Here is a 1153433-nt window from a genome sequence, read left to right on the forward strand (position 1 = left end):
ACATGGTTTTCTCAGGAAGAGAGTGCCTTGATCCTCTTTATGGGCTGTAGCTTTGACAACTGAATAAGAGGACGGACATGCATACAGGTGAATGCTGGAAACAAAGCGTGGAAATATCTCTAGTTTATGGTTCCTCTCTGAGTTTGGCATCCTTCCCAGTGTGTGTTCTGTCATCTGTGGATGTCCTCCAGCTCTTATCTTGCCTGGTTTGTGTTGCTTTTTTCTTCCTTATTGTAACTGTTTGTGTGGGAGTTTTTTGTCTTCCGTCAAGGATATTCGGAGCTTGGAAACAAAGTGAAGGAATAAAAGGGGCTTCACCTGTTTTCTGTGATTGTGTTCGTTTTGTATCCCACCCTGGGTCATCACACTTTAAGACTTGTGAACTTCAACTCCCAGAACTCTCCAGCTGGAGTCTTAAAGTTGCCAAGTTTGGGGACCCCTGATGTACAGGATGAGATACTGAGATACTTTGCTATACTCACACAAAGACAAGTCTCCTGACTCTTGCAGTCCAGAAAGTGAAAGAAAGGAGCAAGGAGAGGGCATGGGAACCCCTGCCCATCTGTCATCACCTACTTCCCTCTCTCCAATTTCAGAATTTCTAGTACTAAAGCTTGTTTTAGTCTCTGGTTTGCTTACTTAATTACCGATGACAACCAAAGTGAATGAAAGCTGTGTTGATGCAGTCTGAAAACAGTTGGTTATGAGCCAAATGAGATGAAGCTCTGCAACTTCCTTTTAGTCGCTGTTTGTTCTGTGAAGCAACAAAGAACCTTTGGTGTACTGTACATATGGCAAGCATTAATGAGCACTTAAGAGGATTTTTTGTTGTTCCTTACTCTTATTGTGCTTTTGCCCCGTGTTGTTCCCTCAGAGACACACACTTTTTAATGATAGCTTTAATGATAGTATACCTCAAGTCCTCAATGAGATGACAGAGAAAAAAAATATGGGAATGATTCCAGGAAAGCTGCTTCCAAATTTTCGCTGCCTTAATGTGATGTGTAAAATTATGAAGAGTAAACAGGGCCACCAAATGCTTGAGGGAAGCTTTTATTAAACTCTGGTTGAATGCTGCTACCTGCCGTGTGGCCATTTACATCAGCTCTTCCTTCTATACTTGGTATGCTTTCCCTGGATTGTCCAAAAGCCAAGATTGTAAGACTTTTATCATACTGGGTGCCATTTTGACTTTTCTGACCAAATTTTGCAGACATTTCTGATTCTAACAAACCACAACATTGGAGGCACCATAGAAAGTGTGGCAGCTTGAACTATTTCTATTAGGTATAATATCAGGTAAACTTGATAAGAAAAGTATGTCTTGACAGCAGAGAGGATTGTATTTGCACAATGCTGCAAAAATTAAGAAACACCACGAGATGAAGAAATAATTAAGAAGATATTAGAATGTGCAGAAATGGACAGACTGGCATTAAAAATGAAACAGAAAGAAGATACAAAATATTATCAAACAAGGAATTTATTTTATCAGTGGTTGGAAAAAAAAGGTGTGGAGATTAAGAGTGTAACATATATTGTTAAGCAAATTTAATACCAGATAACATGATGTTTATTAAGCACTAAGAAATGTAACTAATAAAAAATTAATAAAAAGAAGAAAGAAGAAAGAAAGAAAGAAGGAAAGAAAGAAAGAAAGAAAGAAAGAAAGAAAGAAAGAAAGAAAGAAAGAAAGAAAGAAAGAAAGAAAGAAAGAAAGAAAGAAAGTGTGGCAGCCATGTTTTTCTGAATGTTGATGCATTCTGAGGGGACATGATAAAACCAATGTGACCTGTGATAAGATGACTCATGGAAAAGAAACTTCTAAGCTATTATGATCTTATCCTCTTTCTTCCCATCCACCACACACACTTCCCTTGGTCTCAGAGATCAATTCAGTAAAATAAAAATAAAAACCATCTGGAATTATGTACGTGCACCGAAAGTATAACACAGATTATGCACACAAATATGCATATGTACACATGACCAGAAGAAGAAAAAAACTCAGAAATATTTAATATTGGCATATTTAATATTGAGGGAGATGGGCGATTCAGAAACATGAAATATAAATAAAATAAATAAAATATATATTCTGCCACTGGACCTCTAGTGTCTGTCCTCTGGATTCTTATTTTTTTTTTCTTCCAATCCCCCTTCGAAGGCTTAAAATTATTCATTCTGAGGACTGAATGTAAAAGTTTATGAGTTATTTAGATTCTGGAGATTAAATATTTCTACTACATTAGATTTGGAATAGAACAAGCAGCTTGTCTATATCCTCAAGCTACAAAAACTGAAAAGTATCTGTAATAGTATTACTAGACAGTCATTCTGAGTGCATCAATCTTTGACTTCATAAACGTTTTATCCAAGTTGGCATGGGTGCAAAAAAATTTATCTATAAAATACGGCACTAATTACTCACAGTGGGTTCTAAGACTTCCAGTAATTGTCTCTGTTGGTTTATATCTAAAGAATGTTTCTTGTTGCTTAACTAAATACATAAATAGTGTTGCTTTGCATTGCAAAGAAGAAGTATCATAGAAGACAGTTTTCTTCACTGTTAAAGAAAACATTCATTTTTTAAATCACAGAGTGACAATTAATAGAAAACAGAGAAAACACTTTGTTATTTGTGGTAATCCTAACAAAAAAACAGAGACTGGCAAACAAATTGGGACTAAAAACAGATTTCAGAACATTGGTTACACTACATCACTTTTAGTAACTAAAAATGCTGATGCAGTAGATAGCAATGCTTATACCTGCAAGCCACTTATGTGAACCCTATAAATAGTAAATAGACTACCTCAACACAAACTCTGTTCAGTCCTTGGATCTCCCAGGGAACACTGTTGATCTCTGCACAAACTGGATGAAGCAGGTTCTCCTTGCTGTACTACCTACTGCCCATAGTACTGCAAAGAATTTGCCCCATCCTGTTATTTTAAGCTTCTTTGAGTTGCAAGATATAAACCTTAGTATTTTGCTTCTATAAAGCTGAACTTTTGCTACAAAGTTTGCATGGACCTGCAGAGGCCCGCAGGAACAAAAGACCAACCTTTTCTGAATTGCTTAGATTATTATAGTACCAGTATCAAATGAGAAGATATAAGAAGGAAGAAGGAAGGAAATTTGCAAACATATAGGGAAGTTAGAAGAAAGGCAGAGGGGTTGGTAAAGAAGGAACAATCCCTAAAAACAAAAGTAGGAACTTGGAAGATTGGTTCACATGGAAGCCAATCAGCGATTGGCTTTCCTTTCAAGACAAAAAGCAGACTGGGCAATCGAGTGGTGACCATAGTTTGGACTAAGGGAGCAGCATCAAGCTGCCATGCAGAAACGTCCTAAGACACTCAACTTTCCTACCTGGAAAATAGACCAAAGTTATTCATTCAATTAAAAGATTATGAACCACCCCAGAGTCAGTTTTTGATATGGAAAGACACTTTTGATGGTATGTTTCCCACCAGCACTGCCTTCTGTTCTTCATTATCGTAATTGATGTCTCCAAAACAGAAGGTCCTATGTTGGAGATGGCACTGAAACACACATTGCATAGGAAATAGATTTGTACTTCATGGGTACCATCACAGATGTAATGCTCTCCAATCTACAAAAGAAAGAAATTCCTAAGCAAAGAGGCCCAAGTGGAGCTATTTATATTAGGTCTTCCAAAAATGAGAGAACTTCTGAATTAATTATTTTTGTTACCAAAATGGTAGTAATTTTGGTAGTAATCTGGCAACTTTCTTTAATTAATGGGATTGTTATGAGCAAGCTTCAAGGAAGGAGAAATGGACAGGTGGAGTCTCATATGAGTTGACAATTATTGCCCTATCTGACTGCTATAATAGAAATTTGGAAATTCTGGAGGCAAGACACTATTAATGACCATATTGTTCATGATGGATGATGATCACATTAGTAGTGAATCATGTGAAACATTGCCTGCAGGTGTCTCCTACTCTTCCTTTGCCTGTACTGCACAGGACAACATGTTAGAATTGCTTCATAGCAATAGCACTTAGAATTATATACCTGTTCACAGTGCTTTACATCCCTCTCTAAACAATTTACTGTCAGCATATTGCCCCCAACAATCTGGTTCCTCAGGAAGGAAGGCTGGGTCAACCTTGAGCCAGTACGAATTGAACTGCTGAATTGCTGGCAGTTCGCAGTCAGCAGAACTAGCCTGCAGTACTGCATTCTAACCACTGCACCATCACAGCTTGTTAGTGAGATGGGCTTAAATATAAATTGAATGAATGAATGAATCAATCAATCAATCAATCAATCAATCAATCAACTAACCAATCAGTCAATCAACCAATCAAACAACAGTGGATGCCACTGCAGTAAAGACAGCCTCAAGTAGTCAATCTGTGATGACCCGTAGTCTCTGAAAATAACCCCAAACCCAAAACATATATTAAAGTCCGGTAGGGCCTTCAACTTAACTTCACTGTTTTATTAGGCACAGTTTAAAGTCACAAAAGTAAATAAGGAGGCAAACAGAAAACCAAAACAAACCGCATTGATGAGAGTTCTGAAGCAAGCCGAGATAATTAATTATAAACTCCAGGAAAATAACCAAGAAAAGTCTATGGGAAGAACGCCAGCAAAGATAAACCTCTTTCAAGGTGAACACTAATTGACTTCAGCAATTCTAACTGCGCAGTTGCAAACTTATATACATAGCTCCCAGCTGCAAGCCACCAGGAGGATCATGGTAATCTCCTCTTGAGTAGACCTCGCTTTTCCCTGATCCTCTCCTCCCTGCGTGACCTAGGATGGATAGGGGATGGGCCTGGATCGTCCTCTGACTGCTCAGCTGGCCTCTGCCTTTCCCCAGCCTCCTCCACCACCTCTGGAGCCACACTCCCACTCCCTGTTGGCTGTTCCTTCTCTTCCTCAGAGTCAGACTCCACCAGTGGCATGACACAATCAGGAAAATGCATCAGCAGTGAAGTTGTCAGGATTCTGAGTTCCAACAAGACATTCTTGTTTCTATCAACTCCCAAGGTTTACGATTTGGCGGTCCTTTTCTGATTAAAATTTCAGATGTTGTGTCAGAATAACGTTGATGAGAAAAAGTGTATAATTTATGTGTCAACAGAGAATCAGCGCATCCAAATGCTTGTGACAGAACAGGATCAGGCTCTTCCAAGGCAGCATTCTTAAGGTCTCATTATGTGCAGTTTGCATAATATCTGTTGTTTAGTTCATTGAAGTGTCAACAGAGGAATACCATAGTGTTCCCTTAAATCTTATGAGTAAACTAAATCTGTTGCTAAGCCTTTTTTCCAAATTAATTTCTTGTCTCTGCAGCAGCAGCATTCTGCAAAATAAGTGAATTTGATTATATATTATGATTTTTTTAAATATTCTGGGCGGCAAATTTATGTAATTAATTAATTAGACTCTGGGATTTCTTTCTTGTTTTGCAAGAGTCCTGAAACTTAGTCAATGAAGGTTGTTTTCCAATTAAATACTATCAATGTAACAGGGACTATAAGTTATGAATCATTTATTTGAGGAACAAAGACCTGAACTTAGCTATGAATTCATGGATTTCTTTCCTCCTCTTATAAAATAAACACATATAATTCTATCCATTCCTTTTTATAAGGAAAATGATGCTTGGTGAGAACCAAGTCCTTGTTCAGTTTTTACCTCTACACTATGTTGACACTTCAATGAACTAAACAACAGATATTATGCAAACTGCACATAATGAGACCTCTTAGAGGTAGAAACTGAGCAAGGATTCTCACCAAGCAACCAAGAAACCTCAACAGTATGGATGATATCAGGGCCTTAAGTATGGAAATTCTCTTCTGATCTCATCAAATCCTCTTTCCAGAAAACTTTAGCTTGCTTCTTAACATAATAAAGCTGGGCCTCTGTTAGGCCAACCGAAGTCATAACAGAGAGATGACTCCTATAGCTCTGTATTGGTTTGGGTTTCATAATTTCTTTTACTTGAAAGTTGGTGAGAGAGAGAAAGCAAATTATGAAACTTATTTTGAATTATACTTCTGTATCTTTGATATCTTTGACTTTGTTTGCATAAGGTATGTGGCCTATAGCTTTACAAACTAATGGGCACTAGAAGCATAACTTTCAAGTTTTTCTTTATCTGTAATTTTCTTCTATAAATTTTAGTTATTTTTAGTATAAGTCTGTTTTGTCCCACTGGTGGATGTACATCTTTGGATACATCAGAGGAGTGTCCCATTAATGGGAAAAATAGACAATTTAGGCAGAAAGGATTTTCCCTCCTGCCTGCAATCTCTGTGTGCCCCCCATCTTCTCCAGAAGTTTGAGGTTCCTTCTGAATATCCATTTGAGTGATGAAAGGATTCAGAAGAATGGAAAAAACCACTGCATGCAGAAATATCCATTTCTGTAGCACTGGACAGAATGACTAATACTTGGAATCTATGTACAGTCAGATAACAGATAACAGGATAATCAGAGTTGGAAGGGCCTTTTAGGTCATCTAGTCCAACCCCCTGCCCAAGCAGGAGACCCTACACCATTTCTGACAAATGGGAGTCCAATCTCTTCTTGAAAGTCTCAAGTGATGGTGCTCCCACAACTTCCAAGGGCAAGCTGTTCCATTGGTTGATTGTTCTCACTGTCAGAAAGTTTCTCCTTATTTCCAGGTTAAATCTCTCCTTGTTCAGTTTCCATCCATTATTCCTTGTCTGGCCTACAGGCACTTTAGAAAATAGCTTGACCCCTTCCTCTCTGTGGCAGCCCCCCAAATATTGGAAGACTGCTATCATGTCTCCACTGGTCCTTCTCTTCACTAAACTAGCCAAGCCCAGTTCCTGTAACTGTTCTTCATATGTTTTAGTCTCCAGTCCCCTAATCATCCTGGTTGTTCTTCTCTGTACTCTTTCTAGAGTCTCAACATCTTTTTTATAATGTAGTGAACAAAACTGGATGCAGTACTTTAGGTATGGTCTTACTAAGGCTTTAAAGAGCGGTATTAGTACCTCCCTTGATCTTGATTGTATCCCTCTGTTTTGTTTTTTAAACAAATTTTATTAATTTTTAAAAACAATACACAAACAAACAAAATGTAGAATATAATAACATAGGACATCTTTTCTGAAAAACAAATAAAACATCTTATTTAAAGACAGGATAATTCCAAATTATCACATTTCCATACAAGCACAGTTTAATATGTATATTTATCTTATCTGTTCAACTTCATATCTTTTCCCAACTTCTCTTTATTTCTCCCTTTCCTTCTATTCAATTATATTTCTTTTGCCTTGAATTGTATATATTCATTGTATCCATCTGTCTTGTTTACAATTTCGTTATTCTCTTCCAACATTCTTCTAGCGTTTTATTAATTCAAACATAGACAAACAAAACACAAAACATAAATACATAAAACTTCTTTTTGCAAAGCGGCTTACCCCTGGTTACATCTTTTTGTACAGACATAAATCAAATTCATTATCACTTAATATACTATTTCATATCTTATTTAACATTCTATATTTTCTATATATTTTCTCTCTTCATTCACTCTCTTAATTATATTTTATTTATTTCATCTCAGTTTAGATAATTATACTTGCATCTTTTGTCCGTTCTCTTTCAATTATCTATTTATCTTTTCTTTCTAATACAATATTTCTCCTGTAATCACTGGTTGAAGTATGACAACTTTTTATCTTTCCCCTAAATTTAACACTTAAAATAATACATACTTTCCATACTGATTCTGCTTAGTACATTCTAAGTATTACATTTTCGAATTAAAAAAAGAGAGAATTAAGTTTATAAGATAGTAAAAACAATATTCCATAGAAAGTTAAACTCTATTGTTAAATCTTAAACATTTTTATACATTCCCTTTAATACATTATTAACTCATATAATATTTCAGTTTTCTAACTCGATTTCAAATACTAATATCTACAATACAATCTTATGTACTTTTGCAGAATCATTTTTTAAATTGTAATTTACCCTTTGTCTCTGAAAAAAACCCTGTTTTTAACATCTTGTTTTAAACCTTTATGACTTCTCTTTCCTTTTTCCCTTCCTTTCTTATCAATTCTAGCCTTTTTGCCCCCCCCCCCATCTCTCAAACTCCCCTCTCTTAATCTTCCCTCTCTGTTGTATTTCTCTTTTCTGTTGCTTTCTGACATTGTCTCGATTTTTCATCTTATTTTTCCCTTTCTTGGTTGCTTTTTTAAGTTCTGAATTCTCCATTTTCTTTCCCCTCTTTCTCTTTTCTTCCTCAAGTAAGATTGTCTGTCCATTAAAGATGGCTTCTTCTCCTTCCTCCCAGCCTTCTTGTTGTTGTATTTCTTGGTAGGTAGAAATCGCCATTTCTAAAAAGTGAAAAATAGATCCAGAAGAGCCCTTGCCTTCTTGTTCCTCTTCTTTTAGCTTTTGAAATTCCATTTGCAATTCCTCAACAGATAATGCCATTTTTTTCTCTTAAAAACAACCCAAATGTTTTTAATGTTTCAAGAAATAGTTCCCAAAAATCCCAAAGTCACAAAGCAATCCAAATCAGAACAAATTGTTTCATTTAGCACTTTCTTCTTTTTATATTTTCTCTTCCTGGGGTAGAGTTCAATTACACAGTTCCAAAGTAATTTTTTAGAAGTCTTATTGCCATTTATTTCTGGTCTTATAAACTCCAAGCGGTCTCCTTCAGTACAATCTTAAAATAAGTTCTTTACCTCTTCCCTCCCACTTATAGCAAAAAAGGTTTTAGTTTTTAATTCCAATGTTCAGAAATCTTTTATCCCCTTGGCTTTAAATTTCAAGTTTAGTTACCTTCTGTGCCCAAGCAGGTTTTTCCAATTTCCATCAGCTATTTCCATGGGGAGGGAGAGTGAGAGAAAATAACTTTCCCTTTCGGACTTCCTTCCGCTGCTTTGCAGTCTTCTTGGGAAACAATGTATCATTCAAACGATTAAAATTCCAGGGTGTTTAAAAGTTCCTTGTTGTCCTGGTTCAGCCAAAAAACTTCCACTTTCTCCAACTTCCTCCTGCACTATCTTACCCGGCTGCAGGCTTCTTTGTGGTGGCCATTGCTGACCACCGCTCCACTGCCTTGGGAAAAAGGAGTTTAGCCAGCTGAGGAGCGGGTTTGTGATACTCCCAAACCCCCACCTGGATCTCCTCTATCTTCAGTTGCCTCTACGGGGCAACCATATCCTCCAGATCCAGCTGGATCGGAGGCACTTCGGCAGCGAGTGCAGCAGGAACCGCACACAATCATGGATTCCTGCCACCGCCGAAGCCTTGCAAACTGGAAGTCCAATTGTATCCCTCTGTTAATGCAATTTAGGATTGCATTAGCTTTTTTGGCTGCTGCTGCACACTGCTGGCTCATATTTAGCTGGTTGTCCACTAAGACTCCAAGAACCCTCTCACAGTTACTGCTATTAAGCCTGGTATCACCCAGTCTATATGTGTACTTTTGGTTTTTCTTGCCTAAGTGTAGGAGTTTACTTTTCTCTACATTGAATTTCATTTTGTTAGATACGGCCCTAGTCTGTCTGGATCTTGAGCCTATCTTCTTAGGTGTTAGCTATTCCTGCCAGCTTAGTATCATCTGCAAATTTGGTAAGTTCCCCTTCTATTCCCTCATCTAAGTCGTTAATGAAGATATTGAAGAGTATTGGGCCTAAGACGGAACCTTGTGCCACCCCACTGCTTACTTCTCTCCATGTAGACTTAGACCCCTTAAGGACTACTTGTTGAGTACGATTTGTCAGCCAGTTGTGAGTCCATCTAGTCCACTTTTTCCTAGCTTACTAAGAAGTAGGCTGTGGTCTACTTTGTCGAATGCCTTGCTGAAATCTAAATATATCATGTCCACAGTATTTTTTTGGTCTACTAATTTAGTCACTGTGTTGAAGAATGAAATAAGATTGGTTTGGAATGATCTGTTCTTAACAAACCTGTGCTGACTGCTAGTTATTACTTTACTTGTTTCTAGACTTTGGCAGATTTGTTTTTTTATTATCTTTTCCAGTATCTTCCCAGGTATTGATGTTGGGCTGATTGGTCTGTAGTTTCCTGGGTCCGTTTTTTTTCCCTTTTTTGAAGATGGGAACCACATCAACTCTTTTCCAGTCCTCCAGTAGTTCTTCGGTGCTCCAGGGTTTTTGAAAGATATAGTGCAGTGGTTCTGAGATGACCTCTGCCAGCTCCTTTAAAACTCTGGGATGTAATCCATCAGGCCCTGGTTATTTGTTTTCATCAAGATCAGACAGGTGTTCTTTTACTATTTTTTTTTTTTTTTTGCTTATTTTAACTTTTATTTCTGGTCTGTCTTTTACGGTTATGTTTTTGATGGGTTGAGCTATAGTTTCTTTTTGCGTGAAGACCGATGCAAAGAATGAGTTAAGCAGTTCTGCTTTGTCTCTGTTGCCTGTTACTTCCTTGCTGTCTTCTCTCTTTAGTGGACTGACTGTTTCCTTGATTTTTTTCTTGTTATTTATATGTTGGAAGGAACTTTTTTTTATTATCTTTGACTTTTGTTGCAAGTCTTTGTTCATTCTGAGTCTTTGCTGTCCTGACTTTGTCTTTGCAGATTCTGGCTATCTGCTGATATTCTGCCTTAGTTGTATGTCCTTCTTTCCATTTTCTGTACTTGTCCTTTTCTTCTTTCAATTTGCCAGAGAGTTATTTGTGCAGCCATGCTGGTTTCTTCTTGGATTTCTTGTTTTTCTTTCTCAGTGGTATTGTGCTGGTCTGGGCTTCTATGATCATACTTTTCAGAGTTTCCCAAGATTCTTGAGTTGTTTTCCCCTTTAGGATTTTCATCCATGGAATCTTTCCCAAGTTCTCTATGAGTTTATTGAAATCAGCTCTTTTAAAATCCAAGACTCTGGTGTCATTATATTCTGTTGCTTGTGTTTGTGTTATGTTGAATTCTAGTATGACATGGTCACTTTCACCCAAGGTTCCTGCTGTTTCAACTCCCTCTATCACTTCTTCTCTGTTTGTAAGAATTAAGTCCAGTATAGCTGTCCCTCTAGTTTCACTCTCTACCTTTTGGACAACAAAGTTGCCAACTAGGTTGGTTAGGAACTTATTTGATTTTTCACTTGGTGCAGAATTAGTTTTCCAATTGGTATCAGGATAATTGAAGTCTCCCATTACTATTGTTGTGTGTTTCCTGCACATGTTTGTTAGTTGGTTGGCAAAAAGGACATCTATTTTTTTCTGCTTGAATGGGTGGCCTATAATATACACCTATGGCCATGTCATTCTTTTTTTTCTTTTATATTGACCCATATGCATTCTAGGAAGTTTTCATCTTTGGTTTCATGCATTTCTGTAGCAATATAGTGGTCCTTTGCATACAGTGCAACTCCACCTCCTCTTTTATGGGGTCTGGTTTTTTTTAATAGTTTGTATCCTTCTACCAGTATGTTCCAATCATGGGTTTCATCCCACCAAGTTTCTGATATTCCAACTATATCATATCTACCTTCATGTATTCATAGTTCGAGTTCACCCTATTTATTCCCCAGACTTTGTGCATTTGTATATAGGCACTTGAAATCTTTATGTCTGATGCTGTGTTTACTGTCTACATCACCTGTGTTGTGCCTGCCTGCCCCTAATTTCTTGCCACCTGTTTGATTAATGCACATGGTATGGCACGCACTATTAAATGCTTGGTTTTGGTTGACAGCAAGATTGGTAATCTTACCAGCACAAACATCTATTTTGCATGCACTAGTATCCTTATGAATTTTAGGTTTCTGGGGACAGAAATCTTCTGTATCCATTAATTCTCTGTTCCTGCTGTTCAGTTTAAATGTTTATCCGGGAAATCTGTGAATTTAATGCCAAGTAACTCAGTCCCTTTCTTTGATGGATGCAAACCATCTCTTTCGTACAGTTTTTCATTGGACCAGCTGTAGACATCATAACAATAAAACCAAAGCCTTCCCTTTTACACCACTCCTTTAGCCACACATTAAATTGCACTATGTGCTGGCCTTTCCCTTTTTGTTCCTTGTATACTGGTAGAACCTCTGAAAAGATAAGCCTACAGCCCATATTATGAAGTTCATACCCCAAGCTCTGGAAGTCTTTCTGAACAGAAAGTACATCCTTCTGGGACAGATCATTTGTACCAAGATGTATAATAGCATCAACATCACAGTCCTAATGTAATAGTCATGTAATACTGGAGGAATGTAATAGTCATGTAATACTGGGGGAATGCATAATTATGTTCTGCTCTGAACTTAGCATAAGAGAATATTTGTACTTTGCAGATTCCAGTATTTGCAATAAAAAAGTTTAAATAAAGAATTAATCTCAGTGCTTTGCTTTTCACATGGCTGTACATGGCAAACTGCTTCATCAAAACATGGATTTTTTAAAATAGAAAAAAATAGGCCACGACTGTAATTATTCTTTGGGTTTCCTCTATAAATGGGTATAGTATCTAGTAGTAGCTGGGTCCTCAGGTGACAATGCTTTCATCAAAATGACAGAAGCAATGTTGCATTGAAAATTCATTTATTTTGTTGTATGTATACAATGTTGTGATGCAAGTAGAAAAGGAGCAGGTCTTTTATGGCAAAATAACTTGCATTATTCTGACCCCTGCCTTGCAGCCCCATGAATATTCTTAGTCCAATATTCTTGGCCTGGTTAGCTAGAAATTGGAAATGTTGCAGACACACGTTGCTAGAGGGCACCAGGCCAGGGAAAAGTAACATAAATGGATACATAGTTGCCATAACAAACATAATTTTGCTCCACCGCTGAAGTATTAATATTTGACTCTGGAGGTTGAAAACTGGATCTGTATTGCAGTAATTGAGGCCTTTATCAATTACTATTTTCCTCCTTATTCATTATCTCCACCCATAGAAATTATTTTCTTCTGGAGAGAAACCTCTCTCTTTAGTACTCATGGAAATGGAATAGTGAACAATTCATTATCAATTCATTAGTCCTGAGTTGCCTAAGATGGCTGCTTCATGTTGTCTAATGATAGAACCAGCTCTGCCCCTTACTTTTTCATTCCTAGTCCAAATTTCATCCCAGTATTGTAATATTGAGAATTTTCAGAAACTGCAATTAGATTTCAAAGATCTTATCTTACCTTATCTAAAAGAATTACCAATTTGTCACATAGCTTAAAAAAATTATTTACCTCAGGCTATTGGGTTTTGTTCTTCTAGTCTAACTTATTTTTTGTCAAATATTTCATTTCAAGCAAGTTGTTTAAATACAGTTAAGTACAGCACAGCTAAAGTTAAAGTTTACAAAAGGATTCTGTTGTAGAGCGGCGGAGGAACGAGGCTGAACCAGAGTGAAACGTAAAAGGCTTTATTGCAATGAATAAAGGGTTGCCGCGTCTGCCTTCTCGCTAGGCAGACTAGCTGGCGGCAACGGGGCTGGCACTGCTCGACAGCCGCCTTTTATAGCCGGCTGTCAAACGGTGCCAGCCAATGGGAGCGGCTGGTGCTCCCGCTCAAACAGTGGACCTGGTTGGGGACTCCAACCAGTCCCAAAGACATAACACTCCTTTCCCCCAGCTGGGAGCATGCGTAGTCCTTCAGGTAAGTTGGTTGTCTGCGCTGGCGGCCAGAACGTCGCAACCCGGGCAAGCTGCTGGCTGGCGTCAAGTCCTTGCCCCCGGGAATCATCTCGGAGGTTGTTGGGGAGTGGGTTCGGTCAGGTGTGGTGCTCTGTGAATTAGGTAAGTCCCCATGTTCGGGCTGACCTTGGCGAGTTGCTTGGTCCGGCTGGCGGGCAGGTTCGCTTGGCTGTTGATTCGGTGTCCCGTGTTGACAGCTCGGGTCCTCCAGCAAACTCTCCTGGTCGATGGGGTAGATCGGATCCTGCAGGGAGCTCCTGACTGGGCAGGCTGGTATCGGCAGAGAGTCCTCGGTGCTAGGAGGTTGGGCTGGGTTGGTATCAGTTGTGCTTCTCCATCGCCTTCTGAGCTGGTCCACGTGTCTACGCCACAGGCGTCCATCTTCCAGGAGGACCCTGTAGGATCTAGGACCTGTGACTGACACAACTTGACCTGGTACCCACAGAGGATCCCCTGCATAATTCCTGGCGTACACCAGGTCATGCAAGGCAAAGTCCCTGACCAAACTGTCAGATCCTAAAGGGGTGTCTGGGCAGTAGTGGGGGTGCAGCCTGTCCAGGGTGGTCCTAAGGCGTCTCCCCATCAAAAGCTCGGCAGGGGATTTATTTGTAGCGGTGCATGGCGTCGTATGCTGGCTCAGGAGGTAACGTGACAGTTTGGAATGCCAGTTTTCCTGGCCAAACCTGGCAAGTGCCTCTTTTGCTGACCTGACTGCCCTCTCAGCCATCCCGTTGCTAGCAGGGTGAAAGGGGGCTGTAAGGATGTGTCTGATGCCCAAGTTGGCAACGTACATGCTAAACTCACATGACGTGAACTGGGGGCCATTGTCAGACACCAGTGTGTCAGGGAGCCCATGGGTAACAAAGAAGCGGGTCAGAGCCTTAACAATTGCTTGAGTGGTTGTCGAGGGTAGTAGGGCCAAGTCTATCCATTTGGAATAAGAGTCTACTACAACCAAGAAGGTCCTGCCATGTACTGGTCCAGCCAGGTCGATGTGCAGGCGAGACCAAGGACCACTAGCACTCTCCCACTTGGTAGGCGTGGCTGCTGGTGGGGCAGCCCTGGTTTCTCGGCAAGGTTGGCATGAGCTTACACAGTTGGAGATTTGGGCATCCATGCCGGGCCACCAAACGTAGCTGCGGGCCAGAGCCTTCATCCTTACGATGCCCGGGTGGCCCTCGTGAAGTACCTTCAGGATGGGTACACGAAGAGTGGCTGGGATGACTACCCTTGTCCCCCACAACAGACATCCTTGTAGTTTCGACAATTCCTGCTTACGGGTTTTGAAAGGAGCAAAGTCAGTGGTGTATTGTGTTTCCAGCCACCCCCTTCCCACCCAGTCCATAACTTGGGCAATTATTCTGTCTTTTTTTGAGTGCGCAGCAATGTCCTCGGCTGTAACCGGCAATTTAAGTTCGTTAACTTCAAAAATGGCATGAACAGGTGCCGGGTCTTTGACTGGGACTGGTAGGGGGCAGCGACTAAGGGCATCGGCGTGACTCAAGTTTTTTCCAGGGCGATGCACCAACTTGAATGAATAAGCGGCCAGGAACAAAGTCCACCTGGTCATTCTAGGTGATAGTACCTGTGGGGTTTGCTTATCCCCTGATAACAGCCCCAGGAGTGGTTTATGGTCAGTTATAAGTTCAAAATGGTGCCCAAACAAAAATTCATGAAACTTTTTTACTGCAGCTACTGCAGCCAAGGCCTCCTTATCAATTTGGCTGTAGTTCCTTTCTGCAGTAGAGAAGGTCCTAGAGAAGAAAGCGATTGGTGCCTCGGAACCGTTGGGAAGCCTGTGGCTCAGAACAGCCCCAATCCCAAAGGGAGCTAGGACCAGGGGAAGTCGTTGATCAAATTGGATTAAGACTGCATCAGATGTGAGTAAGGATTTGACTGACTTGAAGGCATGGGCTTCTTTGGGTCCCCAATGCCAGGGGGATTCTTTGTCTAACAGTCTGTGTAAGGGTTCAGCAATAGATGCATTGTGCGGGAGAAATGAGGTGTAAAAGTTTAGTAGCCCCAGAAAGGCTTGGAGCTCTGTCTTGTTAGTTGGTGTAGGTGCCTCATGGATAGCCTTTACTTTGGATTCGACTGGGTGAATGCCAGAGGCATCTATCCTATATCCCAGAAAGTCCACTTGCCTAGTGGCGATGGCACACTTCTCCCTTTTAAGTTTGAGGCCATGCTGCCTAAACTTCTCTAGGACTGCTCTGACCCTTTGTATGAGCTGAGGTCTGTCAACTGCTGAGACTAAGATGTCATCGAAATAAGGGACAACCCCTGGGAGACCTTGGAGAATCCTTTCCATGAGTGATTGGAATATACCCGGGGCTACACTCACACCGAATTGGAGGCGTTTGCACTTGAATGCCCCTCTATGTGTGACTATGGTTTGTAATTCAGCTGTCTGATCATCAACAGGGAACTGTTGGTATGCCTGGGACATGTCTAATTTGGCAAAAATGGTGCTGGGTTCGAAGGTGTGTAACAGGTGTTGAATAACAGGAACAGGGTAGGCACTGACCTGCAGATAACGGTTGAGGGTGGTTTTATAGTCTGCGCAGATTCTTAAACTGCCATCTTTCTTGAGTGGGGTGACTATGGGGGTCTCCCATTTGGCAAAATCAGTTGGTTTTAAGACCCCTTGCTTTAGTAATTTATCTAATTCTAAATCTAACTTGGGACGGATGGCGAAAGGCACTCTGCGTGGCTTAAGGAGAAGAGGAATTGCCTGGGGGTCCACAGAGAAGGAGATGGGGGTGCCAGAATAACAGCCCAGCTCGCTGCTAAAAACATCAGAGTAATCTGAGAATAGGGCGTCTACGTCAGAAGTTGAGACAGCATGGATCCCAGTTACACTAAGGCCGAGGGAGGGGAACCAATCTAGTCCCAACAGACTGGGGAGGGCACCATTAACAACCACCAAAGGCAAATGGCCTTTAAAGGCTTGGAAATGAACTAAAAACTTGCCTTTCCCGAGGACAGGGATGTTCTTGCCCTGGTAGTCCCGCAGTGTCAGGTGGCATCTCTGCAGCTTCTTCTTCGAAAATCTGGGATGAATCTTCTTTAGGGTTTCCCAGGAGATGATTGAAAGTGCAGATCCCGTGTCTACCCATCCTGCAGGGCTTACCTTCTAAAGAAACAGAAATACTGATTTTATTAGGAGTTAGGGAAGTTTGGTTAGCGTGGTAGCAGGTATAGCAGTCCTCCACTTGCCTTTGGAGATTAGTAGATGGTGGAGATCTTTGAGGAAAGGTTCGCCCTGCTTGGCAGATTCTAGCGAGGTGGCCTTTCTTTTGACAATTCAGACAGATGGCGTTCTTAAACCTGCAGGATGCCCTAGAGTGGGAGCCCCCGCAAGCTAGGCAAATGGGGGGTTGCTTGGGGGCGAAGTTGTTTCTCTGCCCTGCTCCTACCTGTGCAAGCTTTTGTTGCTTAAGGCGGTTAATATCTGTTGAGTCTGTGGGGTCTTCTTCAAGGGAAACTTCCTCTGAATGAATAGTGGAACTGCTGGGTTTTACAGGAGTTCCTTGAATTTCAGCTGCTGATTGGGCAGAGAGCTCAGCAGCTTGGGCTTCCTCCACGGCTAAGGCTAGGTTTAAGTCCTTTTTTGCTAGCAAACACCTTTGAAGCCTAAGGTCTCTAACCCCACAGATGATCTGGTCTAATAACATGTCTTCTAGGTAGTCTCTGAAACCACACTGTAAGGCAGCTGTCCTCAGAGCTGCCACATACTCATTAATTGACTCTCCCTCAGCCTGTTTTCTGGTTCGGAAAGCATATCTCCTGGCTATCTGGGATGGCTTAGGTGAGTAGTGGTTGGAGAGGATCTCTTGGAGCTCATCCCACGGAATGCTCCTGATAGCGCGAGGGGCGACTAGTGCTGTAGCGGTGTCAAAAACCGCAGCCCCACAGTAGCTGAGGAAGTAGGATTTTTTCCTGTGCTCAGCAGCATCTGCTAAACCGATGGCATCGAGGAAGTAGCTGAAGCGGTTTTTGTATGAGTCCCATGTTTCCTCGGCTGGCTTGAATGGTGGGAATGTCGGATTGGCATTCATTTTGGAAATGGCAGGGCTCGTCCCTTCAGTCTTGATTCAAAATTCGCGCTCTTAGAAGAGCGCTTGCGGCTGCGCTTATCAGGCGGTGTCTGTCTCTCTGGCTACAGAGGCTTTTTGAATTTCGCGCCCTTTGTGAGCGCCGGCGGCTGCGGCTTCAGAGCCCGTGACTTCGCTCTAGTGACTACAGCTCAAAACCCAGAGGCTTTTTTGAATTTCGCGCTCTTTGTGAGCATCGGCGGCTTCAGCGCCCGTGGCTCGCTCTTTGTGGCTTCAGCTCTTCGGAATCGCACTACTGGTAGCCTCTGATCGCATCCCGCCCTTGTCGCCAGTGTTGTAGAGCGGCGGAGGAACGAGGCTGAACCAGAGTGAAATGTAAAAGGCTTTATTGCAATGAATAAAGGGTTGCCGCGTCTGCCTTCTCGCTAGGCAGACTAGCTGGCGGCAACGGGGCTGGCACTGCTCGACAGCCGCCTTTTATAGCCGGCTGTCAAATGGTGCCAGCCAATGGGAGCGGCTGGTGCTCCCGCTCAAACAGCGGACCTGGTTGGGGACTCCAACCAGTCCCAAAGACATAACAGATTCCATGTAGTTAATACCTGAGGATTTACATTAAATATTTGCTTTATATATTTTCTGAGTACCAAGTGACAGAAGATCTAGCTACACACTGATTTCAGGAAAGCACACTGATCACAAAATCTTTTGAGCTCCAACTGACTGAGGATTCCACTAAAAATCTTTTCCAAATGATAGCCGCCAAAATCTATAAACCCAGGGTTTTTCTAAATGCCATTTTAAAGGATATTTACTTGTTCATGAATGTTCTTATTCAAAAGACAAATTCCCTTGAGGTTTTCCTTTAAAAAGAGCTTGTATGTTTGAGAGTTAGAAAGTCAGTCAGTCAGTCAGTCAGTCAGTCAGTCAGTCAGTCAGTCAGTCAGTCTGTCTGTCTGTCTATCTATCTATCTATCTATCTATCTATCTATCTATCTATCTATCTATCTATCTATCTATCTATCTATCTATCTATCTATCTATCTATCTATCTATCTATCTATCTATCTAATCTATCACCTATCTTTCTCTATCACCTATCTATATGCAAGTTTGCATGTGTGTGTGTGAAGGAAGGTTTTGTCAAAGGTGGGGTAGGGTGACTGAAGTGCTTTTCTCTTTCTCAAAAGCTGACTTTTCTTCTGACAATAACCACCTCTTTTTGGCTCCTCATGAATGCTTGTGTTTGCCTTTCCTAGTGGATAGAGAGAAAAGAGAAAGCTTAGTAAGAAAGAGAAAATTTGGTAAGAAATATGTCTTGTGGCAAATGCATAATCCCACCTGCTTTAAATCAATGTAGCTGCTACATTGTTGTGTAGCTGATTTCCTAGCAAAAAATAATAACATGTTGACAATAAATTGAACATTGGGACTGAGAAGCCTACAATGATTTAATATTTGTTTTTGATCATTAATTCTATAGTGTTGTTAGTTCTGGCAGTGGCTATAGGAAGATTTCAGCTAGTAACTGTTCCATTTATGACTTAAATAGACCAGTTTGTACAGTTTCCATGTACTTCCCTGTAGCTATTGCACCTGAACAAATAGCACTCTCCCTCTTTCCCAAATCTTCCTCTCCCAGAGATAAATACTTAAAATGTGTCCAAGTGATTATTTTTTTTCATCCATTGGCACTCACATTGTGGCAGAAAGATGAATCTGACACTGTCAGTCTGGAATAAAAAATCTCTGATTCGTTCTTCTGCAACTAGCTGCTCGTTTCTCAAAGGAACATTTAAAAATTTCTCTGATATGCTTTGAGCATCACTTATAAACTACTTTCACAGTTGATTGATCAAAATTTAAGCTTTTGACTGCAAGAAAGATTGGGTGAGTATAAAGCAGGAATTTCCACACAAATCCTAATTTCAAAACTCTGGAAGTTCATGAATTTAGAACATTGTCACACTGCTAACTTGAATTATTTAAACCACTATCTCTTTGCCTGGAAACCATAGTTTTAAGAGACAAGTATTCCTGCATTCTCACTTGTCATCAAAAAAGTTTCCTGACACCAAGCAGGCTAAAATCATATACACTTTTGTTCCATTGCATTCATTGTTGTTTACTTCATATATATAACTGTACACATTTAGGACAGCTTTCTTTAACTTTCATAATGCATAAACTATGGTGAATTCATGGCATAGGCTTGCATCTGTGACATTAAACTATCCACTAGTCCCATTTTGAGCTAATTAAGGTACTAATAAAAGCTGGAATGACCAACAAATTTGACTGTCTCCATAGAAACCTATACATGAATATGAGTACAGCTTCTAGCAGTTTCTCTTGTGTTGGCACCATACCACTAAGGAAACAGTGCAGTAAATATGAAGAATTGGGGTGGGTTTTTTGCTAGAAATATGGTTATTTATAAAGAATTATGCCTTTTGATTAAACATGAATATGTAAGAACTATTACTTTGGAACAGATGTTTCTCTTCAAATAAAAATGAACTCCTGTTTTTCCTTTATCTAAATGTATCATCTCTTGGCAACCTCTCAATCAGTCTTTACTTACTTGGGGTAAGTAGTACAGGCATGTGGTAAGACCTACCTTCCTCCCAGTTCACCTCGAAGCTGAAGTGTTGTGTTCTTGGTATTCTTTGAGCTAGGTTACAGCCAGTATATAGTAGAAGATTGGCAGAATGCACCCATGAACATTGATGGCAATGAGAAGCCATGATGATGATCATTTCTGATCATTTATCTTCTGAGCACAGAGATAACCATAATTTCAAAGCTACTGACATTTTAAACCAAGTTTAAAAAAAAGTCATAAAATTCTCAAAAACTTGGCATTCTGATCAATCAGTCATCAACACATGTGTAAATCATACCTATATACCCTTAGGAAATCAAAGGTCAAGAGTTTAGTCCAGAGCACATCCTTCCTACCAACCAACATTCAGGTGAACAGAAACAGTATCAGATAAATAATCAGGGAAGAGATTACATTGCCAACCAAGACTGATAAGACAGATTACTATATATACTGTAAGCAATCAGTAAATTCCACTCTCCTGTGCATTGATTATGTTACTTAGCCAGGTAATAAAAAATCTGCAAAAAATAACTAATGTAAAAGAACATCAAGTACTCAGTTTCTGCTATTTCTTAACTAGGGCTTTATTGTGTAATATCCAAACAACACCTTTGTTTTCCTCTCTTCTCCTGTCTCTTCCCATTCTGCCTTCTTATTATTGTTCTTTTCTTGGGGCAGATTTCCAGTTTTGAACATAACATCCAGCACTGTAGGAAACAGCATATACTTTCTCTTTGCATATATCTAAAATTAAAAAAAAAAGATCTGATTCGTCTTATTCTTAGCTGGTCAATGTAGGAAATATACCATAGGGTGTAGAGAAATGTAAGAATTTACAGAGATTTATGACCCACACTGGCACAATGGTTAGGATGCAGTACTGCAGGCTACTTCTGCTGACTGCTGGTTGCCTGCAATTTGGCAGATCAAATCTCACCAGGCTCAATGTTGACTCAGCCTTCCATCCTTCCAAGGTGGGTAAAATGAGAACCCAGGTAATTGGGAGCAATATGCTGACTCTGTAAACCGCTTAGAGAGGGCTGTAAAAGCACTGTGAAGCAGAATATAAGTTTAAGTGCTATTGCTATTTATCAATTGATTGATCAGGGTATCAGAATTATGGATCTAAAAAGCCAGCCCATCCCTGTACACCTGCTTTGGTCCTCAGTTTCAAGCCAGGTAAGTTAACAGAATATACTCTTGGATAACAGAGAGAACTATAACAAGGCTTTGTAATTGTATCAAGGCATTGCATAAATCAATTGTATGAATCCAGCACCAGAATGGCATGGTCCTCTCTCTACTACATTGTCCAAACTATGATCCATTCAGGCACAGATGCTTATTGTTAAACCCTGGTTTGTTTCCCAATAAAATACAGCTGGTCTTTCTGACTGAATATTCCAAAAACCTTCCATCCTTTCATTCAGACTTCTGCCTTCAAACCAATTCTTCAAAAAGGAGAAAGGAAAATATTTTGGATTATTCATCCCAAAGCTCAGAAATAAAGAATTTAAGAAACGTGTTACTAATTCTGAAATATAATGGATAGTTGTGCATATATAGTTGTGCAGTCTTGCATATAGGAAATGTTATAGTAAGTGCAGTGGCTAAATTTTGCTTTCTAATTTCATACCTCATGGAATTATAAATATGCAATCTATATGTGATCTATTTCTATCAATTGTGCCATTGTATACATGGGATTACATGGGATGTGCTTTTTGGAGAACCAAAAACTAAATTCCATCAATCCATGAAGTTGATTTATTAGATGTCTTATGAAGCATCGTCATGAAAAAACAAACACAAACAGAAAGAAAGTATATTCAGGTGCTTTAGAAATGACCATAATCAAAACACAAGTAGAGAACGGACTAATTTCACTTCTCAGTGTTATGCATATGATGAGTGTTAGGAATGTAAGTCACCTAACAGTTGGGCTGGAAATATATAAACCAGGATAGACATTTTAATACTGTCTCTTTAAGGCAGGGGTGGGCAAACTACGGCCCGTGGGCCACATCCCGCCCGTTGGTCTTTTTAATTCGGCCCACCGAAGATTGGTACAGAATTAAGGTTTGATGTGAATGAGTGAATGATTGCATTCATTTGATTTTCACTTGTAATGACAGGCATTTCAACACCAGGTGGTGCATTAGGCGCAGTGACTTGATTTTGCGGAGATTTTGCAGTTTTTTATATGCAGTGTATCTTGTGCTGACCCAGCCCGTCTGTCAAATTTTAAGTCAATGAGGCCCCCGAGCCAAAAAGTTTGCCCACCCCTGCTTTAAGGGAATGCTAAAATTGTAATTGGGTATAGTTTGTCAAATGGCCATAAGATGGAGCCAGGAACCTGGTTTCCCAGAGTGTTGCCATTCCTGCATTTCTCTATTGACTGTTGCTGATCGTCGTTATTCTTGGATTTGATGTGAGTCTTTTACTGAACTGTTTATGATACTGGACTTTGTTATTGGATTATCCCTGGACTGAAAACAGACTGCTGTAACCGTGTATGACTTGGACTGTTTGTTGGACTTTGCTTAACCGTTTACTGGAAGTAAAACCTACAATTTACTATACAGTGTATCTGTGTGCTGTGTGTGTGTGTTATTTTTCACCACTCTCACTATGTTTCTCTGTTTGCACTCATTCTCCTAACAGGGAATTACCTCAACAATGATGCTACTGGAGATATCCATACGTTGAGCATAAATGTAGGAAAGGAGAGGGAATTTGAATGTACAGTTTTGCAGATGGAAGACCTTGTTACTTCATTCTTTCATTAGCTGAAAATATTGCTTTTTCCAGAAGGGATAAGAGGTAAATTACTCATTCCCAAAAGCCAATCCTTAATATTTGGAATAATATCACTTTTCCAATTTCTCAATAGAATTCTATTTTGTCATCTCCCATATCTGGTAGAGTCTTAATTCCCCATAGACCGATGTGGTACTGTTCTCCTATCCCTATCCTGAGCAAAGACTGGAGAGCAACCACCCCTGCTTTAAAGAATGAAACATCAATCCTGGGCTGGAAGGGACCTCAGAGGTCATCTAGTCCAGCCTCCTGGAAACATGACTTCTGATTGCACAAAAATTGATGGACGAAAATGCACACGTGGTTAGGAAAAAAAAGTTAAAACAGCATATAGATTATAAACCAGAATTATTTTTGTTAGGCATAATACCAGAAAAATATGAGAAAGGGAATGTATATTTAATACTATATGTCTTAATAGCAGCAAGGATTGTATTTGCACAGCACTAGAAAAATGAGGAAACACCCACAGAAGAAGCAATAATTGAAAAAATATTAGACTGTGCAAAAATGGACAGAATGACACTGAAGATAAAAGAGAAGACACAGACTATATTTGAACATGAATTTTTTTTACAAATCTAGACAACAGAGGTAGAAACTAGGAACTGGAAAAATAGTATTATGTAAGCAAATTTACAGGCAACACACAAAGCACTTACGTATGTAAAGAGAAAATGTATAAATAAATAATATTTTTTTAAAAAATGATGGGCCCAGGTGTACTGGGTTTAAAAAAAAAAAGACTTTAATTCTGTGTTATTTTTCTCAGTATAATAGAGCTTGTAAAGTTCACTCAGTCTGGATTTTTAGACAACCTTTCAAGACAATTATATTCCACCAGACCTTCAACTCTAATTAGGTTGATTCGGTGGTGGGATTTTTTTTTTTTACTGCTGATTCTGTGGGCATAGCAGGGGAAGGATTCTGCAAAATCTCCATTCAGAGGTGGTATTTGCCGGTTCTCTGAACTACTCAAAATTTCGCTACCGGTTCTCCAGAACTGGTCAGAACTTGCTGAATACCACCTCTGGGTTGATTGCTATCCATCTAAAGAGAAAGTTGATTTATTGTGTATAAATATTGGGTTTGCTAATAATTGATTTATTGCCACTGTTATAATTTATTAGTATTGTTGCACTTAATATGTTGTAAAAATGGCTCTTCAAATCTTTTGATTAGGGAAGGCTATTAAAATTGTTAAATAACTAAATGATTTTTTTTTCTTCATCTCAATCATGACCAGTTCTCAGATATTGCTTCAGCAACTCCTTGCAGTTTTCCTGGCAAAGATTTTCAGAAGTGATTTGCCATTGCTTCCTTTCTAGGACTGAGAAAAAATGATTGGCCCCAGGTCACCAACTGGCTTAGAGCTTAAGATAGCATTAGAACTCACTGGTTCCCAGTTTCTAGCCTAGTGCCTTATCCACTACACAACATGATAAACTTGACCATATAACTATAAATTGGAAAAGTGGATTTTTATTATAATGTATTATCATTGTTTATTATAATTTACTGTAATTACCTTACTACTTAACAGATTTCCAAAGAAAGAAACCATTCATCATCATTCTTAAATTAATTTTAACAAAAAGAGATGAATTCTTAAATATTATGCAGCTGAAAACCTCTTGTTCCAGAAATCTATCTGATCCTATCTCACAGCACAGAGATTATTTTTAATTACTCAGGTTAAGTTTAAATGACAGAATTTCTGACTTGCTTGTTGCAGAAATGTGTTGCAGAAATGTATAGTACAAGAAAACAAATGCTCCTTACAATCTCATTTTATGCAAATAGAACAGAACAAATTCTTATTAATTATCTCATCAATCACTGAAAGAATATATTATTTTCCCAGGGCAATGGAAACTGCAACTTCAATTTTCCATTGTTTTGGAAAACCAAATAATTATTCTGTGGGATAACTGGCCTAACCAGCAGCACACCATCAACATCCTTTGGCAGAAAGCAATGAAATATAATAATATATTACTGTAAATTTCCCATATTATTTCCTATAATTGAGCATCTCTGTCACAGAAAGTGTCCTTAACAAGAAAATGATAACAATGAAAAAGTTGATGAGTTTACAAAGATTTGACTTTGTTATCACTGCCCGCTTTAGAGAGAAAAATAACTTATAAGGACATGAATTATGACAAAGCTTATTAGAATAATTTATGGATGGCTTCAAAGTACTAATTGCCTGCCTAAATTTAGCTTTTCCTTTATTATTAGACATGAGACTAGAGGAGAACTCTATTAAATCATTAAGGAAACAGAAATATTCCTTATTCTGCCCAACATAATGGAATACTATTTTCAATATGAATTGTTTTGATCTTTTTCCTGGATTCAAAAATAGCATCTTCAAAGCCCCAAACCAGGGTTGGGCTGCTCGGTTTTCACAGGGGTTCAGGAGAGCCCCTAGCAGTTTGGAGAACCCCCAAATCCCATTCCTGTCTAGCCCTGCCCACCCCACCCTGCCCTCCCAGAAATCACTACACGGCCCATTTTGGATTCAGGTAAGTGCAGGGCACACACGGAGGCTCAGGGAGGATGAAAAATGGGCCTCCTAGAAGTTTGGGAAGGCCGGAAATGGGCCCGTTTCCAGCTTCCAGAGAGCCTCTGGAGCCTGGGGAGGCAGTTTTCACATTCCTGGAGGCTCGAGGAAAGGCTCGATTCCAGAGGAGGAGCAGGCTGACTAGGCCATGCCCACGACACCCAGCAACCGGACAGAGAACCCTTTGCTAAATTTTTGAAGCCCACCCCTGCCCCAAACCACCTTGTGGCTAAACAGCTTTGTGTGCAGGTGGCTCGTGTCTTTTCTGTAGCCATTGGCTAGTTGATTTGATACAGCAAAATCCTTAAATGTTATGAGAGTTGAGGCTCAAACTGCCTCAATGAAGGGAGGGAGCTGAAGACCTCAGGTTAGAGAGAGTTGCATTGCAGCAACAAAAGTAATCTTGTGGCACTTTAAAATCTAATAAATGCATTGTCATACAAGCATTTGGGACCCATTAGATTCATGTGACTTGTGCTGCCCCAAAATATATGCAGCAATTTGTGGTGTCTACCTTGTTCAGTGATGGTTAGTCCAAAGTAACTAAGCTTAGGACTTCAACCTAATGAATCAAATCTCAGGTATAACCAGTGATGGCAAACTAGGCAGTTCTTGTGAGAATAAGGTGTGCTCTTATGTGGCGGCCAGACTCTCCAGAAGTCTCACAAGAGGGCTATGCTCTCTTGAGCCACACCAAAACAAGGTGTGCTTTTACACACTTTGTGGAAGTACAGAGGTCACAGAAGAGAATTCTCTGAAGCCACTTCAACAAAGAAGGCCTTTTGCAACTTGGAGAAGCCTCAGGTAGACTGCAACAGCCTATCAACAGGAAGAAAAAACTGTCTGAGGATAAGTGGCATGCGGCACATCCTGGGATCACAGACACAATTGGACTGTTATTTTTTTTTAAATAAATGAATGTAATTGTTTCTTTTTTATTCAGGGGATGGGTGATAGCAGTCAACTGAGGCATTTTCTCAATTTTTGACACACCAAGCCTAAAAGTTTCCTCATAACTGCCCTATACGTGTTTCTATTATTTTCATGTTCTACATCAGGGGTGTCAAACTTGCATCATCATGGCATCATCACGTGACATATCACAACTTTTTTCCCGCTAAATCGGGCCGGCCCATGGGCCGCAAGTTTTTCAGTCCTGTTCTACATGTACACAATAAGTGATTTAAAATAACAGTACTTTGATTTACCACTTGGTGTCACCCTAAGTATCAGAAAAATACAATGAGGCTAGCAGCATAAGCTACACTAAAACCAGGTTTGATCATCCTGCTTGCTTTTTGAAACAAAATTGTAATGTAAGAAGTCACAGGTTCGTGGCTGCATCCTTCATAGCAGTATATTTTTAGTTCTTGTAACTCTGGCTGTTAAATTAAAATTTCTACAGCTGACTGCTTAGTAAGAATTTTTGTCTTCCTGAGGTAGGCTATTAATATTGTGAACCCATTGCGTTTAATAGCATTATACTAGATTTGGAGTGGCTAGAACTTTTTACAAAACATGTTATGTTTGGGCTCAGTAAAACAAGTTGTTTTCCTTATTTTATTTTATTTCTCAGAACAGGCAGAGGTCCAAGAATGTTTTAATGCTAGCTAAAAGCAGCAAGTAAAGTTCATGTACATCTCTTATCACAGCTGTTCAATTACATAATAAAAAATAAATATAAAGTAACTTGCATTTCCATTAACTCCATTGATCATTCTATCTATTAGGAATTAAACCCCTTGGACAATAGCGATGGGTGTTGTTTTTTTTGCTCAAAAAGGAAAATCATTCTTTAGTGTTAATTAAAGCTCTTTAGTGTGGATAGAATATTATAACCTATTTGTTCCCTGATTTAATATTTTGTATTTCAGAAGTAAATATAACTTACTTTCGTGCTGATTACAGCCAAAAGGTGTAGGCCTCTGAATCCCCTTTTCCTGTTATGTACATGTTATTGTTTAATTGAACCAGGAAGAAGAGTAACCCTTCAGAGCCCACAGCATAAAAATATAATACAAAACAAAATATATTCTCTTATTTTGATTTTACCAAAGAGCCCCATTAGGATCTTTTTCTATGAAATTGCTTGTCAACTAGCTGCCCCCAGTTTGGAAACATCTCCAGGATGTTACCTTTACTTGGATAACCAACTGCTGAAGAACAAGTGGATATAAACAATTCACGCTTACTCTACAGCATTCAGAGGTATGAGTGAAGGAGATTTAAAACCTAGACAAGGCAATATGGTGGCCATGCTGGATTAACACTGAAGGAGACAATCCATGAAGCTCAGTGGGTGACTTTGGGCTGGTAATCATCTTTTAGCTTAACACATTTTCCAGATATGTGAAACTATAATATAAGAACTATGTATGAACCCTACACTTTTTGTCTAGGTAAAATAAAATTGTATTATAGAACAATTATACTGCTTGTAGGAATGGGGGGGGGGGAGACTGAATTATGTCCAAGCCCAAATTCTTTCCCAATAACCCCCCTGAAATTTGTCTATGTCTAAAGCTATGTCTATGTCTCAGAGTCCTTTTAAATGGAAAACTCGATTCTGTGTTTAGGGTTTCTTAGGATGGTGGATATTTTTCTGTTTGTGCAGAATGCTGTCTTAATGTTGTGTTTTTGGAGGATCTTGCTGATTTTGTCTGTAGTTCCTTTTCTATATGGGAGGAGGGCTTTGCCATTCTCTTGTTCTCTGTCTTGGATTTTGGTTGGGGTTTCTTTTGGGATTAGGTGGGTAATCTTCTTTCTTTGGAACCCATTGGCTGTTAGTACATTAGTGAGAGTGTGTAGTTCGGTTTTTAGGTGTTGTTCGTCAGCTAAGCATTTTGTTCTGGAGATGAGTGTCTCGGCTACGGAATTGATCTGTGCTGGGTGGTGGTGTGAGAGTGCATGTAGATAGTGGTTATTCTGCTGCTCCACAACAGTTTGTATGTGTTTTCTTCTGGTAGATGGTGTGTCCTAGGGAGCCATTGGATTTTTTTGAATACTAAGACATCTAGGAAGGGAAGTTGATTGTTAGCTTCTGTTTCCATGGTGAATTGTATTTTGGGGTGTAGGCTGTTGAGGTGTGTGAGGAAGTTGTTCAATTTTTCGACTCTCCAACCCATACATGAAGTGAATGGATGTCCACCATGAAGATGTGGCACGACCACGAATGTGAAGCCAAACAACAGGATCACAGCTTATCAGCTGAAATCCCCCGGCAACTGAGACTAATCTGAGCACAACCAAGCCCCCACTTGAACAGAACACACCCCCAGCCAATCAGAACACAGCCACCCCCCCAACCAATCAGAACACAGCCAACCCCCCAACCAACGGGAACACACCCCCAGCCAATCAGAACACAGCCAAGCCCCCACCCAATCAAGTCCCACCCCCACTGGCAGTTAAAAGGAGGAAGCAGCTGCAATCTCCATTACTCTGAGAAGCACAAAGCTGAAGACAGAAGCCTGAAGATGATGAATGAGACTTCATGAAACGTTGCCAAGATACTTCAAATTTTATGCAGGAGAAAACCTGAACAACCAAAGATCCATATATAAATATATAACCTCATAAATATATATATATATATATATATATATATATATATATATATATATATATATATATATATATATATATACACACACACACACACACACACACACACACAACACACACACATACATGCACTGTATATGTATGGTATTCAGCTTTGTTCAGGTATTTTCTCTCTCTGCCATTGGCAGATGAGATTCTGCTGAAACGTTGCTACAACTTTAAAAGCACAACTATAATGACATGGGAAAATACCTGAACAAAACTGAATACCATACATGTAAGTACCCGCAAAAACTTAAGAAAACATATACTGTATATGTGTGTGTGTGTGTGTGTGTGTGTGTATGTATGTATTTGTTTTCGTAGATTTTCACAGGTACAGGTATGCAGGTCTTGGTGTGTTTGGGTGTTTTCCCATGTAAGATTGAGAGTAGCTTGGCAACGTTTCGATGAGGTCCCACTCGCCATCTTCAGGCTGGTGCTTTTGGCTTCATGCTTGTGCGAGCAAAGTGTGATCGGAGCTGCTGTCACCCTATATATACTGGTGGGGAGGTTGGCTGTGTTGTCAGTGCTTGATTAGTTGATGGACTTAACGTTTGCAGATTGGCTGGCATGTGTGGCTGAGGTATTGGCTGTGTGTCTATCTGCCTCCTGTGTTGTAAAGATCTGGGTAATGGGCTGTGTGATGACCTTCTGAGTTCTATAGTTTTGGCATCCTGGGTCTTGTGCTGTAATCTCCTGGGTCGTTGGCTGTGTTGTAACATCCTGAGGTTTTGTGGTATAACCTCCTGAGTTCTGTGATGTGATATCCTGAGCAGGTGGCTGTGTTGTGATGTTCCGGATTTTGGTTTGGCTCTGAGTTTGAGGCCTGGCTATGTGTTCATAGTGTGTGTCAGTTTGTTTGGTTTGGGGGTCAGGGTGTGTGGCAGCTGGTGATGCATCTGTGTTCTGGTTTCTGGATGGTGGATTATGGGATGGGTTTGGGTTTGAGTCTGGTGAGGGAGATTGGTGGTGGTGTCATGTGTTGTCTTGGGTCTGGTGTTGGTTTTCGTGGCTGGGACTCATTGGTTGATAAGGGCTAGTTTCCAGATATCTGGTAGGCGGGAGGTATCATCCTGTTTATTCATGTTAGGGGGTGTTTCTCTATTTTGATGGCTTCACTGATTATTCTCTTGTTGAAGTGTTCAGTATTGGATAATTTTGAGGGAACCAAATTAATCTCCAATACTGAACACTTTTTATCACATGTTTTAAATATTAGCTCACTTATGCTTAATTTAGAAAACGACAGGACAAAAGAAATAATGCATGGGCTGCTTTACTAAAACTATGTGTCTCAAGCAAGATATTTAGGGGGGGGGGAAGCAGGTTTAATGATGGCATTTCAAGCAGAAAGTGATGATTTATTGAAGCCTGCTGTAGTTTAACTAAACACATATTTGCAGAGTCAGGTTCTGAGGGCTGTAATTTTTCTCTATTTGTTATAATCTGCCTTCCAGGTGCTTTTTCATACCACTGAAGCACTCCTTTCATGCCCTTTTAGAAAAGAGTGAAGACTATTTTATTTATATCAATCTATATTTAATTAGATGAAGAAAACGGGATCTGGAAACTTGGATATTGCAAATCCATGCTCTGAAACAATAATAAAAAAGCCCAACAACTTCTGGCCTGCCCTGGGTGGGAAAATCCTTTTGTAAGAAAGTGTTTAAGCAAGCACTTAGAAAATCTTTGGATGATTTCCAAATGTCTACCTGATACCATCGATCCAAATAGTAAAGTTTTAGATTGGAAAAGCAAAACAGACAAGTCATTAAAAAGATTTTGTTTTTGTAGAATCTGTTTTTCTTCTCTGTGTAGTTCATCTTGCATGAGCCTGGAGGGATTGCAAAACAAGTTCATAAAAACCTGATAAAATTGCATAAAGACCAGAGCAAGAGTCAGGTTAACTCATTATGACCTGCAACGTGAATAGAGGACAAGTTACAAGTTGTAGATAAATTACTCAAGATTAAACACAGTTTCAAAATATAAGTATCCATAAAATGCCCAAATAAAATACAGTCTCTAGATTCCTGGGAAATAAATTTCCTGCAACAGTTCACAAATGAAATATCCTTCTCTTGTAGGTACTCTATCCTCTGGTCTGAGGTTGATGGCAGAATGTAATAAATATGAAGGAGATGAAAAATTATGTCCTAATTCCACTAAGTGGACCAGACATAGCTTGAATCCTTCGGCAGTAGCCTCAAATCTTAACACATCACCAAAGTCATAATTAATATATTAGTATTTTCAAGGTTGAGACCTACTCATTGTCAAGTTTGCTTTGACATTTTGAAATTCTTCAGAATCTTATGGATTCTTCAGGAACTGTTCTTCCCTTTATCATTTGTTTTATGTTCAAATGTACTGCAAACATCCCTTAATTTAAGGTATGTTGGTATTAGGAAATGGTTTCATGTTCTAATCTGGACTTGTGGATCAAACTATGGTTCTCCTAAAGTACTATGAGATAGAATCAATTTCCTGGGTTCTGGCTTTTAAAAAAATATAAATTATGCAAACATTTGAAGGAATAGCCATTCCTTCAAATTCATTGCGATATGAACCACAAAACGTTATGTAAGGCAAAACAGCACTTGTGGGCAATTCCAGTCTCAGCCCATGTCTCCAGACAGAGAAGAACAGAAGCACCTAAGACAGGGGTGTCAAACTCAAGGCCTGCGGGTGCTTAGATCTGGCCCGCAGGCCACCCTGAAAACAGCGAAGGACTGGTCCGCAGTGCCTCTGCCAGCAAAAACGGAGCTCAGGAGGTCTGTGTGTGGCCATCCCAAGCTCCATTTTTGCTGGCAGAGGATTGCAGGAGGCTGTTGCAGCTGAAAACGCAGCATGCCGCTCTGCCATTTTTACTGGCAGAGTGCTTGGGTCGCCACAGGCGCCCCCGACAAGAGTGACATTAAGTTGGCTAGGCCTCTCTGGCCACCACCCCTGACCTCCTGAGGTCAAATACAACACTGATACGCAACTCAATGAAATAAAGTTTGACACCCCTGACCTAAGACAAGTACTGGCTGAATATTCTTTCATGCTGAAGTTTTTCAAGAATACTGAGTGCAGTTGCTTTTTCAGTCATTTGGGAGCATCACATAACTGATGATAACAAGTGATAAAAAAAGAAAACTATTAAAACAATTTTAAAAGCCTAATGGGACACGCCCCCCCACTTAAAAACCTTCAGGCGAAGGTGCGCAGCCTGAGTCCTCAATTATTTGCCCTCAAAACATTACTACAAAAATTTTTGTTATCATTTTGTTTTGTTGCAATTCTGAATGTGAGGCAAGTATTAAATGTACAATTGAAGAGATTTCTACCACAATATTTTGGAATGTGGCCTTGATTTTGAAGCCAGAAATACACAGCTTTTGCCATAAGTCAAACTGGAATCTGGAGTAAATAAAAGAATCTCTATTTCAATTTGAAGAGATGGTTATGTGTGAGCAAATGTTTGCATGTAAAATTAAAGCTATGAAGGTCAATTCCGTCCAAGACTACTTAATTGTATCACATATGAAAACATTCAATTAGTAATACATTTCAGACAACAGCATCATTCTTGTGTAAGAACAGAAAACCAATCTTCTCCGATATTGTGTCTCCCAGAGGTGCTCAGCAGCGACATCTATGATTTCAAGCCAAAATGGACAAAGAAGTCAATATCAGAAGATCATCTGACTGAGAAACCTTGCAGGATAGAAAATATCATCATCAGAGAAGTGTTCTCACTTTCACATATTAAGTTGCATCAATGTTTCTGAATGTGTTCAAACTATAGTGAATAGGATTTTTTTTAAAACCTAATCTGGGATAATGTGGAAGAAAGATTAGTTTTACAGTCAGCAAGAGTACTATACCAGATCCGCTTAACCCTATGATTTAGAACTTCTTGCACATATGAAGGCATTAATTGGTGAGGATTAAACTTGTCATATTAAATGTTATGCTCTTGAAACCAAATTTATGGCAAAATAAAGAATTCCCCTGAGATGTGAGCATCTCTAATGGAAAATAGATACGAACTTTGACTTTGTGTCAGTATGTCTGCCATCTGAAAATGGTTAAGAGAATCAGATTGTGAAGTGCTGTCACTTTAGGTTAGAGTCAGTGATGAACAGAAATTCAGCTGAGCATTTCAAGATAAATGATGTCACTGAAACCAACAGGAAAAAGCAATACAATATCTTCTTCTCCCTCAGGTTTTTTAAAAATGCCTGAGTAAAAGATGTAGAATGTGTCCATCAGCATATCTGAGACTAATTGGCACAGGTTTTTCTGTACGGATAAAGACTGAAAGCATCTCTCTAGCTGTGCTTTGATCAAACCTCTTGATGAAAAGAGCATCCTTCAGTGGCAGATGCCTTCAGTGTTGTGTTTCTTTTTTATTAAGCACTTATAAACATAAAATGGGTGCTTTTAATTGAGGGAACCTGAAAATGAGACCACACTAATTTTTTGCATGCAGTGGTTTTAACCATAAGAAAAATATCTGATCTAATGCTGTCACAATTATCAGTTTTTAGATTTCAACAGTGACTTATGCTGGAAATAGTCCCCTATATTTCATTGTATTGCAGAGAAATGCAGAGATTCACAGTACTGTGAATATCTTATTGTGCTGTGATTTTCCTGGACTGCTATCAACACAACTGGATTGTCATAAGCGGAATCCTGCTATTTTCATCAGAGTGACAAAAAACAGCATTGGTTTGAAAACTCTGCCTCTTTTGGCACTTGTGAGGTGGCCTAACACACAGTAAAAAGAAGTGGGGATTGTATTGTGATACTACAACACCACTTTTGTCAATCCCACTTGTCCATACACAGGGACACTGATCTTTACATATAAACATGAATGTATAAAAAAAACCATGGTGGGAGTTGCATAAATCAAGGTTTTCATGAAAATATTTGAATAGTTTTTTTGTGTTTATGTGTGCGCACGTGCATACGTGTGTGTGTGTTTGTTGTAGGTATTAATAAAATTGATAAACCACCTTGATCCTGGGGGAAGTAGGATATGTAGAGGAGACAAACTAACAGGGCCATTGCAGCAAGAAACCCAGTCCTCCTCCTTCTTTAAACAACTAAGTTGTGTACTCTATGCATATTTCAGTAAGTTACCAAAACAAGAATACATTTGTTGGAAATTATTCCTAGGGTAATTTCCTTTCTGTGGTTCCATGTCAGAATTCTTCATCTGAGTGACTAGAAGCTTGGAAGCACCAAGTGTCTACACTAAATGGAAGAATCCCTGTGATAAGAAGGTATGTTACCATCCATTTGCCTTTCATCCATATTTAGCAAAGTAAACCTGCAAGAAAAACATGCAGATCAAATCAACATATCCAGATCATAAAGAGAGACGGAAACCACTATCCTTTCCATCTCCATCTTCAGGGAAGCTCTGCAAGGAAACGGAAATCACATTCAGTGAAAAGCCATTGCTTTATTACAAATAGTTTGGATCTATGGAGGGGTATCAAGATGAAGGGGGTAGCCTGAAGAATGCTTACCACTTGATTTTTAAAAAAAATAAAAATCTTAAATTTAGTTGTAAAGTCTGCTAGACAGAGGAAACAAAAAGTTAGAAGCCAATGCAGAAAAACTAGTAAGGCCTCATTTTTTTCACTGGGAATGAAGAATGGTTGGATTTGTAAAAAATAAAGTTCTGTTTTTAAAATAACTTAATTTGTATGGTGCGTATTAAGTCTGAATCAGTTTGTTTTGAAATTATGGGTTTAACTTAGCAACAATGATGCAGCTTCAGTTGTAACTATTTGAAATTATTTCACAGCTGAAACAAGTGTGATAGCAATTTTGAGTCTTTAGCACAGAGGAAGACATGCGTCTGTTTAGTGTTAGTATAACAAAGCTAACTGTAAGGCATGTTAAAAAGACATTGGCATGGGGAATACAACCATCCAAGGAGAATGTTAATTTTAAAAAATGGGGGAAAATTTTCCCCCTGAAAATCTGCTGATCACAGTAATTCACAAGCTTACAACTTATTTAATAAAAAGAAGCCCTTAAAGTCCCTAAAACCTAGTATTGCAAGATGTTTTTTAAATAGTGAAACAATAAAGACACCTAAACAAATCTTTTCCACTGAATTGTTTTATTTGAGCTGGTGAGTCATTAAGCTATGAGATTGCTTTGTTTGGATTTAGTATAATGTATGAGCTGAACCACCGTAATTTTTAAATTATGTTTTTTAGCCTTTGCATCATTTGTGAACCAGATGGCTTGTTCAGTCATCATGGTTACGGCAAACTGTATCCTACCATGATATGTGAAACCAATATGATATTGATGGAATCATTCATGTAATGACTGAATGTTAAGTTTCTCCTGTGGAAGCTCAGGTATGGGTACAAAGACTTGTTCCGAAGCCACTTTAAATGGAGTAAACCCAGTACTATTATGTACCGAATTATTATATGCCACCTCAGCAAATGGCAATAGGTCAGCCCAATTATCTTGCTGATAATTTATATAACATCGAAGATATTGTTCCAATACCAAGTTAGTTCTCTCACAAGCCCCATTGGTTTGTGGGTGGTGGGTGGAGCTTAAGCCCTGGGCAGAGCCCAATAACTTCAGGAACTCCTTCCAAAAGTTTGAGGTAAACTGGACACCCCTGTCTGAGATTATGTGTTCAGGAATCCCATGTAACCTGTAGATATGTAAAATAAGCAGTTTAGCCAACGTTTTCACAGATGGGATTTTCGGACAAGGTATGAAATGTACCTGTTTGGAAAACAAATTGGTTACTACCCAAATAACTGCATTTCCCCAACTTTCAGGTAATTCCACTATAAAATCCACAGAAATTTCCTTCCATGGAGCCGTTGGTCTAGCCACATTTTGTAGTAAGCCTGCTGGTTTACCAGGAGGCCGTTTGGCTGAGGCACAGATAGGACAGCTAGCCACATAAGTCTCAATGTCCTTTTTCAAGGTAGGCCACCAAAATTGCCTTTTAACCAAGTGTAAGGTTTTCACGAATCCAAAATGTCCAGCAGCTTTAGAGTCATGAGCTTGCTGTAATATTTGGTTTCTCCCCTTTGGTTTTTAGGAGGTTTGTGATAGGCATTGCAATCTTTGCAAAAGCAGGGATAAATTGACTGTAAAAATTAGCGAATCCCAAGAAACTTTGGAGATGTTTCCTGGTGCAGGGAGGGGCCCATTCCAAAACAGCACGAACCTTCCCCGGATCCATTTCTATGCCATCATGTGAGATGTGATAGCCTAAATAGTCAATTTTTTCCTGGTGGAATTCACACTTGGACAACTTTGCATACAGCTCAGCAGCTCGAAGTTTTTCCAGAACTGACCGCACTAGTTTCACATGTTCATCACGAGTCTCCGTATAGATAAGAATATCATCAAGATAAACCAAGACCCCTTTGTATAGATGTTCATGCAACACCTGATTGATCATTTGCATGAATACTGCAGGGGCCCCCTGTAGGCCAAATGGAAGAACATTGAATTGGAAACAACCCATGGGTCAGTTAAAAGCAGTTTTCCATTCATCCCCTTCCTTAATTCGAACTCAGTAGTATGCTTCTCTCAAGTTGAGTTTTGTAAAAAATTTCCCTTTGGCCAAGTGGGCCAACATATCCTTCATCAAGGGGAGGGGGTACATGTTCTCCATTGAAATAGCATTGAGGTTTCTGTAGTCAACACATAAACAAAGGGAGCCATCTTTCTTTTCACGGAACAATACTGGGGTTGCTACCCAGGGTCTAGCAAGTTGGATGAAACCACATTCCAAATTCTTATCGATAAATGACCACAGCTCTTCTAGCTCCCACAGTGTCATTGAGTACAGTTTCGGGTTTGGGAGTTCCACCCCAGGTAAAATTTCAATACTGCAATCTGTTGAGCGATGGGGGGGAAGCTCATCCAAGGCCTTTTCACTGAATTCCTCCTTTAAGTCCCAATATTCCTCTGGAATTTTCTTCTCCCCCTTCAGGCTCTCAGTGCCAGTGGAGGCCAGCTCAGTGGGATTCTTGAGTTTCGGTTGAGATTCCCCTCTCCTTCTGGGCGTTGGTCAGTACATATGCACAATGACCCTCTCCTCCAATCGATGTGAGGGTTCCATTTCCGGAGCCAGGGCAAACCCAGTATTAGGGAGTGCTCCATCCCAGGAGCCACAATAAAACACAAAGTCTCTCTATGCTTCCCCATTGTCATTTCTATTGGTTCCATTATGAAATGTGCAAGGCCACCCCCAGCTATCGATCCATCCAGTTGACAAAAGGCAATGGCCGTTTTTAAAGTCTTTAGCCTTAAGCCCATTTTCTCTACTACCTCTGAGCTGATTACGCACCTTGTGCACCCAGAGTCTAACAAGGCCAGCATTTCCCCTTTGGCTCCTGACGTGGGTACCCTTAATCTCACTGGAATGATCATAGGGACCTTGTTTGGACTTACCAGTGAGTCGTCTTCCGATTCGGATTCACTCTCTTCAGAAGAGGTTGGAGTTCCCAGCTCCCCTCCTTTTGGAGGGGCGATCTCTGCTTTAAGCACCGTTTTGTGAGGCTTTGCTGGGGTTTTGTCAAGTTTTCTTCCTCCTCCTAGTGCCCCCTTTGGTTCTAGCTTGGCACGGCAGTCTGCAGCCCAGTGGCCTTCCTTCCCACATCGGAAGCATGCAGTGGTTTTTGGTTTTGCCGCCATTCCTCCCTTTTGAGGTTTTAAGGCTTCTCGAGGGCTGGTGGGGGAGGACTTGCTCCAACCAAGCACCCCCCCCCCGGCATCTGTTTCGGGTCAAATCAATTTCCACCTCTGCTGCCAGCAGGTACCACAGCTGCAGCTCACTGGGGTCTCTTCTGGCAATACAGCTTTGATATACCCCTTCATCCAACCCATCTTTAAAAGCTTCTATCAGGGCTCCCTGGGACCAGCCTTGAATATGACATGCCAGCTCTCTAAATTCCTGGGTGTCAGGCCACTGATCTCTGCCCTGATTTATGGTCTTCATCCTAATCCTGGCCTTGCATTCAGCAAGTGGGTCCTCAAACCTGGCCTGCAGTACAGTCATGAACAGATCATAATTCATCAGCTGAGGGGCATTATCATTATGCAAAGTCACCATCCACTTTGCAGCTGTTCCCTCCAGAGCCCTGGTAACACATCTAACTCTGGCTGCTTCTGAGGAAAAATCCCCTCCATATGGCTCCAGACTTGTGCCAGGAAGAATCCTAAATCCTTGGGATCCCCCCCCCCCCGTATTTTACTTCCAACGGAGGCACCTTTGGAGTTCTATTCTTCTGGCAATTACTCCCCCCCATTGGGGGACCCTGTTGTGCTAGCCCAGGTTGATTTGTGGATGTGGCTGCTCTGATTCTTCTGGCTGGGGCTGCCTCCCCCTCCTCTCCCTCATACTTTTGATCAGTTTGAGGTTCTACAATAGCTTCATTTAGAAGATACAAGGCTTGAGTTAGTAGAAAATTCTTTCTTTCCTTCTCTTGCCATGGCTCCTCTCTTCCACACTGATGGGTAGTGGTCACTCCTGGAGGCGGCTTTTCCTCAGGATCCTTCCAGCTGACTCCCAGGGACCATTTGGGTTTTACAGCTGGTTTTTCGCCAAGAATTCATTCTGCTAACAAGTCAGCTTCCCCTGCTGCCTCTAACAGCAGAGAATCTTGTCCTCCAGCTGCTCCCAGGTCTTCTTGGTTGCTGGCTGGATTTGACATTGTGTTCAGACCCCCTCGGAAGAAAATTTATTAATTCTCCGGGTGGGCTGGTAATGGGAAGATTCAGAATAATGTCAGCTGGTGCTCCATTCAAAATCCAAGAAAGAAATACTTAGACTCCTTTAATCCGAGAAAAGGTATCTTTTACTGTAAATCAAGTGGTAGCAACAAAAGAATTCTGAATCTGAGAAAATGGGCGCGTATATCACCTATACAAAGCAATGGCGATGTTCCCACCCCCAATAGTTCAATCGGCTCATCCAATTAAAAGTTGTGTATATCATCATGTGAGTATCTCCAGGTGGTGATGAGGCCTCTGTCCGTTGACCTTGACATATTTTGATAAAGGGTTGCAGCTGCACATAGCATAGGATAGAAACCTAAGCAAGAATCTATCCCCGCCCCCCCAGCTTATACAGTTCTGGTTTGTAACATCTCCAGCTCACTTCCCATAACTATTCCCCCCTCCTCCCCCTGTTACTTATGACAGCTGAAAGATGCAGAGCAAAGGGAGAAAATCTTGAAGGATGACACATATATTTCTGGACAAAATATATTAATCAGACTCAGAACTGCAAGAAGCATTATCATGGAAATTATAATTATTGTAACAGCTGGATTCCCTTATGATTCTTCAGAGTATTGTTAAATCCAACATGAAAAAGAAAGTCAAAATCTTAACTAATTCAATAAACAGGTATGATCAACAGTAAAATAAAGGAGAATAAAAGGATGAAGCTATTATAGTATCCCTGTGTTTTATTATAGTAAATCAAATAGAATAGAAAGAACAAAAACACATGAAGGAAGCTCTCAGAACCTTTGGATATCTTAACTGGACTTTCATCAGATCCACAAAAGGATTCAGCAGGAACTCCTTCATAACAAAGAAGAGAATGATAAATGGAGCAACATCGTCACTCCATACATTGCAGGAATATCTGAAAAGCTCAGGAGGATTTTCAACCAACATAACATACATGCCCAGTTTAATCCCAAGAATACATTAAGGCAGAAGCTTGTCTACCCCCCAAAACACCCAGACATAAACAAAGTAATGTGGTATATATAGTGTAGACCTGTATACTGGGGAAACAAAACAACCACTTCACAAATGCTTGGCACATTGGCACAACACAGGAGAACAAACTCATCGGGACAGGATTGAGCAGTACACCTGCATTTGAAAGACAAAGGCCACCCTTTTGAAAGCAACAATTTTGGAGATATTTGGGACATTACTGGTTTGAAAGAGGAACCAGAGGTCAGCTATGTCAAAATTGAAAGGCCTTCCTCAACAGAGGGGGAGAGATATGATGCCATCTATTTCCTGTTAACAATGTAGTCCTTTCAAGAGGCCCAAGAAGTTTCCACATGCGTTTGCACTCCGATTCAGGTGACTGCAAGAAAACAAGCGAGCTCAGAGAGCACCAAGGACTCCTCATTTCAACCCTGAGCTACAAATATTCTCCTTTATTAGTCTACTTAATAGTAAATCCTACCGAGTTTCTGTTTCTCCCAGAATCTAATTCTAGAGTTTCAAACTTGAACATTCTAATTATTCAGAATGTGCTACATTATGCAGACAGTGACTTGCTGTATGCGTTTCTGAATCAGGATCATTATAAAGAATCAGAATCAGAAATGAGCTGGAAGGGACCTTGGAGGTCTTCTAGTCCAGCCCCCTGCCCAAGCAAGAGATCCTATACCATACTTAAAGCATAAATAAAAACAAGATAAATATACTAATATATTAAATATATAGGTAGTACTTGACTTAGGATCACAACTGAGCCCAAATTTTAAGTGAGACATTTGATAAATAAGTTTTGCCCCATTTTATGACCTTTCTTGCCACAATTGCTAAGTGAATCACTGCAGTTGTTAAATTAGTAACACAATTACTAAAGTGAATCTGGCTTCCCCATTGATTTTATTTTATTTATTTATTTGATTTGTCAATCGTTTATAAGATAATAGATATAAGTATAAATATGAGCAAGAATACAGGAAATAGGTACAAATAAGTGGGGACAATAGGACAAGGACGGGAAGCATGATTGTGCACTTATGCACACCCCTCTTAGTAATGGGATGAGGTCAATAGTGGATAGTTAAAGGTTAAAGGAGTGGGGGTTAGAGGATGTAATAACAGACTCAGGGAGTGCATTCCAGGCATTGACCACTTTGTTGCTGAAGTCGTACTTTCTGCAATCAAGTTTGGAACAGTTTACATTGAGTTTGTATCTGTTGTGTGCTCTTCTATTGTTGTGGTTGAATATAAAGTAGTCATTGACTGGTAGGACATTGTAGCAGATAATTTTGTGTACTACATTTAAGTCTAACCATAGGCGGCATAGTTCAAGGTTGTCCAAGCCCAAAATTTCAAGCTTGATGATATAGGGTATTCTGTTGTGAACAGAGGAGTGAAATAGTTCTGGACTCGCTCAATTGTATTAATGTCTGGTATACAGTGCAGATTCCAGACAAGATGAACTGTATTCGAGTATTGGTCTAGCAAAGGTTTTGTATGCTCTAATTAGCAGATTTTGCTGGTCACATGACCTCAGGTCATTGCAACCGTCATAAATATGAGTCAATTGCCAAGCATCTGAATTTTGACCATTGAACTATTGGAAGTGGTGCAATGGTCACAAGTGTGAAAAATGGTCATAAGTCACTTTTTTCAGTGCCAATGTAACTTCGAACAGTCACTAAATGAACTATTGCAAGTCATGGACAACCTGGGTTATATTTCTACATTAGAAAATCTGTCACTTTCTCCATCGTTCACATGGCAGAGCCTATCATGACAGACAGACCGGCTAAGGAGGTGTTAAAGCAGAAACAAATAGCTGGCTCATGTTGCTAGTAATTTTTGGCATCAGCTAACAGCCTCCTGCAGCATTTTAGCTCACATCTGGTGTTGGAAGCAAAAAAGCTCATTGCAAGATACAGATCTAATATAAATCAGCACAGAGAGACACAGCCCACAACTGGGCTTGTCAGTTTATATCTGCCTTTAGATTTTAATTATCCCTTCTGTCAGACGTGACAGGTTGTAACCTGGAGAATCAAATAATATACATAAAGCCCTCGAAAGCTTTGAAAATGTCAAAACACAGCGAGTTAAAAAGCTAACCTGGGAGTCAGTTTATGTAATAACAAGAAGGGACGAAAAATGTCTCCATCCCACAGACTGCTGTTCGATTGTATTTTTATGAATAACTTGGGTGGTGAGAGAAGAATGTAAGATTGGGGAGAAAAAGAACAGTTGAAAACAAGGCTGCCCTCTGAAAAGTTCACACCATTGAATGAAGTCACATTGCATCTATAAATTATACTAGGATGCTGCTGTATCTCTAGAAATTTGATTAAACTCAGTGCAAACAATGTGTGAATTATTGAAAAGGGGTTTTGAGGAAATAAGCATGACATTCTTTCTTAAATGCATAGCAGCTCAGTTCTTGTTTCAATCATACATAAGGAAGGAGCCTCTGTGGCGCAGTGGATAGAGTGCAGTACTGCAATCTACTTCTGCAGCCAGCTGCTTACAATTTGGCAATTCAAATCCCACCAGGCTCAAGGTTAACTCAGCCTTCCATCTTCCGAGGTGGGTAAAATAAGGACCCAAATTGTTGGGGGCAATATGCTGACTCTGTAAACCGCTTAGAGAGGGCTCTAAAATACTGTGAAGCGCTATATAAGTCTAAGTGCTATTGCTATATCAGCCAGCCTGGCTCTTCAAGCCATACAGAGGAAATATACTTGGGTGGGTTTTCATGGTTGATATCAATAAAATAGTGATGAGCTTTCAGCTTTCTGAGGTTTCTCTTCAGAGCCATTTTCCAATAGATCATTTGAGAAACCAATCCAGACCCAGTTTTCTGTCACATGGACCAATCAGAGATTAGCTTGTCAGATATAAATGCAAGAGCCCAATTAGTCTCTGTTCAGTTCCATGTCAGGTGCTGAGAAGTACACCAGAAGGGTGTCACTAATTTCTGAAGATGTGAGTCATAGCTGTCATTGAAATGTCAGAACATCAGAAAACCAGACTGTAGCCACTCAGCTTGAAAGCTCATTACTGCTTATACAGAAGATAGATTGGATTTAAGTTTCCTTCAATCTCTGTTATTATCAGCTACCCACTTTAAAAACATATTTCCCATATGGGCAATTAAAATGGCCATTAAGAAGTATCATTACCTTTCCTACTTACACAATTGCATTTTTTTATTTTTTGATTCATGCCATGTTCTGCAAATATTTAACCTAACGGAAAGAATGTGCAACTGATATTCAGACAAAACTAGTTAAATGCCTCTGGAATTATATACTGTAACATATGATCTCCAAGTACCAAAAAGGAGCCTAATACAAGATTCCATTGTATGGTAATGAGACTCTAAAGAATACTGAATGCCAGTATCAGCAGACTGACACTCTCCTGGGATTAAATTAATAGATCAAATAGACCAGAAGTAGCTACCAAAAGCAACTTGGTGTAAAGTGATTACCCAGTGAGTGAATTTGACATGACAGGTAACAAATTCTGCAACTTTGCATCATTACTGTGATGCTAATATTAACTATCTTCAATTCAAATTCCAAAGCGGCACTTTTTAAACAAATGAAAAAAAGTATAATTGACCTTAGCGATACAGATCAGTAGATATTTCAGAGTCAGATTATTTTCATGTGTCTCAGAGAGCACAATACACAGTTCTTTATAGCCTTCTTTCCCACCTCAGGGCAAAAGATTTACAGATTTACATAAGTCTAACCAAAAAAGACATCCAAATCATTATTCCTTTATTTTTCTTCAGATTCAATCTGTTTGCATCAGAGGAAAGAAAATCTTCGTTAGCTTAATTCCCAAAAAGAGTTTGAGACCTGTAAGAGATCTTGATGAGGCCAAAGCTAAGTGAATACAGACCTCCATTGCCCAACACTTCCAAAATGAACACAAGCCACTCCCTTGCATATGTAACATAGAATAACAGGGTTGGAAGGGATGTTGAAAGTGTTCAACCCTCTGCTTGAGCAGGAGAATCCTGTACCATTCTGAACAAACGTTTGTCCAATCTATTCTTAAAAACCTCCAGTGATGAAGCACCCACTATTCCTGGAGGCAAGCTTTTCCAACAGATTAAAATTAGCACATGCTGGAAAACGTTGCTCTGAACTGGGACTGGGTTAGGGACTTCTATCCTCACTGTGAGTTGTGTTGGGGGGAATGCACTAAGGGAGGCTCAGCCAATCTCATTGTACACATGTTGTACTCTGACATAAAGGTAATCATAATGAACGTAGCTCGCAGAATTATTACTGGATGCCTTAAACCTACACTTTACATTGTGTAGTATGCCTTATTTTAACTGTGGTGCTTCTGACACAAATAAACAAAATTGTTCTCACTGTCAGGAAATTTTTCTCCTTAGTTCTAGACTGCATCTCTCTTTAATGATTTTCTACCTGTTACTTCTTGTCCTGCCCTCTGGTGCTTTGGAGAATAGGTTGATCCCTGGTTATCTGTGGCTTCTTAGAAGAAAGTAAAGCCATTAAGTCAAAAACTTGAATCTCTGTTTGCCTTCTCAGAAATGAATTTTGTTGGATTCGTTCCCAGGAAAGCATTTATAGGATCGCGGCCTCCTTATAAAGAATCAAACAATAAACCAGTCACACAGGTAACAAAGAGCAAACTCTTCTACTTGACCCCTTTTATTTCAGGGTCAACTCCAAACTATTTATGCAAGCATAAAGTATCTTTTTTTGGGAAATCGTTTTTAGAATATGGGAATACACTGCTGTTCATGCAGCGCAACCTTATACATATCTATTCAGAAATAAGTCCAAAGGAATTCAGTTTTATTTCCAGGCCAAAGGAATGAACAATGAGCAGAATTAAATCATATGAGCTGAAACAATAAGCACTGATTGTATTGGGGTTTGAATTTTTTCTAGGTCTAAGATTTTGATGGAAGACTATAGTTTGAAAAACAGCAATCTCAGGAGATTTGTGACAGTTGCCTGTCTGTGTAACAGACTCACATATTCTTTGGTGGTTAAGAGAGAATGGGACCAGTATTAAAATTCATTCCCTTGTTTCTTTTACTTTTTAAAAATAACTTTTGCATTGCAGGTAATGTTGTAGACTGTGTGATTTGGCCTGAATTGCACCAATAATTCCAAATTTGGTTGGAGATGTCTGTCTATATAGATATGCCCTACATTATATATTTAATGAAACTAGTAGTGAATTGGACATTCACACATACTACATAATATGGTGGCCTTTCTGAGAATTAATCCTTTATTACATACATTATAGATAGAATTTGTCACCTATTTATAAAATAGGTGGGTCTGTATCAGTTGTTGCTTTTTTAAAAGTTTAAAAGGGATTAGTGCAATTTAGAAACACATAATGTATGTAATGAATGTTTTGTCATTCATAAGTAATCATTATTCATCTGTTTGCTGGGTTAGCATACAGGGGAATTCTAGCAGGAATTTGACAGCAGAATTTTATGGGTTTGTTCAAGAGCAAATCCTAACATATTTTCCATCTATGTCAACAGTAGATTCTTGAAATATGTGAGAGACCAGAAAGGGAGCAAGAAGAAATAAAAGCCTTCTACTATTAGTATATTAACAAACAAAAGGATGAACGGACAGGACTTGATAATAGTGATATATATTCCTTGGGGCATGATTGTTTTCAGACAGGAACACAACCTGGCATACATTTACAAGAACAAGTTTATAGTGATGCTTGAAGAAAAAGTATGAAGATTGGAGCAATGAATAGCTATGCTTCAGCTCCTAAGGGAGGAAATCGTTAATGTATAAATAAAAGAGTTGTTGGATCAAGCAAAAGTGATGCTGCAAATGAATAAAGCAGCAAACCTCCATAAAAAAAAAAGAAAGAAAGATACACAGTAGACAAAAGTGACAATCAGAAACAACAGAAGGTGAGGATTAGTGTTAGAATTCCAGAAAAGACATGAGGTCCTTAGAGAAAAAGAATTTGGGCCTTTTGTTGGTCAAAAGCAGAAAGGTTCAGCTTCTCAGAAGTGTAGCACATATGCAGTGGTATTGTGCAAGAAAACAAAAAGGAAGAGTTGCTCAAAGAGGATACCCTATGCAATTCCAGACAAATGGCTGTCCTATCTCTTCTTAAAACCTCCAGTGATAGAGCACTCACAACTTCTGAATGCAAGCCTCCACTGGTGAAAGAAAAAGAGAGAGAGAGTGAGAGAGGTAGGTAGGTAGGTAGATAGGAAAGAAGGAAGGAAGGAACACAGATCTTGCCTTAGCTCAATGAAATATAAGAAGGAAGAGGAGGTACAACACAATCAGATTTGCACGACTTAATTACTATAGCTAATCTCAATAAAGTTAACTTTAGACATTCCTGGGCATAATTTGCAATCTAAGATCAAATCAACAAGCACTAAAACATATACAGCAGTTTAAAAACCACGCATTAATTATATATAAACCAAAACCAATCTAATTCCTATAGGCTAAACTTGCAAATAAAAAATTTACCACTCCTTTAATACACTTAGATATTAGCCATTAAAAGGAAATAAGTGGTCTTCTAATCATGAGGGAAATTAAACTTGGTAAAAACTGAGCTTATAAGTTTTTCAGCATCATTAGAATTGACTTTTTAATAGATCAGGAGATACAGATTCAATCTCTGCATTCGAAGATACACAAATACTATTTTCATATGGAAGGTTGGAATTGCTTTCAACTGTCATCCTGCTGGATAGTGGATCAATTTGAAGCAGGGAAAACAGCCTCCCTTGCAGAGCATTCATGATCTTGGAACAAGAAATAAAGTCCAGGAAGCTGGGGCAATTCTACTGTAATAGAGATGAAATTTTTTTGTCCCATCTCACTGAATATCTAAATATCTAAGACCTTCTATTTCAGTTCTGGTACAATTTTAGGAGGCATAAAATAAACAAAACTGATATTTACATACACAGTACAGCATATCTTTATTAGTTTATCTTTGCAACAGTAGTGGGATTCCAAAATTTTACTACATGGCTTGGTTGGCATGGCTTGGTGGGCATGGCAGGGGAAGGTTGCTGCAAAATCCCATTCTCTCTCCATCCCGCTAACCTGCTTTCCAGCTCTGTTCTCCTGTGCAGGGCAACAAAAGAAGTCCCAGCCAATTAGCTGGAACTCGGGAGGCAGAGAATAGATGGGGGCGGGACCAGTCAGAGGTGGTATTTGCCAGTTCTCCAAACTACTCAAAATTTCCACTACTGGTTCTCCAGAACTGGTCTGAACCTGCTGAATACCACCTCTGCTTTGCAAGGTGGATACAAATCTATTGTTCAGGTTAGGCTGAACCAAGGAGGTACACAAAAGGATTTGTTAGGATCTTGTTTGCCCAAGACCCTAAGTGTATCCTGCTGTAATGCTGATAGAATTGGATTATTGTTTTTAGAAATGTAGCTTGTATGGAATCATAGACTGAGATCTTGTGGATCCACACTTGGATATCAGAAAGCAACATACACAAAATGGCCTTGAACAGTTTAATGATAGCTAGGACAAAATTATTCCCATGCTGGTTTGCACATTTTGTAATCATAGACTCTGATAGTTAGTTCTCTTACTTGGTTAGTACAATATATTGAACATTGGAAGTAGATACCAAAATATTTGAAAAATCTCACCTATTCAACAGTTCTTTCATTCATTGACCATTTAACCAAGGAGTTAAAGCATTTTCTTCAAAACACCAGAATGTTTGTTTTTGAATGATTTATTTTGAGACATTATTAATTGCAGCAGGCTAATAATGCTCTAAGGGAGAATACCCTTTGATATCCTGTAGAGAAATGGGCTTCATCACCTGCATATTATTTATATTATTAATTTACTTACTTACAGGACTTATATGGTCATTTACTGTATCTAATGATTTTAGATGACTCATACATCCATTCAAATATAGCTAAAAACAAAAATACCATTTCCCTATCAAATAGGGAAATCAAATAATCATCCAGGTCAACTCCTATCCTAGCCCAATGCTTGGAGGAAGAACCACATATTCATGGCCTTCCAGAAGGCTAAAATGCTATGGATCCCTGTGATCTCAGAGGGAGGCTGTTCTAAAGGGCTAGAGTGACCACTAAGAAGATACATCTTTGAGCTCCCATCAAATGTCAACATTTAAGAGAGGGGACCTGGCACACACCTACCTTATCTAAGCAGTAGGATGGGCAGATACCTGCAGGAGAGACAGTTCCACAAATAACTGCCTATGTACCATCATGCCCCTGTCAGAGTCTGGATCCAAGGAAGAAGACGAACAGCTGACAGGGAGTGGGAGTGTGGCTTCGTTGGCTGTGGAGGAAACTGGGGAAGGGCAAAGTCCGGCTGGGCAGAGCAGGAAAGAGTTAGAATAAGGGAGAAGGAGTTCAGAGGAAGACTCAGGCCTACCCCCTCTTCATCCTAGGGTACGCAGGGATGAATGGAGGAGAGAGCAACATGGGTTGCATGGTTTATGGGGGAGGAAAGGGCCCTGATTCCCTTCATTAACCACAGCTGGGAAAAGAGTTTAAAAGAAATGCCTGCTGAGTGCGGCAGCTGCTGGGAGCAAACATGAGTTTATCTTGTGTTGACTTTGTTTATCTGTGTTCCTGGCATCTTCCCAACCCTGTTGAGTTATTGCCGTGCCTTCACATCTGGAATTCTTGCTCCTGCCCTGCCGGACTAATTACCTCATTTTGTCTTGATTGGACTTCTAGTTACAGTTTTTGTTGACCATGTTTTGGACTTGGGTCTCTGCAGCCAAAGGCTGTTCCTTGGAGAGTTTTTCTCCAGCCAGAAGGTAACCAGGACATTGGTGGCAAAGTTGGAGCTAATAAAGGGACTCCTACTGATTATCTGACTGTGTTGCCTTTGTGCCACGCCCCGGGTCATCACATGTGCTATAGGGCTTCAAAGGTGATAACTAGCACCTTCAATTGCCCCCAGAAAGCAACTGGAAGTCAATGCTGCTCACACAGTGGTGGCATTACTTGGGTGATCCATGGGGTGTTCAAAATTGTGCATACAACTGCATTCTAGACCACTTGCACTTCTAAATGTTCTTCAAGATCAGCCCCATCTACAGTATAACACATTGATGTAATCTGAAGGGGAGCTAACTAAGACTTGTATGACTGTGAACAATATAAAATAATAGATATGAGAGGATTGACAAAAGGGGGAGAACAAAAATCTGAACTGACAAAAAAAACTCAACAATATAATTATTGTTGGACAGCAGGATGCAAATCTGCATCCTTATTTATACTTTTTTCAGGTGGAAATAAGTGCCATTCCCATTGTCATTATCCTTGACCCTTGTGTTAATTCCATGGTGTAAATGTGCAATCAATTTAAGGAGACCACAACACCTTCTGAAACAATGACACAGCATGGGGAAAAAATAAGAAATTACCGGACCAGGACCCACATCCTCTCCCCTCTCCCCTACAATTTACCTTAATCTGACTTGTGCCCAATAATGGCAATCACTCAGTGGTGGGATTCAAATTTTTTTACTACCGGTTCTGTGGGTGTGGCTTGGTGGGTGTGGCAGGGGAAGGCTACTGTAAAATCTCCAGTCAGAGGTGGTGTTTGCCAGTTCTCTGAACTACTCAAAATTTCCACTACCGGTTCTCCAGAACTGGTCAGAACCTGCTGAATACCATCTCTACAGTCACTGTCTCCTTGATAGCCACCCACTCAAACTTTTCCTGGTCAGCCTGATGAATTCTGGGCTCAATATTTTTTAATTATGATTCAAGAATGTGGGCATGTTCATAGTCACAGTCTCTAGAATATTCCAGCATCTAACAAGTGTCTAATCTCTCTTTACTCTAGAATTGCTTAAGAATTGTTCGTAGCATTATTTTACAAACATTTAGTTAGTAAATTTACTCAATTTACTTATGCACTGTTTGAATGTTACTTAATTGTAACATTTTAACTTAGTTGGTACTGTTAATCTGGTATATAATAAACTATAATAAAAATAGCCCACATAGATACATACATAGATACATCTCTCTCTCTTTCTCTCTCTCTCTCTCTCTCTCTCTCTCTCTCACACACACACACACACACACACAGAGACAGAGACAGAGACAGACAGACAGACGAACACCGCAACCTGTAATGGATGAAGTCACTGAGAGGTAGAATCAGAATGAATGCTAGGGAGACATTTCCAGTTTGACCACTCAAAAGCTCAAAAGCTGAGAGGTGGTGAGATCCCCTTGACTGACCAGACTAAAGATCTCTTGTGGAGATTTAATTTGGTTTCTTGAATAAACCCAGGGCTTGGACTTAAAGACACCAGTGGCAATTCTGTGAAAATTAAGACATTTATTTTAGATTTTTTTTAAAAAATATAATTACATAGCATTACTTATTGCAAATCCCTTTAGTGAACTTCCTTTAACTTGAACACTTTTTTTTTTGGTGTTTTTATAACTGAAGAGATCAGAGTTCAGACTCCTGTACCTGGTGAGGAAACACTTAATACCCTTATCATTTGAATATATTTTCTTTAAGTATGCTCATGCTAATTTTCACCTTCATTAAGCAGCAATCATTGCCATTTACAGACATGAGAGGGTAAATTCAGGTTTCAGTTCCACTTAAGGGCTCTGTTGATTATATATGTTTTGATTTATGAGAATTTGCACTGTTAGATATGAAGCTTCTCCATCTGCTCTGATCTTCTCTGTATTTGACATGTGACACAAACATTGTTTCTCTAAAGTCTTGATCTTTGAGATGTTGGATCTTATCTGGACTAGAAAATAGATATAAATAGAGTATAGAATAGTCTAGGGAAAAATGTCAAAGTAGGGTTCAAAAACATTACTGCCTTCTTTTCCAATATCTTAGTTGTAGGCCATACTGCCTAAGGGCATTTTTTTTCCCAAACTGGTGAAGGATATGCAGCGAGTGTTTTACAAAATGACAGCTGACCTTTTCTTTTTTCTTTTTTTGCTTGTTCTCATCCATATTCAAAGCAACTGAATTTCTGGAGAAAGAATTCAACAGAGCCATTCTTCTAAATATTTCCACCGTGCCATTTAATATTTGGAGGCAGGGAAATCTGAAAAGTGGCTAACTAAAATTCACTGTATCCAATACTTGTTATGATTTGCACTATCATTGCCAAAGGTAGTAGAACACTTGTCAAGGAAATATAGCTGAAGAAGACGAATGAATGGTAATATATAAAATGACTTTGGAAAGAAAAGCATCTATGGCTTAAACCCAAATGAAGATAATAAACATTTAAGAATAAAGATATTATAGAGACTCACTGCCTTACTATGAACAAAACAGCTTTCTCATCTTCCCTTAATCTTTACAAACCCATATTGAGATATTTTAGGAAAGGATAGACACTGAAGCACTCCACACAACTGCTTTGATTTCAAGATGGCTTCCTTGCTGGTCACTGAGTATATGTCCTGATACCACTGCCTTCATTTTAGAAGCAGCTTAGCTGGATTAATACGGTACAGACCTGACCCACCCATGACGGCAAAGGAGGCATGCTGAAGATCTCATCAGTCAAGGAATTCTAGTTGGCAGGGTCCAGGAGAAAAGCCTTCTCTGCTATGATCCCAAATCTTGCCCCCTGAGGTGAGATTGTCTCCCACCCTCCCGACCTTCCACAAGAGCCTGAAGAACTGGCTCTGCCAGTTGACCTGGGACTCCAACAGGGGAGTACCATGCTGGAGGTAGCTGATGGACTAATAAGAGATCCCACCTCCCCTCCAATCTTTTAATTACAATTTTGTATACTTTTAATTATAATTTTGAATTGTTATTGTTATGGTTTTACTGCTTTTAATGTTGTAAGCCGCCCAGAGTTACCTTGTAGTAAGATGGACAGCAAATAAAGTTAATAAATTAATATGACAGGACATATTTGTGGGAAAGAATACAAACTCTCCCTTATGTGAAAGTGGTGGTTTGCTTTGGAGAAGGAACTTGAGGGAAGTTGATGATGTGCAGGGATCCAATTGGTCAGCTTCAAGTCTATCCCTTATAGCTGCAGAACCAAGCCTAAACCTGTTATAGTCTAGGGGAATGACTTTGGACAAAGGGAAGAGATGCTGCCTAGGGAACAATTATACAAGAGAGGCAGGAGCTGCAATTGTGTTACTGTCAAATAAAGAAACTTAGAATTGACCCACCCTAACTGGTCAGGTTGTAAAAAGAGACAGTGGAAGGTTTGTACTTTCAGACAACATTTTGTTAATGTTCCATATTAGCATACTTGAAATAACCTTTTCTGATTGGTCGACAGATACTGTAACATGATTGGTTCAAATATCCTACTGCTATTGGTTCGCTAAGAATTGCCCGCTATCGGCACAGCTGATCGTGGGAGATTCAAAGAACTGTCATTGGTTGCGAGCTGCGGGAAATCCCTATAAAAGGGCTGCCGCGGCTCCAAGATCTTGTACAGATCTATACATGAAATAAAGAACTGAAAAGTCACACTAGTCTCCCGTCTCTCCTTCCTGCGATCTTAAAGTTAATGTAACTTTACAATAAAATAGAATTAGTCTATCTAGTTGAATTTCCTGTCTGATTTACCTGAGAGGACTGACAAGCCCCAGCATCCAGTTTTATCTATCTCTTTCATGCCTTTGATATGAATACTAATGTGAAAGGCATTTCATAGATTAATACAGACTTCTTCCTAGTAAGATCCAACACTCCCCTCCACTACAATCCCTGGCTAATTCCTGTGCTTGCTGAAGAACACTTCTTCATCAACACAGCAGTCCTGTTTCTACCCTTGTGGGTGTATGGAGTTCTCCAGCAAGTACAAAGGTAAGGGTAAGGATCACTGTGGTACAGGAAACCATGCTTGGTGGGATGGAATGAGATGGACCACACACAGAGCAGAGAAGGAGATCAGTCCCCCCAAAATACCAGCAAAACTCTTCATATCTGCTTTCATGAAGCAACTTCATCATTGTTTTAATGTATTGGAAAATGGTTGGTTTGTTAATGTAGCTGTAGAAGATGCTAGGTCCACAAGTGGCAGCCTAGTTCAAGCTCCAAAGCCATGTGTGAATATAGCAATAGCACTTATATATTGTTTCATAGTGCTTTACAGCCCTCTCTAAGTGGTTTGCAGACTCAGCATATTAGCTCCAATAATCTGGGTCCTCATTTTACCGACCTCGGAAGGATGGAAGAATATAATGTGCTTCTGGCTGTATATGGATTATTTCCTTAACATCTTATGTTAAATTTTGTTTCTATCTCCTATCTATAATGAGCTCATGGGCCAGTGAAATCACATGAACTGAGAAAATGAATTGAATTAACCATGATACATTTACTTAACCATATGTCATTAACACAATCAATATTTCCCTAAAACCATCTGTCTTTATTTTTCTCAAGTGCAGACAATGCAAGGTTTTAAAAGTCTGTTAGGGCACCTGCTGTAAGGGAGTCAAAGTATAAGCCCTCCCCCATTTACAGATAACTAGTGAATAAATATTACATAGCAACAACAATCATTTACTGACTAAGATTCCTGTCAACTATAAAACACACTTAAAGTGAAATTCCTCAGAGAAGTAAGAACCTTAATCAAGAGACATCATCTGGGAATACTGAGTATATTCTGCTTTAATTTCACACATCTCTTCTAACCATCTCTGGATTTTGTGCCAAAAATTTTGGGCTTTTCTACAGTTTCACCATACATGATAATACGATCCATTTTTCTTAACACATTTCCAACATATAGGGGATAAATTTGGGTACATTTTAGCCAATTTTGTTGGGGGGATATGCCATCTATAAAAACATTTTATATAAGTTTTCTTTATACCTGTGGTCGCCAACCAATGGGCCATGGCTCACTGGTGGGCCTCGAGCAAATTTTGGTGGGCCGCAGAGAAATCCCACACCCAGAGCACACCCAAAGCAATTAATCTAGGCTGCGCAGAAACACAAGGCTGCACCGCCCAGATGGACCGCAGGAACCCTCCCTGCCCACTCACTCCTTACCCTGCAAACTTGCCTGCTAAGTTGCTATTTTTCCTTTTTCCGATCATCAGCTGTTCTGCTGTGCCAGGAGATTTAGATTAGCTAGGAAGCAGGAAATGGTTGGATTTCTTGCTTTCTAGCTAGTCTTTAGATCTTCAGCTCTGCTTTTAAGCACAGCCGAACCTCCCTAAGGACTGAAGGTTCTATTATTCAGTGCAGACTCACAGCAAGCAATTTTTATGTGACAGACTCAGGTAGCCGATGGCAGTTAGATAGATCAATGAATGATTCTGTGAGCAACTCAATCTGCCTGCCTGTTTTGCCTGATTTTGGGTAAAAGTTGCTCTTTTTTTATAAAAAATTCAATATTTATATAAATATTTATAATATTTACATACAAGCCATGCCCAGCCAGTCACATGACCACCAAGCCACATCCACAAATTAGGCCACGCCCACAGATCCGTTTAGTGATCCCTGGGATTTAAAATTATGTGTTTGGTGGTCCCTGAGATCCAAAAGGTTGGCGACCCCTGCTTTATATGATGTGGCCAATGTTATTTTTTTATTTCATTCCCATAGAACTTGTTCAGATTTATACTACGCCCAAAATCTTTCATCCATGCCAACATCGTTTCTTTTACTTTTTCTTCCTCTAATTTACATTCCAATAGTATACTATAAATTTTCCTTATCATTTTATCCTCTGTTCCCAATAATATTTCGTCTAATTGTGTTTTTTGCTTACTAATTCCCCAATCTTTCATGTCTTTCCTATAACTTGATTGGATTTGTAGATAAGCCCACCATTCTATACCCACTCCTTGATCTTTCAGTTCTTGCCTCGATTTTAATTCTCCTGTCTCATTTAAGATATCCCCATAAGTAATAATTTTCCCTTGATAAAGTAAATGTGGATACATAAGAGCTTCTAATGTAGATAACCATATTGCTGTTTCTTCATATATTTGTCGTCTAGTTTTATTCCATGTCAGTAACAAAGTCTGCCTGATTTTTGTGTCTTTGGAAGTATCTGAGTATCTGAAGTAGCTCATTTGGTCATTATTTTCTGCCTGGAAAAGCTGACACCAACATCAATCTTGCAAGTCTGAAAGTACAAATCTCCTTCTGAGGGCTATGCCTTCTCTTATCTCACCATTCCATCGGCAGCCTCTCTCCCCTCTCTTCCATAGTCATTCCCACATGCCATTATAATCATCCTCTTTTTCTTTTCTTTTTTTATAAATTTTATTGAATTTACAATTAAAAAATAACATAACAACATTACATATGCAACAGAGAGAAAAAAAGAAGAAAGAAAGAAGAGAAAGAGAGAGGAAAAGAAAAAGAAAAAACGCTCGGTCTTGCGACCGAGAAAGGAGAAAAAGAAGTATAAAAGAGAAAAAAAACAAAGAGACGGAAGAAAAAAGAAAATACGTTAAAACCAAACAGATATTCTTTTTGACAGTCTGCAAGATCCAATTCTCCTACCTTACTTTAAATATACACATCTTATTACTATTTATGCTTAAATTACCCATCCTCTTTTTCAAGGGGACATTTACCACTGCATGCCCCTCCTTGGATGTCCTAACCCACCAAAAGAAAGCAAATAACAGAAGTCCTGTCTGGAAATTCTTAAATTATGGACATCTGAAGGATGTGATTTGGACAATGTTCAGATGAGTCTTTAATTACATCAGTACACTATACTCTGTCTGGGAATTCAGCATTCACTCTCAGCTTCTTTGGAGATAAAAGACTGAAAAATTGCAACTCTCTAAATACTAAGCATGAATAAATATTTTCTCCCCAAAAGAGGCACTAATTTCTTACCGCAATTTTCTTGTGTCCCTCTCTGTAAGCAACCAAATTTTCTTAGTGCCTCCACAGCTTAAATAAAGACTTGCAATTAAAAATATTGTAGACTGCCACGCAGAACCATCTATGAGGAGGAGTTGGGTTAAAAAAAATGAAGAGAGTGGTTTTGATTTCATGGTCATGTCTGCCCTCTTAACTCTTTTGATTACTTCTCATGAACACTATTGACCTGAAGAGATCTCTCTTGGAAGTGTTTATGTTGCGATTATAGTTTTCTATCCCTGTGTATGTATACAGGGAATTTTTCAATAAATAAAAACAGCATTAAAATAGTGAGAAGTTTTCACTACATTTAAAAGCAAATAATTGCAGCAGAATCTTCCTCTGCTCTTTTTACAGGGAAAACTGGGAGCACCAAATTTAGAACAGCAATTGAGCCATTCACAGGAATTTCTTTCAACTATGAGTTATAAGCCAATCCAAGTATACTCTTGGGCCATCCATAGTGGGAATGAGCATTTTAAAAGTTGATAGCATTTATTTATTTAAATAATTATACAACTCACTACTAAAAGGAAAAAAGTGTCCAACACAACACATGAAAACAGAAAAAGACAGAAAGCCTATAATTACAACTAATTCCACATTCCAACAATTTTATAAATATTTAAAAGAGAAAATTAAGCTTTCAATATTCACCAAGCCTGTCTAAGAACTTTTTCCACAGGGAGAGATGTGACATTTTCTGATTGACAGAATACATAATTTTCTCAGAAATTGCAAGATCACACTTCTCTAAAATTTACATCTATAAAATCCTTTATATCTGGAATTATAGTATTTTTTCATTTCCTACGAATTATTCCTTTTGCTGTTCCCAGAATATGAAAAACTTGACTATGTTCAGAACATGTTCAATTCCAAGTAATGGCTATAATATTTAATGCAACATGCATGTTTTTAAAAACCAAAGCTTTCTTGATGATTTTGTCAGCATATTGTGTAACACTAATGGCAAAAAGACTATGACTTTAATATATGATTTAAAGTGCCCTCATTTTTTTTTTTTGCAACACCAGAATAATCACTAATTCATCCCTTACCCAAGAACAATCTGAATGGTATCTGAAAAATAATCTTATGTTGGCTTAATTTCAAATTTAAACTGCAGGACATAAACTTAGTCAAGATGTTTGTATGTACAACTTACATTAAAAGAGGTGGAACTTTAATTGTACTATCTTGATATTTAACACATATACACCTTCTCCCTGTAGACTTCTGGGTATTCAATATGGATATTCTAATGCTGCTGTTTCCAAACCAATACTCTTAAAATGCATTGCAGAACAGTTCTCTCATTAATGACCAACAACATTGCTGCTATGAATGCCTCATAGGAAGCTGGAATCCAAGGAACTCATCTAGATTTTTGGGGGGTGGTTGAGTTGGAACCTTGCTATCCTGAAGACGTTGTTAGGTTCTATACTTGAGCATTTTATATCACTGCAAATTTAAAAAAAAAACCAAAGCAGTTTACAATACAGGTAATTCTCAACTCATAACCACAATTGAGCCCAAAATTTCTTTTGCTAAGTGAGACATTTGTTAAGTGAGCTTTGCCTTATTTTATGATCTTTCTTGCCACAGTTGTTAAGTGCATCACTGGAGTTGTTAAGTTAGCAACATGGCTCTTAAGTAAATCTGGCTTCCCCATTGATTTCGCTTGTCAAAAGATAGGAAAAGATGTTCACATGTGATCCCGGAATACTGCAGCTGTCATAAATATGAGTCAATTGCCAAGCATCTGAGTTTTGATTGTGTGACCATGTGGATTTCACACTTACGACAATGGTCATAAGTGTGAAAAATAGTCATAACAAGTCACTTTTTTCAGTGCTGTTGTAACTTCGAACAGTCCCTGAATGTATTGTTGTAAGTCGAGGACTGCTTGTAATTGCAAAGAAATGCTGGGAAATGTTGAATAATATAAAAATAACTGATTCTATTAGACAAGGGTTTAGTGATGAATGTCCTTCATAGACTGAGCCAAACAAATTGTTAACACCATAATGGATAGCGGTCCTATAACTCTCTTAGTAAAGGGTTAGTACAGGGCTCTAAATTTCCATCATTACCCAAATTCAGCCTTGCAATAGTTCCCTTTCATCATGTTCGAGCGGGTGATTATATTTTGTTAAACATCCACAGTTCATTAGCAAACACTGTAGAATGTTCCTAATGCTAAGGTGTTAATGATTGGGTTAAATAATGCTTTGTGCTAAATTCTCTAGCAGTGGTGCACTTGTGCTCCTTTTGTTGAAAGAAACATATAGTTGGCAACATACACAATAGGAAACCTTTTTTTTTTAAGAAAAAAAAGAACAGAGTTTTCCATTTCTATAGAAAGCATCGGTTTTTCTTCCTGTTTTCAATCAACAGTTCAGTAAGATCCTGAATTTCTGACTGCAGAATGTCCATGGTAAATGAAAGAAAATATTAATTGTTTTCTACTGGCAGATAGGCACATCTGGTAGATAATGAAATGGACAGTATGTCAAAATGTCAGGATGAATTGGGAGATTTTTCTTGTTATGTTAGGCTCCAGTCTCCATCCAAATCCCTTGATAGGAAAGCTAGAGCAATCTGCATCTGTAAAGGCCACCAGATATTTCTTTGTCAGTATGAATCCTTCATCAATGGCTATTTCATTTTAATCAGCCCAGGTAGCTCTGAAGTGTTTGCAGCAGCTATGCCTTGAGAAGTATTAGGAAGGTTACATTCAGTTCGCACCCCCACAGTTTTCTCTTAAGAAAAGCTGCAAAATACTTCATGAGGTGAGGGAATAATGAAATTAGATTCAGATCTACCAGGAAAGAAAATGCTAATTCCAGCTGTTCCCTCCTAAGTCTCTGTTCAAAGTAAACATAGCAATGATGTTTAATCTCCCCCGACGTAGAATTTCTGCCCTTCTCCAAATAAACAGACATCATGTCCAACAGAGGCATACAAAAAGCTCAGGGCTGCTTCTTAAATTTAAAGCATAATTGGATTGGGGGAGAGCACATCTGCTACAAAATGGCATGAAATTTTACAGCTGTTTTTTGCTGGGGTTATTATGTGTGTCAAAAAAGGGTTTAGAGATTCTGGGGCTTCAGATTGACAATCCTAATGTAAGGGCAAAAAAGGAAACGAAGAATAAAGCTAATTTATTCATTTAGATTCCAAAACTAACTTTGGTGTATAGATAGTCCTCGACTTACAATTGAGCCCAAAATTTATGTTGCTAAGTGAGACAATTGTTTAGTGAGTTTTATCCCTTTCTTGCCCCTTTTTTTGCCCCTTTTTGTGATTTTTCTTGCCACAGTTGTTAAGTGAATCCCTGCAGTTGTTAAATTAGTAACACGTTTGTTAAGTGAATCTGCCTTCCCCATTGACTTTATTTGGCAAAACATCGCAAAAGATGGTTCACATGACCATGCAACAGTCAGAAGTGTGAAAAATGGTAAGTCACTTTTTTCAATGTGATTGCAACTTTATACGGTTACTAAATGAACAGTTGTAAGTTGAGGACTACCTATAGTTTCCTCTGACAGAAGTGTTAATTAAGTTTCAGTCTCTTTGTCAGCATGGCTCATCCTATTCAAATGCTCAAATTCAAACTTAGAGATGTTTGACTATTCGTTATATTTTTCAGCACAAACAAAAAATGCCAGTTCCTGTTATTTATTAGAAGACACAGGGGAGGCTTGTAAGATTGTTGGACTGTGAGAGATAGATGTGCAAGTTTTTTATTTTACAAAAACCTAGCAAACCAGCATGCATTTTCTGGTCTTAGGAGACCCTATATCCTGTTAGAAATAACCTGCTGCTTCTGCGGCCTGGTACTGAACAAGCCATGGCCTAGTAGTGAGATGCAGCCTGCGGGTTGAGGACCCTGACTTATTTTTATTAAGAGTGTTCATTTGTTTATTTTTTTCCCTCTTTATTATTTTTATAAATAACTCAAGGCAGTGAACATATGTAATACTCTTTCATCCTTTAATTTTTACCACAACGACGACCCTGTGAGGTGGGTTGGGTTAAGAGAGAGTGACTGGCCCCAAATCATCCAGCCAGGTTTCATGCCTAAGCAGAAGTGTGGTATTCAGCAGGTTCTGATCAGTTCTGGAGAACCGGTAGTGGAAATTTTGAGTAGTTCGGAGAACTGGCAAATGCCACCTGTGACTGGAGATTTTACAGTATCTGTTATGTCCTGAGAACTCTAGGAGTTCTCACTCAGGTCCACTCACTTTGCGTGGGCGTTCTTCCCTTCACTCATTGGTTGGTTCTCCCCAGCAGCCAGCTATAAAAGCAGGCTGCGGGGTCCAACCAGTTGCTGATCGCTGTGAGCCAGTTCCAGGCATGGCAAGCACGGTCAGCCCTTTATTGTTATAATAAAGTATTGTTGCACTCATGCTCTGGTTCAGCCTCTCTTTTCCCAAACTTAACACTGGCGACGAGGGTGGGATGGCTACCAGAAGCACCATGCAACCGCTGAGTCACTAGCCGCCGATCCGCAGCCAGAGAGAGCGATCGGCCGGCGATAAGGGCAACGCTGATCCGCAGCCAGAGAGAGCGGTCAGCGAACAAAAAGAGCAAACAAAAGAGCAAACGCTGACCCGCTGACAGAGAAAGCGGCCAGCAAGCGATAAGAAGCGAACGCTGATCCGCAGCCAGAGAGAGCGGTCAGAATCGAAAGTTAGAAGCGTCTGTAGCCGCTTGTTAGCCCAGCTACAGGGAAAGTGAAGCGCTGCGAGCCGCAGCCGCTCAGTATTAGGCGCGAAATTCAAACGGCTGTCATTTGAATTTCAAACCTAAAAGGTACAGCACAGCACTGTAGTCAAGTCACTGATGCCCACACAGGCGCGAATCCAAACGCCGCCAACGGCTAACAGCCAAACGTGGTTAACCCAGAGAGAAAGAGAGGATTGCGAAAAGCCTCTCCGGAGCTGAAATCACTTGCCTGCCACAGGCACTAAAACATTGTCTGCTGCCCCAGAGAGATTTTTTCCACAGGTAGTTCTCCCGGTCCCAGCACCATGAATGCCAATCCAGTCTTCCCAGCGTTCAAACCAGACGAGGAGAAGTGGGAATCATATAAGAACCGCTTTAATCATTATATCGATGCAATTGGCCTGGCGGATGCTGGAGAGCATCGGAAAAAATCGTATTTCCTGATCTACTGTGGAGCCACCGTTTTCGATACTGCCACGGCCCTCGTGGCTCCTCGTGAGTTGAAAAACGTTCCGTGGTCCGAGTTACTTGAAATCCTCACTAACCACTATTCTCCCAGGCCCTCACAGATTGCCAGGAGATTCACCTTCTGTATGAGGAAGCAATCGGACAAGGAGACCATAAATCAGTATATGGCCGCCCTCAGAACAGCAGCACTGCATTGTGGGTTTGGAACCTACCTGGAGGACATGCTCCTCGATCAATTAGTCTGCGGAGTCAAGGATCTCCACCTGCAAAGGCGCCTTCTCGCAAAAAAAGACCTCAACCTCGCACAAGCAGTCGAGGAGGCCTTGGCAGCTGAGCTGGCAGCGCACTCAGCCACCGAAATCCATGGCCCAAGTGCCAAGCTGACATCACTTCCCATCCACTCCGAGGAGGTGGTAGCAGAGGAAACCATCAATGATGACAACGACGTCCACCGCCTCTTCAACGACAGACGGCCGCAGGTAGGAGCCAAACAAGAAAACATCGGTCCCCCCAAGCACATCATCCTGTGCCTAGCCTGTGGGGGATCTCATCAGAGGGCCACCTGCAAGTTTAAAGGAGCCACCTGCAATAACTGTCATAAAAGGGGACACATCGCGAGAGTCTGCCAAGCCCCTCAAAGCTCAGCACAAAGGCACCCCCTCGCAATCGGGCCCACAGAGGCAAGTATTGAACTGTCGCACGCACCACCATGCCAAGCACACTTGCCACACTGTTAGTAAAATTTCTCTCTCCGTTTCCTTAGAAGGTAAACCGTGCCATATGGAGGTTGACACAGGGTCAGCGCTCTCAATTATCTCGTGGAACACCCTCAAGAGGCTCCAACCAAGCCTATCCACTAGCCGGCTCCAGAGATGCCAGTTTAGCCTGAAGGACTACCAGGGGAAGACCATTCCTGTAATCGGCAGAGGCAAGTTCCTTGTCAGTTTTAAAGCTTTTTAAAGGTCACCTACCTCTAGTGGTAGTTAACGGCAATCTCCCCACCTTATTGGGGCTCGATTGGTTCCCCCATCTCGGCCTAGGGCTAACAGGAGTCCATGCTGTCTCAACCTCAGACACTGACTCCTTATTCGCTGATTACTCAGATGTATTCAGCGAGGAGCTGGGGTGTTATAACGGTACCCCCATCTCATTCTCAGTTGACCCCCAGGCAGTCCCAATCAGGCTAAAACCGCGTAGGGTACCATTCGCTATTCGGCCAAAACTAGATGCGGAATTGGATAAACTGTTAAAACAAGGGGTCATTGAGCCAACAGATTTCGCCAAATGGGAGACGCCCATTGTCACACCCCTCAAAAAAGACGGTAACCTGAGAATTTGCTCGGACTACAAGACGACAATCAATAAATTTCTACAAGTTAGCGCTTATCCTGTGCCCGTCATTCAGCATTTATTACACACATTCGAACCAGGCAGCATTTTTGCTAAATTGGACATGTCTCAAGCATATCAGCAGTTCCCTGTTGATAACCAAACAGCGGAACTCCAGACCATTGTCACTCACAGGGGTGCCTTCCGATGCAAGCGTCTCCAATTTGGCGTAAGTGTTGCCCCAGGTATTTTCAATCCCTCATGGAGCGGATTTTGCAGGGCCTCCCTGGTGTAGTACCCTACTTGACACATCTTAGTCTCGGCCAGGGACAGATCCCAACTCTTCCAGAGAGTTCGAGCAGTGTTAGAGAGGTTCAGACAGCATGGCCTCAAGTTGAAAAAGGAAAAATGTGCCATTGCCACTAGACAGGTGGACTTTCTGGGTTATAAAATTGACGCCTCTGGCATTCACCCCCTGGAGTCCAAGGTTAAGGCAATCCACGAGGCACCCACTCCAACCTCCAAAACTGAACTACAGGCTTTCTTGGGGCTATTGAACTTTTACGCATCCTTCTTGCCCCATAAAGCATCAGTAGCTGAACCCCTACACAGATTACTGGATAAAAAGTCACCGTGGCACTGGGGGCACAAAGAAGACCATGCTTTTCATGCCGTCAAATCACTACTCACGTCAGAGGCGGTACTTATTCAATTCGACCCTAACCTTCCTTTAGTGCTGGCAGCAGACGCATCCCCTTTTGGAATTGGGGCGGTACTAAGTCACAGGCTTCCCAATGGTGCCGAGGCTCCCATCGCCTTTTCTCAAGGACGCTCTCTGCAACGGAGCGCAATTACAGCCAGATCGATAAGGAAGCCCTAGCAGCTGTTGCAGCCATGAAAAATTTCACGAATTTCTTTTTGGCCATTTTTGAGCTGGTCACGGACCACAAGCCCCTCCTGGGCCTACTAGCCGGGGACAAACAGACCCCTCAAGTCCTTTCCCCTAGGATGACAAGGTGGACCCTCTTCCTAGCAGCCTACTCCTACAGACTTATACACTGCCCGGGTAAAACACTGTCCCACGCTGACGCTCTCAGTCGCTGCCCCTTGCCGGCTACGGCTGAAGACCCTGCTCCTGTCCACGCTATTTTCGAGATCACCCAGTTAGACCTACCCATCACTGCCCTTGACATTGCTGCTAAAACCAAGGCAGATCAAACGCTCGCCCAGGTGCTCGACTGGGTGAGGAGGGGGTGGCCGGGTGGCAATGTTGAAAACAAATTCACACCTTTCAAGACTCGCATGCAGGAGTTGTCCAGTTTGCAGGGCTGTCTACTATGGGGCACTCGAGTGGTCATCCCGACCTCACTGCGTACCCGAGTTCTGGAAGCGTTGCACGAGGGACACCCTGGCATCGTGAGAATGAAGGCATTAGCACGCAGCTACGTGTGGTGGCCGGGTCTCGACGAGGACGTTGTCAATTGGGTAAGTTCCTGCAGCATTTGCCAGGAATCCCATCCTGCTCCCCCCATTGCCACCCCTACTAGATGGGAAAGCGCCAGCGCTCCTTGGTCCAGAATTCACATCGACCTGGCCGGCCCCTTGCATGGGAAGATGTTCCTAGTGGTCGTGGACACCTATTCTAAATGGATTGACGTAGCACAGCTATCCACGACCACCACACTAGCAATCACCAACGTGTTAACACGCCTGTTCGTAACGCACGGGCTACCCGACTCCATTGTCTCCGACAATGGCCCACAGTTCGCATCGACCGAGTTCAGCCGTTTCGCTGCCAACCTGGGCATCCGCCACATTTTCACAGCCCCATTTCATCCTGCCAGTAACGGATTGGCTGAAAGGGCCGTCAGGACCACTAAAGAAGCCCTGGCTAGGTTCAGCAAGGATGACTGGCACCACAAACTCTCGCGGTTCCTGATGAGCCAGCACTCAACTCCTTGTTCAGCCACCAATAAGTCCCCAGCTGAGCTCCTGATGGGCAGGCGCCTGAGGACTGTATTGGACAGACTTCACCCACAATACTGCCCTGACTCTCCCCTCGCTTCCACATCGGGGGTTAGACATTTTATCTTACAGGAGCCAGTATTCGCGAGGAACTTCGCTGGAGACCCCCTGTGGATCCCGGGCGAGATCGTAGCCATCACCGGGCATGCGGTCGTATCGGGTCAGACTGGAGGATGGCCGCGTCTGGAGAAGGCACATAGACCAACTGCGTAGGCGCCTCAGCACCCTCGCCAGCAGGGATCCAGAGTCACAAGACGAAGGGAGGCCTCATCTTCAGCCCCACATCCACATCATGCCCGGCGACCAGTTCACACCAACAGCCGATCCCGAAGGCCCGAACACGGACAGCGGCGCCCAGACGGTTGACCAGCCCGATCCAGTCTACGGGAGCACATCCCCAGTGACCAACCCTACGAGCCCCGGGCATGCCCGAACCGAGGGGCACACTGATGACACTTTGCCGGCTCTGCCTTCCCAGGCAGACCCCGAACGGACAGACAACGTTCCAGAGCTGCGCCGTTCCGGGTGCCAACATAAACCTCCTGCCTACCTCAAAGACTATGCGTGTTCGCATCTGGGGGGAAGGGGTGTTATGTCCTGAGAACTCTAGGAGTTCTCACTCAGGTCCACTCACTTTGCGTGGGCGTTCTTCCCTTCACTCATTGGTTGGTTCTCCCCAGCAGCCAGCTATAAAAGCAGGCTGCGGGGTCCAACCAGTTGCTGATCGCTGCGAGCCAGTTCCAGGCGTGGCAAGCACGGTCAGCCCTTTATTGTTATAATAAAGTATTGTTGCACTCATGCTCTGGTTCAGCCTCTCTTTTCCCAAACTTAACAGTATCCTTCCCCTGCCATGCCCACCAAGCCACGCCCACAGAACCGGTAGTAAAAAAAAAATTGAATCCCACCCCTGTGTCTAAGGTATTTGCAACTTATACAAATGGAGCTGTGTGCATGCTCTCACCCACCAGCCATGTGGAACCATTCCCTATGCCCCGCCCATCCGCCCCTACACAAAGCCGGAAAAGTTGGAGACCACTACAATAGGATAGTGGGGAATTTCTGGACATTTCATTCCAAAAAGTTGATTTATGACATTAATGTGACTATTCTGCTAGAGCATAGGTAAGGAAATTTGTCTGACTAATCTAATCTATCATTCAGAGCTCCCCTTTCCTGGTCTGCACCAGTTTGATTCTAGAAAAGTCTTTAGGTTTCTTGGATATCCTGATTCTGCCCCCCCTTCTTTCTAGAATCTCAATATGCAACAGCCATACCAAGGAGAACCTTAGAATTAAAATTTAAATTGGTACAGTCATTGAACCGCATTAATATGTGCTGTGTGAATCTTAAGTGCTTACCTGACAAATACTATGGGGAAGCTGATTAAAATTGCTACATGCAAGATGGATTTTTCCTTGAAAGTGTGGGATTCATTAGAAGTGATATAAATTGCTCCTCTCACTAGTTATCCAACTATAAGGCATGTGTAATCTGTGCTTATTTACACTTCTCTAGGCTGGTCTGGAAACAGTGCAAATAAATCTATACATTGACAGCACACTGCCATATAAATAGTTCTCTCCACTTACAATAAGTATTAAACTGAAATGCAGGCCATCTGGACTTACCTCAGGCTGCTGTGAATTCATACTAAAGCACAAAAATGCCCATCAACATGAGTTGTTAAATCATACATGGACAATCAAGAACACAGAATAATTTCACTGTAAAACAACTCTGCATCATTTAATGCATACATCGTAATGCATTAAAAAATCCAATTATGCAATGTAGCTATAGGTGAAAAGATCACCTATATTCTACATATTTTGTGGAATATTCTTCTGGAAATCTTTCAAATAAAATGCCAGCAGTTTCTTGAAATGGATCCAATGACCTCTTAAAAAAAAGAAAGAAAGTAATATGTCTCGATCTAGTTGCATCCTTTTGCCAGCTGAACAGAGGTTGTTATCTAGTTAATCTGTTGACTGAGATCTTTTTGTTTTCTCAGTTAGGCTCACTACGGGTTAAAGCAATGGTTTTGGAGAAGAAGACACCTATTAAATAGTTGCCTTCTTTGGGTCTGCTGTTGCTTTTCCTGATTCCACCAATTTTCAGTGTGGGGAGACCATAGACAGCACACCACAGGTTCTCCTCTCAGAGTTGTTCCCATCTGGGTGTCATGTGTGGCATCTGCCACAAACCCAAGATCAGATGGAGCTGTGGCAATTGTCATCTGGAAACATTAGGAGCACTATTCCACACATATTGCTGAATGTGAGGCCGTGTTTGTGAAGTGAGCTATAGAAGAAACTATTGCTTGCATACTATCCTCTCTGTTGTATAGCACTCTCTCTACTGGAGCTGTGAAAATCTGTGGCTGAATTGGGAGGGATGGAGTTCTCCAAACTTATGATTTGGGGGGGGGATTTCAACCTCCACCCCCTTAGGCTCAAACACAGACTCTGTTCAAAAGTTCATGGCAACTGTAGACCAAGTCATTTCTGGACTGACATAAAAGAGAAGGTCATATATTAGACCTGTTTCTTTAATCTTGGTGCATTGCAAGGTGAGCTGGTTGGGGAATATTACTATCAGTCCTTGCCATGGACAGATAACTCCCTGCTAGCTCCAGAGTTCTCTGGTATAATATGTCCCTGCAAGAAGAGCAGAGGTGGTCTGTTACTGGTTTGTACCAGTTCGAGTGAACTGGATGTTAATTTTACATCTAGTTCACCGAACCAGTAATTGCAACGACTGGCTGGCCCCGACCACCCACCCCGCCCTTCCCAGGAGTCTCCACGTGGCCTGTTTTGGATCCCAGATAAGTGCAGGCTCATGTGGAGGCTCGGGGAGGGCAAAAAATGGGCCTCCCAGAGGCTCTGAAAGGCCAGAAACGGGCCTCCAGAGAGCCTCCAAAGCCCAGGGAGGCCATTTTCACCCTCCTACAGGCTCGAGAAAGCCTCCATAGCCCAGGGAGGCAAAAAATGCCTCCCCCCGCTGTGGTGCAGGAAGTCGACTAGGCCATGCCCACCATGGCCATGTCCGGCAGAGAACCAGTTGCTAAATTTTTTGAAGCCCACCACTGAAGAAGAGGGCCTCTTTGAATGGTCTGATGGACACTGACATGTTCCAGAGGGAATTAAGAGATGTTCCTGAGGCTTTGGTCCAAAATTCCAACGCCAGATGGAGATTTTGTCTGTTCCACCCTCTGTAGGTTTGCACAGTCTCAAGCCACTGGAACAGAACCTCTATAGCATTATTCAGGTGGCTGGGTATCATCAGCGCACTGGTGCTATCCTATTCTAAACTATCAATGACCTCCTCCACTGAGAGGAGAAAGCACTTCCACCTGAGGCTCTCCACAATGCAGGATATCTAAATTGCCTTGTTGATAAAAAATGTTTAATAAGTCCTTGATCTTTATCTACCGCACTTGTTAAGCAAACAAAAATTATTTTAATTACAGATTCCGGAAATATCAAAAACTATTCAGATATGATTGCAGGGAGTTGATTAACATAGTATTATACACAACTACAAGCTTATAATGAAAAATCTGTTCAGTTTGACAACTTTATCTCTAGATTCTACTTCTCCAGAGGTTTTACACTGTCTCTGTGTATCAGTTCAGACTGTATTTGAACAAGAACTTAAACAGTATTTATGATGTGCTTTATCAGAGTAAAAACAACCATCATAGATACATAAATTAATATAAAGGCAACGAGAAAGCAGGTACACATTCCTACATTCAGTTTGCTCAGAATAGTATAATAATATACAAGAAATGTGTAATGCTTGGAATGTATAACTTGATTTTTATAACTAGCAAACATACACAATTTATTTTGGAATGATAAACAACTGTAGAATTTAATGGATACTGTCAAGAGGGCAGAGATGATTGGATAAGGTCAAATTGTTTTCAACATTTATACCATACAATTCGCTTCCATCCAATTACTTAGTAAATCATTTTTAAAACCCAAGAGAGCATGCAATGGCTGGCATATATATATTGCTACGTACACCATGACTACTTCCTGTGCACTATATATATATTTTTCTAGGCAGCTAAATTAATGCTGTTTTGCCATTTTCCCTGCAAATAGAAGTTTTTGAAATGGAAGTTTTTTTTTTTTTCACATACTCATACTCATGGAGCAGTGGTGGGATTCAAAAATGTTTACTGCCAGTTCTGTGGGCTTGTTGGATGTGATCTGGTGTGATGTGGCTTGGTCGGCGTGGCAGGGGAAGGATACTGCAAAATCTCCATTCCCTCCCCCACTCCGCTAACCTGATTTCCAGCTCCGTTCTCCTGTGCAGGGCAACAAAAGAAGACCCAGCTGATCACCTGGGACTCGAGAGGCAGAGAATAGATGGGGGTGAGGCCAGTCAGAGGTGGTATTTGTTGGTTCTCCAAACTACTCAAAATTTCTGCTACCAGTTCTCCAGAACTGGTCAGAACCTGCTGAATATCACCTCTGTCATGGATATGTATGCTGATTTCTATATTTGAGGTAATTGGTATGAACTTCTTAAGCTAAAAACTGTTGCCATCAACGCCAGAGCAATATCTGCTTTTGCAATTCCAAATATTTTGTGATGAAAGAAGTCTGTGACATATAATTACATCACAATACAAGTCAGGCTGTGATAAAAAGATGTACTTCTAAAGGCCCATACAGTGCCCATAAACAGAGTAAGTTAGGATTCTTTGACATTACAATTAGGAGCTTGCAATATTTAAAATATTGAGGGCCCCGCTGAAGTTTAGTGATGCTGGGATGTTCCCTGCCAGGGATATGGCTGAAACTTCTAAGCCCATTTCATCTTTTCTATGGCTAGCAGGAACATAAAACTACATGCTAAGAATGCCCTTTACAACAAAGCTAATATAGTTTATTCCAGAAGACTGCCATATTTATATTCTGATGATTCACTAATACAATGCAAATCATTTTCTGTGTATATTAATTTATGTAAAAAGTCTATATTTGTATAAAGAATATAATTTTGGTCAAATTTTCATACATTAATTCTGTTCTGAAAATTTGGATTACTAATCTGGAAGGTGGCTGCGTTTTTTCTTGATATTTTAAATATGTGGGATCAAAGCACAGGACCCAAAGTAAATAGTCAAGCTCCCCGCAGTATTTATCCTATAAACAGTATGTACTGCAAAGGACCCCACCAAAAGGATAGGGAGTCACCCCAACAAAGAATGACATGTACTGATATTTATACATTTCAGAAAAATGTAAAATGATGTAGGTATACATATTCATAAGTGATATGCTTATCTCTGAATGTGATAAAGATTTGATCAATTGTAAAGTAGTAGATCTCAGGTTACTTCCTGCCCTTCTGCAGTCTGCTTAACTTCAAATAAATTAGGACAAATTCATAGGTTGCCATGGGGATGTTCTGATAAGAGTTACAACAGGTATGATAACCCGGGGCATGACACAAAGGCAACACAGTCACATAAGTAAGAAAAGTCCCTTTACTACCTCCAGTTTTGTCCCCAATGTCCGGTTTCCTTTGGCTGTAGAAAAAACTCTCCCAAGAACAGTCTTTAAATGAAGGAAATTCAGTCTGAAAACAAAGTACATATAAACTATAAATAAAAATCTACACAAACCACACTGCAGCAATTAACTGGACAGGGCAGGATAAGGAATTGCAGACTTCAAAGGCCAACAAAACACTCACAGTTGGAAAGACGCCAGAACCCAGATAAGCCTCGACCATAACAGATAACTCACGATTTGCTTCCCACAAGTTGTTGTGTGCAAACTCCTTTTTTAAGCACTGTGTTCCCAGCTGCAGCCAATGAAGGGAATCAGGGCCATTTCCGCACCCATAAGCCACACAACTCACATTGCTCCCTTCTCTGATCTTCCCTGCGTGCCCTAGGATGAAGAGGAGGTGGGCCTGGATCTTTCTCTGAATTCCCTCTGCCTTGCTCTACCTCTCCCCTGCTCTGCCCAGCCACACTTTGCCCTTCCCCAGTTTCTTCCACAGCCACCAGAGCCACACTCCCTCCCTGTTAGCTGCTCGGCCTCCCCCTCAGAATCAGATTCCAACAAGGGCATGACAACAGGCATGAATTATATTCATGTTATATTTGTAACGTTTATACTGTTGTCTCAAATTCTTAATATGTTTTCATGTCAGGCCCAGCCCAAGAATGACATAGATAGAACAATCCAACCAATCTTTATTTGCTCATATCAGACAAAATCTTGCCAGATTAAACCTATACTACCCTAATTTTAGCAGAGATACTCAGACAGATTCTAGGGAATCCTAAATCTCTTCCTCTGTCTCCAATCCAGCTCAGGGCTGTATTGTTTCTTGTCTCACTCCCCACCTTGGAATGTGATCATTCCTTCCTAGGAAACTGACACTTCACTTTAGTCCATCACACCACCTGCCCCTTAATAGACATAATCTATTGCATTTCATCACGTTATCTAACATTCTCATGATATCTGACATGTTGAGTGCTTAATTGTTTTTTCATGATATTTTTTCCAGGCCTAGGATAGGATGCTGTGCAATCATAAAGAAGGCCTTCATATACAAGAAATATTGGTTAATATTACATGAGTTGCTGCATTGTCCAAATGAGGCAATATTTTAAATGACCACCCAAAATTTTAATTCTCAGAAAGGGAAACCCATGCATAGAATTATAACTTCACAACATTCTAAATGAAAAAGGTCCAGTTCTTATTAATCCCAATAAATGTAACATAATTAAGCATTTGCTCTTAAATGTTAGGAAACTAACAGCTTTTGTGAATCTAATGTGGCCCCAAAGAAACTATACTCCAATCTGTGCTTCAGATTTATTGATATAACTGGTTTTGGTTAGGGAAAGTATGTTTTTATACAAAACATTTTTATACAAGTGTTCACCTATATTATTTTCCCCCACTGGCCAGAACCAGTAAGTCCCACATGTATTGTGGCTGGATTGCAATATCCCAGCTTTTCAATTCTACTAGTGGTTTTAGCAAACAAAGCAATTACAACTGGAAAGTCCCTTGGCAATGGATATTTGTTGTTGGATATTATTATTTGCATATACATGGACTTAATGGAAATTTAATTTGCTTCCCTGCAATACTGAAAATATATTTCAGAAGGTCAGATCCAGCCTCCATCCGATTCTGCCCTGCTTGAAATATTTGTTCCTCCTCAACTCATTAATTGCTTCCTTTTAAAAAGTGCTCGAGATTGCTTTGCTATTGATCTGAACTCTGATTTACATATCTGGAAATGAGTCTTCTGAATGTGTCTGAAAGGCATATTGGAACAACAATGAGCAATTGTGTTTCTTAGGAACCCTATTTTGGTAGGTATAACAGATTATGAGCCTTTGAGACAGCTTTCTTCATTCTTTTTTCATCCAAATTTTCCTTTTTGTTACTTCACCATCACATTAGCTTGTCCTAGAGATGATAAGGACAAAGTGCAAAGATTACAAAATCTAAAGACTACTCTCTGGCCAAAAGATTATCACCTTTTTTTAAACTGGCTCTGACACAAAGGAATAAAGGAGGGATATTTTTACCACATCTGGATGAATTTTGCATTAGGTTCTCCTAAAGATGCAGGTATAGGGAAGAATAATGGCATCTTTAAACACCCAAAGCATTATTATTATGATGATTTGTCACACAGTCAGCCAGATATTTAGATTAGATTCAGCATTTTTATTTACTCATTGAATCCTTTGTAAGAACCTGGGATAGGCTGTTAATGTGGTTTGATACTGTTAAAGGTATTGTGGTAGAATGTAAACTGGTGTGAAGAAAACTGCTTTTTGCAATTGACATGATGATTTTTGTCAATGTTGATGGTGTTCAAGCATTCAGATGTTTTGAAATTGCATACAGGGTTGTTGTTAGTGTTGTTGTTTTTATTGTTATTATTAATCAATGCACAGTCAGCCAGATGTTCAGACTTGGTTTGGCATTTTTGTCTACCCATTGAATCCTTACCAAGGACCTGGGATAGGCAGATGTGGATATTTGATAGTGCTAAAGATATCATCGAAGGATGAAAGCTGTTCCCTTTTGCAATTGACTGATAGTGAATTTATCAATGCCAATGGTGTTCAAGTGGTGCTCCAATTGTTTTGGGATTATATCCAAAGCCCTTATTATTATTGGTACTACCCTTGATTATTATTATTATTGTTGTTGTTGTCATTGTTGTTGTCTTTGCTTTCTTTGCCACACTCATATTTCTTTTTGCAGGTGTTTGTATTTTGTGATTTCCTGCAGTTCTTTTTCTTCTGTTCTACTGTCTCCAGGTATTGTCAAATTCACTATCTGGTTGACAATTGATAAATCTGATGCTTATCTGTTTGAATCTAAAATCCCAGAGCATTCAGCTCATTCATTCTGTGTTATTTACTCTATTTTGTGATCCCACCACTTTTTTCTTGTAGGCAAATCACAAGTTCTTTTTTTCCCCATTCTTGTGCAGAGAGTCCATAAGAGGCTTCCAGTCATTAATAAATATACATAGCATCTTTTCTCTGACAACTAACTCCAACTATTTAAATACAAAATAGCTACAAAAGGAAGCAATGAGAAACATTCCAATCCTTTGGGAATTATTCATTACTCACAGTCAAAGATTAGTTTTGATTTGATAGAATGCTAAGCACTGTTATTCCTCCTTGGTAAAGCTCCTATCTTTTTTCTTGATGTAGACCCTACATCTTTCTTTTTACCTTTCAAAATATTCAAGGCATTTTGTTGCTCTTGCCACTAACTGCTAAATTTTTGATGGTTATGATGTAGATTTCTCCCAATTTTTTTTAAAAAATACCCATCATTTTCTAGGATAAGCAGAGTTTTCATTTTAGCAGATTCTAGCCACTATGTGCTCTATTTTTTTCAGGACAGCAAATAATAGGGCTGTACAAAGCACTGGGAAGAAATATTTGGTAAAGTAGGCTAATGGCGACAACACAATTTTTCCTTGAAGCCTTCGATTTATCCTGGTAGTGTATACGAGTTGTATGCATGCACATCCCCTTTGGTTTCTGGTGGACTGTACTGTTGTCCATATACAGAGAACCCCAGGATGCTTAAAACCTGATTGGTATATCATCCTGAATTGGCTGTGTGTCTCTCTCACCCTCTCTCCCTCCTTTCATTCATTTGAAGATAGAATTCACCAGACATAGATGAAGAAGTAGCTTCATTAAAATGGAACTGTTAACGCCAACATTTTCTGATCTGAGTCAATGAATTATGCGAGTGTAGCATGCACATCAGGCACCAGCTTTCTAAAGAGCCAGATATACATCAGCTGTAAGTTTCAAACTGTTACTCTCACTCCTGAGGCGAGATCTGACCTTTCCTTCTCCAATTTCATTTTTTTTATAAATATGACCAGTTTTCAATATAAAAAGCTTATGCAGTATTAATTTTTCTGTGAGGGAAAAAACAATGTCTTCCCTGTATGAAATGGGATAAACCCTAATCTCTACCTCAGGCAGAAAATAAGAAATAGTTATATGTATACGAAGTGTGTCCTCATTTACATGTCTGGAGTTCTACAGTAATTATGTTAAAACCAGCACATTTTTTCCTGAAAATTGGCGCCTGAGAGCTTCACATGGAAGAATGGCATGATGTTTTTCTTTGGATTCCAGAGAAAAGCACTGCAAAATCTTGGCCTTTTTTGGAGGTATTTCTGAAATCAGAGATTGACACACATTCTTTGTGGCACTATATTGAAATATTGTCAAGCTATTGAAATATTGTCAAGCTATTGCAAAGCTTCCTTGGTTTAGGAAAAAAAAGCTACATTTCACCAAGATGAATCCAAACATTGACAAGGAGTGTAGAGACTTGGAAAGCAGACTGAGGCACCCACAAACAGGTTTGATGATAAATGCTTTTTAGTCTCCTCCACTTAACTCTTCTATATTTGACTGAAATCAAATGGATTTAAAACATACTTCTAAGTATGGATCCGGATAACTCTGTTTCATTACCAAAGGAAAATTATATAAGTAAAGAGGCATTCTCTTTCCTTTTATGAATATATAAAATAGTTTTCAGAAGATCATTAAGTTAGAATTTTATAAATGTTTAATATAGTTACTTGGAATTTCTTCTAATTTTCATTAAAAATACAATGATAATCTTAATATCAAACTATCATATATTGTACATATTTGTAAATCATTGGTGCATTTAGATGCTATTTTTGCTGTGAGACACTAGGTAGAGGTTAGCCAACACCATTTTTCAAACTGTATTATTTTAGCATGTTCAATTTTCTGTTCACTGAAGCTTAAAGCAATACAAGGTACTATTTTATATGGGTGCCAACAAGATTGTCCCTTGAGGTTGTTTTTACACCAGATGGCTTCTAATGGATATAGCTCAAGATAAAAACAATATTCTAAGAAAACTGAACAAATCACATGGTCTTGTAATTGTTTCTATGTTTCAAACTTTTCCAGATTCCTAAAATAGTATTGTTCAGTATGCTTCATTCCAATACAGATCTGATTAAAGGTTTGAAAAGGTCAACACTACCCTCCTTTTGTCTATCTTGTTCTTCTTAGTATTGCTTGACTCACTGGTGGTATGCTACCAGTCTGGCCCGGTTCTGCCAAGCCAGTAGCGGCGATGAGCAGCGGAGACTGAACCGGTTCTCTCCACCACTCTGCTGTTGGGCCCACGCACCCTCCCGGGCTCCCATACTCACCTCTATCTTCTGCTTTTGAAGCGCAAGCTCTGGTGGCCAGAGGTGGAGCTCTTGCCTCACAATCAGGAGGCTGTGAGTTTGATCCTAGGTAGAGGCTAATATTTGGAATAGACTCTCCTGCTGGAGCAGCTGGTTGGTCTAGATGACCTCCAACTCTGTTAATCTATGAAAGAAGAGTGCCGCACAGCAGCTGCTGAAGCGACCGTGACCGGGAGAGTGCAGGCTTTCAGGAGGTGAGTTGGAATGCCTCTGTCCCTGCGCAAAGCACGCCCACCAAGCCACGCCCACCGAACTGGTGGTAAAAGTTTTTGAATCCCATCACTGGCTTGACTTCTGAAAGAGATTAACCTAACTGCGAATGACAGGAAATCAGGCAAGGCTGCCCAGAATGCTTTTACATCAACCAAGCATGAGAGTAAGAAAAGATGAACTTGATCTTCTTAAAAGCTAAAAGACATTTGATCTCTTAGCTACAGCTCATCGTAAAATTGTGCTGGATTGCACCGATTGCAGGAGCTGAAAAATCATTGTGTTTGTGACTGTACTGTGCAGTACATTTTTACATGGAAATTGTTTAAAGGATTGAGGCTCATCAGGGAACCCTGAGGATGTGGGGTGGGGGGAAAAACCAGACTAATTAACATAGATGCTTTGCTTTCTTCAATTTCAATGGACTTCTTTGTGATAGGGTGAGTGAGTGTCTCATTGCAGGTGATAGTGAGCAAGAGGTGCCCTTCACAATGTCCCTCTCTAGAGCAATCTTTCTTAATTTGGCAGTTTTAAATTGTCTGGATCAATTCCCAGAATTCTGCAACCAGCATAAAGTCCAATGAAACACTGCTCTAAGAGGGTTCAAAATGCCCATTCTGGATTTAGAATTAGCTCTCTTGATATATTATGCTAGACTAGAAATCTGAGCAATGCACACCAGCCAGGGCAAAAGAGCCTAGGTCATGTCAAAAGTTATTTAATAAACTGGGTTGTTAATATAACCTAAAGGAAATAGAAACAGAAGGGGAAAATCATGATGTTACTGTCCTAAATAATCATTTGATTCAGGCTGTACTAAATTAAAATTAAAGCAGAATTTCTTACAGACACAACATACCACTGTGTTTATTATATTTCTGATTGTCTCCTAATCAATACAGATTTATCAATTTGTGAAGCAAGCCAATAAGATATTATCTGAACTATCATATAGTCGATAAGAATGGTATAAAGACCAAGAGTTTACTGCTAAAACATTGGAGCTGCAATTAGGATTCACATATTTCATTTTGCTTGATAAAAATAACTGTTCAGGTAGTCAAGCAAATAATATTTTTTTGCTGGGGGTGGAATATGCAAATGTGATCCATTTGAATTCATTTGGAGCAAGATCAGAAGAGTTTTTTTAAAGTGTTTTTATGTCATGTTTTGGTTTTGGTTAGGAGTTTTTATCGCCTTCTAAAATGATCCCAGGCAAGGCTATAGATTAAATATGATCGAATATAATAACAAAGGGCATCTAATAGGTTTGGTGATTGCCTAACATTGGTGAAGGCAAACGAAGCGCATTTAGACTGAGTTCTGCCATTGCACTGAAAATCTGTTGTGTCAAGCCCAAAACTGACATAAGTGTAGCCATTTTAGTTAGTCTTAGTATATATTCTTTTTCTGACTTTCTCTGTGGTAGTCATGGGGGGAAAGGTTTCGAGCTTGACACATTCCTAAGTGGGGAGGAGTGGAGATAAAGAGAGTTGTTTTGGCTAGATGGTTTTTCTTCCCATGGGAAATGAGCTGTCCTTGCTGGGGCTCCTTGAGGTGGAGATTTATGACATCAAGCAACGTTGAATTACTTCTGTTGGAGAATGTGACTTTGGGGGTTTGTTTCTAACTTGAAATATTGTGGGGTAATTTGGGGTTGCGTCAGATCTGGAATTACCACGGACTTTGCCAATTTGATGCTTTCCTAAATAAAAGAAATCTTTTTGAAAGATGGACTTTTTACTTTTCTTTTTAAATGGATTTCATCACTTGGAAACCTGACAGTTGACCTTGTAAAATCTCTGCTCGGGGACTATGTAGCTAATACAGTTCATTCCACCTTTAATAAGAATTTCTTCCATGCTGCATATTGAATAAAGTTGCTTGCAAAATGAAAAGAAGAAACAAGGCACATGCAATATCAACTCATCGTTTTATACTTATTTATTTACTCTTTCCCACCTTTATTATTATTACAAATAATTCAAGGTAGAGAACATACACACAATACTTCTTGCTCCTATTTTTCCCACAACAACTTTGAGCTGGATCGGGCTGAAAAAGAGTGACTGACCCAAAGTAATACAGCTGACTTTCATGTTTAAGGGGGAACTTAAACTCACAGTCTCCTGCTTTCTAGTCTGGTGCCTTAATCTCTAGACCAAACAGACTGTCACTGTCATCATCACTGCTATCATCATCATCATCATCAATGATGATGATTTTCAATGTTCTGAAAAAGTTATGTCCTGGATGAACCAGTGAAACTTTATTCAGACATAATTCTCATTAAGCTGAATCATATTTGGTCTTAAGTTAATATTCATAACAGGATAGCAGTCTTAGTGTTGTGAAGATATTACAGCATTAAATAATATCCAAGAATGCATATTTAAATTTAATACTTGATATTTAATGGGAAAATGTGACATATAGTAGAACATGCTGCAATCTGCTATTTATACAGAAAATCCATCTTTTCTGGCAAGCTGAAAGAATTGAGGGTTTGGGGTTGGGTTTTTTTTGAGGAACTTTTTTATCTACTGTTACAGAAATTGTCAAAAAGGCTTTTAAAAAAAGAATAAAAACTTTTATTACTCCCCTAAATGAAATCACCCGGTGTTATTTAGATCTGTGACTTATATCAGATTATCCCTATTTCTAATCTGGTCACAAAGCTGTTACAATATTAATAAATCTGCTAGGAAAATCTCTATTACATAAAAAAGCTATTGACAGGCTGTTTCTATTTTCCCTAAGGTTAGTAGGAAATTATTAAAATCACAGTAGCATGCGATGCAACTAAACAACTTGCAGTTTAAAATGATTTAAATATAAAAAGGAAAATTCCATGGGCAGCAGATGGTGTGTACTCAAAATATTTCATCACACCCAGCAAATGTTTCTGAAGCTCCATGAAAATAAGAAAGCTGTCCAACAAAGTCAGCTTGCCAATATGAGCCGTCTTCAAGTCATACTTCACAGGAACTCTGATTATCTTATCCACATTTTCTAAAATAGCAAAAATCAGATTCTTTAAACCAAGTTCATTTTGAAACTTTCTTTTTTCACAAGTAAGCACAGCAGCCTAACTTTCTCCAAGAAAATTGTCTTATAACCCCAGTTGACCAGACACAGGATGGAAGAATATAACACGGAAACATGTTCTTTTTTTAAAAAAAAATAGAATGTCTGGCAGTGGGTTTGGCTCAGTGTCTCAGTTAAATCCAATTGTTCGGAAAGAGCGCTGAATTATAATGAAGCAGATTTCTTAAAATCCATGGGATACAGTCTCTCTTTTCAGCATTCTATTGTTAGGCTTTAAAATTAGAACCTTGTAAGCTAGTTCAAACATTTAGGCCATATTTTATGTCTTTGACAATCTTCTCAGTTTAGTTTTCATTATGTTTTTCTTGTTCCTTTCTTTCAAGGAAGTACTTCTTTGTCTATATTATCAAGTTATGAAAAATGGTATAATTATCTTTTATTTGGCTTAGTCCTGACAGTTATTTAGAGCAGTGTTTCTCAAACTTGGCAACATGTGGCCTTCCTAACCAGTATATAGGAATTGAAGGCCACACATTTTTAATTACCAAAGTTGAGAAATACTGTTCTAGAGCTACCATCTTTATATTTCCTGTGAATACATTTCTATTGTTGTTTCTCAGTAACCCTCCCTTACATTTGATTAGAGTAGGGCTATCAAACTCCTGGTACATGGGCCAGATGCGTCACATGCTGGCCACACCCCCACAGAGTTTAGCAAATGGGAAAAAAGTCCCGATATGCCACATGATGGTGCCGTGACGACGTGAGTTTGACAGCCCTGGACTAGACGATTCAGAAGTCATGATTTCCCTGTAGAATTGAGTAAAAGGAGCTACCAAACATGGGCTTTCTGCTGGAAACATTGTTTAGATATTAAACGGCCTGGATTTCCCCTTCAATGGAAATTTATAAAGCTGAAAGTTTTCTTTAAAAATAGTACAAAAAAAAATTTGGCTTGACAAAGAGGAAGAAGGGAGAAGTTGCTCCTTTGCTGAAAGAACAGAAGGAATTTCTCTCTGCGTCTGTCTTTCACTCTCTCTCTGTGTGTTTTTATGTGTGTGTGTTTAAGAGAGTGAGTGTTGGCAGGAACATTATAGTTCACTCAGTAATTAGATTTGTGCACATTTAAAGATGTTAACTGTTATTAATAGTGGCTGTATAATGGAGTTTCTGCCAGCAATATGAGTCCCCAGAGTTACTGAAATAGAAATAAAAGTGGGTTTGCCATATGGTTTCATACAAATATAAAAATAACAGGAGGGAATGTGTGCAGCTCAACGCTATCTCATCAAAAATTCAGAGATATATGACCTAATTATTCTAATTTCTATTTTTGCTAGGAGGCATTTTTATATTTGTATGAGAATTGCCATACATTTCAAATATAAAATATCCATGATGATTTTTCAACGAACAGAATAGCCATTGTTTCCCAACCTTGGCAAGTTGAAGATATATGAACTTCAACCCCCAGAATTCTCCAGCCAGCAAATCTTCACTTACCTGAAGATGTTGCATGCCGACTTTCTACAGTCAAACTGATAGTTTGCCACTGCACATTGGCTCCTACCAAGTTGCTTTCGTCCAGAAACTCTGAAATATGCTCCCACTGATTTTGTTTAAAAGGGCTGAACATAAAATCAAAAATTTAATAATAATCAAATAGAAATAGAAGTTGAGTTCAGAAATGTTATTGCCTTTGCTTAGAACCATGAATTCAGATGAACAGATCAGAAAACCCAGACATATGCATGGAATATAGCATGGCTGTCAGAATAAACTCACATCTATCTAAGAATCTGAAAAGTCATTTGATGGAGAAATGAATTTGACTGCTGAGTTTTTAAAGAGAGAACTGGTTATGTTGGAGATGAGAGGACTCAGTGAAGAGATAATATTGTAGATAGCAAAATTTGTTTCAATTACATCATTCTCCATGCACTAGTAGATCTTGACAGTAGGAATATAGACAACATACTCAAAAAGAAATTGTCATATTATCTCTATATCTTGTCAGATATATCGGTTTGGATGTATAGGTGTATGTCAATTGACTTGATATCAAAGGGAATGAAAGAAAAAGCTTGCTCAAACATATAATGGGAAAGAATTGAGCAGGCTGTTGCTCTAGGAAACAAATGAATTGGAAATAGCTTTAAAAAAATCATTTTACACAGCTACTCAGATGTAGTGCAAAAATATATGTTTATTCTCCTACTCTCTCCTACTAATCTCTCAGTGTTTCCTTATGATTGTCAGTTAAAAAAGTCTTAAACAGGCATATTGAATTATTTTTAACGCTGGGTGGTATAATCCTTATGTACCATTTGTTTGAATCTGGCTGCAAATGAGGATCCCCTAAAGAGAAGCAATACTGAATGGTGTATTCTCTTTTAATAGTACCACCTTCTGTTTCTATGGAAACAGCACAACTTGTTTGCGACTTGCAAGACACAGATTCGGCCCTTATTAAAATAGATTGTACACTGTTAAACATAACCTTTAAAATTCAGTGCTGCTTCCTGCTTTAGGATACAATTATTATTCCATATATATGAAACCAAATCAAGTCAGATGTGACCCATCATTACTGGTAATGAAAGTTTAAGAAGTTCTTGCGCAGGCTAATGGTCTACCACAAAGCCACTAAATTATTTTATCTATTATCACACTTGGGAGATCTGTGATAATTCAAATGGAAGCAAGAGTTATAACAAAAGTCACAAAGGGCACACATACACAGAGTCTCACATTTCTAAGTGGATTCCTCCACATCATTTCACGTTTTTTTCCTGCAAAATTCTCAGTATTCTGTTTTAGAATTACATACAGGCAAAAAAAAAAATCTGTTGAACTATTTTTAAGCTTGCTAAATAGCAAACATATTTAAACAACTCCTTTCCTGCTATAATACCAAAATACTACACACACACACACACACACACACTTAAAAATCCCATTTATAAAACAAAAATAGAGCATCAATTACATGGGAGAAAAAAATGGAAAAGGAGATGGGGAGGTCAGCTCCCCAATTTAAATTTAATTTAAAATTTAACCAATTTAAAATGCTTGAGTTGAACAAGTAAGTTTGAAACTGTTTCCATACACATTTTACCACTTGGACATCTACAGAGAACCTCTTCTATAGCAAAAGTACTGCTGCAGATTTGGTTCTTTCTTTTCTGTTGACACATTATATAATAGGAATACTTGAAAAACAGTCTCCTCTGAGGCTTGCCAGCATAAAGAGAGCTGGTTCTGGAGATAGTTATGTCTTTCATAAGAAGCACCAATTTGGCCTGTGAGGATATAGGCAACCAGCAGAAGTCTTTTAATTTTGGAATAAAATGATGGTTCCAATTATGACCAAAGCAACTACATTCAACATAAGCTGAACCTTCAAGTTGTCTTCAAGAATAACCCATCAACATAACTGGTGGATAGCTCTCATTTCATTGTCTCTGCTAGGAAGTTTAGTTTATTATACTGAATGGGTTGAAACCAAGAATCAGCCTTCCACTCATATGATACAGTAAAGCAGAGAAGCCGTCACAAAAGAATATTAGCAACTGTTGTATATCAAACACAAACATCGTTTCTAGCAATTAATGCTCAAAGCTCTTGTGTTTATTTCTCCTGCCCACTCTGTGTAAAATGCTAAAAATAAATCTATTTGGGTAAAGAAAGCAAATTAATATCTGCTGATTGTTTTGACAATGGCTAAATTTATTTATTTTTAACCATCACTGTATGAGAACTAATTTTCACCTGTAGAGTCCTACATTAATAGGATGTATACTTTCCCATCATGTGGATTAGTACCATCTTCATAATTCCCAGCCAGAATTGTCTCTCAGTTTCCTATTTGCCTTTCCTTCTTATCCATTAGGGCTCAGATTTTAGTTTGGAATAACAGGGAATAGTTCGATTTTTTCTTTCTTTCACGATTGGGAAAGGAAGTATTAGATTGTGTACAAATTTAACTCAGTTGACTCCTGTTTTTTGTTTAAATAAAGTTTTATTTGGGTTTTCACACACAAAATACAAGTAAAACATCTTTTTTGAAAATAGCACGGTCCCAGGTTGAATTCTTTATACAGACACAAAACTCAATTTCATGCTCCTTTTTGTATTCTATTCCATATCTTACACTATTTTACATTTTCTATTTAGTTTTTAATTATCATTAAAATCTTAACATCTTTAACACTTCTTTTCAATTAAATATCATACTTCCTTAAAAACACATATAATCTCCATAATTATTTTTTCCCTTATTTCTCTTCACATATGTTTTATAAATCATTAAATACACCTTTTGTTACATTTATTTATTGACAAGCATCCCACTGAATTACAATAGCTATTTTATCAGACATTTTAATCATACATTGTTTCATATTTTCTAAAATTATTTCTGCTTCTAATATAAACATACTATCTTATGTACCTTTGCAGAATCCCTTTTTCCATTAAGTTTTCACCCATTATCTCTAAATAGGCCCTGTTTCTCTATATTTTGCTTCTGTCCTTTATAACTTCTTTTCTTTTCTTTCTTTCCTCTCATCTTCTCCCTCCCCCTTTTACCCCCTTCTCTCTATAGTTCTAATTCTCTCTTCTGCATTTCCCTCTTCTGTTGTTTTCTGATTTTATACTTATTTTTCACTCTATTTTGGGGGGGAGTTGTTTTTCCCAATCTTAAACTTTCCATTCTCTTTCCCCTCTTTCCTTCCCCCCCACATCTAAGATTACTTGTTCATTAAAGATGGCTTCTTCTTTGTCACAATCTTCTTGTTCTGCAGGCATTTCTTGTTGTTTCTCATAATTCCAAATCGCTATTTCTAAAAACTGAAATACGAAGCCAAAAGAACCTCTCCCTTCTTGTGCATCTTCCTTGTACTTTTTAAGTTCCATTTTCAGTTCTTCTAAAAGTGGAGCCATTTTAAAAAGTTTTAAACAATGACCCGATTGATTTTAGTCGTTTAAAACAATAACCAAGAATCCAGAAATCATCAAGTAATCCAGATAGTCCCGAGTTATATCTTCTTATTTCTTTTTCGACTTTCTCTTCCTGGGGTTTTTGTTGCAATATTTCAGTTAGAGTGTATCTTTTGGAAATCTTGTTGAGATTTTCTGTAAGTTCTTTTTTTAATTCCAGGCAGTCTCCTCCCTTCCAGATCCTACCCCTTTATTCTTTTTCTCTCTTTTCCTGTTTTCAAAAGCTTTTAATTATCCAGAAATCTTTATTATTCCTTTGACTTTTTATTTTCAGCATTAAATGCCTATTGATGTCAAAGTGGATTTTTTTCCAATTTCTTGCTTAAGTCTCTTAGCTGTCAGCATAGGAAAAGGAGAAAACCAAATCTTTTCCCTTTTCTCTCTCCTTCACAGCTTAAAAATCTTCTTAGGGAACAACGTTATTGTTTTTTAACAGTTTCAATTCTAGTGTACCTTATTTGTTGCTTTTGTTGTTTGACCCAGTCAACCAAAACTTTCTCTTCTTATCTTCCTCCTGCACATTCTTTTCTGGTGGAGTTCTTCTTTGTGGTGGCCATTTCTGACCACCACTGCAACTGCCTTCAGGAAAGGGAGTAATGGCCAGCTGGGGATGAGAGATGTGGCTCTCCTCAACCCTGCTGGCAGTCTCCCCCCTCTTCACCACCTCTATGGGGTGGCTTAGCCCCGAAACCAGCCTGCTCGGGGCGCTCCAGCAGCGAGCACAGATCGAAGTCTTGCAGAGATGAGGTTTTGGTCTGTCACTGAAGAAGCTCAAACCGGAAGTCCCAACTCAATTGACTCCTGTTAATGTAAGACTCTACAGGTGAAAATTAGTTCTCATGTAGTGATGGTTAAAAATAAATAGACTTTAGCCAAATAGATTTATTTTTAGCATTATACACAGAGTGGGCAGGAGAAATAAACACAAGAGCTTTGAGCATTAATTGTTAGAAATGATGTTTAGTTTGATATGCAGCAGTTGCTACTATTCTTTTGTGATGGCTTCTCTGCTTTTCTGTAATAAAATTCCCGGATTCCTGCATGACTGTTTAATTGATTCTAGTATAGCCTGTCAGGCAGAAGCTTGACATGACGTGACTTGTTACATTTGAACATTGAGCTCTGGATGACATGTGGTGATAAGACAGGCAGGGCTCCTCTTGTGCACACACATTTCCATAATGCAATAGAAAAGTTTCATGCATTCACCATCTTTATTGCCATGTCTCTATATATGTGTGCTCTAAGATTACATTTCCTAGCAAAGTAAAATTGATCAGTCGTTTCTCTCATTGTAACACTTGCTAACAAGAAGATGGCTTGTCAAACGATGTTTCCTTTGGCAATTCACTCTCATTTTCTCCAAGACTGTGGATTCATCTGACAGCATTTATTTTATATGCACAATGCTTCCTTTTGAAATTATGCAGCTGAACTTCATGGGTTCGCAGTTAATGCAGAAAACAAAGGACAGCCGCACGTGCTTTTTTTGAAGAAATTGTTTCCCCTGATTATATACACAGAAATGTTCTGTTCTATTTTGTACTCTGTGAAATAGAAAATAAAATAATGGCCCTTTCAAAATAACACAATCTGAAATGCATCCATCTTTCACTAATGTTTGACTTTGCTTGTAAACAAAGAGGTAAAGCACCTTCTGTAAAGGCAAAGACATTGTTTGAGATCCCTTTTAAAAAAATCATCTCACAAAGAAGGATTTTCTTCTACTTTCTTTTTACTGGTGCATGTCTGATTCATCTGATTACCTTTTTCTTCCTCCCTCATCCTCTCCATTTATTCTGATCCTGTTAAAAGTTCATTGTGCAAAGAACAAGATGGTGGTGCCCTTAAATTGGTCATTGTACACCCACACAGTCAGAAGCCACAGAAATGTGTGTCACACGTGGCTGCTTTCCCTTTCAGATGTAAATTCTTCAACTGGGCTTTTATGCGGTTGAAACCTTTCAGCAAGAAAAGGCTTTTGAGTTTTTCCAATGTCAAATTGATCAGCTTCATCACTGTCACTCTTGTTCAAGGTTTTCTTTTGGTGATAGGTCCAGACTTTACATTTATCTGTTTAGCCAGGCTTTCTTTCCATTTAGAGCAACAGAAAGGAGAGGATCTTTCCATAATACGTATACAAAATTTCATTTAAGTCAGAGGTTTCCAAACTTGGTAATTTTAAGCAGGGTGGGATGCAAATATTTTTACTATCTGTTCTGTGGGCATGGCTAGGCGGGAGTGGTTAGGTGGGCATGGCCATGTGGCTGCTGTTGTTGTTTCTTCTTCTTCTTCTTCTTCTTCTTCTTCTTCTTCTTCTTCTTCTTCTTCTCTCTTCTTCTTCTTCTTCTTCTTCTTCTTCTTCTTCTTCTTCTTCTTCTTCTTCTTCTTCTTCTTCTTCTTCTTCTTCTTCTTCTTCTTCTTCTTCTTCTTCTTCTTCTTCTTCTTCTTCTTCTTCTTCTTCTTCTTCTTCTTCTTCTTCTTCTTCTTCTTCTTCTTCTTCTTCTTCTTCTTCTTCTTCTTCTTCTTCTTCTTCTTCTTTTCTTCTTCTTCTGTTGCTGCAGTATCCCCCAGGCTCCGTTTTTGGGCCTCCTGGGCCTCAGGGAAGCCTCCTGGGCAAAACAGTAAAACAGCAAGAGGGATCCCAGCACAGCTGATCATTGGAACAACTAATCGCCGGGAGGAAAAAAAAGAAATACCTTAAGGAGAAACTGGGCGGGAAGAATGCAGTCATGCATGCATGATAAGGACTGACTGGGTGGGTGGAGAAGGGCATGATTTGCCAGGGGCATGATTTGCTGGTTCTCTGAACTGCGCAGAATCATATCTTGGGTTTTTTTTGTGATGGTGCTGGTGTGGAGATGAACAAAAGAGAGTTTCCTGTTCTAGTTGACCGTGTCATCCTAAGCTATTCTGTGTTCCACTATATTTTGGCCCCCAGTTTTCTGATCAATCCCATTTTATTCCTTTATTTGACTTTTGGATTCGACCCACAGGTTATGGCATAACTTTTGATGCTGGTTATTAACTCATCTCAAACTACTTCCTTTGATTAATTCTAACATAGTTATAATCTTATTGACATTACAGTTGATTTCCTTGCCAATTGGCCAGGGGTGGGGGGTGGGGGGGCTGTAAAAAGTATACAGAGCCCACAGACATTTTCTTTCATTAAAAAATAATTAATAACTAGTTGAGGATTTCACCAAAACAGCAATTCAAAGTGAGACTAGATATGTGGATTTCAGGAAATCATTCAGATTCAGAGCAAAGTAAGTGAGATCTTTGTAAAATCTATGAATAAATCCCAGAGAATTGAACTCCATTATTTGTAAAGCAAATATGCTCTAGTAAGTCCCTGGAGAAAACGTTTACATGGAAATACAATTAATGGAATTGAAGCAACATGCTGAAAGAGACTTTTAAAATCTAACACTAATGAAAACCTTCATATTCCATTAAGTACATAATTGTGTGATTGGAGTACCTGACTCAAAACAGCAAGTTGGAATTAAAAGAATAGTTTCCTTGTAGCAAAAGCTTTCTGGAACAGAGTTTCAGGGCAAACAATTTCACAAACAAATGTGGCTTTTGTTAGATATATGGTATCTCAAATTTTGAGCCATGACAGGCAACCTGCAGGCTAAACTGTGTGTAATTTGAAAATGACTTTAAGAGGAAAAAAATAAATGCTTCATTACAAAATAGAGTTGTCCCACATATTTTGACACGTGTAAATCCACTCTTTTTTTTAAGCAACATGGAACCAAAGAGAGTCTCTAGTTCAAAAGCTATTGATAATATGTGCAGATGTTGAAGCTAGGGAGATGAGAAATGAGCCTGGGTTTAGAAAAGACTATTCTATAAACCTAAATCTAGTCAAACCAACAGGTTGCATGAGAAATGGACCACAACCAGCCTGCTATACAAGGCAAGTGAAAGAGGCTAAGGAGCTGAAATGTAGGGTAGTATGTGTTTATGTGTTTGTAGGGAGGGATAGAAACTGCTCTGAATAGGTTTGTGTCTGAAACTGAATAGTTTCCTATTCAGGTTGAGACTCAGCCCCTATTTCTTTAAGCCAGGGCCTACGGATAGTCAAGACCCCCTTTGGGGGCAAGTCTAGGACAACTCACTGTGGCCAACTCACCACGGCCATCTCACCACAACCAACTCACCACACAGAATAACACAACTCCATGCAGAATAACTCAACACAATCAGTGTTATCTGCCACTGTTTCTTTAACATTATTTCCATTTTTGTCAGTGGAAAAAAACAGTGTCAAAGAAACAGTGGCAGATAATATTTATCATGTTGAATTATCCCACATGGAATTGTCCCATGTCGAGTTGTCCCATGGTGACTTGTGAGTTGTCCTGCAGGTCGGTTGCAGTGGCTTGTCCATGCCAAGTTGGCCACGATGAGTTGTCCCATTCCATTGGGGGCAATTGTACCCAAGGGCTGAGATCCTTTCCTCTCCTTCTTTCTTTTTTTCAGGTGTGATTTTTATATTTATTTAATATTTTTACTAGTAGATTTTGATTATGGGATTTGTTAGGATTCTAGATTTCATTTTCCCCTTCTATTTTTGCTATTTTAAATATGATTTTTTTTGCAGACCTTTTAGACCAGTTAATCTTTCAGGGATGGTTATTTGGCCCTGTGTAGCTCAGAAAAACTAAAAACTTCCAGTTTTCTAAGATTAATTTTTATAAGTGTCATATTGTATTTTATGTATTGGTTCTTTTTGTCTTTGAATTAGTTTTCCAGTCTGGGTATTCCTAAATTGATTTGTGTCTTTCTAAATTTCATCCAAAGCTAAAGGAATCTGTTCCTCAAATCTTTGCAATGAATCTAATCATTGCAAAGATTTGAGGAACAGATTCCTTTAGCTTTACTTTTTAAACCATATTTAGAAGGATTTAAATTTATCAAATTGGACTCACCAGTAAGGAGAAGTTTAGAGTCAATTATAAAAAATCAAATTGCTGTTAATACAACTTGTCATAATTTTCTAGAACAAAAATTAAAAGTCAATTAATTGTAATTGCTGCATATTTGTACTTAATTGATGTTTAGGAATGCAATACTCTTTTTCATTTCTCTTACCTGAAATTCACTTGGATATAATATTCTTTAATTTCTTTCCTAATGATTTATTCTATAAAATGATTTTGCCTTTCCCACCTTGAAAGTACCCACTGTTTATCCAGTTTAAAATTTTCAAAATGTTTGGTGAGAACTGATTATGTATCTAGTCCATTGGGGCAGATGGGAAACTTTATTTTAATTTACTGCTAGAAAATGAAACTGGGAAACTGTTCATGAAGCAACATATAAGAGACCCTGTAGAATCATTAAAGGCAAAAGGAAAGACTGTAATCATTAGATACTGGAAGAATAAATAAAACTATGCATTATTTCAGTGTTGCTATGAAGTTGGAAGTAAACAAATCAGGTTATTAGCGATTTGTTTTAAAATTATGGCTGCGGTTTTGCTTTAAGAATGATTTTATTGGCTGGAGATGGTCATGACTACAGACACATGTTGTACATTATAATTACCAAATATGCTATATTAGCACTTAGTACCTTTATGATATTAAAAATGAGATTAATAAATATTGGCCTAAATAGGTTTATGCAATAAAAAGAAAATGTGTTTTGTTTCAGATGTGGAATAAAATACAGTAGCTCTATTTGGAAATTCCATTGGAATAGTCTGAGTTATTTATATTTCGACAGAATAAAACTCAGATTCATTGTTCCATGTTCTGACAGAGCAAAACTCAAGAGGAGGGGATCAACCTATTTTCCAAAGCACCTGAAGGCCAGACAAGGAATAATGGATGGAAACGGATCAAGGAGAGATTTAACCTGGAAATAAGGAGAAATTTTCTGACAGTGAGAACAAACAATCAATGGAACAGCTTGTGTCCAGAAGTTCTGGAAGCTTTCAAGAGACTAGACTGTCATCTGTCAGAAATGATGAAGGGTCTCCTGCTTGGGTGTGGGATTGGACTAGATGACCTATAAGGTCTATTCCAACTCTGTTAATCTGTTCTGTTAAGGGATCTGGTTTACGAAACTACAGAAACTGAGAATAAGTCAACTGGATGTCTTGCTTTTACCCCATTGCCTTCAGGGTGACAAATTATAGCCCATGCTGACTGCCACCAGCTAACAAACATCGGAAAAATTAATGTAACAGATTATTTTGGAATAAATCATTGTGGCGCAGTGGTTAGAATGCAATACTGCTGACTACTTCTGTTGACTGCTGGCTGCCTGCATTTTGACAGGTCAATTCTCACCGGCTCGAGGTTGACTCAGCCTTCCATCCTTCTGGGGTGGTAAAATGAGGACCCAGATTATTGGGTGGCAATATGCTGACCTTATAAATCACTTAGAGAGGGCTGTAAAGCACTCTGAAGCAGTATATAAGTTTAAGTGCTATTGCTATTGCTAAAACATTTTTGAATCCATTAAAATATCCTATAAAAATATGGAAGCAATGCATTGTTTCCTATAGCAGCTTCAGCACCCAGATATTTTTTTTCCATTGGGAGGATAGCAACTAAAAAGAATGTGGACTGGCTTTGATGCTGTTATTTTTAAAGAACATATTAATTTCTGCATTTCTTTCAAGAACCCAGAGAGTACATCACCTAAATTTAGTCCCAGCCAAAGCACTTAAATCAGGTTTCTTTTTAAGTTTAAGTATTTCAGGGTAGGTTGACCATCATCTGCCATCAATGTGTTTATTTTATTTGCTGCTAGACGATAACCCAGTTTTGCCCAGGTATTTATTTATCCCAATCCTGTATTAGACAGGAAAATCCTGTATTCAGGACTCACACTGTTGTACTGTCTGTCGCGCAGCACCACCATTCTTCTATTCCTCCACAAGAGAGAGCCCTGTGAAGCTGTTACCATGGCAAAAGCCATTTTAAGGCACACACACACCCACGGGATGTTAGGAGTGTCTTACCCTCACAGTATTTGTTTCCAGAGGGTAAGTTATCTGCATACCAAGTTTGGTTGGAATTGCTCTAGACTGTCCAGAGTTATGCTGGAACATAAATAAATAAATAAATGATAATAAAAATATAATAGTATATCAAATATGATAATAATTTTAGTCTATACTTGCTTGCCATACAACTCAGGATACCTAAGAAGGAAACAAACAACACTTACTAAACTAAAATATTAAAACAGATCGTGTTGAGGATAGTGCATACATTCAAACAAAACAGATGTCTCCAGAAAAATAACCAGTCTTAAAAGCTTTTTGAATGGCAGGCAACATTGGACCTTAGGAGGAATGCTGTTGGTTGGTGAGGTGGTAGACAAGCGCATTTCCAGTCCCAATAGTTGACACTGCTTGAATAATGGGACCTTAGACATTTCAACCCTATACGTTATTACATGGGCAGAGGAAGTCAGAGACAGGTGGTTTTGCAAATAGCCAGGCCTGTGAAAGGCTATGCAGGGGACAATCATCAGTTTGAATTGCACCCACAAGCTCGCTGAGAAAGTAATAGCAATAGCACTTAGAATTATATACTGCCCCATAATGTTTTACAGCACTCTCTGGGAAGTTTACAATGTCAGCATATTGCCCTCCCCACCCCCGCCAACAATCTGGGTCCACATTTTATCACTCTCAAAAGGCTGAGTCAACCTTGAGCCCCATCAGATCAAATTCAAGTTCCAAATCCCACTAACCAATCTAGAAGGATATTGTGATTGATGATATCAACAATCCCCAAAAGATCATAGAAGATTAGAATGCATGTACAACTCTTATCCTGAGACTGCTTTAGCTTATCAATAAGCATCATCATTGCTGTCTCAGGATTGTCCTCAGTCCTAAAACCTAACTATAAAAGATCTAAGGAGTTCTTTCAGAGGCCTGTGAATGTGCAGCCTGACCACTTTCTCAACATTTTTTTTTGCTGGAATAAGAACATTAGCTAAAGAAGTAACTAACAGCAAGTGTTAGTTCCCTACACTGGAGATCTAGCTGAAAAACCAAAAAGCCTCCATGTCTGACTACGTGCCCTGACATCCTACATTTATAGTTAAGAACAAAACAACAATAATGAATTATGTACTCTTCATTGCTCGGCAACACCCACTCCCCCAAAACTGTTATACTTGAAGTTCCCTAGTGTTAGAAGAATTCTGCAAGCTAAACCAACACATTCAAACATGTCTTTGCAACAACTTTCATTATGGACCACATCAGTAGTGCACAAGAGCATGAACAGTGGATGAAAGAGGCTTCATTTTTAAATGCACTCCAAAATCTCTACAAACAGCATGTCACAAGATAATTCAAAATGCAGTAAACAATAAAAGCTTAGCAAGTCAATCAACACAATATAGGGCATTTTATCTTAGCTTTTTAAAAATGTATTCATGCTCCAGAAGAGCTGACACCCAATCAGTCAAATCTATATGTACTCTTCTACTTTGTTGGTTGTGCAGATTTTAGAATGCTTCTGAAGATGAAGACTACTTCATTTTTAAAGGCATCCTAAATCTCAACATCAACAGAACATAAGAGTATAAATACAGTAGTTCACATGTAAACAACTGAGCTCACGAAGCCCATTAATGGCATGAATAGTATTTGCCTCACATATAACATTAGCAATAGCAATACCAATAGCACTTTGACTTATGTACTGCTTTATAGTGCTTTACAGCCCTCTCTAAGCGGTTTGCAGAGTCAGCCTATTGCCCTAACAATCTGGTTCCTCATCTTACCGACCTCGGAAGGATGGAAGGCTGTGTCAACCTTGAGCCTGGTGAGATTTGAACTGCCAAATTGCAGGCAGCCGGCAGTCAAAAGAAGTAGCCTGCAGTACTGTACTCTAACCACTGTGCCACTGAGGCTTTTAATTCCTAATTAGATAATATCCACTGTTTTAGGCTTATTAGGGCAAACCGTGGATTTATTGGGAATATTCTGTAAAAATCAGAAGGAAAGTTAGCATCTGTTTTTGAAGGTGTATCAACGCTTTTGGGTGTTGGTAATAATAATATAGTTTGGGCCTATTGCAAGATCTATTGGCATAGGTCATGCTGGACTTCATCTCATAGTGCATATTGTTGGCTTCTGGTGGTGTTGAAAGGTTGGGCAAGACATTGATTGATTTCAAGCTGATTCTTGCATCACATTTTGGCCTTTGAATTCTTCCTGCTATTGTCTTGAGGTTCTGATTCAGGGACATTTGGTATATTAAATGAATTATGTATGCAGTTTGCAAGAGTGGGGATGGAGCTAATTAAAAACTGAGTGTTGTAAGTAGGAGATGCGCCTTACATCAAAACATTGGGAGAACCTTGTTTATCTCTCTCATTCACTTTTTAGATGCCTAGAGAGAAAAAGGGCAAGAGATTTGTAAACACACAAGGGATAAAAAAAAATGATAGCAAGGGAAAGAAGAGAGAATGGGTTAGACACAACAGGCATGGAGATATAGAGACAGAGGTGGACTGGCAGAAAAGAGAAAGGGGTGCAATATCTACCCAGTGGTGGGATTCAGCTGGTTTGCATGGGTTCAGGCAAACTGGTTGCTAAATTACCCACCCCCACTATCAAAGTGGATCCTGGGTACTGCATTGCACTGCAATGGAGAAACGGGCAACGGAGCAGCCGCCATGAGGAAAGGAGAAGCCCATTTTCCCTCTTTCTTATCCCTACTCCTCCTCCTTCCCTTGTGCCGGTCACTCCATTTCCTGTTTCTCCATTGAGCACAGCATGTAGGATCCGCTTCGATAGCAGGGGTGGGTAATTTAACAACCAGTTTGCCCAGGTTCAGGTTGGGCCACACCTCCCATGATAGCCAACCTGACCCTGAATGAATCAGCTGTTAAATTATTTCAATCCCACTACTGTATCTACCCATAGGACAAATAGGAAATAGGGACAGGAGAGTAGATGGAGAAGCAAAAAATAGCTAGCCACACATATAATAAGGATAGACAGATATTCTGATACCTAAGGAAGGAAGACCAGGACTGGTATTTATTCAGAAAGTCAGGAAAGGAATGGTTTTGCCTTCCCAGTACAAATCAGTTGAGGGATTCAATGGCCACTCTGACTAAGAATTCTAAAAGCTGCATTTTCAACACAACTAAGACCTATCAAGGTAGGTAAAACAATCTGATTATGCTGCTATTCAAACGTCTTCATGGCCCGATCACCATAATTTCATTGGACAGCTGTGATGGCTGCTTTGAGTTCTTGTAAGCATACATTTAGGTGATAGTATCTACTGTATCTACTTTTTCTTCTATAGGTCTGTATTTTGACTTGACTTCGATTTTTCCAGGCATCAGAATTTCTCCAGTGATTCTTGCCTTTGTACTACTTGTCTATTTTTTTAAATTATTATGAATGCTTCCAGTGAAAAGTCACAAAATATAACAAAGTTTTGAATATAAGGGTTTCCAAGACCACATAGTAATGTATTGTGTGGAATTTCTTAGACCGTGAAAGAGGAATGTTCTTGGCTAAGGTTATTTTTTGTTAACTGGTGCAATTGCCTTTTTGTTATTGTTAAAAGATAAATCAAAATTGTTATTAACAAGGTTGGGAAAGCATGCAAAGCACAGCTTCTGGAATTATTTCCAACCCCATGATATAGTAGCCATAAGAGGATTCTGTATTTTCTTAGGTGTAATTAAGAGGCATGTTGTGCTTTGTAAATGTGGAATTTCTGCTTTTCCCCTTTATTTCATATGTATTTGTATGTGCATATAAGTGTACTGAGAAACACAAGGCAGGCTGTATATGTTGTTTTCTGAATCATGCAACCATTTGAGGATTGTTCACAGCCCCAATCTGATCCAATGTGGCTTTTGGAATTCTTTCCACTCCCTTTAATAGAAAGCCACTGATCTAATGGTTAAGGTTCAGGACTAGAAAGAAGGAGATCCAAGTTCAGTTCTACTCCCTTCCGGAAAATTCACTGGCTAACTTTGGACCACTCTCCCAACCCAACCTTCCTCACCTTCATCTGGGTAAAAATGGGATGAGAAAGCAAATGTATGCACTTCGCTTTGAGATTTGTAGGGCAGTCAAGATTTAAATATAACAATAGAGATGTTCTGGTGACATGACCCAGAAGAAGAAGGGGGATGGAATGGAGCAATCAGCAACATTCTGAGTCTCTCAGAATGAGGAGCAATGAGGATCTTTTTCTGGAATGCTTTTCTCTGTAGCTCCTTTGTATATTTAGATCTACTTTTTGACTCAAGATTTCTTTTCTTGCTTCAGGAGCATTACCCTACTGAGGGACAGCTATGCCAACAGGCATGAGTCCCTTATAATTTCTTTCTAATGGTCTGTTGCATTGAAAAAATTAAAAATTAACAGCAAATTTTCATGCTTACTACTACTACTACTACTACTACTACTACTATTATCATTATATATCACTATATTTGCATGTATAAATAACTAAAATAGTCAGGAGAAAAGTTATGTCTCGCGTGATTGGAAACAGTTGCTATAAACTCTTACAATCTTACTAAACTAAAACACTTAGGATGTCAAATTTCAAAACCATTGCCTTGCACTTTAAAAAAGTAGATAACAAATTCTATAAAATTCCCTGAACAATCATACTACAGACTGCCAATTTCTAATTAGTCCCCATGCTCCTTTGTAAATCTCCCCAGTAGCTCTATCAAATTGTCTCAGTCCTGTCCCTCTCCTTAAGGAAGAAGCAGGAGTTTTGATTGTCAATTTAATTCTTGGATTTTCACTGCAGTTTCTAGCTGGATTGCAAATTAGTTCGGCGGGTGATAAGGTTTCTCTTGACTTGCCCTCACTGTCCACTAAAGCAGCCGTCCTCTTTCCCTGAGAAATTGAATTTCTCTCATTAAGTGAATTGGAATAAACCCAGACATATGGGATTGCATCCTGTAGGACAGAGAAAATGAAACATCATCATCCTCTCACTGGAAAAATGGCAGGTACTTTGTGGAAAATTACCCTAAACTGTTGTTCCTAATCTGCATGCAGCACAACCAACTTTTTCTGTGCATTGAGGCTGTTCTCTGTGTGTGGTTCTCTTTTTAAATGGCACTTGAAGTGCATTTGCACCCTAAGAGCCAATAGTATTCAGAATTAAAAATGTTCCTATTGAAAATGAATGGTTTTGTGTCAATGGATTTCTCTCTTCTTTTCTATCTTCAGGTGGCGTCAAATAAATGTCTTTAAAAAAAAAAAAGAAACAGGAATATTGATTATAAAAAAGAAATGTATGTAGCATCTCTGCTACTTAGGAGCTGTGAAATTGCACAAAGCAACCAATTCATTTCAAAATTGGTCTCTGCTCTTGAGTAGACTTCAAAAAATTGTGATGAGATTCCTGAGCCAAAGCATTCCACCCAGTCTGGTTTTGTTGTATGTTGTATGTTTCACCTACCGGTTTCTTTTGGAGTTATGTTGAATGTTTTCACTCAGGATGCATTCTGAGCTTAAGTACAAATTTATACTTAAATGTAGTCTGAATTATCATTGTGTTAGAACTGAATCATGCACTAGCCAAACCTATTGAGATCTTACTTAAATCGTATTCCATGATCACCCACAGAAGTAATTATAGTTATAGTCAGAAATATTGTGAAGGATATGTTTTATTCTTCCTATTTACAATTGGTTTCACTTTTCATAACTAAATCAGCTTTGCAGAGATCTTCAGAGAGTGCTAAAATATTATTTGGTACAATATATTATGAGCAAAAGATAAGCAACAGAATATAGGACACAAATAATTAATCTGCTGGAATGCTAAAATATCAATTGGTTAAAAAATCCAAAACAGATTTGACTGTATTTGTACACTCTGTTCTTCTAATTTAAATTATTTAAAGTAAACATTATGCTCTTGAAAGTGACTCAGAAATGCTAGCTGACTTACCTCCAAAATCTGGAAACCTAATTTCAATCATGGGTCAGTTGAACAAACTACTCTCATTTATTTTACTTATCATAGCAATCCTACATTTTATTATAAAATCATGTAACATTTCTGTGCCCAGATCTAGTGTTTACTTGTAAGTTCAACAGTTTAGCACAGCTAATATGTTCTCTTTTGACTATGAGGTGGAGACTTCTTTCTTCCCATGCCTGGCAGCTAGAGCTGCAGTATTGATTTAAAATAATATATATATATTTTTTTAAAAATGAGGATGCTGTGATCAGTGTGAAAATATTAAAGTCTCAGGAGACTCTTGTGGAATAGTTGCCCAAGATGAGAAAATATTTCCAAACTCTGATATTTTACCTTTCTCATATTAGCTTTTCAAACCAATATGGTCCTGAGCTTTCTTTTGCCAATTGGGTTGGACCAGAAGTGGTATTCAGCAGGTTCTGACCAGTTGTGGAAAACCCGTAGCAGAAATTTTGAGTAGTTTGGAGAATCAGAAAATACCACCTCTGACTGGAGATTTTACAGTATCCTTTCTCTGCCACAACCACCAAAGCACAGAACCAGTCGTAAAAAAACAGAACCAGTAGTAAAAAAATATTGAATCCCACCACTGGGTTGAACCATATTGGTTGGAAACATGTGGAAGAGGCCTCCATCCTGCAGTGGATAGATAATGGCTAGATATCAAGGATGAAACTTTGGCAGCTACTTGCCTCTGCATTTCAACTTTCCATTGGAATAAAGTGGGGGAGGTGTCGCTTTCTGAATGGGTTAGATGGAGAAATGAAACTTCTATGATTCCACTGAAGATTGTGAGACGGTGGTGGGATTCAAATGTTTTTACTACCGGTTCTGTGAGCATGGCTTGGTGGGCGTGGCAGGGGAAGGATACTGCAAAATCTCCAGTCAGAGGTGGTATTTGCTGGTTCTCTGAACTACTCAAAATTTCCGCTTCCGGTTCTCCAGAACTGGTCAGAACCTGCTGAATACCACCTCAACTGTGAGAGCCTGGAAACTTTTCAAGGACATCCTAAAAGGTGTGGAGTTTGAAGCACATGGTTCCAATAGTATAGAGAGAACTTATCTACATGGTGTGATGACCCAGAGTGTAACATAAACATAACAAAATCCAAAACGTAAATAAATGTCCTTTAATGCCTCCAACTTGGCCCCACTGTTCAATAATACTCAGTTGAAGATAAAACGTACCCAAAAATAGTCTTCAAAAGAAAGCAATACAGTCCAAATTTAATGAGCAGATAGAGATGAAATAAAAAACCAAACAAACTACAATGATGAAATTTTCCACAGTGGAACAGGAGAAGTGTTTGCTAAATTCAAGGAGATAACAAGGCACGACAACCAAGATAACTTCAGACCAAAATAAAACGCACTTTGCTTCTGGTTACCTGTGTTTTAACCATCTCTCTTATATACTAGTCTCCCCAGCTGCAACCAAGGAGGATCATGGCCACTTCCTCTCTCGTAAGCCAAATTTTTGCCTTCTCCATTCCTCCCTGCGTGTCCGAGGATGCAGAGGGGCTGGGCCTGGTTCTTCCTCTGACTGCTCAGCCAGCCTCTGCCCTTCCCCAGCCTCCTCCACAACCTCTGGAGCCACAACTCCACTCCCTGTCAGCTTTTTCTCCTCTCCCTCAGAGTCTAACTCTACCAAGGATATGACACATGGACTATGTGAGAGCCTGGGCAGGGGTGTTGGCTGGGAAAATTGTTGTTTAATTCTATGAACTGGTGTTTCAGAACCTGAACAGTAAGATATTCTGAAATGAAATGATCTTGGATTTGGATTCTCAAGCTGGATGTTGACATGATAATGATATTAGTTTTTAAACAGCATGTATAATAAATGTCCCACCAGTTTTACACCAGTAGTACAGAAGTCAGATGGTAATAGCCTAAATAAGTCATTATGACCAATGCAAGTTTTATAATTCTCGGAGTATTATTGATTGGTTGAAAGAGCTGGCTTCAATTTGATGGCTGAAAATATCTGAGAACCATTGTTGTCTCCTTTTGGCTGGAAAAGTGAAAGTTATCTGATTATGGAAGAACTGCTAGAAAAGAGCTGAAGGGTACTTTGCTGGGAAAGAGTGCAGAAGAAGCTCAGCATGGGGATGCTTTGATGCTATTTTATCCAGGAAAAGAAAGCTAGCTACACCTATCAGGAATAACATCCTTGAATTGTGAAGCAAAGTCTCTGCTTTTGTAAATGGGTTGTTTGTTGTACACCACATTACATTTCAGATGTCGCTTGCAGGCTCTCCCTGTCATTGCTTTCTTGTATATTTTATTTCTTAGAACATCAAAGGCAAGTAGCACCTCTCAATATTAATAAGCAGGATGTCTGTAGGATTTCATACTTATAAATTAGGTTTGCTGGGATTTAAGAAGATTAAAAGAACAGCAGGAGTTGTCTTGAAAGAATTGGGCTTGTATTAGGCAACCTGAAATAGAATTTTCAGTGGAAACATACTTTGAGATAGTGGGAAAAGCACTAAGGATGGAAGTATGAGCTGTGGAAAACCCAGTCAAGGGGAGCCAGCACATATTTTCCAGTACACATAACTATTATTTAGTAGTATTGATTGGTAAATGAAATGCTATTTCAATTGCTTTTGGTGATTAAATATTGTTGGCAGAGCAGTGCATTCTTAGACAAGGCAGTTTTGTGTATGCATCTGCCATCCAGTTTATTTTCCAGGTTAATTCATGTGGATATATTAATCCAAGTGCTGGTTTTATAAACTTATTTCCCACTAATGTGTTCCAATGAAAGCAATTTGTCTGCAGATCTTATAGTGGTTCAGCTCAGGCATTTCAGGAACTAAGGAATAATTCTCTGCCAGACATTTTTTTCTGAATTTTTTTGTAGAGCTAGTGTATTTGGGTTGTACAAATCCAGAAGACCACTAGATAGCAGCAAAGAGCTAGAGTTCATGTGTGCTTGTTGCTGCCATCCAATGGCCATCTGGATTTTGCAATCCAATTCTGGTCATCTTAGTTTTAGGCTCCTTAGATCCTTAGATCAAAGGGAATCTGGTATCCCCTTTTCAGACCAACAAAAATAGCATCTGATGAAGTCTGTCACAAATCAAGAAACCTTATGCCTTTTAATAGAATTTAATTAATTAGAAAAGAATCTATCAGGCTCTTTTTTTTTGCTTCTGTAGACTACAGTAACTCTCCTACAATAATTGATGAAAGAGAACTGCTTTGATTCATGCAATCAGTTAATTATTTATATAATTAATTTAGATATACTTCTAAAATTCTATTCTTTTTATTATTTATTTGTGTAAACTTTAATTGGGCAAAACAGTGTATTGAATGGCAATGAGATTTTTGAACTGAGATACCTTAAATTGGCTAGCTTACAAAGTTGTACCCAAAATCTGGAACCCAGGACTCCCTTGACATTAAATTTTGATAAATTTTACAAAACATTAAATGACATAAAAGTTAGGATAAAATATTTCATGACATAATACCAAATGTCATAGAACTTTCTCTGTAATCAACACCTTACATTTGACTATGCCTTACAGTTCAGTGTGGGCTATTTTCAAAGCAGACATGTCTTTGAATAAGCTGAATTTTTAATAACTTATCTAGCAAAGGCAATATATTAGAAGCTCTGCTATTGTTGAAAGCTTTGAGGAAAATATCTCTGAAACAATGACCTAGTGGGTCACAGGTTGTCTAGAAACTTCTAAAGATTGTTCAACAGGAAGTTGTCGCAGGTTATATAGTCTTCATTAAACCAATAACCACAGGTTATGTATTAAAGAGAATTTGATTCAATGAAAAGAGAGTTGTGATCTTACTGGTATGTGCCATCCTAAGAGCTCAGAAAATACTTTAAATTCCCATGAGCCTTATATATCAATAGTTGTTGCAACTGCTAAAACTGAAATTCTTCCAAGGGACTCGATTTAGCTTCAGAGCAAAGTTTTTTTCTCTCAGTGGTGTTTTCTTTGAAAAATCCCTTTGCAAACTTTTAGTTCATTAGGGTAATAGAAGCAAACTAGGACAAGTAGGATAAATTTAGAAATAATGATGTTTGAAATTCATTTGTTCTGTGGCTCTGCAGTATTAGGGCTAATGGTTTAGGATTAAGTTTACAGCTGGACTACAAAAATCTGGGTCTTCCACTTTATAAGGCTTCGGCGGCGGCAGGAATCCGCGATCGTGCACAGTTTCTGCTGCGCTCGCCACTGGAGTGCCCCCAATCCAGCCGGATTTGGGGGCTAATAGTTACCCCGTAGAGGTACTGAAGATAGGGGAGAACCAGTAGGGGTCCGAGGGAATCGCAACCCCCCTCCTCAGCTGGCTTAACTCCCTTTTCCGAAGGCGGTGGAGCAGCGGTCAGCAATGGCCATCACAAAGAAGCTTGCACCCGGATAAGATTGTGCAGGAGGAAGCTGAAAAAGTGAAAGTTCTGGCTGACCAGGATAATAAGTAGCATTTAAATACCCTGGAATTTTAATTTTGTCAAAGATACATCATTCCCAAAGAAGATTGGGAAAAGCAGCGGATGAAAGTTAAAAGGGAAAGTTTGTTTTTTCTCACTCTCCTTCCTTACGGTGATAGCAGATGGAAATCGGAAAAAACCGTTCTGGCATCAGCAGGTAATTAAATTTGACAGTTAAAGTCAAAGGACATTAAAGATTTCTGAACATTGAAAAAGAAATCTTTTTTTTACTCTTTGCTATAAGTGGGAAGGGAGAGGAAAACAATTAACATTAAGATTTTTGCTGGAGGAGGCTGCTTGGAACTTATAAGACTAGAGTTAAATTGTAACAAGACTTCTAAAAGATACATTTTGGAATTTTACAATTGAACTGTACCCCAGGAAGAGAAAGTATAAAAAGAAGAAAGTGCTTAATGAAACAGACTGTGTGTATTTGGACTGCTTGGTGATTTTGGGACCTTTGGAAATTATTATTTGAAAGACTAAAATTTTTTGGGTTGTTTTAAAAACTTTTTCACTATGGCATTACTTGTTGATGAACTGAAAATGGAATTCAAAAAGCTAAAAGAAGAGGAACAAGAAGGGAAGGGCTCTTCTGGATCTGTTTTTCATTTTTTAGAAATGGCGATTTTTACCTTTTACAAGAGCAAGAATTACAAGAACAAGAAGACTGGGATGATGATGAAGAAGCCATCTTTAATGAACAAATAACTTTAGTTGGGGAAGAAAAGGGAAAGAGGGGAAAGAGAATGGAGAATTTAAGACTTAAAAAAACAACCAAAAAAGGGGAAAATAAGGTGAAAAATTGATATAATGTCAGAAAGCAACAGAAAAGAGGAATACAGAAGGGGGTGGAGATTAAGAGGGTGGAGTTTAAAAGACGGGGGGGTAAAAAGGCTAGACTGGAGAAGAAAGGAGAGGAAAAAAGGAAGAGAAGTTACAAAGGTTTGAGACAAGATGTAAAGAAACAGGATTTATTCAGAGATAATGGGTAAAAATATAATTTTAAAAGAGATTCTGCAAAAGTACATAAGACTGTATTGTTATATTTGTATTTGAAATAATGTTAGAAAACTGGAACACTTATAAAATGGGATAAAATATTAAAAGGAATGTGTATAATGCTTAAGATTTAATGATAGAGTTTAATTTGCTATGGATTATTGTTTTAATTATATTATAAACATTTTCCTATTTTAAAACATAGTATGTAGCTTTAGAATGTACTAAGCAGAATCAGAATGGAAACTATATATTATTTTAAGTGTTAAATTTAGGGGAAAGATATAAAGGTGTCATACTTCAATCAGTGATTACAGGAGAAATTTTGTGTTAATGAGAAAAGATAATAGATAATTGAAATAGAACAGAGAAATGATACAAGCATAATGATTCAAACTGAGATGAAATAAATAAGATAGAATTAAGAGAGTAAAAAGAGGGGAGAAGCTATATAGAAAATGTAGAATGATAAATAAGATATGAAATGATATATAATGTGAGCATCAATTTGATTTGTGTCTGTATAAAAAGATGTAACCCGGGACCAAGCCGCTTTCCAAAAAGAAGTTTTATGTTTTGTGTTTTGTTTGTGTATGTTTGTTCATTGAAAATTAATAAAAATTTTATTTAAAAAAAATCTGGATGACCTCTATGTAGCCACTTTTTTTATTCCATTCAAAAACATGTACAAAAACACTAGATTCCAAGGGAAAGTATCTATAAGTGGCAAACAAAACCTCTTAACAAAACTGTTAGGAATCACAGAATGTGTTTTTCTAGAAGGAGTCTCGTTTGCTATTCTGATTTCTAAAAGGGCACAAGAAAGAAAATGGTCAGAATATTCTTTCTGGAATAGAAAGAACAGACAAACCAAGCCACCCGGAGACACTCTGGAGTTGGGCACCATCTAACTCTAATAAAACAAAATTTTAAAAAACCTTAATTGAATCTGCCTACTTTGTACCAGTGTGTTGCTAAATAGAATTTAGGAATGGTAAATTTAGTGAAATTAATAAACTTAAATTTAGTAAACAGAATTTAAAAAAGAAAGAACCAGGCTAGAACTAAGGAGAAATGTCCTGATAGTGAGAACAATTAATCAATGGGATGGCTTGCCTTCATAAGTTGCGGGTGCCCCATTTCTGGAGGTTTTTAAGAAGAGCCTGGAGAGCCATGTATCTGGTTGGGTATAGGGTCTTCTGTGTGGGCAGATCTCCAAAGACCCTTCAAACTCTGTTATTCTGAATTGTCTGTAAAACACTGCAGTGACATGAAAATGACCTGCATATGATATTATGACAATGCAACAGTTACATGTTTGTATCATGATGTCTGACACAAGTATGTAATTCATGGCATTTGTGCAATGACCTTATAAAATACTTGTTATTTGTCACACTTTACTCCATAGTGGATGCTGCTGTTAGCCAAATGGCTAAGTATGATAGATGCACCTCCTGGCTGACAAGCTTCATCAACACCTCTTCTCCAGTAAAGATTGTACATCCCAGCCAGGATACTTTCTCTAAAAGTAAAAATAAAATAAAAATTAGGAAACATAGGTTTGTTTTGTTTCTATGGTGTATCCTGTAGTAATCCTTCCATCAAGCTATTAAGTTATAAGGTATTGAAGCATGATTCAACTTTTAACATCATGCAAACGGTAGAGTCATCATAGTATTAATCATCTCCAAGGTGACCTCTATTTCCATGGAAACTGTGATGTTTGTATTCTGTATGTTGGCTGGTGTTCAAAGTTTGGAATCTTTCAGGAAGTAAGCCAACCAATTAAAAATGTTAAATCCCCATCACGAATTTTTCAACGCATCTGTAAAACCGAGTCAGTCATTTATTAGAATAATGACTAAAACATAAGGTAAATTAAGTAAGTAGATGGGACAAAAAGTCTCCATATTGAATTTATCCATAAGTAAGCAGATATGCATATGCACTAGCACACAAGGTGAAATTGTCAATTGTAATTGCTATCTCTTAAAATGTTTGGATATCCTTCAGACTTCATAATCACACCAATACGGAGCTATTATTTTTCCCCAAGGAGTTTATATACAGGTAAAGAGGCAATTCTACTTCATCAAGAATTCAGAACCCATATCTATGAAAAAGTTGGGCTACAAAACTTATGCTGGTTTTGATTGGATCCTGCAATATGTTTATTGTCACAACTACACAGATTATTTTACAAACATTTTGATGGGCCTTTAAAACAAAAAAGCAAATATTCTGGCTTAGATCAATATTAAAATTTAAGCAGTGTTTATATATGTGTGTGTGTGTGTGTGTGTAATATGCTGACTACATGGCATTTTTACCTTTCAAAAACAAAATTTTAAAAAGTCAAATTGAACTTTCAGTATGCATACACACATAAATACAAAGATATGTTTTTAATATATGAAAGTTTCAGGAATTTGGCACTCTAATTTTGGAAAAATTGGACCAATTCTTTTAAAGCTGCTTCATACAGAAAAGTCTATGCCTAAAATGTGTTTTAATTTATGAATTAAACTACTTTTTATTGTCAGTAACTCTTTTTTTTGTTGCTTTCTTCTCTCTGTTGCAAGATACAAAATAAACTAATTTGACTGAAGCTTCTATTAGTGAATTAAATAATCTCGAGATGCCTGTTTTTCATCAGACTGGCTGACAGGGAAGCATGTTGCAGCTTACCTCATCTGAGGAGTTGAAGAAAGAGAAAGCCTCTCAAGAAACCTTAGGTCACCTAAGTGCACTTTAGGTAAGTTTGTGGCTTGCAGATGAACGGTGGCCTGCTGTGCAGAAGGTTTAGAACCAGTGACCCAAAATACAGGAGAAAGGAAAGGAATTGAATGTAAGAAATGATATGTATATCAATGGGATCTTTGAGCCCTACATTCATTTCATGCTGCAATTAAGCTGGCCAAAACCTGACCGTTCACCTTGGCTGTCCCAGGATGGGTGCTTCCTATCCATATAATTACCTATCATTCTGGGTGTTTCTAGTAGATAAAGGCAGCGAATTCTCATTTAAACCAGACACCTGCATTTGCTTATCTTTGTTCAATGCAAATAGAAATGCTGTTAGAGGGAAATCACTCCAAATAAGCTGTCACTACTTTTCCAAAAAGGCTTGCCATTTGATGATTTGGTCTGACGCTGACTGGCAGGGTTGAAGTTCCTTCAGGGGCAGCCTAGTTTGGGAGAGGGGTACAAATGCATCCAGATTCTCCCAAGGCTTGGAAACAGAATCACAAAGTCTACTCCAAAAGTCGCCATCCAAGGTCCTTTGTAAGGTGATAGAAAAGGGAAACGAGGAAATGTAAGCCCACATTTCTCTATCCTAGCCCTGTTTGCCTGGGGAAAAAAAAAAATCATGTATTTTTGTCTTAAACCAAAGGGCACATGATATTATTTACACTTTTTTAAAATGCAGGCTTGAAACTGGGTCCCTTTTATTTGGAAGGCAAAACTTTTGTGTTAACCCGCAGCTACAATCTTGGCTCCTGGGCTTTCACCTCCCCTCAGTGCATGGTTTGAGGGAAGTGCCAGAGTCAGGGGAAAGATACTGTAAACAAATGAAGATCAGAAACGGAACTTTCAGCAGAGTCCAGTGTGTCTAGTTTATTTAAAAGTAAAGGGCCAATTGAAACATGTTCATTCATCACCAGTCTTTTCCCTGAATGTAATGGTACTTGTATTTCTATTATACAGAGTTATTGGTACAATGCAGATTAACAGTGCTCTCAAAACAGTGCTAGAAATTTGATGCTCGTTAACGATACCCTCACCTCCACAACCAAAATATCTCACAAAATATAGTTAGTCCTCATTTATTGACCACAATTGAGACCCACAACTCAGTTGTTGGGTGTAGTTGTCGCTATGTGACACTGTGACAGTACTTATGATGTTACTGTAGTTTTCTTTTGCTTTACAGACTTGAGAGGATTGTAATGCAAGGATGGATTGTAAAGTTATTTTTTCACCACCTCTGTAAGTGTGAAAGATTGCTGAATGAACTGTTTGCTACCTGTACTGGAAAAAAAAACCCACCTTTCTATGTAAACTGTTATTGTCTTAAAATCTGCTTTCTGTTTGCTAAAAAAAGATCTAAACCAATATTCCCATGTGAGGCTCTTCATTTGTAATTAAATAATACATGCAGCAATAATTTTTTTTCTCAAATGTCCACAAAAGAAGTGAGCAGATAATTAGACTTGTCACATGTTTAATTAAAGCTCTAATTATATACAATCTTTTCAGCCTAAAACTTCAAAAAACAATCCATGCTGTGTAATGGAAGCAGCTCTCACTTCCAATCAGTAGTCTGATGATTCAGTCATTCATTTCTGTAAAGGTTAATAGCAGCATATTACCCCACTCTCAAACACTGGCTGAGGGTGATCTGGTGGACGTTGTGAACCTTTGACAAAATTGTTTATCAAAAGCTGTTAAGTAGGAAACACGAATTGCCAACTGGATTAAAAAAAAGAAAAGCAGAGGACAGAATTAAACTGACCATTTTCACAGTGGAGAGATGTAAGACTTTTATTCATAAAAGTTTTGAAGATGGAGGAAACTGTGGGACTGCCAAATTAGTTGACACCACAAAATTATTAACAATAATTAATAACACAAAATTATAGATGATAATGATGCTGACGACGATGATGATACAAAGAATTGTGAAATGTGTTTCAAGATTTTTCCAAAATGGCAACAATTGTTTTACAATTGTGATAAGACCCACTTCTGAATTATCATAGGATGCTAAATTAAAATTTAATAAGTTTTATTAAATTTAAATGATTATTAAGTTTTAGCAGATGACCAATTTCTTCTCTTTAAAAATATCACATACAAACTCCCCCCACAATGATGTCATTGTATAGAATCTCCTATAGTCTTTGGAGGTTAAAATATTCCAGGAAAAAAAGGGAGCCTAAACCAGAACAAAAATGTTTTGCTTTCTTGCCTTTTTGGAGTTTTTAGGTTATTACACCAATATAGATAAGCTGTGTTCCTCAGCAGTCAGTACTGACAGGACTGCTTCTACAAGATACAGTGATACTTTGGTACTCAACTGCTTTGAAACTCATTGAATTTGGTACTTTTGTCCCTGTACTCATCATTTGTTTGGTACTCAACACACAAGCTAGAACCTGTCCATGTCAGTTGCCTCATGACTAATGCATTATTTCTTATGTGGGGGAAATTATTTGGTACTCATTGTTTTTGATACTCATCTCACTTCCTGGAACCAATTAATGATGAGTACTGAGAAACCATTGTAGTGAATAATTATAACCACTGATAGAATATCTAACCATAAAATTGACATCTATATGGCCTGATGTTGGTGACCATTATATTTTGAGATAGCAATTTCCATAGTTTAACATTGCACAGAAGACCCACAGTGTGAGGTTGTGATTAGGAGAGAGGAGTTCAATGGGACTGTCTCTGTTTGTAAGTGATCGCTCTCATATACCCCAACCTATTGCACAGCTTATTATGAGAATGAGAGGTGATATTCATATGGACTGCCTTAAGGTTTCTATTAGAAGATGCATATGGAGGTGTGAAGAATTTGATTGAAATAGTGCAAAACATTCCAAGGATTTTTTCCCCAGTTTATTCAAACCACTGATAAAGCTCAGCAAAACAGTTTTCTTGCTTCATCCTGAAGCTGTGAAAATATGGTTTACCAGACATTCCATTGTGAGCATCTCAAATTCAGATAAGAAGTTTTTTTTCCAAATGTACAATTTTTTTTTTCTTTCCGAATGCCAACTTCGAGTTGAACTTACAGAGGCATTCATGGAATTGTTTGTTCTCTTTCTGGATTAAATGGACACGCAGTCTTGATCTAGCTAATGATCTTTTGGCAAATAAAACCATCTTTTTTCTTCCATATTTGTCTAAACTCTTAATTGAACCATTAGGAGGTTCAGTTAGTAGTTTAAGCCTTCATCTTCTCTTCAGCATTGTTCTTCTAGCTTGTGCTTTTGAATGTTTTATGAACTTTGGCCCTCTCATGTACCAATAAGTCTTCAGTAGTATAAACATTGCCTAATCCAACTGAAGTTCAACAATTGGTCAACGTTGCCAACTTCAAAGGCCGATACAAAAATTTATGCCACCAGATAAAGACTGAATGCACCAATTATCACATTAAACAAGAGGAAAACCTTCTACACATCAATTCCACCCACACTTTTTACAATTTTGTAAACAACAAACTAAAAGACTCAAAGTCCATCCCACCTCTGTCAGTGAATGAAACTGAATCCCTACCTAGGTTAATTGTTAGTATGCCAGGTTTATCTCTTTCTGAATACTCCTCTCTGTAATCCAGACCCAGGAAGCAAAAATCTTTGATGGAAGAATTGGAAAGTCTCTTTCCATCCATCATATATAAGACAAGGACAAGCAAATCCCATTGAATATTTAGTAAAGGAAAATACGATGTTCCCAGTACAAGGACAAGGACTCTTTGCAATGATCGATGACCTTTATTTGCCTATACATCCCCCATGTGCAAAGTGGGAGGATGCCTGGTGTATTCTAGGAGTCTATTTGAGAAAACAGCATGTTGTGAGCAAAGAAATCCCTCTGGGTAGCAAAGTTCTGCTGGAAAATACAATCAGTTCCAACTGCAAGTTAAATAGGTCCCTTAATATTTTCATAGCCCTGTGCGGTAGTTTTCTGCATTCATCATGCAAGACACTGTGCTTAGCTCTTCCAGGGTAATAATCTCTAATGTTACACAAAAATGTGTTTTTTATTTGCTTCTGGCCATAACATGGCAAAATAACTGGACAGCTGAAGAATAAAAAGTTTCACATGTGAAGATGTTAAAGCCATATATTTTCCTTTAAGTCACATGACCTGAGATTTTACACATCCAACTCTGGTTGTTTGAGGCCTTGCAGTGATGATGAAATAAAATGGAAAAGTGCAAAAGATTTCACAAACAATGTGTGGAATAATTTTGAAAAAAAAATCAATGCTACAGGAATTTTTTTTAAAAAAAGATTAATTAATGGAAAATAGCAAACACCCAAACCATCTTAATTTTACCCAAATAACTCATAATATGAAGTAAATGACCCATTCTTCTAGCTAAATTGAGACAATCTCTTCCAAATATAAAATATTGTATTATATCAAGTAGAATCCACTGACAACTTATTAAGATTTTTTTTTTATTGAGGAACCTAAATATATATGCTGTATTAAATACAAGGGCATCTTGGAGAATTCTGGGACTTGAAGTGCACATATCCCAAATTTGCCAAGGTTGAGAAACATTTCTCTAAGAGAATAATTGTCTGCATTTGCTTACTTGGCTGCTGAAGTTAAGAAATGATGCAAAACATTTGATGTCAGGGCATGATATAAATTATTTTAAATAATATGGGAAAAGAGAAACTAGATTATTGTACTGTACGTTATCCCCACCCCCACCCCCAGCAACTACACACTTAACCTAAATGCCTTTATTTCTCTATGTTTAGTGTATCTGAATAGTTTGGGGGGAAAAACTCACTTTTAAAGAGCCACCCAAAATAAATGTGCAAATCAAACAAACACAAATTTGCAATGTATTTTAATCACAAAATAAATGACAGGATAGGCTGTGATAGTACCAGAAAAACATATGTTATTTGAACATATCCATATGTATAAATCAAAACAATAATATTTGATGAGGTTGGTTTTTTTCCTGTAAAACAATGTTGACAGTTACCACTAGCTCCATATTTGTTTTTATCAAACTTTGTAAATGAAATATTAAATAAACACTGTTTGTTGTATAATGTAGGGTTTTTTGACTATTGAACAGCAACAAAAATGAAACAGTACCTTTTTCCAGATATATTCTCTTTAGTTTGGAATGCTTTGAATTTTGTATCTGAATTATGCAGATCCAGGATGTTGGAATAGATTGACCTTTAAGATACCTTCCAATCAGTGGTGGGATTCAGAAACTTTTACTACCGGTTCTGTGAGTGTGGTTGGTGGGCGTAGCCTTTTTTGCAGCCCCCACCCATTTTGGGGAGCTTCTTAGTCACAGAGGAGCCTCGGGGGGGGGCGGTTTTGCTCCCCTAAGGCTCCTCTGGGTTTCTGGAAGAAAAGGAACAGAGCATGGGAGGGCCACACAGCACCCCTCCAAGCTCCGTTTTGGGAGCTTCCTAGCCTCAGAAGTGCCTCTGGGGGGGTTGTTTTTCCTTCCCTAAGGCTCCTCTGGGATTCTGGAAGGCAAAAAATGGAGGGGGGGGCTGAGCTCCTCCCTCCATTTTTTGCCTTCCTGGGCCTCAGCAAGGGGAATTCCAGCACAACTGAACTTATCTACAGCTGATTATTGGGAGGGGGAAAAAAAAGAAATACCTTAGGCGAATGTCAGGCAAGTGGGCAGGAGGGCGACCAGGTGGGGGGCGTGGCCAGCCAGAACTTACTAACGGTTTGGCGACCCACGCCAAATTCTTGCTACCGGTTTACCCGATCTGGTGCGAACTGGCTGAATACCACCACTGCTTCCAGTTGTATCTTTCTTTGACCTTATGATATGCAGTGCATAACTTTAGGGCTTTGCTGAACTTTCTGACCTGGATTTATGATCCTTGTCATTTAAATGTACATGTTCCTTAATAATATTAAATGTTAGTGTTTCAAATTCATAATCCAGACTTTTACCAAATAATGTTGACTTGTGTGATTGGAGATTCTTTCAAATATGCACTCAGCTTCTTATTGAAAGGAATGAATACTTCATGATCAGTATTTTTTGCTCCAGGTAAGAGTTTTTCCTTTAAATAGAGGCCACACTGGACCACTTCCATTTGTACCCTTGAATTCCTACAAGTCACCCTTGGAGCAATATCATTCTGTAATCCTTCTTGGTTTATAGCTCTTTCTACACATTTATCACCGGTGTTCCTTCTCACAGACTGCTTAGGACTCAAGAGGCTGCGTGACTGGCAAAAGTGTAACTTAGTGCAGTATATCAGAATGATTTTTTTTAAAATTAAAAAGATAATAAAATATCAGCAGGAACAGGGACAGGGTCATTCCAACCTAGCTCTCAAGGTCAGCCTGTACTTAAAAGGCAGTCAACATTCTTTTCCGATGTGTGTTGACTCAGTGACCGAAGCCCTTGAAAAAGATGCAGTAGGGAGCACTCTAAACTAATAACAAAATCAGATCAAATGCACCAGAAATGCTCCTGTCAACCTAGCGATAGCTCTTTAGAGATGCAATGGATGAAAAGGTAAAAGCAAATACCCATCTGAAGTGGCACAGATGTCTGTTCTTGGTGCATGATGAGTTTCAAGCGAGCAAAAAGTCCTGTGTTCCTGGGGTTTGTGTTTTGAGAGTGGGGAGATTCCTTTTTAAGGCAGTGGCTCTCCCTCTCGAATGGGCAAGTCAAGGATAAGGGTAAAAACAAAATCACAACCATCCCACTGTTCTGCTTACAGGTAGTCCTCGACTTACGACCACAATTTGGCCACAATTGAGCCCAAAATTTCTGTTGCTAAGCAAGACAACGGTTAAGTAAATTTTTGCTCCATTTTACAACCTTTCTTGCCACTGTTGTTTAGTGAATCACCATAGTTGTTAAGTTAATACCATGGCTGTTAAGTGAACCTGGCTTCTCCATTGATTTTGCTTGTCAGAAGGTTTGCAAACGGTGATCACGTGATCTTGGGACACTGCCACCCTCATAAATAGATGCCGGTTGCCAAGCATCTGAACTTTGATCATGTGACCATTCAGATGCTGCAATGGTCGTGTGAAAAAAATCATAAGTCATTTTTTTCAGTGCTGTTATAACTTTGAAAGGTCATTAAGTCAGCTGTTATATGTCAAGACTGCCTGTAATTGTCATTTCTTCACACTTCTTCACTTTCAGTGGAAACCATTGCAAGGAAGGGACAATGTAGAATAGATCCACAATTGTATGTATGTGTGTGTGTGTGTGTATGTATGCATGCATATATGTGTGTGTGTGTGTGTTGCAGAAATTACTACCAACCTGCATTCAATCGAGGACCTATATACTGCATGAGACAAAAAGAGGGCTGTGAAAATATTTACAGACCTCTCACATCCGAGACATAAACTGTTTCAACTCCTGTCCTCAAAACAACGCTATAGAGCACTGCACACCAAAACAATTAGACACAAGGACAGTTTTTTCCCCAAAAGCCATTACCCTGCTAAACAAATAATTCCCTCAACACTGTCCAGCTATTACAAAGTCTGCACTACTATTACTGTTAATAATCTAATCACTCATCACCCATCTCCTCCCACTTGTGACTGTATGACTATAACTTTGTTGCTTGTATCCTTATGATCTATATTGACTGTTTCCTAGTATGATTTGATTGCTTATTGTACCCTATGACTACCATTAAGTGTTGTACCTTATGATTCTTGACTCTTGACGAATGTATCTTCTTTTATGTACATTGAAAGCATTTGCACCAAGACAAATTCCTTGTGTGTCCAATCACACTTGGCAAAAAAAAAGTTCTATTCTATTCTATTCTATTCTATTCTATTCCATTCCATCCCAACAAAAACCACACAATTTATGTACTTTACTATGATCCTGGTGGGCAACTATGAATTGTCCATTTTTTGTGTTGTGACTCATGTTTCAATATTTTCTTATCATTGCTATCTCTGCTTGAGACAGATGCTTCATACTGGGGTCAGAACAGAGCTGGATAGCCTGGTCATATGCGTAAGACAGTCAAGATAACTGGATGTTATTTTGAAACAGTGATTTCATTCTTGCAATTCATGGGCTGATATCTTTCCTTGCACATTCTTCTTTCTACCCGCTTCCCTCTGAAAGATCTCAGCAAAGTTCTAAACATGAAAAAAGGAAAGAAATAAAAAGCATCTATTGCTATTGAAACATTCTAATTTCTGGCAAAGCCATTAATAAACACTGTAATGAAAGTTATGCAAAGCAGTTGCTTTTATCACTGGTTCTTTTGTTAGAAGAATTAATAGGAGTACAAGGAAATTCAAAGGCAGACCACTCACAATTGATTAAAAAGTGCACATTTAACAGGTAAGCTATTGAAAGGGAAATCATTAAGCACTGGCCTCCCCAGGAAGGGAACCAAAAATCAAGATGGCAGCTATGCCTATGTGATCAAAATTCCCACCCCTTTGATTACACAGATACCCCTAGGTGGTGGCCCGTTGTCCCATATAAGGTAAGTACTACAATAGGAGCAATCTGGCTTAGCTCACTAAGTAGTACAGAACACAGTATTCTCCCCATGAGGCGTTTCATGTCATTTTTGAGGCTTCTACTAGCGTGCCCAGTAAAAAAGACTAACAGAGTGCTCCAGGAAGTAACTGGAGTAGAGCAAAATAATGCAATTTTGTTTATTCTTTTTGCAATGAAAAGAGGAGAATGCTTTGCAAGCTAACTTCAGTTAGTACTTTGCTCAAAGCTTTTCATGCTTTCATACTACTAACAAAACACAATTAAAGTCCAATGGTAATTGTAAAAATATTGTTGGCCATGCCAGAATTCTGATCTTAAATTGTTTGAAACTGAACATCAAGAGTAGAAAGTCCATATGTGAATATTACTGTAAGTAGGTTTGCAGAACATCACACTATCTGAATGTAATAATGTTTTCAAAATCACTTGAATCAAAATGGCTTGAATCTAGAGGCTCTAAGAATAAATCTTGGTTCACAACAGGGTGCCACTGGCAGAAGGGCAGAGAGGCAATTTTAGGCAATTTCCTTCTAATTTATCAAAAAATTAAGTCTGAAAGATTGGGAGGATCTTTTCAGAACAGAACACAAAGTGTTATGGAGGGAATCAGCAAAAATCTTCCTTTTTAAAATATCTGCCAGTGGGAGTTCTTGCTTGACTAAAAGCCTTTCCATTTATAGAAAGAACTCAAGATGAAGTCATAGGCAACTCTGAATAGTATACATGTTTTCACTTAAATTCTTGTACTCCAGTGGTGGGATTCAAATTTTTTTACTATCGGTTCTGTGGGCGTGGCTTGGTGGGCATAGCAGGGGAAGGATACTGTAAAATCTCCAGTCAGAGGTGGTATTTGCCAGTTCTCTGAACTACTCAAAATTTCCGTTACTGGTTCTCCAGAACTGATCAGAACCTGCTGAATAATACCTCTGGTATACTCCCCCAAAAGCTGTCTTTGCAGATGTATTGACTCTAGAGGACAAGAAAAACTGAATTGCACACCTGAAACCGACAAGGCTGAATAATACTAGTACCGTATACACTCGAGTATAAGCCGAGTTTTTCAGCACATTTTTTGTGCTGAAAAAAAACCCCTTGGCTTATACTTGAGTCAGATTCCCTCTGAAAAAAAAATGGTGTGGAGCTCCAGAGCTGGGCAGCCGCTTCCCTGCTTCCGTGTTTCCTTTGCAACTTGTAAGCATGGGGGTAATCAGAAGCAGAAAAGTTCTTGCATGAAGATATATTGTTTTTTTCTTTATTTAACTGTTTTTAGGAGGGGAAAGACCCACCGTCATGTGAGAATGCTCAGACACGAAATCTATCTGTCTGAAAATAAGTGTGTGTGTGTGTGTGTGTGTGGATTTTAACAGAGGGAAGACATAGGGAGAAGGCAAAAGCGATGGAAGATCCTTCAGGGGAAACTGAGGGGGAGACTCACCCTTGGTCCAGATGAGCCCCCTTCCCCGCCCCTAAGGAAGCAGAGGCAGCCAGCATGGGCAGACAAGCCCCACTTCGTGGACTCCATCCGTCCTCGCTCCCACCCACCCACCCAAAGCCACGAAGTCCCCCAATCGCGCAGCCCAGAATCGCCCTCCCCTCAGGGGGCAGCAACAATGCCTTCTCCCTATGTCTTCCCTCTGCTCCACACCATTTTTTTTTTCAGAGGGAATCTCACTTGAGTATAAGCCAAGGGTTTTTTTTTCAGCACAAAAAATGTGCTTATACTTGAGTCAATAAGTTTTCCCCGTTTTTTGTGGCAAAATTAGGTGCTTCGGCTTGTATTCGGGTCGACTTATACTTGAGTATATATGGTACATATTTTCAAGCTTTTTGGTAACTTCAGCAACTTTGTGTCCTGTATAAGTGCTGGACTACAATCCCTGTAAGCCACGTCCAATACATTGGCTATGAATTAAACGAATTGTAGTGGTAAATACCAGAAACATGCTAAATTCCAAAGATTGTTTGCCCAGTCCTAATCTTCAAGCACGGGTATTTGAAAGAAACAGTGAAAACTGTTAAACTTCGGGTTAGATTTTTTTCCCTCTCTTCAAAGCAGCAGGAAAACAACCCAATCGCACTTTTAAAATGAATTTAAATGATTTTTGCTGAAAAAGAATAAGGTAGGTACATACTATATATGATATAGTATTCATAATATAGTGACTTGTCACATATCAAGATTGAGCAAAATCTTAATTAGTAGTTATTTCAGTAGCAGGCTATGGTTCTATTCTATTGCCTGTGAACTATTATTCTGTGGTATCATAATCAAGTTGTTGTATTGCGATTCAGTTTCCTGCTGTTATTGAATTGTGTGGCTCACCGCATGATAAATCAGTCTAGACTCAGATTTTTCCCAAGGTAAGTAGTGTGCCATCTTGAACTATTTGAAGTAAGGTGGGATAGAAGTATGTCTTTAAAAATTAAAAGGACTCTCAATCATAGTATCATTATAATAATGATACATAGCAGATACTAATAACCGAATAAATATTTATGAGACTTTACACAACCAAAAACAGAAGCTGCGCCAACTCAGAAAGCTCAAACTGCCCAAGGAACTGCTGATACAGTTGAACAGAGGAATTATTGAGTCTATCATCTGCACCTCTATAACTGTCTAGTTGGGTTCTGCAACCCAACAGGACAGACACAGACTTCCGAGGATAATTAGGACTGCAGAAAAAACAGTTACTACCCACCTGCCTTCCATTGAGGACCTGTATACTGCATAATGTATCTTTTCTTTATGTATACTGAGAGTATTTACACCAAGACAAATTCCTTGTGTGTCCAATCACATCTGGCCAATAAAGAATTCTGTGTTGTGTTGTGTTTTGTTTTGTTCTGTTCTATTCTATTCAAAAATAAAAACTGGTGCTGGGACAATTCAATAAAAATACAATATACTTGGAATGGAATGGGAATAGAACAGAACTGGAAGGGACCTTGGAGGTCTTCTAGTCCAGCCCCTTGCTCAAGCAGGAGAACCTATACTATTTCAGATAAGTAGCTGTGTAGTTTCTTCTTTAAAATCTCCAGTGATGGCACAGCTACAATTTCTGGAGGCAAGTCTTTCCACTGGTTAATTGTCCTCATTGTCAGGAAATTTCTCAGTTCCAGGTTGCTTCTCTCTTGATTAGTTTCCAACCATTTTTCCTTGTCCTGCCCACTGGTGCGTTGTAGAATAACTTGACCCCATCTTCTTCATGGCAGCCCATCAAATACTGGAATACTGCTATCATGTCACCCCTAATTCTTTTTTTTTCTTTAGACTAGCCAAATCCTGCAGCCGTTCTTCATGTTTTAGTTTCCAAGCCTTTGATCATCTTAGTTGCTCTTCTCTGAACTTTTTATGAACTACTTATTGGGCTTTACTTTGTTGGATGTATAATTTTACACTTGGAATATACTTTCAGCAGATTTATCAACTTCTGAGACTAGCCTATAGTCCTGGCTTTGGTTTTCCATTCAAATTCAATTCCATTCAAACCAGTTTTAACTGTTCCTACCTTTTAAGGTACCTTAGGATAGAAATATGCATCTGAGTGGTATGGTGACCTAGAGGTCAAGATGCTCACCTCCTACTCAGAAGGTTGAGAGTTCAATCCTGGGCAGTAACAGATGTTTCTCTATCAGGGCACAAAGAGAAAATATCTGCCGTGAACTCTATGTAGGAGTCACAAAAGGCATCCTGCTGATAAACTGCTCCATTCAGTCGCTCTGACTCCACCCATTAAAAAAGGGATTACAGAGTACTAAAATAAAGGATTGAAATATACATTATAAAGAGCATCTCCTTCTGATCCACATGTTTTTCTTCTTGGGAATTCTCAGAGATATAATCCAACATAGTCAAAGAGTATCAGACTGGAAAAGAAGGTCTAGTTCGTTGAATTAGAAATGAGCACATCAAAAGAATGGGTCAAGCTGAAGAATATGCTATAAGGAAACAGGATACCCTGCCTTGATAGAATTATTTTTAGGAATAAATTTTGCATTATTACTACAAACTACATAGGGAAAGAATAAGCAACAGCAGCATATATCTAAGAGGGAAAAATGAGTCAGTCTTTTCCCTCTATTAATATAACAGTAGAACTACTGAACATTAAGGAAACACACATTTATCATTCATGCAGTGTTATATATTTTGCTTTTATTTAAAAAAATAGTAAATGTAATAAGAACACTGACCAGAAAGTTATTAAAAGCTTCATAGCAAAATATGGAGTCAATTCTGTTACAATATTTAGGCTTGAAATTCTAATAAGTTAACACTATGCCTCAATTCAAAAGCAAATAATGCTTTAGTCACAAAAAGAGTTTATTATTAGAATACAGAGCTGGACAATCATAGAAAAAATATCTGTCATAGTCAATTAAAGTACAACATTTTGACATTATAACTATTTTGGGAGAAGCTAGTAAATCAGTTCCTGAGTTATTTATATTACGTCCAACATCGTTTAACCAATTAATACTGTGATCTTGTAGGCAAAATCACAAACAAGGATGGACTACTGCCTATTAAGCAAGAATAGGCTTCAGGGTAGCCTTAACTTGATGCTATATAATCTTGGGTTTCTAATCTCAGACAGCATGCACTTTAATTGGCTGGCTGAAAAAAAAAAGCAGAACACCAAATTGTGAAAGGCTCCTCAGAGAGGCATATACATTTATTTCTAATGAACATTCACCTTACTAATTTAACAATAATTTTCAGTGTCACTCAGTGTTGCTCTTTCTGGCATTTCACAATCTGATTTATCACTGCAATTAGTTGTGTTACAGTAAAGAAACATGGTTTACAGGAGCTTCATAATGAATGGTGGTAGGTAGGCATGATGGATTTATTTTTCATATTCAGAAAAATTACACTGGGCAGCAAGACACCAATTCTGTTATTTAAAAATTTCATCTGGATTCACTGCCTTATGTTGTTTCTAGGAACACTTGTGTAGGGTGTCTGCATTATAGAAATAATACGTAGGTAGAACCAGTCACACAAATCAGTTGAGGTTCTTATTTAGCTATTTTGAAATTACAAAAACAGACTTAATTTTGGAGTGAGGCAACTGTATTCAGCTTGGAAAAATTGAAAGCATTTTTTTTTTAAATCTGAACGGCAATGACATCCATAGTTTTCCATTGGAAATCATGAAAAGTCAGAGTATACACTTCTCAACACACGAAGCCTACAAAAATTGTAACAATAAAGGAGAATATATGTAGCTCAGGGTTGAAAGGAGGACTCTTGAGCTTGGTTGCTTTCTTACAGACGTTTCATTAGCCAAATTAGGTAACATCATCAGTGCAACCAAACTCAGAGAGCACCAAGGACCTGCCCCCCCCCCAATAAGTATAAAGATATATATGTGGGTATGAGTGAGTCCTATATTACTTTAAACATTGTTTCTGTATTCCAAAAGGAGAAGCTATGTAAACACTTTTAAAATTCCCTTCTCTGGAGTTTAAGCAATATATGGCCCTCATGATAATAAACTCCTATAATATCCAACCAACTTGCTGATCTGAGTTAAAGCTCCATGTCTTCAGTAAACAGACTAATATGGTGGATAGGTGGGATGGGATGGAAAGAGACGAAGCAGCAAGAAGTAGTGATAAAGCAGGAAGGAATAAAAAACGTTTGTGAACACCTCACTTTTGGTTATTTTTACCAGAACAGATAATGCTTCTTGATAAACTGCCAAATAAAGAATACCTTTGTGTCAAACTACATCAGAAATAATTTTGGGAATAAAATTGTTCCAATCTCCTTCCACCCAACCCTGGGTGATGAATAACAGAAATTCTAGTTTTATGTCATTCGATATAATAGATCAGGAATAATGGATCTCCCTCATTCACAAAACAAGAATACGGTATTTTCAGAAAATATACATACTATTATTTTAATTTTCATATTTCCCCTCATATTTTCCAGAAAATCACAAATATCTAATGTTATTTCATTCGTATCAACATTTTTCCTATATATATAAAAGAAAAATGGGTGCAAAATAAATAGAAAGTAACTGAGTAGGTGATATTTTAGCATTCTCCACTCATATGCCTTCCAGATGTGTTAGAACAGCTACTTTCAATGTTGGTTTCACATTCCAATGTATCTAATTGAGAAATGCTATTATTTCAAGTGAATTTCGCAGGACAATAGTTTTGGGTCCTTTGCTTGTAACCTATTTGGCTTAAATCCAATCTGCTATGCAATTCTCCATGCTCAGACTAGATGTGTACTTTTGTTTTTTGAATAGCAGCAACTGAGGCAAATCACAATTCTCTCTGGTAGCAGATGAAAGCTTTTATATATAGAAGAGAGGGCAAAACAAAAAACATCCAGAAATTTGTTCTGACTTCACCTTAAGTACCTTTGTTGATTCTATAAATGATACCAAATATGACCTTGGTACCACAGACTTTATATCCATTTTCATCATGAGCCAAAAACATCATTCTTAAACTTGCAGTCGCTGATGGTTCTGAACACTGAAACGTATTTATTCAGCTACAACTGTACCTTTAACTATGAAAAACAAAGCAAAACGAAACATCCTTATGTAGGAACAAAGAAATGACTAAAAGGCAATCTAGATTTCGATCACTCAGGTATGCTGAACAATGATAAGTGGCACAGTAGCTGTAAATTAAGACATTATCATTTCTTAATCTACCATACAATTACCACCTAATGCAATCACTAACCAAATAACAGTATGTCAGGGCCATGTTTTCATGAACAAGCGACTTAACATTAAAGGTTTGGCATTGCAGTGAATGAAAAAAGTAGTACCGTGTTTCTCTGAAAACATGATCCACCCCAATAATAAGCTCAACCCTAATTTTCAGGGAGTGGGCCTAATATTTCACGCCCCCCCAAAAAAAGCTGGAGGGGATGGGCGTGGCCAGCAGAAGTGGTGGCATGGGTGCAGGGAGGCAACTGTCCGGCTGTAGCTGCAGCCTGCTGGCCCCTTGGGGCAGCACAAATATAGCTTTTGCCCTTCACTTTTTGGGTGCAGCGCTTCTTGTTGAGCCTCTTCTCCGAAGCTGGCAGATCCGCAGCCAGCTGCTTTGCTTTTTCCCTCTTTTGGGGAGGCTCGCGGGAGGCTTTTTGGTGAATGGGAGGAAAATGGGGAGGCAGATTGTGCTGCCTGTCATCCATTCCTCAAGCTCAGCACAGACTGAGGGAAGAATGACAGGTAGCAAAATTCCCCTCTTCCATTCGCCAAAAAGCCTCCAAAAAGGTTTGGAATTGAGGCGACAGTGCATTCACAGTGCATCCAGCTCACTGAGCATGGCCTGCTTCACCTCAAAAAAAGTAAGACCGCCTCGAAAATAAGCCCAAGTGCTTATTTTCAAGTCTAAAAAAAAAAACTCGGTCTTATTTTCTGAGAAACATAGGTATTTGCAAGCACAAGTCAATTTTAATCGGAAAGAAACATTCAATAAAAACAAGGTTGCACTGAAAAGGAATGAAAGGGAAGGTTTAAAATGTTTATTTTATAAAATAAATACTGTCAAATATATTAACCGTCGTCATCTGACCATCAAAATCTTGTTTCTGAAGTTCCACGCTTTAAATTGTTACTCAAAAATTCATCATGCTCAAAACTCAAATTATTGTGAGATCTGGAAATCATCAACAGTTTTTCTTTATTAGTGAAGTCCTTCTTCGCTGTAGTTGGTGGTACGAGAAGTCTGTCCATAGGGTCTTCCTTGTTTTCTAGTTTCATATAACCTTTACTGTTACTCCGGTCCAGTCGTGGCCAACTTGGATGTTTTCTTTGTTCCACTTGGACAGTGAGAGTAGAAGGACCCCTATCCAAGTCTAGGGACTTTGAATGTGCAGACAAGAAATGCAAAGAGGTGTTGGACCCAAACTGTTTTCTGGCTGCACCAGGTGATAAGAGCTGTCCGGTGCTGGCTCCGAGAGTCATTGAAGATTTGAACTGACTGAAGGAAGAGTCTCCATATAAATTGTTGCGTGGTAACAAAGCATTGGCAGATTTGTAGCTATCGCTGGTATTCATTAATGGGAGAGCTAAAGAATCCATGGACAAATTTTTAGGTCTGTCTCTACTCCTTGATGAATCCTCAGTGATGTTGTCAATACTTGGCTCATCAATAACACAGTTATTCAGTTTGATTACAGGTAGTGTGAAAGCATTAATGGAGGATGACACAATTGATTTCGTTTCGCACTTCAGAGAGCCGCTGCTTCTTTCATCCCTGCCTTTCCCAGAGTGAGGGTAAAGGCCAAAGACTGAAGCAGTGTGTTCCATCAGCAAAGGTGACATAAGATTTGGGATTGATTTCTTGGTCTCATTTCCAGCAAATTCATCCTCTTCATCATTGCTAACCATGTGGAAATTGCTTGCAAAGCCCGAGAAAGGAGCAATTGTATTTGCAGCCAGCCGTGATGCACAAGAGCTTCCACCATGCTTGACTTCATTCTCTCCTGCTAAGCCCGTGTAGGCTCCATTCAGCTGCCTTTGCTCACTGATTCTCAGAGCATGGATGTCAATTACAGTGGAATAGATGTCCCTCATGTGTATGATTTTTGTCTCCTTGTCCCGGTTTTCATGGAGCATGGCATTTGCACAAATAAAAATGAATATTCCAATGCCCATGGTGAAAGGCCCCAGCATTTTCATTTTATCAGAATGTAAATGCTGCTCAAGGAAGCGCATAATAAATCTGTCTCCTTTTCCCATTAACTGAGTCTCGTTTAGTGACAAGCTGTCTTCAGGCTCTAGGAATGAGTCTTTTGGGGGCCAGTAACCAAGAATAGCCATAGCAATTCCCAGGAAAGAAATCAGCACTCCCAAGACAAGGAAGAATCCGGATGGGGAATATAGCCGGATTTTGCCTCGGACTACAACCACATCTGTCCTTGGCCGACGCTTGGCTGGCTTCTGTTGCTCAGGAGCTGGTGATGTTGTGCGATTCAGATGGTGTTGGGACCTGGCAGAATCTTGCCTTTTTAAGGCAGCCAGTCCTGTTATGACTCCCCCGGTAGCTATCATAATTTTCTATTTTGATCTGAAATTGAAAGCAAAAACAAAAGACTTCAAAAAAGTTACAACAGGCACTAAATATGAAGCATTCAGTACTTCCAACCCTTCAAAACTGTGTAACTCTAACCCGTAATTTAGTACACTCAGAACTCTTCATAATACAAAGACTGAGTGTTTCACATAATATATGCCAAATATATTACAAAACTGCCTTATGTAATTATAAAAAAAATATTTTAGCCAGTGGTGAGATTCAATTTTTTTTACTACTGGTTCTATGGGTGTGGCTTGGTGGGCATGGCATGGCTTGGTGGGTGTGGCTTGGTGGGTGTGGCAGGGGAAGGTTACTGCAAAATCCCATTCCCTCCCCACCCAACTAACCTGCTTTCCAGCTCCGTTATCCCGTGCAGGGCAACAAAAGAAGACCCAGCCGATCAACTGGGACTCGGGAGGCAGAGAATAGAGGGGAGTGGGGCCAGTCAGAGGTGGTATTTGCCGGTTCTCCGAACTACTCAAAATTTCCGCTACTGGCTCTCCAGAACTGGTCAGAACCTGCTGAATACCACTTCTGATTTTAGCTGTAAATCAATACGGATAATCCTCAGCATACCACCACAACTGAGTCCAAAATGTTTGTTGTTAAGTGAGTTTTGCCCCATTTTATGGCTTTTCTTCCCATATTTGTTAAGTGACTCAATGCAATTGTTGAATTAGTAACATGGTTGTTAAGTGAATCTGGCTTCCCCATTGACTTTGCAGGTCAGAAGGTCACAAAAGGGGATCACGTGACTCTGGGACACGGCAACCATCATAAATGCGAGTCAGTTGTTAAGCACCCAAATGTAAATCATGTAACCATGGGGATGCTACACTGGGCATAACTGAAAAATAGTCATAGGTCACTTTTTTCAGACTCATTGTAACTTTGAATGGTCATTAAACAAATTGTTGTAAGTCAAGGATTGCCTGTACATGGACTTCCAGCAGAGCAAAGAAGCAACTAGAATGTCCATAATAAATGAAATGTTAGGTCAATAGTAAAATAGCTTATCTAGCAAAATCAGTAACAAAGAAGAATATGGTTTGTAGATACCGGTCGTGAAAAGAGTTGTAATACTACTTGGTTATTTCATAAGACTCAAGTCATTAAAATACTGATCCTTATTTGCAGAATCATATAGTGCAGGCATTGCTTCATATAAGTTCCTGATTTACCTAACACAAGGGTCTTCAAACTTGGCAAATTTAAGATTTGTGGACTTCAACTCCCAGAATTCCTGAGCTAACATGACTGGATGAGGAATTCTGCGAGTTGAAGTCCACAAGTCTCAAAGCTGTCAAGTTTGAAGACCCCTGATGTAACAGATGGTTGAAACTGTGACTTCACCAACGCCTGAGATGGAAAAAATAACATCTAGATTCAACATTGCCTTTGAGGCATCAGAATAAATTTATTTTATTTTATTTTACCTTTCAATTTGTATTTTACAATAGCATTTGCATGGTGAATTCCATGAATCTAGGCATTGTGCTATTTAAAGTTAGAAAATAAGTTTTTATGAGCATTGGAAAACCACTAGGGAATCTCTATTTCATATGAGATGACACTGCATAGGTATAATAGTGGTACAAAATCAGTGGATGTTCTTTTCTCTTCAGGGATTATTTGCACAAGTAATTAAAGCCAATCCTTCTCACCCAGCAAGGAACAGGAACTTATTAAGAATTGACTTAGGACTGCCAAGCAATTCCAGTAAACATTAGCTAATTAATCTAATTAAGAACCAGAAGCTGCTTTAAAAAAGCGCAACAAGATATCTCTAATTAAAAGGGCTACTTGGAAGAAAAAGCACAATAGCATTGCGGAAATTCATGTTGGATAACTTGATATTGCATGACATTTAAGAGCAATACTGGCACAAATCAAGCCTGAAGGAAGCAAAAAGCAACACTCCAGAATATGAAGTTATCTGGGTTCTTTGTAAAAAAAATGTTCATTGTGATGAAATGAATAGTGAGAAACTACCATTTTAAATTACACAGCAGTCCAAGCCCAAACTTTTTTGTTTTAAAAAGCAAAGAAGATTTAGTGAAATGAAAGCATGCTTCATTGATTTATACCAAAGAGAGTGAAAAATGAAAACAAGAACAACCCAATTTGCAAGGGAATGTGAGAAATAGAAAAAGACAGTGAGCAACTGGCATGTTTGGGAAAGGATTTCTATGCTGAAACAACTTTTCAAAACTTGAAACTCTTATCTCTTTGCACAGACATTTATTATATGAAGTACAGAAAGCAGCAGACCTAAGAATTAATAAGATGGTCTGGATTCTATGAAGTGAATAGCTCAAAGGTCTTTTAAGAAAAAGCTAATGCTGTCTGGAGCAAGCACTGCAGGTGCTTAGCAACAAGAGAACACCAACACGGAGCCTACAGGCCTCTTGGTAGGCCTGGTGCTACAGCAGGTTGCCATGACCGCAGTAGCACAAGAAGAAGAGGTAAGTATACTAGTGTTGGCCAGCCTCACAGCAGGGGCACAGAATCAGAACTTGGCATATCTGCCCCAGATTTATTGAGACTAAAAACAGAGCTAAGGGTGACACAAATAATCCTAGCACTGCATGGACTCAGGCTAATTCACACTTTAGGTGTGCCACTATACGTCAGGACTGATTACAAGAGAGAGAGAGAAAGAGAGAGTATGAAGGCATCCATCTCTTTTCAGTCCAGTGAGATCACATTATTTCAACTCCAATTTATCTATGCCCAGTATAGAATTTCTTATTCTGTAGCTGAATAAGATGAAAAGGAAGTGATTGCTTGGTTGCCAAAATTCATTAGCAGAAAGATGTTCCTGAAAAGAAACAACTTTCTCTTCCTCCTCCCTCTTTCCTGCATCCAACTGAAAAAGATGAATCTCGGGATAAACAAATCTCAAGATAACTGTTTTCTCTGGGGAAACACATTTGCATTGAAAAACTGTGTAGTATTATTTTACCCTCTCTTTTCCCTGCATGTTAGACTATTACAAAGGATCAGGAGAAGTTGTGGCTCTGTATTTCCCTTGTGCTCAGCCATCAGAGTCAATTGTCCAGAATTATTCTAATATATTCTATGTCCCATGTATGTACGTGTGTGTGTGTGTGTGTGTGTGTGTGTGTGCATGCTATTTCTCCTCAATTTTGATAACTTTAACTTTAAGAGTGAAACAGGGAGACTGAGTTGTATCTACTCTTTGAGCACAAACCACCCTATGTGAATTGCGGCCAATCACTCTTTCAGTCCTAGGAAGAAAATAATGCCAAACCACTTTTGAACACCTTGACAAGGAAATTGAAGAGACTAATTCAGATGGCCTAGAGTCAACACTGACTTGAAGGTACTCACAAAGAGCACAAACTGCAAATAAACTATAATACTCTATCAAAAATACTTTAAGAGGAGGTTAGGAAAGCAAGAAATGTGTGTGACTATGTGTATGCTCTGTATAAATATTGTCATAATAAGGAATCTTAATATGAATGCCTGCCCTGAAAGAATAACCCTTCCTTGCTAGCTAAAGTACTGGATAACTAAAAGGCTTGGGCACCTGTAAGTGGCTGACAGATGATACATCAGATGAGCAAATTTGAGCTGAACATTCTGCTAAGAAGCCCTTCCTTGGCTGCTGCTAGTGACACCATATTACTAGGGCTGATAAAAAATATATTCAAGGAGACCAAACTATAAGCTTGACCCGTGACACCTTCTCTTTTTCAACTGAGGCATGTACAATATAAATCATACAAGCCACTGTTGTTCTTTTTCTATTTCCTAACCCTGCCACCCTCATTTTTGATGTACTTACCCCCACACAGGAACTATTAAAAGACTGTCCTTTCAAACATCATTTCTCTTCAGAACCATCTGTGGTGGCAAGCGCATCTTGTTGCCTGTAGTCACTCACTCATCACCGTCCAGCAGTTATCTGTAAGTGAAACACAAATAAAAAACAAAAGGACAACCATTTGTATGAAGCAAAAGCTCTCCTGTGGATTGCCCTAAGCTTCTTAAATCATGACACTTCTATTTTGAGATAAATCTTCCCCCCGCAATCCTGATTTCCACATCCCAATCTAGTATGCTTTTACCAGCAATACAAATCACAATAAAATAAAAAGGGAAGTGGGGTTTGGAATCAGTACACGAAGGCTGAGAATACTTTTTCATCCATCATGACTTTATAAACTAGTTAGATTAATCAGAACACCACATTTATTTTCCTTAGATAAGTTTAGCAGAAGAATATTCCTTAAGACCCACCTGCCTTTTAATTTGCTTAGAGCATAATTACTTTTTTCTTATTCTAAAAAGCATTTCAAGTTTCAAGAGGTACAGCATTCACATCAAATCAGCTGAGGAGAAGCAAAGAGAATGACACAATACAGTAGCTTAAAGGCAATTATAATTGCTCTCTTCCCAAGCAGGAATGCCAGTGCCAAAAGATATGCACTGTGTATAATACCAAGCCTTTTAGGAATATGGATGTGAATACTATTACAGCAATGTAAATGAAATTAAATGTCAATTAAAGGCTGCTCTTTAACCCTTCCCATCTCAAGATTTTTTCCCTTTTCTTTTTTGTTCTGCACAACATATTTTCTAAGACTGATGTATAATTGAAACCAGAGGCTTTTCTTTTGGGACGGATGAATAAACAGCTGGGAAAAAAAGTCATGGAACTTTGTTTTATATATAGAATAACTGCAGTGAGATTATTAAATTCTCAAAAGCGGAAAGGTCCAGTACTGCCCAAAATGGAGGAATGGATGATGAAGATGATGGGACTTGCAAAGACAGCTAAATTGACTTCTTTGATTAATGAAAAGACAACTTCTTCATTTGTTGCTGACTGAAAACGCCTTAAGGACTTTTGCATGAAAAGGAAAAAAATGAGCTTTTGGTGTGTGGCTTGATGATTAGAAGACATAAATAATAGGAAAAAGGAGAGTTTTTTTTGTAACCACAGAGTAAGAAATAATTTGGTAATCATACTTATAGTACATTTGCTACAGAGGAAATAAGAAACCTTTTCTATTTCTTTTTTCTTGTCCTTTTTGCACTTTTTCTCCCTTTCCCTTTTATTTATTTACCTTGCATTAGTTTTAGTTATTTTTTTAATATTCTTTTAAAAACTTTTAATAAAATTTATAAAAATAAATAACACATTTGCAAAGGCAAATAAATTCTTTACCTTTGATAGACAGGCATAACTGTAGAGCAATAAAAATACTTTTAGGTGGTAGGATAAAGTCAGATCTAGCTCAAGGAAATTATGTTATGCATGGTTATCAAAATCAAATGATGCTCAGCATAACTATTTCTCTTCTAATTCTACTATTATTCACTAAATCCCATTGAATGATTAGTCTGCATAATTAAAACTCATCATTTTCAATGTTTAGTGCTTTACCTCTCTTAGTATCTTCCTTCAACCTCAATTGTTAATCCCATGCACATATCATCTTCTGTATAATAAACTTGTCATCACCAGCTCAACATTTGAATGGAGGAGACATATCTAATGTTAATACCTTATGCACGAATCCTGTATACTAGATAGAGACAGAGATATCAGCCTTCCCAATGTAATATCTTCCAGCTGTTTTGGACAATAGCTACTTTCATTCTGAATCTGAGGACTGCCAAATTATGGATTTATAATATAACACACTTGTAAGTTGAGGAAGAAAATGTGTATGGTTCCAACTACTAAGAAATACAGATGTTCAGGAAGCAAAAGGGTAGAATGGAAAAATGTAGAAATATAAACTGAAACCTATAAGAGGCCCTTAATTACATAAAAATTACATATTTATATTCTTTTTTCTAAAGATTGAACATGTCAGACATATTCTGGTTTTTATTATTTTCAGTTTAATTTTACCAGGTGGCTTATGTTGAAAGTTGATGTTTTTTTAAGGTTACAGAATATGGGTGAATTGAGATACCAGTGAACACTCAAGATTGCAAATATACCAGTATTTTTCCTTTATGAATAAATTAAATAATCCATGAATTTAAACAATAAAAACACATTAGTCAAATTGTGCATTATTACATTGGATTGTTCATTATCTGTCATGAAATCAAGTTTATTTAATCCAGTATTCTGTTTCCACATAGGTGACTAGAAATACACACTTCTACTGTACTAGTATTTCTAAGCAAGCACTGCTAAAAGACATAACCTATTGCCATCAAGACTACTAACTGGTAGTTTTTTCCTCTGTGTTAAGTTCATTACAGAAAAAGCTACACTCTGAATGATAGATATGCCAATATGATTCTTTGGTCTCTTTTTTCCAATCAACTTAATTAGAAGATGGCTATGAGAATCAGGGCCTCCATTGTGATTCCCGAATCACAGGTAGTCTTCAACTTTACAAACACAATTGAGACTAAAAATTATGTCGCTAAGCGAGACAGTTATTAAGTGAATTTTTCTCCATTTTATGACTTTTCATGACACAGAATCACTGCAATTCTTAAATTAGTAACACGGTTTTTAAGTGAATCTGGCTTCTGTGGTGACTTTGCCTGTTGGAAGGTTGCAAAAGGGGATCACATGACCCAGGGACAACGTAACTGTAATAAATAAATGCCAGTTGCCAAGCAACCCAATTCTGATCACGTGACCATATGGATACTGCAAGGGTCGTTAAGTGTGAAAAATGGTGATAAGTCACTTTTTTCAGTGCCGTTGTAACTTTCAACAGTCACTAAATGAACACTTGCAATACTTTTCCAAGTATTTTTTGGAATCCGAGATGTGAAGCATGCAAAACTTGTAGTGTAAAGCTTTGATGATAGGATTAGGTTTAAAAAACATCTCCAGAAAAGGCTAAGGAAAAAAAAAAAACAGCAGTCCTGCTCCCTGCCCCTGCTACTCATGTGGCCCTTAAATCCTCCCAGATGTATTACATGTAGCCATTGAAAGGTTTTACTCTTGAGTTTGAAAACTTCAGTTTGACAGTTTCATTTTCAACAGATCAAAAAGGCTCAAATGATTACCTTATCAAGGAAAATCCAGGAGAAATTCTTGCTTTAATAAATCCCTCCATAAGGATTCTGCTTTGTTCCATAAACAGAAATTATTTCAGCTTTGAATCTACCAAACCAGATATCAGGGAACGCATACTCACAATAAACTATCTGGAGATTATCAAGAGTGCAGATGTGACAAGGGAACAGAATGCTTACTCCCAGGCTACATAGAAGCCCTTGAAAAGCAACAGATGACTTTTGCAATACAAATGATCTATTTCTCATCTAAATTATTTTGAGTCTCGCTGGGGACCTCTTTTGGTAGATGATGGGGACTGGACAATGAACTAAAATTAATTTAATTTCACTTATTAAATGTCATAAAATAAAATTAACCTAATTACTTTCAAGCCAGGTTTGCGTGCGTGAGGATGTATAATTTATTTAGTTATATCCTGCCTTACTAGTTTTACAAATAACTCAAGGGAGCAAACATATCCAACACACCTTCCTTCTTCTATTTTTCCTACAACAACCACCTTGTGAGGTAACTTGAGTTGAGAGAGAAGTCTGACTGACTCAAGGTCACCCAGCTGGTTTTCATGGCCATGGTGGGACCAGAACTCACAGCCTCCCACTTTCTAGCCTGTCTTAACCACTAGACCCATGATGGTGAACCTATGGCATGCGTGCCAAAAGTTGCATGCAGAGCCATCTCTGCAGGCATGCAAGCTGTTACCCCAGCTCAGTTCCTTTGCACATGTGCGCATGCCTGCCTCCAGCCAAGTGATTTTCGGGTATCTGCCGTGCATACATGGGGGGGTGGGGCCCATGGGGAAATGTGTGCGCATGCGCAGGGGGAGCATGGGAAGGGGTCACGCATGCATTGCATTATCGGTGCAGGCATGCGTACACACTGTCACATGCATATGTGCTCACTTTTGGCACGCGACAACACAAAGGTTAGCCATCACTGCACTAGGCTAAACAATTTATCCTCTTTCTTATTAAATACAAAAATTAAAAGCTAATATTCAAAAAGCAACAGCCCCCCAAGGTATCTAGGAGAGTACTCTAACTTTTTTGACTATTTTATACAATCCTGAGACTTCATGTTGTATATATCTAATCCATCCTTTAAATTCTCCACTTAATCTTCCCCTCACAGAAGGGCAGGAGGCTTACAGGATCAACCCTTTTCCCCCCTACAAGCTTCAAGGCATGAAGCCAGAAATAAATCAGCAGATTTGAAATCATGGTTTAAAATGGATCTAAATATAAAGTTAAAAATTAAGGCTGCATACAAGTTGAAGTGAGTTGGATTTTCTTCAAGTAAAACGTACATAGGACAGAACTGTACAACTAATTTTATTTGTAAGTAAATCCTGTTGTACACTTATTTCCGTTGGTTTTCACAAACCACTAGGAAAAGCTTCAAGCCAAATTTATTTATGTTCAGGGAAGAAACATTGAAACAATATTGTGAAATACCAATGGTCTCTTACCCTACACACCATCAGGTCACAGATTCATTTTCAAATGCCCAAAACTGTAATATGCATCAAATAAACAATCCCTCCAAATATAAATATAAATAATATAAATAATATAAATATAAATATATATGGCATTCAGCTTTGTTTGGGGATTTTCCCACGTCATTGTAGTTGTGTTTTTAAAGTTGTAGCAACGTTTCAGCAGAATACAGAAGCCTGATGATGGCAGATGAGATTCTGCCGAAATGTTGCTACAACTTTAAAAGCACAACTACAATGACGTGGGAAAATACCTGAACAAAGCTGAATGCCATACATGTAAGTACCCGTGAAAACTTAAGAATATGAATATGAATATATGAATATATATATATACACACACACACACACACACACACACACACACATACACACACACACACACACACACACACGTTTCTGCAAAGCGCAATATGGTGTTCTGTTTCTTTTTCATTTTCAAAGCAATTTTCTGAGGCGATATTTTCAATAACATAAGTTATGTTTACAGTTGTGATTTTGACTGACTTCAAAGCTGCGAATTGATATGGGCAAGCAGTGCTCATAAGAAAAATGCTGTGGCCAAATTAGACATGCTTTTGCTGATACCATAGATGTTAACCTATATCTCCTGTGCTGTCTGAATAGGCAAGTCCTGTTTCTGGAAATGTAACCAGGCAGGAGAAAAGCTTCCCTGCTGGCTGCTTTGAATACATTCCTCTACTGCTTTTTGCTCTTGAAGAGTTCTATGTGAGAAGCACTGAAGCAGGCATGCACTTTCACATCTCTTTAATCTTCCCTCCCTGCAAATAAGTGAAACTTTTCTCAAAAGGCAGAAAAATAGATCCTTTCAGCTCTTAAACCTTCTTTCTCCATCAAGAGGTCCAAAGTAAAGCATATTGAACTGGATATTGAAAGAATTATACATAAACCCGGCACTCCCCATCTATGCTTTAAATTATATCCGCTTTTTTACTTAAAGTATCCTCATAGAACCTACTGTCCTAGTAGCTTCAGGAGTTTAGTATTATTCAGTATTTTACTGAATCAATATACTGGAAGTAAAAGAGTGGAAAACTCTATCAAGAAGATAGAATGCAACCTTCTGTTGTATTACTAATTTAAAGTTGCAGGATTGACTTCAACTCCCAAAATTTTGGGAGAATGCTGATTGTGGAATTCTGGAAAATGAAGTCCATACTTCTTAAGATTTGAAAACCATTGCATCAGAGGTGGTATTCAGCAGGTTTTGACCAATTCTGGAGAACCAGTAGCGGAAATTTTGAGTAGTTCGGAGAACCAGCAAATACCACCTCTGATTGGCCCCGCCCCCATCTATTCTCTGCTTCCTGAGTCCCAGCTGATTGACTGGGTCTTCTTTTGTTGCCCTGCACAGGAGAACGGAGCTGGAAAGCAGGTTAGTGGTGGGGAGGGAATGGGATTTTGCAGTATCCTTCGCCTGGAGTGGGGTGGGAATGGAGATTTTACAGTATCTTTCCCCACCCATCAAGCCACACCACGCCACACCATGCCCACCAAGCCACGCCCACAGAACCAGTAGTAAAATTTTTTGAATCCTACGACTGTATTACATTATAAGGAACTCATTCCCCTGATATATTTCCCCACCATTTCTACATCTGCATACACTGCATGGTTCTGCATGAATATGGGAGACTTTAAAAATGTTGCCCATTGTGAAATTACCAGCTTCAGAAGTCTTATCTTAGCTTGTAGTAAAAACAATCTGAAAATGTAAACATGATATTTTATGTAAGGACAAGATAGCCTGAGGAAAAGTAAATATTTTGAAAAAGATTTTGCTCTGTGACTAACTGCTTTCATGATGCCACTGTTACGTCTTGAAACACGTGGTTGGATTATCACTGGGCAGCTATTTGCCTGTAACAAGTATATCTAATGTACAAAGAAGAGTTGCCTCAAACTGTAAGAAGGCTGCATGTTAAATAAATAAATAAATAAACGGGCGAATAAATAAATAAATAAGTAAGTAAGTAAGTCAAATGAAGCCTTATTTTACTATTCAATGAAAAGAATCTAGAGCAGTGGCGGCTAACCTTTTTGGGCTCTTGTGCCAAAAATTGCACGCACATTATTGCATGTGTACTCATGTGCCAGCACCCAAAATGCAATGTACGTCTTCTCCATGCCCCCTGCGCATGCACTCGCAATCCCCACCCCACCCCCTTACCTGCACTGTGCCTCACAGCTGATTTTTCGGCTGGTTTGAGGCCTTTTTCAGCCTCTCAGAGGCTTGGAAAAAGCCTCTACAAGCCTTTTCAGGCCGAATAATAGGCCCGTTTCATCACTTCCAGTATTACAGGAAGTGATGAAATGGGCCTATTTGACCTGAAAAGCCTTGCAGAGGTTTTTTCCAAGCCTCTGGGAGGCCAAAAAAGGCCTCAAACTAGCTGAAAAATCAGCTGTGAGGCGCACGTATGCAGAGTGAGGTAAGTTTGCCTACGGCTCACATGCCAACACAAATGGCTCTGCATGCCACTTGTATGCCATAGGTTCGCCATTATGGACCTAGAGCATGGCCAGAAGGTAATAGTAAGGTAGGTTTTTCCTGTCCCTTTGCTGCAATCTAGTAGTTGTCTGGATTTTGGGAGCTTAAAATTAGTAACCATAACTATATAAACAGGATAGAGCCTAGCTTTACTCTGCACCCTTTATAAAAACAACAGCTGAAACAATATGGCAGATCTTTTAATAAGCCTGGTAACCACAGGCCCTTGTTGGACTATTATGGAACATCTAATGCTTTAAAACTGTCAGCCGACTGATGCATTTTCCACTAGGCAAAGGTTAATGTTTGCCATGTATAAATCTGATCTATTTGCGTTATTAATTTTGATGGTTTCTACATTTTCAAGAAAAGTTGTCAGCAGGGCAGGAGGGACGATGAAACTCTACTGTAACATGGCAGCATAGCATGTTCCCCAATCAACCTTCTGAATATTATTCAGCTCTTTATCAAAGTAACAGCATGCAAGGATAAATTTAAATTGAGCACATCTGCAAATAGTTTGGCGTGAAATCCACTGCCTTGTTAAGGTCCATATCTTCTGTCTGAACTTCTGCTCTGGTGGGGAGAATAGCACACCAAATAAGGAGCCTAATATTTTCTTATGAAACACTTGACATAATAAAGATTTTAATAACAGATAAAAGTATGTACAGCTGCACTGCTTTTCTGCAACAGTTGTCAAATAACAATTTTCATCTTGTTTACAGTGATGCCAATACCAGTTTGTGCCAAGGACGCCTCATATTTATTCCCTTTTGGAGTAAGCAAAGATATGCAAAGCAAAGAGAAGAGGCCAGGGAAATTAAATACATGAGATAAGAAAAGAAAAAGAAAAAAGAAATCTGCTTTACATCAAAACAATTTATTATGTCTCTCCATACTTCTCTGTCTTTGCAAAGCATCCACCATATCCAGACTACTTCCCAAATTGTCATTTGTCCTTTTAAACTTCTCACTTATCTCTTTTGAAAATCTCATCAACTCATTGAACTTCAACCTTTTTTGCTCTTCTTATTCTTGGCTGATTGATTCTGTCTTTACATAATGCCACTTTCCATTTAGCAGCTAACTTGTTTAGCAACTGTTCACAAAGGCAATTGCAATTAAAAAAAAATCATTTATAAGCACTTAACATCCAAATTTCTGCACTTAACAATGGCAACAACCACAGACTCCATGGACAATCTGTCTCTCTCTCTCACACATGTTTGCTTAATAATCATTTCATTTAACAACCATTTTGGAATGGACTGTTGGCTACTAAATGAGAAGAGGATGTCATAGTTTTGCAACTCAGATCTCATTCATTCATTCCCTCTCTAGATGACCAAGCTGAACATACTTCTTTCACACTGGTTATTATTTTTCTATTTAATTCACATGCATTTCACAGCCTAAAAAAAAAACTTTTCTTTTTGTCTTACACTTCCTTAATGTCTATGGAGATCTCACTCATCCAGGTCATGGCTGTCCCAAAGATGCTTTTCCAAGAGGCAACTGAACTTTCTTTCTTTCTTTTTTTTTTGAAGATGTTTCGCTTCTAATCCAAGAAACTTTCTCAGCTCAGAACTGAAGAAGCTTCTTGGATGACAAGCGAAGCATCTTCAAAGAAAAATCGGAAAGTCCAGTTGCATCTTGAAAAAGCACCTTTGGTGCACTTCTTTAAGTATCCCCTGCTCACTCCATTCAATTTACTTGTATATTTCTCCTGATATACCTACCACTCACTTCCATCTAATAAGGTACAGACATTTTTTTTTTGGACAAACATTAATTCCTCACAACTGACCACCACATAAGAATGTCTTAAGGATAAATGAGATAAATATTTTTAAGAACCATAACTTATTTATACTATTTAGTATTATATATTTTAATACTGGTAGCACTTGAAAGCTATTCAAGAACAAGGCAAAAGTATACATGATACCCATCATTCACCCAAACCAATCAACTAAATTGCTTGATGACACACCTCTAAAAAGCTTTGATGATTCAATGTAATCAAAGCAGCCAGGTACATATATGGAACAAACAATATCCCTGGATGATTTGCATTTTATAACATTGGTCCATTGTACTTTGTAACAAACTGAATAAATTGCTAAAAACTGAAAAAATAAAACAAGATGGATTAAATTGAATGGTTTTACTATCGTGAATAATGGTGCTCCAAGCAGTTTTTGAACATATAAATTCTTGCAGAATAGATGGAATTCTACTGAAATAAATAGCAGAAATCTACCTGTTGTAAATTATTATAAAGTAATGAATGGAAACTCATCAAAGAGAGATCTAGCCTAGAATTAAGAAGAAATTCCCTGACAGCAAGAACAATTAATCAGTGGGGTGGCTTGACTCCAGAAATTATGGGAACTCCATCATTGCAGGTTTTAAAGAAATTGGATAAATATTTGTGCAGAATGGTATAAGATACCTTGCTTGGGCAGGAGGGTTGAACTAGAAGACTTCAGAACTTTCAAGGTTCCTTCTCACTCTGTTATCCTTATTCTGTAAACAAGGCTTTTATGCAAGTTTGGTAACTTCTGAAGTTCTTATAGTCCTACATAAGTTTAGTTGGTTTGGCTACTTGGAGTTAAGTGTTCTAAGCTGTGTGTTACACGTTAACGAAAATATAATATTGTTTTTACATATCTGTAACACTTGCAGCATTGCTATTTTTTAGCACCCATTGAGCTCTCTCCATTGTGATCCCTGAGGAATCATTTTCTCCATATTCATGATTTTTTGCCTTTTGTCTCTGCTTCTCTAGAATGTCAAGTCTTGCACAATCTTTCATTAAACAAGACAGTGTCTATTTTGCTGTAGGCAGGGCTCTGGACATAGGCAGACAATTTTTGCTCAGAGGAAGATGCACAGCAACAAAATCTAATCATTAATCTTTTCACTGGCCTTTGTGTTCTGCACTGAATAAATCCCTAAAAACAAATGCCAAGTAAACAAACTATAAAGAAGCAGTAATTCTGGTCCTTTATATTTCAGCAAACGGGATTTTCTTACATTTATGTTTAACATGCTCTTAAGGGATTATTGGATAGCTAAAAAAATAAACAGTGTGTGCACAAGATCAAAATACAGTTCAAAATGCAAGATCAAAATACAGTTGCCCTTTCACATTGAGCATGTAGAGCCTTTTACATTTGGCTGCTTGCATTTATGAACTGTGGTTTCAAGAAATCACCAACAACTGGGCAGCTGTGGTAGCAGAGATGGTACAGAAGGTATGTTATAGAGGCAGACCAATCTAACATGGCAGAAGGTTGCTAATTCATAGCAGCTACCCATCCTTACATTACTACCATAATTTCATTCCTAAAACTACCAGCCAGATGCTTGTCATTAAGGGGTTGCCTAGTTACCACAGCTGAGTAGAAAATGCCCCTAGGGTATCCTGATTTAAAGCTAATTGCCCAGCTGTAAAGTTAACCCTTTTCAACAACATCACATTAACCACATTAACAATATCGTAATTTTAAAATTGTCAGTACGGTGTTGTTTGACTTTCAGCAGTTATTCAACTATGAACTATGATGCTAGTACCAGCCTTCTCTGTTATTACTGTCTATTAATCTTACACCTCAGCTTTCCTTTCCGGATCAATAAATTAAGGCAATAATAACCAAAGAATGCAAGTTTTTTTCCCTTTGGGAAGAGTGATTGTACCCTTCTAGTTACCTTTTCCTTGTCCTAAGGCTGTCACAAAGAAAGTAATTAGAGTGAACACTAATAGCTGTTCCCTTTGCTGCACTTGTCTTAAGAGAAAATAACCTGGAAACAGCTTGGTAATGTTTTCTTAGGTTTACCGAAGCCTGAATATTGTTCTTTGTTGAATTAACTGATGTGCAGAGAATAAGTTTTTTCATCTGGTGAGCAGATTATGAAATCTGTCAAAGTCTAATTTAAATGAAATCTCATAGCTACATGCTGAAAAGCAACACCACCCTTAACTGAATCACAAAACAAAGAACCACAAGTCTAAAGGACTGATATCTGTGCTTATATGTTTTGCAGGTTCTTTCTAAAATAAATTCTCACTCTCCCTGTGGCACATTCTGGTCTACAGTAAACAGAAACACAAATGGAACTTTTAGTCATTTTGGAAAAATAAATTAGAGTCCTTGTATTTTTTCCAGAATCCTTGCCAAATCTAAGCAAATGGCCAGACCACATTTAAGCAGGCAAAAGCTTTGAGAGAGCACAAAAAGAATGGCTCCTAGAATTTTTCTCTTTCACAAAATTAAAAGGAAACATAAAAGTTATCTAGTTTAACTCCTGGTTACTACAAGAAATCCACTCTCTAAAAGATAAACCATACATGGACTCCTTGATTCTTCTACTTTATTCTAAAGAAGGTGTTTGCTGTTATAAACTCCCCACCATCACTCAGGTGAGATGGTGGTGTAGTTTAATTTAATTAATTAATGTGTGTGTGTGTGTGTGTGTGTGTGTTTGTGTGTGTAATACCACTCATGCATCATCATAAAATCTCGAGAACAGTAAGCCTACAAACTTGAAATTTGCCATGTATGTTCTTCTTGGCTTCCAAGTGCTCACTAAGAAAGGATTTTTTGAAATGCCCATCAGAGCAGAGGTGGTATTCAGCAGGTTCTGACCAGTTCTGGAGAACCGGTAGCGGACATTTTGAGTAGTTGGGAGAACCAGCAAATACCACCTCTGACTGGCTCCACCCCCATCTATTCTCTGCCTCCCAAGTCCCAGCTGATCGCTGGGTCTTCTCTTGTTGCCCTGCAGAGGAAAACGGAGCTGAAAAGCAGGTTAGTGGAGTGGGGAAGGAATGGGATTTTGCAGTAACCTTCCCCTGCCACACCCACCAAGCCATGCCCGCAGAACTGGTAGTAAAAAATATTTGAATCCCACCACTGCATCAGAGCATTAGTATTTCATATATTAACACGCTCTGATTCTACTTCCCTCCCCACCTAAAAAGAAATCTCCTCCAAATTCAAAACACAAGTAGAGGAGTTTCAGTTTCAGTTTCAGAGCACCAAACAGCTTTAGTACAGAACAGTTGAGCTAAGCCACGCCCAAGCTCCTTGCTGTCTCCTTCCTGCTCACACATCAACTACTGTTTCAGTTTTCAAGCAGCCTTCAACTCTCTCACACACTGACAGGATGCTAGCCAGATGAATACTGATGGATTCTGGTAGGCAGAGGCAGAATTTTTTCCCCTTATTTTCCTCCACAAAAACTAAGCCTGATCACATAGTTTTGTAGCGAAGCATAGGTATGCAGCTAGTAAATAAATAAAGCCTCCTCTCAATATATAAAATATAACATGCAATATATAATGTTTTTGTTGATACATTTTTCTTATGTTTTTTGAAAATTACTACAACAGGTTGCTCCAGACCAAAGATTGTAGAAGACCATAACTACATTATCAGAAGAAGAAAGAGAAGATAACTGGAACAGAATTGGAATGAAAGATATAGCACAGTTGGCTGATGACGATGCGGGGAGGGTTGAGTTTCAAATGCCAAATTCCAGAAGGACTTGAATGATTTACAAAAAACTAAGGTTTGAAACAGCCCCAGTGCACTCAACCACCTGCTCCAATCAACACTTGTCCATCATTGGCAGAAATGTGAAGTGAATGGCTATTATCTGAAAATGTAAATAGTTCATCTCAAGGATTATTTTCCTGTTTCATTTATTAAAGAGTCTTTAAGGTCACTCTATGTTTTCTCTCCTTTTAATGTAGTCATTTCTTGCTCTGCTTGAGCACTGTCTGGTCTGTTGAAAGCCTAAGGAAATGATTTGGAAAACATCACCAGATGCTAATTTTTTTAGTTACCTGGGGAAAAAAATACCCAACTCTTATGTACTTTTTTCCATAAAAGCAACATCAACAAAAAAGAAACCTGTGATTTAGAGTTTTGATGATTAGACAGAATAGATTATAGAAAGAAGAGTACTATAATGTAACTTTAGAGAGAGATGCCAAATACTGTATATTTGTATTTATAACTGCTACAAATATCCAAAGCCACTTCTTTGCATTTTCCTTTTCTATTTTCCTTTATCTTTTTTTCATTTTCCTGCACTTTTTCCTTTTGAGTACTTTTTCTTTTCCTTCCTTACTGTCTATTAATTTATGTTAGCTTTTACCTTGTTTAAAAGTTTAATAAAAATTACAACTTAAAAAAATAGAAGCGGTTCTCTTGTTGGTGATATAGTCATGAAGAGACTCAAAAGTTTTCAATCCAACAATCTGGACTGTAGGGATAAAAGTAATATGATTACTAAAATGTCTGCAAGTTTATCTCTTTCAACAAATCTTGTAAAAGTCAACACTCTGGGAATCTTTTTTTTTTTAAACAAATTTTATTCAATTTTTCACATTAAAAACAAAAATCTCTTTTTAGTGGACAACATATTTCCGGGTCATCACCTTTACATACAAATATGACAGCAATTATATGTTTGTATATGCATACTTAATTATATTATTACCTTTTCCATTCCAAATTTTCAGTAAGGAGAGAAACAAACACATTAATTCTAGCCTCTTTCATTAATCTCAGTCGAAACATCTTTTTGTTTCGTTTCAATTTTTTCAAATATAATCCTTTAATATTTATTTTAAAAATAAAAATAAACAATATGTGTTTGCCTAATAATAATAATGATAATAATAAAAAAATTACCGATGTCTCTCCTTGCTTTTAATCGTCTATATTAACTTATCAATTTAGTTGGTTCTTTAGTCTGTCATATTCCGTTTCCATTACACATTCTTTTTATAAATTCTATATTAATACAAATTTTAACACTAAAAAAAAAAAAGTATAGGTTTCCCCCCTTTTACTGTTTTGAGTGTGACACCTCAATGATTAAAATATAACTTTATTCCCTCATCTTGAATGCCAATAAACCATTATTTTTAAGAAGTTACAATAATAATCATTACATCTTTTCATTTGGATTCCGCAGCATATTTTCCACGCTTGATTTTTAATAAGAGTTATCAGTATCTATATTACCCTATTTTCTAAATGTTTTTAATTGCAGAAATATTCTTATTACCCCTTGTCATCCTGCAGAATCCTCTTTTTAATTCATCAACCATTATCTCTGAAAAAACAATTTTTCAACATTTTACTATTTCTGTATTTTTTTATCTCATGCACCTGTTTCTTACTGCTTCTCCTCCCCCTCTTTCCATCATATCTTTTCTCATTCCAGTTTATATCCCTCTCTTTCTTAATATCTTCCTTTCCCCTTTTCTGCTGGGTCTTTCTGCCTTTCCTGACTTCACACTTTTGATTGCCGTCTTAAATTTCAACTTTTTAACCTTCCTTCTTTCTCCACTTCTTTGTAGTGTTCTTTGTGTTAATTGTCTATTTAAAATGTCTTCTCCTTGAATCGACTCCTCCTCCTCTGAAGCTCTTTCTTCTTGTTCTTCAATCGCCATTTCCATTTTTTCTAACACAGAGCAAAGTGATTCGCCTCTTTTCTGTAGTAATTCTCTCATAGTTTTAAGTTCCATTTTTAATTCCCGAAGAGATATTATCATTACATACTCTTATATTTTATGATTGTTAAAGTCCACAAAAAAACACACACTTTTACTTTCCTTCTTTCTTCTTTTAATTTTCTAAAGTTCTCAGTTATTCCAGCTGAGGGTCTATACCAAAAATATCAATCAATCCCACAGTCAGTCTTTCCTTGCTTTTTTCTTTATTCTGGTTCTGCTTTCACTTTCTAAGATTCTTACTTTGTTTCAATATTTGTTTAATGTTATATCCACACAAGTTCATTCAGAAACAGGATGCTTTCCCTTTTGTTTGAGCTCAAGTTTTTGTCAAAAGGTGGCACTCTCCATTATACAAAGTCTTCACCTTTTCCCCCTATTTTTTTTATTTAGGGTTTTTCGAACCTCAATATTCCAGCACAGTCCAGTCTCCAATTTGTAAACTTTATTATTATTTTTTGACAATCTTAAGTCCAGCTTTATTTTATGCCTGTTTATTCCCAATTTTTTTTAGTCCAATTTAATTAAATCTTTAGTTCCAGCTTCTTCCTTTCCCAGTTCGAAGCCTCGCTTAGCTGTCAAAAATATTTTCTTTTTTTCCCCCTGTCCCTTTGTAATTTCGCTGCTCATTTTTCTTTTCTTAAAAATTCCATGTTACCTTTATCCTGGGGTACTTTTGTTTAGTTGTATTGCCCAGTTGTCCCAGTTCAGATGTTATCCACCTCTTTCTTCCCTCCTGCACAAATCTTAATCCAGCTGAGTCCTCCTCTTCGGGGTGGCCATTTTAAACCACTGCTGCAGTCGTCTTCGGTGGGAAAAAGACCAAGCCCGGGAGGGGGGAGATGCAGCTGCCTTCAACCTGGCTTGCGGCTTCTCCTTACTCCACCGCCCCTCCAAGGCAGCTTCAGCCCCTAATTGTAATGATCAGGGCTCTCCAACGAAAGAACACGGACCATAGCCACAGAGAGTCGCGATCTACGGTCCGTCAGCGAGGAGGCTCTGCCTTCTTCCCAACACTATGGGAATCTTGTCTTTGATGAGTGGGCAAGAATAGCCTGACAGCTACATTCTTTGCAAGTGTCTTTTTCTTTATAAATATGTTATATTATGTCTTTCAATTATCCTCATTTTTTTGATAAATTGTTCCTTTATACATATTTTTTTTCATCTACAACTCTTTTCAACTAAGTCCACCAATGTCCATTTTCATTCTTCCAGTTGCTATAACTCCATATGCTTCTGTGGCACTTTGTAATTTAATTCTTTTCATTCTGTCCCAAATATATCAATTTTTTTAATGTCTGTTTTTTCCATGCTTTTTCTCCCTGAAGAAAAATGTGACAAGAATGGTATAGGGGTCATTTACACAAGCAAATGTATTACAGATTGCCCTTGCTTAGCAGCTGTCTCATTTTGTAACCAGTGCAGTTATGATGGTTATGAAAAAGAAACTTTACAATCAATCCTTCCATTTACAACCCTCCCAGGTCTATAAAGCAAAGGAAAGCTGAAGTAAGATCATAAGCACAATCTCAGTTTCACTTAGCAACCACTTCACTAAATGACTAAATTGCTGGTCCCAATTGTGGTCACTAAATGATAACTGTATTGCTAATTCTTCTGTATCTCCAAAAGCAATGTAAGACCAATGATTAGGCCTTATAGATCTACCAGAAAGGTAAGTGACCAATCTGTGATGGGATGTGGGAAGGATAGTGTGGGACCAGTGATGTGGGAAGCAAACTCAAGGTCTGTGGGGACACAGTGGGGAAGGATTGGAGTATAGATAGATGGAGAGGCACTGTAGCATCCCTGGGAATGATCATAAATACAGGTGGATCGCAAAAGGCTCAGATTTTGTTCACATTACTGCAGGGATGATAACTTTGGGAAAGTTCAGGATTTTTGTAATTTCAAAAGTTGCTGAATGGTCATAAATTGAGGACTACCTATATGTTATCTTCACCCTGTGGCTACAATCTTTACAAATGCATTTGCTTGTCAATTCATCAAGCTGTACTGTGACAAGGATGACCCTTGTCTTCTTTAATCTTTCACTGGATTCTTGAGCCCTGGACTTCATAAGACAGTTTCAAGATTGTAATGGTATGCTGGTATTTGATACTGAATATAAATTATTTCTATATACAGAAACCATCAGTGTGAGCATGGGGTTTGCTCCCTGTGTCTATGCAGCAGCATGCCCTGCCAGTTTTGAGGGGGTGTGATTTGCTCCTTGGTGGTTCTTTGAATAATGCCTTCTGCCTGATGGTTTGTCTGGTGTTTGTTCCTGTTAATTTGTATGTGGGCTGCTGGAGGGAATGAGATAAAGCATAATTGGACACCATTCAAAAGAGACAATAAAAACCCAGGAAGGAAACAAAAAGACTACAATACATCCTCATTCACACTGATGATGTTGCCTAGTTGAGTAATGAAATGTCTGGAAACAAACATCCAACCTCAGAGAGCAGCAAGAACTTCACAGTTCAACCCTGAGCTCAATTGTCTCTTCTGTTGGAACCATATATAGATATATATGCACTTTGGTCCAGTATTCCCCTCTTGCAAGCAAGGAGTATATGATCCCCTTTCTGTGCCTGAAGAAATAAATTTTAAGCATTATGACTAGGACAGCACTCTGGGAAAATGGCAGTTTTTAATTCCAGCTATAAATGCCTGTTTGATTATCTCTGTATTCCCCAGATATTCTTGGGCCCTATTTGTATGTATTTATGAACAATACACATTTATATACATACCAAACCAAACCAAATAACATTGTGAGAGCACAACTTGAAAACCATGTTCTAAATGCTTCTGGAATATGTTAAAATTTTCGGAAGAAACACTGCCCTGCTTCACAAAAACTGCACCAATTCTTCCTTAAGCATTTTAAGATCATATAACCATTATGAACACTCTGCCAGGAAAAAGAGATGTGCTCCATTTAGAAATCTGCACAATCTGAACAAGACAGAGTGAAAAGAGATGAGACCCCAATTATTTCCCTGAAGTAAGTCTGGATGTAGGCACCTCACGCTTTCAGACCCTGGAATAATGAAGCCAACGGTTATCATCACAATACTGTAATATATCACTTTCTTCCCATCTTTAAATACTTCCTGCTGAGATTTTTTTTTTTTTTTTTGCTGAGATCACTTCCATTTTAATTCATCGCCTTACCCTCATTTTTTTCCATTTATTTTTCTTTTGCCAAGTTTCTGCATGATAGGGGCAGATGGGTTGCATGAAGGCATTCTCAAGCATGTTACCTCCAGATGTGTTGAACATCAGCTCCAATACTTCCCAGTCAAAATGATTAAAAACCTATGCAGGAATCATAGCAGTTTAAGTTCCAAAGCCAGCATGGAAAGAGTAAATTAAAACTTTTGCTTGATGAACATCGCTTAAATGAAGGACAAAGGGGAAACACAGTTTATTGAAGTGTCCTATTTTTTTTCCTTTTCTTTTATTTCAATGAGATAGTGCCTTAAAATTGTACACAGGGGAAAAATGCAATATGCTTTTGAATTGTTCTTTTTCCTCATATATTGAATTGTCATTTTTTTCTCCTCCAGTTTTACCAGCAGTTTGCATCTGCATATGTATACTTCAGCTTTAACCATAACAACACAAGAGCAAACAATAGATACAAATGCAAGGTTAATCGCATCAAACTTGATTGCAGGAAATACGACTTCAGCAACAGAGTGGTCAATGTCTGGAGTACTCTACCTGACTCTGTGGTTTCTTCCCCAAACCCCAAAAACTTTAACCTTAGACTGTCTACTATTGACCTCACCCCTTTCCTAAGAGGTCTGTAGGGGGCGTGCATAAGCACACCAATGTGCCTACCATCCCTGTCCTATTGTTTCTTTTATTTTTCTTATATGTATCCATGTATTCCTAACTATGTTTTTACTTATACCTATTATCTTGTAAACAATTGACAAACCAAATAAAATAATAAAATAAATATACAGACTTACTGAGAAATGGGCTGATACTGTGACGCCTAGCACAAGTTATTTCTTTCCTTCCTTCCATAGGCAGTTATTTGTCCCACCATAGTACCCGCCAGGGCTCCCACTAGTTTAACTGGGAACAAAATTCTTTCCTGTTCGGTCCTATTCTTTGAAGATCAAGTGGGCTACAGAATTTGACTCAACAGCTACAACCTGTATCCAATGAGTGGAATAATGCTACTTCCCCCCCCCCCCTTCAGTTACAATTGCTTAACATTTCATTTTTTACCCTGAACATGAATGGTTTTGAAGGTCTTTGTCAATATAATGTGAAATTGAGTCATTTGTTTTACCTACACCATATACAAGCATACAAACACATATAGGGATGAATCATTGCACATTATCAATAACTCAAATGTGAAAAGAAAATCACGTTTATTCAGCAAAAGAAACAATCAAATAGTTATTCTACTGCTACCTGAAAATTGTTGAAAATTGTACTGCTATCTGAAAATTGGTGAGCAAAATAATAAATGCTACACAATCTTTCCATATCAACAAAAAGGGAGATAATGTAGTGATGTTTAGTGAGAACTGAATTTGTATCATCATAAAGACCGTTTTGTTGTAAAATAGGAGATATGCGATGTCTTAGAAATAAATAATTAAATCAAAATAAATTTAATATTTTAATTACCTTCTATATTGTTTTATTGAGTTCAAAATTAATGATCTTTCTAAGATATGCTTAGCTTGAATTGATTTAGCTTTTTTCCTCAACTTCTGTACTTCCTCCAGCATTATTTAATATGGAGGGGGGAGATCCAATCTCTTTTGTTGGGTGGTGAATTCAAAGAATTAAATAATTATAAAGAAATGCATTATTCAGTCTAATATATGGTATTATCCAGCATGGTCTCTCATGAATTATGATAATTTTTAAAGGTTTTTTTATCCACACTTATCCAGATACTTGACAGACTGAAAGGTGTCTCTGAAAGCCCAAAATAAATACAGAAATATGACTTTCCCTCTCCGGACGAATCAAGGGAGGGGCTGGGCTGTCTCGCAGCATAGATAGAAAGGGCGTTCACAGTAACTTCCACCAACCCCCATTCTCCTCCATGCTGCATCGAGAGCCCAGGATGGGACATACCAAAGCTTGCATGTCCACGGGCGGGTCCTCGTCTGGCTCATCACACCGACTGTGGAACCACTCGTTGAAGCACCCGTCTGCCAAAGGCTGCAGTCACCGAGGCAAAAGCATCCAGACGGTAGTGTCTGATGAAAGGAGACGGGGATGTCCATGTGGCCGCACGACAAATCTCCAAGAATGCTTGGGTCGCCCAGGCAGCAGAAGTGGCCGCACTTCTGGTAGAGTGCGCCATCAGACCTCAGGGAACCGGAAGGGCCGCAGCTTTGTAGGCCTGCTCAATGCAAGACCTGACCCACCTGCTAACAGTAGGAGAAGAGGCCTTGTGCTCCAAGTGAGAAGGGAAAAAGGAAAGAAACATGGCTTCCGACTTCCTGAAGGAGGAAGTGCGCTTAATGTATATTCTAAGAGCCCTTCTTATGTCTAGCGTGTGCCACTGCCGCTCTAAGTCATGGTGCGGGAGAGGACAGAAGTCAGGTAAAACAATGTCCTGGGACCTGTGAAACCAGGTGTTAACCTTCAGAATAAATGAGGGTCCAGACAAAGAACAACCCTATCATCGTGAAAGGAACAAAGGTTGTCTGATGGAAAGAGCAGCAAACTCGGAAACCCTCCTGACAGAAGTGATGGCAACAAGGAACACTACCTTCAGAGTCAGGAAATGGAGAGACACTGTTCTAAGGGGTTCAAAGGGGGGCTTTGTAAGGGCATTAAGGACCAAATGAAGGTCCCAGGAAGGATACCTGTGAACCACCGGAGGGTGCAGGTTGGAAGCCCCTTTCAAAAACCTCCTGACTGAAGTGTGATGGGATAAGGAAGGAAGGCTGCTGCTGTTGAAGCCCGAACAGCCAAGTAGCAGCCTGGTGATTGCGCTTGAAGGTCTGTTTGGAACATTTATCATCTGGTTTCAGGATATCTTCTGGTTCCATGGGAGTGCCAGAAGATGAGAATGAGGCCAGAACTGGAATGTCAACAGAAGGCACTGCCAGGGCATTGTCCAGAGCTGCGCTGACATTGTAGAAACGCTTATCTAGAGAAGATGGGCGAGGACTTGCCGAAGGAGAAGTGCACTGTTCCTTGACCATGTCCAGGAACAAAATGGGAGAAGGAAAAACCTCTGTATGCACTACCGGCTTGGAGAAGAGCGAATCCCCTTGGCTAGAGGGATTTCCTTGTGGCTCGGGAGCCACTTCTTCTGGCGACAGCTTGGCAGTGACCAAGGCCTTGCTGAGTAATGATCTGAACAGAGTAGGTTTGAAGACCAATGCAGAGGATGTCTGCCCTGGGCGAGAATCCTCTTCCTCTGAAAGATTTCGGTCAAACATCTCACCCTCTTCACACTCCGAATGAGAGGAGTAACTGTGTTCAGATGGTGAAGGCCTTCCTTCCTCATCAACCTCCTCCCATTCTGGTAGAGAAGAATGGACCCTGAGGTTCTGAGACCTGTGTAAATCAGGATGATGAGGCAAGGAACTTATAGATTGAGAAGGGAGAAGGGCCTGAACCCTTTTCAGAGGTTGAAGAATTTGCTAGAGAGAGAGAGAGAGAGGGAGAGAGAGAGAGCGACCTGCTCTCCTGGGAGTTGCTTGAAGAGAGGAGAAAAGTACTGAAGATCACTGGTGATTGCTCTCTAACAGAATGCTTTCAGAGACACAGCTACTAACTGAAAGGAGCTGAGTCAAAAGCTGGGGTCTCTCCCAGGGGCTGGCTTTTATATCTTAGTACAGACTCAGCTATGACATCATAGGAAGGAGTCAACCCATCCTGGGCTCTCGATGCAGCATGGAGGAGAATGGATTGCCTTCAGAAGTTGTGGATGTTCCATCACTGGAGGTTTTTAAGAAGATATTGGACAGCCATTTGTCTGGAATGGTATAGGGTCTCCTGCTTGAGTGGGGAGTTGGACTAGAAGACCTCCAAGGTTCCTTCCAACTCTGTTATTCTATATTCTGTAAATGAGACCATAATGAAGCTCAAACACTTGTAAAATATACCAACAGCAATATACAAAAGGTGCAGCAAAGAAATAAAACCATTTGGTTCTCATATAAAGTCAAGATTATGTGAACTATTTCTGTTTTAAAAGCTCAGAGCCATGGTGGCACAATGGTTAAAACATAGTACTGCAGGGCTAACTCACTGCTTACTCCAGGAGTTCAACGCTGAGCTGCTCAAGGTTGACTCAGCCGTCCATCATTCTAAAGGCGGTAAAATTAGAACCCAGATTCTTGGGGACAATAAGCTGACTCTATAAATCTCCTAGAGAGAGCTGTAAAGCACTACAAAGCGGTATATAAGTCTAAGTGCTATTGCTTGTATGCCATCATGCTATTTTTTACCTTAAGGTCAGTCTTCTCTACTTTTGAACAAGTTGTTCAAGTTACCACTACAAAAAAGTGTCATCTAAAGGAGGCTCAAGCACTTATAACAATTAACAAACTATGTTTCTGGGACAAAAGCAACCATATTACTACAAATGCTTCTGTATATTACACTAAACTGATTACATTGCTGCCTGAAATAAAAGTCAAATAGTACAATTATTAATAGAAAAAATACCTTTCCATGAGAATAATAGCTATGATTAAATGGAAGTTAAAATTCGGATTCTACAATATGAATAACTAATGAATTTCCTTCTTTGAATAATGGATCAACTCTCACAATTACTTATAGTGAAGTTTGACATTATAAGAGAACTCATCACTTTCTCTAATTCATTTGAGTTGACACACATGAATATAAAACTCACATTACATTTGCTTATATACGTTTAAAGACCTATGATATAAAACAAGCAAGGAAAATTGGTTCTTTAATTAATCTAAACCTCATCAGAGTTGGAATGTGACTTCTCTAGGAATTACTAAATTATGATAATCTCTCTTTTTTTTAGCTAACTCAATATTAACTCAAAAAATTATCTGTCACACACTATGAAATATTCTTGCAGAATATTCTGGCTCATTGACAAACTTTCTTTTCCTTGCATTATTCAAACTGGCTCCAAATCATTCGTTTCTGGTTAGAAGTCCACGGCTCTTGGCAATTTAAATCATGAAACTTTTAAAAAATAATAACATTTCTACCTGGTGTTTCTCAGTTACTTGGAGCTATACTCACTAGATCTAGCCACCAATATTTCAGTGCAAATGAATAATAGACATGACTCTTAATACTACTGGATTAACCATGAATACAGCCAATGATTTCACTCTCTATATTTGCCCCTCAATATTTTAGTTATACCAAATGCCTTAAAATAATATGATATTAGAATATATCCAAGAAGAAAATAGAATAGTCTACTGAATAAACTCACTTGTTTATTAAATATATTTCTTTTGAACTGATCGTTCACTTGTTATTCAATACACATTCACTCAGTATCAAATTATGCTTGATGTTATTGCTTCTTGGGTTAGTACAGTATACATAATTTTAAATAACTTATGCACTGTGCATTCAACTTATTTTTACATTTCCTTGGACATTCTAAGTTATCTTTTCCATATAAAAAGAAGGCAAGTATTGTTTGCTTACAACAGACTTCATACCACCAATTACTTTTCTACTAACATTTGCTTATCTTGGAATTTCTCCAGCCATTTCTCCATCTTTAATAAATACTCTACCAAAATACTTAAGTTGATCTACTTGCCTGCTCCCCCATATATAACTTGCAATTCTATTTTCCGTGTTAAATACAATGGACCTGGTCTTTGATAACTTATTCTTCAGATCCATACTCAAGGCACCATTCTGCTTATATAACATCTGCAACTGATTCATATCCTCAGGTAACAGAGCATCATATGCAAACAATCATTCATACATTCTGATCCCCAACCAATGCATCTCTAATATCACAATTTCTGTAAATACATTTTGAAAAATCAGTGAGGTATCCATACATCTATATCTCACTTCCTGGACAATGTTAAACCATTCATTAAACATACCATATTTTCTCAAAAACATTTTGTTCCCATGATATCCCACTTTTATTGCATTTGATAATCAAGATCCAACTCTACAATTATGAAAACATTCCATAATACAACTGTATTCACTTTATAGTATGCTTTTCTTTTAAATTATCAAATTTTCTTTTACATACTCAATAATTTCTAAGTTATTTCTTGAAGTACAGAACTCTGGTCTATATAGCCCCAATCTGATATAAAGCTGCAAAATATTCCCTAAATTATTAATAATTGTAATTCAGGCAAATATTTCAGTACAACCTATCAAATTCATCGGGAAGTTTTTTGCAACAGAATTGTGATGCAGAACTACCAATGAAGTAGGGCAAATATTTGGTGCATGAAAAATTAATGAGCTCTATCTACCAGAGTTTCAGGAAATTCCTGGTTCTTGTGCAAGGATTTCTCCAGGTCCAAGAACTCAAGAAAAAGATCTACTCATGTACAAATAAACATGAACAGAACTCTTTTCAGATGATTCTCCTCAGAGTGAGGATATTAAAAATTACTAGTCAGTGCGTGTGTAGAAATGATATAAAAATAAGCCAAATTTATACGAATTCTGTAATTTCTTAAATTATTCCTATTATTGATTAAGCATAACTGTGATTCAGTTTGCTGCAGAATTATCAAAGCTGCCTTTAAATGTTTAATTGTTGTGGGCTCACTGAAATTAGTTCTTCTCAAAGAAAGCAGAACAAAAGGAATTTCTGACTAAGTGTGTTTTGTTGATAGTAGAAAAGACACTACTTAAACCCCATTATTTTAACAAATTTAACTTCCATTATAAAATATTTTGTTTTCAAGTAACTGATTCTTTGTATTATTATTATTATTGGGCAGAGAATTAGTACTTTTAATAGTACTTGACTGTAACCAAGTACCATTGTGTGCTGGAGCCAGCTCGTGAGAACTGTTCTCATTTGGGGAAATTGTGTGACACAATTAAGAGTAGAACTGAGCTATGACATCTAGAGCACTGAACAGCTAATTCTCTGGCTACTGGCCACAGTGTAATACCAACAATGGACCTGGCAGAAATGGTTCTTGAACATTTACCACCACGTGACTGACTGTAAGCCTCTAGAAACCCGGTCTTCCTTGGCTCTGTCCAACAAGTTATATCATGGGCATGCTGGCAAAGGCAGAGCATCTGATCAAATGGCTGGCAGATACTATTGAAGATACTAGCCATTTGAGTTTCCTGAGGAACCATAAAGATCTAAGAGATCCTTACTGCAACTGCTTGGCTTTCTTTCTTTGGCAGGTTTACATGCATCTGTTGTCACAAGGCAAAAGAAGATAAATGGAGCTGCTTCCACCTAAATGGGCCTTTTTTCACTTAAGTCACACCGGAAATGCAAGCTTCTGAGGACTCCAGAAACCCGTAAATTATGGATACATTTTTTATAAAACCCTTAACCTACTTTTACTTATTATAAAATTATGATTAGAGGCTTTGGATTATGCTTCCTGGTTTTATTCATGGTCTAGTTATCACCTTCTATTTTAACTAACATAGCAACCAATGGTAATATACATTTATTCTAGAGACATGTGAACTAGAACATTAAAATCTCTCCTGAAATCCATTAATAAATCATTCTAAATTAAATCATTCCAATATCAGCACTCTGAAATTATATTACGGAAGAAAGATATCTGAAATCCTTTCTCAGACTGGCCTTTAACTTTGCTCTTGCAGAGCATGAAATACTGTGGCTTTTGCCTTGGAAACCTGACAATCTACACCACCTTTTTTGCAGTAGTCTGGAGTCCTCTACAAAACACTGTTGCCATTTTGACATAACAAAACACACAAACTGTAACAAAGACCTGAAATAGGTCTAATAATACATAAAATAACAGAAAGTGCTGAAATGAATATGCTAACTTCATATGCATTTAATAGATGGAAAATAGAAGCATGTGTCAATATTGTAAATAATTAGTCTGGAAAATGGAGATTCTGCTTCTAATCATTCGGAGTCCTGGAAGTAGATATTCTTCAGATATAGGCTGAAAAACAGCTTCTATCCCAGAGCAGTAACTATATTGAATTCTACTGTATGGTGCAATATTAATGCAATATCAAGGGTTTTCAATTCAATGTATAGAATGTGAAGGATGTGTGTTTGTGTTTATTTTCATAGTTATAGGTGGTATTGAATTCCGTTGTACGAGGTGCAATGAAATAAAGTAAGCTAAACTAAACTAAACTTCAGCCAAAATTATATGCTCCAAAGATAAACTAGATAAGCCCTTTTATACATTGTGCACAACTTCTTAAAGGCTAACTGTTACATGTGCTCTAGGCAAATTTAGATGAATTCTTTAAAAATAGGCTGCTTGCTAATTCACTTCTATTACTTATAGGGCTAGTATAAGCAAAATTCTGAACAGTAACTTGCAGCAAAGAATTACTTTTCTTGTATCTTTTTGTGCCTAGATTCTTGCATCCCAAATATGGTAGTATTAATTACAAGATCAAAGCCTAAATGAGAAAATGGAAGATCAATATTCGGGTCTGAGAATATGTATCAATACTCTTTTGTGGCTTTCACAAATGAAGGCAAATATACATGCCCCAGGTTAATGTTGCAGGATCCAATCTGGGACGGTCATCAGAAACAGAGGTTTAGTCTTCCAAGCTTTTGGACTTGTGCTGGAGTCCATCCTTAGGGAACTTCTATCTCACCAGATGTGTCTTTCTTTTACCTCTAAGTGTAGTGGTTGTCCAACAGTTCAGCTTATTGTAAAAGTTGTTCTGGCTATGCCATCTGCTCTAAAAGATTTATTTTTCTAAAGAAATCCGTGAGAAATCATTTGCAGTTCCCTAGCTTCAGAAAAATAATCTATTCCCTCAGTTTTGTGCAAAATTCCCTACTTTCCATCTTGAACAAATTCTGTGTGCTTCCTACATTTCCTTCCAATGAGGTCAAACTGTCTAGAGTGACATTCCTTTGCACTTGCATAGCGTTCAAGTAATTGCTTTTATAAACTGACAAACAAGAAAAGGACATTCTTCTTCAGCACAAGACTTTAAAAAAGCAGAGTTGGAAGATAAAAGGACAGGCTGCCAATAAACAGGAAAGTGCAAATCTCTTTTCAAAACAGGAAAGTTCTACTTTAACAGAAAAATAACTTGAGTTTTCACAACATATATAGACAAGCCCTAGTTTGTCTAATCACCACAGAGTGCCTTACATCAATTTACCAGGCTCGGGATGCTTAAATCACGAGATCTTACATTAAGATCAGGCTGAAAATGGATTCTATGCAGCAGCTGCATCTGTGATGTTTTGTTGCCTATTTAAACTGCAAAATATATCTCCTTCTCTTCTCAAACTCATAGAATCTTAAATCAAAACCAGTGGCAACAGCAACCAACTAGCTTCAGGAATGTAGTGCATACACTGCGTTGTCGTTTGTTCTACACACTGTAGTATACACTATTTAGTCCAATGGCAGGAGTGACTTGGTACGTACATCAAGCATCCCAGCCTCCACCAGTCTGAAAAAAGCCAGTTTGGTATAGTGGTTAAGGTGCTGGCCTAAAAGCCAGGAAGCTGTGAGTTCAAGTCCCATCTTAGGCACAAAAGCCAGCTGTGTGATTTTGGGCCAGTCACTTTCTCACACACAACTTACCTCCCAGGGTTATTATTGTGGGGAAAATAGGAGAAGGAAGGAGTATTATATAGGTTTGCTACCCTGAGTTACTAAAAATGTAATAAGAGGTGAAAATGAAAATCTAATAAATAAACCATAACTGTAATGCAATCTTGTTGAAAAATAGACAAGATCTGCTGGGACTGAATTTGATTGGTAGCTTCACCTAAATTTAACTGGCCCATGATTTTCTGAATTAAACTAATTTAATAGTGGGGGTGGGGGGTGGGGGTAGGGGAACATGACAAGGAACTGACTACAAGAGCCAGGTCCAAACAGCACACAAGCGAGAAATGGGGTTGATGAACACTACAGCTTAGTGTAGCATGACAATGTGAACACTGATTCTAGATCTGGGACTAGCCCTCCCAAAAGGAAGAAACTTTCTGCTTTATGGAGTGGCTCTTTCGAGACTACTCAGTGACACCTTCCTTGCCTGACTACTGCAGAGTGCAATCTGAAGTGTCATATGGAAAATGAGGCAGCAGGTGGTTGATTGCTCAGCCAAGCAGGCACCCTGGAAAATTGTGGAAGCAGCTGGCATCTCTGGAGAACTTCCCACTTTCTTATCTCCTTTAAAGCATAATCCCAGCTCCAAATACGTCGCTCTGAGGGCTTCTTCCTCAGAGCACAGTGTTATTAGCAAGGTGGACACACAGGTAGTCTCACGGCGTAAGTTGTTTCCACAGACACTTGAACTACAACTCTCTTTCCGAAAGCAGCAGACAGGGGAGGAATACATACGAACCAGGCACTGGAATACAATCTTTATATTTACCTTTCTCTTCTGCTTATTACTAAGCATTTGGCACACAACGATTATTTTTAAAATAGAAGCACCCTTAGCACCTTGTTTCTCTTTTTAAACAATACCTCATGTCAGTTCTCATTATTAGTTCATAGAAAGAGAGAATTTATAAACTGAAAAGAACTGAAATTATTAGTGCAAGTAGAATTTGTTATAAGAATAAATTTGAATAAACTTGTATTAAATTTCATATAGAATTAAGATGTGTCACTGTATTTTACGTTTGTATGTTAATTTTTCCTCACATACAAAAGGGAAAGCAGAATGTGGATTCATGTCTTCAGAGAACTAAGAATCTCTCATGTAATTAAAGTATGATATACATGGTCAGAGTCTTTTCCTGTAATTTAATCATCATGTCTCAAATGAATAAGGGATGTTCAGATGTGATGCTAAACTCTGGCCTAGCACTACATTTAGAATCGGTGCCAGTCCAGTTCATTACACCCCTCTCAATTCCACCTTCCTAAATAAATAGATGGAGGAATAAACCAGGATTCAGTTTCAATTTCCAGTTTGCAAATGAACCAAGAGCTGTTGTTTAAAATAAGTGGTATTTTCTGAAATAAACCTGCAAACTTGGCTTCTAGAAGAATTCATTGGAATTTATTTTAAACCATGGTTTGTTTTCCTGTAATAAACCAGAAAATATGGTAAGAAGTAATATAGTTCTACTAATCAAGGTTCAGACAAGCTTTAAAACAACTTAACAAGTTAACAGTTCAAAGTTGATTTAAAATACTCTGGTTTGTTCTGTAATTAGGGAGCCCCAATTTCTAATTCTTATATCGATACTTAACAGTGGCATTCATTTAATGACCACCGATTTGCTTAATAACCAGAGTGATTCAATTAACAATTGCCACAAAAAAATGATATAAAATTGTGTCTGGTCAATGGGTGCCTCGACTTATGACAAAATGACTTATAACCAAAAATTCAGTTCCAACTGCAGTCATAAGTTGATCTGTATGTTTTGACAACTGGTTATAAAATATCTCAGCTTAATAAGATGAAATATGTTCAGTTGAATATGGCCACTAAATCTTATTGGATTACACACTGAATACATGCTGAATAGGATTATAGGATTCACATTTTAAAAATGATTAGGAAGAAATACTTTAGACTTTGCATGACATTTCAATAAAGCAGCTCATCTCTTTACTAGCTTCCTCATAAACTTGAAAAAAGGACGAATTGCTTTAATGGTAGAGAGCTGCTGTGCTCATATGTTGCCCAAAGCAGTTCTTCCAAATCATTTATGAACAGCCTTAATATTAGGGTTCTCAAACACCTGTGTATCTATAGTAATGACTGGACAAAACATATCAAGTTACTTTTAACTCAAGAAACAGGATTTACATCAAGGTAATTTTATATTTTATGCTGCAGCATACATTTGCCTCAAGTAAAGCAAAATAATACCATTGTGAGTGCGTGTCCTTTCTCAGCTTGCTTGTTTTCTTGCAGACATTTCATCACTAGCACTGATGGTTCACCTAGTTTGGGTGAAGAAACATCTTCAAGAAAACAAGCAAGCTCAGAGAGTACCAAGGACCCCCCGTTTCAACCCTGAACTACAAACATTCTTTATTGGTAGTATCATTGTGTAAAATATGAATAGCAAATATATGCCCTGAAAACCCCATAAATGCATCTGCCATCTCATTTGGATCAAAATTCCCAGACATATGTAATGAGTATTTGAAAATAAAATACCTCTTTTCCTAGCGATATCCATATATTTGTGAGATTTCTGCACAGACACATGATAGATAGATAGATAGATAGATAGATAGATAGATAGACAGACAGACAGACAGACAAGACAGAGACAGAGACAGACCGACATAGATTATAGACATAGATATATAAATAAAAAGAGAAATACACACATAGTGGTGTGTGTGGGTGTGGGTGTTTATCCTGCAATGTCCACCTTTAGGTCCTGCTATTATGCTTCATAAAGGAAGAGTAGGGATGTCCCTGGGATGAGCAAAGAATACAGGGACCATACATCAAGAGTATTTGATGTGGGAGTCAGAATGCTGCCCTAGACAGGCCTTTGCTCTGCTCCAGTGGGACATGGTTTCTGGTGCCAGTTCTGTGTGTGGAGAATGGAGCTCAGATAGCAGTGGTGGCCTCCAGGAAAGGCCCAGAGAAGCAACAAGGATCCCAAGAGAAAAGGGATAGCAGTGTTCTCCCTCTCCCTTCCTTTTCCTTCCATCTTTTTCTTTTCACTCTCTGCTGGCCTCCTTCCCTCTCCTGCTTTTTTCTGCTCTTACTCTCAAACTCACCACACTTTTGTTTTACATGCACACTCTCACAGACAAACATATACACTCTCCTCTCCATTTTTTGCCTCCACACCCCACATGCACACACACACACTCACATCCATGTCTCCTGGCCTGAGCCACCTTCCCTTAGCTCCTTCTCTTCCTGTCACCCCCTTTTTATCCTTGCCTAGGCACCAGCACATTGATTTGCCTCCTTATCTCCCTCTTTTTTTTGCATCCTCTCTCTTTCTTTTTCTCTCCTCTTTCCCTTTCTTCTCCATCCCACAAAGTGCACCTACTTAGCTTATACCCCTTTCACATCCGCAATGCATCTGAAGTCTGATAAATGGCTGTAGGAGCAGCACCAGACTGGAATGGGACAACTTGGTGCAGCCACCTCTCAGCGGCCAACTCGCCATGACCATTTCACCATGGAATAATTCAACAATTCAATTTAAGTATTTAAAATAATTTTTTAAACATTATTTTTTTTGTCATTCACATTTCATTATGGCCCTCCTTTTGAGTGTTTTCTTTAATGATTCTATTCCATCATTTCTTTGATATTAATGTAACTCTTATCTTGCAGTTAAGTTGTCCAAAGCAAGTTGGCCATAGTGAGTTGGCCATACCGAATTGTCCCTGATCTGCCTCCTTTTTGCTGCCTTTGCACTCCCTTTGCCACTTCTGTTTGGGACACAGTTTCTGTGGTGAATTTACGTGTGTCTAAAGCAGCTTCTTTAGCTACGTGTCTCAGAAATGTTTGGCAGAGATATTGGGTCCAAAAAGGATGCAAAGGAGAACTGAATGTCTTTCTTGAGATATCAGTGAGTTAAGAGACACTTGTGTGTGATCTAGGGTTTCCCTCATCTCTCCAAATGCACCCCATGCTCCTTACCTGGAGCTGTCCGTTTAATGACCATAACTGGGAGTGCTAGGATTGTGGACATTGAGCAAAGCGGTCACATGATTTCTCACTTAACTAAAGCTTTACTCAATGACTGAGATTCTGGTCCAATTGTAGTCATAAATCAAAGACTACCTGGTAATGCAAGGTGGATAGACTTAATTACAGCAGTGGTGTATGCAACACCTTGAAGTCCTGAAGGTGCTAGATCAGTGCTAGATCATCCTGGTGAAGATCCTTCTATTTGTCTTGAAGAGCCAACATCAACTTGATGGTACATAATTAATCAATTAATCCTATTCTGAGTCTTTACAGCCATATGACATCAAAAACTACTGTATACTGGATAAGCTCATCCATAAGCTAACCCTCACATTTTAAACCAACACACCATGAAAAATAGACCACCTAATAAGCCAGACCTTCAAAATTGTCTTATGTTTCTTCAATATATTCTGAAGGACTTCTTTTGTTTTCCTATTTTGCATCAATACATGTTGTTTTCCAGAACAGAGTCCGATTTAAATTTGCACAATTGATTTATCTATAGGAGGCACATTTTAATGGTAGTTTGGTTAAAAATATGAGGGTTGGCAAGCATATACTTTAGAAACGATAAGCCAAACCCATTTTTGGCAGTTTATATTAGAATCTTAAATCCTTGGCTTATCCATGATTTCACATAGTGAAAAGATAAAGTTGCCCATAACACTTCACTTAGACAAGATGTTGACAAAGGTTAAGGAGCAGAAGTCATTGAAAACACCACAACAATATGATGCTCGCATTGCAATATTATTGTTATTCTAATGATATTAGAACCTGGCTGTTGATTATGATAGAGTTCTCTATTAATATTATACTTGTCCCCAACTATTCCACTGATTAATGTGGGAGTTACTCTCATGAATTGCTCTCATGTAAAGATTGCACCTCTTATGCAGCAACCCAACCATATAATTAGTAATCTGATTCAAGAGGAGTTATATTATTTAACATGGATTTCTTCACCAAGTATGGTTGAGCCACCCTCCTTCTTAGGAATTGATTAACTAATGCAAAGATTAATTTATCTGTCAGTTTTTATTTCCCTACTCAGATAATTTCTTAATTAATTCTTCAAAGTTGCCACAAGTTTAATTAAAAAGTTTTGATTGTAGGAAACATATTGAAAAATTATCATACTTCTCATCATATGATATTAACTGTTAAAGTTAATTGTGGTACAAAACAGAACATTGTTAAAGGAATGTGCTCAAGTTCCCATCTCTTTTGCATACATTTTTAACTGTGAAATAAAAGCATTCATTTAATGTGGCCTTTCAAAACTTTTGAGTATTAACAGAATACTCAGCTATCTTTTGAATAATGCAACATATGATTTGCAATTCCTTATGACATTTTTCTGACCATTTTTCAGGAAATTAGAATGATGTAGTTTTGCCAATTATTTCCAGTTTTTCATGGAGAAAAAAGACTTCTGACATTGATTGTGAAGAGGTACTTGGGAATGGTTCTACAATTAAGGCGCCTTTCCATCACAATTATATGATTCACTTTTTATGTAAATTCTGAAGTACATCTTTTAGCCAAGAAATAATATAAACCTTAATTACTATGCTTGCTACATATCATGGCAGTATTAAAACAGTGATGAATTAGAATCACATACAGAAACAACTACCTGACAAAGCTACATTGTATTATATAACTTATTTGAACTAGTGGGTCCTTTTTAAAGACCCTGCAGTTAAACAATACAAAAAGAAATACAAAAGCTGTTCTGTAAATAGCATGACTCATTTTTATTCCATAAAAGATACTTTTGAATTAATAGAAGTTGAACATTTTGTCTTCATAAGTATATATTTCAAGTTTCTTTTTGTATCTTTTAACTACAACACTTTGAAAAAGAAACCACATTTCCAGAATGTGCTGCTTAATACAATAAACCGTCCTTCTGCTCTGTACCTTTACTACACCACAACTTAGTGCATCCCAATCATAAGAGTGCCCATTATTTATATTTAAGAAATCAGTTTTATAAATGTATTCATGAGATAAGAGCACCGTGAGTTACGCTGGGCCAAGACAGAGTGATTGGTCCAGAATCATCCAGTAAATTTCCATATTTTTAAGGTTGACAAGAACCTAGTTTTCCATACTAATACTGTGGTTTTCTGGTTTTCTTTATTTCCTTTAGTGTGTCATTTAAAAGTATTTTAAATTAAAACCAGCAATTTTATAATATACTTAAAATTGCTATTTATAATTCTATGTATTAGAGCGTTCCCTGATGAAAAATTCTCAGGCAACTTTCCAGGCTGACATTCTAGAGAGAGAGTGGGGAGAGAGAGACAGAGGGAGGGAGGGACGGAGAGAGAGAGAGAGAGAGAGAGAGAGAGAGAGAGAGAGAGAGAGAGAGAGAGAAAGTTTCCTGAGGATGGGCTCCAGTACAAGTCCAATAACTCAGAAGATTAAACCTCTGGTCCCAGTGACCAACTCAGATTGAATCCTGCAATATTATCCAGATTAAAGGCTATAACATAACATTGCAAGGTGACATAGTCTAAAACAGTGCTATGCTTCCACATTTCAGGATACAAAATTATAGCATCATCAAAAGTCAAGATGACATGCTACACCAAATTCAGATGGAGATGCTGGGAATCGGCATCATAAATTTAATAAAATATTATTATTGAAATGCTGATGATAATAAGCATGTATTATTATTGTCATCATAACCATCATTGGCTTAACAATCCTGGTTACCAATTTTTAAGGTTGTCTTCATAAAACTCTTCACACTGAATTATGTTCTTGGATATGTATTTACTTCTATCAAGAATTTAAGATAAGAAAGGAGGATGAATCACTTTTGCCAAAGTTGACATGGCATTCAGCCATGTGCAGAAAAAAAAAAGTATTAATTCACTGGCTTTTATGTTGCGTGAACAGTCTTATTTTAATTCCTGATGGTTCCACATTGAACTAGAAAAAACCCTATCCGAAACATGCAATACATATATAATACTAACTGATCTTTTATTCTTCTATGTGTCAATCAATACCTATAATGGAAAAAAGTTCTTTCATAAGAATATCCTTTTTTTTCCTCTTTCAATGCACACATAACAAGAATCATAGATTAGTATGCATATCAATGCGTGGCACTATTCATACTTACAGAGTCCAACGTTTTTCCAACAAGAAATTCATATCCACATCAGAAAGAGTAACTCATGAAGTATCCGATTCTTAATGTCAGCTCTCTCATCTTAGTTCCTACAAAGAGAAAAAGTGACAAGATGACAAAATAGAATACATCAGTGAGGCAGTGAGTAGAACTATATAGACATCCCAGTTTTAAAATCTATAGATAAAACGTTGTCTTCTGCATGGTCCAGTAGAGCTAGTGGACATCAGAACAAACAGACTAATAAAAGGCGAAAAATAGAACTGCACTTACGAAGAAAAGGCTCACATAGGGGAACTGTTGATGTAAATCAGCAATATGCAAGGATGTTCTTATCCGTGTAATTTAAACTATCTTTTTAAGATCTAAAACTGCATTCTTATTTCAGATACACTCCAGAAATCAAAAACCTGTTTATGGAAATGATGAACTGTTTACATGACCCACACTTTCCATAACTGAACGTGTAATGCTAATCGTATCATATTTTTCCATCAGGATCGCACAAATAATCCAACAATGAGCAACAAGTAATATATATTTCAATGTCAGATACAAAAAGTTATTTCTTCTTCAAATTACTGCATATCAACATTTCATTTTCTTCTTTATGAACACTGCTTTTTATTCAGAACAAAAAAACCAATTGTTACTTATGCATTAAATTATCCAAATTGCCTCTTAATTATACTCTTACAAGTATTTTGCTGGAAAAGAAAAGAGTGGCAATATAGACATTAAAATGCTTCTATTTAGGAATAAAATAAAGAAGTATTGCTCAATTATTCAACTATTCACGCTTCTATTTAATTACAATGTAGCTTTTCTTTCTTTTTTTAAGTAGAGCTTCTTCAATTATCAAAGTGGAAACACTTCTATTATTCAATACATTTACATGTTGTCTGCCAAAGCTGGAATATGAGAGCATGTTCCAGTTTCAACGTACAAAATAACATATCAAGTAATAAAATTTTAAGAAGCTTCAAGAAAATTCCAAGCTACCTGAAGTTTTTTTCCTTTGTTTTGTACAGAATAGAATCCTACACATAGGCTGTGTCCATGAATTATTTAATTGTAGAAACTGGGATTTCAATAGCCCCAAGGAAGCAATGGCAAACCACTTCTGAAAAACCTTGCCAAGAAAACTGCAGGAACTTGTTCAGGCAATCTTAAAGAATTGAATAGGATTTAACAGGAAAAAAAAACCCCATTTTCAAATACCCATTACATATGTCTGAAAATTTTGATCCAATGAGATATTTAGTTTTCCAGGGACTTCAATTTGCAAAGACACATATCTATTATCTTCTCCAACTGAGTATCGACTCCTTTGGAAACATTGGATACAACTTCCATCATCTTTAGCCAAATAGAGGTAATCCTTGACTTACAACCACAATTGGGAATGAAACTCCTGTCTCTAAGTGATTTAATTTTTAAATGAGTCATCACACTGCCATGATCTATTTTATGACCTTTCTGCCACAGTTGTTAAGTGAATATCATGGTTATTAAATGAATCCAGCTCTTCCCATTGCCTTTCCTTATCTGAAGCTCACTGGGAAGGTTGCGGATGACAATCACAGGGCCCGAGAACACGGCAACCATTATAAATACTGGATGCCAAATACCCAAATTTGGATCCTGTGATTGCAGAGATCCTGAGAGGGTTGTAAGTGTAAGTCACTTGGGCCAGCACCATCATAACTCTGAACAGTTGCTAAATGAATGGTCGTAAGTCAAGGACTACCTGTATTGGTGGATGGCAGAAGTTTAGATAAACATACGTAGGAGGTACTATATTTTAGAAAAAAATAACTTGTTAAATCATACACCTCCCCCAAATACTACACTTAAGAAACTTGTTTTATGCTCACCTTCACTCCTACAGAACAACTGGGCAGAAATGTGTTCAAATCTACCGACCATTTAAACTCTCATCTGAGCATGAACAATCTATTTTGCAACCGGGCTGGTTTAAAAATCCGCTGAGGCCACCACAACCCTAGTGCCATTTAGGACGATCTGAAACCCCTCACCACGTCTGTCAACCAAGGGGGAAAAAGTACAGCAGGGTTCTTACTCCGATCGCCTTTGGCTGGTAAGGAAAGCCGGAGCCCAACAAACTGTTGGTTGTGTGCATATGCGCTCAAATCACCCGGCGTAAAAGCTAAACGCGAAGAGCAAAAGCCTTTTTAAACGCCCAGAGAAAGAGAGAGAGAGAGAGAGAGAGAGAAACGTTGAAACTACCCAAAGGAGCCATCCCAGCGCCTCTTCTCATATCCATGCCTTTAAGCGGCTTGGCGAAGAATGGACCCCGAAGGGAAGAATTCGCGAACGTTGCCAGTCAAACAAAAGAAGGTGTAGCAGCTGCGGAAGACGGGCGGACCCGAAGGAGACCAAGCGGCTCCCCCGAAAAGGCGGGAGAGCCCTATTTTATTTTGGGGAAACGCAGCCCTCGATCCCTCTGCCCCGCCCCTCCTTCTTCCGCGAACCTTCCGGCTCTCCCCCGGGCACGGATCCCAGGAAGAACAAAAGGAGTTTATTTCTCCAAGCCCCGGGAATCCCTTGGACGCCGCGGCGGCGCCTGCCCTACTTCTCTCTCTCTCTTTCTCGAGGCTCGGGCATTTCCTCAGCCACAGGAGCAACCAGAAAGACAGAGGACCGGAGGGAGGGGCGTCCTTCGTCCGCTCCCCCTCCCTCCCTCTTTCCCTCCCTCCTTCCTTCCCTCGTCTCACCTGGCATTTTTACCTGGCGGGAGACCTCCGCTGTTTCTGCCGCTTTGGGAAAGGGGGAGGTAGCTCTTCGAAGGCTCCTCCGCCTGTCTCGGCTTCACGCAACAAGCGACGGCTCGGAAGCAGCCAGACCCGCAGCGCTTTTCTCGCTTCCTCCCTTCCCCCTCCTCATCCTCGGAATTGCTCAGGCGGGGAGGGAAGGAAGGGGAAGAAGAAAAGGAAGAAAGCCAAAAAAAAGGGGGGGGATGAGGGACACGTGGCGCGAGAGGTGACCGAAACGGCCCCGTCAGGTTCGAACGAACCGGAGCGTTTTTTCCGGACTTCCTTGGAAAGTCCCGCCACGCCGCCCGCCCTTGCCCTCTCTCACCTCAGCCTGCCAGATGTGGCGGTCGCCTGCTCCTCGGTGGGAAAGGCAGAGGTGGCCTTGGTGGGAGTCTCTCTCTTTCCGAGGGGCGGGGCCAGCCGGTCCCTCCTCGGTGACGGCGGGCGATGGGAGGCGTCACTCAAAGGAGCGGCGAGAAGGAGCAGGGGACCGAAACGGTTCCGAAAGTTTTGAGCTTTCCGCTTGGTGGAAGGAAAGCGCGGGCTGACCTGCGCGGCTCCCGCACTCGGAACGCGGGAAAGCCTTTGCCACAGCCCAGGCTAAGCCGGGTCGTGAGGTGGGGGACGCCGGGAGCAGCCCAGGTGTGCAACAACCGAGCCTCCCCGCCTCTGGCTGAAGGAGCCACACTGTCACCTGTGCGTTTAGGCAGGTGTCTGAACTGGGGTGCAGAAAAAGGAAATTGTCTCCAAACTTTAGCTGCTACCTACGTGCACTCTGTGTGTGTGTGTGTGATGATGTTGGCAGCAACACAGAACTTCCGATTTGGTACACACGAACTTTTCCTTTGATGTCGTGCTATTATTGCGGACTAACGCCTACAGTCGATAGCGAATGCTTAACACGATCCTCGCTTTTCTTTTCTAGCATTTGTGTGTGTGTGTGTGTGTGTGTGAGGGAGGGAGAGAGAGAGAGAGAGAGAGAAACCTGTTAGGGAGGAATGTACTCTGGAGACTGACTGACATCTCCCACTGATCTCCCTTAATCGAATGGGAGATGTATCAAAATCAGACTTAAGCTCTGTATCTTTAAGGTAGCTCCAGGGAGGAAACAGCAAAGTAGGAGAATCTAGTAGTTAGTAATTCAAGGGGAGGGAGTAGGAAGAGAAAAAGCAGGTCAGCTCCTCCTCCTGGGGGCAAAGTATATTTACAATGGTGGCAGCTGGTACTTCCAGAACAAAATGACACTTACGTGGAAGGAAGAAAATTCCATTTTGAAAACTTGTTTTTTTATACTCTGCTTCATAGTATGATCTTTTAATTGACTTCTTCTTCTTCTTTCTTCTTTTTCTTCAGCGTTTGTCTCGCGCTCTGGCGAGGTCCGCTAATGTCCTTAATCTTTTAATTGACTGGTTGATTTGATTTGCCAGTTGCTTACAAGATAATAGGTATAAGTATAAATATGAGTAAGAATACAGGAAATAGGTACGAATAAATGGGGACAATAGAACAGGGACGGTAGGCACAATTGCCCTACCTTGGGGTTCAAACTAGAACACATAGTGATAGCTTACAGGCTAACCAACTGAACACAGTACGTCTCTGCTAGGGCGGCTTCATGTTTCCTCAACATGGCATTTGATGACACAGAGGTGGTGTGCAGAGTGTTTCATGACAAAGAACTTCAGCTTGGCCATTCTTTACAAGCTTTTCACACACATAAGAGTCTTCTAGCACAGCATTCCAATAGTTGGGGGGCTGCCACAAAGAAAAGGGGATCCACCTTATCTCCTGAGATACCTGAGTGCAGGATGGGAAATGATGGAGGCTGATCAGGGAGAGAGGTAATCTGGAATCATTGGAGGTTTTTCAGGAACAGATTGGACATCCATTTGTATGAATGGTATGGGGTCTCCTGCTTGATCAAGGGGTTGAGTAGAAGACCTCCAAGGTCCCTTCCAACTCTGTTATTCTATCAGTCAGCTCTTGGGTGGACAGACAGAAACAATTTCTCCAAGCTTTGGGAGTTGTTGGGAGACACTCCAAATGAAAGAACAAGGCCATTTCACTCTCAAGAGACAGAAGGAGAGCATTTTCTGAAGGAGCTTTGAAAGGAAGCCTAGTACAGTTAGTCCTTGACCTACAACATTTTGCTTAATGACCATTTGCCATTTCAATGGCCCTTTAAAAAGTGACTTATGACCACGTTTCATACTTACAACCTTTCCAGCATCCCCATGATCATATGTGATCAAAATTCAGAGGCCTGGGACTTCCGGTTTGAAGGGCTTCGGCGATAGACAGGAATCCGCGATTGTGCGTGGTTTCTGCCTGGGCTCGCCGCTGGAGCACCCTGAGCCGGCTGGTTTCGGGGCTAAGCCACCCCGTAGAGGTGGTGAAGAGTGGGGAGATCACCAGCAGGATCGAGGAGAGCCACATCTCTCCTCCTCAGCTGGCCAAACTCCCTTTCCCGAAGGTGGTAGGAGCAGTGGTCAGAAATGGCCACCTCAAAGAAGAACTCAACCGGAAAAGAACATGTAGGAGGAAGATAAGAAGTGAAAGTTTTGGCTGACCAGGTTAAGTCAAAAAAGCAACAACTAAGGTACCCTGGAATTTAAATTTTACAAAAGATAACATCGCTCCCAAAGAAGAGTCGGAAGCAGCGAAAGAAAGTGAAAAGGGAAAGGTTTGGCTTTTTTTTTCTTCTCTCTCCTTCCTTACACTGATAACTAAGAGACCTAAATAAGAAATTGGAAAAATCTGCTTTGGCATCAATAGGCAATTAAGCTGAAAATATAACTAAATGCCAAAGGGACAATAAAGATTTCTGGACATTGAAACCTTTTTCTTCTATAAGCAGGAAGGGAGAGAAAAAGAATAAGGGCAGGATCTGGAAGAGGGAGGAGACTGCCTGGACTTCAAAAGAATCTAAAGTAAAATTTCAATAAGACTTCTAAAAGATACATCTTAACTGAAACTTTGCAACTAAATAGTAACCCCAGGAAGAGAAAGTTAAAAAAGCAAAAAGAAACAGCTTGTGTATATTTGGATTACTTGGTGATCTTTGGACTCTTGGTTATTGCATTTGAATGACTAAAATTAATCGGGTGGTTGTTTAAAAATTTATACAATGGCATTACTTTTGGATGAATTAAACATGGAACTTAAAAAATACAAAGAAGATGCACAAGAAGGGAAGGGTTCTTTTGGCTTCATTTTTCAATTCTTAGAAATGGAGATTTAGGGGGCTTCTGGTTTTGCAAGGCTTCGGCAGTGGCAGGAATTTGCAATCCTCCACGATTCCTGTGGCGCTCGCTGCTGAGGTGTCTCCGATCCAAACAGGTCTGGAGGATATGGTTGCCCCGTAGAGGCAGCTGAAGAGAGAGGGGATCCGGATTGGGGTTTGGGGGTACCGCAAACCCCCTCCTCAGCTGGCAAACCCCCTTTTTCCCAAGGCGGTGGAGCAGCAGTCAGCAATGGCTGCCACAAAGAAGCCTGCAGCCGGGTAAGATTCATGCTGGAGGAAGTAGGAGAAAGCGAAAGTGTTGGCTGAACCGGGACAACAAGAAACTTCTAAACACCCTGGAAACTAAATCATTTAAAGGATACATTGTCTCCCAAAGAAGATTGTAAAAGCGGCGGAAGAAAGATGGAAAGGGAAAGTTATATTCTTTCACTCTCCCTTCCCGCAGAAACAGCAGACGGAAATCTGAAAAATCTACTTTGGCATAGAAGGTAATCTAACTTGAAATTTAAAACCAAGGGGATAAAGGATTTCTGGACGTTGGAATTAAAAACCTAAATATTTTTTTTTTTATTTGCTATAAGTGGAAGGGAAGAGATAAAGACTTATTTTAAGATTGTACTGAAGGAGACTGCTTTGAGTTTATAAGATCAGAAATAAAAGATATTATGACTTCTAGAAGACTACTTTGGAACTGTATCTGAATTCTATCCTAGGAAGTGAAAATATAGAAAGAAGAAAGTGCTAAATGAAACTGTTTGCTTTGATTTGGATTGCTTTGTGACTTTGGGATTTTTATGAACTATTTTTTGAAAGATTAAAGATATTTGGGTTGTTTTTTAAAAAATGGCATTATCTTTTGAAGAATTACAAATGGAATTTCAAAAACTGAAAGAAGAGGAACAAGAAGACAAGGGCTCTTCTGGGTCTATTTTCCACTTTTTAGAAATTGCGATTTCTACCTATCAAGAAATACAACAATGACAGGAAGGCTGGGATGAAGAAGGAGAAGCCATCTTTAATGGACAAATACTCTTAGTGGAGGAAGAAAAGTGAAAGAGGGGCAAGGAAAAGGTGAACTTAGGACTTAAAAAAGCAACCAAGAAAAAGAAAAATAAGATGAAAAGTCGATATGATGTCAGAAAGCAACAGAAAAGAGAAATACAACAGAGAGGGAAGACTAAGAGAGTGAAATTTGAGAGGTGGGGGGGGTCAAAAAGCTAGAACTGAGGAAAAGGAAGGGGAAAAGGAAAGAGAAGTCATAAAGGTTTTAAACAAGATGTTAAAAAACAGGTTTTTTTCAGAGATAAGGGGTAAGATATAACTTTATAAAAACGATTCTGCAAAAGTACATAAGATTGTATTGTAGATATTAGTATTTGAAACTGAGTTAGAAAATTAAAATATTATATGAGTTAATAATGATTAAAGGGAAGCTATGAAAATGTTTAAGATTCAATAATAGAGTTTAATTTCCTATGAAACATTGTTCTTATTATATTATAAACTCTATATCCCTTGTTCTTGGTTTTATTATTACTTATTAAATTTAATATTATTTGCTTGTTTTATTATTTTGAAATGTAGTACTTAGAATGTACGAAGCAGAATCAGTATGGAAAATATGTATTATTTTAAGTGTTAAATTTAGGGGAAAGATAAAAATTCGTCATACTTCAACCAGTGTTTACAGGAGAAATATTGTATTAGAAAGAAAGGATAAATAGATGATTGAAAGAGAACGGACAAAAGATGCAAGTATAATTATCTAAATTGAGATGAAATAAATAAAATAGACTTAAAAGAGTGAAGAGGAGAAAAATATAGAAGAGGAGAAAATATATAGAAAATATAGAATGTTAAATAAGATATGAAATAGTATATTAAGTGAGCACGAATTTGATTTATGTCTGTATAAAAAGATTTAACCCAGGGTAAGCCGCTTTCCAAAAAGAAGTTTTATGTACCTATGTTTTGTGTAATGTTTGTCTATGTTTGAAAGGATGTGGAAGAGAACTAATGAAACTATATACAATGAACATATATAATTTAAGGTAAAAGAAATACAATTAAATAGAAGGAAAGGGAGCAATAAGAGCAATAAAGAGAAGTTGGGAAAAGATATGAAGTTGATCAGATAAGATAAATATACATATTAAATTGTGTTTGTATAGAAATGTGATCATTTGGAATTATTTTCTTTTTAAATAAGATGTTTTATCTGTTTTTTTAGAAAAGATATTCTATGTTACTACATCCTATGTCTTGTTTGTTTGTGTATTGTTCTTAAAAAATTAATAAAATTTGTTTTTTAAAAAAAAGAAATGGAGATTTGGAACTATGAGAAACAACAAGAAATGTCTGCAAAACAAGAAGACTGGGACAAAGAAGAAGCCATCTTTAATGAACAAGTAACTCTATGTGGGGAAGAAAAAGGAAAGGGGGGAAAGAGAATGGAGAATTTAAGACTTAAAAAACAACCAAAGAAAAGAAAAATAGTTCAAAAAATAAGTGTAATATTGGAAAGCAACAGAAGAGGGGAATACAGAAGAGAGAAATAGAGGTAGAGAGACAAGGGGGTAAAAAGGGGAGAGAGAAGAAGAGAGGGAAGAAGGAAAGGAAAAGAAGTTATAAAGGACAGAAACAAGATATAGAGAAACAGGACCTATTTAGAGATAATGGGTGAAAATCTAACTGAAAAAGGGATTCTGTAAAGGTACATAAGATTGTATTGTTATATTTGTAATAGAAATAACTTTAGAAAATTGGAAACAACATATGATTAAAAAGAGGAATAAAATAGTGTAATTTAGTGAAATGATTGTGAATAAAATAAATGAAATAAAATAAATGAGAAAATTGAATTAGGAAGTAATGGGAACATTTTAATCAGTCAATGTTTTATAAAATATAAGTGAAGGGGGGGAATTAACTATGGAAAGTTCATAATTGTTCCCATAGAAGTATGATATTTATTTGAAAAGTAACGTGCAAAATGTTAAGATTTTAATGAATATTAATATTAATGATAGAATTGAATTGGAATGGATTGCTGTTTTAATTATATTATACATTTATAATTTTGTCTTTTTTTAAGAATACAGTGTGTAGTTTAAGAATGTACCAAGCAGAATCCGAATGAAAGTTATGTATTATATTGAGTGTTATAATTTTAGGGGAAAGATATAAAGGCGTCATACTCCAATCAGTAACTACAGGAGAAATTTTGTTTAATGACAAAAGATAATAGACAATTGAAACAGGACAAAAAATATAAATACAATGATTTGAATTGAGATGAAATAAATAAAATAAAATTAAGAAAATTAAAAGAGGGGAGAAGCTATGTAGAAAATGCAAAATAGTAATAAGATATGGAATAGAATATAAAAATGAGCATGAACCCGAATTTGCATTTGTACGAAGAAATGTAACCCGGAATTATGCTGCTTTCAAAAAAGATGTTTTACTTGTATTTCTTTTCTTTTTGTGAAAACTCAAATAAAACTTACAAAAAAAAAAATTCAGAAGCTTGGCTGCTGATTCATATTTATGGCCATTGCTATGTCCCAAGGCCATGCGCAACATTGCGCAACCTTCTGATAAGCAAAGTTAATGAGGAAGCCAGATTCACTTAACAATCAGGTTACTAACTTATCAACTGCAGTGATTCACTTAACAGCTGAGACAAGCAAGGTCGTAACATGGGGCAAAATTCACTTAACAATAGAAAATTTGGGCTCAATTGTGGGCATAAGTTGAGGACTAGCTGTATATTTTTTCATGGAAGTAAAATGCTCCTTCAAACCTCTGTGCAATCTTTGCACAAAGTCATTGCTACTGATTGCTCTCCAAGAAGTGTGTGTGTGTGTGTCTGTTGAAGATCGGAATTTGATCAGTCAGGAAAAAAAGCATCAAAAGAATCAGATCTGCATTGCTCAACTCTTATTCCAAAACTTTTAATACTGCGTCGTCTAGAGTCTTCATGGAATGTGAGCAGACATTTACGAGAGAATAACCAATCAAACGAGTTGTTAAAACTAAGGAATCAATCCCAGTTAGGCTTGTTATGAAAGAAACACTGTCTGGACAATTTCATGTCAATGGGAATCTTTCCAAATTATTTGAATCATATACATAAAATCATCTAGAAGAAACATTGGCCAATGAAACAAAACAAAAAACAAAAGGGCAACAGAGAGAGAGAGAGAGAGAGAGGGAAATCTGCCTTTCTTATTCCAAATCTTTAAGATTTAGTGAATTTGGAGGAAGGCGGAATCCTACAATGAGGAATCTCAGGGTCATAAAATTCTTATTTCAGATAGGCAAATCTCCAGCAAGTGACAGAAGATATAGATGTTTTTAAAAACTGCAGAGCTATTCTAAATACTGTGTGGGGAATATGATTTATCTACAATTCTACTTCAGAAATACATGCCTTTTTATAGACATTGACATAAAAAATACTTTATGATTTGGGAAAGAAGTTTGTGTTATGTCAAGTTATCTGGGATATGGAAAGAATAACAAGATGTCTGTGTAATGTTGGATCATAGACCAAAAATGGGTAACTTATCAATATATGAAGAACACTGACTTTATTAAGCATAAAGTATAGCAATAAAGATTGAGAGGAGACAGCTTTACTCCCAAGTTAATATCATGGATTGATGTTATGTATTTGCTCTCTGTTTTTCAACTGGATCGGTATGTAGATAATAGAAAGATTGGCCAAATAATCCCCGGGGGTGATCAAAGTTTAATGCAGAGTTAAAAACCCATCTGTTTTCTCTATGCATTAAATGTACTTTTACTTTTTTATATTTTCCCTTTTTTATTGTATTATCTTTCTTTTCTTTCTGTATAACAAAACTTTTTTAAGACCACAGGAAGATCCATTTCAAGAGATTTGAAGGTATACATAAAATACTAGTTAAGTATTTTCAGTAATTATAAAACTAATCACTTAAAACAGATCATGGAGGAGATTTTTGAATGTACATTTTAATTCATGAGTTTCTTAGGCTTCTGGATCTGAATCTTCAGGGGTCATCTTGGAATAGCTCAGAAAGGTCTCAATGTAGAACTGACAAGGATAATTGGTGAATGGATTTCTGGAGCTTACTACATTCTTTTGCAAAAAATAAATTAAAAAAAATTACACTTCCCCCCCACAACAAAGTACCAAAAAAGAGAAAGTAAAAAGACAAAAGTACAGAAAGAATAAAGACAAAGAAATAGAAAGAAGATTCCCATTCCTTTGCAGCAAATTTAAGTACAATTACAAAATTATCTCTTACTCTATGATTACACAAAAAGTTCATTTTCTATTATCCAGTATTTCTAATAAAAACTGCAATTCATAAGTGCATTTCTTTCCATTTTATGCAAAAATTCTCTAAGGGGTTTCCAGTCAGCCACAAATATAGATACAGGTAGTCCTTAACTTACAATCATTATTGAGCCCACGATTTATGTTGTTAAGACATTTGTTAAATGAGTTTTGCCCCATTTTATGCCTTTCTTGCCACAGTTGTTAAGCAAATCGCTGCAGTTGATAAGTTAGTAACAGTTGTTAAGTGAATCTGTCTTCCCCGTTGACTTTGCTTGTCAGAAGTGAGCAAAAGGTGATCACATGACCTTGGGATACAGCAATCATCATAAATATGAACCAGTTGCCAAGCACCTGAATTTTGATCACATGATCATGGAGATACTGCAAAGGTTGTAACTATGAAAAATGGTCATAATGATCAGTAGAGACCTTCAAATTTCTAGGTTCTATTATATCACGACCTAAAATGGACACCTAACATCAAAAACGTCATCAAAAAAAGCACAACAAAAAATGTTCTTTCTGCACCAACTCAGAAAGCTCAAACTGCCCAAGGAGCTGCTGATACAGTTCTACAGAGGAATTATTGAGTCTATCATCTGTACCTCTAAAACTGTCTGGTTTGGTTCTGCAACCCAACAGGACAGACATAGACTTCAGAGAGTAATTAGGACTGCAGAAAAAACAATTACTACCAACCTGCCTTCAAGTGAGGACCTGTATACTGCACAAGTTAAAAAGAGGGCTGTGAAAATATTTATGGACCCCACACATCCAGGACATAAACTGTTTCAACTCCTACACTTAAAACAACGCTATAGAGCACTGGCCACCAGAACAGGTAGACACAAGGACAGTTTTTTTCCTGAAAGCCATCACTCTACTAAACAAATAATTCCCTCAAAACTGTCCAACTATTTACAAAGTCTGCACTACTATTAATCTTCTCATCACTCCTTATCACCGATCCCCACCCACTTGTGACACTATGAATGTAACTTTGTGGCTTGAATCCTTATGATTTATATTGACTGTTTCCTAGTATGATTTGATTGCTTATTGTACCCTATAACTATCATTGTTGTATCTTATGATTCTTGACTCTTGACGAATGTATCTTTTCTTTTACGTACACTGAGAGAATCTGCACCAAGACAAATTCCTTGTGTGTCCAATCATACTTGGCCAATAAAGAATTCTATTCTAATTCTATAAGTAACATTTTCAATGCTGTTGTAACTTTGAATGATCACAAAATGAACTGTTGTAAGTTGAGGACTATATTGTTTTCTTCTAAGCAAAGAAGTTGATCTGACCATCTCTGCGAGTTCAGTCATCTTCACCAGCTATTCCTCCTTGTGTTTGTTATTGAACCTTTCTACTTTTCCCTTTAAGTGAGCCTGGAATTACGGTTATGCCAGTTGTTTAGTGGATCATCACATAATCGATCTGAATTTTACAAGTTTTTTTGTGATGATCGTGCCAATGTAGTCATTAAATGAATCTGTGGCTGTTAAGCAAGTACTGTGGTCATTAAATGAGCCCATTGTCTGCAATGGGTCTTTTTCACTGGAAACCAGAAGTAAATGTGAGAGATGGATGCTTAAGAAATATGAAATATGAATAAATGTCAGTTTTCAGCAAAAAAAACAAACATTTGTATATCACAGTTATACGACTGCAATTCGACATAAATGCGGGCTGGTTTACAAACATTCCAAATGTGGTCATGTGACTGTTGGGTGTGTGTGGAACTCTCTGGCCATTGAATCTGGGTTGTAGCTACCTTTTTTTCTTTGGTCCATCATAACTGAACGCTCATTAAGCCACCAGTCATAAATCAAGGACTACCAGTATATCTCAATCCTTTATTCTGTATATAAACTATTTTAAGGGTTAATGAGTGTGTGTGTGTGTGTGTGTGTGTGTGTGTGTGTGTGTGTGCAAAAAACCAATCTGTGACAGCAACTGCATCTTTGTGTCACTGCGCAGCACACAGGGCGTATTATAAACCATTCATAGTGATCTTATTGCTACTTAACAGCTGCTCTGGGTACATAATCCTTCCCTGCTGTGGTAATAAAAGCCTAACACATATCTTTGTTGACTCAGGAAGCAAATAACTTGTTCAAATAACAGGAAGCAAATGATCATGTTCAAATATCAAGAGCACATGTGGGCTTCTATAATAGGAGATGTTATGCACTTCTTTCTTTTCAGTTACGTCTATTAGTGGGAAAAATATTTATAGTGATCACCATCCATTTAGTAGACATTGAGGTAGAATTCTAATTTTTAAAATTTTCCACTATGAATGACATGGCAATACAGGTCAGTCTCTTCCTCAGGATAGGGAACTCATCTTAATTCAGTCCTTCAACAAATAGTAATTTCTTAAACTTTAATAATAATGAACAATCCTGGCCAGAGGTTGCAATAAACACATAGGAAAAAAGCACTGTGAGAAAAGATTAGAATCTTACAATTTTTAGTTTGGGGTGGGAAAACTGGTAATGATTTCTCATGGGCTCATTGGTTGCTTTTTGGTTATCTATGATTTTGTCTCATGTCTTCTGCAATATGAAAATTCAAATACAATTTCTACTCTTCCTGAAAGACAAACTGGTTTTTATAGGATAGAATGTTATGGGGAAACCACTGAAGATGAAATTGCAGGAGGAAACCTGCATTACTCTAATAACACTATTCTGGTAGCTACAAATAAAACTCATTTGCAATTCTAGTAATCAAGGTTGAGGGCATAATGAAAATATGGCACTAAGCTAAAGCTAAAGAAGCCCAAACTAATGACAACAGGCATTGTATAGCAACCAACTTTAGGACAGTGAGGATTAATTAAACTGGTGGGTAGTACCTGCCTTTTTAAAGATCCACCATCCACAATAAAGGAGTGTTACCTGTCCTACACCATATGATATCTCATTCCATTTTAAGATTCCTTCCATTTACCCAACATAAAGATGGACATTTTCCTCTGAAAGAATTGCTGATAAATTATATGAGTTATTTAGCATTTGCTTCTACTCATTTGAAAACAAGCAAATGGGAAAATGTTCAAACAGCTATAGACCAGGGGTGTCAAACTCAAAGCCTGCAGGCCAGGCCCATGCTTAGATCTGTCCTGTGGGCCTGCCCTAAAAACAACGAAGGACTGGCAGTGCCTCTGCCAGCAAAAACGGAGGTTGGGAGGGCCACGTGCAGCCCTCCCAGGCTCTATTTTCGGCCACAATGGCCTACTGAAGGCAGAGGGCCAGTGGAAATGCAGCTCAGGGTGGCCGTGTCCAGCCTGACTGGGTTCTGTTTTTGCTGGCAGAGAGCTGCAGAAGGCCAGCGGGACCAAAAACGGAGCCTCAACGAGTGACATCGAGGTGGCCATTTTCCACGGCCATGCCCCACAGCCACTCCCCATGGCCCCCAGAGGTCAAATACAACCTTAATACGGCCCTCAATGAAATCGAGTTTGACATCCCTGCTATAGACTAACTCAGAAGATTAAGCTAAAGACTAAGCTATCATCATTGCTTATGATGAGCTGCTTGTCAGTTGAATTTAAACCTTTTAGTAACACCTCAACAGGTCTCTTCTTTTTTCTCTCCCTGTTGAATTTCCTCTTCTTTTCTCATTTCCTTCCCTGAGGCTAGGTTTTTTTTTTTTTAATGCAGCTCTATTATCTACTGTAGATCTTCCCCGACTCTGTCTTTCCTCCATTTATTTCTTCTGCTGGAAGCTTTGTAGGTATTTGTTAGTAGTTGTGTTTCATTGTGTGACAGTGGTTAGTGTGTGAGACAATGATTGGTATATGCAGATAAGGGATGAATTAAATTAAAAATAGATGCTTAATCAATGCCTAGTAATCCAATTACAATACTGTACTATCATGAACCTGTTCTTTTTTGAAATGTAGTTTCTGAGAGACATATATGTTTATCAGAAGCTACATGTGTATAGAGATATCTAGTCACACAAATACATGTATTTTATTTACATATATGTCACATTTTCACATAATTAGTTTCAGCTGAAGGTGGCCACAGCAGCCAGGGGACAGGATATTTTTACTCCGTTGATAATTTAGTTCCATTCCTTTTTAGTGGGTCATCTTAAATTCAAAGTCATCTTCTTTTCTGTCAGGCTCCTTGCCTTGAACTTGGTGGAATTGTCAGGGCACTCAAAGTAATCTTGCTAGATAAGAAAACTACTTTCCACAGTTGATTGCCCTTTGTCAACATACAATGAAGAGACTTCTTATAGCTCCAGTGGTTAATTATGGCTTTTCCGCCCCCGCTTTTCACAAAGTTTGATATTTAGCTCTGCTTTTTCAAACCTTAGATCTAGGCAGCTGACATTTCTGTCCCAAATGCTAACTCCTAACGTAACTCCCACATTTTCAGGTGAATACAGCACTACTTGGTTAGCTATGATTGCTGTACTCTTTTTTTTTTACAAATGTGAATTTCTACTTTATCTGTCAAAGAGATTGGACAGAAGAATGCTATATTAGGAGCTACTAGATATATGTAACATTATTCTAGTACATTGGAAAGTTTTATTTTTATTTATTTTATTCTTTTATTTTGATTTGTCAATCACTTACAAGATAATAGGTATAAGTATAGACATAGTTATGGATACATGAAATGGGTACATATAAGAAAAATAAAAGAAGCAATAGGACAGGGACGGTAGGCACATTGGTGCGCTTATGCACGCCCCCTACAGACCTCTTAGGAAAGGGGTGAGGTCAATAGTAGACAGTCTAAGATTAAAGTTTTGGGGCTTCGGGGAAGAAGTTGACAGGATATTTTAATTTTACTGAGACTTTTGTCCCTTTGTGCCTCCAGTTTGCTCCATAAAGAAGAATATGCATAAAAACAGAGAATCCACTGTCTAAGGGCAGAATTAGAAACTAACAGAAGGTTGAGTACAATATCAAAAGAACCTTTGATTTGAACTTTCCTACTGTCAACAATATCCCTATGGAATAAATATAACATTAAACAAATACTTTATTGAACAGAGTTTTCTGTCTATACCTTTTTCTATAATTTAATAATTTTGGTCAATGACATTAACAACAAAATGTAAAAAAAGTTTGTATATCAGATCAGAGAAAAAAATCACTCCAATTGCTTTAAACTCTTCTTTCTTGTTCATTGGACAAACACACACGTACACACACAAAATTCAATATTAAAACAATCAAACAGTCTTAACTTTTAAGGCAGCCTTCCAAACAATGTACAAAATTGGACACTTAATTGTGTCTTCCTATTTTTAAAGATTGTACTATTGTACTATTGTATGGGACTCACAGTTCACTCTTCCCAGACTGTTAAAAATTTCAGGTTTTCTGTGGCAGAAACAGCATCAGGATTTTAAAAAAAAAGTCCAAATATTTATTTCTTTTAATCACCTTAGAGCAGTGTCAAACTTGCAGCATCACGTGATGTATAGTGACTTTTTTCCTCTTAGCTAAATCAGGTGCGGCCATGGCCAGTGCATGACGCATCTGGCCTGCAGTTCGCGAGTTTGATAGCCCTGTCTTAGAGGCTGCCCAAATCCAAAAACTTGGTCAATTTAAATGGAAGATATAAACATAACACTCCAGAGAAAAACCAACAGGCCCAACAAATTTGGGGACAAAAGCAAGTTTTTTTAAAAAAACTGAAACATAAGGTTTCTGTCTGGACATTATTCCAGAGAACAGGTGCTGTGATAGACAAGGTACATTTTTAAGGTCCTGATGGTTCTCATTGTTTAACTGTAGGTCCTTGACATTTCTTCATTCTGCCTGATTTTATTAGATGCAGAAACGATTTAAGATAGGAAGTCCCTTCAATAATTAGGTTTTGTATCTTGAAGCAAATGTTTCAACTGAAGCATTTTAAATGTTGAAATTGAATAAATTCCCAATATTTCTCTTAGGTGTATCAAACTCAGTTTTAAGTATCAGTTCCCTTTAAATAAAAAAAACATTAAGTACTCACTTGCACTTTTAAAAGAATTAAATTCCTGTGTCATTGGAGAAACTGACCTAAAGAATGATTAATGTTAATATACTGTAATTAATAAGCATGGTAAAGAGAACAATAAATATAAAAAATGCTTTTCAATCTTTAAAAAAATAAAAGGAAAACGAGAGAGAAGACAGAAAGTGGGGGGAGGGAATGTGAACCCAGGCTACATAGAAAACCTCCATTTATGATACTTTCAAGCATTTTGTAAATAAAAAAAGAAGCTTTGTGAACAAATGTAAAACAAGCAGATGTCTAATTAAATGCTGAAGATAAAACAATATTGCATCCCACATTTCTCTCATCTATTAATCTCTACTCCTGACAGCCAAAGACTGTAGCTTGTTGCAGGGTTTTCACAAGCCTATTAAGGACAGAAAGGCCTTGGTGAATGTTTATTGCAAGTCAACATGACAGTATGCCATCAAATACAATTGGAAGAGGGTTTTAGTAATTTAAGAGTTACTATTTGTTTAAGGACTTGACTAACAGATAACAAATCTTAATTTAATTGTTCAAACAATTATTCTTTTTATGAATGAAACTTATGACATCAAGTTGACAATATCCACAGGCAAGTTGCTCCATTTTCTTAAGAACTATAAAAGAGTTTTCCATTTAATAAATCAAAGGCTATTGTGATTATTACCTATAATGTATTCAGAGAGCCTAGATACTGGTTTGAAATTTAAAAAATGATTGATTGTGTTGCTCCATGAGGCAAACTTAGAGAAAAGCATTATATATGCATATTTTTTGGAAAAGTCACTGTGTAAAAAAATGTTTCCTGACATTTTCTTGTGGAATTCCTAAGACTGATGTACTAATGACATTATAATACAATAGTAAAGCATCTATCCTGCAAATAGAAGGTTCCGAAACTATATTCAGTTTCTGAAAGTTCCAGTTAAACATGATCAGTGATAGGAAAACATTTTCCCATCACCTTGCAGAACCTCTGTCAGTTAATAATGCAACTTCTGATTGTTTTTCATAAGGTCTGGCTAACATATTGATTCTGTTCAGAAGAATAAATTGTACCTTTATTAGATCAGACATGAAGGTATACCAAATAAATATTTTAAAAAAACACACAGAGAGAGGTTTAAAGATGGCAATATGAAGAGTTGAGCTATATTATAGTACCTACCTAGAACAGTTTTTGATGCAATTATCATATTTGATATTTCATCATATATACATATATAGTACATCATATATAATACATATGGTACTATTTCCTTTATGTGTAGTAAAATCTAATAGAATAGTTTAAGTGGTGGAGTCATTTCACATTTTATGTAATTAAAGTTAACTAAATTAAACCCCCAGGCCTAAGACTGAGGCTAGCAAAGAGAAAACCAGTACAGTACTCAGACTAGGCAGAATTGTTCTGTAAACATGAACAGAAGGTCCCTAGGAAGCTAGGAAGGGAATGATCTAAAAAAAAAAAACCTGTGATTTAAACTCTGGAGCAGATACAGAAACAGGGTTGGATTTATGTGAGTCTGCAGGAGACTGATCTTTGTGCACATAATTTCTATCTCACATCCAAGGAAACAGTTGTGCGCGGTTTTATCACCTTTGTAGGCTTCTTTGTAAGCAAGTCCTTCAATATGGGATTAAATGTCTACAGACTTGAGATTTATTGCCTTTTGTTGATATGAAGTTTGTCAGCAGCCACCCATAATTTACAAGAAAATAACCTAATATGAATGAAGTTTCAAAAAATATCAGCAGATGATGGCCCAAAGGCTCATTCCATTTCATAAAGGTTGTCCTTTGAGGCTAGTCTGATTCAAAATCTGTGTTTAATTTGCACCTTACTCTGGACATTTATTCTGGACATTCTGAAAAGCAAAACGTTGTAACAATTAATTCCCTCTGTGGTGAGAAAAGCAGCTAATGGTCTGATAAAGTTCTTTCCTTTTGCATCTAGGTTATCAAGGCATACCCAATGCTTAGCTGTGATTCCCTTTACCATGGCTTATTTAATAAACCATATTAGTTCATACAGTACATGTTCATCCACAATGTGGCTTTCTTCTCTGTGACTTTGTGGGATATAAGAACACAAACATTATAGCTTGCAAACCACCATTTATGTCTTAATGCAATGTGTGATGCCAAGCAATTGTGACCTATTTCACAAGTCATGGTCAAAGAATTTTGGCTTTGTGCAATATGTGACAGCACTCTCATAAGAACTATTATAGCAGTGATCATATTGCTTATGAAAATCTTGGCCCCAAACCCATAGCCTTGCTTAATGTAGAAACAAATAATTGCCCCTTTCATGCATTTTTAAATGTGTAAATGCCTACTGGAACATTTTTTTTTATTCACATGCATTTAATGGTTCTAGTCACATATCAAGTTCCTACTGCAGCCTTCCATGGTTAGAGATAGAAGATTGGCGGCTCCATGGCCAATGTAAAATCCAGTAGAATCAATATAGTAAATATATTAATAGCAGATAAAGAACACAGGCAGGTTATCGGTTTCTCAACTTCTTCCTTTTAAGTCAATGGGGCAAATGTTGCAAATAGTGATCATATGAGCTTGGGACATTGCAACTACATGGAATTCACCTAACCATGGCCGCTGGACCTGCCACTATTGCCGTTGTTAGTCAGTGCAATCACATGACTTTGAGCTTTAGAACTACATTACTTAGCAGTGGAGTTCCTGGACCCAATCACCATTATTGAGGACTAACTGTATTCAAAATTGCCAAACAGACAAAGGTGATAAAAGTCTGCCTTCATTTCCCTTTGTTGCACAATTATTACATGAAACATTACATTAATAATACATTAAGTGTAGGGACACGGTGGCTCAGTGGCTAAGACACTGAGCTTGTCAATCAGAAGGTTGGCAGTTCAATGGTTCACATTTCTAGCGCCGCATAACAGAGTGAGCTTCCGTTATTGTCCCAGCTTCTGCCAACCTAGCAGTTCAAAAGCACATAAAAATGCGGGACCACTTTGGTGAGAAGGTAACAGCGCTCCCTGCGCCTTTGGAATTTAGTCATGCTGGCTACATGACCATGGAGATGTCTTCGGACACTGTTGGCTCTTTGGCTAGAAATGGAGATGAGCACCGCCCTCTAGAGCCAGAAACAACTAGCACACATGTGCAGGGGACCTTTACCTTTATCTTTAACTATTATTACTAAATCTCCTAGGTACTGTTCAGTACAATACAGTACAGTTCTTGTTTCATTACAGTAACTGACAACTAACTTTAGAGACACCCTCAACAACAAAATTATTTTATGCTGATGCAGAAAATGAATGCTTCCAGGGGCAGTCGTTATCTAGAGAGGATTGATGTCCCAGATGCATAGTTACTTAGCTATTTTCATCTATTAATTTTTAAGCTGGTTGTTCAGTTAATATTCCAATAATCATTTACTAATTAATTTACTTCCAATTTCATTGGAAGTAAATGATCCCATTAAAACAATCTTAGTATTGTGTTCATTTTTTATTTTTTTTTCCCACTGTGCCAATCCCCATTGTCCGGCTGTCTATGAAAATTTTTGTTTGGCTCCTCTTAAGTTGGGAGGAAATAAGGAATAAAAGCCCACTTCTCACCCCACATTATAATAATAAAGAGCTGAAATAACTATTGGTGGCATATTGCATTTTGAATGATTTTGTTGTTTGCATTTTTTTAAAGTAAAAGTGTAATCATAGCACTGCAACTGATTCATTATACTTATGTGGGATAGCGTCACAATATCTTGAAACAAATGGAATTGCTTTCAACAATGGCAAATGTAATTGTTCTATTTTAACCATTCAATTTTTAAAAAATTATGCAGAGAAAGCTTCAACAACGTCAGCAACATTTGAAAGAAGAATACTTGATGGGCAAAATGATGCAAATGGAAACCAGGGCATTTAGAAAGCAGACTGCGGTTAGGAAGGAAATAAAAGCTGAACAGGCTAAATTGGACATTTGGAAAGAAAGATGAAGCAAAAACTGAAAAGAAAACAGAATGAATAAGACAAAATGAGAAAGCAAAATAAATGAGATAACGGAGATTTACTAACAGTTTATTCTGAATCATATTCCCTTGTTGTTTTTCCATTCTCAGGAAAACACCTGAAAGGGAAATGTTGCATGGAAAATAACAGCAAAGATTAAAGAATTATTCTTTCAACTGCTGTTATATGATTGTTTTGCTTCTGGTGGTAGTACCTCATTGTCTCCTTTCAGTAAATCAGTGAAGTAACGAAGGCTTTGAAGCCATATTTTAAATATTGTTGATTACTTCCATGTAACAGAAGTTTTAATAGATTTTAAAACCATCACAGCATTTCCATGGTCACATGATAAAAATTCAGGCAGTTGGCAACTAGCATGTATTTTTGATGGTTGCAGTGCCTTGGAGTCATGTGATCACCATTTGAGACTTTCCCAGGCAACTTCCGACAAGCAAAGTCAATGGGGAAGGTTGGATTTGGTTAACAATCTCATGATTCCTTTAACAACCATGGCAAAAAAAGTTGCAAAATCAGATTTGATTTACTTTACAACCACATTGCTTTTAATAAAGGGAATTCTGGTCCCACCATGGTTGTTAGTCAAAGGCTACCTGTATATGAAATAGGACTCTAAGTCTTAAGAGAGACACCACTAGTCAGCATGGAAGGCCTCATGGGTTATTACCAACTCATGCAAAAAATTAATCAGCTGAAAGGAAAACTCAGACAGCCTGTTAATGGCCTGACCACAGAAATAGAAGTAGTTTAAGAATAGGTGGTGGAGTCATTTCACATTTTATGTAATTAAAGTTAACTAAATTAAACCCCGGGCCTAAGACTGAGGCTAGCAAAGAGAAAACCAGTACAGTACTCAGACTAGGCAGAATTGTTCTGTAAACTTGAACAGAAGGTCCCTAGGAAGCTAGGAAGGGAATGATCTAAAAAAAAACCCCTGTGATTTAAACTCTGGAGCAGATACAGAAACAGGGTTGGATTTATGTGAGTCTGCAGGAGACTGATCTTTGTGCACATAATTTCTATCTCACATCCAAGGAAACAGTTGTGCATGGTTTTATCACCTTTGTAAGCTTCTTTGTAAGCAAGTCCTTCAATATGGGATTAAATGTCTACAGACTTGAGATTTATTGCCTTTTGTTGATATGAAGTTTGACAGCAGCCACCCATAATTTACAAGAAAATAACCTAATATGAATGAAGTTTCAAAAAGTATCAGCAGATGATGGTCCAAAGGCTCATTCCATTTCATAAAGGTTGTCCTTTGAGGCTAGTCTGATTCAAAATCTGTGTTTAATTTGCACCTTACTCTGGACATTTATTCTGGACATTCTGAAAAGCAAAACGTTGTATCAATTAATTCCCTCTGTGGTGAGAAAAGCAGCTAATGGTCTGATAAAGTTCTTTCCTTTTGCATCTAGGTTATCAAGGTATACCCAATGCTTAGCTGTGATTCCCTTTACCATGGCTTATTTAATAAACCATATTAGTTCATACAGTACATGTTCATCCACAATGTGGCTTTCTTCTCTGTGACTTTGTGGGATATAAGAACGCAAACATTATAGCTTGCAAACCACCATTTATGTCTTAATGCAATGTGTGATGCCAAGCAATTGTGACCTATTTCACAAGTCATGGTCAAAGAATTTTGGCTTTGTGCAATATGTGACAGCACTCTCATAAGAACTATTATAGCAGTGATCATATTGCTTATGAAAATCTTGGCCCCAAACGCATAGCCTTGCTTAATGTAGAAACAAATAATTGCCCCTTTCATGCATTTTTAAATGTGTAAATGCCTACTGGAACATTTTTTTTTATTCACATGCATTTAATGGTTCTAGTCACATATCAAGTTCCTACTGCAGCCTTCCATGGTTAGAGATAGAAGATTGGAGGCTCCATGGCCAATGTAAAATCCAGCAGAATCAATATAGTAAATATATTAATAGCAGATAAAGAACACAAGCAGGTTAACGGTTTCTCAACTTCTCCCTTCAAAGTCAATGGGGCAAATGTTGCAAATAGTGATCATATGAGCTTGGGACATTGCAACTGCATGGAATTCACCTAACCATGGCCGCTGGACCTGCCACTATTGCCGTTGTTAGTCAGTGCAATCACATGACTTTGGGCTTTAGAACTACATTACTTAGCAGTGGAGTTCCTGGACCCAATCACCATTATTGAGGACTAACTGTATTCAAAATTGCCAAACAGACAAAGGTGATAAAAGTCTGCCTTCATTTCCCTTTGTTGCACAATTATTACATGAAACATTACATTAATAATACATTAAGTGTAGGGACACGGTGGCTCAGTGGCTAAGACACTGAGCTTGTCAATCAGAAGCTTGGCAGTTCAATGGTTCACATTTCTAGCACCGCATAATGGAGTGAGCTCCCGTTATTGTCCCAACTTCTGCCAACCTAGCAGTTCAAAAGCACATAAAAATGCGGGACCACTTTGGTGAGAAGGTAACAGCGCTCCCTGCGCCTTTGGAATTTAGTCATGCTGGCTACATGACCATGGAGATGTCTTCGGACACTGTTGGCTCTTTGGCTAGAAATGGAGATGAGCACCGCCCTCTAGAGCCAGAAACAACTAGCACACATGTGCAGGGGGACCTTTACCTTTATCTTTAACTATTATTACTAAATCTCCTAGGTACTGTTCAGTACAATACAGTACAGTTCTTGTTTCATTACAGTAACTGACAACTAACTTTAGAGACACCCTCAACAACAAAATTATTTTATGCTGATGCAGAAAATGAATGCTTCCAGGGGCAGTCGTTATCTAGAGAGGATTGATGTCCCAGATGCATAGTTACTTAGCTATTTTCATCTATTAATTTTTAAGCTGGTTGTTCAGTTAATATTTCAATAATCATTTACTAATTAATTTACTTCCAATTTCATTGGAAGTAAACGATCCCATTAAAACAATCTTAGTATTGTGTTCATTTTTTATTTTTTTTCCCACTGTGCCAATCCCCATTGTCCGTCTGTCTATGAAAATTTTTGTTTGGCTCCTCTTAAGTTGGGAGGAAATAAGGAATAAAAGCCCACTTCTCACCCCACATTATAATAATAAAGAGCTGAAATAACTATTGGTGGCATATTGCATTTTGAATGATTTTGTTGTCTGCATTTTTTTTAAAGTAAAAGTGTAATCATAGCACTGCAACTGATTCATTATACTTATGTGGGATAGCGTCACAATATCTTGAAACAAATGGAATTGCTTTCAACAATGGCAAATGTAATTGTTCTATTTTAACCATTCAATTTTTTAAAAATTATGCAGAGAAAGCTTCAACAACGTCAGCAACATTTGAAAGAAGAATACTTGATGGGTAAAATGATGCAAATGGAAACCAGGGCATTTAGAAAGCAGACTGCGGTTAGGAAGGAAATAAAAGCTGAACAGGCTAAATTGGACATTTGGAAAGGAAGATGAAGCAAAAACTGAAAAGAAAACAGAATGAATAAGACAAAATGAGAAAGCAAAATAAATGAGATAACGGAGATTTACTAACAGTTTATTCTGAATCATATTCCCTTGTTGTCTTTCCATTCTCAGGAAAACACCTGAAAGGGAAATTTTGCATGGAAAATAACAGCAAAGATTAAAGAATTATTCTTTCAACTGCTGTTGCGTGATTGTTTTGCTTCTGGTGGTAGTACCTCATTGTCTCCTTTCAGTAAATCAGTGAAGTAATGAAGGCTTTGAAGCCATATTTTAAATATTGTTGATTACTTCCATGTAACAGAAGTTTTAATAGATTGCAACAGGGTAGAAAGCCCTTTTCAGGTAGTCCTCAACTTATAGCCATTTATATAGTGACTGAAGTTATGATGGCACTGGAAAAAAGTGACTGGCACTTAAAACCATCACAGCATTTCCATGGGCATATGATCAAAATTCAGGCAGTTGGCAACTAGCATGTATTTTTGATGGTTGCAGTGCCTTGGAGTCATGTGATCGCCATTTGAGACTTTCCCAGGCAACTTCCGACAAGCAAAGTCAATGGAGGAAGCTGGATTTGCTTAACAATCTCATGATTCCTTTAACAACCATGGCAAAAAAAGTTGCAAAATCAGATTTGATTTACTTAACAACCACATTGCTTAATAAAGGGAATTCTGGTCCCAATTATGGTTGTTAGTCAAAGACTACCTGTATATGAAATAGGACTCTAAGTCTTATTAGAGACACACCACTAGTCAGCATAGAGGGCCTCACAAGTTATTACCAACTTCTCTTTGATAAAGCCATCAAATATAAAAGACTCAAGCCAGACCCCACACTTTAAGAAAATTAAGAAGCATCAGCTGAAAGGAAAACTCAGAGCAGCCTGTTAATGGCTATTACAAAAATAAGGAAAGCTGACCACAGAAATACTTAAGTAGAGTCATTAAGATAAGGGGAATCAGGCTAAAAATACATTCTCTAAGGTAAACTGAAACTCCCTATTTCCTGTCCCTGACAGGAATTCAGGTTTCAGCTGTGGTGTTCACTCTGTTTTCAAAAAAAAACTAGAACAACAATCTTCAAAATTTAGCAGGAAATTAAGGGAGTTTTTCCTGTACTCATAATGCAAAGTTCCAAGAACTTAGTCACCAATCCTGGGATCTATTCCGAGAAAGAGAAATGGGATTTCAACTGGAACCTCTGCTACAGAACCTGCTAATAAAACGTAACAACCCAAATTATTTAGGATACTTTAATTTTCACTCCCAATGATGCCATACATCAATTCTTAAGATTTCTTTGAATACTCTGAAGGAATACAGACTTGGTCCTCAGAATGGGGAACAAATTATTAGGGGAAGAAATTCTGAAAAGATTACTCAGTTCTAGAAATTCAAAATAACCAGGCCTTGTTTGGTTTGATATAAGTTGTGGAACAAATAAACTGCTAAACTTTCAAGGTTCTATTATTATACCCTCAATAATTAAAAGCCCATCTGAAATCCTTGCTGTTCCTGTTTCTTGGTCTTACCTAGCTTGAAGGAACCTTTATCTGTAGACTTCCGGAGCTCAAGTGACATTAGAATATGAAGAAGTTCAAAACTGACAGAAGAATTCTCATTTGAAACCATCTTGTGAATGATTTCAAAAGGTGAGAGAAGCCAGGGAAAGATTAGAGAAGAATAAAAATCTCCAAAGGTTAAGACAAAACCAACATTTTTGTTCTTGTCTTCACCAAATCAGAAGCAGCATAAATGTCCAAGTCTCTGAAGGATAAAGTGTGTTTGTACTTTCAACATATGCTTTGTGTTTGCATGGAAAATGTCAGCAAGCATCTGGAGCAGGTATGTGACATCCATTTTGACATACTGAGCACTGTCAATGAAAGAAATAAAGATTTATCTTGCTTTTCTAGAAAGGTAGAAAATGCATTGTCTGTTTTTTTTATAACTATCATAACAACAGAATGCACACACATCGAAATGTCATGAGCGGTACAAAGTTGGTCTCTGAGAAGAAAAGAAAATCTATCAGGAGCTTCCAGTTGGACTGATGAATCAAGAAAGAAGTGAAATATTTTCTCTCTGGGAATAGGTATTTCTTCATGAATTTGAGAAGCATGGAAATTATTCTTCCCTTGGTTCTTTATACCTAAATCATGTCATCTTATGGTAATAGTTCCTATTAACTTTTTCCAAGTGCAGTGCAGCAAATTACCTACAAAATTTGCATAACTTGAAATAATTCATATTGTTAGTTTCAAAAAAGTGAGAAATGCTAACTTCAGGCACTGATTTAGAACTGCACTGTGACAGAAAAAGATTATGTTGTTGTTGCTGTCATGAATATTATTTCCACAGCTAAATACTCCTCTTGAAATAAAACACTAAGGCTTGTTGTTTTATAAGGACAAGATACTATTGCCATATGAGCAAGCTCTCAATGCAAACATCTTTGAGAATGACTGTGAATGCAGCTCATTCTACCCAATTCATTCCACTTGGAGTTATCATCTGACTATCACTAAGAAGGCTCAGATTAATTCTAGATCCCACCAAAAAACAAGTTTTTCTGAAAAAGTGGAGACCAACTGATTTGAGCCTTACAAAGTGTACATTGAGAGCTACAAATTAGAGTGAGGTGCCAAAATTAGGAAAACATTTTGAATTAGACATCCATTTGAAATAAGAGAACCAAACACAGTTCACAATCCCTTTACGCAAAAACCATTTCTGATTAATGCAAGCTTTCTGTCATGCCCCTGTTGGAATCTGATTCCGAGTGAGAGGTGAAACTAGCTGACAGGGAATGGGAGTGTGGATCCAGTGGCTGTGGAGGAAATTGGGGAAGGGCACAGTCCATCTGAGCATTCAGAGGAAGACCCAGGCTCACCCCCTTTTCATCCTAGAGCACGCAGGGAGGAACAGATAAGGGAGCAACATCGGTTATGGGGGAGAAAAAGGCCCTGATTCCCTTCATTAGCTGCAGCTGGGAAAACAGGATAAAAAGGGTGAGCCTGGGTCTTCCTCTGAAGAGGCCTTCATCCTGCAGTGGATAGACAATGGCTATGATGATGAAGATGATGATGATGACATAATTGTTTTCAAAAATAAGTGTAACCCAAGTTTGTTTGTTTGTACCCTGCCTTTATTATTTTTACAAACAATCCAAGGCACATCTTCCTTCTCCTATTGTTCCTACAACAACAACCTTGTGAAATGGGTTGGATCGAGAAAGTGACTGGCTCAAAGTCACCCAGCTGGCTTTTGTGGATTGGCTAAGGCAGGACTTGAATTCACAGCCTCTCACTTTCTAGCCTGATGCCTTAACCAATGGACCAAACTGGCTCTGTTTGTTGCTTGATTATCTTGGCTGGTCTGTATATTTTGTAGTTTTTATAGCCACCAGGGAGTTAATTTTAGCAGTTTCAGTAAAACAACAACAAAAAAGCTCCTCCAAATTATAGTGTCTTCTGTTTGATCAGTAGGCAAGACACAACATTTTCAGGCCTCCTGACTCATTATAGAGATTAATCAGGGGGGAACTAGCATGTTGTGATCACAATCATCCCACTGTTCTGTTAATTTTTACATAACAGACTAAAACTTCGTGGTGCTGTTTTATTGGCCAACCTCCTGCTAGCACGATTTTGAAAATACTTTTGTTTACTTCATCTGTGCATATAGACATACCAATTGGGTATATGTGTTTGCTGCTGGCTAAACATTTTAGGATTGGAAATCCAAATACATTTAGGGCAGGCAGGTATAGATACTGTATATGCTATTTGCCATACGTTTAATAGAGCAAAAATGTATAAAATCTGCAGAGATAGATTGTGTACTTCTAAAATCTACTTCTAAAATCAATTGCCATAGTAATAGCAAAACTATTTTAAATGTATTGTCCCTAGTAAAGAGTCCTGATTTTATTTTTTTTAAAAACTAAGACAATGATTAACAATATAAGAGAGAAGCAGAAGAAGCACAGACAGCTTTGCTTCTTCTGATTCTCTATTATATTGTTAAAAAGCTTTGCTCCAGCATCCAAACATACAATATTAATATATCGAAATGCTTCAGAGAGTAGATAGAAGATAACCAGTTGGTGTCAGACTAGGAAAAAGCATTCAAAAACTGAAGCACCAGCTGTTCACCATACTCAGTCTGGGAGTGACAGAACACAGCATTTTAGGGTAGAGTTTTGCAAGTGTGGTTCAAAGCCCCCTGGACTTTGCCAAGTCCCTCTCAAGGACCCACAAAAGCAAAACAATTTGCCAGCATATGTTGAAAAATAATAAAATATTAATAATATCCCTTCAAACAACTGTGATAAGGGGTAGCAGCAGAAGACATGTCATTTTTAATTTTTAATATGGTAAATATTAATAAATATAACCCAAACAACCAAAAGCTCTTTGGGATCCTCCATAATTGTTATAACTGGGGAAAATGGGCCTGGGGGAAAATGTTTAAGAAATACTGTCTTAGAATATAGAGTGGATCATATGGGAGAAAGCATATACAATGGTGGTTGGCTGAGAAGAGCTTTATGTGTTGAACTGGGACAAATAAATGAGATAACTTCAAAAAAAATTAATAACAATTATAACATATTTTTTATATATTATATAAAAGTATAATTCATTTATTGTTTTTGAACTACCTCAAGAGAATCAGAAACTCAGGAAATGTCAGATAACTTGCTGCTGAATATTTAAAACCAAAACACTAGAACATGGGCTGTGCATCTAATTCTATCTGCTACTCACTCTCCTCGGCCTTCCTTCCCCAGACTGGAATTATAGTGCTTCATGAGATTTTTAATAGTGTTGATTTGTTGACAGCCCTAAATATAAGAAGTCACAGCAATTTTCTTCCTTGCAGTGCCAAAGAAAATACTGAAACCCTGCCAGGATGGTCTTCAGTGACACCACACAGTAGCGATGTGGGAGGTGATGCATCACAACTGTCTACTTGTGTGGAATGATTTTGAATTCTTTCTTACAAGGTCTCTCTATAGGTCTCAAGCAAATATCACTGTGCATAGGGATTTGCATAATTAACTGAACCAAACTGGAAATGTTGAACTTCTGTTAACAAACTTTTTGAAAAGTCAACCATTTTTAGAGTTATATTAATGCTCTTTGTCTTCCTGTCAGAAATGGTCATTAAAGCGAATGCAATGGTTAGAAGCAATGGCTGATTCGCCTATGTTATTTACTTCTACGGATAATATGTACTATATTAATATATTGATCTCCTAAGCCTCGGAATTCTCATCAAAACAAATGATAACTTTGGGTTCAGCAATAGTCATAACACCACATTTGAGGATATGAATCAAATGACTTAATTTAATACTTCTTGTACCGAATACCATCCACCGGTACCAGCAACCACACTGAGGTTCCCAGCTATGAAAGGGCTTTATAGAATGAACTAAGACTTCACATTGTATTGAAAGTCTATTGATGATCAGTGTTATGTGACATTGGCAGCTGTTATTTATTTTGTACTAAGGGCAGCTTCTGAGTAGCCTTCAAAGGCAGCTCCGTGACAGTAATCAAGCATGAAACAATGGGGGCATTGGGAACTCTTGTAAGAAGAGCATCAAGGTCCAGAAAGGCCATACATGATGCTATTTATTTATTTATTTATTTAGATTTGTCAATCGCTTACAAGATAATAGGTATATGTATATACATAGTTATGAATACATGAAATGGGTACATATAAGAAAAATAAAAGAAACAATAGGACAGGGACGATCGGCATGTTGGTGCGCTTATGCACGCCCCCTACAGACCTCTTAGGAAACAGGGAATTGAAATTGAAACAGGAAATTTTATCACTCTTCATGTTTCGTTTCCTTTCCCATCCTTAAGCAAAAACAAAACACACCCCAAGATTTCATTTGTTATTATTTGTTATTATTTTTTTGTGGTGGTCTTTTTGGGAGTTTAAGGATAAAAAATAAAACTGAGAGGTAAAATACTCCCATTCTTAAGCCCCCAAACACCTTGGAAAATATCCAAAAGTCAACTTAAAAATTGCAATTTTCAAGACACTTTTAAGGTTTTAAAGTGGAATGAGAGTAGTCTTACTTTTTTACCCACAATTAGGTTCTCACTCTTGTTTTCACCAGAAAGCAAATATTATAATTCCAGCCACAATTCTCACAGTTACATTCACCTGTCAACGTATAGAAGTTTAGAAGGTTGAGATCTTTGCACCAAGACAAATTCCTTGTGTGTCCAATCACACTTGGCCAATAAAGAATTCTATTCTATTCTATTCTATTCTATTCTATTCTATTCTATTCTATTCTATTCTATTCCTCATATTTACGATCCTTTCAAAAGTGATCCAACCCTCATAGGGGAAAGTTACAAAGTTTTTACCGAGACCATATGTTGTGGAAGGGCAGACTTTATTTTTGGCTCCCTGAAACTTTCTTAAGTAGTCTCTCATTTACTCTAATAGCCAGAACTGCAATTCTAGCTGACATTTGTGCCAATTTACCACTCATTATTTTTTTTCCCAAGAAGTGGGAAGTGGAGTGTCAACTCCAAAAAGCACTTATTTTAACTGTCAGAGGAAAATTCCCCCTGCAAATTGATGGATTAGTGACCTCTCACATTCTTCTAATCTTTTGCATCTCACCTGGGCAAATACTGGTGTATTGACATTGGATTGCTGCTTACGCTCTTTGGGTAATTATGTGTCACTCAGCAAGGTTTCATCAGCGATTTTAATTTGCTGGTGCTAACAATTCAGTTCAGCATCTTACATTATTGGAAGAAAAAAAACTTTTTTCTAGTACAGTACCTAGCTTGTTTCATTTGATAGATTGTATAAGTTGTTCTTTTATTGTGTTACAACTGGCACTTTATACAGGAATGGTTTGTTGTCATTGAGGCCTATTGGCCTGCTTCATAATAACTTGGAGACAGGCATATAACATCTAAAATCTTCTAGCATTAGCAATACCAATAGCACTTAGACTTATATACCACTTCACAGTGCTTTACAGCCAAAGGTGGGATTCAAATTTTTTAACAACCAGTTCTCTGGGCATGGCTATGTTGGTGGGTGTGGCTTGGTGGTCATATTATTGGCTGGGTGTGGCCAACTCAATATCACTCACATAGAGGCATCCGTCGCCTGGCCTGGCCTCTCATGAATGTGAGGATGCTGCAAAAGTTGTGTGAAAAATGGTCATAAGTCACTTTTTTCAGTGCCATTGTAACTTTGAATTGTCACTCCACACAAGCAAAGTACCAGCACAGGAGGAGAAAAAAACTCCAGAGAAGTTCCTGAGACAGGAAGTCTAGTCCTGCCAAAAACGTAATAAGGGTTAACAGAGAAGCAGTTTCTGTAAGGAACTCCAGAATGTTTCCTTCCTGCCTTCCTTACAGGATTAGGCCCATAATTTCTTCTAACAACTGGTTGTCCAAACTGCTTATAGTGTTAACAACTGGTTCTAACGAATAGGTGGGAACTGGTAACCACTCCTGTTTACAGCCCTCTCTAAGCAATTTACAGACTCAGCATGTTTTCCCCAGCAATCTGAGTCCTCATTTTTCTGACCTCAGAAGGATGGAAGGTTGAGTCAACCTTGAGCCAGTGAGACCTGAACTGTCAAACTGCTGGCAGCCAGTGATCATCAGAAGTAGCCTGCAGTACAGCATTCTAACCACTGTACCACTACTGCTCAGTGGTATGTTAGAAACATCTTGGGAGACAGAAGGCAGAAATGCAGCCTAGGGAACAATCAGGAAACAGAGGATATCGCCTCTAGCTTCATAATGGGTGGAGAACAGAGGCTTAAAAGAGATCCTCCCTTACTTCTCAGGCTAAAGGAGATGGCAGGAGATTTGTACTTTCAGACTTTCAGCAAGCTTCTGTTAAAGTAGCTTTAACCAGGCATTGTGATAATTTTAATACAGGCAGTCCTCAACATATGCCCACAATCAAATCCAAAATTTCTGTTGCTAAGTGAGACAGATGTTAAATGAATTTTGCCCTATTTTATGACCTTTCTTGTTACAGTTGTGAAGGAATCACTCAGTAGTGGGATCCTACCTGTGCCTCTACTGGTTCGGTGGGCGATCGATCGTGCGCCTGCACCCACACCCCTAATGCACCAATCAGCTGAGAGGTTGAAGAAATGAAAAGGCTGGAGCGACCTTCCCACCCACCCATGTGCTTTTCTCTTCTTTAGGCTTTTTTTTCCTCCTCTCAGCTGATTGGAGGCTTTTTTTTTACTACCAGTTCAGCTGAACCAGTCTGAACCGATAGCATACCACCACTGAAATCATTGCAGTCACTGAATTAGTGACAGGGTTAAAAGTGAATCTGGCTTCCCCATTGACTTTGCTGGTCAGAAGTTTGCAATCCAGGGTCAATGACCCTGGGACAATGCAACCGTAATGAACCAGTTGCCAAGAGTCTGAATTTTAATCACATGACCATGAGGATGCTGTAATGGTCATGTGAAAAACAGTCATAAATCACTATTTTCAGTGCCATTGTAACTTCAAATGACCACTAAATGAACTGTTGTAAGTAGAATACCATCTGTACTCTCCCCCCTCCCCCATTTTAACTGTGTATGTCATCTAAAATGTTCTGAAAGTGGCAACATTTTAAAAACATGTTAAATCAATACCGGAATCCTCAAAACATGACACACAGCTTGCCTTCCTAGACATAAAATGGAATTAAGAAGCTATATAAACAAATAGAGAGCCTGTATCCCTTGCGATTATGAACAGAGCTATTTACAAGGCACTGTTACAGACCTTTTGTTATCCAATTTTGCTTCCTAGCAGGATGAAGGAACATATCATCCCCAAATGAGCAGTACCATAATTTAATCAGGAGATCTGGCTGAAATGATATACAGTGAGAGGAGAGTTCAAGTAATGTGTGACCAGCAGCAAATCCCTATGATTAAATATCAGGACCAGACATCATGTGGGAAAAGAATTTAACCCCCAAATGTTTCTTTAATAATGAAAAGGAGGTACAAGAGAGACAATAAATGCAAACAAAATATTTAAAACCCGTACAACATTGTGGGTTTTTTTTAATTAAAAAAAAAAAGGTCAAGAAGCACATTTGGTGTTTGTGGGAAAAGAAGATGGCTCTGTTCCATGCCTAAAGGACTTCTTATCAAATCAAAGGGCTAACTAATAAGAAACATAGCTGTTAGCTGATTACAGGCCTGGCAGAATAGGCAGCAAGAGCAACCTGGGTTTACAGGCTGACTATTAAATCAGGTAATTACACTGCTGAGTAACAAAAGGGAAGATGGTACTTAAAGACTATTATTAATAATTTAGGATTCAGAAAAATTGCATGGCAAACATGATAGCGCTGCATTTAGTTCTTCTAAGGCCCCCTTTGTGAGACTAAACTGCTTTAGAGTGTTTTGTTGTTGTTGTATTAGAATTATGTTTAATGTAAGTAGGGACAAACTGTGCTTCTGAGAGAGGTAGAAACCCTTTTTTGAGCCTGAAGATTGCTTTCTTTCGGGGATAACCTGAAATGGGGAATACCAACTGCTGATGGAGTCAAACTTAATGTGGGAGGGTTCAAGTGGGAAGGACCAACTCACACTCTTTCCACAGAGCACAGAGGAGGACTCTTTCTATTTCCAGCTCCTGCCATTTCCCTGAATATTTCCTCTTCCATTTACTTCTGTCCTACCTTACCTACATGCTATACTGGAGAGATTGCTTCAGATAATTCTGGGGCACTGAAAAGGAAGGGTGAACTAACTCATCAGATGACTTCTATTCTCCAGAACTATATATGCATACCACAAAACCATCTGGTTTCTTAAGAATCTTCCATTGTTGCCAATGAAGCTTTCAAAATACCCTCAACTGTTAAGGAAACTCAATTGTTAAGAGAGGGTGTGGGGAGGCTTCTAAACCAGACGATCAGATTCTCCTCCTCACCCCAAATCTACAGGAAAACTTGACACTAAATGTGTGTCAAGAGAACCCTTTCTCAAGTGATAAGATCAAACTTTGATCAGTGTTGATATCCAGGTTATTCACAGGCCAGATGTTGATATAAAAGTTGTCTTGGTGGATATCTTTTTTACATATTTTTACATATTTGAGCTCTGGCAAAATCAGATTTTATTTTTGTATTTATAAGATAAGATAATACATAAGATAAGATAAGTATGGAGTAACTCTGGATAGCTAGCAACCATTGAGCAAATAAAACTTTCCCTTTTTATGACTCTGTAATCCCTTAATACAGAGTAGAGTTGGAGCAACTGGATGGAGCTGAGCATTTACCAGCTGGATGACCTTTCTGACACCACATGGAGTTCACAGCAGATATTTTTTCTTTGTGTCCTGGGAGAAAAACATCTGCCAGTACCTAGAATTAAATTCTCAACCTTTCTAGTGGGAGGTAAGCATCTTCACCACTGGGCCACCATGCCATTCAGCAACAATTGAACAATTAACAAATGATAAAACAATTGTCATTTTAAATCATTTGTAAAACAATTGTTTTATCATTTGTTTATCTGTTGATGATGCCTAAATACACCAAAGTGCCATGACAAATAGTATGGGAACAAGCAATTAAGAACTACAGCGCCTTCAGTCCAATCTAAGTATAGTATATAAAATCATACATTGCAATGTCCTACCAGTCAATGAATACTTCAGCTTCAACCATAACAATACAAGAGCACACAATAGATACAAACTCAAGGTGCACCAAACTTGATTGCAGGAAATATGACTTCAGTAACAGAGTGGTCAATGTCTGGAATACTCTACCTGACTCTGTGGTTTCTTCCCCAAACCCCAAAACTTTAACCTTAGACTGTCTACTATTGACCTCACCCCTTTCCTATGAGGTCTGTAGGGGGCATTCCTGTCCTATTGTTTCTTTTTATTTTCTTATATGTATCCATTTCATGTATTCATAACTGTGTTCATATTTATACCTATTATCTTGTAAGCGATTGACAAATCAAATAAATCAAATAAATAAATAAAATAAATACATTTGTGGTTGCAGTTTAGTGTCAATATGTTGGTGCATCATGTGTATGTGCTTGAGTTGGTGCATCCTGTGTGTGTTAAGTTGCATGGGGAAAACAATCTGCAGGATAACTAGATGGCAGCCCAGAGGTTGTAAATCACCAGAAATCAAGATTCTGAAGATTTTGCTTTAAATTACCCCTATGGCTTTAACATTCCATATTAATTGTGTAGCACATACTTCAGTGGTTCTTAAACTGCTTGGCCCTTTCCCCAGTTTTGAATAAGGTCATTATCCCACCAAAAGAAAAAAAAAGTCTCTGTTGTTTTATTGGCATGGCAGTCCTAAACTAGATCTCAAACGAACAATTACAAATTGCTTTATTATCACCAGGATGTACCCAAATTATCTCCTTTGAGAACCACTGACCTAGTTACTTGGGTTCCTGATAAATATATGATTCTTACCACCTAAAAGATAGTACAGAATTAAAGAGACATGTGAAGGATGGTCTGTGTGGAAATGATTTCACAATAATTGATATTTATACCCAGAATATAGCTACATATGTTACATGATGCCATATATAGCTACATATGTTATATGACGCCACAAGTAATATAACAATAGAGTTATCAGTTACATCTGCTTAGTCTTTATTCAGCTCCAAGCTTTGGTTTCATGAGTAAAATTCAAGAATTTCACTTCTGACATAGATAGTAGTAGTGTAAATATAAGCTTCAAAAATGGGGGCGGGGAGGGAGGAATCTTTTTAAAAGACAGCGTCTTTTCCTTAATTTTGTTTTAATTTCTTTAATTTTGCTGACAAGACAACAAAAGTCTAATTAGATTGCCATCTAGTGGAACTTTTGCACCTGAAAGACTGAGCATTCCATGTGGCTGATCTTTCATTCTTTTCTTTAACCAGGAGCAGGAACAGCTTAATTTTTAGATGCACTTAATATCCTACCTTGTGCTAACTATCAATATTTTGCAAAAAGTTTCTTAATACAGAGGCTTCCAAACTTGGCATCTTTAAGACTTATGGACTTCAACTCCCAGAATTCCCCAGCCAGCATGAATTCTGGGACTTGAAATCCACAAATCTTAAAAGTTGCCAAGTTTGGAGAGCTCTGTCTTAATGCACTGGAAGCAAAAGTGGTATTCAGCAGGTTCTGACCAGTTCTGGAGAACCAGTAGTGGAAATTTTGAGTACTTTGGAGAACTGGCAAATACCACCTCTGACTGGCCCTGCCCCCATCTATTCTCTGCCTCCCGAGTCCCAGCTGATCAGCTGGGTCTTCTTTTGTTTCCCTGCAGAGGAGAACAGAGCTGGAAAGCAGGTTAGTGGGATGGGGAGGGAATGGGATTTTACAGTAGCCTTCCCCCAGGAGTGGGGAGAGAATGGGGATTTTGCAGTAAACTTCCCCTACCACACCCACCAAGCCATGCCCACCAAGCCATGTTCACGGAACCAGTAGTAAAAAATTTTGAATTCCACCACTGACTGGAAGAATTTTCTAGTCCCACCTTAAGAGACACTCTTAGCGGTGTTTCAACTATTAAGCCAGAGGGAGCCCAGGTGCAGATCCAGGATCAATGGGAACTCTAAATGCCCATGTGGCAAATTGCAGAGTCTCTCCAAACATTGTCCCCAAGTGTTCAATGAGGAAAGTTATAAATGCATGAGTAACTGAAAAATCTGTTATTAGTTAATAATATTAACTTTTTTCCCCTTTTAGATTCTGACCTATACTCTTTTGGAGTGTAGCCTCCAGTAACTCAATTGAAAAGCCAAGGAACTCTTAGCTTAGAAAAAAAATGTCAGTGCTCCTGTTGATAGCCAATAATGAATTAATACCTGTTTATTTGGATTGAATCAGTGTACCATTAACAAACAAAAACTGGGCTAAGCCATTTTCCCAGAAATAGGTTTATGTAGCAATCTGGGTCAATTCTCAGAACTAAGTTCTGAGCCCAACATATAATGTGTGTGGAAATTTGGTTTTGCTATCTATTGGAAAAGATAATATATATTTTTAAATATGAGGTTTGTAAGATGGATTTTGTGTTTTGTACATGGCTATTTCTACAGAAATTGCAGTCAACAAGGCTTCCAGTCTCTCTAATCATAATAGATGAATTGAATATGGGACATTGCATTATCTGAAAAGCTTTCAGAGAAAATTAAATCAGCATTTAAGGTATTTGGGAGCAGAATGGCTTCTGTTTTTGTAATGATACGTTCTCCTTTTGATTTTATACATACAAAAAGAGCTTCCTGTCACATAGCATCTGTAAATAAATGTAAGGCAAGAACTGTAGTTGCTGCTGAGAGATTAGAAATTGGATGTTGTTCTGACGTTTTTCAGGAAGAATGACAAAAAATACATCACTATATAATTTTATATTCATTTTATATATATTGTATTTTATAGACATATATCTAATTTAGATTGCATTTATTTTTGCATTTTTAGTTTGCCTTAAAAACAAATATCAGTGGCTAATTTAATTTTCTTCAAGATGGGAAAGAGAGAGGGAGTTTCCATGCCACAATCAAAATGTTGATGTTGAAAAGTCTCTCTCATAAAGACAACCATTCATGAAATAGCTGCCATGGGCAACAAAATATTTTATTAACCTGTGAGCTAATTTCCTTGGATGCTCTCTGGTCTTCCAGCAGGGTGTTTGAAGGCTCCACAGGACTTCTTATGGATAATTATTACACAATTTCTCATTTTGCATAATATTGTTTATCCTGAACAGGATTAGTATGATGGATCTGTCTGCCTGTCTGCCTACCTGCTTGCCTTCCTTCCTTCCTAAATGTCTAGCAATAAATATTGCAGTTCCTTTTGCAATCAGAAGATATTATGAAAATATATACCCATAAAGTTTTATCTGAAATTGTATAAACATCTCCATCTTTTCAGGAAATAATGCCTCCATTATGTTTATTTATACACTTGACACTAAGTACTTGTGGCATGCATTTTTTTCATGGTTCAGCAAGAATATGTTGAGAAAAGAAATTAAGTAAAAATTGACGCAATCATGACATTTATCTTCATTAGTTCTAACATATCTACAAAATGTACTGCAAATTGCTTTAGTGCATAATCAATTGAGGCAAATCTATTGATGATGGAGGCTGATAATATTCCAAGGATATGTTAGCATAAATATTTGTAACCCTTCTTTTCAAAATAACAGTTTGGCAGCCACTTGTAATTATTCTCCTTCCATTCAAGAATGTTTTGAACAGATAGACCACAATTCAGTAAAAATTGAACACCATTTAAACTTCAATTTATTTGGGAGACAAATTGCAGAAACATCAAAATTATATTGGATATAAATATTCTTGGCTGAACTGTGTCTTTATAAAGTAGATTTATAGCTAGGAATATGTAAATCACAGCCAAGTTTGAGATTCCGTTTCAGTATTATGTTTGTGGTAATGCATAGAATATGTTTTAATATCTCTTGAATTCCTTTGGATCTATGAAAATGTTTGACCTGAAATTATTAAATGAGTAATTTTTGGGGAGGGAGGGGGTTAAATTCAGACTCTGTGTTAATTCTTTCCTATCCCAAATCAGAACACCCAGTTCTCCTGCACCTACATTCTTTTTGAAAAGTGATTTACAGAAATGCTAACTGCTTACTGTTAGATCTGGGAGGATGGTTCAAGAACAGAGGCAAGACTCAGATAGCAACAACAGCTCTTTATTAGTGACTTCAGATCTGAGCCACTAATCCCAGCCACAGCAGCCCCTTATATAGGGCTGGCTGTGGCTAGGCAGCCAATGAAGGCGATTTGAGTTTGCCGCTCTTGGCAGGGCCAATCGCGGCAGCCCGTTTACTGGCCAATTGCATCAGTCTATGGCGACCAATCACGATCGGCTATCAGCGGGCCAATCAGGTTTGCAGGCTTCGAGCCTGCTAGTCCAGAACACTTACTCTTACCGCCATTTTCTGAATAGATTGAAAAAACATTCTCTTAAAAAGAGTCATGAGTTCCACTAAATCAGAAGCACTTTTCCTGCAGATAAAATAATACATAAGAAGTTGCTTTAATTTCATTCCCAATGAGGCATTTTGACAACAAGCAATGCAGTTCTAAGTACAATATCTTAACAGGTACATCACCTAGTGCACGGGTGACGAACTTGCTGCATCATGTTGCTGTCACATGATGTATGTTTTTTTCTCTTCGCAGAGCTGGGGTGGATGTGGCCTGTGTGTGACGCATCTGGCCTGCAGGCTGCCATTTTGACACCTCTGACTTAGTGACTGTGTCTCATCTCAGAAGTGAAGTAGGCATACACCAGTATCTGGATTTATTTTTATATTTTTATTCCACCTTTATTATTTTTGTAAATAAGTGAAGGTGCCAAACATAACCAATAGTCTTTCCTCCTCCTATTTTCCTCATAACAAAAACCTTGTGAGGTGGATTGGGCTAAGAGAGGGTGACAGGCCCAAAGTCTCCCAGACAATTTTCATGCCAAAGACATGACTAGAAGGCATGACTAGTTTCTAAGCCAGCATCTAACCCACTGCCCCAAACTGGATGTGGTTGATTTAGAAATTTCAGGGCTGTTGGCATAACCAGGAAAATTAAAACTCCTGAGATGAAGACAGTGACAAATCACCTCTATGTGCTCTTCTGAAGAATATTACATGGATGCAATCACCAACAGTTAAATTCAACTTGAGATGTCTTTATTTTAGAACTGCAGGAACTACTGGCCAATTCCATAAACAGAATAAAAAAAACCTAAAAGCAGGTCCCACCAACTTCAGTTATTTCATAAATTTCCTGGAATGGAAAAGGTCAATGGGGGCTGCTATTAAATGCTCTGACTTGTGTGGCAGTTGCATCAAGCAGGCATAAGGCTGTAAAATTATATATGGAGCAGACATCATAGGGAGAAGTAAAAAAAAAAAGGAAGAGAAAATTTGGAGTACTAGGTTAGGACTGATTAGTCAAAATACTTTCTTGAACTTCTTAAATAGTGCATTGATGATCAAACCCATACCAATGATTAGATCTGAGGCTTATGAAATAAAAGCCTTCAGATCAGTGTCGGGGAGTGTAGGACTCAATGTAAAACGTATTTTGCCCCATTTACAGATTGCTCTATTTTGACCAGATATAATTCTTGAGTAAGGAAATTGAGACTGCATTTGTGTCAATGATGGCAGGCAGTAGAATTCCATCATGCTTCTTATCTTTCCTCCCAGCTGTGCATATTAGGCTTCATGCCAAGGAATGTTGAAAGTTTGGGAAGAAGGGAGAGAAGGGGAGCTAGCCACCAGCATAACATGAAAGCAGTTATCTGTGCAATTTAAGCTTCCTTGTTATCTCAATAAAAAAGGAACAGACCTCTCAATTCAGTTTGACTTTTGATTACCATGTTGTATTCTTGGTTAAATGAGGAAGATTGATTGCAAATACTGTCTGTGATTTACTTTCCAACTATCCTGTCCACCCAAATCCCTGTAATTTCTTAGTGGCCTTTCCCATCCAAGAAGTTTCTTCAGCTCTGACTGGATGGTGGGGAATGGAAGGATCCACAACATAGTCCTTTCAACAGTTCCAAGAACTGCTGAATTCCACACTCATTTACATTACTCAGGTGACCCTGATGTCACAGACATACCTCCAGATGGCCTCAACTACTCTCTAAAAGAATGCAGATGACCAGATATCTGCAAGGAATATAAATCCTTCCATTCCCCACCATCCAGTTCGAACTGAAGAAGCTGTTTGAAGTGAAAAATCTTCAAAGAAAAACAAGAAAGTCCAGTTGCTCTTGAAAAAGCATTTTTGGGACTCCCATCTAACTGCTAACCAGATCTTGTCATTATTATTACTATTAAGGAACAGCCAAAAATAGTGGGTACTGACACTTAACTAGGCAGAAGAAGCAATAACCATGTAAGGGTTATTATGTAAAGGGAAAGGCCATTTCTGACCACCGCTGCAACCGCCTTCAGGAAAGGGAGTAATGGCCAACTGGGGAGGAGAGATGCAGCTCTCCTCAACCCTGCAGGCAGTCTCCCCCCACTTCACCACCTCTACGGGGTGGTTTAGCCCCAAAGCCAGCCGGCTCGGGGCGCTCCAGTGGCAAGCATGGATCGAAGCCTCACAGAGACGAGGTTTCGGTCTGTCATTGAAGAAGCTCAAACCGGAAGCTCCCCCTTCTGATTATCTTATTATCTTGGCTGCAGGTGGCAATAAAGACATATTGTCACCCCAGATGCCTTCACGCAGATAAAATAATGCAACACATTTCTCTGCCCACTCTTAAATGTGTTAAGTCCATCAAAATCAATGGAATTTATTTCTAAACAGTAAGCACATATAGCATGTGTTCTATATACGCCAAATGTTGAGATGTATTGCTGATTGAGGACATTTTTCTGATGGCTTTTAAATGCTTAGTATTTTTTTTTCAAAGAGACCAGCTGTTCAGGATCCCAAGATGTAATTATAATTTGATATTCCCAACCACATATTTTTAATAAATGCAGGTTTCCCACTTTTATTTTCCCCAACGATTCCATTTTTCAGTGGGTAGCGTGTGGGTGTTGATTGCCCTACTGGAACCTCTAAGCTTCAGAGAAAAACATTTGCTCTTCTGAAAAGTATCGGGTTTTCATCAGACTACAAAAATTTTCTCAAATCCCAGTAACAGAAAAATGAAAAATAGAGACACTGAGAGCAACTGCTGCAAGAATTATAATAACACAGAACAGCTAATACTCGGAAAGTAACAATTGTTTCTTAATCAGTATCAAGAGTCTTCCTGGTAGACAGATAGGGGCAGGAGGTCATCTTAACATGCTGATTTTCAAATTCTGCCTCTTGAGCCATCAGAGATGATGAGAGGTTTCTTAATGGTAAATTGACTAAAGTGATCTCACTTAGTTTGTCTTCCCCAGTAAAATTTGGCTGTGGAAGATTTCTGAATCTATATCCCTCAAGGAGCTGTAATTAGCTTGCATAGCATTCTTTGTGATACATATTCATCATAGAAAGACCTTTATATGGTTTTTAATATCAATGTGTAGCATGATATGCATTATGGATATATTTCCCATCAAGCTAAGTAGGTGACAGGCTGTGGCGGTACAGGGTAAGTAGGTGGTTTGGCCAAGGTGACAATAATTTTTCACAGCTGTCCTTCCTGCATATTATCCTCCCCACCCTGGCCCTGCTTCCAACATGGATAAGATCAAACTGCAGGCAGAAAGGAAGGGGAAATCCTATTTGCTCTCTTATATTCTGAAGTTTGGATAGGGCAAATTGGATGGTGGAAATCAATATCTATGGACTCATTATCATTGGCTTATTGAAGAGTGTAACTTAGAATGCAAGAGGAATAAATAGTACAGAGAATGAATGATAAATAAATACCTTGTGAATCTGGATAAGTTACACATAATATAAAAAATGAAGTCAGGAGGTTAATTGGTAGGATGTTTACTATAGGGGAAATACTGGAGAAATGTTAACATATTCAACTGCTGGTAGAAGGGTTATGTGTAGCCAGTTGCACATTACAATTAATATTTGCCAAATGATGCAAAAAACCATAGCTTGCTATCCCCATCTTATTATTTGGAAATCAGACTGAATACGTCAAGATAAGTAAAAGTAAGTTGAACACTATCAAAAAGACACAGTTCTGAAAATAACCTATTCCTGTGCCATTTAGGGCTTTCAAGGGGATAACCAACACCTTGAATTGTCTGTAGAAGGAAACTGGGAGCTAGTGCAGCTCATGCAACAGAGATATAACATGGGCAAATCTAGATAAATGGAGTCCTACATGTGTAGCTGCATTCTGGAATGAATTGGAGCATAAAAGAATGTTCTGTATTTAGCAATAGCACTTAGACTTATATACTATTTTATAGTGCTTTGAAGTCCTCTATAAGCGGTTTTACAGAGTCAGCCTATTGCCCCCAACAATCTGGGTCCTCATTTTACCCACCTTAGAAGGCTGAGTCAGCCTTGAACCTGATGGGATTTGAACAGCTGATAGTCAGCAGAAGCGCCCTGCAGTGCAACACTCTAACCACTGCGCCACCGAGGCTCTTTGCACAACAATTAATTGAAACACAATTTATAATGTTCTGAGTTGGCATGATGCTCTAGCCCATAAAGTAATCCCACAGGTTAGGTTTGCAGAAACCATCAGGTAAACCATGATTAACTAGTCCGTTGTCCGGGATGCCATGCAGCTCAGCCAAAGAAACATTAAATGAGACATTCTCCAGAACCATAAGAAAAGATTACTTCCTTGCCAAGAGGTTTTCCCCTTCTCACCATCCTCCTTTTCTCTCTATGGTAACAACTCCTCTGAGCTACAAACCAGATAAGAATCTACTACTACTTTGTTTTGGTCTCTACATCATCAGGCCAAAAAGAATTAGGCTGAGAATACTTCCTCCATACCAAAGACACCACTGTATATTTGTTCACTGTCTTTGGACAACTGATCATAAGAGAGACAAGTGACTCTTTCTCTGACTCCTCTGGACTGTTCCTCCAAGTGGTGGCATGATAAGAACTGGGCCCCAACAGCTCAGTCCTTTAAGGAGCAGAAAGATTACCCACAAAGATCCTTAGCTTTTTGAAATAGATCATGCAGAAGATTTCAGAAAAACTGCATGTGACTCATTGTGTTTTCCTTCTAGACCAAAGAATTGACTTGACTAACTTCTTTATGGAGCAGACAGGGTTACTGTGCTAAGATTGTTATAAATAACTACTGTACTTGAAAGATTTTTGTTTGTGCTCTCTCTCTCTTCTCTCTCTCTCTCTCTCTCCCCCTCCCCCTCCTCTCCCCCTTTTCTGTAAAATGTCAGCCATTTCTTAATGAGTATGGTAGTGGTGGTGAATTTCACATGTTTCTCATTTCTGCATAGAAGCCTGAGTGTTAATGGTGTGGGCTTTGGAAGTTCTCTGCATTGTGAAGTATTATGCTTCCTGTCTGGAACAGACAAAAACCAGAGTGGAACATTAAGAGCAAGTGAAAAAGGCATCATGTAACTAGCTGCTTTCAGTAGGCATGATTGTACTATGTAAATATGAATGGCATGGATTATGTTAATGTTGTGGGATAGAAGCTTTGATTAGCCTTGCAAAAAAAGAGTTCCTATGCAGATCCTTTGGAGAAAGGGGGAACTGAGATACTAAAAATAATATATATTATTCTTCAAGCTACCATGAAACTATCTGAAGATGGAAATTGATTGTCGTTGCCAAGTCTGCAATGAGATAAATTTGGGAGACCTGGTTCCTAATTCTAATGGAAGATTGGTATGCCCTATTTCTTTCTCTTCGTAACTGTGTACTTATTCTGGAATATGTAGACAGTATACATGTTTTTATCCATAAATCAAGGAGTTCAATAAAATAAGTCATATATATTGAATGATCCATTGTATATAACCCTGTTTGAAATTATTCGTTTGGTAAGTAAATATAGCTTTCCTCCTGAGAAAGTTGGTTTTGGAATCTGGGAAAGACATTTATGCTTCCAAATTTGAATGCGGAGAAGTTACCCCGAAAGCCTTTTTTTCTTTGCCAAAGCTCACCCACAAAGTATTCATCATCTTCATATATTTTCACTTTCTTTAGATAAGTGGAGCCTAGTGGTTATGAATTGGAGGAAAGTGTTCTACAAAAACAAAACAGGACCTTTGCCATATTCCTGGCTTATATTGGCCATAATGCTCATTGAGTCTAAAAGCTAATAACTATAAGAACATCGATTAATCCTCTGATGTAATGAAATGGAAACAATATGCCTGTGATGGCGAACCTATGGCATGCCTAATTTTCGGCCTGTTTGAGGCCTTTTTTCAGCCTCCCAGGGACTTGAGGAAGGCCTCTGCAGGCCTTGCGGGCCAAAAAATAGGCCTGTTTTGTCAGTTCCTGTATTTCCGGAAATACTGGAAGTGATGAAATGGGCCAATTTTTCGACCTGCAAAGCCTGCAGAGGCCTTCCTCAAGCCACTGGGAGGCTGAAAAAGGCATCAAACAGGCTGAAAATCAGCTGTGAGGCACAGTGCAGATAAGAGGCCGTGGCAGGGATTGTGCGCGCATGTACAGGGAGTGTGTTGGGTGCTCACGTTGCCTTCTGGGTACTGGCATGTAAGTGCGCAAGCGCAAGCATATCCACAATTTTTGGCACAGGAGCCCAAAAAGGTTAGCCACCACTGCAATATGCTTTCCCAACCAATTGCTTATGGCAAAGTTTTCAGAGCACTGTTTCTGAATTGCTGCAAAAAGACTTTTAATGTCTTTTGGTCTGAAACATCTGCCTACTGGAAGCGAAAGGGAATAGAAGAGTAATTATTACTTGATTCTTTACTCAAGGGAAGATGGGAGCAGAGGTGTTCTCTTGGCATTCAGTGATAGGGTGGTCAAGAAGGCAATGCCAATTGATATGATTAAAACAACAGACAACCTGGGGCGGGGGAGACACTGTGGACTCTTCTCTCTGAGGAAGTTTCTTATAAAAAGTAGTTGAAATAATGGCACACCAGGCAAATCATTCTGGATTGTAATGCTCATTCATTTGCATTCACAGAATCCTCCCAAAGCAGAGGTGGTATTCAGCAGGTTCTGACCAGTTCTGGAGAACTGGTAGTGGAATTTTTGAGTAGTTTGTAATACTTTGTCACTGTTGTGGGAGAATTACTTTATATGAACTCCAGTTTAATTGACTCCCGGAATATTCCTGACCAATTCCTGTACCTAGATCAGAGCAAGCACACAGGCCATTCAATGAAGCTACCCAATTATCTATATATATCTACATCTACTTCTTGATGTTTATTCATTAAATGGCAGCAAAATTAAATATTTACCTTTCTCTGTTGGACGAATCCTAGCATTGTAACGTCCACATACCTTTTAATATGCTCTTTCCTATTGCAGTTTTCTTCATTTGCATTATTCAAAACATGTTGATAGGCCTCCAGCTTGGCAGTTATATTCTTTTTTTTTTTTTGAAAATTAAAAACATTCATATTTATTTTACAGTTTGCAAGATCTTTTTTTTTTTATTATAGCCTTTGATTTATGTCATATATACACCTATTCTATACATATATCACTATCTCATTATTATCAGTTAAAACTTTTCTCTTATGCCTTATGATATATAATTTATCTATGATTAATCCAATTATACCAACAATTCCAACTATCATAATATTGTGAAGTATCTTTGTTTTTTAGTGCCAGAGTCAGTTTGTCCATTTCTGCGCATTTTGAAATTTTATCAATAATCACTTCATCTGGTGGAATTTGATGTTGTTTCCAGTATTGTGCAAAGGCTAATCTGGCCGCAGTTAATATATGTATTGTTATATATTTAGCTTTTTGGGAAATTTGTTTGTCAAAGATCCCTAGTAGGAAGGACTCTGGTTTATACTCGATCTGCTCTTTTGTAATTTCTTCCAACCAAGTTTGGATTTTCTTCCAATAATTTTGGGTTTCTGTGCATGTCCACCACATATGGAAAAAGGTTCCTTCTTTTTTCTTACATTTCCAACAATACGGACTCATGTTGGGGTGCATCTTCGCTAGCCTCGAAGGAGGAAGATGCCATCTATAAAACATTTTATAAAGATTTTCCTTGTATGCTACCGATTTTGTGATCTTATTATTCCTGCCCCAAACTTTTTCCCATTCTGCTAGTGTAATACTACGTCCTACATTCCGACTCCACGCAATCATATTCCCTTTTACAATTTCTTCTTCTAATTCTGTTTCTAGTAAATAATTGTAAAATTTTGTTATGCTTTTTTTGTCCGGTCCTAATAAAATCTTATCTAATTGTTGAAGTTTGTTGTTAATTCCAAATTCTTTCTTATCTTGTTTGTACCTACTTTGAATCTGAAGATAAACCCATTGATCAATTTTTAGTCCCTGGTCCTGAATTTCCTGCCTCGATTTCAAATTTCCTTGTGGGTCGGCAGTTATATTCTTAGGAGAAATTTAATCATAAAATTTAGTTAAACGACATTGGTAGTTTTCTGATAAAAATTTAATAACAATTCCTTGATAAAATTACCGGAAATGTTTGTACTTTGTTTACTAGATTTCAAATAGAAAAATGCCCTGACATATAACAGAACAATAGAATAACAGAATCATTAAACTAAGCTTCCACTTGCTGATAATTTCAGATTCATGAGTTTGCTGAACTTTGAAGTTTTATCTACAAAAATATAAAGTTGGTGTCACGACTCCAATGAGGAACAGACTAGAGCTGAGACAGCTGAGATGCAATACGACCATAGTCTTTTAATTACCTTACATTGACTGTGTTACCATGTTGGCGTTATGATGAAAATTCCTCCAATGACTGACATCAACTTCCTGACAAGGAGTGGTGCAATAATGATGATTCATGGCTGTATGTCAAGAGGGTGATGGTGTAATAATGGTGCGGGGCAAATGGGGGATGGGGTGAATTGTCACTGGAGTGTATGGAATCATCGAGCAGGGGAAAGGTACAGTTACCATGTTTCTTTAATTTAAGGATGTCTGATGTTAGGCAGTGAAGGCAGCCGGAAGGTGGTTATAGTAATTATGTTATTATCTAAGATATAACATGTATAAATACACCTCTGGGTTGCAACGAAAACCAGAGCTGACTTTAAACATAATTTGATCGCTGTTACCTGTTCTTGTGGTTTGGGAGACAAATAAAAACTTCACTGAAGCTACACGAGTGAGTTGGTATCTTATCGTTCACCCCCTCAATATCAGATGAACAGCTGACAGTTGGTTTATTTAATCAAGGCTAGAATAGATATGTTGTTCTCTCTGGCAACACCTAATGAAACTTTTGTTGACATCAAGAATGAAAAGTTGAGGTTTCATGCATTTGTTTACTGATAAAAGATAGGATATGAGAAGAAGAAATTATTTGTTGTGCTTTAAGAGAAGGTGATAAGTTACTGAAATTGTACTTGTGATGAAATTACTAAATTAAAAAAAGGTAAGGCCTTCCTCACCATAAAAAAATTAACATAATTATATCGTTGTGTTTAAACAGAAGTTATAAACAATATTTGATTTTATTATAGGACTCTTGGCATTCAGCGAGCTGTAGAGAAAATAAATACATTCTTATTAATGAAAACAACAAAACACCAAAGAAGCAAAAGTGAATTAATGAGAAAAATCTGCTGAGTCTACATAAAAGTAGGTAAACATATTTGAATATTTGTAATATTGTCAAGAGGATTAACATAAGACCTTATATTTAAACTATTTTAAACTAATATGGTACTGCTGATTATTGAATAGTGACTTTTTGACTCTAAGACATCTTACCCTAAGGCAGGGGTATCACGTGAGGCATTGGGACTTTTTTCCCCTTTGCTAAACAGGGTATGGCCAGCACGTGATACATCCAGCCCATAAATTTGTCAGCCCTGCCCTAAGATATGTCCCAGCAGAATGAAATATTTATATTCATACTTTGGGGATGAGAAAGGTGTTAAAAAGAATCATTATAGCATTGTTCCTTGAATCGAGATACATATAGGTTGTAAGGAACAGGCCTGAAAGAGCATTCATTTAAAATAATACAAATGTTGGAAATTAAGGCCATCTCTACACCTGACTTTAACTCTGGACTAATGGCTTTATTGAATTAGATTATACTGTATATTGACCTTTGTATGCTGAATACTCTGCAGAATCCATAATATGAATGCACAGTGCTTTAATAACTTCGTATCCAAACTGCATGACAGGAAAGCATGATTTCTTATAAAGAACATTAACTTGAAAAAGAAACGCATTGTTGCATTCAGATGACTGAGTAGAATCTGCGGAATATTATTAGATGCACCTTATCTTTCTGCAGAACAAATTATGGTAACATAAAGATCTGGTTTTGTAATCAAGGTTGGTTTGTCCTTGATTATAAAGAAGCAATTGACAGGACTAGTTTTTAAAAATCCACAGGGTGTTAGCATTGAAACAGCTATTAAGAGTTGTGTCCTCTTCCCTTAATAGAAAAATAATCATCATGAAACATGTTTTAGCAAGATAGCAAGTATTACATTGAATCCATTCACATATTCTGCCCGTGTTTCCTTATGATGTCAAATGTATTAGCAGAGGGAAACTATCCTGATCATAATATGGGAATTTGGATAATTGAATTCTTGCTAGCTGACATGGTGAAGTACTGTGATGGATTGCTGTAAGTATGGCTGTTTTTAACATTCTGCCTTACGGGAGAAGCCTGATGTGAGGTGAATTTCTATAAGGATGATAATAAATTGATGTTTGCCTGCTGTGAACTTTATCTTGAAATGCTTGGAGGTAAGAGATAATTAATCATTAAGAGCTACCAAGAAACTGGAATCAAGTAGGGAAGCCTGAAGAAGAGTCCATTTGTTACTTCTGTTCTTTTGCAAAGCCACTTTGGTAAATTCTGGGAATGATGGCCTACGAATGTTTGTTTAATTTCCTACTCATCAATGTACATTGGGAAGGAGAAATAGGATTATATGTCCTGGACTAGAAAGAAGGTAAGAAAAAGATAATGTTTTTCTTTACCTGTAAAGTGGAACTCTAGATAAGAAATAGGTGCCATTCATAGGAAAGTTGAAGGGTATTTGCCCCTAACAATGTGGTGAATAGATTTGACTTGTCTGTGGTATAGATCAGCAAGTTGAAATAAGTGGAGAAAGATTAAGCTGAGAGTTCAGATCACTTTGTTTAGCTTAATTCTAACAAGTAGAATATATACTCCTTCTTTGGAAATGGGAAAATAAATGAGTGCATTGTATTCTTTAAAGTAACGCCATTGTATTAACATATTCAATAATGCTAAATTTTATTTTATTTCCTATTTGTAAGTTTGAAACAGTGATGTCTATGCTGGCTTGGGCATGTGAGGATGGCTTATGGGCGGATTCTGAAAGACCCTCCTGTATGGAGAATTAGTGCAGGGAAAGCGCCCTAGAGGGAGACCACAGCTGCGATATAGGGATATCTGCAAGAGGGATCTAAAGGCCTTGGGAAAGGACATCAACAGCTGGGAAACCTTGACCTCTTATGGTTCAGCTTGGAGGCTAAAGACACAGCATGGCCTTCTCCAATTCAAAGAGGAACTCATTCGGCAGACTGAGGCAAAGAGACAGTTCAGGAACCAGCAAAATCTGGAGACTGGAAAGAGGACAGACTGTTCTCATTGTGGAAGGGATTGCCACTCTCAAATTGGCCTTTTTAGCCACACTAGATGCTGTTTTAGGACCTCTTTTCAGAGCATGATGCCATAGTCTTTTGAGGCTGAAGGATGCCAAGATATTTGTAAGTATAATCTAATTTCTGCAGCTATGGTAGAGCAAGTATGTATAACCTTATAAGTGCCAATTTTTACAGCAGTTGGATTGGACAGGAGCATGATCAAAGGACATGAAGAAAGTTCCCAACTGCTTTGCAGGATGACCAAACAGCAATGATTCTCTTTTAGAAATGCTGAACTTCCAAACATAAAGGGTTTTGTTTGTAGTCCAGAATAGGGACCTGACTGCTAACTCCCCAGTAACTACCACATGAGACAATCATGTTTGTCTGATTTGATCATTTCTGCTTTATGCTTTGAGTAATATAGCATCTAAGGATAACATAGAAATGTAAGGAACATATAAACTCAAATTCTAACAGGGTCCCTTCCTTTAGGGTAAAAATATCGAGCTGATAGCCAGGAAGAATGGAAGAACAACTTAACTATTATCTATCACAGATGTTGAGTTAATTGGCATCCTGCATACAGATGTTGAGATAATTGGCATCCTGCATGTCATTCTGCAAATGTTGCCAGATTTGTTAGATTTTAAATTAACATTAGTAATAAGGCCTGAAGAAGAAAGTTGATGGCTAGTATCCAAAATATTTCTTAAGTAACACCTGGCAAATGTATAATTATTCTAGAAATCACTGAAAGATGTGCAGCATGGTAGTCAATATCTTACTGAAAGTTCAGTGAGAACAAATTTTATTCAGTTGATACTTAGCCCAATGTTTCTCAGGTATGTTTAAGATATGTTGACTTCAAGTCCCAGAATTTCTCAGCCAACAACTTAAAGCAGCTGAGGTTGACAACATTGCCCTACCTAAATTTATCTGGATCTAGAATCTAAGCAGGGTCTGGGATAGTAAGGACTTGGATAGAAGATAAATGCAAGTTGAAATAAATGGAGTTGGATAGAAGATAATTAGGGAATACTGATGTTGCAGATTAGACCAGGAAGTAAAAGAGTCATCTTAAAAGAAGCAATGGCAAACCACTTTTGCCCAGATGCATTCCTGCAGTCACCAGCAGTCAGGTGAATTGAAAGATTCCTGACCACAACAGGGATGGAGATGTTTGGTAGAGGAAATATAATGTATTATTAGAAGTAGTGAGATAATAAGTTTAACATGTAGGAAACATGAGAAGATGGTCTAATCTTGTATCATGATAACTTTTCTATAACTTTTTATTTTTTTATGATAATTTTTACCATCTGCTAGTCTCCAGACCTGCTGGATGGCATGAGTTATAAGAAATGTACTTCAACATGTCTGAAAGCTACCTTGAACAAAGTATTTCAGAAGATTGTATTACAACAGTCCAGGAAAACCTAAAAAGATAAGAGTTTTTTTTAAACTTGCTTCTGATAGATGTAGTCTGGATGCTTAGATAATTTATTCTGACTAGAAGACCCCTCTGAAAGGAGAAGCTAAATCAATGCTTAAGCAATAGATTTTAAAAGAGTCAAATAGTTTGCTTTTCCATATATATATATATATATATATATATATATATATATATATATATATATATATATATATATATATATATATATGTGTGTGTGTGTGTATGTATGTATGTATGTATGTATATACTATATATATTCTTTCTGTTCAATAATGTCACTGAGATTCCCTGCTGTTTTCCTGGCAACTGGTTCAGACAGAAAGACAGACAGACTGAACAAATACTAATTTTACTGCTATTTCTCTTTTTCTTGTTTTCTTTCGCATTTAAGTTAATACATTTAAATAAATTTAAGTTAATAAAATGAAGAATTTTAAACAAGTTGTCTGTGCACACAAGATGAATATATACATCCCATCATTTAGCAGTAGAACAATGTAGTGAGTTGTTTTCTGCAGGCATACTCTTTCCCTGATGACAAAAGTGGATTTCTGAATATTAAAATGAATGCAGTTCTATTTTATGGTTGTTCTCTTGAATTAAATAGGCAATTACATTTTTATGGAAGAGATGCAATAGATTGGGTTCTAATTTATTCATTTATATTCCCCCTCCCCACATACGTTCTACATTAACCTTCAGTTTTAAAATTGGAATACACTAAATGTAGGAAGTAATCTAGCAGTTTGTTCATGGGCTGGAATTAACATTCCTTTAAAACAAGTACTTTAGCCTTTTCCAGATTTTTGTCAACCCATAGCCCGAAGTTGAGTTGAAGCTCTATTGTAGGGCTGTCCAACTCCCGGCCTGCAGGCCAAATGCATCACATGCTGGCCACACCCACGCCTGGTTTAGCAAAGTGGGGAAAAGTCCCAATATGTCACATGACAATGCTGTGACGACATGAGTTTGATACCCTACTCTATTGGAATTGAGTAGAGTAATTGAAGTTAATCTGCTTGGGTTCTGTTGAATGCCCAGAATGGATCCTGAAGATACAGTACTATGTGTGAATGATAAAACTGCTGCATCTATCTTGCTTGCTCATCTTAGTAAGAAGGAGGCTCAGAAGTAAATGAGAAGATAATGGGGGGAATTTAGAAATCTTGCTCTTCTCATTCATTTTATGAGGGGTCAGAAAATAGAAAGTACTAATGGTCAGAGTTAAATTCAACCACCTCACACTACCTTGGGAGAGGTAGTAGGGATGATTTGAATCGGTTTGGAGAGGTGGTAGGGACAATTTGAATCAGTTGGCCCCACTCACGCCTGCCCGCCTTCTTCCTTTTAGAGACTGAGCCCCTCCCCCACCGCCACCCTCCAAGCCACGCCCACAGAGCTGGTAGGGAAAAAAATTGAATATCACCCCTGGGTCAAACCCATTTTTACTGTCTGTGCTGTAGAAGGAAAAGGCTGGATCTTTTTTTATTGAACCAAATAAAAACTACCTCCAACCAAAGCAACTAATTGAGAATGATGAGTCTTCTTTTAATTTCCAAAATGAATTCAAGATTGAATCCTAAAATTCTATTGATTTCAGTGGATCAGCTTTCTAATAATAATTTAAAACTCAGGAAGGAAAGCCTCCTTAAATGAAAAGGAATGGATACAGAGCGACTTCAGAAGTAGGAGGAAAATTGATTACATTTCTTCCATAAATGTCTTTAAACAAAATTACATTTTTATCCATATTTGATTTGGAATCATTATTTCTTCCCACCCAATTCCAGTACCAAATTTTATTTTGTGAGAGAATGCAGGAGAAGGGGGAGGACCTCAAAGCAAAGAGGACATTCTGTCCCATAACAGGTCCTGGACCTGTAGTGTTTTTAACATTCTTAATTAACTCTGCATGGACAGTAATTGAAGATATGTCTCTCGGTTGTTCTGAAGAGTTGAATTTGTCCCTGGTGAATACTCTTATTCCTGTTTCCTTGGTCACAGTGATTTGCCATGGGCCTTTCCCAGCATATTTTTCAACTTTCCACTGTATCCTACATCCTGGTATTTTCTAGAGAATTTCCACTCAAACACCAACAAAGCCAAACTTTTAGCTTCAAGCTCAGATAAGATATAGCAGGTATTGCTACATTCTGGGACTCTTAGACGATTTTCTACTAGATATTTATTTATCAATGGCTGTGTGTAACTTCATTTTATTGGCATATGTGCAAATAAGGGAAGTGTTTGATGAATAGAATACCTCTGAGCTGAGGGATGAGGCAATTGAAGTTTGAATGCTTAGAAATGATAACGTTTTCATAGAAAGATATACTATGGAATAAGATCCTGGAGATAATGAATAGAAAAGAGCCTAGCCTTCCCCTACCTGGTGATTTCCAGGTGTGTTGAAGCCTTAATACAGTGCTTCCCAAACACTTTCCTTTATTTATCCAAATCTGCTTATTAGAAAGTCCTTTTTATTCAATGTAGGTAAAACACTTTATGAATTTAAATATCCCTGTTATGATTGGGTAATGGGTTTGTACAGAATTTTGGATAAATTACCCAGGTTTGGGAAGTACTTCCACAATGGCTAAAATAACAGGGAATTCTGGAAACTCCAATCTTCATCTGGAAGATACCCAGATTCTGCTAAAATATTCCCGATGTATCCTTGATTTTTGCAATTTGATTTCTACAAAAAAAGCTCTAATGAAACTGGGGTTAATCATGTTAGTTTTGAATGAAATGGTGCTCTTAATACCTTTGATTGGTTGCAGTGTACATTAAGAATCTATCTAGTCTTAGCTTATTTTTTTTTAAAAAAACCATAGTTCTCTCTAGTTTTAAGGAACTTAATCCTGTTTTTTTTATGTATGCTAATTCAGTTTTAAAGCTACTCTTGATAATTACTAGTTGTATTATCCTGTAGTTACTGGTGAGATTAGATTTAGTTAGTAACACTATAATAATCTTTTTTTAGTTGCTTTAAAAACTGCTCAAACCAATGTTTAAATTACTTAATTGTGGTGATTATAAGGAGGGATTCTTTTTCCAGATAATTAAATACATAACTAAATAGGCACCAAATTGGCATCAAATAAGGCATTTCTGGTCCAGGAGATAAAGATAAATAAGTAGTTTTTTTAATTCTCTGGAATGTACTTAAGGTTTCCAGTTTTCCAGTGATATTATGGATGGAAATATGCTTACAAAGGGATGCCTTTGTCTGCTAAGCAACTACATTTGGCAGGATCCAGGAGATGTTTTCTGTTGTGATGGTGCCAGCCCTTTGGAAGATCACATTGCCTCCCCAGTGAGACTGGCACCCTTCTTGATGTCCTTCTGGAAGTCTCTTAAAACTTGGTTATGTCAATGGACACAGATAAACCACCAAGTGCATCAATGATCCTCTAAAACAGGGCTGTCAAACTTGCAGCCTGCGGGCTGGATGCGTCATGCGCTAGCAATGCCCACATCTGGTTTAGCGAAGGGGAAAAAAGTCACGATATGTCACATGACAACGTTGTGATGACGCGAGTTTGACACCCTGGCTTTAAAAGGATGCAAATGACCAGCTGTCTGAAAGGAATATAAATCCTTCTATTCCCTATTATTCTGTCAGAGCTGAAGAAGCTTCTTGGATGAGAAACAAAACATCTTCACAGAAAAACAAGAAAGTCCAGCTGCCACCTTAAAAAGCAGCTTTGGGATAACAGACTTGGAGGCTTCACCAAAATGGAGTTTTAATGATGTGGCTACATTTGAGTGTAACATCTATGCTATTTTTACCTTTTAGGTTTTTTTAATTATAATAATTTTTATGTTTTAATATTATTTTTCTAATTATTGCTTTTTATTTTATTGCACATTGCCCAGAGTCAGGTTTCTGTGGGGTGGGCAACATGTAAATATCATAAATACATATCCAAAGAGTAGATTAGAAAGGCAGTTGGTGGTGGCAGGATCCTACTTTGGCACCTATCCATTGCTTGGAGCCACAATAACACTTCATTTCATTTAACAGAGCTGTCTTGGATTTAGGGGTACATTACTATTTTCCCACTTATGACCACTCTCAAAAAATGCATTTTGGTAAAATTAACGAATGCACAGCCCAGCAAATTAACAGTGTTCACAGTGAGGAATCTGACACTGGGATAAATGAAAGCTTGGTTTGAAATTCATGGGATGAAAGAGAGAAGAGTAGGATAATAAAATGGCCATAACTAGGAATAAAATGATAAATCCTCAGAGTATTCCAACTTTAAGAAGTCTGCAGGGGCACTTCTTAATTATTACTGTACAGTTCATGCTTCAGCATGTTCATTAAAAAAAAACCAGCATTTGTGCTTATTAGAATAATGTAGACTCCAACTGTGATTTTTCTAGCAGACGAGTCATATTTATTACCTTGCCATTTTATTGTTGGCAACATAAATGGTTTGCACTAGTGATCATTGCTTCACACTTCCCATTGATTAATGTAGTGCAAAAATAACTGTCTCTACAACGCTACCACTTTCACACGTATTGGCCACACTACTTATGTTTCTGGGTTTTTTAGATAACAAAAAAATGTTGTGCTACACACAGCAAACTTTCATCCCACCTTGCATTTTTTGAACAGTTTTATGTTTTCCTGCCAAGATAGTGATCCTCATATAACTTCTTTTTGTGACCTCTCAGCTGACATTCAGGTTGTGCCTGCTGCTTAAAACAGTAGCCGAAGAGTGAATCTTAACCATGCCTTTTTCTTGAATGGGAAAAGTTTCTTAAAATCCCTTTTCTGAATTATATCCTCTTCCTCCCTCCCTTTAGCTATTTACAGAGTTTCAGTTTCTAATGTACCAGGATATTTATAAGAAAGCCCTTGAGAATTTGGAACTATATGCAGAGAACACCATTAACAACATACTGGGTGAGGAACATTCAAATTGATGTTGTTTATGAAAAAAAAACATATATATACTTGAAATAATATATTTGGAAATGTATGAAAACATTTGGAGATAGTATAACAGTTTGGAATTCAAAACTTTAAATGAACAATATTCAATCATAATTTTAGAAAATCTAAACTAAAATTAGCAAACTTCGCCTCCAAAAGGGCACTGGGAAATAGCTTTTCATCCCAGATTCATTATGTTGTATTCTAAGTAGAATCTAAACCAGTGTTTTTCAAACATGGCATCTTTTAAGATGCGTGGACTTAAAACTCCCAGAATGCTGGCTATGGCATTCTGGGAGTTGAGATCCAGACATCTTAAAGGTTGCTAAATCTGAAAAACCTTGATTCTATAGAATTGGGGGTGATGGTTAATTTTTCATTCTAAAGATACCATCATGTGTCACATTAACAATATATGGAAATTATCTCCCATCTTATTATTATATCAAGCACTAAGGAGAAATTCCAAATTTATTCTGCTATGACATTCTTGAAAATTTTTGACTACTGATATAATCCTGGAATTTCTCCCCCTCCTCCCCCCCAAAATCTTTGCCAGATAGGCATACCTTCACTTCTGTCTAATGTGTTGGGGGGAAAGTAGCTTTTCTTTTCATACCTGGTATTAATTAGGAGATATGTAAAGAGCTGGTGCATAGCCTAGACCAGTGCTTCCAACCTTTTGGGCACTAGGGAGCAGTTTTGTAGAAGACAATTTTTCCACAGACTAGGGAGCAACTTGCAACTTAGATCCCTTGCATATTTGTGCAATTTACAGTAGGCTTTGTGCTTCTAATTTAATCTTACACCTGATGATCTGAGGTGGAGCTGAAGCAGTATTGCTAGTGCTGCGGAAAAGCTGTAAATTTAGATGAAATTTTGCTCACTTGCCACTCACCTTTGTGTGGCCCCGGGGGATTGGGAACCCTTGCCTCAGAGAACAATAAACTATTTTTTTTCCTTAGATAGTATCTTTGGTAAAAGGTGTTGGTCGTTAAAATTACTAAAACTATGTGATTGTTTTCCTTTTATGCTCTTTGACAGTAACCTGAAATTCTAAGCAATAATTAATTGCTTAGTATTAAATACAAGGATCAGCAGTTCAGTCTCCTGTTTGGTAATGATCTTATTACTTAGCCAGCTTTTTCAGTTTGTGCGGTCATTTCTGGGTTAAATGATAAGCACCAAGGAAAGAGATGCTTTCTCTTACATAAAGACTGCATTTACTTCTGACATTTCAGAATGCAATTGTTCTCTGGGGGTGGGTGGGTAGTAATAGTTCATTAAATACAAAGCGCCAAATAATTCTAAAGAGAGCCAGTTGCTGTTAGAATATATGGAATTGTACTGTTAGAAGGCAAAAGCCTCCTTAACACCTTCTAGCCCAATGGTGGGCTGGATAGGGACAGGTATAAGCCTGGTTATGGCCCATGGACCATAAAATGCCTATGTCTGTTCTAGCCAGATAATACTGTAACCTTGGCCATGTCTGACTCCAGGAAAGTCCAGTCACAACATTAAAAAAAACCCACCTGAACTTTTTAGCCAAGCTTGATTTTTTTTTTTTTTGAGGAAACTGATAGGAAGTTGGCAGAAATCAGTAAATCAACCAAACACTACAAAATCCCCTCAAGATATGGAAATCCTTTACAAACATAGCAAGATTCCCCAAACCTGGATCCATCACCCAAGGTCAACACAAAAGATGATAAAATTGGCCAAGGGGACAACCCATTCAGGTAAACATTTCTTTCAGGATACCATAAATTATACCTATTTAAAAACAAAAAATCCTTTCCTCTATGTGACCGCCACCTCCTGCTGCAATGTTAATTAAACAGAAAGCTGGTTGATAGGGTAAATGAGTGGAAAAACCACACAAGCTCAACAGGGTATCTAACCAAGCATCCTCTTTTGTCCATCCAGCTAATTAGTTTCTAATATTTCTCAGATGGGTCTATGGTGCTCTCTGAGCAAGGTCCCCTCATTTCATCCCTGAGCTACAAATATTCTTCTTTATCAATCCCTAGAGGTCAGACTCTATCCTTGGGAGAGGAGCAAAGGAAAGGTTTCTCTATTAAGGTAACTACCTCAAAATTTCAAGTTCCTAGCCTATCTTTTGACTGCTATACTGCACGTTATGCTATTGAAATAATGTCTGCCTCTGTTCCAAGTAACTTATTCCCTGTGTTCTATGGAGGGCCTGGCCTAGATATGAATCCAGAAATTTCTTCTAACAGTGCATAAAGCATGCTAGAAATTGGAAGACTCTTGAGTTTTAGTCTTGCTTTAGACACACAGTCGGGTGACCTTGGGCCACTCTCTCTCAACCCTAGGAAGCAGGCAAGGGCAAACCACTCCTGAGAAACCTCGTCAGGAAAACTGCAGGGGTCAACACTGACTCAAAGGCACCCACTTCCCCCCAAAGGAAAGATTATAAAGAGCCAGTTTAGTGTAATGGTTGATAGTATCAGGCTAGAAATTGGCGGAGTGAATTCTGATGTTGCCTTAAGCATGGGCCAATAATTTTCTCTCAGCCCTGGGAAGAAGTCCAGGGCAAACTCTTTTCTGCCATGAAAAATGCAGGTTGCCAGGAGTTAAAACAGATTCCAGGCACATATACCCATAATTGGTAAATGAATTAGGGGAATAAAGGTAAGATCCTGAATCTGCTTCCCGGTTTTGTAGGTTGAAAATGCAGCATCCTGGCAAAACAGCTATCTTCATGCTATTCTCCTTGCCCTGAATCATCTCATGCCAGGAATTTTCCAAATAGCAGGGCAGGAGAAAGTTATGACCAATTCACATATCTTTGCAGGCAGACTCACAAAGTATATGACATGGGCTAAAGGAGGGGTAGGCGACTATTTCTCTGCTAAGAGAAATGATGCTCTCAAATGATGATTTGAGAGAATGATGATGTTCCTAATTTTTCATTTTTCATCTATGCAAGTCAAGCCAAGATTTGTGTAAACATAGGTTTATGGATACTTTTCTAAACCAGGTGAAAGTGTGAAAAAGTTGCACTAGAAATAAAATCCCATTGAATGTGTGTGTGTGTGTGTGTGTGTGTGTGTGTGTGTAGATGTTCTTTGAGAGAAGGGTAGAAGCTGAGCCATAGCTCTGCTGATCTTCTTGCTTCCAATTGATCTTTGGAATTCCATTTCCCGAAAAACTGTAAAACACACTTAAGCATTTTGGCTTCTCTCATCTTTGAAGGAAACTGTTCACCACAACTTTCAGTGAAAACTAAGACAAATGGAAAAATATGACTGTACTAATATTGATACAAACCAACTGCATGAAAAATGAGTCATACAAAAGTTCTTTCACATTTTGGCAGTTATGAAGCGTAACAATTTTAAATGCAATTTTAAGTGTAAAAAGTCAGAACAAAATATAAAAGATGCAACGTTTATAAAAAAGACTGAACAGAACAATGTAATATAACCCTTAATGATCTTTTTCACATTGCTTTCTATTGCACATGTTAAAGTCAAGTGACCTAACTTTTACAAATTCCTTTTAAATTGGATAGAACTGTTTTAACTTTTCCCTTACTGCTATTTTTAGATTACTGAGTTAATATTCCTGTTCAACCAATTTAATTCTTTATAAAAAGGTGTTTTTTTTACAGTGCAGGATTATTTTTATTCTGCATATGCACATTTAATTTGTATCTCTTTTCATAGAATGAATTAAAGTAATATAATGCAACATGAAATATAATTACATTAACCTTTTGTAGTTCTTATTAATAATTTCATACCAAATATGCTACTGGAAGTATTTCTTTTTCTTTTAACCATGCAAAAATAATTAAAAAAAACAGCACTGATCTTCAGCAATGTTTTCTTAGAATAAACCAACCAGAATCCACAGCAATTTTCAGTGTAGTGCAAAATTAATGAGTTAACCATTTCCATTAACTAACTGCATCCCAAATATTTTTAAATTGTGAACAGTTTCTTATGAAAATGGTCAAATAGGACAAAGAGATTAACTAAGCCCAGTGGGTGAATTCACAAAGTATATATTTTGTGATTCCTTAAAAAAGGCTAATATAACCATGATTCTAATATGTTCCCTTAGTTACTGGTTCCCCAATTAAATTAAGGTGGCTAATTATAGAAAAATTAAAACCACCAGGTTGACAAACTTTACGTACCTGCTCTATTAAATTTTTATCTTGCTAAAAACCTTAAGCACTTCTCAGAAGTGTCCAGTTGCCCTAGTTTTTGGAAAGTATCTTTATTTCATGCACTTAAGACTTTTTCCCTTTGAAATGTTTATCCTAGGTTATCTTTCTATATCTTTGTGCTTTGGCTAAAACATTGGCTGGAGTGCAGATGTTGTCCTGTAGACCTTTTATCAGAGTTCATTATGAGAGTTTTTATCAGCAGCTTTGAACATCAGGATGGAATTGAAGATTTTTAGGGCTGGTCCCAGTTTAATGCTCATTATTTTGACAATGTCTGCTTGAGTCATTAGAAGAAAAGCTTCCCCATCGATTTGCTGAAAGGAAAAACCAAATCTACATGTTAATGACTCCACACAGTTATGAATGTACTTTCAACTCTATAACAATAATTTAAAATGGGATCAATCTATTCACTTCAGATATAGCAAAATGGAATTTGTTAATCTTAAGAGTGAATTGAATTCACCTTGTTCATTGCATAAGAAATATTCCTCAGTGATGCTTATCAACTTTCCCCACAAAGACTGCCATTGCTCCAGCCTTTCTAGTTAGCATAAGTGATTCAGCTATAAGAACAGAGGTCAGGATGGCTTTTGTAAAAGCAAAACAAAAACTATTCCAGAATTCTTTGAGCACTTGTTCAGCTCATGCCAATAAATATCTAGTTAAAAGTTTATTTTAAATTGTATCAAAGGACTAAAGGGATGTGAGGCTAATAGGAATAATTTATCTCCTAAAATACAGAAGCAAGCCAGAAGCACGTTGTTTGCAATATGCAGAAGGTCTATGAAAAAGCTTCAGAAGAAGTGCTCTGGAATATGCTGGAATATGTACAAAGCTCTGCTCCCATTCTTCAAAAAAATTGCATCGCTGAAGCTGTAATTTCTTCTGCCTGTGTAAGCAGGCACAATCACTTCAAGCAAACTCAAGATGAGCTATTTGTGTTGGTTCCAAAGCCTCTTTTCAAAGGATTATCACAGCCTTCATATGCAGCTTCGGAAATCTGTCACATTCCTGCATGCCAATTATAAGTCACTAGTTGAGTTAAAATAGGATCCACAGTAAAGTTATTATACTATATCCCATCCTTCAGAGAAATCTTGGTATTTTAAATTACGGCGTTATAGAAATATTGTTTTCCTAAATGTTCTCTTTATCTTAATCAAGTCAACAATGGCATCAAAGCCCCTGGGTTAGTTTAGTCTTCCCCTTTTTTTCATTTCTTTACAAGTAATAAATATAGATGGAGGACTTCATGTCTTCCTGATAGCATTGAATTACAATTATGAGCACTGCTTACATGCTGGTTGGACTAGAACTAGATTAGCAACATTTTAAAATTCCCACGTCTATTATGTAGGCAATAAATAACATCCCAATATATTGAGTGGGCACAACTGATTAAAAAAGGAGATTAGTATTAATGCCCTATTTCTTTTTTACTGAACGCCTCGCTTTGAAGAATAATTACTCTCTGAAATGTATGTCACGTTGAAACTTTGAACTTGCAAGGCATTTACACATTGCCATATGCATATAACATTGTCACATAATTTAAAGCAATATTTTAGATATTCTAACAAACAATGCCTTTAAAAAATGCATCCTTGATGCAGGAAAGAATAATTCCAATTCCAGTTGAATTTCTAGGGCAAAATTAATTACACATTTTATTTCACTGAAGTCAGTTTTAAGACAATTTGGTGAAACCATGCTGAGAGACTGTCTTCAGAAATGAAATTAAAACAGGGCTGATTTATTGTAGACATATTATCTTTTGCCAGTTAAACATTATATGAAACCCTGTAAGAGTGCTGAACCTTGATCACCCAAAGGACTGATCCACTATACTCACCTCATCTTTGAATACTTTGCCATGCTCCTCACAACCTGGCAAACTCCGAATGAACTCTGAGACCTGCCAAGCAATTTTAACAAAATTAAAAAGTAAGAATAATAGAATAGCTGTTCGTTTAGCTCTTCATCTTGCTTCTAGATGGCAATGGTACTATGGCTTCTTCCAATGTTATAAATAGCAATGGTCAAGCTGTCTAAACTCTATACTCGACTTAATCTTTTTTAGTCTTGTTTAAAGTCCTTGATTTAGAACTATTTTTAGTGACATTTGACATTACAATGGCACTGAAAAAAGTGAATTGTGGCTGGTTTTCTCACTTTTAAGCACTGTATTTCTTCATGGTCATGTGATCAAAATTCAAATGGCAACTGGTATATATTTATGACAGTTGCACACTCCTGTGAGTGATCATGTGCTCACTATGTGTAACCTTCCCAGCCGGCTTCCGCCAAGCCAAGCCAATGGGGAAGCCAGATTCACTTAAAGATTGCATGGTTCACTTAACAACTTCAGTGATCCACTTACTTGTGGCAAAGTTCATAAAATGGGACATAACTACCTTACTTAGTAATAGAAAATTTGGAGCCAATTATAACAGATAACAGATCATCAGAGTTGGAAGGGACCTTGTAGGTCATTTAGTCCAACCCCCGCCCAAGCGGGAGACCCTACACCATTTCTGACAAACGGTAGTCCAATCTCTCCTTGAAAGTCTCAAGTGGTGGTGCTCCCACAACTTCCGAGGGCAAGCTGTTCCATTGGTTGATTGTTCTCACTGTCAGAAAGTTTCTCCCTATTTCCAGGTTAAATCTCTCCTTGTTCAGTTTCCATCCATTATTTCTTGTCTGGCCTACAGGTGCTTTAGAAAATAGCTTGACCCCTTCCTCCCTGTGGCAGTCCCTCAAATATTGGAAGACTGCTATCATGTCTCCCCTGGTCCATCGCTTCACTAGGTTAGCCAAGCCTAGTTCCTGTAACCGTTCTTCATATGTTTTAGTCTCCAGTCCCCTAATCATCCTGGTTGCTCTTCTCTGTACTTTTTCTACAGTCTCAACATCTTTTTTGTAATGTGGTGAACAAAACCGGATGCAGTACTCTAGGTGTGGTCTTACTAAGGCTTTATAGAGTGGTATTAGTATACCTCCCTTGATCTTGATTGTATCCCTCTGTTAATACAACTTAGGATTGCATTAGTTTTTTTGGCGGCGGCTGCACACTGCTGGCTCATATTTAGCTGGTTGTCCACTAAGACTCCAAGATCCCTCTCACAGTTACTGCTATTGAGCCTGGTTTCACCCAGTCTGTATGTGTACTTTTGGTTTTTCTTGCCTAAGTATAGGACTTTACTTTCCTCTACATTGAATTTCATTTTGTTAGATATGGCCCAGTGTTCTAGTCTGTCAAGATCCATGTGGATCTTGAGCCTATTTTCTTGGGTGTTAGCTATTCCTGCCAGCTTAGTGTCATCTGCAAATTTGGTAAGTTCCCCTTTTATTCCCTCATCTAAGTTGTTAATGAAGATATTGAAGAGTACTGGGCCTAAGACAGAACCTTGTGGCACCCCACTGCTTACTTCCCTCCATGTAGACTTAGACCCATTAAGGACTACTTGTTGAGTATGGTTTGCCAGCCAGTTGTGAGTCCATCTAGTGATGGTGCTATCTATTCTACTTTTTTCTAGCTTACTAAGAAGTAGGTTGTGGTCCTCTTTGTTGAATGCCTTGCTGAAATCTAAATATATTATTTCCACAGTATTTTGCTGGTCTACTAATTTAGTCACTGTGTTGAAGAATGAAATAAGATTGGTTTGGCATGATCTGTTCTTAACAAACCCGTGCTGTTCAACCCTAACTGGGGAGCTCTAGAAGTACTACCTGTAACAGCATTTTGTCTACATATCATGCATTCCGCCTCTTCAAATTTACTGATGTAAATAATGTCAATGAAGCAAGATTGCTATTTAGACTCTAAGCCCCACCGCAACTCCATCAATGCTCCTTCCCTGCAGCACGGTCATATTCCTGGGATGAATGATCAAAGAAAAATGGGAGTTATATCCTGAAAGTAAATAGTTCTAGTGGGATCATTCAAGCCATGAAAGTCATCCCTCTGCCCAGCTAAGACAAACAGGCACCTACTGTATATCATGTAACAGCAATATAGGAATGTCTATGGAGATTCTCAGTCATCCAGGTCATGGCTGTCCCAAAGGTGCTTTTTTTCAAGAGGCAACTAGACTTTTCTGGTTTTTCTTTGAAGACGTTTCGCTTCTCACCAAGAAGCTTCTTCAGCTCTAAATGAATGGTGGGGAATGGAAGGATTTATACTCCTTGCCAACAGCTAGTCATTTGCATTCTTCTGCTAAAAGAATGCAAATGACCAGCTGTCTGCAAGGAGTATAAATCTTTCCATTCCCCACCATCCAGTCAAAGAAAAACCAGAAAGTCCAATTGCCTCTTGAAAAAAGCACCGTTGGGGCAGCCATATAGGAAGATGTTGGAGATGAAGGCTCACTTTAGTGACAATAGCAAAGCCATAAAGAATGGGAGAAAGCAATGATAGACCAACTGATATTTTACCAAGAATATTAAACTGATACACAAAATAAAGTGATTGATGAGATAATGCAGGATTATGGCCTCCCAGGTTGGATGGCCTTCAACACACTATTGAGGAAGTGTTGAGGATCTTTTCAAGAATTAATGTTGATCAGTACACAGCTAGAGTAAAGCCTTCAGGACATTCAGGAAAAGAAATTCAAAGTTGCAAAAAACTGTGGTGGAAACATGGAATTTAAGAAGCAAGAACATAAGAAAGCTGAATACAATGAAAGATGAAAGGAATGGATTGTATGTTGACATCTGTAGCACCAGCAAAATGAAATGGATTCTTTCAATCAGAAGAACATACTGTTTACTACTCAAAACATGAAAAAAGAAGGAAAAATGTTGCTTTCATAGGAAGGGAAAACTGAGTAAGTCTGGGAACAGAACATTACAGAGAGTCTAGCAACAAAACAGGCCTGTTTCATCCAAAACACCATGAAAAGAACAATGTGAATTGCTTCCAATTTGCAGGATTAACATTCAGAGTAAAATAGTCTGAAGGAGAAATAGAGCATTCCAAGATTTCCTAAAATATCTCTAGAATGGGGTTAGACATATGTAGAAGGCTGAATCTCCTGAAGAAGATACTTATCTTTGTGACATGTACTAAAATTATCCTGAGCTAAGGTACAAGATGAATATAATCTGCCATTAAACTTGAAATTCAATTTATTGAAATTAGGGTGAGCCGTAAGGAGGCAAATGCAGAGCCAAAGCACTAACACACGTCATCTGTGAGATTGTGCACTCCAGGCAAAGGAATCAGGCATTGGAATCTCTATTCTCTCACTTCTATGGCAGTAACAGAGGGGGAAAAAATGGAAGCAAGCTCTCTTAAAAGCATATTCAGAAAGCGGATGTGATTGCAGAGGTTTTAGGAGCAGAAGGACACCATAAAACAGGGATGTCAAACCAGCAGCGTCATGTAGTCACATGACATATCGTGACCTTTTTTCCTTCACTAAACGGGATGGGTGTGGCCACTGTGACACATCTAGCCCACAGCCCATGAGTCTGACACCCCTGCCATAGAAGGTCAGTAGTGGAGTTGAGTGTGCTCTCACTTTCAGTCAGACCTATTTCACTAGGCTGTACCTGAATAGGGGGAAAGCTACGTACAGTATGCCATCTTGGGTGGTGAATGACCAGTGGGAAGTAAATTTAGCAAATCAATAAAAAGGGCAATACAAAATACCTTTCTCCTGATAAAGGAAGAAAAAAAATAGCCCATAAATAGATCAGTATTCACTTTCACTAGCCTACTTTATTATGATAGATAATAGCATCCCCTCCTAATCACTACTAAAATATAAAAAGGCAAAATAGAAATATGCAATGAATATATCATCACAATGGATTAAGATATATCCTATTCTAATAGAGCTCCATCAAGTAATATTAGCTGATGGTGAATAAAAATTCCATTTTTAAAAATATTTTTATTAAATATATAAAAACATTCAAGAAAAAAAAGAGGAAGGAAGGAAAACAACCAAGGAAATTAAAATAGATGACTTCCGACCTTATTAACAAACCCACTGTCTCCCCTGCCTCTTAAATCTTCCAGAAATCCCTTCATCCTCTTATTTAATTCTTACTCTTCTCAATAATTAAATCCATAAATCATTGTTTCGGTTTTTTTTTTCTTTAGCAAAAAGTCCATTAAAGTTTTTCACTTTTTTAAAGTGAAAATTCCATTTTAAGACATACCTCGTCTGTGCTCCATTTAGAAACTTTACTGGCAGGAATCCCAGCTACTGTAGGAAGGAGCTTACTGTGCTGTTCCCACCGCAATGGAAATGCAGGAATTGTGAGCTTGGAAGATAAAATGACTGGCTGTAGATGGGAACTTCTGCTATTGGTTTCCTTCCTGTCTGCAAGCAATAATAAAACAAGTTTTGTTATTGTACATATGATATGAAGACACTTGTAAAGTATGTTCAGTATAACATACTTGGCCCATTTGACTTATTACTAAATGGCATTAATTAATGAATATATCTATAGAGTATCAGAAATACTCTAATCTGTACTAATTATGTCTGAAATAGATATATAACTACATTTTCTTGAACACAGTTTAAACTACCTTATGTACTTATCTTCTTTGAAAAACAATGGAAACTGCTCAGCCATCATTTCCCCCTGCATTTTGAAAAAACTATACCATTGCTTCAGCTCCCAATGGTAGTTGGGATGTTCCTAGTTCCTTCTCTTAAATATTGCCATCTTATGGGAGCTAGGAAGTGTATCTTTTCGTTCAGTAGCCCCTGCGCTATGGAACACTTTGCCCCCTGAAGATCTACCCTTCTAGTCTTCTGTAAAGCACTGAAAATTTAGGCGGACCTGCAGACACTGGGATGAAGGGATTATACATCAGAAGTTTCACTTGGTGCCAGGATTTTGTTTTTGGTTTTAATAGTTTTAATACAGCTTTTGTGTTGTTTTAATTTTTGCTTCAAAGCCGTCCAGAATTTGTTATATGATGGGCGGTGTATAATGCTGTGATTGTCACTGTTTTTCTTTTTTAAAAATCCTAAGCCTGAAATTTCTCACTGGGCACTCCTGTACAATATTTTGTTCAATTTATCTCCTTTTTATGGTTGTCCATAAATGCCAATTTCACAAACCCACCACACACTAGTCCTGGCTGAACAATTTACTGCAACTTATAACTGGTCACTCACAACCCACCTAACACCTCTACATTCTCCAATGTGAGATTGCTTTTCCTTCCATTTTTACAGATCAAATTCTGCATTCTTTCTTTGTCTACAACTACTAGTTTGATGATAATAAAGATGATGATGATGACATCATCTACTTTGTTAGTATGTTTGTGTTCTGTAAACTGCCTAGCGCCCCGTGGGATTTAAAATAATCCTATGTCTTTAAATAAAAAAATAATTAAGTAAATTCCATCTTTAGTCACTTAGTATTAATCATTATTTGTATGTTTACTTATATCTCTCTTTTTTTTTTAGCCATTATGAACTCCGTAGAATTCAGAGGGACACAGCCTGAATCCATAAAGACAATCTAAAACCAAACAATCTTATGAAGGCAAGCGTGGCTCTGTTTTTTTAATAAAATGTTTCATTGATGAAATTATTCCATAAAGCCAATTGAAAGTATTAATTTGTGTCACTAATTTGTTAAAACTCTTGTACAGCACATATAGCATGAAACAGCAGCTACCTTTGGTTTCATTTATAGATAATACTTCATTTTCCATTTTTCTTTCTTCACAGCCATCTTTCCCAGTGAGTTCTTTGGCGTGCTCTCCCCTAAGTAATACAAAAGCTTCACGTTTAATTATCTGATAATGATAATAATATAGGGCTTTTTTCACCTCTAGCTAAACATTTTATAAGATGTATAATACAAATTATAATGTATCATATATAAAATAAAACATAGAAACTGAAATCAAAGCAAAACAATAACAATTAGTCTGGTTTCATAACCTAATATTACATAATCAATAATAATCAACTTACATAATCAATTTTGCTGGTTACTATATAAAATGGTACAAAACCGAAACCCAATGTATTTCCAACTGCATTGTCTCCCATAAATAAAAAACTCCCCAAAACAATTATATCTTTAGATCTCTAGAAGGCAAGATGATTTCATTAGAGTGGAGCATCATATAAAGTGGGGAGCTGTAGATGTAAGTTTTTTTTTTAAAAAAAAAACCTGTTCCCAGCAGTCAAAAACTAGAAGCATTGTATATTCCTAATCTAGAAATTATAGGAAATTTATCCGTCCATCCAATATATATGACCTCTCATCCATCTAAAAAAAATCAACCTCTGGACAGTGAACAAAGTTAACTGTAGCATTCTATTAAAACTAAAAAGAAACCAACTGGGGTTTCAATAAAAAAAAAAACTTAATTTCCACTTATCACATATATTCACACCAGAAGTCCAGAATTAATATCCCATTCCAATGCCTGGAGAAACAGCCTTCTAAAAGACCAACAGTCACAACCATTCACATATCAGGGGAAGCTGGTTTATAGGGCTGGTGCCATGACAGAGAAAGCACACTTTCTGGGACCCACCAGGGACACTCCTTCACTAGGGGACCCAGAACATACTCATTGTGCCAAATATTGTGAGATGGGTAGAAACCACTAGAACTGGGGAGTCCTGCAAGCAATCTGGTCCCATGCCATGTAGGTCTTTAAAGGAGACCATTAGCCAGAAGCTTACTGGGAACTAATGGAATCTATATAGTAGCAGTGTTACATGGGCATGCCATAGTACACCCAAAATTACATTTGTTGCTATGTCCTGGACCAGCTGAAGCTTCCAAACAGTCTTCAAAGGCAGCCTCACATGGAATACATTACAACAGTTCTTCCAAGAAACATCTAAAACGTGTGTGGCTGCAAGCAATGCCTCTCAATTTAGGAACAGATGCCACAAGTGAACAATGCGTATTTATACAAAAGCTCCTCAAGCTGGAGCCATGAATCCGTTAGAAACTTCTCACTGTGCATCAACTTTGCCCATGGCAGTGTAAACCCATTCAGAGTTAATGATGGAAAACCACTGATTTGAGGGATTGTACAGCCAATTTAGGTTGATCTGAAGCCAAGATTTCTGCAACCAGACCCATACTTTCTCCAGGCATCAGAAAACACCTCATGTGGATGGTCTGGGATAGAGGTGTACAATTAAGTATTATCCTTGTACTGATGACATTTAAGAGGTCAAATTGCTGTGGCCTAGAGGTGAAGCTCTCGCCTCACAATCAGGAGGCTGTGAGTTCGATCCTAGGTAGAGGCAGATATTTCTCTGTGAGCACAATGAGAATATATCTGCTGAACAAAACTCTGCACTGGCGACAGGAAGGGTGTCTGGCCAGTAAATACACAGCTCCATTCAGTTGCACAGACTCCACCCCAAAAGGGATTATGGAGTCATTAAAAGGAGATGATGATTGCACTGATGACATTTATCCCAATGCTGAGGGATGATCTGGATGGATGAGTTTCATGTACATGTTAAAACAGGAACGGGGAGAATCAAGTCCTGTGGCACCCTACAAAGGAGAAAGTTAGGGCTGGATGTCTCTCCATCCTATCACTACTAACTGTAATTGGTTTCAGAAGGAGGAACTACTGAAGACCAGTGACTTAGTGGAAAGTCATTATCATTCTCTGAATGAGTAATTTCATAACGAATGTCAAACATAAAACGTTGGTGTCTGACTACTAAAGATGCAGAGTTGACAACCTTGAAAACAAGCAAGGAAAAACTAGCATTTTTCAGGATAATTTGTACATAATAATTTTCCTGCCACTTTTACACAATATATTCTATACACAGCTGTCAAACGTAAGACATTTCAGATCCTCCAGTTAAATTTACAGTATTCCATTATACTCCAGAAAAATGACTGAACTATTTTCAGGGCTAGGAAATTATGCTAAGCCGTAAAAGCTGTTGCATACTGAAGTGTCATTCCTTTTTAATTAGCCATGCAGATGAAGTAGGAATGTGGGCAAAAGGCAGTTTCTTGCCAGGATTTGCTGGCAGGTGGTACATTTATGTTTATCTGGAAAGAGAAAAATTATCTTCAAACATATCAAGCAAAAAGACAAGTTATATTGGAATTCTGTGTTTGCTATCAATAGATCTGGTGGACACATAAGACTGAGTCATAAAGCAATTTTTATTGTTATAGATTTTAGTTTTTAAGTAAAAATAAAACTGGTTGGCTATATCTCCCTTTGCAACTGCAATCATGTGAAAAAACCAAAAAAGCACAATTAAAGGGCAGATTGACCAACAATTCTATAATTTAACAAATAAAAATGCACTTAAATTTTAATTATTAGATGCTCCATGTTGAAATATAGATGATAATTAACAGTTATCTAATGTCAGTAATAACACAAAGAATTGGGTTCAGTTTTAAAGAAATAACTGCAATAGAAACTAGTCAGTATAAATCCATTATTTAAATTTAGAATCATAAGTATGTTGCAATATTGAAATGTGCAACATTTAAAAAATATGAAGCAGGTAGTCCTAAACAAATGGCTAGTCATTTTATGAAAGTTTGCAGTTACGAAGACCTCAGGATGGGTGCTCTATGCACTTCTGGCCACTGAAATACGTCACGTGCACCTCCCAGTGGACATGTGACTGCACTTTACAAGTTGCAATATCCCAAGGTCATGTGACTAATTTGTGATGTTTTTGTTGGTTTCCAGCATTTTTGCCAGTTTCTGGCAAAAAAATCCCCTGCCCATTCAAAAAAATGGGTTTGCTGAACTTTTTTTAATCACTGTGAAAAGTGTCAGAAAAATTGATCTGGACTGGTGGATGCCTTAATTTATGACCACAATGAGTTGTGACTGAATTTTCTTATGTTGAACAGTATCTACATTCTGGAGCAATGAAAACATTTAAGAGAAACTGGTCAAAACAAAATGCAGATTCACCTACTGTACCTAGACAGTTAAGTATGATGCCCCCTATCATTTGTGGCAATATAAGATCAAATTTATTTTTAATAGTTAATTCAATAACGTTCAGAATATAGTGAAGGAAACTTCAGTATCATTTCACTGACTTCGATTTTTTGGTTAGAATGTGGCGTGAAGTTGGCTACTATGAACTATAAATCACTGTGGCTTAATGTGTTGTGAAGCTACCTAATTCTTAAGCATGGTTTAATATGATCTAATATGATTTAATGTGATCTATGAATGAATGGTATCATTGGTGAACAGCCACTCAACATTTACATGTTCCAGTTTCAGGGAAGCAGTTTCTGGTTACGCATATATGAAGAGGATTAAGCACATTCCATGGGCGGGCTGCTACCAGTTCACCCCAGTTTGGCAAACCGGTAACTAATTTTATCATTTTAATTACCCCATCCCTCCGAGGAGTCCCCATGCGGCCTCTTTTGAATGCCAGGGCCTGCGTGGAGGCTTGGGGAGGGCAAAAACTGGGCCTCCCAGAGGCTCTGGAAGCCTCCTGAGCCCAGGGAAGCCATTTCCCCCCCTCGGAGGCTCAAGGAAAGCCTCCAGAGCTTGGGGAAGGCGAAAAATGGGACTCCTGGGAGTTCTGGAAATGGGCCCATTTCTGGACTTCTGAGGGCCTCTGGAGCCCAGGGAGGCCGTTTCCCGCCCCCCAGAGGCTCGAGGAAAGCCTCCAGAGCTTGGGAAGGGTGAAAAACGGGCTTCCTGGAAGTTCTGGAAACAGGTCCATTTCTGGACTTCTGAGGGCCTCTGAAGCCAAGGGAGGACGTTTTCCCCTCCTGGAGGCTCGAGGAAAGCCTCCAGAGCCCGGGGAGGGTAAAACCTCCCCCACCATAGTACAGGAGGCAGACTAAGCCACACTCACCCAACCGGGCAGAAAACCAGTTGCTGAAATTTTTGAAACCCATCCCTGGCGCATTCCCTTGTGTCTTGGGAAGGGCAAGACAATTTGGAATCACCTGAAAAAATGGTATTACTCAGCCATGAAATAGGACTGAACAGTTGCTTTATTTGCAGCTCTCTGGACTCTGCAGGACAGAGAACTGCAAATAAAGTATCCCTCGTCATCCCTTCAAAATAGCCAACACTGGTTTAAGACTCATGTGTCTGCTTCAGTTTCTGACGCTTCACCTTCGAAGCAGCACATGAACCTGTCAAAAGTTTTGGGCTGGTTCAACTAATAAAGAAATATTTAGGTTGCAGTTGTTGGAAGAAATGTCCATCTGGGTTCAGTCCCAAGTGGGAAGAAAGACATTGGAAACGTAAGGCTCTTTGGAAAGATGATTTAATGGTGGACAGGACCACATGGTTTGAGGTCCTGGGCAACTGAGCACATGGGTGAGAGAGAGAGACAAATTTATACCTTCTCTTGGGCCTTGAATTTGCTTCCTGTTCCTGTGGGAAGGGTATTTATTCTGATTGGTTATGAAACTCTCATGGAGCCATGCAGGGGTAAGTTTGTAGACTGTCTTGAGTCCCAGGCTTGGTTGAATCTTGTTGGGTGATACAATATTCCCAGGTACCATGTGGTGAGATGGGTAGAGGGCTAATCCTATTATGTCCCGAGGGTAAAGGTCTTTTGTTTTGTAGATGAGCTGGCCTAGCCTTTTCTCTTGTAGATAGGTTGACACCAAAATATCTGCTGGGGGCGGGCAGGGAGCTGAGGCTCTGAGTTTATGTCTTTAGAAACATGTTTCTCCTTTAGGGAAAATATTATATTCTGCCTTTTTTAAACATTTCCTAGAATATTTTGTTTTTCTAGGAGAAGGGTGGGTGCTAACTTTCTACATACTTCTTCACATTTGTGAAATGTCTGACTTCTGGAGACTAAGACACATATTCCAGGAAAATGTAGTCATTACTAAGCCATTGGGTTAACCAAGATTCTATTAATTTAAAAAGCGCTACTACTTTAGGTACTAATTAATCTCTAATATTTTTCTTATTTCTAGCTATGTTACAGCTTTCAAAAATATTTGATGCTCATTTAAAAAAAGACTGAACTCAAGAAATAAATGTGACAGGAAGAATGAGATATTGTACCTTCTGAATGCAGAAAATGCAAAACTAAACAAAAGATATAAATAGAATATTAACATTAAAATGGTAAAGACACTTTTATTGAAGTTTTAAAATTGATATAGAATTTCTGTGACAATACTTGCCATTGGTCTGCAGAATTTCCTAATAATTAGGAAAAGACTGAATATTCATTTTTGGTTCCTCTGTTCTCCTTTCTAGGAGGATGCTAATATTGAAAAATAAGCTTCTAGACATTATAATTACTGAAAATAATTTGATCCAGGTTTCAAGGGACTGAACTGCTTTTTAATTAAGTAGGATGCTGCAGTAATCCAGACAGTGCTATGAAATATGAACTACATGCAATTAACTTTCCCAACCTGATGCTTTCTCCCTAGTCATAAGTTGTTATAACTAGTTAATACTATGGATGTTATGAATATAGTACATTTTAATATTAACTCTGGGATATTTCATTATACTATCTGTAGCATAATCCCTACATCAAATTCTCAATCAGTGATTTTACTCTGTCTTTATTGCTATTAGTTCTCTGATGCTATTTTCTTTTTTCTTTCATAAACAAGTAGTAGTAGTAGTATTTTTAATTAAAGCAATAAACCGTTATATCTGCAGAAAAAAAGGCAGAAGAATTTCTATAGGCAAATGAAGGACTACCATACGTTTCTTTGGACCAGCCTCTTGCTCAAGCAAGAGAATCAATACCCATCTCAGACAAGTGACTGTCTAATCTCTTCTTAAAAACCCGCAGTGAGGTTTTCTGAAGGCAAACTGTTCCACTGGTTAATTGTTCTCACTGTTAGGAAATTTCTCCTTAGTTCCAAGTTGCTTCTCTCCTTGATTAATTTCCAACCATTATTTCTTGTCCTGCCCTCTGGTGCTTTGTAGAATAATTTGACCCCCTCTTCTTTGTGGCAGCCCCTCAAATACTGGAATGCTGCTATTAAGTCGCCCCCAATTCTTCTTTTCTTTAGACTAGCCAGAACCCAAACCTGCAGCTGTTCTTTGTATGGTTTAGTCTCTTTATTCTATGCCTCTGTTTATACATGATAATATTGCTCAAACTTAGATCAACTAAGTCAAAGTGACACTCACAATCTGGAAAGTGAAGCCCCACTCTTTTTTTTTTTTTGATGTTGCATAAACATAAAATAGAATGAGGCTTAAATTATAAGGTCACAAACACCAAATTGACTTTTTGCCAATACGATTGATCAAATGTCACAGCTGCACCCTTGGTTTTTATGATCCTCTCTCTGATTGCTCCTGCTATCTAGACTGATGTTAAGGACATTATTAGGAGCCTAATTTTACCTATTTTTAACAAATATTTATTCGCAAAACTTGCTAATGTCTTTATAGGGTTTCCTGTATCACTTCAATGCACTGCACTGCACTCTATCATTACATAATGATTAATATTATGAAAGAGGTTCCCCCCCCACCCCAATATGCTAAATGTCTGACTACATCTGGCACTCTTTATAATGATTAAGGGATTAGGTCATTTGTGGTGCTGACTTTCTACAAGCACACAATTGGAGTTGTTACTAGTTATAATTTATAATTCTAAATGGCAAATGTAAGTATTCTCAATCTTCAAGGTTTCTATTTCACGATCCAATCTGGGTTGGTCATCAAGACCAGAGGTTAGGTTTTCAGAGGCCATCTTTAGGGAACTTCTCTCTAGCAGAGTGTGTGCTTTAGGCTATTCTGTGTGTGGTATTTATATGGTGCCTGTGGGTCTTTAGAATTTGACTGGGGTGTTGATGGCTGGCTATTAAGTAATTAGCTGTTGTTTTCTTGTGCTGCCAAGCCCTTGCTTCCTAAGTACTTGATAAGCACTTGATAGTTATCCTTATACTCATTGATTCATCTATCTGTCCACCCACCTACCCACCAACCTACCTATCCATCCATCACATTTCTAAACCACCCAACTCATCTAAGTGACCCTGGACAGTTTACAATAAAAAAGCTATGATAAAAGCATAAGTAAGAATAAAGTTAAAAACAGAATTAAAAAGGTTAGGGTGAAAATATTAAAAGTTACAGTTAAAAAGGCAGAGAGAACATCCTCATGATACCAACGTCCCCAAGGTTGCAAATCATTGTTTGACTCACATATCAATTGGCAGAGCCAGGTCTTAACACTCTTTTTGAAGGCCTAGAGCAGGGGTGTCGTCGCCGCCGCTGCTTCTGCCCCCGCCCCCGCCCCCGCTGCTGCTTCTGCCCCCGCCGCTTCTTCCCCCTCCACCGCTGCTGCTTCTGCCCCGCCACCGCTTCTGCCCTCGCCGCCGCTTCTTCCCCACCACGCTTCTGCCCCCATCGCGGTGGGGGCAGAAGCGGCAGCGGGGGCAGAAGCAGCAGCGGGGGCAGGGGAAGAAGCGGTGGCGGGGGAAGAAGCGGTGGGGGCAGAAGCGGTGGTGGGGGCAGAAGCAGCAGTGGTGGCGGGGGAGGAAGTGGCAGCGGGGGCAGAAACGGTGGCAGCGGTGGGGGAAGAAGCGGCGGGGGCAGAAGCGGTGGCGGGGGCAGAAGCGGCGGCAGCGGCGGGGGAAGAAGCGGCGGGGGAAGAAGCGGCGGTGGTGGGGACAGCAGCGGCAGCGGCGGGGGCAGAAGCGGCAGCGGCGGGGGCAGAAGCGGCGGCGGTGCCGGCAACAGCAGGAGGTGGCACTCTGACGGCACCCGCCTTTTCTCTTGCTGCTTGGCCTGGCACTCGCCGCCCCGCCTCGCGCCTGCCTCCCTCCTCCTCCTCGCTGGCTCTGGCACGAAGGTTGGGGTAGGCACTGGGCCGCATTACGAGGCGACCTGGGCACGCATGTGGCCCGTAGGCCGCGGGTTGGACAAGCCTAGCCTAGAGAGTGGGGACCCCTCTCACTTCTAGGGAGAAAAGGCAATGGCAGAGAAGGCTCTCTTCTGGGATTCTTCCAGTCAAAATCCTTTAACCTTTTGTACGAACTAGAAAAACTACAATATCTAGTAGTGAATGATAACCAATCTCATTTATAAGCATACAGAAAAATGTTAGGAACGACTTTCAAGAGTTTAGCAAATGGATTGTAGGCTGCATCATTTATATGATGCAATTAAGGGTCTGAGTAAAATATTTTGTTCTGGGAAGCAGCAAATAATGGTATTCAGCTTATATAGATCAGAGCCAAAGTATATAGTATTTTTTAAAAAAACCAGATAGATACCTGTAGTTTTCTTCTTTGACATCACACATTAAAGGCTTTTTGCAAAGAAGTTTCAAATCTGTATCTTCCTCCTTTGAAGGCTGTAAATGAGGTGCAGGCTTTACTCCAATATGACTGGGACTGGGACATTTTCTGCTACTGTTATATATTAAAAAAAGAACAATTATTTAAAATCCTGTATTGATGAAAAACTTAAACTGGAAAATAAAACTGAATATTACTGAGTATCTCTTTTTATTAATTAGCTATTTATTTAAAGCATTTATAAATCTAAGATCTCAGAAACTGACCTACAGCTAATTTTTTCAGCAAGAGCAACTTCAACATATTCATTCATTCATTCATTCAGTTTGTATAGCTACCCATATCAAACCAATGATTCTGGGTGGCAAAGAATCATATAAACAATAATAAGATTAAAAACACAATACAAAACCAGAAATTAAATACATATAGCATCCAGGAGATATTGCAATCCATTCATGGCAATATAAATAGAAAATTGGGTCCTTTACACACTTGGGGCTCCAGGCCCAGCCACCTTGTCAGATTTTTCAAGGCCTGATGTATCATTTTCCGTGTTTTCATTTGCATCTTATTTTATTTAAAAACAAATGCAAGTAATAAAAGAAAATTCAATCATAGTTAAGAAATGACTGTCAACTAAATGTTAAAGCAAATAATAAATGCAAACTGAAATATAGATAACAAAAACAAATTCAGTGAAAAAGGATAAAAGAGAACAAAGCAAAATAGAACCATTTGTCCAATATTCATAAACAGAAAGATGGAGACCGTTTTAGAAAACAGGAGCCACCACTGAGAAGATCTACCCACCAGGAAGCACAATGGCCCACTGAGAATCTTGGAATATGCAGTAAGACTCCTTCTGTTTAATAGCAAAGGAAATACATCAAGTACTCTCTTCAACTGAAAGCGCTTAAATCATAAGTAAAATGTTGTACCTGATGTGATATCTGACTTACAACTAGTGCAGTTACTTCAACAAAGGTTTAACATTGTTTGTCAGATATCCCACTCAGTGATGTGGCAGCCATAACTGTTATCTGCTGCCGCTTTTAGATCAATGGCAAAGTTGGTCTCATAAAAAGTTGGTCTCATATATATTAATAATGCATGCAAACCTCATTTTCAGGTGTTTGATAGGCTAATATACCATTTCACAGTGCTTTATAGCCCTCCCTAAGTAATTTACAGAGTCAGCATATTACCCCCAACAATATGGGTTCTCATTTTACCCACCTCAGAAGGATGGAAGGCTGAGTCAACCTTGAGCCAGTGAGAATCAAACTGCGGGCAGGTAGCAAGCAGCAAAAGCAGCCTGCAGTTCTGCATTCTAACCACTATGCCTCAGCAGCTCTGCTCTACTGATTCTCTATTTTAACACAGTGGTTCTCAATTTGTCACCTGCAGATTCCTGAGGGTCTGCAAAGTCATCATAGGTAGTTCACGAAGACTTGAAATTTTTTTATGATTTAGACCTTGAGTTAAGTCTTGGTGGTCCGTGGCCACGGTCCATGTTCACAAAGGTATTTAAGAAGGGTCTGTGGTGAAGAACCAATGCCTTAACTTATACATTTACTCTCACAAAAAGAGAGAAAATCTGTAACCTAATACCCCAGCTTTGTGTGCCTCTGGTTGAAGGATTTATCTTCAATAAAACCAAGCATTATAAATACAAGAATGTGTATAATCGATATATGCCATCAACAAAAGACATTTATACTTATCAGAATTGAAATCACTGCAATTTGTTTCCAATGCCCAATTGAATTTGGGGTTGTTATTTCTTGAAGAACAATTCCCCATGGGTTTTTTTCCGAATTGTAGAAAGATTCAAACACATGTTCTCATGACATATGGGATTAAGCTGCTCGAGAGGAAGAAAAAAGCCCAAATCCCCTGGGAATAACTAGAGCCTTACAATGGAGACCTAAAGCACTTCTCTAAATTTCAGTCTTAAGAAATACATACTGATGAGTCAAAAAAACTTCCAAGTTCTTTTCACAAGTACAAAATGAACTTACTTAAAAAATTCACATTTTTTAAAAATATCAGTCAGACTTTTGAGTGTATCCTGAAACAAATACCACACAGATAACATATGTGCTTCAGGTTCAGCCAGAATAAAACATATAGTAGAATAAAGTTTGAGCATAATTTAATTGACATAATTACTTGATTATAGGAGAGGCTGATCTTTCATTTATTTCTGATTTTCGATTCCAATGCATAGGTGGATTATTTAGAGGGGTCTCCCCACTTAAACGGTCCGAAAGAGTATGCTCTTTGTTTAGGTTTATTTCAGAATATGGGCAGTTGACCACACTGAAAATTAGAGACAGAGAAGAAAAAACAGAAAATTAGATGCTAAAGCAGTTCCTAGCTGAAACAAACATCATATTGGTTACAATTTCTCTGCAATTACTTGGAATTCATTAACAGACGAAGCATAAATGTCTTGTGTTCCTAATAGCAATTCCTAATAATCACATTCTGCCAAGTATGTTGAAGCACACAATGTTTATTTTCAGGGAAGCTTGTTATGAAGCATATTAATTTGTGATGTATATTTATAATTTAAAGACAAATATTTTGTTTACTATTAGAAATAAGAAAGCCATATTCTCAAGGGTCAATAGATTAAGGGAATGAGCAAAGTAATGTAGTACTCTGACAGGATAGCAAGAATTATGAATAAAAATGAGTTTTTTCTCCTTTTCCACTTTTCCTTTCTTTTTTATTGGAGTATTAATACTACTGAGACAATATACAGTATATATAGTAGCTTGTTATTTTAGCTAAATATTATTGCCCCGTTGTACTATTTGTCAAGAAAAATATATGAAACAGAACCCTTGCATTTTATAAGTTCTCATAAGAGGAAAGAAAAGTAATTATAAATATCAATGTGAGGATCACAGTCTATTTCAGGTTTTTCAAACTTTCAGGTTGTGGAGCTGTTCATTTTTTTAAAAACACTTTAATCTGATCAAGAGGCAAAACTCTTAATAGAAAATTGGCAATGTTCAAGTGAATACATTTTTTAGTCTTTCATGGAACCTCATCAACTGCTCGAGAAATCTGAAGGTGCCCCAAAAGACAGTTTAAAAATCTCAACTCCATCTTATTGTTCCATGAGATACTAATCTTCAGTATCTATTCCTCAATTTAGCTTCTTCAGATAAAAGCAGCCAGCTTTATTTTCTCCAAACTTTTGAAAAGATAACCCTGTTTGTGAAATCAGCAAAGATATCATAATATTACTGAATCCAAAGATTTTACTGTTGCCTACTTGCCTTCCTTCAATATTCTTTTCTGAAGTCAGGAAATTATAAAAATGAGCACAAATTAGTTTATGCTTAATGTCATAAAGTTTGGAAGCCAATTCTTTATTACTGTCTTTATTGTTGTTTTTTCCTTTTCTCCTTTTTTCCTTTTCCTTTTCTTTTTTCTGGACCTTTTCCCAGTTGAGTTTGCATTAGTTTTCACTGGGTTTATTAAAAATTTCAGTTTTTCTTATCAATAAACTGAAGCATCTGACTTCATGAAATATGTTAATTCTTTTCCACCCAAGGCCTTTCTTCATATAAGTTTTTAAAAACCCTAATATTTTATCTGCTGTTTCTTTTTCTCCAAAGCCATTGCCATTTTTCCACATACTGTCTCACATTTCACTCGTTGTAGCAAAATTATCACAAACCTCTTGGGAGTCCTAATCAAATGCCTATTCATTATGAAATGTTACTCATAAAAACAGTCTAGTTTGTGTATTGTTTAGCTCATTTTTAATAGTCCATAACACTAAGCTTTTTGAGCTTTAAATTAAAGCTGTGAATTAAAGAACAACCCTCATTCTCATATTAAATCTATTTTTGTTCATACCCTTTGAAGATTTAAGCATTATGTCTTCTTTTCAAATAAGACACATTTATCATTTCACTGACTTTCACCAGCTAGGGTTATTTTGTCACTTTCTTACAAGTCAGTGGATCCTTTTCATCCTATGCTCAAAACAGATGTGCCTGTTAATTTAAGTTCAATAATATGAATGAGGGCATGGAAATCACTGGTTGATAAATAGTTGCATGCAGAAAGTCAGATATTAAATTGCTAGACTCCTAAGTCAAGCAGGCCTGTGATGCTAAAGACTCAGAAAGTGGTTGCTCCCTCCCTTTGGCACATCATCCTTCAGAAATTGGACTAGCTCCCACTGACACTCTTTCAAAAGGCCTTGAAGACTTGGGAACCCAAAGTGGGGTGGAGCCCATCAAGTGGTTTATTTGACTGTGTATTGTTGTTTGGGGTGGGGGATATATATTTATATGGCTACCTATTCACTAACTATGACTGTGGGTGGCCTACAAGTAGAATATATATATCTCCTGTGTTTTTCTACTTGTAGGCCACCCAGTCATAGTTAGTGAATAGGTAGCCATATAAATTTCAGGAAGGGAGGGAGGGAGGGAGGGAGGGAGGAAGGAAAGTCAGTATTGTATCACAAGTCTGGAAGGGATAAAGACTAGACTTAGGACTTTGGCAACTGCCTTTGTTCTGCTAAGCTAACTTTCTTCATGAGATGTAAAATCGACATGATAAACATGAATACAGCAACTCAGCCCAATGTCTGTATTAGTTACATGGGGTTCACATATCTATATGCACAAACATGTGTGCAGTCTTGAATATACATACCCTGAGACGAGAGTATTATAGAACCTGCTATAATATAATATGCATTATGTGGTGGGCTTCAATTAGCCAACCAATATAAAAGTTCCCAATATCATTAATTCTATTATTTCTTTCTTCCATAGTTCCCTGCTGATCCATGCATGTGCAGTAAGTTTACTACCTCCACTATAATGCTTAGCCTGGGATTTTCTTCACACAATATACTTTTTTTCCAATCCTTTCTATTCAGAGATAGTATTCAGCAGGTTCTGATCAGTTCTGGAGAACCGGTAGCGGAAATTTTGAGTAGTTCAGAGAACTGGCAAATATCACCTCAGACTGGAGATTTTACAGCAAGGGTTTTCAAACTTGGCAAGTTTAAGACTTGTGGACTTCAACTCCCAGAATTCCTGAGCTAACATGACTGCAGGAGGAATTCTGGGAGTTGAAGTCCACAAGTCTTAAAGCTGTCAAGTTTGAAGACCCGTTTTACAGTATCCTTCCCCTGCCATGTCCACTAAGCCACGCCCACAAAACCAGTAGTAAAAAAAAATTGAATCCCACCACTGTTTCTATTGTATTAAGATAAAAGCCTCATTGTGAACAAGAGAATTATGTTCATATTATTATATATAAATTTGCAGCCCTGTAGGATAAAAGCAACATTTGAAAATAAAGACCTTCAGTTTTGACTGCATATACATAGGAGCGTTTTTAATGATTTTCAATGATGCAGAATGGAAAGAAAAGTAGAATTAATTAGTACCATTTACTACTGACTTTGCTTATCTTAATCCCTGGCTATTAGCTCAATCGACTATTAGCCATCAACCACTATTTTCCATTCTGTCTATTCTTTGCAGCCCACAGCTTTTTTAAAACAATGAATAAAGACAGGCTCCAAGCCTCTATATAACAATCCTTTTATTAATGAGTGAATGTTAATTGATTTACTCCATAAATTGAGGTAGAGCCTTTGAACACAAAGGGATCGGATATCCCCTTCAAGTAAAACATGAACATTGGATGTTTGTGAAGAATAAGAAATTATATAATTTGCTTGACAGCAATTTTGCTAAGGAAGGGATTTTTCAGGCTTTTAGGATTTAAATTTAAGTAAGTACTACACAGATTGTAGTACTTAACATGCTTAATAGAATAATAGAGCTCTCAATGTTATCTCCTAGTTTCAATGCAATCCAAAGCAAAAGAAACAGAGTATTTCTATATTAACTCTTTGAGAACTTTATTGCAGTATAAATGCACTGTACATTTCTAAGAGCACTAAGCAAAACTAAGAAACACTAGAAAAATGCGGAATGAATGGATTAATCCTTCCAAATGAAAATAGAGCAACAGGAACAAATGTGAGGAAAAAGCCTCTTACAATTGTATTAGAATTTTGTGGACCAGCCTTTCTTCCATACCTGTTTCTGACCCATCCAACCTCACTGAAATGTACACTTAATTTCTCAAAACAAAATGAAATTTCAACATCTACATGAAATTATTCAAATATATTTTCTAATGGTTATGTTAAGAGGTCACCAATATTTACACTCAGATGGATTGAGGACAAAAGGAAAAGAAATCAACCCACTAGTATTTCAGAGATAGTGATTATGGTCCATTGTCTGTTTGCTTCGGGTTGAATGGCTTTATTCTAAAAGGTTATATTTGCATTTTGAAAGATTCTTGTAACTTGATGCATAGATTTTTATTTACTCATATTAATAGAATGTCTAGAAGTCTATCAAATGAACTCTTGTTATACTGTGTTTCTCTGAAAATAAGACTGGGGTTTTTGCTTCAAAAGACACATTGAAGCTTATTTTTTGGTTAGGTCTTATTTTTAGGGAAACACAATAGCTACTCACTCTCTGCTAGTTTACTGTTGGGGGATTCCCTTAAAACATAATACAGAAATACAACCAAAATGAGAAATTGGAGAGGATAATGAGAAAAATTAAAAATCAATATTATAGCAGGATCCAATATCGGTCAGTCACCATGACCAGAACTTTAATCTTCCAAGCTTTCAGACTCATACTGGAGCCCATCCTCAGGGAATTTCTCTCTAGTAGAGTGTGTGCTTTGGGCTATTCTCTGTGTGCTATTTATATCCACAGACCACAGAATAGCCCAACACAGAGAATAGCCCAAAGCACCCACTCTATTGGGAGAAATTCCCTCAGGATGGGCTCCAATACAAGTCTGAAAACTCAGAAGACAAGTTATATAATTAAGACCTATCTACTGTTAGTCTTGCTGAAGCCTCAATGTTCAGTGAATGTCCTTTTCCCACATGCCCCCATCAAATAAGGTGAGGAAAATGGCAGTTAAAAGGTTTATTAATAAAGCTTTATATGTGAAATGTCCTTCCAAGAAAGGGTAACTTGATATCCATGAGATGGCCTATTTTTTCTTCTAAATATTTTAAATAATACCATACAAGTAATCACTGACTTACAATCAGTTGCTTAACAACTGTTCAAAGTTATGACAGACTCGAAAAAATTTACTTCTGACCTTAAAGTTATTGATTGCTATATGACCCTGTGATCATGTGATTATATCTGAAGCACTTAGCAACTGGCTTGCATTTACAATCAATTGCAGCATCTGCAATAACATTTTATGGGGGATTTTACATGGGGTTTTTTTGGGCAAAAAACAATCATCGGATGAGTTGGATTTGGAGCTACAACCACATGACTGCTTAAGAACCATTGTAAAAATGGTTGTAAAGTCTCGTCACAACGAGAGTAGACCTACAATGCAAATGACTTATGACCAAAATTCTGAGCTCAATACAAGTATTGCCTATATTCCATCTTGCATGTTGGCTCTTGTATATGCTATTGTTAACTACTGGTGGGCCCTTCGTTTTGTCGTTTTGTCTTTGTGAACAATTTACACTTACATATAGTTTAGAGGATCAGCATGAGTGTTTGTAGTTTAATAACTTGGATAATAATTTAACAATAACATATTAAATAACTTTAATAACTTGAGTTACAAAACAGTTGGCAATCCTATTCTACTCCAATACAGCATATAATATGGAGTTCTCATAAAGAAACACAAGATATTGAGTAATTCATTTGTATGCAAACCTGAATCTTTTTTATTACTATAGAACTCTGAGGTCCTTATTAACATTTGCATTTAAAAAGACATTCATTTTAGACCTGTCATACTTTGTCACTGCACATTTTCATCCAACTTAAGCATTGTGCTATCGGAAAATGACTGATTAACCTTGCTTTCAGACACTTACTTGACAACATAAATGCACCTTGTCATGAACATTTCCAAAAGTATATTTAAGTAAAGTTTCAACAGAGATTAAAAAAAACCAGTGGACTGAAGCCAGGTGTGAACAACTACACCCATATTATCCTACCTCTATTAATTCAAATGGAATTTCGATTTGAGAGTTCAGGGACAATATGGATTTGCTCAGGGAGTGATATCAATATTATGTTAGTTCCCTGAGAGCTATTTACACTCTTATACTTCAATGTTTTTTGTATACCAAATTTGTAATCACTTTAAATTACAAACCACTGTAGCAGCAAATACAAGTTATTACGACTATTTTTGTGGTCTAAATAAAAGCATGCTTTTAATAGTTTAGTTCCTCATTCTTAGTCATCTAGCTGCTGACAGGAAGCCCATAAGATAATAGCACCTTTCTGCTCGTTTCCCCGAACTGATAATCAAAAAATACAACAATAAATGTAGTATGTATTTATTGACTCCCTCTACACATGCTATTTTCCACTCCATCTTAAGGAAAATATTTAAGCCCACAATTCATTAAGAGGCAAAAATGAAACCCAGTAAGCCTAATTCCTCAAAACTATTAATTTAGCCAAGTGGGTTAGTTAGAATCAATACAATGCTTAGTCGTTGAATGTACTTTTCTTTGTTATTGGTCTACGGGCATTCATAATTCAAATACAAATAAATATGTGTTTAGGCAAAAGGTAAACTTTGTATTCTAGTCAAGATCCATCCAAGGGGAAGGAAAACCAAATGTAGATGTATTATTTCTAATATCCCATATAGATGAGAGGACCTGAAAAACTGAAGGCTAAAGAAGACAATTAGTTTTCATATTCATTGTAAAATATTGAAACGGATAAATCCTTGAAATATGATTTAGTCAAATGACAAATGCATAATATTTATTGATCAATTTCAATACAACTGAAACATGTTGTTGAACTTTGACTTATAATAACCGATAAGACTTCAAATATTTGGTTTATAACTTAAGAGCAAAATTATGAAAAAAAAACCAATATTGTGGGGCTACAAGATTAAAGCTTTAATGCCAATATAGGCTTAGATTTTCATTAAGGAATCAAACTAACAGCTCCACACAAAATAAGGGCCCTATTCAACAGGCAAATATACCTAGCTGAATGCTAAGGAGAAATCGCTTACGAGGGAGCATCATATTAGTTAAAACATTATTGGTATTGAGAGTAGTAAGCACTCTCTTAATCAGGTGTTATATTCTGGTCACAATGAAGTCATGCAATTGAGTGATGGTCACCAAAACAATCTAAGTAAATGGATACTTGACCGTCCTTTTTCTTTGCAACACCTTGTCTCATGGACAGCAATTAAATCAAATTCACAACCTTATTCTAATGGGTCACCTCTTGCTGAGCTACTGAATCACCAGTTCTTCATAACACATACCTGTGATGGCCCATATGCCTGGCTCTTTTTAAGTGTCCAACTCCCCTGCAGCCTGCTGTAGGGCACCCTCCTTGTTCTAAAGCTTCTACTAATTCCAGTGGACCTAGACAAATAATACAAAAATCAACTTCAACATTAGCTTCATATTTCCTCAAATCACAAGGGTGGCCAATTAATTTTTCCTAAGGTGACACATGAGAAATGGCCTGTTGTGGAGGGCCACTGCCATCCTGTCCATTCCAAACACACACACACACACACACACACACGAAAGGTTGGATGTGAACTATAAAATGACCAAGTCTACACTAAAATATGATGATATCCCCTCTCATGATCTCTTTCTAAATGCTAAATAAGAGGCCAAGTTAATATTTGAATTACATTACGTGTCTCCCTATTCAATCAAATTGTATGACTATAGATAAAACAATGATTTCTCCAACCTTTGAGAAATCCACCTGGAATTCTTATCATGGATTAGTAAACATGTATACATTTTCTCTTCTTGAAAATCAGAATACCCACAATTATAACAGGTTTTAATTATCAGTGTTTCCCAAGCTATCCATTGATTTCTATAGATTTTATAAACATTCACTTTAGGAATGATTTACTACACAACTTGGCTCTGCTACAGCACATTATTTTGCCAAGGCAGAAGAAAATAGACTAGTAAAGATTTATTGTATTTTTGCATTTTTATTATCTTACTAAGAGGGGGCTGAAGAGGATGTCCAGTTTTTCCACACCAGCCTGCAGGATGTATGTCCGGGTTATCTGCATCAATCCAATAGTCATAAATACTATCCCAGCCATCAAAGTGGATCTAAAACACAAAGATATAGAATGCTGAAATCCTTGTAGTCTCAGGCTACTTTCTTTTCTTATAAAAATTAGTAAGTTTTTTTTTTATATTAGAGCTTTATGAAGAAGTGTGACAAATGACACAAAAGCATATCGCGTTTGTACTAATTATGGTAGCTTTATATTTACTTTGCCAAGATAACATTTCCAGTTATATTTTAACAAACCCTTAAAATTTTTAACGTATGATTTTAACGTTTCCAAATTCAATCTTCACATGATGTTTGGTTCCCAATGCTAAATACAGCTCAGCCCATTTTTTTCTGAAGCCTGGCAAATGCTCAGCATTGGAATAGGGTATACCAAATGTCAGAAATGGCTATGGGGGTGTTTTAGCCAAAACCCAGAAGTAAATGTCTATTTTTGACAAAAACATAGTAAACCATGGTTGTATGGCTATAAATATAGATACCCAAACCCCACCCCACCCCCAGACTTCAGAACCGGTCATAAGTACCTTTTGGGTAGTCAGTTGTAATTTTGAACAGTCACTAAGTGACCAATGGCAAGTTGAGGACTACTTGCAATTTTTTCTTAAGTTGTTCCAAATTGTACTCAAACTATTCCAAAGCAAAGCATCAAAACCCTTTATCCTAACTAATCACTGTGATTTGTCATTATGATTTATCCTAATCATAATACTTAGTAATTATGAGCTAAGTATACAACTCAAGAGATTAAATTCCGGTTATCAGAAAGATAAAAGTCATGATGATGTTAATTGACTTCGTAGGTCTGAAATGACAAACCATAGTTAATTTACCAAATTAGCAAACTAAGGTGTCACTTCCTTCATGTTAGTATAACAGTGGAAACATCTGGTAAAAATCACATTTGTATTAACACTGAAAACAGTTGATTCTTTCTTCAACTACTGACAGCACAAATTAACAGTTCAATTAGGAGTGAAGTGTAATATGGTATCTCCACAGGATGCAAACCTCACAATCCACTCAAACTGACGAAGACAGAAAGAAAATGATTTTGTCTTGATTATGTGTTTATTGGAGATTTATAGTGCAAATTTATAGGGTGCCTCGTGAATGTGTGAGAGCACCATGTCTAATCACAGTTTGTAATCATTTCACGTGCTGCTTACTATTATATGATGCAACTCTGTCTTACAAAAAGATTGTCCATAGTACAGATACCTATAAAATTAAACACCAATGTTGACTGAAAGCCCATTAAAATTAAATAGAACTGAAACAAGATCTTAGGTTGGTACTCTTTAGGGATTAATTTTCTGTTAAAACTGGTGGCTAATATATCTGAGATCAGCCTAAATAAAAAATACCACTTTGATATCTAATCATGGAACTTAAAATTGTTATAGACTTTAATTGAAAGGGGACAAATTCAATAAGATGAAGCTGTTGTGATTGGAAGGACCAATCCTGTTAGGAACTTTGAATCTGATGACTGTTAGATTGTGGATTGACGTCAGAACCAGGAAACGTTAATCTGATGGGCAAGCCAGTTAATTAGCACGTTACTGCAAAGAGCTCTGTCTGTTTGAATTTCAAAGGGGAGTCCTAACAGTTTTGCCTGCAGTTTTGAAGGAGGACGTTACTGCAAAGAGCTCTGTCTGTTTGAATTTCAAAGAGGAGTCCTAACAGTTCCTGTCAGCAGTGATAATAAATATTTTGAATGAGGACACATTTGATTTGCAGGACCGGCCTGAACCTTCAACCTCCTCTGCTTCTCAATCAGGTTATCAGCCGGGAACGGCTGACAATGAGGAACTTATGGAGACTTCAGGTGAAGATAATAATTTAGATGATTGCTGGGTGGATGTCAGAAGCAGGCGTCTCCTTACGAGAAGAAACCAACGGGAGCACAGGAGGAGGGCAGATCAGTAATTAGACTAATTAGCTGCTGCTCTATAAAGGGAGAGAGATGACTTGGCACTTTGTCCGGAACAAAGTGTTTGTTTGCAAGGAGAACCGAAGATTTTGGCTTGGAGGATTTAAACCTGAAATATCTTGTTGGGACTTGGATTTATTTCGTTGGAACTATTAACTTGGACTATCTTGTGGAGGCTATCTACAGCTGTTATCAGTGAAGATTCCTGTTTGCTGCCTTTATTTGCGAGGACTGCTGCTTTCAGCCTTATCTGTTTATTTTGGAAGGTGGGACATAACATGAAGCTATGTTCCTCCTCTTCAGTGAAATGAATAGAGAAACCAGAGGAGTATTGTATGTAATATAGTATTATCATTTATAACTGTTCAGCAGTTAATAGATGTTCCTGTTTAAAAAGAATATAAATTACTTTAATTCTGTGATCTTCTGATTCAACCACAGTAGCTACTCTGATAAGTGCAGGATTCCTCTTGTCGACAGCTTCAAGTTTCATATTCTTCTGAAATCCATGAGAAAGTTTCTACAACAGAAAAAAGTACTTTTAGTTTAATTTATATCTATTATTTATACCACAATGTTCTCTGCCAAGGAGAGGATTCATTGGAAGAGGCTTGCTTTTCTATGCAATTCACGCAAAAGGAACCAATGATGATATTCTAGAAAATGTTAACTAATTGTATACAATTATTATTGAGTTGATTAACTATTTAGGATCCCCTGGACTCTTAAAAAATAGGTAGTAACTGTGGCCAAGAGGACCGTGGCACAGTTTAACCTTGTGTCCCAAACTAGGACCTTTTCTGAAATGGGAAGTATTACTCATCAGTAATCACTCATGCGTTAGTGATTTCTTAATTGGACTGTAATATTGGAATACACTCTACATGCCCTTGAAGAGCATTTAGAAGCTACAATTGTTCCAAAATACAGTAAGTCAAGTAATTATACATGCATTTCATGGCAAGCACATAACACCTTTACGTTAGGAGCTACACTAGTTAGCTTGCAGTTGCTACTTGTCATCTTTAAAAATCTGACATGATTCAAGACTTGGGTTTCTGCAGAATCATCTTCTCCTAGTATCAACTGTCTGTTTGATATGATGTAGGAGATTGTGTCCCTCTATCAAAGACTGCCATCTTCAGGGACCATGAAATTATGACTTCTCAGTTGTTGCCCTCTTCCCATCAATAAATATCAGCTCCAACACCAAAGTAGCCACTCCCTCATGGCTTTCAGGAAATTAGTGAAAATTTTGATTGTCTATTAAGCCATCGAGGCTGGTTTATTGTAATTATACCTCTCTAGCAAGAAATTGCTTTATTCTTTTGAATATTTCTCCCGGTTTTATGTTAACATTTATATAGTTATAATATACAGGTTTTTTAAAAAAAAATTTATATTGCTTTTAATCCGGTTAAAAGCCATATAAATCAAGTCAATAAATAAAAATAAAATAAACCATGTATCTAGTAATTAACAAGTCCTCTTTTTTCTTGTGTTGGTTCAGGAAGCAAAGTGGTAGATGTAATCTTCAACTTACAACCATGCATTTAGTGACAAAGTTACTACGACAATGAAAAAAGAGACTTATGACTGTTTCCCACACTTATGACTGTTGCAGAATCCCCATGGTTACAATTGGCAGGTATTTATGACAGTTGCTGTGTCCTAGAGTCATGTGATCATCTTTTGCAACTTTTTGACAAGCAAAGTGAATGGGGAAGCCAGATTCACTTAACCATCATTACTAACTTAACAACTGTAATAGATCACTTCACAACAGTGGCAAGAAAGGTCACAAAGTGGGGCAAACCTCACTTAACAACTGTTTTGTTTAGCAACAAAAATTTGGGGCTTAATTGTGGTCATAATCAAGAACTACCTATACACCGAAAATAAACCATGTTTAGGTAGTGCATTTCCTCCATTCTTCCTTCCCATAAAAAGGGAAGAAAGGAAAGTTAAGCTATTGTCTTAATATCTTAAATATCCAGAGATAGCTAGGGTTTTGGATCTGGCTTGAAGACCAATTATTACTGAATTCCAAAAATGGGGAAAATTTTATCTAAAGTCAAAGCAACAAGATCATAAGGTTAGATATTAATATTGATCACAGCAGCAATAATGGTGGTAGATAATAAGCAGAAAAAGTATGAAAAAATAGATGTTTCTTACCACTTTAAAAGCTCTAGCAGGTGCAGGTAAAGAACTGGTTTCTTCCAAATATTTTTCCCAAGAAAAATGTTTGCCATGAGGATAGTCTAATTGATAAATAATGATACAAGATTTAAATATAAATATCATGCACTGGATGAATTCAAAGCACTGTGCGTCAGACTTCAATTAAAAGGAATAAAGTAAACATGACCTACACTGCCTTGTAGTGGATGATCTACAACTCATCGCAGATTTAGACAACATAGTTAATACACAGGAGTGCCAAGAATTGACATTCACTAACATTGGAGGGATGTTATTCTCACTACAAAGTACGAAGAGTTTTTTAAATTCCAAAAGTTGTTCCTGGAACTCTCACATCTTGAGAGATAAATACCTCTGACTCTTTGATCAATCAGATGGACAAAAAAAAACCTATGTAACGAGATGAGAGCAGTTATAATTATTCACTTAATTTCTGTAAAAACAAGGTTTACCTTTGAGACAGTGTATTAAAGTAAGAATATATTTTCCTTTATCACAGTAGAAACCTACCTAGGGAAGAATATTTTGCTGCTCTCAAACTCATCTCTCTCTCTATATATATATAAATATATATATATATAAGTTTATATATATATATATATATATAAAAATCACACCAAACTTGATTGCAGGTAATACGACCTCAGCAACAGAGTGTTCAATGTCTGGAATACTCTACCTGACTCTGTGGTTTCTTCCCCAAACCCCAAAAACGTTAACCTTAGACTTTCTACTATTGACCTCACCCCTTTCCTAAGAGGTCTGTAGGGGGTGTGCATAAGCGCACCAACGTGCCTACCGTCCCTGTCCTATTGTTTCTTTTATTTTTCTTATATGTATCCATGTATTCATAACTACGTTTTTAGTTATACCTATTATCTTGTAAGCAATTGACAAACCAAATAAAATAAAATAAACATCTCTTTAATTTTTACACCAAGTATACATGATAAATTTCAGCATCATGGCTCTATTTTTCTTTTGATTTATGCTTAGCCTTAGTATTTAAGCAAGTATGAAAACGAGCTTTGGATAGCATGCAAATAGACAGACTTTACGGCAAAGACAGAATGGACAAAATAATCCAGTGTACATCAAACGGAATCCAGCATGACAGAATTTAATGAACAGTAAAGACTCCCCCCAAATTTGCTGCAACTTTTACTTCCTAGGCAACAGAAATTAGGAGTTCTGCACATTTTAGTTCAAGGCTTTATTAGGTCATATACCAATACAAGTACTCCTCACTAACCCACCACTTGTTCAACGATTGTTCAAAGTTACAATGGTGCTGAAAATGGGGACTTGTAGCTGGACCTTGTGGCTGCTGCAAGCATCTTCATAGTTGCAGTTCAGGTGCTTGGCAACCCGTGTGCATTTATGATGGATGCAGCATCCCAGGATCACACAATTACAATTTTTTGAGCTTACCTGCTGACTTCTCATAAGCAAAGTCAATGGGAAAGCTAGCAGGAAGTCAAAAGTCACAGTCATGTGACATTCCACTTAATGACCCATGACGAGTTGCTTAAGGACTTCCATGGAACTGACATCATAAGTTGGTAGGATCACATAATATTGCACCTTACAACGGTATTGCTTAAAACCGAGTTGCAGGTCCCACCTATGGTCCATAGGGGAGGGCTACCTGTATACATACATGTCTTTCAAATATATTCACAGGTAAAGCCATTTTTTAGCAAAGCTCAACTGAACAAAATTTCTGTTAAGACTATATATAAATGTTAATGTAAGTTTTATATTACATAAATGCTATAATGGGAGAAAAGTTGTTAATGCAAGTAGGCCCACAGTTTCCTGTGTAGATTAAATGTCTCCTGTTAATAGGTAACAATCTTCAATGTATCACCTTTCCAAGTGACTCACAGAATGGCAATGAATGACACCATTGATATGTGTGGGCAAAATTACAGAATTTGTTCCTGAGAAACTACAATTAATTCACTTACAGGTTAAATATTTATAGCTTATGTAAAAGTTGTTTGATAAGTGGATTTGCATTCTAATTTTATAGTTACAAAATGTTTTTCATAATTTATACAGTTGATATCTAATCATCAGTGTTTGCCTGGTAACTTTTTCACTTTTTTCATATATCATTTGTCCATATGAACTTCTTATTCATTTAGGTTCTGCATGGAATGAAAATATTTTCCTTTTTACCGAACCATTATCCAAAATGCATGTAAAACTAGCTTGTCCAATCGTAATATCCAATTTTAAATTCTTTTTTGTTTTTACCTAACTCACCCTTAAATTGAAATATTTTAAAATTTTGGCACACTAATAATTTCTAATTAAAAACGTTAAATAAGGGAAATAAATATGTAAACGTATGCGATTATACAGACCTGGAGGAATTACAAGTGTTTTTTTATGTTCTTTACACCATCCAACTGGATGAATATATGGACTAGCTGCTTCACACCTGCAGGAAAAATACTGTATTAATTGTGTACCTTTCCTATAACTATCTTAATTGCAATTAAGATTTTTCTTCTATTATATTTCAAGGCCAATGGGGCACACATGAACATCTGGACTGCTTGTTAAATGTAGACACTGAATAAATTAATTATGGTATTGGAATGCTTTTTCAGAGAGAGAGAGGGAGAGAGAGAGAGAGAGAGAGAGAAAGAAAGAGAGAGAGAAAGGAAGAGAGAGAGGGAGAGAGAGGGGGGGAGAGAGTACATAAACCTATTTAGGAAAGGTGAAATATATATTTGTTACTAAAAACATTTGATTTAAGACAATCAAACATACAAAATTATACTTTCAAAGTTTTTAAACCAGAAAAATGCCCTGTATGGATGCCTCACACATCATTGGATGCAGCTGAATATTTTTATTACTTGAAACTCCCTTATTCTATTGTTACTGAATTTTGTTATTTATTATATTTCAGAAACGTATTTTAGATACTATGAATTACCTTAAGTATACAGAGAGGTGAAAAATGAATATTAAAATTGCATTATGTTATATGTCTTTTTTCTATAAAAAGCTGTGTCCTAGATAGTACAAGTTAAGAGGATAATGAAACATAGAAATAAACACAATAAAATATTATTACAGAATTAGTAAACAAAACATAATGACATTTCTGCCTGTGTTTTTCTATTACCCATGCTACTGATCATTTTTTTAATTGGCATAGTTCATAAATATTATCAACTAAATATTTTTGTTGGTTTTTATTAGGATCAGATATCCATCTTATAATATACAGATCATCTTATAGCCCCATCTTGTGTTCAGATGAGGAACCTTTAGAGCAATACATGTTTTGTGTTAAAGGAAGCTGTTTTGTTAGCAACCTACTTTTTATCTCCCAAAGGTTTTTTAAAAAAACTTGACAAAGGTTTTTCTTTTTCTTTTTGCCTCTCTTTCACTTATGGGAGGTATTGTCTTAGAAGTAAAATGCATATTTGTTGAATGTTCTGTAGGCTGCAATCAAGAGGGAAAGGCTCACTTCACTTGCAGCCAGGAAAGAACAGAGTAAATTGGAACGGGACAAATGACTTTTGACTTTGGAGTTCTATATATTCACAACCAGGAATGTAGTTAAATGCAATATTGAATTAAACTCATACATTAATTACAAATTATGACCAGGCAGGTTTTTTTTTAATTTGTGTCCAAGTCACCAAAAAACAAAGGTTCTTTTCCTCAGTCTGAGGGAGAGGATTGTGGCAAAGTAAAAGGAATTTGAGTGGATACACTGCCGAGAAAGGTTAAATGACCTCTCTTTTGCCTCTTCCTAAATCTGAAGCTCTGAAATCTTTTCCTAAATCTGCAGCTGCTTTCCAGAAGAAAAAGAATTTGTAGATAGGGAGAAAAATGTGAAGGAAGGCTTCAAATATAGGATAGGAAGGTTATTCACAAATAGAAATTTAAGCATTAATGGCACAACACAAATATATTCTGGTGAGTTCATTTCATGGTGCCCTTTGCAGCTTTTAAACGGCCAGCTTATCATAATGGGGTTCTGCTAAAGAAATAAGTTTGGCCCTATTTATCCTAGATTTTAATTGGCTCTTGAAAATAGTTCTATTTCTTTTCTCATTTCATTAAGAGTGCTGGGCTTAGTCTTTAAATTATAGGCTGGTTGTTTGCATTTTTTAAATTACAATATAGTTTTCCATGAGGTCATAGACTTTTTCCCTTTCAAAGCTTTGCATTGGAAGCATCTCAAAAGTTCTCCAGTTATCACAATGTCATATTAAGGACTTGTGAGACTCTGCCACCCATGAGTTACTGTGAGTTACCAGGTGGCTCTTTTATAAATTAAAGCCATTCAATGGGGTGAATCCATGGGAAAGCAATTCCCTTGGCAAATTAATTCAAATCTGGTTTCCGTTCCACTGCAATCCCTGTACAGGTAGTCCTCAACTTACGACTGCAACAAAAAATTATGTTGTTAAGTGAGAAATTTGTTGAGTGAGTGTTGTCCCATTTTACGGCTTTTCTTGCCACTTTTGTTAAGTGAATCACTGCAGTTGATTAAATTAATAACGCAGTTGTTAAGTGAATCTGGTTTCCCCCATTGACTTTGCTTGTCAGAAGGTTGCAAAAGGGTATCACATGACTCCAGGACATTGCAACTGCCATAAATATGAGTCAGTTTTCAAGCATCTGAATGTAAATCACGTGACCATAGGGGTGCCCCAACAATTACAAGTGAGAAAAAAAGTCGTAAGTCACTTTTGTCAGTGATGTTGTAATCTTGAACAGGCACTCAATGAACTGTTGTAAGTTGAGGACTACCTGTAATGTGGTTGGGGTTCCTAAGCAGTTCCTTGTATCCTGAAAAGGCCCTTCCTAGAATTCCTACTAGATAGAGTACGCAGGAGATGGAAGTGAAGAAGGAAATAATCTGAACTGAGGTAGAAACAACTCTCAGCTGTCGTCTACCCATCAACCATGACCTGGATGACTGAGAATCTCAAAGGCTGTCTACTCATCAGGTTCAAGCATTGCCCTGTTTGTCTGAACCCTTTTCGCTTAACAATACACCATGCTTCATTGACAGATTGCAAAAGGTCAGCAGCTTAATTATTTGTGTATTTGCACAAATAATTTGCACATCCAATTCTTAACCCAAGGAGGACCACATAAAAAGTTTTCAATGACTTCGAGTATCTTTTCTTGTATGGTAGCCTGTATTTTTTCCAACTTTCAGATTGTTTTCTTTGACATTCATATTTATTATGCCTTTATTCTTTACACTGTATCAACACCTACGTCTCTTTTAGAGGGTCTGTAACATATAACATTATTCCAGAAGAGAAATGTTTTTTTTTTAAAAAACGATCATCTTAATTAAATAGAAAAATGACAATATAAAACGGGGCGGAAGGGTAGCATCGCTAAAATTCTATCATCAAAACACTCCTACCAGTAGTCATAGCTTTCATCCCAGTTGTCAAAATGAACCAGGAAACGGTTGTCCACAATATCAGTTACTGTAGCAACACATATGAAAGCAGGATTCTTTTTGTCTACTGCTTCAAGCTTCATCCCTACTCGAAATCCTGATGGGATCACAGTCTAATCAAAGAGAGGTTCAAAAATAATGTTGAGTAGAAGGATGGCTATTGAACCACATAAAGCAAGACAGCACAAAACAAACCTAAGACAAAAAGCTGCAGATCAGTAAAAAGATAAACATCAAACACAATGCTGCAGATTAATTTTAAAAAGCCATCTATACTGGGGTCCCCAATCCCTGGACCGTGGCCCACTGTTTGGAAATGCACACATCCCCACTTGCGTGAGTAGCAGGTGAGTGCATAAGTGCTCCATTTGCATGTTTGTCAGCCACCCATGTGTAACCATCCGCTCTTCTCCCCCTCCACTGGTCCACAAAGCTGGAAAGGTTGGGGAACTCTGCTCTACCCCCTCAAATTCTTCTGATTTTCTAAATTATCTTTTATTTTATTATTTTTTGACTGTCTATCTTACTACATGGTATACTGCTGAAATTGTGTAACCTTTCACAGACTTTTCAAATTAAGTTTGACTTTCCTAGTTTGTTATGAAATGAAACATACAGTCATTACATTCCCACAAGGGAGCTAAATCCAGACTCCCATGAATTCTGCTGATCTTAATCTAGCGCCAAATTGGCTTGAGTGTTAGTAGATAAGATTCTTGTGTACAGGTAGAATGAAATTAATTTTTAGTGCTTTGAACTCTATTCCTGTTGCTGGCTTCTTGCGCTTGACAGTGAATTTGTAATCACTCAGACAAATTAGGACTTATGTGAAGTCAATGAGGTGTGTGACCATGTATTAAAGATGTCTGTATCTTATATCTTGCATCACCTTGTCTTGGGAATAAGATAAACTCTTATTTTCTAAATCAAATAGTTGGATTATTTTTTAAAAATTGAATTCAGACTTCTTTTATTTCTGTCTCATCCATCCTGTAATCCCCTACATCATCTTCTTTTATATCTAATTTACTTGGATATTGAAAGAGGGCACAGTGCATGTCATCCTGTCAAAAAAGGATGTCAGAAAAGCCTTTGATAAAGTTTCCTTCATATAAATCTTACATGGTCCCATTAATTCTTACGGAAGACTTGATATAAGTTCAATTATTATTTTAATAATTATTAAATTTATCCACCTAGCCACTTTCATAGCTAAGGCAGGACTAGAACTTGCAGTCTGTTTTCTAGCTTGGAACCTTAGAGCAAACTGGCAAATTCTGGACTTTTTTTTCCCCTTTCTTGTCTTTAACTTTAATAAAATTTATATATATAGTACAAAGGCATGCAAAGCAGAATTTAGTGCCTGCTTTCCTCTACCCATGTAGGAAAATACTACTCCAATGCTTTTTTAAAATGCTTTTACTGAAAATTTAAACCTTTTAATACACACTTTCAAGTAATTAAATTAATAACAAGTGGCAAAGAAAAAAGATGTAGAAAATTTAAAAAAATATCTCCTGAAGATAATACACAGGTAGTATACATGTACACATTTATTTTATAAATTTACTATAAGAAGTTGATTTATTACATTGATAAAATCCATTACATTTTTCAACTAGATTGAGCGTATCAATATATTACATAAATGTTAATGTGAACACAGGGGTAAATAAGGAAAAAACTTACTGTGTTTTGGTTTTCAAACAAGGATTTAGGAGCAGCTTGAGCTTTACATTTCTTCAGATATGCAGGCCAATTAAATTCATCTTCTTTATATCCTGGAAACCATAAAGAAGAATAAAACACATATTCTTTTAGTTTGAGGTGCACTTACTTTAATTGCACCTGCTTCTGTCAGTATCACCATTCAGTGTCTGCCAAACTGTCCATTTTAAGAACAAATGGAAAACATTTAACTTTTAAAAGTCCCTTGAGAATATAATTACAGGCACCATATAATTTAAAAACAAGACCGGTCAGTCATATCTTTTCTCCTGAAAACTCCAAAAGCACCAGCTTGTCTTCAGAAGTCGCACATATATCTTTTCCTACAGAGGTGAGCTTCAAATGCAGTATTTGCAGATAATACACACTGAAAATTCTAATATTTTATCATTGTGTGAAGTGAAAATAGCAAAAGTCTGCAATCGTGGTATAAATATACAATATGAACTATATTTGATAACTATGTTCACAAAGGCAAAAAAGAAAGAAAAAAGAAAAACAGCATGCCAAGAAAACTTAACTATTGCAAGGTTGAATACAGTAACAAAGCATGGCTTAAGTATTACATGTAAAGAAACCTATGCCATCCAAACCATTTTTAAAGATTAAAAACTGTTGCATGTTGTTAACCAAACGCCCCTCTATTTTTCTGGTTTTGATTTTGTGGTCAAAGAGTAAAAACAGCTACAATGTTGTGTGAGAAGTTACTATGAGTACACAAAAAACCAAGACGTGACCAAGAACAATTCAATTCCAACTTCAGTATAGAATAGGAGAGAAAGAGAATAGTTTCCTGAAGCAAAAGTCAGATCCCACTTTAGGGAGCAAGATGAGGTCACAATGCAGACCTACCTTCTTAAGATAAAACTTAGGATCTATAAGAAGAGTGCCACTAAAAATCTCTCTCTGTGTGTGTGTGTGTGTTATATACAGATACACACAAATATTTGTCTGTTAAAATGAAAGCAATACCAAGCAGGAACAGGGGATTATATCAACATTAGTAATACACCTCAGAAAATGTCTCTTGCGATGGCACAAGAAAATAGAATTGCTATCAATGCTAGAATTGGGAGCTAAAAATTGAAGAGCGTCATAGAAGGATAAAGCACTCTTGTATGATCACAGTTTAGATCTGCCATAAGGTGAATGAGAAAAGGAAAAAAATGTTAGGTAATTCTCAAATTGCAAAGCACAACAATTTGCTTGTTGATGTAACACCGTAATGATATTCTTGGACTCAATCTGTAAGATCTGGTTGCAAAGAATTGGATTCAAAAGCTTAGAAGATGTTCAGAATAGTGAAGAAATTTGGGCAGCTAATACAGAGGTGACCCTTGGCAATTCTGTGGCCAAAATATTACAATGACACACTTCACTGACCAATCTGTAGTGACTATTTGGAGGGAAATAAAGGTGAATCCCTGAATGAGGTTAAATATCACATCTTTGAGCTCTATGGAAGCAAAACACTTCTGCTAATGGAATAATGCCAAGATATTTTGTAATGCCACTATCTGGAATTTCTTTACTGGATGCAATTCTTCACTTTTGAAGTGAAGAACTATTTTGAAGATCCAAAATGGACCATATTCCACCATATTTCTCAACATGGAATAACATGGACTTTTACTGGAAGTAAAAGTCTTTTTCTCTTTCCTTTGAAGGGCATTGATTCTACTTAAAGTACCTTCCTGCTAGTTGTCCTGCTGGCTGAGAAGCACATAAATATTTGTAAGGAAAATAATCATTAACCTGGTGATATGACCAGACTTTATTTTGATCAGTGTTCATGTATTTATGATAGTATGTGAATGGGCTCAGAGAAAAGATAAATGTGTTAAAAGTTCCCCTGAATCTCATCAACAGATCAGAAAAATTCCACTCCAGAGAAGTCCCTTATTCTACCTTTTGAGGTTGGCCAGAGACCCTCAGGATCAAAGATTACATAGGAGTAGACAACAGTATTGTAAGACAAAGGATACACTGATCTAATTAACTGGGGGCACTTTGGGCCCAAGAACAGCAGAAGACATTGATAAAGATGATTTCAACCCATTTATCTTTCTGAACAGGAATTATTTTGTGTCCTGGTGTCCTTTAGCTTTTCAGTCTTCTTAACCTGTTTGTAGAAGCTTCTATGGATTCCCTAAGCATAGGTGGACAAAGACTCTTTTTGGTAACTTTTGAATGTTCTGAGATGTTGATACCAGAATTTTGTCTGTAAGCATGTGCAGCATGGAAGACTTTCTCCAAAATCTCTTCAGCTACAAAGAGTTCCAGAAAAGGGTTCAGGGTAGGCACAAACCAGAATATGATGCACATTGACAATGATGAAGATACAATGCTTTCTACTATATATTATTTCTTTTTCTTCTTCCTTCTAAGGAAGAGGAGAAAATATTTAGGTTTATACCTTTTTGAAACCGCTGATATCCCAATCAAGCATCTTGATGTTGAACTGATATAGTTATTAAAACTATCATGAGGCTTTCTTTTGAGAGTACTGTGTAATTCATCTGTTAACTGTTTGATCATTAAAGCATTGGTCAAAGGATAATTTCTGCCTTTGAACATAAAAAATATACAGTAGACATTTTCAGATCCTGGAATTTAAATGTTTCAGAATTCACTTATATTTTATAATGTAAGAAATCATAAAAAGAATGTGTGTACCACTTTTTTTACTACAGCCAGTATAAAATTTTACTTGTAGAGTTTCTCACTATTAGAAGTGTACCTAAGCTGCTTTAATACAAATTTTTTAAAAAGGTCATAAATTGTTTATGTAGTACCTTTTGGGGGATGAAGTTTATGCCCAGTTTTCTCACACCACCCAACAGGATGAATATCTGAAGAATCAGCATTCAGCCAAAAATCGTAACAATCTGGGTACTCATCAAAATGGAGTCTAATTCTGTAGCCACAAATCTAAAATCAAAGTATATAAAAATATATACATATGAGTAGAAGTGTATCTCCTAATGGGCCTTAAGAGTCGATTATTGAATAGGGGAACAATTCTCAAACAAACTTTAGATTGCATAATCATTCAGTGCAGTAGTTCAAATGTATCACATCTTTATTAAGATTCATTCAACACACACACACATATATATGTACGTATGTATAATTTATAAGTAAAAATCCAGTATTTCTTTTCAGCTACAATCCAAGGGAACATTCTAAGTATTTCTTGTAAGATTAGAACCTAGGTCTAATCAGTGAAGTTGAGTCATACAACATTTAATAAAAGATACACTGGTTACAAACTTAGATAAATTTAGAAATTTAGAATAATTAAAAGTACCAGAAAGTATGCCTTTGCATCAAAGCTCTTCTTATATTCTTATTTATAGTTTATAATTCTACGTTACCTGGCTCTAAATGATGGGGTGCAGTTATTTTCTTATTGCCTGGTATAATTTGTTTTCGATACAGATAAATGTATAGATAATATTTGCTAAAATTAAGTTTCTTGTTTTATCATTCTGGCATTTACCTCTGCTACTGTAAGCACACAATACATTGACTGATGCTCAGGATCCACTCCTTCTAATTTCATTCCAACTTTGAATCCATTCTTGTTGTATGGGAATGACTGGTACTAGAAGTAAAAAGTCAAGTTTTATTTAACATAAGCATTTCTAAAATACACTAAAATCAATATCTTACTTTTTTCCATTAAGAAGAAAAACCAGATTTTCCACACTGATGCCAGCTAATGAAACTTTTTTCCCCAGCTCCATTTTTCAAGAAAAAAACTATATGGATATAAACTAGATCAAAATTTTCAGGATGAAGTACATTATACATTTCCTAAGTAATAAATATGTTAATATATTTCTGGATTAACGGTTCTGCCTCTCTCATCTCTCATCATCATTCCTGCTGTGCGAGTTGTATTTTGAACTTAGGTTAAGTAATTATGTCATCATATGCCTCATTATACAATACAATATTGCATATATGTCTGCATGACCTTTAAGAATGGGGTTTTCTTTACTGTGTCAGTTATGCTTTTTAATTTCTAATTGATTCAGTTTATGCCTTAAGCAGAGATAGTAAATACAAGGATGAGTACAGCTGTGCTTCCTTATCTCTCTCTGCAGAAAGCACAGGAATTGCTTGTTAAAAGACCCTGTATAAGTCATATGTATATAAGTAAGCTGCCTTTCAAAAAATGCATTTCTATGTTTTCATACAATGAAGGATACTCATGTCTTTCTTTCTGTTATCGTTTTCCTTAACCATTGTGAAGTAATTCTATTGGCCTCCTATTAACACATACACGTTGTCAAATTGTCTGTGATCAACATTCTCTTTAAGACTTATGTAGCCTAGTAGTTCTTATTTTTGGTTCATCTGGGTACAAAAAAAGGAATAACTGATAATAACCTGCTAGCTTTGAAAAATAAATGACTCTTTGGATCATCTCCAGTGGTTAGTATATATTGCCAAAATGTTTCTACCACAGTGCTAAAATGAATTTTAATATAAAGATTTTGACAAATCTCTTATATGAAGTATTTTGTGAAAAGTATCTGCTTCTTCCACAATGATTTTTCTAGTTATGCCAAGAAGATATTCTTTTTTGTCTACTTAACAACCGTTATTAACCATATTAACTGTGGTTCATTAGGATTACTTCTATAAAATTATTGATGTACTGTTACATCAACTGAAGTTTCTCACCAGAGGTTGCTAGTAATCAAGGCTATAACCACTGATCGTGTCAAAATACACAGAAACCACATTGTACATTGTTGTACAGTCCTCCCTGTAATTCTTACTAAAGTTGCTCCATAATAACTTACTATTTTCACAGAACCAAAATGGTATGTATAACAACAGCATCTATATATGCATTAGAAGAATACCAAAAATGGATACAATATGAAAAAAGAGACAGAAAAATGTTGCATATAAAGAGTATTGTTTTTATATGCCAAAATGATATAATCTAGAATTCTTTAACTGACTGTAAAATTATGAGATTTATGTTTATGTTTCTTTGACACGATTCTTATTTTAGTCTATACAAAAATATTCTACATGTTACTTTTAAAAAGCCATTAACTATTATCTGACTATTGCAAGTATTGAATTTTTTTCTTTTCTATTCAGGATTGTTCACACTAGGTGCTCCAATTTTTTAAATATATAATTAAGATATATAAGCCCCTCCTCCAACTCATTACTTACTATAAGATGCATGCATTAAAAAAAACACCTTACAATTGCTAAAATAAAGCAAAAGGGAATAAACATAATGGGTGAACCAAAAAAACTTATAACCAAAAAGTACTTCCAAATGGACATAGCTAACCTATCCCAGAATTTGGGATAGGGAAAACAGGTTAAAAACTTATTTTCACCTGTGTGTAAAATAAAGCCAAGCACAAATGTACACACCTAGCTCTCCAACTTCAGGCTGCCAGGAGTAATAACACCGATGAATTCTTACTGCAATGTTTTGGAATTGGGCACTTAGTAGCATACAGAAATAATCTTAAATACATCAATCATATAAAAATATAAGGAAGTATGAAATAACAATTCAAAAATTATGCATAGTAGAGTTTTAAACAGAGGCAACAGCATGCTTAGCTAAATCAACATCAACATTTAAAGCCTGCTGGGAAAAAACAGGTTTTCAGCAGCTGTTAAAAAATGTTTAGAAGAGTTAAAAACAATAGAAGTAGAACTCCAGAACTATGTTGTCACTATGAAAACCTGCCCACTTATATTCAGGCTATCTATAACAGAACAACACCCGAGATGATTTCTACATCAGTTATTACATATATAGTCACATCTGTGAACTGTAAGTAAGGGAACATTATCAGCCATGTCAAAATTTTAAATTCACCTTTATTTAAGAGAATTATCTGGCAAAGAATATATTCCTCAAACTAATTAATTAGGATTTTACAGGAGAGCTTACCTCTTTAAAAATCTTAGGAGGTGCTGCTATAGCCTTCTCTTCTTCCAAATATGAAGACCAACTCCACGCTTTCTTTCCCTTTGACATTAAAGCTGAAATTAGAAATCAAAGCAATTAAAAAATTAGAAAATAAAATTTATTCTCAGAAGACTCCCTGTCCCATTCATAAGTAATAATTATCTTGGTGAAAAATCTTGTATTACTATTGGGTAAATATGATATTATCATCATCCCATATACTTCAAATCTAGTAACACAATGTTACTATACAGGGAGTCCTTGACTTACAGCAGTTCATTTAGTGACCATTCAAACTTACAACAGCACTGAAAAAAGTGACTTATGTGGTTTTCACTCATCTTTGTAGCATCCCCACGATCATGTGATCAAAATTCAGACATTTGGCAACTGTCTCACAGTAATGACCTTCATTGTGCCCCAAGCTCATGTGATCACCTTTTGCAACCTTTTGACAAACAAAATCAATGGGGATGCCATATTCACTTAAAAACCGTGTTACTAACTTGTCAACTGTGGTGATTTACTTAACAACAGTGGCAAGAAAGGTCTTAAAATGGGGGGAAACTCACTTAACAAGTGTCAGAAAAACCCAGAAATGTTGGGCTCAATTGTGGTTCTAAGTCCAGAACCTCCTGGATTTGTGTGAACAGCACTGCAACAGATTGCTGTTAATTAAGATAGCAGGGATAGTAGATGATTACCATCAAAGTGAAAATTATAGATTAGCTTACAAGTAACTAATACTGCCTAATCTTATTATTTTCCTTAAGGAAGCATATTCACTCTTTTAGGAAACTAACTCCACAGTGATAGCATTTTATTACTTAGTTAACACTTTGGATTTGTCACTTTTTAAAATATAAAATACTTAATTTTCTACAGGTTCCCAAAAATTAGTTGAACAATTTCACCTATGCAGAATAGAAATCCCCATCAATGTTCAGGAAAGAGAATAATCTTAATTTCATTTATACTTTTTAGTTTAAACTCCCCTATGGAATGGGAAACATTAAATACATTTGAAGCTTTTAATAAAACAATAAAATGTAAGCACTCAAAGGACAATGCTCTTCAATTTTTTCTTTTACAAAATACTGAACATTTTGCTATGTACATCATAGTTATTATAATAAACGGATATCATTGACTAAATATAATAGTATATTATTTTAATTAATTAATTTGATATTTTTATAGCCATCTATCCCACTTAGTGATTCTGGGCAGCATAATAATTAAGAATGTATAAAAGCTGATTGAAACAATCAATTTATATTAAAATAAAAACAAAACAATTTTTAAAAAGTAATGGCATAAAAACAATGTGCATCCATTAACTGTCATATAATATCTAACAGGCTCCACTGTATCATCGCATCACTAAACTAGATAAAGCTAAGTTTGAAGGCAGGGGTGGACAACTAAGGCAAGTTTTACGACTTCTGGACTTCAACTCCCAGAATTCCTAAGCCATCAGGGGACTTGAAGTCTAAGGGTCATAAAGTTGCCCTCCCCTGTTTTAAGAGGTTTCTGGAAAACTGACAGAATTAGGGCATGAGGGGGATGATATTCCAGAGGGTGGAGGGGCGTACATCAATTTTACCAACCAAACATACAGTGGGAATGTTCACCTGTGGCATTATGAAATAATCAGTGACCAGAAGATATTTGCAAACAGTATAAATATGTAAAATTCACAGATTCATGGTTATTCACTTCTGATTGTACACTTAATCAATCCATTTACCTCAAAGCATATTTTAAGTTTTTTGAGGAACTGAAGGAAAACTTTATTCTGCTAAAGTTTGTTTATTTATTTATTTAGCGTATGGCACGTACATGGACTTAAAGTAGCTCAAATGCCAATGTCCATTCCACCCAGCCATTCAAAGACAGGGCAGTCCACGCTAAAAAAAAATCAGACACTGGGCTGGTGCAAGCTCCCAACGGACACCCGGATAAAACATGATAGACACTCTGCTGAAGAGTACCACAGTCACACTGAGGGGCAGAGACAAGATCCCACTCAAAAATACTTCCTGTTAAAATATTATAAATCAACTTACTTTGTTTCAAAATTGCCACATCTCGTTTCCTTTTCCGTGTGGCTCTTTGAGATACTCTCAGTATTCTTCCTTCAGAGTGCTCTTCCTAAATTGCAAAATTAAATATTGCGACTGGCATAGTTTTCATTTATAATTATCAAACAAAGAAGTTCCTGTTCTGAAAGTATTTTGAATATTTAAATATGAATTTAATTCAGTTCATGCAAAAATCAATGGAGAATGAAGTTTCAGCCTGTAGAATGGTATTTGATTAAACTAGAAGATATTATGAACAACTTAAGTACATCTGAAACCAGATGTATGAATAAAATTCAATTCTGATTTGCAATATTAACAGTGAATTACATGACAGGACTTTCCTAATTATTCTCTCAATACAAGAGAGAATAGCAATATGCTCTCTGTAAGACTCTTTCAGAAAATGATTACACTGTAGAGCAGATATATAGTTTACTATTTTCTCATTCTATCTACATGAAAATAAATTCAATAGACAGAAGAGTAGTATATATTTCTTTAACCAGCTCCAACTCCAACTCCAACATCCAGTTGGGTAAGAATTCACAACATCTGTCAATGGCAAAATTAAATGTTTATCTTTCAATCAAATGGTTGGAAGGCCATGATATTGTTGAATTTTACAAATTTCAATATTCTTATATCTTATAAGATTTCTAATAAAAAATCAAGTTCATAAAATTTGGGGAAGGGGTGTGATTTGACACTGCTGAAATATCATGTAGTCCAGAAATCTCATGAGATTGGGGCAAAATCAGTTAAATTTAGATTAAAACATACCATTCCACTGATTCGCAACAGGCTTAAAGTGCACGGATTTCACAAGCAGGGATTACAGAATAGTACTAAAAATACAAGAAACGGTCTAATCTTTCAACTGAAAAGTACTAACTGTTTCTTTATCTTTTTCTTCAATAACCTCTCCTTTGGATGACAGTTTGTTTTTTCTCTTTTGAATGCCCTTAGAATAGTCTTCGTCACTGCATTCTGACACGTCTTTTTCCTCCTTCGATTCCCTAGAATGAGAATTGCATTAATTACCATGAGGAAAAAGTTATGATTCACAAAACAAGACTTTGCATCTTTCAAACCTTTCCTTTCCTCTTTCTCCTCAAAGCGCATAATCTAAAAAGGGATTTTGAAAGAAAAGAAGTAGCAACTTTGAATGCTGTGAAGTGGAATAGAAAGACTGCAATCTGTTGAAAGATTGAAGAGATTATTATGTAAGGCAGTAAAACAAATTTCTCAGATGAACACAGTAAAAGCAACTGTGCAATAATTAATTGCATTAGAGATAAACTGAACTACACGATTACTGACAGAGAAGAAAACAGAAAATATGCAGTCTTTCCCTTTTTAAGTTAATGCATGGTCCTGAACAAAAACACGTCTTTGCTGCCATAAATTCCAATACACTGGATTGCATCTAAATAGAACCTTTATAAAATCAAAGTGAATAATGCAGACATTTTGATCACATGCTCATATGCTAAGTAAAATTCTGTGAATAGATACTGATACTGCAATGTTTAACTAGAAGTCAAACTTACTGGGATTTATTTTTTAATAGATACATATCAGAACTGTTCAAATTCTTATAGCACGCAGGAATGTGAATGAAGCAGCTATCTTTTGACAGCCATGTATTTTTCTTTTGCAGGTTTACTTCAGCTGCTTCTTTGAAGACTGTTTCAGAATATCTTATGCTCCTGTTCTCTTTCAAAGAATAGGACTGCCCTAATACAAGATTGCACCCGAGGCTGAATCCTGTTGAGACTTAGCTATGAATTATACTGAATGATAATCAAACAATGTGACTATTCTGGCAGATTTACATTATGCTCACAAACAAACAGTGGTTTGTTTGTGAGCATTATATGGCTTCTCTGAGATGTGTAAGGTCAATACTGTTTCTTGGGGATTCTTCTATTTATAAACTTAAACTTAAACAGTTGTAGAAAACATTTGCCTTGTTTTGTATAACTGAATAGGGGTCAATAATGCGGTATCAAAAGCTCTACACTTATGTACAGTATCTCCAAGTGGCATTATCAAGTCACAGAGAAGCAATCTTAATAAATACACGTTTGAATTATTGTGAGATCATCTGTGTTCTAGCCCTGGAATTTAAGAGTGGATGGTTTCACCTGCAACTACTATACAGGACTGCATGATGGCACCTAGTACCTATAATATCCCCATACTTTTTCTCTTTTGCTTCACACACACACACACACACACACACACACACACACACACACAAAATCCAGCAGTAATTAGCAATAATAGTATAACTTAGATTCCATTTTTTAAAAATCAACTGACAGCTCAGCAAGTATTTTTATCCAGTGTTCCCTTAGGCGACAACAGAATTTGTACTTGCCATGACATTGTATTGTATTTATTATATTAACTCTTACTTGTTTTTAAACAGATGGGCACATTTTTGGCTGCAAGTTCTTTCTCCATCTACAAACTCCACTGATGTTCCAGACTGAAAACAATTTCCACAAAAATGAAGCCCATCTGCCTTGGCAGTTTCCTTCAGTTTTGGTGGTACTTCTGTTTTTTCTGAGAATGCTACAACAGAAAAAAGAAAGCAGTGAATTCTCAGGATGACATACTGGTGGAGAAAAAAAGATATTAATGAATTGTGTCAAACAAAACCACCAAGACTTTCAGCTGGGAATCACACCGAGCACATGTCTACCATTCCTTAAAGTAGCTGTATCTTTACCTAGTGTTTTGCAACTGTAGAACAATCTATAGACAAAAAACATGTATTACAAAAACATGTATTACAATTGTATTACAATTTGCATGTTGCAAAACATCTTTTTTGCTTTTGAGTTCAACCTTCTGAGCCTCTTTAATTACTGATACACATTTATCCTATTTTGAAAAGTGATTTCGGGCTTCCCACAAGTGATCAGTGCTGACACTTTAGAAAAATCTTACAGGTTTTATCTAAATGATTTACTCAACAACAATCTTATTTCTCCAGGTGAACAGTTCAATGAAGATTTGAATAAAGTGTGCATCTGCTGTGAAAATCAATAGCGTGTCAAGAATAATAAGAATTTGTACTGAAAATAGAGAAGCCAATATTATAAAACCATAGTTTTGGTTTTGTGTAGTTTTAAATATTGAATCTGTATAGTTTTAATAGGTTAATATATTGTAATTATTTTTCTACTTGTTTTATAATCTGTAAACCATCCAGAGTCACATTATAGTGGAGATGGGTGGCATAAAACTTTAATATATAAAGAAACGAATAAATAAATAAAGATTTTATATAAATCTATGTTGTACCACATTTAGAATATAGTGTGTAGTTTTGGTTACCAAATCTTAAAAAGGGTATAATGGAACTACAGAAAGTTCAGAGGAAACTAAGTTGATTAAATGACTGATCTTACAAGGAAATGTTGCAACTTTGGGGGCATTTATTTCAGAAAGGAAGCCAAGAGAGGATATGAATAAGGTGTACAAAGCTGTACATGATATGGATAAGGAGAAGCTGTTTTCCTCTTCCTAAAATACACTGCTCAAAAAAATAAAGGGAACACTTAAACAACACAATGTAACTCCAAGTCAATCACATTTCTGTGAAATCATACTGTCCACTTAGGTAGCAATACTGATTGAAATCAATTTCACATGCTCTTGTGCAAATGAATAGACAACAGGTGAAAAGCATAGGCAGTTAGCAAGACATCCCCAATAAAGGAGTGGTTCTGCAGGTGGTGACCACAGACCACTTCTCAGTTCCTATGCAAAAGGCTGATGGTTTGGTCACTTTTGAATGCTGGCGGTGCTTTCACTCTAGTGATAGCATGAGACGGAGTCTACGACCCACACAAGTGTCTCAGGTAGTGCAGCTCATCCAGGATGGCACATCAATGTGAGCTATGGCAAGAAGGTTTGCTGTGTCTGTCAACGTAGTGTCCAGAGCATGCAGGCGCTACCAGGAGACAGGCCAGTACATCAGGAGATGTGGAGGAGGCCCTAGGAGGGCAACAACCCAGCATCAGGACTGCTACCTCCGCCTTTGTGCAAGAAGGGACAGGAGGAGCACTGCCAGAGACCTGCAAAATGACCTCCAGCGGGCCACAAATGTGCATGTGGCTGCTCAAATGGTCAGAAACAGACTCCATGAGGGCGGTATGAGGGCCCGACATCCGTAAGTGGGGGTTGTGCTTACAGCCCAGCACCATGCAGGACATTTGGCATTTGCCAGAGAACACCAAGATTGGCAAATTTGCCACTGGCGCCCTGTGCTCTTCACAGATGAAAGCAGGTTCACACTGAGCACATGACAGACGTGACAGGGTCTGGAGATGCCGTGGAGAACGTTCTGCTGCCTGCAACATCCTCCAGCATGACTGGTTTGGCAGTGGGTCAGTAATGGTGTGGGGTGGCATTTCTTTAGGGGGCCGCACAGCCCTCCATGTGCTCTCCAGAGGTAGCTTGACTGTCATTAGGTACTGAGATGAGATCCTCAGACTCCCTGTGAGAACATATGCTGGTGTGGTTGACCCTGGGTTCCTCCTAATGCACGACAATGCTAGACCTCATGTGGCTGGAGTGTGTCAGCAGTTCCTGCAAGACGAAGGCATTGATGCTATGGACCGCCCGTTCCCCAGATCTGAATCCAATTGAGCACATCTGGGACATCATGTCTCACTCCACCCACCAACACCATGTTGCACTGCAGACTGTCCAGGAGTTGGGGGATGCTTTTGTCCAGGTGTGGGAGGGGATCCCTCAGGAGACCATCTGCCACCTCATCAGGAGCATGCCCAGACATTGTAGGGAGGTCATGCAGGCACGTGGAGGCCACACACACTACTGAGCCTCATTTTGACTTGTTTTAAGGACATTACATCAAAGTTGGGTCAGCCTGTAGTGGTTTTTTCCACTTTAATTTTGAGTGTAACTCCAAATCCAGACCTCCAAGGGTTGCTAAATTTGATTTCCATTGATAATTTTTGTGTGATTTTGTTGTCAGTACATTCAACTATGTAATGAACAAAGTATTTAATAAGAATATTTCATTCATTCAGATCTAGTATGTCTTATTTTTGTGTTCCCTTTATTTTTTTGAGCAGTATACTAGAAGCAGATATTAATGAAACTGAATCTTGGAAGAATCCAGTGAGACAAAACGAAGTATTTTTACACCATAAATAATTAAACATTGGAATTAGGAGCTATGATATATAATAGTGACTACCAACTTAGCTGGATTAAAAAAAGGGTTGGCCAAATTTGTGAATGAATACTTTCTTGTGTAACTGTTTGGCCACTGCGATGACAGATTAACTAACAGTCCAATCCAGCAAGACACTTCTTAAGTTCTTACTAGCCAACACTTAAATTACTGCTTATATTAAGTGGTTTGCAACAGTGGTGGGATTCAAATTTTTTTACTACCAGTTCTGTGGGCGTGGCTTGGTGGGCGTGGCAGGGGAAAGATACTGTAAAACCTCCAGTCAGAGGTGGTATTTGCCACTTCTCTGAACTACTCAAAATTTCCGCTACCGGTTCTCCAGAACTGGTCAGAACCTGCTGAATACCACCTCTGGTTTGCAAGCTTAAGAACTTTGGAAAAATATTCTATCAAACAGATTTTAATATGTAAAAGCTATTGGACTGGATCCCAGATGAGCAAAATTCTGCTCACTGAAACTCACAAGAGAAATAAGGACACGTGATTTTTGATGAATTTGTCATTTTCCTGCGGAGATGCTCCAGGACTGTGGAGCAGCATGAAGACTGCAAGGCAACAAGAGAATTCACAAATTAAATCTCCTTTAGACTTTTTCTGTTGGTAAGATTTTGCTGAACCTGGTCTCTTTCATAAATGAAAGATAAGCTCCTTTTCCTGGAAGCATAAGTCTGCATATAGCCGGCATTTAGAGCAGGAATGGGCAATCTTATGGTTGTTGGGGAATCAAATATAAAATTTGGGGGAAGGTGAAACCGTAGTGAGCAGGGAAATGAGTGGGCAGAGCTGAAGTAGTTGAAGTAATTTGTCTTTTTTTCCTAAATTGGGTTAAGGCCACTCTGGGGCTTACAAAACAATTTCCAGGGATTCCCACACAGCCTTTATACATCCCTGAGGCCAGCAACTGCATACTTCAGCCCAGAACACAATTTAATTCAGTAGCTCTTTTCTGAAATATTCAGAATCCCATCACCTAGTTCTTAATTGGTTCTTATTAGTTTTCCATGGGCCTAAGAAGATGGTTGTGTTTTAGCCTCACCACAGACAAATATATAGAAATCACAACAACTTTAAACAATCTATGGATTGTTCTTTTCTGATCCTTTGATCTGGTGCCACTTTTATTTTATTTTAGTTCAGTTTTTGTATTATGGCTTAACTATTTCAGGAGACAAATGTGATTCTGTGAGCTAAGAGATGGTGTTGTATATTACAAGAAAGCAGGAACTGCAACCTTCTTCTAAGCAAAATCCAGTAGCAGTGACTTTTTTTTCCTTTTAATATAAATCCTGTTGATTTAGAGCCAACGTTTATGTGAATATTTTAACTGCATTTAAATGACTTAAGATGTTTCCAGGCCAAGAGCGCAAGCACTTGATCAAGATCAAGAGCAAGCACTCATCAAGCAGATAAAGAGGACTAGTTCTTTCTTTCCCTTGTGGCAGTAGCAGGAAGGTAGAACAGCATGTTTTTTTAAGGAAGAATGCTTGGATTATGCCAAATGCATATCTCTGGTCTCAATCTTCACACACACCCCATTACTTGCTGCCACAAACTGTTTAAAAGTGGGAAATTATAACACCACTATTCATTCTTTGGAACAAATTTTAGAGTATTTGTAAAACAATTCATTTCTTCTTATTTAAAATGTACGCACAATAGAAATTATAAGCTTGTCTAGGACAGCTAGACACACTGATATCCATATGAAATTGTAATGCCAAGAAACAAAATTAAAATCATTGCACTGACCTTCTTGGACAGTTGGCACCATCCAAGTTGTGGTAGCCGTAGCCTTCTTAACACTTTCCATTTCTGTGACATCAGTGATTACTTCTAGAGCTCCAAATTCATTCACACAAAACTGATTTTAAAATGTGAAAAAATAATATAAAAAGTTTTAGTATCAGTTATAGTTTGTATATTTTACACAAACACTCGTGCACATACAGTAATATTTATTCTTCATTATATTAGCTCCTTAATTATCTCATAACTTACTTAAATTGCCAATGGATTTGATTTTAGACAATAAAATAAGAAGTAGCTTTTATATTTGCTACATATAGTCAGTCTTTTTTATTTATTTTTATTTATTTGATTTGTAAATCTCTTACAAGATAACAGGTATAAGAATGAACATGAGTATGAATACAGGAAATAAGTACGAATAAATGGGATAGGACAGGGACAGTAGGAAGAATTGTGCACTTATGCACGCCCCTGGCAGACCTCTTGGGAATGGGGTGAAGTCAATAGTAGATAGTTTAAGGGTAAAGGAGTGGGGGTTTGAGGATGTAACAACAGAACCAGGTAGTGAATTCCTGGCATTGACCACTCTGTTGCTGAAGCTGTACTTTCTACAATCAAGTTTGGAGCAGTTTACATTGAGTTTGTATCTGTTGTGTGCTCTTGTATTGTTGCTTTGTAACTTTGATTTATAACCATCATTTACCAACCAGTCAAAGTTGAAAACAACTAGTTCTCACCCTTACTTCTACTGTAGCATCCTCATGGTCACATATTCAAAATTCAGACACTTGGCAATTGGTATATATTTACAATGGTTGCAGCCTCCTCACCAGGTTCCATGGTTCTCATTTGCAACTTCCTAGCATCTTCCGGCAAGCAAACTTAATGGCGGTATTGAACTGATTCATTTATGCTGCTGTATCCCAGTTGGTATCTAATTTATATATCATCTTCTGAATTTTAAAAATAACAGTCTCACCCACATGAACTGAAATAATAGGCAAAGGCTGCTTAGCTTGAGTGCATCTGTCTCAGTGAACATATTCCTAAATTGCAAAAATTAGAGTTTTCTATATATTCTTTAAACATTTGTTCCAATTTTAGGCTGAACAAGGACCAGAATTCTCAGAATAGCACTCATATCAAAGATGAAAATGTTGGGGAAAATTACAGAAAGTGTGAACATAAAATAAACAAAGCAATATAATTAAATGATAGTAAAGTTAAGGAAGGCTATTGAAAGAAAAAATAGTAGATTGCCAGTACCCTCTAGTGGTCACGTACAATTCCATTGAAAATATATTTGAGAATGAACTTTCTGAATGGGACTGAATGGCTTTATGCAGTTGCATTTTTCAACAACAAAAAAAGACAACCTTTTGTCAAAATACCAGCACTTTTTCAAAGACAAGTGCATACAGTAAACTCCTGCCTCTGCTACCCTTTCCTTTCCCTTTTGTTGCTCCTGCAGTGAATTTTTGATTATAAACACTTTAGAGCTAGAAGCTACTATTTTCTGCTCTATACATACTAATACTTTTATGTAGTTCAAGAATGAACAGTATACATAGGAGTTTAGTCTGAAAATCTTTTATGTGTTATTTCTCATGTTACACATAATATCAACATCCTAGGTATAAAAATTGGCTTGGTATTAGTGTCATTTCAGCCAATGCATAAACATCCATAAACATTCTTGATACTGTTTCTTCACTATTGTGGCAAATTTTATTGCTTTCCTGATAAATTTCTACTTGCATTGAGTTTATGCTCGTAAGAGAGGTCCAAATGTAATTAAATGTGGGTTTCTAGGGATATGTTTCATTATGAGAAGCCTTGCTTTGTGAGTTGCAAAGCATGGATACGGGGCTAGTCATTCTCAAACTGGTGCCTTTGCCTTGAAGAAAGTGACTTATTTGCATGTGTAGAAATCACTTTGATCAGTCAAGGAAAAAACACAGCCACTTTGCTCTACCACCCTTTGTCCTGGACAACTTGTTTAACGACCATTTGAAGTTACAACAGCACTGAAAAGAGTGACTTGCAACTGGTCCCTCTCACTTACAATCACCGCAGGTTCCCTTTAGTCACTTGATTAAAATCAGGGTCCTTGGCAGCCGGCATGTATTTACAAAGGTTGTAGCATCTCAGGGTCATGTGATCACCATTTGCGACCTTCCCAGGGAGTTTCCAGCAAGCAAAATCAATGGGGGAAGCCAAATTCACTTAATGACCAATGGTGATTTACTTAATGAGCATGGCAAAAAAAAAGTTGTAAAATTGCTTTGTGACAGAGGTTCTGATCCTGTGTTCGTAAGCCTAGGACTACCTATATTCAACCATCCTAATTTCAATGTGTGCTTTTGCTTCAAAGGATTGCACTCTCAAAGCAAGGCAGGTGGTTAAAAATGGAAATAGCAGCAGCTGGGAGAGTGGATTAGGACAGCTGTAGAAATAGATGGAGAATTTAATTATTTTCCCTCCTGCTGTGATCCTGAAGAGGCTCCTTCCTCCTATATTTGCTTTCAGGGGCAGAATCCTCTGGGGCTCAGCATTCTAAAGGCATGTTTTTTACAGCTGGTTCCTGTTTGCTACCTTAGGTTCTACATATAATCAAAATAGCACCTCCAAGCTTTAAATCTCTGTACCCCTGCATCACACAGTGACAGTGGGAACTGTTTGTAAATGGAATGTACTAATGTAATTTCCAAGTAAAGAAATGGGATAATTTAAGGCACTTTCAGATTTTTGCAAACCAGATTTGATAATATATTTATTTCTGGCTAGCTCTATTGGGCCATTAGGTTCTGGCACATATCCTTTCTGAATGTATTCCCAGGCTCAGCTATATCTATTTTCAGAATGCTTTTCAAAATAGATGCATTCACTTGTTTAGTTAGCAATAGCAATGTGCTAGGCATACTTGTAACATCACTTTAAAAGTAGGGCACTTGAAAACACACAAGTACAATAATAAAAAAGTGTTCCACATTCTGCTACTTTCCCAGGAAGCAATTTTAATTTATTGCAGCTTGTCCAATTTGATTGGAGCACTTGAATCCAAAGGTGATGGTGATTGTATGTACTCATCAGAGTGACTCAGAAAAGCAGGGTCCTTCACTTTTATATATGCTCTTCAGTTTGGAAGGTATCAACTTTTAAGCTCTCTACATAGTTCACAGCAATTGTAATATGAAGTGTTTCTGATTTGAAATCCTTGAAACTCCATAGCTTGAAACTCCAATCCTCGAAACTCCACAGCAGCTGAAAATTACTTATTGCATTAAATGCCAGACTGCTGCAGCATTTTTATTTCATTTTGTCTGAATGTTTTACTAGCAAATTTGATGTTGAAATATTTTGTAACATACAATGTTTGAAACAAATCTGAATAATGAATAAAAGACCAATTTTCTTGCAGGCAGTCTTCACTTGTAAAAAATGGCTCATGTATGAAATTGCTTTCTATAAATAATCCATCCTTTTATACTAAAAATAAGAAAAACAACAGTGCAATATAAATTGTTTTAAATAATTCAAGGGACCTGTATTTTAATGTACTACTAATAAATATTTTTTTCTGGAGTAACCCTCTGTTTGACCTCTCTTCTTTTGAGGTTAGGAAGAAGTTGCCCATACCAACTAAAATTGTTGTTGGTGTGATTCTAAGGCTAAGCCTTCTCATTTAATACAAATCTTAATTCACTATTTGAATTATCAAAAGCAATCAGTCTTGGATCTAGTTAAATATTTAAAGTTCCAAGAGTTGCCTTAAGATCTTCTCCAAACTATTCATTTTCAAAGTTCTACCCTGCAAAACTGCCCTGGCATTTTGCAATGTGGGACAATCCAAATAAAATTGATCCAATTCCTTGAGTATCATAAGTAATGATACCTTTACCGCTAAACAAGGAGCAACCTCTTTCATCTAATACCATTATTAATAAGATTGCCCCACACTACTGTTATTCCAAAGCAGGAGAGTTTCTCCCATGTTTTCCTAGTTAAAGAAACCTGATCTATTATAACAGAGGCATTGTGCATGATTAGTACAGTATGAGTAAATTACCAAGTGTATTTAGGTGGGAAGAACAAGAAGTTGAATATAAGTTCTGGAGCCAGAGAAGAATGACAACCGTACGTGCTGTAGAAAAATCAAAAAATTCTAATGCTTAAGTAAGATACTTTCCATGAATGTGGGGGAGGGATGTTTGAGGAAAAAATGTGCATTTGGCCTACATTTAGACTTAGTCACGTTTTAAAACAACTTGGAGAAATAATAAATTAATAACAAAATCTTCTGGCATTATAGCTTCATTGATCCCTTTTCCAATGGAAACCCCAAGTCATGTTAGCATATAGGAGGAAGCAATCATTTCCTCAGCACAAGGAAGGCAAAGAACAGAAAGCCTCTGTTTAAAAGCCTGTCTTTAAAATGTGCCCTTTCTGAACAGGAGGAAGCTGGTGAGCTCAAGCTTTCTTCTCAAACACACACCTATATCTTATTTAAAAGAATAAAACATAGATGTGAAACATCCTCTCTTTATTTATTCAGAAATTCAAAAGGACTAACTCTAAATTTAGGTTTCAGCCTAGAAAGAAGAGAAAAAGATGGAAGGAGAGAAGATGAAAGCACCGGAGGCAAAACAGCATGATCCTTGAAAACTTAATACGACACATTTCATTTCCCTCAATTAAACATTCTGAATGCTGACCATGGAATTGTTGTACAGCAATCTAGAAGTAGAAATAGAGCTGAGGAGACAATGTGGAATCAAATCTCCATTCAGCCCCTTAGAACCACTCACAGGAATTGTTTTAAGCACTGCACCTTTGCGTATACCCCAAATAAATGTGAAACAACTGTATTTTTTTAATCACTGTTTGTGATCAAATGATACATTTAACAAATTTCTTTGCTATGTTTATTGGAGATGATTCTTTACATCAGCATATAAACTTCTAGGATTTAGCCCTCAGAATTACAGGTAGTCCTCAGTTAATGAACATTTGATCAGCAACCATTAGAAATTATGATGGCATTAAATTAGATTTATGGCAAATCCTCAATGTTGCAGCCCCATGGTTCAATATTGCAGTCATGTGACTGTGATTCAAATACTTGGCAACTGGGTTTCAATTACAAGGGTTGCAGTGTGTCCCACAATCACCTGATCACCATTTGCAACCTTCACTGGCAACAAACAAAATCAATTAGAAAGCTGGCAGGAGATTGCAAATAGCAATCACGTGACATCACATCTGATGACCAGGTAGGATTCACCTAACGACTGCAACTAGTGCTGCCAGAATATCATAAGTTGGCAGTTGTGGGACACTGCATTTTACAACCATGTCATTTTACAACTGAGTTCCCTGTCCCGTTTACCATCATTTTCCCAATGACTATCTGTTCAGTGTTTTCATTCATAGAACAGTTCCTTAATCCACGAAATAACAATGAATGCCTTTATAGTTTGGTTGAAGCTTGCATATAATTGCAATTCAATCTTACAAAGTCATGCTCATATTACTGGGCCAGCAAACTTTCTATGAAGTGGTTCATACATGCATAAATGTACACTTTCCAGTGTATATTTTATTATACGAATATATTAGAAAGATACAATTTGATTTTATTTTAATACACTAGAAATACCTCTAAAGCATAAAACAAAGAAATATTCATTTTTGTATCAGAAGTACTAGCACTAGTACTTATCTAATTAGAGGAAGCAGAAAAAACAACCTGAAGCCAGTACAAAATCAAAATCATCCTCCATCACTGGGGGAGAAAATGCACGCATAAAGAAGCTATCCAAAATTTCAAAATGGTATCTTCCAGATTTTAACCTCCTTCACTGAAGTGCTGACTAATATCACACAAATTTCTATATGATATGATTGAAAGGTGATACTGTTGATGAAAATATCTTAATTAATCCCATGTAATCCTTTCTAAACACAAAGCACTTAAAGCAGCTAAACTGTATAAAATAAATAGCAAGAAGTAAGGGATTGCTCATGGGCAAGTTGCCTCAATTCTACCATTATTCTGAACTAATATGTATAGAAATGTCATAAAAAATTTTTTTTAAAAAAACAATCCATGTTATGTTTCCATATCAGCTGTAAGTGTCAGGAATTGTCAGAGAGCCTTCTTTGTGCACCTTATTATGCAACATCTTAATAAAATTCTAGGAAGCAAACTCAACTATATAAGCTGGAAATCATTCCAGTTGAGAAACGGTGATCATTTGAAGGAATAAGAAATGGTGTTCAATTTGTTTAGAACAAGGTGACATCCTTACCAAGACAGCAAGGAAGTTATTAGATGAGTCACACCCAATTTTATAACTTTTGCCATAATTATTTAGTAAATCACTGCAATTGTTAAGTGAATCAGGTGGTCATTACGCAAATCTAGCTTCCCGCATTTGACTTTGCTTGTCAAAAGCAGACCGGGAAAGTTGCAAATGGTGATCACATGAGTCCAGGATCCTGCAACCATTCTAAACACATGCCAGTTGCCAAGTGCTAGAATTTTGATCATGTGATGTGGAGATGCTGAGATAGTTGTAGCTGTGTAGGGATATTCTAACTCTCAAAGACGTTTCTTTCCAAAGCTCGTTACTTTTAAGATTTTGAAATTGTTTAAGTTAAAATTTAAGTTTAATATGCTGCTCTTGTTTTTACTAGGTAACTTCTTTTATATTATATACTGTTATGTAATATTTTACAATTAAAAATAACATACTTTTTGTTCTTTTGTTTTTTAACTAAAATAATCACACCTTTTAATAAAACATTGTACATCTCTGTGTTTACATCTCTGTAATTACAGTACCTTCAAATCACTTCCAGGCAAGGTACCAATTCCATCCTTCCAGTCCATTACACTAAATACATCAAAGTCTTGCCCATTTCCACTACAAGCTGGTTCATTCATGGCGGCTACCCTGTAAAATAAATGAAGGTGGTTATATCTCTAATTCAATTTCATTTTTTTTTTTCATTTAAAAAACTGCCTTATCAGATAATTTTTTAAAAATTCATCTGTTCAATATTATTTAATAACAAGTTTTACATGATTCCAAAATTCATAAAACCCTTTTCGAAGCAAGGAAAATGTCACGGATTAATGTGAAACTTCTCAGATGACTAGGATTCTTGACCTTCTTGGATATGAATCAAATTGAGAGCTTGGGAAAAAATACAGGGCACAGAAAAGCCTGTATTCAAAGTTGATAGAATATACTTACTCAGGAGTAAGCCCCACTGAATTTAATGGAAATGATCCAAAAGTTAAATTTACCTATCACAGTTAGAATAAAGAATAAAGAAGCTAACATTATCCACATGTATATTTTCAAGATATAAAAAACTACCTTGAGCATTAAGCAAAATGATTCACATACAATTAAAATTAATTCCCATGTTTTGCTAATATAAAAACTGCTAATTTATCAAGGAATCTGAATTTTTTAAAAGCTGGAAACTAAGTAGTAGGAATAGCAATAGTAATAGCAACAGCACTTATATTGCTTCATAGTGCTTTACACACCTCTCTGACCAGTATACAGAGTCAGCATATTGCTCCTAACAATCTGAGTCCTCATTTCACCAACCTTGGAAGGATGGAAGGCTGAGTCAACCTTCAGCCAGTCAGGATCAAACTCCGGGCAGTGAGCAGTTAGCCTGAAATATTGCATTCTAACCACTGCACCACAGTAGCTCATTATAAGAAACAACTTAATAAAACACATAAAGAATTGTAAACAGCCTAGTGGACCAAGCTATTGTTATTATTTTTTTAATTATAATTTTATTAAACATTACAATTAAAAAGAAAAAAATGCAAACTAAGAAAAAGAAAAGAATAAAAAGAAAAATATAGAAAGTGCCAAAAATTAAGAAATAGAAAGAATAGAAAGGAAAATAAAGAAAAAGAAAATATATAAAGAAATAAGTTCTCCCTTCATCGCAAGTATAAACAATTTTAATAACTTATCACTTTATCTTAAAAGGAGGTCTCTTCTTCCTATATTTCATCTCTTATCTATAAAGAAATCCTTAAAACCTGGTTGTTCCGTCCCGGTGAACAAAAGTTCATTACCAGTTACTCTATTTTAAGCTTGATCAAATAAACAACTTTATATTCCTCTGTTTTACTTTAATGTCCTTAAAATTGACTTATTTTTATTTTTTCCATGTCCTTTCTCACAAAATTCTTCAAAACTATAACTAGTTTCTATTGGAAATCCAATGTAGGAAAGTTATCTAGATCACTCTTTAGGTTTGTTATTTGTGTATCCCTTTTAATTTTTAAGATATCACCTGGTTTGTATATCCACTGTAAAATCTTTTTCTATGTTATAGTTATAGCCTGTCATTTATAAATTCACTTTCAAATCAGTTTCAGTCTTGTCCAGTATAACTTTTTCTTCTATAACTTTTTAAAAACACAGTCTGTTTGCAATGGCAGATACTACTGAAATTAACTTCTGGGTCCATTATTTCCAATATCTGACAATACATCCAATATTGAAGTACTTTGTTCCGTTCTATTTTAGAAAGTTCAACTGAAATATTCCTGTCCTTTATTATAATCTTTAGTTATCTTTAGTTCCCCCAAGTGCATTCAACTTGAAAGTTCATCATTTTTTAAGAATTCAAAGCAGTAGCTTTTTTTCCCCATGAGAAGCATTCTTACAATCAATTTCAAATTTTTATTTCAAATCCATGCCAACTTAGTCCAATTGTAGTTTTTCAAAACTGATCATTCTTTTGCAGTTTATTCCAGAAAGAAAGATAATTTTTTGAAATTCTTAAACTTATATTTAAACTTAAATCTTTAAACTTGTATTTAAAGTTTCTTTCTCTAAGAATTAAAGGAAACTTATTCAAAGCTATAACTCTTGTCATTTCAAAGGTTCCTAAAAACTGAAAAGCAGTTAACAAACAATTTCATAAAGTTATTAGCATAGGAAGCAGTGGTGGGATTCAAATATTTTTACTACTGGTTCTGTGGGCGTGGCTTGGTGGGCATGGCAGGGGAAGGATACTGTAAAATCTCCAGTCAGAGATGGTATATGTCATTCTCCGAACTACTCAAAATTTCCGCTACCGGTTCTCCAGAACTGCTCAGAACCTGCTAATTACCACCTCTGATAGGAAGTATGAAAATCCTAGGTCCATAAAGGCAGATGCCTTGGTTTGGACAAAGGTGACCTCCTCTCGTCTCTCAGAGGTCTAAACCTGCTGAAGACCTTTGCCCCATGGACTCCTCATGAGGAGAACTTGTGTGTGATCCCAAGTAATCTCCCTGATTGTAAAAGTATTCTGAAGAGCCAATCTACTCACCGGCTCTTCATTCTGCCATAGTCATTGGTGCCGTTCTGTCTTCAGTTTGCTGTTTCTTCCCCAGAAGTCCTGGACCTACCTAATATTATTTGGGATATTTTTTAAATGATAAAAAAGCATTTACTCTGGCATTTGATCCCTTCTAATAACACTGCTGCAATAATAGCTTTTTTATATACTTTACAAAGTTTAATTTTTTAAATTGCTTTATGGGTTTTACAGCAAACCCAGTATTTTAATGCACGCAGAGCTGGCAGATGCTTAGCATAAGAAGTGCTATAAAAATATTTAAAAGATTCTTTTTAAAAAAACATGATAAATCTTAGCAATATTCTTAATTCCAAAATCTCTATTTTAACTTTTGCCTCATAACTAGAGGATGTTAATTATGCAACTGCTAAATTTATCATTTCAGATCCTGTAAGAACAAGAGAGATAAATATAGATTTAATCTATTTTATTTTTATTTCAATCAGATCCAAAAGATATAGATTTAATATTATTGAAATAATGGAATTGAAATACAATAATCCTTACTTGTAAGAACGATTTCACTAAGAGTTTAACAGGACATATCCTTTAGCTATGAATCCATCATTATGAAATATAGGTTTCAACAGGTACAAAAATATAGGTTTTATTTAAATCTAGGATACAGTTTCAAAATTGAAGATATTTATGATAATTACATAAACCAAATTAAATGTTGATGTTTATTGCTGTTTACAATCCAAATCATAGTCAAATATTTATTCTGTTGTATGATCACGAAAGCAATGATCTTGAGAACTTCAGCATGCCATGATTTCAAACGTTTAAAATTAAATCTGACTCTACAGTACAGAACTTGTCATAATTAATTATATTATTGATCAGATTTACCTCCGTGAAGCGATTTGCAGGGGGTGGGAAGAGCTATCACCCTTCAAAACAATATCAACTGGCTCTTATACTAGGGAAACTAATGACACTTGCAGAAAACCTTAACGTACAGAGTGGGGGGGAAACTGCATCAGATCAAAATATTGTCAGTCTAGGATTCTGTTTTTAAAGTGTTTTACTATCTCACATATAGGTGCATGTATAACACTAGTTTTAGAGTAAAAACTCAAAAGAAACTGACAAGAGTATTCCACATAACATTAACAGCTGTACTATTAAGAGATTATTATTACATAAACCATCTACAATCTCTCTTTCTCACACTCGCACACTCACACACAGACACATGAACTTATCTAATACAGTATTCCTCCCTCCTATTTCCCCCATAATTACTGTATAAACTTATATATACATTCAAATATTGTTCCAAAAAGATATAAATAATTCACAAGAACAAATCATGTAAGTTAAATGACCTCTCACATTTCTTTCATTGCCAACAGACAAAATATGACATCCAGCCAAACTAGTAACACATAAAAGCTCTCTCTCCCAATCACTTATCTGTGATTTGTGTTTTAGGTCTATATCATAATGGCTAATACAGTGTATAGAAACTGTTTGACCTAATAGTCTGGATCAATATCATAAGTGGATGTGAATAATACTTAGTTCCTGCCTTGGAAATCTGTGGTAACCTAGTTCCCTTCTACGTTTTCAAATTGTGGTCCTAGGCTTCTAAGATGAGGAATGCACTTTGTATAATTACAGGTATAAACAGCAGAAGGTGAATCCATATACACAGCATGCATCCAACCCAACTGTGTTCTAACAAATGCTACTGTAAAAATTCTCTTTTAAAAACCATTAATCCTTTAGTTTAGTATCATTTCTGCATACACTGTATATAATAGCAATAGAAGTATCAATAACACTTAGATTTATATACTGCTTCACAGTGCTTTATAGCCCTCTCTAAGCAGTTTACAGAGTCATTATGTTGCCCCCAACAATCTGGGTTCTCATTTTATCAACTCTGGAAGGATGAAAGTCTGAGTCAACCTTGAACCTGTCAGATTGAAACTTCAGGCTGTGGGCAGAGTCAACCTGCAATACTACATTCTAACCACTACACCACCAGGGCTCATAATAACTTTCTGCAACACGAAAAGTCTAGTAGTTCAAAACCAACATACCTTAAAAGCTATGCAAGTTGCTTTCATTGTGAATGAAATCACCATTCCTAGCCATCACAGATGCTCTCTACCACTTACATTTTCCTTTTTAAAGGCACACAGACATATTTTAAATCAAATATGCTTAAATACAATAATGAAAAACATTTACCATATTTATCATCTGACAGTGCCTTTTGATGCTCTTCAAAATTTCCATGTGAAGTAGTAAATACGAAGGGAAGAACGTAATTGAATATACTGGTACCCATGAATGGACCATATGGCCTACCTAAAATATCCATATTGGTTCCATTTTGATTTTTAACTGTACATTCATTTTGTTCTTACACTGTGGTATGGGAGTCATCTCAATTTTGAGAAGTGCTAAATAGTTGCCAACCTTCATTCCAAAAACATATGGACAAAACATTGAATAAATCAAAGAAATATTCTGTAAGGGATACATATTCTAAAATATTACAAGTACAGAAATGTTAAAGATAATAAATTACATAATTTGGCTGTTGTCATATGCTCAGATGAGTATCCAGATACAGTAAATATTATGTATCCCACAAAAAAAAAAATAATGAAATAGATTTGTCAACCGAAGCATTTGCTCTTTAAAGATCATGCACTGAATTGGCATTTCTTGCTCAACTATGCAGTTCCATTAATTATGAATGCAAATGGTTACAGCGAATAAGTTACTTGTGTCCTGAACAGGTGAGCTAAGCATGATTGCAAATGCAGAATTCTGGTGCCGTTTGTTGGAAGTATCCACAGAACAAAGAGAAATTCCGTATCAATTAAAAATGAAGTGGGAATTCTGGAACTCATAGCCCAATGTGTCTTCCCCAATGGGGAAGGTTGTTTTAATATGCCAACTTCAAAAACTCAATTATGAAAGGAATGAGATTCCTAAGTAAGATATAGCAAAATAGTGTTACTATGAAGGAATAGGGCTCCTATTGCTTGGTAATAACACCAATGACTGAAAAGCCATCCTCGTTAGCCAAGGTCTTGTCATTTCAGCCAGTGCTGTCTTACAGAAAAACATTATCATTACGTATTTAAGCTTAAAGAAAAAGACCATCTGAAATAAAAAAAACTCGGTTGTGTGAATCAGAAGACTCCAATTATGGCACACTGGACTTAGCCATATCTTCAAGTTCAAGGCAGGAAAGCGGAGAGACTGTGCCAGCCTTATGTATGAAAGCAAATCTCTCTTACTAGGTAATATGTCTATGATACAGTCAACCATATTATTTGATACTTGCTACATAGAATAGGTGAAGAATTTTGTTAGGACTACCATTTAGGATTCCTTGGCTAAACTGTATTTTATCTATTCCTTAACAGCCTTGGAGGTTCCCAGGCCTGTCAGAGAATAAAAACAGTGTAAGTAAACAATGTAAGTCAATAAAAACATGTACTAATGAAAACATACTCCTAAAATCAAATAAGTAAGCAGCTGAATTAAAGAGTCAAGCCAAAGAACATCCTCCAAAGTGCCAATATAGTGTGGAATCTGGATCTGAGACCTGAACTCATTCCAAGGCCATGAACTGATTGAGATGAAAGCCATTCGCTCACTGCTATTTTATTTTGCCTAGAGATAAGATTGGAAGGTAAGCTTAAGAAGACAAATAAAAGAGTGATAGCTATTCCTGAAAATATTTGAGAACCATATTATGAAAAGCATTACGAGATAGTCCTTGATTTATAACCATTTGTTTGGTGACTGTTCAAAGTTACAAAGTTACAATGGTAGCGAAAACACTGGTTTTCATACTTACGACCACTGCAGCATGATCAAAATTTGGATGCTTGGCAACAGGTATGTATTTATGATGGCTGCAGCATCCCGGGATCTTGTGATCACTATTTGTAACTGTCCCAACTGGCTTCCAACAAGCAAAGTCCATGGGGGAAGCCAGATTCACTTGTGGCAAAAAAGGCCATAAAATGGGGCACAACTCACTTAACAACTATCTTGCTCTGCAGTGGAAATTTTGAGCTTCATTGTGATTGTACATCAAGGACTTACCTGTATAGGGTTGCACCAATAACCTAAATTAAGTCTAGAACTATGTTGGTTGTCTGCCCTGTATAACGAAAATATCTCAAACATATTTGTGAAATTTTACTCCCATAAAGGGATTCATAGCAATATTTGCACTTAGTCACTATTTCACACCGTTTCCCAGTGCAATTCCACATACTAGTATGTATGTGTACGTACACATACAAAAAAAAATATGCATCGCCATGGCACAATATTATCTCCAAGAAATCACTGGGCTTGAACTCAAAACAGAGATATAAAATTAACTAATTGCTCTAGCAACTTGTTCATCAAAAGAACCACTGATTCGCGGAGAGGCAGAGGTAGAAGACCTTGCTCACATCCTACTTGATTGTTGCCTGTATAAGAGGATGAGAGACAGGTACCTCGGACTATATATCAAATGAATTACCCATTGGGATTCCTATATCAAAACAAAACTCACCTTATGTGCAGCCAGAATCTGAAAATAACATTTAACACAGCAGAGTACTTAAGCAAAATGGTTCAGGTGAGATCTGCATATGATTGGAGTAGATCGCAGGGATGACCCAGACATATAATTTTATCATATTTTATCTATATTTTAAATTATTGTATTCTATTCCAATTTCATTTTAGACTGTATTTTATTCCAATTTCATTTTAAATTGTATTTTATCCAATTCCATTTTAAATTGCTTTTATCTAATTTTAGTAATAATTTGTTTCTGGAACTTTGCACTTTGATATGGCCCAAGGGCTAATCAATAAAGAAAAAGAAGAACCACTGAGTTAAAAACAACTTCCATACAGGTAAATTATGTGTTATCCAATCACTGTTCACTGGTGGCTACCACCTAAATACAGGTAATCTTCAACTTACATTTGTTTAGTGACCATTCGAAGTTGCAATGGCACTAAAAAATGTTACTTATGACCGTTTTTCCACACTTCTGACTATTGCAATATCCCCATGGTTACCTTTTGCTACTTTTTGACAAGTCAATGGGGAGTCAGAGTCACTTGACAACGCTGATACTTAACTATAGCGACTCGTTTAATACTGGTGGCAAGAAAGGTTGTAAAATGGGGCAAAGCTCACTTAACAACAAAAATTTGGGCTCCATTGTGGTTATAAGTCGGGGGCTACCCATACTTAGATTTTCTCCATGACAATCCACTAACCTAATTCTTCAGATTTTCAAATGGTGCATCCAACACTATTGTAACTGAGTTCATTTTTTTTATTGCTGATTGTTCTCTTCTCTTTCTTTTCAATTTTCCAACCATTGGAGCCTTATTAGGTCTTAGATCTTAGAATAATGTGTCTGAAGTAGAATAATTTGAGCCTGGTCATTTTTGCCTCAAGTGACAACTGACACATGACAAGTTCATGATCTGTTCCACTATTGGAAGATACAATACAATAATTTAATAATAATTAATAATTAAACATTTGGATAAAAATAATCTGATTTTACAAAAAACATTTTTTGCGTGTTAATGGGCATATTAAGTTGGCCCAATTCAAAATTCAGAATTAGGGGTCTAGATAGCTTTTTAAAAAATCTTTATAACAAAAAGCTGATTGGACATTTAGCGCAATATAGATGTATTCTCATTGTTACAGAAATTCAGCAAAGAACTGCAAGCAACAAGGCTATAGAAATAATATCTTGGTTGCATGCACTCTGATTCTAATGATGCAGAAGCTCAAATCCCCTGTTGTGTTTCTCAGGACTAAAATGGCAATTTACAGGAGGAGCTAACTTTAATCCTCCATGGCCCAATTACCTTCTTTACCTTCTTTAATTTCAAGTCCAATTGCCCATTTCATGGTCATCCTGGCCAGGCTCAAGTCCAGTCTATTAAGGAGATGTAGCTTTTCTGATTGCTCGGTAAAGTTTCCTGGCATAAAGAAAAGCTTGCCAGAAGGACGAAAGATCAGAGCTGCACTCCCAAATACTAGTTTCCCTTCAATGATCTCAGTTTGAGATATAGAAAAAAATCTCAACATCTTTTATTTTTCCTTCCCTTACAGGCTAGTTTAAAAGTCAAGTTTTTATACTGTCTGCCTAGTCCACAGGCAATTATATAAAAGCCCCCCAGTATTGACTGTCTTGTAGATTTCTCGTAGAATTATTTCTTTTTAATTCAAGATAATCAGCAATAAATGGTTTTAATTCAATCAACCTTTCAATCATAGGCCTTTGTCCTTCATTTTATCACTACAGGAGTGGAGAGGGGACCAAAATTTAGAATGGAATGGAATGGAATGGAATGGAATGGAATGGAATGGAATAGAATGGAATAGAATAGAATAGAATAGAATTCTTAATTGGCCAAGTGTGATTGGACACACAAGGAATTTGTCTTTGGTGCATAAGCTATCAGTGTACATAAAGAAAAAATAAAATACATTCATCAAGAATCATACTTGAGTATGATACATTCATCAAGATTCAAACAAGAATCATAAAACAATATAAATCATAAAGATACAAGCAAAACAGTTATAGTTATAAGTTGGAAGAGATAGGTAATAGGAAGGATAAGAAGAAAATAGTAATAGTCTTACTAAATAGTTTGACAGTGTTATGAGAATTAGTTGTTTAGCAGAGTAATCGCATTCAGGAAAAAAACTGTCCTTGTGTCTAGTTGTTCTGATGTGCATTGTCCTATAATGTCGTTTTGAGGGTAGAAGTTGAAATAATTTATGTCCAGGATGTGATGGGTCTGTAGATATTTTCACAGCCCTCTTTTTGACTCGTGCAATATACAGGTCCTCAATGGAAGGCAGGTTTATATCAATTGTTTTTTTCTGCAGACTTCCGTTGAAGTCTGTGTCTGTCTTGCTTGGTTGCAGAGCCAAACCAGACAGTTATAGAGGTGCAGATGACAGACTGAATGAATTTCTTTGATTTGAATGAAATCAAAGAAATTGATAAGGATGGATGTGAAAAAGAGACTGCCAAAGAAAAAGAACAGAAAACTAGATTTCAGGGATAAACCGTAGAAATTGGTAAGAAGAAAAAAGTTAAAACCAAGAAAGACAAAGATATCAGGAAGTTCAGAGAGTTATTGGTATCTAGTATGAGAAAATGAACTTAGCTAGACAACTATTACTATGATAAGACTACAGGAATTGATGGAATAGAAACATGTGGCAAACCACAAAAGAAGAATCTGTAAAATTTCTATTCAAACTACAGAAGCAAATCTGTAGAACAATAAAAGATCTGAAGACATCTGAAGGCACCAATATAAAAAATAGATTTAAAAGTTTGTGCAGATTGTCATACAATATTCCTTAGTGTCACATGTTAGTAAAATAATGCTCAGGATCATTCAATGCAGATTAAAGTCCTAAACAGGAAGGGAAATGCCAGATGTTCAAGCTGGCTTTAGAAAAGGCAAGGAATAAAAGATATGATTGCTGATTCAGACTGGATATCTCAGAAAGCTAAAGAATTCAACAAAAGAAAACGAAAAAATAAGAAGTCAATATGTGCTTCACTAGAAAGGCCTTTGTGTCAACCATGTCAAGCTCTAGAATGTGCATAGGAAAATGGGAATACCAGAACAACTCATTATCATTGGGTAAATCCCTATATGTAGGATAGGGAACCTGATTCCAGATGGAAAATGGCAATACAGCCTGGATCCAGATCAAAATAGGAATGAGACAAGGCTATGAGTTCTCCCTTTATTTATTCAACCTGATGGAGGCTGGACTCGAAAAAGAAGAGCGTGATTTAAAATTGGAGGAAGAAACAGTAAACTGTACTATGCTGATAGTTGTTAAAGATCTGCCAGATCTAACACTGAAAGTCAAGGAGAAGAATGAAAACATGGGACTAAAATCACATAGTAAAAAGATCAAACTAATAGAAAACAGGTATAAGCCCCAGATGATGCATATACCAAACTATAGATAGTTCCTGCTTGTTCACTATCAACAATCAAAGACCCAGCAGTCAAGAAATAAGCCTCGGACGTTCAATAAAAGCCTTGAAAAGGATATTCAGCTACCACAATGATGTAGAAAGTAAAGAAGATGACCTTGATCGGTTCCCAATGCAATGAGGCAAAAAGCTCAGTTCCATAATGATCTGAAGAGAGGAGGAAACAACTCTAACAAAACCTCCTCCGTTTCACAACACTGCAGGGATGGAGAAGGGGGAGGGGTCAGAAATAAAGCACAATCAGAGATTTTGTTACTATTGGCAATATAATCAAGTACTTTTAACTATGCGTTGCACTTACTTTTTTGATGTGATATGCTGTACAAAGTGGAGGTGACCTAGGTCTATATCTATAAAGATTAGAACTGTGCAGGCAGCAGTTTTGCCTGGGACACTCTATGAAAGTAGGACTTTGAAGAAGCAGGGTAGAAACAGTACTGATGTTTTGGAACTGTGGTGAAGTCAACAAAACAAACAGATGAATCATTAAACAAATCAACACAGAGTTCTCACTTGAGGCACAAATGAACAGGCTCAAATTATCATAGTTGGACACATTAGGCAGAGGCCTAACTTTCTTGTCTCTGTCTCTAAAGCTGGGAAAAGCAGAATGAAAATGAACACGAGGGCAAGCAAGAGGATTCAATTACAGCAGCATTGGGTGCACTGTTGGAAGATTAGAAAGACCAGATTGGGAACAATCATCCTGGAGAAAAGCGATCTACAGTACATCATTGCAGAAGTTGATGGCGCATAATTAGTTTCATTATTTTTGGCAATCTATTTTAAGCAAACTCTTACAACTATTTGTTTAGCAATAAGAGGAATGGCATTCAGTGGTAGAGGTAATCCTCGTCTTATGACCATAATTGAGCCCATAATTTCTGTTGTTAATTGAGATATTTGTTAAGTGAGTTGTGTCCCATTTTAAGACCTTTCTTGCCACAGAGAATCATTAAAGTTAATCACTTGGTTGTTAAGAGAATTAGGCTTCCCCATTTGCTTGTCAGAAGGTCGCAAAAGGAGATCACCAGACGCCAGGACACAGCAACAGTCCCAAGTATGAACCAGTTGCCAAGCATCTGAATTTTGATGCTACAAAGGTTGTAACTGTGAAAAATGGCCATAAGTCACTTTTTTCAATGCCATTGTAACCTTGGTCACTAAATGAACGGTTGTAACTGGAGGACTACCTGTATTTACTTTCAAAGCAGTCTGCCCAGAATCACACTGTATGCACAATCCAAAGTTTTTGGTCCTAGATAGCCAACTGAGAAGCTGTCACTCACAGTTGTAACTCTTCCCACCTGAAAACAAGTTAACGGTTCAGGCTGCCCCATTTTAGTCAGGAATACTTCCGGTCCTCAGAGCCTTCAGTATATTTGGCTTTGATGTATTTTATTTCAACCATAAATGCCATTAATTTTCTTTTCACTATATCCTGCATGCCTAAGGCTTGTGATAGGCAATCAAAGAACTCCTCTGGGTTGTAGACAAGAGTATTGGCTAGTCTCATCTCTTTCCTTTGTTTATATATATATTGTTACGGTAAGGGGGCAAAAAGATGAATGGATTTGCTTATAGCACACTATGGGTAACTAACAATAATCAAATCAGTAATTAACTACAGATTCATAAAAACATTTTCATAGCACTTACACTGTAGCGGAAAATTTGTCTCATTCTTAAACTGAATGAAAGTCTCTGCCTGCAATAACAATTTCAGTTCAGCAAGCCAGCTAATACACAATCCAATTCATCCTAGCACAAAAATACAATAACTAGATAGTCCCTCAAGCTATGGACCGGAGTTCAAAACAGTGTGTTACAGCAATCACAAGACTGAAAATTCACATTTGGGGGAGGAGGGGGGAGAACATTCAAGATGTTTTCATAGATCACATATTATGCTGTGGAATCTCGCTGTTATGTATGTTATGTATGGAATCCTCCAGTTAGTTACCCCATTCTGCTACATTGGTCTGACATTCAGTATAAATCTGATAAATTCATTCTAAAGACAGTTTATTTGGAAATAAATTGATAACGTAATTCTAGCATTAATTTATTTTGTTCTTAAACATCTAATTTACTGAATTACTAAGGCACTTACAGATTTGTTCTACAGCCGATTAGCTTGTTCTTCAAGTTTTAAATGAGATAGTATTTCTTAACCTTTCAACATTAATCAATATAGTATGTTTTGCAATAGCACTATTCAGACTATCTATTCTGAGAGGATAAAATAAGCAATGTGTAGAAATACATTCTTATTATCAGTCAGAAAACTGTTTTTGTCAACATACAGCAGAAGCCTGTTCATTTCAACTCAAGAACAGCTCAAGGCCAAGCTCTTAAATAAAACATAATAAACACTATCTTGCATTCAAGTAAACTCGTTTCCAAAACTGATCGCAACTTAATGTATTGAAATGTACTGTTTGAAGCAGAGTGATTCAATGAAACAAATTTTAAAATAACAAATATGCCATAAACTTTCTAATAAATATATCGGACCATGTGAAAAAGCTATCCTAATGTAGTTTATTTAATTGATTTAGTAATGAGCTAAATGGAGAGTAAATGAAGTCACACTACTTGTCAGGGACTAGCAATATTCCCAGCACTGTCAAGAGTTACAATAAGCTAAAATGAATCTCATGGAAATGGAGGAAGAAAATCTCCCTATATTGTATCACTCCCATGAAGATATACGATCCTTAAAATTGAAAGGCTATCTCCTCCAATTATGACTAAATAGGTGAAAAATGAGATTACTAACTCTGAATCATTAGCTGCTGATAGCATTGTTTGGCTTAGAGCAGCATATAAATTTAAATAAATAAATGCATCTGAATAAATTTGTTTAAAAAAGGGCTTCTAAAAACACAATTTGAAATGTTTCAAACTTTTTATATTAATTTATTAGATTATTTATGACTTGTCCTTTTTTTTACCAAAAAGCTCCTAAGACAATATTCAGTTTAAAATGTTTAAAATATCCTCTCAAAAAACAGCAAAAAATCAACTTCTGGTTTGAGCTTCTTCAGCGACAGACCAAAACCACATCTCTGCGAGGCTTCGATCCATGTTTGCCACTGGAGCGCCCAAGCCGGCTGGTTTCAGGGCTAAGCCACCCCGTAGACGTGGTGAAGAGGGGGGAGACTGCTAGAAGGGTTGAGGAGAGCCACATCTCTCCTCCCCAGCTGGCCATTACTCCCTTTCCCGAAGGCAGTTGCAGCAGTGGTCAGAAATGGCCTCCACAAAGAACTCCACCAGAAAAGAATGTGCAGGAGGAAGATAAGAAGAGAAAGTTTTGGCTGACCGGGTCAAACAGCAAAAGCAACAAATAAGGTACCCTGGAATTGAAACTGTTAAAAAACAATAACATTGTTCCCTAAGAAGATTTTTAAGCTGTGAAGGAGAGAGAAAAGGGAAAAGATTTGGTTTTCTCCTTTTCCTATACTGACAGCTAAGAGACTTAAGCAAGAAATTGGAAAAAAAATCCACTTTGACATCATTAGGCATTTAATGCTGAAAATAAAAAGTCAAAGGGATAATAAAGATTTCTGGATAATTAAAAGCTTTTGAAAACAGGAAAGGAGAGAAAAAGAATAAAAGGGTAGGATATGGAAGGGAGGAGACTGCCTGGAACTTAAAAAAAGAACTTACAGCAAAATCTCAACAAGACTTCCAAAAGATACATTCTAACTGAAATATCGCAACAAAAATCCCAGGAAGAGAAAGTCGAAAAAGAAATAAGAAGATATAACTCTGGACTATCTGGATTATTTGATGATTTCTGGATTCTTGGTTACTATTTTGAATGACTAAAATCAATCAGGTGGTTGTTTAAAACTGTTTAAAATGGCTCCACTTTTAGAAGAACTGAAAATGGAACTTAAAAAGTACAAAGAAGATGCACAAGAAGGGAGAGGTTCTTTTGGCTTCGTATTTCAGTTTTTAGAAATGGAGATTTGGAATTATGAGAAACAACAAGAAATGCCTGCAGAACAAGAAGATTACGACAAAGAAGAAGCCATCTTTAATGAACAAGTAATCTTAGATGGGGGGAAAAAAGGAAAGAGGGGAAAGAGAATGGAAAGTTTAAGATTGGGAAAAACAACTCCCCCCCCCCAAATAGAGTGAAAAATAAGTATAAAATCAGAAAGCAACAGAAGAGGGAAATGCAGAAGACAGAATTAGAACTAGAGAGACAAGGGGATAAAAAGGGGAGGGAGAAGATGAGAGGGAAGAAAGAAAGGAAAAGAAGTTATAAAGGACAGAAGCAAAATATAGAGAAACAGGGCCTATTTAGAGATAATGGGTGAAAATTTAATGGAAAAAGGGATTCTGCAAAGATACATAAGATAGTATGGTTATATTAGAAGCAGAAATAATTAAGAAAATATGAAACAATGTATGATTAAAATGTCTGATAAAATAGCTATTGTAATTCAGTGGAATGCTTGTCAATAAATAAATGTAACAAAAGGTATATTTAATGATTTATAAAATATATGTGAAGAGAAATAAGGGAAAAATTAATTATGGAGATTATATGTGTTTTTAAGGAATATGATATTTAATTGAAAAGAAGTGTTAAAGATGTTAAGATTTTAATTATTAATGATAGAACTAACTGGAATGGAATGAGGGTTTATAATTACATATATTTACAATCTTTCTTTTTTTTAAAGAATATAGTGTGTATTATAAGAATGTGCCAAGCAGAATTCGATTGGAAGTTATGTATTATATTGAAGGTCATAAACTTAAGGTATATATTGAAGTTTAAATAAGAGTTGAATGGATGTAATTAAAAGATATAAAGGTGTCATACTCCAATTAGTAACTACAGGAGAAAATTTGTTTAATGAGAAAAGATAATATGAACTTGAAACAGAACAGACAAAAGTATAAATATAATGATTTGAATTGAGATGAGATAATCAAAATAAAATTGAGAAAATTAAAAGAGGGGAAAAACTATATAGAAAACGTAAAATAGTATAAGAGATGGAATAGAATACAAAAAGGAGCATGAAATTGAGTTTTGTGTCTGTATAAAGAAGTTCAACCCGGGACCATGCTATTTTCAAAAAAGATGTTTTACTTGTATTTTGTGTGTGAAAACCCAAATAAAACTTTATTTTTTTTAAAAACAGCAAAAAATTCATTATTAAAGAGTAGAATTAATCATATCTGAAGTCACTGAATACCTAAAAAAAGAGGCACACAAAACTAAACAAAAATTAGGCAACTTGTGCTCTTTACAGACATAATTCCACAAACGAATTGCAGCCTTGAAAAGGCCTTCTTTTATGTCTCCATTGGACTAGATTTCTCAATAGTGAAACATGCAACCAAATTTTAAATTAGTCATGTTCATATAATTGGTTGCAATAGGAATTATATATTGATAGTAGCTGCACTTTATGTAACTCTTCAACCACAGCCTTATAAAAAGATTACAGTATTGCGTCATGGAGCCCTATATTTCTAAAATCCAACCCTTGTCAACTTTTTCTTCTTCAACTTTTGTACCAACCATTGCACTGGTAGATACAACAACCATTCCTTGTTTCCCAAAGCATGAAGTAGAACCTTTCCAACTAGAACAAAATGTTCCTTTAATTTCTATTTGGTCTATCAATGGAAAGAATAGTCTCACTTGAACTCACTCTCAATGGGCCATTTAATATGTTCAAGATTTCAGTGGTCAACCCAGCATTAGTTGGAAGAAGGCTAGACCTAGGTATAATCAACTATAGTGACATTAACCAGGTGACCACCTCAATTAGCTCTAAGATGCTAAAAACATAAAGGCCAAAATCCCATAATGGCCCAGGGGCTGAACAGCAGGTCTGCAGTGCCATCTCCTGGGAGTATTTATTCAGTAGCCCTGTTTTCCACTATCCCATCAGATTTTTCACATGTACAATTACTGAAAATGCCCAAAGAGAATGAAACGAACTCTGTTTAGTAAACTGAACAACTGGAAGGATGGTGAATAATATTATTGGAAGAATAGAGACTAAATGTTTTTATGATTCTGGCTTTTTACAGCAATCTCACATTTTGTTTTGCATTTCAAAACCATCCAAACAGCTAGCTTTAATCAATCAGTTAAGTAAAGTGTCTATCCTCAATATGGAACAAGCTTTATATTATGTCCAAGAGAGCTGAATGGTGCTTGCAGGTACTAAGTAGTTATTAGGGAAAAGGCCTGAGAACAGCTTCTTCGCAGCCATTATATTCATAGAACAGCCTTGAAAAGAGTTACAATCTACACGATTAAGATTTGCCACAAATATTCCATCAATTTTCTACCTTATAGAATTTCATTGCCTAAGCTTTTCGCCAAACCAGCTTTTCATTTCAGCATTTCTACCAATGCCACTTTCAAAGTATACAGAAGACATAACTCTACTTTACTTCAAAATTTTATAAGGAAATCTAAGTTTCAATTCATAAATAACTTTGTGAATTTACAATGAGCATCTCATAATATTGCCTAAATTTATATTAAGGAACAAAACAAAACTGTTTTAGGGTCGTCTCCTATCACCATTAGCATTAGAAGCAAAGGTGAAATTGAGCAGTACTAACAAGAAACCTAACCAGGGAACAGAAGCTCATAACTACCCAGACATATTTATTTATCTGTTAAACCTTTAGCAGTGCAAGTTCTTAAATAACACTCACCCTTCCTTACTTTTAATACTTGAAATACAAAAGAGAAGCAGTGGAAACAACAGTTAAGAAGAGAAGATAAAGACATGCTTTTCAAACTGCCTAGTTCTCTACCGATTCATACCCAGCGAAAAACAGTCTCTGTAAAAACTTGAGGATTAAATTTGAACTTTGCTCCCCAAGGTGAATGCCTACGTCTGACCAGTAGGGGTCCCTCCTTGGCCAGTTTTGAACTACATTTTTGCTGCACTTGAAACTTTCCTGAAGAAATACTGTGATCAGCCCGTCAGATTCCCCCCTCCCCGACTTTTTCTAAAATTAAGAGCGGCGGGGGGAGGGGGAGTGGAAAAAGTGTGGTCTTTTCCCTGCTCCTTCCCCTAGTGTTCCCCCCACCCTCCCCACGCAAGCCTACCTTCAGGCTGCAGCGGGATTTATCTTCCTTCCTTCCCTCCCCACCGAGTCTGCCTCTTTTTCTTTCCTTAGGCATGAAAAAAAGTAGCTCGGATCAGCTCGCCCCGGGACGCCCGAAATAACTTTTTACGACCGGCCTCCCTTCCATCTTCAGGGAAATGCCCGAAAGGGAGGTGCGATTGTTGCACGGCGGGCAAAATAGAAGATGTACGCGAGGCAGGAGCGAGAGGAGAGAAACCGGGCGCTCGACTGAGGAAGTTGCATAATGAAAGACTCTTGTTTGTTAATCGAGTCCCGTTTTTCTTACGGCGGCTGCGACGGAAACCGGGAAGGGGAGGCTGCCGAGAGCGAGCTCAAGAAGCCTTTTGTCCCCTCCTCATTTTGGAAACACCCTTCCACGTTCCCAATTCCTGGGGGGAGGGGGACACCCAGGTCCCTTTTCGACTCGCAAGGAGAAAAAAAGGGGGTCAAGGCTTTTTTCTCCCCCCCACCCCCACTTGATCCAGGCTTCTCCTGGGCGGCCTCCAGATTTCCCCCTCCGAGAGAGGGGAGACGGCTCGCTCTCCCCGGTCTCCTTAGCCCGGCCCCAAACCTGAGGCCGGGAAAAGAGGGCGGGCAGAGAGGTCTTCCCTCTGGGGACCGCTGGCTCCTTTCAAACTTTTCCCCTGTCACCCGACCTCCCCTTTGCTATAGAAGCGACTAGGAAGAAAACAGAAGGGGCCGCAGGAGCGCCCACGCATAAGGACACACGCATTCCTGTTGTTTTCTACCCTGACGCGCCCCAGATCGGGCCTGGGTTCTCACACCCTCGCAGCGAGCTTCAGAAGGAGCCCCCACCCACCCACCCTCACTCCCCGCAACGAGCGGCGAACAAGTGTGCAACGCGAGTCTCCGGCTCCCGTTTCATTCATAGGCTTCCCAGGAAGCGCAGACGCTTTAAAGGAGAGGCGGGCAAGCAAAGTTGAGAGCGCGAGGGGCACCCAGGTGCGAGTGGCAAGCGGAATTCACACGAGGCATCTTCTCGCTGCCTTGAAAATTACGCAGCGATCCACCGTATCTCTTACCGGCCGGATTTTGTGTGTGTGTGTGTGTGTATTTGCTGACAACCTTCAAATTGCACTCTTCTCCCTTGGGAAGAGCCCCACTCCCCACCATACACACACACACACATATGTTTACACTTAGTGAAAGACATGCACAGGAATCAAAAGGGTTTCTCTCTCCCCACCACACACACACACAACACACACACAAGCCCGCTCCGCGCGCGCACGCGCGCGCGCCCTCCCACTACAAACTGCTAAGCGCGTCTCTCTGCGCGTGTGGTGTGTGCGTGCGTGTGCAAAGTTTGCCCAAAATGGCGGAATTGGGGAGCTCGGTATTATATTTCTATAGCCCGAGACACGCGCACACGGGTGCACCGCCACGCGCGCACTCAAACGCCACAAAGTCCATAAGCGGCACAAGGGAGACAAGGAAGCGAAATTACCCCAATTCGCGAACAAATCCTCTCTTCCGAAGCTGCTGGCGGCGGCGGCGGTGGTGGCGGCGGCTGCTGCGCGCTGATCGGAACAGGCCTTTTTTTTTTTTCCCTTCCCTCCCTTCTGCAAAAGGAGACACAACACAACACACGCTACACATTCAACCGGTATATCCCGCTGCAAGCCGAACCTGGCTTCTTCTTTCCCAAGCCATTATCCTCTCTCCCGAGGGATCCCCTGAAACAAAACAGAGTGAGCGCTGGGATGCAGGATCCCCGTCCGCCCCCTCTCGCCCGACACCCCAAATCTTTGTGGCGGCGCCCCCTTTTTTCCTCCCCCTCGCCAGCATTCCTGGGGAAGTGTCAAGAATTCCCTGGCCGCGGCTCACCAGCTGTGGGGCAGGACGCCGCAAATCGTTCACCCCCCACCCCCACCCACCTATCCACATCAATATGTGGGCGAGTGTGGATTGCCCGATTCCTTATTTCCCGGCCACTTCTGCCCCTTTCCGCTCCCGATGCCCGTCAAGAATTCGGGTGGGGGAAAAGCAGAGCCCGGGCGGAGGAAGAGGGGGCGCAGAAGGCGAAGGCACCCTCTTCCTCCGCTCGCTCTTTTGTTCCTCTTTCACTCTCAGGCACTTAGGATTTTAGGAAAGATTTTCCCCCACACACACCCGCGACCCACCCACCCACTTCAGAGTCATCTGGCCACTTTCTCCAGATTACTTATATTTCCTTCGCTGGATATGTTGAAGGGGAAACCTTCCCTCCCAATTCCTTAAATAATAACACCCCCACCACCACCCGTTTGCCCGTTTCATGAGGGAGGTAGAGGAGGTGCGCTTGCCTTCCTTTATCTCCTCTCTCTCTCTCTCAACTTTCATCCCCAGCGAAGGAACGGAAGCAATTTGAAAGCCATCCTGAGCATTGTGCAATTGCAGTTAATGGGTTAGCAATCGTATCCGAACCAGCCGCTTCCTTACCCCCCCAAATCCTCTCTCTCTCTCTCTCTATTTTTTTTCTCCGTCTCTCGAGTAGTCCTGACAAATATGGTCCAGGGCTGCGGGCGCAAGTGAGCATGCGCCCGTAGAGTCAGGGCTGGGGAAAGGGAAACTGCTGCTGCTGCTGCCGCTGCTGTTACTGCCGCCGCCGCCTGAGTGGCTTTTCTTCCCTTCGCTTTTATGTCTCAGACTCTGGGAAAGGCAGGCAGGCAGGCGATAGCCCGTAATCTTGGGTGTTTTGTCTTTTCTTTCCCCGCACCGCGTCGCCGCTCCGATCCACCAAGATCACCATCTTCAAAGGTGCGTCGGGAACAACGTCGATTAGAATGGAAACCCGCGGAAGAGAAATCGAGGGGGAAACGTCTGAGGGGCAGCCTTGAACTCTCTCCTCGTTTTGAGCGGTGGATTGTATTATTTATTTATTTATTTTGCTGGTGTTGATTGGATACAAACAAACAAGCAAAAAAGAGGAAGAAAAACAAACAGTCCACAAAGTTAGGAAGCAAAAACAAGAAAACAAATCAGAGAGATAAAGAAAGGAGCATGTATTCGTGGAGTCATGCATAAAAGTTCTACCCAATTATTTCCATAAATGGGAGCCATATTTTATTAACACCCTTTATTTATTTCTTGGATTTTTTTTAATCCTATCTTTATTACTTTATAATTAACTCAAAGCCCCAAATGAACATAATACTCCCTATTTTCCCCCAAACAACAACTCAAACACCTAATGATGACATTGACTCTGCAGTCCATTGTGTATTGGGGCCATATATTTATCTTTCCTGGGCTGAAAACTAATTATTTTATAGCTATGAATTCAGCATGGAGAATCCACCTTTTTGTCCAGATGTCAGTTTTTATGCAGTAAGATCTAAATGTATGAAAATGCTAAACCTTGTTGCAAAGGTTATATATGTAATAACTCCCTCCCAAAATGGAACTCTAATAGGACATTGTACCAAGATGTTTTAAAGAAACATCAATTTTACTGCATCTTCAAAGAACAATTTTCATGTGTCTTTTCTACATAAATAGGGCCCAATAAATCCAAAACACAATTTTTGTTAAGTACGACACATTCTAAGATCTACTTCAATTCTTGATATTAAAAATAACCCTTCTCATTGTCTACACAAAATAGAATCTTTAACTCTATTCCATTTTATCATTAAATGTTTTGTATGAAAATGATTGGATGCCAACAGAATTTTATAAAGAGTAATTTGTACAAAATGTTGTGCCATTGGATTTCATCAATTGTGGTAGATTAGATGTTTCTGAGGTTGAAAATGAAATGTGTCCAAACTGGGATAGCAATACCAGGTAGCCCTCAACTTATGATCACAAGCCCAGAATATATGTTGCTAAGTGAGAAATTTGTTAAGTGAGTTTGTCCCATTTTAAGACTTTTCTTGCCACATTTGTAAAGTTGTCAAATTACTAACACGGTTGTTAAGTGAATCTGAGTTCCCATTGATTTTGCTTGTCAGAAGGTCGCAAAAGGGGATCTCATGACCCCAGGGCAATGCAACTATCATAAATATGAACCAGTTGTCAAGTGTCTGAATATAAATCACATGATCATGGGGATGCTGCAATGGTCATAAGTATGAAAAATGGTCATATTTCACTTTTTTCAGTGTAGTTGTAACTTCAAACAGTCACTAAATGAACTGTTGTAAGTGGAGGACTAGGTATAGTAGATATACTGCTACTGTACTGTGCCATACCAGGCAAATAATATTTGTCCTTTATAGTAGAAAAGGATAAAAAAAAATCATCACCTATTTGATCCAAAGTATAAATCCTAGTGTCCAGCTAAATTTTCCATGTAGTAAGTTATTTATTAGATCTGAAATCTGAAGTACTCCGTAGCATCAAAGAAAAAAGGATCAAAACACTGTTTCCTAGAAATAATGGGTAGGGTTTTAATAGCATGATTTATTTCTAGACACAGTAGAATCAGAGTTATTATTAATCTTCTCATCAAAAATTATATTGGTGCTGTCTATCACTACTGTAACTGCTATAAAAAGCATAAACAGAAATGCCAGAATGTGTGTATATGTTGAAAGTATAAAAAGCTATCTATATATAATAAACTGTACTTTTAAATGTTTGTTATTAAGAAATATATTTAACGCATTGCTAAATTATGTGAATGTGTCCACACAAAGCTCATATTTAAATTATTATAAAAATTTTTTAACATATTCATTTTAATACATAATGTCTGGCATTAATAACCTTTGCAAAAAGGCACGTAGGAGTCCTTGACTCACAACCATAATTGAGCCCAAAATTTCCATTGCTAAGCAAGACAGTTATTAAATAAATTTTGCCCCATTTTACCAGCTTTCTTGCCACAGTTGTTAAGTGAATCATTGCAGTTAAGTTAGTAATACAGTTATTAAGTGAATCTGGCTTCCCCATTGACTTTGCTTGTCAGAAGATTGCAAAATGTGATCACGTGACCCCTGGACACTGCAACCTTCATAAATACAAGTCAGTTGCCATATTTTGATCTGAATTTTGATCATAGGGATGCTGCAATGGCTGTAAGTGTGAAAAACAGTCATAAGTCACTTTTTTCAGGGCCATTGTAACTTTGGTCACTAAACAAATAGTTGTAAGTTGAGGACTACCTGTACTTAGTATTATATGTAAAAATGCCTAAAACATACATTGCTTCAAATTCATTCCCAAGACTCCTTTAACTGGGTTCACACAAGATAGGATGGACCGGCCCCAGGAGTGGGGGGGGAGAGTGGATGGTTCTGCGTGAGTGGCGGGGGAAGCACGCACACAAGTGCAGCTCCATTTGCATGAACAGCAAAGGTGCTTTAAAACCTCATGCAAATCCAGCCATTTGGACTATGAAGAAACTTGGTCATTCGTGGTCTGCTAATTCTGGACATGTATCCCAGTGGTGGGATTCAAATATTTTTACTACCGGTTCCCTGGGCGTGGCTTGGTGGGCATGACAGGGGAAGGATACTATAAAATATCCAGTCAGAGTTGATATTTGCCGCTTCTCCAAACTACTCAAAATGTCCACTACCAGTTCTCCAGAACTGGTAAGAACCTGCTGAATACCACCTCTGGATGTATCCCAGTCCTTCTCAGTTCTTCCTGGAAGGAAAGGAATAGACCTAAGCAAGAATTTTGTATGTTATATACGTGTTATATGTTCACAAACATGGAATCCACAAATTACTGTTGAGGAACTTCGCTGAATAACAATAACAAACATATTAAACAGAACACCTAGGAAAGATTGCTTTTTTATATAAAATTATATATAATGGAAATAAAGAGAAGTCATAAATGAGCAATTAATCTAGGATATTAGAATTATGAAATTTTGATTACAACAACTGGAATGTTTTTTTCTGAATCTCACTGGACACTCAGTTACCATTCTCATCTAATTCTGAACATCATAACAAGAATTAGCCCTCTGTCTTTAAAGCCACTGAACTCACCCTCTACATTTGTAATCTCTTGGCTACCGTATGGGATAAAACTATTGTTGGACAACCTGATATCCTGCATGCATGAAACACAGAATAATACTTCTGTAAGAAAGATAACCATCATAATTCTTGTTTTTAAAATAAGCTAGTTCTTGTGTAACATGTAATAAAACACAACAATCGTTCTTGCAAAGATATGGTTATAAGACTAGGCAAAAGGCCAAGTTGAAATATGTTCTATCTTTTTAAATTCAAATCTTGAAAAGCATGTACACACTCCATGGTATCTCAAACTCTGGTTATATGGCAATCTGATGAATTAAGTGCTGATCACATGGAGTCAGAGTGGACTGAACTTGTTGCTTTTGTTGTTTCTTCATAAAGTTGGTTCTCCAGCCAGACTAGATAGATAATTTGCTTCAGGCCTTCTCTGCCAGAGAGTTCAGTACAGACGCAAAACACAACTCTGAGGCTATGAATTGAAGTAAATATGCCAGTCAAAATGGATGTTATTTGAGCAAGATAAATAAAAAAGTAGCTTTTAACAATACCAGGGAATATTTTGCTACAGGATTGCAAAACCAATTTCATCATTTATCTCACACATGTACTTGGATATAAATGAAAGTCCTAAAATGCTGACAATATTGAATCTTGGCCAGGTATTGTCTACCTCTTTATAAATGTTTTAAAGTGGCATGGGAACATGCATACATTTTTAGAAATATACATTCATCATTTATTTTATCTCTCCGCTATAGAAAAATTTGATAAAATGTGAAGAATTTGCAAAGGAAAAGAAGAAGAGCAAGGCTGGCAGTGTCAGTGATGTTGGCCACTCAGCAGCCTGAGTTTCCTGCAGAATGGTAATGCTTGTCAGAGGTCTTTGTCTTTTTAGGCTAGGAAAAGTGCTTTTATATGCTGAATGCTGCAGGTGGACTGGGCTTACACCTTATACTACCTCTTTAACCCTGGTTTACTGAACACATTACAATTATTTTTTGCAAGCAACTAAGGTTGTTTTCCAAAAGGGGGTAAAAAAAAATTCTGAAGATGGCAGTCACAACTATGCCACAATTGTCATGCATGTAAAACATGCAGGCCTTCATACACGTGGCTGTGGCTGCCATTTTGAGGGCTTTTTATTTTCTCCATGGACACTGCTATAAGCTTAATAGTTTATATAAATAAAAAGGCAGGATACATATTTAATATGAATAAATATTTTAAATAAATCATTGGCTTCAGACAAAATACTATTTCATAAATCACGTTTTAATAGCTGTTATGTAATGGCAAGCTTTACTTTGCAAGACAGGACAACCAAATTGCATTATGGCATGATATGAATATACATTCCACAGGCCTTAAAGTTAGCTATATCACATTATATGGAATATTTTTTTTTGTCAAGATACAGAATTTGTAGTAAACTGAATAAAATGACCTTCAGAGTATTTTGTTTCTATACTACTAGATTTAACAAAAATGACTTCTATCAATTTACAACCTAAAACATCAAAGCACAGTTAAAATTATAAAAACCAATAAAAACTAAACAGAAAGTAATAAACCACCAGAATTGCCTTCACATAAATGAGACATATAATACTGTTTTATACTGACAGGTTTGTTTAATCAGTTTAGTGAATAAGTCATAATTGATTGTGTTTACTCATAAAAGCAAGCCATAATGAGATAGTGCTTGGTTTGACTTGGGATGTTATATGAACGCTAACCATGTTTTTTTTAAAAAAAACAACAACGATCAAATAAATCTTGACTTAAAAATAATATGTGAGCACAGCTGAAGTTATAAGCCATGGTTTTCTTATCACAAAAGCTAGGATCCAGAGCTGGTATTCAGCAGGTTCTGACCAGTTCTGGAGAACTGGTAGAGGAAATTTTGAGTAGATCGGAGAACCAGCAAATGCCTCCCCTCTCTGGGGATTTTAAAGATTTTAGCCCTGCCTCGCCCACCAAGCCACACTGCTGGGGTCATACAACATACTAAGTCAAAACCAACAAAATCATATTATGACTTATCATATGGGTGAGGGGGCAGTGCGAGTAAGACCATGCATGTTAAAATATCAAGCAAATGATGCCAATTACCAAACTCACATTAATTATACAATAACATAATGGTGTGCAGGACATCCTCATGGCTTGTAAGAGATCCTTATACTTAGCATAGAATGTGAATCCAGTTTCTATTTCAGAAAATGCAGTTTTATGAATACATCTTCATCAAGGTAACAGAATGAAGGCAAATCTACACAATGAATAGCAGGGAGATTTGAAATAAATGTAATGGAAAAGATCAAGAATAGTAGACAAACCTTTCGAAAAAGCATGGCTATCATTTCTTTTTCATCAGGAAACTGCTCAATTGCTTGTGAGGAATGTTATAAAATTTGAAAACTCATAAACAAATGTTCTCCCTGAAATCCACAACCAGTTGCAAACACTGGCACTTCATAACTAAGCAATAACAAAAACTTGACCGGGTTAATAATGAGATGATTTTTTGTTTCTACTGCTTAGCTAACTTGGTTGTGGTTAAATTTAAGAGTCTCTTTATCTAATCTCACCACCCTACATGAACTGCTGAAATAAAGCCCGTTGTTTATTTAAAGAGTTTCAGAGCAGCACAGTTCTAATAAAGGTGAAAAACATGGTTATGCCAATGAAGCACATTTTTCTTTCAGTAAAAGTGACTAATATTTGACAGAGTGGGAGTCATGAATGCCAACAAAAAACAAACTAGAAACTGAACAGAAATGGATAGAAATATATAATACAAATTGTCTGTATGCCTTTATAGAAGCTGTGTTGGCATGACACAACTGATGAAGACATTCCCTTTTTCCCAACATTTTTTATCTCACTTTCATGCACAGGCACTGCACTATCAGATATGTTCCAATTATGTTCAGCCCTATTTAAGGTCCTCCCAACTGCCATAGAGAAGGCTCAGAGACTGGTTCCTTCCTCACATTTTTCTACTAAGAAAAAAACAGGTATGGGGATCAACAACATTACAGAAAGGATTGGGGTCTGTTTCTGTTTGCCCATTTCTACTAATTTCTGCCTCTTTCCCTCCCGCCCGCCCCACAGCCACAGACATGCACAACAACAAAAAACAGCTACAGAAATGAGATGCCTAGAGAGGCTCCATTTTTGTAGGTACTATCTAGGTCATTTTCTCTCTTCCTAGCAGGAAGAGAAGTTAGCACCCTGCGTCCCCCAAGCAATATGACCAATTTAGCTGACCACATGGAATTACTGTAGCTCTCTCTGGTTACTTACCTGAGACCTTTGGCTGGACTGGAGTAAATTCATGATACTAACTCTCCATATCCTCACCTCAATGTCAAATAACTAAAAAGAGCAACCCTTTGAAGAAAGGAACAAATACCTTATGGTGTTTCTTTGTTATTTATAATTAGAGGCTGCTGACTCCAAACATTATACTTATTATTTTAAAAAAATCAAGAAATCATAAAAGAGAAAAACAGGTCATATATAGTAATAAAAAAAATTCTCCCCCTCTCTCTATATAGGAGGAAACCAAGGAGAAAACCACATTCCCACTAACACTGACTGGGAAAACTACAGTGTATGTACATGTGTATATGTATATAGGTATACATTTCTATATAAGTATATAGTGTGGAATCTGGCACTTATTTATGGGAGGGAGGAGCAAAGAGACACATCAGCCTTGAGACATAGAAAGGATCCTCCCTAATTCTTCACATTACTTATCAGATATTTATGCAGAATGTGATTTAGTCTGGCAAGATTCTGTCTATTAAGAAACTACTTTGTACAATTTCTCATGTCATTTTTAGTTTCCCTGCCTAGTATGTACATAAATAGAGAACAAATCCCACTCTCATCAGCACTGATGATGTTATCTAGTTGGGTAATGAATCATCTGCAAGCAAACAAGCTCAGAGACCACCAAGGACTTCACAGTCTAATGTATATGTTTACTATTTCCAATATAGATATTTTATTTAAAATGCAGATTTAAAGTGACCGAATATGTGCTGCTCTGCTGGAAACTGAAGGAAATGGGAAGTATTTTCAGATTCACTCTGTGACAAAAAAAAATAATCCAGGAGGCAGAAAACTGGGCTCAATATCTTCTAAAAAGACAATATTGTAAAAGAGACGTTGTACATACATAGCTTCTCTATACAATTGTGGGCCAGTATGAGGTCACCAACAAACCATTTGATTTTTGCAATCAGTAAATTACACATCAGACCTCCAGACTATACACTTTAAGATGGAAAATCATAATATTCTGAATGATTGGCTTTTATTTGTATAATTATTTGACTATCAAAGCATTTCATTCATTAGAGCAGTGTTTCTCAATCCTGACAACTTTTTAAGATACAAGAATTTCAACTCCCAGAATTCCCCAGCCAGCATTATCCACATATCTTAAAGTAGCCAACTTTGAGAAACACCACATTAGAGGCAGATAGCTGATGTCTGAACAAGATGTGACAAGCAAATTGCTCCATACGCAACTCCTGCAACTCAACTACATTTGCCACCTTCAAATACATACAGTAAAGGATATCTTCCTATCCTCAGGATTGAACTAAGATTCAGCTACCACAGCAATTACTTTTGTGAAATGAGAGAGAAAGCAACATTTTGTTTTTTGTCTCAGTCAGAAATATGTTGAAACAACCTTGAAAATATTTTTTAAAAGCTTAGTTTTTCTGTATAGATTTTGACGCTTTAAGAACAAAGATCCTTAGTAAGTGGGCATTTCACATTTATTTCAAGAGGTTTCCATTCAAAGTTTACACAGTCAAGAGTTGGGAAAAATTTCAGATTTGAAATTGCACTGTATGATAAACACTCTTAAAAATACTGCCATTGTGGCTGGAAAAAAATTGGAAGAACTGTAGCAAATACTTATTCAGTTAACTGTGTAACATCACAATTTCAGATATTGTTCAAGCATTTTGCACTGTGGCTTTCTAACTTCAGTTTTACTAGCAGTCTGTGCAATTTTTCCCACTTAGGTCCAAGTAGAATCTAAATGGATGGCTTATATAGCTCTTAATCTCTTCAATTTTATCCAGCCATGCTTCCCTCTAACCACCTAAGATTCTTAATGTTTTCTCAGTAAATGCCCTTCTCTTCAGTAAACATCCTTTCAAATGCTAAATGAAAGCTTCTTGTTTGTGCCTTTTTTATTTCTTCCCTTGATCAGGTGAGAATTAGAGAATGAATGAGAAATAGCCTCTCGTTTGCCACCTGCAAATTGTCTTATCCAGATTTTCTTCCTAGCAGGGAGGCAAAATTAATCATTTCCTCTCACTGTTTTCCTTTAAGATGGTTATTTACTGTTTTTATGACACTATTTTGCCATTAAAAAGGGGGAAAGGAAAATAAGTTAGTAATTAAAGCAGCTGCCGCCACCACAACCGCCACTGACATTGTGACAATAAAAAGACTTTTCAGGGGCAAATTACCACTAATTCACCTTACTAGGATCAACAGCAAATAATGCATGGGCTGTGAACTTGAAAATAAGAAGTGCTTGATTTGAAATCACAATGACATGAGCCTTGAAAATCTCAGCACAGGTTGCAGCTGCAGCTGTATCTTATCACACAAAGATTGCTACAAATAAAGACAGAAACAACAAAGGAAAAATATGTAGGAAAATGAAACTGCAAGAGAGTAACAATGAGATTGTGTGGGTTCTGCATAAAAGGGAAAGAGAAGATTTTTAAAAAGATTATTTCCAAAGGGGAAAAAAATATAGGGACACTCTAGCATGGAACTGTACGTTAATGTTTTATATGGGGTCTTTTTTAAACATGGTCTGGAAACCACACTAGCTCCAGAACAGGATCACCAGATTAGCCAGAAGTAGATATTTTAGCTATTTTAGCAGATCACCATATCTGATCATTAGATGGTGTGAAAGATATAAGTGAGGAAGGAGTTACCTATCTCTAGTAGTCATCCGGAATTCAACAACTCTAATTGATAATTATAATATTACTCCTGCGCCTTTTCAGATGCACTAGTTCAGAAATCTGGTCAGCTTGAGACCAGATTTCAAGAAACATGTCTTCTGTTCTATCTTAACTTCCTGAATGGTAAGAGTTCTGCCAGGGTTTCTATTCTAGCTGTGTTTGCTAAAGGAACTGAGGTGAGAAACAATTTTGGAGAGAGCTTTTTGGTAGTAGACCAGATATGAGTAAGACTTCCCAAAAACTTTTTGTCTAGATTTTCTAATTTTGTTTCTTCTACAGCTAGGCACAAAAGACCTCTTGAAAATCTCCACCAAATTTGTGGGCAGAATGATTACATGGATACATTCTCCCGGTTTCCAGAGGGAAAGAGCATTCAACAATTTATCAGTGATTGATGACCCAAGCAATAATATTCCTATACATATAATAGTTACCTTGCAAGGAAGTGTCTTATGAATGATCTCTTGGAATTAATTGACATGCAGCAAATCAGGAAGGCTGCAAACTAAGTAGAGATGATTATATAAACATATGCATTTCTTACCAAGTTATAACGAAAAGTGAAAGAATACTATATTCCAGTCATGATATTTCTCCAAATCTCTCTTTCCCTTTGAAACACAATTGCTGAATTTAATAAAATTTAAATTTAATAAAATTTAAATTTAATAAAAATTTAATAAGAATTGAAGATGGAAGGAGGAAGATGCAGGAACATTTTTCTGCCTGATCGAAGCTTTTGTAGGAGGTGACCAGGCTGAGTCTAAGGGAGGGGTCAAATATGTCATAAATCATGAGTGCCTGTGTTCCTGCAACAGATCCAGTCCACCTTGAATATCTTTCTTAGCTCTCATTTATTTCCTTTGATCATTGGTTGGTCAGATTCTTGTAGAGACCTTAAGCTTGCAATAAATCTTTATACTCATTTGAACTGCCTGAATCTCCTGATTTCCCAGGTGCTCGACAGCTTTCTTGAAAACTGGGTGAAGAGTTGACTGTCACTGAAACTTTTTGAATAACTCATATATTCTGGGCCTCTCAGCTTTTTTAAAAAAATTATGTATGGGATTGTTTATGGTTTTGTTTTGGGGCAGGGTATTGGTACTTTTTGTTGGTTTTGACACAGTGTTATAGTCTATTGTAGATTGAATTGAAATCGTCTTTACTAATAAAGTGAATTATCCAGGGAAATTTTCATGTAGTGACATATAAAAATAATATAGTGACATACAAAAAGTATTTGTCCCCCCCTTAAAAATATGCAAGTGGATGACAAGATGTGCCAAACTAATGAAAACCAACCTCTTTTCTAAATGCATCACAACATCTCATGCTTATCCAAAAGTGGTGGATTTTTCAGCATTATACCGTAATGCTGCTTTTATCATCCAGAAGATTTTATATGTAAGTAGCTAATAAATAAAAGATATCACTTGTCTTTTCACATTAGAACTATTGAAGCTCAAGGTTATGGCATTGACTCAAATATAGACAACAAGAGTTGTATGGGGTCATAATAGAATTCTGAGTGACTGCTGCATTGTTTCAAGAACTTATTATCCATTATAAGAAATAGCTACTGTAACTACTAATATATGTTAATAAACATATATTAACTTGAAGCATGTTTCAAAATTGATTATAATTAATATCACAAGTTGGATCTGTCAGAGCATTTGCAGGGTGAGTACTATTATGAGACAACCCAGGAGCAAAACACAGTACACAGAGCCTTAGGCATTTAACAGTGGTTTATCTACAACAGCTATATACAGGCATATACGTGGTAGGCAAAATACCTTACAAGCAATCTTTCTTCTTCTTAACTCTACACGGAGAACTTCTGCAATGAATACCAATGAATACTGGACACAAGGAGAAAGAATATGCCCTCTAATGGCTGCCTTTATAAAAATATATCTTAAAAGGATAGAACCCATCCCCATTCTTAAAGGGAAATAGCCATGCTATGCTGATTCATTCTTATTTCATTAGCCTATATTGCATCAGCTTCACTGCTGGTCAGCTCTTAAATCCCAAGACCTTAACAGGATCCATATATTACTGCAGTTCAAGTTATTCTTGAGCTGTAGTGTTTACATAAATCTATATATTTGGTATCAGAATTGCCTAAAGATGCACATTGTATTCTAAGAGTCTTTTCATAAAAGGTCTGATCATTGCTTGTTCTGTCAGCTGGGATCCTAGTTATTTCCATTCACTTCTTTAAGAAGTGAAGGTTTCTTTTTTTCTTTACCAAAGATTTCTTTGTCCCTATCAGCTAGAAGGGAGAGAACACTCCACTTATGCTTTCAGGATAATTAATTTATATAACCCAACATGGATGGAAATCCAATCATTTGCTTCAAGTAGATCATCACAAGTAACTTTCACAATATATGAATGTGAAGTTTTGCTTTCGCTATTCTGTTCGGCCTCAGTTACGTTCATTTCTCAGCATTCAAAATATCATTGAACTTCTTCTTTGTCATATTCACACACATTTTGTAAAAAAACTTCACAGGCATTTTAATTAGTAAGCATGAGAATGTTCAGAGTCCTGGCAAACATTTTTCTGCAGAACTGCTGATTATGTAGTTTTCTCAGTTTCAGAAATTAGTATGTACATCATGTTTTAATATGCATACAGTCAAGCCTGTTTTATTCAGTATTAATAATTTATTATGAACACGAGTTTACTTCAATAGCTAGTGATAATGTAAGTGTTTTTATACTCTGGATCCTAATTAGTTCAAAGACAACAGCCACAATTTATCATCAAATTAGCATGTATATCTCTCTTATATACTTTTTCTCAATCTTTCTCAAAGCAGTATAATGTTTCTTCCAGTTTAATTTTGTAACAAAAACATTAGGATAGTCTAAAGACAACAAATATTAAAAATTGGGGTAAATTCTGTGTTTTGAACCCCTACAGTTACACTCTAGTACAGGATTTCTCAAAGGTTGTGGGATTATATCTCCTTAAAAGGATAAAAGAATATGTGCAAACTCCTCCACCCTTCTCCAAACTAAACTAATGATTTTATTGGGGTTAGGGTTAAGCAAAATAAAACACACACTTTATTTTTAATAATTACATGTAATCAGTTTCAAATAATAATATAATCTTATTATTTTGGCATGAACATATGGATGGTTTGGGTCTGTTTGGCTTCATATTTTCAATGGACTGTGGTTTGCTGTTGATGTTGTTTTGACAAATGACACACTGAAGTTGTTCTTCTCCTGTGGCAAAAACACTTGTGGAATAAAAAGATAAATGATTTTATTCCTATTGTTTTGACTTAGCTGTAGCTTTATCATCATTATTGATGATACTTGCCCTATTTTTCTTTTACTACCGAACAAAACCTTTTCCATTTAAAACTAGAAATATAAAAAATAATGGATGGAATTACTGAGCTTCAATTATATAGACATTTCTATACTTTTCAAAAGATTATGGATATACTTCTGCATGCCATAGCAGAAGAGATACTTAAAGCACACAAATAACATTGCAATAATGTGAGTAGCTATAGTCATTTTATTAAGAAAGGCTGGTAGGTGGAAAACCAATACTTTAGTTTAGCAATACTTAAAAGTCCAATTTCTATTACCATGCCTGAGGCAAAAAGTACCCTTCCAATCTAACTACCCCCCTGTGGGGTCATAACCTGAAGTTTTAAAACCCCAACTTATTAACAAATAAATGGAGAAGCAAAACACTACTCACTTTCTTCTAACCCAAATGTCACAAAGAAACCATATCACTGAATTAAAAACTCCATACATTTGACTAGATACAGTTGGGATCAGGCCAACTTGAGCAAGGACATGCCTGTATGACGTTAGCTTCCAAATACAGTATATAGTGTTGGAAATAGTAGTCAGGCATTTTGCTTTCTTCCAACGAAACTTTATTTAAGACATTTTAACCCACTTTTCCATAAACCAACCTCAAAGAAGGTAACCATTAACAATAAATTAAATACAATTAAAATATAAATAATTCAATAAAGAGCCTCTAAAATACCATGCTTGAGGCCATGAACTGCTTAAAAGCTGTGTTGCAGGAGAATACTAATCTTTTTCAGAAATACAGTTGGGTAGTATAACTGAATACTTGGGACCAGATAGGTTTTAAGGAGGAATCAAAAAATATCTCACTAGGGAAGAAATGTCTCACATAGGTGGATTAGAGGCTTGCATCAAGAATGTCCACAGCCAAGTTCTTGCATAGCAGTTCGTTGGCAGATGATGCATTCTCAAGAGAAGCATTACCAGTAAATCTTTGCTGATGGACAAGAATGTGCAGAAGAAGGACTCTTTTCATTGTCCTAGTGCTGTGATGGCAAACCTATACCAGAAGTGCCCGTTTTCAGCCTCCTGGGGGCTTGAGGGAAGACGCTGCAGTTTTTGGAGGCCAAAAAATGGGCACTTCCAGTATTTCCTGAAATACCGGAAGTGCCGAAATACTGGAAGGGCCTGTTTTTCAGCCTCCAAAGCCTGCAGAGGCTTCCTTCAAGCCCCCATGAGGATGAAGATGGCTTCCCCAGGGCTCCAGAGACCCTCTGGAGGCTGAAAACGGGCCCTTTTGGTATTTCCAGAAGGCCTGTTTTTCAGCCTCCTGAGGCTGCAGAGGCTTCCCTCAATGTGGGTGCCGGCAGATGCGCTATCGCACACACACCCGCTTCCGGCACACCACAACAAAAAAGGTTCGCCATCACTGTCCTAGTGGTTAATTCTTTACGTTTTGTATGTTATTGTAAGTATTCTGAACAAAACTAGGGAGCAAATCACCAGTCAGGACAAGGTCTTTAGAAAGCTCCTGTATTTGCTTGCAACAGACAGCTCTCTTTAAAACTTCGCATTGCATTTTACATTGGATACAGTTCTCACACTAATCCATATGCACAAGGCAGCAATAAACCAGGATGAAGGCTTCTAGCATATAGATCACAGAGAGCAAGTTATATAGCTGAAGAAGATCCTCACTTGGAAAAAGGCCATTTAAGCTCTCATCAATAGAGTTACTCCAGATAAAACTCGTGGTTTTTCAAGGAGAGTACAATCCTATATAGTTGACCTTCCCAATTATTGGAACAAAGAAGATGGAAAAGTCTAGATGATCAAATCTCAGATTCAATTTATTGTCCCTGTCATAGTGTCCAGGAATGCATAACATTTCCTTATTCAAAGGATATAGAAAAATAGGTGAAGAATCTTAAACATACCACTGAAACCTCCCTCAGCGATGTCCTGCGGATATGACAACTTTGGGAACAAAATGGGATCTAATTGCCATGGGGATCCGGTATCATCACCTTGCATTATTCTCTGAATACTATCATATGGGTAGGAGCAAAAGCACTGTGAAAACCATGGCTTTTGCACAGCTGGTCTAGGAAACTATTGTAGTCACGACCATCAAAAGTCATCAAGAGATTAAGGAAAATCAATACAGTCATATTCTTTCTGCCTTCCTCCCTAAAAAGGTCGTAAGAGTGAATGGTTTTATTCAAAGGCAAGCTTTAACTCAGATTAAATCCAAAGAACTTCTTTTTATGAAAAATGTTTCAGCTGTGCCTTCCTCTTCATTAGGAACCTTCAAAATAAGAGAGACCAGAATTAAGTATTAAAAAATATGGAACTGAACATTGATATCATTCATTCAAGTAAAAAAATGTAATTTTAAAATTGGGAATCCTGATCTACTATCTACACAAACTCAATTGATAATGCAATTTATTGACTATTATTCCAGAAATGAATTGACTGTAGCTGCGATTTTAAATTCAGCGGTGATTCATTCCTGAGCAGACACATATGCAAGCATACTCTATGCCTTTTTAAAAATCGAGCAGTACACAATTTTACAAATTCTGTGACCAGAATACATTTGCAGCAAATTCTAAGAATCAATAATCAGTTTTCTCATTGCCATCACAATAGGGCTTGCAAAAAACATATAGTATTCCACTAATGAATGTTTGTAGATGTATCCCCCATCAGAGCAAAGTAACGATAACCCTATTTATTTCATCAATGTTGATTTAAATAGATTGCACATGCATATAAAGATTGAACATATTTCCTATTAACTGAAGCTATTGCAAAGGGCCATCTTAATACTTGTGCTATCCAGTTTTATTACTCTGAATGAGAATGATTAATATGTTATAAACTGGCCAGGATTCCTAAGTAGCTGATGTTCTGGAACTGCTCTGGAGGTTGGTGTCCATCAGTTAGTAGTATCATCTCCTCCAGATTCCTTTTCTTCAACCCTTTAAGTCAGTTTCTCAGTGAGTCATTCCTGTAATTGTACCTTTTACTGATGCATTGGCTTCTTTCAGGGCTATAGCTATTTTGCTCTCGATTGCTTTTAAAACATCCATTCATGGATGGAAAGCACTAGACTACCCCTGATAAGAATACTAAGGATTTTTCTCACATTGCCAAATGCTGAGCACTTTAAAGGATCACAGTTGAGACCAGAATTCCCACTGCTAACCAAGATGGCTATTAAGTCAACTTTACAACCCTTTTTGCCACAGCCATTAACTACATCATTGCAGTTGTTAAGTGAATCATGCTGCCGTTAAGTGAATCAAGATCCCCCCATCGACTTTGCTTATCAGAAGCCACCTGGGAAGGTCACAAATGGTGATCACATGACCCCAGGATGCTGCAACTATTGGAAATATATGCCGGTTGCCAAGTGCCCAAATGTTGATCACTTTGGAGATGCTTCAATAGTCATGAGGACTATCATAAGTCACTTTTTTTTCCAATGCCATTGTAACTTGAACAGTTGTAAATGAATGGTTGTAAGGTGAGGACTTACCAGTAGTTTATTAAAAAAATTATAACTGTTGGATAATACTTTTATTAGGCTAAAAAATCAGTCAGAGTATGTGCAATCTTTCTGGTTCTCAAGAACTCCTTTTCACATAAATTGTGAGGGAAAGTACAAAACTCATGTACTGAAACAGGCTGGATGATGGGTCATAGGTTCTGAGGTTGTTATTATAAATAATCTCAATAAAAGTAGTTTTAGCTCTCATAGGAGGCTGATTTCTTGACCTGGTCGTCTATCTAGGGGGGCTGATACAAATGAAGGTTGTGTAATCCGCAAGGTAAAGATGAAGAGATTGCAAGCCTTCTTATGTGTGTCAACTCTTGTTCAGGCTGAAATTAAACATGGGCTTAGCCCTCTTTTGGTGTAGCACTAAACCTCTTTTAGAGGGCTGTAGACATTCATCTTGGCCTTCTGCATAGATTTCCTAGATAGGTCTTTTTCCTGCTTTCTGAGTATTTATTTTCAGCTTTACAGAATAAGCCCGTGATGGCGAACCTATGGCATGTGAGCCACAGGTGGCACACAGAGCCATTTGCGCCGGCACGTGAGCTGCAGGCAAACTTACCTCAGTGTGCATGCGCATGCCTCACAGCTGATTTTTGGCCACTTTGAGCCTTTTTCAGCCTCCCAAAGGCTTGAGGAAGCTTCTGCAGGCTAAGGAGGCTGAAAACTAGCCCCATTTCATCACTTCCTGTTTTTCCGAAAATACCAGAAGTAATGAATTGGGGCTAGTTTTCACCCTGCAAAGCCTGCAGAAGCCTTCCTCAGGCCTCTGGGAGGCCGAAAAAGGCCTCAAACCAGCTGAAAATCAGCTGTGAGGTATAGTGCAGGTAAAGGGGGGGGTGGGGGTGGGGATTGCGTGCTTATATGTAGGGGACATGGCGGCACGCACATTGCCTTCTGGGTGCTGGCACGCGAGCATGAGCGCACACATAATTTTTGGCACAGGAGCCCAAACAGGTTAGCCACCACTGGAATAAGCGAAAGGGATAAGTGAAAGTCAGCCTTTAGGGGAAGACTTTATATAGTCAAGTCTAATGATCCATCTATGATGTTCTGGATCAAACCAGCAAGGAGGAAGTTACTAAGAGCTATAGTGAAGACCCTGCTGAAGATAGAAAAGCAAAATCAGGTTTTCACCAGTTTTGCCTTGGTATAAGTGGGTTACATAGGAAAAGCTCTTTTGAGAAATCTGAGTTGCATCTATTCCCATTATCAGCAGAGAGTCATCCTTTCAAATCCTTATAGTGGCATCACATATCTCCACATGAAGTCTTTTTTTTTTAATAGTAATTTTATTAATACTAGTCATTTCCTAACAGAGGTATGATACAAAAATAATTTATCAGTAAGGTAGCTAAACTAAGCATATAGTATGAAATTAGACAGCTCCCTTTGGGAATTAATTTCCCAAAGCTCTATAGTGTAATGAAAGAACATTAGAAACAAGGTGATGGCAGTGAGTGATTAAGGAGTAAAAGTAGCATGGAGAAGAATGCAATATTGCAAAAATAGACAAAACAGTTCCTTAAAATAATAAAAATAAATATGGCCATTGTAAAACATGCTATCGAAAGAACCAACAATATGCTCTTTAGTAACAGAACCAGCTGGCATCACCTAACCATCATTCCTAGTTTAGTCCCAATGGTGCTTTTTCAGGAGGTAATTGGACTTTGTTTTTTATTTTGAAGCTTCTCATCCAAGAAGCTTCTTCTGCTCTGACAGGAAAGTGGGGAATGGAAGGACTAACCTGTCAGAGCGGAAGAAGCTTCTTGGATGAGAAGTGAAAAGTCTTCAAAAGAAAAAAACCAGAAAGTCCAGTTGCCTCCTGAAAAAGCACCTTTGGGACAACTATGACCTGGATGACTGAGAATCTCTACAGATTCCTAATTTAGATTGACTTCTTCTGCTTTGCAGGATAATTCATCTCACAAAAGAGCATAACTCTAATTTTACAAACATAAGTTCAGAGCTTTTTAAAACTACACTAAACACATATTTAAAACCAAATTTAGCACTTGTTCAGAAGGGCACTGCCATTTGAAGCCATACCTACAGGGTCCCTATAAAATGGCTGACCAGCACATTATAATGCTGTCCGAGCTTGACATGGGCTGATACTTCAGAAATCAGGAGTCAGGTGTGGGTCTCTGTTGCAGGTTATATCAAAATGACTACAGAGATAATGGCCAGTGAAGAAAAGGCATGCTCCAGCAACATCAAGTGACCAGATAGCGCTGGTCAGATCCCAGTTCTGAGTTCATCATCACTAGCATCAGCAGTGAAGCATTGCAGATTGACAAGATCTGTCTTGTGGAGGAAAAGGAAAACTGGAACTGCTTTAATGCTGCTTTAAGCTGCTTCTGCAGCTATCCAGGAATGAGACAAAGACAACATCCTGAGACCATGTCCTTTAGAAATATTAGCAGTACACCTTCACGCTGCCGATGGCACAGTGACTTAATGGTTAAGACACCACACTTGTTGGCTAGAAAGCCAGCAACCCAGGTTTGAGACCGGAGTTCCACATGACAGGGTGAGCTCCCATACTTGCTCCAGCTCCAGCCAATCTAGCAGTTTGAAAGCCTACAGATGCAAGAAGATAAATAGGTACCACTTCAGTGGGAAGGTAACCGCTTCTGCTGGCAATGTTGGTCATGCTGGCCACATGACCATAAAAATGTCTTTAGACAGCCCTGGCTCAATGGCCTTGAAATGGAAACGAGCACCACCCCTTTAGAGGGCAACAACTAGCGAAGTAAAATCTGCTTTTCCTTAAAAAGAAAAACCTTCATGTGGCAGTTCGTAGAACATGTGAGTAGGTCTATATTGTAGCAAGTCTTTTTCTTTTATAGCTGAATTGTTCTTTCAATTTCTTTAATCTTTGTGCTCTGTCTTCTTTTTTCTGACCTGCTTTCTTCATTCTTCTTTCATAGTTGCATTTCTAAAGAATATTATATTCCTCTTTTGGTTATATTGGAAGGTGGACCACAGCAGATCCATTTCCCATTTCTATTCTTCCTATTTCCTGCTATGATTAAAACCAATACATACACACACCCTTGCTGCCTATGGGATTGCATTTCTAATTCCCACGTTATTTTGGAAACCTTGTTTTAGTTACCACTACACACTTGGAATTTTTGTAAAATCTTAAAAATATATCTCAGCAGTTCCAGACATTTTTTTAATGAGTTGGAAGAAAGGATAATTTAAAAACTCCCTGTTGTATCTCTTTTTCCTAGAGTTTCCTTGTAAGGGATTATAGGAAGCCGCTGTTCCCTTGAGATGGAGAATTCTTAGCTATTTTAGCCAGAGCTTTCCCCTTGAACCTAACTCTAATTAAAAGGAGGACGGCAACTAGGATCTTTCTGCCCAAATCTTGACAAATTTTGTACTGTACTGATCCTGAAACATAAGTAGCAGTTATGTAATCATGCAGTTTTGCAAGCAAGGAAGTTTTAAATGATAAATTTCCTTTTAAAGCCAATAAAGCAGATCTATAGATATAATAGGAGTTTATTGCAGAAAAGGGGAATATAGGGGAAACAAAGGAAGTCACAAAAATAATATGGTAATAGTCACACAAGCAGGATCTAAATTAAATCAATACATATAATCAGCCTAGCTAAATAAGTTATTTTTTAACTCCTTGAATAACAAGATGCAAGCTTGTGACAAGAGGTTTAAGGCATCAGTAACAGGATAACAGAGAATACAAGAACAACCAAATTAAGCTAGAACAGAAAGCAAGATGGATAGTTAATGGTTTTAATAATCATTCTATAATCAATTTTAATACTGTATTTTAATTATTTTGTAGTCTGTTTTTGTTTCTGTTTAGTGTAGAAAGGAAGGGTATAAATCAAATGAATTAATACATAAACCCAAAGAAGTTAGTTATTTGGGCCTTATCCTGGAAAGAAGCACAACGAACACCAAAATTCACCTAATATGGAAGATATGATAGTCAAAGGTAACAATCATCTCCAAAAAACCAGAGGCAAAGCATGTCATGTCTCACAGTTCTTCAGATTTATAGCTTGTTAGTAGACATTATAATTCTTCTCAGAGATTTGAAGAAAAAAAAATTGTAAATTTGCCCCAAGAACATAATATTATCTAAATATTTGAAGTAAAGAAAATTTCCCTCACGTAAGTAGCAAGGGCAAAATACTCTGATGCAAACAGAGCAATAGTGCTAAAGGTCAATAGCTTCTAGATGGCGAGAAGAGTTGTATTGACAAAAAAAGGGCTTCCTGTGGATTATCTGACTTGAGAACCCACACTGCACAACAAACGTATCCTCAAACCAAGAAAGAAACTTTTACCACTGTTTCTCATTGCTAAGAGTTCAATTACAGATCGGGAAGACTGAGAAAGGGAAAAGAATACAATAAAACAGACTACAGTTAATCCGTGACTTAACAACAGTTTGTTTAATAACTGTTCAAAGTTACAACAGCACTGAAAAAAAGTGACTTATGACCCTTTTTCACAGTTACGACCATTGCAGCATGGTCACATGATCAAAATTCAGATGCTTGGCAACTGACGCGTATTTGTGACGGTTGCAGTGTCCTGAGGTCATGTGATCCCCTTTTGCAAACTTCTGACAAGCAAAGTCAACAGAGAAGCCAGATTCCCTTAACAACTGTTTTACTAACTTAACAACTACAGCGATTCACTTAGCAATTGTAGCAAGGAAGGTCGTAGAATGTGGCAAAATTCACTTTAAAAATGTCTTACGCAGCAAAAGAAATTTTGGGCTCAATTGTGGTCATATATCAGTGGTGGGATTCAAAATTTTTTACTACGGACTCTGTGGGTGTGGCTTGGTGGGCGTGGCATGACTTGGTGGGTGTGGCTTGGTGGGCATGGCAGGGGAAGGTTACTGCAAAATCTCCATTCCCTCCCCATCCCACTAACCTGCTTTCCGGCTCCGTTCTCCTATGCAGGGCAACAAAAGAAGACCCAGCCGATCAACTGGGACTCAGGAGGCAGATAATAGATGGGGGCAGGGCCAGTCTGAGGTAGTATTTTCCAGTTCTCCGAACTACTCAAAAATTCCACTACCAGTTCTCCAGAACTGGTCAGAACCTGCTGTATACCACCTCTGTCATACGTTGAGGAATACCTGTATCACAATCCAAAACAAATTGGTTGATGCAATACAAACCACAGAATATGACAAAACGGTAACTATCCAGCAAAATAGTAGATGGATGGTCTACACACAAAGATCAAGTTCTCCCATAATATTGGATTGTTGGATTCAGAAAGGAGGACTGATGGTTGAACATGGACTGAACATAGAAGATGAAAAGGATAGCCCTTAACAGAATTTCTTGAGCATTTCATAATTGGATGGGTACAAAACAATATAAACCCAGCTTCTCGGTTAAAACCCAATAGCAAAGAGAGCTGGAATATATCATTTTGAAGTAAAAGAAAGTTAGAATGGCCAGATTTATATTATCATCTTCCCAGGCTCATTATTTGAACAATAAACAACTGAGAAAACCTAATTAATTAGATGTAACATAATATGCATATGATTATTAAATTAACTTATTTGACTAAACTGAAACCCTATTAGGATATCAATGTCATACTCAAAAAATAAATTTGTGAGTCTGTGTGATAATGAACGCTTCACATGATATTGTTTCTTCATCCTCACACAGAAGAAACAAGGAACACCACAAGTTAATCAATGCATTCCCACCAGTTGATCAATAAGAAGAATGCAAAACAAAACAGAATTCAATCAGTGCCCTGCTCCAGGCCATTGCAAGTCTTGGAACAACAAAAATCCCTTCCCTTCCTTTCTCTTCCCCACTCCAAAGCAAAAAAATAATAAAAGAAATTACTATCCACCCTATATTTCTAAAAAATATGTACAAAATGCATTCAGTGATTCTAAAGGATGAACGAATACTTCCAGCCTAGGTTTATTTGAATGAAAATAGCTACTGTTTTAAAATGGGACACTTCTATGATCTACTTGTTTGTAAATCTTACATAAACTTTATGATTGGGTGCACTGGTACTTACTAAAAACATAAATAGAATGGAATTTTCAGAAGAAAATTATATTTTGGGGGCAAAGGGTAAAAACCTTCCTTGTGGGTTTGATAAATGCAAAGAAATAATTTTGATTCAAACTGCCTAAGAACAAGGAGATGAGTTCCTTAAAGATTAACAAATGTAAAGTGATTTAAACATTCAAGCACCACTATCTCTTTGGCCTAATAAAGTCATCACTAGTCCTTAAAGCTGTATTTATGCCTCAATATAGCTGTTAGTCTTTAAAATACTAGAGAACAATTTATCGCTTTTCTGCAAAGGATTAATATGGCTTCTTCCACAACTGTATTTCAGCAAGTGATCAGATGCAGAAAGATAATAATCCCAACATGTAAATTTATTGTAAATAAATATTAATGAGAAATGTATGTTATTGAGTTGAACAAATAAGTTGAATTCCTTTTCCCACAAACAGCTTCTCAGGTCTCTCTCTCTCTCTCTCTCTCTCTCTCTCTCTCTCACACACACACACACACACACACACACACACACACACACACAAACCCCAGATTTCTTTCCATGGATATAAGAATCCTTTGAGTTAGATTTGGGGAAAGGATACATGGAAGTTGGAAAAGGAAGCTTCTGCTACCAAAAAGCCAGAATAATATTGAATGTATCCCTCTGGTGAAATATTTTTGATTGTTAAAAAATAAAGCATAGCCATATGCTTTATTTCCATAGTATGTATGTATGTATGTATGTACGTATGTATCTATGTATGTATCTATGTATGTATGTATCTATTTATCATCTATCTATATCTATCTGTCTGTCTGTCTGTCTGTCTGTCTGTCTGTCTGTCTATCTACTTACTTACTTATTAGAATAGATATCAATTCCAGGTTCCCTATAATGAAATTTGTAATTATGTAAAATTTGCTAAATAGGTATCAGCTAGGATCCAGTGCTTTGATTGACCTTATGGTTTAACTGGCCCTAGTTTTATCACATAAAAGAACAGATAGTTTAGTGTTAGACCTCCATGGTGGTGGCATTAAACAGAATAGAGTAGATTTGGCACTATAGTAGATACAATCTACTGTCAAAATAGGTGGGATTTTTTTGGTTGTTTTTTGCTGACAAAATTGTTGTCCTAGGGACACTGGGGGTTCTTAACCTAGTGTTTTCCATGTGTATTGGCTACTTCAAGGTGAGTTACTTTTACACAATTTTACAGCACATCCCCTTAAAGGAATATATAGTCATAAATCATTAGGTTCTGGATCTTTTACTGCCTTTCTGCTTCCACCATTATGGCCCTTTTATTCCCACTACAGGAATTGATAAGGATCTGCAATCATCTTTCTTCCTTTTTACCTTTATCCTATGAAAATTGTCTCTTTATCCTGACAGCCTATAGTCTGGAAGTCAGCCCCTGATGTCTACCAAAGACATTTCCCACAGTGTCTGAATATTTAACTTAATTCTATGACTTTTCTTTTTAAGTGGGTCATTTCTGCTTTAAAACCGTATCGCTGCTGGCTTTTGCTTTTGTCTTTATCAGGCTTATTGATACTGTATTTGCAAGCCTGTGATGAACAATTTTCAGAAAAGTAGGGCATTAATGTTTGACTAACCCCATAAATATAGTTCTAGATGTTTCTCAAAGTATTATTTTGTTAATGATGTGATTTGGGATGGAGTGTATTTGGATTCTCAGAAAAAGCTCTTTGTCTAGTCCAGGGGTGTCCAACCTTGGCAACTTTAAGACTTGTGGACTTCAACTCCCAAAATTCCTCAGCCAGCAAAGCTTAAAGTTGCCAAGGTTGGACACCCCTGGTCTAGTCTGTCACAAACTAAAAGCATATTTGACAAGTCCTGAAGAGAAGGCCTTTTCATCAGTTGCTTTTAGGCTCTGGGTGGCTTTGACTAGGAAGGCATAAGATAGCCCAGAATGGGACAGGTTGCCAAAGCCAACTTGCTGCAGCCAACTCGCTACGGCCCACTTGCTGTGGCCAATTTGCTATGGGACAACTTGCCGTGGCCTACTCACCACTGGACAACTAGCTGCAGAACAATTTAACAATTCAATTTAATTATTCAAAATAAATAAAAAATATTTTAACTTTTGTCTTTATTTCATTCAATCCTTCCTTTCTTTAATGATTCTATTCCACCCTTTTTTTGATATTAGTGTAACTCTTGTCCCACAGCGAATTGCCCCATGGTGAGTTGGTTATGGCGAATTGTCCTGCAGCAAGTTGACTGGGCCATGGCCAGTCGGCTGTTGCAAGTTGGCCATGGTCATAGATCCAAGGTAGACTCATATCTACTAAACTCATTTCCTTAGTAAAAAAAAAAAATTCCCCAGAGACCATCTTTGCTTTTAAGCAGACTTGTAACCATTCCGAAGTTGCTTTTAACTGACTATGTATATTTTTTTGGTAATGTAATCTACTTCCATAGAGAAAATACTGTTGACTAAACTTTCACCTTCCATGATTTTATGCTTTAATTGGATTGCTATAGTTTATAACTCTGTTTTAATTGCATCACTGTTGCCGGATGCTTTATGCAATTTTTACTGGAAAGTTGAAGTAGAAATGTATATTTCAGTTTTACATATGGGTGTATAAACACATGTATGACTAAATCTGCAGTCCTATTCCTACTGAATTATAGTAATTCACATTCAATGTAAAAGGAGTGACTTCTGAGTAGGCATGAATGGGATTATTCTATAAGACTACATTCTTTTACATAATCCAGAGTCACATCATTAACAAAATAATGTTTAATAAGGAGTGAATAACTCTAAAACCCTAGAGCTGGAAACAACACTTATGTGCGAGGGGAACCTTTACCTTTACCTAACTCTGAAAATATCGAGATTATTTCTCCATAAACATTTTTCTCTCCACAGTGTGAACCTGATGGATATAGTTTCATATTCCTACCTGGGTTTTATTCTTCAATGGTCTGCATTACATAGTTTGCTCTGCAGAATTCTAGTTTGTGGTTTGTAGATGCAAACATTAATAAGCACCCCCTCTGGAGGCCATTTTTCACAGTAAAATATGCTGGGCCAGCTCACTCAATACCCATCAAGCTAATCATTTGGAGCCCAGAGATTGGGAATTTTGGAAGCCCAAGGTAGCTGACACAGTTCAGAGAATGGATTGATCCTGGCATTGCTGTGGAAGCATATGTGCTATTGCTATTTTGCAGAATTATAAAAGAAGTGAAGTTGGATGTCATGATGTGTCTATAAAAAACAACCATCTTTATTTCTTTTTTCTTTTTCTTTTGCAATACCTTTGATTATCACTTACTCAAAGAGCAGGTGTCAGTGTTCCCAACCTTGGCAACTTTAAGATATGTGGATTTCATCTCCCAGAATTCCCCAGCCACCCTTGATGTTGAAATCCACATATCTTAAAGTTGCCAAGGTTTTGGAATCCCTTCTCTAGAAAATACTTCCAGTGTCAATTGTTTTTATAGCACTCAGCTCCAAGATCCCTTCTCTGCATCAAAGGTGTGATGTGTGCCATTATTTATTGTCTGTTTCGGGGATACATTTTACCAAATGGTTGACCAAACAACACTGTACCTTATTTTACTCATTTCAACTGTAATAGATTCTATTCCGCTCTAACCACCAATCATTGTATGTGCATTGAGTCCATCCCTGAGCAAGTCAGTGGGAAATTTTTCAAAATCACATAGTGAAAGATAATTCACATGCCTGAAAAATGGGTTTTCTTCCAAATAGTTCTTGAATGTTAACAAATATTCAGCATGATCCATTCAGGTCAGGATTTTTTTTTAAACTAAATGTGTTGAAAGATGTGAATTGGAATGTTAAGGTTATCTATGCATTTATATCAAACCATGGAAATAATGTATTTAAGGCAAAACATCAATGATCTCATTAATAATGATCAGGCGTCTTCTCATCTTCGTATATTGGAGCCTGGCATGGGAAGATACTTCTTAGACTGGCTGCAGAGAGTGGGGTTGCTATTTTGCAGTGGTTTAAAACAGCACACCCAATCTCTACAGCCAGTCTAGTAAGTATCCCTTTTTACTCTGTGGATGGTTTCAGCTTATTGTCATGGGTGAGAAGAAGTCAATCTCATGCTCCCTAACTTATGGGATACAACAGGAGTCAGCTGTATCTCCATGAAATTGGGGAGGTCATCCAACAATTTGGGGTATGCTATCATTACTGTGCTGATGATAACCAACTATAACATCTACCTTGAATTATGAGGGAAGTTCTGTTGATTTTCTGTCCTTTGCCTGAAGTTTTTTTTTCCACTCTCCTTTTCATCTTATTAAGTTCTTGATTGACATGATGGGAGCCCCAAGAGGCCAGGCCAGACCAGAAAATCAACTCCGCAAGGAAGATTAGAACTAGAGGTAGTCCTCATTTAGTGACCATAATTTGAACCAACAATTCAGTCGAGCAAAGTGGTTGCTAAATGTTTATGATCTCCTTTCCTTTCCTTTCCTTTGCTTTACAGATCTGCAAAGGTCGTAAATGCAAATATTGGTCATAAAGTTACTTTTTTCATCACCTTCATAACTGCAAATGGATACTAAATGAGGCAGTTGCTAAATGACGGTAATCTGGACACTTTGAGATACACTATAGTAACAGAATCTTGAAAGTTCGATTGGACTTTACTGCCTGTCCCTCTTACCACCCACTGAATCAGGCAGTAAGTCACTTCTGAATGTTATCTTGCTTCCCATGACATATTTCAGCCCTCTTTCCTTATATAACAGTTCTTGACTTTTCAAGGTGTCTTCCCTTACTCTTTATATAGGGGTTCATCATACAACATGTCCATGGTATGGATAAAATTTGCATTGCCATGAACTGGATTTTTTCTTCCAGAGCCAGTTCTATACATCCTCCTGAGGTAGGGCTGAAACTAAGTGAAGTTCTTTCTTAATCAAGATTTCAGCTGGTTCTGGGTTTATGAGACACTTGAAATTGCACCTGGTTTTAACAGCTTTATTTTAAAGATGAAGAAACATAATTAGTTGTTCTGTGAAGGAAGGATGATAGCTAGCTTCTCTGACAGATGTGATATATATCTGACAATGGCCTAAGAAAGTGACTGAATGAATAGTAGTTTTTGAAGTTAAACCTAGTTTAAAACAAAACTGTAAAATGAAGAAGATTACATATAAATAATGATTACCAAAGAGATAAATTATAGCTTTAGTTTCTAAAGTGAGAGGATGGGGAAAATGTATGACCTTGATTGCGCAGTAGGGGTGGGCGAACTGCAGCCCTCTATATTTAGCTAATCTACAACTCCCAGAATCCTTCAGTATTGGCTAAGGTGGCTGAAACTACTGAGAGCTGTAATTTCATAATACCTGGAAGATTGCAGTTTTCACACCCCTGGCACACTGGTACCTGTGCTGTCACAATTTTGAGAGGTTGATTGTGTTGATAAGGAAAATGGGAGAAAAGGGAGAAAAATTTAAAAGATCAGGCATTTGGAAAATTGTACAATATGATATTGATAATCCTGTTCACAAATCTTCAGTATTATATCTAATTTATCCCTAGGTTACAGATATGTTTCATATCTACTTTCACTAAGTTATCTAAGGATGTTTCCATGCTGGTGCTTCTAAACACTACTCCGTTTCTTTCTTTCTTTCTTTTTTGTTATGAGTTGTGTAGGGAATTGTCATTTATTTTCTACACTTTAAAACTATGTTTTTATTTCATGGGATGCATTTCATATTTTGCACTGAATGATATAATTCATACCTGGGGAATATTTTGGATATGACTCTGCTGCAGGGAATTGTGGCTCTTGCAGAATAAGTTTATTTATTTAAAGAGGTGTTTGCTGATATAGAGAGAAATATATAGACTTTCAGATACATGGAAGAAATGCCCTTTTTCCATGTTAATAGCTTTTCTGCTGTCAAAAAAACTATACGTCTTGTGGAAAATGAGTATAATATAAAATAAGAAACAAGGAAGTGGTTCTTTACAAGGAATATATTCCTTGGACAATGAACAGATGTTGCTAACTTTTCTCCCAATTTGGACACTAAACATAAGAAGTAATTCATGCTAATTAAGGACAGCAAAAGACCATGGGCTGTAGGAATCATACATGCCAAGGACATTTGGCAAGAAATTTTAATCTCATTTCCATTTTGACTTATTTTAAAGTAGAATACTGGAGAGAGGAAGAAAGATTTTAAATAAATGGAAATGTAAAGGACCTCCAGAACCCATCTGGGAACTGGGATAATTGTTGCTTTAAAAAAAAAGACCATGAGCATATCAGAAACATGGACTGCTTTCAGGTGACTAACTTTTAATGTTCATCATTGATGTCCTTCTATCAAAAGCTGTTAGTGCAATTTCATTGAACTATCACCCCTTTTACAGAGATAGATAGATAGATAGATAGATAGATAGATAGATAGATAGATAGATAGATAGATATTGTAGGTATTTATTTATTTATTTGATTTGATTTGTCAATCACTTACAAGATAATAGGTATAAGTAGATACATAGTTATGAATACATGAAATGGGTACATATAAGAAAAATTAAAGAAACAATACGACAGGGACGGTAGACACGTTGGTGCTCTTATGCACGCCCCCTACAGACCTCTTAGGAAAGGGGTGAGGTCAATCTAAGGTTAAAGTTTTGGGGGTTGGGGAAGAAACCACAGAGTCAGGTAGCGTATTCCAGACGTTGACCACTCTGTTGCTGAAGTCATATTTCCTGCAATCAAGTTTGGTGCGGTTAACCTTGAGTTTTTATTTATTGTGTGCTCTTGTGTTGTTATGGTTGAAGCTGAAGTATTCATTGACAGGTAAGTCATTGCAATGTATGATTTTATATACCATACTTAGATCAGACCAAAGATGGCGTAATTCAAGGATTTCTAGGTCTAGAATTTCAAGTCTGGTGGCATAAGGTATTCTACAATGAGTAGAGGAGTGGAGAACACTTCTTGTGAAATATTTCTGGACTTTCTCAACTGCGCTAATATCAGATACGTAATGTGGGCTCCAGACTGATGAGCTGTATTCAAGTATTGGTCTAGCAAATGTTTTGTATGCTCTAGTTAGTAGTGTGATATTACCAGAGATAAAGCTACGTAGGATTAGGTTAACAACTCTTAATGCCTTTTTGGCTATGTAATTACAGTGGGCTCTAGCACATAGATCATTAGAGATGAGTATTCCAAGGTCCTTTACAGAGCTTGGATCATCAACAAGGTCTTGACTATTCAGCTTGTATTTTATTTTCTTATTATTATTTTTGCCAATATGTAAGACAGAGCATTTATTTGTTGAGATTTGAAGTTGCCATTTGTTTGACCATTCTGATACATAGTCAGGATCTTTTTGAAGGGTAGCAGTATTGTCTGTGGTATTGAACAGCTTTACATCATCAGCAAAGAGAACGCAGTTGCTCTTAATATTTATTGATCACAGAGGTCATTTATGTAGAGTATGAAGAGAGTTGGTCCTAGAACACTGCCTTGGGAGACACCACTGTTGACAGGTACAGAATTTGATAGGGCTCTCCCAATTTTGACCATTTGTTGTCTGTTTGACAGGAATGGTTCTATCCAGTTATGCAGTTGTCCAGAGATACCATAAGATTTTAGTTTTAGGAGTAGTTTGTCGTGTACCACTGAATCAAAGGCTTTACAGAAGTCTATGTAGATTGCATCTATTGTTTTGCCCTGATCGGGTTGTGTAGTCCATATGTTTTTGCATTGTAAGAGTTGCAGATTACAGGATAGTTTTTTTCTGAAACCAAATTGTTTATTAGAGAGTAGGTTGTTTGTCTCTAAATGGAGGATAATGGTTAATAATTGATTCCATGACTTTACAGGTGACGCAGCATAAAGAGATTGGTCTGTAATTTTCAACTAGGCTGGGGTCTCCCTTTTTGAAGATGGGGATGGCCATGGCTTGTGACCATAGGTTAGGCAAGGAGCTGGTCCTGAAAGATTTTTCAAAGATTATGCTTAGAGGTTCTGCTATGGCAGTGGATAGCTTTTTTAGGAAGTAGGCACATATTCCATCTGGTCCAATAGATAAAGATGGTTTTAGATTGCGTAGTGCTTTTTCAACATTGTCTTCTGTAAAATTGATATAGATTAGATCATTGTAGTTTTCTGTTGTTTGACTAGGAAATACTGGGCATGATCCATTGCTGTTTACAAATACAGAGCCAAAGAATGTGTTAAAGATGTTGCCTTTAATGGTGTCATCATTGCAGTCTTCACCATTAGGTCCTATCAGGGGTGGGATGGACCTTGAGTCTTTTAGTTTGTTGTTTACAAAATTGTAAAAAGCGTGGTTGGAATTGGTGCATAGGTTTTCCTCTTGTTTAATGTGATAATTGGTGCATTTAGTCTTTATCTGGTGGCATAAATTTTTGTATCGGCTTTTGAAATTGGAAACGTGACCAGATTTATTTTTCCGCCAGAGTGATCTCTTTTTGGATTGAAGTTTCCTTATTGTTATGGGTAATCTGTTTTTTTTGGGGGGTAGGGGGGGAGTTGTTGTTGGTACCTATAGTTTGATGACTCTTTTGATTTCAAATAAAAATATGTTGCAATGGTCTTCAACAGTATTGCATCTAGTGAATAGAGATTGCCAAACAAGGGATGAGAGATCATTGTCTATAAGATCATACTTGCCTTTTTTGAAGTTATAATTGGGGATTACATCATTGTGATGAATTTTGTGTGGGCGTATGTTGAGACAAAAGTCAATCATATTGTTGTCACTGTTGGAAAGGGGTTCTTTAGTTGGTATTCCATAAATTAAATTCAAACTATTGCAGAAGATGAGATCGAGACAGTTGTTTAGTCTAGTATTGTTGATTACTAATTGTTCCAGTCCCAGATTTGTAACAGCATCGTAGGAGGTTGTGTGTATGGGATCAGTTGTACATTTGTTTAGGGTCCAGTCAATATGAGTAGATAGAAGTCACCAAGAAAGATAAAAGCATGTGGGCAGGATCTTGCCCATGTTAGTAGTGAATTTAGCTTGTTTACATGTTCAATGTCATAATCAGGTGTTCTGTAACATAGTAAGAATTGAAATGTGATATTTAAGGATAGTTCACAGATGATGGTCTCAGGAAGAGCAAGCTCCTGGATAACTTGGATGTTTTTTAGATGTAAGGACTTTTTATAGAAGATAGCAACACCACCTCCTCTATGAATTTCACGATCTGATTGGTAAACATGATAGTCTCTTACTGTGGTAATAGAGTCAGGGAGAGATGCATTGAGCCATGTTTCACAGACAAATATGATGTCGAATTTAGCCATATTTAGTAAGAGGAGAAATTCAGGTATTTTATTCACAAGGCTTCTTGCATTGAGTAACTTGCATCTTAGGCCAGCAGTAGTTGGAATTGAGGTAGTTAGGGGCATGTGTGCCTAGTCTTGGGTGATAGTGGATTGGTTGAGGTAGGGTTGTGGTTGAAGGTTAAAGCTGAGTTGCGGGTTGTGTGACTTACTTTTGATACAGTCAGCACGGTAATCAATGTACAGGTCCTTCTCTCCATTGTCTAGACGTTTTTTGAGTTCAGTGCGGAGTACACGGGAGCGGGCACATTGCTGTATGGTTAGGTCAGGGCGAGAACGGCGCTTCTTATGGTTGGTGTTGCTTTTGGCAAGTGAATTTATAGTATAAATGAATTTACATTTGCTTGATTCATTTTTGCAAATGCCCCTGCAGAAGCGTAATATGTAATATGTAGTATGCAGAAGATAGATAGATAGATAGATAGATAGATAGATAGATAGATAGATAGATAGATAGATAGATAGATAGATAGGAGCCACTGTCCCAGCTTAGGAGTCACAGGCCTGTGTGCTCTACCATCACTGGTGCCACTTTGGCCTTTACTTTCCACATCCTCTCTAGTTTCTCCTTCTGCCACTGATCTTCAGCTTCTCATACTGCTTCTTCCTGATGTTGCTATCCTTTGACTTACACCTATCAGCACCACTGTTTTGGGGCTTTGTCTACTACCACAGTGTGTGGTTGCATGGGCAGTACCTGCCTATCCTTCTGAATCTTGAAGCCTCATGGGATCTTAACCCTGTTATTCTCTGCAGCGTTCTGCAACATCTTTCATCTGAATTTAGGGAACTCTAACTCACACACTGGGCAGACACTCCTATGCACAGTGCCAGCTTCTTGTGGTGCCATTCAGTGTATGCTATTCCCACCTGCATCTTACACCCTGGCACTATGTCTTGGGCTGTCTCTAAGGCCTCTCTGCACAGTTGGCACCTTGGGTCTTGTCAAGTGTGGTTAGACCCCTGCTTCTATGGATCTGGTGCTTAGTGTTTATTCTTGTGCTGCTCTGATCAGTGCCTCAGTACTGTCTTTAAATCCAGCCCTTCCAGCCATGGTAGATTTTCCCAATGTCAGCCTCTTCAGCTACCTGTTGCTGGTACGTCCCATACATATTCTTATCTTGTCATAGCAATTCCTCTGCTCGCTCTTCCTCCTATGTCAGCTGTTGCCATAGGCTTTCTTTCAGAAGCTCATTTTTTGGTGCCATCTTGCTGATATATTCCTAAATGTTCTGGGTTTCATCCAAGTCAGTGGCTATGACACTCACTAGACCAGTGATGGTATTCTACTGGTTCCGCCCAGTTCTACCGAGGTGTTAGCACTGATGAGCAGCGGAGACCAAATCGGTTCTCTCCGCTGCTCTGCTGTTGGGCTCACCTGCTTGCCCAGGCTCCCATACTCACCTTTATCCTCTGCTTTTGAAGCACAACTGCTTTGTGTGGCACAGCAGAGTACTGTTCAGCAGCTGCTGAAGCGACCGGGAGAGTGCAGGATTGCGGGAGGTGAGTTGGAATGCTTCTGCAACTGCACAAAATATGCGTTTGCCCACTGAGCCATGCCCACCGAATCAGTGATAGACAATTTTGAAACACACCACAGCACCAGACCCTGCCTGCCCTCTTTCCATCTGGTCTGCAACCTCTAGATCAGAGGTCTCCAAAGTTGGCAATTTTAAGGCTTGTGGACTTCAGCTCCCAGAATTCCTCAGTCAGCTATTCTGGGAATTGAAGTCCACAAGTCTTAAAGCTGCCAAATTTGGGGACCCCTGCTCTAGGTGTTGGATTTGGAGTGAAAACCTCAGTATGTTGTGAGGAGCTTCCAGGTCTTCACATTGGCAGCCTCCATGTCCTCCTTTGGCCAGCTGACTTTACTGTGTATTTGATGACTGGCAGGATATACCTGTTGATGCCTGGACCTTGTTCTTCCCACTGAACTGGCTTTTTAGGGCCTGCCTTATCCTTTGGTGGTATCCTTTGATAGTATTTAGATGTTGTTGTCTTCCTTGCTTCTTCACAGTGTTCCTATGTGACTGTAGAATATCAAGCTGGTAGCTGGTCTGTATGACTGCTATGTTGTTTGTTGGTGGTTCCACCCCATCGATCTTAAATATCTACCCTCTCTTGACTACTATCTAGCTATATTTCTCTGAATTACATCCTAATGCCTCACTGTAGACTTTGTCAGGTGGATCAGCAAGTCAATATCTTGTTTACTTTTAGCATACAGCTTGATATCTTCAAGGTCAAGGAGTTGGCTGATAATAGTTCCAGTCTTGAACTTGTATCCATATTCAGTCCTTGCGATTATCTGATTGATGGGTTGAATCCTTTGCAGAAGAGCAAAGAGAACAATGCATCACCTTGTTATATACCACACTTCCTGCCCACTTGTGTGAACCGTTTTGAGTTGATTTCCAGCGTTGTCTTTCACTTTCACTCTCACTGAGTTCTTGAGAAAGTTCCTTAGTGTCCTGTTGAGTTCGTATACTGCCAGGTATTCAGAATTATCTGTATGTGACACTGAGCCACAAGCTTTCCTGTAATCAGTCCATGTTGTGCTCAGATTGACCTGGCTATACCTTGAGCCCTGGGCAACTATTTCATCTAGGAACAACTGATCTTTTGAGCCTCTGGCATGGCTCCCAATGCCCTTCTGAGCTGTGCTTATGTACTGGTTCATATGGTCCAGCAGCTTGGTGACTAAGCTGCCAGATAGGATTTCCCATGTTGTAGGGAGATAGGTCATTGGCTATGAGTTGGACAGTGCTGTTCCCTTTTGGTTTTTTTCATGATCAGCATTATCCTTCTTTATGCTAGCCAATCTGGGTGGGAGCCTGCTGTTGGTTCACCTGTGCTGTTAGACATTCATGCACAATTATTTGTTTCTTTAGACTCATGTCCAGACCAAGTGCTGCCCAGCTATTCCTGTTCTTGACCCACTGTTTGATTTCTGATACTGCGTTGATGACTAGTTCTTGTTCTGAGGGGTTGCTGTGGTCAGCTTTCAGGCACCCACAGCCACTTTGCACTGGTATTATGTCTTCTCTTTCTTCCAGATGTTCTTCCATGCAGATGTTTCCTGCTTAAATACACACTTTTTTGTTTTAGATTTTTCTAATATGATCGGAAGTCATCTACCAGTAAAATGAGCATGACACACACATCTTCTTTGACATAGTCTTAGCTGTCTTTGATTAAATGTCAACTGTGCTGCTGTGTTACTATTATTGATATGTATTTATTAGCCAGCCTTCCCTTATACTGTTAGAAAAATTGGGACTTTGCTAACTTGAAGATTTTAATGTTTGAGAAGATATTCCAGGTGAATAGCAGATATATTGTCTTTTCCATTTGAGAAGGACAATTACAGTAGTTAATGATGCAGAAAAGATATAAAAATAACAGGACATTGTTTGACATATTTAAAAAGTTAAATATTAAAGTGCTCATAAACTCATTCACTGGCCAATTATGCAGTTCAAGTAATAAATACAGGGCTCATCATCTGGATTTCCATGGATTTAATGTAGTTGATTTATTAAATGTGTAGCAACAACAACCAACTGAGAGTTAGGCTGACTCTGTTGCATGAACTTCAAGTACCATTCCTTATACAGCTGCATGATTCTATCTATCTTGAGTGATGATGAATGAAGCATTTACTGTACAGTACACATGGGTTTCCCTGTTTTGTTTTTTCCTTCCTACACCTGTTGAACTAAATTCTGACTACAGGTAGTCTTTGACTTACAACATTTTGGCCCATTTTTGGCCTGGACAGCCTCCTGCAGCAGTCTGCCAGCCAAAATGCAGTGTGTTGGGGTGCACACGGGGCCCCCGTGGCCCATTCTCAGCCTGGACGGCCTCCTGCAGCACTCTGCTGACCAAAATGGGGCAGAGGCACCACGGGCCGGTCCTTTGCTATTTCCAGGCTAGTCCTGCAAGCCAGATTTAAGCACCCCACAGGCCAGGTCTGTCCCACAGCCTTGAGTTTGATACCCCTGGTCTAAGGAGATAGCTAAAGAAAAATGTATTAAACCAATGGAGTCAAGGGGGACCTAAATGACTGTATTTATAGATAAAAGGTACACATGCAACAAATGACTTTGTATGGATCAGTTAGTAGTGAACCTAAATAGAAAATAGAATGGAAATCACCCTGCCCTTCAGGGACCTTTCAGGATCTTAAAAGGGATATAATCACTGGATATTGTCAAGGCAGAATTAAAAAGAATCTGGTTTTATTGATATGGAAGTGCTGGTTTTTATGTATGTACGCTAAAAATGCATTAATAAAACTTTTGCAAGCTTGTTTTTTGCAGAATAAATGGCTATAACTTTACCACAAGGATCTCTTACAAAAACCATTAAATCTCTCTCTCTGTGTACACATAAATGCACAGACACACACACACACACATATCTGCTGCATTGTATTAGTGAGGTAACAACGCATTTACATTGCGATAATTATAAATTATAATACAATAACCATTATGCTTGTCTAAAATCTACTTTAAATGCTAGACTGTAACTCAGTGTAATAAAAAGCCTCACTTAAAGAGAAACATCATCTGGATCAGCTAAGAGCCCTTCGTATGCTTGAAAACCAAATCCATTTTAGTGGGTCAAATTCTTTCAGAGAATTGACTTCATATTGTAAAAATATTTTGAGGAAAATGGTGATGCAATGTTTCTTTTGCCCTTCCTACACAAACTATCCTTGCTTGGTTGTAGGAGCCTTATATCTGTTAGTGTGCCCTCTCGTGGCAAGCCTTTTAAAGACAAATGTTAATTTGATTGCAGTAGTAATATTTTTCATTTGAATCTGATTCTTAACTCTTTGTGTAACTGCATAACGACGAATTTAACTTGCATTTTCATCTCAGCATTCAAATTTCTTCCAAGATTTCTTTGGATTCAAGCCGTTCTTTTTCTCCTAAAGCCTTCCTCTTTGATCTTTTTATATACTCTCCCTACTACAAAGTTTATCCTGTTACGCTGTTAACTTCTGAAGACTTCATCGAATAATCACAATTCAACATGCAAATTACCGTATATGTTTTTTGGGGGGAAATGCACAAGTGCACAACAGGTAGTTCTCAAGTTACGGCCACAATGGAGCCCAAAATTTCTCTTGCTAAGTGAAACATTTGTCAAACGAGTTTGCCTCATTTTACAACTTTTCCTGCCACAGTTGTTAATCACTGCATTTGTTAAGTTAGTAAACATGGTTGTTAAGTAAATTTGGATTTTCTATGGACTTTGCTTGTCAGAACGTCGCAAAAGCTGATCACGTGACTCTACGACATTGCAGCCATCGTAAGTATGGACCAGTTGCCAAGCATCTGAATTTTGATCATGTGACGATGGGGATGCTGCAATGGTTGTAAGTGTGAAAAATGGTCATAACTTGATTTGTTCAGTGCTGTTGTAACTTTGAATGGTCACCAAATGTTGTAAGTTGAGGACTATCTGCATCCAAATTCATTGGGAAATCAACAGCTACACTATCAAAGCAAGTAATGGGTTTGTAGTAAATCACTCCCAGATTGGATGAATTATCTATATACTTGTATTTACTTCTTCAGACCAATTCAGACTCCCAGGTGGAGCCTTCCTCTATTTGTTGCTGTGTATATTCATTGCAACTACAACTCTCCGGAGTTCAGCCAGCATGTCCCATAGCTGAAGCTGCGCAGGAACATCCTAATACATCTGCAGGGTACAACATCAGAGAAGTCTGTCCTTCTCTCCTTCATTTCATTCCTCAACCTAATTTTATCTTTGATCCTGAAATGGCTCTGAGTTGGCTTTTGATAAATTGTGTGATAGCTTCCAATAAAATATGGATACAGTCTTCAAAGCTACTAATTTCATGGCATCAAATGTGACTTGCTAATTCAGAAATGTCAATGGAAAACAAATAAAACTCTAAACTGAAGTCCAATTTCCCCCAAATTTTATGAGAAGTAGCGTTCTTGCTATTATAATTTCAAGATTGTCCTAATTGTCCTTCTCACCTTCCAATAATAAATCACGTGGCCAAGGTGAAAGCTATCTCTTAGAAGAACATCTGGCCAAGAAATCTATCTGTGGACATCTTAAATTTCAAATATTATTCACAATAGGAAGAAAGTGCAGGAATGTTCTATGTGATGATAACACCACAAAGGAAATTATTTTGGGGGTGTACACCTATTTCTCATACTGACAGCCCACAAGCTACATATGGAAGGCAATCCATATCATTTTCTGCATCCTGTCCTAACATTTTGTAGACAATGAAGATACAACCGATACAAACTCAAGGTAGACCACTCCAAACTCGATTTCAGAAAATACGACTTCAGCAACAGAGTGGTCAGTCCTGGAATGCCGTGCCCGACTCCGTCGTTACAGCCTCAACCCCTCACAGCTTCAACCTCAAACTGTCTACCGTGGACCTCACCCCATTCCTAAGAGGTCCTTTAAGGGATCATGCACAAGCGCACCATCCCTGTCTTACTGCCCCCATTTATCTGAATTTAATGCCTTTGTTCTTGTTTATGTTCACACTTATACTTGTTATCTTGTACATGTTTGACAAATAAATAAATGGAATAAATGGAAAGGCCGGGCTGCTGCATACATTGCGTCAGTGCCCTGCCTGAACCATGGCAAGTATTCTAAGAAGAGAAGGTGGCTTGATGATAGCGGCCTCACAACAAAACTTGACCTGCCAGGTCTTCCAGAAATAGAGGGTTGGCTGGACAGGGCTGGGCTAAGCAGTGGGTCCCTGCATGTCTTCCACCAAGCATCTCTGCTCCAAGAGAACCCCTGTCTGAGACAGTGCTAGATTTTTTAAGCAGTGGCAGCGAATAGGGGAGCCTGAGGAAGATGGGCTGAGAGGCTGGGGTTGACACACTCCCCACCCCCCCAAAAAAAATTCTATTAAGTAAGGAGTGGGAAAGTCAACAAGCAAGCAAATAAATATGTGTGATCTATCTTCAAGGTAAAGGAAGGAAGGTAGGAGTTTGACAAGCAAGGAAAGGGAATGAGAAGGAGATTGAACAAAAGACCAGGTTGTCTGCTCAGCAAGCAGGGTGGGGTGGGGGGGAGAGAGGGAGAGAAAAAGGAAAACAGTTGTACTGGGATAGATTTGCTAGATTAGATCATCCTAGATATGATAGGGGGAAAATGACATGGTTCTTGTTCACAGTTTGTTTCACAAGGAGCTCTAATTCACTTTTTTTTTTTTAATATACTAAGTGTATCTTTAAAAGTACGCTGTGATATTTTTCATTCCTTCCTCTTTGACTTGCTAGAGACTTTTGTTTCAAAGAAGGAAAAGGCTTCAGGGTTGTAGTTGTTTTTCTTGCCCTAATCTTAATCCTCTGAATTTTTGAATTCGAAGTCCCAGGAGAGCAGATAGGCCACAAATACCAAACCTGAAAGTCATCAGAAAGCAACAAAGATAACGGTTTAGGCCAGGGGTGTCCAACCTTGGCAACATTAAGACTTGTGGACTTCAACTCCCAGAATTCCTCAGTCAGCAAAGCTGGCTGAGGAATTCTGGGAGTTGAAGTCCACAAGTCTTAATGTTGCCAAGGTTGGACACCCCTGGTTTAGGCCTTTTAATTCAGTTTCAAAAACAGAAAGACTATATGCTCGTCCTCTTGGAGGATTTTGCACCAAAATCAATAGCATCTTTTCAAAACAGTCAAGTTTTGGATTTTATCCAAACACAGCTGAATTTGTTCTGCCTGTCTAAGCTTTCTTGGGAGTTTGTTGCCTGATTATTCATACTAAAGACTTGAAAGGCAATTGATTTCAATCAATATGGAAAGCATCCCGAATAGCAGGCAGCAGCTAACAAAACTGAACCTTTATTAAGACAATCTGACAAAGTTTAAGAACACAAGATGGGAGGGTGGGGAAACCACACACCTGAAGCATAATTGGGCTGGGGAAAAGGAGGAGGAGGGAAAGGAGGAGGAAGGATGTCTTTTTGTCATGACTGCAAATATCTATATGGCCAGTTGGAAATTATCCCAATAGCTGAGTCAACAGTGGATAGATAATGAGCAAGTACATTAAGTACATGCCGGGAATGGTCATCCCACAAATGCACCAGGAGTACTGTTGGGTTGTAAAACAATTGTCGGATTTAAATTTTATTGAGATTATTGTGATATAAAATACCAATGAAAATAAAGATAGTAAGGAAATGGGAAAGTGGAAGAAATGGGAAAGAAGTGTGGAATAAAGAGGAAGGGGGAAACATGCATGGGCAACTTCTCTCTGTGAAGTAAAATACAAAATAAAATTACAGCCTCAACTTTTTTTTATTTTAAGTACTCAATAAGTATTAGCCATTCCTGTAACAACAAACTAATCTACTCAATAAACCCAGTCATTTCCCCTCTGTCTTGGGCACAAAAACCTAGCAGCAGTTTTCAGGTAGAAATAAAACTAGAGTATATAATTTTCGATCATTAAAACAATTATTTTTGTTACCTCTGCCAGCTCCATCAATTTTTGCATCCATTCTTCCACTCTGTGTAGGGGGAGGGGGGCCGTGAGGAGGAGAGGTTGCAAAAAACCTGGACAAGTAACCCTTCACAACTAAGATGCCCAAAGAACTCTCTTTTTGCTGCCCTCTGGTGGCTGTCTAATTTTGTAGCTCTGATTTGTTGGCCTTGCTCACAGTTGATGAGATTTGTCTTAGAATACGCTACAGGAAGAAGAAAACGACCAATTTTTACCACCGCCTCCAAGAAGGAAAAGAAAAAGAAACTGTAGCAACTTTTGTTTCACATGTTCTTGAGGCCTAACAATGTAAAGAAATTCTTCACCTTTTTTCCAGAACGGCAACAAATAGAATTGAAACTAAGTTGTGAATTTATGGAGTAAACAGGCTCACTAGCCATTGTTAGGTTCTCTCCCTTGTTTTCTCTCTCTCTCTCTCTCTTTTGAAAGTGAAACAATTTGGGCACAAATCGCATCCCATGAAGTAAGCACCAGAGCAAAACATTTACAGTACGAACACAATGCTACAATTAAGATGGAGGGAAAATACATGCTACCACAATGTTGGAGGAATTGCTATTTTAACAAGGGCTCAACGTTGGCAGGCAGGCAGGAAGATCTACAACTAAAAAATAAAATACAGAATGCCTTAAAATAACACATTTGACACACATTCACAACTTGCCTGTAAATTGCACTACTGCCCACTAATGGTTGTCTCCAGGACAATTTGTTTACACCAAATGTCTACATCCCTTTTAAAGCTCATTGGTCAAGAGCTCTTCATTACTAGCATAGCATTCTCTTTCTTTCCTCTCTCTTGCAGCTAACTGCCTGCTTGCTTGGCTGCCAAGTCTTGCTCAATGTTGCAATACCTGCTTTTTTTTTTTTTTAAAGGCATTTACGCCATACAATGGCCAGTGATTGCTTGCATGATATTATAAAATCTAATTCAGGAAATGGGCCAAGTTTCTCCAAATGAAAGCATTGTCGTTTTAGATTAGGTCATACTTTCCAGGTTGCTTCTTAGGATGGTTTCCTTCTTCTTTTTTTTGCCGCATGCTTTGGGAGGAAAAATAGCAGAAATAAAATGGAGAGATCAGCTCAAGTCAGTTGTACTGAATTAAAAGAAATAATTCTATACTTCCCCCCATCAGCCCCACACATGGGGTCTCTGGTTTCATTTCTATTTAGGAAGGAAACCAAAGGGTTAGCCTGACTGCCTGGAAAGTAAAGTAATATTTTATTTACATGGTTAACCCAGGTTTCTGCTGCTTGTTCAGGAATAGGAGGTGAATTAAGCTTATTTAAAACCCTTTGAGGATTATTAATTCAAAGGTATGATGTGTAACCATTTGGTAAAGATGCAATAAAATTGATGGGAGAACAAATGCTGAGAATAGGAGGTGATTGTTTTTGGCTGGGGTTACATCAACCATCTCTTGTTACTCTCTGGTCTACATACTATTAAGCAGTAAAATGCAAGTGCTTTCCCAGCACAATCCCTAAAGATCACAAATGCATACACAGTACTGTCATTCCACCAGGACCAATATCTCTAAAGCTAAGAGCAACTATTAACAACTATTCCTTGGATGTACGACATGTGCTGGATGCACAACGGAATAATAATATGGTGGTGGGGAAAATAAAAGGAAGAGTATTAAATGTGCTTATAAAAGTTGTTTATAAAAATAACAAAGATGGGATATCAATAAATTAAAATAAATAAAAAAGAATGCATTATATATTATATTGAAACCAATCAGATAAGATCCATAAAGAACATTTCCTGGAACCCCTTGCTAAATTACGGTGTTCCTGGACTTCCTGGTTGGACTGAATTCCCCACAAAAATATAATTTCTGTTGGTGAATAGTGCATTGGAAAGGTGTCCTTGAAATATTACATTGGCTTCTGGCCATTCCAAATCCAGTACAGAATTACTGAAGCAAAGATGTCATAACAATGGCTGCAGTTTCCTACTGAACAATAATAATTGTGCTTTTTGGAAAAAAGAAACTAACAATGGTGGGGAGGAATGGGGTAACCATAATTTCCTTCCTTTTCAAACAGCAAAGCACTGTTCTCCATCAGTGCTTCCTGTTTGTTATTTCATATATGTACATGTGTGTGTGTGTGTGCACGTGTGTTCATATACATATACACAGGCAGACACCAATTATTGTATGCTTCAGCTATGGTTTGGTCTTTCCAAATACATGAGAATGCTGAGCTAGTGTGGGAGTTAATTTAATACATCTAGTCTGAGAAAAGCTGATACAGAGGCTATCCGTATTAGCTATCTATCCTCTACTTAAAAGAAAGGTGGCAAAAAATAACTCGCTGAGATTTTGCCAAGGTCTTTCTAGTCAACATATTGTAAATGCTGCCAGAGTGATGAGTCAAAGTCCTTCATATAATACACATAATGCAACTATACATATACATAGACACACACACACATACATGTACACAAACACACACACACACACACACACACACACGTGTGCACGTAGGCATACAGACATCTTTAGTCAGTTTTTCTTTTTTCCTTTTACTTCTGGTGACTGTCTGGGTTTCCTGTAGTTTTCTTGGCAAGATTTTTCAGAAGATGCTTGCTATTGACTGCTTCTTAGGATTGAGAGAGAGGGGTGGAGGCTGTCCCAAAGGCACCCAGCAAGCTTCATGCCCGAGGCAGGAGTATAATTCTCAGACTCCTGGTTTCTAGCCTTAACCACACCACCAAACTGGCTCATATATATTAATATATTCATACACACACATGCACACACACACACACACACACACTTCAGTAGGATTTATTAAATATATTTTATGATTTGAAAAAGCAAATTTAAATAAGCAGTCTACATTCTGTGACCTAATATTGGAGAGAAATGAACAACTGAAAATATAGATTAGCTGCAATTCTTTTTTTAACAGCAAAGTGATTTGAGAACTGTTTTGACTCATCATTTCCAAAAGCCATTGGGCCATTCCATAATGAGTTAAAGGACAGTTAGGTTGAATTTGAGCAGCTTAGAGCCAGCTCGCAGATGGCTTTTGCCCCAGTTCACTTTAATCTGATAATGCCATTTGGCTCATCCAATACTGAGGAAAAAAATATCTTGGCTTCTTTCAGCTAATATTGTAGTTCCAGTTCTTACCTGCCTTGCTGTCCTTTCCTTTTCCTCATTATGTCTACATGGCTTTCAAGTTTAAAACTGCTGAGACAAAGGTAAAGAAAATCAAGCTGGCACTGAACTCAAGGACTCTGCGTAGCATTATTGTCTCTGACATATGGCAGGTATTTGGAAGAACAATAGCCTTAATTCCAATAAGCTTTTTTGTTAGCCTTGTCAGTCTTTCAAAGTAAAAATGAGTTATGCTAGTGAGAACTATTTATGGGTCTGGTCAACCTTTAGTGTTCCATCAAAGAGGATTTTCTTAATATATAAAGTGAGAGCAATGGAAAGGTGATTTAGAAATGTTTTAACTTCCTAGATACACATTTCTGTAGTATCACCAGCTAACGTTTTATTCTGACCAGAATCAGCATAAATCCTTTCAAGTTTCATCCTTTCAGGAGGACATTTCCAGAATAAGAAATCTGAGAACTGCAACCTTCAGATTATAAGCATTCACACGTGTGTGTGTGTGTGTGTGTGTGTGTGTGTGTGTGTGTATGTTTCTGAAAAGGCTGAGGGCTCTTGAAACGTACTCATTCAAAGAGCAGGAACAGAGAAAGAAATGATGTACACAGATTAAAGAGGGCTCTTGGATCACATTCGAACCAGAGCATTTGACACCTGGAGAAACAGATTTTCAACGTACAGTTATAACGAGTTTGTACTTTTAAGCTTCTGTATTTTATAAAACTGGTTTTTTTTTTAAAGCAAACTTCTGCTGCATTTCTGTGCTGAGAATTCCACTTGCTGCAGTCCCCCCAATTCTGAGCTTAAAGGGTTCCCTCCAAGATAATGAGAACCTCCTATGATATTCTCTTATTATTTGATACTATTTTCTACCCAAAGGGGTACAAACTGTGTAAAATAGAAGGAGAGGCAGTGGGTCAGTTCACAGATTGCCTGAAGCCATTGATAGTTTATTGAGTAAAGTGGCATTGGCTGTGTTCCCACAACATGCTAGGCCAAACCAAGCATATCATATGATGTGCTGAGTTATCAAAGTCATAATAACATATTATTAGATGTATAATAATTAATAGAGTGACTTTAGCTGAGTTCTCCAGTCAGTTGTACACTTACACATTCATCCTTTGGTCCAAGCAGTTCATTTATTCACTATAATAAGTGCTCATCTACTACAGTGTTTGTGCAACCTCTTAGTAGGACAACCAGCTTATGTTATCTTGCCAAAAGCTGAGAAGAGTCTCACCCCACTTTTTTTCTTCATCAAAAATTCAGAAAGCAGGATGCTTCCAGTTCTTGAAGCAAGAGGATAGGTTTGATCCCCTGATGTTTTTCCATAGTTCCCTATTGGTCTCTCCACACATCATCCTTAGTGAAGCGTACAAACCAGCACCTGCATTTCCTGCATCAGATGAGGAGACCACATCTTTCTCTGTCTGCCCTGACCACTTTTTACAGAGGCACGATTGAAAGCATCTTAACAAACTGCATCACTGTTTGGTTTGATGCAGCAGTGCCTCAGATAGAAAGTCCATACAGAGAGTGGTAAGGACAGCCGAGAAGATTACAGGAAACTTGCTTCCTGTCATTCGGGATACTGCTTATAAGTGCTATGTGCTTAGAACTCAAAGCATTGTTAGAGACCACACCCACCCACTTCACAGTCTGTTTCTGTTGCTCCCCTCTGGGAGGAGGTTTTGAAGTATTTCTAGCAGGACTACCAGATTCTGTAAAAGCTTTGTTCCCTATGCTATCCATCTGGTAAACTTGCGAGATTCGTTTCTCTCGCCATGTACATGTATAAATCCAATCTAGACTGTGTTGTTTCTCTGTGTCATATAATATAAGTGGGAATATGCATAATTTTGTGTTTATTTATTTAATCTGTCATGGTTATGGTAGTGTATATTGGAGGTGGAGACCCTTTGAAAGCTGCATGCAACAAAATGTCATTTTAATGTGTGCCGGTTAGTGTACATTCAAATGGCTATAAAGTTATTCTAAGTTCTGAGTCCTAATATTATTTCAAAAGGCATTTAAAAAGTGTAAATTTTGCATTAGAACAAAATTCCCAAAGTGTAGCTTGAGACTTCCTTACAGGGGCTCACACTTAAACAAGAACAATAAAACTGAAAGAGGCTAAACTTGTGCGAGTTAAAACTCATTCCTGGCTTTGCTCCCTGCTCTGCTTGCACTAACCAAAATTAAGCGGCATATTTATTCCTTGCTCAATCCCAACCTCAATCAGCTCTTTATTAGTTCTATTTCATGGAGGAGGGGGTGCTATTTCACAAAAATTCACACATTTTTTTTTCATTTTAGAGCCTGCAATAACACAAAGTGAATGAACCCTTGCCTCATGACTTTGGTCTAACTAATATTTCTTTGCTTTTGATATGCTTTCATTTTAGTGGGGTAGTGTTTCTTGTTAGCTGCTATGAATGGAATAAAAGAGCTCAAACAGCATTTTTGTGAAAGAGTAATCAGAAAGCTATAGGTTATTATTGGGGCACCTTTAAATTAAACACTATGTATCTCTTTGGGTCAATATTATAATATAAACTTGATTTAATAGAAAATTTTGGTCACTAGTGCTAACTGCCCATTGACTATATTTATAGCATTTGCATCCATTTATGTCATTTTGTAAATTGATCCAAATAATGTAAATTTTACCATCTTGCATATTTAGATCAGAATAATATATGTATGTATGTATGTATGTATGTATGTATATATGTATGTATGGTATTCAGCTTTGTTCGGGTATTTTCCCAAGTCATTACAGTTGTGCTTTTAAAGTTGTAGCGACATTTCGGCAGAATCTCAGAATCCAGAGCCCTGGCAAATGCCACCCACAAACCCAAACTACGGTTAAAATACATCGATGACACATTTGTTATTTGGCCCCATGGAAAAGAAAACCTAAACAATTTCCTAACACACCTAAACAGCACACACCCCAAAATCAAATTCACCATGGAAACAGAAACAAACAAACAATTACCATTCCTAGATGTACTAATCTCCAAAAACCAGATGGCACACTAAGATACACCATATACCAGGAGAAAACACACACCAACCACTACCTCAACACCCAATCCCACCACCACCCAGCACAGATAAACTCCATTGCCAAAACACTAATTGCCAGAACCAAATGCCTGGCAGACAAGACATACAAAAAGACTGAACTATGCACCCTGACTAAAGTACTGACAGCCAACGGCTTCCACAAAAGCAAAATCACAGGCCTGATCCACAAAAACACACTGAGACATAATAGAGACCTAGAAGATGAACAGACCTATGAAACAGCTGTCCTGCTCTACATAAGAGGTACTACAGACAAAATCAGTAAGATACTAAACAGGCATCACATCAAGACTACCTTCAAAACAGACAGAAAAATAGCAGCCATCCTAAGAAACCCCAAAGATAAAATTGACCAAGAAAACCAAGGCATATATGAAGTCCCCTGCACATCATGCCCTGCCACATACATTGGATAGACCAACAAAAGAATAAGTACCCACCTGGATGAACACAAAAATACAGTAAAAAAAGCTGGAACACACTTCCTCACTAGTCCAACACATGAAAGCCACAGGTTATAGCATCAACTTCAATGGCACCCAAACCCTAGCCACTACACACACACACACACACACACATGTATTTTCACAGGTATTTATATGTATATATTCAGCTTTGTTTGGGTATTTTCCCACATCATTATAGTTGTGCTTTTATAGTTGTAGTAACGTTTTGGCAGAATCTCATCTGCCATCATCAGGCTCGTGTATTGGGTTCGTCTTCGTTGTGTGTTTTCACAGAAACGACTGTGAAAGTCTGACACACATGACAAAAATGAACCCAATACACGAGCCTGATGATGGCAGATGAGATTCTGCCAAAACCTCCCTACAACTTTAAAAGCACAACTATAAAGACGTGGGAAAATACCCAAACAAAGCTGAATACCATACATACATACATACATACATACATACATACATACATACATACATACCATAAATTTAAAAAATCACCTGGACTATTTCAGAGATAACCAATGTAATCTGTTATTTCAGAAGATATACAGGTGCAAATACAGGTAATTCTCACTTATCAACTGCCTTGTTCAGGGACCTTGCCAGGTAATGACTGACAAAACAACATCTTTGCAACCAATCCTCACACTTATGTCCATGGCAGCATTCTCTAGTCTCATAATCACTATTTGCAAGTTTCACAACTGGCTTTCAATAAGCAGAATTATGGCAGTCATGTGATGTCTCACTTAACAACCACAGTGAGGCCTCCATCTTAACAACAGAAATGAAGTGATGTCATAAACACAACACGCTGAGATGATTTCTCACTTAGTGACCATAGTGCTTAGCAACAGCATTGTCAGTCACAGTTGTGGTTGCTAGGCACCTCTGGTTGCTAGCCACCTCTGTTCTCCCTTAAAGCCTGGTTCATAGGCTTTCATTAAACTGAGATTATGGTAAATGCATTTTTTTTCTTTTTACATTCAGCAAATATAAAGTGCAACTTTTTATATTTTTCCACATAGTGAGCAATATAAGACATCCCTCCCCGCCCCCAGCCTTTTGCAGGTATTAGCCTTAACAAACACCTGCTTAGTAGTTCCTTGCTGTCCCCTGATTTTTTTTCTTTTGCTAAAAATCCCATAACTTCCCATTCATGTTTCTTCTTTAATAACAGCCCAGAGTTGTTGGGTGGGTTTTTTTTTTTTTTTGCCTTACATGAATTGCAGCTGTTTCATTTGCCTTCCCAGACCTTGTCATAGGAATATTCCCGGATTCTGTCAATGTCACTTTCCATTTGAACAGCTCTCACTGGGATCTCAGAGCTCAAGAAATGGCAACTGTCTTAAGTGTGGAGCGCCCTGCTCTTGTTTTTGGCAGTTAACGTTTTAAACACCATCCTTTCTTTGTTGTATTTCTATTTTTTTCCTCTTTGGATTTTTTTTTTTTGGGGGGGGGGGGGCGCATTTGAAAAAAACAAAAAAAGGAAGGCCAAAATTAAAAATGGCAGAACCTAGAAGGAACCTGCTCATTTTCGATTATATTTTCAACTCTGAGTTCCCATCAATTTTTCATTACTGCTACATGATCATTTTTACAGAAGTTTCAGTTAATCATTTTGGTGACTGTGTTGTTATTATTATTAAATTTAAGAAGAGGTGCTACATTTGTGAATATATAAGTTCTAATGCCTCTTTTTGCTTATAAATCTGAAATGTAGCCCAGCACTAATATATACAAGAATGTTCTATCCATGTGCTCATAGTTGTCTCTCTATACATATGCATCAACATGCAGGCACACATTTTTATTATTTCTTTTGTTTCTTCTTCCATCGTTTCTTCCTTTCCCTAGTTCGTTTTTATTTTTAAATTGCAATTTGCATTGTTTGTTTTCCCATTTAGAAAGTCAATAAAAGCAAGAGGGGAAAAGAAAAAAAGAGAAAAACTCATGGTTTCTAAGACATGACAAAGATAAAAAGAATTGTTTTTATATTATTTATTTATTTGTCACATTTGTATACCTGCTCATCTCTAAATTTGGTGAGAAACTAAACAAAATAAATGCCACATTCACCACTTCAAAACAGCTCTTTCATAGAAGAAAGTAATATGTTAAAAAAGACATTGTTAATATGGCTTCCAGGTAGCGATTTATGGTGGGTTAAATGTGACACATTTAACTGAGGAGAGCTTTAAACTGCTAAAGGAGACAGTAATTTTTTAAAAAAAGAATATTTCTTTTGTTTGATGAAAGTGCTTTTGAAAATGGTAAAATTAACTAAACAAACAGGCCAAACATTTGGGGGGGGGGGTTGATTGTTTATTATTAAGGGAAATAGGTAATTGATGATTTTTTTTAAAAAAATAAGAAGGTAAGGGTAACATGAGGCAGATTGTACGACTGCAACCACAGAGAGATAATTGGGATGAAAGTATTAAGAACAGAAAAAAGCAAACCAAAGAGAAAAAGAGAAAAGCTTGCCCTTTACTTTCACCCTAGTAATGGATACACTTTCACCTTTGAGCCGAAACTATTACAATGCCAATCACAAGAACAGCAGCAAAAATAGAAGATGGAAGGAGAGGTTCACTGGAATAACTTACAGACAAGGGCATTGTGCCAGACTTATTGCAGAAAATGTTTGAGGAATTTGGCAAGAAGATGACTGAAACAGTTGCCAATAGTTTGGATGCTTTTAAAAGGGGAATGGAGGAAAGATTTAAAGAGATTAAAAAAAAGATATGAAAAAACTATTTAAAAAAAGATGGAAGACTGAAGAATTGAGAAGGTTAAAGGTTCTGTAGGACAAGTGGCTGAAGATATAAAATGAATGACAAAATGGAAATACTGGAAAGCAAGACTGAAATTATATGAAGAAAAATTTGGATAATTTGACCTTACTGGAACTGGAAGAAAAAGTATTTTAAGGATGGAAGGCTAAGCCAATCTTGAGTCCCGTCAGGATCGAACTCCAAGCGTTTGCCTGCAATACTGCCTCCTAACCACTGTGACACCAGGATACCTCAAAAGAGAAAAAAATATTTGAAAAAGTTAGAACAAGATGTGTTTTGCCTAAAAGAAATACATATTAAGAAAGAGATTTAAAATTTCTGAGTCATATAAAATTTGGGTGGAGAATTAATTTCATCAGGATTGGAAAAAAAGAAAGAAATGGAGTTATTTCATATATAAATTGTCAGCTATATCCCAAATTTATATTGACAGATGATTATGGCAGATACATTGGGATAGAAGCTAACTTATAGTGGGCTTGGTGGTATTTTATTTTTTTTACTACCGGTTCTGTGGGTGTGGCTTGGTGGGCATGGCAGGGGAAGGATATACTGCAAAATCTCCATTTCCATCCCATCCAGGGGAAGGATATACTGTAAAATCCCCATTCCTTCCCCACCCCACTAACTTGCTTTTCAGCTCTGTTCTCCTGTGCAGGGCAGCAAAAGAAGACCCAGTTGTTCAGCTGTGACTCAGGAGACAGCGAATAGATAAGGGCAGGGCCAACCAGAGGTGGTATTTACCGGTTCTTCAAGCTACTCAAAATTTCTGCTACTGTTTCTCCAGAACCTGTCAGAACTGGCTGAATACCACCTCTGGCTATGACTTTGACACTGGATATTGATGCTCCAAAATAAGATAAAACAGCATTTTGTAAAGAATTTGTGGATTAAAAATACATAAGGCAAACTATCAGAGGTGTTCTTTTTTAACTTAATAAAGCTTGTTGATGTATGGAGATATAAAAATGTGACTTGAAAGAATGTAATTTTTTTTGAAATACATAGACCTTTTTCAAAAAAAAAAAAAAAGATATTATTTGAATCAGAGTTGGTATTCAGCAGGTTCTGACCAATTCTGGAGAACTGGTAGTGGAAATTTTGAGTAGTTCGGGGAACTGGCAAATACCACCTCTGACTGGAGATTTTACAGTATCCTTCCCCTGCATGCTCACCAAGCCATGTCCACAGAACCGGTAGTAAAAAAAGTTGAATCCCACCATTAATGGAATTATAGAAAGAAATGGATTAAAATATAATCTTAGAGATAGAGATTTTATTAGAATTGTAATGTATAACTCTGGAGAGCCTTTATATTTCTTTATTTTGTGTTTTCTGTTCTTTTATTTTCATTTCTTTTTGTATTTCCATTTTCTTTGTCTCTTCTATTACTTTTCTTTTTTTCTCTTTTACATTTACTTATCTTTTTCTTTTAATGTACTTCTTACATTTGTATTTTTTAAAAAAAATAAAAACTAGTTTTAAAAAAGAAAAAAATATTGTTAAGATAAATAATAAATGGTGACCTGATTTAAATAATCTTATGAGTGACTGTATAAAAACCCATGGTTTATGTTGATTTTATGTTTCAATAGCAATTTCACATTCTTTTAAATACCATAGACTCATTTTTTTTAAAAAAAAGCTGTTTAGTTTTCCTTGTCTTACAGTCACAAACCTGATAGCTAACAATGAGAAACTAATCTAGTTTATATATTACACTACAGTAATATAAATGCATTTGGAAAGTTAGACAAGAAATGATCAGAAAGATTCAGCGGGAAGGATTGTTGGACGATATTTCTCTATTTTTTTAAAAAAATAACTTTTTTATCAAACAGAATTGCAGTACTTTGTGCCCATCTCTTTACAATTTTGCCAACGACATATAATGCAATTTTAATAGGATGGATGGGTTATGGATTATCTTCAGAGTCAATTCAGATGACTTGCTGGAGTAGAGTTCCAATGAGATCTTTCTTGTTTTTCATTTCTTTTTCATTTTCTTAGAATCTTCTATCAATTGATACTTTGCAATTGGGTGATATATTGTTCAGGGCAGTGGTGGGATTCAAATTTTTTTACTACCGGTTCTGTGGGCATGGCTTGGTGGGCATGACAGGGGAAGGATACTATAAAATCTCCAGTCAGAGGTGGTATTTGCCAGTTCTCCGAACTACTCATAATTTCTGCTACCGTTTCTCCAGAACTGGTCAGAACCTGCTGAATACCACCACTGGTTCAGGGGTGTGGTGGCCTAGCAATTTAGGCACTATATTTATCAACTGGAAGGTTGACAGTTTGAGACCCAAACCCCACGGGACAGGATAAGTTCCTGTTCTTTCCCCAGCTCCTGCCAACTTAGCAGTTTGACAGCATGCAAGTAATTAAATAGGTTTCACTTCAGTGGGAAGGTAACAATGTTCCATGTACCTCAGCTTATAGTTATGCTGACCAAAAGACCACAGAAGTGTCTTTGGACAATGCTGGCTCCCTCAGCTAGGAAATGGAGATAAGCACAGGCACACCAGAGTAGGATATAATTGGACAGGAAAATATTTACCTTTACTTTTTAAAGTATATTGTTCAGTTTTCTTTCATTCAGTTTTGTAATATTATTGGCCCTACAGCATTGGGCCAAAGTGTTAAGTGATCCGATCTCTAGGAAACGTAGTAGTATATTGATTAATGTCTTCGCCTGTCCATTTGTCTTGCAATTTTGATATGTATTTTTATGATTGTTTTTTTAATTTCTGCCCAGAGATATCCTGAATTGGGTGATTAGACAAGTTGAAGAAGAATAAAAATGATATAAAAGTTATCCACTAGGCTTAGACTCAGATCGTAACAACAAATAAGTGACATTCCTTTACAATCTACCTCGTATCTATTTCCACCTTTCTCCAGATTATAACCTGATATATTATAGATGATTCAGCTTTGCTGTACATCAGGAAAACTAGTCTCTGATCTGGACGAAGTGGATGCAGCTCTTGTTCCTTGCTTGCCCTTGTCCAAGAATAATATTCTGCTACTGATCTTGTGGGCATGAAATTCATCATCTGCAAAAAGCCCTGGTAGAATATTTATGAGAAATTAGTTCAGCCACTGGGAAAACATTTCAGTCTCCCACAGTGCTCTGGACTAAATCAGATGTACAGACCTTGCTATTCACACATTTTCTATCTTGGCTAAAAAAGAGATAGCTTGATTGCTACTAGTTATTTAAGAGTGAAGTGAAATAGAAGTCCAGTTCCCCTACCTCCATTTTGCCTCCCCACAAGCTTTGACAAATAACTCAAATCCAAGAAAATACAAAGCAATGATATTTTCTCATTTTATTTCCCAGGCTATTTCTCTTCTCCACTAAACCTTTTATAAGGTCCAAAGGTGCTTCTGAAAGATTTGGGATAAGAAGAAAAGGGTGCCTCTCCTGACTATAGGTCACAGGTGTCAAACTCGATCACGTCATGTGACGTATCATGAGGTATCATGACATTTTGTGCCCTTGTAGATTCAGGGTAGGTGTGGCCTGTGCGTGATGTATCCGGCCCATGGGCCACCAGTTTGACAAGCCTGCTATAGGTAGTCATCGACTTACAACACTTCACTTAGTGACTGTTCAAAGTTGCAATGGCACTGAAAAAAGTGACTTATGACCATTTTTACACTTCCCATGGTATCCCATAGTCATGTGATTTACATTCGGATGCTTAGTAATTGGCTCATATTGGTTGCAGTGTCCCTGCGTCATGTGATCACCTGTTGTGACCTTCTGACAAGCAAAGCCAGATGCACTTACAACCACATTACTAATTTAACAACTGCGATGATTCGTTTAACAACGGTGGCAAGAAAAGTCGTAATATGGGGCAAAACTCACTTAACACATTTCTCACTTAGCAACATAAATTTTGGGGTCAGTTGTGGTCGTAAGTTGAGGCTTACCTGTATTTGAGGCAGGACAAGTTGTAAAAGGAAGAGCTGTGAGAGGCTTTACTTCTATTTTCCTTTATTACCTTAGGATCCCAGCTAATAATTCCTTTATAATGTTGACCAGTCCATTTATTTTATTTTATTTATTTGGTTTGTCAATTGCTTACAAGATAATAGGTATAAGTAAAAACATAGTTATGAATACATGGATACATATTAGAAAAATAAAAGAAACAATAGGACAAGGACGGTAGGCACGTTGGTGTGCTTATGCACGCCCCCTACAGACCTTTTAGGAAAGGGGTGAGGTCAATAGCAGAAAGTCTAAGGTTAAAGTTTTTGGGGTTTGGGGAAGAAACTAAACCCAAAGATGACAAAACTTCAATTTTATTTTCTTGGGTAAGCTTTTCTTATTATTCTATGCCTGAAGAGACATCTAATTGCACACTCAGCCATTCTGAAAAAATATATTTAGCAATAAATCATGCCTCTAGGGCAGTCTACTGCAATGATCTTTACATGGGGCTGTCTTTCACAACTATGCAAAAACTGCAACTTGTATAAAATACAGTTACTTGTCTGCTGATGGGGGAGAATTATTGCAGCCAGATGTCACCAGCATTGGCACCCAATAGGCTTTTGAATATTCAAAATGCTACTTGCAACTTTTTTTTCTTCTTTCATTCAATTTTGACCAATTTTCAGAGGCTGCCAGGACCAATCCTTGCAGTTTTGTTAGCACGGTTTTTCAGAAGTCCTAGAATTGAGAAAGAGAGAGAGAGGGAGGGAGGGAGGGAGAGAAAGAGAAAGAGAAAGAGAGAGAGAGAGAGAGAGAGAATATGACTGAGTCCAGATCATCTAGCTGACTTTGTGCTTGAGGCAGGACTAGAATTCACAGTCTCCCAGATTCTAGCCAGATGCATTAACCACTACACCACACTGGCTCTGAGTTAATTTATAATCCCTTTAAGGATTGACTCATGGGGCTTTTTTTAGCTCTATCCCTTTCAAGTAGAAGCAGCCTGTTGATCTGCTAATCTAGGCTTCCCTTCATATGCGAAGTTGCTGAAGGAGACAAAGGAAGCAATTTTTCTTATTGCTGCTCCACTTCTCTAGAATAAACTCCTCCACTCTTGAAGCTTGGGTGGTTTCCTTTCCAACTGCATTTTGGAAAGTTTAGAGACAAGCTTGGAGATAAACTTTAAAGACAGAATTACAGTTTTTGCTCTCTAGAAGGTGTTACCTCTGGATTGGTTTTTGGTTTATTATGTCATTGGTCATTTTTATGATTTGGTGGAGTAAACTATGGGGAGTTGTTCTAAAATATGGCAAATTATAAAAACGGTCAAATACATAAATAAATCCCTTGATGCCAAAATAATGACATACATGCAATTGTATTACCATGCAAATGCTATTATATATTTCAGTCTAATTGTCTAATGCTCTTATGTAAATGGTAGCATTTATATAATTATGTTATGATGCAGGTGTTACAATTTTCCTCCCATGAATGCTCCTGACATACAGCCCTTAGATTTCATGCAAACACTAGACATACCCAGCAAGGAATTGGGTATATCTGGTCTAATGAAAAGAAGGACTGGGGGAGTGTCCCAATATCTCAGGGTCTGCCACAAAGAAGAGGGAGTCAAGCTATTCTCCAAAGCACCTGAAGGCAATGGATGGAAATTAAACAAGGAGAGAAGCAATTTAGAACTAAGAAGAAACTTTCTGACAGTGATTAATCAGTGGAACCACAATTAATCAGTGGAACAACTTGCCTCCAGAACTTATAAATGCTTCAACACTGGAAGTTTTTAAGAAGAGATTGGACAACCATTTGTCTGAAGCTGTTCAGGGTTTTCTGCCTGGGCAGGGGGTTGGACTAGAAGACTTCCAAGGTCCCTTCCAACTCTGTTATTCTATTTCTATTCTAATAAGTAAGTAAATATACCTGAACACACACACACACACACAGAATGCTCTCACACCAGTGGTGGGATTCAATTTTTTTTATTATCGGTTCTGTGGGCGTGGCTTTGTGGGCATGGCAGGGGAAGGATACCGTAAAATCTCCAGTCAGAGGTGGTATTTGACGGTTCTCCAAACTATTCAAAATTTCTGCTACCGGTTCTCCAGAACTGGTCAGAACCTGCTGAATACCATCTCTGTCTCATGCATACTATCATATTTTTCCAGTGGTTTGGAACAAAAGATGGTAAAGAAAGCCTTACATTAATTTAATTTTATTATTTTTTTACAGATTATTTTGCTCAATCTGCTAAAATGTGTGCTAATATTCTACCTTGTGTATTACGTAGTCCTGTGCTTTTGTTTTACAGCATTCAGGTAAGAAGACTTTAAGTACCTTTCTAAATGCAGAAATGCATGAAATTGTGTGAGGCAGGATTGACTTTGGCTTCATTCATTTTGAATAGAACATTTAGACATATATGCATATATGTATATTTATGCTTAGTAATTGAATTCGGTATGAAAAAGCTGTTAAGTAAACTACATTCAATAATGCAATACGACCTTATCTAACATTTGTTAGCATATATGAGACACTCTGTATTTGGGGAGACATTGGTAGAAGAAAAATGTTTTGTTCAGATACTCCCAAAGGACTTCGTTGACATGTTGTATATATTCACAGAATTCAAATGTTGGATGGATTTGCACCTTTTGATTTTCAGACAAAACCTTCATGGTTTAACCCCCATTATTTAGGTAAGTTTGCTTTTTTCTATCTGTGATCTTGAATTAACTAGAAGGCCATTTTCTATCAAAACATTTCAAGCAATTGATTTAAATTTAAATGCAAACACTGTATACAAATTATCCTGCCATTAAATCCTTAAAAATTCTTCCAAGTTTCCATACAACATTCATTCTGTGATGACTGATGTTGTATGGAATCTTGGAAGAATATTTAAGGAGTTAATGGCAAGATAATTTGTATACAGTGTTTGCATTTATGAATATCAAAAGATTAGCTTTACAGATTGAGAAAAGACACATGGTTTCAAGATAAATGCAGGGTGTGAGGGGTAATGTATAAACGAGATGGCTTAATCTGTGGTGGCTATCTCAGGTGAATCTGGAGGAGGCAACAGTATCAGATCTTTTCCTGTTCCTTCTAATTTGGGGAATGTATCATACTAGATAGCTTTATGACATTTTTATTGTTTTTATTTCCCAGTCCTTCCAAATTCTTTTGGAAAACAACCATCTTTATTCATGTTGATCTAAGAACACAGAGAATAGGCCAGGAGTGCCATGATCTCATAACTATTCTCTCTAGTCTAGATGATAATAAAGGAAAGACAAAACTTGTCCTCTGGGAGCTGGTATTTTTTGGATGCTTGATTTTTGCAGGGCAACGTCCAAGGTTGCATTGGACAACTTGGGAATACGAGATCAGTTCACAGAGCTGATCTGTGAATCTTGGTATTTCTAGAAATCAGTGGGAGATTGTAGCATTCAAAATACTTTCCCCCACTTTACCATGGCATCTTCCACTCAAGTGGCCTGGTTAATAATATCATAATGCTAACTATGATGAATGAATTCATATTATGCAAAAAATAAATAAATCTTAACACCATCATGTAGGAACTTCATGTTATATCTGCATCAGTCCAATATTTATTTGCTCTGTTAATACCTAATTGCCAATAGGGTGCTCCGCTGAGGTAAATATATTTCACCAGAAAAAAAAAAAGCCAGAGGCTCGTCTAATAGGAATGAAAGTAATTATCCCAATAGATGAATTATTGAAATGGCATCTCTTCAAGTCACCCATTATGGTAACTCACAGTACATACAAAAATGTTAACATTGGTACAAGGCTTCTATAGATAATCACTAGCCAGACTGAAAGATTTCCCCTATGTGCCTCATGATAAAATCAGTTACAGTGGTTATTGGTTGTGGCCTTGACATGCTCCATCAACATTCATGGAAATGCAACTTTCACTATTGAGAAGTTGCGTTATGCTTAGTCACTGATTTCCCAGTGAATTATCCCTCAGGCCATATTACCCACACTAATAGCCACTCCATCAGACTTCACTTTTGCATTGTTCAGAGTATTCCAGAGCAAAGGTCCTTTCTTAATCACTATACAGATTGCAACAATTTCTACTTTTCCTGTTAGACCTCACATCAGAGCCGGGCAATAAATTACAGCTTTTGTCATACTTAATACCAAATAAAACTGACACAAGACTCTTAAACATGACTTCGGTAGATTAAAACCTTTATTGCAGACAAGAGTAAGCCTTAACATAGTGATTGCCCACTGTGGAGCAAAGAAGTCTTTATGTCAGTACTTCAGAACTTAAACTCATAGCTATTTCCTCACAATTTTCCAAGTGAACGGGCATTTGGCCCTCCTCTAGGGATAACCTTGGGAGGCGGCTAAGATTACTTTACATAACAATTCTGTCTATCCTGAGGACTCCTGGTTCCTGCCTTATCAGCCTTTCGACTTCCAATGAATAAAATTGCATCCTAGTGTTTGTCTCAGATTCCAGATTTGTAAGCCAACAATTCGGTTGATTTATAATTATAGCTGTCAACTAGCTTTAGTTTTTCCAGTCTGGGTATAATGAAAAGAGACTTGACAACTATGTTAGGGAAATGATGATTATAGGCAATCCATGAACAATTCAGCTTCAATCTAATAATAGTTTTAAAAAGATGTTTTCTTACCTTTCATAACTATAGAACAAAATTAATTTAATGTGTCAGTATGATCAGAAGCAAAGAATAATGCCATAAGGTTTATTACTTTTAAATTTCTCATTATTTTAAGCTCTTCAAGAATTTTACTGATTTAAGTAATGTCTCATATATCTTCCTGATATAATTACTATGACATCTTCAGTAAAATGTACATCATGACAATGAAATGGAGAAAAAGGTGTCAAGATGTCATTCCAGGATATGTTTTTAGGGAGAACCATTAATTAATTCTTAATTTGACCTCTCTCTCTTTCTCATGATACCTTTTTGATGTTATTAGTTGGCAACTTTGTTTTTTAATTTGGTAAAATGGAATAACATTTGTTGGTTTTTTTGAATTAAAAAAATAGTGGTATTTGGGGATTGGCAGAGAGAGTTCTCTTCCTTTTCCTTTTTTCTTTCAAATCTTGGAAATTAAAGGAACAAATTATAAGCTGGAATATTGTGCTTCCTACTTCTTCCTTTTTCCTGGCCTCAGAAGTGCTGGGGTTACAGATGTGTGAAAAGAAACCAATTCCCTGGGCTTATCTATAGGATTGCAGTACAGCAATTAGAATAACGACCAGAAGAACTGTTGAAAGTTAGAAGAATAAATTAGAGAGACAATTCTTAGTATCCTACAGAAATCAAAAGTAGTATTGCTCTTCACTCCACGGGTTTTCCTGATTACTGAGAACAGCTATGATTAAATGGATTTGTTTTTTTTTTTAAAAAACCTAGGCTTTCTATTAAAATTCAAAAAATCTGCTTTCACTCTGTTGAACTAAACTGGATATTGGTACTGATTTTGGATGATTCAGGATCATCTCTTTGGAGAAAAAGGTGGATTGTTTCATGTCTCCATGTGAAGAACCAAGCACACTGAGAACCAACCACTCAAGATAGTATTTGAATCTGTGCATTTTTAATTTAATCTTCTTCAACAGCACACTGTTAATCTATGTAACAATGTACCCTTAAATTACTTGAGTATGTAATAGAAGTCTGATCATGATAGCAAGACTAACTATATGCATTAAATGCTTTTGGAAAGCTAGCAGCAGAGTAAAAATTGTGACACTTTTCTACCTTTATAAAAATGAGGATTTTAAAAGTTAATAATGTTTTGACATGTGGCATGTCGTGATGGCAGAGCTGTGATGGTGCAGTGGTTAGAATGCAGTACTTCAGGCTACTTCTGCTGACTGCTGGCTGCCAGCAGTTTGACAGTTTGAGTCTCACTGTCTCAGGGTTGTCTCAGCTTTCCATCCTTCCAAGGTTTGTAAAATGAGGACCCAGATTGTTGGGGGCAATATGCTGACTCTATAAACCACTTAGAGAGAACTGTAAAGACTGTGAAGTGGTATATAAATCTAAGTGATATTGCTATTGCTAGAGGCAAGAAATTGTTCCTACACTATCAACTATGTAGTTTTTGTGTATTGGGTAATGCATATATTGGTCCAAACACACTTCAAATGGTGATCCTGTTGGACAGAATTGTCTTATTCCATATCATATCTCCTTTCAAAAAAAACTGAACTTCCTAGATGTTTGTTTTAAAAATGAACTTGACCCCCTTGCTATTCTCCCAGATAGTAGGAATAGTTTAGGAGTGGCAGGAGTGGCAGGAGTGTCAGTCTTATGGCAGAATGAAATGTTCTGGCATACCATAAATACATTGCTTCCATCGGCTCCCCATCACAACGGCAATAGCATTTAGACTTATATACCACTTCATAGTGCTTTACAGGCCTTTTTGAGTAGTTTAAAGAGCCAGCATATTTCCCCCAATTTGGGTCCTCATTTTACAAACCTCAGAAGGATGAAAGGCTGAATCAACTTTGAGCCGGTCAAGATCGAACTACTGGCAGTCAATATTATTTGCCTGTAACACTGCATACCAACCGCTGTGCCACCACAGTGCCATATATCCCTTCACCAGTTTTCCAATCAGCAAATTAAACTGAAAACCCCAAAAAGCAATAGTAAGTGTAGTTATATACTTTATACTTTAAATAGAAGGCACAGGAAAAATAATTAATTTCAGTCTAAAATTATGTATCTGTATCACAGTTTGTGAGAAACACAAATTTATCTCCAAGGTTTTTGTGTTGGCCATCAGCCATGCCAAGATTACTTTTCCAGAATAAGGATAACATACAGTTGTCAGCCTGCTCCTATCTTTAACAGCAATCTGATATTTGGAAATTTAGCAGACTTAGAATTAGAAAGCATTGAACGAAAGATTGATTGTTTTAACGCATTTCTGTATTTCTAGGTCTTATAATATCAATGGAAATAGCCTATGTCATCTCTGGCCTGCTCTTTGCCTTGTTGGTAGAAGAATGGGTTTGGGATTATGCCATAACTGTTACAGTCATTCACATCACAGTAACTTCAGCAGGTAGGTATATTGTTTATTAAATAACATTACTTCAGAAAAATGATAGCCGATGATTTTTGAAAGCAGTTTTATAGCTATGCATTCATATAGCCACATTGTTGGCTTTATCTTGCCACAGATTCTTCTTACTGAAGACATAAAGTAGGTTAAAAGAAACAAATGCTGACAGCTCTAGTTCACTACAATATGTTGGATTACAGCTGCTATTATCTTTAGTCAGTATAGCCCATTGCTCTGCTGTGGCAAATTACTTGAATTGGTTAGAGAAAGGATATACCAGAACCATCCATGCTTTCAGTCCAGAGATTTTTCTTTAAATATGTGTACACTTCACATACATATACTATATGTCATTATGTGATTTTCATCCTTTTCGTAACTCAAGACATTAACTGCTTTTCAGTTTTTCTTTGCTGAAGGAGAATAGGGTCACTTGTAATGAACATAAACATTCTGGTTGAAATCTACTATACTGTACATGGAAATAATGTAAGTGTTGTATTAAAATTGGACTGTAAGTGATAGCAAATGTCAAATTAATGTATCCTGGATGTATGTCACCAAGTTGGCAGGTTATAGTTTACACAGAATAGGGTAAAAATTGGCTTTGGTTATACTTGTGACATACTGGTCAAAACCCCCAGAAAAGCTAACTAATACTGTCTTTATCATTAACAGGGAATGCTGAATAGACAGACCTGAGACTGAATAATCTAGTTTGTAGTTTCTGTATTTTACTAAGCAACTTTTAGGTAATCCTTTTGATATCAATTGGAATTGGAATTTTTACTGATAAGCGATGTGGTCAAAAGGCATGTCAGCATCACTTAATGATGGCAATCCCTGCAGTCATGGTTATCCTTGCTAACCTAATGCCATGATTACTAGGTGAGGCAACTTCCTGCTGACTTCCTCATTGAGGGAATTCATGGGTGGGGGAAAGAACCCAGTGACCTGTGACCTTCCCTGCTGGCTTCTTCATTGACTTTCTGGGGAAGCTGACAGGAAAGATTGCAAATGGTAATCACATGATCACACAGCACTGCAACTAGTCATAAGTGCAAGTTGGCTGTCACACACCAAATTGCAAGCATATGATCACAGAGTTGATGGGATGGCAGGAGCACTGAGGATTGGTTGTAACTACAGTTTGTGCAGCATGGTTGTAACTTCAAACAGTCGCTGAACAAATGGTTATAGGTTGAAGACATCCTGTATATAAAAACCTTGATTTGGCAAAGTCATGATATGTGGTGGAAGTCACAGGGTACTTTCCGTGGCTAATAAAAGATTATGACTTGGAAATAAGAGGAGTGAATGGCAGACAGCTTGAATTAACAAGAGAAAAATAGTGTATGTTCTGAGTCTATGCAATTAAGAGAAATGAGAAAGGTGTAAAAGGTATGAATGAAGGCAAATAATTTTGTGGAGAAGAGTTGATATACATGCAAGGAAGTGAAGGTATAAGATTAATTATGAAAAAAGGGCTAAACTGTAGTAAAAAAGTATGAATTAGTTGTTGTGGGTGCATATGAAATAGGAATTTATTGGTTGATGATAATTGCATGCCCTTATCCAGGGGTTATTGATTCCAGGGATGGAAGGGAATGGAATGGAAAAAAGTATTAAATATGTTGAGTGAATACGATCTGGAATAAAAGATGTCTTCCATTAGGTGACATGAATATATGTGGGATGTGCAAGAGATGCTGCATGGGCTGAGAAAGGCATGTGGTGGGAGGGTAGTTGGCAAGGCTTAGGGGAACAAAAGGGAGGGTGACATCAGCTGGAAATAATACAAGGTGATCCTTCCTTTCTTCCTTCCTTCCTTCCTTCCTTCCTTCCTTCCTTCCTTCCTTCCTTCCTTCCTTCCTTCCTTCCTTCCTTCCTTCCTTCCTTCCCAACCCATCCCATCCCATCCCATCCCATCCCAGCAGTGAGGCAAATGGCTACTGCTTAGGTGGAGAGAGAAAGATTTTGAAACTGGCTGGAAAATTTTCATGACTGCAGCAGTAGCCTGGCAATAGCCAATAGCACTGAAACAGCCACAATTGCCCCAAATTTCATTCCGGGGAGGTGGGGTGGGGGCATGGCTTCTGGATTTTGAACATATTTTGTAAGTTATCCCATTTTGAGTTAGCTTGGTTCAGTGGTGGGATTCAATTTTTTTTTACTACTGGTTCAGTGGGCGTGGCCTGGTGGATGCGGCAGGGGAAGGATTCTGTAAAATCTCCAGTCAGAGGTGGTATTTGCTGGTTCTCTGAACTACTCAACATTTCCGCTACTGGTTCTCCAGAACTGGTCAGAACCTGCTGAATACCACTCTGGCTTGGTTGTCCTATTATGCCCCATTCACCCAGTTAAACATCACAACAATGAGAGTTTTAGTGGTACATAAATGTGCAAGCAACCATAAACAATAATAATTAAACTTATATGTTACCTGACTTACAATGACTCTGGGTGGTTCACAGCAACCAACCAAAGAAATTACAATAAAATAAATAAAACACAAAACATGGCAAGCTCAACAAAGCGAGAGGTCTTACTTTCCCTCCATGGGTGAAGAGACAGGACTTCGTGGTTCTTCTAAACCACAGCAGATTGGAAAGTCCATTGAGAAAATTTGGATCCAAGCACAGAATTTTTATTAACTCTGAAGATCTGAAATATATCCCTTCCCTCAGCACATTTCAGAATGTAGTTGATTAGCATTTAATAATGGTTGAAATCTAGAGAAAAAGTGCAGCCATCACCAAGCATACTTTGGGTGTAAACTCCCGCTGAACAATTCTTTAGAAGGAAAGGAGAATTAGGAGATATGTAGTATCTCCAACACTTGGTTCAGAGAAGTTAATAGATGCTTAACAGGCACATAGTACCTTGACACATAACATTCTCATCTGCACCAGAACATGCCTTTTTAACAGTGGTGGGATTCAAAAATTTTTACTACCGATTTTGTGGGCGTGGCTTGGTGGGCATGGCATGGCTTGGAGGGCATAGTGTAGCTTGGTGGGCATGGCAGGGGAAGGATACTGTAAAATCTGCATTCCCTCCCCACTCCTGGGGGAAGATTATTGCAAAATCCCATTCCCTTCCCACCCCACTAACCTGCTCCGTTCTCCTGTGCCGGGCAACAAAAAAAGACCCAGCCGATCAGCTGACACTTGGGAGGCAGAGAATAGATGGAGGTGAGGCCAATCAGAGGTGATATTTACTGGTTCTCCAAACTACTCAACATTTCCGCTACCGGTTCTCCAGAACTAGTCAGAACCTGCTGAATACCACCTCTGCTTTTTAAAATATAGTTTCTAAACTGTGATAATTAACAGCAATGTACTCTATTGGGTTTTTTAAAAAAACATTTCCCCCTTAAATTGATTTATAAGCCCAGTGGTGTTATAATAATTAAGATTATTTCTTCTTTCCAAAGATGATGTTTGATGTTGATGTTTCTCCCCCTAATTTCATGTAGATCATAATTTTTCATTTTACAGTAATGGCTGAATTTCCACTGATGTTGCACTGGTGGGCAGCTTTAGGTATGTTTGAACAATTATGATTTTTATCACCACAAACAGTAAATCTATAATTTTTATAGTTAGGAAGCATCACTCTACTAAAACATATCATTTAAAAAGAAATAGGGAAACAAGTCAATTCATACATCTTTACCTATCGCTGTATTTGCAACTGTAATCTCAGCATGATTCTTCAATCATAAATCACACAAATATATATTTATATAAAATATATTTGACATTTTATTGAATGCTAGAGCTTTGGGAGCTTAAATTATATGGAAAGACAGACATGCAGTACGTGTCTGATATAAATAATACTGATAAATGTGTGCAGAATGGAAATTCTAGACTTTCATATTTGTGTCATAATATTGGATGCAAATGCATATGTCACATGGCAAATTTGATTACTTTTGGTTAATGGCTGGATGAGAAATCACCACAAAACCAAAGGTATAAGGAAGGTTTAAAAATGTATAATTTTATATTAATTTTTAATTTATTGACAATAAATTACAGGTTCATAGAGTCTTCAGGAATTGAGCTTAGTCAGGGGGAAATATTAACTTTTTATTTTTATTTTATTTATTTATCAAATTTCTATACCATCCATCAGACATGATTCTGGAAGATGTACAAGTAAAGCAATAAACCCATATAAAATCTGTGGTTAAAAACAAAAATACAACTGAGTTAGAAAGAACAATTGCAAAGTTAAAAGGCAGAGGAAATGCCTTCAGATCACCAGTTCTCCCCAGAGTAGCATGACATTCCTGGACAAATTTCAGATTATCAGAGTTGGAAGGGACTTTCTAGGTCATCTAGTCCAACCCCCTGCCCAAGCAGGAGACCCTACACCATTTCTGACAAATGGCAGTCCAATCTCTTCTTGAAAGTCTTAAGTGATGGCACTCCCACAACTTCCAAGGGCAAGCTGTTCCATTGGTTGATTGTTCTCACTGTCAGAAAGTTTCTCCTTATTTCCAGGTTAAATCTCTCCTTGTTCAGTATTGTCTGGCCTTTGAGTGCTTTAGAAAATAGCCTGACCCCTTCCTCTCTGTGGCAGTCCCTCAAATATTGGAAGACTGCTATCATATCTCCCCTGGTCCTTCTCTTCACTAGACTAGCCATGCCCAGTTCCTGTAACAGTTCTTCATATGCCTTATAGTCTCCAGTTCCCTAATCATCCTGGTTGCTCTTCTCTGCACTTTTTCTAGAGTCTCAACATCTTTTTTATAATGTAGTAACCAAAATATATATAAGTGGGGACATACTGAAGTTGATCCTGTGTTGTTTATGCTAAAGTCAGTACCAAATTCTTTTTTTAAAAAGACTGTTAGAATAACGACAGATAAATTATCTAAACACGTAAAGGTTCATATAAACATTTACAAATTTCCCACTTTGAAGTAGTGAGAGTTCTGTCCTGGTAAGATGTTGAGTGTTCTCAGGAAAAAAAATACTAAACCCCAAACATCAGAGCTAAAATTCTAGAGTTCCCTGGAAAGAAATAACAAATGATATATATAGTATGGATATGTGAAACATATTTATTAAGATTTCCTTAATTGTACCCAACAGGATAACATAACGCTTGGAACTGGTTCTGCAGGCATACTTCAGAATGAAAAGAGTCAGATATAAAGTAAATGGTGACATTTATCGTATTCTTTCTTCCTGAACCTGAAAAGAAAGAAAGAAAGGAAAACAACTCCTTAAAAACAGAAAAAAGCAATAGCCTAAATAAGAAACATATTTCTATTCAGTACAACAAACTAACGTCTGTACGCATTACAAATACTATGTACACTCATATAGTTTTCCCCCTTTTCTTCCCATATAGGTTCCGGCCTCATTTTAATGATTTGCAGTGGTCAATGTTTGGCTTTTTATCTGTTCAAGGACAATTTTATTTATCCTGTTCTTGATGATTTCTGAAATATTTTGTTCAGTGTCTCCATTATCTTTTTAACAAAACATGCTAGGATCAGCTTGTAATTTTCTGAAGAGTAGAATCAGAAACACTTCCATTATCTATTATTATTATTATTGGTGCTATTCAGAGATTTTTTAATATATACTCTGTAATTGTTCAACTTATTTTATAGTTATATGTGCCATTTCCAAGGTTTTTTCTTTGATTAAAGCTGGAAAGAGATGGAAAGAATATTTAAAGATAAAGTTTTGCTCCAGCACATAATAATGAATTTATTCTTCTTTTAATTAATTAATTAGTTTATATCCCACCTTTATTATTTGTATAAATAACTCAAAGCAGTGAACATACCTAATATTCATTCCTCCTCCTATTTTCCACTGAGCAACAACCCTGTGAGGAGAGTTGGCCTGAAGTCACCCAGCTGGCTTTCAGCCTAAGGAAGAGACTCACAGTCTCTCAATTTTTAGCCAAGGGCCTTAACCACTAGACCAAATTACTGGTAATTGATTACTATGAATGTTTTTAACCATATTTTGGCAGAAACGGGTTTTGTGAGTGTGTGTGGGAAATTAATATTGACAAATCCATACCAGAATGTGTTAACTGTTAGGGGTGTGGCCACATTCTAAATTAAAAGATTTTTACAATGTGCAGATATTTACCACAGGTGTGTGTGTGTGTGTGTGTGTTGTGGTTCCTTTATTAACACAGTAGGTCTCTGCACCCTACTATATAAGTAATAATTAATAAAACTGTGATGATATCTCAGATATTATTTATTTATTTACTTTCTTTTGTTATCCCTCCTTTATTATTTTTTAAATAATTCAAGGTGGTAAACATACATAATACTCCTTCGGCCTCATATTTTCCCAGTGGATTGGGGAAGGAGGGAGGGAGAGAGGGAGAGAGATTGTCTCAAGTCAACCAGCTGATTTGCATGCCTAAGGCGAGACTAGAACTCACAATTTCCCAGTTTCTAGCCTGGTACCTTAACCACTACTAGACCAAAAACTATAGTTCGAGTGTAAACCACATGCTCTATATTCAACACATTCACGTTCAATCTATTTTATCTATAGTTTAAAAGAATTAAATAAAAAAATAAAGGAATGAATTATTACAAATTTAAAAAAAACTCTACCTAAGCTATTTGAGATTAGTGTTAAACAGAATATATTGGACCTTGCAGACAGCCTGGAAAAAGAAAACATCACATTCTACAGATTTTGAAAAATCTTCTGGAAACAGGCACAATTTAGCCAAATTAGCAATTTATTAAAGCAAATTGTTAAAGCAATCAATATTATTCACAGTTTATTTTTCCCATTAGTGAATCCAAAGCAATTATGCATTTATATTTATAGTATTATTCACTTTTTCCTCTCCTTAAGGGGACACTCCAAGTAACTTATAAAATCTAAGAGTGATCAAAATAGCAGTTACTATTCACAATAATTATACCATTAAACTTGCAATAGGCATTACATTAATTGGAAAAAGCACCTGCTCCCAAATGTATAACAAAATCTGGAATGAGAAAAGTGTTTTCCAGAACTGGAAGAACTTCATAAAGACAATAGATAAGCCATTATTATTATCTACATATGGGTTGCACTGCCGAAGGCTATAAAGAAGCAACTTAGGTGGATGTAGAGCGTAGATGTGCAAAAGAAAGCAAGGTTGTTCCACATTTATATTCAAATCCCTCAGGCATTTTTGGCATGGAAAGCTAAATCTTAATTTTGCTGTCTAAGGAATAATTAAAGGAATAAGGAGTCAGGGTGTTTGATACCTTTGAGTCATTGTTGACTCCTGAATCAGTCTCTGCAGTTTTTCCTGGCAAGATTTTATAAATGGTTTGCATTGCTTCCTTCCTAGGGCGAAAAGAGAATGAATAACCCAAGATCATGCAACTACATTTATGCAAGATGGGACTAGAATTCACAATCTCCTGGTTTCTAGCCTGGTGCCTTAACCACTACACCAAACTGGATCTCAGTTAAAGGAATACAAGATCTCTTATCTAGGACCTACATTATTCAAAGGGCCTTTTTTAATATAGAAAATATATATGAAAAAATATATATCAAATATATATCAAACAAATAAATATATAACAAGAATATCAATCTTATATTCTATAGACAAATATAAGGATTGATGGTTCAGTGGACTACAATCCATTTAATAGATAAATAGTTCACAAACACACACACACACACACAGAGAGAGAGAGAGAGAGAGAGAGAGAGAGAGAGAGAGAGAGAGAGAAATAAATAAATAAATAAAAGATTTTAGATATTCGACAAATACTTGCAAACAGTATGAAAGATATTATTCAGAACCACTTAAAAAACTGATATAATTCATCAGGCGTGTTTGACACAGGTCAATTTATAACCTTTTAAAACATGCTTTTTAAATAATAAATGCCCCACTGGATAATCAAAATGTATCTATTTTATTATACATAGAAATCCTGCCTTTTTAAAAACCATTCAATTTAACTGTTCTTAATAATATGTTAAAGGCCCAATAAAATACAGGAATTAAACATGTAACTGAACTTTTCTTAATATGTATATATAAAATGCCAGGTAAACATAGAATCCAATCTATTCATTCTCTGAAAATAAAATGGGTCAGTAATTTAATTACAAAAGACTTTGACCTTAAAAACAACCCATCTAATTATAGTTATAGTTAGAAGAATCCATTGACCTTGAGGTCAACATATCTGCCTGCTGCAGAGTGCTGTTAGGATTAATGAAGATATGTTTATTACTTTGAGCTTTTGATTAATGAATGTAGAACTTTGGTACTTTGGGATTCGTATCTGGACTGCAAAATCCCAGATGACCATTAGCTTGTATTATATCTTGCCATTTAAGGTGGAAGGACATGACAATATCTATCTGTGGATATTTTTACCCCACTCTTTGGGCTGCTTATTGTACTACTCTTGCTGTACTGTGGCAATTTTTCCCAGGGTCAATTCTCTTTTTCATCTCCCCATTTATTACTGCTGGAGTAAGAATTTTGTATGAGATACTGTAGCACTGATTATATTAATGGGATTATGAATATTATTTCTTAGAAGCTTTTAGGATTGTTTTCCTTCATAAAGCTTCTAGAACTGCAAACATCCAGATAATCAATAGGTGGCAACAGATACAGGAAAGTCTAACTCTTTGGCTCCATCTGGTGGTTACCTGAATTTTACAATCCAGATCCTATCGTTTCAAAGCTAAGGCAGTGATTTTCTATAAAATCATACAGAAATAAAATCTGATTGAATGTATGTATTGTATAGGATTGCACCATTAGTGCTAAACAAGAAGGTTGGAAATGGCACATATAACTGTGTACATAATTCCAATTATTTGTCCCACCGTTTAAATGTTTATGTAGTTTTACAGACCTTTAATGGATTATATTATTGCTCAAGTTAATCTACGAATTAAGCAGGTACTTATTTTTAGCAACAGCATCTTTATTTTTTAATCAGCAGCTTCACTAGCATTGCTATGTAGACTCAGAGCTGATGTTGTTTTCATTAAGAAATTCCAGTTTTAATAGGAGAAGTATAAATACTGTACTTTAGCTAATATGCAACCAATGATTTAATACATTCAACAGTTAAGGGCTATAGAAGCCGTTACAAGGATCATTCTAGTCCAGGGGTCTCCAACCTTGGTAACTTTAAGATTGGTGGACTTCAACTCCCAGAATTCCTCAGCCAGCTTTGTTAGACTTCAATTCCATGCCTGCTTACTCTCTTGTAATCCTTTCCTCTGCAATCTCTCCACTCTAGGGAGTAGGAGAAAAAAAAAACCCAACAGGCGTAGTTGAATGGGGAATTCTGGGAGTTGAAGTCCACAAGTCTTAAATTTGCCAAAGTTGGAGACCCCTGTTCTAGTCCAATCCTCACAAACATGTAGGAAAAGCAATTAAACTATTTTTGAGAGGTGGCATGCAAACTTTTCTTCAGTGTTTTTACTGGATATGTAAATTTAATAACACCTTAAAAATTGCACTTGAGAATAAATGCGGAAGTAGTGAAAAAGTATAATTTTTTTTATCAATGTCAGTAAGAATGTTTCAAGTCAAGTTACAAAGGGATCAGAGAATTCTTGAATGGACCATTCTCATAAAATACACGTACTTCCTATGATCATTTTTATTTTATTTTATTTGGTTTGTCAATTGCTTACAAGATAATAGGTATAAGTAAAAACATAGTTATGAATACATGGATACATATAAGAAAAATAAAAGAAACAATAGGACAGGGACGGTAGGCACATTGGTGCGCTTATGCACGCCCCCTACAGACTTCTTAGGAAAGGGGTGAGGTCAATAGTACAAAGTCTAAGGTTGAAGTTTTGGGGGTTTGGGGAAGAAACCACAGAGTCAGGTAGAGTATTCTAGACATTGACCACTCTGTTGCTGAAGTCATATTTCCTGCAATCAAGTTTGGTGTGATTAACCTTGAGTTTGTATTTATTGTTTGCTCTTGTATTGTTATGGTTGAAGCTGAAGTATTCATTGGCAGGTAGGACATTGCAATGTATGATTTTATATACTATACTTAGATCGGACCATCATGGAACAGTAATTTAAAAGCACATCTTAAGGTGATATCAAACTTTGATGAATGATCTTGACAAGTGCTGGGGTGCTGAGACAGCAATCCAGTTGAGGTAATCCAGCATTTCTTCAGAGCTGGAGAGAAGTCCAAAGTTCCATCTTTTACTACATCAACATTCATCTTTCAACAAGAAGAGATACTGTATGGAAGATCTGAATGATTAAGAAAAAGAATATGAAATGCTTATGCTGCTAAAATAAAGTTTTTAAATGTACAAGAACTCTCCAATATTGTTGGGTTGTGTTCACTGAGCTTGGTCTAATGCTGCATAAAAGATTCCTAATTCTGTAACAGAGTTATCTATGGTAATCTATTAGAAACTGTGTATGTGTTCATGTGTTTTAACAATTAAAATATGTTATTTTGGATATAATTTTCCTTATTAAAATTACCTTGTGTTAAAACATATATTAGAATTTTTAAAAACAAAATTCAGGTACAAATAGAGCTTGGTTCTTTCTCGGTATGAATAGTTATTTCAAGAATAGGGATTAGTGTTAAGACCTTGTATAATCATGATTAATTATCAGTTCCACAGTAGAGCCTTGTTAAATACAAAAGGCTAATTTGACACATGTTTACCATGGCCCTTTAAAGACCCTTCAAACATTTAGGGATTTATATATGTGTGTGTACATAGAAACAGGCCCTACTTCTTTCTTTGGTTTCCTGTGTGGGATCAAGAGGGGCTCTAGGACTTCCATTATTAGGGTTTGGCATAAATTCTGTAAAAGTCACTTCCCTCTGCACTGGAGAAAATACTCAATGATGATATAATTGTCAGCAGTTAAAGATGTGGAGAAGCAAAAATAAGAATCAGCATCTGTAAGAAAGGCATACTATATGCAGTGGGAAAGGCTCAAAGCCACTGCAGATATTGTGTCCAATGACAAACTGCTTCAATGCCACATTCTCCATTCCCTAGCCATCAAAGTGTTATGCAGTTCCACTATATCACAATAGAAGCATCATGTCAGTTGCTAGTGTTAAAGATCTTTATATCACTACTATAGCACTGCTACAGTATGGACAACATCATTAGAGACTATGAAAACTGATCCTCTGTTTTCTAGGATTCTGTTACTAATTCTGATTATTACAGCTGTCAGTCTAAAATAAGGTTATATTTATAGTAGTTGCAATAACTTAGAATATAAATCTAATCAATCAATAGGCATTAGACAGAACATGGTAGATGAGCCAGGCAAATTATTTGCTTTGGGAATTCTGATATTATTTTGGGTAGCAAAATTGTTTTGAAGCAATATGAAAAATAAGGAATTTCTTGTTATAATTAACAAACCATGCATATTTATACTATACGCTCTATACAGTTTCTCCATTTTTCTGTAAATTATGCAACACTATTTCATTTCTACTTTTCTGCATTTAAGCATAAATCTTTCATTTATTAGTGTAATTGTATTAATAAAAATAACCATTTATGGGGAAATAAGAAAACTAGTAGTTGAAGGAATTTATTAGATTTCAATAATATACTAATTCAACAATGGTCTTGAGAAATATCACTGTCTATCATAGATTCCTGTTATGAATAGACAATTTTTGTCCAGGTATCCTTAGTGAAACATTACATAAAATATTAATAGTAACATAATTTACAGCAAATTATGCTATGAAATTAAATTTTCATTAGTCACAGTGCTTGTTTAGTGGTTTCATTTTGGACTGAAAAACCTATATAATTATCTATATCACCACCTATTAGCTAAGTCTTTAAGGTTTATCCTTTCTCTTTGTTAACTAATTACAGCTATTTCTCTTTCTGTTATCTTTTTGTTTTTAATCAGAAGTTTTTTTTTCAAATCTATAATACAGCTAGAAGTGTGTGACAGTAGAGAATATAGATTCTGGTATCTTGTGACATCTACATAATTCTTTATGGGATAAATCTGAATTTCCTTGGAAGCAGCATTTCATGTTTAGCTTCTACTTCACCTACAAAGAATAATCCATAATTATTTTTTTTGCATTTCCTTTTGGGCTCACAGTTCCATGCAGATGAGTGAAGATACCACCATGCAAACTGAAAGTTGCTTGTGGCAGAGAAAGGTACACAACTGGAACATCAGTCTATTGCAGAGCAACAAATGGCACAAAAATTATATTTGGAAAAAAAAAACACCAGCCAGGTATCTTTAATGTGTATAAATTGGCAGTGCACTGAATTAACATAAAAGGGTAAAGGTACAGGTTTCCTTTGGGCAGTCTTGTCTGACTCTAGGGATAGAACTCACCAAGGAAATCAGCATAATCTGAAAACATTTAAGATGTTCATGTAGCCTGCATGACTATGTCCCAAAGCACACAAAACGTTGTTACTTTAATGGTAGTTAGGTATGCACTTGCATTTATATGCTTTCAAACTGCTTGATGGGCAGGAGCTGGGACAAATAGCAGGAGCTCACCTCCTCCTGCAGTGCTTGGGTCTTGAACTGGGCTGTCAGTTTCCAGCTGACAAGCTGAGCATCTTTTAACTAGCCATCACAGCCCATATACGTTCTTCAGAGCTGAAGAAGCTTCTTGGATGAGAAGCAAAATGTCTTCAAAGAAAAAAACCCAGAAAGTCTAGTTTCCTCTCGGAAAAAAAGCACCTTTGGGCAACCATGACCTGGATGACTGAGAATCTCCATAGACATTGTTCAAAACACAAATGCTAAGGCTATGAGCAGGACTGAAACTTCTATTGTAGGAATCCCTTGCAAAAGACAAAAATAGGATTGCCAAAAGAAGACTTGCTGGTTGGCAGATCTAGGGTCAAATCCAAAACTTTTCCAAAAGGCCCACACCAGCTCACAAATAGTTTTACCATGTAAGATTGCCTCAGGTTTTGCCTAAGCTTTGACCTGGCGTAGCGCTTGGGGTGGAGTAGCCTTTGCATGCCTTCCAGACTATATCATCGAATATCATTTGGTGCCATTGTGGAGATTTCAGCAACAGGTCAAAATTCACATCCCCTTAAAAGTCTGTAGAGATTCATAGTCATCCAAGTCATGGTTGTCCCAAAGGTACTTTTCCAGGAGGCAACTGGTCTTTCTGTTGATTTTTCTTTGAAAAAGTTTCACTTCTCATCCAAGATGTTTCTTCACCTCTGACTTCCATTCCACACCCTCCAAAATCAGAGCTGAAAAAGCATCTTGGATGAGAAGCGAAATATCTTCAAAGAAAAAACAAGAAAGTCCAGTTGCCTCCTCAAAAAACACCTTTGGGGTTTTTGGCATTCTTTCTACTCACCGCTTTCCCTCCTAACAGACAGGAAGCAGCAAGTGAAGCTAGGCAAAATCACATCTGATACCTGTACAATTAGCACAGTGGCCCCCCAAGACTGTGTGCTTTCTCCATTTCTCCCTATATACCAATGACTGCATCTCAGACGATCCATCTGTTAAAATACTGAAGTTTGCTGATGACACAATAGTGATTGGCCTCATTCGAGATGACAAATCCACACACAGACAGGATGTTGTACAACTTGCTTCGTATTGTAACTGGAACAATCTGGAACTGAATACACTCAAAACCATAGAAATGGTGGTAGACTTTAGAAGAAACCCTCCCATTATACCACCTCTTACAATACAAGTGAACACAGTATCAACAGTAGAGACCTTCAAATTTCTAGGTTCTACTATATCACATGACCTGAAATGGACACCTAACATCAACACGTCATCAAAAAAAGCACAACAAAAAATGTTCTTTCTGCACCAACTCAGAAAGCTCAAACTGCCCAAGGAGCTGCTGATACAGTTCTACAGAGGAATTATTGAGTCTATCATCTGCACCTCTATAACTGTCTGGTTTGGTTCTGCAACCCAACAGGACAGACACAGACTTCAGAGAGTAATTAGGACTGCAGAAAAAACAGTTACTACCAACCTGCCTTCAGTCAGGGACCTGTATACTACATGAGTCAAAAAAGGGCTGTGAAAATATTTACAGATCCCTCACATCCCAGACATAAACTGTTTCAAATCCTTCCCTCAAATGATACTATAGAGCACTGCACACAGAACAACTAGACACAAGAACAGTTTTTTTCCGGAACACCATAACTCTGCTAAACAAATAATTCCCTCAACACTGTTCAACTATTTACAAAGTCTGCACTACTATAGTAGCACTACACTATCTTGTCATCACTCCTTATCACCCATTCCCTCCCACTTGTGACTGTATGACTGTAACTTTCTTGCTTGTATCCTTATGATTTATATCAACTGTTTCCTAGTATGATTTGATTGATTATTGTACCCTATGACTACCATTAAGTGTTGTACCTTATGATTCTTGATGAATGTATCTTTTCTTTTATGTATATTGAGAGCATTTGCACCAAGACAAATTACTTTTGTGTCCAATCACACTTGGCCAATAAAGAATCCTATCCTATCCTATCCTATTGATCCTTCTCCAATCCAGCGCCCCTGCACTCTTAATCACAGTTAATTCTGCCTAACTGGTAGGACCGGGCTTATTTTAGGCCCATCAAGTAGACTCTCTTTATCACGTCAGTGGTTAGAAGGAAAAAGCTACAACTAGGTGTGTTTGAGCGCGGCGGTCCCAGAAATAAATCTAGCCTCCCTTTCAGTGGAGAGCTTGAGCGATTCACTGGGGCTCCGAGTAGAAATGGTCCCTCGGGCATGACTGGGCGACCGCACGCGCGCTCTGCCGCCCTCTTGGGAGAGCCGGAATGACGGGAGGGCGCGTGAGGCAACGGCAGGCGGAGGAAAGCCGCCACAATCGCAGCTGAGCGCCTGCCTGCCTGTTCCTCTCATCCCGCTTGGCATTAGCGGCGGCGGCGGCGGCAGGACCGAGAGCTGGTCAGCGTCGTTCGGGCAGGGGAGGCGGCAGAGCCAAGCAGCCCCAGGGGCCTACTTTCGTTGTCTTGTGCCTCGTTCTCCGAGGGCGCCAGAAGGCGCAAAAAAGTCAAGGAAAGCGTTGGAGACCTCTGGAGTTGGAAAGCTCAGCCAGGCTCCTCGGACTCTCCTTGGATCCCCGAGGTGAGGAATCCCGCCTGGATGGTTACCGTGGTGACCAAGCTCGTGCATTATCTGCACCTCAGGTAAGGAGTCACGTAGGCAGCCAGCGGCTGCTGCCCTCGGCTAGCTGGTTGCCGGCGAGCCCCTTTCTATAACTTCCTTCCCACGTTATATATTGCTGTTTCTCCGGCACTCCCATCCCTCCTGTTTCAATCTTTCTTTCTGGCAAACTTTTTTTTTTCTGATACAGTATAATACCCGCGCTATTTGCAAATAACTCAGGAAAACTCTCCGATACTGTGAACTTCAGTCTACAGTACTTTCGTAAGATCACACTGCAGGCTATCCGTTCCGTCACTAAGGACCAAATATTGATTTGAGAGTGGGGAGCTGTGATCAGGAGGCTAGCGCTTAAAAAGAAAACAAAGATGTCAGCACCTTCCTGAAGGGATGAATGCATGGCAATAAAATCAGCAATGCAGCAGAGAGAGAAAATAAAAGCTTAATTTCTTTCCTTCCACTGCTTTCCTGATTAAAAATCAACACATTCGCTCAATGAAAGTTGTCTTTTGGAAGAACACAAGTATCAGATGGATATTATGTTTGACTGAGGATCTTTTTTTGTGGCAATTTAGTATCAATCCAGGGTTACTAGTAAACACATTCTGGAGGCGTATGTCCTTAAATGGGGCATTGCTCTTCTTTTCAATTATACATTCTGCATAAGGATACTCACAAGAGTATATGTAAGTGCAACTTAGAAAATCAAGATTCTTTCATATAAAAAGAAATATAACATGTTTTGTTACAGAACTACAACATGTGGCTGATTTTTCACACTGACTCATTAAGTGAGGATGATTCCAAGTGAGGATGTTATATTGGCATACATGCAATATTTTCTTTAAACAACCCCAGCAGTTTCAATATTGTTGAATTCTCTGTTCATTTGCTTGCCTAAAGTTCTACCATCTAGAAAGGCATGAATATTCAGAAAAGAAAAGAATATATTTCAAGTCATGGATATTTCCACAATTCTGAGAATTCACACACAATTTCAACAGTGGCAGTAAATGCGATCTTTAAACTTTGACAATGATAAGACTGTTAGGTATGTTCCAAAGATCTGGATTTTAAACTTTTCTTCCTTTAATGTCACATCATAAACTGTTTTGCAAAATCTCCTTAATTTTAACAAGCCTGATTATTGAGAAATACTATTGAAAACCCAGCTATCCATTATGTTTTAGCTATCTGAAAAAAATTAACTCTATATCTCAGGGGAATAATTCAGCTGTTTTGATATATTCATGAAAAACTGAGTAAGATCTCAATATCTTTTCTGTATTTCATAAGTTATAAATGTTTGAAGTATCATCTTATAATTTCCCATGTTGAATATTGTCAACACTGTTTAGACTATAAAGATCCAAAATATAAATTATATGTATAGTTAGGTTACAAATAAAAAAGTTGTTTCTTTATCGGCACATCAGTTACATATAGATGTTTTAACATTAACATTAAATATTCCATAAGCATAGGTAACATTGTAAGCTGAGATATTCAATTTATTTAAACTATTCTTATTAGTTAGACCTATGTTTGTAATCTTCTCATGATTACATAAATCCAGGAATATTTGCCTTACTAATAGTATATAAAATATTTAGTTCTACCATTTATGCTGCCTTTATGTCTATTCATTCAGAGTAGTTGCATTTCCTCTTATAAAAACTCAAAATTTCTGTCCCAATTCCCACCAACCCACCTTTAAGTTTCTCCAAGTTTCTGCTTTTGCTCCGCACATACCAATTCCCTTCATTCATGCTTTGCTTATATATCCTGTTGTCCAATTTCTCCTACTAGAACACATCAAGCACAGGTAGACCCAAACATTCAAAAAGTATTTCACATATAGAAAAAAAATTGCTAAGGGAAAGAAGTACAAGACTGAAAAAATAAAGAAATTACTTTTGATTTAAAAATTTCCATTTATTGAATATGAGTCTTATTGCCATTGATTTTTAAAAATATATCACCATGGGCATTCCTGAACAGAAGACTAATTCAGACAATACTTGTCTTTCTTCACTGTTTTCTCTAAATGAAGGATTCTTGACTATAGGTACCAACCAATAAAAAAAAATAGAACCTCATTACATTAATTTCATTTAGTGTTAATTTGTGATTATCTGAACTCCCAAAAGTAAAAAGTGCATTTAGTGCACATTAAGCCTAATTAGTAGTCTGTTTTAATATGTTAATATCTGATTATTTTCCTGAATGTAGAAAGATAGCCAGATTTGTGTAGGTATACGTTTATAGCTATGCATGTGTATCTGTATGTATATATGTATATGTACATATAAATACACACACAAACACATAGCACGCATGCTTACACACACATTATGGTTGTTAGCCAGATATTAAATTATATTTCAGAAATTTGACATCTGGCTCCTAATTACTTTTTAAGGCATGAGTTTCCTATCGCAGGAGTTGCCAACCTTTTGGATCTCAGGGATCACCAAACCCATAATTTCAAATCCCAGGGACCACTAACCAGTTCTGTGGATGTGGCCTAATTTGTGGGTGTGGCTTGGTGGTCATGTGACTGGCTGGGCATGGATTGTATGTAAATATTATAAATATTTATATAAATATTGATTTTTTTTTATAAAAAAGAGCAACTTTTACCCAAAATCAGGCAAAGCAGGCAGGGAGATTGAGTTGCTCACAGAATCATCCAGTGATCTATCTATCTGCCATCGGCTACCTGTCACATAAAATTTGCTTGCTGTGAGTCTGCACTGAATAATGGAACCTTCAGTCCTAAGGGAGGTTCAACTGTGCTTAAAAGCAGAGCCGAAGATCAAAGACTAGCTAAAAAGCAAGAAATCCAACCATTTCCTGCTTCCTAGTTAATATAAATCTCCTGGCACAGCAGAACAGCTGATGGTCAGAAAAAGGAAAAATTTAGTAGGCAAGTTTGCCAGGTCAGGAGTGAGTGGGTGGAGAGGGTTCCCGTGGGCCATGTGGGCGGCACAGCTTTGTGTTTCTGCGCAGCCTGGATTTGGGGGGGGGTGTTCTGGGGGTAAGATTTCTCTGTGGCCCACCAAAATTTTCTCAGGGCCCACCAATGGGCCGCAGCCCACTAGTTGGCAACCACTGTCTGTCATATACGTACTGTGATTTACAAAGTAATGCTTAATGGTTCAGATAATGACTATAGAATCTGTTATACCAGGGATGTCAAACTCAAGGCCCAGGGGCTGGATCTGGCCCATAGGATGCTTAGATCTGACCCATGTGGCCACCCTAGAAACAGCAAAGGGCCAGCCCGTAGTGCCTCTGCCAGTGACAACAGAGCTCGGGAGAGCCGTGCATGGCCCTCCCGAGCTCCATTTTCAGTGGCAGAGGGTTGCAGGATGCCATTGCAGCTGAAAATGGAGCTTGGGAGCCTGTTTTTGCTGGTAGAGCACTCGGGCCACCACAGGTGGCCCCAACACAAGTGATGATGAACTGGCCATGCCTACCCTGGCCAGGCCCACTGTGGGCCCCCCAAAGTCAAACACAACCCTGATGTGGCCCTTAATGAAATCAAGTTTGACACTTCTGTGTTATACCATTGCTGCTTCTAGAGAGTAAGCAGTGTGGGTTTTTTTGTAGCAAAAACAATCCAGAATTTTGTGGTGTTTTAAAGGTGTGTGTGTGTGAGAGAGAGAGAGAGAGAGAGAGTGGGGGTGGGGGAGAGAAGGAAAGGGAGAGATTATGAATGTGATATTTTATTTATTAATCAATTTTATGTAGCCTCCCACTTCACTGAAGGTGACTGGGTAGCGCACAATGAGTTGAAACCACATATAAAAACCCACAAATAGAAAATATATATTTCTCCCATGAGCTGTTCGGAGCATCCAGAAGTGGGAGGTGCTTCAGACTCTTCTGGAAAGGCTGGGCTTAAAACTCCGGGACACTCCTCCTCCTCCACGGGACACCTCCTCAGTGTCCCCCAGTTTTAGCTCAGCCTTCATGGTAAGAGGTTGTGCACTCCCTGACTGGAACGGTTTCTGATTCAGCTAGTCATGATTCAGGTTTGCTCTTGGATTAATTCGGCTTGAAAATTTTTTCCCCTATTAATCTGGCGATTTCAAGGCTTGTGGCTCTATTAGGTTATCACCCCAATCAGTTGAGAGCAGCTCTTTGTGACTGGCGGAGCCTGCCACTTCACAGGCAGTCTGAGACGGCTGCTTTAGGCAATTAGCCTATCTAATTCCCCAATCGTCTTATCTTTGGGATCTTGCTGGAACGCTCGCAGCCGCGGCTCACTTCTCCTTACAGGATCATTTGTCTGACATTTTAGAGAGTCAGCAGCAGTGGCTCTTTAAACTGCTCAGGCATTTAACATCGGAGTTTCTGTCTTCCCACCTTTTTAAACGGCTAGCTTCAAGTTCACACCTAAATATTACAGGTGCCATTCCCCACTGGTTTCCCTTCCTGGGGACCAGGGCAAGTACTTTCTCACTCCACTTTCCTGGGATTATTTCTCTCTTAGCCTGATGGCATTGGATAAGCAGGCTAGTCCTTAAACAGGAATTGCTTTTGGATCGTTACATTGGAGCGAAGCCTCAAGTGCCATTTCAAACAGTGGGACGTTTTGACAGGAAAGGATCCATCCAGGACCTGTATAGCTGGTTTCCCTTGTTGGGGACCAGGGATCCTGAATATTTCTTGCTTGGAGTGCTTGGGGGGTTTCCCTTGCTGGGGACCCTTAGATACTGTTTCCCATATATATGGGCTTACATACAGATATAGTCATATGTATATATATGTGTGTGTTTGTATATCTATATATCGATATTGATATCGATATCGATATATAGATATAGATATAGACTTACACTCCTGGTGAAGTGCCCTACTTTCAATCACAAAGGTAGGCACCACCCCTAAGTACTAATAATAATAATAATAATAATAATAATAATAATAATAAAAGTTAGAGACATGAGATTCAGTCCTCCACAATGGAAAGTGACTACTCTCCAGTCCATTCTGCTCAGCATCAGAGAGAACGATGTCCTGACTTCTATAGATCTGACAGAGGCTTATCTACATATACCAATTAGACCTGCTCACTACAAATACCTTAGATTTTGCTATTGTGATCGGCACTACGAATATATCGCCCTACCATTCGGTCTGGCTTCGGCCTCTAGGACTTTTACCAAGGCCCTAGCGGCTTTGGCTGCCTCCCTCAGGATCAAATCTATTCATTTACAATATTATCTGGATGATATTTTAATTTTGTCATCTTCCAGACATCAAACAAATTTGGATACCAAGATTACTCTGGAGACCCTTCAAGGTCACGGCTTTTCCATAAATTGGGATAAAAGCCATTTGATCTCTAGGTTAGTTCATTTAGGGGCAGTGATAGATACCGTAGAGGGCAAGGTTTTTCTCTCTCAGGACAGGTTGAATAGTAACCAGTCTTTGGCCAGAGAGATCAGAGCCTTAAAGAGGGTTTCCCTGGCAGTTCTGTCTCAACTGTTAGGGAAACTGATTTCTTGTATTTCCATTGTGCCTTGGGCTTGATTCCATTCCAGAGATCTGCAATGGTTCCTGCTACCTTTCCAGTGATCTGGAAGAGCCACTTCCAACGTCCGGATAAAGGTACCGCACAATGTTCTCCGATCGCTCCGCTGTTGGTCAGAAAACACAATAAACAAGGGGTGTCCTTCCAAGGAAACTTGCAGGGCAACGATCACAACTGACGCCAGCCTGGTAGGATGGGGAGCTCACTTCCAATCCCACACTGCACAGGGAATTTGGACTATTTCCAAACAGTCACAAAGCATCAACCTGTTGGAGCTGCGAGCAGTACATCTGGCATTACGCAGTTTTCTACCCCTTTTCCAATCATGCCACATTCTAGTCTTGACAGACAATATCACAACCAAGGCCTACATAAACAGACAGGGGGGTACCCACTCCAAACTTCTGATCTGGGAGATGGCCAGGTTGTTCAAGTGGGCCGAGGCCAATCTGTTGTCGCTCAAGGCAGAGCACATAGCAGGGGTCTTAAACACACAAGTGGACTGGCTCAGCAGGGCCTCGATAGATCAGGCAGAGTGTCCCCTACACCTGTCTCTCTTCCAGGAAGCAGTGCGGAGGTTTGGGCAACCGGTGTTCGATCTATTTGCCTCTCCCCGCAATGCCCAATTGCCCCAGTATATTTCAAGGTACCTGACTCAGGAGGCGGAGGCCGTCAACTCTCTGCGATGTCAGTGGCCTCCCGGACTTCTATATGCATTTCCTCCACTCCCTGTAATACCCAGGTTGATCCAGAAGTTATTGCAGGAACAAGTGGAACTGATATTGGTTGCCCCTTACTGGCCCAGGCGAATGTGGTTACAGGACCTGTCGAGAGAACAACCTTGGAAAATTCTACCATCGAGGGTTTCCCTCTCGCAAGGGCCGGTACTTCACCCGGACCCACAATGGCTCAGCCTAGCCGTATGGAGGTTGAGCGGAACTGTTTAAGGACCCAACGGATTTCAGAGGATGCCATTGCCACCATACAAGCATCCAGACGGTCCTCTACAAACCGTATATACGAGGCCACGTGGTCCGCTTTCTGTCGCTGGTGCTGGGGGCCTACAATCGACCCAGCTGTCCCATCAATAGGACAATTATTGGACTTTTTACAGGAGGGGTTGACCAAGGGCCTATTTCCAAATACTTTACGCAGATAGGTGGCGGCCTTAGCCTTGTTGATATCCTGGGGTGACCTTCATTCCATAGTGCACCATCCACATATCTGCAGCTTTCTTAAGGGTGCTGCAAACTTACGACCTCCTGTAATTCACCGCTATCCCACTTGGGAGCTCAACAAGGTGTTAACCGCACTTACAACTGGCCCGTTCGAGCCTTTAAGAACCGCTAGTCTCAAATTCCTGACATAATTGTGATCACATCAGCAAGGAGGATTTCTGAGTTGGCAGCATTGTCGATGAGAAGGGACCTGTGCGTGTTTCATGCAGACAGAGTGGTTCTCAGATTGGATCCATCATTCATCCCTAAAGTAAATTCAACCTTCCACAGAGCGCAGGAGTTGGTGCTTCCAAATTTTTGTCTGAAACCATCTCATAGACTGGAGCATCAATGGCATCGACTTGACGTTCGAAGGGCATTAAGCATCTATCCAGACCACACAGCGGCATTTCGAAAATCTGAGGCTCTATTCCTATCCTTCAACCCATCTACTTTAGGACACAGGGTGTCGTCGACGACCATTGGTAGATGGTTGAGAGCCACCATAGCTAAAAGTTACAAATGCCAGTCCATCTCAGTTCCTAAGGGCATTACAGCCCACTTGACAAGGAGTGCGGCAACATCAGCAGCATGGGCCACTTGGGCTTCCATAGATGAAATCTGCAGAGCAGAGACTTGGGCTTCACCGTCGCCCTTTGTCAGAAATTATAAAATTGATGTCTACACCTCAGGGGATGCTTCATTTGGCAGAAGAGTCCTGCAGAGGGTCCACAGAGTTTAGGAGTGGATTTCGATCCAGATGGAGTCCCTCCCTAAGGACAGGCCAAGCTTTGGTATGTCCCACTTCTGGATGCTCTGAACAGCTCATGGGACAAAGGGCATTGGTACTTACCTGATACGCCCGTTCTCTGTGAGCTGTGAAGAGCATCCAGCCCCATCCATTTCTTTCTGTCTGGTGGGGTTCCATTCTGGTCAGGGATCTAGATTAGGTGATGAGTCCCGGACTTTGGCTCTTTGCAAAACTGAGGGATGCTGAGGAGGTGTCCCATGGAGGAGGAGGAGCGTCCCGGAGTTTTAAGCCCAGCCTTTTCAGAAGAGACTGAAGCACCTCCCACTTCTGGATGCTCTTCACAGCTCACAGAGAATGGGCATATCAGGTAAGTACCAATGCCCTATATTGAACAATCATATTAATTTTAAGGCTTTTAAGCTGTCCTTTTATATTCTGCATTTCCAGTTCCTACAGCTGTTAAGCAGCATAAATTATGAGTCTATCCCAAAATATCTTTTATTCACTATTGCATCTGTGAGCCAAAATTGGGTTATCTGAAATGCTTCTCACATTGGTGTCCTCTGGTTTTCTCTGAAAGTAAATTGGAAATACTGTACCATGAAACAGATGGAATAAAACCAATACATATTTTATATAGTGCCAGATATGTTGTAGCTGTAACTAATTAGACTATGCTATATATTCGTTTTCTTATGGCTAATTATACTCTGTATGTAAAGATTTTTATCATCTCCTTAAATAAGGCCATGTGACCGAACTGTCCAACTCACACTAGAAACAGGGAGAAAAACACTGATACACTTAAACAGGACTAACAAAACTGAAGGATTTTATAAAACAAGCAATGGGGTACATTATATAGACAAGGTGGAATTTCTTTACATAGGCCTGTAATCTTGTGTTTCCTAACTTCGCATTTGCTAGATGCAATTTGAGATTGCAGTGTTTAAAATTTCTAGTCAACATGGCTCAATTTGTTGCTGAAACATATGTGAATATGTACCTACTATGCAGATATTATTCAAGCTTATGTAACAGAGCATGATGATGATGTTTGCTTATCTTCAAAAATACAAGCTGACCTTGTACATAGATGGTGACAAGAAAAAAAGAATATAGTAAAATGTAACTATATTTTAAGTTTGATACAGAATTAGAAAGGAAGGTTTTGTTTATGATATAAACCTCTTTTTATTTTAATACTCAAGGTGGTTTACAAGAATAAAAAACCAATGTAAAACTTAATAAAATTAATGCAATTAAAATCAACACAAGTTAAACTTCATTATTAAAATAATTAACTATTAAAAATTGGAAGAGATGCCTTCACTCTTCTTTCTAAATACTTTAAAACTGAGAGAATCGATTCTTGGAATAATTGGACTGATAGTAATAGTATAAATTATGGTAATGAATGTATTAAAGTCATGATTATTAGTCATATTAAATATATTCTACCAAGTTTAGACTGAATTTCCAGAAAATAACAAAAAAATCTCTATTCAGTTTTTTGCCACACTTTTCTGTTTACCATGGCTTTAGCAATTCCATTCTGAATTTGTTTTTATTCTGTGATATTTTATAGTCTCCCTCAACATATTTTATTAATTTAATAAGTAGCTGAAGAATCATTTTAACATGGCTTGTTGAATAAGCTATAATAATCTAGCTCATACATCAGGCCAAGGCAGGCCAAGGCATGATTTACAATCCACAATAGTTCGGTTAAGTGATAAGGCAAAATGAAACAAAACTTATTATGAACCAAGCTAATTAATAGACATCTAAGATTATTTTAGATTATTCTACTTGCAAGGATTTTGGTAATTCTCATCAGAAAAAAAAAGAGTGAAAGAGACACACCAACACATAGATAACTTTATTTAGAGTTTTATATTGCTTTCTATGAGGTTGTAATTGCCAGCAAATATATCTGGGTGTTTATATCAATGGCAAATTCTATTTAGTCTCAAAAACATTCTCCTTATGTGGGCCTTCATAATTTTATAGCAGATACCATGAACCTCAAAATCAGATTTTGCATTTACATTTTATTTGATTTGTCAATTGCTTACAAGATCCAGGTATAAGAATAAATATAGTTTTGAATACATGAGATAGATACTTATAAGAAAAATAAAAAACAATAGGACAGGGACAGTAGGCACGATTGGTGCGCTTATGCACGCCCCCTACAGGCCTCTTAGGAAGGGGGTGAGGTCAATAGGTTTGGGGAAGAAACCATAGAGTCAGGCAGAGTATTCCAAACATTGACCATTCTGTTTACTCATCTAATTAACTGGTAACAATAAACATCAAGTAAATGACTAGATATGAGCCACTCTATAGGAAAGCATTTCAATACATTGCCTGATTCATAAAATCATTGCAGTTTAAATTTACATGCAACCTTTGTAATACCAGTTAGCTTTGCTAATTATGTATGTTAAATCAACAGGAGAAGGCTAAATATGTGCTTGCCAAAATCCCAACAATATTGAAATGCAAATTGGGTATAAATGAAAATAAAAGCATTTTATATTTTTAATATACATTTATTCTGAATACAATTAAAATATGTTTACATATAATTAAATAAATTCACCAGGAATGTGAAAGGTTACTTGTGAACAATAAACAAAGGAGACAGAAGCAGATAGAACAGAAAGCAAATGACTAATGCAAGAAACAATAAACAAACAAAACAAAGATGGGGCAATTTAAAAAAACACCACACACACAACAGGATATTAGCTGCTATTGTTAGCAAAAATTCTAATATAGCAACTTATTGTCCTATTCAGGAAAGAAATGTGATAATACAAACAGCAGTACTACATATTCCATACTCATTTGTCTCCAGATTAGTTGAGAAGATCTGAAGTAAAAAGCAAACAGTTCAATGCTGTAAAGCAAGTTGGACTTCACGGAAGATAGGGGATGGATCAGTGGCTAAGCCTTGATGGCAATGTAACTCTGCCGGGAAAAAGTCTAGTGGGCTTCCTTGTGCATTGGTCATTGGCCATTGTGAGAACAGATTGAAAGATTAGGTGGACCAGAGGTTTGATCCTGCAAAGCACTGCTTGTGTTCATGTGCACACTGTCCTGGACTTGTCAATATAGAAAAAAAAAATGGAAGTGTAGGGATCAGGCATTGTTTTTTTTTCCTTATTTGGAATCCAAGTTCTTGAGTACTATAAAAAAAGGTTACATTCCCCTTCAGACTCATCTTTATTCCTGGTGACATCATGAACTCATCCTTGTCATTTTCTCAGTCACAATATGGAAATGCTTTGCTTTTCAAGGACTTTTTTTTTTTTTTTGCTCTTCAGACTTTCTTACAGCTCTGAGATTTCTTGATGGTGTCAGTCCAAGTAATAACTAGATGATTGCATGCTCAGCATTTTGGAACCAGCAAAATTTTGATCCTAGCTGAGCACAAACATTTAAATTACTTGCATGAGATTTCAATAAATATAATGCCAATAATAGCAGAGGATCTTGTCTTTTGAATTTATTCTGGAACACTGAAGCAGTAGTTCACAGTGGTTCTCTTGTGATGTATAGAAAATACATGGAAGATAAAACAATTGGAATCCATTTCACTCTGAACGGCATTAGTTCTAGATTAAAATGTGACATGTACATTTTCTGTTAAATATATAGAGGGTAGTTTGCCCTGCCAGTTGGGGGTAGGGGTGTGGTTTTCTCTTTGGTAGATCTTTAATTAGCGTATTGTTTTCTACTTGATTGTACTTAAACTTCTGTATATAAACAGGCAGCAAACCCTAACTTACTCATACTGATAAGGTTGCCCAATTGGTTAATAAAATGTCTGTAAACAAACAAGTAAGCTTAGAGGGTAGTAAGGCTATCACACTTCAACCCTGAGCTGCAGATATTCTCTTCTATTGGAACAAAAATAGCAAAGTAATATATGTGCATCTGTTTCATATTGAGAAAATAGGTAGCAACACTTTCTGTGCAACAAGAGAAAGTTAGTAAGTGAACCAGAGGGATGAAAGAGTCTTTACCTTAATGGTGTTTGCTGATAAATGTATATCGATCAGGTTTCCAGGATTCTGTAACCTTTTTAAAAATGAAATCTTGAGATCTAGTTTTTTTTTTTTGTGATCAGCTGTTAGAGCCCTGTCCCTGAACTTCTCCCAATGCCTTATGAAGCAACAGCTCTGTTGCACTGGTTGTATATCCTCTACAACTTCCTCTGTGTTTCTTTCACCTTTTGCAAGCACCAGAGGAATCTAACAGGAGGTTGTAAGATGATGTGAAAATCTCACTGAGGCAAATTAATTCAATATTAAGCCGTTAAAGCCAAGATTTAAAGTTACATTTGCTGTACCAGTGGACACAATACTAAATATATAGGATCTATCATATCCTTCCCTTCTAATCTTTGGAAAAAGAGCTAACACACGAGTTTGAAAAGTTATGAATCATTCTTTATTCAACTTTAGGAATAGTCTCAGAACTCTTTCCTTGTCTTCGTTAGAAGCTCCAATCTTCTATTGACAGTAGATTTGAAAAAATAAAGCCAACAGTCCTAGAGAGCATCAGGTTGGGAAAGGATGGCTTATTAAATAAGATGCTTGAGCACAGATTCACTATACAACTTCAAAATGTCTTACATTTTGAGTCCTATTGATGCTAAACAACAAGAATAATGGCAGAAGATTGGAGAAGCTATAATCCAAAACATGCACTATCCTAGCTTGCTTATCCCTGTCATAGTAGTTCTTTGGATGTCCATTTAGGAATTTGATTTTGTACCCTAGTGAATCCTCTAAAATGTGGCTTCTAGAGAACTCCCCATTCTGATGCCAAGTTGTAGGTTTTGATACAAATTAAATGCTTGTCATGCCACTTTCCTTTTTTTTATTTTTCCATAGAATCTAACCCCTGGCAAGCCACTCAAAGATCAAATGTGACTCTCTACTCAAGGAAAACTAGGCACCCCTAGGCTAGTGGAAAATTATGATATAACCCACAGGGCTCATTCTGTGAGATTTTGCTGGCTAATTTGTCTCCCATGAGATTTAAATACCTGGAGATAGTCCAGACTCCAGAAGTTTGCAAAGACATGCCTTTGGTATGCTAATTATCCCTTTCCATCTGATTCAGGTGAGGCAATCAAAGGGCATATTGGCAGCTGGAAGCAATCTTTATAAAATAGAGACAATTAGAGAGTCCCTTCCCTGCAGAGAGAGAATATTACTATTTGTTTCAGGTGTCTCTGAGTTTTGGTTAAAGCTCAGACTAGCAACCTTATTTAATTGAGGGCCATAACCGACTAATCTGTTGGTAGTTACATCATTGCATGCTTATGGAGTTTGTAATTAAAGCCAACAATAAAGGAAAATGGACATTTTTCTGTTTCAGATAATTTTTTTCCTGTTTTTTTTTCTGAACACCTTTTATCTCACTCCTGCCAGAGAGCAGGCTGGTAAAGAAGTGATAGAGCATTTTTTACTACAGAGTTGCCTTGGTCTCTTGCAAAGGACTTTCAAAGTGAGCCGGAGAGCCTGTAGCTTCCAAGGTCCCAGTTTTCCTGCTCTAAAGCAGGGGGCGCCAACTGGTGGGCCGTGAGAAAATTTTGGTGGGCTGCAGAGAAATCTCAACCCCAGAGCATGACCCAAAGCAATTAATCCAGGCTGCGCAGAAACACAAGGCTGCACTGCCCACATGGCCTGCGGGAACCCTCCCCACCCACTCACTCTTTACCTGGCAAACTTGCCTGCTAAATTGCTATTTTTCCTTTTCCCGACTATCAGCTGTTCTGTTGTGCCGGGAGATTTAGATTAGCTAGGAAGCAGGAAATGGTTGGATTTTTTGCTTTCTAGCTAGTCTTTAGATCTTTGGCTCTGCTTTTAAGCACAGCTGAACCTCCCTTAGGACTGAAAGTTCTATTATTCACAGCAAGCAAATTTTATGTGACAGACTCATGTAGCTGATGGCAGATAGATTGATCACTGGATGATTCTGTGAGCAACTCAATCTGCCTGCCTGCTTCACCTGATTTTGGGTAAAAGTTGCCCCTTTTTATAAAAAATTCAATATTTATATAAATATTTATAATATTTACATACAAGCCATGTCCAGCCAGTCACATGATCATCAAGCCACACCCACAAATTAGGCAGTGCCCACAGAATCAGTTAGTGGTCCCTGGGATTTAAAATTATGAGTTTGGTGATCCCTGAGGTCTAAAAGGTTGGCAACCCCTGCTCTAAAGGACCAATGTCTCCATGTGGAGCAGCTGCTAGGTCAGATTTGTGTATAAAACATTAGTAAAGGCCTACATTCTGTGACATGAATGATAGTAAAATAACAAAGAATCCAAATTAGATAGATCTATGTAAAGTGTCTCTTTATCTGTTGAATACATACAACAAACATGAATGAATGTAGCACAAATGGTGAATCACTGCCTAGCAACCAGAGCAATCTTTTTTCCCCTTTTCTAACCACCTGTTTAATTGTTGATGAATGGAGGAAACCATTATCTCCTGGTTACTAAATGTCTCCTGTCATTGTCAGGGAACAATGAAGTTTTCAATTCCAGGACATTTCAGCTTCATTAACATTCATTTCATTTACATTCAGATTCAGATTCAAATTCTAGAATGTTTACAGTGGGAAGAAAAACCAAATTTACTAAAAAATTTAAACCAAATCTGTCTCTTCAATAAAGGAAGAGTCTGATTTGTTCTATACGGTTAGGAAAATAATGGTAGAATGAGTTTGATTTGAAGTATCACAGAATACATACTGCGAAAACATACATATGTACTTTCTAAGGGGGTAGCATAAAAATGTTGTAGGTAGCTTTATGCCTATTTTTATAATTGACACTTATTAAATTTCTATGAAGATTGGCAATCATCCAGGTCATGATTGTCCCAAAGATGCTTTTTTATTTTATCAAAAGGCAACTGGATTTTTTTGGTTGTTTTCTTAGAAAATGTTTTGCTTATCATCCAAGAAGCTTTGAGAGGGAAAAAAAAGCACCTTATGGGACGTTTACTAAATTAGTCTAGTTAGTACTGAGTGTATTGACTGATCCCGTACTTACATGTTCTAGATTAGAACACTTACCAGGTTAGTTTTGTTGTAGCAGACAAAATCATTCTATTGAACTTTGATTCAGAGAAATTCCAGAGTCACCCCAAATAACTTAGGTGTCAGCTCTGGATCCATTTTGAATTAGATTTAGGGCTGCCACAAGGGGGGATCGACAGCTTCTTTCACCAGAGCTCAAGGCCGAGTCGCTGGAGTTTGCGGGAGTTCAGAATGGAGGTGGATTGGAGAATGTGACTTGAGGATCATCAACAAGGACTGGATTTGAGCTTTAGTGTAGCAGGGGAAAACGTGAGAAATCAGATTAGTTTTCTCCAAATGCGCCAATATGACTTCTCTAATAAATTCTTACTTGGATGGACTTTGTTTCTGAGTGAGGAATTTGGGATGGAGAATTTGGTTGGAACACTGACATTTGGCTTGCAAAAACAATGTTTGAATATGTTGACTACAGCATCATTCAAACAAAATTATGATTATGTATAGTACCCTGGCTTCACATGACAGATGGGGTAGTGAATAGTTCATGTGTGTTGTGTGAAGTTAGACAACTGGATTAATTTAGTAAGTCACAGCTCAGTAAACAATGGATGAACATGTTGTGAGATCACAGCAACTGGGATATAACACTTCAGAAGCATGAATATGCTTAATCTGAGTCTATGAGTCTAAAATCTAAACCGACAATTTGTGAAAATATAGCTGCCAAAAAACAAAATTGATGCTCAGGGTCAAACTAGATATGATGTGAACTGCATGAACTGAGCTTTCTGTTTGTGTAAAGCCTGTAATCCTTTAAGGAGAATTAAGAATTTAAGTAATTTAAATTCTTAAACTTAAATTGTCTGCAAGTAATTATTTAGTTTTTATTAATAAAAAAAGTACCGAACCAGTGCTATGACACTGTGTGTATGTGCCTGGGTAATTTACTACAAAGGATTTATCATTAATTACTGTAAAACAATTAAAAAGCACGCATGTGTAAAACCTATCATTCTATAAACAGAATGTACTAGAAAACGCTTGACCTTTCTGTTTTCCTTCGGTCCACAAATGTCCAAGCTTTCAAGTAAGGTGAAGTAGGAGGTATGGAGATTGATTAAGCCCTTCTTTGAGGGAGATGGGCAGTTTAGAAATGTAACAAAGAAACAAATCATTCAGAAAGCAAGGGAGCACCTTCAGAATGTTATGATTGACACAACCTTAAAAGGAAACAATATATTCTAGAATTCTCCAGAATGGTAGTTTTTACAAATCTATATTAAAAATGTGGGATTTAATTTGTGATAATAATTAATTGTACCCCAAAGCCTGCAGACTTCTGGGGTTTGTCATCAGCCAAGCTGAATAGAAAAACAAAACAGGAAGGGTGAGAAAAGAAATGTGGCAGACATTGGAGCTATCCTTTTAGCAACGAATATTTTAGGTGGACATTGATCAACCACTACAGAGTAGTTTTGGTTATGATAAAATTTCTGTCAGAACTCAGAAGAAGCAGATACATCTTGATGAATTGTCCATTTTGCACAATATTATATAAATATAACAGATAACAGATAATCAGAGTTGGAAGGGACTTTATAGGTCATCTAGTCTAACCCCCTGCCCAAGCGGGAGACCCTACACCATTTCTGACAAATGGCAGTCCAATCTCTTCTTGAAAGTCTCAAGTGATGGCACTCCCACAGCTTCCGAGGGTAAGCTGTTTCATTGTTGATTGTTCTCACTATCAAAAAGTTTCTCCTTATTTCCAGGTTAAATCTCTCCTTGTTCAGCTTCCATCCATTATTCCTTGTCTGGACCTTCGGGTGCTTTAGAAAATAGCTTGACCTCTTCCTCTCTGTGGCAGTCCCTCAAATATTGGAAGATCGCTATCATGTCTCCCCTGATCCTTTTCTTCACTAGACTAACCATGCCCAGTTCCTGTAACTGTTCTTCCTATGTTGTAACCGTTCTTCATATGTTATAAATATATGTAAATATACATTAATTTAGTAAGGTCGAAAGAAGAGCAAGTCTTATGGAAGGCTACTACACTTTGACTTTATTTATTTACATCATGACTAATAACTCTGGATGTTTTAAATTTATGGCAGACTACTGAAAATAACATTATTGCAGAACAACATATTGCAGAATGTAAAATTCTTCCCTGGCTACAATCACTACAAATGCTTTTAGGACTAAGAGACCTTTCTCTCATTTGAACATGGTAGTTAATGGTCAAGTAAGTCAGAAAATGGTAACATAATGAGCTCTCTAGTAGAGGATTTTATTTTTAAAAAGAGCCTAAGTGTGCGGTTTCTGATCTAGAATGGACTTTGGGAGATGTTATCTTTATCTATTTGACTCTTGCGATGTCCTTACATGTACCTTGTTCTTACCATCCACTTTTGTGGCTCCTTATGGTCAAGAAGTAAGAATGCAGTGTTTCTATTTACGATATCCAAGCACATATCCTTAATTCCACTAATCTTATTAGCAATAGTTATAAAAGCAACCACCAGAGAGCACCACCATCCCCTTAAAAAAAGCAAATTGAAGGACAAAGGGTCAATTTAAAACCAGTGTCCTATTTAAATAGAATATACTTATATTGGTGTAAATGATTTGGGCTGCAATTCTGTGCATTCTAAGGGCTATCTCCACTTAAATCCGTTGGCTTTACCTTTAGATAGCTGAATTAGCAAAGCATACTGTAGGCTAGTTATATATGTCCAAGTCCTTTTAAATGTAAACAGAATTCAGCTCTACGGTACTTATTCCTAATGTAACCATAATCCTATAATCCAGTGATACGAAATACAGAACGCTGAAACAATAATAAGTATACAAAAATAGTTCTGTATGCAAGAAGAAACAAATATCCACATTAGCAGAAATAATTATAATAGAAAAAACAAAGCAGTCATGCTCATATAATTGGCAGCCTTTAATAATGACATGTTGCCATATATTGTTTTATTGGTGAATAATCTTGTAATACCTAATATGTAATAAACTACTGAACTATTGAAAGAATCTTTTATAAATAGAAAATGGATTATTTTTCCTCCCACCAAATTCTCTAATAACATATTAGGTACTCTCTGGGGAGGAAAAGTCTGCGTGTACTTTAAAGCTACTTATTCCAGCTTTTTTCATCATAATCCTTTCTTTAACACAGCTATTAACATTTCATACATAACCACAGAAATACAGAGGGCAAGGGTTTAAAACAGTGAATATGTAGACTTGCACAACTTTACAGTTATCAAAGTATTCTATTACATTATTGTTGTGTTTTAACAATCAAGAGGTAACAGCATTGCCAAACAATATTCTAAAATAAATATTGGATAATTCGCAGTATATCTCCACAAGTATGAATGGTTAGTATGTATCACTTTAAACATCATATATTAAGAGGATTATTTAATATCAAGAAAAACTCTGTATATAAAAATACAAAAAGCAAATATGTTTACGTGATAAATTTAATAAAGGAAAATGTGTCAGGAAGGCTTTCTGAGGACTTCACAACTATATTATATCTACTTTGTGTAACTTTATAAATTAATTAGCTTTATGTTCAATGCTTATCCCTAGAATTTGAATGTGAAATCTTATAGCTGACTTTCCTATTCATATCACCAGAAGCTTTAAAATGTATAGATTTTTTTTTAAATAATAAGGTGTTATTAGTTTTGGTAGTAAATATTATACCTTTAGTTTGGAGAGAGAAATTTTTGTGTCAAGTACTTGGATTCCATGTACTTTATTTTTTTTCCTATGATGGTGGCTCCATTTACATCACTTTTTAACACAGGTTTCCAAGACCTTTGAGAATTGTGGAAAACTTAAATTGTGGAGACAAAAACAAGTATTTAGGTCTATATCAGCAAAAGTGCCTTAGGCTCACATGAAGTCAGGGGTGTCAAACTCGTGTCATCATGGCAGCGTCATGTGATATATCAGGACTTTTTCCCCCTTTGCTAAACTGGGCGTGGCCATGGCCAGCATGTGATGCATCTGGCCCGTGGGCTGGTAGTTTGACAGTCCTGAATTAGAGAGTGCCTGACTACATATTGACTCTGGGTGTCTTACAATTAAATAAAAAACAATGAGGAGAAAATCCTGTGCATCTAAATATATCCTATGTACCAGAATCCACTAACGACTGGGGCTCTAACCTCTTACTCTATGCTATTTTGATTTTTAAGAAGACTTTCCTAATCACTATATTATCTGAAGGTTTAAATAGTTTGATTTGAGCTGTGTACAGTTGATTCTATGCTCCCTCCCCTCCAAGGTTCGGAGCCTACTGGAACTAGGCAGCTGATAAATTTAAGTTAACTAATTACAAATATCTGATTAATAGCATGGTACCTATTCTCAATATTTTCATTACAAACTGATAATCAGTCCTATCACATGTTTGGCAGTCACCTTCTCCTTGTAAATCAGAGTAACAGTTCTGGGCTCCAAGAATTCAGATGATCAACAGATGGCAGCAAAGAGTAACACAAGAATCCTTGTTTCCATCTAGTGATCATCCATATTTTGCAGGCAAAATTTAGTAGCTTTAAATCAAGGGTTTCCAAATTAGTGTGTGTGATGATGTGTCCAGCAGAACATGATGATGCATTGTTTAAAAGAAAAAAAATAGATTGGCCTTTGTGAGGATGGACAATTAATGGGAAGATGAAAGGAAGGGAGGGAGGGGGCTATGGTGTTTGGTGAGTGTGCAGTAGATGTCTGTCCTGAATGGCCATGAAAAGATTGGCAACAGATTGCTTGCATAAAGTCCATTGCATATAATGGTTTATATCAGTGTGTATTGGTTGATGAGGCTTTCTGAAGCATCTCAATAAAGCTGCCCACAATTTGGAGAAAGGCAAATGTGACCTTGGTAAGAAGACCTAAGGTAGCCGGTAGCTACCTTATATAAGGCTATCCGGGCATGCTGTGTAGACAGTGGAGGAAGACAGCAGGAAAGGTCAGCCAGGTGCAGCAGGCCCACTGAAACACAGGGTGGTGGAGGCAGCTGGGATCATTGGGTTGTGGCACTGGAGTGCTTGGCACTGGGGATGAAGTGGAGGCCTGGGATTGGGATTGGGAGTGGCTGGTTGAGACTGCTGAAGGCCAGTGATGGGATTCAAAAAATTTAACAACCAGTTCTCTGCCTTAATGAGTTCTTCCAACAAACAGTCCCCTAAACTGCTCAGGAAGTTAACAACCGGTTCTCCAGAACTGGTGTGAACTGGCTGAATCCCACTACTGCTGAAGGCCCTGGGCTTTTATTTCAGCACCAGTACTGTTCTGCTTATTACTCTCTGGATGACAGAGAGACAGAGCAGCTCCACAAAGCATCCATACAAAGTCTCTTTTATTGTTTCATCAGGCATCCTTATCAACTCACAGTTATGACAAGGTTCTTCTTAATGTCCAATCTTTTGCATATCTGTCTTTATGGTGTAGAAAGATAATAAACTCTCATCCCCATGATGATTTGAAGCGGCTGCATGGTAAAGGATTCAGGCAAGAGTGAGGGAGCCTCCCCAACCCAACAAGGGTCAATTCAGTGACCACATGACATGGACTACATTTCCCAGGATACCTTAACTACATTTACAATGATGCATTCCCTTAAGGGGACAGCTCTCAATTCCTAATTAACTATCCCAAATCCCATTAACTCTAAACTGTCTGGACAGCACAAGTACCAATTGCTGCTACCATAGCCGAGTAGTGCTACTGGATAAGGGAGCCAAAAGGGAATCCTTTCTGCCCATCCTTTCTCCAGATGGGGGGAGATGTTCAAGAGGAGGCAGTCCCTTACTTTACTGAAGCTCAGGGACAGGAGATACCAAGATGGGAATGGCTTGGATCAGGGTGCATCCTCACCTAATGACTGGTGGGATTCAATTATCAATGGCAATGGGGACTGTTGGGATTTCCATCGCTAAGCAATGCAATAATGTGATATTGCACTTTATAATGGCATTGCTTAGCAATGGAAATTGCAGTCCCAATTACCACTGCTGAGAATCACTTGTATGCATCATTCAGAAGTTCAGAACTACACAAGCTGGATGACTCTATTTATTGTGGAAGTTGTGGTGGTGCAGTCGTTAGAATGCAGTATTGCAGGCTAACTATGCCCACAGCCTGGCGTTTGATCCTGACAAGATTGACTCAGCCTTCCATCCTTCTGAGGTCAGCAAAATGGGAACCCAGATTGTTGAGGGCAATATGCTGACATTTGTAAACTGCTCAGACAGTGCTATAAATCACCATGGGGCGATATATGTGTTAGTGCTATTGCTCTTCCTCAGCAGAGAAATTGTCACAAATGTTAGAGAAATGAAAATGTTTTCAATTCACTTAATGGCCTATCAACAACTCCTGTGACTCTAGGGTTTAGTGTTGAAAGGGAGAAGCTATTTATGGAGTCATCAACAAAAGGGTTGGGTTGCGAAGCTTAAAAAGCCTTACGAACATGGTATCTCAGCATGACTACATTTGAAGGCTTTTCCAAGCTGAATTGATGTAAATTGTCTGCCACACATGAGATTTGTGGCAGAAAATTTAGGCAATGGGAAAGAAAATGCCACCGATGGTCTCACTTTCACATGGGCTTCTTCTGTATCAGAAGCATGGAAGAGGAAAAACCCACTCATTTTATGAAGGTTGCAATGATCCTTTTTTTTCTTTCAGCACTGCTTTGCAGCCATCAGTGTATAATGGGCAAGCAGTATGTCAAGAGCAGACAAATGGTATATGTAGATGACCAGACAGAGCCTGAGGGAGGGGTGAAACATGTCATCAGTCATGAGTTCCTTCATGGCCACAAGGGATCTAAGTCCAGCTCATTGTGAATTCCTTATTTATTCCTTATTTACAAATTGCTTTAATGGTTAGTAGTTCAGATTCTTGTAGAGAGCTTAAGCTTGCAATAAATCTTTATACTCATCTGTCTGAATCTCCCTGGCACTTGGGGAAGCCAGATTCATTTAACAACTGTGTTACGAACTTAAAAACTGCAATGATTCACTTACCAACTGTGGCAAGAAAGGTCACAAAATGGGGCAAAGCTCGCTTAATAATTGTCTTGCTTGGCTACATACATTCTGAGCTCAATTGTGGTATAGATTGAGGAATGCCTGTAGTACAGAAATTGGCCATTTTCTGAGAAACAGCAGAGGACCAATGTGATAACAAACTGCACAAACTGCTTACATGTTGCTCTAAATAGGCACCTTGTGGATGACACAATGACACTACAATGAGAACAGTACATGAGTATATGGCCTCCAATGTTTACTTCATCTTTGCAAGGGCAGATGTAATGAGAATAAGTTACAATATCTGTCCTTTAATACAGTGGCCCCTAACCTTTTGGGCACCAGGGACCGGTTCCATAGAGGGCGATTTGGTGGTTTTGCACGCTGCCTGTATCCCACATGTATGCACAGATGGAGCTTTTCTCGTGTTTGCGGTTTGATTCCTGGTGGGCCATAGACAAGTGCTGGTCTGCGGCCCAGGGGTTGGGGACCCCTGCTTTAAGAGATATAGGTAGGTAGAGCATGCCACATAAAAGCTCTGTTTGTTCATAGATATGAATTTATAAAGAAAATGGGATTTTTTTTCTGCAACTATCAGGGACTGGTGAATTAAATAATGGGATTCTCAGTACGGCTGAAACCAAACCAGTCTCCAGATACAAAAGTGCATTTCATACACAGTGGAGGATTGCAAAGATGGCCCTTAGGAATTCTGACTGAGCCATCTCAGATAGACTGATTTCTGCAAATGTGTACCTGGGCTCATACTACAGAAGCCAAGCCACTGATATAAGCCACAAATGCATCTCAAATGCATCTCAGTTACAGATGATATACAGGCGAAACTCGAAAAATTAGAATATAGTGCAAAAGTTCATTTATTTCAGTAATGCAACTTTAAAGGTGAAATTAATATATGAGATAGACTCATTACATGCAAAGCAAGATAGTTCAAGCCGTGATTTGTCATAATTGCGATGATTATGGCTTACAGCTCATGAAAACCCCAAATCCACAATCTCAGAAAATTAGAATATTACATGCAATCAATAAAACAAGGATTGTACATAGAACAATATCGGACCTCTGAAAAGTATAAGCATGCATATGTACCCAGTACTTTTGCAGCAATTACTGTCTCAATGCAGCGTGGCATGGAAGCTATCAGCCTGTGACACTGCTGAGGTGAAGACCAGGATGCTTCAATAGCAGCCTTCAGCTCTTCTGCATTGTTTGGTCTCATGTCTCTCATCTTTCTCTTGGCAATGCCCCATAGATTCTCGATGGGGTTCAGGTCAGGCGAGTTTGCTGGCCAATCAAGCACATCCCATGGTCATTGAAGCAGGTTTTGGTGCTTTTGGCAGTGTGGGCAGGTGCCAAGTCCTGCTGGAAAATGAAGTCAGCATCCCCATAAAGCTCATCTGTGGAAGGAAGCATGAAGTGCTCCAAAATCTCCTGGTAGATGGCTGCGTTGACCCTGGACTTAATGAAGCATGGTGGACCAATACCAGCAGATGACATGGCTCCCTAAATCAACATGGACTGTGGAAACTTCACACTGGACTTCAAGCATCTTGCAGTGTTTGCTTCTCTATTCTTCCTCCAGATTCTGGGTCCTTGGTTTCCAAATGAGATGCAAAAGTTGCTCTCATCAGAAAAGAAGACTTTGGACCACTGAGCAACAGACCAGTTCTGTTTTTCTTTAGCCCAGGTAAGACGCTTCTGACGTTTGTTGTTCAGGAGCGGCTTGACAAGAGGAATATGAGATTTGAAGCCCATGTCCAGGATCCATCTCTGTGTGGTGGCTCTTGATGCACTGACTCCAGCCTCAGTCCACTCCTTGTGAAAGTCCCCAACATTTTTGAATGGCCTTTTCCTGACAATCCTCTCCAGGCTGCGGTCATCCCTGCTGCTTGTGCACCGTTTGCTTCCACACTTTTCCCTTCCACATAACTTTCTATTCATGTGCTTTGATACAGCGCTTTGGGAACATCCAACTTCTTTTGCAATTACCTTTTGAGGCTTTCCCTCCTTATGGTGTCAATGATGGTTTTCTGCACAACTGTCAGGTCAGCAGTTTTTCCCATGATTGTGATTCCTACTGAACCTGACTGAGAGACCATTTAAAGGCTCAGGAACCCTTTGCAGGTGTTTTGGCTTAATTAGCTGATTAGAGTGGGACACTTTGAGCCTAGAATATTGAACCTTTTCACAATATTCTAATTTTCTGAGATTGTGGATTTGGGGTTTTCATGAGCTGTAAGCCATAATCATCGCAATTATGACAAATCATGGCTTGAACTATCTTGCTTTGCATGTAACATTACTTTCACCTTTTCAGTTGCATTACTGAAATAAATGAACTTTTGCACATATTCTAATTTTTTGAGTTTCACCTGTGATGACTGCTAAAGTGAATAAAATGAAGAACGACAGGAAAATATATAGAACAATTTTGATATTAAAACAGAATAAATCTCCAATTTTCTACTTTGTTTTCTCACTTTGCATAATACCCGATTGCTGGTTAGCACAAATCTGTAGGGCTGAGAGAAAAGACAAGCTATATCTCATTGGAAAGAGAAGAAAATAAGCATAACACCAGGTTGTAAATTCCCACCAGGAATGCTGCTCTTCCAATCTCCGTGAGTCATTTCTTTTCGACTGCTCTGAGTTTTGAGAAGGATGTCTTCAAATTAGGATTGAAACATGATCTTACATAGCAGAAGGAAAAAGAAGGAAAAGAAAGAAGGGGGAGAGAGAAAAAAAGAGAGAGAGGGAAAGAGAAAAAGAAAGAGAGAGAGAGAGAGAGAGAGAAAAAGAGAGAGGGAGAAGGAGAGAGAGAGAGAGAGAAAAGATCTGCCTTCTGGGCTTTCTTTCTGAGTGCCTCCGCAGAGGGCAGTATGAATAAAAGATGATGTACTGTATTTTACAGTTGCGGCGGAAGACAACTTGGCAGGCACAGCCAGCCCCGCTCGCCTGCTGAAATCCTTAAGTTACAGCGAGGCAAGCGCGGACGGGGAGGTGAGGGGAAAGGGCCGGGACAATTCCCGCGAACGCTACTCGGGTGAACGGCGGAGGCTCATTGGAAGAAGGCAGCTAATCTCACTCCTCCCCTTTTCCTGACCGAAGCGCCGGCCTTCGAGGGGAGGACCCGAGAGAGCAGGAACTTCGCGGAGCGCCTCGGGTGTTTTTTTTTTTCCTCTTCATGTCGGCGGCAGAACCATTATGCTCTCGCTCCCATCATGAGCCGCTGGTCTGCTTCCCAAGGAGTCGTCCTAACAGCGTATCATCCCAGCAGCGGGAGCCGCCGGCGCCGCTCCCTCCAGGACGCCCAAGAGGCGCCGGGAGCCAATGCCGAGGAAAATGCCGAAGCGTCCCCCTTAAGGTAGGAAGGGCTGGCACTCTCACGCGATCTCGCTTGAAAAGGGGAAGCCTGGTAGCCGGGTGTCCGGGTGGCGTAAGACCCGGGGCTCGCGTACCTGTTGACGTAGGCGGGGCCGCTCGGAGCCAGGTACGACGGACTTGGCCGCGGTGTGCCGTGAATCATATGACCAAAGTTTTAAGTGTCAGAAGAAAGTTGGAAGAGCAACCTCGAGGGGTGGTGCAGATGGACCCTGTAGGCGAGCGTGCAACAAATGTGCGTTGCGAATAACCTCCGTTGCTTACTAAATAATAATACTGCCTGCAGGAGTAACTCGTAATCAACCACGCTATGTCGCCTTCTCAGATGGTCTGCGGGGCGTAAAGTTTTTTTTTTTTTTTGGCTCCGAAAATGAGGCAGCTGAGGAAGCTTTGGATTCGCATGTGTCAGCAACAGCCGTCTAAACACATTCTTTCTCTGATAGTTAACTCCCAAATCTGCTTCCAGATGTATTTTCCCCTACTTGTATTAAAGTAATTCTACACACCAGCAAATACTTTCCTGTAACCAAGGGGATTCAGCAATATAGTGGGTGAACAAGTATTAAAGAGTGTGTGCTGGTCTACTCAGTTTCTCCCCACAGGGGAAAAAAGCAATTTTCTAGATTACATTAAAATGCAAATTAGTTGTATCAAAAAGTTAAATAAGATTCCTTTTAAAGTGCAAGCTTAATTTTTTTCTAACCAATAGCATGACTGTCACTTAAAATCCCTTTCACATAGTTTTCAGAGGTGCAGTCGACTTTCCTGGTATGTGTACTTTGCTTCACAAAGCTCCTCCCCCTGCCACCTTATTTTTCCTTAATGATCTCATTTTTTTCTTTCTTCCTCTCTCTGAATTGATAGTGTATGAAAAATACTGATTGCATACAGTTTTGTTCAGAAAAAAAAACCTTGCTTCAGAGACAGATAAATTAATCCAGTTGTTGCAAGACATTTGGATGGGAAAAGGCTGGCATAATTTAAGTCATCAAGACTGGGATATAATCCATTCTGTTATGGAGAGGTAGTTTGTTCTCTGCGTAATATTGGTGCCGTGCAATGTTCTGTATTTCTTCAAGCTTCAAAAAGATGGACTTGATATCATCATCATCATCATCATCATCATCATCATCATCATCATCATCATCTCCTTTTAATGACCCCCAAAAGGTGGACTTTGCCTGGGGCTCGCATGCATGCACAAATGGCTCTGCTCATGTCATAAGTTCGCCATCACGGGCATAAATCAACTGAGTGCCTTGCGCCTTCTCTCAGTCCCAGGAAAGAAGCAGTGGCAAACCACTTCTGAAAACATCTTGCCAAGAAAATTGCAGGGAGTTGTCCAGGCAGTCACCAGAAGTCAACAATGATTTGAAGACACCCAAAATAAAATAATATATGTAAGGCAAGAATTGTATACTTTTAAAGCTTTTTAAAGATAAGCTACTACGATATAATTCCTTCATTTTTATGGCATAAACACTTAAATATACAAACATATTTGGATTTTGTCAATGAGTTTACTCTCTTTTATATAGTAATGTGCATGGAGTCTGTGCTGATTTAAAGCTAAAATGAAGGCTTTTCCAGTCATTTTAATGACTTCATCATTCCCAAGACAGGATGAAATTGGAAGACATTTACTTCAACTGAAAAATATAATGGAAAAAAACTCCCCAAATACTTAAATATTTTCACATTTTCTTTTACATTATAACTGCAGATGTATATTTAAGACTGCCTCTAAAAATAAGTTGAGACATTAGCATGAGTCTTTTCTTTACATCAATAATTGTTCAGGAAAGCAGTTATTTCATTGTGGTATGGTTTTTTCTGGTCTGTCCAACTTTTGGTTTGGAACCAGGATGGCAGTATGAAGGAAATGACTGATATACTTGATGAAGTCAGCATTTGCATTGTTAAGGAGAAATTTAGACCTGAGCTTCCGAAATTCACAAGCTTGCCAAAGTGTAATATTCTTTAGGATAGGAAGGAAGTGAAGGATCCCAAACGTGCTCTTGAGCTGCTGCATACTGTTTTCCAAGTTATCTTCCCACTCTGAAACTTATTAGTTGTGGGTTCCAAATGTCTCTTTTTACAAACTTGAGTTACAGCAAAGCAAGAAGTTGATGAAGCTCGAACTCTATATAAAAGTGATATAAATGAAAATGTAAATAAAGTTTGTAGAACCTACTGTCTAAAGGGCATTGAGTCAAAAGGATCATGGATCAGTGTTTTGAGGCATTCTTTCTGTTGCTGTTGTTATATTAAACCTGATTCAAAACATTTATGCAACAGAAAATGAAAACAAGCCCAGAAAGCAAAAATATATCTGATGATAGCAGTTCAAATTATAGACTTATACTTATCCAAAGTTGAGCTCCAAAAATAAATGATGGTATTGTGGTTTGATGTCCTGTGGAGTAGTGGAAAAGTTTAATATGTGGGTCCAAGAAAGAAGGATGTGCTGCATACTTTGTCTTTTATGGCAAGAGACATTCTCAGGAGTTATTTGGATCTGAAAATAGTATAGATGTTTTTATCCTTTCCCCCCTAAAACATTATAACTCCTTATTTTATTTAGTAAAGGGCTTTTCAGTTACAAATTTTTGGGTATCTTGCTTAGTTCGGTGAGACTAATTTTTCATTGTTGTACATGGAACAATGCAAGCTCTCTACATTTCTTCAAGATAGTCTTTTGTTTTGCAGTTGCCCTGTCCCAGACACAAGATGTTGTGATTGGTCCTTCCTCTGTTCCTTTTTTGTAACATCTGTGTTTTCCCTTCAATTTTCCAGTCTCTTGTTCTTTCTGCAAAAGAATGGATAGAAAAATGGAAACTGCACATTACCTGTTGATAGGTAGTGCTAAGAGCTACCCATTTGGAGGTATTACTGGCCTTAGCAAAATAAATAAATAAACACAATTAGGTAGCCCATGACTCATTGAATCATTGTTTCAGAGATATTGCTTCTTCAATGCCTCCAACAATGACAGAGCTGCTAAGGGACTGCCTTCATTTGAAAAGTATAGCACAATCAAACATTGGTGCAGGAAATGTTTTATGACATGTTATTTTATGTTATAATCTGTTTTATGATAATTTTATGTCATAAAATATTTTACAAAATTTGCCAAATTTCAATTCCCTGGGTGGCATAGATCCATATTTTGGACATATTCTATAAGTTATCACATTTGAAATATCTTGGTTCAAAAATTGTTGTCCTAATGATGCACCCTTTTGCCCAGTTAAAGGTTATAGGAACGAAAGTTTTAGTAGCATATAGATAAGATGCTTGGAAAAATTAAAAACTTTCTCTTAATCTTCCCCCCACCCAAAAGTTACAGTGCCTATTCATCTTTCATAATGATCAGATAAGGAAATAAAGAAGGTTACAATAAAAAAGTAATAGATATATGGCAAAAATAGAAACTGAAGTTTTCATGCTGAATGTTTCTTTACAATTATAGTAGGAGTATGCTCTGACTGATTTTTGCTATCATTTTTGTTATGCTTGATGAATTTAATAATACGTTAATTATGTTTAGATTTTATTATTTTAATTACTGTAGTTTATTAATGATTTTTTAAATTATTACATTACAAATTTTTAGTGGCTAGTTGTAAATCACTTTCAATCCATTTGAGAGTATAGAAAGATAAATAAATGTTGCTTAATGTGACATTGTGGGATATAAAATCAATTTAATTTTCCTAGTTAAAACCTTTAAATCTATTTTCTCTTTTCCTCTCTACTCGTCCGTCCTTCCTTTATTTAGCAGTTAACTTTAGATTGTAAGTGTCTTGGACTGGGATCTGGCATCTTGTAATTTTAAAAATCCTGCGCATGTGGGTGACATATAATAAAAGATGCGTGAAAGTGAGAGTGAAATGGTCTAATGAATGGTTTTTCAAAGCGTATTCCATGGAACCCTAGAGAGTCTGTGAGATACTAAAGGGGAAAATAATTCTCATGTTCAAATTTTTATTACTAGAACTTGCCTTCTTATCAATAATTTTTTGCTTAAATGTGTCATTGATGGGACCTTAATTTCTTTCTTTTTAAAAAATAAATTTTATTGATTTTACAATTAAAACAAACCAACAACACATACATAAATGAAAGAGAGAAAAAGAAGAAAGGGAGAAGAAAATAGAAAGAAAAAAATAGAAAACAATTAAAAACATTCCCATCTTCAACAGTTTGTAAGACCTCTTTTTTATCCTTATTTTATGCCATATACACACACCTACTCCTTACATATATCTGTGTATCACTACTATGGATTTATCCTATCCTCTTTTGCCTTTTAGTGTGAAGTCTATCTTTGGTCTATCCATTTGTACCAGCAGTTCCAGCTATTGTAGTATATTGAAGTGTCTTTATTTTTTAATGCCAAAGTTAATTTGTCCATTTCTGCACAACTTGAAATTTTTTGAAGGCAGAGCTGGGGCGGACCAGAGTTAAATGAGTCATCAGCCTAGAGTATCATGTTCTCACAAATGGTCTAAGCCAGAGGTAGGGAAACTTGGCTCTTTTATCACTTATGGACTTCAACTCCCAGAATTCCTGAATGAGCCATAGAAGGTTCTTCATCCCTGGCCAACTGGTTTTTCAGTTGTGGGGGAAATCAATTTTTGACTTGAATGGGACTGTTTACTATACAAATGTAGGACATATACTAAATAGAAATGAATTGAATGGCAGATGACTTCCAGATTGTAGAGTTGGTCTCCCTAAGAGGAATGCCTCCCCAGGGATCAGAACCCTGATGAGTCATAATTGAACTTATACGGGAATGACTCTGGTGCTTTGTATCATAAGGCAGTGTTGGAACTTGAGATTGTGCATTTCACCCTATTTAGCATTCTATGGACCATGACTTTTTTCTGGGATACATGAACCCTGACCACTTTTCGCTTTTATTCATTCATCTGATTTGTATAACTGCCCTCCTCACTTTGACATGAGACTTACAATAAAATAAATAACATGCATAATGTCAAAAACAAAAATAAAACATGTGGCAGCTGGGAAGATTCAGTAGGATATTTCTTGTTTTGGGATCCACAGACTGGTTTAAATATTGCTTTGTCTATAGAGCTTCTATGGGAAAGGACTGATTTGCTTAAAACCTTTATTTTCTGAATATTCCTTTTGGATCCCTACACTTGCATGGGGCAGAAGAACAACTAAGGGAAAGTTTGTACAATGCTAGGATCATAGTATAATCTTTGAGAAGGAAACCTCCCACCTCTCTCTCAGTGAAACTCTTAAGAAAGCTCATTACAAAGCAGCATGATGGAGTGTGGAGTGGTATTTCCTAAACAGGGTTTCCTATGTCTTTTCTCTTACAAATAGTGGTATCAAAAGCTGTTGCTTTACATTAATTTGAAAATATGCAAATGTATTATAACTTTTTTGCATTGAGAAGGACAAACAATACCAATTAACATTATTTTGGAATAGATATTAGTGAATATAGGAAGCTACATATTTTAAAAGGCATTGTATCCTCTTCTGAGAATCTTAAAATAGTTATCACCAAAGGAGTTATTTGTTCCTTCCTGCAACAAAGCAAATCTGTTTCCTCTAAACAGCAATGACTTCCTCATCCTCAGAAATAAGGCACATATTTTCAAAAGCATCTATGATATGGCAGGGACAGTGGTAATGTAAATAACTGGAAAATGCATTCAGTCACATTCAATCATAGTAGAAAGATTATATGGAACTATTAGAAACCTTTGCTTGTGTTATACAGAAGTATGCAAGGAGACATGATTATCAGGAAGATACCATTTTTATTCACTAAATTGCTTGATGTGCATAATTATTAAGTGTTGTCTGAACAAATGACTTCATCTGTTAGCTTAAAACACACAACTTCTCATAATTAGAGAGTAAATAATGCATGTTTCATATCAACCAGTATAATAGTCCATATATTGTTGCATGAAAGTGGTGGAATGAAAGGGAGCAACTTTGGTTTGGAGTTTAGGTTTAGAGATCACATGCTGTTCATGGTCTGAAGATTGCTCACTTCCAGTATATAGAGGGAATGTTTCTGCACATTTATTATACAATGTATACTTTTATATACTCAGGAATAAAGAGATTTCCTGAATTAATTTTGCTTAACGGCTTTGCCCAGTTCTTGTATCCTTGTCATCTAGTGAGGTTTTGGGTCTCCTGTCATTAGTATTCTGAGCTCTGCAATTAGTGCTTAGTTGTGCACAACTGGAACTAGAAGAACACCAAAGCTTATATATTCATGGCCTTAATCTGGATAATTAAAGTATGTAGCTAATGGCTGTAAATGTTGATGTCTTTCCATTGTATCCAAATATTTTAACTATTAACATTTAAATAGTTAATATTTTAACTATTAATATTTCTCTATTAACAAAAATAGAGAAAATGTAATGTATAATTGTAAATTTTAGTTTGTAATTCTATAGTTTTTTATAGAAACCACGTCAGATTTATAAATCTTAGTACTAAAGGAATATGGTATGTCTAAGCAAATCAGTTCACAAATCTGGTCTATATATCCAGGGCAGAGGTTTCTAAAGAAAAACTATCCTTTTTGTGTTTCTTTAAACATTGATACCTGAGCTTGCACTGAAACTATTTGCAGAATTCCTGAAAGAAGTGTGTCTAATGAGATTAGGTTTTGTTTACCACATTTAATACAAGAGAAAGGGATTATTGCTCGTTTTCATTAAGCGATTTTTGGTAGAACAAGCACATTACCGATAAGTAACTTCTTTCATGTCATTTATTTTGGCTGATAAGGAGAGATATAAGAGACATGCCAATGACAAGCCTCAAGAGAAATTTCATATATAGATAGCAAACAATTCAAGAGAGTTTCTCTACAGGATAAATCAAGAAAAATATCCATTTTCTGAGTTATTTATATTTCAGTATATGTATATATGTATCTCTTCACTTAATAGTGTTAAGGCATTCAGTAAATTTTAGCAGTTCAGAGATTTGAAATTAGCTATTCTTCACTATTTCTTGCTTGATATCCATTTGCAGTAAGTCGTATTCAATCTTGTGTTCTTCAAATATTTGACATTTTGAGAGCAGCATTCCAGTACCTCTGCAGAAAGTCACATTGGAAAAGGGTAATGTGTACATATACTGGTAGAGCAATATCCTTTTATGAACAATAATTAATATTTTTAAATACTCAGGCTGTAATCTAGAATAAATTGAGCATGTCCAAAAGGATTGAATTTATTTTGCCCCTTGGGAAAATAGACATGCTGTGGCTGCACTTTCCCAGTGCCCCACATACGCACGCTTCAAAACCACAATTAATAGTCAAATGCTTTAATCTTAATTAATGCAATAATTTCCATTATTGGCCTATGGGGTTTTTTTTTTGTAGGATGGGGAGAAAATTGAGATCACATCCTTCAGAAGTAGAGTATTTTACATTTACAGGATACTCTAACCTTTTCAGTGGTAGAAAACCAGGGGCCCCACTACAAAGGCCATGGATCCTAACTGACTCTTGATCCTTTGAGGGATACTTCTATCAACTTGTATAGTGATTAAGTAAAAGAATGGGAAGTAATAATCCTCAATTTAGGAATGTTTAACAGCAGTTCAAAGTTAGGATGGCCTCAGAAATAGTGACATATGGCCATTCAAGTTAATGATCATTTCATTATCCCTGCAGTCACAGGATCACAATTTGGGCATTTGGCAACTAGCTTGCATTTACGATGGTTGCAGTGTCTTGCGGTCAAATAATTGAAATTTGCAACCTTCCTAGCCAACTTCCGACAAGCAGTGTGAGTTGAGGAATGTATATTCATTTAATGACCATGGTTGTTTTTTTTTGCTTAACTGTGGTAAAAATGACAATAAAATCGGGTCTGATCATGCAATTACTCAATGCTTGCATCACTTCACAACTGAAATTTTGATCCCAATTTTTTTAAAAAAGATGTTGGATGATCATTTGTCTGAAATGGTATAGGGTTTTCTGCCTAGGCAGGGAGTTGGACTAGAAGACCTCCAAGGTCCCTTCCAACTCTGTTATTTTCTTCTGTTCTCTTCTGTTCCGTTCTGTTCTGTTCCGTTCCGTTCCATTCCATTCTGATCATAGGTTGATGAATATATAATGATTAGATTTAAACTCTGTATAAAACCAGTTGCACTGCTTTTCTACTCCCAGCATCTCTATCTTGTCTAGGTTTCATTTTGTCTCACTATATTCACCTTCTGCCTTCAAACAAAGGTTCAAGATTTCCCTAGCTTCTAATTCCCTAAGAGCAACAGAGGGCAACCACAGTGGGCAACCACAGTTGCATAGTTGGCTATGTGTAGTATTTGAAAAGGGTGCTTCACAAAATATACCTATAGTATATGTATAATTTCTCATTGTGTTAAGCTGCATTCTTCAAAAAAACTTGCTACACATGCTTTGAAGGCTTTCCTTAGTTGTCTTCGCATGCACATTTGCAAAAGTAGCAGTAGCACTTAGACTTACATACTTATATTCTTGTATACTTTATAGCACTCTTAAGTGTTTACAAAGTCAGCATATTGCCCCCAACAATCTGGGTCCTCATTTTACTGACCTCAGGAAAAATAGAAGCCTGATTAAACCTTGAGTCAGATTCGAATTCCAGGCTGTGGGCAGAGTTAATTTGCAATACTGCATTCTAACCACTAGGCTACCAGGAATCCCAGTGCTTCAATAGTGGTCCCACTCAGTAGTGATCCCACTGTGTTTTGCGCCTTTTTTTTAAATGGACATTTTGTGCAACTTTGCCATGTACTATAACATCTGTATATCCCATGATGCTGTTCAGTGTATCAAATATCCAGTTTTCTGCTCATAGCTTCTTTTGAGGCTTTTAAATCCTCATCTGTTTCCCCTTTTTAAATATTTCAAATGACTAGGCATCTCCTGTCTGTCTGATGGAAGAAATACTTGTGTATCTTCAGCAATTAACTTGACTTGCTTGTCTTTGAAACACACTTGGAAGGATGGTGTGGTGTACCTACTACCTGCTTGCTAGATGTTCTGTTGAGGACTGTGAATGTTCAAGTGGCTCTCACAGAACCAAATGCTATGATTGCAATTGGATATTATTGTGATGATCCTTCGGCTATAGAAAATGTTTAAACAAAGCTATTGAGAACAGTCGATTGTTGCTACTGTATTATTATAATAAGTTAGGAGGTAAGTCTAGAAGGTTTGTCCAGAACCTGAATATATCTCTCACCTGTTATACCTTAATTTCCTACTTGAGAGAGGGGATGGAGTGCAGCACTGTCACCAACATCAATTGCATATCTGTATTCTACTTAATGCACACTTGCATAAATGTGTACGCACTACCAAGCTTTCTGCACTGTACCATTTGAATAAATAATATCCACACAAAGATGTAGGCATGTTATAATCTCTACAAAGTAAATAAAGTAGTATTCCCTTTGTTAGTGTTGTACACTAGTTTTTCATTTTGCACTTGCACAAATGAGAATTATGCCGTGATGCATGTATCAAAACCAATAAAACATTCCTTTGCTAACAGACTTCTAAGTAGATCATTACAAGTATGTAATGAACAAAGTACATTCTGTCACTTTATTGGACTAGCTATTAATTGAGATAAGTCCTTGACTGACCTTGCCATAAAATCCTTGGCTGTGTTTGAAAGGTTTTTTTGGAACAAAAATTATTGTACCGTAAAAATCGCTGAGCTTTGTCTCAAAAAGTAGAGACAAAAACATGATATTCATAATTGCAGCATACCTTCTAAATATAAGGATCTTCTAAGAAGTACAAAAGATTGATTTAGGTTAGACCACTAACGTGAAGACATTAAGGACATTGGAGTACAGAGGATGTTCCATTTCTTCAAAGAACTGAACACATGGTTCCTTATTCAGATTAGCATTGTGAGCAAAGTGGAAGAAGATCTGATTCAGACTAGGTTTTACGCAACGTATTGGCTATTTCTGAAACTCTGCACTTGGAGCTTAAGGTTACTCACACATTGTGCTGTTAAGTGTCAGGTTATTGGAGGTAAATGAATAGTGTTCTATGGATTTGAATTGTAAGTGAAAAATATCAGTTAAGGTTCCAACTGGAAATGAAGGAATTAACAGAGGGTGAGAAATGCAAACTGCTTTCTACCTTTTGTCTGTTCAGAATTATTCTACAGTACAGAGGAAATCTGAACAGCTATTTTGGGAGTTGTAACATATATCCTGATAAAAGGATGTTGTTTTGGTCAAAAGAACAGCTGCATGCTCTGTCAGCATCTGAGTCACCCTCAAATGCATGTTCATTTATAGCAACAATATTATGAGGAAACTAAAATACAAAACTGTGGGGATTAAAAGTTGTATGAGTATGTCATTGTTTAAAGACTTGTGAGTTAAAGTACTTGTTTTTTCCCTAAACATGAACTAAGCCTCTCTGCACCATACTTTCTAAAGTCATAACGGTGCTTTTTTGTCTTGAAACCAATGGCCTGGTAAAAAAAACAAACTATTTTCAATCTCTATTTGTCAATGATTAATATTCTGTATGATCAGGGATTGCCTTTAAATAGTGAAGATTTTGTTTTCTCCTAGTATCCATTATATTTTTAATGTTATATTTATGTCCCAAAAGGTTATCTCATTGCCATTAAGTCTCAAGAATTTCTCTGAAGGAAAATGATGTTCCTTGAGCAACAGCTACTATATTCATCTGCACAAGAAGTGGAAAATCCTTTTTTAAATGTTTTGTAATACACGTTTGTATGCCCTGTCTCAGCAGTATTTCAGTACTTGGTTCAAGCCTCTAAGGTAAATTGAGGTTTGCAAAACATTTCTAATTAGTCTGTTTATAAGTAAATCTCCAAGGAAGGTTAGGTATCCTTTTTGTCCCGGCACTTAACTAAATAGTGCTTGCTAATGGAGTTGTTGCCATGTCGTAAAAGATTTGTTCAAGTATAACAGAATAACAGAGTTGGCATGGACCTTGGAGGTCTTCTAGTCCAACTCCGGGCTCAAGCAGGAATACCATTTCAAACAAATGGTTATCCAACCTCTTCTTAAAAGTACTGTGATGGCACAGTGGTTAGAATACAGTACGACTGCAGACTAATTCTGCTGACTGCCAGCTGACTGCCAGCAATTCAATTCTCACTGGCTCAAGCTTGACTCAGCCTCCCATCCTTCCGAGGTCAGTAAAATGAGGACCCAGAGTGTTGGGGGCAATGTGCTGACTCTGTAAACTGCTTAAAGAGGGCTGTAAAGCACTGTGAAGAGGTATATAAGTCTAAGTGCTATTGCTTTTGCTAAAAATCTCCAGTGTTGGAGAGCCACCCACAGCTTCTGGAGGCAAGTTGTTCCACTGATAAATTATTCTGTCAGGAAATTTCTCCTTATTTCTAGGTTACTTCTCTCCTTGTTAAGTTTCCATCCTTCTTGTCCTGCCCTCGGTTGCTTTGGAGAATAGATTGAGTCCCCTTTCTCTGTGACAGTATATATAAAGTATATATACTATACAGTATAGTGTAGTGGTAGTGGTAGTGTAATGTAGTACAGTACAGTATAGTACAATACAGTAGCTATAAAGTAATCTTTATAGAACAGAGGCTCATCACGCCCTCCCACAAACCTTGCAATCAGACCCAAGAAACCTTAGAATTATTATGAAAGCACAAAATTGTTACATTATTTAGAGTATCATCATGAAAACATCAAAGAGATAAAATTTAGCTTCTGCCCTGCCCAACTGCCTACATGACCATTCAAAAATAAGTACAGCTACTAGCCCAACCCCCATGTTTTAAAAGTTGTTTAGAGCTGTAACAGCTTGTTTTCTCCTTTGTTGTAAGGGATGGGTCTGACAAGACAGGAAGCATAGGGGACTGAGATAGGATGGGGGTCATTATGAAATACACTGCTCAAAAAAATAAAGGGAACACTTAAACAACACAATGTAACTCCAAGTCAATCACACTTCTGCGAAATCGAACTGTCCACTTAGGTAGCAACACTGATTGACAATTAATTTCACATGCTGTTGTGCAAATGGAATAGACAACAGGTGTAAAGCATAGGCAGTTAGCAAGACATCCCCAATAAAGGCGTGGTTCTGCAGGTGGTGACCATAAACCACTTCTCAGTTCCTATGTTTTCTGGCTGATGGTTTGGTCACTTTTGAATGCTGGCGGTGCTTTCACTCTAGTGGTAGCATGAGACGGAGTCTACAACCCACACAAGTGGCTCAGGTAGTGCAGCTCATCCAGGATGGCACATCAATGCGAGCTGTGGCAAGAAGGTTTGCTGTGTCTGTCAGCGTAGTGTCCAGAGCGTGGAGGTGCTACCAGGAGACAGGCCAATACATCAGGAGACGTGGAGGAGGCTGTAGGAGGACAACAACCCAGCATCAGGACCGCTACCTCTGCCTTTGGGCAAGGAGGGACAGGAGGAGCACTGCCAGAGCCCTGCAAAATGACCTCCAGCGGGCCACAAATGTGCATGTGGCTGCTCAAACGGTCAGAAACAGACTCCATGAGGGTGGTATGAGGGCCCAACATCCACAGGTGGGGGTTATGCTTACAGCCCAACACCGTACACGACGTTTGGTATTTGCCAGAGAACACCAAGATTGGCAAATTCACCATTGGCATCCTGTGCTCTTCACAGATGAAAGCAGGTTCACACTGAGCACATGTGACAGATGTGACAGGGTCTGTAGACGCCTTGGAGAACTTTCTGCTACCTGCAAAATCCTCCAGCATGACCAGTTTGGCAGTGGGTCAGTAATAGTGTGGGGTGGTATTACTTTAGGGGGCTGCACAGTCCTCCATGTGCTCACCAGAGATAGCCTGACTGCCATTAGGTACCGAGATGAGATCCTCAGACCCCTTGTGAGACCATGTGCTGGTACAGTTGGCCCTGGGTTCCTCCTAATGCACGCCAATGCTAGACCTCATGGGGCTGGAGTGGGTCAGCAGTTCCTACAAGACGAAGGCATTGATGCTATGGACTGGCCCGCCCATTCCCCAGACCTGAATCCAATTGAGCACATCGGGGACATCATGTCTCGCTCCATCCACCAACGCCATGTTGCACCACAGACTGTCCAGGAGTTGGGGGATGCTTTAGTCCAGGTGTGGGAGGAGGTCCCTGAGGAGACCATCCACCACCTCATCGGGGCATGCCCAAGCATTGTAGGGAGGTCATACAGGCACGTGGAGGCTACACACACTACTGAGCCTCATTTTGACTTGTTTTAAGGACATTACATCAAAGTTGGATCAGCCTGTAGTGTTTTTTTTCCACTTTAATTTTGAGTGTAACTCAATATCCAGACCTCCATGGCTTGCTAAATTTGATTTCCATTGATAATTTTTGTGTGATTTTGTTGTCAGCACATTCAACTATGTAATGAACAAAGTATTTAATAAGAATATTTCATTCATTCAGATCTAAGATGTCTTATTTTTGTGTTCCCTTTATTTTTTTGAGCAGTATACAATGCAGGGGCTCTCTGCATCTAAGACTCAGAAACAAGCTTCAAGAAATCCACTATTTCACAAATACAGGAGAAAAAGACCTAAGATTAAAAACCCTTGGGCTATTTTAAATAGAGGGTTTGATTCTACAGTAGGTGATCTTCATTATTAAGACTACTTGTAACTGCCAGGAACACAGCATGTCTATCCAATGCTTTTGACTCTACTGCAGTTAGTCTGTGCGTGATGATTGAATTTCCAGAAAAAGATTTACTGCTGGTCCTGGGCCATCCTGAAAACAAAAGCATTTTAAGATACTTCACCAAGCAGTGTTATTTACATACATAAAAATAAAAAAAGCACAATATCACAAATAAATGACTTTAAAATGAATTATAAAAATTAGTTTAAAGTGTAGGCAAACCTCACAATAGCATAGAAAGACTTTTGAAGACCAGCAGAAAGGTCAGGAAATGTAAATTGAATTAAACATTGTATTTAGCCAAGTTTGATCAGACACACAAGAAATTTGTCTCCAGTGCAGAAGCTCTCAGTGTACATGCATAGCAATAGAATAATGATAATCACAACAATAATAATATCAATAAGAGGAGGGAATGAAAGAAGATAAGGATAAATAATGAAACTACAGCCATACCACACATAGAGATCAGGCGGCACTGTGAGGATTAGTTGTTCAGCACAAAGATAGCACAAGGGGAAAAAACTGTTCCTGTGTCTAGTTGTTTTGGCTTGCAGTGCCCTATATTGCCATCCCAAGGGAGGAGTTGAAACAGTTTATGTCCAAGATGTGAGGGGGTCAGTAGATATCTTCTCAGCCCTCTTTCTGATGTACGTAATATACAGGTCTTCAGAAGGCAGGTAGATTGCAATTGTTCTTCCTGCAGTCTTAAACTATCCATTAACCAGACAATTATAAAAGTACAAATGACAGACTCTGCAAAACTGTATCAACAACTCCTGGGGCAGTCTGAATTTCCATAACATTTTTTGTTATGCCTTTTTAAATATGGTTTTAATGTTAGGTGTCCATTTCAACTCCCAGGAGGTCATAGAACTGAAAAATTTGAAAGACTCTACTGCTGATACTATGCAGTTGAATATAGTGAAAAGTGATATAATAGGAGGGCTTCTCCTAAAATCCACTGTCATCTCTACAGTTTTAAGCATATTCAGCTCCAGAATGTTCCAGCTGCACCACAAGGCCAGTTGTTCAACCTCCTGTCTATACGCAGACTCATAACTGTCTCAAATGAGGCCAATGACCATTATGTCACCTGCAAACTTCAGAACTTTAACAGTGATCTCTAGAGATGTGGTTATTAATATATAGAGAGAAGAGCAATGAAGAGAGCACACAGCCCTGAGGAGCACTTTTTCTAATTGCCTGGGTACTAGCTCCACTTATTGTTTTCTATCTGTCAGAAAACTGATAATCTACCTGTAAGTATGAACAGAGAACAGAATCAGTTCAGAGTGAAGAATTTCTGGAATGATGGCATTGAATGCTGAGCTGAAGTCTACAAAAAGGACCCATGCATAGGTCTCTGGGGATTCAAGATGTTGCAAAATGTAGTGCAGGGCCATATTGACAGCATCATCTGCTGACCTATTTAGACAAACTGCAAGGAATCTAACAATGGATCTGTGATGACTTTCAGGTGGGCCACCACTAACCTCTCAAAAGATCGTCATAAGTACAGTTGTCAGAGTGGCTCACCTATAGTCACTCAGCTCCCCGATGGAGGATTTCTTATTTCTTAGGATGATGGTAGAACATCTGAAGCAAGAAGGGACATAAGACATCTCCAGTGATTTATTAAAAATCTATATGAAGATGTGGGCCAGTTGTTCAGCACAGGATTTCAGAAATGAAGGAGTTACTCTGACTGGGTCTGATGCTGTTCCAATCTTTTGCCTGTGAAATAGATAAAATGGCAAAATGGCAAAAGCTAATCCTGTACCTAAACATCAGCAAGACAAAGGAGATGGTGTTAGACTTCTGGAAGAAGAAAGAGGAACCTGCCCTACTTTATATCGAGGGAGGCTATGTGGAGAGAGTTTCCTCCTTTAAATTCCTGGGAGTCTACCTCAGCGAAGACCTCACCTGGAAAATCAACACAACCCTGGCTAGAAAGGCCAAACAGAGAGTCCATTTCCTTAGGATCTTGAGAAAGAATAAAGTGGAATAGTGACTGATGACCTCCTTTTACCAGTCCACAATAGAAAGCGTCCTCACATATTGCATTACGGTGTGGTATGCTGGCTTGACAGCTGCGGATAGAAAGACATTACAGAAGGTGGTGAGCACAGCACAAAACATCATGGACTGTTCCCTGATACCACTAGATGACATCGCTAGGGCTCGCTGCCTGGTCAGCATTTCTTTACTCTGCTACCATCAGGTAGGAGATATAGAAGCATAGCCGGCCACACCAACAGGCTGAAGAACAGTTTCTACCCATGGGCTGTCAGATTTCTGAACAGAAAAAAATTTCATGTCAATATAGTATGGTAGACTTGTGGGGCCGGTGTGTTGTGCAATAAGGTCCCACAGTGTAATAAGATTGGGACTGGGTTAGGGACTTCTGTCCTCACTGTGAGTTGTGTTTGGGGGAGGTACATGAAGGGAAGCTCAGCCAATCTCATTGTACACATGTACTCTGACAATAAAGGTAATAATAAAGATGGTTCAAAGCTATTAAAGGTGTTAACATTTTCAAAGGAATTGGGCAAGGAAATGAAGCTGGGACTTCATTGTGCTAACAGATTACCAGAGTGTCCTGTCAGATCCAGTTTTGGGTACTTGTCTTGAAGCCCTAGATAATTATTAGATTGACAAAATAAATTTTAGTGAAGTATTTCCATCCACTATGCTTCAGGTAACATGCCAGTCTAAGCTAATTTTTATCTGCAGAGGCCTCTCATGTCAGTGATGTATTGAGAAACGTCCATAGATCATATTCTTGATTTTTAAAGGAAAAGTAATCCCTCCATAGCACAATTTAAACATTCTTCCGGGTCTTGAGTTGTGATTGAGTATATTCAATTTTACTTGCCCACTACTGTTCCGCAATAATGATTTCTTAAAGTTTCTTGAATTTTGATGAAAAAGAGAGAAAGCTTGGCATCAACTCACATTGGTGAGACTACACACCCAATCCTCGGATAAGCTCTGTCAGTCTTATGTAAATGTGAAACAGCAGGAGAGAGAGAGTAAATTCCTTTGGGATGTCTTGAAATACTGCGGGGTTAAGCAGTTCTTTTTGTAAGTGAAAGCCAAGAGCTGAATTGCTGTTTAAAAGAGAAATATTTGTTGCAAAGGTCACTGAGTTTTAAGAATCTGAATCTGAGCTTGAGAGTATCGAAGAATTCTCATGTGGTACAGTTCTCATATCAGCAGTTCTCACTTCAGGCAGACATTTTTTTTTCCTATCACCTGTCCATCATCTTCCATTGTTCTGTCTTCCTTTTGAGATGGGGTGTTAAAAATACTCTTCTCCTATGACACCTCCATGCAGACTTATCCACCAAATGTAATGAAAATAACTCCACCTGTTTACATATTCCATTCTCACTCTTGGAATGGGACAACTTGCTGCAGCTGATTTGCCATGGCCAACTCACCACGATCAACTCACCACTGCCAATTCTCCAGGTCCAATTCACCATGGCCAAATTGCAGCAGGACAACTTAACACGGCCAATTCACCATGGGACATCTCGCTGCAAGACAATTCAACAATTCAATTTAATTATTTTAAATAATTAAATATTATTTTAATTTTTGTCATTCACATTTTATTTTGTCCCTCCTTTGGCATCCTTTTTTAAATGATTCTATTCCACTATTTCTTTGATATTAGTGTAACTCTTGTTCTGCAGCACGTTAACTGTGGTGAGTTGGCTGTGGCGAGTTGGCCATGGCAAGTTGGCCTTGGCATGTTGTCGTAGGCCCTTCCACTCTTCCACCTGGTATTGACATCAAAAGAGGATTATAAATAAAGAACGTCTATTCCACTGAAAGAAACAACTAAGTAAGTTGAATGATTTAATTAATATTCTGTTAATCTGAAAAAAAAAAATGCTAGGGAATATATAAAGGGCATGACAGTGAATTATTAGTACTTGTAAAAGTAACGCACGTTATGCAAGCTTAATGACCACCATATTCTTGCATAGCAGTGATCATTTCAGTGTCCTTTTCAGATAGAAAGTTTGCTAGGTCACCATTTAACTGTATATAAACATTTTTAATGCATGTGTATCCCATGGTAAAAGCTTGGTTTGTGGTTACTTTTAAATGTAAATTTCTTGGGCTAAAATATGAAATATTAGTTGCTGCTAACTGTTTATTATTTTCAAATTATGTGTGCAGAACTGGCAAATTTTAATACAGTTGAGTTAAATGTTACATTCTTAAGTCAGTTTAATGGGAGATACAGTAAACAAATAAAAGTGTGCCACAGCTTTGGACACAAAGATAAATAGATTCCCCTCAGGGCATTAAACTCGTTTTCTTTATTTTAGCTCAAGTTGTCTTGGGACAGTTTATCCATGTTTGATATACATCTAAATACACCCAAAGGGCATGATGAGTCTGTTAATTTTGGGAAAAACAACTGTGGGAAAATATGCTGCTGCTTCATGAAAAACAGTGGAACTTAGTGGAATGTTGATGATTAATACTTTGAAAAAGCATTTTTCTTAGATTTATAAAATGTTTCTGATATTCACTTAGGGTTGACTCATTTTTTTTAAAGTAAAGAACAATCTTAGTATCTTGTATACCCAATGTTTTTTTCCATTGTCGCCTTCTGGAATATTTTTCATGCCTTATAACCCTACTAAATGTGACTTTGTTTCTGAGATTTGGGATCCTTCTCTGTACTGGAGCCGGTTCAGTATATTGAATGTTGTGGAATGTTTCTATAACTCAGAAATTGATTATTTAATGGCTTTAATATTTTTTCATAGTGTATATGCTTTTATGTGCTTTAAATTGCATTTGGTGTATTATTTTTGATTGTGTTTTAAGTGCTGTAAGCCAGAGAGTCTCATGCTTGAGATTGGCAGCTTCAGGTTGAAGATGTAAATAAGCAAGTAAATGAATAAATAAATAAATAAATTTAAATACATGCATACATAGAATAAAATGAATAGAATTTTTTATTGGCCAAGTGTGATTGGACACACAAGGAATTTATCTTTGGCGCATATGGTCTCAATGTACATAAAGAAAAAATAAAATATATTCATCAAGAATTATAAAATACAACACTTAGTGATAGTCATAGGATACTAATAAGAAATCAAATCATACTAGGAAACAATAAAAGCAATATAAGTTGTAAAGATACAAGCAACATGGATATAGCCATAAGTGAGAAGAGGTAGGTATGAGATGAAATGAAGAATAGTAATACAGTCTTGGTAGTTAATTTTTGACAGTGTTGTGGGAATTAGCTGTTTAGCAGAGTGGGGGCATTCAGGAAAAAACTAAATGTGTATGTCTTGTGTCTTGTTGTTCTGATGTGCAGAGCCCTATAGTGTTGTTTTGAGGGTAAAAGTTGAAACCATTTATGTCCAGGATATGAGGGGTCTGTAGATATTTTCACAGCCCTCTTTCTGACTCGTGCAGTATACAGGTCCTCAATGGAAGGCAAGTTGGTAGCAATTGTTTTTTCTGCAGTTCTAACTATCTGTTGAAGTCTGTGTCTGTCTTGTTGGGTTACAGAACCAAATCAGACAATTCAAGTACTCCAAGTACTAAGCAGGAATGGTTGCTTATCTTTTGAGCTTGGATATGGTAGGCCGATGGTGCCATCTGTTGAGCCTAAAAAAAATGCTTAATGGCTCTCAGGAGACAACTCTCACCTCTGTGATTTGGCACGAACCCATGGAGTCATCAGGATTGGGTTTCTTGTAGACTTTGATGTCATTCTGGGTTTGTTCCACAGGCTTAAATATTTATTTTGGTGTGTTTGTTTTCTAGCCGGAGGTCTGGCCAATATACAATGAATCATGATAACTCTAAGAAGCCTTCAGGGAAGCTCCCTTGCGAGCATTCGGGATCTCAAGATTCACTTGATGAATTATCCATGGATGACTACTGGAAAGAACTTGAAAATATACATGAAACAAGAAGTGGTGATCATGAAGAACGTGACCTGGTTGTGGTGAAAGAACCTGATGGTAATCACAGTTAAACTCTATGAAATTATTCCATAGATTTTGAAGGTTTGGTTTTGCACTGTTTGATTTCTGCTTCTAGTCTAGGCATAGTGCAGATTTAAGATTGGTGGATGTTTCTAAATCTGCCACCTACTAACAGTTCACTAGTAATAATGTGAAAAACATGGATGTGTTACTATAGATTACTAAGGATTGTAAGAAAAGATACTTCCTTAAATAACATATAATTTATGTGTGGAATTTATGGTGACAACATGTGCAGATGGATTTAAAGAAGGATTATGAAGAGTTATTTATTAAGTATGACACTGAAAATCAGAACAGACATTGGAGTGGGTTTTAATTCTGAGCATGTGGTTGGCCACTTCTGGAAGCAAGATGCTAGACATTATCAACCTTTAATTATAGCCAGTAGGTCAGTTCCATATGTTTCCCATTGAAGTTGAAGGGAGTATGAGAGGTTATGATTTTTGTGATGCTTGTTAGCTATGTAATCATCTCCAGTCTGAATGTGCACATTCATCATATAAAACGTAATAGGACTGGAGAAGATAGTGGAATAAAATACAAGTCATCTGTGCATATGGGTTACAAAGCCTACTTCAAACCAGGTTCATCTTTACTTTTGGCACTTAGCTCCTCATTAATTATTTTATTTTTCTGTCATCGTTTCTGGTGAGAATAGTATTGTAGCTATTTGAAATGTGCTTTGGAACCAACCACAACTAATTATTGGGTGTTTGCTCAACATTACCACAATATAGACTTTGTTGTGAGTAGCCATTGATGATCAAACATTGTTCAGCTTTAAAAATATTCCTTTAAAACAACACCAAACCAAAAATATCAACAGTGTCCTAGAAGTTCAGGAATTTTGTACTGTATTTTAAAAATCAGTACTATCTGTACGCCTGGTTTCTTCATTTATGAAATTGAAATTAATTGAATCCTAAACTGCCTGGAATGTAGTATAAAAGTTTTCACCCTTCCGTTGGCTGATTCACAGTAATGTGATACAGATCATTCATGATGTGATACTGCTGGCTTTGCTTCCAGATAATATGTGCAACATTTATTGCCCATTGGTTTATAGTTCAGGAGTAAGGAATTTCAGTCATTATTGATACTGGATTAGGGCCAAACCATACTTGAAGTAGCAGGAAGTTGTTCCTTTTTTATATAGGCTGATTGTCTTGTAAAGCTAGAACCTGCAGTACAACACCCACTTGTAATGCTTGAGGAATTTTGCTTTTAGAAATGATCTAGTATTTATATTTCAACTATTCCTACTGTCTAAAAAAATTCTCACTTATAGATAACACCACTTTAAATTTAATAGTGTCACATACTTACATATTAAATGTACAAGGTTCAGTATTGATTTAGTGCTAAAAAAAGAAAGGAGACTAATATATAATTATATGTCAGATAATACATTAGCATTGTGATTTCAGTGCTGATCATATAACCATTCTTAGAAACATGTCAGTCAATCATGTATTTTATTATTAGGAGTATTTATTTTTTAGGGTTTTTCACATTGCCAAAAGGTATAACAACTGTAATTTTGTAATAAAATATTGTACAAATACTAAATTTTTAAATTTGGAAAGATGGGAATTTCTAAAAGAGCAACAGTAGTAAAATATTTGTGGTGAAGATAGCAAAATAAAAGCACAAACTGCATTACAAACACTTATTTTTTATTACTTGTTAAAGAATTACATCTAAATAAAATTAATATTTGATTTGATTTTTTTACCCCAATAAAATATTGTGTTATTTCTGCTATGGAGGTCTATCCAAACACTATTTAAAAATAACAGAGAAAACTTTTATTGAATGATATCTGACGAACAACAATGTTTATCAGAATGTGTTAGAACAAAACTAAGTTCTGTTTTAGATTTGGAGGTGGAGAATAGTTTAAAATTGTGTTAATTTAAAAAAAAACATTTAATTTCTTTCATCTATAAGGAAAACTGATATGAATAAATTTGTGAAGGTAGCAGAAACCCTATTGAGTAGTCCTACAGTAGTTGTCTAGCAGATGAATGATTTATACCCTGTTTCTCCAACAATATGGCCTCCCCCAATAGGAAGTCCCAGCATGTTTTATAGGCATGAAATGAAATTAAGCCCCTCCCCCCAAATTAAAGCCTATATTAAAACATGCGAAATGGGGGGGAATGGTGGGGGGGGGCTTGCCATTAGGAAGTACTTTTGTTGCACACCCAGATATGGTGCTACCTGCGTTGACCCCGATACAAAGTGCCCCACCAATGCCGAGGTCAACATCCAAGCCATCACTGCCCACCCGCCCAAAGATCAAGGGGGGGAATTAAGTCACCCCCGAAAAGACAGCCTAGCCATTTTTTCAGGAGCTCAAAAAAAAAAAAAATAAGACCCAGCCTTATTATATGAGAAACACGGTAGTTTTTCTCTGCAGGACTCCTTCTGTATTCAGGAAAGTATTAAAGTGTTGCCAGCTAGAAACAATAAGGAAATTATGCCCTTACTTAGAAATCACTAAGGAGCAAGGAGAGCATCAACAAAAACAATTGAATGTTGCAGTGCAATAGCCCATTTGCAGTAACAGCACTCATTAGCTTGATAACCTCTGATTAAATTGAGTTAATAAAGAGTTCCCTTAGAAAAACAAGTTGCTTAGAAAAGGTAAAAAGTACAGATGAAAAATTCTGATGCAGCACATTCATATTTTTTGAAGGAAATCCATGCAACAAAAACCACAAATTTACAAGGAATCAACAGAAAAGAGAAGTGATGGTTTTGGTACAGATATAGTACAGATATAGTAGTTTTGCTATGTACACCTACCTTGTCCTTTCCCATGGAACTTAATGGCCATATTTATATGTAATAGCAAACCATGTCTTGCTACATGTAATGTCCCAGGTTTGCAAGTGTTTATTTCCTCTTAAAGTTTTTTAATGGTTTTATGGTTTGGGAGAAAACCAATTTTCTATATCCAGCTGTAATAACAAACTGTAAGACTTTGCAAAGCAGTAACATCTAATCTGACCCCACAGTTATGCAACATTTTTGTGCAGAAGTAATCGCAATAGCATTTAAACTTATATACCACTTCATAGTGCTTTACCGCCCTCTCTAAGCTGTTTACATATTGCCCCCAACAATCTGGGTTCTCATGAAACATGAGTTCAGGTTAGGTCAAGTGTTTTAGCCTCAATATGATAGGCTTGAAAAATTTTAACCATGTTTGAGTTGAATCACTAGTTGTGGCCTCTTTTCATTTTTAGTACATTAAAAAGTTTCTACTGTACCATAGAAACTATTTTCATTTTTCTGCTAAAAATATGGGGTTGAATGTAATACAAACTGCATCATAAATGTATGTCCTTCTTCCCTTTATTTGAGTAGAGGGTGAATTGGAAGAAGAGTGGTTAAAAGAAGCAGGTCTGTCAACCCTCTTTGGTGAAGCTGCTGCAGATTCCCATGAAAGCATGGTGGTTTTGGCTACCTTGACAAGAACTCAGGCTATAGCAGTGCAGAAGCGAGTTGATACTGTCACCCAGACAATGAGGAAGAAAAACAAACAGTACCAAGTTCCTGATGTGAGAGAGATCTTCAAGCAACAAAATGAATCAATGGAAAAAGTAAGTTCCTAGTTTTGGGCTTTAGTTTAGCATTTCTGAAAAAGCTATTCAACAGGATAAATGGGAAGTGAAATGCACTTTTTCCATTTTAGCAAAACCCACAGGAGAGGACATTTCAGAAGAGCTGAAAACAAAGTCTGGATTTGCCCATTTTTTTTTAACAAAAAGGGTAGATTGCCTATGTAAAGGATCATGTATACTTTCTAAAAGTTTGCCTTATTTTTTTTCTTTTGTAAGGATTCTATACTTTGAAGTGAAATAAAGAAACTTTTCAAGGGAGCATATTTTAACGTAGGTTAGAGGACCTGAATTTTATTTGGATCCTTGTGTCTTTCATTTAAACTTGAATGAGAAAGGATGCAACTTTTGTTTATGAATAGGCAGTTGCATTGAAATCAATTTGCATGACTCCTCCAAATTGATTTTTCTGAATTCAGAATTCCTCAGCAGTTCTAAAAATTGAGAAATGTTTTAGATGAATTGCTCATATATTCTACAAATAGAGAAAAATATTTTCTGAATAGAATATTTAGAATGAAAATAAAGTATGTATTGTAGAGGAATACTTTCCTGCTTGGTAATGTCATTCAATTAATTCACATTTAGGAGAGACCAATATAGTGTTCAATATTTTATTGAATTGTATACAGCTATGTTATTCTGTTAATTATTGAGAGCAGTATGATGTAGTGATTGTGTTGTTGGACTATGACCAAGAAGACCTATTGTGCATTCAAATCTACCCTTAGTCTAATCTCTAGAGCAAGGGTGTCAAACTCAAGGCCCGGGGACCAGATCCAGCCTGGGGTGTGTGTGTGTGTTCAGATCTGGCCCATGGGGTCGCCCTGGAAACAGCAAAGGACTGGCTCAAGGTGCCCCTGTCAGCCAAAATGGAGCTCAGGAGGGCTGCACGCGGGTCCCCCCAAGCTCTGTTTTTGCTGGCAGAGGATTGCAGGAAGCTGTCGCAGCCAAAAACAAAGCTCCGGAGCCCTTTTTCTCTGACAGAGTACTTGGGCCACCACAGATGCCCCCAATCCAAGTGATGTCGAGCTGGCCATGCCCACTCTGGCCCCCCAAGGTCAAGCACAACCCTGATGCGGCCCTCAATGAAATCGAATTTGACACCCCTGGTCTAGAGGAAGGGCAACATATAAATGTAATACATAAATTACAAATATTGAAGAATGGCTGATATAAATAAATATAAGGCTACAGAGGCATATCTATAATAGTATTAGAAGTCTACTTCAGTGCAAAGGAGGCATTAGTTTTCAAATGCCCCATGAAACTTGATGCACCTTGTATTTCTATTACATATGAATATATAATAGACACTTGAGATTTCAGTGTCCTGGAATAAAAATATGAAAAAGTATTTATTTCTGTTAGGAACAAAAAAAAGGAAGTGGTAGATAATCTTGAAATGTAATTCCTAAAACTTGCAGGCTGTTATGCAGCACATTCTCCATTTGTTTTAAGACATATAATTCAGATCTAATGCAGTAATTCAGCAGAATGTATTTGGGCATTTACATGGCCATTCTTCTTCTTCTGTGCTATTCCTATAGTTCCTTCCAGTCAGAGTTTATTTTTGCTACAATCTATTCCACCAATTTAGCTTTCCTTCTTGAAAATAGAAAAGCCAGGAGGAGAGCAACAAATTAGTTTCTGTGTGTATTAACTGTGTGTATACTGATTTAGTGAAACAATGAAAGAGTCTACTTTTAGAGTAATAAATTGCATTTTCATTCTTTGATACCATCAACAATGCTACTTTTTATTATGAAGTATAACTCCATGCTTATTTTATATATATAAATAGGAAAACAGTTTTCTTTTTTTCTTTTTAAACCAGTAAGAAATAAGACAACAAATGTATTATTGTGAAAATATTGTACCTAGTTAAGAGATGGATTTTTCTCTAGAGCAACAAGATCTTTTATATAAGACAAGATTAGTAATGATAAGCTATGAAGGAATTTTGATATTGTATTGGAAATCCAATATAGATAAGATCTGGATAAAAAACATGTGCCACCATTGTATTAAGCAGTTTTAACTCACATGGATTCTTTCTTTTAACAAAGAAGGCAATATTTTATTAATTCTCTTTCCCATCTAAAATCTGTCAACAGGGAAGAACTGAAAATACATTGAAAATAAAATTAATTCCACTGTTCCACTGTTAACATTCATATCTAGAGCGCATTTGCTGTTAACACAGTTTAGCGTGTGAAAGTACAGTGTAAAATAAAAATCTAAAGAAAAAGCTAAGCTCTCTCCTCATTTTCCACTTCAAAATCAGTATTCTGTAATGTGAATCATAATATCAGAGAAAAAAAAGTCTAGAAAATCAGTGGATAAGCAGGCAAAAATAACATTTTACTTCTAAGCCACCCAGAGTTGGTACTCTGATGGCAAATTAATAAATCTCCCCTCCATTTGCTTATTAACTGGAGGCTTTCAAGAAACAGCTTACCTAAATTGGCCAACTACCAGCATTCTTTGAATTCATTGAATGCAGGTTTTTGTACACAACCTTGGTTTTCCTTGGAAATTCTTAAAAAGAGGTATAAATTTAGAAATGTGGTTTCACCAGATTTTAATTCCAGTAAAAGAATTGTAAATTGATATTTCTCTGATTTGAGTCACTTATCATTTTTGCAAGCAATGTAAAAGAAATACAAGTAAAGTTAAAAGTAATCCATTATATCTGTATGGAAATTATATTAAGAGTCTCTGAACCTTCTAAAATTCCAAGTATTCAGGTATTAACTGTATTCCTTTTCTGTGAAAGTCTTATTTTTTTAGATTTAATTTGTAGTTTTGTAGGTATTGAAATGTTTAATAAAAGTTCAAAATCCATGTTAAGAGCAAAGTTGTTTATTAATAAAGAAAATTGCTAAACTCTTTATATAATACATCATTTTAATACTGTTTAAAGGTTTAATGATGCTGGTCTTTGGTTCTGTTTTCGTTAGCTTTTTATCATTTAGAGTTTTAACTGAAGCATTGCAGGCACATTTCATATTTGTGATAGATAGATAGATCTCAAACTTCTTAATCACCCATCTCCCTCATAAAGGGGGTCTTCTCTTATAGTAAAAGATGTGCTTGTATTAGTGGTTCTTATGCTATTTTTCTATGGGTTCTTCAGTTATTTTTTAATAGTTAAGTAGGATCCGTACCTACTAATTTCTGAACCTGATTTCCTATTGCTGTTTCCTCTGAATGTACAATCTAATGTGACCAGTTACAGGAGTTACAAATCCCATTTGAATTGTTGATTCATCTTTCAGAAAATCAAATTGATTTGAATCAAAATGATGCAATGTATTCAACTAGAATACATTTGATTTTGTTTAATAAGGTTCAGAGGGCTGGTTTGGCCCATAGATCTGAGAGATTGTAGAATTAATTTTTAATTCCACTTTTGGTAATATATGCATTACCAAGCTACCAGAGATATGCATTGGTATGAAGAGCTTATTAATTGTGCTGTATTAATCACCCTATGTATTGCAATGTCTACATCTGATTTCTTTCAAATAAACAATCCTGTACTTCAGTGGTTAGATGACCTAGGCATTGGTATTTAAATATAGATCTTTTTAACATTAATATTCTACTGTGTTTTTAATTTATGTGAAATGTTAATATATATTGTATATCCATATGCTAAATAAATAAATACATCTTCAGTTTCTCTTAGAAGTTGTTTTTTGTTCTCTCAAATAGCAAGCAATTAATACTAATTAATGCTGTTTATTAAGACAGATAGCCTATCATTGATATTTAGTTTTCAGTCCTATGTATCTAATTATTAGTTTACTTATTTCATATATTGTAGGAATCCAGCATTGATCACCAGCCTGTAAGAGCAGAAGGGAAAAAAGAAAGTTCACAAAAAGACGCCAAAGAAGGTAAATTTTTGTGTAAAATAAAACTTAGGTCACTCTACTAACAGCTGTTGAGCAACATGACTAGTTCTCTTAAGAAATCCTGTTTATATGGCATAATAAGGCAAAGGTATTGTTTGTAAAATAACAAACCATGGTTTTTAGAAGTCTGATGACTAAAAAGAAGCTCTGGGTTACCTTATCACATTAGGTCAAAAACAAATATTGCTATATGACTTAGTGGGTTTGTAGGCACAGTAATAGATTAAATATTTTACAGATATATTAATAAATTCATAATCATATGGCCAGGGTCAGAGATTATAAAATTCTGGTTTCAAATATACGAAAAGGCCAGGTTGTCTCCCCTTGTTCTACTCAGAGTTGTAGTGCTTTCAAGATATGACTTGGCAATCTTGTGTGTGTGTTGAAGCAGAAAGTAAGCCATACATGCTTCATATGTTCAGTGCAACTCAGAATTAGGACTATTAAAATGGATTAAGGAACCACAAGAAGAAATACAATTAAGACAGATGGATATACCATAACCATAATTGCCAACCTATACTTGAGGGGGGAAAAGCAACAAAAGAAAATAGTAATGTGTCAGAACCAATTCTAAGAAATTGTGTTAATTTGTGAACAGGCATAGTGACAAAAGCCATCTAGTCTTTATGTAGAAAAATCAACCCATATAGTACCATTAACAGACATATTGCAAAATTCCAAGTTCAAGTACTAAACAGCGTGTACTCCTAAGAGGCAGGCAGCCGTTTGCTGGTAAGAACAGTTTCTAGGATGGGAAAGTTGCCAAACTGTTGGGTCAGCATAAGGCTGAGAGGGGAAGATTGAAAAACACCGGTCTTCTGCCAATTAACCAGACTGTGGAATCTTAGCTTGGAAAATGACCAAGTATTTATTTAAGAATTTTGTAACATCTGGTTCTTTTTTTTTTTTCCAATGCCTCTTCATGACTGCTTTAGAAATGGGAAGTTGTAAAAAACTATTTTCATGTGCTCCATGCTCTGCAGCCCTGCATGCAAATGGCCATTTAATATGGCATTTGGCAATTTTACTGCCTAATGGAGCACTGCTTCCAAGTTGCGACAAGATGAAAATCTGTTCTGTCTACTAGTTTATCCAGGCTTATCTTGGAACAAACTGTGTTCTACATTAGGTATTCTTCAAATAATTATCAGTTCTGTTTTTCACAAAGCATTATTTGGGCATGGCATGTAATGGGATTGTAGTTGGGGTTGCCTTGTATATAAAAGGGAGCAAATATCCCACTCTAATTCTCTTCCAGAAGGTGCTGAAGACCTGGTTCTGCCAGCGGGCCTGGAGAACCCAAAGCGGGATGGAACCCATTAAATGGCTCATGTGATCTGCTGTCGCTGGGGTGGGAGATGGGGGGTGATTTTATTATATTAATTTATTTGATTCTTCTTACTAGTTTTACTGTTTTAAATGTGGTTTTATACCTTGTAAGCCGCCTTGAGTCGCCATGGGCAAATAGACGGCAATATAAATCCAATAAATAAATATCAACCTATCATTAACATCGAGGGTAGCCTTCACATTTGTGTAGGGCACTGAGGCATGCCTCTGCCTCTGATCGCCAGCTGGTGGCTGGATCAGAGTGTCTTCACCTTTAGCGATTATCTCAGCAAAATCCAGGTCCAAAACCCATTGTCAGGTGGTGCTCTATTCAAAATACAAGAAAGACACTCTTAGACTCCATTAATATAGAGAATATTGTTTTTATGTCTACTGGATGGATGGACTAATGATTATGTGTGTTGGTGTTGCAAGAAACATGAGAGCACTTTAGCTTTTATACATTGGGCATGTTCTCCCTTACACTCCTTTGGGAGTAATGTCATGCCATGCACTGACTGACCCAGACTCTGAGAAACAGCTGAAAGACAAATTGTTCCATCATATGTGCCCCCTAAGTGGACAAACACTTAGGATATAATCCAACTTCTGCCCTCATTTGAGTCAGAAGTGCTCTCAACATCTTCTCACAAGATGAATCCCCAGCTACATCCCTCCAAAAATGGACATAAATCTACATGGGTGTCAGCCTTCAAGACTCCTTTCCTTTCTCTTGCATTTTTCGGCTGCCATAGTAATGGGGGGAGGGGAAAATAATTGGGCTTTGTGGGTGTGGGAAACATGCTGGAGGTTTTGGAGAATGAACTGTATAACTTGGGGAAGAACTTTACTACTTATGCTTATTGCTTGCTTACTGCGCAACTGTGGGTCTTTTTCAAAATAGGCCAAAGTCAATGGCAGACATCTGTCTGCATCACCGTCTGAAGATGGCCCACATTACATTATACACATCTCTGATTGGATGGACAGTTTGAACTATTGTTGGTGGGAACGTTGCTATCACTTTGTATATATGTTTTTTGTGCGTAATTCCTCAGATCTAGAGTTACTTTGATGCTACCAATTGAATTCCAGTAAAAGTCCTTTTTTGATGAAATAATTTAAACTTAAATAAAAGGATATAAATTTAGTGTTCCTCAAAACTTTAGTACATTGGTTGAAAAGAATTGGAATTTCCAAATCTTGATTCAAAACTTCTTGTATATTTGTTAGATATTTTAAACTGTTCCTTTAGTTTTTGACAGGAAAAAAAGAGAGGCTTAGATTCTGTAAGGATACGTGGGACTGACCTTGGCTTGGGAGACAAGGGCAAGAGCTGCAGCCAGGGGAAAGGCTAGATAAGAGGCAGCCCAGTTCCCAACAGGAATTGTGGACAGGGCAAATAGGCCAAAAGGGTTCTTCCCTAGTTTCTTGGGCTGTAAAGGTGACAGGAAGGAAATGTACTTTCAGAATGTAACATTCTATTAATATAATCTTACAGTAAAGTAGAGCTGATGTGTTTGTTTCTTGTCTGGACTACCTCACAATAATGACATATCCTGAGATTGAATTGTTCAGTGTTAATAATTTACCAGGTATTTTAGAAGCTGCTAAAGCAGGGGTATCAAACTCAAGGCACGGGGGCTGGATCCAGCCCATGGGGTGCTTAGATCTGGCCAAGCCATCCTGGAAACAGTGAAGGACAAGCCTGTGGTGCCTCTGCCAGCGAAAATTGAGCTTGGGAGGGCCACATGCGGCCCTTGCAAGCTCTGTTTTTGCTGGCAGAGGGTTGCAATATGCCATCTCAGCCGAAAACAGAGCTCACATGTCCACTCCCTGAACTACATTTCATTAGCAGAGGGGGTTGCAGGTGACTGTTGCAGCCAAAAATGGAGCTCGGGAGCCCATTTTGCACTGGCAGAGCATTTGGGCTGCCACAGGCGCCTCTGACATTAGTGACATGCTGACCACGGCCAGTATGGCCATGCCCACCCCAGCCCTCCGAGGTCAAACACAACCCTGATGCAGCCCTCAATGAAATCAAGTTTGACACCTCTGTGCTAAAGCATCAAATCAGAATTGAGCTGTCAAAACATGTTTTCACTGGATATACTCCCCTTTTGGATTGATGGTAAAGAAAATTCTATTCGCAATTGCTGAAAAGATTTAAAGTAATAATTAAACAACAGCTAATCCAATGTACCATACTATACCCTTTTGCACCCATTCTTTCCAGGAATGTTTTGCCAGAAAGTTAAAATCCCATATCAGAGTTAGAGCTATCACCTTCTTTGGAATAAGCATAAATATTGATTATAAAACATGTACAAGCAAAGAAGTTATATTAATTTTAGTTTTACCCTGCCAAATCAAAGATACCTTATACCATCTATCAAAATCTAATATAATTTGTTTCAGCACAATACACATTAACTTGGACAAATTTTGAAATATCTAGTAATATAATAAAATAGTAATTAAATCAGTAGAGATCACAAATCCCATCTGTGAATACCATTCCAATGAGACATGTGACCCTAATGATGGTAAATTAGATTTAGCTCTAAACATTTATGGAGATACTTGTCAGAGTTATAACATTTGACATCAAACCATGCAACTCTCACTTTCCCCCCCAGTAGTTTGCATATTCACTTTGTATGTTTTAAGGGGGAATGTAACAGTAGCATGAAGTTAACAGGAGCTTGTATGTGTTTTGGATGTAGATAGGTAAGAGAAAAGATAAATTATCGTTTTCCTTTTCATCTGTAACCCCCTGCATTTGATCCACTGCTGTTCTTCTGAAGTTTGCAAGTTTGTTAGAAAGTCACCTTCAGCTGTGTGCTATTTTCAGAACAATTGCACACAGAAAATAGAAAGCTTTTTTTAAAAAAAGAAATCCTCAATATATAAATGTAGCTCTTTGTATATCTTCCACTTCTTAACATTGTTAATCTGAAACTTGTTATAACTAAACTCCCTCCAAAACTGCTTGTGAATTTCATCCAGTTTCCCAAATACTTAAAAAAAATTCTGTTTCCAAACTCAACATTTAAAGACACTTGGAACAAAACCAGTATATCTGTAGGCCAGGGGAGTCAAACTCAAGGCCCGCGGGCTGGATCCAGCCTGTGGGTGCTTAAATCTGGCCCGCGTGCACCCCCCATGCCCCGCTTTGGCCGGTAAAATACTGCACGAGGCGTCCATCCTGTCTCCCCCCCACCCCCCCCGCGGAGAATTACAATTCTGATCTGGCCCTCGAAGAAATCCAGTTTGATACCCCTGCTGTAGGCCAACAGGTAGTAGGCCATATCCCTTCATTGGTTGAGAGAATGCCAAACAAAATAAAAATTGTATTTGCTGATTTCGGGTAATAATCAAATAAGAAATGTGGAGATTTGGGCTCTGCACTAAATCAATAGATCTCCAACTGATCTACAGGCAATCCTCACAATCATTTGTTTAGTGACCAAAGTTATAACAGGACTGAAGAAAGTGGCTTATGGCTGGTCTTCAAATTTATGACAATTGCAACATCCCAAAGGTTATGGGATCAAAATTGTCAACCACAGGGGTGGGATTCAACCGGTGTTACTACCGGTTCGGTGACTACGTTTTGTGTGCACATGTGTAAAAAAACCTTTAGCTATGCCTCCCAGACAGCTGAAAAGTGCTGCGCGCAGGTCCGCAGCATTTGAAAAGCCACTTTTTCCTGCTTTTTCAACCTCAGCTATGCCGCACAAAGCAGCTGAGGTTGAAAAAGCAGGAAATAAAGGACAGGTAAGAACCCGGGCAGGCAGGTGGGCCAAACAGCAGCAAACACAGAACTGGTTCGGTATCTGCTGCTCTTCAGAGCTACCAGTTCTATAGAGCTGGACAGAACCAGTAGCATCCCACCCCTGGTCAATCAGCATGTATTCACAGTACTTGCAGTGTCTCACAATCATGTGATTGCCATTTGCAACTTTCCCAGCAGGCTTCCGGCCCATAAAGTCAAAGAGAGAAGCCAGATTTGCTACCGATGTCATGATTAATTTAACAACAGCAGCGATTCACTTAAGAACCGTGGCAGAAAAAAAGATAACATTGGGCACAACTCACTTAACAACTGCCTTGCTTAGGTCCCAATTGCATTTGTAAGTCATGGGCTGCCTGTATTTTGAACTCCTGGATTTCATCCAGATTACACGGTTAGGGTATACCTCCAGTAGAGAGAGAGGGGGAAAAAAAGCCTGGCTTGGGTTTTGGTTCTTCTCTTCTCCTTATGAACCATTATGCCTTTTTTGTTTTGTTTTGTTTTAAAGGAACAGCTGTTTTTGACAATCACTCCCAGGTTCATAGTAAAGAATTGTACATATTACTGGAATAACATTTGAAGTGTGTCATTGTTTTGCTCATTAAATATGATAGTACCTTTGTTAGGCTAGGGGGGACATAATGGTGCTAACCATCAGTGATTTATGCTCTGTTTTTCTTATCTGGCAAATATTCAAGATATCTAACAACATTTTGAAAATAAGGACAATATAATTTGTAAACAATTTCAAAGGCAGTGGCCGGGTGACTTTGTGCAATAGCATGGAAAGAAACAATGTGATAGCAGAGTAGCCAAGGTGTCAAACAATAGTTCTGCAACCCCATTTTCTGTCTGTGAGCTGACAGGAATGACTGGAGCTACAATGAATCAATGCCTCTTAGATTCAGTCCTGCTAGATGGCCCAGAAGCATACACTAAAAAGATCTAGAAGATTCTTTTCCATTTCTCCAATTCAGTTTTGAGGGTAGGACATCATCCCAGACCACCAAAGCATTTTCACCACTATATTTTGGCAAAAGCCCAGTTGAAACACGTCCAGATAATTAGTATCATTCAAGGGCATTTAGAGCTGCAAGATCAAACCTTCTGAATCATGTTTTCCAGAGACGTTAATTGTATAGCTCTCCCAAGTGAAGACTGGAGCCCAGAAGGCTGATGCAATCTTGTGCAGACAGCCTCTGCTGAGAGTGCACACTCAAAGTCAGTTCATGCACGAAAGCTTGTTTTCTACAGGTAGCAAGCAGATAAGCAAGCGGCCAAGGACATCTTCTCTTTGTCTTACCATTCTAACTAGGTCATCCAGAGAGAAAGCTGGGTGTTCATAGGCCAGTTTAAAAGAGAAAATAGGGTGTTTTTTGTTTGTTTATTTGTTTGAATGGCAAAAAGAGCCACAGTGAAAAAAAATGCCCCACAATGTTCTCTAAAATACGTATATCCTTTGATAGTGAATTAGTTCTCTGGGGAAGAAATTTACTGAGAACAATGTCAATGACTGGATGGTACATTGTTGGATATAGGAAGGTTACAGTTCCTTAAAAACTTGTATATTTTATGCTTAATTTGGCTCATTCAAGTAGAATTGTGTGGGTATGATTAGTTGCATTTTTTAAATATAAATATACTTATTTCAAAACTTACAAAAATTAATCAGAGCATAGGTGAACGATAGCACTTTCGATTTGATACACTTCTCTATTTTAAAACTAAATAGTAAGTTAGAAAAACACAGTAAAAATTCAAGCACAGGTTACAACTTACATTGCTAGTTTTTCACAGAATGGAGCAACCTGATATTGAGTTCATTTGAGGGCTGAGGAAAAGCCAGGAATTATGATGAATAGCATTACATAACATAACTCCCCATGTTTCAAGCCTAACTTTCATGTTGTTTTAGAGAAAACAACATGAAAGTTAGGCTTAAAACATGGGGAGTTATGTTATATGATTGTCCTGTCTAAACCTGTAATAGGTTACTCATTATTATTTGGTTGACTGACAATTAAATCCAGTGCATCTTTTTGCTTCACTGAAAGGAGTGTGGTAACTCAAAAAAAGGTAGAGGGCAGGGAAGCAAATTCTGCTAATTTTCCTCTTCTGTACAATTTCCAATGTCACTTGCTTATTTGAATCTTCTTCTTTCATGAGATGGAATTTTTTATAATGTAGACAATAATTCAATATCACTCCATTTAATCCATTATTTAATCAGCTAAACAATACATTTCTTACCTCCATTGGATTAATATTGGTAAAATTCATTATCTTCATGTATTTAACAAAAGAATCCTGTGAATAAAATTTCTCCTCTCCTTTCCTCCCTTCTCTTCCCTTCCCCTCTCCTCTGCCCTCTCTTCCATATGTAGCATATGGTCAACATATTGATACTTGCCCAAGAGAAGATTTGCAACCGGCTGAAACAGACATTAATTTGGAAATATCATTTTCTGAACAAGCGGTTAACCTCAAAAATAACTCTGAAAGTGATTTGTTAAAAGACAAAGAAGATGACGCTCTGCTTCCTGTAAGTGTTTATATGTGTATATGCATATATTTAGCTTAATGCCCTTCATTTTGTAATTTTTCACCCATTTTTATCTATGTCCCCGTCCCAAATAATCCATTGTACAACTTGGATTTAAAAGAGGTGAATGCTGTACCTTTCCGGTAGTCCAGCATCCCCTCCCCCAAGAACTGGTTCTATGGAGAGAAGTTTCCTGCGGACCGGAGGCGGCGGAGTTTTTGCGTGCTGTCTGCATTCCGCAGATGGGACTTCACTAGTTTGCATGGCCCAGTTTCTGGTATGCTGCGACCCAGTGCCAGTGCCAGTCCACTGACCAGAAGTTGGGGACCCCTTCTAAAGCCCATTCATATCTTATTCATGGGATGAGGCATTTTGTGAATAAATTAACATCAGCCCCATCCATTGCTTATTAGTACAAACCTTTGAATGAGGGAAGACAACATGAACAAGGTTCATGGGATTATTTCTAGGATATTTTTGTTGTCATTTGGATACTAATGGTAGAAATGTAGCTTGAATTATATATCATCAGTGATAGGTCCCACAATTAACTTATTTGATGAGGGATAAAGAGCCATATGCAACAAGCGGGGTGGTAAAATATTATAGCAGAGGTTCTACCTGTATTGCTGGTCAGTGGGCCATTAATTGAAAATCAGTTGTCATGCTAAAGAATTTTTAGCTTGTTTTCCTTTATAAAGTCATTTGGATAGATATGATGGAACTGTAGTCTCCATTATTGTGATTGGTCATTTGAAGTTAAGGAACAGTTTCAGAATCATAAGCGTTGTTTAAGATCAGCCCTTAAATAAAAAATAAATGTTTTTCTTTTTTTGGTGTCTTCTACAGGTGAAACTCAAAAAATTAGAATATCATGCAAAAGTTCATTTATTTCAGTAATGCCACTTAAAAGGTGAAACTAATATATGAGAAAGACTCATTACATGCAAGGCAAGATAGTTCAAGCCATGATTTGTCATAATTGTGATGATTATGGCTTACAAAAAACCCCAAATCCACAATCTCAGAAAATTAGAATATTACATGCAATCAACAAAACAAGGATTGTACATAGAACAACATCGGACCTCTGAAAAGTATAAGCATGCATATGGACTCAGTACTTGGTTTGGGCCCCTTTTGCAGCAATTACTGCCTCAATGCGGTGTGGCATGGAAGCTATCAGCCTGTGGCACTGCTGAGGTGTTATGGAAGACCAGGATGCTTCAATAGCGGCCTTCAGCTCTTCTGCATTGTTTGGTCTCATGTCTCTCATCTTTCTCTTGGCAATGCCCCATAGATTCTCTATGGGGTTCAGGTCAGGCGAGTTTTCTGGCCAATCAAGCACATCCCACGGTCATTGAACCAGGTTTTGATGCTTTTGGCAGTGTGGGCAGGTGCCAAGTCCTGCTGGAAAATGAAGTAAGCATCCCCATAAAGCTCGTCTGCAGAAGGAAGCATGAAGTGCTCCAAAATCTCCTGATACACGGCTGCGTTGACCCTGGTCTTAATGAAGCACAGTGGACCAACACCAGCAGATGACATAGCTCCCCAAATCAACACAGACTGTGGAAACTTGACACTGGACTTCAAGCATCTTGCAGTGTGTGCCTCTCCATTCTTCCTCCAGATTCTGGGTCCTTGGTTTCCAAATGAGATGCATCTCATCAGAAAAGAGGACTTTGGACCACTGAGCAACAGACCAGTTCTGTTTTTCTTTGGCCCAGGTAAGACGCTTCTGACGTTGTTTGTTGTTCAGGAGCAGCTTGACAAGAGGAATACGACATTTGAAGCTGTCTGTGTGTGGTGGCTCTTGATGCACTGACTCCAGCCTCAGTCTACTCCTTGTGAAAGTCTCCAACACTTTTGAATGGCCTTTTCCTGACAATCCTCTCCAGACTGCAGTCATCCCTGCTGCTTGTGCACCTTTTTCTTCCACACTTTTCCCTTCCACATAACTTTCTATTCATGTGCTTTGATACAGCACTTTGGGAACATCCAGCTTCTTTTGCAATTACCTTTTGAGGTTTTCCCTCCTTATGGAGGGTGTCAATGATGGTTTTCTGCACAACTGTCAGGTCAGTAGTGTTTCCCATGATTGATTCCTACTGAACCAGACTGAGAGACCATTTAAAGGCTCAGGAGCCCTTTGCAGGTGTTATGGCTTAATTAGCTGATTAGAGTGGGACACTTTGAGCCTAGAATATTGAACCTTTTCACAATATTCTAATTTTCTGAGATTGTGGATTTGGGGTTCTCATGAGCTGTAAGCCATAATCATCTCAATTGTGCCACATCATGGCTTGAACTATCTTGCTTTGCATGTAATGAGTCTATCTCATATATTAGGTTCACCTTTTAAGTTGAATTAATGAAATAAATGAACTTTTTCACGGTATTCTAATTTTTCGAGTTTCACCTGTATGTGGAGATGTTTATTTGGAATGTGGATGGGTCAGACCAAGAGATTCCCCTTCCTTTTAAAGAATGGCTGCATTTTCCTCTTTTAACCAGTTATCAGGCCCAAATATTTTTGAGTGCATGGGCTAACAATGAATTAAATATTTTTATTTTAATAAATGCAGAAAAGTGAATACTTGGGAAAGAAGGTAAGCAAATCGAGAAAAGGAAACTTAGATCTATATTCAAGAGGTAGCAATTTTTTTATCAGTAGACAATAGAATGGATTATTACGTCCTATGGGTTGTTGTCAGATCTTAGTGACCACATAGATAGATTTTCTTCATAAAGAATAGGCAATAGATAAAGGTAAAAATGCACAACTGAGCAAAAAGCACTGGAAAAGAAATTAACTACTGCTGATACTTGCATTTTTGGTCTTCCTGCCAGTTGTATCCTACTAATTTCAACTTTCCCAGGGCTTTTGGACAGAGAAGCTTTGAGTCCAGGACCTGACAGGAAATCTGTTCCCACTATACTGTCCTTTCTACTTACAGTACATGTATCCAACTCAGACTGGGGGGAAAAATGTGTGCTGCTTATTTCCTCAGCCTGTCATTGGAGGAAGATGGTGGTTTTAAGATTATAAAACATTTAGAGTTGCTAAACAACCTGTAGGATGCTAAATTAACCACAAATCTGTTTAAAGATTGTTAGTTAACTTTAATTTTTCCAGCTTGCATAATTAACTCCAATTAAATTACATAAATGGTTGGAACAAAGGGAAGGGAAGTTTCCAATCAGAAATTTATGAAATACATGCACTATAATAACAAAACAATTATTCTTCCCCCAAACTTGTAGCTGTCTTCAAAACAGTGGTGTTTTTAAAGTAGGATTTTCCTTTCTCTGACCAGGGTACATTTCAGTAGCAGTTATGAAGGGCTCCACTTTGCACCAAGCTTGTATTTTCATTTAAAGAAATACAAGAATGACTTCTCTTCAGACTGCCTAACTTCAAAGGGGCTGCCAGATAGAGAAATTCTCTGCCACTTTCAAGGCCCTCACCTGTTCAAGGCAGTGCCCTGAAAGAATGAATACTTTTGCCTAAAGACATGCCTTTTGCACTTCTAGAAATGTAGATTTAGTTCTAGTGTTTTTTCGTGTTTTTTTTTTTTAAATGAAATTGTTAACACCAAGGTTTCACACAACTGCATTACGTACATTTAAATAGAACTTCAGATTTCCGAAGGACAAAACGGGTACAACAAAAATTGGAGATCTTGCACCTCAGGATATGAAGAAAATCCATGCTTTGGCCCTGATTGAACTGTCTGCTCTTTTTGACATACTTGGAATTGAACTGAAGCCACAGAAAGCAGCAAAAATTAAAGTGAAAGGTAAGTTTGTTGAATTTGGCTTTTGGTTGGTTGGTTGGTTTTGCAAAATGCATGTTCGGGTACACGTTTGCGTATTTTAATTTGTAAACATTGTCAGTGGAGGGGAATAATGAGATACGGTTAATTTGGATTCCATATACAGTTAGGAATAAGAACAGAGTAGAAGGTCATTGTGCAATGGCAAATCATTTCCTCACTGTCAGGAAAGCAAAGAGAATTTGCCTAGTGAGTTGAGCTCTATTCAAGAGAGATATTGCCTCCTCCCCCCCTCCCCCCCCGCCACATCTACGATATGCAAGGCAAAGTGCTGGTAGTGGAAAACCTTGGCTCAGATAAGCACATTTATATTCCACTGATCTCCACTGCAGTGTTAAATATACTTAAATGTACTTAACCATATCTAGATCAGACAGTAGGTAAGCTGCAGTATGAAACCAAAGCTGTGCCTTAAAATAATAAAATATCCTCGAGATAGAGGAGATAATATTTTATATTTATTATGGGCATAAATTCATGTTTTCTGCCTGAAACCATTTAGATGATCCCTCTGTAATTAACCTGTGCTGTAAGCTGGCTCTTTATGCTCTCTCTTGCTTTCCCTTTTTTGATATATATATATCCGTCCTTTCTTTAAACAGTTTCTAGTTTTCAGAAGCTTTGAAAGTTTCTCAGAAAGGATTTCTTGATTGCTGAGAGCAATCCCTTATGACTGAATTCATCAGGCAGGGATGAAATAACCATTTGAAAGGCTTAGCGCTTGAAAGTTTTAGAACAAAAATTGCATGGATGATACAGAACAACTTAAGTACTACATGCATGCATTCTGGTCTAGTCACCTTTTGTTAGACCCATGCACGCTTCTGGATTGGTTATGGTTTTTCAGGAGTGGCATGTGTTTGGGTCCATGCATTGGTGGTTTCATTTGTCAAGCAATGCCATCTGATGGAGTCTTGGAAGCATGTCTTCTGAGTTGTGGCACCTCTGAAACAGCACATCTGTATGCTATCTATAGTCTACTGAAAAGACTACAGCAACCTTTTGAGAGGTGTATGCAACAAAATTTCATTTTAATGTATGCCGATTAGTGTACATTCAAAGTGACAATAAAGTTATTCTAAGTCTAAGTCTAACCTACAACCAAAATTCTGGCCTTAATTGTAGTTGTAAGTCGAGGACTATCTGTATGTCTATTCCCCCCTGTTATAATCCTGTTTTCTTTTTCTGATTTAACATACCAAGGTTCTGTTTATAATTTATATGCCATTCAAAGTCACTGTTGGGTGGTCTTACAAATTTTAAATTATAAACAATGAAACCCACTCAGCAACAGAGCTTATAGCCTCATTGGAATATGCAGACCCTTCACTATTAAAAGATAAAGGTTTTCCCTGTCCAGTCGTGTCTTATTCTAGGGGGCAGTACTTACCTCCGTAGCCGAAGGAACCAGCACTGACACTTTGATGGTCATATGACTCTATGCTGAGGCTGTTACATTCCCACCAAAGTGGTACCTATTTATCTATTCACATTTGCATGCTTTTTGAACTGCTTGGTTGGCAGGAGCTGGGGCAAGTAACAGGGAGCCCTGTCATACAGCACTTGAATCTTGAATCCAAGCTGTCAACTTCCCAGCTGACAACCTCAGCGTCTTTAAAAGCTGAGCCATTGTGCCCCCTGTTACAAGATACCAATCTATAAAAGAGATTCTATGCATGCAGGCTGCATGTATCTAGAAATGCTTACTCAATGTGGAGGTCATCATTTAAGTTCTCCAGAGTTAATTTGAATTTTCAGTATGTTGGGGATAGCAGGTGGTTTGAGAGAGTTTTGGATAACCACAGTTTCAGAATCTTCCAACAAGACAAGGCAAAAGACTTCAACTCTCCTGTTATGGCCAGCATACACCAACTTTTGTGGTGACAAAGAGGGTGGGAATCCTCTTCTACCAGGGACCTGAGGCTATAGGATTGCAGCTTGAAACAACTGAGAAATTAATTTAAAAGGGAAAATCAAAAGCCTTTTGAAGGAGAGATTATATAACTAAAAGCAGTTTTTTTCATTACTTCAATAATGAGTTTCACTATTTTCTAAATTTGCCTTCTTAGATTTTTCTTTGATTTCATATCTTTTATTTAGTCTCATATGTTGATGTACACTTGGAGAGACAGATGGGTAGAAACAAAATATCCATTATCAGATCAACGTGATTCAGTCTGCCTGAATGAAATGTGTGTGTGTGTTGGTGTGTACGCCTCTGTTTTTGCGTGCGTGTGTGTGAATATTCTACCTCAATTTGGATTTCAGGGCAGTGTTGAATAATTTTTTAAATGCAATGTTTTCTTAAAAAGAAATACAAAATTAATTTTAAAACGACAGATTAAATAGATTAAAACCAGGAACATGTTTTTGTTAGCTGTCATGAATTGAAACATGCTATCAGTTAATCAAGTAGTTTCCTGTGCCAAAATATGCAGGAAATATTCACTAGAGATGCCAGGGTAGGAACTAAATTACTAAAAGCCATAGCAAGAGATATCTGACTTCTCTGAATATGTGTGATTTTCATCCACCTGCAGAAAATAATTCTAGCAACACATTTTAGAATGTTTTTGCAATATTTCTCACTTATTATAGTGTATTTCATAACAAGTAAGTATAGGAATTTTTTGTTCATATGATTAGTGTTTAGCTTTGGAGATTTGTATTACTGATTTCTACCTAAGAAACTTCTCTTTTCACTTATTCCTGCCTTTTGCTTATTCTGACTTACCCAAGCTCAATAGATACATGAAAAAGCTTCAGGAAAAGCTTCAGCTGATGGACAGAATGGGATATAATCCTTGTCAATAATATCAATGATAATTCAATGTATACAAATAACTTCACATATTCTCATAATCAATCTGTAAAAAAATCAATGTTGTTTATCGGATGATAGTCCATGCCTAAATCCATTTAAGGTTTTTTTTTTCCCTCTCCCTTCTTAGCCTTTTGCCTGTGTTTATGTGTGAAGTATTTTTCCTGCATATTTTCAGAAAATAACTTTGTCTTCTCTTTAACTGCATGTTTAGTGGGCTTTAGTCCTGAAAAACAACAATTTTGTAATGGGATTGTACTGAAAATAACTTTTCTGTCTGAGCATGAAAATTAAAAGCAAATATTATTTTTAAATGTTTTCATGTCACCACTTTACGAACCCGCCCTCCCTCCTCCTCCTTTACTACAGAATCTGGTCTTTTTGGTGTTCCACTCTTGGTTTTGCTAGAACATGATCAAAAGAGAATTCCAGGTATCCGGACACCGCTTATCTTTCAAAAAGTAAGTAGGCTGACTGATGTCCTTTCATTCTACTTCATTGAGCTTTGGGATTGAGTCCTGAAAGATACTGTATGTAATACTGAATTTTTAAAAAAATGGCTAATATTTTATTATCTAGCAAAATATTTTTTACTAAGAATGGCATTTTCCCTTTTTATATTTGATGCCTTGATAAAATTCTTTCTGCTCTTTGTAGATCAGTGGGCAGGCTAAGCAGGTTGTTCTTACCTTCTTTTTACACAATCATCAATTAGTAATACAAAGAATTGTGTCTTATCTGAGAATGATTTCCCCAGAATTTTGCAGAATAAACCAAGATCACATGGACCTTCGTAGCACAAAAGAGTGGGGAAAAGTGGGGGATTAAATAGCAAAAGGAAATTATGGGATCTTTGCCTAGTTTAGGCTACTGCATCAATGGTGGCCCTACTTGGGCCATGGTATCCCGGTGATGATTACACAACTTATGTGTTAACTATGTAATTAGGCTACTGCAGTGTGCTCTTATAGGACAGTTGTTGGGGAACATTTCAGAAGTTGCAATTGGTCCAGAATGCAGTCTCACCATCTCGCCACTGCAGAGTCACATTGATTTTCATACCACTGCCTGAACTACTTATTATCAGTCAACCTCCAGGCCCAATTCAAAGTTGGCTGCTAATACAAAGCCACACATGGTCTCGTACCAGGTTACATCATACACTGCCTTGCCTTAGTTCATTTAGGTATCTCAAGGGGCCTATTGACAATCCTATTTCCCTAGAATTATATGGATTTTGGGAAAATTGGGATATTCTGTCTTGGCCTCCATATGCTTTCCCTGTAGGTGATTATGGCATTAATACTTTCCTCAAGGCAATGAAAACATTCCTGTTTTCATCATGCATTTATCAGTATCTGATTGACTCTGGCAGGTATAAATGAAATAAAGGAGAACTTTGTAAAGTGGCATTAAGTTAGATGCAATATCCAGAACTAACGTAAGCTGGGCAGTAATCTTCTTGTCTCTGTATAAATGTTTTATTTTTCCCTGATACTGTCCACCCTGGGCTAATACCTAAGGATAAAAATTCTGCACTTAAGCCATCATTAGCAAGAAGACTCATGTTCTGCACCTGGCTAAATGCATTTGATTGAGTATATGTGAACTGTAAATTCTCTTCTGCATATAAAAGATTTTTCATTGATTAATATCTATGCAAACAGATCTCTCCTCCTTCCCAATAAATTATTTTACCTGAGTCAGGAATGGGAAGGAGGCCAAAGCAGAAAGCAGGAGATAAATTTCAGAGATCAATAAATAAAGTCTATATTCCGAGGTGGGTGAGGTATTAGCTGTTCTCCAAATTGATTCTGGATAAATGTCACTTTATGCACACGTGTAACAATAACATTGGTAGTAGGCTCTTTTTAGCCCAAAGACATCCCGTAGTTGTGGTACTGCAAAAAAAAGATCATGAAGCAGGGAGGCATATATGCTGAAATTGTTACGATAGTATCAATCTTCTTGCTGTTTCATGATATGTCTGCTTTCTGTTTTCCATTTTTATGTTCAGCTCATTTCTCAGATAGAAGGGGGAAAGCTGGAAACAGAAGGATTGCTTCGAATACCAGGAGTTGTTGCTAGAGTAAAGGTAAAATGGCCCTTCAGCTTAGGAAAATGGGTACTGTGTTTTCTACCAGTGTTTTGTTCTTTGTTTATATTTGATAATGTGTGCATAATCAGTAGCAAGCCTCAAACTCAGATCTTTAAATAAAATCATAACTTCTATCTATTCATTCTAAATGACATAGTAGAAGTAGGTAGAAGCTAAAGAGCAGATTGTCTGCTTGTCAAAATTTATTTTATGACTTTCAGAATTGATTTTTTCAAAACTATAGATTTTATATACAGATCAAGACTATATACCCACATTCACACACATACACTCAAACACACGCACATAGATACATAAAATTACTTTAAAGATGTTTCTGAATTAAATTAAAGAGTGGAGCTGAAGAGATCAGTTCCCTGTCATTTTACTCAGATGTTGTCCTCTGTAATGGTTGCTTTCTCCCTGGGTACAGGAGAAACTTATGCAGTTGTTACTGCTTTTCTAATAACTCATTATCCTCTTGTCATATTTTGAAACCAATTTTATTTCTGTAGCTTTCAAATATTCATAAAATGTGAATTCTAAAGCAAAAGCTGCAAATTGGATAAGTAGGTTATACAATTTAGAAATGCATGCACAATCTAAGAAGATGAAATATGGTTTCTTGTTGACCTGGCAAATTGTTGAACTGAAGCAAGATGTGAAATGTGCATTTTATGAAGTGGGTTTGGGGGAGGATCAGCAAGTGGCTTTGAGATAGCATATTAAAAAAGGAGACATCAGGCAGAAGTTACTTCTCTTAGGCTACCTGAATTACATCCAAATTCCTTGTAAAATATTGTCAGAGGGAGATTTGATCTGGATTAAAGAAGACAGATAATATAATTGAGGTACTCGTCTTCATAACATAGAAAGGTGTTTTATATCAAGTTGGAGAATTGTTCCACCTTGTCCCAATGGACTATCTGTTTTGATAGTTAGGGCTTTGGGCAGGCGTCTGTGCAAATGCCCTACAGGATGGAAAACTGCACATATGGCCTTTGGACTAAGATCAAAAGCCTTCTGAAAGACAGCTGCTAAAAGATACAGCTGCTGCTTGGAGCAGAGTGTCACAAACATAAAATGAGCTTGGGCTGAAAAAGGGAATTGGAAGTCGTGGAGAAACAAAGAATGCTAGAAAAAAAGATAGGGACCAGCAGTATCTCCAAAGGGTGTCAACATCTGTAATCAGGCACTTCAAAAGCCTTGTCTGTGTTGTACGTGCAGCAGATTTTTGATACTGATTCTGTACCTACTATCTTGTAGATTTAAACTTCCCTTGTGTAGATACTGTTTTTCTGGTCCCACCCATAACTTGCTTGCTGGGCAACCTTCCAGAAGGGTCTATGACAATTCACCATGGCCAACTCGCTATGGCCAACTCACCACAGCCAACTTGACATGGGACAATTTACCATGGGACAAGTGTTACACTAATATCAAAGAAATGGTGGAATAGAATCATTAAAGAAAGGAGGCAAAAGGAGGCATTGAATGAAATGTGAATGACAACAATTTAAATATTTTTTTTATTTATTTTGAATAATTAAATTGAATTGTTAAATTATCATGTGGCTAGTTGTCTAGCAGCAAGTTGGCCATGGTAAGTTGTCCCACAGTAAGTTGGCTGTGGCGAGTTGTCCCATTCCGCTTCCAGAAGATATGTCTAAGAAAATGCGGCCTGTTCTAGCGTAGTACCAAAATCCATCCATAGTCATCTTAATTATTTGAAATTTGAAGGAAGGAATTCAGAAGTATCTCCCCATAATTGATTTTAAATTTTAAAACATTGTGCATGTGTGTTTTGTTGTTGTTGTTAATTAAAAGGATTTTTGGACAATCTCTCCCTCTTATGGACACTGTTACTGTGAAGAAGAAAACACACATGAACTAGGGTTAAAATGAAAATCCAGTCTTTTGGTTTATATGGCATTGCCTACACAAAAAGCACAAAATACATATTTTAGTGCAATGTTTGAAAAATCCTGGGAAATATAGCGGTAAGCCTGATGTATGAGAGGGGGGAAATGACACCGTCTGTTAGATTTTATGTGCTACTTTTTTCAGGCAGATTGTAAACTGTAATATTTTTAAAATAGGAAATGCTATCCTCAGCACCTGCATTTCTTTCCCCTGTGTCACTTAGAACCTTTGCCAAGAGCTAGAATCGAAGTTTTACGAAGGGACTTTCAACTGGGACAGTGTCAAACAGCATGATGCAGCCAGCCTTCTAAAATTCTTCATCCGAGAATTGCCACAACCCTTGTTCACTGTGGAGTATCTTAAGGCTTTCCAGGATGTACAGAGTAAGTAGGGTTTTTTGGGGTGAGGGGTGGTGGGGTTTACTGTTGGGAGATTACTCAGAGTCACATGCTGAACATACAAGATAAACACGGCTGGCTCAGCCTATGAGATGCATAGATTAGGCAACCACCGAAACTACCGTGTGCACTTAATCTTTATTGACATATAGGTCTCAGATTTCTAGCTTTTAAATGTCCACTGAAGGAACAGGGTTCAGCAGAATGATATAGTAAGAGATTTCTGATTATTTGTTCCTTTTCCTGCAAAAAGCCCCATACCACATCCCAAATTGCCCCCAGGTTTGTGGAGCAGACTATCAGGCAAAGTTAGGGGTTTCCAGAAGGAGGAATCACCATAAATGATCTTTTTCCTCATTCTAGTATAAGGAGCCTCTGCTGGATTAGGGCTCCTTTTGAAAGTGTTATTTTATGTTACCATTCTTTTAAGAAAAAGTTAAGGTTAAGCAGCTGTAGATTTTGAGCAGTTCCGTAGTTATGTTTTTCACCTCTTCTCTTGGTTGCATGTACCCTTGTCGATTGCTGAACCTTTTTCACAGTCCACAACTGATGTGATACAATTTTCCAGATACTTCAGTTAACCCATTAGCATTGGAAATCTGCTTGCATTTTTTTCTCCCTCCAGAGAAGGAGGTTCAGAGGAAGCCGGGATACACATTCCAATGAGTTCATCTTATATTTGTGGCTATTTTTTTTCCCATTGGTGAGAATTCTGCCCCTCCTTCCATTTAGTTCTTGCCTCAGTCTAAGTAGGGACAAAGCCCTTCAGTGCAGTTTTGGATAAATGGTATTCTCATACTGTTTACTGCCATGCAACTCTCTTGGGACTTTGTGGGACAACACACTTCATAACATTCGCAAGAATGCCATTTGCAAAGTTTTTCTAGCACTATAATAAACAGAAGGATTTTAGGCTTCCAAATGTATTAATACTTTTATTCATTATTTGCAACCATCTCTATGTAAACCATAACCAAATGCACACAAATTAATATGTCTACATAGAATGCATTGATTGGGGAAAAACAGATTCGTGGAATTTTTAGTACTCTTTGAACTTCATTATTTGCTTGCAGACATTTCATTACCTGACTAGGTAACATGTTCAATGTTAGAAGGGAGTTTGGTTTATGTTTATAAGCAGTAACTTGTCAAGGTTGGTGGCGGTGATCTTTTTTCCTTGGTTCCTTGAATAGATTATTGTTTATTGCTTGACTGTTCAGGTGTTAATCCATGCATATCTGGATGTTGATTGCTTGAGAGTTGTTCTGGTATTTTTGTTTTCTACTTAGTTCTTTTATTGTCTCTTTTGAGTGCTGTGTAAATATAGTTTATTTCTATGTGTTTGTTGATGGCTGATTTGTCTGAATGCCAAACTTCTAGGAAGTTCCTAGCATTTTTGGATTTAGCTTGGTCTAAGATGCTATGGTTTAATCTGCCATGTTGTAAAAATAAGGACGTTTCATTGTGTCTTCTGATTGCTACTTGGTGTTCCAGTATGTGCTCTGCTAGTATCCTGCTAAGTGATTGTTACAGTCCTTACACTGTATGTTGTAGAATAAAGATAATGCCTGTTTTTATTTTATTTTTTTTGAAAACAATTTTATTGATTTTTTAAAAACAAACAAAACAAACAAAACGTAAAAACATCAGCTCTCTTCCATACATATATACAAACAGTGTGTCGGTTGGTTCATCAGTTTTGTGCATTCATTTCATAGTCTCAATTACAGTTACATTACATAATAACTCATATTATCAATCCAAACTTATATATCCTAGTATCACTATTAGAAAATCATTTGACTATAATTTTATTCATTCATACTTTATGAGATAACTATAATTTAGATAGTTTATTCTATAACAAATCATATAATCATAACCAAATCTATCCTAAAAACACTTTATAGATATGATGTCAAGTAACAAAGCAAAAGCAAAAGCAAAAGCAAAAATATTCCTTGTTATCTAACATTCTAAATATTCTATTATTATATTTTATCATCCAACCATTGATAGAAAGGGTCCCAAATTTTATAGAATTGTTTATCCTCTTACTCTCTAATTTCAAATGTCAATCTACTCATCTCAGTACATTCCAATATTTTCTTGATAATTTCTTCCTGCAATGGTACTTTCTCATTTTTCCAATTTTTAGCAAATACAATCCTAGCCGCTGTTAATACATTTACAATCAGATATTTCAAGTCTTTACTATATGTATCTGGTAAGATTCCCAATAAAAAAAACTCCGGTTTCAAATCTATGTGTTTCTTTGTCATTTTTTCCAACCACATGTGGATTTTAGTCCAATATTTTCTAGCATCCTCACAAGTCCACCACATATGGTAATATGAGCCAGGTATCTGATGACATTTCCAGCATTTTTCAGATTTATTCTTGAACATTCTTGCTATCCTTGTCGGGGGAAAGTGCCACCTGTAAAACATCCTATACAGATTTTCTTTATAAGCTGTTGACATTGTCATTTTATAATTTTGCGACCATAGTTTTTGCCATTTCTCTAAATCAATCCCATATCCAAAATTCTTCCCCCAAACAATCATAGTTTCTTTAACTTGTTCTTCCTCTAGCTTAATTCCCAGTAAATAACCATATAATTTTTTAATCACCTTTTCATCAGTACCTGTCAAAATCTTATCTAGATCAGTCTGTTTATCATAAAATCCCTCTGTTTTAGAATCTTCATCATACCTTGAGTGTATTTGCGCATATGAAAACCAATTCATCTTTATACCTTGTTCCTCTAGATTTTGTATCGATTTAAGTTCACCCTTTTCATCCAATAGTTCCCCATATCTAACTGTTTGTTCCTTCTTATAAATTATAGGATAGGAAAATGCTTCAATGGTCGATAACCAAACTGGAATTTTCAAATAACATTGTCTTTTTATCTTCTCCCAGTTTAACCACAAAGACTCCCGTATATAATGTCTTCTAAAGTAACCCTGTGTTTTAGTTCCCTTATACCATAAGAAAGCGTGCCAACCCAACAGCAAATCATGACCTTCTAGTGTCAACAATCTAATCTTTCTTAATGTTATCCATTCCTTGACCCACATCAAATTTGCAGCTTGGTAATACAACTCCCAATTAGGCAGGCCAAAACCTCCTCTAATTCTAGCATCTTGCAAAAGCTTTAGCTTTATTCTCGCTTTCTTACCTTGCCAATGCCTGTTTTTATTTTTGAGACTACCATATCTTTTGGTTTACTTAAAATGTTTTGAAGAACTTTAGTTAGTTCTGCTACAGTGAAGCTATACAGTTGTAATTGTTGGTTATTTTGGAGATATTTTTTATGTATGTAGCCCTTTTTCATGAAGTTCCATAGGTATCCATTTTATTGGAAAACGTTGCATAGATGGTTTGTTTCCTTCTTCTGGTTACTTCATTTTCATGTCTGTGTTCATCTAAATAATCTTACTGGGAGTTTGGGTTGTTACACCAAGGATTGCTTGGTTCAATTCTGAGCTATTTTCTTCTATTAAAAATAGATTTGGTTTTTTTTCTTTTTTTGAAAACAAAAGTTAATTATTATTCACAGAAGACTGGACATTCTAGAGACAGCATAGTCTTGGCCAGTTTGAAAGAGGCTGCTGATTGGCCGAGGTTCTCTGCTCTCAGCAGTTGGCTAGCTCAGAGTAAGACGAGAATTTGCTAAAGATGCTTTCTGCAAATTCCAGATCCATAAAATTAAGGACAATACCTAATTGCTGAATCTGTTTGAAATCTATACCTTGTGAAAAAAAAGTCGTGGGTTATTTTGATAGTATGTTGAGAATTATCAGCAAATGAGGAAGCAGTGGTGTGGCAGATCTTTTTATTTCTAGAGTTACATGTTAGTTTCAGCTATAGATGCTTTCTTTTTATTGCCTTATCAGCATTTCTTATATAAGCTCTTCCAGTGAATTAAAGGGAGACACTGAGTAATTGGTATTAAGACATAGTTATTTGTTTACATTTGTCTAAAAGATTCGCACCATTCTGTCAGACTTAGAATATACATAATCTATACCATGGGAAAGGGCAATGAATAAGAATGTTTTAAGGTTGGATTATATCTGATTTCCCCTTGTCTGCATGACTGGTTTTCAGAATTTCATGATTATCCTCATTGTTTGTATATGTAGATACAAATTCTATAATTGGCAAGGACATTTGCTATGTGTATTCCATGCAGGCATTTTTCAAATTTGCTTAGTTTCTATCCTGAAAGCTAGATTATACAGTACATAAAAATATTAAGCAAAATATATGCAGGGGAAATTTTAAGCATCCTGAACATTGCGGATAATAACATTGCTATTGCTTCCTACTAGTAGTTTTAGCAATCGTGCAGAGTTTGGTATTCCTGGATCAGCATCACAATTTATTTGGTAATAATTTGCACAGGAAGGACTCCTGTATTTTACTGAGTTTCATAAACTCTCTTCAATTCATATGCATACATCTGGGAAGGTGTTCTCTTTTATCACATATTTTTATATCAGGAAGCATTGCCCCATGAAACAAAATAGCTAACAGAGGTTGCCATTATTCGAGACCTAATAAATAGCTTGGTAGCTGAGTCATGAAAAACATGAATATGTAGCTTTTGTCAATCCATTGTCATAATTTGAATCTTTTACAGCATTTCAGAAAGGTTAATTATATTATTTCGTGTCCAGTAATGTCATTGAGGAAAATGCAAAATCATTCCAAAATTGATATACTTGCACATTTTCTTGGCAGAGCTTCCAACCAAGAAACATCAGCTGCAAGCACTGAATCTTTTGGTTCTTCTTCTCCCAGAGGGAAACAGAGATACACTCAAGGTTAGGCACTTGATCTTATTTTTAAATATCAGGATTGGTGATTGATAATTCCAGAAAAAAAAGTTTGCTTGTTAAATTAAAAAAACGATCACATGTTCTGAGCAGCCAGGTCTTGTTGCCCAGTTGGGATCAGAATGATTTTGGAGGCATAAAATTAAGATGTTCAGTTTGGAATATGGAGGTTCAGTGAACAAAAAAGAAAGTAACCTGGTATCTTTTACCTACAAAAGAAAGAATCAGGAAGAACACAGTAGAACCAATTATCTTAAGAGGTGATTTTTTTTTCTTTCCATTCTCTTGTAGTAGAGGATAGACAACCCCATTTTAAAAAGATAGTTCCAGCATGTAGTTCCTGCATTGAGTTGTGAGATGAGGTGGGGGAAGTTATATTAAAAAGGCCCTGCATTCTAGCTGGCGTTGTTGTTTTGTGTAATTCACCCAGGGGCTTCCAAAGGGCAACATAATAATTGGCATGTATTGCAAGACCTACATAAATAAAAAATGGACAAACTGATAGTGTGACAATTGCTGTGATTTGTTAACCATATACAGTATTCTCTAGAATAAAAGCTATTTTAGTCTTTCTCTTTGCTGTTAACTATTATTAAAATAGTTAAACGCTTGACTTTGATGTTGGGCATCCCATAGTTACACCACTAAAGAAGTACACACAATGCACTCGATAGATGCAGTTAGACATCTTTTTAAATAGGCTATTTGAATGCAAAGATTGCCCATATAGCTACTTTGGAAATGGTGCTCTTGTTTTCAGGTGCTGCTTGAATTTCTTCAAAGAGTGATCGATCATCGAGATAAAAACAAGATGAACCTAAAGAATGTTGCCATGGTTATGGCTCCAAACCTCTTCGTGTTTCATGGCTTGGGTGCCAAGCCCACAGAACAAAGCGAGTTTATTATGGCGGCTGGGACAGCAAATGTCATGCGCTTCATGATTAAATACCAGAATCTTATTTGGACTGTAAGTTTGCTTTTGTTAAAAAATGAGTGTTACCCTGAAAGAATCATTACAGAAGTAGTGGGTTGCAATTTTTCTGTCTTGGAGACAATGCAATTCCTTTTAAAATGCTATAAATGCTGTATTAATTATATGTGAGTTTAAGGGGAAAGATGCCTTTTTATTTCGATTTATATAAAGACCAAATGAACATCCTTCCAAATTTAGAAACAGGCTGGTGTTCTTTGTGACCATATTAATCAACAAACCAGAAAATAATCCAGTTTTATTTAATCCAGTTAATGCACAATCCATTTTCCCCTTGGAAACAAACAAATTTTTTTTTTATGCATTGGGTTCTTTAATATGATGATTCATTCTTCACACAGTTCTTTCCATTTTGTTAACTGTTTTGTTTTTCACAACAAACTATAACCTTATTAAGCATACTTACCTATTTAGCATACTTTACACATGGTTTTTAATGAAAACAATCATATTTTCCCTTCTAGAAATATACTTATGTAAAGCTGTCTAAGAAAAGACAGTCAGTGTCTGAATCCTTTTGCTTATGAGATTTTTTTTTAATTGAGTTTCACCACAATGGGTGTAGTTGCAATTGAGATTTAAATGTTTTTGGGAGCTGTGGATTGCACAGAAAGGCCAGGTGCAATTGTTTAAAATATATGCATCTGGAAGTGGGGCTGTTAGCTAGAGCAGTGGTTCTTAACCTGGGCAATATCGCCCCCCAGGAGGCGATTTCATTTTTCAGGGCGGCGATGGAACGAAAAGGGGCAATGTGGGGGCGAAGCAACGGAAGTGGGGTGATATGGGGGCAATGGAGTGAGACGTTTTGGGGATACTTTTGAGACTTTTTGCATACAGTGAACCGCTGTATATCTGTCATACAAAAACATCAGATCACTCGCTGTTAGTGAATTGAACTGTGTTTTAAAATGTTTCTCCAGCTAGCCTCAGTACAGAACGCTGTACATATGTGAATATGCATCGCTCATCTTCATGCACGTTGCTCAGCAGCCTCTATCACTCTACCCATACAGTGGCACACCATTGGCCAGAATGGGCAGTGATTGAGGGGTGAGCGATTCTTTCGAAACATCACATGCTGAGTGGCTGTCCCCTGTGATGTCAGTGTAACTGTTGAAACTAGGTTTATCGACATCCATGTGTGTTTTAGTGTTCCAGTGCAGTCGAAAATTTAATTTGCAGTTAGTTCCTTTCATTTTGAAGACCTCTCAACATGGCCGAGAAGAGGAAGTGTCGCCAATATTCGACGGAATACCTAAAATTGGGATTCATTCCTTCTTCCAATGTACAGCTTCCTTTTTGTCTTCTTTGTGAGAAAACATTTTCAAATGAAGCGATGAAACCTGCCCAACTGAAAGACCATTTGGTAAGAATTCGTTCGGATAAAGCCGACAAACCGGTATCATTTTTCCAATCCTTAAAGGCCAAGTTTGAGGATTGCAGCACTGTTGAGAAGTTATTTGGAAAATCATCACTCAACACCAACAAGGGGCTCATTTGTTCCTATGAAGTATCTTTGTTGATAGCAAAATGTGGCAAACCTTGGAGAAACACTGATTTTACCAGCAGTGAAACAGATTGTTGCCACCATGTTGGGGCCCAGTGCAAGCACTGTCACACAATTGATTCCTTTGAGCAACGACACCGTATCAAAAAGAATTGATGAAATGGCTGCTGATGTGGAAGAAAGGCTTATTAACACCTTGAAAAGTACAGAATTTGTGATGCAGATTGATGTGTCAACGATTCATGAAAATGAAGCCTTGTTATTGGCTTATGTCCGTTTCATCAATGGAAATGAAAAACTGTTATTTGCTCAAAATTTAGCCACCGACACAAAAGATTCTTTGATATTTAAAAATGTTGAAGAGTTTTTTAATGAGAAAAACATCCCTTTGACAAATGTCGTGGCATGTGCAACCGACAGAGCTGCATCCATGGTTGGACCATATCGTGGATTTCAAGCTCATCTAAAATCGGTTGTACCTGGAGTTATGACTGTCCATTGCATCGTTCATAGACAGCACCTTGTCTCAAAAAAATTGAGTGGCCGTTTGAACAAGTCTATACGTTAGGTCATTAACGCTGTGAATAAAATTAAGTCAATGCTTTGAACAACCAACTTTTTCACAAGCTTTGTGAAGAAAATGACGAGGAGTTTGAACATCTCCTTTTGCACACCAAAGTAAGGCGGCTTTCAAAAGGAAAGTGTTTGTGGCGATTGCATGAACTTTTTGACACAGTTGTCAAATTTCTTGAATCCATTGATCCAAGTCTAAGCAGTTCTCTTAAACTTCAACATCTGGATGTAGCTTATCTCACTGATGTTTTTGACAAGCTGAATGAAGTGGACGTAAAGCTACAAGGAGATAAAATCAATTTTCTTAAGGCCAAAGGAATAATCTACTCATTTATTTGGACCTCCTTGCAAGCAATAGGAGTTGCCAGGAGTTGTATCAGTTCCCAAGCCGTGGTAATGAACATCAACTCCAAGCAGAAAATTTGGACTTTTTTGCTGCCACCTGAAGCAACTAAAAGAAGATATGGAAACCAGATCCTATGATCTGATAAATCTGGAAGTGCCCACTTGGGTGCTAAATCCTTGCACAGCAGACTTTGCACAACCTCATCCCAAACTGCAAGAGCCACTAACAGATCTGAAATACGACTGTGAAGCCCAATCACGTTTTCAGAGTTATGGCTACAAAGCTTTTTGGGTGAAAACGAGGAACACTTACCCAATATTGTGGGAGGAAGTTAAGTTGCTTCTTTTAGCCTTTCCTTCCACTTACTTAGTGGAGAGGGGCTTCAATGCCGTCCAACAGATCCTTTCTAAGCCAAGGAACATGTTGAAGATCACTGAGCGCGGCGATTTAAGAATGAGATTAACAAAAATGGTTCCAGACATCAAGAAATTGGCATCAGCTCACCAAGCACAAGGCAGCCATTGATGTTCTTTTTTTTGCTTTTTGTGTACATACATTTTCTTCATTAATAATTGTCTCAGCTCTTATCATTGTATTTGCTTGCATTGGATTTCACGTTCCAGTTTGAGTTTTCGGCTTTGTTTTCGAATTCTTGTTGTGCTCTGTAAAACATTTTGTGTGTCTCTTTGTATTGTACTCTTTTAGAGTGCACTCCAGTTCGATATTATATTTTGGTTTCTCAGTTTTATGGTTTCAATTTTTTGTTGTTGTGCTCTTTGTGTAAACTTTTTGTGTAGATATACATATTTTTCTTCAGCCTAGGCATTAAATTTGTTGCTCTGATTTTTGTTGCTTTCCTTCTGTAAAAATTTTCTTTGTGTCTTTTTAACCCTTTTTACAGTGTGCATGAGTATATATTTTCCTTGAATCTTAATTTAGTTTTAGAGTTTTTGTCTTGAAATTCTTAGTTCCTGCATTGCAGTTTGTTCTTATGCCCTTTTTATATTTCTTTTTGCATCTTAAAATTCACTTGTAATTAAATCGTTAAATGTTACTGTTTTTTTTCGGGCATTTCATTTTCTTGCAACTGAATTTTGTTTTCAGTGGTCATTGCATTTAAGTGTCTTGAATAAATAAGATAATAATGAAATACATGTATCACGAAGTTTGGGAGTAAAGTGATGGATGGCATCAGAATTTTTCATACAGTTGAGATATGGGAAAAAGACTGAAAATAAATTATTTGCATCGATATGTCCTGATGACAATTTTAAAGAAAACAAAAACATGTTTGCATAAATTGAAGAATTATTTCCCTGTGTTGTGATTGAGAGGTTATGTTGGGGGAGGGGGCAATGATAACTTTCTCAATGGCTCAAGGGGGCGATTCTTTCAAAAAGGTTAAGAACCACTGAGCTAGAGTATGGTTTTCTACCCAAGGCAAACTCTTTGTACTTAAATATAGAATATATCATTCCAGTGCATGTGTAGCACAGGGGTGTCAAAGTCAAGGCCTGCGAACCAGATCTGGCCTATGGGGTGATTAGACCTGGCTTGTGGAGCCACCCTGGAAAAAGCAAAGGACCAGCCCGCTGTGCCTCTGCCAGCGAAAATGGAACTTTGTTTTTGCTGGCAGAAGGCTGCAGAGGCCATTGTGACTGAAAATGGAGACTGGGAGGGCCCCTCCTGGGCTCCGTTTTCAACCACGATGGCCTCCTGTAGCCCTCTGCCAGAAAAAGCAAAGCTCCATTTTCGCTGGCGGATCTCCCCAGCCTTCCCAGGGCCACCATAGGTGCCCCTAACACGAGTGACATTGAGCTGGCCATGCCCACTCCGGCCATGCCCTCCCGGCCCCCGGAAGTCAAACACAACCCTGATGCGACCCTCAATGAAATTGAGTTTGACACTCCTGGTAAGGCAGTTCGATACTGAAATAATACGTTTCATTTTAAAAAGGAAACTTCACTGGTACTGAACATAAATGCATCTGCTGTTCATTTTTAGTTGTTTTATTATTGGAAAGCTTCCAACAGATGTTTACTAATGTCTTAAGGGAGCAATAGTAATGTTGCCATAAAACATGCTGTCTGCCTGCCTAGATTCCTACGTTTCTTGTGAACCAAGTAAGAAAGCAGAATGCTGAAAGTCAGAAAAAGGAACGAAAGGACAAAGCAATGAGGAAACTTCTGAAAAAAATGGCATATGACCGAGAAAAACACGAGAAGCAAGATAAAAGTATCAGCGATCAAAAGAGTGGCAATGATGTAAGTAAACAATTTGTAACAAAAACCCACAGTTCCAACTTCAGCTGTACTCACAGGGATTATTAGAGCCTGCAGAACAAAGGAAGTTGTATCTCTTTGGAGTATCTCATGTATTTAACTGTAGAAGTTACTTTTAGTAAATTGTAGGATAATTACCTAAGATTGTGGTTGCTGTTCCTAGAAATCTTTCAATCTTACCTGTGCACTTCCTTACATTTTTAGATTTCAAATCGCCACCCTAATCTGAACAAAGAAGAGAAATTAATCCTTACATTTTGAGCAATTGCAGTATTGTCACATTTAGAAGTTATGAAATTGGGGAATGCTGCTATAATCTACTTGTAGCTGAAAAAATTATACAGCTACCTGGGACACAAAAAGTCATTTTATTTCTCAGCCATGCTGTTTGGGTTAAAGATTAAACTATTAGTACAGTTCCAAAATAAAGCAGTGTGAAGTATTTAAAATATAGTCACTGCAAACATATTGTATGTTCTAAGCAAACTTCAACTTTCTTTTGCTGTCCATTCTTTAAAAATCAAAACTGTTGCTAGAATACATACTTTTTGTTTGTTTTTTTACGTGGATAACTTTAGATAATGATATCTATTAAAATATCAACATATTATTAGCATGACGCATAACAGAAAACAAGCCAAATATTTGTATATTATTTTTCTGAATATAGATTTTTTCCCCCAATTATTCCACATTTTCTAACTGTATATTTGTAATCTTAGTAGATTGGAGCCATCTTGTGGATACATTTAGAATTGCATGGGCCTGAGCATTTTTTTTTTTCTATTGAAAACAAGTTGGTGTTTCTGGCCACATTAATTATAATGGAAATAGTCATTTTTGGTTCTGTGGACCCAGAGCAGGAGTGGATATCTGATAGCCCAAGTTACATAGCCTTTTTATGGCCCTCAGCGTTAGTCTTTCATTATTATTAAAAGTTTGCTTAATTGTTTCAAAAATCCTACCAATTTAAGTGAATATCTAGCAGAAACCCCAACTCTCCATATCTGTATGTTCTGGTCCTACCTCCTTTGCATCATCTCTCTTCGCTCAGTTCTTGCCTTCCTAAAACATCTTAGGCAGGGCTTTTGGCAACCCAAGTTGGCCCATCCAGGTAAGAGAAAAATGCATGTTGGGTCATAATGTAAATTTGCATGTTTCTGTGTTGTTTTAAACTTACTATTCTGTTATTGTATTCCTCAACCTTAATGCGAGGACAATTTGAAATTCCATATGTGGTTACCTATTTTGTCTTCTGTCCTCCTTTGCTATGTTGTAATAACATTTCTGTTTTCCTATACAAGTAATTCTCAACTATTCATTCAGCGACTGTTCAAAGTTATGGCAGTGCTGAACAAATGGAACTTACACCCAGCTTCCAAAGTTATGACTGCTGCAGTGCCTCTGTGGCCATGTGGTCAAAATTTTGGCACTTGGCAACCTGCCTGCACTTACAATCTTGGGAAGACTTCAACGCCCCCCTACCTGCTGATCTCCCCCTCCCCCTCCCATTTCTGTCCTTTTGGCCGCCCTGCGTACTGGGACTGGGACTGAAGTAGAGGCTGGGACCTCCCCTCAAGGTCTTTACTTCAGCCCCAGTGCAACCACTACTGAGAAACACTGCCTCAAGCCCTGTGTTATGGCCAGCCACCTCAGCACCATAGGGCAAAATCCTGTCCATCCCATTGCCCTCAGCTCTGTGGGCCCTGCTGCTCCTAGCTGCCCTTTGCCTTATTTCTTCTGATGCCAGTGAGGAATGCCTGGCCTGGCCCTATGGAAGGCAGTTGATGGGGTTGTGCCAGGCCTTTTCCACTAGGCCGCCACCTCCAAACAGAACAGGACCATGCCTGGCGCATCTCAGCTGTGGGGAAAAGATGGCTACCTGGGGTCAGCAGGGCCGGTAGGATGACAGGGCATGCAAGTACAGGGTGGTAAGGGCTGGCTGAGTGATAAAAAGCAAGGCAGAAGGGCCATCAAGCCGGCAGGGCTGCCAGAAGCAGTAGAGTGCAAATGACCAAAAGGCAGAGTTGAGGAGAGATAGGCAGATGGGGCACTTGTGAAGTGCAAGAAGTCCCTTACCTTACAAAGCGCAGGTCTGGAAGGGAATGGCTTGGGTTGGGATGGGCCTTGCCTAACAACCTGTGGGATTTAGTTAATGACAGCAGCGGGGACTCCCAGGATTCCTGTTGCCTAGCAAAGCATTGTGCAACGTTGTGCTTTATAACTAATCCCTTAGCAGAATTTCTGAATAAGATATACCAGTCCAATTACTGCTGTAACTCAGAAGACTACCTATATCTTTAAACCACTAAAATACCTAGCCAATACCTGCTCCAGTGCTTGCTTTCACACTCTGGCATGTGAAACCAGGATGAAAGTAGTATGTGATGATTCTTTAGAGTTATATCTTACATTTGTATAAAATGCTACATGGCACGTTGAAATTTAAACAGAGGGTTTCTTTTATACTTGATTGTAAGATAACCTCTTTCTGAATATGAAATTTGAAATCACGCACATTGTTTCGTATTTTGGAATTGTTATACTCTTATCAGAAGGGGAAATGGCATTTGGTTAGAAAATTAAAAATTGATCCACAAATGCTTTTTAAGAGTATAAGATTCTAAAATGAAGAGTTCTCCCCCCAACCACCCCCGCCTTCATTACAAAACAGCATCTGATTCATATATAAATATGTCAGCTTAAATGCAGGCTCTGAATATGTAGCCTCTAAATTGGTGGTTAAAAATCCATCATCCTATTTGTTCCATTGCTCTGAAAGAGATTTTTTTTCAAATGGTTTGAATTTTGGTAAATTGTACCATAGGTGACGAAACAAGATGGCTTCTGCTTTTGCACAGGACAAAATGCCAGATTTGAGCATTCGATTTGCATTATGCCCATTCATTTCTGCACAGATTTGGGGGGAAAAACCTTCTCAAAGCCAGCTGCAAGGTGCTGTGTTCCAATTTCATTATTGCTTTGCAGGCTGATATTCCAGAGGGAGTCATAAGGGTTCAAGCACCTCATCTTTCCAAAGTTTCCATGGCAATTCAGCTGACGGGAGAGCTAAAAGCTGGTGATATCATTGCCAGGTTCCTCAGCCAGAAAAGGTACAAGCCTGTCTGCCTTTCTCTGTTTACTAAGCCCGCCATTTTAGGAAATGTTAATTTTAAACTGTACCACAGCAGGGAATGGACAGATGTAATGAATTTTCTCCAACAGATCAATGATTGACCTTGCGAGTAGGGAAAAAGAAAATCAATAAAAAGAAACTTTTTTTTTAACCAGCAGCTGTATTGTCAGTAGTACATCTAAGGGGACTGTTGGCAATGCCTGTGGAAGGTATCCGTTGTAGGATCTCATCTATATTTAAAATGTTACCTGGCTGAAGAACTGCATCAATGTTGCAGAGGTGTTTCTTCTATGTAACATTAATGAAAAGAGGATGCTGAGATAGAAAGGATGTTTTTTTAAAAAAAAACAGTTTAAGAATAAAACAGACTTTGGATCAATTTTCACTTGTGACGAGTTCATCCAGGCATTTGAATCCAGATATTCCACTGCAGAATTTCCTTCTTGCCCTGACCCATTGATACCTACACTTTTAAAGGGGACTGTGGAATCTCCAATAATCCTCTGCTTTTTTCCTGGGGAATATGAGAAGGATATTGGCTCCCTCTTCTTTACATTCAGTGGGATCTTTTGATCTACACTCCTTATTTTATGGAAGATAAAACTTCATCATAGGGTGTCAGGTTGCTCTCGTGAATATACAGTATTCATTTCTAGTATCTCTTAGAACTTTAAACAGATGCATTGCCTGAAATATTACAAAGATTCCCAAGAGTATAAATAATAGTCTGCTCTCCAGGATTTAAATATTGTTGGTTTTGTAAAATGGAAATGGGTGACCTGCTTCATTTCTAAAACAAGGCAGCCAAGCTAGCTTTAACATAGAATCTGGCATGTGTATATCGATAAGCCTGACCTATAGGCGATTTTTGCTTAATTATCACAACTGGGACTGGCAACTCTATGGCTAAGTGACATGGTCATTAAGTGAGACATCATATGCCTGTGGCAGACTTATAACCTCACTTCGGCCATGGTCATTAAGTGAACCTCCTGTGGTTTTTTAAGTGAGACATATGACTGTGACTTACAAATTTACTGCTGCCATCTCTATTGAGTCTGCTTCTTGGAAATTGGCTATACATGTGCAAATGACAGTCACGTGACAGTTGTATACACCCACGAATTGCAAATCATGTGACTGCAGGGACACTTAATGTAACTTCAAAGGGCATTAAACAAGGCAGTCTACCTGACTTGAAAGTATATAAGATGATCTGCCCATTCGGTTTCTAAAAACAATTTCAGAACATGCTCTATAATGCTGAAAGTATGTAAAAAAACCCATGCATATAAATTAATTGCATTTATGTTAAATAATGATATCTAGTCAAAAGGTGGCAACAAAATTTCCTGGTTTTTTTTTTCCAAAAAAGGGAAGAATAATTACTTCTTAGTGAATATATGGATTTTTTTTTCCAGCTGATTTTCCTCTCTTGTAATTCAAGGTAGCAAACAGCTTCTTTTCCCATAATCATTCAAGTGTGGTATATTATTGCAGAAAGTTAACAGATGGGCAAAAATAATTTTAGTGCACTTGCAAACTCTGAGCCAGCAGGCCATTTTCTGGTGCACACTAGTAGCATTCAGTTGGAGGTTATTTGGGATAATGGCTGATCATTTTCTTAACTTATATTTTGCCAGTGGAACTATACAAGGTTTGAAGAAAGAAGAGCTGTTTTTACATGAAGTAGGAGGAAATATTGGTAAGGCCGGTAACTCTGCTTAATTACGACTGTCAAACTAGGTGGTTTATTTTCCTTATCAGATTATTTAGAATTGTTGAGACATAAGTGACACCCTACTCAGTGCAAGCATTCAAAATGAAGCATTCCTGATATCCTGCTATCTCAGTTCTACTTCAATACATTTGGGGCAGGGGCAAAATTGTTTTTACTGTTAGATCCTCTCCCTTAATATTCAAGGTATTATATGCTTTCCTATCAACTCTCAGTGGAAATTAAACCTGTTAAGAGCCACACTAAAACTTTTTTCCTGATGGACACATAAACAGTTCAATAACAGTACATATAGTCTGTGACTTATGACCACAATGAAGGCCAAAATTTCTGTTGCTGAGTGAAACATTTATTAAGTGAGTTTTCCCCATTTTATGACCTTTCTTGCCACAGTTGTTAAGTGAATCACTGTAGTTTGGAACACGGTTGTTAAGTGAATCTGGCTTTCCAATTGATGTTGCTTGAACAGCTGATCACCTGACCCTGGGGCACTGCAGCTGTCATAAATTTGAGTCAGTTGCCAAGCAGCTGAATTTTGATCACGTGACCATAGAGATGCTGCAACGGTCTTAAGTGTGAAAAATGATCATAAGTCACCTTTTTAAAGTGTTATTGTAACTTAGAATGGTCACTAACCGAACAGTTGTAAGTTGAGGACTACTTATGTATGATCACACAACTTTAATCTTGTCCATGATATTAACTGCTTCCAGAGAGATGGGCCTGTGGGAGTGGAAACTACAACAAGCTCAGATCGACAAGCTCAGTGTCTTAGCCACTAAGCCATCAGCATTTAGCCTTATCCACCTCTGAACAAGGTCATGTGACAAACTACAACAGCTTGTTGTAGTTTGTCACATGACCTTGTTCAGAGGTGGATAAGGCCAAATGCTGATGGCTTAGTGGCTAAGACACTGAGCTTGTCAATCAGAAAGGTTGGCAGTTTGGCGGTTCGAATCTCTAGCACCGTGTAATGGAGTTGCGCGTTGTCCCAGCTTCTGCCAACCTAGCAGTTCGAAGGCATGTAAAAATGCAAGTAGAAAAACAGGGACCACTTTGGTGGGAATGTAACAGCATTCCATGTGCCTTTGGCATTTAGTCATGCCGGCCACATGACCACTGAGACGTCTTCGGACAGCACTGGCTCTTCGGCTTTGTAACAGAGATGAGCACTGCCCCCTAGAGCCAGAAACCACTAGCACACATGTGTGAGGGGAACCTTTACCTTTAAGGATCTATCCCCAGCAAGGATCCTGTTTGAACACTGCACTTTGTTTAAAAAAAAAGACTTTTGTTGAATTTTATTTTCAGTTACTGTATTATTCAGCAGGGAAGAAATTTTTATAGATTAGAATCTGCTTCCATGAGCAAATAGTTTTAGCTCAGGGACAATGGGGTAAACAGGGACGATTATGCATAGCTACCATCTGGAGAAAGCATGCAGAGAGGGTGAAAGAGAGATTCCCAGTCCACTGATTGAGGAATATTGAACATGGCACAATTGTTTTCCAAAGGTGATTAGGGGCTGGTGTAGTTATGGCAATTCTCCGGATATAATAAAGTGGCTTGTGATGAGAGCAAACAATTACTTAAATGCTTCCATTTCAGAATCAGGCAGGAATATCAGCCAGAGTTAAGCATCCCTTAAAAGTGGAATATATATGTGTGTGTGTGTGTGTGTATGTGTGTGTTTGTATGTGTGTGTGCACCAGCATAACTCTGGAACGCCTTGAGCAATTTCACCCAAACTTGGTACACAGATGACTTACCCTCTGGAAACGAATATTGTTGGAGTAAATGCCCCTAACACCTCTCGGGGTGTGTGCGTACTTTAAAATGGCTTCTACCGTAATGGCTTCACAGTAGTCCACAAGGGGGTTCCCTCTTACCCGTCCAAGGAAACGTCAGGTGATTGGCCAAATGCAATCAAAAAAATGAAACACCAGCATAGACAAGAAACTCCCAAGGAGAGGAATAGAAGACTTGCGACACTGCACAGGAGACAGTACAACAGCGTGAGTCCCAATTACAAGATTTTCCTGTCTAATACAGAATTGGAATAAATAAATACCCCGGCAATGCCGGGTTATCAGCTAGTAATTACATAAAAATGTTTTGCGTATAGCATGCGATATTGAAGTTACAGTCCATGGTGGTGTCTTGCCTGATTTTATGACTTTGACAGAAATAAGTTCTGCCCTCTTCAGTGAAATTTCCTCTTAAGAAAATCATTCCTTGAAATCCTTATTTGGTATTTTAAGTGCTTATATGATACATTTCCATGACAGGTGAACGATGCCTAGATGACGACACTTTCATGAAGGACTTATATCAGCTGAACCCAAATGCTGAATGGATTATAAAATCAAAAAATGGCTGAAGTTCGGAATCTATGCCGAGACTTCCTGCAACACTGTGATGTTCAGATGCAGTGAAATAAAAGGCCACTGAATTCATTTGAGACTTAGATGAGTTACCCTGCTTGAGGAGTATCGTGCTACAGAGTCAGCCTTCTACTTCTCTCACGTAAAGGACAGCTACTGCAGCAAAATTATCAGGACGGGAAGCTTTGTGGTCTCACTGATTTTGTTGGAAGCGACTGACTCTGCAGTTCTTGTAATAAACACCACTGTGCCTTTGGTATGGTCCACTGGATTAATATTTTCTTCAGGTTGCTCGTGATAGAGCCAGCACCAGTTTTCTTAATAAATACATGTATTTAAAAATAAATAAATAAGAAAAGCATTTCTTCATTGGTTCAAAGCATCTTCAGTTGTACTTTTCTGTCATAGGAGATGGTGGTGATGTAACATGCACTATTAACATTAAACTAGCATTTGTTTGCTTATACTAGTTCATTACCCTGAAACAGTATGCCCTTGCTATCTCCAGGAATATATTTATTGAACATAATGTGAATGATTTGATATAGCTTTCTTTATTGGGTGGTACTTCCCAAGATCAGTAATAAAAATGGCAGGAAAATGAAGAATTGCAAGAAACCGTGTCTCTTCTTTTTTCTGTACATTAAAGGCAGGGATGGGCTGTTGGGGGGTTCGCAGGAAAGCCCCTAAGCTAAGATTCTGTGCAGTTTGGAGAATCCCCAAATCCCAATCCTGGATGGCTCTGCCCACCTCGCTCCTCCCAGAAGTTGCCATGTAGCCTGTTTTGGATGCAAGGCATACGGGGCCTTCCTAAAGTTCAGGAAGGCTGGAAATGGGCCCATTTCTGGCCTCCAGAGAGCCTCTGGAGCCTGGGAGGGTGAAAACACCTCCCCCCTGCCATGGTGCAGGAGGTTGTCTAGGGCACGCCCACCCAACAACCGGACAGAGAACCCTTTGCTAAAAAATTTTGAAGCCCACCCCTGATCAAAGGTGAGGAGTTATCTACCATCTTTTAATCCTAATGAGTTTCATTTTTTTTTAAAGAAAATAATTACCCCATTGATGTTTGTTTAATAAGTATAAGACAAAGTGAAATGTAATATGCAATCAAGATTGGGTATTCACACTTAGCAATTTAATACTCAGTGAGTGCTCAGAATGTTTAAATGCTCCAAGCGCACTGGCTTTTCATTTCACTTCGCTTTTCATGGTCTAATTTGTGGCTAAGAATTCTGGGATTTGTATAGGTAGTCCTCATTTAGCAACCACAATTGGGACCAACAGATTGGTTGTTAAATCAAGTGATCACTAAGCGAAACCATGATTGTGATGAACAACCTTACTTCAGCTTTCCTTTGCTGCATAGATCTATGAAAGTTGTAAATGCATGGATTGGTCATAAAGTTACTTTTTCCGTTACTGTCATGACTATTAATGTTTACTAAATGAGGCAGTTGCTAAATGAGGACTATCTATAATGTCAACATACTTTGTGAATGCCAAATAGCAAAGAGTGAAAAATGTGGATTTGTCAACAAAACTTGTCCTGTGGTCTAAGACCTGTGAGTCCTAAGACACTCTCCAAACCTCTTCCCAACCTGTAAGTTTTAGTTTATTGGAAATGAAAAACCATTAAGAACATTGGCACTAATTGCACTGATTATATTTAATGTAAGTTAAATTTATAATAATACATTTTGGCCATTTATTCTTCCTAATGTAGAGTTATTCTTCTGGCTATTTACTTTCCTATTGTACACTTTGAAGTCTTATTCAAAGTTTTAAGTGTGACTATTTGGCTAAGAAACAAAACATGCTCCATGGTCAATATTATTTAAGCCCAAGATATTTATTTCCTGTGATTCATCTAAGAAATTTTGTTTATTAAGAAGGAGGGTATTGAAGTGCAATAGATAGATAAATATTAACATTAATGCTTTTGAACTATAAATTCTAATCTTGATGCTTATAATGTATTGCTTTTCATATGTTGTTACCCATTCTAGAGAGATGAAGCTGACTGAATGATACCCTAAATTGAAGAGATTAAGAGAATTTATAAACATACATACAATACGTGTATAGCCCAGGCAATGATTTACCTGCTACAAGTGGATCTCACATGAGGGTGTGCCACAGTTCAATACATGACCATACAGGTTTGGTCTTTTGTTCTTCATAAAACAACAGTCAACAGAGCTTTACATTTTTTTAAGAAATATAAAACAATATTTCCCCAGAGAATTTATAAAATAAGAGAAAACATACACTTTTTTTAAAAAAAATGCCTCATAATAGCATTTTTACCAATGCATCGTGATCTGTTGCGTTCCTTATCATTCTATAGCTTCATATATTGGCAAAGTTGCATCTGATTTGCTATTCAGTGGCAAATGAAAAGTATATGAGTTGCAGAGAAATGGAACTGAAATCCTTCACTGGGATTTGGTAATTGTGATATTCCCTGTGAATCAAGTTGTAGTCTCCCACCAACTTTCTATGGAGATTCTCAGTTATCCAGCTCATGATTGTCCCAAAGGTGTTTTTTTCAAGAGGCAACTGGAGGCAACTGGACTTTCTGGTTTTTCTTTGAAGATGTTTCGCTTCTCATCCAAGAAACGTTTTCGGTTCTGAAGAGCTGAAGTTTCTTGGATGAGAAGTGAAACGTCTTCAAAGAAAAACCAGAAAGTCCAGTTGCCTCTTGAAAAAAAAAACACCTTTGGTTCTCCCACCAAATATATAACTCTAATTAATAGGGAAGGTCATGTGAACATGCCAGAAAGGACAAAAATGGAATCGTAATGGCTGGCTTGCTTTGGAGAGTGAGAATATTTGATCAATAAAGTGGAAAGATGAAAACCGAAACCAGCCCGCATCCAGTAGCTCCTTAGATGATCTTTTGACTCCATCCTAAGAGTATCTTCCCTCAATTGATTGGCATGGCATGCTAGGCAGAAAGCCTTGCTAACAAACCGAGAGCTGCTACATTACTGGAATGTATTGCTTATTTCCCCTGGCTGACTTGGGCTCTATCTCAGCCCAACCTGCCTCATGGTGGGGGTTGTGGGGAAATAGGAGGAAGGGGTATTAGCCGCATTCACTACCTTGAATTATTTGTAAAAATAATAAATGCATATATCTCTGAGAAAGATCTGAATTAAATAACAAAAATATTATGACCCTAGATACAGTACCTAGTTTTTATGTAAGCTCATTTATTTATTTAAAATATTTATGCAGCTGCCTCTCCTATAACAAACTCTGGGCATCTCCAATGAAAAATTAAAAACGTCAAATATTAAAACCAAACATATTAAAAATAAAAACTTAGTGCCAAGATATGCACAATCTCATCCTATTCCTAGCCCAGTCTTTGGAGGCAGAGCAAGGTCTTCAATGCTTTACGGAAGGGTAGGAGAGGAGATGCCTGCTGAATTTCTGAGGGAAGGTTGTTCCTCATGGCAGGGGCTACCATGTTCCTAGCTCACCCACCAGAGGCAATATTTGTGGGTAAGGACTAGGAGCATGCCTCGCCTATCTGACCTGGTAGGATGTCATAGAAAAAGGTGGTTCCAAGACTAATATCGCTCTGCATGTAGGACTTTAAAGATGATGACGTACACCTTGAATTTCACTTGGAAGGAAATGGAGCCAGTTCAGCTTGCTCAGCAGAGGTGTGACATATAAAGAGTTGTAATGGTCATTAGATCAGCTATTTTGAGGACTCCCTATTGCTGGATTAATGCCATTTTAATTACTATTTGAAAAACACTTATAGCCCAAAGGTTTGTTTATACTGATACTATAATCTGGATCCACAGATACAAAATAATTTCTGTATACCTCTTTGATGGTCTTTGAGCAATGGTTTTGTCACATACATTGTTTTCACCCCCCAGGGCAAAGCTGCTATGTGTGCCATCAAAGTAGTATAGTCTAATTTGGTTCCAGTTTGAGAAAGAGTTGTGTACAATTCAAATGTGTACATCAGAAGTAACCAACCTTGGCAACTGTAAGTCTTGTGGACTTCAACTCCATGGTTGGCGGGAGGGTTCTGGGAGTTGAAGTTCACAAATCTTAAAAGTCATTAAGGTTAGACATGCCTGGTTTATGCTATCTAGAACCCTGACAGTTGAAAAGTTCTTGGCTCAACGTTGGGCTGTAGATATGGGGTGTGAGGGAGGGAATTGCAGTAGAAAACATGCATTTGTTTATTTAGTAGATTATTAAATTATCTGTTTGTATATTTCTCTATCAATTATATTCTTTGAGAACATTAAGAGGCAATTTGGTGTAGTAGTTTAAGGTACCGGCTAGAAACCAGGAGTTTGAATTCCAGTTTAGACACTGTAAGTCAGTTGCCTGACCTTGGCCAGTCACTCCCCATCAACTCTAGGAAGGAGGTCCCAAAGATGCTTTTTCAAGAGACAACTGGACTTCCTTGTTTTTCTTTGAAGAAGTTTTGCTTCTCATCAAGAAGCTTCAGCTCTGACTGGATGATGGGGAAAGGAAGGATTTATACCCCTTGCAGACAGCTGGTCATTTGCATTCTTTTAGAGAGTCATGGAGGCCACTTGGAGGTTTATCTGTGTCTTCAGGGTCATCTGAGTGGTGCAAATGGGAGTGGAGTCTTCTTGGAACTACTGAAAGGACTGTGTTGTAGTCTGGAGATAGATGGTATTGTATCTCTCCTGTTGAGAGAGGACTGTTCAATTTTGATATAGATGGCCTCTTTGACTCCTCTTTCAAACCAGCGGTCCTCTTCTGTCCAAAATGTGGACTTTACTATCTTCAAAAGAGTGGCCTTTGTCTTTTAAATGCAGATGGACTGCTGAATCTTGTCCTGATGGGTTTGTTCTCCTATGTTGTGCCATGTGTTTTATGAAGTGGTTGTTTTGTTTTCCCAATGTACAGATCTGCACATGTCCCACTGCATTGTACTGCATATACCAGGTAGGAGGCAAGGGCAAATCCCAAAATATTGCCAAGAAAACTGCAGGGCTTAATTTAAGTAGCCATCAGAAAGTCAACACTGACTCAAAACAGGAGTAAAATTTATTATCTCTACTGCTTCTAAATAACTACGGTATTTCATTTTCATTAAAAAAAGAAAACACTTGTCCAGATACTAAACTCTTCTGTTCTATTCTTTTTATTTATCCTGGCGTTTTGTACTTTTTTGCTTTTTTCTGTTGGATTTTCCTGCATAGCTTCCATAGGTGGCAGCATTGATCTACATCTGGATTTAAGTTACAAAAGAAGCAACACAAAATTTATGAAATGGTTCAAAAAACAAAACAAAGCAAGACCGAAGAGATTATCTAGAAATCTTGACATTAAATTGCTAAAGAAGCTTTCCATCAATTGTTTGTAAAAATGCGAGACAAAAGTATTGGAAAAAAAGATTTTAATGTGGTTGTTACCTATTTTGTAAGCTTGAAATATTGACACACAAAAAAGATATAAAATGATGATTGATGCGAGTTTTTTTTCCTCTCTCCCTCTTTGCTCTCATATTATCTACATCTCTTTAGAAGGTCCACTTCATCTAAAAAATATTCCTTTTTTAAAACGCGGTTTCTTTCTTCTACAGCCAAGTTTATAGCTGCCCACTTTGTGCTGATCAATTGGTTGTTTACCTAGGTTATTGAGGAAAAGCAGTAAACATTTAAAAGCTGATTAAGAGGAAAGTGTCCAAATATAGGACAACAATATTATGCAATAAAACTTAATTCAGTTTGAAAATTAAGGTCCAAGAGAAGTAATTCTTGATGTCAGCTAGAGTGAATTAATTGTTCTGAAAAGGAATAAAAAAACAGTTTGGCAGAACAAAGTTTTACTTTAAATTTAAATTACATTCACAAATACTAGGGCCTTGTAGCGTTTATAAGATCTAAAGTGAAGGGTTCCTAAAACCAGAAAGTTGAAGCTGGAGCTACTTGGATTTTTGCATATGAATCTAATTTTCATTTTCGTTCTGGGTTTTGCAAGTATCTGTAAACCTCCTTTATCAGAGACAATAGTAGTGTGGACATACGAGGATTGAAAGTAAACAGCTAGGAGTACAAGAAGTCCTTAGCTTACAACTACATTTGGGATCAGAACTTCCATCGCCAAGTGATGCGGTCATTGAGTGAATCATTAAGTGACCGTTCCTGATTTTATAGCCTTTTTGTTGTGGACAGTAAGTGAATCATCACTGTTCTGACGAAGGCTTCCTGACACCATAATTAAGCACACGCTTAGTTAAAACAACTCTTGTTTTATTTCAACACTGGGAATTATTTTCATTCCCAACCAGTAATGAGTCCCAAACAGTCCCTTCGAGATAAGCAGCCACCTTTCTCTCCTTTGAAATGCTGCCAACAACTAGACTGCCGAATGAATTATAAAAAACCAACCAAAGTACAAAGTCCACACAGAACGTCAAGGATTAATCCAAACAGAATGAACGGCTTGACTTCCTACAAAGGTTTCATCACCTTTGCCTGTCCTTTATACCTTCTAGGAGGGGCAATCACCTCCAAGCCTTACTCCTGAGTTGCCCCTTTTGTCTCAGCTGCTCTTCCCTTCTAGCAGCTCTGCGCACACGTGTTCTGGGAACAGGCTCCATTTGTTCCTTGGCCTTGCTGCTGCCAGACTCCGGAGGCTCCGGAGTCAGCATCCCACTCTCAGATGGTCCTGGCCCCATCTCTGCATCAGATGCAGGACTCTCGTCCAAGTCCTCTCCAGGCTCCCTGACTGGTCCCTGTTCTTCCCCACTGTCCAATTCTGCTGCCATCTACACAGGCTGTCAGCGAACCACAACAGTCACAGCTGTTAAAAATATGCATTCATTAAGCAAATCCTGCTTCCCCTGTTGATTTTACTTATCAGAAACTGGTTGGGTAGGTCACCAATTGCAATCACATGACCCCAGGACACGGTAACCATCATTGCTAGTTGCCATGAGCCCAAATCGTGAACAAATGACCACAGGGATGCTGCAATAGTCATAAATGTGAGACTGGTCATAGGTCATTTTTTATCAGCAACCTCATAAATTTGAACAGACTCACTAAATGAGAGGTTGCAAGTTGAGGACTATCTACAGTATCTGAAGCAGCTGCATGAAGCAAAATATGACTTTCAATGATTCGAAGAGAGATGCTTTGTCCATGCTTCCTTTCAAGGCTTTGCTTGGCTCTAATCAGAGAACTTCTGAAATATTAGATATAATTGTAATGATTTTTTAAAAAAACATTAGAAGGTCAGTCTAGAGCAGGGGTGTCAAACTGGATTTCTTTGAGGGCCAGATCAGCATTGTAGCTCTCCATGGGCTTATGGGGGAGGAAGGAGAGATGGGACGGATGCCTCCTGCAGCATTTTTCTGGCCAAAAACGGGCCGTGGGGGGACTTGTATGGCTCCCCTCACACCCCATTTTGGCCAGCAGAGGCACCACGGCCGGTTCTTTGATATTTTCAGGCCAGCCTGCAGGCCAGATCCAAGCCCCTTGCAGGCTGGATATGGCCCGCAGGCCCTAAGTTTGACACTCCTGGTCTAGAGAGCCCTATTCATTTAAGGCTGGAAAACAAGGGTTGATCAAAACCTTTTCGTACATTAGGCTTTCTACTGTGAGTAGCCTCTTTTGAGTTAAGAAAAGTATACAGGACATAAATAATAATATTTTATTAATGAACAAAATGGCAGAAACAGAGCCATGCTCAGCTCAATTATTAGACTAGTGTGTGAATCTGCAGGATTCATTCCCTTTTGGAACTGTGATCAGACTTTGTGTGATTGACAGATCAGAAGCTTCCTGTGAAATGCTGATGAACTTCTTGCTCATTGAGTATTTTGGCTGGCAGCCAGTTTTTTTAAAAATATTTTGGTTGGTTTTCATACTTGTAAAGCATAAACAATCCGTGATTAATTGTTTGATGGCTGCGTTCGCTACCCCCCACTTTCCCAAATTCAGAGCAGTGTTCTTCTGAGACGAAGCTACTTAGTGGCTTTTTTTTTTTTTTAATTCAAAGCTTAACAGTATTGTCCACTCTCAGGAAGTCTGGTAGCGAAGAACATATCATTTTAGCATCCTCTTGGTGGGGGCTAAGCAACTTCCAGGTTTAAATTACAGAATCTATAAAGTTGTTTCACTAATTGCTATTGTTAATTGGTTGCTTGTTTGTGGAGAACATTCACTTGGCCATGAATGTTCATTTGTCTTCTAGTTTCAGAGGTGATTTTGTTTCTTATACGGTTATGTGAGATGATAGCTACTGACGGAATCCTAAATATGGATGCCACTGCCAGTTTTCCCCACAGTGATCTTAATGCTAAGAATTTTTTTCCTGTTTCTAGGTTATTATTAATCTAGTGAATTCTGTTACATGTGACTTTGCTTTTGTTGCTTATAGTACTGTCTTTGGTTTCTTTGACTATCTTAAAACATTTTTTCCTTTACTTTAGCAATAGCCCAAGGCAAGTAATCTTTTCTGGAACTGAGATTGTTGCAGACTGAGTTTAGATCCTGAAGAAGGAATGGATGACAGAAACCAGAATCAATGCAATTGACAAGGTTGAATTGGTTTTTTTTCCTATTGGTTTTATTTATTAATTAAAAGTCTATACCACCCATGTTAGACCTAAGTGACTCTGGGTGGTTTACAACAACATAATAATGCAATAGGAGCCTATGGATAAAAACGCAGATGATAAAGAATAAAGTTAAAACTTAGAGATAAAAGTGGAATTCAGTTAAAATTCCTTTTCTGGTACTGTTTAAACAGCTTTGGGGAGAATAAATCCAGGAAATAGCTGTGTAGCAATGGAAAGATTGGGAATTGGTTGGATCATTCAGTATCTAGCAGGAATTGGGTGCCAAATTAAGACAGAAGCTGGAAATAAGAATCTAACTGTGGTCATAGCAGAAAGCTCTTTACTGGTTTTGTGGCTTTACGGAGAAAACAAGGGAGAGACTAGCAGTCTTGGTGCCTAATTAAAGTCCCAGTTCATTCACTGTCCACAGCAGGGGTCTCCAACCTTGGCGACTTTAAGACTTGTGGACTTCAACTCCCAGAATTCCTCAGCCAGCAAAAGCTAGGTACCACTTTAAAGTAAAGCTGGCTGAGGAATTCTGGGAGTTGAAGTCCACAAGTCTTAAAGTCGCCAAGGTTGGAGACCCCTGGTCCAGAGGATACAGCTGCCTTTACAGGATTAGCCGAACCTTCCAGGGAGATGGGGGAGGCAGCAGCCAGATGTTTTCCTCTTCTTTTAAATATATATTGGGGTGCATTTAAAATATGAAACACTAGCTATATATTTTCCCGGTTGGGTAGAGGAGACAGTTGGCAAGAGATCATGGTGTAAATCAACTTTCCCACTGATGAGTTTTACGAGTATATTTTTGCATCTTATTTATTTAGCAAATTTATATTGCTGCCCATCTTAACTCTAGATAGTGAACAAATAACAGAGACCAAAAGATTTTTTTTTTAAAAAAAAAAATTGAAACAATACCAATTTGAAAATGATCAAGCTGCTTGATAAATACACAACAACATCTATTCTATAGTGGGTTAACATGCTGTTTCCAGCACCTGCAGTAAAAGTCAGGCCCACAAGGTCACCCAGAAAGCCCCCCCAAAAGGCGGGGGCAGCTTATCCCATAGGGTAGCTGCTGCCTCAAAGAAGTGTAGGAAGTTAGCACCCACCCCTCTCCTAGAAAAAAATGAAATATTTTAGGGTATATTAAAAAGGCAGAATATTTCCCCTAAAAGAGAAGCGGAAACTCAGAGAGGCAGAAACTCAGCCCTCCCACCTTTGCCAATGGGCCATTAAGGCCTGGGCCAGAGTATGTTAAATAACAAAGGTAGCCATCTCACCACATGGCCCGGGAAGATTACATTGGCCAGCACTCAGACAAAGCCTACAAAGTTAGCTAAGATCGCCACCCCATGGAGTCTGACAGCCAATGGGATACATTCAGGGGTGGGATTCAAATTTCTTAACCAGTTCTATGGGCATGGGCTAATTTGTTTGTGTGGCTTGGTGATCATGTGACTGGCTGGGCATGGCTTGTATGTAAATATTATAAATATTTATGTAAATATTAAATATATATATACTATATATATTCTAAATACCATACATACATACATACATACATACATACATACATACATAAACTTTTACCCAAAATCAGGCAAAGCAGATTGAGTTGCTTGCAGAATCACAGATTCACTCACAGATCTACCTTTCTGCAATCTGCTGCCTGAGTCTGCACTGAAAAATAGAAGCTTCAGTCCTAAGGAAGATTCAGCTCTGCTCTCAGGCCACTTCTCCCCCACCCCACAACCCTCTGAATACCACCTCTGACTGGGCCTCAGGAAAGCCTCCTGGGAGAAGGCAAAGCAGTACAACAGCTGTTTAGATCACCTAGAAAACAGAAATCCGAGGGCAGGGAAGGGGGCAGCTAGTGGTGTGATTTGCTGGTTCTCCGAACTTCACAGAATCATAACAACTGGTTCTATAGAACTGGTCCAAACTGGTAGAATCCCACCCCTGGATACATTTCTTACATAGGAACAGGAAACACTAAGGTGGGGCTCAACAGAGGGCATAAAACTCAGGCACTTTCAGCATCTCAGCCCTTTTCTTTCCTCACCCAACTTCTTGAAGGAGGCGATCACTTTTTTCTTCATCCAGCCATGTGGTCCTGTCCACCGTTAAACTTTCTTTCCAAGTAACTTCCACAATTCCAGTGTCTTTTCCCCCCCATGGAATTGAACCCAAAAGGATATTTATTCCAACAGAAGACACCTTTCCTGGGCCCCACTAAATGACCTTGTTTTACACAAGAGACCCAGCCTGTTGTTTCCTATCCAACAAAGGAAGTGCAGAGATGATGAGATCATTAGAGATAGATAATCCTGCAAGTAAGCTAGTCCTACCTCATGCAGAACTCTAAAGGGGACAATTGCACCTGGCATTGCACCCACAGAATCTTACTGGAAGGTTCTTGTAGCGGGGATGGTGATGATTTATGAGATATTGTGCTGTTGTATTATAGATCGAGTGCAGCTTCCAAATGCCTTTTAAAGGCAGCCCTATGAAGAGCATGTTGCAATAGTCCAACCAAGAAATGATTATGACCTGAGTGACTGCAAGCAATGCCTCTTGATCTAGTGCAAAATATAAATTTGCACAAAGGCCTTTTGTGCTACAGCTGCCACCAGCTTCTATAATCAAAACTAGGTGAGCTCCCAAGTTTCCCACCCGCTCCAGAGGACTGCTATCCCATTCAAAATGAATGATGGAACATTTCCAGATCTGCCTCCCTAAATCTTCAGTCTTAACAGAGTTAAGTCCAAGCTTGCTCTTTTTCATCTACATCCTCACAGCCCTAAATCACTGAAAATGAACCTCGACAGCATCACTTATATAGTCTGGAGCAAAGATGTAAAACTGAGTATTATCAGCACTCTGCTTATGCTTAACCTTCTGTTGATGAATGATCTCACCTAGCAGCTTCATGTAGATATTAAACAGAAGTTGGGAAGAGAACTAAGTCTGAAATACACACAAAATAAAGGGTTTCAGAGCTAGATATCACCTACCTTTCAATGCTGTCTTAAACTTCCTCAGAGGAAGGAAAACAACCACTGTAAAACTGTGGCCCTCTCACTTCCAATCACTAAAGCTTAGAAGGATACCATGATTGACAGTATTTAAAGCCTAAAAGAGTGATGACAGATACACCACTCCTGTCCAAAGACGCCAGAGGTCATCTATAGGTATGGTCAATGCTGTCTTAGCACTATAACTCAGCCTGAAAGTCGACTGAAAAGGGTATAAACAATCTATTTTTTTCAGGGCCTTTTGGAGCTGCAAACCTAGCACCTACTCAATATCCCAAAGGTGCCTTTTCAAAAGGCAACTGGACTTAGTTTTTCTTTGAAGACATTTCACTTCTCATCAAAGCAGCTTTTTCAGATCTCATCCAAGAAGCTTCAAAGCTGAAGGAGTTTCTTGGATGAGAAGCAAAATGTCTTCAAGGAAAAACCAAGGAAGTCCAGTTGCCTCTTGAAAAAGCACCTTTGGGATAATCTGTTAGCCGGTCTTTTGGATGTTCGTATTCCCAAGATACAAACCAACGAACCTTGAGCTATGCAGTCATTTATTTGTAGAAATAACACACATCCCATCTGGCGATAATGGCTTGAATTCCAATCTGGGAGCATTTGCCTTCCAGCACTCTTTATAGCATAAACCCACCCATCTAATCGCAGCTACCTCCTGTAGACTGCCCTATGTATTCAATGTTTCCTAATATGGCTAATTAGTTACTCCCATGCCATAGCCTCAAACGCTCTGCATCCTCCCTATCACTGATCCCCTTTACTTCCCTGAACACCCCGTAACACCTGGTGTATAAATCCCCCTTTCCCGCACTAATCCCCCCTCCCCGCGCTAAAGCCTTATACAGCAGAGCGCCCCAGCCACGTCATGTGGGAATTCCCATTCAGCCTCCCACTCCCAGGTAGCAGTGCAAGGCAGCATCATAGGGAATCCCCATTCTGCATCCACTTCGTCGCTGGTGGGAGGGATCCACAATTAACGTGTTTTATTCTTTTATTACTGGCGGGCATAGTTGAATATGGAGCCCAACACAACCATGACTTGTGTGGCTGAAAATCTCCATAGACATTCACCTACTCAATAATCTTGATTTTTTTAGAGACCTAAACAAAATTGTTCAGTTCTGTTGGATCTAGCAGTGGTTTTCAAAGAGTTGATTAACTCCTCCTTCTTTCAAAGAAGCTAGAACATCCCCTTACTCAAAGAAACATTCTACTCTGTTATAATCAAGGAAAACTATAACTCAATCCATTCCATTGGAGCTGCATAGCCATGATCAATTCCAAGCAAACCAAATTACTATTATCAAATAGGTGCCTAGAATAGCCCTTATAGCAAGACTAGTATAATCCTTATAGCTCTTATAGCAGGGGTGTCAAACTGGCGGCACATGCAGGCCACGCCTACCCCAGTTCCGCAGATGGAAAAAACATCACAAAATGTTATGTGACGGCAATGTGATACTGCAAGTTTGACATCAGTGCCTTATACTCTTCAGTGGTTCCCCAGTCTCTCCTTACTCAGGAGGGACAAAGATACCTAGAGCAGGATCACAGATACAATAAGAGCAGAGAAATAAGCAGAGTATGTAACTTTCTAGGAATTTATAAACCCATTTGCTTTCTAACTTGACAGGTTTATATAGTATAACATACAACAAATTTTATCAGCTCCTGTGTTTTACTTTGATATTTATTTGTATTTCACATTTCTGAACTACACATTTCTTTCAAAGATGGACTAATAAAACATTGAAATATAAAACAGTATATAAACAATTAAAATGTTTGAGTTAAAAGTATGTATACTTTTATGAATGTTGCATATTCATTGCTTTGTGCATTATATATTACATTAATTGGAAACCCCATTCAAGCATAACAATTTCTAACCTTGTCTCTGCAATTTTGTAAAGCATACAAGAATCCTTGATCCTACTGTATATTTCAGAAGAAAGATCCTTGTGGTTAATGTAATAAGTGCACCCTTTCAGTTCCGATCAAGGACAATTGTCTATTCTATTTTCCCTATGAGCAAAGTTAGGTGGATACCAGTGAAGGATGTTCATATGTATGTTGAATATTTGGAGAGGTGAGTAGGGTTCACCCCCAAGACTTTGTGCCTATTTTATATCCTTCCCTTAGCAGTTATGTATGGAATGGAATCATAGGTAGGAAACATCTCTCTCTAGCTGGAGAAGAGCTAAAGGACATCCATACTTATTCAAGGAACTGTTTCAAAAGACCAGGTACATCAAAAGATGGGGGATATAAAAATTCAAGATGGCGCCAGGACGGAATGATCAAGCACTCTACCCAATACATGGCAAGGCTTTGACCATGCATTGTGGATGACATCTTGGCATATTTCACCCTTCCTGTTTATATCTCTGCATGGCACTGAAGAGGCTTAGGCCAGTGATCCAAGACTAGACTCCTCTCATCTGTCCTTGATTTTGCCAAAGAGTAATCCATTTAAGCAAAGTGAACAATTTAGATTGGCTTGAGGTCACACAAACTATGCATGATAAGTCAGGGGGCACACTCCAAAAGCAGAGAGAACCAGGGTTGAATTCCAGGAATTCCAAGGGTTGAAATGGATGCCTTAAACATCTGAAAGGCTTAGAAGATCCACTTTACCAGTTAAACCTTCAATCTTACCAAAAATACAAAAAAAGAGGGTCAATTTTTCAATTCATTCTTGGGGGCTCTTAGGGCTATTCAAGGTGCTGGTGGGCCACATCCTCCAGGCTGAACATTTGTTTTCCTAATTTAAATGAAACAGAGCTTCATTGTGGGGATAATTAAGGACCTCTAGATCCTGTTAGTATGGTAGTATTTCAATTCAGTTCAGCTTCCCTATGCATACCTAGAAGAAGAAAAAAGGTCACAACTGCATCATTAAAACATTATTTTTATTAATATTACTTTTTAATTTCAAATTATATTTATTTGGAGCTAACCTGTTGTGCATACATCCTTGTATACATCTACTAGTCACAATTTTATATATACCTTTATGTTCACTAAACAAAGTACAGATTACCAGATGCAAAACACAGTTCTAGTGCCTTATTCTGAAGCATCCATGGTGATTGCTTCCTTACTTGCATCCAGGAGAACTTTAGAAAAAAAAATCTCAGCAGCTTTTAAATTGATTTACGTAAGCAAAGCACACCATCTGGAAAGCATTTGGTTTGAGCCAAGTTATCACCTCTAATGCTGATCTTGGAAAAAAGTATTCCTCCTCAGTACTGTAGAATAAAGCAGATGCTAGAAAAGGAGGGTTGTGAAAAAAGGCAGCAATGCTAATGGAGGTCAAACCTTCATAGGAACAATGGTGGGCCTTCACAAGACCCAGAGAGCTAAATTTCTTATACTTGGGTATTGGAATGGGCAGTGGTAGAATTCAAATAATTTAACAACCGGTTTGCCCGGGGTCAGGTTGGTGGGCGTGGGAGGTGTGGCCCATCCCCATCTTCTAGCTCCGCTGCACATGCGGGATGAGTCTCACGTGATGGCCAACCTGAGCCTGGGTGAACCGCTTGTTAAATTACTCCCCTCACACACACACATACACACACACTATCAAAGTGGATCTTAGGCATTGTGAGAAACGGGAAATGGAGCGGTTGACATGAGGGAAGGAGGAGGAGCAGGGAGAAGAAAGAGGGAAAATAGCTTTCTCCTTCCTTTGCAATGGGCACTCCATTTCCCGTTTCTCCATTGCAGCGCAATGCAGCGCCCAGGATCAAACTTTGATAGCATGGGGTGATGGTGTAATTTAGCAACCGGTTTGTCTGAACTGGTGTGAACCGGCTGAATCCCACTACTGGAATGGGGGAAAACGGAGGATTTTCTAAGGCGTTCCTAATTGGAGAAAAGCATTTGTGAAGTGCAACTTTTGCAATTTATGTAGCCTGATAGCTAGAAGTTATACATTGAAATTCAGTTGCTTGTTGGAAAAAAAATTACAAGTGGCATTAGTTCAGAAAATAGATTTTTAAGAAAACCTTTTATTTAATTTTAATTGCAAAACTTTGTAGAAGGTGTAAGCACATTTTAATTGGTTAACCTGAGTACCTCCCTCAGCTTGTATTAAAATGAGTAGGAAAAAGCTTGGTGAGCATTCTTAAATTAAAATCATTTAATTGAAATTGTGGCCTAAAACTAAAGCAACTGAAGCAGATGGGAGTGCCTTAGGATGACCAGAAAGGACAACCTCCCACTGGTTATAAAGACTCTACAGGTTTAAAAATAAAGTTACCCTTTTGTATAGAAGTATATGAAGAGGCACAAGCCATTCAGCAAGACAATTGGGGTGCCTCATATTGGTGGTCACAGATGGTCAAGTAGCATCTGAAACCTGAAAGAGAATCTGCACAAAATGTCTTCAGAGTAAGCAGATCTAAAAAACCAGTTGGGTGAAGGGCTTTCCAATGCGGTGTGTTTGTATCATCTTGCAAGAACGAAGTTCTATGGAGCTTGATTCCATCTAGTGGTGTAAGCATACTAATGAGGAATGGCTCTCCAGGACTTCAGAAAGGACTTTGAATCCAAGACCTGTTTGGAGAACAAGCGCTCCAGTTTGAAGGCTTTATATCAGCACTTAGAAATAACGACATTAATAAATATACAGTAGTCACTGTTCCACATCAAATATATTTCAGTCCAGGTGAAGGGAAAGAAGCCAACTTTATCCTTCTGCTGCTCTGGATTTTCAATCTTAATAAGAGCTGTGAAAACAGTAATATATACTGTGTATAAAATAATTACTTTTCCACATCAACTGGCATTACTCCAGTCATGTTCTTAAAACAATATAGATTGAAGGGACTCGCTGATAGGAAACTGCAAAGCAGCAATTTAGAATTACAATAATAAAATGTATGGTAGTTGCTCCAGTCTATTCACCATTTCTAGTGTGGGTTCCTTGTAATTACCTAGTTGCCTTGAAGGGACAGTAGTTCCTCTTTCAGCCTTTTAAATTAAGTCCATGGAAATTACAAGAAATGCTTATTTAGGCAAAGGAATAACACCAGCAAAATGGAAACAGAAGCAAAAGCACATTCGATATCAAGGAAATGATGTCACACAAAGTTAATACTCCCATCTCTTTGTGGGATCTGCAAAGCAATTCTTCTGAAATAATTTCTTGCAATAGGGAAAGCTGTTATTTGCTCTGTGATGATTACAAATTGTTTTTTTAAATGAAATCCAATGAGCAGCTGTTCTAATTTGTTGCTGCATAAGGCCACAGCCTACATTACCCTTTCTGTCCATCTTTGGAAAATAAGAAAAATGTAGCTGAAGGAAACCAATGAGCTCTTCCTAATGTCATAGCAAATATTGTAAAGAAATGCAGTTTGATGGACTTTTGTTTACCTGATACTAGGTGTTTTGAATTTTTGATTAGCTTCTCCTAATGCATTAGCTCAGGTGTCCATTTTGTTCCTCCAAAGCAGGGGTCTCCAACCTTGGCAACTTTAAGACTTGTGGACTTCAGCTCCCAAAGTTCATCCTGGCTGAGGAACTCTGGGAGTTGAAGTCCACAAGTCTTAAAGTTGCCAAGGTTGGAGACCCCCACTCCAAAGCAGTTTTGGAGAAATGGTATAAAAGAGAGCTTCACAGTTGTTCCACCCAGCTATTCCAGAGCTGTTGGTGCCGCTCCTGCACTAATTTTTGTGGTGGTGTCAGATAATAATTGTTAATACAATCAAAGCAGAAAATGATTAAATACAAGAACAATACTATTTGATGAATTACATTTTAATTAGATTGCATCCACTTCTTTTCATGCTGCCCACGTTCCGAGTTCCTAGAAGGCTACATAAAAATATTTTGTGATAGTGTGATCTCAAGAAGTTGAGAATTTTGTACCATGAAAAAAGCCACAACTTAATTTTCAGACTGGCCCACAGGATAGACACATCACTAGAGAGGCTACTTCTCATTTTTCTTTTCTTTTTTTGAGGTTTACATAAGAGGAAGGCTGATGTCTTGTGTTCTGAAAATATTTAGTGTAACCATTTTTCTTTTGTTCCCTTTTTGCTTTGTTGATGTTTTTTTTTTGCACAATGAAATAACTGCAAGAAAACAACCAAGCTCGGAGAATACCAAGGACCCCTCAGAAGTTGGTGTTTTTATGTGTGTGTTATAATCTGGCCTTGTTCCTAGAATTTTCTGGGATTCAACAATTCTTTTCATTTCTAAATCTGCTCTATTTTTCCTGTGAGGGCATCCACTGTTTTTCTTAGCAGCAAAAATCCCTTAAAAAGGAAAGACAGATTAAGCCCACAATGTCATTTGAATAATAGTGCCAGGAACCCATCCTTTCATCAGTTATGCCTAAAGTGAAAATATCAAAATCTTCACATGTGTGTCTGCTGATATTTGTATTTAGTGAAGTGAATTAATTAGCATGGAAGAAGTGTTTTGAAGATAAAACACATTTTGTAAAGACTAAGCATTAATTTTGTCACAGCCTTGTAATCACTCCCAGATGCTCCACAAATTAGTTCCCTAACAAGACTTTAATGGTGCTCATTTATCTTTTCCATATCAGGTGTGGGTCACACTTGTTAAAACAACTTCTTTCTCTTAGGTAAGGAATATTTCCATAAGCAGTGTTTAAATTGCTTTTAAGTTTTTGTGTGCAGATCAAGTCAATGTCTGTTCATTCTTCATTTCGAAGAGGAGAGTATAATCAATGTAAGTAAACATTCCTGACCATGTTGGTTTTACATTCATCTTACAAACCACTTGAGTTAAGCAATTTATACTATAGGCACGAATATATTAAGACTGTCTTCCCCAATCTTCTGTCTCCCAACGAAATGGGGCTTTTGGAAATCCCAGATAGGATAATCCCAGGTAGGATAATGAAAAAATAATAATAATCATGGGCTGCCCCCTAACCGCACTGGATGAAATTGCCAGGTCCTGCTGTCTGAGCAGAGGGAGGAAAATCCTAAGGGATGACTCACATCCTGGACAGCATTTCTTTATTCTCCTACCATCAGGCAGGACTGCACAGGCAGTCGGACAAATAGGATGAAAAATAGCTTTTATCCATGGGCCATCAGACTACTAAACACAACATAACACCACAATCAGGCTTAATGTGATAGACTTACAGTGCCAGTGTATATACCGGTGTGATATTATATATATATACATGTGCTAGTTTATTGCTTATTTGGGGTTAGGGATTTCTTTTTTTATTCATTGATTTATTGAGATAAATAAATGTTCTTGGGTTTTCTTGGGTGGGCTGCACCAAGGGAGCAGAGGTGGTGTTCAACAGGTTCTGACCAGTTCTGGAGAACCGGTAGTGGAAATTTTGAGTAGTTCAGAGAACCGGCGGTAACCTTCCCCCAGGAGTGGAAAAGGAATGGAGATTTTGCATTATCCTTCCCCTGCCATGCCCACCAAGCCACACCCACTAAGCCATGCCCACAGAACTGGTAGTAAAAAAAATAATAATCCCACCACTGCAAGGGAGGCTCATTCAGTTTCATTGTACACAAGTTGCACATTGACAATAAAGGTTTGAACTTTGAACTGCCTGTTGAATTGGGATTGGAAATTGCTGCCTTAAATAACAAATGCAATGTAATGCCTTTAGATTATACAATAATTAATCCATTGGTAAGCAAAGATTATTAATATATCATGACACTTAATACATAATAGCTAGCATGACAATTGTAGTCTGTTTTAAGTTGAATAAAAATAATCAGTGGGCGATGTCTGTTAAAATAATGTGATATTTGGATACATGAGTTGAAACACAGTCTCATGAAAGGACACCTCACTTTTATTTTCCATTTCCTGAGTTTATCTGCAGTCTGGTGTCCAGGTCTGGACCCCAAATATTTAAGAGTTAGAAACAAAGATAGATTCAAAGGGGAGTAGTGTCTAATAGAAAAATAAGATGGTAAGATGGAGCCCAAGTTCTTTGAAGGAAGTTTGAAGGAAAAGTATGTTTTCTTTAAAGGATGCCGTCATGTGACAATCTTGGAAAAGAGAAGGCTATGTATTAACTTGAAATGGTAGTAGATGGTCTCTTACGGTCTCTTAGAAGTTGGACAATTTCATGGTGGGGATATTTTGTACCAAAGCAGGAAGAAGTACCAGATGTCCAGTAATAGTTTCTGCAACTCTATAATGCTGATATTTCACTTGAATGCTGTCTACCTAAGAGAAAATAAAACTGCTTGGTAGGGCTTAGATCTTGTGCTGTACATACATTTTATCCATCCCTTTAGAAGTCATGCTTTGAAATGTTTGTTGAAAAATAGATGGATCTTGATTTATTGGTTTGAAGGATTAGGTCTTGTTTATCATCAAAACTGAATACTGACATGTGAAGGATGTTAAGTCACATGTGGTCTAATTAACAGATCCCACACACCAATTTTTGTTGCTCCAAGTATTTCTAGCAGGACTCCCAGATTCTGTAACAGCTTTGTTCCCTATACCATTCCGTCTGGTAAACTCACAAGATTTGTTTTTCTTGCCATGTACATGTATACATCCAAACTAGACTGTTGTTTCTCTGTGTCATAGAATATAGGTGGGTATATATGAAAAACATTTTTTGTCATGTCTATGTAGTGTATATTGCAGGTGGTGACCCTTTGAGAGCTGTATGCAATGAAATTTCATTTTAATGTATGTTGATTAGTTTACATTTACCGTCTGGTACACTTGCAAGATTTCTTTTTCTCACCATGTATATGTATATATCCAAACTAGACTGTGTTGTTTCTCTGTGTCATAGAAAATATGTGGGGATGTGCGGATAAGCAAATATTTTTTTTGTCATGTTTGTGTAGGGTATATTGGAGGTGGTGAGAGCTGTATACAACAACATTTCATTTTAATGTATGCCATTTAGTATACATTTAAAGTGACAATAAAGTTATTCTAAGTCTAAGAAAATATGTGAAGGTCAAATGTCTTTTGAAATTAACAGTTAAAATAGTTTTTCTTTTAAAAAAAATGAAAATATATAATTAAGCTGTTCACAGTTAAAACAACTTTTTTTAAATCACAAGAGTGGATTTCCATCTGCTTTACAGTGCCCACTTATTGAAGTCACTTTAATATTTTCTTGTCAAGTGAAGAGGTATTTGTTTTAAAGTGATTGTTCCAGCATGACAAATCAATGATCCTCTGCAAGCAATAAGCCAGCTAGTGAGCAGGACTGTCATAAAGCACGTGCTGGTACAAGTGTTTCAGAGTTTTTATCACTTCCCATATAAGCAGGAAGTGACAGGGTGGCACGGATCTTTAAAACTGGCCACGGCTGACTTAACCTAAGTACTAACAAGGCTATTTAAATTTAACAATCTGTTCTAGTTCCATTCCATTAGAGTAGAAAATGAGATTTGGGTACTCTGTTTGCTGAAATAACTTTATCCCACTGTGCTGTTGTCATACGAGCTTTAGCCAGCAACTGATCTTGAGTTGGATAAGTATCTTGAGAGTTTGTAGCCATGTTCTGCACTGCCAGACAGCACTGAGATTTGCAGATAATGGCTCTGTTGCAGGAAAGCAACAATTATTTAATCAGCTGGTACTTGTGGAGTTGGGCAACTTGCTGAATTGGAAGTCGATTAGTGTGAGGTTGTTGTTGTTGTTGTTAGTTGTGAAGTCGTGTCTGACCCATCCTGACCCCCTGGACAATGTTCCTCTAAGCCTTCCTGTAGCTTAAATATGAAGAAAAGTCATTGAGTGAACTTGTCATGCCCCTGTCAGAATCTGATTCCGAGTGGGAGTGTGGCTCCGTTGGCTGTGGAAGAAACTGGGGAAGGGCAAAGTCCGGCTGGGCAGAGCAGGAGAGAGGTAGAGCAAGGCAGAGGGAATTTGGAGGAAGACCCAGGCCCACCCCCTCTTCATTCTAGGGCATGCAGGGAGGAACAGAGAAGGGAGCAACGTGAGTTGTGTGGCTTACAGGGGAGGAAAGGGCTCTGATTCCCTTCATTAGCTGCAGCTGGGAACAGTGTTTAAAAAGGGGAGTTGCTCTGTTGAGAGCAAATTGTAAATTATCTGGTATTGTCAAGGCTTATCTGGGTTCCTGGCATCTTCCCAACTGTGTGTGTTTTGCTGGCCTTTCAAGTCTGTGATACCTTCTCCTGCCTTGTCAAGTTAATTACTGCAGCGTGGTTTGTATGGATTTTTATTTGTATGTACTTTGTTTTTGGACTGAATTTCCTCCACTTAAAGACTGTTCTTGGAAGAATTTTTTTCTCCAGCCGAAGATAACCTGGACATTAGGAGCAAAATTGGAGGTATTAAAGGAACTCTTCTTATTTATGTGGCTGTGTTGCCTTTGTGCCATGCCCCAGGTCATCACAGAACTCTACTGGGTTTCTACTGATAGAACTGTCTCCATTTCTTCTCCATCTTTATATGTGCTCTTTGGGGAAGATTGAATGGCCATTTCCATCTCTGAAGGAATGATGAGGTAACTATAGGAAATGAGAAGGATGAATTCTTGCAATCTGAAAAAAACTATCTATCTATCTATCATCTGTCTATCTATCTATCTATCTATCTATCTATCTATCTATCTATCTATCTATCTATCTATCTATCTATATCTATCATCTATCTTAGCAAAGTTAATTAATACTTTGCCTCCTATTATCCCCACAATGACCCTGTGAGGTGGGCTGTGCTAAGACAGAGTGACTGGCCAGCTTTCATGGCTAAGAACTGACCTTGCTGAGTCAGTGATGCTACCTGAGACTTACCAGAGATGCTTTCAAGCAAGGCAAGACATTTGAAACATACAGTTTACTTCTGGGCAGCTTTTTGCAGTCCCGGAAATAAGCTGTGGATTTCTAACCAATTATTGCATTTTTATTCTTTTCAGATTGATCATCAAATTTCAGAGAGGGTCCAGGTAGCACGCTTGCTCCAAAATTGTTTTAAAGAAGAGCAAAACTATTCATTTAAAATAAAGATGTATAGAGCAAAATACTTAACACATTGTATAGTAGGCACGGTTATTATTTTTTCTGTTTTCACTGATATCATATAGTAGTCCATTGGAGGAAAAATATGATCATGCCACATTTTAAATATTTTTTAAAAAGAAACACATAGCATTCTGTTGCTGTCGAAACATTATATTAGGTATTAAGTCCAATGTTCATTTGATATTTATATTAAACATTTGATTAGGCAGAGAACGCTGCCATCACTATTTCTCCAAGAAAAGGCAGCCCTTTATATTATGGAAAAATATATATATTATATAAACATATAGAAAATACTAACGAACTGCATGGGCATTAACATTCAAAAGCTTTAATAATATAGATTTGAAATGCTTAAGAGCTCTTTGCCTGTTGATTTGGAACAGCAGTTCAAATCAGCCACTTGAGCTCTTCGCCTTTAATCTTTCTTTGAGGGTGGAGATGTTTTATTACGGTTTCAGGGCTTTATGCAGCTCTTGTATGCTGCAAAACATCTATACAATTTGATGATTTAATATGTAAATTAAAATCAATATTCAAAGGAGATGTTTAAGTATCTCCAGTTTGAAGGGAGACGTTTCTGACATGATGCTAAAAACAGGAGTAGCAGAATTAAAAGTGCCTCAGTATCCCACATTCTCCTATATAGTACCCGAAATGTAACTTACACACAAGTCTCCAATACAGGTAGTCCTTGACTTATGACCATGATTGAGACCAAAATTTCTGTTGATAAGTGAGACCTGTTTAAAGTGAATTTTGCCCCATTTTAGGACCTTTGTTGCTGCAGTTCAGGGGTGGGATGCTACTTGTTCTGCCCGGCTCTATAGAACCGGTAGCTCTGAAGAGAAGCAGACACAGAAGCACACAAAATGTAATTACCGAACCAGTAGTAACACCGGTTGAATCCCACCCTTGCTGCAGTTGTTAACTGAATCCCTGTAGTTGTTAAGGTACTAACATGATTGTTAAGTGAATCTGGCTTCTCCATTGACTTTGCTTGTGAGAAGGTCACAAAAGGTGATCACATGACCCCCGGGACACTGCAACCATCATAAATATGAACCAGTTGCCAAGCATCTAAATTTTGATCATGTGACTATGGGGATGCTACCACAGTCATAAGTGTGAAGAACAGTCCTGAGTCACTTTTTTCAGTGCTGCTGTAAAACTCTGAATGGTGACTAAATGAACTATTTGTACAAAGCTCCAGGAGCTTCAGGCACAAATGCAGCATGAATATTTATTGTGTATAAACACAATACATAATGTGCTCATAAAATGTCTTTTTTTTTTGGCAAGTGAATCTTGAATGCATCTAACTCTTTCGGGATTCTCACTGCTCTTCCCTTTAATTGAAATATCTTAGTCCTTCCCATAAAAAGCAAACACTATATTTATATCCCCAAAGTGCTTTTTCAAGAGGCAACTGGACTTTCAGGTTTTTTTTTCCTTTGAAGACATTTTGCTTCTTCAGCTCTGACTGAATAGAAGGATTTATATCATGGGGAATAGAAGGATTTATATTCTAAAAGGATGCAAATTACCAGCTGCTGGAAAGAATATAATCTCTTCCATTCCCCACTATCCTGTCAGAGCTGAAGAAGAACCCAAAAAGTCCAGTTGCCTCCTGAAAAAGCACCTTTGGGACAACCATGACCTGGATGACTGAGAATCTCTACAGACTTTTAACTATATGTGGATGATATGTTCATTCTTACACATCATAAGGAGCTCGGTGGCGCAGCAGTACTGCAAGCTACTCCTACTGCAATTTGGCAGATCGAATCTCACTAGGCTCAAAGTTGACTCAGCCTTTCATCATTCCGAGGTGGGTAAAATGAGGACCCAAACTGTTGTGGGGCAATAGGCTGACTCTGTAAACTGTTTTGAGAGGGCTGTAAAGCACTATAAAGTGGTATATAAGTCTAAGTGCTATTGCTTTCATAGAAGCTCATAAAGTATTAGTGATGATGTAACTATTTTCACTATGTTTCATCCTAGCACCAAAGACACTATAGGATGAAACATGAAATTGCATTGCTAGCCACATCCTGCTCAAAGATGTGGGGAGAAAAACAAAGAAAACCTGGTAGTGCTATCCAAAGCTGCAAAGAAAATCCTGCACAAGGCCACTGAAACCAACTAAGGCTAAAAGGTGAGGCTCAAAATTGCACACAGCTACCAACACAAACTGGCATGGTACAATTTCATTCTATAATATCCCATTTTGCTGCAAAATAAGGGGGAAAAAAATCAACACATCATACATGTGTAACTTGCTGCTTTATTCATTTTAAGGGATTTCCTCCCCCCCCCCTTGTTTTATATTGCTTTTAGAAGTACACCCTGAAACAGTAGCATTGGAATATATCACAGGCATATTTGTAAAAGAATCTTTTTGTTAGCGTTACTGCTCGGACTCCTATTGCAATTTGATGGTTTTTCTCTTTAATTCCCTGGGCAGGACAGAGGTTGCACTCCCTTTATTTCCAAGGCCTTGCTGAAGTTAATCTCCAGTGGTTTAGCTGCCCCTTTGATGAGTTTCAGAGACCTAATGCAGCCTTTGAATCGAATGTTAGTGGTCAGGCCAAACTGCTTCAATCCATCTGGGAGGGAAGAGATAAAGAAAAGAAAGTAGGATCTTTCAGGTCTTGAGATTTGTTTGTTTTTTAAAGAAATCTTTTTCTGTAAGTAGATAACAGTGTAAACTGGTACCAAATGTGTTTGTTACGTATTGTGTGAACTCATATGCATAGATGTCATTTGTAGATATATGGTACAGAGACAATTGTCACAGAATAATGAAACTTAGCATTACTGCAATTAAAAATATTTTTAATAACTCAATAACATAAAACCATGCTTTCAGATTGTACCTTATCCCTAAAAATTCAAAATAGAATAGAATAATAGAAAAAAGAATAGAGTAGAAAAAATAGAATAGAAAAAAGAATAGAATAGAGCAGAATATGGAATGGAAGGGGAAAGGAGAGAAGAGAAGAGAGAAGAGAGAAAAGAAGAGAACCCTTATTGGCCAAATATGATTGGATACATAAGGAATTTATCTGTGCACAGGCACAAGTTATTCAGCTTTTTACTAAATTTTGCTATGCCAGGGAACAATCACCACTTATCACAACATATTATGATTTTAGTCCCATCCAAGGCACCCGAATTGAGGTGATAATGATGTGTAATAACTTTTCTGTTCAATCTGAGCAAACAGATGGAATGCAAAATGAGTAAACAAATAACCAGGCAAATAAATGGGAACCTTAGATGCAAAACACAGTTCAAAAGTTGAATTTGGAACAGAAATGCTTAAAAATAAACTCCCATGCCCCGGTGATTGAGAACACTGCATTTTCAACATGCACTGCAGTTACTGTTGTTTATTTAACACCACCAGGCTCAATCCAGACCGCGTGCATTTGTATAATTTCTTGGTTTCAAAAATTTTACTTTATGAAACACTTAATAGAGTTCCATAAATGGATTCCCTTGGGGTTTGGTGGCTGTAATAAAAGTAACAAATTAAACAATAATGAAGGATAGCAACTGTAGCATTGGCCTGGTTTATCTACTCACCAGGATATCCTCCAACGAAGACAGGATCGTTTGTCTCTGCTGAAGTCGAAGCTGCATTAGGACTGATCCCTTCCACATGCTGATCATCCACTGTCAGCGTTAAACGATGCTTTATCTTGTGTGCCACAACTCTGTGCCACCGCCCATCACACAAACTCCCTGGTATAGGAGTTTCATAAATGGCCGAAAACCGACCAGCACCATTATCAACATGGAACATAACCTATGTGAGAAATTATACAAACAAACAAACAAACAAACAAACAAACAAACACACAAACAGGCAATTTAAATTAAGTCAAACAACTTATCCACATAACTTGGAAGAGATCGTTATACAATGTGTAGGCCTGGCTTTCCCATTCAACATATTGAGACTTAATTATCCTTTTCAGCAAAAGCTGCGATTAAATTCTTAACCACTGCAAATGAATATTCTGAATTCAAGGATCCACTTGAAATTAATTTATAACTGAGAAGCAATTTTGGCGAGAAAGCACAAATTATGGATCATACTGTTTGTCAACTGATTGCTGCCAAAATCTAAAATGGATAATAGACCCACAACAGTGCTACAGCAATAGGGCTTGATTATTTCAATGTTTGTACAAGCTGGCTATTTGTATTCAAGCAGCATTTATTTTAGAAAGAATTTAGCAGAACCAAAATGAGATTTTGGAAAGGGAAACAGAAGTTTAATTAGAAGGGATTTTCACAAGACTGTTCTAACAAATGCAGATTAGGTTCATAATAATACTTTAACTGGGGAAATGTTATGAAACCTGCCTCGCTCCCCCAATTTAAATTTGTAGAATATAGTTTGCTAGCCTGTAGCTCTGACTTCAACTGTATTGCAAAGATCACTGGCTACAGGGACAACCCAAAAGGAATCAGAGCTCAAGATACTGACATGGAACAATGGATGAGTAACATGGCTCAGTATCTTTTGATAGAGTCTCTTTAGGTCTGCTGAGAAACAACATTTAATTAGATTCTTTCCTAATAGTTCCATACTCACATTTTCATCTACCAACTCAATGCCAAGGCCATCCATTTTTTGACTGCTGATTCCCAATAGAACCCCATTTGTCCGTGTTGTACGGAATTCAAATTCCACCTGTAAGTCTAGTCCCACTTTATATGCTCCAACTAAGGAATAAGGAAGGAAAAACAGTCTAAGAATAATGCAAGGATAATTTTTCTATACTGTACAGAGATGCAGGCACCAGTACGCTTAAGGACAGCATTCATATTTCACAGTTACTTTATACACCAAATCGCTTTGGTGAATGATAGTGCGGCGTTGACACTGTGCATAAAAATCACATTTCTTAATCAGATTGGCAGATATGTATCTATTGCTACCTCTACATACAGAGAGCTATTTCAAATAGCATCCTGAAGTGTCAAGAATTGTAATTAATCTATTCTGAATCTTATTAAAAATCAGAACTGCAACAATCTTGTGTAGATATTAAACATGATGATTATTACCATCGTTGTAATATGTTATTATGCCTCAAGGGCAACATTCTTGTCATTAAAAAATTTCAAATTCAACAAGCCTCAGAAGATGAAACTATTCTTCTGTGTCTGTTCTACGCTTTTCAGTTGTGATTCTCTGTTATCATTCCTCCCTTGGCGGAATGGCAGAACAGAAGGGCCTAACCAGGATTTTAAAAAGGTTCATGTAGCAATAAAGGAGAATATTTGTCACTCAGGGTTGAAATGAAGGGCTCTTGGTACTCTCTATGCTTGGTTGTTTTCTTGCAGACTTCTCATTACCTGAACTAAGTAACACAATCCTGTTTGGCTAATGAAACGTCTGCAAGAATCCCAGCTCAGAGAGCACCAAGGATCCTCAAGGGTTCATCTAAGAGCAGATTTTGAGGTGGCATTACCTGCTTTGGCAAATCCTGTCCCTGCAAAGTAGGTTCCTTCCTGTGGATTGGCAAAGCATCTTCCAACATTATAAGAGGAGGTAGGATTATTCAGATCAATGGGAGCTTCTGTCATTTGAAAGTTTCGTATACATCCATCAATGCTGTAGACTACCTGAGTCAGGGTAAAAATCCTTAAGAAAGTTAGTTGCCTTTCTAAAATACTTTATTCTGACATCATTTTTTTAATCTAATGTTTTCAACTTGATGGAAGGAGTGGCCTAGTTTCAGGACTATTCTATAAAATTTATTTCTGATAGATTTATTTTCCGATACTGAGTTGCCTTTTTAAAAGATGTAGCAAAGATAATACCCCAAATGGTAGAATGATTATCAAAATATACTGGAAATATAAAATGTTAGAGTGTTTCAAAATGGTTCTTTTTCTTATCTTTATATATTTCTTATATTTACAGTATATATATTTTCATCTTCACAAAAGTTACTTTGTTGTTAGCATTTGTACTTCTATTAGATCAGATCATGTTAATACTAAAAATTAATGCAACATCACCATTTTCTACTAAGACAAATCTTGCTGGCTGTCAATATTTGCACTTGGTTTTTTTTTCCACTTGTAACTCCAACATGGAGTTGGAGTTACAACATATCTCTAAAATGCTTTTCTTACCAAACTGTAATCTTGTTTTTCAAGAACATTATTTTGGAGACAAGAATGTAATGTAAAAAGATAAATAAAGCAGATTGAATCCCTCCTTTCATATGTTTTAAAATAGAATTGTAAGAGTACTGTGAACAAATTTTGTACTTACCAATTAATAGTAAAGTAAAAAATGCATTTGATAAAAACTGACACGGCAATCTAGATTAGGACTGTGGCAGAGTTCAGGTAAGGCTCTCTATCTCCCATCCCATTAACTGTAGTTTCAGTTTAGATTAAAAAGATCAGCCACAATTTGTAACATTAACCCAAGGCCAACTGCAAATAAAATCTACTATTACTACTACTACTACTACTGCCACCACTAGTACCACCACTACTACAAAAATCTACTGTCCCTCAGCAGAAGACAGGCAGTGGGGAAGTTGGGATACTGTATATTAGAGCCACTGACTCTGAAGTCAACATTATTCTTTTCATAAAGGAAAGCTGTAAACTATGCTACACATAGAGTCACTGTTTTCACTAAGGCTCTAAGTGGTGATTTATTTGGCTCTCCCCTCCCCAATATCTTGGTTCCTTTCCTGGACAAGCAGTTCATACTGCTACATCAACTAAGAGCAGGCAAGTTTAATTATCAGAATCACAATGACTTGTGACAAGAAAACTCTGAACAACGAATAGCAATAGCACTTAGGCTTATATACTGCTTCACAGTGCTTTACAGCCCTCTCTAAGTGGTTTACAGAGTCAGCCTATTGCCCTCCAACAATCTGGGTCCTCATTTTACCCACCTTAGAAGTATGGAAGGCTGAATCAACCTTGAGCCTGGTGAGATTCAAACTATCAAAGTGCAGTCAGCCAGCAGAAGTAGCCTGCAGTACTGCATTCTAACCACTGCACCACTTCAGCTCTATATAGCGAAGCATAGTCAATTTCCTTTTATTAATGACAATAAACAATGATTGGTCATTCATTCATTCATTCATTCATTCATTTAGAACTAAGAGACTGAAGAACTAACAATAGTTCTTCAGTGCCTTGGAAAAGGTCAGCAGGGTTAGGGCTATTCAGATCATGGATAATCTGGCGTGTGTGTGTGTGTGTGTGTGTGTGTGAATTCTGTTCCATAATGTAGGTATTGCAACAGGAAAGGAGGCTTTCTTGATTCCATTCTCATTAGTTGGCACTGTTTAATAAAGGACACCCATGGCATGTTTAATCTTCAGAGATGAGTAGAAATTATTGGTATTATGAATACTTTGGCTCTGTTTTTTATGAAGGGGTTTGTAAGTGACAGCCAATACCTTCAACTGTACTTGGAAGTTCACAGACAGCCAAAGCAGCTCACAAAGTAGCGGTGCTACTGTTGTGGTTAGCCAGCAGCAGGTGTGGATGGCTGAGGAGAGCAAGGACTCAGATGAGAGGCTAGGACCATTAGGGAGTGGACTGCTGCCTTCAGAGATTGTGGGGGTTGGCAGCAGTGATGAGGTTCCTGAGGAGCCTGTGCCAAGTGCGCGTGCGTGCAGGGCTGCTTGCAGAAAAGAGCAGCTGCAGCAGCGCGGGTGACTCAAGAGTAAGGCTGCAAGGTAATGGCCCCTCCTTCAAGAAGATAAAAGCCAGCTGTGAATCGGATGTTCTTTGCAGGAAGCAAAGACATTTTGAAACTTGAGCCTCGTGGGCATTGCAGTATCTTAGTTAGTATTTGAAGACTCTTGTGTTATAACATATTTCTAGGTAACCTTATCTGTTATTCTTGGCAGCCTCACAGTTTTGGCAAGGCTCATGCTTATCAAAGCTAATTAGTTTGCAGCAGGCTTTTAACCAGGGGTTTGTAAGAATCATTAAAAGGTTTCTGTTCCCTTTGGTTTGTGTTTGTTTTATTGGAAAAGGGTTTGAGTCAGAACAGCTGCATAGGCATGCAAAGAAGGTAGGCTCATAATTACTCATGCCACTGCACTGTAGATCAGCTGTAGCTTCCAAGTAGTCTTCAAGATCAGCCCCAAGCAGAATGCCCTGGTAATAATGCCAACAAGTGCAAAGATATGAGTGGTAGTGAGGAAGGCCTTCCAATCCAGAAAGGGGAACAATTGGCACATGAGATGAAAGGCCCCTCATAGCCCTGAATGGCACAACTCGCCACAGTCAACTCACTATAGGACAATTCACTGCTGCCAATTCACTATGGGACAAGTCATCGCAGGACAATTTAACAATTTAATTATTTAAAACAATTACAAATTATTTTAATTTTTGTCATTCACATTTCATTTCATCCTTCCTTTTGCATACTTTCTTTAATGATTCTATTTCACAATTTCTTCGATAACTTTTGTCCCACTGGAGGTTGTCCTGCACCAAGTTGGCTATGGTGAATTCTCCCATGGCGAGTTGGTGTGGCAACCTGACTGTGGCGAATTGGCCTCAGTGAGTCTGGTTATTGTGAGTCATCCTAAATCCCTCATAGCCGTGGCTGCCACTCATTCTCTGAACAGAATACAATAGTTTAGCAATGTTTCCAAACTGCACACCAGTTTCCTCTCCATAATGTAAGTTTCCAGATCTGTCCTAAACTCCAGTCCTTTAAGAGTTGAGTCTGAGCCTTTTTGTTCTCTCTAGATGTACACAGCTTCCATCATTTGTTCAGCCAAGGGAGTGGAATATACAATAGGGAGTCATCATGCTTTCCAGATGATATCCCTAATTCCCTGCCCACAGATGATATGATCAGTAGCTTCATGTACAATATGTACAGTATGAATAGGGAAACATTTTTCCTTGTGGAACTCCATAAAGCAGAGATTTAGGCGAGACTTGTCTAACTTGCCAACATGGATTGGAACTGGGGAAGGAACAACACCATGCTTTTCACCACTCTCAAACCCCCAAGCCAATCCTGAAAGAAACCACTGACCGATTAAGGAGAAGCAGAACGGATACCTCACCACCAACCTAATCTCGTCAGAAATTGTTTACAACATGATCTATGCCATCTCAGTACTCACTATACATCCAGGTCTGAAACCTGACTGTAAAATGCTTCATTAACTTCTCAGCCACACTCCTCCCCAAAAGGGAAGATTGGATACAGATGAAAATGGTTCAATACTGTTAGATTCAGTGATGGTTTATTGACAAGACGGATAACCACTTCAATGCACAGAGGGTGAGCCACAGCCTTACTAAAGGATGCACCACTTGAATCCAACCACACAGTATGTTGTCACTCAGGAGACCTTATTCAAAACGGTGGGGCACTGATCTAATACACAAGTAACTGCACTTACAGCCACAGGTATCCTGCCAGTTCCTTAGAACGCACAGGCTAAGTTCTTCTCACATAACTTAAAGACCAAGTTTTGATCAACTCCATCAGATTCACATAGCTGGAATTCAATTTAGAGAGGATTTGAAGGACTTTGTCCAATGTCCATTAAGTACCGTGAATGTTTCTTGTAATCATCCTGCAAGAAGAACCAGGTTCCCTTGAACAGGTTCATCAGTCAGCAATCTATAGATAAGTGCTGAAAAATAATCTTTTGCCACTCTTCTTGCTATGGTAATCCATAATAAAGGCTCTGCCTAGTGTTCACTTGGATTTGCCATTTGTCTTTCTCTGTTAGCATTTTCTTTTGTTCCCCAACCCTTCTATTTTTTTGTACTGTTTTCTATAAAATAAACTCTTTCCTCTTGTTTGGTCATGCTTCCTCCAGCAGAACAATTTGTTACTAAGCAATTTCTCCTACAAATGTACCTGCTACTGTGGAATAGCAATAAATTAAAGTATGAATTCAGTGTAGTGTTTGTGTTAAAGTGGCTGACGTCTTGCTTTGGTTGACTATACATATAAGGCTTTATCTGATTTATATTGTTCAAAGCAGTTAAATCCCTATTCATGCAAAAATGTTTTTGAAAGAGTAATACAAGAGTTGCAATCAAGAGTTTGGTGAACATTAGAAAAATAAGTGATAGAGGAACAATGTTTAATGAAAATGTATAGGCAGCAATTAATATGGAACACCTGGTACCAGGTATCTAAGTTTTGATTAAAATGACTAATTATTTATTATTAGTCAATTATTATTAGTCATCGATTATTATGACTAATAATTCTCAGCTGATTTCTTTGGAAGAGTCTTAGGATGTCTGTTTATTGTAGCCAATCTTGACTGTGTTGAAGGACCTCTAGATGGTTTATACAGATCTTTTTCCCATCCCCAATGTTATCCTAATAACTTATGAAATAAATTGAGATGGGTTAATAGTGATTAGCTCAAAGTGTGTTTCAGGGCTGAGTAAAGCCCAACACTGTTATTAAATCTAAGAACGCTGATTTTATAACAGGAAGACTGGAATGTAGGGATACAGGAATTTTCTATATCCAAAACATTAACCTGTGGTTGCTATACACACTTACCTGGAATTAAGCCTTGCTCCCAGATAGGAATGCATAGTACACTATTGTTGATACATTTTTATGAACAGTGGTTGACGTCTACAATACTATTTTTCCCACAGTTTTCAGGATTGCTACAGTAATTATATTATGTCATACTTAGGTTGGAGAGAACCAATCTAGAAATGGAGAGAACCAATCTAGAAATAAGGAAAAAATACCTGATACTTAGAACAATTAATCAGTAGAAGAGCTTGCCTCCAGAAATCGTGGGTGCTTCATCACTGGAAATGTCATGCCCCTGTTGGAGTCTGACTCCGAGGGAGAGGAGGAACAGCTGACAGGGAGTGGAAGTGTGTGGAGGTTGTGGAGGAAATTGGGAAGGGCACAGGCTGGCTGGGCAGTCAATGGGCAGGCCCATTCCCTCTTCATCCTAGGGCCCGCAGGGAGTAGCAGATAAGGGAGAAACAATGGGCTGCAGCTGTGAGGACGGACTGTGCATGGGCCAGTGCTGGAAACAAAGCGTGAAAATATTTCTAGTCTGTCTATTCTTATCTGAGTTTGGCGTCCTTCCCAGTGTGTGTATTTTAATATCTGTGGATGTCTTCCAAGCCCTTATCCTGCCTTGTCTCAGTAATTGCTTCAGTGTGGTTTGTGTTGTTTTTTCTATTTATAATTACATGTATTTTGAGTTTGAATGGAAGTTCTTCCTTTTTGCAACTATTTTTGAGGGAGTTTTTTTGTCTCCAGTCAATGATAATTGGAGCTTTAAAGCCAAGTTGAAGGAATTAAAGAGACTTCACCTGTTTTTGTGACTGTGTTGTTTGTGTATCCCACCCTGGGTCATCACAGGAAATTTTAAAGAAGAGATTGGACAACCATTTGTCTGAAATGCTACAGGGTCTCATGTTTGAACAGGGGGCTGGACTAGGAGACCTCCAAGGTCCCTTCAAAACTCTGTTATTATGTTCTGTTTTCTGTTCAAAGGGAAGCTCCACTGGTAATATAGAAATGTACCATAGGATCTGCTTCTCAGTGACACAACACAATGACATTTAGATTACCCCTACAAAGACAGACAAACTTAGTCTCCCTGAATGATATGATTGTTTCCTATGAAAAGGGCATTGCTAGTGTGGAAAAAAACCAGATCAGTCCAAAGAAAGGCAAATGCAGATTATTTGCATAGAACAAGGCCTGTGTTCTTTCAAAGACAATGAAAGGCCAAATACCACTTTACTTTTACACTTGTGCACAACAAATAACTCTATTTTGTCAGCGCTTTAGAGATGTGAAACGAGTCATTCTTTACTTACCGGACCAATTCTTCTTGTTATATAGTTAATTGGCAATCCTCCAACATATAGCATCCCTACAACATCCAAAATATCAGCTTTCTTTGGGCTAGTGGTCCTATTTGTAGTTCCGTCAACTGACAGGACCCCTTCCTGTTTGCTTCGGAATATTTTTATCTGGAAAAATATAGAAGGGCAACTTATTATTATTATTATTATTATTAATAATAATTATTATTATTATACTACAATAAGCAAAGTCTTTGTTAGAGGTACTGACGTTACACAATTTTGTGCTCTTATTTGGGAGAATGTCCACCTGAAGATGGAGAAACTTAATACTGACTTAACAAGCATGTTTGGGCACATTATGCAATGTCAATTTTACTATTATGTCATTTAAATGGATAAATAGCTTCAATTGAGTCTCAGATTAGACATTTAATAGTAAAATATACAACAGTCCCTGAAACTTATTCCCAACATAGGACTGACATTGCAAATTACAACAGCCTTCCATAAACTAATGCCCTTTGTATGTGATAGGACCATATTTCCTAAATTTCCCAGCCAACATAAATATTGGAAATAAACAAGGGGCATTTTTTTCTGATTGAACATTTATAGGTTGGCCTCTGTTTTGCTATCTGAGGTTTCATGTATCTGCAGATAATAAATGGAAACCAGAACTTATCAGTGTTAATCTGTTTTGTGATAATCTACAATTTATGAGCATATGGACAGATTCCATTACAGTCATAATTCAAGGACTACCTGTACATAAAAAGGCTGCTCTTAAGCTCTTACAATGCATCAACTTGTAGTTACATTACTACTTAACAATCGGACTCTAATTGCCTAACTCAGTGTTTCTCAACCTTGGGAGCTTTAAATTGGGTGGATATTTATAGAATCTTTCATGCTCCATCCCTTTGCACAGTTATAATTTAGGGACAAATTTCATCCTATTCTGCTAAAAATAAAACTCACCTCTATTTATCATTCATTCATTCATTCATTCATTCATTCATTCATTCATTCATTCATTCTGCATTGGGGAGGAGGGGAAGCTCTGTTTGGGAATAAAACTCTGTGTACTAATTTAGTCTTGAATCCCGAAACAGATTAAGCTACCTGTAAAGGAACAATTTCCGAAGTCCTTGTAATTAAGAACATGGCACACTCTATTCATTACTTCTACAATTCACCACAGGTGGGGGTGAGGGTGATAATCTATAGATTAATGTATCTACAGTATTCATGCATTGTTCCATCATATAATACCTTGTGCCACTGGCCATCATTGATTTTGTTGGGAATCATAGTGCTTGTGTTCCCATGCCCAAGGTCATAACTGAAATACGGAAAACCATTTTTTATCTGGATAGTGGCAAAATCAGCATGATTGATCCGAGCCATGTAGAAAAGCAGCCCATTTTCAGCCTTTGTTCTGATTTCAAGTTCTATTGTGAGTCTGCACATTTGGAAAAGGAAGGAAACAGAAAGGGAGGAGATTAAAAAAGCATTACTGTTTTACCTTTTTTTCTCATACAACTAACACTATCAATCACAAACTCAGTGGTGGTATTTTACCAGTTCAGCTGAACCGGTAACTCCAAGGATCATCTATGAGGGAACTGGTTCGCTCTGATGATCAGCTGCTGGGCCCGCCCACCTGTCCCAGCTCCATACTGACCTTTATTTCCTGCTTTTCAACCTCAGCTGCTTCACGCGGCACAGCCGATTGCTGTGCATCAGCTGTTGAAGACACAGTGAGAGTGCAGGATTGCAGGAGGTCAGTATCAAACCCTCTGCGCACATATGCAAAGCGCGCATGGGCATGCAAACCACGCCCATCAAGCCACGCCTATAGAACCAGTGGTTAAAAAAAGTTGAATTCCACCACTGCACAAACTTCTTTATATGTGAAATAGAACCAGGATGTCCACATTCCATTTCTAAATTTACTAAATTATATAGATGTAATATTCATGGATTTGGTAACAGATGTGATTTATGATTTGAAAATATCTCCTTTTGGGGATTGAAAAAAAAAAGATTATATGTTCTGTGGTACACAGAACACAGTTCTTCTTAAGAATCAGCTGTCAGACCTTCGTTTTCAAATTATTGGAAGAATATGCATGAGTCCTGAGCACATCCATATGAAATAATTCTGGCAAATCTTATCATTATCAGTTGAAAAAAAAAACTGATTAGAGAAAGCAAACACAAACCCCAAACCCTGTTAATGCACAAAATGACATTGATTATAATACAAGAACTAATACATATATAAAGTGGGCAATATACATGGAATCTAATTTCCTTCCTTCCTTCCTTCCTTCCTTCCTTCCTTCCTTCCTTCCTTCCTTCCTTCCTTCCTTCCTTCCTTCCTTCCTTCCTTCCTTCGTGTTCTCTCCCACCATGCCAAATTTAATCCTCCTAAGTTCTGTTTTTGGAAAAGTCATTCTGCTAAAAAACAGAATCTCAACCCTTTTTATATAATGTATTTCCAACATTCTGTTGGATTGATAAAAAAAAAAAAAGAACCCTCTTATCATGGAAAAATAATACCCATCAGTTAAATCAAATTTTTCCATTCTTTCACTTCCCCCCCTTTTTTTTGGGGGGTGGGGGATGTATGCTTAAAGACCCATCTTAAATTTGGAAAGTGACTTTTAGATCTAAAATTAAATCCTTTTGAAGTAGGCAGTATAATAACTGAGTTCTTTTATGAAGGCTTGAAAGAAAACAAGCTTGCCCATCTTCAATGCTTTGAATTGTGGCTGTCTGGTTTTAAAACATCTACAATTTAGCAAATGTTACTACCAAAAATAATTTCTTTTCAACTTTATTTCAGAATGGTCTTACTATTTAAAGAAACTTACAAGGCTGCCTATTTCATATAGTGATCCTAGATGGTTCATTACAATTATTAAAAAAATGAATGAAGACAGAATAACCCTTTGTACCAGGAGCCAGTCTAACTAAACTTTTCACCTTCTGGCTAATCCCTCCCCCACACCCTAGCCTTAGGCCAATGGGAAGAGCCAGGTCTTCACAGCCTTCCAGAAAGGTTAAAAAAGTAACCACCTCAAATCTATGGTGGGAAACTATTAGCTTACTTGTTCTTAACTTTTGTGTCATCAAAGGCAACTGCAATATGGCTGTTTCTTGAGAGGCCAAATTGCTTGCCCCCTTCCAAGGTAATGGGTTCCACATCATCAGCACAATGTTCCTACAAAGCAAAGCAAAACAGCCTCATAATCTTTTCTTCTGTGCACACCAGCAATTTAGAACAAGACCACTTCCATACCTTTTAAGGAAAGCAGTCAATATTTTGCCTGAAGAACATTTTGTTATTGTAAAACAATGAATTCCTTTCTCCTCTTTTAAACATTTTCTAATTCTAATTCAGCATAAGTAATCACTCGACAATTGCATTTTATAGCAATAATAGATGTTGCATCCCATTTACAACTGAAAACTCACTACTTTTTCACTGCTATTGAATTGAAATTATAATCATAATACTACTTCTATGCAAAAGCTGGCTGTTGCTATTGTAGGTTTGTGAATCCAGACACTGGACATAATTTTTATGAGGTTCAAATAAACTTACACACTTATGTTGTCTGCTGGAATAAAACAAATAATACAGCATTTGCTGTTGCAGGATCAAGTGTGCAGTAATAAAGCAATCCAACACCAATCATTTTGTCTCTTGTTAAGATGATGGATCAAATATACAGTATGGATCTTACTTACCACTGCAGAAAATTACTGAGTTGGAAAGAGAAAATTGATATGTAATCACTTTAGCATATAATGTCATATTTCAATCAAGTTGAGATTTCTAGAAGCACACCTGTGGATTTAAAATCTACAAAATGTTTTGTGCTAAATGTATACATAGTGAGTGCACCATCATAATAATATCCTGAAGAATTGAAAATAGCTTTTTAATAGCTTTTCTGGAATCTCAAGGATCTTCCATTTTATAAAAAAAAGTTGTTCCAAATAATTATGGTTAAAATTACCTGAATACTATAATTTTGCTAATTCAATAGAAGGAGAAAATAAAGAAGAATATGTATGGCCTTAATATAATGATAAAAATAAGGAAAGAATATAAGGATTTTATATATGTGGGATTCCTTGCAAATAAAATACTTGTGCTATAGTAATGGCCTTTTAATGCTAGCTATAAAAGGCAAATATAAATATCTCTGTTCAGTTTCTATTAGATGCACTGTGGAAAAAATCTAACAGAATGATACAAAATATCACAGAACAATAATTCTTCGGGACAGAATAGATTTTGAGTTCCTAAAATAAATATTTTTTTACATATTTAGTTATGTTAGAATTATTCTTTAATTATTTAATTTGTCTCCATCCAAATCAAAGCATTTCTTACTGCAAAAGACCTTTAAGACACCATGAATATAAACCATACAACCCCCCACCCCCCATAAAATGTATATTTTAAAATAATGTTCTCTTGATGTTCTCTGGATGTTCTGGTAACAATTTGTCCATGCAAAGAAATCTTAACAGAGGACAAAAACAGGTTTTAAAATGGTTTATGAGAACAAGCATACTCTTCTTACTCCGTCCCAGTACAATTAAAGGAGAAAGACAGAACGAGTTGAACATTTAAGCACTTCCAGACAAAGTATTTGTGATGCCTGAGACCCAAGCAAGGCAATCCTACCCATCCAGATTCCTTGCCAGTTCCCTGCTTTGCTAGATCTTCCTGAGCGAGCATCATGCTTACAATAGCAAACACTGTAAATATGACATGTGCATTGCTGAATGTTCTGGTTTTGTGATACTATTGAGTAAGAAGGCCAAATCAAGAGAATGTCTGGAAGAGCTCAGGTACAAATGTGTGAGAGCAGTCCTTCAGCAAATGGTAACTGACAAGGGAGATAAAGAAAATTCTCCCTATGCAGTCATTGCCTACTTGAGATTTAATGTACTATTTATGAAATGTGGCTGGATGATAAGGACAAATCCCACTCATCCAGCATAGCCACATACATACATCATGGAACATTTTAAGGAATTGTTTAAGTTTTTCAGCTGAAACCTTGAGCTGATGTTTCCAGGGCAACAGAACCCAGTGCCTTCAGTAGAAGTATTTATGGAAATGGAATTGCTGTCAGACCAGCTCACACTTTTGTGCACAAAAACTGCATCACCAGTGATGGAAGGAGAAGAGAGGGAAGCCATTTAGTCACCGAAACCACACTGCAGTTCATCAAGCATTGTTAAGTAAAGGGGAGGCAAAAAGGCAGGGCCACACTAGGAGATACCGTCAGGTGAAAGTCAGCTGAACTACTGGCGCTCTTCACTTCAGCCGCAAGCAATTCCTGAGAAGCAGTAAACATCATGAGGCAGAAGCAACAATTGTTGATGTACCTAGGTAATGGTGTTTGTAGCAAGCAGTCAGCCTTTGTGGCAACCTGATGTCTAAAACCGCCAAACTCATTACTCTGTCCATTATTTTCTAAACCGATTTCTTCCTTTAAACTGAAGACAAAGGCCCTGCTCAAAGTACACAGGAAGGGGGGGGGGGAAATCTGAATTTGCCTGCATGAAGCTTGCCCATCAAGTACAACACAATGAAATACAAATCAAGGAATTCAGTCCAAATCGTTTCATATTAGAAGCATTTGCAGTAAAAGCACCTGCATGGGATGAAGCCAAAATGACTAAGCTTCTAAAGCAATACAGTAAAAAAAAAGCAGAAATAATTATCCTTGACATCCATGATTCTGATGTTACAATACTGTGGATTCTTAGGTTGGTGAGTTATTAGATGAAATAATAGAATTAGCCAATATGAGGGACACATGGACAAACTCCCAGCTGCAGGATGCCCAAATAGGAAACCGTTTTAGAGGAATAACTGTTTTAGATATGAAGGAATCTTTTGCAGCATCTTAAAAGCTAATACAAGTTGTCCTCCACCTACAGCCATTCTTTTAATGATTGTTCAAAGTTATGACAGCTGAGAAAAAAGTGATATGACCAGTCCTCACACTTAAGACCATTGTAGAGTTCCTGCCCTTGGCAACCAGCATGTATTTACAATGGTTGTAGCATTCTGGAATTACATGATTGCCATTAGTGATCTCAGGAGGCTTCCAACAAGCAAAGTCAATGGGAAGACAGGGAACACTTAATGATTTCAGTGATACATTTTATATATCATATAATCGGGTATGACTCTCTGCTTAGTGACAGAAGCTCCTGTTCCAATTGTGACTGTAAGTCGAGGACCACCTGTACAGATTCTGCTAGAACTTAAAGTAGATAATAATTGCCCTCCTGGATCAGGGCGTGACTGATCTAGTCCAGTGTTCTGTGTCACACAGTAGCCACGTGGATCCATCAGGGAAGCTCATAAGTGTGGGCTGGGGGCAAAAGCTTCTTTTTGCTGGCACTTCTGAGCAAGCAGGATTTAAGCAGAGCTGCCTACAGATTCAGCAGGTAGTGAGAAAGCACCATATTAGTAGCCATTAATACTCTGATTCTCCATGACTTGTCCGGGTTCACTTCAAAATTGGCTGTCCTTACCAGCTACTGACAGTATTTTAATTACATGACTGTGTTACTTTAAAAAAAAAGTATTTCCTTCTGTAGGTCTGTTTGGTTTCAATGGATGAGCTCTGGTACTGAGAAAGAAAGAAAAAATCACTTTCTCTATGCCATTCATGAATTTATATATTTCCACCATGTTTCTCTTGATCATTATTGGAAGCCAAAAAAGAGGCACAAAAAACCTGCCCATCCCTCTAATCACTTTGGTGAAACTTTTTGGTCACTTTTCCAGCTCTATGTTCAAGTTGTGTTGACCCTAACTGTACATAGAGTTCTACATGTTAGTCTAATTATGGACTAATTATAGTCTCATCAACAATTCTTATAAGGAGACTAGGAAGGTGACAATTCAATTTCCTGTTTCCTTCTTAATGATTCCAAGCACGGGATTCACATTTTAATAGCATCTGCCGAATGTATTAAAATGTTTGTGATACTGTCCACTGTGACTCTTAAGACCTTTTAGAGGTCAGGTGGCTGAAATCCCACTAATGTTTAGATGAAATTTACATTTTTGGGTCTAAAAGGTATCATTATATGCTTGTTTTCATGACTTGATACTTGTTTGCAATTTTTATTTCAACAGTAAGAGTATTTCATACTTATACCCATGTTTAAGAATACCAAATAACTTTTCCTAACAAACCTATGAAAGACTTTTCCACAACACCATCAAACTGATATCACATGAGCTCTTATAGATATCTTGATATTTTTTTCTTAGTCAGTTTGGTGGAAATTGTCCTAGTTTAATACAAAGTCTTTCTGTATATATTTAACTATTTTATTTAATGTTTTATTTAAGAGACCCATGGACAAAATTAATCAATGGCACTAAAGGCGCCAGCACCTTATATAGAAATAACCAGCAATTCAAAGAAGGGGACAGAAATAATTATTGAGCTTGAACATACAAAACTGCCTTATATGAAAGTATTATTCATTGATTCATCAAACAGAGTCCTTTATGGAATGAAATGAAAGCAAAAATAGAAGCTGGGGCCCTTTTCTTTAGAAAGCAAATGTTCCACTTTCCAAAAAAGCTTGATAACCCTATGAAATCATTTTCTTCTACAATTTAAGAAGGAACCACGCCAGCAGATCGACTGATGCACAGTGTTTGTGAATCTGTAGAACTGTAACAATTTTCTTTTATGTTTACTTCCTGTTTTTGTTGACAATAAAGCTATTAAAATATATATTGGCAATTTGCCCTTTTATTATTGGAAAAATAATAATCTTTGCTTTAAATTTTTTTTTGCTAAGTTATTACCAATGGAGTTTTGTTATTATTATTATTTACCTTGAATAGCTATTATGTCTATCTACCCAGGGCTTGGCTGAGATTTGTTTAATACAAAGCTGCAAAGGAAATATTCAAGAAGAAGAAAAAAGCTCTTAAAAACTCATGTTCCAAGCTTATAGCAGTTTTCTTTAAAAATGGGTTAAACATGGCTACCTTTGGGATAGAAGATGGTAAAATAATGATATCAGTAAGGTGACCATTGCTACCACCAGCCAAATAATATTGAAATTATCTGAAAACAAGAAATCAATACTTGCATGCAAATTTTTAGCTCAATTTGCAACATGTTACAAAGGTACAGTATATCTTTTAAAAATCAAATGCAATACAACATTATATATATATATATATATATATATATATATATATATATATATGTATGTATGTATGTATGTATGTATGTATGTATGTATGTATGTATATGTATATGTATATGTATATGTATATGTATATGTATATGTATGTATGTATGTATATATATATATAAAATGTTACCATCAGGCTATTTTATGGGAATTAATGCTTTATGTTGCCTATTCAAAAATCACATATATCTACCACCCTACATTATTAAATCTGAGTAACCATACTTAACCATACTTAGAGTGCTTTGGAGGTACATGCCATGTACAAATCAAGTCTGCCAAGAGGATGCACTATATTTTGTCATACATATCGTGTCATTTTTGGGGTTTTTTGCTTTCTTCTTTCACTGAAGCAAGTCTCCTGCTGTAATTCAACACGTGTGATTCAGAGCCCAGCCAAAGTCTCTTCTAAAACAACAACAACAACCAGAGGCTTCTGAACAAGTATAGATAAGATTTGTGCATAAATGGTTTTCTGCTTGTGCATCCTATTTTATATGACACAGTGATTGTATTGGACAAGGAGAGAGATTGGCCTGGTTCTCCGCTGTGGTTTCTATATAAGAGTAGCTGATGAAAATAGCAAACAAATGCTAGACTTTTGTTACTGTGACAGAGAGTAATGGTTGAGATCTTGACACACTGAGCTGTATTATAATTAATTCTATTTTTTGAAAATAGGAAAAGAGAAAATATTAAATAATAGGATTCCAACTTTCTCTCCTTTAGATGACAGGTTCATACATAAACCATTTCACTGGAAGCTAAAAAAAATTGCTGGCCTGGCAGATAGAGTCACTGATCTCCATCCACTTTTTTTAATTGCACAGATGTTCTTCTCGCAAACACAACAGGACCAAATTTACTGTTGTGATGGAAGTTTCAGCAGAAATTTCAAAGTAATAGAATATCAAAACTAGTATCAAAAAAGGCATTTCTTGGGAAACCCTCATAGTCATTATCTAATCTGAGACACCTACAATGAATTATAATGGGAAATAATGAAAGGAAAATCTAAAGGAACTCTGAATATAAAATTCACTCCTTAATATTAAATACAAATTATAATCATAAAAATAGCTTTTAAAATAATGGAAATTTACATAGTGAAATTATAATTTATATTAGGTCTTGTGCTTATGGCAAATGTCTATCATCATCAATCATCATCTCAATTCCAATGAGCATGGCAAGTTGGCAGGTTTTCTTCTTCAGATTCAAGCCCTACTCAAGGGTTTAGGAAAAGTGAATGTAGTATTTAAATATGTATGAAGTGCTCAACTGTACTATTGTTTATAGTTGGGCTGTTATAATTTGTTCAAAATTTAAGCAGTCCAAATTCCAGGTCACTGTGGTACTTACATCTAGTCCCTAATGTCAACCATTCCCTAATGTCAACCATTCCCAGATTTTTGCAAACCTTATTTTGCAGTCTTTTCCAATTATCTGCCTTCAAAATTATTGTCTCTTGGAATAGCTATATCAATTAACCAAATGTGTTTTTTCATTGATAATAATGTCTGGCATGCTGACTGTCAATCAGTCAGAGTTTTAAAATCTCTTAAAAGTTTTGCTCTGCCATGTGCAACACCCTCCTATTTCATGTTTCAAATAGTTTTTGTGGACTGTGAGCTGCCAGTGTAGTATTAGTCAACCAAATCTGCCAGTGTAATGTCATCCTAACCTGAACATGTTCTCTTTTGTAATCAACTTGTGTAATATTGTTGCATCTCATTACCATGTGGTCAAACGTTTCATCCTTATCCTGGCACAACCAGATTTACTCCTCAAACTGAGTCTTTTCTATTTTCTCTTTTCTTTTCTATTTCTATTTTGACCTAATATCATCTGTGCATAAGACGACTTCTTGGAGTACAAAAAGGTTTCCTTTTGCTTCTTTTTTTTTTTTTTAAAAAATATGTTTAAGCCATTGTTATTGTCTGATTTTTCTTTCAGTATCTTTCAAAAAATGCCCAGGGAGTGCTTTCATTTTTCAATTTTCTAATCTTATTTCAAACTGTTGCATGTCATGTTTTGATTTTGTTTGATTTCTGCCATCTGAGACTCTTTCTTTTCTTATTTATTTTAATAAACTACATGCTATTATTTTAAAAGACAGAGGAAAAGTTGTAACAATGTATTTCTGGGTTGAATTGGCTTAATTCATTGCATGAATATTTTGGAATGTGTATAATGGTGAAGCTGCCTTAGAAACCAGCAGATTAATCTTCAGTCCCACTTTAGGCATGGAAGTTGCATGGGTGACTTTGTCTCTCTCTCTCTCTCTCTCTCTCTCCCTCCCTCCCTCCCTCCCTCTCTTTCTGCCTAACATACCTCACAGGGTTGTTGTTGTTGTGAGGAAAAATAGAAGGAAGGAGTACTGTGCACGTTTGCTACCCTGAATTATTATAAAAAATGAAATAGAGGCAGGATTTAAAAAAATATAAAAGATAGTACTGAGATGAGTACAATTTTTTTAAAAATATAAAAAATAGATAATGCAGATTAAAAAAAACAATATAACTTAAAAACATGAGCAATGAATCCATAAATTTAAGATATCATATAATTAAAATAGTATAGCACAAATTAAAAATGTACAATAGTATAAGCCATTTCATATCCTTTTTATAATCAAAATATATCTCTACTACACTTTAAAAATACTTGATTAATCCAACTAGAGTCAAGAGGAGGCAGAAAGAAAGATTGAAGATAATAAACAACAAAGAAAATTCTGTAAATTATATTACTTGTAAGCTACACAGAGTCACCTTGTAAGGGAAATGGCCAGCATAAAAATTTAATTAAATAAATAATTTTTCATTGAAATCCCTACTGTTTCATCTTTATTTATTTATATATCAAACTTCTTAATCATCTTTAATCATCTTTATTAACTATATTCAAATTCTGCACCCATTTACTCATACAGACTTTAACTCAGATTGAGACTTATAGAAGAACGCTGTATAATTAACAGATTTAAGTATCTTAATTTGTCCTGTTGACAATTAAATTTTGTAATCTGTCAAGCTGTTTTCTCTCCATTAAGCAGATTTCTAGGTACCCTGATTCATACAAAAATTAGCATTCAATAATGAAATAAAAAGAGAAAAATGTAGACTTATTTTTTTCCTATATTCATCCCAGAGTTTCTCTGCATGTATACACAAATGTTAAGTATGCAGTCTATTTTTTGATAGCTGCAACAAAAAGATCCCATTCCAAGTTGTCATAGGTTTTTTATTCAAACTTCTTGAAAAGTCTTGTAACATATTGCAGAAATGGACTTTTATTCTTTTTTAACTTTTAAATTTCCTTTGTAGTTTCTTTTTTAAGAATAAGAGTTTTTGTTGTTGTTGGTTGGTAAATTTTGTAAATATTATTCTACTCAAATATTCTTCATTTTTTGCTGGATCAGATTCATGTCTATTAATATTACAAGCAGTTAATGGTTATCTTTCATTGTAGAGACATATTTGGTTGTGACTCAGATAAATTCTTTGAAATGTTTTAGTTCCCTTGACATAATCATTATGCCATTAATTTTTCCTCTACAGCTTTTCTTGCTTATTTATTTCTTCCTTGGAATATGTAATCTAACATGGGGTCCCCAACCCACAGGCCATGGCCTGGTTTCAAATGGGCCGCAGCTCAGTGGTGGGATTCAAATTTTTTTTACTACCAGTTCTGTGGGCGTGGCTTGGTGGGCATGGCAGGGGAAGGATACTGTAAAATCTCCAGTCAGAGGTAGTGTTTGCCAGTTCTCTGAACTACTCAAAATTTCCACTACCGGTTCTCCAGAACTGGTCAGAACCTGCTGAATACCACCTCTGCCTCAGCTCATTCAGAACCAGGCCATGCATGCATTTGATAAGCAGATATGCGCAGCTCCATTTGCACGAATGGTGGCAGCGAGCATGATTGCTTGCCTCTCATGCAAATGTAGGTGTGTGTGTGAGTGTGCACACCTGCTGCTCACATAGAAACATTTCCTTCTCCCCCATCAGTCTGCAAAGCTGGAAAGGTTGGGGACCGTTGATCTAACACACACATACACTCCCCTTTATTGCCTTCCTCTAATATAAGCTCCCAAGCAACATTACATTTTTATAATACCCTCTGTGCACCCTTAGTTTTGAAGTGCTTAGTTAAAAAATGTGAAAAAGTGTTAATGTTCCACATAGTACAATTGTGCGGTATCCTAGTCTCATAAATATATATAAAAACACCTGGAGTAATATCACAGAAATACTTACAGGTAAAGGTGGGAAAGGAGGAGGAGGAGGAGGAGTTGTAGTTGCTTTACTTTCTCCCTCCTCTGGTTCAGGATGACTTGTTGTCTGGGGAGTTGGTTCTTCATGCTCTTTTTCATGATCTGGTCCTAAATCAGGACACTGTCCTATATCTGCATTTTTAAAGGCTACTGATTGGGCAAAATCCATTGGACTATGGAAACACAATGAAACCAGAAATATGAAACAATGCCTTACTCAATTTCATCTCTTCCATGCTTTTATCTTAGTTAAATGAACAAGTCAGTGTGGATTGTAACTAATTTATGTGGAACCCGGGTGATGTTATATTTGCTTTAAAAGGTTCTAGCATGTGCAGTGACAATGTTGCTGTCACCTCTGAAGCAAACCTGGCTGAAGCCATCTTTTCCTGCTTCATAGTTGCCACAACTTTTGAAAGGGGGAAGAGATGAGGTAAGGAGATAGACAGGCTACCAGTCAAAACAAAAAGTTTTCTTGTGGGAAGCAAGGCCATCCCAACAAGAGGCAAGTGAAGGAGGAAAGGAGTGATCAAGCAACCTCCCAGCTACTTACATTGGACAATGTGACTGTGATGCCTGGGGGCAGGGGGGGGGATATTTGCTCTTTTAATTAGGGGAAAAACCACAGGAACTTTTAGAGTTGGTTTTTACTAGCTGTGCTGATATGATGTATGCAATAAACATGTTCTTTGAGGAATCTACCTGCCTCAGAGTTCTGCTTTTGGTGGATATGTGTTACTCAGAATGCTGAGAGTTCCATTATTACCATACTGAAGATGACACTACTGACTGAGTTTAAATCTCCACAGCCATGAAATACACAGAGTGACCACAGACTAAGACTTATTTCTTAACCTTAGTCAACTTCCTATATTAAAACAGATGATGCAGAGACTTGAATACTATTTTGAGGTGCTTGGAGTAATGGCAAGATAAAAAAAAATATAGCAAATCATTTCTTCATACCAAAGATCTATGATATCCCAGGTCACTAATACAGATAATTAAGATACTATGACTGTGGTTGTTATATTTAGAGACTGCTTCATTCCAGATGACTTGTGAGCAGTTTACATTAAGAAATTAAAAACTGTTAAAAGAAGAAATAGATGCGAAATCCTCAGAAAGTAGACTCTGAATGATAGTAACTATCCTTAGGAGAAGAGGCCAAAGTCCTGCCTATGGATATGAGCCCTCAGGAAAAATTTACATAATTTTCCCAGAATGATTGAACAGGCTATATTCAAGCCCAAATCTCATGAATATCACTATGGGAAAAAGAGCCTGAGCCTTTCATTACCTCTCCAGACTGATCATGGACAAAAAGGAAAGTCAGAAATGTTTTGATGTATCTTCTTCAACATGCTGATCCCTTCCTTGAGAGGCAAAAGAAAGGACAGGAATGGGTATCCTTTTGATGGCTGACAGCTACATTTGTTTGAGGTCAGCCAAGGCTACTATGAACAAAAGGATGATGAAAATAGACAGGGACCAGGATTTTTTCTTCAATTTCTTTTCCAAAGAAACAAGAAAGACAAGAAACAATGGGCAGAAACGACAGTAATAAAGGAGAGATGCAACCTGGGATTAAGGGGAAACTCCCTAACACTGAGGACAATTAACCAGTGGAACAGCTGGCCTTCAGATGTTGTTGGTGCTTCATCACTTGAGGTTTTATGAAGAGACTGGACAGTCTGAAATGATATAGGATCTCCTGCTTGAGCAAAGGGCTGGACTAGAAGACCTCCAAGGTCCCTTCCAGCTCTATTCTGATTCTGATTCAAGTTTGGAAGCAGTTCTTTTAAATCTTCCCTTTATGTAAAATATGGGAAGTCACAAATATTTAAGAGTGATATGTTTCTGGAGCAATATTAACATATACTTACACAGCATTGACAACCAGGTTCCATATACAGCCATCAAATGCAGGTATGTTTTTAATTGGGGGTATGTGAAATTCAGGTGGTGTTCCTCCCACAAAAAGCCCTTTAATGGACATAGGCTGATCTGTTGGGAGTCGCTGGGACTGTCTTCTGTCCTCATCTACTTGAATGGCAAACAGCCTGCAGAATTATGAAAAGCCCACCATTAGGAAATTGCACTGATTAAGATACAACACTGAAATGATGGCCTTAAAAAAGCTGGACATTTTGAAACAGTGAGAAAGAAGGATATGAATTCAATTTTTTCCCCTTTGACCACCACATCATGACTGTATGGAATTATACAGCTTGATCTTGTCTTCCCATTGATTTATAGAGTCCTTGAATCTGAGCCCTGACAAATGTAATTGAGCCAGCCTCTCTATACACAAAATACCAGAATATAATAATTTAACAGTATGTTAGCATCTTTCAACCATAATTTCCCTGCAGTATTGCAAATTTCCTTCCAATCCTGGTTTACCATAGGTTATTTAACCAATAACAAGTTACTAATAGACATAGGCAAAACATAGAGAGAATACTAATGTTCCTTAGATTTATTTCATCTCTAGCTTAACAAGGATGACAATCACTGTTACATTCTTCCCCTCCTCCTCTGAATTCTTTATTTTCTTTTAGATGTATTGCTTCTTCAACAATGGCTTAAATGGAATGAACCTTAACATCTTCTTATTAGCTGTTGATATAAGTTAAAACATTTCTAGAGAACTTATAGATGTAACATTTCTGAAGCTATGGATGCCAAAAGAGAGCAATGGAATTCAATTTCAAGGTATGTAAATAAATATATTAGTTTGTAAATAATGAGCATGGAAGTAGTCTGGTCCGTTTACATGAGCTTTAAGACCTTACCACTTCCTAATTTTGCAAGTCAACAAAATTGCTCAATAATGCTCAACATAAAAGAACTGGACACAACAAAGAGAAATGCGTTCATTTTTTAGCCTGGGCCCAAAGGTGAAAATAGCTAAACATAATAGTAACTCAGCACTGAAAGAGGTTTTTCCAGTCAATTTATACAGAAGCTTAGAACAACAGTTCTTTTTCAACTTTTACACTATGATTATGTATACTAAGCCACACTAGTTTTCAGAATAGGCACTGAGATAAAGCATTCACCTTCCAAATGGGTTCCATGCCAGATAATACAGTAATAAAAGCCTATTGTTCTTGTTAGACATTATTAACAGGCCCTAAGACACAATCTTTATAGCAAAGCTAGAAATATGTATAATGATTTATTAACATAGTTGCTGGTTAAATCTCTAATAATTTACATAGCACTTTGCTATTGTTGAATTTGTCCAAAAAAAAAAAAATGCTTATCCACAGGCAGAGAAGACCAGTATACAAAGAAAGAACCTCCCTTGTCAATGCTATTACATAAGTACCCTGGAATGGACAGCAATTAGTTCATAATTATATGGGCAATTAGCTTTCCAAAGAATTTTCAAAAATGCACTGTACTTTTAATAAAATAAAGCCTGCATGATAATTAGCAGATGGAGTGATAAGTGTGATAAATTATCTCTTTCCAGTTTTACAACAATCCAGTTTGTAAAAATCTTATGTTTACTTTACATGTGGTTTGGATAAACGCTTCTGTTAGGAATATAAGTCACCTAACAGCTATTTGGGTTAGAAATATATAAAGGAGAAGCAGAGTGGCAAGACAGGAGAACGGAGGTGAAGAAGTCTGGTGCAGGCTTGAACACCTTTTCTGGCGTCAGGAGCGATCCCCAGGGATACATGAACCCCGGAGAGGTTCGTGTCAACGTGGAGATCCTCGAGCTGCAGAGGGGGAAGACAACTCCCGACAGTGAAGAGGGAAGCTCCCGAGCTCGGCGCTAAAGAGTAAGCTGTCATTTTATGGCGGCTTCCAATCCGGTCTGCCACTTGAGTGAATAAGCAAAGCAGTGACAGCCTGCGAGATCGAGTAACAGGAACAGAGAAACGGTTTATATCTTGGATTCTTTGAAGTCTGAAGGGAGTAGAATGACAGAAGAATGATAGCATAAATTCTTCTCTCCTGGTTGTGATAAGCACCTCTTGGAAGTCGGGCGGAGAGCGGCCAGAAAAGCAATTGGGAAAATGGAAAGATTATAATGGAGAGCGAAGGAAAACACAGTTTTACCCTGTGAAGGGGAAGCTTTGGGGAAAAAGGAGATTGCTAAAACCTGGAGATCGGAGGTCCGGAACTGGTGAGGGCTTTATTTGATTCTTGGACCTTTCTTTTGACTCTATTTGAGAAGAGGGAGGCGATGGAGGTGAAAGAATATTGACATTGATTGAGTCTTATGAATCCTCAGATCTGAGCACAACATGACTATTACATCTACTTAATATTGGGGAGAAGATAAATTGAGCATTATATTGGACTTTGGAAGATTTGTATGTGGATTTAAAAGTTGGAAAGCAAAGAAAGAAGCAGCAGCAAGAGGAAGAAGGCAGAGGCGAACAGTAGGCTGGGAAAGACGGTTTGGGACTGCAGATTAGTCAGCACATTTCACCATTTGCTGATTGGAAGGCTGAAAAGAAACCTCTAGCTGGAAGATGGAACTTTAGCTCACCCAATTTGCTTTCTTTATTAGGTGGTACTACTTAAGTTTACTAAGTGGGTACTATTTTCTCTTTAAGATGACTTCCTTGTTGTTTGTTTGTTGATTTTCTGAAGCTGTGGTAATCTCTCTTCTACCCCTTCTCTTATTATCTTCCCCCTGCCTCCCTATTGTATCTCCTAAATACTTTACATAATTTTACTTACTTGGGGGGGAAGAGGAGGATACACTATTATCAAAGAGTTAAGAGTTTACTGTTGTAAGTATTAATAGTAAAAGGGATAAACTTTGTTGATATAATCTATTTATAAATTATTTAGACTACTTATGACATTTAAGATTAAGCCCTTAAAGTGTTAATTGATGTACTATTGCTGACCAATTTTCTTATTACATAGACTAGAATATTGTTGCAGATATCTATTTATGATATAGGGAAAAGACTGTGGAGTGAGATATAAAATTGAAATACGTGAATAGTCTTTCAAGTACAGGACCCAAATACTGAATGGTGATTTGGGATAATATATTTAAAATTGTGCATCAACAAAAACAAATACTTAGAGAGATGACATCCACAACAACTATGGCCTTAAAAACAGGAAAGAAGGCTATCCCGACCCTATCGACTACGTTGACAGCCACCCCACCAACATCTCAAAAACTATCGAGGAGTCTTTAATAGGGGAAAAGCAGCCCAATGTCCCCAATATTAATATACAAACTTCCATATTAGCCTTGCAGGAAGCTATATCTAAAATGCAAGAAATGATGATTAAAAATCACAAAGAAACTAGAGCAGATATAAGCGAATTGAAAGATGAGATGGGGAAACTGAAGGCTGAAATGAAAGCGGATATATCGAAGGTGGAGGGTAAGATAGGGTCTCTACAGCAGGCCATGGAGAGAAACGCAAGTGAAAATAAAAGATATAGAGATAGAACAACACGCATGGAGACTAACTTTGAAAGGATGGATGAGGAATTTAAAAATGTACTTAGAGAAACGGAAGACTCTCTGGTCCACCTCGAGATGGACAAAGCAATGGCGTATTTAAGATTCCAGAATGTGGCGGAAGCCAAAAATGAAGAATTGGAACATTTGATGGCAGAAATATTGGCTGAATGGCTAGGAAAGGAAAAAGATGATCTAATTAAAGAGTTTGATGAGGTATATAGGGTTAGCACAAGCTACGCCAGGCGTAACAACTGTCCAAGAGAAATTCATATCCGCTTCTCTAGGAGATGTCTGAGGGATTTAATTTTGAAAATGTCTAGGGAGGAAACAATATCATATAAAGGCAGAGAAATTAGGATTTTAAAACAAATTCCAAAGAGAGTGAGGATGATAAGACAAGATTATAAATTTTTAGCTAATGATTTAAATAAAGAAGGAATCCATTTTAAATGGTTAATCCCGGAAGGGATGTTAATTACATGGAAAGAGAGGAAAATCAAAATAGAATCGATAGAACAGGCCCAAGTTTTTCATCAACAGCTCACAGATAAGAATAGTCAACCCACCAAAGAAGAACCTAAAACAAGACCACAGGAGGTCCGATATTATCACAGAACCCAAAAGGAACGACTTTCTCCAATTTCAGGAAGTGATAATCCACAACATGGGAGAGAAGAGCAAATCCCACAACAACAACAACAACAAGAGAACCGAATCATTACTAGGCAAAAATCTAAGCAGAAGTAGATAAATGGTGGAGGGGAAGAAGTTGCTCTCCATCAATATAAACGGATTAAATTCATTATCAAAAAGAAAAAGGATATTCTCAAAACTTATTCAACATAACGCAGATATAATATGTCTTCAAGAGACACATATTTCGAAAAATGACGAAAGACATCTAATTTGTCCAAAATTAGGTAAACTTTTTACAGCACCGGCCGACAAACACAAGAAAAAAGGAATTGCAATTTACGTAAAACAAGATGTAAAGGCAGAATTAATCTGGTCGGATCCCGAAGGAAGAACTCTGGTTATACAAGTTTGGATAAACCACATCACATTTTTACTTGTAGCAATCTATGCCCCAAATGATGACCAGGGAAATTTTTAAACACCTTCACCAAAAAATAGTAGGCTTTGAAAAAGAAACATTTGCTTGATTGGCGATTTTAACTCCATTGCAGACTACCAGAAAGACCATAGTAATATGGGGAAAAACAAGAAGGGGAAAAGGGAACTTTCTGCGGCATGTAAGGAAATGTTGAGAGAGCTAAATTTAAAAGATCTATGGAGGGAACGGAATCTTGAAGGAAAACAATTTACATACTATTCTAACCCACATAAGACTTGGACCAGAATAGATATGGCTTGGATGGATTTGGACTTGGCTAATGAAATAAAAGAAATCAAAATCCTACCGAATGAATGGGCTGATCATAACCCAATACAGCTAATTTGGAGAGATAGGAGACGAATAAAAAAAAGATGGACACTAAACAACCAAATTGTAAACGAAGAAGAGTATATTAATAAACTGAAAGAGGAGCTAAACTATTTTCTAAAAGATAATAATAATGAAACAACTTCAAAACAGAACATTTGGGATACTATGAAAGCAAGTATAAGAGGCACAACAATTTCCTATAATGCTATGAGAAACAAGAGAATTTATGCCCAACAAAACGTGTTACAACAACAAATCCAAGACTTAGAAATACAATTACAAAAACCCTAAGATCCAAGGACTACAAAATCAGTTAATACTAGCCAAACATAAGCTGAATTTAATTGAACAAGATAAAATAGAAGTTAGCTTGAGAAGGTCCAAACAAAATTATTTTGAACACGCCAATAAATCAGGAAGATGGCTATCTTATAAACTTAAAAAAGAAAAAGAAAAGAGATTGATACACCAATTAATAGACGAGAAAGGCATCCCACAACATGAGATTGAGAAGAAAAAGGTTATTATATTAAACTATTTTCAAAGATTATATAAAAAAGAAGAAATCAATGAGGATAAAATAAGAACTTATCTGGAGAATACGAATGATAAAACAATAGGGGAAGGAGACAAAGAATTACTAAATAAGGATATTACATGGTCTGAGTTAAAATCTGCAATGGAAAATCAATGTAATAATAAATCCCTGGTCCAGATGGGATTCCAGTAGAATTGTATAAAGCCACAATAGATTTAGTAGGGCCTCTGATGCTGGAAGTGTTTAACAAGTACTTTTGGCTGCCAAAATGCCAGACTCATGGAGGGAGGCGTTGATTGCGTTAATTCGAAGGAGGATGTGGATGCCAGATATATCAACAATTATAGACCAATCTCACTTTTAAACGCTGATTATAAATTATTTACCTCAATTATAGCGAATAGAGTAAAACAAGTTTTAAATTTATACATTCATGAAGACCAAAATGGTTTCCTTCCATTCCGCCAAATTAAAAACAATTTAAGAACCGTTATTGACGTCTTAGAATATTATGAAGCTCATCCAGAGAAACAATTTACACTCATGTTTCTAGATGCGGAGAAAGCATTCGATAACTTACATTGGCACTTTTTAATACAAAAAATCTATAACATGAATCTGGGCACTAAATTCGAGAATATTATCACAACAATTTACAATACCCAACAAGCCAATATACTAATTAATGGTGAACAAACAGGCCCACTAAGCATTGAAAAGGGCATTAGACAGGGTTGCCCTCTCTCACCCCTCTTATTTATATTTGCTTTAGAATCATTGTTAACGCGGATAAGACAAAATTCTGAAATCCAAGGAGTTAGGGTCAAAGCAGAGGAATATAAATTACAGGCGTTTGCAGACGATATGGTTTTCTTCCTAGAGGATCCCATGGAAAAAGGACATAATCTAATAAAAGAACTAGAACAATATGGCTCAGTAGCAGGATTAAAGATTAACAGAAATAAGACGAAATTACTGACTAAAAATCTAACAGAGAACCAGAGGAAAGAATTAGAAAAAACCATGGGGATACAGGCAACAAAAAAGGTCAAATATTTAGGCATATGGTTAACACCACATAGTAAATCACTCAAAGAGAATAATTATGATAAACTGTTACAGCAAATTAAGAAAGATCTAGAATCTTGGAATAAGTTGCAGCTTTCTCTACTGGGCAGGATTGCCACAATCAAAATGAACATCTTACCAAAACTCCTTTACTTATTCCAGACAATCCCAATAAAATTACCAAAAATTTTTTTGATGATATAAATAAGGTAACTCTTAAATTTATTTGGCAAGGGAAAAAAGCTAGAATCAGTATTAAGGCCTTACAAGATGCAAAAAGTAGAGGTGGGCTAGCGCTTCCAAACTGGGAATTATATTATTGGGCAGCCAACTTATTATGGTTAAAAGACTGGGTCAATTTACGGAACAAAAGAACTCTAGTCTTGGAAGGGCACGACCTTCAGAGAGGATGGCACGCATTTCTATGGGATGTGGGGAAAACTAAACAGGCGTACTTTCATAGACATCTTATTAGAGATTCACTATTAACTAATTGGAAAAAATATGTAAAAAACATTATTTAAAAATTCGATTTGGCTTTCAACAATGGAGGCAATGGTTCATCCCAACAATTTGGATATAACAAAAACACTAAATATAAAGATTTATTAGACCCTTTAGGAAAATTAAGAACTCGACAGGACTTACAGGAACAGGGATTTAAAATTGATCAGTGGTTATATATACAAATCCATAGTAGATACAAACAAGATATCAAAGAGTTTGGAATCTATAGCAAATTACAATACTTAGATAAAATCTTATTAGGATCAAATAAAAATAATATCTCTAAATTTTATAAATATTTACTGGAGGTAGAATTAGAGCAAGAGATAGTGAAAGGGAACATGATAATGTGGAGTAGGAATATTGGAAGAAGCATTACATTAACAGAATGGGAAAAGATCTGGAATAGAATCATTAAGATTACGAAATCTGCGGCGTACAAAGAAAATATGTATAAAATGTTATATAGATGGCACTTATCCCCTTCGAGGTTAGCGAAAATGAACCCAAACTCTAGTCCAAAATGTTGGAAATGTAAAAACATAGAGGGAACCTACTTTCATATGTGGTGGACCTGTAAAGAAGCCCAGAAATACTGGCAAAAAAATAGAAAATGGCTGGAGGAGATAACCAAAGAACAAATCGAATACAAACCAGAGTTCTTCCTACTAGGGATCTCTGATAAACATTTTCCTAAAAAGACGAAATATATAATAATTCATATTCTAACTGCGGCCAGATTAGCATTTGCCCAGTGCTGGAAATCATCCTGTTTACCTATAGATCAATTGGTCATTCAGAAAATATGTGACTGCGCAGAAATGGACAATTTAACCATAGCTCTTAAAAATAAAGAGTCTTCAGCATTTGATAATAATTGGAATGCGTGGTATAATTGGTTATATCAGAGATAAACTGTTCAAGGAATAATGGGTAATTTAAGCATAAATAGTGATAAGATGTGTATATTTAAAGTAAGGTAGGAGAATTGGATCTTGCAGACTGTCAAAAAGAATATCTGTTTGGTTTTAACGTATTTTCTTTTTTCTTCCGTCTCTTTTTTTTTTCTCTCTCTTTTATACTTCTTTTTCTCCTTTTTCGGTCGCAAGACCGAGCGTTTTTTTTCTTTCTTTTCCTCTCTCTTTCTCTTCTTTCTTTCTTCTTTTTTTCTCTATGTAATGTTGTTATGTTATTTTTTAATTGTAAATTCAATAAAATTTATATATATATATAAAAAAAAAGAAATATATAAACCAGGATAAACATTTTAAAACTGTATCTTTAAGAAAATGCAAAACTGTAATTAGGTGTGGTTTCTCAAACGGCCATCAGATGGAGCCAGAAACCTGGTTTGTCTTAGTCTAAGTCTCAGTGTGAGTGTATCTCTGTTTCCTTCTGTTGGAAAGTATTGCCGTTGCTCCATTTCTTCTAATTGACTGATATTACTGGATTTAATGTAAGTCTGATACTGAACTGTTTTTGACACTGGAATTTGATATTTGGATTATCCCTGGATTGAAAAAACTGACTGATTTACTTGTGAATGATTTTGGATTGCTTATCTTGAACTTTGCTTAAACAGTCTGGAAGTAAAAACCTACATTTACTGTACAGTGTATCTGTGTACTGTGTGTGTATTATTCAAACACTTCTCTTAAATATGTCTCCCTGTATGCGCTCATTCTCCTAATGGGGAATTACCTCAATAGTTTCTTTAAAGAATGAGTTTAGCCTTAGGCTGTATTTCTATCTGCTAGAAAAAAATATGAAGCAGTAATAACTACAGACTGTCCTTGTAAGTAAACTTATCAACAGAGTCTTGTTTCAATTTATATTGCTAAAATAAATGATGTATTGTTTGGGATTTTGAATTAGTCTTATTGTAGTGCTAGCAATATATCAATTTCCTTATTATCAGTGAAATATTAAGAACACTTTTAGCTACTGGAAATTTAATTTTTTTTACAATTGCTGCCAGTAGAAATGGTAACATTTTCATGGAAGATGATTAGATAGATAGATAGATAGATAGATAGATAGACAGATAGATAGATATGTAGAAAGATAGTATGACCCCTCTCCTAGAAGAATGAAATATTCTAGGAAATATTTAAAAGGCAGAATATTTCCCCTAAAAGAGAAATGGAAATCTTAAGGGACACAGAAACTCAGCCCCAGCAGATATTTTGGTACCAGCTTATCTACAAGACAAAAGACTAGACCATCTTATCTCCAACACAAAAGATCTTCAGCACTAGGGTGATAGGATTAGCCCTCACTCAGATCCAAATCAGGAAAAAACCATTAAGCCATAACAGGAATTGCCTAAAGCCCCTTCATTACATCACTCAGCAAGATTCAACCAAGCTTGGGACTCAAGACAACCTAGAAAGGTACCCCTGCATAGCCCCATGGGAGTCTGACAACCAGTCAGGATACATTTCTTGCCACAGAAACAGGAGGTAAGTTCCTAAGTCCAACAGAGGGTATCAGTCTCTCTCCCTCTCTCAACCATGTGCTCAGTTTGGCCCGGGACCTCAAACCATGTGGTCCTGTTCCACCATTAAACCATCCTTCCAAGCAGTCTCCATGTTTCCAGTGTCTTTCTTCCCACTTGGAACTGAACCCAGATGGACATTTCTTCCAACAGACAGACAGACAGACAGCAATAGCAATAGCACTTAGATTTATATACTACTTTACAATACCTGACAGCCCTCTTTAAGTGGTTTACAGAGTCAGCATATTGCCCCCAATAGATGCTAGGTAGGAGACAGAGGAAGAGAGTTTGGATAGCCACCTCTTAAAATCTTCCAGGGCATATCTGTTAGGTTGAGGGTATTAAGAGCTCAGTATCCCACGATTCTGTCTGTTGTATAAGCAAATAAAGAACTGAACTCTGGCTGAACTGTTCCACATCCTTCTTGGGCTTAGCTTGCCACTGGGCCCGAGAAGGAAGCAGCCAAGCAGGGAAAAGCTTTCCAAATCCATTGCTGGCTTTAGCTACAATTTTATGGATATTTAGTGGTCTGGCAATCAATGTTGCATTTTTTTCTTCTTCTTCAGCTGGGTATTTCCTGTGTTTGTTATACTGTATTCATTTTACTAATGGTGGATACAAAAGGGGATTGGCCCTGTTGACAGGTGACCAGAGTATCTTACCTTAGCATATGGTGCATTTTTGAAACTACCAAGGTGCAATGCGTTAAAATAACACTCTGCTTGGGGAAAAAAACTAGTGGCAAGGTTATTTGTTTCCTTCCCAAACTTACACAGTCATTGCTGACAGACTTTTTTAAAGGTTACAGAAGAACTCGGCTATATACCATAAATGCAGTGAGAAACCAGTTTAAAAACTTTTTCAGAGCATTTTAAGATTACTCGGAGATGGAAGAGTTCAACTATATATCATACACGCAGTGAGAAACCAGTTTAAAAAACTTTCTCAGAGCAAAAAATCATAACATATATCCTGTTATGATCAAAGGAAGCTTCTAATTTGGGTCATAATGCATTCATCTTCTTTCCTTAAGCCACCATCATTTATTTTCATGTGGCTTATGTATATCCTAACTTTGTTGCAAAAAGAATTGCAGCCAGCATGACCTCCTTCTACAGGGGTGGGATTCAACCGATGTTACTACTGGTTTGGTGGCTACGTTTTTTAAAATTTTTACTTGGCAATCCAAACTCTCTTACTCTTTACTTCAGTAAGATTTTATAAATAGCATACAAATATATAGAAGTTTAATTTCTGGTCAGTTAGGCCCTGCTGTTACTTTGGCTTCTTCTTACTGGAAGTTGTTCTTTGATATTAACTCATGATCCAATTCCTTGGCTGCATTTACAGTGCATTTACAACAGATGTCTAAGTTTAAACAAAGCCATTTAGATTAAAGAAAACCTGAAGCAGTAATGCCTACACTAAAGCATAACCTGTGTAGTAATAAATTCACCACTGTCAGAAGATGGCTTTTAAATGAAAACTACACAGCCATTTTATTTTTCTCTCTTACAGTTTCAGGCGGTAGAGGGTTCATGCAGAACCCCCTAATTTCTGATTTATTACCCTCCAAGTCTCTCCAACCAAAGGGAGTGTTCTTTGCCATCATGAAATTCACCAGACTCAGGTTTCACAATGATCCTGCGTGGATCTCTTACTCCAGTAGAAATATGTACTTCAAGTCGACCTCCATTCAGGAATAGAGCATAATACACCTGTAAGAAACCACAAGCATTTCAGCAGAAAGCATTTATTCCTAATTTTATGATTTTTACAATCATTTTCTCCAAGATGACACAGACTCCTTTTCTGGTAATTCAGAAAAGGGCACACAGGGGAAAAAAAATCCCATTACAGTATTAGTTAGATGGCACGCAAGTTTAATAAATTATTGTTATTAAATTTGGAGAACCTGGCTAATTTTAGCCACCAGCAATGATTTGAAGGTATGATGGACTTCTAATCTGTATCATTGTACTGATATCATTAAAAAGGGAAGGGAATATGTGTGTATCATCTGAATACATCACTGAAAACCAGAGTTTGAATGGTACTCTTTCCATAGTTTCTAAAAGTGTTATGAAGATTTCCTTAAACAGCTCTTCTAAGGTGTTCCTTAAATCATACACCAAAGGAGCAGAATGGCACAATTCAAGAAGACCAAGACAAATTTAACCATGCCACCCCAACATGCTCCATCTCACAAGAAAAGTGCAGAGGATGTCCTGGCTATGGTCTCGATCTGCTGCTCAAGCAGGAGCCAAAAGTCCAGGACAAATTCAAGACTGTGGATCTGCTCTACGGGGAAAGTGCAATCCTCTTTGGAACTAGAGAGAGAGACTTTCTCTGGAGTCAGAAGGGATATTCTTACCCACTTCACCTGCTATGTTTAAATCCCCAGCAGTCTCCTAGCACCAAGTCAGTTGCTTCTCTCCTTGTTTAGCTTCCATACATTGCTTCTTGCCTTGCCTTCTGGTGCTTTGGAAAATAGGTTGACCCCCTCTTCTTTGTGGCAGCCCCTCAAATATTGGAACACTGCTATCATGTCACCCCTAGTCCTTCATTCCACTAGATACCCAATTCCCGCAACTGTTCCTGTTTTGCCCCTAGGGTCCAATTGTTTTTGTGGTTGTCTGCACTCTTTCCAGAATCTCCACATCTTTTTTATATTGTGGTGACCAAAACTGGATGTAATATTCCAAGTGTGGTCTTCCCAAAGCATTATAAAATGGTACTAACATTTCACATGATCTTGATTCTATCCTTCTGTTAATGCAGCCTAGGACTATGCTGGCTTTTTTGGCAGCTGCAGCACACTGCTGGCTCATATTTAAGTAAGTGTCCACTAGGACTCCAAAATCCTTCTCACAGTTACTGCTGTTGAGCCACGTTTCATCTAATCTACACCTGTACATTTGGTTTTTCTTGCCTAAGTGTAGAACCTTGCTTTACTCTTCATTGAATTTCATTCATTCCCATAATTATAATTCACCCTTGCTTACTTTCTACAGCTCAGAGAAAGCGATTGGTCAAAGGCAATCAGTTGGCTTCATCCCTTCATTGGCAGCAAGAGTAGTCACAGGGTTTTTTTGGTTTCTAGTTTCATGATTTTTATCACAGCATCAAACTTTCCATTCTCTTCCCTTCCCCTCCTTTTCTAAATATAAACCCCGTATCAATTAAGCTATTAAGCTGCTTAAATGTTATTTAATTAATTTATACCCTGTTTTTCTATCCTGTCAATTAAAATAATTTTAAAATAATACAATAAAGATTAAAATGTTATTTGATTTAAAGCTGTTAGAAGAAGAACTGAATGAATTTTCTTGAGACCGCATTCCATTTTAGGATGTTGTAAACTAAACCTGGAATAATTCAGTACAAAAATCTGAGCATGTACCTGCCAATTATTTACTCATAAGAGTCAAACAATCCCTTTATAATGCCATACCTGCCCTGTTTGTCTGCGTTTCCTTCTTGGAGGTACAGATATTTCATTAGTACCAAAGAGTATGATACCAGATTCATTTTTAGTACTGAAGGACAGGTGAATTTCTGTTCCCACTTCAAGAGAGACTGGAGGCATCTCCACAAAGCCAGGTTTAGGGAAGCTGACTGTGTAGATATTCTATAAGAAAGAAGGAATTGAATAAAAAATGTTTGTAACAGCAGATCATAATAAATGGTGCAACAGTTTACATTTCAAAGTGCTATACAAGCACTTCTCCATCTGTTAAATTATTCAGCATTTGAAAACATTTGTTAGGCTTAGGTTTTTATGTGAAGCTTCTTCCAGTATCCTATTAGTTTTGGTCGTGGATATCTAGGATTGGCAGATGGCTGCCAAAAATGTGCTATACCTTTGAAGTCCTCAGTACAGAGAACTATTAAGTAGTTGGGCATTCCCTTGATGTTCCTCTTCTTAGCTTGTCAATTACTCTCCTCTCCCTCCCCCTTTGCCCAGAACAGGAATCAGGTATGCCACAGGAGTTCAGAAGGAAAGTAAATGCAGAACTAGTGAAAGATGTGACAGGGGAAGGCTTCAGTAAGGAATTTCAAGGCACAAATGGATGGCTAGGTGGCAGCCCTGATAACCAGTATTATAGAAGTTGTCCTATTAACTACCTCACAGAAGAGGACTCAAGGACGGTATGATATCAGATGGTTCCTCTCAAAACTCCTAATAAGTTAATTCCAAACTTTGGATGGTAAAATTCAAAAAATGTATATGGACTGCCATATGGCGATGGTTTGAAGAACCCAACAGAGCTAAGGTAATGGTGGAGGAACCCTTAGATGGCAGAACAACACAGAGGTATATGAGATTGGTCTTATATGCTGGTGAATATGAAAAGTGATTGTCCTTGAGATATCCAAGTCCCTAGTTGCCATATATAGGTAGTCCTTGGTTTATGGCCAAAATTGGGAATTTTGATCACTAAGTGATGTGATTGTTAAGTAAACCATCGCATGACAGGACGTGATATTAATAACATTTTACTATGGTTAAGTGAATATTGTGGTTGTTAAGCAATTCATATGGTCTTCAAGTGAATCATACGATCATTAAGTGAATTCAAAGGTATTCCTCAATTGACTTTGCTTGTTGGAAGCTGGCTGGGAAGGTCATGACTGCAATCAAATGAATGACCATAAAATACTGCAACCATCATAAATGTGAACTAATTGCCAAATGCCCAAATTGCAATCAGATGACTGCAAGGATGATAGAATAGTTACAACCTTGAGAAAGAAGGTAAGTCACTTTTTTTGAAACCATAGTAATTTCAAACCGTCATTAAATGTACAGTTGAAAATGAAGGAATACTTGTAATGAAACTTTGGTTTGATGGAATAGACGCAATGGAAATCTATGTTTAAATTTTACCACTGAAACAATGGTAGCAAACAATGTAACTCAACAGAAATCTGCATTATAACGTAATTGTTTATGTGATTGATTTAATTGATTTCTATGCTATTAATCTTTTATGCTATTTTTGTAAATTATACACACATGGATTTAATTTTCTCCTTCCCCCTTCAAAGTCAAGCTCCTTTACTTGTCACTGGATTATTATTATTATTAGCATTTCAGCTTGTTAACTGAGCTCAACTCATCGATAAACTATTCAAGGCTTGATTTGTGGTTTAACTGTTTTTCACACTGGTAGATATTAAAGTGCTTTATTTCACTTTATTAAATAACTAGTGTTATATGAGTTCGGCTTAGTTTGTCCAATATACTACTGTAGAATATATTTAAGAATTGTCCTTAGCAACTCTGCTTGAAATGTCCATATATATATATTGTCTTAGGTACCTTAGTGCAAGTAGTGTAAAATATAAATAACCCACATATATAATACAATTTGTTGTAGTGGAAATCTCTCATATAATTAATACAATAAATATATAGTAACTTGTGAAAGGAGAAGGAGAAATTTATACAAAAATTTATTGCAAGGTAAGTTTCTCCTTTCTTAATTAGTACCGTGCAAGTTATAACTTAGCTGTTTGCTAATGTAAATTACTAGTTTTAACTTGTTCAAGGAGAACACAGAGAGTTCAAAAACTAACCTGCAATGTGCACCCTCTGGTAATTCCAAGATAGTCAGGACTACTTAAAAGATTATATGGTGTCCGGGAAATTTCAATATCTTTGAGACAGCCTGCATATTTCTTTGTGTTTACTTCTGGTCTGTCAATATAAAGTAAAAATAGAGTTATTTTCAAGAAACATTCCAGGATGTAAAGAATTGTTCTATAAAACCATGTGAATATGATTTTCATACTGGTCCAATTCAAAGAATCAGGTGTTTCCTTAAAGACCAACACATTCATGATAAATAAAATTTCATGGGCTTACGAGCCACTGAACTCATGAATTGCTACTATAATACACATGGACAAAATTCTTTCTACAAAGAATTGCTACTCTTCTAGAATATAATGGCGAAGGATTAAATTAATTCTTGTACAGTGTCTTATGTGATATAAGCATTTAAGGAACACTGTTATTAAATGTATCCCTTGATTATAATGATTTAGGGATTTCTAGTTTTTAAAACAAACTACAAACTGGGCTAAAGAAACAAACATGAGAAATCCCAACCAGAATAATGATAATGACTAAAATACAGGTAGTCCCAAGTAGTCCTCAGGTTATGTCCATTTGTTCAATCACTGTTCAAAGTTACAACAGTGTTGAAAAAATGAACTTACAACCGGTCCTCAAAGTTCTAGCTGTCACAGCAATCCCTTGGTCACATGATCAAATTTGGGTGGTTGGTGACTGGCCCACATTTATGACACCCCCCCACCCCACTGAGTCCTTCATCATCTTCACCTGCCTCCCTTCACTTGTATTGACTGATGCTAGTTGGCCTCAAGCCATTTGTTAAAGGGACTCTACTGACCATGATATGCAGGCCCATGCTTCAGCTTGCTGCTTGGCCACCTTGCTCTGTGTGAGAAGCTTTGGGGAAATGGCTGCCTGCAATCACTACCAATTATCTCAGCCATAAAACAATTACTACCAACCTGCCTTTAATCGAGGACCTGTATACTGCACAAGTCAAAAAGAGGGCTGTGAAAATATTTACAGACCCCTCACATCCTGGACATAAACTGTTTCAACTCCTACCCTCAAAATGACGCTATAGAGCACTGCGCACCAGAACAACTAGACACAAGGATGGTTTTTTCCCAAACGCCATCACTCTGCTAAATAAATAATTCCCTCAACACTGTCCAACTATTTACAAAGTCTGCACTACTATTACTATTAATATTCTCATCATTCCTTATCGCCCATCCCCTCCCACTTGTGACTGTGTGACTGTAACTTTGTTGCTTGTGTCCTTACAATTTATACTGACTGTTTCCTAGTATGAATTGATTGCTTATTGTACCCTATGACTATCATTAAGTGTTGCACCTTATGATTCTTGACGCTTGATGAATGTATCTTTTCTTTTATGTATACCGAGAGTATTTACACCAAGACAAATTCCTTGTGTGTCCAATCACACTTGGCCAATAAAGAATTCTGTTCTATTCTATTCTATTCTATTCTATTCTATTCTATTCTATTCTATTCTATTCTGTTCTGTTCTGTTCTGTTCTGTTCTGTTCTGTTCTGTTCTATTCTATCCTATCCTATCCTATTCCATTCTATTTGGGGGAGGCACTATGGAAATATCCCTGGTTTGTTGCCATTTGGGAAGATTTCCTAGGCAGCAGTGGTGTGCAAATAGTCCTCAACTTACATATCATTGCTGCTTAGGAAATCCTCCCACTAGGCCACAAGCCAGGGACATTTCCATGGGACTTTCCAAAATTACAGCAGCACTGAAAAAAGTGACTTATAACCATTTTTCACAGTTACACCTCTTGCAGCATCCCCGTGGCCATGTGTTCAAAACAGAGATGCTTTGTTCATATTTATGATGGCTGCTATATCCCAGTGTCCTGCGATCATCTTTTATGACTTTCTGACAAGCAAAGTCAATGGGGAACCCAGATTCACTTCACAACTGGCTTACTAACATAACAACTGCGGTGATTCACTGAACAACTGCAGCAAGAAAGATCACTTAACAAACATCTCACTTAACAACAGAAATGTTGTGCTCAATTGTGGTCATACATTGAGGATTACCTGTACTACATGGGGGACTCATGGCCCTGGGCCCTTCCCATTGGGGTGGCAGCACTCACCACTCTCCTGCTTGCAGCAACCCCCGCTGGCATTTCTGCTATCCACTTGCTGGTTCTATGACAATTCACCATGGCCAACTCACCATGGCTAACTCGCCACAGCCAACTTGCCATGGTCACCTTGCTACAAGACAACTCACTGCAGGAGAAGAATTACACTAATACCGAAGAAATGATGTCGTAGAATAATTAAAGAAAGGATGCAAAAGGAGGGACAGAATGAAATGTGAATTGCAATTTTTTTAAAATTTTTTATTTATTTTAAATAATTAAATAGTCTCACAGTGACAATTTACTGTCTGCCATGGGGAGTTGGCCACAGTGAGTTGGCTGTGGTGGGTTATCCTATTCCCAAACTTGTCTAGTGTCTACTTGTGGCTTCTGCCTGTGCTTGCTATGCTCACCCATGGCAATACCACCCATGCGCCCTAATCCCCCAGCCTGCCAGTGGCATCCAAAGGCACTTCCTAGTACCTGTCCCTGGTCCCTGCCCTCCTGCCCATAGCCTACCAACTTGCTAACTTAGGACTCCTACCTCTTCTCACAATATGATCATATGACGTCTTCACTTAATGACTGTAGCTGTTAGGACCATACAGACAATATGGACAATAGCAATAGGGACTGACGAAACTACTAAGCGATGCAGTCATGTGACATTACACTTTAGGATGGGATCCTTTAGCAATGGAAATTACAGTCCCAATTGCTATCATAACCTGAGGATTACCAATAACCAGAGTTAAGTATGATCAGAGTTACATTTATGTTGTTGTGACTCCGGGATTGGAATCTGCTCCATTGGCATATGTGAGCTCGAGCGAAGATGATTTGGCAGTGAAATTTGAGCCTGCATTGCTGAGTGATTCTGAGGGCAGCCAGGATGAGGAAGTGGACTTAGTTATGAGAGACGAACCTGATTTATTGGAGGTGAATTTCCCCGAATCTCCCTCTCTGACTACACAGCAGCTGGGAACAGTTAATCAGGAAAACATGCAAGTGGTTTCAAGTGCGGAGGAGGAGGGGTTTGAGGGATCTTGGCTTGACGTGAGAAATAGACAGAGATTGAGACGTCAATCTCAATTGGGAAAGAAGTGTCAAGCCAGTGATTAATGAGACTGACACGCCCCCTTTAGGGGATAAAAGGAAACATATTGGCTTGAGAAATTTGCCAGAAGCAAAGTGTCTTGTTAGAGTGAAAGTCTTGTGAAGATTCTCTGAGGCATTGTGATTTATAGGCACTTCAGGTTTGCCAAACAGATATCAGATTTACTGCTGAGGACTGGAAAAACTTCAGCAGTTATCTTGGTTGGGGTTTGTTTTTAGTTGCTTATAATTTTGGAACTTCAGAATTGTGACTGCTCACCTGTGGATTCAGGTGAGGCATAACATATGTTCATTCGGTTATACAGTACATACAGCATACTTTGCCTCCCATAATCTAAATATGCCCATGTTTATTTTTCTAATACTAGAATTTCCAGTTAAAGATATTCTAACAATTTACTAGCCTGACATGTGATCACCGTTATTGTGCAATTCTGAAAATATATTGCTACTTTTAATGTTTACATTTGATTTGTGCTATATCACAAATCAAAAATGTAATTTAAAATGCATTCTACTGTGTGTCTTGAAGTCTTGAATAGAAGAATCTAACTTCAGACTTGCAACAACAGCAACACATTGCAATAATCCAAAGACCCTCCACCCCAGGACCAATTAATTCTGACTTTTTATCAATCTTTACCATGTTACCACTCCACTAGCCAGGAAAAATGAATAGATTGGTATCGGCTTTTGTACAGAAGATAGGCTACAGAAGATGGAGGTATCCTGAGATAACTTATACACTTACCAACTTACCATCCAAGTGAAAGATGCTTGTGAAAATAAGAATTTAATATCTGGCATTAGATATGAAACACAATCATTCACAATTCATATATGTACAGAATTGCAGTACACTCTAATTTAACAACTTAAATGTTCAATAAACAGCCCTTTTTAAAATTTTACTTCATTGTTGTTGGTAGGCTTTCTTTTTTTTAATTGCGCTAAAGCCATCTCAGCAAAGCGTAGCATCCATCTTTCAAAAATTGGCAATACCCAGAAGTTTAGATTAAAAAAGAAGGAACTATCTCCATTCTATTCTATTTTACCAACTGAAGTTAATGTAAGAATTGGGTAATTTGCATGCTGTTTATTCTCGTTTCCCTGTGGACACCAGCAGAGCTAGAGAAACAGATCTGGTAATAATAAATACAATTTAATTTAAACTTAGTGTCAAACATTATTCTCCCATGTGAATTTTTCTCTGCTTCTTAAAATCTATTGCATTTTTATAAACAACTTTACTTCCCTCTAGACAAAATATTTCTTGGCTGTATGATGTCCAGATTCAGAAATTTGATTTGAAGTGATTTGATCAAATCCCTCAATGAATCATTGTTCTGAATGAAGCTGTCAAATCCAATTGGGAACTCACAATCAACTCACAAAAATCACATTGGTCTAGAAAATCTACTTGAACCAAATTGAAATGTTGAAATAACTCCAAAATTGATTTTATGGTTCATTTTTAAGCAGAGGCCATGGTATTCCTTAATTACTTATTTAAAGGAACAGAGCATAGTTTACAGACATTGGTAAGAAGAAAATCTCTGTCCTCAGGCTTATCATGTGAACTTAAATTCTAATGTTGGCATACACATGTATAGGGGCCATCTGAATAAAGGAAGTCTTGGAAACAATTTTGAGGTTTTGTTCTGAAGCAATGAAAAAAATGAAGTTAATTAAAAATGCTATACATAGAATAAATAACAGAATTGGAAGGGACCTTGGAGGTCATCCGGTCCAACACCCCTACTCAAGCAGGAGAATCTATTCCAAATATTAGCCTCTACCTAGGATTGAACTCACAGACTCATGATTGTGACTTGAGAGTTCCACCTCTAGACCACCATGATAGACAAGGCTTTAGCTTCTAGAGTCAATGGAAACAAATCTGAATGTTATTACCAGGACTGCGAAACAGAATGTTTAGCTACTAAGGCAGTCTTCTGCAACCCATGAGGCACAGGGAAAAATAACAGGGGAATGAGAATGATCAGCTTTATATCTGCCTTACAACAAGCATACACTCTTGTCTTCTGTTCAACACAAATTGCTGGACTATTTGGATTTTTATCCAGCTCAATCCCAAAGGACATTTCCTTAACCCACACAGAGAAAAAGATATGTTCTTGAAAGAGACATTCCTCTAGGCTTTCAGAAAATATAAGACTTTAGTTCTTCTAGACTGATGATTTCCAGAAGCACTGGACTGAGGCTCACATCAAGGGAATTGCTGTCTCAACCTTCTCAAATACACCTGCTTGAAAAGACCAGGTTAGATAGTGATTTTTTTAAAAAATAAATCTATCCATGTTTTCAAATCCTCACTCCTCCAACTAAGTTGGATCATTAATCTAACCCACACTGAGTTGCAACATGGACTGCTTTTTAAAGATAGTATTATTATTATAACTCATAATAGCTACACCTTTTCCTTTCCTTAGGATCCTGATCTAATTAATTTAAAGGGAATAAGGGGAGGGAAAAAAACCAAATGAAAACAAAACAAACAAGCAAACAAAAAAAGAAATTCAGCACAGCGAGACGTAAACCGCTGTGTGAAGATGATAGCTAAGTGTCTGTTGCTGCGATTGCGCTCAGCATGGGGCAGGCCTCCGTTAAGCACTTAGGGGGGGGGTAGCTTGATATGCTGCAGCAGGATCGGTTGCCGACTGAGCAAGCCCCAGAGCAGCAGCTGGAATAAAGACATACACAAATTGCTTTTGCTTTGCCACTGGCTGCAAGCGGCACTTAACCCATGCAAAGCTTACAGCATGCAAGCATTGATTTAAATGTTATGTCTTTTACCTTGATTTCATACTAGATTTTAAAAAAAACAGAAGAAAAATAAAAAAGGGAGAAGAAAAAAAACAGTTTTGTTATTACTTTTGACATTTTGGGGGGTAACAATACAGCTTTTTAGATAGGTTCAAATATAGTCTTAGGGAGTCGAGACATTTCTTTTAAATAACTTCCCATGTGTCATTGTTTTGTGAGTAGGGAATTACATGCCCAGACAAAGCAAAAGTTCAGGCAGGACTTAGCTAAGCTTAGTTTTTTTTTCTTCTCAACTTGATATAAGCATGGTAAATCTTGGGGCTCTTTTTAGAGTTGCAGCTTCTGATACTATTTTTGCATCTTCAGCTGGAATAGCAATAGGAACAGCACTTAAGACTTATATATCGCTTCATAGGGCTTTACAGCCCTCTCTAATGTGTTTACAGAGTCAGCCTATTGCCCCCAACAAACTATGAAGCAATATATAAGTCATTTTACCCACCTCGGAAGGGTCAAAGGCTGAGTCAACCTTGAGCCTGGTGAGATTCGAACTGCCAAACTGCTGGCAGCAGAAGTAGACTGCAGTACTGCATTCTAACCACTGTGCCACCCAGCTCTGAGGATTTTGCTACAGTGATTCATACCCATATTACCATTCAGGTAGGTTGCAATGCGTTTTACTTAAAATTGTATTTAAAGCTCACTTCAATACTACTTTCAAAATTCAGTAAACCACATGTTAACTAGTATTTGTCTTTGAGAACACTTGTGGTCAGAAACCTGCCCTTGCTATCAATTAGTTTGCAGGTTCAATTAAAAGTGCCATTTATTGACCACTATAGCTTGGCATCAGGGTATGGACAGACCCCTTACTCCAACCAAAATTGGCCAAGGGAGAGATTGTTTCTAGTATTTTATTTTGGAGAGCTAAAGGGAGCTGAGCCCAGAAACTGCTGTTTCTTAGAGGTAGCACCAATCTCTAGAATAGTTTTTCAGCTGAGTTCAGACTGGCCATCCGCCCCATTTCCCCAGTTTCATTCAGAAAAAATGTATTCTGGGGAGCATTGTAATCATACTTGCTTTTCTGGTGTTGTTTTATTGTTATTTAGCTTGTATATTTCTTCCATTGTTTTTATTTATATTGTTTTCACTATCAGGAATAGCTCATTTGTGGTGATGGTGAGAGTGCGAGAGAGAGTGAGCGCAGGAATTTTCTGGCCAAAATACTGGCACGACTTCACCGCTAAGATTAAGGTAGAGTTAAGCTACTGTCAGTGGCTTTCTTCAACACGGATCCCTTTTAAATACTTTTTGGGCTATGGACCATGGCCATGGAACCCCAAGATTTAACTCAAGATTTAAATAATAACATTTCTTCAAGACTTCATGGACTCCGTGTGACAACATTGTGGCTCTCCAGGGGCATGAACCACAAGTTGAGAACCACTGGAGCATGTGATTGGTGTGTGAGGTTGGAGAATAAAGTCAACAGCTATGCTGCCTTTCCCCTAACACATCCCTTTAACTGATAAAGGAGAATATCTGTAGCTCAGGGTTGAAATGAGGGGTAACATCATCATTTTAGTCAGGTACTACTAGCACCGATGATGTTACCTAGTTAGCGTAATGAAACGTCTGCAAGAAAGCAAGGACCCCTCACATCCCTTTGATTCCTATGCCATTTTAACTAATGGAGCAGGAGAGATTCAGTTCTGTGGCTGAGAAGATAAGACTAAGGGGAGATGTAAGAACCACACTGAATAGAAAGCCAAATGAAAGACCTTTAGTCATCTTTTACAGTTAGATTCTCTTAAAGGAACAGATGAAATTAATGGGCTATTTTATCAGCTGGCATCTTGGAAAGCCATGGAGACACTTCATTCCAAGATCTGCAGAGCCAGACAAAATTTTTGGGGAAAAAAGTCACATTTCAAAAATTATTATTGTATATTGCAGAAGTCAGGGGGCTGCATTTGACAGGAAGCTGGTGAAAGGGGGAAGATCTGGGATTTTCAGTCCATTGTTTTCCCTTTCAGATACTTTCTGTTTTTGTTTCATAAAGGTGTGTATTAAGCTGGTTAACACTTATTTTTCTTGATTTTCTGTTGAAAATGGGCAGGAAATCATTTGTTCAACAGATTTTCTGTGGAACTCAAGAGCTTAGACATATGGCCAATTAGAAGCAAATGGAAATAATAAATAACTGCATTGTTAGGTCCATTAAACAACAGAAGGTTATTTGGATTTGCTGCTCTTCATTCCAGATCTCTGTGTACAAGGATAAGAAGATTTTATGTCTATTATGATTAATTTATAAAGATAAAGTGGCTATAACTAATATATCTGGATTTTACAGTATTTGAACCTTTATTTCATTTATTTTTCTAAAAAAACATCCAGAAAGGTTCCATAGTTTATTTATGAACAGTTTAAATATCTAATAAATTCTAATACCTATACATCTTCCTACAGAATCAGAACTGAAAGCCTACAAAATGTGTTTTATACAAATAATTTACAAATAGGCAGGAATTTCAGGTATTGAATTCTGATGTAAATTAATAAAAAAAATCTGTTACAGGCATTATCAAAATACGGTCAAGTTATATAGTATGTCCTTTCTCAACTTCTTGATGCATGATTCCCAGGGAAAAAACATGGTTCAAAATGAGTTAGGTTGAGAAAGAACAGGAATATGTCAGTTTCTTTATACACACAGATGCCTTTTTTGTCAGCACATGTTCTTATTTGTTAAGGTCTATTGTAAGGCTCAATATTTTAGCAACATAAGGAAGCAAAATAAATGAATAGATGCCACTACTGAAAGATGAGCCTGGAAAATCCATCTTTCTCTTAAGTCCTCACTATGTGGGGTGGGTAGGCAGGCTGGAGAGGGAACCAACAATTTAGGAACCTGCATGCTTGTTCAATATTTAAACAAAATATGGGGCCAATCTAAGGTATACATACAATGCAAAGTGTCAACTAAAGACTACAAAGAGGAACTTTATAGGCCTATGCAAGGTACTCTCATTATCTTTAAAACAATGAAGGTCAAATCAGGTCACCCTGGTAAAGCTTATTCTCTACCATGTTAATAACCTCAAAAACAAGTGTTGGTTGTTATGTGGTGTGTGTATGTGCATGTATATATGTGTATGTATGTATGTGTGTGTATTATGTTTGTGTATGGGTATATAAATAAATAAAAAGACGTGTTTGAGATATTATTTTCTCTATTACATAAGCCATTATGGATTATGGAAAACTTAAAATGGACTTTTGATTCATCACTGGGATATATTCAGCAGAATATCAATTATGTAGCTATTAGGCAGTTACAAAAAATCAACAGAAAAACACACTTTTACAGACTTAAGTAGACTCTTATTCCTGTTGTTTGTTTTATTTGAAAGATGCAAAAGTTAGCATGAATGGAGGCATTAACAGGAAAAAGGAAGGGGCAAAAGATCTACATCAGGGGTCTCCAACCTTGGCAACTTTAAGCCTGGCGGACTTCAACTCCCAGAATTCCCTAGTCAGCTTAAAGTCCACCAGGCTTAAAGTTGCCAAGGTTGGAGAGTCTGATCTACATGACTGTCTTTATAGGCCTCTCAAAAACTATCAGCCTCCCTGCTGAAAAGCCTGATCCTTTATGAATAAAAGGAGCCTATGATTCCCTAATTTTAAGCGTGCAGAAGGCAATAGCAAATCACTCCTGTACCAATCTGAAAACTGTACAGATGGATCCTTCTATGTAGTTGCCAGGAATTGAACTACAGCTAGGGAGACCATATCTTATCGTTTTGTAGATTTCTCTAACATACTGGGAAATAAAGTCTTGTTCAATGTAAATTTTTTGCTATTGAATCTTTATAATCAACTGTATTTTAAATCACTTTACCTTAGGTTTCTTCTCAGCGATGGCAATCCACCAAAATAAATGGGCTCATCAGCTTTCAGATTGAGGCCAAAATGCTTTCCTGGAGAAACTGCAGGTATGATTTCTTCGTTGTTAGAATCTATGTCTACAATTGATATATTAGCTGGGGTAACACAAAGAAAAATGTTAATGTGTGGGTGTGTAGCTGGAAATATTTCAAATATCTCTCCTTTCTTTATCCAAATGGTACGTGTGATTTGTACCATTTAACTGCATTTTCAAAATACAGATAATCCCTGACCTGTGACTAGGACTGAAATAATAACTTCTGCTGCTAAATAAAGTGGTTGTTGGGCCTGTGATTTTATGACTTTTTTTTGCCAAAGTTAAGGGAATCAATGCAGTTGTTAAGCAAATAACATGGTCATTAAGTGAATCCAGCTTCTTCCACTGATTTTATTTGTTAGAAGCCAGCTGGGAATGGAAGCGCATCCTTACAAATTCATACCAAGATACAATATAATCCCCCCCTCCCCCCAAAAGACAATATTAAAGTAGAACACTTTGCAAAAATAAAAGCAAACATGCAGGGAAATAAAAATATATGAGAAAAGAAGAAGCAGTGCCTGAAGATTATTTTTAATAATGAAATATACAATTCATAACAATTTTATTTCATCCTTAGAATTCCATTGTGTTTAATGATATGTTCAATTACAAATAAAACATGCAAAAAACTTGTTCCAAAAACTTGTTCCAGGATTATGATGAGTGGAGGCCTTGCATGTACATATTGCATTTCTACACATTCCACCCACTGCTGTTTTCTTAGAAATAAGTGCTCACTCTCTATAGACCATCCAACTCCATTTAATAGCAGGAGATTTGCAATTGAATGCCTCCATACCTTCCTATTTCTGATATGGTGTTCTTTTAAATATTATTTTAATACATTTTTAATGTCACATGATTTGCCATTTCTAGGTAGAACGGGGTGGGTGGTAAATCTATTTAGATTTAAATAATGGCAACGATCTGCTATTTGAACTGATGGATGGAATTTTATTTCTCTCTCCTTCTGTCCCTTGAAAGCTGCTTTAGCAATTTGAGGATTTGAGTTGCAAAAGATTGGCGGGGGGGGGGGGGAGGGGAGGTATGAGAAATGCAAAAATCATAGAATTATATAGTTGGAAGGGATCTTGGATGTCCCCTAGATGAATAATACAGGGGAAATTCCTGCTATTTGACTGCATCACCTTCCTGTAGCCCCCCCAAAATGTATTGAGACATTTCTTTGAAGAAACATGATATATATAAAGTTAGTGCAGATCAGTGAAGACATATGAACATACAGATATGCTTCAGAAAACAATTAGCTTGGCTTAATTTCTCAGAATGTGATTAATTGGAATTGTTCTATGGTTTTATAAAATTCAGTCTCAATACAGAGATAAATATAGGAAGGTTTTAATTTGTTAAAAAACATTCTCCCTGATTCCAGGTCTTAGCAAACAATATTAATAGATGGAAAAGAATCACATTTTTCTTCTGTTAGCAGCATGTGAAAGTCTTCTGCAAACATTCATTCACCATATGGAAATTCTGTTCAGTTCGCTTGAATCCCATATTTTCTCTGAAATATTAGGTGGAATTCAATAGCAAGTATAGTGACAATATACATTTAAGATATCCTTTCTATTGAAAGGAAGCCTTTACTTCCAGCAATACAAGAGTTGATGGCACTTAGCAAAATGAAACTAGTTTGCATTAATGAGCAGAGAGATAACACCAGCAGCGTTTAACTCAGTGCCTTTTAAAGTCATTTTAAGAAATGCAAAATATGAAAGAAATATAAAACTGACTTCTATTCAAAAGAAATAGCGTAGATTTGTTTTATGAAATTTGAAAAAACATTGGGGCACTGCATGAAAAATACATTTTTCACTTGGAATACATTTCTGTGTGTAATTTAGGTAGCTGTGAGGTAGAATTATGCCAAAAAATTAAGCTACCTCATTCAAAACAAAATCATAAGGGACCCATCTGACACTGCAATCAGTCACAACTAACCTGTGCCACCTATAATTGAAAGCAAAACAAGTTGCTAAATCATTTTCTTCTACAACTTTCTAAACCTACAATTTTAGACATTATCTTCTCTATGATTAGGTGGTTAGCCGTGTTGGATAAGATAATCAGGATGTTTCTCTTATCCCTGCAAGAACTCACCTTGTTTCAGAATTCTTGACAAGGTGAATGATTTCCATTTCCCATCATTGTGGCTCCAGTTGCCGACAACTGAAGCTGTTCCTGAGCCTAGATCATAGCTGACTTTAATATGCCCATCGCTCAGTTCTATGCTCATGAAATCCTTCTGTTAGTGAGAAGCATAAATTACAAATGTTGATTTAGCAATTGCATGATAACTCTAAATCCCACTTTTTATCTATCAATCTTAGATGAAGTGACTGTTCCTTCCATTATCTCCAGTCCCCAACCATTTATGCAAGATTTGCTTGCCCCCAATCTCCCCTTTTTAAAAAATTTATATGATTCAAAAAAGAAATTGTCATTTAGATTCATTTAAAGAACCCATTGTGGAAACAGTAGGAAAAATTTCTTCCAATCTGAAAGATAAATACCTCTTTGTACAAGACATCAAATTACTGTTTTTATTGGAAAAAGATAATCTGTGGGCACGTGCACTACACAAGACAAAGAAAGGCACATTTTATAGTTCCAAGTAAGGAAAGGTGGTAATGTAAAAGCGAATTATTGTACTTCAATTACATATTTACACTCCAATATTACTGTATATGAAAGTATGAGGTTCATTTCAAGGAAATATGATAATGAATGATGAACAAAATCAGATGGCAGTGTTCAGTGCCTTGTTAGGTGGGAGCATGCAGATGACCTTGGTTAAGTAGGGTCAACTCTGGAATCCCTCAGCTTCAGATAACAGATAATCAGAGTTGGAAGGGACCTTATAGGTCATCTAGTCCAACCCCCTCCCCAAGCGGGAGACTCTACACCATTTCTGACAAAAAGCAGTCTAATATCTTCTTGAAAGAGATTCCAGAAGAAATTTAGCTGTACAACTGTAGTATTTGTCTATAAAGCTAAAAAAAGAATTACAAGTATATAATGTACCAATTCCTACTTAAAAGAAGCTTGATTTTAGTTATCTATCAATTAAATATTTTTACATTTCATAACCTAAAATGCAGGAATATATATTTTAATACATAAGATTTCAAGCTTTTGAAGCAAAGAGAAAATAAATTGGTTGGAGGGATCAATATTTACAAGTCACCTCATTCTATGCAATGTTCATATACACTAAACATCTTTGCAAATTGAAAACCAGCATAATAAATGTCATATGCAACTCACAATTTAATTTAGTCTTCTTCAAGCCACAAATTTAAATCTTGCTAAAATCTACTAGTCAGTCTGCTATTTGGAGAAGAGGGTATCAGAAAAGCAAAGGAGTACCAGGGAAAAATAAAAACATGAGCAACTAGATCCAGTTTTCACTTTGGTTCACCAATCCCTAACATATCTCCACCCAGATGCATTGCTTCTGGGAAAGACAGCCCTCACTGAAAAAAGAAGAAAAAGTGCCAATCATTCCACTGATAGAAATGTGTGCCACAGTTTGAATATTAAGGGTGCAGGGATATATTGAAATCTATGAATCTGACCCGAAACTGAGTTTCTCATGTAGTATTTGCTGTTAAAAGAAAATAAAACCCCCATCTTTCCTAACAACACCAAAGTCATTGTTAAAATAAGTAGATAAATTCCAGTGAATGTTTATATTACATAATGCCTATCTGTAACTGATAAGGAAGTGCTGACAGCTACTGTATATATTACATTATATTATTTGGCAATGCAACTTAAAATGTTCCACTAGCAATAATAAGAACAATAATATTAATGATCTGTATTATAGTGTTAATATTATACAGGCTGCTGTATTAAGTCCTCATACATTATCTTACTTTATAAACAGTCATAAAACTCACAGTGAAACTCACTGTAAAATTCATCTACAGGGAAACTGGCATATATTTCATTTCTCTTTACAGGAACTTACAGATGCCATAATGTTAACGACACAAGTCTAAGAAGCATAGTTTTACCAAGTCTAGAGTAGCAAGATACATCAGGAGAGCAGTAGAAGAAAATGTCTTGAATTTGAACATGACCATGGAGATATTGGGGTTCCATCTTATGGGACGACTAACGGTAGCATAACCTTCTCCATCAAACTGAACAGTTCCCTCACCATCTGCCACCTGGGGGCTGTGATATGAAGAAAAACACAAAATAATCAAATTTGAAACTGTCAGATATCAGAAGTTTGTAAATCATCTAACAGCTGATTAAAATCATCATTTCAGTTAGAATTATTGAGAAAAATGAGTCTATCTGAATCATTCATTCAAATTGATTGATATAGATTATTTGAATCAAAATTGATGTGATATAACAATCTCATAACAGGTGTATGCAAGTCCCCTGAATCATTTTATCAAGTAATTTTATTCAGTCATCAAATCAAATGTATTTGATCTGATGTACTATATCAGGTTCATGAACCAAAACCTATCAATTTATTGATTTGAAGAAATACAATTTAATTTCATGCATTCAGGGAATCAGATAGCTAAATGAAGTAGAAATGCAAAGCTCTGAATCAAAATTTCACAAAGCTCATATATGGTATGAGTCTTTGATCATATACGTATTATATATGTTACATTTGTATCCATATACTGACATCCACAAGATGATAAATGTGGACATATATGTTATAATATCACACAAATGACATATTTGCAAGATCTGTCATGCTGTCATTAGGTACCTGCATAATTTGCATGATGTAATGATGCAGATACCCCCATTCTAATATCATCCATCATGTATTGACACTGTTTCTGCAGTATCTATTATGCATATAATTGAAGAAATGCCCTTAGACATGTAAAGATTAACTTTGAATGCATATAAATATTTAGTTCCTATATATTTTCAGTCATTCATTTACCGGGTATGTGTATTGGGGAGGGGATGGTGAATATTGTGAGCTATGAAATACAATTTTCATTTTTCAGAGTAGTTGTAATAATCATTGGGCTTTCAAAAGGCTGATCCTTATGCTAAAGAAACCAAATAAGGCCTTTCAAAGTGTTATTTCTATATAAAAAGAAGTACTAATAATAGATTTAGGGGGGAAAAAGTTGTGAGATCTTTAGCTACAAGAAAGAAAGAAAGAAAGAAAGAAAGAAAGAGAGAGAGAGAGAGAGAGAGAGAGAGAGAGAGAAAGAAAGAAAGAAAGGAAGGAAGGAAGGAAGGAAGGAAGGAAGGAAGGAAGGAAAGAAAGAAAGAAAGAAAGAAAGAAAGAAAGAAAGGACTTTAAATTCCTTAAATTCCAGTCACATTGCCCTCTTCTATTAGATATAATTCAGAGAAGTGATAAATGACCTAGTTATTCATTTTCATGGTGATAATGGTCAAAATTATACTATAATCTTCGACAAAAAATAGAATATAATCAATAATTGAAATGGATCATTTAGGCTTAAAAACATGAACATGTTTTTTTAAATAATTACAATAAATAATATTAAGAGGAAAAAAAAACCCTTACCTGACAGCACAGCCTTTACACTCTCCTTCAATGTCTCTGAAATTCCATAGCCCTATTGGTTTGCTGTCTAAATAGGTTTCTCCCATGCATCCTGTGAAAGTAGTGACTCTCACAGCATCAGATTTCTGGAAAGAGAAAGTATGCTGGCTAAGTATTGAATCTTTTATTAATAGACTCTATTACAATTTGTAACAAAAACCGGTATTTGTCCATAGCTTGCCTTTTGAGGTTTGCTCCCACATACTGCCTAATTTTCAACAGAAGTAGAAGTTATTGAGACAAATTGACATGGACAGAGAAAACATGCCTTCTGTGTCACAGCACCTGCCTTCTGGAATGAGGTTGTCCCTGAGATCCAGGCAGCTTCCACTCTGCTGGCATTCCTGAGGACCTCAAAGAGCTGGTTCATCTCTCATCGTATTGAATGGGAGAAAGCTTACAGCAGGACTCGCCCAACTTGGCAATTTTAAGACTTGTGAGATTTCAGCTCCCAGAATTGCTCAGGCAGCATGACTAGCTGAGGAATTCTGGGAGTTGAAGTCCACAAATCTTAAAGTTGCCAAGTTTGGAAACCCTTGGCTTACAGATATAGAAAGCTTACAGAACTGTTGTAACTCGAGGGCTCCCTGTATAAATTTCTAGGGCCATCCATTCACTTACAACCATTATGAACAAATTACAGATAATTGATGCAGAAAAATGGTAATTATAAAGAAATATAAGAGTTTCACTGCAACTCTTGGGTAAAAATATATACATGCATGAGAAGTTTTTGATTCATCAAATAACTAAAGATATTTTTGTTTAAAAAATGAGAACAGCTACCTTAAAATCAGTCAGCAAGAGGATGCTTTAGGGATATTAGGACGAGTCTTAGTTTTCTTTTTTAGATAGCATTTTGATTTTGTAGAATCATAATTATCACAAGTTAGCAATATAAGCACATAAACATAGCAGTTTGAAGAACACTTTGTTGTAATTGCTGAATTGCTGAAAGAGAATTGTTCTCACAGGAAGTTGTCTTTTTCAAAAGCACCTAATTATCTTTTATGTCTCATTTCATCAATATCATTTTACTTCCAGATATTTAGCAATTTGAGACATATAAGCACCTGGTACTTTTCATGAGGAATTATGAATATTAAAAATATTAATATATGAACATCTGGAGAATAGAAACTTGACTTTCAGTCATGGCATGAAAACTGAAAAACTTCCAAATTCATTGTGAATATAGCAAACTTGGCTTACAATCTAATCAACTCACATTGAAAAGAACTTTTAAAAAAGAAAAAGTGAACAAGAGAAGCACGTTCAGAAAAGGACATTTTTTTAATGTTATACCAATCTACTATGTTGGGTTTTTAAAGAGAAGAGTAATATAGTTGTTCCTGTTGGTCACGCATCAGACAGATGTTTAGACTGAATTTGGTATTTCTATCCACATAGAGAATCCTTTCCAAGGTCCTAAGATAGGCAGATGTTGGTTTTATTATTGTTTTTGTTTTATTTCTTCTGCGTTAGCATTAGCTCCTAGCAACTATTTGGAAAGGTCCCTTATCACCTACCCATGATTAACATTAATCTGAACTTTCACGGCCCTAATGGACATTCTTCTTCAAGGCATTACATAAATAAATTAATGGACTAGGGTGGTTGGAATTCTTGCTATGTGTATGATATTTAATAGTTGTTATTGCTAATTAATTCCCCACCTTGTTTACTGTTTTATGTTTTACTTTCATGTATATTTGTTATTTTGTTTTTATGGTGTGAACTTCCCAGAATATTTTGGGGTTGAGGGATCTCTAAGTCGAATAATGAATGAATTAAATATGTAATTAAGAATTCCAAAACCACAGTATAATTTCTGAAGATATTTTCTCACAAATTAATGCATCATTTTAACTCAAATGGTAACACTTATTCAAAGTGTATGCATATATAATATTGAAATACATGAATGAAATTATCTGTGGATTATGTATCTATTTATAGCACTAGGATTATAACGCTAGAATTTAAACTACCGGAAAAGCATCAGTTGAGAAGAAAGAGTTAAAAAAAGATATAGAAAATTAATTTGAGATTGAAGCAGATGCCAATAATAAAAATGATTTAAGAGGAGTGAAGCCAAATTGGATTTAAAAAAGAGTTTAGGATCCAAGCTGGATCTGTCAATTCACCCACCTATCCATCCCAGTGCAAGGTTTATAAAAACCTGTACATGCAATTATAAACAAACTTAATGAATGTATGGAAACAACATTTAAATAAAAAATGGGAAACTGAGGTCTTTGCAAAACTTTATCTTGTCTTTGGGTTAAATAAAAGCTGTAATTCTTTTAATTTATGTTCTAAAGAGTGTTTCAAGCCCAGAATCTGTCTAGCTGGTTTCAGTTTAAATTACAATTTATTTTTAAAATCTGATTGATTAGTTGCAGTCAGAGCTATTTGGAAGATTGGAACAGGTTTTAAAGGCTCATTTTATCATATGGGTGTCTCTGTAGGGTCATGCAAAATGAACTGATTATCCGCAATTTTACTTTAGAATCTATTGCAGGCATGAGTTCAGCTATGTACTTTGCGTAACCCTATCCTATTTGGACAACAGGATAGGATTCTACAATCAAATGTCTGATTTTTACCACTTCTCTTTTTTATAGGAAGGAAGGAAGGAAGGAAATGTTATACTGATATCCTTCAACCAGTCCTTGTTCAGTGAAAATATGACTATATGTATTTCAAAATGTGGTGGTTAAGACACTGTAACAGAGTGAGAAGACCCAAATTTTAGTCCATGGAGAAAAAGGGAGATACCTGGACAGAAATATGCAAAACCTGTTGCCTAGGCAGAGGGATGAAGAATGCTTGAGAAGTCCTGGGGAGGAAAATAATATTCAGAAGCAATGGTTCCCTGATTCACTGGAGTATAAGGAGGAGAGGGGATGTACAATATATTGAAGACTTGCAAGTCTCTATTATTATAGCCTATCTCAAAAAAGTGTAGATCTCTTAACGTAAAATTGATTTTCTGGTCGATGTTGCCCATCCTGTCATGGAAGTTTATACGATCATTTGGGTGCCTTCAATTTTTTCACATGATGTAATCAGCAACTTCAAACTTTGACCACCCAAGAGGATATTGGAGGTGAGAAGGCCCTTTGTATTATAGATGTTTTCAGCAGCTTCCTCCCTCCCTCCCTCCCTCCCTCCCTGTCCTTTCTTTCTATCTCCATTTGTACTGCTTCTGATGCTTGCCTGCTGACTTGACATCGTGTCTAGCGAGTTTCATAGGAATACACATAGGCACATATATTTCACTTGAATAAGACACTGGAAATTGCAGCGGCTGTAGGCATTTCATTGTAAAAGAAGGTTAAATAAAATGATTTCCGGCAAATCGTCTGAAGGTCCAAAGCCATTTTCCAATGGTCAGATACGAATAAAATCAACGAAAAACTCCTGTTTTTTTCATTTTCTAATTAGCCTAGAAGAAGCTACTGATTAGAGTAAATTAGTCACCAAGTCAAATCTTTCCTAGTGCTATAGATAAATGTCATATTGCATATGCAAATTTGATTTTGAATTCTGACTGATGTCAGATATAAATGACATTAGTGTTTAACACTGCTGAATTCCAGTTTCTATCTGTTCTTATATTATGGTTCTGAACAAGGGACTGAGAGAAAAACCTCATTTCCATTAGTAATATAGCCTCAGTCTGAGATTTGGAAGTGGTTCCTATTGTGCTTTAGCAATAGCAAGAGCACTTAGACTTCTGTACCGCTCCATAGTGCTTTACAGCACTTTCTGAGAGGTTTACAGAGTCAGCATGTTGCCCCCAATAATCCGGATCCTCATTTTACTGATCTTGGAAGGATGGAAGTCTGAGTCAACCTTGAGCTGGGTCAGGCAATACTGCATTCTAACCACTACTTCACCACAGCAGAAGTCAAGAATTTAGAAGAAACCGAATGTGCACAGGGTGTGTTTGTGGCAGCGCAACCCCAACAGCAAAGATGCTTTAGGCTCTGATTTTCTATGGGTTAGTATTAATACAGTGTTATTTCATCGTTTCATGATTATATAGCGTTGTAGAATGTGTCAAATTCCAATTAATATTGGAACCATTCTTTGGATCTTTTCAGCTGCAATAAAAGTCCATAAATAACTAATTGTATCTAAAGTGGGAAATGTGCTTTGTATCAAGTGTAATACAGGTCACATGGTTGTATTTGCTGATGGCACATTAAGGAACCTGTCTCTTTTATTGCATCATAGTTAGGCACAATTTTGTGAAAAGCTCAGAAGATTTGAAAGGAATAACAGTTGCTGACACTACTTGGGTACTGCATGAAAATAAGAGTAGGTAATGCAGATCTAAGTGCTGTCATTATTGTGACATTTATTTTATTGGCAATTAATAAGACTGCAGTCTAGAAACCACTTTCTGCACAACTCTCTGAAATCTCACAGAAGACAGTGATTTAAGACTGCTCCCTTTCAAGAAAGTGCTTCAAATAAAACAAATAAAAGTATATATCTGTGATGGCAAACCTATGGCACGTGTGCCAGAGGTGGCACGCAGAGCCATTTGTGTGGGCACACAAGCCCCAGGCAATCTTACCTCATTGCACATGCCTCTGCCTCCCAGCTGATTTTTGGCCCATTTGAGGCCAAAATACCAGAAGTGACGAAGCAGGGCCATTTTTCGGCCTACAAAGGCTGCAGAGGCTTTCCTCGAGCCTCTGGGAGGCTGAAAAAGACCTCAAATGGGCCGAAAATCACCTGGGAGGTTGGCACATGTGCGCGCGTGCTTGCAATTTTTGGCACAAACCCCAAAAGGTTAGCCACCACTGGTATACATTGACCAGTTAAGCAGAGAATCACTCATTACCTTTATTTTCTCAGTTAAACCCCCAACAAATAGCATGGCACTTGCATCCACATCTAAAATTGTGTAACCAGGTGGAGAAATTGCACTGAAAATGCTTGGAATGATGGTGGCTTTGGGACCATCTAATGCCTGTACTAAAATTGTGCCATTTCTTCCAGTCCTATAAGAGAAAAAAACAAGGGGTGAGTTTTGCTACTCATCAACTAATATTCACTTTCATGTAAATACAAGCATTCTCTCCAACCTTTGAAGATATTTACATATGCAAGATGATATTTTGTGAATTTCTGTATTCAAGTTTTAAGTTAGTATGATACACAATGGATTCTGATGGTGTCATGCCCCTGTCGGAATCTGACTCGGAAGGGGAAGCCAAACAGCTGACAGGAAATAGGAGTGTGGCTGTGTTGGCTGTAGAAGAAACTGGGGAAGGGCAAAGTCTGGCTAGGCACAGCAGGGGAGAGGTAGAGCAAGGGAAAGGGAATTCAAAGGAAGACCTAGGCCCATCCCCTCTTCATCCTAGGGCACACAGGGAGGAATGGAGAAGGGAGCAACGTGAGTTGCATGGCTTACGGAGGGGGAAGGGCACTGATTCCCTTCATTAGCTGCAGCTGGGAACACAGTGTATAAAAGAGGAAACTGTGCACAGCAAGCTGTTGGGAGCAAACATGAATTTATCTGGTATCATCATGGCTTATCTGTGTTCCTGGCATCTTTCCAACTGTGTGAGTTTTGCTGTGCTTTCAAGTCTGAAATTCCTTCTCCTGCCCTGTCACATTAATTACTTCAGCTTGGTTTGTTTGGATTTTTATTTATAGTTTGAATGTACCTTGTTTTGGACTGAATTTTCTACAGTTAAAGGATGTTCCTGGGAGAGTTTTTCTCCAGCCGAAGGTAACCTAGACATTGGGGGCAAAGTTGGAGATAATAAAGGGACTCATTGCTTATTTGACTGTGTTGCTTTTGTGCCATGCCCCGAGTCATCACAGATGGTTAGGGCAAGACTTTATGTGACGAGTAAGCCAACAGAATGGATTCCTACTGACTAGGTTGAAGCATAGGTGCCTGATAACATGTAATCCCTGTGGCAAGAAGTTATGAGATGAAGCCAATTTATTATTTTAATCTGAGAAGAAAATTTTCCACTATGGAAACAGAATTCTGTGGGCTATAATTTCAATCCACCACATCTGTTGCCTGAAAGTCCACACCACACCAATGGAGAGGACCATTTCTTAGTTATTTAGCTTCTACAGTTTGCGGAGATTTTCATCTCTAAATCTAAAATGCAGCTCATTTATTTTTAAAAGATAAAGGTCACAATTACTTTATTTGGAGCAGATGCCACCTCAGAAAATAAAAGATACTGGAAAATAACAAACATCAATTTATTCTATAGACTCCAATGAGTTTATGTCAAAAATACTTTACATTTTACTAAACAGACATATTCATCTTTTTTTCTTTCTTAGCACTTCTTCACCTCCACTCCCTCCCTTTTGAATCTGAAGCACTTCAGACTTCCAAGGCTCAACTCTCCATTTGTTTATTCCTTTGTCTGTTCTTTTCATGTCAGACATGCTTTTGCACTCTGAATAAGTTCAATGGATTTATTATGGCAGTGTAGCAAGCCAGATCGTGAATGGCACTTCAACAGATCGAGACAAAAGTACTTCAGTTTTGAGTTTCCAACAGAACAAGACCATTCCATTGGAATAGAATAGAATAGAAAAGAATAGAATAGAATAGAATAGAATAGAATAGAATAGAATAGAATAGAATAGAATAGAAAATAGACTAGACTAGACTAGACTAGACTAGACTAGACTAGAATTCTTTATTGGCCAAGTGTGATTGGACACACAATTTGTCTTGGTGCAAATGCTCTCAGTGTACATAAAAGAAAAGATACATTCATCAAGAATCATAAGGTACAACACTTAATAATAGTCTTAGGGTACAATAAGCAATCAAATCATACTAGGAAACAGTCAATATAAATCATAAGGACATAAGCGACAAAGTTACAGTAATACAATCACAAGTGGGGGAGGAGATGGGTGATAAAGAGTGATGAGAAGATTAATAGTAATAGTAGTGCAGACTTTGTAAATAGTTGGACAGTGTTGAGGGAATTATTTGTTTAGCAGGGTGATGGCATTTGGGAAAAATTGTCCTTGTGTCTAGTTGTTCTGGTGTGCAATGCTCTATTGTGTCATTTTGAGGGTAGGAGTTGAAGCAGTTTATATCCGGGATGTGAGGAGTCTGTAAATATTTTCACAGTGATAGTGATAATCATATAACAAGTCAAGTGACATAGTTTAATATGATAGATATAGATTAATATGATAGACATAGAACATGTCAAATGACATAGTTTAATCAGCATGCAGATCAAAACACATATTTGAAAGGGCTCAAACTCCAGTCAAAGGGATTAGGATTCAAAGCCTAATCTCAAAGATGACTTGAAAGCTGCATTTTTTTTCTGATATGGTCTCAAGGCTCCTATAAAAGTTAGTAATGCAAAGAGCTGATCCCTTGGAAAAGGCTGTGAGTCTTCTGTCTTAGTCTCTTGCCTGAGACTACCATTCCAAAATTGCTGGTATTCATAGAGCTACCTGCCATGATTTTGCTCTAAAGCTACAGCAAAATGTAGGGTCTTTAACAAAATCTGATGAGAATGGTAGATGGAAAAACTTGAAATGATCTGAAGACAGATCCTTCAGAAGATTTCAGCTTAGGGATTGCTCCTACAACCCGTTACTCCGATGTTGCTATTCCTAGGTCCATTTCCTAATGAGTAGGAGAAACACATCATCCCAATTTGTTTTATTCACAAAGTACTTTTGTCACAGCCACATTGGCAAAATGATAGGTAAGTAAGACAGGTCACTGCTTTATGCATTTGGACAATAATATGCCACTAACGAAAGGTATACGTATTCTGATGTCTAAAAGCTCAATAGGACTTTTAAAATATTTCTTGTATTTAATAGATTTATACTTTGCTTTTCCACTCGTACAATTTTTTTAAAAAACAAAAAAAAACAGTGCATACAAAAATAAATAAATTAAAAGCTAATACAACATTCTCAATATTGCAAAAGCACTAGTAGAATCTTCTCTGCTTATTAAGGCTATACTTCATCCTACTCTCTGAGGGCAGGATCCTTGAAGACAAAAGGGAGAAAGACAAAAGGGAGAAAGACAAAAGGGAGAAAGGTATCACAAAAGACATCTCACCTGGAGTCTTCTTTTCCTTCCCACATGGTCATAACTATTGACTGCACTCTGAGAAGGATCCTTGAAATTGATTTGTTTTCAAATTTTATATTTGATTGTGCATTACATTGTATCAGATTCTAAAAGAAGAATAGGATGCATTCCAGAAGAACTACTTTCAAAAGAATTTACGTGAGTGTGATGCCATTTTGAAAATGTTCTCTTTTTACTAGGCTCCCTTGGGATCTGGAGCATGGAATCACCATTTGAGAGTGATACAATTAGTATGGAAGAACTTAAAAACTTGCCTTGATGCTTCAATTCTGTACCAAACTCCATCATCAATTGTGAGATCCGGATAGTCTGCACGCCCAACACCAGATCCCACATCCCATAAGAAATCCACTTTTCCTTTACGCATTTCTATGGCCAAGAAATCAGTCTAGAATGAGGAAAGGATATGTTAAACAAAATGAACATAGCATAATAATAGTGTTTACTACCTCTAAGGCAATCTGGTAAAAATAATACAAAGTGTTATTTAGTAAAATAGTAAAAATGAAGCAATTAAGTGCAATGAATAGTTATATACTACCACGAAGGTAATTAAGAATCTTAATGTAATTTTTTCTGAAAATCTTTCTTTATCATGTTCTATGTGTAATATTTATGAATTGAAACATTACCTTTCCCATTAGTACTGGTTGTCAATTACTGTCTTGCATAATCCATAATTTCCTGTATAATTTACATATTTAAAAATGCTTAAATCTTTTTTTTTTAAATATAGGTAACAGAAAGAGGAAACATTATAGAAACAGGAAATTCAATAACATCCCGTTCTCTTTATCATAACTTCATACTTTTGCATAATGATATCTGCTGCCCAGGGATACCTCACATACATTTTATTTTTAATTTATTTTACTGATTTTACAATACTATATAATATGAATGTGGGTTTTTTTTGGCTGAAACTTCTTTTTGAATCAGTTTTGCAGGTTATTGTTTCTCTTGGGCTTTAGAAACAAATGAAAACTATTTAATTTTTTTTTGACCCAGTTTTTATAAAGTTAATTAATCCATCAGTTGTATTATTTCCTTAAAAGTTTACAAATTACATTCTCTACTAGAAGTTCTTTTGATCTTCTTCCCTGTGAATTTAGTTCCTTTGGAGTATCTCTCCATTTTGATGGGGCTCCTCCTAACAAATGTCTTATTCTCTTCTACCCCAGCTTCCTCTTTCAAATTATTTTCATTTTTGCCACCTGATGAGAGTGCTAGAAACACCAGCATTTTTAAACATTATTTATCACTATTGTGGTAAAACAAAAATGGTCCAGATCCTATCCGTATCAAATTTATAATTGGTCATTCACTCCAAGGAAGGCACCCCCATATTAGATTAACTGAGCCTAGTTAAGGGTTCAGCAGTAGGAATACTACTAATTAGTTTCCTACACAAGCAATGACAGAGCCCTAATTTGAGCCAAGGGGTTTTTTTTTTTTTTCATATAAATTTTATTGAATTTACAATTAAAAAAATAACATAACAACATTACATAAGAAACAGAGAGAGAAAAAGAAGAAAGAAAGAAGAGAAAGAGAGAGGAAAAAGGAAAAAAACGCTCGGTCTTGCGATCGAAAAAGGAGAAGAAGAAGTATAAAAGAGAGAAAAACAAAAACAAAAAAACAGAGACGGAAGAAAAAGAAAAAATACGTTAAAACCAGACAAATATTCTTTTTGACAGTCTACAAGATCCAATTCTCCTACCTTACTTTAAATATACACATCTTATCGCTATTTATGGATATTTATGCTTATTTATGCTCATTAAACAGTTTATCTCTGATATAACCAATTATACCATGCATTCCAATTATTATCAAATGCTGAAGACTCTTTATTTTTAAGAGCTATGGTTAAATTGTCCATTTCTGCGCAGTCACATATTTTCTGAATGACCAATTGATCTGTAGGTAAACGGGATGATTTCAGCACTGGGCAAATGCTAATCTGGCCGCAGTTAGAATATGAATTATTATGTATTTCGTCTTTTTAGGAAAATGTTTATCAGAGATCCCTAGTAGGAAGAACTCTGGTTTGTATTCAATTTGATCTTTGGTTATCTCCTCCAGCCATTTTCTAATTTTTGCCAGTATTTCTGGGCTTCTTTACAGGTCCACCACATATGAAAGTAGGTTCCCTCTATGTTTTTACATTTCCAACATTTTGGACTAGAGTTTGGGTTCATTTTCGCTAACCTCGAAGGGGTAAGTGCCATCTATATAACATTTTATACATATTTTCTTTGTATGCCGCAGATTTCGTAATCTTAATGATTCTATTCCAGATCTTTTCCCATTCTGTTAATGTAATGCTTCTTCCAATATTCCTACTCCACATTATCATGTTCCCTTTCACTATCTCTTGCTCTAATTCTACCTCCAATAAATATTTATAAAATTTAGAAATATTCTTTTTATTTGATCCTAATAAGATTTTATCTAAGTGTTGTAATTTGCTATAAATTCCAAACTCTTTGATATCTTGTTTGTATCTACTATGGATTTGTATATATAACCACTGATCAATTTTAAATCCCTGTTCCTGTAAGTCCTGTCGAGTTCTTAGTTTCCTAAAGGATCTAATAAATCTTTATATTTAGTCATTTTTGTTATATCCAAATTGTTGGGATGAACCATTGCCTCCATTGTTGAAAGCCAAATCGAATTTTTAAATAATGTTTTTTACATATTTTTTTCCAATTAGTTAATAGTGAATCTCTAATAAGATGTCTATGAAAGTACGCCTGTTTAGTTTTCCCCACATCCCATAGAAATGCGTGCCATCCTCTCTGAAGGTCGTGCCCTTCCAAGGCTAGAGTTCTTTTATTCCGTAAATTGACCCAGTCTTTTAACCATAGTAAGTTGGCTGCCCAATAATATAATTCCCAGTTTGGAAGCGCTAGCCCACCTCTACTTTTTGCATCTTGTAAGGCCTTAATACTGATTCTAGCTTTTTTCCCTGAGCCAAGGGGTTTTGATAACAACAATACTTGCTTTTGCTGTCCCTTGGGAAAATGCAGACTTGATGATATGAGACGGTGACTTATGGGAAATGGCAACAGTAATGATAGGTAGCTCTACGAACATCAGATGATGCACCAGCTATATTACCAGAATTAATACCAATATACAATCAGATAGTAACAATTTTTGAAAGAAAAACTAATGTGGACTTACGTATCTGTTACTTCCAAGATAAAAAAGTAGATTATCAGGAACAGTTGTCTTTACATTTAGAATAACGGTGTTGTACAATCCTTTTTTAATTTCTGGTCTGTATGTTCGAATACAGTTTCCTCCTGAAGCTACAGATACTTTAATCTTCAATTGGCAATTAAAGGCAAAAGAAAAACAAAGATCAATTTTTAATATTTTCAGTTCCACTCATGAAATAAATTGACATGAATTTTCTAGAGATCTGGCTTTAGAATATAAACTACTGGCAATTTTGTGTAGTAATCTCTATGGACATCACAATCCATACCAGAATACACCAGAATATCTGACAATGTACCAAGTCCTGTTTTGACAACTCAATTTCTGAACAATTCTGAAGAAACTGCCTAATGAAGTCAAATGACCTACTATATTTGAAACTTGTACATACACGATATTATTTTAAATATTTTTCCGTATTGTTTTGGGTTCTGCATTATGAAAGTCTTTTGTATATTGTGCTTTTACTGTCAACTGTTGCTAGATGTGTCCCATAGGATCTTTTAATTTTTAAAACTAATTATCTAAAAGTCACTAAGAGTTCACTTAGTGCTTACTGTAATATTATTATCATTATTTTTAAAACCAATGGCATTTCTGTGGGTATGTCAAAAAAATAAGACTCAGTAAAGACCCAGTCAATTTACTTTATTGAATTTACAGAATTACTTTCCAAAAGCAAACAAGGAAGTTGACCATTTCATTTGATTACTGAATGTTATTATCTGAAACTCTGAAAGAACATCACGCTAAACAGGCAAATGTACACAATATTGGTATGGATTTCATAATTTGAAAATAAGGTAATTCTAGGGTTATAAAAGAGATGTATTAATAATTCTGATGAAAGGTTGTGCAAATATATGCAAAAATTGTAATATTACTACTTTGCAGCAGTGAAAGTATCTGCATATCCCAGTGATGCTATGCTATACTGTTGGGACTTTAACTTCCAGAAGATTCATCTATGATGGACAAGTAATAGACAAAGGAACAGACTAAATACTGTATGATCCCTCAGAGAAGAAAATGGCAACCCACTTCAGTATTTCACCAAAGGAACATTCATAACCAGGGCAATGTTACAAAGGACTGCCAGGACTATGAAATAGTGAATGTGGCCAGAGCAACTATGTCAAAACTGAACATCGGTTCAAGTATGAATTCAAGACAAAAGCAAGAAGAGGCAAGGAGTCATATAAAATTAGCAAATGTAAATATATGAAGAATATAATTTGAAAGGAGAAACAAGATATTTATTTAAGAAAATTGGAGAAGGCAAGTGAAGCTTTCATACAAAAACAAACATAATAAGATGTAAAGATATTGAAGATCTGGGAGAACAGCACAAAGTTACGGAAGAATAAATTACTGCTAAGCAAGGTTTCATCCCTGTACTAGAGCTAGCCAAACATTTTGAAAAGTAACATTAAATGGGCTCTAGAAAATCACTTGCAGTTAGTTTATAATCAGGTAAGACAAATATCCTAGAGCCAAGAAACTGGAGGAGACCCATTTATATTCCAATAGCCAATATACTGTATATAAATTTTGCAGTCCAGACTTATATGCTAACTAAGAACTGTCAGATATTAAAGCAAGATTCAGAAGAGGTGTGGGCATCTGAGTTCACAGTGCTAACACTGAATGTATAATGGCAAAATTCTAGACAATTTCTAAAAAGATGTCTGTTTTTCCTTTATTAATCATACAAAGACTTTTGATAGTGGATCACAAGAAATAGCAGATACTTTTCAAATATGAACATACTAGACCACCTCATCTGTCCATTGAAGAATTTATATAACAACTGCAAGTGATAATGTTAATAGGACACAGAACAATTAAATATATGTCAAATATATAATGAAAATATTTCACTAGAAGAAATACAGGTTAGAATCAATGCAGCTGGGAGAAACATAAAAACCTCAGCTATGTTGATGATACCACAGTGATAACCAGGAGATTTTTAAAAAAATGTCTTGTTGAATTTAAAAGAAGAGAAGCAAAAGCTAGTCTGCAGATTGTTCCATACAAATAACAAAAAAAATCAAAAATCAAAACAATACCAAAACAAAACCTCATGCAGAACAATTAAGATTACATCAACAGAGAATGCCAATTCAATGCACCCAAGCATAGAAGAAGGTAAAGTAATAGTAAAAAAAAAAACCCTTTATTTTCATAGGCTCAAAAATTTACAGTGATAGTGATCATAATAAAGAATGGAATAAAGAAATATCTGCTACTTGGATGAGAGGTGTAGATAAAATATTAAGATGCAAAGATAGTACAAGAAATGCTCATATTATAAAAGCAATAGTTTCCCTGTTTTAACAAATGGCTGAGAAAGTTGGATCCTAAAAAATGCTGAATGAAGAAAAGTTAATGCCTTTGATATATGGAGCTGGAGAAAACCGTTAAGGATTCTTTGGGTTGCAAAGACAACAAATTATTCAGTGCTATGGGAAGTAAAATCAGACTTCTTATTGGAAACATTAATAATGATGCTAAAGCTTAAATATTTCAGACACATAATACAAAGGAGAGTGTTGTTGGAAAAGATCTTAAAGCCTGGAAAAACATCCTAATGTAATAGAAAAAAAGGAGCCTTAGAGAAGACAAGATTATATACTACTATTAATGACACTAGCAGGAACATAGAAGAACTCAGAAAAGCATTGCTAAACAATCTTGGAATATTACAGCCATTGGATCACAAAGAGTGATCACTCTTTGATTGAATACTCATGTTTCCATGAACAGAGCTAGTTTATACAGGTAGTCCTCAACTTAGGATCACAATTGAGCCCAACATTTATGTTGTTAAGTGAGACATTTGTTAAGTGAGTTTTGCATCATTTTACAACCTTCCTTGCCTCACTTATTGAGTGAATCACTGCAGTTGATAAATCAGTCACCTAGTTGTTAAGTGAATCTGGCTTCCCCATTGACTTTCTTGTGAGGAGATTGCAAAAAGTGATCACATGTCCTTGGGACACAGCAACGGTCATAAATATGAAACATTTGCCAAGCACCTGAATTCTGATCCCATGATCATGGGGATGTTGCAAAGGCTGCTACTGTAAAAAAAGGTCATAAGTCACTTTTTTCAGTGCTGCTGTAACTTTGAATGGTCACTAAACAGATTGTTGTAAGTCAAGGATGACCTGTAATTTTGGCTCCTCCTACATTCCCTACTCCTGCACAATCAGCAGCTCCATCTTGTGTTTTACAGTACAACCTTTTCTGGAACAGAATCTTCTACTTATCATCATTCATGTTTTGGTCATCTCTTGATTGGGCTACTCTCATATATCGTACTTGGGGTTGCCCCTGAAGACGACTCAGAGGCTTCTGTTGGTCCAAAATACAGCACTTCAGACAGTAACAGATATAGATAAAACAACAACAACTACTACTACTACTACTACTACTACTACTACTACTACTACTACTATGAGAACTGCACTTGTAACTAGTTTGTTTTAAGGAGTAATCCAGGATTCTGTTTAAGAGTTTTAATTTTTTTTAGGGATCAGGGCCTGGATATCTTTGGTATTGCCTTCTACTAGTGCAGGGATGTCAAACTCACATCATCACAGCATCGTCATATGATGCATCTGGACTCCTCCCCCCCTTTGCTAAACCGGGCGCAGGCATGGTCAGCACATGACGCATCCAGCCCAGAGGGCCGTGTGTTTGACAGCCCTGTCCTAGTGGTTTCTACCTGTTCATTATTTTTGAGAAGAAAAGATTCTCTATGGGCCTTTAACGATTGCCATCTGCAGGGACCCTGGAGAAGGACTTTTCAGCGCTTTCTCTGGACAATGCACCCCCTCTCTGAATTTCTCTACAAATTAGATCCTACATCCTTGACTTTCATAAAGCTAGAAAGACCTGGGTTTTCCAGTGTATCTTGAAGGTCTAATATGCTTCTTTTGACCCTTCTTAAAGTAGAACATCTATATGTTAACATTGTCTGCAATTATTTTGGATTGTGCAGGAATGCGTGTCTATTTTAACACAATTACTGCAATGAATGATAAGATGGTCTCCGAATATCTTTCACAATCTATTATCACTGAAACAGTTTATAGCCATAGTAAGTAAACAAATAAATCAAATAATCAAAGAAGCCAATTAAAATGTTAGTAGTTGTTCAATGTAAAGATCATATTAGCAAATATGACAACATGCAAACTAAAATGTATCTCACCAGATTTATTTTGCAGCAAGAATAGTAATTATGTGAGAAGAAATAACTGTTACCTATGATAGTTTATATTCATTATTTGTTTTAGGGGTAGAAGGAAGCAGTAGATACCAAATATTCAGACCAGAACAGTAAAGCAAAAAACACAAAATAAAACCAAAATAACCCTCAAAGAAATACCCTACACTTAAATGTATAAGCTTAGAAGGTTAGTTACCTGCATTAAAAAATAGCCCCAAAAGATTTATATGTTTAAAAATCTTTGAATGGTACAAATATCACTGAGACAGAATCGCTATTAAAAAACGATCAATGTGGATTTTTTTTTTATCTCACCCATAAAAATATAGAGATGTCTACTCCAAGGCATGAATAATGTTAAGAATGTAACTTTAAAATCTATAGATAGAAATTATTGTGGAGCCAAATGATTGCCTCTATTTTATATGAAGGGCCGTCCATCAAGTAAATATGCTGTTTTCTCATTATTATGACACATACTTTCCTTTTTATATTTTTCCTGGAGCAACATAAAAGCTTTGACTTGAACATATTCATCTTCAGAAATCCTTTTTTAGGCTCTTGTAGGTCAGAGGGCAAATAGACTTAGAATTACCAGTTAAAATGTGTTTCAAATGTAATTGCATCTTGAAGACAAACTTGGGACTCAATAATAAAACTAGAAAGTGATGTTCTGAACCCACGTACATAATGAGGGAAAAAAATGGGACAGCAATTTCCTAATATTCTTGGTTAGTCTGCATGATGTTGTCAATTTTACTTTCCAAGCAGCATTGCTGCATGATTACCAACTGTACACATTCAGAATATAGTAGGGACTGTACTGGGTGGAAATGATTCATTAAATATTTGATCAGTTAGTTTCTGTTCAAATATTAATATTATATATATATATATATATATATATATATATATATATATATATATATATATATGAAATTATAATTTATCAATACACATTAATGCCAATTATTGAGATGAGGATGAAATCATACTGTTACTGTTGCCTCTTCAAGCTCTTACTTTAAGATCAATATTTGGTGAGAATATTGATTTGAAAATCTGAGATGAAACGATATGGATATTTTTGGACAACCTTGGGATTTTTAACTTATTTTGACTGAGTAAAAAGGTTTTTCCCGTAGGCAGCAATTATGTAGCCTGTACAGGCCCAGTTTCACCATTTACTTGGAGGAGGAAGACTACACTAAGAAGCGGGGAAAAGAAATGTGCCAGGTATAATCTGACAAACCAACTTTTCCTGTACTCCCCAGTAATACAGTTCGTTTCTTCGAAGTCTTTATTTTTTCAAAGAAATAAACTAAGTTCTTACAGAATTGGCTTGCTTCCTAGCTTGATTTATCAGGTCCTTAATGTGAGAAATGTTCTTCCCCAGATTATCTTGAAGTTGTTTGATTGGTTTCAATTTATCCATCAACCGATCTGCTTCTTTACCCAGATTTTTAACAGTGTCATCTGCATCAGCAACTTTATGTGAAAAAACAAAACAAAAACAGAGCAGATTAAATTTTGGATGCAAGCGCTATTAATAAAAACTGAGAGCACTCTGGGGCAGTGATTTATAAATCAAAAATGAACTCTTCCCTTGATTCTCTCCTCTCAAAAATTTGCATCATGGGTAATTTGTTAAAACATGTCATTATACCTGAAATAGAAAACTGTAGGTTAATTTTGCACTCTGGCCAATGGTACAAAACATTTTCTTACTTCATATGGCCACGTGGATTTTATTATTAAGGAAGCTACCTGATCTGGATGGATCCTTGGAAAATGATGGTTTAAATTAGCCATGATACAAATTTTAAAATAAGAATGTCAGGAGTGAAAAGAAAGATGTTACATTCATTTCTAAATTCATGAACTATGTTTAAAACTGGGGTTGCTATGCTCAAAGCAATCTGCAGTGATCATATTAAAGATGGCAAATCATTGTCATTTTAATTTGAATTTTATAACTTGCTTTAAAGGCAAAATAGCAAAGCAGCAAGAGTTAGAAAAGTGCTCCGGGGAGCAAAGGTTTCAGGGCTTACATTCTTGCATTGCGGAACTGTTTTGAATTAAAAAATAACTTATTTGCCAATTAATATATGAAGTGTTTCATATCTCAAACATACCCTAAATTTGCAAAATTTGAATAAACATGACAACAGGAACTTCAGAGCATGGATCAGCATGAATAAAACAAAATAATATAATGTCCATAGATGGTTTCATATATCATATGTACAATGGGCCCCACGTGTAGATTTGGTACTGTAGCAGATTAATATCTCTGCATATCCTAAAAAAAATAATAATGCAAGATTCCAAACCTTACTAAAAACTGTTCTCATAGATCTCTACCTGCATTTGTCTGAAACCATCTTCAGGGCATGGTAATCTAGAAAAAGGAACAATACATGGGTGGACCTGGCAATCTTGGCAATATGTATAATCCCAATCATCTACTGTATATGAGGCAGTTAGGGTTTCTGGTTTGTTAGATTAAAAAAATCTAGTTGGCTTTGGAAGGTCACAAACAACCCATAGTGCCTTCTTCTATGGAGTCTCATCGATCTCTGGTATTCCTGTTTGCTTTTTCATGGAAAGATGCATAATAGTGAGTACACTAATTATGTATTTGAATATGAAACATCTTCGATAGTCCATCCTGAGTCTACTGCTTAATAATTAGAAAGCTCTAAGCTCCAACAAAATGCAGCAAAATGTTTGTATGTGCATGGGAATATACTGAATTCACTCTACTCAAATTTTTTCTTCTTCTGTTGAGTGTTTTAGATGACTATTCAGACTGAAAGTATTATGTTTAATTAATTAAAAATTGATAGCTAGTGACAATGATTGCTGTGGTATTCAGTGTGAATGTGGAGCACTTACACTGAAGAACCCCTGTTTTTGTTATCTGAATGCCTGGACATTCATCCTCAAGATGCAAGAGAAAACTAGTGAATAATGACAAATGTAACAAGTTTTCAACACATTGGAAAGTGTACAGATTGATTGATCTGCATGTTAGAATATGTAGATCTTTCCTTTGTTTATTTGTTGAGCTTTTGAATGGAAACATTTCTTAATTTTTAAAATGTGTTTGATAGATATATATGACTATCTAATAACAGAGCTAGGTTTCATTCCTTTTTCATAGCAAAGCTGCTTGGATAAGTTAGTATAAGTCTGGAACACAACAGCTATTATTAGACAACGCCTAACATAGTAACCATGCAAATATATTTTTAAAAAGAATAAAGTGCATGAAGTTAAAACCTTATACGTACTGATTCCTGTAGGCAAGTTTTGAAGCATTTTTTGAAAAGGAAAAGAAAGAATTTTTAAGTAAATTAAAAATAAATCAACAGCAATATAAAACAAATTGGTGACTGAACAAAAAAAAATTGGAAGTGGGCACAGTTTTCCTGGCTGAATTATGCTGATTTGAAGTAAGTGGGATATTTTCTTTTAGGACTTTTAGAACATGGTAACTAGCTGATCTATAGATAATTAAAACTTGGTTAATGAATATAAAGGCCGTAAGAATGTTTTTTATTTGATATTACCATGAATCGGTGAAGATGTAATATTTCCTCATCTCATAATTATGTTGCTCTTCCTGTCTTCTCCACCTTTTGGGGGGCGTTATGCATATCCCTATTTCTCTGGCTTAAAGTTTTTCTTTCTCATGTTGGTACGATTTCAGGCTCCATTTTAAAACTAACTATGGGGTAAAGATAGAATGTTAATGGAAGCTCGTGCAGAAAGAAGAATGAAGGGGACATTTAAGTGAGAAATGGGAGAAGTAAGAGTAAAGGATCAAGACAGTTTGCAAGAAAATCCTGATCTCTTTACTCCAGTTAAAATTGAAATGGCAAGTACAGCTCAGGAAAATGCACATCTTCAAACATGATTAGAAATAAGCAAAATGGCAGGGATGAACAGACTCTAGTCATTCAAGATCTATTTGACATTTTACTTCCCCCACTCCCCCAAATCCTCTAAATGGAGTGAGACACCAAATAATGGTTCAAGCAGAGATGGACACTTCTGAAAATGTGTTCAGCCCAGAAACTCAAGCAGACTAAAGCTCAAAAGTCTTTTAGCACCACAATCACCAAGTGTTGTTTTTCTTTTCTAATTAAGACTTACTGGTATTGCTAGACTTCTGGGAATCTGAAGCCCCTGTCAGTCTGGTCAAATGACTCTAAATTGGATTGTGTCCATGCTGGCTGTATGCCAACAGTTAAATTTAGCTGAACTGTAATAGCAAACTATCTTCAGGAACACCATTCCTGACTTTTGCTAGAAGATATTTCTAATTCACAGCAATAAAAATCTTCAAATAATAAATAATAAAATTGCTCTCTATTCAAAAAAGAAAGAATAGATTTGTGGAGATATAACAGTGCAATTTTGGGGGGACATTTGTTATTATAAAGATTCAACAATTCAAAGCCCATTTTCCTCTAGTCTTATGGAAACTACTGATACAGCGATGTCTATGCTGGCTTGGGCATGTCATGAGGATGGCTGATGGTCGGATTCCGAAAGACCTCTTGTATGGAGAATTAGTGCAGGGAAAGCGCTCTAGAGGGAGACCACAGCTGCGATATAAGGATATCTGCAAGAAGGATCTAAAGGCCTTGGGAAAGGACTGCTGGGAACAGCTGGGAAACCTTGACCTCTGATTGTTCAGCTTGGAGGCTAAAGAGCCGGCATGGCCTTCTTCAATTCAAAGAGACACTTGTTTGGCAGGCTGAGGCAAAGGGGCAGTCCCGGAATCAGCGAAATTCAGGGGCTGGATAGACTGTATCTGTCCTCGATGTGGAAGGGATTGCCACTCTCAAATTGGCCTTTTTAGCCACACTAGATGCTATTTTAAGACCTCTTTTCAGAGCACAATACCATAGTCTCTTGAGACTGAAGGATGCCAATTCAATATGGAGACCTCTATCTTTTCCCTTTACATTTTTTTCTGGTGAAATAATATATATATTTCCCTATAAATTATATTTTCCTGCATATTGCAAAGATGATCAGATCTGGAATGTGTCTCTATGTATCCCAAGGGTGATCCACTCATTGAGGCAATATAAAGTAAAAAAAATGGTTATTCATCTGCTAAAGGTCACATAGAACCAATTTGGTGTAGTGAATAAGGAATCAGGCTAGAAACTGGGGGACCATGCGTCCTAGTCCCATCTTGGGCATACCACTTTCTTTCAGCCCTAGGAAGAAGGCAATGGCAAACCATTTCCGAAAAACTTTGCCAAGAAAACTGCAAGGACTTGTCCAAGCAGTCTCTGAGAATCAGACACAATTGAATGGAAGAATCAAAAACAGGTCAGCTATGTTAGAGACATTTTTTTCTCAATTCTACCAGTAATATAGTGCTTTTCAGTGAATATAACAAGTAAAGGTTCAGCATAAAATATGTTCCTAACATACCTATATTACCCAAGAGATTATAATACATCTTCTACAATCAAAAGACAGCTTTATTATAACTTTTCCATTCAATTAATTATACCGTATACTTACCTTATTTGCTCAAACTACAAATGCTTACCATTATTTCTACTGTCCTGGGAATGAGCTTTCAAGGACATTTTTATTGCTAAGAGCTGAAGCTATTTTTTAATATCAAAAGCAATGTGTTAAGAAGGCAGAAGGCAATGGAAAACATGCTGCTAATTAAGTGGTATTTTGAGTATACAAAATAATGAAGGAATTATGTATGGAATATCACCAGAAAGGTCTAATTTTTAAAGCATGTGATATCATCATTCTTCTCTCTATATACATAAACTTTACCAACCTTAATAGGTGTTGAAAAGTGCATAACACCATAATTTAAATCAGGGGAAGGAACAACCCTTGCATTTCAGAAGATTTAAAAAAAAGAAAGAAATCCAAGAATATAGGCATAATAAGGTCTTACTATTTTTAGTAGGATCTTTCAACATAGCATTTGTTTTGGCTGCATCATCTGCAACTTTTCTGTATCTGTCTTTTAATCCAAGGAGGTTTTGATTGAGATCTCTGATTTTAGCCAGTACCTCATTTGCAGTATCATTAGCTTGCTTGGCTTTGTCTTTAACTGCTTGTACTTTGGCTGCTGTATCTGTAAACAGGAGGAGGGTAAAAGAATAGAACCAAGAGACATTTTATTTATTTGATTTTTATCCCATCTTTATTTTTTTAAACAAATAACTCAAGACAACAGACATATCTACTTATCACATCTTGTACATACAAGTAGTATTATATTAACTGATTCATTTATCAAACTTCTTAATCACCTATATCCCTTGCAGAGGGACTATTTGAGTTGTGTTGGGTCCAACTTCGAGACAAAACCTTTTTTGTTTGTTTCTGAAAGGGTAAATATGTATTTTTAAAAAAAATTAAACTTAAAAACCTATTTATTTTCACTTATTCCAAGAGAAAAAACAACAACCATGAACCCCTCTGAACTAACAAGAGTCACACATTGTTAGTGCTGTAACAACAATGACATCAGTAAATGTGCCCATAACATAACATCACAATATGATGAAATATCAGCAAAACAGAAAATACAACCCAAATACATATTAACTGAACTGAACTGTCTGAATTGTTTTTTAGAATCTAAATTTACATAGGAAAAAAGAAGGGCTATACCAGTGGTGGGATTCAAATGATTTAACAACTGGTTCTCTGCCCTAATGATTTCTTCCAACAACCAGTTCACCAAACTGCTCAGAAACTTAACAACCAGTTCTCCCGAAGTGGTGCGAACTGGCTGTATCCCACCACTGAGCTATACTTTCATGTTTTTATACCCTTAATTTTTGTTGACCTGCAAATCATTGTATCTACTGGACTGGCAAAGATAAGTTCACAGTTTCTTGTAAGTAGGTTTAATTAACTTTCTTTTAAATCAAAGAATTTCAGCAAAATTTGTCATAATGAATGTATCAGGCTGGTCTGTAAACAATTTGGTTCCCCTGATACACAATGTGTTTTAACTCCTAGGCAAGTAGCACAATGAACTATGATGTCATGACTATTTACTTCACATAATTAAAACGCTGGCAGCAGATCTTGGCTTCCATTTGCTGCTGTAAGTAACAAATCCTACATTCAATTCCAGCTGCTTTCGGAACAAATTGCTTAGGTTTCTTCAGAAATGATGTTCTTTACTCAACTTGACTTTTTTCGCTCTGAATATTTGCTCCTTTCTTAGCATTTTTACTATAACAGCAAGGAGAGGCACTTTGGGAAAATGAACTAAAATGATGGATTGGTTGGCAGAATGTCATCTTTCATTGCTTTTAAAAGAAAAAAGAAGGACTTCTAAGAATGGGAAGAAAGCGAATGCTCTTGCTAAACCAAAAGAGGGAAAAAAAGAATATCAAGTTGTTTTCCTTCTGTGGCAAGCAATATACTAACATATCTCAAAGAACCAAAACAGACAAGAGAACTTATGGGACAGAGTAGAAAGCATAATATATACACAGATTTTTCAAAAGTGGAAGATCAAAACCAGAAATATATTGAGCCCAAACTCTCAGCATACTGACACGTCTTATTAGAGCTGAGCTATTGGGCTGTGATGATAATTCTAACAATGCTACTTCTACTGTGTTTGGGTGTGCCAAAATGATATCCCTGGTTTGGAAGCATTGGATAAAGTTCAGCAGTCAGGAGAGGAGAAGACAGCAGTCACAGCCACCGCTCAGTGACAATGATCAACAAGTGACATCATGGAGAAAGACACTGGCAGACAGAATGAAATGTGGGGGAACCTGAGCAAACTTTCCAGGGGTCTTGGAAGGGTTTTCTTTTAAACTTAATGGCATCACTATATATCTTTAAAGAGAAATATACCTCTGCCTGCACTTAGTGTCTATTCAGGGGTGTCTGGTGACCCATGGGCCAGATGCATCACATGCAGGCCACTCCCGCCCCAGTTCTGCGAAGGGGAAAAAGTTGCAAAATGTCATGTGACGGCAACATTAGTGGTGGGATTCAATTTTTTTTACTGCCGGTTCTGTGGGCATGGCTTGGTGGGCATGGTGTGGCTTGGTGGGCGTGGTTTGACGGGTGGGGCAGGGGAAGGATACTGTAAAATCTCCATTCCCTCCCCACTCCTGGGGGAAGGTTATTGCGAAATTCCCATTCCCTCCCCATCCCACTAGTCTGCTTTCCACCTCAGTTCTCCTTTGCAGGACAACAAAAGAAGACCCATAAGCCGATAAGCTGGGACTCGGGAGGCAGAGAATAAATGGAGGGCACAACCAATCAGAGGTGGGATTGGCCGGTTCTCTGAACTACTCAAAATTTCTACCGGTTCTCCAGAATTGACCAGAACCTGATGAATACCACCTCTGGGTAATATGATGATGTGAGTTTGACACCTATGGTCTATTTTATGAAAATATTTAGATGCAGAAAACAAAGATATGATATTGATGCATTTCTTACATCAATATCATTTGAAGGAAGGAAGGAAGGAAGAAGAAAGAAAGAAAGAAAGAAAGAAAGAAAGAAAGAAAGAAAGAAAGAAAGAAAGAAAGAAAGAAGAGGGAAGGAAGGAAGGAAGGAAGGAAGGAAGGAAGGAAGGAAGGAAGGAAGGAAGGAAGGAAGGAAGGAAAGACAATGCAAATACAAGTAGGTTGGGGACTGAAATGGAGAAAAAACGTATTTCTTTACTTTAGGAAAAGCACCGCACTCTAAATACTGAACACTGAAAATTTAGTTTAGTGCCCACTTACCATTTGGAATTGCTGATAGCTTTTCCAGAGTGTCATTCAGAGCTTTCAAGAGAGCTGAGTTTCTTTCCCCTGCAACTTGCAACTTATTCTGCATTCCTTTTAGGTTATCCTCATTTTCTGTAAGGAGTATACAAATAAAATAGATTTTGTTATATTAATATAATTGATTATAAGTTTAATATATCTTGAAAGGAATTTAGGGCTACATAGGAGCTCTCTCAATTTAGTGTCATAATGACTAGACTAGAAATTATAATTGATTATGAAGAGCTATCATTGGATTTTTGGACTATTTATGGCTTGGAACTCAAGCACTCAAATCACTACAGATTGAATATTTATCATGATTTATTCATTTGAAATCAGCTGGTTAATTATTACATTCAGCCTGATGGTGCTTGAAGTGCAGATCATTGGCACAGGCTGATAATCAGCTTTATTAATTTCTCTGTCCCACCTCATACCACACCAAGATATGCATCGTTGCATTATTTTATTCTTTTCAATATTGCAAGCCTCCCAGAGTCACCTTGTGGTTGAGAGGGGCAAATAAATTTAATAAATAGATAAATAATAAAGATGAAAATACCAATTGTGCATGCTTACCCTGGTATTGACTAATTAAAGCAGCCATGTCTATTTTTCAGGCTCAGACAAAAGCATGAAGAAAGCTGCAGCTACTTTAAAGATAATATGTGCACCTCTTATAAAACTATTTTCAAAGTGTGATTAATAACAACTGTAGTTTTTGAAGTTTAAGTTAAGTTTTCCATAAAATTGAAAATCTTATGTTACTGGCTTATAAGCAGTTGTGGAATTCAAATAATTTAACAACCGGTTCTCTGCCCTAATGATTTCTTCCAACAACCAGTTCACCAAACTGCTCAGAAAGTCAACAACTGGTTCTCCTGAAGTGGTGCAAATTGGCTGAATCCCACCACTGCTTATAAGGACAATTGGAATCTATTGAATGTGATACAGAAATTTTCCACATTGCACAATGGGAAAACTTACTGGATAACCCGTGAGGTTCTTTAAAACGTAATATCCATTGTCCAGTAATGTCAGAATTCTCAGAATCTGGTTTCTTCAGTATATGGCTCTTTGTGTGTGTGTGAGTGTGCGCTTGCGTGGGCATATGCATGCGTGTGCAAGTGTATACATTTGCAAATATGCATGAAAATGAAATAACATCAAAAAGTTCAAAGCAACATCACAAATAGGTTTTACTCATTTACTCATAGGAGTCATGGTAGCACAATGGTTAGAATGCAGTATCGCAGGCAAACTCTGCCCATAGCCAGGAATTCGATCCTGATTGAATCAAAGTTGACTCAACCTTCCATCCTTCTAAGGTTGGTAAAATGAGGACCCAGACTGTTGGGGGCAGTATAATGATTCTGTAAACCATCAGAGAGTCCTGTAAAGTGCTATGGAGCAGTATATAAGTCCAAGAGCTATTGTTATTTATTTCCACTACCCTATTGCCTTTTCCAAGAGTCTCTACCCATCCAACCAGATTGAGTAGAATAACATGATGTAGACCCAGCAGCCAAAGAGTGTCAGCTGGCAGGGACCAGAAGACGAACTTTTTCAGCAGAACTTTTTCTGCACTGTGGAACATCCTCCCTTTGGAGATTAGAATGGCTCCAAGCCGGTTAGCCTTTCATTAGGGTCCTAAAAACCTGGGTACACCTGTGTCTGGCCTGCTGAGCATGGCAAGGGTGTTATCCTGGCTGTATTGCTGTATCTCTGCTGCTCTGTTTATTTATTTTGGATGTTTCTATTGTTTTATAATGAATTTAGTATTTTGATTGTAATATATATTTTTGAATTGTAAGCCATCCAGAGTCATTAACTGAGATGGGCAGCCATATAAATTAATTGAATGACTGAATGAATAACTTGATAGAAAATAACTGCGACTGATAAAGTACCATTGAAACAAACGAAGTATGATGAAAACAAAACCAAACAAAAATCTTTAAAGTGGAGACAAAACTAACAATTCGTATTTTTCTCTCATGGCACAAACACAATTACACTTTAGAAGAAAACTCATCTTTACATAAAAGAATAAACTAAATAGCAATTTAAACAGAAATTATGGTCCAAATCACAGGGTCAGTAATTGCATATTCAATATCATACTGATGAAATATGATTCAATATATTTTGCAAATAATTTTGTGTGACAATAGTGTATCTGAAGATGTCATTTTCTCTAAAAATGATTATGTTAACCATTGTCAGAATGTATGCTCCACTTTAGATTTGTGGCCATTGTCAATACGTATATCAGGAATATAGTTTAGCAAAGAAAATGTGGATTAGCTGCAGATCAGTGAAGTAAAAATTGAGGGAAGAACATCCTTTTTGTACAATTATTTTTTCCTTAGAAATAAAATAAATGAACTAAGGGCAAAATCTGGGAATGCACCATTAGTTTTGCTAAAGGTGGCAAATATGAAAGAATCCAAACATAGGGAAGTTAATGAGCAATATCCAAATAAGAAATGTATTATTGTATTTTAATTGGACTATAAAATGTTTTTTAGTGCAATGATAGGTACAATAATTTTGTCAAATGGCATATTAGAAAGAATCTCATTTCTGCAATATTTATTTCATAGGGAAGAAACTAATTGTTCTTTAAAAGTGACTTTGCATACCACTTAATGAAAAAAAAAAAGGTATTTTCATAGCTTGAGCCAGAATGACCAAACATCAGCTATTCTAGGTGTATCAAATGATTGCATTGTGTTAAGTGATAGCCTTCTACTCTTTTACTCCTTTCTAGTATTCCCATGGGAAATCTTATCTTTTTTTTTTTGGTGATCTCTCTAGAGACAATGTCAGCCCTGTTCCAGCTGGTACTCTAGGAAAGAAAGACGCTTGACTCCATCAATGGATTGCAAGGCTCATTTACTAGAGACAACTGGGCGCAACAAAAGCAAGGCCAGATCTGAAGAAAACCCATACAAATTGCTACATTGTCCCAAATCCTTAGCTCCCCCTTCTTTGACCAGTTCATCAGTGGCCAATAGGATGCTAGCTGGATGGTTTGACAACAGGAAACTTCGAGAAGCAGTTAACTTTCTATGCCCAGGTCCTAGGCGCCCAAATGTCCTTAAGGTGGACCAGATGAAACTGGTTCACACTTCTGCTTTCTGTCCATGCTGATTTCCTTCTTCCCTTTCCCCCTCTACAACAAGCCCCTCTCCCCATCCCGCTCCACCTCAAGATTGTGGAAAGCTGCAGCAACAGTGATAGGGAAAGCAACTTGACAGATAGAGAGTCCATAAAACAGTGTTATATACAACCATTACATACAACCCTCTTTGCCTATAAATACATGCTCTAAAGCAGGGCTCTCCAACCTTAGCAACTTTAAGACTCATGGACTTCAACTCCCATGGTTGTTAAGTGAATCTGGCTTCCTCACTGACTTTGATCACATAGCTATGGGACACCTCAACTATCATACTGTCTGGGTTTTGATTATGTGACGATGGGGATGCTGCAATAGTTGTAAGTTTGAAAAATGGTCAGAAGTTATTTTCTTCAGTGCTGTTGTAACTTTGAATGGTCACTAAACGAATGTCAGAGATTACCTACATTCATACTATGGTTTTTAAACAATTAACACTTTCTTGCATAACAAAATAAGACATTTTTAATCTTATTCTAAAAATATTTTCAAGATAAGATAAATCTTGTTCTAAAATACTTTTAAAATTCTTTTAAGATCCTTCAGGCATTTTTTTCTGAAAAATATATGGCAATTATATTATGCTTTTAACATAATTTCCATTTAATAGATGGATAGATTCAGTAGTTTTAGTAATTTTGCTGCCAAATGTTTTATAAATTCATTATTATCTCTCTGGGGTGAATTCCCCAAGTTATATCGATTATTTCATTTCTATATTTTAGAATCGCTCTGCTTTAAAACCTGCTTTTAGACCCATTAAACCAGGATATTTTTATGAGTTTTAATAAGCTTAATCCCTGTGGATCTCTTAAATGCCAACATTCTCAATCCATCTGTTTAATATTTTTCCATTTAATATCTCAAATGCATTTTAATTGTTTCCTGAAAATTAGAAAGAAGAAGCAAAATAAATTTCCTGAGATAGCCTCATACAAAACAGAAGATAAAGCTTGAAAAATTATCATTTTTTAAAAAAGTTTACACTGTTTTTTTAATTGAAAACATTCTGAAGTGCCACAGCTTGAAATTTCCAGCAATGAAATTAACCCTCAGACCAATCTTCTAAACCTTAAGCATTTTCCTATAGAATAGCAAAACAAATGAACAAATCAGTGTTCTGTTTGTATTTATTCTAAAAGGTAATATGGAACATACTTCTTTTTCTATTTAGTAAAACTGGATGGATAAAGATCTTGCTGGTCATAACTAGAAAGGATTTCTAGTTGTGACTAGACACCCCGACACCCCCACTTTACTGTTTGTATTTCTGTTGCTCCCTTCTGGGAAGAGGTTTCGAAGTATTTCTAGCAGGACTACCAGATTCTGTAACAGCTTTGCTCTCTACGCCATCCATCTGGTAAACTTGTAAGATTCATTTCTCTCGCTATGTACATGCATACATCCGAATTAAATTACTGTTGCTTCTCCATGTCATATAATATATGTGAGTATATGAATATTTATTTAGTTATGTTTAGGTACTCTATATAAGAGGTGGAGACACTTTGAGAGCTGTATGCAATGAAATTTCATTTTAATGTATGTCAATCAGGTACCTTCAGAGTGACAATAAAATTATTATTCCATTCCATTCCATTCTATTCTTCTACCTGTGGAAAGACTATGATCTAGTGAAGGAATCCCACTGATGGTAACAAAAAGGCAATGTTTTTCCTGCAATCTATTTCCCTTTCCAGCATTTTAACAGTTGAGTCAAAACAATAGAAATGAAATAAGTAAGAAGCTATTAATTACAGATAGTGAGAATAATAAAAGCAATATAGTAAAGTAAGTTATGTGTCAGCTCATTTACCAGAATGAATGAAGTTTGCATAAAGGCAGATGTTTACAATATACCTAAAGGCAAGACTTGCTGGGAAATTAACAGTTTCTGTGAAACTTTCTAAGACTGTACTTTGTACATATCTTTGTCAAAGTGAAGAACTGCTTCGAATAATATCAATATGGGAAGAAAATTTGAGGGGAGAATGGAAATGTGCAAATCCCTTCTTTACTGAAAAATAAAATATGCTTTTGAACTTTTATACAACAAACTTTTATGTCATTTTGCTGTTCCTAGTATTACCTGGCAACAAAAATAATATACAAATCATATAATATACCAATCTCATTAAGAAAGAAGACGTTTTCTTTCTCAGATTTTCAAAGCAGACATGGAGGTAGAATTTCCATTCTTCCTGACTTGCTCTAGAATTGGTTGATCATTCTGAAACAGTATGAAATGCTGTGGGTACTTCTGCTCTAAAGCAAATTATAAAGGTCAGGAGAAAAACCTTTGTAGGCATTGCTTTCAAACATATGGGAAAAACTTTTCCAGTGCTTTTACTTCTCCTACCTAGCCACAGGAATCTTTAAGGACTTTCCTGTTACACAGTTAAGCAGGTGCATAAGTCTACATTTATGTTTGTGTTGGCTGCATGCATATGTATGCGTATGAATTTAACATTTCTCTTGTGCCATTTTCTAAGTCAAAATTGTCTCTAGATGCTCTTTTGTCTTTCAGGGCAAAAAACAGATTTTCTGAATGGAAATAAAGAGAGGCATGCTAGGTAAATGAATGCTGATAGCATCGCTAAAATTCATCCTGATAATACATTAGGAACAGTTGAGAAGATGAAGTCTTTTTCTCAGCGTAGTGAAGAATTTCATGCTTTTGGCCAAGAATATATGTAGTGGAATACTGCTCAGATTCTACAGATTCGTTAAAAAAGGCAGAAAGGGAACAGGCTTGGTAAGTAGTTTGAAAAATATTCTTTATTTTTCTATACCACTGACATCGTAGACCAAGAAAGGGGCCTGACCCTTTCCATTGCTTTGTTGGCTGCCATCTGGTTCCCCACTTCCTCTGCATCCTAAATTCCAGTACTATAGTGCCATCTACTGATAGCCAGATAATTTGCAATTAAAAAAAAAACCATTATTGCATGATGCCCAGTTCTTGCCCTCAGGCTGTTTTCTGGAAGGTGTGCACTCTTGGTATAAAACAAATCACTTTCTAATCAATATCAAAGTGCCGGCCCTGCTGAAGTATTATCAGTTCAAAAGTATCACATTCTGAGTTTGAGGGGATTTACTCTCACATTATATGCAGCATTGTAAATTCATTTAAACCAGGGGTGGGCAACTATAGCAACTTTACAACCGAGCCTCAGGAATTCTGGGCGTCGAAGTCCACAGGTTGTAAAGTTAGTATAGTTGCTCACTCCTGGTTTATACAGAAAGTATGGCATGCTAAGAAGACAGAATTGAAGGAAGCACTTATTAATTTTATATAAGCCTAGCTCCATGTAATACATTGAAAATGAGTTTCCAAAATTAGGGGAAATAATGAAAATCATGATTTTCTAAGACTATCATACACAGCAAGCAGCATCTCCAATTCCTTTGTCTAATGAGCAGATCAAAGTTTAATGGTTAGAATGACAATTCTTCAGAAAATTCTCAAAAACACGGCTCTTGTAAGACTTACCAATCAAAATGAAATAATAACTTCTATCTCCCTGGCCAGCATTTTTGGGTTTTTATTTTGCAATTAATCTTCCTTACAGAGAAGTGTTATAATTAAATTTCTCAGTACAGAACTCCACAGACCATATATCTTAAAAATAGTATATTTGATTCAATTTTCTTGCTCTGTAATTGATTCCTAGCATATATTCTGACACAGAGCAAACCAGGGACAGAAACTTTAAATCAGATTGAGAAATACATACAAGGGCAAAATGTTAGCAGTAGAATTTACTTCCTTACCCAGATACTCTTCCCTTCAAATTTCTATCGTCACCAAGAGAGGGAAAAAACTAGTAAATCTCTAATTCAACTGCTATCTTTGGACATTTTGCTCTGTAAGGACTCTTTCAGCACTTTTTGGTGTTAACTATCATGTGATATACCTAATACAATTGGTTACAATTCAGATAAATGTCATATCGAAAACATTTCCATTACTGCCACATGTCAGGCCTGAGTCCTGGAGTATTATTTAAACAGAACTTAAGTTTTCATTATTTTAACGAGACGACTATCTAAAATTGAAAGAGATGAATTAATCATCGTTTCTCCTTCTAGAATAATGAAAGATTACAAGTTAAAAGAAAAAGATTTTATTCAAAATCTTTCAATTCTGAACTTCCTTTCTGAGCTGTGAGAAATTCTATGACAACTGTATTCTATCTATTTATTAATCAAATTTAGATAGCTTCATATAGTATTCTGTATGCTTTTTCTAATCCAGAAATGCCAAGCCCATTTAGTGTCTTTACAATGTATCTTGTAGATAACTCTTTTTTTTTTTCCTGGAGCCCTGCAAAATATCCAAAGTAAACCAAAAGATCAATAGCCCCATAAGAAAAAAGAAAAAACGAGGAGTCACCTACAACAACCAGTGTAAAGACTGTAACACCCACTACATCGGACAAGCATGCAGAACACTAGCAGAATGCATCCATAAACAACAAATAGCAGTCAGAAGACATAATGAAAATTCTTTTATTTCACAACATACGGAGAGACTTTCCCAGACTTCAACTGGGCAACTGGGACCATCCTAGACCAAGTGAAATCCAAAACCACCAATGTGCCTATTGTCCCTGTCCTATCGTTTATTTTTATTTTTCTTATATGTATCCATTTCATGTATTCATAACTATGTTTATACTTATACCTGTTATCTTATAATCACTTGACAAATAAATAAATAAATAAAAAATAAAAAAAAGAATTCCTGCAAGCCTGACATTCTGACAAATTGGCCATCAATAGAAACACAGACATAAACAACATTTACATACTGCGCAAAAGAGACAATCAACAAGCCAAAAAGGGAATAGGAAGACCCAAACACCACCCCACCAGTAATCAACACTCAGATGAGCATAGATTAAGACCAAGATTAACATCAGTCCAACAATCAAGAAGTAAACAATACCCCAATTAAGGAACTACTAAACAAGTTAGCAGTAAGCAGCCCAACCAAAGAATTCCCATGACCTCTCCCACCAACACTGATAGGGCAAGCCACTAGACCATAAATGGAGAGCAAACCCATTCCTTACTAGCATTGATGATGTTACATAGTATGGGTAATGAAATGTCTACAAGAAAACAACCAAGCTCAGAGAACATCAAGGAGTCCTCATTTCAACCTTGAGATACAACTGTTTTTCTTTATCGGTGAATACATACCTTTAACATCATTTGCCTGTTTTTTGGCATCATTAAGAACCTTGAAGCTTTTTTGTAAAGCATTCTTGGCAGCATCCTTTAATGAGCCTTCTGGACCAGATGCCTATAGAAGAATAGTAACAGAAGCAACTACTTACTGTACTTGAAAAGATTCCAGGAAAAAGAATCAAGAGAAATTGACTGCTTTATTAAAATAGCAGTGCAACATAGTTGGAGAATTATGATAATCGAAAACAAATTTGCTTTGAATTGTTGTTAGATTACTGTAATATATCATACTTGTTTTGTTATTTTGGTTTCATTGTAAAAACAGTCTTCTCTGTTTTTTCATCCCCAGGAAACAGAAAACAGACTTTTACTGGGAAAACAAAATCAAAGTAACACTTATAATTTTATAAAATCTCTCTCTTTCTGTCTCATACCAATAATATATACATCTATTATATATAGTTTTCTTAAGTTTTCACGAGTATTTACATGTATGGTATTCAGCTTGGTTTGGAAATATATATATATATATATATTTGTTTTCTGAGGTTCTCGCGGTATTTATATGTGGATCTTTGGTTGTTCGGGTTTTCTCCCGCGTAAGATTCAAGTATCTAGGCAACGTTTCGATGAAGTCTCATTCATCATCTTCAGGCTTCTGTCTCCGGCTCTGTGCTTTTCAGAGTAATGTGAGATTGCAGCTGCTTCCTCCTTTTAACTGCCAGTGGGGTGGGACTTGATTGGGTGGGGGCTTGGCTGTGTTCTGATTGGGTGGGGGTGTGTTCTCATTGGTAGGGGTTTGGTTGTGTTCTGATTGGTTGGGGGTTAGCCGTGTTCTGATTGGTTGGAGGCGTGTTCTGTTCAGGTGGGGGCTTGGCTGTGCTCCGGTTAGTCTTAGTTGCTGGGGGATTTGAGCTGGTGAGTTGTGATCTTGCTGTTTGGCTTCTAGTTCGTGGTCCTGTTGCATCTTCATAGTGGGTGTCGGTTTGCTTCATGTATGGCTCGGAGGGGTTTGAAGTGGTAGTGATGCAGCTGTAGTGCAGCTTCTGGTCCATGGTCGTGTCTCATCTTCTGAGTGGGTGAGAGTCTGTTTTCTACATGGAAGTGTGGTGGTGGCATCTTGTGTGGCTCTCATGGGTGTGGGTCTGGTGTCCTTCTTCATGTTAGGTACTCGTCTGTTCATGAGGGCGGGTTTCCAAATGGCTGGAAGGCGGGAGGTGTCATCTCGTTTGTTCATGCTGTGTGGGCGTTTTTCTATCTCTATGGCTTCTCTGATTATTCTGCTGTTGAAGTGTTCGGTTTTGGCGATAGTTCTGGTATTTTTAAAATCAATTTCATGTCCTGTGGCTTTGAGGTGTTGGACCAGGGAAGAGGTCGTTTCTTCTTTTTTGATTGAGTTCTTATGTTCTTCAATGCGTGCATTTATTCTTCTGTTAGTTTGTCCAATGTATGTGGTAGGGCAGGCAGTGCAGGGGATTTCGTATACTCCTTGGTTTTCTAATTCGATTTTGTCTTTGGGGTTTCTTAGGATGGTGGATATTTTTCTGTTTGTGCAGAATGCTGTTTTGATGTTGTGTTTTTGGAGGATCTTGCTGATTTTGTCTGTAGTGCCTTTTATATATGGGAGGAGGGCTTTGCCGTTTTCTTGTTCTCTGTCTTGGATTTTGGTTGGGGTTTCTTTTGGATTAGGTGGGTAATCTTCTTTCTTTGGAATCCATTGGCTGTAAGTACGTTGGTGAGAGTGTGTAGTTCGGTTTTTGGTGTTGTTCATCGGCTAAGCATTTTGTTCTGGAGATGAGTGTCTTGGCTACGGAATTGATCTGTGCTGGGTGGTGGTGTGAGAGTGCATGTAGATAGCGGTTAGTGTGTGTTTTCTTCTGGTAGATGGTGTGTCCTAGGGAGCCATTGGATCTTTTGTATACCAAGACATCTAGGAAGGGAAGTTGGTTGTTGGCTTCTGTTTCCATGGTGAATTGTATTTTGGGGTGTAGGCTGTTGAGGTGTGTGAGGAAGTTGTTCAGTTTTTCTTTCCCATGTGGCCAGATTATGAAGGTGTCATCTACGTATCTGAGCCAGAGTTTGGGTTTGTGGTCGTATTTTTCTAGAGCTTGTGTTTCAAAGTGTTCCATGTAGAGGTTACCTACCAATGAGAACACACCCCCACCCAATCAGAACACAGCCAAGCCCCCACCCAATCAAGTCCCACCCCACTGGCAGTTAAAAGGAGGAAGCAGCTGCAATCTCACATTACTCTGAAAAGCACAGAGCCGGAGACAGAAGCCTGAAGATGATGAATGAGACTTCATCGAAACGTTGCCTAGATACTTGAATCTTACGCGGAGAAAACCCGAACAACCAAAGATCCACATATAAATACCCGCTGAGAACCTCAGAAAACAAATATTGCACCTCTACGGGAGGAAACCCACCATCTGACCAGGACTTATGAAAAACTTGAAGTCCAAAGAGCCTCCATTTTATGTGACCTTGCATTCCTATGCAACTGCCGAGATCAAAATTTAATTCCCACAAGCTTCCAATTGAAATTCCACACCAACACAGCAGCCACCAAACGCATCCTTAAAAGAACAGAACTGGCCCTAATTAGAAATGAACTTCACACGAAAAGGTTTCTCCTAGACCAAATCAACAAAGATCTCCTCACACTCCACCTCAGACTCAGCAACAAGATTCACCCTCTACTTTGGGACAAATCCAAACAACTTGCTGTCTGGAGAGCCGAAACACAGACCACCCTCAAGACAGATACTCACACCAACAAACTCAGGAAACTACAACAATGCCAGAAACCAACCCCCTCCCCACACAGCCACACATGAAACAAACATTGCACAACATCTCAGACAAGATCCTCACTGAAGCTGAAACCAAGGTCCTTTCAAAAGGATTCAACTTTGCTGTCGCTCCCAAACACATCCCCACAGAAACCATCATATGTGGAGTTGAAACCAGCCTGACCAAAACCAACCCTGATGATGCTAACAAAATCAGACTCGAAATCACCAACATCCTCTGCACTAGCAAACCACCCAAAAGCAACTTATCCAAAGAAGAACAAACTGCACTACTTAACCTGAAAGAAGACACCAGCATAATAATCCTACCAGCAGACAAGGGCAATGCGACAGTGGTTATGAACACATCTGACTACCAAACCAAGCTAACCAACCTACTCCAAGACCCCATATACAAACCTCTAAAGACAGACCCCACCACCTACCTAGAAAAAACTACCAAATCCAAAATAAAAGCCTCCCCATCAGTGAAGAAATCCAGCAACGAATCATACCCAGAGAAAAAATCATCCAGATGCCCCAAGCTTTATGGTCTCCCCAAAATACACAAAGAAGGAACCCCACTCAGACCAATAGTCAGCTCCATAGGCTCACCTCTACAAACCTAGCCAAATTTCTCGCCAAACAACTACAACCTTATGCAGAATCCATCAACTCACACGTAAGAAACTCATTCCAGTTCATCGAGATCATAAAGAAACAAAACTTACAACCTAGCGACCTACTAGTAAGCTTCGATGTCATATCCTCTTCACCCAAGTGCCAATAAAAGAAGCCTTGACAGCCATCCAAAACAAATACAACCCCCCAAGCACATCCTAGATCTAACCAACCACTGCCTATCCAATACATACTTCACCTACAATGGACAAAAATACAAACAAATAGAAGGAGCACCCATGGGATCACCCCTCTCACCTGTCATCGCTAACCTCTACATGGAACACTTTGAAACACAAGCTCTAGAAAAATACGACCACAAACCCAAACTCTGGCTCAGATACGTAGATGACACCTTCATAATCTGGCCACATGGGAAAGAAAAACTGAACAACTTCCTCACACACCTCAACAGCCTACACCCCAAAATACAATTCACCATGGAAACAGAAGCCAACAACCAACTTCCCTTCCTAGATGTCTTGGTATACAAAAGATCCAATGGCTCCTAGGACACACCATCTACCAGAAGAAAACACACACTAACCGCTATCTACATGCACTCTCACACCACCACCCAGCACAGATCAATTCCGTAGCCAAGACACTCATCTCCAGAACAAAATGCTTAGCCGATGAACAACACCAAAAACCGAACTACACACTCTCACCAACGTACTTACAGCCAATGGATTCCAAAGAAAGAAGATTACCCACCTAATCCAAAAAGAAACCCCAACCAAAATCCAAGACAGAGAACAAGAAAACGGCAAAGCCCTCCTCCCATATATAAAAGGCACTACAGACAAAATCAGCAAGATCCTCCAAAACACAACATCAAAACAGCATTCTGCACAAACAGAAAAATATCCACCATCCTAAGAAACCCCAAAGACAAAATCGAATTAGAAAACCAAGGAGTATACGAAATCCCCTGCACTGCCTGCCCTACCACATACATTGGACAAACTAACAGAAGAATAAATGCACGCATTGAAGAACATAAGAACTCAATCAAAAAGAAGAAACGACCTCTTCCCTGGTCCAACACCTCAAAGCCACAGGACATGAAATTGATTTTAAAAATACCAGAACTATCGCCAAAACCGAACACTTCAACAGCAGAATAATCAGAGAAGCCATAGAGATAGAAAAACGCCCACACAGCATGAACAAACGAGATGACACCTCCCGCCTTCCAGCCATTTGGAAACCCGCCCTCATGAACAGACGAGTACCTAACATGAAGAAGGACACCAGACCCACACCCATGAGAGCCACACAAGATGCCACCACCACACTTCCATGTAGAAAACAGACTCTCACCCACTCAGAAGATGAGACACGACCATGGACCAGAAGCTGCACTACAGCTGCATCACTACCCACTTCAAACCCCTCCGAGCCATACATGAAGCAAACCGACACCCACTATGAAGATGCAACAGGACCACGAACTAGAAGCCAAACAGCAAGATCACAACTCACCAGCTCAAATCCCCCAGCAACTAAGACTAACCGGAGCACAGCCAAGCCCCCACCTGAACAGAACACGCCTCCAACCAATCAGAACACGGCTAACCCCCAACCAATCAGAACACAACCAAACCCCTACCAATGAGAACACACCCCCACCCAATCAGAACACAGCCAAGCCCCCACCCAATCAAGTCCCACCCCACTGGCAGTTAAAAGGAGGAAGCAGCTGCAATCTCACATTACTCTGAAAAGCACAGAGCCGGAGACAGAAGCCTGAAGATGATGAATGAGACTTCATCGAAACGCTTGCCTAGATACTTCGAATCTTACGCGGGAGAAAACCCGAACAACCAAAGATCCATATATATATATATATATATATATATATATATATATATATATATATATATATATATATATATATATATATATATATATATTTATATATATACATACATATATATATATATATATATACATACATACATACACACACACACACACACACACACACATGTTTTCTTAAGTTTTCGCAGGTATTTATATGTGTGGTATTCAGCTTTGTTTGGGTGTTTTCCCACGTCATTATAGTTGTGCTTTTAAAGTTGTAGTAACATTTCGGCAGAATCTCATCTGCCATCATCAGGCTTCTGCCATCATCAGGCTTCACCAGACGAACACAATACAGAAGCCTGATGATGGCAGATGAGATTCTGCCTAAACGTTGCTACAACTTTAAAAGCACAACTATAATGATGTGGGAAAACACCCGAACAAAGCTGAATACCATACATATACATACATATATACACATATACACATATACACATATGCATATATATATATTTGGTTGGCTGCTCACTAAAATATGCATAAGACCTCCTAAAATTGTGGGGGAGGGGAGCCATTCTACTATGATCATTTCAAACAGGAAAAGTTGTTTTATGGGTGACTCGGAATTGAATAAATTGAGACCCCAAAGTCACTCACACTTTTCTAAATTATTTGATGTAGCTTCCATAGCTTCTCTAATTATTACCATCAAATTGTAATGTTTAATATGACAGTAGAGTGAATTATTAAATTCATGTGAAGTAAATCATATTAACTTAACATTAGCTAATTTAAATGTAGTTATATTTAAATTAAATTAAATCAAAACTACTTTTTGTCCTTGTCCCACCTCTTTTGGAAGTATGTATGGATTATACTAGATTATCCTTTATGAAGGGGAAGACATGTCACTGGCAAATTAAGGGAAAATAACTGTAATGTGAACAAACCGATACTATAATGGTAAATTGAGCTATATCCTAAGTGAAAGCGATTCTACTCCTAGATGGTATTTAGTAAGTACCCAATTTCTCTTAAAGGAGTAGCACAAGATTCATGTTAAACTTCTTCTAGTAATCATCACTGCTCATTGTCTTATAATTTGTCTATAAAACCATAAAGCATCAACTCAAATTTTCATTTTCAAAAGTCAGGGATGATAAATGAAAACTGGATTATAGTAGATTTTTTAAAATCCAGCTCATAGTCAGGTTTGACCTTTAGGAATGCATTGAAAAAGGATCTACAGAATGATGCTCAACCTTGACAACATGTTTAAACTTGATTGTGGCGGTGATGGTGGACAGGTTAAGATATAGTTGTCTTATATACTATATAGATATAGTAAAATTATTCTCCTTTTATGATAAAAAGGTAACACTTTATTCCCATTGTTAAAAACTAGCCATGTCAACAATTTGTTTCCGTTTCATGAAATAACCAAACTGTTCTTGAAGAGAGAATTACTGCCAAATTCAGCAATAGAGATTCTTGCTGCATAAGATTATATTTCTTCTATTTTCTCTCCTATGTGATCTAGGAGAGGCATTATCACTAGCAAGGGGCTACATGCAAAGCTGAATATTATTACTAATAAATAAGTGTGAATGCTTAACTGGCTACTAAAAAGTTCATTAGACATAATGAAACTGTTAAGATACCCAATTTGCAATATAAAAAGTGAAAAGTGAGTGTAGTCACAACTAAATAATTGAATTTGGCTTGAGTCTTGAGCAGGACTTTGTGGCTGTGTTATATGTAGTGTAAAATGGTTTCCACAAGATTGAATAGATCAGTAGAAGCTGATAATAATAGATAACTGATTTATCTTGATCATGGGATGAACATTCTAGAGAACTGGGATTAAACAAATAAATTACCCTGAAAAAAATATGAAATTTGGGTACAGAACGATGTGAAAATTCATATGGCAATGGACTTACTGTAATGTATATTATATTGTGAATTTGCCAATAAAGGCAATATCACAGCAATAGGAGGAAGAAGGCGTGTTGGCTATGCTTGCCTCCTTCAGTTATTTGTAAAAATAATAAAGCTGGAATAAAAATAAATAAATATTAAATAAATACAAAATGTGAAAGAAGAGCCAAAAATAAAGGGAAAAGGAAGTATATATGGATGATTTATGTTGATAGTAAATATATATTAGAGTATCAGCTTAGTTTAGTTATGGCAATAAAGAAAATAGCTTAAAGAGAAAAGCCCTATAAATTGATTAATCTGGTTACAAAGACCTTCTTCAAAGGCTTCAAAATCATTTGCAGAAGTCCTTCTCTTGCTCCATCATCAGAGACTTACTTCACATATCAGTTGTAGAAAGAATCACTAAAATTAATCTGGCTAGTGAGATGAGATTTAATAAGGCTAAATAATAATAGTAGTAGTTTGATTATACTTTATTGATGCTTATTGTACTGCAGCTGTTTGTTTAGTAATAAACCTTATTTTAATGCTGTTAACCATAAACAGGTTTTAGATGGTTACACCCAATGCAGCTATTTTATAGAATTCCTGCAAGAAATATTTATTTTGAGTAAAATAGTAGAATCTATTTTATTTTGAAGAGCTTGTTGTGTGTAGAGTAGGGTTCTCAAACTTGACAGCTTTAAGACTTGTGGACTTCAACTCCCAGAATTCTTCCTCCTGTCATGTTAGCTCAGGAATTCTGGGAGTTGAAGTCCACAAGTCTTAAACTTGCCAAGTTTGAAGACCCTTGGTATAAAGTAATTAGGTTTAATTTACCAAGATGATTTGGGCCATTGCTTAAGATTTCTTGATGGATGTTTACTAATAGTTGTATTAAACTTTGTAATACACTAACTTATATCAATGAGCATGATAATAATATATGATAAATAATTGCTGAGAAATAGAAGGATAGTATCTAAGCCCTGAAGATGATTATTTGAGAGAGTGGCTTTCATTTAGGTCCTCAAGAGATTTTCTCTTACCAGTTGTATGGCTTCATTGGCACGAGCTTTAGCATCTTTAGAAATTGCATCCGCTTCATCAATATGCTCCTTGATATTGCTGTAGGCCTTAAAAGCTATTGTTGCATTGAAGGAGAGGTTTTTAGCTTCATCAAGGATTCTGTTAGGAAATATATATATATTATACATATATTCAACTTTTAAAATCTCAAGGGGGAATTTTAGATGCTAATTCTAGACCCATATGTATTAATGTCTTTTTGCACATAGGTATTCCCTACAGGAGTCAGCCAGATTTTCTTTTGTTTAGACATGCACAGATTTTCAACTTATAGGTTGCTTCTAGCCAGGAAAAAAACCTCAGCAAAACAAAACAAACCTGACATGATTGAGATAAGGCGACAGAACAAGAATTCTGCAATGTCACATCATGAAACACTCATCTAATGCTAAAGATAATTGATTCTACACTCCAAAGTTTGAAGGACTTAATTTGGTTGGAAATTCTTTCTCTCTCTTATTTTTTTTCTCTATTTATCAAGAACTAAAGTCAGTCTATCTCTTTGGGAAAATTGGGACATTGCTACCTTACAATCATGATAATGGAGTTTCAGGATACCTGTTTAATTGTCAAAAAGAATAAAAGGAGAAGATGTTTCTTCTATTTTCCCAGCTACTGAATTCTAGAGTCAATGAAAGTGAAACAACAATCTTGTCAACTTACCCATCCAAAATAGCAGATGAATCATTCAGCTGGGCAGCATGGGCTTCTGCCTGCAGTACCTTTTCTGGAAGCTTCTTTTTTTTGATATTTCCAGAGAGATTATCTATTTTACCCTTTAGCTCAACAGCAAGTGGGCCTATTTCATTCTTAATATTATCTATGTTCTAAGAAGCAGGAAAAAAAGAAGCATGTTTAAGTAACTGAGCGTTTAAGCACAGAAATTATAGCCCTTTATAACAAGATTATTTTCCTATTATATTGAAATGAATCAATGAGCTTTATCCTCCATTAAAAGAATTTTGACACCTCTGGTTTGGATTTCTAGGTTTAAGATTCTACCTGCTTGGTCTCAAAGCTGAATTGAACTTTTACGGTCCTCTTAACTATACAAACTTAACTAATCAGACCTTATCAGAATATAAAGTGGGATTTGTTAATTAACTGTTATACATAACTGTTATTTCATCAGCACTCTCACCTCAGTCACATTCGAAATGATATTTCTTGGATTTTATTTGCTTAAAGGCATTATGAAAAGTAATTTACCCAATTAGTTATGAGAGGAACCCATTAGCGAAAAAGCACATTTCATTATGCCATCAACTTATGCCTTCAGTTAAAGCATGCTGTGAAATACATTATAATTGATAAAAGTGTTCTTCATGAATTTTCCAGAACCAATTCTCTATGTATTTGTTTCTGATTAGAATCAGAAAGACAAACCAATCTAACATGGAACTGTGAGAACACAGGCTGCCCTCTTTTTAAGGCAGGATGCATTTGCAAGATTGAAGGCTTTCATCAAAATATAATGAGACAAACACAATGAGGTTGCCTGGACATGTTTGTTCCATACTTAAAAGCAAGTCCGAAAAGGGCCATAATGAGGAATAGCATACACAATGAATGTGATTAGAACATCTTGTTTCTCCAGGAAATAAAATGGATTGATTTTTAGGGTAAATACAAAGGCCACTGTCAGGTCCAGTCTAAGTTTGCTTCTTTACTTATTCACACCTTACAGACAGAATCTTGCCAGATTTAACCTATACTACTCTTAAGCCTAACAGATACACCCTGGAAGATTCTAGGGAGTGGGGTTTCCTAAATCCCTTCCTCCTTCTCCAAGCCAACACAGGGCTTTTGTCTCTTCTCTCCTCCTCCTCCTTGGTTTGCTCCCTCCTTCCTGGGAAACTGCCATTTCACTGTAGTCCATCTCCCTGTCAATAGGCACAATCTAGCAAAGCTTTATTAGGTGCCCATGCACTGCCTCCCATGCCCCTGAAGTTGCACTTAGAATGCGTTTGGCACTTTGAAAATCTAATTTGACCTAGTAACATTATTTTCATGTGATAAAGAGAGTAGTTGCCTTCATGCTCCCATACTTAAATGCAAGTCAGAAAAGGCTCATAGTGAGGAATAGCAAACACAATGAATATGATTAGAACATCTTCTCTCTCTAAGAAATAAAATGCATTGACTTTTAGGGTGGGTACAAAGGCTACTGTCAGGTTCAGTCTGCATTCTTGTCTCATTCCCACTTCAAGTACTCTTCCGATAATATTGCAGAATTATAAACCATGGAACCAAATGATTGGAAGAGAACATTGGACATCATGACCAATCACTTAAATGCCAAATTATCCACAGGTGTCTACATGGAAGGACAAGTGGGGGAAATATGAAACCAACTGTGGGATTTGCATACTTGTGTCTGATGCAGGTACGAAAGTTGAGGCTTGTCTTGTGATATTGTGAAACATTTTTTTCTTCATTGAAATTTGTACCAGATAACCATTGATAACCAAACATTTTTGCAATCAATGAAGGGAAGTTCACTGCTTCCCTAAACAATTGGTTAGTGGCATTATATTCAACTTCCTTCCTCTACAAGGAAAATGCTTCCCTTTCCATGAAGGAAAGTAATAGTTGAATTACATAATCTAATTTGCAAGAGTCACTTTTGACTGATTTTTTTTTTTTTTTGGTATTGAGCATCTGGCATGCTCAGGAAATTAAAGCCATCAGCTTATTTTTTTTCCCACTACTTCATTAAAAACATGCAATTTCCAAAAATATATGCTATGATAATTAATTACTCATATTCAAATATAAAGGAATCCTGCCATTCAAACATGTCATTGTAATCTTTGGAAGAAATTTTTGTTTCTATTGCTCCTCTAACATCACATTTAGCTTGGCCATATCCTCTGTATCTCTACTACTTAGTCCATCTAAAAATTCAAATTATATTTTTATTGCCTACTGATTCTTTTATGTTGCACTGCATTATAGCCTCCACCCTTAAAACATATATCACATTTTACCTCCACAGCCAAATTGATTCCATTTGCAAGTTCATTAGTTTCACCAAGGATGTCATTTCCTTCTCGTAGAGTATTTTCAGTTTCCTGTCGTCCGTTTTCTATACCTTGCTTCTTTTTCTATATGGAGAATATAGAAACACTTGTGATTTTACACATTAATAAAACATCACATTCCCATTTTTATTATTTCAACTAGTGCTGTGCCGATGTGTGTATGTGTATGTGTATGTATGTATGTATGTATATAAATCTGCATGGACCAATGTACCTTTTTGTCATTAAATCCTTAACCAGTCCTTATATGAAAATAAAGAAATGTATGAATTCAAGTTATACTTTATGATAAAATATATAACTATATAATTTTTGTAAAGTTTACCAGGTTTTAGAAGATTAAAGTGAGGGATGAATTAAAAAAATAAAGTTTAAGTCTCCAGAAGTCAAGCTTGACTTGAAGGAGACTCTACTTTCATAAATGACATCAACAGGGACAAAGGTGAATCTTTTCAATGGTTATTCTCCTTCTCTGGAACAGCCTTCCCTTTGAAGTCCAAGCAACCCCAATGCTGATAAGCTTCAAAGAGGTCATGAAACTATGTGTGCTTTAGCTGACCTTGGCAACTGATGTGTGATGAGGTTGTCACCTCTTATTGTGGAACATTTCATTTAATAGAACTTTCATTATGCCCCAGTTCATTAGGAATGTTGTTATTTGTTATGTTGATTTCTATTCCATTCTTATTTATATACCCTTTTAATGGTTGTGGGATATGCAAGCAATTTAGAGGTGGAAGCAGCATTAGAAACCCAGAAAATTAAAAAAACAGACCTTCTACAATGTTTCCTATTACAAAAACACTTCATCAGAAAGCTAATGATGCTAAAGGAAATTTACTTGCCAAACACATAAGTATTTTCTTTACAGCCTGTATATTGACAAAGCAGATGTCAATGGGGGCTGATGTTCATGATCCCATTTCTAAACCTTGTCAACTTATTCTAAGCAGCCCATACTGATGGACCAAGGTCAGTAAAGCCTTACAGACATTACCTTATTCAGAGCAATTAATTTCCAGGGGAAAAATCTCTGCCTGGCCTTTCCTGCTTCTTGTTTATTGACTAAACCTTGATACTACCCAGCTTTGGCCATGACTCTGCCATATTCCTTTGATTTTTGACTAAATATTGTAAATGATCCATTGAAATTGGGCACAATTATCCCTGGACTGATTTGCATTTAATTAGATATGAATACATATTGGACAATTTGAAAATGACATGGAAGAACTGCTTTAGATATAATTCAGGCTTCCAGGCTATTTTAAGACATGCATTATAGATACATTTTTAAATGTTTCAATTTATTAAAGTAGTAATATCCTTTTTCAGGTTGAGGCTGAAGCCCGAAAGAAAAACAGCATGCTTTAGTAAACAGCAGAGAAGGGATTTGTTTGTACAAAATCTAAAGTAATTCTTCCAAATAATTTCTAAACAGTGTTAAGTCTTAATCGCCCCAAGTTTAATATAGTTCTTCAAGATGAAGGAAAAAAAGAAATTCCTGCAGATTTTATACATACAAGTACTACCATCAAAAACAATCCCCCAAACAACAAAAGTATAGAGTCATGATTGGAAACATGGTGTCATGACCTTTGATAAAAAGTACTCCAGAAATCTAAATAATAAAATAAATACTTTGCTTTGAGTGGAATCATATAAATTCAAATAAAACAAAAGTTTCTACACATTTGTGTGCTATGTGTATGTATGCATTTAAATGTACCAAAAGTCAGACCCCAAAGACAAATTCTAGTATACGTTATATTCAGACTGGTTGCTATTTTCTTTTAAACACTTCCTCATTTGACATATGATTTTTGAATATTCCTAAGTACAATAACATTTTTTCTGAAAAAAATAATTAAATATATTGGGATTAACCTATGAACCTAACTTTGGCACACCCTCTATATCAGCAGTTGCCAACCGGTGGGCCATGAGAAAATTTTGATGGGCTGCAGCATGCTGAGGCAGGGTGGCGGGGCAATCCTGCAGTCTCCTGTGTCATGGCTGCTGCCACCTGCCTCAGCGCATCAAGGAGGCTGAGCAGCAGTAGGAAGAGTTTGGATCTCCTGAGCCGCAGGAAGCAACTGCCCTCAGGTGAAGATGTTGTGAAGGGGAGGCTTGATCCCCCTTTCCTCCTCGCCAGAAGCTCTCACACGTTTAGTGGGAAGGAAGTGGTTTGTTGGGGGCCAGAGGGGCGGTGAGCACTTTGCGCCTGAGTGCTTCTGTCGAGGAGGAAGAGAAGCTTTTGGTGGGGGTCGACCCTGCCCCTTGCAACATCTTCCCTTGAAGGCATAGCTGGCAGCTGCTCAACCTCCTCAATGAGCGGAAGAAAGAGACAGGAGGTGACACCAATTCAGAGGATCCTTTCCCCTCACCCCCACCCCCTTGCAGGCCAGGCCTATGTGTTGGCGTCAGTTTCCTCATCCGTCTCGGCGCTCTGCTCTGCTGCCCCCCCCCCAAAGGCCCCAGCCATCAGTGCCTGGGGAAAGCACAGGAAAAGCTAGCAGAAACATGGTGTGAAAGAGCTGAGATTGAGGAAGCACAGGCAAGAGAAGATGGAAGCTGCTGCCTTTGAAAAGCGCTGCTTTCTGTTGTCTGTGCCTTCTGATCTCTGTTCTTTTGCCCCAGTGAGAGCTGTTTCTGATTGCTTTCTTTTCCTGGGGAGGGGGCAGCAGAGACATCAGGGCTGCTCTCCCCCATCAGCAAGCCAGGCCTGGAGGAATGCAAAGAATTGCGGGTGAGCACCAGAGAAAGATGTGTTGGAAATGCCAACACACGTTTCCAGCATGCTTTCCTCTGTCCCGAAATAGGATTGAGTGGTGGGAAGGGAGCAGGGAGAAGAGTAGGAGGGAAGGAAAGGTCCGGATGGCTTTCCTTTGCCATGGGGATGGGGGGAGACTAAATTCACAGACCAAAAGAGTGCCAAGGAAGATGGGCTCCTAATAACCAGCCTGTTTGTGCAGGTGAGAGCTTGAGCTTTTCTAGGCTCGACAGTCCCCCGCTTTGGCCTCCACACAGGGAGGGGTCCTTCTCTGCTTGGAAGCAGCGGGAGAGACCTGGAGCTTAGCCGTGGGGAGTCCTCTTCTTATGTGAAGGCCAAATGGGGGGTGTTGCCTGGTTATTAGGAGCCTGTCTTCATTAGCACTTCCAGCCCGGCCCTACTTCCCTCCCCCAACTTCAGGCAGCCACACCTGGCAAAGGAGGGAGAGGTTTCCTCTGACTTGGGGGAGATATGAGATGGCTCTGCTTTTCTTCCGTTTGGTGGGGAGCCGGTTCCTCCCCATCCAGCTCTTCCCAGCCTCCAGGTACCATGTGGCTTCTTAAATCCTCCCTCTCTTCCACAAAGGATGACAGAGAGAGGCCCCTCCTTTCCTTTCACTCCATCCCATAGTTATGATTAAGCATTTATGATTTTGTTATAATTAAATAAGCATTTTTATATTATATGTGCGTGTGTATAAATTAATTTTTAAATATTAAATTTATATTTAATATAAAAATAAAATTTTTACATTAAATATATTATCTTTTTTTAAAAATTCGTATTAGTGGTCCTCGGGATCTAAAAGTATGAGTTCGATGGTCCCTGAGGTCGAAAAGATTGGCGACCCCTACTCTATATAGTATCTCTCTTCTCTCTCTCTCTCCCCCTCCCTCCTTTCCTTCCTCCCTCCCTCTCTCTCTCTGATTGGTATCTGTAACAATAGTATTTTCCTCTTCCTCCTTTAAGAGCTCACTGAGAAGCAATACTACCCTTTAGACTGTTAGCCCATGTAGCCTGAAAACATATTTATGGAACCTGCTACCATTGGATTAATATTTGCCTTCAGGCAAAACATGAGTGAGACATAAACAAGAAACTGAACACATTTATCTTTGTTTGAGGTTGACTTTGCTCTTACTGTCATGGCTAAGCATTTGTTAATGTACAATATAATGTTCTTTCAAGTCATGGCAATTAAATTCAAATCAAGGAAAATCATTTACATCACTTAACTACAAAAGATATATGATGGTTTGATTTATAATGTGAATTTGCATATACTGTACCCATTTTAATTCCTTACTTGAGAACACGAGAGAAAAGAAAGTGTAGCCATACTAATATTGAAGATTAACTGTCTCTCCCTATGTGCATGTGAATACAATATGAACATACAATGTGAAGTAATGGCTATACAGGCTTTAAGGGGTTTCGTTTATTTGAATCACTATACATTATATGTGTTATATATTAACCATGAAGTAGTCACTAGAGTTTCTTTCCATTTTCTTCCCATTTCAATAACAATTTTGCTGCTGTAACTTACTCCAAATAGTACTTTAAATAATATATCAAAGATTTCACCAAGTTATATCCATAGTATTTTGGCTTTATTTTTAACTGGGAAATAAAGCTCCTTATCTTGTTTAGTTCACCTCTGATTCAGAGGTGGTATTCAGCGGGTTCTGACCAGTTCTGGAGAACCGGTAGAAGAAATTTTGAGTAGTTCGGAGAACCGGCAAATACCATCTCTGTTTGGAGATTTTACAGTATCCTTCCCCTGCCATGCCCACCAAGTCACGCCCACAGAACTGGTAGTACAATAAATTGAATCTCACCACTGCTCCGATTGATCATACATGGAAAAGGGACTTTATGACCAAATACCCACCTCTACTGCCGTCAAGTTTTTTTGGTTGATTGCTGATAGTCTGTCTGCTTCCCAAATTTTATTAGTTGCTTCTCTTAACAGGTTCAGAGCATCATCAATTTTATCATGGTAGTCTGCTAGTTTCTCTTTGACTTCGTTTTTCAGGTCCTCAGTTTTCTTCTTTGGCTCTACAAATAACTTGTGCATGTTCTTCAAGAGGTCTTCTGCTGACCTACAGTCACACAACAAACAATGTTGAATAACAGATCTCACATTCTGTTCATTCTGTCGCCTTCTGATAGGTGTTTAAAAATGGACTTAGTTTGTGCAGCTATCCATTCGGACATATTTCTATTCATGATATTGCTTTGCAATATTTATGGGTTTTAGCAGGTAGTAAACAGCTCCTTAGCCCATCTCTTGCTGACAGATTCAGGCATAACATCATTAATAGTCAAGGTAGAAATATATGCACTGGATTTAATTGGATCTTGAATAGTGAATCAATAGTGAATCAGGCTGATACAGAAAGAAGTTGTAAACATCAAGCTCAAAGCAGAGATTTTTTGAAGTAGACTAATCTCAACCCTTGGGCTCCTTGGTGATTCACAGAAGCAGAAAGTCATTTCACCTGCAAAACTCTGCATTTCTGCTGAAATTCCCTGACTGATGGATCTAGTTCCAATTTTCAGTGGCCAATTTCACCAGGCACTCTCTAAACTAGTACCGTACTTTTATCTATGTGGTTTTAAAAAGGAGCCTTTCATAGAGGTGATCAAAGCTGTTTGTTCCTCGAGCCTCATGGTTCCAAAATTTATCCCTAAATTCATTTTTGAGGTAATAGTTGTAAATATAACATAATTCAGGATAAAAATAACTCCAAGAAAACTCTGGTTAGATTTTTTTTAAAATTAATAAAGCTGTACAAAATAGATAGAATCTGGGGATGTTAAGGACTCAATAACATTGATTCAACACACACACACACACACACACAGAGAGAGAGAGAGAGAGAGAGAGAGAGAGAGAGAGAGAGAGAGAGAGAAGAGAGAGGAGAGCGCGAGCCAATTTTTCTCTCTCTCTATTCAATTTCTGCAACCATTCTTCATGTTTTAGTCTCTGTCTGTCATATATATTACTGATACACACACTCTCTCTCACACACACATCAGTAATATACTGATATAGCTGTAACCACTTATAGCTATTCTCACACAGACATAAACCTTTTTATTATTATTCCTATTTTTGTTCTTTATTTGAAGTCTTAAGCTGCCACTGAAATTTCAATTTCTCCCAAATCTGAAAGGAAATTTAATTACAGGCATAATAAGATCAACTATTATTTCATTTATATTTTCCCGTTTACCACTTACTCTAATTCATCTTGAGCTACTGCCTTTTGCAATTCCAATTTTCTCTTCCTAAGTTCTGCCATCATTTTGTCAACTTCACTCTGTAATTCTTGAAAGCTTTTGTCAAGTGCCTTCTCTGGGATCCCAAGAGTCTCATTCAGTTTTGAAGCAGCATCATTTACACCTGCAAAAAGATGGCAAATTATGAATGTCAACCAAATGTAAACAGATAATGTTTAGCACGTTCATTTAATTTTATTTCATTTATTGAAATGTTCTTATGATATTCCTCCTGCATGGGAATGGAAATATATCCTGTTACTCCAATAATAAATAATAATAAATAAATAGACAGCAGGATTGGACATCATGTTTCATAGGGGACCATAATCTATTTGTACAACCCAAATCAATCAGAATAGAGCTGGAAGGGACCTTGATGGTCTTCTAGTCCAACCCCATGGTCAAATAGAAGACCCTATACCCTATTTCAGACAATGTTACATAATGTGCACAAAGTACTTTATTCAGCATTTCTGGAAAAGAATCACATCTCAATTCTAAGAATGATATCAAGTTTACAATAAAAATTATATCTGTCTGGTCTTCTTTATTTAGTATGTTTTATAATGCCCAAATATTGCTTAATACCTTCTAATTACTATTCCCAATTGCATTCTGAAGTTCATGGAATCAAATTCCTTTTAGGGATATAATTTGCTGAGTCTCAAGATGCATGTATATCTATCCATTTGCAAGCAGATGTTCGTTTCCAGCAAGAAATAATGTATTTTAAAGCCATTTTGAGAAATTAAAAATGTACTCTTAATGCACCTTGTAGAGTACTAAAACTACACGGTGCTTTTTTTCTTCTCCTCTTAAATGAAAATTTCACTGAGTTGAAAATAAACAACAGCAAAGCAGAACTTACCCATTAGTTATTTAATCATAATAGCTATTCTTCTAGACTAAAAATGTTCCTGAAGGAGAACATTTAATTTCTGCTGTTCTGTGGTCGTAATTGCCAATTTACCAACAAACTACCCTCTTTAGATTGCAGGAAGCCTGCAATTATTTGCCTATAGTTGCTGTAGTTTAACACAAAAGTCCAATATTTTAATCAACCCATCCTCTCATTTTATAAAACTCTTGTTCAATGTCTTATATAATTATCCTTAAAAATGTGCTACTTTCCTTTCCTCGAGAAACCATTGGCATTTTCCCTTTCTTACCTTCTGCAGCCTGGAGGGTGACTTTGATGAGCTGTCCAAGCGACTTCGCTCTCTCATTAGTTGTCTTAGCATCCTGTCCAGTTTGTTCCCCATCTGCTGTCACCTTGGTCGCCTGGCAATACAGATTAAAGAAAAGTGTAATTAATGAACATGACAAGGAGATACTCCATCTGTCTGAATATACTTGGAAACCTTTCCTCAAGCAAAAAGAGATCAATGAATTATTGATCAGATATACTGGAAGTGACATATACTCTTCCCAAGTACACAATTATATTTTATAACCACTTCTATAATTAAGGCTCCATTTTTCATTTCTTGGAGAACATGTTGGAAAAAATAGGACACAAAGGAATTCTGGACAAAAAAAAATGGTTTTATTCCCACTCTTAAATATGTAAGACCCTACGTCTGATGAAAATATTGGTGTCCCAATTGAAATAATGGATCTCTTAGGATTTTATCAGGCACTTCAGTCCTATTGATTTTAGTGTTACATAGCACTTAGTTAACAATACTTAAGCAGCACTTCTGAGTATAGTTTTAATGAACAATTCATAATTTGTTTATATGGCTACACTGTAGGAGATGACCAAGCTAAGCCTGAGGGTGGGGTCAAACACACCATCAGTTCAGAATCTCTACACCCCATAAGAGACTTGGGTCTGCCCCCACTTGAAGTGTGTTGGTTCTTATTTGACACAAATTTCCTTGACCATTAGTAGTTCAGATTCTTGTATGGTAAGTATTTCCTTGTCCACTCCAGAGCACAGTGCTCATCTCCATTTCTTGACTGAGGGACAAGGGAACCAGCATTATCCAAGGACATTTTCCATTGTCATGTGGCCAGCATGGCTATACACTAAAGGTGGAGTGAATTCTGTTATATAGGTAGCATGAAAGAAACTTACGGGACTTTTGAACTCCATCTTGGTTCCTGACTTCTTGCATCTGACATATACCCACATGTTTATCAACAGCAAACCCTCCTACTGTGCAATATAAATCAGAGTTCTAAATACATCCTTTGTGGGACAGATCAAAAATAGCAATTCACATTTCCCCCATTCTCCTTTCATTATCTTATTGCTAGAGAAGTAAATAAATCTCGGATATGTTGAAACTACAACTACAAATCTTGGATATGTTGAAACTGGAAGTTAAGACCTCAATATCCAGTGGGTCTAATTTGTCAGGTATATTGGAAAGAATATAGGTACAAAACAAAACACTGTCTGGGGAGATTGTTTTGCTATTGTTCATATCATAGATATCCAACCAGTTAAAAATATGGAAATAAAATGATATTGAAATTATACCATATTATTGAGATTCTGAGCTTTCAATGAATGTTGGTTTCCAGTAGTAAAGAGAACATTAACATGAGAAACTGTAAAGTGAAACACATTACTTTATATGCCTAGAGACCCCTTGACCTCTGTAATATCTTGCTGAATGAGCGGGGCGGGGAGCTTAAAACTTTTCTACATGATCAGACAGAACTCTGGGAAGAAGGAAATAGGTAAGATTCTCCTTTCCACTAGCCAATACAATACAAATCTACTGATCTAGGAAACCTCATTGGCTGGCTTCACATTAATAATGTGGCCCCTTGTTTATTAAGTAAACCATATCCTACTGGCTTTACATAACACATTAGATCCAAACTGAACACCTTTTGTCTTAATATAATGTATAAATACAGTGATATAGAAATTAGCCCAATATATTTTATTCCTGGTGTGTGGAATCCATTATAAGCTAATATAGATTGGTAAATTGTCAATTAGTTACATTATAAATTTACTTACCCAAATTAATTATTAAAATAGGTTTAAGGATTTTTTTTACTACAATGAAATTTAACAAAAAAGATAAAAACAATACAATACAATATTACAAACAAAACAATATTGGTTGCTTTTGGAAACACAAATGGCACCAACTGTAAGTTACCACATCTAGACAAAAAAAATCTGACCATTAAGCAGTAACAAAGAGAGACAAAAACTCTTATCTCTTTTCTAGTGGCTGTGTGGATTTTTGTTATTTAAATCTTCAAATAGCATAGTTCTAGTATTTTCTGTCCAAACAAACATGGGGAGATAGTATATGGAAGAAAGAACTAACATTTTATTCTCTGAAGATCCATTCTATCAAAATTGGTTTCTATTTTTGTGTTGTGCATCATTTATCATCATTATTTTTTTTTTAGCTCCTGAAATTTTCTTCAACCAAAGAATTGGGCAGTTGACCCACACTTCATCTTAAGACACTGAACAAGCTGATTTTTTCAAATTAATAGCATTGTTTTCTTTAATCTATTATTTGTTTCTGTTAGTTTTCTAACATGCTCCCTAATGAAGAGATTACTTGGACAATTTTTAATGCACAGATTAAATATATTGTCCAATATGGATTTTGAGTTTGTCCGGCAAACATCCAAATTTCATCAATGTGGGGTCAGTTCTTCAGTTTCTCTTTTTTAAATCACTAGGTGGCAGACTTTCTATGGATATAATTCTCTACCTGATAAGTAACAAAAAATCCAGTTTCTGTAGTTTGTAGTTTTTATTAATGAAAAGAATAACCAACAGGAGAGGTGCCATCTCAGGAGGATTTTACTTCCAGAAAACAAAGGTTTTAATAACAGACTTTTCACCCCTCTTTTCTAAATGAGGTTTGCTTGATAGGATCTAAATCACAAGTGAGATTTGATTTTGATGCAGGATTTGCTCTCTCTCTTGCTGTGTGCCTCTGTTGGGTTACAAATTAAAATTTATTATTTCTTTGCACTTCCTTTTTAAAGAAATGGTATTACAAATTAAAAAACTTAAAACATGCTAAAAGTAAGCCCCTTTTCTATGTTTTATTTTAGTAGTTTATAATTTAAATAAAATATGTAGGAGGAGCTAAATAAGAGTGCAACTGACATATTGCCATCGTTTATTTTAATTTGCTGACTGTTGACAGAATTTTTGTCCACAGAGATATAAAAATAGCCAATACCTTCATTATAAAAGGAAGGCTCAAGAAAAAAGCCTATTAATTTAAAAAGCCAATGTTACCTGGCACAGTAAGCTAGCATCTCCAGAATCCTGGCCTTATCCCCCATGCGATGCGACTTCTAAAGCAAACATTCCAGCTGCTTTAATTATTTGAAAACTGGTCCTTTGCATTCCAAAGTACATCTTTCGAAAGAGATGCATAGTCCTAGGGGTTTCATTCCACAGAAAATATTATAGGAAGGAAATACGCTTTGAGTATTTTCTTTTTTGATTATGCCATTACCAGGAGGAATACCAGAGCCAAGAGCATTTTAGCACTGGGCCGTTTCACACGGGGCTTTTGAGCTGTCCACAAAATCCATTTTGGAGCTATGTGATCCCACATCATTTCAGCATTCAGCCATTGTATAGATTAATTTCTAGTTCAACTAACTGGCATTTCCAGCTTCTTGGTGGGAACTTTAGACAAACCCTATTTCCCATCTCTTGGGTTTCAGCCAACATAATATTTTGTTTGTGGCTCTTGAAGAGGGAAAGATGGTTTCAGTGAATTCACAAATCCTCTTGCAACAACTCATTTTTTAAAAAATAGTCGGACAAATTCATATTGCTTCCTTTAAAACACAGCAAGTATTGAGGTGAGCTGATTTGGCTGGTGAGAAACTGAAATGAAATTGATAAGAATCTGTCTTTTGTGCCTTGAACCATGTTGGTGCAATTGTTAGAATGCATTGCTGCAGGCAACTTCTATTGACTGCTGGCTGCCAGCAGTTTGGCAGTTTGAGTCCCATCGCCTTCCAAAGTAATTAAAATGAGGACCCAGATTGTAGGGGGCAATATGCTGTAAACTGCTTAGAAAGGGCTGCAAAGCTCTGTGAAGCAGTATATAAATCTAAGTGCTATTGGTATTGCTTGTCTTTTGGCAGGGATCCGCCCAATTGTTGTTTGGGGCTCTTCCATGCCCCAAACTGCATTTGGATGGTATAGAGATGAGTTTGTGTGCTTGTAATTTATTTATTTTCTTTTTCTGGAAAACTGGGGATGAAGAGGTTTTTTTAGTTGCTCTAAGACAATTTATTTCTCCTCCACCTTGCCTATTGACAACTTCAGCTATTCTTTACATGCCAGCATAGGCTGTAATCATTGGTTGGAATGTTCTCGCCTGTAACCATGGATACAGCAAATGGGAAATATGTTTGGTTGGAAAATAAGCTGTCTTTTAATTTATCTCATCCAAGTTGCTTCCCCACACAGAAAGAATTAAAAAAGAAAAAAGACATATTTAAGTATTCATGTATTAACTGCAGTTAGAATAGTATTTGCTCAAAACTGGAAAAATGAAAAGTTTCCGATAGAAGGGAACATGATCAGGAATAGAATGTGGAGAAATGAATAGATTAACACTGGCAATTAAAGAAAAAGAACAAACTGAATATTATATGATATGGGAATTATTCTATCAGTGGTTGGAGAAGAAAAATGAAAATTAGAAATTGAATATATCAACATAGAAGATATCTACATAGAACATAAACGAACATATGAATATAGAGGGGAAGGGTTAAGAAGGGAATGGTTACAACAATAAGATATATTATGTATAGTAGTTCAAAATAAGAATGTAATATAATTATTGTTGTTATGGTAAGGAATTTAAATTAACCATAAATAATATGGCACAAGATATTTGTACCCAGATGACACACTGTTTAAAGAAAAGATGGAATGCTTGTAAAAAATAAAATAAGTACTTTTTTAAAAAAAGAAAAGAAAACCAGGCTGTAACCAACCAGCTGAAAACTTCATCACTATCAGAAAAGAGACCACAAACCTTTCTTCAAAGAAAGGCTGGGAGGAATAAATCATAGAATACAGAATAGACCTGAATGTGCTGAGATATCAGATATGCTGGTTCTGTTGAAAACAGTTGACTTGCTGAGGAGATCCCTGCACCTATAAATATTTCATCTCAATAAACAAATAAAACTGAGAGGACCATGCTTGGAATAGAGTGGGTTTTGAACCAGGCAGTTGCCAAATAGCTTTATTCCTTTTTGCAACTACTGAGAACTAGATGCTTTTAAAAACAGAGGTTGATAAGTTGGTGCCTTTGCATCTATTCACTTGAGCAATTTGTTATTTATTTATTTGATTGGTCAATCACTTACAAGATTATAAGTATAAACATGAGTAAGAATACAGGAAATAGGTATGAATAAATGGGGACAATAGGACAGGGACGGTAGGCACGATGGTGCACTTATGCACGCCCCTAACAGACCTGTTAGGAATGGGGTGAGGTCAATAGTGGATAGTTTGAGGTTAAAGAAGTGGGGGTTAGAGGATGTAACAACAGAGTTCAGTTACATGTTGTAAACAAGACAAATGTACAGAGTGTATTTTAGAAATGTGGATGGGGACTTTTGCTGTTCCAATGTCATCCTGATCAAGTTGTATTATTATTATTATCATCGTCATCATCATCATATCTTTTGTATTGATCAGCTGGAGCAGAATACTGATTAGCTGAAAACATTCCCTTCATTTTGAAGTTTGATTCCACATCTTGCTTTATACGTAATTTGAATGGATGGATTAGTAGAAAGATATGGTGCTGGCTAATTCATCAAATTTTTTAATTTTATAAATGTTTTCTTCTGATCTGTAGAACAGCTTCCAATGCTACTACCAGAAGTCTTTGTTAAATGGGAGTAGCCTAGGGTTTCTCAAGTAGGTGGCACAGAAATGCAGGTAATGAATCCATCAATCACTCCATTAGAAAAGATCATATCAACAATGTCCTGTGTCTTTCTTCTTGCATACAGAAATTACAAAGTACAGATGGAATCCTGGCACCCATGTGGCTCCATGACTTTATCTCACTCAAGCTGAGAAAGAGTCACGAGATCCCATTATTTTAAATGAATTCAGAATGCATTTATTTGCTACTTGCTTGTCAAACTCACCCTTGTCAGCAGTTCATCCATTTCTACCACAAGAGTATCTAAATTCTTCTGTGCCAAATTAAGAACTCTTTCTGGTGCTTGCTGAGGTGACAATAAATGCTGAGGAGAAAAAAAAAAACATTTACATTGTGGGTCCAATACTACTAGTAGAAAAATGCATGCTTTCCATCCTGGTGAATGAAGCTGCATCTTAATCTCAGTTACTGTAATGGTGTATATAAAAATAATTTATAGAATATCTTTATGTAGAAGAAAAAACATACATGTATATGGCTAAATCTACAACTATTAAATATGTAAAGTGCCTGCTTAAAGATATTACATGTTAGAAAGGATATGTAGGAGATGGCCAGGTTGAGTTGAGGGAAAGGTTAAACACAGTCATAAGTCCCTGCACATCCACAAGAGATCTAAGTCTAGCCCACTTTGAATTTCCCTTGACCCTTAATAGCTCAGATTCTTGTAGAAAGTTTAAGATTGCATTAAATCTTTATAATTTGAACTGCCTGACTCTTCTGACTTCCACAGTGCTTGACAGGTTGTTTTATGCTAGAAATTCTATTTAAATATAGCCCCACAGACCAAACAAAGTATACCATCACCATGTGCTTTACTGCTTAACTGTTTAACTGTAACAGGAAACAGGAAACTCTACTCAGAACAAAAGAACATAAAGTGTATACTTATTCTGACCCAGCTGAAGTTTCCAAAAACAAGCACAGATAAACTCCAAAACTGAAAGATTTACAGCTTTATTCCACAAATAACCCTCTTTGTAGATAACAGATGGCTTGCAACCAATTAGTCCAATAAATTGGAGCCTGTAATCATCACACCACTTCTTCAAACGTTTGCCTTTTGCAAAGGCAAAAGCCATTTGAAACCAGGCATTTTATTCCCTAGAGGGAGGGGCCATTAATTAGCATTCTTACTCCCAAGTTGCCTGTGCTGCTCTTCCATGAATCATCCTGCTCTCACTCACACCCAGCACAGGCTTCTCAGGAACTTCCTCCTGATTACTGCCAGCGAACCACAACACTATCCCTCTAGCCCTTACCCGGGGTCTGACAGTTTGAATGTGGCTGAGATGGGAATCGAATGAGAAAAACTTTCACTGAATCTGGGGCATGGATGGAAGTTGCATCCTTCCATGTAAATGCCTCCATTCTGTATCCTTTCCATTCAATCAGGTAGTGAAATTGCCCTTTTAACCATCGAGAGTCTTGAATACTGGCAATCTTGTATTCGAATGAATTGTCTCCATCACATGGTGCTGGCAGGGAAGGGTCAGGTTGGTGGAGCAGACAGGCCAGTCATTCGAGAACCAAAAGGGAGCGATGGAACACCGGATGGACCCATAATAAATGAGGCAATTTCAGACTGTAGGTGACTGGGTTGACCATCATCTCTACAGGGAATGGGCCAAGGTACTGATGGTCAAGCTTTCTCACTGGCCAGTCTAATGGAAGATGCCGGGTAGACAACCACACCCGATCCCCCACAGTCAATGGCAGCAGCGCTCTCCAAGAACGGACCACTACTCGCTTATAATCTGCCTTAGCCTTCGGGCATCGCATGCAAGATTTTACATAAGACTGCACATCGTGTCGTAATCGGAACCACCAGTAAGTCCGAGACACAAGGTGCAATATCTTGAACAGGCCAAAATGCCCTGCCACAGGATTGTTGTGGCACTGCGACAAGATAAGACCCTGAAGCGGCTCTGCCAGGACATAGAGTTTGTTGCGGTAGCGCAAGAGTTCCTCTTCAAATGACCACAGTGAGTTGGGTCCTACTTCTTGCCTCCACTGATCTGCCCAAGCATTGTGCCGCTGCGCCTCCCAAATCTCCATCCATAAAGCCACTGGCTCCTGCACAGTGAAGAATGATTCTACTGGCCGTCCCATCTGGAGTGGAAGTTGATCTTCTGGACGCAGATACTCAGGCTTTTCCACAACAAATGGATGATATGTATCAGCATGCCTCAAAGCTTGCTGCTCACTGAACCCATCTGTAAAATCCTGGAGTTCCGAAGGCACAGACACCTCGGGTGAACTCATTATCATCCCTGCACAGATGCGACAGGTGTGGTCCATGCACTGCAGGCTCAGGAACGTGATCATATTCTGGAACCAATAGATTTGGGGGTCATGAGACCAAAGCCACGCCAAACCTAAAACCACAGGGAGCTGCAATCCAGAAGCGAGGTAAAACTGAATCACCTCCTCATGCGCACCAATAGTCAAATACAAGGGTTGGGTGGTGGCCTTGATAGGCCCAGACACAACCATCTGGCCATCAATGGTTTCAACCTGCAGAGGAGGGTCAACAGAGCACTGGGGAATTGCATACTTTTCTGCAAAGGCCACCATGAAGTTCATGGTGGTGCCGGAATCCACCAGAGCATGCACTGGAATCTCCTGAGAACTATTGGCCAGGAACACTTTGGTCACCAGGATCAAATTCCGAGATGGTCCGGAATCCACTTCTGAAGGACATGATTCAAATCCTGCGTGTACCCGATCCAAGGATTTCTGGGTTTGGGGAGAAGGTACAGGAACCGAACAAGTTTGCTGGGTCCGAGAAGCAGGCCTTGGGGATGACACCCTTTGTTGCTTCTTGGGACATGAAGCGGCCCAATGTCCAGGTTTCCCATAGTAGAGACACAACCCCTTGACATGCCATCTATTGTGCTCCATCACCGACAAGCAGGGTCTGGCGGCACCTAAATCCATGGGCTCCTCCTGTGGGAAAGAGATTTTATGCACAACAGGGGCCACAGGAGGTGCTCGGGAAGCACGACAATGGTTCCACCTCTGCAGGTGGGCGTCAATCCTCAGGCACAGGTGAATCAATTCAGTGAGGGTCACAGGACAGTCCACTTACGCCAGGTCATCCTGCAGCTCATCCACCAGCCCGTCTTGGAACATGTCCATAAGTGCTGCCTCATTCCAAGCCAAATCCTGGCTAAGCAGCCGGAACTCGCTCACATACTCCTGCAAGGATTGCTGGCCCTGCTGCAAGTCTTTCACATGATGAGCAGCAGTCTGGGTCTTACTAGGGTCCTCATACATTACCCTCAGATGTTCACAAAACCCCCAGAAGTCATTCAGCAGAGCACTATCTTGCACCAGCAAGGGTGTGGCCCAGCATGCTGCAGAGCCAGAGAGCAGGCCAATTACAAAACCCACCTTATCCCGGTCAGAGGGGAAGTCCTCAGCTCTCAAGCTAATGAATAGCTGGCACTGTCGCCAAAAAGCTGGAAACATATCTTGGTTACCTTCAAACCTGTCTGTCAAAGCAACTAGGCATTTTCTTCAACGAGGGAGAGGAGGAGGTGGAGCAGCAAGAGCCTGAAGTTGTCCTACCCGTGTAGCTAACATAGCCAGCTGTTGCTGCAGCAAAGCATTCTCAGCTGATCCATCTCTTAAGAAAAATAAATTTCGTCTTGGCAAAAGGCGAACTGTTCTGATCCAGCTGAAGTTTCCGAAAGCAAACACAGATAAACTCCAAAACTGAAATGTTCACGGCTTTATTCCACAAATAACCCTCTTTATAGATAACAGATGGCTTGCAGCCAATTAGTCCAATAAATCAGAGTCTGTAATCATCACACCAACTCCTTTGAACTTTTGCCTTTTGCATTCTTACTCCCGAGTCGCCTGCGCTACTCTTCCATGAATCATCCTGCTCTCACTCACACCCAGCACAGGCTTCTCGGGAATATCCTCCTGACTGCTGCCACGAACCACAACAATACCATAAATCTAAACTTGTAAACACTGCCACCTGCTGGCTGAATGCTGCTGTTGTTGTTGCAGAAAAATACAGTCCAACAATAAATTCCAACATTTTACAATACCTCTATGCTTTGTTTATACTATTCTTTTCTTCAATCAGGCATTGAAAAATCAATCATAATGATAATGGTTAAAACAATTAAACCATTAAGCCATGTTTTGCTAAAACCTAAGCATAATAACATATGTTGTTTAAAATAATGCTACTATGTGAGATCCAAACCACGTTGATGGACTTGATTATACCTTTAATTCTTGGGTTGTGTTTTCAAAAGAATAAAGCATTTTATATGGTGGATAAAGTGGTCCACTAAGATTAACACTTAGAGTCATCTGATTTAATTGATCCAAGTCACGAAGAAGGACACCAGTGCACTCATCATCGCAAGCTGGGGGAAAAGACAATAAAAAATATTTATTTCTGTTCAACATCTGAGGCAAATACTTCTTATTTCAACTGAGAAACATTTTATAGTATACATAAAATTCTCCAAAATATAAGGCCACTAACATTCAGTAACTGGTTCCTAAACATTCATGGAGCAATAAAAGGTGGAGAAACAAAGATGTCTCTAGTAGATTGAATAAATAGATATAAAATTGTCCAGATCTAGTGAGAAGGCCAATGTGACATAAAATACTCTTTAGATAAGAGTTCAATATACAATTTTTAGAATAACAAACACAAATCACATTGCACAGCCTAGAGCAGCTTAAAATCTTATTTAGTTTAGATGGGGAGGGGTAACAAAAGGATAGAACGGCAAAGGGCAAGAGAAGGTTTGAAATAATTAAATTAATAGCTACTTAAGGCCCATTTCAATTATATATCAGTATTAATAGCAGAGATTTAAATAAGAGAGTAATGGAAGTAGTAGTGGTAAAGCCACTGAAACAATGCCAGTCAAAGAAGAGATCATTATAGGAGCATTTTAAGAAAGTATATTGGTAATATTTGACACTCAAGGTTGGGAATTATGCACAAGAGTGCAGAAACTTGATGTATAGAACAAGGTGTAGAATGATTTAGGGAATATGTAGTGAGTGAATAGCGCATATTCTAACACATTTCCAGATGGAAAGATCTTACTAAAACTGTAATTTGATTCCAGCTTTCTCCTCTTAGTAATATTTTTGGGGTAAGAATAAAGAAAGGAGGAAAACACAAAAGATGATGAAGTCTGAACCTCAAAATTCTGTGAGGCAGTGATAGCACAATATTTTTTTATTGATATGTATCCACAAAAAATTATCTAGACAAGCTAACCCACCATTCTAACATCACTAGTTCATGGTCTTCATAGGACAAAAATACAACCCTATACCCTCAAGTGGTTAAATTTTAATAATATGGTAAGTTAAGCTCCCACTTTAAATCCTTGTTTACGATTGATTTAAATTAATTAGCATCTCTTTGTTTTTTGTGGTGAAAGAAGTCTATTTATCGATCCACTTAGTTTTTAACGGGCAGCATTACTGAACTACTTTGACAATATTTGGACATACAACAAATAACTGCATTTTATTTTTTTGAGCTATTGTAAACAGTTAGCCATCTGCGTATGTGTATGATTTCTTCAAGTAGGAATCCCATTCTACACAGAAAGATTATGATTCTTCCTAATGGTTAAGCAGGAAATTATATTCTCCTTGCTTTGAATATATCACTTATGTGAATTGAGTAGTGCAAAAATTCAAAGAATAATTAAAAATAACTAAAAATGTTGAATGAAATAAGAATTGCCTATGAATGGTTAGTTCTCAATTCCTCACTCTGATGTGCTAAGAAGACTTGTCCATTAAAGTGAAAAGATAAGCTTTTAAAACCAAAAATAGACATATGATCATCAAAGAACTTTTTCTAGATATTCTTCCCTCTCTGGTGATTCAAATTTCATATTTATAGATGATTGCCTAAGGCCTTGTCCTTGTCCGCAATTTACCATATATTAATAACTCAAGAATACTCTTACTTTGCACTCAACTGATTCATGAAAGAGCTTTAATTTGACACTAATGGCTCTTCCCCATTGTTCATTTGCAATGTTCTCCATCCATATATGGGCAAGCAAAAAACTAATAGTCTCCTCGTTGCCCATCCCAATTGCCCCGTTCTGGCTTGCAGCATCCTCACTTCCCATAACAGGCAACGCCATCCTTTTCTCTGACTGGGTTAGGAAGGCAGCAAGTAAAACAAAAAGGAGTTTCAATAAATCCACTAATGCAGGGATTAATTTATTGCCAAGTAGCAGAAATATAATAATCTTATTTAACCATCCTCTGAACCCAACCATTGGGGTCAGAAAGAAAATAAGGTACTCCTTGACTTATGATTGGTCGTTTATGGACTGTCTGAGGTTACGATGGACTCCTCAAAAGGTATTTATGACCTGGCTCCAAAGTTATGACAGCTCCCCCAACCCCCCCAATGATCACAAGACAGCATTTCAGATGCTTGGCAACTAACTTGCATTTGTGGTTATATACAGCACCTTATAGTCACTGTAACCACAATTTATGACATTTTTTTTGCCAAAAACTGACATTTACTTCTAGTTTCCTGCAAAAAATGTCCCCTCATGAAAAATGGGTTTCCTTAACCGTGGCACTCACTTAATGACTTCTGCAGAAAAGGTTATAAAATAGGAGTAAGTCACACGATAATGCACTTTACAGCTGTCACTACTTATGAACATCATGAGCAAGCTCCATTAAGGACGCAAGTTGAGGACTACCTGTATTAAACATGCAACTTCAAATGAATACTAAACATAGTGGTAGATCAGCAATTCTACCTTTCTTAAGTTCTTTATCAGTTAGAGATATATTTCTACAAGTCAACATTCGGTGAACTTTTATCCCATCTTGTGCTATTTTATATCCAATTAAATTTAGGACAGAGATTTTTTCCTTTTAAAAACAGGTATGTGTTGTTTCGGTCAGTGCAGAAAAGTACATTTCAACTGCAGAACTAGAGAGCAAATCACTAGAGAAGATACAAATTGATTTAATGAGACAAGAAGGCAATTGGGGATTGTACAAGGAAGCACCAAGAAGTTATTTTTCAGTTATTTTCTTTCCTTCTTTTTGCCTGGCACTCTCCTTCTGCTGATTTGTTGCTTGAACTGAAATGCATCATAATTGCTCGAGCAAGAAGGCAATATTTTCTACTTTATGTATGCATACCTGAAAAATTCGTTAGTGATCTAAATTTTCTTATGTTCTCTTTATCATACCAAAAGAAAGTATGTTTCCATGTTAAACATAAGGATTTACACCAAGCTGTGAATTTGACATAACATCTACCTGCTTGTCAAGGAATAGTGCAGTTTTATTAGGTAGATGTTCAGCAACTATTAAGCAAATAAATAGCAGAAACAGCCTATATTTTGAAAAAATTAATAATTTGTTGTATTGTCAACAAATAGCAACACACTATTTGATTTCCTGGTTTTACTTTTTTTTTCTATTTAAGCTCAAGGCAGTAGACAATAAATACTATAAAAAGGGATGCAAATGAAAACCAACTTAATTCAGCATGATAAAAAACCTGAATTGCTCATAAAGACATGAAAATACTCTAAATTAACAAATAACTGCTTCCTATTATATGGTCTACGAACATTTAGCATGAATTAATATCTCTGGGTTGGAAATTGAATTGAAAAGAGGAGACACATTATTGTCCCTTCTTTAATAAAAGAGACAAGGTACAGTTACTCAAAGACTGGATTAAACTGGAGCAATGGAAATATTACAAAATGATAATTATATAATTTATACATGACTAAATATCACCACAGTTTAGTCTATAAAACTGTCAGTAAGAATTAGTGTTCACTGCTAACAAATACAGCATTATAGCCAAGATGATTACAGTTATTCATGGAGAAAAGCAAAAAACCATGCAGCATTTCAGCAAGGCATTAATTGGAAGCACACTGGATGAAATTAAGTATTTCCTAAGCAGATGATTGCTTGAGACCCCTTCTCTCTTCCTCCAATTCTCCAGAGTTTGCTTTGAAGAAGGTTTTGAGGTCTTTCAGAAGGATTCAAAAGCAATACAAGAGTTGCTCCCCTTCCCATCTTTAGGGTTGGAGCACATTTTGTTGGTGGAACGTTTGTTAACTGAGAACCAAGAATTCAAGCCTACTCTAAAGGTGAATTTGCTTGTGCTAAAGCATGCTTGCAGTGTTGAAGATTATCGAGGCATTAGAGTTACATGCCTCCGAGACCTGGGGAGTGTCATAACTGTTTCTTTTGGTAGGCTTGGAGCTATTGTTGTTATGTTGGATTGTCTGCCTGCCTGCCTGCTTGTCCCATCTATCTATATCTCAATCTGTCCGTCCATCGATCCATCCATCCATCCATCTGTCCGTCCATCCATCCATCCATCCATCCATCCATCCATCCATGCATCCATCCAATCTTAAAATACCATGTATGCATCTATTTTACAACACCATGAGTTTAAATGTAGCGGAAAGCTAACAACCACTCTTCTGTTTAAAAAGTTGCAAGTCGCTTGTCTATATAATCAATGTATTTGACTAGTGAGAACTGTTCACCTGTGAAGCAGGTAGAATGTAAGGGTGCAAGGAAGAGAAGCCTCAATTAGCTGCCTCAGCAAAATAAATTTCCTCCTTTGGCAAATGGTTACAGGTATTATAATTTACAGTTTTGTTTACTTTTAATAATGTGTTGAATATTTTCTCTCTCACACACACGCACTGGGTGCTGGAAATCAGGATATTTAAAGATGTTAGTGTTAGCAGTAGACATGCTTGATAAAGGTAGTCCTTGACTTACAACCACTTGTTCAGTGACCATTTACAAGTTACAATAGCACTGAAAAAAGTGAATTAGAAGTGTTCTTCACAGTTATGACCATTGCAGCATCCAGATGTTCATGTGATCAAAATTTGGGCACCTGGGAACTGGCATGTATTTACGATGGTTGCAGCATCCTGGGGTCATGTCATCATTATATGTGACCTTCCCAGCTAGTTTTCAACAAAGTAAATGTGGGAAGCCAAGTTTATTTAAAAACTGCAGTGATTTGGTTAATAGTCATGGCCAAAAAGGTCATAAAATTGGGCATGACTCACTTAACTCACTTAGCAACAAAAATTTTAGTTCCAAATGTGTTCATAAGTTGAGGACTATCTGTACTCCTTAATTTGTGTAATTCTGAGCTGTACATATTTTTATGACTGAAACCACCATACCATAACCCTGGTATTTGGTAACCATTTGTTCAGAAAAAATATTGTGGAATTTTAATCTGGAGTCTACTAAAGAGTCTACTTTTCCTTAGGGCCTTGACTGCTTTTTATTACTTTAAAAAACTGTTATATTAACTGCTTTGAAACCAGTTAAAATTATTCTGTATTGTAATATGAGTATCTATAATGTATAGAAAAACCTATTTAGATCTTTACCGATTCTGAAAATTTAATCTGTGCATATTTTATCTGCCTTTACAGCAGCTTTGAGGTTAAAATATGGTTTACCTTTTCTACAAGGAGTTTGCTTTCTAGTTATGATTAAATTTTTCCAGGTGTTATTTCAAGCAAATATTTGCTTAATTAGGAAGCATGTTAGCTGATTAAGAATAATTTATATGTCAAAAAAGGGAATTAAATTCACTTATTACTGATCATTTTCTTGCCCATCCAATATATTTTCATTTCATTTCATTTTGATAGGCTCAAGGGTAGAAATTAAACAAGAATTTATAATGTGTTAAGGACAAAAAGCAGGAACAGTGTATCATTCACAGCTACAGTACAAGAACTTATGCAATGCTAAAAGAAAAGCAGTGTATAAGAAGTGGGAGGGAAATTATCAACTGTGTCATTGCTGAACTGGAGCTAAGGATATTAAAAGTAACTTTGAGAAAAAGGTTGGGAAGAACTTTTGTTGGGAAGAAATATTTTCTGACTAAGTAAATACAATTCCTCCCCCTACCCCAGAACAACAAAATACAGCTAGTCATTTGTTTAATGTTAAGGAGTACATATAAACATTAAACAGTGCAAATTATCTGTCAAAGAATTTGAGAACAGGAGGGGAAAGACTTAAAAGGGGATTATGGTTTGTTTAACATGAAATAAAATTAAAATTGCCAACATTTTTCAACTTTACCAAACTTCACATTTTCATTTGAAACCTTGCATGATACTTTCTAAGATTTGATAATCTTGTGAGACTTTGGCCGTTAAAAATGTAATTTTTATTGTTAATTTTGACATGTATAGAACCTTCTTAGATTATCAGTGATTTAAGGAACCATTAAACTAGGGAACCCAGCTGAACATAACAAAGCTCATATATGTTCAAGCTGTATTAGGAGTCTGCTGCACTTATAATAACTTATCTCAGAAATATTTTACACTCGAAGAATAAATCAAGCTACCAAATCTACCAGATCTACTGTTAATAATTATTAATGTACATACAAACACATGCTATGCCTTCACGAGCATGCCAGGCTTCACATCCTGCACACTTCCAGCCAGTAGATCCAGGCTTGCACACACATTGTCCGGTGAGAGGGTCACAAGGAACAGGTAGCGAACCATGTGGGTGACACTCACATTCTTGACAAGATCCACCAGGAATTTTTGGGTTCCCGGTGTATCCAGGAGAACATCTAGAGAATGAAAAATGGAATAAAAAGAACTTTAGAATTTCAGTGCAAATGGCTTCTCTATGAACGAATGAGTCAAAATATACTCATGATTAATTCTGTTGTTTACAATTTTACATATTTGTATTGCACACAATTTTAAACAAAAATGTTCTTTGAACATAGAAATGCAAGCTTAAAAATGATGCTGTTTTTTTATCCTGAATAATAATTGCAACAAAATTCATGTACATATAATTTGCAATACATAAAATATTATGCATACGGAATAAAGTAGTACTTTTACTCCCTATTTAGCAGCACATGATGAAAGCCAATCTAGCATATACACCAACCTTCCCATAGTTTATGTTTTATGCATTTTACAACCAGCTTTTTCACATGCTTAATATGAATTTTCTTGATTTACTTCTTGAAATTTCTGTACAAGGATTATGTTCTTTAATCAACATATTATAATTTTCAAATTTTTTTTCTACAAGGACAATTATTGTTTCTCTTCTATGAATTTCTTTCTATTATTATTGTCTTTTTTATTTAATATGTTACACATTTAGTTATACTGTCCCCACCATTGAGAAACTCTGCTTTATAAACAATATGCTTTTGAATGCAAAATGGACATGCTGGCTTTTGCATTATGGGGAAAAAAGTGAGTGTTTTCTATTGCTTAATAAAAAGCTATGAAGGAAGTATCAGAGAAACACCATGAAGTCTTCACCTAATCAAAAAGCTCTGCCCACTGAAATATGTATTACATCCTAGAAATCAAATGGCTCATTAGATCATGAAATGATTGCTAATATCTTGCACATAATTTATCACTTTAGAGTTACAGCATCAATTATGTGATTAAAAACATATTCCTTTCATTAGAATTGCGAATGGATAAAAGTTTGTGGAATTGCTTTTAATTAGGCTAACACAGACATTGTATGTGTGTGTGTGTGTGTGTGTGTGTATACACACACACACACACACCAGATACATGCCATATCTATATATCATACACACATATAAGTATATATACCCTACATACTTATACACGCACCATAAACACACACACACATACAGTGTGTGTGTATATGTATATGCATATGTATACATGTGTGTATATGCACTTCTGCTGATTCTAGGAATGTCCTGTTGCATACTACTTTCATTTTGATTCTTTTAAATATCTCACCCTTACCTTTCACAGTACTGTCCTTCATATCCAGGTGGGCAAGCTGTACATCGGTAATCGTTAACTCCTTCAATAACACATGAGGGACTGAAACTTGTATATAAAAACATAACACTGTTAATTCTTTCCTTTACCAAGGATATATTAGCTTCAAAGAAGAGCTTCACACAAATGGTACTTTAAACGTCTGCTCCTCCAAGTCATGCTATCAATTTAAATTGTTTTATTTCTAAGATAACTAAAATATAGGCAGATATCACATAACTTATGTCATGTGGAAGCCTTATAATGCTTCTAGAAGTACAATGTACATGATTTTGGAAAGGAAAGACATGCAACGAGGAGAAAATCTTAAATCTATTTGTATTTTGTTTTGGAAGATATAATTTTAAACTTTATTTATTCACACTTATTATAATTTTGAATGGGATGAAAGCTCAAAGAGTTTCAATAGATAAGCTGCATTTTTCTTGTCACAGTTTAACATAGCATTTTTTGACTTTCACTTTTAAAACCCATGGCCTCTTATTTAATACAAATATTTTCTCAAATGTTTACATACTATATTTCCATAAAAATGATTTCAAATTAATACCAATATGCCCAGACATTCAGCCAACAATATTTACAATCAAGTCACACTATGGTCAAAGTATAGTTTAGGAGATTTTTTTAAAAAGCATAAAATATAATTGTTAATGAAGTTTATAGAATTAATCTCTCCTAGTTAGGCTAACACAGAGAAGTTTCATATAAGCTTATTTTTTATTCCATTATGGAAGCCATGGCAGATCACCATGAAAGCAGTTTGAATATCTTTTGGGTTGGTCTGAGTAACTTTCTTTCAGCTCAACATTGAGTTGAGTACAGCATTTTCAGTACAGCATTGGAGTTGCAAGAAAAAATAATCAATTAAGTTCTGATAGTAAAATGAAGACAGAGGTTTCGATACTAGCTTCTTATGGCTCTCACCTGTTTTTTTTTCCAGCCTTTATTTGGGTTGGTAAAAAGAATGTACAGTATATACATTTGCCACCTAACAAGTAAATACATGAATTGTAAACATAAAATAGAGATTATAAGAAAACATGGGTTTCAGGTTACCATTTTCATTTGGAATTCAATTTATTTTTTTGGAAGATGAGATTGGGAGAAATTAGTAAAAAATAAGAAAAGAAAAAAGCCCTCCAGTACGCTAGCACAACTTGGTCCTATTTTATTTTTTTGACAGTGGAACCAAGTATTACAAATAGTTCATGTCAGATTGGAAAGAGGATTGGAAGTTAGTTTTCTCTCTCTTTCTAGTTTATTTTATCATCTAGCTGGAAAGGGACTCTAGATGCAGGATCATTTGGGCAAAAGATATGGTAGTCAGTTCATTTCTGTCTTCATCGGAACATATTCTCAGTATCCAATATTATACGATTGAGGATAAAACACAACATATGCGTTTATATCACACATACAGTAGATGTCATGTACAACTATTGCTCACAGCAGCAGTAATAACAGCTGCTTTGTAAACAAACCAAACAAGTTCATTCTTCCCTGTTTTTTCTTTCTATTTCAACCCTTCCATTCCACTGTATATTTCAGGACATAGAAATATCAATGTGACCATTTAAGGCAAATCCCGCATTTAATTCCCACGGCATTTAAATATTATATTATATGAAATTAAGCCAGTTTTGTATTAATTTAGGGGGGATAATTACCAATCTGCTCTAAAAACTGGAATTGCTGGACTGATTTATTAGCAACTCTCTGAACAGTTAGAAAACTAATTTGGCTAGAGGGTGAGGATGATATTGTATGTTCAACCCTGGGGCAAAGATTGTGCTGCAATCTGCAAGGTTATTTTATTTTCACTGGTAATACTGTACTTATTTATTATATGGAGATGACACGTAGATGTTGCCCTTTAAATTTTATTGTGTAAATCTATTGAGCAGAGTAGAACCAGGTGTATTGAGATTAAAACTACCAGCATTCATATCCAGCAGAGGCAAGTTTGAAATAAGTAGATTCATTGAAAAACAAAGCCGATAAATATAATTTTTCCCTATCCCAAGCTTTCCCTATCAAAAGTTCATATAAAAATGTCAAAAATGCATCATTTGAAATTAGAGTGAGCTTTGAGAAGGCAGAATACTTTCTGCTTGCAAAACTACTTTTCTGATCATTAACGTATACATATAATAGAATTCCTATATGGTTTGTTAGAAGGGGGTCTAACAATAATGGCGGCTATGATACTGATAAAATTATAATTGTAGGGCAGTATGATAATGAGAGAAGGTTCAATCTTTAATAGTGGTGATCTAATATGTGAATCAAGAGAAGCAGGAAGATTTCAACTGATGGAAGTATGAGTATATTTGCAATGATTTGTACAAAAACTGCTGACCCAGATTAACACAAAAGTGCTATGGCATTCGAATCCCACGCAAAAACTTTCCTTTTCCTACGGTAAGAGCCAGCATCCTCCTCTACCTTGCTTATAATCAGGGGTGGGATTCAAATTTTTTAACAACCGGTTCTGTGAGTGTGGCTTAGTTGGTGGGCATGGCTTGGTGGTCATGTGGCTGGGTGGACGTGGCTTGATGGACATGTTATTGGCTGGGAGTGGCCAATTCAATTACATTGAGGCATGCATCTTCTCGCCTGGCCTCTCATGACTGTGGGGATGCTGCAACAGTCGTAAGTGTGAAAAATGGTCATAAGTCACTTTTTTTCAGTGCCATTGTAACATTGAATGGTCACTCCACACAAGCAAAGTACCAGCACAGGAGGGAAAGAAAACTCCAGAGAGGTTCTTGAGACAGGAAGTCTAGTCCTGCCAAGAATGTAATAAGGGTTAATGGAGAGGCAGTTTCTTTAAGCAACACCAGAATGTTTCCTTCCTGCCTTCCTTACAGGATTAGGCCAGTAATTTCTTCTAACAACCAGTTCTCCGAACTGCTTAGAATGTTAACAACTGGTTCTAGAGAATAGGTGCGAACTGGTAGAATCCCACCCCTGCTTATAATGCATTAAATCAATAGTGCTTGAATGAATAATAAAATTATGCAGTTGCAAAAAAGTGTAAAGAGATTGATCACTCACAAACTCATTATCATCACATTGTCAATTCACTAAAAATAGACCCACAAACCAAATCACATTCTCCAGATGAAGATTGTTTTATGTTATGTTACACACTGAAAACTGAATGTCAGATGAAGAAATAGGAAAGCATTTAAAAATTGTAAAGATGTAAAACTGTTGCTATTTTTTTTTTAGGATCCTGGCCTTTGGGAAGGGAGTTAAAGCAGAAAAGCAAGCTACTGGACCTCACTGTTTCATAACAATTACAACACACCAAATCTGAATGCAGACATATATAAGAACCTCCATGCTAGATCAGAGCAATCACTTGTATCTTTTAGTCCTCTGTTTTGATTAGTGGTCACCCCAGATACTATAACATGTTCATAAACAAAGTATGAGCACAGCATAATCTTTCTAGTTATATTTCCTATGGGTTCCAGGGGTTTACTGCCATTGGAGATAGCATATGACTAGCAGTCAATGATAATCACTGAGACGTCCCAAGGGTTAAATATAAATCATCCAAGATGCAAAGGAGCAAGGAGATTATCTGATTTGAAATTGGAATTGGAATATAGAACATAGAAAAATAGGGTTGAAAGGGAACTTGGAGGTCTTCTAGTCCAACCTCCTGCTCTAGCACAAGAATGTATACCATTCCAGACAAATGGCTGTCAGTCTCTTCTTGAAAACCTCCAGTAATAGAGCACCCGCAAGTTCTGGAAGTAAGCTGTTCCATTTATTAATCATTCTTATTATCAGGAAATTTCTCCTTAGTTCTAGATTGGATCTCTCTTTAACAATCTTTTTAATGATTTTACAGCCTGCTATTTGGTTTGGATGGAAGGACATGACCTCAGAATCAGATGGCATGGTTTTTTGTGTTACAATCAAGTTAAGGTTAATAAAGCTTTAAAAAATTACTATATAAGAAGTGAAGAAATAAACCCAGATTGTGCCTGAAAACACCATTACGGATCTCAGCACAAGAAGAATTGTAAAGAAAATAAACAGCAAGCAAAGAATGATGGCTAGCTGTTAGAAGGAAGCTGTTGGAAGAAGAGTATGGAGAATATAAGATGAAATCAAAAGAATGATTAACTGAGAGGGATTTAGTTTTCATTGGTTTTTATATGCACAATTAAGAGCAAGATTTAAGAGAATACTTGTAGCTTAGGGTTAAACTGAGGGTCCTTGGTATTCTATGAGTTTGGTAGTTTTCTTGCAGACGTTTCATTACCAAACTAGGTAACATCAACATGATGATGTTACTTAGTTTGGTAATCAGGGGTGGGATTCTACCAGTTCGCACCTGTTCTCTAGAACCGGTTGTTAACATTCTAAGCAGTTCGGAGGACTGGTTGTTAGAAGAAATTACTGGCCTAATCCTGTAAGGAAGGCAGGAAGGAAACATTCTGGTGTTGCTTAGAAACTGCCTCTTCATTTACCCTTATTACATTCTTGGCAGGACTAGGCTTCCTGTCTCATGAACATCTCTGGAGTTTTTTCCCCCTCCTTTGCTGGTACTTTGCTTGTGTGGAGTGACCATTCAAAGTTACAATGGCACTGAGAAAAGTGACTTATGACCATTTTTCACACTTACGACTGTTGCAGCATCCCCACAGTCATGAGATGCCAGGGGAGATATGTGCCTTGATGTGAGTGATATTGAGTTGGCCACACCCAGCCAATAACATGACCACCAAGCCATGTCCACCCAGTCACATGACCACCAAGCCATGACCACCACCTAAGCCACGCCCACCGAACCGGTTGTTAAAAATTTTGAATCCCACCCCTGTTGGTAATGAAATGTCTGCAAGAAAACTATCATGTTATGAGAGTACCAAGGACCCTACAGAAACATTTAAGGTAGATAACCAGATATTTGGAGTTGAACAGCTGAACTATCTACAAAAAATGAACATGTTAAGTGCCAAAATGTATAAACTTTTGCTGAAATTTGAAACGGAAGAAAAACATGTCAAAAATGTATGATAAAATGGGTTAAAAATTATGGACATAATATACTAATGGAACAATGGGAAAATATGTGGCTGAAAGGACTGAAATGCACATTATGTTATAATATAAAACACTTTTTAAATAAGATGATATGTTATTAGTATATAACTATTGAGAAATTATCCCGAATGCATAAAGGTATTTCATATCTATGCTATGTAGACAACAGGAAGGGCCATTTTATCATACCTAGTGGATTTGAAAAAAAAACCCAGAAAATTTTGGGTTCAAATATACAAAGTAATTCAAAGAATTTTCAAGATCAATTTTCAAATGTCTGAAGCAAAAACTTTTCTTGCTGGGAATAATGGATAAACAATCAGATAAAAGCTGTGGAAGATTATTTGTACATATGGTTACTGTTGTGAGACTATTATATGCACAAACGTGGAAAGATTCTGAAGCAATTATAATGGAGGAATTACAATTGGTGAAGAAGATAAAATTAGTAGAGAGAGCAAAACTGATTTGTCTAATTAGGGCAAGGAAAATATCCTCATTTATTAGTGATTGGAAATCGCTTATAGACTTCTTTTTTTTCTTTTTTAATCGCTAATAAAGTTTCTTTTAAAATTAAAAAAAAGACTTTTTGTGGAAGAAAAAAGTGAAGAGTAAAATATGGATGGAAAAAATTATTATGTAATCTAGAGACAGAAAGTAAAATGTATTTATTACTACTGTTAAGAAGGTTTGAAACTTTATAATCTTTTTTATTTTATTTTTCTTCTTTCTTTCTTCTTTGTTCATTATTTTTCTTTATTTTCTCTATTTTTCCTTTAAAATTTGTATTGTTTTTCTCATTAAAATTTCTACATATATTTAAATCATACATACAAGAATAAAACATCAAGAGCTTTATTTTTTTTAAACTTCATCTAATCTGTATAATAAAAATAATTGCACAATCACAGGAACTGCTACAATATATATCTGTGAAGTTCATGTACAAAGTGTTTCCTTTTATCTGTTTTAAATATGCTATCACTCAGCTTTATTGTACATTCCTAGGATTTGTAATTAACTTCCACTATACTATGCATAATTTGATAACTTTGATCCTGTTTCTTTAACTTACATTTGTCATAACAAGAAAAGCCAAATATACCTTTTCTACAGCCGCTGAATTATTTTAGTTTTTTTATTTCCTGAATATGCTCCATTTCTACAATACCTTTCTAAAGGTTTGATGACCCAGAAGCATAGTTATACTTTCATTTAAATTTGCTATAAATTATCTAATAATTGGAAAGTAAAAAAAATTTCTATGGCATTTTTAGTGCTTAAAAAGCATGTGCCTCATCTAAATATAACCCCTATAATATAATTTAAAGTAGGTCAGCACCTTTTCTATACTTCTGTTGGGGTGGACTGAGGTTGAAAGAATATATTACTTAGAGCCACCCAGTGAGGACCTGGTAGAGGAAAATTCAAACTGGGAACTTTTTTTTCATTCCTAGCAAAATCTTTCCACCAATAAGCTACAGTTCTTGAGATCCACATTATCAATGATAAACTATTGTGTGGAATTGAAACTGTCTCAGCCATGCTTATGATATAAAAAATAGGATAAACTAATTGGGTTATGCAGCAGGAAAATAGTCATGCTTGTTCTCTTTTTGTCTAGATAAATCTATTAAAAGAAGTGAAAAGAAGAGCTTTACAGAGTATTGCAAGCTTGAAACTCATATGCCTACAGAGCTTTATTAGGTGTCTTTCAATTGAAGAAACATTGGCTAGTATGTCAATAGATATTTAAATCTGCATGTGAGATATGCATGAAGTATCAGTGTTGTCTGCACAAATCAGTGTTGTCTATCAGTGTTGTCTGCACAGCATTAAGGATAGATCCAATGGTGAGATATTCAGCATTGCAAAAGATGGAAATCAACATTGTGTATTTTTTAAATAAATAAACTGATACAAGATATAAATAGGATACAAGGTATAAATAGAGGAAGAAATCAACTTCTTTGCATGAAATTAATTTTATTTTAAGCCACATTTGCAAAAGAATAATGGGATGAGAGAATCATTAGCATGACATACTTAGATAAATTGATTCAGCACGATAATATTGGCTTTAAATTATGTGATCCTTCACAAGTCATCCCAGACCAACATAACATTAAAGAAGGGCTCAATACATTACTAAACTCACTGCATGGCAATGTAATGCTTTTATCGCAGCACAAAATATGAGCAGAAGCTTCCCTACAGCTCCCTTGTGACTGCATTGAACTTGAGAGCTGTACTGTAGCTTCACTTGTGAGTATAATTTTTATAATGCTCATTCATTATCCACTGACTATCACATTGTCAACTCTTTATGGATTCCTAAATAGCTAACTAGCCTAGAAGCCATTTCTGAGCGAGACAATTTAGCAGAAGTGGCGCAGTCACTACTCAGTGTGATACAATAGGCAGGATTTCACCAAGGAACCCAAGGAAAAGTTAGACTAAAGACAAAGAGAGCCAACGTAGGATCATGGCTATGGTGTTGAATTCAGACAAAGTCCATTCTCAAGCACTGAAGTCCCTGAGTAACCTTGGAATGATTCTCTCAGTCTCATTTACCTCACAGATTGTTGGGGTAAAATGAAAGATGTTGATATATAAGTCCCTTGAACTCCCATGGAAAGACAGAATACAAACAAAAGGGCATAAGCAATCCCTACTTACTTGTTGCTTGACATGGTCAAAGGGCAGGCACAAGGCTGACAGTCATTGGTATTTCCTCTAACGATCCCATAGAATCCAAGTGCACATCTTTCACAGTGGTCCCCATATGTGTTGTGACGACAGTTCTATGGAGAGAAGCAGAGAAGAGATCATTCTAGTTCTACTGCAAAGTCACAGCTACTGGTGATAATGCAGCAATACTTTTCATTCCCCAAAGTATCTCAAGCTCAAAATCCCTAACATCTAAAAAAAAAAAAATGTGCAGAGGATCAGGTTTCCCTAAAGCCCATACATTTGAGGATGGATTATCTTATTCCAAAGTGTGGTGTACCATATCTAAGAGAAGTTGCAATGCATTCTATTTTGATATATTTCTAAAATTTTTAGAGTACTATAAAGTTATATTGAAAAGTATTTAGGTGATCCCCACTCATATTATTTTGGTCTGGATAAACCAATATGTTGAAGAATATCCTTTTTTTAATGCAATGGGGATTCACGATCTGACTTTATGAAGTAGGAGTGCAACTTCTGTTGCTAGCAGTATTGAAAAAAATGGGGATAATTGACCCTTATTCTTTTCAGCGGCAAATAATCTTTTCATTCCTCTTAGCTTTTGCCCAGTTCTGCAGTTGTATTAAGTTAAGATAATATTAAGAATCTGAAAGCCCAAGATTAATTATTTTCTGGACCTGCTTTAAGTTCAGAAAAAAATATTCCAAGATTTGGATTCCTCCAAAAAGTCCACATTATTTAAAAAAAGCTTATGTCAACCTTGCAATGGGTGTGTTATTTAGAACCATGACAGCTTACTTATCTCTGATTACAATACTATAAATTTAGAAGAGATTAGTTAAGCAATTTCAACAACTAACTTTCCCACTCACTTATTTTTCCATTTTCCCATAATTATCAATTTTGGGATCCATTTTCTTGCCTTCTGCATCATACCCTTTTGCTTAGGCAAGTATTGCAGAAATAGATAGCTCTAATAGTAATATAAATCACTCCCCAGAAATCCAGAGTCATTGGTGTTACTAAGACTGGATAACCAAATGCAGATGGAAGAGTCCCATATTCTTCCATTAAAAATAAAACAAAAACAAAATCAAGGGAGATATTTTCTACCCTAGCCTCAGCTGGCTGGTTCTCTGTCATTTGAGCCTTGCTCAAGAAGTTGAATGGGAGGATGTAAAAGAAGAGGAGCATGGGAGTAGAAAAGGAATAAATAAAATAATACAATAATCAAATAAAATTAGAAAATAAAATAAATTACCTCTGAAACCATTTGGCAGAGGAAACTCTTAGCCCTGGCTCGCACTAATTATGGTTTATGGTAACCTCATGTGGAGACCCATGTTTGAGAGCAGACATTAAACTCTGCCATCCTGCAAATGCAGCCAATCAAGTTTGGGGAGCAATTACATGTTTTTATTTTATTCTTCATTACAGAGATGCTATTGCTCCTGCTATGGTTAAGTCAGTACTTATTTTCTGAGCATTATGTGAATGACTTAGAAGAAACTAGTTAGTATTTTAGTAAGTCTTACAATTAAAATGATAAAACCGACAGTAAAAGTGACATTAAAATTGTATTGTCCAATAATTCTTATTGAGTTCAGTTGCAAAGATGTCTTCAGAATGTGGAAAATAGGAATAGAGTAAATCATCTAGAAAAAGTATACATTTTATACCTGACAAATTGAGGTTTCGGGGTCACACATTTCACTATGCCTGTGGCATGAACAAGGGACACAGGCTCCTAGGGCAGGACCTGGCCTTCTGCCAGTATATGGAGAAGCAAGTCTATAAAAACCTGGGGAACAGGCCTGCAAGAAATAAGAAAAACAAACACTGTCCTTAATATTCTTCATCCCCATTCCTCTTGTCAGACAACTTCTTCCTCCCTTCCAACCAATATTTCTTATTTACAGGACACCTTAGGTCTGTCAGATTATATAATTTTCCAGAATTTTCCAATCCTTCTCAGCAATTTTTCCTTTCAGGATTTTCCTCCAATGCAATTCTTTACTGATATGGAATAAAATAGAAGGTAGAAAGCCACTCAGAAATCAGAGCAATGAAGCAGAAAGTAATCTGGCATAGCTATCAGAATTCTGATAGCTAAATCAGACTTCAGAACAGAAATAATAATGTTGGTGTCGGCTTGCTTCATGTATGGCTTGGAGGGGTTTGGATGGGCAGTGGTGAGGTTGCAGGTATTCGTCTGTTCATGAGGGCGGGTTTCCAAATGGCTGGGAGGCGGGAGGTGTCATCTCGTTTGTTCATGCTGTGTGGGCGTTTTTCTATTTCTATGGCTTCTCTGATTATTCTGCTGTTGAAGTGTTCGGTTTTTTGGCAATAGTTCTGGTATTTTTAAAGTTAATTTTATGTCCTGTGGCTTTGAGGTGTTGGACCAGGGAAGAGGTCGCTTTTCTTTTTTGATTGAGTTCTTATGATTCTTGATTCATGCGTGACACTAATTCTTCTGTTCAGAGTAATGATTGGCTTTAAATTATGTGATCCTTCACAAGTCATCCCAGACCAACATAACATTAAAGAAGGGCTCAATACATTACTAAACTCACTGCATGGCAATGTAATGCTTTTATCGCAGCACAAAATATGAGCAGAAGCTTCCTACAGCTCCCTTGTGACTGCATTGAACTTGAGAGCTGTACTGTAGCTTCACTTGTGAGTATAATTTTATAATGCTCATTCATTATCCACTGACTATCACATTGTCAACTCTTTATGGATTCCTAAATAGCTAACTAGCCTAGAAGCCATTTCTGAGCGAGACAATTTAGCAGAAGTGGCGCAGTCACTACTCAGTGTGATACAATAGGCAGGATTTCACCAAGGAACCCAAGGAAAAGTTAGACTAAAGACAAAGAGAGCCAACGCAGGATCATGGCTATGGTGTTGAATTCAGACAAAGTCCATTCTCAAGCACTGAAGTCCCTGAGTAACCTTGGAATGATTCTCTCAGTCTCATTTACCTCACAGATTGTTGGGGTAAATGAAAGATGTTGATATATAAGTCCCTTGAACTCCCATGGAAAGACAGAATACAAACAAAGGGCATAAGCAATCCCTACTTACTTGTTGCTTGACATGGTCAAAGGGCAGGCACAAGGCTGACAGTCATTGGTATTTCCTCTAACGATCCCATAGAATCCAAGTGCACATCTTTCACAGTGGTCCCTATATGTGTTGTGACGACAGTTCTATGGAGAGAAGCAGAGAAGAGATCATTCTAGTTCTACTGCAAAGTCACAGCTACTGGTGATAATGCAGCAATACTTTTCATTCCCCAAAGTATCTCAAGCTCAAAATCCCTAACATCTAAAAAAAAAAAAAAAAAAATGTGCAGAGGATCAGGTTTCCTAAAGCCCATACATTTGAGGATGGATTATCTTATTCCAAAGTGTGGTGTACCATATCTAAGAGAAGTTGCAATGCATTCTATTTTGATATATTTCTAAAATTTTTAGAGTACTATAAAGTTATATTGAAAAGTATTTAGGTGATCCCCACTCATATTATTTTGGTCTGGATAAACCAATATGTTGAAGAATATCCTTTTTTTAATGCAATGGGATTCACGATCTGACTTTATGAAGTAGGAGTGCAACTTCTGTTGCTAGCAGTATTGAAAAAAATGGGGATAATTGACCCTTATTCTTTTTCAGCGGCAAATAATCTTTTCATTCCTCTTAGCTTTTGCCCAGTTCTGCAGTTGTATTAAGTTAAGATAATATTAAGAATCTGAAAGCCCAAGATTAATTATTTTCTGGACCTGCTTTAAGTTCAGAAAAAAATATTCCAAGATTTGGATTCTCCAAAAGTCCACATTATTTAAAAAGCTTATGTCAACCTTGCAATGGGTGTGTTATTTAGAACCATGACAGCTTACTTATCTCTGATTACAATACTATAAATTTAGAAGAGATTAGTTAAGCAATTTCAACAACTAACTTTCCCACTCACTTATTTTTCCATTTTCCCATAATTATCAATTTTGGGATCCATTTTCTTGCCTTCTGCATCATACCCTTTTGCTTAGGCAAGTATTGCAGAAATAGATAGCTCTAATAGTAATATAAATCACTCCCCAGAAATCCAGAGTCATTGGTGTTACTAAGACTGGATAACCAAATGCAGATGGAAGAGTCCCATATTCTTCCATTAAAAATAAAACAAAAACAAAATCAAGGGAGATATTTTCTACCCTAGCCTCAGCTGGCTGGTTCTCTGTCATTTGAGCCTTGCTCAAGAAGTTGAATGGGAGGATGTAAAAGAAGAGGAGCATGGGAGTAGAAAAGGAATAAATAAAATAATACAATAATCAAATAAAATTAGAAAATAAAATAAATTACCTCTGAAACCATTTGGCAGAGGAAACTCTTAGCCCTGGCTCGCACTAATTATGGTTTATGGTAACCTCATGTGGAGACCCATGTTTGAGAGCAGACATTAAACTCTGCCATCCTGCAAATGCAGCCAATCAAGTTTGGGGAGCAATTACATGTTTTTATTTTATTCTTCATTACAGAGATGCTATTGCTCCTGCTATGGTTAAGTCAGTACTTATTTTCTGAGCATTATGTGAATGACTTAGAAGAAACTAGTTAGTATTTTAGTAAGTCTTACAATTAAAATGATAAAACCGACAGTAAAAGTGACATTAAAATTGTATTGTCCAATAATTCTTATTGACTTCAGTTGCAAAGATGTCTTCAGAATGTGGAAAATAGGAATAGAGTAAATCATCTAGAAAAAGTATACATTTTATACCTGACAAATTGAGGTTTCGGGTCACACATTTCACTATGCCTGTGGCATGAACAAGGGACACAGGCTCCTAGGGCAGGACCTGGCCTTCTGCCAGTATATGGAGAAGCAAGTCTATAAAAACCTGGGGAACAGGCCTGCAAGAAATAAGAAAACAAACACTGTCCTTAATATTCTTCATCCCCATTCCTCTTGTCAGACAACTTCTTCCTCCCTTCCAACCAATATTTCTTATTTACAGGACACCTTAGGTCTGTCAGATTATATAATTTTCCAGAATTTTCCAATCCTTCTCAGCAATTTTTCCTTTCAGGATTTTCCTCCAATGCAATTCTTTACTGATATGGAATAAAATAGAAGGTAGAAAGCCACTCAGAAATCAGAGCAATGAAGCAGAAAGTAATCTGGCATAGCTATCAGAATTCTGATAGCTAAATCAGACTTCAGAACAGAAATAATAATAAAAAAATGGAAGGATGTATTAAAGATTATATATATATATATATATATATATATATATATATATATATATATATATATATATATATATATATATATATATATATATATATATTTGTTTTCTGAGGTTCTCGCGGTAGTTTGAACAACCAAAGATCCATATATATATATATATATATATATATATATATATATATATATATATATATATATATATATATATATGGATCTTTGGTTGTTCGGTTTTCTCCCGCGTAAGATTCAAAGTGTCTAGGCAACGTTTCGATGAAGTCTCATTCATCATCATCAGGCCTCTGTCTTTGGCTCTTGCTTTTCAGAGTGATGTGAGGTTGCAGCTGCTTTTTTCTTTCTAACTGTCAGTGGGGGTGGGATTTGAATGGGTGGGGGCTTGGCTGTGTTCTGATTGGGTGGGGTGTCTTCTCATTGGTGGGGGCCTGGCTGTGTTTTGATTGGTTGGGGGTTGGCCGTGTTCTGATTGGCTGGATTTCTTGCTGCCCGGCTTCGAGTTCCGAGGTCGCGCTGCATCTCCATAGTTGGTGTCGGCTTGCTTCATGTATGGCTTGGAGGGGTTTGGAGTGGGCAGTGGTGAGGTTGCAGGTATTCGTCTGTTCATGAGGGCGGGTTTCCAAATGGCTGGGAGGCGGGAGGTGTCATCTCGTTTGTTCATGCTGTGTGGGCGTTTTCTATTTCTATGGCTTCTCTGATTATTCTGCTGTTGAAGTGTTCGGTTTTGGCAATAGTTCTGGTATTTTTAAAGTTAATTTTATGTCCTGTGGCTTTGAGGTGTTGGACCAGGGAAGAGGTCGTTTCTTCTTTTTGATTGAGTTCTTATGTTCTTCAATGCGTGCACTAATTCTTCTGTTAGTCTGTCCAATGTATGTGGCAGGGCAGGCAGTGCAGGGATTTCAGTATACTCCTTGGTTTTCTAATTCGACTCTGTCTTTGGGGTTTCTTAGGATGGTGGATATTTTTCTGTTTGTGCAGAATGCTGTTTTAATATTGTGTTTTTGGAGGATCTTGCTGATTCTGTCTGTAGTGCCTTTTATATATGGGAGGAGGGCTTTGCCGTTTTCTTGTTCTCTGTCTTGGATTTTGGTTGGGGTTTCTTTTTGGATTAGGTGGGTAATCTTGTGTCTTTGGAATCCATTGGCTGTAAGTACGTTGGTGAGGGTGTGTAGTTCGGCTTTTTGGTGTTGTTCATCGGTTAAGCATTTTGTTCTGGAGATGAGTGTTTTGGCTACGGAATTGATCTGTGCTGGGTGGTGGTGTGAGAGTGCATGTAGATAGCGGTTTGTATGTGTTTTCTTTTGGTAGATGGTGTGTCCTAGGAGCCATTGGATCTTTTGTATACCAAGACATCTAGGAAGGGAAGTTGATTGTTGGTTTCTGTTTCCATGGTGAATTGTATCTTGGGGTGTAGGCTGTTGAGGTGTGTGAGGAACTTGTTTAGTTTTTCTTTCCCATGTGGCCAGATTATGAAGGTGTCATCTACGTATCTGAGCCAGAGTTTGGGTTTGTGGTCGTATTTTTCTAGAGCTTGTGTTTCAAAGTGTTCCATGTAGAGGTTTGCGATGACAGGTGAGAGGGGTGATCCCATGGGTGCTCCTTCTATTTGTTTGTATTTTTGTCCATTGTAGGTGAAGTATGTATTGGATAGGCAGTGGTTGGTCAGATCTAGGATGTGCTTGGGGGTTGTATTTGTTTTGGATGGCTGTCAAGGCTTCTTTTATTGGTATTTGGGTGAAGAGGGATATGACATCGAAGCTTACTAGTAGGTCGCTGGGTTGTAAGTTTTGTTTCTTTATGATTTCGATGAACTGGAATGAGTTTCTTACATGTGAGTTGATGGATTCTGCATAGGGTTGTAGTTGTTTGGCGAGAAATTTGGCCAGGTTTTGTAGAGGTGAGCCTATGGAGCTGACTATTGGTCTGAGTGGGGTTCCTTCTTTGTGTATCTTGGGGAGACCATAAAGCTTGGGGCATCTGGATGATTTTTCTCTGGGTATGATTCTTTGCTGGATTTCTTCACTGATGGGGAGGTTTTTATTTTGGATTTGGTAGTTTTTTCTAGGTAGGTGGTGGGGTCTGTCTTTAGGGGTTTGTATGCGGGTCTTGGAGTAGGTTGGTTAACTTGGTTTGGTAGTCAGATGTGTTCATAACCACTGTCGCGTTGCCTTTGTCTGCTGGTAGGATTATTATGCTGGTGTCTTCTTTCAGGTTAAGTAGTGCAGTTTGTTCTTCTTTGGATAAGTTGCTTTTGGGTGGTTTACTAGTGCAGAGGATGTTGGTGATTTCAAGTCTGATTTTGTTAGCATCATCAGGGTTGGTTTTGGTCAGGCTGGTTTCAACTCCACATATGATGGTTTCTGTGGGGATGTGTTTGGGGGCGACAGCAAAGTTGAATCCTTTTGAAAGGACCTTGGTTTCAGCTTCAGTAAGGATCTTGTCTGAGATGTTGTGCACTGTTTGTTTCATGTGTGGCTGTGGGGGGAGGAGTTGGTTTCTGGCGTTGTTGTAGTTTCTTGAGTTTGTTGGTGTGTGTGTTTGTCTTGAGGGAGGTCTGTGTTTCTGCTCTCCAGACAGCAAGTTGTTTGGATTTGTCCCAAAGTAGGGGGTGAATCTTGTTGCTGAGTTTCAGGTGGAGTGTGAGGAGATCTTTGTTGATTTGGTCTAGGAGAAACCTTTTGTGTGAAGTTCATTTCTGATTAGGGCCAATTCTGTTCTTTTTAGGATGCGTTTGGTGGCTGCTGTGTTGGTGTGGAATTTCAGTTGGAAGCTTGTGGGAATTAAATTTTGATCTCGGCAGTTGCATAGGAATGCAAGGTCACATAAAATGGAAGCTCTTTGGACTTCAAGTTTTTCATAAGTCCTGATCAGATGGTGGGTTTCCTCCCCGTAGAGGTGTAATATTTGTTTTCTGAGGTTCTCGCGAGTATTTGTATGTGGATCTTTGGTTGTTCGGGTTTTCTCCCGCGTAAGATTCAAAGAATATATATATATTCCTACAGAGTACAGTACTTATACCATCATTTATAATATCCCAAACTATAAGTAATACATAATAATCAATTTTATGCATAAATAATATACACGCGTGGAATTCAAACATTATACTGTAGATCCTATCCTATCCATTCAATTATAATTCATAAGCACTTTGAGATAAACTTTATAGGTATGAGGTATATTACCTCACATGACAAACCAAAATGGCCCACAGGACAGTTACATTGCTCAATCAATTGGGCACTTGGAGTTCTTCTCGATACATTTCCTGTGTCTGCAATTTCCAGGCTAATCTCAGAAATTCTGGCAGAAGAAAACAGAAGGGAAAAAAATAAATTAAACTCTGCAGATTAAATTTTACTTTAATTGATAGACAAGAACACTTGCACTCAACTTTGGGGCATTATTTAGAAAAGATAAAAATTATGTTAGTCTGCCTCATTTTATTTTTATCATTATTGGCCTGGGCTAGTGGTGTTAATGTAAAAGTATACTTACTCAATTCAACTTTTATTTAATTTAGAACCCAAACACCAGCATTCTAAAGGCAGAAAAAAAGAATCAAAAAGCCATCCTCTGTATGTTGTCTGTTGATTGTGACTGAAGCAAATGTAGATATAAAGTTATTATGCTGGATATAAATTAGAGGTGGGGAACAAAGCAGAGGGAATCTTCTTTATCTTAGGTGGCTACTTCATTGGAAGTCCATCAATCTATCTATCTTTTATTTTGTAAGAAGAGTATGTGTGATTTTTGCCTAGATGAAAATCTGTTCAAATTTGCACTAATCTGTCATTGGCTTGTCCTCATTGTAGGCTAATTATCCTTGGTTAGATGTTGCACTCAAGTAATGTCATGTGGAGATAAGATACCACTTCTTCCAATTTTGGAAGGAGGAGAAAAAGGGAAACGTTGTGGTGTAAGAGACAAAATGGATGTGTATACTAAAAAAGCAGCTTTGTCAATAACAATTCACAAACATATTAAAACATTTAAAACAAATGGAGGAAAGAGATATCTCAACATCTCACCACTAACCTTTACCAGATGCTCTCTTAGTTTTGTTACAAAATACTTAGAAACAAGAGAAACAGTCCATTTGCAGCAAAATAAGCAGAAAAGGCAGATGTAGTTTCTATAAAGGCTTTTTTTTAAAAAATATTTGTAAATCAAGTGGTTCTCATGGCCAGCAAGACTTGGGCTGCTGTCTGGAGCATCTTTAGTAGATTTTAGTTTGAACTCTGATACCTGATCAATATCAGGGATCTAGAATTAATTAATAGTAAAATAGAACCCATAGCTCAAGTTCAACTAAATTAATTGTATTAGTCTGTTCTCTTGGAAAAAGGGGAAAAAAAACAACAACCCTCCATCCATTTAATGTAAGAAATGTTTCAACGTTCAATCCTGAAATGTAAAAAGGGGAATAACAAAATTAACACAGCAGGAGAAAAATGTTTGGCTTTGGCTTTTTAATGGCAGCTTCTGAATCACTCACTGTAATACTGTTGCTTTCATGCAGAAACATGATTAGTGCTGCTGTTCAATTACATAGCTAATATGGTGTACTGCTGGAATTAAGCTATTTTTACACTTGAAGCTACAGTCAGCATGATGTTTCTTATAATGTTTTGCTGCAATATATCAATGATCTGCAAGGCTGCATTTGAAAACATTTCAGAAATCCTACTTTTATACCTCCTAGGATTAATTTGTGAATAGTCAGTTTCATCAAAATTATTATCAGCCCATGCACTGTTTCTTCCTTCAAGCCCTGCTCTTGACCATCAGCATGGATGTCACACAGTGTGCTGAAAATGCTCTGTGACAGGGATAAGCTATTTTGTACAACATTAGGTGCTTTTGTCTCAAAGTCCCATAAATCCTAGCTACTGTCATAGCAGCTTCAGTTGATGAAACTGAAATCAAAATATCTGGGTTCACCAAGCTGCCTATTTAGTCATGGAGACGCACACATATTATTTGTGGGCTTAGTTTTAAACTATTCAGTCTATACAATGCATTGGAAATGATGCTGTAGGGAATCAATGACAATAATAGTGATGAAACAGTCAGATATTTGATCCATATTATCTTTCCTATTGATATAATTAATTGAAGCTTTTTAGCTTCTATTAATCTCAGGCTGGTGGTCTTCCAGCAATGTCAACAAGAAATATTAAACATCAAGCATTTCATCTTTCAAAGACAAGACAGGTATTGTATCACTGAACCATACTTTTAAACCATTGAATTACATCCAAAACATAAAACTTTAGAACATGGGGAGATCTGAAATCACCTCAAGGAGAAAGGACAATAGAAAGCATAGAGCTGTGAATTAATGTGCCCTAATTACTGATTTCAAATCCTCTTATTTTACAACAGTATGTCTTTTTTCATATTCTTCTGGATAGCTGTTATAAATGTCACACTTTAGAAAATATACATACAAATCCATGAGGAAAAATGATTAATATATCTCAGACTGCATGAGTTGCAGTGCTCCACTATTTACTTTTTAAGTAGTAACTACTCAGTTAGATTGTCATTAAAAGAAGTATTTACTCTCACAGTACATAATTGATCTATGCAAGTTGTTTCTATTAAGATGCACTGATAGCTATTGATTTGGACATTGTAATAAGAATTAGACAAATTTGTAGAAGATAGTGCTACTACAATTATCAGTTACAATGGCCCTGTATCACATAAAATTCCAGTTCCTGGGAGATAATAGCAGAAGAATGCTGTTATACTCATGAGATACTATTTGGCTTCTCATTTAGTTGGTTCCTATAAAAATGCTATAAGAATGCGAAATTAGATGAGTTTTCCATCATACTTGAATATGGCTCTACCTAAATCAGCCCAGAAAATATAGATGAAAGAAGATATACATAATGCCAGCATGGTACATAGATCACTCACACTAGACTTTGCCAGCAGGAAAGATGAATGACCAAAGAAGATTTATTTTTAAAAAATAGGAAATGAGTTCACAAATACAGATGAGTTATGAATCACCTACAAAAATAGGAAATTCAAATAATCCTACTGAAGCTTTCACTGCGATTGTTCATAGCACTTGGGTCTATGATCTGGATAATAACTAATACCCATTCCAACAAGTGATCAATCCATCCATTAATAAAGCCATGTAACATTATAAATCATCATCACTGTTAAAATTGTGTCAGTAGTCATCTATAAAAATGAATGAGAGAAGCAGTGATTGATTGAAAGAACTCGGTCATTACTTAACAATGGAATTATCAAGAAGATAAACTTTTTCCAATAAAAGATAATATTTGTAGTTCAGGGTTGAAGTGAATCAGAGGTGGTATTCAGCAGGTTCTGACCAGTTCTGGAGAACCGGTAGTGGAAATTTTGAGTAGTTCGAAGAACTGGCAAATGCCACCTCTGACTGGAGATTTTACAGTATCCTTCCCCTGCCATGCCCACCAAACCACACCCACAGAACTGGTAGTAAATTTTTTTTAATCTCACCACTGAAGTGAATGGCTTGGTGCACTCTGAGCTTGCTTGCTTTGTTGCAAAATGTCATGCCCCTGGTGGAGACTGACTCTGAGGAAGAGGAGGAACAGCCAACAGGGAATGGGAGTGTGGCTCCAGAGATGGTGGAGGAGGCTAGGGAAGGGCAGAGGCCAGCTGAGCAATCAGAGGAGGATCCAGGCCCATCCTCTATCCATCCTAGGTCACACAGGGAGGAGAGGATCAGGGAAAAGCGAGGTCTACTCAAGAGGAGATTACCAAGATCCTCCTCGTGGCTTGCAGCTGGGAGCTATGTATATAAGTTTGTAACTGCGCAGTCAGAATTGCTGGAGTCAATTTAGTGTTTACTTTGAAAGAGGTTTATCTTTGCTGGCGTTCTTCCCATGGACTCTCCTCGGTTATTTTCCTGGAGTTTATGATTAGTTATCTTGGCTTGCTTCGGAACTCTTGTCAATGCAGTTTGTTTTGGTTTTCTTTTTGCCTCATTTTTTACTTTTGTGACTTTAAACTGTGCCTAATAAAACAGTGAAGTTAAGTTGAAGGCTTTACCGGACTTTAATGTATGTTTTGGGTTTGGGTTATTTTGAGAGATTATGGGTCATCACACAGATATTTCATTCCCCAAACTCAGAAAGAAAACCAATGCTAGTAAGGAGTGCGGTTTGCAGTCAATTTATATTCTAGTGGCTTGCCCTGTCAGTGTTGCTGGGGATGCTCTTAGAGAGATTCTTTGGTTGGGCTGTTTGCTCTTGGCTTCTTTGGCAGTTTCTTGATTGGGTTATTGTTTACTTGATTGTTGGCCTGATGTTAATCCTGGAGCTAATCTATGCCTATCAGGGTGCTGAATGCTGGTGGAGAGTTGCTTGGGTCTTTTTTCATTCTTGAACATATAAATAAACTTATGTATCTTTACTTAAATGTGATACTATTCAGAGATTTTACTCAAAAATCAGGCAATATATTATTGGGCAGGCAATAATATGAGAGAGGTGACTGCTGAATCAGATCAACTAATTCTTGGACAGCTGGACACTACCAGAACAGGTTAAAGGGGATAGAAGCAAGTGCAGGCTAACTTCCGAGGCAAAAAAAGCAAGGAAGTGCAAAATCTATGGCAAATTACATGTGACACAATTTAAGACAGTTGAAGACAGAATCTTCAAAGTTAGGACAAAATGCTCTGAAGTGACAAGCTGCTCTGGCTGCTTCGACTTTGCTGGTGTGATTTGATCATCATTAATCAAAGGTCAATTATTAGAATAATTTCTAGGTTTTGAGCCCTATGGGAATTCCATCTTTTGACAAGATTATGATTTTCCTTTTATTCTGGCTAAAGAAAGCTGAAATCTTACATAGATTGGCAAATTCAAGCCCATGGATCTCAATGTAAATAACACAATATGGAAAAGTACTTTATGACTTTCCTGTGAAAATGAATCGATCGCTGACAATTGATACTAGTGTTTAGTATTACTGATTGCATCATATAAAAGGCTTACCTGCTTTGTCTCATGAACCTGCCATGAGTTGCTTTGATTAGTATGTAATGAATGTTGTACAGGACATCCATGAAATCCTCACGGGTCACAGTCTGTGTGATCCTTGGATCATCACCATAGTATTTCCACTTATACTGAAAAGGAAGTCATGACAGGAATGCTAATGATTTAACTGTTTTCAAAGTGCCAATGACACAACAGATTGGAATGAAAAATTACCTCTGTCATTTCTATCTCGTGCCTTGTCAACTGGCCATTCAGAGGAGCAACCACATGCCTGACAATAATCCGTGTATGTGTGGGAAGCCCACCTCTGATTATGATCTGGGGATTGTAAGTTGCAAAACCCGTGTCTTCCCTTGCTTCAAAAAATATAGCATATTTCAGCTTTCCTCCGTAAGCCATCAGCTAACATAGAAGAAGAAACCATATAAATAATAATATAGACAGGCCGTCAAAATGAAATAGAAAGAAATAAGAAAAATGGCGCATATATGAAGATGCTCTGAAGATTTCCAGTTAGCATGAAATGAGTGATTAAAGTTATGATTTTCACTGTATCACATACAAATAACAAGAACTATATAATAAAATAAAACAAGAATGTGGAATTTATTTCCCATTTCTATTTAAAAAAACAACCCATGATTTTTTTTTGTGTGTGCATACCTAAAGTACTGGATATTTTTTCAATTTGAAATATTTCCTGCAATTAGGATAAGCTACAAAAAAAAAGAATGGATAATGTGGGAACTTTTATGCAGTATGCTTTAAATTTATACTTATGAATTTTATGCACAAAAAGTCAAATTTAAAGAAAAGAAGAAAAAGAAATGGGCAAAAAAGCAAAATAAAAACCAAGGTTATAAAATATATTGACTTCCAACTTTCCAATTTTCATCTTTTTAATCGTTAAATTCATAAATCATGTGTTCACTTTTTTCTTCTTTTAGCAAAAAACTCATAAAATTTTTCTATTTTTTTTAAGTGCTTGTTTTCTCCTTGACCAAATAGATCAGTTTTACTGTTTCTACCAATTCCTACATTTTTACAATCCATTCATCCATTATGGAAATCTCAGTACTTTTCCATCAATGTGACTATCTTGCTGGAACTTTTATGCTTCCTAAGGGTATTATTTCCTATCTCTGTATAGCTGATAAGGCTAGACCAACTAAAAGGTAATTGAGTTTGGGAGTGGATAATCACAACACAAATAAGGTCAAGTGACACAAGCACTTGGATTATCATACTATTATATTTCTTTTTCCACTATCAAAATACGACTTCCACAGCTTCAGGGGAATTCTATTCATCATCATAATTAAAGGGAATTCTTCAAGTATTAAATGAAGCTTTGAAACACAGCTCCCCTCATTATTTTACCTTTTTGAGTATATTATACATTTACATTCTAAAATTAAAAATTTGTTCTATATAGTTTTCTTTTAGATATCAGGTATCTTAGCTATATCTCTGATATTAGCCTTAGCAGAATAATATTACAGAGTCATGGGCTAAAAAATTTGGACCTGCCTAAAAGTCATACTTTCCAATGAAGGTCTCTAACAAAATTCTTTCTTTAGCTTTGTTTTCAAGTAGGGTAACTGGCTAGAAGAATTATTATAAAATATTAGAAAAACAAAGTGATACATGACTTTAAGCAGTGGATTGTAGACATGTCAGTATTTGAATTAAGCTTTAGCAGGGTTTTCTTCCTGACAAAGAAGCAAGGAAAAGGTTTTTAAGCAAGATGATTATTTAGGGGGGAGATAATCTATTTTTAACATGATACTCCAAAACTCCTTTTCATTTCCTTTCTCTTTTTCCCTATTACCGTGATTATTATGAGGTTACACTGTATTTTTTAATTATTTTAATTCTGTTAATTAGCTTGATAATAATAAAATGAATAATATTTCATTATCTGGTTTCTCTTTTAATGGAAAATAATAAGAGAGAATTAATAGTTATGACAATAAAATGGTAACTTTTCATTAGTACTTTCAAGGTCTTTCTAATCTTTGTTGGGGGAAAAAGAAAAGAAATGACAAAATATAAACTGTAATTAGAATTCCCACCCTTTACCTTCTTTCCTTCGAATTGTTCTGGAAGCCTCCAATAAAATGGTTCTGAATGTAGATCTTGCATTACTGAATCAATATTTGCAATTGTTTCTGGATATTGGTATATAATCCCTTTGGTAGTTTGGTGCTGGACATTTTCATCAACCAAAGGAAGGACAACCTGGTCTGGCTTCAGAGTCAGCTAAATGAGAATGAATAGATCAATATCTATCTCTATCTCTATCTTAAACTCTGTTCTGTACAAAATTATTGTTAAAATATTTATCAAACAATGATATATAAAATACATACTGTAATGACTAATATATAATGGAATAGATACAATAATAAAATACATGAAAGTTTAAAGGTTAAAACTAGCACCTTGAATTAGTCTCAGAAACAAACTGGCAGCCAAAGCACTTCACAGAGCAGAAGTTTAATATATTCTGGCCTAGGAGCACCCATACAATCTACCCCCTGGCATTCTGCATTAGCTGAAGCTTCTGAGTACTCGTCAAGGGAAGCCCTATGTAGAGTCCAATCTGGAGATGTCTAGGACATGGGAACAGAGCCTCCAGGATTCAGGAATGTATGTAACTGGCACACAGCACAAAGTCATGAAAAGACCCTCCTAGCCACAACTGCTACTTGAGCAAGAATTGTGAGTTTAGAGGATGCCCAGATTGCATCTGTTTGATGGGCACTGTGATCCCATCCATCACTGAAGATTTACAGTTGCAAAAGTAATCAGAGAAATCAGAAATAACAAGTGTAATTAATATTCAGGCCTATCACTCATCCAAAATACATAAATAGATATTAGTTGTATATAGTAACCATGAGTCTGGGTAAGAAACAGAATATACCAGTTTGCCTACATATGCAATTCAAGATACTGATAGTTACTTTTAAATGGATGACAATGGTTTACTTATGGAAATGTCTCTTCCTGGTTGTTTGTATGTGTCCTGTCTGATCCAGCAAGACAGGCATATTACAGGTACCATCAGCCAAGGAGGGTAGAATCTTATCTGCCATGGTATCCACCTCCTGGAATATCATCCCTACTATTGGGTTGGCCCTACATTGTTGGCCTTTTTAAAAACTTTGAAGACCTGGTTTCGTTTTTTTTTTATGTTGTATTCTGTTACACTATAAATACTTTGCATTTTGTATTCCAAGTATTCCACACTTGGAATACTGGATCCAGTTCTAGTCACCACAATAAAAAGTAAGATGCTGAGTCTGTGGAAAGAGTGCAGAGAAGAGCAACAAGAATAATTAGGGGAGGGATGCTAAAACACCCGAAGTTATAGGAATCGGGTATGTCTTGTCTAATGAAAAGGATTAGAGGGAATATGATACCAATGTTCTAATATTTGAGGGGCTCAAACTTTTTTCCAAACCACCAAAAGTCAAGATGAGAAAGAATGGATGGAAACTAACCAAGGAGAGAAACAGCCTAGAACTAAGGAGATATTTCCTAATGGTGAAAACAATTGACCAATGGAACAACTTGCCTTCAGAAATTGTGGGTGATCTATTGCTGGAGGCTTTCAAAAAGAGACTGGACAATCTGGAATGGTATAGGGTCTCCTGCTCAAGCAGGGGGTTGGACTGGAAGATCTCCAGGGTCCCTTCCAACTCAACTATTCTATGTTCTAAATAAACCCAATTTGGTGACTGAGTCCTGGGCATGTTTTATGGTTATTTTGAGGGCTTTTTATGATTCTTTATCTGTTATATGCTTTATGTCTTGTTCTATTTTAATATTTGTTTATATTTTATTTGTTTTTAGTGAGAGTTGACCCGAGTCACATACTTGAGATGGGTGACTCTATAAATTGAACAAATAAATAATTACAAGTATCTACCATATGTCATTCATAGCAATTGAATTAAGTAACGAAAACTATCCATGAAAGCATCTGTTCCTTTATGAAACTTCATAGAATAAGGGCTGAGCAAAGAAGTGAAGAATTTCTGGACTGGCGTTATTCTTTCTCTGCAATATTTCCAGCAGATTCAGTAACACACTTCTTTGAAATGCTAATGCCAAAATGAAGCGAAGTGCCTGCCTTGCCTCTGGAGGTGTTCCTGTATTCCATGCATTAAACATGCTAATCAGCAAGAAACTGGTTTATTTGAAATATACAACTCCATTCGTGGTATCTCTACATCAGAAAATTTTCCAGTTGCACTTCACTGTTCTAAAATAGATTGGAATACTTAGAAGTTCTAAGAGCTCAGAAACACTGCTGAGTGAAACTGCAAGCCTCATTTAAATATGAGAACTGAAAAGAGGGATAATTGATCATTAGGGAAATTTTAAATTGACATTTTAAATCATGCACATTTCTACTTTCCTAAGATATAGGAGAGGTGAAGCTTTGATTATGCAAGTCTGTGCTCTTCAACGTTAGAGAGTTAGTCTCATTCAATACAGTGGACTTATTTCCATGTAAACAAACAAAGTTTATTGAATAAGATATACAGTATTATCCTATCAGCCATAAGAAATCAGTTAAATTTTTATGCTGTGAATCTTCTCACCACTTTTGAGGTTCTGAAGGTCCCTCGAGACCTAGTTACATCAGGGGAAGCTGAACTAGTGATGTTACTTTATTACTGTTATTATCAACATCTTTTTGTCTATTCTGGTTTAATCTGTTTTATAGTGTTTTTAATGTTTTTAAACATTAAACTCATTACCAATGTTCATGGTAATGATTTTAAATATTTATTTTTAGTTTTGTGACACATTGTCTATGGTCACTTGCTATGAGATGGGTGGCTATATAAATTAGATAAATACATTGGAAAATGTTCACTTTCACAGTGAAAGTGTCATAAAAGGGTGAGGTAGGTGGCTATACAAATTAGATTTGGGAATGATTATACATTAGTAAAATATTATCAAATACTATACTATGTTTTTCTGTGGTCCAATTTTGACCAATTTGGTAAGAATTGTCAGTAGAAATTCTTTCAGCAGTAATAAATTGGAGGCCCACTTGATGGAAAAATTAAAAAGCACATGTAGTTCTCCCAAGGCTTCTATATTCTTTTGCAAACAATAATCATGTGAACCCCTCAAATTTGCCTCATTTGCTAATAAGGATGCCGAAGCTATGTGGCAGGAAGGAGTTGGGGTTTAGTGTCTCTCACCAATATCTATCTCCTCAACAACATTTGGAATAGTTGAGATTCTCTTATCTATGGTAATATTTGTCCGAGAGTGATAAGGGCTAAAAGAACATTCACATGGTTTTTTTTTTCCTTTTCCTTTTATTCATGTCACTGCCCTGGTCAGCAGAGTTTATTGGGGTTACATCCTTGGAAAAAAAACCCAGCAATTCTTGACTGTTTTAAAGATTTAATGTATGGATCAACGTCTTCAATTACTGGGCATAACAACCTTTTTTTTAGTAACCATCTCTAGGTTGAACATCGTTTTAATGTCTGAGCCTTTCCTTTATCAGTTCAGTTTCCAAACACCTTTCAGTAAGTGCCTGTAGAAACTCTGCAAAAAAGAGACCATCACTTTTAAAGCATAGACTGAAATTGCAAATTCCCCCTTTTTATAATATTCCTGAAACATTGTCTAGTTTAGAGAGCAAATTTCACAATCTTCCAGTTACTTTATATTCAGTTGTAAGCTTCTAAATATTAAAGCCCACAGATTTTTGTATAACCTATAGTACACCAATGCAATATTGTAGCTAGGTTTATTTGCAGGGTTTTCAGATAATTTATAAGATTTCTATTTCTTTTATTCATATACTGTCATCCTCTTAAGCAACCCAAGATAGTTTCAAAATAATTTGCTTTAGAGATTATGCTCCAAAAGGGAGTTAATATAAAAAATCAAGACTTAAACATTCATGTAAAGTCTGTCTCATATTTCAAATTCCTTGAAAATCAACCTCTCAGCCATGCCCCAAATTGAAATCTCCATTTAATAAGATAAAATGACACATGAAATATCTATGGATGTTTCATCTGTAATAGCTTACTCATATATAAATAACTATTTAGGCTATAGTTTTTGACAGTTGTATGTGAAATGTCTCTGAATCTTGAGTAGCTCATTTAGGAACTTCACTGTTGAACTTTTATGTCTTTTTTTCACTTATTGAGACTACCTGAAAAATCCCATTAAGTTCCAATGGCTACGTCCAAGAAAAAGAGCGTAATTTTAAATTCTGGATTTAGAGTCTAACTTCTCATCCTGTTTGGAGTAGGATGTCATGATATTCCCTATAATATTCTATGGGAATGAAAGTTGGACTTTGAAGAATCACAGTAGGAGAATATAGGGAGGCATTTTTGAAATTTGATATTGGAGAATGCTTCTAACAATAACATGGACAGCCAAAACACCCCAATGATGATTGAACTAATCAACTCAGAGTACTTAGGGTACAAAAAACTAGGCTCAAATTATCCTATTTCAGACACATGTTATGAAGACCTAGCTTTCTGAAGAAGTCCTTATTAGTGGGAAAGGTAGAAGGAAAAAGAACAAGAGGATGACCAATGGCAAGATGGATAGATTCAATTATAGTGGCAATGAATGAATTACTTGAAGATCTGAAAGATCAGGTCAGGGCGATAATCATGGACAGAAATCTATGTGGTTGCTAGAAGTCAAAAACAGTTTAATGGCACATAATTCATCAATAACCTATTATAATTTTTCCCTGCCTAATATAATTTTTCAACTTTAAAATTGATTTTATAGTTGGAAGTTTTTTTTTCTGACTAATTTTGATACTCGATCTTTGTCTCTTTCTAATCCATCTGCCATTAGCTTTATAATAATTATTTTATAATCTATCATGATAGAACGTAGTAGTAAGGATTCCAGGGAGGGAGAGTGTACATTTGGAGTAGAATAAGAGATAATACAGTCCATATATTTTGTGTGAGAGAAAGAGGGTGAAGACAGCCCTTTCCAAATAATTATCAGAGTAAATGGTAAATGCAGATAGTAGAGTATTTCAGTTTGGCAAGAGTCTGTATATAGGTGTGAAAACAATAAAGAACTCAGCTTAGAATAATCACCACATGGTGTTTTGGGGCCTGACAGATGCTTTAATAGCTGCAGCATAAATACAGAGATACTTGGGAGCAGCTGCATTCAAAGAAATATTAGCTTTGTTTGAGCTAATATGCGACAACTTTGCGCAGTCCTAGTAATCAGTATTTTTATTACATTTCTTTTTTTATTGCAAAGATTTGTATGCTGCCTGATTCATGAGACTCCATGTAGAATGACTAATCTGTAACCACCTTGCTAGAAACTGGTGGAAAAACATGTGTTTTCTAAAGACAATAAAAATATTAAAGCAATATTTTTCAGTGGTGAATTTATTTTTAAAATTAAAAGGAAACTGGAAGCATTAAATCATATAGGTTCTCTTAATATGATTGCAATCTAGTCTAGTCCTCTAGATAAACTGAAAAAAATATATCTGATGTTTGCATTTGAGCAGCCAAGATTATTAAACTTTGCATGGAACAATTTACTATCCCTTTCCTTACATCTTCCTTTTCTGGATTCGAATAGCTTTACTCAAGGACTTGACATTTATTATTCAATTTGAACTTTCTTTGGAACATTTTTGACCCCGATTGCTCAATGGAACATAGTTTTTTATCCAGTTCTCAAAATACACAGGGGAGAAATTGCTTAAGTGCTTTTCTATGCTTCCTATCTTCATCTCTGTGTCTGACTAAAAGATATCAGCAGGAAACAACATGATCGCATTACATGGCTCAGCAGTCTTGTACTCACCCACACACGGACCAGTCCCTTTGCCTCACTGCATTCTGATGTCAGGCCAAAGCAGTAGCAGCTGTTGCAGCCAAGTGGGTTTTTGGCAGAGAGTCCAAATCGGCCAGGTTTGCACCTGTCACAGTTGATGCCTTCCACGTTCATCTGTTAACAAAAAAAAAAAAAAAAAAGGAAGAAAAAGCTTTAGAAACGATCATCATTCTTTTTTACATTCTAATTTGCAGCCTAGCTTATAAAAAAAAGAGTTTTAAATTACATAACTACTAGGAGAAAGATACGTGGTAATAAGATACCTTTTTGCAGAAGAAAGCTCAGTGGCTACCACATTCAAAGTCCTATCATTTTTAAAACATTTTTTTCCCTGCCTTTGGTTTTTTTTAAAAAAAATTATTCTGGGGAAACTGAAAAGCAGAAGACCTGGGATCTGATTGAGCCTCAGTGTGAAAAGGAGTTCACAATGGCTAAACTCCAGAGTAGCTTATTATACCCATCAGCACCAGGCCACATAGAAGGAGAATGCTTTTCAGTGCACGGGAAGAATATTTTTTGAAAGTTACTGATAGGTTGCTTTTCATTACTACCATAAGACAGCATAGCAATTCAACAGAAGTTGAGCACAGCCAATAGTTGGAAAATGACAGCTGTTTTATTCCTGAATGAAAGTGTGGACAGCACCACGCTGGGGAAGGCTGAGCTATAATGGTAGGATAAAATCCTCTATGAGCCACCCTTGATTATCTGGTAACTCCACAAGCTTTCCACATGGTTTCCATTGGCAGTGATAATTAAATGGTTTTCTCTTGACTGGTTTCTCAGTCTAGTCTAAACCCCTGGGAATTTCCAATGGTTTCCCATCCAAATATTAACTAGATCCAACTCTCCTCTGCTTTTTTTCCCTTTGGATTGGCCAACCAATGATTGGCTAAGTGCTGCCACTTCCTTGGATTTAAGAATTACTGAAATAAATGACACTTACATCCCATGTTTCGAGTGTCTGGCTAGCAGAAGCACACTTTTTTCATTTAGTTTAAGCTGCTAGTTGTTCTAAAGAGAACCTACTACAAGGAGACAGATTAAAAACAGAAATACATATAAGAGAGTAAAAGCCCCATCTTCTTACTTTACAGGTGCACTGTCCTGTATGATCAGCACAAGAACACTTTTCCATTTCCGTATCGCAAGTCTGGGGCTCGGTCCCCGCTACCAGGCATTCACAGGCAATGCATTGTGGGAAATTCCGATAGCCTAGTCTGCATTCAGTGCATTTATCGCCAGAGAATTCTGGACGACAGAAACAGCAGCCAGTATCAGGGTTGCACTGGAAGCTGAGGGATCCAGCTACGCTGCAATCACAGGCCTAAAGAGAGAGGGAAATTTTTTTTAGCTTGTTTTAGAAAGGAAAACATTTGAAGGATTTCAGTTTTAATCACAGTATACTCGAAAATGACCACGACAAACATTGATAGTTATCAATATATTCATGTTAGTATCGACACATTCATGTTAACATTTGCAGGCACTGATTTCATTTTTCATAAATGTTACTTGAATTGTGTCTCTTTTAAGTAAAGCAGCTGAATACTGGTGGAGGGGGATTGAATGTGATACTTTGCCTCTGAGCCCCAAAGTGGAAAAAAATCTGTGAGTTGTATACAATTGGGACCATTTATCAACAGAATGCATAAAACATTAGCCCAGTGTTTCAAAAATGTAACAACAAAGATGAGTGGACTTTACCTTCCAGAATTCCCCAGCCTCCTTATTCAACATATCAGAAAAATAATGAATATGTAAATCCAGAAGGTTTTCTTTTAACCAGGAATCCTTTTTTTAATTAGAAAAGAAACTAATACTGTAAGTTTTTTTCTAATAAGCATCAATATTTGTATACTAAACATCATTTTCAATTCTATAATAAAAATTCTTCTCTCACGTAGATGGTGAACACAAATGAGTAGAACTGACGTATGTCCGCAAGACCAAATTATTATTACTTTTATTGTCAGAGTACAACATGTGTTGTAAACACATGGATAAAAATGTAAATATGTAAATAATTTATGGATAAATACATACATAAATATGGAGTAGGGTTTCAGATTAACTTAAAATCTTCCCATGGATTAATCTGAGTTTTAAACAGGCAAATAATTCAATTGTAGTTGAAGATAGATTTACAAATTAGAATATAAATATTTATATCATTATATGTATAAATGATAAAATATCAAAAAATTAGTAAAATCCAGACTAACAGATACTCATGAAAAAGATAATATGCCCATTAATGTTTCTATAGCTATATTGTGTAAGTGTGTGGCGTGCTTTGACTTCAGTCTTCAAAAGGTGCTTTGAAATGCATGGGAACATGAATGTAGGATCTGTCTGCAACTCATTAAAACAACCATGTCATTCCTGGGATTTTCTAGCAGGTGCAAAGATCAAATTCAAAGTCCTGCATAGTCTTAATGTTATACATACACTATAGTCTGATATTGCAGTGTGAGCATAGAATATTAAGTCAGAGCATTCAGTTTGCAAGAAATTTTTTAGGCACAGCTAGAAGAAAAACAAGCAGAGGAGCCTTGCTGAAACTGAAGAGGTGTGGCCTGTGTGATTTTTTTTAGGGCTGGGAGGGATATCCCCAAATCAATTTCCCCATCATGTTATTAATATCCCTTTCATGCTATCAATATTCCCTTTTTACTAGAAGTCCAAGTGGTAAGAAGTAGATTTTGAAGGAGCTTTACAGTTAGTCCTCAACCACAGTTGAGCCCAAAATTTCTGTTGCTACATGAGATAGCAATAGCAATTGCACTTAGACTTATATATCGCTTTACACAGTGGTGGGATTTAAACATTTTTACTACTGGTTCTGTGTGCGTGGCTTGGTGGGTGTGGCATGGCTTGGTGGGCATGGCAGGGGAGGGATACTCGAAAATCTCCATTCCCTCCCCACTCCTGGGGGAAGGTTAGTGCAAAATCCCCATTCTCTCCCCACTCCACTAACCTGCTTTCCAGCTCCATTCTCCTGTGCAGGGCAGCAAAAGAAGACCCAGACAATTAGCTGGGACTCGGGGGACTGCAGACAGATCCTACATTCATGTTCCCATGCATTTCAAAGCACCTTTTGAAGATTGAAGTCAAAGCACACCACACACTTACACAATATAGCTATAGAAACATTAATGGGCATATTATCTTTTTCATGAGTATCTGGGACTGTGTAGGGCAGCAAAAGAAGACCCAGCCAATTAGCTGGGACTCGGGAGCCAGAGAATAGATGGGACGAAGCCAGTCAGTGGTGGTATTTGCAGGTTCTCTGAACTACTCAAAATTTCTGCTACTGATTCTCCAGAACTGGTCAGAACCTGCTGAATACCACCTCTGGCTTCACAGTGCTTTACAGTCCTCTCTAAGTAGTTTACAGTCAGCCTATTGCCCCCAACAACCTGGCTCCTCGTTTTATCCACCTTGGAAGGATGGATGGCTGAGTCAACCTTGAGCCTGGTGAGAATTGTACTGCCAAATTGCAGGCAGCCAGCAGTCGGCAGAAGCCGCCTGCAGTACCGCACTCTAATCACTGCGCCACCATGGCTCTTGATATTTGGAGATATTTGTTAAGTAAGTTTTGCTCCATTTTACAACCTTTCTTGTCACAGTTGTTAAATGAATCACTGAGCTTGTTAAATTAGTAAACAGGGTTATTAAGGGAATCTTTGACTTTGCTTGTCAGAAGATTGCAAAAGGGGATCACATGACCCCAGGACACTGCAAACGTCATAAATATGAGCCACTTACCAAGCATCTGAATTTTGATCACATACATGAGCATGGGATGCTATAATGGTTGTAAGTGTGAAAAATGATCATAAATCCCTTTTGTTCCAGTGATGTTGTAACTTTGAGCAGTCACTAAATGAACTGTTGTAAGTCAAGGAGTACCTGCATTGTTTCATTTCAGGGCAACCCAAATATGGGCTTGAATGGATCTAGGGTGATGAGCAATTAAGAACCACTGGTTATGCATTCTAAGAAGCAGGGGAGCCTGTACATTGAGAAATACCAGATATAACCTCTTGTGAGCAAATAGTTCACCATATGCAGAGTAAATTACAACCAGCTCTCAGGTTTGTTTTGCAAGAAGGCAGCTTCATGCAATATTCCTTTGCCTGCAAGTTATGAGAGACTCTGAAATTGGCTCCACTAAAAGCTCAAACAGAGAAGGGGGCACTTGCACCTGGCTTTGGAGAAATGAGTTGAAATACGTTAAAAAGGGAGACTTGGCTGACAGATCATTATTAATTTAGAGAGTGCCATAGCAGCTGCCATACTAATGCACTCAGATAATAGACAAGGCAAGGAGGGATATGAGAGAGCCCAGAACTGAAAGAGGGGTCTTCACCCTCATTAAGCCACTTTGCAGAAGCTTGGCGATCGGTATGCTGGAGAAAGATGGATGCTTCGTAAGAGAGCTTTACAATCCCCAAAGAAAATAAATTTATCTCATTAATTAACTGGATTAACAACCATAGAAATAGATTTGATTGCTTGCATTCAGGACACATATTCTTAAACAACTTAGTGCAACTGTAAACCGACTTAACCCTCTTTTTGTTGCTAGTAATCATTATTTGCACAGCTTTTTTTTTTTTAGCTGATTACAAACTTTATTTTTCAGTGTATTCTCAAGAAACTAATTCGGATTGAAATAGCAACAATGTAAAAATAAGTAAGAGTGCACAAGTTGCTTATAAGCCCTATAGCTAAATGGAACCATACGCAGATTGGGGCTAGACAGAGATAAACAATAGCTTCTTTATATTTGACATTGTCAGTGCAATTCACTGCCATTAAATATATTGATGAGCAATAAGATAAACACTACTTGGAAATTAAGTATTTAATAATCCTAATAAAAGGATCCTTCATATTTTATCACATTAATATCCAAGGAGATCAGAACAGTGTAGATATAATCAAAATAGCATATCAGCATTATCCAATTTATTTATATAATAATATCTAGTGTCCATTTCAGTTATATAATATCAATATTTTAGGATCAATACAAAAGTACATAATACATGTGAGCTTACCACTGGTCATCTTTGTTTTTAACCTGATTTCTCTTCTATGTTTCATTTCTATTTTTAATTTAAAAAACTAATAACAATATTGTCTATAAATATGAAAAATGTTATCCTGGAATAAAATGTTTGGAATATTATTAATATAATCCATGGAAAAAGTGATGCCTTTCATTTTTTCTTTAAAAAAAGTAGATCTCAGCTAGCAACATTTCGCTTTGTTGGGATAAATTGTATCCGAGTGTAATTATATAGGTACTATATGTTCTTTTGCTTTCAACTAGAAGAGCTGATTCACAATATGTGCGTGTATGACATTTCTGTGCATGCTGTGCCAGTTCTAGTTAAAACACAACTTCAAGGATATGCAAGACAACTTTATCTGGTACAACTTCCTAAAGTTAGGACAGTGGAAAAAGAAAGAAAAGAAACACTCACCTTGCATCCACTGATAATATCATGACCCCAGTGGTTCGGTACACATTTTTCACATCGGTTCCCTGTAGTATTGGGAGGGCAGATGCAACGGCCCGTATGTGGGTCACAATTATTACCAAGATGGGAACATTGACAAGCTTCATGGAAGAGGATTAAGAAAGACAAAGATAAGCATTTTAAAACATGGAATACACTACTCTATATATACTGCAGAGAATAATTTTCGGCATTTGATACTATTCTCTGTGAAAGTTTATCCAATCATGGGCTAGTAAAATAATAAATCAGTGACATTCCCATATGGTCATGATGAGTACCAGAAGGAAGTAGGACAAAGAAGTGGGTTTATCATTTGAGTTACCATTAAAAATATTTTGAATGATGTATTCAATATATTTTGAACAATAACTCAAGAAGATAAACCCACTTCTTATTATTAACATTTAATAATTTTAACCTAGCTCTCATTGAGGACATTTGTGGCATGAAAGGGAGCAGCTACAGATAGACCTTGACTTATGATCCCAATTCACTCCAAAATTTCTGTGGCTAAGCGAGACATTTCTTAAGTGAATTTTGTTCCATTTTCTTGCCATAGTCATTAAGTGAGTCACTACAGTTGTTCAGTTAGTAACACAGCTGTTAACTGAATCTGACTTCCCAATTGACTTTGCTTGTCAGAAGGCTGCAAACTTCATAACTCTGGAACACTGCAACCGTCACAAATAGGAATCAGCTGCCAAGCATCTGAATTTTGATCACGTGATCATGGGAATACCGCAATGGTTTTAAGTGTGAAAAATGATCATAAGTCACTTTGTTCAGTGCTGTTGTAATTTTGAATGGTCATTAAACGAACTGTTGTAAGTCAAGGACTACTTGTATTGGTTCAGAACTTTGCTGTATTCTAAGGTTCTTTCCTTCAGTCCATTTCCGATAGAAAGAGTCCTTTCTTCTTTTCTTTTCCCCCTCATTAGAGAAACCAGCTCTCTATCTTAGCATGAGGCTTCTTTAAGATACCTTTGGGAACTTAAGCAATTATTTCTATATACCCCTAATGGGTTTTGTTAATCACACACTTAGGGTTATATTCCCCAGGGAATGAACTTCAACCAGGGTTATTTTATTTCCCCCCCTCAACAGTTGTGTAGATCCTGTTCCAAATAGCAACTTTTCGGAAATAAGAGAACATAAAACCTGCTATTCTTAGCATGCTAGCTGTTCATTTATCTTTTTTTCTTGGAATGAATGAAATAAAGAGAATAGTGATTCTGTTTTAAATATTTGCCAAGTAAGCAGATAGCAAACCTATATCTTTGTGCTTAGCATAATACCTAATAATAAATACTTCCAAATAACTGCAATGGAATTGATGTTAAAAAAACAAACACCAAAATTATTACCTTAGGTTGGAACCCAGTATTTATTGTACTTTTGTCTTGTTGTGGAGTTTTAACTAGGCAATGTATTAATCTGTAAGGAACAATCGGTGAAAATAATGGACAGATGATATTTTAAAATGTCCATCAATTCTGCAGAGCTAATCCAATTCTCTTTTTTCTCTATCCTTAAATCATATTTGTTTTTGCAAGATTTAACAGTTTAAATCATCAGTCTCCACAGTTTTATATATTTAAATTGGGATAACAGGCACTATTTCATGACTGAAAATACAATTAACTTTAAAAATAAAATTCCACATGTAAACTCATTATCAGAAGGCTGTGCACTGAATAAAGAATTCCTACTTAGTTTTAATCTAAAATGCATGTTTTTCAAGGCTATTTGCATTAATATAACTGTAAATTTCTTTGTGAAAAAGAGATACCCTTGATGGCTCTGTCTTGCTGTACTAGAAGGGACAAATCATTGAGTGATAGGAAATTTAGATTCGGGGCTTTTAGACTTTTCACATCAGGTACAACAATGAAAGTTGATTCTCCAGAAAGCCAATTCTGTTAACTCCAACCTAATTAAATAATAGCAGAAGATTCACACATTCAAAGTGGCTACATATTTTAATTTGTAAGTTATATCCATGCCTATCTGCCAACACAGGAATAGGAGATGTATCACATATAAACATACATAGAGGAGCCACTTTAGTGTAGTGGTTAAGGCACCAGGCTAGAAACCAAGAAATTGTGAGTTCTAGTTCTACCTTAAGCATGAAAGGTAGCTGGTGAATTTGGGCAAGTCACTCTTTCTCAGTGGGCAATGTCAGACTCAGATGACAAGCCAGTTAGTCGATTCCTGACCAATGGATCAATATTTGGTTGGCCTGAAAAAATAGGACCCTGCACATCCGTGAAAATGATAGGAAGATACACACACACACACACACAATCAATCAATCAATCAATCAATCAATCAATCAGAATAGAGCTGGAAGGGATCTTGGAGGTCTTCTAGTCTACCCCCTGCTCAAGTAGGAGACCCTATACAATTTCAGACAGGTGGTAGTCCAGTCTTTTTTTTAAAAAAAAAAAATCTTCCAGTGATGAAGCACCAATGACTTCTGATGGCAAACTGTTCCACTGGTTAATTGTCCTCACTATTAGGAAGTTTCTCCTTAATTCCAGGTTGTTTCTCTCCTTGAGTGGTTTTCATCCATTATTTCTTGCCTTGCTTTCTGATGTGTTGGAAAATAAGTTGACCCGCTCCTCTTTGTGGCAGCCTTTGAAATACTGGAACACTGCTATCGTGTCATCCCTATCCCTGCTTTTCTCTAGACTGGACATACCCAATTCTTGCAACCGTTCTTCATATGTTTTTGTCTCTATGTCCTTAATCATCCTTTTTGATTAAGGACACCCTTTTTGTCTCCAGTTCCTTAATTGCTCTTCCTTGCACTTTTTCCAAAGTCTCAACATCTTTTTTGTAATGTGGAAACGAAAACTGGATGCAGTATTCCATGTGTTGTCTTACATACACATACTCACCCCCCGACAGAGAGAGAGAGAGAGAGAAAGGGGAGAGGGAGAAAAAGGGAGAGGGAGGGAGGGAGAGGGAGAGAGGGAGGGAGAGAGAGAGAGAGGCTACAAGTTTTAAAAACCAGTAGGATGGTGTTACAAAGTTGGATAATGAGTCACCACAGAGCACCAAGAATCCCACAGATTTTCCTCTACTAGGCACAAACATGATCAATGCAGTGATGAAATTTCCCACAGTTAGTTCCTGAGCCAGCATGTGCTATACATCTATCCAATATATTGAAGAACTAATGTTATCATTTTCAAGTCATATTGTTAGTGCTATAACAAGCTGGGGAAAGACTGACATTAAAGTCCACATTTTTTTTCCTTGCAAAGTAAAAATTGCACTTTGGTAGAGAAAACAAAAATAATCCTTGTGCACACAGCTTGACATAGAATTCTTCTTTTTTTTTTTGCAAGAACATTTCTATACTAGGCTCAATATGTTTTCTATATTTAGCTTCCAGTAGGGAGCTCATATTCATAATGTTTGCTCTGTTCATTATATTCCTTTAATTTTAATTTACTTTTTAAAGAAAATGTTACCTTGCAAGATAAAAAGAAAAAAGATCTTATTTTCTTATTTACTGCATACAAAAGAAGCATAAATAGACTGGCTTTAAAATAAGCACAATTGTTTGATCTATTTATCCTGGTCAAATAGAGAATATCTAGGAATACACAATTAGTATAGTCATTCAAGGATGTCTGTACGAACTTTATCAGAGTCTAAGGAATGTTTCCCAAAAGCATACATTGTTGACCAGGAAAGAAAATGGAAAAGATCAGGATGTTGTATACTGCAGTTAGAACCTATTAGGACTGTACCATTTTTGTCCATTTTGCACAGAATAGTGGTATCTATTCTACTGATGATTATTTTTATCTGTATGCTGATGCATTGTTTAAGATGCATTCATTAACCGTTAGTGCATCATTTATTTCCAACACTATATCATAGAAAATAATGGAGGTTGATGGATCAAACATGGTCATTCAAACAGTGACAAATGGTTATCGAAAGTTTTCATAACAAAACCAACAGCAGACCTACAGACCTGCAAGCGTCACAAAAATGACAAATCACAGTAATTCCTGGTGTGCTTGTTCAATCTCCTTTTATGCTAAGTTCTTTAATATTAGATTTATCATTTATTTTTCATTTTATGTGTTTCTTTTCAATGAATCCAAGAAATGACCTTTTATTCTTACCAAACGCTGTCATGCTTGAACATTAACATGACAATAAACACACCTTCATAGGTTCATGCTTTCATTTCTAGGTCTGTACAAGAATTGAGTCATGGTTCTGAATATAATCTGCAGAAATTTATCTCACCAACAAAATTTGCTTTTCACTAGTTAACAGAAGGATCACACTAAGTTATCCCTCAATAGCCTTGAGGTTACTGTCGTTCTTCAGAATAATCAGGAGGAGGATTCTTATTACTCAGTGTTACCACAAAAAAACCTGGACATTTGAATAGGAGGAGCCTATTTGATGTTTTGAAGATAGACTTTAGAGTACCAGACAAGTTCAGCCAAGGTTTAATTTAGATTGCGATCGTATATGCAAGGTAGAGAAGGTCCCATTTAATTCAATTTTATTTAATTCTGAATAGGGATGCAGAGAACCAGGCTCCTTGTTTAATAAGATAGCTTTCCTTCCATATGTATTTGTAAATAAACATCACTGAAAATAACATATGGCTGAGCATATAGGGTTGTGCTCTAAATACAGATCCATGGATTAGTTTAATTCTAACTCAGATTCATTTGTGAAGCTGATTTTAGTTTAGTTTAGTTTCTCAACTGTGTAATTTTTTTTTTAAAAAAAGCTTGCATTTAGTTTAATGAAAAGAAGGACTAGGGGTGACATGACAGCAGTGTTCTATTCCAAAATTTGAGGGGCTGACACAAAGAAGAGGGGGCCAACTTATTTTCCAAACCACCAGAAGGCAGGACAAGAAGTAATGGATGGAAACTAATCAAGGAGAGAAACAACCTGGAACTAATGGGAAGTTTCCTGACAGTTAGAACAATTAATCAGTGGAATAACTTGCCTCCAGAAGTTTTGAATGCTTCAATACTAGAACTTTTTAAGAAGAGTTTGGACAACCATTTGTCTGAAATGGCATAGGGCTTCCTGCCTGAGCAGGGGGTTGGACTAGAACACCTCCAAGGTCCCTTCCAAATTTGTTATCTATTATTTTTTATGCATACTTTCCCCAATATACTCATTTAATATTTTTCTTTATTACTTACTTCATATATTTTCTCTCATAAATTGTATTTTTTTTTAAATCACTGATCCAGAACACATGTATTTTTACATTCTTTTAGCCAATACATACAATTTACATATAATTTACACTGTATATACTGGGCCACGCGAGTAGCTGGCTGTTGCACACATTCCACACGTGCACCCAGCTCCACTCACACTGTGAAAGTTGCAGACACTTGCACATGCACATGCATTTACCCCTCTCACAAAATCATCACCTCTTTCTCTCCTCCCCCTGCTCCCAGAAATGTTGGGGAACTCTGGGCTAGAACCTCCCAAGTCGAGAAGGGAGATTCTCCACAGAAGATTGTAGAGAATAAAAGGCTATGATTCTATGTGACTTCTAGATCCAGATGGACAGGCAGCTATTGGCCAATCAACTAAATATCAAGGCAGTAGATAAGGACCAAACAATAGCAGTGATGATAAATGTGGTTGTGCCAAGTGACAGCATCTTCAGAATAAGTATGAGGAACTGGAGTAATTCTAAGGCCTGAAGGAGAAACTAGAGAGGATGCAGAAAACATAGATCAAAGTGGTCGCATCACTGGTAGGAGCACTTGGGGCTGTGGCTCTTAAGCTGGGAGAGTGGCTCCAACAGATCCCAGGAACCACATCAAAGCTCTCTGTCCAGAAGAGTGCAGTGCTAGGGAAAATTAATATCCTGTATACAATACTCTCCAACTCCTAGACCTCTGGTGGAGGACCTGAGATGACATATACCTCCTCCCTATAGGAGTGAGGAAGGAATTTTTAAAATAGAATTGATCCGTTTCTTCTCTTTCCTCAGTTCATTCTTGCTGTTTTTTAAATATATGCATTTTAGTGCTTTGTCTAATAAAAGGATTTATAATCTGAATTAAAAATGCATAACGTATACATATATTAAAATTAGTAATTTAATATGCACTTGGATCTTTGAAAAAAGTTCATTTCATCTTATGAGAGCACAACCCTGATTTGCTATTCATTAAATCACCACTGTCCACTTTGTTAACCTTTTTTATTTTCATTTTTTTTTGCTCTTTAATAAGGTAACCTGAAAAAAAAACAATTTTTGTGGTTAATGAACAAAAAAATGAGCAATTGAGCTAGTTTGGAAGCACTTCTTTCAAATCAGTTTATTCATAGCACTCATAATTATATTCTGATCTGAACATCAGCTAGAAATAGTTCATATTACAATGTCTTAAAATCTAATTTTTTGAGCATCCTTAGTTCTAAAACAGGATCATACATCAACAATATAGGTCAGTGCTGGATAAATATAGCAATTATTTTTAAATAATTATTCTAATATAAAGTGAATTTTTATTTTATTTTACAGTAGATATTAGGAAATGTAAACTGCAAAAGAAATAATTTCCATGCAAAGGAAATAATTTTAATGACTGACTTACTGTTAAGAATATTAAACAGTATATTAAACTCAGTGAGCAAGGTAATTGCAACATCTGAATTCCCTAAAAGGGAGCCAGCCCAAAACTAATCATTCCTTGCTTAGACATTATGGTGTTCTTTCTATTCTCTCTAACTCAACAACTTGTGCATAGAATCACTATATAATTCTTTTCATTGTTTATAACTTCTCGTGCCCATTTTGCCCTAAAGAATATGATGTCTGCTTGATAGTTATATAGTTTAATTACAGACATTTTATTTGCTTCTTTAAAATGTTGATTGTTTTGCATGTCTGAAAATGCTTTGTCCAAGTTTTCAAATAAAAATAAAAACTGTCCTATGTCAAATCAATTTTGCCTAGAGCTAAACGCCATAGTAAAAATGATGCCCACTGGAAGACCATTTTAAAAAAACTCTTCCTCTCCCACAAATTTATTAGCTATTAAATGAAGCTTGATTATATACTTACGGGTGCATCCTCCTTCCTCAAAACCATAAAATCCATGAGCACAATGGTCACATTTCTTTCCTCCAACACCTGGTTGACAGTGGCACTGTCCGGTTTCATCACAGTCAAATGATTTTGATCCAAACGAATTACAATTGCAAGGGAGACATCCTCTTGATGACTGCACACCAAAGGTACCAGACTGTCACAGTAGAGACAAGGATAATCAATTAGCAGAAATAAAAATGAGAGAGAAAAGAGGGAGGAACACACAGATTTGAAAAAAAACTACATAAATGTAGAAAGGAATGATTTTACTTCCCCCCCAGCTTAGACAACCAAAATAAATTAGAATGGATAAACACTGTCATTTTCACATATAACCAAATGATGGTATCACATTAACCACATTCATATTTTGTGTTTTAAAGTTGTACACCTTCAGCCTAAAATACATTTGTAAATGTCAAAATATGAAATTCAAATCAATCCATTTTGAATTTTATGAACTCAAAATGTGTACATGAAGTCTCATTAATATATATTTGTTAAACACCACAATGCAAAAGCATATCTTTTTATTTTTTAAAAAAATAAATATGTTACAATAAAAACATTTCACAAAGATACCTGTATCTTATACAAAATGTTGCCCTTAAGGAATTTGCAATAGCTCCTTGAGTTACCCTTACAAAGCATAAAAACATACACCAGTCCACAGAGTACATCAGACCATTATTCTGCCTTAACTATGGATCTGCTTGGCATCCTGATAATCAGGTAAAGCTTGAATCTGTTTCTTAATAGGAAGCCAGGTTAAAACAATAAACATTCACATTTTATAGATATTTCTTCTTTTCAGTCTACTGGGATGGTTGCTATATTTATCAAGGAGAAGGAAAGCTTCACCGATGCAATTAAGGTTTAATTAAATACTGTATTCTTATCCTCTTATGTTACCCTCTTATGTCTTCTTATGATGCAGAAACAGGCAAAAAAGAAAAAGGAGAGAGAGAGAGAAAAAAAACAAAACAAACCATAACCAAAGTTGATCATTCTCAAGAATAATTCAGAATAATTCAATGAAGCCAGGAATAATCAGCATGCAATTTTAATAAATAGTTGGATAATAAGTCCTCTTTAAAGGCTGAAAATAAGAAAATAAATTCTCCTTTAGAATAAAATTCTTTGCTATAAGATTCTTGTGTGAATTTCTATTCAAATGAACCAATAATCCTACAGGTTCACACACTTATGCCGTAAATAAACAGTAAACACACACGAGAGACAGAGAGAGAGAGAGACAGAGAGATAGAGACAGAGAGACAGAGACAGAGAGGGGGGAGAGAGAGAGAGGGAGAGGGGCTTCATTTTCCTCAATAAATCAATGAACAAGTACAATGTTTTTGACTTATTTGTTTAATTGGATTCTCTTTATCTAGGTTTAGGACCTGTGTGGATGACAGATCACATTTTAAATCATATTTATGCAGAACTGTTGAAAATCCATTTTCTTAAATGCCTCTGTATTTGTTAACTAAAACTATGTTTTATCTACTTTGTTCACATGAAGGTAGTAAATAATCTAATAAATTTCATCTTCTGTTTAATACAGGTAGTCCTCGACTTACAACAGTTAATTTAGTGACTTTTCAAAGTTACAATGGCACTGAAAAAAAGTGACATGGTCATTTTTCATACTTACAATTGCTGCAGCACTCCCAAAGTCACATGATCACAATTTTTGCGATCACCTTTTGCAATCTTCTGACAAGCAAAATCAGTGGGGAAGCCAGATTCACAGCCATGTTACTAACTGGAGCTCTTCACTTAACAACTGTGGCAAAGAACGTCCGTAAAATGGGGCAAAATTCACTTAGCAAATGTCTCATTTAGCAACAAAAAATTTGGCCTCAATTGTGTTCATAAGTCAAGGACTACCTATCTTAAGGCTTCCTACATTCAAAACAAGCTCAGTTCCAATGGTGAATTCCAAGAAGTTTTGGAACTACAGTTAGAATAGCAGGTTCTCTTCATCCAACACATATGATACAATCAGCATCTTTAAAAGTAAGGAGAGGTTCAAACAGAGTTTGATTGCAAAGTGAAACTGCAGGAAGATCTGCCATTCAATATACAAGACTAAGGAATTCCCTTGGGCACCTTTAAACTCTTGGTTTAGTATAAAGTAGCTCAAGGGATTGTGATCCATTGAGAAGAAATTCATTGTTTCTTTCAACACAGATTCTGTTATGCCAGAAATATTGTTATTTCTGGCTTGTAGCTTCCTCTGATTTAGAACAACACTGCAAATGCTTAAGAATATCATGCAGAAAAGCATATAAATTCATCTGGCAGTGAACAACCATGTCCGTTCATGTTACTTGTAGCAAAAGGTCAGCAGAAGCAATGGTTGCCTAAGGGAATCACAAGAATCTGCCTATATCTATGTACTGCAGGGGGGCCAATCAAATCAGAGAGTTCATTTATGGTTCATCAGATTCGCTGTTCCACATCCCTTGAATTCTGCTACAATATTTTAACACGAAAACATGTAAAATTAAATGGAAAGCTGACAAGCTGCAAAACAAAGCACTTGTCTCTATCACATTTTACTTTCAAGAACATCTCACATTTTACAAGAGTCTACAGCAGTGTCTCTCAACTTTATCAACTGTCTGGGAAATTCTGGGAATTGAAGTCCACACATCTTCACATTGCCAAAGCTGAGTAACACTGCTCTAAAGCACTCTTTGGGAAGCAGCTTAACAATTTGAATGGTAATAAAGTGGCAACCACTTCATTACAATGTGTGCAATTTCTCAAAAGGAGGATTCCTTCATTCATAGTTTTTTAAAGAAAAAAATTGAAATTATATTGGATTGCTTTAGAATTTCTTTGAATTTCTGGTGTATTAATGGTATTAATTTTAAGACTAAAATTGGCTGTACTGTATATTAATTTAAAAAGTACTGTTGTGAGGTGTTTGTAAAAGGAATTCTTTAATAATTTAGGTGGAGGCTCTGTTCCCAGAAGGTTATCATTCCATCATCATAATTCTCTCAGCCTTGTTTTGCAAGTTGACAGGACATTGATTTTCTTTTCAGGGTTTTGGATAGTACAACCCAGCACAAAAACATGCCAAAATGCAACACATGCAGAATGTATCACGTTTTATTACCAAAGCAGAAGACTTGAAAGCACCCCTTGGGCACCCACTTGCAGTGGGAGAGCCCCATCTTTGATGGGGTGCTTTCGTTTGTTGAGAGTTCGGTGGCTTCCCTTTCTGGATGTACACCTGCCTGCTCAGTTCACACCGTTTACCAGCAAATCCAGATTTACAAATACATCTCCCTGACACATCACAGCTCAAGGACATGGATCCTACTGGATTGCAGCCACACGGAATGCAGAATTGCTTTTCTGGAGCCCAAAAGTAAGTGGACTTTTGAAGAGGAAGAGGGAAGGAAAGCAAGAAGTGAATATATAGGAAATGTCAGTACAGTAGATATCATGAGAATAAAAGCCAGAAATACCAAAGATTTGTAGAGCTAAATATCAGGGCCAACCATATTACTATTAAAGCATATTTTCTATACTTCAAGCATTGATTTTTAATTATAAAACCAATCAAATGTTGCCGTGAATGATTTTCAATACGATTTGTTTTCATTTACATCACTTACAATAAGAGGCTTCCCTGAAATTTCAACATTTTGGCAGAACTTTTTGGCAAATATTAGTAAGAATTCTGGAAATCATATTTTAAAATTTTATTTTTAAAGTTATGGAATACTGATGATTCCTCTTCATACTTCCTGCTGTTCAATTTTAAACAGCCATACAGGAGATATGGACAAATGTCTAGTAGAAACAAACAATGATATTCCCTAAAACACTCATGCTTTAATTACTCTCTAATTTCATAATTACTCTCTGACTAATTACCTGTTTATTAGCTTCAGGATATACTTGATTGCTTGCTCTAGCTATTTTACAATATTCTATTCTAAATGCTTCAAGGCCAATATCAAGAGCTTTAAGCTTTTACATTTCATGAGAAAAAAATATAAGTACTGTATATCATTAGATCAAGATGCATGTGTTGTAGGCATGTTCACTGATGAGGAGATATCAGTAATTTAATATTAAACACTTATGTGTGAACCTTGTGCTCATCACTGTGTTGTCAGGATTCAGAAAGGCATTGGAGTTATTCCTTATTCTTATTTCCTTATATATTCTCTATTTTTGTATCTGGGAAAAGAAAATTAGATCTACCGATATATTCTATATAATATAAACTTTAAAATCTCCTCAGGAAATATTTCCTAAGATCATCCAATGAAAGGCATGTAAATACATTTGATATATACATAGAGATATATAGTATTTTATATATTGTGTATATCAAAATAGACATCTCATGGCATAGTTCTGCTGAAAGGGCAAATATCTGCTTTTAACACAGGTTATCACAGGTTAATGTTTGGAGAATCCAGGATGCTCACCATTGTTTGTATGATTAGTTACAATACATAGAAAGGCCTTTGCTATAAAGGAAATATACATAAGATTGCACAGTTAGTACTTCCCTCCACCATAGTGCTTTATGAATGAGTGGTATCCCATCTCAGAAAAAAACAGAAAAGATTATTTTTATTGCACCACAGAGAAAAAGATGTCTGTATGTTCAGTTACTTGAATATTTTAAAAACAAGTCAACTCTTATGTCAATATTTTTAATGAAAATTATTCCTTGCCCTTTTGTGAGCCTAAATAAAATAATCATGATATATTTATTTTGTTTTAGATTCTAAAGGAGGATAGATTTTGTGCCAGAAAAATAATCTCATTTATTTAGCAAATAGAAGTGTTTCAGAAGCACAATGAAGACTTTAAGACTGATTTTAAGACTGAAAAGAAAGTCACACAACATAACTTGCCATGTGTGTAAAAGTACCAATAGCATTTTATGTATATAGAAAAGTTCTTCTATTCCATAAAAGATGGGAAATGGAACAATTAAGATTGCATCAGATTCTGGTGTCTTACCTTACACTGATTACACTGACGTCCCAGAACATTGGGTTTGCAATGACATTGTCCAGTCTTAGAGTCACAGACTTTTGAAAATGATCCATTAATATTGCAGCTGCAGGCTTGAGGTAGACAAGAACAGGTTGGAATGAGACGATAATGAACATTCACAGCACACATACGTATAGTACTGTATACATAAAACATTTGCTGGCAATCTTTTGCAAGAGTTTAGTCATCTAACTCCTGTAACATTTTAAATTATCTCACGCTAATGAACAGAAGGTAGAAAAGATCAACTTCTGGAGAAGGGGATGTTCATAAATTACAAATCAATTCCTGCTTTATGATTTACAGCCTGTCATCCAGCTAATCTCCACAGTTCTTATACAAGTAAAAGTTCGTATACAAGTTCTTATACAAGTAAAAGACTCTAGTATACCTAGCAAGGGAATAAAGAGGAAAATTGTATTCTCTCATTTATCATCTTTTAATAGCTGAAGAAGTGGAATTAACCCATAAAGACACAATTCTTCATTTACCGGTAGCTTCCAGGTTATAAAAAAGCCTAACAAATTAAGTCAATAATCTGATCCATACACAGACTAATGACTCCTTTGTGTCAGACCCTATGATGGCCTTATGCCACTTGTAATTTACTCAGTTTAATAAAGCAACCAGCATTTGTGGCAGCCCAACATCTGTTTTTTGTTTTTCCTGAATTAGAATGGAAGAACCGGAACTGTCTAATAATATCAAAGTGCAAATATGTTTTTCAATATCAGCCTTTGTAAGATGTTTGTACCTCAGCTCCCAGAATTCCCCAACCATTATGCATGATGGTTGGGGAATTCTGGAAGTTGAAACATCTTAAAAGTGCTGAAGTTGAAAAACGCTAGTGTAATACCTTTACATTCATGGTGACAAATGACAATTTGTACCTGCCTGACCTATGGATTTCCTCTTCTGTTCAAAAAACTGTAAAATATTATTTAAGTATTAAATGGAGCATATATGACCATTCACTAAAGACCTTTCCACCTTACTTCTGTCCTTTGAGTAAATCTAGTTCCCAGAATAAGGTTCTTCCTTAATCTAGTTCCCAGAATAAGGTTCCCAGAATCTAGTTCCCAGAATAAGGTTCTTCCTTATTAGTTCCAGGTAACATCTCATTCCAAATGTTGCATATGGATATTATAAGGGACAGTGTTTCTTAAAATAAACGCCAAATATATTATTCCCTTAAAAAACTGATATTTCAAAATTGGCAAAAAAATTGGCTCTGGAAAGTAGTTTTTTCTACAGATAACATAATCTATCAATCTATCAGGATGTAGAATCAGGATATTGTTTATTTATAGATCATTTTTCTTATTAAATTCAAAGCAATGAAAAATAAAATGTTTATCTATGGTTGGATGTAGTTGAGTTGATATAAATGAGCATATCCGCCATATATACCGATGAGTCATGAATAATTTGAGAATTTTAGATGCTAAAATACATGTCTCAAATTGAGTACGGCTTATCCTGATGGCTTTATCCATGAGTATATGTGGTAATACTTGTTTAAATAACCCATATATTCCATATATATTTGCAAATAAGCCACTGAATTTTTAGCCAAAGTTCCATGAAAAATAGACAACCCATACTTTACCTAAGGATAAAGTCACCAGGCAAAATTAAAACTATTTGTACATATCTGTAAAATAACCCCTTATATATCTGAATCTGTGAAAAATGTTGAGTGTCAGAATTAGAGTTTAGAGTTGTCATTGAGTACTTCAACTGTGACTCAAGAAACATTAATGCACTGAAGGGAATTATAATTCCATCTTGATTTTTCAAATTTGGGACTCTGATGTTGGTATCTTTAACAAGTAAGTCATCAGAATATTAGCAGAGTCAGATGACACCTACACCTGATGACACCTACACCCGAAATATCTTCAGAGCTATACACTAGACAAAGACAATGAAGAACACAACACAGGCCAGTTGTCTATATACTGGGAAACACTGGAATATAAAATAGGTATTTTAATTATGGAACTAGGAATGAGGAATAGGAGTGTTTTTTCAACAGATCTGCAACTTTGCAGAAATGGTCAAGAGTAAATATCAGGGAAGTGGTGGCAAAACAATACAGTAAGAGAGCTCATCTTCAGACAACAGCTGTGGTTGCAACAATGATCAAGGGAAAACTTAACAATGGACAAATGAGAATATCACAGAAACAAATATAGGCAGAGGTGAGTATCTCTAGGGTTTTGTTTTATTTTCGAGGCTTTATTTATTTATTTCCACAATATGTAAAACTTTAAAAGGTAACTGAAAGAAGGAACTGGTTTTATAGAAATCATGTTGGGGAGTATCATACTCATTTTGTCTGATACAGAACTTCCTAACTATTTATTCAGCAAATTGCTCTGAATTTCTTGCTATCTTCTGAGCCCTTTTACAAATTAGCCAAAAATTATAGTTCAGGCAAGGATAAGTGGTACTTTATTTTTTTTCAAATTCAATTTCATCTAGTTTCTTTTTCTTTTTAAATTTAAATTCATTCTACCCTCTTATGCATTAGAATGTGTTTGGTTTTAAGTAATTTTTAAGTGTTTTGTTACATTGTCTGAAGTAAATTCATGCAGTTTCCTGCAAAACCTTTAGCATTAATATTAAATTTTTCACTTTCTGGCAAAACACTTCAAAACACTGAAGTGGTTCCATCCTTTCAAAGATTTGTCACCAATACTTAAGTTTATCCTAAATAATCTAGGATCGCTTCCAAAGAAAGCCTGCTAATCTTTGAAATGAATCAAATATCACTTCAAATACCAGTTTTACACTATTGCAATAATCAGAGAAATTGTTCAAATTATTTTTGTAGCTTTAGTGACTATATGCTTCCAACTGGTTTAGCAATGTTTGTTTTATACTAGGATACTCCAGCTCCTCAACCTCTGGCATACAAATATGTCATAACAATAGAACACTTCATACCTCTCTTCCTCATAAAGATATACTTTAATTGTGATTAATTTTACAGGGGTGATTCATTCCCAACACTTTCTAAAAATGGAGGTAGTCAGTTTCTATAAATGTGCAAATGTACAATGTTTTATCTGTGGTTTTAGTTCCTTTGTCTTATTGCAAGGGGCACTTCCAAAACGGGATTAAAGCATGGTGAAAGGGGGAATAAAGGCTGTGGTCTGCAAGAATAATATACAATTAGATATAATAACTCTTCATGAGAGAAAGAAAGTAAAAAACTCCGAGGTACAGAGGAATAGAAGAGTAAGGGTCATATCTATAAAAAGGAATATTATATGGATGGCATCATGTAAACAAACCAACAGATCATGACCTATTAACAGGCTATTGAGTGTGTGTGTGGGTAACCAACAAGGCAATCTGAATGGCCCTGCTTTGTGTAATATAGATTTATTCTATGTAATGCTATGCAAATAAATGCTCGTACTGTCTGACACACTCATGAGATATGCCTACAGGGAATGAATGCATTTTGACAGGAAAAGCAAGTTTCCAGGACTTACCTTGACATTTCTTTACATCAAGAGCATCTCCAAAATACCCGTCAGCACACTTCTCACAGTACTGGCCTGTTGTACCTGGCTTACATTTAAGACAAGCTCCAGACAAGCTGTCACAACTGCCAGGAATGGAGAAGTCAAGGTTGTCATTACATTGGCAAGGCTGGCACAATCCCCCTGGTTTTGAAGGTTGTCCAAAATAGCCTTCTGCACACCTAGGGTGACAGACAGAGCAGTTCAAGCACTTACTTCGGCCTCTTGGTACAAAGTAATGATAACAGTTTTGTGATCCTTAGGAAGCACTAAAAATAGCTTGATTTGGATACCCTGAAGCATTTTCCAGATCCTCTTTCCTCAATTAAAAACAAACAAATAAACAAAGATAATAATAGCAGGCTATAGTAGCAAAATTACCAGCTGAAATATTTCCATTTATGCTTTGTGTTAGATAATAATGTGGAAGGAGGGAAATAAGAAGGGGCTATGCCATAAGAACTAAAGATGAACAAAATCATAGTCAGAAATACCATCTTTGCACTGAAGTTTATGTGACACCACCTAGGTGCAAACTACAAGGGCACAATACCATAACTTACTTGGAAAACTGCTATTCTCCTTCTCAACATACAATTCCCTGTTTAAGATGGAACCTAATAAACTTTGCAAACTGACAAGGAAGTAGAATATATGCATAATAAATCTGTATCTTTATCCATAATAAAGACTGTTCCTGAATTATACATGTATGCAAATCCAATGCGTTACTCTGAATATGTTTAGGATAGTAGCTAAAATTTTCTTTGGACTCCTATCACAAAATGGGCATATCTGTAATGTTTAGAAGGATAGAGGAGAATGTTAACAACCAGGTCATATGAATCCTGTTCAGTGATCAGTTTCAAAGAAGGTTGATAGGGCAGAAGACAAATGGCTCCAAAAGACTATAATCTCCATGACTCGTAATATATAACAACACACAGTTAGAAAGTCAATCTTATGCTTAGAACCTTAGTCTGTTTCTTTTGTTCTTAAATTATATAGAAGCATAGAACAAAGGTTCCCATGTGGCCAGTGCAATATGATTGCTGGAAGCATTTATTTATTTTTATTTTATTTATTTATTTTGTCAAATGCTTACAATATGATAGAAATAAGAATAAACATAAGTTTAAATACAAGAAATAGGAACTAATAATTGGGGACAATAGGACAGGGATGAGAGGCATGACTGTGCGCTTATGTACGCCCCTTACAGACCTCTCAGGAACGGGGTGAGGTCAATAGAGATTAGTTTGAGGGTAAAGGAGTGGGGGTTTGAGCATGTGACAACAGAATCAGGTAGTGAGTTCCAGACATTGACCATTCTGTTGCTGAAATCATACTTCCTGCAATCAAGTTTGGAGTGCTTTACATTAAGTTTACATCTGTTGTGTGCTCTTGTGTTGTTGTGGTTAAAGCTGAAATATTCATTAACCGGTAAGACATTGTAACATATGATTTTATGTACATGCTTAAGTCCAATCGTAGCTGGCATAGTTCAAGGCTGTCTAAGCCTAGAATCTCAAGTCTGGTGGTGGAGGGTATTCTGTTGCGAATAGAGGAGTATGGTACTCATCTGATAAAATATTTCTGAACCCGTTCAATTGTTTTAATTTCTGATATACAGTGCGGATTCCAGTCAGTGGAGCTGTATTCAAGTATTAGTCTAGCAAAGGTTTTGTATGCCCTAGTTTGCAAATCAGTATTACCGGAGGAGAAACTTCATAAGATTAGATTTACAATTCTTAAAGCGTTTTTGGCAATGCTGTTGCAGTGCGCTCTGGCGCTTAGGTCATTCGATGTGAGAACTCCAAGGTCCTTGACAGAGTGAGGGTTGGCAACAAGGTCATAACCACCTAGTTTGTATTTGGTGTATTGATTTTTTTTTTTTACCAATATGTAGGACAGAGCATTTGTTGGTCGAGATTTGTAGTTGCCAACTGTTTGACTATTCAGACACATAATCAAGATTACTTTGAAGGATGGTACATTGTCGGTGGTGTTGAATAGTTTTAGGTCATCAGTGAAGAGGATGCAGTTGCTTATAAGGTGATCACAAAGGCATTTATATAGAGTGTAAAGAGTGTGGATCCTAGAATGTTCCCTTGGAGACACTGCTGTTAACTGGTGCAGGGTTTGATAAGGCGTTTTCTACTTTTATTATTTGTTGCCTGTTTGACAGGAAGGCAGTAATCCACTTGTGAAGGGATCCAGAAAGTATATTGGAACAATGCAGATTCTTCCAATTAATGCTCATTATTCTCTTTGCTTATCTGGTTTTGTTAGCATTTCAAACCCTCTAATCTATGTTGTCTAACTAAAGACATACTTTACCAACCACTATTTTATTTTCTCCTTTAATCTACTATGGTAACATTCATGAAAAAAAAAATTAATGTAGAAAATGAAGTATATGACATTAACAGGAAACATATGGTACTGTTATCAGGATGCTTATGAGGAGAGAAAAACACAGGAATTTAGAAGAGGGTTGTAGATATAGTATTAAAAGATATTGTTTATATTTTTCTAGTTTTTTAGCAGTTATATTAAAAACAATCCTAATCCTAGAATGTACACGGTTCCTCTGACAACTATAAAATCATTCCCTTTCTAAAGTTCATGTTCTGACTTTTAGGTTAAACCACTCAGTATTAATTCACAAAGAATTCGATTAATCTATTCAGAAAGGATTATTTGGGGAAATAATAATTATTCCACATGAATGAAAGGAAATTATTGAGCTGCACATGCTGATTTCTGAAATAACTGAACAGTAGTCATTTCTAGAGAACAGCAAAATCCAACTATGCTTGCTTTTTTTGTGCACCGTAGCTTAAGAAAAGCTATAGAAAATAAACTTAAGCAAGGATTTTTGGATGTGGACCTGTGAGGCATTTTGGCCTAAAAGATGATGCAAGTTGCAACTCAGTTTCTCTCAAGGAAATTCATTGCATTTTTACACACTTTTAGACTCCTTTAGAGGCCTCTTCTAGATTTTGTAAATACTAGAAAAGGCCTCTGAGATTGTTCCTGTGCAGACCAAAAGGAAGCTTGTTTCACTCTTAGAAATGAGAGAGATGTATTGTTTCACAAAGCTGCTTTCAGTCAAAGTGGATTTATTCAAACCCAAGTGGAAAAGGAATATAGAATACAGCGTACAAAATAATAGAGTTGGAAGGGACCTTGGCAGAGATGATATTCAGCAGGTTCTGACCAGCTCTGGAGAACCGATTGCAGAAATTTTGAGTAGTTCTGAGAACCGGCAAATACCACCTCTGACTGGCCCCGCCCCATCTATTCTCTGGCTCCTGAGTCCCAGCTGATCGACTGGGTCTTCTTTTGTTTCCCTTCACAGGAGAACGAAGCTGGAAAGAAGGTTAGTAGTGTGGGGAGGGGATGGAGATTTTACAGTATCCTTCCCCTGCTGTGCCCACCAAGCCACACCCACCAAGCCACTCTCACAGAACTGGTAGTAAAAATTTTTTGAATCCTACCACTGGACCCTGGAGGTCTTTAAGTCCAATCCCCTGCTCAAGTAAGAGACCCCATCCCATTTCAGACTGTCTCTACTTAAAAGCCTCAGTGATCCAGTGATGAAGCATGCACAATTTCCGAGGGCAAGCTGTTCCACTAATTAATTGTTTTCATTGTTAGGAAGTTTCTCCTTAGTTGTAAGGTTGCTTCTCTCCTTAATTAGTTTCCATTCATTGATTCTTGTCTTGCCTTCTAATGCTTTGGAAAATAGGGGATCATCATTTCAAAGTGTAGATATAGACCTACTGCAAAGGATTTTTTTTAATTTTAAAAAGGGCCCACAATAATATTTTGATTGTAATTTACAGCTGGTTTTTGCTTAATGACTGGTCACTTAGTGATCATGTAAGATTTCAATTGATACCCCCAAAGTACCTCCAAATGTACTTATGACCTGGATTTAAAGTTCTGATGTCTGCCCCTCTGTGGTCACATGATTACATTTTGAGCAGTCAGCAACCAGCCTGCATTTACAGCCATTTATAGTATCCCATGGTCATTTGGCTGTGATTTGCAGGTTGTTGGGTTTTTTGCCAGAAATTGGTATTTGTTTTCAGTTTCTATTTTTTTAAAAAAATATTAAAAAAAAACCCATTGTGAACAATAGTTTCACTTAAGAACCATGACATTTGCTTTGACTGCCCAAAAAGAATTTCATAAAATTGGGTTGGTCACTTAACAACAGGCACAATTAACCATCATTATTCTGGATTCAATTATGGTGTTACCTGTACCACAGTCACTTCCATGTTTTCCCCCCACTTTCTGCTAACTTTTCCTGCTTTAGAAATTTCTGAAAGTTTCTTGTTTTTCTCACATTAAAATAAAATCATGTTAGTGGTTTCTGGTTCTACCCTGAAATAAATTCCCATTTGAGAGTTTCTAAATTCAAAAGTCTCAACCTTTGCTGAACATACATTGGCCCATTCATCTCCAGCTCAACTATAGCACCTCAGATATTCTTGATGAGACATGAGAACGGAATTAGAGCAAAGGGATGGGGAGAAGAAAGGAGGGAAAAAGAGAAACACACAGAGACAGACAATATCTCAAGTGCAGGCCTTAGGGTATAAACATGAAAGTCACAAGGAGTCCGTTGAAAGAAAAGGATGTCAACAAAGGCAGAAACGTTCCACATTTACCAAAGAAGAAATGATATCAACTTAGGATACAGTGAGGAAATGGTTACAGAACATAAAAGAACATCTGGAATATAAAATGATGGTCCAGAAAAGATGAAGCAGCAGAAGAAGAAGAAATGGGCAATTGTTACTCCAGTCAAACAGATATAAATGTATAAATGCTGGTAATGTATAAGGATATGGCAAGGGGAAAAAAAACCACTTGAAAAAGTAACACTCATAAAATCAGTTCAAGTATTGAAGAGGAATCATTGTGGTTCCAAGGCAAAATTAATGAAGAACACTTCATGATAATTTCTAAATTAGTTAGTTTAATAGCTACACATGACAGAAGAGCACTGGCATGCTAAACACGAAGAGATTCCATGCAAATTCTGAAGTATTTACTCACTCTCATTTAATAGCTGCTACAGAAGGCTTTCTAAATATACAAATGCAAGTGCCTTGGGCATTTTTATGCAATTTGGAATCATTAAAAATACAGAGTTGTTTCTTCTTTCCATGGATGGTACTTGTGGATGGAAATCATAGTGACCTCCACACTGACCAACTTATAAGTAACTATTTTTCAGCTGGTTTGGTTCTTACATTCATTAGCTTCATGTCTCGCAGGTTTGAGAGAAGCCCAGCAGAGAGGAAAGATAGACAGAAATAGCATTCAGAAGTGACAGTAACAGTGATAAGTGAATGAATATGTAAATTTTTCTTGTGGCAGATGGATTAGGCCAAATATAGCACAATACAGACTTTCTGTAAATGCTGAATCCTTTGATTCAGTTCCCAGGTTTTCTGCTAATGAAGGGTAGCATATGGCCAATTGAATTGAATATACTTTCTAAAAATTGTCCTCCTTACTGTTAGATGGAAGGAACATTCTATATTTGTTTGTGCTTCTTGACATGATTGTAATTTCTCAAATTTCACATATTACAGCAGGTATTCTAGTGCAACGTTTCTCAACCCTGGCAGCTTTAAGATGTATAGCCTTCAGCTCCTCATGATGGCTAGGGAATTCTGGAAGTTTAAGTCCACGCATCTTAAAGCTGCCAAAGTTAAGAAACACTGTCCTAGTACATCCATTTTTATGTCCTTTAAAAAATAGTGATTTTCCATTTTAATATTTATAGAGATTCTATGCATGTCCTGATCTTTCTCCTTATAAGCTGGTTTTATATGAACTGTGGAATTACAGCAAGAGTATGAAAAAGAATACAAGGCAGAATGAAAAAGATTTTGGATGAGAAAAAAATGCACATAAGAGAATGATTGTTGCTAGAAATAATAACAGATAGTGCATTATATATATATATATAACAAGATAGTTGCAAAAAACTATTGCAAAGAACAATTAAAAGAGGTAGAGAAGATGTAAAACAATTTTGATAGAAATATAAAATTATTTGGAAGTAAGACTAGAAGTCCAAACAAGAATCTTTTACTAGAGCAAAGAGAATTGAAAACAAACATAAAGAAAAAATTTAGGATGAAATTGAAATGACACAATGCTTGAAGGAGTATGTTTTTTAAAAAAAATGCATGAGAATGATGACAATATGTTGAAGACCTGAAACAAGTTTTACAAATGTTAATGTCAAAAGAAAAAAAATGATGTCCTCGAAGTCATAAATGCTGTAATAATCTTGGAAAACAGTAAAGTTGCAAGCATAGATGGTATGTATAACTGTTAAAATATCAATGTGGTTTGCTTAAGAAGTGGTTGCACAACATATTTAATGTTTGATGCATGCATCTCTAGCTGACATTCAGAAGAACCGTCATTGTTCTGCTATACAAAAGGAAAGGTAGGAAGAACGAATGGAGAATGACAGGGAAATTAGTTTGCTAAATGTGCTTAGGAAGTTTTTGGCATAATTTTAATCAAAAGGATGAGAGAAGAGAATGATGAGAGAATGCAATGAGAAGACATTGACAAAACTTGAAAAAGGTAGCTTTAGCTAGGCAGGGGTTGTGTAGATTATTTTATGTTTGTCGATTTAGAGAAAGTATATGATAAAGTGAACAGGCCTGAATTATGGAACGTTTTTCTAAAAGTCAGTTGCCCAATGTAATTAGAATATTATATGATGTAAATAAAATATTATGAGAGTGAATCAATGCTTGGCAAATGATTCAGCACTGAGGAAAGAGTAGGGCAAGATGGGTAATGGCTACTGAATATGTTGATGTATGAAGTATACAGAATGTTTGTGATGTTATACTTATGATGTAGCAGATGAAAACATATGTATATTTGTAAAGCTATGCCTTGTTTTTGATTCAGAACCTGAATAATTTGCAGCAAAGAAAAGATTCTCAGATGCAACAAGAAGTAGAAATCTGAAAATGGATGAATCAAAATTTGAAATAGTTTTACACAATAATATTTCTTTAAAAGTAGGAATTAATTCAAGAAAAAAATCAGCTTGAAGAAACAAAGTTGAGCAAAAATGCTAAAGGGAATAAATTTTTAAGTTAATTATATGGGACTTTCCCTATGTCTTTGCTTGAGAAACCAGGGAGTACCACCAGAGATAGATAATGGAATGATTTGCAGGTATGAAGGTTAATCTCAATACAAGTGGCATATCCCTGACCAATAAGCAGTTACAGAGCACAAGAAGTAATGTCAGCAGGATATAGTGAGTATAGCTCTCTGTGGGAGAGCTTACTTTTTTTAAAATAAATGCCATAGACCTCTTCAAGTAGAGAAATGATAAAGATCATGATAGTTCTCAGTCAACAATCATGAAAAAAAAATACGGATCAGAATAGAAAATATCCATATACATGCCCAGCCCTAAAAAAATTAGATGTAAAGTGATATCCTAATTATAAGACCATAGTCCTAATAGAAAGATTCTGTTGGAAATTCTGCAGAAGAGTTCAAGGCCCTATATGGAGAGAGAAGTGTAATAGAACAAGCAGGTGTCAGAAATAATAAGGGAACATGAGAACTTATAGCTAATATTAGATGGTCGATTGAAATAGTAACAGAGTATTAAAACCAACTCTACTCCAGTTTGACTGAATACTTTAAAGCTTTTGATTGTGTTGATAATTCAAGATTTAGGAAGCTTTTCAAAGCAAAGGCATATCCTAGCTTTTGATTCTTCAGTTTTGAAATTTCTAGAATAATTGGAAAGCCACATTTCGTAATGTGAAAAGTTTTACCATCAGAAAAGTAGTCAAAGAGGGCTATATTATATCACCATACCTGTATACATACATTCTATCACCATCACATCTAAATACATAATATAAATTGCAAGGATGGAAAAGCTAAAGCTTGGAATTGGTAGAAAGAATGTAAATAAGAGATATGTGGACACTACATTGGCTGCAGAAACTAAAGGAGACCTAAGAACAAACATACTAGAAGTAAAACAGGAAGTTAAAGACAGGGCTTTCACTGAACATCAAGAAAACTAAAATTACATCAACAAGAACATTACATCAACAGTACACAATGACAGAAGTAGTTGTCAGTTATTATTATTTAAGCTCCACTATTGATGAAGAGGATGAATATGTAAAAAAGATTGAGAAAAGAATAACAATGGTCCAAAAAGCATTGAAGGGCCTAGACAAATTCTTGAAAGATGGAGACACTTCAATCAAAGAAAAATTAGGCTGGCCAATTGAATGATATTCCAGTTATAAAATACTGGAAGATACATGGATGGACTCTGCGCAAGAGCAAGAAGATTGGCTCCTTTCATATAGACTGCTGGAGAAAGCTGCTTCACATTCCTTGGGCAGCCGAGAGAGCCAATCTTTAGCACTAGAAGACATCAAGACAGAATGTTCACGGGAAGCAAGTATCATGAAACTAAAACTAGGAAACTTCAAGAGGACTGATGCATCTATGAAAAATATGATGTTACCATACTGGGTAAAGAGATAAAGGAAGAAGCAGCAGCTAAAAGACATAAAGTGAATATTTACTTTTTATTTGTGAAATTTATTTGCCGCCCATCTTGCTGAAGGACTAGCCTGGGCGGCTTACAACAATAAAAACAGAGAAATGAAGAGTAAACGTAATAGTATCAAAGTAATGAAACAATAAAGATAAACAATGGAATAAACAATGAAGGTATAGTAATATGAGATTAAAAATGGGTGGAGGAAAGCCAGGAGCACAGGAGAAGGTGGGGTTTGCCACCTCTAGTGTGTTACTTCTCTCCCCCATTGTGTCTCCAGGCCAGCTTGTAGAGCTAGACAAGATGGAGTGCTGGAAGCCCCAAAAATACACCTGCAAGAATTGCATAATGAGCTGAGAGACAGGGTATCTTGGAGCCCATTCATCCAGAATTACCAGGAATCAGTTACAATTCAATGGAGCATCACAACAAAAATATGGGATTTTAAAATATAGGACAGAAAACTAGAAAGAGGAAACTGTCTTCAATTAATGCTCCCCCTTTGAATCATGCCCATCTTTTATTGACTTTTAATTGTTACAATTTTAAAAACATTTCACTCAACTCACTTCAAGGAAAGAGCAAAAGACAGAAAACAAAAGAAAAAGTGAAGATGTACAGTTTTCATCACTGACTGCCAAATGTCTACATTTGTCTTTGTTCACTCACTTGGGGAGTCATTCGTTTTTATCATCCAGAAAGCGGTGGGTGGGTGGGAGAACGCTTATGAAATATTTGTAACAGTGAGACAGTGTCAATAATCCTGTTTTCAGATGCCGAATAAACATTTTAAAGACTCCTAAGCTAATAAGTTCGAAAACACACAATTAAAAATAATTAAGATAAATAAATCTCGCCTTCTTTCTCACTTGTATTGTTTGGCTCATTCTGAGGAGATGAAATGGCAACTCACTGAATAATTGATTAAATACAGTCTTGGTATTCCAAATTCCACAAATTTGGAAGGCAGTATAACAACAATTAAACCATTCTCAAACCCCAGCAAAATTGACGAGAGAGGGAGGGAGGGAGGGAGGGAAATGTTTTTCAATATAATACTTCATGCTTATCTGGAAAATTATATCTGTTGGCTCATAAAGCAGCTGAAGAAATTTTCACATTAAAATAGGATTCCTGAATACCAGTGATACTCTATTGCAATTATGTGGGCAGTACCATAGGTCTTTTAAAGATATATATTTAAAAAAGCATGCAAAACTTTCTTACCTTTCACAGCGTAAGCCAGCATACCCAGAGGGACATCCATCACAAATGAATCCATGAGTTTGGTCCAAATGACACGTGGGGCTAAAACTTTGTTGGTGGTGGAGAGCAAGAACCGGGTTAGGGAAAAACCATAGAAAGAAATTCATTAGCAGCATAACTACTATTGTTTTCTGAGAACGCTGCTTTCAAAATAGAGCAAGGGGAAGGTCTGTCTGGTCTCACACACAGAGCTTAGGGTTTGGCTCCAGCCAGTGGAGCTATTTCTGCCGACACTGGATATAGCTCAAACGGGTGGCAGCTCCAAAATGACATGTTGTTATGGGCCTTTGGTCTATCAATGAGACTCTACTCCATTTTAAAAACCAGGAATGTACAGCTGTTTGTCTGAGCCCCCAAGGGCCTGGCAACATTAGATTTCCAAGTGAAAGTTCACTGCAGCTGAAGGACAATTGATGGGAATGTTCAATAATCCTGGATTGCATAAACAGATAAACCACTCTCCTGCACTGAAGAGAAAAAGTTGAGAATCATGCTGCTTTTTAAATGACTTTATCTATCAGCATGTGATTGCATAGATCAACTGACTAAATAACTAGCATCTAACATCTTACTATAAGCTTGCCTCAAGGCAGTATCTACTTGTTGACTTTCTGTTGGCAGAAGATGTTCTTAGAATAGGAGAACATAGTTTCCTGATTGCAACCTTCTGAGCTATTTTGAATAGTTCTCTAAGTCTCTGGAACAGATTTCAGGGGAAGAATGAGGATGTGGGACTAGCCAAGCAATCACAGTCCTTCTCATTCTGCTAACAATGCTTTCCATACCAATTAGTTACGATCCATAAAGCAATTCTATTCCCAGTCAGGAGGGCATTTCTAATCCTTTCAACATATCGTCAGGTAAACCTAGAAATATTTCCTCAAAAATAAATCTTGCGGAATTCAAAGGGACTTGCCCCCAAGTAGCAGAAACTGATTGCAAAGTCCACTAATCATTCTTACCATATATCACAAATGGAGCTTTGTATTGATTTATTTGACATTTTTCCTCTCTTTTTGACAAATATTGTAGCAACTGCAAAGTTGCTTCTTTTGGGGAATCCAGACATTTACATATATATAATAAGTTCATTATCTCTGAAGACATTTTATCCTAGCTGTGTAGCTCTGCCTTCTAGTGTCTTTTCCCTCCATATTTCTTTTTCTCCCCTATCTGATTGACACACTGGAAGGAGGTAATCTGCTGGCATACTGGAAGATACAAGCAGTTTGAAACAACAGGGTACCTGTCACTCTATTTTAAAGAGATCAGTCTTCAATTATTCTTCCTTGTATTTCACTTTGAGATTTGTTTGCACTACATAGATGTTAAATTTTCCAAACAACTCAGCAGTAGGTTTGCAGCCTTAGGATAAAGCTTAGTTTAATGTGATTGTAGCAGTGCAATAAATATAAGCAAGTAATGGCAACAGTCTTTCTTCTACTAACAATTAACACCTGCAACATTATAAGACCTAAGTCAGATTTTTAACAAGTTTTATGAATTGACAGGTAACCATTATTAAAAGACACCATACAAGCTGTGGTTTTAATTATTGTGTTTTCTGCTGAAGTCTAAAGTTTCTGATTGGCAGCAGAAAACAAATGTGAATCTACTTAGGAAATTAAATTTATTAATTTATCATTAAATTTAATGGAACTTATTTTCCAGTAACCAAAGCCCAGATGGATTATATATAAAAGGGTGTTTTAAGTCAGAAGATATTTGTGTGGGCATATATGAATTAAGTTGGGCTGTTGTCACTGACAGAGGAGCAGAAAAAAGAAATCAGCTCTTCTTTTTGGTCATTGGGACAAATTGGTTATTATTCGCTTGCTTGCAAAGAATAAGCTCATGAGAGTTCCTGGACCAATTGTAGGATACTTAAAAACAAAAACGTGTGAAAAAAATCAAACCACTGAAAATGGTGATTTGAATCTAAATTTTGACATCATAATCCTTTGGACCCCAAAATGCCACATCACATATAAGTTCATTTGCCTGCCCCCTAGACAACAACTCTGGTTATCAAAAAAATTGTGAGAGATTCAGGGAAGGAGAAAGGAGAGAAAGGAGAAGCACAGCACAAAGATAGAGAGTAAAATGTAAAATCACTGAACCGGTAGTTACACCGGTCAGATCCCACCCCTGCCTACTGTTTATTGTCTGAAAATGGGAAGGTTTGCTTGTCCCTCTGTCAAATTCTTGAGCCTTCCAAGAGGAAATTATGGTTTCTTTCTGGACCATGTGCTTTTATTATAAAAGCATATTATAATAAAATATATAAAAGCTCTGTCATAAGAAGAGTCATCCAGCTAGTTATTAGCAAAGCAAGACTTTTTCCAGTCTACAAGATTCAAGAAATTAGCTATTCCTATTCCAATGTGAACTGTAGAGGTTTAACCCCAGTTCACCAAATGTTCTGCTGAGAACTATAGAAAATCTCTAGAGCTAAAGATCCTCCTACCAAACTGAACTTCTGGGATCATAATAGATCTATTACAGCAGTGTTTTCCTTTTCCCTTTTATCTGAACATTGTGAAAATGGTGGAATATAAAATAAAGCACTGTGCGAAAAGGTACTTGTAATGAAAAGGTACTTTGTGTTGATGTTTATTGCTCTACCCAGAACTGAGATAAAAGGACTGGTGAATTTTTGTTGTACATTGATGCTAATTTTTCTTCTTCTCATGGACTACTATAACTGATGAAGGAATACTTCAAGGAACAATTTGGTAGTATTTTTACTGACTGAATTTGCAGCTTACTTGTTTGAAGATATACTCAGTGGGCAGGCACACAGCTGGCAATCATCAGCTTTCCCTTTAGTAGCATCTCCATAGAAACCAGGAAGACATCTATCACAATATCGACCACCTGTGTTGTGTTTGCAGTTCTAAACAGATAGAGGAAGAAGACACAAAACATCCTTTTTCAGTGCACCATAGAGTACTAGGTTTTAAAAAGTAACCTAGCATGCTATGGAATCCCTTATGTCCCAAATTTATTCTGGGTTTCCATCAAATACTTCAAATGTTGTACTCAGTGCCTACCCCACCTTATAGCCTATTCCTAGCTTATTTCACATTCTTGTAGCAACATTATACACCATGATAATCTGAAAACCAATATATGACTCAAGATCACCTTGTAAGTTAGATGGCTGACTTCAATTTTATTGAGTTTCCCTAGCCTAATATTATAACCATCATCTTTCATACAGAAAATTGAAGTGGCATCTGTTAGATCCCTTCCTTCTCCCTGCCCTAGTAGTTAACTGTACATTTCATTGCCTTAATGAATTCTAATTCATGAACAACCTGGCTCACAATATATTTCAACAATTATGCTAATTGATAGCATGTATACAACATTCAATAGGGATTAGGTACCAGGGTATTGGGTTGTTTGTTTTTTTACTGACAGCCGCATTCCCCAGTAATATAGCACTTCCTAAACTCCTGTATCTCATAGCAGGACAGGTATTGATTCTGAAGACTTAACAGATACCAGAACGTTGATAACAGATAACAGAATAACAGAGTTGGAAGAGACCTGGGTGCTCTTCTAGTCCAACCCCCCTATTTAAGCACCTATTTAACCCCTTCTAGCATTTGAGACAAGTGACTATTCATTTTTATTTTATTTTATTTTGTCAAGCATGTATTAGATAACAGGTATAAGTATAAACATGATTATGAATATATGAAATGGATACAAATAAAAGGGAACATTAGGACAAAGATGGCTTATGCACGCCCCTTACAGACCTCTTAGGAATGGGCTGAGGTCAACAGTAGACAGTCCGAGGTTAAAGTTTTTGGGGTTTGGGGAAGAAACCACAGAGTCAGGTAGTGTATTCCAAACATTGACCACTCTGTTGCTGAAGTCGTATTTCCTGCAATTGAGTTTGGTGCAGTTTGCCTTGAGTTTTTATGTACTATGCTTGGGTCAGACCTAAGGCAGCATAGTTCTAAGTTGTCTAAGCCTAAAATTTCAAGTCATGTCCGATATGCAATGTGGGTTCCAGATACAAATGAGCTGTATTTGAGAACTGATCTAGCAAATTCAGTCTCTTCTTAAAAGTTAAAAGTTCTTAGAAATTCTAGCAAATTCAGCCTCTTCTTAAAAGTGTCCAGTGATGGACTACCCACAACTTCAGAAGGCAAGCCATTCCTGGTTAATTGTTCTCACTGTTAGGAAATTTATCCTTAGATTTACATCGCTCCTCTCCTTGATTAGTTTCTATCCATTGTTTTTTGTCTTGTCTTCTGCTGCTTTGGAAAATAGGTTGACCGTCTCTTCTTTGTAGTAGTCCCTAAAATAGTTTATATACTATTTTTATTTTGTACATTCACAATTCTGATAATCTGGTGCTTTGTTTTAGGATATGATATGATGTAGTTCACACAAAAATCTAGTCTCCCACATGTGAAACCTAGCTCAAAAAAAATGCCTTTCCTGATTTCAACCCTTTCTTCATTGTGGCCATGGCATATTCCATGATTACCGTGACTCTTAATTACTGGATTCCCCTGTCTTCTCATATCTCTAACCAGTGGTGGGATTCAATTTTTATTACTACCGTTTCTGTGGGCATGGCTTAGTGGGTTTGGCTTCGCTTGGTGGATGTGGCTTGATGGGCATGGCAGGGGAAGGATACTGTAAAATCTCAATTCCGAACTACTCAAATGTCTGTTATCGGTTCTCCAGAACTGGTCAGAACCTGCTGAATACCACCTCTGTCTCTAACCCATGGCAAGAAAACAAGTACAAAACTGCTTATTTTTCTTAGGCGTGCTTTTGAGGAAAAATACTATCATTGTTTTAAGGTCCTGTACATCAGGAGAATAAACCAGTATATTAAAAAAAAAATTGGATAAAAATTGACAAAAGATATATCTAACATGTCTCTGTTCCATGATTGAACTTAAGAAATATGAAAAAAGAAAATGACAGTTATATTGCTTCATTAGTCTATGTTCCAAAGGTCTGGACTGTAACTAAGGAGCCTCAAGTCCATATTTAACCATATGGCTCATTAGATGACCTACTCACCATCTCTCAGTTTACAATAAGAGGGTTGCTGTTGTGACAAGAAAAATGAAAGGTAACATAAAGCTGCAAGGAAAAGGTAGTTGATGTTTCAATTTCTGTTATAATGCTGTTATAGATCTAGATTGTAAAAATCCAGGCAACCATTAACTGGCTGACAAAGAAAATACTGCTATTGATTGCTTGATTATTTTCTATTTTCAGTTTAATTGAAATGACTCAATGTGGTATACATTTGATTAAAAACATCATCACAAGTAGTCCTTAACTTACAACCATTTATTCAGCAAATATTCGATGTAACAACAATACTGAAAACAGTGACATGACAGATCCTTACACTTATGGCATGATTGTATGCATCCCAACAGTCACATGATTGCTATTTAGGCGTAAATGCAACTGGCATGCATTGATTGCAATGCCCTGAGATAACATGATCACTTGTGATCTTCCCAGGTGGTTTATGGCAACCAAAGTCAGTAAGCTAGCAGAGAAGTTTCCAAATGACTGTCATGTGATTCCTAACTTAATGATTTCACCACTTAATTATGAATTTTCTGGCCACATATGTGAAATTCTCGTAAGTCAAAAATTATCAGTAAACTCAAAACAAGAAAGAGCAATGCTAATTACCACTAAGAATAATAAATAACATTATAAAACAAATACAAAACTCAAATCCTTTAACATTAAATTCATCAGTATTACATGACTTCCAATGAAGTTGGCATCTGTATGCAAATCCAATGTTAGTCAACTCATATGCTAGCTGTTACATTTACTGGTGGGAAAGAAAAGAAAAAGAAGAGCAAGAGCAAGAACAAGAACCAAAAACTGTTGAGAAAACTAGTAATATGTACAATCCTAGGAGATTAATTATTATTAATTATTAAGCCACCTGGAGGAGAAAAAGTTGGTGAGACTATAAATTAAGCAAAACAAGAGATAGGAAGAAAAGAATGTCAAGAAATGAGGGTCTGCATTTTTAGTTTTAAGACAGCCTGTGAGAGGAAGCAGATGACATTGAAGTTAGACCTTTTGTACACTTTTGGATAAGCAAGAATCTCCAAAATCAAAAATGAACAATGATGATTTCTTATGTTTAAAATGATGTCACTGAAAATAAAGGAAATCCAGAATTTTTTCTAGATGACATTTTAACACTAGTACTAGTACTAATACATAGTGTCAAACTCAAGGCCCAGGGGGCTGGATCTGGCCCATGTTAGTGTTTGGGGATAATGTTAGTGTTTGGGGATAAACCCCCAAGCAGAGTATGCAGCAGCAGTCAAGCCAGGCTGGCAAATGAGAGAGAGAGTGGGCCCAAGAGTATACACACACTGGAGACAAAAACACTGTTTGTGGTTTTAAAATAGTTATTTAATTCACACAGAGATTAAGAAGTGTCATTCAGTCCATATATCATTATCCAGTATATCCATCCAGTTATCAAGTCCATTAACAGTAAATACAATGTCCTTATCTGCTTGTAAATCTTCTCCTCCCGATACCTTTATCTCAAAGACAACGCTGAATCCACAGCTCACCAGGCAAACAGTCCTTGTGTTCAGTTGAAATGGTATCTGGCACAGTAGCCTCCAAAAGCAGATAGACGTTCCAGCAGGCAGCAGACCAGGAACAGAACCAGGTGCATCCAGAAGCCGGGTCTATTACATTTCCCTTCCTACCTATATTGCTGCCTGCAACCGCACCCACAATGACATTGCAGTTTCTTGCTTAAAGCTACATAACACTTTAACCTAGGTTTACATATTTATTCAACCCAAACCTGGTTGGTGTATCCATATACCCAACATTCTCCCCTTTTGGGTGATATAAATATGTAATGCCTTTACATTCTAAACCCATATTTTTCACAACTCTCTAGATGCTTAATGGCACCTTGGGCTTTAGTAAAATGATCAGCTACATTGTCCTCCGACATGCAGTACTCCAGCTGTATCAATTTATTCTGTACAGATTGTCTTACATTAAGATACCTCAAATCTGTATGTTTACTTCTCGTTTTAACTGCAATATTAGTGGCCATTTGAATTGCTGCCTGATTATCTTCATGTACAACTATAGGGTAATTTACAGTTATACCCATATCCTTCAACATTTGTTTGTACATAATTAACTCAGTACACAGTAGCGATAAACAGGAGAATTCTGCCTCCATAGTAGACAAACTTATACGCTGTTGCCTTATAGACTTCCAGCCAATTAATGTCTTACCCAGCATTATGGCTGTTCCTGAAGTCGACTTTCTAGTATCTCTTTCTGCTGCAAAACTAGCATCTGCATAAGCACTCAATATGAGATCACCTTTTGGTTCTAAATACAGTGCATGGTGTAATGTTCCTTTAAGATACCTTAAGATTCTTTTCAATGCTATCCAGTGACATTGAAGCGGATCATTATTGTGTCGTGCCAGCTGATTAATACTAAAAGCAATATCTGGCCTTGACCAATTGCTAATATATGATAAGCTACCAACCAAAGATTGATACAGTTCCTTATCACATTTGGGACTTTGTGTATCCATTTTGCAAGTATCCTGACTCATTGGAGTCTTTGCAGACTTACAAAGTTCCATCTTATAATCTATTAGCAATTTCGATATCTTATCTTCCTGAGATATCTTAAAACCTTTCTGTGTTCTCAGTATATTCAAACCTAGATATCTCTTTATCTCCCCTAATTGCTTGATTTTTATTATCTTGGCTAATGATGCAATTATTTCATTTGCTTCATCATTAGTTTTAGTTATCAGAGCAATATCATCAGTAAACAACAATAATAATGATACTTTCCCATTCTTTTCTCTCTTAAATAGACATGGGTCGGCTAAACCAGCTTTAAACCCTATATTGTTCAGTTCCTTTACAATATACTGGTTCCATTCATAGCCCGATTGTTTAAGACCATAGAGGCTCTTTTTTAATAACCAACAATCATTATTATTGTCTCCTTTAAATCCATTAGGCCTTTTCATATACACAGTATGTCTTAGTGGAGCATGCAAATAAGCAGTTTCCACATCTAAATGGTTAACTATATATTGCTTGCTTGCTGCCCACACTAATGCTGCCCTTAAAGTTGCTGCTTTCAGACTAGGTGCAAATACTTCATCATAGTCTTTTGCACTTTGTCTAAAGCCTTGGGCTACTAACCTTGCCTTATGGATTGTGTTTCCATCCTTATCTGTTTTTATTTTAAAAATCCATTTGCATCCAATGGGTTTTTCATTACTAGGTAATCTCACATTTTCATATACTTGCATATCCTTCAAGGATTTCAATTCTTTATTAATTGCTGCATACCAATTTTCTTTCTCTTTAGAAGGATATCTTCTTATCTCATCCACAGTATTTGGGATTCTATTTTCCTGGCACACTGTATTAGCCTGGTATCTTTCAGGCGGTCTAGAAATACTTGTAGTCCTTCTGGGTATTACTGGGCTTGGTTGAGTTACTACCTGTTCCTCATCTTCAGCTATTTCTTCCTCTAGGGGCACTATTTCTTCCTGTACTTCTTCCTTTACATTATTTTTAAAGTTACAGGGATACTTAATGGGATTTCTATATGATTCAATAATCACTTCGTTATTGTTATCCTGCTCTAATTTATCCCATCCTACGTGCTCTAGAAATTGGGCATTAGCACTACATAACACCTTAGATGTGCCTTTCTCCCAAAATCTATATGCCCTATGGTTAGCTTGGTAACCAACGAAGAAAAATTGTTTAGCTCTGTGTTGCCCTTTACGCCTGAGTTGTGTAGGGATATGCACCCATGCTGGTGCACCAAATGTGTGCAGGTAACTCAAATCAGGCTTCCTGCCATGCCACATGGTGAATGGTATTTCACCAGTGGTTGAGTTAACCACGTTATTTAATAAATGATTAGCACACATTGTGGCCTCCCCCCACAAAGAATCAGGTAACCCAGAATCAGTTAACATAGTACGGGTCATCGCCTGCAACGTTTGGCCTTGCCTTTCAATAAATGCGTTGTGCTGTGGTCCGTATGGTGCAGATGTCTTATGAGCTATTCCAGCTGCCTTTAACCTATTCTGGAATTTGCTATTAACAAATTCCATGCCATTATCTGTCACCAGGGTTATAATTTGCCGTTTGGTTTTTCTTTCAGCAAACTTTAACCAGTTGAAGAAATGTTGATATGTTTCAGTTTTGCTTTTCATTAGGTAGCAAAACCCATATCTAGAGTAATGGTCCATAATGCTCAGTATATATCGAGCACCCCCCATACTGGGTTTCTTTGGACCTATAATGTCTGCAAATACTACTTCTAAAGGTTCTTTAGTTTTGAAACCATTTAGTCTATTTGCAGGCATTATTTTACTCTTATCTTCACAACAGACATTACAACGCAAATACTTATCACAGGGTTTTAACCTTATTCCTTCAGATAACTCTACTGTACGTTTTAGCATTTTAAAATTCACATGCCCCAAACGCCTATGCAATAAATGGATACATTCATCATGAGGCTTGATATTATTAAATACAGTTTGTGCCTCCCCTTTCTTACTGTCATGTAAGACATATAATGCTCCATTTAAAGCTGCAGTTACCCTTTGCCGTCTCTTTCCAGTATGCACTTATTATTCTTAAATGTAACTACATATCCTAGTTTATCTAATACTCTTACAGAAAGTAAGTTCATCTTTAACTGTGGTACATACAACATTTTTATATTCTGGTTTAAACATGGACAATAAGCAATACCTTCACCCTTGGCCTTGAGGTGCCAACCATTGGCGAGTGATATACGTTGTGAGCTTGTAGACATTTTTATAAACTTTGTCTTATCTCTCGTGATGCAGTGGGATGCACCACTGTCCACCACCCATAAATCATTCTTCATATCACAATTGCCAAGCATGGCCAGTTCAAAGGATTTCTTTGGCTTCTTTACATTCTGGCTTTTTTCTTTTCTGCAGAATCTTGCCAAATGTCCTCTGCCTCCACAATTAAAACACTTTTTAATTGTGTATGCCGTCGAAGATAAATTCTCTTCTTCCGGGTGCTTTACTTTACACAGCTGGTTTCTTTCCAGCCTTGAAGATAATTTCTCTTCTTTATTAGGCTTATCTTCTCTCAGCTGGTCACGTTCAAACCTTCTTCTGGCTTCTTCTAATAGCCTGCCGGTAATCTCAGTTACTGATAAACTGTCTTTTGGCAACACCTCTAATGCAGTCACAAAATCATCATAGCTTCGATCCAGAGAAGACAGTATGATGTATACTTGTTGCAACTCATTAAAAATAAGCTCTTTTTCTTGTAATTCTTGAAAAATGCTTTTCATACAGTTTAAATGAGTTAACATGTCTCCATTCTTCTCAAGATGTGTTCTAAACAGCTTCCGTGTAAGATTGATATGAGCTCCTACACTGTCTCGAACATAAATCCTTTTGAGATTCTCCCAGCAGTCTGCAGCATTTTCCACTCCACGGATATGAATGAGTTGCTGGTCAGACAGAGTGAGACCTATGATGCACAAAGCCTGCTCATTCTTTCGTTCATAGTCCTGTATCAGTTTATAATCCTCTTCATCGTTAGGATTCAAATTAGATACATCTGGTGGGTTTGTTATTATGTTCCACAAACCTTCTCTTCGTAGAAGTAAACTACATTTCATTGACCATGAAACATAGTTTGTTCCATCTAGTCTGGATATCATGGACAGACTTGGCAAATTTACTTGTGCCATTGCTCTTGTGATAAACAACTATTTAACAAACAGTTTGTATTTACAGTAATGTGCAACTCCCACCAGCTCTCACTGCTATATCCTGGTTAGTTAGACTGTGCACACTGCTGGGCCCATAACCAATGTTAGTGTTTGGGGATAAACCCCCAAGCAGAGTATGCAGCAGCAGTCAAGCCAGGCTGGCAAATGAGAGAGAGAGTGGGCCCAAGAGTATACACACACTGGAGACAAAAACACTGTTTGTGGTTTTAAAATAGTTATTTAATTCACACAGAGATTAAGAAGTGTCATTCAGTCCATATATCATTATTCAGTATATCCATCCAGTTATCAAGTCCATTAACAGTAAATACAATGTCCTTATCTGCTTGTAAATCTTCTCCTCCCGATACCTTTATCTCAAAGACAACGCTGAATCCACAGCTCACCAGGCAAACAGTCCTTGTGTTCAGTTGAAATGGTATCTGGCACAGTAGCCTCCAAAAGTAAGCAGATAGACGTTCCAGCAGGCAGCAGACCAGGAACAGAACCAGGTGCATCCAGAAGCCGGGTCTATTACATTTCCCTTCCTACCTATATTGCTGCCTGCAACCGCACCCACAATGACATTGCAGTTTCTTGCTTAAAGCTACATAACACTTTAACCTAGGTTTACATATTTATTCAACCCAAACCTGGTTGGTGTATCCATATACCCAACAACTAGTACTAGTACTAATACATAGTGTCAAACTCAAGGCCCAGGGGGCTGGATCTGGCCCATGAGGTGCTTAGATCTGACCCACAGGGCCACCCTGGAAACAGTGAAGGACCAGCCCGCAGTGCCTCTGCCAGTGAAAATGGAGCTTGGGAAGGCTCCACTATTACACTCAGTACTGGCTCCCCCCAGGGTTGTGTCTTGAGCACCCTGCTATATGCCTTGTACACCTTTGACTGCTCACCAAGCCATGTAACAAACATCATCATAAAGTTTGCGGACGGAATGACCGTGATTGGTCTCATCTCCAGAGAGGATGAGACGGCATATAGGGCAGAAGTAGAGAACCTGTCTAATTGGTGTTCACAGAACAACCTGTCACTGAATGTCCATAAAACCAAAGAACTGATTATGGACTTCAGGAAACATGGACAGGAACATGCCCCACTCAACATCAATGGAGAATGAGTGGAAACTGTCCCTACGCTCAGATTCCTTGGCATCCATATTTCAGCTGATATCTCCTGGTCCCCTAACACCAAGGCCATAGTGAAGAAGGCTCAGCAGTGGCTGCACTTCCTGCGGGTTTTCAGGAAAAACAATCTGGATAAGAAGCTGTTGCTGGCTTTCTATAAAGCCTCTGTGGAGAGCACTCTGACATACTGTCTAGGTGTGTGATATGCAGGCTCCTCAGCTGAGGACAGGAAAACTGTACAGAGGGTGATAAACACAGCTCAAAAGACCATTGGTTGCCCTCTGCCCTCCCTGGAAGACTTAGCCAGGTCCTGCTGTCAAAGCAGAATCAAGGCCATCATAGAAGACCCATCACACCCTGGCAATTAACTTTTTGACCTGCTGCCGTCTGAACAGCGCTTTAGGTCAATAAAATCCCACACCACTAGACTAACAAATAGTTTCTTTCCCTGGGCCATCTGAAATGCAAATAAATACAAAGTCACTACCTTATTAAGATGTGAAAAGATGTGAAATAGAAATACCTCATTCAGATGTATAATAACATATTACAGTACAATCCAGCTCTTGTGTATTACATTCAGCAAAGCGTCACAGTAGTGTTGGATGTATATTTTATGTATATTCGTAGATATTGTACTCTCTAATTGCAAATTGAGACGTGGGTACTCTATTTTTTTATCTTCATCTTTAAGTGCTCTGGTTTTATTGTATTGCAAACAGTTGCTGGGGTGCAGCTGTTTTGTTGTACTTGTACAATGACAATAAAGTTCTTTTTCTTCTTCTTCTGCATATGGCCCTCCCAAGCTCCTTTTTTGCTAGCAGAGGGTTTCAGGAGGCCTTCGCAGCCAAAAACGGAGCTCAAGAGCCCATTTTCACTGGAAGAGTGCTTGGGCCACTGTAGGCGCCCCCGACATGAGTGATGTCGAACTGGCCATGCCCACCCCAGCCACGCCCACCCCAGCTACCCAAGGTCAAGCACAACTCTGAGGTGACCCTCAGTGAAATTGAGTTTGACACCCCTGTAGCAGAGGTGGTATTCAGCAGGGTCTGACCAGTTCTGGAGAACCAGTAGCAGAAATAGTGAGTAGTTCAGAATACCGGTAGTGGAAATTTTGAATAGTTCAGAATACCACCACTGACTGGCCCTGCCCCCATCTATTCTATGCCTCCAAAGTCCTAGCTGATCGCCTGGGTCTTCTTTTGTTGCCCTGAACAGGAGAAGCAGGTTAGTGGGGGTGGGGAGGGAATAGAGATTTTGCAGTATCCTTCCCCTGCCACACCCACCAAGCCATGTCCATCAAGCCACATCCACCAAGCTACACCTACCAAGTCATGCCCACAGAACTGGTAGTAAAAAAAATCTGAATCCCACCACTGCCCTGTAGTCATATAATACTAAACAAACATAACTTACTACCGTAGCATTGGCATCCATCAAGAGTGGCACAGTGATTAGAATGCAGTACTGCAACTAATTTTTGCTGAATGCAGGCTGCCAGCTGTTTGGCAGTTCGAATCTCACCAAGCTCAAGGTTGACTTAGTCTTCCATCCTTCCGAGGTCAGTAAAATGAGGACCCAGATTGTTGGGGGCAACAGGCTGACTCTGCAAACCGTTTATAGAGAGGGCTGTAAAACACTATGAAATGGTAAAAAAGTCTAAGTGCTATTACTATTGGGGAGGAGTACAAAGAGATCAGAATAACAAAAACAATGCAACCCCTCTTTTATGCATTCATGACATTGTAGGAACATATGAATGGGGTGGAACATGTGCTGTAATACTTTATTTTGTCAATTTGACAAATGCAAGAACCAATGGATGCCCAGTTATTCGAAAAGTGAGTGAGAAGGAACATGTCAGCCTAATTTATAGAATCATAAAATTGTAGAGTTGGAAGGATCTACAAGAACCATATAGTCGGGAGGGCGGAGCTGGCGTCGCGACGATACGGCATGCAATCTCGGAGGTCTGAGATCTCTGCCAATATCTTTGCTCCTGGACGGTCCAAACGGATCTAAACCGTCCCAAAGAGATGGTGAATGTAAAGAGGGCATCCTGTTGATCCCAGGGATATCACAAAGTCCCTGGTAGATCTAGGAGAAGCTCTTTTTGCCAGCAGCAAAGATGCAGCCATTAAAGCTGCTGAAGTTGGGACAACTCCAAAACAGAAAAGAACGGAAAAAGAAAGTGTGCCAGTTTGGTGAGAATTTTTTCGTTACTTTAAGATTTGAAAGGACACCCTAAGGAAAAGAAAGAATCTGTAAAATTTTAGACAGAAGTGACTGAGTGGCAATTTTTAAACAGGAAGTCAAAGTAATACCTTTTTTTCTCTTTGCTGGATTTTTTATATATGATTTTATATTTTGAAACTGGACAGGTTTTTTTTTCCACCTATCTTTTCTCTCCTTTTGGACTTTATAATATTTTCGACTAGAGACTCCCTTCTAGTCATCTTTTTAAATATCTTTTTCCCTTTTTAATTAATTTTTTATTATATCTTGTTTGGAAAAGGAGGGAGAAAGTGAAAGCAGAAGAAACTTTGTAACACTGCCAACTAGAGGCTTGGAAATATTGTATGTCTTTTTTTTTTTTTTTTGTTCTCTTGACCAGACAAAGCTGAGAAAGATCTGAGGCTTCTTTTCAAGGACTTTGAGCCTGTTTGATAAGATAGAGGGAAGAGCATGGGAGACTATTATTTCAGATGGTCTTCTGGGTTTCTATCAGTATCTGGAGTCTGGTGTTCAAGTTTACAGAAAAAAAAGACAATAAAACTCTAGAGAAGAGAGTTATAAATTTTAACAAAAGCCTTGGATAAGGTGCAGTGTGCTCTTTCTACTTTTTTTAAGCTGGGCTATTTCTTATTTTAACAAACCCCCTCCTTACTAGTTTACTTTTTGTAACAGCTATTTGGATCTTTGGCCTTTTGGAACTTATTTTTGTCTTTATTTTTGTTTTTGAAGTCTAATTTTTACATTTGCATTTTATTTTAAAGGAAAACTTTTAGTATTAATGTTTTCTTTCTTTTTTTTCTTTTAAGGGAGTAGTCTCTTTTCTTTTTTCTCTCTCCCTCCCCTGTATTTTTTTTTAATTTACTTTCCATATTGGTTTTTTTTTTTTGTGGCTTCCTTTTTTGTGTGTATCTTTTTATACCTGAGACATTTTAATTGGATTAAGGTGTTGAAGTACCTGAAGAACTTCTTTTTTTCTTTTTTAGTTTTTTATATTCTATTTTTCCGCCCCCTTCAGGATTTAACAATTTTTCCCTTTTTCTGTTTATGGTCTTTTCTTCCTTTTTTGAGATTTTACTGCTATCTAACCAATCGATTGGATTAAGGTATACAAGAACCTGAAGAATTTTTTTTTTATCATTACTATTATTTGGCTTCTTTTTCCCCCCACTATTTTTACTTGGAATCACAATTGGTTATTTCACCGGTGGATTAAGGTCTAGAAAAACCTGAAGATTTTGAATTGTCTGAAATGAGTAGGAAACTAACAGCGCCTGGTCCTTCAACTTCTACTTCTTCCTCTTCACCATCTGGAGGACAATGCTCAATATGGATGATGTTACAGCAAGAAAAAGAACAGGAAAAGGTGACGCTGCAGATGATTATGCAAGGAAATTCAAAATATACAAACAAGAACAGAGAATATTGAAAAGAGAACAGAGAACATTGAACAAAGAAGAGGAAAAACTGATGAAAAGGTGGAGAATATTCAACAAATGATGATGAAGTATGATGAGAGATTCCAAAAAATTAAAGAAGAACATAAACAAAGAGATAAGAAGATTGGAGATATTGATAGCAGATTATCTGTGGTTGAACAAGATAAAAGTGGGATGCTGAGATGGGAGATGGACAGATCAGAGTTTTATCTTAGATTCCAAAACATAGAGGAAGAAAAAGGACAAAATCTAGCTGAGATAATGATAGAAATTTTGGCTCTGGAAGCTCTGGAAATAACCAAAGAGAAGATGATGGATGGAATAGATGAGGTTTATTGAGTTTTCACAAGATATGCAATGAGAAATAGCTTACCAAGAGAAGTTCACATCAGAGTTACAAAGAAAGCCATTAAAACGCAAATATTGCAAGTGGCAAGAGAGAAAACATTGAAATATAAAGATAAGGAGATTGGGGGCCTGAAACAAATACCCAGAAGAGTGAGAGAGATGAGAATACTGATTTCTGACTAAAATTCTACTTAAAAAAGAGGTGAATTATAGATGGCTGATTCCAGAAGTTTTAATGTTCAAATGGCAAGAACAGAGATATAGAATTGATTCAATTGAGAAAGCTGAATTATTTTATACAGAATATTTTGGAGGGAAAGAGGAGAAGACAGAAAAAGAAAAGTCACTAATTGAATTCCAAGAGGACTGCCAAATAGTGACTGAAAAAGAAGAAGGTGCAGTAGGTGGAAAGGTGGAAGTTAAAGAACAACGTGAACCCAGATCTATGAGAGCTGCTAAACCTACTCATAAAATATAATCATGGAAGAGAAAAAACTGATTACAATTAACATGAATGATCAAGACCAAGTCTGTTATGGAAGTAAAGAGAAAAAGGAAATTATATGAGACTACTATGGGAAACTATACATACAAGAGAATATTGACGAGGAAAGTGTTAAACAGTACTTACAGAATGCTAACCTACCCCAGATACCTAAAGAGATTGAAATAATGTTAGAAAGTAATATAACGATGATGGAGTTAACTGAACCACTTAAGAAGCAAAACAATAGCAAGGCACCAGGCCCAGATGGACTTCTGGCAGAATTCTACAAAACACTACAAGAATCGCTGAACCTTCCATTGCTAGAAGTTATGAATGAAGTTATGTTAAAGAAGAAGATACCTAAATCATGGTCAGAAGCTTATATTACACTTGTCCCAAAAGAGGAGGCCAACCCATTACAAATCAAGAACTATAGACCTATTTCCTTACTAAACGCAGATTACAAAATTTTTGCTTCAATATTGGCAGAAAGACTTTAAAAATACCTAATTTTATCCACCCTGATCAAAATGGATTTCTGCCAAAGAGACAAATTAAAGACAATATGAGAGTAATCTTGGACACTTTGGAATACTACGAGGCACATCCTGAAAAACAAATGGCTTTGATATTTTTAGATGCACAGAAGGCATTTGATAATGTGAATTGGCGATTCATGTTATTACAGCTGGAACAGATGGGCTTTGGTAAAAAAAATTATCCAAGCAATAGAAGCTATATATCATAACCAAACGGCAAAGGTAATGATAGAGGGAGAACTGACAGACTCTATTGATATAAGAAAAGGAACAAGACAAGGGTGCCCACTGTCACCTTTGTTGTTTGTGTTAACCCTGGAAGTGTTAAATAGAAATATTAGAGAAGAAAAGGGATGAAAATTATAAAGGAAGAATATAAGTTGCAAGCATTCGCAGATGATCTGGTTTTCATTTTAGAAGACTCACTAGAAACAGCATTAAAATTGATAGAAAAGATAGAGGTATATGGGAAGGTTTGAAAATAAATAAAGACAAAACAAAGATTTTGACAAAGAATATGTTATCAAAACAAAAGGAAGAACTGACGGATGTATTGAAAATCCAGGTCATGAATAAGATCAAGTACTTGGGTATACATTTGACAGCAAGATGTAGTACACTAAAAGAGAATAACTCTATTAAACTTAAGCAGGAAATAGCGCTAGATTTGGCAAAATGGGAACATTTACAACTGTCATTAATAGGGAGAATATCAACAATCAAGATGAATATATTACCCAGAATTTTATATTTGTTCCAGACAATTCCAGTTAGGCTTGGAAAAGATTATTTTGACGATTTAAATAAAATTGTGTTGAAGTATATATGGCACAGTAAGAAAGCAAGAATAATGTTAAAACTTTTGCAAGATGCTAGAATAAGAGAAGGATTTGGTTTGCCTAATTGGGAGTTGTGTTACCAAGCTGCAAATTTGATGTGGGTTAAGGAATGGATAACATTAAGAAATGCTAGATTGTTGACATTAGAAGGACATGATCTGTTGTAGGGGTGGCATGCTTTTTTATGGTATAAAGGAACTAAAACACAGGGGTATTTTAGAAGACATTATATACGGGAGTCTCTGTGGTTAAACTGGGAGAAGACTAAAAGGCAATGCTATTTGAAAATTCCAGTCTAGCTATCGACTATTGAAGCATTTTCCTATCCTATAATATATAAAAAGGAACAAACAGTTAGATATGGTGAAATATTGAATGAAAAGAGTGAATTTAAATCTATGCAAAAATTAATGGAACAAGGTATAAAGATGAATTGGTTTTCATATGTGTAAATACATTCAATGTATGATAAAGATTCTAAAACAGAAGGTTTCTATGATAAACTGACTGACTCAGATAAGATTTTGACAGGTACTGATGAAAAGGTGATTAAAAAATTGTATGGATATTTATTTGAAACTAAACTAGAAGAACAAGTTAAAGAAACAATGATTGCTTGGGGGAAGAATTTTGGATATGGGATTGATCTAGAGAAATGGCAAAAATTGTGGTCTCAAAATTATAAAATGACAATGTCAACAGCATATAAAGGAAATTTGTATAAGATGTTTTACAGGTGGCATTTCCCCCCAACAAGAATAGCAAAAATGTTCAAGAACAAATCTGAAAAATGTTGGAATGTCATCAGGTACCTGGCTCATAATACTTGGCTCATATTACCATATTACCGGATGCCAAAAAATATTGGATTAAAATCCACATTTGGTTGGAAAAAATGACAAAAAAGCATATAGACTTGAAACCAGAGATATTTTTATTGGGAATTTTATCTAAAATATATAGCAAAGAAGTGAAATATCTGATTGTAAGCTAGGATTGTATTTGCCAAAAACTGGAAAAATGAGAAAATATCATCGCAGGAGGAAATCATTAAGAAAATATTGGAATGTGCTGAAATGAGTAAATTGACATTTGAAATCAGAGAACAAGATGATAAACCATTTTATAAAATTCGGGATCTATTCTATCAATGGTTAGACAATAAAACATAGTAATGAAATATGTAGATTTTTAGAAAATAATGAATATATAAAGATGTATTTTTTATCTACAAAATTATTGTAGGATAGATTTGAGATGATAATATGAATTGTCATAAAACAAATTAAGTAAAATATAGATTATCTCGTAAAACATGAATGAATATTAGTATAGTCAAATGATTGATAAACAATATTAATGTACTTAATATTTGATTGACAATATGAGAATATATGCAATGTAATTGTAATTGAAGACTACGAAGTGTAAGCACAAAACAATTTGTAAACCAACCGACACACTGTATGTATATATATGGAAGATGGCTTGATGTTTTTAGGTTTTGTTTGTCTATGTTTGTCTTAAAAAAACAATAAAATTTATTTTTTTTAAAAGAACCATATAGTCCAACCTTCCCTAATGTGTGGAAAGACCAGTTGAACCATCCCTAAACCATAGTGCTGTGACCCACCAGCAGCTAGCGGAGCTGGCAGCAGAGTTGGACAGTGAGGAGGTTGGGGAGGAACGTGAGCAGTCCTGGAGGTTGAGGAAGGCTTGAATATGAGGGCTCTATGTCAGAGGCAGAGATGGGGCCAGGACAGTCTGGCAGTTATCAACTGCCTTCGGAGGTAGACAGCAGTGAGGCAGGGGAGCAGCTGGAGCCAGTTCCCAGCCTGCGCATGCCCAGAGCTGCCAAAAGAACAATTATGAAGTAAGGTTGATGTGGGAGGAAAGCCACAGATGGACAGTGAATGGCCCCTCCCATAGGGATTAAAAGAGGAGCAAAAGGGGGCTTTTGCAGGAAACAATTCGTTCATTGCAGAGTATGAAGCATCTCAGTCTGTGCATCTCAGAGACTCTGCGCCAAGCCCTTCCTTGTCAGCACTGCGCTTGAAAGTATTTACTTGGCAGCTCTCCAAGCTAGATAAGGTCTGTGCTCCTAATTACACCCTTGAAAGACTGTTTGCCAGGCCTTTTGCTGAATGTGAATGCAAGAAATTCACCTTTGTTTAATAAAAAGGGTTTTGCCAGGTCAAAAAGTCTGCTTAGTGCTTTTTGGGGAAGCTGAGGTCAGAATACATAGCCTGTCCATCAAATAGCATCCTGCCACAATCACAAGGATTCTTGGTGACTCACAAAAACTTGGATATATGAACATGGCAACTCTCTATGTTAGGGGTTCCCAATCCCCAGTTCATAGACTAGTACCAGTCTGCAGCATGCCAGAAACCAGGCCATGCAAACAAGCGAAGCCCCATCCGTGGGATGCAGGCAGCACATGAAACCATGGTCCTTCCTGTCAATGGAAATACCTCTCTCCACAGAACTGGTCCTGGTACCCAAAAGATTGGGGACCACTGCTCTATGTTAATACCTTTAAGACCCTACATTGCTCTGATTATCGAAAGGGAGACCTTCTCCTGTATACATCTACCTGTCCAACCAGATCAAAAAGGGTCAATTCCCTGAAGATCTTGTGTTGATGAGATCTCCACCTCATATGGCCTCAGAAGTTGATGTTTTCAGTTTCCTGGAAGAGATTTCTTCAGCTTCTTCCTCTCAGGTTCCAGAAAAACAATGTTCTGTTTTTGCGCCATTTTACACCACAGGGTGCGTCGAAAATGAAGGTGGTTTGATGGATACATGGCATTTCTATCTCTTGCATCTTTTCTGAGTTTTTAGATATTTGGGGTGGTCTTACATTGGCATTGTTAGCTGCTCTGTGGTTCAGGAAAGAGCAGCATACAAGTAGTGTAGTCAGTAATGAATTAAAACAAAATGAAAACAAAAAGATTTTACAAGAACTAAGGTCCACGAATGGTTTTGAATACACAAGGCAGAATGTGTCTATAGTGTAATATAACCCAACAGTTTATAACTTGTGCTAGCTATGGAAGAAATCATCATGTACATTACAATGACACCATGAATGTATAGTTCTGCAGTATGCAACAGTCTGTTGGGATCAAAGACCTTGCAAGTTATTCCAACATGCGTATAAGAGGTAGGCTTTTTCACATAGACTTCGTCTTGATCTGAGATCTTATTATGAATCAAACTCTCAAAGAAACACATTTCAGTTTCATTTTAACTATATTTCAAAGCTAAGGGAGATTCAAAAGAGGTATCAGTAAATTAGCTGCTTAAATTATCTGTTGTATTACTGAGAAACATGATGAATAGTAATGAGAAGTCCAAAAGGCGCAATATGACTTAGTTAGGGGTAAAATCCCTTTGATGTAGTGTGTCTTTTTACCTTTCTCAGTCTTCCTTTTTTCACTTCAAAAGTCTTATGATCCAAATTGAATTGCAGCATTTAATAGCCTGTCTGGGCACCAACCAATCCTACTTAACTTACAGCCAACAGAAACAGTTTTTCAAGGTTTAGACAGTGTGTGATTTTTCTCTGATACAGGTTGTGTCTGAACACTACAGAAAAGAGGACAGAGAAGCTTTGTAAAACTGCAAATAAATATGACACTGCAGTTGGATATGGCAGTGAAGCAGAGGTGGCATTCAGCAGGTTTTGACTAGTTCAAGCAGAAATTTTGAGTAGTTCGGAGAACTGGCAAATACCACCTCTGACACCCCTGCACCCATCTATTCTCTGCCTCCCAAGTCCCAGCTGATCGGCTGGGTCTTCTTTTGTTGCCCTGCACAGGAGAACAGAGCTGGAAAGCAGGTTAGTGGGGTGGGGAAGGAATGGGGACTTTTGCAGTAACCTTCCCCCAGGAGCGGGGTGGGAATGGAGATTTTACAGTATCCTTCCCCTGCCATGCCGACCAAGCCACGCCCATGAAGCCACACCATGCCCACCAAGCCACGCCCATAAAACTGGTAGTTAAAAAAAAAATTAATCCCACCACTGCAGTAAAGATGCTGTATGTTACCAGTTCCCACCTAGTCGTCCCAGATTAAATTTATCTGTTGGTAACATTAGTACAGAAAACTAATTCTAAAATTAAACACTGGCAAAATAAATACTTCTATCCTCCCCCTAACACACAAGAAACTGGGGAAAAAAGGTTTTGGATTGTACTCCATTTGGGACAGCAGATTCCAGGTCCTTTAGCCTTTGAAATTTTACCTCTGTCCAAAGCCAAGCCTCAATTTAGAAAAATTAATATTTGTTACATTACACTAATGAGCGGCATAGAGAAATTTAAGAAACTAAAAACCATTTTCATAAGATATAGTTTGTCCTGTAAACATGTCTATATCTTTCTATATAAAAGTGAAATACCACTCACGCGTCATCACAAAATCTCCAGAACCGTAAAGCCTACAAATTTGAAATTTGGCTTCTAAGTGCTCACTAAGAAAGGATTTTTCAAAATGCCCATCAGAGCATTAGTATTTCCTATATTAACATGCTCTGATGCTAAGGAGTTCTATATTAACATGCTCTGATGCTAAGGAGTTCTAGTCCCACCTGAAAAGAAATCTGCCCCAAATGCAAAACACAAACAGAGGAGAGCTTTAGTACAGAACAGTTGAGCTAAGCCATGCCCAGTCTCCTTATTGTCTCCTCCTTGCTCACACAGCAAATACTATTTCAGTTTCCAAAAAGCCTTCAACTCTCTCACATATTGACAGGATGCTAACCAGATGAAAAGGTTGGATGCTGGTAGGCAGAGGCAGAATTTTTTTCCCTTATTTTCCTCCCCCAAAACTAAGCCCGATCACATAGTTTCATAGCGGAGTCTGGGTATAGAGCTAGTTAAATATAAAATTAATATGTGAATTTTTTCAGGCATTCATTCATGAAGGTACATTTTGAAAAATCCAGCAGTTTAAAATAGTTTAAACTGCAGAATACATAGAAATTTCATACAGACAGAAAACAGGAAGGACAATGGTATTTCAAATGCCAGCTTGAATTGTAAACCCACTGCATTTTTATTTAGCTTTTTCCTTGAAACTTTTCCTTGAGAAGAACAATGCTGAGTTGGTTCAAATACTAGAGGGAATCTGGAATATGATATCCCATTCAACTGGCAGTGGCTCAAATTGAATTTCTGCAAGACTAATGAAACGAGAAATGTTGTTTCAAACTTCATGCCATGTCAGACAATATAAAACTAAAATGCCCTTGAGTTAATCAAAACAGACGATTCAGAGTAATTTACACAGTCAAAATAAGCTAGTGAGCAGGCTGGAAACACTGGCACCCGGAGTATTATTATTCTGACTCATAAATGCATTTAATTCTGAATTAGTACGCAGCTGTATGATTTATGCATTCAATCAGGAAAAGGCACCTTTCCATGTAGCCTAAGCTATGTTTCCTTTCCAATCATTTTCTTTCGCAAGAATTTTTATGGTATTTACTGAGAATTACAATTATACTTGCATGATGTATTACTATAGCAGTTACTAATAATTTTCTAGACTATTCTATATGTTAAGTAAATCACACAACAGAAATTAGAACACTGTACTGTACACCAGAAGGTTTTCTAAGCATTTTCTTTGCTATTTTGGATAAAGGCTATTTGTGTTAGATAAATATCAAAAGTTTTCTTGCTCACCTTTATGCTCATTAGTTATTTTATCATACTACCGAAGAGATTTTTTAACTTCAGAAGCAGTCCATTATAAAGATCCTTCCTATCAAATCACAGCTATTTTTTCTTGTTTAATTAGTCAGCATCTGGGGTGTGGTATCCTAGTAGTTAAGATCCTGGACTGCCACCAGAAGGTTGTCAATTCGAGACCCAAGTAGATGGGGTGAGCTTCTCTTCTTGTTCCAGTTCTTGCCAAGCTAACAGTTTGAAAGCATGCAAATGCAAGTAAATAAATCGGTACTACTTCAGTGTGAAAGTGACAAGTGTTCCATGCACCTCGGCATAGAGTGATGCAGGTCACATGACCATGGAAGCATCTTCGGACAACGCTGGCTCCCTTAGCTAGGAAAGAGAGATGAGCACTGCCCCCTAGAGTTGGACATGACTGAACAGGGGAAACCTTTACTTTAAAAAAGAAAAAAGTTAGTATCTCCCAGGTAGTTAATTCAATTGCAACATTATCCTGAGCTGTCAATCAGCACTTACCAGGCACTCTCCGGTGATATCATCACAGGACTCTGCGTGACCAAAACAAGTGCACGGCCTACAGATTCCACCAACGATAGTGCCGTTAACTCGCCTGTGCCCCGGCCAGCATGACTAGAAAGAAAAATGAAACATAAATAAAATGCAATGAAGAATGTTTAAAAAATGTAAAATGCCACTAACATGCAAACAGAAGTCGCTTGGTAAGATATCTATGGAGATTCTCAGTCATCCAGCTCATGGTTGTCCCAAAGGTGCTTTTTTCAAGAGGCAGCTGGACTTTCTGGTTTTTCTTTGAAGACATTTAGCTTCTCCTCCAAGAAGCTTCTTTCAGCTCTGAAAAAGCTTCTTGGATGAGAAGCTAAATGTCTTCAAAGAAAAACCAGAAAGTCCAGTTGCCTCTTAAAAAAGAACCTTTGGGGCTTGATAAGATAATGTATCACCTTAGTATACAGATAATGATATCGGATAGGTGGCATTCCATTTCTGCTGGCCAAGGTTTTCTTCCCCTTGTCTTTCTTCCAAATCTATTAAGTTTTATGCCTGAGCATGTTTTGCAATCTCATCACCTTGCTCTGCTTTGCACTCTTCATTTGCTTTCTTTTTAAGTACTTATTTTGATTTTCCCATTCCATCTGTTTCCATGGCCAGAAATACTGTTTGCAACCCATTTTGCTGTACCCCCAAATTTGTACTTTTGAGCAGTATTGATTTCTCAAACAAAGGTAAGCAGTCTACATATTGGGCAGTGTTGGACTTTAGGGTTTAGTGACCTTGGCCTGGAGGACAGATTTCTTGATTTTGCTGGCAACTGTGGCTGTTTTTTTCAGAGGCAAAGTAGTCAGCTTTGCAGACCACATACTAACCAGACTCCTGTCTTTGGAACCAAGTGTCCTGAAAACCTAGACCAATATATTAGTCTACATATCCTTCTGGCATGTGTGTTGCTTGGCGGATGCTGTTGCCAGGCATTCAATGGTTCCACTGATGTATCAGCTTAAATGCCAGGTAAAAATGACTGACACTCCACCTGTTATTCTTCCCAAGAAATTAGCCCAAACTTTGTTCAGGTGTTTTATACAACTGAGAATTGTTTTGATCTGGAATAAAGGCTGTCGCTGTTAAAATCAAACAAAGAAGCTTGTCTCACTAGCATGATTGTTTGGATACTGACCTGAACTGAAAAGATTGAAGTAAGATTAAAAGAAGTCTTAGCTTGATCTTTCTGCTGAAAAGGCAAAATAAAAACAGAGAAGTAAAGAGTGGAAATAAGATAGCTTGACATTCCAATATGCAGACTGAACAGAGTTCAAAGGCAAATTATTAGGGAAAAAAAGAGGTAAAAGGCAAGAGAAAAGATATTCCATAGCTAAAACATCAGTGCAATTATTTTGGATTAAAGGTTAAAGAAAAAGAAGATAATTAACAGGCAAAAAGAAAGCATAGCTCTGATTCCCCTCACTTGTAGACCTAGTAGAATGAGAATTTTCATGGAAAAATTCCATACAGATATGTGCCTCGGAGAATTATAATACACATGTAAAGATTGGTAAATATGTTCTATGTAGTCAGCCATACCACTGTAATTAGAATGTTAATATTTGTCCAAGAAATTGGGATAGGATTGTGAGAAATGCAGTTTTGTAATTGCATTTCATTCAAGCATAATATGATTTGGTTATGGTTGATTAGGTTGAGCAAAACCATATCACTTATAAAATGTGGTTTAAGACTTAGTGGTATTTTGAAAACCCAGTCAATTGTGTTGACAATTCAATAAACCATGGTTAAACTGTTTTATTGTGTGTAGGGGTACTTGATACACAAAATATCAGCACCCCATACAGGCATTTGATGTCCTTTCAAGAGAGCTAAAAGTTAGGAAGGCAGTGAATTTTCATGACTCCCAAACTACATTGCTTCATCCTATAGGTAGTCATTGACTTACAACAGTTTGTTTAATGGCTGTTCAAAGTTACAACGGCACTGAAAAAAGAGATTTATGACCATTTTTCATACTTATGACTGTTGCAGCATCCCTATGGTCATGTGATCAAAATTCAGATGCCTAGAAACTGACTCATATTTATGACAGTTGCAGTGTCCCAGAGTCATGTGATCCCCTTTTGTGACCTTCTGACAGGCAAAGTCAATGGGGAAGCCAGGTTCACTTAAGAACCGTGTCACTAACTTAACCACTGCAGTGATGTGTTTAACAGCTGTGACAAGAAAGGTTGTAAAATGGGGAAAAACTCATTTAATGATTGTCTCGCTTAGCCACAGAAATTTTGGCCTAGGTTGTGGGTCACAAGTCAAGGACTACCTGTATATGGCCAAGAGGTAAAAGTTCTGAAGTTATGTTCATTGGAACATAAGTAGAAATCAGTTTAGAACTTCCTACTCAACACAAGAAAATCTAGTGCTGAACAGGCAGGATGGAATCAAATATACTGTATTTCTTTCTTCCACACTCTTAGTCCTCATATGAGGAGGTCAGATTGACTGCAAAGCACTCCAGTGCATTGCTTCTCAACATTAACAACATTAAGATGTGTCTACTTCAATTCCAGAATTCACCAGCAAGCAGCTTCCTGGTTGGGGAATTCTGGGATTTGAAGTCTGTGCATCTTAAAAGTGCTGAGCTTAAGAAACACTGCTCTAGTGTATGTGTGATACTGCATCTAAAAGAAGGATTCCCTCCCCACATCAATGGTGATTCAATACCATATATTCTATCTACTGCATGGGCATTTCTCAGGCATATTTCAAGTATAAGTTATCAAAAAAAACAAAAACCCTGACTTTTGCTTACACTTCAGAATAAGATGCCAGACAGCAATTCTTGCTATCATATTTTGACTCTATTTTATAGGTTTGAAGATGCATACACAACTGCTTGTAGCTGGGATCTTGCTGTTTTTGCATCTTTCCATGTGTAGATAAGGAGAGAATTCAGGAAATTGTTCACACAGTGTGGCAGAATGATGTCAGAACTTTTCTTATAATCTTTTAATTTCTCTTTTAAATTCTTCATCTCATCAGCTGAATTTTTGCAGTGAACAGTTTAACAGAAAATAACACTTACCCATGAGGAAAATATAATAATAATGCCATCCAAGAAAAAAAAAATTCATGGGCTTTTCTGTTTTATAGCTGAAATTTGCAAAAATGCTTGAAATAGTTTCGGTTGAAATTGTATAAATATTTCTCTCAACAGAAAGGAGTCTATAAACAATCTGATTGGTTTGCTTTTATTCAGATAAATATTTGAGGAACTGCCATACCAGCAAAGAAAGAAAAGGAATAAAAGTACTTTATAAAATATAACTTGATATTGCTTTCCTTTCTATAAATATCTATTCTAACATAGGAATTCCTATGAGAAAAGTCTCTAATGGTGGGTGTTGAGGTAATTCCCAATTAGGAGAATGAGCGCATACAGGGAGACTTATTGAGAGAAGTGTTTGAATAGTACACACACAGCACACAGATACACTGTACAGTAAATGTAGGTTTTTACTTTCAGAAACGTTAAGCAAAGTTCAAAACAAGCAGTCCAAAGTCATTCACAGGTAAAATCAGTCAGTTTTTAGTCCAGGGATAATCCAATAACAAAGCCCAGTATCAAAAACAGTTCAGTATCAGACTTACATCAAATTCAGGAATAGCAGCCAATTAGGAAAAATGGAGGAACGGCAATACTCTCCAACAGAAGGAAAACAGAGACTCACTCACTTCTGAGACTAAGACTAAGACAACCCAGGTTTCTGGCTCCATCTTATGGCCGTTTGGGAAAACACACCCAGCTACAGTTTTGCATTTTCGTAAAGATACAGTATTAAAATGTCTATCCTGGTTTATATATTGTCCAACCCAAATAGCTGTTAGGTGACTTACATTCCTAACAGTGGGCCCTCTGTGAATTAAACTTTACTCCAAATCTTATGGGCTTGTACATAAAAGAAAAAGGACTTGCAGACTGAAAAACCTATTTCAAAAGCAACTCACAAGCCATACTACTTGTGTTGAAAACTGATTTAACAGCCATTCTTAAGAAAATCTGGGGAATAGAAGAATTTTAAGTTAGAATGAAAAGCAACCAACTTACTTACTTACTTCTAATTTCCATAGGTCTCAGGCAAACACAGATGGCAAGAGTAACATATATTACATGTCGCATATATTACTGAAGGTCAAGACCATCTCTGTTAAGCTGAATAAGGTACCTGGTTCAAGCAATTACTTTTATGTCATAAAATGCAACAAATGGGTATTTCATTAGCTGTGTGTTGAACTGCTTATAACAATTTTTGCCAAGTCAATATAATAAAATGGGTTCTTATATATTTGATTTAAGGGAGGAGGGCAGCTCCTGGACCATTCTTGGCAATCAAATATCTGCTTGAGTCAGTTCTGTAAATTTGACAGACTAATAGGTGGTAATGTACTTAGTAATAGCAATAATGCCTTGGCAAAGTGTCTTTCTCTTAGAGTTTTATAATAGTCAATTCAAATGGGATGTGTCTTGAAAGACTTGATATGCAAGAAACTGGGCCGCAAGGAAGAACCTGTATATAGGTAGTCCTCAGCTTATAGCCATCATTTAGCAACTTTGAAGTTACAACAGCACTGAAAAAAGTGACTTATGACCAGTCCTTGTACTTATGACCATTTCAGCATCACAGGTACTTGGCAACCAGTTATGACATTCTCAGGTTACATGATTGCCATTACAACTTTCCCAACAATTAAAATCAATGGGTGAAGCTGGATTCATTTAGTGATCAGATTATTCATTAAAAACTGTGGCAAATCTCTTAGCAACCATGGCAAAAAAAGGTCATAAAATCCAGTATGACTTATCTCACAACCACCTTGCTTAGTGACAGAAATTCCAGTCCCAATTATGGTAATAGGTTGAGGACTACCCACATATATTCAAAGGTCCAATCCCAGAGAAGAAATGGTGGGTGCCCTTTCCTCATCTGTTTATTGCCCTGTAAAACTGGTTTTTCTTCTGTTATCCCTTGGGAAATATTTAGTTTCAAGATACTGTAGATATATTTTATGGTATCCTTGTTAACAGAGTTGTTTAATCATGAGTTAGAACTAGATTTAATGGTGCAATGTTCTTGGGGAAAGTATTTCGTATTTTGTCCCTTAAATCATAATTTAAAATTTGCTTTGGAGACAGCCAATAGTCGTTTTGGGTTTTTCAAACTGATGATACAAGACAAACATTATTTTATGTTACAATATTTCATGTTTTTATATTCTGATGCCTGCTTTTTTTAATGCTGTAACTCAATTTTGTATGAAAATCCTATGCAGAAAAAGTAAATAAATAAATAACCAACCATCACCTTCATTAGCTGCATTTGCTCAACTGATATTTCTGATCAAACAAGTTTTTTGAACAAAACCCTTCAAAATCTATTATCAGCCTTTTATAGGTTGCCTTTGGTGACTTTTTTAAACATTAGTATTTATAATAAGAGAAAGAAGTGAATATATCAGCTATCAGAATCAAGGCTCTATGACCTAAATAACATATATAACATCATGGTGCTTTAAAAGAAGAGAGCTGACAAGTAAATGCCTAGAGTGCTTGTATAAATGGCACATTGCTTATAGTATTGTGAAACAGAACATGTTTGTGCTTTAAAATGCTTCCTTAGAGGCCTAGTTTTCCAAAATGTTGCATTTAAAAGTTCCACCAGCAATGCCTTGACATGTTAGTTAAACATACATGCACTCATTCCAAATATAGGCTAGAATAGATAATATTTGGTTGAAAATATTCAGATTTTACATATATAACCTTGAACAAGACTGCATCTAAACTGATGAATCTATCACCTCAGGGGGGAAGTGTATGTGTGTGTGTGGGGTGGGGTGGGGGGGAGGAAGCAATCAAACCATCTGTATGAAAAGCACTATGTTTCATCTCAAGCACGAAAGTGTTACTTTGCTTTGAAATACTAAAACATATCACATATTTTGATTTTGAGTATTCGGAGTTTTTAAATATAATGACAAATAAAGTGATTAAGCCCAAAGGACTGTTTCATGGCTGCATGTTATGAACATTATATAAAATATCACACAATTACACACGCATCAGTTCAGAAGTCACCCATTGATGTTTTCAGGCATAAGATTGCTACTCTGAATGAAAATATGAGCTCAAGATATATTTGAGTCAACATCTAACACATAAATAGGCTTATTTGTGAAGTTATTTACAATTATAAGAGACTAAAGAAAGATTTCAGGTTTTTTTTTTAAACTGAACTAAAAATATCCAATTGTATCCGGTATATATATTTAGGCAATTCTGAATTTTAGAAATACAATGTTAAATAAAATATTCCAAAGAGTGAATACAATTTGTGATATGCAACCTATAATTAAGCACATCCAACTAGATTTGAATGCTGTGGTAAATCAAAGTTAATTAAAACCAAAAGGAACACTTTCCAAACCTCTTCATTACAGTTATGTGGAGGAAAGAAAAGGTACATTATGACGACTCATGGAAAACAATGCCAGTTTAAGAGTATATGGTACTTCTAAACATAATGAGCTGTTGACCATGTCAAAATGATTTGCATTTTTAGAATGATTAAGGGGGGGCATTAGTGCTCCCTAACCTTTGGCGCCCTAGGGTGGTGCCAGCTTGGCATTCACCTGAAGTCAGTGCCCCCTAAGCTTTGGTGCCTAAAATCAGTCAGTGTCTCCTAAGCTTTGGTATCAATGGTGCTGCTTGCTTGGCATTCACCTAAAATCAGAGAGGTTATGCTTGTTTCTATTGCTATCACACATAGCTTATTCTGATATTCAGATCCTAGCACATAAATATTAATATAATCATATTTCTGGTCTGCTTAAAAGAGATTTCTTTTTCAATCAACCCCCATATTTACTGACAGAGAAATCCTTCAGCTGCTTTGTATTAAGATACTTACTTCACAGGAGGAGCCCAAATATCCTGAAGAACACTGGCAAATTTCAACAGCAGATGCATCTTTTTGTCCAGTCAATAAGTCATTAGCAGATTCCAGGCTGACACCACTCAATCTAATATATAAGGATAAAGTAGAGGAAATGCTAATGATCTAGAAAGATAACATTGTATTTATAATATTTGCTATGCTAGACTGGCTGCGAGTGGGGAAGACAGATCATGTGTTTTAGTTAAAAGTAAAATGGGTTTTCCAAAAATTGACTGTCTCTTTTGACTTGGTAGAAGTCATGTGTAGACTACAAGTAGTCCTTGACTTATAACAGTTTGCTTAGTGACCGTTTGAAGCTACAATGGCACTGAAAAAAGTGACTACTGACCATTTTTCACACTTACAATCATTGCAGCTTCCCCTTGGTTATGTGATTTACATTTGGATGATTGACAATTGACTCACATTTATGACCATTGCAGTGTCCTGGGGTCATGTGATCTCCTTTTGTGACCTTATGACAAACAAAGTCAGTGAGGGAAATCTGATTCACTTAACAATCATGCTACTAATTTAGCAATTGTAGTGATTCACTTAAGAAATGTGGCAAGAAAAGTTGTCAAATGGGCAAAACTCACTTAACAACATAAATTTTGGGCTCTGTTTTGGTTGCAAGTTGGGGACTACCTGTATAGCATAGCAAATCAACGTTAGAACATTGTTGCACAAATGTTATTAGCCATAGGAAGACTGCTTAGTTTATAAATTGCATGTTTATTTATGCTGCAGGCAGACCAAGAATTAGGCTGACTGAGAAACTGAGAAACATCTTCTTATCCTACTGAAAAGTAATAAAATCTTAAATTAGATTTATAGATTTGACATTACTTCAAAATATGTTTTACTTTGGAAAATGATGTTATAGAAAAAATACTTATTCTAAAGTGAACTGCTTTTTTTTTACTAAGATTCTATAGACTAATCAATATAAGGAGAGAGATAAAAAAGCTTTTCTTTCTATTATACAAGACATTGTTCATAGTCTTTTCCCAATACAGTAATAAAGATTTGATAAGCACTGTATGCTGTACCATGAATACATGAAGAAGCTAGCCTGTAGACTAGAGAAAATCTATGTGGTTCCTAAGAATCAACAATGACTTCATAGTGCATAATCAATCAATCAATCAACCAACCTACCAATCAATCAATCACTAGGTGAACTTAGGCTACAAGTGGGATGGGGATTTAAAAAATGTGGATTTTTTTACTGTGGATTTTAATGCTGTTATGCCCCCAGAGTCATTGTATGTGAATTGATCAGCTAAATAAATTTGTTCAATAAATAAGCTTATGCAACTCCAGAAACGCACAAAAAAGTTGTCCGTTTAGAGATTGCAAAAAAAAAAAAAAAACACCAGAAGGACTCTCAGACTGTGAGTAACAAGCTCTAAGTGGACTTTCATGTGTTTTGCACTGAGGAGAGACTTCTATCTAGCCACTCTGCCATAGGGTCTAGATTGGTAGAAGGCTGCAGTGATGGATGTGGACTTTCATGTGTTTTCTGGTACAGTCCCATTTCCACACAGGATCTTTAGAGTTCAGTCAGAGTGACAATCAGGATCTTGGTCACCTCTCCCCCAATTTCTCAATTTGACCAGGTGACCAGCTCTTGGAAGAGTTCTGGTTATGCCAAGAACAAAGGAAGTAAATACAGATAAAGGGGGACAGTAAGACCGGGACGATAGGCACGGTGGTGCGCTTATGCACGCCCCCTTTAAAGACCTCTTAAGAATGAGTGAGATAGCCTTCCCCAGATCTGTGCCTTGCAATAATCCTGTTTGTACTTCATTGAATTAGAAATATTAATCACAATCTAATGAAAACCTGACCATTCTTCATCACATTCAAATCAGTAATCTTTAACCAGAAGAAGTTAAGCGTTAAGGAAGCAATCCTAGATATGTTTATCTGGAGGTGAATTAGGCTCAGGTACGATTTAATAAGAAAGAACTAAATAAAATTTCTAGGGATATTTACATTAAACGAATTTAGGTGGATATCTAAGAAAGCTAAGAAATATTGGGACCAGATTTGTACTTTAAAATTTCAGGGAAATCTTAAAATAAATGTACAATCGAAACCAGAGGTTTTTCTTCTAGATTTGATGGACAAATAGATTGGGGAAAAAATACAGGACTTTACTTTTATACATAACAGCAGTAAGACTTTTATATCACAGAGATGGAAGAATTCGTAAAATCCCACAATGGAAGAATAGATGGTGCAGTTAATAGAGAGAGCAAAAAGGAAGAAATTGACTGCTTTGATTAAAAGTAAGAAGTTTATTTGGCTTTCTTTCTACTTAGAAAACACTTTTGAACTTTTGCTTGAAACTGAAAGAAATAAAATTTTAACTTTGGAATTTGACGATTAGAGGTTTTTGTTTTACTATAATAGTACTGTGTGTTATGGTTAATCATATCATATCATTTTATACTTTCTGTACCAAAGAAAATCAGAAGTTATTCTTTTGTTTATTCTTTTTTTTAAAAAAAATCTCTTTTTTCCCTTGCACTTTCAATTTTGCTTTATTCTTGATCCCCCTCCCCTTTAAAAAAAATCTTTTTCCCTATTTCAGAATAACAGAATAACAGAATTGTGACTGACCTTGTAGGCCTCTTAGTCCAACCCCTGCTCAAACAGGAAACTCTATACCATTTCAGAAAAATGGTTGACTGATCTCTTCGTAAAAACCTCCAGTGTTGTTCACTGGATTTTGCTTTGTTCTGAAACTTAATGTTTTCAGGGGGGAAATCATCTTAGACTTATTTTTATAGATAACAGCTTCCTTGACTATCCTATCAAAATCAAAATTAGGTAATATATCAAGTATTTATCCATAAAGGATTTATAGAAAAATAATAAACTAATTTATCTAAATTGGTAAATTCAGTAGATTTACTATTACTGAAATGTATTTCGTAATTCTACTGTTATTATCCAAGCCTGAACATAAACTTTCTTTGCATCTTAACCAGTGCCTCTGGGAGCATTGCTAAGTAGTTAATTTTTGTGATTCTTTACATAGTTCCATGCTACCACTGGAAAAATGTTTTAATCTGACCCTGATTTTCTAATTACCATTAGCAAGAGACTCTCCTCAGGGTGAAGTCTCATTCTACATGATAAGGAAGCTGGGAGGAGGTAAATTAGCCACATGTTTTATTTTAAAAAGTGTAGCCCACTGAAACATTTGGATGCATGCAGGGTCCTATGTGATGTGAGTTTATTTATTTATTAAATAGGTGTATATGGCCACACAATTCACACATGGTGGGATATAGCATAGTATCTACAATAGCAATAGCACTTAGACTTTACAATGCTTTACAGCCCTCTCTGTAAATGGTTTACAGAGTCAGCATATTGCCCCCAACAATTTGGGTCCTCATTTCACCCACCTTGGAAGGATGGAAGGCCGAGTCAACCTTGAGCCTGGTGCGATTTGAACTGCCAAATTGTAGGCAGTTAACAGAAGTAGCCTGCAGTACTGCACTCTAACCACTGTGCCACCATGGATCATCTACAAACTGGTTTCAAAACTTCAGGCTCCCAAAGCTTGGGGGATGGGAAGTTAGTTATCCAAATGTCCTACATGACATTTGAATGATGAGAAATAAACTCATCTGCAAGTCATTACATTACACAGTATCTCTGGCTCCCTATTTCTTGGGGAGTATCTAGATATAAATATGGAAGAAAGCAACATTTTTGACAAAAAGCCCATTAGATGTCTAGTTTTATATACTTTACTGTATATAGAATTTTGTAAGCCAATAAAGATTCACTGAATTTTTCTTTGACAAATACAATGCAGGAGGAGTACATACATTTTTAAAATCATTTATATTTTTTCTTCATTTTTCATGCTACCCAAAGCACTTTTCCAATAACAGAGATAGTCTAACATGTACTACACATTCCAGAAATCCATTATTCATATTTAAGATGTTGTCCTTGTACTCTATTCCCATTGTTAAATTTTCTTTTAAAATGAGGCAGAATAAATATTTTTTAAACATACACTACAATTTGTTAAGGCCAAGAATAAATCTAAAGAACTTAATATCTACACATAGCAACATTTACTGGTATTTTTACTAACCTATTTACCTACAGATTGTCTTTTCTTTGTGCTATGTAATATAATTTGGAGCAATGAGAAACAGTTACACACAGAACATTTCACTCAGAATTATTCCACATTTGTATTCACTGAATGGTCCCAATTTTCATTAGGTTCTGCTATTTGGTAAATGGTATTTTAATGTGTTTAACAGTTTTTATTCATTGAAAAAAGCTGCAGTGCAATTTTTCCTCACTTCAGTGTAGTAATTTCTAATCCTCTGTGTCGTTCAGCAGACATTAAAGTACATAATGTTGGCAGTAATGGGATACTGGATCTTGGAGATACTTGAGAAATTCAAGTATCTAGACCAAGTATTTAATATGATTGCTAGCGTGGCAGACACTGTTGACTTCTAAATGCAAACGAGATTAAACAAGATGCAGCTTTTGAAGCAATAGCAGTGCAGTTTATGGTCTGCTATTACATTAATTGTTGTATCCTGAGATTAAAAAGAAAGGAAAGAAATCACCAGCACCATATGATACTATTGGAAAGCTTCTAGGTCACATTGTCTACATTTCACGCAACATTATTCCCTAGTTGAATTCACCGAGTGGTTTCAATTCCCCTTAAGTACTGAAATCTAAACATGGGCTACAAAGCTACTACTGACCTTTTAAACTTTGGAAATGGACTTTTTGTAGACTAAAATAAAAATGGCAGGAACGTCTCACTGTCTCTGAGAGATCCAGGCCAGAGAAAGTGTGACTTGGTCATAACAGTAATGCATTTTCTCTTTAAAAATGTGTTGCCTTTTGAATAAGTCCAACAATTGTTTAAGAACTGTGGTACCGCAGTGGTTAGAATGCAGTACTGCAGGCTAACTCAGCCCACTGGCAGCAGTTTACCAGCTCAAGGCTGACTCAGCCCTTCATCCTTCGGAGGTCAATATAATGAGGACCCAGATTTTTGGAGGTAATATGCTGACTCTGTAAACTGCTTAGAGTGGGCTGTAAAGGTATATAAGTCTAAGTGCTATTGTTAAGTGCTAATTATGAATGTATATTTAAATGCATTTTAAAATGCTTTGATGATTTATCAGCATGTTTTCAACAAAGACCAGTGATACGCATTTTAACGATTATACTTGAAGCACCAAAGGACAGAGTTGTGATCATCTGATACACGTTGATAAAGTAGCCAAAACACACAGTTAGCCCTGGACTTATTACCATTAATTTAGTGGTCATTCAAAATTACAACAGCTGTGAAATCAAGTAACTTATGACTGGTCCTCATGTTTTGTGGCTCTTATAGTATCTCCATGGTCATGTGAACCAGATCTGGACACTTGGCAATCGGCATGCACTTACGAGCATTGCAGTGTCCTGGGATCTTATGAACATGCAATTTGTGAACTTTCCGGCCAGCTTCCAACAAGCAAAGTCAATGGAAGAAGTCAAATTCACTTAACGATCATGTGATTCACTTAATAACTGCAGTGATTTGCTTAACAACCATGGCATGAAAGATTGTAAAATTGGGCATGACTCACTTAACAATTGACTTGCTTAGAGATGAAATTCTGGACCCAGTTAGGGCTGTAAGTTGATGACTACCTGTTCTGACCCAAACCTGGTTCAAAGCAAACAAGCACCAAACAGAGATAAAAGCATAACCTTTTAAATGTTTCTCTGTGAATTCCGTTCATTCACAGTAAAACGCTACCAAAAACTAATTGTCCCAGATAAGAGCAAGCCTTGCCAAGATTGTGCAAGGCTGCCAAAAATGCTAGATTTAATTGCAATAATCAAATAATCAAAACCAAAAGTCTCCAAACACAAACAGAATAGTCAGAACTTCCACAAGACTTGAAGTACAAGAACTTCTTTGCTTCCTGCAAAGAATCCCACCTCTGAGGGCTGGCTTTTATCCCTTATGGGAGGGGCCATCACGTTGCAGCCTTACACCTGAGTTGCCTGTGCTGCTGCAGCTGTTCTTTCCTTTGAGCAGCCCTGTGCGCAAGTGCATTGGGCATAGGCTCCTCGGGGTCCTCTGTATCACTGCTGCCATCCTCCACAAGCTCCAAAGGCAGCACTCCACTCTCTGATAGTCCTGTCCCCATCCCTGCATCACACACAGGCCCCTCATCTGAGTCCTTGCTCTCTAAGACCTCAGCTGTCTGCACCTGCTGCCGGTGAACCATAACACTATCTGTATGAAGGAACTTCATACTGAGATGGGAGCTTCCTCCATTGTTTATATTAATCATCTTTGTTTCTATTACACCCTATGCTGAGGTTTCAGAATAAGAAAAAAATAAACATATAAATGCTGTCTATCAAGGTAATGCCTGCTGTTCCCATCGCCAGCTTTCTCTATTGAACATGCTGTTTGTGCAGGGATCTACCAATGCACAGGTATCGTCATGTGTATTGTAGATAAAAATGATGATTCTTCATGAGCATGAACAGCTCCTGGAGGAGGGAAGGTTTCTGAATGTCAGCAGACAAGCTTTGCCTTTTCCAATGAACTATAGAAAAATGGCCGGAAATCCCTTGGTTGCATTAAAATGGTTTTGTGGAAGGTGGTGGTGGTCCCCTCTTAGTTTCTTATGGAATTCTACCCAGTTCTGGAACATTCGATTTGGAGACACACTGTTTGGAAGCTCTTGACCTAGCGCAGGGGTGTCAAACTGGCCACCTCTGACCACCCCAGCTCCGTGAAGGGGAAAAATATCATGATATCTCACGTAACGGCAACTTGATGCCACGAGTTGACACCGTGATCTTGTGCATGGATCCTAGCTATGTCAGAATATTAATTTTAAAAATGGGACCTTAGAATGGAGGTAGACCCCACTCCAACCTTATTCATTTTTTTTCCATTTTGAACATTAGTATATGATGACAAAATAGAATCAAATCATGTAACTTATTTACAATATAGGCGATTGTTCTGGATACAAGTAGAATAGCAGTCTTGTATCTGTGACTTTCTTTCTACAACTGGAGAAAATGTGACCTCAGAATAGAAAGAAAAAGAAAAAGTTGACAGCAACTAAATGAAACAGCCTTAAGGAGAGTTGCCTTGTTACAGAAAAGTAACATTCTAGTTGATATAAGCTGGGCTGACTAAGAAACTCTGAAGAGGACTACTCTTAAAGGGAAAGTTAGCGTCATCAAACAAAGGCCACTACAGACACTATCAATTGCCTCTTCTAGACAATGCAGGATACCTTCTCTTATGTTCCAGGGGTCTTCAAGCAGTTGTACTGCCTTGACAATCCCTTGGAGGAAATATGTCTGATGTCATGTTTAGCCCTGGATACATTAAATAGATTTTTAGCTATTTTACAGTATAAAAAAGGTGACACCGGCATAAAATTGGATTACTTTTAGAGCAGGCTTTTGAAAATTAAGAAAGGTGAAACAGTATATATGTGTTGTAGAAGCCAAATCTGTGCAGAAAAGAAGAAAAACAAGGAACAGAAGCAGGAGTTGCTGAGGGATCAAAGACCTTGACATCAGTGAAGGTAGAAGAGATGTAGTAGAGAAGGCTCAAGTGGAATGTGCAAAGAAATAAGAGAAGCAATGAAAGGTTAAGACAAAGCTGTGAAGAAACTTACGAGCTGAATGGTTTGTATTTATACTGAAGTGCTAGGTCATCAGAACAACCTGTTACAGTTTTAAAGGCTTCCTCAATTTCTTTCTATTCAGTTTGTTAGTTTTGCACATTTTTTTGTGCAAAACAAGTCAATACAAAAATTGCAAATGAAAGCACATGCAAAATTCACAAAGTAAAAAAAAATTGATAACTAAATATACAGAAGAAAAATCTACACAAAATATATTCATTTTTAGACATTATGCTATTGTTTTATCTCAGGTATGTATTTATTTTCTGCTCTTGCTACTTTCAATTATTTTAATAGCTCAAAATCATTCAATGAGATGGCAGCTGTACAACTGAATAAAATTACAATTGTTTTCAGAAAAGCATTTTTTTTAAAAAAAAAATTGGGTGATGCTTAAACTGATGTAAACTTACATGGTGTTCATTTATATTGCAATGAAATCAGCAGCCCTTAATTTTGAGTAAACCTGTCTATAATTATACAAAGAATTTATTATTTCTGTGCCTTTCTTCTTAATGTACCAGTTGTTAATAATATATGTTGGCTCTATATCCAGCACGCTTAATTGAATCCTTGAGAAAATTCGTGTATTGTAGAAGCACCAAAAAGTACTTGGTTGATTCAATCAATTAATTTATAGGGTGCTAAAGTTAATCCCAAACATCATGTATAGAATTAGACTAATTCAACAAATGAATTACCTTGTGGAGAAATCTAAATACAGACAATTGAACCTGCACTCTCAAATCCCCAGCACTTGGAAAAATATGGTTGCCCATGAATCCTGAAAGTATAGTCTACACCTCCGACTGCAGTTGCCAAGCAACACCTTCTTGCTCCTACACAGACAATGGGTAGGAAGCTAGTAGTATCATGAATCCTTACCAGCACTTACATAGTTTAAGGGCTCAGGGATGCCACCTCCTGAGGCAAATGAGTGGGTGTTCTTGGTACCTCAAATGGTAATGCTTAACAAATGTGATTGTGTGCTGCCAAATGACTGATTATATGATCTCGCTTGGTTAGTGGATGATTGGATTAAGCATTTTATGGGAATAGATTTACTGTGTATTATTTACTCTATTTACATCATTTAATTACAAAGCTGAATAATAATTAATAGATTCCTATGCTGCATGATAAACAGTGTATTATTTATTTCTTCTGGGGGTCTGTTGAGTCATTATTAGTCTAGTAGTTTATCTCTTATTTCTAGATTAGGAATGTTAGTTGGAAATGATTCTTTCAAACATTTAGGAAATATTATTTGTCCACAAGCTAACAAAATGAGTGATATTGATCTATGATATAAAATTATCTGATATAATTAAAGGCAACAAAGAGAGAAAATACAATCTACTTCTATCAGTCCTGAATGATAGAATCTCACCAAAGGGAACAAAATGCTTTTTCAACAGTTACCTGTAGATGGCATTCATCCCATTGCTGTATGTGGCTCTTATAAGGAGTCTTTTTATATTCGCCAAAACAGTCATAAATTCCCTTTTGCTGACAGGAATGCCGTGCAGCATGAATAAGTTGTGCTTCAGTAAGACTTCTTCTGTGTGCTCTTCAAATGGGTTCAGGTGAATCCCTTCCTGCGAAGTCCTTATTCTCAACCCACTTCCCTAATTATAAAAAATGACATGGATGAAAACACTAAGAAAAGCAAGTTTCAATGCTGCATTATTAGAGAGCAGAACACCTTGACATGAATGCATACTGTGTAGTGTGTTTTATATACATGATGTATTCTTCAGAAACAATGCCACTGTCTCTAGGAAAACATGGTCAATGCAAAAAGGTAAATCAGATCACCTATATAGGAAACTGATGTCACATGTTTATATTTTCATGAACAGAGAATTATGTCCGGCATTCATTATCAAGAGGTTCAGAGGTAACATAAAATGAAATGAATACATATAAGTAGCGCATGCTACATCCAGAGTATGCAATTCAGATAACTTTTATATTATGCTTTAATTAATTGTGATTCTATGCAGAACTTGGAAGAAATGCTTTGATTCAATAAAGGTTTGTGTGTTGAACTTCCTTAAAACAGTTTGGTAAAGCAAACCACCAATATGTGTGCAGGTACACATATACTTCAGTGAAATAAAGCAGCCACTCTGCTCTGTTTCTAGTATAGCTAAAGGACCATAGACATGAGCTGAAACCTCTTCTGGGTATTTGAAGAATCTTTATGCATCTTGCTGAAACAAAGCCAAAGTTGCATCAGAGGAATGATGTCATTTAAAAATGGGTTTTATTTTCAATAAGTGTTTCTTTAAGTGCCATTTCTGGATGTTATTATGCCCACGGTTTGTGTGCATCTGTCTAAAATAAATAGAATGTAACAATGATTACCTAAAATAGTAGCCCAAGTGTGGCTGTGATTATCATGTTCTGAAATGATTTATGTGTTCTGGAATATTACTTAACATTAATGCAATCCCTTTCTTTACCATCCAAATATAATAGACATAGACATGGCTATGTTTGCATGTTATTACTCTACTTTTAAATCAAACTCTGGATGGCTCAGCATCTAATATATATATTGCAAAATGCTAAGAAATATTCCAGAACATGTAAATCATTGTTCAGATAATCACAGCCATGCCTGCGCTAGTCTTTGAGGTAATCAGGTTAACTTTTATTTATTTTAAGCAGACACACACAAACTGTGCACCTAATAACATAAAATGACGATATGGTGTAACATCAGAGGTGGTATTCAGTGGGTTCTGACCAGTTCTGGAGAACCGGTAGCAGAAATTTTGAGTAGTTCAGAGAACCAGCAAATACCACCTCTGACTGGAGATTTTACAGTATCCTTCCCCTGCCACACCACAGAACTGGTAGTAAATTTTTTTTGAATCTCACCACTGTGTAACATGCAATGTGTTGTTGTTCATCTGAAGTTGTATTTACCTACTTTTAAGAACTGCTAAGGACCGGATGATTCTTACTAAGTCCTGATACTTAAAACTATAGAACTCAAAGAGAATGTACTTATTTTTTCACATGACTGTGTGTAAGTATGTATATGTATATTTATATATGTATGTATATGTATTTTTATATATGCATATATATGTGTGTGTGTGTGTGTATGTTATTGTATATAACAATACATACAAACAATAAAACAAATCCAATAAAACGAAAATCAGAATGACCTGCCAACACAAGCATACCTCGCTCACCCTATACCAACTCTTCAAGGAGAAGTAAGGTCTTAAGTACTTTTCAGAAGATAAAAAGGGTAGGGCCTGCTGGCTCTCAAGGGGAAAGGTATTTCTGCTGTTTTTTTTCCCATCTTTGAAATAAAAATCATACAGCAGCTCTCTTTGGGAAGAGAACTCTTGCAATGAAGTTTCTTTCTTAGCCCTATGGATTCTGCTTACAGTGTGCTGTTGGCAGTTTACACATTCATATCTAGTGAGATAATATTCTACCTCTATGATGACATCGGGCTGAAGGATGGCCTCAGCAATATCTTCTTCCCCAGCGAGGTCATATGAAACAGTAAATTTCAGATGTCCTCCAGCTGCTGTTATCTGTAGTTAAAGGAAAAACAACAACAAATGATATTGGTTATATAACAGAAAACATGCCCTTAACCAGAAAACATGCCTTTGAACAGCTCTTTTCCAATTATAGGACTTTCAAGGGCAAAGGCTTCTCCCGTAATGAAAGGACATGTGGATGATAGAGAGCTTCCAGGGAAGTGTCATTGTGAGCTGTCCCTGTCCTAACGCAATTTCTCTTTGCCACAACCACTGCGGCAACGCTCCGTCATATAAGTAATGTTCCTCTGGACCCTTCATAAAGACTGGAATCCTAAGAAAAAGCAGTTTTCCCCTAAAGGTCTACCATAAAGGAAGTAACATATGTTACAGTATAATTTTCTTTTCAACATTCTCTCTCGATCTCTCGCTTCTTACACTCTATTTTTATAAAACTCCCCAACATGTATTTGGCTGATATTATATTGTCAAAAGCAGGTGGAGGAACTGGAGGATATGTGCTCGTTTATCTGTCCTGCCTCTCTTACTTTCTTCCCCATGTCCATTTTCCAGGTTCAGAGTTACTACAGCGGCAATCTGTGACAGAAGCTTGGAGGAGTAGGCTGCTATTACAGAATGGGCTTTTTTTTCCTTTTCTTTTTGACAAGGTATAATCTAAAATAGAAGAAATGTGTCCCTAGGAAGTCAAGCACATTTAATTTAAAGGAAAGTCACTATAATTTTTCTTATAGCTGTATGTTGCCTTTTGCTTCGCATTGGTCACTGGGTCAAAAACAGCATAAGGAAAGCTTTGACTGTCATGGTACTATAATGTTACATCTATTTATTTTTTGTTAAGCATCAACACTTTATTGATTGTGTTTGCTCTAGTGGTTAAGGCATCAGGCTAGAAATTAGGAGACCAGAGTTCACGTCCTGCCTTAGCCATGGAAGCCAACTGATGACTTTGGGCTAGTCTCTCTCTCTCTCTGTCCCTCCCTCCCTCCCTCTCCCCCTCTCTCACCGACCAACCTTATTGGGTTGCTATTCTGGGGAAAATAGGATGAAGAAGGTGTACTGGATATGTTTGCTGGCTTGAGTTAGTTGTAAATCACTAAAAGTGGGACATAAACACGCCAAATTGCACTATGCAGAAGCTTGATGATGGCAGATGAGATTCTGCCGAAATGTTGCTACAACTTTAAAAGCACAACTATAATGACGTGGGAAAATACCCGAACGAAGCTGAATGCCATACATGTAAGCACCCACGAAAACTTAAGAAAACATGTGTGTGTGTATGTGTGTGTGTGTATTGGAATAAAGCAAATTTCATTATCAAATATGAACTTAGGGCTGAGAAACAGAAAGGCCATTGCAACACTGTGTACTTATGCAGCAAATTCTCCACAGTACTTCACCTCAGGGTGGGTAAGGAAGCCCTCCTATTTTTTTGTTTAAGAATACATTTGGGTGATCTGCCAATATATATAGAAGGTTGTAATACATAGAATGTGCTAACATCCATTCTTCTTAACCTAGATACATGGCACACCAAGAAACCTAATTAAATAATCTACAGAAATGTGAACTAACTTTGATCAAAGGCATCTGCTATGCAACATTAACCACAAGAGATCTCAAATCAGTTTTAGGCAGGTCCGGAGAAGTAACATAGGCTATAGGTAGTCCTCAACTTATGACCACAATTGAGCCCAACATTTAGATTGCCAAGTAAGAAATTTGTTAAGTGAGTTTGCCCCATTTTACAACTTTTCTTATCAGGTTTGTTAATTGAATCGTTGCAGTTGTTAAATCAGTCACATGGTTGTTAAGTGAACCTGGCTTCCCCACTCGCTTTGCTTGTCAGGTTGCAAAAGGTGATGACATAACCCTGGACACTGCAACTGTCATAAATATGAGTCAGTTGTCAAGTGTATAAATTTTGATCATATGACCATGGGGATGCTGTAATGGTCATTTAAGTGTGAAAAATGGCCATAAGTCAATGCCGTTGTAACAGTCACAAAATGAATTGTTGTATGTTGAGGACTACCTGCATTACATATGCCTAATATACATATGCTCGATGAATATATATTGAGCATAAGTGTGTATATATGCATCTATGTATATGTAAGTATGTACATATATTTGGGGTAAAGCCTCTGTCTATCATCTAATGGTATAGTAACATACAGGATTAAAAATGTAATAAAACTAATGAATGATGAAAGGTATCTATAAAAGTATCTAGACCTCCAAGGTCCTTTCCAATGCTATTATTGGAATACTATTATTCAGAATAACAGGACTCGAAGGGACCGTGGAGGTCTTCTAGTCTAACCCCATGTTCAAACAGGAGACCCTATACCCGTGATGGCAAGCCTATGGCACGCATGCCACAGGTGACATGCAGACCCATTTGTGCCGGCACGCGAGCTACAGGCAAACTTACCTCACTGCGCATATGCATGCTTCACAGCTGATTTTCGGCCAGTTTGAGGCCTTTTTCGGCCTCCAGAGGCTTGAGGAAGGCTTCTGTAGGTTTTGCAGGCCGAAAACTAGGCCCGTTTCATCACTTTCTGTTTTTCCAGAAATACTGCAAGTGACAAAATGGGCCTAGTTTTCAACCTGCAAAGCCTGCAGAAGCCTTCCTCAAGCCCCTGGGAGATCGAAAAAGGCCTCAAACCAGCTGAAAATCAACTGTGAGGCACAGTGCAGATAAGGGGGTGGCGGCGGGTGGGTGGGGATTGTGCGCACATGTGTAGGGGGCATGGGGAGGCACACATAGTTTTCTGGGTGCTGGCACGCGAGTGTGATCGTGCAAGCGCGCACACAATTTTTGGCACAGGAGCCCAAAAAGGTTAGCCACCACTGCCCTACACCATTTCAATGGTTGTTCAATCTCTTCCTAAAACCCTCCAGTGATGGAGCATCCCCAACTTTTGAAGTCAACCTGTTCCACTGATTAATTGCTCTAACTATCAGGAAATTTCTCCTTAACTGTGGCATCTGCTTTTGCAACACAGCTTCTACTTGTATGAAAAGGGGCCTGAGTAAACCACTGATCTGGGGCTGGGGGCTGACCCTTTGGCATTTTCAAATTGATGGGAAAAGGCAATACGAGGCTGGGGTAGATAGGTTGTGCCACAGGCATTCCATTCTCTGCCTCTAAGGCTAGCCAGAGTTGCTCTCCATCTCAGCTTATCCCAAGCAGTGAAGTCTTTTTAATCATTATCTGTGCCATCAGAAGTACAGCAGGTGAGTAGTTTTCATTTTGCTTTGCTTTTACTTTGCTTTTCATATTTGCTGCATATTGTAGACCTCTTGCTATTCACACCCTCTAGTGGATCATGACCCATAGCTTGGAGACTCTCTGAATTAGCACCTATTTGATAGGATTTTGTCTAGAAGTCTAAGAATACTAATATGAAATATATAAAACCCACACTCTTTGCTTCTGTTACCGAGCTTACACTTCAAACATCACAATATGTTGGTTGTTTCAGAGCCCCTAATTTTTGACCTTCTCAAAAGAAAAAAAAAGAGCAGTGCTAGTGTTAAAATTGATATATTCTGCAAAGTCAGGTATTCTATTAAGCACAATATAGAAAAGTGTTTATCCTTCATTTCCAAATGTATAATTCTTTGTTGAGTGAAAAACTGCATGACTATCAGAGTTTGCTTTGGTGAGACAATAAAAATCGATTAAATAAATACAATACCCTAGAACAAGTTCAAATTGCTGATAAAATAAAACTGTATATAGCTGTGAACTGTGTGAAGATTTCTAACATTATTTCTTGTGCATGAATTGCCAAGGTGTGCACCCTGTAACAAAAGTTTGGTGAATGTGTTTGAACTTGTGTGAGTTGACTCTGAGAATTCTCACACCGCCATGAATCCCAGAGCATTTGTATCTCAGCAAAGTTCTCCCTTTGGGCCAACCACAAATTCTGGCATATGTGCAAATTAATGCAAGGATTTTCTATATTGCTATACAGGTAGTCTTCGACTTAAAACAGTTTGAAGTTACATTGGCATTTTAAAAAGTGACTTATGACCATTTTTCGTACTTATGATCTTTGCAGCATCCCCATGGTCACGTAATCAAATTTCAGATGCTTGGAAAGTGGTTCATATTTATCACAGCCGCAGTGTCCTGGAGTCTTGTGACAACCTTTTGCGACCTCTGACAAGCAAAGGTAATGGGCACGCCAGATTCAGTTAACAACTGCAGTGAATCACTTAACAAATATGGCAAGAAAGGTTGTAAAATGAGGCAACATTAACTTAATAATTGTCTTCTGCTTAGCAACAGAAATTTGGGGTTCAGTTGTGGTCATAAATTGAGGATTACCTGTATTTAATTTGATATCCTGGAGTTCAAGACAACTTAGAACTGGAAATTTGAAGAAGCTCTTCAGAAAAATGAATGTAGACTGTGCAAAGTATTAGAATTAGAAAAATAGAGTTGGAAGGGACCTTGGAGGTCTACTGTCAATGTCAGCTGGGACTTTCCCAGGAATGAAGGAGTAGCTGAATTAAGCCCTGCTCTTAGAAGATGGAGTTAGGGGGACTCTTGAACCTACAATTATAGATTAGAGGTAAATGGGTATGCTCACCTATAGTTCTCTCTGGAATAAATGTTTTCCCCTCCTAATTGAGCATAGTTTGGGAAGCTTCTGGAGATGAGAAGTTGGGGGAAAGGAGGCGTCCCTTTTCAGGTGACCCAGTTAGGGAAGATGAGAGACTAGAAAGGGGAGACATCTTAAGGGCCAAAAGCCTTTGGCAGAAGGACACCATTCTTCTCTTGTGGTATTAATTAGTATCGTATACTAATAGTATAATAGTCCCCTCTTTGTTGATATGGTTGTTAAGTATCAGGCCAGTTCCTACAACAGGATCTTATTTAGTTGTGACTTAACTGCAATTGTTATTCTGCCAAAGGTGATGAGCGTAATCTTGTGACTGGTCCCCAGTTATGGGAACTGAGCATTCAGCTTGATTGTATAGTCTCAGAAACAATTACATGGTTTGAAGATCCTCCTAGAATTGTTATAAGAGGTCCAAGCATTTTCAGTGGCTAGGAGGACCTATGCCAATATTAGTTTGTGTGTCAAAAATGTCCTTTCTTGGATAAGTACACTTAGTTATGGTTGCTCCTACAACAGTAACCTCACATTTATCTTAGTATAATGTATGCAATATGGACCAAGTTTGTATTTGGTTTTGAAGCTTCCATTGGTAGAATTTCAATGGCTATGTTGCTTGGAAGAGTATCCGGCCATCTATTGTAGCCGTCACTTGGATAACAAGCCAGGATCAAAATTCTGGTTATGATATACTGTATAAAGTTCTATATAACTTGCGGCGAGCTGTAAACCTGATAGACCTTTACCATTACTGACATAAGGCTCTTCCAAACCATTCACCATTCACTAAATTGAAGGCAATGCTTCAGGAAATGGGTTTGCAGAACATGAATGGATGCTGCTGCCTTTAGCTTATCTCCATCTTATCATAAATGTACCTCCTGCGTGTGCCCTTTTTCCTTCTAAATGCTGCCTTAAAAAACCCTGCTACACTGAGCCATGCTAAATGGCTAAAGTAAGCCATCCATAATGGCTTACTTCTTACCAAAACAAGATGAGGGACAGAAACCTTCCTTCTCTCATTGAGTGCTTGAGGCTACTGATTTTGGCCTTTGGACAGTCCTGATTCTCCCACTGCTCCAAAAGGTCACCTCTCCCACTTCCTTCCCAGGAGAACAGTGGAGAGAGGAGGGCGAAAATAATGACTCTGTGGAACTAGAAAGCAAGCAAACTAAAAAGACTCATTTCTCTTCTTTCTTTCCATCCATTATGCCTGCAACCCATGCATGGGGAGTGGGGTTTTGGGGTCCTCCTATCTGGCTTATCAGTATGGTGAAAAGAGGGCAAGCAATTCTTGGCCCTAGGATGCTTCTCCATAGCATTGTCAGATCAGTCTTAGCATCATTGCTGAGACATGGACCGAAATCTGGATAATAGGGTTTTAGGCTGCAGATCCCATAATCAATCATTGAGTGTCATGGGAGATTTGCATGGCTGGATAACGTCACCTAATGGGTCTTCTCTCTAATGGCATTTACATCTCATGACATTCTTGAGGTAACCACTCTCGTCTTTTATTCATCCCTTCATCCTGGCCTTCCATGTACATGAACGCTGAATCTAGGTAGTCCTCGACTTACAACCACAACTAGACAATTAAGTGAGTTTTGCCCTATTGTGCGAGATTTTTCCCACAGTGTTAACGTAATCACTGCAGTTGTTAAGTGAATCATGCAGTCGTTAAAGCAAACTGGCTTCCCCATTGACTTTGGTTGTTAAAAGTCAGCTGGGAAAGTTACAAATTGTGATGATGTAATCCCGGGACAATGCAACTGGCTTAAGTACATGCCAGCTGCCAAGTGCCCATATTTTGATCATGTGACCATGGGACTGCTGCAATATTAGTAAGCATGAAAAATGGCCATTTTTTTTCAGTGCTGTAATAGCTTTGAAGGATCACTAAATGAGTGGTTATAAGTTGAGGACTACCTGTAATTTGTTTTGGTGTTCTCCCTACAAAGGAATATGTTTTTTGCTGATTTAAAAATAAATATTTTAAAACAGAAACTTATTAAACCTATTTAAAATGTTTTAAATAAATGTACTAAATGAATAAAATACCTGTTTTATGAAAATGTTTTATTTTAGTGTATTTTCTATTTTGCACTGTATGCATTGTTTGTAAGTTTTGGAACTTCTTGGCATAAGAAACCATGTAAACCATAGGTCCACATGCACTCTTCAAAATGATTCAGAAGAAATATTTCAACTTTATATGACTTTGAACATAGCACTTCTTTGCCATATGTTACAGCAATACATCTTTTTTTTCAGTTTCCCCACAACCTGGGGATAGCAATAGCACTTAGACTTATATACCGCTTCATAGTGCTTTGACAGCCTTCTTTAAGTGGTTTACAGAGTCGGCATATTGCCCTTAACAATCTGGGTCCTCATTTTACCTATCTCAGAAGGATGGAAACAGAGGTGGTATTCATTAGGTTCTGACCAGTTCTGGAGAACTGGTCGCGGAAATTTTGAGCAGTTCGGAGAACCGACAGCAGAAATTTTGAGTAATTCAGAATACCACCTCTGACTGGCCCTGCCCCCATCTATTCTCTGCCTCTCAAGTCCCAGCCGATTGGCTGGATCTTGTTTTGTTTCCCTGCACAGGAGAATGGAGCTGGAAAGCAGGTTAGTAGGGTGGGGAGGGACTGGAAATTTTACAGTATCCTTCCCCTGCCATGCTCACCAAGCCACGCCCACAAGCCACACCATGCCCACCAAGCCACGCCCAAAGAACCAGTAGTAAAATTTTTTGAATCCCATCACTGGATGGAAGGCTGAGTAAACCTTGAGCTGGTAAGAATCGAACTCCTGGCAGTGAGCAGTGAGTTAGCCTGCCATATTTCATTCTAACCCCTGTGCCATCATGGCTCATGAAGAGACTCATCCCTTTTTTTCAGAAAGACAATCTGTTTTAAGTAATAGCAGACAGGTAATGTGCTTGTGCTGGGTCTGAAGTAGTTCTTTAAAATGATTTTCAAATAAAAATGCATTAAATAAGCAAACAAATAAATACTATTGGAGCAAGTATGCATTTGATTTGCAGAGAGGACCTAATGTTCTAAATTAAGTTTCCTTCTAGTCCCAACCATATTCGGTTTCAACGAGCCTGCTTGCATGTTTTTCCTAATTGTGGAGCTCAAACCACCACTGTGCACAATTAATATCTTTCCTTATATATTATTAGATCATCCTTAGGTGATGGTGTCTCTTGACAATCGGACAGAAGACACAAGTTATTAAATGAAAATCAATGTTATATTCTCCAGGATTCTATAGACATGTATTGCAATGTATCTTAAATGGATTAAATTTTTAATGCTTCAAAACAAATGTAATAAATAAACATTTGAGAAAACATTAAACAATCATCGGGTACAAACAAGCACATATTTAATGCAAGGTAGGACAGCATGCTGTACTATAATTAGAGTCACTCCTGTAAAATGGCACTTATTATTCAGTAGATTTCCAGCATAACCTCAAATTAAAGGCAACTGAGACAAACTGCCAAATGAAGAACAGGCCATCTTACCAGATGGCCAGTAAGTATCTGTACTCCTTTTGGGGGTTACAGGATGCACAGATGGAACATCTGAACATCTGTTTGCTTTAATTTACACGCTTATGTTTTAAGAGAATGTTCCATCATTAATCCAGCACTAGATTGGATTAGCAATTTCAGGAATAATAAATACTGACTGGAAATTCACAAAGAGAATTTTTTTATGCATTTGTTGCATTTAGGGAAAAAGGCAAAAAGAGAGATGGAGAAATGAATTCTAATGAAGCTCTTACCATGGAAACTAAGTAGGTAAATCTTACAGAATACAATGTTTCGCTGCAGGTCCATGTAAAGTTCAGTTATAAGAAGACATCGGTTTAAAAGAACCCTTAATTTTTGGAAAGTTATTTGCTCAAAGTTAGTGTGACAGATTTAGAAACTATTAAAACTCTTTGCTTTCCTTGAATAAGTCTACCAAAAATTAAGGCATTTTTACAATAATGTTCATTACAATGTAAATATTTCCCAATAGAATGTGATGTTTGCCTTACTATAGAATGAGTGCCATCATCATTTTTCAGGACTAGTGTTAGAGTGTATACATATGTATATAGAGTTTATACATATGTTAGAGTGTATACATATGTATATATGTACACACAGACACACACACACAGACACACACACACACACACACACACACACACATACACACGCATTCTATTACTAATTAGTGTCTATTTCAGAATGCCCTGGAGCATCAAGTTGCCACAATTGTGAAAGGTACAGTCACTTCTAGGTCCTTTTATTATCTATTCCATACACAGAGATACCACCACCACAGTTGCTGGCATCTCCAAATGGCTATGTCTTCAGAGACATACTGGGACAGGCATATTTCCAGTAAAATCCTCCCACTTAACCCTCAATTACGACAGTTTTCATATAACTCAGACCATTCTTAAAGGGGGTTGAGGAATCAAGATCCAAGTGTAAAATAATAGCTTGGTTCAAAATGGTCATTCATGAGATTCTGAAAGGAAAGGATTTTGTTTGTGATAGTTAATAATCAGCATAATTTTCAAGCACAACGATGAAGAGCATGTATGTATTATAGATCCTCCAAAGTAAACAAATGCTGTATCCATCTTTTAGATTGTTCACTGTGGTTTTACTCTCAGATAAAGGTAGATTAAAATAAAGGAAACATAGCTAAATCTGGTTTATATCTACTCCAGGGGTGGGATTCAAATTTTTTAACAACCGGTTCTGTGGTCATGGCTTATTTGTTGGGCACGGCTTGGTGGTCATGGGACTGGCTGGGCATGGCCAACTCAACATCACTCACATCGAGGCACGCATCTCCTCGCCTGGCTTCTCATGACTGTGGGGATGCTACAACAGTCATGTTAAAAATGATCATAAGTCACTTTTTTCAATGGTCACTCCACACAAGGAAAGTACCAGCAAAGGAGGGGGAAAAAACTCCAGAGATGTTCCTGCAACAGGAAGTCTAGTCCTTAATGGAGAGGCAGTTTCTATAAGCAATACCAGAATGTTTCCTTCCTGCCTTCCTTACAGGATTAGGTCAGTAATTTCTCCTAACAACCGGTTCTTTGAACTGCTTAGAATGTTAACAACCGGTTCTAGCAAATAGGTGCGAACCTGTAGAATCCCACCCCGATCTACTCCATTCACCTATAGCTATTCCTTTCTATCTTTGCAAATCATCCTTGCTTCTACCACATCCAAGAAGTGATCTTAAATAATCCTTTTCAGAAAATGCCATGATTTCATGGCTAAAACCAGAAGGGAAAGGAAAGGAACTTCAGGATCATTCTTTTATTTCTTCAACACAATACTAGCAGCTTTGGTACAATTATACTAACAATTAAAAACAAATAGTTACGAACACCATAATTGCCACGTTTTCAGCATAGCCTCCAAAAACTGTTCTCTCTTTGTATATCTGATCTTTATTCAAATTATCACTTCTGATAAGGACAATGTGATCTGAGTAGGTTATAATATACATAATACTGTATAGATTAATGGTGACATTTTACATTTACATACAGATTTTATTTTGACATTTTACATACTGTTTGTGGAAGTTATATTTGATGAACTGCAAAACAAACAAGAGATGGGGCCTTATTTAGCCTCTTAATTTGTTGAAAAATGTGCTAGGATAAGGATGCGTTTATTGTTAATAAAAACAGACATGTTACATACCAACTACAGAAAAATATTGGCTTGGAATAGGGCTAAAACTAGATATGCAGTGTAATTTCTATGAGCATTTTGATGCAAATCTGCAAGAAACTTAATCGCCACTAACGCAAACTTAGTTGTCCTTTTCAAAGTCATATATATTTGAGCTGTACAGCACAATTAATCAGATCAATTGTTGATTGGAAAAAAATGTATCTGCTGAACTGCAGATTATTTCATCTTGAATAGCTGATTTTTCAGCAAATTTTCCATTTTAAAAAATTAAACATAGAGTAGAATTCAGACTTGAAGGAAGGCTTCACAATGTTACAGGCTAGCATTAAATCACCCTATTAATGGACTTATATTAGTTGCAGGATTTCCCCTAACATTTCCTATAATGTCAACATGACCACTACAATTCTGGCTGGAATTTGTTTTAATTTATGTATTTTAGAGAAATATTTTTGGAATTCAATCTAAATACTTAATAGTCGCTTCTTTAAACATTGAAGTCTGAGGACAACTCAGAATCCATCACATAGCACTGCTTTGATTGTAGCAAAAGGTTTTTTGTTATTATTGATCTGTGTAGTACATTTTTTGTAGAAGCAAGATAATGATTTGACTGGTCTATGTATTTACTGAGATCATCTAGTTACAATATTGATAAGACTAGCAAAATCTTCCTTTTCCACTCCTTAATCTCAGCCACAGTGTTACTCTGACTTCATGATGGAGCATGAACTACTTCAACACAGTGCATCATTAACCTATTACCATAAATGTTGCAGTTAAGTTATTTTGCATCCTTTTACTATTCATCAAAATAAACCTTTAGATGAATAGTATGAAGGAATTAAGCAATATCTTTTGCCCTTTCTCCAGGACTGCTAAAAATGGACTATCGTTATCCTTTTCAACAAGATTATTTTTCTTGCAGACCCTCCTATATAACATTCAAATGTAGAAAATATTAAAATAAGCCTGCTTTTTAAAGATCAGCACAGTTCTTTATTCATGGTACAGTTCTTTCCTTCAAATAAAGAGAAATATTTTACATTGTTTAGAGTGCCCCATGTTGGGTCTGCTAAAAGTCAGTATTAATATCTTATGTTCTCTACATACATACATAAATACATGTGGTAATTTCACCATCTAATGAATAAGCTAATTGCATTTTAAATTATACCTGCACTATGGTTCAGTGAGCTTCACATTAAGGACAATGTAAAGTTTTCTAATGTTGAGTAAAGCCTTCAAGAAATGTTTCCTTTACTTTATACTTTCAATTTTTGGCATGAAGGATGCCAGCAATCCAAAGACTGTTGGTGTCTCAAAACCTTTTATAATTCCAAGACATATTGGATGCATATCATTTTTATAATCACATGCATATACAAACCTGTGAGATGATTGCATAACACAGAATCAATATCATTTGTTTCACAGAGCTCCAGAGGTTACAGTGCTCTGGATTGGTCCAAAGAAGTGCCAGTAACTAAAATAAAATTCTGCACAAGTCTTGTGCATCCATAAAAAACATCTTCTGGAAAATGAATAGCTTTGTAAAGTATCTCTGAATGGATATTTCTTACAAACCTTTCTTACAGTTTGAAGCAGCCATCATAAGAATAAATGTACTAGTTAACCAAAGAACCATCTAATAATAAAGAAGTCTATGACCACAAGGCACACAGTTCATAAGGATGCTATGAATACTATTGTATGTTTTCAATAAGTAGCTTTCAAAGGCATGCTGTTTCTAATACTGGAGAAAGGCAGTGTGGTGTAGTTGTTACAAGGTTGGACTTGGGAGCTCCAGTTTAAAATCCACCTTGAGCTGTAAGTCTGTAGAGATTCTCAGTCATCCAGGTCATGGCTGTCCCAAAGGTGCTTTTTCTGGAGGCAACTGGACTTTGTTGTTGTTTTTTTGAAGATGTTTCTGGGTGAGAAGCGAAACATCTTCAAAAGAAAAAACAAGAAACTCCAGTTGCCTCCAGAAAAAGCACCTTTGGGTCCACAGTGGTTGGATTCAAAAATTTTTACTTCCGGTTTTGTGGGTGTGGCTTGGTGGGAGTGTCAAGGGAAGGATACTGTAAAATCTCCAGTCAGAAGTGGTATTTACCGGTTCTCCGAACTACTCAAAATTTCCGCTACCGGTTCTCCAGAACTGGTCAGAACCTGCTGAATACCACCTTGAGTAATTCTGAGGGAGACTTTGAGACAGCAGCTTTTTCTCAGCTCACCTTACTACTCACATACTTGTTTTGTGAGAACACTACAGAACCTGCTTTGAGTTCCAGAAGAAAAAGTTGGTTATATAGTAAATATAATAAACATAATATATTTTCATAATTAATTGTAAATGTTCCATTTTCCTTTTATTATTTTGTCTAACCTTATTTTAAAGCCATCTGCAATTTTACACAAAGGAAGGCAAATGTACGTGTCCCAGGAGAATGTTACAGGATCCAATCTGGGTTGATTTAGTACTTTTTCATTCACCACTTGATGAATGTTGTGGTTAGCCAGCAGCAGGTGTGGACGGCTGAGGAGACTGAGGACTCAGATGAGGGGCCAGGACCATTAGGGAGTGGACTGCTGCCTTCAGAGATTGTGGGAGCTGGTAGCAGCAATGAAGAGGTTCCCGAGGAGCCTGTGCCGAGTGCACATGCACACGGGATTGCTCGCAGGAAAGAGCAGGTACAATAGCATGGGTGACTCAGGAGTAAGGCAGCAAGATAATGGCTGTTCCTTCAAGAAGATAAAAGTCAGCTGTGAAGCGAACACTTTGCAGGAAGCAAAGACATTTTGAAACTTAGCCTCGTGGACATTACAGTATCTTAAGTTGGTATTTGAAGACTCTTGTGTTGTGAAATATTTCTCATCTGTGATTCTTGGCAGCCTTGCACAGTTTTGACAAGGTTTGTGTTTATCAAAGTTAATGAGTTTGCAGCAGCCTTTTAATCGGGGATTCGTAAGACTCATTAAAAGGTTTCTGTTCCCTTTGGTTATTATTTGTCTTATTGGAAAAGGGTTTAGGTCAGAACAGTTGAACTATGGAATCTGGCACTGTAAAATGTATTAGGATCCAATCTGGGTGAGTCACTGAAACCAGATGTTCATTTTTCCGAACTTTAGGACTCATGCTGGAGCCTATCAGGGAACCTCTCTCTAGTAGAATGTTAGACAGACATTTTATTAAAGAGAAGTTCCCTGAGGATTGGCTCCAGCATGAGTCCGAAAACTCGGAAGAATAAACCTCTGGTCCCAGTAACCGGCCCAGATTGGATCTTACTATATTTTACAGTGCCAAATTCCATAGTTCAACTGACTGGTGAATGAAAAAGTTATCCTTTATCCTCAATCTCCCAAAATTGAGGGTCGCTAGCTGATCAAAAGGAAGCTCTTCATATGATGAAGTCAAAGGAAGAGCTAAGTTTCGTTACATCATGCATAGATTTATAGATGTCCTTCTCTTGAATTTTCAGTGCTAAGGAGCCTCAAACATTGCAACCTTGGAGGAACATTGCAACCAAATAGGCTTATTGTCTGATTTTTTTAGGTCAGTAAAAGGTCTGTAATTTTTCAGATCAATAATATATTTTTATAGACTACTTTTTATAGGGCTTAAAATGCTACTGCCACAATTCTCCCTGTGGAGCTTTTGCTGCTTTCTGAGCTTGTTTTCTTGCAAACATTTTGTTACTCAACTAAGCCACATGCTCTCCACTCTCACGCTGACGATGTTATCTAGTTGGGTAATGAAATGCCTACAAGCAAACAGCAAAGCTAGAATAGCATTAAGGATTGCATAGTTCACCTCTGAGCTACTGATATTCTTTTCTATCAGAACAATTCCCACTTTTACAAGAATTATTCTTTATTTTCCAGAGAAAGAAATTTAACTTCATTCAAATAAAATTGCTCTCTTGTAGAAAATCTTCAAAACGCCACCACAGAGCCAAAACAAATGCACTCCTTAGCAAAAGAATCGTAAATCTGCTCTTTTATCTTTTCTTAAACTCTTTTAATTTCTTCAACCCATAATGCTGTTTTTACCCAGTGGCTCAGTTTTGCTGCCTACTATACAATTAAATTTTAGTCTCAAAACTTGTTATTTAATTTTCCCAGGTGGAGTTGATCTAAGTACCCGCATACTGTATTACTATGGTGATTGGTGGGCCTAAATTAGACCTTGGAAATTATCCAGTTTGGCAAAAAACAGCACTGACAGCTGTGATGCTGCTACAGAATATGCCAGATTTTCCTCATTGAGGGTTATTAAAAATGTACTAAAGGCTTCATTAGAATTATAAATATTATCCAAACCTTTATCTCATCCTGAATGTAGAAAAATTAAAAAGGACAAGCTTACCAGCTGCTGAGTAGTTTTTTCCCCCCTCTATTTTTACAGAAGCTGCTTTGCTTTCAATAAATGACAATTCAATATTTAGAGAAGTATACAGGTGCAAGAAGAAACCCATTTTTCTTTTAGTTTTTTTTTTCTAGCATACAAAACAAAGCAATGAGTTGAAAGTTAAACGTGACTATTTTTTTCCTACCCAAATAGGACTTTTTTTTTTCCTGATCTTGCAATAGAAGTACAGAATAAATAGCTTGCTGATTAATATTATTATCAGATATCGTGTAAAAAAAACCTGATTAAATACTGTCAAACTTCTCATTAAACTATTTTCTGCAATCTTAAGAAAGATAGAAAGGGGTTTCATATGTTATCTAAAAGATTGTGTTCGCAATTATTAAACTGAAACTCTCAAGTGGTTCTCCTGCTAGAATTCTGTTTCTTAGACTCTCCTATCTTTTCCTTCTTACTATTTTCTGCTTTGGCATTTCAGCCTCCAACCACAGGTAGCAAATCGTGCTTGCATATTCTGCCAATTTCAGCCAAATTTAGCCATAAAACTTTTTACTGTCTTCTTCCGTGATAGTGATTGGAGCATATACTTGGATAAATGTTATCCTAGAGGATTGTCCATAAACATTAATTGATATTGTTTGGATTGCATTATACCCAAGTACTCCTTCCAGATTATGAAAGCAACACTGTTCCTTGTTTGATTATGAAAGCATCATTGCTCCTTCTATATTTTTCACTTCTTGAGCAAACATTATGAACTTCTAACTGAAAGTGCCCAATTCCAATCAATTTCAATTTGCTGATGCCTAAGATATTGCTCTGTAGTATGTTCATCTCATCTTTTACTATGTTGTAGTTTCCCTTGTTCAATCTTCTCTCATTCCATGTGCCCACAGTAAGTCTATCTTTGCAACTTTGATTATTCTTTTGTTACATGGCAACATCAGTAATTAGATGTCCCAAAGACTTTAATTCACCTACATTATAAATGCTATTAGTACCCTTAAAGATCCCCAATAGCATGTTGAATACCATCATCCATCACTGCAGATCAATCTCTATCTTTGCTTTTTTTGGTAAAATATAGGATTAATTTATCTATATTGTCTTCTTTCACACAGTATGAAATGATGCTTATGCCTTTGTCACTAAAGTAATTATCTGTCCCCCATATCATTGCTAGAACTTGATAACACTGATGTTCACTTCTAAAAGGAGTAGCTATGGTGGTTGGTTTTGGTACATCTACATGTATGTTACCTATCTATTTCACTGTCTAGAAACATTTTGCTACTAGATTACTGAAATAGCAAATTTCAATAGGTTACTGAAATAGCAAATTGTGCTGCAATTAAACAAATTAGAATCAGTCATCATTGTTTGTTCTGTCACTGGGTTACATAAATAATACCAGGAGCTTACACCTAAGCTCCAAATTGCATTGAGTTTCATACACTCAAATACTTCCTACATCTGGGCCATTCTTATGCTCTCCCTTTAATGCCTCCATTGTTTTGTAATTGAAGCATGTTCAGTCATGCTGTTACACAGCTCTTACATCTATGTACAATAGTAGTCTCAAGTGATCTCTCAAAAGCCAGTTTGATGTAGTAGTTAAGACACCAGATTGGAAACTGGGAGACTGTGAGTTCTAGTCCTACCATAAGCACCAAATCAGCCACTATTCCCTCAGCAGGAGGAAAAAAGCAAGGACAAATCATTTTGGAACATCTCACTAAAAAATTCCATGGACGTGTTCAGGCAATGACCACAAGTTAAGACTAATTTGAAGCTATACTTAAATACACAAAACAAGATCTCATAAATTGTTCTAATATTTTTTTCATTGATTATATCCATAAACAAATAATTATTCATTACATGCTAGATTATCCACTGTCAATCTTTCATATCTTTTTAATATAGATTTTGCTTTGAGAAATATTAAAAAATTGTGTATAATACTTGTGCCCTTTAAATACAGGCAAAAAATCATGGCTATTCATAAAAAATAGTGTTCAAAACACGCATCAGTTATTCTCCCAATGTATTTACTTTGCAATTTGTAAAATTAAAATATAATTCCTTAAGCTATGGGGACATGTAGAACAAGGAACTGTTATAGACAGCAAGGAAAATAAATTCCTAAAACCCTCTGAATGATTGTCTGTTTGCAGAGAACTTTCACTTATTTCTTAAGGCTACCAAAACTTGATTTTTTTAATGCATGACTTGTATTGCATCCAAAAACTTTTAATTTAATTTTTAATTTGATCTCTTTCACATTACCATTCATATTTATGTAGTAATGTATTCTAGCCAGCATGGCACATCTATGTGTATAATATTTGCTATAAATTCCAGTGTTTTGCTTAGATTCAGAACCCTTTAATATTCAGCATCATCCCATGATAACTTAGATTAAATGCAAATGGTGTAGCTGGAAGCAATTATTAATTTTATATTGGGATGATGAACTATGAGTAAAAAGGCAATTACAGTACTGGGGAATAAAGAAAGATTATTAAAAAAAATCAAGCACAGCACTTAAACTTGGGCTGATAGAAAGATTTACAGTACTGGAACATACCTTCCTGCTTGGTTACACAAGAGCTAACATGTGATTTAGCTCAGTAGCTCCCCTTGGCATTTGTATTTCGCATTGAATAACAAGTAGCTCTGCCACTGGACACAATAACAAAACCAACTCAAAAACATTAAGAATGTCATGATAGGATGGCCAGATGTTAATTTTATCCATATTCATTTTTTATTGGCAAGATAGAGAAAATATGCTTGTGAGATTTTCCCTGCCCCATTTTTGTGGGGACCAAATATTAAGAATCTATGCAAATGAGCAAAATACCATTTGACATTTCATCGGGCCAGATTTTTTTTTCTTTTAACTAATCTATGAAATGTTGGATGTGGGACATGATATTGTTTCTGTAGTATCAGCCCATTGCTCCACCTGAGAAGAACAGGATAACAATCAGGATGCGCTGCTGAAAATAATGCATTGAGAATGGAAGTTAAAGAAGAAAAAGGAGTGGGATTAACAGTGTCACTTAGGAACATGCAGATTGGATACTACTTTGGTCACATAAGAAGGGATGAAAATAGATTGAAACAAAGCTGCAGTAGAGCAACTATAAATCCCCCAAAGCCTGACCAGATAATGAGAATGTTTAACTACTTAGCCAGATTTGTCACAGGTTGGGCAAAAATAACTGTATTACTGAGGAGGTTAGTGGGAAAAGGATATACAATTTTGCAATGAATCATATTAGGAAATGTTGAATTTATGTTTACCGACATAGGTGGATCTAGGAGGAGATGACCTCATTGATGACCCTCACTCTGTCAAGGACCAAGGAGTACTCATATCTAATGACTTAAGTGCCAGAGCTCACTGTAACAGCATTACCAAAAAGGCATTAAGAGTTGTAAATCTAATCTTACAAAGCTTCTCCTCTGGAAATATTGAATTGCTAACTAGGGCATAAAAAACCTTTGCTAGACCAATACTCGAATACAGTCTGAAATAAAATCTCAAGTACAGTGGAAAGCAGGATATGTACTTCAAAGAGGACAAATAATCATTCCAAAATCATTACAATTTTGGAGCTTAGAAAACAAGTTACACCATGTACCAAAAAGATGGATACAAGGTCAGGGACAGTTGCTTGGAAAGAAGCTCTAGCCTTTCAAAAGTTTAAATCATTTTAGAGTGGATGTCCAAACCTTAGTGAGTCTTAGAAAAATACCATTAGAGGCCAGGAGAGAACATGAAGACTTGTGTGTTCACATGAGAACAAATCGTTGTTGCAGCTATAATCTGTAATAATATTTTAAACCAATTTTAACCAGGAGAAACATAGTGGCCAAGTTTACTGAATCAGCCATGACAATTATATATAATCAAAAAAGACAGAAATGTAAATGTATACTCCACAACCCAAAGGCTTTGGATCAATTGGGAAACAATTATATCAAATGCTTCTTAATAGGGTTTGCTTACTGCAGCCAGATAAAAAAATGCCTCCATTATATATTAGGTGATATCTAGTACACCCTAACCTTAATCTGACTGAAGGAAAGTGGTTGGGTCATTGTCAAGAACTTTTTTTTAATGGAAGTTAGCTGAGTCAGCACAAGACCACAAGCACATAGGCAACAAGGGAAAAGTGCTTGAAGGTATCTATACAGTGGCACACACATATATATATATAACCAGGGTTTAGGATATAAAAAGAGCAGAAAAAAAATGGGGTAGTACTACAGAACATGATGTTACCTGACAGTATGTTTTGTATATGAAGTAGAACCTACAAGTCCTGAGAATCTGGCTCTGATAAAAGGAAGAAGACCAGGAAGAACATCCCGAGCATTTCATGAACATGAGGAGAGACCAGGAGAATGGGTCATGTTTAAGGAGTTTCAGATCCTGGACACTGGAAATGAACGAGTTAAAGGCTTTGTTTGGCTGCAAGATAGCCAAGAGAACCCAGGCATTCATTCCATTACCAATCACTGAGATAAGGAAGGAAAAAGAAGTCAAAATAAATCACAAGCAAAAGTAAAGAGATTTGAGAGGCTGAAACACACAGATACAAATGGTTTTGTAAATTACATTTTCACATGCATAAACTGTACTATCTCACACCATAACATTTATATAAAAAATATCTTAGTGTTAAGAATAAACTCCTTCACTGTTTAAGTGCTGTACATATGTGTGTGTATCAGTTCCTAATAATCAGGCCAGCTCCAACATGCATATACATATTGTATATATGTACTTATATGTGCTTCTTTTGATGATTTATATTTATTCGGGATGTTGAAGGACCTTGTAATAGGTGATTTATGGTTTTTCTACAAAAGTACAGTATTGTGAAGTATTTTATCTAGCCGGCCTTTGGCAGTAATAAAATATTATCCATCTTCTCAATAGATGGTAACATCTGGCTGACGTTTAAGCTTAGAGCTAAGTCAAATCAGGCCTGGACAGTCTTTGGATTCAGGAATGTCGGAGCTGTAGGCTAGACAGAAAAACAGAAACAGTCTCCCAGGATAAGCCAATGGCAAGTTACCTCCCTATTCTTGCCAAGAATAACATGAATGTTGTCAATCCACTTTTTAAAAACAATGCCATGAAAAATTTTCTGGGGGGAAGAAAATGCAAAGCTTTTACTTAATTTATAAGAGCTTTTTGAGGTATAGAAATGCCCTCATTAGCTCAATTTAATGTTGGTCATTAGCCATCACTCTGTAATGGGGTAGATATTGTTATTTCACTCTAATATCTGTGATAGATTTATTTTATGTTCTTCATTTTAATTCAGGTTTCTTGCAGCTGAAACATTAGATTCAAAAATACCTTATTTATCTAAATCAGGGGGTCAAACCCATGGCCCAGATGCATCATGTGCTGGCCCTACCCATCCCAGTTTTGCAAAAGGGAAGAAAGCCATGAAATGTCATGTGATGACAATGTGCCACTGCAAGTTTGACACCCCTGATCTAAATGAATGAGCAAGCATTACTTATATGTAGATTACACAGTGGTAAATTCAGCATTCATTCGCCTCTAGCTTTCTTTTAATTGCTGATTTTGGCTATTAATCATGAGACTGATTTAAGAATGTTATGTTGTTGGCTCTTTCATAAGAAATTTAAGTAACAATTGGGATTGACAAAGTGGGAGAGATCCAGGTCGCAGGAACATACCCAATTTAGAGGGAAACTAAGGCATTAGTCAAACTGATAGCAGATCCCAAAGGGGAAAAAAATAAACTCTTTCTGAAATCCATTCAGGTCTATTAGAAATCTATAATTATGAATTGATTCCATAATTCTAATAACCCAGGGGTGGGGGAAAATTGTACTAGCTAGCCAAAAGCCAAGTAGAAAGCGATTTGATGATGAGAAAGGATGATCATAATGTTTCTATCTTCATACTTTACCTTCATAACCGCCTTAAGACAAAAACAACATTTAACTTTTGATTACCTATATGCCTTGGGCACTTGATATCCTGGCTCAAATCCATACCTGTCATGGTGGCCATTTGCTCTGAGCTGCTCCAGATTCTGCATCACACAGGGACAGATTATGGTGTCCAGGGCAATAGGTTTTGGAGACTCTTTTGCCAACCTGGCACCAGCACCCAACAGCTCAATTAGGGATGCCACTCAGCATCAGGGAAGTTGGTACAGCAGCAACAAACTCCATTTCTCCACAGAATCCAACCATAGGATGGATTGCACGTGGTTATCTACATTTCTTCACTTGAGGCAGCCTGATGACTGACTGTGTCAGAAGAAGCAATTGCCTATTCTCCATGGAGTCAGAGGGACTGAAAACTGAGATGGCTTCCAGATATTCAGACAGCACCTTAATGACATCATCTTTTAGATCTGGGAGCAAGAGGTAACAGCACTCTGGCAATATGTGCCTCTGTATTGACTGATCAACTTGCCTAGAAGCTTCAGGCAGGTATTGCACAGGAATGGAGAGAGATGATCAAATCCTGAGGCACCACAGAATGGAGGGCCTTAACATTCAATCTCTTCCCCTAACCAGCCTTTTCTGGATCCAGTTTCTCGGAAAGGAATGACACCATCATAATATGGGAGTACATGTTAGAAATAACAACACCATTGACAATCCTGATTGACTTAAGTCTTTCAGCTTTTTAACTGTTTCCTCATTTTTTTCAAAGTTTCACTTTTTGTAAACAGATGTGGACCTTGCTGACAGTTTCCAAATGTAACAGCATTAGGTTTCTCGTTCCTTTTAATTCTACAATATTTCCCCCTCATACTAGAATACAGTCACTACTAAATCTAGGGTTTCCACCTCTCTTGTTTGTTCTGTTGAAAGGCTGGAAAATGCCTTTCTTCTGAGGATTCGATTTTCCTGCTGGGAGAGCTCCGGTGCAAGGATACAGACAACTGCTTGAAAGCTGGTTCTTTTTATTTTTCAGGAAGGTGAGAGATAGCAAGAAGTCTGCGTTCCTGGGGCTAGCTAGCTTTGTATGATAAGCCCCTGATTTTTTATACCTTTTCTCCTTTTGTGTGTGTGTGCTTGTGTTTGTATTTCTTAATGTTTTAAATCCTGTCAGGGGTTCTCTTCATTTCCGCCAGAGGGTAAACTCCGCGGGGTGGTTTGATTGGATTATCAGTTTCTTCCTAATGTTTTCTTATATTTGTTTTGTGGCAATCTCCTGTCTGTTTCCTTTGCGTCCTTTCCTGTTTCCTTTCCTATTTGGTGTCTTTTGTTTGTTTTGCTGATTTGGAAGGGTTTTCTTTTCTTGTTTCCCTAGTTTTCTTAATTATTTGGACTTTTGTCTAAGGGGCTTCTTTAATACCTTTTATTTGATTCCTTTTCCTATGCAAGTTTGTTTTATGGCTGGCTTGATGTTCCCTTTGGGCTTTTCCTTCTTGGGTGACACCACTGTCCTCGTGAAGTTCCCTTTCCACAGTTCCAAGACCTTTGAACTATTCTAAGACCCAATTGTTTTAAGTGTTTATAAACTTGGTTTCTTTGTTGTGACCTGGACATAAAAGTACTTAGACTTTGTGACGATGAAGAAATACTGTCAATATGTTTCTTCTCAAGGTGAAGAGGCAACACATTTCCATTAGTGCAAAGTGCTTCTTGTTGCTTCAAAAATTTGATTGGCAATCCCAATAACTGGAAGATATTTCTTGGAATTTGCTTCACACCTGCAGAATCCTGTTTCAGCCAGATTTGCTGCAACAGGCATCAGGGAATGGAAGCAATAGCTTGCTTCACAACCCCCTTACCTCATGTTGCTTCAAGGGATATGTCTTTCAAATATTATCAAATTTAAGACCTCCGGAAGGCTTCACAAAGCCCTAGATAGCCATTTTTCTTCTTTATATCTTCCACACATCTTCATGTATAAGGACAAATTGCAGCAGCAGGAAGATTCTTCCACTGTAGCCATGGAGATTCTAGGCTCCTAGAAAATTGGGATTCCAAAATCGCAGGGCAGTTTGGATTTAGAAATGGACACCTACTGCAGGCAAAGTGCCCTCTCTATGTCTAGATCAAGCCGTCAACTTTGGCAACTTTAAGTCTTGTGGACTTCAACTCCCAGAATTCCCCAGTCAGCTATGCATTCTTTGTGTCTCTCCCCATTCCCAGATATTTTTTATTCCTAGATATTTTTTTAAATATTTGAAGAGGGATAAAACATAGAACATATTTGACTGAAATTTGAAATGAAACCTGTTATGTCCTTGGAACTGACCGAAGTTCCCAATCAAGTCCGTCTATACTGCGGGGGCGTTTACAGCTCCCATTGGCTGGCTCCCTTCGACAGTCGGCTATAAAAGCCGGTTGCTAGGTCGAGCCAGTCGCTGTTCGCTGGAGCATGTCTGCTTGTTAGTATGCAGACGTGACAGCCCTTTATTCTGTTGAATAAAGCCTTTACTTGTGAATGCTCTGGTTTGGTCTCTCATTCCTCAATACTTAATACTGGCGACGAGGATGGGATGTGACTAACCAGAAGCATTCCATTGAGCTGAAATCACGATAGCAACTGAACCGCAGCCGCGAAGCAGAGAGCTCGGTCAGTTCGCTAGTTAGCTGAGTGAAAGTAAAGCGTCTGTAGCCGCCGCACTGAAAGCTACAGAGAGAGTGAAGTCAGGCGCTGAAGCTACAGCCGCCCGCCGGAAAAGAGCGCGGAATTCAAACTGCTGTCGCTTGAATTCGAAACCAAAGCGAAGCCCGGTGCTGTGTCCGCAGCGCCCACGCGCCCTGAGAGCGCGAAATTTGAATCTCTGTCAGTGCATCCGCCAATGTTTTCCGGAGCGCGAGATTCAAAAAAAAGATTGCTGATAGTCACAGCATTACAGCTAGAGCCTCTAACGCTCACTAACAAAGAGCTGAAATCATTGAGCCAGGTGAACCGCTGCAGCCACAGCCGCCTGCGCTCACGTGAGCACGTATTGGGCCTCGTATACCCAGAGAGAGAGGGCAGTCTACCCTTGTCTGAGGTGCCAAAATGAACGCTAACCCAGCATTTCCGCCTTTTAAACCGGATGAAGAGAAGTGGGACTCTTACAGAAGCCGGTTCAATCACTATATAGATGCCATCGGTCTGGCTGACGAGCGAACACCGAATTAAGTCATATTTCCTCAGCTACTGCGGAGCAGCAGTTTTCGATACCGCAACAGCCCTCCTTGCTCCATGAGAAATCAAGACCGCTCCATGGCCAGAGCTGCTGGAAACGCTCTCAAATCATTACTCCCTAAACCTTCGCAGATCGCGAGGGCGTTTTGCCTTCCAGATGAGGAAGCAAGCAGATGGGGAATCCATAAATCAATACTTGGCCGCCTGAGGACAGCAGCTCTCCACTGCGAGTTCAAAAATTACCTGGAAGACATGTTACCGATCAACTCGTATGTGGGGTCAAAGACTTAAAACTACAGAGGCGTTTACTAGCCAGAAAAGATCTCAACCTCTCCCAAGCGGTTGAAGAAGCCTTAGCAGCGGAACTAGCAACCCAGTCAGCCGCTGAAATCCAAGGGACTACTCCCAAACCCAGCTCTGCCACTGTTCACTCCGAAGAAGCGGTGAGTGAAGAAGACCCCATTGAACATTCAGAAGTTCATCGTCTCAAACCCTTGAGGAAATCACAGGTAGGGACAAAGCACGGGAACAGCATCGCACCAAAACACATCCTGTTATGCCTGTCCTGCGGGGGTCCCCATGCCCGGACGGCGTGCAGATTCAGAAACGCTACCTGCAACAACTGCAACAAAAAGGTCACATCGCCAGAGCCTGCCAGGCGGCACACGTGGCATCACAAAGGTCTGCGTCCCTTCTTACTCTCCCCCGGAGCCACCAAGGCAAGTAGAAAACTGTTATACTTGCTATCAAGCTAATCACACTTTCTTGACACCTAATAAAATTCTTTCTATTCATTTAGAAGGTAAACCTTGTCTCATGGAGGTCGATACCGGGTCAGCGCTCTCGATCATCTCATGGAACACTCTTAAGAAAATCCGACCCAGCTTGTCTAGGAACCAGCTCCAGAAGAGTCGCTCACCTTGAGGGACTATCAGGGGAAGAACATTCCAGTACTCGGCAAAGGCAAGTTCCTCGTTAAATTCAAATCCTTTAAAGGCCATCTGCCTTTAGTGGTTGTTGACGGTGCCCTCCCTAGTCTATTGGGGTTGGATTGGTTCCCCTATCTCAGTCTTAGCTTAACAGGAGTCCATGCTGTCTCAACTTCAGACACCGACTCCCTATTTGCAGACTACGCTGACGTGTTCAGCAACGAATTAGGGTGTTACAATGGCACACTCATTTCTTTTGCAGTGGATCCCCAAGCAGTTCCCGTCCGTTTAAAACCGCGTAGAGTACCATTTGCGCTATGCCCTAAACTGGATGCGGAACTGGACAAATTACTAAAACAGGGGGTGATTGAGCCCACGGATTTTGCTAAATGGGAAACCCCAATTGTCACACCCCTTAAGAAGGATGGCAGTTTAAGAATTTGTTCTGATTATAAGACCACAATTAACCGCTACCTACAGGTTAGCGCTTACCCAGTCCCGATAATCCAGCACTTACTCCACACATTTGAGCCTGGCACCATTTTCGCCAAACTGGATATGTCTCAGGCCTATCAGCAGTTTCCTGTTGACAGTCAAACGGCCGATTTACAAACTATTGTCACTCACAGAGGGGCATTCCAGTTTGGCGTTAGTGTTGCCCCTGGCATTTTTCAATCATTAATGGAGCGTATACTCCAAGGCCTCCCTGGCATGGTTCCTTACTTTGATGACATATTGGTCTCAGCCAGGGACAGGCCCCAACTTTTCCAAAGAGTCAGAGCGGTTTTAGACAAGTTCAGACAGCATGGCCTCAAACTAAAAAGGGAGAAGTGTGCCATCGCCACTAAACAGGTGGACTTTCTTGGGTATAGAATAGACGCCTCTGGCATCCACCCGGTAGAATCCAAAGTCAAAGCAATTCACGAGGCGCCCACACCGTCCACAAAGGCTGAATTACAGGCTTTCCTAGGCTTATTAAATTTCTACACTTCGTTCCTACCCCACAAAGCGTCAGTAGCCGAGCCGTTACACAGACTTCTAGACAAAAATGCACCATGGCATTGGGGACCCAAAGAGGACTATGCCTTTAAAGCAGTCAAATCGCTGCTCACCTCAGACGCTGTCCTAATCCAATTCGACCAGCGCTCCCTTTAGTCTTAGCAGCAGACGCATCCCCTTCGGGATCGGGGCTGTCTTAAGCCACAGACTACCCAACGGCTCCGAGGCACCAATCGCCTTCTTTTCCAGAACCTTGTCACCAACCGAGCGCAACTACAGCCAAATTGATAAAGAGGCTCTAGCCGCAGTTGCTGCGGTTAAAAAATTCCATGAATTTCTTTTTGGTCATAAATTCAACTCGTCACGGATCACAAGCCACTTCTGGGGCTACTATCGGGGACAAACAAACACCCCAAGTCTTGTCACCCAGGATGACAAGGTGGACCTTATTCCTGGCAGCCTACTCATACACACTGCTCACCGGCCGGAAAAACCTCAGCCATGCCGATGCCCTCAGCCGCTGCCCTCTGCCCACCCCGGTAGAGGACCCGGCTCCGGTCCACGCCATCTTCGATGTCAGTGAGCTCAAACTACCTGTCACCGCAGGCGACATCGCCTTCCACTCCAAAAAGACAAAACAATCGCCCAGGTTCTGGACTGGGTGCGGAGGGGTGGCCGGTCACTAATTTCACAACCGAATTCACACCATTTAAAATCCGCCAGCTAGAGTTTTCCAGATTACAGGGCTGCCTGTTGTGGGAACCAGGGTCGTCATCCCAAGCTCCCTGCGCACACCTGTCCTGAAGGCGCTGCACGAGGTCACCCAGGCATCGTCCGGATGAAGGCGTTGGCTCGGTTACATCTGGTGGCCGGGCATGGACGACGAGATCGCCAAATGGGTAAGCTCTTGCCGACCCTGTCAGGAATCCAGGCCAGCACCACCAGTTACCACCCCAACCAAGTGGGAAGCGCCAACGCGCCATGGTCACGGCTGCACATTGACTTGGCCTGGCCAATGCACAGCAAGACCTTCTTGGTGGTCGTGGATTCATTTTCCAAGTGGATCAATGTGGCCCTTCTACCCACGACCACTACCCGGGCAGTCGCCCAAGCCCTGACCCGTTTATTTGTAACACACGGGCTGCCTGACACTTTAGTCTCGGACAATGGCCCCCAATTTACATCTACAGAGTTCAGCCGGTATGTCACCAACCTGGGCATCCGGCACATCTTAACGGCCCCCTTTCATCCTGCCAGCAACGGGTTGGCAGAGAGAGCCGTTAGGTCAACGAAGGAGGCGTTGGCCAGATTCAATCAAGAGGACTGGCACTCTAGGCTCTCCCGCTTTCTCTTGAGCCAACACACGACCCCCTGTACGGTTACAAACAAGTCGCCTGCCGAGCTCCTAATGGGCAGACGCCTGAGAACAGTGTTAGACAGGCTGCATCCCCATTATTGCCCTGACACTCCTATCGGGTCTGACAGCAGGGTCAGAGATTTTGTGTTGCAGGACCCAGTGTTTGTCAGGAACTACGCCGGCGATCCGCTATGGGTACCTGGGAGAGTCGTGGCCATCACCGGTCCGAGGTCGTACCAAGTTCAGCTGGAGGACGGGCGAGTCTGGCGCAGACATCTGGACCAGATCAGAAAGCGCCAGAGTGGGCATGCCAATGCTGAACCATGGACTCCTGTTGAGCCCCAGTCGCCACACCAGAATCCGATCGGGGACCAGCTGAGTGGCCTGTCACCACAGACCGAGCGAGAGGAACGGACGGTAGACCGGGACCGTCCGCCGGAGTCACCAGCTTTGCCGACCAGCGATGCTACCGGGTTGCCGGACAATGACTATTCTACAACCCAACCCGGAGGCAGAGACTATTCACAGATGCCTGATCAGGTTCCAGAGCAACCCCGCTCTCTAGCACCCACCAGTCCTGATTCCCGGAACTCTGATCCACTCAGTGACTCACCCAAACTGCGCCGGTCCGGGCGCTCACACAGACCCCCTGCATATTTAAAGGACTATTCATGTTCGCATCTGGGGGGAAATGTCCTTGGAACTGACCAAAGTTCCCAATCAAGTCCGTCTATACTGCGGGGGCATTTACAGCTCCCATTGGCTGGCTCCCTTCGACAGTCGGCTATAAAAGCCGGCTGCTAGGTCGAGCCAGTCGCTGTTCGCTGGAGCATGTCTGCTTGTTAGTATGCAGACGCGACAGCCCTTTATTCTGTTGAATAAAGCCTTTACTTGTGAATGCTCTGGTTTGGTCTCTCATTCCCCAATACTTAATAAAACCTAAAAAAATCTTAGATGTGGATAGGCTTACCAAATGTTAAAGGATTAACATGCACTTGTCTTTCTGCTATTCATTTTCCTTATGATTTCCCATGAATAAGAAAAGTAAACTAATCACGAATTACTAAGCATATAAAATTAGATGTTTATTTTGGAATCAATAAGCTAACTGGTTTAAATGAGCAGAGGCACTATTCCCAGCCTGGAACATGTGATGTAAATTAATATTGTAACAGTACACATGAAGAATATAAATATTATCCCACACTGTAAGAAAATATATCTTAAAATAGAAAAGGTATTTCCAAAAATATTATTATAGCCTTGATGGAATCTTCAAAGACAGAAAAAAAAATACATCATGTAATTTTATACATAAGAACTTATGTTATGGGACAGCTAAATATGTAAGTGATTTTCAGCCCTTATAAGAGGAATATTTTCTTTTCTTGTCCCTAATTTAATAACCTGATTTACTTTAGGTAAAATAAATTGCAAAATTAATATTAGGACTTCAGGGGCATATTCTTTCATAGCTTCTGCAAAGAAACTCCAGAATCTATTTTTTTCCATCTTCACTAGCAGTAATGCATGAAAAGAATCTAAGAGCTACAATGAATGCAGTAAACGTATTATTCAGTTTACATCACTAGTCTAAATACATACATACTCATCTTTCTTCATTTTTTTCTTGGAAGTAATATATTTTAGATCAGTAGCATCTGTGTCTTTATTGTGATAAAGCCAGTTATGTGACATATTAAATCCAAGGAATATTTTTAATATGAATTTTGATAGACATATGTCTGCTTTGACAGCCAGTTTGGTGTGATGGCAAAGGCATCAGGCTAGAAACCTGGAGACTGTGAGTCCTAGTCCTGCCTTAGGAACAAAGCCAACTGAAAGACATTGAGCCAGTTATTCTCTCTCAGTCCTAGAACGGAGGCAATGGCAAACTACTTCTGAAGAAAAAAAAACTTGCCAAGAAAACTGCAGGTTTTTGTCCAGGCAGTCCCTCACAATCAGATACAACTGAACAAAGAGAAAAGAAGATGCCTGCTTTATTGGGTACACCATATATAAAATAATCTGTATGTTTATTCCAGGGCTGTCAAACTCACAGCCCGCAGGCCAGATGTGACATGTTGGCACTGCCCCCACCCAGTTTAGTGAAGGGGAAAAAAGTCCCGATACGTCACGTGATGCCGCCTTGATGCCGTGAGTTTCAATTCACATGATCAGCTACATTTATTTAAAGCAAAAAAACCCACTACCAATATTGTCATTGTTGAAGTTCCTTATTGCCAATGATTGCAGTGAAGGACCACTCAACTGAATCAGAAGGACCATTCAACTGTATTCAGCAGGTTCTGACCAGTTCTGGAGAACTGGTAGCGGAAATTTTTGAGTAGTTCGGAGAACCGACAAATATCACCTCTGACTATCCTCACCCACTCACGAATCCCAGATGCCTCACAAATCCCAGCTGATCGGCTGGGTCTTCTTCTGTTGCCCTGCACAGGAGAACAGAGCTGGAAAGCAGGTTAGTGGGTGGGGAGGGAATGGGATTTTGCAGTAACCTTCCCCCAGGAGTGGGGAGGGAATGGAGAGTTTACAGTATCCTTCTCCTGCCAGGCCCACCAAGCCACACCACTCCTACCAAGCCACGCCCACAGAACTGGTAGTAAATTTTTTTGAATCCCACCACTGAACTGAACACAACCTCCAATCTTAAAAACAAACCAACCCCAAAGCCTTTCATTACTACATTTTTTTATTACCGCCTTGAATGTGCATGATTAACTTGGCTTAATGCATTATGAACATAATCTTCTGCATTCTATATTACTTGCTAAAAATTAAAGATGCCCTGGGTTCAAAGCTTAAAGGCCTTCTCCAAAGTCTCAACACCTAAGAGAAGCTATTAAACCCTGATCCCTCACTGAATGGCTAGCGAGTCATTTTCTTATTGCACAATAAGAACACATTCTACCTTTATATCCCTGGCTATCTATGACCATGCTACTCTCAGCAATCTTCAATCTGTTTGACCCCTAAGCCTCAGATATCTCTGTTTTGCCCCATTAACAGAGGGCAAATTACATGTCTGTCTCCCCTAACCTTCATATTTTATTCCTTTATATTCTCTTTTATTAGACTGTATTTGCAAAGCAAATACACTATAAATTGTACTACAGATATTTCTATAGTTAGAAAATTGCACAACATAGACATTTGTCTCCCAATAACTCTCTTCTTGAAGCACAGCCAGGTGCCAAAAAAATTGTCTCTTCTATATTGACAAAGATTTTTAAGCCAATGGAACTTTTAACTCTGTAATTGCCAGTATTTACATAAATGGCACAAAGATGCTTCTTAATGTTAGTATTTTGATTCTAACTAGTTTTGTTCTTTTAAAAAAATCTCTTCTTTCATATCTTTCTTCTGCCACAATTTAAAATAAAAACCACATTGATCTAAGACTCAATGAACGCTGCATATTTAGGTTGAGATTTCCAGCATATTTCATACATGAAGCAAGACATGGACTAATGCAATATTTTACTAATCTTAATTGAACGTTCCTCAATGAAACACATGTAACATTAAGTCCAACTTTTTTCCTTTTGTCTGAGAGTGAAACATGGCTACCTTGTTTACATCATCTTGTTTTTCAACAGACATAGTTCAACTAATCTGAAAGCAGTTTTCAACAAGACCTTGCCATTACATGGAATCTGGATTAGAAATCAACCTGCATTAAAATCCCAACAAATTTGAGAGGTTTTAAGAACCCCAATCACATATATACAGGTAGTCTTCAATTCATAACAGTTCGTTTAGTGACCGTTCAAATTATAACTGCACTGAAAAAATGTCTTATGACTGTTTTTCACACTTACGACCAGTGGTGAGATTCAATATTTTTTACTACTGTTTCTGTGGGCATGGCTTGGTGGGTGTGGCAGGGGAAGGATACTGTAAAACTACAGTCAGAGGTGGTATTTTCCGGTTCTCCGAACTACTCAAAATTTCTGCTCCAGAACTGGTCAGAACCTACTGAATACCACCTCTGCTTACAACCATTGCAGTATGCCCATAGTCACGTGATCAAAATTCAATGCTTGGCAATTGACTCATATTTATGACAGTTGCAGTGTTCTGGGGTCATGTGATCACTTTACAAGCAAAGTCAATGGGGAATCCAGATTCACTTAACAACTGAAGTGTTACTAACTTAACAACTGCAGCAAGTCACTTAACAGCTATGGCAAAACCCTTAACAAATGGTTCACTTAGCAACAAAAAATTGGGCTCAATTGTGGTTGTAAGCCAAGCACTACCTGTACTGTAGGTTTTGCTTTCCTATACTGTATTTTCCTGCTCTAAGCAGGATCTTGTGTCCTATAAATTTGTGTCAACAGCCAGTTGACAACATTCAGAACTATGAGAGACCATGTAGGAAAAGTATTTACTTATTTAATTTCTACAATAATACCATTTAACTTTACATCTATTCCATGATGCAGTAAAGATAGCAAACAGCAAAATGTTCACAGCAGCAATTAATATACCTTCCTGCTGTTTTCTGTATTTGTATACCATATGCAGATATATTTCTGACTTAGAAGTTCTGGCTTAGTAGTTCATAATATGCAACAAAGTGAAATTTCCAAGATATATTATAGTTCCTAATTTTCCCAAACAACTTGATAATAATATTCAACCAAGCGAAATTTCCAAGCTATGTTATAGTTTCTAATTTTTCCAAACAACTTGATTGTAATCCATGCAAAGTATGGCACATTTTCATTAATTCAATTTAAATAATCTACTTTATTTTCAGAGTTCTACTCGTTACTCATTCATTAGAAACCAAACAAATTCCAAAAAGTTAGCATTTAAAACATAACGATCTGCAATGACTGGATGACCTTGGACAGATATTATCTTCCAGTTCAGTCTGCCTCACAGGACTGTTACAATGATAAAGAAGAAAAGACCACATAGGCTATTCTGGATTGCTTGAAAAAAGGGTCCCATATAAATAGCAAGTAGCACCAGATGTATTTGAGAACCAGGTTACAAACTGAAGTGGGATAATTTATTTGTATCTCTCTGTAACAGAACAGATGGACTCTTAACCTCTCCTGAGTCTAGATTCAATCTATTTTGTGGTGTTTTCTTACTGTATTTCTAGCTGACCCAGCCCAAACAATTAATTTATTTTATGGGAAAGATCAGTGAGCTACTTCCTTATACTTCTGCCCTAGCTACCACTTAATCATCATTGCCACAACCAAGAAAAGTCAAAATTGTCCTCCCAAATTTTAACCCATCCTGGGTGAAAAAAAAGCTGCCCTATCTGCTTCTCTGCTATTTTAGAATAGAAATTCTATATTTTATTCTTCTGAGTCCATAGCATATCAACATTTCTTTTCCCAGCCTGTTGAAAGGACCTGTTCTGAAGTTTTAAGGATTTAGGATTTGACACTATTTTACCTGCTATCATTATGTATGGATTGATAGGTAACAACCAAACATTTGTACTGAATATTTAAGGACAATATTTAAGTAAGATGCCTAATAATATGCCTGGATAGATAGATAGATAGATAGATAGATAGATAGATAGATAGATAGATAGATAGATAGATAGATAGACGTGTGTGTGTATCTTCCATTTTTATGTGTGTATATATAATATGCATATGATCAAAAATGTGGGAAAGTGGTTATCTATCTATCTATCTATCTATCTATCTATCTATCTATCTATCTATCTATCTATCATATAAAATAAATATAAATACTGTATATATTAAAGACCACATTATTTTGAGAACTTGGTTGATAAAACTCAACTCCACAGATTCTGATTTTTTAATATGCTTGTAGGCATATACTCAAGATTATTTGATACACACAGACATACATACCAATTGTTTGACTGCCTTTAGGGGTAAGTAGAACTATGCAAAGCACATTAAAAATTAAGAATTAATTAACTAAGAATGAAAAAAAATAAGAAGCTAAAGAAACTGAAGGGATTAGATAAGAAAAAGAAATACAAATTAAATCAACATCATTCACTGCATTTCTCCATAATTTTGTAAACTTGCAAATGGCTTTGTGCCCACCATATCCACATCCCTCTTCAAGCATCAAGATTGCTTGAGGATTACTTTTTATTAATTAATATATTAATGACCTTTACTGCAGATTCGTGTTAAAACACAACCAAATATATGCGTACTCAGCTATAACTCCCACTAAATATTCATTTATTTTTTAATCTAATTTTGAATGACCCCACAATTACTCTGATAAGCTTACAGATAAAAAGAATATAAAAAGAATCAGTATAAGTTATAATCCACCTGAAACAAAAGGGAACCAAGGCATTTCAGCCCCACTAGGGGGGGCAGCCCAAGAGATCAACTCTACCAGCAGGTTAAAATTATTCTTGTTTTAAAAACAAACTTTATTGATTACAAAACCAAAATATCAAACAAACACAACACACAGAAGAAGAAAGAAAAGAAATAGAAAAAAAGAAAATGATTTAAAAACTAACAATTCTATTATCGATAGTCTATGGTTCCTTGTTTGTTATCAATATTGGTGATAGGTTAAAATTATTCTTATTGAGATTGGCTATCAGAACAGAATCATACAAGTATAATTGTACTACATCTCTTCCTTCTTATAATTCAGTGAATTAAGAAAGTGTCTGAGCTGCTTAGGACGCTATGTGTCTCTTACGGACTTAAGACATCTTTTAGTTTTATCCCTTGTCACTTTGGGAATAGAGTTTGCCTGTCCCTACTATCCTTAAGTTATTTCCCCTATTCTCTACATTGTGTCACTGTTCGAAGAATCTCCTGGTCTGGAAGAGGATGAAGTTATAGTCAGCAACTCTAGGTAAATAAGAATAGGGAAATATTCTTATGAAATAGTTTTAGGTAAATAAATACAGGATTGAAGTCTTTATATAGATTAGGACTATAGACCTCCTCCTGAGAACTTTCAGTGGAGTTAATATAATACTCAATGTTTCTATCATGATGAGGAATTATGCTAAATAATGATTTCACAATGCATGCATTATAATAGACTTCCACTGAGTTGTTCACATCTTTTTCCAGTTTCCACCATAAACCCAAGAAAAAGTGCAAAATGCAGTTTGCTACGCCACAAAAAGTTGGGAAGTTCTGGCCTGTTTAAGCAATCCAGCTAATCATAATTTGAAGTTCTTAAGTTTGAAATTAATCATAAATCAGATTAACTAGTTTGCTAGGTTCATTTAATGTAATCAATTTATGGTTATTTGTGAAAGCTAGAGGCATTTTATCTGAATGTCACTGAAGTCAGGGATAAAGCAGACTGTGTTTCACTAAACCTTAACTGAACATGTTCTCTAAATGTGGCCAAGGACTTAGATATCTAGATTTAAACAAACATGAAGGAACTTTTAGATGAATATTTTTGCTTGTTCTTAGCTGAATTGCACTGTGCTATATTTGTCCACAGCTCCTATAATTCATCTATTCAGAGATAACACTATAGCTACTGATAACTTACCTTGAAGTGAGTAAAAAAATGTTGACTTTCTTTCAACCCCATTTAAACAGTGAATCTCTGTTTGAATGGGTAAACAAATTATCAACAAAAATAACTATGAGGGTTATCTCTCAATAACTGATTACATAGAGGCACTAGGAACACAGAAAAAAGTCTCTTATTTATTTCATCCTAATCTAGAGCAACAGCATGCTTGCTCTATGCCCAAATCATCTGATATCAAGAATCAAAGCAGTGTAACCTATACAGATGTTCTGCCCTTTGAGAGGGTTCGCAATAACAATAGATTAAATATAATTAAATCAAATATTTAAAACATAAGATATGGCTGACCAAACATAATTAAGTTTATTTATTTGATTAATGTCAACGTTAGCTGTTGCCTGAAGCCCTATTGCATAAATTAAAATTTATGCATATATTTCCCCATGCTATAAACAAACAAAAATAATTAAGAAACTCCTTAAGGATGAGGATGTAATTGGTTTAACTGTGCATGGTTCACTACTTGAAAGCAAAGGACTTGGCTTCTCCCTAAACCAGAAGTTAGTGGTTAGTTATATATTTTATTTTTTTACAGCAACACTGAGGCATACATTTCACTTTTGAAATGTAAATGAACTCAGACAGGAGAAACCTTATTGTATAAGGTATTTCATTCAAAAGAACAATTTTTTGGGGGTGGGGGGACGACAAATCTTTCCATATTAAAAACAAACAAACAGATGTGATATTCCCCTATTTTGTGAAATGGAATAGCCGAAGTCAGCATACATGTTCATAATAGGGCAGGCTTGAAGACAACTTAACCTTGCTTACAGATGGAGCTTCTCACCAGAATGGCACTAGAGGGGTACCCTTCAGATTCAGAAAATGGGAAGCATTTGTTTTGCAAGACAGATCTCAACTTCCGTGCTTTTGATTTGTGGAATTCTGGCTGTGAGAACTACATTTGTGCTTTTGTTTTCCAGTCAAAAGACCTACAGTACAGTCATGATTCTGTTCCAGCCATCTTTAAGCAGAGGTGGTATTCAGCAGGTTCTGACCAGTTCTGGAGAATTGGTAGTAGAAATGTTGAGTAGTTCGGACTCAACATTTCTGCTACCAATTCTTCAGAACTGGGAATGGAGATTTTGCAGTATCCTTCCCCCTGCCACGCCCACCAAGCCATGCCCACAGAACCAGTAGTAAATATTTTTGAATCCCACCACTGTCTTGCAGGCTTAGGCTATCCAAAAAGTCATCAGTGTAGGTGCCTCACTGGAGTTGCTACAAAGATGGTTTGTCTTGTGTAGGCTGCTTGCTTCTCTGGTTTTTGCAAACATGGTTCATTTTCAGCCCCCTCTACTTTCCCCAGTGGGGTGAGCCAAATAGGCTGTTTAGCTTTTTGGAGTTTTGAAACAGTACTTTATGGTAGTCAAATTATGACTTGTTAAACTAGCTTTATCCCAGATGTACTACCATGATCTATCTTTTCTGGGTCCTGTACTGTTCCCTAACTATAGATGAGAACAAGCCTATAACTGGGAAGAAGTGAGAAGGGCACACATGTAAAAACTCAAGAAACAAATCTAAAAAATGTGCTGTGAGAAAAAGGAAACCAAACCTTTAATATAGACATGGTAGGAGGAGAACCATATTTGTTTATGATTGCAAAAACCCTTTTCTGTCTACCAATTTTATTAAAAAGCATAAGTTTCATACTTAATCAGATGCACAGTCTGGACTACATTAGTCAGAAAACATGTTCCCAGACTCTTTGTTTTTTATTTTTAAAATAGGTCTCTCCAAACATTTTTGGCTCTGATTAACAGCTTCTCATTTTCTGTATTTTCATTTTAATTGTCAGTGGGAAGACTACCTCAAACTAGAACTCTGAGAAACAGATTTTTCCACTTCATTTTAAAAGGATTCATCAGCAATAGCCCTCCATGATCAAATAGTGCTTTATCCAAAAATTCTGGATTCTAATGCTTTAAATTCGGGGGAAAATGATTCACTAATAAGATGAGATTACATTGTCTGTATACCCCACCCAACCTTTGAAGGGAACATTCAACCAAAAGCTTCAATAAAAACCCATTGATGCATTAATGCCTAACAATGCATGGCTGTCTCTACAGATTTCTGTTCCATAACCTACCCAAAGATAATCTTAGTTCTACTTTCTGGAATGTGTTTTGGTGAGAGATAACTCTAGGGCTGGCACAACAGATCAATACAATTCCATATCCTTTTCAGCACCACAAAAGGAGAAATCCAGGAATTCTAAGGACATTGTTTAAGATAGGCATATTTGGATTCCTGGGTCTTATAAAACTTAAAAAAAAACCCCACACCATACAACTATTATATCAATTTTGTATGTGTGGATGTGCCCTAGAGTCAGTTTTGACTCCTGACAATTGCCTGGACAAGGCCCTGCAATTTTCTTGGCAAGGTTGTGCATATATTATGATTTACCATTGCCTCCTTCTTAGGGCTGAGACAAAATGACTGGCCCAAGGTCACCTACAATTGTACTAAAAATCATAGTCTCTTGGTTTCTCTCCTGATGCCTTTACATTTTTATTTTGTTAATTTTTTGTGTGAATTCGTGGGGTGTAGGCTGACAAATGCAAAATTCTTCACAAATGCAGGATGTCAGAATGAACGGGAAGGCAATCAAACACATTAAATCTGTCTTAGTCGGGTTTGAAACCACAGAAACAGTCTCAAAGGTTTCCCTCCCCTCTTACATTAAGACCCACATAATCAGAATTGACACTGTCAAAAGGTTGCAAAAGGGGATCAGTGACTCCAGAATACTGCTACCTTCATAAATGTGAATCAGTTGTCAAGCATCTGAATGTAAATCATGTGACCATGCGATCATAAGTGTGAAAAATGGTCATAAGTCACTTTTTTCAGTGTCATTGTATAGTAACTTCAAACAGTCACTGAATAAACTGTTGCAAATCAAGGATTACCTATACTCCAAATCCAAAACTTTTATTAATCTGAAATTCTTAGAAGAAGAATTTTAAATTTAATAAATCTAGACTAACAGTTCGGCTTGGTTCAGAAATAATCCCAAAGGATCTTCTTCACAAGTTTGTTCGCGTGTTTTTCTTCAATCTGTGTGAGGGCAGTAAAGTAGGCAGGATAATCCCTCATTATTGATCCATATTCTGCCTCAGCAATGAAGTTGGAATCTAGGCCACTCCCTTACAGATTTTGTGGTAGAAGAAAAACAACTGTTCGATTTCCCTGGTGCCATGTTTTGAACAAAAATATGAGGCAAGGTATTGATTGTAATCAATGAATAAAAATGAAATGCCAAGATTAATTGTCCTAAATTATTTATGTCTCAATGTACTTGATACTTCCCTTGGAGTCGCTCAATACATTGTCAGTTGTTGGGAGTTTTTCTTCTTTTCATTGTGTCTGAGGTCAGGAAAAAAGTAAATTCAATTTGAATCTAGGAGTTAAGAGCTTCTGGTATTTCCCAAATTTTGTAACTTAACGAATTTTAAGTTACAGTTTAAAATGATTTTAGGTAATTTCTAAATCTGTGAGGCAAGAAACATGTATTTGAAAATCAATAATTTTCTAGGCATTAAGCATGATAAATGACATTTGTGTTCCAACAACAAAAAATATGCTTTATAAAGATTTAGTATTAGAAATAGCTTGCTTGTATCCCCATGCCAGCTGTGACTAGAATTTGAAACAAACTAAATAGACCCAGTTTAGTACTTGAATGAGAGACTATCAAGAAATTTCAGAGCTGGGAATAGTCTGAGATGTTGGAAAAAATTATCCAGGAAAAAGACAATTGCAAATCAATAACTGTATTGTTGCCAACAAAAACTACTGAACAGGTCTATGAGATTGTTAGGACACAAACCCAGCTTGAGATTATATCTGCTTTATCTACCAAATCTATAAATATCTAAAAATCTTTTGCATTGGTTCTGTAAATAGAGGAGAGAAGATGCAAGGACATTAAAATAGATTGTTTCATCAAACAGTCATCATTTCTTATTTCATAAATCCAGCTTGAGTTTCTAATTAAAAACTTTGAATTTGTATCAGCTCTACTGAAATAAAATATTTAATTCATTCCTGAAGACCGCTGAAGAAGTTCTATTTATGTGTCACTAAAAGTTGCCATTGACTTGATGGCACATAATCAATTGTAATTCAACTCTTTTTGATGTTGAAATCCCTCCCTCCCCACAAAAGTATACATGAATGTGAGAATTTGTCAATTTACATAGCTATTTGTAGGCCTTTGAACTATGGTGCTGGAGAAGACTCCTACAAGTCCTTTGGACTGCAAGGCAATCAAACTGGTTCTAGAGGAGATCAACCCTGACTGATCTTTAGAAGGCCAGATCCTGAAGATGAAACTCAAATACTTTGGCCACCTAATGAGAAGGAAGGACTCACTGGAGAAGAGCCTAATGCTGGGAACGGTTGAGGGCAAAAGAAGAAGAGGATGACAGAGAATGAGGTGGATGGATGGAGTCACTGAAGCAGTCAGTGTAAGCTTAAATAGACTCCAGGCAGAGGTGGTATTCAGCAGGTTCTGACCAGTTCTGGAGAACCGGTAGTGGAAATTTTGAGTAGTTTGGAATACCACCTCTAACTGGCCCTGTCCCCATCTATTCTCTACCTCCTGAGTCCCAGCTGATCGGCTGAGTCTTCTTTTGTTGCTCTGCACAGGAGAACAGAGCTAGAAAACAGGTTAGTGGGGTGGGGAGGGAAGGATTTTGCAGTAACCTTCCCCCTGGAGTGGGGAGGCAATGGGAATTTTGCAGTATCCTTCTCCTGCCACCATAGAACCAGTAGTAAAAAGTTTTGAATCCCATCACTGACTCTGGAGGATAGTAGAGGACAGGAAGGGCTGGAGGAACATTGTCCATTGGGTTGCGATGGGTCAGACACGACTTCACAACTAACAACAACAATATAGCTATGACCTAGGTAAACATATTTCTGTTCAGGATAATCAAAAGATGGCTTAACTGTTAATAGTAATATTTATTAATAAGTAGCAAAGTTATTAATTATATCAATTTATTTTTAATGTATAAATCAGTTTCTTAGTTCCTAAATAGTTCTTAAAAACACTAAACTTTTACTGTACTTTCTTTTGCCACATATTTGTATGTACTATTTTTGCCTAATAAACCATTTTTTTTGCAAAAGATTCTCCAGATATATTGTTCACTATGTGCAATTCCTAATCTTCAGCCTAAACACAAGTAATTCCTTTGATTCTACATACTGGGAAAAATAAAATCAATGAGCAATTTTAGGATTACCACTGATTTGCAGAAATCTGACACGGGGGGGGGGGGGGGAACCATTAGTGTGAAGTCTACTTTTGGTAAAGGAAAGAAAAATATTTGCATATATATTCTTATGGCAAAGCTGAATTAATAATACAATGGTACCTCAGTACTCATTGTTAATTGGTTTCAAGAGGCACAATGAGTATCACAAACAGTGAGTACCAAACAATTTTTCCCATAAGGAATAATGTAGTAAGTCACAAGGCAGTTGGCACCAATACGTACTAGCTTGGGCATTGTGTACAAAACAAACAATGAGTACCGGGACAAAATTTTTGTCTCAAAATGTGTTGAGTACTAAATTAGATGAGTTTCAAAAGAAAAAAAAAGCAGTTGAGTACCAAGATACCATAGTACCTCTCTTATTTCCCAATTATGCTAATTCAGAGGAAGAATTTATTTGCCCCTTTTGTCTAATTTCCAAATATCTCCAGAAGGATTACTCAGGTTCTTTTTTGCAATTGCTATTTCTGTTAGCCATTGAATTGTCTACCAGTGAAGATAATTTGTTTTTCTTTAAAATTGATTTTGCACTTTATCTATATTGCATTTCTATATTTTTGACTCTTCTTAACATGTGCCATTCTCTGGGTTAATACATTTTGCTTTTTTTAAGATCAATGAAACAAAGTAGTGATTTTTTAAAGTTAATAATAAGTACAGAGAGGGCAATTTCATCAGGACCACCAGTGTTCTGGAAAAGTTTAATACTTTACTCCTGAGCCAAACTCCTATAGAGCTCCACCTTTTGCCTCTGGCCTTGGGATTAGACTTTTCTTTCTGAGCTGTGCAATCTCTAATGACAGCTATTATAGAATCAGAGTTGGAAGGTGCTCATCCCATTCAACCTGTTATGTCCTTGGGGCTGACACCAGTTCCCCATCAGGTCCGCAATTCTTACGGGGGCATTCTTAGTCCCCATTGGCTGGCTCCCTTCGACAGTCGGCTATAAAAGCCGGCTGCTAGGTTGAGCCAGCTGCTGTTCGCTGGTAGGTCTGCTGTTAGCTGCAGACGCGACAGCCCCCTTTATTCCCATGAATAAAGTGTGTGTTATGACTGAAGCTCTGGTGTGGCCTCCCTTCTTTCCGAACTTAACATTGGCGACGAGGGTGGGATCTGGCCAGCCAGCAGCTATACAAGAGCTGAAAATCACGAATCTGAAGCGCTGAACCATAGCCGCGACGTTGAGAGCTCGGTCAGCCATTTGAGAGGAAATCGAAGCGGAGCGTGTAGCCGCTCAAGATCACAAACTAGCTACAAGAGAGTGGGCACTGAGAGCCTCAGCCGCCCAACAACAAACTTGCCAGAATTGCGTGTAGCGAAGCTCCAGCGCGACGCTCACGACCGCTAAATCCAGGCGCGAGATTTAAATCGCTGTCAGCGCGCAGCTGCAGCATCGCCGCCTCGCCCTTGTAAGGGCGCAAAATTTAAACGGGCGTCAGTTATAGCATCTGTTCCAGCCGCCAAGGGCTGCAGAGAGCGAGAAAACCCAGAGAGATTCCACGAGCTGAATCACCACACCGAATTGCACTGCGAGCACAGCTGCTACCTGTACAACCCAGAGAGAACTCAGAAGCTGAACACTCGTTAACAGCACTACAAACTGTAGCTGCTACCCTTTCCAGGGCCTGTATTCCCAGTGAGACTTATTTTACCTGCTGAAAGCTGAACCAGTCATGAATGCGAATCCGGCGTTCCAGCCATTCAAACCAGACGAAGATAAATGGGACTCTTATAAAAACCGTTTTAACCATTATATTGATGCTGTGGGTCTGGCTGACGCTACAGACAACAAAAAGAAGTCTTTCTTCCTGAGCTACTGCGGGGCCACCGTATTTGACACGGCAACAGCACTGTTCGCCCCAAGAGAACTCAAGAATGTCCCATGGTCTGAGCTACTGGAGACCCTCTCCAATCATTATTCGCCAAAACCGTCACAGATCGCGAGACGCTTCGCCTTTCGCATGAGGAAGCAAGCGGAAGGAGAAACCATAAACCAATATATGGCAGCCCTCAGAACCGCAGCCCTGCACTGTGAATTTAAAGGCTACCTTGATGACATGCTCCTGGACCAACTTGTCTGCGGGGTCAAGGATACAAGACTACAGAGGCGGTTGTTGGCAAGGAAGGACCTCAATCTAGCACAAGCCATCGAGGAAGCCCTGGCTGCAGAATTGGCAATACAATCAGCGGCTGAAATACAGGGAAGCACCCCCAAAGGTAATCCAGTCACTGTACATTCTGAGGAGGCAGTGAACGAAGAAGAGCCCATCGAGCAATCTGAAGTGCACCGTCTTAAACCATTCAAGCAGCCACAGGTAGGAACTAGACCGAGAGAAGGCAACGTACCTAGGCACACCCCGCTGTGCCTCTCCTGTGGGGGTCCCCATGCCAGAGCAACGTGCAGGTTCAAAAGTGCCACCTGCAACAACTGCAGCAGAAGAGGACACATCGCTAGGGTGTGCCAGGCAGCGCATGTGGCTCCACAAAAGCCACCATCTTACGCCCCCTCGGGGCCATCCAGGCAAGTAGAAAACTGTTTTACATGCTATCAAGCTAACCATACCTTCTTAACACCCAATAAAATTAAACTCTCCATTCATTTAGAAGGTAAACCCTGCCTAATGGAGGTCGATACCGGGTCAGCGCTCTCGATTATTTCATGGAGCACGCTCAAGAAGATACGTCCCAGCCTGTCCAGGAAACAGCTGCAGAAGAGTCGCCTATCCTTACGAGACTACCAAGGGAAGAACATTCCAGTAATCGGAACAGGCAAGTTCCTAGTCAAATTCAGAACCTTTAAAGGACACCTGCCATTAGTGGTAGTTGATGGTGCCCTTCCTAGTCTTTTGGGGTTGGATTGGTTCCCCTCTCTTGGCCTTAACTTAACGGGGTTCATGCTGTCTCGTCCTCCAACACTGACTCACTATTCTCTGATTACGCTGACGTTTTCAGCGATGAATTGGGGTGCTACAAGGGCACACCTATTTCTTTCTCAGTGGACCCCCAGGCAGTTCCCATCCGTTTGAAACCGCGGAGAGTGCCATTCGCTCTGCGTTCTAAGCTGGATGCGGAACTAGACAAATTGTTAAAACAAGGGGTCATCGAACCCACGGATTTTGCTAAGTGGGAGACACCTATTGTCACACCCCTCAAAAAAGATGGTAGTATAAGGATGTGTTCAGATTACAAGACCACAATAAATCGCTATTTACAGACTAGCGCATACCCAGTGCCAGTAATCCAGCATTTACTGCACACATTCGAACCCGGAAAGATATTCGCCAAATTGGATATGTCTCAGGCTTACCAACAGTTTCCTGTAGACAACCAAACGGCCGAATTGCAAACCATTGTTACCCATAGAGGGGCCTTCCGATGCAAGCGCCTCCAATTTGGTGTGAGTGTCGCCCCGGGCATATTCCAGTCGTTAATGGAACGGATCCTACAGGGCCTCCCTGGCGTGGTTCCGTACTTTGATGACATCTTGGTTTCCGCCCGGGACAGAACACAGCTTTTCCTCAGAGTTAGAGGGGTGTTGGACAGATTCAGACAGCATGGCCTCAAACTAAAAAAAGAAAAATGCACCATAGCCACTAAGCAGGTGGACTTTCTCGGGTACCGAATAGACGCCTCTGGCATCCACCGGTAGAATCAAAGGTTAAAGCCATTCACGAGCGCCCACACCGGCGTCCAAACCAGAACTACAAGCCTTCCTAGGCCTGCTGAACTTCTATGCATCATTTCTGCCGCACAAGGCATCAGTGGCAGAACCACTACATAGACTCTTAGATAAAAATGTTCCATGGCACTGGGGACCCAAAGAGGAATATGCTTTCAGGGCAGTCAAGTCACTCCTCACTTCAGACGCTGTACTGATCCAATTCAACCAGAACCTACCGCTAGTTTTGGTAGCAGATGCCTCGCCTTTCGGAATTGGGGCCGTATTAAGTCATAGACTACCCAACGGGTCCGAAGCCCCCATTGCGTTCTTCTCTAGAACATTTTCAACGACAGAACGCAACTATAGCCAAATCGACAAAGAGGCCCTAGCTGCCGTAGCAACTGTTAAAAAATTTCATGAATTTCTATTTGGGCACAACTTCGAACTGGTTACAGACCACAAACCGTTGTTGGGGCTTCTCTCCGGAGAAAAGCAAACACCACAAGTCTTGTCTCCCCGAATGACAAGATGGACTTTATTCCTGGCAGCATATTCATACAAGTTAGTGCACCGTCCAGGAAAGAATCTCAGCCATGCAGACGCCCTCAGCCGGTGCCCACTACCAACGCCTGTGGAGGATCCGGCCCCAGTCCACACCATCTTTGACACCAGTGAGTTCAGAATTCCAATCACTGCGAGAGACATTGCCTTCCAATCCAGGAAGGACAAACTGATCGCCCAGGTCCTGGACTGGGTACGGAGGGGGTGGCTGGGCAGTAACCCGTCTAACGAATTTTCACCCTTTAAAGTCCGCCAACAGGAACTTTCCAGTTTACAGGGTTGTCTGCTGTGGGGGACCAGAGTTGTCATTCCAGAGTCACTACGCAGACCCGTCCAGAAGACATTACACGAAGGGCACCCCGGCATTGTACGAATGAAGGCGTTGGCATGGAGCTATGTATGGTGGCCGGGCATGGACGACGAAATTGCAAAATGGGTAAGCTCCTGCCGTCCCTGTCAAGAATCCCGGCCAGTGCCCCCAGTAACTCCTCCCACCAAATGGGAAAACGCCAATGCACCATGGTCCCGTCTACATATTGACCTGGCCGGCCCATTCCATGGCAAAACATTCCTAATAGTAGTAGACTCATTTTCTAAATGGATCGATGTGGCACTCCTTCTCTCAACCACCACACGAGCAGTCGCCCAAGCACTGACTCGTTTGTTCATCACACACGGTCTCCCAGACACCATTGTGTCGGATAACGGTCCTCAATTTACGTCCACAGACTTCAGCCGGTATGTCACCAACCTAGGCATCCGGCACATCCTAACGGCTCCCTTTCACCCCTCGAGCAATGGGTTGGCCGAACGAGCACGCCACCTCCGACCCAGAGACCACAGCAACATTCCAGGCACCGCATCCGGCACCTAGTTGGGACACTCAGAGTAACCTGCCTCCACCAACCGAACCGAGGGAGCAGACGGCTGACCACGACCATCCCACAGAATCAACATCCATTCCCAGCAGCTCCCCTACCGCACCGGGAGACCGCAGCGACTCGACAACTCGGCCGGCGACCGGCGAGCAAGGTCGGGTGGCTGGACAGCTACCAAGGGACCAAATCCCCGCTGTCCCGAACTCTGTGCCACCCACTCCTACACCCGAACTAAGACGATCCGAGCGGCAACACAAACCGCCTTCATACCTTAAAGACTACTCATGTTCGTATCTGGAGGGAAGGGGTGTTATGTCCTTGGGGCTGACACCAGTTCCCCATCAGGTCTGCAATTCTTACGGGGGCGTTCTTAGTCCCCATTGGCTGGCTCCCTTCGACAGTCGGCTATAAAAGCCGGCTGCTAGGTTGAGCCAGCTGCTGTTCGCTGGTAGGTCTGCTGTTAGCTGCAGACGCGACAGCCCCCTTTATTCCCATGAATAAAGTGTGTGTTATGACTGAAGCTCTGGTGTGGCCTCCCTTCTTTCCGAACTTAACACAACCCTTATTCAATCACAAGAAACCAAATTAAATAAATGACTTCTGAAAAATGGCTGTCTGGATAGTGAAGCGAAGGGCTAACATGATATTCTAAAGCAGGACATTTATGAGAATAGAAAGTTGTAGTGTTGCTGAATATGTGCTGCACGTAAGCAGATGGGGTTTACCTATCTCTTTCTAAGGACACTTTTAGCAGCCAAACTTGGTGAAATATAGAGAGCAGTCAGAGATTTACAGAGCTTGGAAATGAAAGAACAGATGTGAAATGTTGGTTGTCTGTGTAGCAACCAACTCCCATATAATTAAAAATAAAGTTCCTTCCTGTTCAGGAGCAGGAGGAAATGGAAGCTGCAGCCAACCTCACCTTAATGGTGACAGGCTTTATGTTGCTTCAGAATTAGCTCCGGTCCTCGGTCCAGACCAATGAACCAGACATCTATTGAACTCTTGGAGGGGTATCCAGAAGAAGAAAGACTACTTGTTGCAATCTCCTACTGGCTAATGGAAGATGGGAGTGATTGACTCATAATAAACTTCTGATATTCTCAGCATTCCAAAGCCAGAAGGATTAAGTGCTTTCTAGGGATTCAGAGGGTGGAAACATATTAAAGTCCCTGGGATGAAATAAACATCCAATAATTCAGAGTTCATGTAATTCTAACGAACTAATTAAATCAATTCAGTAACGGATAATCTCCCCATCCCCACCAATAACTTGAGTATTAAAGCAGACCAAAGTGGCAGGGAAGTGTAGGAAAAAAAGCATGGCCTCACATACCAGCTAGTATAGGAACCAAAATCTTCCATTTATCAATATAGCTTATCTATGCATTAAGGGTAGGAAGAGGTATTGAGCAAGATGAGAAAAAAAGAAGGCAAACAATGTATAAGCGGAGCATACTACACTTTGCTTTATTGCTCCATTTCACACTGTGATATACTGCGCCTTCTGGTTTTGCTTGGTCTCATGAAACAGCCAATGTGCCTCAACTAAAGGCCCCTTTTTAAAGAAAATGGCTGCTGAGCATGCACCAAAGCCAGTTTGGCAGACTAAGGTGAAGGGTTATTCCTCTCTATGGCTTTGACACAGGAGGGCCATCCGTGGCTTTGTTGTGAGGGGGATAAGAAGTGCTTCACTTAAGCTTTACTGATACACCAGTTTAATACTCTCTACATCCTTCATTCATCTTGTCACACAGCAAATGCCAGTCACCTAAGCGTACCTCCAGTTCAATTATCTATTGGTACATCAAAATCAATATGACAATATGACTTATATTTGAACCTTCATTCCTGAGCAGGATGGAAAAACACGTCAGATATGAAAACACAAGTAACTCTCAAACAACTGGTTCTGGTTTCAACTGCACAACCAAAGTCCTCTGCTTTATAAAAGGTAATGAGACGGCAAATAATTGTTCATAATAACAATAGCATTTATATCCAAATATCTGGGAAGTCTACAATGTAGAAACATCATTTACATACTAGCTTGATACCTGTGCTTCGCTATGAAACTATGTGGTCGGGCTTAGTTTTTGAGGAGGAAAATAAGGGGAAAAAATTCTGCATCCATCAATATTCATCTGGCTAGCATCCTGTCAGTGTGTGAGAGAGTTGAGGGCTGTCTGGAAACTGAAACAGTATTTGTTGTGTGAGCAAGAAGGAGACAGCAAGGAGCCTGAGCATGACTTAGCTCAACTGTTCTGTACTAAAGCTGCTTGATGCTGTGAAACTAAAACTAAAACTGAATCTGAAACTCCTCTGCTCTGCTTGTGTTTTACATTTGGAACAGATTTATTTTCAGTGGGGAGGAGGAGGAGTGGAACTCCTTAGTATCAGAGCGTGTTAATAATAATATACAAAATACTAATGCTCTGATGGTCATTTTGAAAAATCCTTTCTTAGTGAGCCCCTAGAAGCCAAGATGAACATATGTGCCATATTTCAAGTTTGAAGGCTTTATGGTTCTGGAGATTTTGTGATGATGCTTGAGTGGTATTTCACTTTTATGTATATAGATTGAGCCCAACAATCTGGGTTCTCATTTTATCAACCTCAAAAGGATGGAATATATCTTGTACTTTAATTATAACTATTGCATTTGGAAGTGGGGGAGGAAATACAGATGCCATCTAGATAGATAAGTCTTAGAATTTTTTGTATCTCTTTGCTGCCATCTCAAAATCATCTGGATTTTTTGGTCCAAATGTAGTAGCTCTAATTAAAAACATAGAATCATAGGGCAGGAAGGGACCTTGTAGATTTTCTGCAATAATTTTATGTAAATATCATGGTCTATAATTTGGCTTAATTATAGGAATAGTTTTGTCAAGCGGAACCAGTTCTCTGGACTTCAGGGCCTTGCAGTGATGGACTCTGAACCAAACCATGGATAATATGTACAGTAGCAAGAAGCTCATTTAGTTCCTAGATGTGTTCAATGTTGCATGCTACATTTCACTATCAAAATCATTCATCTGAAAAGCCTTCTAACAAAATCAAGTGAATCCATTTGAAGAGTCTTTAGCACAAAGTGTTTTATTCATTCATCTATAGCTATATTACCAAAATACCATTTTTGTGCCTACTTTTTTGAGAGATGCTATGTTAATCTGCTTGGTTTGCAATAAATCACGGATAACTGCTTCACGAGCAAGAAACTGAACTGAACTCTTCTTTATGACTGATATTAAATTTAACTCATAATTTCTAAATGTGGCTTTAAGGACACTGATCCACAGCACATTTATGCAAAGTAAAACCCACTTTTCCAAGTGAATTTTCAAGACATAGCTACACAATTGAGGTTTTAACAATATAATTATGAAGAAAACAATGTTCTCCCTTTCCACTGATGAAGATGTAATTATGAATACGGTGTGCAGAAGTATTGTATTTGAAACAAATACAGAAGTATTTAAATACTTTACATCCAAAAACACTTAATGGTAAGTCAAAGTGGGATATATCTATTGTGTGTGTGTGTGTGTGGTGTGTGTGTGGTGTGTGTGTGGTTTTTCTAAGTGGATTTGTTTTTTCTTCTATTTACTTCCCTCTAATCATGTATCAATTTTGCCTTTATCATTTTATGTAATTTCTATCTTTTCTGCTGACCTTGGAGGCGGCAACTATAAAACTCAGAGCTACAATTCTAAGCATTACATTATTGTCTGCAACATTTCACAGCATGTATGAAATGTCATGAAAGAGAGTTACCTCAAAAAAAATGTTCTCAGAAAATACTCTCATATGAGAGTATGAGATACTATAGAGATACTATAGACAGGATGATAAATGTAGAATTTTGTGGAAATGTTTTGAAGAAAAGCAGTAGCCTAATCTTATTTTAAGAAATAATAGTATTTTAATATAATTTTTTCCTGGTTACACTTGTTTACTTCTTTGCAATAATACCAGGAAATCATTACAAATAGTATTATTTGAAACAGACATTTCAAAAGAAAAGAAGAGAAGGGAAAGGAAAGGAAAGGAAAGGAAAGGAAAGGAAAGGAAAGGAAAGGAAAGGAAAGGAAGGGAAGATAATTGAGGAATCCTACAGTAGTAAGAATGCTACTAATAGATTTGGGGACATAACAATGAAAATGCAGTGGGGTTTGCATTCAATGCCAAACCATTTATTGAAGTCTAGTGCCAACAAACCTCAGCTGACTTAGCTGAAAAGGGTTTGAATTAGCATGCACTGAATTAAAAGACTGACTCTACTAATATAAGTTGCTTAATTGAATCAAAGATGGGCAAGCATTGTAAACCAACCAGAGAAAGGATCAGAGGAAATTAGTTTTAGTTTCATAAAAGTGTCTGGAGCTAAAGTAACTGCTCCTGTCAATCATGTTCTTTCCTACCAGCAAAACAGAAGATGAATGAGAAGCAGAAAAGCCCTTTAACTCAGTTCTGGCACTGACAGGTTATTGACCCACCACAATTTTTATTTTTTATTATCTATGAAAAAAATACAAGGAAGTGAACCCCCCACTCCTTTGCTTCAGCTTAGAAAAAAAAAGAGTGCTATCAGGTTCCCTAATTGATCATGTGTGGTTGGAGCCTGTATTCATTGTCTAATTAGCACAAGGCTACTGAGTTGATAGGTAAACTGAGAACTTGCTCTACTTCATATTAGAAGTCCTTAGCATTTGCAGGTTGCCATAGAGGAAGGGACATGGTGGCTCAGTGGCTAAGATGCTGAGCTTGTTGATCAGAAAGGTCGGCAGTTTGGCAGTTCAAATCCCTAGCACTGCATGATGGAGTGAGCTCCCATTATTTGTTCCGGCTTCTGCCAACCTAGCAGTGTGAAAGCATGTAAAAATGCAAGTAGAAAAACAGGGACCACTTTGGTGGGAAGGTAACAGTGTTCTGTGCACCTTCGGCATTTAGCCACATGTTCATGGAGACGTCTTCAAACAGCGCTGGCTCTTTGGCTTTGTAACACAGATGAGCACTGTCCCCTAGAGCCAGAAATTACTAGCACAAATGTGTGAGGGGAGCATTTACCTTTACCTATAGAGGAATTCCATGTTTCTTCTAGAGCTGTGATCTTCTAAGAATGGTATCAAACTGACATCTTTTAACATCTGAAGTGTTTTGCAGACCACAGATGCCAGTGTTGCACATCAAAAATTATACACTTGCAATTTAAATATTAGGGTAAAAATTCTGGGAAAGTTCAAGTCGGCAAGTTCCTAACTTTTAAGTTATATCTTATCACAACACAGTGGACTTTCTGAAAGGTCTTTGGGAATTGGCTGGTAAGATGTCAACACCCTTATTATATTCTGTATTGTCTCATTATTTTTATTAATTATTTTATTCTGTTCATTTCTGCAAATTTATCTGGATGGCATTAGTAGATTCAGTATATTTCATAAATAAACAGATAACTTGTGCCTTCCAAAATAATTGATATGCTATTTCTACAGCATAGAACATCAAACAAAACAAAAAATATTTTTGGATTTTTGTAATGCTCTTTTCAGAATATGAAGACTTGTGGAAAGGAATTTGCTGAATATCACAATCCAGAAAATTAATATCATAGCAACTGAAAATCAGAATTTAGAATCAAATTATTTTGAAAATAATTAAAAAGCAAAAATGAACATTAGCCTATTAGCAAAATAATTCAGTGTTTGACATGATTGCCTGAAACCTAACAAGGAGCATTATTATTTCTTTATTCAAGGAGCAGACCTTTATTCTTTCAAATGTTTCTAGCTAAAGATGTCTCAATAAGTCAACATAGCTTCATTAATCCCTAGAATGTAATCCAGGCTGCATTTTATAATAAGAATTTCATTAACTTTCATTAGTGCCAAATGCTTGGCTCTTCAAGGAAAGGGTGGGAAAAGGCCAGCTTCACAAGAGACCTTCAAGTTAATGACAAACTTCTTTAGAAAGCAAGCATACATGAAAAGGAGATCTTTAAAATTCAGTGATTTGCTGGAAGTTTTATCAATTTCTTTTTAAAAATTTTTCCTCTGAGCCTCAAGAGACAATAATGGGGTAGAAGTGCAGGGGGAAAAATCATCCTTGTGAAGTATAGAATTCTGGGGCTAAATCCCTTTCTCTATCCCTACATAGATTGAAATGTGGTAAATAATTAAATGTGCTATTTGTTGGGCAAATGACTGTTATCTGCAAAGCATCACCCATTTTCTTAAGGAAAACTGGCAGAGTTGGGCCAATGAAGACTGACTGTGTTCTCAATGAATTGTGACCCATCAATGGTAGTAGCTTATTATGATAATAAGGGCATCCATCTCTTAAACTGAAGGCCAAATGCACACTTCAGCAGATTTCCTGATTCATAGACCGTTACCTCACAACTCTGGATTGACAGGAGCAACAGTAGTCTAGGCACACCATAAGAAAGAATAAACATAGACAATTGTTTTACCCTACTGATTATATTACTCTGTGTGTGTGTGTGTGTGTTTGCATGCACATATGCATGTGTGTATAGAATTATTTTGTTTTTCTTCTTAATGAACCTGCCTAAGTACTCCCTATTTTTACTGGCAAGATGTCCAACTGCAAATACTTGTACATTTACATTCAGGCATACACATTTCTCATGCTGAACAAACACTTGAGAGTCATTTGGATGTATTTCTGAATGGCATCTTTAACTCTGTTTTAAGTGTTAGAGTTACTCAACATTTGATAATAATAGAATATTCTACTTCTGATTTGAGAAGTTTGCTTTGCTTCCTTTTAATCTAATAAGTGCCCTCTCTGAGATAATCTTCTTGAGGGGAAGTGAAAGAAAATGGGATTAGAAGATGCTTTCCTCATGGTTAGAACGAATAAAATCTCAAGATTCCTGGAGATTTCAGCAAAAGCAAGAACTTTTCAGGACTCCATTTTGTACTTGCAAGAAAAGTTTCTTTATGGCAACCAAGATCCAAGCTACTGCTAATTAGGAAATAAACTGGAATTGTTTGCTTCTTTTTATACGGTTACCAATGGATATAATTCATTAAGAGATACCTTCAAGCTGAAGCTGAAGACCCACTGAGTTCCTCAAAGATGTATCTTAAACAGCGATATCTTCTAGTTGAACGTTGATCCCATTGACCAGCTCAAAGACATATCTGTGTCACGTACAATCTCTGTTAATAACCAAACTGCTAGGAAAATGTGGATTCCTCCATAATTATACAGATCAATGTCTTCTGCCTGGGCAAATCATTTGATGTGGCTGGATACTCTCCTTGAAGCTGTGATGACCCGGGGTGTGGCACAAAGACAACACAGTCACATAATTAAGAAGAGTCCCTTTAGTACTTCTAATTTTGCTCCCAGGTTACCTTCGGCTGGAGAAAATGTCTAGGTTACTTTTGGCTGGAGAAAAAACTCTCCCAAGAACAGTCTTTAAGTGGAGAAAATTCAGTCCAAAAACAAAGTACATACAACCTGTAAATAAAAATCCACACAAACCATGCTGCAGTAATTAACTTGACAGGGCAGGAGAAGGAATTACAGAATTGAAAGGCCAGCAAAACTCACACAGTTGGGAAGACACCAGGAACCCAGATAAGCCTTGACAATACCAGATAATTCACAATTTGCTCTCAACAGTTGGCTGTGCGCAACTCCTCTTTTTAAACACAGTGTTCCCAGCTGCAGCTAATGAAGGGAATCAGAGCCCTTTCCTTCCCTGTAAGCCATGTAACTCACATTGCTCCCTTCTTTATTCCTCCCTCCATGCTCTAGGATGAAGAGCGGGTAGGCCTGGGTCTTCCTCCGAATTCCCTCTGCCTTGGTCTATCTCTCCCCTGCTCTGCCCAGCCAGGCTTTGCCCTTCCCCAGTTTCTTCCACAGCCAACGAAGCCAATCCCTGTCAGCTGCTCGGTCTCCCCCTCAGAATCAGATTCTGACAGAGGCATGACAGAAGCTATAAAGCAACTCAACTACTGTAAGATCTTTTGGATATGTATACACACACACACTCACACAGACACACACATATTTTTCATATATACTTTCTGTGTGTATACAGTATGTGTATAAATGTATATATGTATGCATGTGTGTGTGTTTATAGACACACACGCAAACATACATACATACACACATATAACACACAACATACATCCTTAACTAGCTTACAGAATGGCCTTGAAGAAGTTAAGAAAGTGGAGAAAGTCAAAGGTTGGTCGGGTTTTATCCATGCAAATCTTCACAAAGCAAGACTTTTCTCTAACTAGCTGATCTTTTACACATAAAATATACACACATAATTATAAGCATCTTATTACTCCTTACAACACATATTTGTCTCAGTGCTATTACAGTAGAGAGAACCAAGGACTTCTAGGTTATTTGTTTCTGCCTCTGTCAGAAGATTTTATTTGTATTATTGAATCCTACCAAGTGGGAAAACATACCATGTCTGCCTCTAGAGGTATGCAGTGTTCTTATTTAACTGCCTGCAGGTAGAAAAATAAAATAAGTTCTAAGTCCTCAGAAAGTGTTAGGAAATAAGTTTTTTTTTTCCACCAGTGCACTTTTATTTCAGGATTCTTGTCCTTTCACTTTTCTTCCAATCATGATCTCTGATTCCCAGTCTTATGGATTGCGAACCATAACAGATTAAGTGAAGAAAAGCTTTAGGTTTATTTTTTTATTAGGGACATTGTGAAAATCCAATAGCGGGGATTTTTATGTCCAGTTCTAAGTGGTCTTGAGAATAATTTGAAAAATGGAAGATGAGTGTTCTAAACAAACAATTTTGAACACAACAAAAGTAGCCCTCTACAAATAGAATATACACTGAAATAGCAGGGAGGAATTTCTGGGAGACTAAATCAGCAGGTGACTTAGTACATCAGGTCATGATATAGTACACTTTGAAGGCACAATGTTCAAGAAAACTGGTATCTGGTTTAGCAATTAAACCAGACAGAAGGTAAGAAAAAATGGATAGATACTATGAAATTATATTCCAGGCAATAAATTCCAGAAACCACATTCAGAAGAATTATTGTATTTGTAGTACTGTAAGCAAATATAATCTAGAAAAACTGATATAATCCAATTTGAGCTATTTAGAACAATGCTTTATTGAATTTACCAATAATGATCTGCAATATTCTATTTCCACAGCAAGGTGCCAAATTAACTCCTCTAAGTGTGTCATCATGGCTGTAATTCATGTGATGTAACATGACAGTTAATATAGACTACAGTAATTTGTGCATATTTTCAGTAGTACTGTGGTATCAAAAATTGACATCATTCAGTTATTGATTCAAATTTCTTCATTCATACAGAAGCTCTCTGACAGCAACTAAAGTCCTTCCAAATTATAAATGAAATATATGCTGAGCATGCTCAGTTGAATAACAGGCATTGTTTCTCTTACTTTCTTTTCTTGAGTAGAGTTGGAAGAAGAAATGATGTGAAAACTATCGACCAGAAGCACAGGAAATGCTCAGTCCTACCTGGAGCAAAGAACTAAAACCCTGCTCAAGGCTCATGTTGAATAAAGTTGAATTTCTTTGAAATCTATTGCCCTCAACAAAACGTCTATATTCTTTGAAAAAGATGCAATTGAATCCTTACTTACCCTTTGTCCTTCTGGTTTTTAACCAATCTTTTAACCCAGAAGAAAAGATTAAAGAAGAAAACCCTTGAGATAACTACTTTGGGAAATGTTCCTGCAGATTTAAATCAATTCTACCATGAACAAGAGAACAGAGGGAAAATCTCAACAGAGGTTTTACTTTTATGAGTAAACAGTTATGGACAATGCTAATAAAACAGTCTCCATTCTACATGACCTAATCTAATTCTACACTTCAAGAAGGATTCTAATACACCCAAAGGAAATCAGAGCAAGATATTAAATCTTAACACATTATCACAAAATAGGCAACATATTGATGGTGACGGATATATCACAGAAACACATCAAGAATGGCTTTGATTTAATCCCAAATTTAGTTTTTTAATAACTAATAGGGAACGTTTCCATACTGCAGCTTTAAACTGCTTGACTGTCATGCATAAACCAGCAGGACAGGAAGTTTCATTAAGAAATCCTTTTCTAGATTTCCACCCTTTTCTCTGTTTTGCCATGACAAGTATCTGATGTTGTGCTTAGACATACATACATGTAAAAAACTGGGCAGGGACCAGGTTTTAGTATTGCATCAGTGAACTTATTTTTTTAAAAAAAAAAAGCTATGAAGGGCAGTAAGCAACAGTGACTAGAGGGGAGATATTCCTACCACCGTGCCTCAGTTCCACGCCTCAGCTGTTCTACTTACTGGGGATGCCCTAGAAGATAAGCTGTTTAGGTTCAAATTGCTTTTCGCGCTCACAGAACCGGTTGTTAAAATGGTTGTAGCCCATCACTGCTATAGCACTATCCCAAAGCCACAAGCAATGGGTCAACTCTTAAATAACTGTGTGGATTTAAACAATATAGCAAAGGCTGTGTGTCTTTTAACCACACATCATCTTTTGATTCTAGGACAAGAACACCTTGAACTGAGATTTTCCATCAATCACCGCATATTTTCTAATATCTGACTGGCTAGCAGCATCTGTGCAAGCTAAGTTGAGAAAGAATAAATGAAATGTGAAGGTGCAGGAAGGGAGATAACATTACATGAAAGAAATACACATCCATATAAAATAGACCCCCAGACATTTCATCATAGAAATAGTATTGCAAATTATGTGAGCTTTTCTAACATTTGAAACTAGGAACTAGGAGGCTCTTAATGCAGAAATACTTTGCTTTTTTGCATGGATTCTTTAAATGCCTATTAGTTCCTTTTAGCTAACAGTTTCACTGGCCAAATATTTATGTCACAAATGAGAATATATATATTCTCTCTATTCACTTTTTTATATATATGAATGGTATTCAGCTTTGTTCGGGTATTTTCCCACATCATTATAGTGTGCTTTTAAAGTTGTAGCACGTTTCAGCAGAATCTCATCTGCCATCATCAGGCTTCTGTATTGTGTTCATCAGACGTCAGACGAACACAATACAGAAGCCTGATGATGGCAGATGAAATTCTGCTGAAACGTTGCTACAACTTTAAAAGCACAACTATAATGACTTGGGAAAATACCATACATATAGATACCTGCAAAAACTTAAGAATATATATATATATATATATATATATATATATATATATATATATATATATATATATATATTCATATTCATTACTGATTCATTACTGATACATCAAATTAGCTCTCAGGCAAAGATCAATACTTACTTTGTTACCCAAATAAGGACTGGGTGCACTCCAGTAATAAATAGGCTGCAGAACAGTTCTTGCAACTGTGTTACTGATGCTCAGTTGCTGAGGCCCATCGAAAGTGTCCTGCTGAGGAGTAATTCTAGCAAGACCCCATTCATCAGTCAAATGCCAGCCATTCATGTCCATAATCTATGATAACGAAGAAAAATACAAGTTAATATCCACAACTTTCTTTCATTTTTTAAAAAAAAAACCTTTTCAAAACTGTGTTAGAACTCCATCCCCTAAACTCTGCTGAAGATGTTACCTAGTCTGATAATGAAACATTTGGAAACCAACTCATAAGCTTGGAGAACAAACCTTCACCTTCAAACCCTTTGCTTCTTTCCTTTTGTTTGCTTTCATATTAATATTAATAATAATATCCCACTTTTATTTTCCACAACTCAAGGCAATGTACAAAATTTTCCCATCTCCTTGCAACATCCCTCGGTGGGTTGGACTGAGAGAGAATGGCCCAAATGGATGAATCAACTTTCATGCTTAGAGAAGACTAGAACTCATTAGAATAGACATCTCCTGATGTCTAGTCCAGCAGCTTAATCTCTATACAAAACTGGCCCTTAATAGTTTCTCGTTTAATATTGAGAGTAGGGTTTAATATACTTCTCCTTGAGAAAACTATGGCAAAATAATTAACCAATTTCCCATACTTTGACAAATCAACAGAAACACAAGTTTAAGTTTGTAGTGTTAAATGAACACATCTTCTGGAATACACATCAATGAAATAAGGAGAAAAGGGTATATTTTAAAAATCCATGGTTGACTTAAACTTGGCAACCTAAAGAAATGTTTAGTAGAATGTTTCATTCTTATGATTTTCAATGGCTCACTGAAATTTTCTCTTCGTATTTGAAGACAATGAAAAATTAAAAAGGCAAATAGGAAAAGAGGCATTTTGACTGATTCTAATTTTATAAGTTCCAGACTTGTAATGAGATTAAAGTTGCATTGAATGCATTGAAAAAAATGTTCAGATTAGATGCATTTCTTTATGGCAAAATTAGCCAAACTCTATATAACAAGAATAAGACCATGATCATGCATGGAATAGGAAAAAGGAAACATTATCCTATTAATACTTGCTACAGAATAAGGATTTGCCTGACAATTATTTTAGCAAGAATCTGTAACAAGAGACTCTATCAAAACCAGGCAGAGTTAGGGGGATAGGAATGGAAACTTGGCTTTCTGTGCGAGCAAGGAAAGAAAAAATAATGAAATCACCCTGTAACAGGAAATGAGAGAAGATAATGATGCACCAAGATCAGGGTATTAAAACCCAACATATGTCATATGACAAGGCTTTTCTTGAAGGCAACTACTAATGTTTCCTTCAAAGGGAAGAAAATTATTATATGTCTTCTCCAACAATAAAAGCCTGTTTCAGAATTACGGGATTTTTTTTTTAGTCTTAAACTTTTTGTCCTTTATTTTTCCTGCTCACACCTTGGTTGACATTATTGGAAATATGAGGGGTTGGTTGAGCTCATAGCTCAGTTACCCCAACCTTTATAACTGATTGAGATGAAACTGAAAAGAAAAAAAAAGGAGACAATGTATCTGTATCTTTACGCTGACAGGATTTCTAATCCGAAAGAAGCTGGCTCCTCACAAAGAGAAAAATAAGCTAGAACTGAAGAAGCTTCTTGGATGAGAAGTAAAATATTTTTTCAAAGGAAAAAAAAACCCAAAAAGTCCAGTTGCCTCTTGAAAAAGCAACTTTGGGACATTCATTCTGTATGCGTATATGGTAAACAAAGATAAAACATATCTAAGCCAAACATTTTTCCCAAGCTCAACTCAATTAGAGCACTCTTAATTAATGAAATGTTTGAGGATAAGATGTCAAACCCAAATTAAACCATTATTTATTGCCTGAATTTACAAATTGCTTGCAATATCATGGTGAAATATTACTTATAAGCCTATAAGAGACTTAAGCCCAGAAGAGTGCTAGCACTGGACTTAATTAAGTGGTTAGAGACAGTATAAGTAATAAGAAGTAATATGTTACATAACTGGCATTTTGGAAAGCTTTTAAGTGGTATTGCATGATTTCCTTTCTTATGTTATGATCATCTCTGCTATATTAAATAGGCTTAAAAGGTAATCCTCAACTTACAATCATAATTGAGCCCAAAATTTCTGTTGCTAAGTGACACAGTTGTTAAGTGAATTTTGCCTCATTTTGCAACCTTTCTTGCCAAAGTTGTTAAGTGAATCACTGTTGTTAATTTAGTAGCACAGTTATTTAGTGACTCTGGCTTTCCCATTGAAAGCCCTTTGCATGTCAGAAGGTTGCAAATGGTGACCACATGACCCCAGAACACTGCAACCATCATAAAAATGAGTGAGTTGCCAAATGTCTAAATTCTGATCACAGGAGGACCACGGGAATGCTGCAATGATTGTGTAAAAAACGGTTATTAGTCACTTTTTCCAGCGCTATTGTAACTTTGAAGAGATACTACATGAACTCTTCTGTGTTGAGGACTACCTGTAATGCAGTCTTCTTTTGGTTAGAAGTTGTTACACTGGAAGAGCACCAATACTTTATTTATGAATAAAACAAAATAAGAATGTTAACCAAGTGATGTTCCGAAGTTAAGTCTCAGCCTTAGCAATAATCCTGGATAATCCTTTCTTGAATAACCAGCTTTACCTGCTCATCTCTTTCTAATTCACTGTTTTCAGTTTGTTACTGAATTGTCAGTTATGCAAAAAGTGTCTCAGTGTATATGACATGACATATATTCTGATAGGTAGATCAGGTTTAAAGTCTCCTTTGTGATGATCTACCATCCTGTAACCATACCTCAGCGTTACTAAAGACTGTGTGCAGGAAGATTCACTACTTCTTGCCTGTTCTTGTGTATCCAGATAAACTGTAGCCAAATTGATATTTTCCTGACTATATGTTGGAAGGATGAGATCTGCCAATGAAGGGGAGCATTTATTTGTATTATTCTCGTCAGGTAAGGATTCAACACTTACCTGGCAGTGCTCTTTCCAGCAAATATAATTTAGATTTTAAAAAAAAGAAATCTACTTACTCCTGGCCTGGGTTACATAGGAGTAAATAGGTAAAAATAATGGTTTCCCTGCCCAGTCATAGTCAACTCTAGGGCACAATGCTCATCTCCATTTCTTGGCTGAGAGAGCCAATGTTGTCCAAATACATTTTCTGTGATCATGTGACCAGCATGGCTACATGCCAAAGGTGCATGGTACTCTGTTACCTTCCCACCACAGTGGTACCTATTAACCTATTTGCATTTGCATGCTTTCAAACTGCTAGCTGAGCAGGAGCTGGGCAAGTAATGGGAGTTCACTCCGTTATGCAGAGCTCAGGTCTTGAATGGGTTGTAAGCTCTCCAGTTGACAATTGTTTATAACCACCAAGCCATTGCACCTAAAAGAATCACATACATTATTATTTTTTAATTTTGGGGTGATGTGAATACTAATTAGCTGCTATATAAATCTGGCTTTGGAACAGCAGTGCTAGTTGTGACAGATTTCCATCATCTATGGTCATCTCTCATTACAATCCTGAATCTTTTGAAGGTCCACATCTTTTGGGGCTGTTACATTCAGCAAAACTTTCCTTCTATAATGCTTCTTAATAATTTTTTTAAAAAAATAATTGATTTCATTATTATTCCAGTGAAAATATTCAGAGGATATTGACAAATCTCAGAGTTAAATATTTGAGCGGGTAAATTATGAATTCAATATCAAGATTAAGAGTGGTTATTCCTTTTGAATTTTACCATCAGTGAGGCAAAGGACAGGTATCAGGGTCTGAAATTAAACACAAATGCACTAGCAGGTGAACATAAATTCTGTTCAGCTTCACCTTCACTAGTATACATATTCATTCATGCTTCCATAAATGTCAAAAAACATTACTCATCTATGGATACATCAACTTAAAGCAAAAACATCCATTTCCCTGGGCATGTACATATGACTAGGAGGCCTACTGGTGATCTCAGATGTGTTGGTAGTATTTTCCTCATACTCCTGATGGTGGGGGATACATTGGGCAGAAAAGAAAACAGATAAGGGCTTCCTAGGGTGTAGAGTTTGTGTTTGATGCACAAGTGTAGGTGACTAGGCTGTGGGTTATCCATCTATGAACTATAAAATTAACTACAGATTTTTATTTTTGCTCCCACAGCATTCTGTGCATCACCAGATTAGATCTGGAGGATTAAGGAATTTTCCAGGACAGGATGGAAGTTCAGTTATAGAAGCAGAATACATATCAATCCGAATGTATTTTATCTATGTTTGAAAAATCATATCATTTCCATTTCCTTCACATCTTTTTACAGCCAAAAACTAAATTCCCCTGAGGAAATTGTTCTGTTTGCATTTTTTCACTTTGGAATGGATAATGGAATACCTCTCCAGTGTGAAAATTTAGAAAATTTGGCTTTCATCTAGGAAGAATCCTGTTGTTTATTCTGAGGAGGGAAAATATGCAAGTTAAAGAAAAAGTCCACAGAGTGAGTTTCATGTTAAGATTTTATTTAAAATAAAAGATACACTTGTTGGATGTATGCATTTCTCTGCTTTTCCTTACCGTGCTGTAAGTCCAGCGAGAATCTGTACAGTCATTTGTTATTCCTGAGCAGAAACATGCCTCACAGCCCTGGGGGTTGTCTTGCTGCAAGTTAAAGAAGCCGGCTTTACAGCGATCACAGTTCTTTCCTTCAACATACACCTAGGAATTCACAGGACAATATTAGATTTTCTGTCATGCAGGAGAAGTAAATCTAGCTGCCTCTTGTTGCTTTTGCTTTGTTTAATGTGATATGCATATGTCTAATGACATACTTCTATGAATAGAGAACATATAAAAAAAACTTCCAAATTTTATCTCAGAGGACACATAGTGGTCCAGCCACCATTTTCTAATTAACTATTTTTCTGATTGGTCTAAGTTTTACCACATTCAACATAATGACCAACATAGGGATATTTGGTTTGGATAGAACTAAATTTATTGTGAAGCGCGAAGTTACAATTCTAGTCCTTTGTAGTGTACATAAACTACAGCTGTATCCCAGTGTTTTTCCAGGTGTGTTAAGAATTCTCAGCCAAAACCTTTGGCACCAAGCAGTGGAAAACTGAATATACACAGTGTAGGAACTATCCTGCAGCATTGATTTATTTCATTTTCAAAAACTTGTGGGCTCTGCTTTCATTTGACTTCTGCTAAAAACAATTGCAGACCATTTCCAATAATCCATTCCTCGATCTATAATCTGCAAATGTTTTTAAAAAGGAAAAAAAAAGATAATAGGACCATAACACTCTAGTGTCTAGCTTCACTATGGCAACCTGCTTTTATATATGTTGCTTGCACTGAAATGCAAAGGGTTAAATATGTATGTGGTGTGTGTGTGTGTGTGTGTGTGTGTGTGTGTATGCATATTTGTATATATGTGTGTATATATATACATATTTGTGCATGTAGGTCTAGGTGTGTTCGGGTCTTTTCCTGTGTAAGATTAAGAGTATCTTGGTGATGTTTCGGCGAGGTCCCACTCACCATCCCCAGGCTGGTGCTTTCTGCTTTGTGCCAGGGCAAGCAGAATATATATATTCAGAATACACACACATATATACATATTATACATATGCATATTATATATATATAATATGTGTATACAGATACACATATGTATACATATGTGTACATATCTATATATATATATATACAGAGAGAGAAAGAGAGAGAGAGAGAGAGAGAGATGCTAGCGCAGTTTTTTTTTCCTCAATGCAAAATAAGCACAGGGATTTACCATGGGATATAACTCCTTCTTCTTGTTCTGGTCTCAATCTGAATCACGGTTTTTATGCCGTAATGTCACTCTACCCTCCAATTCAGCCAAGAAAGGGTCATTTTAGAAAGATGTTCATCAAAAATTCTGTGCACATTATTATAATTTCTGCAGTATGGTATGCCAAATATAGTTGACTGCAGACCAGTGAAGGCTGACACTTTTACGGAAATCATGATTCTCCAGCTACAGCCAGCATTGTGATTCTCTACTGATACACATCTATCAAAAATAATTCACTTGCCTTCCAGCTAAAGAATTGGATAAATGTACTGAAGCAAACCTAAAAGTAATTTCTGAACTGTACAATTTCTCATAAAAGAAAAGCAACTGAGAAAAAAAAAAAAAGAATTTTAAATAAAAAGAGGAAAGGAGAATATCAGGACAGATGGTATATACTATTATAACTTTCTAATCTTTTTGATGGATCCCTTATTAAGAGATATCAATGAACTGTACAATTTTTTAAATTAAAATATGCACAACCAACTTCAAGAAACAAATAAAAAAATATTCCTGAATTGGAAGTAAAGGATGAACACAAGGTTCACCAGTAGTTATGAGAAATCATTGTAGAAGCCTCCCTGAGTTAGTTTCTTTTTTGTGAAGTTGACCTGTTCTCATGCTGCTTATTTGTGCTTATTATAAAGAAAGAGGATATGTCTGAGACAGAACAATGTCATTCATTTTATCTCAAAGCTCTTGTCTCATTCTTGCTTATTTAACATTCTTATGCCTGTTTTAGTAGTGCCATAAAAAAGGGGGGAGGGAGAGGAAGGAAATCTGGAAGAGCAGTGCAGCAGTTGGAAAGCAAAAGTACATTCCAACTCTTATCTTTAAAAGATTGTAACTAAAATACCAGAGCTTTTGCCTATGAATATATTTAATTGGAGAACGTGAATGATGGCACCCAGCCCATGAACGTGCTCAATTGGAGAATCTGGTTTATGAGACACCCAGGGGGGAGGAGGGGAAACAGGATCACAGGTGACTGTAAATTACGTATGCCAGTGTTGGCTTCATATGGATCATGCCAGTATGTCACCTCTAATAAATCCTTTGAAATTTTTTGAAGTTTAGCTTGAGAATCATGATTTAATTAGGGTGATTGCTGGAATCCTTTTATTTCAATTATTTATTGGGTCACCCATCTACCAAATAAATTGTGGGAGGTGAATAGAGACAAACCACAAAATCATAAAATATGTAAGAAAATAAAATTGAGACTCCTAAGATAAAAGAAAAAACTCACTAGAAAGAAAGACACCTGCATCCATTTCAGATTAACAACCTGGGCCAAGTGGGTGGGGAACAGTCAGAACTTCATAGCTTTTCAGAAGACCCAGCAGGGTTGGGCTCTTTGGGGAAATAGGGTTGAAATGAGGGGAACCCTGGATTCTCCGAATGACAAAGCTCTGTCCACAAGGTTTGAGAGCTACAAAAATGCATCATAATTAATTCTCCCATCTGAAATCAGAGCACTCCCTTTCTTTAACCTCAGATAGGAAAAATGAACCAGCATCTTCATCAGCCGTAGTAAACCCTGGAATATCTTCTGTGGCATCTTAACTTCCAAACAGCTGCAATGTTGCAAAATATGCATAGACTGTATACTTCCTGAAATTAATTTTAACCCACATTTTGATCTCAAGAGGAAATTATGAGCATCCTATTTGTACAAAAACACCTGTCTATGTTATTTTATATTGCCCTTATTACAAAGATCTAACTGCAGCTAATAACACTCCATCTTGTCAAATTTCCAAGCTATCCAGATCCATCAATTGTAGCTCTTCTAACTAATATGTGATTTCATCTTTTGTAATTATTCTACTATTTGTAAAATGCACCATAGTCCTAACATACTAGAAAAGCACCTGAGTAGAAATGCATTAAAGGCTTTTTCTTGGGATTTAAGTTAACCATGGCCCAAACGAGACCAGTCTTATTCATATTGTTTTGTCCTCATGATAAAGTTGCCCATCTATATCCTATCTTTTTTTCCAAGAGCTCAAAGCAAATTACAAAAAGATTTCTCTTCATTTCATCCCATCAACAACCCAGTGAAAGTGAATGTTTCTATAGAACACATAGACACAAACCTGGGTCTCCCTGATGCTAATCAAACAATATTTATGTATTCACTTATTATTTAAGAAGCTTATATGGCCACAAATCTTATTTATAAGTTTTGGGCATCTCACAAAAATAGCTATGAAAAACAACAGTAAAGCAACCTGTGTCAACAGGCTTCAGTATCACAAAGAAAAGGTGAATTGATGAGATAGCTATATTACCTGGCACACCAAAGATTCTGTCTCCTACTCTTTTTAAAAATATTAAGGTTTGTTTGTTCACTTGTTGTTAAATTATGCTATATTTAGATATGGTTCACTGTAAGGCTCATGTTTTATTGTGTGCCACTCAGAGCCATATTTCTGAGATCGGCAATTATATAAATATGACAAATTAATTAATAAGTAAAACATCAGAGAAAAACAATTCTAAGTGTCCCAGTTTCACTCCCCCATACATATTTCCTGAGCTTCAGGCTCTCACTAGCCCAATGCTCAGGGGAAGACCCAGTTCTTCAAGGTTTTAAGGAAAGAGATTTGGGGGAGGGGCTATTAGGAACAATTTATTTCTGTTTTGAGTTTTTATATCAGTATTTAGATGCCCCTAAACAAATGAAATAATGAAAAACAATGATGTTATATAAACATTACAGTGCTATTTTTTTCCATAAAGCCATTATTTGGAAAAGAAATCTGCTTTAACAAGAATAACTCGCTAAGTGATTACTTCAGATTAAAACATCAAATCCACATCGGAAGAACTTCAAGGAGTAGTGTCATGGCATTTTGATGCCACGACACCTCCAGAAGTATTTACAACAAAGAGAATATGTTACAGATGAAAAGTTTAAACTCACTAAATGTTGAAAAAAGGGGAAAATGAAATACATACCTTGCACCTGCAAGGTCCTTCACAAGGATCATCATTCAAGCTGCCTTTCAGAGAGCAATTGCAGGGCACACAGTAAGGAAAGTTTTTGTAGCCCAATGCACACCGATCACACCTCTCTCCTCCAAAACCTGGCTTACAGTGACAAGATCCAGGGTGCATACCTGCAGCACAATCAAGGCGGCAACAAGCTCAGTATTATTAATGCAGTGGAAACTGAAAACTAAATGAGTTCTAACTAGGAAAGTTATTTAAGTGTGGAAAATCATGATCAAAATCAGATTCATTTCCATCAATGTTTAATGGGTGGCGGGGTACCTCCTCAAAAGATGATGTTGATAACCGGCAAATAAAAATAATTGAATTTCTGGCATTTGGCAGGTTAACCAAAGTTTAGTTAATAAAAAGGGTGCTAGGCTCCAGCAATGGTACTGATAATAAATAGTTACTGACATAGGAAATGTTAGAAACAATGGTGACATCATTTTTTTTTCTACCCTGTTGGATAGTACAAGCAACTTATAAGTATGGTTCCTGCCATATGTAATCTTATAGACATTGTGCCTGCTACCTGCATTGTGAGGCAACGTTCCCTGGTTCCAGGGGTGGGATTTTACCAGTTCACACCTATTCGGTTGTTAACATTTTAAGCAGTTCGGAGAACTGGTTGTTAGAAGAAATTACTGGCCTAATCCTGTAAGGAAGGCAGGAAGGAAACATTCTGGTGTTGCTTACATAAACTGCATCTCCGTTAAGCCTTATTACATTCTTGGCAGAACTAGACTTCCTGTCACAGGAACATCTCTGGAGTTTTTCTCCCCTCCTTTGTTGGTACTTTCCTTGTGTGGAATGACCATTGAAAAAAGTGACTTATGACCGTTTTTAACATGACTGTTGCAGTATCCCCACAGTCATGAGAGGCTAGGCGAGAAGATGCATGCCTCAATGTGAGTGATGTTGAGCTGGCCAAGCCTAGCGAGTGACATGACCACCAAGCCACGTCCACCAACTAAGCCACACCCACAAAACCAGTTGTTAAAAAATTTGAATCCCACCCCTGCCTGGTTCCCATACTGCTTGTTCACATTTTGGTTCAGATCAAGTGTAGTGTGCTCTACCTGAGTCTTTTCCTCTCAAAAAAAATAAAAATAAATAAAAAGCAGTAAGGTCACCTTCCTACATCTTGGAAGACCTAGGTCAATGCCACCATGTTCTAACTATAAGCATAAACATGAACACACCTGAATTTTGATTTATTTTTCTTTTAGTGCAGTGTAGTCATGTGAGTTTCTTGTTAACTGCAGTGTAAACTTTTATCAGCATAAAAATAGTGTTTAGTTTCTTGGCAGAGTCGGGGGCAGTGGGAAATTGATGCAGCAGAAGACCAGAGGTGGTATTCAGCAGGTTCTGACCAGTTCTGGAGAACTGGTAACAGAAATTTTGAGTAGTTCAGAGAACCGGCAAATACCACCCCTGACTGGAGATTTTACAGTATCCTTCTCCTGCCACGCCCACCAAGCCACGCCCACAAAACCGGTAGTAAAAAATTTGAATCCCACCACTGTAGAACACATACAGTAAATGATTCAGGCAGTACAAGATCAAAGTTTTTTATCCAGGGAAAATACCTATGTCATCTAAATGCCTGTGTTTATCTATAAAACTAGGTCCTGGGCAGTCTATGGATTCTGATTTTATTAAAAAAAAATCTTCTGCAAACGTGATAATGGACTCCTTTCTTTATTGCAGCGATAATGGGACTGATAAAGAACATAACACGATCCTAGAGTACTTTGCTGCCATTATAACTACATCCCACAATCCTTTGCATTAATGCACAGAAAGACATGAGGTTTAAACTTTAAGTTGACAAAAAGCCACTCAGTGTCATCCCATCCCATTATCCTCCAAGAACAAAGTGTTCTTATTCCCCTTGGGGTAATAATTCAGAATTTTTTTTCCCTTCAAATACACACTTTTCCTTACTGAAAACTGCAAGCATTAACACAGTCAATTTCAATACACCTAATATGCAATCATACTGATCTGCAAATATGTCAGGAACATCTATTGTCAAAATAAATGCATTTTCTAGCCCTTCTTTCAAATAAGGACTTTTTCCAGGTGATTTAGATTCAGTCAAATTGGGATCTTGGTGTTGTTTTAGGGTATATGTTATGAGCAACTAACATTTATCCTTACTTCCTTTAAGCAGTTTGTAAGATTGATTCATTATTAGACAGTGTTGCTTCTTCTAGTTTATCAGGTTGGTAATAGAACATTTAACTCTCCCTTACTTTAACAAAGAAGGGTTTCTGCAAATAAATAAATGAGTTTTAATTAGTTACTAAACCTAAATATTTTATTCTCCCTTAAAATAAAACCATATTGTACATCTTCAAACTAGCAGAAGGACATTGACCTCAAGTGTTAAAAGAAAACTTTTTATGCAATATATTTATCAATTTCTTGCTTCTTTTGGACATTTAACTTGTAAGTCTTTGGTGTATCTTTTTAAAAATGTCTTAATATATTCACCATTGTGGTAATATCAAAAAGATAATAGAATTAATACTATTCTATTCAATCTGCCTTATAGGAAAAAAATCCTTGTGAGGTCTGTTGTATTCTCATCTCATCTAATCTAATCTAATCCTAGCAACAACCAATCCTAAAAAAATGTTGTCAGCTGTTGTATAAACTGTATTCAGTTATCAGAAACTGCCCTTAGATATTACTAAGACTACATTGAAATTTTACAAAGTTCATAATGTGTCATTTCGCAAATGGTCTTATTTTGGTTTTCAAGTGCAAATAAGAATGGAGAAAATAATATTGGGGATGTGAATTAGGTCTAATTACCATCTCAAGAGAAGGAACCTTGCTTTTGGCAAAATGATTAAAAAAATCTTTCAGAATGATGTAAATGTACAGTTCAGACATACAGCTATTTTTAGAAGACCATTGTGGACTGCACACCAGGGAAAATATATATATTTTTAATGTTTTCATAGAAGTTCACAATAACTTTCCAACAAAAGAGAGAAAAGGAAGAAAAATTAAAAGTCCATTGGGAAAAAAAATCCTGCCTTCATTTGCGAGTGTCACAACATAGCAATACCAAAAAGAAAACATGAGAGACAACAGCTTGGGTCTCTGAGGGGAAGCTCTGCAGGAACAGAGGCAACTAGATTTCAAAAGGCCTCTTGCAAGATGATGTTTATCAGAGAAGTAGCTTACTGAAAAGAAGCTATTGCTTAACATTAATTTGGAAGATGTGGGACATAAAGTTTAATATCAGTCAAGCATCTCACCTCCTGTAGCTTGTTTTTCATCCTTGACACAAGTGCCATCTAAAGAGCCCACAGAATAACACTGACATGGCTGACATGGTTGGTGATCAGTTGGATGAACCTATGGAAGTAAAAACAAAGCAATGAAGTGATCTACTGGTCCTTCTATCATGTCACTTGTCTTAACCTAATTTGGAAGCTTGAGCACTATCCTTCCCTTTATTGCAAGCTGGGGAGATTCCATGATTACTTTTCCTATTGATGGTTGCAATAATGTAACATGGATTTACTGACCAAAAATTAGATTTACACATTTACATCTTCATCCATGCAAACCAAAATAATAGCAGAAGGTCCTGTTCTTTCATTGTGTTTCTTCATACCAACACAAATTGCTTTTAAATTCCCATTTTAGGTTTCCCGATTTTGAAAAGGAACTAATAGGTAGAGAGACTAGAATAAATACAGTTCAGAGTACTATTTTCTTTTCATTTAATATGGTAGCATCGGAAATGATGTCTTGGAATTCAGATAACAGAATTATGGATCCTTTACCCCTTTTGGCCTGAAGTAGCCATCAATGCATGTTTCACAATTGAAGCCCGCAGTGTTCTGGGTACAGTTAATGCATATTCCGCCTCCAAGGTATTCTCCATGGATATTCAAACTCTGCTTTCTGTCTGCCACCGTCTGGTCATAATAACATTCTTCTGCCTTCCCATGGCAGTTGCAAGCTAAAGAGCAGAAGTATATTAACAAGCATCACATCAGTCTGCACTCATGTAAAAACATTTTTTTCCAGGAATTAACAATATTCTTTCAATGTTTTGATCCTAGTCCACCAGAAAGTTTCAGCTATTTGAATTTAATAAGTGGCCATTCACATATTATGTTGAGGAATTCATCATAGTATTATTACCTTTCCAAATCATGTTAAGGAAGAATCTTCTGTGTCTTTTCCAGACTTGGTCCTCTGACAATGCCAAAGTACCATTTAAAAAAATCTATATAGACTTCCAATATTTTGTAAGTTAACTAAGTTGTTGAAAAAATGTATTACACAGAAGGCTATTATTAATGGGAATGATTCTAGTACTTCAGAATGACTAATTATGGTTGAACCCTTTTAAAATTCTGTGCTAAAATGATGATAGCATCTCATTTATTCTGACCAGTTATACATTATTATGAACTACAATTGTTTTTAAGCTTATACCATGAGAAAGTTTTTAAGATGCTAAGACTATCTTGTTTTTATTACAACATGCTAATATTAAAAATTGTCATTCACTATGAGTTCTAAGTTACTTATTAGGAACTTGCATTGCATTGTATTAACAAAAAAATAAAAATAAACAGATCTAAAGGAATGCAATTCAAGAATATTAACCACTAATTGGATGCACTATTTTGAATGCAAAACTATATTTAATTTATCCGATTGAAACAAATGTATTGCACATGTTACAGTTACACTAATCTTCAATAAATATACATTTCCACAGTAGCTACAAACATGATAACCTGTTCATCATCAAATATATGTAATTAACTTGATTTTATTATCTGATACAATTATAATTTAGAATGTTTATTTCTAATTTCAGTTTGTTTTTTCCACTAAGAACCACAGAGAAAATTACATAGCATTTTTCCAGTTTCTCATCCAAATGGCATGGAGAACTAGATGTGACTATATCACAATGAATATATATTGGTAAGCCTTTTTGTTTTGATTTATGTTATAAAGCACATCCATTGAAATATTTCTATTACCTTCACATTCATGTTTTACAAGGAAAGTCCCAGCTTGCCATGGTTTCTGATTAAATCCAGGACAACACCGATCACAGCTTTCTCCACAAGTATTATGTTCACATGCACAAGAAGATCTCTGTTGGCATGGAATGGGATGGAATGGGAGGGGATGAAGTGAGGTAGGGTGAGGTGGGTGGGATGAAATTAGAGAAAATGGATAAGATAGGATATATTAAAATGTTTTAAAAAGTTGGGCAATCAGAAAATATAAAGCAGTGCCTTGGTAACATACTGGATGAAACCATGATATGAAAGCAGACTATGATTCTATCAAAATAGCTAACAGTTCAACAAATTACATAGTTCTGTCTTATCCTTCTCTCTCTCAATTTCTTCCAGGAAAGAAGTAGATTTTTCAGCAGTGGAATGGCAAATCATGATACAACCGATACAAAATAAATTATATATATATAGGTTTTCGCAGGTATTTGTATGTGGATCTTTGGTTATTCAGGTTTTCTCCCATGTAAAATTGGAAGTGTCCTGGTGATGTTTCAACGAAATCTCATTCGTCAACTTCAGGCTTGTGTCTTTGGCTTTGTTCTTACTCCAAGAAGCACAAAGCCAAGACACAAGCCTGAAGATGACGAATGAGATTTTGTTGAAACATCGCCAGGATACTTCCAATTTTACGTGGGAGAAAACCCGAATAACCAAAGATCCACATATATATATATATATATGTGCATATATACATATATATAAAGATCCATATATGTGTGTGTGTGTGTGTGTGTGTGTGTGTGTGTGTTGTGTTTTCTTAAGTTTTCATGGTACTTACATGTATGGTATTCATCTTTGTTCAGGTATTTTCCCACGTCATTATAGTTGTGCTTTTAAAGTTGTAGCAACATTTCGGCAGAATCTCATCTGCCATCATCAGGCTTTTGTATAGTGTTCGTCTACAGAAGCCTGATGATGGCAGATGAGATTCTGCCGAAACATTGCTACAACTTTAAAAGTACAACTATAATGACGTGGGAAAATACCCGAACAAAGCTGAATACCACACATATAAATACCTGCGAAAACTTAAGAAAACATAGATAGATATAGATATAGATATAGATATAGATATACATACATACATACATACATACATACATATGTATATATATATATATGCAAATAAATAAGCTGAGGTTTTAGACAAACACAGACAAATCTAGATAATAATTAGATGCTAATATGTTTTCTAATGGTTTATTGCTGGGCAGCCAACTTACTTTTGGTTCTAAATATTTCACGATTGGTAGAGTAATCCAATAGGAATTGACTCTCACATTTCCATTATGATGATATCAATTATCAAGGAATCCTGAAAATCTCAGGTCACTTAGATCTATTAACAAATGTTTTCACAAAGTTCTTTCCACATGGTACACCAGATAAATTAAATTTTCTTTATGCAATAACCTTCCCAGGTTTTCTATTCAAAGGTTTGACTAAGTATAGAACTGCTTATAATGAATAAACTGTCAATGAAATCTAAGGTCACTTGTGCCCTTATTTCAAAGAAAGTTTCTTGGGAAAAAAAATTCCTTTTTTTGGGGGGGGGAGGGGAGAGAACCTAAATCTGTTTGCATCAGGCCTGCTAAAAAGGAAATATATGCTAAAGAGAAAAATAATTTTAATAAGTAATAAGTTAGATTTTCAATACATATGATCTCAGATAAAGTGATGATTGATAGATATTTTTGAAGAAAGTGTTTAATTCTGTGCTAGTTAATTCAAGTTTGATCATCTTTTATAGCTAGAAAATATCCCTGTCTCACGCACATGTATATATAGACACCAATTCTAAGAAATTATTTTAGAAAATGCAAATGCAAATAAAATTATTTTTTTTCAGTCAATCAAGCCAGGTAATTAGGAAAGCATATGATTTTCCACCACCACCAATAATTCTCTCTGCTGATGGAAATCAGCTATCAATTAGATTGAGAAAAGCCTGAGGTTTTATAATTTCCCCCACCTCTTCTCCAGATATCAGGGACTGGATAGAACACCTGGAATGGTTGTACAGGAAAGAAAATTACTAAAAGTCATATCTGTTGTAGACAGAATTAATGGAATTCGTGGTAAGGTTTCAGTCCTTTACATTTTTATTATATACTTTGCACACTTACTGTTAAACATAATACAGCTTATTTTCAAGTTAAGATGCTGAAAAGTGAGTGTTTTTCAAAATTTGATATGCCTGAAAAGTAACAGTTATCTCAGTCATGAGAAGTTGTATAATCAAGACAAAAGGAGATTTGTACACATGTACATTGCATATCCCTTTTTATATAAGAATAGTGTTGAAAAATACATACATTTGTGGCTGGATTCAATGGACATGATTTTGCATGGCCAAAACAGATGCACATTCCTCCCGCTGAGATGTCTTTTACAGAATAATAATACTGAAAAGAAAATTAAAAAGAAAGATATATTTCATTATTATGTTGCAAACTGAAAATAAGAAAGTATCATTTTGGTACCTAATCAAGAGCTTTAAAAAAGATGGGAGCAAATATGTGCTTTATTTTCACAAAACTCAAGAAATAAATTTACACTGTGCAGTATTTCATTACTATAAAAAATAACCCAGTAATAAGGTTCTAGGTCTTTGGGTACATGAACTTATTATACTCCTTCTGCATTCCTATATGGGTTTTCCCATATCCCAAACAAGAGCATGCTGATATTAATTATGTTGAAATACTGTGGGCAAGGGAGAAATTTTCCCCAACCCTTTTTTCCTTTATAGTTTTTTATGTTGAAAATGGACTCAGTGAGTCAGGACATTGGAGATGATTCAGTAAGTTTCAGGGAAAAAAATCATCAAATATCTCCTCTTTCTTGAAAATTGTCTCTCTGTAGCTCCTACCATGTGAAGAAATCTTCTTTATATAGAATGAATATCAGGAATTATCTCCAGTCATCTCTAAAGCGAGGCAAATTAATTAATAGTGTATGTTTAAAAGTGAAACTTTACAACTGTGCCTTTAGTTGTTCATTAAATTTCACTAATCCACTGGTTAATATAAAACTTCCTGTGGCTATTAAAACATTTACTTGCATTTCTTGCATCATTTTCTTGCACAAGAGTCACGCTTTATGATCCTTTACAGTAAAAATGGCCATCAGGGATCTATAATGCATATATTTAGATGACCTGAGAATAGAGCATTCATGACCTCCAGTTCATTCATAGAGCCATATTTCTAAGAGGAATGATTTGAAGCATTATTACTGCTTTCTAAAATCGTATGGTTAAATTCCTCTGGCTTTCCATAAAAGCATTCAGGACAGCACTTCAAGTATTTGCTATCATTAAGATGTGCCAATCTTAGCAAAAGAAGACGTGAAAAGAAAATATTTTTAAAACATTGTATAAGTACTACTTTATATAACTTGGTATAAAGTGATACTTTACATCTGTGACCTGGAGCACAACAATTTTTCCAGATCTTTAAGATTGGGCAAAAACAACAAGATTGTCCCATAGGTAACCAGACCTTGGTGCTACAGAGCTTTAGAGATCACAACTAGCACCTTAAATTGCATCCAGAGGCTCATCAGTAGCCAATGCAGCATACAAAACAATAGCGCTACATGGGCGAAGCAAAAAGCTTCTATAACAACTTACGCAGCAATGCATTGGATCAGCTGTACCTTCTGATCTTCAAGAATAGATAATTTTCTGCAAAAGCTTTATCAACAAGAAAATTCTATGGTAGAAAATATATCACCAACTATATTCTCAAGCTATCTACATGAAGGCACCTATATATTAACCATGGAGGAGAACAGCAAGGTTCCTCTTCTCTTCCAACACTGATTTTCTTCAGACAAATCCCAATCCTAATGATGTGTCATCAGGAAGGACACATTGGGTGCAGAGATTTATAATGGTACCTCTGTCATTAGCAGTAGTTTACAAAGAGTGGTGCTATATGGTTTGGAATAGAGTGAAATTGATTATCAGAGTGAATTGTCCATCACTGTCCCTGTTCTTGGCTTTTTGATACAAATATGATGGGAAACATGAAAAAAAAACCCTCCAAAATATATTTCAGCCTTAAAAATTTATATATACTCATCCTGCTATTTTTCTTTAAATGAGCATATCAAAGAGAAATGACTATTTCAGAAAATTCAAAAACTGATGCTTCATTAGTAACTTTATTTCAATTCTGAAAAAACAAAAGCCTTTTGGATTCTAAGAAAAAAAAGTACTGCAAATGCACATTCTAGCATCTTTGCCAGGACTTACCCTCCTTGTGACTATTGGATCAATTTCATTGGGATCTCTGTGTGCAAGCATCATTAAATCCGCATTTAGTGTCCGTATCCTTTGAAATCTTAAGCGAATATAACGAGCTGATGTAAACTCCAATAGTGTTGGAGAAGGATCATCTGCACTTGGTCGCCCATTGATTAAGGATGTATGAATCTACAAAGTAGAAGAAATAAGGAAAATGGTTAGCTAATATTGTTCACTCAAAAATGATCACATTTGCAAAATGGATGTAGGACTCACAGTAAAGAAATAAGTGTGGTTGCAAAATGTTTTTTTTTCCTTTCTCATTTATATCTTTGCTTGTATCTTCTCCAACCATTTGAACCTTCTACAACACCCCATCATATTGCTGTTACGTGACGTTTTGGGATGCTTTTCTGCTTCCTGGAGCAAGGCGGGTTGTGGCCTGTATGTGAGGCATTCAGCCCATGGGCCATCAGTTTGACAGCCCCATTCTACAACCTTACAGGATAATCTAATGTAGCCAATTTCAGAAAAATCTGATTTTTTTTAATTAGGAGAAAGATAATTTTCTTTTGGAGGAGAATGTGAGAAGAAACCTTCTGGATATCCAATAAAAGATAATATATGTAGTTGAGGGTTGAACTGTGGAAACATTGATGCTCTCTGAGCATGGTTCTTTGCTTGTAGTGTTTCATTACTTTACTAGGATACCAAGGAGAAAATCACATGTCACCAATACTGGCAGGGAAAGCAAACTCCATATTCACTAGCACTGGATGATACCTAGCATAAGACCGAACCAGAAAATAAGTCCTAGCATGATTGTCCAGGATGCTCATAATATAAACCCTACCCCCAGAATATGCCCCAGTTAAGAACATAAGCCAGATGGATGCCTTTAGTATTATATATCCCTGAAAATAAGACCTAACTGGAAAATAAGCCCTAATGCATTTTTGGGAGCAAAGATTAATATAATGCCTGGATAGATATATTTGAAGCAAACTAGGAATTTTTTTTTGTATTTTTGACCTCTTCTATTATACACCACAGAATAAAACCTACTGTACAGTATACTTGCCTGTAAATCACAAATTGTATTTTTCATTTTAAAAATTACACACACACACACACACACACACACACACACATATATATATATATTCCTTTTACAAACCAATGTGACATATGGTATCTTCATGAACGATTTAGCAGTTTCTTTCTTATTCACAGTTTTGATATCTGAAGGATGGTACTTTGCCAGAAATCTACCAAGTAGAGTCACAGTGTGGTTGTTTCTAACATAGAAAGAAATTACAGCTGCTTGGCTACGAAGCTTGAAGTATTTTAGTTCACTTCTTTTTCAAAACAAATTACATGGAATGATTTAACTACATCTTTTTTGATAGACTTTTCAAGTGATAATAATGATTAGAAATTTTTTAATAAATAGTATGAAAAATGTTTCAAATTTGAAAGGCTTTCCATATTACTAATGTTTAAAGCATCAAAACATAATTATCTGTGTGTGTGCGTGCACAGTGGACACACACACACACACATTTAGATGAGAGTGAGGAAGAGAGAGAGAGAGATCATATGAGTGATATATAAATCACAGAAATGAGCAAGTGCCATCAAGTTAATATTGACTCTCAGCAACCACATAAATTTTCTTCAGAAAGATCTGTCCCGAGCATAGTCCTAAATAAATAAATAAATAAATAAATAAATAAATAAATAAATAAATAAAAAGTAAATAAGTAAATAAATAAATAAATAAATATGAATAATAAGAAATAGCCACAGAAAAGTAAAAAATACTGTGAATAAAACTGTTCAGTAATTTAATTTAATTTAGCTACTTTGATAGAATAAAAGAAAATAATAACCAATATAGTAATAGTATACACTAATACTAATAACAGTATGGATATGATGGAGAGTTTTCAAAGAACAAGGGATATTAGATGATTGTCCTCACATTGAAGCCATGTAGTATTATGGTGTCATGTTTACTATCTAGAAGTTTTCCTCTGTTTTTCAGAATTGTTAGATGATATGGTATGTTTACTATAATAATTAGCAAATGCTGCAGTTGGCATTTTAACTTTTTAAAAAAAAAAAAATAGAGGTGTTGACTGAGAGTGAGACTACTGAAAAATATTCCTTCAAACCCAAAATCTCACAGGCAGTCAAAATGATATCAAGTTTAATGAAATCAAGCACAACAAAACTTCTGTTATAGTGCCTTATTCTTCTAATTTGCCCAAACCTTTGTTTTTCCTTGAAGATGTTTCACTTCTCAGCCAAGAAGCTTCTTCAGTTCTAACTGAATGGTGAGGGATGAAAAAGTTTCTATTCCTTGAAGTCATCTAGTTGTTAGCATTCTTTCTGAAAGTCGTTGAAGCCACTTGGGGATTTAATTTGTGCTCTCAGCATCACCTGAAGGATCACCTGAAGAAGCTTCTTGGATGAGAAGCAAAATGTCTTCAAGGAAAAATAAAGTCCAGCTGCCTTTTGAAAAAGCACCTTTGGGACAACCAGGACCTGGATAACTGAGAATCTCCATAGACTTCTAAAAAAGGCCAGGTAACCCTAAATAAAGTCAGTGGAAAACAGGTCCATGAATATAATTATAGCAGGGAAGTATTGATGCCTTTCTATCCTTACCACTATGCTTTAAGTGCCTATAATTGTATCACCAATATTTGGCCATAGCCAATCCTTGTCTTTTGTCAGTGCCATATAACATAGTAAAAATTATTCAATTCAATTCTATTGATTGCAACTCATACAGCACTGAAGTGCTTAAAAATGCATCCTCTAAACCAGCAGCAAAATGTCAAATACTGTTCATGTCATATTCTACTTCAACTAACTCAGTCCCCAAAGAGCACTGGTAAATGTCAGCTTAATGAATTGTTTAGCAAATATGATTATATGCTGGGCAACTTGTACCTCAGATAGCATGAGCTAAGCACAAGCTTTTTGTCAGCAGCTCTCTTTCTTCAAGCCACTTGCACCTCAGACTTAGAATTGCTTCTCTAATACATTCTTTTCTTCCCTATAGCAGTGCAATTCTTGCATTTTTCATTTTTGAAAGGAAGCTAATTTGTCAAAGACAATGTCTTTTGAGAAATTTAAAGAAATTGTTCATTGTCAAAGCAATGGTTATGAATAAATCCTAGCATAATAAGGCATTCAATTTCCTTAAAAGTATTTTGTCATGCACCTTTAAAAAGAGTTGTCGTTTATTGCCATTGCAGCTAAAAGAATATATTAGTAAACCAATTATTTCAACAATAATTATGCATCATAAAAAATCAGTTCTAACTGACTGACTGTGTTCCTACAGTACACTGACTGCATTCCTACAGTACAGTTCCTACAATAGCAAATCAGGAAAAAGGTCTAGCAGATGCACTTATCTAACGTGTTCAACATGTTTCGTGTGCCTAGGCGTGTTGTGTGAACTCAAACCTTTTGGTTGTTTTATGATTCGGTATATCATGCAAACTCAGAAAATGAAATAGTTCATATAAGGGTGATGTGTAAAGTGCAGTCTATTTCAGTTGAGAGAGTTTTCTCATGAACATAGTTGTCCATAAGCACCAAATTCTGTAATGCTGCTCTAGAGATGTTATCAGATAATAATCAGATTGTAGAATAGCACCTATGAATCAAAGAGCATCCACTTACTCCAAGCCTGGGGATACTTTGGAATAAGATGTTTCTGCTTTCCCATTCTACAACAGATTCAGTACAGCCCTTAAGCACCCCATTCAATATAAACCTTCTGAAGACTGCTTGGGGAACAGATGAAACTGCAGAAAGAAGCGGGCATAGAAACACTGAGCACAGAAGCTATATTCTCTTTGTATATATACTAGTTATCTGGGAATAGGCCCCCATGAATATAGTGGGTTTTATTTTTTAGTAAACGTGCACTGGATCATGCCACTAATTATTCCAGCTTCAGATCTACATGCATTACCTGAGATTAAATCTTTATGGTTACTCAACTCAGCTAGAAAATACTTCTGAAAGGCATATAAGAAGATGATAGGTTGGGTGAACCTTTTCCTCAGTCTAAATTCTAGTGGAGTTAAATGCAAGTAAATGTGAAAAAAGATGACACTGTTAGCTGACATTAATCTCTAGCTCTTTGAGTCATAAATACATGTGCACATATGGGAATGCCGAAAACCGGAAGAGCAGCTTCCCGGCACGTGTATGTATGTTGGCCAGCTGGTCTTCACACACACATGCATGCCAGAAACCAGAAGCTCAGCTTCCCGGTGCGCGCATGCATGCTGGGAAGCTGCTCTTCCATTTTCTGGTCCTCCCCCATGTGGGCGCACTCTCATTTTGACACTTGGTGCGAAAAAGGTTTGCCAACACTGGTCTAGTTAATGCTGGATGGGGAATTCTGAGAGCTGAAGTCCACAAGTCTTAAGATTGCCAAGTTTGGAAACCCCTGGTCTATTGGTTAAGGGGCCAGATTAGAAACCAGGAGACACTCTTTTCTTGTTCTGCCTTAGGCATGAAAACCAGTTGAGATTTTGGGCCAGTCACACTCCCTCATCCCTATTCAGCTCACAGGGTTGTTGAGGGGAACATAGGAGGAGAAAGGAGTATTACCTATTTTCTCCATCTTAGTTATTTATAAAAATAATAGGTAGAATAAAAAAATCTTTTTAAAAAATCACATGGTTTAAAAAGCTGTCACTGTTATGTAGATAAAAATGGGGAGTTGCTTATGAAAGGCATCTTTCTTTAACTATTTAACTATTTGGACTAAAATGCAGTCCTAGAAATTGGTTAAGTGTATAGCATGGGAAGCTGGAAAGTTCCTATATGTAGCCACAGTTACAAGGTGCAGCAGTTGGAATCCTGTATAGGAAGATGAGTACACCAACCAAAGCAGATTGGATTAGATACAAGACATTTTGGACATCTTAATGTTCCAGCCAACCTAGATCTCCAAGTGCTAGTCAATAGTAACCTCAATCTAACAAGGCAGATCATAAATCCACGGAGGTGGGGTGATCAGATGGCCAAGCAAATAAGAATAATTTCTTGCCCTACCTGCCTTCCACCTGTATACATTAAAACTATGGTAAAAATTATGGCAACTGCATAAACTATTAATGGACTTCAAAATAGATAATCAGGAATGTATCCAGCACAAAGTACATTGACACCAAATATCAGTATGTAAGAGATGCCCAAGCATTCAAGGAATCGCTGAAAGGAAATATTGCTATTAAGAGAGATGCTGGCAGATTGACTCATGAAGGCTTTGACCTGAAATTGATAACTGTTTGAGAACTGATGGGAATTTGGGATTGGTGCATGAGCCAGCAAGAATAAGTTTTGGAAATGTGATTTCAGTGGTGATTACTTTTCAGCACTGCACAACCTATTTTGCACAAGGTTTGATGTGAGGTAGGATTTACTCTGAGTCTCCTCTTTTTTAAAAATTCACTCTGCCTTCTCTTTGCTGCCTTTATTTTCATAATGGGAGTATTCCCTTCTTAACTCTCTTCCTGAAAGCATGTACAAAGTTACTTCCAGGTTCTTCTTAAAATAATCATTTTTTTCTGTTAAATTACAAAACTGCTTTACTACTACTTGCTCAGGCTAGATTTGTCCTGTCAAGAATACTCACAAACACACATAAATTTACTGCTTCAAATACTAAGTGCTGTATTCTGCACTCTGATTGTAAACTATAATGCAAACTGCTTTTAAATCACTCACAGCAATAGTTCAATATGTCTATAGTAAGCAAGGTTTATAGGCAAAAGGTTATGCTGGCAACATGCGTCATGTCACATTTTAATACTTACACAAAACATCTGACATAAGTACGTGCATTGTGTTATTTATGTCATAATATGAATCATGTGAATCATGTGTCATCACTTGCCGCCCCCATGGACACATGTGAATACTAAGTAATACTAAGTTTATATTAGTTTATGGAATAAAAACTAATTTGTGAATTTGAACAAATGAAAAACTCATACAATACAGAAGACACATGGTCTAAACCAGAGGGGGTATTCAGCAGGTTCTGACCAGTTCTGGAGAACCGGTAGTGGAAATTTTGAGTAATTTGGAGAACCAGCAAATACCACCTCTGACTGGCCCCGCCCCCATCTATTCTCTGCCTCCCGAGTCCCAACTGATTGGCAGGGTCTTCTTTTGTTGCCCTGCACAGGAGAACGGAGCTAGAAAGCAGGTTAGTGGGGTGGAGAGGGAATTGGGATTTTGCAGTAACATTGCTCCATGAATGGGGTAGGGATGCAGATTTTACAGTATCCTTCCCCTGCCATGGCCACCAAGCCACATCCACCAAGCCACGCTCACAGAACCAGTAGTAAAAAAAATGAATCCCACCACTGGCTTAAGCTTACTTTGTAAATGCTTTAGGCATTTCATTTCTAAGATGTATTCATAACAATATGTATGGCAATGAGCAACTATAACTATCTGTGTTGTAGGATGCTCTCATAAAAAATAACACAGTAGAAAAATTCTGGTTCTCCTGGTGACCCATCAGAAGAAATAAGTAGGACAAAAGCCATAATCTCTGAAGCCCAACAATTGCACACTGCTATCATGGCATAAAGAAACTGCAATAAACGAAGTATTGCAAATGTGAGATTATAAGTTTCAGAAAACATTATCCACAGCTTTCTGCCTTTTTGTATATGGCAAATACTGTTCACGGCAATACTTTAAGAAGACTGAAACCTTTCCACCCTCCCATGGTGCCAAATTGTTCAGAACAAATTGTTCCGTGTGTGCTTAGTAAGTGGTTACATTTCACATCATTTGAACCATATTATCCTAAGCTGCCCTCTGCATCACATTATTAATCATTGCTCTGTTTTCCACTAATGACATTAATTATTATACACCTTCTGTAATAGAAAGCCAAAATGGAAAGGAAAGCAAGCAGAAAGAGCTTCAGATTTCCCCAGGAGGTAGCAGCAAATCTGTTTCCATCTTCTTTTTCAGCAATAATTGTTTCCAGATATCTATTTCCATGCATAATATAGAAGTGCCATTGCTCAATCTTGTTGTCTTTTCTCTCTTTTTTTCCAAGTGGAAAGGCTTCTTGGAAAGTTGATTTTTGTACATTAAGAATCTCAATTACTGCCTCTTGAACTTCAAAATTCTCTTTTAAATGTTATATGCAAAAAGACTTACAGTGTAACTAATAACTCAGGGGATGTTTATTCAAAAGCAACCTCAATTTCCCTCAATATTGTTTTCTTTCTAATATTACTGCATAGGAGTTCAATCCCAAGAGAGCTTTTTTACTTTAGCTTTCCTTGTGATTTGACCTCTTCTCCAATGCAAAAATTTGGGAAGGGTCCCCAGTGACAAAATAGTGGGGATGGCAAAGCTCTGGTCCTTTTAAACAATTTGCATGCATTTTATGCATGTTAAAATGGGTGGAACATCAACCAACCTGGCTTGCACCCATTGGTTTTGTCACTGTGGATGCTGTATCTCTCCCCCCTGCCCCCGACACACACACTGCACTTATACCTCAAGGCTGAGGTAAAAGCAGAAACTGCAATTACACTGCAATTTCTTAGGTTGAGTTTCTTAGGTTGAGTTGCAAATCAGCTAAAAAAAAAGGAAGATTGAGGTTCTAATTTTCAAAAGCAAAATAAGAGAAAGTACTGTGCCCCTTTCTGCTTATTTTCTTTCCTCTTCCTCTACCAAACTCACATGTGGAAAACATATTCTGGATAAATTTTCATGGATCCAAGTAGAAAAGTAAAAATGTTCCACTTTTTTTTCTACCATTCAGTTGCTCAAAATGAGGAGCAGGAGAATATCAACAGCCTCCACTAGCTAAGCCACACATAATGGCTACTGTCATTGCACTAACAATCAATCAATCAATCAATCAATCAATCAGAACAGCGGTGGAAGGGACCTTGGAGGTCTTTTAGTCCAACCTCCTGCTCAATCAGGAGGCCCTATACCATTTCAGACAAGTGACTGTCCAGTCCTTTCTTAAAAACCTCCAGGAACTTTTACCCACTAGTATAATTTGAAGCTAGAGGTTGTACCAGCAAAGCCAGAAGCAGAGATTAGCAGTCCTGCTTGAAAACTAACACCAGGGATCAGAGGAAGAACCTTGATCAGGATCCAATCCATCTACTGTACATGCCTTTTTGGCTTCCATATCGGAGCTGTAAACATCTAAACTAAAATTCAGTGGCAGGAAAAACATACAAAAGCCATTTTGATTATTTTGATTATTATGATTATGATTATTTTTGTTTTTGCAGTAAAGATTTGTTGTCATGACAGAATCCAATTTTGATAAGGTTCTGAGCATCAGGTTCAGGAGATCAGATATCTCCAGTCAGTCAAACAAGATTTGGAATTACGCAGACAGGATCAAACAGAGGATTTTATCATAGAGGATCCTATCCCAAGCTCCATAGGTATCAGGCAGCCCAGATGATGAAACCAAGGGACTTAGGAGTATAACTATTGGAAAGACATAATTTCCAGATATCTACCGCTCTTTCCTCTCTCTGACAATGAATGCCCTGTGACAGTGATCAATCATCCCCCTTTACAGTTTATGCCTGCTTTTATTTATTTGCAGGCATACAAGACTTGAATTAACCATATACAAATTCAACCAACGGGAGCTCGGTGAGACTCCTTTATATCTATTCTGATATATGCAGTCTTGAAAAATGGATTAATGCTCTAACTGATATATTTAACTAAATTTTCCTTTAGCAAACCTGGGAGATCAGGGATTAGTGAACAAAGATCTGTAAAGAAGGAGCCACATCTCATTTTGGATTGTGCCAGACTTCTCATTTGACATTTATTATTATAGTGGTATTCAGTAGAAATAAATCTGCATTGTATTCACTATCTCAAGAAAAAAAGCCATGACATTTAAAGCTGAGGGGGAAAAAAAGCATTGATTAGAATTGAAGCATTAAGCTGGGAATTTTCAAACAGTAGTTAAATGTTGAGTATTTCTAGAATTTTAGACCACCCAACAATCAGAGTTCTCTGGAATTTAGGCATTTACGTTTGAAGGAATTTTACTTGCCAAATTCATCAAATCTTATCTGACAGGGAAATGTCACAGCAATTTTTCCAGCCATGCTGGGATGAATATATTTCAGTTCTGAGTATTTGTAGATATTTTGACCCTTTGACCTTAAGATACTGACAAGCTTGGGAGAAGATTAAAAGACAATGTTATTTGAAAATTCCAGTCTGGTTATTGACTATTGAAGCATTTTCGTATCCTATAATATACAAAAAGGAACAAACAGTTAGATATGGTGAAATATTGAATGAAAAGGGTGAACTTAAATCTATGCAAAAACTAGAGGAACAAGGTATAAGGATGAATTGGTTTTCTTATGCGCAAATACATTCAAGGTATGATAAAGATTCTGAAGGTTTCTATGATAAACTGACTAACTTAGATAAGATTTTGACAGGTACTGATGAAAAGGTGATTAAAAAATTGTATGGATATCTATTAGAAATTAAACTAGAAGAAAAACAAGTTAAAGAAACTATGATTGCTTGGGGGAAGAATTTTGGATATGGGATCGATTTAGAGAAAGGCAAAAATTGTGGTCTCAAAATTATAAAATGACAATGTCAACAGCATATAAAGAAAATTTGTATAAGATTTGTATAAGTTTTACAGGTGGCATTTCCCCCCCCCCGACAAGAATAGCAAGAATGTTCAAGAATAAATACGAAAAATGTTGGAAATGTCATCAGACACCTGGCTCATATTACCATATGTGGTGGACTTGTGCGAATGCTAAAAAATACTGGACTAAAATCCACATGTGGCTGGAAAAAAATGACAAAAAACATACAGACTTGAAACCAGAGATATTTTTATTGGGAATTTTACCTGAAATATATAGTAAAGACTTGAAATACCCGATTGTAAATATATTAACAGCGGCTAGGATTGTATTTGCTAAAAACTGGAAAAATGAAAAAATACCATCACAGGAGGAAATCATTAAGAAAATATTGGAATGTGCTGAAATGAGTAGATTGACATTTGAAATTAGAGAACAAGAGGATAAACAATTTTATAAAATTTGGGCTCTTTTCTATCAATGGTTAGACAATAAAATACAGTAATGAAATATGTAGACTTTTAGAAAATAATAAATATATAAAGATGTACTTCTTTCTTATTATAACTACAAAATGATTTTAGGATAGATTTGGGATGATAATATGAACCGTTATAAAATAAACTAAATAAATTATGATTATCTTGTAAAACATGAATGAATAAAAGTATAGTCAAATGACTGATTAATAATGATACTAAGGTATTTAATTTTTGATTGACAATAGGAGATTATATGCAATGTAATTGTAATTGAAGATGACGAAATGGAAGCACAAAACAATTTGTAAACCAACCGGCACACTGTATGTACACCTATGGAAGATAGCTTGATGTTTTTATGTTTTGTTTGTTTATGTTTGTTTTTAAAAACCAATAACATTTTTTTTAAAAAAAAGATACTGGCAAGCTGAAACTCCCAGTGTGAAAGGATTAAGTCAGGCTTTGGGGGAGGATTGGATTTACAGTTAATTTGTAAGTCCTTGTCTCTTCTCTGTATGCCTTGCTCTGTTGGCCAAACTTGCCTTGAATGACTATTCAAGCAATAGGCCATGAAGGACAGGGAGACATCAAAAAATCCCAGTGTTCAGAACTCCTGACATGATTGAGCTACATTAGTATAACTTAGGAACCAGTTACAGACAAAAAATGAGTTTGAAGACATTCCAGACTTCATTATTTTTAAAGGAACTTAAAATGGATCCAGATGTTTGCAGATGATATATGGGAATTGAAGGCTATGATGCAACCACAGCGTAAAAATCTTCTATCTGAAGACTGTATAATTTTTAATTGAGAAGAACATTTGCTGTCACACTGCCACATGTTTCCTGTACAGGTTTTTTTAATCTCCTGGAACAATGTATGAATAATTAAATTTGTCCCAATCTCTAAATGTGTGCCCTTAAGCTTCAAATTAAAGGCCAGAAAACTTGTTCAATCAGAATTATTGCAACTGGAAATTATTGTCTAGACTTTAGAGTTATATTTCTATTTTACTACAAAGGAGACAAGAGTAAGAATTTGGAAAAAGCCACTCAAAGTCTACCAGATTCTCCATAAAAAATAAAAGATGTAGACGTTATATAATTAAAACTATAATCTGTAACACACAAACTCAGAAAATGTCAGAGAATATAATTTTTTTTTCCTGGTTGTCTTACTCCTGGGCTTCTATTAATAGGCTCTGCTTCCAACTTCCTCTCTCTCATTTATATTATCCATAATACTGGTAGTCTCATGGCATTCATCTTAATAAACATGGAAAAGCTGTTGGTAGTAAATAAATAGCATTTTTTAGTTCCTAGAGCCTTTTGGGGAGAAATAATTTATAAAGTATATGCTAAAAAATTAACCTATATGATGTGCCATGGTAGAAAGAAGAAGCCCATAGCACAATCTCTAATGGTTTTGAAATTATATGGTTTCATGGTACAGAACACAAAATGCCATGAGTAGAGCAACTGAGTTTGTGCTGCCCTTCACAGTTATTCCACTGGGCACACAAATGCAAAGTTTTGCATTTACCAATTGGACATATTCACGTGATACACTCATCTGTAGTTTAAGTTAAACCAGGTTAGTGATTTCTCCATGAATAGGACAACAGATGATCAAATAAACGGTTCTTTGCTTAGCTTCCTCATTTCCACAACTTCATGGAATCTTTTTTTTTTTTTTTGCAATTCTCCCTAAATATACATACAAAATAATAGTTAAAACATAAATAACATTCTGGCCACACTGGGGCTAGAATCACTGTGCAGAGATTGGGAAGTTAATTTCTCTCTTGCCCAGTTTTACACATATCTGACCTGACATCTGTGGCTCGTGAGACTATTGTTTAATGTAACACTCAAAGCAAAAATGTTGGAAGGATTTGTAACACAATTGCTATGCAAGACAGAAAAATTAGGATGAGCTGTTTACCTATTTCTTTGATAGTCTTCAAATTGGATCATTCATCTGCATAAATTTAATCACTTATAACAATTTTGAATAGAGTAGGCGGTGGATTCTTACAAAGAAGCTATACGTAAATAAGGAAATTAATTTCCCAATATATAAAATTAGGAAATAGAAAAAATAATTTAAAAAAATCATCTCTCCCTCTCTGTCTCTGTCTCTCTCTTTCTCTCATTCTCTGTCTGAAATAATCTGAAGAACATAAAATTACATATATATTAGTAAACAAAGAGAATGCTCGAGAAATGGGAGAGAATATAAAAATGTATAATTTGTATTTAAGATCTGGCCATTTTTCTTTTCAGAATGGAAGTTGGAAACTGATTAGATATCTTTATTTTGGAATATGTCTTTTGATTATGGAACAATTTACATATTTGGGTATATAAAAATGAAAAAAAGTGGCAGTGATAAACACACGCACATATGCATTCATGTTTGACCGATCTCCAAAATACAATACCTTACCTGACTCTTTCGGTTTATCTAAAAGCTTTCCACCCACTGCTTTTGTTGCTCTCTTGTTTTCACCAAGAATCAATATTGCATTAATATTCTACCTGCCTCCATGGAGATATATTTCCTCTAATTTTATGGAGAATCTTACTGACTTTGATTAAAACAAATAAAAAGATGCTTCATGATGCCCCACCAGCAGGAGCCATAGTGGTGCTGGGGTTAGAATGTAGTATTGAAGGCTAACTCATTACTCATTGCTGGGAGTTCAATTCTTAGGTTGACTTAGCTTTCCATCCTGCTGAGGTCGGTAAAATGAAGACCTAGATTGTTGCGGGCAATATGCTGACCCTGTAAACCACTTAGAGAGGGCTGTAAAGCACTGTGAAGCGGTATATAAGTTTAAGTGCTATTGCTACTGCTATTGCTAAGTTACCACAGAAGACAATGTATAGTTATTGGGATCAGATTATATATGATACAATAGCCATTGTTGGATATTTACAAAGCTGGCCTTACAATTAGGCTAAAATTTGGTAGCAGCCTTTTGGTATGAAAAACTGTGGTGTGGTTGTGTTACCAGTTTATTATTATAAGATTACATTCAGAAACAGCTCTACCTAGAGCAAACCAAATTAAATCATTAAATTATTACCCAAGACTTAAGTTATAACCTATTACTTTCAATGAGTCTTCTCTAAGTATTAAATACCTGGAATGGGTGATATTTATACCAAAAACCTGATATTGTTTTTAAAAAGGAAAAGTACACATTTTCTAACCATTTTAGTTGCTAAAAGTTTAAGAGAAATGAAGAGAAACAAATATCACATTTTCCAAAGGGTAAGAAACTTTTGTCTAGAGTTAAAACTCTGTAATACTTTTTATATCATCATTTTGTTGGCTTGAGTTTAATAGTAATTAAACATCAGTGATTTCTTGGGGTTTATACTAAATTTAGCTGTAAACCACAGGAACTCCATTTTAAAAATAGGCTTTTATAAAGAAATAAATTAAATGTAAATAATGATAGTCATAGTAGAAATGAAATGAAGGAAAAATCTCCGGGGTATTTATTAATTTCTACTTATCAGCTTAATGAAAATCACAGGAATCAGAAGCAATGAAGCCCAACTTATAATGCTTTTGAGAATTTGTCATTTTTTATTAAACTATCAAAAAAGGTAATCTGAGAGCTGTGACCAGCAAGAAAAAAAATGTAGAACTTTGGTGCTAGAATATACTATATTCCTCTTGTTATTTATAGCTCTATTCTGATAATAACCTGTTTCCATAAAGTAAACAAATACATTTAAGGGGCACAAGATGATAGGGGTTAGCCTCAAATTCAGGAATTTGGCCCTATTCTTTAAGACTTTACTTCTTTCAATGCAATACTGAATATAACATGCTTCTTTTTGTACTTGCACAGCATAAACCTGGGTGGATAAACAAGACTACAGCTGATTGTAGGGAAGGGCCCTCTATGGGATTGTACTCCAGCATAATCAGAAACCACAACTAGACAGGATACATTCACAGGACTGATTTACAGATAATCAGAGTTGGAAGGGGCCTTGTAGGTCATCTAGTCCACCACCCCCGTCCAAGCAGGAGACCCTACACCATTTCTGACAAATGGCAGTCCAAATCTCTTCTTGAAAGTCTCAAGTGATGACGCTCCCACAACTTCCGAAGGCAAGCTGTTCCATTGGTTGATTGTTCTCACTGTCAGAAAGTTTCTCCTTATTTCCTGAAGATTTGACAATAGAATACTTGTACCCATTTACATATATGGTTCAGGCAATTCTATTGTTGCACATTTATTAAAACAGAGGTAATAACTAAAGGAGACCTAGGTTGGTGTAGTGGTTAAGACAACAGGCTTGAAACTGGGAGATCAACTGGGAAGCCCATCCTAGGCACAAAGCCAGCTGGGTGGTTATTCTCTCTCAGTCTTAGGAAGGAAGCAAGGCAGAGGTGGTATTCAGCAGTTCTGGAGAACCAGTAGTGGAAATTTTGAATAGTTTGGAGAACCGGCAAATAGCACCTCTAACTGGTCCCACCCCCATCTATTCATTGCTTCCCAAGTCCCAGCTGATCTTTTGTTGCCCTGCACAGGAAAACTGAGCTGGAAAGCAGGTTAGTGGGGTGGGGAGGGAATGGGATTTTGCAGCAACCTTCCCCTGCCAAGCCACACCTACCAAGCCACACCACACCCACCAAGCCATGCCGATAGATCAGGTAGTAAAATTTTTGGGATCCCATCACTGAAGCAATGGCAAACCACTTCCAAAATCTTGCCAAAAACTGCCAAGACCTGTCTAGGCAGTTGGCAGAAGTAAAGAAAAACAACAAAAAATTTCAGGCTCTTTGGAATTTATAGTGCATATATTTTTACACCTTTATAAAATCCAGTAATGAACTTAAAACCCATATCCATACTGACATTGCTTGGTAAAAACAAAAGCTAAGGAATATGATTCAGGCATTCCATTTTTATAAATTTAAGGGTTTTGCTAATTGCTAACTTCAAATCTACATTTGTACAGTTCTTTCTTTCTTTCTTTCTTTCTTTCTTTCTTTCTTTCTTTCTTTCTTTCTTTCTTTCTTTCTTTCCTATTAATCACTGATATTTTTTTCAGGAAGAAAAAAAGGTAACAGATTATTTTTGGTTAAAAACTTTGCTATATTAATAGGACATAACTAATAAATGAAATAACATAGCATTGAGGGAGAATCTCCGATATCAGCAGAATAACTGAAAGGGGAAAAGCCATGCGTAGATTATTGTGAGGTCAAAATGAAGAACAATTCACTGTTGTGCCCTCAGCACCAACACAACTTTATATAAGGCCTGGAACATGTTGTTTCATGGATCTCAGCAGAAGCAAGAAAATTGTTATCTCTACACTAATAGCCACCTTTTCCTCATCATTGTCAAAGGTTAATGGATCGCTTGTGAGTATAACAGTACCCAGTCAAAGAATATCTCCAGACAGGTGGCAAAATCAGCTAGATTGTCCACTGTCATGCACACTTAAAAACTCATAAAGGGGGCTGAGGTGAAGAGAAATCGGAAAATTGTCACTTTGAACAAAATACCATGTCTCCACCATATACAGCAAAATATCAACAGATTCCTAATACTCACAACAACTGTAATAGATATTTAAGCTTGGGAATTTAAACTGAAATGCCTAATATCAGAGTGCATGCCAACAACTTGAGATAGCAAGAAAGAACACACTGCTCTTTAAAGTAAAGAAAGGGAAAGAATACATATGGCAAAGCATAACATTCAAAAGAGAATAACAAATAAATTTGAATGATGTACGGTGACAAACTTCACAGTTGTACTTCACAGTTTTAAACTGTATTGCTATGTCTCATTATTCTGACCAAATGAATTAACACTTGCAGCATTAAAAAAAAATCAAAACAACTAATTCATGCATCTACAACATTTCTAATGTTTTAGACTGCATTACATATTGAAATATTTGTTTGGGAGAACTAAAATTTTGTAGCCATATTATTATGTTGATGCAGGGAATACATGAACTCACAAGTAATTGTGAAGAAATCTAGAATAAGCACTGAATGAAGATCTATAGGTATTGTAGCTCAATACCCACGCTTCACTACGAAACTGTGGTCGGGCTCAGTTTTGGGGGAGAAAAATAAGGGGTGAGTGGGAAATGTGCCTGTGCCTACCAGCATCCATCGGTATTCATCTGCCTACCTTGTTTCTCCAACAATATGGCCTCCCCCAATAGGAAGTCCCAGCATGTTTTATAGGCATGAAATGAAATTAAGCCCCTTCCCCCAAATTAAGGCCTATATTAAAACATGTGAAATGGGGGGGAATGGTGGGGGGCTTGCTGTTAGGAAGTACTTTTGTTGCACACCCAGATATGGTGCTTCCTGCGTTGACCCCGATACGAAGTGCCCCACCAACGCCGAGGTCAACATCCAAGCTGTCGCCGCCTTCCCGCCTGAACATCCAAGGTGGGGAATTAAGTCACCCCCAAAAAGACGGCCCAGCCATTTTTTCAGGGCTCAAAAAAAAATAAGACCCAGCCTTATTATATGAGAAACACGGTAGCATCCTGTCAGTGTGTGTGAGAGTTGAGGACTGTCTGGAAACTGAAACAGTATTTGCTGTGTGAGCAAGGAGGAGACAGCAAGGAGCTTAGCTCAGCTGTTCTGTACTAAAGCTTCTTGGTGCTGTGCAACTAAAAATGAAACTGAAATTCCTCTCCTCTGCTTGGTTTTACATTTGGAACAGATTTCTTTTCAGGTGGGGAGGGGGAGTAGAACTCCTTAGCATCAAAGCATATTAATAATAATATACAAAATATTAATGCTCTGATGGTCATTTCAAAAAATCCTTTCTTTGTAAACACTTAGAAGTCAAGAGGAACATATGTGCCAAATTTCAAGTTTGTAGGCTTTAGGGTTCTGGAGATTTTGTGATGATGCATGAGTCGTATTTCGCTTTTATATAGATTATGAAAAACTGCTGAAAATTAAGGAAGTATCTTTGGAAAAATAATGACTAATAAAAAGAAATGAATAATCAACCAGCAGAGCTATACTATTAACAGAATTATTATTTTTATAAGACCCTAAATATGATCTTTGGTGAGTGTATTTAACATTTGTATTAAATAGAGTAATAATAATAGTATTTTTAAAGATTTTCTGTAATATTATTTCAATAATAGTTATTTTTAAAGATTTTCTGAAATATTATTGAGTGAACATATTTTATTTTAAATTCTTCTTTTTAAAAAGTTTCAGCATAGGTCAAAGGTGGTTTTCTCTCTAGATACAATTCAGAATTCAATGGATGTTCCATCTATTCTGTAATCTCCGAACTTCGAAGTACGCATACTGACATACAAACGTCAGAAATGCTACCAATCTAAATATAACTAGTGCCAAATTAAGATCCCTGTAACATTGAATTAAAAATGTAATGTAATCATTTCATATGCAGTAAAACCTTTTCTGATACATTTTGTTTTTCTTATCTGATTTTAGAATTTTTTTTCCACATTTTTCTGTGCTATTTTTTGAGTAAATCTTAATGTTGCAAGATGGTGGAAAAAGCAAATACCTCATGTGCCACCATTAGAATAACATCAATTTTCCATTCAAAAATATTAAGAAACTATTTCTTTACTATTAAGCTAGATGACAATGATTGGTTAAAACGCAAATGTAGAGCAGTAATCTACCTTTCTATCTCTCCCTCATCAATCTGCTATCACCCACACACTTCTTTTTAAACCTGAAACTCTTCAGGCATTTCACTAATATCAGACCCATAGGAAGGCTAAAACTACTTTTATTGAAATTGGCTATAATGGTAGAATCATGCCAATTTGACAGTGTTGTGCTTCCTCTTAGTTCTTATAGTACGCTGAATTAAACAGATGTCTGCTTGAGGTGTTCCCCAAATATCAGTTCTTGGTTCTGGGCTTAAAAAAACAATTTCATCCCATTTTGCCTAGATAATGGCTCCTGCATATTTTCATCAAGGTCGTCTTCTATACTCTCTATAGTCAGCGGTGTCAAACTGGTGGCCCGTGGACCAGATGTGTCACATACAGGCCATACCCACCCCAGCTCTACAATGGGAAACAAACATTGTGAAATGTCACGTGACGGCAATGTGATGCCGCAAGTTTGATACCCATGCTCTATATCTTTATACGGTAGAAACATTTAAATTTGTCTTTACATTTCACATTGGGGGAACTCGACTGAAATGTATTTCTGAATTTGAACAGCTTTATTCACTGCACAAATACCCTTTCTTTTGATCTAAACTCAACTTTAAAGATGTCTATGAAGCAGCTAGTCTTGGAGACCATCTCTGTAAGATACAGGAGAGTCACAAAAGGATCCTTAGTTTCTCTGTTCTTAACCATATCTAGGTGTATCTCTTCATAATTCTGTGTTATTCAAAACATTTTCCAAGTATTGTGGGGGTGGAACTAGATAAAACATTTTCCTTTCAAATCCCGTAAGACATATTATACGAACATTCGAAAATGTTTTATCTAATGAACTTTATGCATATACATGAATTGATGAGGTCATATACATATTCAACAGGGCAGCTGATTGCTACTTTAGTAAGAGCAGTGATATTTCTCATCTTACCTCTCCATTTTCTAGAGGATGGATTTTTGAATAATACGAAGTGCATATAACTTCATCATCTTTTGCATAAGAAGGAGGCCCAGTGCGAGGGGTGATGTTGTAACGAGTCAGACATTCCGTATCTGTAATAGCATAGTACTGCCAGGGTTCATAATTGTTACCATCTAATGAACGCTCCAAAATCCAGTTTCCAGGCCGTGGTGCATTAGCTGCTTTTACAATGACATAAGCAATCTGGAATACCTGAAAGAATAAAAAGAAGCCAACAGAATTATCTACATTATACCCCTTTAGCTCCCAGACTGATTCCACAACAATCAAAATCTGATTCTATTGTATGATTTGGCTTTAAATAGTCTAAAAAGCATGTAGCATGTTTAAGGCAAAATCTCATACATGGAAACTGATGCTAAAAAAAATTACGTGGAAAACCCTGTTCTGTTAGGGAACTATGGCTCTAACCAGGTTCTAGGTAAACTAGTTAACACAAATGAAAAAGTTTTGGCTGATTCAAATCTTTCTCCATAACTAAAGAGCTTATCTGATAGTGTTAAGGGTTTGGAACATGAAAATGGCAGTTAATTTAAATGCCATAATAATTAGATGCAATAGAGAGTATGAACAATTACCTTAGCAATCGTTAAATAAACAGAATGGCTCAGAGAATCTAGTTTGCTGATACTGATAGCACACAGGGCTGTTGGCCATATTCTCGTCCCATCTTGTCCCATCAATATTAAGTGAAAAGTAAATTAATTGTGTTTAATGTACAAGGATTCTATCAATGTCTTTATACAGCATCAAAACTAAGATATTGAAGACATTTGAATGAGGAAGAAAGAGAGACTTGTACTAATGTTATACTATACTCTAAGCCAGGGGTCGCCAAACTTTTGGACTTCAGGGACCACCAAACTCATAATTTTAAATCCCACAGATCAAAGATCCTGGGAAAATCCCAAAAAAGATTTGTAGGAAAATTCCCCACCCCATTTTCCTACCGATCGATCATTCTTTATTTGGGATCGCAGGATCTCCAGCTCCATTCTCAGGGAAGGAGGGAGGGAGGGAGGGAGAGAGAGAGAGGCTGACTGATTGACTTTTGGCTTCATGCAAAGGAAAGCAGCAGAAGCAGCAGAAGTCTTTCTTTCTCTCCCCCAAACTCCACCAGAAATAAGTCTTTGTGAGACTTGTCACGTGTGTAAGCTCTTGGAGCAGGATGCCTTGCAGCGCCCAAAGACTCATTTCTGGCAGAGTTGGGGGAGAGAAAGAAAGATTTTTGCTGCTTTCCTTGCGTGCAGCCAGAAGCAGAAGAAGAAAGAAGTGGAAAGAAGCAGCCCGGTGGCCATTGCTTTGGGGTGTGCTTTGGGGGTGACATTTCTCTGCGGACCACCAAAATTTTCTTGCGGACCACCAGTGGTCCCCAGCCCACTGGTTGGCAACCACTGCTCTAAGCCATACAAAAAATCCCAATAGGTCTCAGTTAACTGCACAGGATTTATCAATTAGCTTCATCCCTGCCAAATGCAGGTAATTCAGATGTTAACTTATAATCAACAAGCTATCTGCACATCTTGAACTGTAGAATAATATTTTCCCCATTCATTCATCCTGAACATTTTATCCCTAGTGTTTTCCCCACAGGTGCATGATCTGCAGATGATCTCTGCCTGAAGTATAAGGCTCCTGTTTTCATATACTGCATGGGGATTACAAACATTTAATCAATATTTATTATGATTTTTGATTTTAGTTGGTTTTCCAATTAATCTACAAAGGATTTATTTTCAACTAACCTACAGTATTTACTGACTTAGGGTGAGACATAATGTTATATTAGCATAAACTGTGAATGTGTGAATATGTTAGCCTTCTTCATAAATCAAGCCTTATTATAAGACAGGAAAATGAGATAGTATTATATTCAGTAAAACAATAAAGTTAAAAGGATTTCACACAATTGTAAGCATATTTATGCAATATATTTTTGTAAGACAACCAGTTTGGTGTACTCCTGAAGGCATCAGGCTAGACACTGGGAGATGAAGAGTTACAGTCCCACTCAAGCTGGGTAACCATGGGCCAGTCATTCTGTCTCAGCTCTGGGGAGGAGGCAATAACATACTTGTCCAGATAGTTGTCAGGAAATAAGAGTGCCCCAAAGGCAACCTCCCCCACATGCAAACACACACACACACACACACACACACACACACACACACACACACAGAGAGAGAGAGAGAGTCAATGGTTAAAACATTGTGGGTGTTTGGAAAGTAAAATCTCCTTCAAACTGATTTTCACCTCTGATTATTTCATTTTTGTTTATTTCATTCATTTTTGTTTAATCCACAGTTTTTTCTTTGCAACAATTTGAATTTGCCACTGTCTTCTTTGGAAATGTTATTTTAATATCCAGCCTAGTCTAAAGTCCTAATTTCCCCAAATGGTCTCCTATCTAAATACTAGTCAGGTTCATAAATAACCTTTGAGCCTAAGTTGACCAAGTGCTCCAGAGGTGACATTTAGCAGGTTCTGACCAGTTCTGGAGAACTGGTAGTGGAAATTTGGAGTAGTTTGGAGAACCAGCAAATATCACCTCTGACTGGAGATTTTACAGTATCCTTTTCCTGCCACGCCCGCCACGCCATGCCCACAGAACCGGTAGTAAAAAAATTTGAATCCCACCACTGAAGTGCTCCCTTTTGCTGAGACTCACTCCCAAATATTTCTGCCCAGTTTGCATGTACAGTTCCCAAATCCATTCACAATATAAAGGCAATCCTGATATATAGTAACTAAAACATCCCAGTTTAGTGCTCTTTTCCAATTTAGAATTAATCAACTGATACCTTTTTTCAAACACTAGAAGTTACCTTAAAATGCACTATATAATACAAATTCCCTTTATTTTCTACTAAAGAATAAATGCCTACATTTTCTTGTATCAACCTACTATTCTGAAGATAGATAATGTTAAATTTCACCAACTGAAAATCATATCATCCCATGAAAATCATATCATCCCATCCCTTCGATTTAACAAACACAAGATGCCAACATAGGTTTTTAAATGTTTAGTTATGGACTTAGAATAAGAAATATACAGAAAGACATTTTCTTTCTCTCCTTCAGAAGTCAGAAGAAAATATTTCATTAGTATGGTAAAAGCTTGTTTTTTTCAGTGTAACATTGTCAATTAACACCAACTAATATTCTGGAATTTGCTAATTACCAAATGGAACAGATGAAATAATTAAAGGTGTTTCATTTTTTTTCATGGTGCCTTGGTAGCATTTTCAAGCTGGCACTAAAATGAGGAAAGTAGAAAAATGGACATTTCACACTATTATGCTGCTACTGTGACTAAATACTTCTGGGATTTCCCAACTGAGAATTATGACAACTACGAAAAAGGGGATTTGGTGGCAACTGCTCTTTGGATATCTGTTCCAGGCCAACAGCTTCATTTTTCACAAAAGTGAGAAGTATAATGCTAAAGTTGCACAAAACTGCATTATGGAAAATTTCCTTTATTTATGAATTTGAATTGTGACATGTAGACATTAAGCAAGCAAAAACGAAGCTGTCTTGTCTGTTGTTTGATATTATCTTTTTTCTTTTATTAGCATAAAGTTTTCTGGGAAAAATATTTGGCAGTCATTCCAACTGTTCTGCACTTAGCATATGAAAATAAATAAATCCTCCCAAGCTTGGCCTCGTGAAATTGAACCATAAGCTTCATTCTTTTTGACCACTGACCAAGTTGATTGAAATTTATACAATGTAATAGCAACAACATCTTTATAAGATGTCCATGTAAGGTTCAGATTAGAAAGAAGTTACATAAACAAAAATGAAATAATTTAAAATCCTATGTTGTTAAAGGTTTCCTATTTCCAACAATAATCATTTTAATATTTCTATTATATTCACAAAAAGGGCATAAACAGCTGTTACCTACTGTCTGTCAGCATAAAGGTTCTACCTTATTACTTATGTCTGACATCAACTGATAGGTTTTCATTAATTTGTTTGACTCTTTAAAAAACATCTGAAAAGGAAGGAGGTGGCAAAGTGAACATTTTCTAAACCTGAAAGTATCATAGTATTCCTACATTCATTCATAAACATTTTTTCTATTCCAAGTAACTTGTAAAACAATTTGTAAATGCATTTACAAATTATATTAACCATTGTTTTTTATTTAACACTGTAAATCAACCTCAACAAAGATTTACAACCACTTTAAATCAAGTATGAAATGACCAATTGTTGTTTCATCCACAAAACTTTAAATATCCTTGACTTACAACCATTTATTTGGTGACCATTTGAAGTTACAACAGAGAAGAGAAGAAAGAGAGAGGGAAAAAAACAGCTGAAGTATCTTTATGTGGTGTATTAATTGCTACAATTCAGTATTTCTCATCCTTGGCAGCTTTAAGATATGTGGACTTCAATTTCCAGAATTTCCCGACAGCACTATTTAATATGTAATAAGCAGCTTCTTTGACAGGGAAGGGGAAACCAGAATGATTCTGTTTACTTCATAACAAAGAGTAGGCACCTTATTAATTAAATTGGATACTGAAGGGAACTAAAGATTCCAGGCAAAAAGAAAAAGAAACTCTTTTTGCTTATGATTAGGATTTGGACCAAAATGAAACAAAACACTATTACATTCGAAATACTAAAAGAGATCTTTGCAGAATGGGCTCAGACATTAGTAGTCATTTCAGTAATAGTAGGGCTAACATTTGCTTCTATGTATAGACTATGTTTAAAGGCTGTTAATGAAGGAATGACAGATGTGAAACAATTCTTGCTTGATGCAGAAATAATGGATAAAAAAGTGTGGCTTAAACTAGAGGAGATATTCAAAGTGGAAATAAGAGTACCAGGCCAAGAGAATGACATGAATAAAGGCTCTTCACTGATATATAAAAGGAGCTGGTTGAAGTTTTAAAAATTAAAGGGGAATGCAAATGACAAATTAAGAGAATGATCTGGATAATGTGGTGGTGGTGTTTTGGATTTACAAAAGAGGCTTGTTAAATCTCAAAGAATCCTATATAATGTGACAAAGAATTGAAAAAGGATCAAATCCCATGACAATATCTGCATGAACTAAAGATTAAGACTTCCATAGATGAAAGAATATAAGGCTGGTTTATTTGATCAAGATTAAAAAACTCTTTAGAGACTTTGCTGACAGCAGGATTGAAGAGTTGATGTCTTATGTATTTGTTTATAGATAAGAGACGAGTTATGGGAAGAAAAAATATCTGTAACCTTATAGGTGGTATAAACCTGTTTATACTTGTTGAGATGAAGAATGCATATTTGCATATTTCTATTCTCTTTCTTTATTTCACACTGTTTTTCTTTTTTGTATTTTTATTCTCTTTTTATTTTCCCTTCTCTGAATTTAGTTTGTATAAGTTTTATTACACACACACACATTATTTACTGCCCAATGTATACAATCTCTCACAGAGAGAGAAAGAGAGGGAGAGAGGAGGAAGGGGAGAGGGAGAGGGAGGGAAGGAGGGAGGGAGGGAGGGAATGGAAGGAGAGAGAGAGAGAGCACAATGATAACACTTAGTCATTCCCCTTCCTGGAATTTTCCAAATAGAATTTCTTTTTTACTTTTCTAATATTTTCCACTAAATGATAGAATAAACTGTAGCCAGTCACAGCCACAGTGAGTTAGACAAATTCTAACAAATTAGAATTCATGGAAATGACACAATGCAGCTTAAATACATCTAAAACATGCTTTACCACTTCACAAAATGATCCTGCTTGATATGTATTGGTCTGTTTCAGAGTCCTTTATAATGTAAGATTTCCTCAGGAAATGACTATATTTTACTACAGTATTTTTCTGATTTATTATCATGAGAAGTCATTTTCAACTTTCAAATTCCAGTTCTTGGAGAAAAAGGGCTTAGAATAAATAGTGCAGCTGTTATAAAGACATCCATTTGTATTTATGTTCCTCCAGCGATACATTTTATGGATCACAGAGGATTGAGATGAGCAAAAGGGAAAAAAAACTGTGAAATATTAAAATCAAATGTTCTAACTACTGAATTTTAGGCAGAGCTTTGAATTAAGAGGCAAGAGCTGCTCCATCAACTAAGTATCAAATTAACCTTAATTTAGAACTACTTCCTAGAACCAGTACATTGGTTCTGATTATTACCAGATATGAATGAAAAAGGAGCATGAGTGAAATACCCAAGCAGGCAATCAGGATCCACGATTGACCTCAGAAGAGAATCTAATGCTACCCCACACACACACACAATTGTTGCAACTGTGTTCATTGTGATTATTAATTTAGAGCATCCTTCTTGAAACTCTTGTTTAAATGTTTAAGCAAGCAATGATATTTGGCATTGGGCTGAAATTTTTAGTTTGGGACCCCAGAACAGGATTTCCCAAAGTGGTCCCTGAATGTATGTGGGGATTAAAGCTTACAGTCAGCATAGCCAAAGGCACTGAAGTGTTGTCTTTAATCATGCAGCAGTTCAATATAAAATTATCAATATAAAATTATCACAAAAATGCTGAAATTTGCACAGTCTAGACTCTAGATGCTCTCTTTGTTAACCCTGATAATACCAATAGCAATAGCACCTAGATATATATACTGTTTTATAGTGCTTTACAGCCCTCTCTAAGCAGTTTACAGAGTCAGCATATTGCCCCCAACAATCTGGCTCCTCATTTTACCCACCTCAGAAGGATGGAAGCCTGAGTCAACCTTGAGCCTGGTGGGATTTGAACTGCCAAATTGTAGGCAGCTGGCTGCAGAAGTAGCTTGCAATACTGCACTCTAACCACTGCGCCACAGAGACTCCTTATAATACTGGATCTTGGCTCCCAGGTTCTCCACTTTTTGCTTGATAGGTAAAATTGTTGAGATGTGTAACAAATCATCGACAATGCTTCATAATAAAAGCAAGTCTGGATTCTTTTCAGCCAGGGTTCAGGCCTGGATATAGGACATACATGGTTTGCTCTGATGGATGACCCTTTCTGATCCTTTCAGATCTAGGAGCCTCCACTATCATCAGCCATCGTGTTCTTCTAAATCAGGGGGTCACCAACCTTTTGGACCTCAGGGACCACCAAACTCATAATTTTAAATGCCAGGGAACACTAACCGGTTCTGTGGGCATGGCCTAATTTGTGGATGTGGCTTGGTCATGTGACCAAGCTGGGCATTTATATATTGATTTTTTTATGTAAAAAGAGTAACTTTTACCCAAAATCAGGCAAAGCAGGCAGGCAGATTGAGTTGCTCACAGAATCATTCTTTGATCTATCTATCAGCCATCGGCTATCTGAGTCTGTCACATAAAATTTGCTTGTCGTGAGTCTGCACTGAATAATAGAACTTTCAGTCCTAAGGGAGGTTCGGCTGTGCTGAAAAGCAGAGCTGAAGATCTAAAGACTAGCTAGAAAGCAAGAAATCCAACCATTTCCTGCTTCCTAGCTAATCTAAATATCCTGGCATAGCAGAACAGCTGATGGTCAGGGGGGAAAAAAGGGAAAAAAGCAACTTAGCAGGCAAGTTTGTCAGGTAAGGAGTGAGTGGATGGGGAGGGTTCCCGCGGGCCATGTGGGTGGCACAGTCTTGTGTTTCTGCGCAGCCTGGATTAACTGCTTTGGGGGGTGCTCTGGGAGTGACATTTCTCTGCAGCCCACCTACCAGTTGGCAACCACTGTTCTAGATTACCTGCAAGGATTGGAGATTGTGAAACAGTAATTAGGGTTTATGACAATTTGCCACATCCAGCTTGTCATGACCAACCTGCTACAGCCAAGTCACCATGGCCAACTTGCCATGGCCAACTCGTCACAGGACAACTCGCTGCGGAACAAGAGTTACACTAACATCAAATAAATGGTGGAATAGAATCATTAAAGAAAGGATGCAAAAGGAGGGACAGAATGAAATGTGGATGGCAAAAATTAAAATATTTTTTATTTATTTTAAATAATTAAATAAAATTGTTAAATTATCCTGCAACATGTTGTCTTCAGTGAATTGGCTATAAATATGAAACTAAACTTTACATTACAACCACAAGCTGTGATGGAGATGCCATTGATGCCTTATGGAGGTTCTCAGGGACTAGATGGAATGAAATGGACAGAGTTTGGACACAGCAAGATGGAGTAACTCTTTGTACATTAGGATCTTTTCTGAATAACAAGCACTGCTCCCAAAGGGCCAGGTTTATGATACGCAGGTCCTTCTAAATTCACAGCTTTTGCTGGGGGGCAGTAGATGAAGGCCTGTAGGAATTCTTTTCCAATTCTGCTTGGTGAAACATTTTTTGCCCCAACCTGGTTTTTACAAAAACTCCTAGCCATAGTAATTCATGTCTTCATTACAACCTGGTTGAACCATTACAATTCATGTGACATGGGGCTGCCTTGAAAGATCACTTGGAAGCTACATTTGGTCCAGAATGCCACCCATCATTGGAAGCATTTGATGCCTGTACTCCTGCTTCCAATAATCTTTCCTGTGCAATTTATAATGCTCATTTTGACATATAATGGTATCTAGCTATCCCAAGATGAAACCAATATCAGCCTTACTGTTGGGACGTATTGGGTGAAGTGTCTAAGAACTGAATAAAGATAGAAGGCTCTACTTTTTAGCAAGGGCACCTACTCTTTGAAAAACTTTCCATCCGAAGTCAAATTTATTTTCTCCCTAATTCTATCAAGAAAATAATTAAACAGCAATGTTTTATAGACTGGTTACTGTTTAGAATTATCTAGTGAATTATGTACATATTTAAATACTTTAGATTTGGATATTTTTCTTTGTCTTGTTTTGGTCCATCATGTGTTTGTGGGGTTTTAAAGTAAATCTAAATATTTTTATTTAGATTTAGCTGGACACTTTAATTATTTTCTACAAATCTTATAAGCCAGTAAGAAGCTTACATGATTGCATCAGGATATAAACATAATGAATAGATAAAGTATGAATAAATGTTGTTGCTTACTCTTTGGCTGTTTTTTGTGGCAATCCTAATTCATCTTTTCAAAGGTAGCTGAATGTATAGATCCGGAGTTAATTTCAGATGTAGGGTAACCATTCTGTGAATTTCATTTCCTTCAATCCAACATTTTTGCGGGGAAAAAGTTGACATTTCTGCCCTGTTTATTGCTGATTTTTGTGAAGTTCTTATCAAAAAAAGGAAATTTCACATTCATTGTCATAATTCATTCTGATTGCTATAGTCATGGTTAATCTGGCTAAGGTCTTGTAGGCTCATTTAATAAAATAACATGTGTCTTTAACACAGCTGCCATTGAAAATGGGTGTCACCATTAGGCAATTGCTTTCTTGGATTCAGATTGGTCCATATTAATTTATGTCCTGTTTTGTATCTTCATTTCTGGATTCCATTCTGCAAGTACAGTTTTCCCTTAAAGCCCTAAATGAATCTCCCCTAAATGTTCATACAAAGCATCGATTTAGCATCCGAAACCCTGAATTTCAACTGTTTGAGATGAGAAGTAGGACTGCTGAATTATCACCAAAGGCTTAAATTCCATTCTCATAAATGCTGTCTCGTGTCTGGTGAACATCTTGCTTTTTAAAGAGTTTTTGGGAAAACTGGATGGTATCATTACTGCTGATTTAGTGATTTAGCATATTATGATAGTGCTTGATCCTTTATTTCTGTGCTGCTAAAAAAATAGTAAGTAGACGCAACCATGTTCCAAAACTATCCAAAGAAGCAGTCTAGGACCCAATAATTGTTTTTCTTTACATTTATTGAGGAAGTTGTTTCATTGTCATCTTTATGAGCAGTAGTGGTGCAGTGGTTAGAATGTAGTATTGCAGGCTAATTATGCTGACTGCCAGCAGTTTGATTATCACCCGCTCAAAGTTGACTCAGCCTTCCATCCTTCGGTAAAATGAGGACCCAGATTATTGGGGGCAATATGCTGACTCTGTAAACCACTTAGAGAGGGCTATAAAGTACTATGAAGTGGTATATAAGTCTAAGTGCTATTGCTATTCATAACTGGCATAAATACCTCAGCAACTCATTCTCAGTAAACACCAAATCCTTCCCTACAGGATGAGATTTTTGGCATTTCAGAATATGAAATAACAAGGGGGGGGGGGGAGTTCAGAATTTATCTTTAACAAATTAATATAATGAAATTTAGAGTTAGGGTATATTAAGATTGATAGGGCTAAATATCACCCCTCTTAAAATCTGGAAATGTGACTGAAAGAATCAATGGGGGTGGGAGGAATCAAGGCTATCCAAACTTGATTTTTTAATTAAGGCTACATTGCTGAGTATATTTAGATGGAAGTTTATTCCAGTGAAATCTATGATGAGCTAATGGTAAGTAACACATTCAATGTTTCACTGAAGAATTCATTTAACCCATATGTGGAAAGTTCATGAGCAAAAGCTCTAAGTACTGTGCTATAAAGCCATCTGATTTTATCTATTAAAAGATCAATGTCTTCCTTTAACATTTAGAAAAGTGCAATATAGTTTCATTTCAGTTGTAACAATTATCTTGCTGGTTCCAAATCCAGACAGCAGTCGGTGAAATTACAAGTTCTACAGGGCTAAATACTGTATATTGCTAGAAATCTGTTTAGTTGTCAATTCCATGCCTTGGAATTGTTCTATTTGAGAACTTCTATTTAAACCTAAATTTTGGCTGTATAGATTTGGTCTGGATATAGCAATGAACAATATTCCTGAGCTGAATATCAGTCATCAAATTCAACAGTTTCAATGATTTCATTCATCACACTGCTTTTGATGGACTATGTTGTACATACCAATAAATGCAGTATGACTGAATGAAGTGCAGTCAGTTTTCTGCTCATTTCATGCTATTAGTTAAATCATTCGTGAAAAATGCAACTAAAATTCTGAATTAAACTCCTATGAGAGCAGGCTTTGTTTTATTCATATGAAGATAGAGATGAAACACAATAAGCATTTAATAGTACAGTACACAAAGCCTCAAACTGAATCATATATTGGTTAAAAAATGTATTTCCACTTCAGCTTTTGAGAAAAATTCCAAAAGCTGTTTTTAATGGAAAAAAATTGTTTACATTCCACAGAACTATGGACCAAACTGCATATATTGATTGTTATGAATCACTTAGATTGAAAGACAGTAGATAGTAATAACAGAATAGTCTTCGATGACAGTTACAACATCAAAAACATAAGGTTAGTAGATGTTTTATTTGCTCAAATAAATACTAAAAACAACCATGAGGATTATGGAAACCAAACCAGCAGAAATTAACAAAACTTAGAATTAGAAAATGACATCAAATCTTGAGGTCCTAATAAATCAGAAGATGTAATTCTGCTTGAACCTGTATTAAAGCAGGGGTCTCCAACCATCGGTCCATGGACCGACATACCAGAAACCAGGCTGTGCAAACAAGCAAAGCAGGATGCAGGCAGCATGCAAAACCAGGCCCCTTCTGATCCATGGAAAAACCTCTCTTCATGGAACCAGTCCCTGGTATCCAAAAGGTTGAGGGCTACTATATTAATGGCTATGTTTGTTTCATAGAAAACTTCAAAGTAGAAATTAAATAGATCACTAGAAAATGTATATTGGCCCAAAATAAAGTAGATCTTTCCACAATGGACGTCACTGCAAAAATATTTTAATACCAACATTTTTGTTTGTTTTTTCAGTTTTGAAAGTCATATCTTTTCCATTTTGCATAGTCAGGAAGAAATCTATACCCAATGGAATATGGGATGAACAAGAGCAATTAAGTAGCTCAGCAAATCTTTGAGAAAGTAAATGCTTCAAAGCTGATTGAAAATCTGCATGGTCTTCATATAGATCAGGGGTGTCAAACTCAAGGCCAGATCCAGCTCGCAGGGGGCTTAGTTCTGGCCCGCATGGCCGCCCTGAAACAGTGAAGCTCTGGCCCGCAGTGACTCTGCCAGCCAAAATATAACTCTAGAGGGTTACATGCAGCAGCCCGACATGAATGACATTGAGCTGGCCACACCCACCCTGGCTGCATACCCCCTGGCCATGCCCCCAGCAAGTCGAATACAAGCCTGATGTGGCTCTCAATTAAGTCAAGTTTGACACCCTGATGTAGATGAAGCTTTATACAGAATCCTGAAGGAGAAAAACAGGATCCAGCCCTGCAGACGTTAAGCTTTATATCAATGTGAACTCAGGAATGGGAAAACATAAATAGGATTGCTCATGTCAAACCAGCAGGTATGAAATAGCTCACAGCCACAAGTTCATGTTCACCAAAATAAAGCCAGACACTTTGCAAGTCTAGCTGGTATAAAACAATGTCACCAAAACAATTGCAAAAACTTAGGTTGGTCAAGTAGAAATAATGAACAAATGTGCTACTATTAAAAGCTAGGTTCCATTCTAAAGGGTTAGCAATTGTTTTCATTAACAATCTAAATGTTGTGTATACATATGCTTTAAAGGAAAGTACATTTATAAGTCCACCGCCTATCAAAAATACATCTGAAAACTGTTTTCTGAATAAGAAATGTTTTCAAAGGAAAACAAAAGTTCCAATGTGAAATATTCAGACTTTTTTTATATTTAGCATCCATAAATGTCTTGACTGTTGTGCTTTTTTTTTTCTCTTACTACACTTTAAAATGATATTGATATTGATATTGATCTTTGGTTTTGTTTATTTTCTGCCCAGAATTTCTTGGATAATAGATAATTACATAAATTGGAGAAATAAAATAATGAAACAAAATAAATTTGATTCTAAACAGGCTTTAATAAGGTGGGCTTCTCACCTACTTCTATATATTTTTCAGTTCTAGCAAAAGGGGGCAGATATGAGACTTTGGATTTTAAAAACAAACTCTACTTTAACTTCTAGAAAGAAGCAGGTAACATCAAACATGTTCTTGAAATTCAAATGCTGTCAAATTTTCTGTACGTTACACATACACACATGCACGCACACACACACACACACACACACACACACCTATTTTAGATTTTAAAAACTAGACTATCATTGAGGAATAGAATGAGATATTAAGAAAATAGTAGCTGTTGAAAGAGGACATTTATGAATAGAGCTGTAACAGAATAATTATTAGGTAGCACGCATTGAAAGCATATTAGTTCAAAGCTACAAGACAAATGTAATTATTCTTTTCCTCATCACATTAACTGATCATTCCCACATCTGAGTCCCCCCCCCCAAAAAAAGAAAAACCCTCTTAAAAAATCAAACATACAAGGGAAGCTACATCAAATGAAATAACTAAAGTAGTAATATGGAAGTAATGAAAGTGTTATCTTTACCAGGCAAAATCACAAGGTAACTCCTAATGTTAACAAAAATGAACTTTAAATTAAAATTGGTGCCAAAAACACTTATAGGCAGCAACAGCTGGTAAATTGTTTGTTACTAAGCTATAGGCTGTTACCTCTGACCAGCACAACTAAACAGAATGGGGATCTTCCCTCTATTGGCAGAACTTGAAGGTGATTATAAAGGCATAAAGTTAATTTGCAAGCACAGTGAGATATCTAGCCAACAGTTAACCAGCAGCTTTCATTGGGGGATGTTACATCATTGGCCAATGTGGATAATGCAACCTGTTCAGTTGTGGGATTCAAAATTTTTTACTACTGGTTCTATGGGTGTGGCTTGGTGAGTGTGGCTTGGTGGGCATGGCAGGGGAAGGATAGTGTAAAATTTCCATTCCCTCCCCACTCCAGGGGGAAGGTTACCACCGGTTCTCTGAACTACTCAAAATTTCTGCTACTGGTTCTCCAGAACTGGTCAGAACCTGCTGAATACCACCTCTGAACCTGTTGGCCAACAAAATGTATGCTAACACGTTTTGTGGTGACCTTTCCAAAATCTGTGCTAATTAATTTATTTGTTTAAGTAACAGAAAAAAAATGCCTTTATAAATCATGGAAGCTATTTAAGACTTTTTTATTTCTTAAAAACTTGGTCAAGTACTTGCATAGTTGAAGAAAGCTTTTGAGAGTTTTGCACAGGTATGGTATATATCATAATGTATCTTATCTGTGTATATGTTATACATTTAGTAGTTTGTAAATTGCATTTTCTGCCCTATAATTGGACAGCATGGGTTGTACATGTAGCCCTCATCTTAAAAACCATAATTGAGTCCAAAATCTACGTTGTTAAGTGAGAAATTTGTTGAGTGGGTTATTCCCCATTTTATGACTTTTCTTGCCACATTTGTTAAATGAATTACTGCAATTGTTGAATTAGTAACACAGTTGTTAATTGAATCTGGCTTCCTCATTGACTTTGTGTGTCAGAAGGTCACAAAAGGTGATCACCATGACTCCAGGACACTACAACGGTCATAAATGTGAGTCGGTTGTCAAGCATCCAAATGTAAATCACATGACCATGGGTAGGCTGCAACGATCATAAGTGTGAAAAACGGTCATAAGTCACTTTTTTCAGTGATGTAACTTTGAACAGTCACTAAATGAACTGTTGTAAGTCAAGGATTACCTGTAAATCTAGGTTATAAATTAATAGAACACATCTGAAAAAGCTTCCCAGAATGTACTATTTAAACAGTGTGGTCTTCATGAGATGACACAAGTTTCTATTTCCATGAATAATTGCCTCAATCTGAACAGGACATACTGTGAAACACACTTTCATAACTTATAATATCCATTTACAAATAGCTCATAAGACACAGGAAACTGTATCATGTTACAAAAGGTTATTCACTACATTAATATTATTCATATTGGGCTGAAAGGAATTATTAATCTACACAGAGCTAGCCAATGAAGCACATAAATTTGGGGTTTTTTAGCATACACTAACATATACTGATTTGGAATCTGGCTGTAAAAACAAAGTTAAGTAAATAAAATTCAGAGCACATGAAACAATATAGACGTATGGATGTGCAGTAGGATTGTGCAAAACTTTGGATTTGACTAGAAAGAGATGCCTTTTCAGAATGTGTGGGAATGCCAAGATAACATCTGTTTTCAGCTTATGAAAACAGCTGTGAACTTTAGTGGAGTGATCCACCTGGGATCAAAAGTCCAGACCAAATAAAATTGATCATCTGTCTGAAACGGATAAACATTCATCATCTACTTATAATAAAGACAGAGGCGATCTTATTCTCAGTTCTTTCATACTAATTAATGTTCGATGAAGTAGAGGCAGCTGGATCCAAGGCAGAGGTGGTATTCAGCAGGTTCTGACCAGTTCTGGAGAACCGGTAGCAGAAATTTTGAGTAATTCGGAGAACTGGCAAATACCATCTCTGACTGGCCCTGCCCCCATCTATTTTCTGCCTCCCGAGTCCCAGATGATCAGCTGGGTCTTCTTTAGTTGCCCTGCACAGGAGAACGGAGCTGAAAAGCAGGTGGGGTGGAGAGGGGATGGGATTTTCCCGTAACCTTCCCCCAGGAGTGAGGAGGGAATGGAGATTTTGCAGTATCCTTCTCCTGCCACGTCCACCAAGACCCACAGAACCAGTAGTAAAAAATTTTAAATCCCACCACTGATCCAAAGGTCTGTCTTACTGGGTCCAAGAGTCAGGCTGGTTAATAATGAGAGACAACAGGGCCTGAAGTATTTCAGTAGAAGTTGATCAATGATACCTCAGAAGTTAGTGAACTACAACAATCACCATCCCTATGGCCTTCGGTGAGAGATTTTGGAAATAGTAGTCCAGCGATATTTGGAATAGCATCTACCCCTATATCAATCCTTGATGTCTTGGCAGAGTAGTCTGCCAAGAGTAGGTCTCCAACTCTCTTAAAAACCTTTTGTCCCAACTGATTGCAGAAAATGATTGTCCTAATACTCCTTAAGATGTAATAAGAGGACTACTTAGAAAACAACCAAGTATTTTGCAAAGTTAAAAAAAAGTAACCATTAAACAAAAGCATAAAAGAAAGATTAGTATCTCCCTCCAACTCTGAGGCTACCAATAGTGCTGTTCTTCATAAAGGAGTTTAACCAAGATATTAAAGATTTAAAGTTGGTTGGTATGAGTGGTTAAAGAAAAGGTAATATTTGATATTTGGATAAGTTATGGAAATGACAGAAGATGTGCATTTAATCACAAACTATATAGAGAAATTAAAACATTAAAAGAACGAAGGAGTTATTGTAACAAGGCAGATCACATCAATGATAAAGATAAAGAAAAAAAATTTTAACCATTGCTCAATATATGCTGTAAAATGTATATATGTATATGTGTGTGTGTGTGTGTGTGTGTGTGTGTATGTATACACATACATACATACATACACACATGGTATTAGGCTTTGTTCGGGTATTTTCCCACGTCACTGTAGTTGTGCTTTTAAAGTTGTAGCAACGTTTCGGCAGAATCTCATCTGCCATCATCAGGCTTCTGTACGAACACAATAAAGAAGCCTGATGATGGCAGATGAGATTCTGTCGAAACATTGCTACAACTTTAAAAGCACAACTACAGTGACATGGGAAAATACCCGAACAAAGCTGAATACCATACATGTAAGTACCCGCGAAAACTTTAAAAAAAAAAACAAATATATATATTGATTTGTCTGTTTTAAATGTATGTCAAATAAATGTTTTTTCTAGAATAATTTAAAAAAAAAAAGATTTAAAGTCTCTGAAATAAATAGCTGGTAGAAATATATATTTTAATATCTTGTACACAAAAATTTTGCGACATACTATTATTTATTTTGCAAACAACCAGGTTTAAAAGTATGTCATAACTATTACTAACTACATAACTATTACAGATGGTTGTTGCTTAACAACCACAAATGGGACTGTCAACTCTATTGCTGAACCGTAGTCAGTAAGTAAGACATTATATGACATGTCACACTTATAACTTTCTTTCATTGCGGTCATTAAGCAAATCTCCCATGTTTATTAAGATCATCATGTGGCCGTGATGTGCAATTTTAATGTTGGTTTCTCCATTAGCTCTGATTATTGGAAACCAGCTGTGAAGTACACAAATTGTGATGTTCAAACTGTGGAACACTCAATGGTTATAAATGCCCAAAATCCAAATCTTCAGGGATGCTACAACAGTTCTGAGTGTGAAGAATGGCCATAAAGTTATTTTTTCAGTTCCATCATAACTTCAAATGGTCACTAAATAAGACATTTGATAAAACAAAGATTACCTATAATTTAAAACCCAAAATATATTTCAAACCTGTCACAAATTCATCTATTTTTTAACATTTTGTCTTATTTTAATACTTGAAAACTTTTCAACAGCTGGCTTAAACTGTAGTGTAAGGCTGAATAGCATTCCAAAATGGAATATATGCTAGAATATATCTTATGTCAATGAAGATTAAATCAAAGTCCTGCATGTTTACTTAGAAATATTATAAACGACAGTTGTAAGCATGATACTTAAAATAAACCAGCTTTCAGATTTTAGGGATAAAGGCAGCAGTATAAATATTCGACACTAATAAAATCACATCACTAAGAGGTAAGCTTTAGTATGGGTCCTGTTATTGAACAAATCTAGAAACATGCAGGTTTCATGCAGACTGTTTATCTTGTCATATTGTATAAAGGCAGCCTATTTTAATTCTATTGGCTTCAGTGGTTTAATTTCAGGTACTTAGCTCTACTGAATCACTGAAGCAGGAATCTGTACAGAAGGCAATACACATATATTGTAGGTGTGTACACACTTACAAAGATACTTTGATTATAAAATTCTAAAATTATGGATCAGGCAGGGACATATAGTTCAACTTTCATACACAGGAAAACCAATTAAAGTGTCCTTGAGAGGTGGTTATCTATCCATTTTTAAAAACCTCCATGAACAAGAATCCATGACCTCTGTAAGTAGACTGTTCTATAGTTGTTCGGATCTCATTGTCAGAAACTTTTTCAGTTCATTTAGAATAGTTTTCAAATATGACTCCATTACATGAAGATATGGGAATGATAGCTACAAGCTTCCATCTACCTACTTAAACAGATCTTCATCTATGACTGTTCTCTGTAATCCAGGAACTTTATTTGTGGCATTTAGGAACCTGACAAGGCAGTATGACACACATTCTCCATTTTATCTTTCTTGCAGTGAGGGAAATGGTCTAAATGGGCTAGCTCTATTGCAATCAAATTCAGAATCACAGCAAAGGAAATATCCTTAAATGTATTTTTAATTGGTTCCCTACTGAATCACAGATAGAACTTTACTCACCAATGGTGCACACCACAATCCATTTCTGTTGAAAGGATGGCTTTTACAGAGAAAAAAATTACTATAAATGCACAACATACCTCTCCTCTCTTGTCTCCATGGAATAATTCAAACCCAAAAATACTTTGTAAGTCTATTATCTCTTAAGTAACATATCTTAAACAATTCTGTATGTATTATGAAACCCAAGCTTGTAAAACATAACTAAGATAGTGTGACTTGAAAATCTATGTGTACTCTTAGTACTCTTCCAGCTGAGCCTTAATCGTATCATGGAGTATCAGCTGACTATAATTTTTTTACAGGGAATTCTTATAAAAATTAATATTAGAAGTCAGAAAAAAGCATCCCAACCCAAATCCATCACTATTATTAAATTAAAAATACATATTTTCTTCTTTACCTAGCTAGTGTGTGCAAATACATTATCTTTTTATTATGTCCTGATATTATTTATCATACTGGACACTCAACAAGGGGGTTTAATGCAGCTCTCCAAAGGTTTAGATTTATCTAATGAAGTAAACTGTAATTATTTTTCTTTTTTTTTAAAGTAATATGAGAATTTGCTAAAAGCTTTCCATGCACATCCATATCTATCAAGAGCAACTGCTAATGTATTCTTGCAATTTTCATCTTATGACTTGTAGGAATAGAAAATGCACAATCTTATAAAAGGATGAAGCATTTTAATAAGGAATACCAGTAAATGGCTTATAACTGTTAACAGCTAAATCTTGTACTTGTACTCAAACAAATAAACAAAGTTTTGATTTTGACACCCCACTTCATAAAACCTTAATGCTTTTTTTGTTTTATCTAGTATATCCAGTATTACATTCAATATTATATATAGAATAGTAGATACAGAAGTTGGAGCTACCCAGGGCAGCAGGTGGGAGGCTACTTCTGCATGTAGAATGTCTTTATTCTCTCTTATAACCTTAAATAAGATGAATATCAGCAGAGAATTTGCAGCTCAGTTCTAACGTTCACAATAGAATCTTAGTAACGGTCTCTCTCGCTCTCGCTCTCGCTCTCCCCTTCTTTCTCTCTCCCTCCCTCCCTCTCTTTCTCTCTCTCTCTCCATCTCTCCCTCCCCCTCTCTTTCAAAGGTAATTCAACTGAATCAACTTGTTCAATAAAAGCTTTGAATCAAGTTTCTAAAGTGATGCAAATTGCCTTTGAATTCTTTTTCAGAGATTCTAGGGTAATTCTGAGACTTGGTACATTTTTCTTGCTTTGTAAAACATTATTGTAGTTTTTGTACATAAACAAAACTGGTAAGGGAAGACTGGGTTGTTATGAGTTTTCTGATATTGATATAAATAGAGGACTGAAAGTTTTATCAATTCTATGAACCCTGCTTGTTTGAATCCTGGGGGAAAACTGCTGTACCATTTATATCTCTTTCTCTTCTATTAGCAGTCTAGTCCTTTGACTCCAAGACAGATATTGAATATTTGCAAAAAAAAAAAAATGTAGATCTTCTTCCCTTGTACATGCAAGCAAATGCTAATGTGAGTGGATCTTTTATATATTCAATAAGAGAAATAATTCCCCTAGGATCCTAGTTTATTCTTGTGAATAGACCACTATTATGAACATTTAGGTGGGAGTTTGTCAGCTGCAGCAATATAGGAATAATCACAGTCATTTACATTCCATTAGACTATTAGTCTAACTAGTTCAAAACAGTTTATGCTGGCTGGGTCTAGCTCTTCAGTTTCTGACAAGACTATGCCTCTTCATACCATATTTGAAAACATCTGGATTAAAAATACGAGTTCCATATGCCAAGCATGTATCACTGAGTAGACACCAGTCGCACTGACTTTCACACTGAAAATCTTGTTAAATAGTTTCTTCTTACCACATAGTCTGGCAGCTATTAAATGAAAAATAATCAAAAAATAACTATAATATGGTGTTAAAATGTGGTAAAATGAGGCGACCGTGAATAGCTCACATTTTGTAGTGTTTGTGCTAATTAATCAGGACTTGATGATACTTCAGAATAAAATGGATGCTCAGAATCCTATGGAGAAATACAGGAGCAATTTTACCACTAAACTATAATATCCAATCTCACCTGTTTGAGAACAACCTGATTCACACTTGAAGAATTAAATTAGCTGATTTATTGATCAAATCTATGCACAGGAATCTTCTCAGACTAACAATTTGCACCTGGATGAGATCAGATGAGGTTCAAAGATATTCAGGGAGGCTCAGACTTCATCCTGTTGTGACCTTGTAAGGATTCTAGACAAAGTCCCCATTTGACTCCTCCCCCTGGTTCAGTCAGTTTCTCTCCTATAAATTTCAAGAATAAAGATTACCTGCCGTAAGTCAAGTGTGATGGTCACGTAGTGATATTCCATTCCATTTTGAATGCTAGGACTTTGCCACCATGTATTCTTGCCATCAATTGCATTTGATATGGGATGTCTCACTGTTGAACCAAGAAAAAATTAATTAGCACAAAATGAAACTCATCTTCTTTACCCTTCATTCTGTTTTCATATGAGTGCAAGTAGAACATACTACATAATATCTTAGATAAAATTATTTTTCTAAGTTTCTTATGACACAGTGCTGACTTTGCGTTGCTTTGTGATGAAATTAACTTCAATGAGTTCTTTAGAAAATGAATTAAGACAGGATTATATGGTGACACAACTTTCCTTTGTCTATCTGTAATGGGCAGAAGAAATAAACTTGAGGAACAGAAAAAAGAACTGCAACCAACACAATGGTCATATTAAAAAGAATCTGAATTGGAGTAGAAGAATAATTTGAGAAAGTTCCTCATACATGACCCTCTTTAGTTCCCAGAAAGATAAAGGAGGGAGAGGGAGGGAAGGAAAGAGGAAGCACAAATTTCTTTTACTATAATAGATACTAAAAGTAGTATTAGTTTGTGTGTCTTCAGTTTCCAAGTACATCGCTAAATGTCTTTGGAGATTGTCAGTCATCCAGGTCATGGTTGTCCCCAAAATACTTTTTCAAGACGCAACTGGACTTTCTGTTTTTTCTATGAAGATGTTTCGCTTCTCATCCAAGAAGCTTCTTTAGCAGGTTTTCAAGCTACCTTGGAGGACTGGCATTATCTCCACAACTTCCCATTTGCTTCTGCTCAGAATAATTCACTGGATTCTGATGTAATGAAATAGTCATTAATTCCAAAGGAACCTGAAACAGATTTATCAGGCACCTTCCAATGGCATCATTAGTACTCAGAAGTGATCCCTAGTGAGCTGCATCTAAGGAAACCATCTATCTGTACGATAGCTAATTTTGCTAAAAATCTATTTTTTTAAGATCAATAAGATCAATGTCTTAATATTTAATAAGAGAAAACATATATATTAAAGGTTATACAGAGATTCAAAGGAATGTTTCGTGTATAAATACACTCATATATATTATGTAGCCAAAGCAGACAATAAAGTCAAAGCACCTCTGCCTCAATCTTTTGATTAAGAGTCAAGACTTGACTCTTCAAAGAAACATGTTAAGGTTCAATGTCTATATTAACAGGGAAAACTGTTGCAATTTACAGCTCAGGAAACAAAAGAGATTGGATAGTTTATCCTGGGGATGAGATTACTTGTTCCAGCAAGACTAGCTTTTACATCATCTGAATATCTTAGTCTGTCTCCCCCTTTGGCCTCTTTCTCAGCTGAACTTGGTAGTCCATAAAAAGCACATGTTTCTCCTGAAAAGCAGACAAGAGAATATTTTAATGGATAATGGCACCAGAAAATGCCTGAGATGTTAACCTAGCTTGGTAATGAAACATTTTCAGGAAAAGGAGCAAGGTCGAAGGACACAAAGCACCATCCAACAATTGAAGAGAATTCCATAAACCAAAATTTAGTTTACAGTGAACGGGAGTATGTTTATTGTGCATTAGCTAATTTAGCAAAAGCTTATGATCATGTAAATAGAGTTAATTATGGAATACTTCACAAGCATAGTAAGGTGAGGCTACTGAATGCAACAAGGTGGACATGTGATAGAAGTAAAGCACACACAAATATATATATAAAAAAAGAATAAACAAGGTGGAGATACAAAATTCATTGCTTCAGGAATGTTTTGAGAACTGTGAATATACCAGTCTATGATTTCCTCAGACCAGAGGTGGTATTCAGCAGGTTCTGACCAGTTCTGGAGAACTGGTAGCAGAAATTTTTAGTAGTTCAGAGAACCTGCAAAACCACTTCTGACTGGAGATTTTACTGTATCCTTCCCCTGCCACACCCACCAAGTCACGCCCACAGAACTAGTAGTAAAAAACAATTGAATCCCACTATTGCCTCAAACTATACCTTCACTTTTTGGATCATGCTATTCAAGAGGAATCTGGTAAGTTTGAGGTATTCTGTAGTTTAACTAATCTTCAAATAGGCCTGTTTCATCAGGAATGTTTTATCTAAAATATCTTGAACTATTTCCCATTGCTAAACCACACCTTTAACAGGGACCTTGTAGGTCATCTAGTCCTACCCCCTGCCCAAGCATGCGACAATACATCACTTCTGACCTTGAACTAGTTCACTAGGCCATGCTCCTGAGTTTTCCAGAATTGAGGAATTTGATATATTCTTCATGAGTGGATTGAAGGGAAGAGAAAGATGGAGAAAAACAAAGTTGATTGGCTAGTACTACTGAGACCATCAAAAAAGAAAAAATGAGAAGTTTAAAGCAAAAATGGCAGTATATAATCCAGGTATGGACATGGAAGAAACAAAGATGGTTTCCAGAAACAGAAAGATATGAAGAGGTATAATGAATATTGTTGTAAAGAATATTTGCTTTTCTCTTACCGGTTTCCTTTAATTTATTTTACTCACTACTTTCCTGATTGTTATATATGTATAATTGCTTGGCATATATCTATGTTGCTTAAAGAAAATCATTACCATTGAAACCATTAAGCAAGGTTAATGTGTAAATTAATGTTTTCATATTATGTCAGTATTTCAAAACAAAAGCAATCTTTTCAAAATCATTGATAAATAAAAATGTCTGACTATAGCTGAAAACACAATTAAAACATTTGTTGGGAGAGAATCTGTTAGCTCTAAAACTGCAAATGCTCAAAAAAATGTACATAGATATCAAATGATTCAGCAGCACAAGGAAATATTAACATGTCACATGTAATAAAATTGGAGAGAGGAGTATTTTTCATTGGATTTGTTATCTCTTTTACAAAAAATCACCCCAACCCTGTTAGCTAAGAAGAAAGAAGAAAAATTACTCTTGGCACTATGTGATCTTTTTACTGCCTCTGAACTTTTTCCCCTCCAGCAATGAGCTTAAATGTATCTTGGGAGGAAAAAAAAATCAGCTGTAAATCAAGCCCAGGTCTCCAAGGTGATAGCAATAGAAGTTGTCTAATTAGAAATGTTGCTATCAATCTCCCCGCATCAAATTGATATGAGGTGCAGTCATGAAAAGAAAGAATGAGAGATGAATATACAATTAACTGTAATCCCATTACAGAAGTTTAATCTTAATTAAATTGAAACCACTGATTAATTGCTGAAATATATTTTATTACTTTTTTAAAAAGTGAGAGATAATATAAACTATACAGTGCCTTCAAGAAAGACGGGGGTAGGATCTGATAGAGCTAAAAGCTTAACATAAAGACCAGCCTCGGTGATGAATGACGAGGGAGTTAGCTTGCACACAAGCAACTCATCAAAATGTGGTCTTTAATTTGGCCTCACATATGATTAACCAGGGAGTGTGTGTTCATTTCCTTCCACCATAATTAAGGGGAGATGCACCAGATTCACAAATTCCAAGGGGACCATTTAAAGTCTGGTACATTACATGGCACTCTTATTAAAGGGCCATCTATGGTAAATAAAACAGTTCATGGTGCCAAATGAACATTTTGCAAACCTTAAAATGAAATGAGTTTGTAATGAAAGACCATGTGTTTGAATGGCTGTCTGCACTGCAGATTAACAGCAGTCAGAACTGCAGATGTGGGGTCTTGAGAGGCTGCTGAACTGATTCGTACTGGATTTTAGCTTAAAGAACCTTCAGAATTACCCCACAATTTTTTTTTTGAGGAATGATCACAGGTAAGCAACTTATAGTATTCGGTCTGGGACTTCTCCAAAAATAAAACATGGTATTTGGATATTATCTATAATATTATAAATTTTCCTACATTTTCTTTTATTCAGAATGCTTAAGAATGGTATGAAAAATGTCTTATCTGTCTCCACTTCCTTGTTTGACGGACTCCAAACATGATTCCCCAGTTTATTCTCCATTGGTGTATAAGAAAGGCCATCTGCTGATTCTCCCTGCTGGTTCCCTCCCCACCACATCCCTGTTGGTACTGTTTCTACTTATAGAATATTCTAGCCTATGTTTGATTTCTTCAGTTCCAAACTAAGGCTGGAAATAATCTGCCCCAATTTCTATTGTCACTGAAGTAACATTGCTCCCCCCCCACCTCCACTTTGACTGGGGGCAAAGAAAGACTACCATAGGGACAGGAAAAATGGGGCTTATCTCCTCTACAAATTGTGCACTCTAATGTCATCTGGAGGCCAGTAGAGCTGAAAACAAATTTCCAATTTCTGGTTTTAGTTCTATAGGGGAAAGAGTTGGCAGACTTGCTCTCATATAATCATAAGACATCCAACGTGCAGATGATATTCTACAATGGCTGTGTTCTGTTCCTGAATCAGAATCCAGCATAATTCCTAGCAATAGCACTTAGACTTATATACAGCTTCATAGTGATTTACAGCCCTCTCTAAGCAGTTTACAAAGTCAGCATATTGCCCCCAACAATCTGGGTCCTCATTTTACTGACCTCAGAAAGATGGAAGACTGAGTTAGTTTTGAGCCAGTAAGAATCGAACTACCGACATTCGGCAGAATTAGCCTGCAATACTGCATTCTAACCACTGCGTCACCATGGCTCTTGATCCAATATAATAATTTCAGCTGAGAAAAAGCATTGATGGTTTCAATGTGCATCCACACGGAGAAGGAGGTTAAGAACATGAAATAGATATAATACACTTACAGTTAGGATTCCTACTAAGCTGGTCACAGATACGGCATTGAGGGTTTCTTGCTGGCTGGCCAGGGACATGTTCCACCAGTTTACAGTACATTTCTGGACCTCTTTTACCACAGGTAGCATTTGTGGTGATGAGAGCATTATAAGCCAAGTTCAGCACTGCAGGAAACAAACCTGAAAAAAAGCAATACTAGAGTAAAATATTCATAGAAATGTTACATATTTTGGTACAGGAATTAATGAAATACTTTCTACAGCACTTTTAGAAGTCATATTGATTCAGTATGCATAGAACACACTGCAAAAATATAGTCAAACAAAATGTCACAGATTTTGCCTTTAATATAAGTAACACTGAGAAATCAAAAAGTATAGATCAATGGTTTTCCGACTTCAGGATCTATGTTAGTGTCCATTTCTGTGATCTCTCTCTCTCTCTCTCTCCCTCTCTCCTCCCTCCCTCCCTCCCCACGCTCTCATCTATCTTTCTCCATTTATCTCTCTATCATTTTTCTCTATCCAACTATCTAACCACCTCATCATGGACTCCGAACAACACACAATTAAAAACCTATACAACATGTAAAATCAGAAACAAGAAACATGAATGTAACAGAAGGAGGAACAACTATAGCCCACACAAATGGCAGACCAATTTAGTTAAGAGCTTGAAGGAAAACAATACATTTTTAAAGATGGTCTAAATGTTTTCAGGGTCAGAGCAGTCCGAATTCCAGGGGAATGCTTATTTTTAAAAAAAGATGTTATGATAAGGAAACATGGATCCCAAGTCTCATCATATGAATGGGAACTGATGGGTGTCTCCTCTGTCAGATCTTACAGGACAAAATTGTTGGGAGAGAGACAGTTCCTTAGACAGGCAGGCTCTAGGCCATGAAGGGCTTTATAGCTGATAACCAGCACCCTGAATTATTCTCAGAAGCTCACTACAAACCAGCGGCATTCATATAGAAGAAATATTGCATGAGTATGTTCCCAATACTGTGTTACTGCATTTTGAATCAGCTATAGTTTATGGGGATGCATCAAATACTTTATTTAATGTATTTATTTATTTAGTTTATCAAGCATGTATGAGAAAACAAGTATAAGTATGAACATAACATATAAACATATAAGTATAAACAGGTATAAGTATATACATAATAAATGAGTATGAATAAATGGGAACAGTAGGACAGGGATGGTAGGCATGTTGGTGTACTTTTGCACGCCCCCCCTTACAGACCTTTTAGGAATGGAGTGAGGTTCACGGTAGACAGTTTAAAGATTAAAGTTTTGGGGGTTTGAGGATGTAACAACAGAGTCGGGTAGTGAGTTCCAGGCATTGACCACTCTGTTGCTGAAGTCGTATTTTCTGCAATTGTGTTTGGAGTGGTTTACTTTGAGTTTGCATCTATTGTACTTTAAGAACCATGTCGCCATAGACACTTAGCTGAGCCAGTTTTCCTCCATCTAGATTCAAACAGTGTCCAGGCGCTGGAACACAACTTCAATTGCATCCCTTGGTGCAGAAGAGAATAGGATGAGCAGATAAATATCATAAATTTTCTGATGGTATCTGGCCTCAACAAAACATTAGCACTCTTTTCCTCTTTTCAAGCTTTTGCATTCCCAGTAGGTTCCACCTTTATTCCAACAGTTTTCTGCAGTGATTTTAACATCTGTAGTGTATTGAATTGATCAATAAGTGAAACTCTGGATTTTCTACTCAAAAACTTTAAGTTGTAAATGTGGATTGATGTTGATGTTACAGTATATTTTTAAAAACAAAATAGACTAATGAGCTAGGTATACAGAAAACAAATGAGGGGTGACATTGTTGTAGTGGTTATGTTGGACGACGTTTGGGGATATCCTGGTTCAAGCCCACTGTCATCCATAAAATCTCATAGGGCGATATTGGACCAATCACACTCTATCAGCTCAACCCTCCTTACAGAGTTATTGTGGTGCGAGGCACAATTTATACTGTCTTGAGCAACTGGTGGTAAAGTGGTATTAAGCATAAAGTAGAAGAGCAGCATCTTCTCCTTGCCATATACATGTCTCCAATCGTTCTCTGGTTTCAGCTACAAACTTTAATAGGCACAAAGTCTAACCTCATCTAAAATTGTCAGGGGTGGACTTGAATGTCTAACAGATTTTCAAATAATTTCCCGTCTTCTCCCTTGCAGAATTAATGCAATGTTATTCAGCCCATTTCTTTTAATCTGCCACCTCAGTTCCCTTGTCTGTCCCTGCAATTAACCTTTGTGTCATTTTATTACTGACCCTGTTGGTCATGGTACAGTTATCCTCTGACATTCTACATTACTGACTCCAATGCTCCCTTTAAAACTAGGTTAAACATATTACCTAAGCAAGGCACCCAATTAGTTACTAACATGTTCAATTTGTACAGCCAGTCAATCGATAGTTAGAATTTTGTCAAATTTGCAGCTTATCATATTTTTCTTGTGTTTTTAAGTTCTATATTTTACTCCTGCTGGGTTTTCCTTTTTAAAAAACACTATTACCACAACAACTCTTCACCACCATGATTTGGATATATTTATGGCTGTCTATTGTTCAGGGAGGGGTGCACAGTAAAAAGTGGGTACTGAAAGTGCAAATGAATTGTCAGTGGCTCCAGCAGCTCCCAATTGACTTACAACCTTATTATGTCTGAAGCTCTGTGGCGTGACTCACACAAAAGGCAGCAATCATTTACACATAAGGTAAAGACCCCCATCCTGCTTTCCTCTAGCTTCATCTAACGAGAACATGATATAAACACATAAAGTATTCAGGTAGAAAAAGGATTTACACCAGAAGATGTTGGAAAACATATCAAAGGAATATAAACAGAAGGTGTGAAACAGTAATAGGGAAAACAAACACCACTGTAGATTTCCTTTTCCTTTCATTTATTCCTGTTACATATTCACAATAATGTAGCATGAGGACAGAATGACTATTTAGGGACAACTAAATATTAAATGCAGATGCAATCTCCTAGTGGTATAAAACAAAATAGAAAGGAAAATCACCACACGAAAATTGGGTAATATTTTTCCTAACAACTGGATATTTTTGTTTTTGCCTAAACTTGGTAATCAAGGCATGATTATCTGAGAAAAAAGTAGTGTTTAATACAGCATAGTATCTGCTAACCTTGCTAGACATTTTAGACATGCTAGATATTCACTCTCATCTCAATATATGCATATGTGTGTAAGTATAAATACATTGATTAGTCATTTGGGACACTTTTGAAACAAAATAAAAGGGTTGTAATTGATCTGCCATAGCAGGCCATTTAAGCTCACATTACTTGTTTTAATAAACATTATGAGTAACTCTGGTTGAATATAATCCACTTAAAGTCAACCAAAAACATGGCCATAAGTGGAAAAACCAATGCCACTAAGTTTACATATTAACATGTTTCTGTACCACTGATAAAGGCAATGGTAGCATGGTAGAATTAAAGTAAACTACAAAAATATATTGACTTTGGGTTATTTAAGAAAACAAACAATCAAACCATTGTCAATCAATAGCTCTAGTTCATCTTGCAAGAATTAATATTAGTGCTGAAGTTCAGATTTACCAGTCTGGTTTGCAAGGGGACTGAGCAGTATTAATCTTTCCAGGCATGGCTATAATCCAATATTGTGCTCTTCTCCTGCTGAAATCTTGAATGTAGCATGATTGTATCCAAGTAATATGCCAGGCATGAGGAACTGTGCCCTTGAAAAGGATGTCAGGTTGCTCTTAAAGCATGTCTCACAGCAGAGATGCATCTGATATACAACTGAATATAAGAGACTTTCATGAAATTTAGTGTTGATGGCTTTGATGAAAGAGATTCATTCTTACTGCGGTCCTAATGATGTTGAGAATTGGTGCAATGTGGGAGGCAGTGAGAAGATCAACAATCACAAAATAAAACAGTTTGGTAAATCAGGTCCTGAATCAAATGTTCATCAATTGTTAAGATGAATAGTAATCTTTACTTAAAAGTTTCAGTTGGAAATATCTTTTGAGATAACTTCTTTATTTTAATTGCTTTTCCGCTAACTGCTGTGAAAAAATTGAAAATTTTAATCATAAACCATTAAAAGTCTTATAAAGGATTGTCTTGATCCTTTTCAGTCGAGGTTCAGAATAGGTATAAGAGGGGACATGGTATTGGATGATCTCTAGCCTGGGCAGGATGGGGGTTGTGCATCCATCCTTCCCTTCTTGACTTCTTGGCGGCTTTTGATAACATCAACCATGGTAGCCTTCTAAATTGGCTTGGAGAAATGTGGGTGGTCAACATGGTGTTGTGCTGGTTCACTTCCTTTCTTAGGGGTTAATTATAGTCAGTCAATGATTATGAAGAGCGGAGATCCCATCCTTGAGGTGCTGCAGGGTTCAATGTGTCTCCACTCCTATTTAGCTTGTATATATCACTGAGTGAATCATCCATTGCCATGAGATGATGTATCATTAGTACACTATAAAAGTGTGCTAAATCATTTATTAGCATGAGTTATAAACTCAAAGTATGCTGATAGCATTGAGTAAATTTAGAATAGGAAAGTCTTTGGTAACATTATTTTCTCTCCCCACTGATTGGCAGAGGAGGCCGGCTGCCTGTTCCAGGAAATGAAGTATTTATATTCCTTTTAAAAGGGAGTCGATTATCAAGAATATACTTAAAATTACACTTAAAATGGAATATCTGGTGATCCATTCGCAATAAATTGAGCTAAAATGAAATTAAAATGCTCCCCAAATAGTTAATCATATACACTTTAGAAATTACTGTATCAGTGCACTTATTTTACAAAGACATATATCCATGTACTGATGTGCTCCCATGCTTTAGTTGTGAGCAGTTTATCAAATTCAATGGGAAGAAAACACTGTTCTCCATTGTGCTAATTTGATGTCATTAATCAAGAACAATAATTTGACCCTGTAATGCAAGGGTCTTCAAACTTGGCAAATTCAAAACTTGAGGACTTCAACTCCCAGAATTCCTGAGCTAACATGACTAGAATTCTGGGAGTCGAAGTCCACAAGTCTTAAAGACAATACTTGACAAGAAGTCAGAAACAGATTTTTACCCTAATGAATTGAACTAATTGTCTCCTGCAAACAGCACTCCCCTTTCACTCCTCTTTATTCATCGTCCACCTATGGCTTTACCCCCAAGTTGACCCTTGTTCCTTAGCTGTTCTCTTCTCCTGGCACATGCGCACACTGGGAACAGGCTCCAGCTGTTCTTCTGCCCCACTGATGTCCAACTCTGAAGGCAGCTGATAACTGTCAGAGGGCCCTGGCCCCATCTCTACCTCTGACACAGAGCACTTGTCAGAGTCTTCCCCAGATTCCAGGACTGGCCCATATTTTCCCCAACCTCCTCACTGTCCAAATCTGGCTATGCTGGCCAATGGCGGGCCACAACAACACTAGCCATTTAATGGGCTCCATCCTGTACTGGGTTCCCCAGGCCTGCTGACAGAATCACATCCTCAGGGCCTTCCAAAAGACTGTTAGAGTGCAGGCCAGTCTAATTTCTGGGAGGAGGATGTTCCAGAGAGAGGCAGCCATCATGGAGAAGGCCTTTCTTCTGGGTTTCACCAAATATATCTCCTTAGGGGACAGGACGCATTCCTGGCCTCCCTGCTATAGTAGGCTGGTGGATGTGACAGGCAAGAGACAGTCCCTGAGATAACCTGGCTCCAAGCCATGAAGTGCTTTCAAGGTGACAACCAGCACCTTGAAGTGCACCCGGAAGCAAATCAACAACCTAGTCTATCCTTGTTTCTGACAGGATGATTTTGAAAGATATCCAGAAATTCTATTGTCGCTGCCCAATAGATTGTATATAAATTCTGCCACAACATACACATTTTTATGCACAGCTTTTCTGATTGGTGTAATATGGCTTATTTTTTATGAACTTACCCAGTACATTGTTTTCTGTGAAACTTTTCCAAATGCATACTTTTTTTAAAAAAATTCTTAAATACACCTTTAGACAAAGCAGTCGTGCAATGATGTGTGTATGTCACATCAGTCACATCTCTAATGTCTGAATTATTTCCTGATCCAGATAAAACCACCTCAGAGGTCTTATGGATTTGGATGGATTCCATGAGACACCTGGGGTGCTTCCTATAAATCTTGAAGGCAATTCAGTTAAATATCATGTTACCTACTGATACGTTAACCAAGCTTTTGATGAGATTGCTATTGGTTTTTCTCTTCATGCTATTCCCTTGATTTATCAAGAAAATTTGGGAACTGAAATGACAGAAGCAATGCTAGGCAAGAAGAGGAAAAGATAAGCAGTCAACCTGACTGACCATGGATACAAATTCAACTTTGAGCCTACATCATGGCAATGAGAAAGGCAAAGTGTCATTACTTCTGCTCATTTAGCGCTACATTTCCAGTTTCCTTAAAATATTATCATTGGTGTAATAATGACTAAAACACTACCAATGCTACAATTACTGCTACTTCCTATTGCAATCAGCATTCAACCCTGCCAAAAAGTAAATAAAAACTATCCCCCTGCATATCATCTCAGATTTCAAAATTCATTTTTAAACTTTGTGGGGAAATCTTAAAATTATACTAAATGTGTATCAGGTGTAGCAAAAGCAATAAAGATATGAAAAAAGCTTCTTCAGAAGAGTTATAAAGTACTGTCTTTTGTAGGTTAACACAATGCTGGAATATGGCAACACAATGAGTAAGCATATAAAAACAATGAGGCGAAACAAACATATTGTTGCAGTCAAGGATAATTTCCTATAGTACCCCATGGAGAATAATTTAATATCCTCAATCCACCATGGAAAACAACATGTTTATACAGCCAGAAAATAAGTTCCATTTGTAGGTATAACCGCCTGGACCCAGCAATAGTATGGGCAGAGTGGAAAATATGAAGTTGTTTGTTCAGAGATAAAGAAAATACAATATTACACCCTTTCAGTTGAATCATTCCTAAAGCGTTAACATCTAGTGCATCTTTTCTTGTTTAAAAGAGGGCTAACACATTTCTATTCTTAGGTGTGAGTGCTTTTACTCACTGATCACTATATTAAAAATTCTTCATCTTTAAGACTGTGCATCCCTCCACTCCTCCAGTCTTTCAGCTATATTTCTCCTCTGATATGTTTATTTTCTCCTCTTCTTGTTATCAGTGTCTCTATGCACATAAACACTCACACAGACATTCATTAGATTTCTACTATTTTCCAGCTAAATGATATCCAAAACCCTACCCTGCCTCTGATATTGAACTTACATAAACTGACATTTTGGCACCACTTTCATTATGACAGAAATAAAGGCTGTGCCAAGAGGGATTTTCATCAAGGATGCCCACTTTGTTTACAGCAGGTATGAAGTAGATCTGATCCACTACATATTGCTGGAAGTCAGTTCCCATCAGTCTCAGTAAGTATTACCAATATAGTACTCAGAGTTGATAGGAATAGTGTTCCGCATAGCTGTTTTCACTTATTTTTATAAACAAGCTTAGACATTCTATACAGAGTATTTCTTTTTTGTAGCAGTGGAACAGAGGTACAGCTGTTGAAATGTGCTGCTTAATTCCTTCTTTGCTAACCTGGTTCTTGATCATTCCACTGAAACCAGAACATTTTATAATGCAATAACTATTTGTTTGCTTCTCCAACCCCACATGTGTTGAGGATCAGTTGTGTTGAGAGCTCAGAAACAGATGGCTGTCAGAAAAGCAGTGACAACATAACATGGATAAGAACTAATAAACAAATGCATCTTGGTGAATAGTACAGAAGTCCTGCCTATAAATGCCAACAGACAGCTGGCTTGAAAACACTGTCACGCTATACTGAACACTACATGTTTATTTTAATATTGATGAGTATTTGATGGTTATCATTTTAGCCAGCACCTTTCTGGATTAAGTTTTACTTGTCTTTCAAGGATCTTAAATTAAATACTCTGTTCCATTAATTTGTCTTAGAAAAAGAATGCGTGGATTTATATTATATTAATGTTGAAACAAAAAAAAAAGGTGACATAGCAATAACAGCAGCAAAATCCACATACTGTATTCTAATATAATTCAGATATTCTAAAAAGGAAATATTTTTCTCCTAAGTATATTTTGGAAGATTCTAGGCCTGATTTCAGTTTATTAGTAGGACTGATTAATGATTATTTTAAATTGTATTTAAGGTTCCCAGAAACCTTAAATTATCTATTTTATCTATTATATTTCCTCATTATTTTGGACACATTATCTTATCTTCACTCTATACATTTTTTTATATTATTGTCCTGGACACAGTCAGCCCAAAGCTTTAAATATCTTCAACAGCATTGTAGCCTAAATCCTCTAATCCCACCAATACTGGGTACAATTGAAAATATCATTTCCCTCCATTTTATACATATTTAATTCTTTCCCAAATAGAGGAAGCCAATAAATCCATAAATAAAGAAACATTAAAAAAATACTCATTTGCTGTCAATAGCAGCAAGTTCAAATCTACTCTAGCACTCTAGCTCTCACCTTGGAGCAGTTTCATTATACAGTATGTTCATTCAGAATAGGGTGTTCCCATCTTATTTTGAATGAATGACCTGAAATAAATGAATGGTCTATCTTCTGAAAGTGTGATAGTTATACTGACTGCCTCCCCTCCCCCTAAGTCCTTACCTATGGATTAAACATTTTGTCTTGTCTTTGACAGGTTCACTATATAGTATTCAAATCATTGGAAGGTTGATGAGTTGCAGCTTTATTTTTTCGATGCCATAAGGACATCTTCTACAATGAAAAATTTTCTATACCATCAACTATAGATTGCTCTAACAGAAAATTACATGTTAATAAATTTAGGTATCTAGGTTGAAGAGGAAATCTAAATTTAAATACTAAAGAATATTAGACATCTGAGTTGAGACATCTAAGGTATCTTGAATTTATATTAACACACACTGATGATATCTTAAGCCTAAATATCAATTTAATTTTGTTTTTCCTTTTGCATTGCATTTTCCAGTCAACTTTTTCTGTTGCTTAACATCTGCAAATCTATTATCATTTTTGTATAATTAAAAAGTTCATCTATTACTTATCTGTCATAAAAAAACAAAAAACATTTTGCAAGTATAAGTCTTACATTTCATTGGCTATTTTGAACTACATTTTTGTTTGTTTATTCCTGCTTGTATTGGGTTTTTTTTGTACATATTTATCTTGGAAATATAGTTGAACTTTTAAAAAAGTTATCATAGATAAATTCATTGAAATTATCTATAGAGTAGTTTGAGGAGGAGAGAGATTAATTTTTGCCAGAGAACTGTGACTGATAACATGGGACATCCCTTGAAGGTCTTCATGAAAGACTAAGGATAAAAGACGCTAAGACACTTCCTATAGTTTTGCTCTGCTTGACAAAGACCTCCTTTGTTTCTGCTTCATAGTCACTCTAAAAAAAATCTCTCTAAATTATGAAATCTCTACAGATCAAGTTCATTATGTTTTGGGGCTTTATTTTAGTACTGAAAGTATCTTGGTTGCTTCTACTTATAGTCTGGAATCTGACGATAAGAAATTTTTTGTACTGATCGTGGTATCCTTCTGAACAATAAGTTGCTGAATTGAGATGGAAGGTTATGGCATTTTGGTGGGTTATTTCCAGAATGTATAAAAGGAAATACTGTTTCAGCCCTTATAAATTTATACTGTGAGATTCCATGGAGTTTTATCTTGTTTATTATTCTTTTCAACATCAGCGTAAAGCTTTGGGGAGGGGGGGAGAACATCTAGGGAATTTCTGTTAAATCTCTTTCTCTAGTACTTCCTCTAGATATTTGTTAATGCTGTATTCACTAGGGCTGTACAACACTTCAGATGGTGATTTGATCAGAATGAGGTTTAGCTAAATCATATCAAGTCTTTGAATCAATTTAAGGTGTCAAAACGAATCAGGTACCCTCAAAGCACTTTGGAGAGATTTCAAAGGCAGTTCAAAGATTGGTTGTGCTGTCTGGCTTTATTATAGCTTTAATTTTTATATATAAAAGAAAACAGAGCTAGCATTAAGTACTGTGGCTAGTTCTCTAATATTTACATGAACAGCTAGCCAATGAGTTTTATCACCTCTGCAAACCCTGCATATTTAAATGCTGTTCTGCTGATTATGGATTTATCTGCACTGCTCCAATGCCTTGCAGTCAGAATGGATAGGCAACTACTTCTGGACAATAAAAGCAGACATCATCTATTAATCCCTCACTTAAATTCAAAGTGACCAAATTTGACAATCGGACAATGTAAATGGATTCTCTGTGCCTTTAAATGATTAAAATATTGCAGCATTGGAAAGATAAATGTATGAGTCCATTTATTCAATGGATTGAAGACTTGACTGCAATTGACACTTATGAGTGGATTACGTATAGATACAGACTTTGTATAAATAAGTATAATGAAATATGGGACCCATTTATACAGAATACAGTAGGTTAAAAATACTTGGGTATATGTATTAGAAATATATAGTATTTGAATATTTGCATTAGACATGAGTATATAGAATTGTAACTGTTTATTATTGTAATTACATTAATTTTCTCTTTTTTCTTTGTTGTATTTCTTTCACCTTTTGTATTAAAGCACTTTTTTGTGTTCTTTTTTTTTCTCCTTTTGACAATGCATATCACCATCACTGTTCCTTTTGTCTTTGGCTCTTTTTTGTGTGTTATTCATTAAAAAGCAATAAAAAAATATTTTTTTAAAAAAAAAAGGTCAAAGTGACCTCAGGCCATGTTTCTCTTTTCTACTTCAAAAGTATACTTTTCCCCGTTATAGTGCTTTGAGTGCCCCTGTCCATGAGGGCCAGAATTCCTCCGTTTGCTGCAAGTTAACCTCAACAGTTCATTGGTTAGTTTGCAGAGAAAGAAACTTCATATTCTTTATATCATATTGTATTACACATGAATTAGTGATAGCAACATATGTACTTCGCAGACTTTAATTGTTGTGCAAGCAGTTTTAGAAATGTTGCTAGAATTTCTTGCAGACAAGAAAAGGAAGCAGTAAGGGCATAAACAAGTATTTAAACGTTTGCACGGTTTTTGAAAGTTTTTATTTTTAAGTTGACCTTGATATTTCTTTGTAGGTTCCTTTTTTGGCTGATCTGAAGGTTGCTGAGCTGTCCTTTCCTTATCCCTGCTGTTTAAAAAAGGTGCAGAGTAAACATTTCAAAAATAATTGCAATGAAACCCTTGAAGCGATCTGGCTGAAACTTTGCAATTTAATGTCCTCTGCAGGGTCTACATTCTTACTATTTTTTTCCTATTCTTCAAACAATGAAAGCTGCAGGTGGCTTGAATTTGAACAGCCAGTCCTCACTTAATGAATGCCCTGTTTAGCAACTGTTCAAACTTACTAAGATATTGAAAAAATAGCTTTCCAACCAGTCCTTGTACTTATGACTGTTACAGCAACCTGTGGTCAAGTGATCACCATTTGTGCACTTCATAGTTGACTTCCAACAAGGACAGTCAACAAGAACCCTATTCCAATTTTTACATTTGCCCTCTGTGGAATGTGTAGTATATAAGGAAGCTGTTCTTGTTTAAATTTGACTAGATTTATATTATGACTAAAGCTGTCCATTTTACTAGCATTAGATGTTTTCCAATTTTCATCTCCCAATTTGACATCATTGGTGAGGTTCTTCTTTTCCAATGTTGTACCAAATTTGTTCCTGAAAACAAATTTACCTCTTCATACTCTTCATTAAATATGAACTTCTTCCATTTAAAACAATACACATTTGGACCCAAGTATATTTTCAGCATAATGCTGTTTTCTGAAAATCTGTATCTTTTGTATCTGTATCGTTTGTTGTATAATGTAATTTATTACCGTCTTTTCAGGAGGACCTGAATCGCTCACTGACTGGGTCAAAACGTTATACAATAACACAAGCAGCCAAGCGCAATGCCCAGCTGGTCTCAGACTCCCAGTGACAGTTGGGGTACACCAAAGCTCTGCACTGTCACCACTTTTGTTTATACTGGTCATGGATACCATCACGCATGACCTGCAACAGAACACATCCTGAACAATGCTCCATGCTGATGGTGTTATGCTTGCTTTCACCACCAAAGATGAACTACAGCAGCAAGTTCAAACATGGAATGATCGCCTCAACCATTTCAGACTCTGCCTCAACATCAAGAAAACTGAGTACTTAGAGGCTGTCACCACCCCGACACACTTCAAATCAATGGAGAAAACCTAAAGAAGGTGGACATATTTCAGTACCTGGGATTCCATCTCCAAGGTATTGGCGACATCAGTGGTGAGGTGCATGCAAGGATGAATGCACCCTGAATGTGTTGGCGAGAACTCACTGGTGTGTTATGTAACAGATGAATGCCGACTCAATTCTAAGATTTACAAGACAACCATCTGCCCTATTGCACTGTATGGAATTGAATGCTGGACAGCAACAACAGGGACCGAAAGCTATCTCCATGTCATGGAAATGAGAATGCTCCATTGGATATTGGGAATCTCTCTTCTTGACCACATCACTATTGACATTTGGTGTAGCACAAATTATAAAGATGAGAGAAGGCTGGCTCCACTGGTATGGACATGTCCTGAAAGCAGCATCTTCTACCATTGCCTACCAACTAGAAGTCAATGGCTGGCAACCTCGCGGACACCCAAAATAGAGATGGCAAGACACCATCAACAAAGATCTGCAAACCATGGGTCTGTGCCCTGAATATGCAGCTGACCATGCAAGGTGCCATTCAGTTATCTGAAAAGCGGACCTTGCACCTGCAGGAATACATTAGGAAGAAGAAAAAGATTTATCATATTTTCAGACAACGTGTAAAAATGATCACATTCATAATTAGTAAATATATGATCACAATCTAATAAAAACTGATTATTTTCTAATAGATCTATGATGACATGAGAATCTCTAACTAGAAGAACAATAAATAATGGTAGCTGCCATGGACATACAGTGTGAATTCATACAGCATGCCAAGCATGGTTCTCTGACACAGTTTCTTCACAAACTGCAAAAGCCAGATTCTCACATGGTTTAGGCATAAAGCATAGTTTGTAAACCACAGAGATATTTACATATTACATTAAGCCAAAAGTGAGCTGCTCATATTATTATTTAATATTCTTGCAATAAAAGTGTTCAGTATATCCACAACAGATGCCAACCTACAACACAAAACCCATAATAAAATTTACAAACATATGAAATAATAGAACAAACAGCCATTTTAGTTTCAATAGCCATAACTGTCCTCAAAGATTAAAATGGAAAAAGATCCATTTGCAGAGTAGGTGCCAATAAATAAAACCAGAGCAGGTGTCCCAAAAATTCTGGGGGAAGATGTTCCATAAAGCAGGAACCACCACACAAAAATACTGTCACAGTCCCTGGTCCTTCTCAACTCAGATAGGTGGGAGCCTTGAACATTCTCACCCTGTGTAGAAGGAAAGTAGTCTTAAAGGTATCTAATTTGCCATAATGTGGAAATCCAGTTAAATTTTAATTCCACAGTGCTTCTTATGCAACATACTTTCAAAATGAAGATTTTCTCTGTATAAGAAATGTTTCATAAAGGACCCAGAGAAATCAAGAAGAATCTTACTTGATCCAGCCAAAATCTATATATCAGAGGTCAACTATCTTTTTTACAGTGGCCAGCCAAATATTTAATGGCAAACTCAGAAGCACAATACAAGGCAGTCAGCTCTTGCTCCCTAGCTGCTAGCATCAACTGCTGTGGATGAAACAGATATTTATTTTATTTACTTATTTTGCCCTAATATTTGTGCTGCCCCCAACTATTATTAGGTAAGTATTTCTGCCAAACATAAAAGGCTTATTTGTAGCATAGCACTTTCCACCACTACACAAGAAGAGTATCACCCATGTTTTAAAATCATGGAAGGTTACACAGTAATTTTGTTACCACTCTCAGAATGGGTCTAGTTTATTATTGTTTTTCCAGGTCACTCAGTTTGGAAAAGCTCTCAGCAAGAACACTGAATGTAGCAAACTCTCATTGTTGTTCTTTCCCTGTAGAAATGCTCTCTGGAAAACATCAGAGAGCCCTGCTGTGGTAAAGAAATACTTTAAGATTGTATTTCTTAAAACCAGCTGTCCTGCCTTTCCCATAGCATCTCAGCAACAACCTTTGAAATTCATTGGCCAATGGCTTATTTTTATGGTTAGGAACCTGGCTGAACCAAAACCTAGTTTCAGCCTCTTCTCAGAAAATACACTGCCTCTTTTTTTCCTCACTCAGAGAAAGTGGGAGAAACACAGGGATGGGTGAAGAAATAAAGCTGCTGTGTTTCCCTGAAAATAACATCCAGTCTTATACATTTTTGGCTCCAAAAGACACATTAGCGTTTATTTTCAGAAAAATACATCAGGGAGATGGTGAGGGACCAGACGCCGCTGCCCTGCCCTGGCCCAGCCTGGCTAAGTGCCCCACCCTGGTACACACACAAGAGGCGGTGAGTGCATGGGGGCCAAGGGTGTCTGGCAGCAGCTGCAGTGCAGGTGAATCTAAACATTGTGACTGCCACAACATTGATCTGGCCACCAACCCCACCAGGCTGATGATCTTAACTGGAGCTTATTTTGGGGTTAGGGCTTTTATTACGAGCATTGTGAAAAAAAATCAGGCTAGGGCATATTTTCTGGTTGGATCTTATTTTCGGGGAACCACAGTAGCAGAGATTAAATCGTATCTAGCTCTGAAATATAGCATAGGTGGATCCATAGATCATACTTGAACCATTAACTGAATACTGTTTGCTTGCAACTGTAGTTTCTAACATCAAAATCCTTTACAAAAGTTGACTGTGTAAAATTCATTTTCAAGGGCCTTTAGAAGATACTGAAAGAGCCAGTTTGGCGAAGTGGTGTAAGGCATCAGGCCACAAACCAAAAGACTAAGTTCTAAGACTTGCCTTATACACAAAGCCAGCTGGGTGATCCCAGGCTGACAGTTTTACTCAGCCTCATGAAGATGGCAGTGGCAAACCACTTCTAATATTCTTGCTAAGAAAACTGCAGAGGCTGGTCCAAGCAGTTACCCAAGAATCAACACTTATTTAAAAGTCACCAAAAAAAAAAAGGAGATCCTGGAAAAATTCCAATTTAGGCTATTTTCTAATGGACTTCTTCCTACCTGTAATCAGGAATCATGGAAGGCTATCTTACACTTACTGGAAGCAAATAATACGAAGGTGGTCCCAGGGGCTTCTCAAATGTTATTTGGGAAAGGAGGGGAAAAAATCCAGAGATTCAACAGATTTTCATTCTTTTTCTTATCTTTCGTTCTGAAAAATTAACTTTCCTTTTCTCTTCAATGATTTATTAGAGACAGCTGACTACTTTTAAGTGGATTGTAAAGAATTTCTAACGTGAAAATGTTTCATCTCCCTTTTGTTCTTGACATAGGCCAATCATATATGTAAATGAATATACCACATTTTAATGCATGCAGACAATAAAAAGCAAATCAGAAATAGCATGGTCTAAAAAGAATTCATTTATGATGTAAAACAAACATTCTTTCAGGTAAGAAATGAAAGGGAGAAAAGCCTTCCTACAATATAGAACAATTTATGTAAATCAGGATGGTTTGATTATACTTGTTAGACAGCCTAATAAATCATTCAGGAAAATAAAATGCTAAAGAGTCTCCAGCAGAATTTTTGAATTAGAAACCAGTTCAAGGCATTAATATTGATTCAAACTAGTTTTGCAGGTAGAATTATATATGCATATACCCACATCAAACAGGTGCATACATATACCTTAAGGATATGTATGAGTTCAATCAATGCTATGGGCAAAGAAATAGAAGCTCATGTTTGCAAATATTTAAGAACATTTATGTAATTTAGGATATTTAAGAGAAAAATACATTATTTCTTTAAATTCAGCTTGTAATTTTTTTATTAAAAAATGTGACTTCGTACATTTATATATCGGTTGGTGCCTGGCATTTTTCTGTCCAAAAATTGGGAGGGAAATTCTGAAAGGTCATTCATGCCTCTTCTAACCCTCCAGCAATATCAATATGAGGCAGATTCAAACTCCAGATGTTGCTCATTCTGGCAGCAGAATAATATAAACATTACATGAGAATGACTTGTCCTCATGCAATATTTAATGTAAATACATTTAACAATCTGCTTCTTCCTGGGAAAAACAATATTTCTTTTTACATTTTTCAAAGGCAAATATATTAAATCAATTGATAATTCTTTTGTACTTAATACTCTTTAGCCAGCTGTAAACCTAATTCTTAGTTCTGAAATACGGTAGAATATTTTCAGTACATTGGGAGTATTGATTATTGAATTCGATCTGTCTTTGCCTTGAAGGGTGTTGTTATACAAAAATATATTGCATATTTGAATAGTTTATGCTAACCATAATTTTTCAAATTCATATTCTCCAGTTGATAGCTAGTTAACAAGAAAGCTAGGCAATTCAAGGAGGTATTTTTTTCTGTCAATCTTCTCAGTACAATGTTAGCCAGAACCGGAAATGGAAGAAGGCAGAAAATCTGTTGTTCATTTGTGCACTTTGTTCACAAGTTGTGTATATAAGCAGCATGTTATGATATGGTTGCCAATTCCATACTTAAACTATATAATCTTTGAAATGTAACAGAATCATCCAAGAATTGGAAAAAGCCATAAGCTATTAAACTGATCTATACAAGAACCTAATTGAAATCTGGTATTTCATATCATGTCCCATGCAGTGATAAAAAGTGGATATTATCATTTATTTGTTGGTTTATTTGATTTATGTAGCAATTTATATCAACATAGTGACTCTGAGCAATTAACAATACATAAAAGCATTCCAGCATGCTAGATAATAAACAATAATTTAAATAGAACAAGAGTCCACTGTTATGATCTGCTGAACTTGATTTCAGATGAGGAAGAAGCAGAATTGGGGCATCTAGGGACAATATTCTTGGCAGGGGTGATTCCAGCAGTGGTAACGTCGATGACTGCACTCTGATTGAGTCTGCAGATCTAGCAATCCCCAACAGCTCCTTGCCTATACCCACTGAAAGCCTCTCAGGCCCTGAAGTTCAACCAATTGGTCTGAAGCAGAGGCAATTAATAAATATTTAACAACTAAAGAGCAGAACTTAGATCAGAAAGACTTGTCCAAAAAACCCCAACAACAACAGATGAGCCAAAGCCAGGGATTAAACTGCCTCAGCTGCCTACTGGATAGATGCTCAGCATTTATTGGCCTTCCTCCCTGGGAGCAGATGCTGAGAACAACTTTTCAAGCATTAGCACTGTTGTGTTTACCTTCCTGTGCCATGTTTGGAATTCTGGATTCCAGCTCACTGTTAAGCTATCATTTGTTTATGGGGATTCCTAGTCTTAATCTGTACTACATCTGTTGGTTGTGTTTAAAGTTGCCATTCTAAGATACGGATGAAAAGGACTTTCACCTACTAAAAGGTTTTGGTTATCATTGAGCTTTGCCTGTTCTTGGTATCAACAACAAATCACATAAGTAGATAGCATGACCCTCCAAATAACTGCCCAGTCCAGGCATCTGGGATACTTCTTCATAATCTTCGGCAATCTGGCCAGTTAGCCTAAATATAGCTACAAACACACACACACACACACACACACACACAAACAAACACACACATACACACACACAGAGCACCTTATACCAACTTTGTTCTCCCATAGATAGTTGAAGAAACCCTTGTCAGCTACAATATAGCAGGTGTACTTTTGTCCAGCCTCTTCTAGTATCTTCCAGAAAAAAATGTTCCAAATCAGGGTACTCCAAGTCCAATCCACCAGTTGCTTGTAAAATATAGGTGTAAAATATAGGTACAAAACCCCAGAATCACTGCAGCCTAAAACAATCAGGATATGGTCGTCTGAGATTCATAGTCATAGCACAGAATGGATGAGATCACCAAGACGGCCACTGAACAACATGATTACCATAAATTATTGTTCACATGTCTTGCCAGACTGCCACACTGTTCTCACTGCTGTTTATTAGTATTGCTTGGGGGCATAACCCTTCCAATATACCAAGGGTGAGTATTCCTTTATCATTATTTCTACCATTGCTCAGCCAGGATACCAGTCCAGGACAGGTGTACAGAATGTCACCAATTTACCACCAACTTCCCAAGCAGCAAATGTATATCCCAGTTTGGTCTTTTTTCCTTTACAGACCACAGAAGAGCACTGCCTCCTTGCTTTCTCAGAAGGCCACTTCCAAAGTTCTATTCTTTACTAGCTTCCAAAATCAGCATGATTTTCTGTATTGGCTCATAACCCAAAAGCAAGTCAAAAAGTTATCCAATCCTTTCTTCAGCATCCAAACCTGCACCAACATGTCATTACCACACACTCACACTCACTCCTACGAGCCCATTATCTAGCCTTGGCACAAAAAGGAATTCAATGTGACATTTTTTCAGATATTAGAAGACACTATTATATTCCTGTCAGTCTCTCTTACTACAGCATAGCATTCCCAGTTCTTTCAATCTGCCTTCATAGTATTTCAGTTCTAATCCCAAGATCATTTATGTTGTTCTTCCCAGTGTGTCTGAAACCTGTTGGGGATGTTGCAATGGCTATAAGTTTGGTGACTAGTCTTAAATCCCTTTGTTCAGAGCACTATTTTAACTTTGAACAGCCATTGAATAAATGGTCATTAAGCAAGGATCTCTGCAATTTACATTAATGTGCAGAAAACAGTAACTTCCCAAGTCAGATCTTGTCCTTTACAGAAAGTTGAGGAATACTGTATAACTCAGTGACATTTTTTAGGTATGTCCTTCAGGATGAAGGAAAATGGATTGTGCACTATAGATGTCAAGTCCTTAATCACTACTGGTATATAGTTTTGTATTTGAAATAAAATATGCAAAGCCTCACAAGAAACCCACAGAAAGTTGCTTAGTTACTCCTTTAAATAGCTGAGCATGAAAATATACGCATCCACAGGACCAATAATGCTTAAATGTTGAATCTTGAGTATAGATACAGTATTAATTTGGTAGAAGAACTACTGAGAAATGGTTGTGGTGTATTTCTCATTATCATTACTCCCCCTCATTAATTTCATGAGCATAGTTCAATCACGAAAAAGCACTCAAGTAAACTGTAGATATCTCAATCAATGACAAAATGCAGCTTCCATACCAAATGAAAAGATTATGAAATTATTAATTCACAGCAAGGGCTTTATTCATCCTTAAAGCAAAGTAAAACATGCTAATGCATCAAAAGGCAAGGCATGCATTACCAGTGTGAATGTTTTATGCAGGTAGATATAAAATCCTAAGTCAAAGGTTAATGCACACAAAAATTCATAGACTCATGAATTACAGCTGGGTGGAAAGGCAACAGAAACTTGAAACTAACCAGAAAATGATTCTTTACATATGTGATATATAGTTTCTTGAAAAAACAGTGCCTGGGGCTACTTAAAGATTAAATCTTGGATCAGTAACAGTGGTGGCCGAGTTGTTGTCAGTAGTTATATATGTTGTTCGTGTAAGTTATTCTTTGAAAAACAACCTTTATGTCTTGAGATCTGTAAGCGTGCGGATGCAATATATTATTAGATGTCTCTGTGGATTAATCCATACTTTCCATTATTTTGGTTAACTTCCTCAACTGCTGTCCTTGACTTCTTACCCCCATATTAGAAAATGGGTGATGAAGAAAGAAAATAGAAAGGTATGAATTAAATCTGATTATTACAAGCATTAATTGACTAGTCCATTTTATCAGAACACTGCATTATTGGTGGAAAGGGAGTTAATGCCTCAAACTCTGCAATTTTCACTACTAAACCCATTTGGCATGCAATTTTCCCTAGTATTTTACTACGTGCAAGTTTTTCACTCATATGCATTTTTATGCAATTTCAGGCCAAACGAGTATATCTAGATAGATATTAAAGGTTTTATTTATTCAGTGAAGTTTGGCAGATCACAACATGCTGCCTAAAAAACAATTTGATAGATTTCTCCAGCTTTCCTAGAAGTCAACTGATGCAAGCATTTTTCTTTTCCCTTCCTTCTGCAGGCACAGAAAGAACTGTAGCATGAAGAGAGGGGAGATGAGAGGGAGGGAGGGATGGGAAGAGAGAGAAATGAGGGGAAGCAGGCTTCAATAGGGCCACCTCCTAGTCCAGGGGTGTCAAACTCACATTATCATGGTGGCATCACGTGACGTATCAGGACTTTTTCCCCCTTCTCTAAACTGGATGTGAGCGTGACCAGTGTGTGACGCATCCGGCCTGCAGGCCAGGAGTTTGACAGCCCTCTTCTAGTCCAAGAACCCTCCATCTTATAATCATTTCAACCTTTGAACTTCAGTGCTCTATGGCACAGCACCCATTGTTTTGACCCTTGCATCACTGAATAAAGCCAGTAATAGGATTCCTCTTGTTATGTAGGATAGCAACTAAGCTTGAAAACTGATTGATATTTTAAAAATTAAAGGGGGGTTACACATGACAAATTAAGAGAATGACTCAGAAAATGTTTTCTTATTGGATCTACAAAAGAAACTTGTTAAAGCCTTGAAGAAATCTGTGCAATAGGATAAACAAGAATCAAACATAAATCAAGCCCTAAGTCAATATCTGAATTAATTAAAAATTAAGACTGTGGTAAGTAAAGTAATGAATATAAAGTTTGTTTATTTGATCAAGGTTAAAATAAGATATGCTTTTATGAAATTCTAGAAACCTCCCTTATGAATTTTTTGCTGACATGAGGACTGAAAAGTTGATGTCATAAATTTTGCTTATAGATAAGTATTATAACTATAACCTGTCTCTTATCTATAAAACAGTAGAAACATTTTGTTTGTCACCTTTTAATACCCTTTCTGGCATTTATAACAGAACAAACTTTCTATTCTTCTAATGTTTTCCACTAAATGACAGAGTAAACTTTAGCCAGTCACAGCCACAGTGAGTTAGACAAATGCAAGGGTGGGATTCTGCAGGTTCGCACCTATTCACTAGAACCAGTTGTTAACATTCTAAGCAGTTCGGAGAACTGGTTGTTAGATGGCCTAATCCTGTAAGGAAGGCAGGAAGGAAACATTCTGGTGTTGCTTACAGAAACTACCTCTCCATTTACCCTTATTACATTCTTGGCAAGACTAGACTTCCTGTCTCTGGAACTTCTCTGGAGTTTTTTTCCCTCTCCTTTGCTGGTACTTTGCTTGTGTGGGGTGACCATTCAAAGTTACAATGGCACTGAAAAAAGTGACTTATGACCATTTTTCACACTTACGACTGTTGTAGCATCCCCACAGTCATGAGAGACCAGGTGAGGAGATGCGTGCCTCGATGTGAGTGGCCACACCCAGCCAGTCACATGACCACCAAGCCATGCCCACCAACTAAGCCATGCCCACAGAACCAGTTGTTAAAAAAATTGAATCCCATCCCTGGACAAATGGATACTATTCATGGAAATGACACGATACTGCTTATACACATCTAAAACATATTTTACCGTCTCAAAAAATGATCCTGTTTGATAAGTATTGGTCTGTTTCTACTATAATATTTTTCTGATTTATTATCATAAGAAGCTATTTTCAAGTTTCAAATTCCAGTTCTTGGAGAACAAGGGCTTGCAATAAATAGCACAGTTGTTTTAAAGACATCCATTTGTATTTATGTTCCTCCAGCAATACATTTTATGGATCACAGAGGACTGAGAAAGAAAGAAAAAAAACCTGTGAAGTATTAAAATCAAATGTTCTAAATGCTGAGTTTCAGGCAGAGCTTTGAATTAAGAGGCAAGAGCTGCTCCATCAAGTATCAAATTAACCTTAATTTAGAACTACTTCCTAGAACCAGTACATTGGTTCTGATTATTACCAGATACGAATGAAAAACGAGCATGAGTGAAATACCCAAGCAGGCAATGGGGATCCACGATTGACCTCAGAAGAGAATCTAATGCTATCCCCCCCACACACACAATTGTTGCAACTGTGTTCATTGTGATTCTTAATTTAGAGCATCCTTCTTGAAACTCTTGTTTAAATGTTTAAGCAAGCAATGATATTTGGCATTGGGCTGAAATTTTTAGTTTGGCACCCCAGAACAGGATTTCCCAAAGTGGTCCCTGAATGTATGTGGGGATTAAAGCTTACAGTCAGCATAGCCAAAGGCACTGAAGTGTTGTCTCTAATTATACAGCAGTTGTTGATCAATATAAGATTATCACAAAAATGCTGAAATTTGCACAGCCTAGAAGCTCTCTTTGTTAACCCTGGGAATGCTGGACCTTGGCTCTCATGGTCTCCACTTTTTCCTTGTTAGGGAAAATTGTTGAAATGGGTAGCAAATCAGCTACTTCTTCTTCTTGTGCCATATCCGTCATTGAACATTGGCGATCATGTTGGCAATCCTATTTTTATCTACAGCTGCATGAAAAAGTGCTGCTGAGTTTTGTCCAAACCAGTCCCTTAGATTTTGAATCCATAATGTTCCTCTGTTTGGACCTCATTTGCCTTCAATCTTTCCCTGGAGGATTAAATGAAGTATGTCAGTGATGGGATTCAATATTTTTTACTACCGGTTCTGTGGGCATGGCTTGGTGGGCACAGCAGGGTAAGGATATTGTAAAATCTCCAAGCAGAGGTGATATTTGCCAGTTCTCTGAACTACTCAAAATATCCACTACCAATTCTCAGAACTGGTCAACCTCTGAAGTATGCCATATTTTTCCAGGTCTCACATCACATGTCTGAAAGATTCTAACTTTTGCTTTTTAATGTTTTTGATGATTTCCCCAGGCAACTTATCACCTCCTCATTTCTGATTTTGTCAACCCAGCTTATACGTAACAGCCATCTGTAAATCAAATCAGCTACAGTGCTTCATAATAAAAGCAGGTCTGAATTCCTTTCAGCCAGGATTCAGGCCTGGATACAGGACATATATGGTTTGCTCTGGTGGATAACCCTTTCTGGTCCTTTCAGATCTTCTAGCAGCCTCCATTGTCATCAGTCATGGTATTCTTCTAGATTGCCTTCAGGAATTGGAGGTTACAAAGTTTCCATTCTTCCTTCAATGGTAAGAGGAGAAGAGAGGTTCAGCGCAATGGTCAATATCAGAGATTGGTTCTCAATCTCTTGCAATCAGTCTCGTGTGGGATACCACATCTTCCTCCACTTTTTATCCTCTATATCAGAGGTCTCCAAACTTGGCAACTTTAAGACTTGTGGACTTCAACTCCCAGAATTCTCCAGCCAGCATAGCTCCATAGCATAACTGGCTGGAGAATTCTGGGAATTGAAGTCCACAAGTCTTAATGTTACCAAGTTTGGGGACCCCTGCTCTATATGAAGCCCCTGGAGCAGATTATTTAGCAGTTTCAAGTATTTGACAGGAAAGGCAGGAAATGAATGAAAAGTACATTCTGTTGGGATGCTATTAATTCTATAGCAGAAATGATTAGATATGGAGTTACAGCAAAAATCTCTCCTTGATACCCAAAGCAATCAAACAGACAAAACTGATCTTACTAGAGGTTTTTTCTATGCAAATGTGCCTTTGAGTTAATCTTGATTTCTGATGACAGCCTGAATTAGTCCCTGCCATTTTCTTGGCAAGGTACTTCCCTCCATGTCCCAAAGGTGCATTTTCAAGAGGCAACTGGACTTTCTTGTTTTTCTTTGAAGTTGTTTCACTTGTCATCCAAGAAGTTTCTTCAGCCCTCCATGTTGCTGCAGTTTCATTAAGGATTGCATGTTGAGTGCAGCTGGTCAGATAGTTATAAACCCATCTGGCGGTGACGCCATCTAACCCACATTTTTAATATCTTATCAAATAGAAATTGTGGTCAACTTTATCAAATCCCTTTCTGAAGTCCAAGTAAATTATATCCACAGGATTTTGCTGGTCCACTAATTTTATCACTTTGTCAAAGAATGCAGTAAGATTTGTCTGGCATGAACTGTTTTTGAAAATCCATGTTAGCTTCTGTTTATAACTTTGTTTCTAGGTGTTCCCAGATTTGCTGCTTGATTATCTTTTCCAGAATCTTTCCAAATATTGATGTCAGGCTGATAGGTCTGTAGTTTCCTGGAACCACATATTTTCCTTTTTTGAAGATGGAAACCACATCAACTCTGTTCCAGCCCTCTTAGTAGTTCCCGAGTGCTCCAGGATCTTTGAAAGATACAGTCCAGTGTTTCTGAGATCTTGACTGTCAATTCATTCAGAACCTTGGGGTGTAATCCATCTGGTCCTACTGATTTGAACTTGTCTAAAGTGGATAGGTGTTCTTGTACAATTTTCTTGCTTATTTTGACTTGCAATCCTAATCTTTATTTTACAGGGTTGGTTTTTTTTTGATAGGTTGGTCTGGGTTTTTTTCCTATAGTGAAAAACAGATGAAAAAATGAGTTAAGCAATTCTGCTTTCCCCCAGTTGCTCATCACCTTCAGCCATTTTCTCTGATGAATGGACAATCATTTCCTTTCCTTTTTCTTATTTTTTTACATATTAAGAGAAGTTTTTTTGTTTTTGTTATTTTTGACTTTTGCATCAAGCCTTAGTTCATTTTGGGCCTTAGCTTTCCTTATTTCATAATAGAATGGAATGGAATGGAATGGAACGGAACAGAACAGAACAGAACAGAATCTGGAAGGGACTTTGAAGGTCTTCCAGTCCAGCTCAAGCAGGAGAAACTATCATTTCAAGTTCGGGCTATTTGCTCATATTCTTCCTTAGTTATATGCCCTCTTTCCACATTTTATACCTGTCATTTTTGTCTTTCAGTTTCTTACAGAGTTCTAGTATCTTTTGAGATCTCTTATTTTTCTCCTTCATTGGAATTGTACTGGACTGAGATTTTATAATCTTACTTTTCAAAGTTTCGCAAGCATCTTGCATTGTTTTCCACCTCAGGTCTGTCATCCATGGAATCCTTCTCAAGCTCTAAGTCTATTGAAATCAGCTCTCTTGAAATCCAAGACTTTAGTTTGACTTTGTTCTATTGCTTGAGCTTGCATAATGTTAAATTCCAATATTGCATAGTCACTCCTCCCTGTGGTTCTTGTTACTTCAATGCTTTATATATTTCATCTCTGCTAGTGAGAGTTATCCTGATATCAACTGGGAGGGTATAGCTGACCCTCTAGTTCCTTTCTCTACATTGCGGGATATAAAGTTGTCTGCTAAGTTTGTCAGGAATCTGTTTGATCTTCCACTAGGTGAAGAGTTTGTCTCCCAGTTGATATCAGGATAAACTCCCCCATTACTATTATGGTGTACTTTCTACATACGTTAGTTAACTGACTAACAAAAAAAATTCATCTATTTCTTCTGTTTGGTTGGATGACCTGTAATATACACCTATGACAATGTCTTTCTTTTTTTATATTGACCCAAATAATTCAGGTTGGTTTTCTTCATTGTTCTGTTTTATTTCTTTACTGATATAGTTTTTTTTTTACATATAGTGCAACTCCATCTCCTCTTTTATTAGGTGTTCCTTTTAAACTATTTAAATCTCTCTTGCTGTATATTCTGGAAACAGATAAAACCTTTTAGTAGCCATTTTAGTAGTCATTTTAATTCTGATGTACAGTTTTTGCCACCTTTTTCATGCATTAAATCTTAATTATTGCTAGCCAACAGGTGCATCTGAATAGGCCTGCTGTAAGCTCAGATAAAATTGGTTTCCTTTGCTATTACAATCAAGCAAGTGGAACAAGGGGAACCTTCAATATCCTGTGGGAACTGAGCAGGGGAAAGAAGCTTGCTATATAATCAAGAAAGCACATTGTGCCATCATTATCATCACTCTCCAGAGGTATGAATTTTATGAGTTACGTATGCAAGTTACAGTGAAGGTCAATTTCTTAAAGATTCCAATTTATTGTAAGAACAAGAATACAATATTAAGAAAATGTGGGAATGAAGAAATGCAGTTTCGTTAAGGTAAGTTATTCTGCAGCTGCATAAAGAATTTAGCTGTATAAAGAATTTAGCAATTTAGGTGAATTAATTGTTCAAGTCACACTAAGTCTGGCCACTTTACGTAATCCTAAGCATTATTTCAGAAAAGCAATTCTGAAATATTTCCATTTTTCTTTTACCTACACACACTCATCCATTTAAAAATGCATGTCTACAGAGTTCCATAATCTATACCTCAAACACACTGCTCCCATGCCTTCCAAAGGTAGCTCCCTAGCAGAAACCCAGAACTTGTGTTTTCTTTTCCTTTTCCTTCACTTGCTTCCTTCATTTGCTTCTATTTCTTCTTCCCTTCATTAAAGAATAACCCTAGGGATGTGTGAAGCCCCAGGAACACTTAGAGAAAAAAAGACAATTTGCTGGTTCCCTACTTAATGAGGGCAGTGACAGCAATTCTTAAGTTCAAGCTTTAAAGAGTTAGAATGCACCTTTGTAAGAATTGCAGTAGCGATAGCAATAGCACTTAGACTTGAATATTGCTTCACAGTGTTGTACAGGCCTTTCTAAACATTTTACAGAATCAGCATAATGCCTCAACAACCTGGGTCCTCATTTTACTGACCTCTGAAGGATAGAACACTGAGTCAACCTTGAGTTGGTTAGGATTGAACTGCTGGCAGTCAGCAGAATTAGTCTGCAATAGTACATTCTAACCATGGCTCTTTTTAATAAGTCTTGCAGTATTGTGGTCCATCAGCAGCCTGTGGAGATGGAGACAGAGTCAGACAGTGGGGAGGAACATGGGCCAGTCTGGGAGTCTGGGGAGGACTATTTACAAACTGTTTCAGACTCATTATGGGCTGGGAATGACTAAAATTCACAGCTGTTGAAATAAAGAAAAAAGGGTTTGGGGACTAATGTGTGTTTGTTAGTGTCTCCGTAAGCCTTGGTCAGAACATGAAGGATTGCAATGATGCCCATGAGTAAGCATAGAAAGTATAGGATTACAGGCTGAATTTAAGTGCTGGTTTTGCCTTAGCAAGTTGCTTTCTGTCTAATGGAAATTGTGGCAATTTGCCTCCTAAATCCCCGTCATCTGAAAGTCATTTCTGAGACCAAAAATGAAGCTAGGTCTCTGTATGTCAGCCTTTTAAAGTAGACCTGGCCAAGAAACAAATTCTGCAAGCAAGTCCAGGCATTCTTAATTTTATTGTTGCAGAATCTTGAAAGCCAACACAACATTCTTTCTCTTCTCTCTTATACCAAAGCATCAAGTCCAGGCAATCTTAATTTTCTTCTGCTCCCTTCTCCCTTCCCAGGTGCAAACAGGTGTTTCTATGATAGCTGTTAAATACTTTTTTCAAGGTAATCTCTATACTCCTCTTATAGCAAACATTACTGATGCACATTTCGAACACATTCAGCAGCATCTACCTGCTAAATTAAGTATGCATACAGTGACTCAAAGTCTGTCATTCTGTATTTACTGCTATTGATATCCATCTGTCTTCCTTTAATGAGGTACCTAGAATTGGAACAGCTGGCTGAGCATGTATAAGTTCACCGTTCTGAAATCTGACCTTAGGCTTTCGTTACAGGATTGATTGTCTATTCAGGGCTGATTGTTTATTTAACTTACATACAGTAAATAAACAGCTTTAGGTCCAATAATTTGACTAGATCAGGGGGTTTCAGATTTTTGCAGGCCATGAATCTGTCCGCTAAAGATATCCTTTTTAGAAACCCTGGCCAACAAGTAAAACTCTAGTGACAGAAAATTGTGTTCAGGTAAAGGGCATTTTCACTTGCCCTTAATCTTTTTAAGGACTCTTAAGGGATCCCCAAAACACTGTTTGAAAAACTCAAAACTACATATCAGGCTCGTTCTTTGATAATTTAGGCTCGTTCCTTTATCCATGCAAAAAACAACAACAACCCTCAAATTTGATACCCTCATCTTCTTGCAGCAGATGGGAAACATAGATAACCTTCACTTGAAATTTCATCTGTGCAAATACCCGTTTCTTTTTGAAGTGCTCTGTCCAGCTAGCAGTCTCGTGTCTGTTGTGCCCCAGGCAGTCTGTTCTTCAATATTTTTTACTCCCATTCCCTAGAAAAGGTTATACAACTTGCTGTTCTTTCCATGTGACTTTTTTTTAATCCCAAAGATGTCCTAGAAAGATTTCTTGCCTGTCCTTATTGATTTGTTCCATCAGTCATCTACAGCATTACACAGCTGCCACTATCTGTGTTCCATTTTATCCATTTCTAATTGCAACTGTCTCAAGCCTAATTTAATGCTTCAGCTAAACCTTTTCTCAAGAAACACAATCATTTTGTGAATATGGGAGTGTGCCTGTTTAATGCAGGACAACTGAGTTTCTACAGAGGAACAACATTTTCCGGGGACTATATTGTTCATTTTTTCCCCATTCATAATATTCATTAAAATAGTGGAACATTCCAACAATTTTCCCCATCCCTACTTAGCAGAGTATAATGTTTGCATATCTAAAAACCATGTGTATTTTAATTCACTGCAAATTCTTATTTTTAAAATGATTTCAAATAAAACATTGAGCTTATTTCATATACGGCTGAGATAAATCTATGATATATTGCTATATTTGGTTTAAGTATCAGATAGAACTGAAGCAATTGTACTCAACTTTTAAAAAGATTCTTAAAGTAAAATTTATGTATAAGATTTTATATAGTAGCCATGCATTTTATTTTATGGAAATAGGAACCATTTTTGATGGCTGTTCTCTTTCTGGAAGCCCTTTTCACTGAAATATTTCTCTTAAGGAAGGGGTTTACTTGCATGTGATACAAATTCCGTCTTTCATGAACTGGAAATTTAGACTTGATGTCATAGATTTCAGGAAAAGATTTCTTTTTTCTTTCCTTTTCTTTCTCCTGATGAAAAGAGTCAGGCTGTACAAGAAAATAAAGCAGCCCGCTGCTAGGGGAGCAGCATATTAAAGAAACTACTCTAATCATGGGCAAGTGCAAGACAGCTTCCAACAATCTGAATGTAAAGTAGGGTTTATGTGAGTAGGGAGGTTTGCATTCTCATTTGGAAAGAACCCAGATGCTTTCATAATAATTCTGCAAGAATTGAATGCAGAAGCTTTATTTTAGTATGTGAGGTGCCCATTCCGACTAGATTGTTGTTCAGTGTCCGTTTAAATACATTTAAGAATCCATTAGAAATAAGCATGAGTTATGAGTTAAAGTGTTGTTGTAGTTATTCATATGAAATAAAATAAATAAAATGAATGCATATGAAATAACCATAATTTGGAGTACTGTAAACACTGTGAAGCAGTATTTAAATCTAAGTCCAATTGCTATTGCTATTGTTTCCTTATATCAGGAATCTCCATATTGCAAGTCAATATGAAGAAACAAAAGAAAAGAAGTCATCCATATGGGTGCTCATTTGGGGGTGTCATTCTACCTTCTGCTGTTTATATAAACCCTCAAGACCAGTTTAGAATGCAATACAATCATTAGGCTGATGTTACCCAGGTATATATGTTCAATTTGGCCTGAGGCAGATGTAATGGAAGGACTGGCCTGGTATCTGGGTAGGTTAGAGTTTGGATGGGAATAAATAATGGTCAAACAACGATTCCATCTTCCCAGAGCTGAGTCTAAAGAGGCATCTAACCATCCTGAACAGCCTCTACCCAAGGAATTAAAACTTCTATAACATCTCCGAGTCTGCATGAGTAGTATTATAAACAAAGGTATTATCAGCATATTATCAGCATGTCAGCCACCCAGAATCATGAGACAGGTGGCATACAAGTTTAATAAATTATAATTGGTCACACAGTCAGCCAGCTGTTTAGTCTAAATTTGGCATTTTGTCCACCTACAGTATTGAGTCTTTCCCTAGGAGTGGGGATATTATTACGATGGTCACAAAGCCAGATATCCAGACTAAATTTGGCATTTGTAATCACCTATTGTTGTAGGATGTAAACTGTTCTATGCAAAACTGCCTTTTGCAACTGACTGATGATGATTTTATTTATGCTGATGGTATTCAAGAGGTGCTCCAGAAATTTTGGAATTGCCAGAAAGGTGCCTAATACTATTGGTGCTACCTTTGCTTTCTTTTGCCACGGTTGTTCTACTTCTATTTATAGGTCTTTGTATTTTGTAATTTTCTCCAGTTCTTTCTCTTCACTTTTGCTGTCTCTAGGTACAACAACAACATCCACTGTTGCATTACTTATCAACAATTTTTAAGATTGTTATGTGGTAGGTACTTGTCTGCTTGAAATTATTATTATGATTCCTCATCCCAAAAAGAGAGATACTGTAATTTCTCCCAGTGTCTTCATAGAGATGTTAAATGATAAAGGGGATAGTTCAGCCCTGCAATAACTTAGCAGGATCACCCACTAGCTCAAGGCTGTCAAATTCCCAGTCGGTGGGCTGGATGCATCACCTGCTGGCCACGCCCATGCTCAGTTTAGCAAAGGGGTAAAAAGTCCCGATAGATCACGTGATGCTGTTGTGACGATGTGAATTTGACCCCCACCACCACGCTATCTTGCCTGCTTCTCCATCACTACCTGTTCCTACTAAAGTAGGAGCCAAATTACTGCAGATGGGTGCTTCCAACTTCCAACGCTTGTTGTCAGTGCAATAAGTGCAACAAGATATTTATCATGTTTATCATTACTGGGAGGTCTTATAAGACCTAAAAGAACCTGCAGTACAGTTACTCTCAAAGTCTTAGCAGAGGTCATCCAAATTAATCTCTTCCCATCTCATGCCTGGATCTGAACCCTGATTACAAAGTATCTACATAATCCACTTCCTCTAAAGCCTTGTGTAATTTAGGCACCACCATAATATTCTCAGCAAACTTACCCATAAAGGATAAGATTAGAGATAAAGAGATAAGATTATAATCCCAAACAAGATGGATTGAGAGATGGCTTCTTCAAGAATGGGAACACCATCAGCTATTTCAAAGCTAGTTAAAGTAATGGGTTCCCAAACTAGTCAGAAAGGTGGACTAAACTATTTTCAGGGGAAATGGATAACATAAAAGTTTAATGATAAATTTAAAAATGCAAACCATATCTGTCCCGTATTCAATTTAATGAAGAACAACAATATGCCTAGTGATTTTTTTAGTTATATGCTATAAAATAGCCTTTTCCAATAGTCCTTAAAATATTGTACCAATTTTTTAAATAATGTTTACGCTGGTTGGTAATTTGGAAAGTGATTTTCACATATTCAAATTATAACTTTTGTTTATGGAAATAGTTACAAGTCCTACAGGATGCCCAGAACCTATAATGTGAAGAAGAGTCATAAGCAAAAAGTAGATTCACAACAACTTATTTAAAAAAGTAGAAAAGTATATTGTCAAATATGAAATAGTACCTGAGACACTGTACTGCTATTTAAGAAACAAAAGGGGGGAAACATCTATAACATCAAAAATGTGTAACCAATTAATAACGTGACAAAATTGATCTGTATTTAAAATTTCCAACTTTGCAACTAGGCATTGAATGAATTAGTATCTGACAGTAGGGGGACCCTCTGATTATTTTTTAGAGACCTACTTAAGAATTGTGCAGCTTAAGATATACATGCTTCTATCTAGCAATGGATTTCAGCACTGGAAGTAAATCTAGTGGAAATAAAATTTATTTATTTTTTATTTATTTATTTTTGTCAATTGCTTACAAGATAATAGGTATAAGTAAAAACATAGTTATGAATACATGGATACATATAAGAAAAAAAGAAAGAAACAATAGGACAAGGATGGTAGGCACGTTGGGGCACTGATGCATGCCCCCTACAGACCTCTTAGGAAAAGGGTGAGGTCAATAGTAGAAAGTCTAAAGTTAAAGTTTTTGGGGTTTGGGGAAGAAACCACAGAGTCAGGTAGAGTATTCCAGATATTGACCACTCTGTTGCTGAAGTCGTATTTCCTGCAATCAAGTTTGGTGCAATTAACCTTGAGTTTGTATCTATTGTTTTCTCTTGTGTTGTTATGGTTGAAGCTGAAGTATTCATTGACAGGTAGGACATTGTAAGGTATGATTTTATATACTATACTCAGATCAGACCTAAGGCGGCGTAGTTCTAGGTTTTCTAGGTCTAGAATTTCGAGTCTGGTGACATAAGGTATTCTGCAACGAGTAGAGGAGTGGAGAACTCTTCTTGTGAAATGTTTCTGGACTTTCTCAACTGTGTTAATATCAGATACGTAATGCGGGTTCCAGACTGATGAGCTATATATTCAAGTATTGGTCTAGCAAATGTTTTGTATGCTCTAGTTAGTAGTTGTGATATTACCAGAGAAAAAGCTATGTAAGATTAGGTTAACAACTCCTAATGCCTTTTTGGCTATGTAGTTACAGTGGGCTCTAGCACTTAGATCATTAGAGAGGAGTACTATTCAGCCTGTATTTTATTTTCTGATTTTTTCTGCCAATATGTAGGACAGAACATTTATTTGTTGAGATTTGAAGTTGCCATTTGTTTGATCATTCTGATACATAGTCAAGGTCTTTTTGAAGGGTAGCAGTATTGTCTGTGGTGTTGAATAGCTTTACATCATCAGCGAAGAGAACGCAGTTGCTCTTGATATGATCACAGAGGTCATTTATGTAGAGTGTGAAAAGAGTTGGTCCTAGAACACTGCCTTGGGAGACACCACTGTTGACAGGTACAGAATTTGATAGGGCTCTCCCAATTTTGCCCATTTGTTGTCTGTTTGACAGAAATGCTTCTATCCAGTTATGCAGATGTCCAGAGATACCATAAGATTTTAGTTTTAGGAGTAGTTTGTCGTGTACCACTGAATCAAAAGCTTCACAGAAGTCTATGTAGATTGTGTCTATTGTTTTGCCCTGATTGAGTTGTGTAGTCCATATGTTTTTGCAGTGTAAGAGTTACAGATTACAAGATAGTTTTTTCCTGAAACCACATTGTTTATTAGAGAGTAGGTTGTTTGTTTCTAAGTCGAGGATGATGGATTGGTTAATAATTGATTCCATGACTTTACAGGTGACGCAGCATAAAGAGATTGGTCTGTAATTTTCAACTAGGCTGGGGTCTCCCTTTTTGAAGATGGGGATGACTGTGGCTTGTGACCATAGTTTTGGCAAGGAGCTGGTCCTGAAAGATTTTTCAAAGATTATGCTTAGAGGTTCGGCTAAGGCAGTGGATAGCTTTTTTAAGAAGTAGGCACATATTCCATCCGGTCCAATAGATAGAGATGGTTTTAGATTGCATAGTGCTTTTTCAACATTGTCTTCTGTAAATTCGATATGTATTAGAACATTGTAGTTGTCTGTGGTTTGACTAGGAAATACTGGTCATGATCCATTGCTGTTTACAAATACTGAGCAAAGAATGTGTTAAAGAGGTTGGCTTTAATAGTGTCGTTGTTGCAGTCTTTACCATTAGGTCCTTTCAGGGGTGGGATGGACCTTGACTCTTTTAGTTTGTTGTTTACAAAATTGTAGAAAGTGTGGGTGGAATTGGTGTGTAGAAGGTTTTCTTCTTGTTTAATGTGATTAATTGGTGCATTCAGTTTTTATTTGGTGGCATAAATTTTTCTATTGGCTTTTGAAGTTGGCAACATGACCAGATTTGTTTTTCCACCAAAGTGATTTCTTTTTGGATTGAAGCTTCCTTATTGTTTTGGGTAATTTGTTTTTTCTGGTTTTGGGAGTTGTTATTGGTACATATCGTTTGATGACTCTTTTGACTTCAAGTAAAAATATGTTGTAATGGTCCTCTACAGTATTGTATCCAGAGAATAGAAATTGCCAATCAAGGGATGAGAGATCATTGTTTATAAGATCATAGTTACCTTTTTTGAAGTTATAATTGGGGATTCCATCGTTGTGATGATTTTTGTGTGGACATATGTTGAGACTAAAGTCAATCATGTTGTGGTCACTGTTGGAAAAGGGTTCTTTAATTTGTATTCCATAAATTGAATTCAAACTATTGCAGAAGATGAGATCAAGGCAGTTGTTAAGTCTACTGTTGTTGGTTACTAGTTGTTCTAGTCCCAGATTTGTTACTGCATTGTAGAAAGTTGCATGTGTGGGTTCAGTTGTACATTCATTAAGGGTCCAGTTCATATGAGGTAGATTGAAGTCACCAAGAAAGATAAAAGTATGTGGGCAGGATGCTGCCCATGTTAGTAGTGTATTTAGCTTGTTTGCATGTTCAATGTCATAATCAGGGGCTCTATAACATAGTAAGAACCGAAATGTGATATTTAAGGACAGTTCACAGACTATGGTCTCAGGAATAGCAAGCTCCTGGGTAAATTGGATGTTTTTTAGATGTAGGGACTTTTTATAGACGATAGCAACACCACCTCCTCTAGGGATTTCACAATCTGCTCAGTAGCCAATGTATCGATCCTTTTCTCCATTGTCTAGACGGTTTTTGAGTTCTGAACAGAGTTCACGGGAGTGGATTCTTTGCAGTATGGATAAGTCTGGTCTTGAGCAAAGTTTTTTGTGGTTGGGATTGGTTTTTGCAATGGCATTTATTGTATGAATGAATATGCGTTTGCTGGACTCATTTTTGCATACAACTTTACAAAATCTTGGGGCCACAGAGCCGTCATTGTATTTGTACCCAGGGCCATCTCTGGTTATTTCAATGATATCTTCAGGAGAGATGTTTGTTGTATTTGAGTTGCTTATGATATCGTGAACTTTGGTGATGTCGTCTGATTCGTTGGTGTCTTCGAGAACAAATAAGATGGCATTTGGACATTTTTGTTCACGTTCCATGATGTTTTTGATGAGTAAGGGGATATTAAAACCAATAGAGAAGACTGGCTTGTGACAGTGGATGTTAATATAATGTTATAACTATATTTAACTACCTATCACCTCCTTTTCTATCTCAGAGATTGTTAAAAGAAACACACATACACCAGAAAATTGATTTACTGTATCTCTGAGCATTAAGAGAAAAGAAAAGGAAAAGGAATCTCTGCATATCTATTTCAGAAGTTCTGTCTGATCATGGTACTGTCAGACTTGACTGATCTGTATTTTAAACTTGGGTCTTTCAAACAAGAATCTAAAAAGACATCTGTGTTGTTGCTTTGTAAATTCTGTACAAGCAAGTGACCTATTTTTTATTCATAGTGATATACTTAAAATTCATGGCCACACACAAATGTAAATCAGACATAAATCAGGAAGGGATGAAATGTGTTAGGAACAAAGAAGGGCAGAAAGACAGATCTGAGGAGCATAGGAGTTGTAGGTAAAGCATTCGGATTTACATCAAAATAATTAAAAATGGGATATCCTGTCACTGAATTTATAATAAAAACAGGAATTTGGTTCTGCCATCTAATTAATTTGTTAGATGTAGAGTTATTGGGAGAGAAACATCAATGAAATAAATGATAAGATATTCAGTTCTTTAACATTGCAATGGTTCAAAAAAAAATGGAATATAATTCTTTTGGGTAAGGAAGCAAAACTGTGGGTATTGTCAGAGTTCCACTAAACCAGATCCCAATCAAAAACTCTGAGATAGGCATTTTCTCAAAGTTTCTGGGTTTAATATGGCTTCCAAAGCTGACAGGTACACCCATTCCAGCGAATACGTTAATACAGGAGATAATACAGCAATTAAGATTGATTGAATTTATACATTACCCGCTTCAATCATTTTCTACCGGTTTATAACAGAATAATAAACTCAGCACAATATAAAGTCATAGAATCAGAATTGGAAAGGACCTTTTAAGTCATCTAACCTCCTGCTCAGTGCAGGATCTACTCTGAAAGATGACTATCCATCCTCTGTTTGAAAATCTCTAGCAATGTCCCAAAACTGCTTTATCCAGAAAGCAACTTGATTTCTTGGGTTTTTCTTTGAAAACATTTCACTTCTCATCCAAGAAGCTTCTTTGCTTCTAACTGACTGGTGGGGAATGGAAGGATTTATATTCTTTACAGTCATTTGGTTGTTAGCTCTTTGAGAGTCGTTGAGGCCTTTGAGGGATTTATTTGTATCAACAAGGTCACTGGAATTGGGTGAAAATGGGTGTGAAACCTACCTGGGACTGTAAAAGGACCATGTTTTAGACAGGAAATAGGTGGTATCATATCCCCCCACTCTGTGAGGGAGGGCTGTTCAATTTTAAAAAATTGAAGGTGACTGGTCTTGTCCTATGAAGCATTTGGGAATAAGTTCACTTTCTCTATTAACCCTTTAGATATTTTGAACTGCGCTAGTTCTTCAGTTCTTAAACTTTTCTGATAGCAGTTCTGTAGTCATCTCAGTTAATTTCTTCAGAACTCTAGGATGTAACTCATATGGTCCTGAAGACCTGAATTTTAGTCAGTTATCCCATACTCTTTATCTATCCAAATAAAATGGAAGTTGTTTTTCACTGTCGTCTAGTGAGCCTTTGGGATTTACAGTGGCATGAAAACATGACCAGTTTTACACTTATGATGGTTGCAACATCCCCATGGTCATCTGGTCAAAATTGGCAATTGGAAAGTATTTACGACAGTTGGACTTTCCTGGGTTCACATGATCACCATTTGTAACCTTCCCAGCTGGCTTCCGACAAGCAAAGTCAATTTGGGTGAAGCCAGCTTTGCTTGACGAAATTCACTTAACAATTGCAGTGATTTGCTTAGCAACTATAGCAAAAAGGCCATAAAAAGGGGCAAAACTCGCTTAACAATTGCCTTGCTTAGCAATGGAAATTTTGGGCTCAATGGTGGTCATAGGTCGAAGATTACCTGTATTAGATTGCAGGCTAGACTTAACAGTAAAAGAATCAGAAGACAGCAATGAGAATTTTTTCTATCTCTCTGCCAACAAACTAGAGGGCACGTCAATATTGTCACCAGGAATCAAGCTTCACTTGAGCTGGAACATTTTTATCTCTCATTGGACCGGAACTGAATTAATATTTGTTTACTGCTTCACGCATGCTCAGACTACATTACAAAATGTATCCCCAACATATGCAGAAGAGAATTGAAAAGTTTCTATCATTTCAGTCTTAATAATTTAACACCAGTTATCAAAACATTTGTTTCTATATATAATCCTTTGATTTTCCATGAATGTTTAGATTTTATCCCCTCTTTCTTATGTCTTATTACAAGTTAAAAAAAAAAAAAACTTGATGAAGCTCATTTTTCTGGTTTCTTTTTTTTTTTACCAAGGGTAGCAGTGATTGTGATTGCATATCACAATCACTTAAATAAGAATACAAAATGTTTCATAAATACCTCACTGATCCATACTGAGAGACATTAACTCTCATAGACAGTGTCCTGCTTAAGACAGGTTTATGTAGGGTCTCGAATATAAACTGGATAAGGGTGATAGGATTAAAATTCATGCTGTTAATTACTGTTGCAACTCAGATTCTATTACCAATAGTTTTGGTGAAAAAAAAGTTATATCAGGATGGAGATTCTCAGAAAAGAAACATTAATTTGTTGTAGATATTGCAGAAAAGAAAGTAATGGGTTATTGTACCTTGCAGGCCAATATATATCACTATTTTTAGACTTCTGGTTTAAGCTTCTTCAGTGACAGACCGAAACCTCGTCTCTGCGAGGCTTCGATCCATGCTCACCGCTGGAGCAGCCTGAGCTGGCTAGTTTCGGGGCTAAGCCACCCCGCAGACGTGGTGAAGAAGGGGGAGACTGCCTGCAGGGTTGAGGAGAGCCACATCTCTCCTCCCCAGCTGGCCATTACTCCCTTTCCCGAAGGCGGTTGCAGCGGTGGTCAGAAATGACCACCACAAAGAACTCCACCGGAAAAGAACGTGCAGGAGGAAGATAAGAAGAGAAAGTTTTGGTTGACCGGGTCAAACAGCAAAAGCAACAAATAAGGTACCTGGAACTGAAACTGTTAAAAAGCAATAACATTGTTCCCTAAGAAGATTTTTAAGCTGCAAAGGAGAGAGAAAAGGGAAAAGATTTGGTTTTCTCCTTTTCCTATACTGACAGCTAAGAGACTTAAGCAAGAAATTGGAAAAAAATCCACTTTGACATCAATAGGCATTTAATGCTGAAAATAAAAAGTCAAAGGGATAATAAAGATTTCTGGATAATTAAAAGCTTTTGAAAACAGGAAAGGAGAGAAAAAGAATAAAAGGGCAGGATCTGGAAGGGAGGAGACTGCCTGGAATTTAAAAAAAGAACTTACAGCAAAATCTCAACAAGACTTCCAAAAGATACATTCTAACTGAAATATCACAACAAAAACCCCAGGAAGAGAAAGTCGAAAAAGAAATAAGAAGATATAACTCGGGACTATCTGGATTACTTTGATGATTTCTACATTCTTGGTTATTGTTCTGAATGATTAAAATCAATTGGGTGGTTGTTTAAAACTGTTTAAAATGGCTCCACTTTTAGAAGAACTGAAAATGGAACTTAAAAAGTACAAAGAAGATGCACAAGAAGGGAGAGGTTCATATTTCAGAGGCTTTGTATTTCAGTTTTTAGAAATGGAGATTTGGAATTATGAGAAACAACAAGAAATGCCTGCAGAAGAAGAAGATTGAGACAAAGAAGAAGCCATCTTTAATGAACAAGTAATCTTAGATGGGGGGCAGGGAAGGAAAGGGGGGAAAGAGAATGGAAAGTTTAAGATTGGGAAAAACAACTCCCCCCCAAATAGAGTGAAAAATAAGTATAAAATCAGAAAGCAACACAAGAGGGAAATGCAGAAGAGAGAATTAGAACTAGAGAGACAAGGGGGTAAAAAGGGGAGGGAGAAGATGAGAGGGAAGAAAGAAAGGAAAAGAAGTTATAAAGGACAAAAGCAAAATATAGAGAAACAGGGCCTATTTAGAGATAATGGGTAAAAACTTAATGAAAAAAGGGATTCTGCAAAGGTACATAAGATAGTATGGTTATATTAGAAGCAGAAATAATTTTAGAAAATATGAAACAATGTATGATTAAAATGTCTGATAAAATAGCTATCGTAATTCAGTGGAATGCTTGTCAATAAATAAATGTAACAAAAGGTATATTTAATGATTTATAAAACATATGTGAAGAGAAATAAGGGAAAAATTAATTATGGAGATTATATGTGTTTTTAAGGAAGTTTGATATTTAAATGAAAAGAAGTGTTAAAGATGTTAAGATTTTAATGATTATTAATGAAAGAACTGAACTGGAATAGAATGAGGGTTTATAATTACATATATTTACAATCTTTCTTTTTTTAAAAAGAATATAGTGTGTATTATAAGAATGTACCAAGCAGAATTTGATTGGAAGTTATGTATTATGTATTATATTGAAGGTCATAAACTTAAGGTATATATTGAAGTTTAAATAAGAGTTGAATGGATGTAATTAAAAGATATAAAGGTGTCATACTCCAATTAGTAACTACAGGAGAAAATTTGTTTAATGTGAAAAGATAATATGAAATTGAAACAGAACAGACAAAAGTATAAATATGATGATTTGAATTGAGATGAGATAATCAAAATAAAATTGAGAAAATTAAAAGAGGGAAAAAACTATATAGAAAATGTAAAATAGTATAAGATATGGAATAGAATACAAAAAGGAGCAATGAAATTGAGTTTTGTGTCTGTATAAAGAATTCAACCCAGGACCATGCTATTTTCAAAAAAGATGTTTTACTTGTATTTTGTGTGTGAAAACCCAAATATGTATGTATGTATGTATGGCATTCAGCTTTGTTCGGGTATTTTCCCACGTCATTGTAGTTGTGCTTTTAAAGTTGTAGCAACGTTTCGGCAGAATCTCATCTGCCATCATCAGGCTTCTGTACAGTGTATACAGTATACACTACAGTATACACTATACAGAAGCCTGATGATGGCAGATGAGATTCTGCCGAAACGTTGGTACAACTTTAAAAGCACAGCTACAATGACGTGGGAAAATACCCAAACAAAGCTGAATGCCATACATGTAAGTACCCGCGAAAACTTAAGAAAATAGATAGATAGATAGATAGATAGATAGATAGATAGATAGATAGATAGATAGAGATAGATATAGATAGATAGATAGATAGATAGATAGATAGATAGATAGATAGATAGATAGATAGATAGATAGATATAGATGACATAGATAGATATAGATATAGATATATAGATAGATATAGATATAGATATAGATACATAGATATATATAGATATATATAGATATATATATATATCACTATTTTTAAATAACATTAGAGAATTATAACCCAAAATTCACAAGGTAAAACATTAATATTCATGCCAAAAAAATGTGATATTGATGGTACAATTTGATAGTCAGGTTGACATGTTTTTCTCTTATCTGCATGCTACCTTCATTGCAATCCATATTATGATTCACTAATAAGAATGGCAAATGGTGTTGCCCTCATTGTTTTATACAAAACAAATTAAGAAAAGCAATTGGCAGAATTTCCTAGCTTCTTTTCCGTGTCCCAATAAGTGTCGCCTATTGGCCGTAAAACTATTTCCGATGACTATAATAAATGCAGGGTGGAGTAATAATCAATTAATGAGTGCTTGAAAGAAGCTGGTTTAGCCAATTGTCATGTTGCCTAACCAACAGGATTGAGGTGCTGAGGTACTCATTTACCTCAGTAACTTGAAAATTGGGTTGTTTCAGTGTAATTCTGAAAAAGCACTGAAGATGTGTCCAAAAATATAACAGATTACAAGTGTCAGAATGAAGAAAGGGCCCAGAGTGAAGTGAAAGGAAGCAGTGGGCAACTAGCAAACTACATGCTCAACTAGTGTTGCAAAAGAATGCTAATTAGCCTACAGTGAGTGACTGTGGCTAGCAACACCTATAGGTTAAACAAAACAGCATCCCCAGAAAAGTAACAAGAACAGTATTCAGTATGAGAATGCAAATCCTTTTATAAGTAGGAGTAGTGGAAAACTGAAATGCACTCACTGGTAACAAAACACGCAAAGCATAGTTGGCAGAGCCTAGCATTTTTTTCCATTTAAATCAACCATCTGTGCAGCACAAAACAGTTTCTGTGCTTTTTAATTACCAACCCTGTTAGTTTTTTCAACTTTCTCCTAAGATTTCATGAGTCTGGAAAAGAGGTTTTACTAAATGATCGTCATCCTTGTCCTCTTTCTTTGTTTGTGAAATGGCTGCATAGATTCTTCGAATGAAACCTTTTTATCAAGTTAAAAGTCTAGATGATGTTGCATTTGAAGTATTATTTGTATGTACAAATGGAGGCTGGATTGTTTATATCCCGTGCACTGTTCCTGACCACTCTTGCCTTCCCTTGTTTCAGTTTTTGTTGAAATAAATCCTCCTTAAAGAATTAAAGTAGTCAATATAATTATTGACTAAAAGGTGATTCATACATCAGCTAGGTATTCAGGTGCAGCAAACCTACTGCTTTCCTTTTCATGGGCCCAGAGAAGATTTAGGCAGTTAGAAATAGGCAAACTGGGCTTCCATCTTCATTGTAAGAAAGAGACATAAAATCAATTTTTCCTTATATATTCCAAACTTTTGCTGTGATGATTTCCCAGTTGAAAAACAGAAAATCTGTATTTTTACAGTAGAAAAATTATTTCAAAATCAGAAAGGTATTAAGTGTAAAACTAATTACTATTTCCTACATAGGAAATTCGTTCTACATATTTTAGGTAAAGATAAAATTCAAGATAAAAATAGCCATCTTTCAAACCTTTCAGTCTGTTTTTTTAAGCATCTGTTTGTTCAAGTCACTGTATTTTTAAAAAGTAAAAGAATCCAAAGATGTAACATTATTTTCACCAAAAATGTGCTTCACAATACCATTACATTGAGTGTAATACTGAAAAATGGCTTATTTTGAAAGAGTAAAATTTGCTATATATGTTCAGCTAGTACCCTGTTTCTCCAACAATACGGCCCCCCCCAATAGGAAGTCCCAGCATGTTTTATAGGCATGAAATGAAATTAAGCCCCTCCCCCCAAATTAAGGCCTATATTAAAACATGTGAAATGGGGGGGGAATGGTGGGGGGGCTTGCCGTTAGGAAGTACTTTTGTTGCACACCCGGATATGGTGCTGCCTGCATTGACCCCGGTACGAAGTGCCCCAACAATGCCGAGGTCAACATCCAAGCTGTTGCCGCCTGCCCGCCCAAAGATGCAAGGGGGGGGGGAATTAAATCACCCCTGAAAAGATGACCTAGCCATTTTTTCGGGGCTCAAAAAAAAATAAGACCCGGCCTTATTATATGAGAAACATGGTATGTGCAATATAAAAGTGCCACTTCAAACTGAGAAACAAACATTTTCAAATAGCTATAGCTATTCTGAATTTCCAAAAATAAAACAATTTAAAAATCCTCAAAAAAAAAAAAAACCCACCCAAAAGCATGGTTATTCTAATTCTTTTCTGTGAAGGGATGTTATGTGCCTTGTACAAATACTGTATATAAATGATTAGAAGATAAAGCAGCTAAGAAGTTTCTTGTCAATTCAGTACAGTACTTCAGAATCAGTACTTCAACTTCCTAACTGGAATAAGGGAGAAAATATGGTTAAGCTGCTTGCTTTATAATTTTATGAATGTATGTCATAGTGTGTGTGTGTGTCCGTGTCCATGTTTGTGTGTGTGTGTACGTGCATGCACATACATGGAAGGAAAAAAAGTACAATAAAAACAAAAAAAGATAGAGGAAATAAAAAGAAGGGGCTTCCAATTTTAGGGAACAGTTGTAAGTACAATTACAAATTGACCTCTTTATAAATTTACATCATGATTCTATTCTTCCTATATCCTATTAAATCATCAAAACTATTAATCTTTTTTTTTTTGGCAGAAAAAGTTCATTTTTTTTCTTTTTTGCAGAAAACGTTCCTGGGAGGTTTCCAGGCACCAATAAATGCAGATTTTTGTCTTTTCTCTAATCAAACAGTTAGTTTGGCCATTTCAGTGAGTTTTGTCATTTTCAACTATTCCTCTGTTGTAGCTATTGCCAAATTTTCCATATTTGTGGGTACAATAACTTCACTGCAGTTATCATACCTAAAAACAAAGTTCCATGACTTTTTATCCATCAGTCCCAGGAGGAAAAGTTCTTGTTTCAGTTGAACTTTAAAATCTTCTGAATCAGTATGTATATTTGAACCCAAAATTTTCTGGCTCTTATGCACATCCAAATATGATAAAATGACCTCTTTTGTTGTTCATATTTCCAGTATAAATTTTAAATATTTTTGTACATTTTTCTGGTGTCATATACAAATGGTACATCATTTTATAAAAATATGCTTTAAGACTGTAATATAAATTTCAGTCTTTCCAACCACATTTTTTCCTCTGTTCCATTTGCATAAATGTATTTCATAATTTTTAAATGTCTACCTAAGATATATACATATAGACACAGTCACACAGATGCTGTCAGGCGTGAAAGATCAGGTTCACACCCGAAAGTCCAATTAAACTGATTTATTGCTAATCATGTCTATGCATAGAAATGTTCTCAACTAATGATTACCACCTGCTTGGGGTTAGATATGGGTCAACGGAATTCAAGGGAAGTTGGACTTAGTTCACTTGTGGATGTATAGGCCAGTGATGGCTACCCTTTTCGGCACCCAGAACCTAAAGCACAAGCGCATGCATCCCCAAAATGCAATATTTGTGCGCCCCCATGCATAAGACCCCCCTGTGCATGCACACATGTCCCACACATATGCATCCCAGGGTCCCACACATGCATATGCATCTCCAGTGCATGTGCCCTGCCCCACACATGTACGCATATCCCCCTGTGCATGCGCAGCAGAGACCCGAAGACTAACTGGCTGGCGGGAGGCACACACACGCAGAGCAGAGCTAGGGCAATGGCTCGTGTACCCACAGAGAGGGCTTTGTGGGCCACCTCTTGCACACATGCCATAGGTTCACCATCATGGTTCTAGGCTGCTCCCTCTTTTAACTCTGCCCCCAGGTTTTGCCACTCCTTTTATAGACACAGAGTATATGCGATCATGGCTGTTATCTGCTTATGAATATTTGATACTATAATACTGAAAGCTGAGACATAATTTCCAGGTTTAACTCATTATTTTCTTTATTATAACATAATTAACTATTGGTTTCACTAACACTGTTTTGATAGTACTGTTTGACCCCATTGTTGTTGTTTTCAATCTTGATTGACCAGATGAGCGTAAGTATCACTTGTTAAGTATATGAAAGGAAAATGATGAAGGGTCTTCTAGAAAATTTGCAGTCTGGTTCACAAAAGCCAGGCTTTATTATGCAGCTGGAGCTAATGCAGTTTACATGAATGAAATCTGATTATCCTCACATTTTGGCATAGTCATTTTTGGCTTTTGTAATCCCTTTAGTAAATACCATGTGGAGCTTAATAAAATGCATAATTGCTATGTTTCACCTAGTTTGACCTACTGTTCCATTAGAAATCCCCCAGAAATAATATAGTGATAAAGAATTTCCTCTTAAGCAAAGGACAAATATCCAAGTCTCAGCCTACTTCACAACATATGCAGCACATATGTTTTTGGTTTGTTCACTGCAAGAAAAACACAGATGTGCTAGAGTTTTGTCAGCAAAAAACTGATGCAATTCAGCATGGCTCATCTACGTGAGCAACCATTGCTGAATGAGAAGCAATATGCTTTTAATTCCTCTCTCTGCTATTCACTTATTTTTCTCTCGTTGCTTTATTTCTTCTTTATTTCTTGTTGCATGACTCATTAGCTGAAGTTTTTTACTGAGCAGAATGTCATCATTTGGTTCTGCTTCGGCATATACTCACTTGGATCCTAAGATGGTGAGGCTGAAAATATAGGTAGCTCTCAACTTATAACTGTAATTGAGCCCCAAGTTTATGAGGTTAAGAGAGATTTTCAACTTTTAAAAATCCATCTGGATCAATGTATATTTCTGCTGATTAAAATATGGACATGGCTTAGACCATTTTAATTAACAGATGCATCCCATGCTGACCACGGCTACCCCCATTTTAGCAAAGGGGAAAAAAGTTGCGATAAGTCACATGACAACATGTTGTCATGGGTTTGACATCCCTGCCATAAACTATTGTGAGTAGGCTGTATGGTGATAAAGTAATATTAGGAGTAGGCTGCTCAGATGTAAAGCAAAAACAGAAAAAAGCACCTAATGCAAGATAAGGGACACAGAATATTTTCGAACTGCAATAGGAAAAGTAGAGATTGAACTTGTGAAGATCAAATTTGGAATGGGATGAAGGTTATCCATTCCTGCCTTCAAAAATTGCTATTGTCCCATTCTGGTAAATGGTTAATTGAGAGTGCAAATTAGCCCTCAGGCTCCCATGACTGATCAATCTATGAAGTTCTGATAACATTCAGCAGCAAAGATATGCAAAAATTCAGAAAATGAGAAACAGGCAAATCAATTTTCATAGAACACGATGTCTGTTTATATTAGGCTACAGAATAAAAAAGTACGTCCAATGGTTTAGACCTGCTGTCTATTGTAACTCTAGGTGCTATTTACTGGAGTAACAGACAATAGCCTTGGAAGGGCAACACGGTTTATTCTTGCAAGAAAAGTTAATGCGTTTCTTGAATCAGTTCATCTCCCATGCGATCCTTTGCTTTTCATAAGTTCTTTTTAGCATTTTCCAAGCTCTCATTCCCCCTAGTAATCTGCAGTTGCTAGAATTTCATTTTGCTTTTAATACCAATCCTCACAGAGAATCACACACCCAGCAGCTTTATTCATGTGACATAGCTCTGAAAATAATGAAAGGAATCTATTTTTATTACATGTATTGATTGTCAGTAACCAAAGATACTTGCCAAGTATATGTTGTTCTTGGTGAAAACTTTCCCCCTACAGATAATATAGGAAGATCATTCAGAGGAGTACATGGCAGCTATAGATTCTACTTGTAGAGAAGACTAACACAATCCTGCAATATTCATTAAAAAGAAAAGAAGTTGCATGTGGATATGATTAAAAGCTTCCCACCGTCCTATTATTTTGTTACTGTAATGATGTCCCTAGCACACTGATGGATAAGCTGAGAGTAAAAGATTTAGGCTTAGCATCTTGTTTCTATTCTTGTATTATCCATCATAGCTGGAATGTAATAAGTTGAAACTTGAACTCACACTCGTTTTTAATAGTGTTTGCAAGTCCAGACCTTTAAATCATCTTTCATCTTAGTATATATATATATATGGATATCCTCTTATGTGGGTCAGTATATCTAACAATATATATGTAAAAGATCTCACTTGTTTCTGATATTCTAGGCCAGGGATGCCAAACTCAATTTCATTGAGGGCCACATCAGGGTTGTGTTAGACCTTGGGGGGCATGGCCAGGGGGGCGTGGCCAGCTTGAAGTTACTCATGTTGGGGTGGGTGCCTATGGTGGCCCAAGAGCTCTTCCAACAAAAACTGGCTCCCAAACTCTGTTTTCAGCTAGGACAGCCTCCTGCAACCCTCTGCCAGTGAAAACAGAGCTCAGGAGGATCACCCATGGTCCTCGTGAGCTCCATTTTCTCTGGCAGGGGGACCACAGGCCAGTCCTTTGCTATTTCCAGGGGTGTCCCATGGGCCACATCTAAACACTTTGTGGGCCAGATCTGGCCCACGGGCCTTGAGTTTGGCACTCCTGTTCTAGGCAGTACACAATCATGTATATTCTTACTTTATAGACAATTGTTTTGCTTGAACTTTGTATTAGGTGATTGACTGTTTAGCCATAGTTTACCCACTGGCTAGGTTTGCTCAAGATGCTAACTCATAAAACATGTTCATAAATCACAACAATTAGATACCCAGAAAATGCTTTGAATTAAGCCAAAAACTCTAGATTAGCCTTAAGCTTTATCATACATTTAATCAGTACCTTTTAGTACATTTTTTAAATCAGCTGATTATAGGATTAAAATGCACCCACCCTAAAATTCTGCATTCCTTCGCTGTAAAAGAAGCTAATATGCATGTACTTGGGTGTTCAGAAATACTACATTAAAAAAAAAAATTCAGGAAGCAAAAAATTCAATCTTGTTTCTCAATTTTATTTTTTTATAATAAGAAAAAAAAATGAAAGCTAAGTCACACTTTCCAAGTCTGATATCCATCAAGAGTATTGAAATTAAAATACTGGCTCACTAGGAATTCTAGGAATTGTAATCTGAATGCTGTCAGGAAGGTACCTAATTGCCAAAAGATGCTGCGGAAATTAAAAAAGAAATACCTAGCACCACAGTTTCTTTTTCATAGTGGCTCCCTCCATCTGGAACATCACCCCTCTGTAAATGAAGCTGGCCCCCAGTCTAACACTGTTTCAGAAGAAAACATCATTCTGCCAGCAGGCCTGGGAAACCCAGAGTAGGATGGAGCCCATTAAATAGGTGGTATGAGTGTAAGTTGTTGCCTGGGTGATTAGGTAGGGGGTTGTTATTTTATTATTTTTATTTTTAAATATATTTATTTCTTTTATATAAAAGAAATAAAAATATTAAATATTACAGGTGTCTTTATGTCCTGTAAGCCACTTTGAGTCACCTTGAGCAAGTAGGCAGCAATATAAATTTTCCAAATAAATAAACAAAATAATGCAGAATAGAATAACGCTCATGGCAAAATAGCATTTCCAGCCAAACGTTTGCAATTTCTTTCCTGTGTAGAGTATGGACATTTTCTGCCAGCCAAATTTTAAGTGGGGAAAGAAAACAGAAGAAATCAAATCAGCCCATGCTAAGGAAACAGAAAGTCTCCCAGATGGACTTTTGGAGTACTGCCACTCATTACTTATTATTTATTAGTAGGGCCTACTGAATGTAATTGCGCGTTTATACAATTCAGCAGTCACCCCCTATACTGTCTACATTTGTTCCCAATGTTAAGTAACATTTAACTGTCATTGAGTGACAAAAGCATAGTATATCTTGCTAAGCAGATAGCCCAAATTATGCCTTTTTCCCCAAGACAAACTTGTTTAATTATGAAGTATTAGATTGAGAGAAAGAAAAAAAGATGCAGAAAAGTTACTTCAGTTGTGGCCAAGCAAAGAACCTCTCCTGAAGATAGGGAAATGCTGATCCCCAAAAAACTGAAGGAAGAAGATAAGGAGACAGGTAGTACTGGTAGAACTTCCTCTGTCAATGTCCCAAAGGTCCTTTTTCAAAAGGCAACTGGACTTTGTTTTTCCTTGAAGACATTTCGTTTCTTATCCAAAAAGCTACTTGGATGGGAAATAAAATATCTTCAAACAAAAATAAAGAAAGTCCAGTTGCCTTTTGAAAAAGCACTTTTGAGACAATCATGACATGGATAACTGAGAATCTTCATAGACGTTCCTCTGTCAATTGGTATAGGGAAGAAAGGACAATTCCTTGAAACTTTGCCATTTGCCATTCTAGTTTACATCGGTTATATTGAAAGCAAAACACCTTTTCCAACCAAAACACAGGAGAGAATCAGCATAACTACTTACAGCTACTGTCTAACTGGACAACCAGGGAAAAACCAGATCTCAAACATCTTCTGATTCTTCAGGCCAAGAGTCAACTCTTTTCAAACTGATTGCATCCCGAATCAGCTTTCCTAATAACAAATACACTCATTTTTCATTTTTTTTTTTTAGTATTCCAATGATTTGGAATTCCTGCAGCATTTTCCCTATAGTCAGGTGAAAAGGAGTTGCATATTTATGACCTTAAATGATCCATTAAATATGTATGCTGTCAATGTGGTCTCCTTATCTATTATCATGTAATTGTTAGACTAAATTATAAACAGAAGTCACTATGAAATCATAATATTTCTATCTCCAGCAAAACAGGCTGGCAAATATTTCAAAATCATTGCAATCAACTCCTGTTAAAAGTGCTGTTCTATTAAAAGATACTTGGGGAGATATTTAATCTTTCAGTTAAGTCATTAGTCCCTTAAGTCCCTTAAAGTGCAACAAAATTTCTGTCTTCTGTATATTGCTCCTTGTCTTGTGTCTAAACCTAATATGGATTAGGCAATTGCCTTCGGGGACTAACTAGGAATTTTTAGAATATTTTTTAGTTTACTTCGAGGTTCTTTTTTTTATAAGTTTGGTTAGGGATTAATTGAGCAATATTAGCTTGTTTGGCATTAGTCACAACTGAGTTATTACATATCCTGGTCAGTATCCCGAAGAATCTACGTGTCTGCATATGTGGTATCTTATCCAACCTGTCTTTCATAACTGGCTGGCTTGAGAAGGTTTCCAATATAGTACCTGGAGTGGTTTAGCACATTCAAAGCTAATAAACAGGAATGAGTAGCAAATATGGAATCTTCAAGTTAGGTTTAGGATGACCAGGTTCATAAAGCTTCTGGCTTTTACTAGTTTACAGGTAGTCCTTGACTTACAACTATTTGTTTAATGACATGTCAAATTTACCAAAAACGTAACAACTGTCACACAATTGCTGCAGTCACATGTTGCAATTCGCTTGGCAGTTAGCTCTTATTTACAATGGTTGCAGCATCTTGGAGTCACATGATTGCAGAGCGCAGCCTTCCTGCTGGCTTCCAACAAGCAAACTTAATCAGAGAAGCCATATTCACTTTACAACTGCATGATTCATTTAACAACTGCATGATTTTCCTCAAAACAGTATCTAGATAAGCAGAACTTAAGGCTATAATCCTATTCATGGAAAAACCTCCAAGGTATAATTGTTGAAATATGATGCTCTGCTGTCAGTTTACATTTCATTTAACCATTTCCATTTTTTTAAAAAGGAAGACTCTAGAGACTCCTAGAGCCAGGCTTAGAGGTTTAAGATGCCAGACTAGAAACCAGGAGACTGTGAGTTCGAGTTCTACTTAAAATTTGAAGCCAGCTGAATGACTTTGAGCAAATTATGTTCTCTTAGCATTTTCTCAAAATGTCCATTTGGATACCCACACTGAATTATCAAGTTGACATCAAAGAAGTCTAAATTTTTAATTCAAATACTTTATAGATATGCATGATTATTTTAAATAAATCATGTGGATAATGTATCTAGCACATGTTATGTTGGAAATATACAAAAACATTGAATAATCCAAGACTCTCTTGAAGCACTAATTAAGCATAAACAATATGAAGTTGTAAACCAGCCAATTTATGTTTTATTATAAACTTTGCTTTTGTTGATTGTTTTGTGTGTAACAGAATACGAAGTACCACAAATAGATTCAATAAATACCAGAGAGAGTGGGCTTTTAGTCTAAACATATGCTCTTCAGAATACAAACATTTATCTCAGTCTTAAGTTTGTTTATAGAAATCAATACAGGAACTCACACTTTTTTTTTAACCAAGAGAACTTCCGAGGAATTCCTCAAGTAGTTTCCAACTTTGCTCAGGAAATACATCTATAGATACATGCATAACACAAGATGTCAGGAGATTATTCCCACAGTGAACAGGTTCACTTACATCTTTTAGAATCTGTACCCAGTCTGATATGTCTTTTAAACTTGAGAGTAGATGACAGGTGTGGAAAAACTTGACAGCATTTCTTGCTGACACTTAGCAGAAAGGAATATTTCTGTAATGAGTTTCATGTCTGGAGTTTCACTGCAGAGCACTCAAGCACAACTTTGCATGTAGCCTCTAGCAATGCAGTCCTTGCTAGATTAAAATTTGTTTGCTGATTGATTGATTAATAAAGTTTTATTTATTAAGTTGCAGAAAATATGTCTTATATAGGATTCAGTGTAGCAATATTGGGTAAGGTTTAGAAGATTTAATAAGCATTGAGAAACCCTTGCAGAGACACAAGGGGAAACAAACCTAGGACACCTCTATTCCAAGAAATTCAGTGAGCATGTGTTGTCAACCACATGGTTTCATCTTGTGGGCCTGATCTGTGTTTAATAAATACAGTAAGTTAAACCATATTAGAAATCTAGTTTGGTGTAGTGCTTAAGACCCTAGCTTAGAAACTAGTCAACCATGAGTTCTATCAGCTGAGGCATAAAGTCATTTGGTGACCTTGGGCCAAACCCTGTTTCTCAGTCCTAGGTAGGCAAAAATAGTAAGTTACTTCCCAAAAAACCTGGGAAAGAAAACTACAGGGACTAACCCAAGCAGTTGCCAAGAGTCAACACCAACTAGAAGACACACTATCCTACCCACAAATAATCCTATTAACAAATGCCCTATCTAGCTTTTCTATAGGTTATCCCAACAAACCATAAACGAGATATCTGAATTGTTTTTAGGGCATTATCATAGTTTGACCATAGATAGAAAATGGAACCTATAAACTTCCACATTTCCACTATTAGAATCCTGGCTCTGAGAAACTATGGTGTTTTTTTTTTTTTAGCAGTTAGGATGTTAGAAGGAAAATATCTTACAAACCACAATTATGTTTGAGGGGGAGAGGTCTCCTTAACTACAAAAGTCTTTTTACAAGAAATAAAGCCAGAATATTTACTTCCAAATATGAGCTTCCAAATACTGTATATCAGTCCACTCTTGGAGACACTCACAGCTTCAAGTTGTTCCTTTGATATTCAAATCCAGATCTTCAGCTACTGTAATAACTTCAGCAGGTTCATTTTTAGTGGTTTTATTGTACTTTTTTGCCTCTTAGTGAAATTCATTACACTAGGTATGGTGTTTATTACAACTTGCTTTTCTGAAAAAGATTATAGTGACTAGGTTTATAGCTATTTTTTGTTTTGTTTTGCTATACCTATATACAGCCAGTGAACTCAGCCAGTTCAGCAAGCCAAGCTTAAAGCAAGTCATTACTTAGCACAATATGTGAAGTCAGCCATTAAAGAATGATTGTCAAAGAAATGTAGTGCAAATCTACTGTATATCTCTGCATGACAATGATACCATATTAAATTCCCAGAAAAGAGGATTTCTGTAACTTTCTCTTCCGTTTTTGGAGTGTATCAGTTTATTCACAAAGCAGTCATTGAAAGACAGAGTCTGCTATCAACAGAGTATTTATCTCCCACATTTAAACTGTCCTGAGTTTCTTTTTTGCATAAATACACATGCATTTTGCCAGCAATTTGACTGTCTGAATCAAACGAAAGTGGAACGTGTCAGAATATAAATAATTCATTCTAAAGTACAGCAAGTCTTTTACACAAATACTTAGAAAAGGGTACTAAGCAAGAATGTGTATCTCCAACTCAAAAATTTCTAATTTGTGTTATTTAGAAACTGTAGGATGCTATTGGAAAAGAACAAAACTTGTAATTATTTTTAAAATTATCTTTACATTGTAAGGGGTTAATTAGCTGAGTGCTAAATAAGGCTTAAAGAAATTATTTCAGGATTTTTATTCTGATATAAGGATATTTTGCTTCATAAGAATTCTGGGCCACTTTTTCCATGAACTTGTATCTGACAATAAAGTAATCTATACAAAACTATCCCCCTTCCTGACTCTAAACATTGGGGTAGCTTAGATATAAAACAAAAGGTACCCAAAAGTTCATCTAAAAATTGACTCTGATTTAATAAAAGAATTATCTTAGGATAGGGTAAAAAAGTAAAGACCCACATGAGTTGAACTTCAGTTCATAAAACTTCATGAAAGCATCTGTAAGGTTTCCCTGCTCCTGCACTATCCTGTACTGTGGATAGCACTTGTCTCTGACTTCTTTTAAGATATTTTATTCTCCTTTCCTGGTATTTCCAAGTGGTCTGAATCAGAGGTGGTATTCAGCAGGTCTGACCAGTTCTGGAGAACCGGCAGTGGAAATTTTGAGTAGTTCGGAAAACCGGCAAATCCCACCCCTGACTGGCCCCACCCCTATCTATTCTCTGCCTTTCGAGTCCCAATTGATCAGCTGGGTCTTCTTTTGTTGCCCTGCCCAGGAGAACGGAGCTGGAAAGCTGGTTAGTGGAGTGAAGAGGGAATTGAGATCTTACAGTATCCTTCCCCTGCCACGCCCGCCAAGCCACACCATGCCTGCCAAGCCACGCTCACAGAACTGGTAGTAAAAAAAAAATGAATCACACCACTGATTCCAACTTTATTAAGCCATTGTTTCATTTATAGAGTATAAATCTATAAAATCCATAATATTTACAACATAATCAGCAAAACCTGAAACATTTTTTACAAGAAGCAGGTGTCTGGGATACCAGTGATACAAGGCAGCTGGAGAACTAGTGAGATGAAGTAGTCAAGGTCTGTACAAGGAATGTAAAAATCTACATTCTAGCTGACTCTCAACCATAGAAGTTCACTGGGTGAATCTGGACCAGGCACTCTTTCTCAGCTCAAACTACATCACAGGATTGACTGTTGTGGTGCAGAAAAGTAGGCGGAAGCAGGATGTCACACTGATCTCCTAAACAAAAAGTGGGATATGAATGTAATCAAATTAACCAAACTAATTAAGCTTATTAACCTGTGAACTATTCACTGCACTGGCTGAGAGTCCTCATTCAGTGGAGTGAAAGTCAAAACTTAGACCTACTTTGTTATGATCTGAATTTTTAGATTTCTATTTCTATTCAAATGAAAGTAGAAGCTTCTTCTAGACCTTGCTATATAATTTAGCAAATTCTGGAGTATTGACAAAATGTGGAGCAGTATAGGCCAGGCTGCTACCATATTTCAGTATACTCAAATGGACTTAAACTTAAACTTTATTTTTTTCTTAATGTACATTGAGAGCTTATGCACCAAAGACAAATTCCTAGTGTGCTCAATCACACTTGGCCAATAAAGAATTCTATTCTATTCTATTCTATTCTGTTCTATTCTATTCTATTCTATTCTATTCTATTCTAAATTACTAAGTATTTTCAATCACACCACTATTTTTTCTGAAAAGTATTAGAGATGATGTCATCATGGTTTACAACAGTATAAAATTGTACAATCTTAGTTTGATGCTAATTCCCAGAGTGGCAAGAGGATGACCATCACAAAATGTATGTTGTGACATTGTAATACAAGCATGACAAATATAATCATTTACAATCCGGCTTCTAGGAGGTCTTAAGGATCTACTGAACAGTAATTTAGGCAGAGAAACTGTATCTATATATCTGCATGTTTGCACATGTGTATATATATAATTTTCTTTGAAGAATTTTTCCTGAGCTCCTCATATACATAAACTAAAATAAACAACATGTACAACAGAAAGTGTGCGTATAGCTTTTTGAAAGCAAATTATAGACATAGAATGATTGATTTGCTAACCTCATTTTGGAAAAATGGTATTTGCTTCAAGAGTAATGTTCGAATAAAAATACAGTAGATTATAAACTGCAAAGCAGATTTAAACCACACAAGCAGTACAATCATTCCTACAAATGATATGGATTCACCAATTCAACTTGCCAGTTTTCAAAAACATTGCTTGAGAATGGCTTGAATAATGCCTACCCACAGACGACTGTAAATTATTTCAGTTTTCATAATTCAAGTGAAAACATTCTTAATCACTTAATCAGAAACAATTTAAACTTTCTTAACTATGATTTGTTCAGTTTCTTTGAATATACTTTCAAAACAAATATTTTGATAGTGATCACCTAGACACATTAAATTCAGGCAGGAATTTATTATCTTTTTAACCTTAAAACAGAAACTATGATTTTTTTTTCATATGTACAAAGAATGTCTAAAACTGATTGTGTTATAAAAAAGCCATATCTATCAAATTTATTACACTGGAATTTTCTAAAGCATAATCCTTAAATTGTAATCACCTAGAGGGCATACAGTATCCTACTACTTTGGGATATACAAACTTTGTGCCTGTTTAGAAAGCTATTTAATGTACATTTTGTATTATTTGCATCTCAGAAAAAATAATCTCCCCCTTTTTGTGGCTCAGATCTAAAAAAAATGTTTAGTTCTGAAGGAACTGGCAGCTTGAATTCATCTAGTTTAATTCAGAAAAGGTTATTTTGGGCTATAAATTTTCTTGACAAGCTCAAGAAATGCAAATAACTGCATGAGGAATTGAAGCAGTTGAAAAAAAAAACATTTCTACTGATTATTCTACACTGTGATGTAAAAACAACAACCAAGGCTAAGAAGATAATTTTATCAACTTCTCAAGTCTGTTAATTTAACCTGACATTGCCTCACAGCATTAATATGTGCTGGCAATATTGAAGGAACATTTATGATTTAATTATACCAGTTGGCTTGGAGACACAGGTGGGAGCTTTTGTTGTGTCTGTATTTCTCATTACTAGTTTGGCCTGAACTAATATAATTTTGATTTCAGCAAACATATTCATTAAAGGACTATTCATTTTAAAAAGCTAACAAAATAATAATTATAGAAATCTTTTTACAAGGCCTTCCAAACCAAGTTTTCATGGACTGGCAGATATTGCAGATGTTCACACAATATAAGTTTAAAGTCTAGAGATACGTAACAATACAGATTCAAAGCAGAACATATGATTTGAAGCATGTATGTAGCATCTATCAGGAATAGTTCTAACATTCTCTTTTTGTAGATTCATGGTATAGGAAAAGGTACTAAGTTTAAGGTTTCCTAAGCAAATATTATGTGAATGTCCACATACTCTTCATCACGTTTTCCTCTCAGAATTCAGATCACTGCCACGGCCCTATTAAAAATTGGCACCTTACTATAAAGTAGCAATCTGGAAACTAGCATTTAAAAATCTGGACTAGATAAATTTTCAATTAATGTCAGATGAAATTAAGGTTCTCAGTATAAAATTGTGCCTAAACATAAATAATATTTAGAGATATTATTTCAAGAAGTATATTGCCTTTGTTTATTAGACTCTTCCTGCTCAGTTTGCCCATTTTAAATTGAGAGCTATATAGAAATTGACACTATTCCTTCAGGCAATATTGATCATGAGTGCAAGGCTAGCTGAAGCAACTTAGGAGGCAAACACATTCTAATAATTTGTATCATGAAGGCCAATAACCATAATGTGAAACCTGCATTTCTGATGCTAACACTAGTATGGAAGAGAAAAAAAATGCAGTGAAGAAATCTAGAAAATATATTGCAAAAGTGATAGAACCACATACAAAAAAAATTAAAATGGGACAAAATTGATAATTAATTTTTAATAGAATTATTTTTAATACAGTAATCACAATCCTGTCAAATCTCAATTGGTTAATTAGGGCAAACAGATAAACAGTTACTAAACATGACAGAATATGAAGCCTAGAATAATCCTTGTAACAAAGTATTTTCCTTGAAAATATGTTCTTTTTCTGAGACATTTGGCAGGACTCCGTGTAATGACTGACTTTCTGAGATTTTACTGTTGTAAAAACTTTTCTTTGTACTCCGTTTTTAAATTTGATTTTTTTTCTCCTTTATTGTCCAAAATAAACACAATGTATAAAAAAAAGCACATTCCAAATGTCCCTGTCTTTGCTAAGCAGTTGCACAGACATTTATTTGGCAGCTCTTTATTTGAACTGGGACCCGGTAGAAGAACATCTCAATGAAAATATATGACAAGGAATTAACTGATTCTGACACTTTTGTTGTTGTTGTTCAGTCGCTAAGTCACATCCAACTCTTCATGATCCCATAAACCAGAGCACCCTAGGCCCTTCTGCCCTCCACTGTTTTCAGGAGTTTGCCCACGATCATGTTTATTGTGTCGGTGACACTATCTAACCGTCTCATCCTCTGCTGTGCCTTTCTCTTTTTGCCATCAATCTTTCCCAGGATATCAGGGTGTTTCAATGAGTCCATTGTTCTCATTAGATGGCCTAAATATTTAATCTTCAGTATCTGTCCTTCCAAAGAATGAACAGAGTTGATTTCCTTTAGGATTGACTGATTTGATCTCCTTGCAGTCCTCAAAAGTCTTCTCCAACACCATGATACTTTACTTCTCATTAAGTAAATAAATAACTGTTCTAGTATACTGTTGGAAGAAATATCGATCTGGTTCAGTTCCAAGCCAGGAGAAAGGCACTGGAGACAAAATGGAGGGTGGAGGTTTTCAGAAAGAGGGTCCATTTATCGAACCACCAAGCATCTATGATTCTGGGCAGCTGACCACATGGAATTGAGAGTGAGGGGGGTTTTATACCTTCTTTGGGGCTTTGCACTTGAACTTCCTGTTCCTATGCAAGAACATGTATTCAATTGTGTTATGTCTTTGGAACTGGTTGGAGTCCCCAACCAGGTCCGCTGTTTGAGCGGGAGCACCAGCCGCTCCCATTGGCTGGCTCCGTTTGACAGTCGGCTATAAAAGCCGGCTGTCGAGCAGAGCCAGCCCATTGTCGCCAGCTAACCTGCTAGTTAGAAGGCAGATGCGGCAACCCTTTATTCCCTGTAATAAAGCCTGTTCGTTGTTCACTCTGGCTCTTGCCTCTTCCTTCCATCGCTCTACAACACTGGCGACGAGGATGGGATGTGATCGAAGGCTAGCCAGACATGTTTTTCAAAAGAGCTGTGGTCACTGAAGAGCAAAGCCACGGGCGCTGAAGCAGCAGCCGCCAACGCTCACAAAGAGCGCGAAATTTAAAAAAGCCTCCGTAGCTTTTGAGCTGTAGTCACTGAAAGCGAAGCCACGGGCGCTGTAGCCGCAGCCGCCGGCGCTCACAAAGAGCGCAAAATTGAAAGAGCCTCCATAGCCTAGAGAGACAGTCACCGCCTACGCTCTTCTAAGAGCGCGAATTTCGAAATACGACTGAAGAAGACGAACCCTGCATCTTCAAAATGAACACTAATCCAGCATTCCCACCATTCAAGCCAACCGAGGAAACGTGGGACTCATACAAAAATCGTTTCAGCCATTTCCTTGATGCCATCGGTTTAGCAGACGCCACTGAACACAGGAAGAAATCCTACTTCCTCAGCTATTGTGGGGCTGCAGTTTTTGACACTGCTACAGCACTAGTCGCCCCTCGCGCTATCAGAAGCGTACCGTGGGATGAACTCCAAGAAATCCTCTCCAACCACTACTCGCCAAAGCCATCTCAGATAGCCAGGAGATTCGCCTTCAGAATTAGAAAACAGGCAGAGGGTGAGTCAATCAACGAGTATATGGCAGCTCTGAGGACAGCTGCCTTGCAGTGTGGGTTCAAAGACTACCTAGAAGACATGTTATTGGACCAGATCGTCTGTGGGGTCAGGGACCTGAGGCTCCAAAGACGTTTGCTAGCAAAAAGGACTTGAACCTAGCTCTTGCCATAGAGGAAGCCCAAGCTGCTGAGCTCTCTGCCCAATCAGCAGCTGAAATTCAAGGTACTCCGTTAAAGCCCAGCAGTTCCACCATCCATTCAGAGGAAGTGCTCAGTGATGAAGACCCCACAGACTCATCAGACATTAACCGTCTTAAGCAACAGAAGCCTTCACAGGTAGGAGCGGGCGGAGAAACAACTTCGCCCCCAAACAACCTTCCATTTGCCTAACCTGCGGAGGCTCCCACTCTAGGGCATCCTGCAGGTTTAAGAACGCCATCTGCCTAAATTGCCAAAAGAAGGGTCACCTCGCTAGAGTCTGCCAAGCAGGGCGTACCTTGCCTCAGAGACCTCCACCACCTTCTAATTCCCAAAGGCAAGTGGAGGACTGCTATACCTGCTACCACGCTAACCATACTTCCCAGACTCCCAATAAAATCAAAATTTCTATTTCTTTAGAAGGTAAACCCTGCAGGATGGAGGTAGACACGGGATCGGCACTTTCAATCATCTCCTGGGATACCCTAAAGAAGATCCAGCCCAGACTGTCGAAGAAGCAGCTACAGAGATGCCACCTGACACTGCGGGACTACCAGGGCAAGAACATCCCTGTCCTCGGGAAAGGCAAGTTTTTAGTTCAATTCCAAGCCTTTAAAGGCCATTTGCCTTTAGTGGTTGTTAATGGTGCCCTCCCCAGTCTGTTGGGGCTAGATTGGTTCCCCTCCCTCGGCCTTAGTGTAACTGGGATCCATGCTGTCTCAACTTCTGACGTAGATGCACTATTTTCAGATTACTCTGATGTGTTTAGCAGCGAGCTGGGTTGCTATTCTGGCACCCCCATCTCCTTCTCTGTGGACCCCCAGGCAATTCCTCTGCGCCTTAAGCCACGCAGGGTGCCTTTCGCCATCCGTCCCAAGTTAGACGCAGAACTAGATAAGCTACTAAAGCAAGGGGTGTTAGAACCAACTGATTTTGCCAAATGGGAGACCCCCATAGTCACCCCACTCAAGAAAGATGGCAGTTTAAGAATCTGCGCAGACTATAAAACCACCCTCAACCGTTACCTGCAGGTCAGCGCATACCCTGTCCCTGTTATTCAGCACCTGTTACACACCTTCGAACCCGGCACCATTTTCGCCAAGTTAGATATGTCCCAGGCATACCAACAGTTCCCTGTTGATGATCAGACAGCCGAATTACAAACCATAGTCACACATAGAGGGGCATTCAAGTGTAAATGCCTCCAATTCGGTGTAAGTGTAGCCCCGGGTATATTCCAATCACTCATGGAAAGGATTCTCCAAGGCCTCCCAGGGGTTGTCCCTTATTTAGATGACATCTTAGTCTCAGCAATTGACAGACCTCAGCTCATACAGAGGGTCAGAGCGGTTCTAGAGAAGTTTAGGCAGCATGGCCTCAAACTTAAAAGGGAGAAGTGCGCCATCGCCACTAGGCAAGTGGACTTTCTGGGATATAGGATAGATGCCTCTGGCATCCACCCAATCGAATCCAAGGTAAAGGCCATCCATGAGGCACCCACACCAACTAACAAGACGGAGCTCCAAGCTTTTCTGGGGCTACTAAACTTTTACGCCTCATTTCTCCCGCACAAAGCATCTATCGCTGAACCCTTACACAGGCTGTTAGACAAAGAATCCCCCTGGCATTGGGGACCCAAAGAAGCCCATGCTTTCAAGTCAGTCAAATCCTTACTTACATCGGATGCAGTTTTAATTCAATTTGATCAACGACTCCCCCTGGTCCTAGCTGCTGATGCATCCCCTTTTGGGATTGGGGCTGTCCTAAGCCACAGACTTCCCAACGGTTCCGAGGCGCCAATTGCCTTCTTCTCTAGGACCTTCTCTACGGCAGAAAGGAACTACAGTCAAATAGATAAAGAGGCCCTGGCTGCGGTGGCTGCAGTTAAAAAGTTTCACGAATTTTTGTTCGGGCACCATTTTGAACTTGTAACTGACCATAAACCTCTCCTGGGACTCTTATCAGGGGATAAGCAAACCCCGCAGGTACTATCACCTAGAATGACCAGATGGACTTTGTTCCTGGCCGCTTACTCATTCAAGTTGGTGCATCGACCTGGCAAAAACTTGAGTCACGCCGATGCCCTTAGTCGCTGCCCCCTACCAGTCCCAGTCGAAGACCCAGCACCGGTTCACGCCATTTTTGAAGTTAATGAACTTAAATTACCAGTTACAGCCGAGGACATTGCTGCGCACTCAAAAAAAGACAAGATAATTGCCCAGGTTCTGGACTGGGTGGGAAGGGGGTGGCCGGAAACTCAAGGTACCGTTGACTTTGCTCCTTTTAAAACCCGTCAGCAGGAACTATCGAAGCTACAGGGATGTCTGTTGTGGGGTACAAGGGTAGTCATCCCAGCCACTCTTCATGTACCCATCCTGAAGGTGCTTCACGAGGGCCACCCGGGCATCGTAAGGATGAAGGCTCTGGCCCGCAGCTACGTTTGGTGGCCCGGCATGGATGCCCAAATCGCCAGCTGGGTAAGCTCATGCCAACCTTGCCAAGAAACCAGGGCTGCCCCACCAGCTGCCACGCCCACCAGGTGGGAGAGTGCTAGTGCCCCTTGGTCCCGCCTGCACATCGACCTGGCTGGACCGGTGCATGGCAGGACCTTCTTGGTGGTTGTGGACTCCTACTCCAAGTGGATAGACCTGGCCCTGCTACCCTCGACTACCACCCAAGCGATAGTTAAGGCTCTGACCCGCTTATTCGCTACCCATGGACTCCCTGACACGCTGGTGTCTGACAATGGCCCGCAGTTCACGTCATGTGAGTTCAGTATGTACGTTGCTAACTTGGGCATCCGACACATCCTTACAGCTCCCTTTCACCCCGCTAGCAACGGGATGGCTGAAAGGGCAGTCAGGTCAGCCAAGGAGGCACTCGCCAGGTTCGGCCAGGAAAACTGGCACTCTAAACTGTCACGTTACCTTCTGAGCCAACATACGACGCCATGCACCACTACTAATAAATCCCCTGCCGAACTCTTGATGGGGAGATGCCTTAGGACCACCCTGGACAGGTTGCACCCCCACTACTGCCCAGATGCCCCTTTAGGGTCTGACAGTCTGGTCAGGGACTTTGTCCTGCATGACCTGGTGTACGCCAGGAATTATGCAGGGGATCCTTTGTGGGTACCTGGTCAAGTCGTATTGGTCACAGGTCCGAGATCCTACAGGGTCCTCCTGGAAGATGGACGCTTGTGGCGGAGACACGTGGACCAACTCAGAAGGCGATGGAGAGGTGCGACCGTTACCGGCCCAGCCCGACCTTCCAGCACCAGGGGCTCCCTGCCGGTGCCAATCTGCTCAGACGGAAGCTCCCTGCGGGACCCGGTCTACCCCGCCGACCAGGAGAGTTTGCTGGAGGACCCGAGTTCCCGACCAGAGTCACCGAACCAACAGCCAAGCGAACCTGCTTGCCAGCCGGACCTAGCGACTCGCCCAGGTCAGCCCGAACTGGGGGACTTACCGAACTCGCAGAACACTACACCTGACCAAGCCCATTCCCCAACAACCTCCGAGGCATTTCCCGGGGGCAAGGACTTGGCGCCAGCCAGCAGTTTACCCGGGTTACGACGTTCTGGTCGCCAGCGCAGACAACCGATTTACCTAAAGGACTACGCATGTCCCCAGCTGGGGGAAAGGAGTGTTATGTCTTTGGAACTGGTTGGAGTCCCCAACCAGGTCTGCTGTTTGAGCGGGAGCACCAGCCGCTCCCATTGGCTGGCTCCGTTTGACAGTCGGCTATAAAAGCCGGCTGTCGAGCAGAGCCAGCCCGTTGTCGCCAGCTAACCTGCTAGTTAGAAGGCAGATGCGGCAACCCTTTATTCCCTGTAATAAAGCCTGTTCGTTGTTCACTCTGGCTCTTGCCTCTTCCTTCCATCGCTCTACAACAAATTGGCTGTTGTAGTGGTTATGTAGGGGTCATAGCTGGCCCTATAGGTTGTCTGAGCTAAGTTTGGTTGAAGTTTCTGAGGGTGATGCAATAATTAATAGCTTTGCCCTATTTTGGCTCTTGGGTGAGGACTAATCTGCCTTTGTTCAAACTTTGCTGCAAGGAGTAGTGGATTACCAATTCTGCATTTCTAAATCTGCCCCAGCTCAGTATCTGCTTGAGGGCAAGGGAGCTGGGGCTCTGAGTCACCCTTAAGATTTTTTATTTCTCTTTTAGGGGAAATATTTTGTCCTGCCTTTTTAAAATATTCCTCAAAATATTTCATTCTTCTAGGAGGGGGTGGTGGCTTCCCACAATACTATACATCCTGAATACAAATATAATTATTAAAGAATGTTTAATAAAATATATGTTTCATTCAGAATTCAAACAACAATCTCCAAACTCAGTTCATTTCACTCGATTACACTGTACTTCAAGGAAAATATCACCTGGGGTAATCGAATGTGAACATTCATTCCAATATTATGTGTAAATTCAGCACTGCACAAGATAATAATTTGTAACTTGAACAGATTTAAAGTGCTGATTTCATTTCTAAACATAGGGGTCTGAATAAGGAAACAATACAAATGGAAAAGCTAGCAATTTTGATAGGCACAGAATATGGAATTATCAGAGTAGGAACCCATTAGGATTTGGGATTTTATTTTGCATTGTTCTCATTAATAAAGCAAAATATTAAAGTGGAAAGATACAAAATCTTTCAAGAGAAGACACAAATGTTTTAAAATGGAATGAGGACACTAAAAAGCAGATATAAACTTCTTTTATTTCCTAAAAAATGATCTTGCATATAAATCTCTAGGGTGATCTAAGCTTTCCGTCTGTAAAATATATATAACGAGTTTATCATATACACCTCTATAACTGTCTGGTTTGGTTCTGCAACCCAACAGGACAGACACAGACTTCAGAGGATAATTAGGACTGCAGAAAAAAACAATTACTACCAACCTGCCTTTCATTGAGAACCTCAATACTGCACAAGTCAAAAAGAGGGCTGTGAAAATATTTGCAGACCCCTCACATCTTGAACATCTTTCAACTCTTTCCCTCAAAACAATGCTATAGAGCACTGCACACAGAACGAGAACAGTTTTTCCCGGAAAGCCATCACTCTGCTAAACAAATAATTCCCTCAACACTGTTCAGCTATTTACAAAGTCTGCACTACTATTACTGTTAATCTTCTCATCACCCATTATCACCCATCCCCTCCCACTTGTGACTGTATGACTGTAACTTTGTTGCTTGTATCCTTATATTGACTGTTTCCTAGTATGATTTGATTACTTATTGTACCCTATGACTATCATGAAGTATTGTACCTTATGATTCTTGACTCTTGATGAATGTATCTTTTCTTTTATGTGTACTGGGGGTATTTGCACCAAGACAAATTCCTTGTGTGTCCAATCACACTTGGCCAATAAAGAATTCTATCTATCTATATTGAAAACATGTTAGTATCAGGCAGAAGCTTTAACTAGAAATGTCTTCTGAACTATTTTGTATGCTTTTAGAAAAGATTGCCTAACTTTTCAGTTAGATCATCAGTGAGAGTGTTAATCCAGTACACACATGCTCAACACATACTCAAAAACACAAGAGAAAAAGTAGAAAGGGAGAGAGAGAGACAGAAGGAGAGAGAGAAAGAGAATGAGAGAGAGAGAGAGAGAGAGAGTGAGAGAGAGAGGGGTTTATGATTTTTATTTCAGAAACTGACAACTGCATATATAATAAAAGAGCAATCAATACCATGCAATATATTAAATCAGCATCACAGCATGGGAAAATGACCAGCATGAAAAGCAATTATAAGCTGGTCAGTTTGTACAAGGACAACAATGAAAATGCCTTGTGTTATATACACAGTTGCAAAATGTTCAATCTCTTTTTGTGAAGATGAAAATAAGTGGAGAGTTTTGAACATCTTTAGTCAAGATGGAGTTCCTCTTTTCTTGTGTTTGGCATCAAAGTTCTGTACAATGACATTATGTACAAAGTACTGAATAGCCAGTCATAAAGCAGGAAAAAGTGGCAGAACTGTCACTAAAAATACACTGAAATAAACTATATTATTCTCCATTCTTACAGACGTGGGATCATTACTGAACGTGTTTGGAAAATTTTGTACCATAGTTTTATACCTTGTATTATTTCCTTATCTTTTACACATTCCAGCTATGGCAAGCATAGATGAAACATTATTTCTGATTTCTGCAAAGTTATCCTATTCACACGTATATAGGCCCCTTAAAACTGTTATATTGCATTATACTTTTTTTATATATTCTTCAAAACATGCTGTTAAAGAAATATGGCGTGGAAATATTAAATACATCTAAGGCCAAGAGATACATCTACATGTCTTTGGGAGTTTAAGTTCAGTAACAGCTGCTTTTTAGCATTTTTTAATGAAAATATTTGGCATTATTGTAAATTGTGACTGTTCTTTGCGTTTAGACCTAGAAACTAACATGAGAAAACATGTACATCTAAAAGTGCATCCCATGCCAATTTTTCTGGGTTTTGCCAGATTTGTAAATTTAATTTGGCCTTTTTGCTGTAACATAAAATTTGAGCTATGGTTATATTTTTTCACTAATGGAATCTTCTAGAAAATACCACACTGCCTGAATTTGGTACAGTAGAGATATTATTAGTATTTGCTAACTTAGAAAAGAAAATTTTAAAACTGTTAAGTTAAAATAAGGTAATATTAGAAGTTTCTTTTTTATTTTAGTATAATTAGTATAGCATATTGAATCTAATTCAATGCTTTAAGGCAAATTATCTTGTATTTTTCAATTTTTCAATATTTAAATATCTAATTGTATAAATAGTAATTTGCATTCATTACATTATCATATTTAAGAATGTAAATATGAAAACAGTTAACAAAATATTTCTCAGAGCCCTGTAGCTTTACAAAAAATGAACAGAAAAAAATGAAATATGACTAATATTTTCATATACTTTAATCATTAATTGTTAATTAAACTTCTATTGTATCTAATTGTTAATTAAACTTCTGTTATATTTTAAAGAAATTCCAAGTAATCCCCTTTAGTTAGATGTTACCTTGAAATCAAATGTTATTTTTTTCAGAAAACTCAGATGTTTAGATTGATTAAACATGATACTTATTTTCAAAAAGATCAATGGACAATTTTTTTTCTAAATCATATTAGACTTTAAAATTACGAGGTCTAAAGAATTAGTAAAAAGTAATCAGAAACAATCTGTCTTTTCAAATATTTTTCTGCTTATTATTGGATTTTTTTTTCAAAAATAGTCGTATGCTCATAGTTATTTTATATTCTTTCTCAGGTATTCTTATTTTGTACTTAATAATTTTAACTTTGAGGATAAAGCGCTTTATCTTCAACATAATATTTAAAGGAAGAAAATTGCTTTATGTGAAAAATGTCAATAGAAAACATATCTTATGAAAGAAATAAGAGTCAATCAGAAGAAGTACCATTTTTAAAACTATGTTTAATGAAACAGTTGTAATTATAGTCAATAACATACTGATCATTAAGACTGAAGTCAATTACTAGTAGGTCACTAAAATATAATCAAATTTTTCACTTTCCCACATATTTCAATGGTGGTAAGTATAGACCTGCTGTGAAACTTCAACTAAAGTGTATTTCTCTGCAGGTAACCTTTATAGAACTGGATATGACAGTCGTTTAGGCTTCAGCATTAATACATACTACTTCTACTTAAATTGTACATGTCCATGGGAAGTACTCACTAAAATCACACAATGAATAAGGAACACCAGCATATTGGAAATAACTTAAGTCTGAAATTGGCTGTATATTATTTCATGGCCCAACTGTCCCCTTTAAACATTTGTCTAGCCCCAGCAGTCAATTTCCTATAAGTAAGTTTGAAATAGTACTAGAAGACCAGTAATATAAGCTTCTCAAGGGGTCTGGGACAACTTGCCACAGCCAATTCTCTGTGGCCAACTCGCCATAGGACAAAATCACTGTGGAACAATTCAAAGCCGTATTAATCATTTTATTCAGTTACTTTTATTATTGGTGACCATATTTTTGTTGAAATTATTGTAGCTCTTGTATTTCTGGATTGATTTTCTCCATTTTATTATTATTGGCCATGATTCCACTGAAATTAATTTAATTTTTGTATATGTTAAATTGTCCTGTTGTCCCATGGCAAACTGGCAAATTATCCTGCTAAGAATTGGCCATGGTGAGTTGATTATGGCAAGTTATACCATTTCATTCTTAAGCCTCTAAATCACTTTTTGCAATCAAAGAACTAATTGGTGTGGTTTCAGCCCTGCTGTGCATGTTTAACCTTAGCTGTTCTCTGCATATACTATTGGAACAGTGCAATTGTTGGTAAAAGTCAAAATATTACAGTGTATGTGTTTTACACTTAGTGTCTACACTATGTCAAAATATGACATATTTTTAATGACACTATACTCGCTAAATTCAAAAAAAACGTGGTTGCAGTATTACCCTTTGGGAAGGTGCCAGCTCTGGGCTGCAAAAGTCTGGACACCTGCTATCCACAGCACAACGTTACAGAAAAACTTAACTCATTGATCTCATCTAATAGCCATTAAGATTTTGGCAGTACATAGCTGATAACTCTATCATTTTGTGCTATAGCTTTTAAAATATAGTAAAATATGAAAACTTATCAGATTTCAAAACAAGGACTGGGTTTTATAACGTTCTGTTCCATTAGTTAACAGTAATAGAAAAATGCCTACAAATGTAAGTGATTTAGTTGGGGCACAAATTAAAAGCCAGATGAATAATTAATGTCATCTCAACAAGATAATGGTGGTTGTGATGGCTTCTAAATAGCTGTTTCTTCAGCACATCTGATATAACAACAATTGAAAAGGGGATTGAAATCTGGCAAGTCACAATAAATGATGAATTACGTAGGACTTAATGAATAGCAAGCTATGCAAGGCTGATTATGTTTGAAATAATTCTGATGATCAGTAGTAAATTTAGCATTCGGTGTTGATTTTACAAAAGCACTAGAAAATGTTATTCTCTTTCATTTTGCAGCCTTTATCTTTAAACAAAGGTGTTGCCTAAGCAGTAAATCATATTGACTGAAAAAGGTCCTTGAAAGTGGAACTTTTCTATTTTAATTTCAGATATTAGCATTGAAAGGATGCAGCAGTGAAAGCAACCCCTTCACTGGTAAGAACTGCTACTTTATCAGTTATTCAGACTGCATATCATGATTAATTAAGATTAAATAAGGTTTCTGTTCTGTCAAAATATTTAAATTCATCTTCATCATACCATTTTACAGAGCTTAATACATACCCTGACCCTACATTATTGAGAGCAGTGATCTTAAGAACAACAGCTGACATTTTAAGAAAAAAAGCAAAGCTGTTTTTCATTTGTGACACTCTGGAATTTGAGCATCTTCCTTTTTGGCTAACCGGTTTAGGAAAAAGAACAAGAAAATCTCAGAGGAACATGTGTACTTTTCTAGTCTTGTTTTGGTATTCAAGTTCAATTAAGGCAACCAGGTTCATTCCAAATTAAATGCAGCCATCTTGTTGAGTAGGCGGGTATGAACCACACCTATTCTCAAAAGAAACCTAAGGCTACAGCTGTTGCTGCTTTATTTCAAAACAAGGTTCATAAACAGGTTACACAAAGTCAGTAAAATTTTGGTGCCAAGCAACTACACCCCCAAAAGATAAAACAAATGAAAAGCTCTAGCAATAAAACTAATGTAATTTAAACAAACTATTTATTGCTGTTAAATGATCCTTCTCACATACATTAAGTCAAATTGCTGTTGCTTCAAAATTTGAGGATCATAATAATTTCATCACTATTTTTAGTAGAGATCTTCTATAATTTTGCTCAAGGCATATTTTAAAATAATATGATCTGGACTTCCAAGAATAGCTAGATGGAATTCCAAAGAATAAACTTAAATAAATTGCATTGCAGTTCTCAGGGCTCAGAAAGAGATATCAGAACACATATACCAAGGGATATCATACATATATTCAAAACTGCATAGGTTAAGAAATTACATTTAGAAATCTGTAGTTTGTGGGGGGAAATAGATTGAAATGCATGGTTAAAGAGGATTTTGTGTAGTTATTTGTTGTTGCTTTAAATAAAGATCAATTAGATTTATAAACCAGAATTGAGGGGACATACAATTTAACAAATTCAGATATTGTTAAAGATAGAACAAGAGATTCAATTACTTTTGTTAACACATATTATTAAGTCATAATTCATAGGATCATGATGTTTCCAATCTCTAGAAATAGAACTAGGTTTATCTGGTGAGAAGTTTTGTGTGTGTGTGTATTCCCAAAATAAATTTAGATTTTCAACTATCATTGCCACCAAAACCAAATGTGAGTTCTTATACTGCTGCTAACACACATACAGAGAGAGAGAGAGAGAGAGAGAGAGAGAGAGAGTACCTGAATATCTTAGGTATTCAGCAGGTATTAAATTTTATCTTCCATTTAGTCAGAACACCAGCTGTTTATAGACAATCAAAACTTCTTTTTAACAATAACACAGTATGAACAAATAACACTAAATTGTTTCTGTTTAAAGGAATAAAACTCCATATCTAAGTACAGAATGATAGTTCTCTTTATAAAGAAAAAGAGAGCCATGACAGTCTTTGTCATTTCTTTTAAGGAGAAAAAGTAATGGAAGTAACATATCCAGCAGTTGCCTCTCCACTATCATGTCCTGTTTTGTACATCCTGCAGATGCACATGGAATTATTTCTAGCCATGTAAAGACTGCTGAAATAATTCATCTCCTTTTATATCGTGTGGAGACACCAACAAATAAGGCCATTATGTGTCCATAATTTTATTTCAGTGAAAATAAGTGATAACATACCAATAATCACAAAGGTTACTAGAACAGTGGCTGAAGAAAAAAAGGACTTGAAAGATACAAAATAGTAATTTATTGTATTATCTGGAAATATACCCAAATCACACAAGAATTCAAGCTGCACCTTCAAAGTTTAGAGTAGATGCTATGAGGTTATAGTACAGTGTGTTATGCAAGTAGTACAGTGTGTTATGCAGTGGGGCTCTTTTGTTTTCCATCTGCTTTCTGAATTTTTAAGAAGTTCAGTGCATTCATGGCTGAAAGAGAAACAGATTTCACCTATAGATGAAGCTTCTTTGGGGGTGGTTGCCAGAATTCAAGGGTAACTCGAAATCACCCTTGAAGGCAAATAAACTATGGTTTAATATATGGCTTGACACTCTTCTGAAAATAATGGGTTATTTTAGCTAACTTAGTTTAACATTTTGATTTCACAATGACTTTTTTGCTTACTTTTGGCATAGCATGATATGTGAACCCAATGGCTCCTTAGCCCAATGAGCAAATTAGAGCATTAATTTAAAATGCTGGCTCAACAATAAATTTAGTCAGTATATTGTTTGGAATTGTAAACAATCAGAAATATTTTGGACAATAAATTTACAGTACATGGGTTGTACTTAATTGTGTTTAAATCCATGCTTTCTGGGATGTTTTTTATTTATTTTTTGATCTCTTTAGTTTGGGTTTTCCTCTGACTATGGAATGGAAACAATTTATCCTTAATAGAAGGCTGTCAAAGGAAATTATCTTACTGGGTCTGTAAACTGTTTTTAAACATGTTAAATGTGGTATTTTACTAACAACATTGGTCAGATTAGGGCAATTCATAAAGCTTATAAAGTGTATCAAGTCACAAACATCTAAAGTATGTTTCAGTGAAAGTTCTCCAAACAACCTGTTTCTTTTTATCCAATAATTGAAACCAGTCACTGGAGAAGCTACAACATGACTACAGAATTGTCCTGTTTTCAAACTTGAAATTTAATTAGTAGTTTGAAAATGTTTGATGCTTTACAAAGTGGTTTGCAATGTAAATAAAGCACATAACTTTGATAAATTATATTAGCCAGTTGAAAGAAAACGACAACAAAGAAACAGAATTCTTCCTATATGAAAGGACTCCACAAGATTCATTGAGAAAGCCATATTTCTTTTGATAACCAATTTAAAATAGATTATAAAGCATATATCTATATTGTAAGTTGATAAATTCATAGTTAATAATACAATTTAATTTACTTCTTAATTTGAGATGTGATAAAATGTTCCTGGATTTGTTTGTAGTTCTTCATACAGTCATTGTCTACCTCTGAACTACAGTTAGCAGCTTCTTAATGAAGATATAAGATTAGAGATGCACAATGTATGGTCAGAGGCCCATATGCAGTACACACTATAGTAGAATATGCACCCTCAGAATGCCTCACTAACTACACACTAACTAGTAATCTCACATCTCAAATTAAGAAGTAAAATAAAGTAAGGTATTAAATATCTGGAAAATCATTGTGTTAATTGTGTCTCTTGTTTAAACTCTGTCCTGCTCGCTTGTTGGGAGTGAAGTTTTTGGTACAGCACTTCAAGAATGATTCTGATTACCAATTACAGCTGAACCTCACTCAAAGACCCTTGAGCAGGTCCAGTATTTAATATGTTTATGTAGTATGTGATGATATATTTTTCCCTAAAAGAAGCATTGCCATGAAAAAGGTTGGACTGAAAGATAGGTTGGACTGAAAGTCCAAAGATAGGCAGTGAGTTTTCATAGCTGAAGGAGGCCTAGAATCTTGGTGTCTCTCTTCCTACTCCAGTACCTTAACCACTACGTTACACTGGTTCTTATTCTTGGCTGGTTTTTGGTTCTGATTTGGTATTGCTAGTTTATTCTCCAACTCTTCTTTTTTCTTGGATTCTGATGATGGCACTGATAACATTACCTCCTGTAGCTGGGTAATGAATATCTGCCAGAAAACAATCAAGTTCAGAGAATACCAAGGACTCCACAGTTCAGTCCTGAGCTACATATATTCTCTTCCATTAGAATCTAAATCCTGTTAGTTTTGACTTGTTTTTCAGCCCTGAATTCTATTTTGCTTCTTGACTTGGCCTTGTTTGTCCTATGTCATCAGCTCTATTCCCATAGCTTCTAACTCACCTCAGACTTCCAGGACTTCATTATGGAAATATGGCAGGAAAAGAGAAGCTAGAATGTTCCCTTGTTTACTAGGGAACAACGTTCTTCCCTGCTTCTGGTCTCCTCCACAAATGTGACTTTTGCTGCCATGGAGGCTGTTCTTCTTTTGTGACTTGGATGTCAATCTTTTGGCTCTAATCTGAAATATTATATTTTGTGAATATATCAAACAAATATTATATATAAAAGCTGACACAGTTTCAATCTCTTCACTGTGTAATAATGCAATAATGTTCTATTATTCCCAATCTTTAAACAGTAAAAACAAAACTTTTTTGCAGTAGTTAAATGTAGAATAATGTAGAATATGTTTTTTATAATTAAAGATATGTTCTCTGCCTTATAAAGTAATAAAGATGGGATAAAAATCTAATCTAATAAATAAATTATTGCTTATATTATTCATCCTATCTTTTTAACCAAAATGAGAATGCAAAGAATGTGATTATTAATATGCAGAACTGTGGTCACAAAAATTAACTTCAGAATTGGGGAGGGACTGGTACCAAGGCAGAACCTTAAAAGTGATTACCTATTTGGGAGGTTTTCTTAGTGCAACATTTGTACACTTAATCATAGCACAGAAGCAATATTAATTGCAAGCAGCTATGTATGGCAAACTAATTTTTCATCTTAAACTAAAATTGTGTAATACAACTTTTCAACAGAAGGGAAAAGTCCTGAAGTTCTTTTGCGGTTGCTTTTATTTTGTTTTTTGCTCTCTTTTTGTGCAGTTACATCTAAGAACAAATCACAAAACTGACAGGAACTAAAAGAGAGTTGTAATAATGGAAGTTTATTTTGGCTACCCATTTATTATTCTCTGGCATATCAGCAATGCTACAGGAAACTATTGTACAGATGAGAATGCATAGTGCTCAGAGAGTTGAAATGTTATCAGATTTCCAGTATCTCATGTACGGTTTTCTCTTACAAAGATGTGTAAGCAGTAATGAAATCCAGATGTGTATCTAGGACACTTGTAGAATTATTTAGTTTATAATTTCCTGGACAGATTTTATGAGATGAAATTTACAATTTGTTTCTTAGCTTGAAAGAACATTAGGCCCCCAAGGAGCAATCTATAAAGTTTGTGTCATTCACCTCTTCATTTCCTTTTTTCAAGGCTTAACATTACTGTTAAGACAGCAAAACAGGACTGATAATATGTGTGCAATAACAATTAGGACTTGTTCTTCATTGGCATAAAATGCCAGGTAAAGGAAGCAGAGAAAGAAAAAGAAATGAATTACTATTGCCAAGCTTAGGGAATTATTAAAGTTCTACACCTTGACTGAGACCGTACAAAGCATTTAATGTTCTTTTTCCACCTAAGGTGTGGCATTAGTCCTGGTGAGTTGAATTAAGACCTGATGGATTTTTCAACAAAATGAGTTAATCAGTTTCTAAAAGTGTGTAGCAGAGATTCACTATCCCCTCCCGCCCTCCCACTCTCTCTCTCTTTTAGATACTTCCATGGATGTCAAGCAACCATGTCAAGCATAGGTGTCCAACCTGCAACCCTAGACAACTAGCAAAATGGCCCCACAAGTTTATGAACTTTTAAAATTACAATGTGATTTATGTACCTTAACTATATTATCTATTTTATACGCAGCCCATGACAATTCATTCAAACCCAGAAAAGCCAAAAGTTGGACACCCATGATATAAAGGGAAAGGTAATATTCACTGATTTTCTCAACCCTTAGAGTCTTCTTATGACTCTTTTCACAATATTTAGTGAATAGAATACAATGGAATGGAATGGAATAGACAAACAGAGTTGGAAGGCACCTTGGAGGTCTTCTAGTACAATCCCTTGCTTAGGCAGGAAACCCTACACCACTTCAGATATTGGCACTTCCAATATCTTCTTTAAAACTTCCAGTGTTGGAGCATTTACAACTTCTGGAGGCAAGTTGTTTCACTGATTAATTGTTCTAACTGTCAAGAAATTTCTCCTTAGTTCTAAGTTGCTTCTGTCCTTGATTAATTTCCACCCATTGATTCTTGTCCTGCTCTCAGGTGCTTTGGATAATAGCTTGACTCCTTCTTCTTTATGGCAGCCCCTGAGGTATTGAAGTGTGGCCTTACCAAGACATTATAAAGTGGCATTATGAACACTTCACATGATCTTTTACAAACTATTTACAAAGTGTGCACTACTATTACTGTTAATCTTCTCATCACTCCTTATCACCCATCCCCTCCCACTTGTGATTGTAGGACTGTAACTTTGTTGCTTGTGTCCTTATGATTTATACTGACTGTTTCCTAGTATGATTTGGTTGTTGATTGTACCCTATGACTTTCATTAAGTGTTGTACATTATGATTCTTGATTCTTAACGAATGTACCTTTTCTTTATGTATACTGAGAGTATTTACACCAAGACAAATTCCTTGTGTGTCCAATCACACTTGGCCAATAAAGAATTCTGTTCTGTTCTGTTCTATTCTATTCTGTCCCTCTATTTATGCAGCCTAGAACTGTGTTGGCATTTTTAGCAACTGTAGCACACTGCTGGCTCAGATTTAAATGATTGTCCACTAGGACTTCGAGGTCCCTCTCACAGTTACTGCTATTGAATGAGGTACCACATATACTGTACCCATGCATTTTGTTTTTCTTGCCTAAATGTAGAGCCTTACTTTTTTCACCATTGAATTTCATTTTGTTAGATAGCATACAATGTTCAAGTCTGTCAAGATCCTTCTGTATCTTAAGCTTATATTCTGGAGGGTTGGCTATTCCTTCTCATATTGGCTATTCCTGGTAGATAAATTAGAAATAAAAACAGACATATGAGATTGCAAATTTAGAAAAATACTGCCTCTTTTTGTACTCCAAATAGAGAATTTTCCGTGCAACTCTGGATCCAAACCAGAGTTATTCATTACTAGAAATAATCAAATGTAAAAATTCTCACCATAATATATATATAGTATTGTGCCCAAATCTGTTCCAAACAAAATGTCAGTCATCTTCAGTCAAATCTATAGCTTTCATTTCATTTAAGTAATTTCAGTAACCAAGAGATCCATTCTCATAAAGTTGGCATTCAGAAAGTAATGAGATTAGGGTAAGCCAAGCAACAGCAGCATTACCAATATTGTAAATCAAAAAAATATGCTTTACCTCAGTGATGGGATTCAAATTTTTTTACTACCAGTTCTGTGGGTGTGGCTTGTTTGGTGTGGCAGGGGAAGGATACTGTAAACTCTCCAGTCAGAGGTGGTATTTGCCAGTTCTCCGAACTACTCAAAATTTCTGCTACCGGTTCTCCAGAACTGGTCAGAACCTGCTGAATAACACCTCTGCTTTACCTGTCACCATTATGATATAGCTTTTTTTGTGAAAAAAAAAAGTGTTTTTCAGATTTTCTGATATTTTTTCTTTCTCTTTGCCAATAATTGTTATCAGAGATTCCTGTAGATCCTGCTAATATATACAAAAGTACCGAGAGAAGAAATAATGCCACCTTTTCATTCTTTTCTCATTTATTTCATAAACAAAATAATCCAATGTACCAGTGTGAGAAAAGAAATATCTCCCTAGATTCAATTGTACCACTTTAAGCTTCAACAGCTGCAATTGGTGAATCATCTCTCCTATCACTATATATAGGAATATTGTCCTATTCCTTCAAAATAAACTATTTTACTCAGCAACAGAGTTATGTATTATAGCATTAATTGCTTGTTTCAGATCCTACTTCACAGTACTTCAGTAGGATTTAGGTGTGATTTTTGATTTAACTATTCCAAAATACTGAATTTATTCTTCATTCACTCTCTCATGCTTGCACATTTATTATTGTCTTGATGCAGGTCTGCTATTGTCTTATAGAATTCTCTGATACAAAGCAGAATTAATGTGTCTTTTAGTTATTGAAAAGCATCCAGGTCATGAAGTAGCAAACCTCACTATCATGACACTTCTATTCTCACACTTTTGAGTTGACATTTTTAGAAATCTGGAAGTATTCTTTTAAACTTAGTAAATTTGTGATAAACTATTATTTCTGTCCTGCTATTTCCATTAACCCCAGCAGGTTTTTTTTAATAATTGTATTAAAAATTAGAATGACAACAGAAAAAATTAATACTCGCTAATAAAATAAAAGAATAAAAAGAAAAATAGAACAGACAGAAATTAAAGAAAAAAGGGAATCAGATGAAGAAAAAGAAAAAAGAAAGAAAAACTAAGAATGTAGTAAATAAAATAAAAGAATATAAAGAAGTGAATTCTCCCTTCATCACCACAAATATAAACAATTTCAGTAACATCACCTTCTCTTAAAATACAACTTCTTCTTCCCATATCCCATATTTTCTATTTAAAAAACCCATAAAGCCTCATGATTTCAGTCCTGATGTCAGCAAGAGTCCATTAAGTCTTACAAAGATAACAACCAATCTATTTTAACTTTATTCAAACATACCAACTCTATATTCCTTCCCTTTACTTATAACAAGGTTGATTAGTCCCTTCAAATAATGTCTCAGAACTTGGTTTCTTGTCATTTTTTCCCTTTCCCTTTCTCACAAAATTCTTCAAAATTTTAACCTCTTGTTAAGTCCAAAATAGGGCAATTATCCAAGCTATTCTCTTCTATTTTTAATCTATATATCTCTTAATTTTTAAGATATCAGCTATTTTCCACAAAATTTTTGTAGCCTCTCATTTTGAAATCCTCTTTTAAATCACTCTTGTCCCTGTCCAGTAGAACTTCTTTCTCTTCCATGACATCTTTTAAACACAGTGTATCTATAGAGGGAGATACAATTGAAATTAATTTCTGGGTCCATTATTCAAAAATATCCTTCAATATCCCCAAAGTTAAAATATTTTGTTTCATTCTGAAATTTTAAGACAAATTTCAGTGTTTTTCACCTTGAATTATAATCTTTAATTCCCGCTAGTTCCCTCTAGTGACCATTTTAAACCCTTTTTTATTTTTATTTTTAAAAAATAAATAAAAACAAAATTATTTTTCCATGAAAAGGTTTCTTTATAATTAATTCCAAAATCTTATTTCAAGTTTATCTCAACCCACCAGTCTATTTATAACTTTTTAAAATCAAAATGTTAACCATCCTTTTCAAGTTTATTACAAAAAATATTAAAACTTATATTTAAAACTATTTTCATTAAGTATTGAAGGAAACTTATTGCTGTGGCAAAACCTGTTATTCCAAAGGTTGCTGACAACTGAAAAGCAGTTAATAAGGAATTTCCAGAAGTGAATAGAAAAGGAAGTATGCAAACCCAAAACTCCTTTCAAAGATGCTGACTGAAGTTTGAGCAATATTGCTATTCCCTTGTCTCCTAGAATTCTAAATCCATAAGAGGCCTCTGTTTTCCTGACCCTTCACAAGAAGCAGATGTCTGGAGAAGTTGTGAGAAATCTTGTGGCCTTGTGTGAAGGCAAAGAGCCAATCTACTCACTGGTTCTTTATTCTGCCATGGTGGTCAGCTTTACTTTTTGTGAATCCATCTTCAAGTCTGCCATTTCTTCCCTGAAAGTCCAACTTCATTGTTATTTCTTATGGTGAAGTGATGAATTGTCACTTTGGTCAAGGTAACATAGATTTTCAGATTGCTGAATATGGTTCTAGGATACTAGAATATCACTAGAATATGGTTCTAGTGATTTCAGGTTTGCTTTTCATGTTGCAGTTAAAGTGATTTTTACTGCATTCCAAGTCTTTTCCATCACAAGATCATGTCTCTTACTGTAGATTGATAAAGCTCCAGAGCTTTAGAAATGATTTTATGACCTTTTCCAGACTGATAGGCATGAGTAACCTTTTACACTGGTCTTCAATTATTTCTTTTGAATAGGGCAGGATGTGCCTTTAGAATCTGCATAATGAGATCTTCCCTCAAGATCTTCTGTGATGGGAGCCAAAATCTGTGAAATGTATATAGGGTAGGACTGACCCAAATCAGCCTTCATTGTTTAATGAAATATTTCCACAATAGGCCCTTGTTATCCCTAACGACTGAAATAAGGGAATAATTATTTTCTCACACTTGCACACTATACATTCTGTGAGTTGTTTATGAAATAAAGAACTAGCACATACTTTGATGAAATTTATTTACTCAGACTCCCTTTATATAACATTAGGACACAGATGAATTTTTTATTATATTCACTTTCAAAGATATATAAAAATTCAGGAAGTGCATAAAAGGCAAGTACTTTTTCACAGACTTATATATAGTTAACTACCTGGTGGTAAATATGGATGGTAAATACGTATACATATACATATACTCACACACACGAATACATACATACATACATACATACATACATACATATATATCAGACGGACACAATACAGAAGCCTGATGATGGTGGATGAGATTCTGCCGAAACGTTGCTACAACTTTAAAAGCACAACTACAATGACGTGGGAAAATACCCGAACACAGACGGACACAATACAGAAGCCTGATGATGGCAGATGAGATTCTGCCGAAACGTTGCTACAACTTTAAAAGCACAACTACAATGATGTAGGAAAATACCCGAACAAAGCTGAATACCATACATACATACAGACATACATACAGACAAAGCTGAATACATACATACATACATACATACATACATATATATAAATTGTATTATTTAGAAAATGGATCTTTGTATTGGTTAGCAGAGATATCCTAGCAAGATTTACACAGTTTTATATTTCCAATTTGCTACAATTTCATGATTTTCCAAAATATCCTAAAGAACTGAAATTCTGCTTCCTGTAGGAAAAGAAGTAGAGATACTAAGAAACTGTCTATGAGGCATTGTCACCTTGGTTGGTAAATGGTATTTCTTTTTGCAGTTAAGTGTGGCAAATTTTTAATGATGTGGAATGCTGCTGAATACTTCTAATTTTAAACAGAAAAAGACAAAATATATTCATACATTTATTTATATACTGTATTTCTCAAATTTATAAGGCCGCCCAACTTGTAACAGTTCTAGATGGTATAGAAAATTTAAAAATATACCTTGTACAATAAGAGCAAAAAGAAGATGAAAATGTGGGGATTAGTGCACTGAATATATTAATAATATTCTTTCAGAAGGCACTATTCTCTCCTAACCCAGTGCCTCAAGAAATAGCCAGGTCTTGACTGTTTAAAGGCCAGAGGGTCAGGTAATGAGATATAACTTGAGGACATGATGAGCATTTTTATTCCTTAAGAGTTTCGAAACCAGATGTTCACAAGGTCCAGCTGACATTCTTCATTTTAGCCAGCAAGCTTAGTTGATGATTCATGATAATTCACAGAAGCCTTGCATTCTTCTTTCAAGATTACCTTGTTTCAATACAATGTTTTAGAACAGCATGTTTTGTTAAAACTTTAAATTACTGAACGGGAAAAAAACATAGTAGATTAATCTTACCCGCAAACCAATTTCAAGTTAAGCAAAAGCACTCCAGTACATCCAAATATTAAGAGAGAACTTACAATGGTTACAAAATGTATTGTTCTGGTAGTCATATATTGCTGTCAGTTGATAGACTTCACATTTCTCTAGCGAGATGGCTGCTAGGCATTATAGGCCAAATGCTCAATAATCTTTCTAATACTTTCATTCGGGTATTTCTATTATCATATCACACCCATGGTAAGTTAGTTGTGTTCTGTGTACTGTTGTTTCATGGTTCTACGGTTTCCACAGTAGCAACTTACTATGTTCTACTTAGCTGCTTTGCTGGTTCACGTTTCTTGTAAATGTCACAATGGAAGTATGTCATTAGGTAACATTTGACACAAATCTACACTAGTTCAGAACCTCATGATCAATGCTGGCAATAATATCCATTATTGCCATACACCTCACACCCTACAGATCTTTCCCTGCGTATTGCTATGCTTTACCCATTCCCTACAGCAACCACTTGCCCACCTGCCTACCAGCCTACTTGCAAGTTATCTGGGATTTCAAACTTCCTGCTAACTTTCCCATTGGTTGTGGGAAACCAAGGATGTTGCCCCCACTAATGACGGTGGGATTTGGTTAAAGACGGCAACGATGGAACTGCAGAATTGCTGTTGATAAGTGATGCATTTATGACCTGATTGCTTAGCGCCAGAAATTCTAGTCCAAATTGCTGTCATAAGTCAAGGACTATCTGTACTGTCTACTCTATTAAATTATTAACAGTAACAGCACTCAGCTGAGAAGAAAACAATATTATTCTTAGGCCTTAATTTGTAGTTTTTGTTTTCTCGAGATATTCAAGCACTGTACTGAAATATATGGGGATTGTTTATTATATTGGTGAAAACACTTAGACATTTATGGAGGACTCATTACACATACACACATTCATAATTGCTATGCTTACTGCCAGAATCAGTCTCTGAGTCAGAGACGAATGTCATTATACTGCCTATAGCAGCTATTGCAATAATCATCCAGTGAAATATTGTGAAACATTATCATGAATTACAAACACATTTTAAACATCTCCAGCTCAAGTACTGCTCCTATATTCAGTTCTATTCAGGGGTGGGATTCAAAATTTTTAACAACTGGTTCTGTGGGCATGGCTTAGGTGGTGGGTGTGGCTTGGTGGTCATGTGACTTGGTGGCCATGGCTTGGTGGTCATGTTATTGGCTGGATGTGGCCAACTCAATATCACTCACATCGAGGCACGCATCTCCTCGCCTGGCCTCTCATGACTGTGCAACAGTCGTAAGTGAAAAATGGTCATAAGTCACTTTTTTCAGTGCCACTGTAACTTTGAATAGTCACTTCACACAAGCAAAGTACCAGCAAAGGAGGGGAAAAAACTCCAGAGACGTTCCTGAGACAGGAAGTCTAGTCCTGCCAAGAATGTAATAAAGGTTAACGGAGAAGTTAACTGAGAGGCAACAACACCAGAATGTTTCCTTCCTGCCTTCCTTACAGGATTAATTTCTTCTAACAACCGGTTCTCCGAACTGCTTAGAATGTTAACAACTGGTTCTAGCAAATAGGTGTGAACTGGTAGAATCCCATCCCTGGTTTTATTGCAAGTTGGCAGTCTAATAGTACTACCTTAGATAGGTAAGTTAAAATGGCCAATTGCCTTTAGTTTCACCATTTTGTTATTGTTGTTTCCGTAGGTGAAGGGGGGGGGAAACACCTTTGGATATCAGCAGAAAAATGCTCATTAGATGATAGATAGATAGATAGATAGATAGATAGATAGATAGATAGATAGATAGATAGATAGACAGACAGATAGATAGATAGAGATACAGAGATAGATACAGATATAGATATAGATATGAATATTCTTTGTATTTGTGAGGAATTGGATGGATGTCCTGTCCATTCATGCCATAGATTCTGCAAAAGCATATTGCATGATAAAGCCATACAATTTAATTGTAAGTTTCTTAACTTCTAATTTAATTCATGTGTTAGATGATGCATGCAACTGTATATTTATTATATATGCAAGGATAGATAGGTAGCTATCATTCAATTGCAAAACACCCTGAAATTTTAATTTGCATTACTTGAAGCAGCCTAATACCGGTACTTTTTGGGTGAATGAAAGTGTTGAAATCATGAAAAAGATCACTTTATTTAAACCATTCTCTCTTTGTTAAAAAAGTTGATTCAGTGGATATTAAATGATATACTACCCTTTTGCAAATCATTGATATTTACTGTTGCTGATCATTGTGTCTTCAAATGTAATTGCCAGAGGTGGTATTCAGCAGGTTCTGACCAGTTCTGGAGAACCAGTAGCTGAAATTTTGAGTAGTTTGGAGAACCGACAAATACCACCTCTGACTGGCCCTGCTTTCCAAGTCCCATCTAATCAGCTAGATCTTCTTTTGTTGCTCTGTACAGAAGAATGGAGCTGGAAAGCAAGTTAGTGGGGTGGGGAGGGAATGGGATTTTGCAGTAACCTTCCCCTGCCATGCCAACTAAGCTATGCTACTCCCACCAAGCCACGCCCACAGAACCAGTAGTAAAAAAAATTAAATCCCACCACTGGTAATTGCCATTTCATGTATGTTGTATTGTTTTAAAATCCATTATGTAAAATCTATATGCATCAAACTAGTTTCAGAACTTATTGTTCTTCAGGAATATTGTTTCCACATGAATTTAACCAATCTTCTTTGATCTGTGGCACACACAAAAATTATTGCCTTAAATTTCAAAATGGCATTGTGAACAAATTACAGTGTATCATTGTTGCTAAAACACTGTATTGTTCTAAACACAAGTTGTCACTTTGATATACAATATGTCTATTTTAAAAAGTAACCCACAAAATAAGAATTCGACCAACTGGTTAAAGATCACAGAGTGTTGTCTAACCATGATAAGGTAGACCCCAAAAGCTTCCCTAATGTCAGCTCATATAGCCACTATGATGTTCATACAGCAATACCAGGTCTGGAATGTGACTATTGTAACACCATGGTTATACTCAAGCCACTTCAGCCCCCTATTCCTAGGGAGATAGACTGAAGTTCTTCAGTACAAGTCTTGAGATTCCACTGCCAATCCAGAAATCCTTCCGAATCAACAGAAGAGCCAAATATGCAATTTCAATTTATTTTATTTTTTTTATTATAGTAGGTTCAAAGGCAGGGGTGGGTTTCAAAAATTTTAAGCAATGGGTTCTCTGCCTGGTTGCTCGGTGAGCATGGCCATGGTGCTCGTGGCCTAGTTGGCCTCCTGCACCATGGGGGGAGGGGGCGTTTTTGCCCTCCCTGTGCTCCGGAAGCTCTCTGGAAGCCAGATAAGGGCCCATTTCTGGCCTTCCTGAACTTCTGGGAGGCCCATTTTTCACCCTCCCCGAGCCTCCGCGCACACCCTGCACTTACTTTACAGTCATGGGCATAGGTCATATTGTGTTTAATGAGGGTTTTCATCACTAAACAAGAACAAAAGTATTACTCAAATATTTACTCAAAGTAGCACATATTAATTATACAACACAATATAAACAAAATACACACCGCAAGATTAAAACCTCAGTTTAAGAAAATCAACATAATTCTACCATGACTATTTAATAAGATACTACTTAGCAATATTAAGACCAAAGATTTCAAACATAATTTGAATATAAATTTTATATTTAGGATGCTAAAGGACTTGTATTATGATTCTAATTTTGGTGGTTCACAGTTGGACACCAAGTTCTTTTACAAATTTGCAAAAATAGCTTGCCATATATTGTAACTTTATAGATCAGGATGTCACAAACAAAGTTTGAATCCAAAACACTAAAACATAAATTATTACCAAACTCCGAATATTTGAACTGAATACTCTTATTTCAAAAGCTGCAAGAGGTAGTATTTCAAACTTAAAAATAATATTAAATTTAGGAAGCTTGCCATAATTTAATGTGAAATATCAATCGTTTTAAACCAGTGAACTACATTATGTGTTTTCTCCACTCCCACAACCTTCATTCCAATACTCTGGAGGAGGCACCAAAATATACAGAATGTTTTGTTCTGTATCTTTGGGGTATGTGTCATTTTTGTTTCTGCAGAAAACTGATACAGAACACACACACACACAGAGTCCAAAAAGATCTAAAAATGCAATGTTCCACAATATAATTTATCTTAAGCCAACCTGATATAATCTAAAAATTCTCTAAGTGTGGGCAGGGGAGAATATTTTAGTCAACAAAAGAATAAATAACATATGAAGCAATGACCTAAATACTAAATTAATTCCAGATTTTTGACCACAGATGTCTCTAAACAACTTTAAAAGTTGAATTAGAGATTAGTGTATTGTCTGAGATGCAAGATGTGCTGGAATTCTGTATTTTAATGACCATCCAGAAAATCCTCTAAAAGTCTGAACGATATAATGACCAAAATGCCTAAAAGATGGTTCCATTATATATATATATATATATATATATTTTAAAGTGTCATTTCACACTATGATAGGTTTATTATATAATATATTCTTTGGTGTGGATTAATGTCTCCCCACTGAGAAAAAGCACAGTAACTCTTACACTAGGTTTTGAACGCATGACAAACATTTGAGAAGCTTTCCCCAGCCTACTGAGCTCAGATGTTTTACAGTCATAAATATACTATTAGAAACTAGCATAATAGCTACGGAGTGCCTAAGAAGTCTGGATGTTGTCATTTAACATAACTTAGTGCACTTGGTTAAGAATTGGGGGATTAAGTCTCAGGAAAAGGCTATATTACAGTTCTGTTCAGTGTTGGTTTTTTTTACTATCAGTTTTCTACAGAAATAGAAAAATAAAAATACACAGGCACAAGAACAAATTTATATATACATATACATACACGCCAGAGATGGTATTCAGCAGGTTCTGACCAGTTCTGGAGAACTGGTAGTGGAAATTTTGAGTAGTTCGGAGAACCAGCAAATACCACCTCTGATGGGCCCTGCCCCCATTTATTCTCTGAGTCCCATCTGATTGGCTGGGTCTTCTTTTGTTGCCCTGCACAGGAGAATGGAGCTGGAAAGCAGGTTAATGGGGTGGGGAGGGAATGGAAATTTTACAGTATCCTTCCCCTGCCACGCCCACCAAGCCACAACATGCCCACCAAGCCATGCCCACAGAACTGGTAGTAAAAAAAATTTGAATCCCACCACTGATACACACACACACACACACACACACGTATTTTTTCTAGGAGTAAGAGAATAATGAACAATTAGAAGAAATGTTGAGACTTTATGAGAGCAGGTCTTCAGAAAAGTTTCTTTCCCACATCTTTAAAAAGTTTCAGAATACTAGCCACCTGGAAGGTGAGACAGAACCTTTGTTTCTTTCAGTGTTTAACTATCTATTCATGGAATCTTCACAGAAGCTCATCCTGTAACAGAAGCAGGACACATTGCCTACACCAAGACTCAAGGAGTGGAAAAAGATACATGACTACCAGGAAACAATAGAAAATACTATCCATTTATTATTTAGATTCACTAACTTCAAGACTTTTGGACATCAACTCCCAGAATTCCCAGCAAAGCTGACTGAGGAATTCTGGAAGTTGAAGTTCATAAGTCTTAAGTTGCCAAGGTTGGAGATGCCAGCACTAAATGATAGAAGGTGTGCTAATGTCTCCCTCTGTCCTACTCAGGAGGTCCCTTAAAGATTGGCCTTCTTGCAATTGCCTCTTTTAATATTCTTTCTTTTTTGCAGGGGGTGGGCTTCAAGTCAGTCTTGATTTCTGGCAAATGCCTAGGCAATATTTCTTGACAACTTTTATCAGACATGCTTTGCCATTCTTTCTATGGCTGACAGCGGGGCAGTGAGTGGGTCAAAGACACCTAGATGGGCCTAAAGCTGGACTAGTTTGGGCTAGGAGGTCATTGTATGAAAGTGGAAGAAATGATTTCTATTATTAGCTAAATATTATTAACTAAATATCCTAAAACTCTTGAGAGAAGAAAGTAATTACATACAATAAACCAAACAAATAAACAAAAATCAATGATTTTTCATTCAATCAGGAACAATGATCTCCCATGATCACTTATTTTCATTACTACTCATATGACTTTTATGTATAATGTTGAAATGTTATCCCATGTAACATCCAGTTGTACAATTGTACATCCAGTTGGGAGGCCACTTCCATACCCCCATAGAAGTTTTATTTATAATTAAATGGGTTGTGTATATATCTTTACTTCTCTCTCTGTCGTGTTCTCATCATATACTAAATAATAATAAATAACCATGCAACATACAGTACATAAGGAAACAGCAATCATTTCAGAATAAGAAAATGTGGAGGAACAGATAACACATAGCTAATACTATGTCAGTATTCAGTTAGTATCTCTTCTCTGAAGTTTTTTATATAGTACAGATTTGGCAGGTGGGTTATGATGGTCATAGACAAATAAGTCTGCTTACATGGATCTATGGTTCTGAAATATATCAGCAATATTTGGATTCTATTAAAATCAGGCTGCCCACACTAAATAGATATGACTGATACGTATGTTTCCTTTTGTTCTCTTTCGTCAAATCATACAACTCCACTTTTCCACGATTCCTATTACTTTACATAGTTCTTAATATAGCTAAACTAAAATGTAGTTAAAATTAATCCAACCTATGTTGGTTTACAATCTTCTACTTTCCAGTTCTTCATTTCCCTCTCCCCCATCCTGCTGTTTGTCCTATGTACCGCCCCCCACACACATACACCATTGAAATTGAGACTGTAAACTCAATGGGGCCAGGACCTCTCCCCCTTTAAAGTGCCATGTACAATGATCTATAAATAACAACATCAGCACTATGAGAGGTGACAAAAATGTCTAAGTATTTCTATAGCTGAACATTCTCCTCGTCTGAAGCTTAAATGTCAGCAGCACTGAATATATGTTCCAATGATTTTTAATGTGCTATTTTAAAATATGTACTATTCCTGTTTTCCAGTGATACAATTTCAAAACGTAGCCCCTATGTCTGAAGGATACCTTCTCCCCATATTCTATATTGGTTTAAATTATATTAAGATATATGCAAATCCTTTGCAACTTTTGTTCCAATTAATTTCCACTGGTTACAATTGTACTTATCCCCAAGTACATTTGTAAAAAGCTTCAGCTATAATCAAATAATCTTCTATGGGTTAAAATTAGTATTAGAAAACCAATTGCTTGAGGGTTTGAAAAGGGATAATACATCACAACCATTTAATCCTCTCACCAAAAATGTGAGATGGGCAGAAAAATCCCTAGATACTGGAAGTTTTTGATTACTTTCAGATTACTACAAAAAAATTCAAAGGTCTTTATTATTCAAGCTATTTAAATTAAGTTTCCCCATCCCAATAAGCCTTACCAGAATCACTTTAGTGCAGTGAAACTTAACACCAAGTTGCGCATATCTTACATCATTTTAGAACTGGTTTTTTTTTGTTCACATCTTAAATGGTTTTCTCCTTTCCTATCGATTATATTGCCATATCCACAATAAAATCAAATATACAATACAATTATATTATTACAGAGGCAATAACAGATGAAGATTTGTTTTGTTTCCCATTCATTGACTGTCACATCTTGGAATTACCATCATCAAATTAGCCTGGATTTTAAAATCCTTCTTAATGGATCTAGGCTGGAATCTCAAAGCAGCTTCCAATAATTAATGTGTGTGGGGGCGGAGTTCTATTGGCCAAATCCCCATTTCTTTCCAAATTGTATTTTGTTCTCCCAAGAGGCCCAAGAGGAGATTTCTTTGAGAAATCATATTTCCCCCTAAAAACGAAACCAGAGAAAACTGATATCATTCTTCCCATTGATGCAAGTGGGAAGCCCAGCTTCCTCCAAGGGAAAACTTGGTCCCCTATTTGGACCACACTCTTGATGCTTCTTGGAGGAAGTGAGATTATACTACTCATCTTCACGGCAAAGAAAGATTCAGAGCCCAATAAGGGGGAAGAAGAGCAGAAGGAAAGAAGCAAAGTTGGGGAGAGGAACGCACAGCCAAAAAAAAAAAAAAAAGTGTGTTGTTTTGTTTTGGGGTTGTTGTTGTTTTTTCCCAGAAGCCCCTGAGAGATGCACTATTCTTTTGTACCTCGTTGTTGCGGCGCTGCCTGTTGCTGCTGCGGGCGCTGCTGCGGCCATCGGGGCTGCCCAAATAAGGAACCACACCAGCTCAGGGCGACTGTGAGGAGCAAGAGGGGAAGCCCAGGCGCTCGCCTCATAGCGGCCAAACTTCGCGCGCTCTCTCGCTCCCGTGCGCGCTTTCGCGCTCCGCTTCGGAGCTCCCGGCAAGAAGTGTGGGAGGGAGGCAGACACCGCGCCTCTGAGGGAAAGAGGAGGCGGCGAAGCCCTGACTGTCACCCGGGATGGGACAGCGGAGGGACACGCCCCTGTCGCTTTCGCCGCCGCTCTCGGCTTCTTCCATGGGGGCTGAGGAGTCACAAGACAATGAACAATCGGCGAAGTCTTCCAAAGAGGGAGGCTTAGCACGAATTAACCGGGGAGGGGGGGGGGGTGTGCTTTGGCGTGCAGTGGGGATCAAAAAACAACTGCTCGGTCTCGCCTACAAAAGCGAGGATGAGAAATTTTCCAAGCCACAACAAGCAGCAGAAGAGTCTTAAAAACTTGAACGCTCTTAAAGTCGATCTTTCTCTCTCTCCCTCCCTCCTCCCCGCTTCAACTTGGAAGAACAATTTTAATGAACTCAGAGGAAGAATGCTGCAGGCTCACGCTTTACATTGTATACATTTTTTTCTTAAAAAAACAAACAAACACTATTGCAAGCCAAACATTCTCAAGAACCAAAACGGGCCTGGCTAGAGACCCTTACAGGAACCAGGCGAACGGAAACATCGAAGCTGAGCAGAGGATCCGTCCATCCGTCCCTCTAGTGCCGGGTCAGCGAAAGCTCAAAAGTAGCCGGCATGGGCTTGTCACATCCACGAAAATAGGCACGGATTATACTGTAAATGTATATTTTAAAAAAACAGACTCAGCTTTTAAGCAAACGGGTCAGTAGAAACGCCAACTCTTGCATCTCAATACTAAAATAGGCCATTATGGTGAAGTTTCTCATATCTAGCTATTCTCCTTTTGTACATGAGAAGGCGCTTGACTCGTCCGGGCTTTTTTTTTTTTTTTTTTGCGTGTAACGGAGACAGCGTCACAAAGCTTCCCGATTTAGCTCAGCGCCTGAGATGGGATTTATATAAACCGGATCGAGACTTAATTCATATTAAACTCTTCATTTGGAGAACAGCTGAAAAAAACCCCAACTATTAAAACATACTGTGTTCAGCCTGAAAAGTGAGCGCTCGCCACGTAAACCCCCAATATGAGGGAGCATTGAAAGCCATTTTCAACAAAGTCGTCACACACTCACTCACCCCCAACTCAATAACTCTGCCCTATGATATTTCAAGTGAAGTGGGCAGGAATCGATACCTCCCTTTTCAGGCATGGGGAGGGGGAATAGAATAGAATAGAATAGAATAGAATAGGAATAGGAATAGGAATAGGAATAGAACTCTTTATTGGCCAAGTGTGATTGGACACTCAAGGAATTTGTCTTAATGTCTATGCTCTCAACATACATAAAAGAAAATATACATTCGTCAAGAGTCAAGAATCATAATCACTTAATAATAGTCATAGGGTACAATAAGCAATCAAATCATACTAGGAAACAGTCAATAAAAATCATTAGGATACAAGCAACAAAGTTATAGTCCTACAGTCATAAGTGGGAGGAGATGGGTGAAAGGAAGGATGGGGGGATTAATAATAATAATAGTGCAGACTTTGTAAATAGTCTGACAGTGTTGAGGAAATTATTTGTTTAGCAGAGTGATGGCATTCGGGGAAAAACTGTCCTTGTGTCTAATTGTTCTTGTGTGCAGTGCTCTATAGCATCATTTTGAGGGTAGGAGTTGAAACAGTTTATGTCCAGGACGTGAGGGGTCTGAAAATATTTTCACAGCCCTCTGTTTGACTTGTGCAGTATACAAGTCCTCAATGGACCTGTATACTGCATAAAAGTATAAATTAGAATTGGAGGGGAGCCATGATCGGCCGCAGTTCTGGAGAACTGGTAGCAGAAATTTTGAGTAGTTCGGAGAACCAGTAGCGGAAATTTTGTGTAGTTCAGAATACCGCCTCTGATTGGCCTTGCCCCCTTCTCTTCTCTGCCTCCCGAGTCCCAGCTGATCAGCTGGGTCTTCTTTTGTTGCCCTGCACAGGAGAACAGAGCTGGAAAACAGCTTAGTGGGGTGGAGAGAGAATGGGGATTTTACAGTATCCTTTACCCTGGAGTGGGGTCGGAATGGAGATTTTGCAGTATCCTTTCCCTGCCATGCCCGCCAAGCCAAGCCCACCAAGCCAAGCCAAGCCAAGCCACACCCACAGAACCAGTAGTAAAAATGTTGGAATCCTACCATTGCCCCACGTGGTCCATTTTAGATGCAGGTAAGTGCAGGGCACGCATGGAGGCTCAGGGAGGGTGAAAAATGGGCTTCCCAGAAGTTCAGGAAGGCCAGAAATGGGCCTGTTTCTAGCTTCCAGAGAGCCTCTGGAGCCCAGGAAGGCTGTTTTTGCCTTCCCGGAGGCTTAAGGAAAGCCACTGGAGGCCAGGGAGGGAAAAACCACCTCCCACCATGGTGCCGGAGGCCGACAAGGCCATACCCACCATGGCCATGCCCACTCAACAACTGGGCAGAGAACCTTTGCTAAAAATTTTGAAGTCCACCCCTGACCATATCTATAGGACCACCTTGTCTGATGAGACTCAGCTTAGCCTGTTAGATCATACATGGAGGGGCTTCTTGTTATCCTGCATTTCTGGGATGTGTACCAAGGCTAGAAAGCCTTGTCTGTCCTTAGCAGGGCCAATGCTATGGAATGAACTCACCACTGAGATTAGATGGCCTCCTCCCTGGTTGTTTATGGGAATATTTTTTTTTTCCCAAAGACCTTTTCAGTAACATCACCTGCCCTGCTTGTTCTTATTTATTTTTCTCTTCCAATTCAATTTTGTTTTTATTCTTTGGATTGAATGCTGTTTTAATTTTGTTGTTGTTATTGTGACATTATAATTGCCTAGAGTAATGAAATAAATGAGCGGTTTAATTTGTTTTTGTAGTATAGTAGAACAAGAATCTCACAGTCCTCCAAGCATATTTTAGAGATGAAAACATTATTTGTAAATTCTTAGAATGCTAACAGCACAACTATAGGAAGTGGTCCGAGAAGGGAAACAGTACCTCAGCTCAACTTAGCAAGTCTCCAAGCAACAGCAGTGTTTTGTAGTCAGGTCATTCAATTGGCACCTTGAGACTTGTCACACTTAACAGCGTCACCTTCCAGGAACTCCAGTCAACTTGTGCCTTCTGTGGTAGTCACTGCCCAGGGAGACGCAGCAGGCGTATTGCCTAGTGAAAGTGGCCTGATATGACACTATTTGAAACAGAGAAAGAGAAATAGGTTGAGCAGTAAAAGGGCCAGGTCTGGCTGCCCCAAGGTGAGGATTTCTTAAAGGGCAAGTAACTATAGGAATGGGAAAATCATAAAACAAGCAAGTTAGAAAGAGCCGTGGTGGTGCAGTGGTTAGAATGCAGTTCTGCAGGCTACTTCTGCTGATTGCCAGCTGCCTGCAGTTCAGCACTTTGGGTCTCACTGGCTCAAGGTTGACTAAGCCTCCCATCCTTCTGAGGTCCCTAAAATGAGGAGCCAGATTGTTGGGGGGCAATATGCTGAACGTGTAAACGGCTTAGAGAGGGCTGTAAAGTGATGTAAAGTCTATGTGCTATTGCTATTGCTGTCATCCTGGATATTATTCAGAAGAAAACTGCATATCAATTCAATAATAAAATCAAATATTGGTGTTCAGGTTGATTAAAAAAAACATTGCCAGATACTGACAAGAATGGCATGACTCTGTTTCTCAGCTTGGTTTCACAAGTTGTTCTGATGTTCAGGGAAGGGTTTTGTTTTGCTTTATATTCTTTAATAAATGTATGTGTGAAGAGCCAATGCCCTTCGTTATTTGATTCAGGGATGCTTTTGTGCTAACGTAAGGAAAGACTGGTGTTGTGTGAATTAGACTAATTCACTGGTGTTGTGTGAATTAGTCAGGCAACATTCAATTTGAGTTTGAGATCATGATGCAATTCAAAACTATAATCTACTTTCATAGAAGAAATATATTGTTATTAAAGTTAATTGTGGAAGTAACTTTAAATTGCTACAAGGAGCTTTAAAAATGGATTACATGCTTCCAAGTCAAAAAGAATTCATTAGAAATGAAAATACTGCAAAAGAAAGACAAAAGAAGATTTTGACAATGGAACTGAAATAACAAAGAAGTTGAATTTCAGGGCTACAAGAGAGGAAATGTGGTAGAAGAAATGTAAGGTGGGGAGACAAGATAAGAAATCATATTGAGATAAAAAGTCTTAAAATGGGGTTACCATAAATTATATGTTTGAAAGTCGCAACACTGACTAGGATAAGAGAAATATAATAAAAACAACATGGATGACAGAAATATTTTACATAAAAAAACTTCCCATTGACTGTGGCATGTGTAATATGCAGACTAAATCTTACTGCTGTAAAAATCTGTTCAAATAAATACAAATAATTGATATGGAGACATATGTTCTTGGTCTAGATTTAATAGCAAATCTTGATGTGATGGAGTGTGCACCTGGAGAAGCAGTGTTGGGGGTAAGTTTTGGCAACACAGTGTTTTCCCACAGATAGACCCAGATTAAGAGACTGTGCAGTCTCCAGCTGGAAGGGGGATGGGGGAAGAGATTCAGGGTAGCCACACTCTAGAATCTCTCAAAATGTATCTAGCAGGTTAGAAGGCTGTAGCTTTAGTTTGGCAAATTCTGTCCATTAGGTTTAAGCAAATAAAGGATTGGACTAACTGGGATCTTGCTATGTCATCTTTAGTTTTTGACCTGATGTAAATCTTGCCAAACTAATGTTATAACTCTCTTTCCTAGTAAATATATCCGGAAATATTCTATGGTATGGCTACCCTGAACCTCTTCCACCTTCTCCTATCCATTTTGGGACTGTGCAGTCTCTTAATCTGCCTCCCTCTCTTTTTTTGGAAAAGCTCTGCGTTGTCAAAATTCCTTTTCTGCACACACATATATACAGTTTTTCTAGGTGCACATTCCATCACACTTATGCAAAATGAATAATGTATTCATTATTCATTTTGCATCAAATACAAAAGTGTTTATGAATTATAGAAATGAATGGCTTCCAGTTTGAGCTTCTTCGGCGATAGACAGAAATCCGCGATCGTGCGCGGTTTTGGTCTGGGCTCGCCACTGGAGCACACCGAGCTGGCTGGTTTTGGGGCTAAGCCACCCCGTAGAGGTGGTGAAGAGGGGGGAGATTGCCAGCAGGGTTGAGGAGAGCCGCATCTCTCGTCCTCAGCTGGCCATTACTCCCTTTCCTGAAGGCGGTTGCAGTGGTGGTCAAAAATGGCCACCTCAAAGAAGAACTCAACTGGAAAAGAATGTGCAGGAGGAAGATAAGAAGTGAAAGTTTTGGCTGACTGGGTTAAACTGCAAAGCAACAACTAAGGTACCCTGGAATTTAAACTAAAAAAAATAAACATTGTTCCCAAAGAAGATTCTGAAGCAGTGAAGGAAAGTGAAAAGGGAAAGGTTTGGCTTTTTTTTTCTTCTCTCCCCTTCCCTATACTGACAACTAAGAGACTTAAATAAGAAATTGGAAAAAAAAATCCGCTTTGACATCAACGGGCAATTAAGCTGAAAATAAAACAAAATGTCAAAGGGATAATAAAGATTTCTGGACAATAAAAAAAATTTATAAGCAGGAAAGGAGAGAAAAAGAATAAAAGGGAAGGATCTGGAAAAACGGGAGGAGACTGCCTGGAATTAAAAGGAATCTACAGTAAAACTTCAACAAGATTTCTAAAAGATACATTCTAACCGAAACTTGATAACTAAATAGTAGAACCCCAGGAAGAGAAAGTGAAAAAAAAGCAAAAAGAAACAGCTTGCGTGTATTTGGATTACTTGGTGATCTTTGGACTCTTGGTTATTGCATTTGAATGACTAAAATTAATCGGGTGGTTGTTTAAAAATTTATACAATGGCATTACTTCTGGATGAATTGAAAATTGAACTTAAAAAGTACAAAGAAGATGCACAAGAAGGGAGGGCTTCTTTTGGCTTTGTTTTTCAATTCTTAGAAATGGAGATTTGGAACTATGAGAAACAAAAACAAATGTCTGCAAAACAAAAAGACTTGGACAAAGAAGAAGCCATCTTTAATGAACAAGTAATTCTATGTGGGGAAGAAAAAGGAAAAGGGGGGAAAGAGAATGGAGAATTTAAGACATAAAAAAACAACCAAAGAAAAGAAAAATAGTTCAAAAAATAAGTATAATATTGTAAAGCAACAGAAGAGGGGAATACAGAAGAGAGAAATAGAGGTAGAGAGACAAGGGGGTAAAAAGTGGAGAGAGAAGAAGAGAGGGAAGAAGGAAAGGAAAAGAAGTTATAAAGGACAGAAACAAGATATAGAGAAACTGGGCCTGTTTAGAGATAATGGGTGAAAATTTAGCTGAAAAAGGGATTCTGTAAAGGTACATAAGATTGAATTGTTATATTAGTAATAGAAACAATTTTAGAAAATTGGAAACAATGTATTATTAAAATGAGGCATAAAATAGTTTCTGTAATCTAGTGAAATGTTTGTTAATTAAATAAATGAAATAAAATAAATGAGAGAATTGAAGGGACGGGAACATTTTAATTAGTTAATGTTTTATAAAATATAACTGAAAATGGGGGGGAAGTAATTATGGAAAGCTTATAACTGTTCCTGTAGATATGTATGATAGTATGATATTTAATTGAAAAGTAATGTTAAAGAAGTTAAGATTTTAATGAATATTAACATTAATGATAGAATTGAATTGGAATGGAATGTGTTGTTTTAATTACATATATTTATAATCTTTTTTTAAAAAAGAATATAGTGTGTATTTTAAGAATGTACCAAGCAGAATCCGAATGGAAGTTATGTATTATATTGAATGTTGTAACTTTAAGGTATATATTGAAGCTTAAATAAGAGTTAAATTGATACAATTAAAAGATATAAAGGTGTCATACTCCAATCAGCAACTACGGGAGAAACTTTGTTTAATGAGAAAAAATAATATGAAATTGAAACAGGACAGACAAAAAGTATAAATATAATGATTTGAATTGAGACGAGATAGTTAAAATAAAATTGAGAAAATTAAAAGAGGGGAGAAGCTATGTAGAAAATGTAACACAGTAATAAGATATGGAATAGAACATAAAAATGAGCATGAAATTGAACTTGTGTCTGTACGAAGAAATGTAACCCGGGATTACGCTACTTTCAAAAAAGATGTTTTATTTGTATTTTTGTGTGTGTGAAAACTCAAAAAAAAAATTACAAAAAAAAGAAAAGAAAAAGAAATGAGTGGATAAGACAGAATAAAAATATGAATAATGAAAACGTGATGAACTGAATTAACTGAATTCCAACATGGATTTTGATATATGCTGAAAAATCAAGTTCTTATGGATTCCGCTTCCTTGTAATATATTTTCACTCTAGTTCTAAACATAGAGGATGTACATAAGTGCACCAGCATGCCTACTGTCCCTGTCTTTCTGTCCCCATTCATCTGTATTCACTTCCTTTGTGCATGTTTATGTTCATACCTATACCTGTTATCTTGTACATGTTTGACCAACAAATAAAATAAATAAATATAATATTTGTTCTGAAGTAAACTGTATTGAGTTCAGAAAATCTTTTCAGATAGACATGAATCTGCACCTAACTTATATTAATTGTCTTATCATTATCCATTTATAGAAATTGTTCCTTTAATATGACTATTTGTAGTCCCACCCTATACAGGAAAGCTAACTGTGTGAATTCAGCTCACTCTCTTTCTCAGCCCAGCTGACTGCACAGGGTTATTATTGTGGGGAATATAGGAGGAGGAATTAATATTATATATGTTTGTCACCTTGATTTATTTATAAATAATAATAAATGCAGGATAAAAAGATGTAGACTGCCATTGATTTAAATCCAGCACAGAGGTTTTCCTCTTGATTGTACATGAATGATGTACACTTACAGACACAATCCTTGAAATATTTTTATATTTTTAGATCCATGCCTAAGCAGCATGTGGTATGAAATTACATTTTGATGATGGATATATTTTGCTCAGATTTTAATATGAAATATCTATGATTTATACTGCCCCTACTAATTGTGAACTAAAGCAAATTCTCAGTTTTCACATTTCTGTTTTTTCCCCAAAAGTTCTAAAAAAAGAAACAGAACAATGCAGTTTTTTTAAATTCCACATTAAGATAGAATGATTCTACCTTACAAAAGGAAACTGAGGAAAAAGGATTATAAACACACACAAAATTTATTTGCCATTCAGATTACCTATTTTTTCCGTGTGAATGTCACTATCTCCCACTGAATCCAGAGGTGAAGATATTTTTTCAGATATTATACACTCTTGTACATATATGCATACTATATGTTGCATGATATACTGAACATAAACCAGGATCTGGATCAAAAAATAATGTTTATTTAATAACTCCTGTTTAAAATTAACGGGTTGTAAAATAATACTCCCTTTGTCAACATTATTTATCTTCTATTTTCACTATCATCCACCAAACTACCACAAGCCCATCTGTGTTGTGTCATCATGGTGGGGAGATTTTTCCTTGGAGTGGTGAATGAAGAGCACCAGGAGTTATGCCAATATATATTCCCAGCAAGGACACCTGAGGCTTAAAGGTCATTCTAGCTGCCCAGCTAAAGCAAGCAGGCACCTATATTGGCAGCAGTGATATAGAAAGCTGCTGGACATGGATGATGACTTTATTGACAATGGCAAAGGCATCACTTTGTACTGTGCCAGAGAAGGCCATGGTAAACCACTCCTGTATTTTATGAAAGAAACTACAGGGAGAGAAAGAATAAAATGATTGACAATTGATGCCAGAGGATGGGCCCCTCAGGTCAGACAGCACACTGCATGTGACTGAGAATAAGCTGAGGATCTTTCGAAGTACTAATGGTTTTTATGATATGGCTAGATTAAAGCCTTCAAGGCATCTGTTTGGCAATGTTGTCATGCAGGAATATAAAATTCAAAGCTGCAAAGACAGAATTACACTGTGACTATGGGTTATAAGAAGCATGAACACAGAGAAGATCAACACAGTGAAAGATGAAATGAATCAACTACACATTGAAGTCTTAGATATCAGCAAATAGAGATGTGGACTGGGATTGGACCCTTTCAGTCAAATATCTTATTTTATTTCATTACTCAGGACATGAAAACTAAGGAAGGAATGGTGTTTTAATAGTTAGAAACAATACTGGGCTACAATGCAATCAGTGACCAAGTAATATCAATTAGACTTCATGAACAGCACTGTAATATTGGTTTTTTTAAAACATTTATATAGCTGCCCAACTTATAACCAACTCTGGGTGGCTCCCAATCAAAAGTTAAAACAACATACAAAACCATATTAAAACTATAAAATGAAACATATTAAAAACATTTAAAACCTCAAAAACCTGGCGCCAAGTCAAACTTCTGATGTGCACAATACATATGAATATTACTCAAGTTTATGCTCATCATTTATATTGACATCAAAGAAGAGAAAATTGAAGTGTTTTATGAACAAATTCAATTTGAAATTGACAGAACACACAAACAAGATATACTGCTTGGGATTGGAGTCTAGAACACCAAATTTGGAGGTATTAAAAAGGAAAAGCTACTTGGAAACACTCCTAGGACAGTATTTCTCAACCTTGGGAACTTTAGGATGAATGGACTTCAACTCCCAGAATTCCTCAGCTAGGATGCTGCCTGGGAATTCTGGGAATTGAAGTCCACCCATCTTCAAGTTGTCAATGTTGAAAGACATTGGCCTACGACACTGATTGGAAGCAGAACAACCTATCAATTTCTGCCAGTTCAATGCTTTTTCCATTGTTAATTACCAAATTATGTCTACATACATGGAGATCACCAGAAATCGAACTGACTATATTATTGGTAGAAAGAGATGGAAGAGCCCGATTATAACAGCCAAGACATGGCCAAGCATTGACTGTGAAACAGATTGTGAACCTCCCATGTTCCAAATTGGCTAAAGTGGAAGAGGTAAGCAAACTGGTTTCCACAGTATGATCTTAAACATATACCATTTTCAAGAACATCCAGGATCATTTTGAGTTCCTGAACCTCATAGATAGGGAATTAGAAGAACACAGGGTGAACTAATGATACTACTCTAATAACTGAAAATGAAAAAGTTCCACAAACTTTAGTAATGAATGAAAATCCAATAGTACAGTGAAAAAAATAGACTAAGATTAAATATGAAGAAGATCAAATTTATGACAGTTGGTACAGCAACCAGAACTAGAATTGATAATGAAGATAATGAAATAGTGCATAGTACACTGTCAACAGTAGGTACAACTATCAACAGTAAAAAGGAATTGTCAGTCAAGAAATATATTATAAGCTTCTTTGTTTAAAAAAATGGCTTTGGAAAAGATATTTGAATGCCACGAAGTCTCTATGCTTATAAAGATCCAAATGATGCAAGCACTGTGTTTTCCTGTGATCCTCCATGGAAGGAAAAGTTCTTTGAAGATGCAAGACAGAAAATGTCTGCCATTTGTCAGAAATGGTGTAGGGTCTCTCGCTTAGGTGGGGGTTGGACTAGATGACCTACAAGGTCCCTTCCAACTCTGTTTATCTGTTTACCTGTATTGTTGGAAGACTCGAAAGGCACTGTTGGGGCTGGATCCTCCTGGGAAAAAAACTATATGGTCACTGATTTGATTGCACGTCTCCATATCTTCAGTATTTGTAGAAACCATTCCCTCTCACATGCACATAAACCCTTATAAGCAGACATACATTCATAAAATAACTATTAAAATCTGGATTTAACAATCATAAATCTCTCTCTTTGTGTATAGTAAATCTGAATATAGTAGGCCTGATTCTCAGTTAAGTATAGCAAGGATTTCACATTCTTTTTGATTGGCCTGATAGCTTCAATTCCCCTTGTTTCAGGTGCATGCAGTTTTCTCTGAAGATACCAGCTTGTACTTGGGCTGTGCACATTTTGCTGGAGACTGTAGGATAATAAACAGTGAGAACAAGAGGAACAGAAACGTTGAAGCAAGAAATAATATAATAACTGATTACACATGAAAAAGGTATTGCAGATACCATGGGCTTTATTGCTCTGCTCATATTAATTATTTCATCAGGATAAATCTGTTCTTCATCACAGCTAAGCTAAGATGTGTGTGTGTGTGAACTACTGTTATCAAGAAAGCAATTACCACTGTCAGTATCCTCTACATTTTATGTCCATCTAACACAGGGGTGTCAAATTTGCGTCTTCACAGTGTCATCACATGACGTATTGGGACTTTCCCCCCCCTTTGCTAAACTGGGGCGGGGGCGTGGCCAATACATGATGCATCTGGCCTGTGGGCTAGGAGTTTGACAGCCCTGATCTATAACAGAATAACAGAATAACAGAGTTGGAAGAGACCTTGGTTGTCCAATCTCTTCTTAAAAACTTTCAGTGTTGGAGCAACCACAAATTCTGGAGAAAGTCATTTCTTGATTAATTGTTCTGTCAGGAAATGTCTCCTTTGTTCTAGGTTGCTCCTCTGTTGCTTCCATCTATTGCTTCTTCTTGTCCTGCCCTCAGATGTTTTGGAGAATAGGTTGACTTCCTCTTTTTTGTGGCAACCGCGTAGATGTTGGAACATTGCTGTCATGTCATCCCTAATCCTTCTTTTCATTAAACTAGACTTACCCAATTCCAGCAATTGTTCTTTATATGTTTTAGTCTCCAGTTCCCTCTGTCTCCACTGTTTATTATATTTCCCCTACTAGCATGTAACCATGCTTGTAAATGTGCAGGTATACTTCTATTTCAGAATGATACACTAGGTATTTGGTGAAACCTTATTCCATAATAAATATATTAAGGTGCTACAAGATTCATTGCTAGCATTTTTTTTATTATTATTGCATCTTTTCCATCTCTAAATAATATATTGGCTACCCTTTTAAAACTAAAATTGCCTGCTAGAAAATTTCAGTCATTTCAAGGTTCCTGGCACATACTTAATTCAAGCAGTATGAATTTGGTAATCAGGGATGGCTTCTGAAAATAAACAGCACAAAATAGAAAATCAACCAGAGACCTGCAATAGCAATTAGCAAGGAGGGAACGTAGCTATTTTAGAGGAAGTGTTGTGAGAAATGTAATATATGATTAGCGCATACATGTGTGCATGTATGTGAAATGTATGTGTGTCCAAAAAGAGAAGTGAAGAGTATTTGACCAGCTGGAAATAACTTTTATGTATACAGGCAATCTTCTTTCCCCTTGCCTCTCAACATTTCTATTTTTCCCCCATGTATTTTTTGCGCATAACATTCATGCCCATAACTGTGGCTTGAGTTTATAATAAGCTCACCGCTATGCTATCTTCTGCAGGAAAGAAAGGCTAAAACTGTTGTTTGTCCTATATGGTCTTTATGAGGGCACCTACAAACATAACTCCATAAAAATAAGACCACCTCTAACTGAACCACTGAACTTGTGACAGAGGTGGTAAATGTAAACCATCAATAAACTGCTGGTATCCATTTCCAGAAAGAATCAAAGAGGTTTCATTCCTTTACAACTCCTTGGCAGTGGTCCAACTGGTAGTGTGAACAGAGTAGAATTCCTTGTGAGGTGCAGGTTATTGCAGCCAAGGTTGAAACAGTAGGTGAGGATGAAACCTTTTTTTTTTGGTTTTTTAAAAAAGCAGCCGAGGAAGAAAGAGTTAAACATTACGGTGTTTATCAGTCATGGGAATGATATCGATGAAAGAAAACTTATCACAACACAAGGCCAGCCCTTTTGTGCATAAGTTACAACCTCTAATGTGCAAAAGCAGCATCTCAATGCCATGACAAAATCAGAATGACAAAAAATAGCAAGACCTTACTGATGGCACTGCTACCAGTCCTGTACTCAAAACAGCAGGTTCCAGCAGCTACACTCCTTTAAAATAATTAATGGATGTTATGTAGAGCTACATGTGAAGTGTATGAGGCCTTCATATTGACCTCTGTGTTTTCTAGGGAAGACCATGTTTACATGCTTGTTTAACGTACTATGGTAAAACGTAGTCCAGAGTTGCAGGAGAGAGGGGTCCTTTCCCAGAGAAGAAAAAGGCAGTGAAACTTGGAGTCTTTGGTATGCTAGAAAGGGCCAAAAGCAGACCCTCCCTAGCAATTCACAAAATGTACAGGTGCTCCTTGACTTACAACAGTTCATTTAGTGACCAATCAAAGTTACAACATCCCTGAAAAAAAGTGACTTATGACCGTGTTTCATATTTAACAACCATTGCAGCATCCCCTTAGTCATGTGATTAAAATTTGGATGCATGGCATCTGATTCATATTTATGACAGATGCAATGTCCATGTGATCCCCTTTTGAGACCTTCTGACAAGCAAAGTCAATGAGGAAGCCAGATTCACTTAACAACTGGGTTACTAACTTAACAGCTGCAGTGATTCACTTAACAGCTGTGGCAAGAAAGGTCAAAAATGGAGCAAAACTCACTTAACAAATGTTTCACTTAGCAACAGAAATGTTGGGCTGTATTGTGGTGGTAAGTTGAGGATTGCCTGTATCTAAGAGTTATGGAGATTGTTGCTTTACTCTGGCAAGATTTCTGTCTATAGCAAACAACAATAGAGAAACTACTCTGAAGTAACCCCTCATGGTCTTCTTGGTTTCTTGGGCCTGAAACATATCTTTTTGTTTTGGAGCAATCAATCTTCTTTGAGTCTCTTATTATGAAAAAAATAGTTTAAGGCTTGGAGTTCTAATAAAGAGGAATGCCTTTCCATAATTGCTTCCAATAGAAGTTATGGAGCAATCTGTTCATTTGAGTGACTGACTGATTCTTCAATATTGTCATTTTTGAGTCCTAGTGACTACATAGTGAGGGGTTAGTAAATTTCTTTAATCTCACCTATTGAAATTGATAGAATTGTATTTTATTTTATATTCTTACAAACCTGCCCTTCATCTGCTTTCTTGTAGAAGTGGAGGTTCCTCCCTCGATGGAAATGGAAGCTGAGAGGATGTTTTCATCGGGACTGCTTCAGGAAAGAAAAATGTGAAACTTTCATTTCCCATCCCTCCCGGTCTCATTGCTATTCAGCCTCCCCTGTGGGTGTCACCTATTTTTAAAACTGCATTAACTGTATTCACACAATTAATGTCACCTCCAGTTTAGCCTTTTAAAAGAGTTTTAATAATGATATTCTCAGATAATCAGATGAGCACTTCTTGATTTTCACAGTCGGATGCAGCCAAGAGAAACTAGTACTTAGCTCAGGTTGACATTTGATGTTTTCAGTTAAAAATGCCTTTAAAAATAGCCTTTACCATCATCATTTAAATACTGCATCTGTTGCATAGGGACAACTGCCAAAATTGTTAGAACTGATTAATGTAGGAGTTAGTGACTACTAATTTTGTTCTTTTATGTGTCTACAGTTTTCTGTGCATTGGACTTGGAATCTGTGAGATTTAATCAATATATCAACAAAGCTTCATGGGCTTTTGCCAAAACCTGATGAGTTGTAAAAAATAATAAATATTAAATTATACCAGATCTGTCAAATTCTATTGACCTGCATCTCAGAACATTGATATTATTGTAGACTAACCTTGCAGTCACGGAGAAAACCAGATGGGCTACATCTACCAAATAAAATTCCAGATATTGGAATTCCAGATATTGCCTATCTGCTTCATTTCTCTCAGATTAGATTTTTTAAAACAAATAAAATAAAGGTTGTTCTGGAGATAAACCTCTTTCAGAGACATTTCTCAAACAGTTCTGTATTTGGAACCAGGGCCAATCCATTTCAATCTTAAAACATCTCAAATTGGAAAGTGAGATGCATTTTGATGAAAATATTTTGTAACAGTAAATGTCTGTCTTACAAAACTGTTACAAAAAGACATGATTTGCTTCTGTTTTATTTACTTTTCAAGAGCCAGTAAAAATAAAACAAAAGCATGAAACATTTATAAACCAGTAGGGAAGGAGACAAGAATTTGCAGCCCTTCCTCAGACACAAACTTGCTGGCAACTGGAAATGGGTAAAAGACAAACCTTCTGGAGATCTTCAGGACAGGAACATCTGAAGCACAGCACTTGCATAACCACAACAGTACATTAAAATAATAATACCTCAAGCAGCATTGTAGAACTTGGGTTCTAGAGCAGGAGATGGAACACCAACTGATTAACGGTTACAACAATTAATCAGTGGAATAACTTGCATTTAGAAGTTATAAATGCTCCAACCCTGGAAGTTTTAAAGAAGAGATTGTCTGAAATGGTATAGAGTTTACTGCCTAGGGGTTGGACTAGAAGACCTCCAAGGTCCCTTCCAACTCTTCTATTCTATTCTATTCTATTCTATTCTATTCTATTCTATTCTTGATTATTAGGTAGTCCATGAGTACCTTATGGCATAATGTGGGAGAGCATAAAATGCAAGATTATTAGAGAAAAAAGTACAAATCAGTACAAATTTTGGTCCAGGATTTGAATGCATACAGCAACTTTTGGGTGTCTCTGTGTGTTTCTGCAGTTGGAATGTTTGTATCCCCTAATTATACTGTATTCTGATGAAGCAAATTGGTACAAAATTTAGGCATACTTTCCAATTATGCTTTGGCCAAGCCTGGCTACTCATAGGATGAAAGATAGAGGATATCAATTGTGTTCCACTCTCCTAGAAGTTCTCTGGGAGTGACTACAGTACAATCTGAGATCCTTTCTGTGATTGAGCAGAAGTAATAGTGCCACTACCCATATTCATAAGGGAAGGTTATTCCTTGACCTGGCATCTTCCTCTTAACACCAGCTTGTCAGATGTCACACCCCGAATGCTAACTTGTCAGTAAACCAAGGTTGAGGTTGATGTTGCATACGATGATGCAGATGGCAACAGTAATAATGGAAAACACAGTCTGCCATGACACCTTCTGGAATTAGTAGCTTTGAGGCATATGACCAAGGAAAACATTTCCCCTGCTTTTAAAAAGAAGTTGAAACAAAAGTATAATTATATATATATATTTAAAAGTATCAAAAGTAGGAAAAAGAAAAGTTCCTTTGCCCCCCCCCCAATGCCCCCCAAATTATTACAAATGGATGAAATAAATCATTTAGTGCCGATAAAATCACAGTGCATTCATCATCAATTTTCACTGGATGCTGTGGAGAAAAGGCAGTAGATTCACGATATGAGGATGGAAAAAATTAGAAGGCACAAAAGTACCAGGACTGAACTTATACTGCGGAATTTGTAAGTGAAGAGTCTTTGAAAGTTGATTGTCTTAATTGAGATTTTATTTTTTTTTAATTCCATGACAGCACCAATTACAATGGACTTCAGATAAAAAAGTTTCTTGCAAGAATTACTGGAAACAAATAGATTATTTTTCTCCAGAAAATAAAGGATAACATACTGACAGTGGTCGCAAAGATGCTTTTACAAGAGGCAACTGCTCTTCTTTCTTGTTTTTCTTTCTTTGTTTTCTGTTTCAAGAAGTCCAGTTGCCTCTTGAAAAAGCACCTTTGGGACAACCATGACCTGAATTACCGAGAATCTCCACAGGCATACTGATGGTGCATTCTGACTTTCTTCAGAGATTTATTCAGAGATTATCTAAACAAATTTTGTTTCTCCAGATTTCCAATTGCAAATATTTCACTTATAACGTTGATTTCCTGGCAGCTTCTAGGTCCTATCTGGTGTTCCCTCCCTCAGCCTTCAGAGAAACTGGTTTAGCTCTTTTGGATCTATATCTAAGCAAATTTATTTCCCCAGAGTCATATAAAAGATCTGTCATTTTGAACATTCCCAGAGGCTTCAGAAATTCAGTTCAGACCTTTCCTTCTCACTGTCATTCTTCTAGGTTCACTCTCCTCTGTAGATGGAGGCAGTTTCTTCCTGACCTGGACTTCTGGGATCCATCTTTCCAAGATTATCTTTTTCTGTTTCTCCTAGAGATCAATTCACCATGGGGTTATTCCAATCCCCAAATTATCTTATATTTTCCAGCTAGATCTCTCTAACTTTCCCCAATCTCTATCTTACCAGGAAGTTATCTCTTCCAGTCTCAATCTCATCTCAAAACAAGGATTGGTAAACAGAAAGAGTGGAGCTGAGGAAACTTATTTTGGTTTTGTCTGGACAAAACTCTTCTTCCCCACTACTGTCTTGTTAATATTCCAAAGCAACTATATATTTGTTCTCAGGCAAAAGGGATATTGTGGAGCATCCCCTGATATATGTTTGATCCTTGGGAAGGTGTTGATTTTTGATCTGATAAATTTAGCGATTGGCTCAGTGTAGTGCTGGGGTGTCGAACTGGATCAGCGTTGTACTTCTCCTCCAAGGGTGGGGGCAAGAAGGACAGGTTGGATGCCTCCTGCAGTACCCTGCTGGCCAAAATGGGGCATGAGGAAATCCCATTTTCACCCTCTATGGCTTTTTGCAAGACTTTGCCAGCTGAAAATGGACTGCCATTTTTAGCCTGTTTTCATCCCATTTTTGGCCAATTTCTCAGCCCATTTTGGGCCTATTTTTGGCAAGTTTGGGGTCTGGTTTCAGCTGGCAGACTGCTGCAGGAAGCCATGGAGGGTGAAAACGAGGTGCGGGGGGGGCATGCAGACCATTTTAGATGCCAGAGCCACCATGGGCCAGTCACTTGATATTCCCATGGGCCAGATTTAAGCACCCTGTGGGCTGGATCTGGCCCACAGGCCTTGAGTTTGACAGCCCTGGTGTAGTGAATATAGAAGATGGTCTTCAAGGACAAAGACGTGAGCCAGAACAAGAAAGTAATTTACAAAATTGTCTCAGATAGCCTTTTCCAATTCCACATGAAAACAAAATTTAAGTAGCACATTTAACTTTGCTATTATTTGGACAAGTTTTTTTTATAAATTTTATTGTTTTTTAAGACAAACATAGACAAACAAAACATAAAAACATCAAGCCATCTTCCATATATATACATACAATGTGTCGGTTGGTTTACAAATTGTTTTGTGCTTCCACTTCGTAGTCTTCAATTACAATTACATTGTATATATTCTCATATTGTCAATCAAATATTAAGTACATTAATATCATTGTTAATCATTTGACTATACTATTATTTATTCATGTTGTATGAGATAATCCATATTTTATTTAATTTGTTTTATGACAGTTCATATTATCATCCCAAATCTATCCTAGATATAATAAAAAATAGGTCTTTATTTATTCATTATTTTCTGAAAATCTACATATTTCATTACTATGTTTTATTGTCTAACCATTGATAGAATAGATCCCAAATTTTATAAAATTGTTTATCATCTTGTTCTCTGATTTCAAATGTCAATCTACTCATTTCAGCACATTCCAATATTTTCTTAATGATTTCCTCCTGCGATGGTATTTTCTCGTTTTTCCAGTTTTTGGCAAATACAATCCTAGCTGCTGTTAATACATTTACAATCAGATATTTCAATTCTTTACAATATATTTCAGGTAAAATTCCCAATAAAAATATCTCTGGTTTCAAGTCTGTATGCTTTTTTGTCATTTTTTCCAACCATGTGTGGATTTTAGTCCAATATTTTTTGGCATCCACATAAATCCACCACATATGGTAATATGAGCCAGGTACCTGATGACATTTCCAACATTTTTCAGATTTGTTCTTGAACATTCTTGCTATTATTGTGGGGGGAAAATGCCACCTGTAAAACATCTTATACAAATTTCTTTTATATGCTGTTGACATTGTCATTTTATAATTTTGAGACCACAATTTTTGCCATTTCTCTAGATCAATCCCATATCCAAAATTCTTCCCCCAAGCAATCATCGTTTCTTTAACTCATTCTTCTTCTAGTTTAGTTTCTAATAAATATCCATACAATTTTTTAATCACCTTTTCATCAGTATCCGTCAAAATCTTATCTAAGTCAGTCAGTTTATCATAGAAACCTTCTGTTTTAGAATCTTTATCATACCTTGAATGTATTTGCGCATATGAAAACCAATTCATCTTTATACCTTGTTCCTCTATTTTTTGCATAGATTTAAGTTCACTCTTTTCATTCAATATTTCACCATATCTATCTGTTTGTTCCTTTTTATATATTATAGGATAAGAAAATGCTTCAATAGTCGATAACCAGACTGGAATTTTCAAATAACATTGTCTTTTAATCTTCTCCCAGTTTAACCACAGAGACTCCAATATATAATGTCTTCTAAAATACCCCTGTGTTTTAGTTCCTTTATACCATAGAAAAGCATGCCACCCCAACAACAGATCATGTCCTTCTAATGTCAACAATTTAGTATTTCTTAATGTTATCCATTCCTTAACCCACATCAAACTTGCAGCTTGGTAACACAACTCCCAATTAGGCAAACCAAATCCTCCTCTTATTCTAGCATCTTGCAAAAGTTTTAACTTTATTCTCGCTTTCTTACTTTGCCATATATATTTCAACACAATATTATTTAAATCTTCAAAATAATCTTTTCCAAGCCTAACTGGAATTGTTTGGAACAAATATAAAATATTTATAAAATATAAAATATATATATTTGTAATATATTCATCTTGATTGTCGATATTCTCCCTATTAATGACAGTTGTAAATTTTCCCATTTCGCCAAATCTAGCACCATCTGCTGCTTAAGTTTAATATAGTTATTCTCTTTTAGTGTACTACATCTTGCTGTCAAATGTATCCCCAGGTACTTGATCTTATTCGTGACCTGGATTTTCAATACATCTGCCAGTTCTTCCTTTTGTCTTGATAACATATTCTTTGTCAAAATCTTTGTTTTGTCTTTATTTATTTTCAAACCAGCCACCTTCCCATATACCTCTATCTTTTCTTCCAATTTTGATGCTGTTTCTAGTGGGTCTTCTAAAATGAAAACCAGATCATCTGCGAATGCTTGAAACATAAAATCTTCCTTTTTAATTTTTATCCCTTTTAGCTCCTTTTCTTCTCTAATATTTCTGTTTAACACTTCCAAGGTTAACACAAACAACAAAGGTGACAGTGGGCACCCTTGTCTTGTTCCTTTTCTTATATCAATAGAGTCTGTCAGTTCTCCCTCTATCATTACCTTTGCCGTTTGGTTATGATATATAACTTTTGTTGCTTGAATAATTTTTTTAGGAAAGCCCATCTGTTCCAGCTGTAATAACATGAATCGCCAATTCACATTATCAAATGCCTTCCGTACATCTAAAAATATCAAAGCCATTTGTTTTTCAAGGTGTGCCTCACAGTATTCCAAAGTGTCCAAGATTACTCTCATATTGTCTTTAATTTGTCTCTTTGGCAGAAATCCGTTTTGATCAGGGTGGATAAAATTATTTAGATATTTTTTAAGTCTTTCTGCCAATATTGAAGCAAAAAATTTGTAGTCTGCATTTAGTAAGGAAATAGGTCTATAGTTCTTGATTTGTAATGGGTCGGCCTCCTCTTTTGGGACAAGTGTAATATAAGCTTCTGACCATGATTTAGGTATCTTCTTCTTTAACATAACTTCATTCATAACTTCTAGCAATGGAAGGTTCAGCGATTCTTGTAGTGTTTTGTAGAATTCTGCCGGAAGTCCATCTGGGCCTGGTGCCTTTCCATTGTTTTGCTCCTTAAGTGCTTCAGTTAACTCCATCATCATTATATTACTTTCTAACATTATTTCAATCTCTTTAGGTATCTGGGGTAGGTTAGTGTTCTGTAAGTACCGTTTAACACTTTCCTCATCAATATTCTCTTGTGTGTATAGTTTCCCATAGTAGTCTCATATAATTTCCTTTTTCTCTTTACTTCCATAACAAACTTGGCCTTGATCATCTATTAATTGCAATATTTTCCTTGATTCTTTCTCCTTTCTCAGTTTATATGCCAACCATCTACCTGGTTTGTTTGCATCTTCAAAATAGTTCTGTTTCGCATCTCTGATTTTCTGTGCTAGTTCTCCTTTTTCCATTTGTCCCATTTTATGTTTAATTATACCCATTTTTAACTTAATGTCCTTTTTCTGTGGCATTTTCTGTAACTCTTTTTTCAAGTCCTTTATATTCATCCTCTAATATCTTAGAGGCTAGTCTTTTCGTGGTATTTCTTTCCCTTGTATAATCTATTATCAAGCCTCTGGCGTATGCCTTCATTGTATCTCATACATTCTGCATTGATGTATCTTCTTTTTTATTTTCTCTAAAGAAAAAAGCCAGTTCTTTCTCGATCCTCTGTATGAAGTCTTTTTCTTTTAGTATAGTATTATTTAACGTCCATCTAGATCTTCTTCTTTGTCCTTTCCATTTAATCATCATTGGATTGTGATCTGCCCAAGTACTTGTTTTAATATTTATTTCTTGGATATTAGCTAACAATTCTGTTGACATCCATATCATGTCTATTCTTGACCATGATAAATGTCTGTTTGAATAGAAGGTGTATTATTTAGTCTTAGCATTTCTTTCTCTCCATGTATCTTTTAAATTTATTTCATCTATCATTTTAAAAAAGGATTTAGGGAGAGTCTTTCTGTTTTGCTTTGTTGTTTTCTATGCTGTATAGTCCAATTTATTGTCTACAATTCCATTAAAGTCTCGCATCATAACCATATTATCATAGTCCAATGATTTTCATATGTAATTTTCTATAAAATTCTTCTTGGTTGTCATTCGGGGCATAGATTGCAATCGGGAGTATTTTCGTATTATTGTCCATTATTTCCACCATTAATAATCTTCCATCATCATTGGTATAAATCAATTTCACTGGGATAATTTCTTTAATATACAAAACCACACCTCTTTCCTTGCTTTGTGTCAAAGAAGTAAATATTTTCCCTAATTTTGGCTGTATCAACAGTTGTTCATGTTGCTTTTTAATATGTACTTCTTGTAGGCAGATTATGTCAAATTTTAATTTCTCTAATTTATGGAAAGTTTTCCTTCTTTTAACAGCTGAGTTAAGTCTGTTTATGTTAATTGTAATCAGTTTTTTTCTCTTCCATGATTATATTTTATAGGTAGGTTTAGCAGCTCTTGTAGATCTTGGTTCATGTTGTTCTTTAATTTCCACCTTTCCACCTACTACACCTTCTTTTTCAGTCACTATTCGGCAGTCCTCTTGGAATTCAATTAGTGACATTTCTTTTTCTGCCTTCTCCTCTTTCCCTCCAAAATATTCTGTATAAAATAATTCAGCTTTCTCAATTGAATCAATTCTACGTCTCTGTTCTTGCCATGTGAACATTAAACCATCTGGAATCAGACATCTATAATTCACCTCTTTTTAAGTAGAATTTTAGTCAGAAATCGGTATTCTCTTCTCATCTCTCTCACTCTTCTGGGTACTTGTTTCAGGACCACAATCTCCTTATCTTTATATTTCAATGTTTTCTCTCTTGCCACTTGCAATATTTGCATTTTAATGGCTTTCTTTGTAAATCTGATGTGAACTTCTCTTGGTAAGCTATTTCTCATTGCATATCTTGTGAAGACTTGGTAAATCTTGTCTATTCCATCCATCATCTTCTCTTTTGTTATTTCCAAAGCTTCAGCCAAAATTTCTATCATTATATCAGCTAGGTTTTGTCCCTTTTCTTCCTCTATGTTTTGGAATCTGAGATAAAATTCTGATCTGTCCATCTCCCATCTCAGCATCCCACTTCTATCTTGTTCAGTTAATCTGCTATCAATATCTCCAACCTTCTTATCTCTTTGTTTATCTTCTTCTTCAATTTTTTGGAATCTCTCGTCATACTTCATCATCATTTGTTGAATATTCTCCACCTTTTCATCAGTTTTTCCTGTTCTTTGTTCAATGTTCTCTGTTCTCTTTTCAATATTCTCTGTTCTTGTTTGTATATTTTGAATTCCTTGCATAATTATCTGCAGCGTCACCTTTTCCTGTTCTTTTTCTTGCTGTAACACCATCTGTATTGAGCATTGTCCTCCAGATGGTGAAGAGGAAGAAGTAGAAGTTGAAGGGCCAGCCTCTGTTAGTTTCCTACTCAATTCAGACAATTCAAAATCTTCAGGTTTTTCTAGACCTTAATCCACTGGTGAAATAACCAATTGTAATTCCAAGTAAAAATAGTGGGGGGAAAAGAAGCCAAATAATAGTAATGATTCAAAAAAAAAGTTTCTTCAGGTTTTTGTATACCTTAATCCAATCGATTAGTTAGATAGCAGTAAAAACTCAAAAAAGGAAGAAAAGACCATAATCAGAAAAAAGAAAAAAATTGTTAAATCCTGAAGGAGGCAGAAAAATAGAAAATAAAAAACTAAAGAAGAAAAAAAGAAGTTCTTCAGGTTCTTCAACACCTTAATCCAATTAAAAAGTCTCAGGTATAAAAAGATGTACAAAAAAAAGGAAGCCACCAAAAAAAAAACCAATATAAAGGTAAATTTAAAAAAAAAAAGGGGGGGGGAGAGAAAAAAGAAAAGAAAATACTCCCTTAAAAGAAAAAAAAGAAGGAAAACATAAATGCTAAAACTTTTCCTTTAAAATAAAATGCAAACGTAAGAATTAGACTTCAAAAACAAAAAGAAAGACAAAAACAAGTTCCAAAAGGCCAAAAATCCAAATAGCTATTACAAAAAGTAAACTAGTAAGGAGGGGGTTTGTTAAAGTAAGAAATAGCCCAGCTTAAAAAAAGTAGAAAGGACACACTGTACCTTATTTGGTTCTCCAAGGCTTTTGTTAAAATTTATAACTCTCTTCTCCAGAGTTTTATCACCTTTTTTTTCCGATAAACTTCAACACCAGACTTCAGGTATTGACAGAAACCCAGAAGAGCACCTGCAATGATACTCTCCCATGCTCTTCCCTCTATCTTATCAAACAGGCTCAAAGTCCTTGAAAAAAATCTAAGATCTTTCTCAGCTTTGTCTGGTGAAGAAAAAACAAAAGAGATAGAATATTTCCAAGCCTCTAGTTGGCAGTGTTACAAAGTTTCTTCTGCTTTCATTTCCCCCTCCTTTTTCAAACAAGATATAATAAAAATTAATTAAAAAGGGAAAAAGATATTTAAAAAGATGACTAGAAGGGAGTCTCTAGCCTAAAATATTATAAAGTCAAAAAGGAGAGAAAAAATAGGTAGAAAAAAAAAACAGTCCAGTTTCAAAATATAAAATCATATATAAAAAATCCAGGAAAGAGGAAAAAAAGTATTACTTTGACTTCCTGTTTAAAGATCGCCGCTCAGGCACTTCTGTCTAAAATTTTACAGATTCTTTCTTTTCCTTAGGGTGTCCTTTCAAATCTTAAAGTAAAGAAAAAATTCTCACCAAACCGGCACATTTTCTCTTTCCATTCTCTTCCATTTTGGAGCTGTCCCAACTTCAGCAGCTTTAATGGCTGTATCTTTAATGGCTGTAGCTGGCATAAAGAGTTTCTCCTGGATCTACCAGGGACTTTGTGATATCCCTGGGATCAACAGGATGCACTCTTTACATTCACCATCTCTTTGGGATGGTTTAGATCTGTTTGGACCGTCCAGGAGCAAAGTTATCAGCAGCGATCTCAGACCTCTGAGATCGCATGCTGTATCGTTGTGATGCCAGCTCCACCCTCCTCTATTATTTGGACAGTTTTCTTGTTCTTGTTCTAATAAAATTAGCTTTAGATCTAGGGGTGGGATTCTACAGGTTTGCACCTATTCGCTAGAACAGATCGTTAACATTCTAAGCAGTTTGAAGAACTGGTTGTTTGAAGAAATTACTGGCCTAATCCTGTAGGGAAGACAGGAAGGAAACATTCTGGTGTTGCTTACAGAAATTGCCTCTCTGTTAACCCTTATTACATTCTTGGCAGAACTAGACTTCCTGTCTCTGGAACTTCTCTGGAGTTTTTTTTTTCCTCCTTTGCTGGTACTTTGCTTGTGTGGAGTGACCATTTAAAGTTACAATGACACTGAAAAAAATGACTTATGGTCATTTTTCACACTTACGACTGTTGCAGCATCCCCACAGTCATGAGAGTCCAGGCGAGGGGATGCGTGCCTCAATGTGAGTGATATTGAGTTGGCCACACCCAGCCAATAACATGACCACCAAGCCATGCCCACCAATTAAGCCACACCCACAGAACTGGTTGTTAAAAAATTTGAATCCCACCCCTGCTTAGATCAACATGGTATATATTTCTTAGTCTATTATTTCTGGTCTACCTTATAGAGGTGACACGTGTGTGTGTGTGTGTGTGTGTGTGTGTGTGTGTGTTAACTTCTTTACATGTGCATAGCAGTTTATAGGAAAATGCACTATAGGGTTTCAGGGTTTGTGGTTAAAACAGTTTAAAGGTTTTATAGTTGTGCCCTATTTTGCAAGAGAGAAAGCTTAATGACTTAACTGCATGCTGTAAATAATAACTCATAGGGGTAATTTCTTCCCTTCAGGCTATACAATTCCCAGATGAATTCATGATAAACTATGCAAGGGCACTCCATATAATAATGCTTCCTGCCTGGATATCTTGTGTGTCAGTCCCACAGTATCAAAGAAATAAACAAAGGAGAGAATCCCTGGTCCAGAAGAACCTAGCACCAGAATATATGGTTTTGTTAACTTTTACAAAAGGCTAAAGGCTTAACACTGCAGTAAAGCCATGCTGGAAGTAAAAATCAAAATATGGTGCAATAACTATATTTTTCTTTCTGAGTAAGAAACAATGAAAATTAAATGAGCTTATGTCCACATTTCTGAATAATAATAATAATAACATAAGTTTTATTTTTATTTATTTATTTTATTTTGTCAAGTGATTATAAGATAACAGGTATAAGTATAAACATAGTTATGAATACATGAAATGGATACGAATAAGAAAAAAAAGAAAAAGAAAGAAACAATAGGACAGGGACTGCAGGCACATTGGTGCGCTTATGCACGCCCCCTACAGACCTCTTAGGAAAGGGGTAAGGTCAATAGTAGACAGTCTAAGGCTAAAGTTTTTGAGGTTTGGGGGAGAAACCACAGAGCTAGGTAGAGTATTCCAGACATTGACCACTCTGTTACTGAAGTTGTATTTCCTGCAATCAAGTTTGGTGCAGTTTACCTTGAGTTTGTATCTAGTGCGTGCTCTTGTATTGTTATGGTTGAAGCTGAAGTATTCATTGACTGGTAGGACATTGTAAGGTATGATTTTATATACTATACTCAGATCGGACCTAAGGTGGCGTAGTTCTAGGTTTTCTAGGTCTAGAATTTCGAGTCTGGTGGCATAAGGTATTCTGCAATGAGTAGAGGAATGGAGAACTCTTCTTGTGAAATATTTCTGGACTTTCTCTACTGTATTAATATCAGATACATAATGTGGGTTCCAGACTGCTGAGCTGTATTCAGGTTTTGGTCTAGCAAATGTTTTGTATGCTCTAGTTAGCAGTGTGATATTACCTGAGAAAAAGCTACACAGGATTAGGTTAACAACTCTAAATGCCTTTTTGGCTATGTAGTTACAGTAGGCTCTAGCACTTAGATCATTAGAGGAGAGTACTCCAAGGTCCTTGACAGAGTTTGGGTCATCAACAAGGACTTGACTATTCAGCTTGTATTTTATTTTCTGATTTTTTTTGCCAATATGTAAGACAGAGCATTTGTTGAGATTTGAAGTTGCCATTTGTTTGACCATTCTGATACATAGTCAAGGTCTTTTTTAAGGGTAGCAGTATTGTCTGTGGTGTTAAATAGCTTTACATCATCAGCTAAAAGAACGCAGTTGCTCTTAATAATAAGAATAGTTTCTATGTATACATTCCTATACCCTGGACTTTTGTGTCCTTGATTGTAGTTAAAGAAATTACTTTGTTACAAGTAAGGGAGATGTCTTACAGAAAGTTCATTGATGCCCAGCACACAAATGTAAGAGGGTTGTTTACAACTTTAATAGTACCCTATGTACACTAACACATACTTCTTTGCTATAAAAAGGAATCTATCCACTTTGCCATGTTAAAACATCGCTTTTTCCTCCCTGAAACCATATTTTCCTCATATAGCTAAAAGAAGCAACTATTTCACAATCCACATTTAAATAGGAAATAGTGAATATTTTATTCTGTTTATTCTGTTTCCTTTTTTTTAAAGAGAACTAAAATATCTTTATAAATTGGATGAAAAGAATTCAAGACTTCAACAATTTTTATTGTTGCAGCAACGGATTCATGGATCCAGCAGGTTTATTTGGAGCTTTATGACTTTTGTTCTTAGAAATTTGACTTTGAATCCTGTGTTTTAAACAGTGGTGGGATTCAAATTTTTTGACTACTGGTTCTGTGGGCATGTTGTGACTTGGTGGGCTTGGCAGGGGAAGGATACAGTAAAATCTCCATTCCCACCCCACTCAAAGGAAGGATACTATATAATTTCCATTTTTTCCTCACTCCAGGGGAAGGTTACTGCACAATCTCATTCCCTCCCCAGCCCACTAACCTGATTTCCAGCTCTGTTCTCCTGTGAAGGGCAACCAAGGAAGACCCAGCCAATCAACTGGCACTCGGGAGGCAGAGAATAGATGGGGGAAGGACCAGTCAGAGGTGGTATTTGCCAGTTCTCCAACCGAACTACCCCAGTTCTCCAGAACTGGTCAGAACCTGCTGAATACCACCTCTGGTTTTAAAACATGTTTCTGAATTTACTTAAGATGTAAAGTCTTTCCCTTAACTAGTTTTGTTCAACAGCAAATTACAACAAATACATTTGAGCTTATAAATGTTATAAACATTTATAAACATTTCAGGATAGCTGCTGTTCTGTTATATTATAGCCGTGTTAGCAGATACTAACTAAGCCATCTTTTATTTAATCAGGACCCTTCACATAAGCATAACTGGCTGGTTTCACATGTTGCCATAAGCCATAAACCATGATTTGCAAACCACCAGTGGCTGGATTGGCAAAACTAAAACTAAACATAATGATTTAGCATGGTGAATAAACCATCTTTCTGTTATGTATATCTATTAGTATCATGCACAAATGAGTCTTTTTCTTCAATTTTGTTCCTAATTTATGTAATTTTGTTCCTAGAGTAATTTAACTTGTATTAAAGCAAGTTGCTATGCACTTATAATAATATAAATTGTCAAAGGTTATAAAGAAAATAAGTCTAATACCATTGCAATCATTATCAGGATTTGCGTTTTGAAAAGCTACTACAATAGTAAAGAGTATAAATATGACCTAAAAGTCTCTAGTTAAAAAATTGAAGTTATGGCTATTCTGTTTTAGGGAGGTTATTTAACGTGACATCCAGCAACCCAGTATAGCCAAAGCGTGACCTGTTATTTAGAACATTGAACATAGAATAAGAGAGTTGGAAGGGTCCTCGGAGGTCTTCTAGTCCAACCCTCTGCTTCAGCAGGAGACCTTACATCATTTCTATTGTGGTTCGCCGGCAGCCTGTGGAGATGGCAGCAGAGTCAGACAGTGGGGAGGAACATGGGAGTCTGGGAAGGACTTGGATGAGGGTCCTACATCTGGTACAGAGATGGGGCCAGGGCCATCTGGGAGTTTGGTGCTGATGCCAGAGCCTCCAGAATCTGACAGCAGTGAGGCAGAGGAACAAGGGGAGCCTGTTCCTAGTGCGCATGTGCACAGAGCTGCCAGAAGGCAAGTTAAGACAAAAGGGGCAACTCAGGAGTAAGGCTTGGAGGTGATTGGCCCTCCCATAAGATATAAAGGAGGAACAAAGGGACATGAACCTTTGCAGGAAGCAATTTTGTTCGTACTGATCGGTTTGAAACCCGAAGCTCTGTGTTGAATTTGTGCTCCGTTTGGCCTTATCTGACTAATTGGAAATTTAGTCATTGGCAGCATTTCAAGGAAGATAAAGGTGCGTGCTTATCAGACTTATCCTGAAGGACTTTGGCAGACTTCCATGGGACTATTTACAAACTATTTGAGACTCATTATGGGCTGTGAAATGACTAAAATTCACAGCCCTTTAAATAAAGAAAAAGGGGGTTGGGGACTAACCTGGGGTGGGATTCTACCAGTTCTCACCTATTCACTAGAGTTGGTTGTTAACTTTCTAAGCATTTCAGAGAACCAGTTGTTGGGAGAAATCTCCTTTTGTTTTGTTCCACCCTTATTGTATTCTTGGCAGTATGCCTACAGTTACTATCTCCAAAGGAGGTTTTTTTTTTCCTTTTCTGGAACTATCCTAAAGGGGAAGGGTTGTTTTAAGCTTTTTACACTTCTGTCAGGAGGAAATACTCCTCTGGAAATACTTCCAGTCTCATGCAACAATCAGCACTTTGAAGAAATAATTGAATAATGTAGCAGAGCTGCAGGAAAGAAGCTGTTAATGACAAGGAACCAAGATGAGTGACATTCAGAAAGGCATCTTGGCTAGCTACAAAGATTAACATTTAAAAGTGAGTTTACATACGCTCTCTGAGTTTTGGTCTAAAACTGGTTTTTGGTGAAGTTTAATTCTGTGCTTGGTGACGTTTAATCCTGTGTTTATTGATGGGATAATTTTCCCTATTCAGCTTTGTTTGGAAAGAAAAAGGTTAATCTCTGTTCCTGAAAAGAAACTGGTTTGAGAAATCTGGCTAGTTCCTGTGTCTATTTGTTTTGGTAATTGGTTTAACAAGCAACTGCTACTGTTGTGATTTAATTATTTGAATTGTGTGTGAATTTTTTTCCTGTCTCATGGTTTCTTTTTCTATCTGGGGGTGGGGTCTTCCTTCAATCTGGCACTGTCCTTTTGGGGTATACTTCCAAGAGGCAGGATGCAATCTTGGCACTGATTTGTTTACTGCCTTTCTGGGGAGCATGTGACCTTTCCTTAAATCTGGATGATTTCCTTAGGATATCTTATGAGGTGAGTAAGACCAGCTGGTGTCTTTAAGTGGTGCAAATGGATCTAGGGATTGCTTCTCCTGGGTGTGCTCTTTCTGGAGAACTTAAATGACCTCTCTGCTAAAGGGTTTCACTTTATGAGCAAGAGTTGGCTGTTCATAAAGCTCATAAAACTATGAAATAGTTGCAAATAGTTATCATTGCATTTTAACTATTTTAATTCCTCAAGGTGTTCTGGCACCCTGCCTGATTTGTAACTCCGGCTTGCAGGTATTTTTAATCTAATGATTGGTATTTAGGACAGCTTTTTGCAAGCAAAGAAGCTTTTTGTATTTTTGTACAGGTAATCCTTAACTTATAACAGTTCATTTAGTGACCATTCAAAGTTACAATGGCCCTCAAAAAAGTAACTTATGGTTGTTTTTTACACTTACGACCATTGCAGCATCCCCACTGTCATGAGAGGCCAGGAGAGGAAAAGCACCCCTTGTGAGTGATGTTGAGTTGGCCACGCCCACCCAGTCACATGACTTCCAAGCCATGCCCACCAACTAAGCAATGCAGAACTGGTTGTTAAAAAATTTAAATCCCACCCCTGGGACAAACGTTTGTTTGTTAGTCTCAATAAGTCTTGGTCAGAACAATTTCAGACAAATGGTTATCCAGTCTCTTTTTGAAAGCCTTCAGGGATGGAGCACTCACAACTTCTGTTAACGGATTTACGATATGGCCATGTTGAGAAATTCATTGGAACAAAGATTCTTTTACTCTATTATATCTAGAAAGTTCTGCAATCCAGTGAAATGTATTATGACCACTTGCATACCATACCGAATAAAATAAAAATAAAAGGAGAATGGAAAAAAACAGTATGAAGATATAATTACATCTTAGAAAATAACACATATCTACAATGATCAAGAATTCTTCTTGAACAATTTTATTGTAATTGCCACTGAAATCAATAAAATATGCAAATGATTTAAAAAATAATTCCCCAAGTAATTAAAATTCACACATCTTCGATACAATCACCACAGTAATGCTTGCAATGGAATATAAAAACATTATACTAAGATTGTCAGACAGTATACAAGAAACAAACATCAAGAAATAAATAACAGGAAGGACTGAACAATTTGAGGTTTTTCTAAACCAGCAGCTAAGCCTTTACAACACATACACATTTAAATGTATCCTCAATACTTCCAAACTGTCTTTACAGTTTTTGATCTATGCTGTTATAGCAATATAATCATAGAGAAAATGTCAGTCAATCAATGTTCTGCTTTCAAGTTAGCTATTAGCTGAATGTCCTTTGTGTCTTTTGTGCCCATCAAATCCATTGTGTTTTAAATGAATAAGAATGCCTTCACTTTTATCTCTATAAAAATAACTAGCTAGCATACCACAATCCATTTATCTGACTCTATGTATTCATCAACAATTGTCTGATATTTTGCAGAACTGTCCTTTCAGACAGATTATACCATGGACCTTTCCCCCACTTGACAGCTCAAGTGCTATTTATTCATCCAGAGGCAGAAAACTATATTAGCTTGAAATGTTTTGCCCAATTGCTAATCCCTAACTTGCTTCTGCTGCCTGTTTCAAGTCACTGACGTCAAACTCTGCTGTCCCACTTCCCCAGCATTAAAAACAGCTTATAGACCATGCTAAGCAACTTTTTTTTTATCTACTATATGAATTGAGAGATTCTCAGTCATCCAGGTCATAGTTGTCCCAGGGGTGGGCTTCAAAAATATCAGCAACCGGTTCTTTGCCCAGATGCAGGTTGGGCATGGCCATGGTGGGCGTGGCCTAGTCAGCCTCCTGCACCATGGCGAGGGGGCTGTTTTCACCCTCCCCAGGCTCCAGAGGGTTTCCTCAAGCCTCCGGGAGGGCGAAAACGATCTCCCCTGGGCTCCGGAGGCCACCCAAAGGCCGGAAATGGGCCTGTTTCCAGCTTTCTGGAACTTCCAGGTGGCCCATTTTTCACTCTCCCTGAGCCTTTGCGTAGGCCCTGTACTTACCTGGCATCCAAAACAGGTCGCATGGGGACTCCTGGGAAGGGTAGGCTAGGGCAGGCTGGGCTAGCCAGGGGAGGGATTTGTGGGTTCACTGAACTGCACTGAATCTTAGCTAGAGGATAGCCCGAACCTGTGCAAACCCGCAGCAACCCACCCCTGGGTTGTCCCAAGGGTGCTTTTTTCAGGAGGCAACTGGGCTTTCTTGTTTTTTTTCTTTTGAAGACATTTTGCTTCTCATCAAAGAAGCTTCTTCAGCTCCAAAAGGATAGTGGGGAATGGAAGGTTTTGTATTCATTGCAGACAGCTGGTAATCAGCATCCTTTTAGAGCGTCACTGAAGCACTTGGAGGTTTATCTGTGTCCTCAGGGTCACTTGAGTAATGGTCCTGGTTCCTGTAGTCTACAGTTTTTCTCCATTCCTACTCCCACACCATTCAAAGATGTTCATCCCAAATTGTATAGCTAAAAGTCTGTAGAGATTCTCAGTCATCCAGGTCATGGTTGTCCCAAAGGTGCTTTTTTCGGGAGGCAACTGGACTTTCTTGTTTTTTCTTTTGAAGACATTTCACTTTTCACCCAAGAAGCTTCTTCAGCTCTGACAGGATAATAGGGAATGGAAGGATTTATATTCCTTCTATAAAGGTGAAAAAGCACTTTTGAGACATATATGTCTCCACAAAATGTGTGCACACACATACACATACATACATACATACCTACATACCACAACTGGATCCCATAATACTAAAAAAAAGAAACAATGATTTATAAGCCAAAAATAAATCATCTACATTATGACTTACCAGTCTGGGAATTTCCTTCACAATCCTTGGCAGATTTGACATATGACTGTGTAGTTGACTGTGTATATTTTAACTGAAGAATCAGGATCAACTAAGCCAACATTTATTATCTCTAAAAACATCAGGAAGTGCTGAGGAGGAATTCAAAGCCTGCTCTGAAAATAGCTTCTCTTCTGCTCTTGGAAAAAATAAGTTTATCATCCTTTGGATCTTGCTTATTTGTACTTTCTGAGATTATGATGGAATTTTCCAGGAGTTATTTTCTTAACAGGGTTAAAAAGTAATTTAGCGTCTCTATTTTATTTGCTGGTTCTATGCTTTGTTGTGTTTTGGAGATCATAGCAGTACCGCACTTCCTTTTACTCTTGGTTTCAATTGTGATGTTAATAGAGCTTATAATCATCCTTTTATTTAATTCAGTTAAGTTTGTTTTGGGGAAATTATTTATATAATAGTTAATTGTATGCAGCTAGAAAGCATTTAATAGAAGAGAATAGCTGGAGAGAAGTGTGTGAAAAACAATCTGGAAACTCATAATGGAGTTTTGCTACTGATATAAAGCAGACTCCACTGTTGATTTGACTACATTTATTGGAAGAGATGAAAAACAAAGTGCAAACAATAGCATCTCCAATCACACGTGTAATGGTTCCATGGGTATACTATAAGCTTCTAGGGTTTCCTTATGAGAAAATATTATATTCTCTATCCATTCATTTTGATTATTACTGTTGTCTAACATAAGTGGCTAGGTATACAGACCTTCCAAAATATTTTTCCACATCTTAACTCACCAACATATACTTCAATTAGCAGAAAGCACAAACACATTTTATTTATTTATTTTTATTTATTTATCACATTGTTGAACTGCCCATCTCCCTTTCTGAGGCTTTGGCTGATTTCAGTTGGCATATTTATCTCTCACGACTCACAGATATTTGGCTCCAGTCTATTGTTCTTAATATTGTCAATAATATGCCACCCAAGGAGACTAATCTTGAGTTATAGTCACTTCTGACTGGGATAAATGCATTGCAGATGCATTTATCTATGTTCTATTAAAATGTACTTTCTTATTTACTTGCTTAGACTTATGTGATAGTCCAGTTCAAAAGGATTCTTTTATGAATTGTTAGGTCCTGAGGTCATGCAAAAAGCTGAATGGAAAAACGTGGGGGGAAATGTTATGCAAAATTAAACTGGTGGGGTGACAAAATTCATTTATAGTGCTCACTATTTCCTTAAATAGATTTAATAGAGGATTGGGTACATTAATGCAAGATGAAGAGTGACTGCTCAGGAAGGCAAAACAAAAAAGTAATTGGCAACAACTGGATTTTTGTTACCTTTCAGTACAAATTGCTGAGGTGCATAAGGAGAATGGTATTGCCTTCACAAGTGATACAATGATCATTTCCTTTGAGTCCGACTTACTCCCAGTGATTTCTTGAAAAGTTCTATGAGGTTTCATAGCAATATTGTGGATACCATTTGTCATATATATATTTTGCCTTGATTTTTCAATCTGGCTTTTTTTTAACTTTTCAGGGAGTCTCCCATAGAAGATAAACCATGGCCTGAGAACTATTTGAAGGAATAATGTGATGAAATAATGGCTCTGACATGATATTTCAATATGTTACTGTTATACAAAAAAGGTGTTTTAACAGATTGTGCCTCTATCATACAATACCTTTAATTTCAATAATAGCAAAATAATGGTTAGGATTAACACAAATGAGAGCCCTACATAGAGATATCAGACAAAGTCAAATACTATTAATACTATTAAGAAAGCAATAAATTCTTCACTGTCTATGGAAAAGGTTTTGATTGTGTTGATCATATCTAGCTATGAAATGTTTGTAGGAAAATCCATCTCATGCAAATTGTCCTTATACAAAGCATGTCCTCAGGGCAGGATGTCACAAACCAGACAGAACATGATAAAACAGACTGGCACCAGGTCAATATAGAAGCAAAACAAGGCTGTATACATTTTCCTTATTTATTCAATCTATTTGTAGAATATTGAGGGAGGGGAGACTAGAAGTTTAGTGTAGTTTGGAAACTGAAGGAAGAAACATCAATAATAAAACCTATGTTGTTGTTTTTGTTGTTGTTGTTATTGGTGGTGGTGTTATTGTTGTTATTGTTTGCCCATTTTACCAAAGGGCAACTCTGAGCAGCTTACAATAATTTTGGTTTACAACTATGTTGAGGGTGCTATTCGGATAGCTGAAAGTGCGAATCTTCTACAAATCTAGTAATGAAAATCAAGGAACACTGTGAAAACATTGGACCAAAATTAAATATGAAGTAGATAGAATTCATGACAGTTGGTACAGCAAAGTTGAAGAGCACAGTGAAAAAAGTGAGACAAAGATTAAACAGCCACCAGCATTAGAATTTACAATGAATATATTATAAATATATTTTCTACCTTTTAGACAACTATCCACAGTAAACTAACTGGTAGTCAAGAAATATTCCACAGACTAGTATTGGATATAGTAAGAATGAAGGCCCTGGAAAATATATTCATAAGCCATGCAGCATGTATATCAACAAATTATATCTTACACCTAAGATCAGAACAGTGCAAGCAATGATTTGCCCTGCAATATAGAAATGAAAGTTGATATTTGAAGAAACAAGATAGAAAGAGTATTTATGCTTTTGAACTTTGGTATTGGGGAAGATGCTTGAAAATGAAATCAAAGAAAAATAAACAAATAGATCATCAAACAAATCAAAACAGAGTTCTTAACTGAGGCTCAAATGACCAGACTCAGTTTATCATAGTTCAAACACATTATGTAAAGATCTAGGTCTCTGGAAATATCTATAATGATGGACGGAAAAAGAAGAGGATCACTATTAGCAAGGCTGGTGGATAAAATACAGAAGGAATAGCCACACCTTTGAAACACTTGAAGGAGCAGTTTAGAGACAGATTGTCATAGAGAAAAATTTATGCGATTGCTAATTTTATAGCACATAATCAATCAATCAATTAGGTGATCTATAGTCTGTTGTTGAACAACAACAAAAATTTGAGATTTTCTTTAAACATACAATATATGCAACAGATTTGTGGATTTTGTAGGAGATTTAAGTATTTAGTGTAGGATTATAGTATATGCCAGGAGTTCTCAATCCCTGGGCCATGGACTGTTAGGAACTGGGCCACACAACTGGAAATGAGTGATGGGCAAGCAAAACTGTGCATTGCTGAACCATACTTTAATTTGGAAAGACAAGTTAAGAAAACTTTGAATAATAATAGTACAAGAAACTATATATCAGAATTTTATAATGACTTCAATATGCTAATCTGGAACTTGATCGTTTGCATGTTTCTGAAATGAAATTATATTAATCAGGCTTATTAGACAAAGATACAATTTCACTGAAACAGTTGTAACAGCACAGCGAAATATCTATAATTTATGATTTCATGTTGTGGTATATTACATAGTGAGGTAGAACTCATTTACAATTATTCAACTGCTATATTTCTCTTAATAGTTTAAATTTAGAGGTTCTATATAAACTCAGGTCAGTTTTTATATCTTTATTAAATTTCAACATCAAATATGAAAAATACAGACAAACATAAAGGGAAAAAGGAATGATAAAATAAGTTAAAAGTCAAAAATATACACCAAACAAATAAAACAAAAGACCCAATTTTTTTTTACAACAGAGATATAAATAATACAACCATATCTCTTTAAATTTAAACAAGTAACACTGATGTATGAAATATCTTAAAATACTAATAATCAACATTATAGTCAAACTAAAAACAGTATTCATAAGATGTTCTCTTATTTTGATCTAAAAATAATAAGTTATTAAATGTAAATAAGCTTATATTTAAAAGGCTATAATATTTCTCTAGTCAAAACCAATATGATCTAATCTTCAACTCCCAAAATAAAAAAATATTTCTTTTTTATTCAGTAAGAAATCTAACAATGGCCTCCAGATCTCATGAAATTTAGTCGGATTATTGTCTGTAAACAAAACCTTAGCTAGCTCCATTAACTTCTAAATCTATTCTTCCATTGTAGGTATGTATTCTTCTTTCCATCTTTGGCCAGTTAAGAACCTTGCCACCATTGTCATATATCATAGGCAAGAATTTTAATATATATATATATATATATATATCATATCCCAAGATCATTGTAAAGATTAGAAATACTTTTAATATTGCAGGAAGTGTAATTAATTTTATGAAAAACTGGGTTAGATAAGTTTCTACTAAAAGATAATATAATGTATTATAAAATATAAAGAAGGTTTGGTTTTTATATTTTGGAGAACTATACTAAGTCTTTTGAAAATGAAGTCGTTGTATTAGAACTATCAAGCCTTTTTGATGAACATTATTTTGAAGTTTGGTAAGCCCACTATGAATAGCACGAGTTATCATCCAATTTGATTCTTAAATATGGATTCAAAATGTTATAGAATGTGACACCATCAATAGTGTGTCATATACAACCTAGTTTCATGAAAGGATGTCAAATCTTTAACAACATGAAATTCCTTGTTTGTATTTTAATAATACAATCAGAGAACCTTGAAACTGCTACAGTGGTTTTGTTAGAAATGAGAAAAGCTTTTGACAAGATACAGATTTGTAATATGTTATTAAAACAAATTTCTTTTTAACTATTTCATGGGTTAAGAGTCTATTATTTTAGCTGCTTAAATTATTACAAGTAGGATAATTTTTCACATATTCAAATGTAGCATGGAACTTCCTAAGGATGTCCTTTATTTCCTTTCATATTTAACTTGGTTCTAGAATATATAGTTTGTCTTATCAGACAAATTAGAGGCTTTCAACGTATATACTCTGAAAAACAGATTCCAAGAATCAGCTGAAAGTGTTTCTGCACCTTTCTTTTGTAGTTCCATTAGCACAAGTTTAAGCCTACGAGTCAACCTACCAGACTTTCAACCCCCTAATTCATCAAATATTTGGGGCATAGAGAGGATAGACTTCCCACCACAGGTCTGACCTATCCAAGCATGTTTCCATAAGTCTGACTTTTGGACAATGGGTGTGTGTATGAATGAACGTATACCTGAAGTGAATACTATTTCTTTGTCTCTATCTGATCTGAATCTGCAATAGAAACTCTCCACTTTCCTCCCTTTCTTGGATCCTGGAGACATAAAGAGTCCTCTTCCCTCATGTCTGACTTCCTGATTACATAGATTTCTTTGGAGGGAAGGAGTGAGCATTGTTTGAATAGACAAATACAAGAAGAGAATCAGTGGAAGAACTTTCCAGAATGTAAAGGAGAGAAGTGCTAAGCTCTTCTAAGAAAGAAGGGGAAAGAAAAAGACTTGGAGGTACAAATAATATGAAAGTTCATCTCACATGATGAAAAGCAAACAACCTGATACTAGATGAAGTCATTAACAAACCAAGGAACATATGGAAACTTTATCTGTGATCCAAAACTGCCCTTTATGTGCACTAAGTGCACTAAGAAAGTGAGTCATCAGAAATCATCAAACTTCGTTTATTTTTTATATTTCTGATTCACAATTAACAAAACAAAATTGAAAAGAGACAATCTCAAACAAATTCAAAATACAAACCAAGAAAGTGAAGAAAGAAGAAAAAAAATATATCTTACATTTTATACTTATAAATCCTAAGTGGTTTAGAATAGTGATTATAATATAAATAACTCTGCATTTGATAGATAGCTTTTGCTGGATCAGATTCATTGCAGCCAAGCAATGAAACCATTATAAAAGCTTCATTGTTTTGCTACAATGATTTTGAGCTTGGTGTCCTGGGAAATATATTCTTAGACTACCTTTTCTTGCTAGCCAAGGAAAGGTCTGGTATATTGTACAGGTGGCTAGGATTGAACAACAGTTATTACTGTATGCATAATATATTTAGGGACCTTCTTTGTAAGTTTAAAGATGCTTAATTTTGCAGAGGTTGAATAACAATACGATACATTTTCTATACAATTGAAGTGAAAATATTCACTTCAATTTACAGTTAGAATGAAACTATTATATGGCCAATCGATGGTAAGGTTTACATCGAAATACATAAAAAGTGAGATTTGTTTGTTGAGCAGATTCTGTTCAATATTGGGGAGAAAATATTCCAACACAATAAATACTTGACAATATAAAACAACAAGTAGTAATGATACTCAAATCAGAAATTTAATCTTCAAAACCTCCAATTGTCCTTGATACACATTAATTTCTGTTTTTAAAAATATGAAAATGGCATTGAGTACACTATGTACCAATATACTCACAACTTGAGAGCTATGCTTTGAAACATATGATATTCTGGCAAACATTTGGTTTTAATTATGGTAGAATTTAGTTGTATTATGAGCATTAAAAGACAGTTAAGCATTTTTGGATGCTATTGAAAGAGAACAAGAGCTTTATAGAAGAATCTATATTTTAAATATCAGAGTTTTATTGTAGTTTGGGGTGGATTAGAGAGGCGCCAAATTTAGATTGAAAATTGGATTAACATCCTCAGTACCATGACGTTTACAGATGTTATAACTGGTATTTTCTTTAAGGACCTCTAAATGATGTCCTAAATAACATTTTGTAGTAGCTCATTGTATCTATTTTTCATCTGTATATAAGTGAAGATTTATTTGAAACCCCAAAATGTGTCTGAAATAGATTAATTTGAGCCTGGTCACTTGTACTTCAAGTGAGAACTCTGGGCTGATTTGTTCAATGATACATTGTTTTCCTGGTTGTCCATGTCTTCTCCAAGGCTAAAATTCAAAAGCATCATTATTCTTCCCATCCTGCTTCTTCAAAGTTCAACTTGCACTTCCATAGAGTGTCGCTGGCAACACTACAACTTGCACAAGTTACAAGAGCTTGCTCTTCCTGAGACCATTATCTGTGAACTGACCTTAAATATCACATTTTGGTTCTTAGTACCGTGTTTCTCATAAAATAAGGCCGGGCCTTATTTTTTTTGAGCCCTGAAAGAACAGCTAGGACGTCTTTTCAGGGTGACTTAATTTCCTCCCCCACACACACCCCAACCTAGAGCTCCCCATGTGCACTCACCTCTCCACAAGGCTGCTTCTATCGGCCAATGGAAGCTCCCTGAAGGCAGAGTCACCAGCCACTTCGGGGTGAGGCATGGCTGCCCCCGGGCTGTTCCTGACAGGAGCGCCCCACACACACTCCCCTCACCACGAAGCCATTTCTATCAGCTGATGGAAGCTCCTCAAAGGCAGAGTCACCAGCCGCTTCTATTGGCCAGTGGAAGCGGCCTTGGGGTGAGCACCCACATGCAGTCCCCACTCCACGAAGCCGTTTCTATCAGCCGATGGAAGCTCCCCGAAGGCAGAGTAACCAGCTGCTTCAGGGTGAGGCGTTGCTGCCCACAGAGTGCTCCTGACAGGAGTGCCCCACATGCACTCCCCTCACCACAAAGCCATTTCTATTGGCTGATAGCAGCTTCCCAAAGGCAGAGTCACCAGCTGCTTCTATCGGCTGGTAGAAACAGCCTCAGGGTGAGCGCCCCATGCACACTCCCCTCGCCATGAAGCCACTTCTACTGGCTGATAGAAGCGGCTGGTGACTCTGCCTTTGGGGAGCTTCCATTGGCTGATAGAAATGGCTTCATAGTGAGGGGAGTGTGCCTGGGGCGCTCCTGTCAGGAGTGCTCCGTGGGCAGCCATGCCTCGTCCCGAAGCAGCTGGTGACTCTGCCTTTGGGGAGCTTCCATCGGGCGATATAAATGACTTCGTGGCAAGGGGAGTGCGTGTGGGTGCTAGCCCCGAGGTCGCTTCTACTGGCTGATAGAAGTGGCTGGTGACTCTACCTTAGGGGAGCTTCTATTGGCCAATGTTCTATCAGTAGTAGATTGGGGTATTCTAGCCTAGGCTACCTGCTGGGCACTCCTAAAGGCAAGTTTTCTCTCTCCCCTTCCCCCTCATTTCTGTTCACCTTGTGTAATTTGAATGAATGATGTGAGAAATGGCAGGGAAACACATGGATTAAATAGGCCTAAATTTTGGGGGCGGGGCTTAATTTCACCTCATGCCTAGAAATCATGCTGGGCCTTCCTATTGGTGGAGGCTGTATTGTTGAAGAAACATGGTATGTTACAGAGCTCCTGATTATGACATTGAACATGTAAACAAGCTAAATACACTACTAACATGGGCAGCATCCTGCCCACATGCTTGGAGACTTCAATCTACCTCATATTAACTGGACCCTAAACAAATGTACAACTGAACCCATACATGCAACCTTTTACAATGTTGTAACAAAGCTGGGACTGGAACAGCTAGTAACCAACAATACTAGGCTTAACAACTGCCTCAATCTCATCTTCTGGAATAGTTTGAATTCAATTTATGGAATACAAATTAAAGAACCCTTTTCCAACAGTGACCACAACAAGATTGACTTTTGTCTCAACATACGTCCACACAAAAATCATCACAATGACAAAATCCCCAATTATAACTTCAAAAAAGGCAACTATTATCTTATAATCAACTATCTCTTTTCCCTTGATTGGCACTTTCTATTCACTGGATGAAATACTGACCATAACAATATATTCTTACTAGAAATCAAAAGAGATATCAAGCTACATGTACCAATAACAACTTCCAAAACCAGGAAAAACAGATTACTCATAACAATAAGGAAGCTTCAATCCAAAAAGAGATCATTTTGGCGAAAAAACAAATCTGGTCACATTACCAACTTCAAAAGCTGTTACAAAAATCTAGGCCACCAGAAAAAAACTGAATGCATGAATTATCACATTAAACAAGAGGAAAACCTTCTATGCACAAATTCCACCCATGCTTTCCACAATTTGGTAAGCAACAAACTAAAAGACTCAAGGTCCATCCCACCCCTGATAGGACCTAAAGACTGCAATGACAACACTATTAAAGCCAACCTCTTTAACACATTCTTTGGCTCAGTATTTGTAAACAACAATGGCTCATGCCCAGTACTTCCTAGTAGAACCACAGAGAACTACAATAATCTAATACATATCGATTTTACAGAAGACATTGTTGAAAAAGCACTGCACAATCTAAAACCATCCTATTGGACCGGACGGAATATGTGCCTACTTCTTTAAAAAGCTATCCACTGCCATCGCCGAACCTCTAAGTATAATCTTTGAAAAATCTTTCAGGACCAGCTCCTTGCCAAAACTATGGTCACAAGCCATGGTCATCCCCATCTTCAAAAAGGGAGACCCCAGCCTAGTTGAAAATTACAGACCAATCTCCTTATGCTGCATCACCTGTAAAGTCATGGAATCAATTATTAACCAATCCATTATCCTCCACTTAGAGACAAACAACCTACTCTCTAATAAACAATTTGGTTTTAAAAAAAACCTGTAATCTGCAACTCTTATACTGCAAAAACATATGGACTACACAACTTGATCAGGGCAAAGCAATGGACACAATCTACATAGACTTCTGTAAAGCCTTTAATTCAGTGGTACACATCAAACTACTACTAAAACTAAAATCTTATGGTATCTCTGGACACTTACATAACTGGATAGAAGCATTCCTGTCAAACAGAGAACAAATGGCCAAAATGGGAGCGTCCTATCAAATTCTGTACCTGTCAACAGTGGTGTCCCCCAAGGCAGTGTTTTAGGACCAACTCTCTTCATACTCTACATAAAGGACCTCTGTGATCATATTAAGAGCAACTGCATTCTCTTCGCTGATGATGTAAAGCTATTCAATACCACAGACAATACTACTACCCTCCCAAAAGACCTTGACTATGTATCAGAATGGTCAATCAAATGGCAACTTCAAATCTCAACAAATAAATGCTCTGTCCTACATATTGGCAGAAAAAATCAGAAAGTAAAATGCAAGCTAAATAGTCAAGACCTTGTTGAGGATCCAAACTTTGTCAAGGACCTTGGAGTATTCATCTCAAATGTTCTAAGTGCTAGAGCCCATTGTAACTACATAGCCAAAAAGGCATTAAGAGTTGTTAATCTAATCCTACGTAGCTTCTTCTCTGGTAATATCACAGTACTAACTAGAGCATACAAAATAGTTGCTAGACCTATACTTGAATACAGCTCATCAGTCTGGAACCCATATCATGTATCTGATATTAACACAATTGAAAAAGTCCAGAAATATTTCACAAGAAGAGTTCTCCGCTCCTCTACTCATTGCAGAATACCTTATGCCACCAGACTTGAAACTCTAGACCTAGAAAACCTAGAACTAGGCCACCTCAGGTCCGATCTAAATATAGTATATAAAATCATACATTGCAATGTCCTACCTGCAAATGAATACTTCAGCTTCAATCATAACAATACAAGAGCACACAATAGATACAAACTCAAGGTTAACTGCACCAAACTTGACTGCAGAAAATACGACTTCAGCAACAGAGTGGTCAATGTTTGGAATACTCTTCCTGACTCTGTGGTTTCTTCCCCAAACCCCAAAAACTTTAAGCTTAGACTGTCTACTATTGACCTCACCCCCTTCCTAAGAGGCCTGTAGGGGGCATGCATAAGTGCACCAATTGTGTCTACCGTCCCTGTCCTATTGTTTTTTTTAATTTTTCTTATAAGTATCTATCTCATGCATTCAAAACTATCTTTATTCTTATACCTGTATCTTGTAAGCAATTGACAAATCAAATAAAATGTAAATGTAAACAATTCTGATCTTTGTAGGACCAGACACATTGTGCAGATCTTTTCCAAGATTTTGCTCTTGCTCTACCAAGTGCTAGTCTGCAGTGGAATATGAAGACAGCTAAGACACCTTGGCTTGACCCAGGCCAAGAAAAAGACAAGGAAAAGTATTTGTTTGCCTGACAACAGCTTTCTTCAAACTGCTGCAACTTACAAAACAATGGCAAGTTTCAAAGAGTGTCTCTCTCCCAGCACAATATTCTGAGATAAACAACCAAAAGTTGTTTCCTTTCACTTTCCTTTTATCCAGTTTCTTTTGCAGTGTGAGCATCATTCAGATGAAAGATTACTCCTCTTTTAAAAGGTAAATACAAGGTCTTAAAATATTTAAATTTCATATACTATAGGGTACTGGAACTAACATGTTGCTTTTAATTCAGGGTACTTTTGCATCAAACTGGGAAGATTATTCCGAAAAGAATGCTGCAAAGAAGAAGTATTCTGATGCTGCTCTATTCCCACAATTTAAAAAATACTGAGTTGATGTAATAGTAATAGTGGGTGAAAAACAGGAGGAGAACAATATTTGAAGACATTGAAGAATCATATTTTAAACTGAACATACTGTATACTGAACTAAGGTAAAAATAAATGAGAATATGAAGGAGTAAAAGAAATGTAGAACACAGTAGATGCAGATTGAGAATATAGCAAAATGTAAATTGAATTGACAGAAATAAATTTCTAGGTGATATTCGTATATAGATGGGATAACCTTTGATAAAGTTAAATTTGAAGTTATTGTTGGAATGCCTAATTTATTTAAGTTTTACAGAGATTTTTAGGGTGATTACTAATTTGGGTAAATTAAACATATCATCTACAGGTTAGGGATAAATTCTCTTGGAGAAAATCTACCTATGAGGTCACTAGGAGTCAAAAGTGACTTATTGCCTTTAATCTGTCAATAAAATGACTGTTATTTCAGCTTCTTGATCACTGTTGTTGTAGAGTGTTGTATTTTTGATGGTTGGATATAGACAAGAAGACATTTTCAGGGTTTAAGAATCTGTAAACTAAAATATCAATCTTGAGATCTTATGTTAATAAAATAGCTACTAGTTCTGTTGATGCTAGTGCAACAGATTTGGGAGCAATAGTTTTCAGGATAATTTACCAGAAGCATACGCTTCTAAAACCATGGCAACTATACAACAGAAGTATTCATAAACTGTGAAGAAAATTTTACCAATTGTATCTGCTTCTACAAAACGTCATCAGTTCATTGTGGAAAGATAGTGTAAATAGAGACAAATGATCCTAAAACCTTTAAAGTCATTTTTAAAAAGTCAATGTATAGTGCAACTCCTAGGATTTAAGTATGATTGTTAAATTTGCAGAAATACCAGTTACAAATTATTCATAGAGTAAGAAAAAAAATAGGCTGTTAACAAAATGTCAGTTCTTACTAGCAAAGTTGAATTAGCAGGGTGTTTGGTTATGTAATATTTGTAGATTTCTGATTGTAAATTGAGAGACTTTTAAGGTTTGTATTGGAGGGTGGTATTTCATAACCCTTGAATGATTTTATTTTGAAATGCTGACTTCAGAAAAAGAAAAAGAATGCTACAGATGAACTTTGATGAAAGGGTGAACTTTAATGAGCAGATGAACCTCACAGGAATTTTACAGAAGAACAAAATATTTATGAGCACTCAGTTTTAAAGAGTAATTATACAGCAGTGCCATGGAAATTAAGAATAAAGTTCATGAGAATTACTTAGAAACACAAGCATGTAAGAGAAGGGCTAGAGATACAATTTACCATCAGGTATTTGTGCTCAAATAGAGGTCATAGCTTAAGCATGAAGAATACATCACACTTGCATAAATAAAAATGTCAAGAAATTGGTGAAAAACATGAAAAATCCATTTGGTCCCATGGCAGAAAGTAACAATGGATATATCTGAATTTCAAAGTAAGGAGTATCCTGTTTTGATTGACTACTATACAAAGGATATATTATTTGGAAAAATATATTAGTAATGCAGCTATTATACAGAGTACATCGTATTTATTTGACACGATCCTTTAGAAGTAATAGTGATTCTCAGTTTAGCTCAAACTAAATTTTGTCAATTTGTGCAGTGATGAGGTTTTGTACATGCTACTTCCTATCTTTAAGCTTAAACCAATGATTGTCTAATGCAAACAGTAAAAATAGTATTTAAAAAGTCAAAGTTAAGTCAGATTTATATCCTAGCTTTTGACATATGGAAATAATTCATTAGCTGTGGTCAACCTAAAGATGTGTGTGGCTCCCACACAGCTGATGTTTCATAAATCTTTTAAAAACTTGGCTGTTCTCCCAGATGTTGGAGAACAGTGTCTATACAACCTTTATTTCTGTTATAGGAAATGTATTTATCCAAAGGCATGGATAATTTTTTTCTTTAATTTGTAAGCTACCCAGAGTTGTTGTGCAGCCTTTAAATCTTGTAAATCACCAACTGACTTTTAAGGCATAGCTACTTAAAATCAAGACCACCCATAACATTTTGTTATATTGTCAAGGGAATGTGAAAAAAAACAATTGAGATTGAAAATACCTTCCCCCTGCCCACACAAAATAATATTATAAGGAAAAGATAATGTGAATGTTCTGCAAAGTAGATTTGTTTGTGTATTTTACCATCTTACAACGGCAACTTTGGATGGCTAACAAAATTACAACTCAATAGAAATAAATCAGCAACAATAATAAAAAAGAGCTGATAACAATATACAGAAGAGCAACTGAGGACAACAACAAGCACTACCAAATAGGCCTTTTCCTAACCATGACCCAAAGGTACTTTTTCAGGTGGCAACTGGACTTTCTTTTTCTTCTCTTGAAGACGTTTGCTTCTCATCCAAGAAGCTTCTTCAGCTTGACAGTGGGGAATGGAAGGATTTATTCCCCACCAACTTGTCAGAGCTGAAGAAGCTTTTTGGATGAGAAGTGAAACGTCTCTCCCCCCCGCTCCCCCCCCCCAAAAAAAACAAGAAAGTCCACTTGCCTCCTGAAAAAGCACCTTTGGGACAACCATGACCTGGATGACTGAGAATCTCTTCAGATTCCTAACCATGACACTTGAGAATGTAGCCATGTTTAAAAGCTCTCCAGTATGCTAGGGGAGGCAGGACAAGCCACATCGCCAAGCACAAAGTGTTCCGTTCAGGCAACAGAAAACCTCAAAACAATAAAAATTGCATATTAGTGATGATATAGTTAATCATAAGAGAGCACTTCCATTGACTACAGGACCAAGTGCACCATTTGGAAAAGAGTCAGAATCAAAAGTACTGAAAGCATGAAAAAGAACATTGCTATAGATATAGAACATTGCTAAGAAACAGATTAGGGTTTTGCAAAAGCAGTTGTAACATCTAGTGAAAGATCAGGGATGGCTATTGAAATAAATAAAACGCTGACTGGATTACTTCTAACAAATGGATTATTCATGTGTAAAGTGAAAATTATGGTAGCAATTTCATGGTATTTATATCATTAACAGCAGAGTGCTGGTAGATAAATAGAGGCTGTTGTGTTATTAAAATAGAGATTTTTATTGTCAACAAAATAATAAAGCTCTTCATAGTATTCCTCAGATCTTCCTTTTTAAATGGCTCTGTAAAAAATAATTATAATAGGTGTCTCTGGGACAATTGGTAATCTACGTAATTTGTATGCAAAGACAGAATAGTGAACAATGTCTGCCCACAATCTCTGCAATGTAATCAAATGCCAATAAGCCACATCAACTAATTCTAAAATCTGATGACAATTGAGCATGAAATCATAACTGTAATCCAAGTTCTCCAAGCTATGGAAGGATTCAATGACTGCACAATGAAGCAAGCTTTACATTCAAATTTGTTTTGCATTTTATCACTTCCATTTATAAATCATTAAGCTTCACAGTCTGCTTGTTGGCTTTATTCAATGTGACAACTGTGTGAAATCTTAAATGTTTTTCTTGCCTCTGATATCAGTTTGTAAAAAATTAAAACTCATCAGAGCTTCTGAAAACCCATTCAAAAGAATTTATTTAGCAAATCTACTGATGTCTCTATGTGAGGAGATGCCATTTGTGTGAGGTTAGAGCTAGCATAGTTGGCAATAGAAGGTTTTTATGTTTCGTGTACAATGACCATTACTAAGTGTATTACAAGGTTATTCTGGATTGATAACTGCTCCCGAGAAAACATTCACTTTGTTTTAGTAGCAAATATGGGAATAGGATTTAGAATGGAAAGGAAACATTGGAAAATTGTCACATGTGAGATCCCGTCTATCCAGTCTCTTAATAAAAAAATAACTGCAGCTTGAGTAAGTTAATATTCAGCCTGAAAAGTTCCCTATTATAAAAGTATTTATTCAGTCTTTTGAAACATGCGACTGCAGATACAATTAATGTGGAAGTTGAGGCATATATTGATGGATAACATGCATGTTTTTAACTATACTTTTCCAACAACCTACTTTGATAAAACCACCTACTGCATTGCATAGCACTGTTCTTAAAGTGTTCTGTCAAGTATTTGGAACTTTCCTTTCTGGTTTTTGGGGTGGTACATCTCAGATAAATAGATTGCAATCTACTCCTAGAACTGCTGGATCAATCATGGCAGACTGTGTTAAATAGACTGTGTGCTGGGGTAGGAAGATCAAAGGACAATCTAAGAAAATGGGCATTCCCTAGAAGATTCTCTGTGTGACTGTGAAGAAGAACAATCCATCTCACACATGCAATGTCCTTCAATATGTATGGAGGAAGACCTTGTGCTTGTGAGAGAAAATGCTGTGGAGGTGGCCTGATACTGGGCAAATGTCATTTAGTTTTAATATTTATTCTACATACTTTTTACACATGCTATAAATTCGATGACCTATTCTCTTGGTGTTGATTGTTATATGTCTATTACTTGCAGGTGCTTCTGACCCAAATAAAGAAAGTCATGGCAGGATATGCTATCAACTCCTCAGAGTTAGACTCTGTTTTCCCCCTGATTTTTCACTTTCATAAAGACCCATCTGAGGGGACCGTGATAGGTATACTGTCATTTTCTCCAGAAGGTACACTTTTTTTGGTTCTATAAATTTTGCTTCATCATGCTTATTAATTTAATGTTATGATTTTATATACTATCTCTTAAATAGCAATTGCCCTCATTGATTATATTCAAGTGTTAATAAGCTCTATGATATTTCCAATAGCCAGATGTTTCTGGAAAGTCCACCAGATGATAACAATAGTACTCAATAGCACTTTTGTTTGCTTAATACATTACATGTAGGGCCATTCTGTCTGTATTCATTTAATTCCTAGCTAATAAACCTATCCATAGTGAATGTATCTAATCCCTTTGACAGTCATCATTAAATCTTACGACTAGAGGAGAAAAGAACACAATTTATCTGTCTCTTTCTCTCAGTACCAGCCATAATTTTATAAATCTTTGCATCCTCTACTCCTGGCAAAGCTATTAACCTGACAGCAGTTTTATCTGCATTGTTGAATTTGATCAGAGAACCACATTCAACAGGTCTGTATTTTGTAATGTCTGCTGTAGTTATTATATTAGAAATCTAAAATTGGTCACATGAGTTTATGGCTTTGTTTGATGGAAACTGTTTGAGTGCACAATTTATTATACCATCTGCATTTAGTTATAGTTCAATTATTTAGCTTTCATAATGGGAAATTCATTGGATATTGCTCAATGTTCTATGAAGGTTGAAAGCTACCAAGAATGGGCTGTTTTGTCTCATAGAAGACCTAGAAGCATCTTTTAATTAATAAATAAATAAAACACAGTTCTAACTTCATACATAAAAATTGCCTTTAGCCCTCCCTGCTATCTCCTATTCTCCCCATAATTACAATGTATAGACCAGAATAGGCTTTCTCTCACATATATTTCTTGCCAGAGCATCATGCTTACAGAAATTAGAACAAATAAAAATAACGGCCAATCTGGCTAAGAGAAAGAATCAGCTAGGACAACTTTTGCAAAAACTCGAAGTGAATCTTTAACATTATTTAAGATGTGCCAGAAAGTGAACAACCTATAGTTGCTTGCCACTGGAGAAAGGCCATTCATTGCCGGACAGGGATCAGAACAAATTAGAATATGTGCCTGAAAAACCAATGTTTAATGTGTACAAATCTCCAGGTCGTGTGTTTACTTCAAATGGTTCTTGGTAGCTTGATGCTTTAAGCCATGCACTGTGTTCTTCCAGGGGAAACTATTCTTTTTTATATTGGAAATGAGACAGATGTAAATGGAGAAATGGACAAAAGATATAAAAATATTTTTCTTTAAAGCAAGATTAAATATATAAAACAGAATTAAGACGAGGAAAAAGTGGAGAGGAGTTATATAATAGATATAGAATGGTAAACAAGATAGGTAATGGTATATAAGAAGAGCATGAATTCAGTTGAAGTCTATACAAAAAGAGGTAATCTGGGGCCAAGTTACTTTCTAAAAGAAAGTTTTATGTTTTTATGTTTATGTCTTATGTGTGTGTGTCCAATCAAGAATTAAATAATAAAATTTCGGAGGAAGACTAGATGAGAACAATTATAAACAAGCCAGAGGAGAATATAAATGTGATGATTGAATAGCAGATAAATTAGAAAGGAAATATGATTGAATAATGATTAAAGAGAAACAATGTGGAATTTGGTAAAGGGAATTTACGTGTTTATATGGAAATGGGATAAATTATAAGTATGTGATATAAAGCAATGTGTTACCTGCCTTGTAAAGATTTACAATGGAAAGAGGTTTTATGTTTTTAATGTTTAATGATGTTTTGTTTTGTTTGTTTGTTTGTAAAATCAATAAAACTTGTTTTTTTTTTAAAAAAAAAGCCATGCACTGTGTTCTAATGAATAGGCTCATTGTCTTAGTATTACTGTATTGCAACATACTTCATACTCCAGCTGTTCTTGTTTACAACTTCTATAACTCTCTTTTTTTTAGCATTGTGTTTACGCAGATAGTTGGCTCTATGTTTGCTCCCTTTGCTAGGAACTGAACAATCTTCCAAACATTGCTGTGAGATAGATAGGTAGGTAGGTAGATAAGTAGATATGTGCAGGGATGATTTAGAATAAACCATTTTAAGAAAGTGAGATAAATTTATTTATAATTTACAAAGCATATTATAAAACATCTGATTTAGAGAGAAGTTGCTAGTAATTGATATGCCTCAAGCAAAAAATCATTGTTGTGTACAGGGACTGTGATATAGGTAACGTAGGTAGTGTATAATTAATACTCAGAATTAATTTATCTTCCTTAATTAACTGAAGACATTCTCTTCTGAATAATAAAATGAACCATCTAGTGCTAAAAGCACAAGTTGGTATGTGCAATATCTTCATTACTCCATTATTTATTGAAAGCTAATATCAATCTGCTTCACAGTTTCTTTTTAAGCTCTTAGTAACAACAGACTGGTGCATTATTTCATTTTAGGTTTTTTTTTTAACTTACTATTTTAACAAATGACATTTCAACTCTATCAGCAGTCAGTTAGAAAATATACTTAATGGTCAATTTGGTTTTTCCTTTGTAATTAACATCTCCAGAATAAGAACTATACTGCTATGTTTAAAAAGATGTTGACAAAAATAATTCAAACTATACCCCACTTTTATTTTTGTATAACTCTAAGCAACCATGTTCTTAATGTTCCTACTTCTAGTTTTCCTCCATAGCAGCCTTACCTGAGCAAAATCTTCTTCTTCTTCTTTTTCTTCAGCGTTTGTCTCGCGCTCGGGCGAGGTCCGCTAATGTCCTTGAGTACTGCTTCCACACCTCTCTGTCTGCCACGTGTGTCGGGTCTGCCTTTGCGATCTCTAGATCGGCCTTGATCGTGTCCATCCAGCGTTGTTTAGGTCTACCACGCGGTCTCGCTCCTCCGACAGTCACCTTCATTACAGATTTGATGATGGATTCTTCCTTGGCGCGGCTCACGTGGCGAACCATCGTAGCGGGACTGCCTCATGACCGTGGGGATGGGCACGACGTTGAACCGTCTACGCACTTCTTCGTTCCTGACGCGATCGAGTAGGGTGAGGCCTACCGACCATCGGAGCATTCGCATCTCCATTATCTGGAGTCTGCTTTCGACTTCTTTGGTCGTCGGCCAGCACTCTGCACCGTATATAGCCACGGGCGCACCACAGAGTTATAGATTTTACGCCTTCAGGCGCATCGGCATCTTCTTGTCACAGAGGACGCCCGTGACGGACTTCCATTTGCCCCCTTACCTGAGCAAAATAGCAACATTTATATACTTTATATACCCATAATGTATATAAATTTATATTTATATACCTATAATGGTTTACCATCCTCTCTAAGCAGTTTACGGAGTCAGTGTATTGCCCCCAACAATCTGGGTCCTTATTTTATTGACCTCGGAAGGATGGAAGACTGAGTCAATCTTGAGCCAGTGAGGATTGAACAGTGATCTGAAGCAGTGATCTGAATTATCATGCAATACTGCATTCTAACCATGGTGCCACCGTGGTGTCAGTGGAATGCATCGAGCCATTGGAATGCTGCCAGGGAAGGTTGCAAGTCATACTCATATGACCACAGGATTCTGCTACTGTATGTGGGAGCTGATCATTGGGATAACTGATCATTGGGATAACTAGAATTTTGATCATTGGGATAACTAGAACTAGATAACTAACTAGAACTAGAATTTTGAGAACCAGACATGTTTAGATTTCAATGCTGAAATTTCGAACAGTTACAGAACAAGTGGTCATTAAATAAGGACTACTTGTAATGCAAGTCAAGAGATGTCCAGAAAGAGCAGAACAAGTCAAAAATAGCAAATAAGCCAGGAAACAGTTGTCAGACGAAGCTGTCCACCACCTAATTAAGAGCTCTTTCCTGCTGTCTTTATAGCAATGCTGGGGAAATTAAATCTACAGAACACATAGGAAAAAAACCTACTGCAACAACCTCAAAACTTTCAGATGAGTTTGAATTTCTGACAAGGAAGAGATGAGAAGCTATATGATAAACAGCCAGAAGGAAGAGCTTTAATTACAGAGCTTTCCTTTGTTTTAACTGTTTCTCTAAATGACAGAGTTTTTGCCACTAGCTAGTTTTCCAGGCTCACTAGTACATTATCAGCAAAGATGCCCATTCTTTATTGAACTACGTTCTTCGCTGTCAAGTATTTTATGATGATGTCTAAAGTGCGTATTTGGGGAGTATCATGGTCCAAGCCCCAGCCTATGAGGTTCAGTGAATTTGTGTGTGTGTGTGTGGGGGGTTAGTATCCTGAGATGGATGCAAACTCAGATATGTAAACATTCAAGTTCTGTTTGGAAAGGGTTTTTCAGGAGAATGAATTTCATTGGGTAATTTGTCACACTTCTCTACCTGGAAAAAGAGATCCAGGACTGCAGTTATGAGATTATGGAGTGCTAAACTGCCCTAACAATTGCCCCCCCAAAAAAATGACTCAGTATCAAGTAGAAACCAGGAGAGTATGACTTTTAGTCTTGCCTTAGGCATGAAAAACTGGCTGAGTAAGTTTGGACGAGTCACTCTCTTCCAACCCACTTCCTAAGGTTGTTGTGAGGAAAATAAGAGGAAGAAGGATTGTTGTGTATGTTTACTGCCTTGAGTAGCTTATAAAGTAATAAAGACTCTGGTTTATTCCAAATGGTTTTTGAAAGGTTCCATAGAAGCTATATGTAGCTTGTCAGCATCTTTGGGTAATTTCAAAAATAAAATGTGTGTGTGTGTGTGTGAGAGAGAGAGAGGGGGAGGGGAGGGAGGGAGGGAGGGGGGGAGAGATCTATTTCTTTCCCAAGATTTATGAAGTTCACTCAGATAATCAGCATTTATATTTCTGTATTGATTGTCTCAAAATTTTGGACGTTGGCTTTACATCCAGTGTCAGTCTTTCAAGTGATTTGCATACTTGTACTGGAGCATTTTAATGAATAATAGATATCTAATAAATCAAACATCAACACTACAGTAATGGAATAGGGTTTACATTCTGCAAAAAAATATATGTTTCACTGCACTTTCTGCATTTTGGTTAGTTCGTCTGTTCTTTTATGACTGAAGTTTATTGATGCTCATATTTTCACCAAATAAGGGATATCTGTGTAAGTTGTCCTTTTTTTATTAAAACTCTAGGGAGCTGATGTAGCATATCTAGTTTTAATGTATACTTCATCCTATACTATATGCGGCAGTTTGCTAGAAAGGTGTAGTGAATACTATTTGTTATTGTACCTTTGTAGGTAATGCTTTCTGATGGATTATATCTGCAGTAGAATTTGTCATCCTGGGGCAATGAAGGACAAACTCTGATCTGCATTTGTTTCTAAGCAATTATTTGCATAAAGTAGCACAGTGATGATTTGCTATTATTACAGTTGTAGCAAGATACTCTGATAATTAAAAAAAAAACTCTCCAAACTCCAAAGCTATTCCCATTTTTTAAAACTTTCATACAGCGTTATAATGCTTATAAACTGGGCTACATTTTTTTTCTTGAATTATGGATTGTTCTCAGATATAGTCTTGCAAGACCTCTTTAATAAGGCCCAATAGCTTTCAGCAGGCACTGTAAAGGTCTGATGACCTCTTGGAAAAGTCAAGGCTTTCTGTCTCAGTCAGAGGGTTAACTTACTGTCCCCCCTGGAACAAGAAACACTTGCAGATTCAACCTTTTGAATAAAATCTTTAATTAATCCTAGGTTGACTTTTCTCCCCTTAGAATTTTCACAGAAATACCATTTCACACCATGCAGGGCAGTATAGAAGGTTTGCCTTTACAAATTCCTTATAAATGCATGTATGTGATGCAGTGTTTATATGTAGTATTTACCTGGGGAGAGGGAAGGCCAGCTAATCTTTGGACTTACTTCCCTTTATACATTCTCAGAGTCCTTAAATTATGGGAGAGTCTGCCAAAACCTCAGCTCTTCTCCAGGCCTTTGTCTATATATTTTTCTCTTTTCCACCAACTTTAAAATAAGTAGATTTTCAACATTTTTTATATGAATATATTATGTTCGCCTCCTTGAGGCATTTGTAGAAAAAAGGGGGGATAAAAATAAATAAATATAATAGATAACTCCTGTGTCACATAAATAGTTTCAACTTACGATCACAAGCAAGACAATTAAGTGATTTTCCCCATTTTACGACCTTTCTTGCCACAGTTGTTAAGTGAATTACTGCAGCCATTAAGTTAGTAATGTTGTTAAGTTCCCCATTGACGTTGCTTGTGAGAACGTCGCAAAAGGGGATCACATGTCCCTAGGACACTGCAACTATCATAAATACATGCCAGTTGCCAAAGGTTTCAATTTGGACCATGTGACCATGGGGATGATACAATGATTGTAAGTGTGAAAAACCATCATAGGTTACTTTTTATAATGGGTTGGAACTTCAAACAGTCACTAAAAATTGGTTGTAAGTTGACTCTTTCCTTCTCTGATATACAGCATATACTAACGGAGCTGTGCAAAGATCATTCAGTTCATTGTGTGGGCACTCATTCTCAAGCAGATAAAAAGACCTATTGTTGTGTCTGATTTCCAAACAGGGGTGGGATTCAAATTTTTAACAACCAGTTCTGTGGGTGTGGCATGGCTTGGTGGTCATGTTATTGGGTGGGCATAGTCAACTCAATGTCAAAGTACCAGCAAAGGAGGGGGAAAAAACTCCAGAGAAGTTCCTGAGACAGGAAGTCTAGTCCTGCCAAGAATGTAATAAGGGTTAATGGAGAGGCAGTTTCTATAAGCAACACCAGAATGTTTCCTTCCTGCCTTCCTTACAGGATTAGGCCAGTAATTTCTTCTAACAACCGGTTCTCCGAACTGCTTGGAATGTTAACAACCAGTTCTAGAGAATAGGTGCAAACTGGTAGAATCCCACCCCTGCTCTGAACAAAGCTTTCTGAATCATTACATAACTCATAAAACTTGTTTTTGTTTTGTCTTGACCCACATGGTGGCAGTCTTAGATTTTAATCCTGCATTGGATTGCTTAGGCTAGAGCTAATCACAAATAATTAGCAACCCTTTCTTTGTTCTTTTTGTAATTGAGCTAGCGGAGAAAGAAGTAGGCAAAAAGTACCTAGCATTACCAGTAATTACAGGCAACAAGCTTATTAATGTACAGTTTATGGATAACTTGCTTTTGTAAAATACAATTTTCCTGACTTGACTAGGTTCACTTTCTACATAAAGTCAATATTAATTTGATTATAGTTTGTTGAAAATATACAACTCATTGCATTTGCCCCATACACTAAGCCATAAACTATCATTTAAAATTCATGGCATCATTCATGCAAACTGCTAAACCTACTCCAAGCTATGTTATGATGTAGCATGTACCAAATTTCTCTCTCCATCTCCTCTGTGGTAGACCATCTAATTTTAATAGCTTACATAAGTAGATATTTAAACTGCAGTTCAATTTCATCAGTCCAAATAAAATGGTCTTCCATGGCTTCTATTTTTCATACCACAGTCTAAAGTTAATTTGCAAAGTAAGTACATTCACTAACAAAAGACATGTTCACTCTGGGGCTGTCAGGAGGCTGATTTTATGCTGCAGATATCCAGAGCTGTCATTCATCTTTGAGTATCCTAGTCACATGACCAGACTACATACTCAGTATAGGATCATCCATGAAATAATTAATTACTTATTTGAAACACATGGACCAGTCTGCACATGGTCCTCCCTTGACTGTTACCATGCTCACTTAAGGTGTTCTTAAAGAAACATCTATATGCATACAATGCAATTCAGCCATGCCCCTTCCCTCCCTACCCCAGATATGCTCTAGATGTAACTTAATTGACAAGAATGATACATTTAATCATTCATCTTCACTGATTAATGATTATGCAATAGACATATTTTTAGGATGGCCTGGATCAAGTTGGTATTCAGCCGGTTCTAACAGGTTTTGGAGAACCGATAGCGGAAATTTTGAGTAGTTCAGAGTAAATACCACCTCTGGTTGGCCCTGCCCCCATCTATTTGCTGCCTCCTGAGTCCCAGCTGATCGGGGTCCCAGCTGATCGGCTGGGTCTTCTTTTGTCGCCCTGCCTAGAAGAACAGAGCCGGAAAGCAGGTTAGTGGGGTGGGGAGGGAATGGAGATTTTATAGTATCCTTCCCCTAGAGTGGGGTGGAAATGGGGATTTTACAGTATCATTCTCCTGCCATGCCCACCAAGCAACGCCATACCCACCAAGCCACACCCACAGAACCGGTAGTAAAAAAATGTGAATACCACCACTGGCCTGAATGACAGGCTAGCTAATATTTTTGAAACTTGAAATGTTTTGATGAGTCTGTTCTTCTAATTTGTGAGAGTCATATACTATTGATAAGTAGCTTATTCATATGTAAGTTTCCTTATATGGAAAGCTATGACTCTATTTTTAGTGCATGTATTCAGGATGTCCTTTACATACAACTGTAAGAAATAATATATATGATGCAATTGCGTATATATGCAAATTTATGGATCTCATCTCAGCATTTGACTTTGGCTTTCTAAGTTTATCTCATAAGGATAAAACATTCAAAGCTTTCTATATGATGCTGTTCAGTAAAAGTATTTGGTTTGGCTTGTGGTTTAAAATAGTACGTTATCACAAAGTAATTGTGATGTTGGAAAAACAGCCAATGTCAATAAGTTTTATATTAGTGGATTCTCCTCCTCCTCCTCCACATCATCATCATCACCATTCAGATATAATATGTATTTCAGGTATAACATTTCATACATAACTTAATATATATATAAATGTTTTATATATATATATATATATATATATATATATATATATATATATATATATATATATATATATATATATATATATATATATATATATATATATATATATATATATATATATATATATATATATATATATATATATATGTATATATATATGTATATATACATATAAATATATAAATGTTTTATCAAAACTTGTCTCAGATTCCTACACTTGTGCCAATTCTCATTTCTCTTTTACAAGTCTTAGGGTGGTTACATTTCTTTTTTAAAACTGTCCCTTTTGTCTTTGTCACTTTGATATTCACGTCTTTCATGCTGTCCGTCAGGCTTTGAACAGCTTCCTTCAATTCTGACAAAAGCTATCCTCCACATTTATGTCCCTGCTTAAAATCCACTTCTCTCTAGAAACCTCAAGTACTGATCTCTTTGTTGACATCTTTCCTATCCTCCCACCATTGTGAATTAAATCATCATCCCATTAATTGTTGTCTGCTGAAATGAGACTTTAAGCCCTTCAGGGCAGAGGCATTTCTCTTATGTACTTCTAAAGTGCCATGTACATTTAAAGTCTTCAATAAAGATTTTTTTTAAAAAAAACATTACAATGTCAGAAGACCTATAGTAAGTGCCGGAGGGAAAATAACCCCAAAAGAAATTAATTATAATGTGGAAAGCATGTCTTCTGGAAAGAATAAAAATTAAAATTATGAGAAAGATGCTTCAGAAGCTTTTCAGAAAAGCACAAGGTTTTAAAATACATTTATCACAACAAAGACCTGACTTCCTTTTATTTCTTTTCAATATTAAATCACTGGCATATATATATACCTGCAGAAAGCAAACTTCCATGTCTTATAATTCATGTGAAAATTGAGTATTCCTAGGGTCATGATAAACAGTTTCCATTTGGTTCAATGAGTCAGATACAAGGCCCTTGTTTGAAAATGTCAATCCTATATAAAAAGGCCTACTAAAGATTTAAGTCTTCTGATCTTTGTGGGCCATTGTTAATCCTTAAAGAAATGCAAAGCTGACTTGAGCTCAGTTAAGAGACTGGGAGAGCCTTACACTGAAGCCTAGATTATGCTGTTAACATACAGCTTTCTGATTTTGTGAGGGTAGAGAGAGTTTAAAGGGAATCAGGGAGTTCATATCTTGTGCTAATACATGGTTTAACAATGATTTATCAAATAAGCTATAATTCTCTGGGTTTACATGGCATACCAAACTATAAGTAGTAGTTTATCAACCATAGTAACTGAGTTCGTAGAACTCATTAAGCCTAAACCAAACACATTATGCCAGAATGACACCATTCTTAATAGTCTATGGGAAAAAGTAGATTCATTTCTTCTTTAGCTGGGATCAACGTTTAACAGGTATTTGCATGAATTTGTAAGCAGGGCTGCAAATTATTTTAAAATATTCTTATTCATAACAATTTTTTAATGGTGGCCAAAATTTATGCCAAATCTTTCCCCCCCAATTTAATCTGGACCTGATTTGATTTAATGTTGAGTTAAATAGATTTAGTTAACAAGAAATAGTCTAGTTAGGATCATGATGAAGCATGTTTAAAGGAAAATATTTAAATTTTTCAACCAGACTACAACTTTGAGAAAAACGTGTATTTATGAATATTGTTTTTGAAAGCTTAGTGAGTAATGAACTGAAAGAAAACAATGATTAAAATACATGTAGATTATTTATGCTTTAAATGGTATGTGATGCTATAGTGATAACACACCAGAAACATTTAAAAACACTGTATTTTTCACAGATTTTTAAAAAACTATTAAGGATTTTATCCATCCATCCAACTGTCCATCAAATTTCCACCCACTATAATTAATCAGACTCTTGTTGGTTTAGGGCAGAGGTCTCCAAATTGACAACTTTAAGACTTGTGGACTTCAATTCCCAGAATTCTGCAGGCAGTTATGCTATGGAGCTTTACCCAAATTTGGTTTTGGGTAATTAACAGCAATAACAAAATAAAAATATTTAGAAATCATAACTTCCATGATAGGACTAAAAGAAAGTCAATGAACTCATACAATAAACGTAAGTCAAATCAGACAATTTGGGCACTCTGTCACTCACCAGCTCAGTCTGCTCAGTTTTCAAAAGCTTCTGGAAAGGGGTGGCGTTCCATAGAGTAGGTAGTGTTAATAAAGAGAAGTACCTTTGTCTCAGACATTTTGTGGTCATGGGGATATCCAGGGGTGGGCTTCAAATTCTTTAGCAAGGGGATCTCTGCCCTGTTGCTGGGTGGGTGTGGCCATGTGGGCACCATGGGGGGGGGGGGTGTTTTTGCTTTCCCGGAGGCTTTCCCCAAGGGCAAAAATGGCCTCTTCGGGCTCCAGAGACTCTCTGGAAGCCAGAAATGGGCCCATTTTCAGCCTTCTTGAACTTCCAAGAGGCCTATCGCCGCCGCCCCCGCCTCTGAGAGCCCTGCACTTACCTGCATCCAAAATGAGCTGTGTGGGAGGGACAGGGCATGGTGGGTGGGGCCAGGAGTGGGATTTGTGGGTTCTCTGAACTGCACAGAATCTTAGCTCTCCTGAACCCCTGCAAGCCCCCACCTACAGAACATCTTCCTGAGATGAACAGGTCAGGCAGGTGGGTTTGGTTTGGAAGTGGCAGTTCTGCTAACACCTTGGTGCCTAGCAAACAGGGAAATATAGAAAAAATCAGCACTTTGAACTACACTGAGAAGCTGATAGGAAACCAGTGCTGGGCCCAGAGCAAGGTTGTGATATGTAACTTGATATGTACAAAATTTGATTGCAATTTTACAATTAGAATTCTAATTCTAATTTTTTAAAAACCCCAAAAAAGTGACAGGGGTGAAATGTAAATGGCATTTAAGCTATGTCTGAAGGCTTTAAAGGAATGTAGGAATAATCAGGTAGAGATGCTGAACTTAAGAACTGGATTAATGTTAAAAGTTTAAAAACTTTTTATCATTGAAAGAGGTATAACTCAGCAAAGGGGGCAACATTGGCCAAAATGTTCTTCAAGATGGATCATCTCTAGATGTATGGACCAGTGGTGGGATTCAAATTTTTTTACTACCAGTTCTGTGGGTGTGGCTTGGTGGGCATGGCATGGCTTGGTGGGCATGGCATAGTTTGGTAGATATGGCTTGGTAGGCGTGGCAGGGGAAGGATACTGTAAAATCTCCATTCTGTCAGCTTTGGAAACCATATTGAGATCAGATGCTCCCACGCTGCCATATCTCAGCCTGGGAACGTGGGAGGGGGGAATATATTGGAGTATATCTAGTTAGACATAATAACTTACTTTTTCTGATTGAAGATCAGGTTGTGTTGTGCTTAACAGAGAAGAAGTCTTAAGTTGGGACGGATGGTGATTGGGGCATTTGATATGATGATGGGTGCAGGGGATGGATTTTGTAGTTTTTACTTATTGTAAAACTTTCAGATTTGGGATTCCACAGTTGTGCCAGTTTACCATCCAAAATAAAAGGAACCTTCAAGAGATGTCTGTCTGGGAGTCATTGGGTGGAATGGAATGTTGCTGGAATGCTAACACATTCCCTCCCCACTCCTGGGGGATGGTTACCACCGGTTCTCCAAACTACTCAAAATTTCCGCTACCAGTTCTCCAGAACTGGTCAGAACTTGCTGAATATCACCTCTGGTATGGACCTCAAAGTACTAGACAATTGTCATTTTTGCTGAGAAATTCTACAATTAAAGTCTACACCTATGGAAGGAATTTAGACTAGAGCAGAAGATTAAAATATTTGGGAGAATATAGGAGTAGTTTATAAACACACAAACTGAACTGTGAACATGATTAGTTTGCTTTTTACAGAATTCTCAATATTTACAGAGTATCAAGATGTTCTGTGTACTTATCTGTAAGGGAAAAGGAGCCCCAAAACATAGATAGAATAATGAGTGACAATGCAAATCCTGAATATCCATATATGTTACTAAAACTGTTATTGTCATGATCTTCAACTGAGCAAAATGGTGCATTGTAGGGCAACCATTTTTGAACCAAAGTCCTTCAAATGGCCTAATTTATAAAACATAATGGAGTCACAAAATCTGGGACTCCATAACTCCTGAGAGAATGAAATTAGGAAAACTGTAGCTGCTTCAGTGCTAATGGCTACTGTTGCATTGCAGAGCTGTTTCTGCAGTCGTGTGATCTTCATTTTCAACATTCCATGAGGGTTTCTCAGCCATTCTTGCAATCCTTCACTTCCTCCCCTCAAACACAATGGGGAAACCAGCAGAAAGTTGCTCCAGCTCCTAATGCTTTTACCCCAACCTCGGTCATTCTGCTTCTATATTCAGGAAAGGAAATATTTCCAAAATGATAACCCAGCAGAGCACATGTTTCTAATAATAATCTCCTCCTAAGACTCATTCACCTCTATAAGGCTCACTTCCCAATAGTCCCAAAAGTTATAATAAATGTGCTTTTATCTGAGTTTATAATTCTTAGGGCTTTATTATAATCACTTCAAGAACATACTACCCTGTTTCTCCAACAAAATGGCCTCCCCCAATAGGAAGTCCCAGCATATTTTATAGGCATGAAGTGAAACTAAGCCCCTCCCCCCAAATTAAGGCCTCTATTAAAACATGCGAAATGGGGGGGGAATGGTGGGAGGGCTTGCCGTTAGGAAGTACTTTTGTTGCACACCCAGATATGGTGCTGCCTGTGTTGACCCTGATACAAAGTGCCCCACCAACGCCAAGGTCAACATCCAAGCCATCGCTGCCCGCCCAAAGATGCGGGGGGAGGATTAAGTCACCCCCGAAAAGACGGCCTAGCCATTTTTTCAGGGCTCAAAAAAAAATAAGACCCGGCCTTATTATATGAGAAACACGGTAGTTGGAGAAAAATCTAAAGGATTTTCAGAAAACAGATAATATGGAATTATATGGAAGTTAAACAATAGTAATACAGAAAAAAAATTAAAATGAGAATAGTAATATTTGAATGATTTGCTTAAAAAGGGAACTATCCTTGTGCTCCTGGAGTGAAAGGCTATTTAAAAAAAAAAAATTCTCAGTGAATACCAAGATTGAATGCCTATTTGCTATAAACTTCCCATCAGAAAGAATGTCAAATGATGTGCTCCAGTGTTTGCTAGTTTTCATAGTTTTTAATAAGGACTGACCAGCAAACGGGGTTATTTTGTGTAATTTTGAGGCACCTCAAGTTATGCCAAGGCTGCCAACCTCTTGGAAATTGGACACACTCCCTTGCTCTGAAAGTTCAAAACTGACATTTAGGAAAAAGCTGATGAAGGAAAAGTAAGATGATATTGAGGTAATGAAGGAATGCAGAGTTCATCAAGCAGTTATTCTGAGAAAGACAGAAATTGACTGAAATAATAAAATAAATATTTATTCTTCAAATCTGTTTTGGCTGAGTAGTGTGATGACACAAATTCTTAAAGCACAAGAATCTCACTTGTTTGTTCCTTCTTTTTTCTTTCTTTAGAAATGATTAATAAATTAATTACTAATAAAGAATCTCATATCCTGCTGACAAAAGATATGTGATTAACTCTTACTTTTTTCTTTCTTATGTGCTCGTAGTTATTCTAGACATGATTTTCATTTATACTGTCAATTTTTTTTCCTCAAAACAATTTTGTGTAGGCTGATCAGAATGTTTGGCCATTTATTTGATTATGAGGGGAAAATGTTGAAAGCAAACTCAAGTAATTATATTTCTTTGGAGGCTTTGTATGAATAACCTATCTTGTCAGGTTATTCTACATGTCTCAGCATCAGATTGTGTGGGTCATGTATAGAGTCAAAACAACATCACCACCACAAAAGTATGTATCAAGTAGAGAAGCCTTAAATTTTGCAAAAATATAGAAATATAAGTAATTGTTGACTTATGACCTCAATTGAGACCAAAATTTGTGTTGTTAAGTGAATTGTGCTCAAGTTTACAACCATTTTTGTTGCAGTTGTTAAGAGAATCATGAAGCCATAAAGCAAATCTTGCTTCCCCTGTTGACTTTGCTTGTAAGAAGCTAGCTGAGAAGGTCACACACGGCATTCACATGACCCCAGGACCCTACAACTGCTGTAAATACATGCCAGTTACCAAGCACCCAAATTTTGATCACCTGACCATGACGATGCTGCATCAGCATCGAATTCTGGGTATTCACATCTGTGTTGCAATATTTTGCTCATCACCTAATTTATAACCTTGTTTTCACACCATGCTATAAACCATATGATGATTTAGGTTCTCATGTTGTCCAAACTCAAATGTGGATCAAGTTGCTATTGCTACAGATGTTGTTTTCCCAACAAATACACAGATGCAAACCAAGGAAGAATCAATGGTGCATGCATCACATACAGAGTCTCAGTTCATACGTTGCAGTGAACCATTATGTGGCTTGTTTGATATTAATAGAATAAAGGGGTAGGAAGGTACCCTGGAGGTGAAATCAGATAATTATGATGTATTTAGCAAACCATGATTAAATAAAACATGGATTATAGGATGTGTGAACCAGCCCGAGACTTGGGATCATAAGGACCAAAATAAAAGAAAATATCTACTGTAGAAAAATCATTCCCATTATTAATTTTCCTAGGATGGCCTATTAACATATAATATTGAAAAGAGACATATTAAGCACAGGCTCAAATATCAAATTAACTTACAGGTTTCAGTTTCATTAAAACAAGCAGAAAGGGAATAAGTGAAAAGAAAGAGTAAAAGATGCCAAATATTGTTATCACTAAACTGGCATATAAAATAGTCAACAGATTCATTATAACAGAGGAAAAGAGTTTGATTTTAAATATTCATCGAACTGTCTAAACTCAATACAAATAGATAGTTTCTAATATTCAACAGGGGAGTTTTTCTAAGACACAGTGAATATTTTGGAAATTTCCTAAAATAAAAATACATGGTTTTCTCCTTTTAGATCCAAAATAAAATTATTTTGAAAGCAACATTCCTAAATTCTTCAAACCTAAGCACAAACCAATGTACTTAGATCAGCATAATTTCATAAAATCTTTTAATAAAATTGCCTGGGTTTTAAACACATATACAAGAATATTTAAATTGGTATTAATTGATAGCATTGCATAGTATTTGCTGAAGAAAGGGCAGACTGTTTCTATTAATAGCAATATAGAAAAAGTTCATCTTTAACATGTATAATACTAACAAGCAGAAAAGATCTAAAAACCTGTTTTTAAAATTAACTCTCTCTCTTGTCCTTAGAACTTTATTTGTATCAGAAGACTTAAAACAGAAAGATGGAATTTTAATACTCTCCTAAGTAAACTGTTCTGGATAAGTTAGACATAACACAAGCTTTTAAATTATTGTTGCTGTTGTTGTTGTAGATGATGATGTTAGCCTTATTTTGTGCCTATTGACTTAAATATGGACTCCTAGCGACTACCTGGACTAGTCATTGTAGTTTTTTTGGCAAGATTTCAGAAATAGCAATAGCACTTAGATTTATATACCACTTCATAGTGCTTTACAGCCCTCTCTAAGCAGTTTGCTTCCAACAATCTGGGCCCTCATTTTACCAAACTTGGAAGGATGGAAGGCTGAGTCAACCTTGAGCCAGTCAGGATCGGAATGCTGACAGTCAGCAGAGTTGGCCTGCAATACTGCATTCTAACACTCTGCCACCATGGCTCTGAAATAGTTTGCCATTGCTTCCTTCCTAGAGCTGAGAAAGTGGGACCAGCCCAAGATCATCCAGCTGGTTTTGACAGAATTAGAATTTGCAATTTCCTGGTTTCTACCTTGTTGCCTTATCACTATAACCGAACTGCCTCTCAGGCTAATTCTAGACCTCTTTAAAAATACATCTCATGGAGCTGGTTTATACAATCGGGTGAGATTCAAATTTCTTAATAACCGTTTCTATGGGTATGGCCTAATTTGTGGCTTGGTGGTCATGTGACTGGAGGTGGGAAGGAGGGGAGGGGCCAGCCAGTGTCAGGGCATGGCTTGCTGACTGGGCATGGCTTGGTGGTCATGTGACTGGGTGGGAGTGGCTTGTATGTGAATATTATGAATATTTATGTAAATATTGATTTTTTTTATTTAAAAAGAGCAACTTTTACCCAAAAGCAGGCAAAGCAGGTAGGCAGATTGAGTTGCTCACAGAATTACAGGTTCACTTAGAGATCTATCTTTCTGCAATTGGCTACCTGAGTCTGTCACATAAAATTTCCTTGCAAGCAAACTCATAAAATTTGCTAGCAACCAAACACAAAATTAACTCACAACACACCATGTATGTAAATATTGAATGTTTTATAAAGAAAGAGCAACTTTTACTCAAAAGCAGGCAGATTGAGTTGCTCACAGAATCACAGATTCACTTAGAGATCTATCTATCTGCAATCATCTACCTGAGTCTGCACTGAAAAATAGAAGCTTCAGTCCTAAGGAAGGTTTGGCTCTCCTTTTAGATTAGCTAGAAAGAAGGAAATCCTTGGATCTAAATCTCCTGGCAGAGCAGAACAGCTGATGGTCAGGGAAAAAAAAAAAGGAAAAATAGCAACTTACTTACCAAACCAGACAAGTTGGATGGCTCGCATGCCAGGTAAGGAGTGAGTGGGGAGGAGGGGAGGGGAGGGGCCAGCCAGTGTCAGTTCTCCATCCTGTGGACAATCATAACACGTGTGTGTGCAGCATTTGCAAGAAATCATCAACTGTGTCGCCTGCGCGCGGGTGCGCAGCATTTGAAAATCCTCTTGTTTACTGCTTGTTCAACCTCAGATGTGCCATGCAAAGCAGTTGAGGAGGGAAAAGCAGGGAATAAAGGACAGCTTAGAGCCAGGCAGGTGAGTGGGCCAAACACCGAAACGGTTCGGTTTCCGCTGCTCTTCGCAGCTACAGGGTCTATAGAACTGGACCGAACCAGTAGCATCCCATCCCTGTATACAATGCATGAAGTTTTGCTTTGCTTAGCTAAGATTTACTGAATCTACCTATGGTTGACAGAGTTCATATAGCACACTAAATCAAAACTAAATAAACTATGTTTGGGCTTGGCATGTTTTGTGCAACAAACATCTCCAGCTATATCTCCCTTGAATTGCCCAAAGCAACCTTAACCTCTAGTAATACCCATATAATGTTTTTATAGCTTACACAGAATCAATCTTTTAAACTGTTTTTTTCCCTTGCATCTGGAAAATCCTGGACATTCTTTGAGACTCTACTGATTATTCACAATATAAAAAAGATGTTGAGTTTCTAGGAAAAATACAGAGAAGAGCCATGAGGATGATTAGGGGACTGGAGGCTAAAACATATGAAGAACAGTTGTGGGAACTGGGTACATCTAGTTTAATCAAAAGAAGGACCAGTTGTTCATGATAGCAGTGTTCCAATATCTAAGGGGTTACCACAAACAAGAGAGGTTCAACCTATTCTCTAAAGGACCAGAAGGCAGGAGAAGAAGTTATAGATGAAAGCAACACAGAAACCACCTAGAACTAAGGAGAAATTTCCTGACAGTTAGAACAATTAATTCTTGGAATGACTTAAGTCCAGAAACTGTTGGACTTTTTAAGAAGAGATTGGATAACCATTTCTCTGAAATGGTATTGGGTTTCCAGCCTGACCAGGGGTTGGACTAGAAGACCTCCAAGATTCTGCCAACTTTGTTATTCTGTTATTTTATTCAGCTATTCTTTGGGCATTTGCTCACGCTCACTGTTCAATAAGTGAGCATGAGCAAATACCTGTTCAATAACAACAACAAAAGAGCAATACAAAATTTACAAAACTTGAAAACATTAAATCCTAAACTCAAACAATGATCTGCTAAAAGCATTAGAAGGCCTTGAGATTAACCAGAAGGGATTTTTTTTTTCTTCAGATACCAAGAAGAGAAAAACAGCGAAGTTTGTAGCTGCCAGGATGTCTCAACCTCCTCCTAATTGCTATGTATTTCCTACTCGTTAATGCTATGACAAGTAAATCTAATTGAGGTTAAATGTCTCCTAGCTTTCTTCTGTTTTAAATAGCAAAGCAAAAAACAAAAAAACCCTCTAGCAATACATTGTTTCTTCATTTTTATTCTTAATAAAGGATTATACAGTTGTTTTATATGTCAGGAAGAAAAACACTTGACTGAATCCCTTACTATGTGATGGGTATAATCAGGAGAGATGTGACATTAGCAGCTTTTTAAACATTGAATTGAAATACAGATTCAAAACAATTTAAGACCACTAGCCTGAAAAACTAAATTGTCACAGAAGCAAAAGTTTCACAATTCTTTTTTATGTTTGATTGATTACATATGAAAATAGGATTCTTTGTCAGCATCTTGCAGTGGATTATAATGTTGTTTTTTGAATAAACAATTGAAACAGCAAAATGCTTTAAAAACAACCCCACCAACACTGACAGGGCAAGCCAGGAGAATATAAAATGAAAGCAAACCCCACTCTTACCAGTACTGAAAATGTTACCTATTTGGGATAATGAAATGCCTGCAAGAAAACAACCAACCTCCAAGAGCACCAAGGACTCCTAATTAAAAATCTCTGGAATATGTTGATATAGAGTGGACTGTGTTGGTATTACCCCAATTTAGAATGGCAAATAACAGTTCAATTCTGAATATTTCTCCTTCCTCACCCACCACAGAGATTTCTTAAGGTACATTACTCTTTATAAATCTAGGACCGGTCCTGAGAGAAAGAAGATGTGTAAGAATTACCTGTTGAAAACAAAATGTGCATGCTGTCTAAATAAGAAAAAGGTTGTCTAGTTCCTTTTAAGAAGAGTTTTCCTCAACATATCCTGGCCAATGTAAAAAAAAATCCTGTATTATTTTGTCATGACCAATTGAATTGTGACCATAAGAGGCCAAATAATGCCCACTTGATGGCTGTCAAATTACTTTTGAGTATGTACTAAGACGTCTATTCCCTATTTATTCTTTAAGATCATCTACAAATATTGTGTGAATAAATTGAAACCTATTTTATAGCCCTTCAAAACACTATATAATGGGTTATACAATGTATAGTTAGAATGGACAAGCCATAATTGCTCAATTGTGTGCGGCTTAACTTAATTTTGTGCCCAGAAGTGATGAAATTCAGTTGTTAATGTCAGTTTTGAGGAGTGTATTTTTTTTTTTTACTTCTGGGATATTTAAGATCTTCCCAAGCAAAAAATCATGTTTTTCCTTTTTTTGTTTTTGTGCTTACAGCTATCAGCTTACCAAATCTAGTGAATGAATCAAGCATTAAAAAAAAAAACCAAAGAACACCGTATTTTATCTCTACTTTCCACATAAAATCATTGCCTTATCAGTGGTAGCCTATATACAGCAGTCCCAAGAAACTAAAACATAATTTAAACAGGAAGTATATTTGGTCCATCCCTTATCTATCAGGGCAAAGTCACATTTCAGAACCATTTTAAATTTAAGTAAAATCCAAACTGGAAATGTCTCACATTCAGATTTTAAAAAATTCCTATGTAAATTTTCACTTTCTAAAGCTAGCTTTTAACAAGTGATTTATTTTTACAACTTTTTGTGCAAGGTGATTGCAATTTAGTGGTTGTTTTCCAAGCCAAGCAAATAAATAAATAAATCGGGATTAGTGAGAACCTGTTCTATTAGGATACAGTCAAATATTTCTATAGTCCCTTTTTTCCAGTATCTGTCTTTTTTTTTTAATGCACATTACTACAGTTATGGAGGAATAGTTGATAGCAATGAATCCTTGCATAAATATCTACCGTATCTTCTGCCAGCTACTTGTAACTGACTGATTGACAATTGACTGCTTGACTCAATGACCAGAACTGAGAGGAGTTCAATTGACATCTTGGTTTTTCAGGATTCTCACCCTCTCAGTTTAAGAGCAGTACATTGAGGATTGTTGCAAACAGTCTTGTTAGACCAGCCTTTGGCACTGCGACTAATGAAGAATTCAGTAGCATCTTCTTTATCTCAGTACATCTTCCATAAATTCTAATAAGATAGCACTCCTTGAAAATTAATTTCAACAAGAATAGTTGAAATTAAACTACAGCCATCTGATATACCAGGGTAGCTTAAACAAAGCAAATGTTTTCACCTCTTTCAAATCACTTTAAGAGCACAACATCTCTCTTTTTCAACATGGTGAGGTGGAATGGTTGCCTCTCTACTGATAAAGAAAATGTGAATTTTGCCAGACAGGACAGACTGAATAGCATTCATGATGAAGAAGAGGAAGAGGTAGATCTTTTTATTTGGAGCTTGGTGCACAGGTGCAAGACCAAAATTGTGAATCCCAAGTGTGTACACAAAATGCTCAAAGTACACTGATCACTACTTGGGAGGCTTGTTGGAATGTAACCAATGCTATTCAGGTAACTTGGTGCTTGATAATCAATTATGTTCATCTCTTCATCATTTTTAAAAAACTGTTTTCATTTTGTTGCCTTTTGAACATTTCCCATTTCTCATTCAAAGGACAAAACAATAGATACAATAAAATAAAAATGAAGGAAATGGTGATTAAATTGTGGTGTATAACCTATATTGATTTACATGTATCCTGTTTCTTTTTCTCTCAAGTCTTTACTCCTTTATTTTTTTTTCTCCCCAATTTTTTAAAATTAGATTATAAATACTTTGGGATAGGACCATCTCATCTTTGCTTTTCTTACTCAGTTATGTTTTTTTTATATAGTGCTATTTCTGCCTAAGCAACTATAATTACAGTGAACTAGAAGCAAACATAGTCAATTTAATTTAAAACCCGTTGAAATAATTTTGACTTAAATTAATCAAAACTGACTTAATTTCAGAGGGTCTACTAAAATATGACTTATATCTAGAATTACCCCAAGGAGGTTAATGATTTGCAAACTCCTTGATGGATAGAGGCTAAATTCCAATCAAAAATTTATCGATCTCTACTCCAGCTACATGCATCAAATGTTGGTCCACATTATTTGGATTGTTTTCATTAATGGGATTCAGACTAGACTACAACCAATTCTTTTTGGCTTGATCGGTTTCACTACAACAATTGTAGTAGCACTCAATTAAGAACTGCATCAAAAGGGATACCTGCTTTTAATAAATATGCACAGTTGCCTACCTTAATAGTGTTAGAAGCTAAAGAAGTATATATCTGTAATACTGCCACAGCAAAGGTAGATGTCTAAAAGAGGAAAAATATTAGGTTTTGCATGTAACCATGATCTGCCTCCATGAGGCCAATGATTCAATCTGCCTCACCATGGCAGAAGTCGAGAAGTGACACTCTCCATTTGGTAAACATTTTTAGCTTTTTAACCAAACAGCCTTAAGTATCCACTTTGCCAATGGTCTTCTGTACATGCTTTGCTATCGAGAAAGTAAAGCAACTGGTCTATTAAGAAGAAACAGGGGCCACTTCACTTCTAATCTCCAACTGAGTGAAGTATTTGGTGGAACTTAAATATGGTTAGTGTTGAGTTTCGGAAGGAAGGAGAGGCGTAGACCAGGGCATGCAATTAACAAGTTTATTGAAGGAACAGTGGTTGTCGCGTCTGCCAGCCAACGGGCAGACTAGCTAGCGAACAACGGCTGGCTTGGCTTGACAGCCGGCTTTATATAGCCGGCTGTCAAACGGCGCCAGCCAATAGGAACGGTTGTTGAACCTACTTAAAGAACGGACCCGGTTGGAGCCCCAACCGGTTCCCAAGACATAACACCCCTTCCCCCTAGATGGGAACACATATAGTCTTTGAGATACGCCGGTGGTCTGTGTTGGTGACCCGAGCGACGTAACTCAGGAGAGTCATTGGGCAAAGACAAGTTTGCGGACCCCTGGTCAGGGTACGCAGGGGGGCGAACAGGGCTCGGCGCAGGAACTGGAGCCAGGGAAAAGTCTCTGCCTTCGCTGGGGATAAACGGTGGTGCTCCCGGCTGGCAGTCCCGGTCTACTGCCTGCTCCCTCTGCTCCGTTGGTGAAGGGTGATCACTCTGGGGATCACTAGCTGGACCTTGGAGTGGCGCCCGCGACTCATCTGGTGGAGACGGGTCTGGGCGGTCAGGCTGCTCCGTCGTCTCCGCAGCTGGTCCAGGTGTCTTCGCCACACACGACCGTCTTCAAGTTGGACCCGATAAGATCTCGGACCTGTGACAGCCACGACTTTCCCGGCCACCCACAGTGGGTCCCCCCGTAGTTCCTAGCAAACACTAGGTCCTGAACTGCGAAATTCCTGGCCAGACTGTCAGACCCCAAAGGGGAGTCTGGACAGTAGTGGGGTGCAGCCTGTCTAAGGTAGTCCTCAGGCCTCTCCCCATCAGCAGCTCAGCCGGGGATTTGTTCGTAACTGTGCACGGTGTGGTATGCTGGCTTAGGAGGAATTGAGACAGTTTAGAATGCCAATCCACTTGGCCGAACCTGGCTAACGCCTCCTTGGCTGATCTGACTGCCCGTTCAGCCAACCCGTTGCTGGCGGGGTGGAAGGGGGCCGTGAAGACGTGTCTGATGCCTAGATTGGTGACATACCTACTAAATTTGTTCGAGGTGAACTGGGGGCCATTATCGGAGACCAGTGTGTCAGGGAGTCCGTGAGTTACGAAAAGGTGAGTCAGGGCTTTAACAACTGCCTGTGTGGTGGTCGTGGGAAGTAAGGCCACATCTATCCATTTTGAATAGGCGTCCACGACCACCAAGAAGGTCTTGCCGTGCATTGGCCCGGCCAGGTCGATGTGAAGCCGTGACCACGGGGCATTGGCACTTTCCCACTTTGTGGGTGTGGCGGTTGGCGGGCTGCCCTAGATTCCTGACAGGGTCGACACGAGCTTACCCACTTGGCGATCTGATCGTCCATCCCGGGCCACCAGACGTAACTCGAGCTAACGCCTTCATCCGCACAATTCCTGGATGGCCCTCGTGCAGCATCTTCAAGACGGGTATGCGAAGGGTGGTTGGTATGACCACTCTGGTACCCCACAATAGGCATCCCTGCAACTTAGAGAGCTCTAGCTGGCGAGTTTTAAATGGGGCGAAATCAACTGAATAGTTAGTTTCCGGCCACCCCTCCCTACCCAGTCCAGAACCTGGGCGATTGTTCTGTCCTTCTTGGAATGTGATGCTATGTCGTCTGCAGTCACCGGCAGCTTGAGTTCGTTTACATCAAAAATGGCATGCACAGGAGCTGGGTCCTCGACTGGGGCTGGCAAGGGCAGCGGCTGAGGGCATCAGCGTGGTTTAGATTTTTACCGGGACGATAGACCAGTTTGTACGAGTAAGCCGCCAGGAATAAGGTCCATCTGGTCATTCTAGGCGACAATATCTGCGGGTTTGCTTTTCCCCTGATAATAATCCTAAAAGCGGCTTGTGATCAGTAATAAGTTCGAATTGGTGTCCGAATAGAAATTCGTGGAATTTTTTGACTGCTGCTACTGCAGCCAAGGCCTCCTTATCAACCTGGCTGTAATTACGCTCAGTCGCTGAAAGGGTTCTTGAAAAGAAGGCAATTGGTGCCTCAGAGCCATTGGGGAGCCTGTGACTTAAGACAGCTCCTATCCCAAAAGGGGATGCGTCTGCGGCTAGGACCAAAGGAAGGCGTTGGTCAAATTGTATTAAGACAGCCTCAGAGGTGAGTAGAGATTTGACTGCCACAAATGCTTGGTTTTCTTTGGGTCCCCAGTGCCATGGTGTGTTTCTGTCTAAGAGTCTGTGCAATGGCTCAGCAACTGACGCCTTGTGTGGGAGAAATGAAGCGTAGAAGTTCAATAACCCCAGGAAGGCTTGTAACTCGGTTTTGTTGGTAGGCGTGGGCGCCTCGTGGATGGCCTTGACTTTTGATTCCACCGGGTGGATGACTGAGGCGTCTAGCCTGTAGCCTAGAAAGTCCATCTGTCTAGTGGCGATGGTACACTTCTCCCGTTTTAGTTTGAGGCCATGCTGCCTGAACTTCTCTAATACTGCCCTGACTCTCTGGATGAGTTGGGGTCTGTCCCTGGCTGTGACTAAGATGTCATCGAAATATGGCACTACGCCGGGGAGACCTTGGAGGATTCGCTCCATCAGTGATTGGAAAATACCTGGGGCTACACTTACGCCAAACTGGAGACGCTTACATCTGAATGCCCCTCTGTGTGTAACTATGGTCTGTAAGTCAGCTGTTTGGTTATCCATGGGGAACTGTTGGTATGCCTGTGACATGTCCAGTTTGGCGAAAATGGTGCCAGGTTCGAATGTGTGTAACAGGTGCTGAATGACTGGGACTGGATATGCGCTAACCTGTAGATAACGGTTGATTGACGTCTTGTAGTCAGCACAAATTCTTAGATTACCGTCTTTTTTTAGCGGGGTGACTATTGGGGTCTCCCACTTAGCGAAATCTGTGGGTTCTATCACCCCTTGTTTTAGTAGTTTGTCTAGTTCCGCATCCAATTTGGGGCGGATGGCGAAAGGTACTCTACGTGGTTTTAAGCGAACGGGGACTGCCTGTGGGTCTACTGAGAAGGAGATGGGAGTGCCCTTATAGCAGCCTAACTCACTACTAAAAACGTCAGAGTAGTCTGTAAATAAGGAGTCAACATCAGAAGTTGAGACAGCATGGACTCCTTTTATACTAAGGCCGAGAGAGGGGAACCAATCCAACCCCAAAAGACTAGGGAGGGCACCATTAACAACCACTAAAGGCAAATGGCCTTTAAAGGTTTGGAATTTCACGAGAAACTTGCCTTTCCCGAGGACGGGATGTTCTTTCCTTGGTAGTCTCTCAAGGTGAGATGGCACTTTTGAAGCTGGTTCTTTGTCAGTCTGGGCTGGATCTTCTTAAGCGTGTCCCAAGATATGATTGAGAGCGCTGACCCCGTGTCTACCTCCATGCGGCAGGGATTACCTTCTAGTAAGACAGAAAGTGTAATTTTATTGGGGTGTAAAGTGTGTGGTTGGCTTGGTAACAAGTATGGCATTTTTCTACTTGCCTTCGGGAACAGGAGAGGAAAGAGATCTTTGTGGAGAGGTGCGCGCTGCCTGGCAGACTCTTGCGAGGTGACCTTTCTTGTGGCAGTTGTGGCAGGTGGCGTTTCTGAACCTGCAAGATGCCCGGGAATGGGAACCTCCACAGGTCAGGCATAAAAGAGTTTGTTTTGGGCCACTGTTGTTTCTTGGCCTCGCTCCTACCTGCGGCTGTCTCGTTGGTTTGAGGCAATGCACATCAGAGTATTCTGCAGGGTCATCCTCACTAACCGCTTCTTCAGAGTGTACGGAGGAAGTGCTGGGTCTGGGAGCGGTGCCCTGGATCTCAGCTGCGGACTGTGCTGCAAGTTCTGCAGCTAAGGCTTCTTCAACTGCCTGGGGAGGTTGAGGTCTCTTCTAGCCAGCAAACGCCTCTGGAGTTTTAGATCCCTCACCCCACAGACGAGTTGGTCGAGCAGCATGTCGTCCAAATAGTTTTTGAACTCACATTGTAGAGCTGCTGTCCTCAGGGCTGCCATATATTGATTTATGGATTCCCCTCGGCTTGCTTCCTCATCCTAAAGGCGAAGCGCCTAGCAATCTGAGACGGTTTTGGTGAGTAGTGGTTGGATAGCGTTTCCACCAACTCTGCCCATGGGACATTCCCGATTTCTCGTGGGGCCAGGAGTGCTGTGGCGGTGTCGTATACTACAGCCCCACAGTAGCTGAGGAAGTAGGATTTCTTCCTCTGCTCCGAAGCTTCAGCCAGTCCAATGGCATCGATAAAGTGGTTGAAGCGATTCTTATACGAATCCCACTTTTCCTCATCAGGTTTGAAAGGGGGAATACTGAATTGACATTCATTTTGGACCCCTCAGTCTCTTTGTAGACTGGTCTACCTCACTGGGAGCTCGTTGTCTTGGATTGATGCTGCTTGAGGCGTTGGCGGCTGTGGCTACAGTGCCCTATTCTCACTCAAGGACTTCGGCTTTTCTGAGGCGCTTGAATTTTCGTGCTCTTTTGCGAGCGTTAGGCGGCTGTGGCTGTGGTGCTGTACTGACAGCGCTTTAAAATTCGAGCCCTTTTTCTTATTATAATTATTATTATTTTTTTGGCGAGGCGGCTGAGGCGCTCGCAATTTCACTTGGAGACTTCACTTAGTGACAGCTACTGTAATTAGTGCCCTTTTGTGATCAAGGCGGCTGAGGCTCTCAGCGCCGTAGCTTGCTCTAGAGGCTGCAGTTCAGTGACAGCCGTTAGAATTTTCGCGCCCTTTTTTTTCCACGCGCGCGGGCGGCTGCGGCTTCAGCGCCCGACTTTCACTATCCGTGGTGCTCTAACTGTCGCGACTTTCACTGACAGCGCCCGGCCTTCTCTAACCGCGGCAGATCTAACCTGAGCGGCTCTAACACTTTCACTTCGCGATGACAGGCTGCTGAGTCCGAGGCTCAGTAAGCAAACGGCAAGCGGCTGCGGCTTCCGATGACAGGCTTCTGAGTCCGAGGCTCGGTAAGCAAAACGGCAAGCGGCTGCGGCTTCCGATGACAGGCTCCTGTTCCTTGGGAAAATGCTCCTGGCTAGCCTTCACATCCCATCCTCGTCGTCAGTGTTGAGTTTCGGAAGGAAGGAGAGGCGTAGACCAGGGCATGCAATTAACAAGTTTATTGAAGGAACAGTGGTTGTCGCGTCTGCCAGCCAACGGGCAGACTAGCTAGCGAACAACGGCTGGCTTGGCTTGACAGCCGGCTTTATATAGCCGGCTGTCAAACGGCGCCAGCCAATAGGAACGGTTGTTGAACCTACTTAAAGAACGGACCCGGTTGGAGCCCCAACCGGTTCCCAAGACATAACAGTTAGACAGGGTATTTATAAGAGAGTTTAAATGAAAAAGTAAATATATTTCGGTACTTCTTTGCACCATTCCATTTTCTGCCCTTAAAGGCAAGGGCTACCTTTCAAATTTAAGTTCAAATTTCACTGAAGATAGAGGAGAAAATTGTTTATAGTTTATTTGTCGCAATGCTATTTCTTCCACCCAATCTAAAGATTCTATTTAATTTAAAGAATGACCTTTCAGTGAAAAAAAAACTATTCTTTTATTTGCAGAAATGTCTAATTGTATTTTTTAAAATCTGCTTTATATAGATTTGATATAGTATGCAGGAAGCTTTTCATCAATAGCTTGAAATATAGTTTCAATCTGTGAGAATATAGTGATAAACAAAACCAGTTAAAATAATTACATAAACATTGCCAGAAGATATTAGACACCTTGTTTTGTCTAATGTCTTTGGAAATATATTATGCCAACATTGCAACAGGTGTTAATTAAAATACAGTTTTAAATATGAGAGGTGTTTAATTGTTTCATTAATAAAATACTAATATGCCAATAATAATAAATTGTATTAATAAGTAGTAAATAGCCAATCAGTTAAAATAGAAGTGTCAGAAGAACATATGCTGGAATTCTATGTACATTTGCTTGAAGTATCTTTCTCATGATTCAGTAAAACTCCTTTGTAAGTAAACATACAATTACGAATGATGAAAATTGAAAGGACATTTCAGAGAATCATTTTAGTGAGATTTTGTAATGTCTATATGAAATCTGAAATAAGTTAATCCTACATTTGTTGTGCATAACAGCAAATCAGATTTTTCAGATGACTTGATTGAAGAATTTATTTCCCCTTGATGCTTCCCCTTGAGCTGTAAAAACCATATAACTTTACAACTGATTCCTAATATGCTTATATTATTGTGAAATCTTTGTTCTATTACTCCTGCTGATCTTTTCTTATTTCATCCAAACACTTCATGATGCTCTTGTATAGTTTATATGAGTTTATATTTCTCAATGTTTCTATTTGAGATGCCCTATATTCAGTCATCACTAGGTACATCTCAGGGAAAGATATGAGAGTAGAAATTCAAGACTACAGGGTGCCTTCAGATTCTATCATGCTACAAATAATTTCTCTAGAAGGGCAATAGGCCTCAATTTTGTATTGAGATTAGAAAACAATTTGTTTTCTGACTGGAAAAAAGTCAATTCCAAATTGTGTCAATCACAATACTCCCTAGACTTGTGATTGCAAATCTATGGCACGCATGCCAGAGTGGCACATAGAACCATTTCTGCTGTCACGCGAGTGTCAACTGGAACAGATCCACTGTGCATGCGTATGTGTGCCCCTCCAGCCAGCTGATCGTTGGGTATCTGCCATGCATGCATGGGGGAGATGCACGCACAGGAGACACATGCGCAGGAAGTGTGTTAAGATGGCCCAATCTAGCAATACACAGAGTATATCTATAATTAAGCAGTTGAGTTATTTCTGAGTAGTTTTTTTATTATTGTTCTCCTACAGACAGATTCTTCCCAGACTATAGTAAGATTCCAAACTACATTCCACTGCAGCACCCCAACAGTGTCTATATACCTATCTACCTATGTGTTAACATTAGTGTGAATTCTGTTGCCTTTTATTGTAATAAACTTCAGCTCTTCCTTGGTTTTTATTTATGGAATCCTGCTTTTTCTTTTAAAAGCAATAATAAGATGGGGTGATAAAAATAGAAAAACCCATATGAAATAATAATGAATTGGAACTTGGAGGGAAAAGGTCTTTGCAGACCTTAGAAGAATGATTAAAGCAATTGGGATACTCTTTACTGTTGGAAAGTGAGTGTTATAAATGAGAACAACCCATTGTTTTGCCCTACCCTGAGGAAAGGGCAACAATCTTTTGTATGGCAATTAAGAGCTAGCAGTTCCAAGTTCTGTTTGAAGTCATGCAAGATAGCTAGCATAAAACCATCAAATGAGAAAAGTGCTATGCTCTGAGTTGTTTGGGAAATAAGAATGGGAAAGGCTCAGTCACTTCAGGGTCCATAAGGAATAGAAATGCATTTCCATTACATTCTGTATTGAGTCTTGACCTTTATACCTACAAATCCCAACATTTCTTTAATGTTAATTGTTGCCTCCCAGATTTTAGCTCTAACTTGTTTTCAGAGCATCTTATTTAAATGTTTAAAGTAATGTTAAACTATTTAAGGAATTAATCAACACCAGAGCAATGGGATAAATTAAAACAAATTAACCACTTGATTTAAGATCAACTTTAAAAATAATGGAATTTTCCAAAGCCTACTGGAAACTGCCCCGTGATGGAAACTGCCCACTGGAAACTGCCCAGCGATGCGACGTTACTTCAAATCCAGAGGGTAACGGTTCCAAGACAGCTCATTTTTAACTAGATGGAGGTGATTCACATTAAGGGGAATCAAATACTCCTCCTACTTATGAGTTTAGAATATTTCAGCCCTCTTGTTAAGATGAATCAAGATTCCCACAGATTTTAACCCTTATATCAGGAACTTTAATACATACTCATACTAACATTTCTGTTGTAGGCCTGCCTTTCTGATTTATTATAACCATTATTATTATTATCATCATTTCTGCTTCCAAATTTTGCTGGGAAAAGCAAGGATGGTAGCAACAAAACTTTCCCCCCAATTTTCTTGTGTTCTTTATATTCCATTAGCTATCCTATCTTCTCTTTACCATTCTCTTTATCTCTCATCTGTCTGTCTATAATATTTACATATGTAGCTCCTTGTATTTTATTTAAAGTGTCGTCTCAAAATAATATCCCTCATTTGTTAGAACTCAAATTGTTGAAGTACAATTACAACTGTAAGGTGCAGTTTTGTTTAAGATAGAAGGAATTTTTCTAACAGATTTTGCATATTTCACATCCAGAAAAGAGAAACAGTTGAAAATACCGCAAGCAAAGTATACTAGTTGAGAAACAATAAAAAAAAAAGTGGACATTCACTACAGTAATAGATTTGATTATTGTTTGTTATAAAGCTCCTTTGGATCAGTTTTACTAACCCAATGAACAGAAGGATCGATGGGTGCTAAACAGTCCTAAATCGTGTAAACTTCATTTTTTTAAAGTCAGCTGGCACATTCTGTACAAGGCACCTTGTAAATTGTTTCATGATACTCATAACATAAATTTAAGGATTAGCTTCTTCATCCCCTTCATATTTTATTCTTTCCAACTCAACACAGTATTGGAGAGAAATCCTGTAAAGGTGGACAGGATTCTGCTATCAGCAGGATTAGTCTCCAAAACTGACTATAACAAAACCAAATTTGATGGCAGGGGAACCAGCAAAAAGCAAAGTTTTACTCAAAAGTGCTTTGGATCCAACCAGAGGCTGTGAGAATATCATTGCAGGAAGCAAAATCCCCAATGCATCCTTAAAGGTAAAGGTTTTCCCTGCCCAGTTCTGTTCATCTCTAGGGTGACATTCTTATCTCTGTTTCTTAGCTGAGGGGTCTGGCATTGTCTGAGGACATTTCCATGGTCATGTGGCCACCAGCATGACTATATGCTGAGGCACATAGAATGCTGCTATCTTCCCACTGAAATGGTACCTATTTATCTGCTCACTTTATCTGCTTGCGTCTCAAACCTGGGCTGTCAGTTTTCCAACTGACAAGCTCAGCATCGTTAACCTCTGACCCAGGGGTCACAACCCATGGGCTGTGGCCCACTATCAAGTCTCAACCTGTAGTTCTGACCCAGGCTTTATCAAACATACTTAAACACAAACTTATTTTAAAAGCAAAAATGATTTTATTCCAACACTGGAAATTACTTTCATTCCCAGCCAGAACTAATTATAAACAGTTCCCCAAGATAAGCACATTCCTTTCAGTGCTGTGGAATATTGCCAAAAACAGAAATATACAATTATAACAGAAACCAACTGAAGTACCAGAAAAAACCAACCAGAGCTTCGGAATCTATTGAACCACTTTGCTTCCTGCAAAGCTTTCATCACTGAGGTCTGACTTTTATCCCTTATGGGAGGGGCAATCACCTCCCAGCCTTACACCCAAGTTGCCCCTTGTGCTTCAGCTGCTCTCACCTTTCAGCAGCTCTGCGCACACATGCACTGGGAACAGGCTCCCCTGGGTCCTCTGCTTCGCTGCTACCAGACTCTGAAGGCTCCAAAGGCAGCACCCCACTCCCATATGGTCCTGGCCCCATCCCTGCATTGGACACAGGACCCTTGTCCAAGTCCTCTCAGGGAGTCTGGAGAGGACTTGGGCGAGGGTCCTGCATCCAATGCAGGGACTGGTCTTCTTTCTTCCTCACTGTCCGACTCTGCTGCTGTCTGCACTGGCTCCCAGTGAACCACAACACCTGTTCATAAGCTCTCTTCACACAAGTAGTGGCTGCTTGTGCTCACACATGAAGCTCCATTCATATGAGAGGAGGCTGCTTGCGCTCACCTGCACCCCGCTTACTCCTGTTAGGCCAACCCAGAAAGGTTGGGGAATGCAGCTCTGAGCCGTCATGCCCCTTTGAATCCATAGGGATATACAATAAGTGTAGAGAAGAATACCAGAAACCTTGCTTCATAGGCTTTCCCTTAATAAATTAGTTTGGCATTAATAAAAATAGTAATACTACCCAATGCAAGGTGCATTCTAAACAGAGGAGCATTCTGATTCTTTGCTGGCATCCAATGTCCAACTGAATTTTTGCAGCCAAGACTGAGCAGCCCTGAAAAGTATATTCATGACTTGATTGCTATGACTTGGAAAGCTGAAGGGTTTTCTCCTTTTAAGATTTTTTTAAATAATATACATTCAAAGGTTTTTTTTTCTTTTCATCATGAATTATGAAATATAAGTAAGATCTTAAATATATTGAAGTAGTTATGCGGTTATGCTTAGTTATGCTAGCAACATGACTGCTGCAGATAATGGCAAGATTTGTTTTGATAGCTTATGATAACTTTAAATACTTATGCTTATAGAAAGGAGAGAACCTTCTGTTGCATATTGATTATCAGTACCTGTGGGGAAAACCCATCAGAACCAGAGTTAAGGGTATCTCATGTTGGCTATTGCTTCACCTTGATTAGTAATAATGTTGTACAAGGCTAAAAAAATATTTTCTTTCTTTCTTCCTCCCTCCCTTCTTTCCTCTCTCCCTCCCTTTGTTTCTGGCTTCATTCAATATGCTCAGCTATACCCATTGGTTTACAAACCTCATTGGCTAAAAGATTCTTAGTGCTCTCTGAGCTTGGTTGTTTTCTTGCAGATGTTTCATTACCCAAACTAGGTAACCTCATACGTGTGATGAGCACCATTGTGCCATTGATGACGTTACCTAGTTTGATTAAAAAGAAATATCTGCAAGAAAACAACCAAGCTGAAAGAATACCAATTTTACTTTTGTCAAAATTAATATATTTCAGCAAGTATAAAATGAACTAGCTTTAGCTTTTCTAAACCTCTCGTTTCTGTTGGTTCTTGCCTTTTATGTCAGCAGGTCTATGGATTGCATTTCTTATATATGCTTGAGGGAATCAAAAAAACCTACCCATTTCATGCATTTTCAAGTCACCTTTCCATGAAAGACATAATGATAAGTTTCTCACTCGTCATGTAGGACCTGCCAGCAATCCTTTTAAGATGGTAAGAGGAAAGTCTGTACTATACTGAAATATCTGCAATCCTGTTACCTGAGATGGATGCCGTAAATTTTAAAGCTTCCGTTTCTTTCCACTTTATCTTTTGTGTAAGTAAATTGCTTTAATAAACTGCCTTAAAAGAATGGGGGGGAACTAAAGCAATGCTTGAAGGAAAACAAATAAAAAGCCGTAAACACCAGTTCTCCATGATGGACAGCCTAAGGCTAAAATTTTGCATAGCCATTTTTTTTTCTTTTCTTCAAGAAAATCCATTTTTGCTAAGATGTTAGTAAAAAAAAATGTTAAGCCAAACAAGAGTAACTCCCAACGTTTTCAAGGAGAGGTTCCAAGAAAAGTCTGGTGACTTTAGGGTAGAAATCTATATGCATAAGCTGCACATAAATAGTATTTACAGCAGTCCTTTCCTTCACCATGTATCTATGGTTTAATCTGTCATGCATCGCTAAGTGCATAAAGCCAGCAATGGCATGCATTTTCTTGGGGAAAAGTAAAGCATGATGCTTCCCTTGCTCAAATGAGCAAACAGAGCTATTCCAGAAAATCAAATGCCCTAAACACCGATTACACAGAGCTATGATGACAAATCACACCCTGTTTCTCAGAGTTAGTGAGCTGTAGAGAGTCTTTTCCCTTGGAGATAAATGGAGGGAAAAATGAACCTTTCTTCATCACATATCTTGATATGAGGACAGTTAAAGAGGACCCGATACTGCTTCTTGCAATTGTTTCATGATACTCAGAGAAAAATATCTTGCTGAGGCTTTTTCATTCATGCTCCTTTTATTGCTCAGGAGAAAAATTAAGCAAATGCCATCCTTGCTTAATTCACTGGCTAGGTTCAGGTCACGTTGCTTAATTATGGTTTGTTGAATAAGTCATGGTTGCCTGGGCTTAAGTTGCAGGATGCCATAATCCATGGTTCAAAAATTATAATGGCTGGGTTCACACAATGCCCTAAACTAAACTTAAGTAAATCATATGATGTTGGGCAGAAAGGGTAAACCCTGTCATGCATTTGCTCAAACTAATAGGCCTTAAAGCATCATCATGCTGTCAGTTTTAACCAGAATCCTGTTTATATCCTTTACCAAAGATAAAATTAGCATGTATGTGGATTTGATTGATAGATAGATATGCTACAACTGATATCTGTCAGCAGAAACATATGCAAGAAATCTTTGGGTTTTTAAAATTTGAATATGTGCATTATAAACATGACTAGTTAGATGTTAACAGTTATTCCAGCGTGAAATTTTAAACCCCATTCTTTCCCAAATGTAACCTTGCAACGTCTTTTTCTTATTTCTGGGGATACGATAGGAAAGCGTATACAAAATGTGTATATTAGGAGAAATATATAAACATTTCTGGACTAAGTCTTACATCGTTAAACCCATGTAAACAACTTGATATATTTACATGGCAATAGGAAAAAAAATGCCCTTTATAGGACCAAAACATTAATTGTACATCACCATCAAACACTGATCATTAAGATGGCAGAAGATGTCTTTTGTATGTTTATCATGTTAGTAGTTCTGTATGTGGAATTCATGCTGCATCAATAATGTACACTAAGCCGGCTGAATTTTAAAATACCAAATCACTGACAGGGCTGGCCTTGTTTAGACATTCAGCTGACATCCAATATGCTCATGGATCAAGCTAGAAAGAGAATAGCCTGCACATGCTGGTCTTGCTCCATTCTTCCTTGAGCCCTGGATGTACTCAGCTACATTACGAAAAAGAGATTGTATTTGAGAGTTATTGAATACAGCTCTTCACACAACATGGAACCCTTTTTTGCTATGGTTCTGGACTATTTGAAGGTCCTCACATCATAGCCAATATCAATACATTACCTTCTCCTCCTCCTCCTCCTATTTACTTCATTGAACAACTCCAATTTTTACCTACTCAGAAGCATTCATCTACATTCCTGAATGGATATCAAGTGTTTGAGAAAAAACATCCTTAAGGAAAACACCAGGTGTTATGTTGGAGGCAGAAATGTGATAGGATAACATTTTGATGCCATATTTTTTATTTTATTCTCTCTCTTTCCTCCTTCCATGTTTCGCCCCCTTTCTCTGCCCTTTGACTTTTCTAGTTTACAGCCACTGTTCTTTTCCTCTAGGTGTTCAAATTGGATTCCATTTTTGGAATGTTTAACCAGATACTAATTTGCCCAGCTCAAGTCAGTTCACAGTTTTGGAACCCATCCCAACCCACAGCAGCTGGATGGCGTACAAAAGGACAGAAGATAGAGAATCAAAACAAGAATAGAATAGAAGTCTCTAGGTGGCCACTAGAAGCAATCAGTCCTGGTTCAAAACACCGAGTAATAGTGTTGCTTTAACAACTTTCTGAAATGCCAGAAACGAAGGGCTGTTTGAATCTCTGTAGTCAAGGAATCTCCAAATAAAGGAATTGCAACATAGAAGGTTTGCCAGCAGATTCCTGGGGGCTCCTTACTCCATATGGAAGCTAATGGCAGGCAAGCCTGGACTCAAACCATCATCACCTGACAAAACAATACACTTTTGACTTGTCTTTAAGCACAGCTAAAGTTTTAGCTCTGCCTTCTGTCCTTTAGATTCAACTGAAGGAAGCATTCCTTTGTATTTCAGTTGTAAAATATAAGGGTTTTTCTTTTTTTGCATTTAGATTAAGCAGGCATTGAATTAACATGCACAGGTGCCAGAGTTCAAAGCAATCAGATTGCAATTGCTCCCCAAGGCACCTTTTCCCCCCATAGATAAAACAACATTTGACAGTGATATTGTGTTTTCTTAGAAAATATGCCAGCAAAATGCACAATGTTGTGGAGGAAGAAAGCAAGTAGAAAATTAACAGAATATTCTTAGATACAAGTTGGAAGACCATAGAAATGTAAAGAAGCCTTTCTCACCTTTACAATAAACAAAGGGGGGGGGGGGCATCATTAACTTTCAATTTCATATTTCTAATACAAATACCTACTGCAAATAGAAATTCTGTACAATCAAGAAGCAGCTACATCTCATTATTTTAAAGCTAAGATTTCTTAATAGTGGAATAATATGATTCAGGGCCATAATTGAGGGTTAGGATCTTGGATTCCTAAAAGATGATTCCTTTTTATTTAAATCATGCTTCAAATGAGATTCCAGCTTTATATATCTATATGCAAACAGAAAGATAATAAATTTTCTAAAAAAATATGCAATAGTCTATCTAAAGAGACATTGATAATCCTTAGAATATTTTGTACTAACTTTTTCCACTTAAAATGACTTATAAAAGCCTTCTTATTTTAATGCATTTCTGTTCCTATTACTTGTTTAAGCATATAGCCACAACAAGTTTGGATTGCCCAAACATATTGCTTCAGTTTAATGGCTCCATAAAGCTGGGAGGTTAATGTGGGTTAATTTTGCACTTTCTGTGTTTGTAAAAGCAGTGGTAAATGCATTGTTACTTTGAATGTTTGTTCCCAGTATTTTGCTAACTAGTTTATTGATGAGAAATGTTAATAAATTTCTGAACTAGGTCCTACTTCATTAAATGAATGTAAACAACTTGGTAGAAATATACTTACATGACAGCAGAAAGCAATATATGTCAACGCAAGAGCCAAAAAGGCTATTAAATTGTACAGCACCATCAAACAGATGTTTGGTTTTTTAAAAAAATAGGATAGAAGATAGAAAATATGGCAAAAATATATTTTGTGTGCTTCTCGTGTTAGTTCTGTATTGGAATTAATACTATATCAATATTGTACACTAAGCCTGCTGGATTTTGAAGAACTAAAACATTGACACTGCTTAAAGTGTGATTCCGAGTATTTTACTTTCCTGGTTATTGATTCTGCCAAAGTAGTGGGCTAGCAACCATTCTTTCTATCCCAAAAGTACTTTTTCAGGAGGCAACTGGACTTTCTTGTTTTTTCCTTTTGAAGACATTTTGCTTCTCATCCAAGAAGCTTCTTCAGCTTTGACACGAAAGTGGGGAATGGAAGGATCCAGTGGTGGTATTCAACTAGTTCAGCCCAGTTCTGGTGAGCTGGTAAGAGTGATGAGCAGTGGAGGCCAAACCGTTTCTCTCTGCCACTCTGCTGTTGGGCCCACCCACCCACCTGGCCTTTTATATACTGAATTTGAAGCGCAGCTGCTTTGGGCGGCACAGAATAATGCTGCGTGGCAGTTGCTGAAGCGACTGGGATTGTGCAGGCTTGCAGGAGGTGAGTTAGAATGCCTCTGCACCTGCGCAAATGCCTCTGTGCCTGCGCAAAGTGTGTGTTTGGCACGCATATGCATGCAAAGTGTGTGCATGTGCGCAAAGCGTGCCCACCAAGCCACGCCCACCAAACCGGTGACAACAATATTTGAATCCCACCACTGGAAGGAACCACTAACCTGTCAGAGCTGAAGAAGCTTCTTGGATGAGAAATGAAATGTCTTCAAAATAAAAACAAGAAAATCCAGTTGCATCCTGAAAAAGCACCTTTGAGACAACCATGACTGGATGCCTGTGAATTTCTACATTCTTTCTATCCTGATATGAAGGTCCATCATAACCTTGGATTTGATATGTTTAAAAGGGAAAAATATTTTAGACAACCACAGCTAGAACAGCTCCATTTAGGATGTTTAAGTTCAGCACAAAGATTTCTCCAGTCAGTAAAAGAGGGAGAAATTTAAAGAAGCAAAAAGTGCTAGGTTCATTAATCATTACTCCTCTTACCTCTCAATCATCACAAAATATTTTAACTTTATTAGTTCATACTATGATAAAAGAGAACATATTCTTCCTCTTTCTTCAGTTAGATGCCTTGATTTTCAATTGATTCAGCAAAGTATTTTGAAAATTGAAAGGGAGAGGGTGGGACAGAGATAATGTTCTAATGAAAGCAACCTTTTCTACACTTCATCCATTCCCATGGAAGGAAAATAGAAAGAGGGATAAATCTAGCAGAAAAGTGGGGGAAGGCAAGGGTTCCACAAATTGGAACATTGGTCAGATCAACACAGAGCTTCAGCAATTGCTAAAGTGAAAGAACAGAAAGCTATTCCTGACATGTTGTATTTTAATTTTAATTCCTATCAGTGATTCCCTTTCTTTTCTTTCCTTCCCTCGCCCAAATTCTAGGATGATGTAGCAGAAGGAATGGCAGATTGTCACATGACCAGTTTGAAGATCCATTATTTTCCATCCCTTTGTCTTAAATCTATATAATATAAACTGATATTAACTCTTAAATATTTGTGGTGTTACCTGCAGCCCTGAAGTATTAAAAGGTACAATTTGGCATTATCTGGGGGTTGAATTCAGTGGCCTCTTGCTCCATATAACTGTTACACATTTGCAAAACCCTCAAATCACTGATAAGTGAATTTGCCTAAGATCTGAGCAAAATAGTGGCCGAACACTATACTCACTGAAACAGATGTGCCAATCTAAAGGTAAGGATTAGGGGTGGGATTCAAATTTTTTAACAACTGGTTTTGTGGGCATGCCTTAGTTGGTGGGCGTGGCTTAGTGGTCATGTTATTGGCTGGGCATGGTTAACTCAATATCACTCACATCGAGGCATGCATCTCCTCGCCTGCCCTCTCATGACTGTGGGGATGCTGCAACAGTCGTAAGTGTGAAAAATGGTCATAAGTCACTTTTTTCAGTGCCATTGTAACTTTGAATGGTCACCCCACACAAGCGAAGTACCAGCAAAGGAGAGGAAAAAAACTCCAGAGAAGTTCCTGAAACAGGAAGTCCAGTCCTGCCAAGAATGTAATAAGGGTTAACGGAGAGGCAGTTTCTGTAAGCAACACCAGAATGTTTCCTTCCTGCCTTCCTTACAGGATTAGGCCAGTAATTTCTTCTAACAACCGGTTCTCTGAACTGCTTAGAATGTTAACAACCGGTTCTAGTAAATAGGTGTGAACTGGTAGAATCCCACCCCTGAGCAGAACAGATGATGGTTGGAAAAAGGAAAAATAGCAAATTAACAGGCAAGTTTACTGGGCAAGGAGTGAATGGGCGGGGAGGGTCCCCTTTTGCAGCCTTGTGTTTCTGTGCAGCCTGGATTAATTGTTTTGTGGGGGTACTCTGGGGGTGAGATTTCTCTGCGGCCCACCAAAATTTTCTCATGGCTCACCAGTTGGTGACCCCTGGACTAGAAGACCTCCAAAGTCCCTTCCAACTCTGTTATTCTCTTCTCTTCTCTTTTCCTCTCCTCTCTTCTCATCTCCTCTCCTCTCCTGTCCTCTCCTCTCCTATTCTATACTATTCATATAACAAATGCTTTACATAGTTCCTATGGTAGGTAGGTAATATAACTATATAAAAGGTCTGCCTGTGGAACAGACCATACCTAAATTAAAAAATAACTCTCCCTCTCAAAAACACAGCTGACTTAATATTCATTTATTTTTATTTTATTTATTTTATTTTGCCAAGCGATTATAACAGGTATAAGTATAAACATAATTATGAATACATGAAATAGATACATATAAGAAAAATAAAAAGAAACAATAGGACAGGGACGGTTGGCATATTGGTGCATTTATGCACCCCCCCACCCCAGTTCATTTCTTGGATAGAATCTTGCAACAAAAATGCAGCTCATAGGCAGAGCTCTTTGGGCACATAGGGTCACAGGACCAATCCATGATGTCTCTACTTTTTTAAAAGAAGGTGATAGCAAATAATAGAAGAATAAATGTTCCTCACAATCTGAAGAGCTCGTGCTAACATCTCATTTGTACTATCAGCCATTGTGGAAGTGATAGAAAGTCTGTCCTCATTCTGGTTACTTTGGCATAATTGTGGTTGGCTGAATTTAAAAAATACATTCCTGCGGAAATGATGTTAGCCTGTATTGCTGCCCTGAAAACCAAATGGACATAATCACCAGGACTCAATCCTGGCTCAAGGGAATCTTTACTTTTTGTAGACAGTCTATTCTGTGCCATTCTCTAGGAATGTTTATTTTTAGTGGTGTTACTAAACAGACAGGCTTGTGGGATAAGATGAGGAACTGACAGAATATAAACTAAAACCAGGATCTCTGTAGTAGCGTATATATTTTTTCTGAAATACTTAATTAGGATAAATTTTAAAATAGCATTTCTCTGCTTAGCACTGAGAAGAGAGGGTAACTTGTTTCTGGGGCTAAACCAAGAGAAAAGGGTTTCCCCCTCCCAACATAGACCCATGGGAATGTAGAAATACAAGGAAACACTGAAAAATAGTATTGCAAAGTTAGGAAAGATTCATGAGAAGCTCCTCATGTTTATTTATTGGCATGGCTGCTAAAAGTGTCATTTCCCTACTTGCATACAGCATATGAAGACAGCTAAAGCTCTTTGATTTTATCATTATTGAACCGCTATTGAACATTAATATGCACCATGATTAAATAGCTGCTTCAGAGCTTTTCAGAATTATGACTGTAATCACAACCAGCATTTAATATTTAATAAGAGCTTGTCTCTGCTGTTCACCTCTATGCAGATTCCTAGGCACCCTATGCTCCTGCCAGCAGTTGTGTTTGCATGTTTGTGTGTATGTGTTTGTTTGTATGTTCCTTCTAACTTTGTACATTGTGAATATATGCGTTTTGGGGACAAAACATTATTTAGTGCGGCAGGTTAAGGTAAGAGCAGACGTTCTGTGCAATTAGCCAAAGGTAGCCATTGTCAGCTGCGGGTTTGAATGGCCAATTTCTAAGCAACTTCTTTCTTCAGGGTTCTTTTTTTTTTTTTTGTCTTCTCTGTGTTTTGTCTCTAGGGGATTTTTATTCTAGGCTTGCCATATGCTCTGCTCCACAGTGGATACAGTGGGCTGCTTCTTATTATCCTTGCTGCAATCTTCTGCTGCTACACCAGCAAAATTCTTATTGCTTGCCTCTACGAGGAAAATGAAGATGGGCAGCTTGTGAGAGTGAGAGGCACCTATGAAGACATTGCTAACGCTTGCTGCAGAAGGCTGTTCCCAAAACTTGGTGGCAGAGTGGTCAACGTGACCCAGATAACCGAGCTGGTCATGACATGCATTTTGTATTTGGGTATTAGTGGGAACTTGCTGTCCCACAGCTTTCCAGCTTTACTGATGACCAAGAAAACCTGGTCCATCATTGCGTTTATAGGCCTGCTGCCCCGCGTGTTTATCCAAACCTTGAAAGTTGTATCCAGACTCAGTCTGCTCTGCTCCTTGGCCCATTTCATCACCATATTTATAGTGATCACTTACTGCTTGACCCAAAGGCACCGTTGGTCTTGGGCAAGGCTCAACCTGTCGGTTGAATTTGAAAGTTTTCTGATTTCAGTTGGTGTGATCATTTTTAGTTACACTTCACAAATTTTCCTTCCAACCCTCGAAGAAAGCATGCAAAATCCTAGAGAGTGTAGGTCTATGTTGAACTGGACCCATTTCTTGGTTTGAGTATTCAAGATAATCTTTGCAATGACAGCACTGCTAACATGGGGAGAAGAAACGAAGGAGGTTATTACTGACAATCTTCCTTCCTTCTTACAGACTTCAGTAAACTTATGTCTCTTGTCCTACCCATTGCCTTTTTTTACAGTCACAAAAATATTGCACTCTCACATATCACCTAGGGACAAAGTCAACTATAAATCACCCTGGCTTGCTGTACTTTTAAAAAGTGCCCTCCTCCTATTGACCCTCCTGATGGCCATGTTCATAGCACACTTTGTCCTTCTTATGGGTCTAACTGGCAGTGTTACTGGTGCAGCTATGACCTTCCTCCTTCCTTCTTTTTTCCACTTAAAGCTGAAATGGGAAAAGCTGATGCACTTTGAGAAATGTGCAGACATATCAGTGTTTATCTTGGGTGTCTTCTGTACCTTAGCTGGCCTCATATGCTCAATAAAAAGTTTATTGAAAACTTTGGGATAAAATGCGGAAGCCAAAGCGCTTTAATATTTTGCAACCATGAACATTAGCATTTAAATCAAAACACAGACCGTTCTCAACTTACGACCACAACGGACACCTCATATTTCTGTTGTTAAGTGACACATTTGCTAAGTGAGTTTTGTCCTGTTTTATGATCTTTCTTGCCACAGCTGTTAAGTGAATCATTGAAGTTCATAAGTTGGTAACTCAGTTGTTAAGTGAATCTGGTTTCCCCATTGATGTTGCTGGTCGGAAGGTCACAAAAGGTGATCACATGGCCTTGGGATACAGCACAACAGTCATAAATATGAACCAGTTGCCAAGCATCCGAATTTTGAACTCATGATTATGGGGAAGCTACGATGGTTGCAACTGAAAAATGGTCATATCACTTTTTTCAGTGCCATTGTAACTTGGAGCAGTCACTAAATGAACTGTTGTAAGTCAAGGACTACCTGTAAAGTATTGCATGGAGTTGGATCTAGAAGACAGTAGCCATGCTTTGGCCCATTGAAATCAGTGCAACATGATAGTCCTGGTTTAAAAAGTTCCATTAGTTTCAACAGATGAAGGCAAAGGAGCTGAACCTTTGATTTGGGTTAAAGGCAGCTGTCCTTGGCTTTGGCCTACTCTGCTGAAAGACACACTCCAAAAACAAGATGGGCACAAAAACATGGGTGTTGCTATAAGAAAAACTAGTTTTGATTTAGTTGTAATTCGATCCTTTTATTTAATCAATTTCTCCTTCTATCTTGTTACCGTTTACAATTCAGCAGCCCTGGGGCCCCTGTGCACTTGAGGTTCTACTGAACTATAAAGCATGTAAGCCTATTCACTTCTTTCAGATCCAATTCATTATTTCCACATTTGCATGCAAATATTCCTGATTGTGACATTTATATTTATATATTATGAGCCACAGTGGTGCAGTGGTTAAAGTGCAGTACTGCAGGCTACTTCTGCTGACGGCTGACTGACTGCAATTTGGCAGTTCAGTCCTAACCAGCTCAAGGTTTACTCAGCCTCCCATCCTTCCAAGGTGGGTAGAATGAGGACCCAAGTTGTTGGGGGCAATATTCTATAAACCGCTTGGAGAGGGCTGCAAAGCACTGTAAAGCGGTATATAAGTCTAAGTGCTATGGCTATTTCTATATTTAAAATAAATGTGATTCTTCAGAGCTATTTTACAAGAGCCACAGCAGATTTTGGACAAGTCAAAATGAGACAATGCTAGCTCCTCTGATATTTCAATGTTAAAATTTTGGAGCTGGTATCTCTTCTAGTAATTCAGAAGAGAAATGTAGAAATATCTTAGCCAGACCTGGAAATATAATATATAACCAAATAAATAAATATCCTATTGCTTGTTTTTATCATGTCACTTGCCTTCTAGTATGAGGAACATAAAGTGAAACTTGATGTAATTGATTAACAAAGGACATTTTTATTTGTTTGTTTTTAACCTAGTAAAAATTGTCTTGTTGGGAAGAGAATGATTGTACTGAAGAAGCAATGATACATGGTGTATAACTGTCTTCATTTACTGCTCCTCCAAACCAAGTTCACTCTTGTGTTTTAAAAAGCAGCACAAGGTGCAGATTGGACCAGAGCAGTGGTAGGATTCAAAATTTTTTACTACTGGTTCTGTGGGCGTGGCTTGGTGGACATGGCAGGGGAAGGTTACTACAAAATCCTATTTCCTCCCCACCCCACTGACCTGCTTTCCAGCTCTGTTCTCCTGTGCAGGGCAACAAAAGAAGACCCAGCCAATCAGCTGGGACTTGGGAGGCAGAGAATAGATGGGGGCAGGGCCAGTCAGAGGTGGTATTTACCGGTTCTCTGAACTACTCAAAATTTCCACTACCAGTTCTCCAGAACTGGTCAGAACCTGCTGAATACCACCTCTGGACCAGAGAAATAGCAAACAGCAAGTATCAAGCACATTCATTGCAAATTTTTGCTTCATAAAAAAGCTGTGTGTATGTGTACATTGACTAGCTACTAAGAGCCAAATGGTGCTGTGTTATTCCTCTTATAATGAAAATCCTAACCACATCTTTGGAAGACAAATGTCTTTGCAGGTTTCCCTGCTTATGTAGTTGTTATATAGTGTTGTCTCGTTGCACAACAGATCCAATGTTTCAATAAAACTGCAGACTAGAAGCAGACGTTTCTCTGCCAGCTAGACAAAAAACTGTTAGCTTTCAAAAAGAAAAAAAATAATACATGATAATATCCTTTATTTGTCAAGTAAAGTAATGTTCTGTCAAAATCAGCATGCAAAACATCAAGAAAGTATATTTTTGACATTTGTGTTTTTTGTATTTATTTATACTGCAGTATGTATTAATTTTGTCTTAGCAAATGAATCTGTGATGAAAAATAACTTTAAAAAGACTGCTTCCCATTTGTCCACAACTTTATAAAGATGTAAACACGAGTGATCTTACAGAAATAGTAGTAGAGACATTATGGCACATTTAGGCATGACTGGACTGGGTTTATTTTAAATTAGTGGAATGTGTGAGTCCAGCAAGTCTAGTTTTTAAACTATTGTTTATCTTTCATGTATTGTATAAATCAGTGGTTTAGTCAACAAACCATGCTTTAAAATCTGGCTTAACCATTGTATAAAGCCAACCATTTTCAGAGTTCATAGTTATGTTAGGATTTTTTTTACTCTTGTTTTGTTGAACAAGACATTGGGGATTGGTTCAACCATAATATTAACCTGCAATAGGCAGGTTTATATGTCATAAGCCCAAACCAAGTAGAGTAAAACATTTAGGGCATAACATTGCATGCAGGCAAGCCATGTTGATCAAGTTACTTGAATATTATTTCATTAAACTCCCATCTTGAAAATGCACCAGCCATTAATGTTGGTAAGAGTAAACTATCAATAAGATTTCAACTAGTCAACATAGTACTGCATCCCCCAGATTAATGTAAATCAGTGATATGCTGAATGTATAACAACTGGCTCTGCCAACTCCATTACTACCATCATATTGCTTCAGGAATGCCCAAACATTGGTGTGCTAAGTGCTTAGCTCCACTCTCAATCAGCTTGCAAAATTTTATGAATTGAATGAATGAATGAATGAATGAGCAAGCAAGCAAGTCAGCAAGCAGGCAAGCAAGCAGTTAAGCAAGCAGCTCCATCATCTCACTGGTGTTGATCTAAAAATACTTCATTATAAGCCAAACCTCCATGTTACTTGATTCCCTATTGAACCACACAATAGTCTCCTTGGTTCAAGTCATTAAACAATCATTGTTTAGAACTGATTGGTCAACTGACATTGGGAACTTATTTCCTTGGCTAGGTTTCTAGACTTTTCTTCTTCTTACTCAACAGAGTTTAATAGCAGAAAGCTCTCAAACTGCAGAATACAGGAAAAAACTCAAATCTTAAGGATTCCCTCTGGAGAGAGGGAAGAAGGTTTGATTTCAAGGGATATATAGAGGGATATGCAACATATTGTGGATATTTCAACAACCAGCAATTTTGACAGCAGTCTTTTGTTGTGGGGAAAAAAAGAGTAAGATTGAAGAAAGGTTGTAAGTAAAGAGGTTAAGCCTTAAGAATTTCTTGCTCTCTTTTGTATTCCTAATCACATATTTTCAACATGCTTGGTATATGTCTTGAACTTTTTATATAATATTGAATTAATCCAGCCACTTTCCTCCATCCCTGCTCTTATTTATCTGGAAAAAGTTCTAAAGATTTATTTTTGTTCCCTTCAGTATCAAAACTGGTAAGACTCATGCTTTTAGAATTTAATTATCTTGTGATAAAAACCTCATTGGCTTCATCAAAAAAATATTATGCAATTTATTTGCCTTCTTTTTGTATGCAGAGCATTTCTTGATTTTTAAAAAAATACTTTATCTGAGCAAATTATAAGCTGAATAAAGTAAATCAGCTTCAATAAGCAGAGCCGTAATTAACATCCTGTACAATAGACTTTAGTTTTAAAAGATATTAACTTATTAAAAGAATAGGAATCACAATATATTTTGCATTAGTGATAATCTGTTATGATAGGAAACAATCTAGACAGAAGTACTTTAATGAATACTTGGCATCTTAATATGCCAAATCTATCTTTGTCTAGATAATTAAAAGAATTGTTTGAAAGACAAAAAGTTAAATTATCTTTACTAGCTTTCACTCACACTGGCACTGAGTCATAATAAAAATGTGGAAAGGGATTTGAATGCCAAACAATAATGTCAAAATGTAGAAACTGTCTTTGTACTTCTCAGCAGCTGTGCCTGTGGTTTGAATGAACAAAAATGACTTCTCAGCAATAACTTTTGCTTTAAATAGTTATTTATCCAGAAACATAAAACTATAATATTCTGAAGAACAGCCTTCTACCACCTTGGTGCCTTCTAGATGTATGGAATGTATATGGACAGAAGTAGCATATGCTTTTTTTTATTACAGAATGTTTTTTTTCCCAAGATGCTCACAATAATCATATAAAGAGCATATTTGCTATCCAATAAAATCATAGTTGGGTGTCTAAAATTAAATTAAATTAAAAGGTCCTTAAAAACACTAGCAGATCAGACTAAGTAAGAATCTAAGCTCCATAAGCACAGTGAAATCTTCCCCTTCTTTTCAGTCAGGACAAGGTGATGGAGATATCAAGCCCTTGGTTGAGCAACCATTTCTACAAGAATGGTTGCCACCAAAACAGCTCTCTCATGCTCTCCTACTCTCTCATGGCCAGGAGTGGGGAATCTGCAGAATCTCTCCTCAGACCGAATTCTCAGGATGAACATACTCTGACAAATGGCATTATAGGTCATAATCAGAATAAGAGAGTTGGAAGGGACTTGGAGGTCTTTTGGTCCAACCCCTTGCTCAGGCAGGCAACCCTATACCATTTCAGACAAATTGTTGTCCAATCTCTTCTTCAAAACCTCCAGTATTGGAGCACCCCAACTTCTGGAGGCAGCTCATTCCATTGATTAATTGATCTAACTGTCCAACACTTTGTTCAACTCTGTTAAACTAACTAACACTCTGAATTGGATATGGAAATATATTGACAGCAAGTACAATATAGATCTTGCTCTGCTGAAATTATCCTCACTAGTCAACAAGCAAGTTGCTACTTCACCCATAGGGTCATGCCCCTGGTGGAGACTGACTCTGAGCAGTCAGAGTCCCATCCCTTATCCATCCTAGGGCATGCAGGGAGGAGAGGATCAGGGCAAAATGTGGTCTACTTGGGAGGAGAGGGCCATGATCCTCTTCATGGGTTGCAGGTGTGAGATCTGCATAAGAGTTTGGACCTGCGTGCTAACAGACGCTGGAGACATCTTAGTGTTTTATTCCTAAAGAAGGTTTATCTTGGTTGGCGTTCTTCCAACAGACTGTGCCTCGTTATCTTCCTGAAGTTGGCAATTATCTATCCTGGTCTGTCATGGAACTTTATTTAGTGCAGTTTGTTTTTGGTTTTTTGCTTTGTTATCGGCTCTTTGAATTTGAACTGTGTTTCTTTCCTTTGAAATGTTATTTTGAAAATAGTTTACTCCTCCACTGTGAACAATTAAACAGTGAAGCCAAGTTGAAGGCATTAAATGACTTTTAATTACATTTTGGGTTTTGTTATATTTCTGAGATACTCTGAGTTATCACACATAGCAGTTTCTTCAAAAGTCATCCCACGTAGGTGATGTTGTGATCTTCCATGATGCTCTATCATCTTCTCCAGGATCCTCCCTAATAAATGGAAGATTGGAGACCAGGTAAAGGTTGTTCAATAAAATTAAGCTGAGAGGGTGTATTTTTTTAAAAAAATCTTTTCAGGAAGGGTCAAACCACTAGCTCTTGCAAGACACAAAGTATTGCCATCTTCAATAAAATGTTACTAACCTTTTAAATCCATCTTCTCATACCTGCCTAGATACCTGAAGGAGCCAGGACAACTCATGTTGCAAAGATGCCCAAGAAATTCTAGACAATATGGTAAGATTTGCATGGGATTCTGCCATATGGACTCTAAATCAGAGTGATTTTATCAACAAAATGACAGGCAAACAAATCATAGCATCCTGATATTCTTTCCATCTATACTTATGTAATAAGATATACTGTAGGTCATCTTAACAAGGGCCACTAGATTATTAGGTAATGCTACAATCCATTAAAAACATTGTCATTTACTGCTTTTATCACCACAGTCTAGACCAGGACATGTTCCCATTGTGCCTTGTCCCTGATTGTATTCACTCCTTGTTGTCAGTTGACTGTGCTCTAAAAATTGATCCTACCAACTCATCCCTGACAGCTCCTCCATACACCAAGGACAGGAGACGAGGTAGTGCTTCTTGGAACAATTATAACTCATTTTCTCTGAATTCCAGAGATTGTTCAGGCACAAGATTGGAACTAACCATCAAGTGACTGGAAATATTTATAGATGTCTGCAAGAAAACAACCATTTATACAAGATGTCTGGGCATACCATCCAAATTAATCCCTCCCTATTGATGAACCACATGCTGACTATGAAGTTATTGGGTCATGACAAAGTATTGATCACAATGTCCTCTATTTTGGTATCACAAGCCATTTGCTCCTATGGGATAAACTAGACTCAACATGTGACCACCTATATGAATCAAGCCAAATATCACTTGAAATAATTCATGAAGGTGGTGATTTTTTAATGCTCTGAACTCACCACCAGAGTATAGAAACTGAAATACATGCTAGGTATGCTCCGTTATATCTAAAAAGAAGAAGAAGAAACCTGATTTTATTACATGGACCTAAATCACTGTGGAATGTTGTTTTCAGGTTCTTAGTAGAGCAGATGGATAACGAGGGGATCAACACTCAGCTGCTGATTTCCCTACTCTCGGTATAGCTAATCAATGCCTCCCATCATAACTTCTTCTACCTGTCACTTTGATAATGAAGGTTCTCCACTTCCCAATTGACTGCTCACGTGGCAATTGTGGATCCTTCCCTCACCAAATGGCAGCCCCAAGACAGCTCACTCACAGCTGGCCATTTGGGGGCTGACAGTGCCCTTTGCCATCTTGATCATATATGGCATTCAGAGCATCCCAGACAAATGTCACCTAACTCTCCTTATATAGATCTTCTGAATTTGTCTAGCTCTCAGGCCTATGGCCAGTCTAACAAACTAACCAACTTTTTCTCCTACACTACCCACTCTAAAACATACTTCAGCAGCTTGCCTACTACTCCTCTTCTCCCCAATAGCTGTACCCTCTTTGCGACAATGTTTGGTGTGCTACTACCATGCTTTTGAATAAGGAACCTCCTCAAATATGCTCTTCCTCTGACCCAGAAAGTGAAACTGTACAAGATATTTGCAGTAGCAGCTCCCATCAAACACAACCAACACTATGTCATTTCCAAATGGTGACAACCTACTATAAATTCTGTGATTCTGTAGCATGGGTTGAGAGACCACTAATCAAGAATGTTAATGTATTACTAAAATAATATTCTTCTATACTTCTATATGACTCAAATTATCTTCCAACTCAGGAAAAAAAACATTATATACATGCATGGTATTCTACAATGTTTTTCCCATTCATTCCAAGGTAAGTGATAAGAGCTATTGAAAGTCCATATCTTCTTGTCCAGGCAAACAAGGGTTTTCTTTCACTCAAATTTATAAGGATTTTCATATGGGGGAAAAAAAAAGTCTTATTTAAATATGTCCCGTAAGGGGTTTATAGGTTTTTTTTCAAATTGTGACTCCATCATCTGCCTTATTGCATTTCTGAACTAAATCCTTCTTTGTTGCTTTTCACATTTAGTCAGATTTAGATTGTCACTGCTTTGTTAGAGTGAGCTAAAAAATAGATTGTCGTATGAAGTACAATAGCAGTTGGAAATAGAGCTTATAAAGAAGCACAAGGATTAGTGTTGAATAAAATATACATTAAAAAACTAAATACAATTTTCAGTACAGTGAGTTATGAGAATTCGTGTGGATGAGCAGCTTCTGGATTTGACAGCGAACATGTGAATAGAAATAAAAGCACCTCATATGCTTTAATATGCAATATAGGACAGTGTTAGCAGAGAATTTGCTACAGCACTGCCAAAGCTTTCAATGCTATACCGTCCGAAATTTCCGGAATCCTAAAGATCTCCATCAATGCATATTTTGAAAAAGTATCTCACTGCATGTACTCTTTACTATACTATATTTCAGTATCAGAAGCACTGAATCACTTCCATGATGAAAGAATCAGCCAGTGACATCATCACTGCCCAGGAGACATCTAGTTGGAACTTCTTTCATGTCCCCATTAAGTTGCCCTTTGAAGTGGTACCCATCTATCTACTCACAATCACCCACTTTTGAACTGCTGGGTTGGCAGGAGCTGGAGTGAGTGATGAGAACTCACTCCACCACACAGCAGTAACCAAACCTCAAACAGGAGTCTGCCAATTGTCATACCAGCAACCTAACCACATGAGCCACCACATTTCTGGACTCTTTACTACAATAATAAGACTTGCCATAGTTGTGTGAAAAGTTGAGAACTTAACTAGAGACGCTCACAGGGGGATTAAGCACTCATTAAGCACCAGCAGATTATCTATGTACTCTAATGTGCTAGCTAATATTAATAGCTTAATATGGGCTAATATAAAAACGTAAACTGACACTAATAGGATTGTTTTTAATGAAAATAGCTGCAAAAGTATTTCCGTGTACATCATTATTTCTATTTGGTTGGCCAAGCAATCTTCTGAAATTTGTAAAAATCCTGCAAACGTTTAATTTTCAGTTTAGTTCTATAATATCATATGAACCTGATTCATTGCAACTGTGCCTGCTTTGTTGAAATGTCTTTTATTCAAAGCTTGGAATTAAGCTCAATCATTTTATTATATGCCACACTGAAGGGGGGAAGGGGAATGTAAAAGATAAGTAACACTGACAATAGTACTTTAAATATCCCTTTCATCATAAAATGATGCTCAAGGCAGCTGCAGCTTCTGTATAGAAACTTGGGCAAAAAAAACGTATTTCTTTTCTTTGTGAGTGATCAAACTGCTCACACTGTCCTGAATCCCCAAAAACTATATCCTGGACTGACACCAAGGTTCATGACTATGGGATATGTACAGTGAATTAGCATTTAAGAGTGGCCTCCATGGCTAATGCCTCGTCCTAGTGTGTTTCTCCAAAAAGAAGGTTGTTTTGTTTTGACCCGTGAAAAAGTGACTAGGCCTTCTTTTGGGAGGATTCTAATTATTGATGCACCTCATGGCGGTGGCACCAACAGCCCCACCCAGCAGAAGCCCACTGCTGGCCCACTTCTTCTGTGGCCACTTGCCCTGGCCTTCGTTTCACCTTCAGATACCTTCCGGAAGGCCCTCTGCAGCTGATAATAGAGCTCCAGATCAATCGGGATCCAGATGCATGTGAATGGTGGCAAGCGGCTGCTGAAGAAGCAGCCACAGAAGAAGGCTAGGCAAATGTTGGGGTGTGTGAGGCCTGGTAAGCAGGGCAGATCCACACACACACCATCCTTACCCTAGTTTATTTTTTACCTGTCTGGCCTTGCCCCACCCCCGCACCCCAGGATGGGTAGGGACTTTAATTAGGGATAATTTTGTGGGTGAGGCTTAATTTGATTGCATGCGCTCAAAAACATGATAGGGCTTCTTTTCAAAGTGGGTCGTCTTTTAGGAGAAACATGGTATTTCCTTCTGTAGAAGTTCTTTTGGTTTCCTTAGCTGTTTCTGATTGAGTACACAAGGAGAAAGGGAAGTGTAATTAGCAGGGCCTTATTTTTAGCCATTGTAAACTAGGGCAGTTTGGAATAGGAGGAGAGGCACCAAAATGGGAGGGCAAAAGAATCAAGGAAGAAATGGAATAATGAGAGAAACAGATCCAAGCCCCTTCTCCCCCAAAAGAGTGACAAATTAATGAAAGCCACAGGTAAGAAACTACTGAATGAGGAGCAGATTCCCTAATATATTAGGGAAGAGCGCAAGTCCAAGACTGCTCATTCTTGACATAAAAAAAAGGAAAGAAAAAGAAAGAAAAATGAGTTATGGATTCGGATAAAGATTTAAATTAAGAGGGATGCTTACACAACTATTTTTTTCTATTGAATAATACAGATTACATGTGGTCCTTGACTTACAACAGTTCATTTAGTGATTGTTCAAAGTTACAGTGGCACTGAAAAAAGTCACTTACATCCGTTTTTCACACAACTGTTGCAGCATCCCCAAGGTCAGGTGATCAAAATTTGGATGCTTGGCAATTAGTCCCTATTTATGATGGTTGCAGTGTCCTGAGGTCATATGATCACCTTCGGTGACCTTCTGACAAGCAAAATCAATGAGGAAACCATTTTCACTTAACAACTGTGTTACTTGCCTAACAACTGCAGTGATTCACCTAACAACTGTGTCAAGAAAGATTGTAAAATGAGGCAAAACTCATTTAACAAATATTTTACTTAGCAACAGAAATGTTGGGCTCACTTGTAGTTGGAGGACTATCTATATTTCATAAATTCTTGAATTGCCTATTAATTAATTTATTAATTAATGAACACGTCATGATAATCTCAGTCTCTCTTGGGTCCAAATATACCTCAGGGAAATCTCATATGAGATTGAGATAATTTCTCATTGAATTTGTATGTCAGGGTTCCAAGTAACAGACCAAAGCAATCAAAACTCTGGAGCCTAGAATTTCCTCAAAGTATGAATTTTTTAGGAATATCATATTGGCACAGTTGGTGAAAATCCAACTCTGAAGGGCCCAAGGTTTTCCACACCCAAATCAAAACCCAAAGTTCTTGCCCCCAGGTCACATGTCTATCACATGGTCCAATCAGGTCACAGTCTTAACTTCATCTGGCTTTTGTTCACAACTTTCCAACACCTGGTAAAGCGTGTTTGGGTCACACAGGAAAGAATGTTATTTTGACTACATATCAGAGGTGGTATTCAGCAGGTTCTGACCAGTTCTGGACAACTAGTAGTGGAAATGTTGAGTAGTCCAGAGAACTGGTAAATACCACCTCTGACTGGAGATTTTTACAGTATCCTTCCCCTGCCATGCCCACCAAGCCACGGCCACAGAACCGGTAGTAAAAAAAATTGAATCCCACCACTGCTACACATCTCCCAGCTATCTCTATCTCCCCATTCACATTCCCACACTTCCAACCAGCCTTGCTGTGGCAGCCCTGAAGATGCTTCCAAAATGGCTTCAGGGCTGACATTGTAATTTAATCTGCTTTAACACCATTAGTCCCATATCTGACAATCAGTGATCTTAGGTGAATCACAATTCAAGGTTCTTCTGCCAATTAGCTGGCTCCGACACTACTAACAGTATTTCAAGTAATATTGGAAAAATCTTTCCAATGATGAAGATGAAGATGCAAATAATAATATGCAATTTGGATAGAAGAGTGGTGAAAATTAATAGTTTCATTCCAGGAAGAAATGTCAACAAAAATAAAAGACAAAACAAAGCCCAGAGCAAAAAGGTTGTTTTCTTTTAACCTCCTCCAAATTATCTCAGCCAATTTCAGAATGCTAAATAAGGATAATATCCAAGTCTGCTTGCATTTCAGCATCAGTTTCTTCTTTTAGCCAAATTAAACACCAATATCTGTTTGAACTGCCATCATATGATACCGAACAATTAATATTGGAAAATTAATGCAGAATCATTGCAGCTCAGTGGATTCAGTTGTTCTAACGTGTCCCACAATAATCCCAGTGTTCAACTCCATGAAAAGATTGAAGCTGTGTGAACTTGATCAAAGTCCCTTGTCCCCAAATTCATGCCATAAGTTGTTTTCCACATTCCTGCTCAGTGTGCTTTTTTTGTTCTCCTTCAATTACAATGATATATGTATTTCTTTACTAGGTGACTGATAAAGGAATTTTCAAGATAGATCTCAGAGAATATTGAAAGGCATTTGTTGAGACCCAAACACTTTTATTAAATGTTTCTCCTGATCATCATGAGCTAAAAGCTGAATTGTTGCCTCCTAAAAATTCATTTTATTCCTGACGTCTAAGAAGAAGAAAAGGAGGGATGTGCATTTGGGAAAGTAGTAGCTATATAAGGCACATTATCTATGCTTCAAATAATAGACTGATGGCAATCTAGAAAAATGCTAAATCAAGTTTCAGTTTTCAAAATTGCTATTCATTAGCTATAAAACTTCAAAACTCATACCCAACTGCTGAAAATAATTTTTTCTGCCCTCCTGCACTACTATTAATACCAAGATAATCTATCTCTGTTTAAAAAAAAAAGTTTAATCTTCCAAAATTCCAGTTGAAAAGGAAATGAAGGGTTGTGCTTTTTTTAAAAAAAAAAAGATATTTCAAGATTTACAGTCCAGGAAGCTTATATGTGAAATAAATGATGGGGAATTCATTGCAGTTTTAATCATTTGTATTGTATTTCAGACAGCAGAGACAAAACCTTGAAAGTATTTTTGTTACAATCTAAAGTTGCCAGCTTATTTAAGCAGGATAGTTGCTTCAAATTGTTTCTGGTTCGAAAAATTGTGCAGTTTGATGACTAAGATCCATGGTTTGGACTAGGATGTGTTAAGACACATCCCAATAAATTCAGACAAAATTTATATCTGATGATTATATCTGGCAGAAAAGGTTACAGGTTCCAAGTACTGTTATTTCTTGGTAAGCCTACAAGATCTTATCAATATAGATCAGTGCTTGCCAACCTCAGAAACTTAAGATGTGTGGATTTCAACTCCCAGAATTCCCCAGCCAGCAAAATATGGGGAATAGCACTGACTATAACACACCAGCAGAGCTTTGAAGAATCCTTTCATTGACTTTCATTTTATAGTTATATAAATTAAGTAATTCTTAATAGTTTATAACTGTTATACTTGTGGGTAGAAAAACTGCATATTAATGTTCAAGAAATCAGTGAATCAGTAAAATGTTTATTATGGTCACTGACCAAAACTATATGCAATTCTGAAAATACAGTGAAAATGAATAAACAAATGTATTATGTATAAATAAAAAAATAAACAATTAGAAAAGATCTAAAACAAACAGAAAAATGTGCAATATTACAAGGGCTATTCAACAAATGATTGTAGAATTACTATAACTAAATAGACAAGTTCCAAAAAAAATATTTGAATTCTGGTTTAATGATTCTTAGAATCTTAAACTAGATTAAAAATATATCTACGGTATGATAAATTTAATTTTATAGCTTTAAAAAATGAACCTGGAAATAACCGAGAAAAAACATTACAGTACTTGTGTTCACTGGCTATTGCTCAAACTTAAACATAATGTAACCAAATTGGAATTTAATTGTATGATGTTCATAAGATTCAGGATAGCAGAAACTATATTACCTCTTATGAAACAGCAACAGCGATCAAACATAAATTACCTACTTCCCTAACATCATCTTTCAGGCATCTGAAAGGAAAGAATAAAATCATTATTTATTTTGTGACGTTAAGAACGATTCACTTGCTTTTTGAACCAGTTTTAATAAAAAGGACATATGCAATTGATCTAGTTCCTCCCAATTGACATAGGCATATTGGTACAAAGATTGTTAGGTCTTTTTCTTGATTAAAAGGATGGGGGCCTATTCTAGTACATTATCTCCAAGGTATTTCAAGCTGTTGATTCTGTATCCCAAAGCAGCTGATTTACTTCTGCTCCAGCATTTTACTTTCTTGATCAAACCGGAGTTTGGAGTTATACTTGACCAGAAGATTAATAATTGAAGCTTTAACCAAAATTTCTGCGATGCCGGAGGTAACATTTGCAGATTGCTAATCATATTTGTGGTTAAGGATCCCTCGCTGCGGGTAGAATAATAAAGCTAAGAAGCTTGGACTGAACCAAGAAGAGTTCCACATTACTTGCTTAACTTTTTTTCCAAAACATATTACAAAATGTATTAAGATAAAGTAACGGGTTAAGTGTGCATATATGCATATAATATATATATATATATATATATATATATATATATATATATATATATATATATATATATATATATATATATATATATATTATATAAGCATTATATAATATATAATGCTTTCAAATTATGTTTGTTTGTTTATCTGGATCTTTATTTTTCATAATGTACTATCTGTGTAAATATGCCACCTCTTTAAAGGAGGACAGAACTCAGTCTGGCCCGATCACTTTAGGTTTTTTTTCTTTCACTTTGTAGTGGGTTTACTTTTTTCTCTCTCTCACTTCAGACATTGCTTAAATCCCATTCATTTCAGCAGGATTTAAGCAGCCTAACCATGCAGAACCCAATCTTATGCTCAAGCCTTATGCTTAAGACTCTCTCAGGCCTGGGGCATTATTTTTATTTGAATCACCCTCTCCATTTATTTTGACTGAGTCTCTCTCTCTCTCTCTCTCTCTCACACACACACACACACACACACACACGGAATCGGTCCCTAAGCAAATGAGCAAGATGGAATAAGACTTTGAATTAGACTTTCCTATATCTCTTGGGAATAATCTACAGAATCTACAGTATCAGAAACCTGCTTAGAAGTAGCTTAAACAATCTGTAATTGATGTTGCCCCATCACGAAACAAAAAAGTTTAATGAAATTTAAACCACTGCCAACTAGAAATCTTTCAGCTAGGCATTTGCAATCCACAACTGCCCGCACAGAAACATTTATGGAAATTGGAGATGGTTGTAGATAGGGTCATCACAAGGCTGAATTAAATCAGAATGACCTTTAGCTCTTTAAAAGCACTGTACCTCTTTAAAAGTGCTCAGTAAAGCTATCCATAGGACTAGTTATAAGAAGGCACTGACTGAGTAATTTAAAATATTGTCATGAAAGGTGTCTCATAGGAAAGAAAGACCAAAAAACATTATTAACTGTGTCTATATACCCAGCATCTGTTCCAGCAGATAAAATTGCTTAATGCATGGATAAACTTTGGTGTCAAGAGATTGCTAACTACGCATACTTAGCACTTGGCAAATAATAATAACTTAAATAACAGTTGTAATTGAAATGGGAATAAATAAGGTGGAGAGACAAGAATTCATATGGTATGTGCAGTGTTACTAGAGAACACACCAAAACTTGAATTCTTATCCCAGTTGTCTTGGGGAGACCAAGTGGCAAGGGACAGCTGAACCTCTCCATCATCACCATCTGTGGCTGGTAACCATAGCCAGCTAGAGCAAGAATAGACAGGGAGGAGGAGTCTGGGGAAAGAGCCTCTGTTCAGAGATTGACTAACAAATCATCAACAGTGGTCAGAAAGGTTTGCCCCCACCATAGATTTCTAGACATCAGAAAGCAATTTGAGTAGAGTTCCCTTCGGAAACAGTTGCCTGGTTACCATTCACGGGAGACTGACAATGGCTAGTAAAGTGCTATTACTGTCCATTAAGAAACAAGAGTGGGGGGAGGAGATGCATTGTATGCAGTAATGTCTGGTTAATCTGAGAGCTATTTTAGTATAGAAGGGGAGAGATAATCAAAGAGAACAATAATTGAATAGAATTAGAATAGAATTATTCATCACCAGACTATTCCTTTTCATAGCAGAGTAGGATTCTTGGTAAGGCCAAAAATCACACTCGGTCTTGATTTGGAAAAGAAAAGAATAGCTGTAGCTCTCTGGGTACTAGTCAGCACTTCATCTCATTGAGGTGGCTCACTAGGTGCATCTTTTATTTACCTAATAAAATCCAGGGTATTAACAAAAGACAGATCTATACTCCAGGATTTTGTCTTCTCCCCTTTTGAAGCCAAACTAGCAACTCACACCACAAATTGTGACAACATATTCCAGTGGTTGGTTATACAGCATGTCAAGAAAATTTGCTAAGCTCTACTATAAGTTTCATTATGTGGCTTCTGGTTTTGGTATTACAGGAATTCTACTTTTACTATGTACAGTATTATTCATCCTTTTTATTTCTGTCCGTTATTTTTAAAAAACTTCAGTTATAGTCTTTCATAAGTACCTTTTCTCCAAACTAAACAGCTCCAGTTATTGCATATGTCTTCATACATTACATCAAGTCATCTAGGTAGCTTCTTCCTGGATCTTCTACAGCTCTACAAATAACCCTCCTGATATATTGGGATTAGAACCATGCACAGTATTCCAAGTGTTTCTTCTGTGGTATAGAGTTGTATAAGGACATTATAATATCAACTGATTTACTATCTATTCCTTTTCTAAGACCAGTGTAAATCAGGAGAAAAAAATCCAGTCTGGATTGCAGGTTCAAATAATTTAGTCTGAAAAAAGACAATCCAGTTCAAGTTGGAGGGGGGAGGAAAGCCAATGTGAACGTTTGCATCAAATCTGATTTTGATAATTAGATTTGACTTGCCAATTTAGATCAGAAAGGTTATTTAGTGTGACGATTTCATCAAAATCTTTTTGAGTCACCCAGTTCTGCATAGTTGTTTTGTTTTTGCTTAAGCCCTCTGGGGAAAAAAATAAGATCCAGTTGTTGCTGTGTTTCCACACCCTTTGTCCTAAACATGTGTTGTCAAAGGTTCCTGAGACAATTAAATTTGACTATAGCTATAATAGTGTAAGGCACAGAGTATGAGTTCTGATCTTCATGATCCTACTAGGGAAAAATGGGCTTTGATCAAGAACTGTTGTCAATGGGCTGGAGAAAAACTTCTAGGTATTGCCCTGATTTAAAATGTCATAAGAAGTTTCAGTTTGAAGCAAAATGGTGAAGCAGCAATTACTTCTCTCATATCTCAGCTTTATGATGCAATTATTAATTCTCTGTTTGGTTCAGAAAATATATCTGTTGTACTATCCAGCAACCTACTGATATATCACTTTGGGGTCCAAACACCTTTATCAGCCTGATGAAAGAATCATGAGCTTGTACATAGCCTATAAGTAGGGCAGCTGCCTTTCTGGAATCCTTTGCTACCTATTTGATTGGAGAATGTGAGATTTACATACTCACTAGCCCAGAGATCGGATAATCAGGCCCCGAAGGCTGAACTGTCAATCTACACACATTATATTTTCTTCAACTGCCTTGAAATTTCCTTGTTATGCATGGAAGAGGAGCAAATAGTTCCTTGACTAATCAACATAAACACACTTGATTTGAAAATCTGATGAATGCTTCATCTTTTATTTAATCTTTCTCAGAGTAGTTTAGGGAAGTCATCAAGAATACTTTTATGATTCCAAACTATTGCAAACTGTATTAAATTTAGGGTACAGGTAGGGGACTGTTAGTTTGCTACCCCAGGGCAGGGCAGTTCTCAGAGCACGATAAGAAAATTAGGATTTGGGAGTGTTAGAGAATAAGAATGGAAAATTCTATTGAATTCCTAAATGAATACTAGCAAACTACCACATCAAATAAAGAAAAATAGGGAGAACATATGTAAACAATTTCTCAACATATTCTAAGTGAAAAGGTGTTGTTGCTCTGCTTGTCGGTTCATTATATATTATATTAACTCATCAGTTTCACAGATATTGTGGCTGTAGCCATGAAATAAAGAGATTTCTGCTAATTGGGAGAAAAACTATGACAGGTCTATTATGAACTATTAAAGTAAAGAAATATCACACTCACAGCAACTGTACGTATTGTCAAGGTCCTGATTTTCCCAGCTTTAACATATGGCCAAGAAAACAGAATCAAGAGAAAGAAAAAAGGGAGCAGAAAAGATACTTCTGAATCATGGAGCTAGGGGAAAAATGGTTGGGACTGGAAGAAGATGCAGTCATTTAATTCTAGATGAAGTAAAACCAGACTGTTCACTGGAAGTATTAGGAATTTCGGGTTCAAAAATTCCTAATACTTAGTAAGCCATAGGCCAGCAGTGTTCCAATATTTGAGGGGCTGCCACAAAGAGGAAGGAGTCAAGCTATTTTCCAAGGTACCAGTCAAGGAATAATGGATGGAAATTGATCAAGGAGAGATTCAACCTAGAAATAAGGATAAATTTTCTGACAGTGAAAACAATGAACCAATGGAACAGCTTGCCTTCAGAAATTGTGGGAGTTTCATCAGTGGAGGCTTTCAAAAAGAGATTGGATTGCCATTTATCAGAAATAGTGTAGAGCCATGATGGCAAATCTATGGCACGCATGCCACAGGTGGCATGCAGAGCCATTTGTTCATTTGTTCAGCCATGAGCCCCAGCCAAACTTACCTGCACTTCACATGTGTGTGCCTCCCAGGTGATTTTTGGCCTGTTTGAGGCTGTTTTCACCCTCCCAGAGGCTCAAGGGAAGCTTCTGCAGCTTCGGGAGGCCCAAAAATGGGCCTTCCAAAAATACCAAAAGCGTCAAAACGGGCCCATTTTCAGCCTCCCAAGGCTCTAGAGGCTTCCCTCAAGCCTCCGGGCGGGCGAAAACTGCCTCTCCCAGGCTGAATATCAGCTGGGAGGGGTGCACATGTGCAGTGCATGTAAGGGAGGTGTTGCACATACACGCACAGTGGGGGGCGGGGTACATTGCATTGTGGGTGCCGGTACATGTGCGCTTTTGACACACCACAACAAAAAGGTTCGCCATCACTAGGGTAGGGTCTCCTGCTTGGGCAGGGAGTTGGACTAGAACTGGATGTCCCTTCAAACTCTGTTAATCTGTAAATCTGAATGAAACCAAAGCTTAAATACATTGGATGCATATTGCCGAAACAAGAGTAGTTTGAGAATACCTTTGTGCTTGAATGCAAAATGCTATCAAAAGAACACAAACTCTGGGCTTAGAAGAACTCAAAAGAGCAAGTATCAGTAGACAATTCTGAGAAATATGGTCCACTGAGCTCCAATGTCTAGACAATAAAAATACCCAATTTATATTTCCACAAAATGAGATTGATAATCTCATTTCTTCCTAAATATTCAATAAACATGAAAAACAATATTCTGCTTAATTCATCTGCTTTTAAGGACATATGAAAAATGCTTAATATTATAGAAACCCTTTAGGCTTTATTTTAAATATGAAATACCTCTATTCCAGAATTCTTACAAATAACTAACAGCTATCTTAGCAATAATACATTTTGTTTCTTAAATAAATGCCAGACTTGGATCATCCAACATATATTGTGATACTTTTTTGAGAATTGTAATGTAAGTGTTGCTAAACAAGTACTGTGAAATCAAGTTATTTTTAACTGAATGTAATTTGAAATAAATTTTGAATAAACCCTTCTGCAATTTAGACAATTCAAATTCCTTACTCTAAATGAAATGGCTTTAAAAACATAACTGGCAATCTAAAGCAGCATTTCTTAACCTTATCAGCTTGAAGATGTGTGAACTCGCTATAGAGAACACCATGGAAATTACTTTAGAAAAACTAGAAATGATTACAGGATGTTTAAAGATATACATTGCATCAAGAAAACAGGAGGAGGAGGTTAAAGATTTGAAAATTGAGAATCAACTCCTGGTTAATAAATACTTTTTTCTTTTTTTGTGATAGAAATCTATTTACAATTTCCTTGACTTATTGTTTATAAATACTCTGAATCCACGAGAAATAGCAAAACATACTTCATCTTCTTATGAATATGGTTATGAACATGAATAAAGTTACAAATATGAAAGACCATTCTAAAATATCAAAAGTTTTCTCTGAATTAAGAAAAATCATTGCCAGTTTCTTATTTTTCTAGTTGATTGGCATTTATAATATGATGTTATCTTTGATATATCTCTTTGGATAAACTCCACACTGTTTTACATTTTTTCAAGAATAGTCATTAAAAACCTATATCCAATAAGGAAACAGAGCTACAAAATTCTGAATGGTTTGGTTCATTCTCCTGTTATAAATCAAGGATATTAAAGCTCCTTCCACAAAGGATGGAGTGTTTGGTAATGTTCATTGCTTGAATTAGTTATTTTATCAACTTTTCTTTGAAGGTCTTATAATATATTGCAGAAAAATATGATTCTGGTTTAACTTCTGCATGGTTTCCATGTTTCACTTCTGTAATTGGTTTGATTTCTTTTGTTGATCTATACATTTTGTAATCTGTGGTGTGGTTTTCCAAACTTGATATCTATTTCCCATATAGTTGAGAAGAGTATTTAACAAATCAATTTATTATTTCTTCAGAAGTTAAAACATACTTCTTACTTGTACCAAATTAAAGTGTTATTTTCTTTTGTTCTTTTCTTGGTTTTTAACAAGAAAACCAACAATTTATCTGGTTTGCTATCTTTCTTGACATGCTTCTGTTAAACAACATTTATCTTCTTGTACATTTCATTTTCTTCCAAGAAATCTAGTTCGTTACAAATTGCCTTAATCTTTTGTTCTATATTCTGTATCAGAGTCAGCTTATGCCTTGACACAAATATTTTAAATTGTTCAGTAATACGTATTTCTGTCTTTGTACCGTATGACTTTCTATTTTATGTCAAGGAAATAAATAAGCATCTCAAACGCTTTAACATTCATACTGTGAATAAGGAAACATCAGGAGCTGAGATGAGTTAGTTTAGAAGTCTGTTAGTATAGAAGATTTGTAAAACAGACTGGATTGTTTTTTTTCAACATAATAGCTTTTGGAATAATAATACCACAGAAAGAGCTGTAAACCACAAGCTGTTATAATAAAGAAAATAGATTTGTGGTTGATGGTTAAATGGGTAGCCATGGGGCCTGCTGAGCAACCTAGTTTGTGTTTTGCCCACCCATGTCCTGAAAAACTTCCCAAATAAAGCTCTTTGTTAGCAATAGTAATGTCAATAAAGATAGATCATTCTTATATGAAGAAGTATCTTTTCCCTAAATGGATCTTACATATTCAAACAATCCAAGTAGATTTGGAAAAGATAGATTGGCTTTGAAGGGCTTATGATGGGCACAGAATTTTATTAAAATCTAAATCCCTAATTATCTCCTCAGTGTTTTTCACAATGAAGAAATTTCTGGCATTCTTCCAAATCTATCCTAACCCTGTGATCTAGGATTCTGACATTAAACCACTATTACAGGAAGGAAAAAAAAAACCTCTTGCTTCATTACTGCTAAACTAATTAGACAGGAAGAAGAATATAATTCTTCTATTGGTAAGATGACCTTGGATGGGAACAAGAAAGCTGTGCCTTAGGGAGTTGTTAAAGGTCTCATTGTCTGATTATCTCCTTGAGGAAGATTTAATGAAGAACTTCTATAGTTGGCTTTTGAAGATGAAGCAAGCAAATCTTACTGATTGGTGGGAAACCTAAACCAAACATTGGCAAGATTGCATAGAGATGTTGTCCCAAGTATTAGTCTCCAGTCTTTAAAAACAGATCAAGGATAATCTGACTGTGAAGTGTCCCAGTTCAACTTTATGTTTATTTAATAGTTTCAAATGACTTGAATACCCCTCTTCCCAATCTTAAGCCTCACACATCACTAGCAAAGGGGTGTAAAGAAATCCAATATTGTGAATCAACAAGATATGGATGAAGGAATCAAATCAGAATTACTACCCAATAACTAGTAGAACCAGAAGCAGATCTTGGGACTAAATGCTAAATATTATATGGTTCAAAAAGACACCATCACTCTTGCATTGTTCTTTGCCTCTTCTACCTGAGGATACATGGAACTAATAGATTTTTATGACCTGTTGAGCATTCAGTGGAGATCCTGCTGACCTTCAAAAGAAACTGATCCATGACCATCCTGTATGGGTTTAAATTCAGCATCATTCTCTTATCCCTCACATCCTGGACATAAACTGTTTCAACTCCTTCCTCAAAATGATGCTATAGAGCACTGCACACTAGAACAACTAGACACAAGAACAGTTTTTTTTCCTGAAAGCCATCACTCTGCTAAACAAATAATTCCCTCAACACTGTTCAACTTTTCAAAGTCTGCACTACTATTACTCTTAATCTTCTCATCACTCCTTATCACCCATCCCCTCCCACTTGTGACTGTATGGCTGTAACTTGGTCTCTTGTATACTTATGATTTATATTGACTGTTTCCTAGTATGATTTGATTGCTTATTGTATCCTATGACTATCATTAAGTGTCGTACCTTATGATTCTCGACTCTTGATGAATGTATCTTTTCTTTTATGTATACTGAGAGTATTTATACTAAGACAAATTCCTTGTGTGTCCAATCACACTTGGCCAATAAAGTATTCTATTCTATTCTATTCTATTCTATTCTATTCTATTCTATTCTATTCTATTCTATTCTTATAAGAGATTTAGAAGGGTGGGACCTTAGAGTTCAACATCTATATCTCACTTTCAGTTATATGCTATGGCAACTTCAAAAAATAAATATATCTCAACCTGTTACGTTCTATTATACCATCTCTGCTTTTCATGAATGGTTCTGTGGCTCACATATTTTCTACCTGTCCTGAACTTAATCTATGTTTTTCTTCTCATTACTTTGATATTGGTTCTTCCCTCTCTGATTCAAGGCCATCCTCTTTACTTTCTACATCAGCTTACAAAAATCAGAATCAGCCCAAACAAAATATGAAATGTTAAAAGGCGACCATGCTAAACCATGCTAAAGAGAAGGAACCAAATCAGAAATACTACCCAATAACTAGTAGAATCACATACCACCCGAGCCAGAACCTGCATCTTAAGTTTCTTTCTGAGAACCAGCAAGGTCAGAGCTATATAGTTTTGAGGAGATTAAGAGTTTGCCTTCTACCTGAAATTAGTGGAACATGAAATGAACTTTTAACCTCCAGAGATTTTTTTTTTTAAGCTTCTTCCCCCTTAGCATTTAGAAGATCACTGAAGACTGTTTTCTTTAATCAAAACTTTAGCTTTCATAGGGCTGCATCATGGGGTTCTTCTTGAAGTCAATCCTAGTGTTATTATTTTTATAACTGCTTATGAAGTTAATGGTCTAGCTCTCTTAAAAGCCACAAATCTTCAGTTGACTCTGCCTATCCAGTACAGCTAAGTAGGGTGGATGTGCTTTGGGTTCCATCAATTCAGCAACTTTATGGTACATACTTTGTTGCCTGTACCCACCATACATCATATCTCCAACTTCCACAAGAAATTCATGTTATTCCCATTCATATGTTGGTTTGGAAAGTGTGGAAAACCCAGTTGTTCTCCCAGATCTTGGAAGCAAGGTGATTGTGGAATTTCCTTGTTTTGTACTTGGTTTAATGTTCTGCTCTTCTGTCCATTTTTTCCCTTATATATATATATTATTTTTATTTGTAAACTACCCAAGAGTTATCTAGGAATTAGGTAACCTCAAAATTTAATCATTTTTTTTTTTAAATTACCAGCTAACCAAATGAGGCATCCTTGACAGTGCTTGGAAAATGCCAGCATGAAACAGAGGCCATCTTGATAAGATCCAGCTAAACATTATCTGAAGAACTCTATAGCACAAAATCAGATGGCAGGAAGGTCAAAAATACTTTTTACCCCTAGCTTGGCATGTAGCTTATGTATGCGTAGTTTGTCTAGAATATTTGTAATATATTAGAGACTGGAGAACTGAATATGTACAGTCTGTAGGACTGATGGGAAAGGGGTGACATGACTGAAGCCTTTAAATATATGTTAAGTTGAATGTGTGAATAAGGTTCTAGAAGGCAGTATTTTCAATATTAAGCAAAAATCAAGGGGGAATAAACTAACAGTTGGGAAGTTCAAAAGCAATGTTGGAAAGTATTAAATAATTGAATTCAGTAACTGAATTTAACCATGCTTAGGATAAACACCATAATCCCGCATCATCCAACAAAAAAATAAAAAAATAAATGAAACATAAGCATAATGATTAAAAATACATACAAACATGAAAAAGTAAATAAACTCAAAGGGTAAACTTTGTGGATCACTAGGTCTTTTTCTGTCATCAATTTTCTATGTTTCTATGGTTAGTGTGAACGGCTGAATTTTTGAAAGAAAACCCTCAAAAAATATCTTGTTCAATAAATTTTGTAAATATCAGAGAACAATTACATAATCCAAATGGCACCACTCTGTTTTCAAATTTCCCATAATGTACTGTATGTCAAAGGCAGTTAATACTTGTGGCCTTTCTTCACTCACATCAAATTATAAGCTCCTCTCAAGCCCAATTTGCTAAAGAATACTTGACTTTTGAAGATGATCCAGAAGACCAGAGCTAAACAGCAGTGGAGTATAATATCTAATGGTTACACTGTTTACAAAAATTTGAATCACAAATTATTCTCAGACAGCTGTGTTTCATTTGACAAATAGAGTAGGGGGACTTTTGGGAAAGGAATCATGGTCTAAGGCAGGGGTGATATTGAAACACCTGGCACCACCTTGGGAGAGGTGGTAGGGACGATTTGAATTGGTTGGCCTTGCCCATGCCCACCCGCCTTCTTTCTTTTAGAGACTGAGTCTCACTAAGCTATGCCCACCAAATGTCCACAGAGCCAGTAGGGAAAATTTTTGAATTTCACCCCTGGTAAGGTGGCTTTGCTTTTAACAGATCTGCTGATTGTGGTGGAAAGAAGGGATTAGCTCTTCAAATTCCTCTCTGGATGAAGGAGAGGGAATTGATGCTCCCCTAATGGGACAGTACAACAACAGTCTCCAGTAGACAGAAGCTTTGGGAGAGACAGCTTTACCCAATAATATTGACAAAGATGCTTCACAGGATGTACAAATGAATCCAGCTAAGGTTTTAATAGTTAAGAGGGATCCACAAATAATAAATCAGGGTAACTTGTATACATGGATTTTAACTCAAAAAGATGACATGGACAATTTTCTTATTTTGGATTTACAAAAGCGATATACTGTACTTATAGAGGAATTCCTAAGAAAAAGGGGGGAAAGGAAAGAAATGAGCTTTAAAATTAAAACAAAGGTTTATAAAACTGGTTTATTCTATCAATATTACCCTGTATATGATTTCTTTTTTCTTGACTAGAACTGAATGATGAGGCTTTAAAGTTTTGTTTATAGATAAGATATATGAAGAAGAGAGTTTTGTTGTAATTTTAGAGAAAGGGATATGTTATTAAAATCGAGAGAGGAAGAAAAGAAGAGAAGAAATTTGTGAAATGTTGTGAAATGTTATTTAAAGGGATTAAAGATTAATATTTTAAAATTTCTACTAGCTCTGAATTGATTTTTTTCAATAAATATGAATGATAAGGTTTTAAAGATTTGTTTATGGGTATGAGATAAGACATAAGAGGATATCCTGGATCTTATGCTGTAATCTCTTGTGTTGTAATGACCTGGTCATGGGCTTGCAACACAGGAGATTACAGCATAAGATCCAGGATGTCACAACAATAGAACTCAGAAGGTCATCAGACAGCCCATTACCCAGGTCATTACAACACAGGAGGCTGATAGATACACAGCCAGCACCTCAGCCACACAGGCTCTTAGGAAAAAGCCAACCAATCTGCAAACATCAACTCCATCAACCAATCAAGAAATAAAAACACAGCCAACCAACCCACTTACAACAGAGCCAGCACACCACACCTCCCCACCAGTATTTATAGAGAGATGGCAGCTTCAATCTCACTTTGCTTGCACAAGCACGAAGCCGAAAGCACCAGCCTGAAGATGGCGAGTGGGACCTCATCAAAACGTCGCCAAGATACTCTCAATCTTACACGGGAAAAGACCCGAACATGCCAAGACCTGCATACTTGTACCCATGAAAATCTATGAAAACACACACACACATATATACACACATACACACATACATACATACATACATACATACATACATACATATGTAAAAGAATGTAAAAGAAGAAACAGATATCTTGCGATCTCCAGAACATAAAATTACATTTAATGTACTTACTAAGCTTTCATCAGCCTCTGCTGAGATCATCAGAGTATTAAGTTACCATTACAGAGAACTTTGCCTGTAATGGTACCTTAATACTCTGACAATGTCTTCAGAGGCTGATGAAAGCTTAGTAAGTACATTAAATGTAATTTTACATATACTGTGTTTCTCCAACAATACGGCCTCTCCCAATAGGAAGACCCAGCATGTTTCTAGGCATAGGGTTAAATTAAGCCCCTCCCCCCAAATTTAGGCCTAGCTTAAAACATGCAAAATGGGGGGGAGGCTTGGACCGTAAACTTGGCATTAGGAGTACCCCGCAGGCAGCCATGCCTTGCCACCAGCCATGCCTAATGGCCGATCATGGTGGAGCTCAGAGAGCTCCCTACTCCCACCAAGTACCTTTGCTGCTGGGGGCTCTTGTGCAGGAAGGACGGGGCCGCACCAAGAGGTGGATGCTTCTGCTTTCCAATCGGCACAAAGGGCACCAGCTCCCCCTCCCCTGCCACAGCCCCGGCACGGGCGCGGGAGCTGACTTTAAAATGGACTCCATCCACATTCCCTCAGGCAGCCAGAGCAGAGCTCGGCAGAGATGCCTCTGGCAGGACGGCAGAAGAGTGAGCCATCCAGCTTGCTGCTGGTGCGCCAACCTTTGACCAACACTTCGCTCTGGGCATAAGTGGGCGCAGTGGCAACCCAGCCCAGCCCACATGTCCTGCTCCTCTCAGCGACCACAAGCTCACTTGCCCTGCCTCAGCCTGCCGTCCTGTGCTACCGCCAGCCACTCTTACCTTACACAGCAGCAGCGCCTCCTCCTGCTGGCCATGCCTTGTAGGCTGAAAGCGCAGCCCAGTGGCACCCAAGCCAGGGCTGCATGCTTTTGCCCCTGCACCCTGCAGAGCCGGAATCCGCCGCCCACCACGCAAACCCCAATGAACAGACTCGCCTGCGCTCAGGGGAAGAGAAGCTGTGCTCTGCCAGCTCCTTTTCCCCACAAGCAGGGGTGAGGCTGCTCATTGGGTTCACATGGTAGCCAGCAGATTCCAGCTTTGCTGGGCCCTGGGGCGACAGTGAGCAACCCCCACTTGGGCTGCGCTTTTGGCCTTCCGAGCGCCTGCAGGCACCATTGTGTATACTTCGGTGGTGGCTCTGTAAGCAGAGGGTCTGTATCCTGTGCATCTCTGGGAGCGCCTGAAGCTTGACGGGGCTGCCTGGGCCCTTGGTTGTCCCATGCCCAGTTGCAAGCTTGGAGTCCATGGGTTGGAAAAGAACCCCTGGACTTCTGAAGAGAACTTGTTGAGGGAAGAGGTCGGGGCAGGTTGATCATGGCCACCGCACCCAAATGGTGCAACTACATTCTTTTGGAAAGGTTTGGCTGAGAGACTTGAGAAAATCCCAGGAGGTTAGGAAGGTTAGAACAAAACTGGTGGCTGGTGTTTGCACTGGGGGAAGAGGAGCTGGCGGAGCGCCAGCTGCAGTGGGAGTGAGTGCCAGAAAGGCAGCCCACTTGCCTTTGTCTCTCATGCAGTGGCAGGAAGCCGGGCATTGCCAAGGCTGGGGGCTCTAAGCGACCCAGAAGTCAGCAGGGCACATTAAGAAAGCAGCCTCTTGAGTAATGGTTCCGAGTGCTGCTGCTTGATCCAAGCTCGAGCATGTCCACATGGCATGCTGAATATGGTGCTTAATGGAGCTCTGCAGGTTTGCCAATGCACTGGACCAAGAACTACCCATACAGGCTGAGCTGGCAAGTGGTTGGCTGCGTGGGTGTTGTGGGAACACGGCCATTCACTGATAAGGGTGTAAATATACACGCACACACACTACCACCAGGCTGTGTGTGGGAGGAAAATTAAGACCTCCTTGAAAAGACGGCCTAGCCGTTTTTGGGGAGCTCCAAAAAAAAAAAAAGAAGACCCGGCCTTATTTTATGAGAAACATGGTATATATATACCAGAAGAACATCATCAGGCTTCTGTATTGTGTTCGTCTGTGAGTCAGACTTTCACAGCCATTTCAGTTTTAAATTTGGGGCTAGCCTACTGCTGTGCCAGAATGGGTTTTTTTTTTCATCCTGATTGGTTGGGAGTCTTGGTCTGTGTTTATTGGGTCTTAGAGTTTGCTGTGTTCTACTTGATTGGTGTTTCTAATAACTTCTGTCTGTTTTGTGGCTTTTTTTGTCTTGATTGGCTGGCAACATTGTGTTCCTGTATTGGAGGCTTTTAGTGCAGCTTAGCTCTGAGTAAATGGACGGCTATCATTTATTAGGAAGCTAGGTTTCATCTGGGTGCCTGGTTGGGGTGTGTTTGAGCTGGAGGTATCAGGGGGGATCTGTTTGTGCCCAGGTGTTTGCCTGGCTTGTGGTGTGGAGATTTTTTTGTTTGTGAGTGCAGGCTTCCAAATAATTGATAGTCTGGTGGAATCATTTCTTCTATTCATTCTTTCAGGTCTTTTTTCAATCTCTATGGCTTCTCTGATAATTCTGTGGCTAGGATTTTCTATAGTGGCTAAGGTTTTGGTGCCATTGAAGTCAATGCTATGACCTGTTGCTTTCATGTGTTGGACTAGTGAGGAAGTGTGTTCCAGCTTTTTTACTGTATTTTTGTGTTCATCCAGGTGGGTACTTATTCTTCTATTGGTCTGTCCAATGTATGTGGCAGGGTATGATGTGCAGGGGACTTCATATATGCCTTGGTTTATCCAGGTCAGGGTTTCTTAGGATGGCTGCTATTTTTCTGTCTGTTTTGAAGGCAGTCTTGATGTGATGCATGTGTAGTAGTATCTTACTGATTTTGTCTGTAGTTCCTCTTATGTAGGGCAGGACAGCTGTTCCATAGGTCTGTTCATCTTCTAGGTCTCCATTATGTCTCAGTGTGTTTTTGTGGATCAAGCCGGTGATTTTGCTTTTGTGGAAGCCGTTGGCTGTCAGTACTTTAGTCAGGGTTCAGTCTTTATGTGTGTCTTGTCTGCCAGGCGTTTGATTCTGGCAATTAGTGTTTTGGCCACGGAGTTTATCTGTGCTGGGTGGTGGTGGGATTGGGCGTTGAGGTAGCAGGTGGTGTGTGTTTTCTTCTGGTATATGGTGTGTCCTAGTGTGCCATCTGTTTTTTTTTTTTTTGTAGATTAGTACATCTAGGAATAGTAGTTGTTTGTTTGTTTCTGTTTCCATGGTGAACTTGATTTTGGGGTGTGTGCTGTTTAGGTGTGTTAGGAAAATGTTTAGGTTTTTTTTTCCATGGGGCCAAATCACAAATGTGTCATCAATGTATCTTAACCATAGTTTGGATTTGTGGGTGGCATTAGCCAGGGCTCTGGATTTGAATTCTTCCATGAACAGGTTTGCAATGATGGGTGACAGTGGTGTCCATAGGGGCTCCTTCGATTTGCTTGTATCTTTGTCCTTTGTATATGAAATATGTGTTGGTTAAGCAGTGTTCTGCTGGTTCCATGAGGTGTTTAGTATTGGTTGGTATTTATTTTTGATGATTTCAAGAGTTTCTTCTATCGGGACTTGAGTGAATAGTGAAACCACATCAAAACTTACAAGCAGATCTTCTTGTTCCATGTGTAGATCTTTGATCATTTCCTAGAAGTGGTATGAGTTTTGTACATGTGAAGCTGCTGCTTCAGCATGGGGCTGTAGCTGCTTTGCTAAGTGTTTAGCTAGGTTTTGTAGTGGTGCTCCTCTCAAGCTGACAATGGGTCTGAGAGGTATGCCTTTTTTGTGTATTTTTGGGAGGCCGTATAGTTAGGGGCATCTGGAAGATTTTTCTCTTGGGATGATCGTCTGTTGGATCTCTTTGCTCATGTGGCTGGTTATAATTTTCTTCTTGGTTATTTTTTCCAGATATGTGGTTGGGTCCGTGTTTATGGGTTTGTATGTGGAGTCTTGGAGTAAGTCTGTCAATTTTGTTTCGTAGTCTTTTCTATCCATTACTACTGTGGCATTACCTTTATCTTCTGGAAGTATGATTATGCTGCTGTCGTTTTTTAGGGCTTGCAGGGCTTTTAGTTCTTCTTTGTGCAAGTTGCTTTTGGGTGGTTTGCTTGTGCATAGGATGTTAGTAACTTGGTGTCTTATTCTATCATTTTCATCTGTATTTAATTTATTTAGGCTGGATTCTACTGCACATATGATGGATTCTGTGGGGATTTTTTGGGGTGCTATAGCATAATTGAATCCTTTGATTAGGACATCTGTTTCTGTTTTGGTGAGTTCTCTGTTGGAAACATTATATACTAATTGTTTCAGATGTTGTTGTGAGTTCTTGTTATATATCTCTATCTATATATCTATATATCTCTATCTATCTATTTCTATCTATCTATCTATCTATCTATCTATCTATCTATCTATCTATCTATCTATCTATCTATCTATCTATCTATCATCTGGTATTGTGTGAAGGTAAAGAAAGAAATATTTGTTTGTTTGTTCAGTTTCTATGGCTGCCCATCTCAGTCAATGCCTCCGGGCAGCTTACAATTCATAAAATATATTCTAATAAAAATTTTAAAAATTAAAACATTTTTTTTTATTTATTTTTTTACTCTTTGATCTGGATGAGGCTGGAGTTGGGGCAACTTAGTGCAGCTGAGCATTTACTGGATGAATGCCCTTCCTGACACCTACAAGGAGTTTGTAGCAAATATTTTCTCTTTTTACCCTGATACAGAAACATCTGCTGCTGCCTCTGCTTGAACTATGAACCTTCCAAGTGGGAGGTGAGCATCTTCACCTCTAAGCCATGGCACCACTCAAACTAAACTAAACTAAATAAAACAATAAAAGCAGTTAAAAAAACCCATTACAAAATCCAACTCAAGATACACAAGAGCAAGATATTTGACACATCAAGCAATACAGTAGAAAACAGGGCCTTTGGCACATTCGGTTTTTCATCTTCAGGAAAATAGCTAAGTTTTTAAGGTCGCACAAAAGGCTGACAGATTTGGGAAAATTCTGATCTCTGAAGGAGAAAATGTTCCATAGAGCAGGACCACTGCAGAAAAAGTATGAACTTGATTTACTTGTGTATATTGTTATGTATGGCAGCTCTTAATGGACTTTTACAGGTTAAGATTGAAAGATGAGGCTTTATTATTTGCCAATAGATGAAAGTAATGCTGAAGAGAATTTGCGTTGAAATATTAGAGAAGGAATTGAGTTACTGAAAATGTTTGTATTTATCTTGATGAAAAGAGAAATAATTTCTTTCTATATTTCTTTGTTCTTGTTTTGCATTTTTTAAAATAATTTTTCCTTTACCCCCTTTTTTCCTTTTGCACTTTCTATTTCTTTTCTCTCTTTAATATTTTCTTTAGTTTATATTTTTTTTCTTTGCATTTTTAAACTTTAATGACAAACATCATTACCACAAAAAGAGTAGGATCAGAGACAGGTCTGTCTTTCTTCTGGTTGTCCTCTCTCTCTCTCCCTCTCCCTCTCCCTCTCTGCATGTGTGTGTGTGTGTGTGTGTGTGTGTGTGTAGTATATATGTATAGGTATATATGTATGTATATAGTATACAGTGTATATGTATATGCGCGTGCCTACGTGCGTGTGTGTGTTTCAAACAAACCAATTCCTGTGTGATGCAGGATATTGATGTTTAGCAGAGATCTAAGCTCCAGAAACTGTGATGTAGCTACAGTGGAGCGGGGCAGCGTGCTAGCTAGCCATTTCCTTTTCAAATGCATCACAAAATCAGAATTTTTTTTCTGGATAAAACAAGAGAACAGAGCATCAGTGGGATTTTAATGCTTGTAATCATTGGCATTTGCAGAATGAGTCAAAGAAGCAAGTTGTTGATTGTATCAGCATAGTCCTGACTTTTTGCGTATGAGTTAATGCCACCTTTATGGCCAAAGGAGTGTGGCTATTATTGTGATTCAATGAGCACACAATTGCTATTTCAATCACCACCTCCTCTACCATCGACACTGCTGTCTGTAACAGTGATATTGTCGCATTTGTGATATAAAGAACGTAGTCCCTTGAGATTCCAGTGAATGTCAGGATTGTGCCTGTCTAGCAAATCCATCCCTAAGACAATTGAAACATGTAGTGAAGAAGTTAAACAGAACTGCAAAGTTTTCTGATGGTGGATAATGAAGACAGAAAGGAGAGAAGTATCTTTAATGATACTGGGAATGGTTCATTAATTAAGAGCTAATCCCAGCTCCCCCCCCCCTCACACACACATCCAGTTTCCCCCTTTGCCATCTTGTGACCATGATTTTACTTTGATTATATTGTCGTTTTATTGGATTAGGAATATTTATTTCTGATTATTTTAATATTTTTTATGCTGCAAGCCACCCAGAGCTTTGAAAGAGAACTGAGCTGCAAATAAATTTAATAGATAAATCATCAGTGGTGGGACTTCCTCATAAAAGTATTATGGTTTCAACAAGGGTTAGATTTTCTACTGTCTGAGCAGATAAAGCAAACTGCCAGAACCAGTTAGAAAATCACTAGCAAAATAAAGTATTTTTTTCTTGGTGTATGATGTTATGATGTCTTTATTTGACAATTTGGTTTCCCTCCTATGCTCCTGAAAGGAAATTGTGGTTCATTTCCCAAACTGTCAAGTTTGGAATAATTAAAACACCTATCAGCAATATGTCCCTTAATTTCACAAGTGTGGCATTTCGTAGCTAAGCAAGGATAAGAAAGTTTAGCTTGAAATGTCCTAAATGCTACAATAAAGACATAAACTGAGAGCACACCTGTTTTATTTCTGTATAACTGACAAGGCATTTATGTGTATGTATGTGGGAGAGAGGGAGGGAAACTACTCCCTGTTGTATAGGATCAATGCCAAAAGCATCCAAAGAGTTAGTTAGAAAAGATAGACAAACAGAAAGGATGTAAAATTCCCTAGTCTCCATACCTGTGTGTCTAGCTTTTGTCTATAATCACATAGCATTGAAATAGTCTCCTAAATTGTCATGCCTTGGTTAACCAACTTATCTCACAGTTCATTAGCTAGACCTTTCTGAAATTGATCTACTAAAAATGATTCATCCAAGCTAATGTACCTAGCGTGCACTTGAAGTTCTGCTATATAGTCATACTTTTTACTTATCTTAGCACAATCTGTGAATTCCCCAGTTAGGAATAGGGTCATCAGAAGCAATTCTAAATGTCTAAAATGAACATAGTTATCCATGATAGGATCATTGTGGTAGAAACTTTTCACTTGGCAGCTCCATTTGTTAAGAGTCCAAGAATCAAAGCCATTTGATTTGTGATCCTTGGATAACTCAATAGTCAGCTTAGTTTGGGCGATGAAAAGTTTGGGCTTGTCTTGAATGGCATTTGTTTGTGCTGTAAAGATCAGGAAAACAAAATAATATGGGCAAAGGATCAGAATTAGCCAGAAGAGCGGCACAATGATAACTGTTAATTACAACACTTGACCTACCTGCTGTATCATTTGAATAAGAGCATTGTTCAAGCTATTGATCTGTGCATCTCTCTGTTTTGAAATAAGGCATTGGTGATCTATTTAGCTGTTCACGATGCTCCCAGTAGGTTAGTGAGATGGACTAAGTTAAGCAGCTCACAATCTAAAAATTAAGGTTTTCTGGGTTTCATAGGCAGGTATATTGCAAGGAATATAAAGGGGTCAGATTTCGGAATCTTGGAAACTGAATATGTACACCTTGGCCCAGGATGTGGAGGCAAGGCCTTTCTAATACCATTAATCCCCTTAATGGCTTAACAGTAGAGATATTAATTACATATTTCATACTATAGTCAGCTCTTCTACAAAATTTTGTATCTATTTTCTTTACTAAGTTCAGAAAATTCCATTAGACAAAGGTTCTGCTGGTCCATGTCTGTCTTCTCCTTTACTCAGTGGTGGGATTCTGCCAGTTTGTCCTGGTTCGGGAGTACTGGTAGTAAAAAATGCTACCGTTCAGCCAAACCGGTAGTAAAAAAACAGCTACCGGTTCAGCTGAACTGGTATTTCTTTTTTTCCTCCCAATAATCAGCTGTTCCAATGATCAGCTGTGCCGGATTCCCCCTCGTTGTCTTACTGCTTCACCCAGGAGGCTTCCTTGAGGCTTAGGAGGCAAAAAGGGGCACATGGGGGGGTGCTGCATGGCCCCTGTTCTCTGTTTTTTGCCTTCCTGGGCTCAGGGAAGCCTCCTGGGAGCAAAAATGTCCCCCCGAGGCTTCCCTGAGGCCCAGGAAGTAAAATAAGAAAATGGAGCACTGGGGGGTACTGCAGAAAAAAAGAAGCCACGCCCACACAGTCATCTAGCCATGCCCATCTAGCCACACCCACAGAACCGGTGGTAAAAGTATTTGCATCCCACCCCTGCCTTTACTGCCTGTTAAATCAAATTAATGGTAGGAGTACATTTGAAAATTACCTCCTAGATTTGTTGCTAATGTTGACTTTGACATTACTGTACATTAGAAGCACTATATACTGCTTTAGTAAGACCACACTTGGAATACTGCATCCAATTTTGGTCATTGTGTTACAAAAACATATTGAGACTCTAAAAGAGCAATGAAGATAATTAGGGGAATTGGGTACTAAAACATATGCACAACTGTTGAAGGAACTGCAGGGAAGGGCTGCTGGGGGTCTTCAGGGGTGCAGGAGAGCCCCGGGCAAAGATTCTGTGCAGTTTGGAGAGCCCCCAAATCCCAATCCTGGCTGGCCCTGCCCAACCTGCTCCGCCCCTCCCAAGAGTCCCCACATGGCCCATTTTGGATGCAGGTAAGTGAAGGCACACATGGAGGCTCAGGGAGGGTGAAAAAATGGTCTCCCAGAAGTTCAGGAAAGGCTGGAAATGGGCCTGTTTCTGGCTTCCAGAGAGCCTCTGGAGCCTGGGGAAGCTGTTTTCACCCTTCCACAGGCTCGAAGAAAGCCTCTGGAGCCCAGAGAGGGCAAAACACCTCCCCCCACATGCACTATGGTGCCATACCCACCCAGCAACCAGGCAGAGAACCTGTTGCTAAAATTTTTGAAGCCCACCCATGGGGAACAGTGTACTGTATGTCTATTTTTACAAAGAGAAGGTTCAGGTTTGACATAATAGCAGTCTTCCAAAGCTGTCACAAAGAAAAGGTGAGGCAACCTCTTCTCTAAAGCCCTTGAGGGCAAGGTAAGAAGTAAAGGTTGGAAACTTATCAAAGACAGATCCAACCCGGAAGAAATTTCCTAACACTGAGAACAATTAATCAGTTGCCTTCAGAGGTTGTGAGTGCACCATCACTAGAGGTTATTAAGAAGAGTTTGGACAGTTATGTGTCTGGAATGGCAGTGGTGGCTAACCTTTTTGGGCTCCTGTGCCAAAAATTGTGCATGCACTTGTGCATGAGTGCTCACATGCCAGCACCTGGAAGGCAATGTGCATGGCCCCCCATCCCTACACATGCGTGTGCAAACTTCCCCATCCCTGCCACCCCCTTAACTGCACTGCACCTCCCAGCTGATTTTCGGCTCTTTTTCAGCCTCCCAGAGTCTTGAGGAAAGCTTCTGCAGCTTTTGCAGGCCGAAAAATGGGCCTGTTTTATCACTTCTGGAATTTCCGGAAATACAGGAAGTGATGATACGGGCCTATTTTTTGGCCTGCAAAGACCTTCCTCAAGCCACTGGGAGGCCGAAAATCAGCTGGGAGGTGCATGCATGTGTAGTGAGGTAAATTTGCCTGCAGCTCACGTGTTGGCACAAAAGGCTCTGTGTGCCACCTGTGGCGCGTGTGCCATAGGTTCTCCATCATGGGTATAGGGTCTCTTGCATGAGCAGGAGGAGGGACTAGAAGACCCTCAAGGTCCCTTCCAACTCTGTTATTCTGTTATTGGGCCTCAGTGATGAAATCATCTACTATTATTGCCTATATCCATGCATATATTACACTAATAAATTGTAGGTTTCTGGGAAGGTCTTTGTCTCTATGAAAATCAAATACCAGCTGAAAAAAAATGACAGCTGTGATTTCACACTGTTGTGTATATAATAATAATACGCCATCCAAAATCTGGTGAAATTATCTCATATTTCAAAATCATGGAAACTGGATATGCGCCTTTTGGCCCTTTTACGAAGATCATGAAAGATTGAAGAAGGATATATCAAAGTAAAGCTACATTTGGTGGAATAACTTTGGCAAAAATGTAATATTATATAAATATAATAAAATTGGCAAAAGTTATTCCCTTCCTTCCCCTCCCTCCCTCCCTCCCTTCCTTCCTTCCTTCCTTCCTTTCTTCCTTCCACCATAAAATGTCAACATTTTATCAAACAGAGCCACGTTTTGATGTTTTGCCTATAAATTGCATGTTTTTGTGTGAGGGTATGTAAATATAAGTGTTTGTATACATACTCAAAGGGAAAGACCACATTATTCATTCATAAACATTCTGGTTAATTATTTGATTGCTTATTAGATTTTCCTCCTGCCTTACGTTCAGGAATTAAAGTTGACATATGTTATACATCTTTTTTCTTTCTTTTTTCTTACAATAATCCTGTGAGCAGAGAATGACTGTCCTGAAATCTCCCAGGAAGTTTCTTGACTGAGGATCTACAGGTAGACCATTGACTTACAATAGTTCATTTAGTGACTGTTCAAAGTTACAACAGCACTGAAAAAGTGACATGACCATTTTTCACACTTATGACCATCTGCTTGGATACCTGATCAAAATTCAGATGTTTGGTAACTGACTCATATTTATGATGATTGCAGTGTCCAGGGATCACCTTTTGTGATCTTCTGACCAGCAAAATCAATGGGGAAGCCAGATTCATTTAACAACAAAGTTACAAAACTAAACAATTGCAATGATTAATTTAACAACTGTGGCAAGAATGGGGCAAAACTCACTTAACAAATGTTTAACTTAGCAACCTAAATTTTGGGCTCACTTGTAGTTCGACAATTACCTGTATTTGAACAATCCTAGTCCAACACTCTAATCACTAGCTGCTAGATGTTTTGAAAAATGGAAACCTATGACATGTTGCAGTCTGAATAGAATAGAATAGAATAGAATAGAATAGAATAGAATAGAATAGAATAGAATAGAATAGAATAATAGAGTTGGAAGGGACCTTGGAGGTCTTCTAGTCCAACCCCCGCCTAGGCAGGGAACCCTACACCACTTCAGGAAATGGTTATCCAGTATCTTTTTTAAAACTTTCAGTGTTGGAGCATTCACAACTTATGGAGGCAAGTTGTTCCATTGATTAATTGTTCTAACTGTCAGGAAATTTCTCCTTAGTTCTAAGTTGCTTCTCTCCTTGATTAGTTTCCACCCATGGCTTCTTGTCCTACCCTCAGGTGCTTTGGAGAATAACTTGTCTCCCTCTTCTCTGTGGCAGCCCCTGGAACATTGCTAACAAAGAGACAAATTTATAAATATATAATATAGCTAGTACCCCTGTCAAAACCATTTTAATCATACCTATTAATACTTATTTATATCTTAAACATTTTATTCTATAAATGCCTATAATAACACAATCTTACGTACCTTACAGAATCCCTTTTTCAATTAAATTTACCCATTGTCTCTAAATAAATTTTGTTTCTTTAAATCTTGCTTCCCATCGTTGAGACTTCTCACCCCTTCCTTTCTCCCTTGCTTATTCTTTTCCTTACCCTTTTACCCCTTTGTCTCTCCACCTCCCTTTTCTTCTTCTGCTTTCCCCCTTCCTGTTGTTTTCTAACCTTATATCCACCCTTCAACTCATTTTTATCTTTTTTGGTTGTTTTTTTAGGTTTTAAAATCCCTTTTTCTTTTCCCTCTTCCATCTTCTCCCCCAATAGAATCACATGTTCATCAAAGATGGTTTCTTCTTTGTCCCAATTATCCTGCTGCGCAATCAATTCTCCATAGGAATGCACCGCCATTTCTAGAGATTGAAAAAGAATATCCAAAGTATCTTTCCAGTCTTGTTCTTCCTTTTTATATTTTAGGTATTCAGTTTTAGATTCATCCAAGGGTGATGCCATTATAAAGAGGAAAAAATTTTCCCAAAACAACCACCCGAGTGTTTTTAAACAAAGAAAAAAGTTTCCCAAAACATTGTTCCCCTGGAACATTGCTATCATGTCTCCCCTAGTCCTTCTTTTCATTAAACTAGACATACCCAGTTCCTGCAACTGTTCTTCATATGTTTTAGCCTCCAGCCCCCTAATCATCTTTGTTGCTCTTCTCTGCACTCTTTCTAGAGTCTCAACATCTTTTTTACATCGTGGCAAACGTTTGCTTTTGCACCTTGCTATAATATTTGGTATACTCTAAGCCCTGAAGGCTGGTTTCAAAATAAGAATGAGGCATTTGATAGTGGTTACCTTTGTCAAGGTACTTTTACTCAAGTTCTTTGTCAAATGCTTGCAGGAAGCAAACAATTTCATGATCTGTATTGTGGTACTTCTGCCAAACAGCAGATCTCCAAACTAAAATCTAGGACAGTGATAAAGAATGCATACAAACATATGCAAGACAAAAGGAACGCAGCAGTGTTATTCTTCCAAATGTGCAATGCTAAACTTCATTGCTCACAGACAACATGGGCATTGTTTGTATGCACAATGGTGCATATTGTTCCAAAGCACCAGAGCGGAAAGAAAGATTTTTCTCAACCCCAGAGCAAGTTTTGCAATATAAATGGACCACAATTCTGATAAAATTATAGTATACATCGAAAATGGAAGCTAGAGTGGGGAGAAAAAATGAAACCAGCCTATAACACAACTCAGGATGTGGCAGGGAATATGGTATTTTGCTACCAAGTGCAATGTAAACATCTGAGTCTTCTGAAATTTAGTTGGAGGTCTATTTGATTTCACAGGAATGGCATTCCACTTTGCTTTTGTATATGACATTCTTCACAAAAGTTTATGACAGATTAATCCAGATACATTTTATAACTATAGATATACAGCTCAATATCATTCTTCTATAAGAATACTATCTTTAGATGATATAAACATTCATTGTTTAGGAGAACATAGCCTATAAATATATCAATAACTATTTGAACACTGGGCTATTTGATGCAGAATAATAGGGATACAGGCATACAGAGAGTAAGTATTTGTAAAATGGGTAAATAGAGGTGCATGCTTTGTTTTGAAGCTAGGAGTTCCCCTTTGTAATAGTTACCAATATGGATAATTCTCGACTTGCAACCTGTCACTTAATGATTATTCTAAGTTATGACAGACCCTCCCAAAGGTACTTACAACCCAGTTCTGAAGTTCCAGTGAATGTCCACCCCCATGATCAAGTGACCACATTGCTCAGCAACTAGCCTGCATTTATGGCAGTTTGTGGCTCAGTGGCTAACACACTGAGCTTGTCGATCAGAAAAGTCAGCAGTTCAGCAGTTTGAACCACTAGCATCGCGTAATGGAGTAAGCTCCCATTACTTGTCCCAGCTGCCAACCTAGCAGTTTGAAAGCATGTAAAAATGCAAGTAGAAAAATAGGGACAACTTTGGTGGGAAGGTAATAGCGTTCCGTGCGCCTTTGGCATTTAGTCATGCCAGCCACATGACCATGGAGATGTCTTCGGACAGCGGTTGCTCTTTAGCTTTGGAACAGAGATGAGCACTGCCCCCTAGAGCCAGAAACGACTAGCACATATGTGTGAGGGGAACCTTTACCTTTACCTATGGCCATGTGATTTAGGACATTTTTGCCAAAAAACAGTGTTTATTTCTGAGTTTCAGCAAGAATGCCTCCCAGTAAACAATGAGTTTGCTTAACAACTGTCAAAAATAATGTGATCAAATTGGGACAGTCACATGATAGCCCACTTTATAAACACATAGCTTATAACTGTAATGGGGAGGCTCCATTACGGTCATATATTGGGGATGTACTGTATTTTCTTTGTGGGATTAGAAGTTTTAACAATAGCTTTCAAAAAGGGGGTTATGCGTATACTCTATAAAATGGAATCTTGCTTTATTTTCAGGTCCATTCCAATCAAGGACGGACATTCATGCATTGTGAGAAAAACCTCCAAAACATGTATGTGCTGATGGATGCCCCAGATTCAAATTTAGAAATAGTTGCAGCAATTTAAATAGAAATTGGATACATCTCATCATAGCTGACCATAGGAAACCCAAAAGAGAATATAAGATCTCCTGTTGTTATCTGGTAGTAGAGAGATCCTTGGTGCTCTCTGAGCTTGGCTGTTTTCTTGCAGAGATCTTATTGCTCAAATTAGGTAACGACATCAGTCTAGTAAGGAAGATAGATATAGATATAGAATTCTTTATTGGCCAAGTGTGATTGGACACACAAGGGATTTGTCTTTGGTGCATATGCTCTCAGTGTACATAAAGGAAAAAAATACATTCATCAAGAATCCATAAGATATAACACTTAGTGATAGTCATAGGTTACTAATAAGCAATCAAATCATACTAGGAAACAAATAAAACCATATAAATTGTAAAGATACAAGCAACACAGTTATAGTCATAAGTGGGAAAAGATAGGTACTAGGAATGTTATTACGATCTAGTAGCAGAGGAATAATAGCAATACAGTCTAAGTAAATAACAGTGTTGTGGGAATTAGTTGTTTAGCACAGTGATGGCATTTGGGGGAGGGGGAAACTATCCTTGTGTCTAGTTGTTCTAGTGTGCAGTGCTCTATAGCATCGTTTTGAGGGTAGGAGTTGAAACAATTTATGTCCAGGATGTGAGTGGGGTCTTAGATATTTTCACAGCCCTCTTTTTGATTTGTGTTTGTTGGGGTTTGTCCTCAATCTATGTTCTAGTCTAGTGGCTTGTCCTGTCAGTGTTGGTTGGAGTGATCTTGGTAGTTCTTTGATTGGGTTGTTTACTGTTAGCTTGTTTGCAATTTCCTTGATTGAGATATTGTTTACTTCTGGATTATAAACAACCAAGAAGTGCTTCTACTGGTAGTAGAATACTGTCTCATTAGTGGAGTTTATGCAGACTTACTGTATTAGGCTTACCAACTTTGTTCTTCGTAAATTTGTCTAATCCCCTTAAAAAGTCGTTTAACTAGATAGCTATCATATTTGGTGACAGTAAATGCCATAACTTGCAGGAAACCCTTATCTTTCCCCCAGTCCCAACCAGGGGTGGGATTCAAATTTTTAACAACCGGTGCTGTGGGCATAGCCTAATTTGTGAATGTGGCTTGGTGGTCATGTGACTGGCTGGGCATGGCTAGATGGTCATGTGACTTGGGTATGCATATCTAGGTGGCCATGTGACTAGCAAACCAAATATAAGTGGTCTTCGCTTACTGGCCAATTGCTTAGCAAGTGTTCTAATTTACGACTGACCTCCCCAGAGCTACTTGACCTGTTTTTGGAGTTTTCACAGCCATGCACTCACGCTGTCTCTCTCTCTCTCTCTCTCTCTCTCTCTCTTATGACCAGTTACAACATCCCACACAGTCATGTGACTGAGGTTTTCTATGTTTTTTGACAGTTTCCCACAATTCCTTCTGATTTCTAGTTAAAAATGCCCATTGGGGAAAAGGGACTTGTTTAACAACCAGTGTTCGCTTAATGACCACAATTTACAACTGAATGACCTTGATGTTTGCCTAACCTTAAACACTCAAAGAGCCATTTTTCTAATTTATTTTAAACAGATCTCTCTCTCTCTGTATGTGTCTCTTTCTTTCTCCCCCCCATCTCCCTCTCATCTCTTTTTCTTTCTCCCTCTCTTTCTCATCTCTCTCATTTTTCTCCCTCTCATCACTCTCTTTTTCTTTCTCTCTTTCTCATCTCTCTTTTTCTCATCTCTTTTTCTCATCTCTTTCTCTTTCTCTCTCTCATCTCTCCCTCTCTCTGTCCCTGGGGGGGGGAAGGAATATCTGAACTGGTGCTGGGTAGTGGGAATCTGACGAGCCAGTACTAGAGACCAGATGGCTGACAGGGAGGTGTCCCCCAAAATAACGCTTCTGATGAGAAGGAAGAAAAGCGCATTGGGAGGAGACTTGGTGGGTGACAAGGGGTGGCGAGTGCTTCATGGCTCCTGAGGGGGTCGAGGTTCCCTGCTCCCAATGTCTTCACATGAGGGCATCATTGGCAGCTGCTTCCTGCTTCTCTGCAGCCACGCTAGCCACGCTAAAGTATATTGAAATGCATTTAAGTGTTGTTTTAATTAATATTGGTGGCTCTATTCTTTTATATTGAAAGTAGTAATAATAGAAGGTTTCCATAGATCAATAAAATGGACATTAAAAGATTTCAACTCCCTCTTCCTTCTCAGCCCCATACATACAGAGCAAACACTCACACATCTCATGGTGCTGGAGGGATTTGCCCACTCACCATCTCCTTGCAGAAGATCCTCCCAGGGCCATGTGTGCATGCTCTACCAGAGAAGGAGGAGAAGAATTGCCAAATTTTTCTTCCTCCCTTCCCTTTGGAGAGGAGCTGCTCAGAAGGAAGCTGCTATCACCTGGCTGTCTGTTTATGGTTCCCCACTCACTACCACCCCTATGTCAAAGTACCTTAAAGGTACAGGTTGCGGCATCTGCCTTCACGCTGGGAGGGAGGAAGAAAAGTTCGGCAACTCTTCTCCTCGGGCATTACACACACACACACACACACACACACACACACAGAGCATGCACACATGGCGCTTGAGGGACTCACCCATGCACTGACTCCTTGCAGAAGATCCTTTGCATGTGCACGGTGCTGGAGGGACTCACCCATGCACAGAAGGTCCCAGCCTCACGTGTCCATACTCTGTGTAAATGCCCAAGAAGGAGGAAGACTTGCCAAGTTTCTCTTCTTCTCTTCTGACACACACTGGCCAGGCAGGTGAGCAGTGTTACATGGAGTAAGTGTCCTACCAGCCAGCGCAGCCATGGGCCTCCAACTTCATACAAATGCAAGTTTTCAGATACCCCAAGATTTGGCTGCAAGAACTGCAGACAGCTTCCCTTCCCCGCCACACACATCCTCCTCCCGCCGCCCCATACGAGGCAGGAGGCCTGACAGAAAGCACTTGACCCAATGACACAGGCCTCCATGATGGAGCCCTTCCTGGGGAACAAAACAAGAACTTACTGATCCATGCCAAAGGGGAGCTTTAGAGTGGTGGCAGAGGCATTCTGGGAGGACGGCCCTCGGGGCCCTGGGAAGTGGAAACTGTCTTGTGCAGCACAGCAAAATTTACTTTATCATCCGAGAGTTGCTGCTTTGGGTTCTGCAAGTCCTCCCCTCCCTTTGGGAACCATTTCCTGATGGGGATGTGCAGAACCCAATGCTAAAGACACTCTTGCTCTCTCAGCTAGACTAGCGAGAGAGAGAAGCAGCTGCTGACCCTGCCGAACCCAACATGAGCCTCTCCACACTTTCTCCTGCTTTTGCTGAGAGAGCGACAAAGTCTTTCTTGCACAGCGGTAAGCTAAATTTTGCTTTGACAAGAAAAACTCTCTCACTCTCCCAGCTAGACCAGCAGGGGAGAGAAGCAGCCACTGACCCCCACCGGAGCTGACACGGAGCTGCTCCATGTGTTCTCCTGCGAAGGCAAGTGGGGGTGGGGAAGGTGACTGGCAGCGGTGGCAAAAGGCAAGGTGGGGGAAAGGTGACTAGTGGTGACAGGTAGGCGACCGGGGCTTGCTTGCAGAGCCTCACTTACCTAGGGAGTTCATGGTAGAAGGCAGACAGCGATGGCTGGCGGGCGGGTGGGCGAAGGCAGACTGCAGGCAGTGATAGCACATGGCCATGATAAGGAGGGGCAGGGTTAGAATGCAGTCAGCTTGTTGCAGGTGCATGCAAGGTTGCGCATGCGTGATAAGGACTGATTGGGCAGTGAGCGGAGAAGCAGGTGGAGAGGGGCGGGGCCAGCCAGGGGCCCATTTTACTGGCTTCCGAACTACCAGGAACTGTAACAACGAGTTCTATAGAACCAGACAGAACCGGTAGAATCCCATCCCTGGTCCCAACCCTTCTGCACGTTACTTTTGAACTGAGGGGAGGTCTGCTGAAAAGGGGTGCAAATAAAGAAATTATTACAGACATTTCTGCTGAAAATCTTGGATGCCTCGAAGATGAGCCATCGCTTACTCTTCTGTTGAGTTACATCAGAGGTGGTATTCAGCAGGTTCTGACCGGTTCTGGAGAACTCGTAGCGGAAATTTTGAGTAGTTCGGAGAACCAGCAAATACCACCTCTGACTGGAGATTTTACAGTATCCTTCCCCTGCCACGCCCACCAAGCCACGCCCACAGAACCAGTAGTAAAAAAAAAATGTGAATCCCACCACTGAGTTACGTCAATATTTCATGAAAATGTCAAGTCTTCTTCCTAGACTGTATTCTTGACATGTTGTAAAAGTAAGAATGTTTGGTCATTTTGCACAATCATTGTTTCCGGGGCTCTATTTTACTGTTCATCTAGATATGATCACATTTTTTAAAAAAACTGGCTAGAAACTGCATTAATTTAAAAAATAATTACACATATGTCTCAATGCAACGCTATGGATACATTAATTTTTAATTTTTGAAGACAATTCTCAACTAATCATGGCAATACACCAAAAGGTAGTACAAGGTGATCTCTATTTATTTATCTATTTTTCCAAGAATTATCAAAAGATTTAACTTTCAAATATTGAAATGAAAGTTCAGTTTCCTCCAAAATGTTGTCCTAGTCTTACTGTTGCATAGAGGAACTATTTCTTTAAAAAGTCCAGAAAATAGCCTCATAAAATAATTTATATAAAACTTAATATGGATAATCTTCACAAGTTCGGCCTTCATTTTTTAATGGGGTTTCTGTTACAGATTCTAAGGAATTTATTAAAAACAAAAATTAAGAAAATTATTGGCCTCAAACATTTAATCAATAAATACAATTCATCTTAGTTGAGAACTGTTTCCACAATTCTCTGCCAAATCAAGGTTGTAGACAAAACTGTCAACCTTGAACAGTCCCCCTGTAAACACAATGGTTTCAAATTGTGATTAACATTGAGATGTGAATGTCACGTCACCAAGATAAAACACCTCTAAAGTCTGAACTTTTCCTTTGTTAGTGTTTTCAGTTAATGTATATGCCATAATTTGCACTCATAAATGAAAATCAATAATGAGTTAATGGAAAGAAAATGCTGTAGGGTTGTTCCCGTATCACATAGAGGTTCCTTACAGGGAAGGAAAACAAGCACTTTGAAGTTAATGAATAAAAAGAGTGGATTGTTTTGTAGAAGAAACAGATCATGAACTAGCCAGGTCTTTCATATGATGCTTATCTTGGACAGACTATCTTCCAGTAAGTGAAAAGAGTTTCTATTCTATAACAGCTATAAGAAAAGCTTCTCCTAAAGAAATTGTGGTGAGAAACATCCAGAATTACGTGGCCTGTGCTTGGCTTCTTGCAACGAAAGGCCAATAGATCTTACCCTTATCAGACATACAGAAAATAAATTTTCAAGGATCTGCGCCTCGCACATGATGGATGTAATAACTTTCATGCCACAGTTTCAGTTTTTGAGAAAAAAAGATATAGCAATTTCCTGCCTAAGCTTCTAATGCTCTTTATATTAATTTCCAGAAAGCAAAGGGAATATTTTTCTCAAATCATTTTATCTGCCATCTTTCACATCAGTTGGGTTTGTTTGTACCTTTAGCTTGTACAAAACTTACTTGTAAACTGCTCAGAGTCCCTTAGAAAGTGTGATGGGTGGTATAATGACCCAGGGTGGGATACAAAACAAACACAGTCACAGAAAACAGGTGAAGCCCCTTTTATTCCTTCAGTTTGCTTCCAAGCTATGAATATCTTTGACGGAGAACAAAAAAACCTCCCACACAGTTACATGAAGAAGGAAAAAAACAACACAAACTAGGCAAGATGAGGGCTGGAGGATGTCCACAGAAAAACACACACTGAGAAGGACGCCAAACTCAGAGAGGAACTATAAACTAGAGATATTTATGTTAGGAATAACATAGGTTACCTAACGTAGTTTGGGTAAAATAATATATATAAACTATGACAGTAAGTTTAAGTGTGTGTCACTTTAAACTGCAAAGCATGTATTTTTGGGTGCGGTGTGAAACCGCCATAAGAGGGAGCAAGAGAACCTGCTGAATTGCTGACGATTGCTGGATTGCTGAATTGATGGTTTGCTAACTGCGTGTTCCCTACTGCTGAGTTGCTGAATGTCAAAGGAAGAAAGGAGGTTTGACTTCTTCATATCTCTACTGCGAGGAGATATATTACTGGACTGATATTTGTAAGTTTACTGACCTCTTTTTCGACACTGGACTTTGCAACTGAATAATTCCCAGACGGACTGAATTAGTGAATGATATATGGACTGTTTGACTATGCTAAAACTCTTACTGGAATAAACTATTTAACTAGCACAGTGTATCTGTTTTACTGAGTGTAAGCTACAAAAACGTTTATCTCACATATTTTGCCTGCCTGCCTGACTGCCGTGCAGATTCTGCTAGGGTGTATCCCTAACAATTTACATGACTTGTTTCCAGCATTTGCCACTACGCAGGGCCAAACTCTTATTCAGTTGTCACACCTGCAGCCCATAAAGAAGATCAAGGCCCTCTCCTCCTGAGGAGACCATGTCTCTCCCTTATCCTGTCCTCCCTGCATGCCCTAGGATGGATAGGGGATGGGCCTGGGTCCTCCTCTGACTGCTCAGCCGGCCTCTACCCTTCCCCAGCCTCCTCCACAATCTCTGGAGCCACACTTCCACTCCCTGTTGGCTGCTCCTCCTCTCCCTCAGAGTCAGTCTCCACCAGGGGCATGACAAGTGGTGCATAAATGTGATTAATTTTTTTTTAAAAAAATGTGGTCATAGATTAATCTGACCAGCTTTCCCACAAAACATTGTTTGCCATCTGAAATTATAAGTAGGAGAGCAGTTGTTCTTTATGGGGATGATTCTGAATACAGGGTGTCCTTGACTTATGACCCCAATAGAGCCCAAAATTTCTGTTGTTAAGTGAGACATTGGTTAAGTGAGTTTCACCCCATTTTACAACCTTTCTTGCCTCAGTTGTTCAATGAATCACTGCCGTTGGTAAGTTAGTAACCTGGTTGTTAAGTGAATCTGGCTTCCCTGCTGACTTTGCTTATCGGAAGGTTGCAAAAGGGGATCCCATGACCTTGGGATGCAGCAACGATCATAAGTATGAACCAATGTCCAAGCATTTGAATTTTCATCACATGATCATGGCGATACTGCAAAGGTTGTAACTATGAAAAACAGTCATAAGTCACTTTATTTGGTACTATTGTAATTTCGAACGGTCACTAAATGAACTGTTGTGAATCGAGGACTATCTGTACAGAATAACAGAGGTGGAAGGGACCCCAGAGGGCTTCTGATCCAACTCCCTGCTCAGGCAGGAAACCCTATATCTAATTCCATCAAATCGGTCTTTTCTCTGATAAATTAAGCTATTTTCAGAATACATGTTTTCAGTCAGGGAGTGAGAGCACTTGAGGGCTCAGCTACTTGTATGTCTAACCATAAAAGGTCCTTGATTTTCAAAAGGAGCAGAAGCATTCAAGTGATAGTTAAAGAAGGAAACTATCAGGAGGGTAGGGGAATCTAATTTATATACCTGGGATTAAAAGTTTTGTAGACTATGTCAGGGGTGGAGTGCTACCACTTCTGCCTGGTTCTAAAGAACCGGTAGCTCTGAAGAGCAGCAGACACCCAACCAGTTCTGTGTTTGCTGCTGTTTGGCCCACCTGCCCGCCCGGGCTCTTACCTGTCCTTTATTTCCTGCTTTTTCAACCTCAGCTGCTTTGCATGGCACAGCTGAGGTTGAAAAAGCAGGAAAAAAAAGAGGGTTTTCAAACGCTGTGCACCTATGCGCAGTGCTTGTCAGCTGTCCGAGCGGCACAGCTTAAAGTTTTTCTACACACGCGTGCAAAACATAGTCACAGAACTGGTAGTAATACTGGTTGAATCCCACACCTGTACAATAAGCTCTTCTTTCATCTGCTAGCAATAAAGGTGGTCCACAAATCTGTTATAGTATATGATCCAAACCTGAATGTAATGCAAAGCTGATTAATATACAAGGAAGAAGAATACCGGGCATCGTGATCTAAGTTTGTGGAATTGTTCCAGCTATATTACCATCTTCCAGCCTCCCCTCTTTTATTTTCTGTTAAAATAATTATGATTATTAGATTTTAAGTGTACTGTGCTATTAGTACATATGTCTATTTTTCTTTGGTTAATTGGTTAAATAATGAACAAGCATTAAACTAATTTAGGTCATTTATACCCATTAAATATTAAATAATTAGATTAATTTCTCATCCTAAAGAACATCTATCCATTAGATCCTTAGAGTCGATACTGATAACATGTAATCAGTGAATTTGTACAATTAAGTGTGTATCTATGAAAAGAATTATTCTGCATAGGAACAGCAAAATGAATGAGTAAAAAAACATTCTTATTACTGCCAGGTTGAAATTGTCAGCAGACAGGTGGCATGGCATCTGTGTGTGCTTTGGAAGCAACAAGGATTGATAAGGATGAAGCCAGCCCAGGAATTCAGTCACAAAGTGGAAGGATTCAATATTATTTCAATCACACAGATATTCTTCCAACAAACCATGCCACAATGCAGGAATTTGGGACTTAGGCGTGGAAGCAAAACAGGCCAACCAGAAGTTGCATTTTTAAAAAAAACCTATGAACACTAGCCATTCACATAAAAATAGAAGTGGAAAACACCATTTAGGCTCTCAGGTTTAACCTGCTGCCCAGTGCTGGCTATAAGTGAAAGAATCCCCAATAGAGGGCAGTATAATCTCTCATTTAAACAAAACCAGTGAAGATGTCTTCACTCCCTGTATAATTGGTTCCCCTGTTAAATTGTTTAATGTTTCCAATGTAAACTGGAATCTTCCTTTTTGTAATTTCCCATAGCTTCAGTCCATTATTCGGTATCCTGCACACTGGAATGATAAGAGAAGAAGGCTTGGCTTTGAGCTATTTGACGAATGCTGTATTGTCCCCTCAAGTCTTCTCTTTTTCTTATATTGTTTATTAAGCACTTTTAAAAGGAAGACAAAAGTTAATGCAACTAATATTAAGTAAGACAAAGAAAAGAGAAAGAAAAAAATAAATAAAAGAGAAAACTAAAAATTCAAGAAAGGGGGAAAAGGCTAAGGAAAAATAGAAAAGAAAAAAATAATATCCAATCTTCTTTTGTAGCAATTATAGTACAGTTACAAATTTATATTTTACTATCTATGGATACAACATAACTCCCCTTACTTGAACTGGGCAATACCTCTTAAACTCCCCCATGAACCCCATGCACACTTTTTGACCTGAATGATCTACATATCCCACATAACCCTTCTCATACACCCCCATGCACCTCTCTCAATCTATGAAATCTCCTGGGCACTCTTGTCAGCCTCCACTGCCCCATCACATGTCTTGCCAGTCAATGCCAATCCTGCATACCTTTCTTGACCCATACAAAATCTCTTGTACACATCTGATCTAACTGCTCCTCCCACATTCCCACTTGGTTGTTTTCTTTTGTTCCTTCTTTAGATACTAAGGACTTGATTCTTCTGCAAAGACCTGAAGACATTTTTGAGTTCAGCAGGACAGAATCTCTTCTTTGACTTCCCAGAAACTAGTTTCCTTCTCTGGACTTACTCCTTTGTGTGATCCTCTTCCTCTGTTAATTCCTCTTATAATTCCTCCTTTATCTGCGGTAATAAAATTTCAACTTCTGTTATGAGCCAAAGGATGATAACCTACTACCCTGATCCTGTTTTTCTTTCAAGCCGTGGAGTAGAAGAGCATTGAAATATAAACAAGCAACTGGTTCTGATTCAGAAGCAGTACATCCTCCACCTCTACGCTGCAAGGATGACCTTTTTCTTGGTTCTTTTTAAAAATTCAGAAAACAGGGGGATTATTTCCAATGCTTATTCTGACCTCTTGCCCTGTCTGAGTCATAGAAGATCTGCCTCTCTCGCTGTTAAATAAATAATCAGCATTAAAATCTATTTACACTTCAAGATATTTAATTATGCATTAGGATAGGTATTACCAAAATGTTTCCTTCTTCAAATCTTATTTACTTAGAGAGTATAACTACTGCCCTACATTAATTCAATTTCCCAATAAAAGCCATTGTCAGTTTCATTTCTCTTTTCTCCATTGTTGCAGCTTTCTCAGAATCCCTGGGAAGCCCACATGTGACTTTGCTCTCTAGTTACACTAAAAACACTGCAAACCTGTCATGGGAAAGTTCATAAATCAGGTTAAATAAAAACAAACAAAAACGTATAATGGTTTTACACCATGTAGGAATTCAACCATTATTATTTAGCTCCTCAAAAGGACCCCAAAGAAGTCAGAATCTACTGTACTTCCCCATGATCTCCCCAGTTGATGGATCTGGAGGTCCAGTTTCCTCACTGCAGAAAATAGCATTTTGACCAGCATTGTATACATTCATTGATTATTTGAGGGACCATTTATGATTTTTCTAATAACCAGGAATAATGCTACGTGCCGGAATATCAAAGGAAATTTAAAAGGTGACCTGGCACAAGAATGAATTGCTTTGTTTAGGCAAGCCTTAAAGCATCTGGAAATTATGTAAGGATTGTGCAAGACTGCAAAATAGGTTTTGGGTTTGTACAACACCACTGCTTAGAGTCACCCAGCACTTTCAGTTAACCAAATATGAAAAAGGTTGCATTCCCCATGTCCAAGATTATACAAAGAATTATATCATAAGGCCCCTTGCTAAGGAAAGTCTTTTTTAGTGGTCTCTTGCCTTTTGTGTTTTACAACTGTAGGCGGACAAGTGCAAAAGCTTTTTCCAAATTGCTCTACAGATGGTTTTGACCTTCCTGTTTCCTCTAATTAACTCAGCTTAATTAAAAGCAAATTCTCTGTCCCCTCTTCCTTGACTGTAGAAAGTACCTCAGGCAAAATCCCTTTGAATAAAGTTCTCCTTTCTTATCGCTTTCCTTCCACAGCAATCCCAATTAAAAGAATGCCTTAATAATTTTTATTCCTGAGGAAATCTCTTGACATTGACTCATCTTTGGGGACAGGAGAGCCAGATAGAAAGAGAAGTGGGGGCTGAGGCAAATATATATTCCACTAAAGTCTGTAAGATGATCAGGCTCTTCTCAATTACAGGACAAGTGAGTTTTCTTTTCAAATTAGCAATAGCAATATACCCTTTCCTAATGCTTTACAGCCCTCTCTAAGCAGGTTACAGAGTCAGCATATTGGCCCCAACAATCTGGGTCCATATTTTTCTGATCTCAGAAGGATGGAAGGCTGAGTCAACCTTGAGCCGGTCAGGATCAAACTACTGGCAGTTGGCAGGATTAGCCTGCAATACTGCGTTCTAATCACCAGCGCACCACAGAAATCCCACCTATCTGGTCATGCTGACCAACAGAAGAAGAAGAAGAAGAAAAACTACCATCTTTATGTTTTCATTACCTTATTGACATTTTATGGCAAGAAATAGAGGTTGAGGAAAATAATTAGTCATTGTTGGAGAAATGCAAAGCCCTCCTTTGAAACACTGGCTGGGAAAGGGACACAGTGACTTGGCTGCACTAAAGATGGGGAAAACTCCAGGAGGTGGGAACTACCAATAAAAGGAACTGTCAATTCCAAGATTCCAGAATGTTTTTTCCCCAGGGTCTCCAGTACAAAACTATTTTTACAGAGCCTTGGAACAGAAGCAAAGCAGATATTTCTTCAGTTGAGTTTTCCAAGCTCCATGAAGACCATATGGTGTAGTGAGGAAAGAGAGATATTTGTGCTAATTTTAGATCAGCAGAGTGCTTGTATATGGAGGGGACATAGGAACAAGGTGGAAAAATGAAACCATGCGCTCTGTAAAGAACATGTTTAATTAGTGTGACATGTCTACACTAAACTATATAACCCTGAAAGAAACTACCACTGATAACTATTTACAGCCCTGAAAAAAACTACCACTGATCTCAATGAAGTGCATTCTTGAGCAGACATAGATAGAATTTCACTATCGGTACAGGCATTTTTCCAGTTTTCTGTCATCACTTGATGAAACCACATGGCGGTTTGCAAGTAGCAGGCATTCCATTCAGATACTAACCAGACCCTGGTTTGTTTAAGTTATGGAAAGCCTTGAAAATTCTTTCTGTATAATTTATCTTGTCCTTGAAGATGGACTGGGAAGTAAAAAAATAAGGCAAAATTCTGAGATACCTTGCAAGGAAGGGAAACCATTTGAGGAGGTTAAGCAAATAAATACAATTTTAAAAGCTTCCTTCTCATGTTTCTATGGTTCTTCAATAGGAAAACATATCTACTACCTCAAATTTCTTTGGAGATAGAAAATAATATCTTGACATAGCAGTCCCAGCCTGATAAGGACAAGAAAGTGAACAAAATCCTGGAAAGTGATCACAGGCATGCATAAATGGAAGATTTCCATATAGATTGAAGTTGTGTTCCTTGGGGTCTACAAAGATCCCAGATCAGCCCTAGAACACCTGTGCAATCTAGATGTTGGAAATGGAAACATTCATCTCCAAAGAGATAAAGAATAAATGGCTTTCCTGACACCGAGGGGCACTTTTCCTACCTTAAAATATAGCCTTCACCATTGTTTTAGATATTGCTGACTCTTTCTTCTACAGAATTCAGAAAGCCAGAATTGTTCAACTTCCAAAGCTCCTCCAATAATAACTTGCAAAGGGACATTATCTGTTTGATGTTTTTTTTTCCCATTTGAGAGTAACCCAGGCCATTTTCAGTTATAAACAAAAATGGCCTTCACTCCAGTTTATGCTTGATCCAGGACAGCATACAGCAAAATGCTACTGGGACTTCCAGTTTGGGCTTCTTTAGCGACGGACTGAAATCGCGATCGTCCACGGCTTTGATTCGTGCTCACCGCTGGAGCACCCCGAGTCACCCGGATTCAGGGCTGAAGCCACCCCGTAGAGGTGGTGAAGAAGTGGGAGCCATCAGCAGGGTTGAGGAGAGCCACATCTCTCCTCCTCGGCTGGCCATTACTCCCTTTCCCAAAGGCAGTTGCAGCGGTGGTCAGAAATGGCCACCTCAAAGAAGAACCCGACCTGACAAGATTGTGCAGGAGGAAGTTTAAAGGAGAAAGTTTGACTGACCTGGTTGAATGGAGAACATCTATTTAAGGTACCTGGAACCTGAATTTTAAAGACTAATACTATTCCTAAAAAAGATTTTAAGCGGCAAAAGAGAAAGGGAAAGGAAACGGAATTGGCTTTTTTCCCTCTCACATTGACAGTTTTCACTGACTTGGAACATTAAGAAGAAGAGATTCAAATAAGAAATTGATAGTAATCCACTTTGACATTAATAGGCTATTTCTAGCTGAAAATAAAGTGTCAAAGGGATAAAGATTCTTGGATAATTTAAAAACTTTCTTTAACAAAAAAAGAAAGAAAGCAGCGGAAGGAAAAAGGGAAAAAAGAGAGTGGAATCTGGAAAATGGAGGAGACCATCTAGAACTTAAAAAAAAATTGATAGTGGAATTTTAACAAGGCTTGCAAAAGATACTTTGTTACAAGAGAACAAAGCCCCTGGAAAGAGAAAGTGAGAAAAGAAGCAAGAAACAGTTTTGGGTTATTGGATGATTCCTGGAACTTTGGATGATCCTAATGAAATAAAATAAAATCATCTGGCGGTTGTTTAAATTTTTTTTAAATGGCATCACCCCTTGAAGAGTTCAAAATGAGACTTAAAGAACAAAAAGAAGAAGCACAAGACGGAAGAGGATCTTTTGCCTTCGTATTTCAATTTTTAGAAATGGAGATCTTGAACTATGAAAAACAACAAGAAACGCAAGCAGTGTGTGATCGGAGAGATGGCAGCTCCGATCACACACTGCTTGCACTGGCACAAAGCTGAAACACCAGCCTGAGGATGGCGAGTGGGGCCTTGCCGAAACATCACCAAGATGCTCTTAATCTTACACGGGAAAAGACCTGAACACACCTAGACCTACATACCTGGAAATCTACGAAAACAGATATATATACATTTATACTTTTTCTTTTAAGAATTTAGTGTGTATTTTAAGGGAATGTACCAAGCAGAATTTGATTGAAAATAGGTATGTGCTATAAAATAGAAGTTAGAAAATGAATGTTATAACTATATGGATGTAACTTAAATTTTTAAATAAGATTTGAAAAAAGATACAAAGGTGTTACACTCCAGTCTAGTAATTACAGGGGAAAATTTGTTTTATGAGAAAAGATAATATAAATTGTAAACAGGACAGACGAAAGTATAAAAACATTGATTAGAAAGATTTTAAAAATTAGAAAAAGATATGTAATTGAATTAAGAAAGGAATGAGATAATTTAAAATAAGGCTATAGGAAGTAAAGAAAGGGGAAAGCTATTGAAAAAATTGTGAAGATAGTTATAAGATATGGATTAGAATGTATAAGATAAATATGTATTGAATTTACGTCTGTATGGAGAAGTGATAACCCGGGGCCACGCTGTTCTCAAAAAAAGCTATTTTATTTGTATTTGTATGTTTTGTGAAAACTTAAATAAAACTTTTATTAAAAAAAAGAAAAGAAAAATGCTACTGAAATGCAAAGAGGAAAAGAATTACAATTGCAATTGCTATAAATCCCAACTTGTGCTACAGAAGAATAAAAGGCAGGGTTTTTTGCTTCCCTGGTTCCCCATCTCCATTCCATATAAGCATTTCAGGACACTGGTTTTCTAGGGTTAAAAAAATGACCATTCTAGCAAATTGTTGTAGGGAATTCAATGAAATTTGTTTGCTAGGACTCAAGAGACAAGGCTTTTTTGCTGTGACCCTCTGGAACAGGGGCATCAAACTCGAGGCCCGCGGGCTAGATACTGCCCATGGGGTGCTTAGATCTGGCCCACAGGGTCGCCTTGGAAACAGCGAAGGTCCAGCCCGTGGTGCCTCTGCCAGAGAAACTAGAACTCGGAAGGCCATTTTCACTGGCAGAGCGCTCGGGCCACAGAGACTCCTGACACAAGTAACATCAAATTGGCAATGCCCACCCCAGCCCCACGATGTCAGACACAACCCTGATGTGGTTCTCAATGAAATTGAGTTTGCCACCTCTGCTCTGGAATATCATCAACAGAGGTTCTATTTGCCTTCTGGAACACTCTTAAAAGTTGGTTCTGCCATTGAGCCTGGACTTCCCATGAAGATGTGGAGTCCATTAAATATCTGTATTTAATGTTTGTAATTTAGAATGCACTTTCCTGTCCCCCCCACTTTTTTTTGCTATTAAACCATTTTAACTGTTTTAGTTGTATTGTAATGGTTTTGTTTTAATTATGTTAATTGTTTGGGTTTGGGTTTGCACTGCCCAGAGTCACAAGTGTAAGATGGGCAAATGTAATAAATAAACAAACAATTGCTAGAACAAGATATGGATTAATCAGGTTTTAAGATAATCTATTGAACAAGACACTAAGAAAACTAAACTATAAATCATGATTTGCAAACTCAAATGAGTAGTTTTACATATCAAGCTAAGCCAAACTAAATAAGTTTTATTATGGTTCAGTGTGATTTATGTGGACATATGCATTACATTATTCCATGTGAATAATACATAGGAGTGTGGGGCTTTCTAGATGAAGTTTTCTTTCATTTGAAAAGGGATCCACCAATACAGTGGTGAGATTCAATTTTTTTTACTCCAGGTTCTGTGGGCATGGCTTGATGGGCATGGCAGGGGAAGGAGTCTGTAAAATCTCTAGTCAGAGGTGGTATTTGCCAGTTCTCTGAACTACTCAAAATTTCCGCTACCGGTTCTCCAGAACTGGTCAGAACTTGCTGAATACCACCTCTGCACCAATAGCTGTAAAAGAAATATGCATAGAAAAATAAACTTGAATAATTTCTTCACAGGTAGATTATTTAGAAAACAAAAATACTAAAGAATGCTGTTTGAATGTAAATACCAGCGTTTCCTATGTATTTTTATTCATTGTATTATCATGATCTTTTAGAAGGAAAACACAAGAAAATTACCCAGTCTCATTTGCATAGGAAAGAGCTGACAAATCTGGACTCTAAACAGTAAGTCACTGCTAAACAGAAACAGTAAATATCTGTGTGTGTGTGGGGGGGGGGATTTTTTGTTGGTGTTAATTATACTAATTAAAATTAGATTTTCCAACATTAAGACTTCTTGCAGCTGTGTAATGTTAGCTGCTATGGTTAACATGTGTGGAAATTCTCCAAGAGAAGGCCCTAAGAACTGCTCATAATCTGAGCAGTCTTGCCACATTGCAGACAGCATAACTAATAAACTTATTGTGCTCTTTTGAAAGAGTAATAGCATGCTTGAAGAGAGCATAATAACCCTGTTGTAAAGTATTGATTACACTCTATAGTAAAGGAAATGAAACAACAAAGGCTTGACATTTAAATGCTTACCCTATTTTGGTGTTCATCATTTTACTTCCTTTCACTGGCATTTAATATTTGAAAACACTAACAAATGTATCATTTGTGACCATACATGCGCGCCCACATGTTTTCAGTCACACACTCTTTGTATTATTATTTTAACTTGCCTATGCACTTGTTCAGTGGCATTCAGAATGAATGAATTCTCTTAATAATTGTTTGGCTAAATTCAGTAGCTGATCACCTCTCGCATCAAAACATGGAAATAGAATTTTGCCATTCATTGAATAATGTTTATGTTAGCACAATGCCAATGTTGACCAAACAAATGTCTAAACAATTGCAACTATAAATCATTGATTTACAAATTTATAACACTTCATTCAATTTGTTTTGTCTTTCACTCATCCTTGCTAAATTTCCTTCTATGATATTCCACAATGATGTGGTGTAAAATTACTATGGCATTCTTCATGGAGGCACATTAATTCTATAAGAGGGTAGCAACATGTAAAGCCAAATTGAGCTAAAGTATATTATATTTTACAGGAGAATGCACTAGCATAAATATTGGCAGTCTGGTGCATAGTGTGATAGATGATATTGATACGACCTAGTAAAATAGCAGAATAGCATAATACGTGAAATGTACATTGCTATGAAATGGTTAATACAAAATCTTAGAAACTTTACTTTTTATATTTTCAGAGGCTTCAATCTTTGGTCACTAAATTCTCATTGAACCTTAAGTGGGTAAATGTTGGAAAGGATACTGGAGATCATATACTCAATCAGAGGTGGTATTCACCAGGTTCTGACCAGTTCTGGAGAACCGGTAGCAGAAATTCGGAAAACTGGCAAACACTACCTCTGACTGGAGATTTTACAGTATCCTTCCCCTGCAATGCCCCCCAAGCCATGCCCACAGAACCGGTAATAAAATTTTTTGAATCCCACCACTGACTCAAACTCTCTGCGCCATTCAGGAATCTCCACACAGAAGTCCTAACCATCAAATCCTGAAAACATGATAAAAACAATAGTATTGATATTGCAGTTTTAAAATTCTGGTACGGTAAATATTTAGATGGTTTTTGAATGTTAAATTACAAATCTTCTTTATGTCTTTTAGTATATATAAACAAATAAAAGCAAAATAAACCTTTTATTCCTTATGACAATTATTTGCCATCCTTCTTGTGAAATGATTAGATGCTGGTAAAGCCACTTGCCTTTTCTCTTCAAAGCTACTTGCATGTCAGGAATCCTGTAATTGGATTTTCATTTTTTCCAGTGAGTTGCTGAAGAATATTTGGCATCTCTTCTGCAAAAACAGCAGATGGAAAAGGGTCTCCCCATCAAGGGAATTTGCAATTTTTGTTGGAGATTTAATAGATATCATGGATTTCCTGACGTGCTCTGGATTGCATGCCTTCACCAAGCTATTATTTGTCCCTCTCTCTTTCAAAGGAAAAGAAAATAATTGCAGGGCAGAAGAGAGTCAGTTTTTCATTGAGAGGATCATCTCAACTTAACTTGTGTAGATGAAGGAATGTATCACTTGACAAAGTAAAAGTAAAAATGATACATTTGCACCTTAGAGAATTTGCAGTTAAAACAAAAGTCTGGATTCATACTCTTTTGGCAGGCTGATAAGATTTCCGAGTATCAAAAGTGTTCAGTATGCTAATGTCAATTTTATTAAGCCATAAAATACAGCAATTGCTCCATGTTACTATCCCCCTGGGGAGAGGGGTGGCCTTGTGAATCAAACAATTGCATGCAACTGAAATACAAAATCTGTCTTACTGAAGCTTAATTGAAGGCATAACCACAAACTAGAAACATTGATCCAGACCATTTTTTTCTGTAGATTACTCAGCCCAACAGAAAATCACCTGAAGTGCACTTAAACTGTTGAAGTGGCTGGAGCAGTGGTGGGATTCAATTTTTTTTACTACTGGTTCTGTGGGCGTGGCTTGATGGGCATGGCAGGGGAAGGATACTGTAAAATCTCCAGTCAGAGGTGGTATTTGCCGGTTCTCTGAACTACTCAAAATTTCCACTACCGGTTCTCCAGAACTGGTCAGAACCTGCTGAATACCACCTCTGGGCTGGAGCCTAGGAAAATATTTCCTTAAGTCTCACAAAAGGATATTTCTTTAATTTGCATGAGGACTCTTATGTCTACAACTGGGACCTAATTTAATCAATGACTTTTTGAATGCTCAGGGTGATAAAAAAAAAAATTAGGTTATCCAATTGGCAAGGCAAATGATACTTCTGGATTGCTCCAGATTGCACCCTTCACTTATTATCTGATCAATACTGTAGAATTTGCAAACTGTTCTGCTTCTTCCCTAGACCGAGCAGCACCTTACCTTATCCACACTTTCCTTCTGAGATCAGAAAGGACAGCACTGCCTTCGGAGATGATAAAACAAGACAAAATGGTGGATGCAGTGGTACAAATGAAACTCCACCTACTTTCTGTATGGTACATAGAAAAAGCTGGTGAAACTTTGACTGCATCTACATAGCCAACTTCTTGTCTATTATTTACTACACCCTGCAGATTATCCTGAGAATGTTATGTAATTTCCCTAAAAGAGAAAACTGCCCCACCCAAAAAGAAAGTAGAACATTTAGACATAACTAGCCTATGTGAAGCTGGGTTGTTTTACAGAGCCCTTTTAGCTCCAATTACTGAAACAATCTGAAAAGTAAGATATTCCACCACTGTTTCTTCATTTGAGGGCCGCCATTTTATTACTGCCTGTTGCAGTGCTTTGTCAGATTGTCATCAAAGCTATCTTCTGAACATATATAGTTTATTGCATAGTCACTCTGATGAGGCTTCTATTAAAGAGGAGCTCTAATATGAGTAGGAGCTCATTTTAATAGGCTTATTATATGAAAATAATAATAAAAATGTGATATAAACTAGGGAAAATTGAAATTGGATAGTTTGTGCCAGCTTAGTCTGCTGTCTAGGGTTCTAATCGTTGAAAGGGAGCAGACTTCAAGGCACCTAATCTCCTTTCATATCATGCTTTATTTTAATCTGGTCTTTTGAATGGACAATCTTCAAACAAATGGAAATTTCCTCTATAAATATATGGGTATGTGACTGCCTTCATTTTTTGTTCCATCCTTTATGAGAAAGAAGCAGGAAAGGCATGAAGGCCTATTTTTCTCTGACATCATGACTGACTTTACTCCATTGTTTAAATGGGAAACAACACATCAGCGTGAGTGAACCTGCAAATCCAGTTACTGCTAGAATAGACAAGGAATAGTTTTAACCTAACATAAATACTAGAGCATTTGTGAGTCAGAGGCAGCAGTTCCCAATCTTTCCAGGTCAGCAGACTGGCAGAGGCAGTGATGGCAGGGACAAGAGGGAATGGTTTCCCGTGTGCATGCCACTTTCACAAATGCAGCTTCACGCACACATGTCCACCATTTCTGCATCCCGATTGTTAATGGGTGTGATCCAGCACCAGGCTGCACACCAGGGGTTGGAGACCTCTAAGTGTCCTTTTGACCAGCCATCCAATCCAGCACTATCTCTCATTATCCTTCCAAGAAAAAGCAATGGAGCTACAGAAAAGCTAAAAATAGAAAGAGTTTCATCATAAAATGGCATTATATATCTTTCAAATCCTGATTAGTTGCAACCGTGAAATCATCTCTTGCTCCCTGGCTGGTCAAATAGTAAGGATCTATTCTATTGATTTGACAGATCTTGTGTCTTAGCTTGATCACTTGCTCCTGATTCTGAATTCTAAACTTGCATCTGACTAGAATCTCTCTGAAGTGGACAAGAAGTAGTATAGCACTGTGCAGGGAAGGAACAATCCATAAAAGATTAAGCTCTGCCTTCTCTCTAGTAAAAGCCTTGGCTGGATTTCATTCCCTTTCATGAATTGAAAGCAACTCTTTTCTTTATGGAAGAATAAGTCCCCAACCCACACAGCTATATCTATATTCTGTCCACACACATATCCATACAGACTTCAAAGACTTGAAATACATTTATTTAACATAAAGGCATTTTTTATCTTTTTGGCGGCATGTATTTACTTTTTGCAATGTTTGTACACTAACTCCATGAGGACTTTAAATCCTTACAAAATTGAATATAAACCATTAAAATAAGTTTACACTGTATGTAAATATTTATGAAAGTATAGATATAGATAGATACGCATGTATCTATAAGTATATTTATATCCAGTAATATTTATATCAAGTGCTTTGTAATGGAAATATTCTTAATAACCTTAAAGCTGGACTCTCTGCCCCTTCCATCCCATCTATATCCAATTTGTTTGGGAGAGTTTAAGCCATAACACAATATGTTGGCAATCTAATCTTTTTCTCAAATTTTCAGGTCCTACATAGTCAGATGAGATGCTTTTATAAAATGGAAAGCCACACATGCTACAGTCACTGCTGTCAACACTGAAATCTATAGCAATTTCAACAACTCTTATTAGGCCCAGGCTATGCTTTGTAAGGGGATACATGGCACTGTTTTTCCATGGGCTGCTTCCAAGTCTTCACAGAATCTTTAATTAAAGAAGAAGATGTAGAATGTGACAGCATTGTCCTTCGATTTTCTCCATGCTACTCCACGTCCTTGGAAGCTGTTCCCAGGGGAAGGAAAATATGAATATGATGACATCTCATCATTAATTTAATGTTATTAGAGAGATGTGGAAAGGAGATGCCGAACATGACAGCTATGAGTTCCTGATAACTTATCCTTTTGACAGATTGAATCCCATCATTTTTTAGCTGGATTTACCCACCGCAGTGGTCTTCCTTGTTAATGTTCATTTCTTTTCATCACTGTATAACTGTTATAAAGAAAATTGTTATTTTAAAACAAACTAATAATATTATGTAAGTGATCTAAATCTATGGACAGTAGGTAGAATGGTAGAATAATATTTCTTGTCTCTGAAACAAATAAGTAATTCCTAAGTGTTTCTTGAGACTAGTTTGATGCTTATCACAAATTTTCTCAGGAGGATGACAAACTGTGGGACTGAGTAGGCAGGACAAATTGTCAGTACTTTCCCATTTTGAATTCATATGGATTCTTGGGACACAAAAACAGGGGCTCCATCTCATCTTAAATGAAGTAATGAGTCCAGAATTTAAATCAGAATTTTTAGTTGTATCATTTAGCTGTTAAAAATAAAAGGAAAGGAGAACAGTAATTGAGAAACTAGTTTTGTACCACTGGAAGAAATCTGCAACGGCTATCTGTTTCATTATGTTATCAAATACACTCAGTTACATGAAGTCCAAGACACTATAAAGTGTTATTCTCTGACTTCCAAGAAATTTTTTAAAAAATGGATCCTTTAATCTGGGATTAAAGCATCGAAGCTATTCAGAATGCCTGAATGCTTCATTAATTTTCTCAGTAGACTTAATATATGCTAAGATAGGTATTAAATAAAGATAATTGCCTTTTGGCAACTACAATTTTGACTTAGTGGTTTGAAATACTAAGGTATGTCATAGTAGCAAGTAAAATGCAGTAGAAGTATGTGTGGCATTGTCTCTTCACTGCATCATGATCCACTGGCCACAGGAGTTAGTAGGGATGTAGAGACTTAAGGATTTATTCTATGCCCTTCTTTATTGGTTTTCCTATCTCCTGTTTCCCTAAGAGATTGTAATATCAAGTTATTTCCTCTGAATTTCTTCCTAGGCACATATGAGTAGAGTACTTCCTTCCTTCCTGATGCTAGGAAGTCCTAAACTTTGCCTATCTCTTAAAATAATTATCCTTTCTCTTTAGAGTGATAAAATCTATGCCACTGATACTTCTCAGCTAAATTTTCTCTCTCAAGAATGCTCTGGTACACCCCAAACTCTTCAACTCCAACACTATAGATAAGGATGGTTATTTTCAAACATTGCCACCTTATAATTCCAGATCCCATAAAATATGTCAGAATCATTCTTCAAGGGGTGGAGGAAGAAGTGTGAAATTGGCCACCCTCTCTAAACCTTCACAAAAGACTTTTTGACTCAGAAAACGGAAAGGAACAAAGACTCAGAGAGTTGGCTATGTATAAAAGACTACAAAACCGTAGGATCCATTGTTTTGACAGTTGCCGGGTATGTCATCCTCAAATTGATTTCTCAGAGTTGGAGATGTCACTGTTGGATCTCTCAGTATTGACTTGTGGAATCATTCTGTCAAGTCTTAATCATAATGATCAACATCTGCTAAGAATCTTTTCTGTTACTCTGCATCGCCATGACCATGTATAATTTATCTGTCTATGGTGTCCAGATTTGTGTTCTTTCTAAAGCATGTGTACAAAAAAAAATTACACAGCAATTAATATATTTCTATCCAAATACTTCAGAAATCAGTAGTTATTGGTATTTTGTTTGAAATACTTTCCATTTGCTGGGTAATTAACCATATATGAATATATGAAGCTGGACCATACTAGCAAGGTAGTTAACAAAGCCTGTCTTTGCACAGTCCATGCCATATCTGCTATATGAATAAATGGAGAGCTTCAGCCTCACCAAGATGCCAGTCTTTCACTTTTCCCCTACACATAGAATAATCTGATATTGCCTTATAAAAAGGCTCTGCTGTGAATTGAGAAGACTTGTTAATTTCAATGTATATAAAAGCATGAAGAAGCAATGTCAAATTACCATATCCAAATTTAGAATTCTATTTCAATGCAGCAGCTATGCATAAAGATTGTTAAAGCTGATTTGGATAATAAAGAAAAGTATATGGAGTTTGTCATAGAAAAAGAGAATATAGAACATATTTATTTCTCTGTCTAGAAAAAGTTCTATATTATTTTTTCTATACATTCCATATGTTCCCAAAAGAAAGAGCCAAGCATGCAAGTCAGGACAAAGCCAGTGTGCATGATAAAACATGTACCATGACATCATAGTACAAAAAACCACAATGTATGTACTCATGTCAAAAAACAGAATGTAAGTACTGAAGAGCAAGATTTGTATCCTTGTGTCACAAACATACAACATCATTTTGTCTCAATCCTAGTTTGCTGCAAATACCTATATAAGTAAAGATGCAATCACATTGAATTTGATTGTTCCCATGTCACCATTTTCTTGGGGAAATAGCTTGTCATTGTTTTCTTCCAACATGATTCTTTTTCAACTCCATGATCTGGCCAACAGCTGTGTGATGACCGGGACGTGGCACAAAGGCAACACAGTAAGATAAGCTTTATTATCTCCAACTTTGCCCCCAATGTTCAGGTTATATTCTGGCTGGAGAAAAACTCTCCCAGGAGCATCCTTTGACTGCAGAAAATTAAGACCAAAACATGACCAACACGAACTGCAATTTAAAGTCCAAACAAACCAAATTGAAGTAATTAGTTTGGCAGGGCAGGAGCAAGAATTTCAGACTTGAAGGCATGGCAAAATTCATACGATTGGGAAGATACCAGGAACACAGATAAGCCATGACAACACAGGATAAAGTCACATTTGCTCCCAGCAGCCTGCCTCATGCAACTTCTTATCAACTGTCTTCCCAGCTGTGGCTAATGAAGGGAATCAGGGCCCTTTCCTCCCCCGTAAGCCATGCAACCTATGTTGCCCTCTTCTCTGTTCCTCCCTGCATGCCCTAGGATGAAGAGGGGGTGGGCCTGGATCTTCCTCTGAACTCTCTCTCCCTTGTTCTATCTCTCCCATGCTCTGCCCAGCTGGACTTCCCCATCCTCCTCCACAGCCAACAGAGCCACACTCCCACTCCCTGTCAGCTGTTCATCTTCCTCCTCAGATTCAGAATCCGACAGGGGCATGACAAGAATTCCCAAATGCTGACACTGAATGACATAATTCACTAAGCAAGCTAGGCCTGTGCTATGGGATAGCCATAAAAAGTATACTGTGGATTTAAACAGGGAGATTTATCCAAAACCTAGTGTTTCCTGAAGCTATTATGCGGAGGAGGCCAAGAAGAATTATGTTGTCAGTCACAAGGACTCAAAGATATTTTAGATAGATAGATGATAAACAGAAGATAGATTTATAAATGTTAGAATCCATAATGCTTATAAACTAATAAACAGAGAGGCTATTTTGCTCCTTTATTAATGTGCTCTGTATACAGAAATTATTGAGAACAATTTAGTTTCAGTTGTTCACTCTATCAGAACAACAGATTCTATTTTGAGGTTAGAATCAATTCATTTAACTCATGTGGTTTGTTTTGTTTGGTTTAGCATATTGTGTGAATTTAGTCAATGTAGTTTGTAACTCTGATTTATGGTTTAGCTTCATGCATAAAGCAGTCAGTTGTAGTTCAATCAATAAACCACAGAAAGCAAAATGTGGTTTATCTTGATGGGTGAACCCTCTCACTATCTTAAACTATACAGTGAGAAGAAATAAGTTATTCTGCAGAAGGAAAATAGCTATGCTATTTATTCTGACAAAGTGTATGGCAGTTATGAAGATGACAGATAAGCCATGGATCTGCTAGCCAGAATGCAAGGTTCTATGCCATTTGATTAATAGGATTATTTTATGTTATTATTGACATGCAATGCAAAGGAGATGCATTTCTAATGATGTTGTCTTTGTCGTCTTCTCTCTAATTTTTGAATACTTGTTTTTAGACAAAAAAAAGTGAGGAACTATATTTTTAAAAAGCTTCCTAGGAACCCTACTGAAATCCACCCAGCATGACTGCACTTTCTGCAGTGTTTACTCTGTTTCCTTTGCTTTTGTAAAACAGTTTTATCGCTAAGTCTCCGATATTATTGACCATGACTCCAAAGCTTTCATCCTTACTTTGAAAGGGGTTTATCAGATTAGCATTTAAAGCATTCGAAGTCTAGTATTATTAGCAAAAAAAGAAAAAAAGAAAATTGCAGTAACAAATCATATACAGGCAAATTTTATTAAGGCAAATATAATATGTTATGTGCCAAGTGTTAAAAATCCAATCACATATTTTTAAACATGCCAGCAATGTGGTGAGTTGTTGTGGTTGAGGATGAGTCACTTGGCAACCCAAAATAGAAGAAGGTAATAACTTGACTGGGATAAAAATAGGACTTTTCTGGCAATAAATGTACATGAACTTTCTCATGCACACATGTACACACAGATGTCACTGCAATACCTAATTTTTTTTAAATAACGAAGTTTGGAAAAGGCAATGAAATCCTGCTTTACTCATATGTCCTCACGCCCAATGTTATCCCCTATATATAAAATCTTATCACAGACCCATTCTAACCATTCCACCTTAAAGAGGGTTGGATGTCTGGAAGAGCAATAATATTTATAAAGAATGTGGGGATAAGATTTATATTTATAAAATTAAAAAAAAATAGAATTTCAAAAGGAAATCATTGTAGCATGGAATACATCAGATCTGGTATTTTTGCTAAGCCCTTTGAACCATCCAGAATAGTTGGTTCCCTTCCCTTATATGCACCAAAACTAGCTTTCCAGATGAAATGAGCTGAGAAGATCACATGAAGTGGAGTATAACTTTGCCTAAGGTCATGACATTTCAAAACTGAAGGTAAAAGAGACATTTTAAAAACTAAATATGTTGCAGAAATAGATAAGCCTCCCACAAGGATATTATCCAGCCTGTTTGGTCCATTTCAGAAGAACTTGTCAATACTTTTCCAAGTTTACTTTCCTGGAGGCGAAGCATGCTCAAGATCCATTGCACTGCAGGTGCTTGGCCACCCAAATATTTTGAAGTAACCTGATTTAGACGAGGGGGTCATAGCACAGCCTGGGATGGTTATATACTCTCTGTTATGCCTTCTTCCTCCTCCTCCTCCTCCTCCTGCATGTCTCTGGTGGTGCAGTGGTTAAAGTGTAGGGTGATAAATAAAGACAAACTTTGCCTACAGTCTGGAGTTTGACCCTGATAAGGTTTGAGGTTATCTCAGCCTTCCATCCTTCTGAGGTTGGTAAAATGAGGACCCAGATTGTTGGGGGACAATATGTAAATAATGCTTCTACAGTGTAAACAATCCAGAGTGCTGTAAACACTATGGGGTGGTATATAAATGGTATATAAGTACATAAATGCACAATCATGCCTGCCGTCCCTGTCCTATCATCCCCATTTATTCATACCTATTTCCTGTATTCTTACTCATGTTTATACTTATACCCATTATCTTGTAAGTGATTGACAAATCAAATAAATAAAAAATAAATTAAATACTACTGTTATGTCTCCTCCAGCAGGAATGTTAGCACATCTCATGTAATGGACAGTGGTAGCTGCTCCTCCAACAGTTTTGATGCTAGTTAATCCCCCAAACTTCCAGCTGCTTTTATTGGACCCTCAGGTTACAGCTAAGGTTTGCCCTAAATAACCCAGTGCATGACTGTAGAAAAATCATAGGCTACACTGCTGCTATCAGTTCCATTCTGGGACCAGTGTAGCCACTGTGCTGCTTCACCATACTCAACTTCGTCAGTTTGAAAGATGTAATCCAGAAGGTTTTTCCTAATTTAGATAGTTAATGCAGGACAAGGCACAGTCAAAACTGAGCAAGACAAGATTACAGTCTTTAAATGTTCTGGATTCCCTAAAGAATATATCTGAAAGGAAGGGCAACAAAATTTCTAGGTTGGAGATGTGAAAAATTTGAGAGTTTGTTTACCCATATGATATGGTCATATGATCATTTAGACTTTTTTTTTTAGGAAGTACATTAATGTACATAAGCAGATTTGTGGCAAAACTTTTAAATATTAAAAATGTTAGTGTAATGATGAACTATATACCAAAGCTTTGAAATCTGCTGTTTATCGGGAATTATGGTGGTATCAAACATGAGGTGGCTAAAAAGGATCATATTGAGAAACTGGAAATTGAGTATTATTTCAGATGTCAAGGAATGGTAGTCAGAACTATGTTATCTATTTTGTAAAAAGCAATGTTTTCTACTCATCAAAGGATGCATCATATGTCATTACATCTGAGATTTGTTTATTGATTATAGTAGCATATAGTGTTATATTTATTATTAAACCAGTTTCTTAAGTTTGTATTTTTCTCCAGTTTGGTGTTATCCCTATTAATTCATTAAAGCATTTTTTTATGTTTAAAGATAGTTTTGTTAATTGGGTATGCATAGAATTTTTTGACAAATTTTAGAAACCTGGTCAAGACAAAGTTACAAGTCAACTCTGCACCACATTGCCTATGAAGCTGACTCAATCTGGAATCTCTTGTAGAAAAACAAGTCTCATCAAATTATTATTTGGTGAGTAGTCTTAATTATTCTGAATAATCTCCCTGCAGTTCATTTCTTTCTTTCTTTCTTTCTTTCTTTCTTTCTTTCTTTCTTTCTTTCTTTCTTTCTTTCTTTCTTTCTTTCTTTCTTTCTCTTTCTTTTCTTTTCTTTCTTTCCCTCTCTCCTCTCTCTCTCTCTCCAAATAAGTAGCACATAATGATACAATAGAAAAATATTGCAACTCTTATTAATGATTGGAAGAAAGATTGTGACTAGCACTAGTACAGCCTGTCTTCTTTGGAAATTACTATTTGTCTATCTAGCATCTATCCACGTTCCCAAAACTATTGCATCATCCATTTTCTGGATGAACTGGAGAAAGTGTTAGGGACTGTGAGATAAGGAGAATGTTAGCCATGTATTCTGCACTCTTAAGGCACTTCACTTTTCTATTACATTCAGCTGTGTAATATTCTACAAAAAAAATTTTTTTTTAAGGACCTTAGAGTCGCATCAATTATTTAACAATAAAAAATTGAGCAATCAGTTTTTCAATACAGATCGAGCTCCTGCGTTGACTATTACAATGGAAACGTTAGGTCCTACAGTTTATTTTCTCAAAATGAAATCTTTTTGGTGTACATTTGGAGGTACAAGTTTGTTGCTGTTATGTAAATCAACCATCACAGGACTCTGTAGATTTTTACTTTAGATTGATTCCTGTCAACTTGTCTCTAGATTTGTCACTAAAAGCAAAATAGGAGGCAAAGATAGTGATTCTTCTGATTAGACAGCCAAAGTACAGCCCATGGCAGAGCTAATTTGTGTATTGTTTTGCCTGATTAGAAAATAAACACAACAAAAGGTGATATGATCTTTGTGGAGTTTGGAAACCAAAGTGCCTCCAGAGTCCTACACTCACATACTCTATTTAACTTTTATAGAAAGCTGCTATGAAACTCTCCACCCCAAGACTTATAGGCACCCACACCCTCCTTGCCTATGGAAACAAATGAAGATAATGCCTTAGTCCAGTGCTGGCTAAATCTAGATTATATCAACAACATTCACAATATCTCTCTACACCTTTCTTTCCTTGCAAAATATTCATGCCCACACTGAAATTTAAATAATGCCTTTTGTTCTTTGATATCCTTTGCTTTAGTCTTTACTGAAGACATTTTTCCCAATAATACAAAATTTTAGACATTCAACAAAACTGTGCCAATTAAAAACTAAAAACCATAATTCTTTGGTTTAATAAATATAAACAAGGCATCACTCTAAATTGTGAATTGCCAGTAAAATGAACCTGAAAACTTGAAAGTCTGAGATTTTTCAAACACTGAGTGGGCCATTGGAGCAGTTCAGGCATTTTAAACAATATCCAGATGGAGCCATTTGATTTCGAGTATGTACTATTTTTCTGTCATCTTGGTTATTTTTTTAAGTAAATTTCTCCCAAACTGTACAAGATGAAAAATGGATTTTTCATAAAATCAAACATTATATGTTAATTCAGATATCATATCTGAAGAGTTCCTGTAACAGTGAAGTGTAGAAGACTAACACAAATGCTTGATATTTTTTCTAGTGTTGCTGAAATTTGTGGTTAGTCTAAGCCAGGGTTCCCAAAATAGTCAATATTGATCCCCCAAGGTTGATATGTTGTTTGTAAAGCATACCTTCATGTTAGTTTTCCTGAAGACTCCTCCGATTCGTCCTTGAAATTTTCTTGGCAGTTTTTCAGAGTTGGTTTACCATTGCATGTTTCCTAGGGCTAAGACAGACTGACTGGCCCACAATCACCCAGTTAACCATGCCTAAAATGGGATTAGAATTCACAGTCTGCCAGCTGATGTCTTAACCACTATTCCAAATTGCCTCTCATTATTTATTTATTTATTTATTTTTGTCAATTGCTTACAAGGTATAAGTAAAAACATAGCTATAAATACATATTGACTCTTTTAGTTTGTTGTTTACAAAATTGTAGAAAGTGTGGGTGGAATTGATGTGTAGAAGGTTTTCTTCTTGTTTAATGTGATTAATTGGTGCATTCAGTTTTTATCTGGTGGCATAAATTTTTGTATTGGCTTTTGAAGTTGGCAACGTGACCAGATTTGATAAAAGCGTGTGTGCAGGATGCTGCCCATGTTAGTAGTGTATTTAGCTTGTTTGCATGTTTGATGTCATAATCAGAGACTCTGTAACATAGTAAGAACCGAAATGTGATATTTAAAGAAAGTTCACAGACAATGGTCTCAGGAATAGCAAGCTCCTGGGTAACTTGGATGTTTTTTAGATGTAGGGACTTTTTATAGAAAATAGCAACACCACCTCCTCTAGGGATTTCACGATCTGATCGCTAAACATGATAATCTCTTACTGTGGTATTGGAGTCAGGGGGAGATGCGTTGAGTCACGTTTGACAGACAAATACAATGTCGAATTTAGACGTATTTAGTAAGCAGAGAAATTCGGGTATTTTATTTACAAGGCTTCTTGCATTGAGTAGCTTGCATTTAAGGCTAGTTGTGGTTGAAATAGAGGTAGTTAGGGGCATGCGTGCCTAGTTTTGAGTGATATTCACAGAGCTAGTAGTTAAAGTAGTATTTATAAAATTCTTTTCATATCATCAAAGTTTGTGGGTCAATGAACAATCTGAAAGGGGTTGGTGAACTGAATTGCTTGGGGGTGGGGGAGCTGGTCTAAACTAATATTCCAATAGCACAATAAAAACATAAATTGACCCTTCAGATCAATTGGCACTTGATGCCTTTTAAAATTCATTGGATATTTCTTATCAACATATCTGATCTGATCTGCTTTGTTAAACTGGTTCAGCTTACTGTTGTTCCAAGTTGCTACTTATAATTTCATTCTTTTTTTCACATGGGTAATTATAATTCTAGCAGAAGCTTAGCACTGTATGTGAACCCAGCTACTGCACTGTATAAACCATGTGTTGTGAACTGAAGGAATAGTAATTTAAAACCTGATTCTGAAGGTTCCCCAGTAAGAGATAATTAAGATAGTCTATCAACAGTCAGACTGGAGCTTCCTGACACACCCTATTTGTCTTGCTAAGGAGCTCATAGTTCTTCTACCAAAACTTCTCTCTTCAGTTCAGTCGTTAAAACAGAAATCTGACAAACCTCTATTTTGATATGACACAACAGTGCCCCCTAAAGCATCTGGTGAGTTGACTCCCTGTTGCAAGGACTGAATAAATGGAATTCAGCTTTTGCTCCTCAGAAATGCCTCAGCTGCATCTTCCCATTTATACAATGGACAATAGGTGAAAACTAGACTGCACCTCTTCATTCCACCAAAGATACTTGGAAGGTGGGCTTATCATGTGACTTGTAATTGGCTGGTTAAGCCCAGAACAGCAGAGGTAGAAGATTTTCATTGGTTGGATAAAACAACAGTCAACTTCCTCATCCAGAAGAACACCAACCAGTCACTTCAGATGAGGTGAGCATCTGTATAGATTTTATGCATAAATACATAAACAAATAAAAGTAGAAATCTGGCTTTAATTCGTCCTTCAGAAGAATTGTACCTAAAATTGAAAAAGTGCTCAAGGAGAAGTGTCCTTTTTTAATCTTCATCTTACTTAATCTTCTTTTCTTTCTCTCCCCTTTCCCCTTTTAATTGTTGCGTAGAATTGTGAATTTATCATCTTGAAGTTGCATAATCTGACTAATATTTTAATAATTAGCTTAGTAAAAAAAAATAGTTGAAAAAAGTAGACAGAGAAAGAAAAGAAAAGAAAAAAAGAAAAGAGAAGCAAGAAGCATTTGCCTAATAATTACTATGTGGGTTTCCCACGTGATCTCATTGGTACCTTTTTCTCCACTGTGGACTAGTCTGTGCCAGAATATGTATTTAGTGATGTAATAAGTAACTAATTTAGCTAAGTAGATTGAGTCATATGGGATAAATGGAGAAATGATAGCACAAGGTTCGGTACTTCCCAACTGCACAGAGTAGACTGAGTCAGGAGGTACAATCTGCCAGTGTGGTAAATATAAAACCAATCACTAAAGCTTATGCCAATCCTGAAGAGAGAGCTGGAGAGAGAGGGGGAGGGAGGGAGGGGGGAAGGTGTGAGAGTGAGAGAGCCATAGTTATAAACCAAGACTCTTCAAACTTGGCAAATTTAAGGCTTGTGGACTTCAACTTCCAGAATTCCTGAGCTAACATGACTGGAGAAGGAATTCTAGGAGTTGAAGTCCACAAGTCTTAAAGCTGTCAAGTTTGAAGACCCCTTAATTAATTAATACAATAATTAGTTATTAATTAATTAATACTTAATTAATACAATCAATTCAAATAATTTCATTTTGGTTAATTTATTTATAAAACTGATTGGCCACCAGTGGTGGGATTCAAATTTTTTTACTACTGGTTCTGTGGGCGTGGCTTGGAGGGCATGGCAGAGGAAGGATACTGTAAAATCTCCAGTCAGAGGTGGTATTTGCTGGTTCTCTGAACTACTCAAAATTTCCGCTACTGGTTCTCCAGAGCTGGTCAGAACCTGCTGAATACCCCCTCTGTTGGCCACCCATCTTATGATAAGGTAACTCTCAGTGGCTTACAGACTTAAAAATTATATCTACATGAATAAATTGAAATCAAAGATTAAAATCAAGGACATGTGGGGAGGGTGGGAGCAGAATGGGGGGACACGGGATCTGTTGTTACTTGATCAACCACCTCCACTGTACTGTTCTCTCACTGGGGTCCCAGGCCAACAGACGGAGCAAGATTTTAGACCTTGACAAAAGGATAGGATTGGGGCCAACCTCACATGGGGAGGGGAGATATCCAGATTTTACATCTATAAGGTGATATAAGAAATCTAATTGAAAAACTTCTCTTTCTCTCTCTCCTCTTTCATTTACCTTCTTTAAACAAACATTTTGCCTTCAGCATATATTCAGTGATCACTGAAGAATTGTGGAGTCCTTGGTGTCCTTTGAACTTGGTTATTTCCTTACAGGGGTTTTATTATAATACTAGGTAACTTCATCAGTGAGAGCACCAAAGGCTCCCCAGTTCAACCATGGATTACATGGATTATTGTCTTCTATAGGAATCACTGAATAATGTTGGACAGAGACCATTTAGACTTTCCACTTGGGTGTTGTTAAAGAGGCATATCTGCCTTTGTTTATTTCTTTTTAGCACTATCCTCAGTTTTATAAATGTGATAATTGAAAGCTATTCTCCTTGGGATGACTGTTCTTTGTCTAAACAAGCTGCATGCTCCATCTTTGATATCCTGGATTTAGCTAACAAGTTATCTAGCAGCCGTATTCATCTTCCTAATTGCCTTGTGGTCAAGTGATAAAGGCACAGATTAATTATCACATATTGCACTATTCTAAAGAAGAGAAAGACAAGAGATCTATTTGAGTCTTCTCACATGGGGTCAATTTACCAGATGCTTTGGGGAGCACCATTGTACCATACTAAAAAATTAGAAGGCTGCCACACATGATTTATGCTTACTCCAATGATTTATCATAGCCACTATGATTTATAAATGACGGTTAACGGCATAGTAGGAAGAGATAACCAAGTGAGTGTCAGAATGCTCTCCCACATGAAATATTGTCAGTACCAAGCTAGCATCTCAGAGTTCTGTTAGTTCTTTTTTTTTTCCCCTAGCATAACTTAATGTCTGTTGAGAAGCTTTTGTGATTTACTCTTGTATTTGAGTCTGGTACTTCTACTTGTAATATTTTACAGATAGGGAAGTGTAAGGTTCCTGCCCACTAAGGTTTTAATGTCAAGTATCATCACTGTTGGAGTTTGCATAGTTAAATGGCAGTGAACCGCATCATTCCACAATGTTTGTCAAAACATACTTGTTAACACTCATCACATTGAATTTAAAATGTAATGCTTAACTGAAACAAACACACACTTCTTTTTGCACCAGTTCTTCATAAGGGTTATTTCGAAACTGTGAATGAACCTTTAATAACAGGTATTAGGTCACTCAAGAAACATTGGGCAATTTTCACTTGCTTAAAAATCATAGGAGCCCTTTTCCCCACAAGCATTAGAAACAGTAAGGAAGGTAGAGGAATATCTTAGGTGAAAAGTCAAGCATGGAAAATTACTATTCTCTTAGTCAATGTTGAAGCAAATCTTCAGGTGAATGCAGAATAAGGCCTCTTACACAATTCCTAGCTTATTATATTACAGCCTGGACCTTTAGATAATAAGGGTAGAAAGAACAAAGTTAACTACAAAGGCTTTGACTGTCTCAGAATATTCTTTTTAAAAAAGACAGAGAAATTCTTGTAGGAATCACAGTTCAAAAAAAAAAAGAAAAGAAAAATCCATCACTCATCAAACACCCTGGTTAAGTAGTGAATGCCATTTATTTAGAGAGAAAGCTTTTAGAGAACATCTTGAAGCATGATCTCATTGTCCTATTAATAATCTGATTAGCCTCGCTATAGCAACTAATTTAAACAAAAACCAAAAGGCTTTACAGTGAGAGCAAAGGCAGCCCAAATTCCAGCTACCAGAATGAGCAAACTGTGGTCTCTGATAATTTCCCTTTCCATTCTCAGTTCCATTCTGCTTTTCTTTTACTCTGAAATGCTGGATATCCAGAGTCAGATTAAAAGCTAAGCAAACCCCTTGCTCAACTACTGTGGGGATCATTTATTGCTGGACCCCTTCCACGTGCTTAATAGTCTCTGACAAATTCATTTCTGTTCCAAAGAACCGGGGAAAAGGTTGCTCTGTCAGCATTAAATCTCTTCCTCTGCTAGCTGACGACAACAATGAAGCAGGCATCAGAGCTGTGTAAAATACAGTAAAATCTGTGAAAGGAAAATCTATTGAAAGAGCTGTATCCAACAGCCATGAACTGTCATCATGTACTTTCAATGGATTTGAAATAATAACAGAGAGCTGTGGCAGGGAATGGGTTGATTTAGAGGGACAGGAGAGAGAGAGGGGGGGGGGAGAGGGAGGGAGAGAGAGAGAGAGAGAGAGAGAGAGAGAGATCAAATAATGTGGATTGGGCTCATGTTATTATTATTGTCATTTTTATGATTGAAGGATAACAGAGTTGCCTGCTATTATGAGAGATTCTAACCATTCCAGGCTGAGCACTTTTTTTGGTCAAATGCTATGAACTTAAGTCATGTCCTCATCTCTAGATCATGAATCAAAAAGTAGTTCCTTTGAGGAAAGCATTTGAACGTTTTCCTCCCCCTCCAGATATATAATGCCTACAGTGGCTGACTCTTAAATTATTCAAAGTATCTATCACTTCAATGAGCTATGTAGCCTATCTTTTATTCCTAAACCGAGCCCCCATCTCTGTTAGTTAGAAGGCATTTTGTATCTATTTACCATGTCTGCTCTTCTTATAGCAATTCCCCATTCTTTATTTTATGGAAGAAAATAGCAACAACTAAGTTTTATGGGGTTTATCTTATAAAAGTAAATTCTAAAAATATACATCTTAGGTTATTATTCATACTGTGATGAATCTGAGCCAGTCCTGGTTGGCTTTCTATGTTTTGCTTTTTGCTTTTTTTCCCTAACTCTAACCTATCCAAGTTGTATGCCTACAGAAATATTCAAGATTATCTGGCATGATATTTCATATGTCCTTGCCAATTCTTGCTTATCTAGGTGAATTATGATAATAGTCCCAACTGGCCATTCTTCTGCTCACCTGTACATTTGCCTACAGAATAGGTCCTTCAACTTACAACCATTTGTTGAGCAATTGTACAAAATTGCCACTGAAAAAAGTGATTTACAGCCAGTCGTACTTATAACCATTACCACATCCCCATGATTTCATAATCAAACTTTGAGTGCTTGGCAACCAGCATGTATTTATCATGGTTGCAGAATCCTGGGTGGGGGGTTTCATGTGATGGCCATTTACAATCTTCAAAGCTGGCTTCTGAAAAGCAAAAACAATGGGGGAAAGATCGATGGGATTAATAACTTATGTGATTTGCTTAACAATTGCACCAATTTGTTTAACCACCATGGCAAAAAAGGCCATAACATCCAAAATGACTCACTTAACAGCTGTCTTTCTTCCTTGGCAAATTCTGGTCCTGTTTTTGGTCATTAGTTGGGGACTACCAATACTCGTATGAAGAAGGAAAGCTATCGATCTGTAACTGTATCAATCACAGTCCTACTACTTAAATTTAGCAAAATGTCTTTTAAAAATTGATGTCCCTGTCTGTAACTTGCATTCAGGTTAACTCGGTGGACCAAAAATGAATGATGCATGGTAAGGATGTTCAGTCAGGAATCCTAAAAAGTATTTGAAGCAGGTATGCTATTCTTCAGCATATAAATCTAGATAGACAAATATTCTGCGATAGGAATTTTGTGACTAGTGGATAATAGTTAATAGTCTTTCTTTCTTTCTTTCTTTCTTTCTTTCTTTCTTTCTTTCTTTCTTTCTTTCTTTCTTTTTCTGTTTTTCATTTCTCTCTCTTTCTTTTTCTTTCCTTTCTCTCTCTCTTTCTTTCTTTCTTTCTTTCTTTCTTTCTTTTTCTTTCTTTCTTTTTTGGTCTTCCAACCCTTTCTTATTCTTTCTTCAATGAACCTTTACTTCTAATTCAACTTTTTTGTTCCATTATAACAACATAAATACATGTGTCGCTCACTGTGTCAGTATATATACATGTATATACATGTACACATATACGTGTGTGTGTGAGAGAGAGAGATTTGCCTCATTTTTCTTGGTCCCAGTGTAAACTTGTGTATGGATATTGATGGTGTACGTACGCATATGCATTTTTTTTTTACATACACCATCAATATCCATACTGATTCATTAGTTTTCTGTAAATATGAGCTGGTTCATATCAACTTCCACACTAATGGGACAAATCACATTGATTTTAGAAATAATATTTCAACCTAGTTCAATCAGTAATATGTCTGATCCCTGTTAGATTACAGGAGCAAACAAAATAGATTGCAACAAAATAGATTGCAACAAAATAGATTGCAACAAAATAGATTGCTCTTGATTTTTCTAGAGATGGTCTAATGCTATGCCTATCATTCTGAAAGAAGGTTCCGAACTGATATTTGGAGCTCAGTGCAGGACCATTTCAAGCTCAGAATATTTCAGAAGAGTTAGGACAATGTTAGAATGCTTTCAATGAGGTTGGCATTGCTATTTCAGCTTGGAAGAACATTCCAAACTTGTAATAGAGAGCTTCAGGCTTATAAATGTTTTGAATTTGAAATGTGTCACACATCAGTATTAAGGCTATAAAGCAGGAGTGTGCAGCTGTGGTCTCAAGGCCATACTAAGTCCCCAAGCTACACCGGATGTTTGTAATGTTGTTAGATTGAAGTGGCACAAAAGTTACAGTGGTAACTAACTAAAAAAAAAAATTAAAAAAAGAAAAAGAAAAAAGAAAACACACCAGTAAAAATATCCCAGCCATTCTTGATGGGCTACTTTACCTACTTAAGCCTCTCAAAAATAAATGTAAGCATGACCCCTAATCAACAAACTTTGTCTATTACCTTTTGCTCTATAATCAATCCTTACCTGTATTATTTTGTGTCGAGACAGTCCACAAAGTGAGAAATTAACCGAGTTTTTAAAATCATAAACCTCTGAATGACATTTGCATTTTGGAGAATGCTTAATCAGTTTAAACTGAACTGGTCTGGAACTGTAACCAAAACTATTCCTGCTAATTTATAAACAGCTAAATGGTGCTTTAGAACGTGTTATTCAAAGTGTTAAAAAAAATGACTTTGAACAAACACACACAAAGTAAATATCTTTTAAACATACATGTTCAGATAGCAAGTAAACCTTTAAGAGACTGCAGTGCCTCTAATGCTTGACAGAGCTTTATATAAGAAGTTCTCAGTTTATGTCCATTCGTTCAGCATCATTCAAGGTTATGCTGGTACTGAAAAAATGGATTTATGATTGGACAGCATTCCTGTGGTCACATGATTGTGATGCAGGTGCAGAGGTCCCTGGCTCCTGATTACGATATTGCAGTAAGATATATCATGTGATCACCATATGTGATCTTCCCTGCTGACTTCCACAAGCAAAGTCAATGGGGAAGTCAGTAGGAAAAGTTGCAAATTGCCCCCAGGAACTCTTATTCTGAAGCACCACTCTCAATTACCCACATTCTGTAGTATGCCCCCATTTGCAGCATCCTGTGATCTCCGCCAGCCCTCCCACAACCAACACCACTTATCATATGCTTCTGATGGAATTCCCACAGCCATCAGTGACCTGCCCATACTGTTTAAGCACAGTACTCCTCCACCACTGCCCAACAGCCTCTACATAACTCCTCCTGGAGTCTTTATCTTTTTCTGCTTAATGATCTGCAGGTCCTGAGCTTATGACAACAGTAGGAACTCTCAGGATTGTTGTTGCTAGGTGACTTGGTCACATGACATTGTGTTTTATGACATCACTTGGTGATGTCAATCCCCATTCCCAATGACAGCCATAACCCAAGGACTCGCTGTAGTCTATCCCTCTTGCCAAGTATTTCTGTATTCTTTTTAAAATAACCCTGGTTTAAAATAATAACAAAAATAACAAATGTAGGAAAAAGTATCAGATACAAAAAAACAAAAATAACACTATAGAATGAAAGACAAAACATTATGTTTGGAAAGATTCATCTAATCCCTTACTACTACATAAATTATTATAGCATCCCTGAAAGGTAGACATTTGTAAAATACACCAACTCTTAAGACAGTCTGTTCTCTTATTGAACAGATCTTACCATTTGTTTTTGTTTGTTTTTCTGATGTCCACTCTAAATTGGTTTCCTTGTAATTTAAACCAATTGTTTCTTATCTTTTCTTCTGGAACAACTCTGAACAATACCTCTCTTTTATATGATAGCTTTTTAGATATTTGAAGACAGCTTTCATGTGTCCCCATGGTGTTTTTCTTCCAGAATAAACAAACCCAGCCTTTCCAACTGCTCCTCATGTTTTTCCTACCAAATCCCTTGTCATCTTTGATGGTGTCTTCTGGATTCTCTCTAGTTTATCAATGTCTTTCCTAAAAAGCTATGCTTCAAACTGGACTTAAAATAGAAAGGGATTCAACTTGATCTTGAGCTATGCTGTTACTGATTTGCCTTTTTTTGGCAGTTGTGATGCAATGCCGATACAGTAATGTTGTAATGCAATACTGATGCCTCTTTAGCTTTGTGATCCAACAAGACTTCCAGATCTTTTTCACATGTATTCTTATAGAGTACAGTTCCCTTAGATGTTCTTCCAATTGTTTTTTTTCTTCCCAAATGTAAAGGACTACATTTATCATTGTTGAAATTGACCTAACTGGTTTCTGCATGTTGTTTCAGCTTGTTAGGATCCTGAATCTTGATACTGTCCTCAAAGATGTTTGCTATTTCCTCTACTTTTGAGCCATTTATAGATTTGATAATTATAATTTCTAGTAACACGTCCAATTTTTTTATTATGCTGAACAGCACATGGCCTATAACAAAGCCATGTAGTATACATCTCAAGGATTCCTTGTAGCTTGACATGGAACCATTAGTATAAACTCATTTGGTAAAATTTGGCGCCAGCTTTGTAGGCACATAATGATAGTATACTTGAGCTCAAATGTTGCTACCTCCTCTACTAGTCTCATGAAAAAAAATGTATTGAATGCTTTGCTGAAATTAAGATAGTTCTATGTTCATTGCATTCTTGTGATTACCTAAATTTTCTCACTCTAACAGAAAAGAACAAGTTAGAACACAGAACATAGAATAACAGAGTTGGAAGCGAAGATAGAAGTCTTCTAATCCAATTCCTTGCTTGAGCAGGAGACCCATAACATTTCAAACAAACAATTGTCCAGTCTCTTCTTAAAAGCCTCCGGTGATGGGGCATCCACAACTTCAGAAGGCAAGCCAAAGATGATTATTGATTGTTCTCAGTGTTAGGAAATTTGTCCTGAGTTCTAGGTTGCTTTTCTCCTTGATTATTTCCACACGTTGTTTCTTATCTTGCCTTCTGGTACTTTGGAAAATAGGTTGACCATCTCATCTTTGTGATAACCCCTTAAATATCGGAATCCTGCTATTGTGAACTAATAAATACTGCTACTGTTAACTAAAGTTGACTAAATATATTTATTCTTGATAAACTTTGGTGGCTCCTAATAGGCAATGCATTCTTTTCAAAATGATCACAGACTAATCGATTATTTGTTCTAGAATTTTCCCTGGTATTGATTTCAATCTGAGCTGTGTGTACGGTATTAACCAAATCCCCCTTTTGAAGATAGGAATAGATGAGCAACATTTACCATCTTCAGTCCTCTAACACTATGACCTCCACATAATGTGTCAATGTTCCCAGAAAGGAGCTTCCTTCAAGAGCCCTGGATATAACTTGTTTAGTCTTGGAAACTTAAAGCTGTGGTGGCACAGTGGTTAGAATGCAGAATTGCAGGCTAACTCTGCATTCCACTGCCAGGAGTTCGATCCTGATGGGCTCAAGGTTGACTCGGCCTTTCTTCTTTCCAAGGTCAGTAAAATGAGGACACGGATTGTTGGGGGCAGTATGCTGACTCTGTAAACTGCTTAGAGAGGGCTGTAAAGCACTGTGAAGCAGTATATAAATCTAAGTACTATTGCTATTAAAAGTATTCATCATAGCCAGCTTTACTCTCTTACCATCTCTTCAACTACCTTGCATCGTCACTCCCCCCTTTTGTCAATTGTTCTGCTTAAATCTAATTGAACATGGTCCTTTCAGGAGAGAAGACTGAAGCCAAGTAGGGTTGCAAGAGTTCTGATCTCTCATGGCCACTTGTTACTTATCCTACCATCTCATCTTAGCATGAGCCAGGAGGAGTCCCATTCCTTCCCTTTTCTTCCTTTGGCTACTAACATACTCCCAAAGATTCTTTTTGTTGCTTTTAACTTCTCTTGCTGCTAACCTAAGTTTCCTTCCCAGTTTCTTTAGCCTTTCTAGTTTTCTTTTTTTTCCACAGTTGTTACCTGCTGTTAGACCTCCTTTGTGATTATACCCACATTCCATTTATTATCCACATATCTTTTAACCGTTAGCACAATCAAAAGCTCCCTGTGCTTCTACAATGGTTTTGTAAATTGCCTCTCCTCCATTTTTCCTTAACTGGAATGGTGGGGTTTTACTTCTAGTATTTTTTTTTTTTAAAAGGCTCCAGGCTTTTTATGTTACTTTTGTTCTGATAATAGCAGAGGTGTGAAAAAAGGCAGAGTCAGCATTGCAATGTAAACCCCAACGCTCTTGTACATATGTCGAAATCACATGTACCTACAAAGGGGGGGGGGAGCTTGCATTGAGATGACCCTTCTACCATCTTGCCTTTGACAAAGTGAAGTGAAGCTGCTGCCCAAGGTTTTTTGTCCATTGGATCTTGCTCAATACTTCTCCAAAGTAATTAAAATTGGCTTTCCTAAAATCTACCATTTCTTTTTCAGTAAAAACTCCAAAGTAATCTGTTCACTTCTTCCCAAAACTCCCGCTATTTTATTTTTGCTAGCAATTCTGTATTGGCTAGAATTGGATCTAAGATAGCCAATCCCGTTGTCTCTTCTTCCATCTTCTGGAAAACAACATGGTTAGCAAGACTTCTAAGAGATGGAGGGAGGTGTGCAGTGTAAACCATTACATGTCTGGGTAGTTGAAATCTCTCTTATAATAAAGTAATAAGTTATGCTATAATCACTCCTGTGTTTTAAGGAATGTTATCATTAAAGAGAGCATGAAAAAAACTGAAAAACAATAGAACTGTATTCAAAACTAAATGCTATCAAAAAACACCACCCCAAACTTTGAAACGCTGTGAGATTCTCTCTTTAAGTCTATATATGTGTGTTTATGTATGTAAAGAAAATTACACTGATCTACAGTTTTTTAGGATTTTTCAGAAATAATTCAGTCCCCTCTTCAATCAGTAATTTAAATAAAGCCTTCAGTTTTCAAAAGCCTTATTTAATCCTCATTATTTTCAGAATGGCCATTAACAAAAACAATGGCATTACTGTAATATATTGGTTCTGCCAAACATTTGAAACTCTTAAGTGCACTCTTTAATCTATTAGGTTTTCAAGAACCAATTGGCATGCTGTTACGCAATATTAGCTACATTATTTAGGTGGCTCAAAAAAAGAGGTGTGTGAATACTGGGTGGTTGTTTTTTTTAATGCAAGCTTCTTGCACTCTGCGCCCACTTCTAAAATCATAGTAGTAGTTTTTTTAATTCATGAATTAACAATCAGACTTGGGCAAAAATTATTTCTAGAAATAAGTGATTGCATTCTTATACCAGCTTTGAAGGTTTCTTTGTTGAAGCTCTTTATTTGACAAGCCAAAGAGAGCTGTTAGAACAATAAACACATTTCTGACTTCAGAGGGGGGGGAAAAAAACTCTAATATAACACTCAGTGTGTGCTAAACATTACAATTGCAGTCCAGTTAATAAATATATCTCCATAAGGAAGCAAATTTGAACTTGCTAATTACTACACTACAGTGCAGCGCAGTGGCCTGGAGGTGAAGACACTCGCCTAAGGTTGAGAGTTCAATCCTAGGCAGTGACAGAAGTTTCTCTCTCAGGGCACAAAGAGAAAATAAATACTGCAAACTCAGCTTAGGCACCAGGAAGGGCATCCGGCCAGTAAACGCTCAGCTCCATTCAGTCACCCTGACCCTACTCCCAAGCAAGAGATTATGTAAAGGAAAAGGTTCCCCGTGCACATATGTGCTAGTCATTTCTGGCTCTAGAGGGTGGTGCTCATCTCCGTTACAAAGCCAAAGAGCCAGAGCTTTCCAAAGACTTTTCTGTGGTCATGTGGCCAGCATGACTAAACACCAAAGACACAAAGAATGCTGTTACCTTCCCATCAAAGTAGTCCCTATTTTTATACTTGCATTTTTACATGCTTTTGAACTGCTAGGTTGGCAGAAACTGGGACAAATAGCTGGAGCTCACTCAGTAACAGGGTGCTAGGGATTTGAACCACCAAACTGCCAATCTTTCTGATCGACAAGCTCAGCGTCTTAGCCACTGAGCATCTTAGACTACTGAGTAGTATTAGACTACTAAGACTACAGTGTCTTAACTACTGTAAAAAGGGGGGAAAATACTACATCATCAGAAAAGGGTTGTGTCATGCTCAGATGTTACTATTTCCATTTTTCTGCATGACATTGAAGATCAGATGAAAATTTATCTGGCCCTCAGTTCTTTCAAACCAAAACGAGAAGGAAGCAATCACTAATATTTCTAAGCAAATGGATCAGCATATCTTGAAATGAAAATTACTGCTTAAGTTTTGGTACTCTGCTTTGGGTACTCAATAAAGTTCACAATGGAGTTATATCAATATTTAAAATATTTTTAAAGACAAATCACATCTGTCTTACATCCCCCATCAAACATGACATTCTTTTCATTTCAAAATCGAACAACAGCTACAGTGGCAAATTGCAGAAAGGGAAGTTATATATCAAGGGAAGGAGTATTAAGAATAAAGAAGATTACCAGATAAGATGCTTTGTGGGGCTGTTAGTAAGAGACAGTCTAATTTGTGTTATTGTTCAAATGAATCCTGTGAGTTCTCATTTATACATAAGGAGAATATGAGAATGTATATAAAGGAATCTACATGTATGTATATGGATTTGCAGAGCAAGTATAAGATACGTTATAGACTAATGATGGCAAACCTATGGCATGCGGGCCAGAAGTGGCACGCAGAGCCACTTCTTCCGGCACGGGAGAGGTTGCCTGGAAGAGCCCCACTGTGCATGCGCATGCTCCACCTGCCCGTCAGCTAATTGTCGGGTATCTGGTGCACATGCATGGGGGACTGGGGGCACAAGAGACATGTGCGCATGTGCACCCACCCGGGGGGGTGCACGGGTTTTTTTTGCATGCATGCGCAGAGACACATGACATGTGGGGGGGTTGCATGTGCATGTGCAGAGATGCGTGGGCACGGGAGGATCACACACGCATGCGCAGGGGTGTGGGGGAGACCTATGTGTGCATTGCCTTCTGGGGTGCTGGCATGCGAGCAGGAGCACAATTTTCAGCACGGGAGCCCAAAAAGGTTAGCTGCCATTGTTATAGACAATGCACATAAGAATTTTCCAATCTAACATCCAACAATAACACAACTTGTCATGTTACAAACTTCTTGCTTCTCATGATGCCCCACTTTTTAATGTTCTTATATAGCTTGGATAGCAGCTTAAAAAGTAGAAAGTGTTGCTTTTGCTGACACTATTCATCAAGATCATCTCTGTTACTAATATTTCTATACAGGCCACTCTGAGTATTGTACAAATACTCTTGCAGCAGAACGATAAGTGCATAGTGCAGAAATAAAGGTTTGATAAGGGATAGTCTGCATCATGTCAGGATGAGGAGCAGGAAGAAAAAAGTAATCCATTTCTTACCAAGTAGGTAATAAAATAAAATAAATGGCTTGCTTGCTTGTGATTTATCTGACCCAATGATTCTGGCCCTGTGAAGCCTGTTAATAGTGAACAACCAACATTTCACACAGTACCATTATTGATTCTCAGTGCCCCTTGAATGTTTAGAAAATAATGGAGGAGTAATACGTTGAATGGCTATGATTCCCATTCTTCTTTTTCTTTTTTAATAGTATACCTCTATGTACCATATGGCTATTTGAAAGTTATTTCTTCTGTTTTCAAGTAGCATAACAAAGCACTCCTAGCACAGAAACACAGCCCAAGTCCTTGGAAAATCTCTGCATCCACACTGACTGCCAGCATGAGTGCATCTTCAGAAGAACTCAAGCCGAGATTTTTATACTTGAGGTAGGCAGAATTATCAGAGACTCATCTGAAGGTACAGCTGAATGTGGATTTTAGGGCTTCAAATTCGAAGACCAAAAAAATGTTTTGGAGCATGTGAAGATGCTCACAATGCACCCGTGTGAAGCATCTTAATGCTGCCATGCTTTGTTTTTTCTAGGCTTCTCCTCAATTGTAATAACAAACAATTACAGCTGTCAGTTGCCATTACTAGAATGGCAAGTAGTTTCGCTTTATTTATACGTTTATGTGACCCTAAAATATCTACTTGATAAGACTCAGGTCTTATAGTACTACTCTTACTAGGCAAATTGCAATTTAACCAAATGTGGTGGTTTAAGTAAACCTAATCAAGTCCTGCTCCTGTAGCTCCTACCATTGTCAGTCTGTAGGATCTGGGGTTTACAAGCAAGAAGAGTTGTTCTGCCCTCACTATACGTTGGTCTGCGTGCAGCTCGACATGCAGCTAAATCCACCTATCCTCCAATAAAACAGACCATGTGCGTAGATTTGAATGATTTATTGAAAGAACAGGATATAGTAAAACCAGGGAAAATAGGAATACATACAATGAGAACCAAATACAAGATAGATAGTATTGTTACTGCACTTGTTTTGAGAGTGCGGGCTGATGGGTAATGGGGTGGAGTCAAACAATATACTTGTTGTCTCTCCGGCCACTAGACAGGCTAGAGCAGGGGTCTCCAACCTTGGCAACTTTAAGCCTGGTGGACTTCAACTCCTAGAATTCCCCAGCCAGCAAAGCCCCTGGGCTAGAGAGCAAAAACAGTACATAAAGATCACATGTTGGGGCATATTTATCCCTCTGGCCTAGAGAACTAGATGGGTCTAGAGAACAACTTCAATATGTAAAAGTTACATGCTGGGGCATGACAAGAGTTGTTCAAATTCTGCTTCTCACAACAGGCCAAGATATTCATTTCAGATTCACGGAACACACTTAGCTTTAGTTGAACTTAGTGAAAGGGAAGTAGAAATATGTGCAAAAGTTGTGCCTCTTATGATGGATATCAATAAATGGCTGTAATTATTTTTCCTTTGGGTTCTTTCTTTTACGTGAGTCAAATAAAATATGAAGTTACAACAGAAACATGGAAAATGATGTTCAACCTGAGGGGAAAAATATGCATGAAGATGGGTTCCTTTTTTTTTTTAAAGCAAAGTGACAGCAATTTATTTCTGTCATAATTAGAAGACATTTAAAGGCACAGCTCTTCTGTGTCTAATTTCAGAAATGGTATATGTGTGAGAAAATGGAGCAGGAAAATATTGCTGTATGATCTCCCGGGTATATAAACTGTCTGGAAACGCTAAGCCTGTTTGGGAAAATTACTGAGGGGGGCGGAAATGGACAAAAACAAGTATCACACAGAATTTCTCATGAAGCAGAGGAAGAAGTTGAAGTCAGTTAAGGAGCTGGTCTGAAAGAAAAAGAAAGATGGTTGATGAGCAAAGTTGGATTTAAAGAGTTTCAGACTGCTGGTGGTAACCAAGTTTTGCGATGGAATAAAGATAACTGAAGAGGGCTTTTGGATAAATGAAAATCACCAGAGATGGGAGAGGAGGAATCAGTTTATCCTGCGTAAGTTTCCTGAGGGAAAAGATGACCAAGGCTCTACTAGCCACAAGACACTGCCAGCTAGATTTTGTCTGAAGCCCACGGTTAATACTAAGGGGAATTCACTTATAGCTACATTTCAGAATAGACACTATTGTAATAGTAACAGAAGCTGTACTATTGCAAGCAAGGAGATAGCTGAGCTCAGAATGGTACAAAAATTAGGCAATAAATCAATTTACTGCATACCAACTTTCTTTGCTGGCAGACAAACAAGGGAGAAGGGAATCTGAAGATCAGTTCATTTGCTTTAGCTGCAAGTCACAGAATTATCTAGCCATAAAAGTCAAACTCAGAGAAACCAAAGTTTTTCTATCTTCAAAATGTCACAAATAAAGAAAAAAAATCGAATTGTTTCACAGGATCTTTACATGCTGTGTTTTGTCTGTTTGATCCCAAGAATTTCCACATACCTGCTGACAGTGGGGTTTTGGGAAAAGGAATCTTTTCAGATTTCATGGGGTAAAAATGATTAATGAAATTACCTAATGTTTGGTAGGTAATGCTATGAAAACTGTAGAAAGAACTCTTGGCAAGAAACACCCAGTTTCAGAGAATTAGATGTAGGGAGTTTGAAGCTAAATTTCTTTAAATCTTTGATTCTTCTCACATAATTCTAATCTTATTGGTTTGGGATTAAATCAAATATGATGTATGGAGACAAATATTTCAGATTTCAGAGAGACACAAGTGGGAACATGTGAACAGTATTTTGATTCACATGAAATTATTACTCTTCACCCACCACTTGTAATTTGATTGGGAAATGATCCCTACAATCATCTATTGAATTATTGTTGATCTCTTAATTCTCTCCATTTTAGAGTTTTACAAACAAAAAGTAAATAAATCTTTCTTTCCTTGACACTCCATCTACTTAATTGTCCCTCAGTTCAATTCAGATGATTTTTTAGGAATTTGGTTATGTAGATTCCCCAAGTCAATATGAAGATTCCCACTTTCAATTACTGTTTAAATGAATCCAGTTTGTGTTTCTACTTCTGAGACTGGATATCATTTCTGACTTAGGGACCCATCTTCTTGTTCTTTGTAAATGTGTCAATGGCACGGAAGAAATAGCTATCATAGATTTTTCAATTGCAAGCTTTTTACTAGGCAATATACTACTAGTCATTAGAGAAATCATAGATTTTTCAATTGCAAGCTTTTTACTAGGCAATATACTACTAGTCATTAGAGAAATCCAACAAGACAAGAAGGTTTATGCAATCAGTAAAAGAAAATGCTTGCTTTTGTAACATGGAATATAGACTTTGAGAACAGATGTGAGACGGAATGTTAGTGAAAAGTAATGAAAGTTTCCCCTCCTAGAATTTGGTGGCATTGCAATATGGCCTTTGACAGAGTTCCCCAATTTTTCTGGCTCTGTGGACCAGCGGGGGTTGGTGGGTATGGGGATGATTCCATGCGAATCACTGGGAAATGGAGTGCGTGCAGACCACACTTACCCACTGCTCATGCAAGTGGGAATGCACATAAACGTGTTTGGCCACCACTTCCATGGCCCGGTTCTGAATGGCTCATGGACCAGTAGTGGTTGGGGACCTCTGATCTATGACATGACCATTCTAAAGGGCACTTGGAAAATTCTAATGGGGATACATTCAAGTATGGGATGTCCTATACAGATGTGGAGGTATTAATGTATTTCTTAAAGTATATCATCAGTTGGGATGAAAGATGGTAATTTCCTTAGACTTTATGAGTTGGGCATTTTTTTTTTTTACTTTTGATATGTGTGTCCGAGATTCATCATTACTGGGCTAGGCAGACATGTTTTGGGGGAGGGGAGAGAGAGGGGGGAGAGGGAGGGAGAGGAAGAGGGAGAGATATCATATGAGTGATATGGCATCAGCTCTTTTTTTTCTTCAAATTCCCACTCAACTTGTGACATTGATTGGTAGACATACACACAACCTGGATGTTATTTTGGAATTATTTTCTTTTAAAGTTTAAATAATAATGCCAGTAGATCTGAAAATTTTAGGGGACTGGAGAACTAGTAAGGTGGCCCTATTATTATCAACATCACCTGTTACTACTTGTTTTTAGTTTTGGTTTGTAGTTTTTAATTTTTTTAAAAAAATAATACAAAATTGTTTTAAGCATTTATTGATTCTTTTATCTTTGTTATATGTGGCTCAGAATCCTGTGTTTGCAAGATGTGCAGCTTGATAAGTTGAACTAATAAATAAAATATAGAAGCGTATCAACTAGAGAAATGTAAAATATATAAATTTAATGTATACTTATATTTAATTTGTACCAATAAGCCAATGAAGTCCAGCATTATGTTTCTCAAAACTTACAAACCAGATGGTTTTTAGGAGTCTTACCCTGGAAATATCAAATGTTTAATATCAGGGAATTCTAAATGACTTCAATTGTACAACATGTCAAGTTATAAACAGACAAGCTAAAATGTGGCTGACTAGTTTGTAACAATGTATTTTGCAATCTGAAATTAGTATAAGGCAAAAGTCCTTAAGCATCCCTCACAAAACGCTTGATTCTCCAAATAATTTGGGGGTTCCAGTTACCTACAGAATTTCAACCAGACCTGCTTACTCTAACTTTCAATAGACATACCGTATTTCCCCATGTATAAGCCACCCCTTTTTTCCAAAATTTTCAAGCCCAAAAAGTAGGGGGGTGGCATATACAAAGCAGGTACACTTTTTATACGTGAAAAATGCATAAAATAATAAAGTAGGAATAAACTGGTTTTCCAGCAGTATGCTATACTTTTTTGTAAAAATTGTACGTGATGATACGATTACGAGTGCGAGTACGCGATAGAAATGCATACGCTAGGCATCGGCCTGAATGCTTCGCTCCTACTCTCGCCCGATGCGTAGATTGCTAGCGTCGCCGCTCGCACCGCTGGCGCCATGACCGGTTGTAGATCTAGACGTCGAATTTTGTTTCTTTGTAAATTTTCTTTCTTCATAACTTGTTTCTCTAATAAAATATTTTTTTCAAAACTTCACAGTCCAAAAATTGGGGGGGTGGCTTATACAAAGGGGGTGCTTATACATGGGGAAGTACGGTAAGCTTTGCAATGACCTAAATGAAATGTTCTCAATCCACCCAGCAGGATAGGCACACCATAACAAATAACACATTGCAACATATTGCAACATATTTTGCAACAATAAGTTGAAAACCAGTAAAACTGTATTTTTTAAATGGTCCTTCAACATATTCTTAAAGTGAGGTTTCATGAAAACTCAAAGAGAAACCATCTTTAGGTTTCCAATCGTTGTAGTATTTGGGCTGGACATTCAAGAGGGCGGCATCCATTTGATATCTGGGCCCAGATTTTCCAATGAAGGACATTTAGTGAGAAATGGCATAAGCATTTTTTGTGAACATCACAACTGAAAAATCCTCCAAGAAGCCTCCCTTGTCCCAGAAGAACAAGAACTAGGCACTTTTTCTTCAATACCTATTCAAGCAATAAATATGTCAGGGAAGTCAAGTCAAAAAAAGATCATCTTCATTATTTCCTCTAAGAGTCTACACAGAGGCTACAGCTAGATTACTGGGGCTAAATTTAAAATTAAATGCAGAAAACAAATGGAATCAGAGCAATCAAAAGAAGAACCAATACAGTAGCTTTTACACTGATTGCTTAAATTGCTGGGTCTTGATTGAAAAGATAGGTACATGTTCAATTGTTCTAAAACTCAGGAGCCAGGGATTTATTTAGATCGGGAATTTTTGAGCTAAACCAACATAACTTGGCATTTCCTTGGCTCTGTCAAATAAAGAATTAGTGTTTCTTAAACCACAGCTGCTTGCATGTTCCAGATATATTGGGGTTACTTTTCAGTCATTCCATTCAAGTAACATCTTTTTGGACCACATTCAAGTTTCTCTACACAGGAAAGACCTTTGTAAAGTGTTACTCATTCCACTACAAAGAAAAGATTTTGTATTACCCTCCCCTCCCCTCTTAAAATCTTACACAAATATATAGAATGGTTAATATTTTCTTAAATCACAATAATGATGACCCAAATGTAACCATTTAGTACTTTTGTAAAAAAAAATGCTGTTTTTTTTATAGAGAAATCCATTATATACAGTACGTGTTTATTCAGAAGTTCCCCTGACTTCAGTGGAGCAGTCTATCTGGTAAGTATATACAGAATTGCAACTTTAATGTCATGTTTCCAATTTTTTTTGCAGCTTCTCATAAAGGTAAATTCAAACGATGAGCCTTAAATGTTTTAAAATGGTAAAGTATTAGCTAAAGTTATTTAAGTTGCTTCAAATGCTTTTGATGACTTGTGTTCTAACTTCCAGCCTGTTGTACAGCAAAAGTCAAGATAGAATTGTTACAAATAACATTTAAAATTAATAAAATCCCAAACTAAATTGGTTTCCTTGCAGTTAAAATAAGTAGGGAATATCGATTGAGTTTATACATAGAACTGGTATCATACTTTTGGTTTGTGTCACTCTAACTCAAGCATCATGGGTTTGTGAACCCCAACTCTGATTTGTTATTTAATATTGGTTAAATCATATAGTTATCATAACATGAAAATTAGTTTTTAGACTTAAGTGCATGAAAAAGCCTAGAATCATATTTATTAAGTAGTAGCACTTTGCAATCAGGTGAATTTCTAAAATAAGATATGTGGAAGATAAATCCAGTTAAGGCCAGAAACACCATCTAAGCTAAAAACTTAATTGTTTTCATTCTAACCTCATAGGAACAATCTGGTTATTCAGTGTGAATTATCTGTATTTTAATAGTTTGGACATAACATTGCAAATGCTTTGTATTCTATAATTTTAATCACCCTTCCCCAATCTGATACCCTCCAGACGTATATTGGTCTGTTTATGTGTGCAATCAGAATGGCTGAAATACCTAGAAGGCATCAACAGTAAACAGCTACCATGTACTATCAATCTCTGGTTTCAATTGAGGGTTAAAATTAACTATATCAGTGCAAACTGTAGTATTTATATGTTTGCCTTTGAACAAGCCAAAAGTAGCTTATTTCATGCATAATGTTGAATTGTAATGGGTAGATTCACACCACCTTCAATCAAACCAAATAAATCAAATGTTGGCTCAGCCTTGCAGGTGAATTGGGCATCTATGACTAGAAAAATACTCTCAGCCAACAACAGAATGGATTTGCTCCACTTTAGACTTTCCAGAAGAGCATAAAAATTGCTTTACCCTTCTTTCTACTTCAAGTGTTAGGGTGGTTCCATAATATCACAGTAGCCAGGAAATTCCACTCCATAAGGCTAGCAGATGCACAGAACCACAGTTTATGACTAAGGATAAATACAACCTGCAAATAAACAGAAACAAAGCAAAATGAGGATAACTTTAAATAGCTTGTATTTTTCTCTTCCCTTTGCCAACATTCAGTTTGTGTTTGTTTATGCAATCCTGAAGGCACAAAAGAAAACTTCATTTTCCTAGCAAATCAACATTATGGTTTCAGTGCAATGAAACATGAATTTTTATCTACACTAACTGCAAAATATTGGCTGGGTCTTCCAGGACATGTGGCCATTTTCTGAATACAACCAACAGTTTGGAAAAGTCCTTAAATGTGGTAATGTGAGCTGTTAACAAATTATTACAATGAAACGGTTACATCCATGCCTGCTAGTTTAGGAGGCCAATGAAATTCAGCAATAAATTATCTTTTATAAAGTAGATATTCTGTTGTACAGAATGTTTTCCTGCAGTGCAGTAATAAAATAATACCCAAATAAGACTGACATATGGAGATTTTAACAATATGGATATCTATCAACAACAGAGGATTGTTGTTTTTTTAAAAAGTTTTCATGTAAAGGTAAACTCCCTTTTTATGACCCCGTAATCCCTTAATTTGGGGTAGAATTGGAGTGATTGGATGGAGCTGAGTGTTTACTACCTGGATGCTCTTCCTGACGCCACACGGAGTTCACAGCAGATATTTTTTCTTTGTGTCCTAGAAGAGAAACATCTGCCATTACCTAGAGTTGAACTCTCAACCTTCTGAATGGAAGATGAAAATATTCACCACTAGACCACAGCCACTCTTTCATGCAAAGGTAATACAATGTTGTACAATACAATACAATGATAAATGAAAAAAAGAATCCCACTGATTGTTAAATTATTCTGTTGGATGCAAAAGCAGTTCCTCTCTCAGAATTATTGGGCTGCATTACACTGATTCAACGGTGTGAGAAAAACAAGTTGAAGAATCCTAGCCAGATATCTGGAGACTGGGTCCCAAATTAAATTTGCCTTTCGCCAAATTAGACAATTAGTTTATTTAGGTAAGCATTCCCAACACTGACTAGTTGTAGCTCTCCCAAATTTCAGAAAGGAGTCTTTCCTAGAACCATTTGGAGAAGCCAAAAAATTAAAAAAAATTCTAACATTTTTAACCATGACCAATGATTGATCAATGTATATGGAATAAAAAAATAATGCTGGCCCATCAACAGTTTTTGAGCGGTGTCAGATTTCAGAGGCACAGTGCTTTTCCAGGTTTGGTTTATTTTGGCATAAGGACACTAAATACTTAGATGCATTGGGCAATATGCATATTTCTTCACAAATAGATAGGCAGAGCCCAGATGGAAGCAAAACAATGAACACTTTCATAGCTTCTCCAACCTTCACTGCTGTACCATAATAGCCAACTGTTATCTGAAGACTCTATTTGGGGTCTGTTATTTTGCCTTTTTTTCAATTCTAACTTTTTTTTCCTTTGAAAAGCAATGTAGCACATCCTTTTCTACAAAAGAAATGGAATGAGAAGGAGTAAGGTATGTCCCATTCACCTGAATGTATGTACATTTAAGAATAGTATTTAGTCCTCTTCTTAGCTACTTTTTAAAAGTCAATAGACAATACAGACAATACAGTTAATCTGTGAAATCAACTCAAGAATAAGGTTGTTTTGTTATTTTTCCTTAATAAAAAGAGGCACTATTCACTATTTTGCTAGATCTATTTACAGGTCCAAAATTCTCAGCAGGTACTTGCCTCAGGCAACTATCACTGCAAAAAGACTCATTTCTAAAGTTATAGGATCTTATATGAACTGCAATCCATCCACTTTAACAGTCCTACAATAGGCATTCCGTTGAGCTACATCTTGCAGTCCCCCTGGGCTTTATAGAGTGGTTACATGGAAATTCAAATAGCTTTAAAAGTAAATCTTCTCATACATATGTAAGATAAACTGCACCTACTGATTTTTTTTCCTGCTAACCAGCAATTAAACTTATATAGTTAAACACACACAATACATTCCTCTCCTTTGCAGAGGCAGGAAGGAAGAATAAAAATATTTCATCAAAATTTAATGAAAAAAAAAGGAAACTGTAAGTTTAAAAAATAGAAAAGAAAAACAAAAACCACCCAAACCTGGCACAAATGGCACAACCCAGCTCTTCTGCTGGGAAGATGAAAATTTTGCCTTTATATTTAAGTGGAACGCCATTTTTTCTCATTTTAATTAGTGCAGCAATCCGAGAAGTATTTATACGCTATTGAATATGATTTTTCACAAATCATCTGTTATGGTATACTAGTAGTCAAATTACTGTAGTAGAAAACAGTTAAATGTCTATTAGGTGGCTTCTAAAGTAATGAAATGGGACTTCCAGGGAGTGAAAAAAAATCACTTGGCAATACTTTTATTAGGATCAATACATATATTTTAAAATAAGTTGACAAATTTCCTAGTTTACTAAACCCTTTAGCTGATCAGGTGCTATATAAAGGAGGAAATAGAAAAAAAGTACAAAAATTGTCTCACTCCTATAGCACTAAGTCTTAAACCTAAAGATTGGGTCTATGTTTATACCCTGGAATAAATCATGATTTGGATTTAGTCATGGTTTGTTAAATTTGCACTAAATTAATGAAACATGGATTACAAGTCACCAAGGGAGAATTCACACAATATAACTAAACAAAAACATATTATGGCTTTGTACAGTTTGAGGAATTTATGCATCTGAAGCAAAGCACATTGGCCTCAATGTAATTATGCAAACAGTGCAAATTGGGTAATTTGTATCTCCAAAATTTGACTTGCATGATGATGGCAAAAATTATACAGCAATTTGCATGATGGTGTCACAGACGTACATGTTGATACTTGCCCCCCCCCCCAAATGAAGATGGCCGTGTTTATGAACTTGGTTGATTTGAGAGCAATTTCTCTGTGGGATTCATGTTTCCATTTTTAAAATGTTATGGAATAAAGACAAAGGGTCAATCTCACCATTGAAACACTCCTCATTTTGTGAGATTCCTCTTCAGTCTTCTGAGAAAGCACCAATCTCTTGTTGAGCAAAGGGCAGAGGGAAAAAAATCTAGCAATCTTGTAGCAGCTATGTACTGTAGTTAGGGTTGTCCAGCCAGAAATGGAACGTAATATAGCATAACCAGATATATTCAGATTTACTTCTTACACTATAGCAGATGCCTATGGGATCATAGCATTAAGGTGAAATCTAAGTGTATTTGCTCCGAAATTAAGAACACTGAAATTTTCATAACATTGTAATCTCCAGAATCTGAACTGCTCCAAGTCCAAAGGAGGTTCTGCCAGATTTAGTTGAACTGCCATATGCACCAAGCCTATTTTTCTTTTTTAACACACACACACACGCACGTGCACACACACACTCAAAATTGTCTACCAAGGCCTGTTCCATTTATACTTAGGTTACACCTCAGTTATAGTATTTATCACAGCTATAACACTTTTAGCATATCACATGCAGACTATTACTTCTATTTATTTTACACTAGCAAACCTAGTTAAACCAAGAGAACGATTCTGTCAAGGTTGCCCGTAGATGAATATGCCTGGAGGGGAATTAAAAAAAAAAAAATCTTAATTCAACATTTCCTTCCAACCGAGCGCCTATTTTATAACTTTACTTGTCAGTTAAGTACTCTTTCAGCGCGGTGATAGCTTCAGTGTTAGACACACAATAGGCTTTACTTTCTCAGGTGCCCAATTTCAACTGAAACTTCCGTACTTAAAAAAAAAACATGTTTGGCTTACTTACACACACACACACACACACACACACACACACACACACACACACACCCTCCGCCCGCTTTCCCCTCCGCACCATTTTTAAAGCCTCGTCCGATTGTCCTGTATTCTAAAATACAATACAATTGTTTCTTCTTTTAATAGGAATTTTAACGCTGCCGCCGTTGGCGAAGCAGTGGGAGGAGGAGAATCCTTTTTCGACTACGCTCGGAGATCGACTAGGCTTCCCTGCCCGGAGCTCAGCGCCTGGTACTGTTTGGCTCAAAGGGCGGTCGCAGTTGCCCTGAACAGGTGGTCAGAGCAGGAGGCGGTTCAACAGGTGCAGCTTGGCTGCCATGAAGTCATGGGCCAAGCTGCACCTGTGGCACTTTTCCAGCCGCTGCTGAAGCGGCGGGGACTGGGTGGACGAGGGCCACCCCGCAAAGCTAAAGCGTTGCTTTAGGCGCTGTTCAACCTCGCCTGGAGGGCTTATAGCGAGCCAGTTCTCACTTTGAAAGCCGGCCATGGGTGAGAAAGCGGGAACTTGGCCCTTGGGAGACCCGCCACCTCAGACTTAGGAAGACCACATGTTTGTCAGCTGGTGAAGCGCTTGGCTGGGAATGAACAGGAAACCCGAGCGGTTTCGGCACCTGGCTTTTGTTATGTACGTTGTCTGGCCGCCTCAAGGAAAAGTGTGCCTGAGGTTATTCCCTTTCTAATGCCGCGGAGAAAAATTAGGAAACCTAACGCCTTCCTCACATCCTCCACTTGAAAAAAAAAAGAAAAAAAAGCTCCCTCTTCTCTTTCCCAATACATAAGCATCAAAGCGCAGCCACGGCGGGCAGGAGCTTGAAGCTTAACGCTGCCGTTACGGCCGAGGCTGCCTCTCGCCAGAGCGAGAGCTGGAGCGTCTTCCCGAGAGCGGGCGGCAGGAGGCGCTGGCGGGTCCGCTCTAACGGGCTCTTGATGGGCTCCCTGCCGAAATGAGTCCCTCATTCCCGCGGCCGAGGCGCTAAGAAACGGAGGGACGGGCGCGCGCCGAGCGAGCGCTCACAGCTCTTCCTTTCGCGGCTGAGCAAAGTAACTCCGATGGAGTAAGAGTGCAGCCGCGATCGCAGAAGCCAGAGCGCCGGGCTTGAGCGTGTGGGCGGGGAGGGAGGGGGAAAAGAAGAGCATCGCTGCACCGCCAGCAAAGAAGAGAAGGAAGGTGGGGGGAACTGTTGCCTTTCCCTTCCTTCCTTCCTTCCTTCCCAGACCAGGCAACTGGCAACTCCGGGAAGACGAGAGGTTTCCTCCTCGCGGCTCTGGCCAGACACCGCCTGAGCAAGAGACTCCTGGTATAAAGTTATCCAAAGTCGCTATGGCCCCGGAGGCTGGAGCCCTCGGCTTACTGGCGGCGATTGTCTCCTTCGTCGCGCCCTCGGCTGCCTTCCTGGGAGCAGCTCGTGGCCAGTTCTCGGCAGGTAAGGACTTGCTCCGTTCCAAGGCGTCCCGTTTCTATGGGGGGGAGGGAGGGAGAGAGAGAGAGAGGGAGGCCGCCTCCTCCTTTGCCTCTCTTGGCTTCTCCCGCTGGGTGCCCGGTGAGGGGAATCTTTGGGGTTCGAAGAGTTCCCCGCCAGTTGGAAGAGAGGGAGTGGGTGGAGGTTGTACCGAGGAAAGGGTCCCATTAGAGAAGCGGGGGGAGAGTTTCTTTCCCGGATGATTCCGCCACATTCCTCAGATTAGGGAAGGAGGGTGCCCAGCAGCCTCGTGCTTGCAATGGAGAGGTTTCCGACCCCCACCCCATCCTCTCCCCGAAAAAGGCTAGCCGTTCGGGCTTCTCTCTCTTGAGTTGCTTCGGAGGTTGAAGAAAGCGGAACGCCGCGGTGCCTTCCTTCCAGAATCCCACCTGGCGCGTTCAAAGAGCGAGAAAGAGCCTTGTCGACTTTGGTTCGCCCTTTCCTCAAATCGCCCTGGCGCTGGCGGCCGCGGGATGGGGCTCTTTGTGTAAAAAATATATATATATATATCACTGGAGTTTTTGCGTCTTGGAACTGGAGAGGGATGGGGGGGAAGAGAAGAGCCAGATCGAGTTTGAAGGGACCCATTATAGACCATCGAATCCAACCCGCTGGCTCGGTGCAGGAATCCACCGGGGCTTCCCAGAGGTTGCACATTTTCGGCTTCTCACGCCAATCGTCGACCTCTCGCCTGGTCAGTTGCCCAGATCCTGTTTACATAGCCTTGGCTCGTTACATTTTGGAATGTCTCCTCGGCTTTGTTAGTAGAGAGGGGGGCGCATTGCGAGAGGTGGGGTGGGCTGATTTCTGTATGATCGCGGCAAAACACACACACACACACACACACTCACACACACACTCAAGGCACAAAGGCACAAAAGGAATCCTAAGTTTTCCCGGAAGCTTTTGCTAACTTCTTTGTATCTAAAGTGGAAAGGAAGAGGAGGGCTTCTTCGTCTAATCGGAGTTTTGAAGGGAAGGTGGTGCTTTAGGGCCACCGCTTTACCTTCTCCTCCCCGGGATCTTTTTAAGCAGCCCCTTTCCCTTTCAAAGGGGAAGGGAAAACAACCGCGAAAGAGTTAATACTTTGGCGCGGTTATCAGGCTTTTTCTAAAGCAAACAAGCTGCACCCAACAGCGACGGGCCGATACCTCCTTTCTTCTGTTGACTTAACTGCCGGGCTAACTTTTGGCCCGAGGGGGGCTGATCTCGGCGGCAGCGACTTCCCGCGGGTGGAATGGCTTTGGACGCACAGACTCCCCTGCCCACAGACGTTCAGAAATAACTTGGCATGTGTTCTGGTTAGCGAGCGCCTTTCAGCCTCGCCTTTGTTTCTGGAAAAACGGTGATTAAGCACCAAGGAGAAAGTCATCTGAAGGCTTTGGGGTGGGAGGGAGGGGGGAGAGGAATGCAAGTTGACAGCTACAAGAGCGAAATGCTGAAAGTCCCAACAAACCTGCTTGCCCAGTTCAAGGGATGGTGCCTATAGACATCCCAGAAACGGTACTGGCTGGTTATCCTTTTGTCTGGAAGGAAAAAGCAGCCGTTCGGGTTTGCAACAGCCTGTGAACTCGTAAAAGAGACCCTTTTGCAAGCTTCCTCCCCAATACAGATTCATTTTAGAACCTACTGAGAGTGTTTGACCTCTGACACTGTTTCTTGTGTTTTCTATGTAGGATCAGAGAAACAGCCTGTCTTAATCTAGTTGGACTGCTGTGCAGTCTTTTCTGTAGAGAGATGGAAAGTTGGAGATGGCAGGATTCTTATCCTACTCAAGTCCATTGATTTCCAGGGAGCTTCTTTCTGAGTGTGTATAATTATGTTGTAAAGAAGCTCCTCTAATAAACACAAGCTATGTCTATATATTGAATTTTGAAATAAATTTTCTCCTTCCCTTCCAAATGTTTGCAAAAGACTGAAATCTCGATACAAAGTTTTGAAATGGTTGGCTGTAGATTGCTATGATTGAAAGATACTTATGGATTGTGTTTTTAACAAATATAAACAAAAGGTCATGCATATTTTGTCAATATTCTGGGGAAAATTGAGCTATTTCCATTTCATTAAAAAAAATGCAAAACTTTTCTTTTTTGTTGTTGTTGTGTTGTATGCAGTCAAAGACAAAGGGATAACGTATTCTGCATTTGCCTTAAGTTACATGCTTTCTCTATCTTACTAGCTATGCTAAATCACCTACTGTTTTTTAATCTTATCATTTAATCAGGCAATTTAATTTTTTTTAGATATTTCCATTTCAATGCCAAAGCAGTCAGATCTGTGGTGTGTATGGCTAGCTTTTATTTCCACATTCTGTTGCTGCTCTTTGTATTTCAGTTCTTGTTTCTCACGTACTCTTTCCCCAAGGAAAGTCATGATAACTGCATATTCTACAAGTATAACATTCTTTGTAGCTTAGAATGTAAAATAAGGGACCAAGGTGACATCACTATCCTGGAATTTTATTAGGTTTGGTGACAGGAGGAAAAGACGTGCACACACAAATGAAAGGATTCTTAGGGGGTGATTCACAGACCACCTGCGATAGGACAGGAATTAAATTAACTGCCAGCAGTCTCTGAATTGTCCTATTTTTTTAAAAAAAGAATAGATCACTACAATAAGTTGGACATATTATTCTGATATTGCTGGACTCTCAGTGTTAAACACTATCTGCCCTTGACTTTAGGTATCTGACAATCAAATTGAAATGCTGTCAGTTGGCCATTTATTAATACAGACTTCTAAGTTTGAAGAAAATGATACAATTCTGAGAGATTCCACAAACTGTAGCAGTGCAAGACTAGGCTGGGTTTTTTTATATATATACATATTTTTTGGAGTTTAGGATATACAACATAATGTGGCCTGAAGTGACCCTCTATAATTTTGTGTAATGTATTCTCTTCAACTTTGTTCTACGTATTGTTAAAAATATACTGATGTCTGAAACAAAGACCTAGAGGTTCTGTAAATCAATTCAGGGAAACCTGTAGGAATCCTGTTGTCTTTTATTGTCTTTTGTTCCATATTTATTTCTCTAATAAATACGGAACAAAAGACAATAAAAAACAACAGGATTCCTTTTTTTATTCCAACTTCGTTATTTCATCAAAAATTACTCTCAATAATTTTTTGAATGGACAATTGGACAAGCACTGTATAAATATACTAGTGTTGTGTATGATTATGCAAATATAAATACCATACATTTGTCATGAAGCTTTTACAAAGTAACTCCCTTCATCTGATTATAAGGAGCTCATTCTCATTCTTGTCTGGAGCTCTGTGTTTAAAATTATCAGATTCCATGTAAATGTTGACTGTCTTGATCATCATTTAATTAACAGTTTTAATAATGTCAGCAATGCCTTCAGTAGCTCAGTGATGTGAGCACATTAATTGAAATTGTATTATAGTCTTTAGTTTAATTCCTGAATCATTTGTTGGCATATTATTCAGAAGTAGCATAAAAATATAGTGCTGCTTTTTTAAAATTAGATTGTGTAGGAGATTGTATGGGTTCTAGCCCTAGATACAGTTCACAAAATTCTGTGAAACTGGCCCATTTCCAGGTGACTTTTTCCTGTCATCAGTTTCTCTTCAGATATTTAGTGTGAATAAAAAGGTAAAGGAGTCTATAATAGTCGTAGCTGACTTTAGGAGGCAGTGCTTATCTCTGTTTCAAGGCCATTGAGCCAGCATTGTCCAAACACATTTCCATGGTCATCTGGCCAGCATGATGTCTTGGAATGCTGTTATCTCCCTACCAAAATGGTACCTCTTTATCTACTTGTATTTGCATGCTTTCGAACTACTAGATTGGCAGGAGCTGGGGCAAGGATGGAAGCTCACCCTGTTGCCCCCAATTCTTGGGTCTCCAATATGAGCTGGCAGCTTTCCAGCTGACAAGTCCAATGTACTGCTGAGCCATCATATTGCCCCATTTGAGTACAGACAGGAAATTAGAGATAAGGCAAGATGAAGTGGTACTGATTATGGGGGATTGGCCACTTCTTTTATTACTGATTATGAGGGCCACTTCTAACAGGAGAGAAGAAAACTGCAAAATGGGAAAATACCTGAACATGATTTTTTCCTATGCGTTATTCACTCAGCTTTCCATCTAGATAGGTGAGATCAATTAACAACTAGAAATTCCACCTCAAGAACGTTCTTCAAAATTCCAGCTGTTCATTATCTGGTGTTATCCTTTTGCTGACTGTAATGTAACATTCAATGACCATTGATCATATTTAATCCTTATCTTTTGGCGTTATTTTGGGTACACAAAATAACCTGTTTCACTTGTTGGTATATCATATTCTCTCTTGAGAAGAATACAGGTGAACTTGATGAGTGATTCATGGTTTGGAAATGAATTTTACAGTCATGATTCTATGTTAGATCTATCCTAGATGATTTATATATGGATGATCCAAAGCACCATGGAAGTTGGAGGAGGGATGACTTGTTTTTATTTTAACTGGTGCAAATAAAAGACCATTGCTGTTCTTTGGGGACAAGTTTCTCACTTTTATTACATTTTTGTCAAACATTTTTGCTGAGAAATAATCTTCCCCAGGTAGATTCTTAGAATATTTTGAAATGGACAGTGAAGGGAATAATTATACAAAGTCTTTGAATCTCCAGATCACTGCTTTGTCAATAACAGGAAAATCTATGTACTGGATTAGCACAGTTTAATATTATGTCTTAATGAAATTGATCAAGATAGCAGAAAATATGTAAAATGATTCCCTTAAAAATCTTTAAATTTCTTATCATTTGTGAAATCTCTTAACAATAATGTACTTTATTTTTACTAATTAATCTGAAACCTGGCACAGCAGTAGACTTTAAATAAATGTAAAACAAATATAATTCTAATTTTACTGGGGAAGGTGAGTTTAATTAGAAATGATACGATCTAGTTTGGCAAGTTCTAATACAGGATTTTCCAAGCAAATAAAACTTAAGACAATTGAAATATGGTTATTGTGCTTAAAAATGTAAGTTTCTGCTAGCTGATCTACTCAGTAGTGTTTCTTTAAATTAAACACTAACATTTGATAGTAACAGAAATGATAAATTTGATCTTCTCACTGGGTCACGACCTTTTTAACTGCTCTTTTTTTTAAACCTTGTATCTGATACAGGGTCCATTTCATAGAATTGGCAATATGTTAATAACTGCATGTTTTGCTCACTGTTACTAGAGTAGCCAACTCAGCTGATTACAAACCCACTTGTGTTCTCTATGAACATAAAAGCTTGTCCCCTAAATAATGTAATAGAAGGAAGCTTATGGAATAAGACATTCCCATTCTCATCCTTTAGCATGACTTTTGAGGCATAGAGGAGGAAGTGGGCAAATCATATGACCCATAAGATTTATCTAAACCAATCAGAATGGATCACCTGGATTGGTTACTGTTAAATTACTGAGTATTGTGTACATGGGGTCTCTATATAATTTGATTCACACATGTTAAATCATGGTTTGCTTAGTCATTATTGAATAAACTTCATTTGATTCAGCTCTTGTTATGATAGTTGGGACCAGGAATTCCATATTAAACACATCACATGACCATGCTGACTTATGACAATAAGTCTGGCAGTATCATCAGTGAATTCTGCAGCATTTTATAGTATGTGATTGCCATTTGCAACTAACTATTGGCTTACCCATTGACGTGGCTTGTCAGAAGCCAACAGTGAAGGTCACAAGTTTGTGAGTCTGTGATCACAGGACACTGCAATGTTGTAATTGCATTTGTGGGCTGGTTGCCAAGTGTCTGAATCACAGTCATGTGATTATGGAGACACTGTAATGACTGTAACTTGAAGGACCAGTTGTAAGTCCCCCTCATTCTATGCCTTCGTAGCTCTTTGAATGGTCCCTAAATGAGTGGCCATTAAACAGTAACAGAAACACAGTCTCACTGAAAGAGTTAATCTTTCAAGCATTTAATCACAGCCAAATAAATAGAAAGTTCTTTGTATTTTTCACACTGAAAAAAAAAGAGCTTGGTCTCCTGGCCTTCAGAGTTAGCTAAAGCTATGTTACTTGGAGAATCAAGTTAGTTTGGTGCCACTGAGTCCTACTTTGACATCTGATGACACTACAGACAAATATCCACCATCTTGCAGTAACAAATTATGCCTCTTCCAGGAACATTCCTCTAATCTTTTTGATCCCATACATCCAAACATAGTCTTCCCCTTTCTGCTCTCCACCTTTGATAAGTCAGAAAGCTTAAGATCTTTATTCAGGAATAGTAAATATGATTACTTTTCATATCTGATTGTATTGTAACATTCAAAGTTAACTAGGAGCCTTTGAGTTGAATCCATTATTATATCTGCAAATATTTGACATCTTATATGGTAATAATGTACTTTTCTTTCCTGCGTATTCCAGTAATCTCTCTCTGCCTCTCCCTCTTCCCCTCTCCCTCTCTCCCTCCCCCCTTCTCTCTCCTTCCTTCCTTCCTTCCTTCCTTCCTTCCTTCCTTCCTTCCTTCCTTCCTTCCTTCCCTCCCTCCCTTTTTAGCACTTCTAATTTTTTGTGCCAATTCTTCTTTCTGCGCCTGACCCATCTTATGTTTAATTATATCCATTTTGAATTTAATATCTTTTTTCTGTAGCATATTCTGCAATTCTTTTTCCAGTTTTTTATAATCATCTTCTAAAGCTTTAATAATTTGCCTCTTCCTAATATTCTTTTTCTTTGTATAATCCATTATTCATCCTCTCGCATATGCCTTCATTGTATCCCAAACATTCTGCATTGAAGTATCTTCTTTTTTATTTTCAATGAAAAAGAAGGCCAATTCTTTGCCCATCCATTGTGTAAAGTCTTTTTCCTTTAAGATAGCGTTGTTTAATGTCCATCTAGATCTTCTTCTTTGTCCTTTCCATTTAATTGTCATAGGGTTATGGTCTGCCCATATACCCGTTTCTATATTCCCTCCCTCCCTTTTGAGTCATTCTGGGATTGAGATAGGATGACTGGCCCAAAGGCAGTTGACTTCATATCTAAGATGGGACACAGACTCCCAATTTTTAGCCTGTTGCCTTAACCACTACACCAAGCTGTGTCTACATTGTTCCTATCGATGTACGTTAGCTTTTACACTTTTTCTTCTCTAAACTTTGCCAAGTCCATAATTTGCTTGCATAACATGTTTGAAGTGTGAGTTTTTGCTTGCTCTTCAGTGCTTCAGAAGAATTGCTTTCTTTAAAAAAAATTGGTCCATAAATTATCTGTTCTTGCAGTTCATGGGATCTTAATAACTCTCTGTAAATCCATAATTCAGAATCATTTTATCTTATTTCTCCTGCTCTTTCTCAGTTTCCACCTTTCTGAGTTATAATTTATTGCTGGAAAAAATCTTTGCATTAACTATTCTTATCTTTGTTGTCATAGAAATATCATTCATGATTTTGTCTAAATTTGTCACTGCCTTCCTCCCTAGAATTAATCACTTCATTATGTCTCTAGCATGTAGCCTATATCTTTATTCTTGACCTGAAGAAAAGAAAATTATCTGCTACTTGAACTTCTTTGCTATGAACTGTAAGTTCACTGAGTTTGTGTTTGACACTATCTTTGTTTCCTTAATATTTCTCAGTAACCCAGTTTTTTCCTTTTCCCTTGTTACTTTCATAATTATTTCTTCCAAGTCTCATTCTTTTCAGCTAACAAAGTGATGCTATCTACATATCTCAGTCTGTTTGTATTTGACCTCCAATTTTGATATTAGCTTCACTTCTTTCCAGTAGATATGGGGACAGTATTCATTTTTGAGTGGCTCTGTGCTTTTTTTTAACCCGTTTCTTCGAATGCTGTTTTTATATTCTTTGTTTCACCGTAAAGATTTCTTTGAATATAATTGAATAGGTATGGATTGCTACTGTATATTTCATACTGTGATGTGATTTCTATATATTGTTAAAACTTCATGTCTGATCCTTTCTAACCTTCAATTCCAACCTTCAATCATTGATAAAAACAATTATCATAGAACATTTTTTTAAATCAGTGAAAGTCAAATGGGCTAATTTACTCAATGTATCCAAAATCTGGGATGTAGGACTCCCATGGGATTGAAATTTGGTAACATTGTGTCCATTTTAGCATCACCACACTTTCTGACTACACTTCCCAGAACCCTTTAGGTTGCATGGTGCAAGAGAAGATGGAAGGGACACATCCTATTCTCTTTCCTGCTGCCCTCTGGGCCCTGATGGGTGATTAACTAAACCTGAAATTTGAAATTGTTTAATGAAGGTTGCTGATGAGGGAAGAACAAGGGAAAAATTTGGATGACTAATGGCAAGTAGAGCTGGCTGGTGGAGTGGGTGTTGGTGTTGGCAATCCATGGATGAGTCCTATTCATCCATGAAGACAGGGGACCCTTGGTGACATACTGGAATGGGAAGCAAAGATTCATTTTGCCTTGCAGCTTACCACTCCATTTGTTCTCTACCCTTCCCCCCCCAGCAAACTGGTAGGTAGTTTCATGGATAGGAGGCAGTGGTGGTATTCAATTTTTTTTAGGATGGTTCTGTGGGCGTGGCTTGGTGGGCGTGGTGTGGCTTGGTGTGCGTGGCAGGGGAAGGATACTGTAAAATCTCCATTTCCACCCCACTCCAGGGGAAGGATACTGTAAAATCCCCATTCCCTCCCCACCCCACTAACCTGCTTTCCAGCTCCGTTCTCCTATGCAGGGCAACAAAAGAGGATCCAGCCGATCACCTGGGACTGCGATCAGCTGGGACTCGGGAGGCTGTGAATAGATGGGGGGCGGGATCAACCAGAGACAGTATTTGCCAGTTCTCCAAACTACTCAAAATTTCCACTACCGGTTCCCCAGAACCCGTCAGAACTGGCTGAATACCACCTCTGATCAGAGGAGGAGGAAGTTTCAGTTAGGCTCTCCTGGGCAGTCAAGAGGGAAGCTGAAACTTTGCAAGCCTATACTATATGGGGAAAGAAGAATGACTCAATGGTTCATGAGTTTTCTAGTGACATAGTAGGGCAGAGTTACTCATCTGTGCATTCTCTTGTAAAACTATGCCAACCATTTAAAAGAAGGTGCTTTGGAATGATGAAAGCACATGTAGAGCATCTCTTATTTGACTAATTAAAGCAGCCATGATTCTTTCCAGGCTTATGCACTTTTGGTCCAGCCCCTTTGGTCCCACGCCATGCTGAGTCTCCCCTCTGCCATATAAACATATGTGTAAGTGGAAGAGCACAGTAGAGACTCTTAATCTGGAGTTAAGATTTCAAGGTTTAAAAACGTGTTTAGCAACAAATATGCAATGTTTTTTTCTCACTATTTTATTTTGTGAATTTAAATACTTTTTTTTTTCCTGAGAAGAGGTTTGAAAGTTTAAACCAGAGTCTTAAAAGAGGTCCATGGCACAAAAAGGTTGAAAATTCCTTGGGTTACAAATGTATTTTACCTAGGTCATCTTAAGTATTGGCATAAATCTTAATTTTGTAGGAATTGTTTTTATGTTGTTTAATGCTTAATTGGGAACCTCCCAGAATTTGGTAAAAGATGGGCGAATCAAACTAGTTACCAAATACAATCATTTGAAATCTTAAACTAGTACCTCAAATAGTCTGGATCGACATGACAGCAAAACAAGTCATGAGGCCACCTGTATTAGGGGGGCATCTGTTGTAGTACCAAATATATAGCAAAGTTATACTTTGATTTGAGATTATGAGGGAATGTTGACTAGAATGACAGGGAAGGTGACTAAACAATTTGTTTTTTCCATCTTAGTGCCAAGAAACATGTAACTTCTGAGGATGTGAGAGCTAAACTCTTAATGAATTTTTATCCTTATTAAATAGGAAACTGATAAGACTAGAAGTAATTTAATTCCAGAAATTTGCTTTAGGATATATGCATGAAGAATTTGTTGGCAGTCCATTAAATCAGCTGCATCAGTGTGTGGCTGAAGTGAAAAGCTTTTCTAAGCAGTTGCTGTGCTATTCTAGAATAAGCTGCAGCTGTCTTAATGAGTCAGTGACAGGTGCTGAACCCTGATGTACCTTTTAAAAACTGGATCTGAAGCATCATACAGCCCTTGAAACTGGTACACTACAAGGAAAGAGGACCCAGCCTTCAGCATATTTTTTATTTCTTCTAATATTTCTGAGCTCCAAAGATGTTTTTAGCAAATTAAAAAAGTGGTAGTTGCAGCCTAATGCTCTGAAAAGTTGTCAACCTGCTTAGAAAATAAAGGGCATTGGAATTGTACAGAGAGCTTCATTTCATGTTAGTTTTCCAATAAATGAATGTTCTATGTTATCCTTTTATGGATAGATTAGTCTATCCGTGACAGTCATTGGAACATGATACTTCTTAACCTTTCTGCTGTATTTACCAGTCCAAATTGTTGGCTAATTTCTTTCTCCCTTATTCTTATCTTAATTGTAAAACTACTTCTAAGAAGGACTTTGCATGTGCAAACAGTTAATATCTTCCCAATTTTGAATTACTTAGTTGCATTGGATAAGCATATATTAAAATGATTGTTATAACAACAGCATATTTTGCCTGAATGGGTGTGCTTGTCATTAAATACTACTGGTTATTGTCTTATTACACTATGCTTTTTCATTGAGGCAATGTTGGTTACAATGATAACCTGAAGTCTTTATGTCTTTTTTTGGTTTTGGTTTTGGTTTTTGCTTCTGTTTTATTATTGTAAGCCACCCAAAATTGTGTGCTCACTGGATGGGAAGCCATATAAATCTTATAAATGCAATTAGAACCTAAATAGAATAAAATTAAGGGCAGGATTGTGTATGAAACAGAAAATGCATTTTGTTTCCAAAGCAACACAAACTTATTGCAATTTGGGAGTTTTGCTGAAGTGTTCCAGGTAGACTGTTGCTTGGCATAGCTGAAGCCTGGTTTCTTGGTTAATGTTGATTCTCCTCAGAGCTGCTCAGAGCATCCAGTAGTGGGAGGTGCTTCAGTCTCTGCATTCATAGGCTGAGCTTGAATTGAGGAACGCTCCTTCTCCTCCACGTGACTCCTCCATAGCGTTCCCCAGTTTTTGCTCAGCCTTGTGCAAGACAGGCAATGCATTGACGAGCTCCTTGGTCGAATCAGGAATTCTCTATTCAGTTTCAATTTCATTTGTTTACAGGTTGGATTTGTTCTCTCTCTCTCTTAGCCCTGCATAATTGTTTAATCTGGACTTCTATTTACCCCAGGGAAGCGCTTTTTTGTGCCCCCAGAGGGTGGCAAAGGGGAGGGCTATCAGTGCATTCGCACTACCTCCCATAGCCAAAACTCCTTACCCTGCCGTTTCTCCCTTGCCGCTTTGTTTCCCTTCGTTTTCTTTTGCCAGTGGCTTGATTTGCCTTTGTTTGAGTCGTTCCGTTTATTCCCCCCCACCAAAGGCCGCCTTATCAGGGAAGAGCCCATCTCTCCCTCCCTGCCCCTCTCACTGTTTAAAGCCTTGGCTTGTCCTGGGGGGGGGGGCAAATCCATCACTGAGAAGCCCGAAAATCCCTCGCATCATAGGCAGCTGCCATTTTGGGAGCCTCCTCGTGGCCGGGCACCATTTTGTTTTTCAATTTCTTGCTGTGGCGTAAATTTAGCTCAAAGATACAGGACCTGTAGGCCTGTTTCAGAGCTGTTTCACCTCATCTTGCTATACTTAGCACTCGAGGCTGTCCTATCTATTTCAAGAATCGTTGGCTTATCCCACAGCTTTTACTCAGCGGCGCAGTAGAAGCAGCAACAGCACCCACCCAGTTCCGCCTGGGAAGGAAGCTTCTGGAGGCCCTAGTTCATTTTCTCATTGGGCCTCAGGCATTCATATTTGGCTGATTGGACTACCTGGTTATTTTATTTTTATTGGCATCAACCTGTGTTATCTTTGGATCAAGGATTCAATTGTATATTACCAAGATAACTATTTTATCTCTCTCCTGAGCAGTATAATACCTTTATTATCAGAGTAATATTACTGCAGTACGACTCAGTTTTTTTTCATATTGATATATCCAAATATACACACACACACACACACACACATATATATATGCATAATAAAAATTCTTTAATATATATATAAAAAAAAGAAACAAGGGGGACATGAAATAATTATCAAGGCACCCAGCCTTGTTGCAGGTCGGTCCCTAGGCGAGCCAACCACCTCAAATTGACTTATCATACCCTGCAATTTACTTATTACTTATTGAAATGGCAGATGGTAATTCCTCCAGAGGACCTTCTTTGAAGGCCAAAGCCAAAACCCATCATTTGCGCAGGCAGGCTAAGGAGACCTCCAAAGCCTCCCAGAGGGATGCTTTAAGACGCTACAAGGCACTGGGAAAAGAGATTGACAGATGCACCAGAGAGTCACTTGCAGGGCCTCCGGTCCTCCCACCCTCTATTCCCTCTACCTCTGCTCACCCCCCCCTCCTCTAGATTGTTCCTCCTTATCCAGGCGCAGCTCGCCCTCACAAGGTCAACAGGCTCCGGTTCCTGGAACACTGGCTAGATGGCCCCCTGAAGCCACTTTCATCCCTACAGCCGCTGGCCTACGCCAAGAGGACTCACTCATAGACGAAGTTCCAAAGAAAGTGAGATCCTGGATGGAGTTGGCTATCTGCCGTGGGATCATGGAAGGACTCCAGCAAATAACCAGGCCCGGTCTCTACCCAATGGCCCCTGACCACGAATCTCAATCTGTAAGATCCTTGCCCAGGTCGGAACAACCCCATGGCTAGGTACACTTGCAGAGGGATATCTCCCTTACAGAAGGGGAGGAGGAGGAGGAGGAAGGGGATCTGGATCAATTCAGGGAAGGTGAAGATTTCGATTTGGGGTCTACACAGTACAGTGAGCCCCTATCGGAGGTGGAGCCATTGGAAGGGGAGATGTCCGAGGATGAGGGTCTCACCACCGATCAGCCCGCCTTCGTGGGCTTATTCAAGCCACACTTATATAAGTCCCTACTATTCAAGGCCAAGAATATCTCAGGCCTAAATACGCAGTCACCCTCTGACCCCCCCTCCTGCAGTCCCGGAGGGGCCAGATGACTCTATCTTTAAACAACCCCTGGTGGAGGCCGAGGTCATCTCAACCCCACCCATTTTCTCTGATCTGCTGTTAAAACAGCTGGCCTCTGCAGGGGCGCCTCCAGCCCCATCTGGCCATGATAAGAGATTTTTCAATTTGGACCCAGAATTCTCTAAACTACTGAGTACCCCTGAGGTTGATGAGCCCATAGTGGGCCTACCCTCCTCCTCAACCCCGAGTGATGCACTAGAGGCCCTGAAACCAGAAAAGAAGTGGGCCGAGCTGGCCTTGCGCCATTAGATCGGCTACAGCCGCATCTTTCTTCACAAGGTCATCGATTCGATGGCTCCGCCAGCTCAAACAACACGTCCCTGCATCCAGTGTCAGGGCGCATCAGGACATCGCCAAGCTCACGGCCGCAGCAGAGTTCTCGGCCGATGCCACTTACCACTCAGTCAAATTCTCCACCAGAGCAATCACATCACACGTCACAGCCCGCCATCTTATCTGTCTGTGACATTGGCAAGCAGATGTTAAGAACAAGGTCAAATTGGTTCACGCTCCCATTGTGGGAGGCAAATTATTCAGCCCGGCCCTGGACCCCTTGCTGATGGAAAGCCGCAGTAAGAAAAAAAATTCTCCCCTCCCTCATGCGGAGACCAGAATCCAGAACCTCACAGCCCTTTCGGAGAGGGTCCTTTCAGCCTTTCTACCAGACTCCCTTTTCCTCCTGGTACCAAAGGCCCCCATCCTTTAGGTCGGCTCAACCCCAGGATCATGCCAATTCAGGTGTCAGGAATAGAAGGGGCGGCACTTACAAAAGGCCCTTTCGGGGATCAGGAAGTAGACCCTTCCAACTCCCAAGATAGGCCACTACACTCCCTTCCCATTGGTGGGAGTCTTAAATTTTTCGCCAGCCAATGGGACTCCTCTACCTCTGATGCCTGGGTCAGAGACACCATTAGATTTGGTCTTGCCCTTGAATTTCACTCCACCCCCCTGACTTCTTTATGGCATCCCCACTTTCCAGAGACCACACCAAGCGTAATCTAATGGATTCTGCTATCCAGCATCTCCTTGACATAAGAGCCATCCAACCTGTCCCAACCACACAACGAGGGCGGGGTTTTTACTCTCACCTGTTTGTGGTCCCAAAAGATTCGGGGGGGTGTAGAGCGATATTAGATTTAAAATGACTCAATCGCTACCTGATCCGCAAATTTAAGATGCGTACATTACAATCCATTCTCCTGGGAACCAGACAAGGGGACTGGCTCACGTCCATAGACTTGTCAGAGGCGTACTTGCTCATCCCCATTCGGCCTTCCCATTACAAATTCCTAAGGTTCTGCTATAATAAACATCACTTTCAATATGTAGCCCTTCCCTTTGGATTGGCCTCTGCCCCCGGGACCTTTACCAAGGTCCTTGCAGTGCTAGCAGCCCACCTCAGAAACCTCCCTGTGCATCTTCATTGCTATCTGGACAACAAGTCAATTCGGCCTTCCACAGAGCACAGGAACTCATCCTTCCAAACTTTTCTCCCAGGCCATCGCAGAAAGGGAAAGACAATGGCACAGACTTGATATGCGACGCCCTTTAGGAAATTGGTGGCCTTATTCCTTTCCTTTCAGCCCAAGACTCTGGGTCACAAAGTGTCACTGTCCACCATAGGCCGTTGGATAAGAGCAACAATAACTAGATCATACCTGTCACAAGCCCTACAAGTGCCCAGTGGTATAACGGCTCATTCCACCAGGAGTGCAGCTACTTCGGCAGCTTGGGCCACTCAGGCATCAATAACCGAAATCTGCCGGGCGGTGACCTGGGCATCCCCATCACCCTTTATCAGACACTATAAGATTGATGTGTTTGCCTCGGCGGAGGCCTCCTTTGATAGACGGGTCCTACAGCCGGTTCTCAGAGATCCTGAGGAGATTCCAGACCAGACGGAGTCCCTCCTGTAGGACAGGCCAAGCTTTGGTATGTCCCACTACTGGATGCTCTGAGCAGCTCTGAGGAGAAAGGGCGTTGGTTCTTACCTGATATGCCTGTTCTCTTTGAGCTGCAAAGAGCATCCAGCCCCACCCAAATTTCACCATCTGGTGGGGGTCTTGTTTCAGCCAATGAACCATTAGATAGTTAGGATGAGAACACGGTTTTTTTCCTCTCGTCTTTGCAAAACTGGGGAACGCTATGGAGGAGTCACATGGAGGAGGAGGAGCGTTCCTCAATTCAAGCTCAGCCTATGAATACAGAGACTGAAGCACCTCCCACTACTGGATGCTCTTTGCAGATCAAAGAGAGCGGGCTTATCAGGTAAGAACCAACGCCCTTTTTGGCCAAGACAAAAACCTAGAAGGGTCTTATATAGCTGGTTTGTGCACCTTATCCTTTTCTCCCTCTTCCTCTGCAGGACATATTTGGCAGCCTGTCAATTAGTCTTTCTGCTAGCTCATTTTCCTACCCTCCTCTAATGCTTCACTTAAAAGACACAGGAAGTGGTGGAAACTAAGGGGAAGTAGGTGAAAAAAGCCCTGTTAGTTATCCCGGGTAGCCCAGACAGGAAACACAACCAGATGACCTAATCCTACTTTATTGTAAGGCTACATTAATAAAACTTTGCAGGTCTGAAAGTACAAATCTCCTGCCATCTTCTTTACAATCTGACAATCTAGGAAAGATCTATTCTGACTGTCTTTCTCCATCCATTATGCAGCTGCAGACATGTTCTCTCTTATCTGACTGTTTCCTAGGTAACATTTATTCACCCTGTCTCAAAGTTTTTCTCACATACCATTGGCAGGCCCTCACATATTGGAATAGGAAGGAGTTTTATAATCAAAGTTTGAAGCGAAAGACAAGGTTGGTGATAGCATACAATTGGTCTGCCCACCTTCAAACTTCCCAGCTCTTTTCTTTCTCTACCATCTATTTGCTGCTATTGCCATCTTTAGTTTTTTCCCCCCCCTGCCCTCCCTCCAGGGGAAATACCTCTGCCCTGAGGACTTGACATACAAGTTTTGATCCAGGCACAGATCACCAAGAATCAAGCTTTTCCATTTACTGGATACCTGTCAAGCATAGCAAAACAATCCAGCCAAAGTTCAGTTGTTTATTTGTTTATATCTTATAGACAGAATCTTGCCAGACTAAATCTACACTACCTGAGTGAATGTATATATGCTGGGAGATTTTAGGGCATGGTTATCATAAATTTCTTCCCACAATCCAACTCAGGATTGTGCTGCCTGGTGCTGTCTTTCCCCCTCCCTTCCTGGAATATGCTTTTTCCTTCCCTTTGTGCCCAGGAACCTGCTGCTGGCCCTATGTACCTTATGCCCATCTTTTGGTCAAATCAAACCATGTGCTTAGCTTCAGTTGCACTTAATTTGTGTTTGTTATTATGAAACAAGCATTTGTGCAGTATGTTTTAGAATAAATGAAATGTTAGAGCTAAGACAAAGTTATGACTCAGCCATAAATTTTTGCTATGGAAACAGCCATTGAAGTGTATTTGTTCAGCATTGTAACCTTTTTCTTAATTGTGATATAGCTAGCCTTGTTAAGAAACATGCACCTTGAAGTATCCTTACACATTTTTGAGCGAAAAACAATTGTTGGAGTAATCCAGTAATAGATGAAATATCTAGTACGGGGTTATTATTAATAGCAAGGCTTAGACTTGGAAGATTCAAACTCAACTTGGTCACGAAGCGCATAAGTAATGTGGGTACAATTTTTCCTTTCTTAATAGGAATGTGTGAGACAAAACAGGAAAAAAATAAATGGGATGAGAAGAACCATTACATATATTGTCTTAAGTTCCTTAGAGAAAAACAAAAACAAAATATAACTCTTAAAAACATTAACTTATATGCAAGAGTAGTTACCTCTAGGCCCCAGATTGTTGGGGGCAACTTGTTGACTTTGCAAACCAGGGGTATCAAAGTCACAGCCCATGGGCCGGATGCATCGTATGCTGGTCCCACCCAGTTTAGTGCAGGGGGAAAAGTCCCAAAATGTCACATGATGACTCCTTGATGATGTTTGACATTCCTACTGTAAACAGCTTAGAAAAGGCTGTAAGGCACTGTGAAGTGGCATATAAGTCTAAGTGCTATTGTTATGCTATTGATACTTAATATAAATCATTAGCTGTGATAATGTTGGGGAAAAAACAGAATTAAGACCCCCATATATTACATTTGTATATGATCATTGCAATTTTAAAAAAGCAACTAGTAGAAATGTCTGCTGTTATACTGTATGTATTTGATATTATATGCAAAGAACTAATAGTACATGTAAAATTGGATGGCCCCTTTTTTGAGTGTGTCCTCTGGTAAAATTTGTTACTTGCTGCCATAATTGTGTGAATATTTTCCCCATTTCCTCTGAAAGTAATAACATTGGATAAAGAATGTGATCAGCCCTCCTTGACACATTTGCAGAGATTTCTAAACAGGGTTTGGTCACTGGACAGTTATACTGTGGTACATTCATCCTTCAGTGAAACACATGATACCTTTTCCAGTCACTGTGAAGGCAGGCTGGTACTTTTTTTCCAAAGGAATTGTCACTGCTCCTTTACTTCTCAGCACAGGGTCAGTTTTCCTTTTCCTCTCAAAGTATCTGAGTTAAACCCTGAACCAGGGGACTAGTTTCTCACCTAATTCTGACAGCTACGGATGAAGGGGTTGGGCTTGAGTGATCGAGGTTTGGCCAAGATCATCATTTCAGCGAAGGAACACAAGATACTTTTTTGGGACACATTTGGGTTGGGAAGGAGAGGTTAAATTGACAGTGCATTTAAAATACTTTGTCTGAAGTTTACAAGCCATACATATAAGTAAGAATTGGGGAAATCCCATGTATAATTTTAAAGACCATGGTTATACTATATAGTAAACAGACAATTTTTCTCTGCAAGTATCCAAAGGTTGACTATAAGCATCTCCTTGATCGCTGGATTAGGGCAGCAGCCACCAAATGTGTTAGCTACATATTCTAAAAAGATTGCTTCATGGAGTGCACTCAGAAATACCTTAGTTGTTTATCTGAGACCGAAAGAGCTCCTGAAAATAAATTGAAGTTAATGTGTGTACCGTATGTAAAATAAATTAATGGGCCCTATGAGGTTTGTGAAGTAGTCTTAAGTTTGAAGGATGTTGGCTTCAGCCCTTGAGGCAGCAGAGCCTGGAAGCAATCAAGAATTCAAGAAAGCATTACAGAACTGCTTGTGTTTAATTAGCTTATGCACTAGAGTGTCCCTGGAGGATACACTAACACAAGGAAGGAGTTGGTAAATGTTTAGTCATTTCTTCCACAAGAATGTATCCTGCTTTGCTTTTGAGATTTTATCAGAGGGTTGGTGCAGATTTCATAATTGGCCTCTAATTCATGGGTTGGTCTCATCAGTAGCCTCTCTGTGATAAATTAGTAAAATAAAGTTTGACAAAATGATACCTGGATCTTCTTTTTTAAAATCATAAAATCTTTCTAAAATATTTTGAGATCTTATCAGGCACTCCTGTTTTGTTGGTTGAAAAATCATACAAGAAGATGGAATGCAATCCATTTCATTTCATGGATTTTTCATACATCTATCACACCTGTGGGATTCTGAATATTTCCTGAATTAATAAATATATATAAAAAGTCAGACTTCCGGTTTGAGCTTCTTCAGCGACAGACTGAAACCTTGTCTCTGTGAGGCTTCAATCCGTGCTTACCGCTGGAGCGCCCCGAGCTGGCTGGTTTCGGGGTTAAGCCACCCCATAGAGGTGGTGAAGAAAGGGGAGACTGCCTGCAGGGTTGAGGAGAGCCGCATCTCTCCTCCCCAGCTGGCCATTACTCCCTTTTCTTAAGGCGGTTGTAGTGGTGGTCAGAAATGGCCACCACAAAGAAGAACTCAACCGGAAAAGAATGTGCAGGAGGAAGATAAGAAGAGAAAGTTTTGGTTGACCGGATTAAACAGCAAAAGCAACAAATAAGGTACCCTGGAATTGAAACTATTTTAAAAAAAACCAATAACATTGTTCCCTAAGAAGAATTTTAAGCTGTGAAGGAGAGAGGACAGGGAAAATACTTGGTTTTTTTTTTCTCCTTTTCCTATACTGACAGCTAAGAGACTTAAGCAAGAAATTGGAAAAAAAATCCACTTTGACATTAATAGGCATATAATGCTGAAAATAAAAAGTCAAAGGGATAATAAAGATTTCTGGATACTCAAAAGCTTTTGAAAACAGGAAAGGAGAGAAAAAGAATAAAAGGAAAGGATCTGGAAGGGAGGAGACTGCGTGGAATTAAAAAGAATTTATAGCAAAATCTCAACAAGACTTCCAAAAGATACATTTTAACTGAAATATCGCAACAAAAACCCCAGGAAGAGAAAGTGGAAAAAGAAATAAGAAGAAATAACTTGGGACTATTTGGATTACTTAATGATTTCTAGATTTTTGGTTATTGTATTTGAATGACTAAAATCAATCAGGTGGTTGTTTAAAACTGTTTAAAATGGCTCCACTTTTAGAAGAACTGAAAATGGAACTTTAAAAGTACAAAGAAGATGCACAAGAAGGGAGAGGTTCTTTTGGCTTTGTATTTCAGTTCTTAGAAATGGAGATTTGGAATTATGAGAAACAACAAGATATGCCTGCAGAACAAGATGACTGCGACAAAGAAGAAGCCATCTTTAATGAACAAGTAATCTTAGGTGGGGGAAAAAAAGGAAAGGGGGAAAAGAGAATGGAAAGTTTAAGATTGGGAAAAACAACTAAAAAAAAATAGAGTGAAAAATAAGTATAAAATCAGAAAGCAACAGAAGATGGAAATGCAGAAGAGAGAATTAGAAGTAGAGAGACAAGGGGGTAAAAAAGGGAGGGAAAAGATGAGAGGGAAGAAAGAAAGGAAAAGAAGTTATAAAGGACAGAAGCAAAATATAGAGAAACAGGGCCTATTTAGAGATAATGGGTGAAAAATTAATGGAAAAAGGGATTCTGCATAAGTACATAAGATAGTATTGTTATATTAGAAACAAATAATTTTAGAAAATATGAAACAATGTATGATTAAAATGTTTGATAAAAAAGCTCTTGTAATTCAGTGGAATGCTTATCAATAAATAAATGTAACAAAATAAATATTTAATGATTTACAAAATATATCTGAACAGAAATAAGGGAAAAATTAATTATGGAGATTATACGTTTCTTTAAGGAAGTATATTTAATTGAAAAGAAATGTTAAAGATATTAAGATTTTAATGATTATTAATGATAGAACTGAAATGGAATGGAATGAGGGTTTATAATTGCATATATTTATAATCCTTTTTTTTTTTTTTTTGAAGAATATAGTGTGTATTATAAGAATGTACCAAGCAGAATTCGATTGGAAGTTACGTATTATGTATTATATTGAAGGTCATAACCTTAAGGTATATATTGAAGTTTAAATAAGATTTGAATGGATGTAATTAAAAGATATAAAGGTGTCATACTCCAGTTAGTAACTACAGGAGAAAACTTCTTTAATGAGAGAAGATAATATGAAATTGAAACAGAACAGACTAAAGTATAAATATGATGATTTGAATTGAGATGAGATAATCAAAATAAAATTGAGAAAATTAAAAGAGGGGAAAAACTATATAGAAAATGTAGAATAGTATAAGATATGGAATAGAACACAAAAAGGAGCATGAAATTGAATTTTGTGTCTGTATAAGGTTCAACCCGGGACCATGCTATTTTCAAAAAAGATGTTTTACTTGTATTTTGTATGTGTGAAAACCCAAATAAAACTTTATTAAAAATCTCTCTCTCTCTCTCTCTCTCTCTCTCTCTCTCTCTATCTATCTATCTATCGGAAGCCTCAATTTAGCAAAACTTGTGTATGAATCTTGCATTGGAGGAAAATTGTTCCTAAATAATTCACAATTGGAAGCAAGCCTTAAATCAAGATTTCAAGCTAGCTTATGAATTCTAGTTCATTGGGAACAATTCAGATATAATATAAAACTATCCTCAAATATAGCTTCAGGGATTGTTTATTGCTCAGATGTAAGGAGAATTTGAGCAAACAAGCTGTGAACGTAACACTGCTTTTAAAAAGTCTAGATTTATAGCTTACTATTGCAGAACAGCCGCTATTAGTTAACAACTAGGGACTATTTTCCAAAACATTTTTCTGAAGGAAGTGTCAATTAAGGATTTGGAATTAATCTTACATTGTTTTGTAAAGAAAAACTTGGAGGATCATTAGCTTCTTTACTTATGATTTCCAGGGAACATTAATATTGCGTGGACCGAGATGGCTGCCCTCCTTTTAGAGTCAGTATACATACCTTCTTCTGAAACAAGCTCCTCCCAGTCTTGTAGGGTCATTAATGCAGTTCTTGATCCACCAGAAGATCATGGTTGGTGAAGCTTTGTAGCCCAGATAGTACTATTTTAGGGAAGCTAAGAAGCTGCCTTTGAGTTTTTGAATTATTTTGTTGAAATAATTTGGATCTTGAGACTGAGCCAGAAGGAGAGGATCACCTGACGAAAAACCAAACTCAGTTTAATAGTGAAGGCTTAGCTAAGGTGCAGACTAGTGATCTTTGGCTGATAATACAAAACCCTTCCTGTTGCTGATTCCATGTGGCCAAAGTTATAGCTATCAGTAGGGACAGTTTTTATGTCAAATTCTTTAAGACTAATTCATGGATGGGTTCAAAGGAATCTCTGATTAGGCTTATAGGGGGCCTATGATGACTACCACTAGCTCAGGGGTGTCAAACTCACATCAGGACTTTCTCCCGCTTCGCTAAACCAGGCATGGGTGTCATGTCGATCCAGTGTGTGGCAGGCTGAGAGTTTGGCAGCTCTGCTCTAGCTCATAAGTGATTTTAGTGTGGAGGTTTCCTGATGTGTAATTGTAAGCAAGATAGATAGCACAGTCAGGATCTTCTTGCCTGCTGTGGTTCAAATTCAAGATATGGGCAGCTTTAAAATAATCTCAACAAGAAAAGAGTTGACCTGCCTATGATATTAAGAAAACAAGCCTTCAATTTAGATTAGCACGATAAATCAAACTTGATCTAATTAATCAAACATAAGAGGTTATTCTTAGTTTATTGGTAACTGAATGGCTAATTCAATAATTTAACTGGAGTTGTGGGAAACACTTTGTGGTTGAAACATTGGGATATGTTGACAGAACATCTGGTTCTGGATATTCCAGAAGCAGTCTAATCTTGGAATTGACCATTCTAACAGCAGACCACAATCAGCACTCTTCTACTTTCAAACCAACTATTACAAAATTGGAAAAGGATATCATGAGGTTTCAATGTTTTGACCTCAAAATGCTTTGTACAGCACTAAATTTAACTACAGCAAAATTAGCATTGGGCCTGAGTATGGCAGGATCAACTTTTGAGCTAGAAGCTATTACTGTAGTCAGGTTCATCCTGAGATATGCTGAGATTAGAAGCTAGTATTGATAGATATTCCATAATTTATCCAATTTTTGAGATAGCTCAAAAGCACCGTGAATTCAGAGAATTAAAGTGATCTGGTAGGAAAGACACATCAGCAGGAAGACAGTAAATTAGCCCCATTTCCCAATCTGGTACTATCTAGGCATGTTAATCTTATAGTTCCCAGAAATACTTTCTATCATGAATTGGAAGTATGTGGGAGTTATAGTCCCAGTTATAATCCGGAGAGTTCCAGAATGAGGAAAGTATGACTAGAATTCATATTGGCAAGGGTTATCTGAAAGCATTTAAATTGCAGGTAGTTCTAATTTAGCAACCTCGATTGATACTGGAAATGGTATTAAGTCACTAAGTGATAAAAATCACATGATGACAAGTATGTTAACTTCAGCTTAATCTCATCCGAAGGATACAACCCCAAATGTCCAGATGAACTCAAACAACTGGGAAGATTTCCAGAACTTGACTCAAAAAAAAAAAAAAAAAGCCTGATAAAAAGGAAAATCTTACAGCCCTTTCCCCCCAATTCTCCTGCCTTTTGGAATGTTCTCACAAGCACTAGGATAATTAGGAAGATATTTTCTAACCAATGTTTGCATTTACATTCATTGGAGAGAAAGGCATTTCAAGAGAGTTCACTTCACGTAATTTGGAATATACATAGAAAAGAATGTACTAGGACCTGCTATTTGCCTAGCAAACTACAAAACCCTTAATATGAAACCCTCAAAATGCTAAAATTAGGATCTTATCAATTTCAGGCAGCAAGTGGCTGTAGGTTCTAAATCAACAAATTAAAGTCACAGAACTGAGCTTGTTAACTTACATTAGGAAAGTTTCTTAAGGAAGTATTGCACTGCAGAGAAAAGCAGCAGCAAGAGTTAGATTGCTTAGGCAATGCCTTCACCATGTAAGAAGGTGTGGGGTGCGTATGTTAGATACAGGACAATGTTACTAGCTATACTGGTGAACACATGACATAGATCGCTAAGGTCATGAATGCAGGCATTGGTCACAAAATTATTTTTTCATCACCATCATAACTGCAAATGGTTAAGGGTAGTTCTTAAAGGAGGACAACTTGTATGTTGAATCAAAGAGAATGGTTGAATTATTTTCTTTTAAGTCGAGATTCATAATATTCCTGTTTCAAGTTTTGATTAACTTTGATAATGAATCAACCAAGGAAAGCATTTGTCTATTGTGTTATTTAGAATGCTATAATCTAGCTAAGTAGTATATATACATGTGTCAGATGAGGAGAAAGGACCAAGTGAACATTATACTTGCATGGAAATGACCACATCGTAAGTGACAAGGCATGGAATCTATTCTTCTTTTTAGTAATGTATTTTGGTCATCTTTTGGAATTTAAAGCCAAGAAAGTAAAATCTTATTCTTTTCTTTCAAGAATTTTTTTCCCCCAGCACTAACTTTTTTTGTAAATGACTGATCTCAAAGGTACAGATAATCCAGAATAAAAGAACACATACAATAGGAATTTACTGTGTTCTTAATTTATATTCCAGTGCTAATGTTGGTAGTCACTGTGTAGTTAGATGTATTTTATAGTGGGGATTTCCCCTGCCCCAAGAGGTCTGTCCTATTCTGTACCTGGGTACTTTATCATTTTTTAATGAACATGCAATATTCAGATAATATAAGTTGGATATGTTCGCTACCTTAGGTTATTTGTAAAAATAATAAAGGCAGGAGATAAGAAAAAAATAGCAATAGCAGTTAGATTTATATACTGATTCACAGTGCTTTACAACTATTTCTATCAATCTATTGCCCCGAACAATCTGGGTCCTCATTTTACCAACCTCAGAAGGATGGAAGGCTAAATCAACCTTGAACCAGGGAGATTCTATCTGCTGAACTGCTGGCAATCGGAACTTAGCAGAATTAGCCTGCAATACTGCATTCTAACCACTGTGCCACCATGGCTCATAAAAGGAAGTGCTAAAAACCAAAATTAGGAGCACAGGCTATTAGTGCAATATATGCTTAGCAATAGCAATAGCACTTAGACTCATATACCGCTTTACAGAGCTTTACAGCCCTCTCTAAGTGGTTTGCAGAGTCAGCAAATTGCCACCAACAGTCTGGGTCCTCATTTTACTGACCTTGGAAGGATGGAAGACTGAGTAATTCTTGAGCTAGTGAGAATCGAACTGCTGAACTGCAGGCAGCCGGCAGTCAGCAGAAGTAGGCTGCGCAACCGTGGCTCTTGGTTCCTATTCACATTCTAAGGAAGCAGGATGGAGTTCCAATATTTTGAAATTCTGAATTGCCATCACCAGAATGGGCAATACTTTTGCATGTACAAAAGTCATTTTTGCATTATTGATAAATGGCGGGATATAAAGACAAAGAATAGGAAGAAAAATGGACAAACTGGAATTGAGTATGCTTTGTTCTTTTGTTAAAAGCAGATGAAAATATTTAAAGGAAATGACATGAGTTTGCAAAAATATATAGATGTAAGAAAGGCGAACTGATTGGTAAAATCAGCAAGTCCACTGTGAATAATTTGAGGAAAACAGATTTAAATTGTATAATTCTACAATTGAATTTATTTAAAAAAAATCACATCCGAGATCAAAAATTAAATCTCTGTGTGTGTGTGTGTGTTCAGTGTGTGTGTGTGTGTTCAGTGTGTGTGTGCAGTATGCATCAGTTCATGTCCCAGGTCAGCAGTTTAGATTGCTGGAAGGCATAGAGCTTTCAGAGGCAGGTGAAACAATACTTTTCAGTTGATTTTGATATATTGTCCTTGTTTTATGAATCCTTCTTTGTATTAGGGCAAAACTAGAACAGCAGTTAATCCTATGACATTGAGCTTTGGACTTTTTCCCCCTGAATAAGGAAAGAAATTTGAGATTCCTCTTGTGGTAGAGGGCTAAGGTACATGTTAGGTCATTTAATACTCAGTGGAGAGTTGTAAATAATACAAAAGTCCAATGAGTAAAGAGTTGAAAAGTGGCTAAACGTCTGTAAGAAACATAGTTGCTAAACATATCAAAATGTATGCTACTAATAACCTGACTGCATTGAATTAATGTTTGTGTATAGAAGAGATAACCAGAACAACATATTGGAGTAATAGAGAGTTTTTCTGCAGAATAAATGCTGTCTTTAATCATATTTGTTTTCCTTCTAAAATATATACAATTGCCATTTTCATCATGATTTTGTAGTCTGGTTTTATAAGGGGTTGGTGGGATTACTAAATAAAATCTTCAATCTAGAACCTGCTGTTTTAATTGGTGTTATAAAACCTGTTGGAAACTTTTAACATTGGCAGGCTTGGTCTGGATCTGGATATGCTCCCAGATTCCACGCTCGGATGCTCTTAAACTTGATCTAGTTAGTTAAAAGTATAATGTAGCTGTACACAAGCAAGTATCTAATTTAGGTATAGAACTTAACTAAGTATTTGAAAATTACCAGTTAAATACTCAACAATGTACCCATTGATTACCTGATGATAAAACAATTGATCAGGAGTAAAGGAACAAGCAGAAGAAATACACTGTAGACTAGCAAAAGATTAGCCATGAAGGCCTTGTAAAATATATTCAGATGCCATGCTACACCTATAATGGTAAAGATCATAATAGTGCAAGCAGTAGTTCAAACCCTTTGATATTCTATGAAAATTGAATCTTGAAGAAGCAAAATAGAGAGAGCATTGACACTTTTGAATATTTGTTGGAGAAAATTCTGGATAATATTGTGGACATCCAAGAAAATCAATCAATAAATCTTCAAACAAATCAAATCAAAAGTCTCATTTGAGGCACAAATAAACAGACTCAAATGATCATACTTCCGATTAAGCAAGGATCTAACACTTTTGGCAAAGAATTTAGAATAGAATAGAGCTTGCAGGGATCTGGAAGGGGTCTTGTAGTCTAGTTCCCTGCTCAAGCAGGAGAACCTATACCATCTCAAACAAGTGACTATCTAATCTCTTCTTAAAAACCTCCAATTTCTGAAGGCAAGCTGCTCCATTGGTTAATTGTCCTCACTTTAGGAAATTTCTCCTTAATACCTGGTTGTTTCTGTCTTTGGTTTTCTACCAACCATTGTTTTCCCAACCCCCTTTTCTTTGTGACAGCTCCTCAAATACTGAAATACTGCTATCATGTCACTAATTCTTTTTTTCTTAAGACTAGCCAGACCCAAAATTTGCAACCATTTTTCATACGGTTTAGTCTCCAGGCCTTTGATCATCTTAGATGCTTTTCTCTGAACTTTTTGCAAAGTCTCAACATCTTTTTTGTAGTATGGTTACCAAAATTGGTTGCAGTATTCCATGCCTCTGTTTATACAACCCAGGATTGTATTAGCTTTTTTGGCTGCTGCTGCACATTGCTGGCTTTAATGCTGGAAAAGGTGAAGTGACAGGGAAGAAAAGGCAACTAGCTGCAAGAGGAATGGACTTAATTACAGGGGTGAAGGAACAAATATCTTTTTGAGGGGAAAATCTATCCATGTGATTGTTAAAGAGTCAATACCAACTTAATGGCACTTTACCAATCAACTTCATGTGATTTTAAAACCCAGTACATGAGTATAAAACTACAAGTACCACATTTTTCCCATAAGGAATAATGTATTAGTCATGAGGCAACTAACAATGACAAGTTTTAGCTTGTGCATCGAGTACCAAACAAGTGATAAGTACCGGGACAAAATTTTAATGTCAAAATGCATCAAGTACCAAATTTGACGAGTTTCAAGTACCGCTGTAAATTCTTAATAGATAAAATTTGGTCTGGATAGTGACAGATCAGAACACCTGGTGGAAGGTTTCAAAAGATGAGATGAACTTTATTTCAGCACTGAGCCTCTAGCTTTCTGCCACCCCACTATACTTATAGTAAACTTGTGGAAATAGGGATTACATCCTGGTGCATCTCGAAGGTTTAAATAACTTTCCTTAGCCTAAGTCAGTATTACCTATAATGAGGTTTATGCTCCTTATGATAACATGTCCCTCCCTTTCACGCACCACTATATCTATCATTCTGATCATTTGGTTGATTTGATACAGCTAAACACTACAGGAAGGAAACTTGAAAACAAGTTAAAGTTTCTCTCAGAAGTGAAAGATAGTTAATATAGGGGAAGGGGGAAAGAAAATTCTTTAATTAGATTATTGTCTTCAACAGACTGTCAGAATGGATCTGAAAGAAGAGGTGGACAAACTATAACATCTACAGAAATATTCACCACCATGGAGATTTAATTTCACAGAATTTTTCATTTGGAAAGGAGATTAAAAGAAGAATTGACCAGGAAAAAAAAAGAGATGAGCTGTTGCAGCTTCACAGAAGTGTCCACCTCCAGGGAGATTAATAGCCTGCAGAGTAGGAAAAACCTGACTTAGAAAGGATGTAAGTTGGCAGCAAAGAAACAAATGTATAGCAACTGCAGAGTGAGCACATTTGTAAATGTATCTTGGAAGGGCATTTGACAGTGTCTGCTTGTTTCTTCCTGAAACATATGTCAAATCCTAACATGTTTACACAGGTAAAAAGTTACAGGTCTTTCTGAAGATACTAATTCTTGATAGTGTTGTTTGTTAGTTTAATTTTGTTTGCCTTGGGTTTATCTGGTGGTGGTGGTTGTTTTTTACCCTGCTGAAGGTCCATCAGATTTTATTGAGCAAACAGTACATTGTTCAGTGAATTATTTCTCCTCATCTCTGATACCTATTCTATAATGTGCCAATAATTATTGACTTAATATTTCTGATCTTTTTACCATTTTTTTTATCACTATGGATATTTGTCCTACCTGACATAGGCATTTATGCCTGATTTACATGCTTTTTGCAACAGAACTTTCCACTATGAATAGAGAAGGTGATTGCTTTTTGGTGAAGGTGCCAATAAGTTTTAAACGTAACAAGACTGTGAAGTGATTTCACAATCTTGCATTGAAATACAACTTCAGTGAGAATAAGACAATTTCTTGGACTTTTTTCATTTAATTGTATCGTGCTATATTATTGGGCTATGTAGCTTAAATATCCCTGCACAATATATTTACATTTTGTTATATTTGCCAATGAGATGAGATATACAGAGAGATAAAAATATAAGACAGATATAGGAAGAGTTCATACTATAATATTACAGAATTTACAAGAGCTCCATGGATATATTGTGTACTGAAGTGCATTTACTTCAATTCCAGTGGGAGTGAATAAACCAACTATAGACATTTCTGCCATGTATCAGAGGTCAAGAATAAAACATGGTTTCCATTAGGCTTGTCAGAAAGAGAACAAGCCAGGGATCTTGGTTCAGTAATGAGAAAACATGAAAACTTCTAATTTATTAAAAGTAAAACAGAGTTTTAGAAACGTTGCCTTCCTATGTCGGACTAATGAGGCTGCATAAGGCATGAGGATAGTGAAGCCCAGCTGATTTTATAAGCTTCAATGCCAGGGAATTTGGCTTTCTGTTTCACCAATGTTTGACCATTATTTTGATCCTCTTAACTTTTAACCATCATGATAGTCATAGATCTTCAAAACACAGGCATTGGGACAAAAGTGAAAATTCATTCACCACAGGGGATTGCAGCTAAAGAAGTATCATTTGTAAACGTAATTGATTCCTGGTTGTAGGGGGGGTGGAATGAAGCAGGGATTTTTCTGGTTCCCAGTTCTGCTTATTTTCAAGTGAGCTTACGTGCATATTCTGCAAAAATGAGAATTCATTTTTAAATGAATCATAGAAAGAAAAAATAGCATAACTGTTATGTAAGTTAAAAACTGGGTCTGTTGCAAACTGAGTCATTATCTAGCGATAGGAAGAATCATCTTGCTATGGAGTTGGGAAACAGCCACTGTTTTGTCTGTGAGCCATTTGGTTCTTTGCCTACAATTTACCCTTTGATGGCCTAAGGAATACTTTTGGTAAAGCTTAGTTGTGTCATACAAAGACTGCTGAAGCCCTTCACTCGATGGATGGATGCCAGCATTTGTGCACCAGCACAAGGATTTAATTAGTCCCACTGCAATGTTTCTTGGACTACTGTGTGAGGAGATTGAGCTGCTGCCTCTGTGCATTGGCTCGTAGTATTGGAAGCTGTTTGAGGCAGATGCATCTGTAGAAAATCGGCACATGTTCTGGAATTGTTAGCCCCCTTTCTCCAATTTCTTTTGCCTCTGGGAAGTAATTTTATGCATATTCATTATTTTATTTTGAATGCGAGTAACATGAGGAATTGAAGTGCTTCTGTGTTCCATCTGATAAAATATTGGATCATCATGGTTGGTTTTGCTTAGAAGAAAATTATTCATGATTGATTTTCGATCATTCAGATGATTAATAAGTGCTGTGTGTAAGGAAGGTGGAGTGCTGTTTAAATGGATTCTTAAAGAATGTCCTTGACAATAAAAATATTGCTTTCTATATGTGGTTAAAGCTATGGTTTATTAAATCACGTGGTTGTTGTGAAAAATACCATGTTCCGTGGAAACCTGGGACTTCATGAGAACCTGACAGAGTTCCATAAGACACTAAGAAGGAAAAAAAGTTTGTTCAGAACCAATACATTTTCTATCACAAGAGCTTTTTTTCTGGAAAGATTTTTAAATGAAGAGGTTCTATAGTCTGAAAAATGTAAAAACCCTGGTTATTTTCTAGACAAAGATTTATCTTATGGGAGACAATAATTATTTGTAGGCTGAAGAAGCCGTAGTGTACTTTCTTGGTTTTGAGTGTTATATGAGTCCAACTATATTAATTTGTAAGTCACCGTTTAATGCAATGTAAAAATAGTTTAATGCAACGTAAAAACCCAGTAAGAAGAGAACAGAATAGGACAGAACATAATAGGGCACTACTTCCATACTGAAAGATTAATATACCTACATCAATATGACATCTACCAGTAGTCCGGATATGATTGATACAACACTTCCAGAATTCCCAGCTTGCCCATTATGTAGCCTAATGGGGCATGGAATTAGCCCTATGTTCTCCAAAGTCTAAAAAATCAGTGGAATGTTTGAATGTTAAATTGTGCCAGGCAGAACTTTGTCATATGGTGAAAATGCATAACTTTGACTGGATGTTACATGGCCTTTTGAGCGTTCTGTTGGTAACTGAACTCGAAAAAATAAAAGCAGTTATGAAAAAAGCATTAAAGTTATAGGAACTGATTCAATTAAAATCTCTGATGACATATAGGAACAATAATATAGGGACTCTGAGGCCATTCCGGGGCCTTGAGAATGGGCATTGGATACTTCCGGTGTAGCGGCATTGAATATCACTCCTCAACCTTTGAGCAAAGATGAACCGTATATTTGGCTATATCTATATATCTATATGTATATGTGCATGTGCATGTGTATATACATATATTGGTATGACAACATGGGGCCAAAAAAAATGAGTCACATCATTATGCACAATACCTTTTTCTTCTCCTTGGGAAGTTATGTTCATAACAGCTTAAGAAAAAAGGAAAATAAATGAATATGTCCTATGAGGTCTTTCCTCAAGTGTTTGTAAGGAATTGCATTTTCAGTTAACTTTGAGGAAAGATTGCTTCAGTTCTTGGCCTTATAATACTGCTAGTGACAAATGCTGGTTTAGCCATTGGTCTTTGTCTCCTAACTTTCCCTACTGACATTTCCTTTCAGATTTCCTATTAGTGGAAAAGCTAACATTGTAACCATTCTGTCATCTTATTCTACTTGCAGTACACTTGGCCCTCGAGGGTGTGATAAAACATGTCCAAAATATGACAAAAATATTAAAAGGACCTGAAATAAAGTTAATGGATATGTAGCCTTATAAATCTCCCCCCTTCCCAATTTGTATGACTACATATCAGGGCATTTGGAAGAACTGTTTTCAGTTCACATTTACATCAGTTTCTAGAAGAACTCCCACCAGATTCTTCACCCTTTAATTTAAACAGTAAATGTTTGCTTTAGACTAGAATAATGTGTTCTAAAGCCAAAGGCACTTAAGAATCTACTCGTGATAGTATGTTCTTGGATAAGACAGAAACATTTGAAGAAGCTCTCAGCAAGGTACAGGTGAAGCTCTGAGGTTGCTTTAAATGAATTTGAGGCAGTTCCACTCTTTTGTCAGGATTCTGTAAATATAATTTGCTTCAATTAGTAAAAGCCGTTTCAGTGTGAATGCACTCATGCAAATACTTTCCATAAAGATTTGCAGATCCATTAGCCTTAGCCTTAGACAGCAGCAGTGATATCTAAAGCCAGTTGTTCAGTTTGTGGTTGCTGCATGTTAATTAAGCCACAAAGTCTGACAATCCAAAATAAGATTTAATCTTTCTCTAGCATGTTGGTTTGCGTTTCAGAATTGAATGAGAAAGTTGTGTAAATCCAACAGTGAAAGTTTTGTGGATTTTGGTTTAAATTTATTCCAAGATTAACTTTTTTGCAAAATGTTATTCTTGCTGTCACAATATAATTATATGATGGTTAAGCAATACTAGTTTGTATTATTGCTGTGTTCACACATTACTATACACCACAATATAGTTTAGGCTAGATTAGAGAAAGTAATACATGAGTAAAGTAGTTTACCCAGCCATGTATATGAATGAAATTATGGCTTGATGGTGATGTGTGAATCTAGCCAGTATCTCATTTAGCTGTCTTCATGCTGGATTAAAACATTTTCTAACACAACAAGAGCAAAAAACTAAGCAGAATGAAACATTTCCAGAGGCTCCATTTAGCCTCTGGTATGCAAATGTTCAGCTGTAAACAGAATACCTGGCTAATTCTAATTATTAAATGAGAAATATATTATTTCCCATTTCCTCTAATCTTCAAATGTTTGAAGAAAATGTGATGGCTTGGCTTTTAATAGGGACAGTAAGGTTCTGTGGTTTCTAGTTCAGTTCTTATTCCATAGTAAATTCTTGCCAGCTAATTTGTAGAGAAAAGCCTTTGTATAAAGGCTCTGAACGTTTTATATCTGTTTGGAACTTGAGTTTTTTTTAAAAAGGAATTGTTCATAAAGCTTGAATTCCTTATTAAGGACATTTCCCCAAGTTACGTGAATCTGCAACATTTCCAGTTTTGCCTCCCTCCCATCTCTCTTTCCCCTTTCCAAAATTGCTTCAATGAGTTAAATAAGGCTTTTGACAGAATAAGATGGAGATGGAAGAAAGAGGAGGGGGCCTCAGGGAGCAAATTTACATTTTTAAGTGCATAGGGACTTGCAATATCATACCAATCTTAAACTTCCTAGAGCTAAATGAATGTAATCCAGTTTAGTCTTGCAAACCAAGGGCATGGAGTTTTTTTTTCTCATTGTCAAGTTGTAGATTAAATTCACAGTTCTCTATTTAGTGTTATGTGTATTACATACTGTTAGCAGAACATGAAGAGAAGAATTGGAAACTGTGAAGATGTTTTGTTTCAGGCAATGTTGTTTTTAAACAGCTGTTAATGTACAGAAAGTGGCCCGTTTCTTATAGACAGAGCTGAATAAGGAAGCATATCATCTGGATATCTTACTGTGAACTTTTCTCCCCACCCCTTAATACAAAGTAAATAACAGCACAGTTCTGTGGATGTCTGCTCAGCAGTAAATCTCATTAATTCAGTAGTGCTTAGGCCCAGGTAAATGAGCATAAGATTGCAGGTTAAAACAATTGATTTTTCTGTACTTACTTGAATCTATAATTTAAGTAACTATAATGTTGAAATGACTGCTGGCAGGACAAGTTGGAGAAATAAGCAAATGCTTCAAATCCTACATGAATAAGCAGCATGCTTTACATTTCTATATTTTGCATCATAGGTCTGTACACTCCAATTCTACTTCATATAATGTTTATGTAGCAAAATAAAACATACCAAACAGCCAAACATGAACTGAGGGAATGCAAATAATTAAAGGAAGGTAATAATAATGCAGAATTTTAACACAAACTCTTTAACTTAGCCAATTATATTCTATTTACTTTCAATTCAATTCTTGGATTGTATTTTTGGTATATTGAAAAAAGAAAAAAAGAAAAGAGAGAATCCATAGAGAGCACATTAGGTTCTGAGGAGGTGTTGCTAAGCTTGATACCAAAATTTCTTATTTATGGGAATCCAAAATAAGTGAAAGCCACTTAGCAGAAACTGGCTACATGTGTTTTTATCAGCAACCTCTAACAAACAGGTAGTTTTATGTAGATCAAAGCACACATATGAGGAATACATCTCTTGCTGTGAAGCAGGAAAAACCTTACAGCTGGTTTGGTGTAGTAGTTAAGATGTCTGTCCAGAAACTGGGAGAATGTAAATTCTAGTCCTGCCTTGGGGATGAAGTCAGATGGGTGACCTTGTGCCAGTCCCCTCTCAGCCCTAGGAAGGATTCAATTAAAAAAAACTTTGCTGAATAAAGTACAAGGACTTGTCCAATGCTTGTCTCTGAGAATTGGACACAATTGAATGGAAGGGCTATCAGTTGTTCTGAGAGTGGCAGCTAAGGGGTGGTAGGAAAAGGAAAAAAAGAACAATAGAAAGATCAGAGGAAGACAGGCCAGCGTAGCACACAAGCTGTGCTGAAGAGTGTTGTATTTATGTGGATTCTGAAACAAAATCATTTCTTCATTTTGTCTGGGCTTCTCCAAATAAGGAGAGCCATAAAGTCAGTGGAAAACAACAGGATCAGTCTTTAGAACAAGAGGAAGCAATCTGGGAACTGTGTATTATTGAGAATATATCTGCTTGGCATCATCTGTTAGTTGTTTCTTAGCATATCATGTTTGCCTCTTTAATCCATTACTGCATTCTCTAACTAGTTCCCATTTTATCCTAACGTTTGGTCTGTGTATGCCCTTTTGCCCAAATTCCAGAATTTTTTTGCTAAAAAACAAGCAACAACTGATATTCCATTCCTTGCTAGTTGTGGTTTTCTGCCAATTTCTTCAAGACTGCTATCAACATGACTTCTCTGTTAAACTTCCAATTATAATGTGTGTTCCTAGGTTTAGAAATTCTACACATTTAAGAAATGAGCTGTAATTCACAAAAGCATATGCCTTTTAATAAATTTGTTAGTCAGAAAAGATTCTACTTGATTCCTCCCAATTTTTTGCCACCATGGATGAACACAGTCTCTCTTCTTTCAATGTCTGTACTCCTATTATCCATCTCCCTTTTAAAAACTTCCTTATTTACTTGTCTGGGCTTGCTCAAGAACATAGAGCCTGTTTAATCCAACCCAGCTTTCTCTTTACTTTCATTTACTTTCTCTTTAAATCCTTCCTCTGAATGGTCTTTCATCTGGAGACAGTCCAACAATTGTATTTCAAGAATAATGAAAGATGCAGAAAGTGTGTTTAAGTATCCTTACTCTATTAATGGGAAATTGAAGTTAATAATAAAATCATTGAGTGTTAATATTAGTAAAAATGACAAATTGCAGACTAAATTCAACATTAGTGATGCTGCTGCTAACCCACTGTCTTTATATGAAACTCTGTGTTTACTGTTAATGATGCTGCTGAATTCATTAATGTGGCAATATCAGTTGATAATAGAAGATAAAGAATTGGTGAAGATCACACAGTATCACGATCTGAAAATGGAAATTGAGAGACCGTAGCACAAACTGGCAAAGGTAGTCCCAGTGACACTCAGCACATGGGGTGCCATACTAAAAAGCCTTGGAAGACACTTGGAGAATCTGCTCATTGACAAAAATTCCATCTGTCAAGTACAAACAACCACGCTGCTTGGATCCGCACATATACTATACCAACACATTACACACATCTTAAGTTCTTAAGAAGAACCTGATGCTCATGAAGGCCAATACCAGCTAAAGAACTGGCAGCTGTGATTTCACATTGTCATGTATAATAACAGCAACAAAAACGGTAGATTGGGAAATCTGCAGGAAATATCATTTGGCTATAAGCAAAAACTGGTGGACCACAAAATAGGCAAAGTAATAAAAGATGAAGAAGCTAAAGCATCTGGGACTTTAGAATTCAAACAGATAAAGTACCTGTCATATAACACTTCAGACTTAACAACTGTTGTTAAGAGAGACAAAACAAAAGTCTGGATAGTGGATATTGCTGTAGTTGGAGACAGCAGAAGAAAAAAGAAAGAACGGAAGAAAATCACAAAATAAAGAGACCTGCAAATAGAAGTAGAATGACTCTGGCAAAAGAAAGCAAAGGCAGTAATAGGCACCTTTGGTGCAATCCTCAAACATCTTGAACATACTTGAACTGTATTGTCATTGACAAAATCATCACCAATCAATTGCGAAAGGCAGCTTTGTATTGTATATCTCAATTCTGAACTGTACAGGTGAAGTTATCAATGTATTGACCCAGAATCTGGAGGCTGTTTAGGTCTAGATGTGGAGGAAAAGACTTTGTTCAACCCTGACAGGACTAAGTGACTGTTAATAGCTTTAAAACAGCAAAATGGATATTTTAAGGCAACATTTTCCCATGCACACATTCTTTATCAAATGTTTTTCAAAGTCTATATGTACCTTAAATAATATCTGGAGTGTCTCTCCAATAACGCTATAACATTGTGTTCATAGTTGAGATCTATTCTTGTTAAGGTCTAGCACAGCATTACTAGAATCTCAAGACAAATTGTTGTGGCCTATTTAGGGAAGGTAGGACCTGAGCTGGACTATCATGGTTTTTCAACAAAGTCACTTTCACAGAAGTTGGTTCATCTCCTAATCGATAAGGGGACATAGCCCCATTTTGGTTCTGTGTATTTACCATGCTGTAAATACTCCAGGTAATGATTTTCCCCTCCTTGAAGCTGTAGGCAGGGCTGATTATTCAGATGTATCACTGTCACCATTTCTTGAGCCTTTTGAAGCCTTTAGAAGATTTTGAGATCCAAATTTACATAGTCCTAGAATGATCTCACAGTGTAAGAATACAATTATTGTTCTGCTTGGATTTTACAGGTTTACGTATGGCATGCAGGGCTGTCTCTAAACAAAATGGTTATTTATTTTTTATGCCAATTCTTTTTAATCACATGCATCCCAGTTCATTTCCAGTCCCATATTAACTGGGTGTTTTAATTTAAAAAGCACTCCATGGCTTTGAACCACAGTAGCTAAGAGAATACTGCTTCTTTATTACCTGTACCCTAGAGGCATTTTTGAAAGGCCTTCTCTAAATACCCTCACCAGTTGAGGAGCAGCAGGAAGCTGTCCAGAAGTAGGGCTTTTCAGTGGTAGCCTCTAAGTCAAAATGCTTGGCTCTGTGCTGCTTTCCTTTTCAGCAGTTGGTGAAAGCACTGATTTTTTAAAATCCCCAAAACAAAAAAAATTTAATGTTTTTTTTAAAAATTATGTTTTTTTTAAATTATGCTTTTGTAACTGTTTTTTTTTTTTTTTAAATTTCTGCTCTTGCAATTTTTTTATTGTTGCCTGCACTTCTTGTTTTACTTTGTATATTTTATGCTGGCTGCTAAGTATTTTTTATTAATTGTTTTAATTTACTGTTTTAACTTTTTGAATTTATGAAGTGGGATTTTTTTAAAGTGAGGGTGATACATAACTATTGGAAGAATGAATGAATAAATACTTCTAATAGTAACCATAAATCTTTGCACATCATATTCCTGACTAATAATGATAACTAGATCCTCAACAATCTAGACAACTGATTTAATATTTTTTTGTTGGGAACAACATCATTTGTTTTGTAATTAAAGTGACATCTTTGAGAAGCACAGATCTTAAAGTTGCTAGAGCTTTAGTGATTTGGAAGTTTTTATAAATTTATTAAAAGGCAGCCTAGACATTTTAAAAGTGAACAGTACCACAATCTGAATCTGAGGTCAATACCAAGAAGTATAAATGATGATAAAGTTCTGTTTTCTGGGTCTATCAAGTTTTCCATGTTCTTATATTATTTAAACCTTTGATAAAGAGATCACAACACAATTCTTGGGCCCAAGCTATTTAATAAACTCTTTTTTTCCCCTCCATCTGCTGGAGCTGTTCCTTGAGCATGTTATTAAACTTTCTGTGAAATCTGTTTCACTGTCACTTTTGACATATGGTACTTTCACTACAGCGTACAGTGTACTCCTTTTTTCTGGCGTTTTCTGGCTCAACATTCATTTTGGATCATGGCTCAGTAGTGAACAGATTTTAAAAGATTTGGTATTTTACAAGCTCTAAATGTGACCAGTAGGTGGCAATAGCAATCACATTTAATTGCATGTTTTCTTTGCTATAATATTACATATTGTTTATATTATAATGGGGTCCAGATAGAGAAAATAGAGAGGAAAGTCTTTTTGCCAGTGCCCTCATTTATAACACAATAAATGTAACACATACTTTGTCAGACATATTTAAAAGGTTTTGGTTTAGCTATTTAATAGGGTTGATGTTGAAGAAGCTTAAACGATGTTTTTTTTTTTAAAAAAAGTGCATTCAGATGTGTTTTTTCATTGCTCTGATATGCGTATAATTTTACTATTTTAATTCAGTTGTTTTATTAACATTTTACATTTTTAATCATTTTATATCTGATCTCATTCTATAAGTTGTTAATGGAAATAATTTTTTCCAAAACAAAAGTCTAAGGTAATTTGGATGGCTTATCAAACAGATTTTTTTTTTTTGCTAAGTAGCCAAATTTAGCTTATTATGGCATTTTAACCAGGTTACATTGTTTAAAAGCAACATCAACAATGTTTTTTTCTCACACTATACAGATTCATCTCTGAATGCTTCCTCTTAGTTACGAATTATGTTTTTCAATTAGTTCACCTCATCCAAGTTTTATGGTGAACACAGACCTCAACTTACTACCATTCCTTTGGTGAGTGAAGTTACAATGGAACTGAAAAGAGTGATATACAACTGATCCTCACACTTGAAAACTCCTAGCAACCCTGTGGTCACATGATCGAGACCTGGGCACTTGGCATCCAGCTTGCATTTTGACTGTTGCAGTGTCCCAGGCTCAAGTGATTGCCACTTACGTCCTTTCCAGCTGGCTTTCCAACAAACAAAGTCAATGGGGAAGCCAGCAGGAAAGGGTCACAAGTCATGGTCCCATGATGTTTCACTTAATTACCATTGGAAAAGAGTTCATAAAATCAGGTGTGTTTACATGATACCTCATTTATCAACCTGCATCTATAACAATAAATTTTCTGGTACTTCTTGTCATAAATCAAGGACTACCTATAGTCCATCTCATACTATCATATATCTCATATGATTTCAAGTCTATATGGATGTTCGAGTCCCTGTGAATATTCAAATTAATACATAATACATTAGAATCTCTGGTCACGACCATAATTTGTTCCACAACTTTGGTCACAACCCGATTTGGCCTAAACCTAATTTTGGAAATTTGGCGCTTACAAAAAAAATGGCACAGAAGGGGATATCAGTCATGAAAAAAAAATGTGATTTTTTTTTGGTCTGAACCCGATTTGGACGTGGTCAGAAGCATTTGTGACCAGAGATTTTACTGTATATGGTTTTTTTTGGGGGGGTGGGGGTCTGGTCTCAGCAAGTGGCAAAACTAGCAAATTTTAGCTAAATTCAGGAAAGGCAAGTAGGGTTGCATCTAGTGATGACTTGAGGGCACCTGAAAATCTCAGGGCTGGAGGCTACACTGAAAAGTTGAAAAAATCAGTGAGAAATCCCCTCTGTGTTGTTGCCAGAAAAAGAAATATGACTTTGTTGATTACTCATCAGGAATAGAATTCAAGTCATGGAATCTTGACTTTTATAGTATTCTCTGGCCAGACCCAAAGAACCATTCAATTCTTCTGTCACAGCTTGCTAAGGTATTAGCTGAACATTATCCCTTTCACAAAAATAGCTTACTGAAATTCTGTGATTTTAAATCAGAGTAGGAAGCATATGAGCTGCGGTGGTGCAATGGTTAAAATGCAGTACTGCAGGCTGCTTCTGCTGCCTGCCGGCTGCCTGAAGTTTGACAGTTCAAATCTCACCAGGTTCAAGGTTGATTCAGCCTTCCATCCTTCTGAGGTCAGTAAAATGAGGACCCAGATTGTTGGGGGCAACAGGCTGACTCTGCAAACCACTTAGAGAGGGCTGTAAAGCACTGTGAAGTGGTATATAAGTCTAAGTGCCATTGCTAAATCATTTTATTATGTCTGGTTTTGATATCCTGTTTGAGAATTCCTAGAATTGACCCAATTCTTGTGGAGGTCACACATTATAGGGAAGGTTGTCTTGAATATCTCCTGACAGTCGGAAGAGGACAGTGGTTGAACATGTTCAAGATGACCATTGCAAGTTTTACTATCGGGACAAGATTCGCAATATTACTTGCAGGATGGTTTGTCACTTTTTATTTTAGGGGCAATTCTGGTTCTTTTTTTTTATTATTAAAAAAAAACTTGTGGCAGGACAGAGAATGTACAATCTGCAATCACAGGATGAAGGCTTCCCATTGTCTTCTTTATAAATGAATGTTTCTGGGATCTGGCTAAAATCAGATATTTTCCAAAATTTCTACTAATAGAATAAAAATAAATAAATTTAGGTAATTAGATTTATGCTTGTGCTTCTTTTCTTAGTGTGCCATGGCTTGTGGAAAAATATACAAGTGTATGATTCTTGCTCTAGTAGTATTTCTGGATAAATTTTCAAAGAAAAATCACTTTTTATTTTTTTCTTGTTTTGGGGACATGAAATATGCTTTCTGAAACAGTTATTATTTAAAACAAATATATTTCCCCAGAAAGACTAATGGTTAATGCATGAATGGTTTTCTACATTGTGTTGTATGATTCTAACTAAAATTAGAACTTTATTTCAGTGCTATCAACCAGGACTTAATTATGAGGTTGAAATACAATCTAATGTATATTCAGCTAAATTAATATTCCTAAATGTAGCAGTGTTGTTTTTTATTTCTTTTTTTTTCAATGTTTAAAATTCTGTTTAAGACTAGACTAACTGTATATCAGGTCCAAGATGAAACTAATAAATGAAAAGCAAATTGTACACTCACAGTGCTTTCAATAAAATCCCATATGGCTTTTCCTTGAAGTAAGAAAAAAAAAAGTAAACTAATCTCTGATAACCTAGCAGAGTATATTAGATTTTGTCTGTTATGCTACTGTTCTTCATTGCTCATACAGTGGAAGCTTTATATTGTACTGATGAATGTTGAAAAGTGGTCAGACCTTTGTTGACTGTGGCAGTGAGAAAGCCAATAAATAAATATAATTAATTATTAATTCAATCATATATCAATTTTAATTGCAAAGCGAAGAATTCTCATAACAAAGAAAGTTAACACTAATATAATCAGCAGAAAATACTGTGTATATCTTTGGATATTTCACACATATATATATATATATATATATATATATATACAGGCACCCATACCATTTATTCATTGGTTTGACATACTGTTTATTTGTTGACATTTTATGCCACTTCAACATTCTTAAATGCTAAATACATTTCTCCAAATTTCCTCCTGATAAAGTGGAAAGAAAGACAGAAGGAACCCCCATCACATGTTTTTTGCAAAGGAATCTCCACACAAATTAGAGATAGATATGCAAAGAAATTTGGAAATAGTTCATTTTTGGTGTCGGGCTCCTGTTCTGGAACTAACCATGATAAATTGCAGGCTCTCCCCCTGCCACCGCCCCCCTCCCCCATGGCTTTGAACAACTGTTTGTTTCTGAGTTTTGTCTTCTATTTGCTTTACTAGACTCTGATGTTTGAAGTAGTGGGTCAAGGCCACTTATTGTTTTTGAGCCATTCTCTTTCCCAGTTTAAAAACAAAAGTTCAACAGATTCAAGTTATCAAAGAATATTGGTGTCGAGAAATTTTTTAGAAGAGAAATCCAGCCCAGGAGAGAGAACTAACAAAATGGATTTAATCTTTTCAATTTGTGGCCTGTGTAACCTATGTTCTTTTCTCCTCTCTTGGTA

At 37.4% G+C, this 1153433-nt stretch overlaps 6 protein-coding genes, 1 long non-coding RNA gene and 1 pseudogene across 42 annotated transcripts in view; 4 read left to right on the forward strand and 4 right to left on the reverse strand.

Annotated features, from left to right (window-relative positions):
* Positions 1-117402: 117402 nt before the first annotated feature.
* On the reverse strand, positions 117403-164071 carry TMEM200A (transmembrane protein 200A). Of its 4 annotated transcripts, none has more exons than XM_087941208.1 (4): positions 163621-164071; positions 160874-160971; positions 126148-126267; positions 117403-122324 (listed from the first exon to the last, which is right to left on the reverse strand). In XM_087941208.1, exon 4 carries the CDS (start codon positions 122306-122308, stop codon positions 120830-120832), a length of 1479 nt encoding a protein of 492 aa, XP_087797334.1. In that variant the 5' UTR covers positions 122309-122324; positions 126148-126267; positions 160874-160971; positions 163621-164071; the 3' UTR covers positions 117403-120829. The 4 variants fall into 4 exon arrangements, with proteins under 4 accessions (XP_087797334.1, XP_026561274.1, XP_026561272.1 ...); XM_026705489.2 differs by having other exon boundaries at positions 117405-122324; positions 163985-164068; XM_026705487.2 differs by having other exon boundaries at positions 119157-122324; positions 163634-164061.
* Positions 164072-221710: 57639 nt separating this feature from the next.
* On the reverse strand, positions 221711-302544 carry L3MBTL3 (L3MBTL histone methyl-lysine binding protein 3). 6 transcript variants are annotated; one of them, XM_026705486.2, is made up of 23 exons: positions 302447-302528; positions 284799-284877; positions 282283-282394; positions 275436-275547; positions 270871-271030; positions 269343-269466; positions 268433-268517; positions 266346-266437; positions 263901-264005; positions 263194-263329; positions 260360-260451; positions 258632-258783; positions 255585-255661; positions 253186-253271; positions 251417-251527; positions 248989-249103; positions 248275-248377; positions 241063-241212; positions 238864-239001; positions 230311-230399; positions 228823-228986; positions 224504-224566; positions 221711-222962 (listed from the first exon to the last, which is right to left on the reverse strand). In XM_026705486.2, the coding sequence occupies exons 2-23, from the start codon at positions 284807-284809 to the stop codon at positions 222819-222821; spliced, it is 2421 nt and encodes an 806-aa protein (XP_026561271.2). In that variant the 5' UTR covers positions 284810-284877; positions 302447-302528; the 3' UTR covers positions 221711-222818. The 6 variants fall into 6 exon arrangements, with proteins under 6 accessions (XP_026561271.2, XP_087797376.1, XP_087797371.1 ...); XM_087941250.1 differs by lacking the exon at positions 302447-302528 and adding an exon at positions 301473-301545; XM_087941245.1 differs by lacking the exon at positions 302447-302528 and adding an exon at positions 299985-300052.
* A 55824-nt stretch (positions 302545-358368) lies between these two features.
* Positions 358369-370901, forward strand: TMEM244 (transmembrane protein 244). 2 transcript variants are annotated; one of them, XM_087941272.1, is made up of 5 exons: positions 358369-358446; positions 358888-358961; positions 363241-363366; positions 366867-366911; positions 368737-370901. In XM_087941272.1, exons 2-5 carry the CDS (start codon positions 358895-358897, stop codon positions 368829-368831), a joined length of 333 nt encoding a protein of 110 aa, XP_087797398.1. In that variant the 5' UTR covers positions 358369-358446; positions 358888-358894; the 3' UTR covers positions 368832-370901. The 2 variants fall into 2 exon arrangements, with proteins under 2 accessions (XP_087797398.1, XP_026561172.1); XM_026705387.2 differs by having other exon boundaries at positions 358418-358577.
* A 7585-nt stretch (positions 370902-378486) lies between these two features.
* Positions 378487-468076, forward strand: ARHGAP18 (Rho GTPase activating protein 18). 2 transcript variants are annotated; one of them, XM_087941265.1, is made up of 15 exons: positions 378487-378572; positions 423124-423323; positions 426726-426961; positions 430812-430884; positions 438418-438575; positions 442210-442375; positions 445602-445693; positions 447250-447327; positions 449477-449636; positions 454407-454489; positions 455262-455468; positions 460018-460182; positions 463189-463313; positions 464980-465041; positions 467363-468076. In XM_087941265.1, the coding sequence occupies exons 1-15, from the start codon at positions 378529-378531 to the stop codon at positions 467452-467454; spliced, it is 1941 nt and encodes a 646-aa protein (XP_087797391.1). In that variant the 5' UTR covers positions 378487-378528; the 3' UTR covers positions 467455-468076. The 2 variants fall into 2 exon arrangements, with proteins under 2 accessions (XP_087797391.1, XP_026561270.2); XM_026705485.2 differs by lacking the exon at positions 378487-378572 and adding an exon at positions 403365-403594.
* A 24267-nt stretch (positions 468077-492343) lies between these two features.
* Positions 492344-924736, reverse strand: LAMA2 (laminin subunit alpha 2). The gene is made up of 65 exons (XM_087941278.1): positions 924445-924736; positions 837476-837646; positions 832746-832858; positions 812120-812362; positions 793351-793530; positions 791405-791494; positions 789045-789162; positions 787824-788002; positions 787290-787389; positions 783979-784139; positions 779748-779888; positions 775106-775279; positions 718541-718642; positions 716499-716704; positions 707320-707431; positions 700352-700465; positions 679052-679179; positions 676245-676331; positions 666383-666594; positions 662841-662947; positions 660967-661230; positions 657807-657987; positions 650675-650811; positions 646267-646503; positions 645147-645290; positions 639366-639545; positions 637497-637685; positions 637278-637411; positions 632448-632565; positions 625674-625808; positions 623980-624104; positions 616192-616278; positions 614809-615002; positions 608594-608736; positions 604548-604646; positions 598574-598685; positions 597363-597525; positions 596008-596218; positions 591287-591403; positions 588960-589123; positions 588257-588395; positions 580009-580111; positions 571590-571706; positions 568769-568951; positions 564149-564303; positions 558537-558680; positions 555599-555732; positions 552066-552225; positions 547166-547290; positions 545652-545814; positions 543730-543874; positions 541522-541663; positions 531582-531702; positions 529453-529629; positions 527568-527716; positions 516364-516540; positions 514461-514650; positions 507237-507293; positions 505041-505153; positions 503197-503386; positions 501934-502089; positions 495561-495714; positions 494678-494808; positions 493660-493882; positions 492344-492677 (listed from the first exon to the last, which is right to left on the reverse strand). The coding sequence occupies exons 1-65, from the start codon at positions 924572-924574 to the stop codon at positions 492520-492522; spliced, it is 9708 nt and encodes a 3235-aa protein (XP_087797404.1). The 5' UTR covers positions 924575-924736; the 3' UTR covers positions 492344-492519.
* A 69247-nt stretch (positions 924737-993983) lies between these two features.
* On the forward strand, positions 993984-1015260 carry LOC113439641 (vesicular inhibitory amino acid transporter-like; annotated as a pseudogene).
* An 85609-nt stretch (positions 1015261-1100869) lies between these two features.
* Positions 1100870-1110909, reverse strand: LOC148127724 (uncharacterized). The gene is made up of 5 exons (XR_015745122.1): positions 1110504-1110909; positions 1109639-1109842; positions 1107284-1107340; positions 1106569-1106686; positions 1100870-1101147 (listed from the first exon to the last, which is right to left on the reverse strand). It is a non-coding gene; the product is annotated as an uncharacterized LOC148127724 (long non-coding RNA).
* Positions 1110910-1110940: 31 nt separating this feature from the next.
* The window catches only part of PTPRK (protein tyrosine phosphatase receptor type K), a 390148-nt gene continuing 347655 nt past the window's right edge, over positions 1110941-1153433 (forward strand). For all 26 annotated transcript variants that reach the window (XM_087941283.1, XM_087941299.1, XM_087941305.1 and 23 more), the window contains exon 1: positions 1110941-1111869. In XM_087941283.1, coding sequence (XP_087797409.1) covers positions 1111767-1111869 — 103 coding nt within the window. In that variant the 5' untranslated portion in view covers positions 1110941-1111766. The remainder of the gene's footprint in view (positions 1111870-1153433) is intronic.

This window comes from Pseudonaja textilis, chromosome 1, assembly GCF_049901715.1.
Source record: "Pseudonaja textilis isolate UNSWEBS1 chromosome 1, rPseTex1.2, whole genome shotgun sequence".
NCBI lineage: Eukaryota > Metazoa > Chordata > Lepidosauria > Squamata > Elapidae > Pseudonaja > Pseudonaja textilis.

Excerpts from the sequence above, each read along its gene's own strand:
- TMEM244 (XM_087941272.1), top strand. The coding sequence starts at position 358,895 with ATGTTGGATGGATTTGCACCTTTTGATTTTCAGACAAAACCTTCATGG. Across the intron at positions 358,962-363,240 it reads GTTTAACCCCCATTATTTAG|GTCTTATAATATCAATGGAA; the intron begins GTAAGTTTGCTT and ends CTGTATTTCTAG. Across the intron at positions 363,367-366,866 it reads CATCACAGTAACTTCAGCAG|TAATGGCTGAATTTCCACTG; the intron begins GTAGGTATATTG and ends TTCATTTTACAG.
- L3MBTL3 (XM_087941235.1), bottom strand. The coding sequence starts at position 301,624 with ATGTGTAGCGTGTGTTGTGTTGTGTCTCCTTTTGCAGAAGGGAGGGAA. Across the intron at positions 264,006-266,345 it reads CTCCTAAGATTTTTAAAGAG|TACCAGTCATTCCCATACAA; the intron begins GTAAGCTCTCCT and ends TTTTACTTCTAG. Across the intron at positions 230,400-238,863 it reads GTCAAAGAAGAAAACTACAG|GGGAGAGCACGCCAAAGAAC; the intron begins GTATCTATCTGG and ends TGTATTACTTAG.
- ARHGAP18 (XM_026705485.2), top strand. The coding sequence starts at position 403,452 with ATGAGCCGCTGGTCTGCTTCCCAAGGAGTCGTCCTAACAGCGTATCAT. Across the intron at positions 430,885-438,417 it reads ACAAAAAGACGCCAAAGAAG|CATATGGTCAACATATTGAT; the intron begins GTAAATTTTTGT and ends TTCCATATGTAG. Across the intron at positions 442,376-445,601 it reads AGCAAAAATTAAAGTGAAAG|AATCTGGTCTTTTTGGTGTT; the intron begins GTAAGTTTGTTG and ends CCTTTACTACAG.
- TMEM200A (XM_087941208.1), bottom strand. The coding sequence starts at position 122,308 with ATGATAGCTACCGGGGGAGTCATAACAGGACTGGCTGCCTTAAAAAGG.
- LAMA2 (XM_087941278.1), bottom strand. The coding sequence starts at position 924,574 with ATGAGGCGAGCGCCTGGGCTTCCCCTCTTGCTCCTCACAGTCGCCCTG. Across the intron at positions 615,003-616,191 it reads GAAGGACAGTACTGTGAAAG|ATGTTCTCCTGGATACACCG; the intron begins GTAAGGGTGAGA and ends TTCATTCTCTAG. Across the intron at positions 564,304-568,768 it reads GAAAGATCCTACTAAAAATA|TTGCTGATGCAGATGACACT; the intron begins GTAAGACCTTAT and ends TTTCACATAAAG.